The sequence below is a fragment of the Struthio camelus genome, chromosome 12, assembly GCF_040807025.1.
Source record: "Struthio camelus isolate bStrCam1 chromosome 12, bStrCam1.hap1, whole genome shotgun sequence".
Lineage (NCBI taxonomy): Eukaryota > Metazoa > Chordata > Aves > Struthioniformes > Struthionidae > Struthio > Struthio camelus.
This window is the reverse complement of record NC_090953.1, coordinates 21,479,070-22,632,502: the sequence shown is the minus strand read 5'-3', so window position 1 is coordinate 22,632,502 and position 1,153,433 is coordinate 21,479,070. Positions and strand designations below refer to the sequence as shown.

General features: G+C 40.9%; 24 protein-coding genes and 3 long non-coding RNA genes across 86 annotated transcripts; 11 read left to right on the top strand and 16 right to left on the bottom strand.

Annotated features, from left to right (window-relative positions):
- Positions 1-22,198: 22,198 nt before the first annotated feature.
- Positions 22,199-66,319, bottom strand: HMG20A (high mobility group 20A). 6 transcript variants are annotated; one of them, XM_068957885.1, is made up of 11 exons: positions 66,194-66,299; positions 44,621-44,727; positions 42,595-42,687; positions 40,329-40,476; positions 38,436-38,651; positions 35,147-35,279; positions 34,740-34,771; positions 29,393-29,468; positions 28,284-28,499; positions 27,443-27,586; positions 22,199-24,976 (listed from the first exon to the last, which is right to left on the bottom strand). In XM_068957885.1, the coding sequence occupies exons 2-10, from the start codon at positions 44,632-44,634 to the stop codon at positions 27,450-27,452; spliced, it is 1,065 nt and encodes a 354-aa protein (XP_068813986.1). In that variant the 5' UTR covers positions 44,635-44,727; positions 66,194-66,299; the 3' UTR covers positions 22,199-24,976; positions 27,443-27,449. The 6 variants fall into 6 exon arrangements, with proteins under 6 accessions (XP_068813986.1, XP_068813987.1, XP_068813985.1 ...); XM_068957886.1 differs by lacking the exon at positions 44,621-44,727 and having other exon boundaries at positions 66,194-66,307; XM_068957884.1 differs by lacking the exon at positions 27,443-27,586 and having other exon boundaries at positions 66,194-66,292.
- A 399-nt stretch (positions 66,320-66,718) lies between these two features.
- On the top strand, positions 66,719-197,738 carry PEAK1 (pseudopodium enriched atypical kinase 1). 6 transcript variants are annotated; one of them, XM_068958310.1, is made up of 7 exons: positions 66,739-66,906; positions 126,213-126,379; positions 155,846-159,109; positions 166,046-166,162; positions 168,101-168,297; positions 178,659-179,407; positions 190,260-197,738. In XM_068958310.1, exons 3-7 carry the CDS (start codon positions 155,958-155,960, stop codon positions 191,412-191,414), a joined length of 5,370 nt encoding a protein of 1,789 aa, XP_068814411.1. In that variant the 5' UTR covers positions 66,739-66,906; positions 126,213-126,379; positions 155,846-155,957; the 3' UTR covers positions 191,415-197,738. The 6 variants fall into 6 exon arrangements, with proteins under 6 accessions (XP_068814415.1, XP_068814411.1, XP_068814413.1 ...); XM_068958312.1 differs by lacking the exon at positions 66,739-66,906 and adding an exon at positions 67,252-67,433; XM_068958311.1 differs by lacking the exon at positions 66,739-66,906 and adding an exon at positions 67,674-67,690.
- Positions 197,739-218,045: 20,307 nt separating this feature from the next.
- TSPAN3 (tetraspanin 3) lies at positions 218,046-243,495 on the top strand. Its single transcript, XM_068958316.1, has 7 exons — positions 218,046-218,259; positions 230,484-230,675; positions 231,753-231,827; positions 235,241-235,342; positions 236,481-236,633; positions 236,942-237,025; positions 242,323-243,495. Exons 1-7 carry the CDS (start codon positions 218,197-218,199, stop codon positions 242,413-242,415), a joined length of 762 nt encoding a protein of 253 aa, XP_068814417.1. The 5' UTR covers positions 218,046-218,196; the 3' UTR covers positions 242,416-243,495.
- Positions 243,496-255,886: 12,391 nt separating this feature from the next.
- Positions 255,887-316,817, bottom strand: PSTPIP1 (proline-serine-threonine phosphatase interacting protein 1). Of its 4 annotated transcripts, none has more exons than XM_009681554.2 (15): positions 316,479-316,817; positions 295,892-295,992; positions 291,700-291,774; positions 281,036-281,070; positions 279,144-279,250; positions 277,130-277,192; positions 275,042-275,140; positions 273,176-273,221; positions 272,214-272,293; positions 269,349-269,447; positions 268,494-268,590; positions 265,197-265,281; positions 263,626-263,696; positions 260,771-260,871; positions 255,887-258,170 (listed from the first exon to the last, which is right to left on the bottom strand). In XM_009681554.2, exons 1-15 carry the CDS (start codon positions 316,509-316,511, stop codon positions 258,039-258,041), a joined length of 1,224 nt encoding a protein of 407 aa, XP_009679849.2. In that variant the 5' UTR covers positions 316,512-316,817; the 3' UTR covers positions 255,887-258,038. The 4 variants fall into 4 exon arrangements, with proteins under 4 accessions (XP_009679849.2, XP_068814409.1, XP_068814410.1 ...); XM_009681553.2 differs by having other exon boundaries at positions 257,856-258,170; positions 260,771-260,868; positions 316,479-316,799; XM_068958308.1 differs by lacking the exon at positions 291,700-291,774 and having other exon boundaries at positions 316,479-316,647.
- Positions 302,421-534,873, top strand: SCAPER (S-phase cyclin A associated protein in the ER). Of its 8 annotated transcripts, none has more exons than XM_068958301.1 (32): positions 302,421-302,502; positions 347,408-347,483; positions 352,390-352,507; positions 359,985-360,055; positions 365,973-366,170; positions 377,585-377,685; positions 378,907-379,023; positions 382,735-382,895; positions 389,893-390,155; positions 390,608-390,829; positions 392,479-392,649; positions 393,357-393,432; positions 393,875-393,992; positions 394,316-394,427; positions 396,150-396,290; positions 399,598-399,753; positions 402,818-402,960; positions 408,363-408,444; positions 409,785-409,937; positions 412,202-412,309; positions 431,536-431,672; positions 436,024-436,089; positions 449,506-449,632; positions 473,441-473,556; positions 483,005-483,128; positions 490,539-490,768; positions 497,470-497,625; positions 508,405-508,642; positions 511,758-511,907; positions 529,984-530,175; positions 532,907-532,958; positions 534,436-534,873. In XM_068958301.1, the coding sequence occupies exons 1-32, from the start codon at positions 302,423-302,425 to the stop codon at positions 534,528-534,530; spliced, it is 4,350 nt and encodes a 1,449-aa protein (XP_068814402.1). In that variant the 5' UTR covers positions 302,421-302,422; the 3' UTR covers positions 534,531-534,873. The 8 variants fall into 8 exon arrangements, with proteins under 8 accessions (XP_068814402.1, XP_009679850.2, XP_068814408.1 ...); XM_009681555.2 differs by having other exon boundaries at positions 378,907-379,038; XM_068958303.1 differs by lacking the exon at positions 302,421-302,502 and adding an exon at positions 345,413-345,530.
- RCN2 (reticulocalbin 2) lies at positions 328,827-342,056 on the bottom strand. Of its 2 annotated transcripts, none has more exons than XM_068958043.1 (7): positions 341,876-342,056; positions 341,691-341,796; positions 338,543-338,739; positions 335,913-336,014; positions 334,589-334,685; positions 332,279-332,421; positions 328,827-329,610 (listed from the first exon to the last, which is right to left on the bottom strand). In XM_068958043.1, exons 1-7 carry the CDS (start codon positions 341,987-341,989, stop codon positions 329,458-329,460), a joined length of 912 nt encoding a protein of 303 aa, XP_068814144.1. In that variant the 5' UTR covers positions 341,990-342,056; the 3' UTR covers positions 328,827-329,457. The 2 variants fall into 2 exon arrangements, with proteins under 2 accessions (XP_068814144.1, XP_068814143.1); XM_068958042.1 differs by having other exon boundaries at positions 335,913-336,026; positions 341,876-342,040.
- Positions 534,874-536,568: 1,695 nt separating the features above from the next.
- ISL2 (ISL LIM homeobox 2) lies at positions 536,569-539,476 on the bottom strand. Its single transcript, XM_068958299.1, has 6 exons — positions 539,409-539,476; positions 538,248-538,437; positions 537,769-538,028; positions 537,382-537,665; positions 537,128-537,295; positions 536,569-537,001 (listed from the first exon to the last, which is right to left on the bottom strand). The coding sequence occupies exons 1-6, from the start codon at positions 539,464-539,466 to the stop codon at positions 536,885-536,887; spliced, it is 1,077 nt and encodes a 358-aa protein (XP_068814400.1). The 5' UTR covers positions 539,467-539,476; the 3' UTR covers positions 536,569-536,884.
- Positions 539,477-544,126: 4,650 nt separating this feature from the next.
- Positions 544,127-578,530, top strand: ETFA (electron transfer flavoprotein subunit alpha). 2 transcript variants are annotated; one of them, XM_068958294.1, is made up of 12 exons: positions 544,127-544,278; positions 551,738-551,887; positions 553,778-553,859; positions 553,970-554,052; positions 555,708-555,807; positions 557,049-557,159; positions 558,270-558,374; positions 559,148-559,216; positions 560,252-560,334; positions 573,921-573,986; positions 577,546-577,626; positions 578,388-578,502. In XM_068958294.1, the coding sequence occupies exons 1-12, from the start codon at positions 544,240-544,242 to the stop codon at positions 578,424-578,426; spliced, it is 1,008 nt and encodes a 335-aa protein (XP_068814395.1). In that variant the 5' UTR covers positions 544,127-544,239; the 3' UTR covers positions 578,427-578,502. The 2 variants fall into 2 exon arrangements, with proteins under 2 accessions (XP_068814395.1, XP_068814396.1); XM_068958295.1 differs by having other exon boundaries at positions 544,129-544,278; positions 558,273-558,374; positions 578,388-578,530.
- Positions 578,531-579,807: 1,277 nt separating this feature from the next.
- Positions 579,808-667,357, bottom strand: TMEM266 (transmembrane protein 266). Of its 2 annotated transcripts, XM_068958291.1 has the most exons (15): positions 667,287-667,357; positions 656,220-656,419; positions 652,498-652,624; positions 642,488-642,694; positions 641,219-641,319; positions 640,027-640,132; positions 637,584-637,772; positions 625,162-625,316; positions 619,609-619,682; positions 609,923-609,979; positions 607,918-608,056; positions 606,167-606,282; positions 594,899-595,085; positions 581,698-581,748; positions 579,808-580,810 (listed from the first exon to the last, which is right to left on the bottom strand). In XM_068958291.1, the coding sequence occupies exons 6-15, from the start codon at positions 640,038-640,040 to the stop codon at positions 580,218-580,220; spliced, it is 1,575 nt and encodes a 524-aa protein (XP_068814392.1). In that variant the 5' UTR covers positions 640,041-640,132; positions 641,219-641,319; positions 642,488-642,694; positions 652,498-652,624; positions 656,220-656,419; positions 667,287-667,357; the 3' UTR covers positions 579,808-580,217. The 2 variants fall into 2 exon arrangements, with proteins under 2 accessions (XP_068814392.1, XP_068814393.1); XM_068958292.1 differs by lacking the exon at positions 656,220-656,419 and having other exon boundaries at positions 667,287-667,353.
- A 279-nt stretch (positions 667,358-667,636) lies between these two features.
- On the top strand, positions 667,637-705,865 carry NRG4 (neuregulin 4). Of its 5 annotated transcripts, XR_011143712.1 has the most exons (7): positions 677,499-677,617; positions 678,785-678,852; positions 683,000-683,093; positions 695,003-695,152; positions 701,178-701,257; positions 701,368-701,462; positions 702,584-702,725. XR_011143712.1 is itself a non-coding variant. In XM_068958297.1 (6 exons), the coding sequence occupies exons 2-6, from the start codon at positions 678,843-678,845 to the stop codon at positions 701,382-701,384; spliced, it is 351 nt and encodes a 116-aa protein (XP_068814398.1). In that variant the 5' UTR covers positions 667,637-667,945; positions 678,785-678,842; the 3' UTR covers positions 701,385-705,865. The 5 variants fall into 5 exon arrangements, 4 of the variants coding, with proteins under 4 accessions (XP_068814398.1, XP_068814399.1, XP_009679847.1 ...); XM_068958297.1 differs by lacking the exon at positions 677,499-677,617 and adding an exon at positions 667,637-667,945 and having other exon boundaries at positions 701,368-705,865; XM_068958298.1 differs by lacking the exon at positions 677,499-677,617 and adding an exon at positions 668,450-668,537 and having other exon boundaries at positions 701,368-705,865.
- A 2,750-nt stretch (positions 705,866-708,615) lies between these two features.
- FBXO22 (F-box protein 22) lies at positions 708,616-717,792 on the bottom strand. Its single transcript, XM_068958293.1, has 7 exons — positions 717,635-717,792; positions 717,334-717,466; positions 716,664-716,751; positions 716,115-716,210; positions 713,841-714,005; positions 712,665-712,830; positions 708,616-711,332 (listed from the first exon to the last, which is right to left on the bottom strand). Exons 1-7 carry the CDS (start codon positions 717,736-717,738, stop codon positions 710,903-710,905), a joined length of 1,182 nt encoding a protein of 393 aa, XP_068814394.1. The 5' UTR covers positions 717,739-717,792; the 3' UTR covers positions 708,616-710,902.
- Positions 717,793-718,025: 233 nt separating this feature from the next.
- On the bottom strand, positions 718,026-768,764 carry UBE2Q2 (ubiquitin conjugating enzyme E2 Q2). 2 transcript variants are annotated; one of them, XM_009681548.2, is made up of 14 exons: positions 765,502-765,763; positions 764,430-764,677; positions 752,102-752,206; positions 744,950-745,054; positions 743,206-743,262; positions 741,006-741,146; positions 733,322-733,406; positions 728,025-728,085; positions 725,842-725,932; positions 725,479-725,537; positions 723,891-723,939; positions 722,886-722,981; positions 721,620-721,686; positions 718,026-719,779 (listed from the first exon to the last, which is right to left on the bottom strand). In XM_009681548.2, exons 2-14 carry the CDS (start codon positions 764,439-764,441, stop codon positions 719,748-719,750), a joined length of 960 nt encoding a protein of 319 aa, XP_009679843.1. In that variant the 5' UTR covers positions 764,442-764,677; positions 765,502-765,763; the 3' UTR covers positions 718,026-719,747. The 2 variants fall into 2 exon arrangements, with proteins under 2 accessions (XP_009679843.1, XP_068814145.1); XM_068958044.1 differs by lacking the exons at positions 764,430-764,677; positions 765,502-765,763 and adding an exon at positions 768,334-768,764.
- A 175-nt stretch (positions 768,765-768,939) lies between these two features.
- LOC138068851 (uncharacterized) lies at positions 768,940-823,923 on the bottom strand. Its single transcript, XR_011143662.1, has 5 exons — positions 823,852-823,923; positions 823,375-823,450; positions 777,148-777,336; positions 771,202-771,386; positions 768,940-770,761 (listed from the first exon to the last, which is right to left on the bottom strand). It is a non-coding gene; the product is annotated as an uncharacterized lncRNA (long non-coding RNA).
- A 31,238-nt stretch (positions 823,924-855,161) lies between these two features.
- On the top strand, positions 855,162-869,423 carry CHRNB4 (cholinergic receptor nicotinic beta 4 subunit). Its single transcript, XM_009681545.2, has 6 exons — positions 855,162-855,506; positions 860,023-860,168; positions 861,801-861,845; positions 861,969-862,078; positions 865,485-866,457; positions 868,598-869,423. The coding sequence occupies exons 1-6, from the start codon at positions 855,452-855,454 to the stop codon at positions 868,736-868,738; spliced, it is 1,470 nt and encodes a 489-aa protein (XP_009679840.1). The 5' UTR covers positions 855,162-855,451; the 3' UTR covers positions 868,739-869,423.
- A 5,191-nt stretch (positions 869,424-874,614) lies between these two features.
- Positions 874,615-882,869, top strand: CHRNA3 (cholinergic receptor nicotinic alpha 3 subunit). Its single transcript, XM_068958153.1, has 6 exons — positions 874,615-874,850; positions 876,833-876,972; positions 877,052-877,096; positions 877,636-877,745; positions 878,796-879,807; positions 881,333-882,869. The coding sequence occupies exons 1-6, from the start codon at positions 874,796-874,798 to the stop codon at positions 881,459-881,461; spliced, it is 1,491 nt and encodes a 496-aa protein (XP_068814254.1). The 5' UTR covers positions 874,615-874,795; the 3' UTR covers positions 881,462-882,869.
- Positions 882,870-882,877: 8 nt separating this feature from the next.
- On the bottom strand, positions 882,878-903,353 carry CHRNA5 (cholinergic receptor nicotinic alpha 5 subunit). Of its 7 annotated transcripts, none has more exons than XM_068958150.1 (7): positions 903,125-903,245; positions 892,879-892,969; positions 892,009-892,160; positions 891,083-891,127; positions 889,567-889,676; positions 887,713-888,544; positions 882,878-885,441 (listed from the first exon to the last, which is right to left on the bottom strand). In XM_068958150.1, the coding sequence occupies exons 4-7, from the start codon at positions 891,107-891,109 to the stop codon at positions 885,280-885,282; spliced, it is 1,131 nt and encodes a 376-aa protein (XP_068814251.1). In that variant the 5' UTR covers positions 891,110-891,127; positions 892,009-892,160; positions 892,879-892,969; positions 903,125-903,245; the 3' UTR covers positions 882,878-885,279. The 7 variants fall into 7 exon arrangements, with proteins under 7 accessions (XP_068814251.1, XP_068814253.1, XP_009679838.2 ...); XM_068958152.1 differs by lacking the exon at positions 892,879-892,969 and adding an exon at positions 892,330-892,374 and having other exon boundaries at positions 903,125-903,243; XM_009681543.2 differs by lacking the exon at positions 903,125-903,245 and adding an exon at positions 892,330-892,374 and having other exon boundaries at positions 892,879-901,896.
- LOC138068855 (uncharacterized) lies at positions 903,021-910,488 on the top strand. 2 transcript variants are annotated; one of them, XR_011143675.1, is made up of 3 exons: positions 903,021-903,186; positions 905,519-905,575; positions 909,987-910,488. It is a non-coding gene; the product is annotated as an uncharacterized lncRNA (long non-coding RNA). The 2 variants fall into 2 exon arrangements; XR_011143674.1 differs by lacking the exon at positions 909,987-910,488 and having other exon boundaries at positions 905,519-908,516.
- Positions 909,532-917,081, bottom strand: PSMA4 (proteasome 20S subunit alpha 4). The gene is made up of 9 exons (XM_068958155.1): positions 916,968-917,081; positions 916,692-916,733; positions 916,336-916,378; positions 915,004-915,166; positions 913,559-913,636; positions 911,936-912,024; positions 910,823-910,953; positions 910,497-910,620; positions 909,532-909,936 (listed from the first exon to the last, which is right to left on the bottom strand). Exons 2-9 carry the CDS (start codon positions 916,692-916,694, stop codon positions 909,782-909,784), a joined length of 786 nt encoding a protein of 261 aa, XP_068814256.1. The 5' UTR covers positions 916,695-916,733; positions 916,968-917,081; the 3' UTR covers positions 909,532-909,781.
- A 292-nt stretch (positions 917,082-917,373) lies between these two features.
- HYKK (hydroxylysine kinase) lies at positions 917,374-924,201 on the bottom strand. Of its 6 annotated transcripts, none has more exons than XM_068958144.1 (6): positions 923,808-924,159; positions 923,673-923,705; positions 923,047-923,393; positions 921,409-921,551; positions 918,693-918,876; positions 917,374-917,973 (listed from the first exon to the last, which is right to left on the bottom strand). In XM_068958144.1, exons 3-6 carry the CDS (start codon positions 923,384-923,386, stop codon positions 917,510-917,512), a joined length of 1,131 nt encoding a protein of 376 aa, XP_068814245.1. In that variant the 5' UTR covers positions 923,387-923,393; positions 923,673-923,705; positions 923,808-924,159; the 3' UTR covers positions 917,374-917,509. The 6 variants fall into 6 exon arrangements, with proteins under 6 accessions (XP_068814245.1, XP_068814247.1, XP_009679834.2 ...); XM_068958146.1 differs by having other exon boundaries at positions 923,627-923,705; positions 923,808-924,142; XM_009681536.2 differs by having other exon boundaries at positions 917,380-917,997; positions 923,627-923,705; positions 923,808-923,948.
- A 1,793-nt stretch (positions 924,202-925,994) lies between these two features.
- Positions 925,995-952,393, bottom strand: IREB2 (iron responsive element binding protein 2). 2 transcript variants are annotated; one of them, XM_068958142.1, is made up of 22 exons: positions 952,280-952,393; positions 951,333-951,422; positions 947,778-947,943; positions 946,435-946,572; positions 944,138-944,359; positions 942,395-942,464; positions 941,022-941,205; positions 940,371-940,510; positions 939,422-939,593; positions 937,902-938,002; positions 937,332-937,448; positions 936,024-936,183; positions 935,026-935,161; positions 934,241-934,325; positions 933,508-933,664; positions 933,077-933,201; positions 932,687-932,791; positions 932,310-932,452; positions 930,990-931,137; positions 930,779-930,901; positions 929,924-930,109; positions 925,995-929,311 (listed from the first exon to the last, which is right to left on the bottom strand). In XM_068958142.1, exons 1-22 carry the CDS (start codon positions 952,296-952,298, stop codon positions 929,201-929,203), a joined length of 2,898 nt encoding a protein of 965 aa, XP_068814243.1. In that variant the 5' UTR covers positions 952,299-952,393; the 3' UTR covers positions 925,995-929,200. The 2 variants fall into 2 exon arrangements, with proteins under 2 accessions (XP_068814243.1, XP_068814244.1); XM_068958143.1 differs by lacking the exon at positions 952,280-952,393 and adding an exon at positions 951,734-951,894.
- An 11,209-nt stretch (positions 952,394-963,602) lies between these two features.
- Positions 963,603-1,013,671, bottom strand: LOC138068900 (uncharacterized). The gene is made up of 3 exons (XR_011143754.1): positions 1,013,178-1,013,671; positions 967,237-968,615; positions 963,603-963,783 (listed from the first exon to the last, which is right to left on the bottom strand). It is a non-coding gene; the product is annotated as an uncharacterized lncRNA (long non-coding RNA).
- Positions 972,923-989,078, bottom strand: CRABP1 (cellular retinoic acid binding protein 1). Its single transcript, XM_068958627.1, has 4 exons — positions 988,834-989,078; positions 988,329-988,507; positions 985,405-985,518; positions 972,923-973,265 (listed from the first exon to the last, which is right to left on the bottom strand). The coding sequence occupies exons 1-4, from the start codon at positions 988,901-988,903 to the stop codon at positions 973,215-973,217; spliced, it is 414 nt and encodes a 137-aa protein (XP_068814728.1). The 5' UTR covers positions 988,904-989,078; the 3' UTR covers positions 972,923-973,214.
- A 290-nt stretch (positions 1,013,672-1,013,961) lies between the features above and the next one.
- SKIC8 (SKI8 subunit of superkiller complex) lies at positions 1,013,962-1,022,816 on the top strand. The gene is made up of 11 exons (XM_068958098.1): positions 1,013,962-1,014,214; positions 1,014,354-1,014,397; positions 1,014,489-1,014,516; positions 1,015,948-1,016,053; positions 1,016,955-1,017,127; positions 1,017,988-1,018,136; positions 1,018,497-1,018,590; positions 1,019,455-1,019,548; positions 1,020,262-1,020,354; positions 1,020,990-1,021,068; positions 1,022,516-1,022,816. Exons 2-11 carry the CDS (start codon positions 1,014,386-1,014,388, stop codon positions 1,022,603-1,022,605), a joined length of 918 nt encoding a protein of 305 aa, XP_068814199.1. The 5' UTR covers positions 1,013,962-1,014,214; positions 1,014,354-1,014,385; the 3' UTR covers positions 1,022,606-1,022,816.
- An 865-nt stretch (positions 1,022,817-1,023,681) lies between these two features.
- Positions 1,023,682-1,029,703, bottom strand: DNAJA4 (DnaJ heat shock protein family (Hsp40) member A4). Its single transcript, XM_068958095.1, has 8 exons — positions 1,029,549-1,029,703; positions 1,029,260-1,029,396; positions 1,027,437-1,027,617; positions 1,026,392-1,026,496; positions 1,025,355-1,025,582; positions 1,025,044-1,025,274; positions 1,024,370-1,024,470; positions 1,023,682-1,024,288 (listed from the first exon to the last, which is right to left on the bottom strand). Exons 2-8 carry the CDS (start codon positions 1,029,389-1,029,391, stop codon positions 1,024,070-1,024,072), a joined length of 1,197 nt encoding a protein of 398 aa, XP_068814196.1. The 5' UTR covers positions 1,029,392-1,029,396; positions 1,029,549-1,029,703; the 3' UTR covers positions 1,023,682-1,024,069.
- ACSBG1 (acyl-CoA synthetase bubblegum family member 1) lies at positions 1,029,621-1,074,889 on the top strand. 4 transcript variants are annotated; one of them, XM_068958093.1, is made up of 15 exons: positions 1,029,900-1,029,968; positions 1,030,234-1,030,376; positions 1,045,547-1,045,629; positions 1,054,789-1,055,006; positions 1,056,393-1,056,481; positions 1,057,229-1,057,349; positions 1,059,272-1,059,352; positions 1,062,242-1,062,391; positions 1,064,763-1,064,939; positions 1,065,683-1,065,864; positions 1,067,068-1,067,301; positions 1,067,872-1,068,089; positions 1,071,681-1,071,820; positions 1,072,870-1,073,116; positions 1,073,763-1,074,604. In XM_068958093.1, exons 2-15 carry the CDS (start codon positions 1,030,327-1,030,329, stop codon positions 1,073,837-1,073,839), a joined length of 2,067 nt encoding a protein of 688 aa, XP_068814194.1. In that variant the 5' UTR covers positions 1,029,900-1,029,968; positions 1,030,234-1,030,326; the 3' UTR covers positions 1,073,840-1,074,604. The 4 variants fall into 4 exon arrangements, with proteins under 4 accessions (XP_068814195.1, XP_009679826.1, XP_068814194.1 ...); XM_068958094.1 differs by lacking the exons at positions 1,029,900-1,029,968; positions 1,030,234-1,030,376 and adding an exon at positions 1,029,621-1,029,711 and having other exon boundaries at positions 1,073,763-1,073,974; XM_009681531.2 differs by having other exon boundaries at positions 1,029,891-1,030,376; positions 1,073,763-1,074,889.
- A 140-nt stretch (positions 1,074,890-1,075,029) lies between these two features.
- Positions 1,075,030-1,088,988, bottom strand: IDH3A (isocitrate dehydrogenase (NAD(+)) 3 catalytic subunit alpha). 2 transcript variants are annotated; one of them, XM_068958096.1, is made up of 11 exons: positions 1,088,848-1,088,988; positions 1,086,828-1,086,890; positions 1,084,960-1,085,043; positions 1,083,484-1,083,598; positions 1,082,688-1,082,875; positions 1,082,297-1,082,430; positions 1,081,305-1,081,407; positions 1,081,163-1,081,227; positions 1,079,428-1,079,512; positions 1,078,752-1,078,904; positions 1,075,030-1,076,760 (listed from the first exon to the last, which is right to left on the bottom strand). In XM_068958096.1, exons 1-11 carry the CDS (start codon positions 1,088,872-1,088,874, stop codon positions 1,076,677-1,076,679), a joined length of 1,101 nt encoding a protein of 366 aa, XP_068814197.1. In that variant the 5' UTR covers positions 1,088,875-1,088,988; the 3' UTR covers positions 1,075,030-1,076,676. The 2 variants fall into 2 exon arrangements, with proteins under 2 accessions (XP_068814197.1, XP_068814198.1); XM_068958097.1 differs by lacking the exon at positions 1,088,848-1,088,988 and adding an exon at positions 1,088,340-1,088,679.
- A 10-nt stretch (positions 1,088,989-1,088,998) lies between these two features.
- Positions 1,088,999-1,153,219, top strand: CIB2 (calcium and integrin binding family member 2). Of its 15 annotated transcripts, none has more exons than XM_068958083.1 (7): positions 1,089,020-1,089,418; positions 1,090,803-1,090,889; positions 1,109,243-1,109,277; positions 1,130,339-1,130,450; positions 1,142,993-1,143,140; positions 1,144,070-1,144,265; positions 1,152,111-1,153,219. In XM_068958083.1, the coding sequence occupies exons 2-7, from the start codon at positions 1,090,848-1,090,850 to the stop codon at positions 1,152,130-1,152,132; spliced, it is 555 nt and encodes a 184-aa protein (XP_068814184.1). In that variant the 5' UTR covers positions 1,089,020-1,089,418; positions 1,090,803-1,090,847; the 3' UTR covers positions 1,152,133-1,153,219. The 15 variants fall into 15 exon arrangements, with proteins under 15 accessions (XP_068814189.1, XP_068814184.1, XP_068814192.1 ...); XM_068958085.1 differs by lacking the exon at positions 1,090,803-1,090,889 and adding an exon at positions 1,121,862-1,122,044 and having other exon boundaries at positions 1,089,133-1,089,267; XM_068958087.1 differs by lacking the exons at positions 1,090,803-1,090,889; positions 1,152,111-1,153,219 and adding exons at positions 1,121,862-1,122,033; positions 1,149,765-1,152,101 and having other exon boundaries at positions 1,089,165-1,089,267.
- Positions 1,153,220-1,153,433: the final 214 nt, after the last annotated feature.

The following is a 1,153,433-nucleotide window of genomic DNA, read 5'->3' as shown; positions in this document are numbered from 1 at the left end:
CTGTTCCTTCTCGCACTCCCCACGTCCTGGCTGATAACTGTAGAATGTGCGCACCAAGGAGGAGGAAAGGAAAAAGGGCAATCCTTGTTAGATTGCTATTTTTTTTATTTTTCTTTCCTCTTCTTCTAGATTCAAAGGAGCAAAGCTAGCATATGCCAAAAAAAAAAAAAAAAGCCAAATAACTGTTCAGCCCTGAGCTCTTTCGCCCACAGACCCAGCTTGCTGACATGGGGATGCGCTAATGAATCCTGCAGAGTGGCTCACAGACTCTGCTGCAAGACTGCCATGTGTGCTGCGTGCAGAAGGCCAACCCCTGCTCTTACAGAATTTCTCCTTGTATTACAAAGGTCACAGTGGTAAGCAGAGAGGCTTTTTAAAATGCTGCACACTGTTTGAGGGATCTGTCTGGTTCACAGGGACACTGAGAGGCAGCAATTGCCAAGGCAAGAGAACAGACCCGGAGGAACGCTGCGAACATCCGTTGCAGGAGGCGTGCCCCTGTTCTTTCCCAGGCAGCTCAGTGAGAGGTGCTTATTTTTACAAAGCAGGCTCTGAGATCTTAAAGAACCGATGCTGTCGTGGTGCCCTAAACCAATGAGTATGTGACCTACTCGTTCCCACTCTGTCCCTTGACCTTTTCCCATAGCATTCTCCAAAAGCATCACATGAAAAATAGCCCTTCTCAGCTCTCCAGAGGCTCTGGAGACAGCATCAAAGCTCTGCTTATAAACAATTCCAGCTAGGCCAAAATGCCATTCCAGCATCAGGGGTCCCAGGATCTGTAAGCCTGTCACAAGGAATCGGAGGGAGAGGGGGCAGGGAAGAGGCAGCGCATGTTGCTAAGGGAAGCAGGAAACGAAGGCCAAGCAGCTGGGGTGCTAATGTGTCAAGCTCCAGGAAAACCCAGAAGGCTGAGATAGGGTTTATCCACAGACCTCAAAGGCTACACAGGGCCTCTTTTTGCCTCCTTCCTTATCACAGAAGAGCTTTCTGAGCACCAAAGTCATTTCTGAATTGATCCTTCAGGCTAATCCTCCTATCTCTCCTTCCTCTCACCCTGTACATCCATGGACTAACCCTCCAGCATCTCTCTGAGCTCATTTTGCAGTCCAGGTGGAGACAGAGCAGCCTCTCAGCAGGCTGTAGAGGGACAGGACTCAAGCACCACAGTTGCTAATTGTTGACTCTTCAGGACTGGAAATCAACGTAGCAGCTGGGCAACAAATGTCTACACAAACCCCTGTCAGCTCTCTCTGGTGTCTCACAGTCCCTGGTACACTCTTAACTTTTACAGAAAGGCTGAGCAAGCTCAATTCTTCCCTGCTTTTCTGTTTCCTCACCTCTCCAGACCTAGTTTCTCTTGGCGATGACTGCAGACACTCCTTGAACACCTTCTGAGGAGCAAATGCTGCTGAAGACACTCCATAATAGATTACAGCTTTTCCTCAACCATCATTTTATTCCTGTGACTTCAACTCATTCGTCATTCTTCTCATGTCTGCCCCTTCGGCCTCCTGCCTCTGCATTTTCCTACTCCTACCCCAGGCTACAGGGAAGGCCTTCAGTTTGGGCAGCCCCTAGCAGACTGAGGACTAATTACAGGAACCGTTTTTCCTCGGTCCAGTATACTACTGCTAGAGTGCTCTTCCCTACAGTCTACAGGGATTTCAGGACACAAATCATCTTCACAGGGGATACAGCCAATCAAAAGAGCACAAGTCCCCCCTTCATACACCCTCTTCCACCTTCTGTCCAGGGAGAAGTACCTACAGTGCAGGAAAGCACATAGCAAGGAGAGCCAGGAGGGAACACAGAGGGATAAGATCTGCCCAGTTTTCTGCACAGAAAACAGTATGCAGATCAGCATTTGGGTGAGGAGCAGGAAGGGACCTCTTGTTTGAGGGGAAGGGGAGGTTAAAAAAGAGCGAAAGAAAAGGAGGTAAGCTACTCATATGTATCTCCTAAGCAAACTACTGGCACACCAGCACCCGCCCTGACTCTGCATGGAGCTTCACTACCGCTCAAATCACAGCACTGACCCTGCAGATTTGAGACCTCCCCAAGTCTGACCTAATAACCTAACACACACTGCTCTGGCCATCCCATCAGAGCTCTGAAGCGCATCAGCCTTCCCAAGCCCTTCATACCTCCCTCTCTTCCAAAAAGGGCCACATCTCTCCTATCCTTGTCTTCACAGCCTTGCCCCATCCTTTGGCATTGCTTGACCCCCCTCCCATTCCCACTCATTGCCTGTCCCCTTTCACTGTGCTCCCGATCACCTCGGAGTGTGCTGCTGCTCCAGCCATGCGCTGCCTTTCCTCCACTTCCACCACTCTGGTCTGTGCTCAGTTACTCCATGGTCCAGCCCAATAGCAGAGGGAAATCATTTTTATTATTGAATATCTGGAATTATATTAGTCCTAGCCAGGCAGGTTAGTGTTTGACTAGCTCTCACTCAAGCAGCAATAGGTAAGCTGCTCTCCTGCATGACAATAATCTGGGTCCCAACAAAGGAATTGAATAATTACAGAGAAAAGCAGCAGATACTTCAACCAGTCCTACTCAGTGTCAGGTCCTTTAAAATGTTATTGAAAAGAAATGGTGGCTTAATGAAGACAGCCCAGGAGACAGGACAGACAGAGGAAGCGACAAGGTTGGAAGGGCTACATCATCATTCCTCATTCCTGGGGCTGATCCTAGAGGACGTGAGACTTGGGACAGGATGGCATGATCCTAGGATGGTATAAAAGAGAAATACAGCCAAAGGAATTCTTTTGCTGCAGGTGATTCCCAATTTAAGAACAAACCTCTCAACTTTACCTTGGTTGATCTTGCTCATTTTGTATTTTATTCGTGCCCCTTCTTCACTGTTTTCCCTTTTATATAGCATCAGAAAAACATTAACTCATGACTCTGTTCCATTCCACTGACATAATTGCTTAAATAGCCTTCCTGATGCTTTGACATATATCACTTGGAAGGACATTTAGAAATTTGAACCACGAAAGCTGCAAGATGTTTTAAAAAAAAAAAAAAAATCAGAAGATATGTGGACAACTATTCTGCTATTTTAACAATATAAAGATTCAACACTTCTGTATCTCTGCCAGCAAACACTGGAAAATATGTGCTTATACTGCACAAATGTAAAACTGAGCACACAGATTTTGAGAGGTAAAACATGTTTTTACCACACCCTGAGCATGCATGCTGTAACCCCTCTTGCACAAACACACATTTACAACACACAAGGAAGGCAAACAGGTATTTTCAGTGCAAAGCCCCCTTTGGTTTCTACAGAAAACAAAAGTACTATTGGGGTATACATTTACTGAGCATGCAAACAAAATATTTACTCATTCTGTACGCTAAAGATTTAGGTCTACACAATCAAAAATTGCACCAGCATATCCATTTCGAATAAACTTGACATTAGCATATGGACAATTGCTGTGAAAGGAAATAACACATCTGATGCACTCAAAAAAACATGCTTAATTGTCCAGTCCAGAAAACAGGGAAATAGATCAAATGAAGTGACCCACGTGTACACTGTATGTGTACAAAATATATGCTGGTGAAAGCACAACACCATAAACAAACACACAGCAATGCCAAAAAACTTGTCCATACACTAACGTCATGCTCAAATACACACAAGCAGATCTTTAACCATGTGTTCAAATGCACAAATATACATCAGAAGGACAAAAGCCCCATATACATAACGAATCAGGAGCCCAAACTACATACTTCAGAAAAGACGAAAAGCACATTATACAAGTCCCCAGATACACAAGTTGTGCACAACTTGTGTATGTACACTCCCTAGGAAATACTTCCTGTGTGTCTTAAATGAAAAAGGCATTTAATAAACCTAAAGCAGTGGGTTACATTTTCACTGTAGTTCAGACCGCACCACAGTACACAAGACAGTGGGTTTGAGCTTCCCGCTGGCCCCACATAGGTTCAATACTTATGGTTCATTAACCACGTGCAGGATTTAATCCTTTCCCAGAGCGAGCACCTGCATTCCTGGATTCAATTCCCCAGAGGTAGCCTATAACTATATAAGCTACTCTGAGCCAGGGCTGCCAGGCTGCTGCATCAGCCAAGTGACTATTCTGAGGTTTGGGGTAAGTTACTGTAGCCTTCACACAGGTGTCTTATCACCACTGACCTCCCTCCCACCTTACCACCTACAGCGCAGTGCATCAAATGCATAAGTCCCACTATAGCTAGAGTCACAATCTGAACAATGAAGCAATTGCAGGGGTAGAAGATAAAGGCATTTTACTCCACTGCCCAAATAAGATAGCCGATAATTTTACACTCAGACGATTCAGCACCTGAACAGAAACAAATTCACCTACACAAATACCCTGGAGAGTAATGCTAGACCAGTCAGGTAGGTATGACTTCAGTACTAGCCTGAAGGGTGAGCTAGAATACATCGCATTCTCAGACCCCATAAAGCCCATAGAGCCTTTCACTTCAGAAAAGCTTGCATACCATTTTGCCAGGAATCAGCGCAGACACCTGATTTGCATGTCACCCTTATTCCACAGTGTCTGTCCAATACAGGTCAAATATAAAATCCCAGATCAGTCTCTTCAAGACAGGCTCTTTAAGCTATACAAAATGCTACAAACTTGCACCGTGCACTGATCTGGAGAAGGATCTCTTCCTGCTATCCCAGGCCTGCCTAAGAGTTCGATGAAAGGAAAGCCTGCACTCAGGTTTTGTCTCATCCCCTTCCAAGTGTCTCTGACCAAGCAAAGGTCGGGGAAATACAGAAAAACAGGGAGAATCTTCTTTTCCCAGGTGCTCTGAGTAGCAAGCAGAGCTTAACAAAACAAAAACAAAACAAATCAGGAGAGACTAATGAATAAAAACAACAGAAACACACTCTGTTTTTCTCTTTGTAATTTCCCCACCCCAGACAGCTGTAATGTGGAAAGTATTGAAATTTAAATCACACCTCGGTCTAACCTCAGCTGACAGGCTGTCGATGCAATAATCTCAGCCCAGCTATCTTCTCTCAGGGAGAACGACAAACCAACTAAAGGAAAGTGATAAATTTTCAATTTTATTTTAAAATATACCAGATGGGAGATTTTATTGGAGTCATAAATATGTCAAAAGCAATGTTGGTGTATGACTGGAGATTGCCCCCACCAAAGGAGCAGCTCTCCCTATTTAGAAATGCCATCAGATTCTTAATAAGAGACTCCAGTTAGACTGCAGTAAAATAGTCTGTGTATTAAACCAACTGAATTCCTATTTGCCAGACATCTTTTTCTCTCCTCTGTCCCTCAGGTTCCAAAACGCAGGAGAAATGAGAGTGTTGAGGCCAGACCTAAATATCATCAGTTTCGGTTCTCTTTTTCTTGCTGGAACATGGCTCAAATAAATCTTGCTTTCCAACCAGTATTTGGGAACTGAAGTTCACCTCAGTCAACAAAGCTTCAAAGAGCTTACTAGGGTTTGCTTTCCTAGAATCCCAACCAGTGGATGTCAACCAAAGTTCAGCTTCAGATTTAAAATGCATTGAATTCAAGCCCTTAATCCAAGCCAGGGGTCAACCTCAGATTCTGGAAATAGCACTTGGCCTCAGTCCCAAAGTTTCATCCCAGCCAAAACCAGATCTAAATCCCACCAGCCGTTTCCAGAAATATTAGTTCCTTTTTGCAGCCTCTGTACCTCTTCTTTTTCTACCACTGATGCTATCACAGATCATAGTCATCTGATAGGAAGACGCCTGAGATTTATGCCTTCTTACCATTTCAAAGGTTTTACAGACTGGCTCTACCAAATATGTCTTTGAGCATGTTTCTAGCCTCCCAGCTTTCTCAGGAAATCCTCGTATTCTCAAACCATGAAACTCAAATCAATCAACTCCACCACCACTGATTCCCATCAGCACACAACCTGTCTCACTGAACCACTGACACCAAAAACTAAATGCAAGACAAGTGAAAAATAACAATACTATTTTTATATTTTGAGGGATAAATACTTTGCAGATTTAATCGTACAGCTATAAAACTAAGCTGCCCAGCTTATAAGAGAGTTGCATAATTAGTAAGAGATCTAATATATAACATATTACAGAATATTCTGCAATTATAGCCAATCAAACACAGTACCTGCACAGCAGAAGGGAAGGCAAGCAAGAGGCATAAGCAAAAAGTAACTTTGCATATGCTAGAGGTCTGTGGTCTTTATAGACAATACTCATCCCTCGTGAAATCAGAAGAGTACTAAGTGCTTTTTTAGCAGTCTCTCTAACAGATTGATCATTTGCTGTAGCAGCTTTTTAAAAAAAACTTTCCAAACACAAAATACCAGAAACATTTATCACAAAATATCATCCTCCTACCCACAGCCTCCAGTCCTGGACATGCCATTCACTGGTCATGAAGCAGCAGATGCATCAAGAAAAGCTGAAGCTTTTAACAGCTTTTTGATCTGAAGGAGCAGCTTGAAATAGAAGAATTATACCCACCAGTCGTAAGCTTAAAATATTCTGAGTTAAATGTACTACACAGTAAAGCTGGCGTTCCTCTGGCTTCTGCACTGTTTTCAGTGGGGACTTGTACAATTTGTCAATGATTGGCGCAGGGTCAAGGGAATCTGCAGAAGTACAAAAAGCTGGGAAAGAATTCAGCTTGCAATAAAATTCATTTGATAAAACATAAGCCCATGCTGAGGATATGAAAGAGGATGGCCTGGCTCTAATCTCCCACTCTCAGGAGGACTCACCGAGAAAGCAGAAGAGGCCAGTTTCAAGTATACTTGAAATTTTACCATTTCCTACATGCTAACAGGCTTCAGCATTGATAATGCTGGAAGAATATGGACAAAGGTGGATTGTCTTCATGGATTAAAGGTTCTACTAGGTGATTTCTGCTTTGGAACCCATGCAACTGGAGATCTGACAGATAAGTTAGAATTGCCCTCTGACCGAGTTTCTAAGAGCTAAGAGAGACCCCAGTGAGACGGAACTACTCTAGCATTAGATTGAGAAGAGAATAACATCCCTATCCTGGGATTAACAGATGCATTAAAGACTAGAGGAGGGAAAGAGACCTGAAGTTCCCCTGGCAATAGGGGAACTGCTCCCACTTTCTTGTGCTAAGGGCCCTGCTCCCATCCTACAGGAAGAAGGGAGCTTATTGATCACTACAGGTTCTCAGAGGAAGGCAGCAGAGCCCTGTGATGAGGAAGAGTGGTGGCCAGGTGTTGTATTCTGGTAACCAACACTACGGCTTCACTTTTAGGCACAGGGGGTCAGTTACTCCCTTGTCATTACAGTTTTCAGCCTCATGGTGAGGCAATGAAATAAGTCACTAATGTCTGTAAGGTGCTATAATGGGCTGTTGTACACCAGTACAGTAAACCATAAGCTTGTCAGGACAGAGACTGCAGCTAGCTAAATGTACAACAGCTAGCACAACGGAGCTCCAACTCTAATAGCAGCCTCTAAGTGTTACTGCACAACAGCAGTAACAATGGGTGGCGATAACTTAGATAATGAAAATAACGTAGGCATCACGAATGTTTATCGCATAAATTACACAGTTTATTCCAAGCACCTAATCAAACTGTTCAGCAACTTAACATAAACATGGAGAGATCAAGACAGATACTCCTAGACTAAGGAACTAATTACAGTTAGTCCAGGTATAATTGCCTTGGAAACTCTCCACGTTTTTAGTTGGGCCCAAGACTGGCTAGTAACATGTTCAAGCATGCACATATTTCTCCCTATGAAAGATAAGTCAAAGCACTTGATTAAAAACAGTCTGAAAACATAGGGATCGCTGAACACTGCATCCTTTGATCCTAGGAGAAACTGACCTCAGGCAGCTTGGTAAGACTCAGACTTATGCTAAGATGCCTTTAGGGCCTTTTCCAGTTACTATGCCACGCTAATAAAGTCAATTTAATTATTTGTTTAGTGATCTATTAAATACTAAGGTTCATTCAAAGGAGTGAACTCATTTAGGTATTGACTAGTTGAACCACCTGGCAAACAAGCAATATCCAAGTGAGTTTCAGTGTTATCATTTCTCCAGGTTCCTTGGTATCTCTTACTCTCAAGCCCTCCAGCCCTAGCTAAGCCTGCTGTCTCACTGGAAGGCTGTCCCCTTATACCATCACTGCACTCCCTAGCCACAAAGGTCTCAGAAGGCTACACTCTGCTCATATTTGGTAGCCATCTGGCATCAGTCCGTAGAGAAGACTCTGCTACAATCTTAGGAGCATACAATGTTGCCTTTCACATTACAGCAGCAGCCCATTCAGCGCAGGATGACCTCCTTTGCAGCACATCGCTGAGCATCCCTCCAGTGCTGTCAGATGTCATGCAAATTCACTTGTGCTCTTGCTCTGTCTGTCTGTCTCTGGGAAAATCCAAGCATCAGTTGAGATGCAGAACCAGAGGCCTGACTCACGCACGTCCACCCTTTCCTGCATTAGCAACACCAGCAACAGCCTGCGGGGATGGAGAAACAGCAGAGAACAGTCTGCCACCAGCCCAGCTCCTGCAGTCCCGTCCAGGATCTCTCCTTTTATTTCCCTGATCCTCTCTTCCCTTCCTCACACCAAGCCAGACCCAGACACATGAGCAGACACAGGGTTTCCTTTGAGGCAGCAGCTACCTTATAAATTATACAGCTAATTAAAATAATTTTATCACAGTGATAACACCATCATCTGCAGTGTTTATGGGTTAATAAATTGGGTCCATGAATGAATATGTGCTGACTCATTAACTCAGCCATAAGTGTGAGCAGTTCATCTCTCCTGCAATGCCTTGAAAACCAGTGTCCCTCCTCTGCCAGGGAATTCATTTTCATTTCCCTGCTTCTGAGAGGGGAGTGGGAGGGGGAAGGAAGAGGGAATTATTTCCTCTTGCTTGCTCCGCGCATTAGTGAAGCCCTGGAGGTTATTTAAATGGCAACTTCAAAGGAGTTCTATGATCGCTCTGTTTACTGCTGTAGGAGTCTCATTTTACACTCCAATTTAAAAGCCTCTCTGACTCAGAGGCAAACATCATCACTTACAGGTTTAGGAGCTTCACAGATGCAGCCCAGCTCAGGCACAAGGAACAGGGGCAGAGAAAGAAACAGGGGAAAGATGTGGGAAAGGAAGGATTTTCAGGGATATAATTTCTCATGCTCTACAGGGCATTTTGGGAGCAGGTCCTCATGCACAGAGAGTCCAAAAGCTCCAAGTGGGGAGTAATAGGCTGTTTACTATTTAGGAAGTACAGGAAAGAAATTAAGGATGGCTGTTCAGAACAACAGGGACAGTTATACAGAGAAGACAGTCAGAGGTTCTGTGCTACTGAGCCTCCTGTACACTTATCTACCATGTCTTTCCAACAAGTCTTGCAGCTGGCTGGTATCAGGCACAATTCATTCATCCCATCTCCCCCTCCTCCTGGGGCTGGCTGTGGGTGCAGACAATGAGTTAGCTTGGTAAGGCTTGTTAGACAGACTGAAAATAGAAGGCAGTTAAAAACGCTCCTGCCACTTGGGATGGAAGGTGCATTTGCAGTGGCTCTGTTCTCATAGAGCTGATTTCTCACTCTGAGACCAAGAGGCAGATTTGGAAGGGAGATGAGGTTTAGCGACGAGATAATTCCCCTTCCCTCCGGATTAGACCCACTCAGTACAATGAGCACTGTGTCATACAATGGCAGTACAAGCTCCCACACTACTGCCTAGCCCCCTTCCTTTTGCGTCTTCATGGCTGCACCCAGCTTTAGTCATTGAGAACCTTTCACATACGTGAAATTTAAGTGGTTATTTTTAAGAAGATTTATAGGGTTTTTTTTTTTTTCCAGAAACAGAATCGTACTAACAAAATCTCCTCTCTTCCATCTCTGCTTAAGCAACTGAGCACATGGAAGAAGCAGGCAAGATCAAATATATCTTCCTCCCTAGAGAACCTGAGGGATGGATTTGCAAATGCAGTGCTTCTGCAATTGGGCATATGGACTTGCCTCTAAATCTCAAGCTGGTCAAAACTCAGAACTGTGAATTTTCAACGAAATCTATGCATTTTTTCCCCACGGGCATAACTATAATGAAATCTTCTGACAGAAAATCATTTTGACAAATTTTCTGACACATTCTCCCTAATACTGCCTTCGGCAGGAAGCAGCAAGATTACATGGTAGAAATATCACCTTGTGGGAGAAATAGGCTCCAGGTAGTGCCAGCACTTACATACGGTTGAATACAACTGCTCCAAGCATATTTCAACTTGTCTCCAACAGGATGGCAAATTATTGCGTATATATTCATCTGATACAAAGAAAGCGTGCTCTTTGAAAAAGGATTTTTTTTCTTCTCTGGGAAAAAAAGGGTTGCTTTAATTAGAATCCAGTGACTAAATGCCTTTTTTTTTTTTTTTTTTTTTTTTTTTAAGAGCAATTGCATCAATTCCATTCCATTAGCCACCATGAGAAGCCAGATTAGGAAATAACTCTATACATAATGTGAATTAGAATAGAGTAACAAAATCCTCTGCACAGAAGCAAGCATCTAAGAGGGTTTTTGTTTTGGTGAAGAATGCATATCCTTATTTAAGGGTTTCGTTCTTCCGCTAATGATTTTAGTGTATATGAAAGCACAGGATTGACAGCAACAGCTAACACTCTTGGAAGAGATCACATATCAAGGTGAAAAGCATGGCTGAAATGTCTAGATAGAGAAAGCAGATACCTCTGTGAGCTCTAGTGATAACTGTCCATCCTAATAGACAGTTCTCCCTGCAGTTCCAGACTGCTCACTGCAGAGGCCTGACAGGCATTCGTCAGAAGTGTTTGCTCTCCCCCAAGTTCATCAAGAACTTCCTGTACGGATAACAGCTAACCAAATAACCTCAGGCTCTCAGGGTGAAATTCTACCACCAGTTCCACCTGCACTTCCACTGCAGTTACCATTTTCAGATGTGCCTGATGGAAATTTTGCTCAAGTCCTAGATTACTATAGCTGGCACATGATACAATGGCTAGGTCTTCAAAGTCTTCTGAAAGAAACCAACTAAAGGGAAGGGACATATAAACAACAAGGTACTGCTTTTGAGAAATCTTTCCATCAGAGAGTTTAATCAGACAGATGGGAGGGCTGTCTTCTGTGTAAGGCTCTGTTCTGGAAGCTCAGAGATGAAAAACAAAATGTAAATTCAACAAGTGAATATTCATAAGATGAAAACTTCAGAAGACTATTTTATATTTAGAAGCCTTTGCTTGAGAACTTACCTCCCAAAACTAGACATTTAAACTAATGAACCATCCAGACTGACACTAGCTCTGAACCTTCTCATCACAGAAGCTGAACAAACAGAGTCTCTCGGGAGATCTATAGCTGATGAGAATCCTTCCCTCGTGGGCAACAACAGAGCCTGTTCTAGGTCTACCAGTAGTCTAATCTGATCTGTGTTTTATTCCATCCTTTCTTCTCTTTCCAACTTCATACCAAGATAATAAAATGAGGTTTCTCATCTGTGATTCCCCTCTTGTGCACAAGGGAAAAGGTCATTTTCACTAAGTTTCTTCTGTGCACAGCTCCAATCTCCCAGGATGATGACCAACTTTCAATTGCAATGTAAGTTTTTTTGGCAGTGCCGCTCCTTCCTCAGCTGAAACACAGCACTCAGTAACCATGTCTTCTTCAGTAAAGTCTCTGTAATGGCATATCATTTGTTCTAAATCTCCAGAAAAGCAGTCATCTTCCAGCCTAGTGAAAGTGTACTTCACACTGACCTGAGTGAGGAGCAGCAAGCCCGAAACTGAAGAGAGACTAAGAAGTCCAGTGAAAAGATACAGATTTTTAGAAAGCAGTGAATTTAGTAAGTATTCAAGGTCCTGCTAAACAACATATTTTGTGCAATGGTATCATTTATTATTCAGTCTCTGCAGACAGCGTAGCCAGATAGGGTTCATTATCAGCTTAAAAATTGGTTTTTCTTATATTATAGTTAAACTACGTAAAAGATAGTGTGGCCATTGACTTGAATATCAGTCATTTCATTTTAATCATGCATCCACACCAAAATATTTTTGAGATGAAAACATCTAGGCAGCCTACCTACGGGCCTTGCATTATATAGGTTAAAACTCAACACTTGCATTATATTCCTAATTTCTAGCTAGGGGAACCAGCCCAGTCAAAAGGTTCTCTCTGGCTCCTACATCACGCGATTTATTTTCTTCCTCTCTGCACTATACCTTCCTGTCACATTTCTGACTGCCGTGCCACGCAAACAAAAAAAGACCATTTTCAGAGGACTACACCAGACCTTTGCCATCTACTTGCATGGATGTCATTTCTGCTTGCGTTCCTAAAGGCCACAGTTTAAGAAATGATAACAAAAACAAGATTTGACTGCAATATTTGAGCAATTTTAGGCATCACATCTGAAATAGGAAAAAAAGGTATCACAAGCCTGTCATATAATAATAAAAAAAAGAAGCCAACAAGAAACTACTCTCTCATCCCTCTTCATTTTATACCTGCAAAGCTGTCACTGAAGGTAAATGATTCGTTGTTATTAACTAAATAATGCCTATAGATTCCAATTCAGATCAGTGATATTTTCCTAGACGCTCTTGGTACATAAGCTCAGGTGTAGTTCCTTTCTCAGGCAGCTCTCGCTCTAAATTGATGATGCTTACTATTTTCATTTGCACAACAAAGAGCTCAAGCAGAGAAAAGCAAGTGAACTGCCCAAGCAAAGACTCTGCCTGTTCGGCATCAGTTCCTGTATTACCCCCATTACTGAAGTATCTGAGTACCTTTTGCTAGTATGTTGATCAGACCACATGACAGAAATAGTGTCTATCACATACAGAAAGTCTACAGCAGACCTTGGAAACTAACCCAAGATTATCTGGATCCAGGCTCAGTCCTCCCACCCCATCCTAAGGATAAGCTTCCTTCTAACAAATCTCCTGTAGTGTGAGCAAGCTTTGGCCTTGGATAGTGAAACACCGAGTTCAGGGAATTTGCTACTAGTGAACTTCAGAAAACTTGCTATCATTAAAAAAAAAAAAAAAGTAGCAGCAGTAAAAGGAAAACAACAAAAATATTCCTTTAAACAACAGACTTTCTTCGTCATTTGAAATTCTTATTGCCAGAATTTTAAGACGACAATGCTGATATTTTATCATCAAATTGGAACACAGCTGGTAAGTATCAATGATATGACATAGACACACAAGAGAAACAGTGACCTCATTAAATGTGAAAGAGCACTGCTATTTGAGCTGAGGAAACGTATGCCTTTTCAGCATCGTATTGCATTGTGGGAGCTCCTCTGATTTTTCGTAGGAGAGGCTGCATGCAGATTTCTGAAGCTGCACTGCAGAACTGGAGATACTGGATGAATCTAGGAAGAGCTGCAGAGCCAGTTTCAACTTCCCTAAAAATTGACAACCCATAACCACATACAACTGTTGAAGACTGCAGATGAAGTCCTGGCTGCAGCAAATTCAGTGACTAAACTTTCATCAATTTCAACGGAGCCAAAACTTTCCCCTGAAGTTTTGGTTCCACAAGACAGCAAGTCAGCAAGTCTAATTTTAAAGTATCTATTTAGATATATAAAGATCTATTTAGATTAAAGAATGCCAAAAAACACAACAACATACTGAACTAGAACAAATTCACTCTGACACTTCATACCGGTTCAGGACATAAGCGTGTCCCAAAAAACTTTCTGATGAAGTTAGTGCCATCTGTCCTCCATAACCAGCATAAACACCATATCATGCATTCAGGCTACTTCAACAGAAATGATACTGTGTCTAATTCACAAATACATATTGCCTAGTAATTTAGCAACACTTCAACGGTTCTTAATGTTCATGAAACTGTCATCTGGGTTCCTAGCGCCAGGAGGTTGTAAGATGACCTATGCAAGACCACCGAGTGATTCAGCTTTGTGTTCTAGGGCAGGGATCCTGATCTATACCATTGTCTCTCATGAAATAGCTGCATCTAAGAAAAGTTTTTATTACAGTCAATCTGTCACACTGCACAGGTAGGAAACTTCTGTTTAGTTTTTGTTCTTTGTCTCCTGATTGCCCTCCTCGTCTTTGCTCCTGCTATCACTTCAGCATTACAGGAACTCATTTCTTTCACGCTATCATTGTCTTGGGCTGTAATTCACTTTCATGCTTTCATAATATTATTCAAGTTGGGTTCTGCTACAATATCAACTACCAAAGAGCCCTACTAGTGAAACTGACTTCAGGATCCATCCTTCTCCATCTTATGCTCTTCTGCACTGCCAAGACTATTTAGCACACCTTTTTTTGTTAGGATTGCTGGGATTGATTCCTTCCACACAAAGGATTTCACAGAAACATCTTGACCTTAACTTGGTCAAGAACTGAGCAACTGGATATAATGAGCTGTGGCCAACAGGACAAAGCAAATAAGAACCGAGGGCGATGAGCCTTGACAGACTGTACTCTACAGCATAGTTTAATTAAAAATTGAATGGACAAACAGCAATTATCTATGAAATATTCTGTGATACTTTCAGTTAGTATTGTTCATTGGAACCAAAGTAAAGTTGCATTTGTATGTAAGTCACTTCCTAGGGAGACTCTTGGAATTTCTGCTGCAATCATTTACATACTAGATGAGAAAAGGAAGTTTATATAATGACAGAGTGATTTAGAGAGATTAGAGAAAGCACCAAACAGATAACTCCATGCAAGGGAAAGACCAAACCCCAGCAGTGAAGAACCATGGGGAGAGGCCAGGACTGAAGGTGAGAAGGGACAAAGATTAAGTCAGAGCTGGAACATATCGAGGCCATAGCAGAGAGAGACCAAATCCTGCCTGTGCTAGGCCTATGCAAACCTGCAGAAATCAAAGGGTTCTATAAGTCCAAGATGGGATACTAGATTTCAAAATAGACCAAATGATGCTGCTTGTAAATGCTGGAGTACATACAGTCTTGTTTCCTGGAAGAGAGATAACCCTCAAACTCACAAAACGAGACTACCACAAAAGGAGATTGAAGAGTTGTGATGAAAAAAATATAAACATCAGAATGAGACAAGCATATCCAGACATTCACTGCAAAGCTCAACAGGTATGTTACAGTGTATACTTACACTTCATCCTGCTTCAAATCACTCCTTTTGTGGACAATAAAATTACTGCACAAATCCCAGAGAATAAACTGAGTTAACACCCCATTAAATATAGCAGACTTTCAATTCCAGGTAGGGACGTGCCTAGATTAAGCTACCCCTGCACAAGTAGACCCATGGGTAAAACACTTCAGTTCTGCTGACTTATAGCCTTTAAAAAAAAAAAAAAAAAAGACAGCGGGGGGCAGGGGGAGAGAAAGAAAAAAACTACACACTGAGACGCCTGGGTGTGAATTTAATTAGGAGGAATCTCTACAAGGTAAAAAAGGATATGTTCTTTGAAGCATGCTTAAACAGCACAAGAGATTCTGCCATAGACATTCTTTCTACAGTTGAACAAGAATCCCAAGGCAGTAAGGCAGGAATTTATTTACTTTTTTTAAAAAAAAGTATTTATTTTTTTATTAGATCAGTAACATTATCTTCCTTTCCCCCGCCACAGATCAGGATGTTGGTTTTATACCTTCAGTTCACTGACCTTGTTAATACCTTACCCTCGCTTGGAAATTGACACAGCAACAAGGCCATTTTTTTCTGGTACCAGTTTGTTTCCCCCATTTCACGTAAGACAAGATAGTTTAAAACACTTATTTCTATAGTTTTGCCTTTCCTAAATACTTCTTGGACTGCAGTAATTCTGAGGCCCTTCCAAATTCACTGCTCTCACAGCAATATTTGTTGTGAAACATCGATTAGTTAGATTGATTTAGACTGCTATGTATTTATTAACAACCTTAGATGCTGAAAGGTAGGAGGTTCTCTACCGTTAGCGCTCCCACATTATTGCAGTGTGTGGTTTCATGAGATGCAGTGAGCCATAATGAAAGGAAGATACGTCTAAAAAGGATTTCTCACTTCCCCCATCTACCTCTCCTCTCTGATCTCTTGCTTGCTTTGCACAAACTCTATTTCTTATCAGAACCTCTACATGAGCTCATCCAATTCACAAAAACAGCTGAAAATATTCAGCAAAAAAAGCTGGGTAGTTTACTACTGTTTTCATAAGTTAAGGCAGCTCACAAGTGGCTGCCTTACAAGTGGCATAGATATTCTTGGCTGGAATAAGATCATAGTGGAGCAGCAACTATTATCATAGCATATATGCTCTAGCTCCGGCGAGCTGGCAGTAAATTTGTGTAAATGTCAAGCGGTAGCAGGCTACCGCCATGAAAACCAGCTCTGCAAAGACACAAAGCTACGTAAATATCAACAGTTGCTAAGCTTTCATTACATGAATTTGTGTATTCACAGCTCCAGCTAGTAAGGAGGCTAGAGGAAACAAAAAAAAAAAAAAAAAAAAATCAGCTGTGCTGATTTTAACATACCAGCCAACAGACAGCATCAGCTTTAGCCAGCTGGAAACCTTTATCACAGCCATTCCTTGCCAGCAGAATGCCAACTTCAAAGACATGTAGACTGAGCTCATGTTTTATTTGCTATGCCAGAATTTCCTTGCAACACAGGAATGCTTGCTGCACATCTTCCATCCTGACCAGCCCTTAAAGCACGGTAACAAAAGGACAACGTATCGGCATGTAAAAAAACCAACAATAAAAATAACAACCTAAGAAACTACCATCTGTCTAGAACAAAGTCAGACATAGAGAAGCTACGCATATAGAACTTCTGCACAGAGAAGCTCTCTAGCTCTGGCTTCCACTAACAGGCCTTTTCATTCTCATTTTGAGATATCAAGAATTATCATTAGAGGGCACTGCTTCCCCCAGCAGAAAATGGATTCCTTATGAGGACAGATATTTCAGACATCTGGAAACGCACATTTACCACATCACTGCGAAATCCTGAAACGAGGGTTCAACTAGAATTCCATTTTCACATTTGCTAGTTTTTCTGATCAAAAGTGTTTCAAGAACATATGCAATTTGCAGGTCTGAGTCCAGACATACTCAGGCTAAAAACTCAACTATTTCTACACTGGCAATAGGTGAACACTAACTTCAAAAGCAACTGCAAATTCTATTCCTTTAACCTCTTATTCCTGTTATCTCTACAAAGTCCCCTCTTACATTAATAGAGTTTATGTGGGTGAAGATAGGCAAAATCTTACCCATGTCGCTAGAAGAAATTTTGGGGCGTAAGGAGAACTTGACTCTGCATTTACACATACCAGGAACACTCACTAATGCTAGCATGCATAAGAAAAAAAATACATCGCTCCCTTCTACCTGTCTAGTTCATAGTATGTGTTTGCAAGCCACATGCTTGTATACAGCCATATTTCTTCTATAGGAACAGATGTTCCACTTCTGTACACTCACAGTAATGAAGTAATTCAGAACTAAAGTCTGTTGATGACAATGTCAACACCTTCCAGAATCAATACTCGTACAGAAGGAAAACAGCATGTATACTGTGGACAGCCACAGTCCTTTCCAGGCAAGGTTTGGGGTAAGTTTCCAGAGCTTTTCACTCTCCTGGGCTCAGCCATCCTGCTAGCTTGCACTTTTGATACACTTCCTGCATCTCTTCCTCCAGTCAGAACAGCTTCCCTCTCTTCCTCCAATATTAAAAGAAACAAAAACAACTTAGGCAGGAATTAGGAGTGCTGTACAGGAAAAAAGAAGCTTCCTCTGAGAGGAATTACAATACCAACACAGTTGTTAACATTCATTCGGAAAGGTAAGGGGAAGAAAAAGTATGTTAACAGACAGGCCTAAAACTTCAGCTTGGGATTTCTTTGCAAGTGTCCTGGGCTTGAGCAATATTATTTCAAATAAATTAGATGAGGGAGTTCTCTCTTAACTAACACTAGAACAGATTTAATAAAACTCATACTGCCCGCAGGAGACAGACGCAGAGAAATCCCACGATATTACTACTCCAGCCCGAAATCAACTAAACCCCTTTCTGATTCCCAGGCAGCCAGATGTTCCATGGGTGTCAGTGCCATTCTCTGCTGAGTTCAACAAAGCCAGACTCATACGTACCAGCCAAGGTTTCAGCCCAAGGATTTGGATAGGCAGAAGGTTCTTATATAAAATGTTTAAAATCAGCATTTATTAACTGAAAGTTTAGATGGACTTGAATGTACCAACATACCCTTAGGGAAAAGGGATAGTGCCTTTTACCTGCCAGAGCATAACTTCACAAAGCTACCAGAATTTGAACAGTAGTATTTTTAACAACTTCAAGAGATAAACGTTTCATCAACAGAAGAGAAAGCACAGGGGATCGATTTCACCCTCTCTTATACCTCAGAATAACTTGCATCAATTCAAAAATGTATACACCATTACCATTTAATATCACTGAGATGGATTTTTTCACCCACACTGTACTGATTTAAGTCCCAAGTTATTCTGTGAACTGCCAAGCACAGGGCTAAGGAGAGGCAGCACCAGAATCCTGAAGCCAAGATTCCTGAGCAGATACATAGGCAGGGAACGAATTCTAACAAATTGCAAAAAGATCTGTACTTATGATATTTAGATTAAAAATATGCATGTTAGTAAGCTTGGAAGAGTATTTTCATATATTCTTCAAGATTTACTTTATTTACAACTTACATTTTGTAGAAGGTAGCGCTTGTGACTAACTGGTGTCTTTTCCAGGTAATAGCAGAAGAATAAAGGTTTCCTGTTCGTTATAACCAGAGATTCAGTTCCTTAATCCAAACTTTCCTTTTCACATGGGTTAAAAAAAAAAAAAGAAATCCAGTGGCAGTTTCATTTGTTGGGCTGGAGCCTCATTTGGTGAAATGCATAGATATCCAAACTTTCTCAGCAGGCTTTGTATTTCCATGACGTCTCCTAACGTGAAACAACTTGTTTTGTTCCAGTATTGCAAAAATAACCTGTCCGATGTTATTAGGTGAACTGCTGTAGCCCCCAACAGGCCCATTCAGAATCCTACTGGCTATTTATAATACAAATAGAGAAGATATGGTTTCTTCCCCAAAAGCAACAAACTAGGGCAGAAGTTTTGCTACATAAGAACTTTTCTGACATCAGCAGAACCGTTTACAAATATTTACAGAAGAGGATGAGGGCTTAATTTCTGATGAGATATAGATCTGCACATAAAGGGGCAGCATGAAGGAGAGGAAGGAAAAAGGAGCATTCTAATAAAGTAACATATCCAGCTAACAACATGCAATGGCTTCAAATTCCATTAATGTAACTTAACTGGATACACTTATTAAGTATTTGATTTTTTTTTAAAAGAATCTTTTAAAAAATGCACTTTGACATTTTTCTTTTTAATTCTAGTCTAGTGACAAGTATTTGGGGAGGTCTAGTCAACTCAGTGGAACTATTCGCATGTGCAAAGTTGACCTCCTGCCTAAATTTTTCAGGATCAAGACCTTAATCTCTAGTTAAACTAACCATTTTCCCATGACCCAATTCTCCACTCAACTGAAGAGTTCCTCCTCCTACATTGTTTCTCTACTTCTCCATCTCCACACAGATCACTTCAGATATTACTTCAGCACCTCACTAAGTAATTAACAGAACCGATGGCATTTCAGTGCTAAGTTCTACTTATTGGGATATATATGCAAATAAAATCTGGAGAGTCTAAAGTAAACACTCTCAAAGCTACAGAGCTGACTGAACATTGCCTTATGGCTACAAATAGACTCAAACATGAAAACCTATGCTGCATTTGTCCTTACACTGGACTGCACCCCAAGTCAGAGATGGAAGGTAAAAGCTATTATATAATTCAACCCATCTCCCTCCCAACAACTTTGAAATGGAGTCTACCACACACTAGCCAAAATTTAGAGATATCTGCCATCAATAACGTGCCTCTTTTCACTAAAGTGTAGCTCAGAAACCTTTAGAGTAGAAAGCCACATGTTTTTCCTAAATGCCCCAGTCTGATTTGTACAGTGACTGCTTCCTCTTGCTTCCCTCTAAAATTATGCTTAAAAAAACCCAACTGTAGTTGCTTGTCATTATTTTCAGAAAAATGTTCAAAAATTGGTAAAAAATAAAAAAAAAAGTCCAAGACTGGTAAAATATTCAACACCCTCGCTGCACAGGTCTGCATGCCACGTTACAGCAATAAGACAGACCAATTACTCAACTAAACTTAAACTTCAAATCTTCTTTTGTCTATAGCTTCCAGGCTCCAATTTTCACATCTTCAGATACACAAACCCTCAGTGTCTACACACTAAAAATAAAAAAAACCCCTACAACTCACAGCATCAGAATTACAGGTTTATTAATACAGCCTGTAAGTCATAGTTTTGACAGCTATGTTAGTTTTTGTGTTACATAATGGATGTGGACACCTTAGCACTTACCAAGACAGTACAACAGATGCAGCAAAAAGTGCAGATTTTGCAATTAAGATAAATCTTGAATATGACCAAGATATTCTAAAAGATAAAAAGAAAATCTCAATACTACAAGCAATGCGAAGGAAGATGCAGCAAAACTATTCAGTGTTCATGAGCAGAAAAATTCTATGGGACAAGTGAAGGATAAACGTTTAACTCCTGCAGGCCTGAGGGCATTTCTGACTCCAAAGGATACAACTGAACTGAAGCAAAAGGTTAAAACAACAGACAAACAAGCAACACGCCACAGACCTCACTTAAGACTCAAATACATTAAACGTGAATCTGCCTAAGGAACAGGAAGGAAATGATCTTTTCCTCTTAAAGGAATGCCAAAACTCAAATCCCCCTCACCTCCCTTAAGTGATTATTAGTCACTGATCCCATCCAGCAGCAGTAAACAGAGTTTAAGAAACAGAAGAAAACCAGTAGAAATATTACAACACACTACTTCAAATTCAGTATGATTGGCCGTCATCTGCTCCCGATGTCACATACAGTGCTGCAAGGTGGAAAGAAACTGGACCTTTCTCTCATTACGAACATATTGCTGCTTTGCTACTTTTTGCAGGTGTACACCGGTTCTCATATTACCATCCCCAATTCTTAACTAGCCAATGTCACATAGTGGCTATTACTCATATAGGAGACCTCTCTCTATTTCTCCTGTTTTTGAAATCTTTAGCATCTCATAGTTGATGTTTTGCAAAATATCCAAAGCACGGTAAACCTAAAGGAGCAGTCTGTCCCAGACAGTAGAAGGTGTTGTATTTGAACCAAGCATGTTGCTACACAAGAAGACCAGGCATTAATTTGACAATCAAAATAATGAAGTGCAGCTACAGAAATAACCTAAATAAATGGTTGCTTACAGCACTGTGACCTCAGAAGGAGCAATAGTGCAGGAGGAAATCATCCAGAGTCCTCCCCAAAAAATCTATAACCAAAGTACAATTTTCACAAGGCTACAGGTTGGCTCCACACTCAGCAAGAGGAAGGGAAGATGTATGAGAAAATCTAGTAGGGGAAAAGAAAGTGAGTTGGGAGGGGGAACAGCATGACATAGAAGGTTCTTACAGGTAGAGAAAACAAATATGCTAGTGGGAAGTTAAGGAAGGTAGAGGAGAATAGGGATGTTAAAAAAGGGCAAGAAGAAAAAGACTCAAGGCCTTCTTAAGGTGACTCAAGTTGGGGAACAAGGACATGACAGGAAGGGTCTCGATAATAATTCTTTATAAAAGTCTCTGAAGTTTTCATTACTTCAAATAGCAGCTACTTCCTTTAGCTGTTTCAGAAGGAGATATACTTGAGATGCGGAGGGGGAAGGGGCAGCTCTTCTAACATTATTTCCTTTCAAAGATCATCTTTATCAAGAGCTAATACCCTAAAGTGCCGCAAGATGGGGAAGCCATTAGTTCTCCGATCATCTGACAGACGAGATAGAGTGAGCACTCACCCTTCTTCATACAAAAGAAAATTACAGCCTATCATGTCATTCCAAGATATACTAAAATAAACAAAGTCCTCAAAAACAGGTACACAGTCATCTGAATGAGCAGTTACAGAAAGTATGCGTTACCAGTCTGGATTGCTGGAGAACACTAGTGATTAATGTGAAGTTGACAAAGTCTCTCAGACAACAAAGCAATGCTAGGAATGGTTCTTTCATTAAAATGTAGTTAAAATTGAATCAGAATGGATTCAATGTTGAACAATTTTAATGAAGCAAGTGTTAAACAAGCACATCAACTTCTCAAAAACAAAGGAACTCCAAAAGTTTAATTACAAAAACATCGTACAGAAAACTTGGCATCTCAGTAATTCCAAACACATCGATCCAACAAATGGACTCCATTTTCATAGTTTTCTTAACATATCTCTAAGTGAAAAGAAAGCATTTTATCCTGCTCCTCTCATCAACCCCCCCCCTTTATATTTTTGTCAGCCAACACTGGAAAAATGTAAACGGAGGTGACACTCAGAAAAATACTGGAAAGGCAAAATCCATTTTACATGGTCAATCAGTATAGATAGGAAGCTTCCCAATAAGACAAAAAACATCATCTGTTATATCGTTGATGAGCAAGAACTTAATCCTTCCCCAGGTGCTTTAAGATGGGTATACCATCTCCCTCCCTTCCTCATGGGAAAAGGAGAGTTGTCAATCAGTCTCCTGCTAATATCACCTTAGGTTCCTCATTCGAGAACACTTACATGCTATCCAATAGAATGATGTATTAGCAGAATGCTGGAGCCGATACTTGCACTGAATTTACGTAAGCATGGGCAGCCTGCAGCCACATGCACCCTTTTTATAGGGCGTGTATTGCACAGCCTAGAATTGCATCCCATTATATCACATATCAATTTCTGGAGTCTTCATGGGTTATAAGATACCACAGATTGAATTTTAAGATTTTGCAAATCAACTTTTGGCTGGCAGTGCATTTTGGCCACTTCAATGAAAGTCAGATATCACTAATCCTAAAAAAGGAGGGAGATATGCACAGAACATGAAGGTATGGGTGCTTTTTTCTGGAGACATCATTAACCTGTAGAATTTTTCCCACACAGTGTTCGTTACAGAATCCACTAAAAAGTCCACGACAACATCAGTTGGTCTTGTCCACACTATGGATAGTGGAGGTCAACACAGCAAATTGAGGTTCTTTTTGGTAAAATCTTGCAAATGAGACCAAAGACAAGAGAAGAGTTTCCTCCTTGAAGGAAGACTTGAATTTACATGGAAATCCATGCTGCTTGGCTACAACAATAAGCCCATGAGCAAACAAAGACCTGACATGCAAAGCGTTGACCTGGAGGTGGCTTCAGGCAAGCATGAAGTCCATGTGTATAGCATGGGAAAGAAGAAACTATTTTTTAAACCTTCAAACACTTGCATTACAGATACCTGAAAGTGATCTGGGTCGCAATACACTCAAGTAATGAAAGCAGTCTCCAATTCATAACAGGGAAACCCTTAAAGATTTCTGAAGGAGAAGCAAGCAGACTGTCATGTGGAAGCGAGTGCGTTCCAATCATTACTATAAAGCCCAGAGGTGTCCAATAAGTGCTCAAAGTCTGAATTAACAATTTGACAGGAACCCAAGGGCAACGATTTGCATAAGTTGGCACTGACAGTAGGTGCCTTCATCTTTGACAGGAGGTGCAGCACAGCTTAGCAAGATTACAGACTGTAGCATGCAAAGTTCTACTTGATGCAAGTGAAAGGCCATTTAGGTCATCCTGGAAAATAATATGCTGAATGCTATAGGCTCCATAGGCTATACTTTAACAGTAAGAAGGTGAAAGCACTTAGGGGCTGCAGTGTAGGATTCTGTGAGCTGCTATGTGGACCGAGCTGCTAATAACCTCCTCCGCTATAATAATTCATGCAAAAATACATGTGCTGCTTCTAGGCATATTTGTTTCTCAGCAATACAGTTTCAGACAGGCAGAAAATACAATTCCCCTGCCCATTTCTCTTTGTATACAGTTCTCACCATGAGATCAATCTCTCAAAAAGTAAGCAGTAACATTAAATTAGACTGAAAAAAGTATCAGCAGAGATGAGCTTTGTGTTTTGTTTTATTCTAAAACGGAGATTTCTGTTTTCCATGCCAACTGAGATAAGCTAACCTTGCATTTTCTATCTTGATTACCACTGACCTTTGCAGTAGTAAAATGCGCCAAACATTTTCAAGAGCTAACCGCAGACCTTCACAGAAGAGCAGGATGCCTTGTGCAAGAAGGGTGCTTGAAGAGAGAACGTAGTAGGAGAGTCTTTCTTGTACTGGAATCAAGTCACAAAGCACCAATCACAGCCAGTCTCAGGCAGGGAGCAAACTCACATTGCAGAAGTTGCAGGCTAACACAAAAACACAGTTCTGCTGAAAAGCTTATATAAACAAGCAGGCAGGGTAGGACAAGACAGCGCACCAAGCAAGACTGCCTATCATGGCAGAGAACACAGGTGCTGCTATCTAGTACTGCAAGTATCAGATAACAAGAGCAAAAGAAGAAAACTGAAGTGGAGGAACGTAATCTCACGAGATAAAATGTGAAAACAAAATAAAGGACACCAGAAGACATGAAGCAATATAACAAGTCAAAGTTATTACCACGACAAGTAGGCCGACTTAATTTCATAAACAGAGATTTCACCTCCACAGTCAGCCAGGTCACAGAATGTACGCATCCTCATACCCAGAAAAATTAATAAAAAACTGAAGATTGCACGAAAGTCACATGCTTTTAAAAGGTTTACACAGAGGACAGTTCAAAAATGTTTAGTGGGTGGTGTCCGTGGCTTCTTAAGACCTTTTAATGCATTGATCTGTTTGCCCCACTGACAAACTGCAAAGGCAGGGAGCAGGGCAAACCTGCAAACTCTGCCTCCCACCCCCAGTCTTTCCCCCATGGCTTCTTATTCCACACTGGCCGAAAAACTTTTGTAAAGCATCCCTGGGCCATGAGACCTGCAGATGAAACAGAAAGAAGTGTTAGAAGACTATAATCTGACAGGATGAAACAGGACACCGTGACGTTATTTTTGAAGGGTTTATTTGAAAACACAGCATTAAAAAGTACAAAGAAGCTTACAGAGACAGAACTATGTCAGGATAGCCACTAATTTTATACTCGTGAATTCCTGCTTCCATCCAAAGAACAGATTGCTAAATAAGAAACAACTTCTTCTTCCCGTCATATACTGTGTGTTTCCACAAAGAAGTTCTCTTTACCGTGCAGTACAGAAGAACAGAAACATTCACTACTACAGTCAAACAGCCATTAAATAAAAGGTACTTGAGTCACCAGAAAACAAACCCAACTAAGTTCTGTAAGTACAGTGGTTTTTGAAGAGTATCATAATGAACAGATTTTCTATGAACTCTGATTTTGTAATGTGTCTCAACTGCAAACACACCATTTGGTCAAGAGAGATCACGTTTTGGAGAATTAGTATATGATTGTTTAACATACATGTAAAATATAAGGGACAACAGTGATGACAGTCTGACGACAGGGTTTTTCAGATGACAGCTGAAATTCTCTGTCCTAAGCTTCCCTCTCTTTTATGGGAGTCCTATTTTTTTTTTTTCCCCTAGATTTGCAACCATAAAGCCCTCTTCCCATTTAAGACTGTGTCACAAAATACAGCTAACCTGACGTTCACTTAGCAATGAATAGCCCTATGAATTACTGGAACATCAGATCCAGCTTCATGTACCTATTTATGGAATGAATCCAGGTGATTATTAATCACATCTTTAATTGCCTCATGCTGTTTTGCTGCTGAAAGCAGGAGAGATATTGGAGTGGTTTGGGTAAGGGGGAAAAAATGGAGTTGTACTTTTTAAACTATAAACCAGGAGGAAGAATTCTAGAGGAAGAATTAGCTTTTCCAAGCCACTTACACCTGAATTCAGTTTTTCCTAAAAGATAGATATGTGCATTTTAGGAATACAAAAAAACCCCAATGGTTTAGGAAATAAGAATCCTCATGACATGAGAATCAAAGTCTAGATTTTAGTAGCCTCGAGACGTGATTTTTCTGGCAAGGTGTTTAAAGGGCAAGTATCTGTCTCAGGACCTGCCATGCCCTTCTAATACCTGATTGACGAGAAACTGCTTTGCCTGTTATTACGTTCTGTCAAACCTCCACATCCCCCAATCCTCTCTTTCTGAGCTTATAAGAGTGCTAATTGAAAACAGCATACAAAAACGAGGAGGCTGAGGAGCTACTGAAAAATCCCAGACTTGGATCGACAAGCTGTTCCCCTTCACAAATAGCAGCAGTAAAGCCACTTCTTTATTCTGCTGGGAGCTCAGTCGTCTCTCAGAACTATAGTCCGTTCCATCCGGCTACCCTCTGGAAGGACAATGATCTTTTAGCTTAAGGCATGCTATAATGGGAGAAGCGTAATTAACTGTTCTACACAATATCACAAAAGGTCAGAATCAGAAAGGATGAAAAGCCCTGTTATCATATTTGCAGATGACACAACTCAGATTTTTATTCGCATTTCTAAACACCAACACTAAGACATACGCACTGTAGCTCTCTCCATAATATATACCTAAACAATCGAGGTATGTGCATAGTTACAACAGAAAAAAAGGCAAGCTCCTAATGCCTGTACAGTGTTTGGGGGGCAGGGAGGAGACAGGCTGGCAAACGCAGAGAAGCACAGTAATGCACAAAGACTGATTTTTCTTTATTTGTTTTTCCATTCGGTCCCTTATTAGGGCTTTCTGAACTGCTGAACAGAAACAAACGTGCAGAATCATGAGCTCTGCAATACTGTTTGTGTAAACCTATGATCATTACAGTCTCAGCGAATGCTACATCTAGCCTGAATCACACATCAGTGCTTCACTCGCACATAAGCCTTCATATCCAGAAGAACTTGACTACAGGTGCTACGGACTTGGTAGTTTTAAGGTATTTTCAGTTTATAACGGAAGTGAGCTCACCTGTAACCTAAGGCAAATGAGATTTCTCCATGTCCAGAACCGACATTTGTGCAGAAATTTTCAAATTTACTTCACTTGAGACAGGAATCATCTTCTAAATTAGTCATCCTACCATTCAAATGTAAATAACTGCTCTTCCTTTTATAAATTGTCTGTCAGTGTTGTTATTATTCACCTCACACATCAAATACAATGAATAACAGGGCAAACAGCTATGTTACGCCTTTGTATATATAAGTATCTTGGAGTTAGGGAGGAGAATTTCAGAACCTTTAAGTGCAGTCACATTTTTTTTCAACCACATTTGACTTTCAGTAAGTCGACCTGCTCTTGTGGCTTTGAGAAAAAAAGTACTCTTTTTTTGGCCATACGATATAGTGATCTGCACAAAAGTCAGTGTCAGAACAAGTACCAGAGGTACAGAGTAGCTGCCAAGCAAAAACAGCCTAAAGAACAAGAGCACTTACCCAACCACTAGCGTTCAAGCCGGTTTACCACCTCTCGGACTGTGGCTATGAGGTTCTCATTCTCCTGCGGGTTAGCCATAACAATACTGTGCAGCCTATTCATGTAGGAATCAATAGTTTCCATTGTGGGTGTTTCCCCGCTACCTATAGTTAATATAGTAAAACGAGCCATGGAATATTTAGACGACTGCAGCAATTCCAAAAAGTTAAGACTCTGCTTAGGACAGCTTGTGCCAACATGCAAACTGCTATAGAAGTGCTCTTGCCACGCACCATCTCTTCTGTTAGATTCTGTAAAAGGACGTTTCCACCTACCTCCACAAAATAAGTAGTTCCAAGGACACCAGGACGAACAAAACCTGGTTTTCTTTGATTTGAACCTCTTGGCTGATTATAATCGAAACTATTTTTTTAGCTGGGCATTCATAGTATCTAAGTGGATTCTCTGGCATCTAACAATGTAGATGCTGACATTGAAGCCTTTCCATTAATCAAGGACCTTATAGTATAGGTCCTGTCTTTTCTATTTAGTAACACATTTTCACAAAACAAGCGAAGGGGAACAAAGACTGAATGAGTACTTTCTCAGCAATAAAACAAAAAGCAAGTGTATTAAAAAAAAAAAAGAAAAAAGAAGTAATGCTGAAATAAAGCTCTGTTGATGCTAAACCTTCCCCTGGATGCATTCTAAGATGTCAGTATCTGATACAACAAAGGCTCAGAAACAGCCCTATACCACAAAATTACAAGGAGAGTCATGCAAATTCACTGCAACATATACACATTAAAAGCTGAAATTTAAAGTTGGACAGAGTCCTAAGGAAAAAAAGCAAAGGCTTACCTGGTAGCGGGACTCCAGCAAAGCTGGTTGTGAGCGCCTGGCGTAAGGTCTCTAGATGCTGTTGCAGCACTGTGTTGCGGCTACGCTCTTGTATCACGTCCACCTCCAACTTCTCCACTGCCGTACGCATACTCTCAACATGTTTCTGCAGAGCAGCATTCCTCTCCTCAAATTCCATGTTGGATTTACGCAGCTGTCGTAGCTCAGCTTCACGTGCTGTGAATGTCATCCCATTCCCAGTCAAAGAGTCATGAAAACTCAAAACAACGACAAAAATAAAAAAGATCCCTATGACTGGTACTTAACAAAGCAAAACGTTCTAGAGTGTCTGCTCAACTGATCATTGAAAACAGTGCAGTTTTGGACTATGCATAAAAAAGCATCACATCATGGAGCACTGGTACTGCCCAGAGTAGTACTTAAAAAGCACTTAATTTCAAGAGAGCTAGACAAATTAGAAGACATTCAAAGCATGGGAGCAGAAGTGAACAGAGGAATTGATTAGGAAGGAAGACTGAAAGAATGATTTCAAATGCTTTCAGTATGATAGAGCTTAGCATTAGGGATAAGAGGCCTAGGGACAAGATATTAGGTACAAAAATACATTTCTACTGATCACCAGAGGCGTCTGAATTTGAAGTCTATTTGGTTGAGAAACAGTCTTCAGGAAACAGCAAAAAAACCTCAACTTTTGGGACATGCAACTATCAAAACCAGATTAGTAACAGAAAATGTCAGGGGAATCTTCCACATCTCTAGCGCTGCAGATTAAAATATGGCTACCTATCCTGAACCATTGTCTTGCTGTGTCATAAATGTTTCTTAATCCTATACAACAGCAATTCCAGCTTGGAACGGCTGGTAAAACAATTCGCGGAGCTTAAACGCTAGCATGACTCTCTACAAAGAATAGTTTTGGAAGACAATAAGCCAGGAATAACTGCTGTCACAGCCACTGTGTACATACAGAGGTAAAGTAATATCACAAGCACGTTGACCCAAGTCATTACTTGAAGAGTCCTCACACTCCCTCACCTAAGTTCAACTGACAGCACTGTGGCAAAATCTAGGAAAAGTAAGGAGGGGGTCCCTGCAAGAGTTTAATTTACCTTTACTATGATTCAGGAACTCTTCTGTAAAGATCGGGATATCAAAAACAGATCTCTCCTTTGTGTCTGCTTCCTTCTACAAAGGAAAAAGTAATATATAGGTAAATACCGTTAGCTTTCAGGAAATAATGAAACTGAATAAGCTTGATCAAGAAAACAGAGAAGGGAGACCTAAAACTGAGGCAGATAAACCAAAAACTGGATGGATGGAAGATGGTTCCAACTCTTATTGATGATTTTAATAGAATCTGAACGCTATGATCAGGAAACATCACATAGACTACTGAAACAGTTTTTGCCTTGAAGACATTACACATTAGAAAAACACTCAGTAGTTTTAAAACTACTTGAATTCATCCGTTTTCTATATCTTAATGGAAATCATTCTTCAATCAACCAAAGGACATAGTCTAAAATTGTCCATAGAGAACGTCAACAAACAGGAAATAAGATAAGCCACATCTATGGTAAGCATCAAGGGTTCTTTGTCTTTCACTACCAAAGCTAAAGAGAGTACAGCCAGGAAAAAGAACCGCTAAGAGAAAAATGTACAACTGCTCCACAGCGTGCCAATTCCACTTTTCTGTCTGTTCCAAATGGTGAAATATGCATTTTGTGTCTCAGAAAGAGATGGGATGCTTCAAGTGAGCCATATCTTCTTGCAAACATTAAGAAGGATGCTGCCTCCAATGAAAAAATTATATGAACATGGCACATCGTATGGGGGAAACTTGCTTAGAGAACATATGCCATATTTTGACAGGATAAAGGGAAAAAATTAGGTATAGGTGTTTGCTGCTTTTAGAAAGCAGCCATTCATCCTCATCATAGCAGGTGTATCAATGTGAGGATTATTTAAGGAACTGGACTGTCATCTCCTGCATACTGCAAAACCAAACACTGCAAAATTTGTGCTCTTTAAGACACAAAGGAAGCTTGTTATCTTAAGGTGGAATCCACAGTCAATGGTTTTCTGGCAACTTTTAAACCTGTTCACCTAATTTCAGATAAAGCTGGTGAGTTCAGCCACATGAACTTGAGACTTACAATCCAAAAGGTAGCTGGCATTACATATCTAGAGTATATGATACCAATTTACAGTTTGTGACTATAATAGGCATTTCTTTTTTAATCTTTTGAAGCAGGTGGACTCAAAGAAAAAAGATACACCACGGCAACTGTTTTCTTTCGGGATTTTTGAGATTAAATTCTCATTTAATATTATTAGTGATACTTCAATCACCATTTCTGCAAGTTAAAATTAACGGGAATTAATACTTAAAGCCTGCATTGTTATTGACAAAGCCCATTCAAGCTTTTTTTTGTTTGATGAACTGCAGCAATTACAATCAAACTGTAACTTAATATAGGAACAAAAGCTAAGCACCACAGAATCTCTATGAATAGCAAAAAGTTTTCAAACCTCCCAAACATGTCAGTTGGCAAAGTGCACTACAGAACTCATTCCTCCAAAATTACGTTCAAAGTTAAAGAGAAAACACTGCTCTTGCTAGAAAACACTGCTCTTGCTTCTGCCGCTACTATAGAGGTCTTTCCATTTGAACACCTTGGACTTTAAACGAAGTGTCAAATATGATTTGGTGCCCCGAAAAAAATCTGGGTGTTTAACAGTCGGTAAGGGAATTCTGCAACTAAGCTTAAGAGTTTCATATTGGTGCCTGTCTCAAAGAGGCTGGACTGGGGTCAACCAAATGCTGTCAACCAAGAGACAAGGGCAGAGGGAACTTCAGATGCTCTTCAAGTCCTTACCTGAGTAAACTGTCAGTTTAGTTTATTTTTTAAAGTAAAAGATAAGCTGAGTTTTAAAGCCTGGTAGAAATACAGCTGGGAAGCTCCAGATTTAATTTGGGAACTCAGAGCTCACTTGGCATGAACCAATTGAATGTGCACTAGGAACAGGCAGGGGCTGGGGGCATGGAAATAAGCTTTCACAAGTTCCATGAGAAGCAGTGGGATGATTAGCATCTCTATGGGCTATTTCATCACACAAGCTTTTTGCATGAGTGTTGATACTTGTTACTATAGGAAGAGTCTCCTGGTTATGTATTTAGAAATGAGAAGCCGTGTATAGCAGCGTGCAAAATAACGCATTCATTTTGTCCTAACACCCTGAGACAGCCAGAAATTAATTCCACCCTAAAATCTAGGACCTTAGCATTAACGTACATTAAGAAAATGCTGGCAGTTATGAAGCTTGGTTAAAAAAAAACACACTTAGAGGACAACTAGCCTGGAGAATTCATGCTTACTATTGCTCTCTGTCTGCCAGCAGGCACTGGCTTGGCCCAGCAGTGGTTCCTAGAGACTAAGTGGTGGAGAAGGCACTGCTGATATTCTATTTGCAGCCCCAGGGTACAGGTCCTTTGGGTACAAAATAAAGAACATTAAAACAATCAGATGAAACCATTCAGTTTCTGAAAGGCAACCAAGAAATTCTACTTAATAGAAGAATGATAATGAAAGCCATCAGCACTCTTCCATTACAGAACACACTACCCAACCTATAAAAAAAAATCCTCTTGAGGGCTCTGAAATACTTGAGCCACTCTGAGGTTCACTTGGGATTAAAGTTGTTACGGATCTGATTATCTTCTCATTGAGAAGGCCCAGTCTGTTCATGCTGTACATCATATTGTCATTCCTCAAATTAAAAGAGAGCCAAAATTATTATTTCTATCTTCTGCCTTAAACAAGATTGATAGTCTGGGAAATATCTCTACCAATAATAGCCTTCTCATTGGGTTATTAGACTAAGGTTGATTTTTGCAGGTTCCAGAACAAAACTAGACTTGAAGTTCTCAGGTACATGTCTTCTTGCTGCACGCTCATACTACAGCAGCCATTTGCCTATCTTCAAAGGTTGTAGATGACCAAGCGTATAATACCTACTCTCCCTGAAGCGTTCATATACATCTTTGAAAGAAGCAATAGCAGAACAATGAAAACAAGCAGAGCACAACCTATAAACCCAGAAAAGAAACGGTCATGCAGACACACACAGAACGTCACGTAATATAGGAGGACAAGAGTATGAGGGGAAGTCTAAGCATTGCAGACATCCTTGTTATATTTGAGGTTTATAAGGTCCCTTCCAATTAGTCTGAAGCATTGAATATAGGCACAATTTCTGTTATTTTAAAGCAAGAATGACGTTCCGTCACAGCTGATCATAATTAACAGCTCCAATATATATTTTAATATATCATATTTATAATCTAGGATTTGAAGGAAGATAAATCTTCTACTTCATGCCCACAAATGAACTCACGTAGACTGTGTTCTCATGTTTTCACAGCTATATGGGATATGAAAACTTTACTCTCACCTTCCCAAACCTCATCTTTTTCATATTTTTATTTTAATTAATATTACTTACTTGAATTGTTCACTGCAATGCTTTTTGGAAGTCGCTTCTCTATACAATATTTAATATGAGTTCAACGCTGATTCTTCATAGAAACTAAATCATGAACACCTGGCAAGACTGAGGGGGGGGGAAAAAAAAAAGACTTCCTCGGCCTTATTGACAACTTCTCTTACTCACTCAAGAAATAATTTAATCAGATCATAACTATTAATCACAAACACAATGATAATAGTCAATATGGGTAAGAAAAAAGGAAGTCAGACAGCAGCTTTAGCCTTGCTTTGCATGATTGAGTCTATATTTCCAAAAACAATCTAAGCCTACTCTGCTTGTTCCTTGCCTGTGGAGGACCGTAATACTTAATTACCTTGCAGAAAAGATGTGAAAGCATATTAGGTGACAAGCATAGGGAATTTCATAATATAAACATGAAAAACGCTAAGTGAACAAAGTAGGCTTTCAGAAGTGGATGCCTGCCTTTTGAGTTCTGCATAATACTTATCTCATGAAGCTTAGAAACCCCTACAGAATATGGAGGGCTCCTCTGTAAGTGGATTTATGAAGTGTGAGATTTCAGCAGTGATAGTTTGTGTTCAGAAGGATGAGAGTCATGACTCTGAATTCGTCATTTGTGACCTGTACAATTTAAAGGATACGTAAATGTCATAGTCAATGACCTAATACTTGAAACCTTTCATAAAAATCTGGTTTTGTACAACTCAAGGTGAACTTAGATTCAGAGACTGCAGAATCAGAAATCTTGAGGACCATGTACCTCTGAAGATTAATCATACTGGGAGTACTGCCTTTAAGAGTAAATTAAAACATCAAAAGCATGCTACTAAAGCATTTTCTTGGAAGCAAAACCTATTCGCCTTAAAGTGGACAAGACCAATGACTGCCTCTCAGCTGCGCACATCCTTGTCACTGTTGCAATGAACCCATTAGCAAGCAACTTGATTGCTTTCCCAAGGGCAAAAAAATCCTCAAAGAAAAGGAAAAGATCTTTCCGAAAGGCCTAGGACTTGCCTAGCAAAGAGGCTACGTATAAACAGGATTTTTCTTTTTTTTTTTGTTTGCAATTTATTGGTAACCACACAAGTAGTTCTACGGCCCCAAGTAAGACAACTAGAAACGAACAGGTCCAGTGCCTCAGGAAGGGAGTTGGCATGGTCAGCCAGGACCCACAAGGTTTACGATAGGTCTCATATCAACTGAAACATAAGCGTGATGCCTCCAGATATTACTCTTTTCTAAAATTTACACATGCAAGAGGGGATGGGAGGAGGTGGGAGGTTAAACCAAAGATCTTGCAATAATTTAGTAACTTTCCATGTTTTCTTCTCAAAAAACCCACAGCGTTTACTCTGCTGCAAAATACAAGTACCTCAAAACCACAGTCCGAAGCTGTTAACTACCCTTGAAAGGTTTATCTAGGTCTCAAACTATTTATCAGTTCTACCTAGATATCTACTTACCCAATAATTTTTGAAAAATAGGGGGGGAATTCAGGCTTCTCTGCTTTAAAAAACTACAAAGCACAATTTTGCAAGTTGAACCTGTAACCCCCAGATTCTTAAAGGTCTAATTATACTGACTTACACCCACTGATTTTTTTAAAAATATTTCAAATCAGATATTTATGCTTTGAAATGCAAACCACACACAAAATAAGATAAGCCCTTCAGTCTCTGCTTCAGTATAGCCTAAACTTCCACTTCATCTCAGATCATTTGTATTCACCCAGACTTACTTTGTTTAATTTTCAGCATACTAATGTGAGCATAAGAGTACTCCGTTGCTTCTAATTTTTGAAGAAAAAACTTCATACAAAGAGGAAGAATGCACAGCAATCTAAACCTCTGATTATATCACCAACTGGCATAAACTTTTTATTGACTTCAGTAGGACCTTTCCTCTGAAGATCTACACACTGATGTGCAAAATGAAGAGGTTTACCTCATGATCATGGGCTGGCTGTCTTGCTCCATCTGGAAAAGAAAAAATAAACAAGAAATCCCCTAAAATAAACAAGACTCAAGAAAATAAGAAACAAAGAATTAAAGTAGCTACACAACCATAGTTATACAACCGACAGTTACAGAGAGGAAACCTGTGTAGCTTTCCTAAGAAGTCACGTGAAAGTAGCATCCAGCTTGGATGCTTTTAATGAACCTGCTCTAATACAACATAGATACAGATTCAGCCACATAAACACAGTCACTTTACATTAACAGATGCAAATGCAGAAGAAAACACATTCACTTTGTAACAATCCAAGGCTTTTAATGAGTGTCTGGCTAAATGGCTAGCTGGGGATCTTCTGTTATTCTAGCTAGGCACAAATTTTTTGTTCTGTTCAATACCTTGTCTGTGTGATTTCCCTTTTTGTCTGTCCTGCGCTTTCCTGCTAAAGACTTTGTAGGCTTCAGTCTTCTGATACTGCTCCAGCTCCCGCATGTAACGCTCCTTATCTCTATCTGCTTCATCAAGGTATCGCTGAAACAAAAAAGTCCAAGAGTTTCAGGGAGTTTCCTCCCCTTCATGAAGAAGGGGAGAAAAACATCTTGTCAGATGAATTGCTGATCCATCTCACCTATGCCAGCAGGAAAATAGTGGAGAAAATGAGAATGTATGTGAGATGCAGAGAACTAAGACTTCCAGATAAAACATTACTGCTTTGGTGTCCTTTTGTTTCTGTTTTATCCAAATCACCACCCTGTTAACTTTTTTTCGTTTGTTAGACCCAGAAGTAACCAACTGCTAGGCTACTCAACTCAACAGAATACTATCTACATACTATAGACCAAATATTTAAGAATTGCCTTTCTGTGGCTGGGATTAAATGCTGCCCTACAAAAATTCTTTATTAATAGGTTATCATTTAACGCTCAGATCTGTAGCAGTGGGATTCCAGTATGCACTCATTTTCAAACTCCACAGACCAAAAGTACTATCATACCTCACACTTTCGGAGGGGTAAGGAAAACGTGGCTTCTCTAAAAGAAAAGCTTAAAGAGAACACAGCCTAGAAGGTTCTGTCAATTTAAGCTTTAATGATATCTACATTTAGGTTAAAAGAAATCATTATCTTTAGACTGAAGGAACTTCAGGCATAATATAACAAGCTTAACCGGAGAATTCTTTAAGGATACAGATGAACTGAAAACCACTCAAGTGGTCACAACTCTGAGACTAATGGGTTTCTTCCAAGAAAAAGCTGCCTTCCCCACCACCAAGACTCCCTCCTCCCCATTCAAGTTGAAAACACAAAGGAAACATTAAACCAGAGCAAATCTTAGTGACCTGGTATGCTTTTTATCTTCATGAAATCACTGCAACAAGACACTTCAGTTATATATTCAATGCATTTGGGACATTGTCCTGACCCTGCTGAGGTCACTGTTTCTATTCTGGATTGGAGGGCAAATTTAATGATGTTGGGTTTGCACTGCTTTTGGGCATTGCTGGGGATGGCAGAGAGGAATTCATGCATTATGGAAGAATAAAACGTGCTGCTGAAAGAGTGCAGGCAATGAGAGAAGAAACACACAAGTTTTTCCTCTTCAACTTGTGTTTTGAATGGATTATTCTGCATCAATAAAAATGAATTTTGTTGTACTACCTGTAACTAAATGCCCTAGGCTTTCTAACACAGATCCACACACCCCATTACATATTTCCCCATACAGTAGAATAAAAAGAATCATTATTAGCGTGTGGTTAGCTGTATGACTACATCAAGGTAATGGCTAGATACAAAGTCAGGCTTTGGTTTGTGTTTTTGGCAGAGGCAATATTTGGCTAGCTCATTCAGCTAAATCAATTCATCCTTATGCTGGACAAATACAAAGGGAAGTGGCAAGACTAGTGGGCTGGAATAGAGGAAATGAGGGACTGTTTCTTTTCAGCTGTCACATCAGACAGCTAGTTCGCTAATTGCTGGAGATCAGCCAGGAGAGAACTTCACACATGCTCATCTCATGTATCATACAACATTAACCCACGCTGTGGTAGAGTATTGCCTTTAGCCCAACTGCTTGCTTTATGAAAATAATGACTTTATAGCGGTTAGGCAACTAAAACCAAGCTTACTCAACTTTAACAATAGTTTGGGGTTTGTCACGTTAGAAACACGGGTTCTGAGCGAACAATGGCCGTCACAGCCTTATTAAAGATAGGCAGGAATGAAACAAAGTATTCAGCAGCCCTTCCCCAACGCTGTATCGGTTAGATTTCCATGGCCTTATTTAAAAAAAAAGGATAGACTCCCTGGGGATTTAAAAGGCAGCACATAGGAAAAAGGAGATGGAGTTTAAAACTCTAGGTTACACTGCCTCAGAGGCTGTAAGAATATCCTGGGGGGGGGGGGGGGTCTCTTATTCTCTTACTTCCCCCTTCTCCCAGCAGTCAGTGACAGCATTCCCACTGCAGTAAATCTGTTATCAAATCAGCTGGTTCAGCTGACATTTTCCATTATGGATAAAACACTATTTGCCCATATGCCATTTTATAATACCTCTGTATAACTGGTATTCTATGAACTAGCTCACAAACAGCAACATGCTAGCGAAGGGCAAGTCAGCGCATTTTAAATTTCTAATAAAGGCTACAAAGTCAGACAATCCAACTTAAAAAGTGACAAAGGAACTCTTGTTTTTTTGCATCATTCCATCTTTCGTCTAGCCATCACACAAGCTTTGAGCATTATTTTGCCATTATTGTATTTTTACAGGCTTAAACGTCCTGGTAAAATCATATTAGAGCATCAAGTTTTACTGTAATTCAACTACTGCTTTGTTCTAATCGCCAGCTGAAAATCAGGTGTGGATCAGAAAACACTTGTAAGCGGTAACAAGGTCTGCACCAGAAGAGGTTAAAGAACCAGAACCAACACAGACTTTATTTTCATTCTCATATCAGACAATGCAGAGGGCTGCAGTAGCTCCAATGAAAAGATACCACATTCTGACTGAATGGAAAAAAGCTTTTTCCTGAGCCATATCGTGCAGAAACTAGTACAGGCAAACTCATCAACCCCTCATACAGATCTCAACTTTCCTGATGGAGCTAGCAACCCTTTAAGATATTGTTTAAAAAATTTACTTTAACTATTTCCTTCAGTAACCTGTCCTTTCAGGTCTTACTCTAATTCATAAGTTTGTAAAACTTATGAATTCATAAGTTATATTCATTCATAAGTTTGTAAAATAGAGTTACAAAATCCTTCCAGCAGCTCTGAAACCCTGTTGAACTCTCTTTAGTCGTAGTGAATGAACGCCTGCCCCACCTTTCTGATGGCTCTAGCCTCGGAAACTGGAAAGTCTCGGCTGTATCTGGGTTAGGTAGAGAACAGAGTTTCAACCCCATAAATCACATAAGCCATGGGATATCTCATTACAGCCTTCCCCAAAATTCCCCGGTATATCCTTGCACTGTTTAGAAGATGCAGTTCTCCCCAAGTGACACCTGGATGAGATGCTATGGCCCTGCCAGGGTTCATTATTTGAACTCTGGACGGCTGTGCACCATATTTTCAAACATATTCCTAAACACAACTTCAATTAAAAGTCTACGTTAACTTCCTCACTAAACAACAGTATTCCCGTTTAACAATAATGATATTCCAACAAGGAAAAGGGAGTTTAATGGTACCCGTTTCTCCTCGGGAGGCAGTTTACTCCATTCATTGCCCAGCATCCTGGTGATCTCTGGGAAAGGGACTTCAGGCCTCTTCGCTCGAAGCTGCTCCCTACGCTCATTCATGAATCGCACATACCCTGTGAGGGGGGATTTGGGGGCATTGCTGTCCCTAAGGGGTTTCTTCCTCTTTCTCCCTTTGGCCCAGCCTCCTCGTTTAGTTCTTTGCTGCTGCAAAATGAAAATGGAAGAAAATTCAGATTGAAAGAAAAAAATTACCACCCCTGGAAGGAACAAATATTCATGTCTCAAACATTTTCATCAGGAGTATGTTGCTGCAATACATCCTGTCCATCCACAGATGTTCCTCAGTAAACTTCAAACCTCACCTCAGAGCAACCCTGACTGTTCTCTAAGCAAAGCCAGACAAATAAGTTTCCTTGTGAAAAGTTTTTGTAGTATGACTCCTGGTCCACTGGGAGAATAAAACTATGTTTGTAGCAACTTCTAACTGTAAAACCATGAGATTAAGAAATAGTCTAAATATACTGAGAACATACAACTGAGGCAGCCATCCTCATTTTTGGTACAAATAATAACAGAACTTATCAGTTGACTCTTTGGTTTCCCATCTTATTCCAGTAGTGGTTCAGACCCAAATAGCTCAGGAAGGGAAGCCAAATCAAACTTCCAAGTTTGTATTGGACAACTGAATGTCACAGATTAAGTCTGACCAAAGTCTAATATCAGTTTATGCTATGAACCATGAGCAGTGATAGTTCATGAAATTACCATCCTTACTAATACAACTGCAAGTATTATTTTTATTCTAATCTCCATTTCCTTCTGAGTCATTTGCCTCAACATCATGTTTTGAGAAACCCTATATATTAGCTAACAGTTGTTACTAACTAGTTTACTTTTCCTTCCAAATCTTTTGCCTTTGAACATTATGTGCCCAAAACGCGTGTAGACAGTCATTCTACACACTTTCTTTCCTCCACATACTCTTGTTACTTCTGCCACCAATTATACTGGAATTTCAAAACAAACTTCAAACAAAAATTCAAAGAACTTTAAAGAAGTTGAACATCACCTCCAATGAAGAGGTGAAGAAACTCCTAAAGAGGGAACATTACAAGATTTGCCTGTGGCACATAGCAAGCTCAGGGGAGCAACACAACTCTCACTCATCCTCCTGGCTTCATAATACCACTATATTAATCTCTGGACAACAGTATTTTCCTTTATTATATACATACAACTACTTCAGTACTTCTAACCTCTCGCATAATCAACATGCTCCCTCTATCATGTTATTTTTGGTTGCCTTTCTGGAATTTTACTACAAAAAAGAAAAAAAAAGATATCAACACTGAAGACAAATAGCAAGAGGGGAATATCAAATGCATCTGTCAAAGAATCCAAACCACCTTCAGGTCAAACTTCAGTTCCTTCATGATTTAGTCACCAAATATCAGTGTGCAACAGTATACAGGTGAGTCTAGAGCAGCAAGCATAATGCTTCCAAAGACATCAGTAACTCCCCAAAAGTGTAATGGTCTCACTTTCCAGCCTCACAAGACGTGAAATAAATTGTGGCAATGGAACATTCAGTCTTCAGAAAAACCAGAGGCAGTACAAGTCTAGGGACTCTGCCGGCTAAGCTGGGGAGATGCACGTTGTTCTCTGCACAGTCTGACTGCTAGCTTTCCGTGGCTATCTGTATACTGTTGTGCAACACAGAAAAAGTAACTAGAGAGAAACAAAAGATGAAAATGGCAAATGGATGAAAATTTGTGATCCTATCAAAAAAAAATCTGAGTAAAATGAATTATAACCACAAAATTCTTCAAGCTTTCGCTCCATTGAGAAGTCACTGTTTTAACGATATTATTTCACCCTCACCTCCTCCTCAGGCTTCTGCTCTGCGTTTTCAGCAGTATTAGAGGACTCATTTTGCAGCTGCTGAGCTTGTGATAAATCCTCCACCAAATCTGGGTTATTCACAGACTGTGAAGTTCCACCACTGAATGAACTCTCCGAATGAGCTAATCTGAAAAAAAGCACATAATGGTGAGAAAAAGTTAATCATCATATTGCTAAATCACTTCCTCTAGTCTTCTAAAAGATGCAAAAATATTGCAAATATATTCAGTTCTGACACTAACAAGAAAAAAGCATTTCAAAAAAGTCATCTCTGAAGAACTGATTGTTCCATCCAAGCAACTGCTGTAAGTGCTTACTATAGTTGCCAGGGACTTCCAAACACCATTTGAGTTTTAAAGTGATACCTTGTCTATTTTTTAGTGAAGCCTTTGACTACACAAACAACTGTCAAGCAAATAAACAACTGATTCAGAAATCAAAAGTTTGAATCTACGCTTCAAAAATACCAGAAAAAATTTTAAGTGAAAGGTCTCACCTTCAACCAATATATACCTTTTTGAAAGCATTTAATATATTTCTCCATAAATACTTTTGAAGGAATGTGGTTGTGTATGATTTTGAATGGAACTTCATTCAGTATGAACTCCTGTCAATACACGCAAGTATTTAAAGCACAAACACAACTAGGTCCCTGCAGGCTCCTGAACAGCCACTATCTAATTTTGCTGCAAGAGCTGCATCAATCCACCATACTCCATGAAAGGGCCCAGTTGCCTCGAAGCAGAAAGCCAAATGTGCAGATATATACAGGCATATATCTGGAGGCACGCATAGATGAGCGCATATTTTGGGACAACGATCTCCTACTCGTTCTAACCACTGTGCTCCGTGGGCAAATTCCTAACAGAGTTTGGAACTCTCATCACAGATTCTAATCCCTTCTTGAGTCAGGCTGAAGGTTGCCTGGCCTTGGGCAGTTACATTCATGAAAATTACTATAAGAACAGCATATGCTTCAAATTTACTTTGTCTGTTTATTCAGACATAGAGCTGCTTACATACAAGATAAACATCTTAAATATTCAAAATAACTCTTCTTGTTAACAATGTGTAATATAGCTATGGAAAAGTGAGATATAGTCACAGAATTGTTAGCTGAAGAACTACAGAAAAATTTGTCTTTAAATAGGGAAAACAGTATCTTTATCACTCACTACAATCACCAGTTGGGGTATAATTACTGGTAAAGATATAAAGGCTGGAGAGTTCCATGCCCGACTTTCAGATATCAGATAGAGCTCACACTTCCAACAATTAGAGAGGGAGGAAGGGAATACAACAGATATACCACTATTAAAAACTAATTAAATTTGATGTGTCAAAAAGAATATGCAACAATGCAGTTAGATTTCCTCAGAAGCATCATTAAGATCTGAAGAGTGTTTCAGCTTTCCATCTGCTGGATAATACAGTTACCCTTCAGCAGGGAAGCATTCTGAACCATACATATAGGGAAAAACTTCCATGTGATGTAGCCATTTGCAGTGAAAATGGATGAAAGCTCATTCAACACATTAATCCCTCTTAAACATAACCCAGATTTGACCATCTACCTCATTTGGCACTAGCAAGCCTGAAGTCCCAGATAAGCAAAGCCAAATTTAGACCCGTTTGAAGTGAGTGTCTCCACATTTATTTCCTCAGGACTTTATCTGTCTAAAAAGTTTGAATTTTATAGCCTGGAGGTATATGAAAGAGAAAAATTCCAAGTACCAACACACAGCAAGAAGCCCACATACTCCTAAAAGACCAGGTTCTTTAGCCATTGTGACTTTAAGAGGCCACTGTTTTACAGTCTGTAAAGAGTCAACCTGAAAAATGAAAAGCATTAGTTTCTCAGTGATTTTTGGAGATCATTGATGAACAGAATATCATTAACAGAAATTATCTATTCAGCAGGGACCACTATAGCAGAGTGATATATCCTCCTTTTCTGTCCACATTACACTGCCTAAATCTCTCTAAAAGACTAAACTCCTATAGAAACAAACTTAAAAGATAAAAGTTTGATAGCTTTTAATCAGTTCAGAAGAGGCCATGCTGTTCTGTCAAGGCTCTGGGAGTGTTGTGTAGGGGTGGGGGGTGGGGGTGTGTGCGTGTGTGTGTTTTAATTAAGAGTTTACTTAGTATACCTTTCTTCCCACTAAAATAGTTTCTCTGGTAAATCTAGATGTTGTCTATCAGCCAAAGCTTTAAAAAAAAAAAAAAAGCAGCATTTGCTTACCCAGTTACAGTAATTTCACTACCTTCCTTAGATCCATCTTCATCTGCAAAAAGTGGAGGAAGAGTGGAGCCAGCCACCAAGTTCTCCATACCTCTAGTAAAAAAGGAGAAAAAGGTAAATTATTTCATCATTTCCCATAAGCAGCGCTTCTTTTTAAACATTATGTAAGTCTCATTTACCATTAGCACATAGAGATATCACAACTCATTAGCCCCTATTTAACCCAGCAGCCAAGTTAAATAATTTTTCAGCTTTTCAACTTCAAGGCTTTTTGCAATTCGGATCCACAAACCCACATTCATTTGCACATAATGCGTGTGACACAGAATTCGTTTCCCTTGCTCTCCTTACTCTTCTGCCACTGCACTGATACCTCAGTACATCTGCAGTGACAGCACAGAACAAGTTTCTTTTTTTACCCCATAAACCAACGTGCCAGTCATAGCTGGTCGGCCTCAGGACAGATTCTATAAGCAGTTGTGCTTAAAGTCAGAGAAGAAAGAGGTCATAAATAATGCTTCAACCAGAGTTTACCTCTAATTAAGCTCATGGCCAATAACACGCTATAGCTGGAAATCACACTGTAGCATCCTAGTCTCTCCCTGTAGAAAAGCTTACATTCATCATATAACCAGCACATCGCTGCACAGATCCCACTCTTCCAACCCACCCTGCTGTCCAGCCTAGAAACATTCATCTTCACACATCAGTTCCTGCATTGGCCCAAAAGAAATCTGCAACTCTAAGTCTCCCCTGAAACTTCATTTCAAAATTGCATTTGCTAATTCCTTGTCCATATTTTCACAATATGGATATAAATGCAGTTGTATGCTCTTCCTAGATAAGACTACACAGCAATAGTAGTTCGATTATTTTCAATTTATAGACCTCCATAAAAAAAACAGAAGAGAATAGTCAATTATTTGAGGCACAATGTAACTTCTCATTCAAAACAAATTGCTCCCAAGTTATAATTCATTTATTTTGTATCTTTGTAGCCTGCCATGGAAGTTTGATGCATGAGATAAGAAAATCCAGAATAATGAAATTAATTCATCCTCTTTCTTACTAAAATATATCATCCTTGTATGGCAGACAAAACAAACCCCAAAACAAAAAAAAATCTAAACACAACAACTCACAATCGCTGCTTGCAGTTTCAGCATGTTTGACAGGGAAGTACCAGTTAACTTTCTCTTCCTTCAGTTTAGAAGTTACCTTTGAAGAGCTATGAGATATTCAACTTGAGTACTGCTATGAGACTTTCAGCTAGTATGGTTGGGCTTTAAACGTAGAGAGGCTGACATAAGTTATAATCTTGTGCTGTTTTCTCCTGCTTTCTCCTGCTGTTTTCTCCTGCTTTCCATTCAGCATCAAGATCAAACTAAGGTGATCAGAGTCTCAAAATCCTCCACCACGTTTCTCAAATTACAGGGGGTTTTTCTCTCCTCAATTTCATAGAGAATTTTTTTCTATGAGCAAAATTAACGACACTTTCTTATGTCTTTTCTCTCGCAGAGCCCTATCACAACAAATACTCATCCCCTTTTTTTAAATACACAGAACACACCAGAAGAGCAGAATGTAGTGGCTTGAGTACCAAAGTGGCCAGGCTCAAGGAAAATCAGAGCACTTTTAACCGCTGCGAAGACTACTTCCTTCAACTTTACCAAATCTGACATCCTGGTCTGAGACTGTGATCTCTGCTCTACTCATTTCATGACTCACTTTGAAAACACAGGAATATTTACTCCCTTTAGCAACACATCATCTCTACACCTTCACAAGCTATTATAGATGTTAGAGGCCTCACTAGATGATAAATGAACCTCCCTGGTAAGTCTCCGGTTTGTTCAGCTAAGCAAACGTTCAGTTAACGCTCATACCAGCACATCAATTGGAAGTCCAGGTGAAACAGGCATTGTGTCAATCTGACTTCCACCAGAGACAGAGTAAATGTAAGTTTCCCAACAAGATATCCTTCTCATTCATGAGGAAGGAAAATGTAAGAAAGGAGAGTAGTTACCTTCTCTCTTTCATTTTTCAGAGGACATCCACCCTTCTCTCTTCTGCTTTTCCAACTGTTCAGATCTTTAGATAGTCCTTAAGAATCCCATCATTCCGATCCCTTATCTAGAAAATAATTAAAACTAAGCAGACTGTTTCTAGGTGGCACAAACTTTGACCTCTAGCAGAGAAATATCCTTTATTCATGTAAAAGACTCAACCAGAAAGGAAAGAAACTGAATTCCTGCTTTAATACTCTAAACCATGAACTGAATCTAGTTTTGGGACCCCAGCTCAAGAAAGATGGGGCAAAAACTGGAGAGTGTTCAGCAAAGGGCTGCCACAATGGCCAGAGGCCTAGAGCGCATGACCTGACAGGAGATGCTGAGGAAACTGGACACACGTAGTCTGGCACAGAAGGCTATGGGTCAATCTAACAGGTGCCTACAGCTACCTGAAGGGAAGTAACAGAGATGACAGAACCAAATTCTCAGTAGTGGCAACGGTCACAGTTGTGGCTTTGGAGGTTCAAATTGGACATTAGGAAAATAAGTGTCACTCGTAGAGTAGTGCAGCACTTGAATAGTTACCAGAGGTGGTGGAGTCTTCATCCTTGGAGATTTTAAATACTCAGAAAAAGCTGTAGCTGACAGACTAGGGTTGGCAATAGCCCTTCTCTGAATGGAAGGCTGCACTCAGATGACCTCCACATGTCCCTTCCAAGCAACATCTACAGATCTATAAACTGCAACCCTACATCATACTTCTTCCAAGTGCTAGCATTTCCTACAAAGAAAGAGTGGAAGTTGACTGAAAGCTCCCAAACAGCGCAACGCTTTCAGGGGAAGGTGCTGAGATCCACTTGTGGAATAATTAGGATTTTAATTATTAACAAAGGGAGAACAAACTGAGTACTTTTTCACACGTAGAAAATCTAGCTAAATCAAGGTTGTGACTTTAAGTACAAGGAAAATCTGAAAATTCAATTGACTGGAAAAACAAGCCCTTTTCTAATGCCCAGAAAGACGTTTAAGCACAACTACTAAACATGCAGCATACTTAAATTGTTTCGTACAACGATCAAGAGTAATGAATTTGCTTTGTTACACCACCTCTCTTTTAATGTTGTCAGTCATGAGAAAAGCCCTGAATCAATTTCTTCAAAAAAAAAAAAAAAAAGTCTAGGCAATTAGACCAAAACCTTTCATATATATTTAAGCGTATTTGCAAAGCTTTGTGCACATCTCTGAAAAATAAAAAAAAGCTTTCTTTGATACCCAGGCTTCTCTAGCAGCCTTCTCAGGGGTCAAGGGCCCCTTCATAACCTCACTACGTCAATCTGGTGGCACTCAGCACTCCCACACATGCCCTCTGTATCTAAACACACCCTTACGAAGTCTTTCTGTCCCTCGTGCCCACTGTGACCTTCTCACCAGGTCCCCCATATATCTGTTCCCATCTGGACCTAGTCAGCTGCAGCAGAGTCTAAGCTTACTTTCAAACTTTGGGGAGGCAGCCGGACATCAACCTTAACAACATATAAACAAAGTACAAACACAGGAAGCTGGGAGAACACACACTTTATTCTTCTTCAATGCTTGTTTTAGTATCTAAAGCATATGGGCTAACTAACTCTTTCAACTGATACTGAGCCAGGGCCTGAAAGAAGTTTAACATCAGTAATTTTACAATGGCTTCTAATCGATCCCAGCAAGCAAGAAAACAAGGCAGTTACCAAAAAGCTGACTGAGAACTGATGGGAACCCACACAAGTCTTTCAGCTGCACTTCTTGTGCGTAACAACATCCCATTCCTTTGCTCCAAAGCCACTGTCACCTAGTTTCAATCCCACTGCAGAGTTGCATGTTCATTTCAGAAATTGAAGCAAACCCAAAAACCTAAAGAAAAGAGTGGTAGTGGGGAAGAAGGGAATTACTGCTTCTCACACTTCAGCCCCAGCAGAATTCGCAGGCCTTGAAAAAGGCAGCTGGCAAGCCCTAACTAAATCTGTTCTGAAACTAATATTTGCATAGCTTTGTCAATGTGAAAGCTGGCTAAAGAGATCAAAATGAGACACATTTGACTACTTTTTTAATGGCTTACAAGTATAGTTGAAAAAGTGAAAATAGGATACACCCACCCAAGTGCAGAAATAAACTACAAAGGTTTGGAAATCAACATCAATTTCACAAGCACTGCAACGCAATGTAAATAGGCCGTATCTCCAAAAGAAATGAATTCAAACTAGAGCAGCTCTGAGTTCACTGCGCTGCCATACTACTGGTTGCGCTGGCTCAAGGAAAAAGCCAGTTAAGTGGGAACACAGAAAGACTGATTTTGATTACATCGTTAGTTAAAGCATTTGCAGAACCATGACGTATTTTGGGATATGTCAGTTCTGGAAGATTCAGCATGAACCCAGTTATATTTCTCTAGACCTTACATAAGGCAGAACAAAGAGCACAGCTGAACCAAAACTGCAGTGCTCAATCTTACCACTGCTCTTGAACTGCCAACAGCAGACGTACCCCGCTCGCTCTACTATGAATGAGCCGATATCACCAGGGATACATTTTTCTGACTTCACCTTAGTTCCAAGCACCCCAGGCTCTTCCTGGCACTGATTTTCCTCCAGGTGTAAACTCCAAATGAACTTGAGGTTTGGGGTTTTTTCTTGTATTTCCTATATCCAGCATCATAGTGGCCTGCTGTGGAACAGCAGTGACAACCTGATCTACAGAAGCTAGAAAAACTTCTCAAATATCTGGCTTGATGCGCACTACCAAGCCAGATGTAAGGAGGGGAAAAAGAACAAGACAAATAAAGAAAACCAAAGAAAATGAAGAAAGGGATCAAGAAGGAAGATCACAAGTTTAAGCTCCAGAGAACAGGGCAGCATTATATGTGACTAGAGGTAGGCAAAAATCCAAGATGGGATCGACAAAAGTCTCAGTAACGAGTCTCCTACCATTCCATGTTCTCAATGTTGAAACATTAATAAGATTTCCAAAGATCCATTAGACAGTTATACCAACATTAGTTAAACCTCTTTATGAGCCAAGGGAAGGTTCCATGTTATCCTAAGCCCTCAAAGACCTAGCTTAATTTTTCTTCTCTTTTTGTCCCTTTCTTCCCTCATCTCTCGGAGGAAATAAAGACTTCATGGCCTAAAAACTCTACGACAGTCTTCTGTAGCTTTCATTTACGTTTTCTAGCCAGACAATTCACTTACGAGTACTCACTACTACAGAGCTGTACAAACAGTTTGACTGTGCTAACGAGGAAAAGAGAAAAGAACTAAAAATCTCACAAAAATCGGAGTTTACTACATACATCAATAGGCAGAAGATTCAAACAGTATGGAACCAAATACCTTCAAAAAACAGAAGTACAGTTTAGATAATATGAAAAGAAATTAAGAAAGGAAGTTTAACAGCTGTAGTCCATGACACGTAATTGCACTGAACGTTACTCTAGTAAGAAAAGATCATATTCATTTTACCCCCCCCAAAAATGAAGAAATAGCTGGCTGAATCATATTTTAGGTAGCCTGAGAACTACCATATAATCTAACTTCTAATCACACATATACAGTAGAAAGAAAAAGTTAAAGAAGGCAGCTGTTACAGCACAGGTGAGAACAAATCATGACAGGAGCTAGACAGAACGACTAACTTTTCCTTAATACCGTTACTGTGGCTGCGTTGTTATAACACCATTGGGACCCACACCTAAACACGTGGCTGATACCGAGCGTAAATCCTAAGAGTAACTTAAAAAGCCTTCTATGCATGCGTAAGCGATGGGTAAAATTTCTAACAATCAACTTCTCCTTCAAGGGATCAAGTCATCGATCAAATGGCATCATACAGCAAAGATGCCATTTAAAATATGCCTGAGTGCAATCAAACATGATTTCATTCATCAGATCATCTGAATACAGCACACTTTCATCTTTATTTTTCAGAGAATGAGACTAGATTCAGAGTGAAGCATGTTCACGGTCAGTACTCATACAATAGTGCCAGCTACAAGCAGTCACTCTTCTCTAATACTACGCAGTGCTATCTCATGGCACAGCCCAAATCATGAAAGAGTCTGTACCAGACCCAAACCAAAGCAATTACTGGACATATGCTGAAGTACATTCATCACTTCGGAAAAGCGTAACTTGCTTTGCTTGTGCAAAGTGACTTCATAGCATACGTGAAGTAAAACTGGACTCTACAGTGCCGCACATGTCTGGTCTTGCTGAACATGCAATAAGCCACTGTCAAATGCGGACCGACTTCCTACTCATTCCAAGGCCAGAGTCTTAAGATGGCCCTAAACACTGGAAAGGAATGGTGAAAATAGTCCTCAGTAAAGTTATTTTTTTCAATGAATTAAAATCACATCAGATCCTAAGCAAAAATTAGAATTTAGTCATCTAATTAAAAGACAAAGCTATAAATATATATTTATATATAAAATATTATAAGTTAAGTATATTTAAATATGAAGTCAACATCTGAAGCACAGCCTGTAAATAAAACACTGCATGAGTTCCAATTATCTCATTGTGAATGCTAGTTTTAGAAACATTACTGCAGAGTGGAAGATTTTCCTCCCATACTTCCTGGTCCTGATGCCTCTCATCCTTGTTTGCCAGAACTAATAGCTCCAAATTTACTATTTAGAGGACAGCAGATAAAGATCTGCTGTGTCACAGAACCACCACAGTACTCCTTGCCTAAGCATCAGAATTGAAACGCTTCATGCTTTACATAACAAACTCAGAAGATTTATTGAGAGAAAAACAATAGGAACATCACTTCCTCTGTCTGTCCACATTAAGTCTAGTCTGAATAACAAAGAAAACTGAAGTACATTCCAAATTAACACCATAACGTTTTTAGATTTGTCAGAGGAAGTTCAGATTCTCTTGACAGCAGTATTGTCTTCCATCAAACTGGAGCAGAAGCATGTTATCAAACATCCTTGACTACAAAATCAGATTTGATTCTTTTTCCTACAGATAACTCATTAGACAAAAGTCTATCTCTTCAGGAAAACTGCAAGCTAAACCTAACGAGATGAAGGTTTTTCTGTCAGATCAACAACTATATGTAAGAGAACAGCTAACCACTTTTTTTTTTTTTTTTTACTTCTTGCCAGCAAAAACACAAAAACAAAACACTAGAAACCAAAATAAAGATTTTCAGAAAAAAATTCAAGTTACATTTCCAAGCAACTTAAGACATAAAGCTTAGTTTTATGTTTAGTTTATTTGGATCTTTGTGGTAAACACTGACAAAGCTATTAATACTCACACTTCAGTAATAGCTGCCAAACATCTGCAGAAATGTATTTTTTTAAAAAAAATATATCCTTAAGTGTTCAGCTCTATACTCAACCTCTATTTTTAAGAATACATTATGCTGGGTCATATATGAGAACTCACATGCACAAAATCCTGTTTTCTAGAGTTTATGCCCTTGTTCAGAGAGGGAAAGGTGTATACTCAGCTCTTCGAAGGTAAGAGCAAAACCAGCAGCTCCTCATTGAGCTCTTCCCTTCAAACACATGAAATAAATTTTGCACCAAACTCAAGCTTTTTCAGATTACTTGAGAGAAAATAAAACTCCAAATTGAGATGACCATATAATTAGTCCTGCTATTCATCTCTAGATAGCTAAATCATTAACAGCTATGCAGGTACCAAGAGGGAAGGCTATGTCATCCAGTCCTTGATAGCAGGCATGAACTGTCTGAAGACTGGGATAGCTCGTATTTTTCTGAATTAAACTTCTTAGTTAGCATCAGCTGCTGTTTAAGGTAACACTATGACGCGTTCATCTCTGCAAAATTAATTTCATCATCATGTTGTAGATCAAGAACATCTAAACCATTCAGATCACCAAAAATTAAGTTTTGGAATAGATCTTGAGAATTCTTTTAATTCATGACTCTACTTAAGGGAAGTTCAACATCTCTCTCCCAAGAACGACACAGGTTTGTGTAGTCCGTCCTTAAAAAGCCTCTTTGAGTATCCATAGTTACTGTAAGCAATCCAGTCTACCACTTCATTTGCTTTATCATTTGAAAGTTTCTCTAACAGAATCTGAGAACCTCATGTTTCACAGCACATCCACGTTTTCCAATAGCTGCTTTTATGTTAAGCAGGCAAAAGTGCTACCCCCATAAAAAGCCCAAAACAACTAACAGCTATGTAACAGACACAACAACTATGAGCACAGACATTTCTCTGAAACCACAGTGATTATAAATGATCAAAGAAGTTGCCAGGTACTGTTAACATGCCCATTCAGTGAATAAATGCTTACTTTTATTCAAAATTAAAGTTCAGTTCCTCTGAACATTTGTATCAGACTCGATCATTTTTGTGTTTGTATAATGCAAACATAAGAGTGTCATGAACTAAGCTGTTTATTAAAAACGTAAATGAACAGAATCTGAAGTTTTTCATGGCATTTGCCCAGCTCTAACATTTACCAGCATCACATAAGCAAAGCAAAAAACAGTATTAGTTAATGCTTGCAAACTGCTGTGAAGATTTAAAATACCATACGTTTACTAGGAACTAGAAAGAATAACTCTGAATGTCAGGGAATTCAGATTCTGACTAATAAGTGAAGTGGAAAGTTACGTATTTGGAAATGAAGTAATTTAACAGTGAGTACAACGGCTGACACTGGTAAGTTGTTTTAAAACTAACTTCACCACTTTTGCTACCTCAAGGCCCCGCTCATCAAAAAAGTTGTCAGGAAAGCGAGCATATCCTCCTAGCTCACTTAAATTCTTTGACTGGAAACTGTAGCTACCGCCACAGCGGAAGACAGATTGGAATTTCTCATGCGCATACCCACCAAAACAAGACACTACTGATCATTTTACAGAATAGGGGGTTGAATACTTTGGATGTGAGAATATACTGAAGAGATTGAATATATACTTAAAAAGAATGACTCACCCACAGGCTTCATGACCCAATGTAAAAGCATCTACTCTGACCTCAAGAGCAACAAAGACAGCATGGAACTGGGTGTTTTAATGCACTGATATGGGTATAGGGGCAAAGGTTAGAGGAAATGAAGTGTGGGAAGAGTAAATGACTCTTACACAAAACATGCAACTTATTCTGCCTGTTTTTAGAAACTACTCATCTTTAGAAAAATATGACATACCAGTTTCCATAGGCTTTTGCTCTAATTTTTCTCATGCTTGCTGCTGCCTTGCTCTGTTCCAACACAGAAAGAATTTGAGCAGACAAGAACCTGCAATATCTTTGCAAACTAAATATTTCTTTAGAACTTATACATCTTAAAAGAATGTACATATTTTACAAAATAGCTTAGATATTTTAGAAGAAATCAGAGTTTTAGATAGCGTTAACTGTGCAAAATAAGAGTTATATAAATGCTCACAAGCTGGTCTGCTATTTCTTTCCCTTTAAAGGATTAACAGAACTAATTCTAGCAAAATCTTTCTAATAACAAAAGTAGTGAAGAACTGGAAAAGGCAGTTGGGGAGCTTAGTTTCTAATTGATTCCTAGTGATGGACAAACACTGATCAGGGAATGACGACAGTATAGATGAATATTGCATTAAGTGCATCAAAATCCTTTCTCAGTCAAGGCTCTTCTGAAACACTGTCTTTGGGATGGTTTTGCACACGTATCATTTGCATCATAGGACACACTGTATAGACATCAGAGACTATGAAGGAAAAAATAATAAAGAAAAGGAATGAGAACAAGCATGGAAGAACAGGCATGAAGCTCAAGCAAAGATCAAGAAATCAGTAGGCACCACGTGATAGACCCTCACCTAGATTCATGAAAAGAAAAGGAACAAAAACAGATGATAGTCACAGAGCACCATCCTGCCAAAGCACTCCCTTCTGGAAGAGCAGGCAGCTGTTTTGACCAGTGCTAACAAGATTTCAAAGTTTTCTTAGCCCACTGCTAAAGTGTGTAAAGATAAAGTAATATAGGAAAGATTACCGTCAAAACTTCAGTAAAACTTTGGTTCTTAAATGTGTTTGTAAATGGGCATATTCCAGGATTCCTCTTTCATCACAAAAGGGGGAAGGCATACAGAAGTTATAAAATTATACAAGAACCCACAAACTTCCATAAAGGTATGAGCTTACATCCACCATGGGATGTGGACATGACAGAATAAAGCTTTACCTGTCTTCATCCTCAGGAATGTCATAGCTTCATGAATAGAAAACAGAAAAATCCAAGAACGGTACAGACAGTTGGAACAAGCTGACTGCTCTCCAGTTGTAAGCAGTACATCACAGGCATCCAGAGGTACTTGTGAGGTACAGGAAGAGGCAAGCAGAGAACACATTTCTGGAACATCTCTGGCATACAAAACTAAAATCTCCAATTTTTGCTGCTGAAAAAGCATAGAAAATAAAGAAGCCATGCCAACAGCACACCTAAATATTCTAGGCCAAGAGTGCTCAAGATAGCTTGCAAACATCTACAGTGTTTCATCTGATCCCCAAACCATTTCCAGCAGCCTAGACAAATTGCTCTGAGGATAGTTGCTAACTTCTTCCACCCAGCTATCTTTCTTACTGACGCTGCCACCTCTTCTTTGTGTGTATCCCATCATATCATGGGCAAGAAGCCAGAGAACCCAGGGGAAAACAGTAACTAAGAGCAGAGCATCACTGCCTAGAGCTTGAAGCCAAAGAGCAAACAAGGAGAACCTGAGAGAAAGGTGGCCGAGACCCAGATCTGCTCTTACGACAGCATCCCCATCCAGCTTCCCTTTTTCCCAGCTGCTCATCTGACATAGGAAAGGAGGGGCTGCAAACAGGAAACAGGTATGAGCTCTGCAAAGAGGACTTGATCTATGTACACAGTAAATTTAGTCCTAACAGAGGATATAAGCTTCTTCAAGTAGGCTGAAGACTGGACGGACAGGAGGAGGAGGGAGTTCTCACATGGAACACAGCCAACATTTCAAGCACTCATGTTTGAAAACATTGCTAATTCATGTTCAGTTTTAAGTGTTCTGAAAGATATTTGGCATTCAGGTTTGAGTATTTACCATATTTAGCAAACTGTAAAGATTTACACTGTTTTTACATTTCCTTTTGATGATTTCATTTCTATATATATATATTTGTTAAGTAAATATGGTTCCTCTGGGCTGAAGCATAAATAGTGTCCCAGCATCCCTATATATGGACAGAGGGGCATGGATGGATTAAAGGACATAATATAGGAAATCTATAAGAGAGCTAAGAACACAACCAAACTTCAGAAACAGTCTGATGCTTTGAAGTGCTATGAATCTTAACCCCTTTATTGAGAGCATCTCAAAAACTGGTTCGTATACCACTTCACCTTGTGTATACCATCAGACTATTCATGATTACTCAGTTTCAGACATCTAGAAGTAGTTGCGACAATCTGATTAGAATATGTGTTATATAATTCTTACTGCAAAGTTAAATGAGAGCTAAAGTCTGCAAGATCCTCGACAAAAGGTCAGGAACGCTCTGGTTTATGCAAACCAAAGAGCGGAAACATGGAAAGATTTGTATTTTCAGAAGGACTACAATATACATTTCACCTCAATATAACGTAATAATCAGAAGTTCACTGCCTTAATCACAAAAAGACTAGGCAAACTAGCAGAACATAGCAAGCTTTGTTAATATTCTGTCTTCTCAGATTTGCGGACCCCAAACATTTCCCAACAGAAGTGCAGGTACAGTACTGCAAATTTAGGAAACTTATTTTCCTTGGTTACCTTTTACAGCCTGTTAGAAACAAGTACATGGATTACCTGAGGATCAATAATGACATTTAATCTAACACTTTAGGCCAGAGATTTTTTGGTTACACAACTGTCTGTTCCACCCATTGGCACTCTCTTCTCTTTTAAAGAGCTACGCTCAAAAAGAATTTGCAGCTGTATTTTGCTCCTCCCCAACATCTCCCAGAACAAAGACTATGACATTACATTTTAAATACTGTATTTTAAAAGTAGAAAGCATTCAGTCTTTATGAAAACTTTAACAATTATATTTGAGCTTACCGACTTCCTGAGATACAACATTATGTCACAGTGATGGAAGCCTGGCTTTCCTGGTTTTTAGCAACCCCCCCAAAACAGCTAATTCCCACCCTGGAACTGTTTCCTGACCTCTAAAAAGGGTCATCTATGTATAACTGTGGACAAAACGTGCCCACACCATTCCAGTGCTCCAGGGTAAGGTCTCTAAAAAGGATCCTGCAGGTTCAGTCCACACCTAAACTGAACTTGGTTTTTTTCATGATAAAACACCTCTCCAAAAAACATCTCTTAAGGAACCTTTACCTTTAGCCACTGCTAAGTGGTACACATAGGATGATTCTCCAGCAATGAATAAGGTAATAGCTTTCAGAATAAGAAAGTCCAGATAAAGTCTAAAAATTCCAGATAAATGCAGCAATGAGTAAACCTTCAAGAGCATGTTGCAGTGTGTGGATAAGGAGTCCTGAGAGACCAGAGGAACACTGCACCAGACACTACTTAATATCTCCCGTTCACAGCATAACACGTCTAGGACTTGGAGTTCAGAACGTAAAAGAAACAGGAGAGGAAGCCTGTTATTTGAAAATATACTGAGCAATCAAGCTAATTAGAAGAAAGGGACTTTTCAAAATTTCAGTTCATAAAAATCATACTTTTTTGACACTAGAAGTATGTTTCATTTTCAGCTAACAGTTAACAAGGAGCATTCATCCATTTCACAGTGGAATTTCCCCATACACAAGTATTCATCTCTCAGTCACCATCATCTTGTATCTATTCCCATTTAAATTACCTTTCTCAGTTACAGGTTTCCTAAAGTCACCTAATAGTCATACCATTGATTTTATAAATAAATACCTCCTAACCACTAAAAAAAGATCTGCAGATTCCAACTAGTTTTGCTGACTAAACTCGACCTAAAAAAGCATTAATGAGCAAGGCAAGACTGTCTAATCACTGCATTCCTTTTGTTGGCTGTCCCTACCCAGTTTGAGGACGTGGGAGGTGAGAAGGAACAAAGAAAGAAGTTCAAATTTAGCCAGACTTTCTACTATACTGAATTAATCCCATTTCCATAAATTAAACCATCATTTATCATTGTATCATTGTATCATCATTGCATCATTATTCACATTGAGTCATAGACAAGTTTAGACTGGAAGGGACCTCTAGAGGTCATCTGGTCCAAATACTCACTGAAAGAAGGCCCTGCTTTGAAGTTGCATCATGTTGCCCATGGCCTCATCCAGTTAAGTTTTTAACATCTCCATGAAGAGGGGCTCGACTACTTATTAGGGCCCCTGTTCCATCCTCATGGTGAAAAAAACATTCCCCTTGTATCCAATACAAATTTCTCCCTTGCTGCAACTTGCATTAATTGCTTTTTGTCCTCTCCCTGTGCATCTCTGAGAAGGATCTGGCTTTGTCATCTCTCTAACCTCCCATGAGGAGCCTGAAGACAGCAATAGGAAACCCCCTTTGTCTTTTCTCCAGGCTCAATATTCCAGCTCCCTTCAGCTTCCCCACATACACTGTATGCACTAGCCCCTAGGCACCATGGTGGCCTGTGCAGGGCTCGCTAGAATCTGTCTGCTTCCCTCCTGCACTGCAGAGCACTGCCAGATACCTCTGTCTGTATAAAAGAAAAGTCAAAAAAAATGAGAAGCAGAGACCCGTGAAAACGTTGCCAAAGATCTCACTGGAAGAGCAAACCTAGGGAAAACTCAGTTCTCTCTATTCCTAGTTCACACCAGCTGCTTGACCATACCGTATCCTCAAAGAGGTCATCTAATTCTAAAACGCAGGATGCAGATGCATTAGTCATAGTTAGTGGTTGTAGAGACAATGAGAAAGACAGAAGTTCATTTTTACAATGAGAAATGGTACCTGATGCCATAATGTCTCACAGCAGCTTTAAAAATTAGATCTCATCAGCCTCTGCCTCCTCTCTGCCATACAACCTTTTACCTCCATCATCTTCCTCCTTCTGCCATACAACCTTTTACCTCCATCATCTTCCTCCTATACACTACCATCTCCTTATATGCTTCAATAAGCCTCCCACACACACTTTGAATTTCTCATCAAAACCACTTTCACAAATCATGGTTTGTCACTCTCTGCAGTATTTAACACAATACACTTGCTACTTCTCCTATGCATTCAGCATTCAAAAAGAAACCATGTTATCTCACTGATGCGTCATTCCTTCCCTTTTCCTTCTAATATCAATTGCCACTGCAATTGCTTGTCAATTTTTGCTGATGTACTGTCTAGCTTCTTCGGGGTGACTGCTTTGTTCCATTTATCCTTTAAGCACCAACTTATTTAGCAAAAGAAATGCACAACAAATCATATCTGCTGAAGGATGCCAGGTAACTTGTCTGTCTGATCTGGAAAAACTTTCAATTGCCTTTTTTTTTTTTTTTTTAATTACAATATGTTACACAAAGTTGTTTGAAGGAGTAAGATGCTAATGAGCAAGTTCAAAACCTCTACTAACAACTTCATACCTCTATTTTGAGATTTGTAATGCAAGTATGATGCACACATTTCCTATAGCAAACTGACAAATCACTTGAGTGAAATATATTCGCGTATGATAGACTAGAGTACCCTTTTTCATGATAACCATAGCTTAACATATTACTGCAAGGCTGCATTATCACAATCCTTTCTCATCATCACCCACAGCCTCCTGCTGGCCAGTCACTGATCCACATTCACACAAGTTGTGGGGGAGACATACAATGTACCTATAGACCAGTAAGTTCTTACATTTTCAATAGCATTATTTAAGTGTCTCCACAAAAAGCCAATTATAGACACTTCTGACAAATGTTACTGACCTCACGCTTGGGAATAAATAGTTCTGCATAAACAGAGAGAATTGGGTTTTGCATATTTAATTCCCAAAAGTCTGTAAGACACCTAAGCTAAAGGCTGATGTTATATTTTGTTGAAAGTTTCTGGCATTTCCTAGGCATTTGTGATGTCGTCTGTCTTCATACTCTTTCCTCGTTATAAAATGTTAAATCCTTTGTGTGTGCTTATTTGCATATCAATATTTAACAATATTCTCCCAAATAACAGCAATGCACAAATCTAAACTTTGGGAACATACCAGAAAGTTTCTTGTAATCTGTTATTCTCTGCATGCTTTGCAAACCCTTCTGATAAGCACCTTTTCCGTAATTCTCTTGGGAAACCACTTTGTTGAAACGGCATTGGGACGGAATGTAAGTCCTTTTACAATTAGCAATAAGAAATTAAGTTATTCTTTCACCAAAAAAAATTTAAAGAATTTTTTTTACAGACAAAATGCAAGTAAAACATCTATAATTGAGTTCAGATTTCTTCATACTTGCAAAGTATTTTACGTTCCTGTAAGGTTAAGAAAACAGTAACAGAAGAGGTTCCTCAAATAAACAACAGTAAGTACCTTCCCTATTAGCATGATCTTCGTATCACCGCTCATTCAAAACAATCCACGTAAAGTCTCATAGATTATATTAAACATGCAGTTATTAATTCTGTAGTTCCTATATTCAAACTGATTAACAATCACATCTTAGGTTAAGACAAAGACCTCTTTGGTTAGACTATTACACATACTTGCAGGATTTTTAATACCTTCAAAAAGTTTCCTGGGCTAGAATTAAAAAAATACACATTTTTGTTTAGTTCCACTCTGGTAAAACACAGGCCATAAGGGATCGTTGCAATCACCTAGACTGACCCAATGGACATATCTTCCCAAGCCCATATATCTTCCCTGAAAGAAAAAACAGAACACAAACAGGAATTCAAATATACATAATAGTTACCCAGCCTTGTTTTAAAGACCTCCAGTAATCACTGCAGCCAGCTGTCCCACAGGGTAGTTATGTACACTGCTAAGATTTACACATTACAATTGATCTCAATTTGTATAACTTTGCCTGGTAGCAGTCAGATTTTTGTCATGCTTTGGTAAGCTAGATACCCAAGAACCTTTATCAATAAGTTCCAATTAAGGCATGATTTGATCAACTTATCCTTTTGAAAAGTTAAACCGAGGCAGCTCCTGGAATTGTTTTAGGACTGAAAACATGCCTTTCAGTGATTTAGTGATTCTTCTTTGACCTTTTTCCAATGTGCCAACAACCCTTTCTGAATTCCAAAAATAGCTGTAGCAGTGCCAGCTGCAGAAGAGAAGATTTATTACTACTTGCCTGCTAGATCCATCTGTTTTAACACTTAAGGCTCTTACCTACCAGAAAATTTGCTCAGAGCTGCACTAAATCCTTACATTGAACTGGATTACCCACTATCATCTCCAAAACCTCTTCAGGTCACCGCTTCCAAGGCGGACTTCCCCAACCTATAAGCATAAGCTCTCCTGTTCTGAGACATACTACTTCACACGTGGCCATGTATAAACTCCGTACTGCTTGCTTAAGTGCAGTTCTTAAAGCAAATAGCTAAACCAGTCGAGTAGCCTACAACTACTGAAAAAAGGGGTGGTCTCATTATCTCTCCCCCAAGCCTCTACTTCCACTTTGTTTCACATCCTCAGGAGATCTCTGTCCTCTCTTACATCAGCACTGGCATTTTTGGATCCTTTCCATAACCCAGTTCTAACCACTGACACTTCTGTTGAACAATAGCCATTTTTGTTCTTCTGACAGTCAGGAAATGCATCAGCTCATGGAAGGAGGCCACCGAGCACCTTGGTGCAAGGCAGCAGGCAGATGAACAGAGAGGAAGTAAAGCCCCCACTGCTGCAGTATCTGCAAATAGGGATCAGTTCACCTCACAGCACCCCTGTTCACACAGGAGCGACCCCTGCTGCCATCCCATTCCAAGTAACCCAGCAAGTTTCAAATCGATGCCATTTTGTTCTAAGACACCAAATTTCAGAAGGCAGCATGAACCTCCATTTGTGACTTCAAGTTAATATTTAAAAAGCCATGGATTACAAACTAGTATCAATCAGAAGCTTTTTTCCCGCCTTCCTTCTTCCTATGCTCAGAGCATGAAAAAGATAATTCTTTCATGTTTTGATAATAAAGATTTTATAGCATTAGTGAACAGTTTACAGAATCCTAATAACATCACACAACAATCTACACATCACTTTCAACTGGTGAAGTAGAACGTGAAGCAGAACATGAAGGTGGCAAAACGCTAGTGGCATAAATTGAACATCAGAGGGACACAGAATTTTCAGGCCTCTTTCTCAGGCTTTACGTATTCTGATACGACTTAGATTGAAGGATGAGTTATGAAACTACTCAGCCAGAGTAGCAGCTTGCTACCACAAGGCAGGGAAGGTCTTACTCCTTTCTCCTCTCGCACCTGGTTATGCCCCTTCCAGAGCTTACTGGATTTTTTTTTTTTTTTTTTTTTTTTTTTTTTAAGAGAGCTGCTCTAACCTCTTACCCTTTCCCTTCGGGAGAGGCAGGGAAGAGGGTAAGCCGGCTGTCTTCTGCCAGCTCAGATACATAGTTGCAGGGATTTGGGGAGGGGGTCAAAAACACTAAAGCTTGCAAAAAATGAAAGAACGCGTATGGACCCTTCCACTTCCAGCAATGGTAAACTGTCATATTCATTACAAGAGCCACCCTCAGTCACCAAAGATAGTTTGTTGGATTCTTTCTGCTACTAGCCAGGTGTAGAGAGTTTTCAGATCACTTCCAAGAAAAGCATTCAGAAAGGGCACGCATGAAGATAAAGCCAAGTTCTAGAAGGTACAGACAATAGTTTTCCACTGTCTAAGGCTACAGTTCAATGGCAGTCTGAGCCTATTGAACTAACTACTCCAATCACATCCTTTTCAGTCCAGCACCCCTGTTCACTGGACAACAATTTGTGCGTTTCAGCATGCTAAAGAAACTGAATAGCATTCAGCTGAATTTCCAAGTTCGTTTATGCCAAACTAGAGGCTGAAATGGCTCAGTAAAGGGTCCAACAAGCATTGCAGCTGGCACAAGAAGAAGGGATACAAGTGGCATAGCCAACAGTTAGTGACTTAGATTTCCATAAAATTGCAGCATAAGATTCAGCTCTTCTCTCTCACTAAAGTTCTACTGGTGTCAGAAATGATGAATAGTTGAAATAATTCCTATAACTGAGGGCCCAAAAATTGTCATGAGTGGGAGGAAATATGATTACCAAAAAAATTTCGGGATTATCTCATAAGCTGACTTGACATTTTCTTTTTATTTTTTTCTTTCCAATCTAAAGCTAAACATTTCTACTCCTAACGAAAGCTGAGATTCTTTCCCATGACTCTGGGAGCAGAGTACTTGAATTCCACAAATTCCAATTAATTGGTTCTAATACAGGACAGTTATTACATTGGCTCTTTTATTAGAAAAATTGCAGCAAATAAGCTTTCTTATCTTAAATGGAGCAGAAGAGTATCTGAAGTCTATTTTGTCACCCTTCCCACATGTTGAAATGATGAGGTTTTAGTCAATTATTAGTCAAATACCTTAATTTCATTTCATCCCTAGCCTCAGTCATGTGCAGCACCAACTAAAGCATACTGCAGAAAACGCCTCCTAAGCCACAAATATACTCCAAAATAAGACTTTAGTTGCCTATGATAACAGGATAGATGTCAGGCCTGGAAGGATCCTATGTCATGTTTCTAGACAACTACATTGCTAGCCAGGCACACATGAAGAACATCTTTTTTGTCTGTAGCTATTATTTGATTTTGCAGTGGCAAAGTTGAAACTCTGGTGGAAACAATGAGCACGTTATGTCATCTAAAGCTACACAGCCTTGATTAAGTTTTTCAGATTCCTCCCAATTTATCACTACTCCGGCAACTCTGTTTTGAATCCCAGACCTCCAAGTCTTGTTTTATAGTCTTCCTTTATTGAAACAATTTACGAAAAACATTCAGATCCAAGAATGCAGAACTCGCACCAAAATAAAAAACCCACACACCACCCTGCAGGAGAAATAAGAGCATCCTAAAATGCTGATACAGTCCTGGACTACTGGAGAACCTGAAAATCCGCTCAGTTGACCCAATAATCATACAAAATTTCATGTAAACTACCACTGCTTCAAGTAGCATGCTAACTGCTAGTGTCAGAGGGCAACAGCAGCTGAAATTCATTAGTCGCTCTGGAATTACACCCTCAAGCAGGAAGCACGCATTCAGATATACTGCCACTTAAGGTCCAAACCATTTCTAGAGGTGACAAATATTTTGAAGTGGCAATTAAAGAAAACTTCATTGAGAATTTCTGCACAAACAATCCCTCAGATATCACAGTATAATTAAAGACATGGAGTTATCTTTTCATATTTGAATACACCAACAGAATAAAAGCAGACTTTGTCCAGCAATGCAGTAAATTGACAAGAAATCCTCTGTGTTCTGCACTAGAGGAAGAAAAAAGTATGGAAAAAGTACTCAGAAATTGAAGTCCATCAGTCTTAAGTCTCCTAAATTCAATTAATAACTGACACTTTCACCATACTCATTCTCTTGACTATATACTTCACATGTATTGCTGTCATCAGTAACAACTAAGTCACTCAGACTTTCAGCTAGGGCAATTCTTCTCATTTTCATACCATAACAACTCTGAGCTATAAGCGAAGGCTGTCAGCTATCCCTCTTATTCTCCCAACCACAATGCCCAAAAGGCATATTCCAAGGTCTTACATTGTTCTTACTGTTTCTTCAGGTAAAGAGGAATCTGAGTCACAAGAATTCCAGAAATAGTGAAGTAAGTATAAGGATTTGCTTTGCTGTTCATCGTATGCCACATAAGATGTACAGCCCAAAAAAACGAAATCAGTTAGCCAAAGTCAGCTAATGCCCTAGTCTCCTGGGAAGGAAAGCAGAATCGTTTGTTTCTAGGGTCAACATCTTTAACAAGTCACTTTGAAGACAACCTAGTAAAGCTCCCATTTAATATTTTCACTATTAATAAAGATCTGCGTCTGCCTTTTGAGAGAACGTCAAGGAACAAGGAAGATTTCCTAATACACTTAGAAACACTCAGTCATTCCACAGTAATTGGTTTTGTTCCCTTCTATCACAGCATGAAAATTCCTCCCAGCTAAAAAACAGTTATTCAAATCTGGCTCTACCAGCAATTCACCAAAAGCTGCAGTTACCAAATTGTTCTTTAGTAGCCTTTCAGAAACAGAATGGCAGTTCCAGGTTTGTCCCTAAGAGACAGGTATTAATACCACAACTACAGAAAAGAGTATTACAAGATCAGTCCATTTAACATATCTCGCTGAAGGTGCATATAAAAACTCAGCTCCAGTTGTTTTGCACCCATAATTCTATATAGGAACAGTATCAGACAACACACAGTAAAAAGTAATAGCTGCCGCGTGACCCATAGCTGCACTACTGACCTCACTGGAGCAACCACACCATTGTTCATGGCACAAGCCAGTTCTGTAGACAGATAACGATACAAGGCCAACATTGCAGATCTTCCCAATGAAGGCTAACCTACACTGCTAATAAAAAACTTTAGTTACTGCTTACACTGGATATAGTGGATACCAACTAGACTTGGCAGCTTTCAAGAAACAAGTCCGCTGGATTAAAAAAAATAATGTCCTGAAAACAATCTGCTCTTAAATTCATACTCAGTGAACACTTAGCAGCAAATTATTGTTAACTACCACCCTTCATCTCTCAAAAAGAATTGAACTTTTAACAGTTTCCAGGAACACAAGAAATTCCCTCTCTCTTTCTAGCAAAAGTTATGAAAGTAAAATAAGGAAGCTTAAAGGAACGTTGAAAGCAACTAGTTTTGGGCAAGCCCTAATGCCAACCAAATTACAGCCAAGAAGCAGGAAGAACATTGCACTAGGGTACATGAACAACTGGCAAAGAAAAAACCCACAAGACACCCTTTCCTCATTCACCTACACTCCACAGAAAAGGACATATAGGTTCCCTTGAGTTATCCCTCTCTCACGCAGATCATCAGAAGAGTAACTATGTTATTCCCATTACTGTAAGTCCAGATTCTTCACCTGCACTGTAGTATCTTGTGCAGTACCAGAGTTTCTCATGGCATATCCCACACCATGCGGTTCTCCAACAAACAGCTCTGTGACCTTTTCTGTAACGTAAGTGGGAGTGCTTCACCTTTTCAGTCGTAGTCCTGAGGGACCGGGGCAGGGGAGAGAAGTGCACCAGGAATTCAGAAACCTAAGTAAGTTTTAGTTAAGCATGCTCCAGACTCGTCTGCAGCCTTTGGTCCAGTCAGCAGCAAACCTGAGAAAGTCTCAAACACATACTGTGGAAAGCTTGAGTTTGCTTTCCTAGGCGTGAAGGTGTATCTTGCTTATCAGGCTAGCTTTGATACTACAGTGACCCTTTATTTCAAGGCATTTCTTTACACAAGCACTTAAAAGAAAGTATCCAAAGTTAAGCTGAACATATTAGTATGCAATTGTCTTAACTCCTATCCTCTCATACCAGGAATAACTTCATGGTGTCGGTACAGAGAAAACTACAGCTCACAGTCACTGCTTTCACTCAGAAGTCTAGGAGCACCAAGGAAATCAGTAAGTCTTGTCTGATGGCTGCTTAGAGAACTGACATAGAAAGCCTGGGCTTACCATGGGACAATGCCCTGCAAGAACAGAAGATGGAAGAAAATAAGACTCTGTCCCTTCTCATTTGCTTTCCTGCAAAGTACTAGAATTTGTGATAAAATAGAGTCACCACCTAACAGTCAAATACATACAGAAGAATTGAACTCTGTTCTTAGGTCCTAAAGAAACATCCCTGCAGAAATAATCATTCTCCTCTCCCTTTTCTCAGCTATTAGGAAGAGGGGCGCTTGTCAAGCTACTACCTAGGGGCCCCCATTATGAGCAACAAAAGGAAACTAAATATTTAACTTACAACCAGGACAGTGGGGTTAGATCACTTACTCTTCAGTTTTTCTATTTTGAGAACTGTTTGTATTTTTACAAAACCTAACTTAAGAAATTTAGGACTAATCTGAATGTTCCACCTTAGTCACAGTTTGTAAGCCTAGATCTACTTAGGAATAGGAATTTCAAGTTCTGTTTCCAGATCTGACAGACCATCTGTGGACAAAAAAAAAAAAAAAAAAAAAACAATTACCTTCCCTCAGTTCCTTGAGGAAAAAAAAAAAAGTAGTATTTGCCAGCATCTAAGCCACTGCTGTCATTCTAGAAATGCAAAGAACCCAGGCCCTTCTAAGAAATGCATAATGTAGATGTATTAGAAAAAGGTAAAACGGCATTTCGCTACTATCTTTAAATAGGTAATTTGTATGGCACTATGCGCATGGCCTAGATTTTAAAAAATCATGAAAATAAAGTATTTGTTTTCAACAGCTGGTCAGGTTTCTACTTTTATGAAATTAAGAAAGAACATTTCAAAATAACATAGGTAAACTTGCTAGTGCACAGTTCCTTCCAAATCCTTATGCCCAGTTCTGCCATTGACTTCTCATATAGCTTTAGCCAAGCTTAGTACACCTACACAAGTCACTTCCCACAGAAAAGAAAGGGATTTTCAAAGATCTACCATGAGTTCACCTGCTAAAAGAGGTATTAACTGTAAACCAACGAAAAAGTTTCCTCTCCAGCAGCACTGTCACTAATATGATACCTGCCTACTATTTGGTTAGACGGGAATAGTCTTAACAAGTTTTGAAACTTAAGTGCTTTAGAAAGCAAAAGCTCCCTTTCTCTGCCAACAGGATTTTTTTTCCTACAGAGGAAATAAGAGAATCTTTTTGTCCTTTCTTCCCTCTTTTTCCTGGATGCCATTAAGTAACACGAAAGCACACTAATCTTTCTCATTCACAAGCTGATTCTGAGGGTCTTTCCTTTGACTATCTCCAATAACTAGCTCTGCATCCACTCCTAGCTCTCTCCTAAGGCACACCACCACAGTACTGTGAAACCTCCCACCATTCACCCTGCTCCAGGGAGCGGGACCAGGCCAGGTTCACTCTCTGCTGGCCTTTCAGAGGATTTGAATGAATGGTGCATCGCAAGACACTCCAGTACATTCAGATTCCGGGGTCAGGTGGTTTTTTTTCTTTTTTTATTTTTTTTTTTTGCAACCTCGGTAAGATATTTAGGCTCTTCAGAAACAGGCTGAAAATCTAGCAAAGAAGGGTCAGAAAACCATACTATAATAAACCACCTGCCTGAGAGGGAACGTTACTCGGATATGGCAAAATAATAAATACATAAAACATAAGGGGTCACCAAATACCATCCTTGCCTCTCGTCGCTCCGGGGGAAACAGGGAGGAGGGCTATCAGGGAGAAGGGGGAGGCCCAGGGCCCAGAGCCCCTCGCAGCTCTTCCCCTCACCCAGCGCGACCTCCGGCGGGTCCCTCACAGCCCCCTCGCCGCGGGGCTGGGGGGGGGGAGGGGGGCGGTAGCGAAGCGGGCCAGGCCCGGCTGCCGGGGTACACCGGCCCCGGAGCCGCCCGCAGCCCGAGCCACCCCGCGGGGCCCTTCCCCGCCCGGGGAGAGGAAAAGGGCCTGGGGCCGCGGCCCTCCCTACTGACCTGCCGCAGGGCCGAGGGGTCCCGGCGCCGCGCGCTGCCCCCAGCCCGCGCAGCCGCCGCACGCCTCCCTCACACACGCTCGGCCGCCGCACCGCTCCCCGACCCCGCGCGGATCTCTCCGCCCACGCCGCCCGCCCCCGCCCGGCGAAGCCTCGCAGGGGACGCTACGGCGGCGCCGCCGCCGGCAGCCGCGGCCTCCTGCTCGCGGGCCGAACCGGTGCCGCAGGCTGGTGGGGGGAAGGGGAGGGAAGCGGCCGCAACCCGCGCCGGGACTATTTTCTCCCCGCAGGCGGAAGCGCACTATTGCTGTGCGCTTTTTAAAAGGCCCGGCGGTGGGGCCGTGGGCGCGGGGCCTGCTGGGAGCTGTAGTCTTTCTTTCCCGCCGCCGGCCTCCGCGGCTTCCCCCGGGGCGCATCTGGCAGGCGGCGGGCTCGGCGTGCCACGCCCCCTCGCCGCCCTCCCAGCCAATCGCCGCACGGCGGGTTCTGGTGAGCGCGTGGAGGGGAGGGGAGGGGGGGGTTAGGCGCGCGCGGGGGGCGGTGCTCGGAGTCGGTGGTTGCGCGCGGGCGAGGCAGGCGCAGCCCCGTCCCGCCGGTCGGTTCCTCCGGCGGCCGCGGGAGCCGGCACTGACGGAGCCTCCTCGGCGCCGCCGCCTCCCTCCCCGCCGCAGCCCGGCCGCGGGAGGCGCCGTGGGGCCGGGGAGCCCCAGCCAGGTACGGGGTGGGCGCGGCCCTGGCCCTGGGGTGGGGGGCGGCGGCCCCGCTCCCGCGCGTCCCTGAGGAGAGGGGGGAGGGGCGGCGGCGGCTCGGGTTCCCTCAGCGCGGCGGCGGCCCGGTCCGGCCCGGGTCGGCTCGGCTCCGCGGAGCGGGACCGGACCGGACGGGACGGGACGGGACGGGGAGAGGCGCCGCCGAGGGGCCGCGCGGCCCGACACTCTCCCCAGGCGGCGCCGTGAGCCCGGGCCGGGCCGCTTGTTGCTGCGGCGGAGGGTCCGGCCGGCGCCGACGGCCGCGCCGCCCCCGCGGGGCCCGAGCGCCGCCCTCGCCCCGCCGCGGCTCGGGCTGGCGGCTGGCAGCGGCCTCGGCGCGGCTCAAGTTTTGCGGCCGGGTCCTGCGGCGGGGCGCGGGCCCGTGCGCCGCTTCGGCCGGCGCGTCTGGCGGGGCCGGTAGGTGCGGGCGTAGCCGCGGTCCCGGCTCCTGTCGGCTTTGCGGTGCCGCCTCTCCTGTTGCGGGACTTGCAGGTTGGTCAGTCCGGTTGTCTGGTTTTATCGCTGGTGCGGGTGGGACGAGGCAGGAAGGGTCGGGGTCTGCCTCGCGACCGTGAGTGAGAAGAAGGGAATACAGGGCACTGATTAGTTATTTGCCCAGCAGCTGATACCAGGCACGGCATGGCCAGGCTGCTCTTAGATGCGGGTGAGGGAGAGCGTTGCCTGGAGGGTCTCTGAAGGCGAATTTAACGGGGTCTCTCCCCAGAAAAAACTGTTTCTATCTACTTCAGGTTTGTGCCATTTCGTTTTCTAGAGCTCGGCTTTCATTCTTCTTTTTTTCACTTCATAAAGGGCTCTGAAGTTTCTCCACTTACTCTTGGCGGTTTAAACCCTGTCTGATGTCTGCTAAAGCACTTTATTCTTGTATACGCAGGGAAAAAAATATTACACAAGATATATGGACAGGAAGGAAAGGACTTGCAGCTGTTCTAAGAGCCAAGACTTGATGGAATTCCAGTAATTAAGTTCTATAGTTACAAACTTGTATAAAATTACCAGCTCAACAGCCACCTTTGTTACAAATCAGATGCATTTAGTTCTGTGTGACTCTTGGGTGACTTACAACCTCCCCTAGACAGTTTGATTCCACTAGTATCACAGAGCAGGAAATATTTGCGGATGTTTTATTTGCTCAGTTTGACTAGTTAGAGCTCTTAATCTAATTTCATACTGACTTAAAAAGTCTTGTCTGTAAAGTAGCTATGACTTATCCAGATGAAGCATCTTCCTGGCAAAACTACTGCTCTGGTGTGTTTTCAGGAAAACCTCATTTTGTCCTCTAAAATGCAGAAGTATGCAAGAAGTGAATTACCCGTTTTCCATGAGTAACTTTCCATGATTAAACTTATGTATTCACTTCATGATAGATTTACCTTATTGTTAAAATATCTCATGTAGGTAACGCTATTCACTGACTTCTGAAATGACTTACTTGCCTCGTTCTGGGTGACTTTAATGCCTCCTCCGTGTGTGGATGGCACAGTGGCAGCCCGGGTGTCATTTGTGAGGTTGAACAGGAGGCACCAGCTGCAAAGGAGCGGGGAGCCAGCAAGCTTTGCTGCCTGGCTTGGCTGGTGCTGGGCACATTCGCCCAGCTGCACCCCCTTGGAAACAAGCAATTGATATGAGAGCGAGCTTCATTCATGGACGCAGGGCTTGGATTGCCTTGTGTTTTAGAACATACATAGATATAAGCAAGTAAACAGATATGCAGTTATTTTGAAAAATGGACGTTTCCCCTTTTTAGCTAAGTCTTGTGGTTACTTAAGTAAAATGGAGAGTGCAAAATACCATTCCAATGTCTTAGGTAACTTATGTTTCTGACTTTCCAGCTCTTTTTAAAAAGTCTATTTACAAACATATATTTACCAAAATGCATATTATTTTGTATGCACTTACCAAATAAATGAATTGGCTGGAATTGATCATTTAAAGATAAATAAGGGGGGATGCTGTTTGGACAAATGGCTTCAGCGGGAGTGGGTTCTTGCCTAGTCAGGGTAGTCAAATCTTTGAGAAATCTATTGTAACTTATTGTTTAGGGTCACAGATGTTAGTAATTGCTGTTAAGGTTCTCTATTGTGCTAGGAAAAAGCTTACTATCAAAATAGCAAGCTGTGACATGTTTTCCTCTTCTCCACCTTGTTTCCTGAATTTAAGCTCCTACGTCTCTACTGTCCTTTTCCTTTTTCCTGTGTAGTTTTTGCTGTTAGGCTTTCCTCCTTCCTTCCTCCTTGGGATGAGTTGCTCCTCTCATCCCAATCTGGAATTAAACCCTTCCACTCCTCCTGGTTGCCCTTTTTTCTTTTTTCCTTTCTCTAAAGGGATCCTTTCTGGTCATTGCTTTGTTCATTCTAATTGCTTTCTGAGAGATTGACTTTCAAATGTTGTTAACTTGATAGTCCTGTCTCTTTTTTGAATGAATAGCTGTGGATCTTTTTCTCCCCAGCTCTTGAAAAGGGAGCTCAAACAATGTAAAGAGAATTCTCCGTATGGATCTGAGATGAGGCCTGTGTCCTGCCGGCTTCCACATAGTTCCCACTTCCCGTGTGGCGGCAGCTCCTGCTGGAATCCGGCCGAGCTGCTCCCTCCCCTGTAGTCAGTGTATCATAGCCCATATTCGGGTAAGGGCAGACCATCAAAATGCAAATGACCTGGGCATAATAACGAGATAGTGTTTCACTTGTGAAAAGCATTGATAACGTGAACATTATGAGACTACCTGATGTGAGAAGAGAGAGTGAAGAAAACACCTGGCATGGGAAACTGAAAATGAAGCTTTCTCGTCTTTCTGATACTAATGTGTAGTAGCTCCAGATGTTTTTACTTACCTATGATACAAAACACAGTAATCTGTAAACCGTATTTTCGTTTATTAGTTCAAGCAAAGTTCAAAGACATAATACCATGTTATTGGCAAACCAGATATAGTGTTTATTGGCTGTGAGGGAGCCAAAACTCACCGGTGGGGCAAAATCTACTCTGTATACATACAAAGTAACGTGAATTGGGGGGGAGGAGAATTGCGACCCCAGTCCACAGCCAAGGGAAAGTAAGGGCTCTAGAGTCTGTACGCCACCATGAGAAAATGCTGACAAAGCATGATCCCGCTTTCTGTGATAGTGAAAGGAAGACTGATACAGAGACCTTGTGTGCAGAGTTTTTATTAGTATTACCAGTTCTCCCACTGTTTTGTGCTCCCGCACATGGCCACTGTTTAAGCACTGGGATTTACATGGGCCTAAAGCCGAAATACTTTCGTTGTTTCAAATGTATCAGCACAATAATGTAGAATTTCCATTACCATACAGATTTGAATTTAGAGTGGAAAAATACAGACCGTAAACTGGAATATGACTTGCTAGCTGGGTTTCAGTATTTTAAAGCAGAGCAAAGTAGAACAAGTGAAACAGGATACCCTGAGGAGAATATGTAAGCATTAGTATTTCTGAAGTGCTGGTAACAAGAATAAATAACTTATTTTTACTTGGTAGCAATTCTGATTATTTGTCCAATATTTTAGTTACAGTTTTAATAAATTGTGGCTTGGTGTTGTAGGTTGTGTTTCCTCTTTGTTTTTGCAAAATTGTGGGCAGAAATTACCAACCATGTGAGGAAATTTTCATTATTCATTTTTCCCAAGATAGATGGTTCTTAGTCACTAAAGCAATTTCTTTCTCAATATTTCTTTAAGTGGACTGAGTTGGTTTGCTCTAGGCTTAGATTGCCTGCTTGTTGAAAATGTGGACAGAGGCAAACTGGGCAATGGGTGTAGCTCTGAGGTCACTTTCTTTAACTTGATTTTCTTATGAGACTGCATCTACTATTACAAAAGTTACCACGTTAACTCGCTGAGTTACAAAACAGCTTTACCACAAATGTTTTTGGTTTTGTCTGTTTAGATAACACCAACAACAAAACTTTAGAACCTCTCTAGAGGTTCACAGTTTCTCTCTTCCCTGTGATCATGAATGCAAAGTAAATTTAAAACTGGGCCATTTTAACGGATAGTATTTTGTAGTCAATCTGTAAGTGATTTAAAAAAAAAAAAAGAAAGAAAAAAAAAAAAGAAAGAAAAAGCCTTCTCATTATGTTGGGTCTTTGATTTTGGGAAAAACTGTCATCCTGACTAATTTCCCTTTGTGTAAGTACTTGTAAGGCAGATTGAATCTATTCACACAGGGATACTGGTATAGAGATGTAGAAGTTTTTGTGGCTGACCCCAGGTATTAGATCCCTTAGCAGGCTCACTGCTATACCTGTCGTAAGCCTGGCCTTAGCTGAGATACTTTTACGTGTAATAGTAGCAGTAACGAGGATTATAATGATGTTTATTGGACATCTGCACATTGATCACCAAATACTTATACATCTTTTAAACTCAAATATAAATATATAGTGCTAAAAGTATTTAACAGTACTAATTTGGTATCTGTACCTCAGAATGCCTTCAGAATTCTTGGTTCTCCCTGCTTAGGTTTATTTCTCTTAGTTGCAGCTTTTAGAGTAGGAGATGTTTAATTTCCATCCCAAAGTGCTCAACATAAACAAAAAAATCATTTTTAACCTTTTGAGAGCAGAAAGTTATAAATATTATATGGGAAGGACTTTTTTTCAGTCTCTCCATTTAGAGGATTTGTCCTGCGTTTTAATTAAGAATAATATTTTAATTAAAAAACATTGCATGCAGTCAAATACTGAAAAATAGCTTAAATGTCTTGATGCTGTACTGTTGATTTCGGAAGACGTTCTCAACGAAGTTTTTGAAATTACAGTAAACAAATGGATACGTTCATGCCAGGCTAAACATCGTAGGCTTCTAGTAATACTTGTTTTAATAACATCTTGCCTGAGAGACCAGTTCAATGTGGTTCTAAGGAGTAAGAGCCTTACTTCATGAAGCCTGTTCTCTTTTGGAAAATATTGCGACTAGCGTGAAATTGACTAAATAAATGCAACCTTGTAGGTGTTGAAAACAGATTTGAATTATTGTATCATTTGATGGAGGTTCTGTAGAAGAGTATTTAGTGACGCACTCAGTATTAGACCTTAAATGTTTTTGCAAATCCATTCAATAAACGTGTACCTTAGGTCTTAAAGTGTTCTTTCTTGGATGGATGCCTGTATTTATACAGGCCTCTGAAGCTCATCATAGGAGGAAGATGGTATGTAATGCAAAAGATGTTAGAGTTGTTCTGACAGTAAGAGTCTCAGAAGTAGAAAAACCTTCATATAGGTTTTAAAATCATTTAAACGTGCACTATAAACATGAACAAATAGAGACCTGCTTCTATGCTGACTTCATGTAAATTCCTTCTTAATCTCCGGCACCTATACCTTGACAGATTCTGTTGCTCTTGTCCCCGCTGCCAAGCAGGGTGTCAGTATCGCTGTTTTCCTTCTAATCCTGTTGGTTTCCTTTATGTGGGCTTTTTTAATACAGTAAGAGGAAGGAAGAACGGTTTAAAAAAGAGAAAATATTACATCACCCCTTCCAAAATTGGCAGGTAAATTCAGAAACACACATAGGTAATGCCTGCACTTTAAAGTCATATAGCTCTTGAGTTGCAAATATCCTTGTAAACTATTAGCACATAGCCTTTTTTTTTTCCTGAAGCAAATTTTGCCATTCTCTCCACCTTGTCTTTGCCTCTAATCACGCTCTGCAGGGTAATTTCTGAGCCTGTTTGGAACACCATTAAAATCACCGGTTTTCTGTGCAAAGGCTCAGGATTACATCAGTATTGCTTTCATAAACTTTGAAGTTAAATGCAAATATATACAAGCTCTGAGAGCATAAGTATTAGTATAGGAGTTTTCCATGGAGTCATGTTGTTAATTGGCTTTCCATTTGTTTTAAACCTTGCTAATTATCTTCCTCTGCCTCTCTCTTCTAGATTGGGTAGTTTTGCTTAAAAACGGGTTGCACAATATTCTCCAGTCTCAGACTTTGTCTGTAACGATATGGTTAAAGAGTGTGACTCCTACTGTTTGGAATGATCCTTGGAGAAGATAGTTTATTTAATGACTTTTGTACTATAAACTGTAGATGCTCTTAGTTTTTAGAGGCAGGGAGATAGTAAAAATGTAGAGAATCTGAGGGAAACGAAGATTCTCAATATGATCAGTTAGATGAGATTTGATCATGCAGAAATTTGCAGTCTACAGTAGTCAATTGAACCACTCACTGAGCTTGGTATTGAATGCACATCTAAGGCTTAAATGTTGACTGAGAGCTTCATATCCGTACAGTTTACGTTTTCAGATAAGGCTGATATTTTTTCAAAATTTGTTTGGCTAACGGGATGCAACAGCAGTTAGACTATTTGCAAGAGAAGTCTCAAACCTGCTCTGACTCGAATGAAGCTGTCAGTTATGTGTCTTTTGATTGTAACAACAAAATACCAAAAATACTATGTCAGGCCTTCTTAAGTGAAGGCAGGCTCATATTTATAGGTAGGTCACTCTCTCTGGCTTGAAAAGATTGCTTAGGAAATGCAGAAAAAGAAGGCATGTTAGGGCAAGCTTTAAGTGCTCCAGTGCCTATGAATTCTGCCTAGTAAGAATTCCTTGTGAAAGGAAGGCACTGTCCTTGTAGAGAAACCGTCAGGACAAGCAGAGCTTAAAGTATATTTCATTTACCCTGTAATCTATATTGGTTCTGGCCACTGTATCATAATTGTCATCTTGCTCTGTGAACCTGTTGGCATGTACGGTTCCTGGTTCCTTACGAGTTAACCCATTTATCTTAGAGGGGGAGAGAATCTCTTGCCGAGGTGGTTCTTTTTTGTGAGTTGTTCAGAAACTGCTTTATCAGAAGGAGTGTTGCATGCTAGTATAAGAAGTCCCTGTTTTTAGCAGTAGATAGAGATACTGTTAGTAACAGTTGCCATGAAAAACCTCTTGCGACAGCTCTGCAGATTTAAGGTGAAATTGCAAAGCGGTTAGACAGAGATTCCTCAGCTGCACTGGAGCTTTAGTCATGGTGAGTTCTGCTTGCGTTCTGTATAATTATCTCTTGTTTTTCTGCTTGTTGGAATGTGAGAAGTATTTGATTGTTTTGTTTGTGCAGTCGCTTTCAATGAGAACAGCTGAATCAGTTCCCTTTCTCATTGGTATTAGTACTCAGGATCACTATGGTATTGAATAAATACATTCTTTAAATACAATATTGCAAGCCACAGTAGACTGCATACTAATGTTAATAGCAAGAAGTGGTGCATTTAAAAAAAAAAAAAAACCTGTTTCTCACCCTATTTTGTTTTATAAGCCTGTATTTTTTCTCTGTAGTGTGTAATGCCTGACAACATTGCAGGCTTTTTCCCTACTCTGTCCTTTGCAGATTGAGTTCATTGCTTATGTTGTATGTTATCTTTGTTTATCAATGTAAATTAACAAACCTATTCCTGAACAACGAAGATAGCACCTGACAGAGCTTTTGAAGCCAAATTTGCAAATTGAGGAACAGCTTTGTATAGGAACTTGTTGAAAAAGATAACCAGTATGGGTTGTCAGAGGGTCCTGCTCAGCCCCACACAGATGAGATTATGGAAAAGGCTGTGTAATTATATTTTATACAACACTCCAGCTGCCAGGGCGCTTGATGGAAGGTATACCCCTACACTAATAACTCATATGTAAAATCACAGTAAACAGGTGAAATACCAAAGCAGCAGCACTTAAATATAAGTGGGAATTATATTTCTTAAGTTTTCAAATGTTATGTGATTGTTTCCTCTAGAGAGGAGTGCTTGCAGTTTTCTGCCTTTTAAGTCGCAGTCTATCTACATAGGAAGTTGACTTCTGAACACCTTCATGTGAAAGGTGCAAACATCTGAGGAAAGTGAAATCTGTAGAGTACAGACAGAAGTACGTACAGACAGAATCAATATAATGAATAGTGTTGTCATCAGTGGCGGGCACCACTTGCTGAGAGGGGGCTATGTTTTCAGTCACCAGTCTCTAACATTTCATGAATAACACGGACATTTTTTTTAGACTCTACTGGCTAGCAGAGTTGTTTACTTTTCCCATCTAATTACAAATGCAGAAAGAAAGGTGGGAAAATATCTTCAAAGATAAGCAGCCAGCATAAATGCATAGTTGCTGTGTTTGTGCAGGATGTAAATAGCTGAGTCACAGATGAAGGAATTACTGAACAAGTGAAATAATTAAAAGTAAGTGTCAGTGGATAAGCAAATGTATGCTATGCTTTTTCTAAAATCATGATAGTGATATATTTTTAGTGTATGCATTGTAGTGTTCACTAATGCAGTCTCATATCAAAGTCAATCTCTCTAGAGCAAAATAATACAGCCTCTCACATTTGTCTCTGTTGCTTATAAGGAATGAGATGTTTATCCATTCAAACTTACATTTGAAGTGACATAGGAACAGTTTTGATTATCATCTGAAATCTTAATTTCTTTCCTTTTTGTGAACATGAGGCAATAGCAGATTTCTTGTAATTTCTATTTGGCTTTCTCCCATCCCCTTAAAAATGTCTGTATTCTAGGTATTTTAAGTCAGTAAATCTCAGCTAGTTTTAACAACTTTGATTTTGCTCCATGATTCAAGGTCCCGGTTTTCCCATCAGCTCTCATAGCGGTTTCAGAGGTAATGGTTCTGCAGGGAAGATCAAATGTATATTAGCTATTTGCATATCCATTGGGAGATGGGCAGTAAGATATTGCAGAGATATTGTCCTGCCTACACAGTCAGCATAAGAGTGCCAAAAATTATTTCCAGCAGACAGTTAAAAGTCCGAGCAGCTCCTGTGTTCTTCTAATCAGTATGGGAGTAGTTTCAGGAATGCATTTGCACTCATCATCAGGCTGTACCTCTAACAGTTCTCTCTGAACTTGTTCTTTTCTTGGCGGTGGTTTTATGATTTAGTTTAGAAGAGAAAGTTGTCAAATCACAAAAATGAAACTATGTTCATTAGTTTGAGAGATTAACTAAACCTTGAATTATGTTCTCAGATCTTAGAAAAAGAAAAGAAAAAAAAGAAAAAAATGCAAGGAGAGTGGACAACCATATCTGCACACAGTGCCTTTCTCGGGCTGACAAATAGCACATTTTGTACATCACGTTAACACATCGCTTTAATATCCTTGGGTGTACATGAGTGTCATTCCAGAACACAGAAATATTCAGAGAGGAAAAGGGTCATGTTTTCTGAAATTAGTCAAGAGTGGTACTTGAAATACCAGAAATCTAGTCTTTAATATAAAGAAAAAAATATTGCAATAAATTCCCCCCCCCCTTTTTTTTCCAAATGTGAAGACTTCTCATAATAAAGATAATTCTCTTTTTAAATGCTGCTTGGCTACTTGGTGCAACCCTACAGGGTCTGCACTGTTTTACAGTGTACACTCTAGGACCTGTGAGAAGTACTTCTTTTCAGATAAGCTGCACACAATGTGAAAATAAAGTGGTAGAAGAGATCGCGTTCCCTCTAAGACATGTTAGAATAAACGTGTCTTTTTGAAAGGCTTCTTTACATATTTTTCAGATGAGCATTTCTCTTGAGTTTTGTGCTCTCTCTTACATAAACTTTATGCTTTTAGTTCTTAGCATAACCTCTGTCTGTTTTTATTTTGGTTTTAGTAGAGGATTTGTTGCTTGTAGCCCTAAAAAACTTGAGATATTTTTCCTGCCTTCTAGCTTTGAGAGACCCACAGTCCCCCACATTTCACATGTGAGACTTGAAAGTGCAATCTTCTGAGTAGGAAATATTTTCTCTAATACTTTCATATTTCAAAATCATTGGAATGTGCTGTTTAAAATTATAACTGTGGAAAAAAATACTGGCACAAATTGCAGAAGTTTTTTTTTTTTGGAACTTTTGTTCAGATTACTCATTTTTCTCTGGAATATTTCTTTCTTGGCTTCATAGGTAGAGGCTAGTGGACAAAGCAAAATTTGGTCTGAAGGGCCTACTTTGGAATCTGGTAGGGAGAAGGAACAAAAAAAAAAGGACTTGGAAAACAGAATGTACCTTTTCGAGAGGAAAAATGGCATTGAACTGAAGAAATAATTTTAGGAGTTGTAGCTGACTCTTTTTTTTTAAAGACTAGGACTCTACAGACTTGTTGGTTCTAGTACTTGATGCTCCAACTTCTGCTATTTCATGTTGTGTATGTACTTGTATGTTTATATTTTTATAAAAAAACAGTTCTTAACAGATCCATTTAAGGATATAGACTCTCTGTCAGTAGTTGAAGAGAACTCTGGTTGTAAATATTTTAATAGACCATAAAGTAGGAAGATTTTGGACAGACATGGTCGTTCTACATTACATTGCTCTGAAACCCAGAGGTTGAGAAAGGGTTTGTTTCTCAAAATCAACTTTTTAGTGTTACTGGGAAGAAAATAGTCTTTTGCAAGCTTTGATTCGAAAAGGAGACGTGCTCTTTTCTACTGACAAAATAAGAGAAGAATCGTGTCTTGAGCTCAGATTTCTCTACACGTGTGTGTATATACCTTACCGAGATATTTTTGTTGAAGTGGCTGTTAATACAGTTTTAGAGAGTAGTGTTAAATCTCCAGTCATACTAGTATTACAGGATAGGTCCATTTCTACCTGCAGAATAGTACAGTAGAAGGTAACAGTGATTTAAAAATTGCTCATAACAGCATGTCAGCCTAGCAGTTCAGTGTCTAGGGAGTGTGAATAGCGTTCCCATATCTCTGTCCAAAAATTTGGTCTGACTTTGGTTTACCTTTAAAAAAAAAAAAAAAAAAAAAGTTCGCCTGCACAATAGTGGTTGAGGAAACATTTTGTGAGCATCTCAATTGTCCATGCAAACAGGAAGCAGATAGATGATTGGGGGAAATGGCTTTTTCAGTCATCCCCAGAGAAGTCGTCTCTAGTCATAAAGCAGAACTCCATTGTTCACTGATACAACAAATCAGAGATCTAAAAGATTGCCCAAAGTCGATTCTTCCAGAGCTGAAAAGAGGACCCAAGACACACTCACAATCTTAGCTGCTTTGCTACACAGCCTTTTGAAGACAGCGAGTTACACTGAATATTTGTTTAGTTGCCATAATACAGTATGGGTATTGACCCCAGCTGCTAGGCTGCTACTGCTTCTCTTGTAAGAGGTTTAAATCTTTAGTTTATATGCTAAAGATTTATGCTTTTATATCAAAAAGTATTTCTAGAGGTGTATCCTGGCATTGTTATGTTTTGCTGTTTGCAACTCTGTTGTATTGTTATTCTTCTTGTGTAGCTTGCTGTCAAAACGGCTTGGCTCATGTGATGTGGTCTGTTCAGAATAACAGTAAGTTTTGCTAGTTGAATATTTCTGTGTGTGAGTTGAAAGAGCTACACTGCGTATCTGAAGTCTGCAGTTAAATCTGCTGATTAGTACATATTTTGTTGATGTCTGAATGTTTAACGTTAGCATGTGATTTGAGGGTAATCTTCGGAGTTAATTTCTGTGCTGTTCAGTGACAGGAATAACTTAGCATTTGGGCTGATGTTTAGTGTGTTGCTTAATTTTTCATGTCAGAACTGTCCACTTTAAGATGAAGAGAAGCACCCAGAGTGATGGAGATTCGTTCAGAGTATGGAAGATACTGCCTTTAAACTCCAAGTTGAAGATTGAGGAATATTTTTTCTTATAAGGAAGCCTTCTTTTCAGAAGTTTCATTTTTGACCCCAAAATCACTTTTTCATTATTTGTAATGGGGAATCTCCGACAGGCTGACTGCAAAACTGTAAAATGCTATTAATTCTTCTGGTATTGTCAGATCATAACTAAAGCTTTATAAGAAGAAGAGACTGACAGAATGGCATGCACCTATGTTTTCGGTATTCATCTGTAAAATATACTGAAAATATAAAATGGGGTGTAGTGTGTTTTCTTATTCTAAACAGAATGCTAACTGTGATAAAACTGGGTCAATCCAAACTCGCACAGCTGAACCAGTTGAAAATAACAGTGGAAACAGCAAAGTGGAAATACTGCTAAGGTGCCTGAAACATTTAGTAGCAATGATCTGCACTAAAATGATAACTTTGTGAAATTAATTGATGTTTTGTGTAACTTCATTTGCTTTGCAGTTTTCCTATGCACGCCACAAATTATCAGTCTTGCAGCAAAAATTGAGGTTTTTTCTACATGGAGGTCTGAAAGAGTTTACTGCAGAGATTACTTTCTTAATCTGCATTGAAGATTTTGGAGTAATGGCTGGATTTTTAACAGGCTAATACAACTTTTGATTTAAAAATATACAGAGTAATAGTGCTGTAATTAGGGCTTTGTGGTAGCTTTTGGCAAGTCTTAAGTTATTTGTACAGTAGTTATGTACTGCAAGAACACAGTGCTTTTTGAGGGGGGGAATCAGAACAATGCTAATTAGTGTGTGTAGGCTAATATGATTCACTTAGAATGAACTGTAGAAGTCTTTTCTGAAAGATTGGTTGGGACCCTTGGCTCTCTGGTCAATTTCCATTGTATGGCAGGCTCTAAGTCACGCCCCGGTTGACAAGGCCCTCGTGATTCTTCATGTTTTGGGGTCAGCGGTTTACAAACACTGCCTGAACCAGTGATCTGTGAAATCTGTCGTTAAATCTTCCTGCGGCTGTCTTTGAACAGTTTCATTGTTGACGAAGTAGAAATGACTGGCAGACCTTGTCAGACTAGATGATAAAAATTCCCAAACTGAAAACATACAGAAGAGAAAATGTTGGTTAAAATGGTATTGAAGTAGTTCTGTCCTTGGAAGGAAGAATATATTTTGTTAACTTTTAACTTTTTTGTTAGTGCTGAGATTTGCTGAGGGTAAATTGTGAGATCCTGAACAAGGGTGGTTTGATATCTTTGCCTGTCTTAGAAATGGAAGCTACTATATGAAGTAGTCTGTTGGCTGGCTAGTTGCCATGTTAGAACTTATCTTTTATTGATTCAGCAATATTTACTGCCTTTATTCTGTGAATCTTTGAGACAGATTAAATATGGTAGCTCTTTCTAGTGAGAAATCAGTAATTTTAAAGATATATGTCCAGTGAAAGAGTGGTTATCCCTGTCATGTGACTTGTCGCTAGCCCCTCTTGTCTGATGTGAAAACGTATATCAAAAAGTATACTGGAGTATACTCCAGTATATCCACACCTGTAGTTTTTTACCTACATCAGTTAAATGTATTTTCGGTTGTTGCTTCAAACATCTGTGACAACCGGCTTATTGTTCCCACACTGGGCCAAGTTTTGTTCCATACTATTTTTTTTAATAATTGTTTTTGGAGGAATTTCTTGTATAGTGGCTCCAGCTAGTGTCTTCAGTCCGGCAATGTGTTAGGATATCCCTGTGATGGGTTCCTATCTCTGATCCATCTACTAGCTCTTGTCCTTATATTCCTCTTTCAAAAGAGCATTGCGTGTTCTCTGCAAAATACCTAGTAAAGATTCACGTTGTCTTAAAAATAGGAAAAAGGGGGGGGGGGGGGGAAACAAAAAACAAACAAACTCAAGAAACAAAAAAGGCTTCCTTATGTCAAATGCAATCCTTGTCCTTGGCAGGAGTCTCTCATTTTCTGCTTTTATGGTGTATTCTGGATTTCTGTGATGTAGGTGATAATTTATTGTGTTGTGGAAATCTCAATCCTGCCTTTGCGTGCTCAAAAATTGATGGAGCCACTTTTACATCTGTGATAGTGTTGGCTTCTCCCTAACAACAAATCAACTGGGAGAGCTTGTCCAGTGCTTTCAGCCTAGGAAGGCACGTAGGCAGCCTCCTCAGAAACCAAACCGTACATAAGAGCAAGAGCAGCTGCTAGAAATGTCACACCAGTCTGGGAACTGGTCATACGAGGAGCACCAGCCTTACAAAGACAGGTCTGTCTGATTGCGACACTGCACCTGTGTTCAAGTTCATGGGGCTCGGGGGTGCCTTCTGTAGTTGTTAGCGGTGTGTGAGTTTAATCTTTGAGGTGTTTAAAAGCTTTTTCTAGATAATATTAGAATGGCAGAAGGAGATAGAAAAGATGCAAAACAGACTTACTGAATATTTTAGCAGCTGTTTGCCAAATCACATTTTGGGATTCATTTTTATTTCAAATACTACAGCGGCTGCTGAAGTTGGCAAACTGTGATCCCATTTGGAAGGAGGAAATTTCATTACGTCCTCGCAGAGGAGGAGCATCACTTTATTCTCCTGTTGCCCCATGCTTCTTTTTGTAGTGAACAACAATTCTGGAAAAAAATTGTGTAGATAAAGCCATTTTTCAAAGATTTCAACGGTCTTACAGAAGAATGGGTTTAATTTAAAATGGGGCTTAAAATGTGATTTCCTGTCTTCACTCTCAACATCTGCATACCTTTAAAAATAGTGTGGTTTAACTCTCTTCTACAGGAATGTGTCCTTCCTTAGCTAGAACTGGTTGGGTTATTCTTTCCTTGATTATTTGCAAGTAGGTTTAGGCAAGGAGTGATCAAACTCAGTCACCGAATAATTGGTCAGATTTGCAAAAAGGAGAGCTGATTAGAATCATCAGAAAAACAGGCTGCTCATGAAATCATACATATGCTAAAATAATTAAGACTAAAGCTTACAGTTTAGGAAGATAATATGGCCAAACAGTAAAAAACCTGGGAGCCAAGAAATATCTGGGTATTCTTCCTGCCTTTGTCGTGCCTCTTGTAGCCTTGGAAACAGAGACAAAGAGCTTAAGGAATTTTCTCGTTCATAAAGTGAAGATAAGATACAATATACAGCTTATTTCAGAGTTTCATTTATTGCTCCGCAGAGTGCTCAAAAGTGAAGGATTTTTATTATTATTGTGATATAGACTGTATGATGTAACTTGTTTATTTAGGACTTGAAAATGAAGCCTATGTTTAGTCATGTTACTGTGCCTAGTTAGTAGGCTGATGCTTTGTTTTAATCTGTCAGACTTTTCAGGCTACTATTCTGTCACCTCTGCTGTCAGGGGGCTGGTGGGTATTTTAATCAAACTAGACAGGTCTTGAACCTCAAGCAAAATGCTAAATATTTACAGTACAAAAGTATACTGAGGAGTGAAAGAGTACATAGGAGATGATTTGGCTGTGTGCTTTCAAAGCAAACTTCTGTTTTTCTCAAGGCATAGAAACCAAGAATTCAGGATTGTGGGATCAAAACATTACAGTTTGTTCTTGGCAAATTGATCAACTGTGGAATAGTTACAAGCAATTTTTTTTTCATCTGGAGATGACGCTTAGGATTAGTAAAAATTTGCACTTACGGCTTTTGTTTTATGTACTGTCTGCATGTTATTGTACTGTGTATATTAATGCAGCATATTTGTAAACAATGCAGACACTTTTAGAAATTGTAAGATTGTGGAAACATTTAATGGCCAATGGCTGCGGACGCTGTGTGTGTGTGTATATATGTATGCATATAGAAAGGAATCTGCTTCATGAAATAGATGCAGCTCAATAAATGTTGTGAGTTATATTTTTCACTTTTTTTTTTTTAATCTTGGTGAGTGCTTAACAGCTTTTAGTTTATCTGGTTAAAAAGCGTTAGCATGTCCATATTCTAAGAAGGGAAGCAAATAAGAGAGTATTGTATGTTTAAGAAAGGAGGTAGATGAAGTGAAGTGCAAGTCTTAGTAAGGAATTTTAGAAACCCTGGGTAAGGTTTTTAGGCTGAGAGGAATAGTTCCTAAATATGCTAAGGGAATTAGGAAGAATTTAAATATGGCTAAAGATAGTCAGGACTTGATAGAAGACGAAGTGACTAGTAAGTCATACAACAAGATGCATCGGGTTAGCGCACAGACTATGAATCTGAAGCCTCCACAAAATATATATCCCTTGCGGAACAGAGAAGTGTCCAAGGCTTGGACACACGTCTGGCGTGCAAGAGCCATTTACAGCAATTTCCAACTATCCAAAACATGACAGAAAAATAATTAGCAGTATATTTCAACCAAAGGAGCTAGAAAAAGGAGTCAGTTGCTTGCTCTTTGTGGATGTGTTAATGATGAGAATCATTTTAGAAGTCAACTTTCAAGGACAAAGGGACGAGCGCAATTACAAGATGTGTGAAATGGAAATTAGACACTTGGACAGGGACTCAATTGTCTCAAAGATGAGAGGCTAGGATAAATTGAGCAGTATCAGATACCATCTTAGAAGTGCTGGAAACTATTATCTTTGACAATTACTTTGAAAAAGAAGTTCACTTGCAGAAACCATAAGCAATTGCAGATACTTTATAGGTCTGTGCTCCAGATTTGTGCCTTGCACAGAAATCTTAGATAATCTCATGTTGACCTCCTATTTTATATCTTAAAAATTCCATAAAATTAGCTATTTAATGTCTCTGAATGCTTCTACATCTTCTGAGATTTAGTTGCAACACTGTAGTTTGTTCCCTTTTTTCCTTTCCACAAGCTTATTCTGTCTCAGATTGCCATCTCTTATGGGAACAAGGGGATAGGTTTAGTGGCTGAATTGCAAAGTAATTTGATCAAGAGCTCAGAAGATATGATCATTCCTCTTTTCTTCTCTTGTAATGTCAACACTGTGGTTTTTAAAAAATAATTTGCACGTACGCTCTGAAGTTCCAACTTTGCCTTTGACTTGTCCTAAGCTGTTACCACTTTGTTGGGGTTGATCTGATACCAGTTACTATCTGGCAACTCTTGTTCCTCTAAGAAACTAATTTCCAAATTACATATTACAACAGTTTGATCAAAAGCTGTAGCTTGAGCCAATTAGATGAATAACTTACTGAGATCAAAGAAAAAAATGGGATGGGGCGAAGCTGAGAGCCTGAAGCGTTCGCGCGTTCCCAAAATCTTCTTGTGAGCAATTTGCTACTGCTGACCATCATGTCTGTTTCTCTCTCTCATTGCTATTTCTAAAAATGAGGCTGTTTACCATCTAAAAATGAAATTTGGTCAACAATGGCTTTCCTTTGCAGAATACATAGTATGTTTAGATTTTATTTTTGATTCAGATATTTATGAAGGAAGTTGTTATACCTGCCAGCCACCTTCTCTCAACTCAGCTCTGCTTTCTATGGTTGTAGCCTGACACGTTCTTTTTAGGTTAGGTTGGAGGGCATAAAGGAAATATTGTCCCTTACCTGTTGGTTACCATCTCTCAACTGGAGATTCCTGCCCCTGCAGCTGAGCTACAATATCTCCTAATTGACTTTGGAATGGAGTAAAACCGTTTAGTTTATGTTACGTTCCTACTAGGGATCTGAACATCTTAAACTATGTAAGCTAACTTGGTTTACTTCGCACTGAAGTGAACTTGCATAGCCAGTCACCATGTTCTCACTGAGGAACAGTAGCTTTATAAATCACTCCATTTAACTGGCAAGACAAGTTTTTACTTCTTGACTGATACCTTCAGCCCACTCTTGATAGATGTGTTTTTCCATTCTTCCAGATGACTGGTAGTGTGAGAATACGATATGTGGATGCAGTAGGAGAATCTGTCAGCCTGCTCCCTTGTTTAAAGCAAAAGGTGTTGGACTGAGTGAAGAGCTGTTGAGCTTGAAGAGTTGGACTGAGTGAAGTGAGGCTGTGCCTTCTGTGTTTGACACTGCCTGTACTGCATAAACCAACTGAGTTACCAGGTGTTACTACCTCTTATATTAAGGTGTCCCATAGGATATCTTCTCTGTTCTGCACTGTAAGCATTGACAGCAGTGTATGTGGAATTCTTGCACATTCCCACAGCAGGACTAGGCTGTCATGCATTTCTGTCTGCCCAGGCAATTTAATAGCACTTTAATAGGGTACGATGTGTCTTAAATTCACCTCTGATTGCGTCAGAGAGGACTGTAGCATCCTTGTATCTTTGCTGAATGCTGATGACAGCAGTGTCACGCAAATGGCTGCAAGACTGTGAGTGTATAAAATGCAGCACAACCTACCAAATGCCACGTTCGATCATTGTCTAGATTTGTTTACAAGGAAACTGCAATAGATGCATGTTTGGGCTGTACTAGATGGTGTAGAACAGGCCCTGGTTTGGTATCTATAACACACTCAATGGCTTTTGTGAGCTTCAGGGAGCTTTATAGAGAAGGTGAACTCAGGCTCTTCCCAGAGGTGCATGGTGGGAGGATGAGAAGTAATGAACACAGGTTGCAAGCAAGGGAGAAATTTATATTACATATAATGGGAAACTACTTCGCCATGAGTTTGGTCAGATGTTGGAATGGGGACCCTGGTGGATAGTGGAGCCTCAGGCCTTGGAGATGTTCAAAACTTGACTGGATGAGGCCCCAAGTAACCTGCTTTATGGGTGGGTGTTTGGACCAGATGACCTCAACAGGTCCTTTCCAGTCTAAAGAACCCTTGAAAAGGACTGATAAACGTCAAAACCTGTTTTTCATGCATCTTGGTTGGACTAAAAATACTACCTATCTATAAACCTTGCTGTTATCTTAAATATATGTAGAAACCCATAGTTAAAATACTATTGGTGGCAAAGTCAAGTAGGTAAATGCAAAATCAATTTCAAATTTGTTACTTATCCCTTTTACTTAAATGGAATGCTTGTACGTATATTGAGAGTTGGTAGACAAGTTCTTGCTCTCCTTTTTGTTCATTGTTTTATATGTTTTAATTCCATCTTGTTGTTCAGCTTTTTCTGTAGAAGATCTTTTTCTGTTTCTTTAAGGTTTATGTTTACAACTGAATACTGTTTTGGACAGTTTGTTAACTGAGTTTCAAATACTTGAATTTTAGTAATTTCTTCGTAATAGAACTGATTGGATTAATGAGTGCATGCATACAGCACAAATGTGAGTGTGGTGTTCAGTTCTGAAGTGATCTTAAAATCTGAAAAAGAGGAGAGTATTTGGAAGTGTGAAGGTCTGACTGGTAGGGGCAATTATCCCCGTCACATGGTTCTAGCTACTCTCAAGTCTTCAGCTGAATAATTTCCTAATAAAATTAGGGTTCTTAATGTGATATTAATCATAACTAAGAATAAATTTGGAAAATGAAACTTACTGGGCAGTAGTTTGCTGTAAATACCTTCAGTTGCTAGTATGGTTGCCGCAAAAGCGCTTTCGAAGTTGAATTGATGTGGTTTATGATGGAAAGCCAGGTAAGATTTACTGATTCCCCCCACTGATTAATGGGGATGTACCCTTTAAGAGAACACTAATCATTCTCTCTTAAAGCAAAAATCACAAATTCTGCATGGGGGGAAATGTGGAACTGACGGTCTCCCTGGGTAACTCTCTAGGGTTGGTTTACATCCAGTTGACGTTTTCTAGTCTCTCAGAGCAAGTGGTCTTGTCATGGGCAACTCCTTTATGTATAGAGAAGTGGTTCTTGCTCTTTCTGTGAATTGAGGAGAATCTTGTAGGAAAAAAACAGTCATTAAGTGTCGCCTTTGAAAGGGTAGACAAAGCTGTTCTGTTAGTGCTTCAAGCAGTTTCTGGCTTGGGTGGCTGGTGGAATAAACAAGGCCATTTCTTAATCAGGAGAAAATACTAAGCTAAGTCTTAATAAAATCCTAGTGAAAACAGGGGAATTTGTAGCATTCACTGAAGTTAGCAGGCCACTTTAATTAGATATGTTTCTATTTCATGCTTGTTAGATTGTAAATGGATTTTCCTGTATGTGTGAAAGTTGGTAGAAGATGATAAATTTAGCCTCATGGAAGGGAGGACGCGTGAGACTCCTGATCTGAGGAGGAGGGGGGGGGGGGGGAGAAAAAAAAAAAAAAGCATTTCCATGGTAGATTTCTAACGTTGTTAGTTTTAACAAGAATTACTTTAATACATTGATCTCATTTGAAACTTCTTAAGAGATATTAATCATTTAAGTGAGTTTATATCTCTATGCCTGTTTCATTGCATATTTTATTTTTCTGGTTTGTGCCTTTTTTAGTCCAAGCATGTGCATTCAAGGAGAGCATAGAAGATTGTTAGCTGACTCAGCAGCCTGCCAGGGGGCCCTGCTGTGGAAAACCTGCTGCTTCTAGAGTCTTTTTAAAAGGCATATGGCTTAGGTGATTTGTGATTCCAGTGTGAAAGCACTACTATTTCCTTAGCCATCTTCAGAGTGGGACAAGCTAGTTTATTCTTACTGCTTGCATGTTAGAGAACCACTGTATGACACGTGCTGCAAATTTAGCTTGTGACTTCATCAGCAGCTCTTTGAGCCATACTGTCCTTCAGCCACTTTCACAAAGGCTCTCAGCCCAGTCAGTAGCAGTTGGCTTCTGCTTCATGGGATGGTAGGAGAGAGAAGATTCGTAAGTGGCACAGTGCAAGCTCATTACGTGTTCTTTAAATGTCTTCAAAATTATTAGCATTATTCCAGTGACTGTGTATAAATGTATCAATGGGATAATCCAGCTGTAGTTGCAAGCTTCCCCGTGTTCTCACGTTGCATCCTGGGCAGCTCAGGCTCGCAGAAACGTTCACTGATAAGAACTCTGCAGCGTTTCCTGATTTATTTGCTCTGCAGCAATAAGCTTGAAAATTTATGTTTCAATCATCTGGGCTTTTAAAACAGCCTTATTTTTGTGGAGAAAATGTGGAGAAAGTGGCTCACTTTCTGAAAAGACTGTAATGTGAATTGTGAAACTGCTAAAAGCCTTCAGTGAGTAACAGAATTGAATATAACTTGCAACTTGTTAGCAAAGAGATATCACCTTATATTCTAATGGTTTCCCAACAGTAGTGAAGTTGTGTGTTTTGTAGCCCTAGTTAAGTGCAGACTATAACGGTTCGAATGCAGTGATATTGTGGACAGCTAGGCTTTCACCTTCCAAAAACTCTTAAAGGAACAGGAGGTTCTAAGGATCAGGTAGCTTATAATGATACCTGATCACTCTGTGAAGACAAAATAACTGGTTAGCTGTAGAGGGGAAAAATTAAGTTAAAAGTATCCCGGACAAGTCCATTTATTAAATCAAGGAAAAGAGATATATAGTTCTGATGAGTTTTTTTTTCTTAGCGAGGAAATTTTGAAGGGGTTTGAATTCATGAAGGATGTCACTTAATGATATAAAAGTGTAATTAAGTATTTATGATATTGTAGAATCACACTTTCAGTGTGCCTGTACAAGGGCCTAGTATAGGTTTTCTGTCTTCCTTTTGCATATTCCCATTCTGAGAGTAGGGAACGGGGTAAATGAATGAGTCTTGTGTGTGTCCAAGCTCCAAAGCCTCCCCCCCCCCCCCCCCATGTGCAATCATTTTTCCCTGGAGAGTCTTGAGAGTCACTTGTGAGGATAATGCCCATTTACTCTCTGAACCTGTGCTAACCAAAACTCTCACCACCTGGTATATTTTATATATTCTTGTGTGGAAGGTGCCTGTAACATGATCATTTATAGTCCATCAGGATTCTTTGGAATGCCTTTTATCCATGGGAGAAGACAATGCAGCAATCATGTTGAAAAGCACAGAATGTGAAGAAAACACACTTTTCCCTAGAGAGATTGTGTAGGAGTTTAAAACCTTCTCTATTTGGTGACTTTCATAGGGAAAAATCTAAAAGCTGCATATTCAAGGGAACAGGAGCTGTACTTTGATTCATAATGTGTTGCTTTAAGCCACCTGAATAGCTACATTGAGATTTGGAACAGTGCCCTTCACTGGTTCTTGACAGCCCTGATCCACTAATGTTCTGTGATACTGCAGTGGTTTTCATCCCAGAATGAAAACTCCCTCTGTTGAGGTCAATAAGACCAGAGTTTCACCCTGTGTTTGAAGGGATAAGTTATATTAGGAATTATAAACAGATTAAGAAGAGCTTGAGCATACTATATCTGAAGAATCGTACAGTTGTAGTAAAACTGGATGTTGTGAGATTGCAGTAAAACTTTTTTACTTCCTCAGTGCTGAGATCCTACCAGTGGATATGAAACAAGGAGGAGGAGAATTGTTTTTATGACACAGAACTGTTGCCCGTGAGATTCTTGGTTGCCATCAAAAAACTAATTTCACTTGATGACTATGATAAGTTACGAGTTCAGACATACAAAAATCTTGCGTTAAATTAGTATGCTGTCAAGTCCTGTGCACCTCTCATCTTTTATCCCGAATAACTGTTTTACTATCCAAAGTATCCGAAGCAGGAAGATGGGTCCTTTCAAGGTTATAGCTCTTCATGCTTGGATAATGTAATTCAGAAGAGCCTAAACAGAACAAATCAAAGTATGTGAAATGATGCATGGCTTCATGCTTCTGTAATTTTGCAAAAGCATATATAGATTTCCATTCTTCCATTTCAAAGAGCCCCTGAGGTATGTCAGGTATTTATAGTTATTGGACATCTCACTTGTAACATGCCAGAGCTAATGACTCACACCTTCTCCAAACAATTGAAGTGTTTCCTGAATGGCAGAGAAAACATTCCTTCCTCTGCTCAAGTACTGATTCATGTTCTGATTCACATTTGTTTGTTGTCATGTGGCAAGCACCATTTGGCATGTTTACTCCTAGGTCTTAATTACCCTGCAGCAATACTTTTCTCTTTATAGACCTTATTTCCTTTCCTCTCAGCTGTTGCATGAAAAAGCACCTAAATTAATCCAAAAATGATAGCCTAGTTCTTCCTTCCATCTTCCCTCCTCGCCCCAGCTGTGTGCTTCCGCTGCTTCCCTTCTGCCAGCACCTGTGGGCCCTCCACTGAACTTACTCAACTTGATAAAGCAGCAGAAAATTAATCCGGGGGGGTTGGAAAAAAAATTGAAGGTTTCAGCAATAGGTTTGCAATTGGAATTGGCCCTGTGAGGAGGCTAATGAGCATCACAGCAAGCGCAGAGGAGGGAGTCGGACTTTAGGACCAGGAACGTGGCAGGGGAGAATATCCCTGTCAGGATAACAGGTAAGCTGTTAACTCTGCCCACCTGTAAATTTTTACTTATCAAAGCTTTTATGCTGGTTGTGGTCCCTGAATCAGCTTATCCTCCTCAGATGAACAGTAGGACTGGAGCATGTGAGGAGGTAGAGGATCACGCTCCAGAGCCAGAAGAGGAGGAAATGGCGCTATCTGTTCTGGCTGTACCTAGCCATGTAATCCTATAATTGTAACCTGAATCCACACCCTCAGTCTCTGGTTAATCTTTTGGCAGCAGTGTTGCACAAGCCATTTTAAATAATTGCCCTTCTCCTCCTGCCCCTGTCTCTTGTTTTTGTGCTGTGCTAGCACAAGGGCTGCTATGGCCATATCCAGAAAAGGATCTGAGAAAAAACAGGAAGGAGTTGAATGATGATTACACAGCTGAATAATGCTTCAGCCAGATCAGTTCAAGGAGCAACCATGCAGAAGGTTGTCAGCATCGTAGAGGAGATGGTGACGAGGAGAATGAGTTACCTGTGCATTTTCTTTGTCACCTTAGTCATCCTGATGTTTCCATTTGCATGTCACAATTTGTTGCCCCCTCATTTATGCCGAAACAGATTTGTAGGGAAAGCAGGTCACTGAAATGTTGTGGGCTTATACCTGGGCGGTGGGCGGAGGGATAGGATTAGTTATGATGGGGTAAATGGCCCATTTTATGACTTGGCCCCGCAACAGCTTGCCTCAGAGGATCTGAGGGAATAGCAAAGCTGCAGAACAGCAGCAGGAGGATTTGGGAGATGGGTGGGGAGGAGATGACATCCTAAACTGAGTTTATGCACCAGTAATCTTAGACCATGTGTATAAACTTCGGCTGCTTTTATTCTGTTTAAATGAGAAAGTTGGAGATATCAAGTCAATAATTTGTTGTTCAAAATACAGTGAAGCATTCATAGCCCAAAGTAGCATATGTGATGAAATCTAGGATGTGGTTAAAACAAAGCTATTTTCAGGACTTAGGCTCAGTGAAGCAACATGCTTTGACTTTTAAGTTCTCTGTAAATGTTATCTGTCCTGTGCTGAAGAATTTGCAGTATGCTAGATCAGGTCTCCAAGATGGCCCGTTCTGCGCCAGTTTTGTTACCCAATCAGTCTTCATTCCATTCATTCCTCTGCCCTTTATTTACTCTTCTTCCAATTTTCCCTTCTTCTTCCATATGTATTTGAATGCAGTCCATTTCCCTAAATGTAGCTCTTTTATTCAAGTATACCAACAGTATTTATTTATCGTTTCCCCCACTCCCAAACAACACAGATGTTTTTCCCCTTCTGGTAATTTCTACTGTTGACCATTTACATTGGTATCTTATTTCTGCTTCATGAATTCCACAAGTTTAATATTTTAGATTTTAACGGGCAAACAATCCTATCGGCATTTTTGAAAAATAATCTAGCAAAAACACTGGTAGGAAACTAGCAATCTTCCTCTGCCCAGAATAAACTAATATACAAAACCAAAATTTCCCCACCACATCCCACTCGAATGCCTATCTTCACACACAAATAAAAATATTTGAAATATTACAAGATTCCTGTGGGTTCTTTAAATGAAATGACCTTCTTTTGCTATCCCAGGTTTTAAAAAATAGTAATTCAAAACCCAAAATGCTTTCCCTGAACTAGTCTAACTAGACCACACAGCTTGCAATATGCATATTAGGAGGACAGTGAAGGGCTGTGCTGTAACAAAGTTTATTGGAGAAACCTGGAGTCAGGCCATCTATAGGCTAGACAGATAAGGAGCATGACAGCTAGAAGCTGTTTCTTTCTGTCACCCTTCTGTACGCTATTTGAAAAAGAAATTGAACTAACACCCTTCATATTCCTCAAAGTTGTTCCTTTAGGGACCCATTATGTTCAGTCTTTGCTTGGAGGCTGAATGTATTAATTTTATAGTCAAGTGCTGCTAAACAATACAAGAAAAAGTGTGAGTTTTTTAATGCTGAAGAAACATAAGCAGAATTTGTGTTCTGAGAATATTGCAATCAGTGTTCCAGTTCTGGAAAGCTCATTTCTTTTGCTTTTGTGTTTAGAATAGTGCTTCCTATTCAAAATGGTAGGACTTCTATCTTCGTGGAACAGGAATATAACAGAAAAGATTGTTTTCTTTTTATAAACTAAGAAAACAGGTTTTAGGGCTACGCTTGGGCTTGTACCAATGTTTTGCGCTTTATTTGTAACAGCCAAAAGCAAAGCTTATTGAGTAAACTGGTTGTAGATTCTGTCTTTTTATGAACTTTCTTCCTCCCGGTGCATGGTCCTTCTGATAATTTTGATCATCTTTTATAGGGTTTGGAACAGTTGATTTTTCACAGGCGAAGTTGTAACTTGTTAGTTGGTCTTGCTGTTTTTACATTATTAATGAAAATCAGAATAAACTCCTGTCTGCTTACCATCAGTTTCTCATTGAGGGAATTTTGCCTGAAAACATTTTAGCAGCATTCATTAGCAATTTCATTCTGATATGCCAAATATCTTCACCACATATTAACAAAATAAATGAGGATATGATGATAAGTATCTGTTGACATAATGTATTGCAGTAGTTGTATTTGGATAACTTTCCATTTTTCTTGTTTCCTTCCTGGATTGCTACAGATGCATAAAATAAAAAGGGGTGGCACCATACCAATATGCTGATAGCCTTCCAAATGCTAAATTAAGAGTTATTTTCCATTTGCCTGCAAGTTCAGTATAACTGATGTTGGAGAAGGTCTTAGTGAACATGGTAGCCTCTTAACTCCTTCCAAACTTGCAACCACTAGTAATTCTAGTGAAACGGATTAGGAGTACTGGCAGATATAAAAAAAAAAAAAAAAAGACCAGCCTGAAATTCTCTCTCTCAAAATTACTAGGTCTTTCACCTTTTGTGACAGTCTAAGAATAAAAGTATAAAATTTTTCCCCAAAAGAAAACAGTTTCTTTAGGTATTAACTGCTGATTTTTGGATTTTCTTCAGAGAACTACTCAAGTCTGATCTTCAGATTTGAAAGCCAACTTTTTAATGTGTATTCAGGAGATAAGCTGTCGCCAAGGTAGGAAAGTGTCTTTCATTTCTCTATTCCAGATGAAGTGACACAAGACAAAAATGAAGTGACTGATTTAAAACAATATGAGCATTCTCTTCTGACTTTTACTGAGAGAAAAATGACAAAATTAGTAAATGAGGTGATTCTGTGAAGATTTATTGGGAATGCAATCTGTAAATTAAACAATTGTTTTTCTACTGGGTTGAGTATGTGTTAAACTGGGATGATTTGAAACTTACCCCAACTTCTTGCAAAAGCTTAGAATAATTCTTGCAGTAAATGTTTGCTTGGATTGAACTACCTAATAAACTTGGTTGTATTTGATATCCACATTCCAAAAGTAAATAAATCTCATATAATAGTAGATAATTCAATAAAATGTAATCTGTTCAGCTGGAACTTTTATGATGTTGATTATTCTGTTGGGATTTCTAAGGAAATGGAAGTACTTGAGGTCACTGGAAAACATTGGGTGGAAAGTGTTAGTGCGGAAAGATAAGACTGGGGTGGAAATGCAAGTCCATTTGTTCACATTTGGAAAAGGTGGACAAACACTTTTGCAATGGAAAATGTTGGGTTTATGACCAAAATAATTCACAGAAATACATTACTTTTCCTGAGCTACTTTGCATATTTTTTCCAATAGAGTGGAAATATATTGTATCAAACATTTCCCTTTAATAGAGATTAAATGTTTAGCGTGGTGCTATTGCTTGGCAGAAGCACAGAACTGAAAAATGCTATTGAGCATTAACGTTCATTTTAACGTTCAGTTTGAAGCAAACAACAAGATCTTTGAAAACTAGGATGTTGTTTTAACCATCTCTGTGAGCAGAGGACAAAGCTAAATGTCCTGTAGATGTGTCCTTTTGTTCCCCTGAGTCCTGATTCTGGTCTGTGCCCACCACCACCTTCCCTTTTTGCTAGCACCAGTCCAAAGCTGCCACCTCCTTCCTGCAATGCCAGCATGTCTGTTTTGACATCTCTACCAGGTAGCAGGGCTATGCCTTGACTGGAGCTGTGCCCAAAAGGAGTGTTTTGAGTGGCCAGTTGAGTGCTGCACTCTACCAGATGTTCCTCCTAGCTTGGGTCTTTCTGCCTTACTAGCTAACGCTTTTTGCAAGAGTTGCAGTTTCAAAGATACACTTAGGATTCTAATCCTCCTTTAAAGCCAGCTGACAGTAGCCAAAATGGTTCAGGGAGGACGCACAGCAGCTAGTGTCACTTTCCTAGCATACCAGTATGACCACATGATTAATAGGAAAATGCTTCAGGCAGAGTTAATCTTTGAATTTGTTGAAGATATGGTGTTTCATCATGCTCAATTCATGTTTTTACCCAAGAATTATCTTAATATTTGGAAGCATTTTTTTCTCTAAATATGTTTTTTATAGTCAGAAATAAACTGCAGAAAAAAATCAAATTATATGCTAGAGGAGAGCTGGAATTGCCTCTAAATATAAACTTGAAGTGGAATAATGCTAAAAGCATGGAGCTGTTTACAAGTGAACACCCCAGAGGTACTTAACTGAGGTTTTCCAGATGCAGTTTCTTGATTGTTTTAAGCTGATTTTAGGTGATACTGCCAAAGAAAGGGGGCTCTCAGCAGTATTAGCACTTGTGCAGATGTGACCAGCTGAATCGGGTTCCTAATCTGGTTGGAAATTTTCTTGTGTAGGGAATTAGTTTCCAGCCAGATTAGGAAGCACATCTAGCCGATTGCGCAACCACATGACCACTTTCATCAGCTACTGCTGGGAGCACACTGCCAAAGCACAGGCATGGTTCCTCCAACCAACAGGGCAGATTTCAGTCATACGCAGGTTGTAAATCTGCACCTTAAGAAATGTTTTGTTAGCATGCTGATGGTCTCAAAGGCGCAGCTGCTCCTATATTGTTTAAAGAGAAAAGCAAAGATCCAAAAGCTTATTGCTTTAAACATATTTGAGTATATTGTAATAGATCATTTTGAAAGTAAACTTCTTTCTGAAATAGTTTGTATGTTTTAGAGCAGAAAGCGCTAAAGAGATATTTTGTATCTTTGCAAACTAAAGAAGGCTCTGTAGTTCATGATGTTTTGTACACTGCTGTATTCATACTATATATATTTCACCCAATTTTTAGCTTCAGGTTCAAAGTTTGAGACAGATGTCAAAACTGCTGAGATATTAGGAATTAAAGAGAGGTCAGTAACACGTAAGCTGAAATATGGTGCATCTGTTGTTAAAATGTAATTTTGTCCTCAGGCTTTTTTTTTTCCCCTCTCTTTTTTTTTCCATTATATAGTTGTACCTTAAGATCTGACTGATCGTTCTAGATTTTTCACTTCATTTCAGTTGACTTTTGAGTTCAGCTCAGAGGATGGGACCCGTGCTACATGCAGAGATTTAGTGAGGGGAAGGAGATTGAAAATGAGAGCTAAAGATGCAACTGCTACTTCTCTTCTTTCTTTTTTTTATCCTTACCCAAGCAGCAGGCATATGTCCCAGTTCTGAAGCATCCATGTGCTGCAATATATTATAGGGGATGTGGGGAAGGAGACAATGAGATCCTGATCACTGTAGCACCATTCGAAGAGCTTTGAGATTGTTTCTTGGTTTGTATATTTTAATGACAGATTAAAAAAAAATCACATTGGGTTCTGTCCTTCATTCTTTATGAAAGTGCTGCTGGAGTGGCACATTATGTTTTTGGCTCTGCTCTTTTTGTTACTTGGCATTTTATCTTGCCATGGGATACCAGGTCTTAGCATTCTGTTGCTGTGATAAATAATTGAGCTCTAAGTGTACTTGGAGTGCTTGTTCCATCAGCTAAGTAATGTGATTTTGGGCAGATGAATATGCATGTTGCTGCGTGGCAGATTAAAAAGTGACCATTAAGTTGTTACCAAGGCAGACTAGAGACATTAAAAGATGGTGTCCTTTTGCTTCTTGTTCAAGTCCTTAGTTTTGGTTCCTTGTGCAATGAACTCTACGCTTCAGTGTGCAAAATGCTATCTTGTCTCGTTAGATATCTTCCTGTGTTCGAGGTTTTTCACTGGGGCTTACTATGAAGAAATTCTAAAAATATTACACGGACAACCAATAGTTCATCTTTTCTTATTAATGCTGCTTTTATTCTCAAAGACCTTTGGGAAAAGATACCTTTTATGTCTTGAGCGGATGATACAACAGGGGTAGTGAGTAGTTTTCTTTAATGAACCAGTAGCATCTAATCGTGAAACAAAATTTACCCTTTGAAGTCCAATTCATTTTTTCCTTCTTTTGTTTTCATGTCAGTCTTCATAGAGCTGAAATGCAGGTTATTGTCTCCCTAACTCTTGCCTGTACAGGATACTCATAAACCCAGAAAGGAAGTAATGTGATTTTACTAATAAAGTGATATAAAATGTGATTTCATGTACCAATTAAATAAGTTAGATTTCCTTTTTATAGCTGTTTTCTTTGTAAGATAATTGCTTTATTTACAAATGCTCTGAAGGTAATACTTTCAATAAAATAAAATATCCAATAAAATATCAAATATATATTAAATTTATATATAATTTTTTAAAAATTTATATATAAATTTTATATATAAATTTATATATACATTTATAAATATAAATTAAATTTATATATAATAAAATGTCCAATAAAATATTGTAGTACACTCAAATACTGTAATAGACATAAGGACATGGAAATGATCATGTTAAATATCGAAGACAAGATGCCTGCATATTTTGAAAAGCATAATAGAGCAGTACATTCACGTTAATTGTCTATTTTATGCATGACAAGGAATTCTTTGTATTTCAGATATTCCAAAATATAATTTAAAGCACATATACAACCCTAAATTGGGATTTCTAGGAACTCTGTTTAAAATGCCATCTCTTCTTTTGATACAATCAGTGCAATAGTTCCTATTCCATCTTGTTTTTTTTAACATCTGAGTCTCTGTTGATACAGATACTATATGCTGGACATAATAAAACCAAAACATTTTCTGACCTTGCTTATGGAGAATAAATGCTTTTTTCTTTAGAATAATTCAAACTGTTTTTGTTTAGCAGAGAGCTTAGTATGTAGCCCAAGTTTTTAAAAAAAAAAAAAAAAAGTCTTCATATTTTTGTTGCCTCTGTTACAAGGAAGAGTTGCATCCCTATGATATTCTTATTATTTGGCTTCAGAGCTTCCAAAGTGAAGACAAACTGGCTTAAAAAGTCTATGAGGAGATCATGGTGTAGCAGTTGCCCTTGAACGAAGGCTCCCCCTTGCTTCTGATATTTTTTTTAGTCAAGAGTTCTGCTCTGGCCCTTGTTTGTCTATGGTCTTCGTTGTCATCGACTGCTGTCCTTTCCATCTTGCAATTCACACAAGTTTCACAGCTTAGGTAATATCTAACACATAGAAACTCAAAATCGTGACTTAGCAAAGACATAGGTAAAAGTAGGAGCTTGAACATAGTAATTACATACTTATTTTTAGCTTGAAGCGTGCATTTTGCCTAGGAATACTAGTAGTGAAAGTAACTATCTAGCATGCAAATCGAATCTTAATATCTTTCATAGGTCAAATACCAATTTTATTGTTGTATTTGACTTAAATAATCACTTATGTTAGGGTTTAAGAATTCATGTTTTGAACACTCAAGAAAACTATGCCTTTTTGTACTGTATAGAAAGACAGAGGACACTAACAGCTTGTTTTCATTCCTTTAGAGTACTTGTACAGGTTTTCCTTATGACCCTGCCCAAATACACATCCACAGAGAAATAAAATGCCTACTGTATGTAGGGATGAGATTTTAAAAAAAAAAAATTGGTAGTTTCTTTAAAAATCTGCTCTGGAGGTAGTAGTAGTTTCAGTGAGACCATTAGGGTGCTGATTGCCTCCCTGCTTCTGATTCTTATGCTGAAAGTGCTAAGAAAGTGATGCTGAATTGCAATAGTGTATCCTTTTAAAAGGATACTCTGCACAAGTGACTTAAATGAGGGAGTATTCATAGACCTTAATATAGTTATTATTCGGCCTTAAGGTTTGATTGTAGAGATTTGAATTCAGGAAATGACATTGTTATGCAAGAAGTGAAGCAGCTGAAAGGAAAAGAGATTAATATACTAAGGCTTAGAAGGGGAAGCTGGGGTTGGGGGATTCGTTAGCTCAGACACTGATTTTCATATTCTGTTAAGCAACTTTCTGTACAACTTAACTTTTTTTTTAATAAATGGAAGATGTTCCTAATCTTAATGCAGAAATGTTCTTGCTTATTCAGAAGACCTGGGTACCTTTGGTTCCTCGTATTTCTTTCTAGGGACTCATTAAAATGAATACTCAAATAGTATCAGATCGTTTTTATAGCATCACTCAGCTACATTATTAGCAAAGTTTGACTGATTAAGCGATGTAACTGTAACCGTTCCTCATGAACATCTGCACTATTGTGCCTTGGAGCCTTTCCTATTTCACTTCACTGCTTTCTTCAAGAGAGAAAGAGCTAAAGCTGTAAAGGTGAGCCTCTGTGCATCTATGGGGGAGGGGGGAGGCAAGACTGGCATTTGCAGGCCTGTATACATTACTAGTTATGTTTAAAATGGAGAACTTAAAATTGAATTTTTTCAAAAAGAAAGTATATGTCTAATGACTTTTATTACTATACACAGTAACTGAACATCAGAAAAACTAGAAAAATTCAAGTTTTTGTAAGATTTTTGTGCCATATATTATATCTGAAAATTCTGTACATAATTCCAGTAGAAAAGATGTTTTAGCTCAAGGATCATTTTCTCTTACTACTGGGAGAAGTATGGAGTTAGAACTTTAATGCTATGTTTGTTTTTCCTCATGTGAGGAAATTCTTTTCAAATAGAGGAATGAGTTATAAAGAGGTTAAAGTAGAGAAAACTAACCTATAGCAGTGGAAGTAACTTAAGTTCTACAGGGAGTACTTACCTTTCCCCATTTAAAAACAAGCAAAGCAAAAAACCTCCACAGTTTTGGAAATGAAAATAAAGATTGGTGTCAGTAACTTAATGAAGGAAACATCTAGTGAAATGTTAGTATTTAAAAAGATAGCCTGAAAGCCGGTCAAAAAAGTAATTTGTGCACATAATCTTTTTTTCTCACCTATTTACAAGGAAGGATGGAACCCTTCAATTAAGAATGTCTTACTTTCTACATTCCACATAGGTGCTGTAAGCTAATTTCTCTGGTATAACTTGCAAGGACAATAAATGCATATATTGTGCTATTTTCCACTGCAGTTCAGCTGGAAGAGCAACCTTCTGGCAGTTCTTAATGTGGCAGTTTCTAGAGGACAGCTGAAACACTGACGTTTAGCTTACGCAGCAGCTTGTTAGTAGCCTTTGAAATACTTTACCTGTAAAATTGGGCATTTTGTGAGTGGTCTGTAGCTAAAATGTTCTGACTCGGTATGAATAGGAAAGCTGTCCTAAAACTTTTAGCCTCTGAGATGAGGAGAGTACTATATGGGGAAAATACAGTTAGTAACTAGATAAATCACTTTTGAGCAAAACATGAGCCAGGAAGGTGAACTGGGCACTGAATTTAATACAAGTATATATGGTGTATATATACTTGCGTTAATATATATATTGCATTTATACATATATATATATATGCAATATATATTTGTTGATCACGTAGCACAGAATAGTTGGCATATATGACCGTTACTGTGCTTGACTAAGGAGTAGCTCTAAGTACTTGACAGGACCACGTTGTCTTTAGGATTTTAAATCAAAAGTTTTATAATGGAATGTGGAAAAACAAATTGCTGAGGACTGGTGCTTTTTTGTTTGTTTGTTTTTTTGTTAAAAAATGTTTGGAAATATTGGTCTAGAAAATTAAGGATAGCCTGCATATGATCTAATTTTTACATGTTCAAATGGGAATCTTGGAAGTGTTAACATATATCAGCCCTAAGTTGCTAAGACGTAGGTAGGAGACCTTTAAAGATACCAATCTGTGGAAAAACTGAATGAGTAAAGGCAGCTTGTCTTACTAGCCTAATTAAAAAAGAGCATTTCTCAGCTAAGCCTTTGAGAAATGACATTCCAAGAAAAGCAAGAATATATTTCACTCATTCAAACTTCAGTGCCATTGTATACTACGTCTCATTTTTCCCCTGTTCCTCCTGTAGAAGCGTGCATGTTTCTTCTGGCAGATAAGTACACTAGAAAGCTCTGATGGTTTGGTTATTTTGGAGAAGCTGGAGCTGTTAAAGAAGATAGGAATTTTTGTTTAGAATGGAAAGCGAATCATAATAGAACCGTTCTCTTTGGAGACAGAATGGCCTCTCAAAAATTCTATTAAATCCGGATACTAGAAAAGCACTTTTCTGTGGGAAAAAAAGGTTCATATGTTGAAACTGAAGCGTGGTGTGAGTTGAATACTTATCCAGATACATTCCATTAGTTACTATTTTCAGTGTACTCCTTTTAATTAAAAGGAACCTTAAAGATTACCTAGTGTTCACAAAACTAAGGTTTGTTAGTCTGTCAATACTTACTTTTCCTGAAGTAGACACTTCATCCACTCTAAACCCTAATTTTACATGTTTGTCCGTCAACGTGGAGGGTAACAGGCTGAACATCTCAGCTGAGCTACGGAGAGCTACAAGAGCCTGGCCTCCAGTTCCCGTGAGAAAATCAACCTGCAGCCTCTGGCTAACTCCAAATCATTAGAAGTTATATGGGGGACGGGAGCGTTTAGGAAGTGATACTTTAGGTGAAAAAATTTAAATATAAACTAGTAGTTTAAAGATAACAAGGGATGGAGGTTAGTAACCAGGATTTTTTGTTTGGTTGGTTGTTTTTTTTTAAGATGGGGGTAATGTTTAATGAGCCAGAATTGTCTAGGTCAGAGTGTGACACTAACCGGCTGAGGCATTCAGTGCATCTTTGGATTTATTTGGCATTCAGTTGTATTGAACTGACAAAAATTATATACCCAATATTTCATTTTGTAGCAGTTAAGTTTTTATACATAATGATTTTAATGCAACCTCATAAAAGCCAGAAAGAAAAACTGTGTTCTTCAATAGGACAGATTTTTTTTTTCTTTCCATAGCCATATGTTGCTAATATTTAATCTTCAGTGAGTCCTAGATCATGTGCAGAAATATTAATTATCCCTATCAGATCACCTTTTCTCTAAAGCTGCTTTTCTTAACTCTTCTCATCCACACATTAATTATAGAGGCATACCTAGTCATTAAAAGATTGGTTAGAGACTAGTATCCCCTGCCTCTAGGCTCAAGTTTATACATGCTAAAACTTTGTTTCATACCATCCTATTTATACATATAAATGTTCTTATTTTATATATGTAGTTTTGTGGAAGTGGTGCTTTATAAAGGTTATATCTAAGTGCAGTTGCTGAGAGTTACTATGCCCCAAATTCAGCCCTATGTGAACGTTTCTGCCAGGATTTGCATGTGAGAAAAATCTTCTTCCTTGAAGCTATTTGCATGCAAATCTTTATCCAGCAGCAGCAATTTCCAATAAAGCTTCTCTAATAGCAATCAGTGGTACCTTAATTTTTTGCTTATGATAATTAATGGCCAGAAGAAATAGGCTGCTAATTTGGAAAGAATCTGAATGAACAAAATCCCATATTGAACTGGTCTCCTACTCTTCCCTCCCGAATTCAGTGCAAATATCTGGTATTCTTAATGAAATATCTGTTGACTGTCCAAAATCTAAACTATTGCCAGCTGGGCTATATTTCTATCAAAATAAATTACAAGCAATCCTAATCAAAACTGCATTGAGAATTGGGCATAAATTGAAACACAGCAAATTTCTTCTGAACATAAAAAAACTTTTTTTTTTTACTGTGAGGGTGGTTGAACACTGGAACAGGTTGTCCGAGAGGCTGTGGCATCTCCATCCTTGGAGCTACTCAAACCCTGACCGGACACGGTGCTCGGCAACCTGCTTTAGCTGACCCTGCTTAAGCAGGGGGTTGGACCAGATGATCTCCCGAGGTGCCTTCCAACCTCAACTGTTCCGTAATTCTGCAATTCAGAAGATCTAGGAACTAGGTCTATTTGCCTTTCAAGGAAAAATAAGTATTTATCCTTCATTTTTGACTCCATTATAGATAATATCCTAGAAATCGCTTAATGTTTCTATCTTGGGGAAATTTTGCTTCCTTGTAAGAGAGCTAAGTTACTGTTGCTCAGTGCTTGGTATCCAAATATTTCATTCAGTATGGTCAGGTGTTCAAGCCATGCAAAAGGAAAATGTATCAGGAGACCCAAGCTACCTTTTAAGGAGCTTGTTCCGTTGTCAGGCATTGGAGACTCCCTGGGCAACCGCGCTCTGGTAGCCTGGGTCAGGTCCTCGGTCCCTTTCACTGGCCTGATGCTCGTGCTGGGAACGAGAGGGCACAGGGAGAAGCTGGGTACAGGCACTGAAGGGAAAATGCTGCTTTTGTTGTTTACAGAGTTCTGCGAAGTTACAGCTCAAAACAGCTACGAACTAGCTTTGCAAGTGTTTTTCATATAGCGGGTCATTTGATGTCATCTTTGGAAAAAAACATGCAATGCAGTAACATCGCTTTAATAGTTTGCAGAAGCAACTGACATGAGAACATTCAATGATCGCTTGGGAAAGATAACTGCTAGCATCCCTTAAAACTAGTTTAAGAAATTCCAAGTTTTCTTGCAAATGCACTGAAGTGCTGTAACAACATTCTTTAAAAATCTGAGGGAGTATCAGTATTTGATTGCATAAGATTGCATAGACCCAGCAAATGAGGCTAGCAAAATCCTTGACCTTTTACTTCAGTTGCCTGGATTTAGTTGGCCTAAGTTTAATTAGGTTTAACTAGATATACTCTAGTTGCAAAATAAGATTTGTAAAATACTATCTATTCATTAGTTCTAATGTCCCATTTTAAAACAATATACAGTGCAAAGCCTCAGCAAAAACTGGTAGAGATTAGATAATGAAAACTGCGTGGTTGCAGGAAGCTACTCTATACTATTAGTATAATATAAAGATGATCCCATTGTATTTTCAATTTCCTGAGATAATTCTATTGCATATTTGATGCACTCTATGTATGGATTAAGTTATGCATGCATATATATACACACACACACATATATACACGTGTATATATATGTGTGTGTATGTATACATTATATATATATGCCACAATATATTTCAGCCCTAATGCATTTGATTTTCTGCTACATTAACAGGGAGTAGCAATATGTATTATGGAACTGCTATTTCTTGATTGTACTACTTTTCATAGATGTTAAAGTATTAAAGTAGGTGCTTTATACAGCTAAGTAGCAATTCCAGATGGTATCTTTTTCTTCTGGGATTTTGAAAACTTGGCAGGAGTAGAGGTAAAGAAGGCACAGATCAGTAGTTTGTATATATAATCAGATTACCCTGCTTTAGCTCCATACTTTTCTAGAAAACTGCTTCCTGCTAAGACTGTGCAAGTTCCTCTTCCTTACTCCTATTAGTGTGCTTTTTCATAAAAGAAAAAAAGTTGACTGTGTCCCCAGGGTCTAATCCTACCACTGAGCTGAAAAAAATTTTGATTGGAAGTTTTGAAAAGTTGGTTTAGAAATTGAATAATGACTTTGGAAACTTTTTTTTTTTAACACGCACTATTCTTTTGATGATCTGCTACAGGAGTAGAAAGTACTGAGTGTTTTAAAAGATTCACAGTGATCCTTCCTGGTTTTAAGTATATTTCATGTTTCTATTTCATAATTTTTAAATGACCACATTGTTCCCCCTTGTAGCCCTGAAGTGTTATCAAAGAGCCTGATCAGTTAAATACTCATTGTGTTATGACATGCTGTTAATAAGCGTTATGTTGGAAGTAAACATTAGTGTGGCAATATAGAACTTTAAGACAGAATAAGAGTCATATACATTTATCTTTGAAATATCATTAATTGTATAGGCTGCATAGTTCGAGGGTATACCGCTTACAATGTAAACTGATTCATCTGAAGGGGTATTTCACAGAAAAGAAATTGGAATTAAGGAAATTGCACGTTCCTTAGTTATTGCTATTCCAGAATGATCTGCAGGAAAATGGTGTTGTATCATCTCCTCTTTGTAGGAATGTAGCAGGCAAGAGTTATAAAACGCGTGGGGTTTTTTTAAGCATTCTTATCCTACATCATAGAGTAGTTCTGCCCATTGATTTGGCATATGAAAGGACTTTGCCAGTTTTGTAGATAAGGAAGGGAAGGTACAATAGTTCATATATACAAGGCCTGGAAAAAAATCATTGCCCAAGACCCATGGGAATTTGGAGCAGATGATTAATCTAAATGAAACAAGAAATGAGGTGGAGCAGCTCAAGCTCCCTCGCCCCTGTTCCTGCCTAAGGAAGCCCGGGGAAGAATACCAGCCTTCTCACAGGTGTTCCAGCCAGCTCTTTTGCGTTTAGATTATCTCATATGAGAAGACTTCAAAACAAAGAAAGAATATCATTGTTCTACAAACAAGTATGGGATCAGATATGAGTAAAGAGATCTAACTGGATAACTTTTCTCTGTAGTTAAGCCCTCGTTACTGGTGGGTTTTTGCCCAGAGCAAGAAGCAGTTCTAGAGTAGTAAAGTGTGTATTTCATAGCAGGCGATGCCAAGAAAACTGTAAGAAATTGCATTTGGATTGCTTCTGTTGATTTTTTTAGATAAGCACCAGAATTCTAGCCACAATCTTTGTGAAAATAATGTAACAATTATATCTAGCCATTGTATAGTAATTTTCATCTTCTGAATACGCTCATCAAACGCTGCATTGCCCTTTAAATTAATTCCTAGTGAAAATAGGCATCGTTCTTCTGGCCAAGTACAGAACTTGAAGCAACCTGTTTTTCAGTTGTGTACTTAGCGTACAGAATCATATTGGGACTATCTTTTTCTCACTCCTGGTTCTCTATATTCTACTGTCAAAGTGAGTATTTGATGTTGAATGTGAATTCCATCTCTGGGTGTGTACTTCAGTGTTTAGACTACTTATATATTCTGGTATGCAAACCCAGAATAGACCTGCGCATATTGTAAAGAGCTTTAGCATCAGCCATATCAAATGATTGCCAAACCTTTATTTTTAACTGTCAACAGTGGTAGTTTCTTAAGATTCCTGATGTTTTGTCTCTAATTATAAGGGGCTTTTTAAGATAGATAACCCTTCTGCTGATATACTATTCCACAGAAGAGCATTTTGACAATGTGTATTGGCTGACAAATCCTAATGATTTCTGAAATGCTGTGACTGATTTTCTTTTGGAAATCCCAGTAAATATCAAATTTTGTTTGCTTATCTTTTGGGATAAGATTAATGAGTCTTGTAAATTATTAAAGACTATACTCTCATCTTCCAGACCCGACTTTCTCTGAATAGGCATTGGACACTGAAAGCTACTCATTAACCTGATAGCTGAAAGTGTTGTTATTGATGACCCAGTGGGAATTCCCCTTCTGAAAAAGGAGGATAGGCTGATAGAAATGCTTTATGTGGAAAGATGATGTTTAAGGATTTGCCATTTTGTGCATTAATATCTGAAGATAGATTGTTTAATGGACTCTTGTAAGCCCTGGGGTACATGGCATGAAAGATAATCAGTGCAAGTAGGTTGAGCCTTTTCTTGGTCCCCTCAGACCATTCTTACAGATCCAAAAGATTTTTTTATAACTCTGTTATAATCCAAAGTGTACTCCCATAAAAGCAGTACAATCTAATTTAGTGTATGTTCTTCGTTATATCCTAATTTCTGTCACTCTTTTACCATACAAAAACAGGCTGTTACGCAAAGCTAAAGCTAAGAAGCAGAAGAGAGTCCTAGACTTCAGTATGGCTCATGTAGCACGTCAGATATTACCAACCAGATCCCAGCTGCAAAAGCTTTATTGCCAGCAGAGCCGTAAGGTGGAGAAAGTAGACATTATTTTGACTGAACTCATAATCCTGGAAGTTTGAATTGGCTCTTCAGACCTGTTGATACAAAGTTACGTTATTATGAATCCCCTTAAGGGAATATATCGCAAATACATGTAGGATAACTTCTTTGTTTAAATACAGATTTAAAATATATTTCAAGAAAATAAGTCAATACCTTACAAATAAAACCCAAACCTCAGGATAGCCAGTTTCCAAGGGCAACATGGCTCATGCAGGTTGACTAATGACTTCTGAAGGTATCTCTCAATTTAAGCCTATGTAAATCGGACCTGCCACAGTCTTGTTGTGTTATGTATCCCTTCCCCATACACCCACTCGCTCTGGCTCCCTGCTGTGGCACTTGCGTGGTTTTCGGCTCAGACCATGGGATCATGTGAGCGTCCGTGTCCGTACACGGGAAGGGGCAGAAGCTCGGAAGCAGGGAGACGGGTAGGGCTGTGGGAGCCCACGTTTAGATTAATTTAAGATGTTGTGGAGACACACCCTTAAAACATCACTCATTTGGAATATATTATCTTCAAGTTTCCACTGGGACTGGAAGTTTCTAGTTGAAATGGATTTTAGATTATAAGCAGAGAATTTGCAAAACAATAGGAGAGAAAAAATTGTGGCATGAGTCATAAGCACGAGACCTGCCACGGTATGCTTGTAACTGCTGCTTCAGTCTGATTATTTGCTGAAATTCTGTGGATTAGTTGAAAGAATGAATGTCGTTTCCACCAGATAATCAGCTACTGTGTCCATTGTAGTTTCAGTTCTGTTGGAATAAAAGAACGAGTTTAATCATCAAAACCTGTGTTAGTATAAGACTGTAGTTTCTAACCACTTTTTCTAACAACAAAGCTTAGAGTTGTGCTAAATTAAATGTTGATATTTATATTAAATGTTTATTTGTTGTTATTCATGTCTCATAACATCTAGGCTAGGCCATGCCTAGCACTAGCTAGGCACTTCACAAAAAAAAAATCACAGATGAGTTTGGAAAGTCACAGTGTAAGGACAGGTAAAGGAAAGGCAGAAGGATACAACATATAAAGGCATTTGCATTAAATGCCATATGAAAAAGTGGAATAGTCTTGATAGCTCCAGCGTTGGCTGGATCTGAGGCGAAGGACTCGGAGCAGTCCATCCGCAACGGCTGGGAGCCTAGCACCTTCCAGGAGCAAGGTGTTAAATGCTCTGTTCGGGGGCCCCTGACCTTACAGAAAGTTTAACTGAGTTGAGTAATCAAAGAAAACAGTGGTAAATGGAATCAGTCATAACTCTGACAGGGCTGCAACTACAATAAAATCAGGATCTAGAAAAACAAGCTGCCTGTGGGCTAAGTATAGATGTGTTTCCCATCCTGTTTGTTCCAGTCTGAAACAGGAGCTTTCTCGGGTACCGCTGCACAATACTTACCGCAGAATGGAGATAAATCTTTGGGGAGGGGTAGTATTCCATGTCTTGACAGCCTATACACTTAATGACAGAATTGTAGTAAAATGTATACTGCTTGGAGAGTGCCACGTGGGAGCACATATCTAATAGATGTCTAATAGTTTGGTATCCTTTTCTCGGGTTTTCCTTGTCAGCTATATTTATCACCCAGCAGTTCAGAAGTCTGGATTTTTCTGTTAAGCTTATATAAGATTTTGATGATGTCAAAATGTCTCAGGAGAGTGATTTTAATTTTGATGGCGTTCAGATGAAGCTATAAAGGAAGCCTGCCTAGGTTCCTTGCTGGATTCTTACCGAAGCCTCCAAGAACTCGTATTTGTTATCCATCAGTGTGGAAAGCTCCCTGGCAGTTAGCCCTGTGGATTTGCTCAGAAGCAGGGATCCCTGGAAATTTTAGCCTTCCAAGCCAGCTTGAACTTCTGAGCTGGCTTTCGAGGATTGGGCAGGGCTTTCTTCCAGCTTGGCTTCCCCGCACCTCGTTATGCCCATCACCCTGCCTGGTGGACTGCAGCGGGCATTCGAAGCTTGGGAAAACCTTTCATTCAGGGAACTCGACACCCACTGGTGTGTAACAGGGTCAGTTGACAAGTTCGTTACTTGTTTTAACAACTGCCAGCACATTGCTTAGGTCTGTTGTAACTCCTCAAAGCAGGCAGCTTGGCATCCTCAAGAAACACCACGGCATATCACCTTCAGAGATGAGCTAGTGAGTTCCATGTCCACCCTCCCTCCCAAAAAAAACCCCACTTAATTCTAAATTAAGACATTGTCTTAAACTATTTTATTTAACTAAAGTGATACTTCTTTAGAGGTTCAGCAACAATATTTTTCACAGAAGAGGTTTTCTCTGTGTCTATTTGAGCAGTATAATGTAACAGAACTCTCCCTTAGAATTTAAAAAAAAAAAAAAATCTACAAATGCCTCTCCGAATTGCAAGTATTAAATCATTAGTTTTGGGCAACTTAACATGGCACCCTTCTGGAGATTTTGGTATCAAATAATATTGACAAAGTAATATTTGTGTTTAATTAGATGTTTCATAATCTAGAGTTGTTGCAACTTGAGTTGAGGGGGCACTTAAAAGCAATCATCTCCATATTTGGTCAGTTAAACACTTTCATTCCATTTCTGAGTCTTACTTGCTCCCTCTTTATTTTTTAGTTTTACATCAGTCTTCTCCATCTCTTAATGTTTCTTTAGCTTCTCTGGTGTGGAAAATAAAGCCAACTAAAGCTGTGATTACATGTGTGGTGGCACAGCAGCTCAGTAAGTCCCTGCTCCCTTGCTTTTCCCAGTCCCTTGTTGCCACCCCGTGCTGTGCCAGCACATGTGCTTGTGCAGCCATGTGGCAAGCCGAACTGGGGAAGTGGTTCAACTGGAGAAGGAAAACTGCCAAAAATCTCCAACTGGCAGCATAAAGCAAAGGTTGTCTCGGGTGGTTAGGCTGGCATAGGAGCAAACAGCTGGGGGAGAAAAGGTGCAAGCTGCTTAAGTTTGTACTTCGGCTGAAAAAATAATAGGGGAACCACAGCCTAAAAGGTTTTGCCTGAAAATAAGAGTTAAGAAATTTTTTAAAAAAAGTAGTACGTGAATGACTTTAATTAAAAATGATCACTACTTATTAGTGCATATGCCTGTGTGTATTTGAAATCCTTGAGCCTCGATCAGTTCTTTACTAAGTTAAATTAAATCAGTGAAATATCCTTGAGTAAATAAGCATACCCATAGCGGGGATGCTGATGAAGCTTAGCCCAGCTACTTGATCGCTGAAGTTTACTTCATGGAAACAAAATTTCCCGAAGCACTTCCTCCAAGCCAGTAGATTTGTAGGTTGCATCTCCTTTGAGGAACACTGTACAACTTGATACCTGAAATACAAGTGTGTCCGTCACTGGCTGAACTTTGCACAGCCTACATATAGTGTGGTTGGCAATCTAAACCATGCTAACAGGTTTTCAGTGTTAATATTTGTGAGCTTTCTAGCACATTGATCCATTGACTCAGCCGTTTGTCCAAAGTAAACGGAGGATTCCTTACCGTTCAAGCATTCATTATCAGGGTTTTTTCAGTTATGTTTATTTTTCTCTATAATGCTAGAGACAACCTAGCAACTATACAGTTCTTTGTGTGCTCTTAATAGTTATATGACTGGCAGATAATCGTGGTGGGCAATGCAAAAAGTATTCTCAAAGTGAAGGTACATGCAAAGGCTTAATCCGATGTAGTGGTTTGCTGCTGCTGCTGCCAAGGAAGTTCCTGAGCACTCTGCCATCCCCTCCTGCCCACCTGCGTGGGTGCTAGCACCTCAGACCTTGGTTGGCTGACTGAACTTGCAAACCTGGCAGAAAACGAGCCTAGCAAAGGTAGAGAGGTTTCTGCTGTGTCAGTGAGTTGATGAGCGCAGAAGGGGAAGTAAAACCACATGGCTGGCAACAAGGGCGGGGAAAGCAGTGAATCCTTAGTCTTTTACCTGTAACAGTCTTGTGCAACTTCTCTATTAATAGCACAGGTAAGGAGTCCTGCTTGTGCCATTAATACTTGCTGTGTGTTTGGAAGGTATCTAACTACATGCTTTTTGTTGCAAAGGCTGTCCTCTGCGTTATGTCACCTGAAGCAAAGCTAAGTCTCTGCTGAGAGTCATAAAGTTATTGGAATTATTTAGTAAGTTTTTTATATATATAATAAGTAACAATACAAAATTAGAAAATGGTTATTAGAGAGTATGTTATGCTAAGGAGAGATCGAGTTAAGGTTGCAATCAACTTCTCAAGCCAGAAGGCAGGCTGAAGTGCGTACTATTGTCGGAGAACTCTTTGAAATCCAGATAGCCCATGAAACCAAAAATGGTGCTCAATTTGAATTTTTGTTGAATAAAAGATATAGAAGATGCCCAGTGAGGAGTTATCACAACGCGTTTCTTCGGCCTTCAGTCCATGTGTTGGGCAGTTCAAGCCACCATGCAGTAAGCTTCCTTGGAGTGAAGAGTGAGGCAGAAGAAGGGTGTCCTCGCAGCAGGCAGCTGCTGCTGTTCGACACACGCTTCCTTCAGGGCACTGTTGGCCTAAGTGGCCAGGGCCCAAACTGCTGGACAACAGCTGCTGGTCAGGCCATGGGGTACGCCAGATCAAGAAACTGTTCAGGTTTAAAATCTCCATTTAAAAAAAAAAAAAAAAACCTTACTTCATTGTTTTTGCATCTTTCACTGTTGCCTGACTACAGGAGCGGTCTCCGTGCATCTGCCTTTCTTTGCTTACAGCCAGGTTATTAGTGGTCGGATCTTTGCCTAAAAGCTTGTGCTTCAATTTCAAACTGTCAGAACATCATATCCTATTTATGTCTTTTTCCTTCCCCCTGCTTTGTTATCCACCATCAGTGTTTACTTAAGAAGCAGATCACGCATAGCAAAGCTGAAACATATCTGTAAGCTGGTGCATCATTCATAATAGGAAGAGAGCAAATACTTTCTGTCTTGTTTACAAGGGAATAGCTTAAGGACTTCCTGCTTAAAGAGGGAAAAACCCTAATGCCTGTTCCTGATCCTTTTTGCAATTGATTTTTACTGAAAGCATGAAACAGATTAATTGAAGCTCAGCTCATGAAACTCCTAAATAAGTACTTGTGAAAGGCAATAAAGACAAATACAGACCCCTGACGCTTTGGGTTAGGTAGCTTTGTCACTGGGGTCCAAAGGAGGTGGTTTTGTTGTGACAGCAGTAGCTGTCAGGACTTCTATCTTCTGCCTTTCTTCTACAATGCGTACATCCAAGCCGCGTTAAACTTGATTACCTGCAAGGCCAGTTGGAACCAGCAAATCTTCTGTTGCTTTTTATTCTGTCGGTTTCCTGCAACAGAGGTTCTCAAACTGTAGTCAGCAAAAAATATTAAACAGCTTTTTAAAATGCAGAGTCTGAGTATATGCAGCAGACAGCATGAAACTAAGCAGCCTGTTAGATCAAAAAGAAAAAAAAATTTAGGAAGCAGTCCTATCCAGGTCAGGTTATCTGTTAGCCCTCTGGCTTGAAGAAAGACGCTGATAAGTGTGATGTTTTTATTTAGAGTGAAATCTTGTTGATCTCAAAGACAGAAGAATAATCAGTTTGCATCTCTTGCATAAGGAAAATATTTGTTAGAGGGAAACAGGGTTTATGTCTACCATCAATAAACAGTAAAAATATTTAGAAATAATTCTAATGTGGTTATTTTCATAATGGTATGCACTTTCCTGCCTATATAAATTGCTGTATAACGCTCAAAATTCTAGGTGGAAACAAGTTTGAGCTTAGAAGGAAATGAGGATGGAAATTATTCTTTAAGCCAAACTTCTCAGCACTCAGCAAACTAATGTATATATCTGAGAAAGGAAAGGGAGTCTGCGTGAAACCAATAGAGCTGTTAAGCTGCGGCAATACAAAAGTGTTGGTGTTTTAAAGAAATGGTATAAATTCCTGTCAGTTAGTGCTGGGTTATTTGAAATCCCCCTAGGTCTGAAAGAGAAAAAGGGGAAAGAATTTTAACCAGCTCATTTAATAGAAAAATGATCTGCCGATGGGCTGTGAGAGAATAATACAAAGCAGATTACAATAGGAAAACCGTGGCAGAGCAGCAGCTCCGACTTTGATACATTTATGCAGAGTGGGCAGCAGAGAGATGTGAAGAACTCCCCACTGCAAACTGCAGAGCACCAGCATAGTACGCTCAGTTTATTTCCACCGACTTCTAATGTACTGTAGCTGTTCATAACAGTATCACATGTATGAAGTCATACATTTGAAAGGCTTAAAAATAACAGAAGTTTTAAAATTGTTGCATTTTGACCCATTTATATGTATATTTTCAAGTACAGTAATATATGCAAAAAGCTAGTATTTTCTCCAGTCTTTCCATGCTTTCTTACAGGACAAATACCCCTCATCTAGCTCCAAGAGACCTAAGAGAGGCTTAGTAGATTTTGGATTTTGTCAACATTTCTTATATGCTACTGAAATGCAAAAATGGAGATTTTCAAACCCTCATAGCTCTGCCAAATTGCAGGGGTTTTATCTAAACAGTAACATTTCCATAGCCACCAAAATTCAATTATGTATTGAATTTCTAAGCAGGAAAGCAGGAAAACTCAGTTGTGATTTTGTAGTACTGGAAAATAAATTTGTTTCTGTCTTACTCTTGGGAAAATCTGAGATATATTTGCTGCAGCTTAACAAAAGAATAGAATTGGGATTGCTTGGAGAGCTTTAGGTTGAATAACTGAAGATTGGCAACAGTGCAAGTAAATGAATGCAGGGAGCTCATGAGGTAGCTGCTGGGCAAGCTACTGAAATCATAATATTCTAATAAATTATACCTCTAGGTCATTATTATTAAATAATACAAACCAATATTTTTCATGTAACGTATGGCATTTATGATCATCTTTTTGATCTGAAGAAATACACCCTGTCCAAGATCTGTGTTGGCGTCTACAGCGCAGGGGTGCCGTAACAGGGAATATATTTTGTGTTTGTCTTTCTCTCTGAAGACACCACATTTTTTTAGAAGCAAATGAGGAACAGCAGTCTCTAGAAATCCCAAACCTCTTACATTCACACTCGATTTCTTATAGAAGCTTCCCCAAAAGAGGGCAGTTCTGAGTGCATGCATGCAGAACCTGGGATAGGTGTCTTTTCAAGCATTTTCTTAATACAAGATGTTTAGCCCAAAGGGGAATGTACGTGCAGTGAACTCACCTGACCTCAGCTGGTATTCATTAAATCCTCCTTTAGAGCAGTTGCAACAGGCTGTTTCCTACCCTGCCACTAGTGTGCAATCAGGTAGCAGTCAGCTGAGAAAAGCAACTTTGCAGGCAGTAGTCAGCTCTGCAGTATTTCAGTGCGGGTGGTAGGGACCTGAGGGCCTCCCAGGTCTGAGGGGTACTTTTTTCTGAGACTGACTGCTGTATCAGATCACAGTGCATTCTCAAATGTCTTGCAAATAGTTCATACTTGTTAGAATAATAAAGAGCCTGGTTGGGTTTCAATACTGAGAGGAAAAAGAAAAGAAAAAAAAAAACCACACACACATGCACGCACACACACACACGCAAAGTATTTTACTTACAGGTTTAAAAGTATAAGATCAATAATAATCATTCTTCATCCTTCTTTACCACTACCCACTGCCCATTTATCTGCAATTTGTTTTATTATCAGTATCTCTTTCCTTTCCTGGCTGAATATAAATACAGGTTTAATACAAGGTATCTCATTAGTGTACTGCCTCTAGCGTGGTTGTCTCTCTATAGATGGGGTAGAGGATTATAAATTGCAGTTAAGCGTTTGAGGGGGAAACAGAGTAGGCACACAATGATTTGGACTCTGTAAAGCAATATGAAGGCACAGAAAAATCCTTTAATTTCTACTACAAATCTCAAAAATGTGTCTTTCCTATTATGAAACTTTTTTTTAAGAATACTTGCTTAAACAGTTCTATTGCTTCCAAAGAATGTATTGGTATCACAGAGAACCTTGGTCTGTTTTCTATGTGTATTTCCCTTAAATTTTTTCTCCACCTTTAAACGTGTCTTTCTGTTCTCCTTCGCTCTAAAATTCATTTATGCTCTTCTCCAAAACATCTGAATGTCATATGCAGTCTAACTTGAAAAGACCGCAGAAGAGAAATGCGGTGTGGATAGCTGAAGGTATGGCACGGCATCCACTCAGAGAATATTATGTGTATCGGGACACTTCAGCCTGGAAAAGAGGTTGAGGGAGGGATGAAACAGAAATTGAAAATCATAATGCATAGGAAAAAGTAAATAGAGGTGACGCGAAGGAACAAGTTTCCTATCTGCCTTTTCCTCTGTGGCAAGAACCTGGCAGCTAGCACAAGAAAGCGCTTCAGACCGTGCAGAGCTACTTGGTGCAATGCCCTTCCATGGGACTTTATGGGAGCTGAATTTCCAGTGGGCTCTGAAGATAATTGGACAAATCTATGGAGGAAAAATCCATCCAGGACTAGCAGATGCAAAGGCACCATATCTGATTCTGGAAGTCTCTAAGTTGCAAATTGCTGGAGACTGGGAAAAGGTTTGGAGAAAGCGGTGCTGTGTGTTACATGCCTTTATGCCCCAGGCCACAGCCACCAGCAGACTGCTGCGTTAGCTGGACCTTTGGTCCGACCTACTAGATTGCTATCGTGATTTTAGCCATGGTTTTTTCCCCTCTGGGCTTTTTCTTGTGGTATTTCTGATCCTTTGATCTTCTTTTCAACATTTGTGATTATTTGGGAACTTTGCTTAATCTGCAGTTGGTACCTGTGTTATTTCCAGTCTCATCAGCTGAATCACATCATTCCTTCTCATATTAAGTCTATTACAGTCAATTAATACTTACAGGATAATAATAATTTACCCTGCTTAGAGGGATCACTATTACTTTTTCAGGATAATCTCCTCCTCTGTCCCTAAATTTGCATTTAGGAGTAAAAGGTTTGAGAAAGTAGCTTGTTACTTCTGCATTTTTAATTTGGTAGTTTATTCTATACTAATGTATAATAAAATCATTTTCTAAAACATCAATTAAGTATTTTCTCTGTGTTTTCGCTGTTGCATTGATGCATAACATTCACTGTGGTCATTTCATCCGAGACAGTTTCTTTAGCTAATTAGGCCTTCCCTGTTCGACTTTGTGGTCTGCACCAGCCTGTCCAGTTGCTCCTGTCCAGCAGCAGTTTTTGGTTTGGATCCAGGATTCCTCCCTTGCTGCTTTCATCTATTTCCTTTTCTCTGTATTCCCAAATGAACCGTTTCTCAGGCGTGGTTTTTCAACTACGCATGTTACTTAGTGGCTCCTGTCTCACTACTATTTTGATTATATTTTATTACTCTGTTTTAACTTCATTTCATTTTTCTTTAGCTTAAGGTTTCAAATAAGCATTTTTCTCTGGCAAGAGACTTTAGATCTGTAGGTGCTCTGGTTCTTCCCTTTCGTATGAGTTACTATATCAACACAAGTGCGTAATAACTCTAAGTTTTATTCTAAGCTTCAGGGTGATCCCTGCTTCTGCATGTGAAATTATCAGCCTCCTTTGCTGGCACTATGCAATTTCAAAAAGCACCTCAGAAATGGATCTCCCACCCTTCCGCCATCCTTCATGGGATAGCTGAAGTTTTACTGTGTCTTGTATCAGTACCGTCACCATCTTTAACTGACCTAAAAACTATTTTGCAAAAAGAGGGTCTGCTTATACTTCATCCCTTACCCCATCCCCATTTTTAATTTTCACCGATGAAGATACTTGTGGATACGTTGCCATGTTAAAGGTAGGTGTCATTTTCAAGGACTTCCTTTGTTTATAAAATAGTCTTAAATAAAATCCTTGATATATATATCTCTCTCTATATATATATAAAAAATTTTTTTTTCAGAAACTGCTCTGTGCTATTTAGGAGCATGAAGTGATGCTGCAGCTGACCTGTATTGTTAGTGTAATGACAAGTTAGGAGTGGAGTGACACTCCCAGTGCCCTGTCTGCTGTCCTTGCCTGCTTCCTTACTGCACAGCACAAATTGTTTCCAGCTTGCAGCTGCTTCATACAGCTCTGTCTATGTAGCTGCCAAAAGCACTTAGTGCCCCACCTGTCTGCAGTTAAAGAGAGAGTTTTAAGAAATTATTTTCTTTTTCTTCATCAGTGTTTTGAAAGATGAGATGCTCCAGATTACAATCCAAGATTTCCCTTTGTGCAAAACTCTCATGCTGTGATGAATTTGTCTGTTGCAAGAAATGACTGGTTTTAAACAATGAAATACTGCGTTGCCCAAGTTGGAGAAATGGGAAGATAGGATAGTGTGGGTCATAGGGAGGAGCGTTTCAGGTGACCTTGGAAAAACTCTTGAGCCATTCAACATGTCCTGAATTTCTTGTCATCTACACGTCTAGTACAGAAATGTTGGCAAGTAGTACTGATTCCTTTTAGTAAGGACTTCATTCTTTTTTAATATAGTATTTCAGCAATGCTAAGTGCTTCTTGCAGTTCCTCACTACAGCTGCAGTTTTTTTCCATCAATATTCTTAAATTGCAGTCAGAATCAGAAAAAGGACCTAAAGAAAATACCCAAGGAGAGAGAAGTAAATACAGTGAGAAATAGTAGGACCCCTTTCCAGTACCCTCGATCCTTGCTGCAGGGCATTACTCTCATTCTGTGCCGTTTTTTGTCTTAGGGCAAATACTACTTGTTTTGTCCATTTTTTTTTCACTTTGATTTTATAATCAAAGAGCACTGCAAATTCTGATCCAACTTCGAGTTCTGATTGTGCTGTTATGGCTCAGGTTACTCAGTTGTGATCATTTTTAACTGAACTAATGTTAGACCTTAGACTAATTCAGAGCTAGGAGTATCTGTTGCATATCTTTGCGTTTGTTCTGCCCAATTCAGCTCGCTTTCTGTTGTAGTTTCTTGCTTCAGATTTTTTATATTGTTATTGCCTGTCTCATTGCGAGGTCAAATGGTACTTCACCAACAAGTCAAACCAAGTGGAATGGCTGTGGTCACAAACTTGTAGAGTTTAAGTGCCATTTATTTCTTGGAAGTACCCCTTCATTTGAGCCGTCTCATTTATCTTAATACCAAAACCAATTTTTGATGTCCTGCTTTTAAGTAAAACTTTGACAAATGACAACAATACATGCCAGATACTTTAGCATGCTCTTTCGAAAATGATTCTCTAAAGATCAGTGTGAATTCCTGTGCTGACCAGACCTCCAGCAGCAGCAGTGCGAAGTGTCATAGCTGATGGAACTATGAAAAGGCGAAGGAAGCCTGACTAATGGTCCGTGTAGGTGGCTTAACATTTAAGTAAAGATTGCAAGCTTGAGCAGAGTGATTAGAAATTTCAGCTAGAGCATTTTCCTCTTGAAATAAGTTTTGTCCTCCGGACACAGTTTTGGTACGAGCTCGGTGCTCTGCATGGCTGGAGTTTTCCAGCTTGGACTGCGATGCCGGTGCTGCTTGGCAGGCAGCCCCTGCGTCTCTTGCCCTGCCGGAGCGGCGTTTTGTGTTGAAGCTGAGTCAGGTTTCTGGACTAAATAGTGCTGTGGCTACCCACACTGAGAGGTGCAGTTTCAGTGTAAGTGAATCGGGAAACTGTGTGTTTGGCAAGCCAGGGAAAAGGCAGCATGTCGAATTTGTGCAGTGGGGAGAGCCGCAGCTCACTTGTACCAGGAGAATCCCAGTAATCTGCCTGATTTCTCTTGAAAGTATTTTATGCTGTTTCCTACTTCAAGCAAAGGGAAGGCGAGATATGGGAGGGTCCTTTGTGATGATCCGCAGGGACTTCAGTGTACCAATTCTGCAGATTTCCATTTGCTTCTGTCGGGGGGGTCATTCCTTCAGAACGAAGATAGTGGCTGTTCGCTCCAGGTAGGTTATTCTGCACTTGCTGTGATAACAATTACTAAACTGACATTTATTTAGTAAAAGCAAATGAACGCCATTAAGAATTTTTCCTTCATATAGTCACCCTTAAGTATCTCTCAGGTTTCTGCTAATGAGATGGTGAGACATAAACTTGAAATTCGAGATTCCCTTCTGGCAGAGCCATTGAGGTCGTTCCTGGACGTACGCAACTCACAATTGCTCCTAGTTTTCTTGCTGTCAGATTTTTGCAACAAATCATGTACTATTTGCAATCCAATACCAGTCTGACATCATCTTTCTCTTTGTTACTTTTTGGATTTTTCCCACCATATGGATTATTGTATTTTGGATTGGTATCCACCAGAATTTTTGCAATTAACTAGTCAACTCACTGATCACTTCCGTGTTAAGGGTCAGCCAAAGTGTATACCAGGCTTTCCGTCACATCATTACTTCATGTCCTAAACACTGGTGAACTATTTACTTGTCCGTGATTTGGTTCAGCAGACAAACAGGATCAGTGGAGATAGATTCCATATCTTAGCAAAAGCAAAAAACAAACTGTGTAACAAAAGAGCAGTGAGGATGTGCCCAGCGCCACTGAAGGTCGTTCCCCACAAGTGAAATGGCCTGCAGAGCCTTGCGGTACCGTGCTGGCCTCGGGGAAGTAATATGCAAAAGCAGGAGGTGATGTGCTTCATATCCTGCTTATTTTGCTACTCAGATAGCGCTCTACCAGCAATGATACCAAAGTCCTTTCAGGTCAACTGATAGTGGGGGCTGTCCATTTATTTTTATACATTGTGTTGACCTATTTTGCAAACTTAAAACAGTAGCTCTTCCTTTTCTCTCAAGAAATTCATCCCTTACGGTTATGTGTGAGTGGATTTTGCAAGGAGCGTGCCATGCATGCCATGCACGCAGGGCGGCCAGTTTCTCTCGCTACAGCGATTGGGTGAGATTTTGTGATAACCTTTGTCAAACATTCGGGAGCGTGCGTTCATGTCGGGAGGGGTATTTAAGGCTGACAGCCGCGCTGTGAGTGTGCGTGTCGATGGCCGAGGCTTGTTTGAGATGCAGCCCTGGAGTTATATCGGGAAATACAGGGCTATTTCACATCTTTCTTTGTTGCATTGAGACCAAGGAATCGGTATTGTGTATTCAAGGGCAAGAAACTTGTATTTGCAACATTGTATAGTGGTATACTTACAATACCAAACCTCCTTTTGCTTGCGCTTTTGACTAAAGGTGTTCATGATTTTTTGTTCCTTATGTGCTTGTTCTGATAAAAATAGGTTTCACTAAAACTTAATTCACCAGAAATGAATCAAAACTATCTGATAGTTTGTTTTCTCAAAGCATGGTTATGTTTTCAGGTTTTACTTCCACAGAAGATCTTACTTTACCAAAATGGTCAATAAGTCAGTGAAATGAAATAGATGCTAACAAAAGTACTGTTAAGTATTTTAATAAAAATCTTTCTCCTCTTAATTGGTTGTGCATACACATACCTATGACTATTGTTTCATTAATTCTCCTGAGACTATCCAGGAGCAGATCTGATTTTATTTTTATACAAAAATGTATATGGATTTTCTTTTAATGTAAACCTTTTCAGGTCTACTTTATAAATTTTATATGCAGATCCAAGCTTATAAATAAATTTGCAGACTATGACTATGCTGTTTTTAATGCTTCTGAAAGCACCTTTAAAGTCTGTCTTGCATGCTCTATTAACTCTGAATTCATTAGGCTCGTTCACATCTTTTTTGCTGAGCCTCTACAAGTAAAATATCTTTAGTTGGTCTACTATTTTATGGTAAAGTTCAGGACAGAAGATGCATTTGTAATTGTTCATGACAATTTTGAAAGGCTGCTTAAATTTATTAAAAGCAATTTATTAAAGAATTATTTAAAGAAAAAAGTCCAATTATAATTGAAAGGCAAGAGGAGAAAAGAGCAAATCCTAGTAGTAAATGGAAGTGAGGAAGTATTGTCAAAATCCGAGTGCCTCAGAAACTTTTAATGGCCTCCTTTATTTAAACGAGGAATTAAGAATTTGGTCTGACGAAACAGGCTTTAAGTTATATAAAACAGAATCAGAAAGGTCAGGAGACATGACTACAAGGCACACGTCCCAAATACGTTTTACAGCGTTAAATGCATTTCAGTTTTGTGTACATGGAGAAACTTATTTCCAGTATTAATGTAACTGAGGGAATTAAAAAATGCAGGGAAGACGAAAACATTTATCTGGGATTCTTCGAATTTGTGCACACACACACGCACACACACACACACACATATTAAACTGCAATCAAATAATACTTATACTATCTGTATTTGTTCCCTCTTAAGTAGCAACCACATAGGGAGAGCGCTTATTTGCAGGAGGGAAAGGAAGGAAATGATTGTAACATTATAAATCAAAAAGTAAAAGGTAGTGTCCCACAGATAAGTAAAATTCATGGGTTTTGTGTTCATTTTTAAATGCATTTTCTTCATTAAAAAAAGTTTTGAGAGATGCACTTGGAAAAACCTGGAAGCAAATTCTTTTTTGTGTTAATTCCCCAAAAAGTAAGGTTGTTCCATTCTTCTGTAAGTCAACAGTTGCTTCTTCAGAAACAGATTGGAGGAGAACAGTCTCAGAACAAATTAAAACCACAAGGGTTTTTACCATTTTTCCTCAGTGATGATGTACCCTGCCATATGCTAACGGCAGAAGTTATCCCTTCATGGTAACATGCATGGTGGCAATACATATGTACGTATAAACAAACACATATGGTTTATGAAGGTTATGTAGAATTAAGCTTGGGAAGTGAAAAAGTAAGGAGAGGCCTGCAAGGTAAGTTGTACAGTTTTTCTTAGTGATGAATGGATCTTGCCTGGCATGGGTGATGTGTGTACAAATGATACTTCTATACTAGCAGACTTTTAAAAGGTCTAGAGAGGCACAGTTTCATGTATATATATGTATGTATACACACATAGACGCGTGTGTGTTTATATATACATACATATTGTTAAGGATTTATGGCTAGATTAGTGGAGGATATTGCAGTGATAATTAGGTCTGAGGTACTTTTAATAAAAGACAAAGTCTAAATTCCACTACTTTTATGTTCAAAACTTGTAATAATTGTATCTTGTATAAGAACACCACTGAAACTCTGCCGCTAGACTTAAGCGCATGAATAGCTCCTGCTCTTGCTATTGCCCTTGCTTATCTTTTGCCCACAGAAAGGGCGAAAGGAGCTAGTGCTGTGCGTTGCTTTTGCTCCTGTCAAGCTATGCCAGTGATGCTCTTCAAACTATTGTGCAGTGACAACTGGCAATACTTCAGTAAACTATTTTTTATGTCAGAAAAATTGTATTGGTAAAAACTTTCTTGATTTCTAAAACCTTCACTTATCTTTCCATTAAAAATAAATATTCTCTGACTTGCATTCATCCCATTTAATCTACAAAATATAGCATATGATGTGGTTTCTTTGTTGATTCTAGAGATAATTTTTAGCCTGTAAAAGACCTTCTGTCTCAACAACTTTGAAACAAAGATTTTTAAATAGATGATAAAGTGCAGCTGCCAGATTAGCAGACATAGAAACCCAAAAGGGAGGATCGCGCAGATGGTTCTAATAAAACCAGGCAAAGAGCACGAGAGTGGGGCAGTGGGTGGGGGGAGTGACTTGAAATTCAACCCCTAATCCCAGGGCACGTTTTGCATTTAGTTTGTGAAAGAAGGAAGTTGCGTAAAAAGCCATTGGAGGGTTTGGGGTTGGTGGTTTGTTTGTTTTTGTTTTTCACCTTGTTGCTTTCCATTTTCCCTGTTGCTATAGCACTACTGGCTTTTTTCTTTCTGCCTTCCTCTACCCCTGTGTCCATATTTGCTACCTGAGGGATACGCTGCTTTGCCAGGGGTCCTCTGCAAGGCCATGTTCAGCTACGCTGAAGACTTTTGTAAATATGAAATACCACTTAAAGTGCAGATTTGCAAAAGATGTGTGCGTAGGAAGTTTTGCTGTTGCAGCAAAGAACAATAAAAAGATATAGGAGACTTGTATTATTTTATTGTCACGTGCTGCTCCTGTTCCTGGCTTTTACCCTATAACCTCCCTCACAGGGCTGTTCGGCTGCTTACTAGTTTGGTAAGATCCTTTTGGCTAAGTTTGAAACTAACTTCCAAGCTTTAACAAAACGTGTTTCTTTGAGCTGTAAGAAGAGTTTGTACTGGACGATTCCTTAATAAGGATGGATGCGAAGAAGTGTGTTGTGTCTGCTTTCTGCTAACTTTCTCTCCTTATAATAATAGGTCCGTAACATGAGATGAAAAAATAATGAATATAAATTGCAGTAAGAATGATGCAGCTTAGGCAGTGGGAGGTGAGGGCTGCATAATCCCTTGTGTCTCTTCTAACGCTATTTTTTTCATGACATGAAGCATTTGGGGTTTTTTGGTGGGCAGGAGTGGTTTGGGGCTGGTGGGGGGTGGATTTTGTGTGTGTTAAGTGTATCAGTTCAGACAGTGAGATATGCCCTGTTTAATAGCCTGATCTCAGTCTTTCGATTTGTTTGGTAAAGTAAAACGTGTTCCAGATGAGCATAACTGAGTTTGTGTCGCTTCCACGTGCAATCAGGTTTTGTGTTTTAGAAAGTCCATTTGATTACACAGAACTGTTTCCAGCTTTTTGGACTGGCTACTACAGCTTTAGGATGTCGTATTTTCTGTTTCGCTGTGAAGGTCAGCTGGACGCGGTCACAAGACGGTAGTTAGATGCATACTTAGAGTTTGTGTGTTTTTGAACCTGCGCCAGGATGAACAGACTGCAAGAAAGATAGCTGCTTCTTTTTGTGCGTAGAAAACCTTTCCTACCCCCACCTCTTTTCCAAAACCAAAATTTTTTTCCAGATTTTTTTTCCTCCCCTCCCCTTGTTAATCTTTCCTTCCGTCCATGAAAGGACTAGAGCGTTCAGAGAGTGCGCAGACTTTCAACTTAAAGCCCTTTGGGATGTTTCTTCATGTCGTAGTGTCCAAAGCATTTTCAAATTGGTAGCTCCGAAGTCGATGCAAATCCTTCAGATGCATGAGTAACAGATACTTGTTGTAAGAGTCCTTAAGCATGAACAAGCCGTTAAGTATTTCCTTTCTCTCCATGAATCAGTTCTATTTTAAACAGTTTAGTCATTCTATATTTCATATTTAAAAAGTAAAAAAAAAAAAAAATTAGACTTTTAAACTCCCTTTTTCTGAGTTTCTTCTCCTGTACATCTATGAATTTATATTAAAAACATAAATATACCCAGAAAAGAAGATACATTCCATGTACTGAGTTAGACCTCTTCATCCCCTTCTTCTGCCTCTGTTAAGACTGGAGCTACTCAGTCAGTCTGCAGCATTTCTTTACCCCGGGAGAGAATTTAGAAGTGAAAGATTATTACTGTCTGAAAGTGGACTGCATCACTTCCACTTATTACCTGAGCGATAGTTTGGTAATGCCACTTAAAAATGCCATCATTTTTGAGCGTAAGAAGCCAGTTCTTTTCAGCTGTTTATTATGTGCACTATGAATAATAAGTGTTTGTGATACTTTTGCAATTCTTCTCTTCACATTGGTCCCCTCAGTTTATTATTTTTAATACTTTTGCTATGTTTTGTCACCTTTATAGGTCACACTACCTCTTGCAGGGGCAGGGAGAAAACCTTTAGGGGGATTTTTGAGTGTTACAGCTGTCTGAGCTCAGCTGACACCTGAGCTACCTATATGCAAACATAGGCAGCTGTAGAGATCCTTGTCTTCAGCTTAGTATTATCTACCCCTGTGATTTGATCCGCCTCTTTGGCAAAGCTGTCACCCATCTATCGTTTGCAGGAGGCCTGTGAAATTTGTGTGATGGAAATCCTGTGCTTTAATGAAAGGCTGCGGTGGTTGTTATTGACCCTGTGACACTGTGCTGTGCTTTGCTGGTGCAGCCAATTTGAAAATACTGGTTTCCCTTTTTACAGTATCATGCAGAAATGATAGCCTAACGCATATCTTCTAATAGCAAAACCCGGCTGGGGTGGCAGCTGCATCTGTTCTCCTGCCTCGAGCTAGTGGAGTCGCCAGGGTACATTTGCAATTTGTATCAAGCTGTAAATAGAGTTCCTAGACAGGCTTTCAGAGCTTCCCTTATATTCAGGCACTGTAATAAGTCTATTATTATTATTGAAATGGTTAGAGGATGCCATTCTTCACAGGACTTTCTGGTTCACTTACTTCACAGAGGGAAGACCTGATTGCCTGCATAACTATTATTCTGGTTTTGCTGGACCTTGTGATTATGTATTTCTGAAAGGTTTTGTATCCAAGAGACCAACGCACTGATGTATAAATAGTGCGAACGGTGCCAAAATCCTATTAGTTTGGCAAACCTGGTAGCCCTCTGAAAGCGAAGAGTAGTTCTTAGGATAAAAATAGGACAGTGTACACAGAGCGAGGATTTCTGCAGTCATTCACAGCTCATTAAGAGTCCCGCTGTAGTCAACATTAAGCAGGAAAAATATTTCCCAAATTGTGGCTTTGCTTCCTTGTGGATTGCTTCAGTTTCGCCTCCTGCCGCAGTCAGCAGTCATAACTTGTATGGTGGTTTCCAAAATGCAGGATGCCTGGTCCTGATGCTGTACTGCGGTGCCCTTTCCTCGCTCGGGCGCCACGCGAGGCTGGCGGCCCGGCGCAGCTCGCCGCGGAGGGTGTGCAGAAGCGGCTCGTGAGTCATTTGTTTAGCATTCCTCGCTCGTTGTTTGGCGAGGACAGTTTGTGTGCGACTGAGTCGCACGGCAGCGCTTTTCATACCATGCTTCTGCTGCCTCCGGGGAAGGCCACGGAAAAACTGAAGAAAGGGGTTTGTCTTCGTTTACTCCACCCATGTTAGCTGTCCGCTGCATATGGAGCAGCAGCTAAAAGGAAGGATTGCATGTTATTTTTATCATTTATCTTCAGATGTTGTAAATTAATGCTATAGTATTGATCACTGAAAAATAAAAAAATATAGAGTATATAATAAATATATTTTTCCCCCCTTCAGTGGGACATTGTTTTTGTCGAGTCAGTGTGCCGATAGTGACACTCTGTTCCGTTTTACCTGCAACTTTCATAATAAAAAATGTCTTCAGGCATTTCTGTTTACTTTCCTCCTATTTTGTCATCCACAAATGTTTTCATACTCAAAGTTGCAGTAGCAGAATGCCAAACAAAAGGAGGAAAAACAAAACACAAACACTAGACAGTACAGTTTCATGAAGTAACTGGTTAAAAGACCTACAGGAATTTCAGGAGCCTGGTCTGGACACTGTCTGAAAAGTGACAAATGCTTCTTTATTAGGAGATGAGCAAGTCTATGAATGTCTTTGACAGTTCAGTTATCCTGGATTAAGGTAAAGGTTATTTATTTGAGTAGCCTTTATTGTAAAGAGGTCTAACCACCATAAAGTCCTTATATGCCAACATAGTTAATGTAAAAAAATGTCTCTTTAAAACACGTAATATATCTAGTTAGTTTTCTTCATTTTTTTTTCTCTTTTGTTTAGGATGTTGTAATTAGAATTAAGAAAAGCTTTAAGGTCACCTATTCCTTTTATTAGGCAAAGACCTCAATTACACCAGCTGGTTTTTGCAGTCCTTTCTTCAGTGTGTGCGCTTTAAGCCGTGCTTTTGTCACAAAGCAAAGACTTCTGGAGTCCTGGGTTACGCTGTGGCTATATAGCAGGTAAAATTAAGCATACTGCTGCAGTCTCCTTCTCTGGAGTTCAGAAAAGAAAACTGATTGCTAAAGTGGAGAAGAGAGTCTAATATGCCAGCTGTGCAGTCTGAATCCTTCTGCACGGTCTGAATCCCAGAATTCAGATGTGGATATTCCAAATTTAAAAGTACTATCAACTGTTAGAAAAATTGAGAAAGGCTTGAAAACAGCGATGGGTGAAGATAGTGTCGTTTTATCTCCTTCTCAGGTAACCACTGTATGGAGCAGTTGTCATCTTAGTAACACTCATGGATTGTGGCATGGTACTTCTTAACTAAAAGTGTTTCCCTTCCTTCCTCCCTGGCACATTTTTTCCTTTTTTTTTTTGTCTTTGAGAGGATGGCCTTTGGGCATCATGTTTGACAGCTTTAAAGCTAGTCACAGAACAGAAGACTAATTTTAGTAAATAGATACATTTCAAGATCAAGTGTTCCAGCTATGTTCATGTATGGAGTTCTTTAGGATGGAAATGTTAAATAGAAAAACGAAATGGAAAAAGAGAAATGCTTGCACGCGTTTAAAGAGATGGTGGAGGGGCATGCTGAGGGCTTGTGGAAACCTGTGAGGCAGTAATTGTGCCAAAGCGTTATTCTTGCTCTTGATCGTTTGGTAAATCTCTGAGTTGTGCTTGTATAAATCTGTCTAAAATCTACTCAGATTTTCTGCCTCACGAAGGGTAGTAGATTCCAAATAGGATTCAGCAGAGGTCCCTGCGTGGCTCTTGCAGCGTTTAAGAGATCCAGAGGGCACTACAGAAGGAAAATTAACAATAAATCATACTTGAAATTTGTTTGAAATAGCATCGTCATCTTTCTTTCACAGAAAATGTTGCTGTCCTGATCTGTAGCCATGAAGAGAAGGGGGTGAAACAAGTCTGTCTGGAGAAATCGGAAGTTCTTGGAAGTTTCAAAGGGGCTTAGTGCCAGCTGCTGCCGAAGGTTTTGCAAAGCCAACCCCGATGAATAGATGAAATACCTCGAACTTAAGTGGTAACTAATTTTTCTGACATCTTTTTATTTCGCTAGTACAGCTTCCTAAGATAACTTGTATGGATTATAGAGGATTTTGTTCTTTTACTACCAGAATTTAAATAGAGGAATTTTACAACGGCTAAACCTTGGATGAATGTGAAATTCTATGTTTTTCATTTATTAGCGAGCAGTTGGAATTTTAGACTTTTAGTATCTGATGGTTTATGTTGTAGCTTAGAGAAATTTCTTCCTGAGCGTTCTTCCTATCTCTTTGTGGTTTAAAAATGAAATTAGATTTTGTTATTGCTGTGTTAGTGACTGTCTTTCTACCAAATGCTTAGCAAAACTACAATTCAGAATAAGCTGTAGAAGCATCGCTATACCTATTTTTAGTTACATGGCAAATAACTTGTGCAACTTCTGAAACATAACAAATGCATGGTTTTCTAGTGCTCTAGGAAGGCTGCTCATTTGTGCTAAATATTTCCAAACCATTTCTTCTGAAAATCTCTTCCCTTTCTCCATTTTTTTTTCTTTTCTTCTTTGCTGCTCTCACTTGCTTATCTTGTTCTCTTTCTCACTGATTTATAATTGGGTAGGAAACATCTAAAATACACTTAAGTTATATTGGAGACCTACTCAGAAATACAAAAACGTGATAGTTTAAAAAAAAAAAGTTGGAGTAGAAAGACCCTATCTTCTCTATGTTTTTTGTTATAATGAAATAATTTTAGACATTTCAATAAGCAAAAAATACTTTCACTGTTCTTAAAAGCTTGCGATAGGACTTTTCTATTGCTGAGTGTGCGTTAACTTTCTATGAATATATTAGCTATTTAGTTATGATAATATAAAATGTAAATACATGACTGAAGTAAGAATCCACAGCGAACTGAATGCCGCAGTGTGGTGACAAAATCTCACAAGGACGTGAGCACAGTATGAGAACACTAACTTTCCACAACTCTGGTGTCTTACATTGAACTACCTTGTTCGTGTATTTTTTACTGATGGACATCAAGCTGCTATCAAATTGTAGTCGCTGTGCTTTTGTAAAAAGGAGTGAAGTTTAACTAATGACTAAAAAGAAAAGGCTTTAAAAAAAAAAGGCAAAAATTACCTCAACTTTAGTACTTCAAAAAAATGTTTTGCTATCTTGGACAGAAGAGAGTAAAGGAGTTAAATATATATGCAATTCTCAAAGCCACATTGAATCTTGTGTACAATGGAATTTCCATTAGTTTGGTTATGCTAATGGAAACCAATAATACAGCTGAATATATCAAAAATTACATATTTTCGTGTGGCTTTCATTTGGCATGAATCAAAGAAAAAAGGAGCCTGTATATATGTGGGGATGTATATATGAATATATATCTATACATATATGTTGCTAGAATTGCAAAAACTTTAAGAATTCAGACTTTCAAGAATTTGTGAAGGTTCCTTCTTACACTCCTCTCCTTTGTTTTGAGAGAGAGCGGGAGAAGGAGGATGGGAAGAAGAGAGGGAGGGAAAGAGGGTAGATCTGTCAGTATTCTTGCTGTGGTTTTGGTAGACAAACGCGTATAGCATTTCTGACCCTTACAAATATTTGGACTGGGTAAGGGAAAAAGCTATAAGGTATTTAACCCTTATTATAGACTGCATTAACACTTTGCGGGGATAACTGTTAGTGTTGTTCAAGGATAGTTCTTTCATGGTTTCTATGAGGGTTAAAGGTAAGATTTTAGAAAGCGTTAGCATAACAGTTCCTATTTGAAATCCACATTAAGGTTCCTTCTGTCTGTTGTGAGAGCGCAGTTAAGCCAGCACTTTGGGACATCCCAACCCAAAACTTAAGGCTTTGGCCCATGCCTCATTTGGTCAGTAGTTTTCCACCTTTAAAAGTTTTTTGGCTTAGAGCTGGTCACATTTTTTATTTATTTCTCTTTGTGCTGGGGGAGAAGGGAGGGTTTGCCGATTCCATTCATCTGCAGCAGTGACAAATGAAGCTCAGAAAGGAATTAAAAGCAAAATGTTTTTCTTTCAAGTTTGTTTCCTGTGCTGCTCTTACTGTTCTTTCTCTGTTCCCCTCCTTACTTCTGCGGTCCCTTCTCTTTGAATGTCTTTGCATGTATTTCCAGACATCTGATTTATTGACATGTCTAGCAAGAACGAGAGGAAGTTTCAATTTTTGTGCCTTTATTTTGCCATAGCTGTGAAACTGGGGCATTTCAGTGTGCTTTCAGACTTCTAGAAGATACTTAAAAGCCCACAAGTATGGGCAGGACAAGTTAAAAAGCAAAACTAAGCATAAGCTCTCACTAAGGGAAATGTTCCATCTTGGCATGTCTTATTCAGCAAGTTAGGTGAAGATATAAATAGTTTACAACTGCCATCTTTTCAGAGTAAAAATTCTTAACAAATTGAAAGGGCATCCGTCACCTTGTGCAATGCTGCCTGGCAGAAAAGCCACCTTTTCTTTATGCATCCAGCTCTTGTCAAAGTAGCACTAACCTAAATTGCATTAGGGCTAAAGGTTTCAGCTGAGGAAATGGTTTCTCATAATTGTTTCTGTGTTCAAATTATCATTATTTAGCCGATGAAAGCAAGTATTGGTGGTGCTGGAGCAGGAATAACAGTGCCGTGTGTTTCTCTGGCACAGGGAGATCCAAATCGGCTGAACATCAAGAGGTTCGTTCAGTTTGAGGAAGTGCTGGATGAGCCTGGTGGGAGGAGGCCTGGGAAGAGGCAGGGGTTGCCTTTGGGGCAGATCTCCTTGCCAGTGGAGACGCTGGCCAAGGTGGAAGCAATCGAGGCTGCCACGTGGAGCGATCCTTTCTCTGGCTGAGAACAGCTGGAGGATGTTGCATGGGAGGGTGCTCTTGGCTCGGGGACGTCGACTGGGAGGGATCTTTCTCAGCCTGAGAACACATTTTTTCCACTTGACTCACTGAGTGAAATCTAAATGAGCGATAAATTTCTAAAATTAATGTTGAATTGGTTAGAATAATAAAAAGTGGATTTATCATCAGGAAGGAAGAGCAGAATAAGGGGAAAGAATCTATGAAGAGGAAATCGCCACCTTTGTAATAACAAAGGAGGGTTGTGAGCAGCCCAGCACCCCTCTGTTCAACAGGCGATTATTTCTCCAGCCACGCAGTTATTTTCCATGGGAGAGAAATTTTCTGAAAGTGTTAGCAACCTCCTTTCCCACATGCAGTACACGCACACGTTTTTGTCTGGCAATGCCTTCCATTGAGAAGATAATATACTGGGTGCATGTTTGCATGGGTTAAGTCTTCATATAGGATGCTGCCTTATGTATATGTGAAAGGAAACAGCCCGCTGATTGCTACAGAACTCATTTTTCTCCAGGAACAACCCCAGCCTTTGTTTCCTCTCTTTGACTTGGCACATAGAGCAAGGAAGGAACATAAAATACTGGCGCTGAAGCAGAGTCTGATATGATTGATTTATGCTCTAGATATAGTTAAGTACCTGTGTAAGAGGAGGAGGAGGAGCTACTGGCTTTAAATGTATCTTGAAGATAATAATCATAAAAATATTCCTTTAATGATTTAACATGTATATACTGTATTTCCTTCATGCATTCCTGAAGAACTTACTAAGCCTCAACTGTAAGTTTAATTATTTTGTACTATTGTTTGAAAAAGTGTTCACTGCACAGACATTCATAATAATATTGAGTATCCCCTGGTGTAATTCAGAAAAATAATTTTCTAATGCAAGAAAATACATTTTGGACTGCGTGGAAGACGAGCTGTAGTCTGTGTGCTTCTTGCCCAGAAGAGGTGAGCTGCGTTCATTCTTCATGTGTTAAGAATCAGAGAATTACATACTGCTATAGCAAGAAAAGACAGGTTAACATTTTAACATCGATTACATATAAACAAAACAAAGATTTTTAGCTCGATCTTGGAAGTAGATGTTAAATTCAGGATGGGTTTGGGTTGGAAGAGGGATATTTTTTACAAAAAGACTGTTCTTTCCCTGAGACCTAGCTTGCTAAGTCTTTCAGGTCCAACTAGGCTTTTTCAGTTGAAGCTTAAATGACTGAAGCTGATGATTCAAAATGGAAACGTTGACAGATTAAGCTACAATAAAATAGAAATATTTATTAAAAGTCCCTAAAAGCAATTTCTTTCCAGCAAGCAATATTAATTTTTCACTAACTTGCTTTACAGTCTCCATTTTCCTTTATGTTTATTTATGAAATCTGTCCCATCGCAGGTATGTTATAAAGACTGTCCTTGTCAGTTCATGTGATAAAAGGCTAATGAGGCTTGTGTGCTTGTTAAATTCATGGTGATGTGATGACTATCCCTGGAAACTTCAAATAAGCAGGATAGGCAAAATGGAAAAATCATCTCATAAACTCTGTAAAGTTCCAAATGAGGACTGCTCTTCGTTTTGAACAGGCTCCTGTATTTTACATCACAACTACTGGACTGCTGAATATCAGATCTTTTGGCTTTTTTTGTGATGGGACAGTAGATTGCCTGTTCTGGGGGCAGTGAATTTTCAGTGACTGGGAGATAAAAAGAAGTCTTGCTTAAAGTGAAATCTTCAAATTTCATTTGCTCCGTATGCTTAACAAATTCCCCCCCCCCCTTGATTTCCATCATATGAAACTAGTATATTTTATTTTGTCGTTTCATTCATTAACTGTTTGGTGACTATTAGATTGTATTTTTCATGCTAAGTCCTTCCACTCTTCTCGAACCTCCTATGATATGATGTGGAATTGGCAAGAAATGCTTTCCCAGTCGAAGGAGTAAATTCAGCAAATATTTCGGATTCTGCTAATTAAGCGAATGACTGACTTCTAGGGTTGAAAAAGGTACGCTTCACCTTTGACTCTACTGCCAGCATGTAGATTCATTTTGTGTAAATAGTAATATTCTTATTAGGTTGGAGAAAGATTGTATATGTAGTTGCCATAATTTTTTTAAAGTGCTGTCCAAGTACGCGGAGTTAAAGCCTATAGTATTGGTGCTGTTTTTTGACACACTCTGTAAATCAGAGAAGATCTATTAACTCTGCATTTTCCCAAATGTGAAATGGCAGTTATGTAAATATACTTCTGGCGGTACTTGTTTGCTAATATTAGGAGCAGAATGGAGGGAATGAGCAAACAGAAAGCAACCATGTCTAAAAATATATCCGAAAAACACAAATGAGATAGAGATGCTGCATGGCTGTGTGAAGACAGGATGTCTTCACTTTTTACAGTGCAGCCATTTCCTTAATAAAGTTACCCAGGTATGTATTTGAAACTCTGGAAGCGCTTAGTGTTTTGTCAAGTGCAGGTAGTCGAGCTGGAGTAAGACTCAGCTTTTGTTGGAGCGCGCTCCACCCTCTCCACCCCTGACGGGGGGGGGGGGGGGGCGTTGCTTCAGCCCTGCATCGGACTGTGCACCCGCCGCGCTCGTCTGCTCTGCTCCCCTGGCGCAGCGGTGTACAGTGAGCTGTGCCTGTCTAGAAAATTACTGCAGTTTGTGAAGGTAGAATCAGCTTCTGTTCTCTTGCCTTTTAAGACAAAATAATAGAAATACTGGAGGCTTCTCAGACTTGAAGGGTTTCTTAGTGATTTATCCACAATGCAGCTCTTCCTTTTGAACATGAATTTCTTTAACTCTTTCTGTATAGCTCTCTGAAAATGCTTTCAGAAACAATTACAGCCAGTGATACGTAGTGTTCCTTCCTTTTTCAGTCTAATCATCGCTCTCTTAACTATGAACATTTGCACATGTATAGTTTAAGCAGGAGTGCTTCTTAGATGAATAGGTAGGGGTTTTAATCTAGTTGAAAGTCATTGCAGAAATACCTAGCTTGCTTTCTCTTTCAGCAGTGCTGTATATCATTTCTGATATGAGAGTTAACCTATGTTCTGTAAAGCTTTCATTTTTAATCAATTGCTTTCCATTTCTGGTAATAAAAATTCTATATACTCTTCAGAGAGAAACTGTGGTTTATAATTTAACTTAAACTGCTGTTGTGGTTGATGCTTTGTGGTATGAGTTATCACAGCATTCAGAAAATATTTAACAAAATTCATACTTTTCCTACTGAAGGACTATGTTAGGCTGGGTGTGAGCATAATTGGAATTGTTTGTTTTTCAATACTAGATAAGGTGTGAGGATAAATAAATTACAAAATAAGAATGCCCGTTCTAAGTTCTTCAGATTCTTACCGCCCCACCCAGATTTTTTTTAAAATATGACAAGTATGCTGCTGAGATGCATGATGATTTTCTTCTTTATAGTCCTACCCAAGATCGAGTGATTATTGATTAGCTCTATGCTTCCCGTTGCACTGTTGTTTTACCAGCTGCTTCTACTGCAGTACTGCTGTCTCAGATTTTCAACATCACTTTTACCAGGTTAAATACTTCTGTTTTTCACAACAGATTTCTTGAATTCGAGATTAGAATAAAAGTTTCAGGAGCTATCACTCAGAAAAAGCACTGACAGAAGGTTTTTTCCTGATCAGCACAGCACTAATTTGCTATGCAAGGAGAAACAGAAGTCGGGGGAATGAATCTTTCTAAAAATTCACGTTTCCAGAGAAAGGACCGCTGAAAATAGAATTGGGGAAGGCCGCTCTGTCTTGTCAGTGCCGTCTTCCTCTTTCAGTTTTCTGTCTGTGTTTTGCTGCGAGCACCATCCCAATCCCTAAGTTTACGAAGGTATTTAGAAGGGCTGTGCTACCACTTTTTGCCTTCCAAGCATTTCAGATTTCTTGAGCACTGTTTCTGCTTTCTTATTTTTATACTAGTTTTAGTATCTGTATTGACAATCAAATCAATGTTTTTGATTTTTGGCATAGTACTGTTTGGTTTCAACGTGCACATAAAGCTTCCTTAGGAAGAAACACAAAAGCATTAATTTAAAGATGACATACTGTGAGGAATAAGCATGTATTGCTACAACAATACCTCTTTGAATATTTTGGTTTGTATTCTATTAAATCAGTGGCTTCAGCGCATATAAACTCGGGGGGGTTAAACTGGATGAATTCACGGGTATTAAAGGGACATGAAATTAATCACAAATTTATTAGTTTAGCCTTATTAATGCAGAAGTTTTTTTTTTCTCCAGCTAAAGAAAGTAGCACCAAACCCATAGAATAAGAAGTAATCCTTGCCTTATCATATGTCTGTGTGTCACTGATTCATTTTCAAGACTTTAACTGATAATACCCATTAGGCTTGATTTTAGTGACGGATACAAAAATTAAGCTTGAATATCTGAATGGTAGTGACATACTTGGGGCTTGAGTCAGTCAGTATTTGGTTAATTATCAAAGTATCACTGCAAGGAGAGCAGACTCCAGCTGGCTGTAATTAGGGCTGGATTGTTCCCTGCCTTCAAGACAATTTTTATATTCATGGGATCCACGGCTTTCTCTTGTCCTCATTTCCTCTAACGGAAAAGTACTCATATCGCAAAGAATTAAAGGGGGAGCAAATGATGAAAGAGAAGCTCCATGGGTAACTTATTAACATCCTTAGAGCTCTGGCTGGGAAATACGCATTGTAAGTCTCACAAGCAGGAGTCATAGCCAAAAAATGTTATTTCAATTCATGAAAAGAAACAGTGGATCTTTAGAAAGCACAGTAGGTTCTATAAAATCTGAAATCTGTGCTCTGTAAATCTTGGTCTTAATGAGAGACCACCAGCCTGTGTGGGAAGATGGATGGCAAATCCAGAGTACACGTGACATAAAACAGTCAGTGAAGATTCAGTAATTCAGTAGCCATGGGATACAACACTAGAAGTGCAATATATCATATCCAATTTATTGAAGTAACTCTGCCTTTTTTGTCTCCTTGCTGCTGAATTGCTAGCACTGCAGCGCTGGCATTTGCTTTTATAGATGCCCTCGCTTGAGCAGCACAGCTCAGCTTGCAGTCCGGTATTCAGGACTCAGGTCACCCCGACCTGGGCTCTGCGCAGCCTCTGCTGTTAACAATCTTTATTTCCGCTCACAGTAAAGACTAGCAAGTCAATCAAATCTTTTGATCTCTGGGGAGCAAAGAGCCTTTTGCTTAATTTGTGTGTTAACTTATGCATTGGTATTTCTGTGGTATCCAATGTGGGAGATACATGCTGCAAACTATGTAAAGCAAAGAAAGCAAGTAATAGGACTATTTTAAGAGTGTCTGTAAATAGGTAATACCAGTCCTTAGCCCCAGGTGGAGTGCACCAGTCTGTATGTTTAAAACAGAGTACAATATGATGTCTTCTGTGATTTACCCAAGCTACTCACAGTTCTCAAGGAAAACCTTTGGCGCTGGGGAATCTGTTGGATACAAGAACAGTGCTGATGTGGCCTTGCAGCAGAGGTGGTGGCAGACTGCTCTGGCAGTTCTAAATCACTGAAGTATTGATTTTGAAGAGATACTTAAGCAGAATTGAAGATTTTTGTGCAACTAGAGTAGGTCGATTTGACCCCAAGAGCTTCAGAACAGTATTATTCTTACCATGATGCCTACATGAAACTTGCCGTTGTTCATCTGCTGAGATCACTGCTGACCGCTGTTTCTTGGGGTGTAGAGGGCAGTATTGCTACAACATCACCTCACTGCCGCTCCGAGCCATGCAGTGTTGTCCCGTCTAGTGTTGAAGATTTGGTGCCTATAGCTCCTCTTTGTAAGTCTATTCAATTTGGTAACCCAGCAGAAAACTGCTCGTCCTCCCGCATCCACAGGTTAATTTGCTGTCAGTTTAGGAAGTTGTGTTGACTGTGAGCTGTTCTGTAGCTGCTAGAAGAGAAGTGGTGGCAGTATATGAAGTGATCTTCATATCTTCAACTTAGTATACAAATGTCTTATAAGTAAAAGGGCCTAAAGGACGTTAATTTATCACTGCTGAACAAAAGTAATAACTGATAGAGGAAGACGTGCAAGTTAAATTCCTCCTTCTTTGCTTATTAAAAGCAAATTAAATATTTTCACAGGTGGTAATAGTCACACCTTCCTTTTACTGATTACCTTCTTGTCTGTTTGTGTTCCCCTCTCAGGTTCAGATCTGTTCAGGCACACGTCTCCGGCAGTGGCTGTGCAGATGTGAGCTGCATTTAGAAAATGTTTTTGCGGTACAGTCACATAACTGTTATTACTTGTTCAACTTTCTGCCTGTGAACAATCATTCTTCAGTGCCATAGCACTGTTCACTAGGCAAACATAGTAATTTGTGCGTAAGTGCACTTTTAGAGTTGCAAGTCTGAAGTGTAGAATATAAACACAAGAAGATAAAATTTATTTTGTGTACTGAAATTAACTTTTTCAATTTTCTTCTGCGTACTTAATTACATTCTTAATAGAGCATTAATATAAGTTTTGTATTTAGACAAGAATGTCTTGTTTACTGAACTGCTGCTATGAAAGTTTATATTCTCTAAGCATAGAATTTATAATCACACATTCTGTTTATTGACTGAAAATAAGTCTCTTAATCCTCAGAGTATTTAGATAATTTCTTTGAAACTTTACTATGATGACTTTGGAAAAGCAGCTGAACAGATAAGTAACCGATATCCAAATCTGTATGTGCATCTTATGTATACATAACTGATTCAGCTCTAGCCATACAGCTTTGCATAGTTTTCACTAGTAAATCTCACTGTAGAATCAAGTATACATGGTTTGATGTTGCAACTAAGTCAGCCTAGGAACCAGCTGTGATAAAAGGGGGGGGGGGCTGATTAAGTGTCCTCTTCCCCCCCTATTCCCAAAGGCAGACACTTCTTCCCTTTGGCTTACTCTAGCACTTGACCAAAGGAGGTGGTAAGCTCCTTTGGGGCTTGGAGAGGAGAGAAAATGTAATTGAATTCCTTCCCTCCCCCTGTAAATCCCATTTTTTCCATTTTAGTTCCCTGTAGGGGAGCTTGCTGCAGGGTCTCATAATCACCAATATTGGATGCACAGCCAAGTGGTGGTTTATAACATCAAACACAGAAACTATGGGACCACGACAGGTTTTATGAAGTTTGTAGACCATATATCTGCAGTCTTCATTTAGTATGTTTCAATTTCTTTGTTTTTTCAGCAATCTAAAGAGGATATGTTTTCTAAACACAGTAAAAGAGAACTCATTTATCATGACAAGATATTACAGGTACAGCTTGCAACAAAACCCAGAAGTTCTTTAAAACTTCACCTCAACTTTGTGTTGCAGTGCAGGAGGAAACCTGCAAGACGGATCCTGCAAGAGCCTTGCTTTTCCAACCGCCTCACTGCGTTCAGACATTAAAGCACGCAACTTGCAGTTTGTGTTACAAAGGTATAAGTCACTTTTAGCATGAGGGATAGCCTTTTATAGTTGTTCAGAGTTGAAAGTCGACTTGCAATAACTGCTAAACCTCTTTCTGCAGTGGCAGACGACAGCAGAAATGGCTTTCGTGTCGAAACCTGATTGGAGCCTTCTGTAACATTTAATGTTTCATTTTAACAGTAACCTCAAAAAGCCTGATATGTTGTTATCTGAGATTTTATTGCAGTTGTTGTTTCTTATTTAAATGTCCTATCTCACTTGAGATTTAATGTAATTAGAACCAACCCGTGGAAAAATGTTTTTCTATTATGTGCTAGCTATTGTTGTTCCAGTCAAAATGGTAAAGCAAATCAAACAGGATATAATGAAAGTGATAAAAACCATTTGCAAAACGCAGTTTTCCTGAGGGAAGTAAAAGGCATCAGTGTGCTTCTGGTTTTGCTTTGCATTTCTAAACTGGTGTAGGTCTGGAATAACTCTGCTGAGGTTTGTCTCTGCACCTGAGAACAGAATCAGGTATGTCTGAGAGCAATCTAACTTGGCAGTTATCAAAGGGAACTAGAAGTACCACAGCAATAAGCCTTTTTTTCCTATTACAGTAGTGTTGCTCTGCCATCTTATTCAGCCAGCATTAGGTCTACCTGTCAACTGAGGTGGGTGTGTAAAGCAGTAGATCTAAATTAAGCATCCTTAAAGACTTTCCTGTAGCATCTCGTACAGTCCATACCCAAAGCTATAGTGTAGCAATATGCACTTCTGGTACAAAAAGCGAGGTCTGTGATTTTCCAAACTGAATGTCAAAGGGGAAGAGTCAGTTTTTTTGGTCTGGCGTAGAGGCCAGGAACCCAGCCGGAGGGGGAGGCTAAGCTGTTCCCTCCTTGCTGTCTCTCTGTTCCTTCCTGAACTGAGGAGTTCAGATGTTATTGCTCTGTATCTTTTAGCTTTTGTATCAGGTTTATAATGTTATTTAAAGCTATCTTGCAATATTTTTTCTCTTTTGTGAACAATACTTGTGACTAGGCTTTCATATCATTAGCATGTATTACAGTAATCTGTATTAATTCACAGTGGTACTGATAGACTTTAAGTTACAGAGGCTTAATCAAAAGCAATCAAGAGACTGCATGCCCTAGGATACGGCTAGAAATGTAATGCTTCCAAGGGGTGATGGTAGGATTTAAAGCCTTGCTATTTTAGCTCACAGCAGCTGCGCGTTGTTGGGTTGAGTTTCGGCATTGCACAATGCCTTACCGGTGTCAGAGCAGGCGAGTTTATTTCTGTTATTGTGACGTTCGTCTCATTTTTGACAAGGGGGGTTGGGAGATGCAGAGAAGTACAAACAACTAAGTCTATCTTCATACAAATGTTCTCCGAAGCAACCGATTGATCTCTTGGGTTTTTTATTTTTTAAAAATTGATGGCCTAGAAATTCAAATTTAAAAATCATTAGTTTAGTACTTTAAAACTATATTAAACTTCAGATGTAATTTAGAAAAAAAAAAAAGGCCACCTGAAAAATGTTCTCCTGTTCATAAGTTTCTGTTCTTGGTGCTACTGAATTTGCAGAACGCTCGTGCTCAAATTCGTCTCTGCGGTTGCCTTCAACTCTGTGGAATTATGGAAATAGTAATTTCTTCCTCTCTCCTCCCCCCATCCCTTTTTCGTAAAGAATTGATCAAATGCTTAGAGTACACATGCTGCGTATGAATATTTATAAAAACTTTTATGACATTTAACAAGGCAGTGCTTCATGGCTGTCTCTTAGTGAATGCACGTTATAAAGTACCTGTAATTTCTTTGCAGTCGCACTTGCTCTGTATTAGTTTGATTGCAGATTGATGGGAGCTGTAGGCTCCTCGAGGCGGTTGGGCTGCAGTTGTTGGAGATGAAGAAGTACAGCAATCAGTGCTGTGTTCCCTACTTTTCTGTTACAACACTTGTGTTTAACACTTAATAAGAATACATTTTTCATGCAACATTTACATTTAAGTCATAGAAAATTATTAGATGGAAATCTTCTAGCTGTATTGCATAAATACCTGAAACCCTGCGTTTATACTTTGACCCTGTAAGAAACCGTTAAATGCCTTCTGCTTGAAATGCTAACACTGTGTTGAGCAATTGAATGGCCCTAGAGCGCGCTCTACAAACTGCTTGGACTCTCTTATTAATGCAAAATTATGTTTTAGTCTCCACTTTGTGCATTATCGCTCAGGAATACTGCATCCTGTGAATGCCTAATTGTGTATAAAAAGCTTCAGAAAGTGTAATGCACCCATTTCTAAAAAGCAAATGGAAGCTAGCATCTGTTAATAGCAGTGTTTATTCCCTTCTATTTCTATAAAGAATTTGGATCAGATTTAGCATTTGAGCAGTGAAGGTGGATGAGAAAGAAGAAATATTGTAGAAGTAGGTTAATAGAGGGGGCAGAAGAGAATACAGTTTACCCGTTAGCAAATCTGAAGAGAGTTTTAGAACTGTGTTTGGAAGTTCGCTGTTCACAATATTATGACCTTCCTCTCCTCCACTTAAAATAATAAAAATAAACTTATATAGGGCATGGGCTCTACCATCTACATTACTGTATTTATTGAAGATATACAGTGTTTGAGCTGAATTTAATTTTCTGTGTTGGAAATTATTTAATGGCACTTTGTAAATGATACATAGGTCTACATGAATGCATGTCTTTTGGTAAATACTCTATAAAGAAGAACAACTTCAGTCACCCTTACCACCAAGATTGCTACAGCAAACAGCTATGGCTGCGTACGCTCGCCATGGGCCACCCTTCTGCTTGCAACAGGTCAGACAGCACCATGGTAAAATAGCGCAGGAGCTGAGAGCCGATCCAGTTTTAACATCCGTACGGCAGACCCACTGCTCCAGCAGCAGCGAGAACCATCCCTAAAATGCCGTAGACAAAGCCATCTAATCTCATGGTGAGGCAACTACAATAGGTATCCAGATGTGTGCAGCTGGATTTGAGTGTATTGTTGCTAGCTGTATTCTAATAGACTGTTTCTATAACGACATGTTTCAAGCAGTCAGTGGTTTTAAATCTTTCGCTGGAATAAGCTGGTTGTCTAAAATAATTTTCCACGGATTCATTGCTAGCATAAATTTTTAGTATATCATGTCTTCTCAGTCTTGAATCCTCTTTTATCCAGTCACGCTCATTTTAGCTTTCTGCCTGTGCTGTGTATATTTTGTGTATTAATTTCAGGATCTCCGAAATATACCAAAGTGTTTCATAATTCTAATTTCTTCCATTTTATATGTGTGTGTGTATATGTAAATATAAAAACAGTACATACAATGGATCCCTCTCAACTACTGCAGTATACAAACCATATGCCTAATACCTGTGAATTTTTAAAGAAGGCACTAGTTAAGTGACTTTCAGTTCCTAAACTACTGTTGTTCTTAATTATTCTTTATTTGAAGGTAGTGCTTTTAATCTCTTTCCCAAACTTTTTTTCCCCAAACTTTTTAATCTCTTTCCCAAACAGTAATTTTAGAATCACTTTCATGATTTGAGAAGGTGAACTGAAAGAGACAAAACCAGTAAGCAGTTTACCTTTCAATTAAACTTCTATACTTGCTGTATTACAGCTATCCTGTAATTCTACAATAGTATTAAATGAAAATAATCATTTTCAGTTGTGCTGTAGCTCAGTTTGCCTGGCTGTTAAGCCTCTGATATTTGGGCCATCTGATGCACGGCCTTTGAAAAGATACAGTTCACAACTTAGTTGCCACTTTAAGAAAAGTACGCACGCACCTAGGTTTTGTTATGAGTGTGTTTAATAGTAGTAGTAATGCTGAAATTTGGTATAATGATCCAGTGCATGCAAGAAAACAAAGAACGTGTGTCCAGATTCCTGTGGGATAACTTATCAGATCCATCCAAGCAGCCTAAAAAATGACAATCTGTAGTCGCAGTAATCTCAAGGGTTTTTGAAACACTTTCTTCAAAGGGTACTGTCTTGGAAAATTGACCTTTAAAAAAAGTCAGATGAGTGTATAAGTCAGTTTGACAATTCCTCCTAACTTCTCTTTAAGCATTATTTTTAGACTGTAAAAATAAAGCGTGTGCCAGGAAATCAAGCAGTGAGATTCCGGGAACCTTTTGAGTTTTTCACTTGTCAATTGATCATGACGTATTAAGGGTTCACAGAGACTTGAGGCAGCATTTATTTAATTATTTTTACATAGCCTCAAACTAGTTCTTTCATCATACCCTGGAAGTAAACCCTCGTTCAATGAGTTAACTTGCTAGAACTTATGTCTTGCCTACAACTAGTTACTACAAACCTGTCCGCTTCAAAAATGGATTGCGTTGGGCAATACGGGGAATCTCTCCTTTCCTCCTCTCTTTTTTCATTCTTTAACACAACACTGCAGACATTAATGATGATGTTACCTAATTTCAGCAAGCAGCCATCTCATTATCTCTGTGAAGTCTCTCTTCTGCTATTTTCCTTTCCAGTTCTTTGTTCTTCGAGTTTTAGTGTGTAGTCAAAAGAGTGCCTTGGCTGAAGAGTGAAAACTGGATTTCAGACTGCTGTTACTTGTGAAATGTAGTACATCGCCCACACATCCCAAGGCAGTGATTGAAGATCCTTTCTAATTTGTCTTACTTGAGAAATAGAATAGAAATCATCTGCTCAGTGTTTCAGACTACCTCTGTGCATAACCATTCATCTGGGCTGCTCTGAAAAGAAGAATGTGAAAATAAGACATGGTTAATGTACCAGTCTTTTCTGCCTGGAGAACAAATTTAACATAAGAACTTTAGAGATATAGGTCCACAGTCTTATCTTCTGACTATGCAACGCTCATTAGCATTTGTGAAACCATGCTTTTGTTAATCATGTTGAATTATATGAGACATGCAAGAATTGGCTGCTGGGACAGAAGTATGGTATGTTGGTACTGAATTGCATTTGCCAAAATGCAGCAGAAAAGCAGCCGGCTAGCGCAGATCAGGAGCATTACTGCAGTGGCGTGAGTGCAATTGCCTGTGCACCTGCGTCCTGCAACCAGGAGAGCAACTCGTAGCTGGAGTTAAAACAGAGTCAAATAGGTCCATTACAGCGGTGTCTACTGAGCGCTTTGATATTTTTTAAGGTGATATCTTGCTTTGGCAGAAGCCAAAGTGAACATAAATGAAAATTGTATATGAAGCTGTTCTTTCCAACATGTGTATTCTAAGAAATGCTGTTACCTTTTTTGTTTCCTTCCATCTTTCTCTTTACTGTTCTTGTCCCTTCAATGCCATATGAAAGTAAGGATTTAAAAAAAATTTTTTTTTTTTGTAGGAAAAGTTTTTGTTCTAATAGGTATTGAGAGAGACCTATAGAGTGCAGAGCAAATCTACGTCACTGGGAATTTCAGTTATTCAGCATACCTGTCTCAAGCAATGCAGGGGCCAAATCCTACAACTGCATTTAAACCGGTGAAAAGCAGCTGATGAATATTCCATTTTTGCAGTTCGGCAGTTAGGAGTTTTTTGCGTGTTGCATTCTTGCATCGACGCACAGTTTTGTGCCTTCTTAGCACTTAGGTTATTGCAATTTCTACCACAATTAAGTCTTTGGGAGCACTATTAACACACTCAATTTCAAGAAAAGACTTGTTAAAACAGATTACTTAAAGAAATAAACACTTTCCTGAGTGTGACCTGTGAAAAATGATTTGAGTAAGGGGCATTTAAAACAGCAGAATCAAGCAGAAGGTGAAGTTAGGAGTCCTAAATTGTCCAGTTAAGCCAGAAAATGTCTGTAAATTTCTGTGAAAGCCTGAAAAGTTAGCCTTGAATTTTTATGCAAATTAATCAAACTGATATTTCTGTCGAATAACAGACATGCCTGGTACTATTGCAAAAATTACAAACTTGTGAACAAAAAGTTTTGTTTTTAAAATGACTTTAAAAATGGCTTTTTAAAAATTCATTGTTTTTGCAAAACCTAGTATCTTCTCTTCCTCATAGCACTTCAATACTGAAATTATCTCCAAAATCTTAGTCCAAAGTGATGGATTATACAAATCATCTCAAGTGTCAGATAATCTTTATAAATAACCGTATGGGATATAAATGTTCCCATTTTCCAGTTAAGAAATACCATTATTGACTAATTTGCTTAGTGTAAGTAAGCACTGGCAAGTCCTAAGCAGTTTTTCCATAACCGTATTGTTTCACGCTGTCTATCCTGCAGTTTTAGGAGGGCCCTGTGGCCTCTGGCCACCCGAGAAGCTTCCTGAAGTTAAAGTTGGCTGCGCGTGCCAAAGCAGGCGCTGCGGTACCTCCTTTCTGCTCCAATGTCTCTTCTGTCCACAACTGCTTTTCCCCAGCCCACGAACATATGGGAAAAGGGCTTCTGCAGGTCTCAGGTGGTCTTGCAACTTCTGGCACTTCTTTTGTATCTACCCATGAACTTGGAGTTCCAGGTATGCCACGTTGTCTGTTGGAGAGCAACAGTTTGAAGGTGCTAATAACAATTCACAGAAGTCACTACTGATTAAAGGTTTGAGCTCAGTTTTCTCTTTCTAATTAAAAAAACAATTTTTTAATTAATTCCTCACTGCCACCATGCATTATTAAGCCACATTGGAGCCCACAACCTTTAAATCTGCAGTGCAGATTTTTCCATATAAACTGTAGGATTAAGTACTACAGAGAGCATGTAGTCTCTTCCCTGGGCTGTGCTATCGAGACATGGCATGCATGTCACCTCTTGTGCACCATATTTTTGAAACAGTGTTTGGAAAGTGCGATGTTGATTCCTGAGCTATTTTCCTGATTGGAAGGAGTATTAATACCACTTCCAGACCTACCTGTAGGGGCTGAGACCATGACCTCCGTATCTCAGGCTACACCCAAGGGCCAAGTCTGTAAGTGTGAATTCAGTCCTAGATTCAAACTTCCTGTATATTTTTCTAGTCTGCTAGAAAGGTACAAAAGACTGTTCTGTATTGCTACTTGATATATTCCATTTGAAGGGAACTGTAATACAATAAAGGCTTAGTCTGTCAAATTAGATACCTGGATTCTTCTCCCAAGTATATTTAACAGTTGCAAATTCTGTGAAATAAGGGGAGTGTTAGCTGCTATTTTACAGTGGCAGCAATGGGGTTGCAGTGCAGAAAAATGATAGGAAGATGTGGAAAAAGTATTGTTAACTGTCTTGTAGCCTCATGCCTGTTCCTGAGAAGATGGAGTAGGACTTGGTCTCTCAGTTTTCTTAGTCCTCATTAGACTACTTCTTCGTATCCTTACAGCTCGGTTCAAAATGGCATAGTATTGCATATGCCAGGAATAAAACAGGGCCCTCCAAGAGAGGGCTGATAATAGCAGCCTTTCATATTTTACTCAAGTTGATGGTGACAGACTGTAATTGCCTTGGGCTTAGGTGGTTTGTGTGAAATCATTCCTCTATAATGGTGGGCTCATAAATGTCTTGCATGTTAATGAAGTGCAAAGTCATGAACCCTTGCCCAAAAAGGGAAAGAATTCAGATGAGCGTGATTTTGCTTTTACCTTGTGAACCCTGTCGATCATGACTGAGTCATGTTGGCAGAACAAGATGGGAAACTCATGTTATGTTTCTTCTGGATAGAAAAAGCTCTGAATCTTCAGGATTCTGTCAAGCGCAAGCAGCAAATTTATGATTGGCATTCAGCTCCTTTAGGAAAACATCTGCATCTTTAAAAAAGAGCTAAAGGAAGAAGTTGAGTACCGTTTCTGAAAACAAAAATTCTCGCCGATTCCCTTTCTCTTTGCTGCCTTTGATAAAGCTTGTTTACAGTGCTTCAATTTTGTTGTTTCACACTGTGTCCTGACCCAGTGAATAAGTACTGGCTAGGTTTCAAGCTTGCGATTCTCAAGCATGATCAGCAGCCTCTTAATTAATATCTGAGAACTCTGGCAGCATCGCTGCTCGTAGGCGGAAGGAGCAGCCAGGTGGGAAGCCCGGGCTGCCAGGCCTGCCTGGAGCAGGAAGGGGCTGTGGGACATGGAGGGATGCTCTGGCACCCTTGTACCCTGCACAGGCTCTTTGGGGTAACTTCCTCAGGTCTGCAAGCAGCTGAATTCAACTGGATATTCCTGCTGCCTACAAAGCAGATTGATCCTTATGGTATGTTTTGGCTGCATGTAGTTGGCCATTTTCAGAATACACTCTAGGTAATTCCCTCTCTCCTCTCTTTCATCTTATGATGCTGGAGTAGAGCTCATAGTGGTTCACATGGGTTTGCATGTATATCTTAGAAAATAAACAGAGGCCATTTCTCCTCTCACGAAGACAATTAAGCAAATTCTCTAGCTCCAAAAACACTCTGAATGTAAAGATAAAAGGCAATACAGAGTTTCTGTTAAATTTCCTTTCTGATTTTGTTCCTGACTATATTTAATGATGCCTTTACTGCAAACATCCTCTATGCATGGATTATTTTTAAGTATGGAATCAGATTTGCTGGACCAAAATAAGTTAGTGATTTATTCCTGCCCTATATCATGTCTTTTTTTGGTGACTTGAAAAGGTGGTAACTGACTGTTAGATGCTCTGTGTCGTGCTGTTAGTCCTTTTCTGTAATCGTGGAGGGATGCAGTCACATTGGAGTCGCTCCCAAGGTCTCTGGATCGCTGCTGTCTTGTGGACGGGAAAATTTTTCAGGAGCTGGTGATACTGCTAACTCAAGTTTTCTAGCTAAGGAGCATGAAAAGCACTGTGTTCTTCACAGCAGTCCACAAAATGATGTTTTTAAATAGGTAAGGTATTACCTTTCTTGGCTTTTGGTCTGTATTACATGCTGCAGTTAAAAGCATACTAGAATTTTGTACTTGATGGATTATTTACAGTGTGTATTTAGTACCGTTATGGTAAATCCGTGTTGGTACCATCTGGTGAAAACAAGCAGAAGGCTCTACGTTAGCAGAAGTGCAGTTCTGTCAGTAGAACCGAGTCCTCTACGAGGAGCTGCGTGAACACTGTTATGTCACTCTGGCATCACACCTTCTCCTGCCTCTGCCTAACGTTGCTTTGCAATTTGCAGAATTGTATAGTGTACATTTGGGCATGGGAACACACAAAGAGTCCATGGCAAATCAAATCCTGCTGTTTGGGAGTCTGTTAACCAGGAACGCAAGGAAGGATGAGAAGTCCTAAAGTAAAAGATAAGCAGTCAGAAACAACACTTACTCAGCAGACTAAGTAAAAAAATCTATTTTTATTTAGTATGAATGCGCTAAAAAGCACACAACTGCATTATCTACTAATTCCTTTCCTAAGCAAAATTTCAAATATGACAGTGCTTTTGTCCCTGTAGGGTTCTCATCAGCAGTGGCTTCCCATTTATGGGGTGGATTATAGACAAAGAGGTACCTAAGAATATCTGTTGTAAGGCATAGGGTTGGGAGTTTTTTCTAACGTCAACATTAGTAAACAATAATGTTTAACCTGCTGCCTTATAGCTGATCACTCATTTCATCCCGATAGTTTATGAGTGCAGATTAAAATGTATTGCATTCATCAAATCTGGTAAAATAGTTTATTCAGATGAATAAGTGGCATACTAATTAGGAGAGTAGTCTGAGTGAGAATAAGCTGCTTGAACTTACTTTGATGGCCAGAAAATTAGCTGTAGCGTTTCTCAAGGTTATCAGCAACACTCAAATTGGAATGTCTTTGATCATAAATGCGAGGAAGAAGTGTGAGTAGGTGGTTTCTCTGTAATGGGAACGGGAATGAGTTTTTATGAAGATTCTAGTCCTCCTTTCCAACCACTTGCTGCACCATGTAGCAAATGAGGTATATTAATGTGTCTTATTTTTATTTATATTTTCCATAAGTAACAATGGTTCTTCAGAAGTTAAATTGTTTGCATTAATTTTAGAGAAAAATCCCTTTCATATCCGTCCTCTGCCATCTTATTCTAATTTTTCTATCCTGTAGTATGACGTTTAAACTACTCTTTTATAGCCCTTTCGTATAACTTCCTTACCTTTGTCATTATCCCCTTCTTATATATCCGTTACTATTGATTTGTGTGAATCATAAGAGGAGATACGCTAGTGTAACACACAGTCACTGGCCCCAAGTAGTTTACAGCCTGAGGTCCCAGTTGACAGATATCATACGCGAGCATGTACTCATTAAAAATTGAAATGAATACAGAAACCTTCCCAGGGCTGAGATTTAAGCCTGACATAACAAAGAGTGACAAAACAAGGTGGTAGGAGAAAAAAAGAGAAAGGCCAAGCCACTGAGAGACAATGGGGGTTAATATTCCTTAAGCATTTAGTTAGTTTCAGTACTTTTTGTTTAGTGTAGCAACAGAAAGAGTAGGTTCTGATAAAATAGAGAAAACAGAATCATGTTATAAAAAGATTCATTTTGAGAAGGGTCTTGCCTGAGGAAGATTTATCCAGGTGAAACTGTGAACAAAAGGGAGCTGCCACGCAGAGGCATTGGGGATAGGTAATGTTGATTGGATTGGAAGGGCACAGATGCGGGCGGGAGCAAATTTTCTGCTCAACTCAAACAGCAAATGCTTGGTTTAAGCATGGAAATTGGAAGGCTTAAATTTATCCCACCTAATGCAATGGGCTAGATGATCTCCAGATCTTCCAACCTGAACCATTCTGTGATTCTGTGAACTCTTGATGTCTCATCATCTGTATAAATGTCTAATCGTTTTCTGAGTCCAGCTGACCTCTTGGTCTCTTGTGCCAGGAAGCTCTTTTGTATGAAATAATTTTCTTTTTACAGATTTAAACAAGCTGTCTCTCAGGTCTGTTGTTCTTGTTTCATGGGAGACTAAACAGGAACACTCAGTGTATCTCCTTTATGTTATCAATCATTTAATATGTTGCAAACATGTTATTTTGTTGTGTTTCTGAACTAAACTATCCTAATCTTTTTAGTTTCAATTAATATGGAAAGCTTTTCATCCCTTAAAATGTTTCTCTGTCCTTTTTTATACTGTATTTCTTCCTGAGATGTCGTAAGTAGAACTGAACACAATATTCAGTAAGTCGCATCACTGTTTTCCTGTGAAAACTTTTTCCTGTTTCCTATATGAAAGCATATAATTTTCTGGCTCTCTTGCATATTTTGTTGCACCACTTGCATGTTCTGCTGTTGCGCATTTGTGAGACCTTTAAAAAAAAAGTTAAAGAAAATTGTATTTTGCCCACTATTTCATTATCTGTTAGGAAAAAGAATTGCAAGTTTCCCTTACAGATGTCATAATGAAACACATGACTCTTTCATACTATACTTACCTAGCTGCTAAACTTACGCTTGATTTTGATAAGACACCACATATTTTTGACTGGCTCAGCCACTTAGTTCTCAAGTTTCTCCACAGTTCGTGGCTTTACATAATCCAGTCCCGCTCAGCTGTTGCTCTTAATTTATAAGTTATTTTTAATACCTCATTTTTATATGGTGGCTGAGAGTATTTTTACACTTAATTCTCTCAAGTCTTTATTTAGCATCTCGCAGGGATCTTGGGGAGGTGGTTGAGAATGATGCAGAGTAATCGTTTGGCTTCTCTGCAGTGTCTTTATCTTCTGTATTGCAACCAACCTCTTATACAAAGGCTGCAATCTAATGAGTATCAGATATTAGCAGATAATAAATTATCTGCTTTTGATACTACTGTGTTTTATTTTGTTTGTCTTCAGCTTTTTTTTAATCAGATCGTTCATATCCTTTCTAATATTATTTTGTATTTTACAAGCCACAAGTTACTTTGCAAAAACCAAAGATGATGGATATATTTTTTTGTAATAGTTTATTTGGCTCTATCAAGGGTTAAGTGTAAAGATTTTTGGAACCCGAGGTCGCAGCAGCCCAAAAAGAGAATTTGAAGTAAATTGCAGTTGCAGAACTGATGGATTCACTGTTGCAGTAATAATATTCACTCTTTTCATTTTCAAACTGTGCTCAGCAGAAGGATAATCACAAATGTTTACCAGGTTTTATAACTGCAGAAATAGTATCACTGTTTTTCAGGTGTTTCATTGTTGTTGGTTGTAAACACTTACATTCTGTGGAGATTTAACAGTCTTGTAAAGTTTGTTCTTCTAGGTGTTTTCATGTGCTTAAACAACTGGCAAAAGACAGCAAAGGGCAAGATTTCAAGGGTACTGAAACACTGAGTCTAGGAAAGATAAATCAAAGATAATCAGATTGGTCAAGGTATAGTCATATTGATGCATTCTCCAGATTCTGTGAAGGGCTTAATTCACATAATTTTGCTTAAGTGTAAACAGAGTTGAGACAAACTCAAGTGCACTGACCCTGAGGATGAATTTTTATTATTATTCTGGTTGCCTTCAGTTAATGAGCTTGCCCTTAATTTGCTGCTGGATCTTGGAACGTTGTATGTAATCCTTTTTAGGAAGCAAGGTAAACAAACTGTTTATAAGTCTGACTTATCTTACTGGGTCTTTTCTTAAAAAAAAAAAAAAAAAAAAAAAAAAAAGGACAAAAACTTGTTTTTGTGTAAGTGAAAAGAAATAATATTCCTAAAGAACATACTCTACAGTGTTGTCTGAGTGATTACGAGTCAGTATATGTTTAAGGTATATTAAAGCTATATGATGATTTTTCCAAAAGGAAAAATATATTTTTATGGTTTTCTCTGGTTAAAGAATTTTCTCATCTTACTGGAACTCAGAAGAAGTTCATATTCAAATTAATTATTTGGCTGGTCTGTTGGCCTCCAAACCAATTGTGAGAGCTTGTCCTTATTACTGGTCTGCTAAATGTGATAATGCAGGATCTAATGGGATTACCTGTGCAGATCCTGAAGATATTTCTTGCCTCTATGCTGCTACATGGAAGTACCTGTTTGGATTAGGTAAATTTTAAAGAAATGCCCATTTTCTTCTGAGGCATTAGAGATTGTCTAGCCATAGGCAGATTTCTGCTCCATTTTGTTTCTTATTTGTATAGTATTTTTCCTTATGGGTTTTAGATGGCAAAAACCTATTTGAGGGTTTCCTTCACTTACTTTTTTTTATAAAAATATTTATAAAATATATATATTTATAAAATATTTATAAAATATATATATAAATATAAATTTATAAATATAAAATATTTATAAAATATATATAAATATAAATTTATATATATATATAAATATAAAAATATTTATTAAAAGTTTTATAAAATATTAATATAACTTAAATTCTTTTTAACTGAGAGATAATGGTAAGACAGCGGAGGAGGTTAAAACCAGAAATAGTGGGAGGCTCTATTCCTGACTTTTTTTCATAGTCTTGCAGCAACTTTGCAACTGTTTTTTAGCAGTAGTTTGGTAGTGATTCTGCTGTCCTTTCCAACCATCACAGCCCTCATGTTTCAGCAGCAGAGTACACTGATGTCCAAAGAGCGATTCTAAAGGTGGCCACTTCTTAGTTTGTCGTTGAGACAATCTGCTTAAGGTTCATTCCGTTTTCTGCAGAATTTTTATTTTATTGCCTCAGACGGTTAGCAGGGCACTCAGTTCTACCTAGAATTAAAAATAAAAACTATCTGAAAGGAGATAGAACTTTTATTTTCTAACAAAAATGATAAAACTCAGTACTTACGGAAAATCTCCATCAGTGCTGTCTGCCATAGTCACAGTTCTAGCCTTGTTACAGTGATCAGATATTTGATGAATAATAGTTTCACATTCTTTCCTGGCATGCCTCTTGCAAAGTAAGTGCTGTGATCCGCTGAATATGGCATCACATTGTAAATAAGGAAATTTGGTTTCTATTTCTTATCTTCCACCACCTGGATTTATGGCTTTGAGGAAGATCTTGAGTGGCTGTTCCTCTGTCTACAAAATCTGAATTAGTAAATTCTTATTTTCCTTTGCAAAGTGTTGTGAGATCTGTGAGTGCAATTCTCACATTTTTAAATACTGATATTTTAGTTTTTATTTCCAACTTCTGCTGCAGTCCTGTATGGCATCTTATACCTTTTTTACTTGATTTACATTCCATTAATAAATGTTGCAAGATTAGCCAGAGCACAGTGCTTCTGGGTTCTGTATGGAAACACGCGTGGGTATCTCAGCATGCCTTAAAATTGGGACCATGTTTTCTCTGACTGTAAAGCTCTTCTATCCGTGTTGTATTTCATGCATGTAACAGCTGTTGCAGTTAGTTTCACTAGGGCTTTGTTTTTCTTTGAAGTTCTACAAAGGACCTAAACTTTGAGAAGAATTAGATTTTTTTTCAAGGCTTGAAGGACGAGGTAACCTAAATGGCACATGCATCGTCTGTTTGTAGTCCCAGTTATCTGTGCTGGATGTATTCACGTTTCAGTGGCCCTGGGTCAGTAAGCTGTCACACTGGCTGGGATGCAGAGCCTGTTGCCACCCAAGTAGGACAGTATGTAGGAGTTGGAGCCTTTTGGTTTTCCAAAGAATCTCTTAACATGTTTACAATTATAATAAAAGAAAAGAAAGAGAAATCAGATATTGAGAAGATTGACCATGATTTGGTTCTTGCTATGTTACGCTTCTTTTGTTCTTGTTCTGTTACACTTCTGCTGTTGTTTATGATGATCAGTGACTGTCCACATCACTAGAAGTAGTTCAGACAAAACCACAAAGCCATAGTGGTTTTGTGGTGTCCAGGCACTCCCATATAGGAAACCTAGGTTGCATTCCCACTGTTGATTTTTCAGTCTGTGGACGTGCTTGTTAATGGTGAGAGGTTGGTGGGTTGTTCACTAGTGATTTAATGGACCGTAGTCTCATAAGAAGGTTGATCAATGAAATTTACTCTGCACTATAAAAATTGTGGGCCCATTTTCATGGCTTTTCCCTGAAGCGGAGCAAACAAGAGGAAAACTGTTGGAAGTATGTAGTGATCTAAGAGGAGACAAAAGAGTGATAGCGTTACAATTGCAAATGATGAAATGCACACTTGTGCATAGTGCTCAGTAACATAACAGGCATTCATTTAAGGGGAGTTTTTTTGCAGCGTACAGCATTGAAAGCACATGTCTAATAGGTGCATTCATTTTAATATGCTCGTTCATTGAGCAGGCCTGATTAATTAGTGCGTGTCACCATCTGGTACTTACTGAGACTATTCATTTTTAAAATGTTGAAATTGTAGGGAATGTTGCACACCAATTAAGTTCCTTTTAATTGGATTATGTTAGTATAAAGTATTATTGGAGAAAGCCTTCTTTGCGATTCAGCCAGCATGCATCTAAGGGGAGACCTGCCAGCCTGAAATTGCTTAGAACAAAGGGAAATGCCTGAAATGCATGTTTATTACGATCTTTGTGCACTCAACAAAAAAGATGTCAATAAATAAAAGCTACAAAAATACTTCTGCATCGCTGTGCAAGGCTCAGTTTTCCTGACATGAGCATGAGACAGCTGCTCGCCGCTTCATCTCTGCGCTGCAATGCTGAATCTGTGGTGGTCTTGCACTGCCCTAGAAAGTGAAGTAAGTTTTTGCATTTCTGTTTGACCTCAACTTAACAGGCCAGGCCGAGCCTTCCTATGCGTGGTCGTGTACCTGCTGGAGTGCGTCGCATTATTCCTGTTTGCACAAGGAGTGATCTGGCCTTTAAAGCTGATAAACTCTCTGCACCGACTCAACCGTTTAGTGACTGAAGTATCACGATCTGCGGCTGCAGCATCCTGTTAGGGGTAGAGCTTCTCTGTCTGTACTCGTTCCTGTCCTTGACTCACATGGTGAATTTTAGTTACTTCATGTCATTGCACCGCAGTGTTTCCACGTATAAATGGCGAAAAATAATAATGTTTTTCAACTTACATAAAAGGCTTTCAGGTCGAAGGATGAAATGCATACCATACCATTGACATTATGTATTTACTGTTAACACTTTCTTTAGAAGCCTAGTGCTAGTCTGTATTTAGCATCTCAGGTTATTATTGCCTGGATTTTGCTGAAATTTTCTGTCTTCCAGTAAGTCTTCCCAGCTACTCATTGCAAAGGAAGCAGGACCAGCAGCATGTGCAGTCCTGCTCCTTCGCAGTTAAGTGGGTTATAATTGCAAGAAAGAAAACTATGGAAGAAGAGGTACCTGGAGCACCATAGCAGCAGAGAACAGATGTGGGCCTGTCTGGATCCCTTCATGACCTTTTTTCTTTTGAAGAGTAGGATAAAATTGTAGAAATGAACAATGTCAGGATGTCTGAGCCAAAAGAAATGTGTTATTTGTGTGCATTTTCGTTGCCTTCAGTGGACTCTGCTGCCCCCTACCAAGTTGTAGCTGTTAACTGCAATTGAAGCAATATCCTGAATACATGAAGAATATGGATTTAGATTGTTGTTATATTGAAAGAAGCCTTCAATTCTACTCTATTTTTGGGGTCATAATAGTGATCCTGTAGTTGAAACAATAAATGTAATTTTTTAAGGGAGAGGAAGATATCAGAAAAATCACTTTTAATTATACAGCAATGAAGAAATGCAAAAAATGGACAGACTTCTTTTTTAGAGCACGAATACTTGTTTGCAAACATAAAGGTCACTGTAAATCTAGTTTTTAATAGCATCCACATACTTCTGATTTCAAAGTATGAAAGTAGCACCATGTTAGAGTTCTTTTACTTCTATGTTAAGAAAAATGCAGATTTCCTCTTGTCTGAAGGTGCATATTTCCTCTTTTAGAGCTGCAGACAGTGTCAAAGCATGTTACAAGAACTGCTCCTCCTGCGACTGCCTGAGCCAGCTGAAACCCATCTGTGGTTTATCAAACTGTTAAATCAGTGGCTCTTCTCTGTTTCACAGATTGTGTCAAAAATCGTGTCAGAGCATGTGGTCATGTTTAAACCATTTGCATTAAGTGCTGAAGTGCACACAATTTAAAATATGGATATAAGTCTTATGTATTTTCTGTCTGTGTATGACTGTACATGTCTGCATCTATATACACATGTCTGCATACGTTTTATTTTTAAGCTAGATTGCTATAGTGGTACTTCTGGGACGTGGAATATATGTTCACACGGGGCTATGACTATGCCTGATTTTTGTGCTCCGATTGGAGTGTTGCTTTAGTGTTATGTTAAGCTGCCCATAGCTGGCATTCAGACATTAAGCACAGCACTGATTTGGGCCAGAGGAAAACAGATCAGTAGCAGTATCTCTGAGCAAATGGGAGTAAATACAGCCAGCAATAGACCATAAAAATCTTGTCACGTGGAAGATGTGAAATAGACTACTTTCTCATCATTTTACCCCAACCTTACTAGCAGAAAATGTTTAGCCTAAAAGGCCATAAACCAGTCTGTCTGTGATGGGATTCCAGAGCACGAGTATTTTGTGCATTTTCTGGGAAACAATACCATCCAGTTAAATCTTAGAAACCGCACACACGTGCACTAACCCTTTTGTTGAAATTGTTTGCTCAGAGATTTTAGGTAATGCAGAAATATATTTTCCAAGAATTGAATTTCAGTTGGTGTAGCTTTTCTTCTTTTATTTGGGAAGTGCTTGAAAGGAAGTTGCTAACCGGGGTGCAAAATTCTGGTCTGCTCACTCTTGCTCTTAATGATGTCAGGAGCATTATTTCTTAATGTGATTTTTCTAGTTTACAGTATGTGGACTTGTAAAGTGTTGAACCAACAAATCCTGGCAGAGTTCAGAAAACCGAAACGATGTTCAACTCGGTGTGTGTGCATGTGTTTTATAACAAAGGCTGAAAGTTTGGGTAGATCTCCATCTGGCAGAGTTTATATCTGTTAGGTCATACAGAGAAGGCTTTTGGCACTGACTTTTTGGCAGAAAGCTTTGTCTGGAAACGTATTTAGTCAGCGTATGAAATCTGATAGCTCTGGTACCACCAATGTATCTGAAGATACTCTAATAGAGTTAGACTCCAGCCCCATCTGGTGTCAGAACAGGGTTGCTGTTTTGGAGAGCTCTCCAACGCAGGGCAGTACTTTGCCAGTGCACAGTACGGTGCGTGAGGAGATTGGCAAATTTATACTGGTGTCAGATTTTCCGAATGGTTTATACCATGATGAAAAGCCGTTGTGCCCTAGGTGCGTTCAGCAAAGCAGTCTGACGGATGAGTTGCCATCCACGAACCCTCTTTGAGAGCTACATCTTTAACTGAACAGGTTCATTAGGATACTTCAAATGTATCTATGCGATCAGCAAGTGTATTTTCACACAAAGCCTCGAAGAATATCAAAGTATCAATTGTCAATGCCTGTGTTTGCAGATGCAGTGCTGAACACAGGGAGATTCTTTCATGCGGTAGAAATCTGTCAGATAATTTTTGAGTTACACAACGACAAAGAGACCAGACCTGTGGATTTGGCTGAGAAGGCTTAAAATCTTCAGGCATTAATTTAGGAAACTCTCAAATCCTGGCTATTCCAAGCACTATAAAATACAGCAGAGCCATGTTTGGTTTTTACTTGAGGCTGATCATTTCAGGAAATCGTAAGACTTACTTGGAAGTAGATTTTCGGTTATCTGAGGCTAACACTTTTCTTGGGGTTTAGTTTAGGTGGAATAGCTACACGTGAAACAAATCAATGACTAAAAATCTATAGCTCTGTTTTATTGATGTAAACTAGGTTTATTTGCCGCTACAATAAGCTAAAGAGAAGGAAAAGTAACTTTCTGGAAAGGTTATCCCAGCATTTTTATCTAACTTTTCCAGAATACAGTCCAGCCTGCCTGTTCAACCAAAGCATCTGTCCAGTAATCATTTAACTTGAAGAAAAAGGTGCTAAAATGGCAGAAGAGTTTGGAATTGCTTGAACGTATTTTCCCACTTAAGCTGAGCTCGTTCACGTTTGAAGCTAAAACAAATGATCTATGTTGTATTTGCGAGACTAAAACATACTCTTACTTTCCTGTCTCATATTTAAATGGTTATGTCTGTGGCAATATGCACTAATCTTTGGCTTTAAATCCTCTCCCTAGCATTTGATTTATTGGGCAAAATTGCAGTCAATGGTCCTGAACTAGTCGGGGAATTATTCTCAATTCTCAGTCATTGCCATTTCTCTCTCTCTCTCGTTTTCAATTTCAGTAAAAAGAGCTAAGACATCAACGAGGCTACTTGGTTATTCTGAGTCATTGTTAAGAGTGTAGTAAAAGTAGGAACAGTCAGAATATAAGCAAGTGTAATGGTTAACTTTGTTTTCCCCATTCTTAGCCTCGTTCTCTCTCTTGTGTTTCAGAATGATCGCTGCTTGAACCAGGAGCCCTACTAAGTGAACAGAGTGGAAACATATGGATGAAGTTCTTACCATGCACTGAACAGCACAGCATCAAGCGCAAAGCTCTGGGAAAATGTCTGCTTGCAACACTTTCACTGAGCACGTCTGGAAACCTGGTGAATGTAAGAACTGCTTCAAGCCTAAAAGCTTACATCAGTTACCCCCAGTCTCTGAAAAAAAAACCCTCTCACATGGAAATCTAAAAACCAATGCAAACCAAAGTAACAGCCATCGTGGTAGAAATACAGGAAATTTCCGTCCACCTGTGGCAAAGAAACCCACTATAGCTGTAAAACCCACCATGATGGTAGTAGATGGGCAGGGTGTATGCAGTGAAATCAGTGCACCGGATCATTGTGAGAATAAATCAGTGCCCGTAGGGTGGAACCGAAACAAAGCTGTCTTGAACAAAAAACCACTGAACAATAATAATGAAGATGAAATTGAAGGTTATAGCCATGTTCATAGGCCTTATGGCAACAATGATGGCGTAGGTAAGATACCAAATAACAATAATGGACTGACAGAAGTGTTGAAGGAGATTGCAGGTTTGGATACGACACCTCAGCTAACTGGAAATGAAATGAACTCAAGAGAAACTTTCTTGGGAAGAATAAATAATTGCTATAAAAGATCACTGGAAAGAAAGATCCCTCCAAGCTGCATGATGGGTGGAATGAAGGATTCACACAGTAAGCACGTTATTCTGAGTGGAAGCACTGAAGTAATAAGTAATGAAGGTGGACGTTTCTGTTATCCAGAATTCTCTAGTGGAGATGAGAGTGAGGATGATGCATTTTTTGGCAGCATGCAAGAAGAGCATGAGAGCTGGGATGAAAGCGATGAAGAGTTGCTAGCAATGGAAATTCGTATGAGGGGCCAACCTCGCTTTGCTAATTTTAGAGCTAACACCCTGTCTCCTGTTCAGTTCTGCGTTGACAAAAAATGGAATACTGTGCCCCTTAGAAACAAGTCTCTTCAGCGGATCTGTGCAGTAGATTACGATGATAGTTACGATGAAATTTTAAATGGCTATGGGGAAGAGACTGTGATTCTTTATGGGCAGGAGAGCATGCAGAGCATGGTATCTTCTGATTCTACATCTCCCGATTCTTCTTTGACTGAAGAGTCTCGTTCTGGAACAACCAGCAGTTCATCACAGAAGCTCTGTAATGGGGGATTATCTCCTAGTACCCCTCATGATGTCAAACTCATTGAACCAGAATATGACAGTCTTTGTGATAATCAGCAGGTGAAGGATGTGTCAAAAGTTTCTAGAAATGTCCCAAAAAGTCTAGAAACCCACAAGGCAGTACTTGCTCTTCGACTGGAAGAGAAAGATGGCAAAATTGCTGTGCAGACTGATAAGCAAGAGAATAAAAGTTCTTCAGATGTTGCTGGTCAAGCTGTAACTATAAATCTGGTGCCTGTGGAAGAGCAAGCCAAACCTTATAGGGTAGTGAATATGGAACAACCAGTTTGCAAGCCATATACCATAGTAGATGTATCAGCTGCCATGACCAATGAATGTAAGGAGAATCAGACCGAAACCTCAGAAACGAAAACCACATCATCTAACCCAAATTCACCAGGAACTCCAGGCACACCTATTACATCCTCTGCAGCATCACCTGGACAAGTAAATGCTAATCTGAAAAAATCGAGTGCAATCAGATATCAAGAAGTGTGGACCTCTAGTACTAGTCCACGACAGAAGATACCTAAGGTGGAGTTAATTGCTAATAGCACAGGACCTTCTGTTCCTCCTAGAAAGACAAGCCACAAGTCAGCTCCTACTTCACCTACAGCTACCAACATTTCTTCAAAAACTATCCCAGTTAAGTCTCCCAATTTATCTGAGATTAAGTTCAACAGCTACAATAATGCTGGCATGCCACCTTTTCCTATTATAATTCATGATGAGCCCACTTATGCTAAGAGTTCCAAAAATGCTATTAAAGTTCCCATTGTAATTAATCCAAATGCGTATGATAATCTGGCTATCTATAAAAGTTTTCTAGGGACCAGCGGAGAGCTATCCATCAAAGATAAAACTACTAGTGTAATAAGCCACACCTACGAAGAAATAGAAAGCAAAATGACTGAAACTGCAGGAAACAAACACACCGAGTTTTCTCAAGCAAAGGGAGTGACTAATAGCACAGAGTGTAGGCTGGGTTCTGTGGCTCAGAAGGTCCAAGAGTTTAACAGCTGTCTCAGTAAAGGTCAGATATCACCACAAAGAAGTCATAGTTCTGACCACAGCTCCCCACCAAGAATTCAAAAGGCAACCCAAGAGCCTGCAGCAAAAATAGAAGTAACACCAGAGGCTTCTGCTGGCAGTGGCAGCAGAGAGAATGCAAGCACGGTGCTTTCCCAGATTGTGGCTTCCATCCAGCCTCCACATACTCCTCCAGAAACACCTCAGTCTGGACCCAAATCTTGTAGCATCGAAGAACTGTATTCCTTACCCCCTGATGCAGATGCTACTAAGAACACCCTGGTACGACCCAAATCTCTGTTTACATCACAGTCTGAGGTAGAGTCACCCAAAACCATGGAAAACGCTACCACTAAGATGCAGAAAGATACAGTGTCACAGCCAGTTGCCACCCATTCTCCAAAGCCAGTGAGAGGCATGCAAAATACCACAAGTCCCAAAACGGAGCAAGCACCACCATTTCCTCCTCCACGATCCACATCTTCACCCTATCATGCAAGTAACTTGTTGCAAAGACATTTCAGCAATTGGACCAAACCAAATAGTCCCACTAGGTCAACAGAGGCCGAGTCAATCCTTCATTCAGAAGGTAGGCGAGCTGCTGATGCAAAGCCCAAACGCTGGATATCTTTTAAGAGCTTCTTCCGCCGCAGAAAAACTGATGATGAGGAAGACAAAGAGAAAGAAAGAGAGAAAGGAAAGCTGGTGGGTCTTGATGGAACTGTTATACATATGCTCCCCCCTCCTCCAGTTCAACGTCATCATTGGTTCAGTGAGTCAAAATCAGACTCCAGTGAGAAGCCATCTATTGTTTTCATGTATAGATGTGAACCAGCACCAACTGAACCAAAGGCTGACCGTCAAAACATAACTGGAGCGGAGTCTTCGGTTGCAGATGCACAAGCAAAAGACAAAGGAGAAACACAAGAAAACTCTCTGGAGAGCTCTGAACAGAAAATAAAGAGCCATTCTTCACCATCTCAGATTCCCAAGAAAATCCCCAGGTAATCTGCTCATCTTTTTCATTCCTATCATCTTTTTCATTCTCACTCAGTTGTGAAATGCTCTATATATACTGCAGAAAAGGGAAGAAATTAAGGAGTATTATTACATTAAGTGTAAGATTTTCAAAATATATTTATTTTAGGTATTTTAAAGCATATGTTAAAAATCTTTGCATTATGTTGGATATCAGCAAAGATCCCCCTCCCCCCCCCAAAAAAAAAAGTTAACTTGGAACAATACTCAATGTTTGTAGTTTGTGATGCAGGTTCATTCATATGTTGTGATAGCTAGGTTACATTGAATCAGATACTTTTTCCTAGATTTGTAGCTTAAGAAAGTGTTCTTATGTTATAGCAATACTAAAGAATTCCTCTGCAAAAATCGAAAGATGCTATTTAATAGAAAAACGGAAATTGCAAACACAGTGACTCATAGAATGTGATGTGTTAACTTTATCTCCCGTGAATACAAGGTATGCTAATTAAACTTCATGTTACAATGCAGCGTCACTACAGCGCTCCTAAAATAAACTATGTAAAAACATAATAATAGAATTACAATATTTATAAAATAATTTCCATTTTACAAAGCCTTTACAGCGATGAATATTTTGTCCCATAACAGTATTGGATTCAGTGGAGATGATTGCCGTTTCTGCCTGACAATTAGTTCACTAATTTCATTTTTTAAACCATAATGTGCTGAAATCACTTTTGATTTTTCTAAAATTATTTGGTCAATATATGTTTATTTTACTTCTTTAAATCAGTGGTAGTTTGGTAGGTCTTGGTTTAAAGGTCTGTTTGTTCCTTATCAATGGTACACATGCTTGGTTGTCTCTGAACGCTAAGAACCATGTTTATTTTCAACATGCCATTTTTTTAAGGTACCGTCCAGTTTATATGGCTGTCATGACAGTGCATAACCTAAGCGAGTTGGAGATATTTGTTGCACTCGGTCATGTGGGCACAGTATGTATTTCACTGAGTACTGACTACAGCTGTAGATGTATTAGAATATATCTTCTGAGGATACTATAAGAATAACTCTCCCAAATACAAGAAGATAAGGGCAGTCTCTGAAAACTTAGCATAGCATCTGTTTCTGCAATCTAAGATTCAAGACTTTTATTTAAAAAATATTAATAATAAAATTCACATGCAAATGAATAGGGCAAAAAAGTCCCACTGCAAATTGCTGGTGTGAATTTCAGCAACACAAAGCACTTTCACAAGCCGTTGAAGTTGGTACAACCTGTCAGCATCCAGCATCTCTGCAAGCTGTGTACCACCGCAATAGTGGAGAGGCACGTGTGATGACGGGAGGCAGTCAGGGCATATTACAGTTTGAGGCTGCAGACAGTGGGGAGCATTCCCAGGGATGGGCTAGCTCTTGAGAAGAGCCTAGACTCTCCCTGTAGGACAAGGAGAGAAGTAAGCAGCTTTGGAGAGCAAGTTAAAGAATCGGAGAAGTTTGTTCCCTCAGTAGTCCCTTTAGAGGAACCCCTTTTTTCCTGTTAACTCTAGGAGAACCTGGAGAAACTGAGGCTGCGCGAGCAGTTTTCCAGCAGCAGCAGCACCGCGCACACAGCCATCGGGACAGTCTCCTGTGTCTCGTCTCGCAGCCTCTCGTTCCACCTCCTTAGTGTCCCCACTTGTGCTGGCAAGACCATTTCTGTGGTCACCCGTGGGGAACCAACCTGGGGAAGTGACGCGGGTGAAGAATAACCATCACGTTGTTATTCAGCCAGATCAGCTCTCTGATCTGGCAGAGAAGCAGTCAGGAAGGAATAAGAGCTTATCTCAGTGGTGAAGGGCAATAACAGGCTAATGGCCATGCTGATAGTTAGCGTTTGTTCTTAAGATTACCCTAGAGACGGTGCTGCTATCCTGCTTTATAGTTTTGTGGTATCACTGGAATATCTTTTACCCTTACTATTGAAAGGAATCATTATTCTCTCCTAGCTTATTCCCTTACTCTGAGAAGCATTTTTACTTTTCATTTTTCTGCAAGTTGTGATAATATTGGCTGAAACCGTATCTCACAATTTTTGCTGGTGAAAGTTGTATTTGGAATCTTCCAACTGTTACAGCTGGAATTTCTTCTTTCTAACAATACCATTCTATCCTTTCTACAAATTTTTAAGAAAATTCACTGAGTTATTGAGAAATATGTAGTCAGAACACTGGACAGTCAATATTTTTATCTTTCAGTTATTCTTTTTGATACCCTGATGCAATTCGATGCCTTTAGGGTTTGGGTTTTTTTGTTTTTGTGGGTTTTCTTTAACTTAGTTTTGAATACTGTTAGGGAGATTGAAAGAAACTTTGCAATGCCAAAAATAAGGCTAATTTTGTTTAGGATTCTGAATTTATTTTTTAGTATTCCAGTAGGTGAGAATCAAGCTTGTCAGCTTCCATTTTTGCACAAGGAGGAGACATAACAGATGATGCTAGACTGCTATTAGGTATTATTCATCAGGTATTATTAAAAGATTAATGTTAATTCAGATCAAAATATGCACATGGAAAAGATGTTTAAAATTTTCAGTTAAGCTTGCAGAAGCCTTTGAGGAAAACTTAAGACATGAAGATAGCAATCAGTAAACATGACACTTTTGTAATGGAGAACACCAACAACTGCAAGCTCACTGAGAAACCAAACTGATGACCTAGCAAATAAAATAAGCTTAAGAAATGTCAGATTACTGGGAGTCTTGAAAGTATATTAAATGAAGATACACTAGTCCCTTACTTTGCAGTGGATTACAAAGCTGGTAGAGATTGATAACTTTAAATACCCTCAACCCTGATTTGTGGTTATGTTATCCCTAGAAAGGTCAGTTCATCATTTATAAAAGCACTTGCAAAATATGCAATTCTTTGGGAAGCTGTAAGTATCTGTGTCTATTACAGCGAAGAATCTAATGTTGTTTTATCCATGTGATAGTCTCTTGGTTTGGTGTCAGAATGCATATATGGTGGTTCAAAAGGAGCTAGCAAATACTAAGGTAGGATCTGACTTTATCTCTGAAAACCAACATTAAATTGATTACAGCTAAAGATTCCACATTTTTGTAATCCTTTTTCAAAGGAGCTTGATTTGTTTTTCTTTAGAAAGAAAATGACAGACCAGAATTGATAATAACCAGGTTTTTACCAAGACTTTGTAAATGGAATAGTTTCTTTTTCTAAAAATCAGCAATCACATCAGTCCTATCAGTAATGGGAATGAAAATCTGTTTCCCAGGACACCTGTAGTTCATTTTTTCATGATGCACAAGTTGTTCTCAGGCCAAAGCCAAAATAGACCTCTAAAGAGAAAGGATGACAGTATTTCTGGCCAAAGCCAGTGTAATTGCTGAAGGTGGTATGGCACACTTCAGAAGCCACACAAAAGTGGGGGGGAAAAAAGTCTTTATATTCTTCAAAGGCTTTATTATCTAGTGGATCAAGCTGCATCTATTGGAGCTTCATAAAATAAGGGCTTCTCCTTCCCTGAGCGATCGTTGCTTAAGCCCTGTAGCAGCGTTTTTAGATTGAAACATGATCCCTAAAAGAAATTTTTGGGGCAGCCTTCTGAGTCTTCCTTTCGTACCTTCATAAACTACCTCAGAGTTGAATTAAAAATCTCCAGTGTTCTTTTTAGACAGTAGTGCCTGTGTAAATCAAGGTACAACTGATTTGTGCAGTCATTTCAATTTCAGTTACATTTTAAACTAAATTGTTCCCTTTCATAGCTATAAATCACTCATACATTTCCATCATAGGATCTTTGGGGCAGACTTGGATGAACAAAAGATAAAACTCTATCTGTTTACTGAAATAACTTCCTTCAAGTAGTGAGGTCTGTATATTCATTCTGTTCTGGTTTAGATAAGAAACCATTTCTTCATAGCTAAAGTTGGGATTTTCTTTTAGAAAACTGGCCGAAGACTTGCACTACCTGCCATGGAGGGATTCCAGTGGTGTCAGTGCTCCTCAAATGTTTTTTGTGGTTCTGATTGCCTTGAGGTCACTCAAGACTGTTCACCCTGTTTGCTTTAAATTACACTAAGCCAAATGTGATTTTAAGAATCAGAGTTAGGAGTTTAATTTCCGTATATAGCCAATGGAGAAAACAACTCCAGTAAGGTGATTTAGAGCACCAGAACTTAAAAGGATCATATCCAGAGACACACAGGAAGAACCAGCGCTATCATTTTTTTTCATTATCATTGACTCAGATCCTGCAGATCCCATAGCCATTTCAGAAATCACTCAAGAAGAGAACAAAACATTTTAAATCACAGTAGGCCTATATTTAAAACAAAGTCCTTCTTTCCAGTTTAAAGGCTCTCTTGTCTTGGTCATAAGCACATTAGCCGTCTATCTTACCATTTCATCTATGAAAAACTTCTGTGAGATTTCTCTCAAGAACATCTATGTACTAACAGAAAACAGAAATTACGCATGTTCAGTATGCAAAACTAGGTAAACTTTCATGCGAAGAGGATTTGTAGACTCTGAGAAATGTTAAAAAGCAAATTAGAAGGGATTTTATCATTCATTATTTTATAAATATAGGTAAGAAAATAGTAAACCTAGTCCTGTTGTTCTTATGTCCTCAGCCACAGTCTGTAAAATGGAAAGAGTGAAAATTTAAAATGGATAAAGAAAACTTTCTTATGTAATGTGCAGTTCATCTGCGGAGCTCACTGCCACTAAGTATCACTGGTGCTAAAGAGCTTAGTAGGTTGTCTTTACTGGATTATCCAATGGATTCCCTTTATCCACACAAACATCGCATTAGACAAGATTTAAAAAAAAAAAGGAGGAGGGATATAAATTCTTTTGCTTCAGGAATACGCCAACTTCTAAGTAAGAAGAATTAGAAATAAACTTTCCATATGGCTTAGTTATTTCAGTCTGTCAATTGGCAGTGAATTGAAAGTGAAAGTTTCTCTCACTTTCCTCTTAAGTGACTATTTCTGGCTAATGACAGTGATGGGCAACTGAAGTGCCTGAGCCACTAGACTGGATGTCTACTGTATGTCCTAGAATGTCCTTTACCCGTAACGTACTTGGAATTAAATCTGAGCCCTGATCTTCTCTGCTCAGTGCTTTACAGAAATAAAGTCATCCTGTGTTCTGAGTAGAAGTTCCTGTATAAGGTGGCCTTTGACCACCCTCAAGCCATTAGCCTCTCTGCATTTTTCCTCAAGTACTATTCAATGAAATTAGACTTTATATTAGCTTAAAACTGTAGGCCCCTAGGGGGTCTCAAAAGGATCTCTTTGAAACTCAATATATCTGAAAGCCCCACAGACTCTTTGTGCAACAAAAGTCTTTGTGCTTGTCAGGCTCTCTCATCTCAAACCACATGTAAAAGCGTGTGTCCACTCAGAGGGGATATCAGAGTCTCAGCTAGGTCTAAGGCCACGTCAATTTTTTTCCCATTTCTGCCGCTTGGAGTTTTGTCTGCTGCCTCGCACTGACCTGTGCTCCCTCAGCTGCACCTCGAGATCTGACCCTAGTTCAGGATGCACTCTCAAAATCACTTTGTACAAGTATTCCCTATTCTTCTCTCCTTCATACTCATTTCTCTTTCTTAATCACTCTAATTGGGAAGGCATGTTCTCAGAGGGGGAAATACAGGTCACACCACAACTGTGATCCCATTGTCCTTATGAAAATCAGCCTGCTACATGATCTGCTGTCTGGATTCTCATGTTAAACTATTCCCAAAAGAATTTTGAGGCAAAGAGTTTTGAGGCCCCATCATCCATATCCCTCCTACAAATATTGTGAAGGAGGATAGGCTGAGGGTAGGCACAGGGACATTATTTCTCCCAGCAGAAGACTGTTTTTAAACAATTCTGTGCTTGGGCGCGGGTGAATCACAAGTTTATGAATTCAGAGAGATGTTATCTGAAAGCCAGTTATTTTTATGGCAAGTATTTTTGCTTTGCATAATCTCAGCTTCTTAGGACAACAAACGTGGTCTCTGTGTGTGTCCAGCTGCTCCCTCCGTTAACTGAATAGTTGTTTAGAGGAGCAGAGCTCTCTAAGGTAATGCATTTCCTATGAAGTTTGTAGAAATAGGCTTAGGCAGAGGAGCCTGCCCCCACTGAGGGAAGGGCTAAAAATGTGCTCCCATGCTAGGCATCAAAGAATCCACCCTGGCAAAATATCTGTAAATATCCCAAAAAAGGGCATAGCTCTAAGTGGCACTTGCAGTCAACAAGAAGACAAATTTATGCAAAACCAGGCTTTAGTAGTTCTAATCTCAAAGAACTGCTTCTTTATCAGCAGCTCTACTTTTCCAGAAAACTGATAGATCTTTAACTGTTTAGACTATCACAGGAAGCAAAAGCAATTGTGAACTGGATTCTTGAAGGTTAATGAGTGACAAAGACGTTTTCCCCCTGCGTTGTCGGTGACGATTATGGGCTGCCCTGTTGCTTATGGAGTTGGTGCCTTGCATTAAGTGTGCTTCAGCTCTCAAAATCTCCCCTCCTCTTTACTATTAAGTTACAGGGAAGCGTTTCCTCACATGACCTGACATCTCATTGCTGCACTTTCAAACGTATTAGTTTCAGATACTAAAAGCGCTTGGAATACACGTTCAAGATGTTCAGTTGCTTTTAACGTTATGTCCAGGTTCTTTAAACTACCTTTGAAATTTGAACCTGCTCTTCTGTAACTAATTAACGTGACTGGGACCGTAGCTGTCATACAGAAGTAGTGATGCAGCAGAAAGTGAGCTCTTTTTCACCCACCGAGGCAGTGGAAGAGTTAAGCAGGCAGGGCTAGCGCTGGCTTCCCGGGGCGCGCGTTGGCAAGGCCCTGGGACCAACCCGCTAAGGTAAACACGAAGGTGCAGGAGGCATAGCAGGAGGGGTAGCGCTGCGTGCAGAGTCCGGCCGTGTCGCTCACAGCTTGCACAACTTGTAGCGCCTCCGAACACGGCGGAATCAATGGCTCGCCTGAGTTTCAAGACATGATTAAAAGACTCAAGAAGGCCCTGAAAGAATTTCCTTTAATGGGGAATTGTGTGAGCGAGTACAGTGGGTGAGTTGGTTTTTTTTTTTCCCCCTCTTTCTTCCCTTCTAGCTGCTGGTTTACTTTGTTTGGCAAAATGCTTCTGAGCTTAGGTTTAGTGAATGTGCTTGCATGCGTCTGGTATGGAGAATGAGTCTGTTCTGTGCTTCCCCAAGCAATACTAAAAATTACTTGGAGATGTGAGAATTCCCGGTATGTGGCAATGTCAGAACTGTAAAGCTTTTAGAAACTATTTCTTTTGAAAAGAAAACGTTCTTGCTGAGGAATGCAGGTATGTATATGATTTACAGAAACTGCAAGTCTTTTATTATAATCTCTTATTGGCGTAAGAGCCTTTTTCACTGCTTTAGTTTTAGTGTACGCTTTACTCTGAAATTATCTTAGGTTAACTCTTTAATGTGGGTCTATTTATGGCACACAGAACGCTCTTCACAACGTTAGTCTGCATGGAACTAAAAACGAGGAAATGTTTTTATGCTGATTGAAGATTACAGCATTGTGAACTTTGCCATTTTGTCTCTCACTAACAAGTCCTCATGGGTTTTGTTTGTACCAGCCTGCAGTTAAAATCCATGAGCCTGACAGTGGAAGCAGCATGTGCACACTGTACATGGGGGCCTGTGTTATGCAAAGTGGTGGCATGTTTTAAGCGGAGTTTGGCATTGCTAGAAGATTGCGTATCATACTTTTCAGTAACTTGGTTTTGGGTTAGTGCAGAAAGACATATACCTATAATTTATGATAAGTCTCTGAGGATATAATCTCTCTTTCCACTACGAAGATTTGTATCATGGAAACTCGGCTGCTCTGCCTATTTAAAAATGCATCATTATTATGTTTTTATCACAAGTTAAATTTTAAATTTTAACCGTAAAAATTAAACACCTGCAGAGAAAAATGATGTGATCATCTATTGAAGGAAGTGCCTTCCCCCTATCCTTTATGGAAGAGTGTGTATATTTAAAATTCTTCCTATCTACTGGATCAGGCTGAAATATTGAGAGCTAGTGATTAAGATACATGCTCTTGAGGTTTGGCCTATACTGAACTTTTGTTTTTGTGAGTGAGAGAGCATAAAGGCACAGAAATATTTTTGGTCCATTTTTAACATGTTGTGTGTGGCATGATTATTGATAATTGCGGCTGTGTTTTCAGTAGGACAGGGTTTTTTTGAATAAATCTGGGCATATTGCTCATTTTTATTTGATATATTATGCATAATTTTTAAATCATACTACAGTAAATACATCCACGGAAAGTGAGATGATTTTCACAGCTTTGTGCTATTAATCATCACTGTATGATTAAATCTTCATAGTTAAGAGCAAGCACAGAGGAATGTGTTCATGGCCTCGTGTAAATGGCCTAATGCATTAGCAGTTGGATTTTAATCCTGGAATATTTTATATGGGAAATAGGATTTTGGTCTGTCTCCCAAAGTGACCATTCCCATCATCCTTCTAGAATATGAAAATTTATCAATAAAGCTTTATGCATTTACTAAGGTGTACAGTCCCTTCACTATACTCAGGTACCTTTGATTGAAACAAACACGTTCTAGTTGGCAAAAACGCGTTCTAGTTAACGTCTTAACCTCTGCTGCCCTCCTGCGAGTCCTGCACACATCATTACACAGAATCAGGCCTGCATCCAGAAGTGTACACATGCTGGTTGTAGCCAACCATGAAACATTTTATTATTACCCCTTTTGAATGAAAGGTGTGAACTGTTGTTACTCTTTCAGTCAAAAGCTATTTCATCTTACTAAGTAAAATAAATATTTTAGAAAGCTATTTTAAAAAAAAAGGGGGGGGGAGGTGAAAAGAGCTTAGTCCTTTACTAGTCCATTCCCTTTACTGAAGATATGTTATTGCTAATCTGATATTTTGCCAGTAAGCTCGAGTACCCTGCCATGGTCTCCAGACAATCTCATTTTGTGTGTTTCAGTCAAGTGCCCGATGAGACGACAGTGGAGGATTTGTCCCCTCGCGTCCCCAGAGCTGTGTTCGTGAAGCAGGACAATGGCGGCAGTGCCTCCATCATACCAGTGTCGTCTGTCCGTGCCCCACACGGGGAGGAAGACAAGGAAGAAGCGTCAAGTTCTCCTGACTTAAATCCTTGCAGTGCTACATACAGCAATTTAGGTAAGCCTATCCTCGTGGAGGAAAACTGAAATGAGAGCATACTTTGGATACCTTTCTCAGGCTGTGAAGGACCTCGTCCTTTGGACAGCTCACCATGCTTTCATAAGGTTTGTTCCTAAAGACAAACTTTTTAAATATCCCTTTACAGAAAGGAAAATTCTATTGTCTTAGTCTCAAGGCATGTTGTTTTTATAGCTTAAAGGAATTTTTATCAGAGATTTTAAAATACAGAGTAAATTATCTCATGTATTTAGAAGCAATAATTAGATTCCAGTATTTTTCTGAAATCCAGCAAGAAATCGTGCTTATTATGTAATACCAATAATAATTTCTAAAATATTTGTAGTCATATTTTGTTGACTATAACCCTTTTTTTTTTAATACTAATTTGAGAGTTTACTTTTGCTCCTTCAGACAAGTTTAAAATATGAATGTTCTAAAGTCTGTTCAACTATCCTGTCTCACATTAGACAGAGCTGTATGTGGGGTTTCTCTGGAAGACAAGCGAGCAAGACAAATAAGTAGTATCAATACTATCAGTGTAGTTTTCTAACACGTTTTGATTTGAGGTACTGGGATTTTAGGAATACTTACATCCAGGTTTTCTAGAAGAACAAAAAATATGTTTCACTTATTTAATTTCAAGAATATGTTAATAGTTTTTCAGTAAGCTCTAATCCTGTAAGCACACCAACATGTTTAGCATTTGGACAAGAATAAAATGACTGCATTGGGATGGGTCCCACGTATAAAAGTTAGGCATGTCCATACATGTTCAAGGGATCAAGGACAAAATTTTTAAACCCTGTGGTGCATATATTCCATAGACATTTAGTGATATTGTTGCATATTTTGGCTTTAATGTAAATCAGTGGCTGACTCATTAGTGTGTTCTGCTAATGAAACATTAATGAGATATTGTTTATAAAGCATAAAGAGGAAAGCATCTTACCTAAGAGTGATGTTAACATCTAACAAGACTTTCCAACAGCAAGGAGGAAAGCTAACGTTCCAGGCAGTAGATCTTGCTCCATTAAAACTCTTTATAGCATGGTTAGCCCATGCTTTACCCATGTCCTCTAACTAGAATGACATATAGAAAGATAAAGCTAAGGTATCATTTAACATAGGAAATACCACTTATTTGTCATGGTCACAAAATCACAGAATGGCTGAGTTTGGAAGGGACCTTTAGAGAACATCTAGTCCAACCCCCCTGCTCAAGCAGGATCACCTAGAGAGGTTGCCCAGCACCCTGTCCACACGGCTTTTGAATATCTCCAAGAATGGAGAGTCCACCACTTCTCTGGGCAACCTGTTCCAGTGCTCTGTCACCCTCACAGTAAAGGAGCTTTTCCTCCTGTGTTTCAGTTTGTGCCCGCTGCCTCTTGTCCTATCACTAGGCACCACTGAGGAGAATCTGGCCCCATCCTCTTTACACCCTCCCTTCAAATGTTTATATGCACTGGTAAGATCCCCCCTCAATCTTCTCTTCGCCAGGCTGAAGAGTCCCAGCTCTCTCAGCCTTTCCTCATTTGACAAATGCTCCAGTCCCTTAATCATCACAGTAGCCCTTCGCTGGACTTGCTCCAGTGGCTCCGTGTCTGTCTTATACTGGGGAGCCCAGCACTGGGACACAGTACCCCAGCTATGGCCTCTGAGCAGATGGAAAGGATCACCTCCCTCGACCTGCTGGCCTTACTCTTCCTAATGCAACCCAGGATACCATTGGCCTTCTTGACCACAAGGGCATGTTGCTGGCTCATGCTCAACTTGTCGTCCACAGGATTCCCAGGTCCTTCTCCGCAGAGCTGCTCTCTAGCAGGTCAGCCCCCAGCCTGTACTGGGGCATGGTGTTATTCCTCCATAGGTGCCCTCTGCACTTCCATCTATTGAACTTCATCAATTCACTCGACAGATTGCTGTTTTGTAGCCATCGTGCTCATACGGCCAACGCATTACTTGTATTTCATGTTCTAAGAAATGATATGGTGAATCTGCTGTTTAAATCTTTACACATTATAGCTCAGGTTTCTTATGCAAGATACTACATCTGATGGCAGCTGCTTCAGTGTATAGAGTTAGACGTAGTTCTGGTTGTAGGATGCTTTAGCATTTTGTAACATGCTTTAGCATGTCACAGTATGGGAGTAGTAAACTCATGGGAAATGTAGTAATAAAGTATCATGCCCATCAATCATTACTTTTGTCAATATTCTTCCTGTGTGTGAATACTCCTCTGTAAAACCATAGAAAATGGAACCCCTTAGCACTTTATTCAGAATCTTTTCCTCATCCTTGGGTTCCTTTCAGATTTGCTGTCACCAGAGTAGATTTCAGCTATGAAAGAGTTAAATTAACTTTTAGGCTTGACTTTAATCTGGCTTGGCAAGCTTGCTGCTTGTTGTTAAAAGCAATGCTACCCTAAATGGTGCTGAGTTCTCTGGCTGCCGTTCAAACTTTTGGTTGGTTTATTCAAGCAGCCTCGCTTTCTCATTCAGATAGCTGTCAAGGGATGACTAGGTAGGGACATAGAATAACTTCTCTTCCGTTTTAGATCTTACGTCAGATGAGCAGCAAAATCACATATTTTGTAGAGTTAATAAATATTGATGTGTGCAGTTGAAACAAAAGGCAGTAAGAGAAAATATAATATAATTAGATTACATTTGACTCTTGCTTTGTCAACTGGAATTGTATCTACAGTTACCTTTCTTTACCTAGCTTCTGATTTACAGGGGAACATTTCTAGTAGTAAACTGTAATAAATAATATATATTACTAGACTTGTGCAGCTATGATAGAAATGTTTCAACTCTTCCATTGAAGAATCCATCTATCTCCTGAGACTTGTAGCTCTGTATTGAAACTTTCCTCGTTTAACCCCGAAATCAATATTATATCACTGAAAAGGAGAAGTTCTTACTGTTTGAGTAATCCTAGTGTTAAAAAAAATCAAATATATTAAAGAAACTATATGTTATTTCACAGTTACAATGACATAAATAAATATACTAGTATCATTTACGTTTTGATGTATGGTTATGGTTCTTGTAAGAGCTCTATAGATCCAGCCAAGCTGGCTCTATAAAGTAAGAAAGCTCTGCATATAGTTTACAACAAAAATAATAATTTAACTCTAGCAAATTTATTGGAATGTGATTATCGTCTCTGGTAAATGCACAGCAAACTTATTCGCAAATTTGTACAAGTTTTTTAAAATGTATAAAAATGCTTAAACTATTCAAGGATATTTTTATGGAGACATACTACAGTTTGTATAGTAGTTTGGGAAATGTATTGTATCATGTTAACATACCAATTTGTGGCATAATGCACAAGATCAATTAGAAGACGCTATTCTAAGACATATTTTATCTTTTCAATGCAAAGCAGGCAATATTATATCCTTACATTGATAAACGTCTCATCTTCAGTTGTGACCTTTTACTCAAAATTACATGACTAGAAATAACGACAAGCTTGGTAAATTTTCGCCTGCAGTCAGGTAGTAGTTTAGCTCAGGTACTGCTCTCAAATATGTTTGGTTTTGGCCTCCCCTTGCTCCAACAGGAGCTGTCCCAGCATCAGTTCGCAGTGCCACCCACCAGCACTGCAAGAGGTGCCTACAGTCATTTGTTAGGTACAAACTGCAGATGCAAAACTTCAGAATAACTCATTTATAAAATATGGGCTGTATCTCTTACTTTTTCTAAAATGTAAAATCATACACCTAGGAATAAAAAAGTGTAGACAAGCCTTACAAGAACAGGGGATTCTCCTCTGGGAATCAGATACAATATAAAAGACTTGGGAGTTGTAGGAAAAGTGAGCTCCCACCACAATGATAGAACAGAAGAACCCAGTATGTTCCTGAGTGTATAAACAGAAGAAAACTTCAGTAGGAGGTAGAGAGGTTAGCATCTATCTCATTTTCACCCTGCAGCTGCCATGACCGTAGTGTCCACAGTTTAAGAAGAACATTAAATTATAGTGTCTCCAAAGGAAAGGTCTTGAAATGCCTAATGTTGAGATAGGCACAGTATAGTGAGAGGCTCCAGAAGCTGAATCTGTTTAGCTTATCAAAGAAACAGCCCCTGGTTGTGGGTACGAATATGGGGAGCAGAGCTGTGACAAGGGATGCCTTTGGTGTCAAAAGACAAAGCTGCAACGAAAAGCAGTGGCTGCCAGTTGAATCTAGACATAGAAACACAAAAGTTCACGTGTAAGGTGGCGACAGGATATATTTTCTTTAAGGTGTGTCCTTATTCTAATAGAAGTTAATTCGGGTAAACCTTGTGGCTCATGATAAGCAAGACAACGGACTAGGTTATTAAAACCCTTTCCTTTACCTATCTGTAAATTGTCCTTTGTCTGAATTTGCCCAGGGAAATGGACTTGATTTAGTTTGCGTTACTGTAAATAAATTAAGATATTCTGAACATACTCCAGGTAGTATTTCTATACTTTAAAAAAGATTTAAGAAAGAAAAGCTGGTTTTGTTATCAACTGTTTTCTCCTCACACCTAACTGAAAGGGGAAAAAGAAGGCAAAGTTTGTATTTTTTATGATTATTGAGTCTGGAAAAAATTGTGAATCACAGCATCTGCCATGGAGTACTGTCTCAGTCAGTAAACCAGAGCAGGGCAGCATGCTTCCGCCAGGCTTGTAAACAAGGTAACAAAAGCATTGTCGACTAAAACTGACAGTTCAGTGACACGCAGCGATTATCATATCCATCTGATGCATTTTGTATAATTTATATTAGCATGGGTAACATCTTTAACATGGCACAATGGAGGGCCGTAGCAAGAGCTGACAGACCACCAAGGCAGACAGGCTGTTGCATCTGAAGTTGTTAATTATTTAGTATACCTGCAGCCCATATTAATATAGTTCTATGGTATTCTGTACAATCTCAAACTATTGGTGAGAATATTAGTTAATAAATGTTAAGTTTCCTTTCTTTTATATAGGACACGTTTATTATCCTGCTAGTAACAGATTTTTTTCTTACTCATTAAATTAGCAATAAACATATAAACAACTAATACAAGAACAGGTAACTACCATGTTCCTTTAAATCTGTGTGCTGAATAATTTTGGTAAAAAAAAAAAAAATTGGAGTACATGTATTGCATTTATTGGAATTGTGGCTGTGAAGTATGCTGGACGCTTTTGTAGCGGTTCGAATATATTTTATGCATCTATTTTTTCATGGTTGGTTAGTGATTTTTATCAGTCAGGGTGAGAGTTTATTAGCGAGTGATATATTTTGTACTGGTACTAACGGCCAGTATAATTGATCTGCTGCTTATACGGAGAATCTTTTTCCAGAATCTAATCTGTAACAAAAATGCAGAATGAAAATGATGATCAATATCCAAATTCAAGGGAAAAAATACTAGAACAAGGGCAGAGAGGGATATTTGTACAGCAGGGGTGGCCAACCGATGCCTCTCGAGGATTTTATTTTGTGAATACTTTAAGTGGTTTTTATGACTGGGCTTTGTAACATGAAATAGGGCTGTACTGACATGGGAATTACTGGGATATCTGACTCCATTCCTGGCTGTGGGGTGAAACCGGTCAGCAGAAGCTGCCACCGCCTGCAACCAGCCCAGCCCTGTCCTGCAGCGGGTTTCCTGTGGACACCTATGAGCCACTCAAATTCCTCTTCGCGCTGGTCTCCAGAGTAGAGTCCACAGTTTTGACTTTAGTTCTGTTGAGATTGTAATAGACATGGTCTTGCCAGGCTGGTTACCTGTGTTGTACAGGGATGATTGTGAATTTTTGCTTTTCTTGGTGATTCAAAATATGGAACTTTTGTCAAAGTGGTATGACAGCTGGAGAATAGCAGAGGTGTCAGTCGTTTTAGCCTCATGGATCCTGTTCATTCACCTAAATTCCTGCTCTAGGGGATTAGGGATGCTGCAGCGGTCACTGAAACTGAGAACAGTGTTAATCATAATAATAGCCTAGTCAATACCGTGAATGCTAGAGTATTGGTTTTGGCTCATTTTTCTAATTCACATCTTCCCACAAGGCACTTTTTCCTCGGATCAGAGATGGTAAGAGGATATGTAATTAGAAAAAAGTTTTCTAAGAATAAAAAGGAATGTGGCATAGATTGCCATGCTAAGAGCAAAATGAGATGGGAGAAAGTACTTTAAAAAGCCTGTTGGCGTTGATGCATTGAACTAACATGTGTTATGTATTGTAGACTAATAGATGTCTCTGTTCAATACTCAACTCAGAGATACTCAATAGAGTATCTCTGTTCAAGGAAGGGTGGAAGCAGGCAGCATGTCATCCAGTTGGCTTGTGTAATTCACCAAGAGGGTTAAATACGCATTTTTCTTCACGGTTCTGAAAGTTTTTCACAATGCATGCTGCTGATCTGATCTGAGCAAAAAAGAAAGATGCACAATGGCATTTTGTAAACAAAAATTATTGGTGTCCTTACTCTAAGAAAAGCATAGGCTTATGGAATGTAAAACTGAATTAAACTGTGGCTCAAGGTGTCCAATTTGATAGTTTCATCAGCTAATATAAACAGGTTGCAATGCAATGTCCAAAGATAAATCATTTACCTAGAGAAATAAAAGGCTTTTTTTAGGGCCGATTTAGAGTTCTGTACCTCTGCAAGGCAGAGGCTTAAAGCATTAATGTTGAAAGAGTGTAGTGAAGTTCTACAATGGACGATGTTATTGTGCTGTAGAGCTACTTAAAGCTCTCTATGAAGCTGCTGTCAGTGTACTATTTAAAAAAAATTGTAAAGAGTTAACCTCCTTCTGTCCTTGAACGGTTTGGAAGCCACTCCAAAAAACCTTGTAAGTGGGAGCCTAATGTTGTGCCTGATTTTCCTTTTCATTTGCCTCCAAGAGTGTAGCTTTGGCTGAATCCTGTACTATTAGCGAATCAGTGTTAAGGAGGTAAGGAAATTAAGAGTGTTAAGTAAATGGGAGGAGAAGTGATAGGCAAGAAAAAGAAGCAAAGGCTCCGCCGCTGCTTGTGCATAAAAGAACATTCTTCTCCCTTTGATGGGGGAAAAAATTTGAAAGACAAACGTTTTCATGATAGACAATGACTTTAAAAATGAGGGGCATGCAATATCCCATGATGCTTTTGGAAAGCCGAGCTGGAAGGACTGGCCCTGTGAGCATGAAAGAAACGTATAGGGTTAAGAACTCAGCATAAAAAGAGTCCAGACATGAAGCCTTTCAGAGACATAATCCAGATGGATGGATTTCACTATGGAAAATTTGTTCTTGTGGGGAGAAATTATGTGGTAACATGACACATTTTACAAACTCATTTTCCTGAGTTAATGCTATTTAAAAAGTAACTACATAATGACTTCTACATGAAATTCGCTGGGTGCTGTCACCCCCACCAGACATCTGCAAGGACCATTTCTGGTTATGAACAACTTCTCTAAGTATGTTCTGATGTGATGGTTCCAAAAGCTACAGCTAGCAACAGTCATGGGCTGCAGTGGCAACCCTCTTTTCTCTTTTGGTCTGTGGAGGACAGGGGTGTGTTGAAGCAGATGCAAAACTGAGAATCAGCAAGAAAAGCAGTTATGAATCTTACCTTTCTTGGAGAAGGTTTCTGCTGCTGCTGTTTGAGATGCGGATCTTGTTCTGATTTGTTTTCGTGCTGTTTCCTTCTAGTACCTTTACAGCACTGGGATTAGCCAGGCACAAAAGCAGCACGTATTAGGAGACAGCCTCCTGCAATAGTAGTCTTTCTCCAAACCCCAGTAGTTTCTCAGCATAGCGGGGAAGAGGGCAAAAATGATAAAATAGACAGTGATCTTTAACACCGAATGGTGCCAGAGGGGAGAAGCACATGGGTCACGGCTTGTGCAAGGGAAAGAGTAAAGAGTTGTTGTGGAAGAAAGCAAATGTTTGGATGGGTAAGAAAATGGATAGGAAGTAGATTTTGTTCAAGACTGGTATTTGAATGTGTGTTTCTGACATGGAGATATCAATTCTGCTTTTGACTAAGATACTGCCACTCTTGGTCTCTGCCAGAGATAGCTTTCTAATACAGTTCCTGTCCTGCTCAGCTAACACCAGTGTTATCTGCTGCAGGGATTCCAACTGGCGAGAGGAAGAGCCGCTACTGTGGAGGGCGCTCATTGCAACAGAAAGATCAGAAAGGAGCAGTAGAGGGTCGCAGGTGTTATATTTTTGAAGTAACCTTGACAATGACATGAGAGACGCACAGGGATTCTCTGCCCTTTCTAGCCTTTGAACATTTTTATGGTTGCCACAAAGTGATGACCCAGGGGAGCAGTCCTATGCAGCTTTTGCTCAGGATCAGGGCGAAGAGGACCGCTGTCAATGCACATACCAAAGTTAATAGAATTTCCCACTCAAAATTCAATTTTTAAGCATTGGACTCTCCAGGCTTCTCTCAAAATCTACAAGGCTTTTCCAATGGTTTCTTGAGCTTAAACAAAAGATAGAAACATAACTTACATTTGCAAGGTTGTCTCTAGGGAATGGTTGTTAGGAATTCAAGATTCAAAGCTTTTCTGTTTGTGGATAGAGAAAGAAATACCATCCTCCTTGATCTCCTCACATTGAGATGTCTTTCCAGCAGTCTAACCCAATGTTCCAGGGTTTTGTGCATCCTGACCAACAGGATCTTGGATTCTGTATTATTCATACAAACTGAAATAGCATATTTTAAAGTATACAGCAAGCAATCTTTTTTCCTGTCGGAGAGTGCCTAGTCATTTGTTATTAGTTATGGACCAAAGTAATGAAATTCAGATTTGAATCTGAGGTTCCCCACAGTTTGGTTGCATCTTCCAATTCAGTCCTCTCTTTACAGAGGTTCAGCAAAGCACATATTTTTTTAGCAGCAGTCAAATAGTCAGAGTGTCTTTTTGTTTGCTGTTCCCCTCTAAGTAAAGGCGCTCAGCTGCAATTATGCAGTGTTCATTTCATGCTTGCTGTGTTGCAATTATAAAAATTGGCTTCCTGCTTTAACATGATAGTCAATGATCCTCACAGGAGTAGTAGAAAATTTATAAAATGATTTCTCTGAAAATAGCAGTCGATGATTGAGTGGAAAAATATCCCATTTTTAAAATGGGTTGCCTCTCAATTTAAGAGAGTGGAAGAATATCTCATTGTCATGAGTAACAACTGTTTAATTGTCCCGAAGAGCAGTTAGTTGGTCATTTGTATAGTCTGGTTTTTGTTTGTTACTCTCTTTATTATTGTGTATTTATTGTTTATTTCCAAGGACTCAGGCAGTTACAAAATATAATTGTCCTCTCTAAAATCCATCTAAAACCTGACAGGACGTTTTTATCTTCCCTAGCAGCACAAAAATGTTTGCAAGCAATGAGCGTCCCAGCAGAAATCCCACGCTTTTGTGTCTCAGATCTGCTGTTAGAAATCTCTTGACTGACTCTAGATCAGTTTATCTGTGAACATAATTTTCCCAACGAAGGTGCCCCTGGCAAGTGAGTAAGGGAAATTGTTCCTGGAGAAAGTTATGACTGGGGGATGAAGGCTGTTTTGAATTGTAGGGTAAAAGATAATATTTATATTTGGTAATCTCGAAACATGATCCTACTCTCATTGAAACCAGTGGCAATGTTCTTGTCAGCTTTAATGAACGTGGATGTAAATTCCTTATTTTCAACTAATAAATTCACTAGTACCGTTTTGACTTTTTCAGATGTGACTGCTGAAGTATCTGAACTACGTTATTTGTGTCTCAAGTTTTCTGATTTACATTCTGAAATAATACTTGCGGTCTCTTCAGCACATTTCAAATCAAAGTGATCCCCAGTGCTTTACAGAATAGTATGAGGATATATAAAAAAAAGATCACTCCACCTGCTGGAGAAATGCCCCTCTCAGGGATGGGATAGAAAGCTGCTTAACAGCAGCCACCCACAGTTTTAGCACCTTTGAACAGGAAGTAAGGGAAGGACATTCAGTCAATTGATTCAGAAGGAATTAAGGGAAGGGGAGTGTAACTACTCTTGCGGGAATTCAGCCATAGCGTCAAGATTGACTTTTGGTTTCTGCTTGCACTCCTTGTCATTAATCCGACGTGATGTAAAAAACATCAGCATGACTGGAACTGGTTTTAATGTAAATGCCCGGGTGTTACCCCAAATCAAATAAAGACTTGCTCTATGTGACAATATATACATGATGCTGATTTGATCATTTTGGTTTCTGATTAGATATTCTTTTAGGTTTTCTTCAAATGGGGGGAGGCCCTAGTCAGCTTTTTCCTTTCATTGTCGTCTTTGCATCTACTGCTCCCGTCTGCACTCTAAAAACTGCTCTAATGTTTTGAAATATTACTTTCTTATTACACAGGCCAGTCCAGAGCAGCCATGATACCTCCAAAACAGCCAAGGCAACCAAAGGGAGCTTTGGATGATGCCATTGCCTTTGGAGGACTAGTAGACCAGGAGACGATGAACAACTTACAGCCAACACCACCTCCACTGCCAAAGAAAACCATTTTGAGAGCTAACACAGAGCCAACTCCCAGAGACCTCCAGAAGCAGGCTCTGGAGAACAGTCTGTGCATCGTGGCCAATCCCACCTATGACATTGACACCAACTGGGAAGCGAGCAGTGCTTGCTCATCGGTCAGCTTGGAGCTCAAGGTCCTGGACAACGAGTCAGGAGACTCCTTGGACAGGCCTACAGACAAATTAAGAGCAACCACCTCAGCAACTAACAGTGTTTCCAGCCTAACCACTATCAGTATTAAGGACAGGTGTTCCAACAGCATGGAGTCTCTAACAGGGAGACACCTCTCTCAGACTAAGCAGGGCAAGGGCGTCCAGAAGCCACAAAGGCAAGCACTTTATCGAGGAATTGAAAACCGAGAAGAGGTGGTAGGTAAAATCCGAAGTCTTCACACTGACTCACTGAAGAAGCTGGCACTGAAATGTGAAGACTTGTTCATGGCTGGACAAAAAGACCAGTTGCGATTCGGGGTGGACAGCTGGTCGGATTTCAGGCTAACCAGTGACAAGCCATGCTGTGAGGCAGGTGATGCTGTTTACTACACAGCTTCTTATGCAAAAGATCCTCTCAACAATTACGCAGTCAAGGTAAGATGGGTTTCAAAAACGTAACCTTAGACATCAGTAACAAAACCTAACAACAATAACCGTAATTTGCAACAAACCCAACTGGGATAGGTCCTACAAATACAAATAAGTGCTGCTTGCAATGCTATGTGAAAAGTAAAAATTCCAAAATACAGGCTCCTCTTCCTTTCATGAACCATGTATAGCATTAGTATCTGATCTTTAAATTTCATCCTTTTTTTTTTTTTTTGGGCAACTATAAAATGATTACAACAATCAGCCAAACTCAGTTACTCTACCATTGTCTTTTTCTAATGAAATAGTGAAAAAGCAACTGTACTTTTAACATTAAGTCTGTCGGCAGTTTTTTGGAATCTTGCAATAGGAAAATCTTTACATTCATCTGTATATGGATTATACTAAAACATTGCTCTTAATTAAGAAAGATTTCACAGTTTTCCACATTTATGGATTTTAAATGCAAATTCTAGACTACTGTATCTTCATACGAAGTCTTAAATTTTCACCAGCATTCATTACCAGCTTTTCAAAAGCTCTGTCTAGCCATCAGCATTGCTTTGTGTGCTATAGAGTGGAGCTTGTCAACATTGGTTGGTTTTGTTGCTCTTTACAAAAAGAACATTTTTTTTGTCTAATTTATTCTTCAGCAAAGCTAATAAAAGAAATAAGATATATGAAATTTACTGTTAATATATTAATGAGAAGTTGACAGCTATCTCACAAGATGGTGTTATTTGAGGTTTATAGAGGTAAGCTCTTGTTTTTCCTGAGTGCTGTATCTCTAGGGTTCTCAGTGCTTATCTAGTAGGATGATAGTGAGAAGAGTCACAGTGGACCAAGAGTCATAATTTGTCAGCCCTCCGGTGTGACTGTAAGCAAATCATTGCACTTCTGACCCTCCTAGTTTAACACACGGCAAACATTGATTACCCAACACAGGTGTGTGAGCCCCACTTCATCATTCCTTGTAGAGCACGTTGAAATTCTCTGAGGGTGGTGCTATGAAAGAGCAAAATGCTGTTGCCTCTCCCACATGACTGTTTAAGAAAAAGAAATAAAATCCTAAAAGGTAAGATTGTTGCAGCTGATATGATACAAAAGTTCTCCTGAAATTGAAGAGAGATCTTTTTAAGCAGATCTGTGAACATAGCTATATTCTTTGGCATTTATCTTTATTTATTAGCCATCCAGGATCTCTTTTTGAAAAGATTTGAAATGTAATGTAGATACCATGTCCATTGGTACGAAAAGCTGAGAACCAGGTCATGAATAAGATCATGAATACTCTATATCTGTCAGTCTGGTCTGGTTGCAGAATCAGTAGTCTGACATTCTTCAGTCCTCCTTTTTATATAAGAACGAAAAAATAGTCTGTCAGACAGACTGTTTGTTATTTTATGCGTTGCAACTGCTTAGCAGCTCTGCAGAAGGAAGAGTTACATTAAATATTGAGTAAAATGCCTCCGTTGATGAAATGCGCTTTACTGTGCAGTTTACGCTGCACAGGGAGCCACAGTACAGGGATAGCTGAGCTGGCTACAGATGAGCTATAGTTCAGAAATTGAAAGAATATGGTGACAGCCGTGAGACCTCAGGCTAAAGTGACTGCCACTTTTGGGACCCAAAGTGGTACTTTTCTATGCATGCAGGTTTGGGTTATCTCTAATCTGGTTTCTCTTTGTGCAGTGTGGGATGTGCCTTTAAAGTATTTCCTGACAGGCAGGAGCTATGCTGTTATTTTCTTAGGAGCATTTAAAAGGATAGCAGGGATCTCTTGTACAAAGCCAGCATAAAGAAAGGACAGCTACCTAGCGCGGTCAAATATATGCTATTTTTTTTTCTCTTGTACTTACAGATGTTATCTTGGAAATCAGTTCACAGACTAACAGAATTTGCTGCAGTGTAATAGGGGTGATGGTTTCTAGAGTGAATGAAGAATCCATAAACTATCATTGAGCTGGAGGTCACAGTGGACTGTTGCGCTGTCATGATGAGAGGAAAAGCTATTCTTGAAAATAACCTCCCTAGCAGTTAATGTGATATAGGAACATACTCTCAATACAAATGTTCTCTGATTTCTTTATAAATCAAGCAGGACCGGCTTAATGGATTACTGTTGTCTTTTCATTTTCTCTCTTTCACTTACCTTACATGTTATGCTTTCAGCTAAGCTGGGTTCTCTTTAGCTGCGTATTTCTTTGGTGCATGTTTTTGTTACTGCATTCTCTGTGCTAATGTATTGATTTATATAACATTTTCTAAACTGTTAGGATTTGTCCATTTGTTTGTTTCCCCTTAAATTCAATTTTAGTGAATTTCAGCTTTGTCTTAGCATTTGCCCCTAAGTTGGGCTTTGAGTTACAAGACCTCAGTCCAGGATCAGATTTTTACAAACTCCTATAATTGCATAATTCAACAGAAACGTGTTGAGATGCTGTAAATTGAGATTTAACAAATACACCAGGCTTACTCGTATGGTTCTCTTACGTGTGAGCCAAATTACATATTCATCCATCTCCAACAACTGTCATTTAAAACCCCTTGCCCCCAAAACAGAATGTCAAAAAATGGTGAGATTAAAATTACTGGTGTCTCTAACGAATCCAAAATACGGTATTTCTATTACTATTAAACAAGTGAAAGTAGCAGAAGGAGCCTTAAAAATACACTTTCAAAGTGTACATGGAACCACATCTGACAGTGTCAGTTTGTACAGCTCTTTTGAGTTTAGTAAAAATACCCAAGCAACACCGGCTAACAATTAAAACTCTTTCTAAATTTGGTGATTTTAATATTTGATTTGAGAGAATGTGATAATAGGAAAAATGTTTTTTTCATTACATCTTTGTAGACAACAAATGAGATTGACCCCCCCAAAGATGTTAAAGGTCTTAAGTCACTAGTCAAAAAGTGCATGTTAATGCCAGATCTCCAAAAGGAAAAATACAAAAGCAATGCTAAATTAAGCAACTGTTTGACTACTACTGAAATGATTCTAGAAGAATGAACATTTGTGTAGATGGTATCACCAGAAGAAGGTGATCTGATAAATCTGGAGGAGAATGAGGTAGAGCACAACTTGTTCTGTTTGACTTGGATATTAGAGGGAAGAGCATTGCTTATAGAGCTGTGCAGTTCCCGTCATAACATTATATTATGTGTCTTGCTTTATTCTCACCTAATCTACTAATAAATGTCTTTGCACAAAAGTTGCAGGAGGCCATGTGGAAATTACCTTGACTCAAACATTAGAAACAAAAACATTAAACCCAGTCAAGGTTATTGAAATTGCTTTTCCAACATGCAAAAATAGAAGTATTCTTACAAGAAAGGTTTTCCTGAAATTCCAGCCCCTGAGGTATTTTTCCTTCACTAACAAGTGCAGTACCATCTTCTAAATAATTGGTAGATCTGAGACGTCAAGGATGTACACTCCCTTGAAACTACAGTCTTATCAGTAATTCCAAATATGTAGTGAAAAGGTTACGCTAAAATAAAAGCGGTAGTGAGAACCAGCGTAAAGTGGATTGGACAAGTGCAATTCCGAGTATCCCTACACATACTGAATAAGGCAGCAATTCAACAGGAATCTAAGTAAAAAAAAAAAAAAAAAAAAAAAAAAGTCAGGAATAGACATGATTACTCAGAATGAATAATGGTTACAGAAGATTAATTACTGTGTCAGTGACGTGGAGGAAACTACTTCCACTTTCTGCAACAAACTCCCTCAAGGCTGAGACAGCACAGACAGTTCCTGTACAATACTGTACACACGTAGAAATCATAATTCAGAAGCCACATGGAACAATACAAATGTAGAAAAGAAAAGAGGTGAGACTGGCCTAGAGCCTGTGTATCCTGGCCCCAGGCATGTGCTGCAATGCAGTTCAAGTGGGATATGCAGGAATTGCAAAGGTGCCAGCAGGAGCTCAAAAGGAGCAGCTGGAAATTTCAATCCCCTTTGATTTCATCAGGGCAGCAGAAGTTCTTCTTGCAGTAAAACATTAGGATTTCTGCTAAGGTTCATGTCCCAAGAATAAAATACAGCAAATTAGATGTAAATAACACTTGGCTGAATTTTGCTAACAGTTTCCTACTTGCAGCTCACAATTATTTTCTAGTTAGGATTAGTTTGTCAGGGCATGCAAAGTTTACTTTTTTGGTAGTTCAGTTTGTCAGGGCATGCAAAGTTTACTTTTTTGGTAGTTCAGTTTCTTAGCTGAGGTCCCTGGCCGAAGTGTTATCAAAGATCATCCCAGAACTTCATGCCTCAGATCAAAATGAAGTTATATACATTAAACCTTTAACCCATTCCGAGTTCAGTCACAGCAGCGCAGATTTCTGTATTTTGGCACAGTGGTAAAAAGACAAAGCTGTACTCCAAGGCCAGATCAAGAAAATAAGGTCAATCAGAGATCAACTGGACTCCTTAGAAAGGAAAGTAGTGCCAAGAACAAGCTATCAATTTGGGATTAGCAAGCTTTCAATTTGACACATTTTCTTTTGCAGTTGGGCCTTTGTGTAATACAGCAAAGTAGCACAGATGGTGCAGTGTTTGTGATGTTCAGTGTTTCTCATTTTCATCGCTTTACAATTCATTTCCCACAATATTCATCTTGCTTTAAGTTCATTGACACCCTGTGAAATGCATAGGACAGAGTGGAAATGCGATTCCCTGCTGGTAAAGTGGAAGTCCGCTGATGTGGGCTGACTGGACCCATAATGGAAGAATAAAAGCTACTGGCGAGCAGTTTTCAGGAGCTCTGCAATGTTAAAATCTTGCTTCTTTGTGAGATGGGGGGGAAAAAAAGAAAATTAAAATGGCAAGAGATAGAGAAACTTGGCCTGTCCTGATAAATGCAAGCATAGTTTGGTTCCTGCAGTTTCACTGCTGAAGATACAAGGTAATATACCCTAGAGATGGAAACTTTCAGTTCCTTCATATTCATCTCTCTCTCCTTTTATCTCATTGTTTTCTTGCATCATATGGAAGGGAAGGGCTTTCAACCAACATTACCTCATGCTTTTATCAGCCCTTTATCAGCATTGGAAATAAGGCTTGCCAAGCCCAGATCAAGCCCTTTCCTTCAGGTGTTATCACCCATTACATCTTCATAGCTCAGCTGCCTAAAGGAAATGCTAAATGACTTATCCTAGTTTCTGCTGGTATTTTGGTCAGAGTAGTTTCATCTTTTTCTTTTCCTGGTCTCAACAATAGGAATTCAGCATGCTATCTGTGTAAAAGGCAACAGGATTTCCCTATTTTATAGCGTAGCTCAATGGAACAGAAAAAAGTTTTAAAATCCTGCCAAGAAAACTGGACTCTCTGTTTACTCACTTTTGGCATAGCGTTGCCTGTCACAAATTGGGGAAGAATCCACACCTTCATCCACACCTTCAGCAGTTCATCACAGGAGGTGCAAAACACCCGCTACACAGACCATCGGGTTTCACACAGGGACACCGTCTGTTCTCTGAATCATTTCAAAAGGTCTGTGTAGGCTTTGGTTGCATGACTTAACCCCAACTGTTCTGAAAATTTTAAATCCATGGTCATTCAGATGATATTTTGGAGGTATTATTAATGCTAATATGAGCGTTAATGTAAACAGATTAATTTAATGGTAGTCTTTAATGGTATTAAAGACTATTGCAAAACGGCAATATAAAATAAGAGTGCTGAGTAGAAAATGCAACATTGAGAATGATAAAATAGCACAAGAGGTTTGTTCTTAGCCATTATTTTTTCTGATTCTGGATAATACAGTGAAAGTAGATAAACAAAATTTACATTCTATAAACTGACTTTGAAAAGATCAATAAGGAAACTTAGTTTGTCTCCACTACTTTCAGTACATTTTCCACATTCTAGTAAAATACCAGTGCAACGGGAATCCAGGCTCTGCAAGCTAAAACACGGGCATTTATCTGGACTCCTGCAGCTCTATTTCAGAGCAGAAGTTTGAAGAGTGATCAGACACTTACACGGACACAAGATTATTGCGGGTTTCTCCTCTTTTAGGAGCTGTTTTATGAATTCAGTCAGGTGTGCAATTTGTCTTTACGCTCCCATTTTCGGGTGCTGCTTCCCTTCCCCCTGGTGAGCTGCAGAGGATGTGGTGTGCCGGTGTGAGAGTTTGTATAGGCAGCCTCAAACAACCCAGCGGCCTTTTTCACTTCTCCCATTATGTTGTTTGTAAATAAAACACAAGCAGAGGAGAATGCACCTCGAGTCAGAGGTGCTCCCCGGTTGTCTTTGTAGATGTTAGGTGCGTGCTCACCTACCCACATGCTTTTCTGTCTGGAACATGGAAAAGTAAGACGTGTCCAAAAGCCATCACTGTTGTGCATTTATGGGATTAGAGAATTGTTTTCTTTATTAGTTACCTTCTCTCACAACAAAATAAGGAGCGGAAAGCTGTTTTTATTAATGCAGTCACTTTAGTATTGATTTTAACTATAATACCACTTTAGTCTTCAGTCTCTGTTTTGTCGTTATAACGATAATATCTAATGTCACTGTAGCAGGGATGAAATTAGTATCTCCATTTCATCATCTCATTTCTCATCTCGTTAGAGATGAGTCTGAAATAAAATCTCATTTAAGAACTCTTGGTATTGGGGGAAGTATGTCTCTGCTGTGGATTCAGACACTGATCCACAATCATAATGGAGTCAGTTGTTAACACTGGGAAGTGTTAAAGTGATCACTATATATAGGATGCTGTACTGCTTGATGCTGGAGAGGTCTTAACCTAAATACTGTATTCGTTATGGGGCATCACTCTTTAGAAAGATGTAATAAATGAGACAATCTAAAAATGAGCAGCAAGAAGCAGAAGGTTAGGAATAAAGATGAAAGAAAGAAGAAAGCAATTTTGGGAAGAAAACAATGAAGAGGTGAACAAAGTTACATTTTCTCCAGACTGTAGAAGTATATTTAAAAGAATGGGAATCAATATTTTTTAATATCAGTTAGGAGAAGGGCAATCAATTTAATTTGTAGTGGGAAGAGACTTGAAGAGGATTGAATAGTAGGAAAAAAGAGAAAGGACAAGATACAGAAGGACAATTGTAGGATTGGACATCCAGAGAGGCCTATGAAATTGTAGTTTTGTAATATTATAATTATAGGATTGGGGATATTTTCTAGAAAGAGCGAACCAAGCCTGATTTTGAGAGGTAGAAAGCACTAGTATCGCTCTCTCTTTTTTTTTTTAACTGATATTTCAGTAATAAATATGAGAGCCCGTTTTTAAAGTATAAGGGGAAAAAGGGGCTGCCTGGAACCGTAATTAGAAACTAGGAGCAAGTCTTGATCCTTTGCTTTCGGGTTTTTGTAGGTAAGGAAAAATCCTTTTCTTGCACTTTAAAAGGCCTTCTCTTCACCAAATTGAGTCGTATTAATTGGTTTGACAGCAAATACTCTGCAGGTTATATATTCCTGATAGGATATCATTTTTAGCTGGCAGGTTGCTTTAGGAATCCTCTGTGTGCGGTAGCTAAGTGCAAGTGCTTTTTTGCACTTTTCTCATCAGCAAGTAAACTTGACTTTTAAAATCTTTTAGAATGAGTTTATATTTTCGGTTAGGCCATTTAAGTATTTTAAAAAATAAAAGTAGGATAATTAATATTTGACGAATGATCATGAGCGCAGGATGTTATTTCCTGTAGTGTAATACTCCTATGTAAATTAACATCATAAGAGGCTCAGCAAACAAGAATTATGTGCTACCTATCAAACAAGAAATCACATTTTGAAGTTGTGCAGAGATCTGTGTGTAACTTCTTGGTTGGGAGAAATGACTACGAATTCTCCGTTCTCCAGCTCATTCTGTGTGCACGCGCGCATGTGCATACGCTGGCACGCTCTGCCTGAACTGAACTGGGTTTGGCTCTCCTCATCTTCTGCACGTTCCACATACAATGGTTAGGGGGAGAAATAAAGTACAAGTTGGATTAAATACATAAATACACTTTCATTACGAAACAGCCCAGATTACTTGGAATGATATACAATTTTGGTTTGTGTAGATCATTGTAAACTGTAATTTATACATACTTTAGTAATGGCAGAGTGTAAATTCAAGGGAGTCCCTTTCCTTAACTTAGTCTTATTCATCATAAATCTTTTCCTGTCACTGAATGTTTTTATTGCTGAAGAGGAACTGTACCTACATGAGACCTGACTGATAACACTAAAGCTGTTACACAGCATTTTGTTAGAGAAGTGATGATATTTGCCCTTGACTGCCTGGAAAGGAAGGCACCATCTTACTGCACCTCCATAAAAGAAGGACGCTGAATCAGGTTTCTTTTTTAATGCATGTAACGCATTTGTTCAGCTCTCATTATAAAAGAGAAGCACAGACCACATTAAAAGTCCTTAATCATGCAACAGTAGTACAAAATTGAAGTGGAGGTTTTTTCCCTTGATCTCGGTAAAGCTATTTAGGAGTTCTTTTGAATAAGAAAGAGACATGTCACTTAAGTATTTTGTCTTTCCAATTTTTCTATTAAGTGATGGTGACTGGCTGCCCTGGCATAATGGGAATCTTACATGCAGTCTTTTGTCTCTAGGTTGCCATTTCAAATTTGGCTGAGATCAGTGACAACCGAAAGTTACAATCATAACAGTTTTTTTGATGGCCTACATAAAAGAGTTTAGTAGTCTTGCTAGGCTCATGCATGTGGCATACTGAACCTTTTCTGTAGCTGGAATTAATTGTGCCCATTGCTGGCTGTCCAAGAAAAATGCTGTAGACTTGAAGGACACAGAAGACAAACCTATTCTCATAGTCCTTATATATACAGTGGTTTTCCCAGTCAGATTTGATGCATATTAGCAGGGTAGTCTATACAACACCCTTCTACTCCTGTCTTCTGTGCAGTATTAAGTATTTAATAAATCTTAAGTATTTATTAAATCTAGGGACTTCCATCTCCAAGACAGTCAGTTGACATTTTCATTTCATGTATAATAATTGTATTTTTACTGTATCTGTTTACATTTATAAGTCTTGAGAGCATTGCTTTCCATTGCTAACTCACTTCACCTCTAACAGTGTAAAATACATTTGTAAATGTAAACTGGCCATGGCCACTGCACAAAGGTGGTACTATCAGCATTTCCTGAAAAAGTGATGACTTTCCTCTTTTAAGTAAAATTGATTAGAAAATGCATTTTTCAAGTTTGTTTTGTTTGTGCATGGCAGTGATAAACAGGCAACTTAAACTATAGTGTATATCATATTTAGAGAGGCTTAAATGCTTGTGGAGTATGGAAGCATGCTCGACATCAAAGAGAGGACCACAACCAAAACGCAGTCACTTAGTGTGTGTCTAATTGCATACGATTATCTGACAATGCACTTTTCTGAACAGCAAGCATTAAAGACAATCTCCCATTAAACTATATAGTTCTTAACTGTGTAAGCATATACACGATAAAAAGCATCTTTCTCCCCCCCCCCCCCTTTTTTTTTCAAGTGAAAGGCCAGTTTATAATCAGCCCTACGTGGGTTCCTGAGGAGAAGGAGAAAAGGGAGAAATGGGCAGAGAAGCCACCTTACATTTATATTTAGGGCTAGTCCACGACCTGGGCTCCTTGACTGTATAGAACTAGTGCTGACTTTTACTTACCTCCTCTGCCTTATTAATCTGACCTTCCTTTTCTTTGAGATGAGCTAAGAAAAGCTGTAACTTCATCTGAAAAGAAGCGTCTTCCTATCTTCGCTTCCTCTGAGCTTTGCAGTTAAAACCTCTTGGTGCACTATACCAAGTGATTACTTAGGCTGTAACCCTGTGAAGATTAAAGCATGCGCTTAACCTTACACTCGCTGAACAATCTTGTCCAATTCAGTAGAACTAAGGTTAGCATGCAATGGTTAACATGGCCTTAGTCTTTGCAGGGCCATCATTTTAATCAGTAAACACCTTAGAACAGCAACTGTAATAGAGATTGCCCCATGCCTATCGGGACAAGGTTGCAGCTGCCAGTTGTTTTGGCAGTGCAAATAATTAATAAGGACAATAATTATGGTGCTAATTTAGCTATCAACAAGATATTTCTGGACAGAAATGAGCTACAGCTATATAGGGCAAAATACAAGCATATACTCAGGCTCTTGACAGATGATTGAAGGCAATTAAGGTACCGTGCTGTAATGAGTTTCCATTTGTCACTGAGTCACAGTGAGTTTGCTTGCCCTCCCTCTCACCTCGCTGCAGATGTGAAGTGTGTTCGCTTCATGTAGCTTCAGCAAATAGATTTCAGTTTCCAGGTAGAGTGGACCAGAAGCACACAGCCCTTTACTTAACTCAGCAGCCAGGTGGCTTGAGTTGTTAAGCCATGCTAACTCCATTATGGGGAATCATCGATCATATCCTCAAATATTCTACACTGATTTCTTCACATCTCATATAGCTATCAATTATTTTTATCTTGTTGATGCTTCACACAAACCTGAGAGAAGAATAAGAAATAAAAGGCGATGGTTAAACAAGTTACTGTAAAGTAAGCTTCACTCTGAATTTACCATGCATCGGCTGCTGTTCTGACGGAAAGTGCAACCTGCCTGAATTAAGTTGTATTTTCCATTGTGTAATATGCGCGCAGGGAACACAACTTTGCGCTTATTGACATGCAGTTGCTCCTATCCAACAGTAATTGTTCATGTGCCTTAAGATGGTCTTCCGAGGTCCATTCAGTAACACTTTTGTCAGTATTTGTGTTTAGTGCTAGAATGAGGATGCCCATCAAGAAAGTGCAAATTAAAAAAAAAAAGGATATAGCATTTACAAATGAAGGGTTTTTATGTTATGTCTGTTCTGTTTATTTGCTTCCCCCCAGATCTGTAAGAGCAAAGCTAAAGAATCCCAGCAGTATTATCACAGCTTATCCATCCGGCAGAGTCTGGCTATCAACTTTAACATCCAACAGGACTGTGGCCATTTCCTTGCTGACGTGCCAGTTCGCCTCCTTCCGTGGGAGGATACCGATGCATCAGAGGTGGAAGAAGAGCAGGAAGAAGAGGAGGAAGAACCTGAGCAAAAGAACAGAGAGACTCCTTCCAGTATAGATGCTTCACAGAAAGACAGCTCAAGCAACCAGGGGACCATCAGCAAGCAGCGCAGCCGTGTCGTGGTCATCACACGGGAGGTCCCATACTTAACAGTGGCTGACTTTGTGCGGGAATCTGCACCCCGCCATGCAAAAAGCCCAGATTTATATGAGAGGCAGGTCTGTCTACTCCTTTTACAGCTGTGTTTGGGTCTGGAGCACCTGAAACCCTACCATATCACACACTGTGATCTGCGGTTGGAGAACCTGCTGCTGGTTCATTCCAGACCAGGCGGTAACCCTCTGAACTCTGAGTCCGTGGAGCCCGGTCCCAACACTGCTTGCCCGGCCAGGTTAATAGTGAGCAATTTCTCCCAGGCCAAGCAGAAGAGTCATATGGTGGATCCTGAGGTCCTACGGGATCAGTCCCGCCTGGCTCCAGAAATCATCACTGCAACACAGTACAAAAAGTGTGATGAGTTCCAGACTGGCATCCTCATCTATGAAATGCTGCACTTACCCAATCCCTTTGATGAGAATCCAGAGCTGAAGGAGAAGGAGTATACCCGTGCTGATCTTCCCAAGATCCCTTGCCGTTCCCTCTACTCTCAAGGTCTTCAACAACTTGCCAGCTGCCTGCTGAATCCCAACCCTTCAGAGAGAATCCTGATATCAGAAGCCAAGGGAATCCTTCAGTGTTTGCTGTGGGGTCCACGTGAGGACTTGTTTCATGCTCTCAGCACATCTTCCAACCCAGCCCGGAGGGATGCCGTACTTCAGAACTGGCTGGACATCAAACGGACACTGCTGATGATCAAGTTTGCAGAGAAGTCCTTGGACAGCGACTGTGGAGTTATTCTCGAAGACTGGCTTTGTTGTCAATACCTGGCATTTGCCACTATAGACTCACTTCATCGCATTGTGAGAATCATGCAGCAGCACTAGTTTGCAGAACCTGTTGCTTTTCATGAAGCCTCCTCCTGCCCCAGTCCTCACTCCAGCCTGCCCTAGGGCTCACACTTTCTACAAGTGTTTTAAAAAAAAAAAAAAAAAAAAAAGCCGCCTAGATTTCAAAGCCAGCAACTCTGAGCAAATAAGTTCTAATTGGAAACATTGTATCCCATACCTGATACAACCAAACTTCACTTTCTTGCCAGGCTTAGTTATACATATATCTCACTGCATTTGGATCAGATATTTTTTAACTCAATTAATATCTGGTTGATAAGGAGAGCAAACCTTAACAGATACCACTATTTCAATCATTGCAGTGAACAGACTCCTCTCCTCTTCTGGATGGTTTCTGTCATTTCTATATGTAGCATTGGTAGTGAATAGCAGTGACCATCAGCAGAGATGGATTAATTATTAAATGGGAAATGAATGATCCACCATGCCCCTTGCCACAAAACCCTCTATTGTTTTCATTCCACATCCCATGTGAATCTTTTTCTCAGCTTAGTCAGTGTCCCCTAACGGGGCTGGACTCCTCTTCCTCTTGGCCTCATCCAGAAGGATTTGGATCTTTCTCTAACCCTTTATGCCTTCTGTTTTCCTCCCAAACATGGTTATCCTGCTGACTGCAGCCAGTGTCAATGGGCAGTAAGCATCTCCATTCTGTCCTCTTCCCGCTTTCTCTGCCTCTGACTCACTGCCTCTCCATATCCTTTCTAGCTGTGGATCCTTGATTTCAATGATCCTGCCTTAATCACACCATTATCCTTAGCTTAAGATCTCTGCATTAAAAAACACAGTATGTACACTTTGTCTTTCCCGTTTCCTAAATGACATTCACCAGGCTGGATAGCTGATGTATTGTAGATAAAACTGTGTTTATACAAGAACAATACAACAGGTGGTGGACAATTGAAATTCCCCTTCCGTTGCAAAAGGCACTAAAGCCTCACTTGAAATGGATAGAAGTACATAACCTTCTCTGACAATCACTGTTATGAATTGGGAATGAAAATAACAGCCACCTTTTCTGTTTTATTTTCGTTTGCTCTTGTCACTTGTGCCATATTGCAAAGTGGGACTAAAATTGGCACTGCTGGATGTTGGCAGGAGGTAGAATTGTTCAGAGCTCGTCTGTGTGTAGCTAACAGGCCACATGGAGACACTCTTACTCCAGACAGTTCTCTGAAGGGTAAAAACAAGGGGGCAAGAACACTGTTTTTTAATTACTGAGGGAGCTGTTAAGTTTGGCAGCCACAACTAACAATATCGTGATCCATTCTTCCCGTAGCGGTGTTTGGCTGCGTATCTCCTATGCGTAACCGGTGTTTTCTGATGTCTAATAGACAACAACCTAAAAATAGCACGTTGTCAAGATAGCTCAAGGAGCATCGCAGACAGGGTTTTGGACTAGAAAAGGAGTCATTGAGTATTAAAGAGACAGAATTTTTAAAAATTCAACCTGAAGGAGCTTTTCACTTCTAAAGGCAGCTGCTGACTTACTTGCCTGACGTAACGGCTCTTTCCTATGGAACCTCTGCAAGTGCACACACAGTGTCTTTGCTCAGTACTGCTAGGCTCTGAATTGTTTCCTAAATCGCTCTGAAGAATACATTTGGATGCAGGGGAAAAAGTGACACCGAATATTCTGACCTGGGTGATGGACAGCAGACAGCCCTAGTTATGAGCCTGTGCTTCTCTCCTATGGATCTATGTGCAATTCTTGTATGTATTTTTTAAAGCTGTACATTACAGTGTTCACTTTACACACCAGCCTTTACCTGATGCTAGATCTGCAGCCCTTTCCTTTATTTTCCTGGCACATAAATGCGCAGATATCCATGTGTTCTTTTTATGGAATGATGCTTCATTTTAACTGTTAAAACTGTGAGGAATCAATTCACTTCAGCCTTGAAACAAATAGCCACTTTATACAGCGTATGCATGCTTGGACCAGATGCGTGGAAACTGAACAAACAGTCCTGCAGGCTTAAGGTCAGCAAAACTGGCTCTGGATCCACACCATACATTCGGAGGGGTTGAAATGCCTGTGTTAGTCTTCTCTGGCAGTCTAAGCTGAATAGGGTGTGGAAGCCTACATCGATTGTGCAGTAGTATGTAGACTGTTTTTGTGACCTTTCTAGAGATTTTTGAAACTTCTGATTGTTATTCTGTTGTTTGATTCACCTGTATCAGTGAAGGATCAGGCAAGGGTAAGAATAATATATTTTAATGTGATATGTATTTTTTTTTCTTTCTCTTTTTGGCAAAAAGGTTAGGATGTCGGCATTGATAAAATAAAAAAAAAAAGAGGTCAGTGCATTGAAAGTCCAAGTGCAATGTGTGTAGTTGAGGTACTTCCACTACATCAGGAAAGAAAGTTTCTACACTAACGCTGAGCAGCTTGTAAAAGAACCCTTTACAAAGAATCACACATGCAATGCAGTCCCGCTTCATCGGGACACAGGCCGGCAACGCTCGACTAGCATAAATACGCTGAGCATAACAGGTCACGCAAATACTCTCTGCTGCCTACTAGTCACTACGTGTTGAGCTGGGAGTAGGGCACTGCTTCTTGTTCTCTGTGGTCTGGTTCTGTGTTTGTTTTGTAGTGCCTGTGCACATAACTTCTCACGTAAGTAGTATAGGCTGTGTGAGCAGCTCTTGGACCACTCGCCACTGCAACGGGCTCATTCCTTTCAGCCGGTAGGTTTTTGTGTATACGGACACACGTTCTCAGTGTTGCTTTCATGTCAACGCGCACATGCAAAGTTGAATTTTGAATGTTTTACAACCCTTCATATTTAATGCAGCTGGTCCAAAGCCTTTGTAACTCTAGCTATCTAATTTCAATTTGTAGTTCTTGTGATGAACCAATACTCATTTTAGCTCTGCAGTATAATCAAGCATGGATAGATGTTCACTACCAATCTCTCTCTTGTGCAGCACTGGGTAAACTTTAGCAATTTGTAGTGTTGTGTGTTTTTTTTCTTTAAAAAAGAAAGAATGGTCAGTTGAATGGAAGTTGAACACGATTTGGCCTGAGCTATCCCTTGGGGAGCTTCAGGCTGACTTTGCAGGTATGCCCATAGCCAGTGATTGTAACTATGTTTGTGGTGGTCCTCCATCCTGGCAACAGATTATGCCACCATAAATATCTGAGAATGTATGCATTACACTGATTGTAAACAAATCCTAAGAATGCTACAGCATAATTGCTAAGCAAAAGGAAAAAAACCCACTCAGTTTGTAATTGGGATCCTGTGTATAACAGGAACAGAACGCCTAACTGTGCATGGATAACTTAAATGGATATGTGCACAGATTTCGCATTTTTTAGTAGTGTAGCACTTTCAGCTGAGCTCAAGAAATAGGAAGAGCTGCAAATCTAAGATAACAGTATTGAGTGTAAATATATATTTTTCTATTAATAAAAGCTGCCATTCAAATATTTTTAACATGAACTCTACAGATTTTTCCAGTGCAAAGTAATTTCTGGAAAATCAAATGCTTGTTTGAAGAAGAATTGTAATGAGTGGTTTCCGATCCTTTTAGAGCCATTAAAAATCTCTCTAATGTTACAGAGAGAGCACAGTGATTGGATTCACAATGTTTAGTGCCTTGTCAAAAAACTAAAATAAAGTTGGTCAGTTGGTGGGAATCTTATTCTTCTGGTGATAGACCTACAAATAATACTGCCCACACTGAGATGCGAAAGACTATTAAAAAAAATGAAATGGTGAACTTCATGTGAGGATGAGGGGATCTATTCAATGAGAAGATTTGTTTCTGGAGATTCAGTTATGTGAACAAGTTCCTTTAAGTTGCTTGTAGTAGAGCTTAACTTCAAGTAACAACCAAAAAATTGTAGGGCTTTCAAATTTGGATCTGAATCTGCACAAGGAAAGTAATAGTAAGAAAGAAGTCGATTGGTCTAATCTGACCACAACATCCAAGAAGCCTATTGCTTTGACAATCTACTGCAGACACTCAGCGTCTAGGTGAGGAATCGGACTGGTGTGGGAAGAGGTGGGGTAGGTGAGATGCGCTGCGACTGCTGGAGGTGGTGGACTCTGCGGCGTGAAATGCAAACCTCTGGTAACGCAGGAGTTCTGGAAAACTTTCTGAGATGTTATGGAAGATGTCTTTGCTTTTTATTTCTTAAATTGGAATTGCTTATTCACTGATTATCTTTCAAGCCTCAGACTTGATCCAGTCTATGCATAATCCAGGTGAATATAGAGAATCTACTAGTAAAAACTTGCCCAGAAATCAGGAATAAGGAGATCCAGAATTTTACTCTGGAACCTCTGGAATGTCCAAATATAGAGGCCTAGCCTCTTTTTAAAATTCAGATATGGTGAAATCTGTAACTCAAGCTAGAATATTTTGTTGCTGGCCTGCAGACAAGAATGCAGAGAGCGTTTACAAAAATGTTCCACCTTACGTCTTTTAAGCTCCACATGTGCCCAGAAGCACCCACGAGATATGAACGGATCATCTTGACATTGTAGCACAGGAATTCCAACGTATTAGAGAGAAGAATATGCTGTTTAAATAAATCAGGAATGTATGTTAGCAATCCGTTACCGCAAGAGTTTATTCCGCAGCTTCATACTACTGGTTCCATACTTTAGCATGTAAAAATAGTATTTGTTGCTGAATTAGCAATGTCTCTGTTTCTCAGTTTTTGTGCTGAGAAGCCCTGCCTGAATTAATATAATTTTTTTTAATAACAGTTTAATAAACAGTTAAACAGTTAAATTCATATGTAAATATAAATTAAATAGTCCTGTTTTTATTTAATCCAATTGTAACTTTTATGAGGGAACATTTATCAGTGGGAACTGAATCAGACCTTTTAATGCACTTTCCTTTCCCCCTTTCCCCAAATAAGAATTTAGCAGTCTGTTTCTCTGTAGAAACAGTGTAAGACCATTATTTGCTACATGACTGGGCCACCAAATTTACTCTGATTTAGTGGAGGTAGTGTTGCTTCTGCTAAATTCCTGAAAGCCTAGATAGAGCACAATCAGAGCCCTTCAGTCGAGATGTGATGATGATGTAGTTACGCAGTAAGATAACATGAAAGAAGTGCAGTATAGAACTTTAAATACCTCTATAATAATACTGCTCCCAAAAATACACCTGTGGAGATATTCTTTAAACTATCATCGGGATTCCAAACACTTCAAGGGAGGAAACGGCAAAAAATACTTTTCAAAAGACATACTAGGGAGAAGTTTCTTTAAGTTATCCTCAACTCCAAAAGGCAGAGGAACCGAGGTTCCTTTCCATTGCTGTGTTTCAAAGAATTTCTAGTAGACAATCTGTATGGATTTTATTATTCACCTGGATGCAGTGTTAGAAGGATGATGGTTTTGAATAGACGTAGAACGTAATTTAAATAATTTCCTGTAAGCCTCCTTGCATTGGTGCTCCACTCAGCATTTAGTTGGAAACCACAGAATGCTTTCAGATCCAGCAGAGTTGCCGGTGAGGCTGAACTACTCAGCTTACCTGTACATAAGCATTTTACCACTCTACAGAATTTGAGAATTTGGTTTGTACTTCAGGCTATGAAGATTTTTTTTTTTCCTTAAATCCAAGGGGAAGATTTCAGGGATTTAGAAGAGGTTGGAATTTTTTTATATGGAAGAAATATATGTTCATATATATGCATATATGTGTATGTATATGAAGTTTTGTAACCCAAAAGTATTCTTTGCCCCTTTTTGTTTGAAAATATATATATTATATATTGTGTATATAATATATATTCAAGGTTGTGTAAATTTGAACATAGTTTCATAAAACAAATAACACCTCTTCAAAAATGACTTGAAACCTCTGTTTCTTTATCCTTTGGCTTGTTGGTATTAGAAGGTTTTGCAGTTGAACTCCTTGGGTTTTTTTCTTTTAAATCTTAATTATGCTGAGCATTTAAGAATATGTTCTTGTTTTTAACAAAAGGGGAAAATTATTTTTAAATTAGGGATTCCAAAATTGATGGTCTTTTATAAATGGGATTTCTTTCAAATCCCTTGGAAAAGGGATTTCTTTTCTTTTCTTTTTTTTCTTTTTTTTATTTCAACGCCATTTCTTGTGGGTAATTTGTATTTGGAATTCCTGGTTGCGTTGCTTTATCTGGTGCTTCATATTGATATTTACACATTTTTATATGAATAAGTATATAAACTTCAAGCCTTCCTTTGTGATCAGGGGCAGTTACACTCTGGTTTGCTGTGGTACTTTGCTGTGTACTCTGTGGCATTCATGTTACTGTGTAAATAAACTAGTTTTATTACACTGAAAGTCAAATTTGCAGTTGTGTTATTTTTCTCTCTTGCTAGGCAACTAGCCCAAAATGCACCTTTCTGAGGAAGGTGCGTCACCTCGGCATATTTGTCAAAAGGTGGTAAGTCTAGGAGAAGCTTAGGCTGGAAGAGCTGGCTGCTTTGCAGCGGCAGCTAGCGTGCGGTGCAGCTGATGCAAGCTAGAGCTGCTGGGGCTGATGCCCGGTGCCCTGGCCACCCCGTGGCCGTGCTTCCCCACTCCGTGGCACCTGCTACCGCCTCTGACTGTTTTCCCCAAAAGTCTCACCATGGCTGGCACTATTTCAGCTCCATCCAGACAAGCCACAGCAGCATCCCAAGCATAAACCAGCTGCTGGCAGCTGTACTGTTTTAACCACTGTCTTGTTAAGGCCTCGGCAGAGAGAAACGACTTGACACGTTGATGAAAATGGAGACGGCTGCGTGTCCACACCAGGGCGCCTGCTGTCACTAAAGGAGCTGAGCCAAAGTTAGCGATTTCCCTCGTGTGGACAGGGCTTAAATGACCTGCTGTGAAGGAATAAATGGCTTTAAGTGATTTTTTTTAATATGCTGTGACAAAGCAGGATGTCTCCAAGGCACTCATCTGCAGCAGAGTTCGCTTTGTGTCTGATCCGTTACCTTGAAGCACGCAGCCTGATGGAGAGTCTGCTGAAAAACAGATGGGATAATATGCCTCTTCCATGATGACGCAGACACGCTCCTGTGAGAGTGAGATCGAACAGCTCAATTTTGTACACAGATTTGATAGGCAGCAATAGTAGCTGCACATGCTAATTTATTAGCGTAGACCAGATGACACTGCATACATCAGAGCAATGCTGCGGTTCTGCCTGAGAACAGCACTATTCATAAATACTCTGAAAAAAAAACCAACATATGCCCTGAGGGCTCAGTTCTTCCCATAGTTACACTGGCTTTGCACAGGTGTGTCACCGGCTTCAGGAAGGCTACACGCAATCAGAATTTGGCTGGAGTGTAACTACTACGGGCCGTTCCCATCTATTGCTTAGCAGCAGTTTCAAAGCCTTTCAAAAGCAGTTTAAGCTATTGTCCTCAACCTTTTTAAAAATCCAAAGCTGACTGACTCCAGAGATGTCAGTAAACATGCAACACCTTTGACAGCCTGACACAGATATTTTGGCTGTACCAAAGTAATCCCTGTTGGCTTTCATGAAGCACCATGGACTCACCTACAGGAGGTAGATCATGCCATTTGTCAGCAGCAATCACCAAACATCGCTGTGGAAAGAAGAGACATCCAAAAACAGTCTGAAACCTTTCAAGACACAATAATGGTACTAGCTTAACTAAAGTCTGTTTGAAACTACTTGAGTTATGTCAGTGCAAACTCTTGGTGGGTGTCCTTATGGGGTCACTGTCTGGCGTTCTCATTTTAACTTGTGCCAAACATGAATGCAAGCAAAGCCAAAGGATGCCTAGTTTAAGCTCATACAAAAATGTCTGTATCAGGGTTTTCACCAGCTCAGAAATCCACTTTTCAGTAGACGGTGTTTGTCAAGGAAAGCGCTAAGGAGCTAAGTTCCTACACCTGACAAACTCTTACAATTCTAGAAAATCTTCATGCACCATGTAAGTCCTGCTGGCTGCCCCTTTTGTCCATGCTGATGAGCTTCTGTGCTGCCGTTTATGTATCACGCCATCCTCCTCCTTCAGCCACAGTAACCAGAACCAGAGAGGAGCAGCTAGCTCACAAGGCAAACTGTTCAAGTTAAAACGTTTGAATGGAAATAATGGCTGCACTGGAAAATAGTTGATCGTTCAAGGGATCTTCAGAAAATGAGAAAGAATCCACGACCCGCATTCCCCTGAAAATGGCACTCTCCTTTCCTAAACAAAGCTGTTTACTTCTGTAAAATATGCACAGGTGCTCAAATACTGCAGTGTTGATATTGGAAACTGCACAAGGAGATTGGCCCATAAAACCAATAATGGCTCTAACTTATTCATAGAACAAGCCAAAAAGGACCATAACATTATTTGTCAGATCTAGGCCTCCCTTTTCACCTAGCTACTACTGAATCGATATATCCTGGACTGACACAAATCTCCTGAGACCAGTAATTTAAGTCTAAGTATATCTTTCAGAAAAGTACCTAGTCTTTATCCAAGAATATTAGCGGCTGGAGGAGTCATGGCTCTGTGAGGAAAGAAAGGTGTTCAAACGCCATGTTAGGCCTTCAAATCTACTGCAGTTCACCTGGTACTACTGCCATCCCAGCAGGCAGCTGTAAATCGTGGTGCTTAGTCCATCCACTCGGAAGATCGAGGCAGGTTCCTTGCTATCAGTCCATCTTTCAAAAGGGAACAGAAGCCAAGTGAGTAGCGGTATTGTCTGGAAAACAGATCCTGGTGGGCAAAGCAGGCTAGGGAGCGCAGCTTAGGGACTCCGAAGCAGATTTGTGTATACTACACTAGAGAAATGAACATTATGGCTGTTGAAAATTTTCTATCAGCTTCTCCTGCTCTTACCTACAGACGCTAATGATACCTGCTTGTTTTGCTGTTCTTAAGCTTTCTTTTGTTACATTGCAGCTGGCAGAGTCAGGACGTTTGCAAGAAGTGGACACTGGAAGTAACTGACAGTCATGTCAGGTAAAGTCACAAAAGTCTCTACTACATCTTATACTACACGAGGGGGAGGAATGGGAATGCAGAAGCTTGTTGCAAAGGTATTTTCACTGTCTGTTCTTGGTGGTACTGACCAGTGTTACTTATAGCCCCTCTGTTCAGCAAACAAACGGGAAGCTGCTGTCTCACCCAGTTCTGCCCGATGTATATGCCATGCACGTACTTGCACGGTGTCTTATAGGGGCCAGGAAGTGCCATGCCACTGGTGTCACCCGAGGCACTTGTCTTGGTGCCCTGGGGTGAGGGAGAGACAGTGATCTGGCAGAGGGGCACAGAGCCCACACTCCCCCGTGCGGCACCACGCTGCTCTTCAGGGGCAGAGGGGCCCAAGGGACGGCACCTATGCGCAGTGGGACGGGGCAGGGGACAGTTACAGGTCTTACGTCAAATCTCAGCTTTTGCCTCTCCATTGAAGCCTTACTGGCCTAGATTAACAGCAGTGAACAGTATAAGATTAACCTTAAAAAGCAAATATTTGCCATTTAACTGTTAGAACTGAGCTGTTGGCTTCGCACCTCTCCAAAGTGCAAAAGGCTGTAAATGCTCTTCTAAAGAAAATAACAAATTAAATCAAGACAACAAATTACCCTGATTCCTACAGGGGCACTATATTTAAATCAAGTTACTGCTGGAGACAGGCCACTATCCTGCCCCATGCACAGCCAACACCGCAACGATCAAAAAGAAAAGGAACCCCCCCCATAACCTGTGAAGCCAGTCATGCAAGGGGAGCAAGTCTCCTCACAAACTTTCTCCATTTTATTCCTGAAAATAACATTTATGCTCTCCTACCTTAAATGCTCCAGCTTATCTATCAATATCTGTATGGGAGTTATTCCTAAAGCAGTCACCGCAAGACCACTGGCTTAAAACAAGAAGCAGCAATGGGATATCAGATGATGCTGTGGGATACCACATGACAAATTTTTTTATGGCTCCAGTTATAAATGCTGTAAAACCATCCACTGCTTCATAAAACCCAGGCCCAGAGCTTGACCAGCACTGACCTTTTTGCAGCCGTGAACCACACAAACCGTTTCTCTGTGGCATGCAGCATTTTCCTCTGCGTGTATCACTTTCGGCATCTTGTTCCATGGAAAGCTCAGCACGCAGTCCCGCTCTCTTCGCTGCCTGCAGCGAGACCTGCCTGGTCCGTGTTTTCTCAGGTGATGTGGCCCACACTGCGAGATTAGGAGGAACGATACTGGCATGCTTTAGAAATGGCAGAACGTATTTCACCTCTTGCACATCTACACCCTATTTGCTTTTGCTGGGCAGACATCTCCAGGCATGGATGTTCAGATTAGGCTGTTTAATTTATTTTTTAGTCATGGAAACTAGTCTGAGTTTATCCAACATTAAATTTCCTTTGCTATTTTTGTCTGCTCTTTCAGAAAGTTCAAATGCACCGAGACTCTTTTACAACCTTCTGCAATTTATGCTAGCCATGAATCAATTTCACTGGGTGATCAATCATTTCTTTCTGCAAATCAGCAGTCAGAAATGTTGAACAACTTTTCTCCCAAGACTGGTCCTGGGACACAATAGTCGGTCTTCCCTAAAGAATTTGCATTTGTTACAGAAATCTTGTTTCTAGGATCAAAAGCCTGTATTTCTCACTCACCAAATGGAAAATAAAAATACAATGTGAGATGTGTGGCAATCCCGAAGTACTTTATAAGGAGGGCATGATTCCTATGTCACAGATTCAGGAACGGATGCACAGCAAGGCGAAGGGATGTGTTCAAGGACACAGCAAGCCCACGGAAGAGGAACAGGATGCAAGAACCCTGAAGCTGAGTCCCTGAAACTAAACCAGGTCCTACAATATTTCTACTCACGTGCTATTCACCACCGAATCATGATTGTCCGCTGCTATGTGGGAACCTCCATCAATTGATTCTATCACAAAATTATTATTACTGAATTATAATTATTTTGTTGTTAATTTTAATATTAGCTGCTCAAGCAAGAAAACAGCAACATTATGCAGTTTCTAAAAAGAAAGGAAACCAGAGATGTACCGCTGGCATAGTGGATCAAGCTGCTCCAACATTTATTTCAGCCTGCACAGACTTTCAGATTGAGACTAAAACTTTTTGTGTCCTCTGCCGCTTTGCCATCCTCTTCTGTGTCACAGCGTGATGTCAATGCCTCTGTTTTGAGGGAGGCAACACTGCCTCGGAGGACCCCTCTCGCCAGGAACGGTCTCGTTCCTGGGCATTACTGAGCAGCCTCTCTTACGAGGAGGCCCTAGGAAATGGCCTTCATTGCCACGAATAGGAGTCCAGCGGTCAGCTGCCTTAGCCCACCATCAGAAACGAGTGCCTCAGTCTGTGGGTTCCTTCAGTCCCAAATCTATCTGCTGTATTATCATGCTGATGATTTTAAGCAGTCTCTACTGCAAGCTTCAAAGGCTTATGTGACAAGCATGTATGGTTCATATTACTCCCCAGTCAGAGGTCCGCAGTCCTCTCTGAGATGGTGTACGATACCTTTCAGCCCCACATCAGTGTGAAATACACTGAACAGATACTCCGTGGGAGCTCTGGGAACTTAGGTGGAGAGTAACAGCACACGGGAACACAAGTGTAAATCTCCTCCTCCTCTCTGCTACCGCGTAACCTGCAAAATAGCAAACCGTGAAGGCTTCTTTCCTATGCTTTGGGAACAGGCAGACTCTTTAGGAGCTTGGGATCTCTCATACTCTGCTGGGTATTGTTGCAATATTGATGCACTGGAAAAGTGCCATCTGCTGAGCTGCAGACCATTCAGCCTGATCACTCAAGCAGCAGAAGCAGTCACAGGGGAGGCGGGTGGAAAATAACCAGTTCAAATCTTTTCTGGAGTAACTGGCTGGCCAGAAGGCCTGTCATTACAACAGCTTTGCAAATTTGCGTGAAAAGACAGTGGACAATAAATCACCCGCTTCTGACACATTCCCAGGAGCTGGCAGCTGTCAGTCTCCACAGAACTAGGGGCTTCCTAAGTTAACTCAGCCAGGGAAGATCAAAGAACCGGCCAGCGAGCCTGACTGGTTGGTGACTTCCCCCATGAGCTGGGAGGAAGCGATCACAGAGCTGCTGCCCACTGCTCAGGGCATGACTTGGATTTAGCTGTACACCAGGATATTTCTTGCCAGCTCTGATTCCTGCCCTGCTCCAGCACTCTGCCAGGTAGTACATTCTTGAGATTTCTTCACTTTTGGCCCAGCTTCTGCCTAGGCTCCTAGACTGGTGAAACCCTGGCTTTTCCTAGCTTCCTGACATCAGCTCACCCTTGATTACAGAACCGGCTTCCAGCCCCAAGGCAGCCTGCCCCACACAGGACTTTCCCCAGGCCCAGAGAACTTTACAAACCTGAATCACACACGTGGCAGAAGAGTCTGGGAACTATGGCAAGCGCTTTGGAGGTCCTACCAGCTGAACGAAGAAGCGCCTTCACACACACAGGCACAAATCTGGAGGCACGCAAGTCCCATACAAGCCACTGCACAACAAGGAGTGGTTTCCCCATAAAAAGGCCCCTGAGTAGGCAAATGGTGTCCACCCACATTCACAGAAAGAGAGGGCTGGAAATGACGCAGCCAGACTTCAGTGGAGGAATGCCAGTTTATACCACTAAGCATCTAACATATAAAGCCCATTAGTAAGTGTAAATAAGTCTAAGAGGAAACGATGTGTGATTTAGCATACACCTCCTTCTTCCTGGAAGCCTGTTGATACTCTCCTTCCCTTTACAACCAAAACGCACGGCTAAGCCTGTCACCCATGGCAGAGACCACAGGCTGTACATCTTAGAGATTGTGTCAGTAACAATCCCTGGCCAAAATAACTTTTCCTTCAAATTTTACTTAATGTTGTGTGTCTTTTTAAGGGTTAGTTTCTTTTCTCTTTTGATTATTTTCTGAATTTTCAAATTCTTCCTCTTAGTTATTAATTAAATGTCAACTCACTGTGTAGCCAGTAATCAGATTATCCATTAATACCTGCCTAAAGCAGTCAACATTGATTAAAAGAAAGGGTGGACATTGTGCTATTTTTAATACAACTGATTTAGTTCCTGAGGCTAAGATTGAATTACAGGGGAGATCAGCTTAACAAGGGATTGAATGAAGTTGGAAACATCTGATTGCAATATTTCTTACATCTCCAAATTGCCAAAATAAGCCAGTGGCATGGCTCTGAATTTATGTTATCCTCTGAAAAGGTAGGAAGAGCAGTTTGTTTTAACCATGTACAGAAAGCGTGCCTTATCCTGGATATAGTTAGATAAGCACTCAAAATCCTTGGCAAATTTCCGAGTGGATATAATGTAATAGCAAGAGATTCTATCTGGATAATAGCCACATGTTCATATTATAAGGTCACTTCTAAATTCTTAATTCACACAATGTAGGCTAGATTTCCAAAAGTGCTATCTGTTCACCCACGCCCTCCCACATACACATGTGCACATGATTGCTACAAAAGAGAATAGAAGACGTGGGTGCTCACCACCTCCAAAAGCAAAGCCATATACCATGTTGTAGATATCAGGCAAACTTAATAGGATCATACATTTATTAACATTGTTTTAAAATAATTTTATTTTTCACACTGCCCCATAGTGTCTTCATGATGGATGTGATTACATATTAGTTTCTAATTTGGAGGTACTTAACGATTTCTGAATAGCCCAGGGAGTTAAGATTTCAAGCTTCTCTACAGTAAGTGATCAGTGAGCTCAGGATATTGTCTGGACTGTACTAAGCTGGGCTTTGCTCCTCACTTGGAAAAATGGCCTTTCTTACTCATTGTCAAGGATCCCATCGCTGTTCCCACCCCAAATCTGACTTCATCACCAAAGTGCTGGTGTGCTGCACTGCATTTTAGTCACTTTGCTGAGATTCCAAACGGCTTTTGAGAAACACTTGAACTGACTTTGATTGACTGTTTATTCTCTCCTGGTGGTAAATGCTAATTACTTAGCTGAGAAGACTGATTTGTCCTTATACTTTCCCCTAGAAATGTAGAAAATCAGTTTTTTCACGATGTCAATGAATTCCTTTGTACTTTGATCCAGTGAGTGCAGACAAAAGATTATTCTTTCCAATATGGTTAAATGTGAGCGCCTGCCTTACAAAAGCAGTAAACAAAAGCAAGAGGAAAATCTTGGCATCCTGAAGTTATGACCTAATTCTATCCTTCACTGCACTTCTTCCTCTCTCCAAAAAATTCTAAGTTCAAAATAGCTGCCCTTATACAGAACAGTTCTTACTCTCTGCTCAATTAGGTCACTTCAAGAGTAAAGGCAATAACTGCACACAACCCCCTGAAACACAAACCAGCCACAGTGCTTACCGAGCAGCGCATGGCTGGGCTCTGGAATGCTTTACATCTCTGGAGAAGGCCTTCCTTGTGCTACGTGCAGCTGTGTTTTACATCAGAGACAGAACAACTTTTCCAGGCTGATTTGAAAAACCAACTGCAATTATGGTCAGGAAAAATGCTCAAGTTAAATGTGAAGCAGAGCGGACCCCAGACCAACAGAACCCCTCTGCTCAGACATACGGCAGATCTCTGGCTTGGCAGGAGTTTACATGTGGAAAGGAGGCCGTATTTTGGATGGAGACCCGTGCATTTTACAAAGCTGCATCTTTTGTTTGTACAGGTCTGGATGTAAAATAAGACAGCTTCACTGAAGGCCATCGAGCTACACTGATTCAAAATGTGTGAGAGCCCAGTTTATGGAATGCAGACACAAGGATATGAAAGGAGCAGCCATAATATATTCGTATGTACATGCTGAATGTGTCAGATGATAAAACAGCATAGCCATGAACACGGGAACCCCTAGATAATTAAAACACTTAACTATAAAACCCCAGAAGCTAGAAGCTCATAATAAAAGGCTGCAGATCCCTGGCAAAGTTGTCCTATGGTGGGAGCCACAGCTGGAGGTACCAAGGTTCAGTGGCTGACCACCACGCCATGGTTTTCTCAAACTATACCACGTGAACTGAAGTGAGCGAAGGGGTCCCTCCCACCAAAGGATTTGCAGTGAGCAAGATGCTTGCGGCAAATGAAAGGCTTCATGTGCCCTGCATCAATATGGCTTTGGCCCAATGTTCTGGTTATTCAGAATTGAAACACAACCTGACCAGGCTGGCACTGCTTTCAGCTTACAGCATCAGTAAACTGGATCTGTCCTCGCAGTGACCTGCCACTATCCATGGGCATGGGTGAAAGGAGAAGCTTATTCCTCCAAGAAAAGAGCAACAAGCTTCCCATCATCCCTCTGTACACTCTGTTTTTTTTCTCAGGTTACTTGGAGCATTAGTACGCCAATTGCCAAGAAGAGAAAAGAGCACAAAGGTTTATTGGACATATCCATCACGGTCAGGACTTTCCTTGTAAGCAGTCCTATTCCAACTCAGGATACATGATGTCTTTTCTCAAATGCAAGGGGCAGATGTTTTAGGGTTCTTTTATTTTTGGTCTGTCCAAAGTCCTGATCAGGAATGGGAAGCCTGAATCTAAATCCCACTGAACACAACTGGAAGTTGCTAAAGGAAGCTGATTCAAGCAGTCCATTTTAGGACACTGCATTCTTCCCTTCCCTTATCCCTGCAACAATTTCTGATCCTTTGTGGCTCTTCCTCTTTCCCTTGACACAGTTCACCGTTCGGTGAAGATGTGCCAAGGAGAGAGGAGCTGAATGCCATATGTATGCTGTTGTGCAAACTGGAAAGACAGGAAGGGAGTCTCCAAGCAGTACCAGACAGTCTGACCCCACTGGCTCAAACCCACCGCGAAAGTCCTCTCTCTGTCTGCTCCCTGCGGAGCTGTTCAGTGTGTGGCAGGACTGGGTGATCTCTGCTTGGCAGTGACAGCAAACGTAAGAATGAAACGCAGCTGCTTTTACAGCAAACATGTCATCCCTGGGTGAGGAGGAAGGAACAGTAAGAGCAGAAAAATCAGTGGAAGCCAGCGTGCGCGTCTGTGTTTAACAGCAGCCCAGCACTATATTTCAGAAGGACTGTGCTACAGTTTGAAATTTCTGAATTTGATCTTTTGCCTCTGTTTTCACTGGATTTTATTGTTGTTTTTCTAAACCAAAAATCAATCAATAATAATAGTATAACATGTGCTCTCTCTATTGCTTATATATATGTTGAAAGCCTATAATATGTGCCATGTCTTTCACTACGGAGAAGTTCCCAAACAGGTTAAACCAACAAAAAACACAGATGAAAATATGAACTTTCAAATGGTGAAATAAAGCCTTTCACATTGGCTTACGGAGCTACAGACTTCTGTATTTACAACAGAGCTCATCCCCTATCCAATCTAATCTCAGTATAAAGCTATATTTTAACATTCAGTAAATCTCCTCATCTTCCAAACTATCCTCACAGCCTCCTTGCAGGCATCACAGCCAGACTCACTGACAAACATGCCATGCCAGGTTATTTTGTCAGAAGACAAAAGGCTTCAGGCACTGTGGGAGGGAGATTTTATACAATGCAGTATTATTTGCTGATCTCCAGTCCTTATCCTGTGTGCTCTCTGACCACAGGTGCAATCTTTGAATCAGGTGTGATCTCTGATTCTCCATCCTTCCCCTGTTCCTAAAATATATACACCTGTCTGCTTCAGGAGACAGGTCATCAGATGAAATATAAGCTGCTAGCAGGCCACTGCTGCTCCCTTGCTATACTGACTGATTTTTTTTGTCAGCTTAGTTCACTGTTCTGAATGGTAAGAAACTGCTAACAAAGTAAGAAAGCTGCTGTGTGGGGAAAAAAAATGAAAGAATAGCCTGAGTAACAGCATTTCATTCCTGCAGCATTTGTGTGATTGCTGTTGGAGGCAAGACCTTATCTGCCATATCTAGGCATAGATACATGATGTTTTTGTTAAGTTCACAGGCTTCCTGGCTAAAGCAAAGGAGATCTGTTTTGTTCTGTGGCACGGCAACTCATGTAGGTGAATAAGAAATCTATAACTGATGAGGTGATTGCCTCATTTGTGTGCAGTCTAGAGGATTTCTGGGTTAAAAGCATAATATGCCAGTCAATTACACTGGGTTTAAGAGGAGATAGAACTGTACTGAATTTCAGTCAAGGGTACTATGGTGTAACACACTGCAGAATTAAGCTCCATATCTTTTTACCTGCTCTTTGCTTACAGGAAACCTGGAATCTCTTGGAGGCTGATTGTATCTGTGACCAGACTGCTCAACGCCATGTATCCACAAATAGTTATGGTGCATCATCCAGTTCCTTGGTTTTGTGGAAGAATAGCATTTATTGAAGAGGACAACTAGCTTCCTTTGAGGGGTTCTTACTTTACTGTTAGCAGTGTCTGCTGGCAAAATAGTACTGTGGACTGTCCTTTGGGGGGGGGGAAAAAAACACTTCAAATGTGCCTGCGAGTGACATGAGCACTCAAAGGCACAGAGGTCAGACAGTGCAGCCTACTCTGGCAGGGCACCACCAACACCTGCAGAGAAGTGGGTGGCCCTACGGATAACCAGACAGGTTTTCCCACCCCTGTTCTGTAGTGAAGCGACTGTGGCATTACACGGGACAGCTGCAAAATAAAGTGAAGGACAAACTGGAATGGAAGTGGGCAGCAAAACTGAAAGCCATAGACCGCACTGCTGCCTCAGCCAAGCAGGAGGAAGGACAAGGGCAGCCAAGAGAGGCTCCGCGCCAGACACTGACCTATGTGTGTGTTGACTACTACTGAGGCCGGGACCGTAAACAGGGAGATTTGCCTGTGGAGCCCTCCCTACCAAGAAGAGGAAAGCGTGCCTGTGTACCAGGAAGCGAGGAGAAGGCCACAAGCAAACCCTCCTGTTTATCTGCACAAATAATGATGACAATGGCCAAAGCCCAGAAACAGGAGTAAAAGTGTATTTCTGCGTTTGTGAGGAAGCTGCATCTGGCAACAAGAACATCAGGAGCGGGTCCGCTCGGGGATGCTGACTGCTTGAGATTTGGCAATGTACGTAGAGTCCCTGCTTTGGTATCCTGCTATGGCAGAAGTCACCAGACAGTTGCGGTTGCATACACACTGGAAAGTTCATTATCTTAAAATGGGAACCTGTACGGTCTTGGAGGAAATACAATGTTCTTGTTGTTTTTGCGAAGCCTTCCTTTTAAATTTAACCTCCATCTTACTCTCAAATCACTTTCTTGAGTCAAGGTCTTCACTCGAACAGTCTTGGTGCTGGGATTTTGGAAGAGGAGTTTACTAAGGTGGTATTTCTAGTCTGATCTGTAGAAAGTCTGGAAATAATAGGATAAATGCATAAGCTGCGCTAAGAAAATATGCAGTCATATCACTTTCATACCATTTGTTTTTCCTATAATTGGAAACTTGCATGCAAACCTAAAAATCTGCTACCGCACAGTGGATACATGATATCAGTCCATAAAATTGGTACCATGCAATAAGGGATATCTCTCAAGGATGTGGTAAGGATTAAATAATGCTGGTAAGGTACTTGGGCTTTTCAAATTAAAATAGCTACAGAATAGCATAGCATTCCTATCTATTATTAATATGACACCAACTGTGCCCATCTTCTAAGCATCTTCCCTCTGAAATGCTTTAAACAGTCCTGCTTCAACTCATCTATAAGTTCAAGACAATCGGCACAAATACTCAGAACATGGATTTCTATTTTTCTCCTTCATTATCTTTTTAAAAACAGAATTCATCTCATTAAAAACAGATATTAGAAGTCACATGCACAACAGCTGTTAATATCAGGAGCAGAAGGAAACTAAATCAGAGCACGGGTCTGACCTACTCCTTGAAATTTGGCGAGATGTCCGGTAGATGGCAGCGAAGAGCACTCGAGGGAGCGAGGTCGCCCTGCAGGCAGCCGGGCGCTCGCCCCTTGGCGTCGCCTGCCTGCCAGCAGCTGACCTCATTGACGCTGCTCTTCGCCGAGAGGCACAGAAGATAGTCTTTCCTAATGTTGGACTCGACCTGTGTGTAAGAGTAAAAATAGAGCGGCACTTGGAAGTGACTTGTCAGTTTGATAAAAATTTATAATCCTTTGATTCATTTATTCCCCAAGCAGAAGGCTATCGCTATAGGTCCCTTTGCATAAATCAAGAAGGCCATTAAAAATAGTTTCAGGAGGAGAGCAATTTGTTATGAAATGAAGGTCAATCTCATTAGATCACTGTAGCAGGTATCCTAATAACGTCCTGGCAGAAACGAGGTATCTCATTACTGAAGTTGTATTTTGTTTGAAATATTAGGCTGTCATTAAGTGAGCACTAAAATACACATAATATTGGAGAACATAAATTATTCTCCTGAAAAATTGGCCTACAGTATTACAGAGGTACTAAAACGTTGATGTGGGCTCTACATAAAACTTGACATTTTATGCTTTTTCTAGCTGAATTCACCTACTTGATAGGAGTTTTTGTTGCTCCTTCTGGATATCGAGCCACGATCGACTTGCTTTTACAAGAACTGGAGTGCTGTTTTCAGAGCCAAACACAGCAAACTACAACGGGTAAGATGTTTAATTTTCTGTGTAGTAGTTCAGGATTAATTATCTGTCAGCTGGGAAAAGGTAAAATTTAGAAGGGGACAGAGACATTTAGAGCATACTGAAAGAAACGCTGGTTTTGTCAATAAAAGACAAGTAGTTAAGCTCCCCTTAGTCATTCTTGCCCCTTTGGAAAGTAGAAACTGTTTTTTTCCAGGTCTGTCACTTTACTAGCACTGCTAGGTGTGTGTTCAAACACCTTTCTAGAGCCATGTCACAGTGCTTAGCACCTGGCAGGATTATGCTGAGCATCTGCTCTGGGCCCATTGATAGCACCCATAAAGATGGCACCCTGGCCTTTCCCAACAGGGCAGGCGAAACCTTCATGGAAGGGAGCACAGAGTAACAGCCGCAGTAGGAGCCCCGACTTCCAGAAGCTCCAGGCTTCCTCCATATCAACTTAAGATTCATAATACACTTGTGAGGTGGAGAAACGACATGAGGAAATCTGTGTATCCTCTGTCTTTGATTCCTTGCACCACAGGATAAATCCAGGCAAGGTTCTCAGTCAATGCACTTTGTGCTTTAATTGCAAAACCCTCCTTGCTCTCAGTACAATAGGCTTAAACCACTGGTAAACTGCAAACAACTCTGCTAAAAGGCCTCTGTCCAAACACAGATGCCAAATCTTGGAGCAGCTCACAGCAGCTACAGATGGCACCAAGAGAACAGTTCAGTAGAGCTGGGTTTCAGAAGCGAAGACGGCCCAGCTGGTTTGTGACTATGGTTTGTTTTTAGGGAGTTTTGTGGGTTTTTAAGATAAATTATTTTTCCAAGCAAGTACTGAGCTAGAGCGATGCCAATTACAAGGATGAAAGTTAATATTAGGATTTTTTCCTTCAAATGTACTTCTGCTGCAGATACCTATATAATAGAATCTGACAATGGCACTTAGCCACGACGTAACCAAAATGAAGGTATCCCCATCACGTAATGGGGACAGGAGGACACACATGTTGGGTGATGTGCCCAGAGAATGCTTATACAGGACAAAAAGTAAGGAAGCCAATTTATTTGATTTTCTTCTGCCTGTCACTGAGTTATTGTCTTATCTTTACATCAACTCTAAAATATCCTAATTTCTTTGGGATAGTCTATTTTACCCATTTTCTGAATGGGTAAAACACTTAAGTAGCTAGGGGGAGAGAACTGCGAAGTGCCTTGAACTGGATGCTGCAAAAGGGAAAAGACAACACGGACACAAAGTACGAGCAAGCAAGAGGAGCACGGTACAAAGAGCAGAAGAGCTTATAGAAGGTGACCTTAACAGCTGCATTTTGAACAAAATATAAACAGCAACTGATGACGGTTCATATTGTATCTGTTTACAGCATGTGAAGTTCAAATTAAAGTGAACTGGATGTAAAAGAGCATAGGTCCTTAAGTGCTGCTCTTTACATCATTCTTGGGCTACGCATGGCTTTAGTTAACAGCAGTAAGTGCGTGCACTGGAACTCTAAGAAATTATGCACACCCCTGGCTGAGAGCTGCAGGGCAATAACAGTTTAAAGATTCAAGAGAGCTCATCTGACCAAGCACCTGAGTCGCTCATTTAGGCTCCCTCTATATTTAATGGATTGAGTGGTCTCTCCAGGGCATGGGCTATTTCATTACACCTCCTTGGACGCCTCCTTTAGGACAGGATGCACAACCCTTTCACTTTCCATTGGCTGCCCAAGTAACTGAGGGAGCCGGCTTACAGTGCCTAGACTAAACTAGACAATGGCTGTAGGATATTGGGGAAGGTGAAACGCTTTCCAGGAGTCTCAGTTTTTTGGAGGATGTAGTTGGAGCTTTGATTTCAGCAGCAACACCAACTAAGCAACCCAAGTGCCCACTATTCATTTCCACCTTTGCACAGCCCCAACAGGTGGGATGGTGCACGTTGTCTTGGGGACCATCCGATGAACAGACTGGGGAACAATCCAAGTTAAAAATACAATTTTTTTTTTCCCCCGAGTTATTTTTTACCATAATCTGCTCCTTGCTCTTCATCTCCATGGTTACACAAATACCTATACTGGCACTGTTGCTGCCCCCCTAGGAAGAAGGGTTAAGGAGAAGGGAAAAGGTAGTGGAGGGCTGCTTAAGCTGGCACTGCTGCAGAAAGGTAAAACTCACCAAAGCATGGTTTGGGGTTTCACAAGCCTTTCTTTGACAGCAGCGCTGGTTTAAGAAGTTCCCATCCCCCCAGCCACTTCAGCAGTGCAGAGCCATTTGTGGATAAAATAAAGCATCACTCCTTCTTCAAATAGTTGCATTGGCTCAGCTGCAAAGGGGGGGAGGTGGCACAGGGACAGGAGCGTGTGCCTGCAGGTGCCGACATCGGAGAGTTGTGCTAGGCTCTGCTGCCAAAGGAAAGGTAACGTGAGAGTGAAGCCATTTTCCAGGATGTCGCTCCCGAAAGATGAGCTGATAGGAGTTGGCAGAGAGCTGTAGCAGAAGATAGGATGATGGGGGGAGTCAGAAGGGAGAAGGTGCCACTTGTTTGGTGTAGCTGGTCCATCTAAAACCCACGACGGACAGTGCTGTGATTCCTCCCTCTGTTTTTCTTACAGCATGAAATGGATGAACTACATGGGTCCAGCCGCTCTCCAGCATCACAGTGGACTTCAGGCCCAAGCTACACCTACTTCTTATTAAACACAATGTTAATGTACTTCTGGGTAAGCTGCCAATAGCAGTGATGTGTTTCTAAGTGGAATCTTTTCATATTTTGTTTTTGAACTATTGTATTGGTTCTTTGGGTTTATAAGCGGAATTGTTTCAGATTATGCCTAACATTACACTTTTATCTTGAAACTCTGATTTCTGGGGTACTTCTCAAATCTGAAAGAACTCTCTCCAACAAGCCAACCTTTACCATGATACCACAATGGCCGGTATCAAAAATGTGTGTTGGAATAAACCGTATTAGAGCATGCAGATATCCTTTATGACATGCAGTGTATTTGAATAAGGGTATATTATTTTATTACATAGATACTTTATGTAAATTTTATTTAAATGCACTGTGTATGTGTGTATATATGTCTGTTTTCATTATTGAAAACCGCATTTGATACAGGTTAATTCAGATGATAGAGGACATATAAGGAAAGACAATAAACTAATCTCAACCTTTTTGCTACCCTTTAGTCATGAAGGGCATTCCCAGTTCCCTCTACATCACTTCTGTGGCAATAAATTGACCTTGCTTCCAACATTTGATCGTTACATGAAGGCCCACGATGTGCAAGTCCATCAAAAAGTAAAGAAATGCAAGAAGCGACTCCTTATGAGATCATTTGCTGCCAGGGAAGGGCAATCAACATATTGCAAGTCTTGACTGGTACTCCTGGAACCTACTAAATCAGGTAGGTGGGGACTTAGAGGTAAGAGGTTTCTTCTGCTCCAGAAAACAAAAGATCAAATGCACTGCTGCCTTCCCCACAGTCCCTGTCCCCCTCTCTATTCACCAGTTTGCAACACACTGACAGATGGATGCTATCTTCTGCTAACTGTAATTTCATACAGTGATTTAAAAGGTTGATTAGGAAAATGTCAGGCAGTTGGACATTTTTACTATGCATCCTTCAACTTTCATGGACGTTTCCAGGTTCTTGTATATTTTGAAGTATCAAAGAAGATTCTGATTACCTCCTCAGAAGCTGATGAAAAACAGGAGAATCTCCTGTAACACCTAATTCTTTCAAATGGAGTTAGCTCATTTTTATTACACTTCCTAAATTGTTTGTCCCAAAAACAAGAAAAGAATTTTACATTTCTGATGTATGCCTGCAAATCATCACTGCTGTGGAATTGTCCACAGACTTGTGCAGATCAAAGATTTTTAACAGTGTAGACTCAATTGTATCAATGTAAAGTGCACTATATCCACAGAATTTAACTCCTACTGCTTATATAAAAAAAAATGGAGAGTTACTGGGCATAATCACACTCAAGGGCAAACTACATCACAATGGTATCTGCTTGCACGCTTGTCTCTGCACTTCCAAGTCTACTGATGGTCTGCCAAGCAGTTTCCCTTGCCACTTACCTTAACCAGCCCCTCACCTAACCTGTGTGGCCTTTGCTGCACTAGCACCTTGGTGACTATATGTCACCTCCCAGATTAAATGCTAGAGTGCCGCCAGATTGTACCTCTGAGTTCACAAGTTGCATAGCGAACACCTTGCTAGCACACTTGCATTCTTCACATGAGAACTTTGGGCCGCCCTTGCCCTGCACACAGGGTCTGATTATCTCACTCTCTCAAAAGAAGTAGCAGTGAAGGATATCCTTATACCCAAGCACACGTTTCTGAAAATATTGCCACCATGACAGTCGCAAGCTGGATGTTGTGAAACACTTGAAGCCTCCTTGAAATTCTTCATGCTCATTAACTGGACTAAAGACAAAAATACATCCTAGCTACCTGTCCCCATCAAGAGGGGTGGAGAAGATCTAAGAAAGCAAGGCTGTGCTGGAAACAGCTCAGTCCAATTAAGCGAAGCCAGCTATTGAAACTGCAACTACTTCTCAAAATGCGTGTTACAACCTGTCTCCAGCATGCCCTGCTCCTGGGAACTGCGTTGCCTATGCTTAGTTCAGCAAGCTGTCCCTCTTCTTCCTCTACCCGTGCAGGTGCTGAGCTACAATTCCCTGCCAACCATTCCCACGTAGGCAGAAGGGGCAATTTTTGATGGCATCCTGCTACTGATTCCATCTCCCACCCGAAGGACACTGATGGGCATGCCCTGCTTGGTGTGAGATGCCAGCACCGACCCGCGCTTCACACAAGCCAGTCTGTGGATTGGAAGTTATGGAGATGGCGGTGCCCAAAAGCTTTGCGTGGTACACTTGGTATTTGCCTTCTTCCTGCTGTTTCATTTTGCCATCTCAGGTAAAGCAAGTGCAGCTCACACTTGACTTACACTCTCTTTCAGCCCATTCAAAAGATTGACTAAAGTCTGTAATTCCTCCTTTCTTACAGTGCTCTCCTCCATCCTCCCGATGAATCTAACCCCTTTCATTCCCCTGCATGTGTAAAAGTGCAACCCTATCGCAGGCTGTCACATAGCAGCACTTTTCTCCTGTCCAGGCATGAAATCCTCCTCCTTTCTCGCATCCTATCACATACTCAGTTCTCAAACAAGGCCAGATGCAGGAAAAAGAGATGTTTATTGTACATGAAGTCCTACATATGCATTGCAGAATCTGTACTGTGAAAATACAGAAACATAGAAAATCAGTGCAGACTTATATTTGTAATCTCAAGTTAAAACTGAATAGCGGCATTGTACTAAAATCTGTGAAAGGATTTTTAAATGTCATCATTAATCCTCTAAAGCTTTTTCCTTTCAAACTAGTCTTAGGCTTTTCTTCTATCAACTCTTATCATTTTTTTTAAAGGTATAGGAAATGTGTTTTTGAAAGTATTATACGTCACAAAATTATAACATATAAAACACAAGCTGACTACACATTAAAAAACAAAGTACAAGACGCTGTCACACCCTAAATGTCAGAAATTCACTGCAAAACCATTTAACAGTGCAACAAACTTTCAGCATGTCTGGTGGGTATATAAACTAATTGCTAGAGACAGGAAATGCTGTGTTAAGGCTTGTAAGATTGGGAAGTTTCATCTATCAGCATATAAGGGCTTGAAAAGAAAGCTGAAAAAAGACTTAATATCTCCATAGTATCTAGGAACTGGTTCTGCATCTAACTTCCCCAAAGTTGTGGGAGGAAAAAACTAACTTTGCTACCATGGGAACAGAGCAGTGAAACATAACTGATTATTACCTTCCTCCCTTCACAAGATCGATCCCCAAAACGTTCAGGCCCTCAATGCGTGGAAGTTTCTTTTCCACCTGAGCAGTAAATCTGCGACAAAAGGAGCAGGGGGAAGCTGTTGAGCGCCCCACCGAGCACGGGGGGACAGCTCGGGAACGGCAACAGTTCAGCAGAGCAAAAGAGGAGCGCGGAGAAGAGAAAGAAAAACAAGAGCAAGATCCTGCCGGAAGACAGCGTGATGCCAGAAAAGATGGGAGAGAAGGGGGCTGGTGTGACAGGGGAGACGGCAAACAAGGCCCTCGCGATTTGCAGATGGCTCCTGGCTGTGCCGAAGAGAAACCCTATAAATAAACAGAGCAGGAAGTCTTGGGAGGTTGTTACCTCGCCCTGGCTCCTGCCCAGCCTGCAGAAACCTTGCACCTCTCCTTATTGCTTCTTAGGTTTCATGTCCTTTGCTCTTCCCCGGGCAATCCACCCTCCTTCAGGTGAGTCCAAACTGTCCCCACCGCCTGCCCCGTCCTCGCTGTTCGGCCGGTTGCTCCGGGGGAAGCGTTGCCTCTTCCCGCGAGACCGGCGCCGCCTGCACGACGCGCGGCGGGCGCTCTCCGGGCCGCGCGCCCCAGCCCCTCGAGGCTGCCCGGCCGGCGCGAGAGCCGGCAGCGTGGGGACGCCAAGCCCGTGTATCGTACGGGGGAGGCCCGTCGGGGCGTCACGCCCAACCTCCCCTGACCATCCTTCCTGGCTAAAATCCGGCAGTGCGCACGCAGGCCTCGCCGTAGGCAAAGCTGTGAGGCTTTGGGCGGTGAACCTTGGTGTCGTTCGCGGCGGGCAGGGAGGGCAGCGCCGCCGGCCCCTCCTCACGGAGGATGTTTAGGACGACGCGTCTGGCGGGTGGCTGGCACCTTCGTGCGCGCCACCGCTCTCACTTATGTGGTTTTAATTCCCGGCACGTTTGGCTCAACGGCCTAGGATTTCCGGGTAGGCCCTGGCAGCTGCCCTTCGGCCTCCCGGAGGCAGAGTCCTGTCACCGTGCCGCTGCTTAGGCCGAGGTTAGACCTGGTTCCCTCCTTCATGACTGGAAGGTCTACTCAAAGGCGCCGTTGGCTATGGCAGCGGGGGGTGGCCCAGGCCTCCCTAAGCTGACGAACGGCGTCCTTCCCGCGAGGAGAGGGAAGGAGAGAATTCTTCCAAGTTCCCGCGTGCGGAACTGGCCCGCCGCAGCCCGCCTCTGCGGACGGCCGCGGCGGCCCCTTTAAGGAGGAGCCGTGCTCCATCTTAGGTGCCGCCTCCTCCTCCCGCCACGTGACGCGGGCGGCCGCCATCTTAGGCTCCCCGCGCCGCTGCCGGGGCTCGGCTGGGTCACGTGAGGCGGGGCCGGCTGGCGGAGCGGAGCCGAGCGGAGGCGCACGGCCGGAGGCTGAGGCGCGGCGGCGGCAGCAGCGATGGGGCAGTGCGGCATCACCTCCTCCAAAACCGTCCTGGTCTTCCTCAACCTCATCTTCTGGGTGAGCCGGGGCCGGCGGGTGTCCTCCCCTCCCCTCCGCCGCGCCGTTGCCGGCAGGGCCGGGCCCTGAGGGGCTGCAGCAGGCGCCGCGCGGCCCCTTCTCTGCCCCCCCACCCCCCCGACTTCAGAGGTGGCGGGCGCTGTGGACGTGCCGCCTCAGGAGCCTGTCAGCAACGGTGTTGCGAGCTGAGGTGGAGACGCTTCCACAGCTGAAGGCAGCTTGCGCTGGGCTGCGGGGGTTCGCAGGTCTTCGCCGGTTTAATTCTCGTAAAACCGCGTTAGCCGTCCGCCTTTTGGCCTTCTGCCTAAGGCGCCTGTCTCAGGTACGCAGCGATACGTGCGGAGCGCTGCTTGCTTTCACCTATTCTTAGTATAAAATTGTGATGTGTCCAGCTCATAATCTAAAAGCTACCCTTGCGTTTCATTTCTTCCAGTAAGCACGACTGCACTTATGTATTTCTTAAACCTGCCACAACCGAAGCTGTGCTGGCGGTGAGACAAAAGCTTACCTGGTTTGTTGGAACAGTGGGTTCCTGTAAGCTGCTCTTTCAGAGTGGGCACGCAGGCTGCATTTTGATATAACGTTCACTGGCATAATTGCCTTGTGAGAACAATATAACTGTGGTTTAATTTACTTAAGCGTTAAGAGCGTTGTGTATATTCTAAGGTTGCTTTTTCTGGATCGAGCCAAAGTCTTTCTCATCATCTAATCCCAGCTCCAGGAACAGACCTGTTGTCCCAGCTGTTCAAAAATTTCAGCTTTGAAATGGAGTAGTGGGTAATAGGCTACTAGAATGATAAATATAGCTATATACAGCTATGGTTTTTTTCAGTTGATATAGAAAGCCTTATGAAATCTAACAAGTGTTACATGGTACGTGCTCTTGTCTTTAATTTTGTAAAAAAAAATATACCTTTCTCAGATGCTTAAAAACGAATCACTGTCTGTCTAGGTGCGCATCCGTGCTCTTTCACTGGCTTTTGTGTCCCAAGCTCAGAGTTCAGAGAGAGATGAGCAGCGAATACAAGGCACACTGGACTTGAAGTGGTGCCTATTAGGGCTCGATAATTTTGACTGAGGTATCTAGGCTTGATCGCTTGTCTTTGAAGCATTATTTAGTTACATCGACCTTTTGGTATAGGCACCCCCTGTGTTGGGTGTGGCTTTTTATGTCAGAAAAATAGTTGCAAATGGCATTTAAACAGCAATTTGATAGCTGCCATGTGGTACTTCTAGTTTATGACTAGATACGTAGCTGTCGTGAGTTGTATTTTTGGTGGTGTCTTAAAATAGATATCCCCCTTTAGTTGCTGATATAAATTAGATTCTGTTTTGTGTAAATGAACGCATATTCTTTATGCAGTATCACCCCACCCTAAGCCCCAGTGTTTAGTCTTCATTTTATGTATCTGATGGGGATTGTTTGGTGTCTGCTCTGTTTAGTAATTAAACTACCTGGTCAAAGTTTGTGCAATTATTCGGCTTAAATAGAGGCAAGGGCGGAAATCTTGTGTAGTATTGAATGTAGTGCTTTTGATTTTTAGTGACTAGTTTGGCTTGAGACAAACTTGACTCCATTTTAAAATGGACTGGTTGTGGTCAGAGAGGAAATACTTTATGTCAAATTAAAACATCCCTGTTCTTGTATTCTGCAACTTGTCTCCAGTCTGAGAAGTCATCAACTTCTCTTGATAGTTTTTTGGTAGGGAGGCAGCTGGGTTGCTTAGGCTGAAACAACCATACTGCTGGTCAGCTGCATGTAGAATAAGGCAGGTTTTCAAAGAAAGTGAAAATTATAAAATATTTTTCTCTTTAACAAGCTGTTGCATAGAAATAGGAAAGAATGGATGTGTCCTCTTTTGTTACAGATTTTTGCCAAAAGTAGTATGCTTATTTTAAATGGCAGAAGTGAAGGAAGAATGAAATTCTGAATCTAGCGTATTTCACTTGTTGACAGATCTGAACTTGTATGTTAGTATTGTAGTACCAGTCTAGTTGACTATATAACTGCTTTCATGCCATTGCAGAGATCTTTTGATCACCATCCTTTTGTAGGTCTAGTTTTGATGTTTAGATCATCCAGATTTCCACTGAGACTTTTAACAGTAGACAACCACCTGTAATTGCTCAAGTAACTCTGAAAGGTCCTTTAATTGCTTTTTTAAATTTAGTTTGTTTCTGCAGAATATCATGTTTAAATCCTATATGTTATGGTCACAGCCTTCTTCATGGTCTACAGTAACAGCAAATTGCTTCCACCTTTAAGCCCAAGAAGAGTTAGCTAGAGTCATGGAAAACCCTGTTGGAGTAGCTGATAAAAGTGAATTGTAACCCTCCCACCCCCAAGCATTTGCCTGATGCTTGTGGGATGATGTGACTGTTCAGAGTGCTTTGCTAGTTCAGAGCTTTACGTATGTGAGACGTTTGGAAAATTTTATCACTTTTGTTGCCTGAAGAAAAAGCAAAGATGGAGTATCAGGTTTTTCAGTTACATTTGCTACTGATGAGTTTAACAAAAACCAACTTTTCAACTGCTAAGCATGTTGATCCTTAATTTTTCCTTTGGTACTATTTTCTCTGTAGTGCTTTACCCCGAATTCCCCAGTGGGATGTTAATCTAGAGTAGAGTTCAGGGAGGAGTATTTAATATCTATCAGCTGTTCTTTTGATAGGCTGAACCTAATGCTGTGTTGATAAGAAAGCTGGAACTTTCTTATCTAGTATGACTTTCAGCTTTTGTGATGCTATCACCAGCTGATCCCTGCCATTCTCAGGGTAATTTGAAGCTTCACAGCCAAGCAAATCTAATTTTGAGTTGTTACTGAAGGGGGCTGTGCTGTTTTTGCTGGTCACCTTGGGCAGGCATTGGTGTTCTTTAGACCTTGCAGTTAACTAGTTTAAGTCCCTGTCTGGGAGAAAACTAACCCTAAAACAAAGGTGAAAACTTATGCTTGTTTAGCTTCCTGACCCTGGTGTAACGAGTATCAGGTGGACGCAAGTACTGGTACAAGGAAAGGGTCAGAAACAAGAGAAAGCTGGGCTCAGCGTTGCGGGCCTGTGCTTTAAGCAGCAGCAGCTAGATCTCTTAGATCAGCCTTATAGTAGTATCAAAATGCACCCTGATTTTGAAGTGCTTAAGAACAGAAAGAGCAGCTTAAGCTGTCGTATTTCCTTATAGATAAAGAGCGTAGTCTTCTCCCCCCCCCCGACTAAAGTGCATAGTTTCATTGATAGCATCTTCACTCTTACATTAAGCCACAATACTGCTACTGTTCAGTATGAGTTCACTATACTATATTCTGAGATGTTTACTCCAGGCTTATGTATATATTGCATTCATACATAGTCTATTTCCTGCCATTTCTTTTAATTCAGAGATGGTGAGATACTAGTGTTTGATAATGATTAAGCTTTAGAAAAGACCAGCAGCAAGAAAGTTGCTTCTGTGTGGAAGCTTTGTTAGTGTAGGTGTGGCTCATGTTGTTAACAAATCCTACAGCTGACATGGCTGTACAAGAAAAACTAATACAGAGTGAGCGAGCTAGCAGTGGCAAGTTTTTTCCTGCTCCAAATTGTTGCACAGAGAAGAAAGCTAGCTAGTTAAAACAATGGCAATAAAGACTCCTAATGCAAACTGTCACCGTTTGTGGTAGAAGACCTCAAGAGGAGTGTCCTTAGTTGTTTACCCAAGCCCTCTTAAGAGAACGTTATTTCTCATGATTTATGTTTCAATATTGGACTTTGATGGGTTGTAGTCACTTTAGGTACCAGCTCTATGTAACCAATTGCAATGTTTGTCTTTCAGATCTTCTGAATTGAGCAGATGAGGCTTGCTAGCAGTTCATAGCCTTGCTCACTTTCATCTGTGACTGTTGATGGTAATAAACCAAATTCCACTCAATTTGCAAGTGATTATACAAATTCGTCTTCTTTGGAAAAGTCTTGCGCTAGGTCGAGATTTATGCACCTCTCCAAATTTCTCGTGTGATACTTTCACAGTTTACCAGAGTTTTATTTGCCAGGGAAACAAGTGTTAAGTCTGCGGTGGACTCGTGGGTTACTTTCAAATCAAGATATTGGAGAAAAACAGCATTGAAACTGGTAGTTGCATGGAGTAATATGATGTAGATCCCTTTTATATAAGAATACTTGAATTTTAAATAATTTAGCAAAGTGTGCTTAAGCTCAAAGGTACTTCACAGAGACATATATATATATATTTTTTTTGTTCTGTGGATTTTTTTCCCCCTTCACATGTATGACCTGCTTCTTGAAGTGCCCCTAGAAATGGAAGAGCTTTGTTTCTGCTTCTATGGTGCTTTCTACTCAGTAGTTGCGAACTATCTTTTTCAACTGCTTTTGCAACTATTTAACTGTTTTGAAATCACTAATCTTAGTTTAGCTGACTAAGGTACTATAAAGCATTCTTTGGTAAGGTTTGATTGTTCAGAGAAAGCTCAAGACTTCAGTTCTGTACAACGTGAAAACTTCACTCGATTCTGTACTCACTTTACAACTTAGGCATAACTGTTACAGTACAGTAACCGTAGCGTTAGAAATTAGGTAGTATTAAATCATAGGAAATAGCGCCCTTATCCATGAAAGGGGCTGTAGCTATCACTGTGTGATGCATTGTGGATTTCTAGTAGAGAACAAGAAAGAAAACACCCCAGAATTGAAGGAAATTTAGTGGTAGAAAGATCGCCTAAAAAATTAGAGCTCGCTTGCTTTTACGTTTAGGAATCGGGCAAGCAATTTTTTCTTTTTTGTTGTGAGCTTGAGAGTTGTTTCTGATCTGAACTTTCAAGGAATGGGAAGTACTAAAGAAAATTCTCAGGTTTTCGGTGCTCATAGATTAAAATTGACATATAAGCTAATAGACTACCCATTAGGGATTACTTGATTGAAGCCTCTTCCTTGAAGGACTCTTGTTTCTGGATGTGGAAGTTATATAGTTTGTGCTTCTGGTGCTCCGGCAGTGAAGTGAGGAATTTATTTTCAGGAAAGCACAACATCCAGGAAAGCTTGGAATCCAGTGCATTAAAGAAATTTATTTATATGTTTTTACCAGAAACTAGGATTTTTCAACCCCTGAAATTGTCAAGACATCGCTAAACAATTTTCTTACTGTATTCAAAGACAAATTCTGAGGTAGCAAGCATGGGCTGGGCCCTGGTTTTTTTGTAAAGGCTTTGACTTCCTTTTAAGTAACACAGTAGTACCATTATAAGTCTGTACAAGATGAGTTATGAGTTTTAAACCTTCGATTCCCAAGAACCTTTGGGATTGTTTACGTCAGGTCTTCTACTTAAAGATGCACCTTTTTTTTAACAGCAGCAAGAACAACTTGCAAAGCTAAACAGGACATCATTGAATAGTAAGTGCAGTTTAAAGTACTGCTTTAGCTGGCAAGACAACTTTGGAATGGAATAATCATTGTTCTTGTGCAGGGCAAGGAATCTGGAAATAGCGGAGCATCAGGCCAAGTTGCAACCCTGATAACCATTCTTTTATATGAATTTGGTCATGTTGTTAAGATCTCTCCTCTTAAAAAATAAATCTTCAATCTACTTGTGCACTGCCTGTTGCGATTAGTGACACTTACATGTAACGCCAAACATAAAAGAAGCTTAGCTCAGCCTTTTGATTCAGTTGCAAGAGCGTTTGAATTAGAGTTCTTTAAAGTGTACTGGTACAGAACTGAACTCAGCTAGTATAGATAAAAATATGGCTTATAATTGGATTTCCATTGCTTTGTGTTGTAAGCCTTTACAATATTTTTAACCATGTTAATAAAACTGAATAGAATTGTTAGTCTTCCTCTCACAAATGGTTTGCGAGACAGTCACAGCTCGGTGTTCCAGGCAGTGGCCGCTGAGAATGACATAAGGAGTGTCAGGAAGCCATTGGATTCTGAGGTGGATGGGCACCTGCTCAAGCAAGTACAGAAAGTAATGTCAAGTATCAGTGTATATTTGTTTCGGGGAGGGGGAATGTGACGGGGGAGTAGCAAAGTACTCCTGAAAAGAGTGTAAGGAGGCATAAACAGCAGAGAGCTCCTATAGGACTTTTGATGTTAAAAGTGAGAAACTAGTTTTTGAAGGACAAAGCTAGAAGAAAAGCTGCAGAACAGGAGTACCGTTTTTATATTTGACAGTGATCAGACTGTGAGTACCCTAATGATGGGGAGAACTGAGAATATCAGAAAAGTGAAGTAGTAGAAGTCAAATAAGGAAAAAGTATTGTGCAAAACTGCTGCTGAAGATAGCAGGAAAAAAGTTGGGATGGAAAATTGCATGGTACCAAGGTTCCTACTTTACTTTTTCTTACAGGTAGATGATTTTGAACTGGTTTGCATGAGAGAAAAGTCATTCTTATGAAGAAAGAAACTGATAAAACTATACACCCTCAGAAATGTCATGTGGAACGTATGGCCTTTTAAAAAACGTGTTCCCACATAGAAAGGCTATGGAAACTTGGGTTCATTTAAGGTTAACCTAAGGAGAGCCATATACAGGTTGGGAAGGTGGTCCTTGGACAGAATCCAGGCAGAAAAAGTGAGGGACTGTTGGTGTGGAAGGCAAGAAAAAGAAAATCAATTTTATTTGCCCCTCTCAATCAAAGATGGCACAGATGGTATATCTGAGTGTACCATAGTGCATTTTACTAAAATATCAGTTTCAAGACAGGGATTGTCATGGGATGACAAATGCTCATGCTTAGGGTGGTATCTGTATTACTACTGAAGTTTTCCAATCAAAGATAGTACAGTTGGCACTAATGGGAAATTATTTCCTCCAGCGTTCAGTGTCCTCGCCAAAAAGGTGAAATACTTTTTCTTATCTACTGGGACAGAAGTTGTAAATGTTTTCTCTTCACATGCAGTATTTTGCTGCTACTTTCACTCATTTATTCACTTAAATGAGTGAATGAAAGGCAGATTCCAAGGGATCGAATATTCTTTGTTGGCTCAGTTAATTAACAGGGTACCAAAAAAAACCTTTGAAATTTTTTTGTGGGTTCTATTTTGGCCCTAAAGTAGAGAAAATCCACTAGACAGGCAAACGGGTCAAATAATGTGACTGACTACTTTGTACTTCCAAAAATTCCTTGTATGAGTCTTCAGATCTGTTTTGGGTGAAAATTGGTAGGGTAGCATAAAAAAGCATTAGCTTATAAATTAAGGTGATCAAGAGAACAAGGAGTTTCAAGCTCTGTTTTCCATTCATCTTTCTAGCCAGCAAAAGTTTTAGCTTTCAAAACAGTACTGCGTGTGAGAAACATGTACTGAAAATAAAACATGAAAGAACTGTTTTTGTATCTGCAGACTGCTAACTGTTTCAGGGTAAGCCTGGAAAACCTGAAGCCCTGTATACCTCAGTGCATGTCAAAGGTGAAAGCTCTTAGTTGACTTCTGTGAAGTAGGTGTGTGCTTAGGAGGCTGTATGAGACCAGCCTGAAGGCATGGGGAAGTCTGCTCGCTTACTCTAAGAACTAAATTTTAAATATGCTTTCTTAGGATATTTTGAGAGGTGCTTGTTTGTCATCATGTGCATCATGAATTAGATCTTCAATATTCCCCTCTTCAGTTACTTGCACACTTGTTCTACTTTTAATAATTACTCAGATGCCCATGCCAAAGCAATACTATCGAGATTTTCTCTAAGAGGTCTGTGCATACTTGCACTTTCCCTCTGGTGAAAGGGAGGGCTAAGTGCTTAAGCCTTTTGCAAGAAGCTATGTTGATTGTACTCATGTTTTAGGATGCAATAACCTTTAAAAAGAGACTGCCAAAACAAGTATGTCACTTAAGGCTAGGCACTACAAGAGAGATGCAAGCAACTGTAAAGGGATGTGTGAATGCTGAGTAACCAGTCCTTTCCCTGGAGGATGCATGTGACCTGGCACAGATTCAGGAGCTGCTGTCATCTGTATTCAGAGCCTTGAGCAGATGAAGTTTGAGAATTCCTCTTTCAAGTCCTGTTTATCAAAGGCTTATTTGAACTGTGTGCAGTTCATATGTTTGACTTCCATTTAATGATAGGAAAATTTCTGGTAGTAAATATGATGGTTTTTTGTTCAAATGTCTTTGTGTTTGACTTCAGCAAATCCAGACTTCTGTAGATTTACTGTTACTCTGCGATCATAAGCACAGAGACATGAATTACTTTGCCTTTTTTAATGATCCTTGGGTCTTTATTTGTGGTACAGATTTCAGTTTCTTTTGGATTGTTCTGTTTTTGAGAAGCAAATGATGGAAGGTCATGATACTGCTATGTATTTTTAGAAAGGCACATGTTAAACTTTATGCTTGGACTGCCACAGATCATACCTGGAGTAAGTCCATGTTATATTAAAACTTCACAAATGCATGCTTAACTGATGCAGCACTGTGCAATGTAGGAAGCTTGCTTAATATAGGTAAAACTGCCTCTTTGCCTTTTTCTGTTGTAATGGTACTTGAGCTTTATTTGCATGAGCATATTCATGGGGCAACAGATGTGGAGCAAGGTGGTTTGTGCTGAGGACCAGGTGTTGATGCTACTGCACTGGGGGTAGTGAGGAAGGACCTCAGGCTAGTCTGGTCCCATGGACTGAACACCTGTTAGCAGTTAGTATGCTTAAATGGCATTCATCTTCTGGTTTAGTTTCATCCAAAAGGAGTCCAGTTAGTCCCTCTAAGACCACTCAGTGATTCAACCCAAAATGTAGTCGGGGAGAAGAATCGGGAGATGAGCAAAAAGGATTGCTTTAAAAGCTTTCTCCTAATCTCAACTAAGATGCTGATGTAGATGCCCCATTACTGGTTTAGAGCAGGTTGGAGAATGGCTGTGATGTGGAAGGAAAAGTGAAGGCATTTGAAACGGTTTTCCTGTAAACTAACTGGATAATGTGGCCATTTTTACAGTTTTTCTACAGACTAGGTAATTGTAACTATTCAAAAATAGCTTTAACCTGTAATACTCAAGGGAAAGGGGTTTTAGTCTTTATAGTTTTTAAAACAGATAAATGTGAAAGATCTAGCAGGCACCTTTAGTTTCAGAGTTGTGTTTTTTTTTTTTTTTTTAGAAGATTAATTATTCAAGTGATTTTGAGGAGAAGGTAGCCTTAATTGGTAAGGGTGTGTCCACCTCATCAAATAGACGCAGTGTTTTTCAACTTTCTTATTTCTGTTGCAAATTTTCTTTTCTATTTTATAGAAAGACTAATACATACAGCTATTGCCAAAATGCTCAAGCTTCTACTCCTGAAGAAGTAAACCTAAGGACAAATGCTGTCATGGCTGATTAGTCATTATTGTACCATGCATGGAAAGGATTTAGTTAGACTTCAGACTGTTGCTTTAATCTGAGAAATCTGAAGGAAAATCTGACTTTGTTAGTCATTACAAAATATTAATTTCTTTAGCACAGTGTGTTTTTTTTTTTTAAGCTTGAGACAATATCTTGCTTATGCTTGTTAGACTTATCTTCTCTGCTGTAATACTGGCAGAGCAAAGTGTTTCTCTTTTTTAGAGAGCATATGCTTCTCAAAATAAGGAAGGAAAATTGACATCTGCAGACAGTTTAAGCTTTTTTTAACAGTTAAAACCAATTTTCTTCTTCCAAGCGTTTCCTTAAATGTATGTGCTCATGCAATTAACTGTCTCAGGTCTGCTTGTATGAACCAGATTTTCCTTGGAAAAGAAGGAAGCCATTTAAAAATTTCAATTAAAACACAGCAGAGGAGGACTAATGGGTTCACAAATGGTTCTGATTTCAGGTCTGTTATATACTTTGACAACTGCAGCTGTTTTTCCCCTGCTGTCTTGCAAAATGCCATATTTCTGACAAGCGTTTTAGTTTTTGGAGTGGAGGAATTACATCACTGGCCTATCATTCACGTGCTTCATTGCTAGGCAACAGTTAATATAATTCTATTGTTCGGTGCCTCTCCTTCGGATCTTTGCATTGTATACAGAAACTGTGTGTCTGCATTTTGCCATTTTATACCTAACATGGTTAGGCATGAGTTCTAGAATTGGATTAGCATTTCCACGTCTCTTGTGCAAAATGGCTGCATATTTTTTTAAATATTTTTTAATAGCTTATTCACTTCAGAATTTGTTGTCTGGTGAAGGTATCTTGCTTTTGGTCTTTGACCATTAAATTATTTTGTTGCTGTTGTTTCACTAACGTTGTGTCTACATACCACCTTTTATTGGATGCACGTGAGCCTTCTGGATGCTCTAACGTTCCTGTGGAGTAGTCACTTATTTTCAGAGGGGGAAAATATATTGCTCAAATCTGCCTAGAACTGATAATGTTTTTGAGTTGGCTCTTAATGCCTTATTCTCGCAGCCATTATGCAGTGTTGCTCTATAGAAAAGAGTTGCAGTAACGTTGCAGTACTAAATTACATAGTAGCAAGCGATGCTGAAATACTAGGTGTCAGTATTCTTTTGGCTTGTTTTGTTCTGTGTCACCCTGAACAGGTTGCCTGGAGGGCTGTGAAATCTCTATTCTTGAAGACTTCAATGACCTGACTTGACAAAGCCTTGAACAACCTGGTCTAAAGTCAGTGTTGACCCTGCTTTGAACAGAAAATTGGACTAAATGATCTGCCGAGGTCCCTTTCAGCCTGAATTATTCATTGATTCTTTCATTCTGTGGCGGTGTGTCCCAGCCTCTAGCTGCCTGAGCTAACCCTATGCATCTGTCTGTGTTCCCCTTCCCAGTCCAGGGACAGGGGCAGTTGCAAGGCCTCTGAGTAGGAAAGAAGGGCTGGAGGCAGCCTGCAGCGTTCTTCTCCAGGTTTGAAGCTAAAGCGTGCAGTATTTCAATTGCGAACTTTTGCATCTGGAATATAGACTGCATTGTAACAGGGGCACTGCACCCTTCACGGCGAGGCGAAATTCCATAGATCATGGCTTAGTCTTTGCGTCTACTGAATGGAGTATTTTAGCTTAGCCTAGGAAAGCAATGTGACTATGTGTTGAGATACGAGAAAAATGTCTATATTGTGAAAGATTCAAATGATACTGTCTGTCATTGCAAATCAATTATTAAATGCCCCATTTAATGAGGAAATCAAACATTTAATGTGTAATAGGACTGTTTCATTCTGCAGTAAGTGTGCCAAAGATGGTTATAAAAGGTTTTTGTAAAGCAAGTGTTGCTGAGGGAAGGGCGGTTATTTCCAAATAAATGTGTTAGCTGGCTTGTCAAGCATTGACTGTCTGTCCTTTGCTAGTTCTGTGCAGCTTTAAGTTAATGAAGATGTTGATATGTAGGGAGCCCTGTAAATTTTTAGGGAGGTAAGTGCACCTCAGAATGATACGTGTGCTCTGTTCTAGGGTTTTAAATTTGTGCAGTGTTGTTCATCTAACAGATTTATCCTACCGGCCTGAACTTGCTGTTAAATAGTACTATCTTACAAAGTGATTTTTTTCCTCCTTTAAAAAAGATTGTTTTGTGCAATGACCCTTTTGAGCACGTCTTTTAAAAGCTGAAAAGGTTTGTAGGATGTGTCTTAAGTATTTAGTTCAGTCTTTTAATAACTGGATTTTTATACTTGTTCTTACCTAATTTGACTAGGGTCAAGTTTTCCAATGCTGTGAACACTTCAAAAAGGCCGTCTTAAGCACTTCTTGCCTCTCTAGCTGAGGTTAAAGCTTGGTATGCGTATATAAATGCTGTTCTAACATTAGATCACATATAGTAGTCAGACAGCAAAATGGAAGAATTGGTAGGTAAATAATACCAGACAAAGGAACTACATATATGTTATGAAAAGTTCTTCAGCTGTGAGTAGCTTGCTCTTTGGATGGGTTGGAATCCTGTTCTCATGTGCCGCCTCATACTTTGAGTGTTAGACTATGTGAAGGGTTTAGTTCATGGGGCAGGAGAGACATTTTTGGGAAGAACAGGCAGCAAGATTTTGGTGTTCATAGCACGGTTGCCCTCGTTCCTTAACAACGTGCTTCAGGGAAAACTGCCATATTGTAGTCAAAAACTAAATCTGCCTAGATTAAATGTAGTTTGAAAGTTGGAATTAGTATCTTCCATTTGAGATGCCTAACAGATACACCCTATAACCTAGCAAAGAAGTCAATATCCAAATACCTAATTTCTGAGGAAAATTATTTTTATGGAGCTTGGTAAAAATAATTGTTGCAAAATAGCCTTACAGAAAGGAGGGTTTGGCGTTCAAAGAAGCTTACTGAGTTATTGTGTTTATTGTAGGCAGCAGCAGGCATATTGTGCTACGTGGGAGCCTATGTGTTCATCACATATGACGACTATGATCACTTCTTTGAAGATGTCTACACGCTCATTCCAGCAGTTGTTATCATAGCTGTGGGGACGCTTCTCTTTATTATTGGACTAATTGGGTGCTGTGCCACGATTCGAGAAAGTCGCTGTGGACTCGCTACTGTAAGTTGCAGAGTTCATCATGATGGTGATTGCCTGTTATGAATATTTTACCTTTTTCCCTTTTAATAGACTTCTAAAATGTATGTTTGTTCAACAGTTTATTTTGATCTTGTTTTAAAACACTTTATTTTTCTCCTGGTATTGTGTTCTGTCTATATTTTGTTATTTCAGTTTTCTCTTCTGAAAAATGGCGTTAAATTAACTGGTTCTGCCAGTGGGAGACTTCTCAGTTTTATTCCTTTATAACAGGGGTCATCTCCTTGAATGTAACACTTTAAAACTGTGTCATGATTTATTGATACTATTTTAAATTTTCTTATCTGATCTAGATGAAAAGCTGAAATTGGAGGGGGAGAAGGGTGGGCCAGGAGCCATCTTGCTTTGTGCCTTGCGTGAAGGTGAAGGTGGTTATGATGCCCAAACTTTATTGATGTGGCTTAATTTGGACATTTTGTTTACAGTATGTTATGCTATCTGTTTCAAACCATTTTAACTGTAACCTCAATTGAGAATTGGGTTACAAGAAGAAAAGAGGAGAGAGGCCAGTATTTAACCCTTCCCTGTGTTTCTTTTGTATTTTATCTGATGTTTTGTAGCCTTGTTTAACAATTTGAGTGCTCTTAAATATACCAAGGCAGGTGCATAGCTTGCTGTCTCTGTCAGTTATTTCAGGGCTTGATCTAACAAAACATTCCCTTGCTCTACCTACTGCTCTGAAGTAGCAACCCAGGTAGCCTCTTTGATGTAATGCTGAGGTTTAACTAGTAGGAAGAAGAATGAAAGAAGCACTTATTAAACCAGTCCATTTTGGTATTTCATTCCTAACGGTCAGCGCTTGTCTATCTGGGCAGCTCTAACTCTCTTTATTACTTGGTGAAGCTATGAACTCTTAATTTCTCGAATGAAATTAACTCTGGACTCATTTGGTCAGTTTAATTGCCTACTTTAAGTTATTTGCTAAATTAAAACTTTACCTGAGCAGTTGGTTTAGTACAAGCCCCAGAGGCTCAATTTGAGACTTTTAGAAAGTAGATAGGTGAAACTATTTGCACAAATACTCTGGATTGTGTTTTGCAGTTCGTGATCATTCTGCTCTTGGTTTTTATCACTGAAGTGGTGGTGGTTGTTCTTGGATACATCTACAGAGCAAAGGTAATAATCCCTCAATTTCGATAAATGTTTTGTTGCGAACTATGACCAAAATACAAAAATAGTATAGTCTGTCTTGTATTTGATTCTATAGAATTGCCAGTGGCTGTTTGCTCAAGAAAAAAAACCCGGGTTAAGTGAGTTAATTTGAGAAACCAATATCTGAAAACTGATACTGTGTAATAAATCAAGTCAAATAGATTGAATTATATGATAATATTTACAGTTTAGCTTTACCGGTGGTCAACAAGGTTATGGTTGAAGAAGTTGTCTTGTCTTAGGAACAACTTTCATTAATTAAATATTTGTTGTTGGTCCTGTTTCGTTAGTTACACGTCTACCAGTAAAATGCATGTTGGAAATGTAGCACATAACATTAGGTATCTGTTGCAGTGTAGCTTGAAGAAAATTCAAACTTGCACCGTTCTGCTGGCTTTTGTTATAGCTGCATTCTTAGCTGTGCCAAGTAGCATGACAGCATCATAGGACGCTTCGATGATGGCCTAATAGCAAGCTGAATTAAAGCAGCATTTGCCTTTCTCTGACTTTCTGTGGTTATATGAGCAAAGAACCCAAGTCTTGCTAGTTTGGCCTTCTCCTGCTAGCTTGATTTTCCTGGAAGAGGTGATAAGACAACCATTAAGTAAAAATCCAGGGAGTGAGTTTCTTTTACAGAAAGAAAACTGCCTCAAGCAGCTGAGAAGAGGACTTTGAACTATGTACTATAAATCAAACTTAGCAACAATTGTAATAGATTGCTTCCCTAGAAATTCCTTATCAGAGATATTTAAACTCGGGATATATTTTCTCATGGTCTGCATCTGATTTCTGGATCTTGGCAGTGCTTTGGAAAGATGGGTGGTTGTTCAGCTAGGACTCTACCTTGTAGCAGAAGTAGTCCTTAGAAGCAATTAAGGAAAGTGGTGTGCTTCCTAGAGAATGTGAATCTTTCTGAATTGTTACGTAACTTGAATGGCTGCCTTCTGCTGCAGTACTTGCAGAGGCATAGTGTATTACCGTCTACTAATTCAGGCATCACCGTGGATCTGATCTGGACAGAGTGGTGGTCATCTCATTTTCTTCTAGGTTCCAGTCTCAGTGGTTTGCTTTTTTCCAGTTAATAGCATTCAGAGCAGATAGGAAAGACGCATGTATCTTATTTTATCTAGCCTATCTGTGAAATTACACGCTTGAACCAATCCAAAATCGGGTTGGTCCCGGCTGCGCATTCCTGTCATCTCTCCTTTTTGCCTTGCTACCTGCCATACAGGTTCACAAACACGAAGGCAGGGTCAGAGCTTGAGAGAAGAGGGAAGGCAGTATCTTTTTAGTGGCAGCATGTTCTTATGCTGGCATGAGGCATTTGTGAAAGCTTATATTTGAAAATTAAATCTTACATCTTTCAGAAAGAGAGATGGGTTGTTTTTTAGTAAAAATGCATTTTTCTACTACATTTCATTATTTAGTGTCTTAGATTCTTGTTTTGTAGTACAACATGAGTGTAAAAGAAAACAAATGTTAACAGTAGTGAATTGGGAGGTTAACTCAGCCTAGATTTCTGATTATTGTGGCCAGGACAAAAAAGGAAGCTCTGTGCTTTGCTTACTTAGTTCAATTTCAGACATGGCCTATATAGGGTTTGTGGGTGTGTTTTGGGGAAGGGTTTAGATTTTAAGGAAAAGCAAGGCACCCGAGTCATGTTAGAATTACTTCAGTGTAAACTTTACAAACTTGCACAAAAAGATGAATTGAAGTCATGGCAGTAATGGTCAAAACTGTTGGTACTAAATGCAAATGAGTCAAATGCTGTGTTGCCTCAATGAGGTGACATTGTACCTTCTCGAATGAAGGTATAGCAACTGACCTTTAAATCACTTGCTTTCCCAACATGCATCTGTAAACCCATGTGCATGGATCCAGCTTACAGACTCATTCAGAACAATGTGAAGCTTGCCTAGGCCATATCATGATAGACTGACGTGTTGCAAAATCTGCTAGCATTGATCTTTAACAGTAAAGGTAGGGTTTCCTGTAAAATGGCAGCAGGGATTAAAAACAGACTGTCAGTTGGTTGTGGAGTTGTAGGCTTTACTGCATAGTGATTCACCTCTCTCTCCACTCCCGCTTTTTTTCACAAAACCTGCCAGTTAGTTTGAGGTCAAGATTTTTTCCTGTTTGTGTTGTATGTCATTTGCATAGCTTTCGGGCATAATACTGTCCTAGTTTAACTGTAAGCCAAATGGTATACAGGTGTGGATTGAAATGATTTAAAAACCTATGTAGCAAACTAGTCTGTTTTCTTATGTGTGACAAACAGAATCAGAGTTGTAAATCGGATTAGTTAGATCGTTAAACAGCTGATTTAAGCTAGGCTGAAACAAGTGCCTGTGCAGGCTAAATTGGCTTTAATTTGTATCTGTCTTCATGCAGATCTATTTGTAAGGATAACAGCGTTCCTAGTGTAACGTGCAAGTCTAATAAAGAATATGCATGCTTAGTTAATACTCAGTCCTCAGATTACACTCCTTGCAAGCAATTCCTGCTGCATGTGCTAAATTAGCTCTGAATTGTCTTCCCCCTCCCCCCTTACTCTGGTACTGATATTTAGCTACACCAAACTTGTAAAAACTTTCTGTGCATCTAATTAACAGTTAGTGAAGCATCTTTCTTTTAAAAGGTTCTAGAAAGACTTCCTCCAGAAGTGGGCATTATCAGTCATCTTGGGGGAGAAGTGATGATTCTTGGGTGGCATCCATTTCTAACACATGTACTTGGCAGCGTCTTTAGCAGCTTGACTCATCTGCAGTAGCTTTGGAAGCTATTCCAGTAGCTGTTGCTATGTGCAATGTATTGCTCTCGCCATTTCTCAGGAAGTAGTGGGGAGAAAAACTGAACAGAGAGCTTGGTCACTATTGGATAGAAGAGTCAGCAAAAAGGCCTAGTCTTTGAGAATTTGCCTGTGTTTCAGGCAGAATAGGAAAAGCAGGTGTCCCAGACCTAATCAATTAGCCCGGATGGTTATGCTTTGGGGGGGGGAGGGTTGTTTTTGTTTGAAACTTTGAAGGAGTAGGAGGGTGCATATTCTTGCATGGAGCTCAACTTCATGGTGTACCTGCCATAGCATCATGATAAAAGCAGCTTCTTTTCTGAGACTTCTTTCAAAGCTGCTTTGTCTAAAATCTTATGTAAGGTAACTGGTGGTGGCGTTTTTTCTTTACCATTAGCTGTAGACTAGTAATATCTCTTGCAAAAATTGATTTACAACTTTTAAGAAGCTGTACCTACAAAATATACTAATTTCAGATGATGGGGGTTATCTCTGCTTACTGAATTATTATAGTCAGAAGTGAAACTCTTGTATCTAGACCTCTATACTGTCTTTGTGCTAATGTGGATGCTTTGCTAATACTTCACAGGTGGAAGATGAAGTTGATCACAGCATTCAGAAAGTATACAATGGATATAATGGGACAAATCCTGATGCAGCCAGTCGTGCTATTGACTATGTACAGAGGCAGGTGAGACAGCCAGGCGCGGGAGATGTTTTGTAGAAGCTTTTCGGTCCTTTCTGTCTCTGAAATGTAGATGCTGTGTTATTCTGCTCTTTGTGTAAGATCTCTTCCCCTGTTTTGACAGATCTAGTAAGCAGCTAATTGGTCAATAAATAGTGTGAATTGTTACAGCTAGTGGAATTATGAAATCTTTGGGGAGATGTACTTTACTCCATAATAGGCTATCTATAATCAGTGTTAGGATCCAAGCATTTAGTACTTCTCTACTTCTTATTTTTCTGCAATGGGGCATTGCAGAATGCTCTCATGTCTACAGAGGTTTGTCTAGAACATGCCAAAAAAAGCATTCTTGATTCTAGCTGAATTTCAGTGTTGCAGGCTTCTGGATTTGCTGTTTTGGGGCAAAATAACCATCAAAGTGAAGTGACATTGAGGAGCTTTCAACATTCTTACAATTGCATAAATAAAGACTGGTACTTCTATATGTAAGTGTCTGACATGTTTAAATCAATGGTACTATTAATTAGTACCTTGCAAATATTCCTTGCTGAAAGGGAAAGTGAAGGACAACAAACTGGTAATTCAACACTTAGGCTGGAACCTGTACTGTTCACAGGAAGACTCCAAGGCCCACAGAAGTCTGCAAGCATTCTGAAGGCTTTCTACATAGCCACATGTGACTGTATAAAATTAACTTAAATTCTGGAACGCTGTTTTGTGAGAAGAATGGACTGTGGTTTATCCCAAACTATGCCCAGAAAACATAGGGTTTCTCAAGCCACTGCAGAAAGCTGTAATGACGGAGCTATTTTGAGCCTAAAATAAGCTTTTTGTCTTGGGGGGGGGGGGGGGGGGGGGGAGGGGGGGGGAATGAAATAGGCTGTTAAATGTTCATCAAGAACTGGAATTTCAAGCCAGTGCATTGTAAGGAATATATCTTAAATGATTTAAAGCTACTGGTAATTTTACAAACCATTCAGTCTGTAATTTGATTAATTAACTTTATTGTCAGATAATTTGTCTTATCAAGTAATAGAGGCAGCCTAATCTTAATATATGTGTGTGCTTGGTGTTGCAATTGGAATTGTACTCTCGTTCCACTTTACTGGTAAACCCGGTGGCTCTTTACCTGTATCTTTTTCAGCTGCGCTGTTGTGGGATCCATAACTATTCAGACTGGGAGAATACTGTCTGGTTCAAGCAAACTAAAAATAACAGTGTGCCGCTTAGCTGTTGCAAAGCAGCTCTCAGCAATTGTACTGGCAGTTTGACCCGCCCAATGGACCTTTATTCTGAGGTAAGATAGCCAACAAAATATGAACTTATGTAGCTATGTGGACCTGCTGACAGCAATTGAATTTCTTTTTAGCGGGAGTATGGAATATTGGGTATACTTAGTTTATCAGGAAATAAACATGGTTTCAAAAAAAAAAAATCTCCCTTTTTCCATTATATTCCGTATTATATTGTCAGTACTGACTTTTAAGTTGGTCTTATCTTGTGTTTGGATTATCTTTCTGTACTGTTTTGGGGTGGGGGGAGGGGTCCTCCCTGCCTGTGTCCTATGGCTGCCAGATGGATATATAATGAGTTTACTTGTTCCAGGGTTGTGAGGCTCTGGTTGTAAAGAAGCTACAAGAGATAATGATGTATGTTATCTGGGCAGCACTAGCATTTGCTGCTATTCAGGTAAGAGACTTTTTTTTTTTTTTCTTTAAGCTGCAAACTTTTTCTCAAATGAAATTCTAATCTGCTTTCCAGGTTATCACAGGTATGTGCAGGTTGTTAACAACTCTAGTCTATCCCCTACTTGATCTGGGGATAAATGAACTGCAATCAAAAGAATCTAAGTACTTCTAATACAGAACTTATCGTGTGATGTAAAAACTACTGTTACATGGATGTATGTTCTGTTAGAATTGAAGAAGGCTGAGCAGTCCAAACATTATATGCAGTAATCTACTAGAATGTCAATGCTAAATTATGTTGAAAACTAAACACCTAAGCATCAGGTGTCTATAGCTCATGAGTGTGCTCTGATGGCATTTAGCACTTGAATTCACATAAGGTGTTTGTTTTACCACTTTAAAACAGATAGCGCATACCTCATGCCATTTTAGAGGTACCTCAACTTAAGAATGTTTCATGGCGTATGAGTAATGTCTAAACCACCCAGAAGATATATCAGCATCTTTGACAAGCATGCTCTGCCCTTGTTAAATTGAGCATTGTGGCTTGGAGATGTCTTGATTGCTAGACTTGCAGAAAAGCTCTAAACTGAGGACCCTGCCTCCTTAAAATTGAGTGCAGGCTGTCTCTCGCATATATCTTAACTTTTATAGTTCTTAGTTTTCTGGGTTATAAAAAGTAATGGAAAAAATAAAGGCTAATGTGTGTCTCAGTGTTTACTTTTCTTTTTTTAAAAAGAGTAGAGGTGTCTTCTAGAGATGTCTGTACGACTGGAATTTTGAGTGCTCATCAGTTCTGGAGGCTTAGTACACAAAATGTTTTTGGACCATGGCAGTATTTCTATCTCTGAGAAATGTACTACACATACTGAAACCTGAGACCTGAAAACTAATGTCAAAGTTAGTTTTGTGCCCTTAATAGCATTTGAAATCAGAAAACATTGTACCGGTTGAGTCAAACAATTTAGGCATTTTTGTTTTCAAAATGAGAATTTGAGCTGGATTGTATATTTGAGGTTAAATCATCTTTTGTAAACAAACTTATGAAAATATGAATTTTTGTTTCAGTGCTGCAAGGCTATTCTCATAAATATATGTAACACTGTACACTAATATTGTTGAAGTGTCCAGAACTGGGTTACTTTAGATATGAAACTTTAATTTTGTCGAGATCTGTGCTCAGTCTTCTGAAGGAAGACACTTTTTCAAAATTGCTATTTTTATGACTTCAGGTGTTAAAGCTATATTTCAGTGTTCAGGCGGACTAAATATTTTGTTGCAATTAAAATGAAGGTTATTCACTGTAACCATGGTCTCTTCTTTACCTGTTTCTGTTGCAAATTTTTTATGTAGGGAAAATGTTATGAGGCAGGGTGAGCCAGAACCCTACCAGAAGGAGGTATGACTCCTAATTTTGGAATTTAGAGATTGACTAATGGTATCCCCAAAAATGCAGCTTTTTTTTTTTTAAACTCTTTATTGGGATTGAGCCAGAACTTCTGGCACATACTTGCAAGGGAAACATGTCTACTGGCCTCCTTCTGTTCTTCCTGGCTCATCAATTCTAGGCAAATATGTTGGTTGTATCCTTTCTTTAGTGGGTGCTTCTTGATTTGTCTCCATGTGTCAGTAATCAAGCTATCAGCTGAAAGTCCATATTGTATTAACAGTCTGTCAAGAAAACAAGAACATGAGAAGCTTTTCCGCTAGTGAGGCGATATGGCAGTTTGAACTTGTTTCAACTTTAAGCAGAGAGATTTATGTGACACCCATTTGGAAAATTAATGGAATAAAGATGATTATAGAATAAAGGGTGTTTGGAATACCTTTGAGATTTCTCTTAGGTAATATTCACTGAGTAATAATTGCACTAAAGTCCGTCAGAGGTCACACTATAGTATCTCTTTGTTATGTAGTTCAAATGATTCCAGCTGTAAATTTGCATGTTCTTTTTTAAAAAAAAAAAAACAAAACTTTTTGGTTTCAGCTGAGTTCATATTAAGCCATGTTCTGACTGATATGTCTTAGCTTTCAGCAGACAAATAATACATGGTAATGCTTTAGTCTTCAATGTGGTTGTGACCTACTCTTATCTGCAATAGAGGATTTAAGTATGTACTTAACCTGTTTCTCAGCAAAATAGTGTAAAGGCTAATTGAAACGTAAACAAGAACGTAATCTTCAGAAAATGGCATATAACCCAGGTCACATCCTGAAAATTTAGTGGATTGAAAATCTGGCAAATAACTGGTGAATCATTTGTATTTTATTACCACTCCTGTAAGCATCATATAGAGTCTGCTCTGACCTGATTTTTGCTTAATATATTATACAGTAAGGCGCTCCAAAAGCTCATTATCTCTGATAACTTACATTCAGCAAATTTAGCCATGAATACTTTCTTTAAAAGATTGAGAAGAGCAAGGCAGAACTTGTGCACATCTTGGGATTTGTGGAAAACTTCTCTACATAAAAGTCACTTTTGGTGACTTTGGTTTCATATTTTAGTTACCAAAGGGCTCTTGGCATGCAACAATTCCCTGGTCTCACCATGCTGACAGCATAAAACTATTAATAAATCGGAGGCAAACTGAAGGGAATGAGAAGTAGTAAGAGTGCTGCTTGATTAGGTGAAGAGAGATCATTCTTAAAGGTAGCTTTTGTAGTTAAATAGTATAGTGATCACTAACATTATACCGAACTTGGAGTATATATCAGTTTCCTGACATGGGCTTCCATTTAGTTTTCTTACAGTCCAGTAAAGCCACCGAGCTTTTTTGTACACCCCTTTCTACTCCCCAACCCCCTATAAAAAAGGCAATTTGGTTGATGCGAAAGCAGGTTTGATATATTACTGTTTGCAGGCAACTCTCCCCCTTGTGATTGTGGGAGATGCTACTACTAACTTTTCTCTGAATGCTTTTCAAATTTTAGAAAGGAATGTGAATATGTCTTAATACAGACATCTGAAGGATTTTTGTTCACCATATTAAGTAGATGCTGAGGAGAAACAGAATCAACTGCTTTAGAGAGGGTTTATTAGAGGTGCTAGCAGATTTTCCAAATTGTCATGCTAAATTATTTCTATAGAGAAAGATGATATATGGGAATCACTTCTGTGTTTACAGTGAATTCCAGGAATATGCTCACTAACCTCCTAAAATATGTAAATAGTTTTAAGAAGTGATTCAGTAGTTGATTTCATGAGTTTGTACTATTATACCGATACTGTTTGAGATTTTACATAACTCTCTACACATAAATTGAATGTCTTCGATGAGTCATTGACTAGGATTATCTCTGAATAACTGTAGGTGTCATGAGATTCCCTGTATTTGGAATTTGAAATACATAGCTAGAATGATGCATAGCAATGATTTGATTTCCATGACGTATCAGGTAAAAATACTTACGATTCCCTTTTTAGTGACTACACAATTGAATTGGGCTTAATCCTTCTGAGGTCCTTCTGGTGATGGTTCTTATCTGGCTTGCTTTGCCTGGATGAGTTAATATTAGACCAGAGGGGAAACTTGAACTGAGATTATGATTCTGATAGTATACCTTCACGTAAACAGTCTGCAAAGACTAAAGGAGGTGTGTTTCCGCACAATGTGCGCTTTGTTACTATGAACAGGGGGAAAAGATGAAATCCTTATACTTGCAGACAGCAAGCCGTCTTCATAGAGTTCTGTAGCTGCTGGCAGCTATGACAAACTCTCTATCTCACAGGTCTTACTTAATTAAAATTGTTTTTTAAACTGTGGATACCACCTTCTTCCCTAGAAGGGAAGGTACTGGCCACGAAGAGGCATGCTCTCAAGTAACTCAATTTTTCTTATGGGCAGCTTTAAAGATTGGAACTCTGAACCTGACATGAATATAATGCTTATTTGGGAGTTAGTCTGTGAGCTGAAACACCAAATGTTGATGAAAAGCAGTGGAAGGTGCTGATTTTACCAACAAGCTGAAGTGCAATACTCTAGGTTATCCTGCAGATGCTTTTTTTTTTTTTTTTTTTTGGACCTGAATTGAATTAACCTTTAGGTCCAAAGTTGAGAACGCACTTCAGACAGAATATTTTTAACCTTACAGCTCAATCCTTTCCAGGAAATTAAAAGCTCTTAGAAGAGTTTCATCATACCTGTCTTTAATCACTGCTTGTTTAGGCTTATTTAGGATTTGAAAATGTTATCGTTTCAGCAAACCTAACTGCCTGTACATGCAACCTAGTACTTAAGCTTTCGTTTTAAAATCAACAAGTGTTATGCCTGTGGCTTTTGCATCAAACTTCTAATAAAGTGAGTAGTTCTCCATCCAATTTAGTGATATGGTTTCACTGGATTTTTGCTGTTTCAAATGAAGAAACTTTACATTTGATTGTCTGGCCACCCATTTCATTGTTCTGTTCACTTTTTGTTCAAGCCTTTCTAAAGGGACTTACCTACTTGCTAGATGTTGCCTTATAATTCCTAGCTGTGACAGAGCCTCTTGAAATATTTGCATCTGTGAACAGACTTCTTCCAGTATGCACATGAGCAAATCAAGATAATGTCTTATTTTACCAGATGCTATTGCTAGTTACTGTAGACCATAAACCTTTTTTCTAAACTTTTTATAAACCTTTTCTTGGAGTAGGTGCAATCTTATTCTGCCTTCTGAAAGCATGCAACGTTTTTACAATATCATATGTTCCGAGTCCCTGATGATGTTCATCTAACTTCAGTCTTGCAAATGTGAATAAATTTGCCTAAATTTCTGGCAAACTTGCCAGCGTAGTTACAGTCCTGCGGAGTTTAATGGCAGGAGAATTTCTAAGAGTGAATAATTCACAATGGACTTAAACTTTCTAGTATGGCATGCTAATGGAGATTCAGCATTTGAAATCTGCTTCAGGAGAGAAAGCAGGTTCATAAAACTCACTTTTTGCCCTTTTTCATCATAGCAATTAAGAGCTAGCACAGTTGAGTCTGACGTCATCTCTTATACCACATACAGTATCTAAAGCTTTACCTCTTAAAATTAGTTATTTCATCCTTTTGAATAGTTGAATACAAGTAGCTAACCCAAAAAGCTCTTGTTAAAGATATCTAAGAAATTTTGCAAGAAAATAGGGCTGGAATTTGTGGCCCACGCTTCTTGCAGCAGAAAGTGGAGCTTTTCCAAAAACAATACGTTTGTTACCTTTTACCTACTGGACAGTTACAGTATTATGAAACACGCTGGCAACTTCTGTGCAGAAATTGAATCTCTTGAAATGTCTTTGTACTCAGTTTGTTCTCTTTTTTTCCTCCATAGCTTCTGGGCATGTTGTGTGCCTGTATAGTACTATGTAGGAGGAGTCGGGATCCTGCTTATGAACTTCTCATCACTGGTGGAACCTATGCCTAGAAGAGAATGCGAACATGAGGTTCAATCTTATCTCATTCATGTGGAAGGTGAATGGGCCAGGTCTACTGTGATAGCTTTCAAGCCCTAAAATTAGTCAAAGCACACCTTTCACAGATGAGGACAGCTGTAATGTACACTGGTGATGGGCAAAGCAACTCAGCTTTCCACACACCCCTATAATTACCTGTGACTTTCACTGTTTTAGCCAGCTATTCATGTATCTAAATGTTTTAGTATACTAGTAAACTTTCTAATTTCAGAACCATTTGCAAGTTGAGTGTAACTTGGTTGATGTGAAAGTCAAGGGATGTGTGCCTACTTTGGTAGATTACCTCTAAGCATTAACTGACTGATTCTTGCATATATAGAGAGAATTTGTTAGCCTTCACTACAAGGAACTTTTTTGGCCAAAGTTGTACCAAGGAAGCCAGCTGTGTTAATTTGACAAATAATGTTTTAATCTTGCCCCTCACCAGTGTCACTTTTTAAAACGCCTAAGTGAAGTCCAGTACACTTTATATATAAAATTGTACAAAATGACTACTAACCAAAATTTTAGAATCATGTGACTGCAGTTTTGATCTTCAGAGATCAAATCTTCCAAGCGTTAGTGTTTTAAAATACGAGCTGGCTTTTCAGGAGTATAATGTATGCACTACTGTTCTATAATGAAATATTTCATTTTTCTATGAAGAGCGGTTTTATGTGTTGAGTGAACTGTTAGACTGTAGATCTTCAATTGGTTTGGAAATAATGTAGCCATGTAGAGTAGCAAAGTAGTATGTGAAAGTGATCTCAACTGTAAATAGTAAACCTGATTAAATAAAATCTCTGTATATCCTCCCTATAAACATGTCTTGTTTTCCATTTGAACAGATACACTGGAATCTTAAACAGAGTCCTGGCATGCTAGAAGTGTAAGCTTTAATGTGAAAGCACCAGTTTTAAATACGGATGTATTTAAGTGAAGGCAGTTAAGGTTTGGTGGACGCTTGTTTGTATTAGTTTTGTTCTTTGTATTTGAAATAATACTAGAGAAACTTGCAACAGAACAATAAACTAAACTTGGTGGAATATCAACACCTCCTGAATACAACTAGATAAGTTTTTCACTTCTCAAAAGTGGGTAAAGAATGTATAGCCATACTATAACTGCCATATGTCAATTATGTGTTAATGTATAGGATGTTATTCAGATGTTATCACTGCTCTGCTTTTCTTGGCTTGAGCTGCCTGGTTATTTGAAGAAGTCAAGAGCGTTTAGAATTTGTCACGGTTGCCTTTGTGCCTTATCACGCAAAGTAGACGTGTTCAGCCAAGTTGACAGCTACATAATATTCTCAAATATCCAAAGAAACCTCGCTTGGGAAAATACAATTCTTCACGTGTACAATCTGCTGTTAAGACTAATACATCTTTTGAGGAATTTATTTGCAGAGGTACAGTGATGTAAAAGTACACTTTGGGAATTCTGTTAATTTATAAAGATGTTTCAGATGATCTGCCCCTGGGGTTTAGATTTTCATTCTTAATATTGCAAGTGACTCATGAGACTCTGTGGCATTAAACTTCATCAATATGGTAGCAAGCCTGCTAACAGAATCTGCGAAGAGCAGATAAATTTAAGATCTGCACCACGTTGTATTGCATATTGTAGACATGCTTAGTAAGATCCCATCCTAAACAGAAAGAGAGGACCCTAGCATCTAAGAATCAGAACAGAGGCAGATTTAAAACAGATGCCTGTATCCCACAAAATAAAGATAAGGCTGCTTAGGAAAAATAGTCAGCTCTCATTAGCTACAAGGCAGGAACATACCTTTTTTGAAATTATGAAAAACTTTCTGTTACAGTACCCACACTTCTAACTCTTGCTGGAGTAGATGTAACTGGCAGTGTATAGCACCAAATAATTGCTGGTGGGTCAGAGAAGCTGCTGCTTAATTTATCTAGAAAATGCAGAAAATTAATGTCAGAACATGGAAATCTTTTAAACCTAATCAATAGACAGTACGGCTTTGTTTGCATAAAACACCATCTAAACAAAACCCAGCTTCCAACTGTTGTACTAAAGTTGAAGTCTGTCATGCCTGTCATGTAGTAGCATCTTTGGTACATGTTGAAGCTGCTGAGGTAAGGGTATGAAAAAGGCATAAATCTGTCTTTGAGTTTGGTGCTAAATGGTTAAGGATGGACTCTTACCTAGATATGGTATTTCTATGTTTAATACACTAGGAACCAGAGACCTTCTTGCATGATTCCTTGGATGTATGGATAGACATTTAAAAAAAAAAAACACTTGCAAGAATCTAATCCATTGCATTTTGTGTAACTGATTCAAGCCATGATCAAGTGGTTTCTCCTTAGTAGTTAGATATGAATACTACTGTAGTATGAGCCAACTGGTTTTACTGTATACAGTCTCTGGTACTGCGTCACAAAGGTGCTGGGGTTGCTGTGTGCTAACTAGTACAAACTGCAGGACTCATCCTCAAATAAGGAGGCATACCCAAATTCCCGTATAGGGATCTCAGTGCTATTAATTTGTACCACTACTACCTTCAGCTGTCAGTTGGTCAGCACCAGCTATGCAGACTTCCTGAATGCTGAAGACCAGTATAAGACAGAGAGCTTAATTATTTGCGACTAATTCAGTATAGTTTAGCTCAGTTAATATCAAATATTACTGTAGTATTGAAAGTCTGGACTGGGTATGAATCTGTCTTCCTTAGTACTTTAGCAATACAGTCTCATTTGGCAGGCTTCTGAAATTCAGAACCTCTGACCTGCAGCATAGCACTGGAGAACTTAATTTTCAGTCCTGTAGAAATGATATCAAAGGGAGAGGGCAGAGGGCTTATCTAGCTGTAGTTTGTATTTTTATGTCCTGTTAAATTTTAAACAATGAAGGCAAAACAGCTTGTCCTGCTTGTCAAGGGGAGTGCTGTTACTGTGTATGGTAGCCTCATAAAACCCATCTGAGGTGTAGTTTGTTGCATGCATTTATGGAAGTGGTGTTCTCTCTGCCTTTTTTCAATAAAAATCATAGTATATTTAGCATTTAACTCTACCTGTAGTAAATAGCACTATAGTTGTGTTTCTGTTTAAAAAGCTAACTTATTATGTTGTGAATATATTAAAGCAATAGTATTAATGTATTGTGCTATTCCAAGTTTCTTGTTGCCAATGTGAGGGAATATTTCTTGCTTTTACCTAAAGACCTTTGATTTCCCCTTGATCTAAACTGTATGCTTTTCTAACAGCCTGCTCTTCATCAAAGAGGAGCTTCTTGATTTACCAGTCTTCTGGCTGAATTCCCATGCTTGTTGGATCTAGGCTGTCTGCTATTCTTAATAAAATTCTGCTCTTAACAAATTATCCATGTGCTAAGAAAAATGACAGCAGAGAACCAGACTTCTGTCCTGTGGGTGAAAAAAGATGGTGCTGTTGCAAGCTTTCTCTTTTAGCAGGCTGGTGAAACTGTATGCCTTCTTGCTTCACTCATTGCTGAACTGTCTAATCAAAGTTTGCATCCGGGTTTCTTCACCTGCGTCAGTCGGTTCTCATCGTGGTGTGTGTTTGGGGGAGGGAGGCTTAGGGCAGGTTTACAGCCTATATTTGCAGTTGAGCAAGTAATTGTATTAGTATTGGATAGAGCAGTGGAAACATCTGAATAGCATAGGCCTGCCTGTCAAGTAATAATCTAATGATAAGCAAGTTTTCTCTGTGTGTGTTTGTGGTTTGGTGGGTTTTTTTTTTTTTTTGGTTCCTTCCTCTGAGAGGAGGGTATTATAATGAAATGTCAGGCTCCTGTAAACATTCAAGGCAATAATTCATTGTCACCACAAACAAAGGGGGGAAAAAATCTTCGCACATGCAAAAAAACTTAAATGTCAACAAGGTGGGAGAGTTCTCCGTTCCTTTACCTTTTCATCCCCTAGCTGCTTTTCTAGCTGCTGCTGATGTTAGTGTAGGACTGTAATCTGTGGTGTAATGCTAGTGGGGGAAACTTTGCTAGTTTAAGATAAACTCGAGTATTGGAGGCAATTGAGCCACAGGAACACAAAGTTTAGTGTGGACTACTTAATACTATTGAGCCAAGTTCCATAAAGTAGCCTGTGCTTAACACTAGTGGTACACAGGTCCACTGCTTCCAGTAACAGCTAGTTTGACTTGTCCATTATTTCTGTGCTGTGGTCTACAGTGTAGACTTACCCTGAGCCACATCTTAATTTGAATTGCCCAGCACCTCTGCTCTGTGCTATGATCACTTATCTTCACCACTCACTCACTCACCCTTTTCCCACGTTTCCTAGTTAGTTTACGCTCTCAAAGTTGAGCTTTGAGCATGTTCTCATTAACATTTAAAACCAGATTTTCTTTCTTGATTTCTCTATCAATTTAGGCATCACCGATGAATCTTTTGTTTTCTTCTGGGCACAGCAGCCACGTCTCAAGTGTTCTTAAGATTTAGTGCTCTAGCAAAGGAAATGCTAAGGAGAGATCATAGTTTCTTACCTTCCTCTTGTTCATGCATTTGAAGCATATCTTCCTCTCCATGTTGAAAGGACAAGAAATCATGAGGTTAAACTACAGCAAGAAATATCAGGATGGCACATCAGGAAAGATTTATTTTCTCTCTCTTTATGGAAAGAGTAATTAAGCACTGGATTGCATTATACAGGACTACCAGAGTCTCCATAATCTGGCTTTTCTAATGGACTAGTATTTGCCAAGATGATTGAGGGGAAAGCCAAGTGCCCTTTAGGAAAAAGGGAATGACTTAAGTTAATTCAGCTTTTTTCTTTGACTGCTTTATTTGAGATTTTCACTACTTTTTTGAATTTCCTTTCTATCTTGTAGTTAGGAACAAGGGAGTCCTGCTACTTTTTGACATGTAAAATGTTTAAATTCTAAGTTTTTAGATATAATTATGTTGACTGCCCTCTCCATATGTTTCTTCTGTGCACTTAACTGTTCTAAATACACAATGTGTAGGATGCTCCTGTCTGCTTCCTTTATCTGATATGACTCTTCTTCTGTAGTGCAGTCTACCAAAATTCAGCACTCTTACAGTAAGGTATTGCATCAAAGGAAATAGCTGATAAATGACTTCTGGTACTGCTCTCCTCTACTGACAGGCTTCACAGACGCTCTGTTGGACTAATTGCACTGTAGTTCATTGATAACGCTTTCATGTTCTACTACACTTTCACGTTCTGATAATGCTCTCTATGAAATCTAGCCACTCCTTTTCAGCAGCTACTACTTCAGCAGCTACAGTCAGCAAAGTTGTTAATACCAGCAACTCTGGGGGATTTGGGGAGTGAGAAAGGTTTGTGTTTTTTGTTTAAGGGGGTAAGGTGGATTTCTTATGCCTGTTGTTTGACAGGACTTCAAATTCCAGGTTCAACAGCTAGCAGTATGTTTATTTCACTCTACCTCCACAGCTGAAATGACTGCTTATCCAAACCACCTGTCTCTTGTGCCTTTTGCTGAAGAAGCAACTAGGTCCCAGTGCAGACTGCACAAGAAATAATTCAGAGTGAATAAACATGTGTATGCTGCTTGGACTGCACCAGCATGTAGCTTTCCTGCAGCAGTGAGCCAGACCTGACCTAAAGCTTTTAAATACCTGTGGGATTAAAGTTGTTTTAAGAGGGAAATGCAATAGAAGTCTCTAACTTAAGTAGATTTATGGATCTTGTGCACTATAATCTGTACTATATGTGCTTGCTTGGATGAATGCAGTGCTTAGGCTGCCACCTGGGCCTTTAAACTTTTTTCTCCTAATCTCTTAGGTGTCCTGTGTCTGTCCCCCCCCCCCCCCCCCCCCAGAACATTTTTCCTTCTATGTAAAAATAAACCCACATACAATAAGCCCCTTCTTTCTTCCAACTCTCTTTTTAAAACCCATCTTACTGATCTTCTCTGTGCTAATCTCTCCACCTTCTCATAGCTGATTTCCCTCCTGTGAAACTGCATTGAGTAGGTGGAAAGATCTTTTGGGGGCAGCATCTTTTAAAATTTGATGTATGCCTAGGATGTGGCTAAGAAGTAGGAGTGTGAACTGGCATCTACGCTACATCTAAATGGCAATAGTACAAAGCAAAACTTGCCCTGTCTGAGAAACTGCCTGAACTTGGTGCAGTGACCTATAAAGTGGAAACAGTATTTGCTGGTTGCTAAGGGCAGTGCACAGCTGCTGGGTGATAAGATGTTGGCAGTCTTATCCTGTTTCCTACTGTCTTATATATCGTTACTTATGTTACTAGGCTACTTTAGCACTGAGCTTTCCTTTCCATGGTAGGGATGTCTTTAATGGGTTGGCTGTTTGTCCAGCTCAGTTTAATGCTGCTCATTAGTGGGACTGTTGAGGAGAGCAAAATCACAATCACAGATAATAGAGCTATGTAGCTGGATTTCTAGTAAATGTTGGTTTTGATGGGATAGTGCCAAAATTTGCTTATGTAGGCATAGCCCTGGAAAGACCTGTACCCTACATGGCTGTAGGTGTAAATTTTGCCCTTCTTTCCTACTTCTCAGTGAAAGGAATATCTGCAAAAATACTGAGGTAGTCCTGAGACCAGTCATGTTTCCTTGTGTGCAGCCTACCACTGGGATTACTGCTTAAAAATAAGGCTAAATCCTGGGTTGCTTATGACTGCAAGGAAGAGAAAGTGCTGGAGGAGCACAGCTGTGCAGCTTCTTCTCGGCTGTGTGTGTTACACTCCAGTCAGATTTTACAGCGCCCTGACAGCAGGGTGGGTCATAGAGGTAAACATGAGATGTGGAGTTTGCCTCCCCATTCCTTTACTTCTGCTCTACTGCTGTTTCCTTCACAATACAGGTTTTTCACAGAATCACAGAATGGTTGAGGTTGGAAGAGACCTCTAGGCCAACTCCCCTGCTCAAGCAGTGTCACCTAGAGCGCGTTGCCCAGGAAGCCATTTTTTCCCTCATGCTACACGCTTAGTCCAAACATATACCCTTGACTCATCTCCTGCTGTGGTCAGCCTCTGCTGGATCTGTGCCTGACAGCAGTCTGTTGTTTCCTCCATGCCTGGGCTCCAGAATAGCAGTTCAGCTCTATTTAGGTGTATTTACATAGCAGATAGACATCAAGTTGGACTTGCCCACCACCTGAAAGTGGACAGGTCTTTGAGACCAGACCTGGACATTAACTTTTAACCATGTGAATGAAAGATTATCAGAGCTCAAGCCTGGCAATCTAACTGGGATTCACTTAGCACTCTAGCTGGTCCTGCTAGAGCAAGCCAAGAAGCACTTCTGCAAAGCTCTTAATAGTCCATTGTAAAGCACTAAAAACTACACTTTTACTTTTTGCTGTCAGCTGTTCATACCGGTTCATACTAGCTCATCCTGAATGAAGTGCTTCACCTCAAAGCTTTGAGTTGAGAACTCTTTCCTCTCTGTTAGAGGGAAGCCTGCAAAAATGGGTTATTGCTGGTAACTAAGCCACAACAGTGTGGGGCCACAGAGCTGGTGCTGTTGAGGTTGTTCCAGAGGCTGGAGAGCTTTACTTTCGTCTTGGATGCATGGTGCTTCAAAGGGCAGCAGCTGCTTTCACCGAGTGGGCTCATGGCCCATTTAAGGCAGTAATGAGCTTTTTCCAAGATAACTGTAGTGTCTGACCTTTGCTGGTATCAGGCTGTGAATGAAGAACTGGGACTCCTTTTCTCCATGTGCATCAAGTGCTTAGGCAAACTTGCTTTAAGTTTGAGGTGTTTGGGAGCATCTAGGATGGGCTTTGCATGTAAAAAGTCTGTTTTTCAGAGCAGCATAGGAAAGGAGCCAGTCTAGAAACTGCTTTTAAACACAGTTCTGAAATTTTTCTCCCATCTGGACTAAGGAAGTAAAAAGGTATGAAATTAAATCATACTTGCCATTGAACAAGGTTGCCAGCAAATCAATTGAACAGGGATAGTGTTCATATGCTCTCAGTAAGTGCAACATACTCCTTTATGTAGTTTTGTGCCAGGCCATTACTAAATACCACACAGGCAATAGGCTAGATCTTATGTCCCAGTACATCCTGTAGAAGAATTAGGCAGTGCTGTTTCCAGAAGGTACTTTCAGGATGTCGGTAATGCCCCATCCTTGCAAAGAATACTTGTTGCTAATAACGTAGTAGTCTAATGTGCTCTTGCACTTTGGATACAATGTCCATTCTAAAAGCATGAAAACCATTTTAACCTGGCAGCGTCTGTATACCTGGGGCCTGGGTGGGAAACAAAGGTGTCAGCATTAAGGAACTGTGTTGGACAGAGACTGAGCAAATGCAAGTTAAATTTAGGGCCTATGCTGATATGTGCTCTGGTTAAAAAAGCTAGCGCATGGCCCAACAGAGCAGGGAGGATGCATTTCTCAAGATCCCTTCTACCCCTAGAATAAGGGCTTCTCTTTGATTTTGAATCCCCCCATGTCTGCTGAATTGAGCAGTGACCATAGTAAAACCTTTAGCTGCCACTTAGCAGAACAAAGTCACTGTCGCTCATGTCTCCCTTCCTCATGACGGGTTCAGACACAAGAAGGGCTCTGCAGCCCTTCTCTAAAGACAAAGCATTTCTCATGTCTGTCAGTGCATTGAAAGCTTTTCCATTCACGTTTATGTTAACGTTCTTATCCTGGGAAGGTTAAAGTTCACCACTTTCCCAAGAAGTTCCTACACGGACTGTTTTCAGCTTAAAATTTCAGAACAATTCTTTCTTAGATGCAGCTGTTGAGCATTTGTGCCCTTGCAAAGCGGAAGGGAATGTACAAGACTCCCCCACGCGCTCCCTACATCAAGTGTGAATATTATCTATGTCTGCACCCCCCCCTCTTCCCAAGAGCCATCCAGTCCTACTGCAAAACAAGCAAGGGCACTGTGTACACAACATAATTTGTCCTTTTGTGTAAGATTTTCCATTGCAAATATTGATCTGACCATCACCTAATGCTAGCTTGTTTAGACTGAGTCTGGGATTGAATGGTCACAAAAATGCTTAGCATGCCAGAAGGATTTTTAGCAGGTGATGTCAAAGTGCTTTACAAATGCCTCATGACAGATGGCGAAACTGAGATACGATGACTTCTCCAAAATCATAGAGCAAGTCACTTTTTAATAAATGGTTTAGCCTAGAGTCTTAAAACAATCCAAGTCTAATCCCACACTCAGGAAATTTCATTCAGGTTTAGCCTAGAATTTCTTTAACTGTACCGTTTGCCCGTATCCCCTGGGGTAAGGGCTGTAGTAAATGCCAAAATGTGTCTGCTGCTGCTAAATCAAAGGAAGTTTGATTAAGCTAAAACGCTACTGGTGCAGTTACAATTCATTCAGTATTGCACAGATTAACGTGATGGTTGCTTCTCCATGTGTCTGCCTTTGGTTTGGTGGTTTAGTTGAATTATTGTGTGGGCAGCGAAGCTGGAATTGTGTGCTGTGGTATGTTTTCAAATCTGTACAGCACTGCCTTTTTCTGATCCGATAAGTAAAATTCTTTTTTATTTCAAAGAACCTCTTAGAATATCTGCTGCTTCCTTCCTCCCTGCCCCCCAAATTTCTTTGCACTCTCTTTAGCTTCAAGAGGATATGTGGAAACCCCTGGCTATAAACTGATAGTTACTTTCTAAGCCCAGTTCTATTTGCTCAAGGTTTTGGGTTTTGTTTTTTTTCCTTTCCTCTTAGAAATTTCAAACATGTTAAGGGTAGCTGGGAAGGTCTCAGCTATTGGAGTTTTATATCTGGAAGCAAGATTTAGTCTATGGTTTAGGTCAGAGTACAGTGACACAGTAAATCTGGCTTTAGGGCCCTTGTGCCAGACAGAAATGCTGCAGCCGTATGACACACAGCGGTGATAGGCTGCAAATTTGCTCTCAACTTTGCACCGAGAGGCTTTGTGCCAGATCAGGTATCATCTGCCCTTCAACAGCTGGTAGAAAGCTGGGATATGCACTGTACTGTGTGCATTAGCTAATTTGATAGAAATATGGTCATCTAGCCATTCCAGAAACAGATCAAATTTGCACTGTGCATGATCCAAGAGTGCACAAATCTGGAGCTAACTGTGGCCCTGAACTTCTTGCATCTAAGATATGAGCTAGCCACTGGAATTAGATAATTGTAAACAAATAGCTATAAACATGGACTAAAAGCTCTTTTCCCTCTCCGTTATTCAGCTTTTTCTCAGCGGTTGGGGCATTGGCATTTTATTAATAACCCAATCATAGACAAGACACTAATTCCTATTCCTCTGTCAATATCTAGCTACCCCACACAAGTATCCTTTCCCCTACAAAAACCAACCCATCAGCTCCCGTAGACCCCCTAGCAAGCATTTACTTTCCAGAAGCTCAGTGTAGCCTAGTATCTCTCTATTTCCTTCCTCAGAAAACACTTCCAAGTACTGTTCTGCAGGATCCTTCCTGATAGCTGAAGGGGATGGGAAGCAATATCACAGCAATTCTCTCTCTTTTAGCCTCAGCTACACTGGGCTTGGGCCATCCCACCACAGCTGCAATATAAAAACACCTATGGTGTGTAGGTGACAGCATCTGTCAGTACTGATACTAATTTAGGAGAATGGTGAATGTTGCTAATGGATGGTAGTAACTGATCCTGATGCTGTGTCTGGTTTTCTTTTGTAACAGCCAACTCTGCTTTACCTCCAAAAGGATTTGGCCGCTCAGTCCGTTAACTCCATGGTTGCAAGCAGGCATGAATCTAAGGGGCGAAGGCAAAGCTAAGGGTGCTTTCCCGTTCTCTTCGCTCGTTAGCTAGGAACATAGTTTGTGTGTCTGAGGACAGGTGAAGTGCTAGTAGCTGTGTGGCCCCTAATTGCCCTTGCTTTGATTGCCCCAGCTGTGCAAGCTGGAGAACAACAAAACTAAGGGGGAAGAAGATGGTATGGAGCTGCAGAGGCTGATTTTCAAGCCAGTCCTGACTGAAGGTTAACAGTGATCTTTCAGAGCAGCAGACTGCATTTAAATACTATTGATGAAGAGTACCCTGGGTTCTCTAAGCCTGCATAGTTAAGCCAGTCAGCACTGATGGCTAGGGCAGCACTGTTTGCACCAGTGGACAAACCATCTCTCCTGCATGGGAGGCAAAACTAATACGGTCAAGAGGTTACGTAGTACCAGAGAAACAACTGTATTGGTTACCTACCTATGCTTAGGTTGGATGTTTCTCAACCCCTACTCAAACAAGCTGCTATTAGGTGGTACCTGATGCCTGGTTTGTAATGAATCTCCCCTTGGACTCCATGTGCTTCCACTTAAACCACATTCAGTAATCAGTGAGGACTCAGCTGTGATTGGGAGTCTTCACCTGGAAAATTACCTTTGGAAAGGGAGCTCAGAGCTGGAATGCCTCTCTTGGAGAGGTACAGAAATGTAATTGTCCATCAAGACAAGCAGCAATTTAAGGTAAGTTGCTACTGTTTGTGTGTCATGTATCTCTTCTGTTAATATGGTGACTGAAGTATGCCAAGTTTGTTCCTAACACAGAGTACATGGAGTGCAGCCACCTCAAAGAGGTGATGAGCACTCCTCAACCTCAAGCAACCACTGTACTCCTGCTGTTGCTGACTGCTCAGCTGATCTACTGTAGAATGGGTTGATTTGTTCCTTTTTTAAGTGACTTGTAAAAAATGCTAGAAGTTATCTCTCTGTAACGAGGGATCCGTGAGCTTGTTTGGAGGTCCTTTCTGTGTGGTTAAGAACCGACTGCGTTGGCTGCTCTAGAGCTGTGTCTGCAGGATTCTTAGCTTTCTAGTCCAATGCTGCTTTGACCAAGTTTTATGTCTGGCTTGTGGGGTCTTAATGCTATCCACAGCAGCTGAAGTCTGTTCTGTGCAGAGATGGGCCTCACGCTGCCCTTGTAGATATTTCCTGTCTAATTACGTACCCTTGCTGTTGGTTAAATGTTATTTTTAAACAGACTTTCCTGTTTTTATTCCTAATAACATGGTAAAGGAGAACAGCGTGCGTATTTGAGTCTTGTGTAAGGGCACTACTGGGCTGGATTGCCTACTTCCAACTTCTGAATTCCTGCTCCAGTTAAAGGAATAATCAAGCAGACTACCGCTATGCTTTTTCATAGCGGTCTTGTGACAACGTTTTTCAAATCCCGAATCCCTCTAGAAGAGCAGCAGGTATGAACCTTGGTCATGAACCTTTCTATTCTGTTGGGGTCGGTGAAGGAAGTACCTCCAGTCTTTCTTGCCCATGTTTTTTAATGGATAGAAGGTTCCTGTAGTTTCTTATGGCTTTGTCAAGGTTTCTAGAATTAACAGTTACAAATCTGAAAACCTTCAGCATGAAATACTAACTGTCTGTTGTGCAAACTAAAGTCTACCCTGCAGTGCTGAGTTAAAAACAGCCCAGTAACTTTGCTGAAACTTTTCTTTAATTAATTTTTGTGTATATACATATTAGCCAAAGGCTATAAATGCGTAGTTAGGTTCCCCTCTTACAGAGCAACTGGCAAAAGCATGTTCCTCATGCTCTGGGAACAGCTTCATGTGTGTGAACCCATTCAGAGCGCTGGCAGTGTAAGTAAAGAGGTATTGTGTTTATTGCTATGTATGCTATGAACTAAGAAAATTGACAAACACACAGCTTTGTCTGCAGCTGTTGTTTTGGCCCTACGTGTTGCTTGGTACCTCCTTGCCAAAAGAATTGGGGTCAAAATGAAAATAGAGGTTTTATCAGAAGTATTTGTCAAAAAATTTCAACCAAAAATGTTGGAGTCTGGTTTAAGAATAACTTCCACTGGAAAAGGTCTGTTTCAGTTTTCCACGTTACCTGAAAATTAAATGATTTCTTGAATGCGTCAATCTTGTTGTCTGAGGTTCTCTCCAGCTGGGTAACATTTTGGTAATGATTGACATTTGACCTTCCTGCTTTTCCTACTGCCTGAGTGGATGACACCTAAAGTGTGGGTGCACTCAGAGAGTGTGGGTATCTCTTGATATCTCTGTTCTTGCCACGCTGATAGGGCAAACTGCATAGATACGGTTTGGTAACTACCTATCAGCCAAACTCTTCAATGTAAAGCAGGGGAATTTAATCATGAGAAAACACTGCTGCTGCTTTTTCATTTCCTGAGCATGTTAGCATGTGGGACTCAATTGCTATTAACAGTGTATCTATAGTCTCTTCCGGTTAAAACAGTATGTACTTGACAGAAGAAAAGATATGTAGGAAAGAAAGCAGTTTCCTGAGTTTTAACAACAAAAATATGAAATGCTTTGATGGGGTAGAAACAGCAGTTACCATTCCAGTTGTTGTCTGTCAACTAATACAGACCTTATGGTACGTGTAGGCAAAGACAGTTTGTTAACCGGGTCGCAGGGTAACCAGGACCAGGTCCTGCAGTGGCTGGTGTGAGGCTTCATGGCCCTCGGAGAAGTGAGAGTCTTAGCAGAATCCCTGTGTCATAGTTAAAGGAGATGCGTCTCAGGAGTATATTATGTTCCCTTTAATCAAAATTGTCTGCAAAATATTTACCTCTACACATGTATTTGTTGGTTTATTACAATTCTGTTTGTGAAAGGCTTGCTATTAAAGAAGCAAATATATTAAATCTCTCATACTTTAGGTTTTCTCTCATGCTGTACATGATGAGCTAGCCATGTTGCAGTGTCTCTGACAACGGCCATTTACAGTGCAGCGGCCTAACTGAAGGCTGTTGTGGACCATGTTTCTGTCACTGTGAAATTTAGACCTGGCCACAGAAACCTGTCATTGGCATCCTCAACCTGCATGAACACTACTGTTAATGTAACATAGTGCCTTAAATGCCATTCAGGTTTCTGCAGGTCCTCAGACCCTTTACTAATGGGAGGTACAAAGAGTGCTTTGGCACTGCCGCAGATGTGCTGTGTAGTAGCATGGGGAAGTGTGGGAAGAGCGAGTGTGCCTGTGCAAAGGACTGCAGGAAAATCAAGGGAAAGGACCTACAGCAACTTTTATTCCGCTCTTGAAGCAGGGAGTTAGAATAAGATACTGCAAGCATCTCTGACCCTCGCTCTAGCTCATTTAAGGAACAGTCCCATTGACCACTATGGCTTTGACCTCTCTCTAGATTTCTCTTTGGCTTTCTCACTGTGACTGACCTAACAGTTCCTCTATGTCTGGGCCTTTGGGGTAACAATTTTCACTCATTTTCTTTGACTTCATTCAGTTTTAAAATCCAAAACTTTGGCAAACAAGGTCATTCTGTCCCCAGAAATAGATCTCTTCACCTCACTGATTTTTTTAACCACCTCTAAATACTGAAAGCAGAGGAGTGGCTGAAAGCGTCTAACGGTCCATTGGTAAGTACAGTGGCAGTTGGAAACATTCCTAAATACTAAACTAGAAAAACTAATAGAGCTGAAAGGCTGTGAAGTGCAGAGAAGCTGCCCTGTGCAGGTTCGCTGAAGAGTTTGTTGAAGAGCAAGCACAGGACGAGTAACTGGAAAGAAGCGAGGACAATCCTACGCCAGCAGTCTCAAAGATGCAGAGGCAGTAGATAGCATTTAAAGAGCCAGGAAAGCCTGTGGGAAGAAGAGGAAAAGGAAATGATCAGTCAGGTGGACAAGTGAGTTGGAAGAAGATTGAACTGATGACATTTGTATGCGAATTGCCTGAGAAGGTAATTGGCAGTCCTCTCGTGCTCAGAGGAGAGTGATGAGGGCAGCGCAACGCTGCTAGAAGGCTTTGCTTAGCTCCTTTTGTTTAAATATGAAAAATGCCAGTGAGGTGTCTGGCAAGCCATCCAGCTAGCAAAAGCCAGCCTTGGGCTCATCATCTGTCCTTATTTTCCTGCCCTAGAACCCAGTGCAAAGCAGAGCCATAGAAGACATGGGTTTCATTGTACTAGCAGATTGCTGTGGTGGGCATGGCTGTAGGTTTTCTTCCTGCCAGTGTGTGCCTCTGATCTGCAGGTGCTTCCATCTAGCTGCATTCATTGTTTTTCATATTACATCACTGACTGATTAAAGAAGAGTGGAGGATTCCCCACCTTTCTCCCTGGATACCCATGTGTTGTAGAGGGGAAATTAAAAGAGCTTCTGCCTTGCTTTGTACAGCTAAGACCCTCAACCATCAAAGGTATCTGCCTATGGAGTATGTGTGCCCTCTGCATTCCACCCCCTGTCAGAGATACTTGCATGGCCTATGCAGTTAGAGGAGGGGATCCGTAACAGAGAACGTGGCTGCTGGGACCATGAGTGGGTCGCAGGCTGGCTGGAGCTGGTCCCCCATTCTGGAGAAACATCTAGCTCTTTGTTTCGTTCAGTGCAGTAAAGTTCTGGACAGGATTGTTCTCCTGGATTTGTCAAGCTTTGAGACATTGTTGGCCCTGCAGTGTGCTGAGAGTGGGGAGGAACTTGATAAGAAACACAAGTTCTAGCCTCTTTGAGGTGAAGCAAGTTTTCTCAGGCAATGTAGGCCAAAAGGTGGGGGTGGGGAGAGGAGGAAAGAGGAAAAGCATGGTCAGTTGGTTGTTTCCTGACTAATAATTGTAGAGGACAATATTATGGATTGCCCTTGGTCAACTGCAGCAGACCTTGTGTGCTCTTTTTTTCGGTAGTAGAACATTTTTAAAGTTTGAGAACTGCAACTACTTGTCATCAGAGCTTTTTAAGATAGGACCCTGGCACGTAGCCTCGCTGCCCATTCCTTTCTGCTGTCCACCAGCCATCCTCTCTTTCTTCAATGACAACTACAATGTCTCCTTCACTGATGTCCAGTTCATCCATGTTCTGAAAGGAGAGAAGGAACAGAAATCTGGTTAGCTTGAGAGCACAGGAGGGCCTGAGCACGTATCGGGTGTTTTACCCTGCTTTTCATCGGCAGTCTCCCAATGTTCTTCTGGTTGACAATGAAGCTCATTGTAACATCAGGCAGTCAGGGATTATGCACGTATTCAGCTGGCTGTTTCCTTAAAACATTCAGAAATTTCCCCTGCCTCCATGTGCCCTAGACTTGACTTATGTATTATAAGGGATGGCCAGAAAGGGTTAAATATGACTTTCTTAAACCAGCCAACCATGACCTTTCCTTAGCCTGCGGGTGTTGCTAACTAAAATAGTACAAGGCTTAATTCCCACGGGAGATAAAAAACAGTGCTTCCGCTAATCCAGGCCTTAAATAGATCTCTCGGGTCTCTTAATACAGAACAGCGGTGACCCATGGAGATACAGCAACTACTCCTGAAATGGTTAACTTTTATCCCTAAACCAAAAGGAGTAGTTGCAAGCAGTTCTGGCTATCTGTCCATTCAGTGGGGCTTTCCTATTTTTCATTAGGAAACCATTTTGCTACCCACGTTGTAATAAAATAGAAAACAGGATAACATAGGCTTCCAAAAACAGGCTTGATGTATTAAATTTAGATTTAGCTGATGTAGCTGAGTGGGTAAGAATGGACTCAAAAAGAGAGAAGCCTCAATATATTTAGGGACTAAAAGTAGTAACAGGCTTCTTTCTCAGCAGGGAAAAGTCTTAAGCGTGTCATATTTGAAAGTCATCTCCTGAACTAGGGATCTGCTTCCTTGACAAAGGGATCCAGCGTTCCCCTTAAGAAAACGACCACAAACACTGAGGTACCTTCAGCTGTGCTTGAATGGACTTTCAAGCAAATAATTATTAAAGAGGGTTTAAAACAAAGCAAAAGAAAGTACACTTAAGTTCAGCAGTGCTCTGACACCTTTTAAGAGAATGTTCTCCTTTCAGCACGCATTCTGCGTTCATAATTTATCTGGCTACCTGATTTTGTCACGCACCAGCATTTTATCAGTATTGACCGTTTATGGCTAGTCCATGGAGGAAGTCAAATTCGTCATGGCCTAGTCAGTGAGCCTTTTCCCAGGACTGGCCCTCACAGGGAGCAATTGGCAGGGCACTGGGTATTTCCATGTGGAGAATGCAATTTGTACAGTTTGACTACCCTTTTGACTATCTGAAATAACTGAAGATCTAGACCTGGTACTCTGAAAGCCTGTGAATTTCTCTCTCTCTCTCTCATTATTTCCTCCCCCCTTACATATCTGTTAAACAGAGGTAAAAGTAATATGAGCTCAAGGTGTATCCATCACACAGGAGCTGGAGTAGCATCAGAATGCCAGACTTCATGTTGTTTCAGGCTCATTTAAAAAAAAAAAAAAAGTTAAGGTTTCAGGAGGTCGTTTAGGTGAAAAATATTTATGCTACCAGTGCTAGGACATGCACAAACTGTGACTCAGCTGAGGCTAAGGCTGTGATTCTGCAACTTGCAACAGCCAAGTGCAGGGAAACATAATGATTTATGTAGAGAGTCATCTATGGGGATTCAGTCCACTCCAGCCTGGAGGAGACCTCAGTTAAAGCCAGGGTGTTAATCTGGGAGAGGATATTCCCACATGATAAGTGAGATCAAATGGAGAAGTGTTCTTAGATAGGCATCTGTCGCATGTTCTTACTTCTGCTCTAAAGCTGCAGCAGATCTTATATGAAGGATCTGTAGCCGCTTTCCCTATGAGAACATTTCACAAAAAATATAAGGTCAGAATATGCTTAGAGGGAAAGCTGGAAGGCACAGGAATAGATGCTGCCATGCTCTTCATGCTGCTGTTTAGTTCTTCCATGACAGCGTCTGAAAGTGCTGTCCTTCAGAGGAGTGGTGAGACCAGATCTTGACCGCTCTATTAGCAAAGATCTTGTGCTTGTTTTTAGCACAACTAGTCTCACTGTCTCATTGAGTTTCCAGCAAACTCCTACGATTTCACCTGACTGCGGTGCTCTTCGTTGCTTGTTCTCTTAAAGTACTAGTGAAACATTTTCACCCTAATCCTACATCCATTATATTCTGTGTGGATATGTTGTCACTGGTATGTCTCTTCAGGGTATGGGGCTTGCATAAGCATATACTAGCACAGGAGCAGGATCTTAAGTAACTTACGTAATAGTTTCAGTGGGACATTCCATACACTTGTGCCTGTAAAACTGCATAGTTAGCTATCCTCACCTAATAAATAAAGTTTTCCATGTGTTTGAGAAACGTCCCCACCATGTCTCTAGAAGGAGCTTGCAACAGCCCATCACTGATTTAGGCAAGGGTGTATGATGCTAATGTGTAATTGCTTGCAAAAAATGTTATTGTTTCATCCTGAGGCAGCATGGTCTAGTGATTTGTGCCAAGAACTTACAGTTGGGATTCCTGGCTTCCGCATATGACCTTGGCCAATAATTCTCTAAGTATCCCTGTCTGTAAAGTAAGGATAACACCTCCTTCGCAGAATTACCACTTTTAAGATGTTTAAATTGACATAATCTATTTTAAACTTGGCACTGTATGAAATATTCATTTTTAAGCCTTTGGTTACCTGGGCTGTGTAGTCATAAAGTACTCTGTAGTCCTGTGATGATGTGATTCCTGCTTGTTCATTTACAAAAATGGATGCATAGACCCCATCTGTTTTATCTGCTGAGAGGGGGGAAAAAAAGGAGAAACGAAGAGTTCACTTGCTTATCAATGCATGGAATCGTATGCAAGAGTTCACAAACACAAGGGTCTCTGTGTGCAGAGATGAACATGTCTAGAAAAGCTGCTGTGAACCGTAGGTAAAGTTTTTGCACAAAAACTGTGTCCTGTTGATTAGATGGTAATACTCCCATTGAACTTTGTGGGAGGCCAGAAACTAGTCTTATCCAGGTTGGGGAAAACATCTACCCAGATAAAACACAATCCCAATGGACTGAAAAAGGAAATACAATGATTAAACTAGTTTAAAATGTTTGCTACTGCAGATGCAAAGTTCTAGTAGTACATTGACTCACACGGGCCTCTCTTTTTCCCTTGAGAATGATAGAAAACATGGTGTTCAATGGGTCATCAGACTTTTTTCACTAGCTTATATGGTTCCTGGATAGCCATTTGTCACTACCATGACCTTTTTGGAATATGTTGATTCAATCCGCCTTGTCATAATTAGGGAAACTTTCTCTTGATGTTATTCAAGAAAAGATAGAGCTGGCCCTATTGAAAACCAGCACTTGGGTCTCTTCTGTTATTTGAGCGCTTGTAACGTAACCATAGCAGTAAAACGAGCAAGCAAAACCTTGCTAGTGTGGATGCTGTTATGTTGACACAACAGTCCACACAGGGCTGCTCTGGTATACTCTATATTCTGTTGGCATCAGAGTGCAGCTCTAAGTGTAGTTCTGGCTGAAGGATTATTCTGAAAATGGCTTTGGGAGTGCAGGACCAAGCCCATGAGAGTTGTGTCAACAGGTGAAAAGCCCTGGTCAAAGCACTGTGCACAGTATGGAGCAGGAGGGAGAGCAGGAGGACTTTCAGAGGGACTTACTGTTTGCTTAACTTCTTAAAGAGTCCTTGAAGCTATGGCTCTGATTAAAAGCAACATCCCAATAAATATAGTCAAAACAGAGTGTTTTTACCCGAGGTAAATATCATGATGCTTCTGCATGCTATAGCCTTACAGTTTGCGTGTAGTCAGAATCAAAGAATGCTGACTTGGGCCTGGGAAGCAGAAAGAACCATTTCCTTTCCATCCCTCTGCCTGGGAGCTTTCTCCTGTCATTGAGGCATGCAGGCGTTTCCCCTGTGTATGACGACTCTGTGTCAGTGAGATGGTAGCGCTCTGACAGAGCATGGAGTGGCTGGGATCCCTGAAAACTTTGCCGCAGTAAATCCTTGGTTTAGTTATCCTGCTCTAAAGAACACTGCCAGTTCTTTGACTTTTGAGACGCTGAAAGATCAGCATGGCAGGAGGCGAAAAAGCTGAACAAAAATGGTATTTGCCGTTCCTGAGGGCCTTGTCCAAGGAACGCTTTGCCCTCCTGTCCCCAGCCTAAGGAAGTTCAGATAGTCTTCGAGTAGTTACTCCATGTTACCTCTGCCTTCTTCGCTTCTGCACCGCTCTAAATGCGTCTGGGACCCTGTTTCTCCATGCTGGGATTCTTTCTCCATCAGTTGTGTAAAAACATGCCTCTGCTTTGGGAAAGGTTATGGGAAGGCAGAGGAGGACAGTTAGGGACTGAGCAACTTTAACCAGCATGGCTCAGCTAAAGATGAAGGGGAAGGTGGCCTCTAATTACATACTGATAACCTGGTAGATCAGCCCAGGTTAAAAATGCTGTTTGATCGAAGTCAAGGATTTTCCGGAATGTAAAGACAAGGGTGTGTTAACTGCGCAATGAGGTATACCCAGGCTCCAGGTAATGTCCTAAGGAGAGGAGAGGCAGCCTGTAGGGCTTTTTTGCAGTTACAGGGAGATTATACCAGGCCTCAACATAAGGGGCCACCACGGATGTTGCCTGGTTACTTGGATAAGGACTAGAGCTACTGTTAAATCCAAATTCAACGTGGCAATGCTGGCTGTTTCTTAATATGCTATTACAGAGGCAGTTGTGATACAACTCTGTGAGGGACCGAATGCCTTCAGGTTGTATTTGCATGGACACTACTGACTACCCTGGAAGTGGAAGGTGGCTGGTGGCTGGCAGGTCCAGCTGGTGTTTGATAGCTTTGGAGAGTCCCCCCTGGCTGGGCGCCGAATGTAACAAATAAGATAGCCTGTGCTTCATTTCTGGATGTCCAAGCAGACAGGCAGGCCTGACAGAGGAAATTGATTTGGGTATGTTTTAAGCTGTATTAAACAGCTTTTTTTTTTTTTCCAGCAGAAATCAGTTAAAATTTCTTTGTTTCAAATCAGGCCAATAAAAATGTCATAAGCTGTTAATTTTCTGTATAGTCAGAACACTACTTTTTAACTGTCCTCTGATAAATGCCGGGCTGCAAGGGTTGTGATAAGACAGTGTAACTGTGAAACAGCATGGATATTTGCATTCACAGGACAGGAAGCTGATCTGTTTAAAAACTTAAGGGATTCCCTTGTGCTTTTTAGAGGTAGCATATCCTACTTTAGAAGAAAACTATTATCTAAGCCAGGCAGTGTCAGTCAGAATTTACAGTTCTCCTTTGCCCAGGGAGAGTTTTGAAAAATTATATGACCCAAAGATTATACGGCTTATTTGGCGCTTTAAACTGGGGAAGTTGCTTAATACACATCTGAGCTAAATTAGTTTACAGGTTGCTCTTCTTGACTGCCAATATGTGAATGCCCGCTGCACCATTTCTGCTCCACGTCAAAGCTTCGTTTAGCAATGTGATCTTAAACAAACACATTGGGTAATTTTACTTCCTGGAGAGGCATACCAAGAGGAGGGGCAGAAGGAATGACGCTTTCACCATTGTTTTTGCTGTTTCCGTGTAGTAGTCCAGAGAACCTGCAGAACCAAGAAAAGCCAATGACAAAATGAGTGAACAGGATTGGGTATGTGCGTTCTTTAATCTCTGCAAGTCTCGGCTGTCTGACTCAGCTTTCCCTCCATCTGCTGCAGCACTGGGTAGATGTCGCCTCTTCCTGTGGCCATGTATTGTCATTTATGCTGTAGATATATTTTTAATCTGAAGATAAATATACTTAAAGGAAACACAGCAAAATACTGAACCGGTTGAACTTTCACCCATCGTTAGACTACGCACAAAATATATCACGTAATATGTTTTTGTTGATCTAAAGGCTTATGATGCACAACTTGATTATGTCATTATTCAATTTATATATCAATTATTAAATTTATTATCAGTTGATTATCAACTATTTGTATGATTCCCATCCCTTTGTCTTTAAGAAAAACTGCTACAATTTAAAACACAAAAGGTATAACACACCTTTCTAAAAATTGTTAGTCTTAAGTGGTTTTAAATCTGTCCCTGGATGTTTTCCACATCACAGCTTGATACTGGAGACCAAGCAGAGAGAGAATTTGGGTCAGGATTCTCAAGCACAGGTAGCAATAGCATTGCCTGCTTAAGACATTTTTAAAGGGTTGGATTTTTCAGTTAGTGAAGGCTCAGCGTTTCTACAAACTGGATATCCAAGCTCAGCAGTTTCTGAAAACTCAGAATGAGTCTCTCTAGGCTGTTTGCCCTTGCAGAGCATGGTTGTATTCTGAATTGCAGTGCAGTTTTCTTCTGCAATTGTACAGCATGCAGCAGAGGAACTCGTTATTACAGAAAATCTAGTTTCTGAATGAAAAACAAAATATTATATATAAAACTTATCAGCTCACTAACAAGCCTGGACCGCATATGTTTTAAATGGGAGACCACAACCCTTCTTGTCTTTGCCATCTAATGAGGCTTGTCAAAACATAAAGATCTTCTGCTTTAAAAAGCCATTGTAAATTAGCCATTTTAATATAAAATATCTAAACCATGCGACCATGCTCTTCTGCTGATAAAACTATATCCATGTTACAAAGCCTAAACAGATTAGAAAAATTGGCTCCTTAATCATCACAGCTATTCCACTAAGTTCCCCCCCCCCCCCCCCCCCCGCCTTTGGTCTAGATACAGAGAGCAGCTCTTTGTTCTGCTCAGCTGGGTGGTGCAGTGTAGTCAGCCAGGACATATTACTGAAAAAGACAGCTATCTCCAGCCTTCACTCCCAGCAAGAATCACCTTTGGCCTCTTTTGCACAAAGCGTTTTTGTTGCAATGTGCCATGACTCACTGGAAAAAGAGGAAATAAGTGAATGCTCTCTGTTGTTGGCCACTTAATTGTTTTCTGAACTTGTTCCCTGCCTCTCTTCCCACTAGGCCATGGCAAAATTACTCTGACTGCAGTTTTAATAGGTTTTGCTACAATAAGGAAGCAGATCCTGTTTCCTGTTGTCACACATGGAGAAAAATCTGTTCTGGGAGCCAAGGTTTGCCACTCACCTTTTCATCATCCCACAAGACTGGGTCGGGCTACGGTGAGTTCTGTTTGGTTCTCTGTCGTAGTAGTTCTCATATCCTATTGCACCTGCAATAGGGCAATAAAAATGAGAGGTTTTGCCTGTCTGAACATATCTCTCTCGACCAGTATGCAGCTGATAGCGTGGCCGTTCAGGGGCTGGTGAAGCAAACTGCAATGCAGCACCCATCTGCACTCGCTTTTAACGTACTGGAGCAGCCCAGGGGACCTTGGGGACTTGACAAAAGCCATTCAAGTGATTGCATGCAGATGTGTGCTTGGTGGAAAGGTATCCTTGAGCTGACACAAGCAGAGTCAAGGTCCAGGAAAACTATTCCAATTGCCTTCTGGATTAGGGTTTAGCCACAGCTGTCTTCCCCATGACTCATTTCTCTGTTGCCTTTTCTATCCCCTTCAGCTTTAAGGAGCAGAGCATGGTCACTGTGAGCATGGGACAACGTCCTTAACTCAATTGGCTGCAGTGGTTTGGGAGTGTTTTGTGTTTTGTTTTAGTGGGATTTTTTGGTTTGTGGGTTTTTTTATTTTTTGATTTATTGAATCAGGAATTTTTGTCAGAGCTAGGGAAACTTCTGAGCTTGCTGCCTGCAGGAATAATGAGCAATTTCCTGGTCTGTGCTTGTGCATTAAGTGTCTTCCTACCTTTCTTACCTTTCCCCCTCCATCCCTTGAGAGCTGACTTGCTGTTTACCCACAGATATTTGGATTTTGTTTTCTCAAACACAGTTATGTTACAGCACCTTCCCTCTCCCCTATGGTGGTGTTAAGGGCAAAATTGAGACCATTTCAAAGTCAAGCTTTACAGAAGAAACAGTTTCAGGTGGATTTATTTATTTTTCTGCTCACAGCTCCCAGTGAAGTTGCTTAGAGCAGGTGGCCACACATCCTTTCTGCCTTCTCTGTGTTAAAGCAAAGCAAAGGCAAGCAAAGTCTGATTCAGGAGCCGTGAGACCATATTAGCTCAGTTCTGATACATTCTCACCGAGAAATGGGAACCTGGGTTAAGGGTGGTGCTAGCATTCTCACATTGGGCCAGCCAACTTCATAAGCAGAGCATGCCTGTACAACTGTGTGTGTGGAGGAGTATGGAGTGATCACTACAAATAACTCACAGTGATTAGAGAGTTTTCTGACCAATTCAAGGGTGTCCTTTTATTATCCTTCTAGACTGTCATGTGGTAGGATTTCTAGTCTGTAATTCATGTTAAGATTAGGTAGAAGAGAAGAGAGAGCCAACAGCTCTACTTGAAACCAAAAGCTTTTGTCGATACGAGGGTTCCTGTTACACAATGCAAAACCATATACGGGTTTTCCTCTGCATTTTGCAAATAATAAAATGGACAGACAACCCCTTATTGTATGCTGTTCTGCAAAATCATTAGCCAGAGCTGTGGAGATACTATGATGTTACTTCTAAAACATGTCACCTTCTAGTAGGTGGCAAAAAGAAAAAAGCAAGAGTCAGGTATTCCTTCACTTTTTACAAAGCTCTCGAGGGTTTTTTCCCCCGCTATTTTTTTATTAGAAAGGAGTCTTGACATAGCCAAGAACTGTTCACAGAAAATTGCCTAGGCAACTGGAGAATGAGGAATCTCACACAGAAAAACCTAGCTGAGAATCGGAGCTTTCTTGTATACAGAAGTTGTTTCACACTGTTGCAAGGTACAGTTCTCCCTTCTGCCAGTGAAAATGTAGTTCTACCTCATTAATGCTGCTATACCAGTCAAGCTTAAATGCCCTATTGGAAGAAGAATAAATTATTATCAGCAAAATGGCATCCAATGTACCAGTATCAATGTATTAGTGGTTTTCTTCTTTTTTTCTTTTCTTCTTTTTATTTTAAATCCAGAAAACCCTATTCTTAATTGTCATAGTTGTAATAGTGGAAAGCCTGAGTGAAGACCAGGCGTTAGGTAGCTCTCAGTGCTGGGGCTACTGACAGCGTTCAGCTCTGCTGAAGGAGGGAGTTCCTACAGTGCAATTGCTGCCAGCTCTGAGCGCTGCAATGAAAGCAAAGGGCTGCAAGCTGCTCTTGTACCAGTATAACTATCCCTTGGAGGAGTGGGGGGTGTTTGTACTGTTGATGGTGGTATCAATGCAACTCCCAGTATGGAAGGCTGTATGAGTATCGAATGTCCTTATCCCAGTGTAGTCCATTGCCCATTCTGAATGGAAGTAAGCTCCACTGATACTAGTGAGCCCACGCTAAGGGGATTTTCTCTCTCTAACCTACCAATATGGTGCTACAGCAAATAGCAGAAGTGAAACAGTATCTGTGCGCAGATAAATGGAGGAGGAGGAGATCTGTTCAGAACAGGTACATACATACGTTCTCAGCTAATGAAAAGATGAAATAGGGGGTTTCTCTCCTTTTGCAGAAGCTCTAAATTTTTCCGCTTACTGCAGCAGCTGCGGGGAAGTGTGGTTAATACTCTGTAAATAGTTTATACTGCTCGTTGAAGTAAGAGGGTGAGGTTTCTATTTGGGGTGTGCAAAACATTAGGTGGCTTCATTTCTATGACATGTTCAGAAAACTCCCACCCCAGAGCAGCATGTTTTCATTTTATGACTGCTGTTAGCTCTTGCTGTCCCAGTCTCCGTTTTGACACAGAGGTTTGGTCACTGAAGTCAGTGAAAAGGCTCCATTGGTTTGAATGGGTGGAGATCTCTGAACCTTACATCACTTCTGCATTCTCTAGCAAAGCTAATTTCATTCAAAATTTCCCCTAACCGGAGACTTGCCCTTAATGCAAACAACTTTCTGAGAGGTCAAAAGGTGTTATTCCCCATTGGATAGGTGGAACAGAACAGAATACAAAGTCTCGTCTTCTCTGCGCTACAAGGAGGCAGCATCTCTGTCAAGGGGACACCAGGGGGCAGTTACATGATAAGTTGGCTCTGACTTGGTCACCACTGTGGGAAATTGAGGATGCAGTCTCTGCAAGGCAGTTTGCCACTTCCTTAGCTGTGCCAGATCAGCTGTACTGTGGAATGAACCTGATTTAAAAACCAAAATAAATCCTCCTTTTTTGGAGAGTTATTTTTAACTCGGATCATTCAGCAATCCCACTTACCATGCTGCACGATGCGTGATGGCAGCTCAGCGAGGAGGAAGTGAACCGTGGTGGGTGGAAATGAATAGCCAGAGCAGAGAGAAAGCAAGAACTCCTCCAGTGGGCTTCATTCCCAAAGGAAGGGTACTGCACAACTGCAGCCCAAACTTAACAGGTGACTCATCTGACAAGACCCACAGGAATAATTACCTGGAGGTTGTGTTCCTGTCATTTTGGTCTTGATGAAGTAATCTATGTCTGACTCTACAACGCACTTCTCCAAGCTTACCCGAACCTCTTCATACAGCTACAAAACAGAGACCAAGAATTTAAATTGTTCACTTTTTTTTTTTTTTTTGCATTGAATTAACAGCTAATTCTCTTCTAATATTTTTCCCCTTAAAAGACATTTTCTACTTGGCACGTGTCTGGTCTGGCTGGATCTTTAGCCTATCCCTGATACAAGCATTCTTCTTTACATGAAACACAATTGTTTACTTGTGCTCTGAACATACTTTTATGAGATGAGGAAGAAGGCAGTCCAGAGCTCTTCAGAGCAGTAAAAACATTAATAGTATGAGCCAACCACTGAAAGTTAATACTCAGACATACTCTCATTAGGAATAAGACCCACTCTCCAATGAGATTCAAAGTTTGAAACAAAAAGCAAAACACCAACATGGATTGTATTCTCTATGTCCTTATGTCCTCACATTTTGAGACCATGACTAGATGCCTTTCTGAAAGTTGAGTTTGAGCCCAAATATACTTGACTGAGTACTTATCCGCTTGGTAGATGGAGGCATTTCCTCCAAACTGAGGAGAGGAGGCATAGTAAGTGCCACCAAATGCAACACAGACTGTCTAAATCCAGGCATATAGCTGTTTTACGTCTAGGGGAGAGGGAACAAGCTTGATTCACCAGGCTCTCCCCTCACTGAACATGCCAGAACAGTACAGAAGCTGGTTTGCTGGAGACAATCAGTACATGCAAGGAGGGACAGGCTAGTACTGTGGTGTTAAAGGACTCCTCCGCACACAAAGTCCTTAGTGGGTACCCTTTACCTCATCGTCTTTCACGCACTGCGTGGAGAGCTGGTTACAGTGAACCCACAGTGAGTTTCGGAGGATGGTGATGCGGTCGCACTCCTGGAGCTGGAAAACCTAAAGGAAGAAAAGAGATGTGAGGGGGCATCAGGGTGGTTAGTTATTTGTACTACAGGCAGCGATGGGGCTGGGACTCCTCTGTGCCAAGTTCTTCTGCAAACTGTTGTGAAGGATGCTTCATAGAGGGCATCTTTTCAGCTCCTGGGGAAACTCACTCATGCTCAGGGATGTCTTTTTAGGTCATTGTACCAAATTAAAGTTATGTTATACAGACAAAAGTAAAGCAGGGGAACATAATCAGTATCTGGCTGTGAATGCTACCTACAGCCAATGATTTCTGAGCCAGGGTCCTGTTTATCCATTGTATGGAAATCTTGATGTTGAAGAAGTCAGAAGAGTGCTGTGATGAGAGGGTTGTATTTACATTAGTGTATTTACAATTAGTAGAGTCAAAAAGGTCCATCTCTGCCTTCTGAAATATCTTTCCAAACCTTTCTATATTGAAGCTATTTGGGGTTCTCTGGGGTTGCCTTTGTTCATTTCTGAGGTTATTTTAATGGTAAAGAAAAGGCATTTTTCTTTCTTCAGAATTCATTCTCCTCCCTCACCTACCTGAATTTATCATGTTATTATAAAGCTGACTAGGTTTGGGGGGATGAAGGGGAAAAAATATAGGAGGATTGTGAACTGAGATGGAAGAAGAGGCAGATAAACTCTTTCTTTAAAAACTTAAAAGGGGTAAAAAAACAAAAAAAAAAACAAAAAAAACCAACCCTGATCTCCAAGTTGTACTGTTACAAGTAGAACATCAATTTGTGGTTTTATATAAGGTGTGAAAAGCTCAGATGCTTCCAGCCATCTGTTTCCATCTCCATTTGCTAGTAATTATGTCCAAAATACCACAAAAGTATACACTATTCAACAAAACATTCAGTTGGGTGCACTGCATGCCATCTAACGTCTTACAGTCTTTTAAGAGAGAGAGAAAGAGAGTCAAGAGAGAGTCAGCTGGTGTCAGGACCAGTTTCTGAGAGAAAGAGCTTTTAAAGAGAACCTGAAGGGAATAGAAAGAGGATTTCAACATCCATTCCAGGAAAAAGTTTATCTAAAGCTAAGCCTTCAGTGGCTGCTGAATTAGAGCTAGAACTGGCTGGGAATTTTCCAGATAAATAGCATGCTATTGGGAAATGCAGTTCATCAAGGAGGGAAGCAAAGTGACTTAGGGCTTGTCAAACCCTTTGCAAATTAGAGGTGGGCATTGTGTTAGACACGTCCCTCCTGTCCTGGCAGCTTCGCGAACTGACTGCTTGTGAACCTAGGCTTCTAGTGCCAAGGAATACAGCACCGCCTCCATGACGAAGGTTGTCCCAGTGCTTGCACTCGCAATCCAGGATTTTCAGGCTGTGGATGTCCGGCGCTTTGCTGTGGGCCTGAGACCTTCCTCAGACACAGAGATTCTCTGCTGTGCAACCAGGAGTTTGGGGGCTTAAGTTTTTCTACTAGTTACTAGTTTAAAATGTCTCAATAAATCTACCAGTTCTTCTACGTCCAAGTACTTTTAAAAGGGGGAGTTAAAAATGCCACTCTGTTACGAATGGTTGTTTGAATTAAGCAGTGGGCAGGCCACAAGGTCTGTATGGTATTTGAAGTTTAGCCATGTGGGAGAAACAGCGTTCTAGCATATGGGATATTTTACTTGTTTGTTGGCTTCTTAAGAAGGGGAAAACACGCATCTTTGTGAGAAATTCAGGCTTGGCACAATTTCCACGGAATGTTTGTGCCAGCCATGGGACTTTCCAGTGCTCCCAGGTAGGGAAGATCTAAAAGACAGTGGAGAACTGGAAAACTATGCTCCTGGCATTTCATTTTATGTGGAAATAAAACCTGAAACAAGTAAACATAGCAAAATCAGACTTTAGCAGATGCACAAATATATTAGAAGGACGAATATGACCAAATGTATGGTTGATTTGGATGTCAACCAGCTCCTGCAAATTGTTGTGCAAAATGTACTAGCCAAGTGCAAATCTCCCTGTCCATACTTACTCCATGGCAGAAGGCAAATATAAAATACTCTGCAAAATAAAGCTGTAGACCACAGAAAGCTTCTGTGTAGCTTAGATATCTTTGCTCTCAGAAAGCTGCAATACATACTTTTACAATGAATAGCTTAGCAAGAAAAAATCTATTTTTAATCTCCATTGAACTTGAGATTTAGAAAAATGAAACAAACACAAAAAATTGTCCTGCATTAGAATGAGAAGCTGCCCTGAGAAACTTTCATAAGAGGTACTCTAAAGGGGATTTTTTTTCCTTCATTTAATCAAATTCTTGTTTCAGTTTTTAAATTTATTTTTTAAACTAAAAAATGAATTTTCATTCATTTCATTCAAAAGAATATTTCTGTTCTTTTTCTGCTCAAATGACATTTTGTCACAAAGCAGTTAACTTTAGAAAAAAGCTTATCTTGGCTCTTATGGAAGACTTGCTCTAAAGCTAGCATGTTCAGTTATGTTGTGGGTGAAAACTGGCAACGAATGCTTGCAACTAGATTGTACCAGTTCATATATTGCTCCACTTCTCACACCTCGCGCTTAACTCCCCTCCTTTATATGTGCATACATATGCTGAACAAGCCGGGAGATTGTAAGTAAGTGAGATCTACTCTAGTTTTTGCAGTATTTGTGCAAAACACATCTACCGAGACTCCCTATAAAGCAAACAGCAGAACCCTTAGGACAATCTCAGGTCTTAGACTGGTTATATAAAAGTAGGGTGAGATAAAGAGCGCACAAATGCATTGCAGCAAAAGTAAATGTTTACCTCACAAGTTTTGATGTGTTCCTGTTCCCAGCCTGTCCTGACCTTATCCAGCTGCTCTATGTTCTGTTTGTACACCTTCTCTGTAAACACAGACACACATAATAGACACCCAGCAGTTAGGCAAAAAATGCCGCAGTCTTTCTCCTTTTCCTCCTATTAGGCATTTGTCATGGCTTTTACTCTAGCAAACCACAGACTTAAAGCATATCACAAGAATAAATGAGCTTGAAACTAGTGGACAGCAAGGTTTTTGGGGCTGGTTGGTTTGTTTGTCTGTTTGTTTGGGTTTTTTTCCTCTTTGCAGCTTTGTTAGAGTGAGGAATCTCGCTACATGGTTTGCAGATCATCTGTAAACTTTACAGTGGGGATGATGCAAGTCAGAGAGCAAGGGCCTGGGCCATGCTAAGGCACAAAACATCCTTAATGCTTTCCCTGCTGGACCAGTCCAGCAAAGCATGTGATTTAGTGTAAACTTGTCCGTGAGCTGTGAGAAACAAATCTAAGCTCATGAACAGGTTCAGGTGTTTGCTGGCTTGACTTTTTGGACGTATACTGGGTTTCTGGCTGGAGAACGTAGCTATGCTACCATGCTCTTGTGCAATGAAACTACGGACTTTGTATCTGGTTTGAGTTGACTCGGGGCAATTTGAATGTCGTTCTTTGTGCTTTCAGACTTGCTTTAAGAAGAGCTTTTCTTTCCTGAGTAAAGTCCATAACGGAAGTCTTCTATTAATTCTCTAATGAGAGCATATGACATGCCTCAAGGGAAAGTAAAGGTGGGTTACTAACAGGCTGGCCGTGTTCTTTAGAAGCTCCTTCATTAATCTTTGAACAGGTGACTTCAGGAAACCTGACCTCAAACAGGGCCAGCCTGGATGTTTTGGGTGATGCTCTATCAAAATCAATGTACTTGCAGATCTTTGTCAAGAAAAATCTTAGTTCAATTGGACATAGAGCGTCACCTGCTTCATTTGCTGCGTCTCTGCATTGCTTGGCTTTGTTCTGACTCTGAAACAAGAAAAGAGAGAAACAACCCAAATTAATTTCTGACCGTTTTTTGCCTCTGCCCCAGTCAACGACTTCTAGAGAGAAGGCTCAAGCTTGCAAGCGCTTCTTGGCTGTCTCACCTCCATGCTCTGTTCTAGCAAACATGGGTTATTGAGAAAGAGGGACCAGAATTTCACAGATGCAGCTATAGGTCCACTGACCTCAAAGGAAATCTGGCAGTTGACATCATTTTGCTGTTCTTTCTGTGTGTGCTCCTGCCATGCTGGTATCCCTCCCAGAGGAGCTCTTTCTGTTAAGTGCTACTGTGATCCAGCCTAAAGCTTGTGTCTTCTGGCTGAGTTGTTTTTTTCCTAGAGCCTTCAATGTGTATTTCTAATAGATGTTTATAAGCAGAAATAAATAGCAGTTAAAATTGTTCATCTTCTGAGCTCCTCATGTAAAACACACAGTGAGCCTTTAAAATATTTTGCAAATGCTAGAGTATTTCCCATAGCAACTCAGAAGCCTAAAAGCAAAATTCACTCTACGTAGAACACTTTTTAAAAATCTGCAGCTTTTAGCAAATGAAAAGATAGACGTTATTGACAGCTCTGGACTCCTAGGTCTTTCTGCACAGATGGTGATGACAGTACATTAGTGCACAGCTCTAGACATCAGTATAACACGTTCTTCTACTCTGCCCTTCAAGACCGTGCTCATGTAGGGGTTCTTATGACCACATTCCTCATCACAGCTGGCTGGAAAATGTGTAGTAAGTTGGGAACATAAGCTTCATTCTTATTCGCATCCTTGCCCGAACTGTTTACGAGTGCTGTGCAGAATTAAATAGCTGACATGTTTCTTGTGAGATGCCTCCGCGCGTTTCAAATGTGTTGGCATGTGTGTAAAAATAATGGCAATGAAGCACCCTGGGATCCTTCTGCATGAAAGGAGCTGGGTCAGATTTTGATGCCATTCAAGTTGTTAAGAGTCCTGGTGTAATTTCAGTGGGGTCAGAATTTCATCCCCCTCTTTGTAACTAAGGTGGGGGGTTTTGTTCATCAAGGATTTGGGGATGCTAGATATGAAGTATAAACTTCTGATGCTGTTTTTAGAGTCTCCATCCCCCCCACTCCTTGAGATGATTTTTTTGATCCTTTCTGCTTACACTGCACTGATTTTATCGAGCCAAAGGGAGTTCATTTATTTTGTTTTCTCCATCTGTTCCGCTATAAAATGTTCCCATTAAAAGTTAGTGAATTGTCAGCTACAAGTATCAGACGATGCAATGAAGGACTGTAGTGCCTTAACTTCCAATGACTTATTTTTGAGTTTATAAATTTTGTTGAAATTAAACTAACCATAAGGAGAAAAATGTTGAGAAAATTTTGCTTTTTAATGTAAGATACTATGCCTACTTAATGTAAGGAACCAATGGCAAAACTAACTGAATGACATACTTCTGACTTATTTCTTTTTTATGAATAATTTTAGAGAAAAATCTCATTCAGTTTCCCTTCAGGATTCATAGAGCAATCAGATCATAGCCTTGGAAAAATTAAGTAGATAACTCAGTCCCTCCTCTGCCTTTTTAAAAAACTGTGGCCTACCACAGAACAAGATGATGATTGCCAAGACTTGTAGAGAAATATGTGAAGGAAGACCTCCTTGTGGAGGTGCTTCTTTTTAATTTGGGGTTTAAGGGGCTAATTAGAAGAGAAAGCAGCAGCCCCTGGCATACTCGAGACTGGGTTGTCCAACTGTGTTCAGTTGTACCTTGAAAAGGAAAACGGCTTTCTCCCTTTGAAGTATCACCCAAATAGCATTGTCCTCCAAGGTACCTTTTCTGTTTGCTTTTGGTTGCCAGAAGCGCTTGTCCGCTCAAAGAACTGCTCAGCCTCATCCGCCTCCTTGCACTTCTGCTCGTAGGTCTTCTTTGACTGTGGTGGAATGAAATCAAATGAGCAGGCTGGTGTCAAGGAACCAAGCTGATGTCCTAAGTGTTTTCTCTTTTACAGTTGGGGGAGCATATCAGCGCTCGAGTTTGGGGATGGTAAAGGAGACAATTTCAAATGACACCACAAGGAGAGACTTCTTAAAAATAGAACTGAAAAGCTGAGGGAGGCTGACAGCGAAAATGGTAGCTTGTCTGGGACCCCGTTTCAGCTCCTCTTCTTGCAGCCCTGCAATTGCACCTCTCAGCAGAGATTGCCACCTGCCCGGGGTGCTCTCTGCAGATACCTAGGGAGCATTAGCACCATCGATACTTGAGGCATTTACCCAAGATACCGTACGGAGAGACAAAGTTAGGAGCCTACATTGCTCGAGGTGCCAGTGGATACTGTCATTTCCCTAGCGTGACTTGGAGCATCAGGTAGCTGAAGTCAGTGTGTTGACTTGCTTACCCCTGCAAGCCGTGAGACACACCCAGCCCCACATAGGTAGCAGTCTCAGTGTTTGAGCTGGTCTGGAACTGAATTTTCAATTTCACAGCTTAAAAAATAAATGAAATGTCACCCATTCCCCTTCACTTTGAACCATCCCATCACCATTTCCTGTCAATTTGATTCTCCTTCACCTGCCCCTCTCCTCTCAATTTAGAAGTGTACCAAACTCTTTTATTTCACTAGAAATGAAATGTTTCATTCTAATTTTGAAGTTTAACTAAAATATTCAAGATGTTCCATTCTGACAGTATGGAAATGGAGTTATCTGTTCTTCCTTAAAGTTTCTGTTGTGCTTTAGCTTGGGGGTTTGTTTAGGTTTTCATCTCAGAAGTCCCTAGGATGAATAAAAAGTGGGAAGTCCCATAATGTCACCTCGTTGTCAGTTTTTAAAGCAAGCTCATACTTTAAATAAAATTGAAGTTTATTTACCTTTGTCCTGCAACTGTCTTTCATAACCGTCGTCTCCTCCTAGACCGGTTGAAGCCATGCTGACCAACACCAGATTTTTTTCTAATCTGGCCCAATTCTCATGTCCCTTTTAGCTCCCTTAACTCCCTGCGAAACCTTGCTCTGCATCTGTGCTGCTCCTGTTCCAAACTAAGCTGTGGCTTTGTTCATGCAAACCTTGAGCTTATGCTGCATCGCTTTGCTTTGGTTTGCCCCCCCCATTATGGCCGTAGTTACAATGAAGCCCCACATAAAGAATGATGTTCCAGCTCTGATGGCTATTGGAGGTAGGATGCGATTGCTCTGGCATGTGGTTAGACACAGTTTTAGTCTTGTTTATGTAGACAGGATTAATACTATGTAACATTGAAGCTGTAACTGTGTTCAAGGGATGGACTCAAACCCAGGGTGGGAAGTCTTGTTTCAGTCAAATGGTTCTCAGAAGCATAGGAAATCCTTATCTACGCCAAAAGAACTGCCTGTCTTAGAAGCTCTGTAAGCAACAACCATATTTAAATAAAAATTGTTAGTACAGTTCCAGCTGAAGCACTGACAGATCTGCAACTACTTCTCTTTAGAGGCAACCGCTGGCTGGAAACCAACACCAGCTGCCTGCAGTTCCCGTACCTGTAAGTTCCCCAGTCGGAGAGGGCTCCCTCTGTTTACCAGATTCCCTCACTGCTTTTGAAACCCTGTTTACACAAGCTGAAAAATTAAATTTGCTCCTTTAAGTATCCTTGCTTAGAAAGAATCAAATCCTATTTGAACAGGTGCCTTTTTCACTCCATGTAAACCTTGTGGGTATTTGTTTCCAGAGACTGCTCAGTGGTGTGGCAGGGCAAATGAGCTCCCTCCTCATAGCAGGAACCGCATCATCTCTTTTTCTCTCTGTCACACATTCGCTTTCTTACACGGTCACACGTACCCGTTCTTGATCTTTCTTTAAATATAGCTATATGGTGATGCAGATTTCATCCTGTCTCAAACTGGAACCAGTTTACATCTGAGAAACCTACACTAACCCTCTTTGCTTACCTCCATTGTTTTCTTATAATGCAACAACTTGGTCTTTTGCATGCGCTCCATTGCAGACTCATACTGTAAGAAATGTAGAAGTAAGCATTTCTGGCTTTGGATAGATATATATTTTTTTTCTCCTCCCCCCCCCTCAACCTTCCCCCTTCTCCTTAGTGGCAGGCTTGGGAAAGCTGTTGTCAGAGCCTTTCTAAGAACCACATGCCTGTGGGGTACTCTGCTTTTATAACTGGAAGGCTTCTAAGTGGCACAGAGAGCATTAATGTGCCAGGTAGAAATAATCCCAGGTAATTCCGCTTCAGTGGTTTCCATTAATAGCAGAGAGGATGTTGATCTTCATTATCTTCCTCCTTTTTTTTTTTCCCTCTCTCTCTCTCTCTCTTAAGGAGGCTAAATAGCATGACACCCAGTCACACTGCACATCAGCTCTGCTAGCAGAGTTCCTCTGCTGGTTCAAGAGCTTGATCTCACATCTTTGCGGAGCAAACCAATGCATCACCATGTGAATTTGTCCATTCTGAATACAAGCAATTCCTGCATAATTAATTTTCCATTGCTTTACTTCTGGCAAATTTATGTTCTATGTGATTTAATTTCCACAGTGTCATCTGGTCAGCACTGGAAGGACAGTGTTGAATTCTCTTTTACAGCTTTAGTTGTGATATGCCCAGCCTTATGTGACATTGAGATCCATTGACATTTGGTAGGTTCTTCAGTGCAACTTTTGGTCCTTTAATCTTTATATTCTGCTCAAGCAAAACCCTCTCTGGGGCTACCTGGAGGATTGCTTGGCGTAAGGCTAAGTAGCGCAATCTTGAGAGCTACGGCAGAGCCAGCACAAACACATATTGCAGTGTTTTGGAAGGTCCCCAAAAATGCTGACACCTTCTAGCATTTCTCAGACGCCCTCACAGCCACATTTATGACAGAGAGAAAAGCTTGCAATGTGTCCTGTGACTCAGTGGAGTTTTTACCTTTCTTCCAGACCCCACTAACTGCTTCTATTTGAGTTACAGGCTTACTGTTTTCAGCAGCAGAGAGATCTCCTCTCTCTCTTAGCAGATTTCTTAGTGACAAGTTGGGGTGGGAGAGATAAATGCTGATGAGTAGCATTTCTGGTGCCGATGTATAACTATCCTCATATGCCTTATTGCTTCATGGGACAGCTGTGGACCTCAGATCTCAGCAGCTGCCTTGTCAGAATCAGAACTGTTTTTACCCACTCTCATTTTCAGCGTTGTCTGCTGTTCCAAGTTCCTGCATGTCAGGGCTGTAGACATGAGATGTTTGCTGCATTGGACACTGCTCATATGTTTTCTCATTTCTTTGAAGTTAGCTGAAAATTTGATTTAACTGCCCATCAGTCATTCCTTTTAATGTTAAGTGGCTGTCCTGTCTTTGCTTCACCCCCATGGAACCAGAGAAGGTGTAAAAGGTAACCGTTGTTGTCTCTGTTAAGAGCTAGTTTTTCAAAGGACTTAGAGCTCAGTAGGATCAAAGGGGATGAAGCAGCCCAGTCCTAAATATACTAAAATCTTTATTATGCAACACTAACTAGACGCATGCTACTCATTCCAAGTATTTTTAAGGTGTTGAGCATATACAGGTGCTGCATTCAGCATAATGTTCGTTGTACGTTTTCAAATGTTTGTGTTATCACATTCTTTTAGTGCATGCTAGAGATCAGGATCTTACTAAAGCAACCCAATTAGCAAGGGTATAAAAAAGAGAAAAGGAAGGATTAAGTTCTTATAGGAATAAGAATAGTGCCTGCAGTTACACCAGAGAGAGTAAAAGTGACTAAAGACTCTGTCTCCTGATTTCAGAGCCTTATGTTATTTCCAGCTGCGATCAGAAAGAGATTTTCTTCCACAGTCTAGTGTGTGGAGTGAACAGGGCACACTGGGCATGTTTTATCATCTTTTGCAGCGTTTGCAGCCTGTGGCTGGAGATGGGACATTAGAATGGACTGTCCGTTGATCCAACCTGTTTCAACGTTTCTATAGTTGCTCACCTTTTTTCTTTGCTCCTTCTGTCTTTCTCGGAACTCCTCTATTCCTTTCAGTTCATCCTTCAGCATTACTGCCAGCTGGATGTGAGAGTTTCCAACATTTTCAATTTCTAAAGCAGATCAGAATTTGTATGCAGTGAGTGGAAAGGTCTCTGTGTATAAAGTTACTTTTTCTAGCAGGTATTTCTAGGACGTGGCAGACTTGAACAAGGCCATGAACAAGGCAATCTTTTTAAAAAAAAAAAAAAAAAGCCTCCCTGTGTTTCCGCACACATTGACAATGCTGAGAGGTCACGTAACCTGAATAGGGCTTATTGCAGGTCCTTTCAGTGCCTGGAAACTACATGGGGAGACCCCCTGCTGCAGAAATGGAGCACACATTCAGAGTAGCTTTGGCAAGTGCAGAGCCCAGCTGCGTTTCTCCCCAGTCTCACTCACCCCTGGCACACCCCCCTTCTTCTCTGGAGCTGGAGATCAGATGTGTTGCAGGAGAGGAAGGAGCAAGGAGCCTTAATGTTCATCATCACCCCATGTGCCTGCTCTCCCTCCTGCTACGCTGCTGCATAATCATTGCTCTTGGGAGCTGCCTGCCTGTTGCCTCCAGCCTGGGCCAAATGCTACTAGAGGAGAGCGCAAGCTGAGAACTGCAAGGGTTGGCAAAGATGGATTGAATTGCAGACCATCTGGCTGAGACTGTCTGAAGGGCCTGGTAACTTCTCTGCGTTTTCTGCTTTGATGCCTCTGAAATTGAACCCTTCATTTTCCAGAAATGTTGAGCTCCCCCTACCCATGCTCTAAAAGTGTCTTAATTTACTAGCTACTTTTCAAAAGGATGTTTTTACTATCTAAACAACAGGTGCTAATACCCAGGTACACTGTCCTGTTGGATATGATGGTGCTGTATTTTCTGGCTTTGACGGGTTTTATTTAAGCCTTGAGAACGTTTAGAAAGCATACTGCTTTGGTGACAGTGTTTTGTAGCAGAGAGAGCAGAACCAATCTTTTGTGACTCGATCCGGATAAAACCTAACTTGAGAAACCAGCCCAAAAATTGCCAAAGACCCATCAGGAAATGCTGAAGATGAGAGAGCAAATCTTGTGGGGACACAGTCAAAGTGTAATTAGATTTCTGGGATGTTTACAGATACCCACTGATATCCATAATCAAGAGCATTAGGAGACATTTATGTCTCCATTTAACACCATCCTGTGGGGAACCCAGAAGTGACAAGGTTACTGATGGGTGAACAGTGGCACAGAAAGGAAGCAGCCTCATCCCAGGGACACTGCCCTGGGGAATTTGGCCATGGTCATCCAGCAAACTAGAGACACTGGCTGATGCTGCAAATACATTCTAATCAGTCAGTTATGCTTTTTTAAATTTTTTCATTAGTTTTCAGTCATGCTCAACCAATTGGCACCTGCTTTCTGGTCCTAGCACCAAAAAAGGGAACTAATTCTTCACTCAGAAGTGAGGAGAGTGTGGAGTCAGGACTCTCAGCGCAAAGATTTCTGGGACCTCAATAGGGAACTGATTTAAAGTGCTCTATTTCTTCCCTTAAGAGAAGAAGGGAGGTGGTGAGTGAGAGCAAGAGCCTGGAGGGCTCAGTTTTGGGGGAAGAGAATAGAGCAAGCACTGCTCCAGCTGAAGGGTTTCCAGGAGTGGTTTTCTTTGCCACCAGAGACCGGATTCAACGCCCAGCCTTGGAGGGGGACTCCCCAGAGAGTGTCCTTTCACTCTGTTCTCTGCAATACAGACTGGAATAGAAAAGTTGTAAATAAAGGGGGAAGAGGATGAAAACTCTCAAGGGGGACGGACATATAGTGTTTTGTTGTTGTTGTTTGTTTCGGTTTGGTTTTTTACCCAGGTTAGAAAGGAAGATATAAATACTTACGTTGCTTAAGGCTCTCAAATGCTGCCTTCAGGGTGCTGTGGGGTAAAAACCAAATGCAACTTTATTAGTATAGGCTTCTCAGAATGGGTTTTGAATCCAGAGGGAAAGCGTTCCCTCAGAACCTCAAACATCCACATAGAAATAAAATTCTTATTAGTCCTGTCATAAAAATCGACCGTGCTAACAGGCACGATAGCATCAATCTGTTAGTATTAGGAAATGCAATAAAACGCTCCGTGAAGCAAGGAATTACGCTGCTCTTTATGTGGACCTTCTTTTTTGATCCCACAGTATCTGGAGTTGTGAATGTTAACAGACATTTCTCTGTTCCTGCGCCTTGCCAATAGATACAAGTCAACTGAGTGAAGTAAAGATGATTAATGGAATTGGATTTTGGAGCACTAGTCTGAAGGGTAGAGAGGAACCAACTCCACCCTCTGTGTTGAGCGGGGCACGAGCAAATTCTTCCTCCTCAGTCACCCGTGAAGCTGCAGCAGCTGTGCTACGTAGCATCCTCTGTACAATGCTTTCATAGCACCACCATGTGGTACAGATCACTGTCCTTTGAAACACGCACAAATGGTTCAGAGAGCCTGCCTAGGTTTTGAAACCCTGATGCTCCCAGGGACTTTCAACCTTTGAGAAGCACAGCTTGCATAAACTGTGCTGCACAATTGGGCTTCAATGCTAGGCTATGAAATACAGCACGGAGATTAGCAAAAAGAGATATGCTGCTCGGTCCAGTGGACCTATGCCACTAAGAGAGAGGTCCTACCGTGGAGCATTGCAGGAGGTGATGAAAGGGTAATGATAGACCTGGTGTCTTGATTTTGTGCAAGCCTCTGTCTTTTTTAGGAATCCAGCAGAAAGATCAGCATAGAGGTGGTGAGAGAGGAAAGAGCACAGTCTGCATGAGGCATTTTCAACTTAACCTGCTCTAGCTCCCAGTGTGCAGGCTGGAAGGGCGCTTGTAGACATGCAAGCCAGGATTATGCTGTGATTTGGAGATGCTTCAGATTTAGAAGTCATCTCTTCAGGACCCAGACTGTGTTGTGCCCTGAAGAAAAACCATCTGGGGTCTCCAGAAGCCCCTACCTGGCCCTTGGCGGAGCCCAGGAGAAAAGCCTGTTAATGAAGACTCCAAATCCCCCTTGCGGAAGCTTGGCTACTAGGAGAGCCCAGAAGAGGATGCATATCACTTCCCAGCCATGTGTGACTACAGATGGGTAGGGAAATCCTGTATCTCTTGGGTCATTCTAGGGGGCTTAAGAGATACGTGAAGGACTCTAATTGCCCTGTGCTATTTTAGACTGGACATCTGTTTCCTTATCAAAGCTTGCTCTCGCAGAAGCAAGACTGCCTTACCAAGCATAGGAGAAATGCACAAGAGTTGGGAAAGACTGAGTGTGCCTTCAGTGATAACTGCCTTGCAATCCACTTCCAAATCTAACTTTGTAGCTATGTGTGCAAATACAAGGAAAAGACTTTCAGCCAGAAATGACAGGTATTGATCTTACTGTTTGACTCTTTCGGCTTCTTCTGAAGGAGATAACTATAGTAAACTAAACTTGTGCTGACTCTCCTGAGAGGAGTTAGAGAAAACATGCTAGATTGAATATTTTTCAGGTTATAGTCCTAATAATCCTTTAACATCCTGAAGGTTCATTCTGAAAGGAGGTGGGGAATGTGCTAGCAACTTCACCTCAGAAATATGTAAATACTGAAATTTAAAAGGCAGAACTCTAACACAAAAATACAGGACACTGCAAACTGCACATTGTGTTGATCTATTATTCCCAGAGATTTTTTTTTCCTTGATGCTGGTGATTCAGTTTATGCCAAGACTGGCAAAATTGCTGTATGGACACTGAAGAGTAATGCGTTCTCAGTACACGTCAAGGACAAAAGCAGCTTGCTGCTTTTTTGGTTTCCAGGCATCTGAGTTACCGGGGTATTTCATGATCAGAAGCCATACAAGAAGCTTTTTTCCTTTTTACTGGCTCTCTCTAAGGATTGGTCTGTCTTCTGGTATGTGTATCTGGCTATGAACAACTGAGAGACCCATTTGCCTCCTGCATGGTCTCTAATTGCCACTTCAGAAAGCTCTGGCCTTTCACTCTTTGTATGAAAGATTTGTCCAGTCAGTTCCCTAGCTGCTGATTAGGGCAAGGCCACAGTCCATAAGTAGATTGAAATAGACTTAAGCCATTTCCTTCCTTATTTTTATAATACTTTCCTGAAATCAGTGAATCAGATCCCTCATCCTTATGGGGCTTGAGGGAGTAGCAACTATGTCATTGTGCCAAGTTATGTGAGGGAGAGAATGAATGAATCAAATCTCGACCCACGGGTCCATCAGGTATTCCTTTATGACTTCTGGGCTGCAGGGATGTGCTGCTGCAGCAGCAGTCCTACAGATGAGCTCTTCATTGCTGCTGGATGCTCTGATCAGATCAGCGAAATACAGCATTTCAGTGCACTAGATGTAGCACTGGAGGGTTTGATGGAAGCAGCCCATGTAGCAAAGATGTACATGTGAATTTTAATTCTGTCAGTGCTCTTTGGAATATGCTCGACCTATTAAAACCTCTCGTTTTAGAGTTCATCTGGGTGCATGTGACTTTCTAGTAAGGTTTGTAAGTTCTCTGTTCTGAAGCATCCAAAGTGAGGGTGGCTCGCTCTTTTGGTCACTGTAACAGAGCGCACCGTCGTCTCAGTAAGTCATACTGCTTAGCGCTGTGCTAATAATGGATTTTTTTTGTTTGTTGTGGCCAAACCAGAAAAACTGAGATTGAAAATAATTCAAGCAAAACTACATATTTGCACTTTTTTTTTTTTTTTTTTTTGCTCAGTTCTAGTGTTTCCATGTCAAATCTGGAAGACTGTTAAATCACTCGAGCTAAAGACAGAGCATCAGCCTTCCCTCTGGAAAGGAAATGCAGCCACCTGCAGATGTCTTGTTGAAATAGTGTTGGACAGAAATTTACTGTGCATGTTTGTTAAAGACTCCCCCTTGGACATTTAAAGACTGGATTTGTCAAAATGCATTTCTGACAGAGAAAGGCTTGATTCTTAATCTGGAGTAATGGGGAACAGACAGAGCCTATGCAACAGCCATTCTGCAGCAACTTTTGGTGATTTTTGCCATCTAGTGGCTAAAATATCCTTACTGTTCAATGGACACTTACTGTTGCATTTCAAACTGAACTTGTCCTACCTGCTCTCTTTGTTTGCCCTCTCTCCCTTCATCTTTTGGACCTTCTTTTTTTGTGAAAGAACTGTGCTGTCACTGGAGAGCAGGATCTGCTGGGCAACCCTGTTGGACACCGGGACCTAGGAAATAGGCTGCAGATGGGGCTCTGGTACCTCTTGCTTCCCTGTCATCACAGCCTGAATTTTGTTGCATCAGAGATGTAATTAGAGCCCTGTCTGCGCCAGTGCTTACACCGCTGCTATACCCACGGTGTACACTGTTGTATCACTCCTTTTTGTAACTTTAGGCTTGATGGTTTGGGAATTTTTGTTCAGTTCTTTGACTGTTCGCTCAACTAGAGACTGATGTGACTGAGTGATTCATAGAATCCCTTTAAAACTTGTATGCAAAAAGCTAAAACATAGGCTTTTCTGATGGGACAGTACAAAACGCCCCACTGTGGAAAACCACAGCTTTTTTTTTTTTTTTCTTTTGGCCTGTGCTTGGTGAATAGGCCAACTTTCTTCTTCTCCTCTGTTGGTTTTTGTTTGAATATTATCAACATGATTTACTATGTTCTGTTCTTATTGTAATTTTTTTAAAGCATTCTTTCTGAAACTGGGAGAAGTCTCTGCCAGATGAAGTCTGCCGAACACTTTCCAGCAGTCATGTCACTCTCTGCCTCAGATAATTTAAATCCTGATAACATGGTTATGAAACCATTTTAATGGCAGTCCCCTTTAAAGCCATGGTTAATATCTTTCTTTCCTCCTGTGGTGTAGGATAGATCCAATGAAGTTTTACCAGCACGCACTTTCTGTGCAGCCCAGTGGTGGTGGCAAAGTGTGGGAAACAGGTTCAGAGCCATCTGGTCTCAATTTGCGCCTGGGACTGTGTCTACATTGCAAAAAGCAGTGGTGAGGAGGGAGGTTTAACAGGGAGGTAGCTAACTCCATACCACGTCCTAGGCCAGGCATATAGCAGAATATTTCGCGCTAGAATCGTGTCTGACGTTCCTACTGGAGATATGGTGAAAACACCAAAGAATTCATTTTGCCAGGAAGTTTTCTTGTTCTGAGAGGAGGTATAAACAGAAAGACGAAAGCATTTTGTATAACTAGAAATACGGGTGTCAGCTGTACTATAGTGTCTGAGGCACCTGGAGTGGAAAAAAGGTATGGGCAGACCCTTTCTTTGACTACTGGAGCCCAGATTTCCACCTGTCTGTAAGTTATAGCAAGGCACTAGCTAGCATGAGTAGCTGTATTGTCATTAGGGGAGTCTGTACTTTGGGATGAAAGGAGCTGGAGCTGGAGGCTGGAGCCCCTCTTTCATGAATGTAGCAAGTATAGAGGGTTCCTCTAACGCTGTGGTGTGTCTGTGTACAAGTTTTGCGTATGGTGCTTGGATTTTTTCAGATATATGTCAGAAGTGGCAGCAGCCAAGGCACACACAGATCACCCCGGACTCTGCTGGGGCAGGGGAAGGAAATAGGATGAGACATCCACATTCCCTCTCCCCCATGTAAATCTATGCCTGTAGACTATGTTTAGATGCTCTGTGACTCCAGAATCACTTACCCCATTCAAATCAAAGAATAAAACAGTCAAAACAACTTGTATACCTTTAAACATAAAACTAAATTTCCTCACTCCTCCTGGAAAGAGACAAGCACAGTACAAAAAATGCCTATCCTCATCACCTGAGAGTGTATCTAGATTGGATTTAACATGGACTGAGCAGAGGCTTAGATCTTTCAGAGTACATGTTTGGAACCATTTTCACAGGGTCCTGCAAGTTCAAAATAAAAATACGTAAACTCATTGCAGGTTCAGAACATTTGAGTGGAGAATAACTAACTGTGGAAGAACGTGACCTTCCAAAATGATTTCTAGCTGCAGTTCAAAAATGCTTGCTTTGTCTGAATAATACAGAAGATTCTGTATATTATGTGACAGATGAGCTATATTTGTATACAGGAAGCAGCAATTTGGTGTTTCGTTACAGATGCTCTCACCTTATGCTCATTGAAAGATGCTATTTCAGGCCATGCAGAGAAGGGCAGAGCAGACATAAGCTCGAAGGAACTGCCCTCTCCTGAGACCTGAAGGAGATGATAGTGGAAAAGAGGGAAGGAAAAAGAGTAGGAAATCATATACATGAGAAGAGACAAGAAGGGCAAATGACAAAAATAGTTCTTGTCAAACTAGGCAGGCTTTAACCAGCTACTGCATGTTTACATGAGTTATCTTACAGAAGAGCTGAGCTCGTGGGGCTCTGTTTCAGCTGAAGCTGAGGATGCATCTGAAAATTGGGCTCTGTGATATATTCCGTTCTCATACTGTTCTGCTGCAGAGTTGCCCAAAGCTACTGCATAGAAATTCCCGGTCACCTTGCAGTCTGAAAGGGTATTTCCTCTCAAAGGCATGAGCTCTGCTGTAAATCATCTCTGATGTGTCAAGACATCATTCCTGTGAGAGCTACCAGCAAACATGTGCAAACTTGATCTTGTTACTCGGCTGAAAAATCGCCGCTTTCTGGGGCATCCTTTCCTGTGTGTGCAACACGAAAGGATATTGGGGTTTCTTTCTTAACCACTTTTGCCAGAATATAGGGAGTGCAAGACTATACAGAAGGTTAAACTTCATAACATATAGTTCTGTTTTCCCTGTTGGATGTTGGTGTAACCTGGCCTTTGCCCAGAATACTTGGCTGCAGCTTTGTGACTATCTTTCTCATAATTTGCGTTATAACTGGACTCTCTGAAATCATGATTCAGATGTAAGCCTGTTGTAATTAAAATAGTGGTGCAACAGAGCTTTAAAGTTAGTATGGATAGCATTCCTAACTTCTGATAGGTGAGCTCCAGAGATCCATTTCTGTGCAGCATGCAAAAGTCAGGAACTCTGGCTGAGCCCTCGAACACGTGCGCCGTCCTTTCATCCCAACGGCTGCAGTTCTCGCTTATATCCCTCAAGGACTGATCGCCTGGGACAGGCAGCTGATTACTTTGAAAGAAGTAGTCTGACAGTGTTTTCCATACTTGTGCTGTCAGCATGGAGCTCGATATGTTTGTAAGAAGCAGAATAGGGCGGGGGGACCGCAGGTCACCAGTGCAGACATGCTGCGAGAAACCCCACTCTAAGGAAGCTAATCCACCTCTGTCATGTACGTCTGATCTAATACTGCAAGCAACCAGAAGGCCTGAATTTGTTTGAATCTGACTGTACTATTGAATGCTTCCATGCTTTGTGTTTTAGACAGCAATTTCAGAGTACTTTTATTTCTTGAGATGGAAGCTGGAGTATTTGGTTTGCTGTGCCCATTGTAGCCAGCACCAACTTCTTTTACCAGTCCTGCATTTGCTTTAAAAAAAAAAAAAAGAAGAAAAATTTTGAGCAGGTCCCCCTGCCCCTGTGATTTTTAGTGCTGTTAGAGACTTTTCTGTAGGAGTAGGCCAGGCATGGCCACGTTCAATACCGGTTTGAAAAGAATGATTAGGGCCTAATTGAAGCTTGCTGCACTGTCTTGCACTTTCTGCGGCAGTGCTGAAAGCTTGTCCCTTACTAGCAGTCAAGTCAAAGTCGTTTCCCACATTTCCAGTGCTAAAGAGTCTGCAAGTGGAGGCACAACGCTGTCCTCTTTTCCCAGGTTACTATGTTATATTACCACTGTTATTCAGTAGTGAAGTGTCCTAGTACAGCCTTGCCTTGTAATCCTATCTGGCTCTGGGAAGCACTAGCAGCTGTCGGGACTGGTGGGTCCGTCCCCCATCAGAGGAGTGCGCTGATGAGACCCTGGGGTGTCTACTCTGACGACAGCTCGTACTAGGGAGACAAATGCAGTCTGGTCACAAACAGCATGCAGGACAATCCTTTCTTCCGAGAACCTTGGCCAAAACCAGCGCCTAAAGAAGAAAATCTGCCCTCAATAATTTATTCTAATCAGAGTGTAAGCATGAAGGCAGACCTCCCGTGCTCTGCACAGCGCTCTCAGCGCAGAGCTTCTCGCAATCCAGATGAGCAGTTATATATGTGCTGATGGAAACCTGATGACTGTTGTCATATATATTTTTCTCGAAATAACAGAGGCTAGTCCCAGAGTTCCTGTTGCCTTTCAGCCAGCCATCCCTACTATCTCTTTTTTTGAGTCAGCAGTGCATTCCTTGATCTGTATCTTTCAGGAAACAACAAGGGGCAGTTGAAACAGTTTATACGCTCGGGTGAGTTCAGCAGTTTGCTCCAGCTAAAGCAGAAGTTCAGGGGGAGAAGGGAAGAGCCTGAAAAATGTTCAGCTTGTTCTTTTATCTGATTCAAAATGGAAAGCTTTTAAATTTGGGGAGGCTTTGGGGTGAACTATTCTGCACACAGGGAATGAGGACATGGTAACGGCAATTACCTGGTGCAGCATGCCGTGCTAGTTAGGGCACCCACCTGGACGTGGAAGACTCTGATTCTTATTCCTCCTCTGCCTGAATTGGAGCAGGCACCAGAAACGTTTGACTTTGACATTTAGCATATACTAGTACTGAGAGGACATAAGCAAGCAAGGCCCTGCTGGCCCCCTTATCGCAGGAGGCGGTTGTGCCTGCCGTCTCCGTTGCGGCAGATGCAGCCTGGCCTGCGCGGCAGGTTCCCTCGGCTGCCGTGCCGCTGTGGCGTCACTTTGCCGCTGGTGCTTCGCAAAGAGGCCAGCTACGCGGGGACTGCGGCTCGCTCTGGGTTTTTGCTGCTGTAAGTGCTGCTGCTTTCCTGCTCTACTTTCCGTAACTGCTACGGAGCATCACCTTGACCTGGTGGAGCGATGGGGGAGGTTGCAGCCAATTCCTTTGTTTCAGAATTTGTTTATAATATGCTAAACAGAACTAATTGCCTTGCATGTCTTTCTCTTAGGATCTTCTGGGTATTTTCTGACACTGGAAGTTTATGGGTGGTTATTGCTTATGGAAATTTTTTTTTTAATCAACTTTTTAAAGGCATATCAGGTATCTTGCTGATATTGAGAACTATTGGGTTGTGAAATAATTTCCCAGAGGTAACAGAAAGCCCTCATACCCAAGATATTAAAAAGGTGACTGAATTTAAGACTAGGGGATAATTTTGCATTAGCAAGAAAGTGACTGAGTGATTTGAAATTAATAATTCCCTCTGCAATCTATAACATGGCACAAGAAGTTCTGGAAAATGTTCTGGGAAAAAAAAAGTGGAAGCTACTTTTTCTCCTGGTGATTGTCCAACGCAAGTGTCAGATACAAATACTTGCATGACTCCTTAATTACACTTTGTTTCATAAATACTGCTACCCAAAGGCGCATTCAAAGATGCAACCATCCTTGTTCAGCCTATCAAGCGTTTGCAATGCAGTGCGCTATCTAACAATGAGGAGTCTTATAATGAGGAAAGATTTGGAATAATGCATGCGATTCGTTGCAGCATCATTCTTCTAGAAGCATTTCTGACTCAGTGGCGTGTCGGCTCCCTACCTCTGCTCTCTCTGTGAGCCTGATCCTGGGAGCAGAACTGCTGTCATCAGTGTAGTCCTATAAACAAGCAAACTTCACACCATGTCAAAACATTTAAGGCATTAAAACTAAATATTTCATTTTCATGAGCTGTTCCAGCCCTGAAGAGAGACCAGTTTTCTCTGATTTAAAGCTATGTGCTCTGGACAAATGTCCTCCACTGTCCATCTGTGTAACTCCTTAAACAATCAAAGACATGCTGAATGACAGAAAGTAAAGTGTGTTCTCTCTGTCTCTGCTCCAGAATAGACAGAGATATTTACTCTGATAAAAATATCAGTGTGAATCTGGTCACTACCCAGACCAGGTGTGGGTTTATGGAAACACGGTAAATCAGCTCTGCAGTTTGCTGCATTGGTATATTCAATGTGTTCTCACCATGCCAAACTATGTAATTGCTGGATCAAGGCAGAGCTGGGCCTGGTTCCAAACTTCCCCCAACTTCAGAGGAACTTGGATCCATATCACAACTCTGGGACTTGGCTCTGCCTCTAAATCAGACTATTATAATCCCTTAGGAAAACTCAGACCCATGAATTATCCACTAAGTCACAGAGGAGCAGCCAAAGTTGTCCGTTTCTGAATACGTCTGCCTGGCCTGCTCCGCACTGACAGTAAAGAAATTTAGACTGAGCCTTTTGTTAATCTTGAAATGCTAATCTGACATTTGGCTTGAGAAGAAGCCATCCATCCTTAATCTGCTATTTTAATTTTGAAATCATTTTTCTTCTCCTTCCTTTTCTCTGGGAGGTACAAGGCATCTTCAGCAGCCTTTGCTAGTAATGGCAAGTCCTTGTTACACTTTATAACAAAGTCCTTGTTATACTTTACTGCCCTGTTCAAGGGTAAGGCACAGATGGAGCAGCTAGGGAGGAAGAAAGGTTTGCATGTGCTCCGGAGTGAGCCTCAGCGCTGCATAGCACTGCCTGCTTAGCACTCGAATTAATGCAACAGTTTCCTTCTCGGTCCGGATGTGCCACAGAAACAATAGCCCACGCTACAGATGATTGACTGGAACTTGCAGGTCTTGATGATGCAAGGGTTTGAGGTCAAGTTTTCCAATAAAATATGAACAGGAAACCATGCTCATGCTGAGAAAGAGTGATAAATTGGCCTAAAAAGGAGACTGTAATTAAGAAATGAGGTATGGGATGGATGGGAGTAGTGGGCCCTGGGGATTGATAGAGATGTTTTGTTTAGATTGAGGTCTCTTTCAGACCTATCTTCTGTGACCCCAAATCTTCATCCTCTTCCACCTTATTATGCTGTTATTACTTGTTACAGCAATGACAAAATGTCTCATTATTGCTACTAAGATCAATAATAGCAGCAGTTTATCAGCAGTGTTTATTAAGTTAAATTCCATGCCAACATATATCTTCCCCTTCCAACGCAATTTATATATGACCTAAGATAATAGTATAGTAGGCAGAGAAAAATAGGTGTCATTTTAGTGCATTTCAGTAGTTTCATTGATTTGTCTTGAGTAAAGTCTCCTCAAAGGGCGTTGAAGTTTGTGTTTCTAAGCTAAGCCTTTCTCCTACTGCAGAGCTAATATTGGGCGTCTTTACACGTCGAGTTTGCCCTGTCACAACCTCTTAGTGTTTACCAAGAATTGCCAAGCCACTAACCCAAACATTTCCCACCCTCTTCCTTTTCCTTCTTTCCTATCACTCAGTTTGCTTTTGGAAGCAAATACTAAATATTGTTAGTAATCCTGAAATTAAAAATTTGGTCAGTAAAGACCTAGCGGCAATTCCCAAACAGAGATTTCACAAGTCCTGTTTTGATGGAACATGGTGTTTCCCCGCTTTCCCTGAATATTAAGAAATGTTGTGTAACTCACTGTGAATTGAGCAGCTTAAGACCTCATTCCTTAGGAAACCCAGGAGTTTGATATTGCTTCCAAAACGCTTTCATTTGCACTAATAATTAAAAAAAAGCCCTTACTTGATTTCTGTTTGTCCTCCTGCTTTTCGAGCAATCTGAACCAGCTCTTTCCCATATCTCTCTTCTGCCTGTGCTCTGTTAAAAGAAAAAGTTACTCAGTTTCTCCTAGTGGTACTAGAATCATGTTTACAAAAATCTTACTGCAATTGTTTCTGAGTTATAAAACATAAGAAATAGAAATTCTTTAATTTCTCTGTCTCCCTGATTCAAGTGCTATTAGGACCTCTAAAATGTTTTGGGTGAGATATTTCCAGAAGAGTTGAGGGAAAAAGAATGCCCATCTCCATGACCTTGATGAAACTGTGGAATGCCATGTAAAATTCTGTCCCCAAAAAGCTGAATTCAACCAGAAGAGGTGTTAGAGAACCGTTATGCAGATGCTCAGGAAAATGGAGCGTCTGTTCTGCCTAAGGAACCTAAAAGAACATGGCTGACTTCACTCCCCTCCCAGCCTTCATTTTGGTAGGTCAACAGCAGGATCCAAAGGATCCCTTTGGGAGGAGGTTATGAATAAATGGAAGCTGGAAATAAGAAGAAAATTTTTAACCGTTAGAGACACAAGGTATTTCCTGAGCAGCTGCAGCAGAAGCAGAGCGGGAAGTACTGTGCTAGTTATAAGGTGAAGCTGTGACAATTTTATGGAGGGGACAATAGGATGTGATGCCTCACCTAATGGGGAACTGGAACTAGGGACCTGGGAGACTAGTTCTGTTTCCAGGGTTAATAAAGAAATACAGTGATTTCTTCTTTCATTGTCTTCCCCTCTCTGAGCTCTGGAAGAAGAGCTTAGAAAAATATATTTGTACTGAATATGTTATTTCCTTTTTCCTGAGTGCAAGGCCAGAGGCAGAACAGAGTTTTCTGCCTTTGTGTGGCTGTTAAAAGCTATTGAATGGCCAATAATAAATAATCAACAGACACCTTTGTGTTAGGAATTGGGAGGGGGTTAGGGTAAGTCTAGGTTTCAAAAGTGATTTCAAAGCATTTGAAAGGCTCTTGAGGCTGACACTTGGCACCTTGGAGAAACATATTCTTTCTTCAAAAAAGAAATTTCAGTGCAGATACAAGGCCAAACTTGTTGATTTATCCATACTTCTGTCTTCCCACTTGCCACACTGTGCCTTATAAATGCAATTTATTGAGGTCAAGGGCTTTATTCAGGGCTAGACTTTTAGGGTCTGCCACACTGCAGCTGTTTGGGTTGGCTGGCTGCTAAAGCATATCTGCCTGCTTGTTGGCTATTCCTCTGCGTACAAGATCTGCGAGCACCTTGCTCGGTAGCCAGCTGTGCCAGTGGTCCTGAGGAAATTTCACATATTTGTAACTGTTTTCTGGGGTCTGATATCTGAGGCAGACTCAACCTGGGGACTTCTGCTCCATCCAAGGAAACTAGACAGGTTGGGGTGAACAGCACTGCCAGTTGTGCAATATTCACGTGCCAGGAGTGGAGGCTGCTCTTGGCCTCTGCCCGTGTCTCCCGTGGGTCTAACATTGCATGTGCAGCTAGTTAATTGCTGTCATCCTGCACTAGAAAGAGCTGCATTTTATTGGGGCCATGTACATATGGCAGTTGTTCATATGTTACTGATTTGGGATCCTTCTAGAAGGAGGGGATTTGGTGCAAAATATGGCGGTGGGACCACACAGAGATACCATTTCATTTCCACGTTAGACGAATGAAGGTTTATCAAAGTGGAAATATACTCAAGAGGCGCACAAAGCTGCAGAAGTAAATTAGATTTGTTTTCTTCCGACTTTAGTAACTTCTGCAATGAGACTTCGGCACTGGTGGATATGCAGCCATAAGAATAACCCCAGCGCCACAGTCCTGTTTTGTCTGCTTTGTACACGGTACATCAAGGGAAAAGGGCATAGCCAGCTCTTGAGCAAATCCCAGCTTCTGCAAGCCCTTGGGTCAAATCTTCCTGGAACTGGACTGGCTCAGGGTCTGAGGTGTGTGGCAGGGGGCTGACACCATCTTTTCAGACCTTGCTGCTGCCTTTCTCACTCTCAGATACTCTTGCGCACAGCTTCCAGGTTTCCCTGCAGCAGTTCGGAACTGGAAAATATTTCAGGTTTTGAATATGGGGCCTTGCCTTTTGTTCTGGAAGATGACCTCTTTCTCAGTCCCCGAGCTCTTAAGCCCTCCTCTGTACCCGACTGGGGTATTTGTGGGCAAAAGTAATTGACCTGAGTGGAAACCTCATTAAGTGTTAGTGCACCCAGGGCAGCTGGTTTCCAAACTCAGGACAGCTGCTACAGGAGCCTTTGCTACAGGAGCCTTTGCTGAAATTCTGGCATCAAACCAATGACACAGGCAGCCTCTAAGAACAGCTATTCATCCTATGCTTTTATCTCCTTCTAGATCATTCCCATGAATGATACAAGGACAAGATGAAAAAAGCCACTTCCAGAAATAAACTGGAAATGACACCTTCTCTCTGCAACTCTGTGGCTGCAGGAGATCTTTTCTCCTCTTCCTCCTCCCCAAGATGCATGCGTGCACACACACACACACACACATGTGCACACTCACTGGAATGTTTTTGGGGTATGCAAAAGTTCATGGAAAAATTTGTTCTTTCAGCCTTCTGATCTGCAAAATGTCTATAAGTGTATTTTTTTGTCTTTGTGGAAAGTTCTTTCTGCTTCTACCACAAAGCAGGAAGAACCTTATCCTGCACCTTGTAGAAACCCCTCTAATACGTTCTGAAAAAAAAAATAGACCTATATAGCATCAGATGCAAGCTGTAGCGCACAGCCTGTCTGAAACCTGCAATTTAACTGTGATCTCTGTAAGTTATGAGTCACAAAGGAGCTATTTTAAACAGAAGAGGCTAAGATACCATCAGACTGACGTGACTTCAGGACTATGTGACATGTGGCAATAAAATATGCTCCCAATGGTGGTCAAGAAAAGCAATTCAAGGAGCTACATATTTTGATGGGAGACTTTATAGTTGTGTAACTTAAGGAATTTTTAGTTTGATAGCTCACACCCCTGTGAAAGTCCCAGCGCTTGAAAGCAAGCCTTCAGAAAACCAGCATAAAACCAGAAAACCAGATGGGGCCTGCGTGGGATGAAAGGGCAGGCTGTGATCAAGGAAGGCAGAACAATAGGCGTAGAGACAATTGTGAGATTAACCACTCCAGGAGTACCTGCTGTATAAATATGGTCTGAACTATAGGTCATACATGAGCACGTCCCTCATGCTACATGCTGAAGCTGTGAACCCAGCCACTTAAAATCAGAACTACATTTCAGATATTGTTTTCTGAGTCTGAAGTACAAAAAAGAGTGACAAAGAAGTCAGGGCAGTTGTCTAATATGTATTTTCTCACCCAGGAGAACGTTCGCTGTCCCTAGATGTTGCTGAGAGGACACAAAGAAACATGTAAGGGAGGGAGATAAAGTACAAAATTATTATCCAGAGATGATATGAAAACAGAACCTGCTAAGGTGGACAAATGACGTGGACTATCTTGGATGTCTGGGAAAGGCTTTTGATAGCATTTTACATAGATTTGTATTTGAAAAATAATGTGTTTTCAGTAGTTGCAGGAAACTGAAACACTGCCTGTGGCGACAGCATGTGAAAAGAAACAACGTGCAAATCATTTGTTTTCTTAACAGCAGAAACTCAGTAATGTTTCTTGTTGTGGATGTACGTGGTACCATGTAATTATGACTGATAACTGCCTTAATGGAGCTCTGCATGTCTGATTGTTTCACCACTTTCCCTAAGTCTTTGAAGTTTCTACCTTCACAAATCACGTCAAAAGGCTAGGAGTTATCCTGTGGGAGAAAAGCTGCATTTATATTCCAAGAGAAATAATATTCCAATAATATTGATAATCCCTCTCATTGCTCACTTCCATCATGTACCATCTTCCTTCTCCTTCATAAAATGTAATTAGCATGAAGTTCTTATTTATTTTGCTTCATTTTCAGAAATTACTTTATATTTGGATTTGTCTAAATAGCCCTGAGTACAGGGGCAGAGAATGAATCTCACAGTTAAATGAATCAGTGAGATGCCTGTGCAGCTGCGACCAGTTAGGACTCAAATTACTTTTCTGAGTAAACAAGTATCACTACCAAATTCAGAAGCAGCCTACTACTCCTTTCCAGGTGCAAAGCAGAGGATAAAAAGGGAGGCTTTTCATATTTTTTTCACTCTTGTTTTCTTACCTCTGCTTGAGCAAATCCTCCACATCTTTGCACATCTTCCTGCCGTCCAACAGTCGTTGTACAAGCACCTCATAGCCAGTGTGGAAAGTGAACTCCTTGCACTGAAAATGGAAAGATAAACAGCTGAGCTGATTTGTGAACATAGTTTGCAGGTTTTCCAGACACCTACTGTCAGTCATACGGAGCAATGTAGCTTTCTGAAAAATCTGAATGGACCTTTATATTTGCCCAGGGCAATGACAGTTGGGGTAGAGCCAAGGGAGCAGGAGATAAGGGTGGGGTTTCTCCAGAGTCAAGATCTGGCTAATGTTTGTTTAAATAAGATTGCTTTTTTAATAATGAAAAGGTGAAATGGGCCTCAAGTTTTGCTGTGGGAAGAGCAGCATGAGCGACCTTTACTGGGGACTCACGCACAGCAGAGAGGTGTAGAGCAGCTGTTATGGGCAACAGTTCCTCTTCCCGTTTGTGTTGTAGAAAGAACGGTCAGAGGCCATTCACTGCCGCAGGATCCTGGTAAGGCAGTAACCCGCTCTCTAGGTGTGAGTGGAAAAGGGTAGAGAATTTGTGCTCATATCAATGTCAATACAAGGGGGGGTGTTCGGGCCATCCTGTCGGCGGTGGGATGTTTTAATGGAAGGGTTCATAGCGCAGGGATGGCATTGCCATCAGACAGAGCTGAGTTCTGACATGCTGTTATGTCTTGCTTTGGGACTGCTGTACTTGTAAAGACTCTTTTCACTGTCTGAATCGGTCTGTCTCTGGTGTAAATTCAACATGACAAGATTAAAAAAGGTGGGACATAAGCAAGTAGAGAGCTGAATAATGTGAACATTAGGTCCATAGGGAATTGGAAGACTCTCTTTCCAAGAATACTTGCCAATGATTGTTGCTTCCCTTGCTTTTACATTCAGTAATCAGAGCTACCCATGCTTTGGGTCTTTTTCCAGTGCAGCACTGCAGCCTGTCCTGCTCCATGACCCCACATGACAGATGGAGCCAGCCAGGGTGATCTTTGATTTCCAGATAGCCCCATCTGACAGGGCAGGTCCTGGAGCTGGATGGCCTTTACTGCCCTGAAGCCAGGGTTTATCCCCTACCAGGGCTCTGTGCTCTTTGCTGCTCAAGCACACGTTCCTCTGCTGTGGTCTAAGACTGCAGTTTCCTCCCCATCAGGCAAGATCCTGCACCAGGCTTAACCCTTCCCCCATGATCCAACAGAGCATCCTCATGCATCTCAGACCAAAATATATGAGTAATCTGCGTAATGGAAAGAAAAATAATTAATTGGTCCCTAGACTATCAGCCCTGCGCTTCTTTCATCCTTTTACCAACTTCTGGATTTGCACTGCGGCAATGGTAAATTCGAGTCACAAAGAATTCAGTGCTGCTGAAATGAGGAAATGTTAGGGGCTCAGAAAGGGAGAGGAGCAAAGTTGTGATATGCTCTGAGTGGGGCACTGAGAGAGGATTTCTGTGTTCCACTACCAGTCCTTCCACTAACTTCCAGTGGGGTCCAAACAAGCCAATTTTACTTTGAGAACCTCAGGTTGCCAGTACATAGTAATAATGTTTTTGAAAACGTAGTGCTAAATGTTATCTGAGCATTATGCTATAGCATTGTGGTTACATGGTCCTTGATTTTACCATAGAGAGAATGAATCTGTTCCTTCCCCTAAAAAGTTTTTGTATAACACAAGTGCTTGTATACAAACTGAATACAGTATATGCAATCTACCTACTGTCCCCAAAGCAGTTATCATCTAATAAATGCATTAGTCTGTTGCTTTCCACCACGGCTGTGGAGAAGAGAGTCTCTTTGTTAAGGCTGGGGCCTCGGGAAGGATCCTCTGGCAAGCAACTTTTGGATGCTTTTCAGCTTGCTTCCCTATTGCTCCTGAGGGGAGAGGAACAGAGGCGAGCGCTAGGAATGAACGGCTGTGGCGGGTGGCAGGGTGCAGTCGCTGCTGTGCTGCTTGTTCAGGAGCCAGTGCTCCTGTGCAATACAGCTTTGCACACCTGAGAGCCTCTTTTTTGCTTCCTCAAGTGCTAAGATAAATTTCTGCAGTCCATCCTTGTAAACCTGTAGGTTATAGTAAAGTTTCCAGTACTATACTTTCTTGATGGCGCTGATTCCTTCTTCCCTAATGGACACTCTTATCAAAAGCAGTGGGGTGAAAGGAAAAACAGTAGGATAATGGTTAGCATGAGACATAGACAAATGCCTCTGCCAGCAAAGCGTCTGTACTGTAGAGGGAGGAAAAACAACAGTGCAGATAAAAGATGATGTAGCGAGAGCACAATGGATCCCGTGTTACCACTGTCACAGCCACAGGAAACTGATAGGATTACATATGCTCATCTGATACGTATAATCACCCCTGAAGAAGCAGGGTCTTAAAAAACAATGAATTTTCCTAATGTTTCTGAGGGCAAGTTACACGCACAGATCCCAAGGAGGAGTGAAATAAAGGAGAAGCAGCAAGTCTTTGGCACTCATGGAGGAAAGTAGGAAAGGTTTTTGATAATACTCTGGCAATAGATTGTCACTTCCCCCACTTCCTTTTTTTTTTTTCTTTCTTCCTCCTTTGAGACCATCCCGATAGCAGCGGCACTGTTGCTGTAAAAGCCTCTCATTAATCCTTCCCTTTGCCTGGCAGAAACCAGTCTGGTCAGATGCTCGACAACCAGCTCACAGCCCAAAAATGTTGACTGTATTTTTCCAGACGCAGTTAGCTACATCCCATAGCTGTGCACACAGCTTCCTTGTTGCAGAAATGCTGCCCAAAGGAAAGCAAAAAAATCATATGGGCTTGTATCACCCCAGCAGCCAGGCATACTGCCGCGAGTAACTAGCAGAGAGTGATAGCCAGACTGTTGAGTTTCTCTGCTATTTCTGGTCAACATATCTCTTTCTGTAGTAAGTGCTAAAATTCACTCAGTATCTTCCCCCTCACCCCTTTAAACTGGAGCACTTGCTGTAATGAAATGATGGCCAGTTCCTTGTATCTAGGATCCACTTACTAAATTCCCTAAACAGAGACTATAACACCTACTCGTTACCACCAACCAAAAACCCATGCGCAGACACACAGCAGTACCCCAGTGGGTCAGCCCGCCCTTCTGGGACCTGATAAAACCACCTAACAAACTTGATTCAGCCATCTGGGCACCTTGTTACCTTGTTCTAACTCAGTAAAGTGGAAGGGGAAGAAGTGAGGCCATTTTAAAAACCATGTCACTGTTCCCTCTGCCTTGGTGACCCGGAAGAGAATGATTTTTTGCAGCACGTCTAACCAGATTAGTGTCACAGTCTGAATCAAAGGCTCCTTTCAAAGCTACGCTGACATGGGTAGGCAGAGTTGCACGTTGTGGCCTAGCGTTCTTGTTGGAGTTTTGCAAACCCTTTAATGCAAATAGGAAGATATCTGTATACATGCAAAATCCATAATAGCATTTGCATATTCCTAGATCGCAGGCTTTCTACCAGGCAAGATGTGGAAGCAGTGTTTTCATCATTCATTCTGTGTGCTTGTGTGTGCACATGTATGCAAAAAACAAAGAAGCCAGTGCCTTACTCGACAGATCTGCTTCCTGTTTGTTGCCTGCTAACAAAAATATGATTTGAACACGTTAAAAAAGGAGCCAGTGCAGCCACAGATGAATGAGCTCCAGTCTGCTCTGATAGAGGCATCAGTTCTTGCCTGCTGGAGCCACTTGATTTCTTTCCTAGTGGCTGGCCCTCGCAGAGGGGTTTGGCCCCAGCAAAATGCAGGTCTCTGCTAAATGAAGGACCTCTGGCGTCAAATCAATTCTCTTGCCACTACAAGCATCTGTTTAATCCCTTTCTTCATTTTTTAGGGCTCCATCTCAAAACTTGCTTTACTGTCTTCGCTACATGTTCCTGAAGAAGCCACAGCAGCCAAAATCACTCTAAATCAGGGCTGCCTCAGCCCTCAGGAAACTGGTCTGGCCAAAAGCTAAATAGCGTGTGCCACTAGCATGTTGCACACTAGAGCAAGGAGGGAGAGGAAACAGCCAGGTGGCAACTTGGGTTTAGAAACAAAAGTTTAAGCTGCTGTGGTCTCACACCCTGAAGTGTTTCTTCTTAATTTCCAGCCACAGTATAGACATAATTCGTTTAGGTTTCCCTTTTCTCACATGGCCATTTCCCTGTGATTTCAAAATCTCCTTTTCTTCTGTAGTGTGTTGTATAAATGTACCCTCTCTCAACCAATTGTTGAACCTCAATAGAGAAATCTCTTTTATCCTTTCCTATGATACTGTCTTTTCGTTCCTTTGATTCTTGTATGTTCCTGTATTACCTGTTCGAGACTGAAATAGTCTCTCTTGAACATGGGTGATACACTACTCCTGGTAAAGTCTAACTGATGCTTTGTTCCGTGGCATTAATGTCTTGTTCTTGAGGAAATACTGTTTTGATAGATCAGAGGATCATATATGATTTTTTCCATGCTCAAATCATACCAGTGACACCTAATTGTTCCATGATTTATCGACATACCTGGATTTTTCTCCTCTCCTGCCATTTTAACCTAACGAGGTCCCAGAGTTTATCAGGCCTTTTTGCTACTAGCCCATTACCCTGATTTTGCACTTTGAAATTCTGATTTTATTTGTTTTTTCTTACCTCAGGCTTTAAGGTTATCCGATACCTTCTGTGCAATATTTCATTCTGTATGTTTGTCTCAACAACAAATATGGTCAGCACGTCATCAACATCTTGTGTTAGTAGCTCCAGTGGATATACTGGACAAAATCAACCCTGAGATCAACTGTCGAGGACCTTTCCCCCAGTTCAGGGATTTCCATTTCAGCACAAGCCATCAGCATCTCCCTCAGAACAAGTTCCTTACCTACGTTACCATTCTTGTTCTCCTGCTTTGTCTATTCAGAGTCCTGTTTTGTGATTGTTATCTAATTTCTTAAGGATTTCTGATATAGCAGCCCAACAGATTTTACGTTTCCTTTGTCAGTACTCTCAAGGCAGCAAGATGGTTTTGGGTTAACCAACTACCTAGCCTTAATAAGCTCTCTTGCTTTTATTCTATTTTTCCATTTTCTTTTAAAATTAGCATTTGCTGCAAATGTTTTTGTAAAGCTTGCTAAAGTTGCGCTGCTTAGCTAGTGCTTGGGCACCTCTCAGCTGGGACTGGGACAAGAACCAGTAAAGAGTCGAAGAGGAGCGGACCATGGGCAACAGGCTTCTCCGTGGCTCCTCAGCCTGTGTCAAAGTGACCAGACAAGCAGAAGCAGGACGAGGGGACTTTGTACTCTGCAGCCTTCTTTGCTTGAAATGCATTGATTGTGAAGTTACTTTCGAAAGCTTATGTGTACGGAATACACATAAACCAAAGAAGGTCTCGCCTGATTTTCACAGGGTTCCCAAGCTTTTTGGCAGGGGGGTTAGGAGAGTTTATAGTTCCTATCCTCTGACTGAAGTTCCTGAGCTGGAAATGAAGAGCAGAGCCTGTAAATAGTCAACCTGATGCTGAAGATAAACAATTAATTAGGATGGCAGAATACTGATGTCAGAAAATCATTCATTCATAAAACCCCTATAAATTGTCCAGGTGGCTCAGTATTAACTAATCTTTTAATATGCAGTACAAAAGTAAATTGATCAGCTTTCTTGTCAATGAGGTATCTAGGAGATGCACTTACGTCACTACATTAGACTTCCTACTTCTAATTACTAGTTTCATAATGGCATGAGCAATGGAACACATACGCTCGAATGACAGTTTTGTTTCTTAATTGAAAATTATAGAGATCATTGCTTCTGTGGGCTGGTTATGTATTTCCCTATGTTAAAATGTTGAACAAATTCAATTACTTAATTTTTTAAAAGAAAATAGAAAAAATGCTTTAATTAGATAATAAATAAATTAATTAAATGTGTAAAATGTTATTTGTAACAAAATCTTAATAGTAGCCTGGAAGAGGGTGATTTGAATCACCATCAGTAATTTGTTTCATTGCCAAGAAAGTGATTGCACTTAGTCAAAACATGCATGAATATCAAAGAGGACTTACTCATTGTCATTTTAATAAAAAGGATTAGTTAAACTGTGTATTGTCCAACAGACCTGTAATCACTAATAACAAAAGTGCATGACAAAAGGATTTCAGTGTTACAGGCAGATTTGTGCTGTTCTGTTTTTTTCCATGAATACTTTGTATGCACTTTGGTCTCTGCACTGGAGCCCAGGGTTTTTCTCCTCATAGGGGGAGAATCACGTCTAATGGAGAGGCAGCAGTTATTTCCTCTCCTGTCTGTGTTTGCAAAAGTTGCTTCCTTCCAATGCAATGAGCAGCCCTGTTGCCTCCGGAGATGAGAGGAATGTAAAAGGCAGCATGAGACTGAAAACCACAAGTTTTATACTCTGGTTTAACCAGAATAGCTGTCCCTCAGGATGTCAAAAGAGGCGTGGAAGACTGCAAGCAGAGGTGTTGATAGCACACTGGGATACACTTTCTTCTTTCCATTTCTTTTTTCCCTGCAGCTTGAAGATGCTGCTCCTGCACATTAGTACCAAAGGAGAAAGGTGCCTTGCGATTGTGGTTTTCCATCTGCATAGGCAATCACACAGGTAAACCTCAGGAGTTAATTGTGGGAGAGATTATTCATGAGTGGCTCTGCGGTACGCAATGATATATGGACTCGTCTCGGAGGATTTTGATTATGTGAAGAAGGCTGCAAGCGGGAAGCTTGATTTTGTCAGTTCCCTGCCTGGAGGTTAGGAAGTTCAGTGTGAAGACAGCGGAGAGGTGACATGTTTTCTTACATCCTGGTGGCATAAAGCTGAGGAAACTTGCGCTAATGCTTGTGTTTTTAACTAACTGAGAATTAGTCGTACAGTGCATCTACTCTATGCCTTGTGCTGCTGGGCGCATAGAAGGTGACTGCGTCATGATTTTTTGGAGAGCAAGTGTCCATGTTTTGAAATCACAGGGGTATTATTGCAATAATATGGAGTAGGAAAGACTGAAATACTCGTAATTAAAACATGGTTTTGGTAAATGGCTGTTAGAATAGGCTGAATTGAAGCAAAAATATCCAGGCTCATGTGCAAAGCACTAGCTAAATTGGAAGACTTGCTCATCTGACTATTAATATTCAGAAAGTGACCTGAATCGACCGAGGCTTTCTGGTTGTGTTGTAAGGATTGTGGGCTGCTCTGGTTTTGTTGGGGCATTTTGAATGCTGTCCCAATGACCTGGCATGCCAACTCAGCTTTTTTCTAGAGAGAGCTTACATACCACAATTCACACCTCTGTTGGCTGCCACAAGATAAGCTGGCTTACCAGCACCTTAACGTCTGCCCCAGGGAAGTGCCTTCCAGCTGAAGATGTGTCCCGTTTGGTGAGTGACCCTCTACTTTCAGCCCAGTTTGCTGCCGAGCTCAGTGGAGCTGCAGCTCCGGCTGTCAGCAGGAGCGGCCTCTTCGCCTCCTCCAGCCACACTTCTCTGCTCGCTTGCTTGCAAGGAGCTACATCCTAGGTGGCATGCAGGGAGAGTAACCCCCACGATGCAACAGGGCAACAGCGCTACCCTTACTAGAAAGTAACTGGAAAGAAGGGCTGGGAAATAAGGAACTATATAGCAGAACACCTATTGCAGTGCTTGAGGCATGGCAGGATGGTGCTGAGCTACTGTGGCGATAAAGAGGATACCAAAATCTGCATGGAGCTGGTTTGCAATTCTAGGGGAGGGTCTGACTGCTGCCAGTAGCAGCACTGATGTTGACAATTACAGCATAGACCTCAGATTTTCTTTTAGCCTGATTGTCCTTCACTTAGGAAGTACTTGGAATTTATTATCTGCAAATGAAAACAACAAAAAAAAAGTTTGTCTAAGGTTGAAAATAGTTACCTCTGCAAGGGTATAGCTACTCTTTGTTTTTACTGGCATTTTCCTAATGCTTTTATCAGAAGTATTACCAAGATGGCTTTTGGACTGAAAATGAAAAATGTTGCTAAATCATCTAAATACAATGTTCATACAGATTTAAAAAAAAAAAAGAAAAAAAAAGGAAAAGAAAGAAAGAAAGAAAAATTCTGAAGCTGAATCTATTTTGAATACCTAGGAATTTTTAACTCCATCTCTTGTTTGCATCGTAGCTTATCTGGTTTAGTTGACGATTCAAATCTTGACCATTTTAGTACAGCAAAACCTCAAGATTCATTTTTACAAGTTTATAAATGAAATAATTATTGGCTGTGAGGAAGAAGTTTGGAGAGAATTGGTGATAGTGAGTTTAGAACAAGCATCGTTCTGCCAACATCTTTTTCTTTTGTCAGAGGGAAATCCATGCTGTACACCGTTGTACCATACATCGTATCTCAGCGACAGATCGAACAGATTGAAATAAAGTTACTCTCACTGAGTTATATCAGTGAAATATATCACTATTTTATACTGCTGTGTAATGGCACTGCTTAAAAAGAGTGTTTCTAGACTTGGTCTCTTTTTCTGCTTCTCTTTTCTTCAAGCACTCTGTCAAGGGCTGAGTGTATAGGGTAGGTGAGCAGCAAACAGGTTTAGTAGCCAACAGTCAAACAAGCTTTGTGATCTCAAAGTATCTTTGGGTGGGCTGGATATTTCCTATCACGTCATAGTCTTTCACTGTAAGTGAATCACTTCTTTTGTATGGTTTTGTGGGATACTTTAAAATTTCCTGGCATTTCTAGGGATTTTTTCATATGATAACATGTCACGTGTCAGTGGTTTAAGGAACGAATGTACTGCTCCTTTTCTGAGCCAGTCTAAGACTACCCTACCTGTGATATAAAATGGGATAGGATGAAGCACACTTGAGCTGTGTATCTGATGGATAAAGCAAGTTAATTAAGAAACGATGAAGTCTAAGTCACTGTTCAAATCCCGGCTCTAGCCCAGCCTTGTGAAGTGATGTTGAGGAAGGACGTCTAGGCTTCAGCTTGCCCCGGCGCAGCAAGAAGCTGCTGTTGGACGTTGCCTCCATTTACATGAGATGCAGCCCTAGTTCTGCCCCACGCCAGCCTCGGGCGAGACAGCAAAGAGCCTCTTTGTGAAGCGGAAACCCAGGTCCTCCTGGAAAGGGTTGGCAGCTGAAAACCGAGCTGTGCAATCTAATCTAAGAGATGAGGACACGTAAATGGGGGAAGTTAGTCAGCGTCCAGAGCAGAGCAGCGTTGCCACAGGAGCCTGCAACCGAAGCCGTCTCCTCTGAGCCACGCTTGGTGTGCTGCAAGCCCTTTTGCGTTAAATTTTCATACGGTGACAAACCAGTTAGGGAGTTTAAAAACGTATGTTGATGCTGCATGCTGCTTTACAATATGAGAGCTCCTTTGTCCTACTGGCTGGAACTAGCTGGAACTGAGTGAAATGAGGTGGCTGTTCATGCGTTCCAAGGCTGAAGTCACTGCAGCTTTTATATGCATTTAAAAACAGTGTTTTTTTAAAAAAGTAAATATTTTTTTTTCCACATAACCAGAAAAGAGCAAGGAGCAGTAGGTGGGCTGGAGCTGGGTATACTAACCTTGCAAATTCTTTCGTTTCTTGGAAATTCAGTCTTTGCACCTCAGAATCATAGGTGTTTGCTAAGGAGGTAGGTGACTATCTTGAGACTTGTTAATGATAATTTCAGAAGTTGACTAGGGTATTTTTAACATGAGGCTTAAGTTGCAATCACACTACTAACTAGTCTTTGTTACCTAAATCTGTGATGCAGTGCTCTTCATGGGGAGCAAACAACGTTGCCAGACATATTATAGATGCAAATCTTGAATGAGGCCTTCAAAAATTAGATGGAAAAAGCATTGAATTTGTAGCGTTCCAGTTGCTGAGTTGCTAGATTAGTCTTGCACTTCTCTATATAACAAGCTAGGCTACAGAACTTAAAATGAAAGCAGAGGTTCTCGTCAAACTCTAATTCTGCAGGAGCTAAGAAATCCAGAAATGAATTTAAACTGAATTTCATAAACTTCATGGCAGCATTGCAAAATTGGCAGCATTGAGCAAACTACTAGTTTCCTAGTGGTGTTTCACTCTCTGTGACATTGTAGGTTTGCTCAGAGAAGGAAATGGTTGTTTTAGACTTCTGCCAACAAGAGGAATTCACTCCTCAGCTTCCTTAGTCTCCCCCTCCTCACTGGCATCCTGGGCTGCTAATGTGTTATGTATTAGGCATTCTTATGGTCATGGTATGTAGTCTGGCTTTTTCCAATTTTAATCACCCCGTTATTTGCATACCTACAAAGGGACAGTTGCACAAAAGCCTCCTCGACTTTTGCAGGTTGTTGGCTGGGAAACTGATGGCAAACTTGGGAAGTCTCGATTCCTTTGCGTACTAAGGGCTCTGCTCGAGCTCGTTACCTTCCTTTTAGCCTTCTCTCTTAATACTTTGAAAAATAGTCTGAGAATGCACAAAGTTTCCTAGAGAGGAAAAAGCGTAGATTAATTTTTGTTCTTTTTGTAAAGATTGCAAGCTTCTTAACGTTTTCTTTCTGTTTGGATGGGAGTGTTTTTACATCTCATAACGTCATTAATCATGAAATCAGACCTCCCAGTTTTTACTGGGGGAGCGGAGAACATGACAGAGCGATCTTTGAAGTTTCAACTTCTTCCAAATGTTACATGGAAGGAGCTTTTAGAAGGCAGAAGCAGAGCCTCTGAGACACGCCATAATATCACTTCCTTTCAGTTGCCCACCTGCCCATCTCTTGCCTAAATTCGTGAATCATCCAGCAAAGTCAGGAACCGGAAACTTGGCACTGTCCTTTCTTACAAGAACATCTGCTTTATACTGCGTAGGAGAAAGAGTGAAAAAGCACAAAGAAGTGCATCGTTTTTTATTTTGTGATACTGTCATGTATTGTTTCATTCCAAATGTGTTGTATTGCAAAGCAGCCAGGGAAAACGTAACGCACCCTCTCTGGAGCTGCATGTATTCTAGTAGGTTCGAATTAACCTTTTACTTTGTCCATTTCCACTTCCACTGATTCTAGCCTTGACCGGAAGCTCCTGCAGATCTCAGGGGGTCTCAGGATGTTCCCTACCACCTTCAGGGCACAATATGCTCCTATTACCCAGTAGTCCGGACCCCGGACATTTTTCCTGTGCTAGCAACAGGACAAAGGGGCCAGCAGCCAAATGTGCATCACAAAAAAGTGGGACAAAAATGTTATGAATCCATTCAGGAAATTCTGGTATAAAAGACTTCTGGAACAGCTTTATGATGGGGACAATGAGAAAGGGAACAGGAGGAAACAAAATCCCTCACTAGTTTTAAATCAGAGCTTGAAGAGATGAGACTATAGCGCACAGGTCTGAGGTGGTGGCATCCCTTTAACTTTTTGTGTGTGGTGACTTTAGGCATCAGCTTAATCTGTACAGTAAGACCCGCTGAGAGCATTTGCACCTTTCTTTCACAGTTAGAGGCTGAAGCACCGTGCTGTTTTGCCATATTGCCTTCCCGAGTCAGATAGGTAAATGTGTCAATGGTGAGATCAGATGCTTCTCAAATCTCTTACTGAATAGTATTAGCTACGTGAGAGAAACTGAAAGCAAAATAAAGAGAAACAGAATTTTAAAAGTAGAGGATACTATGGTTTTATACAAAATAATGGCAGAGTTTATAAGACTTTTAAAATCATTTTTACTTTTTTGTTTCTATTCCTCTTTAGTTTATCTGCTTGCAGGTCTCTTCTGCTTTATGAGAGAGTTTCTTTCTTCCTGCAAACGCTGTAGGCTCAGGCCCAAATCACCGCGAGGGCGGGAAGGAGAGGGCAAGGCGAAACAATCCTGATGGGTGCAGGTTCAAAGACAACAGTTTAAAGGCCATATAGAACTACCGGAACAAGACCTGCTTAGTTGGTCTTTAATTCAGCACCAAACCTATCTGCCTTTCTCCTCCCTGTCTTAGAAAACTTTTCTAAGTTTTTTGTCAGTCCTGAAAAAGCCACGAAATACAACATGCTGCGTCACCTATTTTAAGTGGTTCCCTCACAAGAGGAGCCAGCCGTTCTGCTGGTGGCCTTCCCTGGCACAGGGGAAGGATAAAGCATCAGGACATCTTTCCGGAGTCTTGCTGTGTTAGGGGAATAAATTAAAGATTTTATTCCTTTCTTAGGGAGGATTATTCAGATAGGCAGATACCACCATTTCCATTTTGCAGGAGATCTTTACCACCTAAACAATCATTTTCAACACATCCTGTTACTCAATACGATGCAACATATTCTGTGTTAGGATGGTGCATCACAAACTCGGGGTGGGGGGTTGTGCAATCTGACAGAAGAAAATCAGCTTTAGACTTTCAGAAGTTCCCAAAGGGAGGGTCATTTAAATATATTCTGGCAGTTTGTCCGGGTGGGACGGCTGTATCGATGTTACATTTGCTTCTGCAGAATATTTCTCTGTGATTGCAAACATACTGTCTGCATAACGTTATCTCCTACCTTATACAGAAATAATATGAAATTAATTAATTCTGCCTTGATAGGAATTTCTCAATCAGTGAGATATTTAGCTGGATGTACCCCCACTCTGCTGCGAGCTCCTACGATATAGAATATGGGCCTGATTTATGTAAGCTGATGCACACTAAGAGATTGCACCAACATAACCACATCTACTTTCATACCGTTTAAGCTCTTAAAATTGTTGCCTCCGTCCTATGGTCAGGCCCAGGGTGGCTGTTCACTCACAATTGCCTGGAGCAAGAAGGAAATTCTTGCTCCACTCACCGAAAAGCCTCAGCGCTGTCTGCCTTAGATGTGTTTTGTTTCCTTGTCAGCTTCTCTCACCTGAAGTGAACCGCTATCACTCCTAGAGCAGGATGAGAAATAGATTTCATGTCCTGCAACTTGTTTTTAACGTCTAAGATGTCCACACTTCACCTCTTGACCAAAAAAAAAAAAAAAAAAAAAAAGCAGGGGGGCAGAACAAGACATTCACACTGCTATAAAGATAAAACTTGCTGTGGATCAGGCAGGACATCCCACTGCCCAAGCTGGCGCCCTGACCACCATCTGCTGTCTATATAGTGATGAATTTTATTTTAATCCCTCTGTTCTCTAGCTGTTTGACTTGTGTACAAGTAAATAACTTCTGCAAGGTTTTGTCAGAAACACAAATCCTAGCCGGCTGTGCCCACAGCAGCCCGGTCACGTCAGCCCTTCCCTTCCCACGTGCCCCAGGCTGAAGAGGGCCTGGGGCTGCCCGTCCCCCGGCTGGAGCCTCCCTTCTTCCCAACGCTCCTGGGCTCTCCTTCCCATGAGCAGCAGCCACAAGGGCTCTTCCTCCTGCCCTGCGCCCTTGACAACGTTTCCAGGTGATCATGTTTCCCCAGTAACTATAGCAGCTCTTGCAAACAGGGGGAAACCACACCAGTCAGTGTTGCTGCCACTGTAACTGATGACACTTTGAATAACCTTGGTTAAGGCTGGTGGGAGAGCAGGGCCTTGGCTTTTTTGTCCCATTTTCTTAAACTGAGCATGATAGAGCACTTGGCCCACTGCCTGATTTGCAAGAACCTCCTAACATGCTCAGTAATGTGAAAAAACACTCTAGAGAACAAAAATACACACAAACTGCTTTGGTGGCTTCCGTCAGTGATGAAGGAGTGGGGAGCGAGGTGGGGCCACATGACTTCAGGACACTATGCTTCTCGTTCTGCCTCTTCCTCCATCAGCTTTCATCTACTCGTTCTTTCTTGCCTTTGCCTCCACCCTTTGTTTTTAATTTTTCTTCCTTTTTAGAAATTAACTAGGCTTGGACAGCATCTTACTTTGCAAAGCTGTTATTTAAGAGGAAAAAAGTTTGTTTGTTGGTTTTAATTTGTCCTTGTCTTTAAATGGAAAAAATGGGAGCTGGCGTCTCTAAACCAGCCTGAACTCTTTGCTGCTCAATTTTTATTTAGTTCTCAAGGCTTACAGCTTATCAATAATCATTAATCTGCATTTCAAGGAAAAACAAAGTCTCACCAAGAGCGCTTTACCGACAGCTATGGAACTTTTCAATTCCTCAGTCTTGTTCAGTGACTTTTTTCACTATATTGAAGAAGTGCTGAATTCCTTTTTTAGTAAAGGAGAAATTCTTTGGGGAACTGAAAAGATGTTGGGATCTGGAGGCACATTTTCAACTTTTTTTTTTCCTTGACATGCCCTAAGCTACACTGATTCCAGTGCAGGGTGTTGCACTCTGGCCCTCACCTCATCCCAGACCCCAGTCCTGAAATTCTGTCTATATGACACTGTGAACTTTATATGTTACTGAACTGCAGCTGCTGAGAATTTATTACAAAAATCAGATAAAACAGGGGATGAAACAAGTGTTTTATGTGCCATCTGCCAGCCAGAAACTTCCTTGCTGCACTGTGGCATGAAAGCAAAATCAGAACAAAGTGTTTTTGAGCTCAAAGGAGCTGAAGAACAACAAAAAAGTCTGTTTACAAAGCAGCCTAATTTGCCTTCCATACAAATATGCAGTAAATTTAGCTGGATTGGAATTCAGAGCGTTCCACTGTGCCTTCAAAGCAACAAAAGGTTCATGCCCCTGGTTAGCGACTGCAAACTTTGACGGAAGAGGGCTGGTGCTGTTCTGCTCTGCCCTGTTGAGCAAGGCTCGAGGGAGGAAAGGGAAGGCCAGTGAATCACCCAATCCTGGGTGAAAAAATATGTCAAAATGAGATTCACCCTGGAGAATCTGTCCTATGAGGAGAGGCTGAGAGAGCCGGGATTGTTTAGCCTCAAGAAGGAAAAGCTCAAGGGGATTTTATTAACGTGTATAAATATCTGCTGGGAGAGAGTAAAGGAGATGGAGTCGAACTCTTCTCAGTGGTATCCAGTGGCAGGACAAGAGGTGATGGGCACAGATTGAAATCCAAGAAGTTCCATTTAGACATAAGAAAAAAACTTCTTTACTGAAAGGATGGTCAAACATTGAAGCAGGTTTCTCAGAGAGGAGGTGGAGTCTCCATCCTTGGAGATATTCAAAACTCAACTGAACGTGGTCCTGGGCAACCTGCTTTAGCTGACCCAGCTTGAGTAGAGGGGTTGGACTAGACGATCTCCCAAGGTGCCTTCCAGCCTCAGGTATGCTGTGATTCTGTGACAGGGGAATACATCTTAACATGCTACTTTAGCAAGCTGTAGGACACTCACTCCGATCTTTGCATGAAGTGCTGCTACAGATCCGCAGGATCTGTTTCAAGCCATGTGCAGCAAATACTCCTTTAACTGTAGGTGGTGTTCAGTACAGGTGTCTGTGTATGTGCAGGTGAAGAGAGCAGTTTATGACTCACCTATTCTATGTTTAAAATACATATCAATGGCACAATTAAAGTTGGCATGAATAAGACTCCTCCATTTCTCTGGGCCCGAGCAAAATCAAACAACTTTTGTAGAGCAGGAAGGATCAAAACAAACCAGACAGAATTATGTAAAAATACGAACAAAGTTGTCACTTTGACTTTATCCATGAACAATTATAAGCACTCAAATCCCCTTGGTAAGGCATTCAGTTGCATCATGGTCATCAGAAAATGTTAATAAAATGTAATGACTTAATGGTTTAATTGACCTGAAATGAGCTTTCTCTAAACCCATTAATCTACCTGGTCTGTGAAGTCTTCCAGGCCTTGGGAGCGGGTCACTGTGTTTAAACCTCCTCTCAGAAACTCTTTCCCTGTGTAGGAAAGATGTACCACACGCCTGGTGTACCACATGCAAGTTGTAACTGACTGAGGATATAAGCAAAAGTGCAAACAGAAAAACTCTAGTCTTTCCATTTCAGCTCATCACCAAGGAAATGATCCTGGGCCACCTGCTCTAGCTGACCCTGCTTGAACAGGGTTGGGCCAGGCAATCCCAGAGGTGCCTTCCAACCTTGGCTGCTCTGTGATTCTGCGAACTGCCCCAAATGTGCTGCACTTCAGTCCCTTACACACCCTCCTAGGTGGTGTTTTAGGAATATGGAAGGTTGATATAGCCGTTGATGTGTTTGTCTCACTATTAATATCTCTTCTGGGAGTGCTAGTTCACTTGAGTTTCATTTTAACTGCTCTGTTGTGTTCTGCTCAGAAGTGATTTCTGAAAACATCAGTATTTCCATAGCCACAACAACTAATCAAGTTTCCTTCTTGTGATTTCTCATGGTTTCAGTGACTGTTCTGAAATTTGAAACCCCTTTACAGGGTGCTTCTCACTGTCCCAGGGAGCAAAGCTTCCGTCCTAGATCAGATATTTCCTATTACAGGGGAACGTAGCAAGAAATTCCATGTAAAAGATGAACAGAGTAGTATATTCCATGGGGATGAAGTTGACCTCACAACAAACAGGCTTCAGCTGGACAGTCAGCTCTGCTTCTCAGAGTCAGGTCCTGCTTTCTTCTCCGTTTCCATGCACATCTACCAGTAATGGCATCCTCTGGATGTCAGCAGGGCTGTTGTCTACGCAGCCATAGATTGGCCCCTAGTTGCACTTTCTCCAGTCCAGAGACTGGACTACATATTGAGTATGGAGTACATGTACGCAGTACATATTGACCACAGCGTCTGGCCTGCCTGTACGCCAGTGTGCATTAAGATTATTTATTTTAATTTGCCACACCTCAGTAAATACGGTTACGACTGGTAGAATCCAATACAAACATAAGTTAATGGCAATCCTCTTGCAAAGCTTAAATGCCAGCACAAAAATGTTCAGGAACTATGTCCTTCCCTCACAGAGCTCAGCCCTACCTCCGAAACGGAGGCTGGGAAGGAGCCCTAACCGAGCACCTGGTCCCTCCCTGCCGACAGACCTGCCAGGCCCACTTCCTCCTGACAGACCTGGTTCAAAACAACAGCCCGTGCAAAACTGCATACACGGTTCTTAACTTAGCACAGCCTCTACGTGAAAGCAGGGTGGCTCCCAGTACAAAGATAAAAGGAAGTATCCTTTTTTAAGTAAAACATTCGTATTATTGTATTTCTTTGGTATATTGCATAGTAAGTCATAAGAATAGTTTTACTGTAACCTATAATTGATCTTTTATGATCATTTCTGTGCTTTTGTATCACAGGTTACCGTCTTACTAGAAGTGAAATTTTCATGACACTAATTACATCTTTTGGGCCATGTATAACATACCATTGAGTTGAAAGATTTACCTGTGAAATAGGTTTTGTGTTGAACCTGTCATAGAATATATTCTAAAGTCAAAATAAGAGAGATTAAGAAAACATCTTTGTTTATAACAGGCTGTTTATCTTTGGAGCTTATGCAGCTCCCACTACTGTAGTATCTGCTGATAATCTTCGGTATAGTTTTTCTTAGAGTGCTCGAGGAGATAAGATCCTGCTGTTTTAGAGGTAAGGAATGCAGCTTGACCAAAGTCAGAAGAAAAGTCCACAGTAGGACAAGGACCTAAATCTTTCTATCTCAGGTTCAAGGCCTGTGTCCTATTTGCTGGCCAATATCTCCAGCTCACTAGTGCTTTTAAATCTGCGCTCTCAAAATCCACAAGTCCTGTGCTCATTCCACAGCTGAGGAAGAAAAAGCACTTCACACTGTGCAGCTTTTTTTTTTTTAATCATAAGCGCATTAGGAGCCCATAACACGGTTTCAGAATTGACTTGGCCACTCAAGTTTCATTGAAAGCTGCCAAAGGGAACAGATTTGCTCCCACTGAACTCAGAGCACTTTGGATCCTGCCCAAAAACCAAATGCCTCCTCTGAAAGCCTTCCTCATTCCTTCTTCCCCGGTGGCTAAGACAAAGCACTGAAGGATGCCAGTAAAGGCCCCATCTAACCCTTGGCCAGAGAGAGTTATGTGTGTCTGGTACCAGAGTGTGGAACGAGGGCAGGAAGGACATCCTCAGTATTTATGGCAGAAGGGGAAAAAATATCTTGGTTACTGTTTTTTGTAACAGTAAATTGAACGTTACTCAGATCTCTGTCTAGTAACATAACTCTGTTAACGTGAAACTCAGCTGGTATCGCAGACGTGCTCCTCATTAATACGGAAATTTACCTAGCTGTCTAATACGATGTTAGAGAAGACAGGTAACATCTGTTACATTTTTACAGCAGCACAGCAGAATATTAATCCATTAGTAATTGCTCTGCACTGGCTATCAAAACTGATTCCTATTTTAATCTCCCTAAAATTTTCAAAAGAAATATTGTCAGAGGACAGGAAACTTCTGCTGAAGAAACACATTTTACTGGAGGCTTTGAGCAACCTTCCCTTAAACCATTACTTGAGTGTGTGGAGGATGTAAAAGCTAAGAAAACGGCATTAAAAAATATAGTAGTTTTAGCCCAGGACTTGATAAAGTAAAACAAAAAATAGCACAAGCGTGACACCACTAGCACAATCCTATCATTGCTACATTTAGTAGGGGGGAAGAGAAATTAAAAATTATACCAGTTACAAGCAACGGCTTACATTCTCCTGAGAGATAGCCCACCCTATCCTCAAAAAAGTTTGAGAGACTTTGGGGAAGAATTAATGATGCAATTTCTCTGCTAGCCAGGGAAGATCTGCTGCTTTTAGTGTTTGTGTTCACCGCAAAAACGTACATATCTTACATTGTGTCGGGTACCCGAGCTACTTCTGCCTATCCAAAAGCCTACTGAAATAAAAGCAGGGGGTTGTTGCCTAGGAATACCTAGTCAGGGTGAGTCCCCGGCAGGGGTGCAGCGTTGTCCTCAGGCAGGTCTCGGAGCTCAGGCATCTGTTTTGAGTGATCTACTATGATGCAAATGTACTTTTTGTTTTTTAATCATGAAGACGGTCTCCATTCATGATACAAATTGAATAAAGGAAACAATTGCCCACCAAAGCAAACTGAGCAAATATGTTTCCGTCTTGCTAATGGGTACAACAGAATCTTGTGAATGCAAAAATAATTGCTGAGCTTGCGATTTGGGGGGGAAAGCTGTACTCTTTTGCTTCATTGTGCAATATCCTGCAAGTTTTCATTTTAAAATGCTTTTTATTGCATAGCTAAGACTATCATAGCACACAGGATACATCATGCCCTCTTAATCAAGCCTGGCAATAGAATGTTTTCAGCCAAACAATATTAGAAAAAAAGATCCTTTCCTTTAAAGAAAATATGCACTTCAAAGCCAAGAAGGGATTATACTCTTGCTAACATGACTAAACACAGTAAATATACAAAATGTATCAGTTCTAAAGTAAGATTGCACAATTCGGAAGGAAGTTCAGAAATGCAAAAGCTGAAGTTTCTGTAGTAGAACGGGGTTATGTTTTATGCCCTGCGCTGTGCTTTTCACTATGTGGTTGGTAACCTTGCAGAAGAACAGGTGGGGAGAATCTCCCGTAGGTGTGGTGAAAATGAAAATCAATGAACCCATTAATTTTTTTTTTTTAAATGAAAACTAATTTTGGTATTTCCTCATTACATTACTTTTAGCTGTTCAAACCTAGTACTATAGTGGGGGCAGGGAGGATTCCTGGAAGCGTCTGAGGGAAGGTGGTTTACCAAAATGTGTTCTTGGGTCTGCCCATCTGTTTTACTAAGAGAGAGTTTATCCTGGAGGGAGGGTGGGCTGAAAGAACAGCACAAAAAGCACAGGCACCGTGGAGGGTCCATTTGACCTAGCTTGATGGGCAAATGGCAGGAAGAATTCACCTGCCTTTGTCTCTTTATATATATGCCAATCCCTGATGTTGGAAAAGTGATTGTTGAGACAGGAGGCAACCAAGGGACATCCTGTATTTCCAAACTTGCTACATGTGGGGGGTTTGTTTGTTTGTTTTTTGTTTTGTTTTTTCCCTTGAAACCTCAGCCCCAGAAGCAACTACAAGAGAATCTCAGATTATACTTGCCAGATAAATGACTAGAGCTTTTCCCCCCTTGTAACCGCAGAGAAAGAGCACGAAAACAGGACACCCAGAGATGCTTCGACTGAAAGTCAAATAAGAACCGAGCATATCTGCATGCTTTAGTGTCCACCGTTTTTAAGCCAGTTCTGAGAGTTCTGGCTTCATTCTCAACCTCACGGCTAGTTTTTTCCACCTATGGTGCCCTAGGACTCCTGCACACCCTAAATGCCTCATGCACACGCTTTTGCATGTAAGAGCAGGCACGGGTGAGCAGTAACGTTTTGCATATCGCTGGTTGCCTTTGCAGGTGCTGCTCAACTCTACATGCAAACGCTAGAGAATTTATATAGTAACGGGTAGCAGTTCACCTGCTCGGAGGAGCCGCTCCTAAAAACTGAGGGTACTCGCTGCAAGCAAGCGCTCTTAGGACAATGAGACAGACAAATCCATGTCCTTTCCAAAAACAATGTTTGGACATAGCTTAGAAATTAGGAATGTCAGTTGTTCGTGTGAATTAGACATAATCCTTTACAAAGCTTCCTTCTGTTTAAGACCGAATGCTTAAACTACCCAGACAGTATGTTTTTGCATGGAGGCAAATTTGTTTTTTTTACTCAACTAAATTTAAAATATAGAAAAGTATTAAATTAGATTTAAACTCTATTTAAAAGTAAGCTGTGTTTTAAATTATTTTTAAGTATAGATACATTTAACACAGGAAATACTGAGGAGATGCTCACTTACCCAAAACGCATCTTTAAACTGCAGCTGTGTCATTATTATCGATTTGCAGAGCGGAAGGAATCTGTCAGCAAGAAGTTTGTTCTCAGAAGAGAGCAGCAGCAGCGGCGGCACTCAGCTTCAGAGCTGTCGCTGTAGCCCGGCCCAAGCAGAAAGTGAAACACATCCACGCTCCTGGCTCTCTACAGTCAAACTGGTGAAAACCAGCATTGGGCAATTTCAGGCAGCTCAGTATAATGACCTGGAGAGGGGAAGGGGCAGAGGGGAAGAAAGGCTCTTGCTCACACAGGGAGACGTGCACACGCTCAGCCCCTAGCCTCAGACCCGTTTCTCTTCTGGTGAGCAGTTAATATTGAAATGAGGAAGCAAGGAGATGTCAAGTGATGTCAGTTTGTTCCTTGCCATGTGTGTGCATGCGAGCTGCTTGCAGGAAAAAAAAAAAAAAAGAAAAAAAAGAAAAGAAAAGAAGAAAATTCAGTGATATGACTTGAGCAGCTACTGCAGAAGGGGGAGCAATTAAAACACAAATGAAACCAGCACAATACAAACAGATAAACGGGGGAGGAAATTAAACTGCGATATAACTCTGCGGTGTTACAAAGATTAAAAAGAAAAGGATGTGCCACATTTCTCCAGTACCTTCTGAGGTTGGTAGAGGCACATGTATATGTGTATATATATACGTATATATGTATACACACACACTCACAGGAGTGTGTGTGTACACTCACAGAGCTGCAAAGCTGCATTTTGCAACTGAAAATGCTTTTCAAGACTCCAGCTAAGCTACGGCCATTGCAAAGTGTACAGGTGTGTGCACGTGTGCGTAGAGATCCTCTAGGTGTATCTGGAAATGCTCTGATTTGCATCTCCTCATGTAAATAACTGTATGAATAAAGAGGGTATGTGAAACTGAAAAGTAAAACCCAAACTCGGGAAGGACATTGGGATAAGAGTTAGCGCGAGGCCCCGGGTGAAGGGCTCTCTGGCCTGGCCGTGCCCCATCAGCACACCCACTGCAGCGCCACAATGAAGTATTTCAAACAGCTAGCTAAATAGGCTAACAGATTCATTACAGTATGTCCACAAATAATTGATAATAGTGTAATACGTCTAACGCATCCATAAAACCCTCCTCCGAACGCCTGCTCTACAGGAGAAGTTGTCTGCTCACCCCCTCAGAAGTTTTTAAGGAATCTGTATTTTAACATGAATTTTGATAGGGCAGGAAAACTGAAAGGGAAAAAAAGGAAGGAAAAACCTCCCCCCTTAGCTGACTATGAAGAAGTGCATCTTCATAGTATTTTATTCACTTCCACGCCAACAACACATCGGGATGCCCGTGTCTCGCTTCCTTCTTACTGCAGCGCCGGGCGCGTGGGCGGGCGTCTTTAGGGCGAGGATGTCTCTTACCTTCGCTGAGCTCCAGCTGGGCACAAAGATCTGTTCAGAGAGGTCTCTCAGCAGTCGGCGGCTGGAGTTACGCGTAGTCACTTAACTAGCAATTTACTGGAACCGATCTCCTAGGAAGCGGAGAATACGGCCGTGTTCCCTTCCTGGCGGTCTGGAGAGGAGCAGCGGCGCAGGGCGCAGGGGACGGGCAGCGGTTCTGCGGGGGGAAAGCAAGCGAAAACAGAGGAGGGCAAAAGAAAGCAAGCGTTTGCTGGGCCAGAGGTGTGAAACTGCTTTGATTGCCGTGAGAGGCAAGAGAAAAGCACCATCACGTGAGGGAGGGAGAAGGAGAAAAGTGAGGATTCACTTGCAAAGGGTGTTGAGGAGAAGGAAGTGAAGCTGTCTTCCAAGGGTAAAAATTCCCTGCGAAAATGCATTTTGAGGTCAGGTCGTAATAGTTGATCTGTTTTAAAAAAAGAAGTCTTTTTAAGAATGTTTTATCTATGTCTTTCTAAACCTAAGCATTTCATCATTTTATTTGCAACTTACAGCTTTGTTTTGAAACTGATAGTTTTGCTGCTGCTGGAGTTTATAAAAAAAATGCATATAGTGAATGCAAAAATGTGTTTAGATCAATGCAAAATGATTTGTTATTTTTGCATTATTTTCAGTTTGAGCCCAAACCAAAGAGCCAGTTGTTGGATTCAGGCTAGTGCTGAGCTCCGTGCTGGGTCTGTCCCACCCAGCGAAGCCTGCGTAACCCCGTAACCTCCGCTAGGAGCGTGGCAGGCAGAGTTTCCTTTCTAGTCAGAGCAGAAAAACAGGCAGGTAGGTTTGCTCTGTGAGTGCGTGTGTGTCTCTTTCCGTTGGCTGCAGAAGAGTCGAGAGCGTCTGCGTTCCTAGCTCAAGTATTTCGGTGGCTTGGCTGCAGTTAGGTGGCGGGAGGCCCGGCCTCTAGCTCCGATGAAGCAGAGCTCTTGGGCGCTTGCTTCATCTGACGCTGTCCCTGGGGGCAGCTCACATGTTACCGTGTGCCTGGCTTATGGTCAAAGGCTCCTGCCGCTCGCACGGGTTGCCAAGCTTTGCAGTGCTCTTAAAGGAGGGGGAGAATTATGTTAATTTTACAGCTGAAGAAAGTGAAACCTACAGTGACCAAATGGTCACGGCCTTAGACGTCAGTGCTAGAGCTGCAGGCCTGGGGCAGGGTTGCTGAGAACCTTCTCCCGGTTGTTCTGCTTCGCAGCTGCCACGGTATGAGTAATAATAACACGTGGTCAACCAGCCAGAGAGGCACAAGCCCAACGCAGCTCTCCTCCTCTGTGCTCAGCATCACCATCTCGGCTTGGCCAGCGTGTAAAAACCTTTCACTGCAGCTGGCGACGGATGGCACTGGTACGCAGAGGAGGCTGCGTAGTCCTGGGGGTATCCCCTCCCTGCGTTAGCAATGCCTGGGCTCAGGAAAGCTGGAATAGAAAAATTTTCCTTTTCTTCCTTAAGCCAAAGCACCAAAGACTATCAAAAAGTCTTACAGTGGATAGCTAATAAACTTAAATCTGAACTGGACTGCTGTAAATACAGGTTTGTAGGAGCAGGTTTCTAGTTGCAGAAGTAAAAATGTCATCAGTCAGGTCAAGAGCGATGCTAGCGAGTGGCTGGGTAGCAAGCTTTTCAGGTGCTTTGAGCACACTATCCTATGGGTCTGGCCCTCCAGAAGTCTCGGTTTAATGTTCTGGAAGTGGCCAAAGGGACAGCAGGGCCTGCATTCACGGGGGTGTTTGGGAACCCAAGTCCTTCTTGAGCCTTTCTGTGCCATTGTGAATCGAGGTCTCACTCTTTCTTATTCAGCTTTTTCTCTAAAGAGGGATGGGAAGTCATAATGGAGAAACAAAAAGCTTCAGAGAACAAAAATTCTCTTAAAAAAAGAAAATGAAAGAGAAAGAATAAGGCCATTAGAATGGATGCTTCACTAGAACAATTATACATCCGCAGTAAGACAAATAATACCCTGTCTTGCTGAAAACCCTTTTATCACACACAATCTAATCACAGCATACATTTTAGTACAATGTGGGTATACGTGCCTTGCTGGCCGGGATTTACAGTAAATCTGTTTCTGAAAAGCACTTTAATTCCCTGTGCTTTGTTTCGTTTCATCAGCACCGTTCTGCTTTACTGCTCCTACTCTTGTTTTTACGATAAAGGTGTGCAGAGGAGAGAAAAGGAGACCTGTCATGTCTATTTGACACACCCTTTAACTGGCAACACAGAGCTGGGCTGAGCGGTGGGTTTTCATGGGGGGCTTCCTAACATAGCAGAGCGGAGTGATTTGAGTAGTTTCTTTAGGGACAAGTTGTTTAAAGGGGCATCACGCACTGGCAGAAGACAGACACCGATACACTCACAGTTTGAAATTTCACTAATGATGGTTACACTGAGCGCGTAATTTTGCATGGAGTTGAATGTCTTTTTGAGTAGCACATAGCAAGTATAGCAAGCCTCACTCGTTAGGCGTCACAGCCAGGCTGTTTGGGGCCACAGATACACGGCAACCAGGATGAAAGTAAAAAAGCAGTACTTGCAGCCTTCTGTACCCCCGGCATCTGCTGAAGATGCTTGAGGGTTAAGTGCTCTGCTTTGATACTCTTGAGCGTGGAAATTATCTGTATCAAATGAAGGTTAATGGTCAGATAAATTGTTCAGAGTGCATGGCCTGGCTGGAAGATGGGGGACTTCTGGCTGGGGCTTTCCAGGTCAAAAAATAACGAGATATGTGAGACCTGAGAAGAAAGCCAGCTGCCTCTGGGCACAGAGCTGTTGTGTCTTGCCCCGTTCTCCTGCCACAAGCCAGGATGATGCTGAGTTGCAGGCAGGTGGGTTCCCCGGCCGGGTCCCCTCCTGCGGGAGCATGGTGCTGCTCTGTCCTTTGCCCCCATTTGGTCTCCTTCCGCAGAAAGCACAGGATGCCACTCCTCAGGCTGACTGACGAGGAGCTGGGCCGTGGCCCCAGCGTGCCCCAGCCCTGGCGCCCGAAGGCGCCCTGGCCCTGCAGTGCAGCAAAGCCCGGGAGAGCACCCAAAGTGCGATGACATGCTCCGCTTTCTCCACTGGGTTATTTGCCCGCATCCACCTTTTTCTGAGGACAAATGGATCTTGCAGGGCTTTTGGCTTGATGCATCCTCAAGCATCCCTCATTTTCATCCTATAACTTCGTTTCTACAGGGTTTTGATTTTTGGTTGTTTTTTTTTTTCCTATTTTGGTGTGTATTTTAACCAGTGAGGACTTTGACTTCTCCCCAGCTGTGACTTTCCTTGACCTGGATCCCCCCAGGTTCTCCCAAAATATCTGCAGAGTTTCTGGAGGAGAATATTGTCTTTGAGCTGTTTCTTACTATCTCTCAAGGAAATAGGACTTCCGTCTGTTTCATGAATAAAAAAAAAACTATACCAAGAAAATTCTGGTTTTGTCTCAGCAATTCTTGCTCAGTTTCTGTAAGACTAATCGTTCAGTGGTACGTTTCTAATGGAAACGTGTTAACCTGAGGACGGTCAAATCCAGAAGTCCTTCAAATGAATTGCCAATTAGAAGGAATTTATGTATTGTATTCTTTGGATTTATTCATCCGGTTTTTCTCTTCTTTCACCTTTTTCTGTCTTCATTCACCTTGTCTGATAAATTTTCTTTAAGTTCACATTACGTTATGATAAGAAAGTGAGCAGAAAAAACTCCAAGGGTGAAAAGTTGTTTTATGTTTTTTAAGATTACACTTAAAGCTCAGCAAAAATATGCTCCACATAATCTAGTGAATCCCTAATACAAGATGGAAGTCTCAAACTGTTCGTGTGTGTGCAGTGTGAAAGTAGCAGTTTTAAATAGATGAGATTGTTTGAGGGTTTAAACTTCATCTTAAAAGTCGACTGTTTAATAGGTGAACCTGCTTTAAGCTAAACTCAGTGAGTGAGAAAAGATGATAAAGTTCCTGAAGACTGCTTTTAATTGCATAACCATTCCTTGGTTATTCATGCATTTTATTTCATGCAGACTTTCCTGTTCTTTTTTATTAGTCTTTTTAAAAAATTTTATGTCTGTGCTTCAGTTTAAAATACGTGGAAATGGCTATTCTCTAGCTCTGCTGCGTAGCCTTCCTGCTCTCTCTGGAAGTATGACCGGGGAGTACTGTTTTTGCCCTGCTGCCACCACTTTTCCATTATTTTCTCTGTGCTTTGCATTTCTCTGTTTGTCTCCCATGACATGGCAAGAATTTAGGTCTTTGACACTCTTCCAAAGTATCATTTTAAAAGACTAGAATTAAATTTATGGTGAGATGTTAAGTGGTTAATCACTTGTTGTGGGAGCTTGCATCATTTAGCAGAGCTTGAAAGAGCATTCAGAAGTAGCAGTCCCCAATAAGCTGTGGTACCTCTAAGACACACCAGCCTCCTAACAGCTCTGAAAGCTCGTTTGTGTCTCCTTCGCAGGCAAACGTGTGGGAATAGTTTTGCGGTTCTTTTGTACAACTCTCATGATGAACGCTGCCCTTGGAGAAAAGCTCTTCCTAAAAATATCCTCTAGATTAAATAGGAACGCGACAGCGCAGGGTCCAGTTCTTAACAGATACTGAAGCTCACCACTGCGTTAATAGTTTGAAGTGACTGGCCTGAATTGTAAGAGGACTGGAAAGGCTGAGCTCAGAGGTGGAGCTCTGCGGGGCTGAAGGGTGGGGAGTGAAGTCCCTGAGCCTTTCTAAGCCACCAACTACTATAAAGCCATCTACTGAAATCACCTGGAACTCAGTGCAATTGTCCCCTGAGGAACAGTCATATAGACACGCTTGTGCCAAACGGAAGCACTGTTAGTGGACAGGAGCTTTAGACTTTTGCCATGGTATTAGGACTAGGACAGGGAACGACAAGTGATCAGACAGCAGGTCATTTATTCGCTTATTGGTAAGCTGGAGCCTTTAGAAACCGACAGGGCCTTTTGCCTCCCTTTCCTCACCACTTTCACACGGCCTTTAACGTACCCTTTGCGTGCAGGTCTTCCAGGAACCCAGAAGTGCCAGGGCCGTGCACTGAGCAGGACGCTCGGTAAATCACTACTGCCACCTCCGTTCCCAGCACGGTTAGGAAAAGCTAAAAATCAGGTCTTTTGGAAATAAGTATAACCTGTTTGTGGAGGAGAAAATGAAAAGATTTCGGTTTCTATCCCCCCTTTTTTGTCAAAACTTCAGGTACCTGCAGCAAGATAGTTTTTATCTCCATGGTGTATTTTGGATATTTTACCAACAGTCTTTCAAGGTAACTGTTGGTTTGCTAGCCAAGGAGGCCGGCTGACGTTTCTCAGAAAGGACGCCCTGAACGCTGCCGTTCTGCAGAGAAAGCAAGGTATGTGTTTTACACGCTCAGGCTTACACACATACTCTTCCTTTCTTCTCCCCCGAGGAGATGCAATTTCTTAAAGCAAATTCTGGCCATGGCTCAAGTTCACAGAAACATTAGACAGAGGTTTAGGATAGTGAAAAATCCTACCTGACTGAGACTGCAGGAGGAACGCAGGTAGGCAACAACCATTCAGCCTGGCATTTAATAGATGCGTCTATGTTCTCTGAAAAATCATGGTCTTCTCAGTCAACCTCAAATCATCAGGGTTTTTGCCAAAAATATACCATCTCTAGCAGCTTAATCTCTGCACAGAATATCTCTTCTTTCATAATATATTAAATGGTTTAGCATCATGGGAGGCAACAGTCTAGATTTCTCTGGCATGTTTTAGCAAATGTTCTGGCCTATCTACTCATTTAGAAACAATCACTACTTTTTTTAAGATAAAATTTTTTTGCTGAGTAGAAATGCAAAACTGAAGCAAGTTAGCCATGAACATCTGAAATAACATTTCAATTGAAAAACTCAAAAAGCAAAACCTTTCTAGATAAATTATTTGCATGTTTATTACCGGTAAACTTTCTGTCTGAAAGATTAAAGTGCAGGTCTTTTAATTTCCAAAGAAAACATAATGTAAATGCAGAACACTGCAGACAAAGTAGTTTGTTTAGTCTCAGGTAGGACTGTAATTTTCCACCTGTGTGAGAACACACACACGCAGATATTTTGTCGCATACTCCTACCTTCATAAACACGTAGAGCCACACAGAAAGAGGACGAGGGGGCTGCTAAAAGCCTTCGTAACGCTTGAGCACGAGCTCTTGTCCTTTTTGCAAACCAGAAATGCCAGAAATGTCGATCAGCTGAACCACATTTCAGCTGTCTAAGTGTTTATATCTGGCATTTACATTAATATTGCTCATTTTTGTTTTTCCGCTCGTGTTACTATTGAAAGGATTATTACTGGCTTTCTCAAAACAAAACAATTATACTTTTTCATTATTTTTAGTGATTCTCCTGTGCGTTTTTTTTTTTTTTTCCAGCATCTTCATTTTTCCTTTGCTAGATCATTGGGGATGGTAAAATAACATCTTTCATGAACAAATATTTCCTCAGCCCCCACATTAGGGGCATTCGGAGACACTGCAGTGCACATCTACGCAAGCAGCATTTATGAGCAGTAAAGGATTCTCCATTAAGGACTGAATCCTCGCGGGGTTTGTGTTGGGGTTACCACTTAGGCTGACTTTTATTCTTGAGAGGATACAGAGCACTTTATATGGGGCACTATCGTCTGTAGAGAGAAGTAATATTTACTTGTTAGAACAAAAATAACTTCTAACTTAATACCAACACGGACGAATACCAGTTTGTCAGTGTTCGATCACTGAGAGAGTTTTCTTGTTACTTCTGGCAGCTCTGGTTTATGCAGGCAGAGAAGGAAAGGATCGCTTGAAGTTGGAAATGCTACATATACAAAATAAAATATATATTAAAATATATAGGAAAAATAAAGACAGCCTGCCTAAGGGTTTAGACGGGGTCACTTTCTACCGGGTTATTTGTGCCTCCTATGTTATTCAATACAAGTAGCATGAGCTGTATGCTGGGATGGCCCTTAGACCATCTAAATCTGTTTAGTACATGAACACTCCCAGAAGGCAGCTAGAAACATAGACTGTCGGAGGTTGGACAGGCCCTCTGGAGGTCTCCAGCTCACCCCCTGCTCAAAGCACGGCTAACGTCAGGGCTAAAGCACGTGGCCCAGGGCCGCCTTGCGTTCTGAGCGTCTCCAGGGTGGAAATACCTCCCCAGCCTCTCTGGGCCCTCGTTCACTGCTTAACCACCGTTATTCTGATTTTTTTTTTTTTCTCTTTATCTAGTCAGATTTTCCCTTGCTGGAACTTGTAACTGTTGCCTTTTGTCATTTCACTGTGCACCTCCAAGGGGTCTGGCTTATTTACACTAGCAATGTAATTGCTTGTTCTGTCACCCATCCCTTTCCCTGGTAATGAATTGTATGTTTGGCAGGATGTCTTTTTCTAGATTTAAAAGGTACAAGCTGCTTTATGCGCTGGAAAATTTTCAAGTCTAAGCTCTGTATAATTGATACTTCATCTACTTGCTGTCGTATTAATCTCCCTTTGCGCTGTTCACCTGATGTTTTACATGCGTTGTTTGTTTAGAAATCCAATTTTGCTGGATCCTTGATTTTATGAATGGTAAGATTTTGGAACAAGCAGAGTTTTCTTCTCTTCATTGAGTTTAGCTGGTATTTTGTTCCTCTGAAGGTGTCTCTCTTACTTAGATACTGTTCACCAGAAACTGTCCTAATGCGTATTCCCACAAAGCTGGAGTCTGCCTCTGAATCAGGGTTAACTGATTTTGAGGATGTCAGTGATCTGTCTCTGGAGAATAAGGTTATCTTGCCAGCAAGAATGGTCAGCCTGTATCCAAGAAATCTGAGTGGTTATTACATGGAGACCAAGTGCCTTTTTCTGCTTTAATATTTGAACTGAGGATATTCTGCATGTGCTGCTTACAGAGTGAGATGAGGTGTAGCAGGCCAGAGACCTTCAGGCCAACTTGTTTTAGTAGGATGCCAGTTTACCTCAAACTGCAATGCTTTGACAAAGGAAAAGTGACATTTAACGTTCACTGCCTGTTCTTGGGTTCTTTCTGCAAGTCAAAGCTAGGGTTTCAATTCTGAGTTTGAATTTTGTTCGGTCTGTTTTGAGCTGTTTCACCTAACCACCGTTTTATGAACAGTGTTCATAAAACTTCTGCATGTAGTTGTGCAGTTGCATGGAAAAAAGTCTAATCCTTCCAAAGAAAATACTGGAATGAAATGTAGAATCTAAACCATCCTGCCATCTAAAATACCTGTAGAACATGTTTTTGTTTGTTTGGTAAAGTTTGTGACTGGAGAAAAGAATCACAGTTATAATTAGGTTGGGATAGAGAGGAGAGATGGCAAAAGTCTTATTTCCCTAAGAAAGTGGGTTCAAACAATTCCTTATTTTTTCTAAATCTATATTCTTGACTACCACAGTAGTCTCTGCCGTTTGTGGCTGGAGGATGCCTAGAGATGTTTAAGGAAGGGCAGGATGCTCTAGTGTACCTTCTCGAGGTCTATAGGTTCTGTAGGATACCATGCTAGGAGGCTTTTTCAGAACAAAGCCTTAGTTTTACTTGACAGAGCAATAGCACTTGTAATACAGGTGAGAGACAGCCCTTTGCTCCATGTTTGAGCATACGTGGTTATAGCTAAAGTTCGGATGTTTGTTATAGCTAAAGTTTGTACTGGAGTTTTACCTCCAGTAAAATCGGGGCAGAGGGGAAGGGGGTACCAGGTACTGCTCGCAGCCTTCACCAAAGAAACTCTGATTTTTCTATAAAGAATAGGGCCAGCTGGAAACATAAAGACCGAGCTAACCTAAGTTACTTCGTGTAAGACTTCAATGGCCTCTGGTAATCGGAGATTCCGTAGTTCTTTCTACCTTTATGGATAAATTATGCCACACTGCAATGCTGAAAAAGAGTATTTGCTCTGACTCATTAAAACAACAGTTTCTATTTAATTTCTATCCACAGTAAAATAGCTGTAAGATCTGACATATAATTTTACTTCATCGTGTTTTTTTCTCAGAACAGGTCAAAAATGCTGGGTAAAGTGGAGTCACTCTCTCAGTGCAGGCTTTTCAGGTTTTCAGACGTTGAATGTTCTCATGCAGCTTCTAGACTATTTGGATAGACACGGCTGAATAGAAGTGGCAGATTGCCAATTTGGGCAACCTCAACACTAGATTCAACTATCAAAAGCCACGCATATTTAAAAGAAAGAGTGTGATTTATGAAAGAAAGCACTATTAGGCTTTTAAGCCTAAAGTAAAAGAAGCCTAATTTTAAAAACATTTTCAGAAGTCAAAAGACGTCTCCAATGAATTCACTCTAGGAAATACAGAAACCTTGAACAGGAAACGCCCTTATTAAAAGATTGAGTTGAGCACTTCCCAAATCCACATTTCAGCTACATTAACAAGTATTATATTGTTTCCCTTTGAAGCACTACGGTTTTCTACTCCAGTAAAATTACATTAAGAGCCGCAAAGTGATGACAGTTGTAGTTCTATATCTATCTTACAGCAGGCTAAAATGTAAGTAATACCTAACATGATTTGTTTAAAAGGAGAAAACATTTGATCTTTGAGGGACTCTGACATGTGAATTGTGTTAAGTTCCATGTTGTTTGGTAGCCTCCTGGTCTTGCCATAACCTCTCCTCATTTTTGGTTTATGCAAATTATTGCAAGCCAGCAAACTACTCAGAGCTGAGCCAAAGAGCAAAAAATCATCTTGCTAAAGGCATCCTTCCCCCTCTTTTCTCCTTGTTTTGGTAGTCGATTTTTGAAGTTGATGATGAAAGTTTTAACAATGAACAATGCATTTAAAATTGTCCTTAAGACTTCTTTCAAAATATCATAAAGAATAATAGGAAATGGGCAACCTGGGGTATATGTCAAAGCAACAAAGATGATGAGAACTGTTTTAAAATTCCTGGACATACTGGATTTAATTATGCTGCAGTTGATCTCAGTAACCACGTGGTAATAGTTATACTCACATTTCCAAGATTTAAATAAATAAGTATGTATAGGAATAAAAAAAACCTCTAAAATTGAGAAAGCATTTTGATTTTCTAAAACGATAATAAGAATACCTAGGAAGTACAGTAAAATTAGATGTAGTCTCGTTCCAAGTCAAAAATCAGGAGCCTTCTGATGGTGACACTTTGACACTCATGTTGAAAGGAAATTTACTATTTGTTCTGAGAATAATTAAGACGGGGTATTAAAAAAAAAAAGCAGAACTAGTTGCTTTTAGTCAATCAAGAGAGTTAAGAGGAAGGAAAACATTAGGTAAGAAGAACACTGCAAAACTATGAGTTTTTATGTTGTGCCTAGATAACTTTAACTCCTCTAACACCTTCTAGATGCTCTGTCCTGTGAGGCTCTGCATTTGTTTGGAATATTCAGCTCATTACAGTGACTTTCTACCAGATAAAAAGTGAAAATATGTACTTTGCAAAGTCAAATCTGTCTCACCATCAACCTTTCAAATTATTTCAAATAATCACATAGTTGGAAAGCGCTCACTTTTATGAAAGACAATTGTGAAGCTTTCAACTGAAGTTAACTTTTAGAGGTTATTACTACAAATGTTGTGTAATGTCTTGATGCTTTAGAGTTCCACTCATCCCAAATTAAAAAAAAAAAAAAAACCACACACACATTCCACTTTAAAAACTGTGGTTCAGAAAAGCTAAATGCAATCTCACCTTTTTTGAATCTCCTTTCGCACCTAGATCAGACGATATGCGTTCAGTCTACAAAAGCTAAGAACGTTGCCAAAGGATACACATTATTCCATTCTTGTGGCATACCTGAGATGCCATTAAGTACTCCAATCATCATTTAGAAGTGATTCCCAAGTAAATATGCTACTGTACACTGCTCACATTTCGATGTATTGCTAAGGATGACCCACAATAAGGAATAAGTGTAGAAAATACAAAAAGACAGACTATTTAACTGTTTTAATCCAACAAATGAAGAGGGCTTTGACACTGTATTGCTAATGCTCAGAATTGTACATTAAAAAAATTATTGCCTGTAGATGTAAAAATAGCATGTTTTTTATAATACAATAAAACTCATTGTAGAAACCGTTTAAAATTAAGTAGAAACCTCTTAAACATTTGAGGCATTCATCTAGGTGTTTCTCCAAATGCATTAAATAAAATACAGCTAATACTGACTCTAAACATTCCTCCCAACCCTCCTCCCCAGTTAAACAGATTTAAAAAAAAGAGTCTCTCAGTTACTAAGTATGTTTTGCATTCTTTCAGAATCACGTGGACTCCCCATTTTTTCAAGTACAGTAGCATAACTCTTCACAATACAGTACTACACTTTAAGTAATTTCTTTCCCAAAACTATATAATTTTGGTAGTAAATATTTCAGATTAATTTTGAAGAAGCCCAGGGAAGTCTGCAGGAGGGCAATTACATTTTGAATGCAAAATATTTACACAAACGTTAGTCTATTATAATTACAGCATAAAACTTGCAACATAGCTGAAAAGTGGGTGCTTGTTAACAAAAGCTCCAAATGAAAGAAAGGGAAGAAATATAGATTATAAAATAAATAATCTAAAGTTCTTCATGGTAGAAACGTTCATCATGAAGCTGCCTGCCATAATCTGTTGCCTCACTGTTAAGAAACAAATCCTGGTTCTTCAGAATTTCTGCTTCAGAAAGCTTTTTATCATCATTCAAATCCATTTCTTCAATAAGGTGAGCAGCCTTTAAAATAAACAGACATCATGTTGCACAGTTAATAGATACTAGTGTTTATACATAAGCTTTTGGATTGGCTTTGTCAGAGTCCTGCCACCACACCACAATTTTTAACAAGCTAGGCAAGATTTTATATTCAGAACAGAGTCTTTTTTTTCCTTAGTTTGTTTCCCTGCCCTTTTTTCATTTGGTGGCAAAGTCATAAAATCAAATCTCTACCCTCGCAATCAATTAAAAAGCAACAAATCAATGTCAAACCCTTTAGCTTTATTTTGAGGGCAGAAGACAGTATTAAAACAAATCTCTGTGTAGTGAAGATTCATCATCTTTCTGGAAGTACCAGTTGTCCTTGTAATCCCCCGGTCAGTGCAGTACTCCTCTTTAGTGTCTGATCTGGGGGAAAAGCAAGCTTAGCCTGCCAGCTACAGCGCCTGTGTTCGCAGAGGGCTGCTCTGAACACTCAGCCCCGAACGTCCGCTGCAATCGCAACTCCTTAACGCGTGGGACCTCAGCGAGGATCGGAGCCTACGCAGCCTCCACGCTGAACACCCTCCTTCCCAAGAGCCCACCCGTTCGCTCTCAGTCACGTATTTACCCTACGCTTGTCAGGAGAGGCAGAGCAGTTCAAGTTTCCCCTCATTTCTAAAAGCAAAAGCTTATTTTTCTCAATTCTTTAAAAATGCCTAAACATGACAGTGTCAAATGAAACTGCAAGTTTAAAAATTCTCAATTTTTTTCTTATTTATTTGTTAATTATAAAAGGACAAAGTTCAGCAATTACAAAAAAACAATTAGAGAAAATTTCCTTAGGTGGCTTATTTAAAACTTGTATTATGTGGCTCAAAGCTAACAAGCTAGTACAGCAGCATTATCGTACTCATTACTTCGGAGAAGTTCATAGTATTACATGGCTTTCATTTTTATTTGCTAAGTATCTACAAATACAATGATTTAGAGACTCCTCCTGTCCCTACTTTTACTGACTGCTTTGTCTCAATGTGACTGCCTAGTGACTATTTTTTTTAGTTAAATATTATTTATATTTGAGCTGACTATATCACCAAAGAAGGCTAAACAAAATAGTAGTGAGGTCAGACAACTAAATTTTAAAAACACTTTGCAGGGCAAAAGCTTATACAATATTAAAATAAACAGCTTGGTAAATACATATCAGTTCCTGGAAAATTAATGTAAAGTATTTTTTCTGTTGTTTTATGTTATTTAGCCACCAGATTTCTCAAGTCTTTTTTGACTGCCAGATGAAACTGCAATATCTGGCTTTCAAACAGCAACTTACAACTCAATCAATGCCACCTCCTCTTTAGGATAGGTGACTTTGCTAGGCTCTTTCATTAATAGATGAAAAATAGCACATTAGAGAAATAAAAACAAAATTATTTCTTGCAGAACAGAACTATTACAGTACCGTGGCCTTGTCGTAAGCCATAAACTGAATAAATAGCAAAGAATTGCTAAAAAACCCAACCAAACAAAATAACACACATGAATTCTCTGCGGTGTTGAGTTGCTATACAACAGTACTGCTTCTAGGAAATAAGAATCAACCACCTTCAAGAGTCCAATATGTTCAAAAAGAATAAAATAAAATGTGCAAAGACTTAAAGATCCACATTTGCAAAAATACTACCAGAGCAATTTTGCAGCTTAGCTCTCTGTGAGGTTAGATATGCGAACACCGAAGGCTGGGTCCCAGCCAAGTTGCTTTTTCTGTAATCAACAAAGCTGAAATAGTAATAGGTGGGACTTCGGTAATGAGACGTTCCCAGCACAGAAGACGGGCCGTGCTGCTTAACCCAAACTGTCCCCTGACTGTCAAGAGTAATTACGGAGGTGCAGGAAGACATATTGTTCCTGCCCTTCTGAGCACTGAAATCCTTCAGTGCAGTCAAAGGAAACAGATTTGCACTAATTAAGACAAAAAGTTATTAGCAGAAAGGCAGAAATCCTCTCTACAGCAGTCAGCTACCATAAAGTCTGATTACTCAAATAGGTTGCTCTGAAACACTAAGTGCTTCCAATGCCTGGGGGGGGGGGGGGGGGGAACGACAGCTAAAATGAGAATCCACTTAAACCCATTACCGCATTCTGTCCCTGATTAAACCATTTTAATTATTATCATCGTTTTAAAGTTTGCATTACTGCATCGTGAATTGTGGAATACTTTAATTTTCTTGTATTTATGCAAATACAAGTTTTATATCTACAGATTATAGCAATTTATCGAGTTAGAAGTAGCATGATCGATTTTTTTGTTTTCAAAATTGTGCTGTTAGTATGTAAACAGCCTCCTTACTAGTATACTTCATTAGATTTACCTATGGTAACTTTAAAATAACTGTTTAAAATATTGTACTTTTAAGTCAAACCAGATAAACTGTTCAAACAAGTAGAATAGTACTGCGTTAATTTATATTTTTACAAACATTCATACAATTAATAGGAATTTTAAATTTGCTTTATGCAGTTTAAGGACCTGCACTCTTTGTCAAACTGAAAAAAAGTTTAAAATACATGCTAAGAGCTACGCACTTTTTCCACTACTAAGATGTGAGAAATTAGAATGTATTTATCACTATATGTCGTGATAACTTCAGAATTCTACTGAATTAATTTAAATCTAAACAGTAATTATTAAACTAGTCAGAACACGTACCTCCTCCTGTGCAATACCCTGATTATTCGGTACTATCCAAGACAAAAGCTCTTGAGGGTTGAGTCTTCCATCGTTATCTTTGTCATAGTCATTCACGAATCGATCCTTCTCAACAAGTATCCATTCTGGATCTTCCCTTGCAGCTAACAAGAAACATTTGTCAAGCTTAAAGCTATTCTTTACCTTAAAAAGAAAACCCACTGTTTTCACATTTCCTCCTAAGCAAATTTACTTGATTTAATTTGAGAGAACATAAAAGTGATTTCACTAAAAATGACGAGGCTTGCAGACCAGTCTCAATATATTAAATAAAAACATCTGTCTACATATGAAGAAAAAGATAACTGTATAGATTAAACTAGAATGTAAAGCTAACATAATATTAAGATTGTAAATTTGCAGTTGAACTAAGGGAACATTAAAGCCAAGGGTTACCATCACCTGAGCTGTTAACACCTCCAAATTAGCCAGCTTGATAGTGGAGAAAGCATACAGAACACTCTGCCAAATGGATAGTTTCCCACTTGTTGGGAAAGCTGACATATGAGTAGGAAAATGTGGAGTGTATGATAAGGATATTTTATATTTGCCATTTGTGACAGTTAACAGAGAGGGCAAATCTCGCAATTAGCATAGGCTCAAAAGATTCAGGCCAATATCGCAGGCTTTCATGTTACCGTCAAATTTTGTTCCTTTTCTGAAATACCTGGGATATAGCTATTCTCAAAGCAGTTTCATTTACAACTTTTTTTTTTAATTTGTATTCCTGCTTTATACTTACCCTCTATACTGGTATCATATCCTGCAACCTAGCCAGCAAGACAGCAACTCTCTTAAACTTGTCTAACTCTTCAAGAGCTTTACAAGCCATTCATCAAACTGACTTCTCACCACTGATAAACAAGCAATAACGGAGATTAAGACTTCCTAAACTTCATGAAAGGCTAAAGTAGTTGACATCACAGGCAGACAAATATCAGTTTAAAAATAATTAGGTTTCTATTATAAAGGAAGAGAAAGAATGAAGTCTCTCTCCTTTAACATCCAGTTTATCCTTATTATCCTTAATGTCACAACTCACCATACGCTGCTGCTCAAAAACTCAAGAACACTTACAAAACCAGACCCACTATGCAGTTTATATCAGTCATTTTAGTACATTCTACAGGAACATGACTGCATAAGATAGGGCCATCTAGAAAAAGTTAAAAGTGGCTTATAGAATTACAGGCAATTCTGAGTCCTTTCTAAAATGTTTTAATGACAACATTATCTCCTCTATTGCTGCAAGAAGCCTAGGAATTATTTCCCTCTTTTCTAACAACTTCAGATAGCCTGGGCTGGAAAACCTTTTTCCAAGACAGTGCAGGAAAAAAGTTAAACAATCCTGCAGCTCTGTCTAAAGAACTATTGCTTTTTCTGGCTTTGGCTAAGGAACATGGCAGTAAAAGGTGGGATTTTAAGTGGTTGATTGGAGTGAAAGAAAAACTGCCTAGTTCCTCATTTCTCCATACCTTCATGTGGCTTAAACCCCAGCCAGGATGCTGGTCCACATGTAAGAAGTAGCACTCCTTCTACCCAGGCAGACTTTCCACATGCATCAAGCTACTGGTCTTTTTGGAACTAAAGGAGTTATTTGCCTTATTCTGTAGCAAATCATATAGTGTGGCTAAAGTATTTATGTATTAATAACATAGCTAGTGAAAAGTACTGATAAAACCAGGACACTTGTCCTTTTTCCTATTAAAGCAGGAATAGAGCAAGTTTAAGGAAGTGCATAAATGAAAAAAAAACACACAAAAAGTGAAAGGAAATGAACTTTTGCTATCTGGTACAGTGAGGGACTCCTTACGTTTCTCCTCCACCTTTCTCAAAACACACACAGCATTAATCCTTCTAAAGCAAGGCTGACAGCAGCCTTCTTCAGCTGATAAAGATCGTGAAAGGTTAACCTTCCTTTCACGCTGGCTAGTTTCCCAGATGTGTTCAGTTAATAAAACTGCAGCTTATTTCAGCCAGATACCTAGTGACGAGGCGTATACTCCAGTCTTTGAGAAAGCAATCAAGAAAAGTAACTCACAAAGAAACAGTGAAATGGGCTATACAAAAACTGTTGTCAAATATATACAGAGCAGACTGAAGAAATGACCTGCTATGCACAGTAACAGCAAACTGAGTTATTTTAAAACATAGGATGTTACTCAGAACCTGCAGGTGGAGATGTTAAAAGTTGAAAACAAATGTGCATACAATTCATCCCATTCTAAAAGCTTTTGTTCAGTTCCTTCTTCTCCTCTCCTTTTTTCTTACTTGGGTCTCTTCTGTAATCACCAAGGAATTCTTCCAGGCTAACAAATCCATCACCATCTTTATCATGTTCTTCTAAAGCCTCCTGAATGACAAAATCCTTTTGCGTACATACATAAAGAAAGCAAAATAGCAATTTGTGAAAACTTATCAGTATCATAATTAAAAGAAAGAGCAATAAAGCATTTTAGAGCGATAATACATTCCTTAAACCAAGGATTTAGACATTTCAAATCTGCTTTTCTGTTTTATACAAACTAGTGCAATAATTGCTTCCTGTGCAACACAACACATTTGTTCTTAAGAGTTTAGGAGGTCAGGTTTTACTAAAACAAATCTGAAGGGTGTATATAGAGTTGGAAGCCTTCAATATACTTCAAAACTATACAAGTAACTGAGAAACATGAAGTTGTGCAAAGCTATATTATTTCGCTTTTCTTGTTTCATTCAATGTCTTCGCTTTTGCTTTGCATTTTTTAACTTTATAAAACCTTTAGGAAAAACGCTGGATACTGTTTTCCAGTGAAGCCCATGTGTCTGTTTTTCTGGTTTTATCTTTTCTTGTTTGTCCATAATCAACAGTTATGTCAATACAAACAGAGGCTGTGTTTGCATGGGGCACCTCCTGGCAGTTGGCTCCACAGCATCAGATAGCCAAACCTGAAGGCTCTGGTGCAGAAAAGCTGCAGCGTACTATTAACTGGGGGTCGACCGTCAGTACTGAGCAAGCACTCAGCTGGAACGACAGCAACAGTCACAGCAGTGATGAAACGTATGACCAATGACAAAGTGCTCCTGGCTAAAATACCAATCCCGAAAACACAGTCAAAACCATAGCACAGTCAAAATTCCAAGCTTTAGATGAGTTTGAATGCTTTTTTTGGTCAGAAAAGTGACTACTGTTTCTCTTTAAGAAAGGTGAGAATAACTGGTGCTTAACCTTTTCCTGCATCCAGAAATCTTCCTTATAAGTCCCCCTAACTAGAATTGCACTCTAAACTTGACATGAAACTTCCTCAAACTGAAATCTTACTGCTGTACTTTTAACGTAACCGAGTTTAGAGACAGCTACGCAGTCCAATCCCAAAAGCTTAAGATAGTTGTGCAAACCCAGTTCTTGAAATACAATTGAAAGAAAAGCACTAAACTACTGCTCCAGCTCCTGAACTTCAGTACTGAATCCACAATGTAGTATGTGAATTTTAATTTGTTCTGCAAGAGCAAAATATACATAGCTGCTCAAAAGCACACTTCCTGCGGTAGACATGCATTAAAAAGGTGTTGCCTCTGTATACATGGGCTGATAAAAATATCCTCCAGATCTTACCGTCATGTACTCAGCTTCTTCAGGATGTTCAAAAGCAACAAATTCATCCACATTTAGATCAGGAACATCATCTCTGTTAGCTTTTTCAAAACGCTTTTTCTCCTTTAAATGAAGCTTATAAAATAGATTTAGTTAGAGAACTTAATGAAAAGGAAAAAAAAAAACATAACAATAACTGGCATACAGCTAGGAAACTCATTAGAGTACTACATTGTTTCACATTGCCTGCTCATATTATACTGATGTTATATTTTCAGTAAAAAGCTCATTCAGAGCAAAGAGTGCAGCACTTTTAATTGAGGTAATTTTATCCTAAGACTCACATTAAAACTTCCTTCTTTTCAATGTAAGGAGACATTTAAAACACTCTTAGCCAAGGCTTCAAAAAAAAAAAAAAAACAAAACGGAGAGAAAGCAAAGACCAAGAAGTCTTGTCTTTATACGTGCTTCCTTATCTCAAAGTCACCAATCCAAATTCAAATACAAATTTGAGTACATGACTAACGATGTAAAATTAATCCCAAATTACCTAGTACAGTACAGTACAGTAATTATTATGGTAGCAATCACAAATTCCAAAATTTACATTTTAAGGACATTTAACCTTCTGGATCTATATTCCCTAGTACTAAAGGATTACACAGATTCTTTTAATACAAGGCTCGCATCTATTACATCTGAACATACTTCAAAGAAAAGTCACTTCTCTAGCCTGTCAAAGGTATAAATATTTGCATGTCCTTTTAAAAGAAATAATACCACCATAAACAGGCAAGTTCTTATTTGTGAATTTCTTGCCCTCCCTGTTTTTTGTATTCTAAATGTGCAAAAAATTTTTACTTTTTTCCCTGGTTCCTTCTGTTCAGTTTCGTAAGGAAAAATAAAGACTCAGAGCACTGATAACGAATCTCCACTCCAAGTGCAGGTGACGTGAGCTATAACCGTTTTGGGATGATTAAGTGTGCTGTGCTATCAGTGCAATTTGGACCTGGATAAGGAAGTGGAAACCATTAGAAATAACAAATACTTTAAATATGACCATTCCGAATTGTAGTTCTTGGTTTATATCCAATTTCTTGACACTTCTCTCAAAGCAAGGCTAATCTAATCCATATAACAAGTACAATTATAAGGTCTCAACTATTCTCTACCATAATTAAATGTACTTTTTAAGAAAAGTTGACCTTAGCTAAGAGTTACACAGGAAGGCAATTCAGAAGGATGGACTGCAGAGAATATTAGACTGCAAAATAAACCATAACTAGCGAAGAAGAAAGTCTGCCTCCCAGTGTTTTTCTGAGAAGTGGTGAACAAGACTGCCACCTTCCGGTAAATTCATACTTTTACTGGATATCAATTCTAAATCAATACCATAGTCGAACTTTTCAATTTTAACTAGAGCAGGATCACTGCTTTCCAAAATTAAGGAAAATGCTGAAGATGGCTGACACATGATGTTTGTCCAATTTTACTAATTTTGCTCTTTCCAACATATGTTGAAGAAATCAGCAAGCAGGACAACCTAGCAAGCAATCTGCACAAAGCATAGCATAAATCAAATGTACCAAAAAAGTAAATAATAGAGTTCTATCTCAACATATACATGCTGGTATCATTTGAAACATGGGATCAGTATTTTGACTGGTAGTTCCATTTCAAGTTGTTTTGTTTAAAATCTATGTGATTATGCAGCTAAGTGACCTCTAAAGCTTTAGAGTTTGTTTGTTCAGCACGTAAGACTCACCGACTATTGCCTATTCCAGCTTCACTTTTGGCAAAACCTTGCATTTAAGACTACTACTACTAATTAAAAGCAGAAGCCAAAGCAACCCTTCCCAGAGGAGTCTAAGAATTCACTATTTTGGGGGTAATTTTTTTGCACGTACTTATAAATGCATAATTTCAAAGGAAACAAGTCTCGCTGCAGGAGATTCTTGGTATATCTTCCCTCCCTGATTCTCCTGCCTCTTTCCTTTCTACTCTTCAGCATTTACTTTCATATATGAGATTAATCCATAACTTCCTATTGTTTGTACGTCCAGTTTCATCTAGCATTTAAGTTGCATGTTGATAGCAAAAAATGTTTAAAAAATGCTATTTCTTCCTATTAAAAGGTTTTACGGTATCTGTGGTCAGAAAAATTTAAAAGCAGACAATACTGACGCCACACATTGGGTACTTGAGAAATTACTGACAAAGTGGATAGAAAAGGGCAAGAAAGGGGCTAAACATTACACAGGTTTCCTCCGTCTTCAAAGCCAGCGGTACTGGTCCTTACCACAGGCAGCACGCTGGCAGGTTAGGCCACGGGCCTAATCTAGTACATGTCCAACTTGTGTTACAATGATTGCTAGAGACTGCGTTCTGTGATAACACTGCCAATATACTTTTATTCTACTCAGCTAGCAAAATACACTCAGGAGGTATAATTTTGTTCTGTCTTTGTTGTGTTGGCAGCAGCTTTAATACTCTGTGACTTTCGTCTGCTTTCTCCCGTATCTCAGACAGGAGAAAGTGTTAAAATATGTGCCAGCTGCTATGGCTTCTCTACCCATCTTGTTCCACCAGGATAAGCAAACACTGTTACCTTTTGGCAACAGCTTACAGAAACTGATGCTGAAACATTTTACCTGTCGAAAAGATTCTTCTTCTTGATCCTCCAGGACAGTGTTCTCATCAAAATCAATTACACGATCATACATTTGCATATTATACTCCTTCCAAGACACTAATCCATCACCATCTTTGTCATAGTCACTAAAGTGTTGCTTAGCTTCTTGCGTAACATAATGCTTAAAAGACTGCTGGATCCAGGAACTCAGCTCATCTGTGAAAATGCCATTAAAAAATAGTGTTATCTACACTATAAAAACTGTAAAGATACCACAGGTCTATTCAGGTTGGAATATATTTTGCAATTCAGATGCAAGCCTATAGGCAAGAGGTTAGTTAAAGCAAAACAATCTGTTTCTTCCATGTTAATGGCCTTTTTCAAGTTAACTGAATGAGAGAGCAGATCAGAGCTAAAGTCTTCGTTTTCTCTTTTGTAGTTCCCTTTCCCCGTTGATACCCTTAGGCTAGAGTTACGTGGCTACTTTCATCTGGCGTTTGCTAGCGCTTCCAGCACAAAGCGTCCTGCTCTACGCACAAGGGAAGGGGCAGGAAGAAGCGGGTACAGGTAGTGCCCATGCAGCTGCACAGTGAACTGGATCACTAAAAACTCATCTCAGGAGAAGGAAGACCGGTTAGTTTTCAGCTGAAAAGGACCCTAATCGAGCTCGCTGGGACCAGAACGAGGGGAGCCGCAGGCCTGCCCCTCTTGGTGGCTGTTGGCACTTATGGTAGCTCACAATGACTACGTGGCCACGGCTTCTCCAATCTGAGGCCAACATTGTGGCATCCTCTCACCTTTTTTTCAGAGCTATAGGAAAATGAAGACGAGTGTGCTTTAGACAGAAAACTCTAAACATAACTATGTGCCAAACAAACATTGTTCCCATCAATTTTTTTTTTGAAAAACTAAAACTGAAACTAAATTCACTGCTATTATTTTAATTACCCCAAATAAAATATCAGAAGTTTTCTGTTTACTAAGAGCTGAGATCAAGCCTTACATCTTTTGGAACTGCTTTTAAGCTACTTGTTTTCATAGAAACATGGCTATAACAAACAGAACTTAATATACAGATGAATTCCCACAAATACATTAAAATTACTTGATTTAAAGAAGACTGGGAACAGATACTCTCCCAGTATCATCCAGTTATTTTCAGATGCCCTGAAGGGGAAGACCACTTCCTCTGTGTTGCAGCATTACACAGCTCAATTAACTCAACTGAAGTCCTGCTCTAAAGAGATGACTCATAAAAAAAATCTACAGAAAGTAAAATTACTATCTTGGCACATAAAAATCTTATTGCTTTTTAAAAAATGCTAAAATATCTTATTTTATCCTTCTTGGAAGAAGGATCAATGCAGCTTTACAAGATATATTTGATATCTTTGCACAGCACCAAGAGATTTTTTTAAAGTATATTCTGGACCCTGAATTTGTATTCCCGAAGGAACTAACTCTCCAAAACGTCCTCTGAATTGATTAAACACGAGGAGGCAGGCGTGCCAAGGTTTGTAACCAGCAAGGCTTGGGCAAAAAAAAAAAAAAAAAAACCCAGCGTTGCCCGTAACAGTGAGGAACTGTTTGCAATATAACTCCTTAAAGACGAAGCACGCGTACAGTATCTGGCGTAGTTTGGTTTCTGGCGCTCGAGGCACGAGAGCGCAGGCAGCCGGGCACGCGACGGCCGCCGCCGCTGACTGTCCGCTTCGCGCTGCCGTGTCGTGTCGTGTCTCACCTCTACTCAGTCAGACACAGGGGTCGAGTCGTGTCGTGTCGTGTCAGTCAGACACCGGGGTCGTGTCGTGTCGTGTCGTGTCTCAGTTCTACTCAGTCAGACAGAGGGTTCGTGTCATGTCGTGTCGCGTCATGTCGTGTCATGTCAGTCAGGCACAGGGGTCGTGTCATGTCGTGTCGTGTCTCACCTCTACTCAGTCAGACAGAAGGGTCGTGTCATGTCGTGTCGCGTCATGTCGTGACATGTCAGTCAGACAGAAGGGTCGTGTCGTGTCGTGTCGTGTCTCAGTTCTACTCAGTCAGACAGAGGGGTCGTGTCATGTCGTGTCGCGTCATGTCGTGTCATGTCAGTCAGGCACAGGGGTCGTGTCATGTCGTGTCGTGTCTCACCTCTACTCAGTCAGACAGAAGGGTCGTGTCATGTCGTGTCGCGTCATGTCGTGACATGTCAGTCAGACAGAAGGGTCGTGTCGTGTCGTGTCGTGTCTCAGTTCTACTCAGTCAGACAGAGGGGTCGTGTCATGTCGTGTCGTGTCAGTCAGACACAGGGGTCGTGTCATGTCATGTCGCGTCGTGTCAGTCAGACAGAAGGGTCGTGTCATGTCGTGTCGTGTCGTGTCGTGTCGTGTCCCACCTCTACTCAGTCAGACAGAGGGGTCGCGTCATGTCGTGTCGTGTCAGTCAGACACAGGGGTCGTGTCATGTCGTGTCGCGTCGTGTCCGTCAGACAGAAGGGTCGTGTCATGTCGTGTCGTGTCGTGTCGTGTCCCACCTCTACTCAGTCAGACAGAGGGGTCGCGTCATGTTGTGTCGTGTCAGTCAGACACAGGGGTCGTGTCATGTCGTGTCGTGTCAGTCAGACAGAAGGGTCGTGTCATGTCGTGTCGTGTCGTGTCGTGTCTCAGTTGTACTCAGTCAGACAGAGAGGTCGCGTCGTGTCTCACCTCTGCTCGGTCAGACACAGAGGCCCGGGGAGGGGCGCAGAGCGCCTCAGCGTCAGCCCAGAGCCGCGGGCGCTCAAGAGCGGACAGGCGAAGGAGGCGGCGGCACCAAGAGGAGGCACGAAAAGGCCTGAAGCGCCCGCGGGGTCCGCAGCCCGGTCCGGCAGGCGGGAACCGCGGCGGCGGCGGCAGGGCCACCCGGCCCCGCGCCGCCCCTGCAGCGCGAACCGGAGGGGCGGCGCGGCGGCGTTCTCGCCTCTCTCTCACCAACAGGGCTGGAAAGCCAAAAACAACCGCTCGGGGGCTCCCGAGGGGCTCCCGCCCCGCCGCGGGCAGCCCTCCCGCCGCCGCGCCTGTGGCGGGCAGCCGCCATGGCACGACATGCCGCCGCCGCGGGCCGCCTGCGGCGACAGGGCTGAGGGAGGGAGGGGGAGGGCGAGGCACGGCCGAGCCGCCGGCCGCCGTTAGGGTTCCGGTTCCGGTTACCGTTGGTCAGGAGGCCGTCCGAGTCCGCGTCGATCTTCTTCACGATGGCGCTCAGCCTGCGCTGCTGCTCCTCCGGGCTCAGCCGCGCGTACTCCTCGGCCTCCTCCTGCGGGACGGCACCGGCATCGGCACCGGCACCGGCACCGGCCGTACCCGCCCGCTCCGCGCCCCCGCTCCCCGCTCACCTGGCCGCCGAGCAGCGCCTCCCGGTCGTAGTCGGCGCGGTGCTGGCCGCTCGCCGCGCCCAGGGCCAGGGCCAGGGCCAGGGCCAGGGCCAGGGCCAGGCCCAGCGGCGGCATGGCGCCCGCCGAGGAGGGCAGCGGCGGCGAGGGGCGGGGACGGGGACGGGGACGGGCCGCGCTGCCGCCCCCCGCCCGCTGCCCTGCCGGCGGCGGCGGACGTCGCCCTTCGGCTGGGCGAGCGGGCAGAGAAGTAACGTTACTTCTGCGGCTCCTACTGCTGCGGTCAGAAGTACGATTAAGAGACCCCGGAATTCCAGAAACATGATTGTGGCTGCGCTTGAGCAGAGCCCGGAATTCAGAGGGACTTGCCTGCTCTACTGTCCTTTTTCTTTCCTGGCGGTAGTCTAATTAATCTTTTATTGGTTTACATGTCAAATTTCCCATCGATATTTATATGAATCACGTATACAAAATGTGAGTGAAGTCTATACCCGCTTTGTGGTATTTGTAGACAAAGCAAATGCCACAAGCAATCAAAATAACATTTGTTTGGTTTCTGAAATAGTGCTGAAGGTGCTTTGCCGCCTTTGTCCAATTCATACCTAGCACCCCAAAAAAGCCAATCCTCTGCTGCAGTGTATCAAATTATACATTTCAGTGCCTAAACAACTGTAATAGCCTCTAAATAGCAAATTCAATGTAGATGAGTGAAGAGCCAGCTTATTAACAATACATTCATGCACCGAGATGACTGAAGATAAGAGATGAAGGAAAAAAATCTAAAGCTCAGCAGTAATGCATTCCTGGAGGGAAAACATAGGAAATCATATTCTCCTCTTGATAGTTTCCTGTGTCAAAATACAATCCAGGCACTTCCTAGCACTCAGTTAATCAGTGAAATAGTAAAATTCGAGATCGCTCTGGTATGCATGTAGGAAGAAAAAAGAGAATCCTATGTTCCCTAGACGTTTTTGAACCAAGGGCATAGCAAATGCATCACTATTGTAAATAAAGAGAGGCTATCAGCTAGGCTACTTTAAAAACAGAATACAAGTCATGCCATATAAGAAGCTTTTTATGTCCTGTACTTTTTGACTTCTCTGGAAAAAACACCCCCTCCCTCAAGCCAAATTGCATGCCGCCTTTCAAAAATCTGTTTGGAGCTGTTCATTCAGTCATAAAGGAATTAATGTTGGAAGGTCATGTTCAGCACGGATTTCCACTGTATTGCATCCTTCTTGCCTTTTTTTCTAACGACTTGGCTAAAGCCATGATATCATTTCCTCTCTAAGAGATCTGCAAATGGAAATCTGTTCCTGTTAAACTGTCAGCAGAACAGCAGTTGTCCAGCAACAGGAACAGCAGTTTCTTAATAGTTATTCCTAGCAGGTGAAATTATCTGTCTGGAGTTGACTCACATTTTTTCACTTTTCTACATTTTAATTTTATAAATCCCTACCCAACTTGAATGAGCCTTAATTTTCTTTCATCTAATGCATGCCATTTATTCTCTTTCAAAATAAATGGATTTACAGTAGTTTTATTTATTTTCCATTTTGACATATTGTTCTAACTCTGCTTCATCATATGTAAACTTCCTAAGCTGCATGCAGAACGGTTAAGTGTATCTTAAGATCTATGTAGAAAGATTACCCTTCCTTCTTCCCTTATAAAAATTGCCGAGTTTTGTCAGACAGATTTAAAATAAGGGAAAAAGCTGAGCAACCATTTACCTACGAAGAAAGTCACATTTAAATGGTATGTGCTCAGATTTCAAAACAGTCCTTTGCTTTAGTGGTACCCAAATACAACTTTCTGAATGTTCTAATTAGTAATTGTTTTACAACACCTTGCACAAGGCATCCTCAAGTATTTTAGACTCTGCAGACATTATAGGCCAGTTTTACTACTTCTCTGCACTTAGTGCAGTTACTAATATCTTAGGAGATAGACTATAAAATGACATTCTTGTGACGTGGTATCTGATTCGGTATCAAATGAGAATACCAGTATTTGATGCAAGATGCTGAGGCCCAGTGCCGTGTCACGGAGCGTAGCTACACAAGACCAAAGAGGCAGTCGTGGAAGCAGTCGCACTAACGTGTGGCAAAGGAATACGACTGTGTCCGTAGTTATGGCAGCGGGGGCACTGCACAGGCAAGTCCGGGTGCGGGCGGACACACATGCCTGTTTTGGCTGAGACGTACCAGGGATGAGCGCCCAAACGCGGTGGTTGGCAAACCTGACGGTAGGGGATTGTAGAGGCACAGTTGTGCTCAGGTGCAGCAACGAGGAGAAGGAGGCAGGCACAAACGGAGATGCGGAAATGGTGTTATCAGGAAACCCAGAGAGGGTTGCACTAAGAGTGTCAGAAGGGGGATACAGCTGCAGTTCAGTTGCACGGAGGAAGGCCAAAGGCAGGGGAGCGCACAAGGTGTGTGAGACAGCTGTGGTCAGACTTTGCCTAGGAATCAGCGAGTCACAGCTTTGGGTTATGATGGCAGAGTATGGGCAGCGCTACGAACTACAGCCAGGTGAAGGAGGGGGCGCAGAGCTCGCTGCGAGGGGAAATTCATGCAGACAGGCTCTGACTCTCATGGGAGCACACAAATAGATCTGCCCTGCAGCACATCAACGGATAGGATACAAAGGCATCGACAAGGGTGCAGAAAACAATGCACGTTCAGTACACGAGTGTATTGACATGGCACTGTATGGCACTTCACATACGTAAGGTCACCCCTGCAATCCTGGTGATATGACTTAGGCAACTGTCCGATGATAATAACTGAGCTCGTTACTGAAGGTCGCCAGTGTAACGGCTTTGGACGGGACCCGCAGAGGCTGTCCGGCCCAGCTCTGCTCCAAAACGTCGTTTCTGGGAGATGTCTGTGCTCCTGTTCTTAGAGACATCAGCTGAAGCACGTATAATCCCCTAAGCAATCCATCCCAATACCTGTATTGTCATTTTACTATTAGAGATGTCAGCCTAAACTGTCCTGGTTGCAATTTCAGCCTCTTCTTCAGCCTCTTCTATCCCAGTGTGGGAACAGATTATTCTCCTTCTCTTCACAACCATGTTTTTACGTTCATGCACAGTTCTGCCACGTCCCCTTTTGTCTTCTCTTCGCGAAGACACTCAGCGCGTCCAACTTCTCCTCACCAGTCACGTTTTCCAGCCCTCAGGTCGCTCCCCGCGCCCGCCCCGTCTCTCCGGAGGAGCCGAGCCCGAGCTGGACGCTGCTGAACCCCCGGCCTCGCCCGCCTCGCTTCCCGCCTTCCCGCTCCCCCGCGGCGGGAAGGCGCTGAGGCGGCGGCCGCCTCCCCTCAGCCCGCGGGAGGCCGCCGGGCAGGCCAGCTCCCGGCGACGCACGGCCCGGCACACGCCGCGCAGCCCCGAGCCCCTCGGGAGCCTCCTCGACGCCCGTTTCACGGGCGGAGGCGCCGCCTCCGCGCTCTCCTCACACGAGAGGAGGCCGAGGCCGGGCAAGGTGCGGGCAAAGTCTTCACCGGCGCGGACGGCGCATGCGCGGCGGGGCGCCGCCGGGGGAGGGGGGGGCAGGAGCAGCGAGCGGCGGCGGGCGTGCCGGCGGCGGGGTGCGATGACATCACCGCGGCGGGACGCGCGCGGGCGGGACGGCGCAGCGCGGCGGAGAGTGTGAGTGTTGCCGCCGCCGCCGCCGCTCCGCGCGCCCGGCGCGGGGGGAGGGGCGCGGCGGCGGCGGCGCGGCGGGGCCCGGCGGCGGGGCAAGATGGCGGCGGGCCAGCCCTGCCCCCTCCCCTGCGCGCTGAGCCGCTTGGCCTTCTTGAGGCTGCGGCGGTGGCGGCGTTTCGTCGCCGGCGGGTTGCGGCGCTGCCGTTGCCCTTTCCCCTGAGGGGAGGCCCCGCGGCGGGGCGGGGCGGGGCGGGGTGGCGGCGAGGGGCCGGTTGTCACAGGCAACGAACGGGAAGCCCTCGCTGCCGGGCCGGGCCGGGCCGGCTGCCGGCCGGCGCTTGGGGGGCTGGCGGCGCCGCTGGGCGCCTCCGCCGCGGTGCGGGGGGAAGCTCGGCTGCAGGCTGGACGCTGCCGCTCGCGGGGCCGGCAGATGTGCGTTCAGAGGCGGTCGCGGCGTCCGCGCTGTGGGCGGAGGGCCCGGCCCCGCGGCCGCAGGGTCGTGGCTCTGCAGCGGGCCCGGCGCTAGGGTTTGCCTTCTCGGCAGGCTTTACTCAATCACAGATTCTTGCTCCTGAACGTTTTCCGAGTACCTTGCAGTACTGTGAAACTCTTTAGGCCCCTTTTATTTTTTCCTCGTTTTGATGGGCTTTTGTTGTACTGTGATTATAACCAAGTTAAAGTTTTGTGGGCAAAAGCACAGGTTTCCGAGTTACCTCAGTGTCGGGAGGCTCCTCCTTGCGCTGGGCCTATCCTGATGTCTTAAGTAATGCTGAAGTACAATTAGACTTTGTTTTAAAAAGTTCAGCTTCCTTCAGGCAACTGCAAAGTGTTTCAGTGTTTTCATAAGCTCGGTAGGTTGTCGTAAAGAATACAAGCAAATAGGAGACAAATCTAACGACTGGCTGATTGATTACCTAGGTTCTGAGCAATTTACTGGTAGAAAAATAGGCAGTTTACAGGAGTGGAAGATGTAATCTGAGAGTGAGGGAACAGCAGTATCATTAATGATTAAAAACTAGCATAATCCCTCTGCAGATGAGACACAAATCTAATCTTGTTCTGCTGTGTAATTTCTGAGAGTTTAGAAGTGTCCCTAACTTCTGTTTCGCAGCTGATCCTTCAGAAGAAGACGTAAGAACTGTTGCAGGAGTGTTTTGCGCTCTAATCGATAGCCACTAGGAACTTATTTCAGCCATGAAGCCAGGGGTTTAATTTTATTTTAGAACTGTTGTAACAGTTCTGGAAATTCTTAATAAACCTATAAACGTTCATCCCCGTGTTGTACTTCTGTATTTGTGGCAATGGTTCTGTAGTTCAGTACTGCATGCAAATATTTACTTTTCCAGAGTTGACTTGTACAACGAGTGTCACTTTTTTTGTACAAGGAGTGTCACTTTTTTTTTTTTTTTAAAGATAACAGAAGTTTTCCATCTTTTTTTTTTTTTTTTGGTTTACCACTAGTTATCTGATACAGATTTTCAATATGTCCCTGATTCATTTTTTTTTTCTGTATTAATGACCAACTTGCCCAATCTTCTATCACAGGAAAGATTTTCCATGCGTTCAATTATTCTTGTTGCCTTTCCCAATTCTAGAGCAGTCCATAAAGTTCACTTCTATTAGGTCTTCACAGTGTTCTTTGTACTGTTTGCTGTCTTATTACATCGACATTTAAACTGTTTTGTGGGGTTGTTCTATGTTTTTTTTTATTGGGCCTTTGGCTACTTTTAATAAGGAGCAATGCAAATACTTGATAAGGTTTTCAGAGGGTAGTTTTATTGTGTTCCTCGGGTGTACGAGATGTAAAAGCTGCTTAGAATTAAGATAAATTTTAGAAATGGTTTAAGTAAAATTGACTAGTTGCATTTATTTTGACACAGGTATGAGAACTCAATGGGGTCAGCCAAAAATGTACTAAGTGAGCCTGTTGATGTGGAGGAAGGCTATAACATGATGGTAAGTCATTCGACTATTGTTTGTAGGATTTTTCCTACTGCAAGAAAACCTACAGTATTGCAATTTATTGTAAAATGCGTAGTGCTTGGTTAGGTGAGGTTCAACTTCTGAAGTACTTTCAGGTGATTTTGTATTTTCTCTGATGATAAAGAACTGTTAAAGGTGATTCAAATACTTAAATATTTTAGTATTTGCACTGTTGTAAAAATGTCTTTTCATGAAGCATGTATACTTTTTCTTACAGGAACTAGTTATGCCTTTTATGTACATAGTCTACAGTGTGTAGTCTTGAAGCAGCTGGTATTCTGTGAAATTTTAGTTTTCAGATGTTTAGAGAGATTAAAAAGTGATGTTGAATTCCTTCATTGTTAGAATTTTTTGTGTTCAGGTTATTGGTTGTACAAACTGTAGAGGAGTATGATACAATGTGCCTAATTCCTGAAGAGGCTGAAGTTGATTCACACCGCTCCAGTGCTTTCCTAGGCCTCCTCTTGAGAACAGAATCAATAAAGCTTTGATACACTTACTGCCTTTCTTGTTGGAGAGAGTCACTTCGCAAGGGGGCTTTTGAAGGGAATTAGTGAAAAATAAGGAATCGATGTTTGAATTTGTGGATAGGAAATTTGTTGGTTAGAGTTCGGAGAGACTTTTAGGGTCGCCTCCTCTGATGGAAGCTCACTGGGCTCTTGGAAGTCTCTCCCAGCACTTCATCCGTTGTATTGCCAGAAACTACTGACATCCATACGTAAAACTAAGGAACACTGACCCTTTTCTCTCTGCATGGCTGAAGAGGAAAAGCCGTGAAAATGACGCCTTCAGGCACTGGGAAGGATGGTGAGCAACCCAGTACGGGGAATGGCGGAGGGGAAAGCACAGTATGGCATGGTGGTACAGCACAAAGCTGAGCTAGGGCCCAGGGTGCTGCAGTAGAATTGGTGCACGTAACTGACATATTACTTGGAATCACATACGTTTGGAATTGAAGAGCTTCTGTGATGGTAACATATTTCCTATCGCTATCCTGTAAGCTTCCAATAAGTTGAAAAGTTTGACATTTTTGGTCTTTCTGTAAAGTGTGGGAGCAAAACTAATCGCCTTGTAGAGTGAAGATCTTATTAATATCAAACGGTATTGCATTGAGAACCTCATTTAAAAGTCTTTCCAGAGGATAAAAAGAAAAATTAAACAACTGCCTAGCAAAGAACATTGTTAGTACCATGTGCTGAATGAAGAAGACATCGTCTCAAAAATAGTTTGTGTTATGCTTAACAGGTCATAGAAGCAAAAGACCAGATCACAGTTGCACGGAAGATACTACATTTGGAATGGCCTGATATTCCACTACTCTCATTTTTTTAATAAAATATTTGATGGGTTTTTAAAAACGTAATTGTATATATCAGGAAAAAATTTTGAAGAGTCTCAAAACATAACAATATATATATGAATAGTATTTTATTTGCCGTGTGATTTGCCAGGCAAGTATAAATAAGAACATTGCTGTTTATAGTTCTACATTATTTTGTTATACTTAAAACTCTTAAGAAAATAAATGCTTTTGGTGGGTTTTTTTTTTTCAGTTGCACAGAAAATTTCTACATTTCTGTTATCAGTGGTCGGGAGGAAGAAATACTCCAGAGCAGTAGCCTCAAGTGAGGGTTGTTTGTAGTTAATGCGGTGGGAATTGGCAATGCAAATGCTATGAAATTTGCGAGTTTGGTAGGATGAAAATAGTAATGAGGTCAGAATATGGGTTAGGAATAGAGGTATGCTTTTTTTTACATGAGACTTGCTGTTCATAATGTTAATAATATGGAATTTGTCCCTGTGGATTCTGTGTGTTTTAATTTTGGTTGATGTTGGGGATACTTAGATACGCAGCAGTTCATTGAAGATGTCACGTTCCTGGTAATAGAGAACATGGAAATTGCATCCTGAATTTGCAGGTTGCGATTTGTTGGTAAAGCAGTTCACTTATTCCCTGTCCGAAAGTATCGATTCTAGAAACATAGTCAATTAAATTTATCACTATCATGAGAAACCTTCAAAGATGAAATTTGCTTTAGAAGAAATCTCAGTATTCCTCCTGTTTTTGCATCACCTCTAGTCATGCCAGTATCTCATTCTTACAGTCTTTAAGACATTTACTTTTATGCAGAATCCAACCTGTGCTCTTGTGTAAGACTTAGCTTAAACCACATGGGTTTTTTTATTGAGAATGCAATGGATGAAACGGATGATTTTGATTACAGAAGTATTTGTGTACATCTATTTTTTGAATATCATTAAAATGAGAATCATAACAAAAGGCCTTTTAGTATTCACAGCCATGGCTTAGCGTATGCTCCCCATTTACAAAGCACAGGGGAGCGGTTGCAGAGAAGTAGCAGAGACCATATAACAACAATCTGTGATTGGAGGCTAAACAACTTTGCAGGAGCTCCTTTTGCTTAACAGCTGATTGTATCTCCAGCAGTTTGAAGAGGGTATCTACTTTGGACTAGAAGACCTCCAGAGGTCCCTTCCAATATTTGTTATCCTGTAATTGTATAAGTCATGCTAATTTATATCATGACACATAATATAATCACTTACACCGTATAAGTCATGACAAAACAGTATGATATGGCAAAAAGCACATCTGTCCTTTTGGGATGTTTATATAGGAGCATCGTGTGTAAGATGTGAATGATCCATCCACGGCATCTAGTGTCGAGAAAGCCTTCATCGAGGTGTAGTATTTGATTTTGGACGTTGTATTTCAAGAGGGATATGAATCAGCTGGAGAAAATCTAGAAGAGAAAACCCTAAGTGCTCCAAGAAAACTTGAAATCTCAGGTCTGGAAAATAGGAGATTAAAGGTTAGAGGAATAGGGAGGGTAAGCCTGGAAGATGGGAAGACTGATGGAGGATGGAACAGAACATAACAGCATAAACGACAGGGGAAAATAAAGTTCAAATGATCTCCAAGTCTACTGTGTATGGCAAGAGTGAGTGGGCTTATGTTGCAGGAAGGGCGTAGTTAAGCATTGCAAAGACTGCGCAGGTTGAGCGCAGTCTGCTATTGGAGGTTTTAAAAGATGCGGTAAATGTTTGTCAGGAAAGATTTTTATTTATTTATCCCATTTTTGACAGCGGGATGCAGTAGAAGAGTCTTATTTCCAGCTAAGATGAGTCTTTGGGTGGTTGTGGCGTTTTTTGTTTGTTTTTAAGATTTTAGGATAAATTAGTGCAAAATGCAGTCTGAATAGTCTTATTTTGGTTTAAGCCACGCACGTTTCAGAGGCAATTAAGTTAAATGAAATTTGACTCAATTCTGAAGTAAGCCACCATAAGAATTTACATGGGAGTTTATACAGTAGTTTAAACTGATTTAAAATCGGATATGTGACGTTCATGAATGTTTATTAACTCTTAGACTGATGATGAAAGGTGTGTTGTTAAGCAAAGAAGCAATAAAAAACAAAATAAAGTTGCTTCAACAGAATAGGCAGTTAGTTATGTAGAATAAGGATAGACAAGAACCACTTTAGACTAGATCATGTTGTTTAGCGTACTTTAGTTGGGTTTCTTTGGAACACTTTATATAGTTTGCTTCATTTGTTTATTAAGTTTTCAAAAATTTGCCTATATAGCTGTGCTATTTTTGCTTTTTTTAAACTATTGCATGATAATATGTCTAGGTAGTTCTCTCTGGAGCACTAGATGGCATACTGTGGCTTTGAAACAAGCAACTGAGGACATCTGGGTGAGAGAAATTTAGGTTAAATATTATTACATAAACATTCAGATAAAAGCAGTTTCTCATTTTTATTGCATTTCCTATTGCTCTGATAAATTATAGTCACTCATCTGCTCTATTCATTGTTTAATGTATTTACTTTGTGTTAGAGTACTAGCGTATCTTTAAAAAGTGGTTACAAGTTCAATACAATGACAAGAACAAAAGGAGGGAAAATGCATTTTCTGATTATTTTAAGCATTAACAGACTGATTTTCTGTAGAACGAGCGTTTAGATTCATGTAACTTCTTTGTGGTTAAGTTTCTCAGTGTCCAAAGATACCTTGGTCAGCAGTTTGGCACCATCACGGTACATAGCCTTAGCATTACAGTATAGAGCTTGACTTTGTTTCAGATTATTTTCTGGGGAATGACTTGATACAATGAAGACACAAGATTTTATCTAGTTGACATCTGTCAGCTGGTACGATTATATCTTAATATGTATGCTTTCAAAGCTATTGTAATGGTATATTTTGCACATGCAAAGAAATATGTTTGTTGGGTAAACAAAGTTCATTCTTAGCACCCCTTATTCTGTCTTTAACACCTGCAGCTTTCTAGTAATAATAGCTAACTTTGGGTGCCAGGCATTTCTACGTTCTCAGGGAAAAAGAGGCGATCTTTTTCTGTATGTTTTGGATGGCTCTGATAACCCTGTGCCTTTTTCTAGGCTTTCTTCAGTCAGCTAACGCATATATTTTGGTGTCATGCAGCTTTTATCTTGCATAATTGATTTTAATTCACTGAAGGTGACTGAAACATTTGTAAAGTCTACTATGATGCAGCACTGACAGTCAGTTAAATTGAGGTAAAAAATGTCTGATGCAGACATACCCATACGGAGGGCTGGGTAGTAACTCGGATCTTTTGGTGAATTGGTCTGCTAATCACACAGAAAAACAATTGATTGTGAAGATGAATATGTATACCTGTTTCTGCTGGATGGTAAAAGCACATTAAGGAGGCCCCCCTGCTTTGGATGGTTTAGCCATGTATTGGATGGAATTAATATATTGAAACCTTTTTTAAAATATGTGTTTATGTATGTATACCTATGAATAAATATAGACAAAAATATAAATAAAGTATGTATATATTCACCCCCGTATTTCTTGTTTTTAGGCTTCTTTCCAGCGCTCTAATAGTCATGACAAAGTGAGGAAAATAGTTGCAGAAGAGGGACGTACGGCAAGGAACCTAATTGCGTGGAGTGTCCCGCTAGAAAACAAAGAAGATGATGGTAGGTGTTCAGCTGTCTTCCCCCAACTTTTTTCCCCTCTCATGTCTTTGTCCACTGGAATTGCTAGCAGAGAAGCTTGTTTCTGATATATGAATTCTGCATTAAAAAAAATTAAATGGTTATACTTGGTATACGTAGTATTATTTTTCAACCTTCTCTTCAAAATGCATGCAATGTCATTGAAAGGTAACTTTGTAAAACTTGTACAGTGACGGATTAGAAATTGTTTTTATTTTTTCTGTAAGGAACATCTAAGACTGTCCTCTTTTGCTGATATTATCAAGATAATCTAATCTAATTTAATGTTGATATAATAATGTTATCTTAAAATACTGGACTTGGGAAAGGTTGTTGACAAGCAGCCTCTTGTAAGTTGGGATTTCAGATTTTTAGGAATGGTTTACAGCAGTCCAACAAATTGTTCTCTGTGCTGTAAGCCAAAGAAATGTGGAAATTTATTTTAGTATCACTTCAGTCTGTGGTAGACAGCTGTGAAAAATTTTTTAAAGAAGGGGATATGTGGGGACAAAATGCAAGTGAATCTTCAGAACAGTCTTGTGACTGTTGTAATATTCTTCTTGTTGTAATATTCTCCTGTGGCCTGATGGTTTACGCAGCCAGGAGTTAGACTTTCAGTTTTTATACTTCTTAAGCTGTTCCCGACATCAGTGCTGTTCCTGAGGACCCCACCTTAAGTATTTCCGTAGCTTACGTGTCCCTGTGGAGGTGCTGCTGCTTTTGAGACTTAGGCAGAAGTGTCTAAAAGTAAAACTTTTTTTACTGGGGCAGGTTGTCCGGAGAAGTTTTGGAGTCTCCATCCTTGGAGATACTCAAAACCTGACTGAACACAATCCTAAGCAACCTGTTGTAATTGCCCCTTCTTTGAGCAGGGGAGTTGGACAGGATCTCCAGGAGTGCCTTCCGACATCAGCTGTTCTATGATTCTGTCTGTAGAGGAGATATTTCTGTGTACAGTTAGGACTACATTACAAGATAATTAACCCTCTGTCAGTTCAAGCTTTGCTTTAGTAATCTCTGGCATGCTTAATGTGCGAAGGTGTATTTGCAGTTTTTCTTTCTTTCTAATTTTAGTCCTGTGAACATGAAAGAATCTTCATAGAAGAGTTCCTGAAAAAATGACATCAAGAAGAATCAGGATGAATCTAGTTAACCCACTAGCATTTGATTTTTGCTCTGAAGGACTAGCACACATACAAACTTGGAGTTTTTTGATACAGTTTTGTCTGAAACAGACTGAAGAAAGTTGTGGAAATGAGAGAAATAAATAAAAAAAGGATTGGCCAAGATTTCCCCCCCCCCCCCCTTTTTTTTTTTTTTTTAAGTTGAAGAGTCTAAAGACACAGAATATAACAAGGTGGATAAAAATCTATTTAGATATTTGTGCACGGACATTTGTAAAGGCTTTGTCAAGGAAATTGCATTCACTTCAGAATGCTTAGCTGCACCTCTGTTGAGTACAGACAAGCAGGATGATAGGTATCTTTTGTTTATCAAATAAAAGACCTAAACCTCGTTACAAGTGTCCAAATTTTCAAGCTTTGGTTACTGGTTATGACTCTTACTTCAGCATCCTTCCAGCTGTCTTAGCGCTTTCAACTTCCTTTCTAAAGCATGTAACCACAGGGCTTTTGTGTAGTGGAATTTGTAGTAAGCTCTAAACAGCCAGCAGACTAAGAGGCACTAGTCTGTAAGTCTTTGTTAGCTACATATAGTAAGACTACTGCAGTTTCCTTTTAGGCAAATAGATTTCATAAGAGACGAGAAGAGAAACAGATTAAGACTTAAGCTTAGCCTGTCATGGTAAAACGCATACTTCCCAGCTCTGCATCACGTGCGGTTTCTCTGTTTGTTGTCATGAGTATGTGGATTTTGAAGTGGGCCAGTTTTCTGTTGTTACAGCAGCTTCATTTACCTCTGTCCCCAGAAGATGCGTTTATCTACTTGCTGGTCTCGTAATCTCCTGTATGTTCTTGACTTTGTTAGTAGATCCATTGATACTAATGGAGCAGTCATACATGTCATTTAAGCAGAGTAGAACTGGGGCCTGAAGTATTTATGGATTCTGAATTACGTCTTTGGGGAGGGAAACTTTTATTCTTCTGGAAACTTTCAAGTAAGATTTTCCCTTAAAAATGAGTGGACTATTGTAGATCTATGGTTGTAGATGAATGTTTGATCTAAGCGTAACATTTTCTTGCTCCGTATGAAGAATGAATGTGAATGTGAATTTTTAGCCTCTGTTAAATAGTGGCACTTGAATAGTTGTTACATATAATTTATAGTTAAAACCCAAGTAGCTGTATTCATTTCCTTCTTTTGGTACTGTTAGTGCCATTGCAATATTTGAAGTTTTTGTCGCTTTTTTTCCCCCCAAAATTTCCTCATTAAATCACAGGCTGACCTTCTTGCACAGTACGAAGAATCTGATGATAATTGTGTGGTGCAAATTTTCCCTTTGGAAAAGAACTTGTGGCTAATGAGAGTCTGACAGAGCCAGATCCTTTATCTCTTGACCCTCCTCTTGCTGTAGAGGGTATATATGTTGGTGTCAGTGAGCTCTGATTCATTTTATGCTGATCTTTCAAAATATATTTTGTCCCTGAGGAATGATAAAGCAATATTATAAATTAGGACAGTTCTAACTCGTTCAGGGGCCTGTGTAAATCAGGCCAGAAGTTCAGGTTGCGTGAGCCCATCCAGCAACTCTTCCGTACAAAGCGGAATTTTGTCCTTCTGCTGTTTCTTCTGCTTGTAACATTTATTCGGAGGTATTGCATTGGCATTGACAGTAGGTGATTTAATGCTTTGTATTATGCGCTATTATTCATTCTGAGAGTTTGTTTCTGGAGAAACAGTGAGGGTATGGTCATTTGCTGTTGCTAGTGGTAGTGTTACGGAGAGCTGATAAATTAAAATGCTGGATTTGTTTCTTCAGTGGATGGATTCTTGCTTTTTCTGTTTCCTTTAAAAATCATATGCTTATGTTCTTCTTACCATTTAACTTTCTCTCTGAGAGACTTGTGCATGTTATGTAGAGAACCTGAATAAAAGAGCAATAATGAAAAGAACTGCAACCAAAATTTTGTAATTCCTTGAGGGAGATATATAACTTCTGTCAATAACAAAGTATTTCCTTAAAAAGCAGAGAGATTTCTGGAACAGCAGGTAGCTCCTCTGTTATGTATTTTGGAACCGCATCCACTCTTAATATCTCGGACCTGAAATTCTGGTTATGAATGCAGATCAATGACATGAAAAGTCCATCTCAAACAAAACATGGTGGTGATGATTTAGAAGAGGTACTGACTAATTTAAAAAAAAAAAAAAACCTGTTACAGTGAAGGTATTCCTTCACAGGATTCATTAATATGCAGCAGATTCTGTACTATTGGATAGAGTAATTAAGAATAATTAACAATATGGTTAACTTTGTGTCCCAGGAAGAGGGTCATATGATTGTGAAAAATTCAGTAGTCTGATATTCTGTATCCAGAATTAAATCAGTATTCCAAACCTATTGCCACAAATTGCTTATTGTGATCTCTTAGGTCTTGCCCACTTTAGAAAGCTGTGGTGATTCTAACAGAGAACTTAAGAAATTTTACTTTTTTATTTACTTAATACACCTAGCTTGAAATTTGAGGTACTGTACATAAATATGCCCTACACACAAATGTTATTACAAAATCTAAGCTACAGTATCAGTAAGAGTTAAAATATCCCAGCAGCTTACCTTTTCCCATTTAAGGGCTAATAAAAGATAAGGTTGCATTTAAGGGATATGTCAGAAAATTGGAAAAATCTTGTACTCATAACTGTTCTCTTCTTATTTCCTATTTGTTTGAAATCATTTGGCCTCTTGCCATAAAGAATTAATTTGCAGATTAAGCATTTCAGGGTAAGGAAGCATATTTTATTGGTTGAAAGGTACCTGGCATGCTCTGGAGAGCCTGCAGACTTAATCCACTCCTTCAGCAAGAGCCTGATGGAGTAAAAAGGCTTTGCAGTATATGATGAAAACCATGACCAAGACCACTGTCGTTGACCAGGTAAAGAAGTTGAGGGGTCTGAACTGGAAACATCTTATGCAAGTCCTGGTAACATTGGAGCTAATTTTAACTGGCAGAATATAGCATGTAGGGAAGGGTATTTTTCAAGGCTTGTAAGTTTCAAACCTTGAATTTCACCCAAATGAATGGGAATCCAGTGTAGTGCTGTTAGTGGAATACAGGGCCATTATATTCTGGATGAGACAGAGACAGTGATTTGTAGAAGTAATTCCAGGTTGAATTACAGCAGTATGTTTTACATGGAGATGGAAAAATGTGAAGAGTTACAGTTATATCTGTGCTTGAAAGCAGTCGTTTCTCTAGTTCTTTAGCATTGTACAATTAGAAAAAAATCATATCTACTACATCTATATAAGCTTTTAAAAGCAGCTGGCTTACAGTAAGATTAGGCATTATGCTTTCTCAGTTAGGGCTTCAGAAATAATCACAGTCTCAGCTTGTTACTTCCTTCAGGCAAACCCCTGTCTTACCTGAAATGAGCTTCAAGCAGCCAGGTTTATCCGAGCCTTATTTTTGCTAAGATGTTTCTTAGGACAGACAGCTGCACCACCTAGGGCTAGTAAGATAGATTTCGGAGAACAGACTGGTTATACATAGCAATGGCACTATAACGTAGACTTTCTTCCTTAGAGATGTTATACATATATGGAAGAAAAGAGGTGACATAGCAGATCTTTCAGGCTCTGTATAAGAACTGGAGGGAAAAAATGCTTACCTGGTTGTATGTTCAAATTCATTCAAAGAGCTAAAAAGGAATATATTTAAACTGTTCCCACTTTTGCTAAACATCTGATGATGTAACAAACCTATGCAGCTGAGCCATAGTGAGAATAGAGATGAATGCTGCTATTAAGTACTAAATTGAAAGGTGATTCCCACTATTGCCAGTTATAGTCCCGCATCAGTAAAATTATCTTGAAAAAGTGACGTGCAAGAGACAATGGCTGATAGTTCTTGAGATTGTTAGTATAAAAGATTGCTTTTGAAAATAACTTATCAATGTTCTGGGGGGGAGATATTAGCACTTTACCTTTTTATGAAAAGAAGCCTTCACAACTCATAAACCCTGTATTTCCATCACCAGAGAGAGAAAACGGACTTAAGAGCATGAAATACGTCTGTAGCTCCCTGAATGTTTTAGAACTTTGCTACTTTATATATTTCACATTGTCAGCTTAATAGCTCATGAGGTTATCATCTTTGGTCACTATTGCTCTTTCCTTAAAATTTAGGAGATGCCTAGTAGGTTACGCCCTTCATATGTCATTAAGTTCATATTCATCTCAACCGTGCTAGTATTGCATAGTTACATACCGGTAGTCACTGAACATACACATAACCGTTAAGCAGGGCTCTTGTGTTGTCACTACTTGCGAATATAAAAAGACAAAAGCAGAAAGGAAGGCATCCTCTAATAACCGGAGGCATTTATTGGAAGAAAAAGAATGATAAATTTATTGGAAGAAAAAGAATGATAAAGCTACAAAATAGGGCTTCTGATGAAAGAAATCTTTTTGGCCCGTACACTGAAGTTGTTGTTTAGGAAAAATTAATCCTTGCCACAAGTTATTTGCTTTTAAGTTTGCAAAACCCAGTGTTTACATAAGTTTCGTGCTCTCTAAATATCTGCCTTATGTAACAGGTGGCTGAAAACTTTTATCTTTACAGGTGACTTGTTCAGACATTTCCCAGTTCTTAGATGATGGATTGTCTTTTTGTTTCTTGTAGAATTTAAAGAGACTGCAATTTTATTTTTTCATCCTTCTGCCATTTTTTAGTTCTGACATATACCCATGTTAATTTGTAAGCCTTTTCACTGTGCAAGTTCTGTATGCCATTGTACTCAACGTCTTGTCTTCTCGGACGGCAAATTGTGTCAGAAGACAGACTTTGGTGACTGAAATATTTCAGTAATCGTAATTCTGGCATGCGACTGATGCACTGTTTAAGCTTTTTAGTGAGTAGGAAGTTTAATACATGCAGTAGCCAAATCTAATTTTTTCTGAATGCTGCTAAATTGAGTTCAATATATTAATTTGTACCTGTTGTTTGGGCTAATAGAGCACTTAAAAAATGAATTATCAAGCAAATAATTTTTAATTTGCCTTAAAATTAAAGGCCTTGTTCCCTGGAATAGTCAGTGATGCAAACCAGCTGTAAAATTATTTGATTAAGACAGATTTACAGCTGCTTTACATAACCAGAGCAATGTAAAACAGCTGGACTATGTTAGGAAGTTTGGCCTAAGAACTGGACAATTCTGAAATTCAAGAGTGATTTCCATGGTCTGGGAAGGAACTGCATTCAATTAATGCATTTATTTGCCTGGCTTCATTCAGCTAAATAATCTTGCAACTTCTACTTAGATGTAGATGGGTGCTAGAGAGTACTCTTGCCATAGTTAGTAAGTTAGTATTTGTCTTTCTTGCTTACGATTTTGGAAATTGGATCCTGTGATTCCTATGTTGAGCAAGTTAAATACTAAGTTGGAAGAATAAATATTATTTAAAGCAACAACAAAAAAAACTTTCAAATCACCCCTGGGAAAATCCCAAGGATTAAATGCAAATGTGTCAGATATATTTAGGTTAACATAAAATTAGAGCCTTATGAAGGTAACTCTTAATCAGGTAAGAAATTGTCAGTCTCAACGCTGAGACCTGAAATCATCCTATCTGACTGTGAGCATTTAAACTGATCTTGGGTAGTTATTTCATATAACCAATGGAGAGAGACAAGTACTTTGAGAGGGCTTTTCAGATCTTAAGTGAACTGACTTGCGCTCTGGAAACATTTTTCTCTTCCTTTCAGTACCTAAAATTAAGGAAATTTAATCCAACCTTAAGTTCTCCTCCTCTCTTCCCCCCCCCCCCCAAGTCTTTCTTGGCAGAAAATATGTAAATCTAGTGTTTAGATTGTTTGAACAATTCAAGAAAACTTAAAACTACATGATTCCCCTTGTTTTTTCTAAGAAAGATATATGTTGTTTTAATTCTGTAATGCTATCTGATTAAAATGATGTCTGCTCTTAAATGAATGTTGATATAGAAAACTGGTATCATGTTTGACATCTAGGTGGTAATGATGTGGCTTTCAGAGTCACAGAGCACTTAAAGGGCAGATTATCTGTGTTGGAAAAAAAGGTCAGTTGTTTATGCCTTAGTTTGTACTTTCTCTTATGTGTCTTCTGGCATCATCTTCATTCTGAACTAATGAATATATATTTGGAGTATACAGCTTTAGGAACCTCTTAATTCATTAATTCAGCCCATTGTCTCATCTGCTGCCGTCTTACCAGTACATTGCAAGATGGGACATGTGCATTTCAGAATGCTGTATCCAATCAAAATTGTTATTGTTGACTAAAACAGTTGCTTCTCCCTTAGGAAAATCAAAATGGCAAGCTGGTGGAAAAACAAAGAGGGTGACTCAAGGAGCACACAAGACTGCGAAACAGGTAGCTCTGCTTATTTTTTATTTTGGTTACGACATAAAATTTACAACATGAAAATGTTTTGCATTAATACACTGTTGACTGAATGATGTCTGTATTGAAGTGTGCATACATCATATTTTTAAAGAACAGAAATTTCAAAGTCAGGTACTCAGAAGTTTAACAATGCCAAATCTAGGTTGTCTGTGTTAACTTCAACTCTTTATGCATTCCTTTTGATAGTTTTTTAGTGTTTCCCAGCCTTTATTTTTGGCATTTCCTAGCCTCTGGATGCTTGACTTTTTGACATTGAAGTTATTTTAAGGCAGGTGCTGTTCAACAGTAAAGAGAGATGGGATGTTCTTCAGAGATTTTTTTGTTGTTACTGACACCAGGGAAATGGCAGACTTCTGAGTCCCACCCCAGACTACGTAAGGTAGTACTCCTTGATGAGCAGAAGCAGCCAGTTTCAAGTGAATCCTTCAGCTCTCGTATCTTTTCTTTCTTCTACCTAGTCAATGCTAACCTCAAGTCATTGCAGTTTCTTTGCCCAGCTTCTCCCTCCCCACTCTTTGCTTCTTTACCCAGTATTTATGTACTTCATCCTAGCCTTGTTTTTTTCCTCTCTTGTACATATCTTACTCCTCTTCCCTTGTTACCAGATCCAGGCCTCCCACGCATCTTCTCCATAGTCTTCTCCTAGCCTGTACCCATGCGCGCTGCATCTCCTTTTTCAGTCACCTTATCTTACCTTTTGTTCTCCCCAACTCAATCTTTGTCTTAGTTCCCTTCTAAGACTTACTTGTCTTAGAGCTCCTTTTTATTTTCCACATGCTTTCCAGTTCTAACTTGTAGTTCTGTCTCTATTCTTGCTCTTATCCTCTGTGCATATGAAGCAGGAAGTTTCTGTCTTCACACTCCTTTAGCTTAGCATAAGGATGTTTGAAAGCAGAGAGCGTAGCTTGTTGAAGAAGCTCAGAACTGCAAACGCGGAGGAAGTCAAGTTCAGTTCTGGCCTATGGCCTTTCTAATGAGGATGGAATCAGGAGGAGGTCTAAATGTCTGCTGGAGTTAATCTGAAGTGTTTTTAACTTTTTTTATTTTTATTTTATTTTTCAAGGCTCTGAATCTTTAAGCCAGGTAAGGTAAAAGGCACACTGCTTATATAAAGGCTACTTATCTTTCAAATTTCTAACTTAAGGGAGTGCTTTTATTTTCTGACTTCATGTGTTAATGGCTGAAGAATTTTAGTTTAAAATTGCAATTCATCTAGTTTTGGGAAAAAATCAATCCGAATGAGTAAAATTTCAGAAAGTTATGACTGGAAACCAAGTTTCAAAATGAAAAAATGAATAAAAACTGGCAGCTTTTTTTTTTCTATATGCATGGTAGAGTTGTAGTATTACCTTTATGAAGTAATACCTCATTCTTTACTGCTGTTTAATTTTTTTAACTGTTACTTTTCTTTGATTAATAGCTTTTAGTTTAGTATTTTAAGGCAAAGCCTATCAGATTTTGACAATATGGCACATGGAAGATGATGATGTTTGAAAAAAGAAAAAAATGTTTTACTTTCACAGAGATCTATTTGCATCTAAAAAAACAAAAGACGCAGTGTTTTTCCCGACTCAATTTAGCAACTGTTATCCTTGCGCTCTCTCCTCACGTACTGGTCTGTTAGGAGTGCTGTGTGTCCCAGTCGTGCTTCGTATTCTGTGAAGGTGGCATTTTATTGAAGCAGTTGGGGCTCCCTCTAAGTTGGTTTGCCCTTGCAGAACCTTTTGGCCAGGAGTAATGTGCTACATCTTTTGGGTTCAATTTATTTTAGTCGCTTGTGTTGATATAAATACTGAGTTTTCAGAAGTACGTTTTATTGTTATGCAGTGGCTCTGTACGGGACTGTTGTGCTAAAACTTTATTGCAGAAGCATAGTGCATTCTTAATGGTACAGTCAAGGTTTGAAAGGGACTGCTGAGTGCCTGTGCATCTTAGTACTTCCAGTTTGGCATCCAGAACTCTTCTCTTCTTTCTACTGCATTTCAGTCACAGGATACCACTTTAAAATGATGGGTTTTTTGTTAATTTGTGGAGCATTCAGATTTAATTTTTCATTATGTATATATGGGCCATTAAGTTCAAGGAAATAAACTTACAGGAACTCTCTCCTATGATCTTACCTACCTCATCTTCTCAGTAGGGTGCTGGTGAATCTTCGTTCAATAAATTTTGGCATCGAAAGAATAAATATACACTTCATGCTTTCCAGAACTCCAAGGCAAGATACTGAAACTCTTGTCAGAAAGAAGGAGATTCAGTTTTAAAATCACTTTCATCATCCACACTGAATTACTTGTGATGCAAGAGTCTTCCTCTGTTTCTTAACTTAAAAGGCACGTAAGCTGTGCCTTTTCTGCGGTTGAAGGTTTGAACTATCAATGCAAGTGAGGTAATACAAAGTAGTGCACCTGAACCTTTACCTTTCTTGGATGAGTCCTGCTGAGGACTAACCTCAGTCAGTACTTCAGAGTAAGCCTGTGGGTTCATGTCTTTGTAAGCCGTCATCACACTTTAGGTAAACATGCATTTTATCTGAGAGCGGGGGAGGCCAAGGCAAGCTATTTATTGGTATGTTTGAAATCACTGTAACTGGCTTTGTAATCTGTGATGGTCTACAAAGTAGTTGAAAATAGATTAAACTTTGGATAAACGTACTGGCAAAGGCTAAGGGATCTGATGACATCACTTAGAAGATTCAGAAGTAAGTGCTTGCTTATGTCCAGTTAAGAACGATGTGTAAATGTTTGCAGGGTTGGAGCTTCAGGGCTGTGCTCAGAGGAACTTAATTCTGTTTATGTCCTTGTGACTCATGAGTAGTTGAGGCACAGACTTCTTTCCACTGATCAAAGTGAAAAATTCTCCTAAAAGTTAGTCGGAAACACTAGGCACAAGGACGTAGTGAAGTTTTGTGTGGCTTGGATAGAGCTCCTCCTTGGAGAAGAGAGGGGATCATTGTCAAATCTTTCTTCAGACTACAGTTTTAGAGAGGAATACAATGTCCTGTGCTGGCATGTTCCTTCTAAATACCAGAGAGCTCGAGAGACGATCATCTCTGGAAATTCAGTTTCACTCTTGCATCACTATCGACCTGAGCATGACGCTGAAAAGTATGATCTGGTCAAAAGTAGATGCTTTTTATAACTACTTTTTATTTAAAGCTTAATTCCAGGAAGTATTAATAATGAATCTATAGCTGTGCGTCGCCATAGAAGCTAAAGTCTTGAAGTCTATACCTAATCCAGCATTTCTTGTTTTTCACTGTAAAAAGTTAGTGTGGTTCATTTGGAAAATTAACTTAAGATGCTTAGAGGTAAGTTTCTCCGGAACAATTTACAGATTAATTCAGAAATCTTGGTAATTTTGGGGGGGTTGCATTAAACATTTGAACAGAATATGGTAGTCTATAAAACATTAGTAGTATCTTTATATTAAAAATAGTCTTTGCCATCATCAGCTGCAGTTCTTAAATTTAAGTGAATACTGCCTTTCAGTTCAGTAAAGTCGGTGCCAGTCATGCTTGATTAAATTTGAAAATAACTTGCTGAGTTTGATCTTTTCCAGGTAATTACTGGAGACTGAAAGGCCAAGCATCTGAGTCAATTGGCTTCTTCCCTGAAAGTTGACTTCTCTTTCCTGGAGTGGCAGATAGGAGGCTGTGACAAATTCAGATGTACAGTGTTAGAACTGACTTATATCAGGAACTTAAAATATTCTGTCTATTAACTGATGACCATCTCATCTGCTTACCTGCTTATGTGATTGCATTCCCAAGACACTTGTTGCTTTAGGGGCTTGCATCCTTTCAAAGGGGTTCTACTGGAATATACTCTGCTATTCCAAAGTAGGGAAGAAATATTCTGGCAGGAGCTTCTCAAAAAGCCAAAAAGTCAGTAGTTTGTGGGTGTGTGCCTCTGAATTCCTGTCTGAGAGCTGACTCTCTCAGATACCTCATTGAACTTGGAGTTACCTAGATATTTGATAGTAAGAGCAGCTGAATCGCAGAATGTTCTGTTCTCATTGTCCTTCAACATTTTATCGTTTGAATAGGAACACAGCTGAGTGTCAGTTCTTGCAAAATGATTATATTGGTCCTGTGACAGGACCTCAGGTCAGCTGTAGCCTTAAACCAGAGCTGCGTCGGATTTTCATTGGAGCAAGTGTTCCAAAGTGTTTTCAATCTTGAAAACTAGACGAGAACAAGAACATCTTTTTGATAGAAAACTTAGATAAATAACTAAATGGTTTGTAAATATGTTCTCCCTGCCTACTTTGTTGAGGATGGAGGAGGAGGGAGGAATCTTTCCTCCTTTCTCCCTTTGTAGTTAATTAGCTTTCAGTGACTACCTTGACAACCTTCACATTGTCAGTACCTGTGAAAGTCTTTTTTTTTTTTTTTTTTTTTTTTTTTTTAAATCTCGTAGACTTGTCTGAAGCTGTTCCCTGCTGCATGCCAGTTCTCTGTTCCTTTAGAGTTTCCAGTCTATGCTTGTCATTCAGGTTCCTTGCTTGCTCTGTTTTCCTCTCTGGTCTGTCCTTCGTTCAGAAGTTTCTCCTTGCTGAACCTTGTCAGATGCTGTGTTGAGGTGGCCCTTCCTCATCCAGGGTGCTGCTGTTAGGCTAAGGCAAATTGTCAGCATTCTTTTCTCCTGCCTAACCGCTGCCTTTTCACCAGGACAAATTGTACCCGTACAATAAACCATGGCAAACATCTGAGTTGCACGTGATTATCTAATTCTGAAAGAAAGCAAATCCATTGAATTATAATAGCAGCTTTCTTATAATAGCATTTCTGAATTATAATAGCAGCAAATTCTTATTTGGCGTTTTCAGCCAAATAAGCTTTTCAGCCTTTGGAATATTCTGTGTAGATAACTGACCGTATGTATCTGTCAAGGAAGAAGGAGGTCCCCGTTTGACTGACTAAGCTGGACACACAGGGTCAACAGATACATAATGTAACACTGAAATGGCAGGAGCAGTACTTCCATGCAGGTGTGTAACGATCCTTCTCTAAAGCCAGCAGCATTCAAGAAGATAGTTGGATGTTCTTCTGCTCCCATCACATTTAGCATATTGGTGGTCCTGTGCTTCTGTGTAGAAAAGAAGTACTAAATCAATTAGTCTGTATATCAACATTGACAATGAAACACCAGCTTTGTTGCAGTTAAGGCTGTTAAATTGCAAGTTAGTCAAAACAGCACAAGGACAATTTCAGACTTGGCGTAAGTAGGAGAAACTTGATTCAGTGGCGTAGCGCTTGCGATGTTAACAGTGTGGATGGAAATCTGTAGTACAAGTAGTCTTTCGAAGTATGAGAGCTTCCTTTTGTCACTAATTTAGCGCTTGCTGGCATCTTCTGTACAGTGGAGCAATAAAACACCGATCAAAGGGCTAGCCACATCAGCGCTGCACTGACATTAATGCTCATATATTAGAATAAGAGTTTAAAAATGACAAAGTTGTGTGTAATGTCCTGGTAATAGCATTTAACTATGATGGAGTATTGCTGGTGTGATTATTAGTAAAACATTGTTTTCATCTCTGGATGTACATACTTGTCAGAATAAGTAATGTGGAATATGTAATTGGAAAATGTAACTTTCCAGTGTGCTTAAAAGGCAGAATATCTTACGCTGGTGTGCAATGTAAATGCTGGGTTATAAATGTCCCAGAAACGAACTGCTACAAATCTGCCCCATTCGTTTCAGCTGAGAAAGTGTGTTTGGAAAAACTCAAGTCAATTGGATGATGTAGTCTTCAGTGGAAAAATATTTTGTTTAAAAATGTTTAAATGCATTGAAAAAATGTCTGTTGCACAGAAGCCCAACCCCTTACCGCCCTTCTGTTTGCTGTTTTCATTTTCCCTTGTATCTTGTTTCCTCAGAGCGCTACCATCGACTGTAAATTAACATCAGCAGCAGCTGGAGATAAAAACTTTGACAAAAGCCCAACAAAAACAAGGCAGCCTCGAAAAGTTGATCTGCGAGCTCGATACTGGGCATTTCTTTTTGACAATCTGAGAAGGGCAGTTGATGAAATCTATGTTACATGTGAATCGGATCAGAGTGTAGTAGAATGCAAGGTAAGACCTCAGCTGTTCTCCTCCTCTTGTCATATGACTCTTATTGTTGTTTTTCCCCTGTTTTTCAAAAAAAAAAAAAAAAAGCCAAATGAGCAATTGGAACCTCAGAAATTTGTTACTTTGGTTTGTATTTAGTGGAGGCTTGTAAGTAGGAAAACAGATGGCATGTTTATTCAGATGTAAGATGCTTTCATCTTAGGCATTGATGAATTTTGAAGGATATAAAGCTCACAGTAATATATAAAAATGTTATTAATCTCTGTTACTTGAAATTAATTTTTGTTTTTCAAGTTACGATTTTATTAATTTTGTAACCAAGCATTGGGGAGTTTTTTGTTTAATAATTTTTTTTCAGATAATATTCCTTACTGTAGGTGGCACTGTTGAGATTCAGCCTTCTGCACATTCTTTAGCTTCCTGTTAAATGTCTTAATTATACATTGGTCCCTTTTTCCAGTAATAGTTATCACTCTTCTAATTTACTCTGTGGTGGTAAGAAAGTGATTGACGGTCAAGCATAAACAATGTCTGGCTCGGATGCCGCTGTAAGGTGTTTTTCCTAACTTTTAGGTAACCTGTGTTTTAATAAGATATAAAACAGACACGTAAACCGTGGTGATTTTCTAGTGGATCCATAGGAAGACCATTGTTGTTTAATAAAAATCACTTAATTTTTAGAAATGGAATTTATTCAAGCATTGAAAGACGCCAGGATGGTACGTTTTTAAAGAAATGTTAAAGCTACGACCTCTATTTTCATAGTAAATATGGCTGAAAGCTCAACACATTCTGGAAATGATTATCTAATCACTGTAAAAAATTATGTATATCAATTTAAGTAAACTTTTTTCTTATCACGTTTATCTCGTTTTCTGCTGTAATCAGACACAGCCAAATTGACTTTGAGATTAGCGTGCAAATACATTTCATTGAAAGCAGATTTGAAAACTGAACAGTAGCTAGAGGCCTCCAAATCATTGGTTGGCCTAACACAATGTAACATTTTGTTACTGAACTGTCTTCCTGCTCAGGAAACTTCTATGAAGAATTTTTTGTTTTAAGAAAATCAGTCTGCCTTGCATTGTAATTAGATTACCATTTTTAAACTTTTGTGACTGAAAGAACAGAAGCGTATTTGTATCATTATCATATATTTTTAGAGCTTAGATATCATTCAGCATTTTAATCATGCTACTTGATCTGAGCGCAGATGGAGATACTGCATAGCCCAAGTGAAAAATCTTCATTTCAGTAGACTGACAATGATGTCCTTGTGTATCAGATTACTTATTTGTAAAACATGAGTGGGAAAAAACCAAAAATGGGTAAACAAGGGAGTCCCGTATCGTGTGCTGTACAACTTAAATATTCATATTGCTTTCTTTTAAAAGATATTTTTCTGAAAAAGTGCCTTACTTGGGTAGTCCAGTATGTAGTTGTGCCGAGGTGTCTTGTTTGTGAGATTTACTTTTAAAGGATACCATTAAACGGTGATTGATAACTCTCTTCTTCAGTTACTCACATTTCTGTAAGCTAGCTCTGAAGTCTAGACTATCCGAGTCTTGCAAATTATTTTTAATTATTAATATTTTACCTTTATCAATCCTGCTTATTAGCATTTTTTATTTATTTTGGGATGTTTATTATCATAGTAGTTACTTTTTTTTGCCTTTTTTTTTTTGTTGACAAATACTGTCCAGTTTCTACCGAAGTGAAGTTATGAATGTATTTCAGCTAATCAGAACAGAATATTTTAACTTTTGTCTCTTGAAGTTAATGTTTTACCTAACGTTTGGGTGTACAACATTTGGTAATGCACACATAGGCTTGATTTACAGGGTGATCAAACCTGTCATTAGCATGTAGGCATATTTTAATTTTTGATTGATTCTTGGTGGTAAAACATGAGCAACCGATCTTCATGGAAACTGTGGGTCTTCCTCACCACTGTTCCTACCCGTTCTCTGAAAGGCCAGCGTTTGCTCTCCTCCATAAATTGAAATATCTTGTGTGAGTGCAGCTTTCATATTGTATTAGATATAGATAAGTGTTCACTCTAGTACCTCAACCTTTTAGGACTTCATAAATGAAAGTCTTGATCTAGTCTCAGAATTCAGTTGGCAAATGATATTTTGTAAGAAGCACTTGTGTGACATTGTTTCAAGAATTCACCTAGCTTAGTGGAAGGCCTGCTTTCTCTACCTTAAGAATAGCCTAAGTCAGGTAAATAATCATCCTTGGCTTATCTAAAACAAGATTGTTTTATTGCTTTGGCTTTGGTTGTCCTGTTGCTGTCACGCTTCACCCAAGCACCAAGTTTCATAATTTCTGTTGACTTTTTCCGAGGTCCCTGTTTCTGGTCCTGCCCTTCCTTGCTTTTTTAAAAGAATGCAAAGAATCTAGAATCCCTGCTTTGTGCCAGGTTAGGTTTCCACCGCTGCAGGGAAGGACTGCTGTAACAGAGGGGTCTGCATGTTACTCCAGGGACTACTCAAGCCCCTTGAATGCTTTGGGACTGGGAGGACACAAAGGTGTTTGTGTGTGTTTGTTTCCCCTCTGGTTGTGAATTCTGTGCAGTCTAGGCATCTCCTAGCTTTACTATTGTGGGCAATACATTAGTAACGTAGATGTGTTTTGTGGGTTTTTTTTTTTTTGATTTTGTTTCTTTGTGTATGTGTGTTTTGTTTTTAAGAGCTTAATGTCTTTACTGGTTTCTAAGGTTCCAAAAAAGAGATCAGTGGGAAACCAGGCTGCACTAAATCCACATTTTGCAGAACCAGTTGGGGTTCTTTTACTTGGTGGTATTTTTTATTCCTCTGTGGGCAGGAAGAGTTCAGTTCATTCTGTATACTTTTTTCCATTTTTATGTACTACGATACTGGTCTTCTCAGTATTTTAATTTTCAGATGAAAATTCCATTTGTAATAAACTTTTATTAAAACTCATGCTAAAAATTAGAATGGATTAGCTTCAATTTTGAGGTCTTTTTGAGAACTTTTTGTGGCATATAGAAAAGTATTTATTGGTTGTACGTTTTGTAATGTTATAAATAGGCAAATCAGATTTGAAAATGGATTATTATATTTCTGCCATACCTAAAGAACTAAAAAGATGTTGCGAAATGAGAAGACTCCCATATTGCTATCTTTTTCTGTTTATTTTTCAAATTGAATTGATAGAGGATATCTTGTTAGCTCTTTGCATGAAGTATCATTATATTTTTGGTACTGGATATATGTGTAAAACAATATTAAATAAGGACACAAAATGGTTAAAGTGTTAATCTTTTTCTTCCTTGTTTTTTTAAGTAGAACTCTGGAAAATTCTCCTTGTTAAGACTAGTTTGTTATTAAAACATTGATTTTAATTTATCTGTTTAAATTATGTCTCTTCAAACATATGGATATGTGATGATGTATTTAAAACATTTTAGTTGTAGAGCAATCATGTTCAGAGAAGACTTCTGAAAAAACGAAACATGACTTCTGACATATAAGACCTTCAGATTAACCCAGTATAAAAATGTTTATTTTTGATTTTGCACCTTTTGCTCTCAAGCAGTCTTACAAGCTGATATAGTCTTATTGATTACATTGTCACTGAAGATAATGTTTTATGCTCCCAAATCCGATGGGGCTCTAGTGGCTGGTTGTGGTTGAAACTGCAGACGAAAGGGCTGTGGTAAGGATACAAAAAGTGGAAATGTATGTAAGAAGATCAGTGGTTGTGTATATTTTCTCTCAGCTTTGGGCACTGCTGAAGGTGTCATTTTGCTATTGATTTGGAATTGAGAACTCTCAACCTATAAATAGTGATAAGGCTTTGATGCCTCATATAGAAAGATAAAGTGAAAATAGTTGAATTATTTCTAAAAGAAAGGGGAGGATGAGTTTAAACATCATCCTACTATACATAAATCAATCTGTCCTACGGCAATAGACAGATTAGATTTATTCTAATAGATTAAACTATAACCTGAACATGTCAAAATGCGAGTTGTAGGGATGTTTTGTGCATTAGCCAAGTTTCCAAGTGTCTAATATTTAGATGAACGTTTTATCACCTAGTATTTTCTAGTTTTGGGTGGCAAGCTTAGGCAGAAAAGAATTAGTAGTGCTAAGGATCCTTTACCTCTCTTAAATAAGGTCAAAATTATTTGGGGATGGAGGACGTTAGATTCTATATCAAATTTTGGCCAATGGAATTTTGGTTAATGCAACAGAGAGATGGGTCTTCTGCTGTTACTGCTTTATGGTCTTCAGGTGTCTCAGCAACTGGCTTAGGAGTGAAAAGGTTACCAAAAAACCCACCTAAATGTGTCTGTTTACATACACACACACACACACTTGTTTTCTTATTAATAAGAGGTTCAGAAACTGGATCCAACATCATGTCGAGAAGAATCTCAAACTACTCAAAATTTACTGGATTGGAGTTTTTTTTCTTCCTAAAGTTAATTATTGACTTCAGCTGTTTTTCGTTCCCAAAAATGCTGAATTCTATAACATGGAAAATTCAGTTATATATTCCTTTTAGATTTCTATTTGGCATTACTAGGTACTTGTACAAGCTTTTATCTTTCCACCTAGTATTACTTACCGGTATTTTTCTACAGGATTTTGGCAAGGGTAGTTTCTTCTCTTGATTATTGTGCTTACATTCTTGAATCGGTCTACTTGAGTATGGTTCAGTGAAAACAATTTGATTTGGTTTGAGATTCTTATTCCCTCTTACAAAAATGGGAAAATCAGTAATGAAGTTCTATTGTTCTCATTCTCATAGACAGCATAAGACACCCGAAGGAGATGGGTAAGGCCTTTCCCGTGCAAGACTTGATGTGCTGTGTGCTGGTGTCATGTGAAGAAAGGAGCTGAAACGATTTTAGTTTTCTTGAGGCCTTCCAGTTAGGATGATATCTGTGAATGATTTACCATAATTTTAGTTGATTGAAGGCCTCCGTGAAGGAGAGAGGAACTTACTTCATTAGGGTCCCTTGCTGAGCTCCTATGAGGGCTGCTTTTGGTTCAGGATATGCTAATTCTAATGATTTCAATCTATGCGTGGAGACTGAGGTCCGTGGCCATCCAGGCTGATTACTGTTCTTTAAGACAGCCAAGAAAATGAAATTGTTACTAAATGTGTTGGAGCTGAAGGCAGGAAAGCCAAGCTTTTTCTAACCTCGATGAAGAGGTAATTTATGGTGATTCAGTATAGTAGTCAAGTTTATCCAAACAGGATTTTGACCCCATTTTCACTGTTAATAGCCAGTTCAGCTCTGTCCATTTTGCTTTTTGGAAGATAAGCTTTGATTCTCCCCTCCCTCTAACAGCCCCACACTGTTGAGTTTCACAAGTGCATAAAGTGCCATGTTCCAGGGAGGAAAAAAGATACAGAACCAGGGTTATACACTTTTGTTGGGGGAAATAATCTGCTATATGTGAATTTTGGTTCTTTTCAAGTAGTGATACACATCCCAAGAAGAGTATCCCAAGAAGAGTATCCCAAGAAGAGTATCCCAAGAAGAGTATCCCAAGAAGAGTATCCCAAGAAGAGTATCCCAAGAAGAGTATCCCAAGAAGAGTATCCCAAGAAGAGTATCCCAAGAAGAGTATCCCAAGAAGAGTATCCCAAGAAGAGTATCCCAAGAAGAGTATCCCAAGAAGAGTATCCCAAGAAGAGTATCCCAAGAAGAGTATCCCAAGAAGAGTATCCCAATGCTTCAACATAGGCCTCTATTCAGATGTCTTTGGTCTCTGAACCCCTAGAAGAAAGTTTCCTTCCTGTTAGAAGGAGATTTTCAGCAGCAGGAAGGTGAATTGTATCCTGTATGGTTGAATCTCTTTTCATTTTATTCAGTAGAAACAAAGTAATTTTGAAATTACCCAGAAAGCCTAAGACAACGATAGGTTTATGGCAAAAGAATTTTAAACAAGATCTAATGTGTATTTTTCCACAAGGCTCAGTCCTCCAGCTCAGTGTAGTTTTATGGAGCATATATTCTCAAACATTTTCAGATTGTTTGAAAAACTCTAACTCTGCCCTTGGAATATGTCAGAAGTGTAAGTCAGGCTGCCGCTTAGCCCTCACTTGTGAAAGGTACCTCTTTCTGAACGTGCAGTGATTCAGGGGGATACGCGTCTCTTCCTGCGTACATACCTTGTGCCTGTACTCTGGCACTGGATGTCCAACATCAGTCTGTTTTTGTGAGCGTTCTTCCTGCCTCTCTTCAGACGTTTACATTGTCATTGTCATCTTCTGCAGATGAATCAAAATCCATGGAGTTAAGAGTGAAGGACAGAAAAATGGGGTAACGATTGGCTGTTCAGTCTCGCAGGTGGAGGTGGCTGAGATGTGTCAGAATGGTGATCTGTTCTAAAAAGGCAGCATCTCTTCCGGCTGGCAATCTGGATGCTCCTGTGCCTGCCGCTCCCTCCTTCGCATCGGGCGTACTGTTTCTGTGTAATTAAATTGTATGATTTTGTAGGTCCCTGCATGTTTCCCCTAGTTATTACATTAATTCTTACGAAGAAAATTTGCTTTGCTAACTGTGTCACTTCTCATGAGCACATCCTTGGCAGGTAGCAGGTTATGGTGGGCATGTTATAAGTGAATTAATGAGGAATAAACTGAGACCATATATGATACATTTGGATCTAAGTGTCCGTGTGTCTCTGCAACTTTACTACCAAGTTTGCTGCTTAGTGACTTCTGCAAGGTTACTGTAAGAGGATTTATAGAGACATACCAATTAAGAGAGCTTTAGTTACTGGATTTATTTTTTTTAACCTCTCTGCAGTCCTGATCTGAACCTATTTTAGAGTATGTCATAGTTATACCAACTTCAGTACGTGGCAGATAATATAGTCCTTTGGCTAGACAAACTGCTTCTTTACATCCTCTCCCAAAGCTGTAAGAACTGCTTTTGTAGTCTGTGTTTAACAAGCAAGGTTCCTAACACCAGAATTGGTTTTAAGCATTTGTAAATCAGCTGTACAAAAAAAAAAAAATCTACAAGGAAATTTTGTGGGCAATTTTTATATTAAATGACTAAAACAAACCCCTGATTATCTTTAACAGTATAAACTGAAAGAAGTACTAAGATTGCCCCCCCCTTTTTTTTTTTACTGGAGTACAAAAAAAAGGTATTGCAGTACATTAAAATTGAGATTATTCTGATAAATATATAATGCAAAATATTCATTATAGATCATTTAGAAAATAAAAACTATGCATAGTTTGTAAAAGAAAACATACATTTTTAGTCTTGAGAATAAGCTAAAGTGCAGATGTGGTGACTGAGGTCATTTCTCTGACACGTTCAACTACTTTGAATTGTAGTAACCTTAACATCCTCCATTTTTCCATGCTTCTCTCTTTTCTCCCTCCCTCCCTTCTCCCTCCTTATTTGAGAATGGGAGAATAAATGGAGAAGAAGACTTTTCAAAGCTGTTACGTGATCTCCAGACAAAGTGAACTTCTCTTTCTTTGAACTATTGTAACAGACGTGCCTCGGACCCAAGTCCAAGACCGTTCTGACTCTGGGCTGTGGGATTATTCTGATGCAGGGAGTGATTCTACTCTGAGATCCTTGTTGATTGGAAAGATATTAATGTGATCACCCAAATGAAGAGGCAAGAAGTACAACTTTAAGATAAATACATACTTAGAAATCAAAGTAGTAATTCAGACCTGGGGAAAAGAAAAAGCACGAGAGCTTTTTAAAGTGCGGGAGGATTATCGATCCAAATGCTGGAGGGGGGAAAGAAACAGGAGCTGCGTTGTGAGTGTTTCTAGTTTTGTGTCACTGATTTTCCTTTAAGCGTTGTTTTCTCACAGTATGGCTTTCTTTTTCAGTTTGAACTGGCTCTTTGAAAATTGTATGGGATAGATATGACCTTGAAAAATAATGGGATTTAAAATTGTTTTGACTCCAGTGCAGCAGTAGCCTCCCCCATAAAGGTTCTTTTTTGTCAGCACCTTCTCAAGTGGTACAAGTTTCCCCTGCTTCAGCACCGCAGGGTATATCTGCTCCCCGCCGCACCGTAGGTGAGCTAGCGAGCTGTATCGACGGCCAGGACCCTAGAGCCCTGCGCACCGGGATTGTGTGTCAGCGGCACAAAGGGATGGCGCCAACCGGCCTGCTCTCTGCGCCAGTAACTAGAATTAATTACAAACCAATCGAATCCGTTGCAGCCAATTGGTAAACTAATTGGTAATTTTAGCTGTACATCTATATGTAGTTATCTGGATGGCTGTAACGGCGCTTTCAGAGCCACTTTTGTTCTGCTTCATCCTGCTTGACAAAATGGCCCTCATAGCTTTAAGGAGAAAGATGTGCATCAGTGAATACGGGGCCGCTCCAGCTGCTTGTCTTGTTTGTATTCCCTTGTCCGTAAAACATGACTCCGATTACAGCTGCATGGGTCTGCTCTGATCATTTCTGATAATGTGTAGCTAAACATTCCTTAAAATAGGTTAAGCCATTTACTGTATTTTTTTCCCCTGTGCCAGCTAGCTTCAGCTATTATAGCTCACATTCAGATTGATTCTTGTTTGGGGGTGGAGGGGATATCTCAGTGGCAGACTTGAAAAATAAATGATTCAGAATTAAATTTTGCTTTCTATGCCCTTATTGTTAATAACAGTCAGCCCAACTTAGTATGGGCTAACTTAAATGGATGTGAATTGAATTAGAAAGCTGAAATTTTATTAGGGAAATTGAAGGAAAAAAAAAAGAGAGAATTGGCTAAAATACTTGTCTTGTTCGTTTCTTGTAGCAGACTTTACTTACCAATTATTTTGGCACTGTAAACCAACTGCCTTGTAAGAAAGACTTTTGTTTGCTTTTTGTGGAGTGTTTAAAAACAAAAAAGTAACTTTTGCATCAGCAGCAGTATTCTGTTTGACTTACCCTGTGTTTGACTTTCTTGTGACTTCTCCTGTATAACAGACAACACATGCTGTAGTTCTGGCACAAAAACTAGCTGAAAGGTTACTTGTGTCAAAACTGAGTTTTATACCTGACTGCGTTACACAAAAGGAATACTCAGTCTTAGAACTACGTATCACGAAGCGCTGTGCATCCAGGAGAAGTTCTTCTTCTGTTAAAACTATAGGTGAATGGGAAATGATGCTATAAAAATAGGCACTGTACTGTAACAGAGTATCTTCACTATTTTCAAAGCATTTTTAAATTTTTAGCTGTACACTTAGGAGCCAATACATTTTCATTTGCAATTGTTCCCAAAATATTTCTGTATGTTAATTGCTTGCTTTGAACAGAAAAAAATGCCGTAATATCAGCAGGAACAACTTTGGCATAGTAAAGAATTTGCAGAACAGCAACACTTAGTCTGTGGTGGTTTTCCTGATACCGTAAAAGTATATCTAAATTTTAAACTCTGCAGTTGAAGCTGATACAAGTCTTCATAGAATTCTGAATTCATTTGTGGATTTTTATTATCTTCAGCATGTTGTCCTCATAGAATACCGTCCTAAGTACAGTTTCTCTGATCTTTGGAGGAGCCAGTTTTGGGTGCTTGTGTTTCCGGTTGACATGATCTAGAACCAATTCCTTTCGAACTGCACTGATTTGCTGTCTGGGTGATAGTCAGCTCTGCTGAGAAGGTGCCTCATCCCTGTTGGCTGTGGTGTTCTGTGCGCTTTTTGTCACATTCAGTAAATGTTTTTTTTGAGTACTGATGTGGAATATCAGCGTCCTGCAGGGTAAGGAATTAACACCTTTCTTCACCAATGAGCTTAGAGAGCTATAGTTTTCTCGGGGAGCAAAGCTAAGAGTTTAGTCATACTGTCTTTTGCTCTGCTTTATTGTGAAATGAATGGGAGTAAAATCAGAATAAAGACTACAGGATCTAAATTTATCTTTTAGTTTTTATTTGTTTCTGTATGTAATCTGGCCTTACTATGGTTAACACACTTAGCTATCTGACCAAACTGGAAATGGATACATGTAGTGACTAATTCTGAAAATTAAATTTAAGAATATTTTTATTGGAAACAAGTCCTTTAGTTCTCTACTGTTCAGCCATTTTCATTCCACCCATGGCTTGCTTTCTTGATACAGTGTGAAGTCAAGCTGATTGTATATTGTCTGTTTGTAACAGTTAATTTTATTTATTAGAGACCCACACATGATTTCTAAGCCTCTAAGTTCCGAACTGTCTGCAAGACAGTTAGTATTGGGCATACCTACATCGTTTCGGACGACGTATATTTAATCCAACCCAGAAGTTACAGGATGGACTATATTCCTCTTAAGGTCCCTTGCAGTTCTGTTATTCTGTTATAATGTGTCAATCTAACTTCCAGGCCATAGAAAGTCTTCACAAATGCGGCTTGCAATGATTGTTGAACATAAACATGTGTAAATTTTTAAGCAATTCCATTTTATTCCAAAGTAACTTTTAAAATGGTAGAAGATTCACTAGTTTGTAGTGATCAGAAGTGTAATCTGGGTTTTAGAGTTTTAAGGGCTGGGTGTATGACATTCCATAGTCAAGAACGTACACTTAATGGCTTGTTTTACTTGTTAAAATGTACTAATTAGAGAAGTGAATGTAAACTTTGCATCTCACGGGTCGGTTTGTTTATTTCTCAGTAAGTTCATGTTAAGTGTGATCATTTCATAAACAAAGTCAGATGTTGTCATCTTTCTCCTCTTTGCCTCTCAAAACAGCACCGTAAGATTCTTTGTAATTACAAACTGCCTTATTAATATGGTAGTGCTGGTAACCTCATGTGGCAACGGCATGTGTCTGTCATTAGTCTAGAGCAGCACGGCCATATGTCCTTTGAAAATTCTGCCCGCTTGCAAGACTGTGGGAAAGGGATGTGGTTTGAACTTCTGAGGCTTAAGAACTAGTTCTGAGATTTTTCCTAAAGCAAGGATGCCAAGATTATCCAGCAGGAACTCTGTCTGTCTGATGCAATAGCCTGTGTGTTGTGTTGTGTATTCTTTACTCCATAGATTAATTATAAGCAATACGTTTTTAGTCTCCTGCATGGGCAGCAAGTTTGGCAGAGGTTTTTCCTTATTTGATGAAATATGTCCTACATATTTTAAAGGATAACAGCTGTGTCAGAAAAAAATGCTGAATGATACCTATGTACTTCAGGATTTTTTTTTTTTTGCTAAATTTTGCTATTCTATCCTTAGACATTGATGCTCACAGACCATTTGGAAAACACACCTTTTTTGATAGGATAAATGTTTTGATGTTTGTTTGGGCTTTTTTTGGTTTTGGGGGCTTTTCTTATTTTTAATTTTCATAAGTTCTATTTCATAAGAGAGATGCGGACTAGTAAATTGCTTGCTTTCTTTTCCATTCACTTTTTATGGTGGGGGATGAGGAGGGTCTTTAAATACAAAGGTTGATATAATGGTTGCTTTTCAGGAAGTCCTGATGATGCTAGATAACTACGTAAGAGACTTCAAAGCATTGATTGACTGGATACAGCTGCAGGAGAAGCTAGAAAAGGCTGATGCTCAGAGCAGGTAATTAGACTTTTTTTTCTTTACCTTTTATCTCTATCCAAATGTTGTTTCATGCTGAACTTCATTTTGTAGCAGAGATTCAGCAAGAAACTTAAGAACCAATTTTAATAGCTGCTATGGGGCACCAGGAAGGAAGTTTTTGTTTTGGACAGAATTGGTGTGAGGACCTGGTGGGTATTTTTTTCTTCCTGATAGTGTTATCAGGGAGCAGTTGTGTTGGAAATTAAAAAGAATTTGAAAGAAGATGATAGCATCAGAAAGGTAAAACTGGTTACATCATTCCAATTTCTGCCTAGTTTTGAATATCACTAAGTTTTAACTTTGAAGGCTAAATGAGAAATAAGGTTTTGCTGGTGTATCTTGTGCCTGTAGAGCTAGTTTGATTATAGGTTGCCAGTCCTTTCAGTAGTACTGGAAACAGTTAAAAAGTCATTTACGTAACAATATTTTTCCTAAATCTTTCTTCACCACCAACGGGTTTTACAGATTTGATTTTATTTTTAATTGACAGCTGTAATTTTCATGTAAGCAGATAACTGCAGGAGCAGGAGTTTAAAAAAAAAAAAAAAATCCACTTTAATGACATCTATAATGAAACTGCCGGACTGGTTTCCACCTCACACCGTGTCTGGTTGGATGAGAACATGTTAATGTTAGTAGTAGTTAACTTAATTCAACCTGTTCAATTATCTTTGCAACTACGTACATTTATTAATAAACGTTATTGCTGACAGAGTTTAGTGTAACAGACTGATTGGATGGTGATATATTTGGTTAGTTCTAAGGTTTTTTATGTACTGGAGATATGTGATAGCTAGATTAGTCAGAGCAGCATTTAACCTGTATTGAGTACTCCACTATGCGGGGCAGGACTAAGGTGCCTTGAGTTGGTGTGGCCTTTTATGTGCAGTGTTCTCCTCACTAGAACTAGAGCATATTTCCAGTCCTACCCCTAATGCTTTCCCTTGTGTTGGCTGGTGTGATGTTTGGTCCCGCGCTGACGTTTAAAGTAAGCATTGTCCTCTTGAGTGTATGACAGGTTTTGATAACCATCTGGCTAATATGGTTTGGATTTGGTGTGGAAACAGCTGTGAAGATATCTGATGAAATTCAACAGTATTTGTTAATACTTTGTATCGTTTATTGGTGCTGCTTTTTCTTTAATAGTTATTGAGTTGTTTTTGTTTTTTAAAAAAAAAAAATTCTTCCCTGTATTTGCAGACCTACTTCACTAGCCTGGGAAGTAAAGAAAATGTCTCCAGGACGCCACGTGATCCCAAGTCCGTCAACAGATAGAATTAGTGTGACATCAAACGCTCGAAGAAGTTTAAATTTTGGGTATGAAAACAGATCGTAAGTTTATTAAACCAAAATAATGGATTAATTTGAAACAATTATTGAATATACTATTTTTCTATAGTAATTAATGTAGTTAAAATAAAAGCATGCTCTGAAAAAGAAAATGCTATCAAGGACTTAATTTTTTTACTTACTTCCTTATATGTTTAATGAGTGGTCATTCCAAAGACCTGATGATAAAATACAGTGAGTATATTTCATTTTACCTGTTTAATAGTATTTTCCCTTGATTAAAAAAAAAGGTCAAAATGTCCATAATTGACATTTTAAAATTGCCTGTGTTTGCAGTGTGAATGGCCAGCTGCATATGCAGGAAGTGTAAATATTGATCAATAAGAATGAATGTAAAGTGAAATTATTATGATTTTGATGAATAGCAATTTGATATTAATTTAAATGCAAAGCATATTAAATATTACAATAATGCATCTTTTACTTAGATAAAATGAAAATGACTATATGAAAGGAGTTGCACAAAAATTTGCATACGCACCATTTTGTAGCAGCACTGTCTCTACAAAAGCACTGAAGTGTCTGGTTTAAATCCTTTCCAGGGTGTATTTTTAGTTCAATCTGGTCTGTTGGGATCTTGGGTACATACCATAGCTCTTTCCTAAGTAATGATGATGTCCTCAGCAGAGATCTAGTATTAGAGTATTTGGTCAGTGCCTCTGAGTATACAACGCTATTAAATTTTGGATATCAAATACTTCTACAAAAGTATTACAAACTGTGTTTGGTGGAGAACTTGCTCCAACAGTGCTAGTCTCTCTGCAGCTGTTGATACAGACAGTGTTGGAGAGGTTGACTGCTTGAATACAGGATAAAGGGAAGGAAGTATTCACAGGCAATCAGAGCAAAAAATTGAGTATGGGGAAAATAGAAAGAAAGCGCTCTCACTTTTATTAAAAAATAACAGCCAACGTAATTCAATCTTTCAGCTAAGCCCTTTTTTGTAGCTAAGTCTGTGTTGTTATTGTTGCGTGGGTTGTTTTATTTGCAAATAATTGTTCTATTTTTGAATTTAAGGGTTACACTTTTTCACCATCACAGAGAAATAGTTAGCAGCTCTGCATGTTAAAGCAGCTAATAGCAAAATAAGTTTTCTGTCCTTTAGACTTGCAGGCTTCTCTCTTATTCAGTCTGCTTGTGACTCAAAGCAAGGCAACGCTAGGCGCTCACAGTATTTTGAAAATGTTTTTCCTTAGTCTTGTTAAGATTTTCCATGTTTACATACCATTCTTTTCTTCCCTGCTTGTTATTCTAGAATGCTTTCAGTACTGCAGAGCATCAGATATAGACAGAAAAGCACAGTTTCTGTGTGTGTTTGAGAAAATAAGATGGAAATGGAAGGTTTAGGCTTGCTTAGTATTCGGGAAATTTTTGGCAGTTTGAATGTTAGGAATCGTTTGGAGAGGAATAGACAACAGAAGCAAGAGTGGTGTTACACCCTGTGAAAACTCAAGAGCGTATGGCTTGTACCGTTGGTCACCTTCACCTCTTCCCAAAAAGGGTGTAGAAGAATCAGGAAAAGTACAGGGACTGCAGATGCAAAAGTACAGGGACTGTTGTTTTAAAAAAAAAAAAAGAAAAAAGAAAAAAGAAAATAATTTGGAGAAGAGATAATGATGGCGGTGTGATAAATAAAATCACATATGGAGAAGGTGAATAGGAAGCTTTTGTTCTATATTTCTCATGATGAAAGAATCAGGAGTACCAACTGAAATGATCGTGCACCATGCTTGAACGATAGTGTTTATCAAGACTTAATTTGTAGAATTTGTTAATTTGTGATGCTTTGGATGCCAAAACTGTAAATGACTTCAGAAATTAATTAGACCAAGACTGAAGTCCATGTTTGGTTATTAAACGCAATGATGTGTTTAATAAATTATGGAAACCTGTAAGTATAAATTGCTCGAACATGGGCGAGCGTGCCAGAGGAAGTGTCGTTCTGTCCTGGCACAGCTCTGATGCTCTTTGCTCAGCTTTATGGAACCAGCAGAGACGGAGACTGGGCTAAATGGGCTTTTGTTCTTCTCTAGCCTAGCTTACCTGCAAAGAAATCATGGGGAACGGATAGTAATTAGTCTGGTCGCTGAGAGTTTTACTATTCATTTATATACAGCTTTCTTTGTAAATATTTACTATGCTTTGTAGCTATTTACATACCCTAAAGCAGGCAGAGTGTTTTACTTGGCCTCCTTTTATAGCTCCCTGTAATGAGGATTATAAAAATCATCCAGGTTTTTATAATTAGTGGAATTACTCCTGGTAGCTTTTTCTGATGACTGACTTGTTTTAAAAAAGGGAAATCTGACTATTTGACATCTCACTGGGCTTAAAATAAGCCAGCAGTCTAGTTAATACGCTTTTGTTGGTAACTTACACATTTGTTTGAAACTGGTAAGATCTCCATTTCTTTATCCTCACTTTCCTTTAGCTAAGGAATCAGCAGGATTTGTTGAATTGTTTTACTCAGTGCTGTAATGGTTGGAAGAGGAATCAGTTGAGTAGTTGTAGATAAAATGATCATTAGAGAAAAGGATTGGACACTGTGAACATGTGCTTCTTGAACGGCTGTTATCATTTTCTGCTTGAAAAAATTTTGTTTGTGTTCACTTAAATAAGGCTATATAGGTTTTTGCTCAAGTCAAATGCAGAAAATGGCAGCTTTTTACAAAGCACACAACAAAAAAACTGAAAAATCCCTACGTTTCTATCCAGCCAGAAACGCAAAATTTAGGCGGTTAAAGTCATTTGGATCTTTCTGAAAGTTAAGGATAGCCTTCCAGATTTACAATTTACTTCTGATAAAGAGGTAGCAGAAACTACAAAGTAGCACAGATCTGTTACTTAGCTGTATAGCGAAACCTTAGAATGGAAAACATTGGGGATTTATGTGATCTACATTTACAGCAAAACCTGCTCTTTATTAGGCTTCCTGCATGTATACTTTATTAGCATTAGTATGTTTGCGGCCCATTCTGTAAAGTTCATTGATGCCATAAATTCCTGAGCAGGACCCAGGAAGATGCAGTAGAAGAGCTGTTACATTTAGCTGTAAACACTCACCGTATGTTTATTTTAATGGTTTTACAAACTTGGTATTGGAGAATGTTTTATATGGGAGCTGTTTGTCCATCACTAGTGTTGCATGTTTTTTTTAGCCACTAAGCATTTTTAAATGTTAATCTGAGACTTCAGCTTCTTATTAATTTCATTTCATTGGCTTTTAAATATAAGGAATCTCACTAGGAGATATATTTCAAGCTATAACACTGCTTTCCCTTTCTGAATTTTGTATGACTGGAAAAGTTAAATAAGTTACCAAGGTAGTACCTAACTGAAACAAAGAAAAACCTACCTCCGGATTTGTTGCTGTATCCTTGTTTCCATGGTGGTTTTATAGGGATTCTTCTGATCCTAAGTCTACTGATGCTTTAATATTCAAGAATTACAGTTTTCAACTTTGGAAACTGTGGAAAGAGAAATGAAAACAAGGAGGCTGTGTGAAGAATACTGGAATAAGCTCCTTCTATTGGTTGCTAGCAGGTTCTAGTTTTTGGAGCTAGCTCTCAATCTGAGTCAGGGAAAGTCGAGATTAAGGAAAGAGCGTGCTGATAAGTCTTCTAATGAACCATTCTGTTGTTTGATTAGAAACTAATAAGAGCTATGACTTTCATTTAGGAACCCTTCAGTGACAATTGCTGCAACTCGCCTGGCTCCTGCTGGTGTAAGTTGGGCTGATAAGGTAAAAGCCAACCATGGAGCTAAAGCTGCCAATCCTGAGCTAGCAACGGCACAAACCTGTCTGCCGACTTCAACACAGAAGTCCTCACGGAAAAACGGCAAGTCTCTTTTAAGTGACTTAAATTATTTTCCACTGACTGTATGGTGTAAAGTTAGTTCAGAATGAGATGACCTATTTTCAAAGCACAATTAAGTCTAGTTCTACAAAAATACAACCTTAAGATTTAAATCAGGTATCAAGGAACAAAATTTTTGCAGCCTTATCTTTTTTTGTGATAGTTAAGTTTGAGACAAAATCTGCGCTTCATAGTTGATGTCAGGATCACAGCTGAAAACAAAGTGCTGTGACTTTCAGGCTTTAAAAAATAAAAAAATCGTTCAAATGACCTGGGAAGGATGATGCATGTTGAGGGCTCTCCAGAAGAGCTCAAGTTAGTTTTATGTGGCCATGGAGACCAGACCATTAGAACTGTGCTGAGGTGCTAATGGATGTGTTTTCCTTCTTTGAGTACAAGAATTACTACATTCAGCTATGGGTTCTTTCCCTTTCTCCAAAGACTCTTCTCAGAGAACACTTAAAGTTGCAGTGTTTTGTTCTAGAATAGGTTTGTTTTGTTGCAGATATAAAAACCTTTATGATTTGATTTGTAAACTTACTTTGTTTCTTTGCACACACTGGAACCATGAGATTTTCTTCAAAGATGCATTTTTCCCATTTACTTTTTTCATGTGGCCCGAGATAATTTTCTGCAAAAACAACAGGCAGCTTGTATAAATGGATATTTTCCTAAAGTTAAAAAGATGTGTTGGTAAGGAAAAAAAAAAAAAAACTAGAAGAAAATCTATTAATTTAACATAGTTATACATTCAATGTAGTGGTAGTAAAAATGATGCACAGTGGTTTGGAAACATGCAGTGATGTTTTATGGAACTAAAATATCTTCTTTAAATGTATTGCAATTTAATTTAACTGAATTTAGTAGTATGTGAACTTTTATGCTTAGAGAACAACAACCAAAAGCACACTCTGAAAATGATTGTTGCATGGGTCTGATTCATGCTGTTGGCACAAGTGACCATCTTGCACTATTTAGTTGCAATGAGCTGGTCTGAGTACAGTAGCAGTTTGCCTGAACTAAACGTATAATTGGCTAACTAAAAGTGTGATTCTATGTTTAATTTTTGTCAGCCTTTAACGCTTTCTACAAGAAAGACCTGTTTCTGTTGATTACCCCTCATATTAGAGAGCGATGGATTCCAGGATGTTGCTGAAATATCTTTTTTTGGGATTCTCTTGGGTGTAGAGAAATCCATGAGCTACACAGGGGGGAAAAAAAACTGGCATGCGCTTTCATGTGGATAAGGTCTCTTTAAGAGCCTAAAAGGAAAACAACCTTACCCTTATGTTAATTTTAAAACTTCAAAGGGCTTAAGAGTCAGTGCTCTGCTGTGCTTTAGAGGCCGTTACCTACAGCTGATGAGCTCCAAAAAGAGCGAAACCACTTGGTTCTGTAGTACGGGGCCTGTATGCTTTCAGTAATTCTTTAAATCAAATGCACTGTAAGATTCGGACTTGAAACATTTCAGTTTTAGAAATAACAATCATTTCTTCTAGAGGCTTTACTTAAGAATCTCTTCTCTCTGACATTTGGCACCGGAGAACTTAATGATTTTCTGATGGGTGAATTGTAATATTGTTGATAAAACAAATCAGATGCTCTTTACATACATGTTATCCTTCATAAGGAGGGTACTAGACAGCGTAGAATCGCACTGATCTCACCGAGTGGAGCACGAGAGGGTTTGTGAAGTTTGCACAGAGGGAGTTACGAAGGCTCTTTGCATGCCTTTGTAAAATATTCGTGCAATATTGATGCAGGTGAGAGGCTCGTGTATTGGTTGCTCTGCCCATCCGGCCGCACTCGCAGCTGGGAGCTACGCTCGGGTCTTGTGGGAGGATTCCTCCTGCCATCCTGTAATGCTCTGCTGCCCGCTCTAAAGCCCAGCTGGGGCGTATGGAGACGCGAGTTCCCTAAAACACTCTTTCTCTGGTGATTTCAAACAGCATTAAGCACTGGAGCATTAAACTCCAGTGTTTTTGTGGAGTGGACAAGTGATATTATACTGTATCTGTTTTATGGTTGAGGGAATTTCCAAATTAAGTAAGTCCTTAGGGAGAGAGAAAATGCTTTATTTTTCCAGATGTTTCTTTAAATGAGTGCACGATTAAGATGAGGTTATATCATCTGATCTCGTTTTCCTCATTAAACCCACTGCTACCCTCAACATTTTCATGTATTTAAAAAAGATCATTCTTTCTTTCACTCTTCTATGTATTGAGAACAAATTGCAGGAATGTCACCATGGGGTAGTTTATTCCTGACTGGGTCGTCAAATTCCCAGACACAATTTCTTTTGAAAATTTTACATTCGTTCTCTTTTTTCATTCTCTTTTGTATTTTAAAGTGATCATTAAGGTAGTCTGACAATCTACGTCTTTTAAAAAAAATTTACGCCATTTCTTGTTATGACTTACAAATTTACTGCTTCTTGCCTTACTACGTTGTCTCTGTTTTTTCTTTATTATTCTAATTTTCATGTCTTCTCCCCTGTACCCGTGTTTCTTCTGAGTTTATGTTTCTAGATTTCCTTTCGGATTCTTAACTTATCCAGAGTTTTCTAATACTGCCTCTCAAACACAATAATATTACTTTAGATTAAAAAATGGAGGGGGTGAAGATTGGTAATGAATGGGGGAGGTCAAGTAGGCTCTGGCAGTATATTACTTGCAAGTAGATTTTTAAGAGGAGGCACAAATCTCAGTAGAGCTCCCAAGAGACTGCACATACTTGGATAGATTTATTTTATTGATGTTACCAGTAAGGCTGCTTGGGCACTTCTTCCAGATGGAGTAACTTTGAAAGAATAAGGCCCTGGTGGCTATAAGGGCCTCAAGATAACAGATGGCTTGTCACTTCCATGTAATACAAGAGCAAGCAGGGACAGGAAAGTTCACATGAAACTAGAGAATGATCAAGGTAGTCAAATGAATTATTCATTAACAAAACTGGGCAAGTAATCAAACCCAGCATGTGATACTTAGCATGTGGAGATGGCTACTGGGCTATGTGAAAAGAGCTCTAGACTTATAGGGAAAAAAAAAGTGAAGGAAGGGTGATGCCCTAGTGAGTATTACTTTTACTGCAGATCAGTAGCCGAAGTGATGCCCTAGTGAGTATTAATTTTATTTTGGATTAGGAGTCGTGTGATCTGATGTCAATAAACGTATTAGCTTTGCAATTTTTTTTTTTAAAAACAGAATGCCTGAAGATGACTAAATACAAAACCGATGAATGAATTAAAATTAAAAAGTAGCTTCTTCTGCACAGGTAGTTGTCAGATGACTTAAAACAATCAAACTGATAGCGAATGTTTGAATGCTCTGAATGCATGTTTTGTGTTTTGAATTTGAAGAATTCACCAAACAATATTCTGTCAAACACAAAAGATGCATTTCTGTGCTGGTAAGATAGTTGGATTAAAGTCTCAAGTAAAATTTATGAATTTGACAGTAAACAAATATGATTTTATAACTGACTATGTGTAGCTTTTACTGAAAGATTCCTCCTTGTTGTAATGAGTGTGATTATGGCATTGTCACTCTCTAAATACTTTTTATTCTTTTAACTTTATCACTTTAGAGTAAATAGAGATTTGTTTTGCATCTCCGGACATCCTAGAAACAAGGCATCAGTTAGGCAAGGCAAGTAAGGATTTTTTTTAAGGGGTATCTCCTGGTCTTACTTTTTAATTTAGAGACGATGCCTTGTGTAAGCTGCCTTCAGTTTTGTGAACAAGTAGAAGGGAAATCTTGCACCAATCTTAGTATGGGACTAACAGAAGGAATCCCAATCCAAAAATCTGCTGCAGTAAAACAGTGGGGTTTCTTGGTTGATTTTAGTGGTCTTTTGCACGGTCTCTCCATTGTTCGTATCGCATTTGCTCAGCAGTGAAATACGGACAATACAGAAATACTGTGACTGGTGCCAGATTTTAGCGCGAGCTATATACGGGGAAGTCTTCTGGTCCTACCAGCTTCAGACGTCACTGCAGTAGGTAGAGCTGTCATCTGCGAGGGCCCGAAGGAGTCCGAATCGCCCCACCGAGCGCAGGGCCGTGCTCTACGCAGCCTGCATGCTTAGGGTTTTCTCCAGTAAATCTGTGTGTGATTCTTGCAGGAGTAAGGCCCTGTTCCCTACTTCTGGGGTGTTAATGCAGAAAGGATTGTCCCGGAAAGGGTAATAACAGGTTTAGGTTGCTTGGTTCTGTAGGTAAGCAGTATTTTTTCTGTATAAAGATGGAGAAATGTAAGTTAAGCAAATAAAAGTCACTCACAGGGGTCAAATAGAAGGCTGTGGTAAAGCAAGAAAGAGAATCCATATCTTCTTGACTGCCGTTCCCCTGTCTAATCAGTGGTGCGTGCTGCAGCGTGTTCAAGCGCACATAGCGGGAAGGAACAGAAAGGCCTTTTGTAGAGGTATGCTATCGGTGCTTGCCATCAGTAATCTGAAGAGATTAGCTACAGTCATTCGCACAAGGTTTTGGAATTTTACTTACTTTAGAAAATTAGCTGTATATTTTAAAGTAAAATAGTTTCAACAGTAAATATCAAATGGAAGTATCTCTTTGCATCTGTCATCAGTATTGTAAAATTTGTGGACAATCATATAGTTCTTATTTTACTGCTAGTCATAAACATAAAGCAGCAGTTTCTGAGCTGTACAAAAACAGCTATTGCATGAGCTGCACAGCCAAGATATATTTCATTATAGTTCGGTTGACTTTACTGGTGGTTTCCAATTTACACCAGCTGTTGCTCTAGTCTGTTGTGTTTTCTTCTGAGAGGTTAAAAGAAACATGTAATTAAATGTGCACTTAATGTTGGTACCAGCATTTTTGTACATGTTCTAGATTTGCCGCAGAAACATGTCCTGGAGGGAAATTTAAAAAAAAAATAAGGCTCAAGTATTTTTCATTTTGAAAGTGGATATTAAGACAAATCACTTATGTACTGTAAATTAATTCAAAATAAGCACACGTGTTTTAAAAGGAGGAAAATGTATTTTATTCTCTCATCTCCCTATGTGTTTTAATCTCTGTATGTGTATGTTATTGGCAGTCCATAAAGATGGTTCACATCTTCTTGTAACCCACCCATAATACGTGTATTGATACTGGAAGCAGGCAGTATTTTTACCAAGCATGACGTTTGTATGTTGTTTATTTTTAAACCATTTTACCTACTGCTTTTAAAAATCAGATCTCTGGAAAAACAAATTTTAAGCCAATCTTTGAGTTGGTAATGTGCAACTCATTAAAATATGCCAATCATTCAGTTTTTCAACCACCTTCAAGTGCTTCAAATTATTTTTTTGGCAACTGGGTGGACTCATCATATTTATGTTAAATTTTAATATTTTAGTTCCGATCTTTGTGCCTGAGCTACCAGACCATCTCGGTTAGTTAAAGCTTTAGAAATACCCAGACAATATGTTTTGTTAAATCAGTTCTATACTATTCTAGATTTTTTCCCTCAATTAACTGAGGATTTGGTTTAATTTTTATTAATTTTTGCCTGGAGGAAAAAGAAATCTCTCCTACACCCTTCTCCTCCTTTTATACCAATGATCCTAAAAATAGTGATCCTAAACAGCATGCTGAGATGCTTTTTAAATTATTTTTTTCCATAATTTCAGCATTTTATTAAATGATGGTGTTTTTATTGACTGCTCCCTTTATTAATGGATTAGTTCCAAACTCTAGCTCATATTTTGTTTTACACATTATTTTTGGTAGTGTTTTTCTTAGCTGTTTTAAAATAAAATGATTGATTATAATGTTTATAAAAGATAGAGCTGTGTGTTTTGAAAATTACGGTTCTTCGCAGAATGCTTGTCTTTGTGATTTATTTTGCCATGCTGTTTTTTCAAGTGCTAAATTTGAAGATGCTTTGTTAATTTGTTCCCTTATAAAAGGGAATATTCTGAAAGCATTGTAATTATTGACATGAAAACTGAAATTAAAGCAGTTAAATTTAGGCTTCTTTTTGTGGTGTCACCCATCTGAATCTTTGTTCCGCAAATAAAGACATGTGAGTTTCCCTCTCACACCTCTGAGATGTACCATCTGGTCTTGAAAGAATCACTTACAGTCATTTCAAGATGTATTGGAACGTACGTGCTGATAGTAATAGGAGCCAACAGAAGCATTATAGCAGGAGAGGAGATTCTCCTTGATATGCTGGAAACCTGAACACACCTTAGACTTGATACTTCAGGCGGACAAGTATAACTTTTAAGGCTTGTTAGGTATGCACTGAGATTGGACATCAGAAATGTTGATCAGCAAGTCATACTTAACAGCTCTCCAGTCATTAAAGTAAATTGGAAAAAACTGACTCTTCTGATTTCTCCTTCAGTTTGCCATCCCACTGTAGCAACATTTGGCTATTTCCTGGAATCCAGCCAAAGAAATTTTCTGAAAGCTGAGGCAGATCAGTGTGTTTTTATTATTTGGATGAAACAAATGGAATAAATAAGCATGTATATTTTGGTAGAGTAGTAAACCACATTTTGGATAATCCTTTCCGGCACTGAGACATGCAATTACATCTGTGCTTGCAGAGGTTTGCGCGTTCAGAAACGGCCTCTGATGTGACTTGCTACATTTAAGAACAAGAGCCTGCTTGCTTTGTTGTACTTTACCATCTCTTTTAACAGCAGCCTAGGCATGAAAAGCTCAAGTGTGTTGCATGATTTTTGATGTGGCTATCTATACGAATAGCTTTGCTTTTTGAAGTAGCAGTAGTGGTTCGATGAGTGGAGTTACTCAGTGCTTTTAAAACTGACAGCGCTCCTTGAAGGCAAAAGCTTTGCTGAAGAGTATTTCACTCATTTTTGGTATAATTTTAAAGAGAATATTTCTGTCATAAGCTTGTGTAATGCAGTAATCATATAGTTGTTTATAATGCCTTTGGAAAACTGTATTTATGAGTGTCTCTTCTTTGGAATGGGTTTTTTTTTTTTTTTAATGTAGATCGGAAGGATGCAGAGGGTTGGGAAACAGTTCAGCGTGGAAGGCCTGTTCGATCTCGGGCCACAGCTTTGGCAGCAAAAACGCCTGTAATTGCAGAATCGCTGAAGTCTAAAGGTGACAGTGACAAAGAAAATGCAATTTTCCCACCATCAGAGAATAAGATTAGTAGTTCGTTCAATGGCAGTGATGCATCCAAAAGCGTGGAGCTTCTCCAGGAAGATCCTTTACATCAGTCTGAACGTCCCCTTACTGAGAGGACTCAGGTTAGTATAATTTTGAATCATTTTTTAACGTTAAAAAATCTTACAACCTTTTCTTTAGAAAATTTTATAATGGCAGTATTCTCAAGAACTTTTATTCACTAGCAAGATTGAACAAGAGTTCAAAAATGGCTATTTTAATTCCATTTGTGGGAATGTATTAAGACCTTGGCACCAATAGGCAATGGTAAAAATCATAAGATGAGTCGTGTATTTTACAATGCTTTGGACAGGTTTCTCGTGTTTATGACAAAGTGAGCATTAGGGACACCTCATGCATAGAAAATGTCAAGTGGAAAAATCCAACTTTTGCAAAGTTATGAGCAACTGAAAATAGTTATATGTAGAGTTATTTGTACCACTCACGGTAAGGCTGCTGTGTTTTCTGTTTTGCTCTGGTGACTTCAAAAATCAGCATGTTGCATTTGGTTAATTTTGCAGATGTCTCTTATTAGTTCACAGCACACACATCAGAAGACAACAGGAGCAGTGGCACACCGTTGCAAGAAGATTCCTTACAAACGCTTTCTGAGATGCCTCCGGTTCTCACAAGTATCGACTGTACTTCAAGAAGTCTACAGATTGAAGCCTCTTCCCTGATCACTGATAGTATAGACCAGCATCAAACAGAAGAAGCTAAAACTGAAAGTGAAATGGATCCCTCAGATATTTCAAATGTGAGTGCTGCCAGATTGGTAAGAAATCTTGCAGGATACCTGAGTAAACAATAACTATAAGCCATAGTTTTATCCTTCTGTATTGCACAGTGTTTCTCATTAGCCTGTAACAGAAATTGTGGAAAAGTCTATAGAGAACTTACTATAGAAAAAAAATTTATTGCATTTTTCAGATACTTTTTACTGCAGAATTTAATTTCAGTAAAGTTTCTGAATTGGACTGGAAATATGTCAATGCATTTGCAATAGAAAGATCTGTGCTTTGGTTACTTTTTTACGTACCTGATGGCCATAGTTTTTCATTTCCTTTCACTAAATCATTTCAGTTAGGCTCAAATTAAATTCTTTCTCCAGTTTTACTAATTATTCAAAGTGGAAACACATGGGATATCAAAATTCTCCTGGAAGCAAGTGCAGGAGAGCTCCTTGCTTTTTAAGACTAAGTGAACTACTCTCTTAAGTCTTCCTATACAACCAGCAGTTATGAAGACTGCCATTCTGAACCAACAAATGTCAGGTCAGTACTCTTTTTAATGCAGCTTCCTATAAAGAATGTCCTTGTTCTGTAGAAGTCTACAGATTTCAAGGTGCTTGCTTTACTAGCATTCTTGTGAGTGGAGAATTGCAGTAAGGCCATGTAAAATCCAGGCTGTTTTCAATGTTATTTTTCAGAAACATTAGATTTAGAAACATAGATTAGTTATAGAAACATAGATTAAAATTCTGTTTTGTAGAAGTTTTCCTGTAAATCACTTTCCCTTTTACATCTTTTATGAAGTGGTCTACTGCTAGGTGATTTACAAGTCAAGTATCTGCTTCTCTTTAGAAAGAGTTAATTTTTAACATCTCATCACCTAACATTATTTCAGATTCTCAATTGACAGCAATTCAGGAGGCTCACAGTTTGGTGGGACCTGTGTCTCTTGAAAGCATTTTGCTACTCCTGGTTAGATTGCTTTGAACACTAATTTTTGTATCTTAGCACATTCAGTTTTGTAGCCGGAGTGGAAAAGAACCAGGTAATACTGGACACTTGAATAGGGGAAGGTTTGTAAACAAGGAGGGATAAGTCTGTACTTCAGTTGGTAAGCGCAGTCAGGCTGATGTTCTTACTCCTTTATCTTGTCATCCATGTTGAAAGACAAGCGTAGCCTGAGGTTCAGTAGTATTACAGTAAAATTTTCCAGATATGGTTCTCTTGCAGATCCATTTTCATTTTCTAGATAATACTTCAGAGCATGATTTCTTTTCTGGAGATGCAACAGGGCTTCCAATTAACGTTTCAGAGTATGCTTTGCTTAGTCCACAGATCTAGCAAAGTATTTGAAAGGTACTAACTAGAGAAGAAATGCCTTTGTTGCTTTTAATGATAATATGCATGTAATGTAAGGTTACAGTAAATTTTGGTGTAATGTAAAGAATAATTAGTTTGTTAGGCATTTCATTTAGCCATTAAATTAGTTAATAATTGCTAACGTTTTTTGTGGTGTTTGTGTTTTGGTAACACGGCGCAAGGAAATGTAAGCGATTAGAAGTTGACCATAGTGTAATAAAATTCCTATTAACTACATGGAAGCTACTTTTGTGTCGAGTTCTGATTTTTTTGGTGGGGTGTGTGTGTGTGTGTTTGTTTCTTGTATTCTTCTCAGTCCATGGCAGAAGTCCTTGCTAAGAAAGAAGAGTTAGCAGATCGCCTGGAAAAGGCAAATGAAGAAGCCATTGCTAGTGCTATTGCCGAAGAAGAGCAGTTAACTAGAGAGATAGAGGCAGAGGAAAACAATGACATTAATATTGAGACTGACAACGATAGCGACTTCTCTGTGAGTGTTGGATTTCTTTTAAAGTACCCATCTCTAAGCTGTCGTGGATGTCAACAGAATCTTAACACAGACTGTGTTCCTGTTTGTTCTTTTTGGCATTAATGCAACCTGTTGTACATGCAAATACAGTAAATACTATCATATAATACTTGCAACATACTTTCTAAGGTATATTTAATCATACTAAACTTCCTATATTCTTTCATTACTGTAGTACTAATTAATTATCTAGACTAACTGGCAAGAGATATATAGACTCTTTCCAAATAAAATGCTTCTAACTTAAAGCAATGATAGTAATTGTGGGAGGAAATTTATTATGAATCAGCAATGTATTTTATTAGCTCTCTGAAGAGCAAATTGGGCTCCCTTGAATGGTTCTGTTCTGAACTTCAGGGCTGACTTTGAAGAAAGCGTGCAGCTGCCCACAGTACCGCTGAGCAATACAAAGTCCTTGCTGCCTAGTCCTGTGTCAGAGACCAGGAGAGCTGGCACTTGTTGTCCTCGCTGCTCCCTCGGAGGAGCCACGCTCAGTGAAGCCGTAGTCTCCGTTCCTGTCAGAAACAGCAGGAGCAGCATGTGTGTCTTTGAGTGGCTAATTCAATTTGGAAACACTGCTGAACATGACTGAATTGGCACTTTAATACGTGTGTCTGCTTGCACATCAAGGTTTATGTTCTTACTATCTGGATTATATTCAATTTCAGGCTAGTATGGGCAATGGAAGCATATCTTTTTGTGGTATATCTATGGACTGGAATGATGTCCTGGCAGATTATGAAGGTAAACTTTCATGTATTAATGTACTTAAAACATCAGTGAAATAAAGAAAAAATGCCATTTTTTCTCATGCCTACTTTTGAATTTGGAAGTCCTAGCATCTAGATATCGTTCCAAGTGATGTTACTTTAGATATTATTTCCTAAGGAAAGAAGGACTTGTGTGTTCACTCTGTCTGTGTGTGTCGTTGTTCTTCATCAGCCGTCTTCTCCCTCAGAATTCTAAAATTTGTTATCCAGTTTTATCTTAATGTTTGGATAAAAGCCTAATAAAATCATTAAGCATTGAAAACGCGCAGGGATTGGAGATGCTGCAATCTGAATTTGCACCTTACGTAGACTCCAGAGAATCCAACTGAGAGAGAACTTCAAAAGGAAGTAGGCCTTATTAGCTGCGTTTCTCCCAGTGTTTTTAAATGATCAGAGTCCGTTTTCTTTCTGTACAGCCCGTGAGTCATGGCGCCAGAATAATTCTTGGGGAGACAGAGTGGAAGAAGAGCCTGCACGCCCACCTGGCCACGGAATACACATGCATGAGAAACTCTCGTCACCATCACGCAAAAGGTCTGAAAGTTGTTACCTGTCTTGATTAGCCAGTGAAAACCAACCAACCAAACTCATAGTTGCATGAAACTGCTCCTAAATCTTTCTTTAAGTCTGTAGGTGGATATGTTACAGCGATCAGTATATTGTTTTCATAATGTGCTAGGTTCATGCTACGTTGTTCGGTGAATTAAGGTTTTAAGACTAAAATAATATTTACATTTGGGGGAAACAGTTGCAGTCCAGCAGCCTATTTGTTTTCCCTTACTGAAATGACATAGAAGTGTTTGCAACATTGTCAGTTAATGTCTCACCAGCTTGTTCTACTCTGTTTGTATTAAAAGAACAATAGCAGAATCTAAAAAGAAACATGAAGAGAAACAAATGAAAGCACAGCAGCTGAGAGAAAAGTTACGGGAAGAAAAAACACTGAAGCTTCAAAAATTAATGGAGAGGGTAAGCGTTTTGTAATAAGAAGTATCCAGACTGCCGCTTTTCAGAAAAGTGCCCCTCCCCCCCCCCCAACCAAATGGTCTAGCAGTGTTAGGAGTTAAAACTAGCAGTGAAATGAAACTTGCCTCTGGATCTGTGTTCACAGTTTTCACAGCTGACTCATGCATCAGAGAAACGATTTGAATTTGTAGGAATCTAGGATGACGGTGATGTTAGGAGCAAAATAGAAAGACCTCATTCTAGGTTAGTTCCCCTATTGTGATGTGGGACTATATAGACATTTCAGACAATGTCTATAAACTTTGGCTGCTCTGCCAAAGTTTACACTCTAATGGGAAAAAGTGTACAAAGTAATCGGCTTAATGAAAGGCACATACATTATTCTTCCTTTTTTCAATTTATTTTTATTGATTAATGGATTGGGGAACTTCTAGTAACAGCAAGGTGGTTATCAAGAAAACAGAGCTAGGCTCTTCACGATGGCGTACAGCAGTAGGATGAGAGTCAACAGGCATAAATTGAAACGAGAGGTTCAAGTCGGGTATATGAAGAAACTTTGTCATGATGAGGACAGTCAAACATTGGAACAGGTTGCCCAGAGAGCTTCTATGATCTTCGTGTTTGGAGGTTTTCAAGACCCAGCTGGATAAAGCACTGAGCAACCAGGTTTGATCTCATAGCTGTACCTGATTTGAGCAGGAGGTTGGGTTAGGATCCTGAGGTCCTTTACAACCTCAGTTATCCTATGATCTTACCCTCTGATTATTTACCTATTTTACTTTTGGAGGATCAGAATGCATTGAAGGCAGTATTGTAGAGGATATGTAAGAGGGAAAGGGGAGTTACTGAGGTGGCTGGAGACAGAAAGGGCAAGGGGGGAAAAAAAGCAAAGGAATCCAGGAAAGGTAGTGAAAGGTTTTAAAACTGGCAGTGGAGGAATAGTGATGGGAAGAAATTACTTTGCAGCAAGCAGCTAGTGATGAAAAGAAAATGTCTGTAGTCTGAAATGTAAAAAGACTTTCAGTATTCCTATAAGGCAAGACTAATGGTGTCTCCTTATCAGCTATGAAGGGTGTTAAGCTCTTACCCCGAAAAGTTCTGATGTGTTTACCCATAATCCATGTGTTGCAGAAGATGAGGAAAAATCCAGTCAGACGGATCTGAATCCGGTTTCATGGGCGGTTTGCAGCTTTTTTTAGTCTTGAGCAACATTCTACATAAAACAGTACTTTTTTTTTTTTTTTTTAACAAATCCTATTGCAGATATGTTTTCTGTGCGAATATTGGTTGACTTTTGAGAATAGCATCAGTGAATATTCTCTAAAGTTTGTTTTGTCTTTGTATTAAAGCAGAAAGCTTTTATCATTAGGTATAGTCTTACTTTAGATGCATTAAAATACTCTTGATACCATTTTAAAAAAGCATTATTTTGAATCATGAACTTCTGTGAGATTAATGATGAAATACTGTACTGTCTTGGATTCGGGGAAAGTGCTGTAAAAGCAGAAACGTATTGCACTTATCCAACATAAATGCTGAAACTCGCCAAATTGAAGCAGTTAACAAATCAATGTACTTTGGGTCAAACTTATCTCAGTGCAGAATTTTTGTAGGGTATTATAATGTTTTATTACTGTAAACCTTAAAAAATTAGAAAATTCTGGGGAAAAATCAGGCCTTAACTTCAGTAACTATATCACTAATGTATTCACTAATTATACATAGGAGAAAGATGTACGGAAATGGAAAGAAGAATTATTAGATCAAAGACGCAGGATGATGGAGGAAAAACTACTCCATGCAGAATTTAAACGTGAAGTTCAGCTACAAGCAATTGTGAAAAAAGCACAAGAGGAAGAAGCTAAGGTAAGTTATTTTCTTTTAAAGGAAAATTATTTAGTAATCATGTTTGTGTATGTTCTGTACCTCAAGCATGTTCATGAGCAGGTTGAGAAGCGTGATGCAAGTTGGGTATAGACACGATGTCGAATGTGCAGCAGATAAACTCCAGCCTCTGAAAGGGAGAATTTTTCCTCTGAAATGAATTTAAAATTAATGAGCTGTTTATTAGACAGCATGGTACACTGGACTGGAAGAAAAGATGGGTTGGAATAAAGAACTGATAGTGTTGCTGCTGCTTCTGTTCCACCCAGAGTTTGTGACAGCATCTTCCGTGGTAACTAGCGCTCCTGGAAGGGGCAGCAGATCTGGTTATAAATTCTCTGTGTTCCAGCACGTGGAATGCAAAGTGCGGGGAGCTCATTGCACTTCTCCCTGTGTTAAATGCCCGTTCTGGATCCAGTATTCTGCGTCCTTCAACAGAGGTTCTCTTTGTGTTGTTCTGATGCTGTCGTTTGTACCACTAATACTGCTGAAGAGTTAGAAATAAATATAGACCTACAATTAGCACACAACAATTAGTATTAGAAGTGTTTTATTAGTGCTTTTCTGACTTTACTAGATGGGCATTTATGTGAATGCTTTTGGCTTCCTTTATTTGTATTCTTTTGATAAACATCAATGAAATATTTTAAAGAATTATTTTACCCATGTAAAGATACATACATATTCTTAAAAGCTAAAGTGTTGCATTATATAATGGCCACGTATCCCAGCTGTGATTGCATCTGTTCATCCTGATTATTTAACATAAGCACAACAAAATTGGCCTGGCGTTTTTACTTAGTCACTGTTTCTGTTTCTTAGGTTAAAATGGTTTCTAGATTACCAATTCAGTCTAACATGCCTACCTTCATTATTATTTCATTACACCGGTGTGACTTCTGTTGTCATATTAACTAATCACACTTACCGTAATTCCCAGCTAAGCAGATGTTCGAAGTATTGCGTATGTTTAAATGTGTAAGACCTGCTGCCTCTTGAGGTTCTTCTGTTCTGGAAGTAAAGGCTTAATTGGGTGAGAAGGCTTTACAGAAGTACAAGCCCATGAGTACTGAGGCTGAGAGACCAGGATGACTGCTGCCCAATTGGTTTTCTGAATCCCCACTGCTTACCTGTGTACTGAACTGTGAAATCCATCCTGTGAATGCATTCCAGTCAGTAAACAAAGCAACAGAAGTACCCTGCCACCGTTTCTGTCATCAGCTGCTGTTTGTCCGTTGATCCTCTGCCTACACGTAAATAGAGCGTGCTCTTTAGGTGCAACAAAGGAATTTCTATTTCTGTCATTGGTTTTTGACATGGTTTATAGCTAGTATATTTTTTTGATTTTTCCTCAATAACTTTTGTTCTAAAGTCACCCTGAGGTTAAGTAAGAGTTTACTTTTTCAGCCAAATATAAATTTCTGAAGCATTTGCATTTTGAAGCCTAAGGTGGGCGAGAATTCTGTTCAGCATTCTTGCTGAGAGGACAAAATATTTATTACTTTAATGAATCTGAGTAGTAGAAAAGAATTTTTTTTTTCATATTTTTAATATACAAATTAAAGTGCTTTTAGCCTTTTCATATATATATATATATATTTAATTCCTGCATATTGTACTATCCTTCTGTGGGCGAATAAAATTCGGTATGTTTGTGAAATAGTCTATACCAACATGAAGTATTAGGACAATTGAGCTTATTAGTTTTTCCTTAGTCACAGTATGCATACTCTCATTTTTTTATTCAATGGATGCTCCTAATTTTCAAAGTTAGATAGAAGGACCTGTTGGATCCCATGACCACTTATGCCTTTTTCTGGTAAGGGTTTTATCCAGTCAGGTCTTATTTCCTGAATTTCCTGAGTTGGAGAGAGACTGATAAAGTCTTGTTGCTGAGAAGATTAGGAAGATTTTCCTGTTATTTACCAAAGGTTCTTCTTCAGTATCATCCAATTTCTTTTTTATATTTCATAGGCTCTCTTGTTTAAAACAAAAAAAAGAGGCATTCCACTGGAATTTTAAAAACAGATTAATTATCAAATATCAGGGAATATTATAGTTATCAATGATAAAACTTCCTTACTGTTTGGTGGAAATTGGAAATGGAAATTTGATTTTCTTTTTTTTTTTTTTCCCCTTGGTGAAAGTAAAATAAAACTTAGGCCTTACGCAGTACAAAGTAATTTCTGCAGTGAGCTGTGCTGCTGCGTGTGCAGAGCAGAGCACAGGCGGCCGTTCGGTATGCTGTATCTTCCCACGGAAGGACAGCCGATGTAAACAGGGAAACGTTTCATCCTTTATTAGTGGAAATATGCCACTATCAGCTGTACTTGCTAGTTTTGGGGGAGGGGACAGAATTTGAGCACCATCAGGCTTTAGGACAAAAGACAACATAAATGACAAAATATGTCATCCTATTTCATTCAAATATTTCACTCATGCAGTGTTTTACTAGTCTTAATGTATTCAACTTCGTAGTAGTCCTGGGGTAGACTCAGGTCATGGTTGCACAGATTAAAGAACTTGCCTAAGGCCATCAAACAAGTATGTTGCCGAGAAAGAGAGAGAGCCGGCATCTTTTGCAGCGTAGTGCTCAGAGGAAACCCCTGAGGACCTTAGCTACAGCTGATAGCGTCATTGCTTTCTGCAAGGTTCTCATATGTAAAGATGCAGGATTTTGAACATCTGTATATCTGAAAAATGCTTTTAACTGACATGCTTTTTACAGGTTTATTGTTCTCTGCAAGTGAGAAGGGTGACATGAATGATGAAGGGTGACGGAGTATAAAATGTTTACACGAGTTCAGTTCACACATACAAGTACTCCCTTGAATCCAGCTCATATGCTTAAAGATGGGTGTCCGTATTATAAACACATTGGAATAGTTGTAACCTAGTCTAAGTGAAGTTATATTTTATTTTTAATTGACTAAAACTAGGAACAGTAACTTAAGTATTTAACTGTAAGTATTTATATTCAGTGAGATTAATCATATGACTACCATTCCTAATCATTTTATATTTACAATTTTTTTTAGTATATTGGAAAGCATAAAGTAAATGTATATAAAATAAGTCTTATTCTCTCCTGTAAATACTTGTCTGGAATAATAGATACTACTGTATGGAGATTAAAAGAAATTTAAAGACATAGTGACATGTAAAAGGGAATAATATATTGTCTGCCTCTCCCTGCCCATGACAGTTTCAGAAGTGCTTGGAATGGAGTGCGTTAAGAATGCAATTTATTTTAACTCCTCAGATTTTTACACTTTCTGATTAATTGCAGGTAAATGAAATTGCCTTTATAAACACCTTAGAAGCTCAAAACAAACGTCATGATGTGTTGAATAAACTAAAAGAATACGAACAGCGCTTAAATGAATTACAAGAAGAGCGTCAACGAAGACAAGAGGAAAAGCAAGCACGTGATGAAGCTGTACAGGTATAATTTGTCTCTAGTTGCAGGGGGACAATGAAATATGTATTTTAATTATATTTAATATATATTTTAATTTTGGCTCTGCAGTCTTTGTTAGTTTTTTTTTCTTTCCTCCTTTATGCAACTTCACAAGAAATTACTCTCTTATATGCCTCATTTATAATGTTTCAGCAACCAGAGGGAGAAAGGTAAGTCTTAAAGTCTAGATAGCTCAAGTTGTACACATACTGGATAGATGATTCATGCGTGTCTTAAGCTTTTAAAAAATAGTATTTGTTATTCCATTATAAGAAAATCATTATGTTTTAGTAACGCTTAAAACTTTGGGAAGAAACAGAAAAACTATGCTTTGTCATGCGCCTACTATCGTAATTATCACACTTTTTACAGGGTCATTGAAAACCACAAAACAAAAGTTTTTGTATTCCTGAAATCCTGTATTTTTCTGAACTATACCTTCCAATACTGTGTTTCCCCAGACCTCTCACTTGCACTTTTTGGTGCTATTCTGTGTGTTAGAATCTAAAGCATAATTTTTTTTGTAACGTGAACTCCTCTCTATATATACGTGCCTCAGATCACCATAACTATTGTTCACCTATAAAAATCTAATCCAGCTTCCTTCAGAGCTTAGTACTAAATGCTAGTAGCTGATTCTGCCTCCCTGTTGAAAAGCACAGCACTTTACTGGCTGCAGCTGCTCAGAAGCCATTATTGCGACATAATGTAGATATAATACTTTTTTGGAGAGAATCTATCCTTAAAAGTTTCTGGATTTCTAAAGATTGATATATATGTCAATATTTTTTTTTTTTTTTGGTGGCATGTTGTCAGTGAAATGTACCCTTCCATGTTGCTTATGAAAAGAACTGACCTCAGTGATCCTGGTTATCCATTGTAATTACCTATCCTCCCTTATTCCAGAACGCAGCTTTCCTGGAATCCCCTTCTGGGATTTTGGGTGTTTTTAATTCTTTCTTATCTCTGCCACTTTTTGAGTCCTTTCCCAGGTTACCTAGGCACTGGGATCTTCTGCACTAACCCTGCGTGCAAACTCTCAGGCCTAAATCCCGTTTACCACAACACATTTCTGTCCATATTCTTTCTGCCAGGCTGAGGATCGAGTTGATGGCTTCCTGCTATGCGTTTTTTATGCACAGTAGCTACTCCTGTTGTCCTTCTCTATAAAACAATGCATATTCCTCTCGGAGAGGTCTTGTGCTACACTGTGGTGGGGCTGGACCAGCTCCCACTGTAACAGCTTTTTAGCAGTTAGTACAAATATGAACAAACCCTTCATTCTACTTCAGTGAATTGAGGTGAATCGCAACAGGGTTCTCTTGCTTCTAAGTTTATACAGGATTTAACTTTATGCAAAAAACCCCTCAAACACTGGAAAAAACACAACACTTCTAAACATAACTAGGCTTGACTAGGTTTACTCTTGTGGTGCTGGACTTCACTATGTCTGGAACTGTGTCTTTTAGAATCGCAAGGATTTAAAAAAAATGTTACATCATTTCAGTATCTCTGAAAATTGGCATGCTTCTGTTTATGTACCTGGACAATGTCTTTGTAAACTTCTAGTGTATCTCAGACCCATCCAGTAAAATCTGCTTGCTTCTTCCTGCTGCCAGATTCCGCCGGTTCACCTTTATACCTTTCCTTCCATCAGGCTTATTTTAACTTTTAATTATGGGATCACAGGTTTTTTCAGATTTTACATGCTTTGCCGTTTAGTAGCATTGATACCTAATTCAAAATGTGCAAGCCACGCTACCCTAAAGGTCTTTGCAAGGGTTGTCCAGTACAACCACTGTTCATTTTTACAATGCACTGGGTGTTTTTCATAGAGCTGTTCGCATTCTTGTCTGTTTAATTGTACAATTGTAATAAAGCATGCTGTATCCTTTTTATTGTATTAAGAAGGAAATTAATGTATTTATGTAATCCTCTTATTGAAACTTTATGCAAGAAAGAATACAGTTACTGTGAAATCTGCAGTTCTGATTACCCACAGTCGAGCCATATTGCATGAGGCATTGAAGAAAGTGTTTAACATCATATTCACTAAATAAAATGTGAAGTTTTTTAAAGCCAGTATTTAAAAATACAGTGCACTCATCTAACCATTTAAAAATGTTCATCATTCCAACAAGTTTTGGTTTGTGCTAGTGAAATCTTGCACTGCCTTCTGAAAGGAAAATAATTTGCTAGTTTAGTGATGTGTGCTTACAGATCTGGAGGTTGTGGCAAGGAATATATTTTTTAACAGATAATTATTTAATCTATTATACAAAACAGACTAGTTTTTCAGTAAGATAAGGATTTCAAGAACACATTAGAAATCCAGTGCTCCCCAGGCTGCTCAACTAGACTAAATAATCACATTTTCATATAGTAAAACTCACAGACTTAGGATATCTAGTCATGAATGTCTTGTCTAAGTATAAAGTTTCAAACATGGTTTACTTTTACATTTTACGTTGCTGATATGGTTATAGCTAATCTATTAGAGAGGTTTACAATGTAATTTCTAGTTCCTTAATTACAGTCAGAATCAAGTGAAAATTGAGTAGTAAGAAAGAAATGATTCAGTGATATTCAGTGATAGCACAAAAATGTACAGTCAAAACTCATTCTGTTTTTCAAGACTGACATTCGGACAGTTTTAGAATCATAATTAAAATATTAATATTCCATGGGAGCATATTTTGCTTCTACCTCATCTTTATCCTTTAGGATACTTAAAATATTTTCAAATATCTTAATTGATAAGTTTAATACAGGTTTTAGTGGATAGACTTTTTCAGGGTGAGCAAAATGTGTGCCCAATTAATGTGTAACTCATTTCATGCAACTGTACTTTTAATACGTGTTTAGACTTGTGAATATACTCTTATTTGTTTATTTATTTTATTTTATTTTTTATCTAATAGAAGTGAAGTTTTTAACTGCATCATGAAAATGAGATAAAATTCTGTAAGGAGATGTTAGAATACAGCTTCCACTTTTTTAATTCTTTTCTTTTCAAAGGAAAAGTTAGAAGTTATTTTTCTTTGACTAGGAGCGTAAGAGAGCCCTGGAAGCAGAACGGCAAGCCCGAGTTGAGGAGCTGCTGATGAAGAGAAAAGAACAAGAAGCACGGATTGAGCAGCAGAGGCAAGAGAAAGAGAAGGCACGGGAAGATGCAGCACGGGAAAGGGCCAGGTAAAGTTTGGTTTGGTTGGTTCCCTCTCATGTGCTGTTAACCTTTCAGGCAGACTACCACTTCTCTACAAAATATAAAGACAGCGGTGCCTTCTTAGGACTTCAGGCTTACTATCTTAAAGAGTAATATTAATAAATATTCTTGATGAATAGTTTGAAAAAGAAATCAGAATTCTGTAATACATTTTTGTATTCCTTAGATTGCACGCACAGTATAACATGCGAGGCTATATTTTATTATATGTTGTTAACATTACTTCATCTTAGTTTTATAGCTCACAAGACCTTTTAATAATTTACCTTTTTCGTATTTTCGCTTAGTTTTCAAAGGAAGCAAGATTAATGTTCCTGTGTTCCCTGTTTCCTCCACTCCCCAGTAACTTTTGGACTCATTGACATCAATTTAAGTTCACCTCTTGGTAGACACCAGAGGCTACATCTGTAAGGCACAAAGCCGGGAAATGAGGCTTCATTAATTCTGCTGCCTATGAACTACTTGTTTTATGTTTTCACCCATAATCGAAAGTCCGTAAGGGGGTTTTCATGTGGGCTCTTCTTTCTCTTTCTGTTGAGCTAAACATGAGGTGCAGAGAGGATGAATTATGATCTGGGTTTAGGGAATGGCATTATGCTATATGAGAAAGGTTTAGTGACTCAGGAAAACCGCTTTCTATTTACTGTTTAATTTGCCAAATTCTATTCCTATTCACCTCTCGCTACGCCCTCTTTCCCTGAAGTTCCACTGCCACAAGTGTTCCAATAAAACCTAAATGCAATTTACGTTTTTCCTATGACAAGAAGTATTCTGGATAAAATCACTAGTGGTTCTTCAAACATTTTGATTGTCACAGCTTATTTTCTTCAAAGTCATTGTGAAAAGTGTGAGGTTTTTTTTTTTTTTTCCTCTTCCATTTAAAGTATTCTGAAATGTATTGATCACCTTCTTTGATCTTCCAAAAATATGAGTAATTCTAGCTTGGTATATTAAAGAGATTTGACTTTCAATTAAATAAGTTCAGAATAGGATCTGTGGCCTTTCTTAGGACTTCTTAGACGTTACCTGAATTATTTTGAGTCACAGTTGTAATGAAACAAAATACACTGGAGAGGCTCCTTCAGCATCATCTTCTCATTCTTAGACACTTGAGGCAGATTAGAGCTAACATGGAGAAGAATTTTGATTATGCTATTTTAGGAAGATAAACACTGCATGTATAAGGCTTCTGCATCTGTCTGAAATTATTTACCCATTCCCTTTCTCTGTCAGTTGTCTGCAGTGTAGCTCTTTAGGGACTGGAATATCTGTGTGTATCTGGGGAAATCAAGGCAGTTTTCTAGAAAGCTGGGGAATTGCCTAACAACACTGATTTAAAATTTTGCTGAGACTAAAAGCTTTGATATAGGTTTAGTTACTTTAACACCAGAAACAGGAGAATACTGATTAAGATTATTCCTGGCAAACCGGATGACTCACTAAGGTACCGCATTCTGTGCGTTGTATTTCTCTCTCCTGGGCAGTGGTGTTTTATCATCAACACATCAAACAATTCATCTGAGGTCTAATAAAATTTAAGTTCCTTTCCAGAAGATTAATTATTCCTAGGATTTGAAATATGTGTTAGCAGTCCTGGGCAAAAGAACATTTAAAATTTGGGGGTTTGCATGACCTAACACTGAAGACTTTGTTTCTAGTGATAACTTTTTATCAGTGGGTATTCTGATATTATAAAATCTGATGATTATATAGTTTCTTATTTTATTGCAAAAAAGTAGTACTCTATTTCTTTCAAGTCAAATGAGGTTTTTATATCATTGCTTTTTCTTTACGGAAAACATGCAAGTATCTTTGCTTTTAGAAACAGCAAAAAATCTTGGAGGGTGATGTTAGTGGCAGTTCATACCATGGAGCTACGGCAAGTTGACTTTGAGTACACTGTTCTTGCTCCCTAATGGTGGTTGGCGCTCAGAAATAGTTGTACCTCCTTGCTGATAACCAGAACTCCTGCAGTGGGCTGGAAGTGGGGCAGGCTTGGGTGAGAAGCAAAGACACAAAAACTAGTTACTACTGGTAAATAATGACCTTTTACTGAATCTAAAAAAGTTGTTTCTGACTTCTTGAGTCTGCTTTCTCAAAGGCTTCGTGAAATTAAAATAGAAATTTTATTTAGTCAGATAAGATATGATTGTTGTCCCCTTGACTTCTTCCCCTAAAGGTCTTCTGCGACTAGAACTTCTTTTAAGATTCAAGACACATAATTCTGTGTTTGACCAGTTTTGAATCTGCTGCTTTTCTTACATTATGGTGTGTGAAGAACAGGTGACTTCGTTTGCCGTCTGTTAGTATTTTTTTCACCAAGTTTCCTCTATGTTTGCCATTATAGCACCCAGTTGCTTTGTATTTGATATTGCAGTACCCTGCTTGCAATTTTTCTTTTTTTTTTTAATCCTGGCAAAGAGTAGGAGGGGATGTGCGTATGCTGCCTTGCAATCAGGGGCTTCTGTTGTGTTCGAATGGCCTTCAAGAGTCGTTGCAGGTCATGAGTAGCAGCTCTGAGCTCTCTTTAACACGGCGCGGTTAAGGCAGGACTCAGTGTCCTGGTTCGGACCGGGGGGATAAGCTTGGCAGGACATTATTCTGTCTCTTCCATCTTGGATTCTGGCATATGGTGGTGAAACCTCAGGGGAGTCATTTGGATTTTTTTTTTTTTTCTCCTGCTGCTAAGACTTGACTCTTATCCTGAAGATTTAATACTTGTTGGAATGAGTCATTTTTGGAATATCTGCTTAAAGTTGCTTCAGTATATGCTTTACCGTGTGCATCTGGTGATGATTAAAGCCTCTGTATGAAAGGAATAGTGTATTTAAAACTGACTTTGAGACCCTCTGCCCTTACGGTACATTAACTTGATTCCAGTAAGGTTTTACATGCAATTGCTGGGTATTTTATATTCCGAAGAGTTGAAATCCATAATATGGAAAATCTTATTCTTGTCAATAGGAATCGTAAAACTGTGTAACGTAACCTATTCATATAAAAGGCTTGCTTTTCAGAAGGGCCTGTATGGGAGTAATGTTGATGCTTTACATTTAAGATCATTGAAACTTCAGAATGTTCTTTCCAATTGAAAAGACTATGACAAATTAATATCATGGCATATTTTGCTATGATATTAGTATTTAATTTGTGGGATTAAACAAATATTCAAATATGTATGTAAAATAAGCTTTGGTTTTGGTTCATGTGTTTGTTAGTTGTGTTCTGTTTCGGTTCGTGGTGTGAGTCAGGAGCTCTTTAAAACAAAACTTTTAGAGAAGACTGAGGTTCAGGCTTTCTTTATATACCTCCGGGGAGATGGCACATAAAGTACATAATGCTTCTCATCCATCATCTCCCCTACCCCCTACGCCCTGCCGGTGGTTGGAAGACTTCACGTACGTTTTCTGAAAGAACAATTGTGCTCAGTGTTCGCTCTTAGACTTGTTTCCTCCCCGCTCTGCTTTCCTCTGTGTTTTTATATTTTCTGTGGCTTTTTGTTTTGAAATGTTACTTTTGTTGAGCCTTCTACTTTCATTGAAACGACTTTGTTTTTTATAAGGGCTTTCTGCTAAAAACAAAACCAAACGTGCGCACCAAACAAGAACCCCTGCAGCTCAGAAGCAGCGTAAGGGCTATGTATATATGTGTACGTACGCACACGATCTGCCTTGGGGATCTCTCTCCTTGGCAGCTCTCCTCTCTTTTAGATTTCTAATGGCCTTTCTACTTCTGCCTGTTATTTTGGATTAGATATTCCAAAAAAAAAAAAAAAAAACCCTTCCTTCCTAGGACGGTTTTTCCCGCTTGGATTTTAGAGCGCCCTTTAGAAAGGTGGCTAGTAGCTTCGCAGGCCGCCTTCGTTGCTCAGCCGACCCAAAGCTTTCGTGACCTCTTCTGGCCCCTGTCAGAGCTGCCAGGCTTCTGGAAGCGTTTCTCTCCCATCCCAATTCTTTTTGTGTGCAAACACCAGGCCTAGCTCACCTGTTTTGTGTTTAGGGTTTAAGAAGTGCCTTGGCTTACTGATGTTCTTGGTGAAACTGTTACTAGCTGGTTATTTTTCTACTTGATGGCATTTTTTTCCTAGAAAAAAACATTCTTGTAGCTATTGTAACAGCTGAAGTTATATCTTTTTTTGCTCTTTTCTCGGGCAGGAAAATAAATTTTGATCTCTTCAACAGGGCGATGTCAGGGGATTCACTTTGGTCTTTCGTTTATCTTGTGTGTTGGCTTTTATTTACTTGCTTATCTTGTACCTCATTCTCCTGCACATATATAGCATTTCCTTTAGAGATAGGTGTGATATGGTTTTAATCTCTTTATAATATGTTCCCGAAGAAAAGTATGATCAATATCTCAATGGTATTTGCCCTCTTTTGTGCAAAGGTTCGGGTGGATTTTGAGAAGTTGTGGGTAAGGGTCAGTCTATGTCCTTCCCTTCCCCATTCCTGCTTATTAATCCTCTGTGGAGGGCCTGCTGCCCGTTTTGGAGGCTGCAGCGCAAAGTAACGCTGGTTCTCTCTTCTCTCTCTTCATGTCCTTGCGTACAGGAGCCCCTTCCTAGGCACAGCCCCCTCTCTCTGTCCCCTGCGAGGACCCACTGTCTCTCGCTGACCTCCACACGGATGCCAGCGGAGCTCCGCTGCTTTGCTGGGGAGGGGAAGGAGGGCTGCCGAAGTGAAGAGGACAAGTGAGGGGTGAGGCATGTTTTAGTTTCGAGCGAGGGATGTAGGGCATGCTGACAGAGTGAGCAAAACAGGTCCTGGCTCTGCAATTTTGTACTGAAAGTACAGCAGTGATAGTAATAGAGATGCCCAGTCTTTTTGCTATCTTTTCATATCTTGAATGTGTAGAATTGCAATACCTCTAGAGCATCAGTTTAGCACTCATGACTGATACCTACAGTATCATTTCATGTTGGTCAAAGTTTAATAAGTTTCTATATTCAAACTTTTAGTGATCATCAGATTTATAAACTGCACAGTCCTAGCTGCTGTATGGTTTTTCTTTGATTTGCCATTGTTGCCTCACTGGCAACGGCCGCTGGCTGGAGAACGCTAATGGTGGCGGGGCATCACAGTCATCCTTATTTTGCAGCATCATATTAACTGTCATTGCGCTCGGTTGGACTGAAGTGTGATCCAGGATCTGGTACAAAGGTTCAATTTCTGCTTTTATTAAATCATTGAAATTACAGCATCTGTATTGTCTGTTAACGAAGCTGGTTTTTGTTGTTTTTCTTTTCTACCAAGTCTCCTTCATCTTTGTTTTTTGGGGTACCTATTCTTCTTTTCAAACGTAAATTAGTCGATATAGCGAATACTTTACATTATTACAAATTTCCCCTGTATTTATTATCTTTGATTAGAGATCGAGAAGAGAGGTTGGCAGCTCTTACAGCAGCTCAACAGGAAGCCATGGAAGAACTACAGAAGAAGATACAGCTGAAGGTATACAAGGATACTTTAGATGAAAAATATATTAATAACAGAATTTCTGCAAAATTATTTTCTGTATGTATGTTTTATTTAGCAAAGATGTTACAATACACTAAAGTACGTCCTGAATTTTGTAACTTCACGTGAGGTTTTTATTTAGACTTCTACATTAAGACGACGACTTTGCCGTGTAACATGCACTGTTTATTTTGGCAATAACAGGACTGAGTCCTATAGAATTGCATTACTTTCAAAGCTTGGAACGCGAGAACAAATTAATTTCTATTAATGAAATGACGAAGTAATTTGGAATTAAGTCATGAGGAATATCAATATGTAAGAACTCTCATATAGTTTGGTGAAAACAATTCACAAAACAATCACAAAAGCTGCTATCTAATAACAGTGCTGACATTGATGCTGTTAACAGTGTGACATGCTACTTCCTTTTATACCGTGGAGGGCTCTAGTGTTTTCAGTAGATGGACATAAGGATTGAGCCACTTGCAGTTCAGCAGCTGAATTGACTCTTCAGTAGAGACCCAAAGACCAAAGTATCAGAAGTTTTGAAGAGATATCCAGTGTGTAAAGACGGCTAAGATGCTAAGTTTTATTTTCAAGGTTTTGAGATGGAACTGCATAGTAAAGTTTCAGTTATTAATAAATTATGTTTTTTAAATTCTGTTATAGTCTGTGTATTTGCATAAATAATCTTTCATTTCAGTTTAATTGTTTGCTCTTGATTCCATTCTGAAGAACCACAGCTACATTTCCTTATAGTATAAAATGCAATTTTATCATTAAATAAAGATGTATACACCAGACTGATTTTAAATAATAGTTAGTTTATCCGATTCTCATGAGGATTAGGTATGAAAACCTTTTGAAAGAATCTTGTGAACTGTGATAGCTACTGCAGATAAATAGCAAGTAATTTATTTCATTTTAATTGTCCTTTATCATCGCATATCTCTCAGTGAAAACAGCACTATATACATTACATACTTGTAGAACTGAAAGTTGGACTTGTATTCTCTACTAGAGTGTTTCACTAAGAACAAAAACAGAAGAACTGAGATGTTACATCTAGCACAAAGATCTATAGAAGGATTTACAAATCCCATCTTTGAAAATAAAAATAGTGCTGATCGATTTTAAATCATAGCGTAATGTTAGAACATACACAGGTATGGTGACTCTTAATGCCTTCTAGAATTAAAAAATAATTTCAATTTAGCATATATTCATGCAGAACTGTTCAATATTTGGTAATTCTCCATATTTCTTTGCACAATTTGTTTACTGTAATTTAATGTTTATTTTCTTTGTCGCATTTGTTGTTTTGCATTCAGCATGATGAAAGTATTCGGAGGCACATGGAACAAATTGAACAAAGAAAAGAGAAAGCAGCTGAATTAAGTAGTGGAAGACATGCTAATACTGATTATGCACCAAAACTTACACCGTATGAACGAAAAAAACAGTGCTCATTATGCAGTGTCATGGTAAGTTGGAGAGAGGGAATGCAATCAAAACTGCAAGGCCAGCCTAAGCCTTGGAGCTACAACTTGCTACAAATTGTACAAATGTTCCTTTCAGTTGCTCCACTAGACTGCCAGATTAATTCATAGCTTCAGTTATAGTCAGAGGGTCGGCTGGAGTCGAAAGGGAATTAAAACATCAGGAAGTAAAGGATGTTCCTTTGTAAAGGGACAAAGATCAAAAACAGGGAATGCAATTTTCTTGCTCTATGAATTCCTTATTGCCCAAATTTTGAATGCTTTGTGCAGGTTAGCTCTTTACCCATCTGAGAAAGCAAGTAGTAGAGCTGAGGAAGGTTCAGAGAAGGGCATCAGAGATGATGAAGGGTATGGAATGGCTTCTGTATGAGGAACGTCTTTAATGTGGATTCTTCTGTCTATAAATTAGATAATTCAGAGAAGATATGAAAGAGAACTGCAGAATAATAGGTACGATGGAGCGTGCGGACAGTAGTCAGTTGTTAGCTCTGTCTTCTAAAATAAGAATTGAGGCACATCAAATGAAGCTAGTTAAAAAGCTAAGTTTAAAGCAAAAGAAGGAGTTTCTTTACATAGCGGATGGCTGAGCTATGGAACACCTTGTCGTAAGATGTTGTGGATACTGGAACTTAATGCGGCTTCAGGGGAGATTGGACAAGTTTCATTGCATTGGAATTCATTGAAGGCTACTAAATATAGAGCAACCACATAAAACTCAGAAAGTTTTTGAACTGGGTTTGGTTGGAGGCTTAGAAGCGTTGAAGGGGAGAATGACTATTTTCTTCCTCTGTTCTTTTACTTTTCCTGAGGTATCGACTTTTTGGACGCTGTTGGGAAAGCAAGTGCTTTGCTAGGCAGACCTTTGATCTGAACAGGATTATTTTCCTGTGTCCACTGTTCCTATGTCCCAGGAATGGTGAAGAAAGAGGGAGCTGTACAGTTACTGAGTAGGAAGCAAGGAAGCAACTATGTTCTTGTTCATAATTGTTTTTATTGACGTGCGAAGACTATGCATTATTGAACAATGCCTTATCTCCTCCTTAGGAAGTTATATAAGCGTTATTTCTCTTTAATAGCTGAATTAAGCAAGTTTGCTCAGGATCACTTCAGGCAGCGCTTCAGGAATAGAAACTTGGGTTCTACTGCAAATCAGATGAGTCTTGCGTATTTATCTATCGTGCCTTTCAGAACGAAAGTTAGAGAGAAGTCAAAATGAGATGAGAAGCCAAAACTTCTATTTTGATCTCTGTTAATATACTACTGTCTAGCAAATCATTGTATGATTTACACTCGGGTCCTGCATAGAAGATGTATATGTAAATTAGGTTGAGGGATAAAGTTCTGTGCTTGAGCTCTGAAAGTCTAAAGGTCCATTCCACTGGCAATCCATCTGGAATTCCTCATGGTTGCGTGAAATGACGTCCGTTTCTTCAGGGGGGTTGTTTCTTTCTTAAGCAGAGTTATTTGATTTACTCATGTAATTCTCCTAAAACAGATTGTATAGTTAAAACTGTTGCAATTTGTCAGTTAGGACATGAATGAAATAAAACACAGTAGTTCCATGGTCTAGTCATCAGAGATTGCAGAGCCTAAGACATGTTTTTAAATATACACATGCAATACTCTCATCTCGCAGAATAAAAAACTCCATAATGAAGAACTTTATATGTATATTTTTACCAGAAAAACTTGCATAATTTCTGTGGAGTAGAGACATGGAGCCATCTCAGGACTAGGTTTGACAGAGATCCATCCTTGAATCTCATTGCTAATCTTTGGAGTTTATTTTTGATTCATCCGTTGGCTAAACAAAATCATTTCATTTGGTTTTTGTTAGGTCTGGTCTGTATGCTGCGTCATGGCAATTTTGTTTTGGGCAGATATCAGGCTTTTAAGCTACAACGTTTATATCACATCTTATGTCAAAACAAAAACTGTGGGTTAATACATGGGCACCTATGCCAGGCTTTGAATAAGAATTAATTGCATTGAGGAAGACTAGACGGTTTTGATTCTTAATCAGTAAAATGGGTGTGAGAATAGTGTGCTGAAATTAAAAAAAAAAAAATTTGTTTTAAGGTGTTAACTATGATGCTGAAACAGTTAATATTATAAGATGTTGCTTTCTTTACTTACCAGATTCTGAACATACTCCTAATAAATAGCATGTATTATAAATTAAAATACTATTGTTTATAGATTCTAGTATTATTGAGCAAAAAATTACTCATAATTCATTGTCGTTACAGATTTCCTCGGAAGTATACCTTTTTAGTCACATTAAGGGGAAAAAACACCAACAAGCTGTGAGAGAGAACAGCAGTATCCAAGGACGAGAACTTTCAGATGAAGAAGTGGTATGTTTCCTAATAATTCTTACTGTAATACTTGCCTTTAGTTTTAAATGCCTTCCAGCCGAGAATGCTGAGAAAGTCTTGAAAGTTCTCATAAAGCAATTAAACGAGAATATTTTTGTTGGCGTGAAAAATAATGCCTTAGACTACCAATGAAAATGAGTGAAAGAAACAGTGAATTCAAATACTTTGTGTGATTGCCATTTCAAATATATTGTCTGTAGAAATGTGACTAATTGTTTTGCAATAAATTAAAGGTGTTTTTTCATCTCACTGTATTTACTTGATCATCGTAAAAATCTGATGTGTTGAAGAGGTTTGCGTTTTGCTTGACTTCTCTTGCTCCTTTCATATACTGCTCCAAATGTTGAGTCAGATGAGACTGGCAATTATTAATTCTGAAGGATCTATCTGTGCTTTGTGATTTTTTGTGTTGTGTTCCATGAGTGGTCTTTTTATTTTCTTTCACTTTGTAACATTCCAAGTAGTTAATATCTTTCATTGCTTTAAATAAAACCCGTTTCAGTATAGCTACAAAACAGCTTACCTAGAAGAGCTATCCTTCTCGATATTAAAATATTCAAATGAAAGCCCCCAGCTGCTCTTCCAAACTCAAATGCTACTTTTTCTTATCTCACCTTGGCCACATCTAGCTTTTTAACGTATTTGGCAATCGGTTAGTCATTCCTTTGCCTGTATCTTGCTTCTTCCAAGTAGCTTATGAGGAGAAAAATAAAGAAAATTGCAGAATATCCATCAGCCTGTTAGATTTAAGTCATCTGAAGTCATTGTCACAGAATGTCTTGTTCTCCCCCTCCTCATAGGGGAGCTGTCAACTGGAGTATGTCATACTGATGGACAGGGAGGAACATGGTCTGCAACCTAAGAAAGCTTTAGCAATGAAAAATGAGTTCCCTGAAAAACAGTCAGTAATCAATTATAAATCAAAGTGCAACAGAATGTAATGTTTTTTTGAGGCCACACTGAATGCATAGTTTTTCATTTTTATAGTAAATGCAACCTCTAGCTGTTAAAAGGACAGTCAAAATTCAGTGTAGTAATTAAAGATGTCAGACATCTGCATCCACGTGAAAGCCTTTAGCGCTCTCACAAATATATGTGAAAAGGATGCTTGACAAGTGTTTGTATACATAAATTTGACAGCCGTGTTCCCAATGAAAATGAATAGCAAGCCATTAAAAATGATGTAGCAGTTAGAGCCGATACAATTTCCCAAATTCCTCTGCTTTTTTTTTTTTAAATGTTTCTGTAAGATTAATCTCAGCCTTATCTAGAGAACATCTTAGCAAATAACGAACAGGAAAAAAGAACAATGCTGCTTACTATATCTTAATCCTTACTTAGGTTAGAAGATGTGCAACCCTATGCATCACGGTTAATAACGCTGAAAGTTGTAGTGCTAAATTACTTTAAAATATAATCATGGAGATCTTTTGCAAGTATTAGCGTGGCAGGAAAGAACAATAGTTAGTTTTATCAGTTTCTTCTTTAGAAGAATTAGCACTTGGAGTGGTCCTTAGGAGGCACTGAGAACAGTTTGTGCTAAATCAAGAAACCATGCTGCTCCAAGAACAGAATTCTGAATGGACGTTTGACTGAATTTCTTATTGCTGCTGCTTGAACTGAACCACAGGATTAAGGCAAAGCCATTTCTATGAGACAGAAATTATAGCAGGCTTTGAGTGCTGTCTTTCCCCCAAAATTTGGGAATCAGCAGGTATGTACCTGCCAGACGTTTACAAAGAAACACTGCACAAGCTAATTCTTCAGAGCTGATTCAGATTTAACTGCCTTGTGTTAAGAAATCTCTTTCCAGCCAGAGTAATTCACATGTTACTGCTCAGTACTTCTAATTTTGGGGTATCTCCTTTTTTCCTTCACAGTTCTTGATACCGTTTTTATTAGTTGAGGCAGTTTCTTTGTTTGCGGCTACTCACAGCTAGTAGTGGGGTGTTTCCTTTCTCTTTTTTAAAAAAGCTTTGGAGAGGAAAGTCTCCGAGGTACTGACATCCACAGAGATGAGTTTTTCCTGGAAAAGTGGAATATTAAAATTGGAGAGAGTTGTCTGGACAAATGAATTTTTGCTGACTTGCAGCTTGCCTACACCTTCCTAACTGTAATGAAAGGGTTTAAACTTTCTTTATGCTTTCTGGTTACTGGGACTCGGGCTGTTTTGAGTTTGGTTTTGGATGCCAAGTCTACGTGCATACTGCATCCAGTTTCCCAGAAGTACAAGCCAGGAGAGTTACCAGAACTCATTCATGTCAGTCAACACACCCAAGAGTGCCTAATTTGTAACCGTGGTATTTTCTGGTATGTCATTAGCCTGTGCTTTTGTCAGTGCTGCCTGAGCCATGGTTTTTGCTTGGCCGCTACCGCAGAGGACTATGGAGGGAAGAAGCAGGTGGTGGTGGTGGTTGTTACGGGTGGTCTGATGTTATGCGCTGTTCACAGCGTTTGATGTAATAGCTTAAGGCTTCCACCTTCCAGAAACAGGCTGACGTTGTAGCTGCTGCGCTGGTGCCCCGGCTGGCGGCACAGAAACGCCGCTAGAGGGCACAGAGATCTTAACTTTGTGATGTCCAGCAGCGTGTGCTTGAATTCGCTGTGTTTCGGTAAACCAGTTCACGAACTTAATATCAAGGTTAAGGTTAAGTTTGTGGGATGTCTTGAATGAGTACTCGGTGTAGGAAGAAAAGGGAAGAGCGGATCTGTCTGAACGAAGGGCTTGACAATTGCAAGAGCAGATTAAGGTATCCGTAAGGAGTCGGTGCATAGGGTTCAGCATCCTGGCAGTGTACAGACACTGCCGTTGTTACCATATTTTCTAGATTATTTATATCTATATTTTAATTAGCCTGAGTATACAATACTGAATTATACCGTTGTAATCTGAAATCTCCTTGGCCTGAGGCCCTCTTCACAGTTTTCTTTTGGCCAAGAGCAGTAATAAGATCTGCATCCCAGAGATATGGTCACTGTAAAGTAGAAAAGCATTTATCAGAAAAATCTGCCTTGTGTACCTTTTTATTCAGCATGTACAGTTAATGCCAAACTTTGCCCCCCCCCGCTAAGGCATTCAGTAACTTTAGATGAATTTTCACATACATGAAAACAAGCTTCTGAAGTGCCATATAGAAATAAAAATGGATCCTAGTGAAGCACTGCAATGCTCGTAGTTACTTATTCATCAGTGCTTTTCATTTTTTTAATTAGTAAAGGTATCTGTAGTGAGAACACACTTGTACTACTTAAAGTTATTACTTGTCATCTGTGATGTCTTTATATTGTATACATCTTGTCTGTGACCCTTCTTCTTTGACATAAAAGATTTTATTTATATCACCTTTGACCTAATAAAATTTCACCTTTAACCTTATGCACTTGACACCTCAGATAACTTACTCTTGATCTTTGACTCATTTTGTTTTAAGCCTATTAAGCATAATAGGTAGCTGCCTAGAAAGAAAGCTTTGTTGTTTGGGGGGTTTCTTTTTACTGTAGTCTGACCAGAGAATTTTTTTATTATTACTCGAAACCACACAAGGCATTGGAGTATATTTATTTTGTCCATATTAGTATCACAAAAGGTAGGGCTTAAATATCTCCTTAAAACCTTGGAAATTGCTTTAAGTAACGCTTGCATATTCTGTTTTCATGCGGTAAGGATTTTTGGGTGATCTGACTATATGTTAAAAGCTCAGGAGTTCTTAAAAAGCGGTTCTGTACCACATGATCACCGACACTGATTTCTCTGGGCCGCGTGGACCCCAGTCACTGATCTTGCCAGATATAAAAAGGAACAACTATATTCTAGATTTTTCCCTTTGCTGTAGCATCTATAGGTCTTCTGTAATTTTGTAAGCATGTTTTGAGAGATAAAAGTAGACTCCATGTTTTAGTTTTCCATTGTTCTTGCATTATTCATATGTTGTGCAAGAGCTGACAGGTAATATTAGACACGCTTAATTTTAATTAATAAGGTGAAGTCACTTGTGAATGGAGTATATTTGGTGAAACCCATGAAGAAAATAGTTCTGTTATGAATAAAGATGTCAAAAATGAAGAAATATGAAATTATTTAAAAGTCTGTACAACAGCTTAATTTCTTCTCAGCTTTTTGGTTTTCTCCCTTTTGGGATTTATCAGTCTCTGGTTAAAAATACTGTGCACCTCTCTTAGAGCAAATATCTATTGATTTTGGACCGGTGATTATCTCATGAAAGCAAATAAAGTTCTAATCATGTTTTTTATTCCCTTCTTAACTTTTCATATGTCCAGTCTCTTACAAATAGTTTCATTAAAGTGTCTTTCATTAAAGTAATTGGTAAGACTCTTCTTTCCTTCATCATTACCATTTCTAAAATTTGCCATGTTATCGCTGTCTCGCATCCTGATGTTTTCGCCGTTCTCCTCATTGTAGCAACCCTGTTCTGTGGTCTTCCTCTCTCCCTCTCTCGCGCCTGCTGAAATACATCTCTTCACCAATCAAACTTATGGCTTCACCTTCTCTTTAAGTTATTGCTTTCTATGCCCTTGGTTTCCTGTCCCCAGCTTTAATATTCGTACTGGTTTCAGTTCAGCACGAGATGTAAACAACGTACGCGTTTTGGTTTCATTGACTTGGCTGGCATCGGTGAGCGTGCTGGGAGTTAGGGCTGTTTTGCCGAACCAGGCCCATGGGGCACAGAGGGCTTTTGACACCCAAGCCGCTGACACCACCGAGAAGGTGCCTGCCAAAAGCCCTGGGAGGACATGCCTTGATTTCATTAGGCTGAGGATTAGGTCCCTACAAGGACCTTGTATACTGCGGCTCCCACCTGTAGCTCCTAGATAATTCCTTTTTATGCCCCTCTACTTTCCCTGTTTTTCCTTTGCCTTTCTCATCTGTGCTAGTGTGTTCTGAAAAATATTCATTACATTAGTGACCTTAAAGCTTCCTCCTCTGAACTATTGTCCTGTCTGTATCTCCTGTCATTTAAATAGCGTGGTTTCAAGGCAGCTTTAGAGTGTAAACCATATAACTCTGAGCGCTCTACAAATGTTTCTAATAAGTGAAGTGTACCTCTAGTAAACATGTAAGAGAGCTGGCAGGGGTTTGCTTAATGTATCTGAGGTGTGGGCTAGAATTTCATGTCTTGCAAAGAGGAGCAGATGGAGAAATATTAATGAAGCTTTGTTTGCATACGTGAAAAATGTGCTTTTTTTCTGTCGGGGAAAGAAAACTGACTGTATTCTATCAGGGCATTAATGAGATAAAGAGGTGTATTTAAATCCAATGAAAACATAATCCCGTGATGGAGAGAAGGGACTGTTGTTCCCTGATGACTGACAGCTTTAGAACGTGAGGCTTTGCAGAAGGAGACGGTCGGCTGGGGCCACCCACGTTCCTTTCAAGAAAAGCCGGGCTGGCAGTGATGGACGCAAGCTCAGCCTGTCGCGGGGCTTGTCAAGCCGGCTGGGGTTGCAGCGCAAACCTTTTCTGGCACGGCTCTGTCTGGATTGCAGCGGGGTCCGATTTAGTCCGCCTTGCAAGGAGCATCGCGGGGCTGGCGGCTTGGCCGGCGCAGGCGCTCCTGCGCTGGCGGGATCGCTTTTTCGCCGGGCTGCGGTGAAAGGCCGCCCGCAAAAGCGTTGCAGCCCTGGTGGAAGCTCTCTTCCAGCCTTAGGAGGTGTTTAGCTAGTACAGCGATACAAGCAAAGCTGATGTTCATCTGAGCTGTAATTCCTAAACGCTTTTTAGGGATGAGGGGTTGGGTTTTTTTTTTAAAGAAGTCAAGCTCTTACGGAGGAAATTACTGAGGAAAAGAGATGTGGGAATGTTTTCATGTCTGACCTTTGCTCTTTGCCTTCTGCGTTTACAAGGAGCTTTCTTGCGTAGAGACTTGGTGACACCTGGACTTTGTTAAATTTTTTAGACTGACAATGGTTTTGTGAAAAATTAAATGAGATATCGTTATTGTTTTATTGCCTCAGCCTAAGCAGTACTGGGGAAAATGCTTTTTGTTTCCCTTTCTCATTCAGAGTGTTTTAAGTTCTCTTATTTAAATGAACAGCACTATGCTATGAACTCTTTCTGTAACCTTTCTAAGAGATATGATTAAGCAAAACGGAAAATGACATAATGATAGTAAAGACGAGCGTTTTTTTTTTCATTCCGTCTGCCAGAGGAGTTTGAGGTGTTCGTACCTGTGGGGGTATGCTCTCTTAAAGCTGTACCGGGGTAGCACTTCTCTTTTTTCTTCCCGAGCGTTGCTGCGTGTGCATGTTGCGTGCCTGCTTGAGCTACGTTGCTAAGCATGTTTTTAACCATCTTTGTTCTTACTTTCATTTAAAGTATTGCAAGCTCTTTAGCATTCAGTTTGAAGTCCTTCCGTCGTGTTTGATTACTTAGTGCTTTAGATTAAGGCTTTCATGTGGGTCTGATTTGTTTGTAACTATGAACTCAGTGTGCCTAAGATCTGCAGCCATGGTCTCGTTCTGGTGTGTACTTGCACTCCAGTCTCAACTGATTTATTTTATTTTTTTCCCTCTTTCAAGCATCTTTTACAGTTTGGATCATCAGTTATGTCCATTAAAATAAGAGATCATCTTAACTTAGCTATGGTGGTACGTAATATGTAAATCATTTCTAAGTAATATGGTGGTACATATACTTTGATCAGATATTGAACAGTATTCCTGTTTCTTTTCTCCATAGAATTACAGAATATACATTCCATTATAATTTCATTCTTTCCTAGTGTCTGATTATAGTTTTCCAAAGGCAATTTACTTCTATTTCAGTTTTTTTTTTCTAATTGAGGGGAAACGTACAGCTCGGGACCAAGTCATAGAGCTGTGTATTCCTTCTAGTGTAAATGCTGTAATAGGAGCCTTAGGGAGAAGTCCTCTTGCTGGTGCATTTGTAGTCACGTGTACTGGAGAAAAGCATATCAGTTGCAAGCTTTGAAAACCTGGAATACGCAGGGAGCTATTAGAGTTGAGCTAAGGAAGCAGTTTCCAAAACTCTCTTTACAGTACCCCACAACCCCAAGGAAAAGAAACCAAGAAGAGTTTAGACAAAGCATGATTCATTATACATTAAAAAGCAATAGTCTGCAAAACAGCCAAAGGTGCTCTCAGATTGTTAAATAAACGCATTTTGAAATAAAATCTTTAATCAGAAATAGCGTTTTCCGGTATATAATAGCAGTACAGTCAAATGGAAACATTACTTACTCGTACTCAAGAGAACAAGTTTAAAAAAACAAACAAACAAAACCACCATGGCCCTATAAACTCATCTGCTTGATTAATCTCCTTTTATCTTGTTTGTCCCCAGCAATAAAAGGTGATTGACAAACTGGATAGTGATTTCATTTTTTCTGTGGACTTTCATCTGTTACTGCAATGTAATAATGTAGTTGTGTCTTGCTGTGAGAGGACCCTATTTTTCCTCTCCTTTCCCTTCTCAGTGCTCAGTGGAAGCAACCTGTACCTCACCTATGAACAAAAACTGCCCAGACCAGTTACGCTTCAAGTCAGGGTTGAGTTTGCTTTACTTGATTATTTTTTTTCTCTTTTTTCCCTCCTGAGAAACAAAGGGGTTGTTTTAGAGCAGTTAAGCATTGCTAGAGGAATGGAGTTAGGGCAAGCATCTGTGGTCCCACATCATTTACAGATATTTCATATTTACTGGACAGCTCTAGTCCTTTCGGCACGGACACTCGTTGGCCTTGTCATTTTACTGTGACTGCACTGGTCCTGGAAGGAGCTGCCGTGCGCTGTCCTGTCATTCCAGAGCTGAGTCCGTGATGCGGCTTGCAGAGCATCTCTCTGCGCTTTGCACATCAATTTGAGTTTTTTGTACTTTGAGCAGCAATAGCTTTTTATATTTAATATATTATAAAGTGTTGTTCATTTTGGCAAAAATGCACATGATTAATTGTTTATTGGCTGTGTCTTTAATTGTACTAGATCATTGCCAGCAGCTGCACCTTTCCTCCATGTGGCTTGGATGCCTTGAACGTTCGCAGACAGTGTAAGAAAAACTCATGTTGGCAGGACCAACTGCGCTTTCATTTCCCCTGTGCTCTTGCTGCCCTTGCAGGCAGCTGTAGTGCCGGGGCCGGCCAGCCTTGCTCGCCGGCACTGAGGAACGGTGCGTCCCGGGTTGCCCGCTCGGGCGCTCGTGTGAGCATTCGCGCCCGGGCTGAGGTGAGGGGCGTGCGTCCCGGGTTGCCCGTTCGGGGGCTCGCGTGAGGAACGCCGGCGTTCGTGCCCGGGCTGAGGTGAGGGGCGTGCGTCTCGGGTTGCCCGTTTGGGTGCTCGCGTGAGGAACGCCGGCGTTCGCGCCCGGGCTGAGCTGAGGAACGGTGCGTCCCGGGTTGCCCGTTCGGGTGCTCGCGTGAGGAACGCCGGCGTTCGCGCCCGGGCTGAGCTGAGGGGCGTGCGTCTCGGGTTGCCCGTTTGGGTGCTCGCGTGAGGAACGCCGGCGTTCGCGCCCGGGCTGAGCTGAGGAACGGTGCGTCCCGGGTTGCCCGTTCGGGTGCTCGCGTGAGGAACGCCGGCGTTCGCGCCCGGGCTGAGGTGAGGAACGGTGCGTCCCGGGTTGCCCGCTCGGGGGCTCGCGTGAGGAACGCCGGCGTTCGCGCCCGGGCTGAGGTGAGGAACGGTGCGTCCCGGGTTGCCCGCTCGGGTGCTCGCGTGAGGAACGCCGGCGTTCGCGCCCGGGCTGAGGTGAGGAACGGTGCGTCCCGGGTTGCCCGTTCGGGTGCTCGCGTGAGGAACGCCGGCGTTCGCGCCCGGGCTGAGGTGAGGAACGGTGCGTCCCGGGTTGCCCGTTCGGGTGCTCGCGTGAGGAACGCCGGCGTTCGTGCCCGGGCTGAGGTGAGGAACGGTGCGTCCCGGGTTGCCCGTTCGGGTGCTCGTGTGAGGAACGCCGGCGTTCGTGCCCGGGCTGAGGTGAGGAACGGTGCGTCCCGGGTTGCCCGCTCGGGGGCTCGCGTGAGGAACGCCGGCGTTCGCGCCCGGGCTGAGCTGAGGAACGGTGCGTCCCGGGTTGCCCGTTTGGGTGCTCGCGTGAGGAACGCCGGCGTTCGCGCCCGGGCTGAGGTGAGGAACGGTGCGTCCCGGGTTGCCCGCTCGGGGGCTCGCGTGAGGAACGCCGGCGTTCGCGCCCGGGCTGAGGTGAGGGGCAAGCAAGGTGACTAGAAGTGCTGTCTCTGCTAGCAGGAAGGATAGTATTTAGTATAAACGTGTTAAGAAACATTTTTAGTCCCTCATTTAAAAAAATAATAATTTTAGTTAAGTTTAGGAAGCAAATGGAGAAGTTTACTTTTACAATGGAAGTTTAATCTTCAGTTTCAAATGCTTAGTAATTTTTTCTGCTCTGTCTTCATCCTCATTCAAAACTTGAGCACGTTCTAACATAGGATTGTGGTAAATAATTAAAATCTTGATTTTGAGAGGGAAAAATATTTAAATACTCATTCCTTTTTTTTAAAACCCACTTCTTCACAAATAAAACTTTTGTCATAATTCTTATTAGTGGTAACGTTTACATACCTCTCTTGTTTTGAATCCTGCCCGTATTTTCGGGTATATTATCACTTGTGGTATTGTAATAGTATTTGATCACAGGTCTTGCTATGAATCAGCTTTAATGACCGTTTGTGTTTCAAGCTGTCATTGGTCATAAAGATGAATATTGAATTTTGCGTTTGATATAACTCAAGTCTGTTGCAGCATGTGGTTTTCATATTAAATATTGTCCTAGCTTATGAGGAAAAAATAAAATACTGAGGAGTTTTGTTTAAGTACATCATAAAATCAAGAAGAAATATTCGTGTGGTGACGTGATTTAAAATTGTACTGTAAAAACCTCTTGAAAATTTGGCAAATATGTGCTTTAAGTGATTATATACACGTAAGAAAATGTTATTGCTGACACTGGTAATAAATACTGAAACCCTTCTTTAAATTATTTTCTGCAATTACAGAATACTGTTTATTTTGAAACAGGTAAAGATGCTTATTAATCCAAAGGATGTCTGTGGGTTTTGGAATAGCTACCTATTGATTTGCTAGACTAGATTAGCCTTATGTGCCTTATATTTGTACAAAAATGCACAGTTTTATATTGATTTTTTTCATTAAAATGATAAATGACTCGTAGCAATTATAATGTGGTCTAAGCTAATACAAGTATTTCTTTATAATCTTCCTCATTTGGGTTATTTTAATATTGATACCAGAGGGAATGTAAAAACGAGTATTTGGAAGTTCTGAAGACTGATTTTAGATAAACAGCTGAAGTCAGATATTTTTCAATTTTGCCTTGGTCTGCAGAATTGGGTTAGAGAACTTATAAGAATGCCTTTTCTTTCCAAACTTGGAGATTCAAGGTTGGAAATAATACAAAAATAATAAGAACAACTAGTCTTGCAGTCTTCTGGCATTTCTGCTTCAATCCTGGCCAGAATCCAAAATTATAGACGGGAATGAAAATGAAAAATAATAGGAGAGAAAAAAATAAAACTTTTCAAATTCCAAGGTCATTTTGGCTCACTTTTTTGGGTGAATGTCAATAGCCGGAAGAGATTTCCATTTATATGAATTAGTTAGTTTACACATAATGGAAACATAGCTAATGAAGCACTATATCACGTTCTGTGTAAAATGGACTATATGTTGGAAAGGTCAGGCTTTTACATGCACGTTGCTGGGCGGTAGGGTTTAACTCCAGTGCCGCTTCTGGTAGCGTGGGACTCTACAGAGCTTGTAGAAAACAGCACAAAACACTTGATATGCTAAGTCACTCCTGTCCGCGACTGACTAGCTTCAGAGTGGATGATGTCCCCAGTCTCCTTTCGCTGTCTGTTACTGCTGCATGGTCGGAGGTACAGTGTGCTTCCTGAGTGCTGACGTGGAGCAGTGGGCGCTCGTGAGAGCGCAGGACGCTTCCGCTCTGGCTGCCCTGCAGCAACAAATGCCGGGCTCGGATTTTCTTATCTTGTCCTGAGCAAATTCAGATGCTTTAGTACAATATGACCTTACCTGTGCCATCTTGCCCCAGGCAGAATTCGTGAAAAGACATGCTAGGAAGTGAAGGACTTCAGTTTTAGTCATATTAAAGGAGATCAACCCGGGATTAGCAGAATGAAGGAACTCGGCAAGAGAAAGAATGACGTGGTAGAGATGAGCGTTCAGGCTTTTTTTGGTGAGCCGTGAAGAGAAGCAGCACTGATGCATCAGCTTTCATCAAAGAGTAAGACTTACCAATAGTGGGTCAAGTGAGTAGACGATAGGAACATAGATAATGGGAGGAAAGATGCTAGACTATGGTGGTGGTAAGAGAAACTGGAAAAGGAAGGGAGAGTAGCCTGAAAGCAACAGGAAAGAAATTCAGGAGAGTAACCCCAAGTCAGCTTGATCTGGTGCAGAGGGAGATGAGGGGTTGCATGCAAGAAGGGGAGTGATCATTCTAAGAAAAGAGGGAAGGAGGTAGGGTGGGAAGTGGCATAAGTAAGGCACGTGCTTTTAAGGTATTGCTTTAAGTATTAACAGTGCTAAACAACGTTAATAAATTGCATTTCTTGAAACAGAGACTGTTTGTGTAACTGGACTTCCGCTTCAGCTGACTCAGGCAACGCTTGAAGCTGCAGTGTGTTCACTTAATTCTCATTCATTCTGGTAGGAAGCATTAGTGGATCATCTCAGAGATGAACTTAAGTTATATTCGTTATGGAAAATCTTTGCTGTGTTAAGGCTGATGGAGAGTGTTTGTATTGTTTGCTGTACCAAGTAATCCTGTAGACTTAATCAAATGTCACATCAGTCTACCGCAGGTTGATTCTTGGTATCATTCAGCAGTTTTTCTAGGGGCTGAGCATTGTTAGTTTTTGTATATATCCGTGTTTTGTTGTCATGTATTGTATGGAGAGGGTGTCAACTGGGAATTTTATTCTCCAGCTGTTGTACTTCACTCAGATGACCAAGGGTCAGAATCCAGGTTATGATGTGACTTAACCTCTCCACACTGAACTGCACAACCATACACAACCATATAATGTCTCAGCATTTTGTAGTATTTGCGAAGACTTTCATGGCAAATTTTTGCAATTCTGTTTGTTCTGTAGTCTGAAAAAAATTACTCTATTTCAGAGAATATTGATAGTAATGCTGTAGTCCTTGTAACATAAACATGTCATATAAGAAAAAGGTCATTTAATGTGTAGAGAAAAACTTATTTGTAAAAGGTGCTTGGTCAACTGAAATTATTAAGTTCAAGTTATGAAATGAACTGGGTACTTTTTCTGTTTCAGACAGTAGAATTGGAGTAGGCGATATCCAGCAGGAATGTGACTTCATGGGTGACCTTATTAGTTTTAGCTGTAATAGCTTTGGCAACTCGTTTTCTCATGCAGTTTGTAGATGAGGCCCATCTGTTGTATTTGGAAAGTTTCAGGACTGTCAGTGACTGAAAGTCAAAACAGTTGGGAATGGAGGAAGACGAGAGGAAGAGCAAAGACTTTTTTTTGTAATTAGTCTAATTTCTATCTTGTCTGCTTTGTTGTGCCTGCAGTTTTACATGTGTATTTAATGTCAGCTCATATCAGCTTGCAGAGTATTCAAACTTGTACAGGGAATATATTTCAGTTGATTTAAAACAGTGTAATCAGTGTTATCAGTGTAATATAAAAATTATTGGAGGTCTGTGTGGCTTGATTTATAAAGACCTCAGATTTCAACATGTGTCTATAGAATGCCATTAAATATCAAATTGTATATTTACAAGGCTACTTTTACGTTTCATGAGCTTTCTCAACTATAGACAGTTTCCCTCTGAGAAAGAGGTAAACTTGTAATTTTTAAAAATAACATATTCTTTAATTTTGGTGAATATATGTAAATATCTCTGGAGAGATATAAGAGAAGGTATTTCTATTGTACTGCGTTACTGAGCAGTCACCACACAAGAATATATAGTGGAAAGTACAGTGGTGATGATGAATAAAACATTCAACTCTTACTTCCATATTTTGTGGCTGTATATCATAGTGTGTTACAGAACAACTGCCCTTTGTGGGACACATCCTGCCATCGTCATGAAGGTGGAGTAATATCTTATTTACAATGTGATTGATCTCAGTTGGGCGGCTTAGAGGATGTGTTACTAAGTGTGAAAAACGATGGCAGAAATCTGATGCACAGTGACCGTCACAGCTAGTTCTGCTTTAATCTTGCAATAGAAAGCATCGACTTAACAGTTTTGCTGTTTCGTAGTCCTATATTCTACATAATGCTTTGAATTTATAACTGCCTGAAGTCTCCAAAGAGCTAATAGTTTAATATGAGAGTTTGGGGAGATCATCTGTCACGATGTGCTCAGCATGGCACAGAATCAGGCCAGTAATACTTTACCCCTTCACATTGCCATAAACACGGCCCCCCCAATGCCGCTGTGGAGAGGATAGATTAGTCTTAATATTTCTTCCTGCATTTAGCATTTACTTAAAAAAAAAAATAAAATTAAATTAAAGGGTTTTAGGAAGAAGTGAATAGAATTTTTGCTTAAATAAAAGCATTCATAGTAAGAAGCAAGTTCACTTTCTAAATGCTGTACTGGCTTGACACACTGTTTCATACACTTACAGCAGTTACTTTTTTGGTATGTTAACCTGTCCAAGCAATGGTTGTGCAAGTAAAATTACTTTTCAAATTAATTATTTGAAGGATTGGAGGTACCATACTTGTGTGTGGCTAAATGGATTTTAAAATCTTTGTTTTTGTTGATGATGATGATGTTATTTTTCCAAATAACTAGCAGTAGCTTAATAAAACGTTGGAGTAAATATTTTTCCACTGCTCTTAAGCACGATATAGCAGCAGCTAGCTTCCCAGGCTTAGACTGTCATTCAGTACTAAACTATCAGTTATACTTGTTTCACCCCTGAATGGTGGTGGGTCTGCCTAATGTGATAATCCTACACTTTGATCTGTACCTTCAGAAAGTGACCGTTTTTTTGTGACACAAGGTGTCATTACTCTAGTCTTATTTTAATGAGTGTTAGGTATGAAGTTGTATGTTAATCCAGACTGCCACACTCGAAAGCTGAGAACTCTGAGAACTGTCCTTTGCGTAGGTGCTTGAGTTCATGTGAACAAAATGTTTTGTAACCACCTTGTGTGCTAGTGACAGCAAGACCTCTCCTGGCCTTCCCAGGCATCGATAAATGATTCTGCTTGTTGAACTCCGTAGTTCTCTTCGAGTCGTCTGCTAAACCACAGATTAGATTAGGAAAGAGACTTTATAGTCTGCTCAGGGGATGCAGGGCTTTGCTCATTCATCCCTGCCTAGCAAAGGCTGGTGGTGTTTGCAGTTGCCATCGTGTAGCGTGAGGACAGCAGGTTCGCTGCACCTCAGTGAAGATGTTCTGCCCCGTTTTTTAATATGGTATCCATTTGAAAGCAGAGGATTAACTTCATTTCATTCTTACTGTCATTTGAAGGGTATAGTAAAGAGTTTGAAGGACTGATGAACCAAAAAATCAGTTTCGTGTCAAGCAAAGGTTTAGCATAGTTTTTTCTAATAATAGTCTCTAATTTTGTATAGCTATAATTGCTTCCTATTGATATGGCTCGTAGGACATGATGTAAACTAATGGGAATTTACAGTGCTAAAACATATTCAGTCAGTTTGGAAAGCAGCGGGTTACCTGTTGAATCCTATTGACATAATTGTCATACCTTTTTTTAATAACTGAGCATCCACAACGTGTCAGCAGTTAGGTATCTTTAAGCTTAGTGTAACAAAACAGTAATAAAATCTCAGTAGGTTCTGAGCAAGTACTTTGTTTTCTTAACAATGAAAAACTTGAAACCATCAATTTCCTATGAAGTTTGAGCCTTATGACCAGGTGCAAAAAAAAAGGAGCAGGGGGAAGCCAGTGAATGCTATTTTTTGAGCAGGAATCGATGTCAAGGGATGCCCATCTCCAAGCAGACAAAAATGAACTGCAGTTAGTTCCGTCACCAGCGCTGGCATGGTTCGTGTCCTGTGCCACTGTCAACTAGTGAAAACCAACTTGGCGAGAATTGGGGTACTTTGCTAGTCTTACACAGTCATGCTGCAAGGGGCCTTTTGAGCTACCTTTAGAAAGTTTTCCTTTAAGAGCTTACTACTAAAATTAAATGGATGAGATTTAATGGGAGGAAAACTGTTTGATCTGAGTATCAGGAAAAATTGCTTATAAAAGCTCTTGGTGGTGTTACTGCCACATATGGAAGTGATGGAATTCCTATTGTTTGAACAGCAAACACTGAAAAACATAGAACATTGAAAAAAAATATTTCAGAGGTACTGGGAGTTATTGAGGATAGGCAATGTACCCAACTTAATGTTACATTTATTTTTAGAATTTGCTTAGATTTGTATGCTTGATTTCCTGTGTCTAATATTATGCATGCAAAATGAATGCTGAATTATGATTTGAGATAGAAATTTCAAATGTGATTTTGATCAAATATATATCACTAGGCTAGATCATGCTATAATGCTTTACAAAAATGAAATAATCTTTTTCCAGGAAATTTCAGAGATGTATTTTGTTTTAAACAGGCATAATGAGTTTTCTCGAACCAGGGAAAGAAAACACGGTTGTCTTCTGGAAAATGTTGTTTATAAATTTTTTTAACACTTCACCTTTTACTTCAAACTTCAAGGATACTTACAAAACGGGAAGAAATAACTTTTGATTGTGACACTAATCATTTTCAAAAATAAATTATACCGTTAAGCAATGGCACACTTATTTTCTGCTTCATAATGTGCTCAGTATTCTGTAAGAGACCAAACAGAAGAGTTGCTGTATTAAAAATGTAGTAAATATATTCTAATAACTGTTTTTAAAGTAGTTTTTTCTTGTAATTTGTAATAAGAACATGATACACTTGGCTTTAAGCAGTCCAAGAAGCTAAAATGCAGTATGGATGTATGGTGTCCGCTTGTTGTACTTAAGAGGGCATTCCAACAGTGTAAATGTATCTGTTAAAATCTTTTATTATCAAAGAGGGACTTACAGTACCATGCAGAACATCAGGTTGCGCATGCCAGGGGCTGCCTTCGGTGCTGCCCATGGCCAACCATGACCATAGCTAAGTAACAGGTTGCCTCAGACAGCATTGCTTCCCGCCTTTGCAAATTGGTGATGCTTTGCCATCTGTCAGCCCCCAGGCAATGCTGAAGCTCTCTCTTCTTTCTGCTTCACCAGTATCTCATCTCTCAGGCTCTGAAAGTGTTACCGGAGGTTGAGAAGGGCATCCGGACCCCAGAGCAGTAGCAGCTCTTCCCCAACAGCTTCGCTCATAGCTGAAGTTGTTGTAAAAGAATTTTCTCCCTTCAGCAACAAAAATGCATAAAATTTCTTTGACTAAAAGTAAAACAAAAAATATATAATACATTTTTCAACCAAAGCAGAGTGATTAATTGTGGGCATTGTAATGTTTTAAATAGATCACTTTTTAAATTGATTTGATTAGAGACAAGTTTTTTTGTACTGACAAGATCTGAAATACATCGATAGTTCAGAAGAGGTTAAATTCAGTATGCCAATTTAAATTAAGAAGCATGCTTAGAAGGGGCACTCAAGAGCAAAAATCCTTCTTAGTCTTTGAAATCTAACTTGGTGGCTAGCGTACTTTGAGTAAACTTCAGACTTGAGAGGAGTCGTAAAAATAAGAGACTCAGCAGTTCAGCAACTGTTTTGGTGTTTTCCCATTGTCTGTATGAGTAGTTACTGAATTTATTAGAGTTGTTACAGATGTCCGCACCGCCGTTTATGGGGATAGCATATTGTATGCGCTCACTTCACGTCCTTTTGGTTTTTTTGTGAGCAGGTCTATCAAAATTAAGAACAGCTTCTTTAGGGGAATAGCTTTGTTGGTTATTTATTTATAAGTTACAAATAGTCATTTTAAATGTAGGCCTTGAACTGCATTGGGGTAATCTACACGTTTATTGAAAGCACCTCTGAGGAGAAAGGAGTTTTTTTGATAACACTTTGAAAAAATCTTGAGGCAAATCATTTATTGAAAATCACAAGATATAATGCCATTCACTTTTCTTGTATCCCATTATGCAAAAAAATGGATTATTTTATGATTAAAGCTTTTCCTCTGTGGGGAGCTAAGATTTTAGCCAGGTCTTTCTTACATGCTTATTTGTTAAGTGAGAGGAAAAGGAACGCTCCCATCAATAAACCGTAACGTTGTAAGTGGTGAATGCTTTTGGTGTATTCAGACAAATAGGGAAGTTTAGTTTTTGATGAAGAGTTAAATTCATAGAACTTGATAGATTATTTCCTTTAATGTAAAAAATTATGTTGATAAAGCTGGACGTTGGTCTCACATAGCTGAAAAAGGCAACTTGGAGAAGGAAGAAGGTGTCAGCTACCCGTTAGACAACAGTTTCTGTAGAATGAGGGACAGGTGACTAGTTTCCCTTTTCTCGGGGATACCCAGAGCATGTTCTCTCCGGTATGGAATAATCTCTTTCCAGTGACTGAGCCCATCATGTTTTCTGGACTCCCTGCTATTGGCAAAGAACAAAAGAATTGGAATACGGCAAAGAGCGAGTCCCAGGACTGAGGCACACGAGGCCTCCAAAAATAAAAATCTTCACATCCGAGTTGAGAGTTTGGGGAAAAGTGAAAAAGTCTTTGCTGTTAGCCATTGTCATGTAGAACCGAAAGTCAGTTATTCGTTAACTTTATCATTATAATGTAAAGGTCGGCTTTCCTGGAGATACTGTAGAAATTGATCTCCTCTACTTCCTTAACATTACCAAAGAAAACTTAAGAAAAATAAGCAGCATTATGTTTGCTACAAAAAAAGTAAGTTGCAGATTATATTAGCTCCAAATCAAATTTTGAAATACATGTAAGGATGGACAGTAGAGCTATTACATTACGTCAAATCACTCATCTGTATAAATAACCCTGTTTCCAATATTGGTTATTGCGATTTTGGAGTAAAAGCAGGAAGTTGTTGACCAGAGTACAGTGTATATTGAGGAAGGGACATGGAAATATTCAGATGTTGGCTAAGGGAGAATAGCCTGAGAAGAGGACAGGAGGCCAGATGCCTGTCTCCTCAAAACTAGGAGCATCTTGCCTGTGGAGGAGAGCAAGCAGCGTTGGCACTGTTGACGCATGTGGGGAAGACAGCTTTCATTCTCATTTGGGACAGGTTAAGGCATTCACTACATCCATTGGTTGGTCTGGGTATATCCCTCCGTGGTCAGCGCTGTGCGGTTCAGGTATGGGCTGGCCACATCCCTAGTCAGAGCAGGAGTCACAGCCTCCCACTCGAGCTCAGATTATTCCTAAGTAGTCTTGGAAACCTTGTAGAATATCCAGCAGCTGAATCTGGTTCTGAACCTTCTGGTTTTGTATCAAAATGCACAATAATTATGTTTAAGCCCTAGTGTCTTGTCTCTTACTGTTTACAGGATAAATTGGTGTTTTAGTTGTATAAAGGCAATCTGTGCCTGCTAATTATATGGGAATTTCCTTAGCAGCAGAGCTTTTGCTTTTAATTTTACTTCGTCGAAGATGCTTTTCGTTTTTCAGAAAGTACACTTGCACTTAACTGATAATGTCACAACTAGTCTTTAATCGTTGCTGTAAAACAGTTGTAACAAAATTATCTTGAAACGGTTAGAAACATCTAGATGTTAAATGTGACATTACTGCAATAGTTGCATAGGAATAAATGAAGAAAAGTAATTTATTGTTTTTAGAAATATATGTCATCATTCTGACTTCATCTTACCTTAGGACAGGTTTTCTCTATCCTATTTTTCAGCAATTTAGGAGTTTAGTCTTAAAGAAGGCATAACGTGTTGTATTAAAATAATGAGATATTACATGTTTTCAGGTTATCATATTGTGCTCTCCTGCCTCCACCCTCCCCAGGTTTTGGAGGGTGTTTCACGCCCAGGTTTCTGCCATTATCTAGTAGTTCTCTCAGATATATTTACTTGTATTATCTGTCCAGAATATAAACAGAGTGTTGCTAATATTTGAACTGAAGTTTATATAAATTTTTTTTCTTCATTTTCTCAACCTTTTGTTAAATATTTACTGCTGTTGCTTCCTGGGAAGATTATCTGTAATCTCTGACGCATACTGTAAGATTAAATATTAGTTCAATATTTTCTGCAGGAGCACCTGTCACTAAAAAAGTACATTGTGGATATTGTGGTCGAGAGCTCTGTTCCTGTGGAACCATCAAAAGATGGAGAGGAGAAGCAAAAAACTAAAAAGAAAGCCAAAAAGCTAAAAGCACGGATGAACTCCAGGTAGTACAAACTTTTTTTTTTTTTTTTTTTTTTTTACTTTTTATCTAAACTTTACCTTTTGTCCTTTAGCATGAGTGCAATGGAAGGCAGAAAAAAATTTAACGTTATTTGCTTTGGGAATGTCTTGAAAATAACACTGATGAGCCTAATTTATGGCCACTTTCTCTGATTGAGAAAGAAAACTGAGTATCGATCTGGAGCCCTTGGTTTCACCTGTTAAGAGCTTTTCTCATAATTGGATGCCAGTGCCCTGCCAAAACTGTAGCCTCTTCTAGCATACAATAGCATGTTTAAATTTGTGTAAACCATGCCTATTTTTCTTTCTAGCTATTGATTTTTAAATGAAGTATCAAAGAAAATCAATAGTAATCAACAAATAGAAGTCAGCCTGCTATAGTGTCAAATCCCATGGCTAGATTTAATCATTTTTTGTTGCCTGTCACAACAAAAAGAAAGTTAAAAATATCTTAAAATGGAAAGTGAGTTGTCAGACCTGCAGTATGTCATTTCCCTAAAAAGTGACATCTGCAAATCAGTATGATATGAAGGCATCATTATATCATGAACTGCAGTGTCAGTCTTTATAGCTGAAGAGTCGCCAGCTGAGGTTAACACTTGAAGTGAGTATTATAACATGCGTTTGCATTTATCTCTAAAAATACTTTTCAGAAGGTAAAGTTCATTGTTACGTGTTTTTCTCTTTCTTATTTTTTAACCAAGGAGGGTTAAAGATAAGAGAAAGATATCTGTGTTTTCAGAGCCACCATAGAAGTGAGATAGTGTATTAACTCCTAATGATGATGTTAATGGCAAGCTAAACCTTCAAAAATACAATATTTTTACTATTAATTATTATTTAAAATTGTTTTTCCTCTTTGGATGAGCAAATCCACTGCCTGAATGTCAAATTAGAAACCACTGTTGTAATGGGTAGTATTTTCTTCCAGGTTTCTGATTGCTCGAGATGGAGGGTTATTCATATTGCCTGTTGATTTACTGCAGTTACTGAGTCCAATTTTACATTCTTACTCAAGAAGTGCTTCTGTTGAATTTAGTCAGAGGTTTGTCAGACGTAGGAATACAAGCTCAAGCAACAATTTATTACTGGCACTCATAGTTGAAAAACTTTTTCAGTATATTTTGAATTTTGATATGCTGACTCACCTGGGACTTTTGAAGAATACAGTGAAAGCTCTGATATCTAGCCAGAGTAAATTAGGGAGACATGAGATGCAAATTCATTCATGGCTTGTGTTTAGTTTTTTAAAGAGTGACTAAACTCTTTTTATGAGTTTGCTGTCCTTGAAGAAAACTATGAGTTAACTGGAAGATTTCACTATGAATTTTCAAATGTTAATACGAAAGACTTGCTAATAAAGATGTGATTTAGTCCAGTACCAGTAGGAAACAAAGGTTGTTCCATGGAATTTCAACCAAAAAAATCAATGAGACAAAGAATGCCATTTGGGAAACTTTAATTTTAGCTGTGCAAGTCTTGCTTTACTTCTAGATTGGTGTAATTGGCACTTACGAGTAAGTCATCACAGGAATGATGATGACTGCCTGGGTGGTTCCTGTATGTAAGCTCATTACTGGTAGTGTGGGTAGGTTTTCCATATTCTGAAAATGGAAGAGGATTATCTTAAGCTAAGTGGTTAGAGCAAATAAAGCAATAAGCTCGGAAACTCAATATGAAATGCTAAATTAAATAGTATAGTTAATGTCTCCTATGTTTTTGTCCAGCAACCCAGTAATGCCACCAGATGGCCGGGAGTTATTGCTCAAAATTAACTCACAACTTAGATGGGACATACAGTTAAATCCCTAATAATTTATTGAGGGTGGTTTGAAGGTGAAGAGCATTTGATGTCCGTATTTGACCTAGTTTCACAAGTGTTAACAGCAGGTTATCTATAAACCACTATTTCGAGCATATTTGCAACTCTTACCTTCTTTAGAAAAAGAAATAGTTGTAACAAAGCTTCCTATACCTGAAGACTTGAAATTATGCATTCACTTTAGTTCCTAGGAAGCTATTGCATTTTAAGCTTGAAAGAAATAAGTAACTGCGTTAGGATAGGTTCCTGTTGCTCTCCTGAGTTTCTGTATCTTAAATCACAATCACAATATGAAAGCAATGAAGGGCAAAGGTGGATGAGGGGACAAATTGTGATCGATGGGTTATTAGATATGTTCAGAATTTTTGTTAGTCTTATTAACAATATTTATAACCCTAAGCCATTAAACTGATGCTGAGTAGCAACTGATATATGGCTAGGTAAATTATCTCAGGTTAACATGTATGTGCTGCTATCAGAACACTTCAGTGCCTGCGTGGCAGACCAAGGACTGATGCTGCTGACCTCAAGCAGTAGAGGTGTAGTCACCAACTAGAAAGTATATACAGTTGAAATACACTTTGCATTGTATTTAAAGCACTGCAGTCATATGCGTTTAGTAATAAATATTTTAGGTGATTATTCATGTTTGACTTTTCTGTGCAAAACTCAAAGCTAAAATGTGTTGCTTTGGCTAAGAGACAGGAAGGAAGGCAAAAGGTTAATAAAGGAATCTCACCTTCATGTTTTATACTAAATTCAGTTGTGATTAATAGCTTTATTAATGATCCGCAAATCAGAGCTAGTAGTAATGTAACAATATTTGTGTATGGCACGAGTTGTTTGGATTAAGCAAGCTGAGGGAAAATTTGAGTAAATTTGGAAGATTTGATCCACTTAGGTTAACAGAAAAATACAAAGAAATGTGCAATGTCTGTATCTATGAGAAAATAATGAACTATTTGTGAAACTTGTTTCATCCAGCTCAAAGAACCTGGTTGAAGTAGAAAATTCTCTCATGAAGAGAAATGGAAAAGATTGGTTTAAACTAGTTTAGAAAGAAGACGAGAAGAAACCTGTTACAACAGAAAATGAAATCAAGGCGCAAGAATTAAATTTTTACTGAGTTGTTTTGTTGCAGTGCAGCAGTGGAACGCGTTGCCCACTGGAAGCTGTCATCAGAATCTTAGAAGGATTTGAGAAAACAGTTGGACCTTTGTAAAGTTGGCAAGATTGTCAACTGACAGCAGTTAATGTTCAGAATAGCGTGGAAGTTAATGTGAAACTGTATTTTTATGGGTGAAAGTTATTTTGGGGCAGACTTTTTTCTACTTTTGTCTTGAGGGGCTTTTGACACCTTCCTTTGGAGCTTGTGATGGAGCCTATGGCTAGGGACAGATCACCTATCTAATCACAGATTTAGTCCAGTATGCCAAATGAGTTTCCTTCAGACCGCGTACCGAAGTTTTCAAAAGCCCTTCCTTTTGAACATTGGAAAGAAATTTCCCTGTCAGGAGTGATGATGCTGCTTGTTCCCCTGGGAACAGAGCTTCAGACAACCAGAACAGCAGATTGCCCTTAAGTCTCTAAAGATCCATGTTGCATCTGTGCAGTCTTCGTTTCAGAATAAAAATTGAATGTAAGGGCATGTTAATGGATAAAAGCTGAATGTTTTTACTGTCTTCTGAATGATTCTTCATCACAGGGCTGTCTCTGCGAGTATAATTTTTCTGTATCAGTGTAGTATCTGTATTTGTGCTAGTATGTGCATGCGTGTGTGTTGTTATAACAAGTTAAGGGTTTACCGCTATGAGTCCTGCTTTTGTTGATGGACTGGTAGTAGTTTTCACCTGATGCCTCAGGTCAGCTAGTGTGAAAGAACTAGCGGAGTAAGAAGTCTTGTTTCATCTTCCCACTCTGGCATACAGCCAGCGCGAATAAGACTTTTAAGGGTCTAAACGGGTTTGTGTTTCCAAGTCCTCCTTCCGTTTCCCACAGTAAAACAGCCATTTGTGGAGATATTTACTTCTGCATTGCACACCTATCGAGGTTCATAATGTTACAGTACAGTCATTAGTTTCATTTAAAAAAAATACTACTCTACCTGTAGATACAACAAATTATTTATGTTAATTATAATCTCTGTAATGCATTTATCTTTTTATCTGTTCCACATATCTAAATTACTGGTATTTTAATCAGATGAGATAATTATAATAATAAGAGATTAGTTACTGCAGTTCTTTCCCTGTTATATATGCAACTTGTAACATTTGTTAGCATTTTGAAAGTCAACTTAAATCTACCATTTGTGTACTGATGTTATTCTAAAGTAGTAATATTAATCATGAGTAGTTACTGGCCAACAGTTAAGCATCAGTTATGGATTATGACAAGGCAGAAATGTGCATTGCTATGAAATAGAAAAAATCAATGGCTAGAATTATCTTGCTGGTATTGCATACTGTACACTTTGGACAATAGTCAATAATGATGCATATTTTCTCCTCCAGGGCAAAGGAATATGAAAGTTTGATGGAAGCAAAAAATGCCCTCCCTGATTCTCCATACAAAGCAAAGTAAGCATTTTACTTTATATATTTTAGGTATCCACCTGTTTTTTTTCCTCCCTCCCCTGTCTATACTAGAAGTGCTTCTGAAATCCGGAGGAACAGGTATGATAAACTTCCCACTCAGTATGGGCATACTGTCACCTTGGATTACAGATCATTCCTAATACAAAAGGTCAGACCTTATAAATGAAATTAATTCTGAAGCCACTGTATATCTTAATCCATATGAGATGCAGTAGTAAAGATAACATGCTCATCTCTTTCTTACTTTGAAGGAAAAAGGTTCCAGCTTTGTCCGTCCAAATTGATGGCAAAAACTCAGCACAGGAATTCTGAGGCTGAAAATTTCATGTTTAGCTCAGAAGCAAAGGTTTATATGGCTAAAGCCGAAATTTTTTCTGTCTTAGTCTGGCATTGTGTTATTTAAAGAATAGACCTTTTTATTGCTTAGGATAAGGTTCAGTTGAAAACAGCGGTGGTTAAGATTAAAACAAGTTGCACTGACAGATTCCTTCTTCTTAGTTTGAAACTGGAAATTACTCCGCTTATTCTTTCCTTTATTCCATTGAAACTGGATGGAGAAAGATAGTTTTTCAGATACAGAATATTTGGATTTCCAAAAAGCTTTTGATACTCCCCGATTACTCCCTCACCAAAGGTTTTAAAGGAAACCATGTAGCCATGTCGTAGCTGGGAATCAGTTGAAAAACAGAAAACAGCAGGAGCACGTGGTAAGTCTTTGCAGCGTAGGGAGGTTACTAGTGGAGTTCTGCAGACCTGTTCTTTTCAACGTGTTCACAGGTGACTTGGAAAAGAGGGCAAACAGTGCAGTGCCACAGTTTGATGATGCTAAGATATTCAGGGCAGTAGGGCAAGAGTTGATATTGGAAGATATTATAGACAGTGACTAACCAGTAAAAAGGCAGATGAAATTCAGTGCAGATAAATGTTAAGTGGTTGCACACAGGGCAGGGGGAAAAAACCCTATCATAACTTCACATACAAACTGATGGGCTCTGAACTTGTGTTGGATAATTCCAAGAAAACGTCAGTTCGATGCTCTTAGCAGTTAAGAAGGCAAATCTTGTGTTAAAGTTCATTGGAAAGAAGCAGAAACAGAACCAAGAATGTCATTATGTGTAAATGCCTGGGTGATCTACATCTTGAATATTGTGTGCCGTTCTGGTCCTTCATCTCAGAAAGGATATACTTCAAGAGTAAAAGGATCAGTGAGGGCAACAAAGTAATAACTTCTGTATGAACGACTAAGTAGACTAGGTAGTCTTATTCTAGCAAAAAAGGTGACAATGAGAGGATGTGAAAGAAGTCTAGAAGGTTATAAGTGGCATGAATAAGGTGAATGGGCAGAAACTGAACCACAGGAAGTTCCATCTGAACCTGAGAAAAAACTTCTTCACTGTGAGGGTGACAGAGCATTGGAACAGGTTGCCCAGAGAGGTAGTGGAGTCTCCTTCGCTGGAGATATTCAAAACCTGTCTGGATGTGATCCTGGGCAATCTGCTCTAGGTGACCCTGCTTGAGCAGGGAGGTTGGACTAGATGATCTCCAGAGGTCCCTTCCAACCTAAATGATTCTGTGATTCTGTGAATGCTGTTTGACTGCTGTCCTTCTCAGTACCAGAATGAAGGGTCAGGGAATGAAGATGGAGCCAGGTTCAAAAGAAACCAGAGAAGGTGTTTTTTCACACAGTGTGTAGTTAGGTTTGTAGAACTCATTGCCAAAAGTCACACAGATGCTGAAAATTTACTTGGATTCACTGACGTTTACTAAGTTCTAGGTAACTACATTCAGCTCAAGATATTCATAAGCTGAAGAAAGATATTAGTGAAGAGGATCATGTAGGTTTGTGCTGTTCTTAATTTTCCTGAGACTTCCATTTGCAGTTCATGGTTAGACTAGGTTGCTGGGCAGTTAGTATGTCATTCTTACAGCTGCACTCAAGAAATCTGTTGCAGCTCAGCCAAAGCACAGTTGTATCTCAACAGTTTGATTCAAACACCTTCCTCCTGAAATTACAATAACTTTCTGGGTTGGGGATGTTTGTCTTCTGATTGAGGCAGTAACCTGATACTGTGTGTTTGGTTACTTCCATCGCTTATAAGTTGCTGATGTACTTGAAGGTAGCATTTTTTTTTCTTTTTTTAGAAGTTAATATTGTTTCCGAGTTTCAGAACGTTATTAGGCTTTTGAGGTTGTGTATGTAGCCTGCCTTTAAGCAGTAGCTTCCAGCAGTGTCTTCAGGCCTTTCAATAGAATTTGAAAGCCTGCTGTGGCATTTCAGTATATATTTTAAAATAATACAAGTCCACCACTAAGGTTTGACATAGGAAAATGAAACATCTCCACCAGATGGCATACCTACATAAACACATTGAGGAAGACGGTTTTGTTAGCTTCGTTTTTTAAAAATCAGCACTTCAATTTTAAAGATTGATTTTATGGCGGATTAAGACTTTTAGATTTGTAGTTTCTGTGTTTTGCTTTTCTTTCCTACCAGAAAAATAAAGATAGAGTCTAATTGTCAGCAAGTAGAAACGTGGGATCTTTGACTGACTCTGAAGCATTTGTAAGCTGTAATGCTTCCCTTTTAGTTTCTTTCTGACTTCAGATTATGAAGGATCTGCTTTACTTTGGTCAGCTCTGTCTCAATTGCAATGCAATAGAAACTCAAACAGATTTTAAAAAAATATTTTTGTGATCTTGTTACTGGTACTGATTTTAAAATTTTAATTTCTCTTTAGGTAATGAAATGATAGTATGCTTTCAGTCAGAATTTTGTTTCATCTGCTTTCTTATTTCTCTCCGTTAGTGGCTCTGTTCCTGGAGGCTAGTTCAGCTCTGTCCTCTGCTTTCCTGCACTTTCTCAGTGCCTGAATGGAGTAGGTAGTATAACATGGGGAGTTTTTGAATAAATTTAGGGATCCTTTATGCTGCTTGATTTTGCTATCTTTTAACTTTTTCTTATATCAGTGAGCAGATTAATTTTGCTATTTTGAAACCGATGACACAATTATTCTAATATAACCTAAAATAAGGACTGTGGAAATTGAAGTTTTATTGCAAGGAAGGACTTAAACTGCATATTGCGCTCAGCACTGACGTATGCGTGCATACAGTAATCTGTTGCAGTATTCTGCAACTTCAGTATATGGTCTGATCATTTTTGTTGGTTTCAATTTCTTTCTAAACAGAAGTTTGAAAGTTAGAGCTTAGCTATATCCTGCCTTTGAATGAATCACAAAGGTAAGAGGCACTATCTCTCAGATTGAGTGGGTTCGTGGTTCTGCTCCTCCGCTGAGCGTACGGATCATCTGAGGCTGGAGTTACCAGGCATTGCGAGGTGGTGATCACGTGGAAGGTGCAAGGATGCTCGGCAGCACAGCCAGCTGGTCAAAGGCTTAACTGCTTGTAGGTCTGCACCAATGTCTAATAGGGCTGCACTGTTAGGTGTGAATTAGCCTGATGGACGCTGTCTTAGCCCATTTTCTTGACAGATCTGGGAGATTTCTTTTGCAGTCTTCCTGTACAGATCTAGTGATCTAGCAGATACTTGCATCTAATTTTTTTTTAAATATTACTTTTTAACATAATTATCTGAAAGCCATTGTTACTCCAAAATGATGCAACTGTTTACATATCGTTAGGACTTGAGTGTTTGCAAGCATCTCTGAAGTCAAGGCAGTAGCAATGGGAGCTTCAGTCTGAACCGTCTTTGAAAGGAGAAATAGAGAACTGCCTATGAGACAACTAGAAGCTCAGTTTATTTCTATTCAAATTTGTTTACTTTACACAATGCATGATGTAAAATATAAGAAAGATAGGGAAATGTAGTTTTATCTCTCTCTGTAAAGGATAGGATGAGAGGACAAGAAATTCCATGAGGCAAGAATTTTAGCCCAGACCATACCTGCATATGCTGAGAAGCATATTCTTACTATAGGGTAAAATTAATAGGGAAACACTTTTTAAACTAAGTACAGGATCCTGCTTTACCAAGAACAGTAGCAAGAAGAAAAAGCTGAAAGAAAAAAACAGTAGTAGATCTCTACTGAAATATTAGGGTATTAATGGGAAGCTACGAAAACAGACTGTTGCCCTTTTAGCTGGAACACGGTGTACTGCACTGTGAGCTGCTGCGAACTGCTGCTGCACCTGGCTGAGAGCGCGCAATTCCTTGCCAGTACTAGGAGCCGAGCGGCTGTCCAACGCACGCTCTCAGTAGATCTGCAAAGTTATTGAGAAAAGTATGTCACCGAATGGAGGGGGCAAAAACCGAGGATGCCAAATACTATAGAGAAATATGCGACGGACTTTTATCTGCCTTTTAATTTGCTTTGGGGGGAGAGGCGGAAAGCGTTCTTTGTGTCAAAACAAATACCAGTGCTTTGTTTATTCCAAAGGAAGGTTTGAGGTATTCAAATTTAGATGGACGTATACTTGCGAACAGAGAAAAACTTCTTTAGTAGGTGGTAGAACTTAAAAATGAAAAAAGAAAGCTTTTAAAAATACCATTTCAAATATGACGCAACTGACTTATTTAATGGATGCAAATATATTTTAGAATGAAATCATTAAATATAATTGTTAGGAGTTCTTGCTTATGTCTCATTTCTCGCCTCTACCTCCCAATCAATTGTTTGTGTCTTCACAAACCGGTAGAACTATTTATGGAATGCAATCTCTTATCTGATGTTAGTTTAGTCATGTTGTCAGTTGTTACAGAAGAAAGACAGAACCCAGAATTAGGCTTTGGCAGGTAAAAAGCTTTTTTAGATCACCTTTAAGATTAAGGCACTTTAATATTAGGAGACCACTGATTTTCTATTGCAGCTCATAGATTGTTTGCAGTAGTTCTTGCTAGTATGTGGTTTACAAGTTTATAAAGCTTTTTGCATCGAGGAAGCATTGGTTCCCGTGCTTTCGAAACGTTGTGTTGGATGGCATTAATATCACTGAGCAGACAGGCTTCGTCGTGCTTTGTTGGGCACGGCGTGCGTGCAACTTCTTCGGTTCTGGAGCACCGAATCTAAGTGATTCCTGAGTGGGATTGTAAAAGGTTCAAAGCAGTTCTTTGCTAGAAACAGAAAACTAGAAGAGGATTGGAACAGGGTGGGTTTTTTGTTTTTGTTTTTGTTTTTTTTGGGGGGGGGGGGAAGGAGGGATTTTAGCATCTATCAAAAAAATTGTCTCCTAATGTGAGGAGCAATAGTTCCAAATACTGCTTTCTTCGTTAGGTGTTTTCCCTCGGAACTATTTCCTGCAGCCGGAGGGACTTTCAAGGAACATGCCTCCAGTGTCACTGTCAGTCGGGACTAGCCCGTGTGTTGCTCCCTGGCTTCTCTCAACTTTCCATTAACTGATTGGTCGCAGGGAGCACTTGCGTCATTTTATAAAAGCCAGCAGATTCCTAATGCATTTGTAGTATTAATTCATATTCTCAGGGGACTGAGCTGAATATAATTATTTAGTATGCAGTGTATTAAATTGGCCTATCAAAATGTGCGTAGGTGATGTCTCGGTCTGCCTGCAGCGGTTGCTGGTATCCCAGCAGAGCAGATGTTAAAAAGGGTGGAAACAACTTTTCACAAAGCAAGTGTGGTGTTGGCACTTAATTGTGATCTGTTAATCCAAAGGCTCTATATGTCAGCATTAAAGCGATCTACAGGAATAAAATGTAATTATCATCCTTGAATGTAAGTAGGGAAAGTAAAGGAAAATTGTCATATGCGTAAAGGGAGTTAGCAAGATTGCGGGGGGAGGAAGCAACTCCCTGGTCTAATATCTGAGCCCCTAATTAACACACTCTCCTCATGCAAGGAGGAGTATTTTTTTTACTTATTTTTCGCTTCCTCCTTTTTTATACTACATAAAAGAATACTTCAAATAGTATGAAAATGGGAACTACTGTTATCCTGAAAAGGGAATGCAATAAAAAGAGGAGAACTAGGAAATTATTTTTAATTTCCTGGAAGAGTCTCCTGGAATGTAGTGTGAAGCTTGTTCTTGCAGAGGTCCAAAGTTAAATGCCTTTATTAATGCAGTTCGTTCTTATTTTTCTTGTGGTGTATCAGTGCATTCACAAGACAAATGTACCTTGTAGATTTTCTTGGTATGATAGGCTAGGTTCTGGTTAGGTCAATTATAAGATATTATACCAAAATAGTGGTTACTGAGAAGAATCAGATGATCTATGAGGCTGGAAATATTTGTGCAGAATTTATTTTTTCAAATAGCTATGTAAAATGTAAAAGAGCCAAAATTTTTTTTTAAGTAAATAAGTCTCTGCTTTATAAGAGGTCATCGTTATTTGATTGTAGGTTTCATTTTCAGTGATTCACTGGCACGTTCTTACAGCAATTCAAACCTATTCAGAAAATAGTCTTGAAGAAATTTTTCGTGAGTTTTCAGAGAGCTTCCGTTTTCAAGACTGAAGGCTCTAGGTAAAATAGCATTTTTCATTTCACTCCTAAAGCTACCAGAGTCAGCAGAGCGTATGGAAAATACTGTGGCGGGGGCAAACCTCAGGCAGTCCGGGCTAGTACAGAAGCTATATGTTGCTTTACGAGGGAGGATCCAGCATAACCCCGCGTTTTGGGCCGGGCAGGGACCGCCACAGATGGTCTCGGTTCTGGGCAGGCGCAGGCGGCGGGGGAAGAACTGGGGCTGCGTGCCCCGCCAGCCTGCCGGCTGCATGGACACCATCCTGCACGGTGAGGACCGAGCCGCTCTGCTGTGCGGGGGCTGCGCGCAGCCTAGTTCTCTGCCCGGGCCTGTTTATCCTTCATTGCAGACATTCAGCGTACAGCCAAGAAACTGTGGATTTAAATGTGGAAGAGCTGAAACTATACTGATGGTGCTATTTTAAGGCTTTTTTCTAGAGATGAAATGTGGCCTATGAGTATTGGTGGAGACTTTTTTCCTTGAGTCTGTAAAATATATTAAAACGACTGAAGATATTTAGCTTATGCTAAAAAGAAACCCTTAATTTATTCAAGAGTTTGATTTAATTTTGTTCATTTATTTATTTGCTGTATAAACCTTTAATATGAGTCTCCCTCATTTGTCAATTTGCACTGCAGAAATATCAGAGAATATATTTTTTTATTTGCTGAACTTACTGTTTATTAAATGTTACATTATGCTAGCACCTCAAGGCCAGTGAGCCTCTTGTGTGTTTTATGGTATTTCTGCTACATTCTGAATTATCTGTTTGTGGGCAATACTAAAATTTTAATTAGTGAGATGTAAATAACTAGATTAAAAAGGCATAAACTAACTTTCTCATTTATTTAGCCCAGTAAATTTTTTGGTTATTTGTAGTTCCTTGTCTGGCATAGCAAGAACTGGAGGAATGCAAAGCTTAGGGCAGAAAGAAGATTAAATAATTGTTTTGAAATGGTTGGATTTGGACTCAACGTTATTTCCGCATAATCATTGGAGCAAGCCTTGATAGTGTGCTGCATTAATCTACTACATGTGCAGAGTGTGTGATATGCCATCTTTCCAGGTCTCTTCGTAGCAGCGATAAATTCTACATCCGAGCACAAGTCATCTCGCATAGATTTCTAGTCCTCTGAAACAGTCATAAAGAGGATGATTCTTCTCCCTCCGTGACGCTGCCAAGAAGTCAGTTTAAAGAGTATTAAATTAAAATAATTTCTTCAAGATTCAGGCAGTGGGTGGGAGGGAGGGAGTTTTTATTTCCCTTCTTTTCCCAATGTGAGCATGCAGCATACTATACTTTTTTGGCAGAAGACCAACACACACAGTAGGATATGAGGAAGTTAGAAGTAATTCTTTCATATGGCAGAACTGAAAATTTTATTCCTCATGTTTCTTATGGCACAATGCTGAAAATACACTTGTGTGAAGTGTGTCTTTTGGTAAAAGAGTCTAGAAATATTTATAAAAGAAATGGAAAGTGGGAAGTTTCTCCTGGAGGGTTAATACATTGTTAAGGTGTTTCTTCCACTGAGGATGGAAGCTGAACACAGCGTTTATCTGCTGTTACTGCCACGTTGCCCTGATTGTGGCACTCTCGCTTTAAGCTTGTGTTGAGGGGAATCACAGTTTTGGTTTACCTTCCGGTTGTTAACAGACTTGTTATTTTCAGTGAGTAAAATGTATCATATCTTTTTAAGTTCTATTGGCATTAGGCTGACTATATCCAGAAAGCCTAAATCCACAAAGCCAATGATATGCAAACATTAAAAAATTATATAATTTACAGATTTATCATTTAGCATCTCTAGGTACTTTTCAGTCCATCCAGGCAATCACAGGCCTGTAAGTCTGATCTTAGTAGAAGGTATTAGAAGAGCTTTTGGAATAAGGTATATTTAAAGATATGGGTGTAAAAATAAAATGATATATAGTTCAGCTTGTTTATCAAAGGTAGATTGTGCCGATCCAATGTAATAGATGTCTTGGGTATGGCAATGGTTTTATAGGCAAAAGTAATGTAGTAGAATTTGTTTATGTGGAGTTCAGTAAAGTATCTGAGATTGTGCTGCTTGGGGAAGTTGATAGTGAAGCTGGAGAAGGTGAGGATGAATCGCAGAGGTGGTGAAGAATTCGTTCTGTCCTGCAAGCAGAAAAAGGAAGCTTTAGGCTGAAGGGAGGTTACTAACAGAGTTATCCAAGGATAAGTATTGGGCTAGACTTGTTAAATGTTTTCATGATGGCAGTAGTACAAAAAGTAGGAGTCAAAACTTGCTTGTGAGCTCAAAATGGAGGAGGAAGAACCACCTCCGTGTTGGTTGCCTGTAGATTTTATGAGAGCAGCTGAAGCCTCTGGTGTCTGCGATAGCAAGGAGCCAGGCGTGATGCACTCTCCTCCCAGTCCTGTTTTCAACTGTTAGAAATACTGTGTAGCTCTGGCAAAACAGACCTGTAACCAGAAAAGAAATCACTTGCCTGACGTATTTCAGCATTTTGCCTGCAGTTTTTGCGCATAGTTATTTGCTGTTTTAATTAAATGAGAAGCTAGCTTGAACTCAGACACTAGAAGAGGAAATAAATTTAATATCCTTTTTAAGTAGTGTGTGTGTGTATAGATAGAGAAGGAGAGTTCACATGGAAAAAACTGTATTTTGTTTGCCACTAATACAGTCGTCTTAGTCATAGTGAAACATTTATAATTAAAGCTAGTCAATAAAAATACTATTTCTGTGTGGATGAACCAGGTTCTAAATCTCGTTTCTATTCAGTTTTTGCATTAGCTAAATACATTTCAGCTGAACCTTCGAACAGACCGTGCCGCCTCCAGCGCGAATCTACGCAGTCGTGTAATGTGAAGGGATTGGTGCAGTGGTGCTGTGATGTAGCAGGCCATCCTTTGTCTTCCCAAAGTACCTGACCGGTGCCTTGTGTAGCTCGAGATGCCCAAGTTACATCCTTTGCAGGATTAGGATAGATGTTAGCTTGTGGCTTGTACTCTGCCGCGTGCCAGGTCTTTCCCTTAGAAAACTTAGTATGGTGGTAAAAGTAGGAAGCAACTCTCCATTTCGGAGATACAGGTCGCAACTTTGCTCCGTTATACTTGGGATGTATGTGTTTTGCAGTGTGCCGTTGTCACGAGGTCTGGTCCCACAGACGTCCTCATACATCTAATCCCAGAAGGAGCCTCGATATCTTTCCCCTGCGGTTTTTGGTCCCAGCTCTCTTGACCAGCTTCAGCACAAGCCTTTCTGCCCATCAGTAGTCCAAGCTCTCCCGTTTCCTCTGCTCTCTGTCCCAGTGTATTTTCAGGAAAGAAAAGAGAAGTAACAGGCTAAACTTTCAAATACTGATATTTTCCTTAGAGTAGAAGAGTCTGTCTTTTTCCCTTGTAATCATTATAATAGATATTAAAATTTAAGCATAACTAGGTATGTTTGATGTGTCCACTTTGAAATACGTCTCTGCTGAGGTAGGAAAAAAAGTCAAGGAATACATACCTTTATCTGACAGTTAATAAATGCACCCTGTGTTATGATCATCTATGGAATGAAGAAAAATGCTTCAAAACTGATTATTTTTGTGAAACCTGGATTTGTTATCCCTGGCAGAGACGGTAGAAGAATATCTGAGGGGCTTCTCCGTCACATGTATGAATTCATTTGTCCTGTCCCATATTCCCTGTGGCAGTAAATACTAAAGGTTCCCTTAAACCCTTGAAAATCCCAGTGAATACATAACAGGGTTTTTCCTATCTCTTCCTTATTGGTGTAAATGCGGTGGTGAAGACTTTGAGCAAGAGTCCTTTCCTACTCTATTTGCACACACAACATTGTGCCTTTTATGTGGAGAGGTTCTGTGGTCATGCCAAGGGAAGGGAAGCAACGTCCCTATGGTTTGCGTCAGAGCACAGGTGGGCAATGCAAGAGAGCTGTTTCTCCTCTGAGAGCTCATCTATTGTTGTCGTTAAGAGTTTTAACATTGTTTTGGTCCTAATTTCTTTTAATATTTAAATTTTCGGATGAGATTTTTTCCTATGCGTAGATAGGAGATGAGTTGCAAACTCATTCTATTTAATAATATTAAGAAAAAAAGATAATTTTGTTTTCATTGCTCTCACAGTTCATACGGTCTTGAGAGCATGCATGTATGTAAAATATTATTGTTGCATTTTCCAATGTCCTTATTGAGCTTTTAGAATTCTGTCTCAGAAGAACAAATGTTACATAATATGTAGCAGATTTTAAAGTTTTCAATAAAAAAGGTTTTTGCTCAGCAAAGAAATGAAGAACCTGTTCAGTTGCTGTTCATCAGTTAGGCATTCAAAAGTGTTCATATTATAAAATCATATAGGAAATCTATAGACGTTTTATCTTATATAAATCATGAAGTGAGTGTAAGAGGTCAAACAAATTCAGCATAGCCTAAGGAAAGAAGGGATGTTCCAGTCGTTATGTCATTTTTTTATTACTGCTAAAGAGTAACGCTTCTGTAAATGAACATCATTCCAGAGGAAGAAACTGATTTAAATTAGTGTCTTAAATTTGGGGAAAAGACGAATACTTGCAAAATTAACAAAGTCTACTTCTGTAAAAGAGGATGTAATATGTTTTCACTTACTTTCACTTACTGTACTTGCACTTACTATATGTTACAACTTACTAACTTTGATGCGATATGACATGAAGTGTTTGTCAAGACTCACAGTGGTGTATGACCAGCTATACTGCGTGGAAACGATTAAAATTTCCCTAGGTATACAAAGGTCTTTCCAGACTGGAAGGGACAAAAGGAAACTTGTCAACAAAAGCGGCAGTTTAATTTAATGATTTTCTATTTGAGTTCATGTTCTTGCTGTGGGCAGTGCCTTGATTAACATTACACATTTTGTATTCTGATCCCTGATACAGATGAAGTATCTTTTCTTTCTCGTCGAAAGAGGTTTCAAATTTGTCATGTAGGAGAGGATTTTATCTTTTTTCTACGATACTAGGATTAGGAAACTTACGTTATAAACCTAGGTGATTAACCCTGGTTGAATCCCATTCCTCTGATGTTAAATGAAGCAAAAAAAAAAATTACTGTCTTCCAAAAGAGAGTCTCTACTTTTGTTTAGTGCGCTAGGATATGGACCAGAAAATAGTTATTCTGAATCATATTCTGTAGGAAAGCCTGAAATATTGTACTTCTAGATCATACTTCTGGACTGCAGCGATTCTGGTTTTCGTTGGTGCCCCGTATGCTCAGCAGAGTCAGCGGTCATTTGGTTTGCTGTCCAAGTCCTGCAGTTATTTGTGTTGCAGCTTTTAATCTTCTGTCCCATCTTTGTACCTGGTTGACAGAGTTAGACAGAGGTTTCCTCCAACTTCATTTTCCACAGAGGTGGAAAATTTCAGCAGTGCAGAAAATCTCATCAGAACTTAATCCACCCTTATTTTTCCTGTCATAGAAAAATTCATTGGCTGAATATCAGTGGATTCAGCTGACCAGATGGTAAGAAGTCCAAGGCACAAAATCCTGACAGTCATTTTTATTTGTACTTTCATTATGCATATATGTATTTTCAGAGTCTTTTGACGGCTTTTTACAAATCTGCTTATTTCTGGAAAGAAAAAATACACAATACCTCACTGATGCAGCAGAACTCAAGTCTTGCCCCAAATTAATATTCTGCATGACTGTTATGGTACATTCCACGGACATGCTGTCTCCTTTCTTACCTCTCAGAGACAAGTTAAGGTAATCTTCTCTTTCCTGTTAGCCTGTGAGTGCTTTCTCACTGGCCCTTTCACGCCAGTGATCCACCCTCTTGCAATAAGCATTGAGATCCTTCCTTTTTTCCTTCCTATAGAGCAATGTTTGCTGCTAATCACACCAGTATTTCTCCCACTTTTTCTGCTGTTACCAGCTTTCTCCCACTTTAAGTACAAATTGCCATACTAGATCAAACCAAAAGCCCACCAGACCCTGAACATGTCATTAAGAGTGGTGTGTATTGAGGCAACGATTGAGAAACGGAGGGTAAATACTGACTGATGCTTCCTCAGTACTGACTTCTCAAGGTGTCTGGTTAGGCGACCCTGTCTGGCATTTGTCTCACCTACCTTAGTGCATCTACAGCTGTGAAGTCCACCTCTGAGCTAGTCATGGGCTTCATGGTCAAGGCAAAGAGAGATACACTATGAGTGTGCTTCATCTGATTTTTTCTAGAGTTGAGGATGAGATGAACGGTGCCCTGGAACTGCCTGTTTCTCCTCCCTGCCAAGCAAGGGAGCAGAGGTGATTAGCCCGTATGTAGATATGTAAAATGGAAAGGAGTTCCAACCCACGTGTGTCCACATCTCTTCCGCCTCTGCATTTTGGCTTTATTACTGACCCTTATTAATAAAATGCCCTTTCTGAGGTCGTCTGCAAAGTCACTACTTTTCACTTACTCAAAATAACCCTAAAGAGCCATTTCTTTTATGATGCCTATAAGAAATTAGCCAAGTAGTATGCAGTTCTATTTCCCTTACTCATCTCAAGAGTGAACTGCCCAGCTAAGTGGAAGGGAAAGATGGAATGATGGAAGAAAAGGACGAAAGCATACTGAAAAGGAAGCTGACAAAGACTAGCAGGATAAAGTGTGCAAGCAGAGTAGGGAAATTAATTCTATTGAGCAGTAACAAACAAAGCAGTGCCTTTATTGCTATACTGTTTATACTATTTCTGTGCAGTTTCTCTTAGAAAAAAAAAAAGAGTGAAAGATCATAGACACTATAAGCTGAATTACCTCCTTACCTTGTTGCACGTTTTAGATGCTTCTGCAGTATAGATGATAATACTTTCACACAGATTCTTCGTGATTGTTTTACTCAAATTCAGATTAACAGAGTTTCAGATTCATTGCAAAGATGACATTTTACATGAATAGAAGTGTTTTCTGATGTAACTGTGGTTTGTTTTTTTTGTTTAATGTTGAAGGTTACAGCGATTAGTCAAAGATCTTCAAAAGCACCTCCAAATGCAGGATAGCTGCTCCTTGGTGAACAACAAGGTTTCTGCTCTGGACAGGACTTTAGGAGAAATCTCTCGTATTCTGGAAAAAGAGGTATTGTGACTGTTAATATGTAATTTATGATTAACCTGTAAACTGTCTTGCCTTGTCTTGTCTGTAAATTGCCTTCAAATGTCATTGGTATGAATTTGAAAATGTTTTAAGCATGTATATAGGTGAATACAATAGCAGAGGCTTTCCGGTTTCAGAGCATATCTGAAAGGCGTTCTCCTCTTGAAGAAAGTTCAACTTTCCAAATGGGTAGGCCGTTATGTAAGAGAGAAGTCTTTATATTTCAGCACTGTAAGTTAACACATCTGGTGTTGATTCCTAGAGACAGGCCATCTAATAAAATACGACATCTGTTAATATGCGTGATAGTTCCTATTTTCACAGATATTCATGCTTCAGGATTGACTTTTTTGGGGGTTAAATATATAAACAATTATTTTTGATATAAACATATTATGTGTAATGGTAGGGAGGACTTGGAGGACAGAAATAGTGTTTTTACCACTGTTTTTCCAGTAAAGCTTGAAATTCGCAGAGAATATCCCCTGTCCCCCATCCAAATCTGCACCTTTCTTCAGCCGATGCATTCAGGTCTCCTGTCATGAGCTTGATGCCTATGCAGAATGATGTGCTTTAATCACTAGTGAAAGATGAATATTCTTTTTTTTACTTTGAGGAGCCACAGGGTTGCATAAGATTTTTGTTGTCTATTAGTTACTTTAGACATGTGTATGCTTCTACCACAAGTAAACAAAGTTTAAACAAAGATTAGACATGGATTAGTTTCCAGTTGTGTTTTCTAGCATTTTAGAAGACTGCCAGATTTCAGTAGATTTTCAACTGCAAATTTTATGAGTCTGAGTAAGTGATTTTGTATATGAGAAGGTTTAAAAGTTGATGCAAGCTTGGAAGTTTCAGTGATGTGTGCCATGAAGCATAGCTTTATTATAATAAACTGTGATAAATACTCCTTTATTTCAGGCTCACTGAAATTTAAGTACCAAAAAGGCCGTAATAAAAATATGTATATGTTGTAAAAGTCAAATCTCTTCAGAACGAGGAGTACATTGTTTGTTTTCCAGTTTGTGCTAACACATATCAGCTATGTTAATAAGTGGAGTTGGACTCAAGTACTGAGGAAGGCTAATGCATCTGTTTATCCTGTGCCCTTTATCCTCTTGGTATAACCAAAGGAGACTGCAAAAGACCTCCAGCCAGGTCTGTTCTGCCAGGAGCCCTAGTATTGATTAGAACATACGGTATTTCTAAGGTATTTGAGTCTTGCTGCTGCCCAGAATGGCTAGCCTTTTTTCTGTTCTCACCTCACTTGCTACAGCTACCATGGCTTGTGCCCCATCCATGGGAAGGAAATGGCCGGTTAGGAAGACCCAGAAGATCTCTTTGCTTATTTGCAGTGCAAGGGACATAGAAGTTTTCACAAGTTGGCAGATTATGATTTAATTGAAAGAATAGATCTGACTTAACACCATTTTTCAGTGTTAAGTTAAAGTATTTTAGTGTTTTCATGTATGTGCTAATAGGGATGAATAATTTGACTGGACAGTCATCATTAATAATGGTTAATAATCTTACATTGCACCTGCTTTGGGGAAGTGCTAAAAATCCCTAATGGCGTCAGTTCCACATACAAACTATAACAGCAATTTCATTGCAGTCGGAAATTGAGTGATATGCAGAGAGAGATCCCATGAAGCATAGCTACTGAGGCACCCATGTATATTCATTGCATATTAAAAAAACATATACTCCTAGCCTTAACAATTCCAGGAGGTAGGAAGAAAGGTAAAAGAGGTGAGTGGAAGAGAACAGATTACAGATGCTTCTTTTGAAAGGGACACACTCTGGTAAATGAAATAAATTTTTATCTAAGTGTTTAGTGAGCTGGAAAACCCTGTATCTGGCACTTTCAGACCACCTACTTGCAAATTTTAATTTTTTACTTTGTGACTCTCAGTATCTAATTTGGCTTTTGGTTACTCTGAAAATTTCAGCCTGTCATAGTTTGTTTTTATTATATTTAATTGAAAACCTCCAATTAAAGAAGCCTTTATTGAGCTGGCTAAATATTTTACAAATGGTATGTCTTATCTACCTTACTTCAGTTTGTCTTTCTGCACATTGTCTTCAGGTTACGTTTGCCATGCTGCTTGTGAGGGACTACTAAGTAGTCATCTTAATGCTAAGACCTAATAATTCACTGGATGTTGCTTATGGTCTGATCAATGCAATTAAACTTTAAACAGTTATGGACAGTCTTTTTAACTCTGCAGGCCAAACACTAAGTCCCCAGAGGACTGAGTTGCAAGGCTTATTCCATATACCTGGGTGTGAAGGACTAGAAGAGTTCTGGGAGTGCTTCAAAGTCAGCAGATGACAGTGGTTCACAAAGCTCTATCACTCTTCTCCAGATATATCTGGTTTGAGGATGCAGCTACTAGCTCCCTCAGCAGTGTGGCAGTTCCAGCCTCAGCAGTTCCTGGTGGTCGTCTTTCCCATCAGCTAGAAATTTGGCAGAGCCCCACGGCCTGTCAAAACATACAGCTCCGTTGGGTGGGACCCAGTGACAAACTGTCTGAGAGCTGCATGTGGCTTCAGTGCGACAGGTTGGCCACCCCAGCCTCTGGCATCTTAGTAGAAATTTAAAAGAATGTGGGGCATAGCAGGACATTAAATTCATGTATTTTTCTAGCTTAATAGAGAGATGGGGAGACACAACATGGAAGGAAATCTAAATCTGTCAGCTATGTCCAGATACACTGGAAAAATGGCCTCTTTCTAGAGAGATGGCCTCTGCAAAATGGTGTTGGTATCTGACTTTCCCCTCACCTCTGCGTCAGTGGCTAGTACTTCACTTTCTTTGTGGGCGTGGGCGCACATAAAATGTGTGGTATGCGTGTTTGTAGTAGGTAAGAATAGCTAGAAAATTACATTTGTACAAACTGGGAGAAAGATGTGGTGTTTGAAGCTGGAGTCTTTGGTAGATAGATGTTTTCAGGTTTTGGGGTCGGTGTAGCTTGTGAAGAAGTAAATTCTGAAGGTCAGCTAACAATTCACTTACTGTAAGTGCCTGCTGTTTTTGTTTGCTGAGTTTGTTGTTCTCTGCCAGTGCTTCCTTTCTTTTGTTACTAAAATTGGAGAATGTGCTCCTACGAGCCTTCTCTGTCATAAGCAATTTTTCCTGAATGGAGAACCAGCTATCAGCAGTGTGATCCAGCAAAACTGAATGGCAAAATGCCACCTCCTATGGATCTTGGCATTAAAGCAATCCTTCCAGCTTACATGGCATAGCAGATTGGGAGGGACTGACCGCCCCAGTGGATTGGTAATAAAGCAGAGAACCCTTGTTCAGTGGAAGCTGTATGTGAAATTGGGCTGCCTATCAGTACTAATTATCAAAATGGTGGTCAGCAGTCTCCAAGAAAAACTTGTTGTTTCCAATCCAGTTTTATCCACATCAGCTCACAGACCTCAGAAACCTTCGTTGGCTCAAAGTGATTCCATATACATAGCTGCAGCAAAAGAGCTGATTTGGCTTCATCTATCCAAGTTAGACTTTATGATGTTGGTTGGAAGAGTTCAGGAGACCACGGACTGCTGCCTCTGATGCCGTCCTTGTTCTCTAAAAATGGTATATTATATCAGTATTAAGTTCATATTTTTATAGTATATTTCTCCTCCATCACCTGCTGTATGTTACAGTACTTTCAAATATCTTTGAAATTCAGAAGTTAATAGGCATTTTTAAGTGCATATATAATATTAGCATTAATTCATGGATCTACATACTATCAATCTTTATTAAATCATTCACAAAAATAATTGAAATTTAAAAGGGAATATTCTAACTAGTTTCACAGTGGATGAGAAGATAGATTTGTTTGAATCATTTTTCAGTGGCTTTGAAATACTCTACAGTCGACCTCTGTGTAACAAGCAGTGCCTGCTATTACACTTTTGTGTGGTTTTGCAACAGTGGATGCTTTCGTTTAGACATGAAATTTTGTATAGGCAGTTTTGCAGAATATGGGAAGTGAAAACGTGCTTGATGGATGCTAGAGCATCTGGATAATAGCAAGCTGTACTTCCACTGTATTTTCATGAGGACTGTTTTTAACCTGGGCCATTTCAGTGATCTAGCTTATACTACATATCCACAAAACAGCTTTTACAGTAAGGGGCAAACATGATTAGCAGAGACTGGGGGGAAAAAAATTGAGCCAACTTTGCTGTCACAGCCAGCCTTTTGTGGTGTTACGGCTGTTTTGAAGCAGCACAGATCTGTTGAGTTTTCCTGGAACACTACAAAGCCCTTATTTTTTGGATAGGTCTTTCATGGATGGTGAATATATTATATCCAGATATGAATGTTGGGAGGATATTGTTATGTTCTAAATTTTTTTCTGATTAAATTTGTAGAGCTGCTTTGTTTTATGGTAAAATGTTGGGATTTTTTGAATTGACAGTGTAGCACTTGCATCTTTTTTTATTATTTTGACGTGTTCCATCTGCTGCAACAGCATCTTATGTCTTATAATGCAATTTCTTGCTGCATTAGGACCAAAATATTTGAGTTTTCCAACAGAAGATGATATTCTGTATACTCTTTTGCCAGCAGTTAGAAAATGCCTGTTTCACATCTATAATCATGAAAATTAGTTCTGAGAGAAACCAAACTAATGAAATCTGAGGAAGGTGTTGCATTACTGTGGTTCGCATTTGGTATCTATATGAATGAGAGCTCTGCTTGAAGTTTTTCACAGCTTACTCAATGTGGAACAGTTTCTAATCTCATGTTAAGATCTTAAGTAGTGATCACTGGCTAGGATACATAGTGTACTCTGCTATTAGTTCTTTAGACTGTTGATTAATTTTAATAGTGCTTTTGAAAGAGTTGTGACATTTTCGAATTCTGCAGTGATTCTCTTAATTGTCGAAAAATTCATTTACTGTTTATTTCAAAGTATAGAAATCACGTGGTTGTCTGAAGGCTATGAAAAGATTTGTCTGTTTTGAAAATTACCTAAATATCTTTGGAAACTGTTATTGAAAAGTGCTGTATCCAGCCTCTTATCAGCAGGTATTTCCTGGGATATTTTTAAATGAGATATGAATTACAACTAAATGGTAACTGTGAATTCTTTGTAATATTTTCCTGCTTATTGGATCTACAGTGGGGAAAGAAGAGGTAAATTTGGCAGCATAAACAGGCATGCTTCTTCATTTTGCTGTTGATTTTGGTTTTTACCCCCAAAAGTATTGCTCTGCCCCTAGAGAAGGCTTATTATTTGTGAGGGTCCTAATCAATAAGGTCAAGAAAGATTGATTTCAATAGCCGTCACTGTGTTTACGGCACAGATCATACGTAGTCATTTATAGAAGTGGATAGTAATTCTCTTGTTAACTTGTGAGTCAAGAAATCAGCAGGCACATCTTACATGCCACTGGGCAGTGAAAAGAGTCTTGATGGTGTCAGTCATTGACAGAGAGGAGGAGACTGACACTGTTAATTGAATTTCCCTGGAGAGCATAAAAATATACCATAATGTAGGGAGAAGAATGAGGGAGTGGGAACCAGGCAAGCTGTCAGGGTGTGTGAGCTGATAACATTGATTTACCCTTGCTAATGGCCTGGGTTGAATAGAGAATTGCCCTAAGGGAGGACAGAGTTCACTACAGTAGCTCCTTGCTGCTTACTAAAAATTCTTCAGACTTGTAAGTGGTAACAGAGAAGTATTGCAAAATAAAATTGATCAAAAAACCCGCTTTTTCAGTCATACTGTGGAAAACTGGATTTTCTTTCTGTTAATAGTTCAAACTGACTGAAAAAATGTATTTATTTCCATAAGGTAATCAATGCAGTGTCTCACCATTAGAACTCAGAGTTTTAACATGTTTTATCTTGACTTGTGAAGTTCATAAAAAGAGGCACCTTTCAAATAGAGTCTCACCAGGGAAATGAAGATTTTACAAAGAATGAAGTAAAATATTGAACTATTATCAGTAGCAGTAAACAAGAAAAATTAATACTGTGAAATTTCTCAACAGAAAGAAAGGTTACTCAGTTCATTAGAAATTTCATATCCTTTATGCAAACTTGAATCACAAAAATAGCCACATACGCAAGATTGGCAGCCCTATCTCATTGGCTTTTGCCTTCAGGTGCAATTGAATCTGACTTCAAATTCCCTTTTCAACTTACTCTTTGTCTGTCCTATTTCATAGTAATGAATAAGAAGTTTTCTCGTTTCTGAACTTCTTTTATAACTTGAGAATATTCTAGGATGTAGCATGACTATTGTGGTCAAACTTGCTTTTGTCCTGCATGCCTCCCAGGCCTGCTGCACACACGCAGGTTCTGCACGTGGGGCCGAGTGATCGCAGCGATATAGCAAGAAGAGTTTGTTTAGTGTAAACTAAAAGGTTTTTACATCAGCATATTTTGTGGAAATTTCAAATTTGGGAAACCAGCATCTCTGAGGCAAAAATATATGTTCAGCACTGTATTTTTTTTGAAGTCCTATCTGGGCTTGTTCTAGCACCTTGCATGCTTCTGAACGCAGAATTCGTAGCCTGCTACCGGTACCCTGTGCAGCAAAGCGACCTCTACAGCTTTCACTTTGAATCCCAGACATGGTTTCAGCGCTGCTAAATGAAGGAGGAGCGACTTTGCTTTGCTGCACGTGGTTGTTGGATCTCCAGAGGCTACTTGGTAGGTCTACGTTAGGTCTACGTGGTCTTACTTGGATGAAGGTCTACAATTGCTGAAATACTGCCCCCTATGTCAGAAAAGTATTTGCAAGCAAGCAAGTTGAAGTGCAAGTTTTGAGGATATGACTAGGAGTATGGCCATTTGATGCGCATGGCCTTTGTTCATACATGTATTTTAATTAAATAAACAAAAGATATTGAAAGTCATGAACCACAGTGCTGTACTAGTTTTAACTAGTTAATCTTAAGGGATATTTGTACCCATTAGGGTCATTTGTCCTCGTTTCCTTTAGTAAAATCAAGCAGGAGACATAAATCCAGATGCTGCTCTATGTGCCTAGTATTTCATGCCAAGATGATTCTACTACATATATTGTTAGGGTTCTGCTTTGTTTGTGTGTGCTCTGTATTCTTGCAAGGCAGTCCTTGGTTTTTATGCATTTTCTCACATCCTTTCTGGCAGAAATTCTGAAAATAAGTTATATTCATTTTTACCTCTATTCTGTTTAAATGCATATTAAAAAAAAAAACAAAAAAACCCCACCAGAACACATGCAAATGTTACCAAAAAGCCTTGGCCTGATTTTGGGAAATTGTCATATAGGACTCTTCATGCTCTCAATCAGGTACACTCAGTGTAAGATCTCCTGTCAATGGGCCGTTGGTGCTAAAAGAAAAACTCATGTACCCTGTTCAAGAAGGCACAGCTGAAGTTTGAAACTGCAAGACTGAAATAGTTTCTTGGCCAGAGTGCTTTTGATTTTATACATGTTCATTCTTTGAAACTAATTTTACATATTCATTAGCAAGGGCAGCAATGTATTTCAGATGTACAAGGAGTCCAGGATCAGCTGTTCATGTCTGACTTGTGCACTCATACAGAAATATCCTATAATAGGGAGCACTTTCAGAATTCATTCCTATATACTTTAAAGAAGAGTGCATGTATCTTTCTATTGCTTGCAGAAAATTAAGTCAGCAACTAAAATGCTATTCATAATCTTTTAATAGCCACTTTGCCCATACTGGCTAGTGCTGGCTTTCTTGTGGCAGTATTTGTAAAGGAGTTTGCAGTACATCTTGTGACTCAAGGCTTGGGTCATTACCACACTTCTACCTCCCTGCAAATCAGAAGCTAATTTTTCCCGTCCAACTACCCAGCCAGAGGCACTCGTAAATTTAATTGGCCAGAGCCCTTGCTTTGATTTATGCTTGCCTGGCGGGGGGGAGAGAGCAAGAGAGAAAAAATGCCAAAATAGATGCAGATAACTCCAAGTAGAGGCAACAGCCAGAATGCCACTTCTCGGATATGAAAATTGTTTCACGTAGCGCCACAGGCAGGTTTTAACCCTGAAGGTAGCGAGGGCTCCGTTAGCCGTGCCTGCCTAGCCTCCCTGAAGGTATGGAGGACAGGTCGGTAAGCTTTCCGCTTCCTCCTTTCTTCCTGTGGGATCGTCTGGGCATTGTTTAGGTACCAATTTATCATCTAGATTCTTTTAGAAAACACTAAATTTAAATCTGTATATCCAATTGATCTGACCACAGATATATATTATTAGGTCACTTCTGCTTTTAGCATTTATTTCCTTAAGTGTATAGATGTAACCTTTACTGATCAAAAACATTTTCTCTTACATACGCGTTAGGTGTTCCACTGACTGAAGTAGATATGTTTCTGTGGCTGTGAACGTGGCCTGGTCAAGAGGTTACCGCCTCTCAAACGGTCACTGTTTCTCAGACTTGCTGACACACCAGCACTTGTAATTTCTCTGTAAGATTTGTTTAACTTAATCCAATTTTTAAAAGTCCTACTTTTAAATATTTAAGGTATTCCAGATGTCTTTGACAGGCTTGGGCTAGGCAGAGACTCCACGCACTGTTACTCTGAGAGATGTGGCAGGAGGTGACCTTCAGTAAGAGGAGGGCAGTGACAAGCGGTGGAGGGCAGTAGCCTTTTCCCCTGGCTCAGCTGCTGCTAAAACACTGTAGTTAAATCATCATAGTTAAATTTGTGCAGTAGTACATGTTCCGTTTGCACAAGCTCTTAATGTATCTCACCCTCTGATTGAGAGTCTGACAGGTGCCGTGTCAGTGTGATCTTTGGAGGGCAACCTTGTGACTTGAGGAATCCAAGTGCAACAGTTCATCTGCATAACCAATTATTTTTACACAATATATTTCTTATATAGGTTAGATGAATGTTTATTATGCTGGCGATCCTGTTGTAACGTTTGTAAGAGAGTGGATTTGTATTGCCCTTAGTTTTATTAGAGACATTTCATCCATGGAGGGGACCAACCCTGATCTCCCCTGAACCATCATTTCTAGGGATGGCAAGCAGTCAGTAGCGTAGCTAAAGCTGTGGAAAGCATATCTGCAAATGAGACCACAGTTTTGAAAATGATATTCATCACAGCACAAGTTACAAGTTTCCTTTAAAGGAGTGATTTGATAGAGAAGATCTTACAGATGGGTGCTAAGGAGAAGGCTGCAGCCTGAGCTCGCATGGTGGAAGGGCAGAGGCTTGAGGTGCTCCAGCCTTATCAAACAGTACAGCTGAAGCTCACTCTCTTCATACAAATAACAACTAAAAGTACCTGCTTTGCAGTAGGCTAAGTTGCAAGGGAATTATTTTTATTACTAATCAGAAATAGTATTCTCACTGGAAGCAGGTTTCAGGGGAAAAGGAAAGGTGTAATTTTGTAACTGAAAATACTCTTAATTGACTACAGTGTTTTAATACTTTAATAATGGGTTCTCAACACCTACAGCCTCTAAAAAGTGCACTCTCACTGACCATTAAGGGTTTATTTAGTGTCAGGAACATTTTTGTTTTCACAATTTTGAGATAGATTTTCAGCCTCCTGCTTCAGCAGACATGATGTCAGTTATTTACATTTCAGAAAAGTGTTTGTTGTAGCTTTCAAATACAAGGGGGCGGCAGGCAGGCAGTGTTTATCCCCTTGGAAAGGCTGTCGGAAATGACTGGCTTTCACAGCCCAGAGACAGGCCCCGTATTTATGTTTTATTCTCTAAACCGCCAGAGCCGATGGGTACGGTGACCATAGCCAGTGTGACGATTAGTAGGTCAGTTTGGGGAAGGTACACTGACTTCAGCCTCTCCAGCTATTTATGAAAATTGGTTTTCTAATAATACAAACTCTGAATCATCAGAAACTGAAACAATAAAATTAGAAAGTGCTGAAGAACTGAGATTCAGAACAAAACCAGTGGTAAATGGCACACGTTTAAGCTTTTGTACCATTCCTAATAAATTTCTTCAGAAGTCTTTAAAGAGATTTAAAATCATGTACATATAGGTATGCACACACCAAAAGAGATTTTGGAAGGCAAATACTGCATCATATAAATACGCAATATTGTTTTTTACTTAAAGTAATACATGAGAATACAATAGGAGTTATAATTCTTAGCCTCTGACATATTTGATTTTGGTGAAGCTGGATCAAGCTGTGTAGGTAGCTGCAAGTTTCTAGCGTAGCATAGTAACGTAACCATCAAAGAAAGGACTGAAAGACCTCTGAAAGTAGTGGCTAACTATTCTTTATAGAAATACAGAAAGCTTTAGTAAAAAAAAAAAAAAAAAAAGGAAATGATAGATCTTTAAGCTTTTCTTAACTTGCTATTGATTATATTTGAGTTGAATGTGATACTACTTTTCCACGTAATCATCGTTGCTTTGAATAAATAGTAGATAAGATACTGTAATTTCATATCAAACTCTTGAAGTAAATTTGAATTCATAAACTAAGCAAGAGTAACATAAAGAGGTAATATGTCTTATACTAGATGATGTGATTGAAAAAAATCAAATTGCCTTTAAAGCACATAAGCCATAGCTTGACATTTGCTGCTTCTGTTTCGTAATTGAAGAAAATGTCCAGATATAATTAGAAGCAGCAAATTTTAAAACTAAACTTTGAGAACAACTGATCAGGGTATAACTTAGTTCGGTTAATCAGGTAGACTGCTTGGAAGAAAGGATGATTAGTATGTCCGAATATATATTTTATTTATACACGCACACGTGCACACACACACTAATATGTATTAGTATATCTGAAGAAAGGAGGAATGTTAGCAGGAGGAGCAGTGATTTTTTTTTAAATTTGTGATTCCTGCCCTGGAACATTGAAGGGTTGACTGGGAATAAGGCAGTGGCAAAAATCTGTGGTCCTGAATGAAATTATGGGTTTTTTTTCCATGCCAAACTATTTTTCTTGGCTTTTATGCAGGAAAAGGAATGGGTGGAGAGGGGAAGCGGGTAATAGATGAGTTTGGGAGTTGTGAATAGAATAGTTTCCCCATTTCAGTAGCAGAACATTTGTGTAGCCAAGCTACAGTCGCTAATCAGCAAGGATAAGAGTATCTATGCCTGTAGAGGAAACCCAGCATAAAGTCTGTCTAATCCATGGATTCATCAAAGGAGACGTCAGCTGATCGATCACCCTCTCACTGCATCAGAAGCAGCATCACACGTTTTTATATGTTTTAAAAAGCTGTTTTAGTGGATTTATCTGAGTCGGGGACTAGTGGCTTTACCCAAATCATAGCCGGACTGTCCATAGTTTCTAATCTTACATATATGCATATGCACACACAGACACGTTATAGGTGTGTGTGCACACACGCACACAAAATGCTTATTCAACCAATTATGGTATGTAGCTTTTCAAAACTGATTAATTTCTCAGTCTGATTGAAACTTGTAAAAGCTACTTAAACGTTCATTTAAACATTATTTTAGTAATGAAAAGTTTAGTCAAGATGCCAAACTTATATGGATGTATTTGTGATTGAGAGTTATTTATAGTTTTCTTGAAAATGTGGGTTGCTTCGCAGAAATCATCATTGTTTTGTTGTTTACTTAATATCTCCCATTCCTCCACTAGAGGACACTACTGGCAGAAGCAACGGCCTGTCCTTTTAATCCTTAGAAGCAGTAAAACTACTCAGAAGTCAAATCTTCTTTCTGAAAGAAAAACGCTTACATAACAATTTTTATTTGCTGAACACTAATGTAACTTCTAAGGCCAAAGGTATTACCCATGAAATTAGTTTGCATTTTAATTTTCAAAGTGCTGTGTGTTTAATTATGGCTATCTTCTAAATACAAATGAAAATGTTGGCGAAACAGGCCCCAGTTCTGTTCAGCTGTGTGCCACTTAGGGTGCATATGTGCTTAGAAATCGCACAGATTTTTTTCCTACAAAACTGGGCAGGCTGCACCACGCGACCAACGGCGAGACTGACCCCTGGCATCAGCCAGCAAGGCAAATTCAGGACAAAAGCAGCAAAAACCAAGGCAGCAAAGGCTCCCCTGCCTGCCACCCTCGGCTCTGCATCCTTTCCACCTCTGCCCTCACAGTCATGCAGGGGAACCCTATGGAGTCCATATGGCTCTTAGCCATATGAAGATATTTGATGCATATAGCTCATTGGTTTACATGCAGAAACCTCCTTTTGTGTTCAGCAGTTAGCATTTGGTGGCCAAAAAGTTTTTAAAGAAGAAGCACTATTTTAACTTTTTCTTTGCTTACTTCAAGGTTTTTGGGTGCTGCTATTCTCATTTATTTTAGATAATCAGAATGTATTAGCTTGACCTTCTTATTAGCTAAATGTGCTATATGCTCCATATGGAGATCGAATGAAATTTTTTTCTTAGTTGTAGTAGAAACCAGCAACGCATGCCAAATATATATAATGGCTTTTTGGTTTTGTGCAATGCAAAATTGTACTATACAAATATTTTCTTTAGATTATATTTTCAGAAGCTTACAGTATAAAAGTCATGAGTTCTGACTGAAATCTAAGTGCCTAAAACTGTGCTACTTATCAGGAACAGAAGGGAGTATCATGTTGTCTTAAGATCACAGATCCAATCTAATTTGTAATGGCACAGTTTATCATACAACTAACAAAATTTATTGATTAGTGAGACTAATAAATGCATTCTAAAAGCTCATGTTCCCATGTAAACAGAGTTAATCTGTATGTGTGGCCTGATGAAGTAAAATGCCTGTACAGCATGGGGGAAATGAGTTAGCAGCACATGCTCAGGTTCTTTGACCTACTGTCAACAAAGGCATTGCTTTCTGATGTATTTTATACTGCAGTATGAGGAAGTTCTGCTGCCAAATTTAAAAACTGCTTCAGTTTTTTTATTTATTTGGATTTTTTTTCCAAAATTCTCACTGTCTGCCAAGCAATGCTACATTCCAGCTTTCACAGATGTGAAAGCAGGATCATGTTCATCAGAAGGAAGTAGATGGAAGAAAGCATTTTACTGTACCTGCGGAGTAGAGAATACAGAGGAACAGGTCTTTCCTCCCTGGGCCAGTGAGGGGGTGGTATTTTTCTGATTGAAAAGATACTATGATTATAAGCAGTAGAAAACAACAGTAGCTGTAATTAGGATAAGTTTAGATACCTTTTCAGATAACTGTATGATGCCGCAGGATTGAAAAGTCCCTATCTTTTCTCTCTCTTCCTACCTTGATAAGATGAACACCAAATTAAGGCAGAAGTTCTTGTTGTTCTGATGCGGGAGATCACACTAAATTTATTGAGACCGTGACTGACATCGCTCTGCAAGAGACAGTTTTTGTATTCTTATTTATCTGAGATTTAACAAGCGTTTTTCCTCATATTGCACTGTGAAAGTAGAGTTCTCCTTTCTGTCCCAAAGGTATTTACCATAATCACAGTGGTAGTGATAGTAATTGCCATCCTTTTTGAGCAAGTTCTTCAGTTTTTTGGGTTGATACCAGCAAGCAGGAAGAAAGCACGTTACATCTGAATTGCTGTCTTAGACCTTACTTTTACTGTTAGAGAATCATCAAGACGTTTCTATCAACAAACGTGCCTAGCTTTTTTCCTTGGGCCCAGGATACCCTTCATTGCACAAGTGTCTGGCTGCAGATGCGTAATGCTGAGGACAATTACCTTTATATTTGTTTCTTTTTTTAAGAGACAAAACACCAAACTTAGATCGGCCAGTGGTGGGGGTGGTTAAGGAGAGAAAACACTGCAGCTGATGAGCTTCCTCTTATGCCCCATTTTGCAGGATATGTGTGTCTGCGACCTATGCTTCAGAGCATGGAAACGTATTATAAAAATCTTTGTATGCAGCTTTGGAAGCTATGGCAGTAGTCAGTTCCAGTGTTGCAGTGATGACACGGGAAGGGAAGTTTTCAATCAAATTTAAAGCTGAATTAGAACAATTTTTAACAAGATTTAAAGTCAAAGCCCGAAGTTTATTAAACATACAGAGTTGCAGAACTTAAAAATAAGAGTTTTACCAGCCAAAACTAGAACGCAGGCCCTTAGATTTGTATACTTTACCACCAAAAATGTAATGATTTTGCTAAGACAGAACACGACACGGAGGATTCTGTGCGGGTACTTCCTTTGTCATCGCAAGGGTCGCTCCAGCCTTTAACTCTCCTTAGGAGAACACAGAACCCGAGGACAGCACGTGAACTTGGGAACTGAGCAAGCAGAGAAAATTGCTGGCAAATCTGAGATGTTAATAACACTACCAAGAATTAATTTGATTCTTTAGACCACTGAGCTGGGAGACGGCACTCCGTGTCTACTTCCAGCACTGAGTGTCCATGGTGCACACTGCCAGGGAAACGTGGTTTGGAGAAGGTTCAGCAGTGTTCAAAGACTTGCATCCAGCAGACTGTGCTGTACCTACTGTCTTAGCTGCGTATGGTCCAGACTGCTAGTAGTAGGGAAACAGCACGTGATGTGATCACCTGTGGCAGCCGCTGTGGTGCTAAAACCCCAGGGGCTGTCAGTTCAGAGCGCAGGCTGCGTGCGGACGCAGGAGGAGCTCTTGGGGCAGTGTTTTCAGCCCAAACAGCCATTCCCTGTCATGCCGGGAAAAGTCAATAGGTCGGGTCTGTGTTGTGAGCTGCAAGTTGAAACAGGCAGCTTTATATCATCAATAATTCGTTTGCCCAGAGGTTCTGTAATCTCTGGATTAACCTTTTTCTCGAGATGAACATATAAATAGGAACTTGTTACTAGAGGTCAGCCCCAGACTATTTTTTAACTTGTTTGCTGGAAATAGTATTAAAAGGCAAGTTCAGTTCACAGATAAGCTCTGCAGCGTTCTTATTCCAAGATTATTGAGAAGTTAATTTGCTGTGCACGGCGCCCGCGGTTGAAAACTGCTGTGTTGATTTCTGATTCTGTGGGATGCATTTGAGCGTCGTTGGCTGCCAAGGCACTTCTGCTTTACTCCTTGTGACCTTTCCCTGTCAGGTCTGGCATTTTTTCTTCAGCGTCAGTTTACAACTGATGGTCCAAGGTATACAAATTTGTCTCTTCATTAAACTTTACAGGACAAGAGATATGTTTTAATATAGTTAAATCGGAGTAAATAACCACTGTTAATGATTTCCTGCATGTTTTGTTTTCCTGCATGTGGGACCTGCCTACCTGTGCTAGGTGCTTCCAGCTGACTGCCCCAGCACGCGTGTAGATAGAGTTCAGGTACTGCAGTGAGGTTACGGGATTAGAAAATGCCCTATGCAGGTGTGTTGTCTGTTAATGAGCAGGTGTCAATTTAGAGATCATGAAAAAGGAACAATTTTTTTTATAGTGTTTAAAGAACTGAAGGTTTTATTTCATTTAGTCTCATGGTACATGTTGATGCACACATATTTTCTTGAAAATATTTTTTTTCCAATTACACTTCTGACTTGAGATACCTAGAGATGCCCTTTGGTGCCTGTTCTCACGTGCAGAATACTTCCCAAACTCGGCACGTTAATCTACACAGCAGTCCTTTATTTCTGCCTTGTGGATGAGGTAACAGGCAAACAGTCCGGGAGGTTACAAGAGAGTGAGTACCCAAGGCAACCGGCGTGAAAGCTGTGTTTCGAGTTCAGGTGTTCTCGACTGCCCCACAGGGCTTCAGGCAAGCAACCATATCTCTCTCTCTGTATCTTCTCCCCAGTATTTTTAGTGTCTTTCGTTTTGTTCGATTGCACTGGTTTTCATAGTTTAAGACCAGGTGAAAGCGATGCTGCTCTCTAATGGCTGAAAGCTTTCCGGTAGCGCAGTGTCAGCCATAGGGACCTCAGCATCAGCGTTACAGGAGGTCTGTGGCTTTTCTGCTCACTAGACTGTTTCTTGTCCAAAAAGTTGCTGAGAGAGAACAGGGCAAGGTCACGTAGTGGTACTTTTAACATATTTGGGTACTTTTACTTGGGAGATTGTGTGATCCAAACGGCCTAGATGCTAGAGGCTGAGCCGCGCAGGTGAGCATGCAAGCACTGAACGTCATGCCGGGAGTGAAACCCCTTCTGCAAGGTAATGCACCTCTGCCTACGTACCGTGCTCCGCAGCTGGCGAGGTGCTCGGTAAGCGTCCTCTGCTGCGCGAGGCCACTGAAGTTTGTCTGGAGTGTAAACACAGAAACCAGAGGCGCTAGCTTATCTAAGGCTTCGGAAGCAGCTAATTTTGCATTTTGCTTCGAGGGACGAGGTGTGAAGGAGTGGCTCTCGAGTCCGCCTTTCCCTGGTCTTACATAGATCTGCTGCAGGACCTTGGGTCCCTTAACGCTTAAACAATGCACGAGGAAGTAATTTGCACAGCTTGTATATATTTGTAATAACTATGTCTTTAATGTGAATAAATACTTCCCCCGATGGTAAGCAAATGTTACTAAGTCAGTTTTGGCTTACTTTTAAATCTTAAACATGGGTTCAGTTTTGCAACGTTTTTACCTCTTGCCAGTTGATGTGTGATGCTCGAAATTCTGTCATGGGACAAGTCACTCAAATTTGAAAAGCTTTCTGAGATGTTCGGATGGAATAATGCATTACTGTAATACTCATGTCACCAAAGAGAAGTATTACAGGGAAAAAAATTGACTATTTAGTAGAAAACATTATTTTGGTATACTCTCTCTCCAAGGATTCTTGCTAGAAGACTAATCAGAGTGGAGATTTCATACACATACTAACATATCTTTGGATTTGTATATGTATATTTATGTATTTATTTAAAGCGGGAGCGGGGAGAGGGAGCTAGCCCAAGATTCAGTTGTCTGATTTATTTTTCTAGGGTGGCTTTGAACACCATTTCTTAGCCCCTGACATTTTAGATAGACTTTTCAAATACTGGATAAAAGGAAAAAAGAAAATTCTTAAAATAGATGTCAACTATATTTTACTAATTATTATTTCTTCATTCAGTGGGAAGTTTAACAAGTACAGAATAGAGTTGAACAAGTTCAGTATGTTCAAATAGAAGTCAGTATGTATCAAAATATTTGGGTTTGATTCAGGATTTTTTTATATAAATAAAGTGTGTGTGTGTGTGTGTGTGTGTACACACACACATATAGACATACACATTCTACCTAACAGTTTTGGCTGCTGAGGTCTATTCAAACAGACTTTCCAGATCAGCTTTTTCTTCAGACATAGCAGACAACGTTAACAGAAAGAACTCCTTTGACAGATCAAGAAAAATATATTTTTTAATCCACATCAAATTACTGGTTGTGGAGGTTTGTCTCACTGGAAGGGTGTACATAGCAGTATTCTTTAAGTTAGTTCAAAAAGATTTCAAATGCTGATGTTCATACTCAAACTGGGAAGTCCCAAAGTTGCATAGAACAGAGGTGGTACAGCTGTCATTAAATCATTTCAGAAGTCAAAAGCTGATCCTGCTCTACTTATTAAATAATAATAATACTTTAAGAGAAGAAATGTATAGAAGTGAGTACTTTGGTAGAGGACATTGGATTTCACCCAATAATTCTTGCCCCAAATTAATAAATTGTGATTTAACTACGATCATATTTTTCTGGGAGATGCTCAGTTTTGATTTAAAAACTTAGGATATAGTTGATTCTCAATCATTTTAAGAATATTATGCTAGTCATTAATTACTCTTGGCATTAAAAAGTTATTTTATTCTTACCTGAATTCATCCAGTTTCAGCTTCCAAATAATAGCTGTTACTTTGCATGGTCAGAAGTCTTTCCATTCAGGTACTTCCGCGCTATGATCCAGTCTTATTTTTACTTTCCCTAGCAAAAACTAAGCGGTTCTACCGTAGTGTCTCATGATGAGGTAGGTTTTTCTGGCCTTGAATCTTCTGTTTTGCAAATCTTCCAGTCTGTCACATGTCTTGTATGAAGTAGGAGCAGCAGAGCTGGATAGGAGTTTTGGCCTTGTTACTGTTCTGTACGCAGAAATCAAGAACTATCATTACTTGATGGTCACTTTAATTCACTGTATGTTGCTCTGTATTAGCCACTGACTCCTATAAATGACTTATTTCCCTATGAATTATTTGATTTGATTTCAGAAGAATACAGTCGTTTATATTATTTGAGTGCTTTAGTGAGTTAAACCCAGAAAAGCCACAGCACAGGTCTATTGCCCTTTTCACATATTTCACATATGTTGACATGTGTATCTGGACAGATTGCTTAGGTGGGACAAAAGAACGTGTTCCTTTTCTAGTAAGGGTTTTTTAGCGGTATTTATTTTTCTGAACCAAATGCCAGATGAGGTGATCAAAACACTATTTTAAACTTTGAAAATTAGCAGGCTAAATGCGAATTTGCCAGACATACTTGTATCATTGTGTAAGTGGTGCTCCTGAAGGTGTCACAGATGCCAAACCCTGATAAAATCCACCCTATCTTGTTAATGAACACGCAAACAGTTGTTGCCCATCTGCTGCCTCTGTCGCAAAGGTTAGGCAGCCCTTCCTGCCTGATCACAGAGGACGTAATTATTGTCTGTAGAAGAGTCAAGTACAAAGACGGTTCATCCCGTCTGACCGCTGCTGCACTGCAGGCCACCAAAGATTAACAGCTGCTTCTCCTTTGATTAGGTTAGGTAATAACAGTTACTTTAGTTAATAATTGGATGGATTCCCAGGCCATGTAATTCAGGTTTAGGCTGTCATTTTTTGCTGGCATGTAGCTGAGCTGTATTCCTGGAATGGAGCCTGTAATCCTATTAGTCACTTGTCACTCAAGCCAGAGGAGAGAGAGGAGAGACGGGGAATTCAAACCTGTGAAGGTGTTGTAACAGGTAGGTAGGGAAGGCAGGCACCCCTGCCCAGTCTGCAGGGAGCCTGCTTGATTGTTTGCCATGATAAAAAAAGAAGAATGTCCGAACTTTAAAAGTTTATTAAAATGTTTAGTTCATAATTAATCCGTAAAAGTGTTACACGATTCATTTAATCTATTACTGTTTGTTTGCTTTGCGACGCATGCATGAGCATGTACACACGCACGCTCCTGTTGGTGATTCATACACTGCTGCACTGAAGCTGGTTTCTCTGTGTTGTCAATGACAAGTTTATAATGGTCCAAAGATTAGGGATACAGATTTAATATCACCTTAGCTGTGTTGGCTTTCCTCCTGTACAAACATGACCGCTGTATTTCACGATGACACGGACTTGTGAACGGGCAAAGAAAACAAGTCACTTTTTTTTCCCTTGTATTGGCTTCTGGTGCTACATCTGCATTGTCAAAATTACATCTCTGCTCATTACTGCTATTAGAAAGGTTCAGTCAATTTTGGTGGCATCCTCAAGGCTTTTGTACCTCCACCTCACCTCTTAAGAAGTGCGTAGAAGACAGTAGTAGTCATTTTTGCCAGCATGTTCATTTGTCGCTGTGTCCTGCTTCACCAGGTAACTGCAAAACTGAAATCGTTATATACTTAGAAATTAAATTGTTTTAAAATGTTATTTGAAATAGTTGTTTATTTCTGCAAATATATACGAGCAAAGCCAAACAGCTTCACATACTGTTCCAAACCCAGATGCATATAGTTTTTTTCTTCTGATCCACAAACACGAATACCGTTCTGGGGCTGCCTTTGCTGAATAACCTTCCCAAAATAAATATGCAGCCAATTCTCAAAGAACAGCTTCTATGGTGAAATTGTGAAATGGGCCTCAGATAAACATCTAGCTAAGTAATTCGGGAGGCTAATTTAGGAGTCTGGAGGATTCTTTCACACTGCAAAGAACAGGCCATTCTGGTCGGTGCTCTTTCCGAACAGGGTTTTAGTGTTTACTCCCAACAGGATCTGTCATTTTTCATGCTCCTGTTGTGCCTGTCACCTTGATCTGCTCGGTGCCTTGGGTACTGCCCGAGTAAACGTGATAATTACCTGAATGGTCTTTCATTCTGACACAGAGTCAAAGGGCAGCCAGTTTACATAAGAATATTATTTGATCAAGTGGTTTTGAATAACTTATATACCTCGGTCTACTGCTTTGAATTTCTGAAATGTTTTAGTACGTATCAGCTAATATAGGCTTTAGGCGCTACAGAATATTAAGTGAGTTTAGATCATGTTGTGAAGGATATAGGTTAGTTTTAGGGGAAAAAGGAAAATTGGATGAGATATTCTGCTCCCATATGTTTATGGTTTAAGAAAGCCTTCTTCAGATAAACATACAAATATTTCAAAATTTGAAAATCACTTCAAGTACAAGTTATTTTAGACATATATTTAAAAACAATTTGGTATTATTTGACTGCTATACTTCAGAGATAGAACAACAATTTTTTTTTTAACACTGGGGAGGTTCATCCTTTGTACTCATCTTCCTACCTGAGGACACAGTACACTGTGCATAGCTGAGAGCTTTGTCTCTACGCAGCTGCTTTTTTCACTGCTTCCTCAGGCACCGCAGTCATACAATATTCACTCTGAAAAAGGCAGTAATGCAATATGCAGGTGACACTGTGCTTCTCTGGGGCTAGGGCACGTTTTCCCTTCAGTTCCCACGACCTCTCCTGACCCAAGGCCAAGTTTGGGAGCTGCCCCTGAACCTGGCATCCCAGCAGAGCAGCACAGTTGTATGGTGATTCAGCTCGCTCTGCACTAGCAGTTACCTTTGTAACCACCACTGTGCTTCAATAAAGAGGTATAGGGCTCTTGGATTGCTGTGACCTCCCTCCCTCTAAAAAGAAGCCTTGGAGGTAAGTACTTTAAAGAGGAGGCCAAGAGGCAGTGGTGTCAGCAGTGCTCCTCATCACTGGGTGCCAGTTTTGTAGACCTTCATAAGCACGGCAAACAAATTGCTCTTGCATCTTTCCAGGCTTTGGAGCTGTTTTGTTTCTTCCTTTTAAGTTTTTTTTTCCTCTCTCTCTCTTTCATAGACATACTTACTGATTTTTCTCTCCTCCTTCCCTCCCCCCCCAGTAGCTAACCATCAAAATGTGAAATTATTTTTTGTGAGCAATCTTGAGAGCAGAATAATAGGACTTAAAACTAAATGATACTAAATTGGTTGAAATTAAAAATTCACTTCTGTTTGATAGAAAACTGCAGTAGTAAAGAAAATCTTTTAAAATGTAAGCTTGAATTTTAGGTAAGTATTAGACAAAACTGAAAAAAATCTGTCTTTCCAGAAGCGACGGTGAAAAGGCTTCAGTCTGGAGGGGAAGGAGAGCACATACTAAGTTAGACATGTTTGCAATGTGATGCAGAGCTTTGAAAGATTAATATTCTTTTTGAATATGTTTGTGAAGATACCCTATCAGAATAGAAGGATGTTGTAGCTTTTTTTGAGTGTGGTTCTGGTGACGGATTTGGAAGAAAATGTTCTTTTCTGGACACTTTGTTATTGGGTGCCTATAGAGAAAAGAGGAGTTAGGGGAAAAAATGCAGATAATTGATATTAAAATATTGCATGAAGTATAAAGGAAGAAAGGGATGAGTTTTGTATTAATGAATACATAGTAGTTAAGAAACAGGCCAAGTGGGAAAATGTAGCAGTGTACAATTTCAAAAATGGAGTAATTACTAAGGAAAGAACAAAACGAGTGTAATAAAATGAGATATAACTCAGAGTAATGGGGTGAAATAGAGAAAGGGCGTATTTGGTCTAAATGACAGGAAGGACTTCTTCACCACAAGATCTAATAGGTTGTGGCATAATCTCCTATGAGAAATAGGGAAAGTGCGAAGTGCTTGGAACGCTTAAAACTAGAGCGGACGTAGCACTAAGAAATACATGGCAGCAAATAAGTCGTCATGTCACATGAATGATCTTTTTTCATTTTTGTGTCATGATGCAAGCGTGATGATCATGTAAGAAGTTCTTGTGTGCATTTTTCTACACTGAGCATGCGTGTGTGTTGATTATCAAGAAAAGCTCGCACTTGCAGTAGCAAAATATATTACTACATTTGTGACAACTTAAGCTGAAGTGGAAACTGGTACCTTTGAAAGGACAGAAGCTTTGTCTGAGGGTTGCTGAACCCTGCAAAATTTTTGGAGTAGAGGGAGAAGAAGAAAAAGTTTGAGAACCACTCCAGTAAGCCCGGGTGCTCAAATAATACTATCCAGTTCGTGGTGGGAATATTTCTTTGCTCTTTCATTGTCTTTTCCTTCCAAATACATCAGGAAGTTGATGGGAAAGAGTCACAGGGAAGGCAGTAGTTACTGTAGCTTTCCTGCAGTCATCCTTCAGGTTGGTCGCGCTGGCAGTTGCCACACCGTGTTGTGTCAAAGGTTGCCAATTCAGGGTTGCTTCAGGAGGCCTTTGTTTGTTTGGAATGTTTTTGAATTGGAAGAGAGGAAGAGGAAGTAGAGAAGGAATATGTGAGTAAAACTCAAATTTTAAATCTTAGTCAGGGCACACTTAATAGGCTACGTGCACTAAAATTGACTGTTAGAAGTTGTATTTAGCAATTAGCCTATGGGGAATCACTGGTTGATTATCTTAACTGCTTGATAAGTTGGCACACAGACCTCCATTCATTTGATGCTAGTTATTGCTTTGCAGGTAAGCCTTTTGGCTATCTGAAAATTTACAGGCTGTTCATATGAATTGTACAAAATTATTTCTTTTTGAATATCTGACTTCCCTGTTCTGTATTTGCTCCAGCAAAAGCTCAGTCATCTGCAAACTTAAGGAATAACAGTAGAAAAGTATTTGAGTGCAAAATCCTGTTAAGTGGAAGTTCAAAGGGGAGGCCTAGAATAAGAAAAGGCTAATCTAGAAGCTTTGAACACATACAAAACTAGTTTAAATTGAGTCTTTCCGTTTATAGGCAACAACATAGTATAAAGAATGCAAAACAAGCTAAATATGACTGTGATAGTCCAAATCTGAGAACAGTTGTTCTGCTGCGTTTTGAATAAGCTGCAAGCAATGGATTACACAAAAGACCTGGAAGTCCTAAGTTTGAGTTGCCATCACTTGATCAATGCCTGATTAGAAAAGGAATAGCCTACACACATCATCTAAGTGACCTTTTCAAACTTTACCTCTGTAGGCTTCCGTTCCCATAACTGAAGCATCATCAAAAATCGCATCTAGTTTTTTAACCTGATGGTCAAACTCCAAACAATTAATTCAGGATGACAGAAAAGGATCACTGTTAGGATATCAACTGGTGTCCTAACAACAGTGTCTTTCAAACGGCGTTTGTCTTCCCAAGATTAAGGATAAAATACCTCTAACACATCCGATTAGTGATGCTATTGGGCTTCCTTCCAGAGCAGAGACTGGACTTGTGGGGTCCACATGCTGTGAAGTATGTAACCAGCTGTCATCAGCGTATGATGGTACTCACATTTTAAAGTGATCTGCCTAAGCTGTTTTATGCACACATTGAACAAATGAGGGAACAACCCTGGACGTTGTCTCATTTTGGGGAAGTCTATAAGAAAGAGGAAGTACCCACACAGGTGGTCTACGTTCTTTAAATCATATAAAAAGCATTAAAGTACAGCTACAAAGGTAACAGCAACAGATAATGATTAACTCTGTTAAAATCCCTAGAACAATGTAATTTGAAAATGTCATGTATTACCTTTTTATAGGATAAGATGATACTTTAGTGTATGTATTATCTTCAAAAAAATAACACAAGAGCTTCAACTTCTGCCTTTCCTAAAGAATACGCTTCCCTGTGCATTGGCAGCGAAATGCTCTAATCAGAAATGTTCAACATGATAAGTGTATGTATTAAGGATTTCCTACAATGGCATGAAAGCTCAGGACATTGTCTTCTAGGCATATCTTTTATCTAGGAATTTCTTGAATTTCTCTTGGTTCTCCTCTGTGTTTGTGTTTCTCTAGAGCACAGCAGATCAAGTAGCGTTTCGGGCTGCAGGAGGACTGACGGCCCTTGAGCATATTCTTCAAACAGTGACTTCTTCCACCAATCTGAATGCAGTTTCACGGATTACTCTTAAGTAAGTATGATCAGTCCTTCTTTTCCCGCTTGGAACTTTTAGATTATTTGTTTCATGTCATTGATGGAACTGCCGCCTCTTCTTATAGTCCAGTGCTGAAGTTAGAAGGAAAAAAAATCTAGTGCTGTCTTCTGCACTGTCATAGAAGGCGAAAGACATTTTCCATTCAACCTCTAGTTTTTAAACTTCATGATTTTATTTCTAGCTATGATGTGTTTGATGTATTTGACATCAGGAAGATGTCACCTCTCAAAAAGGTGCCACTTCTCAAGAGAGAAAGTATGTATCTTTTGAACTTAAACTGTAAAGATCTCCTGCAGGAAGTGAGAGCGTTTTCTTAAAGGGTTGTCATTCATTGTAGTCTGATTGCTGTTAAAATAAAACAGTTGTTGTGGGATACTGCTAGCTGAAAGGGCTTCTACAAACAGGTAAATCAAAATTCCCTTGGATTAGAGGAGTGCATAATTACAGCACATAAGAATAGAAGGGTTGAAATGTCTAACCCCTGAAAAGGAGGTGGTGACTAGACAGAATTTCTGGAAAAACTGATAACTCAAAAGTATGTATTTTTTTTTCCCCCCTAATCTCCAACTGTAATTTTCATTGAAAGGCCCATTCGTGTTTTCCGGACAGATTTAAGGACATTTTTAGTACAAAAATAACCAACCCCAAGGTACCACTGTTGTGTACCATTGTCATCATTTGTTTGTAGACATATTTTAATACTGTAATAATTGGAATTTGACCACTACATTGTGTGGTTTTGGTTCAAAACTATCGGTTAATATGTTATGAGACAAGCGTGAAGTGCTAGGAAAGAACACCAAGAAATGAAATGTGCTTTCAGTTTCCTATCTTGCTCTTTGAAGAGAATGAAATTGCTCCATTCCTGTAAGTCATGCAGAATGCTCTTCTGCAAGTCCAGCCAGTTCGGCGGATGAGCATCTCCTGTAGCGGTCCTAGGGGGAGCAGCTCAGCAGTAGCCTTTGCACTTTTTAATTTGCAGAGGCTGTAATTTTAATTGATCCTCATCCACAGAGGATAAGTTTTGCAAAGGAAAGAGCTGCACTGTGTGTTTAAGCAAAGCCGCATAAGGCTTTGCTTAAATTTAGCTTTACATTTTTAGAATATGCATCTTTTCCTTTTTTCTTCTTTCGTTTTAGGAACAATCTTACTTTGGCAACCTTTGTTGAGAAAGATTGAGAATACAGTGTTTACATTACTGTAAAAAATTTGTTTAAAGTTTGTTAGACAGTATGAGAATGTATTAGTTCTGAAAGGAACTTGTGTGCCAATAAATAAAGCCCCATGTCAGCTACATTTGTATAACAGCAAAAACATCCAAGGAGATTTATCAGAGGTTTTCCCCTGTCTTATGATGCAGTAACCGTCTATCTCATATTTATTTCAAATTAGTGTAAGTGATTTCTCACTTTCCTAAGCATATTCATGAGTGCATTATGAAAAGAATTAAAAATCGTTTGAAGATTTTTTTTAAACGTCTATTAACACAAGTTCTCAACTGTCTGTATTTACAAAATGAGTATTAAGGAAGAAGAGAGATTATTATTAACAATTCTGATAGCTTTATGTGTTTAAAAGATCCACGGAAAGACAATCCTAACAAGGACTTAGCTCTACTACTGAAATATAGTGTTTCCTTCAACTTCAACACTGCAGTCTGCAGTTAGTATAACTAGAAGAACGGTTCTTTTTTAACCTAAGGAAAACAAATTGCAGTACCAGAAGAGGTGAATTTAAATGCATTTTGTCAAAATGAATAACTGAGTGTGTCATCACTTAATTTTTATAATAGAGTAATTAATCAACATTTCCTGCATGTAGAGAAGGTGGTAGTTGGTGGACCAGGCTTACAAGTATGTTGAAAATAAGAATAATGTTGAGGAAATTTCCTTTCTTGTAAGGACCTCCCCACTGAATGGAATCCCTAGGTCTCTACTGCTAGTCCCTGGAGTACAAATAGTTTTCTGTAAGCTGTTGAAAATCTTGAAAGCTGGGTGCCACAGTGGTACCTGGAGAGAGGCAAAAACACTACTCAGTCTTTCTAGTGACGCATTTAAACACCAGTATGGTTACGCTGCCATCTCGACCAATGTGCTTGTGATTTGGAGGAGTACCAACTTATCTCCTACTGCCAGAGCTCAGACCTTTCTTGCATTGAGATGGATTGCAAGTAGAGGGACATGATCTGTTTGCAATTAGAGGGACATACTCTAAGCACTGTGTGAAATTTATCTGTATTTGTTTATATTTATTTTAAGTAGATAGACTTACATTTTGGGAATTCAGTTGATAACTTTCATTCTTTACTACTCAGAGATCGTCTCTGGAAATCTAGCTATGAATTACTTAACTGATGTCATTTAAAAATAAAAGTAGGACATGTGAGGAAAACCTACTATGATAGTTTATTGCTTTTTTACTCCTGAAGAAACAAAACGGTAAAACTAATACGATTTTGCTGTTGCTCTGGAGACTGTGAAGCACCTTTGGTTTATTCCATTCATGAATCAGGTACAAAGCCTGACTTTTTCAGTCACTGCTGAGCATAACCTAAGTTGTCAGACAATGTCCTTCCTGAGGATTATTCATGCCTTCACTTGTGTGCGTGAATCACTAAAATACTTTTAAAACTTAACAGAGAAATTTTACAATTGTCTGAAACACAAAAATGTCTGTTGGTTTTCAAGTTTAAACGTTAATGTTCTGAAATTATGAAGAGCATTCTTCAAAAATTATAGCATTATATTTGGTAAATCGGCGCAAATGCCTAAAATAACACAGCCGCTCGTTCAGAAGTGAGCAGCAGCTTCTTCAGAGTGCCGGGAGTGCTCTTTTCATAGGCGATGCACGGAGCGCACACCAGACCTGGCTGATGGTCTGTAGCAAGGAGCCAGACCCCACTTTTAGGTGACCTGTTGCATTGATGCTCGGAGAGAGCATCCGGCTCTCAGCGCTAGATCTACCACACCTGCTTTCGGCCTCGTTCCCTTCTCTCTCTGTACATGAAGCAGTTGGCAATTCGCTATTAGGACAGCCTCGTGCCCGCTAAAGTAAAGGTAGCTGGCCAGAGGCAAGTAGCCTAAAGGCCACCAGTTGGGTCATCCTGCCCATATCGATGAATATTGGTTGGGATGAGTATTACTGAGAACTTTCCAGTTCTTTATAGTCAGACAGTTTGGAGATTTTCAGTTTATTGACTGAAGTGTCTATTAGCCTGGGATCATTGGCAGCACTTAAGACAAATTCTTAAAAAGTGTTTCTTTAAATACAGAATGCTTGAGAGAGTTTTAAAAACAAAAAACAGTCACAGAATGTATTTAGGTCTTTAAGTGGAGAAGAAAATTTATATCAAATTTCTCCTTTAATTTTTAGAATTCCTTTGAAATTCTTTTTCTTTGTCTGGTGCTATGATATACCTTAGATTACTGACTCCTTAAACTTTGAATCTAACGAAGCAGCGTTCTCTGTGCTTAAAGGCAAAATAAAGCCCTCCTGTGGAAATAAGTTGAATCAAGACCATTTATTAATTGCCTTCCAGTCTTCCCTAGCCAAACATGCTTTGCTAAAGGAATCTCCTGTACTTAGCTGAGATTGTTTGCGCGCTGTTGCAGTATTTTACCGTTTGCGCTCATCTTAAATTGGGAATTTGTCTGTTGTTTTGTGATGAGGGTAAGCTATTTACAAGGAGGTGAGGAGATTATGTGGGCTATTATCTACATCTCTCTTTCTCCAAAATCCTGGCAGCATGGTGCAGCTCAGAACTTTAATCCCATGTCTACAAGATAAAGCTTTATTAACAAAAGATTTGACAATATGCCTGTTGTTTTGTACCGTCCAGATTGGTAGTCAGACCAGCAGGACAGCAAGCGCTGTGAGAAAGATGTGGCATTTATGAGACGGATGGTGTATTTGGTGTTGGCACAATTTTTCTCCTCTTCAAATAAAGCACTGAAAAGGAGAAGAGAAAGCGTTGGATTATAGTAGGTTTATTATTGATGTTAATGTACAAATTAGCGTCCGGCTGCATTATTTCTTAAAGTAGCGTGTTGTAATTTTCCTGATGTTTGTTCAGTTCTCTAGAGAATAAGACACGTTCCGTAGAATTTCAAGGGGTTTCAGAGTTTTATGATACTGTTTCATATGCTTCTGCTGAGAACCAAATGGGAACTGCACAGCAAAGCAATTTCATGACTAAAGATCAAGAGCTGAACACGATTCCTGTCTTCTGTGTGCCTTGCGTAAGGGCAATTCATTTAGCCCCTTTGTGCCCTGACATGTTACTGGCCTTGAAATTGTAACAAATCTGCTAACAGAGGAGTTGAGGTTTAACTACTTAATGTTTGTAAAATACTTTGAGTTCCTTGGGTAACTAGCACTTTTAAATACAAATTAGCAGTAGTTGTAATGAACAAAGGAGGACTCTTGTTACAAGTTTAGGCATGATGGAAATTAAAGATATTTTTATTATCATGAATCTTCTTTATTCATAGCACTTCTTGCATCATTCATTTAAAGCAAATATTGTTATGATAAAGTAGCTTGGACCGGAACTATATATGTAATAAGTAGAAAATAGTGCCTGCATAATATTATGGATGGGATTGACACAAATTGGTGGTATTTTCAGTAAAAATTACAGATTATGAGGTGAGAACCGTTTTCATGGGTCGTTCTTTGTCATTTTTCCTTGCTTTATGACCCATACCTTTCTTAACCTGCGCTGTCACTGTTCATACAGTTCTGTAGGAGTGCTCCCAAATTTTGTTACCTGAAGCGCAAAACAAGCTTTCTTAGCTCCTTGCTAGGTTATTCCCTTTAGAGAAACATTCATTGAAAACTAGCAGTTGGTACAAGGACATGAAGATGGTCTAAGGTGAATGACCTCTTTGCAAGTTCAACATCCGAAACCTGTAGCATCTGTTTCTCTTTATGGAGTGCTCTTGCTGTTTGTCTCAGAGCTGGATTGCAGGCTGACAGAGCTGAAGAACAAAGCAATGTTGCCTTACCATGCGATATATGAACACGTTTTATTAATGAAAGGAGCTCTTGAACTGTGGTGAAACTTCTTGATCGAGAGCCAGATCTTGCAGTGAAATAACTGGTAAGCCAGAGGCTAGAGAAGTCTGTCGGATCCTATCACACCTGTAAACATCAAGGGTAAATTAATGGTTTGATTGTCACTTGTCATGTAATAGTTTATTCAGCGTATTCAGAGAGCAGGATTCAGAATGAGGCTCTGTTCTGGTTTTGGAAATGTCTTAAAGGAGAGCTTGTGATGGATTTTATTTTCTCTTTATTAATTGTGATTGCACTTTGCCATCAGATCCCATTTTTTAAACAACCTTAAATAGTGTGAAATGCAGACTAAATATTCATTTTGATTCTTTAATTTCTTCGAGGGGTCCTGATGGAGTCATAGGCCGCATGAGTGAAGTACGAGGACTTGTGCGGTCTTCAAGACTTAAAATTGGAATTTTTACCTTAAAATCAATTTTTGTTTCAACCTGCATTCATAAATTGATTCTTTAATCATTCCGCTATATGGCCATTCTGTCCAATTTTTTTGGTAAAAGCTGACCTCCCATTTCCTCTCAGCTCAGTTTTTCAAATAGCAGTATTGATTGCTTTCTTTCCCCGTCAGGGTGCTGCAAAACATTCAAGCTCGGTAAAAAATGGCGGCTCACAACCAAGTAACCTGTCCTAAATTTGATAATATTTAGTTGTATATTATTTCACAGCAATATTGAGAGTTTTTGGTGGATTTCTTCATCAGTAATTGAAGTGTTTTCATTTACCATCTCCTGAAGTTGAAATTAATGTGAAAAAGCTTTATACTTGAAACAGGTAAATATTGTATGTTGACGATGCCTTGATTTTTGTAGAGCAGAAGTTGTGACTTCTCACCTGGCGCACTACCATGGATTAGTTGTATGTGCCAGGACGCTATTGCTGTCTCAGGATTTTGAATAAAGGTTACGGTTTATCAGCTTGTTGATACCAGACAAATTGGGAAAGTGCATAAGTAGTAGCATAAAAGAAAATCACGTACAAATGGCTGGGACCTAGCTTGAAGATGCTAATTGAAATGAATCCTCTTCCTATTTTTTTGTATTCATGCAAAATAAATATAACGTACAGATGCATATTTTTGTCTAGCTTCAAGACAGGTTTCTTTTTTGGATCAAAGTTTGTGTATCATAATGCCTGTTTTTATAATTGGATTTACTCTGGAGGAAAGCCTTACATCACAGGGTAGACTTATTATGTGGTTTGAGTATACATGCTGTCTAACAGCTTTAAAGCTGATTTGCGGGTGTGATACAAAGTTTAGAGCAACATCAGTAATCGATAAACAGCTGCTTTACGCGTGAGGCTCAGACTTCATTGTTTCAACATAGTTTTCGTATCGCTTGAGATACCAGTTTTGTAGTTTTGAGCAATTAGAGCTTTGAGCAGGCAAAAAAGACAAAGTATTCGGTGTTTCAGCCTACTGACTTTAACTGGTAGTTAAATAAAGTTCTTGCTTGACATTCGCCGCGTTGTGCGCTTGTCTGGGAGGCCTTGCGCAGAAATGGTGACAGTTGACAGCTGTTGTTCCCTTAATAAGATTAAAGTAAAGAAATTAGTTGTGCTGTGTTTAATCTGCCATTTAACACCGCGAACCACCTGGGGACTGCTTCTGTGCTGACACTTCCCATTTGGAGTTTTAAAAAACGGTAGGGCTGAATCTTAGTTCAGAACATGTCTAAATACATTCGAATCATCACAAAGCATAGTTAGCAGGCTTATGATATCAATTAAAAGTACCCTTCTTCTTCTTGTGAAAAATTAATTTGACATCCATTTGCTTATGCCTCCTTTTCCAATGCATTATTTGAATCTCTGAAAATTCGGATAGTTTTTCTGACAAAAGGTTCATTTGGGAAATAAAAAAAGCAGGATGCATTATTGAATTTGTTTTACATGCAAGTAGGAAGTTTCTTTGTTTTCAAATGTACAATAAATGTTTCTCTTTAAAATTTTGAAATACCATTTACCAAGAACTGTATTGTTGTGAATTAAATCACTTTACAAAATCTTGAAATGTTGTCAAAATCAGTTAACCTACCAACCTCATATTTGACACTTTGGAAAAATACGTTTTTTATATTTAAATATAATTTAGAGTAGCTGATAAAATGAAAGGTGGTGATCTAAACCATTTTCTTTTCAACTGAAAATAGAAATTGCCAAAATAGTTTCATCTCTCTTTCCACATAAACACACACGCTCACACAGGGGGATAATCTGCCGTAAGAAGTAAAAGTAGGTGCCTAATGAACATATTTTCAGTATTACCAAGGAAAGTGAAATAAATATCTTTATACAGTCAGGATAGGAAAGAGAACCTTGTTGCAAAAAAGGTTTATAACATAAAACAGTATGCATATGCAGCGTGCTAATTGAATTTTGCATAGGTAGTTGTTATTGTAGGGTGAAAGTTAGGTGAAATAGGTGAAAATTAAGCTGCCGTTGCTCAATAAATAATGATTTAATATTGTGTTCTGGTCATGTGAACTGCAGAATGAGAATGATTTAATTAGTACAATAAAGTTAATTAGCAATACAGTAACATTAATATAAATAGTAATGTGTTGATGCTCAGAATATAACATATGAATGCTATTTATGTCCTTTAAAGATTTAAAGATAAAGCCAAACAAAGGTAGTGCTCCTTTCTAAATTAGGAATTATTTTTCAAGCTGAAGAAGGGACAATTCAGAAACACAAAAGAAAAGCTTTTACCCTAAATTTTCTGGCTTCTGCACATTTCCGGCCTCTCCTGGCTTGAGAAGTACAATGTATGTGCATCAAATGCTTCCATCTGCCGCTCTGGGAACGCATTATGTCATCAGCTGTCGTAGCACTCAACACAATAATCATTAAAGCAGCCTTCCTTTCTTATATAAATAATTTTGTTTAAAAAAAAAAAAGTTTAGAAAAAAGAGCATCAAACCTAATTGTATCTTTAGAAATGTTTTCTATTAGTCTGCAGTTTGTAATGTTCGATACCAACTTGGATTCTTTCTCTGCAGTAACTTGTTGGTTGTTGCTGCCAGTCCCACTTTCATATGACCTTTTGACAGTGCTAACAATTTATCTTTTTTTTCTTCTGTTGCGCCTATTTGAACTTAGTCACGTTTTTTATGCTTAAAAAAATCAAAGTTTTTTCCCTTCAGTTTACTTTAGAGAAATAACTTGAATTGCTCACCATCTTTATTTATTGTTGTGTATATTTATGATGTATTTGCGTTGTGTGTCTGTGTGCATACTTGTATAATAACTGATAGTTTTTGGGGTAAGCAAAGTCCAAGAAATGAATTTTATGTTTATTCAGAAGTAGTATTATCCCTGGTCACATTTATCTTTTCTGGGAGTAAATTCCACAGGATGGGTCCCAGCTTCTCTGGAAATCATGTCTTGAGAAAAGCACTTAGTTTGAGCGGATGCAAGTTACTGCACGTGGTGCCCAGACCACTTGGACGTGTTGGGCGTAGCTGGAAATTTCTGTGGCCCGTTTATGACTTTCTTTCTGCTCTTAATACTGCAAACCTGGAATCTCTTCCTGCCCGACATGGGTGTAGGTAGCTTAGTTAGTAGTGGTACACTGCCGTTTAAAGTCTGTACTTTGTATCTCAGTGGTTCGCCATGTGTCAGTAGGAATTTCTCGAAAGGAGTTTAACCTGCTCAGTTTTGTTTCCTCAGTACAAATTACTCGACTCTCTCCGTTCTCTGCTGCAGAATCGCTTCTCTGGTCCCAGCGTAATGTGAATTATTTCATGCAGGTCTTTTTTTTCTTTTCTTTTCTTTTCTTTTTCTTTTCTTTTCTCCTGAATGTTGTGCTAGCAAAGATTTGTTATACCCACGTTATTTGTGATCCAGCCATAAACCACAAGAAGAGACCATTACATGTCCAAATTGTCAAGTTATCTGATGTTCTGTATAAGTTTGGTCATGTACTGCCTCTCTAATATGCCCATACATTTATATTCGGTTTTTAACTGAGAAAATGCTGAGAATGCATGCATGTACATGCTTATCCTTATGAAAATGCATTCAGTGCCTCATGTCACATAGTTCAGGCTTCTAAAAATTGCATATTCCAAGGCACGGCATTTAGTTTTAAACCAAGTTCTGAGTATAGAGGAATCCAGGAGCCACACAGTGCATGACTTCTGATAAGTACAACCTCAGTGTATTCAAGTCAGTATTTAATGTATTTCGTGTTAATTTCTAGTTTTATTTGGAATCCAAGTTTAAGAAAATAAGTTACTGAAAGGTGGTTATTTCATGTTCTTCCCACCAATATATTTGCTTTCAATTTACTGAAGGAAAAAAGTAACATTGTTTTTTTTCTTTTCTTTCTTGTCTTCTGATCTTTTAGGTCACTCTGCAATGCAGTAAATGCTTACAGCCTGACTTGCAGTAACTGCACAGAAAACTGCACATATATTCTTTTTAGTAACAAGATCACTTTTCTAATGGACCTGTTGATGCACCAGTTTATGGTATGTAAAATGTGTATCTTAATTTAGCAATTGTTTGCGCAGTTCACAAAGATAATTAGAGTGTTTGGGGGAAAAGGAGAAAGTCGAGGCTGAAAATAATAGAGACTTTTTTTTGTTATGTCCATTTGGGAACTGTGCATCTACCATACATCAATACAAACTGATATTCTCCTGCTAATAAGTTCTGCAAAAGCGTACATACTAGGAACTCCAGTGAGGGGACAGTGTTCTGTCTTTAACCATTTCTGTGGTTTTCTTCTTTAATTTACCCTGCAGTAATATGTAAAAAATATAGACTGTTCTGAGTTCTCTGTGTGTTCGATTCTGATGTGTTTCCATATTTGGAATATAAGTGTTGCTGTAGTTTGATTTGCTAAAGTGGTTCAACAGCAGACCTCTTTAACTGTGAAAGTTTTAATTTTCCAATGTTTCATTTAATTTAAAATGTCATTAAATATTTTATTTTTAACTCATTTTTAATTCATAGTGACCTGCTCATCATGAGATATTTAGTCTTGCTTTTCTAGTTATAAATTGTGTGGATGTATTTCCATGAGCCAAGCAGTTTGTTAATTGAAAAGTTATGTACATACGTTAAATAATTTACATGGCTCTCTCCGAATCAACAAGCCAGAGGACTGTTGACGAACACTTTAGAAAAGATGCTGCAAAGGGCCTCCACGCCAACAAAGCGAACCCGAGTGCCACCGGGGCAGTCCCCGCTGCGGAGCTGCCAGCTCAGCGCTGTTCCCCAAACCTTTCCGAGAGGATTGCAGGTATTGGGTTGCGCATAGCCACCGCGAGCCGTGCACTTATTGTGCTGGGCCAGGCACAACGCCGCTCGCTCTCTGCAGAGCGAGCCAGAGCACAGGCTCCACGGTTAATTACTCAAGAGACAAAATCCATCAGCACTTTACAAGTGACGAGATTCATTTGGATGCCAACACTTTCCCTTTTCTCAGTGTAGCACTGTGCAAGGCCCCACCTGAGCTTTTCCTGAAGAAACACCGAGTGTATTTCTCAGCGAATGTCGGCCACCTGGAGATCAGAGATGCTGCATAAGAAAACTTTACTACGCTCAGAGCTGCTCTCAGTCTGTTGCCAAATACTACCCTTGAGCTGCGGCAAACTGTAATTAAAGCTTAATGTTGCCCTTGATCCACAGTGGGCTTTTATTTCCTTTGCATAAAGTCTCTTATAGTCTCTTCAGGCAAAATTGGCCCTTAAACTAGGATATCTTCATAATTCCATGAAATGCATAGTCAAGTAATTCATTAAAAAAACATGTAGTACTGCTTTTCTAACCCTAGCCTGTCCTTTTGTTCCTTTCTTGAAAAGATAATAAATCGGATTGAGTTTGAGTTTTCCTTTCTTAAGGAAAAAAAAAAGACACATGGCAAACACCTTTTTTTTGTTTTTTAATTTGATCACCAGAATATTAACATTAAGCATTCTAACAGACCCACCTAAAGAGTTTAACTGGCTGCAGTATTCCTAGCTTGGTGAGCTGTATGGTGCTGCCTTTGCTTGTGTCATGTGTATTGCCCACTTACTGTTGGAAAATAGACCCAAATAATATCAGGAGAAATGAATGAGAACATATATTTGCAGGACTTTAAAAGATTACTAAACAAGTAGAAGTATGCTCGTATTTGCTGAATTCAAAAATGGAAAGAATTGAGTTTGAGGAAACCTTTATATACATTCTTAAATGCAAAAAATTTCAACTTTGCATCCAAACAACTTCATGTGGGTTTAGTTTTGCTCTCATTCATCAAATCTAATCTAATATTTTTCTCCTTACAGAAAGTATTACTTCAGGAATTGTATAAAAACAGAAGATGTTTGTGAAATAATGAAAACTTCTATAATTGTGTGTTTTGGAAGGTTTTACACTGAGAGAAATGAATAATTACATGGGACTGTAGTAAGCATGTAAGGATAGATTTTTAGTTTGGTTGGATTTTTTTCTAGTCAAGTGACAGCTGTCAAATAATTTTCCATGAAGATATCTGAAAAAAGCCATTTGTGTAAACCATACATTTCTGGACATAAATTTGTAAATCATTTTTATCTACCTTGTAAATGATTTTTCTTATCTATTACAGATATCTGTCCTTTTATGATTTCATGATAATCCATGAAAGGCATGACAGTTTGTTTTCTAACTATATGTTCTCAGATAGATCAAAGGGAAACTTCCCAAAGCTTTTGAGAATAACGAGCTGGGCAAGACCATCTCATCCAGTAAAATGTCTTAGCAGGCTTTGTTCATGCATTCAGGTCCTTCCCTTCATAGCACACCTGCTGTTACCAGTTGAAGTGTAATACAAGCCTATGCTCATTAAGAATTACGAATTGAGACATTTTTATTGTTACATTTTTTCATTCACATACATACGCAAAATTACATGGATTCTTTTTTGCTTTATTTTCAAATTGCAGACTACATAGGATTAAAAACCACTGTCTTGAGTTAGAATTGCTGCTAGATGCTTCATTTATTCACATGCATTGTTAATTTTCTGCACATAAATTCTTTTTTAAATTGTTTTTCTTTCTGCTTAAGATTAGTTGCTAAAGGCCAGAATCAGATTTTATTTATCAGTTTTTATTCCAGTACATACATAACTTCATATAAACATGTTTGTTACCTGTAGGCCTGATCTCAGAATTAAAAAGCGGTCAGGGTGGTGTAAAAAGTCATACCAGTCTTTTCCCAGCAGTCTGACTTTCCAGAGTTGATTGCCATTTATATCCCTGGGGGAGCTTTTGAAAATTTCAGATTAGAGTACTGTATGAGTTGTTTTTTAAGGCCATCTTTAAGTGCATAATATCTGAAAATTCTAAATAAAACATCATTAGCGACCATAAAAATTTGTGAAATGAACATTGCAGCATAAGTAGAGATCAAACATCTGAAAACGAGTTGCTCATTACGTTTTTCTTCTCCAAAATCCACTGCTTAAACGTGGGGTTTGTATTATTGACAAATGGCCTGTGAAATATTTCTCATGAGGTACAGTCGATTTGATTGGGGTTAAGCTATTCTGGATATCAAGTGATCTGGATATCTTCCTTTGAAGTAGTTCTTCTCCCCCATTTTTTCACTGGAGTGTGCTACCATCTAATTTGGATGCAGTACTGCTTAAAAGGGACAGTCTATATCCTATCCCATTTGCTGGTTGCTTAACCATCTGTGGTCACTTTTTTGAATCTCCTATACTGCAATGGCAAAGGCGGCTGCATATTTGTTTGCGCTGCTCATGATGAATTGTAAACGCATAGGCGCTTTACTGCTTATCAGCTGGTTTGGTCCATTTTGAAATGACACTCCCTTTAATTTTCAGTGTCCGTAGTGTTCAGCCCTTGTCGCAGTGTTATGGGAGATGCCCAGCTAGAAGATTTTACAAGATGCAGATAAGGGGAAACAGTATGGACATTTGCAGGAGGTGTCCACATGAAAATATGAGAGTCATCTGCAGGGTGTTGACAGTACTCCTAGTCCATAATAATTCAACTGTGTGAAGAGGGTCTACCCTCCTGGTCACTCTGCCAATCTCAGAGATGCTAAAAAGAACCTTGCCCTCTCTCTGGTTTCCGCTCTGGTTGGAAACCTGAAGACCAGAACCTAAAAGTATCAAAGTTGGTGGAAAAGTACTTCAGGTGGCTGTCAGCTCTTTGAATCAGGCCATGTCCAGTGGCATCCGAAGGCGTCATTCAATGGTGGCAATGTAAAAAAACACGCACACAAAAAAGTCCTTTTCTTTCTTTTTAGTATGGTAACTTTAAAAAGGCCAAAAACTTGTTTTTTGTAGCTTTGCTCTCCAGTAGGAAGCCAGTATGTTAATCCTGTAGTAAGTGTTGAAGTAGGGCTAGGGCAGAAGAAATAATGATGTACTTTACAGACTTTGAAGTAGGGAGTTAAAAAATTAGAAGCTTTAAGTGCACTGTCTTAAGTTCCTAGACTATGCAGGCAGCTTCCATTTCTTTAGCTCGTTAGTTATTATGTAGGAAGTCAGACATCTGATAGACACTGTTTAAAAAAATACATTTTTCAGAATGTTTTTGAGGCAAGCCCAGTGACTTAGCATGCAGAAAGCACAAAAATGCCACTGTCTGTGGATGAAGAATACAGTGTAATTGGCCCAATGAACAGAAGAGGGAATGCTGTAGAAAGCTTTGAAGAACTTTCCATTTAAGTTTAACGACTCAATATTTAAAGTGGTTCATGGCTGGGAAGGATTCTCTCTTTGTGAGGAAACTAAAAACATAGATGAGTTTTCAGTTAGAGCTTCACTTGTTAACTGGAATTTTTTTTTTTTTTTGTTAACACACACAAAAGAAGTTAAAATGTGCATTGATGTACAGCTGTAGTTCTGGTGACACAAGTCAGTAGGAGTTGCATTTTCAACTGTATTAAATGTGTGCCTAAGTGCTTTACTGGACTGGGGCCATATATTTCAGCATCTTGTAGGATTAAGTCCTAGATGCTGGGCACAGCTGAAGAGCTTAAGGTAGCTCTGCCCAAGCAAGGGATTCCCTGCATAAGGGGAATTCTCTGCTGAATGGTTCATGAAGGCGGTATCGGAGCTGCGAATCTGGTCATCAGAGCCTTTTTGTTCAAGAACTGATTTAAAGAAAGCAGGAGTTGTGATTTGGCCCAGCATAGGCAGTCATTGTAAACTTTAAATAGTATTGAGGTGTTGGATGAGTCAAATAGTGGAACACTGGTTATATTTTTTCCTGTTTTTCTTTGTGTTTTAGAAACACTTCATACCAATTATTTGACAAATCAATTTAAGTATGTAATTGTGCCTATCTATTTGTCAGTTAAACTATTAAACCTGTATTTAGAAATAAAAATGTGAAATGTTTTAACATTATTCATTCATAGCCTATATTAAACAAACAGCAATTTTTCTTCATATAATTAACACAGAATCAACCCAAAAATCGGAACCTGAAAGCTTTCATAATTATACTATTAAACCTTTAGATTTCTTACCCCCTTGGTATAATCATCAACAAAAGAAGTAATCCATCAGTTTGCAAGCATTCCAATTAATTTTGAACATAAATCTTAACACATTTTCACACTCTCCAACTAATTATTTCTTCCATAGAAGAGCTGATCTTTCATGACTCATTGAATTCACATAAACGGAAGATATTCAGCATAGCAATGAGTTCAAATTTACCCATTTTATGTAAAAAGGTATTTGCTTCTATGTCCTCTTTGACATACGCAGTGTAAAAAAAAAATTTACTCTCACTTTATTTTAATATACCCTTCCCCAATAATCGAATCTGAAAAATCAGTTTTGCAATAAATTTTTAATTGTGTGTGTTAAGAACACCAGATCTGTTTATGTTAGAAAGTAGGAAGACAGCTTTATATTAAAGCATGAACTTGCGTGTCTAAGGGCTCTATGCTTAGAAAGCATAGCTCTGAAATATATGTTCAACGAGAAAAAAAAATACACATCGTCTGATTATAATAGCAAAAGGAATGATAGAATGCAAAATATTGCTAAATCTTTTAAGAAATAGGTTATATATCTTTTAGTTACCTCAAGTGAAAAAGAAATGAGTAGTATTTGTTAGTAAATTTTAAAACTTGGTGTTCCTAACACCAAGTTGCCACATTAAATTGATTTGTATGTTATAAAGCGCAATCCATCTGTTTCACTAGGCAATTAGAACCATTAAGTGTGAATTATTTTAGTCAACATAAGTTACTAGAGCAACATAATATTATTTTTCCTATTGAACCTGAGTAAGCAGCTAAAGACTTCTCACTTGCTCACTTGGCTCACCACCAGAAACAGGCTATTACAATGAGTTTTAAGTACCGACAGAAGGCTCAGAGCTAATGAATAATAAAGAAATGTGCATGTTGTTCTTTGTCACTAAGTGTTACCAATTCCCTCCTGATACCTATACAGGGAGGAACAATATTCTGTGACCTCACTTGCATTTACCAAGTGTGAATGATTTTAACTTGGAATGAAAATAACATTTCAGCCAATATTGGTCACTAGTAGCAGCGCTGAAAGTTTCAAGCTGTCCTATAAAGTTGCCTCCACAGAAGACTGTTAGTATGTAGAGCCCAGCACTGTTAAGCGTAGTGAATTTAGCTAGCAGCTACATATCTTGGTTGATCCGTCTACGCTGACAATATTCTGTTTGTAAAACTGGCTGTCTTCCATACACACACTTCACTTACTCTTTTGGAAATTTCTCCCTGATCGGTATAGGAACTTCACCTGGTCATCCTCCTTCACTGGCTGAAAACAGCCGGTGAACAGCCATCTATCTACCCTTGTTGTGTACCTCAACAGTTAATACGATTTGTTTTGATTTAAGTTATGCAGAAGCTAAGGAGCACAACTGGAATCCTCCTGGTAGACTGGAAAAATGTTGCGTTCCCCACCACACTTTGTTCCTGTTACCAGATGAAGCCTCCTATGGCCTTGCCATGGGTTATCTCTGTCTACTGTTCAGATATTTCAGTATACTGTTTCCGAAGGGCAAAGTAGTACTGTATCTTTTTTTTCTTCTTGCTTTAGTTTCTGTAATTCTTCTAACATTAAAATTCCAAACAAAATACTTTGAAAGGATCCGTAGATTCTTTCTTTGGGATATTTCTGTAATTGCTTATGTCCCTTTTTTTGCTATTAAGGAGAAAGTCCATAGGGGGTTAGATCTGACTGCAGAGATCATTCTTATGGCCTGCAAAGTATATTGCCTTTATCTGTGAAGAGCCACAGTTGTACCTGCTGCATCACAAACGCTTAAGCCTTTCAAAATAGTCGTTTTTGCAGTGTTTGGCATCTTGAACGCAACTGCTGAGTAGCCTTCTCACGCTATATCATGTTTTTCCCGAGTCAAGCAGGGGATTATCCCACAGCAGTAAACACTGTCCTTTCCGTGGAGAATAGCTGTCTTTCCTCTGTATTACTCAAGACCCTGGGTGTCTGAGAGGTTTAATTTATCTTTGCGATAACACAGTGTAGTAATCAAAATGAACCATCTTATTAGTTTGTTTATTCCCAGTCAAGTTTTAAAAAGTACTTTTTGCTAGTGACTTATCAAATATCCTGCACGTACATAAGAACCGCACAATCATAATAATGAAATACTTTGCTACTGTAAGGTTTCCTTCAGTTCTCGTGCAGTAAATTCCATTTTGACTTGTTTAATTTATTTTAAATTATATCATCTGCATAGGGGAATATAAACGCTTTTTTGTGCCAAAAATATTTTAATGCTCATGAGCACTGCTAGAATATGTTAATTCATTATTATTTTTTGGTTTACTCATATGCAGCTTTCTAAGTGTTTTTTTGCAAATGTTGATTGTTTTTACTGAATTACAGTTCGTTTCTTCCTTTTTGCTTTACTTAGGTTAATGTCCCAGATGACCATAATGCCCCTTCAGGCAGAAGTGCAAATAAGCAGGTGTTTGAAGGTCTAACAACAGGACTTCTCAGGATAACTGCTGTGATTTTTGGATGTCTCATCTCCAGCTTCCCAGATAGACACAACCACAACAATACACTGAAGATAATACAGGAAGTGAAAAGCAAATCCTCACAAGTTGAAGCCTTCAACAGCAGAGTCCAAGACCTGATCAGGTTAAAAAAAAACTCATTAAACATATCTAAACTTTTCTTTTTCACAGGGGAAGAAAATTACAATGACCTAAGAAAGGAACAAACTGCTTTAACTTAGTAAGAGTAGTGTATGTGTATAATCAGAAGGCAACGGGAATGCTATCTTCTCAGAGAAAATTGGTCTTAAAAAAAACTACGGACACAAAGACAGGGAACTGAGAGAATGGGTTAATTTTGGACTTGATTTTTTCAGTATTTGCTTTATAAAATGAATTACGTTTCTATATTTGTCTGTCTCTAGATTACTGAGTGTCTGCAGAAGGTAAAATGCTTTGTTTTTATGTGACCTTCTGTAGATTCGTGTTTATTTATATTAGCTTTCAGAAGCTGTTTATGCATCCAAGTGTATGGCCTGGCCAAGTCATTCGGAACTGTACTGCTGTTCTCTTTGCTGTTGACTTGCACATTTTTACTGAGTCCTAGTAGCAAATATCACTTTAATAATACGCTTTTATCTAAATCATTAGATAAATATAGGCAAACCCAATATTAAACTCTTCTATATGCAGAAAGTCATGGGTCTCCATCTCTAGTTATTATCATGTATTCATAATTACTCACCTTGCTGATGCCAAGTCTTACCAGTAAAGACCGAGGCGAAGAAGTCATTGAGTACTTCTGCCTTTTCCATGTCCTTTGTCATCAGGGCACCTACCCCATTTAGCTCACATTTTTCCTAGCCTTCCTTTTGCTGCGTGTATAACTGTATAAGCCTTTCTTGTTGCCCTTCATGTCTCTCACCAGATTCAAGTTCAGATGGACTCTGGCTTTCCTGCCACCATCCCTCCGTGCTCAGACAGTCTTGCTATATTCCTCCTGGGTCACCTGCCCCTGCTTCCACCATTCGTACGCTTGCTTTCTACATTTGAGTTTTTGCAGGAACATTTATTTCATTGTATGTAGTTCATGGTTTGGTTTTGATTTTCCTCCCACCCCTTCCTACGATTGTTTTTGTAGTTTTTTCCTCAAATTTTAAGAGCCCAACGCTGCTTATGTTTTCACAGAAGTTCACAGAATCCAGTCTTATCTTTTTGTCTTTTGGGACAGATGTTTTATGGTGTTAGATTATTGTCATCTAGAGATATTCTCTTTTTGTTTTTGAATTCTTCTGATGAAACTCTAGTTTCTTCTCATATCATTTCCAGCCTTGGGGAATTAGTGTCTTAGCATCTGTCCGTTTTGGAAACACTGGGGCAAATATTATGTTTAGTTTTTCAGGAAGGTCTTCCTCTTTCATTATTAAATCACCTTTTTCATGTCTTAGAGTCTGCCTGATTCTCTCCTTGACCAATTTTCTGCACTGACCTCTTGTTCTTTATCTTTGATTTATTTTAATCTGTTATTATATCACTTTTATTTTCAGTTTATTGTTTTTAAAATCTTGTGCTGTTTTAGTATGCTAATGTTTGTTCTTTTCAGATTTCTGTCTAGATGATATGTTATGCAGTACTTCTTAGTATAATCTTTCTTACAATTAATTTCTCTTTGCACTTCTTTTATTGGTTCAAGTAGACCTTTTTTAATCCTTGCATTGGTATTGCTGGATGGCATATATAGCACCCTAATAATTTGTTTCTGCACCTTTTTTCTTTCACGTCCTTTCCTTCAGTTGTTTCCCCTAATTACCTTAGAGTTGGTTTCCATAATTTCCACATTCTCTCTAGTTCTCTGTGCCAACTGGGCATGCATGTTGCTTGTATGATCCTGCATATCATACGTGCATTCACATAAGCCAGTTATACAATATATAATGTTATAAAGATTATGCAGTACGTGTATTAATCTGATTTCAATTTTTATAATGTAGTTATTTTTAATTGTAATTTTCCTTCCTAAGTATTTTTCCTGAGCAAAATTTGAATCAAAATAACTCAGTGAGTTCTAACAGAGTAAAAGAAAATACATTGGTTTGCTCATCTACTACTTAGGATATTCTAGTCCTGTGGTTAAAAAGACTTGAAACTGGACAAGGAAACAGTTTTTCTGACTTTTTGCTCCCTCCATGAATATGAGTATTTATAAATTACTGAAAAATTAGCTTGGAAGTGCTAAGTAGAGCCTTGATAAAGCATGGCAACTTTATTTCTGGAGGATTCTGTCCACGCTGGATATATTCCAGCTGTGGACTGCCTGATTTGGAAAGGAATTTCCCCTAGTTAAGCCTGGCAGAGTTTGTAGGTAGAGGAAAATATCTTTTATTAGATCAACAGTACAGCTGGGACAAGACTTTGGATGCTACTTTCCAGGTACTCCTCAGATCACAGCTTTTCCTGCAGTTTTCGTTTTGAGGAAGAGAGAGAGCTCGTACGTAATTGAGGAGACAGTGATTTTTAAACCACTACATCTTTTATTGGCCAAAGTGGGAAGGTAGGTAGTGGGATGAGGCAGGGACAGCAAAAGGGAAAAGCGTAGTCTCTTATTTGACGGCCGAATGCTGAGCTGGAGAATGAGATTCTTACCCTTCCTGTGAGATAGCGTTCCTTTGCAATGCTACACAAAATCACTTAAACGTTTTATGCATGCTCATTAATTTATGAGTCCGGACTTGAGAGTTGGATTTGATTTTCAGCAGTGCTGAGCACATTCAACACCAAAGCAGTGGGAGCTGTACTTTCCAACAGATGATGTACTAGGTAATGCCAAACACTGCTAAAAACAAGATTGTAGGCCTCTCAAATTGAACACGCAGAATTAATGCATGCATGGATTTAGTGTGTTTGTGCTTCTGTTTCTTACATGGAAACTTTGGGTAATACCAACTCCTCAGTTTGCGGGAATGTTATGAACATGAAATATTTCATGATTGTGAAAGCTTGCAGGTACACTAGTCATTAAATACTTTAGAATAAAGTGAGTGAGAAAATTACTTTCTCTTGAAATCTCCTTTTTCTACAGTATGCAGTAAATGTGACAAGAAGAAAATTTAACTGTGCACTGTGTGAGCGCTTCCCTACCTAGCCATGAGACAGGAGTCCTGTGGAACAGAGAGTATATGATCATGTAATTCATCATAATACCACAGTGTTTACAAGAAAGAAGTAAAATGTCTGAATGTCTGAGTAGCTGATGTGTAAAAACTAACAATAGTCCTTTCATACAGGTTATGTGTGAGATTTTGCACGTCTGTGAATATTTATTCTCTTTAGATCAGTCCATTTCCCATTACTAAAGCATAAGGTATTTTCTTTTTTGCAGCTTTTGTGTTATGCAGGAAAGTGCATAATTTTTATTTCCTCCTTCCTTTTATATTTCAGAAACATTCTCTCTTACACGTAATGTAAGGCTATTCTGTTTAATGAGAAATCTCCTCTTCTGTCATAAACATTTACATAGATAATATGTTTAGAGGAAAACATAAAAATCTGTAACACAGCTGACCGTTTCCACAAGACTGAACACCAGGTTTCCTTTCTGATACTTAGAGCTGATGATCCTACCCCAAAGAATTAGGTTTCTTTTTCCTGTCCTTAATATATTGGGCAGCATGTATGCAGCTAATTGTATAGTTTAACTAATAAATGGTGTAAGTAGGCAGCAAAACATCTTCAGCCCCTGAAGAAATGGAATGCTGATGATCTGCGACTGAAAATGTGGCACAGAGAACATCAGTCACCAAACTGGACTGTTTGTTGTAGTACTTTTTTGTCTTAACTTGTGCTGAAACTTGCACACTAGTCATCTTCAGACTTTTTGAAGTCGGGTATGAGGTTGTTGCATACGAAAAAGACAGCTGGGTGAGGAAAGCAAAACAAATAGTTGTCATAGATACCAGTGACCTCTAAAACTTTATTGTTCTCAGGTAACCCACCTCCTCCCCAAACTGGTTTTGAAAGAGTGTGAAATTTCAGGACGCTGTGTTCTCCCCATTTATGAATGGGAGGGTGGGAGGTCTGCTTATTGATATTTGTGCGGAACGGACATCTGACACTGACTGCGCCAAGCACAGGCATACCCTTAAGCTAAGAAGATACATGAGAATCCACCTAGGTCTTTCACCTCGGGCACTTGAAGGGATCTGGTTATAAATGGAGAATGAAAGGCACGATGACAAGGTAATAGTGCAATTAGGAAAAAAGAGAGAGGGCATTTTAAACTAGTCAAAAACTGACAAATTATATTATTAATGAGAATCTTTCACCTCCAAGTCATTGTATCATGTGTCCTTGCAGAGCTGATTAAATAAGAGTTCTAGGAAGACTGGGGAAGAAAGTGGAAAGTTGAAATAAAAATGTATTTTTTTCTATTTGGGAAAATTAGACCTAATACATAAACAACAACTGCCTAGTCATTGTCTGGGTAGCAAAGGGTAGCCAGATTACTGTGATTATGCTACTGCTGTTAAAATATCTAAGAGATGAAGGGAATAGATTACAGAGCTTTGACATTCCCCTCATCTGTATGCTCGGCTCTGTAGGGAAGTGAGCGCTTCCTGTTTCTGCTCATTGCAGCTCCTGGGAATAGTCCCAATAGACTCAAAATTCTCATGCATTTCTTCTTTGCCAAAAGACCAGCAACTTCTACCACTTTGTATCCAAGCGTGGATGTAAAGGGAGGTGGGCAATGAGCACGTTTTGTGGATGCCAGTCATTTAGTAGAGATGCTCCTCATCTCTCATTTTACTTGCTCTCTGTTCCTCCTTTCCTCTCCTATTCCACAGAGATTTCTAACGCTCAGCACTCCTCTGTGACTGTGATATATCTAACTCGGTTCCTGGAATTATCTGCCAGTACTGGCAAGCTTGTTTATCTCCTGTATGATTAGGTGGATTTCTTAGATCAAAATCTGCAAGAAACCTAACGCTGGTAGCCTTTCGTGTTACTAAATAGAAAAGCCAGACAAACCAAACTTACCTGAGCAGTCAATGTGTAACTAATAATCTTTATGCGTCTTTAAGTGTTTTTAACTGCTAGACTTCATCAGTTTTAAAAAGCCTTTCACAGTTCAGTCAGATTTCTTGCTTTGTACTCCATGTATTTTTATTCTTAATTACTTTCATTGCTCCCGATAGCTTTGTGTCAGAAAGGCAGACTTTGGCAGAAATTCTGGCTTCTAGCCCTGAGGAGATATTAATCTCTGAGCAGCAACACTGTGAAAAATTACCAAGTCTTAGGAATCTCTGATTTTCCAAAATCAAACAGTAAGATTCAAGGGAATATTCATTTTTCATAGTCGTACAGCTCCTAGGGAGAAGCATTATCTAATCAGTATTATTTATTTACAATAAATGTTATTATTTACTATATTTATTGTTCCATACCTCAGTCAAATCAGGGTGGACGTGACGTTATGGAAACGTGTAGCCAGTGATGTCCCCATCTCAAGGAGCTTACACCCTAACAGACAATCTCTAGTGGATGGATTCGACTAACAAGTAGGCAGAACAGCTGGGAGGATGGGGTAATAATAATCTAGTGTTTTCTATAGATTATCAGTGTAAAAACAGTGAATCAGTTGATGGTGTCTGGAAGGAATCTTAGTTGCCCGTGTCTGTTAAGTCAAGTGGCAAAGAATATAATGGCAGTTTTTCTGATTTTGACAAGACATTTTTCCCATTTGATAAAGGTGGAGTGGAAGAAAGAGCAAAGAAACTTAGAAGGGAAAGAGAAGGAGGTGACTGAAGCTGGAATATTTGTCTCCCCAGAGAAAGCTGATCTCATATAAGTCAGCAGAATGAACAGCCGAGGAGGAGTGAAGTCTGAGAAGTTGAATGTTTGTGGTAGGGAAGGGAAAGTGTATGAACTTAGGTGACGTGGAAGAAAAACGATCTGCGTGCCTAGCACTAAATGGATTTGAGAGAAGTTAAGGATTAGTACAATCAGAAAGAACAAGATAATAATGATCAAAGTGTGAAAGAACCTGGTGTGGACGGACAGATCTCGGTGTTCATGTACAGGAACAAACTGCAAAATCTTTGACCTAGCTTTCCAAGGTGTTAGAAATTTGAAGTGGAAGCTTCAGCCATAGGGAAAATGGTGGTCTGATCTCTGATAATAAAAAGAAAGAGGAGGCTTTCTGATCTAAAAAAGAAGAAGAAGAAGAAGAATAAAGTCACTGTCGTAGTTTTCTCTACCCTGAGTTTTGGGCGAGCCCCTGAGGAGGCTTTCTGATCCTTCCTGATAGTTGAAGGTTGTTACCTGCATGTTCTGTTAGTCTCTTAGCTGTTGCCGATGTTTTAAAAAGAAAAGAAAAAAAGATGGGCAGTGGTTATTATGATATACTTATTGCAGTAAAACGTTATCTGGGTAACATCATTGTCTTCGTGAATTGGTGTGTTCTAGGAAGTTTGTCTCTTCAAGCTAAAAAAGTCATGCTGTTGCGGAACTATCAAGATTGTTATAAATCATTTAACTATGGCAAAATTCCATTGTCCTTCTAGGAGTATGGTAAAATAAACATTTACATTCATCTTTCTTGAATGATATAATACAAATTATCCTACAACAGGCAGATCTCTTAACAAAAACTACTAATAGTTATGGAGAGCCAGATCTGAAGTTACTGTGGTTTGAACTGTTTTATTGAACCCTTTAAGAAAGAGCGTTTAAATAATCACAACCTGCATTTTGTATAGTTTGATAGTAGTGAAGCAGACGTTACTTTGTGAAGTTATCAAAACTGGAATGGCACTATTTTTAATTCAATTTTTTTTTGTCCATTTCTAGCTATGTGGTGAACATAGGATTGATAGACAAGTTGTGTTGCTGTTTCCTCTCCGTTCAAGGCCCTGTTGATGAGAATCCCAAAATAGCCACGTTTCTGCAAAATGCCACAGCGGTGTTGCACGGAATATGTCAACTCTGTTTTGCTGTCAATGGAAGGTAGGTGCACTTGATCCGTCATCTCCTGTATGTTCAGCAGGTAGCAAACTTTGTAGCTACCTGCAGACACTGCATTCATGGAAGTGAACTTTCTGAATAGGTGAGAAACCAGAACCGTTCTTAGTCACACAATAAGAACTGATAAAGAGCTGGTGCAGGAAATTTGCTCTGCTCACCCCTTCACTATTGAACTGTAATTAGTTACCTGCACTGAGTCTTGATTCTTGTAAGTCATTTATCAGAACTGCAAACTTTCTCTCTCTTACTCATCATTATAGAGAGGGTTTTATCACTAGTAATTTTAAGTGTCCAGTCCTAAGGATTTCAGGAGGTATTTTATTATCAACTAAAATCAACTCTTAATTGATTTGTCTCTTGAGTAGCCTAATTCAGCTTTTGTTCTTTAAAATACCGCTGTCAGTAAGGGAATTAGATTTTTTGTAAAGAAAAGTATTATTAGATTTGCCAGGGAATGTTCTAATACAAACGGTTCATTCGTCTTAGCCTAACCTCTATTTTGGGGGTGGGGAGGATGAGCATGAGGTATGTTTCTGCCTGAGTTTCTTCTAGCAAATCTGGACTTCCCTAATCTACAGCTCTAGGACAGCCTGACCAGAAGGAATGTGTTTTTTAAAGTCAAAAGATTTCAAAGCTTCAGGGTCAACACACTAGAACCACCGCCATCAGACTGTCCTACAGTCAGGAGAAGACAACACTGACAGAACTTTAAAATGAATTTCTGAAAGGGAAAAATGATGTTAGTGATGAGGAACAAGAGTTAATAGAATATAAAATAAGAAACAAGGCTGCAGGTAAGAGCTGTTGCTGGTAACTCGGGGCCACAGGCATATGGAAAAAGAACTACTAGAAATATGAGCCTAGAGAGACTACCCAAACTTACTGAAATTTCCCTTTCCGAAAGCTGCCAACTTGGCATTTTACGTTCCAGGGCAACGCTGCCAAAAGTCAAATGCATACTAAAAGAATCACCCTTCTCTTAGTGGAGTAATAGTTATGGCCACACCAGTGAATAATATAACATTTGGAATTTCTGAAGCTCGCATATGCTTCCCAAAATATTAGAGATCTTTGTGCCTCAAAATAATACAGCACTGTGTAGGTACTTCTTTCAGGAAAATCTGTGCTTTTTAGCAGAATAAGAATTTTGGAGGGTTGAGCATTTTTCTTCACAGTTGTGCAAAACAGTGTCTGATCTTAGTACTTGCATATAACAGCAATGCTTTTGATTTTAACCCAAGGTGCTGATTGTTCACGATTGACTGTGGTTCACTTGAGCATGAAAAGAAACCAGAGGAATGCACTTGCAGATTTCAAAACTGATGGCTTTCACCTTTAGATCAAAAGCTCCGGTGCAGCTGAGTAAAAAGGCAGTTTAAATTAAATGTCTTTCATCACCTAAGCCCGCTCTCATTTGAGAAGTGAATGCAGAGCGTACTTCTGCCATGTTGCATGACTCCTTACTATTTGAGGTGATTTAAATCGAAAAAGGTGTTGCTGAACATAGATTAAGGTGGCCGAAATAGAGCACAAATTTGCTGAATTCTTAAATATGTCACATTACAGTAATACATGTTGTATGATACGTGATCTACAGCACAAAAGGCAGCCTTTGTTTGTGAGAAGTACAGCTGCCTCTTGTATTCATGGTGAATTGTAGGACAGCAATGCAACCTATTCAGAATCTGGTATTTCTGATTCCTCAACTCAATTTATACGTGCATGAGCACCAAGCAAACATGCCATGTTGGACACCTCTGTACATCAGAGTAACTATCTGATCACTCTGATCTTATTTCATTTGAAGATGTTGCTGAGGGAGCAAAAAAAAACTAGTAAGTACCACCAGTTCTCTGACTCTGTAGCATCAAAGGAAGTTTTGCCAAAAAAGATATTAGTGTATTAGGCTCTCACCGTTATTACAAGAGCAACATTATTATAAGGAAAATGACAGAATTTCCTATAAAGATCACAATAATTATTTTCCCTAGTGCATGTAGCTAACTTTCAGTACTAATAATGAAAAGAAATATTCTTTTGCGTTAAACAAAGCGTGGCTCAGAAGACAAAGCCTGAATGGACTGTACAGTTGAATAAATAATATATGCCTATATTGGAGAAAAAGAGCAGTGAGTCTGTGAAAATAGACATTAAATGCTGCCAAAGCTAAGGAAAACTGTTATAATTTGCTGGGAATGTTCCAGGTCACAAGTTTAATTTCCTCTAAAGTGGCCAATAGTGGATCCCTAAAAAGTATGAAGAAAAGCCTAAGCTGTACCTCCCCCCAGTATTTTCCCCACCTCCAAGGGTTTTTTTGGAGCTAAAAATTCTCACATGCAAAGAAGGTGTGCTTGTATCCTGTAGTTCTGGTGAGTCTTTCTTGCAGGAACTTCTCTAATTACTTTTTGAATGCATGTAAACTTGCGTGTGCAAAATATAAACCAAGCTCTAAACTGAGACCCCGTGTTTATTTGGACAGTTATTTTGTGGCAAACTTTCCTTTATACGCTAGGCAGGGAAGAGATCTCAGTCACGTGTTTGGGCTCCAGGTCTACATCAAGAATTTCATTGCAGACTAACAGTCCTCCTCTTTCTTTTAAGAGTATTGTCCTTTGCTATTCTTATTCTGTTTTCGTTAAGATTCCCAGGTTGGATCAGTTGTAGGCAAGATGTCACATCGATATTGTTTAGTAGAGAATAGTGTCAAATGGTATCATATATGTATCTCAGCATGAAATGTTAAATGAGGTGTATGAGTGATCTACCATAGAAGATAAAAATTAGAGATATTAAACTAAGATACATTTTTATTCCCATGGTAGACTTTTTTAAAAAAAGTTCAAAATCACACAGCTAGATACAATAAAGAAAAATTCTGCTAACGTGGTAACATAAATTGAAGAATTCTCAATTTTAACATCATAAAAAGTTATTGAAATGAGGGAGTCCATTCTGAACATACTTTATAAACATACGTTATTATAAGAGAGGGATTTTTCTTTATTATTATTTATTGTCAAAGTCTTTAAAAAGATTTAACTTTAATATTGATCTTACCTTTCAAATGTTCATTTTTGGTACTGGTTAATAAATGCTTGATGGATTATTTTAATTTAAGGTTTGCTGTGGATGTGATACCACATTTTCCAAACACTCTGTAATAGGTATAAAAGATTTTTTTGTTGAAAACATTAATAATACACAACTCCATGTCGACCTTATTTTGATGATTTTTATATCTTTTTCTGTTAGTGAGAATCGGTGGGGGTGACCTGGGACCTGCTGTTCAAAGTCCCATCTTTCTTATGCTGTATTGCATCCGTTGCTAGCAAGGGAGGTGAGCGCTTGTTTCTCACTGAGAGTTTAAAATATATATGTATATGAGAGCTGAAAATAGAGCATTATCTTTTATTATGCGGTATGCGGTATGCGGTAAGAAACCGTAAAATGCACATCAGTGCTTGAATACCAAGCTATCTCTATTTGCTGAGCAAAAGATGACACCTGACATACCTGACATTTGATGCTAAGATTTGAAAATTGTAAACTCAATAACGCTTAGCTTTTTTGCTCACTATTGAGGGTAACAGTAGGTGGAATTATTAACCTAGAATAAAGCAAATTATTAAATAGACTTTTTACAGAATAACGATGGGTTATATATCCATACAAACCTGTCTTGCAACTTGTGCCCACATCCAGGTGCATAACAGCGTTCAGGATGATAGCTTTGTTTTCCAAAGGAGTGTTTTACTGTAACTGGGGGAGATATAAGGCATATTTGGGGGCCTTGAATCCTGGTCGTGCATGTGGAGCGTCCTTGGCTTGTGAACACAAGGCAGAATAGAGTGAGCAGGCAGGGAGCGCGTGGAGCTGGTTCTGCCTTAACAAAGACGTTCCCGTGCGGCCCCAGCTTACCCTTCCCTGCTCCTAAGTAGGAGTAAGACACTAAGACAGTAAATGAGAATACATGGCGAGTCCTTCATCAGTGCAGCGAGTAGCTTGCTTACGTGCATGTCTGTTCCTGTACAGCCTAGTGTTCATCAACTCTCTATCCTTTTTTCCCCTATAAGTGCCTGGAAGCAAAATTTCTGTCCAAGAGGTTAGTTATTACCCTGCAGAGGGCTACAGCTAACGTCTCGTTTCACCCGTGACTGTTAGCGTATGCTGACGCTTCCGCCAAAGCGTAGCGCTACGCCAGTAAGCGCGAGATCAAAACGGAAGCTACGAATTAACGGGTCTCGCAGGGGCGGACCTGGCGTCGTGCGGGAGCTCTGGATGCTGACGTGCCAGCAGCTGGCGGCAGCGGGCTTCCCGGCCGCCCTGCAGCCTAAGGGTTGAGCGCCAAGCGAGAGCGCTCTTCGCCTCGAGAGCAGTAGGGCAGGCTAACGGCAAGGCAGGCACACAGAGGAGAGCACGTTGTTCGTAAGCATAACATTGCAAATAATCGTCCCTCGAATCACGGCACTCCTTGGGACGCCAGCTTTTAGAAAACTCTTGCCACGTTCTTTATGTAAGGAACGTCTACAAGCAAGTATTAGCGTACTAGGAAGGCAGAAAGTCCTAGCAGTAGGGCCGCTAAGTTGTTACTGCTACGTGTTATCTCAAAAGAGCGCTGGAACGCGTATAAATCTTTGTCAGCGGCTAAAGAAGCTGTGGATTACAAGCCGCTGGGGCAGAATGCTGCAGATATGTAGGGTTTGGTCCAGAAAAATCGTGAATGTCATGTCACAGATATGCGAGGAAGTGGGCTGGTCTGGTTGCAGTTTTATTACCGTAATTAAGATAATGCCTGTTTTGGCTGCTGGGTGGCGAATCGGGTGCAAGTAGTCAGCTTGAATGCTGGTTGTGCTTCTCATCGCTTCCAACAGAGAGCAGATCCAGCAAGTACTGTGAACTAGTGAAAATTTACTCTTGAAATCACTGAAATGTTTCAAGTCACCCACTCTACGCAGCGCTGTAGTTCCCAGCTTAATAATGTGAATTGGAACAAGGTCTGACAGGTGCTAAATACTTACTTATACTTCTTTAATTATTATTTTCCCTCTTTATTTTGACATCTTTTTCTAAATGAAATAATTTAGAAGCAAAAACACAGATGGTAGTTTTTAAATCCTAATATAAAAAAAAAACAGATTATATTCTAAGCCTTTTGAAAACTTATGTTTCCATTTGGCTTCGTGTTTTTAATCTAGAGAATATATTTCAAATATACAAACATTATAATGTATACCCTTAAAGAGGCTTGTCTGCTTGTTAGCTCAGTTTTTAAAACAATATGTTTTCAAATATAAATAGTTTGCTCGTATTGACGCTTGCTGAAATTGTAGTTCTATACTTGTTCTGCAGAGTATGCTGTTTCTCATCAAGCTGTAATAGAATTCCTGTTTATAATAAGTAGTGGTGTATTTTAAGCAGTGAAGTATCACTGGTTAATATCTTTCTATCCTGGGATTGATATATCCACATTTTAATATTTTTTTAACCTTTTTTTGTAAGTCATCCAAACCCTGTACCAGTTCCTGACGCTCCTTTTTGGCAGCGTCTGATTGTCCGGGTGGCAGCCCCTGGTGCAGGTCCCCTGCCTTTCAGTGAGCTTCTTAAAGACTCTGCGACTTCTTTGCTTATCATGTAAATATTCACCTGTTTTTCTGTGCTCATTGCAGAGACTTGGTAAAGTTTGAAAGGCCATCCGTTTTCCCAGCTATATAAGCCAATATAAGAAATTTGGTAAATTTTGCTTCCCTTCAGCATGGCTTCTGATTTGGTCGTCAGCACCCGCCGGCTTGCCGCGAGCTGAGCTGGAAAGGTGCGTTGGAGAGCGCAGCGGTCGGAGGGTGCAAACCGTGCGGTCATCTTCAGAGGCTGCGCGCCGATAGCTGATAACAATGAAGGTGCAATGTAGATACTGCAATGGGAAAAGATGCACGTGATGGTATTTCTTGCCTTGTCCTCAAATTTGTCCTTATTTGCAGAATTCTTATCTTCTAGTAATTTTTTTTGCTCTCTTGGCTGACTTCAGAAATAAGGCACATTTGTATTTTTTACCTGCTCACTTCGGTTTTTGGTTTGTTTGTTTTCACTTCGGTCTGTGTCCTGACAGTTATCACTGAATTTTCACTGGGCCTACATTCGACTAAAAAGGTTTTTGAAATCTGCTAAATGTATGAAATTCACTGTTTTACAAACTTGATCGAAATCACTCAGAGCAGCAGACATGAAAGGTCATGCTTTATTTTCCCACATCTCAGGTAGATTTTTTTTCTTCTTCTTTAAAGCCCACAAGCAGTATGAATAACGTCTTTTACCTTTTTATTGTAAATATTTAGGCTTAAAGTGGTTATAACTGACAGTTAAAAGCAACAGGAGCCAGTGGCCTGTTCATGTACAAATTAACTGTAATACAGGCAAAATCAAAAATAAACATTTCTAACGGTTCCTTCAATTCCACAGTAGTTTTTTTTTTTTACAAGCCAAACCTAGCAGACAGAATGCCTTTTTAAAAAAAAAAAAAAAAAAAACAGCTTTGTTCTGGGGTTTAACTTTAAAATTCCTAGTCTTTTCTGTGAAAAAAAATAATGCTTGCCTTTTAAGTCAGTTTTGCAATTGACTTTTTTATGTATATTTTGATTCATTCGCTGCTCCAGAGCAGCACAAAACAGTAAAAGAATTTCATCCAGCTATATAAGCTTTTTCATATGGGACTGTTTAAAAGCAATGATGGAGTGAGAGCTGAAAGTAAGCTAACTTTAACCTGTGGTAAAATTGGTCAATCTTCTCACTGCATTTAGTCACAACAAATTGCTGTGAGAGATCATATACAGTAATTAATTTGGGGTTATCGTTTGTTCATGCATATTTATTCTTCAACTGATAGTTTTTCTGTTGTATACTTTTGGAAAAACTAAGATAGAATTGAAATAAAGAGATACTGGTTGGCAAAATGCGCTGTGCTATCGCATAAGACTGGAAATAAATATTCCCGTTACTTGAGTGTCGTTAAGTGATAGTTAGCACATTTTGGCTACTGCATATTGCAGAATACAGAAGTGGACCTCAAAAAACTTTTAAGTACTAAGGAGCCCACAGACACATGCAACAAAGTTGTCGAAGCGCCCAGAGGCGGTCCGAGAGCTGCTAGCTCGCCCTCCTTTCGTAGCCCTCCGCGCTAGGGCCTTGCTTGCAGCCGGGTGAGCGCTCCAGCGGGAATTGAAACTATGCGCCAGGAATCTGCGCTGCACAAAGCTGGCAAGGCTGGGTGATGTCTCAGGAAGTGTCTCTCTGCTGACTCCGTTTAAACACACTCACTTAAAGACCGCAGAGCTTCAAAATGAAGATTTTGTGCACGGAGTCCAGACATAGGAAAAGGAAAGTAAGTCATAAATTGTTGTGCAGCATAGCCCCGTTCCCAACAGGCTTAGAGCTCTTGTGTTTTTTCCTCCTCCTTTTATTCTTTACGGCGTAGATGTGAGGATTGTTGTGAGTGTTGCAAACCACAGGCTGAATGTTTGTGGTTCTCTTTTTGCAGTAGGTAAATGGCATCAAATCATAATTGTAATTATTGTTTTTTTTTTTCCCCTTCGACTTGTTTTTCAAATATCATTATATATATTTTGAAAGAACTCCACCCCAGCAGCCTTGTGAAGCTGTCACAGTCAGGCTTGTGGCAGAGTTTCTTTAAAAGAGACTTGGGAGTCCCAGCTGGTCCTTGAAGGCAGTCTGTATTAAACAAACCCCCCCGTGCTGGAACCTGAGCAATAAACGCAGACACATTAGCCTCGAGCTGCGGGCTGACCTCTAACTTGCCGAGCTGGAATGGAAGTAATCCGGTGGTGAGTGACAGGAGCGGAGGCATCGCTGACGCAACAGGGGTGGTGGAAAATGGACACCCTGACCTTGTTTTTGTTCGTCCTGTATCTGAAAATGTGATTTCGGCTCTCAAGGATTTATGAGGCAATTACGCAGTCCTGCGGTTATTTTGCATAACATAGGTATCCCTGAAATAGGACTGGACATTAAATAATTGTTGGGGTAGTAGCAGAAGATGCTGTACTTAAAGCTTTGTTTCAGTCACAACGGCTATTCACAGGCTGTAAATAGGAAGTGCTTTAAAAGAAATGGTACCCATGAAACACTAATTTCAGAAAAAAATCATTCCTTACGTATTTGATCTAACTGATAAGCAAAAATGATTAAGTGACTGCTCTCTAAATGTAAAGATGTGAAAGAGGAGTGGTAAAAGCAGATGACATGCTCATACTGTAAATTGTGTGCAGCCCGAACACTATTGTATTGCTCTTTGCCTGCACTCAAGGCAGATAGAGCGGAGAGAAGAGCCCTCGCAGGCTCTCAAGCAGGTGCAGAGATACTTAAAGAGCCTGAGCGCTAAAATAACCTCCCTAAGCCTCCTGCATCTCACCTCCTTTCCCTGCAAGGGATCAGCCTCCGCTTAGGAGATGTGGAAACTCAGTCCCTGGCCACCTGCCGCGCGATCGTGCTCAGGGGCACAGCAGGGAGCTTGGGGCTATCACAGCCTTCGGCTCTAAAGCCACCAGGTATCACCAGTGTATTTAGTGCCTGCTCATACTGCCTTATGGAAGAATTGTATTCACGAGAAACTGCCTAAGGGTACTAGCTCTGAAGTTTGCTGTTATAACTGTTAAGATGCTATTGCATGTAACTGTTGTTTTTCATTCTCTTTAAATATTTAAACTGTGTTTGAAATTGTTACCAGGGTATTCTTTGGGATGTGGAAGATGCAGGTTTGTTGTTCCACTCTGCCTTTTTCTCTCTTTTTCTCTTTCGTCCAAGGAAGAAAGTTTTTCTATTACAAGTAAAAGTTCTCATTGATAGATGCTGTTGTTGTTGGGTAAGAGATGCTGTTGTTGTTGGGTAAGATGGTGCTTTCTTATTTCTTTCTTTTTTTTTTTTTTTTTGCTTTACTAGAAAATGAGTCAATGACAGACCCAGATGATGTTAACCAAGGGCTGGTAGTGGCTCGGTTCCTGGTTTCAGTTTGCACCACTGAAGACAAGCGTCTCTATCACAAAAAACAGTGTTAGTCATCCTAGCTAGGATTTGTGTTGGAAACTTTAGTGAATGAGAACAGCGATGTGAGGAGAGCAGTGCCATGTCCATAGTATTGGCTGCCTCTGACCTCGATACTGAAATTCTCCAGTTGAGCAGTTCTGGTCAAGGAAAAGCTGCTTATGGATTCTGGTCAACAGAAACGTTCAGTCCTCTAAATGTCCAGTATTTTCTTTTTTAAACTGAGGTCCTCAAAGGTATAGACTGTTTTAAAATGCAGTTCCCCTTTCCAGTTCTGTTTATACGTACTTTTTCCCCATTTCCTTTATTTTTGCTTCTTATGAGAAAGGGAAAGGATGTCCTCATCTAATTTGTCCTTCTATAACACCTTCTATAACATTTGCTCTTTCTTCTATCACCTATTGTAGTTTCCCTTGATTATTAAAAAAAAAAAAACAAAACAATCTCTGTAGTCTCTTTTAATTCAGTAGTATTGATGCTTCTTTCTTTCTGGATCTCATCTCTTTTTTTTCATTCTTTTTCTTTCTTTCTTTTTTCTAAGAAGGAAACATAGTAGCCAGACTTTGAACAGGTACCATATTTTCAGTGTTACTGCTGATTGTATCTTAATGTTTTATTGTTTCCTTTGATTGCCACTATAGACTAAATGATGTATTTCGTCAAGCTTCCCTAATGAGGTTCAAGTGCTTTGCAGGATGGGTTAGGATTAGAACACACAGTACGTAAAATTTGTGTACTTTATTTTGTATTTGCCAGCCTACTACACGTTCATCCAGCTTTCCTAGTTTACCTGCAGAGTAGTCACGGTCTTACATTTTCTCTAGTAGTGACTGGCCTGTGTCGTTTTCTAGATTATCAATAACGTGAAAAAACAGGAACTGTGCAAATCATTGAGGGATTATGTTAAATGCTTTTGAAAGTTTAAATGTGGGAATAGAAGGAACATGCTGAGTCATTTGTCTGTTCTCCTGAATATCCCAGGCGACCAAAGACTTTCCTATGCCTACCCTAAAGATCCCCAAGAAGCCTGGTTTCCATTTGCGCAAGCTGTACTCATTTGCCTTGGCCATTTCATACTTATTTATGCTTTGCTACCGTACAGTTTTCCGTAAAAGCACCTAACCGAAATCAGAAATAGCATGTTTTTATTAACTGCTCAACCCCTTCATCTTAAATTCCTGCAGAACTATTTGATTAAGATCATCTGGTCCTAGTAACCTCTTTTGCTACTTAGGCACTGCAACAAACTGACTACCTGCGGCCTGGCACAGAGGGCAGGAAGGGTCTCCCAGGCCTTCTCCCACCTCTGCTAGCTACTGCTTAAGGAGAGAAAGGTGGGTGGAGGCTGCGGACCTGCAGGAGAGGCTTGAACGGAGCCCCTAAAACTGCCCCCAGGCCTCAGACCTTAAAGCTGCTGAACTTCCAGTATCGTGAACCCATTTGGGAATCAAAGACACCAGTGTGTGGGGAGAGAGGTATTTGAAATACTGCTATACTGCAATTAAAAAGAGTACGAGATGATGCTCAGATTAGGGAAAGTACTTTGTGGAAACGTTGTGGTTTGATGACGCATTGGACGTCAACTTTTTCCTTTTTAACTTTCCTTTTACTTGGTTTCCTCCATTTGACGGATCAGAAGTCCTACCTCCCTGTGCAACGCGTTCTCCCTGGATGCTCGTATCCTCTTTAGACGGTTTAATGTTTCTTTGACAGATCTTGGAACATATTTGACAATACGCGCCAGGATCCCACAGGACTAACGGCCGTTCTTCAGTCTACAGATCTAGTGGGAGTCTTGCACATGCTGTACTGCGTCCTCTTCCACGGGACCATTTCCGATCCAAACACGGCGAGTCCCAAGGACAGCTACGCCGAGAGCACCATCCAGGTCGCCATTCAGAGTTTGCGGTTCTTCAACAGTTTTGCTGTTCTCGATCTGCCTGCTTTTCAGGTAACTGCTCTTTGAAAACTCGTATTCAGAGGGAAAATCTTAATCATTGCTTGTATTTTCTTGGACGAAGTTCATCTTTTTAAGGTCTTTAGCAAGCTCATCGATTAAATGTTTATTAGTTTTTCATGCATAAAATTGCAAATTATTGTTGTTTCTGCTGTGTAACTATGGCTAATGAAAGGGGGGGGGTTTAATCAAAAAGTGAAAATTCAGAATATATGAAATGCTTAATATGCTCTTTTACTTTTTCTGTTGAAAAACACTCATTTTCAGCCTAGTAATTTTTATATTTAGTAAGTCCCAAAAATGTAAAAAAAAACTTCTTCGTGAAAATCAAAAAGCAGTTTTTTCTCCTGTAAAAGGACTTATATTACAACCATGATTTACATTCTTTGGTGCTTTCAGTGGCTGCTTGCACTTAAGATTACACAACTGAAACCGAAAATCACTTGCTATCAACATTTTTCATTCAAGTACAGTTTTGTTGACAAAATCTCTTCATATTTTTATTCACATAAATTTCAAAAAGATTTTATAATAGAAAAGTCTTATTTGTTCTTACATATTTCTATGGAAAGAGATTCTTAGTGTAAGTGAATCATTTTGCCCTACTAAGAAAATATAAATACTCATACATTTTTCAGATGAATTGGCAAAGCTATTGTTTTGGTCATATAAAACACCTGTCAAAAAAGCATTACTTTGCAAAACATTATTTAGCAACATCACTCTCATATAATCCGTCAAAAGAGGTTTCTGTTTCATGTGTAATTTGTATACAAGTTGTACCACAGACGCCATCAGACAGGCATTAAAGCCAGCATGAGCTTTGCACGAGTAAAGAATTTAGTATATCTCCTTCAATTGCTATTTCTTGCAATTGAAGAATTGCAAGAAATTGCAAGTTTTTAGTGTGTTTAGTATCTCTGAAACGGCAACGAGCAATTTGCATGTGGCAACGTTCATCTGTGTAGATTCAGGTACAGGATCGAGGCCCGTCAGCTTTCATGGGGCACAGAAACAACGTATTTGTCAGAGTTGTGGGTGAAATATTTCTTTCATGCCCAATTAACTGACATTTCTTTCTGTAAGTCAAAATATTTCATAGTAGTGCTTTTCTATAGCATGTTCGGTAGCCCTTGCTTTTGGAGCTAGGTGTTTGTTTATAGATGTAGATGTTACAGATGTACACCTAGGAGTAAGACGTGAATTGGAAGAGCTGCAGTCCGTGAGGCTATCGAAAACGGCCCCAGCTGAAGGGCCGTCTCACAATATCTCAAGAAACGACTGTTAATTTTTAAAACATGTCAGCTTCCTTTTATGCTTTCTATAATCCCTTCTACCAGTTGCTGTCATGTCTGAGCATTTACAACCAACAGTCAGCATTAAATCCCCAATCCTCTGGTCTCTGTACGTTGGTTCTACGTAAAATTGTGTAAGATAGTAATTATTGCCTAAAGTGTAGTAGGCAACTAGCCAGCGTGAATTATTCAGTTCAGTGGTACAGGTGTCCGTTCAGTGAGGCATCTGTTTAACCATCTTACTGAACTGCAGACATCGTATTGTTTTTGATGGACAGGCACGCTTGTGTAGTCCCAGCAGCTACCTGTTTCATTATATTAATATCATTTATTTCGGTAGTGTTAAAAAATCGAAGTACACCTGAGACAGATGACTGTCCGTCCTAACCTTGTGGACTATAGCAGGCTACCAGGTAAAGGAGGGAAAAGATGTAGTTTATGTGCTGCCTGATTATTATCTCTAAGGAACAGTTTCATCGTGTAATAGTAAGACTGTAGAATAGAGTTTCGCTGATTAACAGAAGAAGTCTGGTATTCTAGAGTTTGCATTAGCCCAGATGGCTCGTGGGTATATATTTCATTTAATTTGACAGTCTAAACAATTGAAAGATGGTAGTGAGAAACAACACAGGAGCCTGAACTGATATTAATTCTGGCTAAAAAGGGAGCATAGTTTCCTTGAAAAATTAGTTTAACTTTTATACACAAACTCAGGTGCCCTTTGACCTGTTGTTATCAGGGAAGGTTAAACAGAGAGCGCTGGGTCGCAGCGTGCGTGGACAGCCCTAATTAAATAGGGCCGGACCTCAGGACGTGGCGTTCACATGAGCGAAAGCAGTAAATGGTCACTGTGTTGTGTGTTAAATTTTGAAAGTATTCTAACTTGCCAGAATTCTCGAAATTCAACATGAAAAGCGTCCGGAGCAGAATCTGTTTTAATTGCCGAGGAGTCTACTTTTCCTGCCTAGATTTTGAGTATGCTAAAGCTAAACTGTACTGGAGTTTGGGATGTACGTATATGTGCTTAATGCAGACTGCAAGGTATAAAATCAAGAAAACTATGAAATGAGAGAGATTTTCTCGGAGGCCTGCGCTGCTGTTTCATTAGAGCTAGTAGACTGTCATGCTCCTTCCTTATGCTTCGGTTTTCCCCTTTGACCTTGTGTCGTTCTGTCTGTTTGACATGTTTATTAAATAGAGGCTGTGGGCTGCACAGATAAAATCTAATTCTGAATCTCCGCGTTACAGCAATTTGCCTACTTTTTAAAAATATCCCCAAAAGCCTTGCAGCTGAGTGTTCTCTTGTTTTGGATGTTTCTAACTTTTTTCAATGTTTAAAAAGTTATTACTGGTTATTAATCTTCTACATTCAGAACATACAGGGTATTAATGAGAAATGTATTTTGCTGTTTTGCAAAGAATGATTTGTTTTCTTTTGCTTATTACTGAGAAATATTATTAGCATTAAGTTTTCCCAGAACGTTATGCACGTCAAAAGAGATAGTCAACCTAATGCTACAATGAATGTCATCTAAGCACAGTCCGTTTTTTTCCTGTGTTCTTCTAAAACTTGAACTTCTTTTCATTTCTGTGACTTTTAATATTATAATCCAGCTTGCGCTAATAAATTACTGAATGAAATAAGAGCTGATTCTGACTTCCTCCAAAAAAAGTCATTGTCACAACAAACATAACACTTGCAACAAAAAAAAAAGCGTATGTATGAGCATATGTATGATTGATGTACGTGTGATTCATGTAATTCCTATAATGTACTGCTAGAGTATAATTTCTGGTTTTGGGTTTTTTTTCAGTCTATTGTGGGTGCTGAAGGACTGTCCCTTGCGTTCCGTCACATCGTCAGCTCGCTGCTATGGTACTGCTCCCAGCATACCTGTGAAGGACTGCTACATGAAGTCATTATTTGTGTGGGCTATTTTACTGTAAACAACACAGATAATCAGGTAAGGCAAACAGAAAATGGGATCAGAAGTTACCGTGCACATATTTAGTCATGGTTCCTACAAAAAATGTAGTCCACTCAACATTGTTTTTGAAGCCCTTGGGGTTCCTTAGGACCACAAATAGCATGCATTTGTGAAATGCAAGCTGAAGTTGCATCTTAACACAAAAACATGCATTTTACGTGGCTGTAAGCAAACTCTGTATTCGTATGCAGACAGTGGTGCTGACGTTGCATTGATCATAATTAGCCTTACTGACTGCCAAGATAGACTTAGCAGCTGCTATTTTTAATTCCAGGTGAACTCCAATACAACTTGATTAGATGGCTGTGGTACCCAAGCGAACCCTTTTAAAGCCGGCTCAGGTAGCTTTTTAAACCGTGTTGCAGCCTTCAGTGAAGGCATATCCTCAGATGCCAGTGTCGCCAACTCCCTGGGTACCCAGAGAGCTCATTTAAGTTTAAGCCATCCTTTTACTTGCATCTTTGGTAGCAAAACACATATTCTCTCAAACAAACAGCGGAAATCCCCCTCTAGCTTTCTTGACTGTTGTCCACTTTTGTTAATGGACTCAATGACCTCTCATAATGGAAAGAATAGCTTATAAAATTATCCGGACGCAAAACTTCAAAAACTCTTTCAAATCCTGCAGTCTTAAAACTCCCAGTTTCCTTGACTGACTGACAGCCTCTCAGGGGGTAGGTCAAGGTAGAAGTTGGCACTTGGTCTTTATTTTTGAGTACGTAGACTTGACTCTGGATGTGTGAAAATTGCATTATGCTGCCTTAATCTTTGGTATGATTCAACAAACTTGCATTTTGTGAAGTTACTTGTCTTGTTATCTTTCCATATTTGTAACAGCCAATGCGCTTTTTGTTAAATTTGGGGGGGGGAGGGGGCACGAGGGGGGTGTTCAGGATAAGAAGCATAGTCCTTTCAGTTAAGCTGAAGAGAGAAGAAAGAAGTGTTTCCACTTGTCAGCAAAGATTTAAACAAAAGCTGCCTGACCGTGATCCTACAGTTGTTGACTATAGTTGGAACATTATAATATCTTAAGGCTGACAATGCTGTCAGCCTATATATTATATAATTATATAATAAAATTGTATATAGTAATGTTTCTGTGGTTTTGACCACAGCCTCAGGGAGGATCCTGCAGCCTTGCTGCCCCATGCAGCCAAATGCCGGTCAGGATCTCGAGGCTGACTGGCTCTGGGGACAGGCCACTGGAGGCCTTGGGCCCCTGAAGAATAAACTGTGGTCTGGAGCGTCTCAGGAACAGGGACGGCCTGTGGGCAATATTTTTTAAGATGTTCATTTTGCAGATCCATGCAATATTGCTGCGATTTCCTGATCCCCGCTGCTCCACGCTGCTCTCGCTGGCATCCAGAAGTGCCAGCAAACAATGTTGTCTTTTCTCTGCAGTTTAAAAAATGCCTTTTCTGGCACACAAGTATAAACAGATGTGATTCATTGCAACGAGTACACGCAACTCTAAAAGTGCCAGGAATAGCAGAGGAGAGGGATTTCCTACCAGAGATGTCAGCTCCAGCAGTCTGTAGCGCCTGTCGCTGTTTAGTGCTCGTGCCCGGGGCCAGGATCCGACCCTCGCGAGCAGGCGCAGTGCCAGGGAAGCAGATGGCGATGGTGAGTGCAGGCAGGCAAGGGACTAAGCGTGTGCCTCATGCGTCTGTCTGCGGGCACGCTGCCCGGCTGCAAATTCGGCGTGGCTTGGAGCCTTCAGCGTGAGCCCTTGTGTTTGAGGTCCTGTGCCATCACTAATCTACCCCTGAATTGAGTTAATTTTCAAGATTAAAAAATAGCTTCCACTGCTCTGTAAGACAAGTTTAGGTCTTTGTTAAAACAAGCACAGCACGTCAGTGCTTTTTAGATAGCAAAAGCAGTCTTTTATGATGGCTTGCTTTGGTGGCACCATCTCAAGAGATGTCGTGGCATACTTAACTTTTTATTTAATTTCTCACGTTCCTGTTGTATAAACTTTTAACTGAGAAGATGGTGTTTCTGTTTAGGTTTTTGTTTAAAAAAAACCAAACAGTTCTCTATTTCAATACTTGCTGAGAACTAACAAGCGAAAGGTGATGGAGAGGTCCGATCACCATAGAGGCTTGTACCTCCACCTGAGTATCTTCAGCTCCACAGTTGTACTCCTAGTGGAGTGGTGATTGTGCTATTTCTAATAGCATCGCTAAAGTTTTGCAAAACTTCAGTGTTGCACACTCAAGTACTTGCAAAATGTTGGGAGGATTATAAACGCAGTATTTTTTCTTTTACCACAGGGCAGGCCATGAGACTTGCTTACGGTCATTGTTTTCAGGTGTTTTTCTCAGGTTTAGAGAAGTTTTTTTTCTCAGGTTTTCTTCAGGTGTTGTTAGTGTTGTGACTGCCAATATTGACGTGGTGCCTTTCTGGGAAAAGGAAGTGCTTTCTATTCACTCACTTAAGGTTTAGGTTTTTTTATTACTTGTTGAGAGCTTCCAAATTTTTTTCTTTTGTTATTGATCATCTGCAGAGTCCTACTAAAAATAAAAAATTGATCTCGCAGCGAAAGCTTTCAAATAGTAGACCTGAACTCCTGGAAAGAGCTGCAAAATAAAAATAGATACACCAGATTACCTATGAAAGCAAATATTTCATAGAATATGGTAGCAACTTTTTTCCTCTATAAATTTATATTCCTTGTTATTAATTTTAAGTTTGCATTCCTGTCTGCTCTCAAAAAAAGAACAATTAGTAGTGTAGAGTTTTCAGTGTGCCTTTTGTGATTCCTTTGTCTGCCCATGTGGACAGATAAAATGTCCAAAATGAAATATTGGGGTAAAGGATTAATTATTCAAAATTTTGCAGTTCTCAGTTTGGAGAATAGATAGATTTCTGAAAAGGAAATTTTACAGTCTGTCAACCTCAACATTGACCTTTTGAAGTAGTACTGTGATTTAAGAGAATTATTACCACTCTGCAGTCAAAATAATAAAAGGGCAATTTCCTAAATATTTTACATTCATAGAAGAAAATCTTCCAGGAGCATCACAGGCTGATCATTTAATATGATACAGGTTTGTCTGGTTTTATTACGCTATCTATAAAAGTCTTTACACTTACTGGAGTGGCAAATTAAAAGGGAAAGGTCTTTCCTCTCTCATGGCTTCGAGATTCATATTTCAGTACAGCTGCAGGAGCTGCGGGTCGGAGCAGGGCCGCGCGGGGGGTCCCCGCACGCGCGCAGAGACGGAGGCCGGGCTCCCGGTCGGTGCCTCCCTGCCCGCCGCCGCTTTTGGTCCCGGCCCAGCCGATTCTGCGGAGGAGCGAGGAGGACAGTGGATCCCCAAGGAATACATTCCTCCCTGTTGTGGTAGTGCTTGCTCTGTTTATTTTAAAAAGGCTGTGATTTTGCTGACTCTGCCCACATACAATATATTAGTAATATTCCTTTCCTTTTTTTCATGTTTTGTTTTAGCGCTCACAGGGCTTTTTTTAGGGCAGCTGCTGTCGCTGAAGGAAAAAAAATCACTTATGAACCTACAAATTTCAGCAAGCAAGGAGTGTTTCTTTTAATATTTTAAATGCTTTAACACCATTAGTCGAGACTAAAGGACACTGTCTGTTTTGTATCGGCACGTGAACTTTTGTTTACTATAGAGTTAGACAGCTTGCATTTTACAAGACAGGGAGTTCTGTCATCGTGCTGCAGCGCAACTCGGCTTTATTAGGCATCTGCTTTGCATGAAGTTCGATCAAGGAAACTGATGCTTTTTTTTTTTTTTTTTTTTTTTTTACACCACCATTTAATCTATTAGCATAAGAAAATAGGTCCCATGATAGTAAGGATGGACATGTAAAACAAAACGATAATAAAAATAATGTCCTATCTTTGAATAAGCCAATCATACTTTATCAACCTATAGGATTACAGTTTCTAATTAAAATGTGGTTGTTAATTAAAAATATTCTTCTATTTCATTACATTTTTATTCCCTTTCTGCTTTGGTTTAATTATTATAATGAATATAATTAGCATGTGCTGTCAACTATCACTTCATTTGCATATTATATTGGATAATTGAATGTGGTCTCATAATTAAATTAACATGAATGACAGATGATTTGGCTTCTTTAGCATTGCTGTATTGGGAATAAAAATCTTTCCATATTCACTGTAGTCAGAGAGTATGTTTCATGTGAAAAGTCTTCACTGTTCAGATCCTCGGACTCAGGATCGTGCGTGACAGGCCCCAAAAGAAGTTGCGTAGTACATATGTCTTGTTAGGCAAGGATTTAAAAAAAAAATCTGCTTTTGTTCTTTAAGTCTTCGACACTCATTGGAGTGCTCTATATGAATCTGTTGTCATACTGGAAAACGTTGTTACTAGATTGCAGAACATAAAGTCTCTGTGAAAGAGCTAGGGGAAAAGGGAGTTCACGTTTTTAAATTTCCATTACCAAATTAATGTTTGTAGATAGAAGTAAGAACTTTTATTAGAGTAACCGATATAATCGAAAAAAATTGGATACACGAGCCATATGTCCTTGAAGAAGAGGTTTTCATCCACAGAAGTTTGTCTGCCAGTTACATCAGCTGAATGAATAGACGGTTATTTATCTGTCCCTCCAAACCTATCCCTAGACAGTCCTGCCAACAAGAGCAGTACTTTATTGTCAGCTCATTAAAAATTCAAAGGTTAATATCTAATAATCCATAAGTTGAAAGTAGAAGCACATAGAGTTAAGTTTAATGGTATCATTCACTTACTAGAAATATATCCATACTATCTAGTTGTGGCAAATGTGTCATAAAACCTGTTTCAGGCATGCCATCTTGCTCCAGTTAAAGGAATAAGGAACAATAAGATTACAGGATATTTTGGGAGAGGAATTTCTCCTGACTTAAAACTATCAAACGACACACAGCAGAATCAAGGTATAATAAATATAATGTTTAAAAAAATTGAAGGGTAGTATGGAAGCCACAGTTCTGAAAGGTTCACAAAATGTATTACTCGTTTCCAACACAAAGAAAACACAGTAGATGGGTCCACAAGGAAGGTTTCATAATCTGAGGTTTTTTTTCCTCTTCTTTGCTTTAAATGACTGACTTATACTTTCATTTCCTTATTTTTTTTTTTACTTTTTTTTAACATGGCGGACAGTATTTCTATCATAAAATAACAATACACGTTATTCCACGTGGAGCAGAATAACTTTGTTAACTTAAAGTTCATGCATATATGTGACATATGCATATATACGTATATGACAATTATCCTAAATATGGTTACAAGTGCCCTTAGGTTATAAGGGCACTTAAAAAGAGACTTTAGATTAAAAGTTGCCTCGTATAGAGAAATTTTCTGTGCTGTGCTTGTACTGAGTTTGAATGTGTAGCCAGTTTCCTCTAGCATGTAGCAAGAAAAAGAAAAATGTTTTTAAAATGGGATAATATGATTGTGAAAATCAGAAATAGACAGGAAGGCTTGAAAGAACAGTTATTTAGAGGTTTTTAGTGGAGGCTCTCATCAAAATTTCATTATTTATGTTGCTTTTGGGGAATGTGCTATGACTGGATCTGGTTGGTGGAATTTTAAAAAGCCACAACATAAGTGTAAATATTCAAGAATTCATAATTTTGGCAGACGTCATGCCCATATTTGTAAGTAAGTAGTATCTGAAATGCGTTTGTTCTGGTTTGGGTAGTTTCTTTTCAGAGGAGGTGTCCTTGGGAGTGCGGATTTCACGCTGAAGTTGTCCGGTTAGTCCTGTGAGCCTTTCAGAAAGAACCTGTGAAAACGCCGCACGGAGCCAAAAGGCGCCTGGTAGATTTTACAGAATAGCTGATTTCAGCAGGTGATTGATGGCGCGGTCCTGACTACCATTTAGGAGCACTTCGACTTGGGAACAAAAAATCCACCAAGCTGCAACTCAGCAGCTTAAAATGGAGTAAATTAAGACGCAGCTTTCATGTAGGCTTTATCAGTCGTAGTCTAGTTCAGCCGACGTAAATTCACTTCAGTGAACCGAGGCCTTCCAGAAAGATGGCATTCCCAGCTGGACAGCGAAGAGTGTGACTACCTCGTCGGTAATTTGTCAGACACCTCGGTTAGCGTGCAGGCTGATTGATGAGCCTTTTTCTCTTCTTTTTCAAGAATGATCTTTGACAAAGCGAAGGAAAAAAAATAGGGCAGCCGCAGGTGGGGCTGCGTACTTGGTGCTTTGCGTTTTGATTGCGTTTCTGCTCTTGCAGACTGGATCTCGCTTTTTTGTTCTTGTTTAGGGGGAGGAATTAATACGAGGGAAGATTTAAATAAAGTCAGCTGTCTGTAGTTCCAGTTTAGGACGGCTGCAGGTTTCCCTTCGGCTGTCTGATTACTGTGGCGAGAAGGCGTGTAGGGGTTAATTCGAGAGATTAGCGCACTTAGATGTACATTATTGTCCTGTTGTGCTTAGACTGTAAGCATAAGAGAGTGAACTTAGCTCCAGTGTGGTCAAAAGCAGTACTTTCAGCAACTTGAAAACACAGCCGGTAGCTAAAGCTGGGAGCCGACGCGAGGCCGGCGGGCGCAGTGAGCTGGTGCCCTCGCCGCTGCAGACCCAGGTCCTAATCTCAGGTCAGGACGAAAGACAGTCTGGGGGTCTCCACCTCATCCCCGGCGGACCTTCGTCCGGGTGGAAAACACGCCGCAGGTTTGGCGCGACTCTGCCGCGAAGGCCGAGGCCTGCGGCGTCGGGCTGGCCGGGCCGGCCGGAGCGGCGGCGCTGGCGGGGCCGCAGGCGGGGGCTCGGCCGCTCCTTTGCCTGAGAACGGGGTTTCGCGCGAGCGTTAGCAACGAAGCCCGCAGGTCTCGACTCCGGCGAGCTGCAGTCTCTCTCGGCCGCCGTGCGAGGGACCTGCCTGCGCGGCTCCCGCCCGCGCCGAGCGGGCCGAGGCTCTGCAGAGCGCCTTAAATCTTGGGAAGCGAGTACTGTGGAAAAACCCGCTCGTCCTGCGCTGCGTTTAGTTACGGGTAAACGGTAGCATGTTTTTCATGGCGGAAAAGTACATTTTCGTGCTTTCTGTTGTAAGCTTTTTCTCAGCCAGCTCGGTAACGTATCTGATGGCTCGATGTTTTGCAGTCTGTTCAGCTGATGGTTGGATACTTTCACAAACCCATTGCATTTACTGTGGAAGCCAGAAAACAAAATGTAATAAAACTGTCCAGTCTGCGTAAGGCAGTTGCAGGTATGTTTTAAGAGGAGGGCAGAAAACGCTTGCTTTTGAAGAGGGAGAACGCCCAGAGAGACACAAAGATTTTCTGTATTTTAGGCTGTGGCATTTTTGTTATACAATTTTTAGATTATGCATATGTTTCGTTTCCCCTACCCTCTGGGCATTTTAACCCATTGCTTGAGGGAAAAACTAGGTATGTTTTCAGCGACGAGGGCAGAAACCTCCTCCGGCAGTCTGCTTGCGCTTCTGATGGCTGAGGTCCCGTTTCCTCCCTTCATTCAAATCAATTAAGTTGAGTAGAGAATTGAGCCCAAAATGGCAGCTTAAAGGTACAAGTGGTACATTAAAATTGATTGCCTTGAGACCTAGAGAATTACGTGTCTTAAGCATTCGTTAGATGCCTGTAAGAATTTATTTCCGAATAATCACTTAGTGTACAAATTTATCGTTACATTCAAGTCACGTTTATGGTCGTGCCGGTGATACGGCCTAAGTTGCCGTTTCGTCTGAGCGTGCGGCCGCTGCCGTGACGCGAGGCTGTGCGCTAAGATCCATTGCAACACCAGGCGTTAACGATCGCAACGTTTTGGAAACTTCCTGATCATCTTGTTTGTCCTGTCATTTCCAGGGGCAGCGGAGAACATAGGCCTACTGAATAGAAATCAAAGATGAGGTCTTAGCCTCAGAGGGCTTCAATTTGCACGTAGGAGGAGAAGCAAATCATGAATTTTGACATGGCTAGCTAGAAATCCATATGCAGGTTAAGTTTTAGGAAGCGGCATGTTTCCTGGGTCACACTCTGTCCACCAAGTGAGGGTGCGCTTTTCCAGAAGGCGAGAGAAAGGTAACGTGAGTAGCCAGCTACTGAAATGTTACGTCAGCGTCCCTTTAGCGTGGTTTTCCTCCGCGTGCAAGCGCCAGCCGGTGCACCTCCTGCTGCTCCGGTTCAGCTCCCTGCCCTGCAGCATGCTCCCTCCACACAGATCCGAGCGACTGCTCCTATAGGTTTCCATGTCCAGGTGAACAGGTAACGCTTTAGTACTTTCTTGAAAGAAAGAATCACAGGTTACGTCTTGCATTTGAGTCAGATGTAGGGTTCTAGTTTTTGGCCCAACAGTGAACTGCAATGATCGCATATCATAGTCTTCCTATTAAGCAAGTAACGGTGAAGGAATCCCAGTTCAAAGATGCGTGAGCATCTCTTGCGTTCGTGCAAGAGCAAAACATGCAGCAAGTTGATAACCTTAGGAAGTAATGCCATTACCAGCGTTCAGAAAACTGAACGTTTAAGTCCTAACTTGAGACTTCTGAAGTACAAAATCTGATCAGATACCCTTTGCACCAAACGTTCTAGTAACCTCGGACAGAACGGGAGTCCTCTGGCAATACAAAGGTAGATGTATAGATACAGGTAAAAGATACAATCTTGAGGAAATAGGAACTATCAAAGTTGGAGATCTTGCCTGAGTGTGAAATGAATTTTTCTTCAAAAATAACACAGGACTGAACAGGCCATTCCTGACCATTTCAAAGTTTGGAATAATACCTAGGGACCCGAGACATGCATGCTCATTTTTATTTGAATATGCAGAATATGTGTATTTCTCAATACATGTATTTGATGTCTAACAATAGTCTCCTCTGATTAAAAATGATTTGTCTAACACATAAACACATAAATCTACTGTTACGTTAGTTTGGAAACTGTGCAAAGCTTACTTTTTTCTAAAAGTAACAATATACATCGGTTTCACAAGTACTTATGCGCTTAATATTAAGCGCGAGAGCAACTTCAGATATTCACATATTTAATGTTAAGCTTTTACTAAATAGTTTTACTGGTTCAGGGATTAGGTTACTGGTTTATCCTGTAGGCTAGGCATATGTTAAATTCACAAACAGTCTCACTGCATCGGACAGTTGTTCCCGTTCTTCTGCCCTGTCGTGTTGTAAAGGAGCTCATCCTTTATAATATCTGTTTAACATCATTTACTTATAGCTCCATTTAATTTCTATATACTCTGTTTGTTATCTTCTAAATAAGGTGACTTGCCAGTTGTCTTTTTGGGTGCCGTTTTTCCAGAATTTTATGCAAAGAACTGTTTAAGCGAGATTTCCTGGAGGCATCACCCTTGGTAGACTTTTTTTTACATTTTTAAATGCATCACTGTGTGTGTATTTATCACAAGATAAAAGATAGAATAGCTTGGGATGATTATACAGAAAGTGCTCAGATAATTTTTTCTTTGAATTATACATGCTGCATGCATCAAATCTGTGTCCTTAAGCCATAAAGTTAACTCTAAAAGATAATGCGCATTATGTGGTTTATAAGAAGAGTAATGTTATTTTTGAACTCCGTTATCTATCTAACTATTTTCTGAAAGCTTGTGTCGTTTTAAGAAAATAAATATTGGACTTTTTCAAATAGACGCAATTATTGGTTTTAAATGTGAATGTGCCATTCTGGAAGATTGTTTCTGCGTGGAACGAACTGGTGTTCTGATTCCTGGTAAATGTTGGGAAGAATTTAGAACATTCTTTGCTCAGAGCCTTGCCAGCAGTGGAGTTTGCAAAATGGAAAGAAAAGAGCTTGACCTTAAAACAGAAGAAGAGCCTAAGTGGTGACATATTCTGCTGATTAAATGCTAGCCGTATGGGTTTTGTTTATATAGAAGCAAAGAAATAATGCAGATCTAACTTTGAAGAGAAACTGTGGACTACTAATATAAAGAGTTATTTCTTTTACAAAGTTATAAATAACCTGACATCAAACAAAAGCATTTAACTGTTTGATGGAAGGCTCTGTAGTTGCAGAGAATAGCTGCGTGGCATTTCAGTTCCTGTTCAGTCGAGTTATTAGCTGTTTGTACAAATCAGAATTGACATTTATATAAATGATAAATAAATAGAAAAGGAGCATTAATAGTTCCCATACCAAGAGTACGATTTTAAAGATCCAAATGTTTACAGTGGACATGCTCACGCTTGGAACAAGAGGCATGCAAGATTGTGCCGGGGGAGCCCTTTGAGACCCGTTAGCTTTTTAGGGTGAGTTTTCGAAGCAAGTTGCATCTGAACCTGAAAGAAGTTACGGTAGAAGAACACAGTCAAGTAGAAGAGAGAGTTTTAATGATTCACTTTGTAAGAAATTTAAATTTTGTTGAGAAGGATGTGTTTCTAGAAAGTTAATTCATCTCACAGTGATAATCACTGTATTTGTTACAAAGTGGCTGTGGAATATCTCATTTCATTAGCGCTTTTTTCTCTCCGAGAACTGAGGAAGATTTAGCCTCAGGAAGTTTAAAACTTTCCAAGTTTATGATGCAACTGCTGAATTAGACCATTTTCCTGTGTTTCCACTTCACATGTTAAAATAATTTTGTCTTTTCATTTGATGAGAGAGCTACAACGTCTTAACGCTCGGTCAAATTACTGAACCCTGCCAGCCTGATTCGAGAACGCGCCAGTGTCCTACAAAGAGTCGCGCAAGAGCAGCGCAGTTACATGTGCAGTAAAGTTTTGTTCAAAACTTGGCATTTGGGTTTTTTTGTAGCTACAGATTTCGGTTCTGTCCTTGGCACTCCTTCTCCTTCCTCTGCTGCCTTAAAGCAGCAAGAACCAATTTTTCCCTTTTTTGTGGATGGAAGAAACCGATAGTCCACAGAAAGCGCCAGAAAGTCGCATTAGATTGGTGCAGCTGCGCTGCCAAGCCGGCATCCGGCGGCTGCTGGGAGACCTGGCAGCACCCGCTCGCTTCCAGATGCTCGGCTGGCGACGGAGAGGGGTTGGCCATCGTCTCTGTGTCGGTAGTCGGACTTGGGCTAGCGTCTGTCGGCTGTGCTGTAGCACTGCCGCTAATGCCAGCAACGTGTTGCCTCCCAAAATCTGTGCGTTTGTACGAAGCATGTTTTAACAGCGTAAACCGTGATATAATGTTAGAACGTAATTTAGCAAGAGGAATAGACATAATAAGTAAGTAGCATGGTCAAGATAACACCTAACAACCCTTGTTTTAAAATGTTTCTGATGTTTTTGTGCAGTTGATTTTTGGGAGGCAATATGAGCTGGCAGGCGGAGCACTCAAGCGGATACTAGGAGAGATGTGGGGCAAAATCCAGACTTTAGTGAGCACTGGTGTTATTGGCCGTGTGGCAAGCCTACCTGGTTTCCTTTGGGTACAAAAGTGTTGCTGGTGACTCCAGTGAGGTGTCCGCTTAGCTACAGATAAGCCTTTGCCTAAACACAACAGCCTCAGTAACGAGTATAAAATAAGAAGTGAAGTTTAGAATCACCGTTTTTTGTTATCCCAGACAGAGATTGCAGTTTGAATATGCTGGAGAGAAAAAAAAAGAGAATACTTTTATTTTGAGACAAGCTCTTCTAAAAGGACTACCTTCGGTTTAACATTTCAGCTGTTTTAAGTATCTGATCCGTGTGCTGAGGTGAGCAAAGATTTCAATCTAAAACGAATTTTCTTGGGAAATTTCTGCTAAAGGACACGCACCCCAGAATGAAAGCTGAAACTCAGGCCGAGTTACAGGGCTTACAGCCGCTGTCCTTGGACGCTTTTGGTAGCGTTTGGCAACGCTTAAATCATGTCCTCCCATTATGTTTGTGAAAAGTCTTCAGCAAGTCTCCCAAAAGTGAAACAAAATTGGTAATGATAAAGTACACGTCCCCGTTTTGGAGCGGTCCATCGCCAAGGGCTCCCTGCGTAGCCGGTCGTGTCTCCAGGGGCTGGCACGGGCAGTGTCCCCCAGCCCTGGGCTTAGAGGACCCTGGAAAATTGGATTATCGTTGGCAACGTCGCTTGCCACACGGAAATGGATGTGGTGAATGTGTCATAGGAGATGGTCCGTCTTGTTTAGCGACTCTCGCCGATGCGTTGGGAAGCTGCTTGGACTAACTAAAAACATGTGCTGTTGTGGGCTTGTACTCGGGACTTGATAACCCAGTCCCTTTCTAAGTCTCTGAAGGAGAACAGCTTCTTGTTCGGGTTTAAACCAGTTCGTTTTTAACCTGTAACCCTGTGACCAGGTTATTTTATTATTATTTTGCAAGGGGGGGAAGGGGAGGAACCTTAGAGGAAAGAATTAAATAGAACTGCAAATATAATTAGCAGACGAGCTTCCCTGTGCAGCTGGTGATGTGCGTCTTGTGGCTTTCCAGGTGTATAGGCAGTCCTCAGTAAATCATCATCATAACAGTTGATCCGTAATATTATGATTCTCCCGTCTAACCCAGTTCAGTTGGTTGACAACTGGCTTTTTGAGTCAACTGAGTAACTCGCTTCTTAGTTCTTTGTTTTGCCTTTGGATAGACAAAAAGCTTTCTGCTGACTTTCTGTTCCTCCTGACCAGAAAATTAATTAGCCTCTTTGAAAGATAATTCCAGTGTTTTTATGTTGTGTATGGGCAGAAATAACTGACATGAATGATGCCTTTCCAGAGCTGCAAATGTCCAAGTGAAACACGAAAACCTAAATCCATCAGTAGAACTAAACTAAATATTACTTTAAAAATCAGCACTTCCACTCTCCAGTAATCCTGGACTAACCTTCTGTAGTACACAAGGAGCAAAAAAGATCATAATCTAAGACGGAACCACTTTTTTTATTACTTGTAATAAAATATCTGGCAATATTTAATGTGTGTGCTTAGAACCATTAAAAACCAATCTGTGATCTTAATCTTCTTTAAATCTCTGGAAAGTTGCTGGCAAAATTTTAAATTCATTTAGTTTATCTTTTTTTTTAACTCTTGACATATGTAAAATGTATGCAGTTACAACTTGGAAACAGAAATTTGGATGGTCACCAAAATACTAGTACTTAGGTTAAAAAATGTGAATTTTCACAGGGCAATTTGATTGAGGTACTAGTCCTTGAAAACTTAGCAGGATGCATCTCCGCTTACGTGTCTAATTGGGACATGATAGGTCTTAAATAATATAGGAATCACAAATGCAACCTGGATTTGACTGATATTTGTTCAATATTTAAAATTTCAGAGAGAAATCTGAAGGATGCATGTAAGTTTTCTTGGTGAAAATTGCGTTTATCAGCTGCAAGATGTTTATAAACTCTGTTACCAGATTACAAAGATCTGGTTGCAGACTAGTGGATTCTTATTGTAGTTTTTCTGGTAAAATTAAGCATGGACTTGGTCCGATTTGACTTCTGATTTCACGGGTAATCGCTGATCCGGATCACTCAAGGAGCCGAAGGCTGTTAGTTACCAAGAGTTTATGCTGTTGTTTTGACCCAAGTTCATACTATGCGTTTACAAGTAACTGTAGTTTTCATTCATGCCAAAGGAGTATAGAGGCAGGTTAAATCAGACAGATATGTTGTATGATTCATAGAGAGTATTTAGATAAGGTGCCGGGGGGTTCACCAAAGCGAAGCGTCTTTCTCTGCGTAGCTGGCGCGCGAAGGTCCCCGTGCGGGGGCCCGACCGTACCTCCCTGCCCGCCAGGCCCGGGAGCAGTCTCTCTCATCCCTGCCGGATCCTCGGAAAGCTCTTTTGGCCCCCTGCATCTTCACAGAAAAAGTTCAAGGGCTCTGAAGTCCCTTCGCTACCCCGAGGAAAAACCTCGTTAAGCTGTTTATTCGTTAAGTGGTTATTCGTTGCCCAGCAAAGGCCGTCAGTTGTCTGGAGGGGTCGTGTGCGCGGAGGCAGGCGGCACCGGGGGGGCAAGGGGGTGCAGCGCGCTCTGGTAGGGGACGCACTGCGGGTACTCCGGGCTGGAGTATCCTCCCCGCGGTCACCCCAAAACTGTAGCCAGAAACCCTCCTTGCGCGACAGGGGAAGCCTTATCTCCCAGCCAAGCGATGAGTTCCCCTCGCAACTTTATTACTCTTCCATACCACAAGGAGCTTTTAATTTTTTTGATTGATTGTCTTTTTTTATTGCTCGAGTGCTGGGTGGCATATTGCTGGCTTTTGTCATTGTAGCCTGTTTTGAAAGACTGACTTTTATACTGCTTCTGCCTTTCGTAGCTAGAAATATTGCAGCAAACCAGTAAGCAGTATCTTATGTAGTGAATATTGGCCCAAATAAATTTGCGAAGGAGTAAAGGGATTCCATCTAGAGACTTTAGAAATCGGGAATCAAGCTTGTTCAGCTTCAGAAATATCACTGCAGAGGGAGGATGGGGTGGTTCTTGTGCTCTCGCGCGCGTGAGCGCACTTCCCAACGTGCTCGACGGGAGCAAGGCCTGCCTGGCGGGGCAGGAAGGAGAGCCTCACCCCGCCGCCTTTTGGAGCTGAAACAAGTTAGTGGGACCTGCAGAAGGCTATAAACTGGTGGGAGTGACACAAGATCACCAGTAGGCAACCTTGGAAGGTGTTGCTCGGTAAAGAGCTCCCACAGGTCATCACATCAGTCATGGTGTCGGACCACCAGCTGGCGCTCGTTCAATAGACTTAGCATCCATAACACAGGGAAGCTTCAAATTTGGGCAGAAACCAAGCGTGGAAAGCAGTGTTCCTAAAGGTGACTTCTACCGAAGGCTGGAATGGAGTGGAAAAGGATATGGCAAATGTTGTGCAGCCTTACCTACATATCCGTTTCAGCAGACGTGGATTTCTGTCACCTTTGTGAAATATAGTGTAACAGCCACTATATTATGTTCCTCAGGAAATACTCTGTATTACCATTCTAACTTGTACCGTTTTACCCTACTCAAGTGCTAACCTCCTGCTTATATGGCAAGGAGTCGCTGCGCTTCAGTGCAGTAGAGGATTTAAGATCGCCGTAGTTTCTCATTTGTAGCACGCTTTCACCTGAGAGCAGGCTGTGCTGTTGGCCGGCGCTTTCTCCCGCGCTTACCTTCACCACGTCGCCAGGTTGCTAGCAGGGTCTCCGCCTTGGAAATGTATCTGGGACCACAGTCGTGAGGTTTTTACCTTGGCAGATAGCGGTAAGAAGCAAGCACTTAATCATGAAATAACGTTTCAGAAATGTATTTGTCGTCTTTGTCATTCGTGCGTACTGTAGTCATGGCAGAGCCAGTCTTTGAGAGGATGTGTAGGTTGTGTAGGTTGTGGTAGTTATTCTGTGTAAGAATAACTTACACAGAGTTATTCTCCTAACCTCTGTTGTGTTGGGCTTACCTGTACGCCGGTGAGTGGGTGCCTCTTCTGTGGGATTCACCCCAGCGAAGCGCAGCTATCGAGGCAAAAACAGTAAAGCTGTATGAACGTCTTAATTTTCGACGAACGAGCAAAAATTTTTTGATAATACATAGAAAACAATAGTACGAGTTGCCTGCTCCATATAAAAGAAATGAAACTTTTACTACTTTGATAGAAAGGTCTCAATTCAGAAAAACAAATAAGCGCAAATGGACATCAATGGGACCTAGGCACATATCTAAAGTTGAGCAGGTGCTTAAGTGCTTGGCTGTACAGAAATGCAGTGATTTAATTAGGATCTCGTTACGTTTGACACGCATTATCTGAGGCTGGAGAGAGAGCAACAAGAACAGTTGATTCTAGATGGATGTGTCTGGGCTCCAGTACGTGGCAGGAGGAGAAGCAGCCTTTCCTCACTGCATTTCAGGAAGTTTTGAGCTTGAAGTAGAGCTTTTTATAAGATGAGTACTCTAGGTATGCAAAATGCACCAGGATCATTCAGAAAAGAGAGGGAAGCGTCTGTTATTTAAAAATAAATAAATAAATAAAGTCAAGAAAAGTCCTTTTCCATCGTAAAGGCGAAAGTCATAGACAAGGTTTTTGTTTTCTTTATTGCTCACCTGCTAAGTCCAGCGCTGGACTTCATTTTCTCCCCCAGTTGACAGTGAAGATGAACTCTGCTAGAGGTTTGTCTGTTTGGGTTTTTTTCCAGTGAGAGGAGAATTAGTTCATGATTTTTTCAAAGTACCTAATGTGGTGTATCAGGTTTAGTAGCCATATTGGTACAATGAGCTGAAATCATTAAAATTGATTCCACATGTGACAAATACCAGACTTAAAACAATCAGCAGCTCTCGTACATAAGTTTCCTATCCTTAATGTTGACGCTATAGTGGTCACTCAGCCCTGAAGTTGAAAAGGAAAATAAAATGAAATAGTAAATCCATGACTGCTGTCTGGCTATCTGCAGCGTTAGCGTGAGAAGAGTTCCCTAATTACCCATGGCCTTGCTCAAACAGGTAGAGGAAGTTATTTTCAGTGAAGGAAACATGAAATATCCTAAAAAATGCTTTTCATGTGTCTGTTCATCAAGTACAGTAGCTATTAAAAAGAAACCACGAGTTCTGTTGTCCTCACCTGAATCAGAAGTATCGATTGCAGTTATTTTAGGACAGTGGCGATTGATATCAGATGCTTTTCTGATTATCGAATTTATCAGAAAGAAAAAATCTAGAATTGTATAATAACTACTCTGTTCATGATTATTCTCTGAATTTTAAGTCGAGCCCAAAAGGCAACTATTTCCTTACAGAATTGTAGCTGCTAATTAAGTTTCGAACCATCCAAGCGCTTGATTGAAGTAGATATTTTTCTCAAAAGAACAATGTCTGAACATATGCGTAACTGTCACATTTTTGGCTGTCTTTTAAAAATTCCTCCTGGCTTTAAGGGCATTAAGGCATTTCTGCTTGTATTCTGAGAGGTTTTCAATGTCTTTTTGGCTAGTGAACTGAAAAATGCAAACTATTACTTTGTTGATCTTGTTTTTAAACTGCACTGCATTATCAACCGAGAGTGTGTTCTTAACGTATTGTTAAAAGTGCTTTGAAAACTTGTAAATCCCTGTAATTTATGTTCCTGTGGTCTCGACTGCTTCTTTCTGTCCTTCTGGTTTTAATTTGAATGCAGGCTTGTCTGGGTGTGTACCTGTAAAATTGTGTTTTTCCAAGTACAATTTACAGTCATGACCTTAAGTTTTACAGTGTTCCTAACCTTATAGGAGCTTCCTCCTATACTGAAAAGCCAACTTTGGGTCAAACAGCTCTTTCATATTATAATTGTCTAATCGAGGTTACTTGGAGCAGATTTGATTTGGGCATTTTTTAGTTTATCGCAAAGACTTTGTAAGAATATCAAGTAAATCAGAAAAGTGCCTTTGCAAGGAGACCAATAACAGCATTGCCTTATTTCTTCAGACGTCCCCAGTTGTAAACTTAGCCTGCTTCATGACAACAGTCCCATTTATCTAAACAATTCTCCTTTTAGAGTCAATGGCACTGATAGAAACTGCGATAAGAAATGCAGATGGGAGGATCTTTCGGAGTCTCCGCTTACTGCAGCTCCTTGCTGGGCGCCGTACAATCACCTTTTCTTCTCGGTGCCCGAGAGCGCGTAGCAGACAGCCGCCGTGAAACGCAGGCTCCTCTAATGGCTAGAGAGCTGCCTAGTAAAGGATGATCGAGCGTCGTAAGGGTTTTTACTGTCCGGGTCATCTCTTTCTTAATTTTTTTATGACATGCGTGTTAGGTTTACATGGCATGGGGTGGGGGCTTTTTTAGCTTTGTATCTGTAAATTAGCGTAGTCCCTTTTTCTGTAATGCTCTGTCTTTTAAATGGAGGGAATAAATGATGTCTTTTATTGCAGCCTTCAGATTAATCCACTTCTCATTCGTTTATTGTATTTTGTGACGGGGGGGAAAGAAGTTTCGCAGCCTTATAGTCGTCGTGTTCCTCTGCAGTAAAAATAATACTTGCACACGAAAACAGAAATGATTTGGACTGAATGTTCTAGGCTTTATTTTTAGTATTTATGAAATGTTTTATTCTCAGCCAGGCTCATTTTTTCAGCGTGACTTCAGCGCTCTCGGTAGTTAACAGGAAGAGAAGAACAGATAGATTGATCACGTGCTTTAATTGTGTTGCGTTTGCATTTTCAGATAATTGTGCAGTCGGGCCGTCACCCCACAGTGCTGCAGAAACTGTGCCAGTTGCCTTTCCAGTATTTCAGCGATCCTCGTTTAATCAAAGTGCTCTTCCCTTCGCTCATAGCTGCTTGTTACAATAACCCTCAGAACAAGCTCATCCTGGAGCAGGAGATGAGCTGTGTTTTGCTCGCCACCTTCATTCAGGTAGCTATTCCCACACTGCCACCGCTTCCTCTCGCCTTCTCCCTGCGTTTGGAAATAATTTGCCTTAAGTAAAACAAGTAAACACCACTGAAGTGCTTTAAGATACGATGCTGTTCTTTTCCAACCACAGATTATAACTGTACTTGAAACATCTTGTAACGCTGGAAGGTTACTGAGTAGTTCAGGTTCTCGCTGTCACGCGCAGAATCCTCTTTTCATTAGAGTTACTGGACGTGCTGGTAAGGTTTGATGTAGATCCTGCTGGTACAGGACGATTCTTAAAATACTTATTTTTTTAAAAACTACTTTCACATACAGCGTATCTGAAATTTGTGTATTAATCTGTTTACGTATAAATGTACAGTTGTATACTGTGTACAACAGATTTACAGAGAGAACTGAACAGAAGTGTATATATTTTATGCAGAAAATACACAGAACATATGTTACGGCTCTAATCTTGCAATCTCTGGTTTTGACAGTAAGCCACTGAGGTCATTAAGAATACTGTTCTGAATAAGGATTTAAAGCATTTTTGTTCCCTTTGTGTAAATGTATATTCTGTGCTTTATTTATCAGATTTTTGTGCATGCCTTATTTTTTCCATACGTTTTATTGACTATCTTCAGATGAATAAATGCAGTTTTCATAAATAGTCCACTATTAAAAAAAAAAAAAAGACGACGTTTGAGGGATTGTAGCACTGCTAGAACCCCAAATCAGCCACCTGAACGTGAATCTTGTTGAGACAGCACTCTTTGTCAGACTTCTTTTCCTCGTGCTTCACAGCCTGTCCAAGGGTGGGCTGCACGGGTTTGGGAGAGAGGGCACAAGAAATCAATATTTACTAAAATTCTTAGCGTAACATCAGGCTGCTGAGTGCTACTACTATTTATCCTTTTAGTACTAAAATAACTGCGTTAACAGTTTTAAAAAATTGAAATTTAGTGTTAAAAACGTGCCATCTTGTAATGAACTGCTGTTTTAATACAAAGTTACAATTCATGTTTTACTTTGTTTTATATTGAAACATTTGAATACAAAACCTACAGTTTGCAGTTTAGCAACAGAAGTGGCAAGAAATATGTTAAGCATTAAAGATATACGCATACGGGTCGATCCCCCCCCCTCCACCCCCAGCAAAAAGCAGGAGTGTAGGGGGAGTATCCCATCTCTGGATAAAGCTATTTATCTTGCTTTCTTTACTATAAGAGAGAGACTGGCGTTTAAGTCCCTGGTAGCTATAGTAAAGCATAAGTGTATTTACAAGGAGCAACATTATTAATTTGTTTTCCAGTGAGGAGTTTATTTGTACCTCAGATGCCAACGCCTCACAGTGTTCTTTCAGGCCTCTAAAAAAGGCATTTTATTAAAATATGGAAGATCCTCGTGTGCTATAAATTGCCGTTTCTTTGCTGGCTTCAGTGCTATTTTAACATTTTGCCCATGTTAAAAACTAGTCCCTAATATTGAGCGCCCACAGAAAATAATTCTGGAAGGAACCGAAGAATGTGTAAATACGCTTGGAAATGTATTGAACGTACGCGGGTGTTGTGCACAGCCCGCACAAAGCGACCGGCCCCTGCTTCCGCTGCAACTCCCGGCTGCGTGTCAAGCAAACCCCTCATTTGCTTCAGTGGCAGTTTTGGTGAAGACTGTAAAATGTTTGCTCACGACTAGAAAATGAGATTCTTCCTGTGCCAGGGAACGCAAAAAGAAGCCCTGTTTACGTACATTTTTGGTGGCGTGTAAGAAGATGCCAGTTAAATACAGTACATTAAAGAAATGTGTGCAGTATAAATCAAAGGAAAATGATAGCTCGCTTTTACAGCTGTTCATGTTATACCTCCCTATCAACAGATTTACTCCCATCATCTGAAGTTTGCATCATCCTCTTGACTGTTGTTGCTTCTATTTCTAGACGGGTCGAAAAAACTAAAAAGTATTTATGCGCATATATGATTTGCTAAATTGTACCTCTTATGTCAAATAAAAATCCGTCTCTGCTCAGTGAAAACTGGAACAAAAGATAACGGTCCGAAAGCCCTTTCTCCTGTAAGTATTGGGGCGTGCTGGCCAGCGTACCGCTGCGTTGCTCGTACCCGAGCCGGCGGCCCTGCCGCCCCCGGGGCGGCCGTCGCCCCCCCGCAGGAGCAGCGACCGCGCAGCATCGCGTCGGGCGCCCAGAGTAGCTGTCACCTACGCCGGCCCTGCGGTTCGCTGCCGTAGCGTCTAGAGCAAATCCATCTGCCGAAGGACTGCGCTTACTTTCAGGAGCTCAGGACCTCGGGCTGCTAAGTCACCGGGAAGCAAAGCCCGCGAAACCGCGAGGGATAATTCGCAAATTCTGCAAGAGCGTGTCGGGAGTCGGGAGTGCACGTCTGAAACGCTGTTTGTTTTACAGAAACCTAGTTAGAGCGAATAGTCCCTTAAGTTAAAAACAAGGATAAATAATTATTTCCTAAAAAGACGTTAAAGCACTGCTTTTTCTGTACTGTGTATTAAAAAGCATAATTTTTCACACACAAAAAAAAAACACTAGAAAACCCTCTCTGTGTTACAGAACGTAAATGCTAGCCGTAGTCTGTTACGAGACACAGCAAACAAGGCAGAGTTTAATTTACAGATTTCATAAAGTATTAGTAATTTCGGGTGACCACAGAGCCTTAAAAATGTTTTAATTCCTCTGATGCGAGATCTGAAAACCTGATGCCCTTTTTTTTTTCCGTAGGATTTTGCACAGAGTTCAGGCCAAACGGATAATCAGTCATCGCAACAGAGGGGTAGGTCTCCAACGAAATGTGTATGAAGTAGCATTTAGGTAACAAAGTAGGTAGATACTACATTTTACTTTGATTCAGATTTTTGAATATGTATCACCATGAAAAGAGTGTGGGAAATTGCAAAACCGTTTTGCAGTTTTGGGAGAAGGTCTCTAGCTTAACTTCTTTGTAGATGGCTGCCAGTAGCAGGAGAAATTCAGAATATTTATTAAATGCAATGTGATATTATGTCTTAAAATGTGATACTGTACGTGCACATATTTAATTAGCTATCACAAAGGAGCTTCTCGAAAGGTTTAGGTTACTGAAGCCCCACAGACATACCGATATACCTGAGGAGCCAGAAATTAGTAAAATACTGCTGTGCAATTACCCTGTCGGGTTTGTCAGTTTGCGGAAGAGTTGTAGGTTTTTTTCCTCAGTTGCTGCAAAAATTCTGATGAATGCAGTTAGCCGCCTGAGGCTGAACGTTTGAAAGACACTCAGCTAAGACAGCTATTTCTTGTTAAACAAGCACGAAATTGGAGCGTGTTGATGGGAACGTGGTCGCGAGCGGTCCGTATCTCGTCTGAAGTACACGGTCTGGTCTCTCGGAGAGTCGTTTGCTCCCTCCTAGCAAGCACAAACGCACCCTGATGCCCAGTTTGCATTTCGCTGTACTTTATTGGCAGAAGATGAACAGTTCTGGGTATAAAACATAAGCCTGGTGTTTAAGGATGAATTATCAAATGCAAAATTAATGTAAATCTGTGGTGATTTCTATATCAACATTACAGCTTTTAGTTTGCAACGGTCTCGTGCAGTGTTTACTAACTACTCCAGCCTTCCAGGCGTGTGTGTGCATGAGAATCTGCTCGAGAAACATTAAAATCCCAGTGGAAACTACTTTTTATTTCCATTATTCAGACCGAATGAACTTTTAAACAAAGATGACTGTGTGGTAACACGTGAATGTGATTTCTGAACACGCCCTGGTTGCAAAAAGCTGAGTTAATAACGGCAGGAGAATGGGGATTATTTTTTTTATCAATTACGCAGGCTGCCGTGCTGGGCGCTGCCTTGTCACCCGCGTGGCGCGGGGCGCCGAGCCCGCAGCCCCCGGCCCGCCTGCGTCGTGCCCGACCGTCCGTCCCCTCGAGAGCTTTCGGGGCGTCAGGCCCGGAAAAGCTGCGCGGCAGAGCGCGCCGCGCCGCGAGCCTGCCCGGGCGTCCGCGCGGCTGCCTCGGCCCCCGGGGAGCCCCCCCGCCTGGGCAAAGGTGCCTGCGCCGATAACTTAAAATCTGATGAGGCCTTGGCTGCTGGGAGCCCCCGCTGGCTGGCGCCCCCCAAGCCTCGTGCCGGGGTCCGAGAACTTTTTGCTGGGGGAGGAGAGTAAATCGGGCTTGAATTGGCTGCGTGTTCGTTGTTCTTATTTTATTGCCATCTTATCTTAGGAGGGAATAACGTGGTAATTTTATGTTCTCTCTCTCTCCAACAGAAAAATTTTTCAGTTCTCAAGATTACCTTGAGCTGTCCAACAGATTCCCTCGCCAGGCCTGGGAGGAAGCTCGCCAGTTCTTCTTGAAAAAATGAGCGTGTTGATTTTTAGGAAGCTAGCATTTTAACGCTGAGCGGTTTAAGCTGACTACCTTCTGGAAAAAGCTATTCTGAAAATGTTTTGATACTCAAAATACTTATGCTGTAGATAAATATAATTTGCACTATTTATATCCTAAGTACTGTAGATACTTTTAAGTTCTGTTTTGTAATTTTGATAATTTGAGTTTATTTCATTCACGTATCCTAGGGCAAGGTCTGGGTATTTTCTGCCCTGCGATGTGGTGGCACTTGCACTGCAAAACTGCTGAAATAAGGTTGCAAAGAGAGAGAAAAATGTTCTATATATCTTGTAATAAAATAACTTATTCTGTCTGCAGTGTGACCTCTGTGTTACAAATGTTGGCACGTCCGAATTGCCGTAAGCGACGCAAGACGCGGAGAGAGAAAAACAAGACTTGCGCGACGTCGTTTGGGTTAATCGAAAGTGTAGAGAATTTGTCAGAATTGGTTCCGATGACAGTTCCTTGCTCCTTTTTTTGGCAATTTAGTATAAGTAATTTTTAATCAACTCGCGTTTTTTAACGTTTCAATCAGACTTTAATAACGCTTGTTCAGACCTTGTGGTGTCCGGCTAACGGTGCGTTTCCACGACGAAGCACTATTAAAACGTGAAACGGCCGCGTGTGTCAGCACGGTTTCTGTCCTGCGCCTTTCGCCGAGCTCCCTTCGGCGCGGCCGGCGGCCCCCAGCCGGGCCGGGCCCCTCGGCGGCCCCCAGCCGGGCCGGGCCGGGCTCCGCCGCGGCGGGCGGGCGGGCGGGCGGGGGAGGCGGCGCTGGTGGCCGCCGCGGTGCGGCGCGGCGCGGGGGAGCGGGGCGCGGCGGAGGCGCTCGTCGGCCGGCGGCGGCGGCCCCGCTCCGCTCGGCGAGCAGCAGCCTGGGCCGCGGAGGGCGCCGAAAGCCGAGCGCGGCCGGCGGCGGGACGCGGGTGAGTCCGCGGCGGGGAGCGGGGAGCCCCGGCCGGGAGGGAGGGCCGCCGGCCCGCACACGGGCCCCTCGCTGGGGCTGAGCCCCCCGGCCCTGCCCGGCGCCCCGGGCTCCTCCAGGGCCCGGCCGCCGCCCTGGGGCTGCGCAGCAGCAGCAGCAGCAGCAGCAGCAGCAGCAGCAGCAGCAGCAGCAGCAGCAGCAGCAGCAGCAGCAGCAGCAGCAGGGAGCCCGGGCGCCCCGACGGGAACCGGCCAGGCCGCCGCCCCGCGCGGCTGTGCGCGGGCCGCGACCCGCCGCGGCCTCGGTCCCCCCGGCCCCAGCCCCGGCCCCGGGCCGCTGGGCGAGCCCGCCGCCAGCCCGCCCGGCCCGAGGGAGCTCTCCCGCTACCGCGGAGGGGGCGGCCCCGCCGCGCCGCGCCCGCTCCCCGCCCGCCGGGGCGGCCCGCGCCGCGCTCCCGCCGATGCCAAACGCGGATAAGGAGCCGCCGCCTCCGCCTAGACGGGGCAGTAACGCGGGTCGCGGGGCCCCCGGCCGCCCCCGGCCCCGGCCGCGGCAGGTGCGGGCACGGCCCGACGGCCCGCGGGGGCCCCGCAGGGGAACCGCCGCCCCGCCTGGAGACCCGCGGCCCGCGGGGGCTGCGCGGGGGCTGCGCGGGGGCCCGGCGCCCCCCCCCCCCCCCCGCGCCTTTTCGTTTCAATCGTTGTCTTTTTTTCTTTCCTTTTTTTATTAAGTCCAAAATATTTAATCCCGCTATTCAACCGCTGCTCCGACAATAAATAACAATAACTTACTTTTGTTCGTTAAAGGCTCAAACAATCCGTCCTCCGTCCATCGATAACTTAACATTAGTATTACGGCTCTCCCCCATAAAAAGTCTCGTTGCCGTGCCCCGTTTCTCCAGCGACGGCGCGGGGCCGGGCGCCGCGGCCCGGGCGAGGCACCGGCGTGCGACGAGGGGCGGCGGCGCGCTGCGCGGCCGCGGGCAGGCGCGCACGCCGGCGGAGTCGCTCTCCGCCCGTTTTTCCCTTCCCAGCAGGGAAGAAAGCTGTCGCCGGCGGCGGCGGCGGCGAGGCGGCCCGGCCGCGCCGCCCTCCCGCCGGGAAATCCGCGTTTCTTGCGGGAAAAGAGACATCGAAATCCGCCGGGAAAAAACCCAGAGCAACGAAAAACCCCGCGCGGGGGGCTCTCCGCGCGGGCTGGCGAAGGCAGCTGGAGTCCCGGTGCTTTTTTGGCCGTCAGTAACACATTTTTTGTTTGTTTTTAAATAAGAATAATTAAAAAAAACACAAAACCAAAAAAAGGCGATTTGTCCGGCGCTCTGGGAGCGGCCCGAGGCTGGGTGTCTCATGCAGGGAGCGCAGGCATGCGGAAGTCCCGCGGCGGCGGCGGGCGGCCGGGCCGCCTCACGTCTCGGCCGGGCTGGGCACCATGCTGTTGGGGGTGTCGGGGAGCTGGGAGGACAGCGAGGTCACGTCGCTGCCCGACGAGGTGCCCAAGGAGCCGGACTCGGAGAAGGAGACCTGCGGGAGCGGCGGCGGTGAGCCCCGCGGGCGGCCCCGCGGCCCCGCGCGCAGCCCCCCCCCGGCCCCGGCGCCCGCTCCTCCGCCCCTCGCCGTGCCGCCGGCCCCGACGGGGCGGGCGCTCACCAGCTGCTGGAAGGCGGGTTGCTCCAGGTCGCTCTGCAGGGCGAAGTCGCTGAGCGCCTTCCAGGGCGGCTGGTAGGTCTGCACCTCGACGGCGCTGCCCTGCACGGCGCTCTCGTGGCGCACGGGGCTGCCGGCCACCAGCGGCGTCCCGGTGAGGCCCTGCAGGCTCTGCGGGGACAGGGCGCCGGCCGTCAGCGCCGCCGCCGCCGCCTGCCCGCGGCGCCGCGGCCCGCCGTGCCCGTCGGGGCGCTCACCGTCTTGTCGCTGTGCTGCTGCTGCTGGAGCTGCTTCATGAGCAGGGACTTCTTCTTGTCCTTGCAGCGCTTGTTCTGGAACCAGACGCGGATCACGCGGGGGCTCAGCCCCGTCATCTCCACCAGCTGCTCCTTCATGAGGGCGTCGGGGCGCGGGTTGGCGGCGTAGCAGGTCCGCAGCGTGTGCAGCTGCTTCTCGTTGAGCACCGTCCGCACGCGGGTCGTCTTCTCCGCCGCCTTGTGCGCCGGCGGCCGCGGGGCGGGCGGCCGCCCGGGCACCGGCTCTGCGGCGGGCAGGGCGCGCACCGTCAGCGCCGCCGCCCCCCGCGCCCCGCCGCCCCCCGCCGCCCCCCGCCCGCCCCGCGCCGCTCCGCGGGCAGCCGGTACCTGGCAGGTGCGGGGCGGCGGGCGGCGGCAGCGCGGGGCTGCGCGGCCCGCGGGCGGCGGCGCCGTCGGGGGGCGGCGGGTGGTCGGCGCGGCAGAGCAGGTCGCGCTCCCGCAGGCAGAACTGGTCGCCGGGCAGGAGCTGGCGGCCGCAGGCGGCGCAGCGGAAGCACTCGAGGTGGTAGACGTGGTCGCGGGCGCGCATCACCAGGTCGCTGCTGCTCACCCCCGCCCGGCACCGGGCGCACTTGATGCCGAAGAGCCTGCGGGGAACGGGGCGCCGTGAGCCCGCCCGGCCCCGCTGCTCGGCGGCCGCGCCGTCGGGGCCGCCGGGAGGCGCTGCCGCCGGCCGCGGCCCGCGCTTCCTTTGGGGGAATTTAGTGCTTTTTTTTTTTTTTTTGGTCTTTGCGCTTTTTTATTATTATTATTATTATTATATATTTTTTTTTTCCTGAGCCCGCGTGCCGGCTGTCGCGGGTCACCTGCTGTAGTCGCGCTTGCAGTAGGCCTTGCCGTCGCGGAGGAAGCACGTGCAGGTCTCGTCGAGGGGCTGGCCGCACTCGGCGCACTTGAGGCAGGCGGCGTGCCACTCCAGGTCGGGCGAGACGCGCAGCAGGAAGCGGTCCTGGATGCGGCCCCCGCAGCCCGCGCAGCGCGCCCGCCCCGGCCGCCCTGCGGGAGAGCGGCCGTCGGTGCGCGCCCGCGGCAGCCCGCGCCCCGGGCTGGGGGCCGGCCGGGGGCCGGGGGCCGGGGGCCGGGGCTGGTTTTTCTTTTTTTTTTTTTTTTCCAAGGGAAAGAGAAAGGCAGCAGGAAAAAAGGGCAGGAAAGAGGCGAAATAAAAAGCAGAGAGAAAGAAGGAGCGGAGGAGAAGGGAAAAAGAGCGACAAATGCAGATAAATAACAACGGAAACAGAGAAAGAAATAAACAGAGAAACGCAGAGAAATGAAAACAAAACAGAAAGAAAGAAATAAAAAACGCACATAGAAAAGGAGAAACCAAAACCAGAAGCATAGAAAGAAACGAAAACAGGGGAAAAACAGAAAGAAGAAGAGAGAGAAAAGAACAGAAAGAAAGAGAAACAAAAACAGAAGGGGAAAAAACGGAAAGAGAGAGGTAAAAGCTGGAACCCAGGCAAATCACAACGGAAAGAAAGAGAGAAGTGAAATGAGAGAGACAGAGCGACGGAGAAACAATCAAACAGAAAAGCAGAAAGAGAAATAAAACGGAAAGAGCGAAATAAAGGGAGAGAGAAAGGGAGAAACAGGGGAAGAGAGAATGAAGTCCAACCAGAAAAACGGAGCGACAGAGAGAAATAAGAACAAACCCGAAAGGAGAGAAGGAGAGAAGGAAAGAAATGAAAGAGGAGAGAAAAGAAAGGTGAAGGAGGAGAGGCGAGGAGGAAAGAGACAAGAAACGGACACGGAGAAAGACGCGGGCGCGGAGCGGGCAGATCGGCGCGGCAGCCGCGGGGCGGCGAGGACAGCGCGGCCGGGCGCGCAGGGAGGCGAGGGGGGCCGCGGGGCGCGGGGCGGCCGCGCTGCCGCAGCGCGCCCGGCGCTGTCAGCGCGGCGGCGGGGCCGGGCCCGCGCCCGCCCGACGGCAGCGGCTCCGCGCGGCGCCCCGCGGCCCGGCGCGCACTTACTCTTGGCGGGCTCGCCCATGGCGCCCGGGCGCGGCGGCGGCAGCAGCACGTCCACCATGCGGGCGGCGGGCGGCGGCGGCGGCGGCGATGCGGGACGCGGCGCCGCCGCTCCAGCACTACCCGCGCCGCCGGGCGGGGGCCGCGCCCGCCCCCCCGGGCCCGCCCCGCCGGGCCGCGCCGTGATGTCAGCGCGCACCGGCCGCGGGGGGCGGGGGCCGCGGGGGGCGGGGGCGGGGGGGGCCGCGCTGACCTCACCGCCCGGCCGCGCGGCCCCCGCAGGCGATTGGCGGCCGCGGCGCGGGCGCCAGCGGATTGGCCGCGGCGAACAATGGGCGCGCGGCGGCGCGCGGAGCCGGGCGCGGGGCGCGGAGCCGGGCGCGGGGCGCGGAGCCGGGCGCGGGGCGCGGAGGGGCGGCGGCGTCGCTGCCCGGTGCGCTGCGCGCGTTACCGCCTCTGCCCTTGGCTGCGCGTGTTTCGTTCAGCCGCTCCTGTTGGCTGGTTGTTTCCCTGGGCTGCGGCTGTCCGGGCAGCTCTGCCTTCCGTCGGCTTTTCCTCTCGTTCCCACCCGCATTTTGGCGCTCGCTTTGCTGTTCCTGTGCCCCGGCTTTCTGTTCATTTTGTGTTTTATTTTATTTCTTTCTTCTTCTCTTCTCTTCTCTTCTCTTCTCTTCTCTTCTCTTCTCTTCTCTTCTCTTCTCTTTTCTTTTCTTCTTTCTTTTCTTTTCTTTTCTTTTCTTTTCTTTTCTTTTCTTTTCTTTTCTTTTCTTTTCTTTTCTTTTTTCTTCTTTTCTTTTTTCTTCTTTTCTTTTTTCTCTCCTCTCCTCTCCTCCCCCATGTTTCCCTCCCCGTGCCCCGCCGCTCTGCCTTGTCCCCGCCGCGGCCGCGGGCAGGTGCCCGGCGGCAGGACGTGCGCGCCCGCGCGGTCCCCGCCGCGGGAAGGGAAGCGGCGGCGCCGCTCCCGGCCCGCCCCTCTGCGCGCCCGCGGCCGCCGGCCCCGCGCCGCCGGTGCGCACCGCTCCGCGCGGGCCGCGGCCGTCGGGGCGCCGCTGCCGCGTCGAGGAGCGCGGGCGGAGGCGGGAGAGGGGCCGGCGGCCGCCGGGGGCGGTCGGCTCCCGGCAGAAGCGCGATTTAGGCTTAGAGCCGCCTGTGCGCTGAAAGAGGCTGGAAAGGGATTGTGACCGGGGGGGGGAGCAGGAGCGGCAGCAGCGGCAGCAGCAGCAGCAGCAGCAGCAGCAGCAGCAGCAGCAGGGTGCGTTGGCATGAAAAAGCCCAGTTTTGGCGAGGCCGGACGGGGAGGGCCCGGCCTGGGTGGCCCCGCAGGCGCGGGACGGGGCCGAGGGCCGCGGGGGCCTGCAGAGCCGGGCTCGCTCGGCCCCCGCCCCAGCCCGGAGCGGCCCCCGCGTTGACCGCGCCGGCGGCGGCCCGTGCGCCCGTGGGAAAGCGGCGGGCGCCTGGGCGCCTCGACTCGGCGCCGGCCTGGCCAAGGCCCCCGCGGCCGCCGCCGCAGCGTCACCTGGGGCAGGCCGCCAGGAGGGGCTCCCTGAAGCCGGCGTCCCGCCGGGTGGTGGAAAATGCCAGAAGGCCGGGGGGCGGGCGAGGATTCGGGCGGCGGGCTCGGCCTGCTCGGCCGGCGGCCCCGACGCCGCTGGGGACGAGGACGGCGAGGAGGAGGAGGAGGGCGCCGGCGGCCGAGCGGCCCGTGAAGTCCTGGGACGGCTCAGGTCGAGGGGGACGTCTGCGACACCACGTCCCGGGACGCCCGACGGCGCTGTCTGCGCGGCCGGCGGGGTCTGGCGCGGGCGCCAGGCGGTGGGGACGCGCGGCCCCCGGCGCCGCCGCGGCCCCCCGGCGGGAAGAGGAGCGCGCTTGGCCCGCAGGAAGCGGCAACGGCGTTTCTGCTTGCAGCAGGTCGCCGCGCCGCCCGCGCCGGAGCCGGCCGTGGATTAAGCCCGTTGTAAAATTGAAACAGATGGGACGCAACTTCGCCGCCCGTGCAAGAAAAGGACGGGAACCAGCTGCAGGCAGACTTAGCGCGGCGAAGCTATTGTTACCGCCGCAACCTTTGAGGAAGGGCTGTCTTCTCTTTCACAAACTTGTTCGCATGCAACAAATGTTTTATTTATCCCTCCGCCTAAGATAGTCATGTTTTATTTACAGGGACGACATCGCTCAAAGATGCCTCTCTTGCTTCCAGCGGAAGACGGGCCGAGAGGAGCGGGGGGCGCCGCGGCCGGAGAGCTCCCCGTCGCCCTCGCCGGGGGAGCGGCCCCTTTCTGCGTCTTGGGGGACAATGCCTCCTACTGAAAATAGATAATTAATGGGATAATGGGATACTGCATGTCACCTCCTGTCCGATGGGATTATCTGATGGCTAATTATGGACAGATTGTGATTAATGTGATTATGGATTGGATATTAATCTGATTCTGGATTGATCTAGTTATGTTTCAGTCTGCTCCAAAGGGCTAATTGGATCTGAGATAGCAGAAACGCAGCTTGCACCAGATTTTGCCACATCAGTGGAGGAAGCAGCTTTTGATCCGGGTGGGTTGCGAGCAATAAATTATTTACAGCTGCTGCGAAAACGACTCTTCCTTAGGCCGCGGCCGTTCGTTGCACGTCGGCGAGCCTTTGCAAACAAAACCGATAGCCTTTCTTACAAGGAGACGGTGGCGAGGGAGAGGCGCGTCGGTCCGCCGGCGGGCGGGCGCGACGCAGCGAGGCGCCCGGCAGAGCGTGCCCGCTCCTCGCCCGAGGCGCCCGGCGAGCAGCGGCGTCGCCGGCCGCCTGCCGCGCCGCCCGGGCCGAGCTGGCTTCCCCGGCGCGCTCCCGACGCCGCGGCGGTGGCCCTGGTTTCGTCTTCCGCTGTGGCTCCCGCAGAGATACCCGCGTGGCCACCTGCTCTCGTTAGCAGCGGCAATTTTAAAAGTTTGAGTAATCTGTGTTATTGATTTCCTCCTTCCCCCCCACCCCCGCCATAGTGTGAAAAAATGTAATTCCCTTTCCGATGCAGAAACTGGGTCAGCAGATCCTAATGAAATAATCCTGGATAACAATGCACTGTACAAAGATCTGCTTCCACTAATTAACGACTAATTTTTCCTTCCAAAAAAGAAAGAAGAGGAGCGATATCCCCCCGCGGGCAGCGGGCGGCGAGCCCACCTTCAGCGGCACCTGCGCCTTCTGGGTTTTGCTGCTCTCGCTAGCGCCGTGCCGCGAGGGGGACGCTCACACGGCGAAAAGCTTTTTGTCACGGTTCAGCTAACATGGATCGTGCTGATATAATCCCCCCCTGATTACAGTTACAAGCGCCTAAAGCACAAGCCATAAGTGATAAAGACTTCCTTGGGCTTCAGCCTGTAAGCCGCATCAAGCCAGTCTCAATAAAGATTACGTGCATCTGAAGCGCTACTGAGGTTTTCAACCAAAAGCATAAACAGAGAATATGATAAAAAAGCCCGCCGCTTTCTGCGTGGGTGACACCCCACCCTGAAACCTGGCCTGAAGGGTGCCGACGTCGCTTTCTTCATCAAAATACGCCGCCCGCTATCGCACCAGGTACGTAGCGAAGGGACCGACAGTCTGGGCTGTGATGCGGCTAGGTCCGTTTGGACAGGGTGGCTATTTCTTCTTCTGGTCTGAGGTATTAAAAAAAAAAACAAGAGGAATTTGTCTATTTTTGTTTGTGCTTTTATTTTGTTAGGGGCGCACGGATTGTTTCTTTTCGTTACGGATTTGATTCCCATGAGATATGCCTTCTACTTCCGCGTGCTGGAAGCTCGTTTTTGGAGCTTACGCTAGGATTACGAAATTGCGTGCCACGCTTTTAACGAGTAAGACACATTAATTAGGAAGGAAGAATATTGGCCCAACGAAGGACGCTCAGGGCGTCCTTACTTTGCAGCCGCCTTTTGCTTTTGGGTGCTGTTTCCTCCTCGTGGATTGCTCGGGGTGCAGCTAGAGAGGGATCCGCGCAGCGAAGGCGCTTTCGCGTCGCTGGAGGGAGGAAGCTGCTCCCAAGCGGGCGGAAGAGAGCCGGGTCAGCTCTTCACCCCTGCCTCCGCCCCGTCTCAGGGCCTGTCCCTCCCGGAGGAAAACCGCGCGCTGGGCTGGCGGCGTTGGCCGGGCCTGGCTACGCCTCACCGCGCAACGGTAGTTGCCTCGCGGTGCCTGAGGCGGGCATCAGGCGGCAGGACGAATCTTCGAGGTGAGCCTGCGCCAAGAGCGCCGGGATCGCGTTGCCACCTAGCAGAAAGGAGGGGGAAAAAACCCAAAACAACGAGGTGCGGCACTAACGGAGATCCCCACCAGAAGCGGCGTGCCTGCTGCGAAGCGCGCTCGGCCCGCGCGGCTTTCAGCCAGGCCCGCGCTGCGAAAGGGACCGCGATCCAGGCTCGCCCCTGCCAAAGTACGTTTCTATCTTTATTTTTATTTTTTAAGCTGTAAAAGCCGTCCTCCGCCGCCCTTCGAAGAGGCCGAACCGGGGGGGCGACTGGCGGCTCCCGGAGCCTCGACGCCCGGCACCCCGGGACAGCCTGGGCCCAAGGCGACCCGGCCAGGCAGGGCCCGTCCCGCCCTGTCCCCCCTTGTCCCCCCTTGTCCCCCCCTCAGCCCCGGCCGCCGCCGCCAGGCCGCAGCCGGCCGGTGCTCGGCGCTGCGCACCCCGCCTCAAGCCCCGCCCCCCCGCCGCCGGCGGCGCTCCCCATTGGCCGGCCGCTCCGGCCAATGAGGCGGCGGGGGGTGGTGGCGGTGGCGGTGGCGCGGCTCTCGCGAGAGCGGCGCGGGGCGGAGCGTGAGGCGGTGGCGGCGGCGGGCGGCGGCGAGCGGCACCATGTTCCGGGCGGTTGGGGCGCAGCGCGTGAGGCGGGCGGTGAGTGCGGGGCGGGGGAGGGAGGGGGGACCCTCCGCCGCCGTCGTCGTCGTCTCTGCCCGGCGGTGTCTCGGCGAGGGCGGAGGGGCCGCGGCCCGGGGCGCCCAGGCGGCGGTTGGGCTGTGCCGCGCGCGCGCCCCGCCCCCCGCTGAGGAGGGCTCGTTCCGAGTAGGGCAAAGGTGGCGGGGAGGGCGGGGCCGGGCTCGGAGTGGGCGGGGCCAAGGGCTGGCCCCGCCCCCCTCCCGGGGAGGGGCCGCGGCGCTTGCTCTTGCCCCGGCGCGGCTGCGGCCGGCTGCCCGCCGCGTCTTGGGAGCCGCTGCTTTGCTCGTGGCTTATTGCAGGGCCGCTGTGAAGAGCGAAGGCCCCTGTAGCAGGCGGGGAGGTCTTCGTCTGAGTGCCGCCGAGGAGCGGCAGTGCTGCGGCAGGGCCGAAAAAGCGCCCCTGCCGCTGATACCTGGCTGCGAGAGCGTGTGAAAGGTGTGTGTGTGGCTGCGCCTCTGCTCGCGGAGAAGCCGCCTGGGGTGCTGAGAGGTTAAGGCAGCGCTGCTCTGTCACGCGCGCTCCGCTGTGCAGAAATACGAGTGTGTTAACCCCGGTGATCTCTGGACTCAGGCACGAGTTACGCACGTGTAGCTTTACAGGCCTGACCTTCGCACTGCTCAGCTGGGGCGGCGCTGGGCCTTCCGAGGGGGCGTTTGCTGCTCAGTGTGCCATGGTGTGTATGTTACCAAATTTAACAACGAGGTGAGCTCAAGGTTACGTGATGTGGAGGATTCCTGAAGTCTGCCTGACCTGGGCACCTGTTGAATCTCAGCACGTGCACTAGGAACACCCCCCCACCCAGCCCCCCCGCCAAATCGACAAATAAATTCTGGGCCAATCACTGAAACTCTGGGTAAATAGCCATTCTGAAATGGTTTTATATCTCGCACTTTTTTTTTTTTTGAGATCTCAAAGACTTTTACAGGTACATATTCTGTAGAGCTGTAAAATAGTAATTATGGATACATTAATCAATTTCAGGTACCAAGAATGGTTTAAAAGAAGAGCAAAGGTAGACCAGGACATACTGATCTAATTAATCTGAAAGTTAAAACTATTGTAGTTATGGACATCATATTAGTTATTGCTGGACTATAGATTTTCCAGTCTCCCTCTAGCATGGCAGTCTTTATGATCGTCAGAGCTCCTGGCACTCATATTATCTTGCTGCTGTTTAAACAATAACTTGCTCTCATGATCACTTCACAGTTCAGTTTTACACACTGGAATCATGAGGCCAACTCTGGTTTTCAGCCATATGCATCTAAATTTGTAAAATAAAACTAAACAAATGTTGTGTGCATTTTCAGTGTAAGGATAACAGTGTAGTCTGTGAGAGAAGTGAAGCAGTTTTCTGTTCGGCACTGGTAAAGCTTCTCTTGCAGTACCGCATCAAGTTTGAGGTCGTGCAGTTGAAGAGCAAATAGAGTCTAGAGAAAAACAACAGGACATGTGAGATCTGTAAAGTAAGAGCAACAGGGAAAGGTTGGGGTTGCATAACTTAAGACTGAGGAGAGATATCAGTCTGCATATACACACAAAAAATGGTGCAGAGCTGGCAATAGGCTGCTTCTTCACCGCATGGGCAATTAAATAACAGGAGCGTTAAATTGTAAGAAAGCACTTTATGATAGCTAGGAAGACTAGAGAGACCTTAAGAAACCCTTTCTATTAGAAAGGTTAGTAAATGTTTGGAATAGGTTGCCTAAGAGTCCTCATCGTTGGAAGCCTCTAGCAACAAACTAGACAGACGTGTTGGAAATAACATAGATATGATTGCTTATCTCCTGATGGAGGATAAGTTTGTGAAGACTCTTGAGGTCCCTTCCAAACTTACAATGGTATGAAAGCTGTGAATATCGGGATTGTCTGGCAGACTTGTAGTGACGGGGCATTTTCAGGTCACCAGTTCCTCCTGCTATGAAACAACAAGCAGATAAAGAATAGAGAATTTTAAGCGAATATGTTACATTTTCAGTCACATATGTAAATCTGTCTTTTTGCCTCTTCACAAGTTTTTGGTTTTGTTTTTTCTCTCATATTACATTACACAGCAGTTTTAAGCCAAGTCAGTTGTCCTTGTAGGTGGATGTAATACCGTTGCCTTTAAATTTGTACCCAGCTATCATTCCTGTGTTGAAATTAGACTTTGTCCTGAGGGCATTCGTGAAGAGCACGTAGTGTTGGTCTTGGCCGTAGCAAGACATAAGCGAATCTCTTTGTCTCCCTGTCTTCTACCCCCACACTCCCTCAAAAAAAAGAAAACAAGAGCGTGAGATTGAGGGACATTGTGGCTCTCTGTTTCTTAGGAAAACTGTTTTGCTTTGCATAATATTTCAGGGTTCTGTTTTTGCTTTAAAGGTCCAGATGGAATAAGAGTTGCTTTTGTTTCTGCAATATGTTTTTTATTGTGCAAGAAGTGCTTTAGGGTTGGCTTTCCATTAGATGAAATAATTAGGCATCTTCGTATGGAGCTAGTTGAGATCTTCAGGTGAAAGGGGGCGAAGCAATAAGTTTTTCTTTTTTCACTTTGTGGTGTCATATTTTAGTTTTCTTATTGTACAGCAGCTTTTGAATAAGCATAAATGTTGCTAATTTAATTTCCAGTGACATTGAGCAGATACACTCATTTGGTCTTCAGAACTTTTGGGGGAGGACCCAGTTTTCACAGCTGTTGAGTCTTTCCTTTCCTGTTCAGAGCTCTCCGTTTCTTGCTATGTCTGAAAACAGTGAATTTTATTTCAGTCTTTCTTGTATGTGTGATGCATGTATGCTTTTTTCTTTTTTTTAGCTTGAGATAATTCAGATAAATAGGTTTGATAGTCTGAAACACACCAACAAACTGTGACCTTACCCAGAAACTATTGGGCTATATCAGTAGTTCATTGTCATTGATACGCTCAGACTATCAACTTTTTTGTTTAATATATTCACTTATCTTGAGTTCACTTTCAGTAGTGTTATCTGTATTTAAAAGCATCTTTGTTGTGATTTTTTTAACAGTTTGCTTGGGACATGTCTGGAAAAGTTTCTTCTGGAAAACATCTTTCTTTTGCTGCTTCTCTAATTCCTTTGTAATTACAAGTCTTTATTATGCTTTTTTAATAAATCTTTTTTGTAAGTATCTTCTTAATTTCTTTTACTTTTCTTTGTCGTGGTTACAGCTACATCTTTTCTGTTCAGATGTCTGTAGTGTTGTTTTTCTAGTTACTGACTCCTGAAGTTAAATAGCTGTCTCTTAGACATCTTTTGCAGCCAGATCTTTACAGAGAGTCTAGGATAAATGTAAACTTTCTTGCCAGAGCTCCCTCCTCTCCTTTGTCTTCCCAAATATATATTTTTTAATTTTAAACGTCACAGCTATGAGACTATCATTATTAGAATTAGGCATTATTTTGTTGTATAGGAATATCGTCATTATCTTTAATAATACCCAAATCCAAGTCCCAGGAGTCAGTTCTTGGGATGTTTGCCCCGTGATAACAGGTCTTTATGAGATACAGAATTCCTATTAAGCAGTTCTAAAATTTTAATTGATGGCCAGTTTGCTTTTACAGCTGAGAAAATCAACTGTTAGAGCTTCCTTTGTGGATGTAGTTGTAAGGTGCTTTTGCCCTGTATATTTCTACTTTGTTTTACTTCCTGAAACTTCTTGTGGTTCCTCTGATGAGGTTGGAAGGCAAACTCCAGTTTCCTGGGTGCGGTTTCTAAACAGCTTATTTTATTTTCATGCATATTTGGAGTTAGGGGGACATGCAGAATGCACCTGCTGGAGCTGTTGCGTTTCCTTAGAAGACTTCTCGGTCCATCACATCTTCTGTTGCAGCGTCTGCCACATATATTACTTATGGAGCCAGTCTCGTAATTCCTGCACCGCAAAGAGCGTCCTTCAACAGGACATAGGCTGCCGTGCTACAGAGACAGTTGATACCTGTCTGCTCACTGGCCTTAGCAAACAGCCATGAAAGATTTACGATACTTTGTCTGGGATTTTCTAGCTGTGAATTCACGTGTTTTGTAGCACATAAGGAGCTATGGGGTCCGCCTGGAAGCAGTGCTGGACCTTCTGCGGGTGCGCTGTACAGGTGATCTGTCCACGTGCTGGAAGACCAACAGGCGTTCTGTTTGCGCTGGAGGTGCCGTGGGGAGCAGATACCTGTGCAAACTGAATGAGGGCTTGGGTGTGGGTCGTGCTGGCCTTGTTAGGAGTGGGTTCGTCTGCGCGTGTGGACTGGGCACGTCCAGATTTCTAACCTTTGGTCAGGACAATAGCAGTGAAGAGCCTCCGTTATTTTATCGGAGGTTTAGAAATCCTGGGCATATGCTTGAGGTTTTCACATTCTGCTTGGAAAGCCTTCCTGGATTTCTTAGGGGGGGGGGGGGGGGACAAAAAGATGCTTTGGGGAAACCTGAGAAGATAGATTCAGCAAATCCTTTGGTACTTCCTGAGTGGCTTAATTGATGTATGCTGCATATCTAGGAAAGGTTAATCACACCAACTTTTAGTCATCTGGCAGTCAGAGGCCCGGTTCGCTCTACAGTAAACGGAGGAAAATTGAAAATTCCAGATGATTTTCCTTTCTAGGTGTTTATTTTAGTATAGACTGAATCACCACCTGGAGTTTCCTCCCGAGAGGAAACGTAGATGTTTCTGTTGTAGAGAGAACATAGATGCCTGGCATAGATTTATATCTAAAGTTAGGTGAAATAAATTCCAGTTTTACTGGTTGTTGTCACATGCGTTCAGCACTTATGAGAAGGCACTTACTTGGGCTAGTTTGCGGGATGTGTAACTGTGACGGATTTCTTTGGCTAGCTTGATTTTCCTAGAGCCTCATTTTTTTCAGGCGCTTTCTACAGCGCAAGGGCCAAGTGCTGTTGCCTCTCCAGCATTGTTTTTAGTAGCTTCGTTGTTCTGCTTGTGTTATTTCTTGTGCCTTTTATCCTTGAGGCTGGGTGGTTAGGTTTGCGCTCAACCTCCCTGTTTTATCTAGGACTGCAACTAGCCATCCTGCCTGAGTACAGGCAGAGAAATTACGTCAGCGAAAGAATTGCCTACGCTCGCTTGCCTGCAGCTGGAGAAGTTGCTTCACTGAAATAACTGCCTGTCCTGTTCAGTGACCACCTCGCTGCAGATCCTCAGTTTTCAGGATCACTGGCTAAATTGGCCTCTGGTTGTACTGCAGAATCATTATTGTCACAAACTAAACTTTCAGTTTGATCTTATTTTGGTTTTGTTTATTTTTAAAAGTGATTTTGCATATATAAGTATATTAAAATTCAGAGTCACCTTGGAATGTTGTTTGATCTTCCAGGATTTTTACCCAAGACCTGGAATGAGAATTCGGTTTATTTTTAAATCTGTTCTTAACTTTGTGTTCAGAGGCATCACGTGTGTAGGCATAAAGTGACCTTCCGGTGTGCAGTTCCCACAAAGTTAGAATGTGGGATTATCAGTTTAGAAATAAAGGCTAGTCTATGTTGTAATAACCAGTGTGCTCAAGAAACATCCATTACTCTTACTCTTTCTAGCTAAAAAATAAATTATTTCTGAGTTTTTTCTAGAACCGCTTGACAGAATGATGTAGAGCTCTCCTGGTGGTGCAGTACTTATTTAGGGAAGAGATCATAATATAGTCAGAATTAAGTGTGTGTTTAAAATGCATGCTTCTTAGAGCCAAGCCAGGCTCTTATTAAAGAAGTCTTTAGCGAGTCTGCGAGTCTTTAGCGAGCCCTTTGGAAATCTGAAAACTTCAGAATCTTCCAGGAGCGTGGCCCCCTTTGCCCTGTGGCAGGACTATAAATCATTGAAAAGTGGGCTTTTTGCCACAAAAGCATGGATTTATTCTTCAAACGGTGCCTAAAATCTCATAACTCTTATGGCAAATGATGTATGAAACATAATCAAAAATATGGTGTCTGATCTATATTGGCAATAAATAGTTTGTTACTGGCAATTGGCTTCAAACGATCTCAGAATCTTTAATCATAACAAGTGGCCTTACGCATATAAGATGCAATACAAAGTACGTTTGCAGGAACCTTACAGTTTTAAGGAAGATGACAAATCATGATCGGGACTCTGCGAAGACTTATCTGTGTATTTGTATTTTTACACTGTGATTAGTTTCGCAGAAGTCCTTGCGTTTGCTTTCTCTGTGTGAGGTTTAGCATGTTGGTAGGCTTTGCATGGGCAAAGCCTCTGTCCAAATTTTAGCTTCTTAGATTTTCTGAAGTTATTTTTTTGTAGTTTAAGTGGTGACTAAGTGTGTGTTTGGGGTGAGAGGGGAGATCGAGTCAGAATATGTGTTTGAAAAAGTAATATTTAGCTGCACAGTCTTTAGTGTTGCGTTAGTATTAGTGGCTTGGTCGCGTTCATGAATATATTTTGTTTTCCAGGTTAAAACTCTTGTTACGTTGATAGTAACTCAATTTTTGATCTAGGCTTTGTGTAGGATAAACAAAGACTGGAAGAGTAATGTTCCCTGCCTTACCGTTTCCCCATCCTGGTGTTAGTCTTGGAGAAATAACACTTTTCCCACATTCACCTGAGATTTGGAGAAGAAAGTGTTAGAGCGCAGAATACTGTGGTTCTGTTTCATTGTAATTCTTCACTTTTTTATTTTTCCTTTTTTGCTTTAGGAGTTAAAGTTTGTGTGTGGACGGTGAATTGGTCAAAATGATTATTTAAGCAGCTGTATTAAATTGTGGTGCTATACTAGGGGATGAAAAGGGTTTAATGTTTTAGAGGAAAACGGAATATCCTAAAATTAGACCTGATGCTGTTCAGCAGGTTCTATTACTGTGTTTTTTAGACTGTGAGCCTTTGCTACTTAATTATCTTCCTGCCACTGCATGCAACTTTGCCTTTATAAATAACTACTTTAAAAAGTGAGTTCTGTAGCTAGAGTTGGACTAAAGCCTATAACCCCCCCCCCCAAAAAAAAAAAAAGCGAGAAGTAAATACTTATTTCCTAGCCTTGATTTCCTTGTGCCTTAGACTTGCTTTTTTCCTCTTGTGGATTTCACTCCATAACCATCTAAAATCTTATAATTATATTCATAGTCAATTATGCCCACTCTTTAAGATATTTAGTTAAGCTGACCAACTGAGCTTGAATATGATCTGTTTGGCTGTTTTTGTTAATACTGTTCAGTAGCTTCCTATGAAGGTTATAGTTTAACAACAATATGTTAGAGAGATGCTTCAATCAAGCAGGTTTATACTTTTGTTAACACCTCGTGTATTCTAGCTGCTTAATAAAACACCTAAGTTTACTCAGTTTTGTTTGACAGCACTGGTTGACAATTTTGTGTATAGATAACTTTCTGTAAAGTATTGGATGCTTTTAGGAACAATTTTTTATCAAAATGCTAAAAATCAAACTCTGCTTTCTCTCTCTGTCTTTCTTTAAAGGCATCGCTGCTTCGGCGGTTTCAGAGTACGTTAGTCATAGCAGAACACAACAATGAGTCTCTTACGCCCGTTACACTAAACGTTATCACTGCGGCAAAACGTCTCGGAGGGGAAGTTTCTTGTTTAGTAGCTGGTACCAGCTGTGACAAGGTAGGAAATCCTATTTTCATGTGAATGAAATAATGAATGCAGTCAAATGATATGCGATAGCATCTTGGTCAGCCTGGAAAATAATCTCTAGTGAAGAGGAACTGTGCCAGGAGTTGCTAATCCACAGGAAATGTCCTGCACTCCAACTGTTTCTTTTCTGAACTGAAAGTATGGGTATAGATTTCATTTAATAAGTGAGAATATCGATTTAAGTTGTTAAAAGCTTAAACAAGCAAACATGCTTTTATAAGACTAAAGGACAATTAACTTTTACAACAAGTATTTTCCTGTAACGTTTGAAAGAGAAATATTGCAGTGCTAAGAACATGGGAGGAAAGTTTCCTTGTTGCAATGGAAACGAGCAGAAATGGCACGGCGCAGGGACAAACAGAAGTTCGGAGCATCTCGCTTTTACTTATCAGCTGCTAGCAGCCCAGTGAGAATATGTTTGCAACCTAAAAATCTGAAATTAGTGTTTCTTGACTTTGTCATCATATAGCTTATGTCTGAAATAGGAGTTGCTTGTACCGTAAGTGTTGGCTTTGCTTCAGTCTAATGTTTGTTACCTTCAAAATCTAGAGGCTGCGTGTCCTTTAGTACATTAGTGTCACTCCTATGCCGGGATGATGTAGGCTCATGTGAACAGTAAAAGTAATGAAATTAAGCCTAATATTAATCTTTATTATTATTTATAGGATTTATAAATTATTGTTCTGAAAGTGATATGTAGCGTCTCACGTGGAAGGCATGCTCATGGCAGCTAATTTATCTGTAGCTGTAGAAACCTCACTGGCTATTGAAGAATGGTTCTAAACTGAGACATAGGTGTTCAAGGTTGAAACCAGAAGCGGATGTTTATCTAGTTCCAGATGGTAATAAACTTTTGAATTTTGCCTGAAACGTCTGTCTTTGGGTTGCCTTATTCTTTTGCACTTGCACAATAGAAAAGCCATTGCAAATTTTTTGTTCGTTTGTTTTTTAATAGTAAGTACATTGTGTCTATTGGGCGGCACAGAAAGCGAAGGACTTTTTTGTTTTAAGCTGCTTTGTAAGAATCTCTATGGGCAGAACTAAGCAGCCAGTTGCTCAAACAGCTATTTTGTAGCAGCTGTTCTGGAACGTTTGTTTGTTTCCTCTTGCTAATTTCTGAGCGTAGAACTAATAGTCAGCAAACTCCCTAAAGCTACGCTAGGTCTGGGACCATGCATGTGGTCTCCAGACACTGCTGTCAGTCCTCTTCTCTCTGATCTGCAACAATCCTTTTATCATTTAAACTCCACTTCTTCAAATTTAAAGGAAAAAAAATGGCATAAATACAGATTTGAAAATATGCATCGCATTAGCAGGCAAAGAGTTGGTTGCAAACAAAGGATTTCTGCTAAAACTTGCACAAAGATCATAACACCACTGTACGTTTTTATTTGCATTGTATGTTCATATGGTAGATAGTTATTGATTTTTAAAGAAATAGGGTTTAATTTCTTGATGGTTGTATCAGTACACTAAGCAATAATCCTCAAGTGTGGTTGTTACTGGCTACTGTAATACATCGTAGGATTATTGTGAATTCCTGTGTAGAGGAGGCAAACTTTCTTATGTTTGATTTGCTTTGTAATTTTCTTATTCACAAAATTTGTTTGTATTACGCTGTAAAGAGCTACGCTGGGAGTCAGAAGGTGCCCATTTTGTTCTGTCAGATTTGTTCTGCTTTTGAAAAATATCTACTTTTGTGTTCCAATTTTACATAATCTGTAGGCAGTGAGCTCTTTGTAGCAGGGACTATCTCTTGTTATTTGTTTAAGGTGCTTGCCACCACAGAGCTCTAAGTTTAGCTGGAGCCTCTAGCTGCTACTATAATATAAACTAATAATAATACATTTGTAATCATAGGTAGCACAAGAAGTCAGCAAAGTGCAGGGCGTTGCAAAAGTTCTAGTGGCTCAGCACGATGCGTACAAAGGATTTCTACCAGGTGAGAGTTGTTCTTACCGATCTATTGACAAAATAAGTGGTGTTTATTTTTGTGATCGAAAATACAAATAAGATAGTTGTAAATCGTGAGCAATATATTTTTATCCTCAGAGGAGCTGACTCCCTTGATTTTGGCAACTCAAAACCAATTTAATTACACGCATATTTGCGCTGGAGCATCTGCCTTTGGGAAGGTAAGCAGTTGGAAAGTACATCAAAAATTTCTTGTGGAAAAGACAGTGGAACTGTTGCATAGCGTGAGTGTGAATCAAATGCCTGAGGGAAGGTCTTCAGATAAGCCATAGACAATGTTTTCAAAAAAATGCTCACTTAAGTGTTGTCATTAGTTAGAAACCCCGATTCACTTTTGAATTTTATTGTGGACTGATTTGGACAAGTCAGAATTTAAGAAAGGAGCAGTTCAGAAAAAGTATTTATTTATAACCAGCTAGTCCTATGTACACAAGACAAAATATATAAAATACTAACACAGAATTGATTGACAGATCTGAAAGCATTATGAAAATTGTAAGGAAAAATACAGTAAATGACGATGAAAACCTATGAAGCAAGCTCATTGTGGCTCTCGTTCCACTGTATCTGCTTTCTAGCTTGTTGTATGGTTTGCATGTTGAAATGAAAGTGCACAGATCTGTTGAGGGAAGCTTTTTGGAGGGCATGGCGGATTGTCTCTATCGTATAGGTAGTGTAGATTGAAATAGCTTTAAAAATGTAAATATAACATCGATCCAACTTCTAGCCAAGATGCTTTTTAATGAAAATATAATTTTTCAAAACTTGGTTTTAAGGTGCGTGTTTTTAAGCATGCGGAGTTCCTCGATACTAAAAACAATGTCATGGTGCAGCAATAAATTAGCCAAAAAAAACGTACTTTAGAAATCTGCCAGTGTGGGGTGAATAATCACATCAGCCTTCCATCCTACTACTTTCGCTGTCCATCAGTATCAATCTTTATCCTTTTGTAATTTTGTTAAGAGAAGTCTTTACATGCTTTAAGTCTTATCCAGATTTTTTTTGTTGTTGTTCCACAGTGGCTTAGTAAAGATTACTAGCTTTTACTTGAAAGCTTACGCTCCCAGAGTTGAGCGGTGCTTTTCTAGAGGAATGAATCGGTGACGATTTTCGTAGTTGGGGGCTGTTTAACATGAGTAAAAGTTCCAGAACTGGGCCTTTTGCGTTCTACTAGATGAGAAGAGGGAGAAAAGGCAAAAAGGGAAAAAGAAAAGGGAAAAAAGAAAATCTTTTGCTGTCCTTAATTTCTTAATGCTTTATGTTGTTCCTTTTACCCTCCCCTATTCCCAAAGGTGCTAAGTAGTTTTCTAGAGTCAATTTCAGAATAGGAGAACCTATATTTTAATCATAATTTTAAAATGCGTTTTGTCTTTTCTTTGGGAGGGTACAGGGTTTTTTCTCCTGGTAACCTGGCTTCCAAAAATACTACTTTTCTTGAAGTGCAGCTGTAAGAACTCGGCAATCCGTAATTGTCAATTTCTGAGTAAATAGTGTCTATATTCAGTTTTAAACTATTGAAGCAAGTAAGCCTTCTAATTTTAAGATATTGAATTAAGGGTTTACTTACTGTAAGTCTCATAAAATTTCTAATGTTATTACAGTAATGGGTTTTTATTTGGCTGCGAAAACTCCATGAGTAGCCCTGCTCTCGCGGTTGTATGTGCCTTTTGACTCACAGACAGCTTGGTATGAAGTGCAAATCAGGGCAGCAAACGTTTCTTTGCTTAACATGTAAATTTTAACTCATTTCCATTGCATTTCCTGATGTTTAGAGTATCAGCCTTTACTTTTCTAACTCTTCATCTTTAACTTTTAGAATCTTATTCCCCGAGTGGCGGCTAAACTTAATGTTGCCCCTGTTTCTGACATTATCGAAATTAAGTCACCAGACACTTTTGTGAGAACTATCTATGCAGGTGAGTAACGAGAAGAAGTATGTGGTATTTGCGCGGTAGAGGAGCCAGTGCTGATAACTGTTCTGCAGAATTCTCTTGTTATTAGAACCTTGGCATATGTTGGGAATTTTCAGCTTATGGTCGAAATTGCGGTTCATAAATATGCAGCACCAGGGTGGACATGATGTTCCATGTGTGAGAACACAAGCAATACCAACAACTTTGGTACTGTAGGTTTTCAGTTAAAAACTAGATCAATCGTTCTAATTAATAGAATTTGGCAACATCCTTTATACATATTGCATTTCTTTGTTAATGCACTTCTGATCAGATTTTGTAAAACGTAAGGCATTAAGTTAATTGTCTGACTTTATTTAATATGGCAAGCATTAGTTCTGATTTAAGATACCACAGGGTTATTTTTCCTAATTATGAAGACACTGAACTGATTATTTGTAATTTTTAATTGACTTAATTTGTAATTCTTTCTTCAGTCAGTATCTCTAATGCTTCCCTGACCCAGTGTTCTAGTTTAGATATGAGCTCATTAGCTTGTGTTTCTTAATTTTGTTGTACAAGATTTTTCTTCCACCAACATGCTATTATATTTTGAGTTGCATTACCAGAATGTGGTTGACTTGTGTTGCATTTTTAAGTTGCTTCCCCATAATTCACAAATTTCAGGATGACTTTGTTTAGGAATAGCTAGTGTTTTCGGTATTTTTTTCCCTTTACCGTTCCCTGCAGCTTCAACTGTGAAATGGCTACCTTTTATAGTTCAGGTTATTGGGAAAAAAAAAACAAGCCCACAGACGTTTGGAGTAGGCTTCATTGTCTTCTGCCCTGCTGAAGTCTTGTGACAGGATAAAAGATCTACTTTGAGTTGTAGACCCTTTTTATATTTAAGAGGATACTTTCAGAGGGTTTTTTTCTCTCTGAAATTTAAAAGTTCATTAATGAGGGATGATTTGAATGCAACTCTATCCCTTAAAAAAGAGGGAACTATTAACATACCTCAGAAACATTGAGATAAAAAGTAAATAAAAATATTTGTAATCTGCGTTGTTTAAGTGCCAAAGTTTCCAGTTCTGGGCATCTAAAATTGCAATTTTGGGAAGTAACTTTCTGAATGTTCTCTCTTCTAGCAGAAGTGCTAATATATTTCTAATACTAATTTTTCCTCATGGAAAAAAGTATATCTAGTATTAGCTTTATCTTTTATAAAAACATAATGTGTGTTTTTGTTGTTTTATTTTTTTAAGGAAATATTGTCTGCACTGTGAAATGTGAGGAAAACGTTAAAGTATTTTCTGTACGAGGAACTTCTTTTGAGGCTGCACCAGTAAGTGGTGGTAGTGCCAGTTTAGAAAAGGGTGAGCATTTGTTTTAGTACTCTGCCATTTTGTGTAATAGAGTTGCTTTTGCTCAATGCATACCGATGTTTTGCGTAAGTCTTTGTCAAAGCAAACCAATTGTCATAACCGCTGCTTTATGCTTTTAATACATAGGTTTGCAGTTTTCAGTGATGCCCGGTAAGGGAAGATACCTTCTTTTCTACCTTCTCTGTGACTAGAAATGGAGGTTATCTGTGCTGAAACCTGTGCCCATTTCAGTTGCTGCTTAAACATCTGCTACAGCAATCCTGAAACTTTTTCATCTTTAAAGTTATGGCTGTTTAAATAGCCAAATTGGTTTTCATAGCAAAACTGGGCACAAATAGCGGTGGTTGGCTGTCCATGCTTTTGGTTTTATCAGTCATATTTCAATTGAGATAGGTCGTTACAGCGTCGAGCTAAATTAGTAGCATTTTAAATTGGACTGAGAACACCCGGTCGTTGTTTTCTATCAGTTTTAACTGAATCCCTTTAAATTATTATTTTAATGAAGCCACTACAGCTTTGATTATAGAGAAATCCGCAGTCACCTCTGCTGTTTCTCTGCATGGGTTTATTTATGACTGCGCTGTAAATCCAGCAACGGGAATCATTAGCATCAGGCTGTGTGTCACCCTCCTATTCCTCATATTTTTCTGGGAAGCTTAGTAACTGCCCCTGAGCCGTTCTGTACTGTGAAAAGTAGGAAACAAACACATATCGATACTTAGAGTTAGCGTGTCGCACTGTCATTACGCTACATAGCTGACTGGATTGCCTCTCTTAGTAAGAACCACGGTTACACTGCGTTGATAGCAATGTATTACTTATACCTCTGACTTTCATTTTAGTGCAGTCTGATGTGCAAAACTGAAATTGATCATAAAACTTTTTTTTCTTGTACTGCAGAGTAAATAATTGCAACTAATGAGAGAGGCTTGTAACTCTGAGCCATAGAGCGATTATTGATAGTAGTTAAAAGCTTGTGGTAGAATTGGTTCTAGAATGAACTTTTGTATTAAGTTGAAACTGAAATTTGAAAGGCTGAAAATACATGCTTTACCTTTTTTTTTCTTTCTTTCTTTTTTTTTTTTTTAAATCTGATGAAAGCAGTAACGCCTCCACCACCTGTTGGTCTTTCTGAATGGATTGAGCAGAAGTTGACACAAAGCGATCGACCAGAGCTCACTAGTGCAAAAGTGGTTGTATCGGGTGGTGAGTAGATCGTATTAAAACTACATTACATTGCATTTAACTAACCGTATGCATCTTGATTAAATAATGACTGTAGCAAAACATTATGATATGATACATTTTTAGACTACAGATATTGTGATTTAATTCTGAAATATGGCATATGTGGACAGTGGGAAGGCAGCCAATATGTTTATATCATGAACAGCCAAGGCATGGAAGTTTTAACATATGCTAACAAGCATTTTGAGAGCCTCGTCATACCTAGTGGGTCCCTTCAAAACGATAGAAATGTCAAGTATTTTTAGATCAGAATATGTTATGCTGAAATTTATTAGTAATTGTTACAGTAGTCCTGTCATGGTTGTCTAATGATTTTAAAAATCACTATGTTTGTATTGTTTTCTTCATATATGAAGTGATGGACCATGATGTACACAGCATGCCTATAACTAAGTATTTCTTAGTTATCCCACTACAGAGTTTTGTACCTAAAGCCAGCAGAGGGAGCACACATTAGTAACAAATCCTGTTTCCCTGATTTCAGAGAGTGAGGTTGGTGATGCTGTAGGCAGGAAGTAGACTAGACAGAGTGGTGCTGGTTTATACGTATGAAATAATAATGTTAATCACAAAGACAAAAGGAGCGTCTCTTAAGTGTTAAATATTATTTAGTGAGTGTCCAAAAAAACCCATATTTGTGCCTTTGCAAATACAAGCACTAATACAGAAATTTTATGTATACAATAAAAACTATAAAGCATATTGTGTTCTTTCTTTTCTTGACTTTTAAGGGCGAGGTTTGAAGAGCGGTGAAAATTTTAAGTTGTTATATGATCTTGCGGATCAATTGCATGCTGCAGGTAAATTTGTTTCCCTTCTTTTATTAACCCTGATTATTTTAAAAAGGTCACATTAAAAACAATATTCATCATGTGTCTTTTACTTTCATGTCCTAGCAAAGAAATTCTTAAAATCCTGTTAACTTAGTCCTGGATAAAATTTTGGTCTGTCCCGGTGGTCGGCTATATGCTTAAATGCCCATGTATGAAGCAAAATACTCGACTGTAATATTCTCTGCCCTTCTCAAATCTCCCAACACACATGCTCACCAAACAACTGTGCAAGCTAAAAAATGTTATTAGCTCATTTTGAAGAGCTGATCTTTTCTTCGTATGTCCTTAAATACCACTCCTATACAGAGTCCCTCTGACATTTCTTGTAGTCCGAGTATTTCTATCTTTGTGCTATGCTTTTATATTAACAGGAGAAAACTGGCTATGTAGTGCTCCAGCAAAACAGTCTAAGTAAACAGGCTGGGGGAGGAGGAGGAGCTGTTTGCACTACCATTTTAACTGTATGAGCTTTAGATTTTACATTTAATAATAAGCAGATATTTTTACGTGGATGTATTTGTTTTTACATTGGAGGCTTCACTAAGTAAATGTCCATGTGGTGTTTTCAAGTTTAGTTTGACGTTTTCTTTATGGTGCCTGACTTCCAAGCTCCACAGCAATGTAAGATGGCATATGTGTTCTATTCAGACTTGTTGGAACATTATGGGAAGGCATTTATGGGAAAATCCTCTTTTGACAAAGCAACAAGAGAAAATAATGGAAATATGCCAGATTGAAATCCTCAGTTTTAAATATATGGCCCTTTGGTGCTGGGAGTAAGGATTTCCTGTTGCTTATGAAGTGCATTAGCACTTAGTATTTGGAAATTTCAGCCGGTGGTACAGAGAGGGATTACTATAAGAGCTCTTAAGAGGGAAGTTTCTAAATACTTGCTATTACAGTGTGGGAATCTTCAGTAAAATACATGTGCTTTTATGGTGATATAAATTTGGCTCGCTAGTATTTTAAAAGAAAACAGTGGAAATATTTTCTTTCAACTAGTTGGAGCTTCCCGTGCAGCTGTCGATGCTGGCTTTGTTCCTAATGACTTGCAAGTTGGACAGACGGGCAAAATAGTAGCACCAGTAAGTATGGAAACATCTTTCATAAAAGAGCTATGATGTTTTCCGGTATACTCTTTCCTTCAAAGCGAATGCTTAGAAATGAGCTAAGTTTTAATACTGAGCCAGACAGGAAAATCTTAGTGTGCCCAGGGTGATATTGTCACCTGAATATGCATTTGCAGTACTACAACAAAGTGTGATATAAATCTCTACTTTAGGTGAACTTGAAGTCTTCTACAGACAGTTTTGTCAAAGCATTTGCATGGTGGATTTTTTATAGTTGCCTATGCTGAACGTTTTTTGATTTTCTGACAACTGTCGTTGGCATGCCAAAAGGTGTTATTGCTAACATAAACTTGAAATTATACTGGTATGTGGCTTGCGCTCTAGGAATTTTTTTTTGTTTTTTACAGGCAGACTAGATGATGCTCTTTTAAGTTTTAATAAGGGATGAAAGGGATCCCTTTTAGTAAGGGATGAAAGTGCAAGAAAATTGAGAGAGAAGTAGTCTACAGTTTGGCTGCTGTATAGTGGAATACTAAGAGGGGCACACTCTAGTGGGTGGCTTAATGTTGGGGAAAAGAACCTGCTGCACATCTTCTCTGCCATGCATCCTGAGCTCACAGGGGCCTGATTTCTATCCGCCTGTGTATTTTTGGATCTAGGCCTTTCTCTCCTGTGGAAGTCTGAGACTATTTTCATTGTTCCTTATGGGGAAAAGCAGGGAAAGTGGTGGACAGATAATGCAGGCTTGAGCATTTGAAAACAAAGAGGTACAAATTCAGCTCATCTCTGTGTCGGGTAGAATGTGGGCTAATGTGTATTGAGGACACTGCTAGGGAATTGTGACTAAAAGCCTGGGCAGGCATGGAAATCTACTAGATACAGACTTTGAGCTACATAACCAGGTAAAAATATGCAGCTCTTCAGTAAGCAGTTACCTCTGATCTGTGTATATGGCAGCAGAAGGCACCAAAGAGCAACTTTGGACGTGGTAATGGTTTAATGAGAACAGAAGAGGAGGGTCAGCTGCAAGTCTTAGCAGAGAGTAGCTTGATGTATTTCAACTATTTAACTAGTGCATTTACCAAGTAGCAGTAATTTTAATAATACTAAAAAGCTGTACGTGTCCAAAGTCTTCATAGTATCTGAGACATTTTACCTTGGCAACATCAGCAACTGCAAATTTGAGAGCTTTGAACAGTGACCATTATTCTTCCAGTAATACACGCAGCAGAACAGAGAGTACTTGGAGATCCCAGAGACAGAAATTTGGGGGTCTTGGAGTCTATGGTTAGTTTTTCCTGCTGGGTTTTCTTGAATAAGATACTTTGTGTCTCTGAGCTCTTCTGTCCTGAAATGTGGGGAGGAATGCTTGCTGCTTTTTTAAGTGCTCGGGGATCTTCTGATGCTGGCCCTGTAGAAGGGCTGAGTGATGGCTTTCCTAGGCACAGTAGTGTTTAAGCCGTAAATCTGTGTGTTAATCAACTGCTACAAACAAACGGTCTCCAAGAAGCAGACATAAAACCTGTTCATGAGAGTTCAGGTCTATCTCGTTGTATATTGTGCCCCTCCAAAATCTTGATAGTAGTGATATTAATCTCTACCATGCAAGGAAATTGCGAGGCTCTACAGATCGTAAATGCAACCCTAACTGTGCTTCCTTGTGATGCTTTCATTTTATGCATAATACATAAATGTTTGTTATCTTTTTGGAAAGAGCACGCATGACAGCTATAGTCCGCGGTCTAATACTTTCTTTTTGCTAAGGGAACATTTGTATTTAAATATAATGCACTTTTGATCACACAGTAGGCATAAGGTCACTCCTGTTGCAGCTATAGGTCTCATCGAACTGCTCCAATTAACCACATTCAGTGCTGACTCGGTACACGCAGCTGCAAGGTATATGGGAGCTGCGGTACCAAGAAGGCAGAGTTGGTTGTCATAAGGAGGCAATCTTAGCTGGTTGTCATTGTACCCAAATCTTTGAAAACCAGGGAGTGAGCTGAGTGTCGTTCAGCTGTGCGTTGTAAAAGGGCATGAGATGAGGCTGACCAGCCTTAGATCTTCACTACCCAAATTTTTTTTAATAAAGTGGAAAATGCTATTTTGAGGACAGCTCAGCTCGGGTTTGTCTGTCTCAAGGCTCAAAGATGAACATTTCTTCCCAGAGACCAGGACACGTAAACAGTTATGTTGCAATAAAAAAGGCTAGTTTTTGATGGAGGAATAGCGCTAAAGCTTACCACAGATGGCTCATAGCACCATGTGAAAGTCATAAGAGTATACAACCACATCATAGGACCACATAAATGTAATCAGAAACCTCTCTAATTGACTAACGGATATTTAACTATTGCCTCAATAAATGGTCCTAGCTGGCACAGCTGTATGGTACTTCATCTTTTTATCAGCGTTTTAGTGCATTTCTCTCTCGTCTCCCCTCATCCTTCTTAATGAGTACTTATCAAATAAGGAGTTATACAGAGTATTGGAAATTACACACCTCTTATTTCAAAGTGTTTGAATGTTTCTACTGGATCTGAAAATACAAACAAGGACAAAGATAGCATACGGTGGTTTAGAAGTGTGATAGAAAATATTTTATGTTAATTGGAATGAAAGTACAAATTGAATTTGTTTTAAAAAAAAAAAAAAAAAGAAAGAAAGAAAAAATCCCAGAGTTGCCAGCTAGAAGAATTAATTTTTCAGTGTGTTGTCTAGGTATTGTAAATGGGAGAAGGTTCAAAGGTGTACATTCTTGGCTTCACATTCCTGATTTTACTTCACAGTCATTTTGGTTCTCTAGCTAGAAAATATTTCTGTGTCGTTGAAGAGATGGTTCATTTAAAGGAGCAATAGAACTGAACCCCCTTGATCAGCCGTTTTAACTATCCTCTAGAAGATGACTGCTTCCTTTTCCTACAAGGATTTCTTGATATCAGTAGTTCAGGGAGAGATCGTGGCCTAATAATTTTGAAAATTGCAAAGCAACTCTGTACGTTGATCAGTTGTGTTAGCTGAGTCCCAAGTTTTGCATTTAGTTTTGAACTCTGATGTACATGGTGCGTGTTCTTCTGGGCGTGGGGCTTTTAAGCAGGGGAGTCTTGGATACAAGAAACGGTTGGAGTTTGAGACACGCTTGCTCTCCTGTGCAGCTGTTAGTTTCTGGTGGGAAAGTGTCTTAGTATATGCTCTTACTCTTCTATTAATAGTCTCTCGCCCAGTCTCAGTGGAGGATTGGAATGCATTGTTTTTAAAGAAGATTCTGAAATTGGGTCATTTTTGAGACTGGGGGAGAAGAGTTACGTAGGCGCTCAGGAGGACGGGAGGTGCTTCTCCGGCTGATTTTTGCCTACGAATGCCCGGGGAGTGTTTCTGTCCCGATCTTTGGGTAAGAAGGTAATGATCTAAAGATTCACTTTTTTCTTCCCTTGCGTCTTTGATTGTGGATTTGGTGAAGGAAGAAAGATTTTGGTCAGTAATTTCCTGACCGACTTCAGTTTTTAAGAGTATAGCCCAGATAGTGCATGACAAGACCTGAAAACCTTCGCAGCCGCAGAAGCTTTCCTAAAGTACTGATTTATTAATACATGAACAAACTGCCTGGCGAGAAACATTTCTAGGCTTTTTCACCTCACTAACAGAAGAATGCAGTTAAATAAGAAGTACAAATTTACCTTCTTTCTGTTTGAGAATTAGTTCTATGCAGTACATTCACACTTCCAAAATAACCGTGGATCTCTGAACAATGCGCTCCCGTTCAAGTCGGGATTCATGCATTTTGTTGTTTTTCGACTGCATCTTTGGTAATTTTTCTTTTGTATAATTTTATTCCAGTTCTTAAAATGCGAGTGTGTTACTGTTGTTTCTGATTGTAGCTTTTTTTACCCACTGATTTTTGATGACTACAAGTCTCCACTTGAGGATTCTGTATTATGTAAGAGAAGGCTGATGTGTATTATCTGAGGAGGTGGAAGAAAATTTTTAGGCATCAGTAAGTTGATACGTTAAATAAATGTGAGCAAAACCATTACCTTCCTAATTAAAAAAAGGAATCTAAAATATATAATGTCTTTAATCATTGACAAGCATTTGTATTTTAAGAACCATTTTAGGAGTATATATTTTTTAATTGGAAGCCAGTTGTTTTCCCCTATGTCTTTTATGCAGGTGTTCTGCAAAAACTAAACTTTGGTCCTCAAATTGACCACTGTCTGCTGTTTCTGTTTAAGAGAAATAACTAGTAAGCCCTTGAGGATGTTCAAATTAGTAGATTTTGGATAAAAATATCTTTTCCGTTAGTGCCTTGGTATTAAGTGTTAGTTAAGCATATGCAGTTAGAAAATTACTAAATTCCCCGCACAGCTCAAGCTTCCCTCGCACCCCGGAGTAGGTGCTTTTAGGTAAGAAATTTCAAAGAGTCAACGGCTTCAGTTTGCATAGTTAAAATGTTCCCAGTTTTCTCTGTCTGTCTCACTTAGTTGTTCACAAAAAATAAAGAAACAAAAACAAAAGGCGGAAAAAGGTAAATAATGTTGTCAGTTATTTAAAACTTTCATAAATGGGACATGAGTATTTCTTTTATTAGTTCAGTATTAGGTTTCCTTATCCAAGTTATAATTAGCAACTTTTCTAACTTAAGATAAATAGTGTGCAATCTTTCTCATGAACTTGCCTAATTTCAGCCTAATATTTAAATGAAAATACTTCTGACTCTTGTATTTCAGTGTTGTGAGTCTTTACACAGAGTGGGAAAGGCAAGAAATTGTTGTAAGCCTTCAGTAGCTTCTACTTGTCTTTGAACTGCGACTGCGACCTCCCTGGGACCGATCTGCGAGGAAGGGGCATGCAGGGGATGGTTGACTACCTACACATGGGTGCCTAGTGCCATTTTAGCCAGTTGGGTATAAAGGATGTAATCACAGGGCCGGCAGATAGGGTATGGCGCCTGGGAGACCTCCGTCCTTCCGGAGCAGCCTCTGGCGTTCCGGTGGGAAACCCTCCAGGAGCTACAGTGGCACTAGGCGCCTCTGTGCAGGCACCTGAGTCGTTCCCCGTTTCTCCCAGGGTTTCCCGTGTGCCCTGTTCTTGTGATGTTCTTTGCTCTGGCTACAGTCTTAAGACTTTTTCTGCCACTGGTGAAACTTTGCCTTTGTTTAGGGAAACCTCTGGGAGGGGAAAGGGGAAAAGCGAAACTTGATTTAATTCTTCTCTAAGAATTCGAGGAGATGCAGAACCCGCAGCTGTCCTGTTCGCGTGTATTTGGCTTTGCTCACAGGGACACTTGGGGCTTCCTTCCCCGTAGGCTCTCTGCATTGCTGAGGAGATCACTTTAAGGGTAGCATCTGATGTCCTCTGCTTGTTGAGTAGCTGCAATTAGAAATGTCAGCTAGAACTGTGTTTTGGTAAAACAGTGCAAAATAAATGTGGTTTGTTTCAAGAGGAAGCAAATTTTGATTTATTTCTGTGCCGTGTCGGACCCTACCTTAGTACTGTTTTTCTGGCACTGCATCCTTCATATATTTGTGTATGTAGTATACCTATTAGCCATCATTTCCTAAATTTCTTAATTAACTTAGTATTTGTCTGTTTTTCCTCCAAATTAATTAATCTGTAATGTTTTCAATTTCAGCTCCCACTGTATTTGTTTCTGAGTTGTCTAAGCTTGGTTGTGTGCCCTAAGTGCGCTCTCTCCGGCTTTGGAGAACTTTTTCCTCCTCCCTGGCAGGTGCGGACAGCCTCTCTCTCGCAGCTTCCTCCGGCCAGAAAACAGGCAGGAAGCCTCCGTAGCGCTCGGCGTTGGCTGCCTCAGACGCTGCAGGTCATTTCAGGCTGTCTGTTTGTTTTGTTACCCTCTGACCCAGTGAAGGGTTTTCAGATTCCTGAAAGGTATCCTTCCAGTAGAACCTGTTCAGAGCTTAACTGTTCACATGATACGTTTTATTACTTTTATCCTTTGAAGTCCATGTGCTTTCAGGGTCCTGTTCTCTAACTGCTTTAGCTTTCTTCACGTGATTTTTCTAGCAGGCGACAGGGAAGAAGTGGCCGGACCAGTATTCACAACTGTAAGACTGAAGGGGTCCGTCTAGGCTTAATCATCAGTGTGCCACGACTAGACAGCGTCACTGTCACCATCTCAGTTTTTATTGCGGGGTTCCCCCGCTGAGGAGGGTGCATCCGGCAGGGAAAGCGCAACCGGGCAGAACGCCCTCTTTGCAGGCGTGCTGTGATCTTGTTGCTTTCAACGTGGGGTGCAAAATACTGTTCCCAGCAGAAAGGTGACAAAGAGACCGAGAGGGAGAACCCAGGAAAGCAGGAGTTAGGAAATATATGATGCAGTAATAATTGACACTGGATTAGATGATTGGGCTAGAAATGTGATATGACTACACAGAAAGTGGATGCATTTGGATATTGCATGTGCTGAGAAATCTCAGGTGGGGAAGGCAGATGGGAATTCAATGTAGTTCCGATAAGACCTCCAGGAGTAAGCTTGCCGACCTGCTTAGCTTCAGTGCCTAAGCTTCTCCTTCATACCAGAAGGTCTCCCTGGATCTAACAAATTGCAGGAATTTTAAAGGGAGGCAGATTTACAGCTGACGTGAATTGACTTAATGGGTAAAAATGAGGCAAGTTAAAGAGGTGCAGCTTGTGCAGAAGAGTGAGATGTTTGGTTCAAATAGTTGAAAGGCACAAATGCTGTGGGAGAACAGGAACAGCTTAGTGTGTTGTATTAGGTAGAGAATGCAGGAGTGGGATGAAATTGCAAGAGGGAAAAAGAAAACTGCATAGCAAGGAAGCATTTGCTGGCAGTGAGATATATTGAAGGCCTGGAATAGTCTTGCAGAGCAAGACTGCAAGTCTTGCAGTCTTCCTGTTGCTCCACGTGTTTTACAGGGTGGTGGGACGCATTCGGAGCTTGTGGGCGGCCCAAGGTTTTACTAGGTAGTTCCTTTCATTGCAGTGTGCATTGCTTTTTAGCATTTAGTAGTCATCGTCTTGGTTCGGGACTGGCAGGAAGGGGGAAAGGCAATGCCACATCATTTACGTTATTCCTGTATTTCTTATTTCTCTGTATTGGGTGGCAAAGCAGTCATCTACTTTGCCTAGTCTGGTTTTGTTCTCTTCCAAATGCATGAGTGACTCATGGTTTTATTACTCGATAAGTGGAGACAAACTCTTGTTCTAGTATTTCTTCCCATTGCTTTCTTAGGGATCGTTTGCCTGCCCAAGTTAGCATACCTGTTAAGTTTCATTTCCCTTCACTCTTCTGTGCGAAAGTGTGGGGAGACTGAAACAAGGTATACTTAATTCCAGTATTTATGTTCCTTTTTGGTCTCTGATTCTTATATAGAGATACTAGTAACAGAGTGGACTAATTAATTCCCTTAGGTTCCCAAGAAGTGTCATCTGTGCCATCTTATGTGTGTGTACGCGCTCTAAAAACGTTCTTCTCCTTGCTTATCAATGGCAAGAGCTTCGTTATTTCCTAGCTGGTTATGCATACAAGAGAATATTGAGATGCTAAAGTTTCTGTAATCAAATACATGGTACACTACTTGATTTTTCACACCTCCAGCTCGTTCCTTTGTTGGAATGTGTTATTTGTGCGTTACGTTTGGGTTTTTTATTAACAGACGGGCAGGTACACTTGTTATTGTATGAATGGTTGAGTTGAGGCTGTTAGGGCAGATGGGAATAGCATTGGGAAAACTGACCGTGCTTGGGGAATTTTTTTTGGAATATCTCCTCTGATAATTCACTGCTTTTGAAAAGGAGCTCTGTGGTGGCAAACTTCAGAGAGCTGTTTGTGTGCAGCTGGGACTGAATTTACAGACTACCTTTCTCTGACTTGCTAAAAAGCTAAGGATTGACAACCCCTTTCATCCTGCATTATCCAGTGTAGCTTTTAACTCCAAGAAAACTATGTTCACAAATTGATGCTCTGCTCCTCTGGGGTTGGTGCAGAAACATTAAATTGTACTAAAATATTCATATGTGAGTGCATTTAGCTGAAAGCAATTGATGTGCTTTTCCCCAGAGAGCAAAAAAAATTGCTGTATGGCCCTGCGCTCCAGCAGACACCCTAACCACGCTTCTTAAGAGTGATTACATGGCTTGGCTGATCAAAGGTTCTTAAAGTGAAAAAGAAAATGTACTTGGGATACTGTTTAGTAATGTGTACTTCTTGAGTGGAAAATATTCGACAGCATCACTGAGCAGTACGTACTGGGTAATTGTTTGATATACAGTGTAATATATATGAACTAATGTCAAGCCAGAAAATATTTTATTGGGTTAATAGCTTGTAATTGGGAGGAATCTGTTGTATGAAGTAATTTTCATTACAAAGATTTCTTTGTAATTCCATTGTCTTTTCACTCTTGCAAAGAAAATAAAATATCTGAGCTGCCTTTGGAAGAGTATACGTGCCAAAGGGGTTCATTAAACTAGCTGTTTAAAAGCATGCCACTGGTATGACGATGAATTGATGTACACTGAAGGGTTTTGGTGTAATTCAAAAGTTGGCAGAAAAATCAATAGTAGCTGACAGCACACTTGCAAAGTAAATACCTCCTCTTGCTTTGCACCTGTGAAAGATGCACAGCGGTACATCGTAGCAGGCAAAGTCACCCCAAGTTGCGTCTAAAAATTGTTCTTGTGGTTCTCTTAAGCAAACATAGCTTTTAACTGCTCCAAGGCAGCCTAAGGCATTTTTAAATATTTTCACAAGTGAAAATGAAGTAATATAACGTGTCACAAATTATTCTATAGAAAGTTGGAAGAAGCAGTATGCACAGGAAAATAACTGCATTGCGATGATGGTGCTTGTAATAAGCCACATAGAGCACTCTGACGTTTATCCTTAACTGTGTGTAACTGGCTGCGTGAACTCTGGAGGCAGCTGTGCGGACTCGGGCACGTGAAGTCTCACGGACTTCCTGTAGGTGCTAATATGTAAGTTGGATACATTTAACCCAGAATTAGGAATGTCGAGGATGGGCAAGGGGAACTGTTCTTCTGAATGATCGGTGAATAATGACTTGCCTTGGGAGATATACCAGGTCTGTATTCTTGAAAGTTTGTGGAGAAAACGGTGCAACGCTAGATCCGTGCCTTATATAGCAAATGGGAAGTCAGATTCTTGATTTGGAATCTTGTTTGTACGTAGGATAAACTTGGGACTTTGAGTTTTGTTTCTTTTTAGGGTTTTTCTGATGCAAACCTGCGCCTACAGACTCCGGGGTCTCTGGCAGGCTCCTGGCTCCCACGGGCCTCCTGTGGGATATTGTGTGGCAGGACAAATTAAAACGCTGTTGCTGTCTTCGGGTTGACTGGCAGAATCCACTTCGGCTGTTGCTATAGTCCTTGTGAGAAGTCTAACGGGTATGTTACATGCTGATGCCCTCACTTTCCTATGTTTCCATGGCACATCTTTAATTTTAAACATTTTCTGATTGTTTGTCTTGCTTGCGCCTGCCCGACCTCTGCTTTCTACGCTCTTAGGCTGCTCAGGAAGTTCAGGTTTCTGGGCTGCTCGTTTCCTCCACTGTGCAATTTCTTACCATTAGTTCTGTGGTGTCCCATCCCGTACACTGATGTCTGCTCTCGATACAAAGCAGGGTTTGCGGCCTGGCTGCGACATACGTACAGCGATTATTTCCTGTGTGAAATTAAGGTACTGTGAAGCAAGACAGTTGTCTGGTCTGATGCTATGCCCTTATACCACCAAAACTTTCATTTTGCCTTTACTTCCCTTACTTTGCTTTTGGGGCTGCATCTGGTCTCAGACGGGACAGTGAGCCCTCTGGGCCGGAGCCTGTGCTGTTTTGTTGTGCGGCGCTTGTGTGGCACAGAGCTGGCAGCAGCCCTTTGGTGCAATTCTGCCTGTACGTGGGCACCAGGGAGCTGATAAATGCCACCCCATGTCCTGGACTGCAGCAGCAGGCACCTGTAATCGTAGGCTGCGGATCGCCCGCCTGACAGCAGTAAGGAGAGCAGCTTCCAAGGATCCAGAAAGCAGGAGCTCGGAGGTGGTGGTGTAAAGCTTTCTTGGCACCTGAGGCAAGCGATGCAGAGTGTGATTCATGTCGTTTTGTGCCTGGGCATGGGTTTCCTGCGTAGGTGATCTCTGAAGAACAGTGTTTCTCCTCCCAGACCTTACAGTGCTTTCGGTGGTGGCAAGCATGTCGCATAACGCAACTGGAAGCCCCGCTGCTACGTGGCTGCTGTGTCGTACTGCTCTCTTCCCTTCTTCCACACTGTCCTCATAGCGCTCGGGGCTACGGTCCGGACTGGGGGCTTTGAAGGCTAACACAGTGGAAATGATAGGACTCGACTAAAGCCATGACAGAAGTTAATGATCTCAGTGAAAATAAAATTTTCAGATTTCCAACACAAGGGGATTACCTTGGAAAGAATTTAAAACTTCTCAGTCTTTCCTGGCTTCTCGGGAGAAAAGTTGAATCCTCGCCTTGGAGGTGGTGTCTCAGCACCGAGCGGACCAGAACCTTTAGCATTCAGATCTTATGGATCCTTTGTTTCCCTCCTAGTAAAATGCAGAGTAGATTTAAACTAAGATTTAAGCAACCACATCTATTTTGCAGGAGAGTGCTATTAATAAGAAACATACTGTCATGTGTGTCCTTTGCATGAAAACATTACTTACTGAGGTGATCTACTGTAAGGGTTAAAACCTATTGAATAGATCAGTTGTCTTAACCAGAGAGCCAAAAGCAAATAACTAAGAGGCTGTAGACCTTAAATGCATAGTAAAGGCTTTTTAGACAAGCCTGGTAATTTATGAATGTCCTTTTAATGAAGCATCTTTGTCTTTCCTAGATATTTTAATAGAATACGTACATAGGCATCTGGCTCTTGGTAAACTGGATTCTTTCCAAAGACTGAATTTCAAAATGTTAAACAGAGTGATAAGGGTATCTGGTAGTCTAGATGACTGGCACTTAATGAATTGCTCCAAAAATCAAATTACAGTAATGTATTTTTAAAAAGAGCTCATGTTAAAGACTATGTGATGTTAGAATAATTTCTCCTGTAACATCTGTTCTATTATTTGGTATAATTAAAATATTGCATTCTTACCATGCGTTCTCATATGTACATATTCTATTACATTGCAGCTGTGGTTAAAATGGATTGACCTCCAATAGTAATCTGTTCAGCAAAAAAAAAAAAAAAAAAAGAGAGACTAAGAAATGGTTGAGTCTCTTCAGCAGCTGTGTGTTTTTGTGCAAGTACATGGACTAGATTCTGTGTATCAGTTTCAAAGCCTTTTTCTAATAGGAAGTGCTCCGTTCCTGCTCCCTTTCCCTCCCCTTCAGTTGTCACAGGAGATAGCTTGTGTAGAAAAGTGTAGAAAAGCTTCATAAATTTTATTTATCTCTAGCTATTTAAAAATCAATGTAATAGGTAAAATCTGTAGTTGTAGAAACATCAGAGAGTAATTTTTTTTTTGTTTAATTGCTATAATGACTGTCAGGCCTGTATGGAAAAAGCAGTGTTGTCTGTATTTGAACACCTTCTTTTGCCGGCCGCTTCAGCAGGTTCGTGCCTGTTCTGCAGCTGTGCTTTGTTCTGCCATGTTAAAAGCCACTTAACTGTAATGCACATCTCCAGTTGCATGCGGCTGGGATCTTTTTGTCCTTCTTACCCTCCCTGACCCCAAAAATCATTTCTTAAATTAGATGTGTCCATTTGTAGATGTAGACTAGCCCTGGCATTTTTAAAGAAATTCTGTCAATATTTGAGGTCACGTCTTTTCTGAGTATGTGTGAGTGTCACCGTTTTGCTTTGACCGGCGATCCCCTTTTGTGTGTACCACTTTCTCAGTTGCTTGTCAATCGAGTAGTCTCTTGTTCAGCTCTCCCGCGCAGCCCTCCGAAGTTTCCCTGCAAAATAAGATGCAGAGTTCCAAACGGATGCCACACGCCAGCGTTGCGCAGACTTTCAGCTGTATAAAATCATCCCTAAGCAAAGACCAAGTCTCAGTGTAATGCTGTTGCTGAGAAACCAGTCTTAAAGCTTGCGAAATCACCCGAGAGGAGCGTAGCAGTGCTTTGTTGAAAACACAGCGCTTGCATTGCGAGACTTGAAACCCAAGCTGCCAAACGCCAAGGTTGTGCTCCTAACCAAATTTTGAAGCTTTTCCTGCCTCTTAATAAGCTAAGATTTTGAACTTCTGTTTTGGAGTGGAAAACAGACATTGACCAAAGCGCCTCCTTGAGAGGTTCTGCTAATTTCACGGCTCCAGAAGTTCAGGAATCACGGCAGCATGTAGCAGTTTAAAGGGAGAGAAGGGTTGGGAATGAGCACCCCATCCGGTAACTAATAACGTAGACCGTCCCCAGACCATGTATGTGTTGCTTAAAGGCAGATTCTGCGTTAATGCACGTTTTAAACGTGCTTACTGCAAACAGGCCGCTGAAGAGAAGCACTTGAGCAAGGTGTTTGAAGCACTTGAGAAGTGGTAGTGGCAGCTACCACATCTACCTTTTGCCAGTGCCGCCTCTTTTATGAATAAGTTGGTGAGAAGTACTCCTTTGGTTTTCTTCTGTAAAGCTAGGGAGCTAAACAACTCAGGTTTAACAGCTGCTTGGACTTCTGGTGGTGGGAAAATGGTCACTGTGAGTTGCAAATGTGCTTGGGTTTGGACAGATTATAGTCCGGATGACTTTCAGCCAAGGGAAGCCACTTTTTCTGCTGTGAATTGAAACTGTCGATATAGATTTATTTGCTTAATTTTTAAAGTTGAATTAAAATTTAATTTGTTTAATTTAATTTTATTTTTTTATTTGCTAAATTTTCACCTGTCTTGAACGTAAGTCTCTTCAGGGATGCCAGACTGATAGCCCCCGAGCATAAAGTGCAGCTGTGCGAGGCAGCACTTAGGTGCGTGCGTCCGTGGGAAGCGCTCCTGTGCGGATGCTGGCTGCTGCGCGGACGTTGGTCGTTACTGGGGGAAGAGAAGCTTTAGGGCTTGCGAACGCTGACAGTTGGCTGAGTAGTAGAGAGCATCACTGCAAGTGTGAATTGCACTAGCCCACTTCAGCACCTGAAATGTTGTAGTCCACTCTATAGGAAACTTTTTAAAGGCATAAACACCTGAATCTAAGCTTTTCGCATCCTGCCACATGTAAAGGATCCTAGAGCCCTCAAGCAAAAAAAGGTCAAGTTTTCTGTCGAGCGAGCCTGTATTTAGGCAACTGCATTATCCATTGTAATGATCTTCCCTTTGCAGATTGTCTTGCTTAATATTTGCTTTGGGAATCTCTAGGCTCATGGGTAGCTCTGATGGCCCTATCCTGTAGTCGGGAAGCGGCATGTGTTACAGCGCTGCCTCGACTGTCGCATGTTTGATGCAGATGTCTTTTGGTTTTTTTTCTCCCTCATCTGTCTTTGCCAGATGCTTCTTTGGGATTTTCCTTTTACAATTGCATTGTTCATCAACGTATTGTGCTGCCTTTAATATTGAAAACTAATGTTAAAAAACCACTGTACGATACTGATTTTGAGTAAGGTTTGCGGTACTTACTGAAACTATATCATGGTACCAAAAATGTCTTATTTTTGTTTTCTTCCAGGAACTTTATATTGCTGTGGGAATATCTGGAGCAATCCAACACTTGGCTGGGATGAAAGACAGCAAGGTATGAAGTTGGATGTGCTAGAAAAGAGTTTGAGTAAGGAAAGGAGTTTCTTTCTTTGTTTTTACATCAATATTTGAACCAATTTTCTAGTTTTGTTAATGTTGGGATTGCCAGCTTGTTTGATGTTTTAAAACATGTTAGCCCTCTAAGCCTTGCCGAATAAAGTGTTGCGGAAAAACATCTAACACACTAGAAGAACTATTGCACTAAAACCCAAAGTGTGAAGTAGAAGAAACTAATTGACTTTGTTTATTTAAAAAGAAAAGTGTGTATGCCTGAACTCTATACAATGGTTCCATTTGCATTTATTTCAGAATATGACATATTAATTCATGCATAACAATGTGCAATTTGAATTATGAACTTACTATTCCATAAAGTAAAAGATGTCTCTGACATTCCTGCATTTAGCCATTCAAACGGAAACCTATTATAAAATGGCAGTAAAACTTTAAAAGGTTTAACTCATTAGTTGCCAAAACAATCTGAAATTGGAATTACCAGAGTTTGGTCCACAAAGCAGTGTTTGGAAAGAGGAGCGGAATTACCTGCTGGATCATGTTATCAAATGCCAGACATTTAAAAAAAAAAAAAAAAAAAAAAGTGGGTTGTCCTGATGACCCCCAACTAATTTTAGAACAAGATTAATTTTTTTCTCTTTTCAGGGAATTCTTCACGAGTTTTAATGGGTTTGTTTCTGCTTTCTGGCACCTAGTTAAAACCTACCAGAAGATTTGCAAAACTTTACAGGCAGATCCTTAATTTGTCTCGTGTTTGACCACTGACACACCGTAGTGCATTTATGTGACTGGTAATTCTTGTCACGAGCCAGCCTGTGGATGATCTGCGTTTTCTTAGGATTTAGTTCCTTTTGGATATAGTATTTAAATCATTTAATGTAGTAGTAATTTAATCATTTAAATCATTCATTTTGGAGAAATCACAAAAACGGGATTTGGGATAGAGCCAAAAGTTTTGGGCCTCAGTTTTCTAAAATCAGTGTCCCAAGCTGTGTCAGCGTCAGTGGGTGCATTGGAGAAAAATCAGAATTGGAAATGAAAGATGATGCAAGGATGAAGGTCGCTATTGAGAGGTGAGACAGAAAGGTGCAAATACTAGACCTGTGGCAGGGTATTCTCGCTGCTATTAGTGGAATGGGGCAGTTTCAGTCACTTCTGCTCCCAGTGAGGGGACAAGAAGGAGAGCCAGAGAGAGCGGCGCAGTGCAGTACGAGCCACGGTCGTCCTGGCTCTCCTCGGGTCCCGTGAGACCCTCTGCTGTGGCTGATGGGCGGCAGTATTAAGGATGCCGTGGTAGGTGTTTAGTCTCCGGCTGGGCTTTTGAGGTCGGGGGGAGATGAGGGCCGAGGGGATTAGTATCAGGCGTTGGGTGATAACTGTTTATTCAAAGCTGCTCAAGACTTGATCTGACCTGGTTTGTGCGCATCACCTGCGTGATCTTGATAAGACTACCAGCAACACCGAGAACTTCACTTTACTTTTTAGTGTCAAGATTTCCTTTGCTATAAAAGTATTGTGCAGCAATATTGTGCGGTAACCGCACAGTCTCTGCTTCTGTGACTTCTCAGTGCCATGTTTGGTATTTTGAAAAGGTCTTTTATATGAAATAAGGACAGATGAAATCTGTTGATAGGAGATGCATGCTTTACAGTTTAATTTCTCCCATATGTCACAGGTTTTTTTTCTAGTTTAAACAAGAGTGTGTATCATAAAATTCAGTTTTACTTGTATTTGAAATATGCTCTGCTTTCCTTTTAGCCAAAGCATACAGGTGTTGTAGTTACTGAAAGATCCAGTTTATATAAACATAAAAGAATTATGCAGCCATGGGAACTGTCTCGGGAGCGTCCCCCCGCTGCCCTCGGCGCAGTGAATTAGCTGGCTGTGTGAACCTGTACACTTCACGATACGTTTTCCAAAGTAGTCAGATGCTTTCTACCAAGTGGAATGTATAATTCATTTGTCCTTTTACAGCAAGGTAAAAATTGCAGCTTTTGAGGAGACCTGGAAAATCATTGTTGCTTTCTTTCCTTATTTTTTCCTCCCTCGTGAGGTTTTTGCAACGTCTCCTCTTTCTAGGAGCTTTAACTTGTGAAAGTTCTGCTTGCAGCCAACGTTACGCTTCTGTTTCTCGCCATCAGAAGTCTGGTTAAATGACGAGGTGCAGAACCACGGCTTATTAAAAAGTTACTTCAGTTAATGGAGACGGTTAGAGGAGGCATTAGGCTGCCGAAGTCAAGCTTAAGATAGGTGTTTTTCAAGCAGCTGGTGCTACTTATTTTGGTGAACGTGGCCCATGGTGTTTCTCAGGGCGCCCCGCAGAGCCTGGCGGGGCGAAGAGGGGAGCGCAGAGGCGGCACGTCTGCTGCCTGAAGGGGCCCTTCCTGCTGCGGGCTGCCTCGTGGGAGTTAGAGGGCCTGCGCTCTCCTGCGCTGCGCCAGCCTGGAGCGGACCGGCAGCCCTGCTCACGGCGTCAGCCTCCTGCCTGGCCTGCCCGCCGTGCGAGCAGCAGGGCGTTTCGCTGTCTGTGCCCGGCGGCTCTGCCTCCCTCGGGAGCGTTCCCGTAGCCCACAGAGCTACGGGGCAGCCAGCAGCTGCCGGCCTCGCCGGGCCCGGACCTGCACCCCTGCGCCTTCGCCCCCGCTCCCCGCTCCAAGCGGGGCTGTAGGGCCCGAGCAGAGCCTGTTCTTATCGCGGGAACAGCTTCGGGCATCACAGCCTGGGTTTTGTCTCCTGCACCGTAGCGCTGGCAGTAGGCGGCTCCTGCATTTGCAAATGGGGCACCTGAAATGAAACCGAACAGGGCTCTGGGGAGACTACTTGAGCGAGGCCTTGCTGGCCGCCTGGGCGCTCTTGGCTCGAGGCAGCGGAGGGGCAGCAGCAGGGCTCTGCGGCAGGTACGGCTGCCTCCTGTAAGCACTGCGCTCTTTACAGGGAGTCACAGGATACAAATGACCTGTGAAGAAAAAGAAAACAAACAAAAAACCCCCACGTTTCTGTGGGCTTGAAAACACAGGATTTGCTCGTTTAGTTCTTTTGAGTTCTTGCCACTAGACATAGGCTACCGAGACATTAATGTTGTTGGACAAGGGTGTTTAGGGGAGGGACTGAAAGAGAGAGCGTGAGAGAGAGAGAGACCCATGAACTGCGGCTTCTTGGGACCGGCGGTGCCGTGAAGGAAGGCGGCGTGGGGTTCGGGCTGGCCCCAGCACGCGCAGGGCCGTGCGTCGGTGCAGGCGTCGCTCGTGAGCTGTCGCTTTAGGGTGTGGGTGTTTTTTTTTTTTTTTATGTTTTCATTATTGTTATGCACACTGGGCTTAGTTTTGGCTATGTCCTTGATGGGGGGTGGTGGTGTTTTGGTCTATTTATTTATTTAGCTGGAAAGGAAAAGCGCTTGGTAAATGGGCCAGTGCATGGTGTCTGCATCTCGTGGCTAGGTGGGCCATTGGCACGTGTTTCCTAGCGGCGGTCGGGTGCTGTACTCTGCCCCCGCACGTTACACGGCCCGTGGTCACACGCGGCTCTGCTGTTCCTTGCAGACCATAGTTGCTATTAACAAGGACCCAGAAGCTCCCATTTTCCAAGTGGCGGACTACGGGCTGGTGGCAGACTTGTTTAAGGTGAGCCGAAACTTGGAGCCGTGCGTGCTGCGAGCGCAAGCAGCAGTGCCAGATACTACTGCATAATAACTGTTAAAAAGACATCTGCCTGTGTAAGGATATTTGACTTACTTTTATTTATGTATTTAAAGGCTTTTGAGTCGTGATGATTTTTAGCATCAGTCTCAAAATTCAGTCCGGGGGGTGGGGCGCGCGCTGTGTGAGATAATCATTGTGCATTTATTTTAGTGTCCTGAATTTGAACCATTTTTGAGAACCCAAACAAACAACTGCATATAGGTGCCAACATGTATTTTGACATGTCATACAAGTATGACAGTAGAGCGGTGCCACTGGCTGCTGCCTGCACCCGCTGGTGGGCTCGGTGCTGCCTGACTGCTGCCCTGGGCCTCGCTGGTGCCCAGCACCTGCAGGGCGCGCCTGCAAACGGGCTGGAGCCTGTGTGCACACGCGCGCACACACACGCGCGCGCGCGTGTACACAGACACCCCCCCCCCACCCCCCCCCACCCACCCAGCCAGGACTGAGCGAAGGGCCCCAGCCAGCGCAGACGGGGTCCTGACTAAATGGTGCACGGCGGCATTAGTTCCACCTAATGGCACTGCAGCACTCTTAAATAATTAAGCGGCTGTAGGAGCAGGCGGGCAGTGGGGCCGAGCGCTGTGAGCTGGGCGACCTGCAGCCCCGGAGCAGGGTGCTGGGGCCGGGGGGGGGGGGGGGGGGCAGGAGCAGGCGCTGACCCCGTGCTCGTGTGCTTGCAGGTGGTGCCCGAGCTGACGGAGCTGCTGAAGAAGAAGTGAGCGCAGGCCGGACCCTGTATGGCCGGGGGGGGGGGGGGGGGGGTACTGGGCAATAAAGACTTGTACTGGAGCACTGCTGCACGTGGGGCTTTTTGGTGTGGGGGCCAGAGCTCGAGGACGTGGGTGGCCATGGCCTGTAATGTCCCCCACACCATCGGTGTCCCCCTCCCGCGCCAGTGAGCAACTCCAGGCACAGCCTGGCTTGGGGGAGACCCCCCCCCCCGAACACGTGAGTAGAAAGGCAGAAGAAAGGAGGGGAGGAACAGAGGAAGGGTGGAAGAAAGGACCGAGGAAGAAGAAGGAAGGAAGGGAAGAAGGAAGGAAGGCAGAAGGAAGGGAGAAGAGTGAAAGGGAAGAGTGAGGGAGGCAGGGAGGCAAGAAAAGGGCGTAAGAGGAGGGATGAAGGGAGAGAGGAATTGAGGGAAGGAGAGGGAGGAGGAAGGAAACAGAGGCAGGGAGGAGGGGAGGGAAGATGAAGGGAAGAAGGAGAAGAGGAAGGGAAGACCAGAAGGAAGAAGGGAGAAAGGTGAGGGCAGAAAGAAGGGAATGAAAGGAAGGAGGGAGAAAAGGGAAGGAGGAACATAGCAAGGAAGGAACAGGAGGAGGAAGGCAGGAGAAAGGAGGGAGGAAAGGAGGAAGGGAGAAGGAAAAAAGGAACCAGGAGGAAGGAAAGGAAAGAGAGGAAGGAGGTAAGAGGAAAGAAAAAAGGGAGGAGGATTGGGAAGGAAAAGGGAGAACAGGAAGAGGGGGAGGAGAGAAGAAGGGAAGAAAGGGCAAAGGAGGATAAATGGAAGGCATGAAGGGAAGAGAGGGAGGGAGGGAAGGAGGAAGAAAGGAAGGCTGGAAGGAGGGAGGGAGGGAGGAATGGTGAAGGAAGAGAGGAAGAGGGAAGGGAGAGAGCAGGGAAAGAAGGGAGGGAGGGAAGGACAAAGCCAGGGAGAAAAAGAGAAGAAAGCAGCTTGGGAAGAAGGAAAGGGGAGAAAGGATGGAATGAAGGAAGGCTGAGCAGAAGGGAAGACGACAGCAAGGAAGGGATGGTGGAAGGATAAATGGAAGGCATGAAGGAGGAAAGAGGAAGAGGCAGCATGGGAGGAAGGAAGAAGAATGTGGGAAGAGAGGAACAGGAAAAGAAGGCAGGAATGGTGAAAGGAAAGGGGAAGAGGGAAAGAAGAGACGGAGAGACGAAGAGAGGAAAGGGGAAGAAGGAAAGGGAAAAGGAGGAGGGAATAGTGGAAGAAATGGAAGACACTAAGAGGAAAGGATAACAAGGAAGTAGGGGGTAGAGGAAGGGAGGAATAGAGGGAAGAAGGCAAAGGAAGAAAGGAAAGTGAAGAAGGGACGGAGGAGGAAGAAGGGAGGGAGGAAGGAAAGAGAGCACACTGACATCTCTGCCATTCTTTATTCCCCAGCACCATGCCCCAAGCCCACTCACCCCGCCCCCACGGGGCCCCCCTTGCTCTGCCCAGGGGGTGGCCAGGCCCTGGGTCCGGTCTGGCCCTGGGCTGCTGGCGGGTCCGTAGTGCCCCTGGGTGCCGTGGGGCTGCTGGTGGGTCCACAGTGTCCCCAGCTGCCGTGGGTCCGGCCTGGGGCTGCTGCAGGGTCTGCTGTGTCCCCAGCTGCCGTGGGTCCGGCCTGGTCCTGGGGCTGCTGCTGGGTCCGTAGTGTCTCTGGGTGCCACGGGTCCAGCCTGGCCCTGAGCTGGTGGCAGCAGCAGGGTCGAGCGCACCCCCCCACCCCACCCCGGCGTCCATCCCCATCCCTGGCGGGCCCTGGCTGGAGGAGCCCAGCAGCCTACGCCTCGGGCACCCTGCCCAGCTGCAGCTCTGGGGGCCCCAGTGCCCCGAACTTCTCATCGATGACCGGGGCGCCCTGTGGGCACTCGATGAGCGGCTTGAGCTGGAAGACGTCAAGGCTCTCCTGGTTCCTCCGGTTGAGCACGCTGAGCCGGTGGCCCAGGTCGGGGCTGGCCCTGGCTGAGCCTGCTGGGCTGGGCAGCTTCAGGTTGACGGGATCCAGCCCCTTCTGCGCCAAGCACGCCTCCTCCGACAGGGACGACAGCAGCTCCTGCACCACCGCCCGGGCCACCCGCTGCCGGGCGGGCGCGAGGTCGCCCTGTGGGCCGGGGCCGGCCTCCGGGGCCTCCTCGCAGGCCGTGCTGCAGTCCGGGGAGGAGCCCAGCGTCTGGCTGCTCTCGCTGTGGGCCCGGGTGCCCGAGCTGGCCGTCGACCTGGAGGCGCTGCCCGACGTGATGCTGGTGGACGTCCCAGTGCTGCCCAGCCTCATTGGCACCTCCACTGTGAACAGGTCAGAGGAGATGTTGGGGCGGTGGACGTCGATCGCGGCTGTGGTGACCACGCAGATGGCTGCTTCGGGAACGCCACTGTCTGCAGGGACCATACAGCGGAGAGGCATGTTAAAAAGGAGCCAGAGCCAACCCAGCGATCACTGAGTGGGTCACTTGTCACAGCTGCTTTCCCTAGTGAAATATTCTTTCATTGCTTTTCGCTCTCTTTCTCACGTTCATGTGCAGCTATATCTCTAGCTGTATCTCCATTTACACACACACACACACACACCCACACACACCCACACATGTGCACACTACTTAAAAGGTACAACGATCTTCCAAACTGTGACTATACAACTTGCACGCAGAAAAGGCAGGCTGAGGCGGCAGGCTCTGGGGCGAGCCCCCAGCAAGCTGCCCCCGTGCTTTCAGCCACGTGCACCACCCCTCACGGAGGACACGGGACCGGCGGCAGCCCCTTTCGGGTCGCCTGCCGCGACCCCTGGGGCCGCCGGGACGCCCGCCGGGACGCCTGCCAGGAGACACTGTTCGGGGCTGCCCTCAGGTCTGCCTGCCACTGAGGTTTCATCACTCAGTTTAACCTTTCTGAAAGGTTCCCAGCCCGGTGCTGCACTTACTTTCCACTCATTTCTTTTGTGCATACTTTCCCTTCCCAGGTCCGTTTGCACACTCTGTGGCCTGGACAGCCTAGTAAGGGGGGGATTAACCTTGCCTGGCTCTTCAGACCATTATGAGTGACTCCAGTGGGAGCAATCTTGGGGCGCTGTAATCTCTGGACAATTTTTGTCTTGCTACAAACGTCCGTGGAGAACACCAAGCTGCCACGGAGGCCTCCTGCTCCAGGGACAGAGCTAGCGCACTGTTCAGGCTCGCTTGGTTTACAGCGAGCATTGCAACACAGACCTTGTAGAACACCTGCTAGGCCAAAATTCAGTTTATCCTTACATTTTAGGGGACACTTACCACTGCTGGGCTCGTTGTAGTATCGACTGATGTAATTATTCATGTCATCCTCTGAAAGAATAAGCAGGCAGTCATTAGAAGACCATTTCTTTGACTAAATGGTTGAAGGCCCACCCTGTGAAATGCTCTCCTGTGTCCTGTATGCCCAGAAAGACGCTTGAGCCTTTTTTATAACGTGTCCTGGGAGGCCGGGAGCCCTGGCGTGATTCGGAGACGTGCCCCATCCGCCCCTGCGGCTGCAGCATACACAGGCAAGGTTGATAGGAATTGGCCAAAACGGGGCGCCTCATTCGTTGCATCATTCGTTACATCTCTTTACGAGCCCGCACGGGGAACGGGGCCTGCACCGAAGGTGTCCTGCATGGACACGACACAGCCCTTGCGCTCTAAATTCCTGGATTTCTCTTTGCAGAGAGAGCATGGAATAATTTAAATGACATGAGCTGTTTGGGCATTTGGTAATTTCTGTCAATACACGATGCTGCTCTTTGTGAACAGCAGCCACCAACTTAAAATGACCCAAAGGGTTTGGCTGGAGGAATGGGAACCCAAGGGACAGGGGTGCTCGCGCCGGCAGCCTGCAGAGCCCCTGATATTCGGGTGGCCGTGAGCACAGCTGTCCTGTAAACCTTACAAAAGTTCCCTGCAAGTACGGTGTGGCTGTGACATAATTTGCTTGAAGACATACATTTGAAAATCATTCTTTGCATGCACCAGCTGCTGGGGCACGCTGTGGGACGTGGCCCGCGGCGGGCTATCTCGCCAGCGATCGCTACCCTTCGAGGCCGCCGACAGCCCAGCCGATTTCCCAGCAACCTAGCAGTCCATTCGTCGCCTGGACCTGCTCAGCCCCCAAACAACCATGGGAGACAGTGTCTAAAATCTTCCCAAAAATCACAGTAGGTTACTCCACTCCTCCCCATAATCAGTCAATTTGTCACAGAGGCGATCAGCACTGGTCAGGCAGAACTCGTCCTCGGTAAAACTGACTATTCCCCATCACCCTCCTGTCCGCCACGCGCTTCAAAAGGGCTCCTGCGAAAGCACGTTCACTGTCTTTCCAGAGACTGGCGCGGGGCTGATCAGGTCCTTCTCCTCAGCACACGCGCAGCGGGGAGCCCGGCGGGGGCCTTCTGCTCACCAGCAGGGCCCTCCCGTCCGGCAGCAGGGCCACGGAAGCTCGGGCCCGAGGACGGAGCGGGCAGCTGGAGCCGAGGGTACCCGAAGAGACAGCCCTCTTCCTGACGGTGCAATTCCACCACCGCCTCGCGTTACCGCCTCGCGCGCCGTTGCGCGCCGCGAGGGGAAAGGCTCCACCGAGCTGCTGACCGCGCCGCGCTCCCCCCTCGCGTAAGGTTAGGCGCTGCCGGCCACGGCCGAGCGAGACCCCGCCAGGCTGCAGCAAGCCCTTCCTCCCGGGAGGGGGGCTGGCAGGGCGGCGCTTCGCTCTCCTTGAGGGGCACCTGCCTTCTCTTCCAGTACTTCACGCAAGGGGCTCTGCCCCGTGCCTCGAATTCGCTTGCAGGCCCTCCTGCAAACCCGTGCTGTCGGCACGCGGCGCGGCAGCGACTTAACCCTCGCCGATGCGTCTGGACTCCTCCTTTCCTTTTGGTGTTTCTAACTCGCTACCGCGAAACACAGGGAACTCAGAGAAGTGGGACAAAAGGACCAGCGTGCTTCCAGAAGAGCAGCTCAGACGGGGCTTGCTCTGTCCTGGACGGCAGCATCCACAAAAGCCACCCGAACCGTTTACAAGACCGAGGGGAACGGCACTCAAGCTCCGCACAACTTCCGCTGCGGGAACAGCGCCGGACAAGCCAGCTCCCCACCTGCTGTAACTCGCGTAGCTGTAACGCGCGCGTCCCCGTTCCTAAAGCAACGTTTCGCTTTTCCTTCAGAAGGAACAGAGACAGTTATTTTGTTGCTGTAATATAGGTAATATGCGGGGTCCTATTACTTAATATTACACTACCTGCTAGCTTCCAATAGGCTACAAGGAATTTGAGAAGTTGGGGCCGCAGCCCGACGCCTGCAAGGCGCGTGGGCGCTGCAGCCCGCCTTCGACAACGCCAAGCTACAAACGAAGGGAAAGCAGCAGCTACGCTGCGTATGGGAGGGCTGCTGAAGACGACACGTTTTCGATGCAGGAGATGACAGAGGGCTTTCCCGTTACCTTACAGAAAGAGAGGCCATTTTACAGTCACTGAGAAAGGAAAATAACAAACTCGTGTTGTCCCCCTTCTGAGCAGCAGCAGGCCAGGAAGCGCCGCGAGCCTGCAGGCAGCCTGACCTGCCCGGTCTGTGGTGTATCGTGTGCTCTAAAAGCATCCTCTCCTTTAAGTGCTCTCTCCGATACCGTGTTTCAGCAAACCATGCTCATCCCTTTGGGCCAGATTTCCTTCCTCCCCCCGGGCCCCTGTGGCTGCGGTGCTGCCTGTTCACAGCACACTGCGGTTTGCAGGTGAAAGGAACAGATGTTTTCCGGGGAACACTCCCCGCACACAACAAGGCCCAAACCACCAAGCACTCTGTACCTGAAATAGCTGCACTCGCAAGAAGGCAATCTAACCTGACACTGAAAGGGAACAGGGTTGTTTGCCTGGTTTCACTGGATTTTAAAAGCTTTTTTGGCCCTTGTTGATCTTTAAATGCCTGCAGTCAGAGGTGTGCTTTGTGCTAATGCCCGAGTTTAAAAAGGAGGCCTCAGAGTAGCTCGAGGCAACGCCGCTGGATTAGGGGTACATTGCAAGGCGTTCCAGCTATCTGCTACTAAAATACACTTCATTGCAATCATACACAATTTATACTCTAAATGCCACCAAACCTACCCGCACAGACACAGCTTCTTGCTCTGGGAGGGAACCTTTAGCTATATGCAGAACATACCCGCCTATATACCTACCTATATATATTTGGTGATGTGCTTTCATCACGTTTAACTCGGAGCCTATTTCTAAGTAGAGAAAAGAGGAAAACGGCCACAGGTGAGGCCTGGGCGAAGGCAGGCTGCGCGCGCGCGGCGGCCCCTCGTCATCGGCCGGCGAAGCACGAGGCCGCGCTCGCGGCAGTAACGGCAGCCTGGGAGACTCTCATCTCCTTGGGCTCTCGTTACCACCTGCCCCAGACGCCAGGATCCTTTGCACTGGGGGAAAAAAAAGCAACCTGGGAAAGTTATTTGCCTGTTTTCCGCACCTTAAAGTAAGGCTCAAATCAAACCTTCTCCAGGACTGCACACCTTTCCTGTCCTGGCCAGCTGGGTATCAGCCAACGGAGCGGACTAGCGACCTCTTTTCAAACCAGTAAGTTGTTTTCAAACCAAGTATTCAAGAGATATCAGCTAGTCATTGTATCGGCAGAGGCCAATGCCAAACACCTGAAAGGGGAGTCCCAAAATGCTCACGCTCGGACACCTGCAAGGAAACTCCCGACCGCCCTGGCCGTGGGTGACCGCTCGCTCGCACCCAAGGCTCAGAGCCGGCTGCTTTCGTCTCGTTACGTGACAGCCTTCCTAACGTCACTGTTTTGCCTTGCTCAGATTTTGACACACGCACGCATATACACACACACACACCCCTCTGTGTGTGCGCGTGTGTGTATCTATAAAATATAAAAAAAAAAATCTCTATTTTTGCCCTGAGTAGTTTCTTATGAATAGAAAGCAATGAAGAGTAAAGGAAAAACCGCAGCAGGATAAATATTTCAACTACAGATTCAGTGTCTCAATGATTACATTGAAACAAACTGACAATTAACAAACTCATCTTTGTCATATGGGAGTCTCAGCTGCTTTGGACATAAAAGGCTATAAACAATTCCAGATATCTCTGATTATATTCTTAACACCTGAAAGCAAGGAGGATAAAGAAAATGCCACAAATACACAACGGAAAGCAACTATTTCTGCATATAAAACGTATACACGAATGCAAAGCGCAGCACTGCACATCACAGCGGAGCTCTGCTTTGCAGCTGGCGGTGATTTGCCGCGAGATGAAGTCCCCGCTGCTCAGGACGCGCAGCCAACTGGGACCAAGACTACACATCCATTTGTGGCTGATGGCGTGGAGGACGCTGATAGGAGCAAGCAGGGGAGACCAGCTTTTGCAAGAGGGGCAGACTGCTTATATTATTTAACTTGTACATAGTGTTTTCTGCCTTCAGTGTGTTTTAGCTTCAGCTAGGGAAAGGCAATTGTCTTAAGGAATACTTCATCCTTCATATTTTCCCTGTGGGTTTTTTTTAAACAGATTTTTTTCATACTTCCGACAAGTTGGACTTTCTGGGATTCAGAAGACTTTTTTTCCCCCTTCTTTCCTTTAAATTCATCCAGCTCCTCAAATACACAGCAATGTTACCCGTACTTCCTTTTCCACAAAGAGGAACTTTTCTTTTAAAAGTCCTTAGCCATACAGGGGCACAAATAATATTTACAGTAAAACAAGCTACTGGCAGTAAGCAGAAAGAACAATCCTTTCCCTTTCATCTCCCCTGGGAACAACCACCTTAGGAAAACGTCTATGGAGGAGGAGCTCTAGCAGGTCAGGGCCAGGACAGCAGACCAACTCCGACAGGATCAGGGCTCTTCATGGCCAGAGGGGATGTCGGGCTGGGGAGTTTGGTCAGAGGCCTAGCTGGCTCGCCTGAAAAACAGCCGGCCTTCCCCGACGCTGCAGCCCACCCCTCCTGCCAGGCCACGAACGCAATAAACTCACATTCAAGATGGGGAGATAAGGCCGCCGCTTAGCCCACTATCCAAATCACGGTTATTGAAACAATGTGGGGCTCTTGGTCAGGATCTGTCTGACAGCTACTATATTCTGTTTGATAAAGGTTTTTAAATTACCTGCCTGTTCTTTTCCTGCAAGATTCAGAATATAAGCTAAAACAGTTCAGGGAATAATAAACTATTTGGAGTATGATCCCATACAATCTCATCTGACCCAAGAGACAACACTATAATCTCTCTCTCCTGGCCCTATAAAAACAGAATAAATGAGGTGAAACACATGAATGATATTCCCCCCAAGGCAGACCTCTCTCTCCGTCCATAACCCCTCAACGGTGACCTTTAATTGTTTCACCAAAGACTTCAGTGAACGAGTCTGCAAAACCTCTCCGTACAATAAATACCATTCGCACATCTTCATGATTAAAGGCCTTAAAAAAGTCTTTTCTTTCGAAATAGCTCACTATGGAAGCCTTTTACTCTGTGCTTTTATTGCCATTGATTGTACTGCCTTCTGCCTCTCAAAGCTGAATCTCCTGAACGGGAGGGTTACTCTTTCTGCCGTGCAGTCTCCCAGTGAGGACGGGGGCCCTGCGAGTAGAGTAATGTTGTCTTACCACATCGCTCCTCCGGAAAGCGATCTTTACTAGAAGGCTTCTAACGAAGCAGATCCTCTATCCCCATCACTGCTGTCTGACACCAGAGGCTCTTCCTTAAAGCACCACCACCATTTAGAAGCCTTCGGGGAAAAAAGTAGGACAAAATACACTCCGCAATGAAAGCCACTGAGACACACTCTGAGCAGAAAGGTTGTTCAAGGCACAAGCTGTAAGATCAAGCTATTGCCCCCTAAACACTTCTAAAAATAAGAGCAACGATGGGAGCTACGCTGCTCTGACAGCAGCCAATGACACTGCCGCAACGCAAGTTTGCCCAAAAAGAGCATAGCCCTAGTCTCGTGCTGTAGAGCACTACGGAAGGAAGCTGGAGCGCGTACAGGAAAGGCCATACCTTACGTCACGGGTTTCTGAAAGCAGAGTGGCAATCCGCAGGGGGGAAAACTCTCCCATGAAGCAGTAACCTTCCCAGGGAGATCTCCACCATGAATTGCCATGCAAGTGCTGGCATTTCAGATCTCTCTGGCCTTGACCAGGTGAACTTCACCATCCCCGAATTCTCAGCCAGATCTGACCTCTTCTCCCCCTCAGCAGTCTGTGCAGGAGTTGTATATTCATTTATTAAGGCACACGTGTGATCTCTCGGTTGTGCTAAACTGCTTCCTGGGCTCGTGCAAGACAACCCAAGCAGGATTTCGCTGCCTCTGCCTTGCTGGCACAGGAAGATCTCTCTCCCTTTCCCTCTAGCAACATGGAAAGTCCATGCCAACACAAAATCCAAGCAGTCAGCTGGCACTTTCCAGGAGACTTCTCCCCACTTTTCAGATGAAGGCAGATTGCCACATTAGTGCAAGCTGCAGTGCGCCTCTTCCATTGACGCAGATCCCTGGTCCCTGCAGAGGCCAGAGGGCTGCGAGAGCACGTGAGATGCCACCAGGGCACCCACCTCACAGGGAACGGTCCAAGTTAGCTTGCAGAGAAAGCACAGAGCAACAGATCCGGCCTGGCTCTACAAAAAAAATCTGCCTGAGATGGGGGTCGCCGCATCGAAGGAAATCCTGGGACACAGAACAGCCTCCGATATCGGCAGATGCTGCGAGGATAGAAAACCTAAATCCTTAAACACATTGGACAACATTGGACACAATTGGACGGGTCTGGCTCTCACTCCAGTGGATCATTCTGCAAGAGCACTGTGCACTGCCTCGAGCAAGGCTGAGATGCAAGGTGTCTGCGTGAGCACAGCTGATGGTTTTGGGTACAGGATGGCCTGGGCAACCTCTGAATGCTCTTTCCAACCTTGTCCTCTGTGGACGTGGAACTGCAAACCCACATCTGACCTAATGTGTGACCACTTAAAGCAAACAGAGAGGAACTTGGGTCTGTCTCTATAAAAAAAAAAGGGCCTGTTTGTTGAGTCTAGAAAAATGAAGACTGAGGCTACCATCAAAGCAATAAATCTCAGGGTAAACAGCAGCGGGAGAGAGGAACAATTTCAGCTAAAGGATTCAAGAAGAAATTGTTATAAAATGGCAATGACTAATTACAGACTAGGAATTAGGAAAAGGTTTCTAATAACCTTAGGAAAGTGAGATGTTGGAGCAGTGCTCTGACGGCAGCAGAGGCCAGTGTACCTCACGGCTTTCACATGGAGCATCATCAGTTTATGCAAGGGGTTATGATGAAAGGGATTGCATGCTCAGACAGTGAAAACTGTGCCAGTTCTGGGTTCCTCTTCCTGTCAGCGGGGTCTTTACACCTCTGTGCATTAATGACGAGAGAGGACTAGAACCTCACACACGTGACTATGCATTTGCCACTTCTGGGAGTGAGAAGAGTTTCTACCCCTCCCATTCAGTGAATATGAAATTCAAGAGCCTAATTACACCCACTTCTATGTAAGTGTTGCTTAAGGATTAAACGCTATGATTCCTGCCTGGATGACCACCATGAAGCCTGGGCCAGGCACCTACAGAGAAGCCAAATCCTTGCCTCTCCAAGGGTTCATGGAGTTTAACTAGGAAGCGGAGCGCACTTGAAATATAACCATTTCCAAGAGTAGGCTTAAAAGCAGATACTTTTCAACATTTGAAAATAACTATAAACTACTTTTTATCTGTTGCTCTGCAGTAACTCACCTCTCTTCAGAGCACTAACAGATGATCACCAAAGGAACTGGCTTAGAGTAGAAAAAACAAAAGCCTTCAACCAGCTCAGACAGCCTTGCAAGCATCAACTGACAAAATCCACGCCAGCGCCCCTCTCTGCCTTCTCAGGCAGCTTATGAATAATCTTAATGGAAGCCTTCTGAAGCTCCAGAATTTTTCATATTCCCTTCCTAATATCCCATTTTCTTCACTTACAAAACGGTGGGTACCTGTGGGCAAAGCAAACTTTACTTTTCTCCAAGCACGATCATAAATTGTAGCAGTCCCCCAAAGCAAACCACTTGCTGCCAACCCCATAAAAACGGAAATTTGACTCAGAATAGTTAATATAACTTTTCTGTGATGGAAAATAACAGAGCTGGGACCTGGTCCTTGCTCAAATGAATATAAGGGTGGCATATTAATATCAAACTACGGTAGTATTGTAGATTTTCAAAAATTGAAACGATATACACAGGAAAATGTAGAATTTCCACTAGGGACTGTAATTCATATATTATGGGAGAGATTAACAAATAATAAATTTTCAAAGGAAGTATTAATGGCTTCGTGGGGCACTGTGAACCTGGCATTCCCCAAAGCCTGGAACTTTGCATCCTAAACCCTAAAAATGATTTGTGCAGAAGCAGAAAACAGTAGATGTTATTCTGACCATGACAGTTACATAGGCAAGTATTCGGCAAGAGAAAAAAACTTCCGTTATAATTTAGAGATGAGCAGAGAGGATAATTTTTGCCATTATGTCATCAAACCGTCTCTGGGCAGAAGAAAGGAGCCGGCAGCACTTAGTACCCTTGCTCTTAGTGAAAGGCTGACCACAACAGTCCTGAAAATCATTAGCAATGCGGTGTTCGCAGGCAGTAGCTTTCAGCCGCAGCTCTTTACAAACCAGCTGAGCCTCACAGTGCTGCTTTAAAGCCTGTGCGCAGCAGCATCATTCATGCTGCGCTGGAGAAACTGAGGCAGGGAAGTAAAGCCAAGGCCTCACAGTGCAGCCAATGCTGCAGCTCTGCCCTGGGTTCCCAGCTCCCGGTCTCCTGCCCTTCTCCTGAGGCCAACATCTCTCCTGGTGTCAACAAGGGAAGGCAACCCCCGGCTTGCGTGCTGACACTTGTGTTTTAGGCCTCCACGTTTGTCTGCTCTGGAGATCAATTTATTGGCAAGACAAATAAAAGCTTCATTCAAAGAAAGTTAAAGGGGAATTTTTTCCTGCATTGCTTTGCCAAATCAACCTAGAAACTACCTATACGTTTTCCACCAACTTATTGCTACTGTGCTAGGACCCCCTTGGTAAGCTACTTCTGGGGAGACCGGCTCCTTATTCTGAAAGTTAGCACAGGATGGACCAGGCCTCGGACAGCTTTCAGCCCCACAAAATGTCCTTCAACAACATGCCTGAAGTGTTAGCTGGGGAGCTGTGGGACGCGGTTAGAGCCGCTGACAGTCTGACTACAGCTCTTCCCTCTCCCAGTCCTGCACCAGCAATTAAGGCAGTTCAGACGCAGAAGGAGGTCAGAGAGAGATCTGCAGGAAGAAAAGCTGGGTGAAAATATGTCTTGAAAGCTACTGAACCTGTCAGACTCCCCAAGATGCTGCATGTACCACGTGATGCTGGCATTACCTGACTTATTTTATTGAACACAGTAGTAAATGGTTGCACAAAATCCAGTGTAAACAGCAGAGTGCAAGCTAGAGCTGCCCCTGAGGAGCTTTAACTTATGCACTATCCCATAAAACTCCTAGGTAGGGAAATGAGTAAAAAGTCTGAATGCTTTTTTTATTCCCTAACCCCCTCATGGTGAAGTATTCTGTACTGAATGTTTCCATTGTCCAATATAGACAGGGGAAATAAGATTAGCTTGGGATGGAATATCTCATTTTCTCCTGCATCATGTTCTCCAGCCAACTCAAGCTTGCTGGTTTGGCAGCATTCAGGGCTCTCCAAAGACAGGGCGTTTTTGAAGGTTGACAATTCAAGTTTGGCACAAACACACACCGGTCCATGCCATACCCAATCTCCAGGTGTGGTAGGTAGGACTAATATTCTGCCAGAGCACAAGAGCGCAGCCCACCAGCGCCTGTTTTGCCTAACAGCTGAACTGTAGCTTTTCTTCTAACACTATTAGCAATCCGGTCCCTCTCTTCTCCTCAAAATAGCCTTCGTAATAGGCAACCTCAGACATTTTTCAAAGCTCTTGAAAGCCATATGACACACAGTGATTAACTGCAATCTTCACTCTGGGGTCTTTAACACGGAAAAACACAGCTAAGAGAAAGTGGATGCAAAGCAACTCCTAATGTGGTCTGACCCAGAGGGTAATTTGCAATACATAACCCTTGGCCCCAAAAGTCAGGGGATAAAACACTGGAGGCTTATATTTGCAGGCAAAGCAAGGGCTGTGCAAAATCCTGAAGAAATCACAGCACGTGAGATGGGGGAGGACACAAAAACAACCTGCAGGAACGTCTCGAGCGTCCTGCTCTGCAGAGCCAGGTCCATGAGCATTTTGCCTGCGCGAGCAGGTGGGGAGCTGTAACGCTGGCAGACCCGACACCACCAGATCGACCCAGCCAGGCTGGCAGAACGGACGGCACCTCGAAGATGAAGACATGCTCTTCTCCTGCCCCACAGACCACATCCAGCTTTTGCTGAGATACGTATCAGTGAGAATGGCCACAGTGCAGATGAGGAAACGCTGGCAGCATGCCAAAGCGACATCAGATAAAGCTGCTGCCGCAACGGCAAATGTATTACCGCGAGCACAAGGCCGTGCTGGGAGAGCTGGAGAATAAAGCCCTAGATGAGGTGGGGAGGGAGAAGCAGCAGGCAAGGCTGGCCCATGCTCTTTCCACCCCTTCTCAAGCTCTCAGTTAAGGTTTTGATGTCCCAGAGCTTACACAGAAGCAACCTGCCAGCCAGCATCGCTGGTGCAGGATTCAAAGCCTGGTGATGATGGGTGGGGTGGTTTATTACTTCTTTCCTCTGTAAAATAATCCAGGAAATCAGATGCAAACTCCTCTGCCTCAATAGACTGTTATCTGGATCGTAAACCAAAGCACTGAATATAAAGGCTGGGCTCATGTTTTTCATATGATCTTAACTCGGTGCCCTTGTTAGTAGTCCACTACGACGGCAGGCTACCGCGACAGCAGTTCCTGCTATGAGACCGCAGGATATTCTTTCTGTCTGACTCCTGCTTCATTCAGGAACACACAGGGCCATAATGAAAATGGAGTTGTCTAAATTTGGCTTATAAAGATAGGCACTCAAAAACTCGCACCTACAAACAGTTTTTATGTAATATGTGATACAATTTAGAAAAAAATATTTCCCCTTGTATTTTCAGTTCATTTCTGGGAATCAGTAATTAATTCTAGATTCTCAGTATGACTGTTGAAGTATAACATAACTGCATGTTATCTGGTTTGTAAAGTACCGCATTTTTTTTTGCTATTTGCTGGATGTGTTTTTTCAGTGACAAGCATGAATCTCTTTAACTAATCATGTAACTGAAGTGAACGTGGAAATCAATCCTGAAGACTGTGCGTCCACGCTGTTGGCCACCTGGCCAGCATTTTACACGGAGAAATGAATAATGAGTACTTGTGTTAACCAGGAAGTCGGACTGACTACCTTGGACAGAAGAACGTTTAGATGAATCTCCACAGCACTATAATTTCAGCAGCCTTCCTTACAATGTGCACAACAGTCTCCAGTTCCACATGTAACCCTCAAGGAACACATGCATAAATTATAATGCATCCACTGGGGAAGCCTCTGAAATCCTACAAAAAGGTGGAAATGCATTTTAGGGGGCAGCCTGTTTCACTGTCTGTTTTTAAATAGAATTTCAAACCAGGAATAACTAATGGCTAAGCTGTGATCAGTGCTTAGTCGTTATTATAACGAAAAAACTAAAAGAATTTCCACATGATTTCATTACAGTGTACAGTATGGAGAGGATAATCATTTGAAAAAACACGGACACCTTTTTTCTTAACTCTTTTGATTAAATCCTTCAGTGCCTTTAATTCGATGGAGTTTGGCCAAAAGAAAGATGCCGTGTGAACCGCTAATTCAAATATATTCACATATTGTTCATCTACTAAAATAATCCAGCAAAGATATCCGAGAAAGACTAACAGGTCACTATGGAGGAAAACGAGTGAGAGGAAGTGACCCAGGCTGTTCGCTTCTCCAGAGTGTTACGTTCCCTGTGAGGGAGATCAGGACCCATCCTGCCCTCCCACGAGAGGGATCGGGGAGAAAGAGCAATGCCCTTTACAATAGTCCTTTTGGTCTAGCACTTAGGTGATAAAAAGGGATCCAGGTAAATACAGTCTGTTAGCACTTTCCTGAGGCACACATGCCTGCCCAACAGTACCCACCCGCAGGTCTGCTCCTCACCTCCAGCATGTGACCTCAGCATCCAGAGCGGGAGCTGCCCACACGTGCAGCGCCCCTTTGCTGGCACTGGAGCTACTCACACCCTGCATCGCCCCTTTGCCGGCACCGGAGCTGCCCGTGCCCGATCACTGCTGGGCTGCCTGCCATCGGCACCTTTCAGGCTGCAACCCAGCAAGAGCACAACCACCAGGTGAGGCTCATAGCAGATGCATGGGCAACCACATGAACCTGGTGGGCCAGCTAAGGTGCAGGGTAGTGAGCGGGATGGCTGGGACTGGTCCAAACAGAGAAAGTCCTGTACTCCTCAAACCTTTTTCCAGAGGCAGCCACAAAGTGACTCTCTGCTGTATAAAAGCATGGAGATGACCAGCCCAGATACAGTTCTAGGTACGTAGCTTTCCACCTCTTTCCTGATCGCATATCTTGTTTTTTCTTCTGCTAACCCAGGACTAACATTCACAAAATATCACATAGCTCACAGAATAGAACAGGAGATGCAGGTCTCTATGGATTCGTATGTCCATTAGGTATCCATGCTCATATTCCTATTACATACACAGCAACCACATGATTGAGCTGGGACATGAGTCCAAGCTGCCGATGCTCTCCCAGAGCTCATTTGTAGTTGAGTACCCCCCAGCACGCAACAGGCTCTTCACCTGGCCAAAAACTAGCCACATTAATTCCTGAGGTAACCTTGCTGATACAAGATTTACAGAAGAGACTAATCTGGCCTAATACATTTAACTGGATACTATTAAAGCCAGTATGAAAACAATGCAATACTATAAATATCACTAGCTGAGTTACGAACCTGGGCTCCTGCACAGACACAGCAGCAGCTCTGAGCCATGACATCAATTTCATAACTGCCCTGGGTTCTCTCTACGTCACAGAAATGCAAGTGGACAAAGTCCAAAACCGGTTTTCAATGTTCTCAAATTTCCTGCTTTTACCTCTGAGTGGTTATTTTTTTGCCAATTCTGACTTGGCTGCTGCTTCTTCAGGGTTTGATGGATACAATCGTGAGGACACAGGGGAGGTACAGCACAGTCATTTTCTGCCAGAGTCATTTTATTGGCTCTAGTCAGGATCTGTTCACAAATATGACAACAGCTCCTGCCACTTTGAAGGAGACATAACTTCCTTGCAAAAATGGGGAAATGCAGTCTCCAGGGAAAGTAATCAATTCACTGATGGAGTAAAAGTATTTAGCGGATTCATTAACTTCGTCTAAGGGAGCTACTGTGCCAGCAGGTAGTGGCACACAGGCAGCACTCACCTCGTGGTGGTCGTAACTCAGTGATGTTCTCGGTGGCTTCATCATCTGAATCTTCAGTCGCCACTACCTTGTACCTGTTGCTGCTCTGCTTGTTAAGGAGATGGGGGACTTGCAGCGCAGCCTCTCTCTCTGCAGCCAGGTCCAAGTCTTGCTGGGCAAGGTGGGCCCTCAGCTGCCTGATTTCAAACTAGAGGGAAAAACAACAACACATACTGATGTGATATGAACGTGGCTGGAAGTCTGTATTCTAGAGCTGGGGGCCTATTACCCAGTTTAATGTTAAACTACTAAAGGCCTGAGTGAGGATCTGCAACAGCAAGCATGTGGTTGAGCTGGGACATGAGTCCAAGCTGCTGATGCTCTCCCAGAGCTCATAATAGCTGGCCTATTCTTTATATCCTCTAAAAATAGCAACTACCTCATGCTGGTCAGCTGTTTTGCACATTTCTGCATCTTGCAGATACGCTTTCGAACAATTTCTGACAAGTAACTGCTCAATTATGTGAAAACTTTCTAGAAGATCACCCTTAACAGGCATATAGGTTCTTGAGGCACATCTCTAATCGGCCAGACTTTGTACAGAGGATTTCCGTGGAGGCAGGATCTTGGAGCAATGCCCAAGATTGCTTCCCCACTGCCTAGGGCAGGACGAGGGATGCTGCAGTGCCCTTCCACCCCCAAATCCTCTGTGCTCAGTGGCGTGCAGGAAACCCTGGGGCAGGGTGCCATTCTTCTGGCACAAACACATGAGGCAGGACAATTAATGCCCTGGTGCAGCGGGGGGACTGGCCTTGTGACTGCTGTTATAAAACAGACTCTGAAAAAAAAGGTAGAAGGGTACCAGCAATAACCTAACTGATGGATACAGCGTATTTCTCCCATGTTTGGGAGCCACAGCTCTTCCAAAACGCAAGGAGGAAAATCCTCTCCCAGAGAGGCCAGAGGGACCCTCTAAATTCTTCTGTCACCACTATGAAATCCCAGCTCTGGAGCTAAGCAGCAGAGGGTTTCTCCTTTTCAAACTCTTTTTAAGCTCTGTAGTAGTACAGCAGTGACCAAGTTGTGTCTAATTATGGAGCCTGAAAAGGAAAAGCAAATGAGGCAAGTAATAGGCTACGGCATTTAAAATTTAGCATTGCTGGGCCTCCCAGAGTTGCAAGCTGGCGAAGCCGTCGGTGAGCATGACGCCCCAGCACACTGCAGCGCGCCTGTCACTCCACATTTACAGTGGAGCTGGAATTGGCACTGCGGCGCTTAAAAACCGGTGCGTAACAGCATGTAGGCTAAATGACTCTGCTTCTGGCCTTTGCCGCTCGGATGCTGACTCAAATCTATCTTGCTGTCAGATCTGGAAAGCCGCCTGTGGACCCCGCTCGCTCCGCTGCGGCCTGCGTGTGACCCAGCACGCCAGGCGCCCTGCAGAGCACCAGTGGTGCCTCCGAGCCGCACGAGCGACAGCAGGAGAAGCGAGTCACAGCTCCCGGAGGTCTTAGAAAGAAAAAAAGGGAAAAGGAAAAACAGAGATTCCAGTTTGCTGTATCTGGAGATACATCTGCTTTCCAGGGCATAAGGCAAGGAGCTTACAGGAACTGGAAAGCTCACTGCAAGACTCAAATCTAGAGAGCAAAGGGCAGTTTAAGCTCTCTGGGTGACTTTCAAACCACCTACTAAATAGGGATGTAATACAACACACAGCTTGTTCTCTGGAAATCAGTGGGTGTGCCTGGCTGCATGAAACACCCACTGCTCTTAAGCAAAGGTACCAGCCAGGGGCAGCCAGAGGAGTCAAGTACCATCAGCAAACGTATACAATACAAATACAGCCCTGCTCCTTGATCTCTTCACTGAAAACTCCACGGCAGGTCCCCGCTGGGGCTTTTTGTGTTTACTGGTTAGCTCGGAAGGGGTAGCAAAACAGTGAGTACTAACTCCTCTCCCTGCTGCCCTGGGCGTGCTGAGCCACCAGGTGCTTGTGCCATTGCCGAGGTGACAGTATGAACGTGCCATTCAGCGGTGAAAGGGCTGTCCAGAGATCGGTTTTACAACCTAGAGCATTTCAGTGCTTAACTTTGACTCTGAAAAGAGCCCTCCCCAAATATCACACATTTTGTCTTAAAAAGGAGAAAGATTCCCTTTCAGAAACCCCCTTGGTTTGAAGGGGGAAATACACTTTAAAACAATAGACAAATTTGGAGATTTTTCAAAAGTTATTGCTTAATCACATATACTTGCCCAGCTCAGATCAAAAGCAATAGGAAATTGGCATTCTTACTGTCCTTGTACATCTCACATTTCACCCTTCAACAACATTCCCAAAATTATTGCCACTAACATGCTTAATTCTAGCCTCAAGGCAGGATATGATTTCTTTTTTCTTGGAAGATAAAAAAAAAAAGAAAAAAAAGAAAAAAAGGCAGGTAGAAAGCAAATAGATGAAACTATTCAAAAGTGAGCTCAACAAAACAGTATCATCACGTTGTACTTCTGCATCACACCTAATTTAAGCAGCTTAAGCATTTACAAAGATTTGCTGAACCTTGCAATGACCGAAGGCTTGAAGAGGATTGCTGCATTTTATAGATGTGAAGAAAGAAGGACATAAGCAAAAACCTTCCTGCCACAGGGAACCTACGGCAAAAATGAGAGGAGAAAGGAGACTTCTTTATGCGGACTTGTGTGCTCCAATCAATAAAGGAGAGGTTTCCAAACGCTTTGAATCCACAGATATTGTCAACACTTAACATTTCCATGCACAGTCACCATCCAACTTTTAACAGATGAGTTCATAAATTTTATTGTCTAATAAGGCTCTGCCAACAAGCTATGAGCTACTCAGCCTGGCTCGCTGGACCCAGCAGCAGTCTGTGGACCATTGTCTGGTGTCACTGCACTGCATTTAGTCCAAACAAATCTTTATAAAATAAATTAGGACAAAATTATTACCTTGGTTGATTCACAACCACATAGACCACAGGCAAAACTGGAATCACGCAGAAAGTGAAAAGCACAGTGAGCCAGGTGACCAGCTACTACTGCCGATACCATCGACAACAGAAGAGGCTTTGCTGCCATCTCATGTTTGAAGGGCAGAAATGCATGCCTGGACCACAGCACCAGAGGAAGCACCTGCTTCTGAAGATCTCACAAACATCACATCCTAGAAGAAACTGAAACCTAGACCTGATGTCTTGGCTCAAGCAACGCTTCCCTCATCCACTGCCTGAGAATGAAAGGCACATGCAGGGCTTGTAACACTTAAGCGACATGCAAACCCACTTTCATTGCTTGCTGCAAATACAATCCACATATCTGTCCTATTGTCAGCTCTCACCCTTGAGCTCGTTCAGCTGGTCTAAAAACCAGAACTGCAGATGAGGCTGTCAAGAGCAGATACACGGACTGAATCCCTAGGCAGAGCGGAGCGCCCCGCACGTCGGCATCATGCACAAGGTGAACAACAGCGCGCAGAGATGGGCTGGAAGATCGCAGCAGAAACACCGCTGTCGCCTACGGCCCCCCCGGTTGCAGCTGGTTAACGTGGGCTCTCCCTTCCACCTTTCCATCATCTTGAACGGTCCCACCATTCCCTTCCAGGCCCCACCATGTTTCCCCTGAAGTCTCTGTAGTCATTAAAATGGTTGGAAAGACAGAAGTAAACACTGTCATGTGTGTAACTGCCACTTTTTCACGGACAGAGTGAGTTCACTGTAGTAATGGCATTTGTGGCAGTCCCGTATTGACTGTTACTGATGCAAAGCAACCTGTCCATAGAGATGCAGAAATATAACACCATTACAGATGCAGAACATAAGGCAGAGCCAAAACTCAACTCAATATACAGCTTAAAAATGCAAATCAAACTCTCTTAACCTAAGTTAGCATGTGCGGAAAGGGCTGGAGGGTTTATCATAAGCACCGATTTAAAAACAATGAAAGGACATTCATTAAAATTTCCAGAAAAATGTAAACAGGAAACACAGATTCTCCTAAGCTTTTTAGCTCACAAAAGCCATGCACCTACTCAGGAGATTGGTTCAATATCCATTGTTTGCAATTAAACAATTAAAAATTAGACCAAGATATTTTAGAAGCTGGAAATACAGTTTTGGCTACTAAAAGCAACCCACTAACAACAAAGGTTAGATTTAACAGAAGTGGGTGTTCCTTATGGGTATAATTCAATGAGAGACTGCACGAGCAAATTATGTTGTAGGCGCTTATATCTCCTGAACATTATATTGAACACTGACCTCGGGCAGTTCTAATGTGTAAAAGAGCTAATGAGATTGCTCTGACTGCATGTCACATACTCCAGGGCATGTTAAATAAATCAGTAAAAGGTGTAAAATATAACGTTCTTTTTAAGTAAAAATTCTGGGCCAAGTTAAACACATGAAATTTCTATTTGCAGCAGGAGCTGATGCAGCTTTCTGAATGCAGACCTGGGCCTCCTGAATACGCGAGTACTGCCATAGACCTCTACCGAGAAAATCATGCTTCATATTTTCAGGTAAATCATCCTTCCTTCACCCGACAAGGGCTTGTTTGTTTAATAAATGCACACATCATGGGGAAAAATAAAACACAAAAACTCATATGCACGCTTTGATTTGTTTTAAAAGGAGACTTATTCATAGGTATCAGCTCTGCGCCAGGAACGGTGTAAACCTCGCAGAGAGCCAGCAGGGAAGTAAGAGGGCACACTGCTGTGTGGAAGATAACTTGCTTAGAGCAAGAGACTGACATAAACTAACTGTTGACTTACGGCAATTACAAACTGAGTCCCGGTCCCTTCGAGACTGCTACTGAAGTTGTTATTTACCAGGATACCTATGATAGTCCTTATTCTTAGTTACGTATACTCTGGTAGCTTCTGGTGGGTTCCTGTATCAATAGGCCCCTAACGTTCTTTGCAATGGAAAAATACATTTGAAAACATCACAGATGTCACAAAATAATTTAGGTAGGACCTCTGAGGGTCACCTCAACGCCCTGTTCAAAGCAAGCCCACTTAGCTCAGATTGCTCAGGGCCTGTCGAGTTTTGAGTATCTCCAAGAATGGAGATACGACGTCGTCTCTGGCAACCTGTTCCAGTGGCTGACCATTCTAAAGTTGAAAAAGTTTTTTCTTATCCTTAATAGGAATTTTGCAAGTTCCAACTTGTGTCCACTGCTTCTTTTTCTGTCACCGTTCACCTCTGAGAAGAGCCTGGCTCCAGCTCCTCTACAACCTCCCCTCCCATGACAGGGCTGAACTTGGCAATAAGATCTTCCCCTTTACTTTCTCTACTCAAGGCTGAGCAAGCCCAGCTTCCTCAGCTTCTGCTGTGCCGTGTGCTCCAGCCTCAACCATCTCAGCGGCTTTTGCTGCACTTGCTCTAGTACGTCCAAGTCTCTCTTATACTGGAGAGCCTGGATGGGTGACAGCACTCCATATGTGGCCTCACAAGTGCTAGGCTACGTTTTTTAAAACATAATTTTGGAGTGTGCACAGGATTAAGTCATACATGATCTTTTCAAAACTGGCAAAAGAAAACCACGCTAAAATTAGAATACGTTTTGCATGCTAATAATACCCTTACACATGTACTGCTGGAGGAGTGAGATTTTATATTTACATGGGGTGAGGTATGCGAAGTAAAGGTGCAATACATGTGGCTAATGTTAAAACACCTTTACTGCCAACAAAAAGGGACTTACACACTGTCTCGCGCAAGAAGGGGTTGCCAGGCACAGAGAGAAAGCTCACTGCTGGGAGATTTAAGCTCACTTAGCATTTTCAAAATTACTTGCATGTCCTCTTATAACACACACTTGGCAATGTTTTGGCAGGAAACAAAACAGAGAGTACTAAAGGGCACTCTCATGCACTTCCTCACTTAAAGAATGCCTTAGGTAATTATTTATAAGCAGGTAAAATGACAGAGACCTACACAGAGCTCTAGAGAACATCTGACTTCATACGCCTGAACTTATAAAAAGCACCACCCATCCTAGCTGATGTTTCACAATGTGCATATAAGACTCAAAAAGGGACAGACTTAGCAGTGAATCATATAGTACTTGTCTTCAACAGTCTAGCAACAGAGTACGATTGACAGTTTCGGAGAGATCAATGAACATTTTAGCCAGAAGCTTACTTGCATCTAATGCAATAGGAGCAATAAGTTTGCTCAATTCTATTAGGGCTGTCTGCAACAGCATGCCCTGCCCTAAAACTCATCTGCCACTGGGATACAATCCAGTGTTTATTTCCATTAGTTTAGCCATTGTTGGTAACAATAAAAATCAGGAGACAGTTGCAAACTAATGATTTATAGGCAGAATGAAACACAGGATGACCTTGGCTGCCTTCCAGTCACTAACAAAATGACTGGTAGTTAGAAATAAATTAAAATTATTGCAAAAGGATAACATAAGTTATTTCTCCGATAGGTAATTTTACCAGCTAAATAGCCCTGTCATTAAACTAGCAGCTGTTGTACAAATTATATCCCAAGATAAAAAAGAAATTACAGCTTCCACAGTTGTTACAGTTTTGAGAATGATGAAAAACCTAATTCAGCAGGAGCTGACAGAAAAGGAGCTCTTGTGATAAGGCTGAACACACAGTCTTGGCTGGATTGCTGTCAGCTGAAGGACTCTTATGAAAGTTACACCGAAAAGATTGTATGCTGATCTATTATTAGAAATGGAAATTCCTTTACAGCTGATTCCAGAGAAAAAATCCAATCTTCTCTGATTGGAACTTGCATTGATAATGAAACTTTGGAATTTTCCAAAGTGGTGGTCCATGCAACTGTAATTCATAAAATATATTCTGGTTTTCAGAGGTATGGCTGGCCAAAAATCAACATCTGGAAAGAGTTTTCATGTTTGCAAGAGTACATCTTCAATGTCGTTCAGAAATGGAAACATACTTTACAGTTGTGATACCCTATCACTGGCCAAAAAACCTCACAACTGACAAACAAAACATTAATTTAAAAAGCAAGACATAGGGAGGTTGCATTTTTCTTCCTTTTAATTTTTTTTAGGGGTTGCACTCCACTTTTCCCACTTCTGTGTGCTGCACTGCTTGCTGCTACACAGGCCAAGATGCACATGCAGACTTCTGCTTGGGACGATATGAACAGCTCACATTCTCATTAAATTGGGCTGTATAATATACATTCAATCATCACAGAATAAAACTAAGGTGAGGGGACATGTGTGAAGGACGGGGTAACGGGGCTACTCAGAGTACTCACGTGAGTGGGAAGACTGGCATGAAGAGAGCTTCTTTCAGGGTTGGGTAGCACAGACACAGAGGTGAAGACACCACGGGCGGCACACATAGCCACCAGCCTGGTCAAAGGCACCAGCGTGCAGCCACTTTGTGTAGGAGAAATGGAGAGAGGCATCTGAAGGCAAACCAGGTTGAGGGCCCTGGGGAAGGCACAAGAAGATCCTGGCTGCTCCTGGCTCATCCCAGGGATGAGGGCTAGTTCCCAAAATAGAGAGGGATGGGGCAGCAGAGATGCAGGTGGGTGATCACAGACCTCTTGGGCTGTGCAGCTATCTTGGCCTCACACCTACGCGTGCAACTGGGACCTGAGCGAAAATATGGCAGAAGCCCCAGCTGGGTGATTTCTGCTGCAAAAGTGAGAATGTGCTTGCTGGTACAGTGTAGTCAGATATTAGTCTTTGACTACTTCTCCTATTCCTCTTCTTTGCTACCCTTCCTTTTCAGTGGGTTTCCTTTCTCCCTGGAAGGAAGAGCTCTCGCTCTGAAAAATAGCTTGGGCCAAATTTTCCCACTTATGATGAAAACATCAGAATGATTTGTAAAACTTGTGCATGTGGTTTTGTATTACTGTTTCCAAACAACTGCTCAGAGCACCTCAGTGCTGAAAAATATGGCTCTCCAGAAATCTACACTTTAAGAGAAAAGGCTAAATTGTTCACATGTACAATTAAACTGATTTAAAAAGAAAACCCTTAAACTCGTACAACTTGGCAAACAGGTGGCATTGCTTTCCTTTTAGTCCTACACACTCATCATTCATTCCTGCTTTCGCACATCTTACCTTTGGCCAACGGAAGTGTTTCTGCAACTCGGGAGTGAACCAGGTTCCAGAAACAATCGCTGTAAAATCTGATCATTTGTTTTTGTTAGGTTCATCTTAAACCCATTAGTTTCCAGATCGCTTTCATCACAGGAATTTGTGTAAACAAACAGGAGAAGGCAGCTGGGCCGAAGAGGGAAGAGAAAAATGCCTCCCTCAATGAGGATGCTAAATTAGGCCCACTTAAATTGACCATACACTTACATACATTTGACTGTGTCTAAATCAATTATGAACAAGATACAAGTCTGCTCAACAAACCTACATGGAAAGAAACGCCAGAAAGAGGCTGCGTTTACAACTTCAGTTCTTCCCCGTTGTGCATACGCACAACTGTGTGACTCAAATCACACAGTTTAATATAGGGAATCTGTTGCTGCTCACACTCAACTCAAGTGACAACTGTGACAAGAAGGCTATTTGCCTGTACAGGGTTAGGTACCACTTACAAAACAGGAGGGCGTAGGGCATCTCTGAGAACTGGCCACCAATTTTTCTTCTTTTTTAAACTGTAAAAAACAGGATAGTTTTCCCCAACTCCTCTTCAGAAATCACAAACAATTTGTTTGAAACTTTTAAAATAATTTAAGCTGGGGAAGATGCCAGGCTTTGAGAATTTCAATCCTGATTGGTTGACATGTGGCAAAGCAGGAAGAAATGGACATAGGGTCTTAGAAAAGGAAGTGCTGGGCAACCTTTTTAACAGGAACCTGTTTTCAGCCTTGTCTATAATTAATAAATTAACACAAATCATGAGTAGCATGAGCCTAAGTAGCAGCCTTGGGATGAGTCAGTAGCTACAGCCACACTGCTGGGATGCAAGAAGCCATGGTGGGCAGCCCAGTCCTCTTACTTTGGTAGGGAGTACCGGGCTGCCCCAGCCGTACGCCTAGAGGAGAAATACTCTGCAGGCATCTAGGGCATCAGAGCAAGCCCTACGGGCAGATGTGCCTGTAGGTGGCTCCCAGCTATTCCATCCGCCCATGCTAGAGATGACACTGCACAGACACGGCGACCTGGACTCCCTCCCTGCAGGGGCTCCTAAGTCAAGAGCAGCCAGACGGCTGTAGGCAACCCTTCACTCAAAAACACAGGCATTCATGCTCAAACTCCACGAATGAGCAATCCTTTAAAAAGGTCAGGAGAGATGATCAAATGCAAAAGCAAAAACCTGGCAGAATTTTAGATGCTAAACGCCTTTAGGATATATTTTTCCCACCAGATACTGTACACAATGTTAATGTGAATATTATAATCCTGACAACTCGTTCTTGACTGAATTATGAAGCTCTTAATTTACAAAGGAAGGATGCAGTACTTGTGTCAATGTCTTATGTTGCTAACTGCATCAAATTAGTACATTTACCTCATATTATACAGCTGAGACATTTGTTTGGCAGGAACTCAGGACAGTAAAATGAGAGAGATTAGCATGCTGTCATTTTTCTATAGTCCATATTTTTCCATAGCTGATGACACTTGAAAGCTAGGAGGGAACCTGCTCTGTTTCCACACATTTACTCATCTACCAATGCAGTATTTTTCTGTGCTTGATATACAGCTGTGCTAACCATCAGAGTTCAGATTAGGGCTAGTATGCTTCAACATTTTGTAAGCCAGGCATGCAGAGAAGGAGGCACATGGATCGGGACGGAAGGTGGCAAAACCTGCTCCCGAACCCCAGTTGGGATAAAGAGCCCACCCTCGCTCAAGACTGAGAAATAACAACATCAAAAACTGTTTAGGGATTGAAAGAGTTACCTGGATGCATAATCCATTTCCTAAGAATGGATGTTTCAGAATTTCCGATTGTCTCATTAGGGCAAGAACTTTAGCTGATAGACAAAGTACTGCAGTGGCACTCAAGAAATCTCACCCAGTTTGCCTCGCAGGTTTGGTCAAAGGATAAACCACCTTCTGTAAAATGGGGTATATACTATTTCCTAACCATGGCAGAAGCATGAATCAATTAATATCATTGAACAAAGTTATATGAAGAGGACTGCACTTTTGCCACTGAAGATACATACATGTTTGGATGTAACTAATTTTCTGCAGCAGTCTAAAATGGCATGCATGGCCAATGGATCTTCTAAACTTATAACACAGACAAGGTACCTTACTGCCATCAGGAGTCCATCTGCTGAATCTTAGGTTGAGAACCAAGAGGCTTGGGGCCCAAATCCAAAAGCCATTTAGGGACCTAAGTCGTGACGGCTTAACAAATATTATAGGTTCCTAGTTTAGAGATGGGCACCTAAATCCCTCCTTCAGTTTAAGCACGTGCTGAGCAGTCAGTCTGTTCTAGGATAAGTCAGCTCCCCTCCCGTCTGCTCAGGCCCTTCAACTTTTTGTCTGATCAAGTCACTCAGACTTAGAGCTCTCCTCATTCTGTATTTGAAAAGCACCTACCACAAGTGTGGGGTGCTGATGCTAGAAAGGAACTCCAAGCTTTACTCAGGCATCTCACAGTTACCCTTACAGTTGAAGCGACAGAAATAAGTTATGTGGGGTATCATTCTGTTGCTGTTAATATTTGTCTGAACTATTTTAAGCTTCACTTTCCCTTATTTCAAGACTGAGTCACTGAACATTTGGGGGCCTGGGAAGAATTTAAAATCTTGACTTGCTTCCAGCAACTAGAAGCTTCTGTTGCAGCATTTTGAGTCTGCCAAAAGAGTCTCTGACTGACCTACAGGGAAGCTGCCTGCTGCATTTAAAGCAGGGGAACTTCACAGCAAACAGGAGTTTAGGCAACTCATTAGCTTTCAACTGCATATACTTTTCCTGGGAACATTACCTTAATACAGCTGCAGTCTCCAGCAACGGCAATGATTTTTGCATGTTCTGAATAGCATGTCAAACTGTCTGTACTTACTCAATAAATTAAGTTCTGGAAACATTCCTTTTCTATTCCTCGCATTTGTTTTCCTCACCTTAAAAACACATGCACAGCAGCAGAGGGGGACGACTGCTGTCTGACAAGGACCCAGCTGACAGTTTCCCGACCGCAGCTAGATACTTCCCTAACACTGAAACCTGTCACCCTGCAACAGAACTCCTAGTGATATTCCTCAAGCCTTAGCTTGTGGCAAAGTACATAAACCATTTCATTTGCCAGGACAAGCTACGTGTAAAGAAAGAGATAACTGAACTTTACCCCTTGTTCTTGGCAGATCTGGGTTAGTCTTTCCAGCTGCTCATCTTGAATAGCCTTTGCCTTCTCATACTGCTGAATCATCATCTCCATCTCCACTTTCACTGGAAGGACATAAGCTGGAAAACACAAATAAGCACTTAAAGCAACCCGGCTGTGATTTGTTTTTGTCAGAGGGAATACCTTTACAGACCTTTGAGCCACAAGGGACCTTTGTAACAATCCAATCCTGTATTGCACAGGCCACAGAATTTCACCCCTTTCACTGACAGATAGAGAACTGGAGTATTTCTCCTCGAAAGAGAATGAGAGTATTCCTCCTGGGAAAGGGATTCTAACATGTACAATGCAGGTCATCAGCAGGGTCTGGACCTTGTTTGGTCATATATCCATTTGCCTGGCTGAGCTGAAATGCATCCTGCATGCTCTTCCTAGCTTCTGCACTAATACAGATGTTTTCTCAGTGTTTACCACAGATTTCCTGAATTGTTGGGTAGGAGGATTTTCTGCTTGGAGTTGTGCCCATCCCCTCGAAACTTCAACAGTATGGCTCTCTTGGGAGAGGAATTATTCCAGAGCCCTAAGCATTTAATTCCTAGGCATGGTTGCAGAAAAATATGTCCTTGATAGAAATAGCAGACTAAGAAGGAGATTTTAAAATACAAAGACATTTCACTTCTATCGCTTTCCAGGAGAAGGTGGTTGCTATGGCCCAGTTCTCAACAGGTCTTCTGAATGCCTCTAGAAATTTTGCTCCAGTCATAATTAAGGTGAACTCAGATTATTAGCAAAGTTTTTCTATGGCCACTGCAATTCTTGATGCTTTGTGAAGCTACACAAGATCCTAACTTTGCTTGGACACCTCACGCAGAGGGCTCGACTCTGAATGCTTGAGTGTCCTGGACATCTACCCCAGAAATTACACCCCGACCCTGATCCTGACACAGGAGCAAAGTGACCCTTCATTTATTCCTTTTCCACCTCTTATACTTGTAATCCAAAATGCCTCAAACCATTTACCACAAAGTAGCCTACACCTGTAGAGCTGTCCTTCACCATCTCTAAGTTTTGTTTGCCTTAAGTCCTTGCTTGCAGGCACAGTTATTGGCTCTGTTTTCTGAAACCCTGACTTGCTGGGGTGTTTTAACCTCCCCTGGTGCCTCCCCACAGAGGCCTGTGCAAAACAGTACTGGTGTACTGTGCAAAACAATACTTCCTTGTTATGCTGTACAGCATGCCAGGTTCACAGAGAGCACCTTCAGCAGAAAACCCCCACCGCCAGAAAAACTCAGGAATCTGACATAAAAATTATATTACCAGCAAAAACCTGGAAAAGCAAGCACAAAGACAGAGCTACCTAGGAGGATATGGGGAGAGCACAGCAGATATCAGAAAAGCAGATCAGAAGCGATTATTTTGCAAAATCAGGAATGATGTCTGGTGGCAGGAGACAGGAAAAGGGGCATGTCAGATGCATTTGTTTGACAGGATGGGGGATGTGAAGGTGCCTCACAAAAAAACAAACCAATCAATTATAAAGATTCACAGGGGAACAACAGATACAACCATGAACTCAAGACCTAGTCTCCTCCATGGGAGTCATAACTCTCTTCCATTCAGAGCTTTAAAATGTAAGAGGAAGGAGAACAATAAAAACAGTGATGACAAGCAATCTGTCTTTCCATATTTTTAAACCTTTTCTTTCCCCAACCTGCCAGGTAATTCTAGCAGCCCCAGTGTGAATCACCACTCACCATCAATGATCCTCTTCACTCTCCATATTCGCAGTGTGATAATAAGGCTGATAGCATCCCATGGGCTGCTGGGGCCATTAGCCACTGTTGAAGCCACCATTGGTGCCAAGGACAAGATTATGACAGCACCATCAAACACCTAGGGAGAAATCAGCTTTTTCAAACCCTTCCTCACAAGCCCTGACCACAAGCACTGCAATTCCTGCTTGCGGTCTTGAAGGGCTCCCACTGCTTCGAAAAGAAATGCAATTATAATATACATGTGTGTGTGTGTGTGTGTGTGTGTGTGTGTGTGTGTGTATGTACGTATGTATATAATTGAAAGGGGTAGGAGAGTAGCCAAGCCCCAGAAAGGCTGCATCCTCTTCAGGCAGCACAACAGAATTCCTTAGTGCTTCACCCACATTTTATGAGGTGAGAGAGAGAAAGTGCGGTGGGAGGGCAGGGAGAGAGAAAGGCATTTGGATCTACTGGCCAAAATCTCCAAGTAGAGGTGATAGCCTAAATGATATTACAACCAAAGAGTTTTATTATCATTGCTATTTATTACCCGTTAATTGGCATAATGCCGTCCCAAAAGAGGATACAGTCCCTGCCCATAGATCTTACTGTCTAAACGAAGAGATCAAGAAGATAAGTAGAAAGAGATGGAGGAAAGAGACTTGATGGCTCTCGGCCATATCCTGACTATGCAAAGTGCGTGCGAACTGCTGTGCGTCAAGAAAGACTCTCCGCTCTCACTCTCAGCGGGCAGCTAAATTTCCAAGGATTCTGACACAGGAGGATTCAGAAGGATTTGTATGACGTTAGTTGCATTGCGGACCGGGTCAGGAAAGGCAACTGTGCAAGGTAAGGGGTAGAAACGTGTGAATAAGCACCTTTCACAGCAAACCTGCAATAGTGTTGTAGCTGTCCTACGCTTGCCCAGCAGGGTAGAGCACAGTCTCACGTCCTCATTCCCCCAGAGACCCTTCCCACATGCCAAAGACCGCTGACTAATGGTTTGCACAGGGAGGCAGCACACAGGTTTTGTAAGCACCAGACATTCAGAATTTTGTGTAAAAACTCAGTGTATTGAAAAGAAACACTTTTAACTGCCACCATTTGATGGACAGTGAACAAAATCACTCCATTCCACGTTATCAAACTAAATCCTCTGAAACTGCTGCATTTTGCTCGATAATACAGAATGTCTCTATTAATAATGTGAGTTTCACTTCAAATTTTAGCAAAGCAAGTCAAAAGTCATATTACAAAAATGTGCAACTATCTGAATTCACTTAAGATCAATGAAAAAACAAATTTTGTCCTGCTGCATCTTGTGCAGCATTAGCTTTTCAGACAATTTCAAAAATGAGCCTTTAATTTCCTTGACCTCCAGATTTCTGCTTGGATTGGGATTACTTTTAATACGTGCATTTCCTTGTCTCTGGAACAGTATGCACATTTTACCTCATTTTTAATTTGAGGTAAAAATTAAAAATTTTTTTAAAGGTCAAATTTAATTAAAAAAAAAATGCCACAAGAAATTTGGGGGGGGGTGGGGGGTTGCCAAACCACTGTTTTCTATCAGAAAACTGCACAACATTTTGCAGTCAGTTCTAATTTCAACTTGATTATGGGAATGTGGTTACACAAGCTGCATGACAATTTGTGCTCCTATAGCTTATTCTCTCAGGACAGCACTATCAACAGTTTGGCTAGCATAAGTCTAACAATAAAATTCATACCCACATGGAGCAAAACTCCACAATTTTCTCCCCTAGAAATAAAATATTTCTAAATATGGCTGAAACTTGCACTCTTCTGAAAGTCTGATAGGAAAAGGGACTACCTCACACAGCTATGTATACATGCATATGCCAAGAGGAATGTGCTTTCATTTCTGAGTATCAGTTAAAAGACACCTGTATTGCATCAGTTCTTTAACAAAGCCACCCAAAGTAGTACTTAATATTCCTACTGTGCCTGCCTGCAAAGCAATACAAAGAGCAGAAGTGCTTACCTCTATTTTGTTTTCAATATAATCCCATATGCCAAGGACCACAATCCTCAAAATAGTCTAGTAAAACAGATTAGAGAAAAAAAGAAAACAAATGTTACTGTAATCTAACATAAACATTTAGTCCTTATTCTATTTTAGTGATACTAGGAGATTTTTTTTGTCCTACTTAAGCATTAAGCTTTTCTTCTAAATAATACAGAGGATCAAGAAATAGCTACGTTTCTCTACTACAAAAAGAGGTACCGCTTTCCAACTACCACATTGACTCAGCAAAACTTCCCTAAATGAATTCCAAGTTCCCATGTTCATCAGTCTTTCCATCCTTCTACAGCTTCTCTTTTAGATTTGAGAAATTCAGATTACCTAAAAAAAACCCAGCCCCAAGTCTATATAATATTTGCTCTCAGGCCCTCTCAGAGGTGCTTGAATGGGGAGGGATTCTCTTTTCTTGCCATCTTCGATATGCCAATACCTCTTGTTTTCCAAGGAAAGAGGCACTGCCCCCCACATAATGTATGAAGCTACTGCTATTTCACCAAACTGAAGAGAGCAGAGGCTATTGTTTTCCCTCTCCAGAATACAGGGCCATTGCCTTATTATAAAATCCCAGAAAGTCATAGGGGGAAGGAGAAAATATCTCCATGATCCTGCTCTATTAAGCAAAACAGCTATGAGTAGCATCAATAACTAGGAAAGAGGAATAAAGAATGAACACAGAATGAACCAATGGTGAATTCCCATTAAAAAATCCAATGGCATCTTCCCCATTTTTTTTAACCTGGCTTTGATACTTTCAGAAGATGCAATAAAAAAATCAATCAGCAGATTAATGGTTGAAATTGAATTCACATAAAAGCATAATCAGTAAGGATATTTTCTTCCCACAGCAACATCAAACTTGGATTTCGACACACGTTACATGCATGAAGATCCTAACTGTGCAGCTGTGTGCCTTGTAAAGAAGATCAAAATGCTACTTTCTCCGTTAGAGGACAGAAGCGACAGAGAGCTCGGCAGACCTATGCGTGAGGGGTGACCATGCCACAAACTGTGCAGAAAAAGGTATAAAGTGACTGTGATGAATATACGCATCTCCTCTTCATTACAAATACAAATATATTAAATCCCAATCAACATCGAATTAATGCCAAACATACCAACGCTAAGTGCAGAACGACACTGGATTTTTCCGAACGGTATTGCTCATATGAATGGCTTTGAACCTCACGAGCCCAGGTGCCTCGCTTGGCCTGGGATGGCTGTGCTGAGCTCTGTCTTGGCACTCCAAACCTGGATAGCAGCCCTTAATCCTGTTTTGCAGAGGGAGACGTTGCTGCAGGAGATACGGGGTTCAGAGCCCAGCATCATACCATCAGCGTGCAGGGAAGTGAATCAGCCAATGCTCATGCAAAAAAGGCATACGTGAAGCATCAGCTAAGTCTGGCTGAGAAAGGGAGTTGCTAGCCAGACGAGCAAACGCTCTTCTGTTTCCTCTGCAAAGAATGATATGAGACTCTAAGTAAATACCAGGAACTGCTAAGGCTGCTGGTCTTTGTATTCCTCTGTAACGAACATTTTCCTTCCAAAGCATTTTACAAATGCAGCCTAGGAATAAGAGTATTCGCAGGGATTTCCTTTTTAACGTGTATGCAGGGGGGTCTGGATGGGGAGGAAGAGCTGCACAACAGCAGCTTCTCTATGATCCCATAGTCACCAGCGTAATGGGATGCGAGTGCATGGTGCAAGTGCACACGCTGCTGTAAAACCCAGGTACTCCTACTGTTGCACAGAAGTACCTTAGCTCCTCTGCGAGCACCTCTCATGCTCCCCATTGAGAATATGCACAAAACTCTTCAGCACAAGTTACTCAGGAGCACACAAATTTAATTATGTAAGTCAGCCTGGGGTCCACCACAGCAAGCTCACAGGCAGTCACTGGGACATGCAGGAGGAAATGCAATGCCTTCTTTAACACCTGGGATGCTAACTTTCCTACAGCAACCTTGCTGACTGCAGAGGGAAGTCTGGCTCATTTTCTTCTATGCGTAGACTGCATTTGTGCAATGCTAAGCCAATGAGCAACTAACGGAGGGCTGAATACTTTACACATTTACAGAAACTGATGGTGGAAAACCTCCTCGCTTGGGGAAGGTGTGCACAGATTTTGTCTTTGAAATAAGGCGTATCTGCACAGAGAAAATGGAAACACTGGCTCACAATCCTAACGCAGAGCTGTTAAGGGTGCAAAAAAAAAAAAAATAGGATCTTCCTTTCCATCTTTTTAATTCCTCACTGCGGTGTTTAAATCAGACTGTACTACTGTCTTATTAATGCATCTGAACAGATCCAAGGGTTGGAGGCTAGCGCAAATGTTTTCATTTTTAGTCTGCTGATGTGAATCAGCACAAGTCAGCAATGACTGGAAGTCTCTATTTGGCAGACATTTAATGCAGTAACGGTTCTCAGCACTAGCTCTAGAAGACAGGTTTCCACGTCACAAAGAAATAATCAGCATCTTTGCTCACAGCTGGAGCAAACGGACTACAGGAACATGGAGCACGAGGACTGAATGATCCCAGCAACTCCGCTAAGAGATGCAATCTTCCAAACAAACTCTGGCCACCGCTGAGAGTTAAACTTAAAAACCATCTGTTCTCTAGGGGACATCTTAAGGCTACGCACTGCTGTTATCCACCAGCTTGTCACTCTGAGCAAAGCAAAGCACATCTACCGCTGAAGTTACAAAAGCTGTGTCAGGAAGCTTCGCCTTGGTGCCCAGCAAAAGCAGCATGGCGAGCGAGTCCACACTGCATGGATCCAGAGATATCCTTGCCCAGGAGACATCCAGGTACTCGCTGGCCAGCCTGCACTGGTAGCAACACCAAACTAGCTTTAGCTTCCTCTACTCTCCCTCAGTTTGCGGAGAGAGCACGTGATCGCAACGCACTCCCATCGCTACAGCTCTTGCCCAGAGGAGTCTGAACTTCACAGATTTGGACTTCGCGGGGCAAATTTCCCGGCGGTTTTTGATCCTAAACAGTCAACACGGTAAATACTTGGACTGAAATGAAAGCATTGGTGTAACTTACAAATAACATTTTAAATATTTTTCCTAAACAATCAAAAATATATTTCAAACAAATACATATTGCATTTGGTCATGTACTTTCTTTGTACAGCACATTAAAAATAAGAATCTGGAGCAGAATCTGGAAAAAACAGAGACAGAAATTAATAATCCAGGAAGCTTCCTAGGCACTGTACATGGACCAAACTTAAACAAATAAATGAATTAAGAAAATTACAACTGTAACATTCATCACAGTCCAAACATAAATGTTAGTCATGACTCAGTACCATTTGTTGTACTGACACTAGTTTCTACAACAAATAGGGAAAAGGGGGGGAAAAAAAAAAAAGGAAGAAGCACTGCTGTTTTCTTACTGATGTGCAGGCATTTTTCAGCACTGTAGCAAACGCACACACAAAGTTTTGCATTACACTGCAGGCATTCTGCATTTTTGGACACACAGGCTGGAATGCAAACATTAAGTACAAATATGAGTACTTTTCTGTTAAAGGCCACTGCCAACTTGTTTTTTTCTAATGGGGAAAGAATGATTTAACATGTCTTGACTGGAAATCTTTTAATTAGAAAGTCCTGAACATATACAATTTTTTAATTATATCAGAAATACATTTTTTGTTTTCTCACCCTGAGAAAAGCTAAATAATTACATAAAAGCCTGCCAGTGCCCTAAGAAAAGCTAAAGGACTGAATGCTTCTGATAACTTAATAATATCAGATATAAAGAAACTTTCAAACCATTTTCAGGCAGAAATGTAATTTTGAAGTTGACAGCGTGCCTTGGTGATACATAGTTGTTTGCACAGTGTCAGCTCTCTGCCATGAGGTTTGTGAAGAACTGTGTGATGCTGCAGGTTTTCTCCCTAATTTTGCAGGGAAGCCCGGCCAAGTCCTCTGCTGAGCCAGCTGTGTGAATTCCCACAATCTGCGTGAGTTAGCCACGTTTCTCAGCTGACTGCACTGTACATTCGGTAATTTTAAATACTTTACTGCTTGCACAGTTAATATATAATTTACTACTCCGTGACTCACTGTGCCAGATTCATCCTTAGTGTAAAGAAATCCAAAGGAGGCAGCACGGGGAGGGGGGAAGCTGGCCCAGCAGGTTTAGCTAACAGCAAAGGAGGGCAACGCTGCATTTCGAGATGGGGTAGCAGTTGTACAAGAGAGAGACAGTGGATGGCGCAGGGAGGAAAGGGGTCTTTGGCAGAGTGCTTCCCTCTTTCAGCCAAAAAACTAATCTGTTACAGAGGGCATTTACCTCTGGCTTGTACCAAAACTCTGAAGATTAAGCTTCTGCCTTAGGGATATATCTCATAAGACCAAATATTAATCAAAATCTTTCCCAGAAAAAATACCTTGTACCCAGTCTGTGATATATAACCCCTCTGCTTTGGGTCACTCCGCAGAGGCCTTAGCTCATTCACTACTTAAAAGAATCTTCTTTTGCCTTCTTGTAGGGTGCCTGCCCTGAGACACTGCTGCGTTAGCTGCTCGAGGGCACGCTACCCCCCTGCCGCCAGGGCACGGAGCAACGGGTCAGCATCTTTAAAATGAGCCATCCTTCCGCGTCCAGTGCACGGGCATCCTCCTCACATGGGTTCACTTCAAGCCAGGCTCTGGAAGGAAAAGGATAACTGCTGACCTCCCCTCACAAGGCTGCCCACCTCCTGAGCCCTGTAACTGCTGCAGCTCTAGTACCGCATGTGGGCACACAGAAATAATTAACTGCAAAAGCTTGGTGACACTAATAGACATAACGCAGTACCTTCTTTTACACTGACTACCACTAATACTCTATTATGATATCGCAGAGTATCTAATTGCACGTTTGCACAAACAGTGCCGTTTATATATAGTCCCATAATATTTGTTCTTAGAATATAGCGAACAATAGCAAATTTTCAACTGAGAACTCTGCATTGATTTGAAAGGATTTGGGGGGGATAGGAATGGTTTACTGGAGACATAGCACACTACCATGAGGTAAATGCAGACTGAATAGAAAACCGGGCTTGAGCACCTCTGCATCAGAAGTTCCCTCCGGGCATGATCACGCTAGCACTAATTCTTATCCTTCTAGCGCACTAGGTAGAGGTGCTGGATGTCATTGCAAGTAGCAAGGACAGCTGCTAAGACACCCAATGAAACAAAGAAGGAAATTAAATTTCATTTTCTAATATATTAGCTTATAAAATCCACATCTTTGTTCCTAGATCCCCTCTCTTCAACCGCTTCAAAAATCGAAACATGGCCAGCAAAGCAGCGCAGTTATGCTCTGTGAGAACAGTAGTGTGCACCTGGAAGGAAAGCAAACATCCACAAAAGAAACTTCAGCTTATGGAAGAACTATAGCATTAGCAGAAGATGATTATCTTTCTGCTTAGCTGTTCAAGGCATCACTAAAAACCTAACAAAGGTCAAAGAGCTGGTTTCCTTAATATAAAATTCTTCAGGAGCTGTTATGAAAAATCTGTATGGGAAGGACATTATTTTCTTTTAGTTCTGTTGTTTGGGATGTTTTTCTTTTTTAAATTTTTGTAGAACCCTAGTGGTAGAGTCTTAGGAGGCTTTATTCCTTCCAAGGGCTCGCTACTAACAGGAAGTAGTGTCAGAGCTTACTGCGGACACTTTCTTTTCATATATAGGGTGAATAAAGTCTTGGCATTTTGTTTCCTCCTTAAAGTGAAAATCTAATATGAACTTTTGAGACATACTTAATGAAAGAAATCCTTCATCAGTTAGGACCCCAGACTCACTGAACTCGATATTCAATGCGAGAACCTGTTTCTTGGACGCAGCTACAGGAGAAAGGTCGCAATTCAGCGAGTACCTAACCTGAAGCACACCAGCAGTCTCGCTTACTTGCAGGGAAATACTCACGTGCTGAAAGTTAGCAGAATGCCTGAGTGCTTGGCTGAGTGAAGCGCACACAGAGCAACGCAAACAGCTAATATTAACGAATCCACTTCTTGCACACAAACGCTCTCATCCATCTCAGTGGAACAGAACAGCAGCTACAGAATCAGGTTTTTGTGGCAAAGTGATAAGGCTATTAACATACAAGCAGACTCCAATCCACTTACCAAAACACTGTGACATTCCCCATCGTCCTTTTCTCAGCCAACTATTACCAAGGCTGAATTTGCCCTCTTGATAGGGTGTAACCCCGGCCTTGCCTTGCTGTTGGTACTGGGGTTTTCCCCCCCAAGTGTCTTTCTCTTCTCTTCTGTCTTAACATCTGGGTAACATTTGGTGCACAGACAAATCATAGTGATGTATGTAAACAGAGACAAACATACACAATCATCACCACTAGCAAATCCTGTTCAAATATTTGGAAAAAAGCAAAAAGAGTTGATATGCGCTTCACCTGAATAGGGTATTTTAATGTCGGAGAGTCACAGACAGTGACAGAAGGAGAATATAAAATTAACAGAGCGCAATAGCTTCCTTTAAGGCTTGCGGCTCTAACATAAATGTAGAGAGGGCGGGAAAACGCTGTGAGAGTAGCTACTTAATTTTGCTGGCAGCCGTTCTGCTGGCAGTTGGCTAGTTGCTGGCGTGTTTGTCCCCTTCACTTCAACCAAGCAGAAAGCCAGGGCCTCTGTAACTCTAACGGGATAGGACTGTCAGTACTTGCAAGGACTTTACAGCATCAGCTTTTAACCAGCCGTATTTTTCCAGAACATTCAGATTTTATTCTGAAAGTTTTCTGTTTTTTAAAAGAGTCTGTTACACCTTTGGTACTATTTGTCCTCTGAGTTGAGACCTTTCTGAAGAATCATGTGTCCACATTTGTAATTAATGGAAACCAAACTAGAGAGAAAACAATAAACATCCCACCTTGGGATATGGTATTTGCTATGGAAACTGCTCTTTCTGAACACCAGAAACCCCGAATTCCTGCTTTGGGGGAAATATCCAAGCGAACTAATTAAACCTGCTCATCTCTGGAAAGTCATCCTGGCATGAACAGTCACGGACTGCAAAGCCTCCCTGTAGCACACTGTCTTCCCAACACATAAATCCAAAGACAGCTGACTCATGGTATTGGGAGTCAGACTGCAAAAATCCTCCAAAGGCACCAAAAGAGTAAATAAAATGAAGACAGGAGAAAAAATCCTGATTTCTGTGATCTGCAATTTTTGCAATATTTCATAATCTCTTGGAAAGTCAAAGCTTCCCATTTGGACGGGAAAAAATTAACCTCTCTGTTTTTCTTTTGATGAGATGCATTTCAACACAATCAGACGTGCTGTTGCCCCTTTAGCCAACCTGGCACAAGGCCATACCCAGCAAACCCCTAACAGTGGCAAAGGTACACCTGCATTTTATTCCAGATGTGTGGTCTTTGAAGCACATCCAGATGCGCTGTGGAGCCACCTCTGTTGCTTTAACTCAGTCAAGGACTCTGGGCTGCCAAAAATTCACTTGATGAACCAATATCCAAAAATACACTCTCCTTTATGCGCCTTACATGGCTGCCTCGCCGCCCCATTTTTCTTCAGCATAAATTCAAACCATAATCAAACAGGTGAAAGAAGATATTTTGAAAGACAGAAATAAATAAAGTGGGTGGTAAGAGGCTTATAAAAAGGAGGACAACAAGCAGACAGAGAAAAATAATTCCAAATACCTAATGCAGAGAGAAGGAGAAAACGTAACACACACAAAATGAGGGTGGTGAGTAGGCAATCAGGTTTGGCTATGTGAAGTATTTCTGTTACTGCTTTCCTGCAAAGTATTTCTGGGCCAGTTCCTCTCCTCATGCAGGTACCTGTCTCAGCAGAACTGAAACAATTTCTCCCTTGAGACAGGTGAGGACGATATCCATGCTGGCCCTGAGGACGTGTCTGCGCTGCCACACAGAATCTACCAAAACCTGTCAGCATATGAGCTGGATTATGGAAGGGATACAGGAGCAAGACGTTGCATCAGGCTTTGGGGAGAGTGGCCGGGGGTACAAGGGAATGAACGGGACTGAGACTACACCCAGTAGAAGGAAACTGAGGACCACAACGGCACTTGCTGTGAGACAAGCTCCAGCCAGCAAGAAGACCAGGTTAAGCGTACATGTGCTGCCATCAGCAAAGTTTCAGGCAGTTTCAAGCTGATCCTGCTGAGAAGCTTGGGGGCTCCAGGGCGCTGATCTTCACTGGAGATACGAAAGAACTGGGGGGCGAGGCTGACTGCCTATTTCTTTATAGGCAATCAGCTCCATCTAGCAAACATCAACCTTCAAGAATCATGATGTGCAACGCGCAAAGCAAAGATGCTGCAAAACTTCTAACTTGTTTAAAGATTTTTGCTCCAGCAGTTTACATGTGCCCACAACCCATGTTCCCTGTCAAAGGAGGGGAAAAGTAAGAGTGAATCATATCTATACGTATAACTGCAACACCCAGAAGGCTAGGATGCAAAGCACTTGCAAGACCCCTGCCTGATTTTGAGGAATCCTTTCAGAACGTGCCCACTGGCAGTCAGGCAACACTAGCTAGAATAACCCTGTCTCAAGTAGAAACATAAAGTGACATAATATAGGTAATGGAATATAGGTTTGTTAATAGAACCATGGAAATAAACAATGGTATAATATGGTGAGTATGAATTCAACACAAGTAACTTATTCAGTCATTTGCAGATATCACAGCTCCCAGTTTTTAAGTGAAGGTAAAAAAAAAAAAAAAAAAAATCAAATTTACCAAAATGAAGACTAACTTTTTTTTGGATGATAATATTTTCTCCTATGGAACTAGAAAATGTTTTTTTTAAATATGTAATTCCAAGATGTCTTCCAACATACAAGATGGTATAATTTAAAAAACACAAATATGTAGCAATTTTTTTGTAACGACTAATAAATTACGACCTGGAAAAATAACGTAAATAGATATTTTGGGACATTTCAGATGTAGTGTAAATGTCTCAATAGAGATGACTTCTTTCTGGAATGAAGTTGAAAACTAAAACAAATTATCTGAATTTGGTCATTTGGTATATCAAGACTACAGCCTTTCCCAATGCATACAATAATACAAGTATTTGCAAAGAAATTCACCATTTGTTTCATTCTCTTAATCTTTCTATACACTAATAACACAGGTGAGATGCAACAGTCTAGAATACATGAACTGCCTAGGTAAATTGTAAGATGAGATCATTCCATTCTTAAAACATCTTTCTGTAAAATAAATCTAAGGATCTTTATTGCTGAACAGATTTCTTATATCCAGTGATAGTAACAAGATTTTTGTGAGAACAAGGGGATGAAACTAGCCCTAGGGGATGTCCTAGTCTGTGGTGACTCAGAGACAAGTCTCTTTTTTGCAGCATTGTCATTATGATTTGTAAGACAGTATCTTCCACATTTCCATGCCAGTTCTAGGCAGCTGACAAAGAGCACTAACATAAACAGGATCTTTGACTTTGCTGATTAAAGAGTGGCAACTGTTCATTTTTTTTTCTTTTAAAATACAGTGTGCACTGTGCTGCATTTATTCACAATCAAAGCAATGTTAAGTTCCCACTCATTTTAGTGAGAGCATAAAAAATACGTTGCATTTCTGTGTGTGGTGAGATCTTTGATTATACATACCTCTGAAAAGAAAACAGACAGGATGACTAGGCTGATCCAGTGAATTATTCCTGCAAACTGTGAAGCACTTGAAACTGCAATTAACACAATACAATGAAGCATCATTATAGTAGTTGAAAGCAACTTATGTTTAATATTCTTTGTACTGCTACAACTTACATGTGGAGGAAGCTTTCTTTCTGAAATTTTACGATGGAAGTACCAAAAAGGGGATGAGATGTAATGGGACATGGAGCTCCAGCCCTGTCAGCTGCTTGTGCTAGCGCAGGCCAGCATGTTCACAGCCACAGCAGCAGTTCAGGGGAGCTTTTACAGAAGGGACTGCTGGTGAGCAACGACACACACGTTTCAGGTCTTTGATGCTCTGTCACTGCTCCACGCTCTCACTGCACGCACTACTTCAGTGCAGGATGTGCTACTGACTCCGTCATACCTAAAAACTCAGAGTTTGAGTTCTATAAGCAAACAGAAAGCTCCATTATTCCTGCAGATATTCTATTTAGTCTTTGACAATTCAACTTAGAGAAGATCAGTAATTGGCTGGAGTAGGTGTTTAAAAATCGGTGCTCAAACTGGGCTTTAAAATCAACTGCTAGGCATCTAAACGACCTGGGCAGACTTTTGTACAGCTGTCCAGATGTGGCATGAACTGCCATGACTGGCTCAAGATCCCATTTCTCTCAGAGTCAAGTTTGACTCTAGGAAAACCAGAGGGAGATCAGCAACAGAAAGAACCAATATCATGATTAATAAGATCAAATCTCAAAACATGAATCTGATGGAGACTGTCAGATATCATCTGAATTTCTAATTTGTGGGAGAAACATATTTACAAAAATGTGCCTGTTTTGTACTGTGCATTTCAGGAAACATGGCTGTCAAATGGACAGCTTTGTCTTTAAGCAGGTTCCTATAAGAACACTCAGGAAAGTTACAACAAATAAAATGAAAGTGCCAGTTTAAAGCAGTTGGTGAAACCACATAAATGCTTTTACAGACTCTGTTTTTCAGAAGGACAGTGACCATTAAAATTACTTAAGTCACTTCATTTCAAACTCCTCTATGAAAAGAAGTCTGTACAAAGTAAACGAAGAAGTTCATTTATAATCTTCTGGCTATTACACACGAACTTCCTGCATGGGTACCCTTCGTGCCTACTAACTAAGAGGTAGTTATTCCCCTTTCAGAGTGGAATAAGGGACCTTGAACAAAGGTCCTCTTAGAAACTGACTTGCAGGAACAATCAGGAAAATTAATCTGAATTCATTAAAAGTATGATTTTAGACTGCACTAAAGCCTTGCATGGACACTCCCTGGTACTAAACTAGACTTTCATTTGATTCAACTGATTTTGCGTATAAGTAAAATGAACTAAACTGGACCGAATGAGTTTGTTGCAAGACTACATGAGAAGCTCTATGATCTGGATTGTCTTTCAGGGCTGAAAATGAACGTCTGGCAATTTGCAGGATTCCCTAAGCGAGTTCAAATGAACTTCGGCAATCAGCGTTCCCTGCACTGCTGACAAAACGAAGCAGAAAACTGAAAGGCTTTGCAGTACCTGAACTACTGGCAACTCTTACTCAGAAAGTCACATGCTCTCAAGTTCAGAATATGGAAATGAAGAGAAAAAATTCTCTCTTTATTTCAGGGGATTTGTGAGCCTACCGTCCCTACAGCAGACGGACTAAAATAGCCTGTGCAGTCCTGCTGTTTCAAACTATTACTGCATAACCGCAAAGTTGAAGGCAATCACTGCCTCTGTGTGCCTCAAGACTGGCAGAATTAACTTTAAGCCCCCAGAACAAACATGGCACACACTAAAGGAAGCATCCTGTTTTAAAATTAAAACGGACTAAAACGGAAAGGGGAGGGAAGGAACGGGGAAAGAAATCAGGATGCAACAAAAACCATCAGTAAGGGTTGCTGCTAGAACTGTTGGCAACCGGGGCTCAGCTAGGACTTGACGTGAAGGGATTTGCTGTGGGGCAGCAGAGAAATTAATTACAGGTGAAATGGCAGGCACAATACAACATATTTAACTTTCACAATACACTACCCTAATAGAGTGGCAGAAAGAAGAAGAAATAGAAGCCATTTGCAAGTTATCTTTCAAAGGGCTGTTGACTGACATTCAAGACTCCTGCTGCCCCTTAGTGGATGAGAAAGATATAGCAATCATGAATTTGGGAAGAAAATTAATTTCTGATGCTGCACTAACTGTAACAAAGACTGCTGGCTGCACTGCTCGATAGTGTGCCATTAAATTGCTGGTAAAAATTTGAAGTAGTCTTCCAAGCAAGAAGCTTTTGAACAAAAGCTTATTCACTAGCCTGTGTACTGGTGCTGGACATTTGTTTCTTCCAAAAGACTTCTCTTCCAAATTGCAGTGAAAGGCTAGAGAAAGAGAAGGCTCCTCTTCTCCAGGAGGTGCTCAGCCCTGCTCTGTGGTGTCTGGGATACATCACTGGGATTCCGGTGGAGGCAAAGCACCTAGGAGAGTTACGCGGGTGCCACTTTTAGCCAGAACAGCATTCTGTACTTGTTTTAACTTTTTTTCTCCAAAAATTGTAGCTAAAAGCCTAAAAGTTTTGCTTTATTTTACCTTTTGCTTGCCTGGTGCTATGGGAACAAAGGGGACGCAAGTGATGGAGGTGCATGACGTCGATTTGCTGGCAGATACAAACTCTGCTGCCTCTGCAAGGAGCCAGCAGCAGATATGCACTGCATGGTTTGGGCAAGCCCTGAACCCATCCTCCTTTGAGGCATCATATATACATTCACCTCCATATGCATTTTCTTTGCACAACTATGCACGTGCTCACATAGGGCTCCAATCCAGCAACCAGGTGCTCAGGGGTAGGCTGTTTAGGTCCACTGTTTTTAGGAAGATCTGGTGTGCCTTTTACACATACCCCTGCTTGTAGCCAGTTGCAGAGGGAGGACTATACTAAGATGACTTCCTGACTCACTCGCTCCCACAATCATTGAAGACAGAGAAAGGAAAGCATGGGCTACACTTCTGAGTACAGAAACCTGCCAGCTTCTAATCCAGGCTACAGCCATGACCCCTTTTTGAAATGAGATGTAAGTGATTTAATATACATCTATTTCTCCATTTCCAAAACACGGATAATACTTGTATCACTGGGTAATGAGTGATTATTTGGCTAATGAATGGGAAGAGCTTTGAAGGTAGGACTAAAAACGCTCTGAATAAGTACTACTATCATTAGTGTTCCCATTATAGGTCTTCTGCTTTCTGGAGTTTTGAATTCCAGTATGATTTGGGCTAAAATATCTCAAAAGGTCTCTGTCTGTCTTATCTGTACAACCTACACATTTGCAAATGTGGTTTCCATTACCAACACTGACAGTTTTGAACATGGGAGAAGCGTACAGTGCAACCAAGGACTTCACTCAAAGTATGAGGGGAAAATGATGCTCTCAAAACGTCACAGCCATAGAAGCCTGGCTTTTCATGAAACAGTTTTGCACACAGAACGCAAAACCCATTAAAAACTCTAATTTAAAAAAAAAAAAAGGAGACTTCCTAAGTAATTACAGCCCATAATGCGGATTAGCAGTTGTTATTATGAACAAAATTGGCAGTGATGTGCCGTAACATATCCTAATGCAGTGCTTGATTTCATACGAATAAAGAATCGTTATAAACTATAATTACATTTTTGAAAACCATAATTACACCCTAATGGCTTTTTAAAAGCTTAAGGTAACTGATGTACATTCCTCATATGACACAACTGCACTACTTATGCCAGCTCCACCAAGATAGCCTATATCTAATTTAAAACAAAATGCAGGGAATTTAACCATAGGGCACAAGAAGTAATGAGAAGTGTGGAGCATTGCTGCATTAGTTACAATGCAAAGTAGCAACACAGAACTGAATGGGTCCTTCCCTGTCAGGCACTGACAAAACGCATACAGGGCTGGGGCAGCCTCTGAACAGTGAAATCTCCTGGCCTGACCACATGCCTCTAGCTCATGCACCCGGTGGAAGGTGGGAAGCTTTTAAGAATATCATATGCACCAGATGCACAGACGAGGAAAGGTCCCTAACATATAGGCTTCCTCAGAAGACTCTTTGGAAAATAAATGGCAAGCAGACACATGACTCCAGAGGAACGTCTCCAAAACTGTGCTAAAAGTCTAAGAAGTAGCCTGTAATTTCTTTGGCTCTACAAGAATGACAACTTTATGCATAAAAAGAAAGATGTAGCTCCTCAGTAAATAGACTTGAAAGATTATTCTTCATCCAGTTTTTAAGGACTTAAACCCGTAACTAGCATTCCTGACTTCTGAAAGCTGCATTTTTGTCCAAATTCCGAGTTTCCTAGTCCAAAACGGTAAATTACCAGAGACTGTAGAAAATAAGTAAAAGAGTACAAGATTTCAAGAGTAATGGAGTAGCCATGCTCAGAGCAGTGCGTCAGACAAAAGCGTCAGAGGACTGGGGCAAGCATCAGTAATGGGGTAGGGAAGGCAGCTTAATCAGTGATTTGTCTTATGGGGTTCATAAAACAGTTGTAATTACCAATATCCTACCTTTAAAGTAATCTTATTACATTGTAATACTTAAATCTTTACAGCGAAATCTAACTCCACTAATATCAGTAGCTAAATCAAGAGAACAAAAGTACTTGAACAGAACAGAGATTGACTTGCTCAGTTTGAAAGTTGCCATAGGAGACAGCAGGCCGCGACTCATTCAGGCTACATATTCTTGCATTTATGGGATTGTCTGAACACCATTATTGCCCTTTCAAAATATTTGAGACTGTAGGGAGCTGCTAAACATTGCTCTTCAACATTTGTCAGAGGAAAAAATATAGTTAGTACTTGTGTTCATGTAAGATTTGCATCATAAAGCAAAAAAGGGAATGGAGGAAAAGAACAGTGGGAAAAAAAAGGATGTATTAGGAAGCAAAACAGCAGCATTCAAAATTCCATTGTGGAACCTGTGTAGAGTGAATTCAGATAGAGCAAAACTCTATTTAAGCCGTTATTTGACTCACAGTATATTAGCAAAGCAGAATGAAAATCTGTGTCGTTTCAGTGCGTTACAAGACAGAAAAACATAATTTCATTTCCTACCAATCTCAGTAGAAGTTAACAATAGAAATAGCACCAAGTGCACTAGCAAGTTCTTCACTCGCATCTATCCACATGCATGTGATAAGTGTCTGGGAAACTAACCATGCACAAAGGATCTTTTTTTCTGTGTATACAGCAAGTGGCTGTCCTAAAGGATAGACTTTTTCAGGTACTAATGACATATGTGCAGATACCTACATGTACACTCTGCTTACAACCTCTGAAAATGTGTCCTATACTGAATTTGGCCAGCAAAAAATGGGCAGAGACTGACTTCACTATACCAGGGTTCCACAAAAACACAGTTCTTTCCTAGCCTAGTAAATATTTAAATGATAGGAAAAAAATCCCCAACAACCTCCCCTCTTCAAAAACCTCCCAGCAACTTAAAACCTATATTTCATCAAAATAAGAAAAAAAAATCCTCCTACTCACACTGGAGAAGCTTTATATCTATTAGGAGTTCCAGAGTCAGAAGAATCACCACCAATACTACACAGGCTACCAGGAAACTGTTGAGACTTGCACTGAGCAAAAATACCTGCCACACAGCTGCTCGTCTCCCACAGCACGGTTTTAGCCAGTTAGATCTAAGGAAATAAAATTAAGAGGGAAAAAAAGAAGAAGAAGAAGAAGAAGTGAAAAAGGAAGAGTGCTAAAGAGCAGTGGACTCCAAATGACAAGCTCTGCTGTTATGGATATAATCATCAACAATGCACAAAGACTGCAAAACCCACTTTTCTTGGTTTCTTTACTAACGTTGGACACTTCTCCAAATCAGTTTAGCGTTAAATCCTAGTTACATCTGTCAGCTGTGCTGACTGATTTAATAAGCATGCTTAATTGCTACTGTAACAGGGGCAAAATTCTACCCTGGGGATCTCGTGCAAGTCTCTCTCCTCTAATGAGGTTCTCAAACCTTCCGGAGGTTACCAGTGCCCGAGCGTCCTCCAAAGCACTGAGTAATGCAGCCCTAATCTCTCATGCATACTTCCTTTCCTACTTTCTTCCTGCCTCATAACCTTTCGCATTTATTTATTCTGACATATATGCTGCAACCATTTATCTGTGGACACCAAGGCATAGAGGGACTCTGCTATTAGGTTAGAACATAATGATGATTTTGATGGGTTCTTCTGGTACTTATGGGATGGTTCTTAAAGTTTTATGGTCTTCCACCTTCATCCCTGTTCCAGTATGAGACAGATTGGACAAGACCTACCAAATTCTATCCGCAGCTTTTAATCCCTGGCATCATGGAAAAGACCCATAGGAGTCTGGAAGACACTGAGGAGCAAGCTCAGTGGCTTCACAGCTACACCTATACTAGTGAACACCCATGGCCTGGCAAAGTCTAACTCCCATCAGTCTGGCTTTGACCCAGACCAGGTACTTTCCCAGGGTTGGGGGTAGCACGGTTTGTGGGACAACGCATTCCAGGGACTGCTCCCAACAATTTGGATGGGGTCACTGTGCTTTGGAGGAAAAGGAAGGTGAAGTAAGCTGTGCCATACGGAGCCCTTGGCTACTTTAGTAGTATATATAAAGTCTGTGAGTTCAAAGATTCAAAAGAACTGTGAGAAGAATTAAAAAAGCACATAGCTATTACTTCAGCAACATGTGATAACAGCTGCTGAAATTCTGGTCCACAGCAACTTCATATTTTCCAGTGGGTGGTCTCAAGAGCGATGAAATTCCAGAAACAGCTCGGCTCTGTAGCAAAAATTGCTATAATCAGTTTTAGTATCAGCTAACAATCGTTCTCCAATTAACAGTGCAGCTCATTCACTGCAACTCCCAACTTCCTATCAATAGCTTCGAACTTCTGCAAACATTTCTGTCTCACCCTTGGTTCATGCTCCCCTCGGTAGCTGACAGTATACCACCATGCAGCCTGTCAGAGTTCAGTAATTAGCAACTTCATGCGAAACCTAAACTTGGGTTTCCAAAGAAAATTTGCCTGTTCCAAGGACAGAAGCTACAACTCCTGCTGAGTACAGCTACCAGGACCAGAAGGCAGCTGGTGAATGGGGAAATGCTGTGCTACTGCAGATACAGGTTTTCAAATGGGTTTTCCAAAATTTCAGATTTGTCTTTTGAAAATATTTGTAATAGCAGTAATAGCAGCATGGAGCTCAGAAGCATAAAGCCCATCCTGCTCCTTACTCTATATTTTGTTAGATAAAAACAAAATCTAGTTTCACTTTATGATACAGTATTTACTGTACCATTTCCCATCATGTTTTGTAACGTTCCTATACTGGCCCATCTCTGAAAACGTTGATGCTTACCTGACACTTTGCATTCTCAAAGCACTGTAAAGAGTTGACACGATCTATTAACTCAGGTTTACGAAGTTGCGCTACCCCTCTGCATGCTGCTGTAACCACGCTGTCTGAACTAAAACGACAGTGCACAGAAGTCGATGGCATACCAGAAGATGAGACGATACTGATCAGTTCCGGATCAACAGCTCTAAACTCAGCTCATGTTATAATCAAACACGCGGAAAATCATCACAAAACATTCCCTGAAACACCCACACGCAAAAATGAGGGGGAAAGTGATGCTAAGCGGTGCTCAGAGACTTGGTACAGCCAAGCGGCTTCTCAGAATTGAGAGCATCTGTTAAACACTTGTACTCAGAGCTGCCTGATTACCTGACCCTGAAAGACCTTCTCTGTTGACACCTTAAACTTCAAAGATTTGGCAATTGCTACCATCTAGAATGATCCTTAGCTCAAACTCTATTAAGGTTTTAGCCTGAAACGCAAAAGCACTCAGGGCTGTTTTTTCCTCAAATACTGCCTGAAAAATTTACAAGACAAAACAGCTCTAGTGAACTAAAAAATACAGGATTTACTGGATTTTAAATAGCTATTATAGCTTTCAAAACACAAGCCAAAAAGGCTTTGGGATAGGCCTTTTTGCAAGCTTTATCTTTTAGTGGATTTTATTTTACTCTGTCACTCTTCACTGCAGCTGTTATTTCGGTTTTCATGGCTTTTTTGGAGATTTTTATAAAAATAACACCAAGGAACGGCTCTGTTTAATTAGAAAAGTTTTTGGTTTTACTCTCTCCTTACATGTATCTCCCCTTTCCCAAAAGGCCTGTTTTGCCAGCATTTTAAGTATTGCAGGGCAGTTCTTCCTCCGTCCTGTTCTCAGGATGATCAGCAGAGGGCCTACGTACATTCCTTTAAAAGCTCTATCTAGTCGAGATTTTAAAATATACCAAACATATACCAGTAGGAATAAATCAGCCGTGATACTCAGCAGACATTACATACAGCCAGGAAAATCTTCATTCAGTCTAATCACTACTTCTAGAACTGCTAGGGAATGCGGAGTTTATGCTTCTGTCTTTGCAGTGGCAATATTTCACTGATACCAAAAAGTTTCTGAATTCAAGTATCAGCTTATAACTAGAAAAGCAATGTTCTTAAGAGGTGAACTGCAGAACATCTACCTGCTTACATTTCTATATCACTAATAAAATATATAAATTAATTTCCAAACTGCAAAAGTGTTTAAAAACCAAGAACCAGAAAACCACCTCTTTTTTGTGTCTTAATTTAGTACACCAAGGTGCTCTTGTTTAACACTTGTCCTGTGAGGGGGCAGTAATTAGCGTCTTCACATCGCTACCAGGCAGACCTCTTTGCAGACAATCATCCAAGACCTCTTCCAAGTCTCCAGAATCCACGGTCACTAAGGATCAGCACATTGTGCCCTAAAAATGGGGCACTGGATGGTTGCTTTCCTGGGCACTGTCCAGCTGGTTCATTCCCTATTACTTCTACAGCATCAGGAGTAGTACATATATAGTAGAGTCCTGTTCTTGCCTTGCTTTTTTTTGGCTTCTTACCTCTAGTGACGGGGGGAACATAAATAACAAAAGGAATTGTAATTTAACTAGAAATACATTTTAGTTAAAATTCACATACCACTGACATGCTAACCACACTGGCTCCTAATATATGAATCTCCTCATCTCCTTTAAGCCTGTTATCTGCCTTAGTAGAGTATCTCCTTTTCCTGATGTATGAGGGCTCCTCCATTTAAAAGGTGAGGAATCTAGTATTTGAGAAAGAACAAATCCCTACCAGAATTAGCCTAAGTTTAAATTTACTTTTCCAAATCCTAGCCTTCCTCTGCAAGACTGCAAAGCTACATGAAGTTTAAAGCTCAGACTAGGAACTCAGCCATATGAATATTTCAAAAAAAAGAAAAGTTAACTTTCACAGCTCATAAATTTATCCGAAGATGACATACTAACCACATACAAGTAAAACACACCTTTTTCCCTACACCAAAACAAAAAAGTGTTCCCTTTTATTCAGAGAACAAATAAAGCTTCTCTGGGTGTTCTGACTACATGTTGCCTGTGGATGCCATCCATTATACAGGATACAAATAAAATACAACTCGGGACAACTTTCCTGTATGACTTGGGACAGGTTCTTTAGAAACCTCAGTTACTCCACCTATACCACAGGAATATTATTTACCTTCCTTACAACGCCTGAGGTGAGGTAAATGCACTGGAATTGGGATTTTTTGCTTGATGATGACATAGGACTGCAAAGTTTTATTATGACATACTAAAATATATTCAGTGGAATTTTACCAGGAATAATTATTTTTAAAGATGCTTTCACACATGGCTTTGCGGAAAGCCAATCTGTCATCATCGCTGCTAGTTTTATTATAAAACAGCTTGGAAAAGGACATAAGGCAAAACTAGGAAAGCTTTAACATATTTCTTTGGTAAGGAACCACTACAAACAATTTGTTCAAGCTGTTAACAGCTGTCACTATTTCTATTTTCTGGTCTTGCAAACAAATATCCCAAAACCTGCATCATACCTTACCCTGCCTTTTTTTGGCTAAGCAGCAAATGTTTGCATCTCACAAGATGACTACAATTAGAAAACAGAAGGATGGATGAGACCCAAATCACTATCTGAAGGAGTAGAAAGGCCACGGCCAGGAAGTGACTGAAATATAGAAAGGCTAAATAAAATATCAAGTCTGGTTGCAGCAAAACAGCCAGGAGAGCCTCACAGGAGGCTACAAGTAGCAGCTGGAGGCCTGCAGGAACTCAGAGGAGGAAGTACAGCCTTGCAGCCCTTTCCTGGACTTCTCCTAGAGGCTTAGTTACAGTGATGCTAACGACCGAAGTTTAACTATTGATGGCCCCCTTACTCTTTTTCCCCTACAAGCTTTACAATTTCTAACCCCATTACTTTTCTTGGAGGGCTGCTGCGCAACTCTGTTGCTCTAATGGCAGGAAAGATTCTTCCAGTTTTCAGCCTAAACTTACACACGGCCAGTTCACACCTCTCTGTCCATGTGCCAGCACTGATGTTTAGCTTGATTAGCTCTTCTCCCTTGCTGGTGTTCATGTCCCTGATGCATTTATACAGAACAATGATATCCTCTCATTTACTTTGTTTAAGAAACCCAGTCTTTTTGTTAAACAGACACTCAGTTTCTCTAATTGTGCTGGTAGTCCCTTCTGCATGTGAATACGGGCAATCAGAGCGGTACATAATATTTTGGAATACGTTTAATTACATGAACACTTCTCTATCTCTATCTGAAGTACTTCACTTGATGCATTTGGGGACGTGCCTTCTTCATAGGTGCATATCTCACTGTTCACAGACATCCTGTGATTAGCTTTACTCTTGTCGTTAGTAAATTTTCTTACCATGCTTTCACTTTTCAGGCTAAGGTCTTTACTGACATACTAGCATCATCCTCAAAACTACCCTTTAAGAAACATAAAAATAGCCATACTAGGTCAGAACAAAGGCTCGCTATCCTGTCTCCCAATAGTGGCTGTGAGCAGATGTCTAAAGATGAACAAGAACAAGGCAAACAAATATATTACTTCCCCCTAAATCTCTCCCAGCATCCCATTGTTTTCAGCTCAGGGACTTCTGGAGCCAGATGGGGTTTCTAGGATTCTCTTTAGCAACCTTCAGTGAACTCCTCTTCCACAAACTTGTCCAGTCTCCCCCTAAGGTGAGATAAGCTACTAGCAGCTACATATCCTCTAGCAAGTAGTTTCATGGATCTACTACCAACTCTGTGAAGAACCACCTCTTTTCGTTTGTTTTGAACCTGGCTCTAATCTTTTAATGTCCCCTGTACTTCTACTGGGAGAGGGAGGAAACTGGACCTTACTTTAACCTCTCTCTGTCACAGATTTTGTAATCTTAATCACATCCCCCATGAGCTATCTTTTTTCCAGACTGAAGAGTCCTACCTTACCTGATCATTTCTCAAATTGAAGTTGCACCACACTTTCGATCATTGTTTTCTTTTGAGTCTTCTACAGTTCTTTTGTATCTACCGTATCTTTTTTGTTAGGGACCAGAACTACACTTGCGTTCAAGATGTGGGCAAAGTTTGCCTTTAGAGAGAGGCACAATGATGGCATCTGTTTTATTCTCTATTTCTTTCCTAATGAATCCTAATGTTTGCTTTGCTTTAAGACTGCTACTCAGCATTTAGCTGACCTTTTCATGGCCTCTCCTTCCAGCCTAACACTCTTCTTTTCCACATTTCCCCTTTATCTGTCTTTCAGTTTTTGCATGAAGCCACATCTTTTCCAACTTAAACAATTATTTCCGATGTTGAGCCAAATAAATCAGGCCCACATCATTTCCATTCTCCAGAAAAGTAGTTTGTGAACAGTAGTCTGTGGGCTACCTCTATCACACCTCTATCCACAAAAAGTAGCTGGGAAAACCGAGTTTTGTTGGGGGCGGGGGAAGAGAAGGATCAACAAATCAAAAAAGTTAGAAAAACACTGATCTAGAAAAACAATTCCTTTTTCACTTGTAGTAGCACTCCCTCCATCAATTGGTGCTACCGATAAAACACATTAGATGGACATGACGAGGTAGAGGTAGATAAGACTCAAAGGATTTAAATACTAAGATACAGAAAGTAATGAGCAATCCTGGAGAACAGCATTTTACAAGGATAAATGTTTAAAAAGAGCTGTACTAGAAAGAAAAGTTTCTAAATCATGAAACACCCTTGCAACATAGCCCAGTGTTTCTTGTGTTCTCTAGTTAAGAGCTGGTCACCTCCCAGATTCGGTAGTGCTGAATGCTCATTTTCTGCTGCAGTGCAGGTCTTAGTTTTGGACCAGAGCACAGAGAGGAGCAGTGATATAGTACTACACAAAGAACAAATCAGCATTACAGCCTCATTCACTGTGTTTTGCTGTTAAGATTTTGCATTATCTTTCTGGATTCACACTGTGGCTGGCAGCTAAAAATAAGTTTAAAGTCACCTGTGTAAATAAACGGAACTTGCTTGTTATAGAAAACAGTTCTGCCATCCATCCAAAACCTTTGCACCGTATCTGTAGTTTTGGATTTGATTATTTGCCATGTATCAGCCTGATATGTTCAAGGATCTGCATGAGGTACACCGCACTCTTCTGAAAAGGGACTGTATTTTAAATATCCTGCCAGATAAAGATGAAAAAAAGCAAAAGAGAGAAGCAGACACTTAGTCTGTTCTAGTTCGCTTACTTAAAGCACCTTTAAGTCTTGCAGATAATACAAGCAAAATACCTCAGAGAGATCAAAATAAAAACTGAAAGATGAATATGAAAATCAGAAATACGGCATCTATCTGACACAATTACAGAAGACAGATGGAAGGAACAGACATCCTTTTCTCCCAGGATGGAGGAATACTTTCATCAGTGAAGGCCCGCAACCAATTTGAAATGAAAAGCTCTAAGGATTCTTTTGTGTGTTAACTTCTGAATCTCCACACGTCTCGTCTCTCTCTGTTCAGTTTTGTTTTTCCTTCTTTATCTCTCTCTATATCCTTTCCCGCAGCTTTCTTTTTTCAGGTATTCCTACAGTTTAATTCACTTTCTAGCTGGCCTGCAACCAAGCAAATCTACGGCTACAAACAGATGATTTTAAATGATTAAATTACAACGGCGTGACTATTTACAGCTAATGTCACCTGAGTCACGTTAACTGTGTCAAACTCACAACCTTTACAGCTGTTGATGTAAAACAGGGTAGTTTAAAGCACCTTCCAGTTTCAAATTCATGTTTAACAGAGGAAAATTCAAGAGCACACACATAAAACAAATACGACAAATAATTAAAAGCTACTGTATCTCTCTGTCCTTGCTTGCCACCCCTCTGAAACACAGATCTTTATTAACATAGGAGCTTGCTGTCCACTAACTGCGGACCAAAAATACCCTGTCTATCACGCATATCTTTGATTTATTATGAGTTATACCTCTGAACTGTAATCTAAAGAAAATATGGGAAGAAGACCTTTTCCCTCTCCCCTCTGCTTTGTAGCACACACTTACAACCTTCTGCATGAGGCCAATTTCCCAGCAATTTCCAATCATTTGTATTGGTCATTGATGGCAGACAGAAAGTATTTTTTGTAAAACAGAAAACTTGACTGGAAAAGAGAAATTAAGAGTTGCACTTGAAGCTAATGTTAAAATTTAAAAAGCTCCTTAGCTTTCCGAGGGATTCGTCTCCTTAAAGAAATGTTTACATATTCTTCTCATGCAGACTGAGTTCAGTGCAAACATAGACTCCCCAATAGATTCACAGATGCAAAGAAATTCATCTGCTTTGCTGCTACTTTACGTACAAGAGTACCACCTAACTTGGTGCAGATATGTTAGAAATGTGCATCACATGTTCTCCTAAGCACTCAGGCACGTTTTTTGAATGAGCTTATTTTTCATCCACATATCTCTGGCATATGCCTTGATCACTTCTGCAATGTCTAAGCACGGAGCACAGCACCATGTAGTGATATTCTATGGGGACTTCGAATAAGTTAACTGCAGGGCAGATCAGCAGGACTAATTAAGTAATTAGCATCACACTCGCACTGGTTCTGAGAACCATGCTACTACAGCCTCACAGTGCTCCTCTGGACGGAAGAGACATACCTTTACAAATATAGATTGCTATAAACACATAAAACTCGAAAGACTGTAATTATATATTGTTTGCTTTAACAGAAAATTTCCTTTTTCTGAAGAGTAAGATCCACAGCTCCACTACAACGAGGCATATCAGCCTGACTGCTTCTAGAGAGCAAGCCAGATGCAGCAACCCCTCATATCACACACTGTGATATGCAGAGACCACAGGCACTTTACCCCTTTCCAGTGCAAAGAAGGTAATGTCAGCCCACCTACATGATTTACAATGAATGAGAACATTTCTCAGTGCAGATTCCATCCAAATTAACCAATTTCCATCATGCAAATCTTGCTACTTTCCCTGAGAAGTATATATAGAGAAGAGAATTTTTACTCAATCCACACTAGGAGAAGCCAGGGTTTGTGGTTTATATGAGGACTTCCGGGACAACAGAGGAAAGGTTTTTTTGCCTCCTTACTCTTTCACTGCTGCCAAACTTGCAGGTGTACTTCAGAGACTGGCTTTATGTGCCATCTAATCTGTAGTCCTCTCTTTGTTGCTTAGCGCAGGGATCAGCATTGTAAACTGAATTTCTGACAAAAATAGCTCAGGCTTACCACAAAATTCCTTTAATAACATCAAGAAAGAGCTGGGAACTGACTGCTCTGAGCATTTGATAAGATGGAGCAAAGCCCTATCAAACTGCACAAAATAAGATTTTTGTTCCAGTATCTTTAAAGCCACAGGAATGTCTGTTTAACAAATGACAGACCAATTTCCTTTTCTTTTTTCTTTTCTGGTGAGATGGGTACCTAGTGCAACTTTTCAGGCACACAAAAGGGCTGAGCTACCACCCACCTGTGCCTGGCTGCCTATTAACAGCTTGTTTCCTGATAGAAATACTTTCTCCGATTAGACAAAAAACTCCCTTTGTTAGCAACAGTGTCCTTCACCAGCAAGGTGAAATCTGCACTTGGGTTTGGACCAGTATACACTGGAACACCTTCTGGCCTTAGCAGATGAAAACTAAAGAGGAAAGCACTGGGGAACACATAATCAACATTAAATCAGAGGCTCCTTTGCCGTCCCTTGCTTCAGTCCCCCTTGTCTGATGTCCCTCTTGTTGCTATATGGATTGATGCACGGAGATGGAGACTTCCTAGTGACCAAGCATGGCAACCCACATCAAGAACTGGGAACAGTGTCCTGGACACTAGGGTACTGAAAATCACAGTAGTCTAATGGAGCAGGGTCATGGACAGCTTGTGACGACAACTCAGTATTTTCCAAGACCCTACTGTTCTTCTATTACTTCTTCCCAGGGAGCAGGGATGTCCCAGACCTTCTGGCTGTACAGCTCTACAAGTATAAAAACTACAGCTTGTCTAGATCAGCTACAGATCTAGACCAACACAGCTGTATCCACTATACACAGTTCACACAGGCTGGCACCTTCCCTGAAATTCTCAGACAAAAGCACACAGTACTAGTACAGAGTATACACACAACCCCTGAAGGTCTGCGACAAAGGCAGACTGACAAGGAGAGGAAGATGAGCATTATGTCACCTTTCAGCACTCACTAGCATTAGTACTATCTTCTGGTATCTCCATCTGCAACCTGAAGGGAGGCATCGGGGTGACACAGTTTCACAGTTAGGAACACAGATGCTACCAGAAGCTATGGGGGCTTAGACACTTTCTGCCATCTCTGACACTGCCTTTCCCACATCATTCTCTCCACACACAGGAGGGAGATGATGTACCTGGCTGTTCCCAAACCAAACTGAGCCCAGCCACCCTATCTCCTTCTTACTCAGGTGGAAGAGAGCTGAGCCAGTCACATCTGAACAAGGGCCTGAGAAAGAAATCACACCACTCTCATAAAACCAGCTACACTCCCAAACAAACCACAAGGTGCTATGGGGGCAGAATCTTACTTTGACTGCTGGGTTTCTTGAGGTCAGCTCTGCTCCTGAATTTCCTAAGACATCAGTTACTACCAGAAAGGAAGAAAGGAGCCCTTCCCACAAAGCAGCTGCAGCCCTAGGACTCAGCTGAACATACTCAGCCAAAACGCATTGAGACAAGTAAACTCAAGCTCTGAATTTTCTTCAGAGAATCAATCCCCTCTGCAGCTAGGAGATCTGGATGGTATCTGTTTATTTCCATTCAGACAGATAAAGACAGAAGAGAAGTCTGGGTGAAGGAAGAGATCTCTGCTGAGGAAAAGAATGACAACTCTGCTTCCATGCTTAGACTGCAAAGCTGCTCAAACGGTCACAGTGAGAGATCTGTGGACCTAGGTGCTGTGAAGAATGGAATTTCAGATCATAAAATCTGTAAAAATGCGCATTTGAACTAAACTGGTATTTACTCAGCACCAAAATAGCCTGAGGGTTACACCTGCATACTCAAATTAATTCTGAAGTGCCTCTTTTGCTATGCAGGGTATTTTATGTTACAGTCGTACCATACTTATATAACCTAATTGAAATGTATTTCCTTCCCCTTGTTTGGAGTAACAGCTTTCTGGAGATGCCTCACAAAGTCCAATTTGGAAAGAAATTAAAGGAGGCAAGAGCCTTCCCCGCACAGTGCTTCCTGACTACCATACAGAATACCTGCTGAGCAGAGATCAAGTAGGTCTCCTTGCTGATTTCTGAGCACAGGTTAAAACATATTCAGCTGCTAATAATTGGAGGCTTATATAAAGCCTTTTAATGTCTTCATCATGAGAGCACTATATGATTTACTGTGAAGTGCTTTTAGATGAATCTTACTGGAAGTGGAATATATATAAACTCAGTGCAACACACAGTGGAACGAGAATCAAAGGGGTTAAGCACAAGCAGTCACTTAATCCCTGTCCCAAGGGATGTTAAACTATTCTTTTATTTTTCCTGGCAAATGGGTCTTCTGAAAGACATCTAGTGATTGTGATCCCGATCTGCCCCCATACACACAAGCAGTCTATCCCAGCACTTTGCTACCCTGATTATTCTCTTCTGTGCTGCAATTCAAGCTCTTTACTTCTTGTCCTAAACACCATGGAGATAGAGAACAGACTATTCTCTTCCTCACTGAGAAGTCCCTTATGATAAGTTCCTTTCAAAGTACTCTTCTTTATGTGAAACACACACAGTTATTTCAATCACTCCTCCATGGCAGGTTTTCTGAGCCTCTAATCATTCTCATTCCTCTGCAGTCTCACCAGCTGACCCAAATTGTTCATGAAAAACTGGGCACAGGAGTCAACCTATGGCCACATCAAGACTGAACAGGGCAGAAGGGTGACTTCTTATGTCCTACAGAACAACAATGCTACGTAATCTGACCCTGAGCTATGTTTGAGCAGATATTCTGAATCTGATTAGTACCTTTTATTCCAACACACCTGGAACAGATGTTCCATGAAAACAGGAGTAATGTGCATATATATTCTCAAAGACAATAGTCTCATGTAAGCAAATTGTGCAGCACAAATTATTCTGTGAAAACCACATACTCTGTCCAGGAAGCAGGAGTACTGAGTCATCATCTCTTGGTCAGGAGATGCACACACACATGTAAAAAGAATCACAGTAACTAACCACCTGTTATCCTGAAACCCTCCTGAAACACCTTTTACATAGAGCCTTCATCAGGCCGTTCTGCTTGTCTCACAGGCTAGAGTCTCAGTTTAGTTTTCCTTGTCTGACAGCCAGAAATTACTTAATTACAAAGAGCCCAATACCAGCTTGGAATAGTTATACTAGAAAAATCCATTTCCATCCTGTGACAATGATTTTTAAATGAGTTTGAGGACAAGTGGCTGCACTTCTCCATCTCAAGGTTTTCCTTTTTACAGGGTAAGAAATTTCTTCAAGATAAATCCATAAAATAAAATTCTGTCCTTCATACTTACCCTTCTCTTTGATACTCCTCATCCAGATTTGACAAAAGCTGTGACCCAGCCACAGACAGATCAAGTGCAGCTAAGGGTAGATCTCGATAAGCAAAATTAACAAGCTGCACAGGAGCAATGCTTTTGGTCTCTTCTTCCACTTGTTGTGAAATTATCTCAACTTCTGAAACACCACCTTCTATTGTAGGCCTGAAAATAAAATAAGCAAATAAAAAAAAAACTTAATCTCTCCACACACACACACACACACACACATATGTATATAAACTATATAAACAAATAAAAAAAACCAAACAAGTAAAAGTAAGGGAGAGAAAAGAACTTCAAAGAATTCTAAAAAGAAGACTTAAAAGGCTGTTGCAAAGTCACTGAGGGAGGCGATGTCCAGTCCAAATCCGTCCAAACTTGTCTTTAGTAGATTCCACTGAAGTCAACAGAAACCTCACAGACAAAGGAAAATAGCATTTGACTCTGTGGAAGCTACTTCAAAAGCACTAAATATAAATGGCTGTATTATAAACAAACAAATGTGGAAACAAACTATGAACCCAGCAGCAAAATATTTGTGCAAAACAGACAAGAACATCGACAGAAAAAAGGCATGTAACTGCCAACTAAAATCTCACTGCTTTGTAGCTTAGATCAGTGAGCAATGAACAGCTAAGCTTCTTATTCATCATATACAAATCAACTCTTAATTAATGGATAGAGTTTGACCCCTCTTCCACTGTGGGTCAATATTCAAACAGTTTTGATGGATGCTGACTTGGTTTCGTTCAACCAGAAAGGATCATTCTGTTCCCAGTTATTTCAAAGTAATTCCAAAAGAAGAACAAGGGTTCAGAAGAACTACGAACTTGTTGGGAAAGATTATCTTAACTACATGTATGTTTGTACAGCTTACTTCTAAATCTGGACAGGTCCGCTAATGTTTAATAAGAATCCACGCACGTAAAAATAGAGCCTGACTATGCACGTGTCCCCCTCATTTATAACAAGATCCCAGTTACCTAGGAACTCAAAGTACGGTCAGCTAGCGTATGATCTAGTGTATACCGAAGATAACTTCATTAACAGGAGAGAGCTGGCACGTCAGGTCCCAGCAGGGATTGATCCTTCACAGTCCCCAGTGAACACCGCTTGCTCCATTTGATTCAGAACACGGTGCAAGAACAAACCTCTCCAGCTTTCATCCAGGGGCGCTTGTTAACTTCTGAAGAAATCCCAGGCTACTTTTCAGAGGTTTTCCACAGCAGGTGTGAAGATATTCTTTCTCCTTAGGGATATAGTTAAAAAGTGCTTAGCACCCATCTTCCCTGTCTTATTTGACTGCAAAAATTGCATTGGTGATTTTGTTTTAAAGCAGCTTATTAAAATCTTCCGGCTATTCAAGCAACTTGAATAACTTCATTTTTTTCCAGAAAAAAGTGAATAATTTAGAAGAGTTCTTGACTAACTCATCTATCTTGTAAGTCTAAGGATTTGGGTGAAGGAGGTAAAATTCTACCTGTGAAAGAGGCAGAGAAAGACTCTATTTCTCAGAGCCTAACCATTAGACTAACCCTTTTGGACAGAAAACATTATTCTTAAATTAAAAAGAACTAACCGCTGCCAGGATCACACAAGAGAGTCACTTTAAAAATCTGAAAATGCTGTTATAACTCAAGTATCTGGTAGTGAAAGACTGCGACTGTATCACACAATGGCAGAAAGTAGAGGAAAAGCACTACTATTTGGATGACCTAAAGCCCTGTTTTATTCTTTGTTTCATTAGTAATGGACAAGTATTGAGATTCTTGTCATTTCCAACAGAAAACGTATTCGTCTACAAATGATCTGAAATCAGAAGGCCATAGGGAGGAACTAATTTTAGCCAGATTTTTCCTTCTTTGGTTTTCACCTTTAGTGCAGCAGTATTTGCCACCCTTTGGAACTTTTCCTTTTCAAGTCCAAGCCAAGCTGGTTCACTCCTGCACGGAAGCGTGTACAATGACACAATTTCCAGTGTTACAGAGGAAACAGGAAAACGGGTTAGTGCAGCGTTCCCCCCTCCCAACAGTACTTATCGTCTGTATTCTTAGACTAAGTAACAAACAGACTGACGTGACTGAAAAGAAAAACAAACAGAATAGTGTTGGCACAGTAGCTTTGAGACAGGCTTGGGGACAGGAAAGAAAAAACACAAACAGGTCTGAAAATACTCAGTTATTAGTTCTCAGCCACTAGCTATTTAGTAGCACATCAGCAATGTTCGCTGTATTCACTTTTCTGAGCTAATTCAGTCTTTAGACAACTTACCAAATCCTGCCGTTCCCACTCAAAATACCAAGTTTTCCTTCCAGTAATGATGGAACCTCTTGGTGTCATAACAACATTCTCCTACAAGTAGGAATTGTTCCCTTGTATTTAAAGTAAGTTATAACTTTCCTCATACAGTACTTACTGAGGATTGGTCATGTTGGAGGATGCAACCAAATCAGCAGTGGTTCCAGTATTTTACTAACTCCAGCTGCTCTGCACAGAACTTTTAGCCTTCTAAGCTGAGGTTTCTGTAAGAGGCAAAACAAAGTTATCTAAAATTCAGTTGCAAGTATTCCAGAAAATTGCACTGACATTCCTTGTCATTTTATAAAATTTGTGTAATAATTTTATTTCCCTGTGATTCCTTGTCAAGGTGTTTTTATTCCAGGTTAATTCTTCTATATCATGGAAAGTATAAAGTTACAGTGTATTTATTTACACACATGGACACCTGCTTGCATATATACTTCCAAAACAACATAGGCTACAAGATTATTTAGAAACTACAAGATTATTTAGAAAGATAACCAAGATCAGAAGGGGAGATTTTCAAAGAAAGCTAAAGTCTTCAAGAGCACAGATTCTATTGCAAGCCAATTGATTTTTTCTATACAGTTTAAGATGCTGAGGAGATAAGAATTTTAGCTTTAAGATTTCTTTTTAAGCTAAAATGCAAATATTTTCCACTTGAAAATGTGTTCCTGAATCCCTCTGCTACTTTGGAAAGTCTCTTCTAAAAGAGTTAGCTCATGTTGACATACTTTGTAGACAGGACTTTGTCAAGATGATATTTTCACCTACAAAACTCACTAACATATCTGGAAAAGGCACTTGTGGCAAAAAGTCTGTTTGTGTTGTACCCTGGCCCAGTACACAGCAACCAGAACGGAAGAGAACAAGCTTGTAAGGATGAAACATACTGATAGGAAGGTTTTAGTAGATGAAAAAATGTTGCATGGAGAACAACAGATAAGGAATACAAATTTTTAGAAAATGATATCATGAGAGACTTTGTAAAGCTACTGTCAGGATTATATGCTAAATACAATTAAAAACAGCGACCAAAATGCAGAAGCACGTTCTCATTTTGTTTAAACAGAAATAGTAATTGGTAAATTAAATACAATACAAATGTATGAGGTTAAAATATTACCAACAACGACACTGAAAAATTTTCATGATGATAAAAAACACCGCTTATACTAAACTTTACTGCAGTCATTTATGAGCTGAATTGTTAAAATCAGCAATGTATTTACAATAGAAACATCTAAATATAACAGCAGTATGACGTTTAGCAATCACTTGATACCAAATAATGAAACTGAACTTACATAATTTGTAGAGTCATTTCCAAAGCTTTATTTCACGTCCTGTGAACTTTTAATAATGTAAAATGCAGTCAATCCATTCTCAGATTTTCTAGGTAACGTGCCTAGGTATGTAAAAGGAAAGGGTCTACACTGTGATTACCCTCCTCAGGCGGGTAAGCAAACCAAAAGCAATTGAATTATTCTTACAAAGAAAAGAAACATGACTGACTTTAAAGCAGTAAATATATATATTTTAGAAAAACACACACCCTCCTTTTATTTATAAGCATACAGTACTTCTAAAGTCAGAGTAACAACCCAATTCAACCCAATTTTCTTCAGGAAAATCTTCTCTGATACAGCAGAGACTTGTTTCAACATCCATTTTATAGTCCTTGAGTTATTTTATTTATCCCTGAGGCAGCAAAATACTTAAACATTTACTTAAAATTAAGCATGTGTATAAGTCACACACTAAAGGGATTTGGTGAATTTGTGCCTACGGCGGTTTTATGATAGCAATTATTATACCTACCAACACAACAACAACAACAACAAATTGTCACTATGAGTCTTGTTTTGTGATGTTAGCTTTCTAACGCTTCCTTTTGGGTTGAAAGTTTGCAACACTTTTCAAAATAAATTTTAAATGAAAGTTTCACCAAAAAAATTTTTTCTAAGCACTCAGTCTGAGCAAATAGTAAAGGCATGAGGCACCCTGCACCTCCCTCGCAAGACTGAAGGGGACATTGAGAATATGCACATGCGGGCCTGGGGAAGCAAAGGTAAATGGGGATACAGCTGATTTCAGAAACAGGAATAAAACTGATGGAAACTGACCTCAGAGAACAAGCAGACAGATGTGGAGACGGGAATTTCTTAACCTAGGTAAAACTCACCATTTATTTAGGAGAGAGCACAGCGCTAATATTCGTGACCTCTCTCGCAAAGGGGGTTTAACAAACAAAAAATGGACCAAAAATGCACGGCTAGATACTTTAAAATTTTCATTTTCACATTAATCTCAAGAATTTTAGGGAATTCAAATCATAACACTAGGGCCAGCAGCACTGCAATTCCTTGACATAAGACAAACTCTTGAAACGTTTCCCTCTCCAAAATAGAGACTCAGTCTTCTCTCTCTCTCTTTTTTTTTTTTTTTTAAACTAGAAATGTGCTCATATTCATAGAGTTTTGCTGCACAACTCAGCCAGGTCTGACCATCGCCAACCAGCCAGACCTGCTCCCTCTCCCTGGAGCTGGCAGCTCTACAGGGAAGCGTTTGCTCACCTCGAGGGCTGAAGGAGCGACTCGCAGCTGGCAGCAAGCTTTTCCAATAGCTCCGGTGGCCCCAGAGGGAGCAGAGTCCAACTCGCCTTCCCCGCAGGGATCGTTACCATGACATAAGGTGCTCATGAAGGTGAGACGAGTAAGGTGGAGAGAAACGGGAAAGGAGATAGAGGGAGTCAAGTCTCCAAAGGACTCAGCGGAACTTTCCTAGGAGGAGAAAGTGGCAAAAAGTGAGTAATTTTTCGTGCAGATAACTAACATATTAGCTCAATTAATGGATTAAAATACAAGTGATTAACATGTACAATAAGAGGGCAGCACAACTGAAACCTTCAAAGTGGATGTCATAGGTTGTATATATATCCTAAACAGATTACAATAATTCATGCTTCTTTCTAGGCTTTATACAAGCGACAGAAATGTCTCGATATATACTGAAATTTGCAGAAATTTATTCTTTCCGTGAACTCCTCTCCATCTATATGTTATGTATACAACTTCCTAAAAAAAAAAAAACCCTTTCATAGCAGCATAAACCACTTTGAAGTTCCACAGGAAATTTCCGTGCGACTGCGTCACCGTGTGACTGCCTGTTTAAAGGCAACAAGAAGCAGCAGGCAGATTGTGTTTTCCAGCACTCCTAGAGGCTATAGCATAAGCGAAGAGCAACGATGCAGCTCAGAGGGGCAGGGGACGAAGGGCAACCCTTGGGTATTCCAACACCACCCAAGAGCAGAAACTTTCCCGTGGTGCCCCTTCCACACTGAGACCAGGCAGTGCTCTGTAGATACAAATGCCTTAGTCTCATCTGAAGATATTACGTAACAGTTCCAGGTGTTTTTCCTCTCTTGGAACCGAGACCAGAGTGCCCATGGTACATGCCGCGTTACCCTGCAAGTAGGAGCAACGTCCGTTTTGAGAGTTCAGCAATTCTGTTTGTTCTGTGGTATCAGTGTTTTCAAGCTGGGATGCCTATAGAAGGAACATAGCTTCCCAAGTTAATCAGGAATAGTTTTAAAAGGAGATATCACCAAAAAAAGGAAAGAATTGACCCCAAAAGGTTTCTTGTGCAAGGTTTGGAGTGTTGCAAAAAAACCAGAAACATTCACAAGACTAAAAGACTAAGATACTGTCTTGTATGTACTGAAAGGCCAGTGCAATCTGATGGGAGGCATAGCTCTGCATCCAGGTTTCTGTATAAAGTCAGGTTTGTAAACTAACAGTCCAGCTTGAAACGTCTGGGATCACAGTTCAGATCCCAACAGAGCTGACTCAGCTCTTCACCTTTCTGCGGCAGGTGAAGAGCTGCACCCAGTTCAACTGAGGTCCTTCCGAGCAAGACCTTAAAATTGCTCAAAACTGCTGTACTTGCCTTTCCCAGCCCTTCTGGGTTCCTGCGCTCTTTGCACAGGTAGCGTATACAAGGCCAGTGCTCCTCAACCTTTTTTTTAAGGGTGCCCTTAATTATGATTTATTTTGCTCCCTCTCAGCGGGGGCCCTGGCGGGCGGCTGCTTCACACTTCGCTGGTTATGCTCAGAATCGCGCAGCTGGGAAGTGGTGTCATGCGCTGCAGCGCTTGAGCAAAGGTTCATGCTGCTGCCCTTACCCAGCACACCTCCTGCCCGAGTTAATTTGTTAATGTTTATATCAACCTTTTGATGTTAGTAGCCATACCTCAGCAGTTGCTTGCTAAAAGGAGAAAGAGTCCAGCTGAAATAAAGCAATGCATAGACCACAGTTTGGAAAGCATGCATAAAAGCGTAGGATGTGTGAGATAGTATATGCGGTGGGCATATATATATATGCACACACATACACTGTAAACAAAAAAAAAACAAGAGCAACCTTAAAAATAAAAAAAACTAGACCCCACTTCTGTATTAAAATCATGACCATTGGTTTAAGCAGGCCACATTGCAAAACGCACGCCACAACGTGGTGTGCCTGAAAAAAACTGAGGAGGGAGTAGGAAGATAGTTCAATTCAAACTTTCTCTGCCAAAGTCCCTGCTAACTTGTACCCTGTTCAATTGAGTTGAAATCATGTTATATCAAGACTACATGGCTGGAAGTTGTTTATTTGTTGTGTTTGCTCACAGTCCGAGAGGAATCTGCCATGAAGCTGTAAGCTATTGTACAGAACAGAACCAGCTGAGTTTCTGCACTGACAAGTAGTTACAAAACCAAATTTTGATACCTTCCTTGTAACTAAAGATTTTTCCGCACAACCTCTCAGCAGAAGCTTAGAGAAACAAACAGGCCTCACACTTGCAGAAAGCCCAGCAGGAGATGCTTTGAGGAAATACCACCTCCAGCTACAGTTAAAGTTTTAGGTATTCCTGCCCCGCTTCTGGTCACCCCTCTGCCCATGCCATGGCATCCAACAGCCCTGCCACCGCCAGGAACATGCACACAGACCCTTACTGGGAACCGAATCAGGGAACTGACTTGGCATTTCACACACACAACTTCATTTTTATTTATTTATTTTTAAGAGTAGAATTGCTTCCTTGATACAGGCCACAGTATAGCTCCAAAAACAGTTGTGTCAGCAAAGTGAAGGCTGGGGGAAGATGGGGCAGGACACTGTAGGTACAGGCATAAGAATGAACAGCATGGTGGAGATGTACTTAAATCTGCACTGTTCCCTAAGACGCTGTGTCCAACCCTAGCCATTGGCAGTACTGAACTGGAAGAAGCACCCAACATAAAAATGTTTAGCAGGTTGGGGAAGGGGAAAGAAAATTTCGTCTGTGTTTATTTTTGGGGGGGCAGAGGGGTGAAGGGGAGAGGAGGTGGTTGTTTTGTTTTCTGTATCACTTAAACTTTTTATTCTACATCTAATAGACCCTGGGAAACAGTTGTTTCATTTTTACAAGAAGTTATGTTGTCACTTCTGTGTCTATAAATTAAAACTCTTACACAGTCTAAAGCTCAAATGGAAATGATGGCTACTAAGGTTCCTACTAGGCAATCTTAAGGAAGTGATGGAGCTATCCAGGAAGCAAGATTACCCCAGGAGTTTTCAAAGAGAAAAGGGCAGTGCGATTCAGGGGTAGCTACACTGAACTCTTAGGTAAATCGCAGCTTGGCTGAAAACGCTAGTGATTAACACCATTGCTGGCACTTTGGAGGTCAGCATGATCATGACGCCATCCCTCATCTCTACCAGTGCAAGTTACGTTCCTTACAGAACTGAAGCAAGGCTCTCTGAGATCAAACCCAACAATTCTGACAACTGGTTGATTTTACTTATCTCGTTTCAGCCTCTCAGTTTTAACCAGATCCATACATATCCATATTTAGAAAGGTTTTTTTGGTCATATGTAAAAAGTGCAGTCTTCAGAAATCCAGGAACCCGCACGTCTGAAGTGAAGCCCTGAAAAGCTCCAGCAGCAGAGGTCCCAACACCTCCTTGCGTGGTGTTACCAGACAATAACAACACAGGGCCATTTACAAATTCAAGTGAGAAGGCCCTCCTCTAGTACTTCAGTGAGCAGAGAAGACTCAGTTTTTCTACTCATAACATCATATTGCCACATCACAGGCCAGTAGCTCACTACAGGTCTGACTTCTTGTTCTCTTTGTAAAAAGAGAAATCCTCAGAGTTAAAGAGTCAGTCCTACAACAGGGTTTAAGCTGGCTGCTCACTGACTGCCATAGATTAACACTTCACTAATGCAAGGATGGCAAAGGAACATACTCTATGATCTATTGCATTTGGGATGTAAAATTGAAAACAGTTTTTCCATTGCAACTCGCACAGGCAGGGCACAAGTAAATGCATCCTAAGCTGATATACTTACAAATTTGAGTAAATTAGTTTTGATTATATAACAGTATTTTTGGTGCCTCCTAAAGTGTTCTACCTGGGTTACATTGCAACCACCAGGGGCAACAAGCAAGTAAAATCTGCAAGGAAATAGAAGTTTTTTAGTGAGCTAGTCTATATGGACTGAAATCTGCAAATAATTCTGCCAGAAGGGAGAAAAGGATCCTCCAAAGCCTTGAAATTATGCCTTCTGATTTTAATATTTCACTTCATGCTGAACAAAACATTTAGCTCAATTTGAACTTTTTAATGGGGGAGTTCATTGTGATAAAAAATTAAGATCTTTTGATTAAACTGACCCTCCTCAACCCCACCGTTAGTTAGGCCAGCCACTTAAGGATGTATTTGTTTATACAGCTCTGCATAGATAGATAAGAAATACTTCCTTTATTAGGTTTTGAAAATCGTAACAGAATTTGATTTGACAGAAGATTACGAACACTGAGATGCCACATAGTAAACATAAGCAATAAATTAACTTCCTTGTCAAATCGAGTACATTCGATAAACATTATTATGTTTCCACTGCAGACTCCCAATTCCATTCATAGAGCTATAATAAGGCATTCCTACAGAGTTTCCCAAAGAGGAGAGAGGTACAAGATATCAGAGCTTTTTTATTTCAAGGAAGAGGAAAGGGACATTGAATTTTGCATCTGTTTATGAAGTGATCTACAGCAAAGTTTTCAAATACATCACAAAGAAAGGGGAAAGAGCCACAAAGCCCTCCATCACAGTAAAGGTATTTAGATTGGAAAAAAGTAGGCATTTAGAAATTAGGAAATGCCAGATTTGAACTTGCTCATGCAGCCATAATTCTACCTCCTTGTGGGATCATCCTGTATGCTGAAATTAAGCAGAAAGCTGTGGAAGAAAGAGCAATATGTAATTGCATAACTAAAGACTGCCTCCTAATTCATAAGTCTAGTTCATATTTCCTGGAGAGAAGTTTAGATGGGCAGAAAAAAAAAAAGAAAAATAATCTTACCCACAATTATAATAATCTCTCCACAATGCCTCATGTTCCCTATTTGAATCTTGAACTTTCAGCACTGCAAATCTGGACTATAGGACAAACAATACTAGCTGGAAGCAGAAGAGCCTTCTTCTAGAGAGGAGGACTAGACCAATACAAACTCCCAAGAGAACGTAGTCCAGCCCTCCCTCTTCCAGGGGAGCTTGCAGACGTGCAGCCCATGGTGCTCCTAGGCAGAAAGAAACTAGAGGAGCTGCTGTTTGGGATATTATGGAGAAACTCCACTCAGGCTGCTTCCCCTCTGCCCTCTCCTCACCCACGAGCTCAGGAAACACAAGCATCCTTGGGAGGACAGGGCCTCTGGCCGGTCTATGGACAGGCTTCTGCCACACACACCTGTTCCAGCAGAAGATGCTTTCAACATATGCCAATGCTGTCCTGCTCTGTGCCCAGAAGTGTAATTTATTTAGCTGTAATAAACTGGTGGAACCTCCCCCCCAACAGTTCTTCTCCATAGCTTCCCCATGTGGTTACAGTGGAAGAAAAAACATATTCTGTAGGGCTCTCCTGGTCCACAGGACAAAGGAAACTTAACCACCACATATTTAAAAAGTCAGTTTACTGATCTGTCTAATCTTCAAAGGTTCAGGCCTCTTAAAAGGAAACGAAACCACAAAACAATGCTTGGTGTTCCAGATAGGAGCATTAGGCACAGGGCTGCCAGCTCATGCTATTTTATTACGCATCTCAACATCTCCTGCTCTGCTCAAGTCCCCAACTGCTGGAGATAGTGCTTTCATTTGAGAAAAAGTATATTTTCAGGTACAAAGCAGCACCAATTAAAAGTACCAGAGGTGGTTTTAAGTGAGATGTCTCCACAGCCCAGCAGAAAGATGCCAACACAGGCTGTGGAACTGGATGAATAGCTCAGGCAGGACACTGCGCTGGCACTGCCTCTGGGCTCACAGCTGGAAAGCTCAGCATTAGCTTTTCATCATGTGCCACTGCACATGCTGGTGGGAATGAGCCTGGCATTGAGAGCTCCACTGGATTGAAAACATCTGGTCTTTTTCAGTCTGGGAAGCTAAATGGCTCAGGCTCAGCCAGGACACGGGCAGGAGATCATTGGGACATCCTTCATACTGCAGGCATGCCCCCCAACTAAAATGTTGTGTTCCATAAATCCTGGCTCTCAAAAGAAAACACATAAAACCTCTGTTATTGAAAAAAAAAAAAAATACTACAGGTTTGAAACCCAGCAAAGAAAGTTTGGTTCCTGCTTGTTCAGCTAAAAACAATTGCTGAATTCAAATGCTTTGGAATAACACTAACGTAGCTGAGTCACATGAAGCCAAATGCATTACTATTGAAAGCAAATTGAGCACCAGTTCACTTTCAAAGAAGTCTGATTTGCTTGGGTCAGTCAGAAATCAGCTCTTGGGTTTTGCTTTTAGTCCCTTTTCTTACTTCTGGAAACTGCAGTAAGAAGCCACCAACCACAAACTTGCAGCCATGCCTTTTGGTTTTCCAGCTGAGCAGGACAGGTCCAGTCAATATTTAGAAGAACAGTAAAGAAAAAAAATAAACATTTCTCAACACGCTAGAGTGAATGTTTTTAGTACTATACACAGTTCTGGCAGCTCTTGTCTGATTAGCTTTGAGCTAATTACACATGCACTAACCTGCTAATAAATACAAGCTTGAGTATCTGCCCATACTCACAGGAATGCACTCTTACATACCCTTACAGGCTGGCCCGTTTCAGCCTTTAGGCTTCAGCCTTTATACTCTTCCCCAAGTTACAAACCCTTATATTTTTAGAACACTAGACCTAAAAGGTTCTGGATTGAAACTTTTTTTTAGGCACTCTTAATGCTATTCTCTAATTTTCCAGAGGAATTAGTGTCAGCCAAAATACAAGAGATTCAGTGCACTACAACTAGAACAAGAGAAGGAGAGACAGGAGAAAACATTTTGAAAGTCTTTAAGTACCTATTTATTTCCTTGGAGCTGAGGATCTGAATACATCTTGCCAATTATGGCTCTGTGAGGCCTTCCTATTTTAGATGGAAGGCTAAGATGAAAGTTATTTAGACCAATTCAGTGTCTCTCACTGAATCAGGAATGCAGAAGCAAATAGAACTCAAGCAGACTAGCACTGAATCCATTCAAGCCATCAGACAAGTCAAATTCAGTATCTGAAATTAAGATTTCACTGTAAGAATCCACTATACTACAAACATATTTTTGAGAAATATCCAGGTTCTGTCATTCTTCATAAGTACCGTGGGCAACCTTCCAGATAAAAGGCATTTAATTCATACGATTTTATGGTTTTATTGTGTATCTTCAAGGCAGGCGTATAACAATCAGCCTATTAGAGTGAAATACATTGCTCTCCCAAACTCAAAGCTACTCCTTGTAGATTAGCTTCTGGCAACAAATAGCCCAGCTGTTTAGATTGCAAATTTACAGATAGCTGCAATATTTCAACCTGGTGATGCATATAGGATAAACTTTGCTCTGCTAGATCAGATAGTTAATCAAAATCTTGAATTCACCTCCTGTCTGGTACTTCAGAAAAATGTGAAATTATTTCACACAGTGCATGTGGACCCAACAGTTACACTGTTCATGGCTGGAAAACTGTTTCCTGACCACCTGGAGCCTAAAATACAAGATTTGATTGCCTTATAATAGTATGCAATATACTGACAGGTATTAATTGTTTTAATATGTGGTTAGTGCTTTTAAATGTATAAACCTGGCTCCCTCAGCAAGTTAGTGAAGTGCACACTCACTCACATGCTATAGGCCAGATTCCTGCCCCAAAATACTGATGGTGAGGGACTCAGTTCAAGCTGCAAGGGAGCAGACCCAGCCCTGACAGTCCTACATACGCTCTGGAGGAAGAAGTACTGCCAGGGCAGCTGTATAAATTGGTCAGTAATTTCAGTAACTTCCAGATTTAGAAGTCAAACCTGCACAATCCCCTTCACGCTCCTAATCGAACTGTGGAAGATAGCATCACAGAGGAGACATGTGGCTAGCACACATCTGGAGCCCACCTAGACTGTCTGTGGGAAGTGCATTCGGAAGGGAACAATTCTTCCCATGGAAGCTGGAAACAGGACAGAAGGTGCTTGCTCTTTGCTCTGCAGCAAAAAGTCGCCACAGTGCAAGAGCAAGCGTAAATTTCCCCAATTCTACCATATAAAAAGGGGAAAGGAAAAACAATAGAAACTTGGACAGGTTCTGCAAAAGCAGCACAGCAACAACACACATGGACAGGGAAGGGACACCTACTGCAGCCAAATCCCAGGAACTGGCCTGGCAAAGAGCTCTTATAGCCAGAAGCTAACACCTCCAAGGTCTGGCTCAATATATGCCTACAGCTGATCTACCTTATGAATTATTAAGAGCCTTTACCTCTACCTTGCATTATGCATTTAAATTAGATCTTTTGCAACTTAAAAAATAGTAAGTTCATTTTTAAATAATGATTTCAGTCACTACCTGTACCTAACCATCTGTTTTTCTAGGTAGGAAAAACAATGAAAATCATTTTATTGATTTTCTGCAGAACTTTATGTAAGCATTAGGTTTCATTAACTGAGATGTAATCAGGTTTTTACAACTTTTTTCACTGGAGTTTACAGATTCATTAGTTATTTTGTATGGAATACAGAAAGGATCACTGAGGTGCGTAACAGGAATAATTTCTGAAAACGTGGAAAGGTATTTTTCCGGGCAGACATGCAGACTTTTGCTGCAGGGTGAAGCGATCCGATTATTCATATAAATATATATATTAAAATACTTCCTGCAGCTGCTCATGTAGTACACAGCTTCCAAAGAGTAAACATGCTTTATTGATTCCCCTCCTCCAAATGTATAAAACTTAACATCACCACCCCTGCCAACCCTCACATCCTTTAAGCCCCGCAAGGACAGACAGGGTCAGCACCCTCTTGACAGATCAGCAAACAGAAGGTACCACAGACTACTGAATAAATTCCAGAGAAGAGTGCAGGAACACCCACTACGAATTACCTCCCCTTCTTTTTTTTTTAAGTAGATGACTTGTCAGCTCTTGCTCTTCCATTGATAGTGTCAATATCACAGAAAAACTTGTGATTAAAATCTAAGCGGGTAAGGGCTCATGAAGTCTATTCCTCACTAAGGAATTAACCTCACCATGATTTAACACTGTGAGCACTGAAACTGCATTCAGAGTGCCCACAAGTGTGGTGCTACTGCTAACATATCAAGAAATCCATCTTTTAAAGCCATGAGGATGGTACTCCAGGATACAGGAGACTTGAATTCACTTCTGTACTTCCCTAATGCACTTGGGATCAGGGATTTGAAGACACACAGTAAAACTGAGCACCATCACTCCTAACTTCTACATGACCAGGATAATCAACTAAGATCTCAGCAGGGCATATGGGGAGTGAAAAGCACTGAGCAAGAAATTAGAACAATACTTAAATACATTACAAGCAAATAAAATTCATGCTATGATCCCTACAGGAATCTTTATTACGTGATGCTGCTTCAGCTGTGCGGACTTCAGTGCCTGCACACTGCTACAGGTGCCAGAGCACTTTTGTAAATCTAGACCTCTATTTCCTGGCCCACAGCACTCCCTCTGTTAAAGGGAAAAAACAGTACTTAACAGTGCTTCCTCGCCTTAGAGACGTTTTGAACATAAACTTAAAGCTAGTGTAGATAGCATGATAAGGGAGAGCGGCTGATATATCTAATGAAAACCCAGAAAATCCTAACCTCAGAGCGGGTCTTGAAGTGGCACTGAGAGCACCAGAAACACTGCACAGACAAAGACCTGGTTTCAACAACTTTGGCATTTCCAAAAGTAAACTTCTGAGCAATTGTACTACCCAAATATTTAACAAAAGTACAACAGAAATGGAAAGAAATAAATAGGATATAAAAATCCCACATACATGTTCAGCTAAAAGTCACATATGTTAATTTCTAGGCCACTCTTTAAATACGGGACCACAACCGTTTTTCTACAGATAAAGAACTGGGGAGATATGCTGGTTGAGAAGAAAAGTTATTCTCACTTAAAAAAAAACCCAGCACTATCTCTGAATTGGACTGGTTTTGCCTGTGTGTTAAACAGTTATAATTCATTCATTAAAGAAGAGAGAAAATTACTCTATGAACACTTACCTCATACATTACAGTCTCTGCTGGGGGAACGTAATACAACAGACCAGTTCATGCGACAGACTGCTACCCTGGAGCTCAGTCCGGGAAATATGTAAGCAGCTGTATTTAAGAAGGCTTCGTCTGCTCACTGTTTTCATTAAAACAAAACAACAACAACAAAGTCAGAAAGAGATCAGAAAGACCCAACCACACTGGTCCACTAGACAGTCGTCTTTATCCTTCAAAGCACTGGGCTGCTGTTCCCAACCGTCCCTGTAGAGCAAAGCAGGGGCATTCTGCCTCCGTCAGCACTGTGACGACAGGAGCACAGGAGCGCTTTGGCTGCTATTGTGTGACCCAGCAGAGCAGTTGTCCTGTCACCCTCTGCAGCTCCATTTTAGCAGTACCTTATTTAGTGTCTCAAGTCCCATGACCCATATCCAATAAGGAGGTTTTAATACACTGATCAGAGAAAAGGATGTTTTCAAGCAATGGGCTATGCAAGGGATCCATACTGCAGTGCAAGCCCTAAAATGTTAAACAAATACTAGGCTAAAAATAAAACACACCGTTGCTCTTAAATCTTAAGACTAAGGCACTTACTGGTCTCTTGTTCAAAACTGAACCGTGTCCGTTACAGAGGCAAATCCAGACTTTTGCTGAGACTTTCTACTTCAACTTTGTTAGAACAACTTCACCAGAATGCTGAAGCATTAACATTAAGTGAGATAAGAAACTCAGAAAAAAAAGCATCCAAAGACAGGCAGATGAGAGCAAGAAACTTAGATCTAGATAAAAAACGTGAAGTGTTAGTCAAACTGTTGGAAATTCTTCAGAAAGATGTTAACGTTAACAATGGATTAACCCCTCCAAACCAATCATCATCTACTAAATTAGCTGTCAACTGCAAGCCAAAGACCCATTAGCACTCCCAATGAAACTGAAGTAAACTATAATGAGTATGAAGTCCCCGAGTAAACCCAAAGCTGAAGACCACACAGCAAATCAGCGCCAGAGTCCAGACTGGAACTCATGTTTTTGACTTTTGGTCTGGCATTCAATCAGTGAAAAATATCATTCCCCAATAGAAAGCAAAGTCCTCAGTATTGCAAGTGTAGTTTTTTGGTTTTTGTTTTTTTCAAAGATAATTTTTGGAAGATTTTTATATGTAACTTTGTTTTAAAGTCTTGTTTGAATTAGAAATATAAGAGACTGCAAAAATCAAGACAACTTTTCCCACAGAACAAGAATATCGGCACGGAAATAAGATTACACTGGCCTCAGGTCTGAGGCTTGCTGCACCTGACCCTGAAGTAAAACAAACCAGACAAACCACTTGCCGAGAAGACCAAGAAGGGTTTTAAGGTGCTATATCTTGCGATCATTATTTCTACTCTGCATAGCTCTAAAACATTGGTTCCTTAAAACTATGTTATTCCCTTGTGTTACTCCTTCCACTCTCAATATACTGATTTCAAACATGTGACAATTCACAGCTCATGAGCTGTTGCGAGTTTACAACATTTGAAAACACACGGGATAGAAAGCTTTCAGATGGTATCAAGCATCTGTTCTCAGAGAGAATTGTCAAAAGTATCCACTGCAAACTTCACATAAGATTAAGACAAAAAAAAAAAATCAAGATGGTAATCAGAACTGTATGCTCCTTAAGGTCCTAGGAGTGAATATGCTATCAGTGCAAGAAACACTAGCCCATGCTTTTATTTATTTATTTTTAATATACTACTCAGACACGTTAGGTGCTTATAAGGTATTTTTTAAAGTGACATAAGACCTGCTCCAAGTACTTAATCTAATTTGAGACAATGTTTGCAATAATAAGATCACACAGTTTTTAACCAATGTATGCTAAATACCTCATAAACATAGGTGGGTTTAAGAGAACAACTATACTTCTGTGATACTGAAAATGGGAGTTTAGGGGAAAAAAGTGAAGGACTGGTAGCATGAGAAAGAGAATGCTCCAGGACAAGAAAACTTTTGTGCTGAATCAAAGATAAGTTTTTGCACAAACAATTCTGCTAACAAATGATTTTTTTTTTTTAAAAGTACATTACCATTCCTTAATAACTGGTAACACAGAAACATCCTTCCCCTACTAAATACAAACAGATAGGTGCCAAAACCAAATATAATGAGCTTCAGAGAACACGGAACGAGACGTGCCTGGCAGCATCCAATAGGCTAGAGAAAAAAAACAACTCGTCAAGGACAAGGAGGCCAAAAGGCAGAGCACGCTCGTCCAAGAGCAGAACGCTTCCCGCTCCGATGGGACTAACACAATTGGAGTTTAGATCAGTTCAGACAGCTGTACACTTTAAGCATTTACTACTAACTCATGCTGCTGCAGACGACAGACAAAGCACACATGCATAGGGCAGAACTACTTCCTCCTGCTTCCAGCCACAGCATGCCCCATTTCAAAAGTCCCAAGGAATACCTGTGTTATACATAATTGTAGCATGCAAACTTTCACCCATGTAAGGGGTCAACCTATTCCTTTTATACTAAAATACTATGCCTCCCTTTGCTCTTGTAAGCATGAGTTAAAAAATAAATCAAGCAACCAACTCACATACAAGAAAACACACACACCCCCCACCTTATTTTTTTCCCCCCTCCGTTTTTAGAGGGGACACCTTTATTGAAAAAAAGATTGCTTTACTGTGTCCAGGCCAATAACTGTTCCTCTTAAGATTAGAGAGAAGGATTACAGCAGCTCGCAGTGAACAAGCACTGCTACTGCTGGACTTTGATACTAATTGCCAAGCTGGCTAGTTTGAAGCTCACTCAGGTATAACCACACAAACTGCAATCTGCAATTCCCACTTACTAAAAAAATAGTAGCTGCCTAAAATTATGGATTTGGCTTTCCTCAGAAAGCAGTAAGATTTGCTACAAGTATCCAAAAATATACTTTACGGCTGACAGCTCAAGTAACCGATCAATGAAAGTTCAAGAGGTGCATTTTACAATCCAGATGTTCCCAAACTGTGCTCCATTACAGCTAACAAAAATGACTAGTCACAATACGCTGGCTTTTCTCCCCCTGCTCTGTCAGTTTGTGGCCAACTGACAAAAAGTACATCTTAAGAGTATTTCTCCTTATAGCCACGTGCTATGGTTAGCGTAAAAGCATCACAGTAAATCAATGGGACGAGAAGTTGTATGAGAGACAATTAGGTTTAAAGTTTGAGTCAAACTTGTGTCCCTGCAGCAGGATGAATTTAATGAGAGCTCTAAAAGCATGCAAATCGCAGGATACCCATGTACACATGCATATACGATAGATACAATAATGAAAAAATTCCGCACAGCTAACATGCTTTTTCTAACCTGACCTGTGCATTTTTTTCAGTGAATGTAGTGTGGAAATTTGCATAAAACCAGAACAAGAGCAGGTCTTGCTTGTTTATTTAAGGAAAACTTGCAGTAGCATTTTCTAGACAAATGGACTGCAAGGTGTAACACTGGTAACAGATCTTAATTTATTAAATATTCACGCATCAAAGGTTTCCTCCAATACTCCAGTTACAATTAAAAAATTAAAAACTATAGCCTGGGGAAAAGACCCGAGAACTAGTTTAAAAATGCATTTATCCACGCACCGAAATCGACAAGAAACACTAACAAACCGACAAAAATCTAAGCTTGGATAAAACGCTGTCATTCCCCTGTCATGGTATGGGCCATACACAAACTAGTTATGAACATATCCATACCTTCATCTCTCCTTTCACTTGGATGTGAATTCAACAGTTGGCAGCTTGAATCCCATTGACACCCAATGACATGACAGGTGAGCAGGCGAGCAGCTGGGCCCACAGTGGATACTCAGTAGTTGTTGCTACATACATTCCTCCTCATTCAAATCACAAGAGTCCTTGCAGATAGGTCCTTCAGCGGTGAACGGGAGAAAACCCTTAGCCAGATATGAGGAAAGTCATTAGAAATTAAGCACCATGTAACTCCATTACCCATAGCAGAGAAGTGAAAAAAAGAGGTCATGCTCTGCACCTTGATATATCTCTTTGCTTTCTGATTCTTGGCTATCGAGTCCTTTCTTTCCCTTCCTTGGCAAAGGGGCACAGTTATCATAGGAACGCAAATCTGTAAGCATTCCCAGAGCAGCCTCGGAGGCTGTTTTGCTGCATTTCCCAGAAAGCAGTCCTAATTTTGCCAAGTCAGAAGCACCAATCTGTCATCTTTACTACATGTTTTAAAGCACAGAAGACTCGAGCCAAGTCCAAATTTTCAAAGTTTTCCCTTGGAAAACTGCTCTGCCACTTCAGTCTGCTCCAGTTTTCCCTCGCTGTGGGAGAGCTTTTGTCCTTGGTCCCACGTCTCTACTCCAGTCACAGAGTTGCTTGACAGTAGCAGGACCTGCATTACATTCTGAGCTTTTTTCAACCCTATATAATCCAGACAAGCTCCCTGCTCTTAAAAGAAAAATCAGCATGCATTTGGATTCTTCCCTGAACCCCAACAGTTCAGACTTGTGCCCATCATTTCTGTTCTATTTCCAAGTAATCATTCTTAATGTTGGCCACAGAATTTTATCTGTGACCAAGAATTGGTTTTGGCCTAGAAGACAGCTATTCCGCAGCATGGGTCAATAGTTTCACGCACAGACCACCAGACCAGCATTTCAGACAACTCTCCTAGCGGATTCCTTTGCAGGCATGCTACCAAATGTACCCAGCTCACAGCTACTGCTGTTACTAAATGTAGGGTTCGGGTAAGCCCTAAGGGAGTGATTTCCTTAATTCACTATTAGCTCTGTTGGCTGAAGGGTTTCCGAGATCCTGGACGCTGCTCTTTTTGTCCCCATTTTTCAGATGTCTTTTGGCAGCTACGTACAGGAGGACAGATTCCTTTATGTATGATAAATGCTGCAATCACTGCCATCTCCTTAGGGAAGGCAAGGAGTGCTGATCCCAGCTCAAACGGGTATATAGCTCATACTGAACATGTAACTCCTCCACTCCTCCACTGCAGGCTTAATCTTCTGCAGACAGAGTAGTCACAGATACAGAAGAGCACGTGCCTGTAACTGAATCGGCTCGACTCAATGTTGTAGAACCACTATTTTGGGGACGGTTTCATCATTTTTGCTGTCCTTTACGGCAATCAATTTATTGCCTTTTTGCTTTTCCCTTGAACTCCAGCTTGGGAAAAAGAAAATCAGATGCTTGACTTTTAAGCAAATGAAGTCCAGAGAAAAGCGTCTGTCCATCATCACCTGTCCCCCAGCCCTGCTAAAACAGAAGAAGCAACTGGGGATTCTGCCAAACGGACAGATTTCTCCAAGCAGGAACTCACATGCCCAGAGGAACTTGCAAACTCTCCTCAGAACAATCATACTCTGATATACTTGCAAAAATCATTAGCCATTGACACTGCAGTCAATTATTACCTATTTTTTCACCTTAGGATCTTGACGCACTTTTTAAAAGATACCAGGCAATTACTTCTAAGGTAGAAACACTTTCTCTTCTACAGATAAGGAAAATAAGCTACAGTGTATGACAAAGAATGACATACTATTTCTCTTGTAACCTTCATGCCTTAACGATTAACCTGTTCTCCCTCACCAGCTGTTTTCCTCCCTTTTTGCCCTCTAGCAGTTTGGGAAGTTTCTAAACATTGCTGTTTTATACCTCAGGGTCGTTGGGGTTCCCCCCCCCCCACACACCCCCAGCCTGTGCTTAAACAGTCTGTGTGGTCCTAAGTGTTGCTGCAGGCAAACACACATACAAAGTGAAATACAATAAAGCAATAAACTCTTAGACATATCCAGAGCATACAGAAAGTGGAAGTGTGACACACCTGGCAGAAAAGGCAATCTTTGCTGCTGTAAAAATTTTACCAAAATCTGCTCTATTTAGTTCTTACATCAACTGGATAACGGATTATTTAAAATCTGAATTTTCCAAATCATACATTTCAAACCTTGGCTCTACAGGCAAACATTGCCATTATCTGCTTAACAAAGACCAATTATTCAATGCATGATCACTTGCACTGTGCAAGTTCTGAATGCCTACAATATGTTATTTGGTAATATGGTGTCTTCTGACCTAGACAGCGCTGCCTGCCTACAGCGTATAATTAAAGGTTTCAGACACACTATGCTCTTCTCCTGCCAAATGCTGTTCATGCAGTATGCTTTACATATACGGTCAAACTAGTAGCAAAACAGTCCAGTGTAGTCTGTGAAATGCTTTCATAAACGGTATAAGCAAAACCAGGGTATGCCCCAAGATCAAATGTCCTTACAGGGGAGCAAAATATCACCCCCTGTTCTTTGATACCAAACTGACCCTTTTACAATTCAGTATTTTGAACACTGGCCTTCTGTTTTTCTGTCTTCATTCCTATGATAAAACATTCTCTACTGCTTCATGAAAGGATCATAATCAGGATAAGGATTTCATTATGCTGGACATCTGGAGAGATATCTCCTGTCCCACACAGCTAACAATGTAAAGAGTGAATACATTTTAAAGTGATTTTATCTGTGCAAAAATTTTATCTGTGAACTCAGTTTTCTGAGTGAACAAGAATTTGTTTTGGACTAGAGGTCAGCTAAAAGTAAATTCTGAAGCCTGCAAAATATACAGGCACTACGAGTATGGTGCCCTCCCTCTCCTCGCAAAACATGCTGTGCAAGCCCATACTTCCTAGCCAATTTGCCTCACATGCCTTAACCCGTATTTGAAGGCGTGAAGCAGAAGAAAGCTCACTTCACACGTTCACTCAATCTACAAAATCTCTCTGCTGTGGCTGTCTGTGAAAGTGCTAGTTAACAGCGGTTTTTAGGTGAGGATGTGTATCATTTCTCACTAGATGAGCAGATACACTTATTTCATTTAACCTAGCAAATAATCAGACACTAGCAGATTCCAGCTAGTCACTCTGAGAACTGGCCTTACCTCCAAATGTGTCAGACATGAATAATCATGTATTCTCTGTTTGCTAGTTCACTGCATATGAAGCTAAGGCTTTCATATGCAAGCCTTAGAAGGCTACCTGCTAATTTGACTCCAATTCTTTCCCTTTTCCCCCCCAGAAAAAAAAAAACACACACACACACACACACCATCTTAGACTCAAAGTTGTTCTTCAAAAGCAAAAATCTTATCTAAACTTCAGAAAAAAAGACGAAACAGTGCAATCAGTTTGGGTGCAACACTGAGCCACTAAAGGAAAAAGCATCAAGTTTCTTCCCATAGCTCCTAAACTTCAGAAGAGTGCAAGGGAGTTGCCAAAGAGCACTTTTCATCGAGAGCGCGAGTACGGTGGTGGAGGTTTTTTTGTTTTGTTTTTTAAAAACTACATCTTGGCAGTATATAGCTCAATATTCAAGGGGTTGCAAGAGTTCCTGGAACAGAATTCTTCAACATTCATCATAACAATTAGCTTCATCCAAAATACTACAAGATCCAGCTCAGCAAGATTTTAACAGACCCCACTGTTCAGTTTCAGGTAGCAGAGCAGGTGTTGCCCGACATTACTACTACAGATATCCAGCTACAGATCACCAACAGATAGCGCAAAGCTGCCATCAAACTGTAATAAAAGCCATAAATAGTTTCTTCTCCCAAACACTAATCAGTACTTCCACCAGGCAATCTAGTTTCACAGCTGTATACTGAGTGCTAGGCTTCCTTTTTAAAAACACATAGAAGATACGCTAATACAGAAAACATCTGCTCAAAAACAGGGTAGAGCAGGTCTCTAATTCAGGGTTCTCATTCTAGTTCTTAGAAACTTCTTTTCAATCACCTGTTTTAAGTATAGAAGTTCTTTAGAAAGTAATCTACAGCCTTTAAAATTCACCTTGACTGGAAAAAAAAAGCAAAAATTCCCAATATTATGCTAAGAATTTGACTGTGTTTCTGTTCAAAACAACACAAGAATATTAAAGAAAACAGTGACATTAAACTCTAGCCAGTCTCCTTCCCAAAGCCAAAACCATTCTTACACTAGTAAGAACACAAGCACTTTTATATCACAGTGAGGGGTCAGTGCATCACTGTCCTACATAATAAATATGCATGGAACAGTATCAAAAATGAAGGTCCTCGATCCAAACAGCAAGGTTGTTCCAGGTAAATTACTTGCTTCTGACTCTCCCACTTACTTCCTGGTTTTATAACCGTATCTCCAGTTTAGAAAACTGCTACGTTTTCCACATGGCTACATTTCAAAAAAAAAAAAAAAAAAAAAAAAAAACCCACTGAGGACTGAAGAAGCAGACAATGCACAAAGATTAGCTGCCAGATGTATAAAATAAATTGTATTTTAAAAAATTACTTCTCGATTTAGTCTTATCTTCAGGTAAGATCTATGACTATTATAGTACAAATATATCCTAGTTATTTATCCAATGGTATTCCTTTAGAGAACTAGAAGAAAGTTAGGTTATGATTTCAGTGGTAGTAATCTGAAGCCAGAAGACAAAACAAATGTACACAGGCTTATGTTGTAACTAAAGTCGATCAGACTTCTCTTTTATAGGGCTGATCCTTAACATATAGATTATGAACAGGAGTATCTGAAAATACCCAAAGTGCACAAGACCCCAAATTAACAAAGATTCTCACAAGTCTTGCACTTAACCACTTAAGGGGAAACAAGTACTGAAGAATTATTTAGTATCTCTACCTTATGCGTTTATAAAAGACTGTTATGGGCTTGTGCTGGGAAGCAGAAACATCAGCAGAATTTCTAATGATATATATACAGCATTAACTATATAACTAAGGTTTTTGCAAGCACCTATCACCATTCCCAATGTTCTAATTAAAGCTAATTTAGACTGTAAATCCTCTGGGACAGAACTTGTGTTTTATCCACATCTGAACAGCCCACAGCACAACGGGGGTCCTCTTTTTTTTTTTTTTTTTTTTTTTTTTGCTTTGAATACTAGGATAGTGCATTCGTTAATGCAGAAGACTGGGAACGTACAGAGTATTCACTTTCTGTGCTACTGTGCTGTATGCACTTTCAGTGCTTCACTCCCATTTACAGTACAGAACAAACACTTAAGCTGTCATTCTATTAACAGTTTTACCTACATAAGAAACACAAGATGGGGGCCAAATTTGCCTGCATAATGATTTCACAGCAAGTGGCAACCAGATGGACAGCACACTGCCATATGCTCCCCTTTGCTGAAAGGTGGAGAAGTGAGCAAACGCTAATCAGAGAAAGGAAAAAAAGGGGAGGGGGGGGAGAAGGAGAGTGAGGAGACAAATGTCTCTGCAGCATGCCTATAACTTGTGCATGCACCTTTTCTTCCCAGAAGCATACATACACACACTTCTCTGCTCCTCATACCTTGGAATCTGAATCGCAGGGAGGCCAGAGCAATGACTGGGGGCACATAGGGAACAGCCGTCCTCTTCAACATAACCCTTGCGAGGCAGTTCTGCATCCGTGCTACATCCAACAGCAACGCATCCCTAAGAAAATCCACTGTACAAGCAAGGGGAAGAGAGCTAGCATCCCCATGGCTCCGAGGGAAGGGAACTGAGGAAGACACCACCGCACAGAGACAGCCCCCCAGGAAGCTGAGGCTTTTTCCAAGGCAGCGCCAAGAGCTGAGAGGCTCAGAAGCTGCACTCACTCAGCAGCCCCCTCCGAAATTCTTCTTTTTGCCTGGAGATAATGTGTCAAAAACTTTTAAGTAAACCTTGACACCTCCTATGTCTCGCACTGCTCCTCCAGTTGAAGGAGACAATCCGGCCACATATTATAACATCTCCAAGGAGTACCTGCCCTTTTGAGCTAGTCCTAAAAATAATACCTTTCACAGTTAAACATTTCTATTTAATTACTTTTCTGCTCAGAAAGCCCTTTTTAAAACCAAATAGGGGTAAAAATGGAGGAAAAAAAAAAGAGCATTCAGATTGCTGGAGGTGGCAGCTGGTGATGGATGAAGAAAAACATCCATCAGCAAGAAAAAAAAAGTAAAACTTTGAGGGTTTTTTTTTGGTGACATTTGTGCAAGTTAACACATGACCCTTGACCCATATCTCACTCTCCTATTTAAAAAGTTGTTTACAAAGTAGTTTAATTTTATCATTCCAGATAAGAACGTGATAATTTATTAGATGCGGGTTGTAAAATCCACGTGGCCATTGCATGCTGAGAAAAATTATGGACTGTTTGCTAGCTGCGGAACATCACATGCCTCATGTTTATATCTTGGGTGTGTGTTAACCTTAATTATTACAGACAGGAACTCCTCAGTTCACTTTAAAAAGAAGTCTTTAGGATCTCATACCTTTGGCTAAATTAACTGGTAGTCCAAACGGTGCATTTTTCCATAAGAAATTTGACTGATTTGAACAAAAGTATTTCTTGAAAAATACTAAAAATAGTAATAGTCAATATTAAAAGTCTCACCAACTTCACATAAATTTGTATTTTTCATATAATTTTCATTTTCTATCAGTGGAAAAAGTTGGTAGGAACACTTAAAATATTAACATATAACACTTCCCACTACAAAGACTTTTGCACGTTTTTTTGAAGGGCTCTGACACTTGCCTTGTTTGCAGGCAGTCTTTGAAGTCCCCCGAAACGGCATAAATACTCTTTCTTTGTCTCACGGCACTCCACTCAAGTTAAACTGAATTTTTTTCCTAAACCTGGTTATTTCGTTAATTAGACATTTGGTGGCCTGTCAAAAATATATTTTTGGTGGCCTGTAAAAATACCAGTTAAACATGAACCCCACATACACAGTGGCTGAGCTTGCCCCCGTGACAGAACAGGGGCAGACAACATCCTAAGGAGCACTTACGGGCTGCTGAAGCAAAAAAAGGAGAGTGGCAGAGCACGGACCAGAAAGGAAGATGAAAGAGATGAGACTTTACCCATCACTTTCCTGGACAGAGCACAGACTACTAAGGTCCTTCCTCATTCACAAGATAACAGCCTTACTGAGTAAGGCAATTACCTGAAATAGAAATTGCCACTAAGGTTTCAAACCCCCCACTTATGGGCTTGCTATAAGGTGAACAAGGGAAGTTTGTTAGACCTGTATATAATATTGTTTTACTAAAAAGAAAAAATAAATAAACAAAATAGACCCCCCCCACACACACACTAAGAGGTTCCATGCTAAAAACTAATCTGTAAGAAGGTTATCAGGGTTGGAAGTCAAGATCTTTAAGACTAGGGAATAGCGTATTTAAAACAGCATATTACTTAAGCTCTCTATGCTTGCATTTATTAAGCTCACATACTCTTACAATTGAAATGCATCAAAGCAATACAGAATCCTAGAGGAGAAAACAGGAAGGGAGGCAGAGAGGAACTCTTATGGTGAAAATATTATGGTTTTGAACAAAGTAATAAGCAGGTTTTTTAATTTTATATTGTTTAGTGACAAAAGTATTAAAGTAAAACACTTCATCTGCTACTCAAGTTTAACAAGAGGGTCTGCCTTTTGTTACGCTCATGCAAAACCAACAATTTTGATCGAATTACATGGCTGTAACTGAGAGCTCATTGTGACCCTATAACTAAATTAAGGATTAAACCCTAATACATCACTCATGTCAAGCCATATCCTAAGCCCAGCAAATAGGTAGACTGAAATACAAGAGATTGAAGTAACCCTCCCATCATCTTTCACTCAGCCTCAGGCCCCACCACACCATCTAATACTGGTGAATAAGCTTTTGATCCACGTTGGGCAGGGGCCTCTACAGCCAGAGCATGGGCACTAAGCAAGTTCTACCCCACAGCGCTAACAAACTGAGGTTTATTCATTTTCACTTGAAGTTGAAATTTCACTGAGTGAGCTGATATGAATAGTCTCACTCTCAGAACGCATGTTTCTCTGCATAAGGAAAACACGTACTGCTTCAAACATGTTATGTTTCCTTAACACCGTTAAGAAACGGCTTCAATTGTGTATGCTTACAATCATACTAGCAAGAGGTAATTCTAAAAGTACTGACAGATTTTTCTCCAAGGAGGGGGGGGGGAGGCGAACATACCCCCCACACCCCGCTCCCTCTTTGCCAGTACTGCAGACTCCAGACCCGCTCCTCATAATGGTCTTCCTCTCATGTATGCACTAGCAATAAAGATTCTGCAAATAGCACTTCGTTGACACTTTTGATAACACATGAGCCAGAAAAGACTCCAGCTCACTCTCCTATGTCAATATTGGTTTTGCAGTGCTCATAAGGATAAAGTCTTTTGTCCGTGAAGTAACCCAGTCACTCAGGAAGCAGATAAGTTGAACACCATACTGATGCAAGACCCCAGTCGTTGCTCTTACTGAGCATGTAGGCTGTTTTACACCACATAACACAATTCAGTTACCTCTTGTTCGACTTCCAGGTAAGGCCAGTAACTTAAATGAATACAGATGACAGAACACACACAAACTTTAGCCATATCAGATTCCTGTGGGGCAACGCAATTTGTCCTGTATCTAGTTTAGATGTAATCACATGTGATTACACCAAAACCGTGCTTTCGATCATGCTTGAAATTTTGCTAGTTCTGTCCCTCTGTGCTAGAAGTAACCCGTGGTGCAATATTCCTGCAGAGTCAGAAACTGCAGTGTATAGACTATCAGAGATGAAACGGGCGGCAAGCTGATAGCCAGGAGGTTTCAGTGTTTCACCACTGAACACAAGTTGAAGAAACAGCACAAAAGCAGCTAGTGTGTGCGCGCGTCGGGGGAGAAAGTGTAACGGGCTGCACGTATCTTTTACAGGGCACCTTCAGAATTGTAAGCAGGCATATACCTAACCTTTGGGAACAGACACAGCGATAGGGAAAACAGCTGCACTATGCATCGTGTTCTGCATTTACACTGTCAGTCACAATCCGAAAATACTTCAGCTGAGTAGCAGGTTTCCACTAGTACTTGTACTGCAAGGACTCACGTCTTAATTTTCTGACTGACCTTTTCATAAATTGCTTGGAGTTAAGACCTTCATCTCACCTGCTGTTCCAGCTCTGAAGCTGGAATAACCGATGCTCGCTCTTGCTACATATTCGCTTTGCCAACTATTGAGTTTGCCATAGTTACAACACCCCTACCACATCTAAGTTTCCATATAACCTACACCTCTTTTCAACCTGTGCGCAAAAAAAACCACACCTGAACACCAAGGAAGGAAAGCCAATTTTGCGATACATTGCATAGCATCAGGAGTTGCAACAACCCCACTTTGTCCAGAAATACACAGGAATGAGTATGCCTCAGGAATTGCCTCAGGAATACGGGCTCTTTACTTGCAGAGAACTGAGTCACTTCACTGACTGTAAGCATACTCTAACAGTGTTTAGGAAATATAATACACTTGAAGTGGTACACATTTGTGTCTTATTCAGCATCCTTTGTACGCAAGAGAAGCGGTCTGTTCTTCATCTGCACTGCCTCCTAATACAGATCTCGTTCACAAGATCAGGTAACATTCTTCCCATACTAGAGGATTTCTGCGTTATATTAATTACATACAGTACTTTTGTGTCACTATGGTATAGTCTAATTCATACAGAACTTCCCTAACACGATTATATTGTTAATAAGCCTTTTAAAACTGTCCTGCAGGAACTTGGATTATCTTCCCAGCAGCTACCAGAGAACTACTGAGTATCAATATAATCTCACTTGAGCCCTGTTCAAGTATCACACATTAAAAATACACAGATTGTTTACCTTCCTTGGTTTGTGCGAGACTTGGTAATAAGTCTTGCAAAAACCCATGAATCCTGATAGTCACACCACAAAACAGTAATTTCTGACTCGGTGTGCCTATGACATGACAGGTGCCCTGCATTCAGACAAACGAGACTTCTCTGCTAACGTTTGTATGTAGACAGCTGTAAATGTTCTACGCAGGTACTTGCTTTACTTCTTTACAGACGCAACCTCTTGCGCACATTACAAACACGTTCGGCGCGTGCTCTATTTAGGGTAGAGCTTGTAGGTTGGTCTGCTCTCTAGTAGACGTGTAAGAATCCAGAAAGCCTACCGGAGATGCATTTAACAGATCTTTTTTCTAAGTGCAATGGACAAACAAACGGACTAACAAGTTTAGGGACCATGCATGTTCACTTATACTCTTCTCATGAAGGGAAGTTAGCGTGACATGCTCCCTTGTTATAGCCCATGAATCCTGACAGTTTACAAATGTCACCTCCATAAATATACCCCCCAAAAAGGCCTGTTAAGTTTATTCAGTATTGTGGATGGCAAAGAGGGAAAAACTCCGGGTTAAGAACGACCCAAATCGATCCGGACTTCAGAAGAAAAACAAAAAAAAAACAAAAAAAGCGCTACCGTGGCTTGTCTTGCTGGGGCAGGCAGCGGTGCTACTACTACAGGTCAGGAGACGTCCGGGGAAAGGGCTGCAGCGTTTTACGGATTTACAGCACGCTGAAGGAAGAAACCGCCTGAGGGGCTGCACCGCGGGGGCAGGGCGGTTCCTAGGCAGAGAGAGAACAGACGCGACTCCCACGCGAGGCCGGTACCGGGCTCCCCGCTGCTCGCCAACACCCCACGAGAAGTTGGGCCGCCGGCGGGGGCTGCCGGCCAGCAGGCGCGGGCCCCGCGGCCCGGAGACCCCGGCTGGCGCCGCTCCGCCCGGAGCCCTCCGGCCCCAGGCGGGCCCGGGACCCCTCCGCCCCCCCCCCCACAACAACAACCACCCCCGGCAACTTGGCGGGAGGCGGCGCCCGCCGCCAAACTTTCCCGGCCGCGGCCGCGCCGCGGGGGCCCCAGCCCGCCGTACGGAGGCACCTACCTGCTGCCCGCGGCGGCGGCGGCACCGGCGCAGCCCCGCTCCGGCGGCGGCGGGCGCGCGCGCCCTCGCGCGGAACCGGCGGGGCGCGGGGCCGGAGGGGGGGGGGGGGGGGGGGGAAGCCGGCGCGCGTGCCCGCGCGCGCCCTCCCTTCCTCCCGGGTCGCCTAGGAAACAACGGGCCGTCGCTGGGTTCCGTTAGCGGAGGGGGTGGGGGGGGGGAAAGGGAGGGAGGCAGTTTGAAGGGGGCGCGCGCGCGCGTGTGCTCGCCCCGCGTCACGTGAGCCGCGCCGAGCCAATGGCGGCGGCGGACGGCGGGCGCCGTAGTACTACGGGCTGGGGAAGGTGAGGTGGGGGGAGGGGCGGGGCGGCTCCCCCTGAGGCGAGGCTGCCGCCGCCGCCCCCCTCCTCCTGAGGCGAGGCGAGGCGAAGCGAGGCGAGGCCGCGCCGCCCCTCCCTCCCTGGGGTCTCCAAATTGCGCCTTTTTTTTCTTTTTCTTTTTTTTTTTTTTAAATAGCCCCTCAGGATTACGTAACCGCGCGGCAGGAGAGCAGCTGTCGGATTACACGGTGCGGATTAGAGATTGCGTTGATTCAGCAGACTGTCCCGGGCATGTCCGACAGAGATTACACCAGCAGAGTTAAGAATACCCGCTTGCTGGGGGTAAGCTGCGGTCTGAGCAGAACAAATTAACCCGACACAAAATTAAACGCAAAAAAAAAAAAAAGTCAAAAGCATAAGGTGGAGAACACGTATGAAATGGGCAAAAAAAAAAAAAAAGATTTAGACTAAAATTCAGGTTTTTAACATTTCTCTGTGCCAGATGCCAGGCATTTAAGTGATACTGATTTTCTCAAATGTCCACGTGCTAGACTGGCTCCTTGTATACCACTTTGTAACATGGATATTTTTGACTTTTTGACTTAAACTAATCGTACAGTGAGAAACTTGAAATTGTATTACATTTCAAGTGATTTCTTAAAATAAGAGAGTTTAAGGATGTCGCTTAGGGAGGAAAAGTGTCGTAAAGAAATCAATGAGCGTGCAGCGTGAAAGAACAAGGTTTCTATTCAAGTTTTACAATGATTTTTAATGCAACTTTCTTCTAAAAGTTAGTGATTTCCCTCACATGAGTTCAAGATGGGATCTTAGTCTCGAAATTACAAATACGTAGCATGTCTGCAAGTAGAGACATTTGACAGACTTGCTGAAGCCTCGACTGAAATGTCGTTTTGCCAGCTTCTAGGATTCCAAGGTAAGCATGTTGGTGAAGGGATTAATACCTTTTTAAGGAGAACAAATGTTCCTTTAACTTCCTGATTTAGCAGCTGCTTATGCAGCACCAGATGTGAAACAGACTCTTTGGAACAAACGTACTTGGAAGAGTAAACAATATATTTACATGAACCTCAAACAGTACAGTAAATTGAGCCTTGTATACCTAATCTCTATTAACCAAAATAAAATCAAATATTTCTAAGGTGCAAAAACTATCCACTCAAGTAGTGGCCAACTTTTGCTTTTATTTATGGCCATGCAACTTCTCCAAGCTCCTTAAGAGTTGCAGACTTCAATTGAATGTTTGTTAGGTGTGCTTTTGATACTCTAGAGGATCACAAGTTTTTAACACTTGTATTGCTGCAGCTCTTCACTTGTGACAGATACTATGAATATGGTTTTTGGACACTCATTTTGTGTCTTCAATTTGCAGTATAGAACTGCAAAGGCCAGGGCTTGTTACTATAGTGATTTTTAGAAATTTGGATAAGTGTTAAGATCAAATGCATCTTAATTTGATACAAAGTAACATGTTAGATGTTAAACAGTTACACAAAAGAAAGATACCATCTGTGGAAAAACACCACTGGAAATCATTAATGAAATGATATGAGTGAAGGTTTTAGTAGTTCAGTTATGTAGAAAATACGGTAAACATTTTTTTCAGAAGTCTACAATGCTGTAGCATACAGGAACGATTTCATTATATGCTCTTTCCCATACTGGATGGATAAAAAAAAAATCATCGTGAGGTGTGAAAATTCTGCAGATATGTATTAGTCAAGTATTTAGATGTATTTAGATGTTCAATTTAATTTGAGTTTGGATTTATTCTTTATGTTATTTCAAGGACACCCAAAACATTGAAATAAGACAGTTTTCAAATTTATGAAGAGTATCTTGTTATTTTAGGGGATATAACATCTTGCTCTTTGGCTAGCTATGGTATAGCTAGACAAGGCTGAACATGTTAGTATGTAAATAGCAATTACATAGAACTAAGGAATATGAAAAAGGTAAGACTATCTCATACGATAAAACTAGGGATTCAGATCTGAATTTGTAATTGGATGCACACTACTTGTGAAATTTTAGGAATGGAAAGCTTTCTTTTAAATTGTGATTTAGTATCATGATAATCTTTGTATGCCTAATATAGCCTTTATATGACTGGTGATCTTGATGATGATGATGATAATAATACCTAATACTTTTGCAGAGCTTACAGAGTTCACAGAGTTTAAGTACAACCTATGAATGTGTCTAAGTAGGTATATATACACACACATGTAGTTCCCTTTTAACAAGTCTTCAAGATTTTCCTGGCTCTTGGTGACAATAAAAGCCAGTATAGTTCAGCCAAGGGAAACTATACATTATTCAAAGTACAGTGTTCAAATACATTTAGTCCTTCTGGAAGTTACTTACAAAAATAATGTAGTTGTTCCTGCGGCAGCTTCTGCAGCAAATATTCATCATATGCCCATGTTGGATCAGCAAAAGTTGTATTTGGAGTAGAATTCCTTTATAAAGCATTATTTTTAATGATAACAAGCCCAGATCAAATTGAAAGTTCCTTGAGGAAGAACAAAATTTGTCACTGTTCAGTTATGATACTCCTCTGATTACTAGTGAATACTTCACAGGTGATGAGACTTTAAATAATAATTTAGAAAAAAATCCCTTAAATGAGAGATCTATATTGCTCCTGTTTTATCTCTCTCCTTCAGAAATTCAGAGAGTCTGCTTTGAGCTAGAAGAACTGAGGAAACAAGTAGGATCAAGGATCTTGGTTCTGCAGTGCTGGACTCTCTTAGCCTGGGAGGGCAAACGAGTATACAGTGCAGTTCTATGGGACAAAACTTTTGAGCACAAAAGCAAAGTTGGAAGTTGTCCTTTTCCCCTATCTTAAGAAAGCTGAGACTTTTGACATAACTTAAGTGAACTCAGACTTGCCAGTGAAATTTAGAACTCCATGGCAATACTCTGTGGAGAAATAAGGCAGCAGTTGTAGGCATATTTAAAAGCACAGTCAATTGTTGTATAAATAATGCATGTCCTGTCAATCAAACCCACCTATTTTCCCTCCTTACAAAAATAGGTTGCAACAGATTCAACCCACTGATCACTTATTAATTCAGATAAGATTAAAAGCAGAATAAATATGAAACTGAAATTCTGTATATAATGACTGACATTTAAAAAAAAATAGAAAAGAAATACTTGAAATGGCTATCACATTCTCTGTGGCCATTCAGTGAAACACTTACACGTGTTTAAATTTATGCTTAGGTAAAACCCTCAGATGTGTTTGGGATGTTTGCCTATCTTTACTAGATTTTAAGCCTTTCCTCCTTTCACTATATGCTATGTAGAGTTACAAGTAGACCAGAGGATGCATTGAGACAGCTCTGTAGACCATCTTTGATTTTTTTTTTTAATATAAACTGAAGTCTTCTTCCATGTTAATTTTTACAAAGATGATGATAAACTCCAAAGACCAGAATTACCTCTTTGTTCCTTAAAGAAGGCAACTTAAAGAAGGGAACTGTGGGTGTATGATCAACAGAACATAGCCCTACAGTATTGTAAAGATACATTATTGAAACAATTTTTTAGAAACATTCCATCTTTCCAACACAGTGCACTTAAGAACTTCATGCTAAACCAGATGGAAATGCAATACACCCTTATGTGCATGAAAATCTGTGAAATGTTAGCTAGTGTATCCATTAGAAGTTTGATATTCTGTAGCTTACATCATGACCAAAACACATTTGTACTCACATGAATTGCCATCAAAGCTTTCCTGTTCACCTTTAACTTCATGATTCGTTGCTGTTGCTCTTGCTGAAATGCCAGACTTAACCCTGACCAGACTTTTGCTCTGCCAGAAACAATAGCAGGTATTGTGTTAAGTTGATCTACCCCATCAGTTTCCTCTGTAGCTGCCTTCAAGGCTCAGTGCAGGATGTTTTTATTCAGGTCAGTTCACCTTTGACCATTATATCTGTTTTCTTCATTAGCTCTTCATTTTTAGATTATATTTTCCTTTGTTGTTCTTTTTGACAGTGATTATTTCTTTGTGGGCCAGTGGACCAGAAACAGTCTCTGGCAATATGATGACAGGTGCTATTTAATTTAAATATTACTTTCATCGTGTAGTATACCGATAGTTTTATCGTTTGCTCCACAGCAGCAGCTGAGAGTTGCTGGAGAACAAAAAAAAAAATTAAAAATCTAAAAATGAACATACAGAGATGTTGCTTCATTTTGCATTTAATGGTCCAATAAATTGTTGCAGTACATATCATTCAGATACATAAACAACAAATTAAATTATTTCAGGGCATCTAGCTTGTGTGTGTCACTTTCCACATTTGTTCCATCTGTTCATGTGTCAGTAACAGTCCTGACATATGTTAACTTTTTTTTTAAAAAATGCCAAATGACTGGTGCTGGATCCAGAACACCTGTATATTTATATCTCTTCCTCTTGTCTCCTCCTCTTTCCGTTCTCTAACATTCCACAAATGTGAAGTATCAAAAGAGAAGAGGTTTGAAGGCTGTCGTCCATCTTTTTACTATAAAGATTCCTTTTGCTAGTAACAACCGAGAGTGAGATTGTCACTTTAAAACAGTCTCATGACAAACAGTTATCAGTGGTATCTGTATGTATGCTAAGCATATTAGTGCAAGAAAGCAAAGTCAGTCCGTTACTACTTCTTAGTACAGACACCAGCGAGTTTCCTTATTAGAAGTGTGAAATAATTCAGGTTGGAAAGGAGGTGTCTAGTCCAGCCTCCTGCTCAAAGCAAGCTCAGCTGCGAGATCAGACCAGGTTGTTCAGGGCTTTCTCCAGGCTGATCTCAAAAACCCCCAGCGGTGGAGGCCGCACAGCCTCCCTAGGCAAGCTGTTCCAGGGCTTGATTGCCCTAAGGAACAGGTTTTTCCTTACATCCTTTTGTTTCAATTTGTGTTTGTCGTCTCTTCTCCTCCTGCCATGCACCACTGTAAAGAGCCTGCCTCTGCCCTGATGCCCACCTCGTAGGTAGTGGTAGGCCACAGTGCCATTTCCTCCCTAGCCATCTCTCCACTGGGCTGAAGAAGTCCAGTTCTCTCGGCTTCCCCTCACAGGGCAAGCGCTCTAGCCCCCGACTGTCTTGTGGTGGCCCTTTGCTGAACTTGCTCCAGTTTATCCATGTCTTTCTTGTACTGGGAGGCCTAAAACTGGACACAGTGTTCCATATAGTTACTTCCCTTGCTCCATGACTGCGCTCCTGTTCATGCAGCTCAGCATGCTCTTGGCTGCCTTTGCTGCCAGGGTGCCTAGCTGGCTTGTGCAGCTTGCTGTCTGCCAAGACCCCCAGGGTCTTTTCAGCACAGCTGCGCTCCAGCTGCTCAGTCCTCAGTCTGTAGTGTTGTAAGCGGTTATTCCTTCCCAGGTGCAGGGCTCCACATTTGCACCCAGTTAATATCATAAGGCTCCTGATGGCCCATCCTCCAGCCTATCTAGGTTTTCCTGAAAGGCAGCTTTGCCCTCAAGCATGTTGGCTTTTCCCTCCAGTTAGGTGTCATCTGCAAACTAGATAAGAGTGCTTATTCCAGCTTTTCTCCACCAGCCAGCATTTGAGAATAAAGACAAGCTACACCCTGAGAGCAAAATATTTCCTTTTAACAGTCTAAGACTGGGCATAGTATCCTGGAATAATTCACAATTCAGTGTGAAGAAGCACTACAGTGAGAAACAGACAAATGTTTTTCTCTCTTAAATCATGATTTCTTTTAATGTAGATTATTATTTGAAAGATTAAGCTAAATGAAGTCTGCAGTACCTGATATCACAGTCCCACTTGTGCTGAAAAACAGCCACTGAAGTTACTGGAAATGAGGAGGACTGTTGATTTAACAATAGAGCTTATTGGAAGTTTTGTCTCAACAAAGATTGCCATTTCTCACAGAAAAATCTGGTACTGTAAGATTTTCATAGTTGTCACTTGTTCTTTCTGAATACTGGTCTTCAGAAGTGCCAATGATCTTCTAAGGAGAAGTGCCTTACGTGCTTTAGGGGGTTATCTACAGAAAACAAATCTATTATTTATAATATCAGCATTATATTATATATACTTATAGATTATATAGTTATATCATGCTGTTATACATACAAGTGTATTGTTACATATATTATATATCTTTTTAATAAAACAGTTATCACTGATGTGTTCTGCATGTGTATAATAGGAAATTAACAATATTAGAAAAAAATTCTAGTACATACAACTTGTTTAAATTTGTATTAAAATATATACATCACTTCACTGTTTTCCCACTTAAAAGATTTGTGGAGAGCTAATGTAAACTTAAAAGCAGCTAGTAGCTGGACTCAACTCCTATAGTACTCCCATATTAAGACTACAGCTGATATAGATCAGAGTAATTTAAGCATTATTACCATGCAGCTTCTGATGGGATTTTATTGGCCAAAAAAGGGGAGGAAAACTAATGTTCTTTTACAGGCGCAAGCAGCTCACCCCCTTTTGATCTACTTGCGCTCAGATCACAAACCTCACAGTAAGGATTCTATATTGAAAGAAAAACAGTATTGTTCTTGAAACACTTCGCTGTTTTGCAGCTCACGAGACCATGAGTTGGTGAACTTTTGAGCTTTCTGATGATGGCAGTAGTGGGATACAGCTCATTAACTGGGCAAGCTACTACGAATGCTTTCACAGCTATGCTCTGGCCAGTAAGAAAAAAAAGAACTACTCAAATACACTGTAAACTTTGTAGAACACTTACATGAATCCAATGTCTGGCTGGGTTATTACTTAATTATTGTTGGGTCCTACCTTCAAAGCCTTTGACAATTTGGCTTTTTCATGGGAGTATGTTAAAGAAGTAGAAAGACAAGGGCAGTGTCAATCACTCTTTCCACTGGAGACTCCCTTCTTCCTTCTATGCTCTTCCTTATAAAGCACAGAATGAGCTACCTAGTTGGGACACTTTCCCCTCTTTCAGGCAGTTTGAGGTGCGTTTTACTCTAACGCTGATGGAAGACTACTGTCTGCTTGATAGATAGCAGAGACATATCTCAAAAATGAAATTTCAATTTAATTAGACTACTAGCAGATAATCCCATTCCTGAAAATACTATCCTCTGCTTTTTCAGTACACAAATATTTGAGTTCTGTCTGGGGTCAGAATGAGATGTTACCTCTTTTGGTGTTAAAAAAAAGTTTAGGAATTCATAGCGCAGTAAAAGCCCGTTTTTGAACAAAGCTGCTAGGTACAGCCTAATCTAAATGAGCCACACAGTGTATTTTTGAAATAATCATGTCACTGAAGGGATCTTATTTGGGGGAGGGGGGGTGGAGAGCTTATATAGACATTAATTAAGACTGTTCAGATAGCAAAGAACCACAAAACAAAAACAAATCTTTGTTCAGTGCATTCTTTTTGTCTGCCTGTGCTTATTAAGACTTCAAATTATCTTTTGGAGATGCTGCATCTCATGGATGCTTGGAATAGCTGGCTGTTAGAAGTATGCAAGAAATAAGTGACAGAAAGAATTCACTGTTGAAGGTACACGTGCGTTACTCCCCATGGGTTCTTTTAAAGATAAATCTAATAAGTCTTTTATTCAGAAAACTTTTCCCAGCCTCCAATACAGCCACATAGTTAGCACATGGTATTTTTGCTAAAGAACTGAACTCATCAGCTATCTTTAATGCAGTTTTGTGTCTCAAGGAGTCCCTGATCTGCCCAGAAATCCACTAACAGTTCCAGCAATAGAAAAAAATACATTATTTCCCCTAACGTTGAAGGGCTCAGGAAGCACTAAAGGCTGAATTTTCCTGTGTGGCTCACTTTAACCTAGGGTTTCTCCCCCACAGAGCAGTAACCCGTTACGTCCCTCATACTTGCGGCATTCAGCAGAACACACACATACACATAGAGTTCATGCTTGATAGGCCCAGTTCAGCAAAGTACTTGAACACACTGTCAACTTAGTGATTTCCATGGGACTAGAATATGGCTAATTCTAAACATGTGATTTAAATCCTTTCCTGAACTGAGGCCCTTGTTAACAGAATCAGAATATGAAGATAAAGATGCACAGAACTTTCAAGTAATTGAAGAGGCTGCAGTGTACGTGGGTGACAATTTTAATGTACATACTGTAATCTTTCAAGCAATATATTTTTATTAATTTCAGTTCAGATAACAACCATTTAGGAAAAAGGGTAAACAATGGAGGATCTTAACAGAGACATCTGAAATTCTTTCAAAGAACTGACAGAGCAAAACAGTTACATTTTCAATTTCAGATTAAAGTCTTCTCAAACTTGATGCAAGAAGTAATCTTTCAAACAGCTTCCAAGATAATGCAACAAACATTTGAGCATGCATAGAATTGCATTCCTAAATTCTATGGGCATATGTTACAACCTTATCTTAAAATAAGACATTGGCACTGGAAAATGTTGGGTAGCTGCACAAATGATCCCTTGTATTGCAAGTACCAGTTCAGTGTTCAGATAGAAACAAATTAGTATAAGGTTTAGCAAGAATTAATACTATAGATTTTCTTTTTCCTTCCAATGTATCAGCATATTTTTCCAATGAGGTAGAGTCCAGTTTATTCTTTTTAGGACTTTGATTTGTTATACATATTTAAACTTCCGATAAGAGTGAAACGCTCCAGAGAAAAACATTTACATATAAATATATGACGGCCTCACGATTTACTTACCAGTCTTTTAAAACGATTTTGAATGTTGTCAGGAACATTCTAAACATTATCTTTAACCCCAAATCGCAATGCTTATCAGAACTTAAATACAGAATAGAATTATACATACACGCACGCATCCTCTTGGATTGTTTTTAGGAAGTGTGTGCCCTTCTCTGTTGGAACACACACCTCCAGCTTCACTCTCCTCCCCACTTCTTTGAGTATGTGGGCAACTTAACGTTTGGGGGGAAAAAAACAAAACTAACCACACAGTAGTCCCATAGCCGTCCCCTAATCCTCTTATTCTCTGCAGTCAGTTTATAATTTATATAGTTTGCCAGATTCCCCCAAGGAGTTTTCTGCTGGATCAATGGTTTAATAATCTCATTAAAAGGTTCAACATTTCAATATAGACCAGTAGCAGCACCAGAGAGATGGAGGGATACGTACCTGGCAATGGAAAGAAGGAAAGGAGATACGAAATCTCCTTTTGGCAGCAGCAAAATCCAGTTATTTTGGCAGTTCAAGGGACCACAACCTAATTAAATCTGGTAAAGTCTGAAGGTCAGGTTATATATCCTATTTATACACTACTGTATGTATCTCCTATTCTCTGTTTTAAGAGCTATTAGATATTATGTAGTTTTGTGGCACGTTCTGAAAAAAGAGAAAGTAAATTTAAAAGGACTGCTTGCTCTAATAAAATAGATCTTTTAATCAGTTTCTTGGCTGCAGCCTATTATTTTTATGATGCAATTTATATAAATTGCATTATGTGAATGTTTTGCATTCAACTATAAATTGCAGTACTGGCAATTCTAGAAAAATATGCACATGATTCTGTGAGCGTAATGGGGTGTTACCCTAGTCCATACTTGGCCTCTGTGTGTGTTTGTCTTTTTTGCAACCTCACCCACATTGCACTGTATGATCCTGCAAATTTGAAGCTTTAGCAGTACATTAGAATCCAGATCTTGGCTGCTGAAAATATGCCTCTGCAGGATGATTTGTCTGTTGCGGAGAAAACAAACAAAAACTCCTGGATTTTAATTCTGAATTGAATCATGCTGGTTTGTGTCTTGGTGCCACATGCTATCTTAATTGTGCTTGGCTGTGTACACAAAGCAAGCAAAGTTGCATATCTGTGAGACAGCCCAAGAGCAGAACAGCCTTTGGGTGGGGACCTTGCTGTTACAGCCTCGCAGGGAGGCAAACAAACATCGCAGGGAACTGCCATTTCAGATTTTCTTGTATGGACAGGACACAAAGAACTAGAGAAGCCATTTAAGGCTCCATGAAAAACAGAACGGTCTGCTTATACAGTAAGTACAAGTGTTTTAACTTTTGAAATGGACATCTATAGAAAGTTTCTTTTGTACTATTAAAGACTGAAGTGTAGGCAATTATTTCTAGTAAAGTCGATTGATTTTATTTGATCATTTAATAGTTAAAAGTCATTTAATTGAGGAAGAACTTTCAGATAGGTGGTACAGGGAGAATAAACACTCCAACTCTTTTTAAAGGTTGAAAGAAATAAGGTTTCTTTTACTGCTCTGCATTTCTCCATTTCTTCCAATATAGGAGAGTTTGCCTAAATTTTTAAGTTTATTTTTGAGTTCCAAAAATAGCATTATATTTCTAAATATAATTAAGAAATAAAAAAGCAAACATTGAAGGTAAGAACTTCCATAGTAGACCTGCTGAGTGACCTATTTCCTCTAATAAACGTTGACTACACAACTGAATGCCATACCAGGTACACAAAAATATAGTGATGGTGGATGGTTATAGAGTTGGCATGTCCATAGGATAAGTTTTTTAATCTCTGTCAAGTGAAGATTGATTTCTGTCCAGAGTTCCTATTCTGTATTTTTTAAATAATTGTCCAAGTCTAGACCTTGCTAAGTTCTGTTAAGTTCTTTGTTAAATCTAGATTACTAATTTCACGTGACATCCAGACACGAGAAACACTCAAGTGAAACACACACGCTCTCTTCATGAAATTATAAATGAGGAAGTTCTCGTCTGTGAAATGCAAAAATTCTACCATCAAGATCTTACCTGAGTGTATAATTATGTCAGTCTGAGGATTGGCTGTCTATATGCACTGATTTTAAAGGCACAAATGACAATCTAATTAGCTAGCCAGAAATATAATGTAGATTTCCTAAAGCATGCGGTATTACAATTTGGAATTACCATGGCACAGTTTTTCCAAGTTTCTCATCTTTTAAACATGTATTAGTGCAAATTTGTTTTTAATCTGTAGCAGTGCTCTTAGGTTCACCGAACTTGACAGTACACTTGAATGTTTGCCATTAGCTGTGAATTAATGAAACTTTCATGAAATATAACAGTATACTGCTGTAAAAGTGCCTTAACAGCAACACTGGAAGAGGCATTCAAATACGTATTGAGTCAGAACGGAGGCGGGCAAGGAAATCAATAGGATTAATAACGACATGCTAAATTTAAATGTTTGTCTTCAGGTGCTGTTTTAGAAGAATAGCCTCTGACACCAAGAATAAAAGTTGTTGTCAGAATAATATGCGAACAGGTAATTTCTTTCAAGTGTTTTTGCTCAGGGGGGTGTGTGTGTGAAATTCATTGAAAGTGCATTGGTTTCAACAGCTGTCATTGGGGACATCACAACTACTCCACAGAGCCGTCTTCACTTACTAGTCAACACCAGTCAGTGCTACAAGTTCTCTAAAGAGAGTTTGCTTTGGTCAGTCCTAATATCTCTCAGCTTTTGGGATTGATTAGCATTCAGTCCAAAGTTGCTTGTAAGTCAGGAAGCATGAAGCAGTCCCTTTATCTTCTGTCAACATTCCCCCCTTCCTTTTTTCGTTTTAGCAGACTTCAAGCTTAGGCAGTCTATAGTAGTTTAAGCCTCTGGACAAGGCTAGACAGCTGAGTCAACATATGGAGTATCAGGGCCAGTTTGGCTCTTTGAGGGTTGAGGTGGTGTTGAAGTTTTGTTTGTTTGTTTGCTTTTTAAAGAAAGGATACTCAGGTTACAAAAGTTTAACTGAGAACAGACAAAATAGTGCAAGGGCAGGGTTTTGTGCATGTTCTCAAAAAGAATACCTGGAAAAAAATCAGGGTATTTAGAGGCTGCTATTACCTCTGCCAATTTTAACTATTCATAGTCTAATGTTATCAGAAACAATCTTGTTTCATTCCCCAGGTTCTCTCCACCCCCAGCAAAAGCTGACCATTTTTTAAAAATAACATTTAATCTCTCAAATAGAAGGATATATCAAAATATATACATGACGTGAAGCAGCATTTCTACAGTGATATTAATTGAATCTTTCTTGTTTTTAAATTACCCATTGTCACTTGACTAGGTAAACTTTTCTATCTATCTTGATTATACTAGTCAATGTAGTATACATTTGACTTTCTAATCTAAAAATGCAGTTGTATGCTTAAAGTGATATATTAATTTAACTCATGAAAAAAATCATAACACATTATCTCTAAAACAAATACAGATTTCCCTATCAAACAGGCCTAATAGAATCAAAATAAAAACAGAGAGCAATTCTGGTTACGTCAGCTTATCTTGGCAGCAGATTAGAGCATCTACAACATAAGCTTTACTCTGAAGAGTCAGGCTTCCCTGATGCTAATGCAATTGAGTTTTTCCTTGTATTGAACCCCTTCTGATACTGCATTATATTCTTCAGTATCATTGACTGTACATTTAAAGGGATAAGCTGTTGCTTTCATACACTCCTGCCTATAGACCTATAGGTTTCAAATTTGCTCCAAGCTACTGCATTTAAGTAAAGTAGCTTTGGATTACAGTAATAGTGTTGAATAATTCCAAAACCCACTACTAACTAGTAGTTAATAAATTGTTTTTAGTGTTACAGCATCCTGAATCTTCATTTTTTCTCTATTTCATAAGAATGTTGTCTACTCTATATTCTAATGCTCTGGTACTTTTAATAAGTAGTAGCAAATGACTAATGCTCAGAATAGAATTACTGAAAAACACAACTGGATAGGTGATGGGGCACCTGACCGGCATTAACATTCAGAGGTTCCTTCAAATATCCCGTTATTGGTGAAATTAAGGTTATCATTTTTCCTTTAGCATTCTAAGGAAAGATGTCTAGCTCTAGAAAGAAATAACATACAGCACAGAGAAATTTCCTGTAATTACAGTCTAAAGGGCTTTGAAGGCTTCCTAGGCGCTTTTTGTTCTCTTTCTCACCTTTCCCTAATAGGCTAAGCCAGAGTGCCTGAGGCATTTTGCAAAATAGAGAAATAGGTGGACTGCAGAGCTAGTCCTTAATATGCAAATTGCACCATAATTGAGATAATCTTGCAGATCTCAGAACATTTGTGAGGATAACTGGGGCATCTAGTTTTCTTTGATGCTATACTGCTATTCCAGTATGAGACAGGGAGCCAGCTACTTCTGCATAAATATGAAAAGGTGTCAACGGTACAGCAGGAGTTCAGGAGAGTTAAGAAGTTCATGTTAATTCTCATGAAAATTTCTCTGAAGCCTTTCCATGACCTGCCTAAAGGCATTTTTCTGTGGAGCCTACCTTCTATCAGCTGACCCTTCTATCTGGTATGACTTCAGCAATACTTAGCTCCCTCAGATGTTTAAGGGAGTTTGAGAGCAGGTCATTGTTGATAGATTCGCCATGTTTACCTTTTCTCTTGCTTCTTATAATTGGATCGAAATCCTGATACACTGTGTGTGCATTCCATATCCTCTCTTTTCATTTAATGAAGGACATGGCCTTCAATCTAATTACACTGTTACAGAAGTTTCATTGTATTTGAATAGACTAAAATTAAGTAATTTATAGTCCATGTATTAAAAGCCTACTTGTTTTTTCTATTGCTATTGTATTCCTATTGAAAATATAGTTACCCATGCAAAATAATTTTTAAAGACTTTTAATAGTGAACTTGCAGTATTGATTTACCAGTAGGCAAGCACATAAAGCTTCAGAGTTAAAATAAATTCCTGTTTAACTTTTAACAAGGTAGGGCTGAACATTTTTCTGTTGTTCCACATCCTGTGCCAATGCACCAAGGTCAAATGTGAATAGTCTTTCCAGGCTTACTTCTTCCCTCTAGCTCCCTTATTTATCTGCACAGGTGCAAAGAGGTCCAACTATCTTGTGAATCCCAGCCCTTTCATAACATGAACATAAAACTGAATTCCTATTGAACTCTGGTATAGCTGCCTTCATCTTAAAGTGATAGAACCGACACTCCTATGTTGATGTCATGTCGATATGCCATCATGGAAATGCAAGAATGTATGAAAAAAACTGTGAGAGTGAAATGACTAGCCCAGTCATTTCACAAATGAGATAGCCCAGTGGATAGCAGGATGCACAATGCTTCTGTTGCACAGGGTTAAGAGTAGCTAAGCTTTCCTAGTACTCTTAGGAGTGTCATGCCTACTTTTTACCCAGAGCCTATAGAAGCTCCCTCTGCTATAGGATGTCCTACAGCCACACTTCCTCACATTATCTGTAGGAATAAAGGGAAACACCAACTTTTTTTCCTGAAGAACAAATAACAGTGAATTTCTTAATTTTTTAAACATTATTTTGTACAGAGCATATCTTCTATACATAAGTAGTGAGACAGCTGAATTCTTATTTTCAGAACTTCAAGAAGAAATAACAGTTGAAAACTACACCTAAGGTGTGAGGTAACACAATTTACAGGCTTGTGATGTCAGAAGACTGTTCTATTTTTCTTTTGACTGAGATAGTGGTTTAATAAGATTGAAGATATATATAAATACAAAAGAATCAGTTACTGACATATTAAACATACCCTAAATATATGCAATCCAACTTTCAAAATTAGACTTCTTTCTAAAATGGTGAAATTTTGCATTTAGCTATTCTATTCAAGCATAAAAATGGACAAATGCTTTATGAATGCCAGCATCAGTATCCTGGACTAGATGTTTTATTAGAATGCCTTATTGGTTTAACATTAACAATTCATAGAAGCCTATTGCAAAAAAACAAAAACAAAAAAACCTGTTGGAAATTACATTGTAATAGACAGTTTTCTGCATCAGTGATATTTAACAGGTTAGTTTCTCAGTTGATTGGGACAGAACTGGTGGTGTCTAGTTGGGCAATTATCCAGTTCTTGTTATATCCCGGTACACACTCAGAATACTCCGGTCCACAGCTGGGAATATTGTGGGGTTATCTAAACTGACTCCGATTCTCTCACAGAAGCTAGCTAAGCTAAAGACAGCTTATGCCACAGGAACAGTACAAACCAGACTTCATATAGGTAAGCCTGTGAATCACTGTATTCAGTATGATCTGTGGTCACGGAAGAAATAATGCAATGGAGAATTCAAAAGTTCCTCTAACTGAGAAATAAATTGTTTGCATTTGTTCATATAATTTCAGTTCTTGATATCTGGTATGGTGATACATTTTTTTTCCCCTCCCCTCTCTCTCTTTTTTTTTTTTTTCCTCTTTTTTAAATACAGGCACATAAAACAATTACATAAGATAGAGAGTGCTATATACTGCTGGCCTGGAAAGCAAGACCAATTGCTTATTTGTTCATATATTTTTTAGAAAGCACTACTTCCTCTCCCTCCAGTGTAATTTAAGATTTCCTTTTACTGATGAAAGTATGCAAGTGTCTGTTTTCCTCTGTGTTTGTTTCGGCTTTATTTTTAGATCATGAAGAACTCTGTGGCACCAGTTATGGATCTTTTTGTCTAAATGGAGGGATTTGTTATATGATTCCTACTGTATCCAGTCCATTCTGCAGGTCAGCAAAACTAGAATTTGTGTTTATTGGACAGAGGCTGTTCAAAGACTATTTCTCCATGTTGCTTAAGAAATTACTGTTAAAATATTGTGTGAAGAAATGCATATTACCTAAGGCTGTCCCAAATTCAGTAATTCATGCTAAGATTATTAATCTAGCTCACAGAGAGAAGGCAATATTAGAAAAAATAAACATGTATACTTGAGCAAAAGTGTCTATTTGACAGATGTAACTGTACTCAGTGATGTATGCATTCAGCATGATATCTATATTTAGAGCCATATTTCCTCCCTTCATTACACTACAGAAAGGAACAAAATACCCTTTGCCTCATGGAGAACAGACAATAGCAAAGGCATTCAGGAAGGCAAAGTACATTCCCTGTTTTTCTTCTGGATGAGTTATATTGCAAAAATTTTTTATAACATAGAAATGGCGTGACCTGAACAAAATGAGAAGGCACTAAAAGGAATATAATCTTTTCTTGGTGGGAGGGGGAGACAACACACACTATTCAAGACTTATTTTGTTCTCTGGATCTCACCAAAACACTCAGAGGGCAGCTTTAAAATGGCAGCCAAAGTCTACTTGCTAAAGAAATATGAAGGCAGCCTATGCAGACACTTCTTACACCATTAGTTTATGGGAACATTTTCCCTTTTGGAGCCCATGGAACAGACTATAGATAAAGAAACAGTTCCTATTTTTCGCATGTGGATCCCTTTCATGAATAGATATAACCCTAACCTTTTATTCTATTACTTACAAAGACATAAGAAGATATCTGATTAAATTCTCATTTTTCTTGATTTTGCATTTACTAATTTGGAATGATTGTTCATCAAGATAAGTTACGGTTAATGTAATGGATTTACTTAATACACAAAAAGGCATTCAGAAATGTATTACATACATTTAAGGGTACCAGCTTTCTACTCCCATGGCAACTGCTGTTCCCCCCCCCCCTTTTTTTTTTGTAATATCTTTCAACCTTGATCTATAACCAATGGTAATAGGATGAAACAGTTGAAGAGGGAAACAAAATCTTTTAAGAAACTCCTAATTCAAGTAGATCTTTCTTTTATTTGGGACATCTCAATCTAAACAAGTGAACTCAAGCATGTAAACTCATACAGCTGATGAGGGGAGGAAAAAAAACAATTTTGTGGTAAGTGCTCGTTTAAAGATATACACAGCACATCACTGTCATGAAGTGTGTTGTCTGATGTCATACAAGGAATTGGATGCAGAGGAGAGGACAAAACTCAGGAGTGCTTGATTATAATGTTTTGTTCTAACTACTAGACCTCAAACTTGTACCCCGAGTACAAACTTTTACCTGTACAGGACCTCAAACACTTTACATGATGTAAAGACTGCACATATGCAGAGTAAAACATGTTGAAAAATGCAGGGTTTTTCAAGCAGGACTTCCTTGTTGTTGAAGTGTTTGCAAGACAATAGAACGTTTAGACTGAGTAGCTTCAGTTACACAGTTTCAAAGTACCCTTTCTCAGTAAGTACTAGAATGTGTAATGAGGAAGGTATGCTTGATGCTATAGCTGTAAACATAAAGTAACAAATATTGAAAACAATTCATTCTTTAGCAACACAAGCTAGTAAGCATAGACTATTGCCACTTTGAAAGGCCTCTAAATGAAGTTATTTAGAATTCAGGTGCTAGAGGATCTTATAATCTGCTGAAGCAGAAAAGTAACATCTTAAGATCATCTCTGTTATACTCAGGCAATCTTATTGCATTTAAATTATCAAGTATTTTTCTTGTGTATCTAATGTTTGATTATGAAGTTATATGGATTTAAATAGAAGCATTCTATTTAAGAATGTCCTCATTCTAAGCATGTCCCTTAATCAGTCAGAGAAGAACGCTAATTATAGATGAGAAAGGTTGTGTTTACCCACAGATATCTTTGTAATCAGCAGTGATGTGAATAGAAACAACAGAAAAAAATGCATCATTATTCAGCAGAATTAAGAAAGATATTTGGTGCTTTAGAATTTCCTTAAGACTGGCATCATCACACACCTACCTAAATCTTTTTTTTTTTTAAAATACAGGTTACTGCTGGATCCCACCTAAAGCCTCCAGGTGTTGCTCTAATGATCACCTCTAGCCAACAGAAAAATTGGGTCAGAGTTTTAGAATCAAAGGCTGAATCATTGGGATTACAGCATTGACTAGAAGGGCAAATGGGACAAGAATGGACTAGTAGAACTGCGAAAAAAACCCAAACCCTTAAACACATGTTTAAAGGTGTTGTGCTGGATATAGTCAGTACAGAGTAGCTAATGCAACATCATCAGAAGTAATTTAAGAAATAGGGAAATTGCATCATTCTTTGGAAATATATTTTTTGTAGCATGCTACCGTATCAAGAGTCACTGTGTTTACTTTTGGACATTTCACAGTTGTTTTTACCCTTCAGAACTGGATGTATGTATACCGTAGAGATTTAATAGAAACAGAACATTTGATGACCTTTTCTGCAGATGACCTTTTTAGCGGATTTTAAATACAGCTGAGGTATGTTAAAGCATGAAGCTGCTCAGCTGCCATCTTCCCTTGTTCCTTTTCTAATACTGAGTTAATGTCCTCAGCAGCGAAAGGTGCACCTGTCACCATATCCAAGGTGAGCTTCAAACATGGGAATGTTTAAATGTACTAGATAAACAAACATGCAGCAAAACAGAGAAGGACACAAAATCAGCTGCCTCAGGTGTATCATGAAGCATGAGGCTGAAAGATGTTTGCCTCAGCATCTGATGTACAGCTGTCTCATAATCATTAATTACTGGAGTGCAGAATTAAGTTAAGATTTTATTGTCTGAGGAGAAGTTCCGATATTTCTATTTTTGTCTTACACAAGATAGATTTGAGAGAGCCTTCTTTTTGTATTTCAGAGAAGATAGGGGTGGCTTTTTTTTTTTTCTTTTTTTTTTGCACTCAACATTTTCAAAGCTGAACACAGATAAGGCTTACTCTAAGATGTATTGTCAGCACTGATTTTACAAGCTATGAGAATATTTTAAGGTTGCCTATTATGCAAACTGACATAAAGCTTGGGAAATAGATGTTGGGGATAAAGCTAGATGATTTCTTCAATTTGATACCAGTAATAAAGTTCAAAATTTGAATAAAGAAACAGCAGCAGTAGAATAAGAAGCCAATAAGTGGTAGTTTCTCAACATACAGTCAACATTTAAGATCCTGGAGCACAAGTATGTTATGATCATTATGTGTCCCAGGATTGGTTTTTAAGCTGATATGTGGTTGTTCCCAAATTGCCTAAGTATGCAGTGCTTTGTAGGTTTTTCCAGAAATGCTCATACAGATATCTTTGCAATTTAAGACTGAGCTGAAACATTTCTAACATGCACAATAAAGTAGTAACTAGCATACCTACGTGCAGATGAAGCCCAAGCACATAATAGCTAAAGAAAGTCAGAAGGGCATTTTCAGTCAGTGGCTCTTTCCATTAGAAAGTATCTTAAACTGTTATCTGAGGGTGCCGAAGTAAGGGGTCTTAGGTGGGTGAAAATAAGAGAGACTGAGGATGAAGGGATAAGAGGGGCCAACCAGCTGAACATGCTAACCTGGTATCTTGGAAAAACCAGGATACCAGCTCCCTGTAAGGCTCTATCTAAAGCGGCAATAGTGGCAGGTAGTTCTCATCTGTATTTCTTTCCCCACACCAGTATTGATAGCCTTTCCCTGTAATAAGGGGCATGCATCTCAAGAGGGATGGAAACACAGGCTGCAGCTCACATTCTAGAACTGGAAACACTTGTACTGGGTAGTCTAAATGTTAGAAATTACTACCTCAGCCCCAACTAGTTCTTTTTTGCAAGCCCCAAGACTAGATGCACCCAAACATAATACACTATACCATGTTCACTCTTGGAGTTGTGGAAGTCTGGTGGCTATAGATAGCTTTCTTAAGGTATTTATTCACAAGTTTTTCCTGATAAATCCATCTTCATGTATAAGTATGGTGTATTTTTCAGGACCAGCAAGTTTCTAGAAAAGCTTCATCAGTTAGAAAAGTAGGCTTTGATATTCTGGTCAAAGGCTACATGAAAGGGGAACCAAAAGCATGAGACATTGTGCAGAAAAACAAGCCAGGGGCATGAGGACAAAAAGCTATACCAGAGCTTAATATGAGACTCTGCCTACTTCAGACCAGAAATTTAGATGTTGTCTTTAGCAGTAACATTCACTGCTGAACCAAGCAAGTAGCTGCTTTTGGATTGCAGATAAGATGAAGAATACAGGATAATACCTGCTGATCCTGCTTTGAGCAGGATTTGGTGAATGGGTATTCTGGTACAACCAGTAGAGCCAGAATAGCTTAAGTCTCTTTGGTGAGGGGAAAAAGTTAAACAGTCTACCTCTTTGTTGTAGAGCTTCTGAAGTATTTCATTCTTATTAGCTTATACAGTCATCTTCGCTTTCTGAAGAGGACTTTTCAGCTTGTAGACACTGGAGCTTGGCGTGATTGTTAGTTCAGGTATAGAACCACACAAACACAGCTCCTCTTCTGAGGCCAGTAGACACAGAAGTTAATAGTGAATGCTCTTCCTTTTGAGGCAGAGATTATATTTTGCGAAGAGCAGTGGGTTCAAGTTAAATTCTGGTCAAGTACTGCAAGGAAAAAGGCAGGACTCAGAAACCTCCTCCATGAAATTCCTATGTACAATTAAAGGGTATTTCTACTTCCCTCTCACTTTGTTCCTACCATAATTCAAGTCTTTCCTCCACCTTTCTTATACTAATTCTACAAATCCTTTGTAAATCCCTTCTCTCTCTCCCCAGTCTTTGTCTGGCTGTTTCTCCAAGATGGGTCTTTCATTCTGTTTTTCAAATGGCTTTTTCGAAGAGGGATATACTCTGTGCTGTAAGCCTTCTGAAAGCACACAATGCAAGCAGCCAGTGGAGGCCTTAGCGTTCATCTGGGCTATTCCTTTCTCCACCTCAGAAACTCTGCTTGTTGAGTGCCCCAGGCTCTTGGAAAACACAGAGTATCCAGTTAGCATTTTTCAGTTTTACCCTTAGCTTGAAAGGTACAAGCAGGAGTTAGAATATAAAGGTCAATATTAAGATTTATTTTTTAATGAGGCATAAAGATGAAAAATACAATGTTATCTATTTATGTGTTTGAAAATTATTTAATGAGCCTTACAAGGACAGAAAGGCTTGAATAGCATTACCAGATATTATATTAAGTCATGCCATATAAATACTTAGCTAAGAGAGTTCTAGGGTGAAAATAACCCATTCCTTCAGCTTCACTCCAGTAGTAGCATGAGTAAAAGTTTTATTTTGCTCACTATGAATATGAATGCAGATTCAAAGTAGTAGTTTTAAAAAATCTTCTGGACACAAAACTTTTAACAACTACTTAAGGCTTCCAATCAGAACTGTCATTGCTTTTAAAAAATATATATAAAAAAAAAATTTAAGAAGTGACTGGATTAGGTCAACTTTTAAGAGCCTGCTACAGACTGAAGATTATGGCAATTTTTAAGCTATCAGACATGTGATCTGAATTGAATTGACAATCAGATAACTTTTTTCTTCCCTGACTAAAGCTTTTTATTTACATGCCATCTTTTTCCACCAAGAAGCATCTAGGCTTTTCCTGACTCAAGAAAAACTAAAATCAAGAGTCTTATTATACAACACTAAGGAATAGGATTCCGTGCACATATTTAAAATCAAATCTCGTTCCAATTTTAAAGTCTATCAGATGGTATTTGCTTGTAACACCCACCTCAGAGTCAGGGAGAAAATGAAATCTCTTCTTACCTAAATCAGGTAAGCAGTAGATCATTTGCACTGTCTCAAACTGTGGCTGCATACAGACTGCAGTAATGCCTTGTTTTATTGGCAGGCTAATATGCTTATGTTTTAGTTACTGATCAGATCATAGAGAATCAAAATAATTTCAGGCCCACTGCTCATAAATGGCATCTTATCAGATGCCAGGATATTTCCTTCCACCTTGTATTGATGTTGACATAGAGAGTTTTGTATTGATCAGTGTTCCGTGTCGAAAGATTCTGTGCGTTTCTTTACATATATTCATTATATCTGTGTTTCTTCTACAGCATAGCTCCTCTCCTGAGTTTGTGTATGACCTTATGTCATATGAGATGACCTAGCCCTAAAAACATGTGCATGTGTGTATTTATACACACAATTCCTGTACATGCACATACATATGTATGTGCCTGCCATGTGTGTAGAAAAGCAAAAGTCTGGATGCCATTCAAAATGGGGCGTTTCCTGCCTCACAGCTTTACTCAAACATTTGAAACCTATTGTCTTCCAACTCCGATGGAACTGGAAATTCTAACTTTTCAGAAGAGGAAAGAACTTTTTTCTTCTCCCTTTTAAAATCAACTTTGGAACGCTACATGGTAGAATTATTTAAAGCCAGCAGACAGCATGTGCTGAAACAGCATGTGCAACAGCAACACCTGGCCTAGTGACCACAAGACTTGATTAGCGTAATTCCCTCTTAATATAGCTTAGAAACAAGCTTCTCTGCCTTTTGCAGACGTTCATTTAAAGTGCAGAGGCACGTTTGCCTGCCATATTGAACAACTGTGAGCATGTCGTGCTTAAGCTGTGCTCTACTTTTAGGCATTGTTACAAATACGATATGTTACAAATATGAGTTCCTATCAACTTTTACAGCCTTTAATAGCAAGCCTGACTAACTCCAGGAGACTTTGGATAAACGCTCAGTCTGGATTATGTTCATAGCCCACATGCTTGTAGGAGCCTAGTTTTCTGTCATGCCTGCAGTTACTGTGTATGTGACTCCACTGAAATTACTAGAGCTCTGCTGATGCAGTGGGACAAGCAGATCTTTTGGTTGAGTGCTCCTGCTTATTCTTGAAGTCTGCTTAGTTTCTTTCCTAACAGATTCAGTAAAGCATTTCAGTAGAAACCTTTCCCTCTCTTGACTGTCTGAAGCATTTGTTGCTTTTATATTTAGTATAGCCCTTCACCTCTTTCGTACATCTGCACTGATGACTTCATAAAATCTTGTGCAAACTAGTATTTGAACAAGTTCATTTTTAGAATTGCCCTGACTGTACAATAGAAGACCCTATTGGTAGAGTCACAATAGTCATAATGAGTGAGTGTGTCATTAGTTCATCCTAGAGACATTATAGACCAGTAGCTGTGTAATCCCTAATCAATTCCATAGCACACTGCTAACCAGTTACTGTAAAGTGGCAAGTCAAGAAAGATATTTTTAAAATTTGGTTAGGCTGCATCCAGGAAAAATTAACAGATTCGTATTAGAACCACTGTCAGCATCCACGATCTTGGAGCTGTCTGCATTTTTAGCAGAGGCCTTTTTTTCTTCTGCTATAGCTTTGTATTCGTATTGGCTATAGCTTTCCCCTCAAATCCCAGACTTTCTGGTTCCTTTGCCTTTTGAAGGCTCATGACTGACCCTTAGGTTCTGGTTCTGTTTTCCATTTATTAGAAAGTGGCTACACTCTTAGTGAGCTTTTTACTTTACCGTTCATCACATTCTCAATTTTTTCCATGGTCTGTAACAGAACAAGATTATTGCTTCCATGGACTGTGATACTGTAGGCTGAGCTGTCATGGATAGTAGTTCTACAACCCTAATATTTTAACCCTAATCCTGGCCATGCAACTCTTCTGCTTAGGAAGGTTGTCTCTTCTTCCTCCTGCTTCATTTGTCCTTTAGCCCACTGACTTCCTTCTCTTTATGCTCATTCTCTAGAACTTTTCCATATGCTTTAGTCTGATGCCAAAACCTATTTATTTCTTCCTCTCCTACCATTTTAGCCTCTCATTCCCCAGTTTTCATTGGTATTCAAGAATACTTGTATGAATTTTATATTCCATTTTCTATTCCTGTTTTTCTATTCAGCTCTGTAAAGCATTTCTCTCTCACTTGCTAGAGAACAATGCACCACTCAAACTACATTTCTATTCTTAAAATAGTCTACAGGTATTTCAGACATAGGCCACTGAAATGCCACTATACTTACAGTTAATATCTGAAACATTATCTCAGGCAATCAGAGCACAGCCTGCCTACCCTTCCTTCTCCCAGCAGTCAGATGTAGTAACTCTGAGAAGTCTCATGTTGTCCTTAAGAAGTGGGTGTTTGATCAGTAACATAGCTTTAATGTGGTGATAATTATATCCAGGTTTTCCAACAAATTGTCCAAATCCTCCATCTTATTTTCAAAGGCAAGGTATTAAGAGAAATGGTAGTAATTCTCTGTGCAATAGTTTAGACCCGTAATACTGAAACAATAGTCCATAAGCTACAGAAGGTCGTTTGGGAGCTGTATCAACCATGTGTGGTAGTATGCTCACAGTGATCCATTGGTCTGGTTTAGCTATGCTAGAGATCTTGCCTTTTTGACAGTTTCTCCCCACGTGCTTATTGTCCCTCATCTGAAACTGTACCGGACAGCTGCCAATAGCAATTGAGAACTTTGTAACAGAGTTTAGCCCATTTCCCTCAGCTGGAGCCTGAAATTGCTTATGTTAGATTGTCATGACTTTAGTGCCAAACATAGTAAAGATCTTGCTCCTTCTTGCTAATACAAATAGATGGAAACAAACATTTACATACATAAAGATACATGGGGAATGCAGCGGTTGGATGAAATGCTTTCCATTTTCTATGGTGCAGTGAATTCCTTAAGAAAACTTATCAGAACAAGTGAGAAGTGTAAAACAAGTGAAGATTAGTTTAGCTTCTACCTACATATTTTTGATTCACTATGAATTACTGAGTAAGCCATTCATTTATTTTTATAGTAAAGGACTATATTTATTGTGATGAATTCAGGTCTAGGTCCGCTGATTACGGTGTAGGATACGAGTCTTTTCATAGTAAGGTAAGCCTAAGACTAGTGTCCAGTAGGCACCCTACCTGACTAGAAGAAATGCTGCGCTGCAACTTTCTAAGGGAGCTACATGCTCTTTAACCCCTCCACTTTACAAGTCAATCCAATCCTGAATGGAAACTGACTCTACATTAAGCTATAACATGTGAAGAACAAATGAAGTCTCCAGTTTCACTGACATGATATCAATATACATTCTGCAAACATTTGAATTACTGGTCTCATTAAAAGCAGAATTTGGGCTTTTTCTTCCCTCATATAACCTGTCATAATTGAGATTTTACGCTATTCCTTATGACTTGCCCATTAAAATGGGTCATAATTCAAATGAGAGAACAAGAACATGCAGGAGACAATCAGCAAGTCCAAGATGAATTTTAAGTCTTTTTTTTAAAGACTTTTACTAGTCAAGTGTTTTGTAAATGCATTACTGAGGAATTACTTGTATAATTCCAGAAATCAGTTCTCCTTTCACAAGTCTACACTCAGGTGAAAGCAAAAGTGATCAAATGCAAACACATTGCCTGGACAGTATAATTTAGCCATACAGAAATAAAAGCATCATCACTTGATATCTGTGCTTAAGAATCCAAGTTCTATTTCTTTCATGAACGTGCTTCAATTGAATATATGCAATGAAAATAAAACATGGAGTATTTATGCAATAGTACAATAATTAACAGAGAAAGAGACAGATCTTTCTATACCTTTTCACTTCTTATACTCCAATAGCTCAGCATTCTTTATCTGTCTAAGACACTAGTTCCAATGAGAATATTTTGATACTTTGATTCATATCTAGATGGTTTGTTCCTTGACAGGACAATCCAGATAGTAGATTTTTAACCTGGAACTTTCTGACCTTTAAGTGAATACTTGTATTAAATGGTATTATTGCCTACCATGCTAGAATAAGTTACAAATGCTTGTGTTCATAGGAAAGAAAAGTCTATGATTATCCCTATCCCCAGACAGCCAGGTCCAAGACCAGACTGCTGGTTTAAATCTTCTTAGGTCTGTGAACACAGAACTTGGAACAGAGCAAGTGTTTGTAAGTTTGGTGCAGAGAAATGAGATCTCATATTAAAAATGATTATTTTTTCTGTTTATCCTCAATATTGACATTCCTCACTAATCAAATCTATAAAATTGTGCTTTTGTTGTTCAGTAGTCATTCTCAACCTAAGATATAAAGCAACTTTCTCCATTCAGTTTGAATTCTAATTAATAGCTATTCGTTTAATCAGGACTTCTACACAGCATGCAGTTTTAGGCCCTATTCTTTCACATGCCGCAAGGTTTGCCCTTGAACTGTTGGGGCCATCACTGCAGGCAACAGAACCAATGGATTTACTATATAACCTGGCATTGTCAGAGGGCTCAATCATCATCCAGCTCTGGGTAACCGAGTAGCTGAAACTGAGCTCCGAGGCAAATCAGAATCTTCTGCAGGGGAAAAGGTAGTTCATTCTCTGAAAATTATGTCCAAGTTGAAAGCTTCGTAAAACAATAATCCACATCTTACGACACCATTGATATGTGCATCCAGTGTTTCCACTGTAGATGTGCTTAACTTTATGCATGACAAACCCTTTTGCTTGGCACAAGCTACACATTCACCATGCAAGACCTTCTTGGTGTGAAGATTTTTCTTCTTTCTCCCCTAATGACAAGCAGTAAAGCATCTTCCTTGTCTCTGCCTTTCAACTCCTGAGCTAAGTTTAGGCATCGTTATCTGAATGTCTAAGCAGGATGCCATCTTGTCCCGAGGGCTCTTTCAACCTGCAAACATACTTTTCACAGCACCCTAATTGCTTTAGGTAGGGTATTTACAGTCTCATCTCCAAAAGTAGCTCTGGCAATGGCTAGTCCAGATCATACAAACAAAACATACACCATCAACCTTTTTCTCTAGACCGTAGTCTCATTTCGCTTTGTGCCGCTGGTTTACTTCTGTTGGAATTCAGTTATAGACATCACGCTACAGTCACAGATTGCTTCAGTCTGGACTGGATGAATCCCACCAACACTTAGTTTGCTGATTCAGTTGCTTTGCCAGTAGGTTGTTCTGTTCTCTAGGAGTCTTGCTAGCCTCTGTCCCTCAGTCAAATCTTCCTGTTGTTGCTTCTTGCAGACTTAGCTGCTTTATGTCTGTATGCACGAGTCTATGCAAACACCTCAATAGGTACAGGTGTCCAAGACACTTCCTCCCCCTGCCCCCCACTGCCTTCAATACTTAACGCAGTGGGAATTTTTGCTTCCTCTGCATCTTCTGATATAGAGTGAATCCTTCCTTTAGGAGAGGCTTTCAGAAGCTTGATACCCAAGACAGGCATTGTAGGGAAACCTTTTAGCTAGGTCTGTCTAGACAGGGCCTTTCATCAGCACGTGATATGCTTTGGAATGAGTTATTTCACCACATAAACCACCAGCATAACTGCCTTTGCAATTTGTTAAAGTGTTTTATGTGCACCTTGTGTCCATGAATTCCCATTTCCTCAATCTATTATAACTGACAGTATTAGCTCTTTATGAGGAAATGTAAAAAAATACAGGAAAGGAGGAAAAGAAAGCATGACTCCTGTATCTGACACGAGAGCCAGTGAGATGAGGCAGCTAACACCAAAAAGGTGGATTTAATCAAAAATCCTGTGGAGGAGATGGATTTAATTGTGAAGTTCATCATGTACATTACTAATATAGACACTGGATTAGCAAGAGAGATAGTTTAACATACAAAAGCAGCATGGAACAGAATATGAAATTAAATAGTAACAGGTCCAATGCCCTTTGCTCTGGAAATATGATGCAAATGGAAATTCCATAAGGAAACTTGTTGTGAAGCAAATACAAATTTGAATTATGCCATCACAGGAGGTTCTCTTCTTCCCACTTACAACCAGAAGAAGCCTTATGCTTTTCATATTAGATGACAAGGTACATGCTAATCCATATAAACCTTGGTTTCCCAGGTGTGTTGAGAATTACACAGGAGCCCGTTGTGAAGAAGTTCTGCTACCCAGCATTAAATCCCAAACAAAAGGTGACCTGTTTGCAGTTTTCTTGGCTTCCATTGTTCTTCTAGGCGTTCTTGCAGTTGGAGCATTCTACTTCCTTTGCAGGTAAAAGTGCTTCAGAGTGCTGAAGCTATTCAATCAAGTAGAAATTTCTTCTGGTAATCACGTACTAATTATTTGAATGTAAAACTATGCAATGAATTATCCATAAGGTTTGTGTAGTTATTCAGCATAATTAATGTGGATTTCTCAACTTGTTGCCTGTAATGCTTTACTTGCTGCCTTGTAGTTTTCCAAATACCTTTTCTAAGCTACTACGTAGAGTTGCTTTTTAAAAAAAAAAAAAAAAAAATTTGTAATGCACCCTTTTCTGAGTTTTTTTTTTTTTTTTATAGTATACCTGGCTTTAGGGTTAACATTTTAAAGCATTAGTCTGAAGATGGAAAAGTAGAAGCAAATTGCTGGAGTGATTAGAAATGAGAAACGGTTCTACTAAATTGTACTGGCAGCCAAACCATGCGGGTGTCATTAGCTCCCAATTCCTTTACAGCTCCTAGTTTGAAAAGGAAAACTTTAAAGAGAATCAAATTCAATAAACATAATTCCCACATAAGTAACTAACAATTATAAGAAATCCAAAGGCTGATTCACGTATCCAGGATGATCTAGGCTACTGTTTTCAGGTGCATGAGAATATCAGTGCTAGTGCCATAGTTCATTTGTGGTAGAGTTTTAGGGCTTCAAATGAAAATATATAAGCAGCTATTGGGATCAAGACAACCAGCTAATCTATTTGTTGCTGTAGCTTTTTTAAAGCAGGGAATTAGTACGCTTACACCATCCAGCATCTCCATCAAGATAATTTGCTTGCATAGCTATACCATTGAAATAGTGCAAGTTAGAGAACTGCAACAGGCTGTTAGTACAGTGTTATAAAATAATATTGTTTGCACTCAAACATTCACTTATTTACAGAAGGTTATTGGTAGACTCTTAGATACCCAGCTCAAACCTTGCCAGGTCCTAAGGAGGACAAGCAAAACTCATTAGGACCTCATTAATATTACTGTTTTGACTTACTGTCTGCATTTGTGTAGAGAAGTCAACCTCCTATGTCCTGCCTTATTTTTGGATTACAGTACTTTTTGCAAGAGTTTATATCCTCATAGTATTGTTAACATGTTACAAGACAGCTTAGTAGCCCCTCTAATTATTAACCATCACAGATTTACAGCCTCTTCCTGTTACATATGACAGCTCCTAGGCTCTCAAAGTACTCCCTCACTACATGTCTTCTTGGTTATGATAACCTGTACTTCTTGCAATTCCCTATTCTTCACTCTCCCATAACCACATTGCCAACTCAACCTCTCCTGATCAGTGCCTTTCAACAAGTGACCTTTGAAATAGCCAGTCTGGTTTTACTTCAGCTGCTGTCATGGAAACCAACTGAAAGCCAGTTTTTCCCCATAACTGAATACAATTAGAAGAGAGCAAGAATATCTGATAAAAGAGATTTTTGTATCAAAAAAGTTGTTGTAGAGGATACCCCAACCTTTGTAGAGTTTTTTTTTTTTTTTAAATAAGTTAATCCAGTTTTATCAGCAATGCAGAGCAGTTATTAACAAGAGAACATTTATAGATCACTATAAAGTTACTGGAATATAATATAATTTTAACCAACTTAGAATACTTCATATAAAGATCTTATAACTGTTTGTATTTCTTTAGAGGTAAAGCTTGTCTCTGAGAAGAGAAGAAAAAATTTTGAAGAGCAGAGAACACAAAGAGACTAATCTATTACAAGACTCCTTTCCTCTTGTATACAGTAAGATTAGGGGAAGGCTAGAGACATGCTCTCCAGAGTTTTATGGTGAGAGCCTTGCACAGCAAAGTACAGAAGCTTAGAATAACAGCAATTACAGGCCTGTGCAAGTCTTCTACTGCACAGTTGGAAGGTGAACCTCAAACTATTTCCTTATAGGAGGTCTGTTTACTCAGGCTTTATATAACTGGCAGAACAAGTAGTGAACCTTTTTACTAACCTTTCTACTAGAAAAATAAAAAAGGGCAGCAACTCAATCTTAACATAGCCCCCTTGAATCTAGCTTACATACCACACTAGCTTGGGAAATCTCACAATGCTATGATTAATTTGTCTACTCATAAAGAAAAAGAACATAACTGTCTAAAAACTATCTTGTCTTACCTTTTAAGCTTCAGAAGTCTAATATAGCATCATATAGCTCATCTTCTGCTTGGGAGTCTGTAGAAGAAACTCTTTCCATTGAAAAACCCTTATCTCTTGACTGAGGTGACCAGTATATCAGAGTATTTGCAAAGTGGATTATTAAATCTACTTCCATCTCTTGAGCTGTATAAGCAAGGGTTATTGTTAACAGCTGTGATTAATAACATTCTCTTCAGGTTTCCCCAAATCTGGCCTACCACCTGTATCATATAATTCTGGAAGGATGTGGAACTGGGGCTTGTAAGGGTTAGCTGAGAGTTTGTGTCATCCTTGACTTGTCCTCTTGACAGGCTATATTAAACTATAAGTATTAGAGAAATATTGTGCTATCAGATTTCCACTATTACACTTTATTAACAAATATTACGTTTGATCCAGAATCAGAAAGTGTAGGGTTTTTTTACCATATTGTAAGCATTTCTGTGCCTCTTTCAGCAGAGGATTAGAGAGTGTTTTAGTATAAACAGTAATAAGAGTGTTTTTAGTATAAATAGTAAAAAAAATCTGGAAGGTTGCAAAGGAAGAAGAAATATTAGTTGCAACTTAGTATCGAGAAATTGAATCCTTAAATTAATACATCAAATCTGTGTTATAATTTAGGAAATTGATGCTCTAATTTCTTGTCCTTGCCACCACTTGTATCCCCCTCAGGGGACAGAGACACCGTTTGTTTTCTCCCTCTCAGGCTGCGTGCTTCTGTGGCAGATTTCAGGACCAGGCATGCGTGGGTGCAGTAGATCTGTGAGAGACTTTTGTGCTCCCTACAAACACACCCATGCAGCAGACCAGGATGGGGTGAAAGGCTTTCATTATTGTTCTATTTCTAAAGCTCTATCACAAGTAGTGGTGAAAGTAGCTTATAAAAGAGAAGGGCTGCATAGGAAGAGATCTGGGCAAACAGTTGGAAACAGTTCTCATATTTAGCTGAGTCATCACATTTTTATCAGCCACATCTGGAAATATTTTCTATAAAAATAAACAAGAATGTATTTTTCTAGGCTGCCAGCAATCTCCTGTTAAGCTGGATTCATTTTGTATTTGATTATGTACTAGGATTCATCAGGAGGGCGTGGTTTGGGAAGGGGAACCTACCAGGAGAAGGATGAAGGATAGTAAGACAGAATCAAAGATGATGAAGAAACAGGCAGTATTTGACATGGCTAGAGGCAGAGAATGGTGGAATGTAGAGAGAAATATAGAGGGAAGCAACAGAAGATCTGAGTGAAAGGAACAGCAGTGAACGGGAGGGGAAAGAAAGAGTAAATTTAGAAGTAGTCAAAGACCACCATGTTGAAAAAAGGCAGCTCAGAACTGGGAAAAATAGAGCCGTTGTATAGAGTACAACATGAGAGCAGCCTTTACACTGCCCCTAAGTTTTAGGTATCGGCTTGGTCACCTTTCCAGGAGAGAGGGAAGTGGGGTCCTTTCTCCCCATCTGCTTATACTAACATGAACTGTGAAATGCTGTGGACTTTTCATTGGCTATGAACCATTATGGAGCTCTACTTTTATACTATTATACTCTCTCCTTCTGAAGGCCTTAGAAATTTTGCTCTTTGCTTTAGCAGGTTAGCATAGAAGCTGATGAAGTTCAGGTAATTCTATTTCAGCCAGTCATGTCCATTAAAGATAGCTTGGCTGTTTTGGGTGAAGAGCCTTCTGAATTCTGCCTTTTGGCATTTTAGACATCCAAACTGGTTTTTGAAACAGTGAACTGAATCTGACTTTCCTTTCTTCCACACAATGAAGACACTGCACACTTAAATTCTGCAAGTCAAGCTAGCACTAAGAAAAAGGCTGCAGCTGTTTACCTGTGCATAATACACAGGTCAAATATTTAGGATGGAAAGTCATAACACAGTCCACTGGCACTGTGTAGAAAGGAAAGATGCTACGGAACTGAAATTCTGAGGCTGTTGCACTGCTTTTCTCCAGTGCTTTTCCTACTGTAGCTGCTCTTGCCTTAACCTATGACACGGGCAGCAACAGCAGTAGTGGAGAGCTACAGTGCTAGCACCTACATGTGTCCTGGCAAAGACCTTGTTCTTCTGGGCGATGCTAGGCAGCAGGGTAATCAGAGAGGCTAATAGCATGGTGGTAAAAATGCTGACAGGTCCCAGAACTGTCTGAGTGAGTCTCAGGAAGCCCGAATATAACTACTTAGGTTGTAGTGAGTAGTTTTAATTTACTTACTCAAGGAAAAAACAGCGAGGAATCTTTAATATTCACAAAGAAACACTATATTTTTATGTCTCACCAGAAAGATGAATCTTGTAAAATGATTTTATATCTTCATAAGAAGTCTCCTCTCTGCACCCAAAAATAATGTAAAAGCCAGTTTAGTACTTTGGCTGCCTATGTTACTTTATCAAGCTCTCTCCAGGAAGGTACTGTTTCATAGGCAATAAAAGTCTCGTCTTTGTCAAAGAAGGATTCCTAACCTTTGAAGAGCATGCTCAAGTCTGTTTGCTACATTCATCTAAAAGCTGAGCACATTAAACTATTCCTAACTACAGCGATTCACAAGAAGATATGGCATCCTGCCAACAATGGTATTTTAGAGAAGATAGTCAAATATTTACAGTATGAAAGCATACCCTTAGAGCTTTTTAAATCAGAGAATTGGTTTCATGAGAGTGATTTTATACTTAACAATGAAAAAAAATGTCTTGGATTGGAGGATGGTGCACTGCATCTTTAGGCCCAGAAGCTTCTTAGCACATTAGCAGAGCAGAGTGTATGGAGGCAGAGAAGAGTCCTTGTACTCTCGTCTCCCGATTTCATCCACAAATCCAGATCTAGCTGCTCTCTATACTGGAACATACCCAAACAAAACACACCTTCCCCTCCTACCCCCGAACAGACGGCACTAATAAAGCTTACTGTTGCGTCCTGGGGAAAATAGGAAAGTTTTCAAAATCCCTGCTATTACATTGTTACTGAGCTAACAAATGGCAGATTTTGCTATGAGCAATTCACATGTCAGTACAGGTCCATCTGGCCTTCTTTCTCCAGAAGATTGTACAAGGGTTACTGGAAAAAGCATAAGAAGGCAGCTGATTAATCTAGTATAGATTCCACGCGAAATAGCTTTTATTAAAAAAAATAGAGAGAGAGGCTTGAATGTGAAGCGCACAGCTTAGAGGGGTGGAGAAAACCCTAGGGAAAACTACAATACATCTGTAATTCATTTATGTAATTTATTATAAGTCCATGTTGAAAGGGCAAATTACTTGCGAGATAAGTGTATATTCAACGAACAGGAACTCAGCCAGCGAAAACAACGGGGTCTAGGAATAAAGCTATTTGAGCTATCCAAGACAACAGACTTTGTGGAGGAGTTTATACCACCACAGGACACAAACTGGACAGAAAGGAGACTAGCTCATGGCTCTTCTCAAGCCAGCAGATGTCTAATTGCTTTTAAAAGAAAGAGAGAAAGAGAAAGGGAGAGATCAGCTCTATTTAAAAGAGCTGTTTCTCCTGGAGAAAGTGTGGAAAACATCACATTATTCACATTTCCTTTCCAAATATAAGAGAGTTAATGATAAATTAAAGAATTTTGTGCTATCTACTAATTAAATAATAAAGACCTGAGAAATCAGACTAGAACAGGAACATATTAACTCCAAGAGGGAAGCTGTGTAGTTCTGAGTCCTGTTCCTGCCTCTGATCCCTGTTGTTCTTCCTCAGCTACCCACTTCTCAGAAATTAGGAGTATTAATTCAAATGTAACTGCAGAAGATCTGTGTTGCTTTTTTTTTTGGTGGAAGCATCATTCAGCTAATGTGTATCTTCTTTGATACACTCTCTGAAAACTTTTTTCACTCTGTGTTTTTTTTTTTCCTATTGTCTCTCTTTTTTGTTTCTTATGGTCAGGAAAGCTTCCGTTCCACGGAGGAGTTCGTCAGAGTGCAGTGCCAACCTCGTTGAGACTACAAGCAGCAATGGCTGCAACAGTGAGTACATTTAAAATTAAATGACTGGACTCTGCAAAGAAGGCAGGAGAGGAAGTGGTAAATCCTCTTTTTTTTCCTAATTAAAAGCATATGTTTTATTTATTTTTCAGAGATAATAATAGAGTAAAGCAATAAAGCAGAGGAACGATGGGAGAACAACATGCAGAGCAACCATAATTATATAACTGGTGTAGAGGAGGGTATGGTAAGCATGATGAGAGAAGAAAGTAGACTAAAATAGATGGCTTACTGATGTGCTGGAGAAGGAAGACTGCAACTAAAACATAAAGAAAAACGGTTGCATTTATGAGAGTTTTTTTGAATTTTTAAACATATGTTTGAATTTTGTGAGATTTTTCCTTGACAAGTGTATTTTTTTTGATTCTGTTTTTTTGATTCCTTTTTCAACAATGCACAGGTAGAAATGTGAGATAATTTTGGTTTTTTACTGCATGGGAAATATGAAATAATCATTTTTTTCACTGTGTAGGGAATATGAGATAATCATAGGGGTTTTTCACAATGTAAGTAGCATGAGCTAATGATAAGAATTTCTAATAGGATTGCCCTTTTTCACAGAATCATCCCAGAAGAGCTGTGACTGTCTTGATCCAGTAGTTTCAAAATTTGTCCTTGGTATAAATGCCCAGGATTTGGATTGTTTCAGATACACTTAACAGATATAGAGAAAAAAAAAGTACCTATCTCCAGCTAATACTGCTTTTTTTTTAATAGCAAGGCAGCATGAGGATAAGGTACCACTATTAGTGTATTGGCCAGCTTCCTGGCACAAGATTTTAATTCAAATTGAAAGAAAATGCTAAGCTGAGAGGCTCATAATGGTTAAAAGAGATTTACTGGGCAGAGTATTTACTCTTTGTTCGGTACATGTCCCTAATATTAAGCAAGGCACCTTCCTTGATGGTTTTATTTTTGCCTTGCCAATATCTTCTGAAAATCTCAGTACTCAGAGAGCTTTTAACTTTGCCTTAAACTTTACAGTGCATAGTTCATGTCATGGAAGTAAGGAAACTTATTCACAAGGTCCATTCCTGAAACAAAATACTATCCAGACAGATGTCTTGGCTGGACAAGTGATGCCCTCTTTGAAGATTCATTTGTTTTATTCACATAACCATTTGCTGATCACACGACTATATTATATATTACTGTCTGCATCCTTACAGGATTCTCTTACTCAGGCAAAGAGAGGTGAAATGACATGGTCTGTCTCTCTTTCTGTCTTGATGACACAAAGAAACTGGTGGGGTAGTCAGAGGCATAGAAAATATCAACTGAACCTTTTTCTTTTCAATTCATTTCTAGTGCTGGAGGTTGAAACTAACAAAAAACAAGTCTGTTTCCATAACGGCATATTACTTGCCAGCTCACTGTATGGGATTTATAATATTGTATTGAAGAAAAAGTTAATTGAGAAAACTTCAGGAATTAAAAGGAGGAAAAATGCAGCATGCAGATTTCTTATCTCTGAAAGAAAAAAAATGGAGTTATATACAAATACAAGTGCAAAGACAAATTTGAATAAGCTTGTGCTTTTAGGGTGCCTACTACATGCTCTTGTGCTAGGAAAAATAGTGAGTATTTTAAATCAGGGTGGACAAAAGCACAGTAAGACAGAGAAGAAAGGATATACTGTTACAGCATATAAGCTAAGAAGTGAAAACCATACAGTAATACATACTAGAAAACAAAACAGAGAAATTCGTTACCTTCTGAGGACTCATGCTGGAGAAGCTGGGGTCCAAGTTAAAGCTGAACATTTGCAGAGAGACTCGGAGGACATCCAATCAGTCACACTTGCAGGGGGAGGACCTGGTCCAAAGAAGTTCTTGATTAAGTTCTGCAAAACTTTGACAGACCACTTTCGCCCCAAATTAACTGATCTTATATGTTATTTTCTAAACTTCAGACCTTTAACAGATACTCTGAAGGAAGCTGATAACGTTGTTTTAAAGGCTAGGAAATATAAAAGTGATTTTTTCATCACATAGGGACATGCCACTGTTAAATGTAGAGCTTAGGAGATGTGCAGTGGTATTGACAGCTACATTAGACTCAGCGTTACCTAAAATACTGTGCATAGCCTCAGTGGCAATTAGTCAGGGAAGATCGCTGTTAGATAACTTCCATATGCTATTGAGTGTGAGCCATTCAGGCTTAATAACAGTAAAGTTCAGAACATTACTTTCACTGAAGAGAGAAAAGGCTTGTGGTCATCTTCAATGGAAATTTAGGAAGGAAATCTTAATAGAATATGCAAGAAATAACTGAAGTTGTACTCCATAACTCTTAGAACCCTCTCAGCTTTCCAGACAGATGTGGAGTAGTTATACACTGCTACCAATCTTGTTTGCATTATCCAGGAAAGAATTCGTACGAAAAATCAGACTGATTAAACCAAAACACAGTTTAAATGCAAACAAGTCAATTTATGAAACAAACTTATCTTTGAATGAAATCCTATTAATGATTCCAGTTCCTTCGAATCCATTGCATTTGCAAACATTTCAGCTTCTAAAATTAAATATTCCAGTTCATAAACCTTGTGAATTTGTCTTTCAGGTCAAAATGAGATTAAGCTACAAATTTGTTTTAAGTTGGCCAAATGCCACAGAAAGCACAGAGTAGCCAGCATTAAAGCTAATGCAATAAAATTGCACAAAGCCACCTAGCAATGCTTGCTTACAAAATTAAGCAAGAAGTTCTGTGAGCAGTACAGCTAAGGAAACATAGTTTCCCCATGGATCAGATCTTGTGGTTGGAGTCTGAAAATGTGTTATGCATCTATGCAGCGAGCACTAATAAAGACTCTTTTTTACTTGACTCCTGTTTTCATGAAACATATTAGATCTTAGCATCTTTGAAACTATCCTTCCACCAGTTGAAAAGATGGGAGGAAGTGAATGGTCAAATGGACATATACCATGGGACTATATACACCTAATTTTTAGCGACCTCCGTTAATATGATTAAACAACAATTTATTACAATATTATGGCAAAAAATATTTTATACCTGAGGGTCATGTTTTCCTTCCAGAATCTCACAGCAAACATCTCTTCTTCATGTGTTAGAGAAACTTTTAGGGTGGTCACAAAACAAAATGCCACTAACGGGAAAACTCTTTGTAGACCTAAATCAGAGGTTGGTTGCTTATATATTGTCAGTATATAATTCTTTCTTTAGTGGCCAAAGTGAACACTAAGGGCAAAGTACAATGGAAGGAGAAAGAGCTCTTGAAAGAAAACAAGAGGATATTTCTGTGCTGCATATTCTTTTGATTTATGCCATTACATGTTGAGGAGGAAGACCAAAGGGAAGTCTGCTTGGTAGCGCTTCCCATTCTAAAGGTGCCTTCAGTGTTGCGCTGCCCCTTCAGTGCAGTACAGTTTGCTGCACTGAAATACATTTTTTTTCTTCTTCTGGCCCTTCATTTTTAAGGAGCTGCAGAGGGGCTTTAATAGCATGATTCATTTATTTACAAATGGAAAGCAGAGATGACATGGAGGAGAGAAATGTGATCCCCACAGAAATTATGTCTGAGTCATTACTTTCTGCTATAAAGGTATTCTTACTGTATGTGCTACCAGAACTGATCAGAATCCAGGCAGAAAAGGGAAAGCAGTGAGCGTGCCTTAAAAGCATAAAAATTCCTGTCCTGAGCTCAGCAAATTCTGTACCAGGAGGTATGTACCCAGGAGAAGCAGCTGCACAGGGAGCGCATCTGGGGTGCTTGCAGATGTTACATGGGCCACCCAACTCTTCTGCATTAAAACCAGCCCCAAAACAAAATCATATTCCAGTGGTATTTGGCATCCTTCAGATTTAAATGACATGAGGCTATTTCAGATACAAACTGAAGACTGTGGATTAATTTGGGTGAGAGTTTTTGCTTGGGACCATGTTCAAATCCAGGAATATTAGTAAAAACATATCTGTGGCACTTTGGAGGGAAAAAACAAACAAACAAACAAAATGGTGTTGTGATTCTCTAGCCGTGTTATTTAGATGACCAAGATGCCTGTTCAGCATATTCCTCTCAGCTCTAATACCTTTTATTGATACCTATATGTAGCGCTAGAACATTCCTCTATCTCAGATAATACTGAATAATCAAAAGAATCTAGACAAATTATGTGGGTTTTTTTGGTTAAGATGAGTGTAAAAGGTGCTTTTTTCAAGCAAGTTCTGCTATATTTCCCACATTTTGAAAAAAAGATGGTGAAAAAAACTGTTCTTCATTATTGTATGTAACATTACCTGCTTGTATTTATCCAAAGGATGTCTGTTCTTGCTTTTCTTGTGATTGTAAGCTGTTCAACACGGTCTATAGTTAATGTAAGAAAGCAATTTCTCAATAGCAAAGTACCAAATACAAATTTTGGGAAATACTTCATATAGGCAGGTTGCATCTCTATTCTGTGTTTGGGACTGATACTCCAAAAAGCCTTTCAGCAAGCAAATTATTTCTATAGCTATCTAAGGTGTATAAATAGAACTTGCAAATGTGAAACCTGAAATAGCATCAAGATATTGCTGGTTTCATCCCCAAAATTAAAATAAAAAATGATTTCTAACACTTTTAAATGCACTTCTGTGTCGGTTTGTGTAGCATTTGAACTCCCTTTGTCAGTGAACCTAAAAACAGACTGTTCTCAAGTTATCCCCTCAATAGAAGTATTGGTATTTTGACCACAAGTTTTGTACATGTGAATGATGTGATTTAAAAATGTAGCTGAGCATCCCATGCTGGAATTTTTGACAGGGCTCAGTTATGCGAACCTATGTTGTACTCACTATTCTCTTCTTTCTCCATCACAGCATTCACTGCTCTAACTGCTTTAAACTATTTTCACCAGTTTTGGAGATTTTAGCAGGGCTCCTGATTTTTGGGGGGGAAAAGGGGGGCAATTACTGTTGTCTCTCACTGTTACAGTATGGACAGCTAAGCTAAGACAAGTTTAATTTTAAAAAGCTGTTTCTAACTCTTATAGTTGTGAAAAATTATCTTGAGAAGGTGACATGAGTGCCACCGATTCAGTGATGTGACTCACTGTTAAACATTTATTTTGAGAAGTTTGTGCTACCTGCTAATTTCAGCGAGGCTCTAGCTGTGAAATGTGATGATAGCAGCATATAAATTTTTTTTTTTTTTAAAGTGTTCGAATGATTTAGGAGCACAAATCCTGTTGATTTGAGAATGAAATTTCTGCTCCTGTTATCAAATTCCTTCTAAAATTATTTTTTGATCAGCTGTTTCTCTACTAATAATTCTTACAGGAGTAGCCAAATAATATCATTTCCAAATAATCCAAACCTCCCTTAGGCCTTTCTTTTGAAAACCAAAGTTTCCAGTTTTTCACTGTAGTTATGTGTGAGTTTGGAAAGTACCCTACATTGTTATGAAATGCCAATAAACCAATATAAATCAGTACAGTGCGTCCTGCAATGTTTGAACGCCAAAACCTGTGATTGCGGTAGAGCAGCGAGGCGCGCGCCCCGCTGAAACAAGCCCCGTTACCTCGCTGCACGCGAGGAGCCGGTACCTCGGGCGTCGCGCTCCAGCCCCGGCGCTCCCAAGGCTGGTCTGGCGCCAGCGCCCAAACAGCAGAGCTCTGCCGGAGCCTGGCTCTGGCACAGACACCGGCTCACAAACAGTCTGATTTGAGAGTCAGTCTAATGTTTATCTGCCCTGCTTTCATGTGCAAAAATTCTACATTAAGAGGGATGTATTTTAGGGATCTACCACAAGCTCATACAGTAAAATAAACAACCAAACCGAAGCCCCCAAACCGTTGTTTTCTAGCAGCAGGACCAGTAAAAGCAAATCTTCCCTACATGTAACCATGAAAAATAATCATATGCCAGGGGGAAATAATTGTTTTCTTAATGTTTGCAGAGTGCTCTGAGATTAGAATATAAAAGACCCTATCAAAGAACATTTACATTTACTATCCTAGTAACTTCTCAAAATAAACCATGCAAATTTCCAGACTCAAACCTTAAGTTTCCTATATCATTCCATGGATTCAAATAGAAGTAGGCATATGAATGGCAAATATTTTTGAACTTGTTCTCTGATTTCTGTTCTCTGTTCAAAAAATTTAGGTAGCTGCCAAACTTACTGTCTTATACAAAGACTAATGAACACTGTAACAGATTTACTTCTCCTGGAAAGAAGTTAAGTTTTCCATTTTCAAAACGATCAGAATAAACTAAGAAGGAATAATGATACTGAGTGATTCCTGAGCTAGACTTTTAACTAAAAATTAATTAAGAAATATATTTAAACATTTGTTTTTCCCCAAAGATCTCAATTTGAGGTTTTCATTCTTACCAGCCATCTCTTCTGCATGCTGAAAGTTGGAGTTTGGCTGCATCATTTACACAGCTTGGTTTGCTGTTGCCTGCCAAAAGGGCATGATTCCGTATGACTCATTCATCTGTTAAAATAAGGCTTGTTCCAATATTGACTTGAGCCACAACAAATCTTCAGGTACAGAACGTGACAAAAACCATGTTCTTTATCTTTGCAGTTTTATGCAGGTTTTAACCAAAATTGCTTTCTGACAGTACAGTTGTTTAAATTTAGCATAATTCGGCTCCTCTTCATCAGATTATTCTTGCTTTCTTACAAATGCACGTTGTAGAAACATTTTATACAGAAAGGATTTCTGGATTAGTAACTTTAAAATAAAAATTTTAGTAATAGCTTTATGTTTGCTTGGTAAATGCTGTTTTGGTTGTGCAAGTAAGAGGTTATATATCTCATCATTTTGCCTATTTTTATACTTTTGAAATTTACAGTTCACTTAATCAAAAGATGCATTAACAGAATAAGTGTTCCACAAAACATTATTCATATTCAACTCATGAGAAAAAAAGATTTTTTTTTCCTTTTATCAGTAACCCCCTCCCCCCACCCCCCAAACACACACTTTTTCCTGCAGGTCTTGTGCCTTTGAAGGGTTTGTTTTCTTTTTCACCAAAACAATATCCAGTTGTGCTCACTTAGGTATTATATATGCTTGCAAGGAACATATTACCATCAGCCCTCTTAACTGTGCAGATAATTATTTTCAGGGATGTCTTTGAATGTTGTATAAGGAGCGCTGCTATTCACATTTTCCTCGGTTGCTGAGTATTCATTTAACTTTTTGGCATCTTAAAAACTTATGATTAATTTTTTGAGTGGCAGAGGTATAAATTACTGTACTGCAAAACTTCAAAATCTATTAAGAACAAGCATTGGCTCATGCTGCCTTTTAAGCAGATATATTTTAGTTTCACTCTGGAGTTGTTGCAGTTTAAGACCATGTGACAGCATGGAGGCTAAATTAATTGGGATACCAAAACATTTTAATCACAAATATATGCAATTTTATGAATTACACGACTTCTCTGTCACATGAAAGGGTCCAGGAGAGACGTTGGGGTTAAGCGTAGCACTTCCTGCAGTGCAGTGCTTGGTTGTGGGGCGGAGGTTGGAGACATCATCCCGGGCCCCGGTGCAAGCTCGTGGGGTTCCCCGCCGGTCTCCTTCTCACTGCGGTCACCACGACATTAAGTGTCCTGAGCTAGAGGACTGGGTAGAGAATACCTCGCTGGCGAGTCGTCTGTTCAAACTGCGCTGTCGTGTTCTGAGTTGCTGTCGCTATTGTTGGTGCTCACAATCTGCTTGGTGCAGGTGCTTCTGGACATGTTTGCGCTTCTTGATGATCAACGAGTCATTTGCACGGTTTGGCTATTTTCTGGTGCACCCTAGAGCTTTTCTGTTGTTTGGGACACATGGCTGATCACTCTTGATCTACTTCTACTGCAGCAAAACGTCCGTTAAGGTTTGCAGGCTTAGGGTACCAGCTGTGCTAACTTAACTCATACTACAGTAGTCCTAACTGCATTACACAAAGGAAACATTTTCTTTGCCTACCCTTAGAAGCATAAGGCTCTGCAGTGAGATAGGGCCAAACCTGACATTAGGGTTATGCCAAAAAGAGCAAACGTACTCACCTCCTACAGAGAAGCTTCTTTCAAAATTCAGACATACTCAATTCCTAAATACCTTTTCTTCCAAATGCAATAACCACAGATTTTCCAAATCAGACCCAGACTCACTAATCTCCTATTCATAGGAGGCCACTGGCAGTTCACAGCCCATCACCAACAAAGCCATAGCAACGTGCTGTGCTCAGCACCCGCTCAGCTCCCACTGAAACTAATAGATCTAGCAGGACAGATAAAGCTGCCTCTACCCTAGCTACTTAGGTCAATTCCCATGAAAAGTCCTAACTCCACATTGGTACAAAAGTTACAAACTGTAGTCTTGGTTGTTACATTTAAAATTGTAACATAAAAGTTATTTTGCTGTACAACATACTGCCAAGCATTCTTTCTGTTAAACTGAAAGCAGGGCAGCTGCCTGATTTGGCATTTAGAGGTGTGGTGAAATAGGACAAAATGAATCTTATTTTCTTGTCACTCTACAAAGTGAAAGGAAAAGGGAGGAATTATACTACAGGTATGCTGAGACTATGCTGAATTTACTCATTTGAGCTCTGTAATACTAGATTCCAGCTGCAGCAATCAAAGCAGGTGACTGGTGTAAAAAGCTTGAGCTCATAGAAGCCTGCAAAAAACTTTGTCCTTAGGCTGAGATAAATAAAACACAGAAAAGCACAACTTTGCTAAAGAGCTGGCATATAAATGGAACAAGGCCAGATCCTGCATGACCCATAATTTCAAATTAAAAAGCAAAATGCTTCTTAAAGGAAGTTAAAGACACCAAGTACAGTCTTAATTTTTAGCATTCTGGATTTAAAAATGAATAGAGAGCACGACATTGCAAGAGAATTGAAAAGAAAAGGTGAACAGTCCATTTTCATTGCATAAGCTGAATATTCCAAGACCAAGACCGGAATTGCTACTACGTAAACATTATCAGATAACTTTTCTACATCAGATATTTAAGACAATTAAAAAGCAATTTGAGATGATGAGACAGTGAGTTTATAACTAGATAACATCTCTTTACATCAGAGCTTTTTCTTCTCTAAAAACAGAAGCCAAGGTACTTTTATGTATTTTAATTTTGTATTTAGTGAGCACTTTGTGATTGTTATCTAAAGATTTTCATTCATTTAATCTAGTCAAACAGTTGAGTTTTGTAAATAGGACTCAAGTCTGGGCAAGTTGCACATCTCTTGAAATAAGATCCAGGAAATGGTAGATTTCATGCATCCGTATTTCAGTGTGCATCAGTAGTTTTTCTAGACTGCTTTATATAGATAAATAGAGAACATCAAAATACTGTTTATTTCTACGTGTTGATATTTGGATTCCAACTGCCATTTGTGCAAGCCTTTCTCATCTTAGAAGAAAACAGCTTTCTTCAGCTGCAAAATTCCATCCGATATAATTTACCTGCAATTCTGGTGTGCATACAGGATTACGCAAAATGCAAAGCTTTCTCACAGCTATTATATTAAACTCTATTCTGACTACAAGATTTGATAATGTTACGAAAAAGATGTTTTGGAAGGTGCTTTCATTGCAAGATGTCCACTCGTCCAGACTTCTCAGTTTTCTGGAATGAAAACAAACAGCTCACTGATGCATTAAAAATATTTACACTTGGTTTGCTTTAGTTGAACCAAGATGAATAAGAGTCATAACTGTAGTATAACCATGAAGCAGGTCCTCCTTTATGTCATTACATTCTCTCAGTACGAAATTCCCAGTAACTATTCGATCACACCCTATTTCCCCATGTCCAAAAAAGCCAAAGAGTGGAACATTTGGAAAAAACTTCCTAAATGCATCTGCTTCCATATTCCTTTTGGTTTTATAATGCCGATATCCTCTACCAACACATGCAAACATGAAGCCAATGGTGTTGCGCTCAGGGATGTTTGCTGCTTTGAGACGCTGCATGGCGGCTTCTGCTGTCCTCTCATCAGCTACATCCTGGTCTAACAAAACTGTCGCACTCTGGATCTGGGGACCGCTGAAAGCCAGTCCGACCACACCGCAGGCATCGCCGGGCTGGGCGTTATTACTGAAAGGCAACACACACCGCATTACAAAACCTTCCAGGGACGCCACGTCAGGCTTGACTAACTTCTGCTGTAGCAGACGCAGGGGTCCATACAGACAACCTCCTGAAGTGATTTTGAAAGCCTCTCACAGTTCAAAACGAAAGAGAACTCCTCCAAATCTTTTTTAAATAAACAGCAAACAGTGGTAAAACTTTCCTATCCATTAGTTACTTCCCAGTTCAGTGGTTCATGTAAGTCACAGCTCTGTAAATCCAGCTGAACTACAGACAAGCAAAGATGCTCAGCATTTAAACATCAAACCAGAGCAACAATGAGTAATGGCTTCAGATCCATGTTGCTTCAGTTCCCTCAGTTAACCAGGACGCACTGGTTTTGGTAGTTACCTATTTACGCTTTATTAGCCTTAATTTAATATATGGTCAGTTCTCTGCTCTGGAGATGATCTGCTCTGGAAATGGCACAGCTGGTATACTCCAGATGCATGAAAGATGATGGTATTCCTGTGGAGTCCTGACCTAAGCTGGCACGAGCTGGCCCGCGTGAATATCTTTACACTGTGCTCCCAGCACAGGACACCCCAGGTGGCTCTGGCTGGCAACAGCACGTCAGATGGCACAAGGGGCTCCACCCGCACAGAAAAGCAGTGGTGCCTGGAGCCCGCATCGGCCTGCAGGGATCCTGGCAGGAGCGAGGGGTTTAACCTGGACTTTGGCTAGTCTGCTCCCCTGCACTGAGCGCCTTGCAGCAGGCTGGAGCACACTAGGGTGCTCCTGGGGCATCTCCCTGTTCAGTTTTGTCCAGGAGGAATCCTGTTTGCGTGTTCAGCTGCTGCTCTGCAATGTGAACTAAAATGAGGCAAATGTGGAACCAAAAGGTTCACATAAACGGTCTCCATCTAAACGAGTGTTAATTTATTTGCAAGCCAGAGAGCAACCATGAACGGCAATAAACACACGTGGCAGTATTTACAGCTGGAGATCTCCTCCACAGTCCTCCTAGCTGAGTTTCCAGAATCCAGTTTGTAACACAGTCATACAAAGCTTCCAGCTTCTCTTGCTAAGATCACAGTGTAACAGCTGCACTTTATTCTCTTTAAAAAGTACCATTTTATGCCTGTTAATAGGCATTTCCAAAATGAAATAACTAAAAGGCTATTGCGGCTACAGTGTTTTTGTGCCCTTCCTTTTTTTTAAGTAATAAGCTCAGTAACAGCACTCTGACTTTCAGGGATGTTTGACTCCTCACTAGTCAGAGTGGTTTTGTGCCTAATACTATACCTGTTTTTCCTGTTTTAAATCTCCTTCACAATTTAGCTTGAAAAGGATACCTACTTCTCAGAGGTCAGTGATGTAAAGCTCTCCACTTGTCCCCCAGCCAGGATGATACTTTTTTCATTCAAAGGATTGACTATTTGATGAAGAAATCGAGTAGCTCCAGACTTCCAGGAATTATAGCCAAATAGAAGAACCACACGGAGATCTGGATTATTTTTCAGACCTAGTAATAAAAACAAAAACATCAATCCTTTTATTTTCAGATTTTGACCTCTAAAGTCCAAGCATCCTGTTTACACCCTTCCACTCCCTCCTTAAGTAATACATCATGCCTTTAGTAATGGCTTTCCATTGCCGTGATAGTTGGCCAGGCATCCAGGAGCTGGGCCCAGTTCTCCACATACAGGAGAACTGCTGCAAAGAATCTAGTGAGGAGAAAAAGATTACATTAGCTTCCTCCAGCTTTCAACTTCTGTAGCAGAGCATTTGAGTTTTAGCAAGGTCTCTAAAAGCACGGCTTTTTGGTTGTTACTTGGCAGCCTTAATTGACCTTTTTACATACAAAAACAAAGCACGTGTCATTCAACAAGAAATATAATGCAGTAAATAGTTTTACTCAACAACTAAAAAAATTGTATGCATCAGCTAGCTGTTTATTCCAAGGTAGAAACTCTCAGGTTCCTAGAAGAAAAAGGTTCAAAAAAATCTCATCAAATTACTCTTCACAAACGAGCTATCCTACTAAGTACACAATGTGAGCAGAGTCTCCCCCTCTACCTTTCCTTGCCACAACACATAACGTAGGATCTAAATGCAAAATTGTTTTAAACAACAAAACAAGCAGCTCTTCTCCACTCCAGTTTTTAACCTGCCTTGATGGGAACCATTCACAATGGCATAAGAATTATTTATGATTATTTTTAACAAAGTAGGGAGATGCTCAAAATGCCACATGGCATAGCCACAAGCGCAACAGCTTCCTCTGAGCAGGATTGCTTGGAACCTAGCTGAGGAAATCTGAGATCAATATTCAGGATAACTTAACCTTAATACTGCAGAGTAAGGGCAGAACAGAGGTGCATAATTATCAACAGCAGCCCTATGGAGCCACCAAGCGCTCTATGCATGGGGATAGCACACAAGCTGGTAATGCCACAGAGTTCCACAGTGGAGCCTGAAAAAGCTGTGTGACAGTTCACAAAACCCCAGGTGAAAGGGAGAACAAGGACACACCTGCTTCAGCAAATTTGCTTTCATCGAAGACCCTGTTCTTCAAGTCTTTAAAAAAATGGAAGGTATGGATTTTCACCCCATCAATTTTGGGAAACAAGAGAGCAAAGCCAGCTTCACCTTCTTCAATTTCTTGAGGTTGATTGCTGCTTGAACCCATAGGGGTAACTACAAAGATACAAAAAAAGACATCTTTAAACAAAAGCAGAACAGCATAGATGATGTAAAACAGGACAGTTCACTTCCATAACAACATATCCAATTGACAGTCAGTGGGAATTTTTTGTTGCTGCTTTGGAAAGATAAAAACACGTAAGAGTTCCCCTGGCTACAGACTACACTGAAGTCCTTTTGGACAATGAGAAACAGACACATATGGAAAATTTCCCCATAGTCATACCACACACAAATCGGTTGGAAAACAAGCACTGTGCAACACAGCTGCTTCAAGCCTTCCTGCCAACTTCCGTGAATATACAAATGCACTAATATTTTTAAGTACTGCAAGTGAAACCGGGCAAGGTGTTACACAAGGGTGTGATTACAGTAGAAAGCAAGCTGACAAAAATATTGGCAGTGTATTATTGAATTATACCAGTAACAATCAAACACCACCACCAAGACAAAGAAGTATTAGGACACTGCGTGGGCAACCCTGGGGACTGGAGGAGCATAAATGTGACAGAGCACACTGCTTCAAAGCACCGGTTCAAGTGACTGGGGACTTAGATTTGAGCTATATGATGGGTGCCCTCCCTTGTAAACACTGAAGAGCCTTCCAATGCCATTTCATCTTAGGAGAACTGAGCCACCAACGTGAGGAAAAAAAGTGCATCGGAGAAGTAATGCCAGAGACAAGGAAGAGCTGATGCAGCTCGACAAAACACTGGCGAGTCTTAATGCAAACTACAGCAGGTACCAGGTATATTCTCTGCACCCACGGTCCAGAGACAAGCCGCCAGGACTAAAAGAACGTAAAACCTTTCTTTTGAAGAAACTAGAAGCAGGTGGTTTGTCTGAGCAGACTAGAGGCTGTGATGGTTACACTTTGTAAGTACATCAGAAGGAAAAACAAGGAAGAAAAGAACTAAGAAAGCTAAAGGATAGTGTTGATAGAAGAACACAGAGATAATCTACTTGCAAATAAGCTAACCCTAAAAAAATCAGAAATCGTCAACCATTTGGATATAGAAGTACACGAACAGCCTCTAGTGGGAGTAGAATCAGCTGGAACAGCAGCTACAGCTGGAAGTGGCCTCAAGAAATTGTCTACACCCCCACGCGCCTTCACATCAGAGGCCCAAGTTACTCGTGTTTCATCCTGATACAAGTATGTCAAGACTCTTAAAGACTCCAGTCATAGAGACAGATAGCCTAAAAGCAAATATACTAAGCAGAAAACTACAACAAGTTTTGATACATAACAAGTTGGTGCCCAGATGCAGGGTGTAAACTGTCTTCCATGCTCACAGTGAACAGGAAAATTTCTTACACTGTAGGAAGAGAAATTAAGGTAAGAAATTAGGAAAAAAGTTTCTAGTGATACACAAACGAAGTACTGGAAAAACACCTCCAAGGGAAGCTGTGAATTTTCCATAGTCACTATTTATGCTTCTTGCTATTCCAAACTAAGTGGATACACACTGAGAACGTCACCTTCTGTGACCTTCTTGTACGACTCTTCACATTGTAACTTTAAAAAATATATACACATCCAAGAAATATAATGTAATTACCTTAAGGTACCAACTAATAAAAATTTAGAAGCAGGCATAGTAACTGTGTCTCTGGCCAGCACAATCACAATGCAAACAGAAATGCCATCATTTTGTTTGCCTGGGAATGATGAAGTTGCATTTGACTTTGGCAAAGTCTGCTATAACTGTCAGGCTCACCAAGCGTCTTCTGAATAAACCCGTTCATTGGCTTTCACATTCAATTCCCAATGGCTTTACAGTATCTCTGAAATCCCTGCTATATCTACCCCCTCCCCGCAAATTAAATCGACCTTTTCAATGACAACTGTACCACATGAAGTAAAAATTTAAGGCATACGCATGCTTTAGCAGCAACAGTGTGAGCTCCTTAAAATTGAAGCTAGGACTGAACAAGGTGAGAGCAGTACATGGCAATAATCTGTGAGAATACTCTATTCAGTCTGCAGGACTATGCTTTCAAAAACACATGGAGTTGTGATAAAGAAGAGTCTGAAAAGACCTGTGATATACTAAACACCTTTAGGCTGATCTCTCATCACATCACACATTTTCGTCCTACCTACAATCCCTGGGGTGACCAGTCCAAGAACTTGGCATCGCTTTGGCAACAATTTTTCTAGCTCAATTGCGGTTTCTTTACTGTTTCTTTTTCTTGCTGTTAAAAAAGAAGAAAAAAAGAAGGCACAGAGAAGTAAAGGTGAGTTTTTCTGAGCACTAATGGACAAGCCTTGCAGTTAATTGCATCCTATTTAAACAATGCTGCCAATCAACAGCTGCCCAGTTAACATGGCAAACCTGTACTATCTGTAGGAATGCACCGCTATGGGTATACAGAGCAAAATCAACATCCTGAACAGGATGAGAAAGTAAATCACTGTACCTTCCTCTGTGTAATGCAAATCTATGTAAAACAGTGCACATTTGTGTGGCCTGTGCTTCATAACAGAAATGCTGATCTATGGGATTGCATTTATTTTTTTTTGCAAAAGACTTACTTTCCTTTGCAATTTAAACACAGAGAATTCAATTTAAGCTGACTTTCCCTTCACATATTGTACTTCTATTACAAGTACTTCTTGAAGCAGGAATAAGTCAGTTTAACAGTTACCTTTCTTTTGTTCGTGACACTCCTCATGTCCGCTGAATGTTTCCGCATCTGCTATATAGAGCACAGTTTGTGGCAGCACATGCACTTTCTGTAAAAAGATGCAAGGGGCAAAATTATGCTATTTAGCTGCTTCTCACAACATTCCCTTGTGCAAAGACATAAGCTAAGTTGAAAAAAACAGGAAAAGGAGATTTCGAAAAAGACAGGAGAGAAAAGACAGGAGAGAAAAAACTGACTAAATTCATTTTGGCTATTTCTCCATTTTTGTTTAGGTAACCCCTCTACGCAATTGCTAGATATTAAGCCTCTGAGAATCCCTTGCCAAACAAGCTGTCAGCTGATGACACCTCTGTCAGCAGTGAACTAGCAGGAGAAAGGGGTCAATACCCCAATTATAGACACCAAGTGAAGGCATCAGGAACGACAAAGGTGCTGATATGCACCCAGCTGCTTTCGTAGCGAGTGCTTTCAGCACGCCCGCTGCTCCTCGTTTCTGAATGACAGCAAAACGGCAAGTCAGACTCCCAAGTAGGACGCTTAAAGCGAGGCAGCTTTTTGCGTGACGCACAACCAACCCGCCGCACTCCCCGCTACGGGGCAGTTCCCACCGCGGCAAAATCCGGCCGCCCAGGGGCGGGGGGAAGGGGGGGATCCGCCGCCGCGCACCCACCTCCAGCTCGCGGGCCAGGGCGCGCACCAGCGCGTGGCTCTCGGCGGGGCCCGGCTCCAGCGCCGACACCCAGGCGACGCGCTGCCGCGCCCGCAGCGTCCGCCGGGCGCACTCCCTCCACAGCCGGCACACGCTGCAAACACGGCCCGCACCGTCAGCGCCGCGCCGCGCCGCACCCCCCACCCCCCGCCAACGGCCGCCCCAACCGCCGCCAACGGCCGCCGCGCGCCGCCTCAGCCGCCAACGGCCGCCGCGCGCCGCCCGCCCGCCCCAGCCTCGTCCCCGTCCCCGGCGCCCCTACCAGGCGGCGCGCAGCAGCGCCTTGGTGGGCAGGAAGCCGAGGACGCGCTCCACCACCTCGGCCAGGCCGCCCAGCACCGCCGCGCCCCGCGCGTCCGTCTCCATGGCCGCGGCCGGCGGCGACACGGCAGCGGCCTCCGCCCCCCCTTCCTCCCTCCCCCCCCCGCCAGGGGCCGCGTCACGCGCGCGGCGACAGCGGCTCCCGGCGGGCGCGCGCCACCTGACGCAGCTTCCCCTTCCGGCGGGGGGGGGGGGGCAGGCGCGTGCGAGGGTGACGTCAGCGGGGACGGGGCGGGGCCTGGAGCGCCCCGAGGCGCGGTGAGGGGCGCGCTGGTTTCCCTCCATTTCCACCCCCCTCCCCCCCCCCGACAATAACCACAGAAGCGACGCCATTCTTAAAACGGTTTTTATTCATAAACTTGATGCAAGTTTACAAATTACTGTACATTGCCAAGTAATTCTGCAATGGGGGGGGGGAGAAGAAAGAAAAAAAGGGAGGGGAAAAGACCCCCCCAACGAGGAGGGGAGCATGGCGAGCGCAGCTGCCGGCCCGCGCCCCCGGGGCCCGCGGACGCGTTCAGAGGGCTGCCCAGCCCCAGGCTCCGAGGGACTGCACCGCTCACCGAGTCGGCCGCTATCTCGGCGCCTGGCTACCGGGATTTCATACAAATATAATATGTACAACCAAGTAAGCAGAAAGGCCGGGAAGTCATCCACCCTCCTTCCGAGAGCGATATCTCAAACAACAGGTAGCAGAAGCAGTGCCAAATCTCTCAGATTTTCCTTTCAAGCTAAAAACTGGTTCTAGAAGCAAATGAGCAAGGACCCGTGGGTGCCTGATAAATGAGCACAAATTTGATAGTCAACTAAAAAAAAAAACCAAATACATAACAAAAACATGCTTCTGGACTTCCAAAAAGTGCTTAATCCATGGTACGCACCCTTAATTCATCCCCGGAGGGGTGCGAGGCCTAATAACTAGTACTACAACCAAAACAGAATTGATTTAGGTAAGGCAATGAAATAGTGTAATTACACAGACCCAGATTCATCTCCTAATAAAGAATGAACAGATCCCATTAGTCTCTCAATAACAAAACCACTCTCACAACTATGGCAACGTTTCTTAAATCTCTGAATCAGATGAGGCATTTTTGTACTTTAGTGTAGCTTTTATATAAAACTTTTCATTCAAGGACTTTCGTCTCGATTTGTGCCAATCACTTTATAGGTTCATTAGTTTACAAATGATTGCAACAACCCGTTAATAAAATGGAACGCCTAAAAAGGCTTTTAGTATTTTAAGTAACTTCAAGCTTCATACTGCGGCTCTCGTTAAGTAGGTCGAGCCACCAAGTAGCAGGAACAGCCCAGCAAGTTCTGACGCCCCAGTGGAAGTGACTAGTTACAAGGTTTTATTGGCACAGCCTTGCTCTGCTTAAAACACAAAATGGAACAAAACCCAAAAACAACATAATCTAAACAAGGAGCATCTTTTCCAAGAAACAGTTCATATTCTCATACAGCCATGAAAAATGTTTAATGACTTAACATACATGTGTTTTTCCTATATCATTAATTTGGAAATACTACAAATGCTGTCATTTGAGACCAGAAAAACTACCGTGATTTGCAAGACCTGACATTTCCTAAAACAGTATTAAACAATGTATTAAACTTCTTGGCTTTAAATGAAACAATATAATGCAAGTCTCTGCGGTCTGCATCCTGCAAAAGGTAAGAAATACACAAAAGTGTGTGAACAACTCCTATTTAATGACCTTTAGTAACTTGATAGCCTGCTTCAGGGAGTTTACGCCTTTAAATAAAAAAGAGGGAAGAGAAGGGTTGGCCCAAATATGCTTAATCCATAAGAACAAATACAGTAAAGGCCAAAACTGCTCAGTCCAAGATATCTAAGAAGAGCGGAATGGTAAGGCTGTAACTTATACTTTAAGTGTCAGTTGACAGATTATCCACTAACTTATCTAATAGCTAAAGTCTTCAGTACGGCTGTTATAGGGGCACTCATAGCTTGAGTCTGTGTGTGTTGGAAAACATAAAAAAGAGCTCGTTTTGTTGATGTTGGTCCAGGTATGCAACAGTCCTCAGTATTAACCATCTTCCTTCGGAGGAGTGTACCAGCCTATGGAGAAGAGAGAAACGCGTTAGGCACTGACATTGCTACGTTAAGATGATCTTTTGTTGAATTTGTGGGAAACGGAGACCTAAATTGGCTCCTTCCCTCTTACAAGTAAACCACTTCAGTGGGAATCAATGCCCTAAATGCTAGTGGTCTCCAGTGGGAGGGAGATAAAGCACTTGGCATATGCCAGGCTCAGACCCAGTATCTGTGTATGGAAATAAACTACTCAGGTGGTTTTTTGTTTTACATGGCAGCAGCTACCTTGCTGAGCTGGACAAGAGGGACACCAACAGAGGAAGCTGTTAAAGGAGGAAGACTGCCATAATAAAAACAAGTGGGATACAGGTAAAAACCCCAGGTTATTCCAGTCACTTAATGCATACAGACGTACAAACATGACTGCACTGGGATAAGTATAGATAAATCCTGTCTTCACCGTTGAAGAGCTGGGCACACGCAAGCATTTGAAAGGTTTACCCTACTTTTGCAAATCTTGGTGTAGGAATGGGCTCGCAAGCGTCACCGGAATAGCTTGCCTCCAGATACGATTCAACCGCTAACCGTGCCAAACCCTATCTGAGCAAGTACACGCAGCTTTATCTAGCCAACTCCAGATCCCCAGTCTTAGGTCTCCCAGTCCTCTCAATTCCTCTCAATTTTGTACAGGACCTATTTATGTTATCCCAAAGAATAAGCAGCAGCTGTAAGTTGACAAAGACACCTTTCGCAGCAGCAATAAATGCTGTGAATGCTTTGTGTAGCGCTTCTGATGCGGCAGTAATCACTGTAGTCAAGGCTAGCATATAGCTAGAGGTAAACAGAGAGCCATGCTGGCTTTGGTAGCAAACTAAAAAGGCAAAAGACTCAGTTAATGGCAAGATCAATGTATCATAAAATTGGAAAACATCTTCAAGTCATTATCTTTGCTCTTCTTCCCAATATTGCACTCATTTCCCAGTAGTATATTCACAGCAAATAGTATAGTCGCTATGCTCATTTTAGAAGTGGGGAAACTGAGGCATTCACTACGGTCACACTGAAATAAGCTCGTTCACAACCACCTGAGTTCCCAGAGGATGCTGCGTCCAACCTGGATCAAAGAGCATCACTGAAGCAGGAACTGGGACTAATTCCCTGCTCATAAGACCAGGACACCAGCTCCGCTGACCACTTTTATCTGACAATACTAAGCCACTTAAACTTTCCAGAGCCTCAGATCATCTGTTGCCTTCCCATCCTGCCATAAAAGGCAATTATACCCGAAGCACTTTAAGAAATACTTGTCTTATGCCAGTTGAGAGACCATTAACTGGCTTTATATAGGAGGGAAAAACACCCCATATGGCTCCCATTTCCATTGCAGTTTTCCAGATAGCGTACTTCACTTGGACTTTTCATATTTTTTAGTCTCTGGCCTTTCTTTACGCTTTAACTCTTCCTGGATTACTGCTACTGTGGTCTTGCATTATTCGGATAACACCTTTCAAGGAAAGGGGCAGACAAGCTTCCAGTAGGTACTTCACTAGCAAATAAGACACTTTGAGACACAGTAAAGTTACTAGAACAATTGGGCAAAAATGAAATTAAGCTACCTTTCAAAAGATAGTAGGAAGACAGGGAACATTGACTAACAACACGCCTGCAACTTTTCCAACTTGGAAGAATGTAACAAGTTACTTTAAGCAATTTTGTCTTCCTAGTATGACATGAAAAGAAACACTATTTGTGGTTCTCCAAGCCAACATAAGACACTCCAGCACTTTTAAGTTTTACTGCTGTCAAACACCAAATCCCAGGCTGCTGTACTGACCAAGAACAAAAGTTGCAAGAACGTACATACCATTTTTCTCGTGTATTTGTACTAGTGACTTATAGGACTGCTGTGCTCTTGCTAGATTATATTGATTCTGAAAGGGGGGAAAAAAAAACACACACCAACATAAAGGAGCAGCATCAAAACGTGTGAAACTTAAAACAGTGTTAAGATGAAACTCTACAGTGGGCTTCATAAAAAACATGCACTGTATTACAACATGCCTGGCTTTCAAGTACAAGGCAAATAGCTTTATCTTCTCATCTCTCCTCCTTCATAATGCTAATAAGTTACACACCCCCTGCTGTCAGAAAGGCCCTTATTTCAAAGGGTTTACAACCTGAGATAGGTCAGAAGTGTGTGCTATCAGCTGAAATCGGGGCTTCAGGCATCTCTGACCATAGATCTGCCTTGGTCAGCCGACCAGCTACCAGGCTAGATGGAATCGTGATAAAAGCCCTTTAAATCTAATACACAGCGATAACTTCAATAATAGAGTCAGAATCACACTTCACAGGACACTCATCTACCACCTTCCCCATCCTTGAATCACTACCTAAAAAGTGGCATCTGAGGCACGATTTCTTTTGTCTTAAAGAAATGTTTAAGCCTCTTCTGAAAATAGCATCTAATACTCCAATATGACTTGTCCTTTAAAGTACATTACCAGCACGCACATTTGGAAATCAATGACGTTTTAGACTAATGCTGAATGGCTGGCTCAGAAGTATTTGCATGGTGTTATATTTCACCCTTTCATAACACTTTGCAGGTGTTTAGTCCAGCAAAAGGAGAACTTCTTAATATTAGTGTATGCAATCACAGCAGCGAGGCTGTTATCTGCAGCCCTGCTCAGACCCAGAAATCCCAAATCCTCCTGAAAAAAAACCCACAACATGATTTGGAGTTGTGTCACTTCAGACTAAAGAATTTTAATCCCTTAAGAAAGGGAATCAGAAATAAAGAGATCTGGAAGGGAAAGCTCTACACAGAAAATGGGCTTACAGGGAGAAAGCAACATGACGAACAGATTCTGCTCGTATGGGGAGAGTACAGATCTACCTACTCACAAGACCTTGCCCATCCCAAGCATTTCTCTTCCTCACACATTCATCATTCTTTAGCAAACTCATAATTGCTAATAAACTACCCAAATGCATCAGAAGTTGAAGCAAATCAAAATTCAAGTATATTTGCATTGACACCTCTGTCATTAAATATATTCCATGCAAGTCAGTAAAGAAATGGAAGCAAAACAGTAACTTGTGCAAGTGTTCTACGCCGTGTATTTACCTTATTGGCTCCAAACTGTACTCTGGCTTTTCCTTTGACTAAAGTGGCATTGATCTGCATGATGACTGACTCTATTGAATAGGCACTGCTCCAGCCCTGGAGGAAGAAGGAAATACTTCTGTATAATATGTATTTGCTTCTTGTGCTCAGCTGGCAAGTCTGTTTCGGAATGTGTTTTCTGGGGAATTTTTGCCACCAGAGAAAACATGTTTTACAGTTTTAACTACTTGTTTTCAGTTACTAACTTTTATTTCTAAGAGAAAACCAGAAATAGATAGAGTGTTAGCACTAAGAACTTGTAGGAAAAATGAAAAGGCTGAATTGTACTCCTATCCAGAATACAGCAAGATAGAAACAAGAACAGCTACATCATAGTATCTACATATTTTCAGTAACTTCGCAATGGAAATTATAGCTTTAGAAGCCTGCTTTCTAATGAAGCAAGTGAGCGAGCTGAGATGATTATGCTTTAAATTACTGCTTCTCTCTGGCACTGTTTCACCTTCCAGGGTTCATAGAAGTTCGACAAGCTTACAACCAGTTTCATCATTTATTTAAAGATAAAACTGATCACCAGTGTGCAGTAGCAGCAGCCTCTGGAAAAGAGAACAATGTCTTGCTCCTCAAAACTCCAAGTCTCTTCTACACTGGCTTCCTTTCAGGAATTCCAAAAAGGAAAGTTGATGTGCTCTTACTTCTTGCTTCTTCCTCAAACCTCTTGTAACTCTTTCAAGGCAGAAGAGATGAACATCTTGTACAAATTCAGCAAGGCAAATTTTGTGGGACTAAGGTTTTATCATACTATGCTTCCTTTGGAGTATGTGATTTAATCCATACAGGGATTCTTAAACTCAGGGGGAAATACCTATTTTCATTATTTTAGAGCATGCTTTATTATTATTTGCATAACAGCTACAACTATCAAGTGTCTTTTTACTAAAACAGTGCACCTTTCATGATCACTCTTGGCACTCCAGTAAGAAGAGGAAGAGAGTCTGCATTCACCTGTTTAGTAAGAAGTTCCATGCATAAAGCACCTCCACCTAGAACATACCTAGAAACAAATGCGGAAAGTCAATTACGTTTGTTCGACATCATCAGTTAGTAAAAAGACGAGATTGTTCATAGCACTTCAGGCTCTCAGTTCAGTTTCTTAAATTTTTTTGCTCACAAAGCTGAAACGCTCTTTAAAGAGTAATATATTGTAAGTTGTTAGCCACATGTATTTCTGCAGAGCAGATTAGCATTGTGAGACAAGAGAAACTAATTTGCTTTGCTAACTACAAGAAAGGCTTACTGGAAAAAAAAGTCAGTGACTTAGCTAGTCTGCACAATTGTTTACACAACCGTACACAGACTGTGGGGAAGGAACACTGCCTTTCATGGCTTCATTATGGACGTGGTACTGGTGTGTAGTTGTAAAATAACCACTTCTGGAAAAGAATTTGACACAATTCCAACCAACTTAGATGTTTATATATCAAAGATACGGACAAATGAGATAAAGCAGATTGTAAAACATTTTCTAATGTCAGCCTCACTGTGTATTGTGCTTTCTAAGGACTTAGTCAGCACACCTAGGTATCACAAGACCTGAACCGAGGGCAGAAAGTTTACCTCTCCAAAAGCATAGTCTGCTACAGACAAGGATATAAGTACACACCATTCACAGGGGAACTATCACTAACGTCCAAGCCTTCTACACCATTCTTTCTTTTCCAACAGGACTGCACGAAACAGTCCAAGTATAACAAAACCAGAATCCGAAATATGGTCTTTCCAGTGTCTGGCACTGCTTGTTTACTTTTTTGGTAGCAGCAACTATCATTAATATCATTTAATTGCACTAACTTTCTTGAATGAAAAGAATGAACAGCAGTTAAAACTAAATTAGAGTCAGCACCAGCTATCACAGGCTGCATTTTCAAACGTGCAAGGATGAGAATTTCTCGTCAGGAGGAGATGCATGAAAGCTGTGGAAGGGGAATTTAATCTCCTCTCCATAGATATATACAAGGTTCCCTATCAGGGACCGCTCTTCAACCATGTTGTTTATAACAGTTTTGGAGCATGGCATCTTAAATTTAGTACTTTTGGATTAGCACTTGAGGAGTTTTAGACAAAAGCTTTATTGCAGGGTTACCAGCAAAAGTTAAGACCATTCAGCAAGTTTAAGGCAATGCAGGATCAGCGCTCCTTCAAAGCTCCAATTCAAAACAAAAACCCCACTACCCTGAACAACAGGGGAAGTAAGGCCGATGTTAACCATCCAGAGAGGCCGGTTCTTAAACTCTGAAGTAGTCACAGAATCTTTCACAGATAGACAGTTCACTGAGGAACGGCGTCCAGCTGGAACATGCATTCAGACATCCGCCTACTAGGAGCGCATAATGCTTGAGAAGCAAGTCTCCATATCACGCTTTGAGCCTGTTACCGAACTCAAGCTCTACAGCAGCTCATGACTACGTATTTAGGGGAAATTTCTGAAAGACTACTAGTAGTCACTAACTGTCCCCTGCAAACCCAGTGAACCACTCACCGTTGTGGCATTTTCTCCACAAAGCAAAATTTCTGTAAAACAACTTAGACTTACCCTCCTGTGAGCACAGGAGACACCACTCGCACAAAGGGAGGATCAAAAGGGAAGTTATCCTGGAACAGATAACAAACAGGTTAAGAACTGTACTGTAACACTGCTTTCCTATCCAGGAGATATTTCAAAAGCTTTATTTGGCAGGTAAGACTTTATCAGTTCTATAGAAATCTGTGTTCCACAGTACTAGCTCAAAAGCCATCTTTGGAAAGCCTTAACATCACATCGAAAGCTGCATTTTTATTTTAATTTTTAAAGTTCCACCTTTGTCTTTCCCAAATAAGAGCTGAGGGCCACTGCAGTCATTTTCTACAGTGAGCTAGGATTTTTTTTATCCCTGCATTTCTTCCAATAGCCACATACCTTAAAAGAGAAGTTGAGTAAGATGTATTCTACACCTTCTTTTTCTTTCAAGACCTGAAGATCACTATGCAATGGGCTGTCAGGATCAACCCTACAAAAGAAGCAGGGAAAGTTCCTGGATGAAGTTAATTTCAGTTTTTGTAAAATAGTAATTACTCTTAAAGAACTCCTTTATGTATTTGTAGTTTCAGTGAATTGCAGAAAATTAATGCTCACGTTACAAGGTAAACGCTCTGCTGTGAAATCAGCATGGAAGTTTGCTGCACAACACTGCATTCTCACCACTATCAAATGGCTTTTGAACATGGTTAGGAAAAAAAGTAACCACGCTTATTTGAAAAAAGTAATTTTATTCTCTTCAGTTCACGGGAAGTGCATCCCAAGAAGGGAGGAAAAGAAATTTTTTTTAACAGGAAGACTGAAGTGGTCTAATTTTCAGCATACCGATAGTAAATCCTTTATAGGGTATGCGATCACAGTTCTGTATTAGCTGTTAAAAATAATCTGCATCTGCACAAGTACTAAAGCCACAGCTTTTGCTCTCAGCAGAATTTCAGCAGTTGATTGTTATAAAACGTTGATGGCAAGCAGTCTGGACATTAATTCAGACACTACTGGGTTGACCCCATCCAGGCACTGATACTGCAGTAGCTTTTGAAAAAGTGACTAGTCAAACAATGACTGCAGCAAGCTCCAAGCAGCTCTTAAAGGGACTGGGGGCTATTAAATCCAATCTTCTACTAGAGGCAGAGCCACAAACTTACTAGATCCCATTTCAGAACTACTCGGGCAATTTGTCCCCGTCCTGCAAATGGGAAGCTATTCCAGAAAAATATTTCCTGATGCTTACAAACCTATTTCCAGCCAAAGCCTCTACCGGGCTAATTCAGAGTTACTTCTTCTGGTAACAGTGCTATCTATCCCTTAGGTGGAAGGGCTCTTTTCTTCTTGACATTTACCCTCTTGTCTGCACACAGTCCATTCTCTTTCAGACACTTTTTGCTGCGATAATAAAAATCTTTTCCTCTCTAGGTCATTTGGGAAGCCCCTTGCTACATGTACTTTGTTTTCGCTTTCTTGAGGGAAGATGATCAGAACTGTTCACAGTACTTAAGCAAGGCTTCAAAGCCCTGCACACCAGTTTGAACAGTTACGTAAGTGCTGGATGGACAAGGCCTCCTCTGATATGGCAGAGATTTGTCTTTTCCGGACATTGCATCATTCCTGTCCGTTTCAGCCTCCAAGTGTTCATACGCCCTAAGAAAGAAGTGTTTCTAAGAAAGAAATAAAACTGCATGACTATGCCACCAATTGCTGGAATACAGCTCTTGCTGCTAGGATAAGGCAACAGTTCCTACAGACAGGTCAACTACTGGGCAGAAACAGCTTCTGTCCTTATGCGTATGCACCATGACGTATCTGAACTGATACTGTTCTTTTTAAAAAGATGGAGAGAGATGGGAGAAGATGCAACCAGCCAGCCCAGTTGGGTAGGTCTTTTTTCCCCCCCTGCAGGTTACGTTGTTTGACGATGCCAGATTATCCCGTTAGCAGGAATAATTTCAATAGAATAACTCTAGAAATAAAGCAAAAAAAGTGCATACTACTGACAAAAGTTAAGAAATTTTTTCCTACTTGGTACACACAGTTAGAAGCAGAAACAGAAAGTGAACAAGTTCAGGACCTTGTGACATCTAAAACAAGAAAAGTTTCAATCCTGCATGCCCACTGAACTGCAGAAGTGAAGAAATAGGGCCACTAGGACAGGTTGTTTCCCCCCCCCCCCTTCTTGTACCTTGAAGGTTTGCTTTTTAATTTCAAGAAAATACAAACAAAAAATCCCAAACCCACACAAACCAAAAAAATTAAAGCCACCCAGACAAAAGTCCTAGACAGGAAATTTCGTCATTAGAGGTCTTGCATTTTGAAGCAGTTTTGGAAGCAAGATTTTTACATTGATAAGAGTTCCAATGATACACACTGACTTGCCTGTGCAAAGAGGTTTTTTTTTAAATCATCTCTATTACTAGAACTCAAACCTTGTATGCATTTGATATGAGAATTGTAGCTACACACTGCATTTTACATGCTCTGGCTAGACAGTTTCACTTATCAGCAATGGAATCTCCACAGCAATATTAAAATAGATTCTTCAGGACATCAAAACAGCTTAAAAAACTTACTTTAAAAGCTTAACGTGCCATTCATACAAGCTGTCATTTACCAGTTCCACTGAATAAATCCCTGTGGAAAATATCAGGCAGAATTAGTTACACACTAAATTAAAAAAAAAAAAAAGCAGAATTTAGCACAAGCTTATTCTTTCCTTTTAAACACAAACACTGTCAGTGGACATAAGCAATACATAAGATACTGATATTGAGGATGCATCCTTCTTCCAATAGCAGAAGTGCTTCTGAGCAACTGCAGGGAAGAATCCCCAGTAACAAAAACCATACATACTTTTACTTCTGTTAAAAAAAAATCCACATGAATTAATTTTTGTCTGGTTCCTAACTTTCCACTTTATAGCACTTTCCATGGCTATAACTCCAACTTGCTTAGTACTCTGTATATCTGATAACCAGTGCATGGCCCACACACTTAAAAAAAATACACTTAACATAGTCCAAGTATGCAGCATTATATTTCACAGGTTATGTTCAGTGTTTGCAGACCCAGACAGGACAACTGGACAGGGTAAGGAATGGTAACCCGAAAAAGAAGAAGATATTGCAGCGGATGAAGAACATTCCCAACAACAGACAAAAGAAGCCAGAGAACATTACAGATACAACCCAAAGACAGCTCTCTGGAAGCCAGTCAGCGGTGTTCAGTGACCCATTTGCTTTGAAGCTGTTAAACACTATGCATTGCACTCAAAGGGAAGGATGAATGGTTCCTCTGCCATTTTTCTTGGACACTGAAGCTTGCTTGCTCTCTGCAGAGGTTCACAAAGCAGCCCAGGGAAAAGCATATCTTTAACCATAAGGCAAGATTTAGAGAGCTGCATCAGCGATGGGCAGAAATCTAACCTCTCCCTCACACACTATGCATGCACATACACTAAACAGCTGTGATTACACTTGTTACCTGGGCTAGTATTTAACAGCCTATTTGTTGCAGAAGTGCTTATTATAAGCAAGTTGGAAAAGACTAGGGTTTCTGATGGCTACAAACCAACAGATTGCATAAGCACCAAAATCGCTAAGGAATTGCAGCATTTTCGAGTTTTATTATTCTAGATTACCTTATCTTGCAGTTTCAACTTTTAAGTATAGGTACTTATAGTACAGATGACATTTCAAGCTGTCCAGACGTCTTTATTTCTAAAACAGTACAAAACTCAGTAACCGAGGTAAAGAAAACATGCTTGTGTCTCTTTACCAGAGTGCTACAAACAAGTGGGTACTGCAGCCAAGATCCCGATTTCAAATGTTTCCCTCCATCCCTAGGACAATCAAGGAGGCTGGAAGACCTACTCACTGTGCTCTCGACGTCCCATTTTAATCAGCAGCTAGTTCAGAGACACCACACATTTGTTTGAGAATAAACAGAAGGAGCTATTGAGGCCTTTCTTCAGTTCCCCAGATGCAAGGACACTATTTCCTGAATTGCCCGTAGTGTAAGTGGAAATCAAGTATAAAATTTCAATTTGCGCTGCTCTGATGTAACAAAAGAGCTGGCACTCAGAACTCTGCTCATTGTCAACTCAAATTAATGAGGAGTCTATTGCCCTATTGTATTTAGAAAATTTTCTTCCACCTACATCCAAAAGAATGGAAGACCAGAAGAAGCAGCCTATTAGTATTATGGCTTTGGCACCTATTACAAGTATAAAATATAGGTTACCAATTACAAAACACATTTCAGTAAGGAATCTGACAATATCCCAAATATCATGAGATCCAGAGAGATCTTCAGAGAGACATACACAGTTCAGGACTGGCTAGAATGAAAGCTTAACAGCACAGCAAGTTATCTAATCAATATTCCAACCACCCTGGTTTTGAGTGAGATGGCATTTAATATTCTCATCAACAGCAGCAGCAGCAGGGTTTTGCCACTGCTTTGATATGGAGGCTTTTTAACAGCACTAAAGGTTTTGATTCTTCTTTCTTTTAGCCAAGAGGTGTTTTCTGACACCAGCTCAGATGCTTTTTCCTTGATTTATGCAATAAGGGAAGAGTTACTGTCATGAAGAATTTATCTGATTAATGTTTATATACCAGTTTCTCATAACCCCTTAAAGGGGGGAAAGAAATCAAGGTAGCTTCCCTCGTACACTTAAAAAATAGGTTCCCTTCCACCTCGAGAGAGGCAATCCACAGAGGGGAAGTGGAAGCAAGCACACAGAACCATGATGCAAGGGAAAAAAAAAAAAGCTCTCCCAAAACAGAAGTGATTTCTCATTTATAGCAACTTTATTACAACTAGAAATAAATCTTACATAGTTTTTGAAAGAAAGTAATGAGCTGACATACCCTACTCATTATTAATCACATCTATCTGTCAATGTTGGTGTCCATATACACGAACTGCAGAGCTACTAAAGATATAAACAGAAATATATTTAAATATCTCCAAATTATTTTCTCCCCTACTCCCTGCCTCTCCTCTATCCCTAAAAGGTATGTTAAGGTCTTTAAATTGTTCCATATAAACTAACCAAACCTCCAACCTCATTTTTGGAAACAAGATACCTCTTCAGTTTGGACAACCTGAGATTCCCATTATCAAAATAAACTAACAAAATTCTATCTAATGTAATGTAGAGGATTTTCCTAATTTGCTGCAACATTTTCCATTTATGTTAGCTCAGGAAAGAAGGGTTTTCTGCTTAATGGTAGTTTTTCACCTAGATTTTCCAGGTAAATAAGCAAGCTTCCTGTTGACAGAAAGTGTGCAGTCTTCTTTTGCTTTTGATTAAATTCCAAAAGTACTATTCCAACCATTGAAGGAACTGCAGCTTTAAAAAACAGATACTATCTCGAATATACATTGAGTTGGAGTTCTGATGGTGTGTTACAAGCTACTTTTTAAAAAAGAGTTGTATAGAAAAGAATTGTTTTTAAATGGAGTATTACTACAAGGATCATTTATTTCAGAAATCACAGGCCCAGTATTGTGCTGCTGTCACTAAATAAAGTGATCTTTACGCAACCAAAAGGCGGCATTAAATTTGCTGGTTTACAGTGTTAGATTACCTTCCACCAGTTACCAGAACCTCTCAGTTTTACAATGATTCCTTAGCATGTTAACAGTAAGAAATTAAATTATTAGAAAACTGGACTACGGATAAAGACTGCTACGACTCTAGGTAGGTTTTGTAAACAGCATTGTCACTTACAAAATTTGATAAATGGATCAAGTAGGATGGTGATCTGGCTTTGAAACATCTGTTTTATACTGTCAGCTTCCAGTTTAGTTAGATATCTCCAGTTTATCCAGGGAAGCAAATACTCTTATTGGGCATTCATTTATAACTTGAGATTTGCAGCACAAGAGTTGCACAGCTCCAGGTAAACAAGACAGTTCCTTGTTTAGGACAAACTGAGGTAACAAGATGTTTTTACTTTTTCTGCTCCATAGGACTGCTAGGAAAAGGACACGGGATTGTACTGTGTGTTAGAATAAAGACTGTAGCTATAGAAGTTAAAGGATTCAAAACATCATACAAGTTGTTTGAAGGACCCATCGCTCTGCTATTCTGTCACTCTAGAAAGCTTTAGCAGTTTCTTAGAGTACAGAACTCTTTACTGGTGACTGCATCGACACTTTTTAGTTGTAGTCTTTTTAGATATTCCTGATACACAAAGTAATATGTTACTACATTTCCTCTTTAATATCTCAACTTTCTTTACAGTTTAACAAGATTTACCTTTCTTCGTCATTTAGACAGTGATCTTTCCTACCTTGAGGGTTTAGTCTTTTGCAAGTATGAGCGAGCTTATGCATTTATCTAAAGTTACTTATCTAAAGCCAAGAGATGGAATTACTGAGCAACCCAAATCCTCACCTAAAACTATCCATATCACAGGCGCTCCGCTCCTGGTTGCACCTCCACAGCAGTATTACTAAGTGAATAAACATCACTCAGCTTTTCACAGTCAAATAAAATTGATTCTTTGGTCTAACCAAGGAAAGTGAACCCTAAAGATCATATGCAGGTAGTAAAGCATCCTTCATGATTTGATGCAGATCCATTTCTAGGCTCTTCCCAGCTCCACTAATCCATTCTTTACCAGCTAGAAGGCAGATTAGGGCATACTAGCAAGCACTCAGTTGTGATAAAATCCAGATGTAGGCTACACTAGATCAACACTAGCTTACATAATCAAGTTTACATTGCAGACATTTTACCAGTATCCACAGTGCTTCAGCACATACAGCTATTTACCTCAGAGGTAAACATGACAAATCACAGCAGGAGCTTGTTGTCTCTTCAACTCTATCCTCTTTCGCACAAATGAAAACGCCATAGGCCCCAAACAAGATTTTAGTCCACTAGAAACAAACCAGGAGTAGTTCAGAAAAGCACAAGCAAGATACCGAATTAAAGTTTAGACTGATTTTCTAACTAGTCTACCTCTTCCCATCCTAACCTGCATCAGGAAGTTCTCATCCCTGGCTGCAGTAATGGAGTAGGCAATTGGGCTGGCCTACAGGAACATGGCTTGCATGAAATCTATCCAAGTTTCTATCTGTTATACAGTAATACCCACACAAATCAATGGGCCAATTCCTTTGTTAAGCTACTTTAGATAGAGCTGTTGTATGGAGCAAATAAGACTGCCAACCAGCTAATCAAGACAACCACATTAAGCTAATCAATAAAAGGCAATAAGTGCTTGCTGTTCAAACAAACAAACAAAAAAAATCAGTTTAACAGACAAGCTTATTGTCTTGCCACTGCTCATTCTCTCTTGCTGTTTGTATCCTCACACCAAGGAATATAGGGAGCCCAGGATCAGACTAGCACTATCACAAAAGAATAAAGTGACAGCAGTATACTTAAGGTTAAGTCTTGCTTAATGATAAACAAACCTTCTCCTGCTGAACACCAATCCCTCTGCAGCAAACATGTTCTTTGCAAACAGTACTACCCATCGGGACAGCCTCAAAGATCTTGCCCTATACACCTGGAGAAGTGAATTCAAGTAGTTTGGAAAACTCAACAACTCCCATAGGAGTCATCTAAGGCTACTGGTAGTCATCTACTCCAACAGCGTTCTTATATCAATCCTGTTAATTTTGGCATGAGGCTTCACATGAGAGGAACAACACTTTAGAGGAAATGTATTCTGGCTTGCTTTTCTCCACAAACACACTATTTCTTTTAGTGACACGTATATATGCACGTACACTTAAGCTACATTATGCACACACACAACTACAGGACACAGAAGGATTAGCACAAAATATTTACCAAGAGAATTCTTTTAAACTATATTAAGGAGGAATACTTGAAGCACTTTACCTGTTTTATAACTCTGTGATCTATATATATCCCTGAGTTCTTTCATAAGTCGATCTGAAGCCTGAACTGACCCAGAGACTGCACCCTGAAACAAACAAACAAGACTCCAAATAAATGAGAATATTTACATCACGTAGCTTTATTTGCATTGCAAGGTTACAGTACCTTGAAGGTATTAATACATTAATTTTTATTTTCAGAAATCATACGTCCTAGTGAGTGAAGAATACTTAAAAGAATCAAGACACCTTCAATAGCAGCATATTAGCATATACTACAATATGGTATAGGTGATTTAAACTTTTAATAAGATACAATGAAAGTATTTTTCTGTAAATGAGTTCACAATCTCTTTGGCTCCCTGACTGGAAGTTGGATCCACAATGTATTTCTAATAGTGAAATATTTCCTTCCACAGCTTCTGCTTTTATGCCCTGGAAGAAAGACTAACAGTAATCCTAAGAATAAGCTTTGGTGCATAAGATTATACTGTTTTCTTGCAAGTGTACTCTCAGTTGGTTATGAAACAAGGTTTAAGCGCTGGTCAAGTACCTGCTATGGAATACCAGCTTCGGGTGAAGTAAAGACTAACCAAGAATTTTTAGAAAACTGAACAAGTAGTACTTGGTTATCTATTCTTTGCAATAAAGAAAAGCAAACACCACCCACACAGAGGAGGACTAAGGTAAGTAAACCTTTAAATACCAAACTATTCTGTCATTATTTGTCATAGTTCTTGTGGCTGATACAACCAGAGAAGTATCATTTTCCATTTAGAGCTCAGTTCTGTATTTCTTAACGTCTCTGACTGACTGAGAAATCTGAGCACGCAATTTCTGACCCTAGTATTTCAGTCTGAGGAAGTAACAGCGCTAAAGAAAAAAAAAAAAAAAACACGAACAAGACCACCTTTAAGTCACATGCATTTAAACTAAGACCGGCACTATAACATACCAGTTACTGACCAACTAACACACGCAGCAGTTATCAAGTAACTGATGTGTACTCACATCTGCAACTGCTGGACTGTATTCTACACACCTCCCCAGTGACAATTCTGTGACCTTGGCATTAACTATTTTGCCTTAGTTTTCTGAGTTTTGAGGTGAGCCCTGTAGTTCTGTCTCTTACTAGACTAAATTATTCATTCAGAATAACATGATGACTGTAAGTACCTACTTAACTATCTCTAAATCAATAGAAAAGCTAGCAGGAAAGGTCATAACACTAAACCTCAGATTTTACACAATTACCCTGCTTACATTTTACATCTGAAATACCACATTACCTCCAAGATTTTTGGAAGAGGCCGAGTCAAAAGTTAACTTCACCAGATTTTTATATATATATATATAAATCTATATATGTATTAAAAAAGACTCCAAATAAAGAAAGCAAGCTCTTACCCTCAGCTCCAACCCTGGGCAACATTAACATTCATTTTTTCTTGGCTTTCACTGGCAGTCAGTCTCCCAGAGGAGGATTACTCCATCAGACCCATGCAGTTCTCTGCTGTTGCCTGGACTTCAGTCATTCCCACCAGAATATACGCTAATGCGCCTGGCTCATAAGTGTGGTTTCATTTAAAAATGGAAGACTAGAATAAAGCTATGCTCAATCTCTCTATATAAAATCTGAAATGATTAGTTTATAAGTCTGTTTTTCTACTCTATCTAAAACTTGAACGAATTTGTTTAGTTTCCTTTTAGATGAACTACTAATATCCATAAACAACTCCTTTTTGGACAAGTTTGCGAGAGACTGGTATGTCAGCCCTGTATGCCTGAGGTCAGCAATGCTAGTACATATTCTACAAGGTCTTAATTTTAGGATCAAGTTGTTTATTAACAAAGATTAAGTATCAACAATAGTTACTTGATGCAAAAGCCTCCACATATGCCTTGGTCTTCTATGTTAAGGATTATTATATTATACTACTGAACTTCACAGTATAATCTGTAGGCTATTGTTTTTGGCTATTCATTTCCATAATCCACTGGATTCAATTATGCAGATTTCTGAAATTCCACTAGGTTTTCTCATCAGATATGTAGAGAAAATGAACTCTGTAATTAAGCATGCAGATAAGTGGCAGCTCCTTTCGTGAGATATACGAAAACTAAAGGCAGGGCTCCAGAGAAATCATTTCTCAGTTTACTGAAGCACCTTTCTAGACAGCAGAAACAGGCAAAAAAGGATCTCTTAACAGTAAGTGAATAAACTGTCAGGAAAAAAAAAGACACCAAACCAGTGGTTTGTACACGTTATTTACAGATCAGCACCATTTATACACACTAACTGAACATCAGCTGAAAAAAAGAAGCATTAGAGTTAACACAGTGCAGTAGTTACTGGCCACCGTTCTCTGGAAAACGGCTGTACTCTTTCAGGCCCGTGCTGTGAGGGTTAAGGTTATGAGATCATTGCCAACGTATTGAGTCCAGAGGAGTATAGCTTCATATAGAGCTGTGAAGATTTTGGCTTTGTTCTGTACAGAGCTGTGCCATATCCTTGCCTTATCTACTGCAATGCTTACTGAAAGAAGCGGTTTCCTTTTATTTTTCCACTGAGTATCAACTTTTAAATGTAGGCAATTTATAAAATAACTTAGATTCTCAAAGTCAGCCACAGAGATCTAGTTTCCTTACGCCACCTTTATTTCAATCATATTACTGCATTTCTGTATTTAATGTTGCAAGAGCACATAGGTATATAAAAATTTTAATCTTCTGTGCCGCAGTAATCGGGGGGGAGGAGGGAACCCCACACACTACACCCACACACTCCTGAGTGCCATTATAACTTCTGATAAAGTGGTGTTTTAAAAAATAAGGTTAGTTTAAGCATGTCTAGACTAGCCTCAGTAGACTTCGTCTTAACAGTGCTTTTGCCCTTTTTTCAATCTACTGGCTTCCTAGGAGTTTGTAATTGGGGTGTCCACCCCTACACTATTAAAGGAGCGAGTCTAACTTTGTTTAAAGAAGCCACAGCCCATAGACTACAAACCATTAATCTCTGATCAAGACAGAGGATAGCTACTCCACTAAAAAGCTTAACCTAAGAAATTAAGCACAGGAGCTAAATTTACATGCTCTTAACTCCCCTTGGAGGAAGTTAAAGGGGGAGCATAGTGAGATTAACCATCGTACCAGTTAGCATTAACGCTAAACCCCAAACCTTTGAAACAGTCTCCGTTATGGCATGACTTCTGTATTTTATGGCTAAAGCGCTGTTTAGAAGAGAGTACTATTTGGATCATAACACAGCATGATACAGTAGGGCAGGGAGTTCAGTTTTATCTGTACTGGTACCAAAATTAAAAACATTAACTTTCAAGAACCCTCTAGACGCAAGTTATAATCTCAAAGACTGAATTCAGATACAAGTAACAGAGCATTTTTCTGGAAGAGTGGGACTTTCCCCTCCAGGAAAGATAAAGCTCCCATTTCTCTAGTTATGGGATTAAGATTTATAACCAGAGTTGGCTTAGAAACAAAACCAGTCAATCATGGGACATGAGAGGTATCTGTCATGTGAGGTTGATGCCAAGAGGCAAGTACAGAACAGTATGGTCACTTGATCTGTAAGCTGAAGTGCTGCCACCCAAAGAGCTGCCACCCAAGCTCCAAGACATTTTTCTATGAGGTAATCAAGCGGGCACAAAGAGCCACACAAAGAGTCTCACACAAAGTATGTTTGCACATACTGCGAAAGCGGTGGCTCCTCAGAACAATGCACTAGTCAGCTGGGGAAGTCCTTGCTACAGGAGGTAAACGTTCCTATGGACAACACTCCACTTGTGAGCGCTGCAAATAAACAACATTTGGCTCAGGAAGTCCCAGAGCCACACTTCGCTGGACTGTAAAAACACTTATGAGATACCTCACTACAGGGTTGTCCTGTTCCCAAATCTTCCCCTCTAGGATCTGCTTTTGCCACTGTCAGAAACAGAAAACTTTTGATCCGAGTTAGTATAGGCATTATACTCTTCAGAAGTGTTTATCCTTAGATTTGTATCTTAGTGTAAACACTAAAATTTACATGAGTAAAATACTTTATAGCACAATTAAGGCTTAGTTGTCTTAGAAGTTGTTTAAGAGTTGAGCTTCTGCATTCACAAGTCAGTAAGGCATACCTAAACATGCAGAAATCACCACAGCAGGTGCCGCTGCTTAAGTTATCTGCTACACTAAGTCTCCAGAGATCTGGAAATAGCTTGACACTTTCCAGCCTCAGGTTTTTACACTTCCAGCTTTCTCCTTTTGGAGATTCTTTTTTACTCCTTTCACCACCCACACCACAACCACGGTCTGCTCCTTAAATAGGCTATCTTGAGGTAGGAAGTGCAGCTCAGAGAAGACTGAAATGGTTTTAAATCCATATACTGGATACTGTCTGCTATCTATCAGATCAGAAAAATACTTCACATCTCAAAACACTGCAGTAAATCACCTCACTCAAATGTTTGGATATGCAGCTGAACTATTGAAAAGTTATCTGCCAAAACAAAAATAAAGAATCCCAAGCAAAAAATCTGAAGTGATCCAAAGAGAGCTATAAGGAAGACAAGCTACCTCTATGGTCATTTAACATTTTCAGTATTTGTGCAGAAGGGCATTCATTCCTGGAAGTTAAAGTAGAATCATACTTACTGCAAGGATGAGACAGAAAAGTGCAAGTGACACCTTAAACGTCATAAAAATCTAAAGATGAAAGCAGAGACATTTGGGAGTCCTGAAGGAAAGTGCATAAACTCCTCAGAAGGAAATGGAAAAGCTAATAGCATTATCTAAATAAGAAAGCCATTAATCTCTAAAATGAATAAATGGGGAGAGATCTCTGAAAAGCAAGCAGCACTAAGTTGGTAAATATTTGGAGTTATTGATTCAAGTTCAAATACCTTTAGTCCCAGTAAGCAAGTGGTTCTATAAAGTTATCACAACGTCAAGAGGAGGATTAATTCTTCCTCCAAGTTGTATGTTGTACTGGAAGCCAAATTTAAGGTTATTTCCTGATGCTACTAAGGAGAAAAGGATTAGGGATACTGCCAAGGAAGAAAACTCGTTCATGAGGTTACTAAATGCTTTTTTGTTCTTGTAAGAAAAAAGAAATATGTAAAAACTCCTATGAGTAAGAACTTGAGCAGCAGAAAAATGTCCTCAGCCTGCTAGTGTATGCAAAAAGGGGACTGCATGCACTCTTTTCTTGTGTTAGATCTTTAACATGGTCAGCCTCTTCAAGCCACATTTCCACCGAGGAGAGAAAGGATGACCCACAGACTAGGGCCAAAGAATACAGAGAAATTGAAGTCTGGTTGCATTTAGCATTAGTTGAAGCCCTGCACTAGACTTCCCTCTTTCAACAGCAAGCATGCAAGTGATATGTCTTTGTTTTACTTCCCTCTGCTGAGGAAACAAAAGCATACCAAAGAGCTGTGATGTGTGTGAAAACCTGAGGATGTTTATATATTGCACTTCAGTTTGTCACACCGATGTGATCCTTTCAGGAAACCCAGAGTCAAGGAACAGACTTAAACTTTGCTTTATCTTCGGATACTGAGCAGCCTACTGCTGTAACAGAGACGGTTTTCTGTTGAGAGTCACATGTTTTGGCAGCATAAGGGTACATTTAAGTGTTACTAGGTTCATTCTTTACTGGGTCAGTAGCGCAGCTATAGCTTTCAACACTCAAGTACTAAAGACTAAATCCTCACAAGTCCTTTGAGAAATTATTTAACCAGAGCAGCTATTTCTGGTGACCCACAAAAATACCACGGTTCCTCAGCAGCAGTTGAATACCCTGTTCCCTGTACTCAGCTGACCTTGTTTATGCTCCAGCATCAACGAGAGTGTCTTGGCATGAGAAACAGCTATTATGTAAGTTGAATCTGCTGTTGTCAAACAAAAACCAGCAGTGTTCATTTCAGCTCTGCTAGACGCAGAGGGGAAAAAGCAAAAGAAAAGCCAATGTTTACCAAGTAGGAAAGAACAGAGAGGGAGAGAAAATGTGCAGTTTTAAGAGGCTTTCAATACCAAAGAACGATGCTGACATTACAAAAAGCTTTTTCAGTTCTACTGAATTTTTAGATGGCAGTAAGCAGACCATGGCTTTCAAGCTGCAAGAGATTTTATTTTGTTTCATGATTAAGAAGTCTTAGCCATTAGGTCTGGGTTATAAACACAGAAAAATATACAATCTCAATAGGCATCTCTTCTCAAACTCTGAGCAAACACTTAAGTTAAAAAAGTAACCTCTGTGTATGGTCAATCACGCCTTAAAACAACTCTATATCACAAAAGCAATTTGCTTATGCTTATCTGCTTTTCAATACTGAATTGCTGATGAGCTATAGCTTTTTTTGAAGGGGTGACCATTACTGTACACTTTTTTCAAACAACCTAAAAGGCAAATATGGAAATCAGAGTAATCTCCTGTAGCCACCTATCTCATTCAGCCTATTTCAGCAAAACATAGGTTTCTTGCAAAGTTTGCACTCAAGTTATATTAGACTAGCACTGGGGCAGGAGGAGGAGACTTGTAGTTGAAAGACTCCGACAGATTTGTTTATTTCCTTTTCAAAGCAGATGGCTACAAACGGAATTTCTTCTCCATCTTAAAGAAAAAAATTTCTAAACTAGATCAAGTTACCTAGGGCCAGGAATCACGACAAGAAATAGTTAAGATGGTGCTAGATTAAGGAAATTAGTTATGATAAAAATTTAGAGAAAAGGCTACCAGGAGCGCCTCCACTGTTAAAAGCAGAATAACTTGGTTGCCACTAAACACAGAGGTTTACAACAGCAATTCTCTTGAACCTGAAATAATCTTTCAAATAGAGTTTAGCTAAAAGGATTTACTGGAAAAATCATAAAGTGTAAGAAGGGAAACTAACAAAGCTGGAGAACAGAAGCCATGGACTCACTGTTTACAGTTGTATTTTAATACAGGAAATGAAAACAGATGTCCCCAGGACACCGCCATACAGAAATTTCTTGTTTCTGCAACTGCCTGCCGACAGGAATACTCTGAAAACTGTGATAGCAAAGCTGCAGAGGGATGAAAGCCCCTTGCTTTACGTTTGGCAAAAAAAAACTTCAGTAATTTCAGAGGGGCCTAGAAATTACTGGAATAAAACTCATGTATAGAAACAGTTTTAAAGCACAAATTCCTGGATTTACAAAACATGTAAAGTCACCTACCACTTCTAATACTCCAGTCCATGTATATGCAGCTATTTACTATTTTAGCAAAAGTGAGCAAGATAAAACAAGAACAGACATACTTACAACCTAGATGCTTTCTGTCAGTTTTGCGGGGAGGACTATTGTCTGTAACACAGGTATTAGGCAAGAGAAGACAAGCTAGCATTCTCCCAGGTTAGAAGAAAGAGTGCTTAGTTACTATACCTCTGTGGGATGTGACCTGGCAACTAGCATCCTTTGCCAAAGATTTTGCACAATTAGTCTGGTTACTGATGAATCTTGGGAGTTTTAGCTGGCCTAGTGAAATTTCTCCAGAAAGAGCTATTTGTCCCATAGCTTGACACTTTCGTCCTATATAATGCTGGATGACAGGTATAGGTTGACTTGTGTTTGTATGTATAGCAGTAGGCTTTATTTGCTGCAAGTCATTCCTATCTTAAGGCCAAAAGTACCGCAAAGAAAAAATGTTAACATTAACTCACATTTAAGTGATCTTGCCTTTGATTTTTTCTGATTTTCTCTAAGATTGCAAGGTTCTCTTTTTCAATGCCTTCATCCTCAGACTTCTTCCCATCAACTGGTTCCTCCTCCTTCATATCATAGTGATCCAGATCTTCAATGTCCTACAGGACAGACCAAAATTCACTGTAAACAATTCAACTACGTTCTTTGCTTAGAAAGCTCTCTTCTAAGGGCATTTAGGGACACAGTCACCATACCACCAAAGCATTAGGTATTAGCGATTGTTGGAGGCCATTTCTATTTTGTTCTGCTTTCACCCTCTCAGTCAGAGGTATTCAGTGCAAATGTAAGGAGCCTTTACAATACAGATGAGACCCAGATTCATGATACTTGTGGTCAGAAACAAGAAGAATAAAACCTCTGTGAGAAGGGAAGATTGTAGTGAATTAGCCCATTGAAGTAGGTAATAAACAGGAAGTTAAGGCATTTTGAACAGGGCTTGAGAAGCCTGAAATACAAGGGATGCCCTGAGTTTGTGTAAAAGCAGACTTTCTGTTCCTATTAGAATCCTAGCTATAATTCTGACAAATACATTTATTAACATACCCGGCAGGGCTACAGCAACCTTCCAAGATAGTTTAATAGTAGGAAGTGCCACACATTTCATTCAAGGTTAACATTTCAGCTGAAGATTATGTGCAACAGGATTGAAATTAAGATAAGAGACAAAATTATTTGGCCGAGTATCTGGAGCACATCATGAAGCCAGATTTCAATTCTGAGGTCTAGGCTAAGACACCGGAAAGTCTTCTGTCCTTTGTGTATTCTGAGACAGGGGTGATCCTATTGCAGGGGAGCACTGTGAAGTTACGACAACTACCTGCATTTAAGGTGATACAAGTGCTACTTACGGAGGGGAGGGAAAGATGCAAAACGAGGCACTACAACAGCCACACCAGCAGACCACAGGTACACAACCATCAGATACACTCCAGTGTGCAGAGTGTTCCACCACACCTGAGGCTACTCTACTCCCATCTGTTTGCATGGCAGGAAAATTTGGCCATAAATGCAAATTCAAGGATGTCTTGCACGGTATAAAACATCTATTTGGTGCATTTGACAGCCTCCTTTCCCCCAACTGTAAGAGGTTTTAGACAGTATTTTAACATACCTGTTTCTCAAAGCAGTGACACAGCCCTAGGAACCCTAAACTACTTTTTTATTTAGAAATTGGACTAGATCAAAAATTGGACTAGAGTGCCAAAGAGCTGCTTGACTGGTTATAAGCAACTTCAGAAGAAAAATTGTCTGTTGTTATCTGAACAGAGTGTAAAAGGACACTTAAAAGTCAGCAAGCAAAAAAAAGTCTCGTGGCAGCAGGGTGGGGAAGTGCTCACGCCACCTTTATAGAAACATTGCCTCTAATAAACGTGGTCTGGGCTAAATATAGTCTAAGGGAAGCTGCTTTAGACTCATTCCACTGCATCTGAAGGAAGGCCTATACTCCTCCTGTTCCGAAAAGGAGGAGTTCTTCATTCTTTCTACATACTTTTTATTTACTAAAAACGTTAACTTGCACTAGTGAGAACAATTCTTATATACTAAAGCTATTTATATAAAAAGCAAGCATTTCTGGTACCTATTCTAGTAGGTTGTAGAAGTAATTAAAGGGGGTAGCTCTCATACAGCCAAGAGCTCGTTAAAAGGAGTACCATGTTGCCAGACACTGACATAAGCCCTATAGTTTAGCCTGTCAGCTGCAGATACCCTCTTATTTCCTTCAACATATTATAGATAAAGTTCAGCTGTTTAATAAATCAAACTAATTTATTCTCAACCAGTCTGTCTCAGTCCGGGAGGCACTTTCAACTGCAAAGTCAGGTCGTATGCTGCTTGAAATAGGAGTTTACAATGCAAGCCTACTGATTCAGCACACAACGTTACACATTGTTCAACTTAAACCACAAACAGATGTCCAAGGCTCTATATTCAAGTAGCCTGCATACTGACACCTAGGTTTAAGAAAAATATTTCACAAGTTTTGGTGGCTGAAAAGAAAGGTGACATTAAGGTAGAAATCCAAGTTTTCCCACTTCTTCTGTTGCTGTTTGGGGTAATTGCATTTTACACTTTGGCTTAATAATCAGTCAGCAACCACAGAGCAAAAGGCTAGCATTCTGCTGCATTAGAATAATAAATTCTCATATATACACATACTTCACCCATATCTTCTTCTTCTTCCTCCTCTGATGTAACTTCTTCTGTTGTTCCATTCTGCAATACAACAATTGAGGTTTCTGCATGAATTGTCTCTGCACTCCTTTCCTTCAAAAGGAGGAAGTCTACTATCAAAGAGTAAGCAGTACATATGAAAAGTTACATTTCTCAAAGTCTGCAAAGGACTGAAGTTTAACATGAAGGACCATACACAAAGATGTTTTCCTGGAGTGAGAGCGCGAAGAGATTTTAGCACGAAGCTAAGGTAAACAGAACGCCACGATTAATTTCATATTAAGATCTAAGCAGAAACTTAAAGAATCAGCTAACGATATCCTCTTTTGAGTCACAGTGACAAATGCAATGAACAAGTTAAGCGGGTTGTAACTCATGATTCATGAAACCAGATCATAGCTCCGAATAGAATCCCTATTCATATTTGGATCTCTGAAAATTAATGGATCTTTGGCTCAACTACCTAGAACTATTATGCAACTACTAACTTTCATAACCATACTTATTACATTATTTGATGAAATATCAGAATACATTGAGCCCATTTTCCCTAACTTTCCATTTCAGAATACAACTTCAAGTTCAGGAAGTCTGAGCTGCAGAAGTACTCAGAAGCATTACGATATGCTTGTCCTCTGCTACTATGCCTCCTGTGGCAGGTAAGGGATGCCATTGCTGTGGACAAGGCAGGGAATTAGACTGCCCTTAAGTCAGACCAAAGATCCCTCTAACTTGCAAGTTATCTGAGGCTTCTGGCTAAGATACCCTTCCTTGAGTTTGCTTTTGATTTCAGAGCATAAGTAAGACTCTTCAGCAAAGCTACTTCCTAATGCTACAGGCCTATTGCCTTACAGTTGCACTGCTACATGGGGGGGGGGGGGGAGTGGCTGAGGCAGAAAAGCTATAGGATTAGTTTGGCACATGACCAAAATTAAGTTATTTGTCATTACTGTATTACTGTCACCACAGGAAAACCATCTGCTACACTAGAGTTTAGAAATCATGTCATCTTAACATGTGCAAGTAAAAGTAAGTACCATAATCCTATTACAAATAAAAACATGCTGACTGTCAGCTACCAGTTTGGCTTTCAACACAACACAAAACACTTCAGTTAACCAGAACATTTAACAGCCCTTCACAGCTTTTAATTTAACAAGTGTACGAAGAGCATATAAGGCACCTCAAACAGATATCCCCTACCCAAAGAAGCATATGGTCTTGCTATTCCATGTCTTTACAAGGGAGTGAAAAAGAGGAAAACACTGATAATAGGTTCATCCAAGTGCACCCTGTAAAATGCATACTCTTCTAGAAGAAACATGGAATATTTAACCACAAATGCATTTGGGGAATTTGGGAAGCACCAAGAATGCACAGCAGTCAACCTGAGCAGAGTTTAGGTGAGAATTAAAGTGACAGCATTGATTATTTATTTATATATATATATATGCACGCACACATATACACATATATATGTGTATACACACATACATATACACACACAAACACCCCTTTCAATGAAAAAAACAAACTTTAAAGGAAATCATGCAATATCCTATCATTATTAAATGGATTCTGCAACAGATCAAGGACCTATTACAGAACAACAGCACTTCATATCTCAGTACTGGCTTACACAAATTTTAATCTTTATCACCATCTAATTTGTTAAGACTTGAATAGGACTTTATTTCCATAAGCAGGTATCCACAGCTTTTTAATTTACCTGTCCAGCTGGCAATGGCTGATCTAACATTTCAACATCCGGATGCTGAGGAAGGTTATATAATCTGCAGAGGTCACATATTAATCGCTTCAGCTGCTGAAGAAGCTATTAAAAGAAAAAAGCTTATTTAAATCAAAGCAGAGTCGGCAATATATTTTAAAGTTTCTTCACACGTTGATACTGAACTTTCAGCTAGTCTACAGCATTTAAATCTACAGGTACCAGAATTAAGTTTCAAGACACCCCTTGTTCCTGCACAGTTATCATACTAAAACCCCCATGTTGGGAAACCCAGAAGGTGAAGAGTCATGAAGATGGCTCCCGTTCACTTCCCCATATCAAGTGGGGAAAGTCATGAGCAAAAAAATAATTTATTCTGGCTGCATCATCCACTCCAGTCAGAGCCCCAGATCATTAAAGAATAATCAAATGGTGGCGTCTCCGGGCACAAGTCTGTCCATTCCAGCTTCCTTTCTCAAAGGAGCACATCTTCAAAAAAACTGGGAGGAACTCTGATTTTCCACATCCTGCATCCCTTCCTAGGGCACACCAGTGAGGCACTAGAAGCAGCACAGATACTGCACAAGACACAAAACCAGCCTAGCTCTGAGCTAGAGCCCAAGTAGTCTCCTTGTGCTGTCTTGGGTCCGATTTAGGCAAAGTTACTACCACTGATTTCTGTTTCTAACTTTCATTCCGTTATTGACCGAGTCCTATTAACTGCAAGATACAGAACAGCTTTCACTCACTGCAATGCTGTCCGGAAAATAAGTTTAGTTCTGCAGAAACAGAGAAACATTAAACTGGCTTCTTGACCCCATGCTCTGTGGATTTCCACAGCTGCTGACATTCCACAACCCTAGACAGCCTTCAAGTTCCTGGTTAAAGCCAAGGCCACGAAAAGACCATACCCGTGTTCAACTTTTCAAGGTCTTCACATCATCATGTCAGAAAAGTATAGAAAGTCTACAGAGTACATTTGCAAAAATGGTCAACATCAACTATTGTGCAAGAGTACCCCAGAGAAAGCTTGCAAAAGACGACGCTCACATCCAGCTATGGACTTTCCTTCCAGACATGAGACGGGGTTTGCCTTGCCACTTTTCAAAGGCAGTAGCCAAAACAGCTGTTGTACACAGATCTCAGCAGCACTTGCAGCTATTCTTAGGGTAGCAAGTCCCAATTCCCATTAAGTATCTCTCCATGAAGGAGAGATACTCAGGCTATGTGGACTCATCCAGAGTACAGCATAAACTGTATTATCCTGAAAGAACAGTGCCTCTGCAGTACTATTTGAAGTTTACCAGCTAAACTGTACAATGAGTAAAGTGTTTAAGAAAAATCAAGTCACTCCAAGATGTTCTACCTGTCTAAAGCCTTGCTATTGGCCAGGTTAAGCACTGTTATCCTGTGCTACTGCAGCTGAAAATCCAGGCTCTCCAACAGTAAAAAGAACTCATTCCCAAGCCCAAAGCACTAGCAGAGAAGAATACATTTTACCCTTATACTTTTTGAAAGCTTTTGTGCTTTTCCCTTCTCCAACAGGATTCAACGTTCCTGTTTAACAGGAACGTCACTTATGCATCAGATACCGTGAACTGACATGCCAGCCTGCATTAAAAAAAAGTTCTTCTGTATCATACCACATCTTCTGTTTTTGCATCAGTCATGAAAATCATCCTTAACTCACAAATAGAGCAGATGACACCAGAAGAACTGATGCATCAGTAACACAGTTCTTTTGAGTATGTACATGGGATGCGATAGCCTCTGGCTCCATAAGCTTTCTGTAACAGTCACATACCCCTCAGTGTTAGGGCTCTAAAGCTGTTTGAATCTTCTTGGGTGTCTGAAACGTCAAAAAAAATTTTTAGCAGGTAGAAAGCAGGTAAAACTATCTAAAAAAAAAAAAATAGCTTGCAGTTAGGTCCACAGGTTTTAGTGCTATTATTCTCAGTATGTTCGAGATACCAGAGGTTAATACTACTACAGATTTTGTTGAGAGACTTGTTCTCTGTGTAGATAGCACTTCCTCATGGAAAGCTTGAGAACAAAAGCTCTGAAGTTTCAGGAATTGTCATTTATTTTCCACATAGCTGTGTAAAGCTAGAGAAGCCATGAATTTGTTTATGTCTGTTGTGAAGTATGTGGGAGGACAGAGCGAGGTAGGAAGGATACTACCACTAGCATTTGGCTGGTCCAAAGCTTGGGAAAGCAGGTGGCCACAATATTAGACCTCTCTAAGGAAAGAGTAAGGGCTAGGAAGGGAATTAAGAACTGCTTTCTATCCTGCTTCCTCTTCTCCCAACCCTCAAGGAAAGTCCTCTCACCTGACTCCAAATTCAGAGGAACCTTTGCAGCCAGGAGCTAGGACATAGCAAGCTTCTCTCGCTTCCCTCTGACCCGCAGCACCACTGTGAGGGACACAAGCACTCAAAGCAACAAACTGCAGGCACAACCAGAACCAAATCACATACAGGCTGTTGCCTAAAGAGGTTTCTCCCTGCCCCCAGTAGCACCATTTCATTTGTGCTGGTATCACTGAACACACAGCCCCATGGCAAGCCACGTCGTACAGATAACCTGGCTGAGAACCAATGCAGCAACGTGCGAGTTTCTGCACAGGTCGTTCCCTGATGTGGTTCACCACCTAAGCACCGATTCCACCAAAAAGGAGAAGGCAGGAACGTGCAGCTGAGAGCAGGGATCCCTTTCTTGGCAGCAGCCTACACTTTATGTTACCTTAATGCAACTCTCAAACCGCAGTTTCATTTTTATAAGCTAAGTAGTTTCACTTTAATGTCATCTTCCACAGCACGCAAAGGCGGTGACAGAGCTAGAAGCTGATCCCTCTCTACATCCCTTCTCCCTGCTGCTAGATTTTTTCCTCCGCAGGGATTCATCTCATGCTCTTGCTGCTTCTGCCATGGATCACCATCACCACTGTCCTTTATGCTCTGCTCATATGTATGAGGAATCACAGAATGACTTAGGCTGGAAGGGACCTCTGGAACTCACCTCATCCAGCCCCCTGCTCTAAGCAGGGCCCAGCATGATTTCAAAGACATTAGTGGGACATAAGCATGCTATATCAAAAGGGATGGCAGATTTCTGTCATGTATTAGTAAGTTAAATACACCTCCTGGGTAACTTTGCATGTGTACCTGATATAAAATTAACGCTTAACATATAAGCTTTGCTGATACTGAAGAAAAGTGGCCTACCAATATACAAACAGGTTCTCTGGAATACAAACTGCCTAAAGCAGAAGCTAAACAGAAAATACAATGTGTAATCCACAGGGTATTACAGGAACACTGCAAATCATCTGTGCGATTAATAAAATAGTGTTCGAGTGACCAAATACAGTTAAAAAATAATATTGGTAATTGCAATGTTGCACTGTAATTTTCAATAATAATCATTAACACTCTTCAGCTACTCTGAGAAGTTGGTTGTTATGATGGATATCATAATGCTGTTTCAGAACATAAGAGTATCTTTTGGAATTTTTTTGTTTCCTATATTAATGCCTTACAAATCAGCAAACAGTTTAAGACAATTGTTCTGAAGTCTATCCCACGTTAGGGGGTCTTTTTATACGTTGAGATCTTTCTAAAGTATGAAAGCATTAGTAATTTTAGAATATCCTTAATACTATTCATATACTTGCTGGGTTCATTAAGAAGCACGTTGTGTTCAGATTACTAAGAAACATGGACTTATACTATAATGTAATTAAATATGCATTTTTGTGTGTACCAACATAGATGGATATATGAATCAGTAAATCTTAGCCTATCACCGAAGCAAACCACTGAAGAAGGGTATAAGAGGAAACAGAGGGAAGAAATAAGTGTTATTTGCAGTGGGGCCATCTAGTTATCAGTTATTCTATGACAGTAATTGGTCCCCAGCACATTCAGCAGCCCTGCGCAGTTTCAGAAAGTAAAGCAAAGCTTCTTTCTGCCTTTTGTCTCCAGGGTCTCTGGTACATAAGTAGTTGCTGCTGTTTTGGTAGTTTGTAACATTCTTTCCTGAACTGCCACTATGCGGGACTAAAGCTACATTCTTAAGACAGAAGTAGCATGCTTAGTGACAGCAGCTTATCCAAGCTGTAGACATAGCTGCACCAAGAATCCTATACTTTTGAAGTCTGCGATGAAAATTTAAGCCCTCCAGGTTTTGGGAGTGTGAGAATTAAAGTTTCCCACACAATTTTAGGTGCACTTCACTGCTGTCTTTAATTACATAATCACAAACTATTTTGAATTTAAAAAGTAAAACCCTAAATCCCATATAATCACACTAAATAACAAATTGGGGGTCATGATGTAAGGTTTGAGACTTTAGACTGGCAACTACAGCTTCTATTATATTAAACAGAGCGACATAAAGCAGGAGTAGGATGCATCTCGTACATGGCACAACCACTAGAAGGCAGGTGTCAGTATTAACTATCTACTAAGACTAAAGCGGTGCTAATTTTCAGGCTGCGTAAATGAATTTAGCAGACACCAGGGATCAGAGAGTCTCCCTTGCTCCTGCATCTACTGATTGGGTCTTGCTCAATATGAACAGTCAGTTAAACTACTAAAGCTTCCAGAAACCAATGCTATCTATATGGATCGTTTCCTAACACCTTTTCAACATTTTCACTGTTTCGGGAGTTTTTACAGTAGAAAGCACCCTGCTGATGCCAAGGCAAATACCACAGAATGTCAGATCAACAGAAGGTTTTCCGGAAGCGTGTAGGATTTTAACACAAGTACAACAATTCTCCTTTAACCTTGTTAAGTGATAAAGCTTCCTTAAACTCTTATGCCTCAGGAGCATGCTTTTTGGCTTCCCAAAAGCTGATACCTGTCAGAAGTTGCAAAACAAGCAAAGAGGACAGAAATACCAAAGAACTTTAACTCAGGCCACATAAGGTAGCAATGCCTTTAGCTGAATGCAAGTTCCCAGTTACAATTTTACTGTTCCAATAGTAACTTTATAACATAACTTCAGAGCAGCATGGTAAGTGACCCTTCGATGCAATAAATTAAATGAAAAATCTGTCTGAAACCTAAAAATCTAAGCTGATAGGTAGGCGATAGTGATATATCAGGAACTGCTGCAAATCATTTCTGCATCTCACCTGCTTATTCCTTCTGCCCCACTATAAGTCAGTGAGCTGCTCTAACTCCCTTCATTTTTTTTAAGGGCAGGGTATGGGGAGAAAGGTGTAAGGAGGTGGAGAGGGGAAAAAAAAGAAAAAAAGAAAAGAGAGAGACAGACCCCAAACACACAAATCTAAGCCTTTTGAGCAAAAACAAGTCAGTTTTCATAGTGCAAATATCTGTCTCTTCAACCACTCCCATCTGTCTTCATCTTGGCCTAACATGCTGTGGGGTGGTTTCCCAAGAAACCAATGGGCCATCCTCAGGTGTCTATTACATCAACTCATCAGCTTTTACATGGGCAAGTACTATCTTGATAGCAGAAGCTATTTTCTTACAGTGTACATAAGCACTCCATGCAAATATGCAATTCAGCATAGCAAGTCCTATGCATGTTTGCAATAAAGCTTTCTATCTTAACTCAAGCAAACTTGCAGGTAGTTAAACACAGGTGAAAGACCTTGTTTCACAAAACCTGTTAACCCCACACAGCAAATGAGTTCATCTAAAGCGATACATGGGGACAGAGGCTACTAGCCACACCAGGCTTATGCTGAAGAACTTTCTGAAAAATGGTTTTTTGGAAGAAAGTTTAGTTGGCCACATGCTCTGCCACTGTACTGTCCTATGTCTTTTTAGGCAGAGCTCACAAAAGATTAAGAGATGTATACTTCAGACTAAAATACACTAAGAAGAATCTTACGTTCAGGCTGCAAGAAGAAAATATACAACTGAAGCGCATGTCTCCTGTAATCATATCCAACAGAAAACATTAAATCTTTAATGTCCCTTTGCAAAGCTCATTTGTGTTTAGTTATGGCAAGGCACATGAAAATTTCCCATTTGCTTGTTAGTTTTCTAATTATTTCTGCTAGAAGTCAAATGTCTCCTAAATATTGTTCACAGGATTAATTTTATGCATGCTTAATCAAGCATAGTGGGCCTTAAATAACATCTTTCTACTAAACATTACAGGTAAGTGATATCATCAGAAAGAACATTCCCAATTTTCCTAAAGCCAGGCAAATACGAAGGCCAGCATGTAACCCATGCTAGAAGCAGCATCCTCCAGAGTGATGATTGTTTCATAGATCTCATACATGCACATTCTTGTACCCTTAAAAGCTATTTAATACCCGTAAAGCTGAATTCAGAGGGAAAAAGAAAAACACTTTTTATCATCACTGAATTTGTCAGTAGACTGTAATACTGTTCTTTCTAGAAAGGACATTAAGTATATTTGTACTGAAATCTTCCTCCAAGCAATGTTCAAGGACACTCTTACCTTCCTGCATAGAATGGAAAGTCAAAACATTTTTATACAACTCCTATCATTACATTAAAAGGGCTCTCAAGTCAGAAATAATGCCTGACACTTTTCTGGAATACTAAACTACTATTAGAACTTGTGCAAAGATTTTCTCCAAAGAATAATCCTCCAGAGTCATAACAACGCTCAAACGTATGACTATTTCAGGAATATCCAGATGAACCAGATGCTATCAAGTCAAGTCATTTCCTGAAACCATGAATTCTTGCTTTGGATTAGCTACCATTATAGCCAGGTTTTGAAGAACATACATTCTCAAAAAACACTGAGCTCTTACCTCAGTAGTTAATCTCTGTGCCAAGAAAACACTGAATATTTAGCTGCATTCCAGAAGAGCAGCTATTTTATTTAGTTTTACATTCTCATGCATATCACCGTTCAACTGCTTTAAAAAAAAAAAAAAAACACAACCAAAAAGCATTAAACAATTGTTTTCTTGGGGCTGAAACTTAACTTGTGTTAGAGAACAAGCATTTAGGTCATATTCTCCTCCTTGCTCCAAATCACTTGGATTACTTTTGATCCGTATGATTTTAGAAGAGAAACTTATGTTCACAAAACCCCAGAAATAATCCCAGATCTGAACTCATTTAATTGCTTGTCAATCTGACAAAGCTAAACCAAAACCCACTCAAAACGACAACAAAAAAAATTTCTCACCAGAGTATTGCTCTTCTTAATATCTTCTAAACGCTCCAAGACTGAAGTCAGGTTTGGGTCATCTGATTCTACAAACCATATTGGTGATGAAGAGGGGTAGGATTCCTGTTAAAACAAACAAACAAAAAAATCACCAAATAAACAGAAAATCCACAAAGCTTTTAAGGTTCATTCACATTACAATTTCTTGCACAATACTAACATTACCTTTTATCTTCCTCTAAAGTCAGGTAACAGGAAAGCTTTTAACAAAGTATTTTTAGGCAACTAATTCAAGAGAGGTCAAAAGAAATCCAGCCAGCTGGCTCCTCTAGTTTACATGCCATTTTCATCTTGATCAGCCAACAAACATACATAAGAAATGATGCTGAAAAGTTTTAAAGAACTGAGGGAGGGAGCAGAAGAGGAAACGTAGAAATGTAACACGGATAGTTACTATCAAAATGGAATCAGAAGTAGCATATGCCAGAGTAAAACCATATCCATGCTGTTCTGTGATTATTCCAAACAATAAAATCCGGTATCTTCAGATCTCCTCTTCAGATAAGGTTCTTCAAACTGTTCTACACTGACCTCCAAACTTAAACAGCATAGGTCAAGCCTGGTCTGCTTGGAGCAGAAGTTATTGGGCAGATCATAAAGCCAGAACACTGCAGTTTTATCTTTACCATCCCAAGGCTCATAGACGGTCTTCCATTGTTGAAAGATTTCTCAAACAATATGCCTCATGCAACCTTATAAAGAAAGCTTCCAGACTATGACTTTCTTCCATCAGTAGATTTCTACAGTTAGGTAGATGCCAAAACACACTCTAGTAACAGTGAGATTAAGTGGGTTTACAGGATTAGAAGTGTATTTGACTTTTCAGAACAAACTACAGTTAAGGCACAGAGCATACGGAACATGTGCGTCCAACAACCACTCATACGAGCCACAATATGCGATGTTTCAGTCACTAGACTGCCGCAAAAGACAGCCCTCCATAAGGTGTTAGATAGGGCCTCGTGTTGACAGATGGATGAACAGAAATTCTTTGCTTCTTGTTTAGAGATCACAAAAAGCAACTTTCTTCTCTTTTTCTAACCTGTGTTAAAAAGAAATGTTGTGAGGACGGAGGAAAAGCACGTAGCTTCCACCTCAACAGTAAGTGTCCCTTCGTATCCTTGGCATATTTGGGGATTTGGGTTTTTAAGGCTTCCTCTTCTCATCCATTCAGTGAAATTCTAATAACTGAGGACAAATTGCTGAACTTCGGTTTTACCACTCAGATATTATCTTCCTGTCTCACAAAACACTATCAGGGAGTTTTTAATCATCTCATTCACTGCAGTTTAATAAGAAAATCCCAAAGCCTTTTCTCATTCAAGAGAGAACAACAAGTAACGCTTCATTCTTCAAAGCCTAAACTGAATCAAGGTTCCTATTGCTATTCTAACAGGGGGCTCCAAAATGTGTACTGTGCTTACACATTCCTACTATTTCTTAACTGCAGCATTTTTTTTTTTTGTTTTAAAGCTCCAGAATAGCAGAAAGCAGACGTGATACCTGTTTATCAGTGTCACTACCCAGTCTCTAGCGATTTCCAAGCAAACACACTTAGAGCAAGCTTTGGAAGTACAAGTCTTAAATCAACAGAAAAGAAAAACCCCAATCTTCCTCACTTAAACTAGCTTCAATCACTTCCAAGATACTGTGTTTAACAGAATGCAGAACAGTCAACTAATCTGAACACTGGAGAGAAATACAGGTGTGTTAGAATTCACTTTTCACAGTATGAAGCTTACTTCCTACCTGACCTTTCAGCTGAAGTGCTGACCCTCCTAAGAGGGACAGCGTGACCAGATAAAGGGCATCAGCTTTGACAGCACAGACTAACACAGCCCAGCTCCGATCTGGCACCATACCACAAAAACTCTAGCCCCAAAAGTTTAGATTTTCACCCTTAAACTGAAGCCTATATGTACACCTATTTTTAAACAAGCTCAAAAACAAACAAAAACGACAACCCACCATCACATAGCTTAGAAACATCCCAGAAAACTACGTGGTATTCCTAGGATCTTTACAAAAAGACAAACTGATTAAGTTTTCCAGTATCATTTTGAAGCACACCATACACAAAGCCAAGACCTTTGAGTACCCATTCTTGATTCACTAACACCTAATATCTCAAATACTTGTCAAAAAAGTCCACGTTGATCCCACAAAGCTTTTAAGGTTAAGAAAAACACACACATGCGTAAATAGGTCTGGTTTAATTACTTTTTTCCTTTACTAATTATAGGATCCTGGAAAAGCGTACTTTCTCCTCAGCTTGACTTCAGATACTGTTGAAAGACTAACCAGTTAGCACCACTGCAGAAACAAGGTTGCCTTCCCAGCTGCCAGTTTCCCAAATTCTTATTATTCCTTGGAGGTGCTATACTCATTAAAGGTATTTGTCGTTTTGTACTGATAACATCTCACTGATTTTTAAATAACATGCAACCTACTTGTCAAGTCTTCTGCAACAGTGTAATACTCTCACCCCAAGATTTTCATACTGCACACCGGATCAGTGGGGGCACATGAAAAGAGAGATCAGCTAATCATGACCCTACTGCCTCAAGACTTGTTTGAACTAGCTGTTGCTGAAGCCTCTACTCCTCCAGCTAGCTCATCAAATCAGGAGAAAGGGAAAGGGAACAGGTAGGTCTAAAGCAATGGCAATAGTGCCTTCCACCAGCACTCTCACCAAAAACAATATAAAGAACAAGCAAAACTCAAAGATGTGTTGAACTATATGCTTCTTAAAATCCTCAGTCTCATCAGATAAAAGAAAATACTCTTCAGAAATATTCAACATTTGGACTGTGCATGCACATTCTCACAGCAGGTTTTTGGCTTCTACAGAAATTGAGCATTTGTTAGTTAGACTAGATCTAAGAAAGTCTACTAATTGCAATGATTTATAGAAGATAAACGTCTGTCACTCTTCTGAACTGTATCAGGAATCTATGAAGACTGCTTACAAATGAAGCTCCACTCTTTATTATTTATATTCTTTTCTGAAAATGCGGTTTCTTTTCTCGTTTCTCCACCAAAAGGAGACCACGAACATACCTAGTATAGGACATCTGGGATTTGTCATCAGTACCTAGCCCAGCCTGGAGGACAATTACAACACCCTCCCCCAAACACTGACAGCAAATCTTTTGTCACACAGGGGCATGACTGGTAGCGCAGGTTTGATGATCGAGCAATCTCACTGTGTTTAAACACATTACAGCAGCTACTTGAATGTGCTGATGCCTTCTGCATTGAATGACAGTCCTTTCCTCATTCTCTGCTCTCATTCCGACTCGCTCAGTTTTCTGCGACGAAAGCAAGCCCTGCCATGTTGTGAGAAAGCCTATGAGGATGTGATACCGCTTGCCTCATTTGGCACATGTATGCCTATGAAAACCGTACCCTAAAAACTAAAATAAAAAGATGTCATTTTAACTTGCTTGTTAGCTTTTGAAATATGAATGGGAACCACGCATTTATCGGGAAGGCTTTTCTTAAATACTGTGCGTGTTGAATTCATCTACATCAGAAAAATATTTTAGCTTGTAGACTGAGGAAATAGGAGTATTTAATTGCATATTTGACTTTTTGAGGCAACAGATGCTTAGTATTAATAACATGCAAAATAGTCTTACCTCAAATTTGTTGCAGTGCTTTTTAGTACTTGAACAGACTTACCAGTGACGATGCTTGTTTTATCTTAAAAGGTAGGTAGCACTTGAAGTTTCCCTTGATTAGTAAGTAATCCATATTTTTGTAACAGCCGAGTTTCAGCCAGATACAAGTCACTATTTAGAAGCACAGAATTCACAAGAGAACCTCAAACATTTTAAACCTGAGATAAAAAAGCTCATGAGATTGCAGCACCATTGTGTACAATGAAAAACTAAGCTTATGGTTTGAGAGGTCAAACAACTAAACTTACAAAACCTGCCTCTTGTGAGAGAATTATGCCAACCTTTTCTTTCATATCTACATGCTGTAGGTGCAGTTGAGGGACTGAGTTGTTGCATCGCGTAAGGAACGCGAGCTCCTCAAACATGAGGAGACATTTGGCGAGAGGAACCCTACAACAGCAATTCTCTTGCTATACTAGATTAGTGCCGCTAGAAATAATAACTAGTGTTATTTCTCAGTAGCCTAAACACATTTTGGGCCTTTCATTCCTTAGCTGACCTGGAAGGATGCTGTATATGTGGCTTAGCCGCCCAGGTCTCATTCATATTAAATGGCTGATCCCTTTTATGTAACTGCTATAATGACATTTTCCTGCTCTCTACAAGGAAAAGCAGAAACTCCTCCCAAGAGGCAAAGCCTACATGCTTACATTTGGGCAGCTTTCCCAAGCTCATGTGTGCTCCAGCCTGCAGAGATAACGCAATTGCTCAGTCAGACGTGGCACCAAGATGACATCACACCTAGCACGCACCCGCCGAGGACAAAGGCTGAATGTTTGCAGCCAACCCGGGCACAATTACAATGCATGGGCACAATTCATCACGTTCCTGAGAGCCTGCCTCTGTATCAGCACTAGCACAGAGCGGCAGCGTGGTCAACACAAACGCCTCTCTAGCTTCTATGTCACAGAACAGAGCAAAAGAGTTTAGCCTACTAGTAAACACGTGGGGTTTCTTCTCTCCATATTTTACATTTCTGCCTTTGGAACAATTTCAAAGCCTATCAAGTCACCTAGGAGAAACGTAGCCTATTAAAAGAACACACAGTCTCGCTATTCAGACATTGGGACGCAGCCTCTGCAAGACAGTCTGCTTACAGTTTGCCAGCATTCTTGCTTTAAAAAAGTGACAGAAGCAGCCAGGGATGTACAGGTTTAAAAAAGCTTTTTCTGGGTAGAGAACAGTCATCTGTCTAAGTATATCCTATCTAACCTTCCCCATCCTTACCAAGAAGGTTGTTTCACTTGCAACATTACATAATCTTTACCCTGTTTTATAAGTTTACAGCCATGCAACTCTGATAGAAAAATACTTTAAAAAGCTATTTCTAAATTATTACAATATTGTGTATAGTCGCTAAATTAAAAAGTCATTATGCTCTCACTTCTAGGAGTAAAACAAACTGTGTAATGTTTGGCATGAGGTAATAGAGTAACCAAGTGCACTTAAATACACGTTTTCAGTGTTACGATTTAAAGTTGCAGTTACACACTGCCAGTTCTTTTCAATTTTCAGATAATTTTAGATTGAGAAAGTGATTTTTTTTTTTCCTTTCAGTCTCATTAGTTTACTACTCAAACAGAATTCAGCCAACTGGATTTCTTCCGTTTCCAAGTTTCTGCAAGATCTCCAGCAGGGATGGAAACTAGTTCTGGTTTTCCACATCAGCTAGGCAGCCACAACTGACTAGAGCTGGTTTTCAGAGCAGCACTTCCGACCGCCTTCGGTCCCAAGACTGCGCGCTCTCCCCGCTGCTTCCAAACAACAGAACGTCAAACCCCCAAACCCTTTAAACAGGGCAATTGCTTCTAGAAAGCTAGCAAGAGACCACTCCAGCTCACACAAGGTTTGGTAAGAAAGTAAGCAATCCTTAACGTAACAAGACATTTCAGACAGATAATACAATCTGTCAAGACACATCAAGTAATTAATCTCAAATCATAGATGGCTACCCTTCAGCAGACACCTTGAGGTTACCAAAATAAAAAAAAAAAATTCTAGCTTGTTCATTGGAATTAAGCAGAAGATTTAGGGGTTTTTTTGGAAAAAAAAAAAAAAAAGAACCCAAGTCCCACTGGTTGGAGATCACATACGCATTCTCCGCTAATAACCACAAAGTATTAAAGAGTAACTACACAATTAGTTAAAGTGTAGCACATATTATTTGAAGTTGTTAATTGTTCACTATTAATATAGCTTTCACCTATCTCAATCTGCCTTTGGGGGGTGGGGGGGCAAAACTGAAACTAACACTAAATAAAAATCAGGATTTTAAGAGTTTCTTAAAGCTAAAAGTTAAGCTTGATGACCATAAAACATGACTAGTGCTTACAGCTTCTTGAAGGAGCATTAGCTGTGATTAATACACCTGATAGACTGTTTCCCATTAGTAGGGGCCAAATTTTGGAAAGGCAGCTTAAGATGCACACAAGCATTTTTTACCACTGGGTATTTGTATACGCAAGAAACAGCCTCAGATCCTTTAAAAGTCAGATTATCTGTCTCCCCCTCCCCCCCCATTTAAAATTAAAGAAGTATAAAGATTCATTTTCAACTCACATTCCTTTTTCCCCCTCCAAACTTCATTTGAAGTAATCCAAAAACTAAAAGGATTTTAGTGGCTAGCTATCCAGACACTTATATCAAATTAATTAAAAAAAGTATACTTCTACAGAAATAAAATTTGAAAAATTTACATTTTCAAAAATGCAGACACTATTTCCTCTATTGCATAGACTAAAACATATTAAACATATTACAGCATTCTGACATTTAATTTCCAAGGTCAAGTCAAAACTTGCAATATGAAAGAATTGTCACTTCATTAGGAATGAAACAGTCCCTGGACGCAGAGTTCTAGAGGATAACAACAAGTTAGGATCAACACAGGTGATTGTGGCCAGTATAAGCAATGGTAAAACAAGTGTGACGGGAGGAAGGCAGCAAAGTGAATTTTACCCAAATCCCCTGAACAAGGCCAAGAGTTCCACCTGCTTTTCCCTCTGGATTTAAAGCTTGCATACAATATAACACTATTTGCTCAATGCATAAACAGCTAGACATCTTTTATTCAGAGATCTCTAAGCAGACATCCTTTACTGCTATTCTACTATAGGAAGCAAGCCTGCATTACCTTTAACTTTCTTACACTTTGCTGGAAATCAAAGCCTGACACACTCAGTGCAGTGAAGCTGGATGTTTCTGTGGGTCCCCTGGAGACAGCAAGAGCTTACTCACCTTGGAAGGCTACAGGAAGTAGTTTAAAAAGAGAGCCCCATAATCTGATTCCACCCAGGTTCTTCCAATACGCTCACCACTGCGGTAGCGAAAGCCTCCAGGAGCGCATTAGAACACCACAACTAACACGGTCACGGTTCTCCTCTCCCAGGAAGGATCCAAGGGCAACAACAGTGCCTTGTTTCAGGGTTGTTTGTTGTTAAGGACAGCCATGCTAGAGAAGGCAGGGTCAAAAGCACGTGCCTCACCTAACAGAAAGGCCTCAGCACAACACATCTCTACGGGTTCCTGTAAAACTCACTCTACAAATCAAATTGTCCCAAATGAAAACAAATAGCAGGTCTTGTACAAACAAGTTCTGCTCATTGTAGAAGGTTAGCACGCAAGTAACCTTAAGGGGACGTTTCTGCTAAGAGCATACACAACAGTTGTGGGCATTACTTTTGCCTTCACAAATAGACATCCTCTTGGGCAGAGCACAGCAATGCCCCTCACTCCCGTCTCATCACTTCAGGCTTTTACAGACTGATGCGCAATGGTCAGCCACTTTGCACCTTATACAGCTGCTTTCTGGGCAAGCGTATGTGGACTACAATATGCTTTTAAATGAACTGAAAGACTAGATTATGGAACACGTTCTGCAACATATGGATGCAGTAGCAACTGCCTGTGCCAATATTTATACGGCAGAGACCACAATATAGCAAAGTAAGTATGAACAGGGCCAATACTTGCATGGCAATCTCCTTGTGCAAGAGTTATTCCAAAACCAAGGAGCTTGTAATGGCCAAATTCACCTGCGCAAATTTGTTCGTTCAACTCAGCCCTACAAAGTTCTTGTGAAATTATTACAGAACCCCTAACTTTGCAAATTTGGATGCAACCAAGGCAGAATATAATATTTTGTGAAAAAAGATTCCCGGAAAAGACTTGACTAAACGTTACCTTCACTTAGGCACATGCTAGAGGCCGATAATTTAAAAGTTCATAAAACACACAAGTAGCCTGGATTATTTCCATTCAGGTGCGCACGTTTCACTCTCCCACAGCATTATTACCTTACAAGAAACCAGAACACACACGACTGAAGTAGCAAAGGCACAAAACCTCACTTTAAGTTGTCCCATACATGAATACAGGCACAGCACCACAGTTCTCAGGCTTTTCTAGGAGGTCAAGTCTCCACAGCCAGCTCAAGAGTCATTCTTCAAGCTATTTAGTCTACACAAAACAGGATTCTGTTACGTGAAACTGCACATTACCTTTGCAAAAATAGGTCTAATTAAGACTGCTTTATTAGTTGCCATAGTTGCCTCTGCCACCCTCCTTCCCAAATAAAGATAGCAAGCTTCATGTTGTCCAGTGTGCCATAACCATTCAGAATTAAAACAGGAATTTTAAGTATAAAAACAGAAAATGTCACTTTTCCTGATAAAAATTCAGTTATACATCTTCACTGTGAAGCAACACTACATTCTCCAGGACATCATCATAATGCAACATGTCATCTATCAGTCCACTCAAATTCACAGATGAGATAAATACTCTTAACGCTTTCGTAGGGAACTAAACCCCCACACCAGGTGTTAATATAGTGATGCTCAAGACCAACTCTTAAGCAAGTGACAGCTGTTCAAGAACAGTGTATATTCTGTAAATTTAAACTGTTGCTGAAGGTCAGTCCAGTTAAGTGAGCTAAAGGAACATTCTTTTAGCAATACCATTAAACAGCAACAAGTAAGAGTTACAAATCATCCACACTGACTCTGAAGCAAAGAAAGCTTCAGAGCTTTCTAAAGATTAGGTGAACTGCTCATCAGGAAGATATCAGAGCTGGGACTAGACTCCAGATTTTGAGTGCAACACATTACAGTAGTCAGAGCACCTTATCTTGTTCCTCTCACACAAAAAAAAACCCCACTATGTGCCTGTAATTCTCATCTTGACAGTTGTCACAGGATTGTTGTTTTAGAGCCCTCTGTCACCCAGGGTTCTCTTCTTTAAGGCATGCAATACACATGCACTTGGATCGGCACTGTGTTACTTAATAAGCAGATAGAGACATGCACTAAAGAGAAAGGTACCGTGGAAATCAGATTCTGCAATGCTATTGCTGTACCAGCAGGAACAGCTTGCCTCGTTTTTTCCTCTCCCCTTATAAGCTTTTCAGTACTCCGGACTGATCTCCACATATGAGGATTCCCACTCTTGCCACTGCTAACAGGTCCCGCTGCTCTGCTGCACCTGAGCGGCAGTCCAGGCACTGCTTGCCAGGTTCCCGGCTCTCCCCTTGGAGCCGCACTACACAGCTGCAGTGACAACTGCTTAGTCGCTGGCCTTCAGATTACAGTCCTTCAAAGGGGACTTTGTCCTCCACATGTGAATTTTCAGTACCACTGAGTTCAATCAGTGTTTACCATTAAGTTAAATACCACACTCTTACCACAGTTATTTCCTACCTTGAAATTCAAAAAAACCCCTGTGATCGCTTGAACACTACTGCACAGGAATGCTCGGCAATTCTTTTTTCCCCTAATGCCACTATGCAAGTTCTGACAGGGCTTAGGTTTCTGTCTCTCTGAATGCACACTGAAGAAGCTATTGGATGATCTGCTACCTTATTGCACTCTTTCTTCAAGGGGTGAAAAAGTTAGACATCTGGAAGAAAGGAGAACATAGTCCAAACCAAGTCTCTACGAATCATGCACTAACTACTCTACAATACTTAGAATGCCAAGATGACTCGCGCACAGCAGACAATAAATATATACAGAAATAATAGATAATAAAAACAGATAATAAAAACCAAGTAAGATTATGACTCTAATACTACGCTTAAGGATTTCAGCTGGAAACAAGAAATAGTAAGACAAACTGGTGTATTTGTTTCTAACAAAGATCAATTAAGAAATATTAAATTTGTATCAGCTTGAAATGTAGTGAATACAGGCAGGCTGACGCAACACTAAACATTATATAGTATCTCTTTACTATCTTTCATTTAATTTTCCAGGTGGCTTAAACTAATTGGTCACGGCTCATTTTCACTTCTCCTACAGAGCTTGCAACTGAAGAAATACAGTGGAATGCTTATTAAATTGTGAACTGTCATGTCTCTAAAACGGAATAGTAACATTTGTATTCTTTAAAACTAACAAAATCCAACTTCAGTTAAGAATTCAGGGTGTCATAACCTTTAAGTATTATATGAAAGCTAGTAACTGGACAGTATTGAACATGGCCCAAGTTGAAGCTAACCAAAAGAGTAGTTATTTCTGTTGATCAGCTTCTGTACCCCTTTGTTGCTACCCAGAAGTACCCTTCATAAATTCAAGCACTATCTAGAGAACCATCTCCGTCTTTGTATCTTCTTATTCTAAAATCAAATTCCTTTCAAGAGGTTAACTTTTACTTCAGTTTGACTGGAGCAGTTCTCTGCTATTCAGTGGTCAGCGTAAGAGAGACTGGGCGCCGGTGGGGGCCCACTGGACTGATGCTGGCTCAGGTATCCCACGCAGGGGCAACCCACGTACCACCAAGGCCGGGGTCAGGGCTTGGCAAACAGCTCTCCATCAGCAACGCTGGCTTCAGCGGCCGTCCCCGAACTCATTCATTCCTATGCCCTCTGTGCTGCCGGTAACAGCTGCTTGTGCAGCCACGCAGCGGACCAGGCTGGGAAGTGATCCAGATAAACAATAACCCAGTAAAGAATTTTTATAGGCTGGCCAGGTCCTTAATCCAGTAGGCTCAGTGTTGGCCACCTAACAAGGTGCACAGCCTTTGCTTGTCTGTGAACAGTACTAAGGAGCACATAGGAAGAACAAAGTGACTGTGTCCTATCAACTGTAATTTTTAAACCCTTTTGAGGATACCAACATGTCATCTGTACTCAGTATCGCCAGGTATAACACAGACCAGACACTTGCAGATTCACTCTAGTCTGAATAAGTCTGAAGACGGCCCTTTTTTGTGAGCACACTTGATCAATCCCACTGAGCACTTGTGATTTTGCAGCACTCCTCGATGGCAAGCAATCTGCCTGCATTGAATTTGAAAGTCTCACATTATTTTCCAGAAGAGAATGCACTTCCGTCCCTGCTTTTCTCAATGCATTGATAAAATGCTTGGACAGATGATCCAGAATCGTATCTTAAAAACACACCCTTCAAGAGTAACAATAAGCACTCTTGCTTCTTATAGCATAAGAAAGGTTTCTGGTAATGCCAGTTACTAGTACTCCAGGTTTATCACAGCAAATATTTTTGGAAGCACCAGTCAAGGGCAGTCATCACACATCTGCAAATGCTCGCTATGAATGAAGTAGCCCTACGCTAAGCTTCAGTTTCTTCAAAAGTAGCGAATATTAAGAAGCATACAAGAATTATCAGATATCTTTCAGTCTTTTACCAATACCTCCTCAACAGCTAAAATAAGGAAGTATGCCGAGTAAAAAGTATGTACTAATTGAATGAACTTTTAATTACAAAAAAAAGCATGGAGAGCTCTTTTGAGGACCACAGCAGTTCCACTTCTGAAACTATTACCTATTTCCAACTCACATGAGTAAGCCACTTGCATAGTGCAATTTCCTGTCCGCTCACGTGCTGGCTTATGCTGAAGTTTGAAGCCCACCACTGTGGCCTTGCATGATATTTTACGAGCACTTTATACATTACAGAGGGGAGGGAGCAGCTGACCTGCAGAGTCCATAAGCACTGGCTACAGCTTTTTACACTTGCAGCACAACTCACCTGTCATGTCAGAAGATAAGATCCTACATCTTCCAGGAATGAAAGAGTCTCCCCCAATCTTTCTGCAAAATTCCTTTCACAATTATAGTCTTAGCACAGAAAACTAAGTTAAAATCCTCAGGACTCTGCATTTTGTTATTTGCTTAGTTTTGTTTTGCTAAATAAAACAAGACCGAACTTATCAGGTTTCCATTGTGTAAGTGATATTATGGTTGATAATAGTTATTTGAGTGTTTTTTACTTGAGGGTGGTTTTTTTTTTTTTTAAATAACTTGAACAAAGTACATCTAATTCTAGTTAGGAAAGTAGGCATTATCAAGATAAAAGCTGCATATGCTTTTTGGTTTAATACTTGCATCCATACAATACCTAGTAATGTTACAAACAAAAAAACTCCCCAAAAAAAACCACACACTGTCGTTTGAACTGGAAGCCTCATTCATTATGTGGTTAGTTGTGTGTACAAATAACCTTTTTAAAAGGTTATCAGCTGTCTAGGCACTAGCTAAGAGTGTATTTAATATTGAAATCATATGCCTCTGAAGAACCATCATATGTTCTAATATACTCATTTTCTGTATATATCCAGCTTCTCAAAAGCTTCTCAGATAATACCTTTTCATCCATTCTTGTTTAGAAGGGAAAAATAAGGTCTTCTCCCATCAACTGAAGCTATGTTTAGACAGCAACCTTTAAGCCCTCCATGGTAGCTTCCAACTCCACTTTAGCAGCAGGCACTTTTTCAGGGAAAGCATAAGATACTTCTTCCCAGCAGAGAAGCAAGAGCATCCTGGAGTCAGCCACATCACATGAATTGACTTGTTAATATGTGAAGGGTATCACTGCGCATCAACGTCCAGTATCTGTTCGGGACAAAAAAAATCAGCTCCCACACAGAGTACTGGCACAAACCCTGTGCTGCCTGCAAGCGCTACTTAAGGACACAGAACTTCTACTGAAGCTGTGTGTGAGTGGAGAGATATTGGTATCCAGCTTCTCTCTGTAAAAGTTATATAAAAGCAAGCCACGTGCTTTACAGGGGAGAAAAATGTACTCCTACCTAGCTTTTCAGCAGTCCAGATCAGTCCTTTTTCTTGCAGTAAAAAGGAAGGACTGAACAATTGTAACACCAATTTTGCAATACTGTCACACGAGTCTTATAAAGGTACCAAACCAAAACTACAGATTTCACTGAAAGATACTTACAGTTATGATCAGCAACATACTACTCTAAATAAACCCGCTGCTTTAATTTTTTTTTCAAAAAAACCCAAAAAACAAAAAAAAAACCACACACAGGCAAAATAGGCCCAGGATAAATACATATGCTTTGTAATGGACACTGGTTTATTCAAGTTGATTAACTTGAATATAGCTGTTAACTAGAAAAAGGAACCTGAGAAAAGTGGAAATAAAACTCCAGAATGAAGACATTGCTGTTGGCATAACAAAATGGGAATGTGAAGGTACACAGCCTGAACAAGTTCAATAATTAGACAGTTCTCAGGAATAAGAAGCAATGTTTCTGACAGGGACGACTCCACCCTACAGCGCTTTTAAAATAATCAGATTAACCATTTAACTTCCAATATGGATCACTCTCAGCAAGATTAAAGGACAGACCTGGACAATATTTGTCTGTCACTTCATGAAATAGGAATCAGCTGCAGAGTAAAACATATCTTACTTTAACACCAAGCATCTGTAAGCATCACAGGTAGACTGTTCCTAGTTGCTGCAGCAAACACCCAGCTTCGATACTTCTACAAACTTATATTGCAGGCAATCGAAATATCGTCGTCTTAGCGAGAAATTCCAGGGCACGCTTCTAATCGAACCTTGGAATTTGGTCTAAATGACTTGTGGAAATCCATGCAGTTCCTAAGCAGACATTCTCCCTCACCTCTCCAGGAGAATGTTTCCTCTCTCCTCTGCCTTCTCTCTCTAGGCTGGAGAAAAGAAAGAGATCCATTGTGAAGATCAGAGCAACGTAGTCATCAGCTCTCTTTTCAGACTTACAGCAGAAGCTACTGAAAGCTTTCTTCCTACCAAGTTCCTCTCCATCTAAAAACATCAACATCTGTACAGACTGCTAAACAGCTTTCACTTTAGGTTAGCTAAAGTATCAAAGTACCCAAATAAGACCAAAAAGAGAAAAGTGATCATTCGGCATTGTGCTTACTCTCTTCTTAACAGGATTCTTGGGTGTCCAGAACCACAGTCTAATGTAAGGTTCTGTTGAGTAAGAGAAATATTCTCGCAAGCTTTATCCAGACCGTAGGAGTTAAATTGGTTAGAAGAAGCAAATAGCTAGTTACGTATCTGCAGTGCAAATCCAGAACACTAAGAGAGCAGCTTCTTATGTAGGGGGTGAGTTTCTCCAGAGAAAACATTTACCAACAACTTTACAACCTTATCAGCTTTTGCACGCTAGTACCAACACCTGAAGTTCTAGTTCCCACAGAACCTTGATTCAGCTCTCCAGAAGTTCCACAGATCCATTTCAGCACAGTAAACAAGACTTATGCCTTTCTAGTTTACAGTACCTACAGAAAAAAAACTGCAGGCAATTAGGAGTCAGAGCCAAGAGACTCAGTCCAGTGCAAAAAAAAGTTAGAGCTTGAGGTGACAAAAAGTAACACTTGTGTCAAAAGCCTAGGACAGCACTCCAGAGGCCAGCTTTCTCTTTTGGGCTCCATCATCAGCTTCCCACCTGTTTCCAAGAAAGTCATCCACTGTATCTCAAGCTGCCCTCTCAAATTTATTTTTAACAGATAAGGAAAATAGCCACCTGCCTCAGAGAGCCAAAAACTAATCAATATTGGAAAGCATCAAGCTGCTCGCAGACCAGACAACTGCGAAACAGAAGTTCCAAGAAGCCTGACTGAGACTCGAAACGGCTTTTTTCCAAGGTCTTTTTGCAACAGTATGCCACAGTTCTAACGGCACACAAAGGACCTCTTGGCCTTTAGGGTAAGCAACCGTAATAGCAGACTGCAGCCAGTTTCCTCAGTAATACATAAATGCAAAGAGTGACCTAAGCTTCTCTCCCTTGCTTGCTCAGACACATCTCTACTAAAGGCCTACAAAAAGCAGATGTATTTCAGTACAAGTTAAGAAAGAATTACTATCAAAAACAGTTATGACAAAAGCAACTTGAGAAGTAAATCTATGGCACCAATCTATGGCACCAAAAACCTTCAGGCCTTCCTACTGGCAGCTCTGTTTGTCATTTGACAAAGAAATAACCCATCAAATTCAACTGGCAACTGAGGGTGCAAAAACATCAGGCCTTTTATTTTCTTTTGAGAGATTTATGAAAGAGACCGTGTTGTGAGGAAAGTAACAGCCAGCCTTCTCAGTAACAAAACGCTAACCTTGCGCTGAAATACAAATATTTAAAGGAAGTCGCACAATCCATCATCTGACAGGACACGTCTAAAGACGAGAACACCAAAGCATCTTGCTCATTTTATGATGAAAACCACCTTACAAGTACATACAAGTGTCAGGGAATACAAAAACCTGCCCTGTGATGGCAAAACTGACTTCTCGTAGCAGTTAACTGTGAAGCCTCCAAGACCCTCTTAACATGTCTCCTTCTGTAATCTAATCAAGCCACTTTAAGGCAAGGAAGGCTCCTATCAAGAGTTAGCTCTGCCTGGTGTGCAAGTGTATTTTCCTTTTTCAGTACTCAAGTATTTCCACTTGCACGTTTTCCCTCTCCACACTATTGGAAACTTTCATCCTTTTTTGGGGCAAAGGAAAAAAACCAAACAAACAAAAAGAAAACCCCACGCCTCTACAGCAAACCCTCGTCATAAGCCCAAACACGCTAGCCCCAATTCCACCCGTCAAAACTTTCCAGTCGTCTGCTCCCCCCTTGCCCCTCCGCCAGGCAGGGGAGCGGAGCGCGGCCCGGCAGGCCCCAGCCCCTCCGCAAGCTCGGCAGCTGCCGCGGGCGGGCGGGCGGGCGGCCCTGCCCCGCGCCCCAAACCAAACACCCCGCAGCAACCGATCGTTTCGGAACCCGGGGGGAAGAAAGCCCCGAACAAGCCCCCCAGGGCTGCTGACCCGCCCCCCCCCCGGCAGCTTTCCTTACACGGAGGGCCGCGACCGAGCGGAGGCGCCGCTCCGCTCCCCCCCCCCCCTCCCGGCCCCCGGGCAGCGGCGGGGCCCCGCGGGCAGGTGCCCCGGCCCGGCTGCGCGGCGCGTCCTCGCGCGGCTCAGGGCAGCCGCCGCTCCAGGCCGCGGCCGTGTGGCGCACTCGCTAATGCGCCCGGCCGCCGCCTCGGCGACACCGCCGGCCGGGCCGGGCCGGGCCGCGCCTCGCCCCCGCGACCCCCGGCGCTGCCCCGGGCCCCGCCGCCCTTTGTCCCGGCGCCCGGGGGCTGCCGGGCCCGGCCGCGGCGCTCCCCAACTCGGGCTCCGCCGGGCGCTGAGTCACCGGGCGGCGGGGCCGCGCCCCCCGCCCGCGCCCCGCGGACAATGGCGGCGGCCGGCCCCCCCGGCCCCGCACCGTGATGTTGCAGTGGATGGTGAGCGGCGGCGGCGGCTGCGGGCCGGCGCCCGGCGGCGGCGGCAGCAGCACGAACTGGCAGTGGAGCTCGTCCAGCTTCCAGGAGACGATGCGGAAGCGCTCGTGGTCCTTGTCGAAGATGGACTCGAGGAACTTCAGCTCGGCCTTGAGCCCTGACACCGACATCCTGGCCTCATCTCCGGGCCTGGGCCCGGGCCTGCGCCGCCTCGCCTCGCCTCGCCGCGGCCGCCCGGCCGGGCCCCGGCCCCGGCCGCGCCTCAGGGGCGGAAGATGGCGGGGAGGCAGGGCGGGAGGGAGGGCGAGCGGGGCAGCGCAGGCGGCGAGCGCGGCGGCGGCGCCTTTGTACCAGCCTCCGGCGCCCACTCGCTGCTTAAAAGGGCAACAGCGGCGCCCGCGCCCGCCTCGCCTCGGCCGCGCCGCGGGCTGGGCCGGGCCCCGCCGCCCCGGGACCGCCCCGCCGCCCCGCCCCCCCCCCCCCCGCGGGCCCCGCCGCGCGTGGCCCCGGCCCCGGCGAGGGCAGGGTGGGCGGGCGGACGGGCCTCGCCGTCCGGCCGCTCTCCGGCAGCACCGCGGGGCTCCCGGCCCCGCGACGGAGGCCAGCGCAGATTCTGTCAGCCGGCAGCCTCTTGCCGCACCCCACAGAGAAGCGTGGCAAAGCAGCGAGGCACGCTAACGTGGATGCTCGCTACCTCAGGAGACGCTGCGCTTTGTGACACCAGGCGCATCGTCTCCGCGCCTTCGTGTCCCGCTTTCCAGCTTGGTTCTGCTGTCGGGGGGCAAGGATCATCTCTCACGTGGCACAGAGGGGGATCATTGCTGCCGTACAAGCGATATTGTTGCAGTGTCCGTCTTGTTTCCTGAGCAGCCTTTAATTAATGCAGCACACGCGTGCACGCACACCCGAAACTGGAACAGGGAATTGCCCTTTTTTTGCGTTGATATTTTATATAATATATACATCTTTAATTCCAGAAAAACTGGCAGCACTTCAGAAACCACAAGCTGAATCTTGTCAAGTGGTGAGAACTCTAATCGTGATCCAGAAAAGCAGTTATACACATGCACAGCAACCAAGCATATGGAAGCCTTATTGACTTGTGGACTTGAAATCGCCTACCCTTCCAGCAAAGAGCGCTGCAAACAACATGCTGTGCTACAAAAGAGGCCAGCAAGGGTTGACGCTGGTTGAAAGACTCTTAATGAAAGCCACCAGAAAGTCCACAGAGAGCAGAAAGACCTGTTCTCTTCAGGTATCATGTGAAAGACTCCTGTTGTGAAGCGCATGCGACTCGGTTTTCCTCGAAGGGCTGAACTGCCTGTTGGCACAGATCGTACAGCCTGCCCAGCGAAGATGGAGCGGACGTGACCGCTGTCTGCCCGTGCAGCATCGGGCAGCATGCAGACCTTAGTGAGACAAGAGAAGATTTAAGCACAAGGCCCATTAGCTATAAACAAATAGCAGAACATTAGAAGGAGTCTGCCTATCGAAAAGGGAGGGCCTGGAACAGCCCTATGGGAATTCCCTATGGGAATACTGGAGACGAAAACCCAACAAACCAGACTTGGTAAGGCATTACACGATGTGGTGCATGAAACGGCAGAGGAATGAATTTCGTGACTCAGTCCTGTTCCCCTCATATAACAGGATTTGGGCCTGGAATGCCTCACTGCAGCAGATAACGTGCGTAGGCTCTGAACACCAACGTAGCAGCTCAAACCGCACCTTTCATCATGCCCTTACCACAGTCGTCTCTGCCCCTACATCCGCTCTTCTCATTCTCCTTGTCCTCCTCCGGTGTTCTCATCTGTCGTCTCTTTGTTGACTGCGACACCCGTTTTTGGCCACCAGGTAGCTGAGCGGTGGGTACGTGCCGGCGGGCTGGGTGCGGGCCGTGCACGCGCTAGCCCGCCAGCTGGCTGCATGGCAGGAGAATCTCTTCCAGCCACCCAGTGATCCAAACATCAGAGTGTCTTCTGCCCATCTGGCAGGCCAAACACATTGCTTAATTGGCCAAGTGCGTCCTGCAAGCCGTATGTTGTTTAAGTCTGGTCTAGAACCTTCCCCGGCTCCTTCAATCTGCCTTTCTGTTGCAGGCTTCAAGAAGAGACATGCAGCTGCACAGACACCACTCCCCTAATTCTGTTGCACTTCTCTAAATTTAGGACGCGTTGTGCAAGCTGCAACGTAACATCTCTGCCTGGGAATTCATTTCTGTGATAAGGAGCATCAGCACACATCAGGGATCCCGCGCTCTCTCGGATACAGCAGATTGCTTCAGAGGTGTAAAGAGCTGTTCATCGTGTCTGACTCATCCCTGTTTTTTCCTTCAGGGACTTGCCCAGGGGCTTTGACATGAGTCTCACATTGGTCACAAGATGATTCAGGAAATCCTGAGTTTCCCAAAGACTGAAATGAAAGCACATGGGGGAAGACCCGATTATCGCTGGGTAATATGGCAAACTAATCCTGGCACAGACCCTCAAGAGCAGTCAGATTCTAGTAATTACACGTGCTCTTAAACTTCCCTTGATGTATATTGCTTCTAAGCACTCTTTTTTCTATCTTCGCCTTTCCCTGTGTGCCACCCCATCGTGGAAATGAGAATCAACCTAAAGTCCTCAGGACTAGCACCGATTCCTGCAGATTTCCTCAGCAGCTTGTGCACATCCATCTTCGGAGCTTCCAATTTGGGCATCCGGAGTCTGCAGGGTCCCCTGGGGGACACCTGATAGAAGAAATAAACTGGCTTGTGTTTTGCAAGAGGTCTAAATGCAAGTGTTCATTACCTAGTGGAAGAAAACATAGAAAGGCAAGTAAAATAATAAATACTTGCGTACATTCCGTACCTCAGATGCTTCATCACTCCTGTGCCATCTTTTCACTTGTACTAGCGTTTTCCAGGCATTTCAGAATCCGCCCTTCACCTTCCTCTTCCTGAATGCGGATCTTCCACAGCATGGGAGCCTCTCTCTGTTTACCATGCAGCTAGATTTGTTTCTCTTCCAGGGCTCTGCACTTTGGCCAAGCCTCTCTGTTATGAAGATAACATACCTTCAAAATCCCCCTTGTTTCTTTTCCCTCCCCTTCCTTTAAATATAACCAAGTTTTCTAAGACTCCTCAAGCAAAACTCTCAGAACAACCAGCTGATTACTCACTGCTTTCTCAGGTAGAGCTGGCAAGAAAGCAGGAGGCAAACAATTCAAACCAAAATTTTCTTTCCCGTTAGCATTTACTGCTTGCCTTGTCTCCAACGTATCAGCTAGGCATGTCCTAGTGAGAGGCCAAGGGCAAGGGGAGAAGAGAGTGGAGGGAAAGATGAGTTCTGGACAAGCCATTAAAAGAGAAATGAACAATGATGTAGGATGACTGGACTTTGAAAACATCAAGAGTTGTTTGGGACTTAAAAATTAAGGATGTACCAGAGCAGGGATGAATTTTAGTGCATGTTAGTCCTTCTCGTCCTGCAAATGCCTTTACCAGGTCTGCTGTATTTCCAGCTTTTCCCCCTAAACCGAAGCTCCTGTAGATTCATTTGAGGGTTTATGTCTAACAGAAGACTGATTTCTTTCTCCAAGGATAGTTTATGGTTTTGCTTTTCAATCTCACTTCTTTCATTTACAGCCTAGCCCTTAGAAAGGGTCTTTCTGTTTAACTCTGATGTCACCTTCCTGAGAGGGTTGAAATAGCAGGCACCGAAGAAGGAAGTGCCATTTTAGAAACAAGACTCAGCTCTTTTGTCCCCCTGAACCTCAGAAGAAGGAGAAAGAAAAGAAAGGGATAAAGTGAATGAGATGGGAGAAAGTATAAACTGGTTTTAGGTGATCCTGGGGTTGAAAAGACTCTTCAGTTTTTTTCCCAGGTAGCAGCAGAACTTGAGACGAGAAGACAAGCAATAGCGGATACCTGGACAGAAAAGGGCAAGGTGGGAACCCTTCCTGACACCTGGGGCACAGGCAGGTTACGGCCACGGCAGAAAGACCGTAGCTCAAGTACAAGATCAAGAGCATCCTGCTTTTCAAAGATACAGGCTAAGCTTTCTTGGTCACCAAAGCCAGGTCTTTGTGTCCACTTCTGAGCTGTGAGCATCACAGCCATTGCTTCAGTAATTAAATCATTTTCAAAGCATTTTAGAAACCAGTATATCAATACATAAAAGCTGATGAAACTGCTGGACATCACAGTTTCAAGAAACTCCGCATGCGGTGGACATGGGATTGCTTAGTCCATCAAATACCTACATTAGTTTTAAAGGCTGTAACTGCTAAGGAATGACATTTCAAAGCCTATTTACATCCTGCAGAAGTTTTGCACAGATAGCGCTGCTGTTGCCCAGACATGCAAGGGAGAGGGGTCAGAGAGGTGCCCACAGGGACTCAAATACTATGACAATGAGCTTAGGTTTAAACAAAATGTAGCAAGGCTCTATACGGGATGGTCAGAGACTGCTGAAGTAATTTCAGTTGCAATTTCTGTGAATCCCTCCCCTGTGGTTGCCAGCAACTGAGTCAAGTAGGTCCTTCCTTAGAGTGATTTTGCTCAGCTGCTGAACAGCATTTGTAATCCTAAATAGGAAACATCTATAATTTTTTGTTAAGACTTCATTAATGTTTGTAGATCTACAGTTCTGACCACATTTATATATATTACTGAACAGTGCATATTTCAGAAAAGTCAAATGCTGAACAGTGTCTGCAAGGCAGGGGTAATGATACGTTTCTGCTCCATATGAAGGTTGTGGGAATTGATTCATTAGCAGAAAGGTGCCACAGGAAAGCAAAGCCATGTTAATCACAGTTTTGCAGCGCTGCAGACGGGGATTAGAATCCACTGTACAAACACGTCAAAAACCAAACTCCTCGCGTGCGAGCACTTCACAACATACAGCAAGGAAATATGCCTAGCGTTCCTCTTCAAGGCTTCACGTAGCTTCTTAACAACAGAAGAAAAACATGCCTATGAAAGCAAGAAAATTCTGCAGCTGTACCTGAGGCTTGCCATATCATAACCTGACAGGACAGGTTGTGAAAAAAGGAAAACGTGGGATCATTTTTCCAAACCCTCCACCGGTGAGGGGGGACGCAGCTGCCCGGAGCACAGTTCACAGAGATTTGATAACACATGTTCTCTGCCTCCCTGGGACTCGCTGCCCGTCCTTGGGATCCATATGGAGTCATGAGCCTTGTAGGGCTCAGCCAGCTTATCTCCCCTTGCCACTGCAGAAGCTTAGCAAGGGATAGGCAGGGAGCAGAGGTCAGATGTGAGGCTCAGTTCTGCTAAATACCTCTTCAGCTGGAGGGGGGAGCAAGGGAAAACGAGCAGATCCCTAGATCAAGTACTCACAGTGCTGCGATGCACTCTTAATCACAGCTGAACCTGCGGCTCTTTCATCCCCTTTCTTTTGTTATTTTGACAGGCAGTGAAATAGTTAACTCTGTCACTATTTAAAGCAGCAACGCTGGTCATCTGAACTGGCATGCACCGAGATGAACTGGGCAGGTCAGAGTTATTGTTTCAGATTCTGCAAACACAGCCAGACATCAGCACATCAGTTAGCCTGGAAAACACTAATCAGATGTATCTCAGCAACCACAGCATCCAGGGCTTCTCATTTATTGCGATTATTTTTTGTAGCAAGTTTAGCTTTTGGGGAACAAAGCGGTGCCAGCGCCAGGACTGTCTCTGCTCATACCCTCAGTAGAAAGTGCAAAGTGTTAGGCACAGGATGCATCTTCGTTTTATAGATGGGGGAAGTCAGAAACCTTTTGGGAAATACTGTCACTGCCGAACTCGATGCACAGACATTTTCAGGACCTGACCATGCTCCACCACTGCAGTAACTCAGCTAACTTAATTTCTGAGGCAGCCTAGGAAGAGACTTTCTCAAAGGTACACAGTGAGCTGGTGCCAGTGCTGAGATTTGTCCTGCTGGGATTTTTCCACGCTGGGATTTGTCCTGCTGATGCCCAGGTTATCAGCTGAGCCCAGCTTCTCTCTGAGAAGAGCTAAGGCACGCCGAGCCTGGGGCCCGTTGTGGAGCAGGCCTGCGCCCAGCCTCGTCGCAGGCTGAACCAGGCACTACTCTGCTCTCTTGGCCGTGCCCTGTCCTACCCCAATGCTCTCCCTGCCCAAGGGGAGCAGGGAAAGCGCTGCAAGGACTGCCAGAGCCCCACTGCTGTGGTGTCTGTTCCTCTGTGCTGGCAGCGCTCCAGGGGACGTGGAGCAGGTGGGGTGGAAGGGGGCTTGGGTCTGAGCCTTTGGGAAGCGGTGAGAGGTGTCGCACCCGTTTCAGTGGAGGATGATGGTCTTATGGAACAGGTTTGGTGTCAGTCAAGTTGCTCCTTAATGTACCTAACGTACCATAAGCACTTCGCTCCTACTGTCACCACAAAAGGACCGGCAATGCTTTGCCAAGGCCATGAAAAATCCATGACAGTTAAGATACTGGCAAGCCAGATGAGTGATTTTCAACTTTTCTCTGATTTGCAGGCCACAGGGGTCCATCAACTACAAGTCAAGAGCTATCAAGCTCTGGTATGGCTTTTTTACATACTCTACTTCTAATGATCTTTAAATGCCAAACACTGAAAATCAAAGTTGGTAGATCTAGATCCAGCACTGAAAAAAGTGGTTAAGTACTTTGGAAAGTTTACCCTTATATCTGTATGGATGAAAGAAGAACAGAAAAGATAAGACAATTTTCTCCATATACAGACATTATAAAGATGACCTAAGGATGAAAAGTTACTTTATTACTGAGAGAAAGTCACAAAAAACAGCAGTCTCAGAGATTTAAATGCAATGCCACACTTAAGAAAAGAAGAATGATTCTAGCAATTACCACGTTATAAATCTGATTCTTTTCCCAGTAGGAACAAATTCTGAGCACAAAAAGCCACTAAAGCAGCTAAAGGATAACAGGCTCACAAGCAGTTCTGTTTGCTCTGGAGTTTATAAAGAAGGGAACCTCCTATAGCTTTACAACATCAGTGAACGAAAGGGAAGCAGCAGAACCGACGTATTTGGCTTTAAAAAAATGTTGAAAGACTGAATCACAAGCATTTGAATATAACATTTTTCACATCTCTTTTGACATAACAGCACCCACATAGCTTGAGAACTGGCTTAAGAAACTGTGAAGAGCGAACAAAAGTAGCAAATTACTGAGCAGAGAAAAGGTATTTCATGTGTTTAAAACTGATTATGGTAGCGCTGTGTCAGAGCTGATCTCAAAAATTTCATAGTGATCTAGAAGAGACGATGACTGATGAAATTATCAGACGATACAAAGTGAAAGGCATTTTGAATAATAATGAGGACAAAGAAATAATTCCAAGAGGTGCAGAAAAATCAGAAATGGTAAAAGACCAAACAGACCCCTGATCTGTAAGCCACAAGCCTAGTGAATCCTGATTTCCTATAGATTTTTATATCACCATCACATTGCATCCCATTTGGTCTCATGCTATAAGTCTCCCCACCCTTCCCCAATCCCCCTCCCCGTACCTCCACACTTACCCTTTCAAAAGGATTCTCTAAATCTCCTCCCATATCTGCCACCTGTGTTGGCTAAGGAAGGGGCAGCAGATGCTGTGGCTGGTTTCAGAGTATATTTTGCCTGGCCAGTAAGTATGTGCAGGTGAGCTCTGGTTTGTAGACAGGATAAGACCTCGGTTCTAGCAGTATTTCCCAGAGGGGGAACACTTTCACTCCTCTAGTTAGTTACTCATTTTTACAAAATTTGTGGAATGTAATATTTTAAGACCTCTAGGTTTCTATGGAATTTAGGTTAAACTGGCCAACAGGTTCAGGAGTTATTCGGGAGTAGAACAACAGGACAGACAGATGGTCAAACAAGTCTTATGCAAGTCTAACTCAGCTTTGAAAACCAGTGCAAATTATAATATACATGATGTGTGCGTGCAGAATCCTAACAGAGGTAGAAACCTGGAAAACAGCAAGGTCTGGCTGGAGCTGAGATGACAGAGAACCACAAAGTTGACATGAATTTACTCCTTCATATGGCAGTAAGAACAAGGTCAGGGTACCATTAGGTGCTGTATGCCAGTATCGCTGCACAAAGGAAGGAAAGCTCCTTTATAAACACCAGAGGCAAAACCATACCTGGAGCACTGCACTGTGATCTCACAGAAAATTATCAAAAATTAGAGCACAGTGCTGGACTTGGAGGACAGATTTCTGAAGAGAGATTTAAAAGGGCTAAACACTAGAGCTAGCTCCTCAGATGCAGTCAGACCTCGCTAGGATCCTCCTTTACATACTCCTGAGCCTCAGTCTTGTAAGCACTTGCTTTAGCTCCAGGTACAACACAGAGCAACCTCCGAATAACATAGCATCTGTGTGACAACTACAGGAACGCAGAGTGTGGCAATATACTCACCATGACTATTTTTTCCTTAGACAAGAGTCTAACATGTCCCTTATCTGGCTAAGGAAGATGTAACCATCTTGAAGAACCAGCCTCATATGAACACCTTAACTAAAGAGTGGTTAAATAGGGACAACCCACTAGCTTCCACGGGCACAGGAGGAGAAGAATAGGGCTGGAGGGAAGGAGTTAAAGGGTCTTTATCATCCCCACATTAGCACATGGCCAGATCACATAACCGAGAGCACATGTGGTTTGCAGGGCCCTGCATGTGTGTTCTGGCTTGCAGTATCTGCAGGCTGCAAGCACTAAGCAAAGAGAGGGATTATTTAGTATTGATATATGCAGGAAGCTGAGGATTTAAGCATGAAAAATGAAATTAAACTGCAAAAAGGAAAACGTGACCTGAATGTCGTCCCAACGCTTCCTGCCACAGTGATGTGAGGGGCAGTGGAAATCTCCCCGGGAACGCCATGTGCCGAAGAGCCTCCTGAGAACGGTCCAGCAAGGACAGGACTGGTCCGAGGCAGGCAGGTAGGAAAGGCAGGATAAAGCTGTGATTTCATGGAGACACAGAGAGCTGGACAAGGTGAGCTGTAGCAAAGAAACGTTGATTAGAGAATGCTTAGAAATCTCCCCAAGGAGCAAACGTGTCTCACCACGTTGACAACCCAGTTTTAATTTTTGGTATGTTCCTGACAGCACTAATACCCCTGAGGAGGCTCAGGGAGGATTTCTCACAGATCCCACCAGCAATGCTGGCATTTTTCGGTGAGCACACACTACCATCTAGTGCTGAGCAATTTTGCTGCAGGGAGAGGATCAAAAACAAGTCTTCCCCAAAGGGACTTTGCTCTCACAGCTGCCTCCAGCCCAGGGCTCCTGTGGCACAGGGTGCAGGTCCAGGCTGCTGTGTGCCACCCGCTGACCTCAGGTGGGTGCCTGCAGAGCACTCAGGCCTGGGTCGGGAGGTGGGTGCAGGCCCACCAGGTCTGGAGGGGTTAATTCTTTCTGTGCTTGGGAGAGAAAAATAACGGTAATGCTGGCAAGCCTGAAGCTAAAGAAGAGATACCGACAAAAGAGAGCAGGCACCCATTTCTGCGCTCTCAAATTGTTTCCTTGCATTCAGGACGGTCAATCACATTTTATCTATCACCCAAAAGGGAAGAAGGCAGGGAATGTGCCGAAACAGGCTGACTTCTGAGCTGCAGAGCTTTTGCCAAAACCCAAGCCATCTCTCGACAAGCCCTGTAAGACAGACAGACAAAAGTGCTTTACTGTTCCCCTTGCCTGTCTCTTCCTCAGCTTCCTGGGCTTAAGTTAAAGAAATTTATACAGTACTATTAATCCAAATATCTAATCTGGGGAACTATCCCGCTGTGGCTGTTGGCCTTGTGAGTGAGTATGGCCGACTAGAACTCATTCATTCTTTACATCAATCTGGCTATTTAATACAATGATTTTATAGGTAAGATCCTGTCTTTTTGTCCAGGTACTGCAGAATCAGTAAAATCAACAGAATATTCCCTGATTTATCTTTGCAGGTATACAAAGGCTCATAGCTTCCTCTCCAGGCAAGGAGATTAGCCAATAGCATTTTCAGGCTCTTTTTCATTCACCAAATTTTAGCTTTTTACAAGAAGAGCTTCAGAAATGCACAGTGATTTACCAGCTGGTGGAGCTCAGTAAATAGCAGAAAGATTTGTCCACAAACATTGAATTGGAACTGAATCGCGACTCAGCCACGTCTATTAGTCTGCTTTCAGTTTCTCGGAGGCTTATGCCTTTGGGATCTTCTTGTTTTCCCACCGACAGGAAACGTCACAAATACACCGAACCCATGGTGAAGTCGTGAACGCCGTCCCCTGCGGCAGATCTGCCAAACAGGCCTCCTTGGCACAAACACAGGCCAAACGTGAATGTCTCACCTGCTCGGGTGGCTGTAATGGCTGTGGCTACGTCCAGTCATCAACCACTGAAATTAGCCAAAGCACTGACTTTTAACGGATTCTTGATCCGGTGCTGATTAATTCAGGCTTCTCACTGCTTTGTTACCCGAATCAGCCAGCCAGAGGACTAAAAATAACTCCATGCGACTCCCAGGACCAAAGGACATGAATTATAAGCTAGGAACGTACAGAATATATTCTAACATATGGAATAAACCACTTGCTTAATTCTCATAAGTAGCCTAGCGGGCTCCAGCGGAGGCCTGCCCGTCGCCTTCAGTGAGCTCCGCATGAGTTCCCATCTCAAGGACGACACGTACTCGCTGAAGAAGTGCCTGAGTGTTTTGTCAGTGATATGATTTGAGGAACAAAATACTGAAGTTAATGTAAATGAGTAAAATGTTACGTGTTATTTTTCAAATGTATTTGCAATAGGGATTGAAAAGAATATTTAATATTGGCTCCTGTCGAAAGACACGTGAGTCATGGTCCCCAATTAAAAGATGTTTTAAAAATCTCATATCTTCAAACTAAAATACAGGTAGGGTTCTCTACTCGTCTCCAGGTTTTGTTTTGTTTCACTGGAGATATAAGGATCATATTTTCATGCTTTCCTCGGCCACTTTGAGTCCTTAATAAAGCAAACCGCAATTCTTAAATACCCAATTCAGAAACTTAGTCTTTGAAGAAAAACACAAAATATCCTGTGAGTGGCAATATCAAAACAGTTATTTGATGTGGAAGTACGATTGCGTATGTTAAGCTGAAACTATGATCAAAGTTCTACGTTTTCTAGAATCGTTTAAAAAATGTTATTCTCTTAATACAATCAATTGAATTAAAAGACGGCCAGTGTTTGTGTTGGAAATAATTATGAAAATAGACCAGGTTATACTAATGTTTCTTAAGGCTGCAGAAGCAGAGGCAGGGATGTGATCTAATCTAGCATTCAGTCTCCAATATAGTCTCCTAAAAGCCTTGTATTTATGATGTCTTTAAGCCAGTCCTGTATTTGTAATTTTGCTGACTGACACCTGCATGTTGTTTTGGCTTAATTAAAACAACCAGAGGGTTTTAGTCAGCCGCATCGCTGTCATCCAGTGAAAAACCGAAGTGCAGGCTTTGCTCTAGGCACACAAGCAGCGCCACAGGAATAACTGGGATTTAAGCGCATACTTTATATTAAAAGCAAATGCTCAACTGTTTGGCTGGATCGGAGCTGTAAATCTTGGTGATGCCATGGTTTCTATGACAACTAAGTGTGATATTACATGAAAGATTATGATTTAAAGGAACGCTATTACATTTAGCCTTTTTAGCTGACACAGTCCCAGCTCATCCTGCGAATCCCTTGCTTGTGTATCTACTTGTCCACAGCCTGGCAGCTTGCCAGCAGCTGAGGGACACCGCGGCTGCAAGGCAGGAGGCCCCGAACCAGGTTCAGAGCAGCAGCGTGGGGCTGTGAGCCCCGTCCCCCGTCCAGGGAGCCCTCATGGCTCATTTCCTCCGTCATGGGGCTGGACCATATCCTGCTGAAAACACATTTTGCCCTGAGACCACGCTCAAGGCCTTGAGGTCCTGTCAACAGGACAACGAGTTTGCCAACAAAACTCCAAGAGAAGCAAGTCTCAACTCCCCAGGCTCCTTCCTCCCATGCCAGCAGTGATCACTAGGGGTTCACCAGCAGTGATCACTAGGGGTTCACTGGTCCTCCCAGAAACACCACTTCACCTCTGCTTCACGATTAACTCGTACTCTGTTTGGCCTAGCTGCCAGCTGTCTCATCTCTCAGAGATGTCCTCCAGCTCACCTCATGCTTCTCAGCCGTCTGCACAAATGTAACCAGAAGGGTATTTTCATCCCTATGGGTGGTCATGGGGGCAGGTGCCAAAAACAAATATATACCTATGGAAGACCAAAGCTAACTCCAGACTAGCTAGTCTGGAGCTGGACAGGAGACAGCTGGGAAGAAGCAGACTCTCTTACCACCCTTCTCTTAGTAATAAGACCAGCCCACTTGCGCGCTGAGGATGGCCACCACCACTCGCAGGGCTCCAGCAGCCAGGGGTCGCGGTGCCTTCTCCACAGCTCACGTGCCAGCCCAGGCACTTCGGTTAGGAATGTGGTCTCCTCTGTGTCACTGCATCCCACCGGCTCATTTCCAGAGAGCAGTCGGTTCTCAGCCGCTATGCGTTCAGGACGTAGTGATTCACCTGTTGCTTTTCCAAGCCAGTGAGAGCCAGTGGTGCAAATCTGTTCAATGGCCCTGTTAAGTAAGGGGTGCCCGTTGCAGCAAACAGCTCCCTTTAGACGAGGGTAAAACGCTTTACCAGGGAGATTAGTGCCACTGCACTTGTGAAGTCATGATATTCCTTACAAATAAAATCACTGACTATAAATAACCAGCACATTTTCCAACCTATGAGATTATGAGTCTCCTCCTTGCAAAACAGATGAGCTCACTGCAAGATAATTTTGTGATGGCCAGAGAGCTTCAACATCAGATTGAGCCCATCATCATTAGTTCAATTAAAGCTTGTTTTTATCCCAGGAAAATAACTGACGCACTGATCAACTGCCTCCGTTCATTGTTACTGCAACGTCTGCAGCTGCTGCGAACACATCCGTGTAATCAATATGGCTCGCTAAAAGGTTTCTAAATGAGTTAACTCTTCCAGGAACAGGCCAGATTTCCAAGGGACTATTTGCTTACAAAATCTTATGCTTTTTGTTCTATGCCTCTTTTACTTACAGGGGCATTAAGTCCAGCCAGGAGCTGATCGCACGCACTTCAGCAGTGCATAACACGAATGTTGCAGGCTATTACTGTAATTCAGGTTCAGAGAGAGAACCTGGCCTCCAGGCTACTTATCCCCTATAAAAAAGACTGAACGTAAGCTGCCTCCTGCTGACACAAGTGGGTTAGGGAGCGACTGTCCGCACGGCTGTGGTGGCAGAGCACAAATCGCCACGAGGGCCGGGAGACGAGGAGCCCGAGAGCAACCTTTTGCCCCAGCTCAGCAGCAGCTACGGCAGCACCTCCACAAATAGCCCCAGTAATACGAGCAAACGGGCCTATTTTGCTGTCACACGGGGCTGCAGGCCATCGTTTGTCACAAACTGGGTCCCACAGCCTCTGCCCAGCTTGGGTGGCTTTGCCTGCTCACCGTCGCAGGTGCAAACGCCAGGGCAGCAGGGAACCATGCTCTTGCTGAAAGCGTGTGGCCACAGCCACGGTCCTCACGGCCCCCCGAGCTCTCCTTTCTGGGGTAGATTAGAAACGCTTTCAGGAGCCATGCAAAGTCTCTGGATGCCTGACTTCACTGCACATGCAAGAGAAACACAGCTCGCAGGTCAGCCTCTGCCTGCCCTGCTTCAGAAGAAGGACTGCGTGGCAGACAAGCCTGCACACATTTCTCAGGAGCCTGGAGCTTTTGGTGTTTGCTCCAAGCAAGAAAAAGTGAAACTGCAAAGCTTTTTAAAAGCTTTGCTAACCTCCTATGAGGCAAAATGACTGAACTTCAAACTTACTCATCCACAAATCTCCTGTTTGAATCCAACGCTTTGATTTCATATGATTGCTGCATTGCAGAGATATAGGTTTTTTAGCAGCTGCAAATACCTCTATGAAAACAACCGCTCCTACTTGATGGCTGCAGCCTCACGTGAGACCTTCACAGCCTGAGACGTGCCTGCTGAGTCTCCTCTGGAAGCTAACTCTAGACAGTCACACACCAAGCAACAACGCTGGGGGCTGCATATGCAGAAAAGGAGCTACAGAGCTATGTTTTGGTACCTGAAAGTAGATATCACGAGCTTAGGGCCTATCGCAAGGGCTAGGCAGTGAATACCTCCTGACCCAAACAGAGCTTTTCATGTGTTTGTTGCTCTATACCGCTGCTGTTGTCACTAGAAATGCAAAAAGGCAACTCCAGGCCCCCCACGATGAAACGCAGAACCTCTAACGAGTTCAGTTTGAATTGAACCTCAAAGACCAGACAGAGATGGCAGAAAAATGCACGACACTAAATAACTTGTCAAAATCCTTTGGGGAGATAAAATATTGTACGTTCTTTGAGGGGCTTCCATCTGCCTGAATTTCTCATTTGCTTTTTGTGACTAAGAGCTCAGATGGGATTTGAGCTGAGAATACATACCCTGAAGGAGGGTTTCCAAACTTTTTTCATACTAGGATACCAGGCCGATATTTGTGTGACACCACCCATAAGCTGCAGGTCAGGCCTAATGTCCTGAGGAGGCTCGCCCAGCCACACAGCACCACACCAGGGCCCTCCCGGACGGGCCCCGCGGCACCGGAGGGGACGAGCCGGGGACCGCTGCTGCCAGGGGCGCAGCACCCAGCTGGTCAGGCTGCCTCGGGCTGGTCGGCGGCTCTGCCCACCTCAGCACTGGTGACAGAGGCCTTGGGGACTACGAGCTCAAAAGAGAGGTGTCCCCATAGGCCAGGAATTCTCCACGACGCCAGCGGCAGAGCTCTGCCTTACTGGCACCATCCAGGGAAGCGAGCAAAGATAGTGAAACCTTCCAAAATAAAGTCTTTGTGGAAGCTGCTCCTCTTTCCAGCATTTGAAATTTCCAGAGGACCACGCTGGTCACAGAGCAGCAACAAGCAGATTTTAAACTCAGCCTTTCAAGAAGGAGAACCTCCACTGTAAAGGGGACACTGTCCCCTGGTCTCAAAAATCACACATCCGTCAGCATCCTCTTGGCTCCTATTACAAAAAATGTAATTGTCTAAAAATAATTCGTTTCCAGTTGTTAACATTAGTTTGCTCTGTGTGCCTGGCAGCCTTTTACAGGATTTCAGTGCTTCCCCAAGACTGTCAATCATTTTCCCCTGTTGTTTGTGTGGGTTTTTCACACACCAGCACAGAGGAGAACAACATTAAAAAAAAAGAAAAAGAAAAGAAAAATGCGATTATAATCCACTCAAAGCAGCTGGTGGAGAATGTGTAGTATCAAGAACTCCTTTAACTTTTTTAAAAAGTGATTGCATTTCAAATTGCCTGTCCCTCTTTAGGTGTAGAAGGCAGAGCCTCCTTCTGTAACACAAGGTAAGAGCACAAGTTCCCAGACAACCACAGTCTGTGGCAATTTCAAAGTCAGTTAAGGAAACATAACGTCATCTCCACAGGTTAAACGATGGTTGGAGCATAAAAATTCAGCGAGCAACATAATTTCTATTTAGTACTTGCTTACGTTCTTTTAAAACCACCAAGCTGGGTAACAGCGTATGCAGCAACCTATGGCTCCTCTTTTTATAATGGAAAAAATGCACACGGACTGATTACTCCGCAGTCCCCAAAGGCAAGATCTGAACGCCCCCAAGAAGGCACCTGCTCTCGACTCCTCTGTCCGGCCAGCTCGAGACACTGTAGATGGAGGAAGCTACAAGGAACTCCAGTGTGAGAAATTATGGAGCTATAACTTCATTAAACTCCTTGGTGCTAATTTTTGCCACCCTTTATAAAAAAGCCTGCCTCAAGAGACCATCCCATACACGTAGAGCTTCTAAGTCTGTCTGGACAGGGACAGGGCTCATGGCATTTTCTGAGAGTTGTGTAGCCGTGAGCAGTCTTGCTGCTTAGTATTATCAACTTTATTCCACATATTTATTCATAAGCAAGTGCCATCTGCATCACTTATTTGCTGTTCATCAAAAGTCAGGGGAAAGCAAAAGAAACAAGAAGGAAAGAGCGCAGTAATACTTCCACAAAACTAGGACATCTTTTCATCTTGATTCACCTCCAGTGGGCAGCAGAGCAGGGAAAGGTTAAAAGGAGATCTCTCAGACCCAGATACGGTTAATCCCAAACAGCTGACCAGGAGATGGCGTGAGAGGAACAGCTTTCAAAGAAGATCACCAGCTGTGGCCTGCTGATTGCACTGCGGGAGCCCAGCTCTCAGCCGTGTGATAGGACTCCCCAGAGGACTGGAGTTGGGCTTGAAGGCAGCCAATCTGATGGGAGACATGGGCAGACAGTATATTTACATGTTCGATAAAATGGGTATTTTTGCTTCACAATTTCCATTTCCTCTGGAAATCTGTCACATTCTGAAAATCTGTAAAGCATTAGCATAAAAAGGAAATATTTGTGTCTGAAAATTTGGGGGGGGGCAAGAAAGAACATAATTCTTAATATTCTTAAGATATTTGGGTTAGTTTTCAGAAGGTCATGCAAGCACTACACTCTTTGGCAGGTATCTCAGCACAAGAAGTCAGTGACAATGAGGTAGACCTGGAGCGTTTTGGTTAAGTCACTGCAGTTGCTATGGGTCTGTGTTCATCCAGAGGATGCCAAAAACTGGACCTTCAAAGACGATTCCTTATGAGTTGCCATGGAAGGGCTCTGCTCTTCTCCTGGAAGCTGATGTGCGTAGTTCAGGTAATAGATCTTGAATTCAAGTGAACTATAAAGTTCAAGCAAAGAGTACTCTTTCTAGATGACTGCTTCTGTTAGTTTAAATCACTTTGATTTTCTTGTTCAATACCTTAGAAAAAAATCTGTGGTATTTCTAGTACAGAATTAAAGGTCCCTTATCATTTCACTCTACTTTAAAACACAGTCTTATACATTTTGGAAAAGTGTCTAGAAATCTTTTCCCAAACGTTCACATAGCCTTCATCTGTTTGCCAGTATTTGTAGTATTTGCTTTGGCTCAGCCTTGGGTGGGCCAGCTATCATACATCATTTTGTATGATAGCTACAGGGAGTTGTGGTGAAGGGTCTCATCATCTGAGTGCAGCGCAGACAGTTTGACGTACAGCCTCCAGTGACGATCCATTGGCGATGGTTACAATTTAATGTTTTAAGAGGAAAATATGTTCTTGTTGACATTCCAAAGCTAATCTGTTCCATTTGATTAAACTGCACGTTTGGCACAGAGAAACAATGCAGAGTTTGGAGAAGTAGAGACAGTCATTAATTCTCCATGACTACTTCTTCCTTTTAATATTCTGTTTATTTCACTTTTTCCCCAACTTGTCTTCAACTAGGAATGCTGGGAACGTTCAAATGGGTCTTAATCAACCTCATGTTCCTATCTAACAGGCACAGAACAGCCGGTGTTGTAAGGCACCTCTCGGGATCATCTGGTCCAACGCCCCTGCTCAAGCTGGGTCATCTAGAGCAGGTTGCCCACATATGCTAATACATCAAATGTCCAAATGGAAAGGGCTTATTTGAATGCTCCACATTATCTATTAAACAAAGTTGCCCACTTAAGTTAGTTACTCAACCTCTAGTGACGTTTCTACTCCTTCCAGGCCTTTTATCCAGCCATAGGGATCCAAATGGCCTCTGTGTTAGCCAGAACCTGGACCCTCGTACTCGCTATAGCTTAGTTGTGTACAAGACCCTGGGAGGCCACACAGGTGAGAGTGTGCCCAGCGTCATGGAGGAAGAAGTCCAATAGTCGCTGGAAGCTCCTTCCTTCATGCTGGCTGCATTGGATCATTCTCAACCTGTCTGACCCTTTGGGATGATGCTTCATGGTGGCTGTAGAGCTATTACACACCACATGTCCTGGAAAGTCCTGCTCTCTCCCGGCAACTGTCTGCGTGGTAGCTTTGAGTCTCTCGGAAGCTGGGCAGAGCCACTTATTTTCAGAAGAAGACTGTAGGATGAGCACAGGCAGCCTTACAGACTATGTTTTCCTGCATAGGTATGTCGAGTGTTGGCGTCGGTACCTGGGATCTGTATATCGCAGTCACAATCAAGCCAACTGCCTGGCAGACTTGGCTACAATGCTCTTAAAAGGCTGATATCAAAGAAATGTGTTATGTTACTGCTTTAGCTGTCTGCTGACTACTGCATATTTCTTTCTGCTTCTTTCACAGAATGTGGTAAGAAATGTTTGGAAAATACTCTGCCAGTGATCTGTGTATCATCTCAAACATTTTTAGCATTAGTACCTAACATAAACAGTCTGCAAATAACCCTGTCTCCCTCAGCAAGGAATTGTTACTGATACGTATTTGTAGCATGGAGGCCCCTAAAACAGCAGAGATGAGATGTGGCTTTTCAGTCACACATGAGCAAAGAGATGAAAAAGAACCACTCTGAACAGACAAGGCAGGTAATCAGGGAGAGAAAAAGCACAGGATCTGCTGTGAGCTATGGAGGAGGAACAAAGACCAAAAGGAAGGTTTAAAAAGAGTCCCTGGGCATTGACTGGTTCTCTGAGGAGGTTCAAAACTCCACCGTATCAGCAGGCACCTAAACACCTTTAAAACACTTGCCCAGAGTCTCCCAGCAGCTCACCACAAGCAGCCCGTGGTTCTTCTTGGCGAGTTCTTGAGTTCCTTTTCCCCTAGCTCTGATTTTGCTGCTCAGGGGTCAGTGACGATACTTCACAGTTACATTGGCCACTGGCCGCTTCCCCTGTCAACCTCTCCTGGCACCCTCGCTCACAAACACTGGCAGTATCGCAAGGCAGGGGCAGGAGACAATCATGTACAGCCTCCACTGTGGGGTTTTTCTATCCTCTGCAGACAAAAGGCAGCAGGGACAGAGTCTCATGGTTTGCAAGCTCACTAAAGCATGCAGCGTGCCTCGAGGAGACAGCTGGCTATGTCTGCACTGACTTCTGCCCTTTGACAGCTCCCCCGCTGCAAGCCACAGAGATAAATAGCTGTTTGGCAGGCAGCTGTGAGCATCTGACAAGGCGGACCAAGCACCAATGCAGGCTGAACAGCCTCTGCCCCTATGAAGTTCAGAAAAACAAAGTACAAATGCAATCTCCAGCAGAGCAAAGCAAAGCTCCAGCGACCTTCTGGTAGCTAATGCAATATCTTCAGGCAGTGAATCTCCTCCAGATTCACATTCTACGGATTCATCTCTTTTGCTTATTTGAGTGATAACGTTCAATTTTCTAACACAAAGACGGTGATTTCAACTCCACCTCTTCCCTGTATAGCACCTCTTAGCCACAAGAGTGCATCCTTGCAGTTTGCACTAAGTTTACACAGCCCCTCCTGCTATACCATGAAGATAATAACACTTTAAATGCAATGCAAAACGTGATCTTGTACTAACTGCCTTCCTTTCCGCTTCCATCACAGCCTTTGGTAAGCGCTTGCTTGTGAGGGCTTAGCTTGATGTTAGACCTGGTTTACAGCAAATCAATGAGATGGTAGCAAAATGCCTTTCATCCAGGTTTAAAATAGGTATTGTGCTTTTAATGCGCAAAGCTACCTCGCTGACTGATATCTAGAAAACCTGTCTCCAAAGCAATATCGCAGTTCTTTCCGGTCACCTTTTTTTGGCTTCTTTACCATTATACCTTTTCCCCAGTCATGCTCTCAGCAGAGGAGAAGCCAGCTTTAACTCAGAAATCCTTGCTGGGTGCTGGCCATGTCGTGGTCAATATTGTGAAAACTTTATTTTGTAAATGAACCTTGTCAGCAGATGATCTCAAAGCAAGCCTGTAAGAGTAGGAAACCGAAGTTTATATAAATTTATTTGAAATCAAGTATAAAGTCAAGACTTTAAGCTTTGTATGTACAATGGGCAAAAGGAAACATGATGGAAAGAAATAAGTCATCGGGTTCACCTTTCTAGAAAAGGCTTTTCCATTCTCTTGTAGATTTTGCCTTTCCCAGCTGTGCTCATTCCCTTCTGCTCTTTTCCTGCAGAGCTGGGCACAGGGGCAGGATTTTAAGGATGAGGATGATCTGAGCATTTCTGACTTTGTTGAGACTTCTTGCTGAGACCCTGTCAGCTAGCAGAAGCAGCGCAGCTGCCCCCCGACAGGCTATTGCACTGCCACCAGTGCCTTTCTGGACCATGAATGCTGCCTTCCCAGCAGCTGCTCCCTCGAGGGATGTTCTTATAACTTTACAGAAGTAGACGCGTCACTGCTAGTATCTCCACAATTTCTTAATCACTGTTTCCCTGGAAAGAAGCCTGCATAAATCACTAATAAATCCATTTAAGACACGGAAACTAAGGTAGCCCTCCAGATTATACACTTATTCTTGATAATTCTTCATAGGATGACCGAGATCTGCACCGTTTTGACTCACAGCCACACTGCACTGTTAGATGAGTTGCAAGGTTCAGCTAGCTGATGCTTTGGGAGACTGTTTAGGAGCCGAGCCGAACCTCCTGGGACCGTCTTCCCAGCTCTGTCACAGGCTCTGTGTGCGGGACAAGGCCCCTCCTGGTGGTAAATGCATCCAAGATCACAGTGTGGCTTCTAGACACAACTGTGGTACAACGGAAAACATGAAAGCAGAGCTCAGCTATTCTGTAATGCTGTCCACAGCATTAGGCTGGTGAGCCAAAAAAGCACCGTCAGAAGGACATGTCAAGGGCAGAATTCATGAAGAGTAAGATGGCTTATCTGGATGTCTAAAAGCAAATCACAAAGCACATTACAGTCATGAAATTCACTTGAGAAGAGACAGACAACTAACATATGGCAAACGTTCTAGAGTGGATAAAAGACAGACAATGCAGGCCCTGAAAAGGTCCAAGTAATAAATATTGGAAGCAGATTTAGGGAACCATCCAGTTTCCCAATGACCTCAAAAGATTTTTATTTTCAACTTCTTAAAAAGGAAGGAAGGAAGGTTTCTTGCAGAAGAAAGGAGGATTAACCAGGGAGATAGCTCATAAATTTGGTAGAGTGGATACGGGTCAGAAAAATATTTATAGCTCTGAAGGGTGGTTATAAATATGGAACAGACTAGGACGTCAAAATAGAGGCAGGATGCTGGTACAAAGCATTGGTATTCCTGCTAGCAAGCAGACAATCAATAGCTTCTGGATAAAAAAGGAAAATAGGGCAACAGAGAATAGAGCTTTATTAACAGCCCTTAAAAGAAAAAAAAAAAAACTTTCATAGGCTGTAGGGGTCAAGACTAGGAAATCTGAACAGAATCTGATCCCAAAACAGGAAGAGATAAATATGCCCCAAATCTCACACAGGTAGTTGATCTGTAGCAGCCCTGGACAAGCATGGAAAAGTCACCAGGACAGAAAGGTAGGCTTGACTATAAGCCTGGCACTGTGAGGAGAAGACAGGGGGCCAGCAGGCCTTGGACAGGCCAGGAAAAGTCCAGATGCACCCGGCTTGAGAACATCTCACTTCAAAAAGTGACTCCCACTCATTAGCTGCCAGCTTCCCCACCCAAAGCCAGGCGTCACAGCCCCCGGGGGGTACAAGGGGCTGCCGTTCAGAGCACTCCGATTCTCAACAGGAGGACTGAGCAGTGGTTCAGACACAGCTGCTCCCGCTGTAGCTGCCAGTCACAGGGCCTGGATTTCTAGGCAGTTTCTTCCATTTTGAAAAATTTCTGTACTAAAAATGAACACGCACACCGGACCTCAGAGACCCCTACAAGTACAGGCTCATTAAGCGCAGCCTGAGGAGGGGTTCAAGCAGGGGGTCATCCTGCCCCCAGGCAGCCGGCCACTCGCAGGAGCGAAGAGCCACGGCACAAGGACCGGGGCTGCCAGCAGAGGGGTCTGCTCTGCTACAGCTGTGACCCTGCTTTTCTTTGTGGTGGGAGAGCGCGTAGAAGAGCATCAACTGAAGTAGATTTGTGTTTAAAGCAGTGACTTTATGAAGCAAACAGCCTCCAGAGCGTCCCCCTGGCAGGTTTTCACAGCCAGTTATAACATGCTCAGGGAATAGGCAGAGACTAGGGCAGAACGGAATAGAAGACAAACAGAAAAACATGGAGCAGCAAATGAATAGCAGATGCCTGACTATTCCCAGTTCAGTGGCTTTTTCCTGAATAGTTTCTCACTTGGGTTTATTCAGTCCCTGTACCTCTTTCTCCTCTATTTCTGTGGTCTTTTTTCTCCTGTCTTGTCCTACCTTTCCTTTTCTACAGCCTTAGCTATGGTATTCAGTGCAAAAAGGTAATGTGTATCATGTGAACATTAATCAATGTACGTCAATGACTCAGAAGTCGTTAATGGAACTAAGCCCACCCTCATTTCCCACTCCGTTGTACGCTGCCTACTGAACAGCCGCATTACCCTAAATACTCCTTTCATATTACACAGTAAAAGAACAGTCCCTCTCTTGAATTTGGTGCTCTTTGCAGTTTCACTATTTATTGCTGACGCTCTGGGAGTTCCTCATTTACACAGTGACTTCAATGAGCTAGAAAAATGCCGTGGCACCTGCAGAGCAAACACAGCCACGCAGTTCCCGGGCTTCTCTTCGACTGTTCTCAGTCTGGTGTCTCAGTGCTATGGCTTTACAAATATCAGACTAACCTCTTATTCTTTACTTTTATCTCACGCCACCAAGAAACCTCCTATATCAGAGGTGAAAGCTAACCCGGAACAGGATTTCTGGCTGTATATCTGGAAAGGCCCTCTCAAAATGGAAAGTTTGCAGCGATACTGAAGTGGATCCCTTTGTTTGAAAGAAAACTTCCCTACTACAAGAAAATGTAAAGAGGAAGCACAGTTATGTTTTCCCAGCACATTACTAGGCATTTTCCAGAACCACTTCTCAAGAATTTCAGGCAATGGGTCAAATTCTGCTTTCAGGCATATGTGAACAGCTGTAGGTCAAATTTATCAGGGTGAAAACACAGTTATGACAATCAGGGCAGAGAGTCAGGTGCTTGAATCTGTATTTATAAGCCCAAAGGTTGGCAAAAGTGCTTGCATATTATTGCCTTAGCTTTCTTTCAAGAAGCTGAAGTATAGTACACTAGAAGCTGAAGTATAGTACACTAAGCTATTTTCCACAACTTCTGGCTGAATCACGTGTAAAGTAAGGATATATTGCCCAGACTACAGTGCTCTCCCTTGGATTGACACGTTTGAGCCTCCTCCCTCTCCTCTGCTCAAGACAGACCTGGGCAGAGGTTGACCAGCTCCACTTGTCCTCCACAACGTCACTCTACAATTTGATGGTCAATACTTGCAGCAAAACCTCATTCAAACCTCCTGCAAAGGTACTCAGGCCCTGCTCATTTGGGAGCAAAGAGAGACACCCAGACACAGGCAAGCAAAGAACCGACACTGGGGCACAAGAAAGGATGCTGCAACCTGCTCCTTGGTCTTGGTATCCTGGGACACCACTGTGCTGCTGCCACCAAATTTGGTTTTTCACACACTGCAAAGAAGCTTTGCTGCTGGTTTTCCAAAGGTTAATGCTGTTGAGGAAGGAAATGGATAATGGGTCCCACCAGGTAAAAGAGGACTTCACTTTTGACTATCTTGGGCCTGGTCCAATGGACAGAATTGGGGGATGAAGCACCAGGTTTTCGCCAGTGGCGCCACCAATCCACACATGCAGCCAGGTGTTGGATCTGTGACACGAGGGGCTGCCTTTGCCAAGGGGCTCCACTGAGATCTCCCTGAGGCCTTCGTGCACGGGGCTGCCCTTGCTGCATGCCGGCAGCGCTTGGTGAGGCAGGTCTGCAGAGCTGCATGCCAGCTCTCCCACTCTGGCTTCTCTAGTCCCTAGAGCAGCCAAGGAAGATGAGCAACTTGTGGGTCCAGGCCCTCTGCTCCCGAACAGCACAGAAGGTCCCTGCCCAGGCTACCTCTGCCAGCAATTGCTACTGGTACCTCTTATATCCAGGTGGCTAAGGAATGACCAGGCTGCAGGAAACCCGGCTGCCTTTTCTTGCAATGCAGGTTTAGGAGCCTGCCATTACTAGCAGAAGAATTGTATTCATTATTTACCAGTCTCCAGGGCCTCAGCGCTGCTTGGAGACAGCCTGCATCTCCTATCAATCATTTACCATGTTCCAGTTCAGTGCAGTTACATGTGGCTCAGGGCAGGGATCTCGTCCAGAAGTCTCACTTAGTGCTCTTTTTGTGTAGCCTCCTCCCAAGGCTCATGTACCTCTCCCAGCCTCCTAATTTCTTGGCGATGGTTCAGCTCTTTTTCACTTTAAAAATTCATCCGGTGTTCACAAAAGGTGCCAGACTGTCAGCACTGGAAACTGCAGCCTGCTGTTTGGCCACCGAGCAGGTTACCGCCCGAGCAACAGGAGGTTACGTGGTGTGACACCGACCCGACGATGTCTGAGCCTCTTTTACGAGGGGCAGCCTTTGCAGACCGCGTAGTTCCTTTTACAGACTAATTCATTTCTCACCTTCGGGCTGAGACAATGCTGGGTCCAGCCATACAGGATTGGACTAAGCATCCACCTAGCCTATCACCCTGCCTCTCGAAGCAGCCAAGACAGGCGCGTGAGGAAGAGGAAGCGTACTTGCCCCAGACAACCTCCCACACGTTACAACGTACAGACTTCCTGCTTTGTAGGTATTTAATGGTATCGAGATGAATTTGTTCATGGAAATCTTTGGCATCTGCAATCCTACGATCAGTAATTCCACAGCTTAATGATATGTTGCAAAAAAATCCACATCCTTTTTCCTGTTTTGAACCTCCCACATGCTGCTAGACCAAAGAAGATACTGATTCTTGTTCCCTCATCTGTCATTGACCTTCCACAAGATAGAAGGCAAAACGCAGCATCTCTGGTATAGAAGAGGAGTAAAAATAAGGGGCTTTTGAGAGAGATGTCTGGACATCTCTGGATGAAAAGCTCTGCAGTATCTATTGTTATTACAAGAGGGATGATGGTTATACCATAGCAGATAGGCAACCACATGGTCATTAAAGGTTAACTTTTTGTGTCACTGCTAATGCAGAACACATATGAAGCACAGCCTCAGAATTAGGCCCCAAGCTCTTTTTTGATCCTCTGTAATAACAACAGCGCTAACCAACAGTGCTCCTGCACCATGGGAAAAACAGCTCAAACCCTCTAGCGTCCCTCTGCAGCGCTTCCGGAGGGAAAGCGCAGACAGAACGTTTGCAGCGACATTTTAGCAAGCGGTGCAAGGTGGGAAGGATCTAGAAATATTCAAAGTTAAAGATAGCTGGAGAAAAACTTCCATTAAGTGTCTACCAAACACAAGCAAGGCTTCCTGTGAAACATTTTGAGTTTCCATTGCAAAACAGTTGCTTACACAAAAATTATAAACATGTGGGATTTCTGAATGTTTCCCCTCTCCATTTTTGGCAGAAATATAACTGTATTAATGGAAAGCATTCTTAGGCAAAACCTATCTTTGCTAAAACACTTCTACCAACCTTTCTTAAGACCCTTAACAAATGGAAACACCAACTGGTGACAGGACAGAGAGACAAACAAAAAAAGAAACTTTCAGCAGTAAGGTGAAGACCTGGTGGGCTAGAAGAAGATAGAAAAACAAATTATGGCTGAGAGAGAGAAATAGAAATAATTTTTAAAGACTCCTACAGGAGAAGCAGCGTGTCTGGCACCAGGTTTAAAAGGGACAGTTTTGTGACCAAGCGCCTTGGCATTGATTTATGTGCACAAGATAAGCAATTTGGAATTGTATCAGGTGAGAGAACAACAGCTGCTTAAGTTCATTGAAAAGATTGTTGGGTGGCTGTGACGTAGCCAGAGCAGAGGAAGCTGACAGCAGGAATACATATGCGTCAGTGCTTCAGACAAAGCCAAAGCCCTTTGGTCAGTATGAGAAGTAGAGAATGTATAGTTGGAAGATGATGACTTCTGAAGAGCTGTCTCAGAAGAGCCAAACCCGGAACGCTCCCAAACACATCGGCCTTGCTGTGGTCATGAAATACTGGACAGCTATTTTGCTAATTGATTTTTATAACAAAACACAAGACATCAGGCGATGCCACGTACTGGCCTAAACTAACCCTATTAACCTAGGTTCAAGCATTAGCCAGTGTTACTGCATGCGCCAGTTTTGTAAATGGGTATTTTAAAGAATTCTCAGGATTCTGTTCTGCATCTTTCGGAACATATTATGAAAAAATAATATTGTTCTGATGGCTCTGGCCTTTTCCCCCCCTACCAACCATGGCAGGAAGTTTCAGCTGTCTCCCTGACTTTTTCACAACTTGTTCATGCACAGCTATTCTTAGGTCAATGTATTCCTCAGGATTACACAGTAGACAGACTGGCAAATATACTATATGAAGTAACCAGTTACAATAACTGTGCTCTTAATGTAACATGACAGCCCTGCACTCAGTGACTTCGCAATAGAAGCCCTGGTATTTAAACTGTTACTTTTATTTTGAGCTTACACTGTAAAAGATGAAAACTGATTTGTCTAAAGCAAAATGAACATAAAGTCTGTGCAATTGTAGCATATGAAACTCTGGGTGGCTCTGCTTTCCTCTGGGCAAACTGGGGGTGACACCCACCTGCGCAATGGAGTCCAGCTTGTGTATGTCCCTCCAGCTAGCAAAGGGCAAGATTAAGACTCTCATCACTTTACCCAACTTTAAGTTACAAATATATAGACTACTCAGATGACACCTTTGAACACAGCATGCATAAGATACTAGTCAAGGAATGTAAAATAGACTAGACTCATATTTAAGTCAGCTGTGAAATGTGTTTGCTTGAGATGACAATGACTAATGAGAAATACCTCTCACATACAGGTACTTTCTAGGAGCTCCTAAATGGCATGTTTCAGCTGTAAAGGAGAGGAGGGACTTCACACCTCAAAGCCCCATGTTTAGGTGACACGTTCCTCTGGTGCATCAGCCCATCCTGGTCTTGATTCTGACCTTTCAGGCAGAAGGAGGCAATAAAAATCTCACTTCTGCTCCCCTTCCCTTCCCCCAGTACACTACCTCTCTCTAGCAATGAGTCAACACCACATATTGGCTGATGCCGTTAACTGGGTTCATTATTGATATGCACTAACTGTTTGTGAATATGCAAGCACGAAGCCAACGTAGGAATACAATTTCTTTCAGGAAGCCTGTGGAAACTTCCAGTTTAGACTGAGTCACCTCTGTCTAAACCTGAACCCGCAGACTGAAGTTTTATATACAGGCCAGAGGCGAAGGAGTTAGTGTCAAACTCATTCTAGAGAAGCAGAACTGAGGTAGAAAAACTAACAGACTTCCCATGGTGACACACAGTGACAGTGGCCAAGTCCGGGACTGACTCTAGTGCCCTGGTTCTCAATCCACTAACTTAAGGATGACAGTCTTTTTTTTTAAACCATGGATGCTGAAAGCTTTACTCCAAAAATACACATCACCTTGCTCCATATGAAAAAGTATCAGCTATGACCTGTGATCTTCTGTTGTGTAGAAAACTCTTTTGTACAAGAGCCGAGTTTGATAAAATCTGCCTAGTGGCATTTTGTCATTCTGTCTAGCCTCGTCCTACTGGGAAACAAGCTTCTGCGTTTCCCTCAGCTAGATTTTTCTATCCCTCCAATGGGATTTGGGTATCTCTCCAATAGCAGCCTGAGCCTGAACCTAAATAGCATCATTCTCCAATGCAGAGCAATAATCTGCTGGAACTAACTACGGGTGCTCTTCTGCTATAGTAGAGGGTATATGGGGTGACTCCTAGAAAGGGGAACAGGTGGGTTTACGTCAATGCCTGTGAAGATGTGCCCCTGATTTTTCAAGTGGGCTGTCCGCTCTTTCCTGCCCTTGCTCACAGTTGGCTCCTGAATGCACGCCTCTTCCCTTTGTCCAGTTCTCTGCCCACCATTAAAAGCTCTCAGCTAAGTATATGAAAGAAGCCTGAAACCAGACACAATCAATACTTACAGATTAGACAGAAAATTGGACCAAGATGTTAAGCCTTGAATAAAAGTATCACAAATTATAATGATATATCTGCTTTTAATTAGATGTCTAGAAGCTCAGAGCAACTTAAAAGTCTTCTTCCCAAGCTCTGACAGCTAAACCTTGTGTCCCAGTCAGATGCATTTTCTAGATGTCACCTACTACAGAGAAGAGAAGAGGACCAATGATTTCTGATCCTCCTGACTCCACTCCCAGGAACTGGCATACCATGAGGAAAAAAAAGGAGACATTTGCACAGAGCACAAGAAAAGGCAGTAAGCAACACAAAGAAACTAGCCACTATTTTTTTGTTCACTTAGCAAAAAGGAAGGTAGGGGCAGCAGGCACATGGATTTCAGAGAAAACAGAAAAGAAGCAAAGAGCAGCGAACGCCCTCCTGAAAACTGAGGTTCCTTCCTGAATAATTACTAGTCTTGTTAGGTAGACTTCATTCTTTGAAGTTGGCATTGCCAACTAGTACACTTCACTCCTCCCATATCTACCTTTCCTCTTCTGGTTGTCACTGAGAACTAGTTAAGTCTCCAAGAAGTATTCTTGGAAGGCATTTCCAAAGGGCTCTAAAGGCAGTTAGATGACCCACTTCCGCTGATTTTTGAAACTAAATTTGATGACCCATACCTTTGTGTTCCTGTGAAAAAAAGAGGGCATTATCATGACTGAGCGAGCTCTCAGAATCGCCTAAGTGATTTTGGAGCACTGCAGTCTTTGCTCCTGCACAGCATTGGCACTTTCCGTAATTCCCATCCTTCTCCTCCTCCTCTTTGTTGTCATGATCCTACCAACTTTAAATTGGATTTCTGAGCTCACGGTTTTCTTTTCAAGAGGAAATCAGACAAAAAAGTAAAAGAAATCAGAGGGGAAAAGACTAAACAGAATTAATAAAAGCAAAATATTAAAGTAAGTGAGAAAGAAAACTGAATTTCACTGCACTGAATACCTGTGACAAACACAAGACTTGAAGCAGAGGAAAATACCCTGCCACATAAGGCCCAAACTGAGCTGTTTCTGCAGGCAGTGAATGAGCTCTGTGTTACCTCCCAGAAAATTCACACTGCACTTCAATTCCACATCACTTCTGCAGGGCAAGAGCAGGCTGACCATACCCATTAGCATCATTATGCTTATTCACATCTCTTTATGTGAATCTGCCAGCTCTCACAGGGCTGCCCTGAATCAGCACACACTTCATTTTCACAGATAAGGAAATATAGAGAAGTTTCTGAACTGGGGATGGCCACCCCTTCGCTGCCGGCTTGGCGGTGGTTTCACGAGGCACGTTCATCCTGCCGACCATGGTGCCGCACCGTGTTTTCACAGCTGGCTTCATGTGAGCTCCTTGTGACGTTCCCTTCTCTTTCCCTGCCTTGCTCAGTAATCTCTGCACAGCACTGCAGACCCATACAGTCGGGCATAACATAGTGCAGGGTGGAGTGTGGACATATCCACACTCTAAGTGATCTAATTCACTGGTATGTTCACCCAGCTTCTCTAGCACTGTGCAAGAAGGGGACTCTAGACTTTTCTCACTTACTTTTTAATACTGTATTCTGCATGTTCTGGTATCTTATACGAGTTTATCATTGAACATCCAAAATGAGACTATTTGCTTGACTTACAGCTGAACAGAAATTCATGCATCTCCATTTTTTAGGATGCAGGAACATCAAGAAAAACACAAATACTAATACATCATGCATACTCAGAATTTGGACCAACCCACTTTTATGACTCATCTCTGACACTATTTAAGCCTCCTAAAGAGTGGAAAATAGTATTTCATTAAACAATGCACAGATGGCACACTTCACATAGGAAAGAAGTATTTTGTACATCTTCATGACAGTAGTTTGAAATTCAGTGAAGCATTTCAATAGATAAGCTAGAACTGCTGATATTTGCAAACAGTTAAATGGTTCAGTACCCAGCACCGCAGACAAACTCAGGCTGGCAAAACAATTTTTCTCTGGTTTCTTAGGATGTTAGGGCTGGGTGGAAGGCGATGAATGTTTTCAGGTTCAGCCCTTTACTGAAAAGTCACAGCCAAAAGCACAAATATCCTGTAGATCCCACGCACCGCCAGCGTCACTGCAACTTGGCAGCAAAGGTAATCGCAACACTTGTGACCTCTGCCTCCTCTTAGAAAGGGGGAGGAGAGTGCAAGTCTCTCAACTTTGCTGAACAGGCTGGTTTTGTTCCTGCATAAGCCAGTCGGAAAACAAGAACAGACTGCAGACAGGGAAGCAGCCCATGGTGCACTGATGGCTGTTTTGGCATTTGTTTTGTTTTTCAACAAGAAGGACCTCAGAAATACTCTCTGCAAATATTACACCAGCTTTTCCCCATCTAAAGTAGCAAGGAGAGGATTTCTTCATGGTACTTGGAAGTGGCACTTCCACTATGCTATGAGAACACATAAATATTAGTTTTTGCTCTTTCCCAAAGAGAAGGAAAACCGCCTTGTTACAATCACTCAGGCACATATGTTTTCCTAATTCTCCCTTTTTTTTTTTTTTTTAAACCCGTCACTGTGAAATTCAAATAACATGCATTCATTTTAATAAATGTTATATATATTGCACAGGTAATCAACACCATATGCAGACAAAGACACTTTCCCAGTGGATGCTACTGATCCTTGCCTGCAGCAGAAGAAAGGTGAGACCTGAGATGCTCAGACGCTGCTCCATGTCCTGGAGGGAAGCCCATACGGCTGGTGACAGACTTTTCTGCTTCTCTTGCCATCCAGTCGATTCCTGCTGCTCTGGCCTGTCTTGCCTGCATTTGCATTAATCCTATATTTCCCAACTCTTCATCCTGATTCTCTCCAGCTCTTCATCGTAAGCACAATTCCCTCCTAGTCTCCGGCCTCAGCCATAGCCCCCCTCCTTACCACCACAGCGAATCAGCCCAATCTTCCTCCTCAGCTTCCTCACCTTCGTTTCTCTGGCCAGGCATTTCAAACCTACCCTTCTTCCTCCCCCAGCCCAGAGGGCAGGATTGGATCCAACACTGCAAAAAGGTAATACTAACCCTAAATTCTTCCCTCTCCCACAGACTCCTCCTGCTTCATCCTTTTTGGCTTTTGTGCCCTCCGCATTTGGGCTCGGCAGTTGCTTTTGCTGGGAGAACTCTTCTATCTAAACTGTACTTTTTGAGAAGTCATCACTTGGTAGAAAAGGGGTAGCTTCTGAAAGAAAAGGATCTTTGATGCCTTCTTGCTTCCTTACCAAATTTTCTAGTCTCCTCCTGAGGACAGACGCTTTAGCAGGCCTCAGAAAAAAGGGTGTGATTTTATAACAGAACAACGCAGTGTCCTTAACACTACTGTCAAAAGTGGGTGACAGGATTTTTCTGGCGCATTTTAAAAAGGATAAAACTAAAAACCTCACATGGCTTGGAGGCGGACACCCTGCATGAAAATATGCGCCTGAATAGTGATACAGGCAGATTTATAGGCAAGGAAAACAAGCCGTTACAAAGAGAACGCGTTAGAAAGCCCAGACCATTGACGTTGCTACTAGTTGAACTAGAAGTAAATGCTCATTTAAGTATATAGAATTTTATCCACCACCAGGTTTTATCTGTCTTTTACTGAAAGATGAGATAAATCAGACCAAGATGGTCTGACCAGGTTTTTCAATTAAAAAAATCATTTTAGCATTTTATAAGCCTAATTAACATGCAATACAGCATTTCTCCTCTTTTTGCCATAAAGAGCCATTATGAGCATCAACACAAGTGAATTTGATCTGTTGTATCAGATCTCTGGGCCAGAGGAGATTTGCTTCTGAGCCCTTTGAGCGGGATGGATTCTGCAGTGGTCTCCAGCGTGCTCCCATCACAACTCTCCCCGCTGGTCAGCTCAGAAACGCACAGCTGGGTTTTTGGCCGCACCACCGAAACAGTCAGACAGTCAGGTCATCTGAGCACTACATTCATTCAGAACTTTGTTTACATTTCAAACGTAGTTACTTAACTGCGGGCGAGTCAACAACGCTGGAACTAGAGAAAAGACGAGCACTTTTCCACCTAAGCAGCCTCCCAATGACTGGAGAACACTGGCAGTTGCTTTTCTCAGCCACCAGGAGCCAAAGCTATACAGGCATGAGTGGGAGAGAGAAAAAGTTAAATCTTTGCAGAAGCAAGCACTGGACTTCCAAGAAAAATGCATGTGCAGCTTTCACCCAGAAATGGTTATCGGGAATTTCTGTTTAAGCTTTAAGTAAAGAATCACTTCATGGTTGTGAGAATCACAGAGAAAGTATAAACTAGATTAGAAACTTCATCTACCTCAGCATATATAGGAGCAGCTTAGCCCTACACATGCCAGAGAAACACCTTATTTAGCTGCATTTACAATATGTATAACTGACACTGGATTTTAAAAACTGTATGCTCCCATACTTGCTCTTGTCACTCCTAGTGGTCACTGGTCATTGCTGTTTTTCTAACATAGTTCTGTCTATACTTACCTTTAACCCAGCACCCTTTTATTTGCCCTAAAAAAAACCCAGCTAGTGTCAATTCTGGATAATTGATCAGTATCAGATCACCTTCCCTGTGGAAATTTTTTTTTCCAACGAATTTTAATGCTTCCTTGCAATCCTGTAGCCTCATCCACAAAGTCCAGGAGATAAAATTAAACTCCATGATCATTACACAGACAACCTTGAAAGTTCATGAGCACCATAATTCCACTTGGATTTCCACTGAGGATCAGACGACTGTTCCACAAATTACAGCACCTATTAAACACGCTCTTTTTAATAGCACTAAATCTAGTTTCCTAGTACTATCCTAGTGATCTCATGAAGTAAATGTGAGCATAGAGAGATGACATTATCAGAGCAAAACAACTGGAAAGGAACTCTTAGAAACCCTCTTGATGATTCCATTACACTGCTCCTTCGAAGAAAACTTATAATGTTAAAAAATAGTCAATTTGCATCCTGGATGTCTATTAGAAAAGTCATTAGGAGCCCATTATTATATAAGATTACAACAGGAAAACAATTCTAGTGCAATGCAGCTGAGACTCCCCTGATGATAATTCAGTATGAAATTATAACCAGAGTACATGTGGCAGCTTCCTCTGGAGATGAAGTCACAAGGAAAATAGGACAAAATAACAGAAGGAATTAAAGAATGTAATTCATACTAACACTATATTATGGGTGAGGTAGCCTGCAAACAAAGAGCTGCATTTGAGAGGAGTACATGGCCAAGTACTTTTGCAGCTCCTAACTTTCAGCCTGTACAAGTGTTATTATTTACATATTTATTATTATGTAGTAGATTACAACACTTGAACAAAGCAGATCTCATTTGTCCAGGGTGACCATGTGGCTGAGCATGAGCTACCTGTGTCATGAACTCCAGCCCAGAGGGTCAGGAGCACATCACGACACACGGAGGAGCTCGGCAGAAAGGCTGCCGAGCACTAACAGCAAAGCCTTCAGAAGCTGTAGTGGGCAATGCAAAGCCCCTGTACGACAGGACACGCTGGTGCCCACAGACTGGAGACGGCTGGTGCCACAGACTCCCTCCTGCTGCCGGGAGGAGGGAAAGAGCAGCGTGTGGGGAATAGCACAGAAAAACAGCAAGAAAACAACTTTGGCTAAGAACTGCCCGTTGGGCAAGCCTGAACGTAAAAGGCAAACAAGCCTGCAATGCAGACATTCACAATTCCCCATGGGTCACCTAAAAACGTAGACCCCGATTCAACACACCTTGTAAACAAATGTTTTATTCTGAGCATGTATCCAAACTTCAGTACTCTCCAAAAGTGGGTGGACACCTGCACCAAGACCTAACGCAGGTGGGACAAATGCTATCTTACCTCCAGCACACACCTCTCTTCCTTTGCTGGGTGTAGCTAGTCTACAGCAGTTTGAGCCTTCATGTACTCCAGCCTAGGATTAAGGTAAATCCTCAAAACACTACGCAGCTTCTTCTTCCAGGTGCTGGGGAACTATGCAGTTTATAGAAGAGAGGCAGGATGATCGAGGCGAGGAGAGCAGAGGCCAAGTGCGATGCCCTCCACTCCAGCCAGCCAGGTACCGCAGAGGCAGGCAGGAGTTTAGTTTTGCTCGAGCAAGGCCACTGCTGTCTTGCTGATGGGCCGGTCCCCTGCTCCATGTGTGCGCGTGAATCTCCACTCTCCCCCAGCGGGGATTCGGCTCACCAGCCCTCCGAGGCCACCAGCGCGTGAGCAGGACCACATGTGTGCCTGAACACAGGCCCAGGGGCACAGCACCTCTCTCTACTACAACTAATTGCTAGCACACAAGCATCTACAGATTTACAGTTTTATGTCAACCGTTCCTCAAGAACAAGTAAGATTTCTTTAACATTCATACTGTGTGCGCAAAGCTGTTTTTGAAAGTATTATTCAGTCCAGCTCAGGCAAGCAGAATATTATCAGCACTCATTGTTTGAATTGCTGTTCATTTATCTGATGTGCTTTTCATTTCTCCCATCTTCAGCAAAACTAGATGTCATAGCAAAGGAGCTCTGCTAGAGTTCATAATCCAGGTAAGAAATATCTGCAGTTTAACTACACTGAGTTAATATTCTCACTGCGGTTTGACTGCGACTTCTGTTACTCTGCTGAGGAAAATGTCTATACACTGATCAGATCTGTCTGCACACAAATGATGGTGAAACTCGTGCATTTAATCAAATGTTTGTGATGGGTTAACTTAACCGCCTAGTTGTTGGGTAATTACTTATTACAGTGGCAATGTTACAACACTTCCACAGCCCTCGCAGTACAAGTGTTGAATTAGAAAAATGTTTAATAGAAAGTAAGTATTTTTATAAAGCTGCAGCAACTACATTCATTTTAGAGTAATTGGTAGCTAACCTGGCAAGTACAGTGGACAATGTTCCAGAGTGATGTTGCAGGTGACTGAGTTAACGTGGGAGCTTAGTGACACAACACAGTTTGGAGATGCATCTGGACTGCCTGCAATTTAATAATGTTGCCATAACGTGAGCTCAGTTCTGCACCCACTGAAATGAGGGACAACGCTCCTGTGAAGGATGCGGCCCCTGGCTGACAGAAGTGCTTCGTGAAAAATCATAGTCTTTCTGGGCATCGCGACTAACCAATAGCACAGACACGGAGTGACGCACACCCCATTGCAATGCAGAGGACAAATGTCCCGGTGTGTACGCACACCTCAGGCACTTGTTCCTCACACCAGCCTGAAGGTACATCCCGGTCTTGCAGCAGAACTTGGTCCTGTTATAGCCACATGTCTGTTTTCTTGCTATTCTGCCACTCCTTTTCTGGTCTTTTGAAAAAGGGCTTCCTTACTGCTCAGCTGACCCTCTGCTTGAGTTATCCTACTGCAATGGGGACGCTATCTTTTTTTCCCCCACGCTTTGAGTACCTTATTCAAAGAAGTGACATGAGGGCTCCTGCCTTTGCAGTCCTCTGCCATGCTATAGTTTGATGTGATATTAGCAGACTGGCCAAAAACACTATGAGGCCAGATGACACTAGCAGTGCACTAACAAACAGTCGTGGTCTACAGGATGCTCCTACCAAATCAGTTTTACTTTCTCTTATGTGCTAATTCCCTAATTATTCTCCTATGCATCCCTAACATCTCCCAGTGACGTAAGTGAAAGATCTCTGTGAGGGGGAGGGTCAACCTCTCAGGTGCCTAACAAAATCATGAGATAAAATCCCATTAGTCTGTGAAGGCAAGTAACATTTGGGTGATTTAACTATGGAAAAATTGTTCCTGATGAGATATTTTTCTTACCCCTTTTGATGTAACCCAATGAATAGTGCTTCCATTTCCTCTCTGGACTAGAACAGCAACATTTTTTCTCTGATGTTCGTTCTAGTTTTCCTTTTGCTCAATCTTCATCCTTTGTCTAATCCTTGAACTAATCAACTTTCTTCTTCAGTGCTACTATCCTTCAAAACGATTATAAGACAAAGTGCATGCTGCATCTGCTGTATTTCTATTGTGGATTGCATCTTTCCTAAAATCTAAACCCATGCTACCTAAAGCCCTGATACTGCAGTTGCTGACGGCAGGATTAGTTGCACAGAGCTCAAAGCAAGCCTAATTCTTACTCTGCTTTTTGGTTTCAATCCAGCTCCCAGATAAACGCAGTAAGAGCTGCCCCTTGGCCTCAAATGGAGCTGAATCAGGCCTGTTGTTATCTGAAATGCTGCAGACAGGCAGAGGTACTGAACACAGAACTGCTTCTGCAAAGCAGCGACTATAAAACTACATTCACTCCACTGATTACAGCGAGAGGAGAGTTATTCAGAATGACAAATGCTCAGATAACAGTCTTTCATCCATCCATAAAAAATAATTTATACTCAGATGTAACACCATCAGTGAAAGTGAAGATAAAGAACATCAGTAAGGATCTGAAAGGGCAGCAGCATAAATGTGGCTAAGGAAGTCTTTTGTGCAGTTCAGATAAAACATCTGCAGCAAGTATATAAATAGAAAGCACAAAAGAGCCTTGGATGATGACTCCAAAACTATGAATTGTTCTTCTGAACTATTTCTGGGCTGCCATGAAAGTAACTTGCTTTTGGAAGCTTCCCCGGATGCCTTTGCCCATTTGTCTCGTCTCTGTCTATCGTACTAGACAGCGTGTCGTGGTACCCAAACTGCTCCTCGCACATCTGCGATCCCAAGGACATCTTCATTGCCACACGTTCAGTTCTCAAGCTGATCTTTCCTCCTGCCCCTGCTCTCTGTCTAAATATCACCTCACCTCTCCTTTCGTCTTGGTTCTTCTTCCCTTCTCCCTTCCAAGAATCCCTCTACCTTCTCCCTCCTTCCCCCACATCTGATGCCAACATTTCTCATATTCCTTCCTTTAATATTATTGCATGGAGAGTTCATCCTGTCCCTTAGTAAATACACTCTCTGCCTCCCTAATTACTCTTCTCCTTAACCAGTCATGCTCTTTCCAGTCTTTCATCTCATACTACAAACATGTTTTAGTTCCCTGCAGCTTAAATCCCAATAGTTTTTTTCCTCCCCTCTTTTCCATCCTCCTTCCCCCCTTTCTTTTCCAAGTCCCTTGAGCTCGCCTGGAACTGTGCCCCCTTCCACCGCGGGGCCTCGGGCTCCTGTCCGTCGCATGCCACTGAACGGCCCTGGCCCCCAAGGGACGTCTTCCCAGCCTCAAGCAGAACCAAATGTTCCTCCAAAGCATCCCTTCCGCAAACCTCCACAGGTCTTGTGCTCGATTCCCTTTTTATTCTCTGTACCATAGTTGACCTTATGCACAAACAGAAGTTCATCGGGCCTTCCCACCACACTGCTCCAGACTTTTTTTTCCCCTGCCAAATTAAAATTTCAGCCTGCCTCCTCTTTTTCCTTCCTTAAAGGAACCTGTGAGACTCCTGGGGAACTGGAAGGATGCCCTTCAGCCTCATCTCTTCCCTCTTCCCAAAAACAAAGAATAGGTTAGGACTGGCAGGCTCTCCAGAGTCAAGAAATCAAATCTCCTGTAACCACAGGGATACACACAATAGACGTTTACTCAGAAGAATCCATAGAAGATCTAATCCTGTGGCCTCTGATCATTGCTCAACATCCATTTCACATCTGCTGATATATTTTAACTCTGAACTTTCTCAGCAGGGTACCCTAGCAAAGCACTAACGAGATCTTACTGCAAGTTGGAGCACTGCTGCACCACATCCACACTCCAGCTATGGACAACTTCTGACATGTAAGAGCACAGTGAAGCTACAACCCACCCCACAGAAACCAAATGCATTAAGGGACAAAATGATTCTTGCATAGTTTTTGTTGGTCACTAGCAAAAGCCCTGAAGCCTAGTATCAATGTAAAATAAACGAACTGGAGGCCAGCATGATCAGCAAACACAAACCAGGTTTCCTTTAACAATTTGAGGATATTAAGAAATGAGCAGTTTGGTATCCATTACGAAAAATTTCAATTTTAACTCCAGCATCACATCAAATCTGTTATGCAATCCTTTCATCAAGCTTTCAAAGCTCCATCTTAAGCAATTTAGATTACTTGCATTGCCCATGACCTTGTTTCATTGTCATTCTACATTTTCTGCCTCCATCTACTTGATTCTTTTCTTAAATTTAGACCACAAACGATCTGGGGTCAGAATTGTTTTGTTGCCTCATGCCTGAGATAGCCTGGTGTGGGCTGGTCTTGTCCTGGACACAGGCCGAGATAGAAGGGCTAGCAGGGAGGGAACAGGGTGTTAAACAAATCCTTGCTGGATGCCTTGGAAAAATCTGGCAAGCAATACCGTCTGTGGCCAAAAACTGCCTCTCTCAAACACCTTTAGCCTTACTGTGAATTGAATATGGTGAACTGAACACTGAAGTACTATGGCAGAGGGCTTTCAGTCACAATCCAAGGAAAATCACCAGAAAGAAACCAAAAACGAGCATGAATCAGAGTTACACAGTCCTTTTTAAAAACTCCACAAGCCAAAGATCTACACCCACTTATCTCCTTTGACCTTACCATACAGGCTCCATTTCTTAAGCGAGAGAATTAGCGTCTAGTGCCACTAGAAGAGGGACGCTGCTGTGTGGATAAGATATAGATCCTTAAGACCTAATTCAATATGGTAGGCAAGGGTGAATTCAGCTTCATATGAGTGGGTCCAGACAGGTGCTTCAAACAGCTCACAGGCTTAATTTACTTACTGCACTGGTGCTTGTCAACAAATCCCTTACAATGATTTGGAAGGAAAACAGGTATTTACATAAGAAGGGCAGTGTACTACCATTGAGGGGGCTATAGCAGGAAATCAAATCACTGTGAGATCAGGATCTGACCTGTAGGCATCCATAAAGAGAACTTCTTTCTGTACCAAACAAAGCAAAGTGCCGCTGTGCACAGCATCTTCAGCATGAAACCCTGGAGTGGAGTCCTCCCAGCCATCACGCAGGCCAGAGGTGCACTTTGAGCCTTAAGGACCTCCCTTCCAAAGCCCAACATGTCCCAAGGTCTGTGCACAGGTGTCTGTACAGTCCATGTGGACTGCTAAACCATGCGCTCCCTGGCTGTCAAGGTCATTCGAGTGGTATCCTTCTCATGAATCCAGCAAGTCTTCACACACAGAGCTATCTTCTAGACGGCCCAGAGAGCTTCAGACGCTATTCTGAGCTGCCTGAACCATTACCCATTCATTGCAACTAACTAAAAAAAATTCTAATGAAAATGGAAAGGTTAAAATTGCAAGTCACGTCACAGGTAAGCATTGTGCTGAGAGAGTCAGCTGAAGCACTCAAATACGATCCCAAACCACCGCCTACATCTCCCCAGTGCAAAACTCTCAGATGTCCCCCATGCAGCTGCCAGCATTTCCAGCTGGCACTGCGTATCTCAAGCACAATACATACAAAAAGCTGTGGCTTGCTAAGTGCTGACAGGGCAGGGCAGGCAAAATAACATCTATCAGTACCACAAATCTAGTGATTTACAGAGCAAACAGTGTTTCTTTTGCAATCCGCATACTCTATATCAGATGCTGATTATTAGAAAGTAGACCAGAAGGGGGTTAGGAAAATGTCCTTCAATAGAGAAATGCCTTCTAACAATAGGGAGCACTACAAGATTTTACACTTTTCCACAAAGCACCCTGCACTAACTACTCAAGAACACTGCTCAAGATAGACCACTGTGCTATGGCTGCTTTCTTCTTGTGCTCTGCTCAGGCTGAAGGCCCTAGTCCTGCATGATTTACTCCCATGCTATCCTCTCCTCTGGAAAAGCCCAGGCACGTTCAGTAGACCTGTCTGCACGTGAACCCCAGCACGCGTATGAACGTCTGCAGGACTGAGGGGTAGAAGGTATATTCTATGTCACATCCCTGAAATAAGTCCTGTTATTGGTAAACCATATTTTTTTAAAGTGATTCTGGCCCAAAGCTACAGAAAAACAGAACAGGTTTGAATAATATTTTCAGTGTCACACATTGTCACTTCTCAGTGCATAGCAAACAGCCTTGCTGGGAACCCATGGAGATTAGACACATATGGCTTGGCAGCCCTGCTGTAAGTTCCCATTACCACATTAAACTAATCGGCTTTGAAGAAGGAAAATAATTAAGAGAAAAAAGAATTCACATGATAGGAAAACATAGAGCATTAATGAGCATTGCTATATATTGCTCATACTCCTGCCTGTCTATTTTTGATTTACAAATGTTCTATTGTAGATTAGCTGGAGCTGCTAAATGAAAGGCAAGAAAGAAAAACGCTTTCCTTTAACTTCTGTCAGACTCTTTAGAAGAGAAGTAGGGAAGATGACAGCAACATGAATCAGGAAAGAATAGGAAACAGCAGGATATAGGAGAAAGAAAAATAGGGACAAGGTCATTTATCTAGACAGTTAAGGAGACCCAGCTTACAGCAGCTTCCTCTGGGAAAAAGGCTACATGGTGGAGGGAAGCTAGAAGCTTTCCTCTCTCTCAGCTGAGACCGTGCATGCGGCAGCATCATTTGGTGTTGGAGGGATCGTAGGGGTGCTGGTGGTGATGTCGCAACCCTGACAGAGGTTTTGGTTCTGAATTTCTCAGTCCAACTCCTGTGGCTTTTGATTTCAGGTGAAAAACTCAAAAATTAGATTATCTTAAAAATACAGAGCGAGAAATGGTAGAACAGAGCTGAAACTGAGCCAGATTCACCCACGATAGTTTAACTGTTTCCATACAGGAGTATTTCAGAGAGATGAAGACCTACTGAGAGCTGAGCGTGCAGGCTGGAAGGAGCATGAAGACGCTCTGCCTGCTGCTGCCACAGCTGCAGCAGGCAGCAGGCAGCAGTGAGCGCCATCTCGTCAGCAAGGAGCCTTGCTCATAGCACTCTGTCCGCATCCGAATTGTGCGGCAAGTTTTTTGTCCGTGTTGCAGTATCGTTGGTGCCACTGAGCCATTGCCATCAGAAGGATGACAGTCAGGAACAACTTCAGTGAAGCCAATGGAAATGCTAGGGGGTATAGAAAAGGGGTGAATTCTGAGCAGACCAACTGTGCATTCAAGGGTGGAAACTTAGGAGGAAAGTATCATAGGAGACAACAGCAGGGTCCAAATCAAGGAGAAGCTGAATCCTTCATGCAGGAGCCACGTGGCACCCAGCTCCTCTGAGGACACATGTGCCGGCAGCCACATGTGGCATGCCACGTGTTTGGAGACAAGCTGCCCGCACGTGGGTGTGTTGGGTGGCTCATACGAACTGGCCTTTGGCAACAGACACAGCAGGACTGTAACAGTGGTGAGACATGTTATGAGGTGGGCATTGGTGCTTGAGCACTTTTGCTCTTTTGTTTGAGCATTTGCGCTCCTACACTTATCAGAGTTTGGGAGTATCAGGAAAAAAAAAAAGAAAAAGAAAGCATTCACAGTCATCATCCAGTTAAAATTTGGGCTGCACTGAAGATGAAGAGCTGAAAGTAATTCCAGTACAAACGCTATATATGCATATCCTTTTGCTATTAATAAACTTTGCTCTGCATGTGTTCCTCTAGACATGGCCTACACACAGGAAAATGAGTCCTGCCCTATTCACCAGCAAACGAACAATAATCTCTCTTGTAACTTGTCGGTAGAGCCCTGACCCAGGGCTGCTGCTCTCACATGCGAAACCCAATAGCTAACAGCACTGAACTTCCTTCACTCCACGTGGTACAGCCCAGGTAGCTCTATAAATGCTGCTGACTGAATACGTTAAAGGTCTCCTAGAACATTCCCACCTCCCATACAGGTCTCATTGCTCTTGGACTAATGGGTCTTAAAAAAGCCTGACCTATTTCTCAATGCACAGGAGATATGTTGTAAGTGCTTTAAAGCTTCCCGTTTTGCAGCAAGAAAGGGAGGGAAAGAGGGACAAGGAGGAAGCAATTGCAGCCACCAAGCAAAGCCTCCGAGGCCATGGAGATGCATATAAGGACACGTCCACCCACATGGCCACAGATTACCAATACAGAAATACTGTTAGTGCTATTCTGCCCGATGGTTATGGCCAAAGGGAGATTTTGATACAATGCAACAAGAGTGACCATAAGAAATTGTAGGAGAGAGAGATATATTATTAATTATTCATACTCTGCACTCACAATGAGGCCAACAGCAGTATTTTTTGTTGACTTTGGTAAAGGTGAGATCATCAGTAGTATTGGGATTCAGGTAAAAGAAAGCGGGGGAAGAAAAGGGGGAGAGAGAGTACACGCATAAGCATGAGAAAAAGTCTGCTGAAGTGCAAGGCTGGACTGAGCACCTCCTGCCCCTTTTTCTACCCAGTATAGAGCTTATGGAGCAAGATACAAAAGAGTACATTAAATGTAATTGAACTATGGTAATAAAATATGTAATAATTGCTAGAATTAATGTGGGCACTTTATCTGCTTCCCCAGCAGTGTAGATAAAGTTTCTAAAACCTGAATTTGGGGTTTTATTCCATGTATGACTAAATACAATTTTTAAAGTAAATTAATGTCTTACTCCAGATATGCACAAACCATAATCTCCTGCTTATACAGTTTTCAGTGAAAATAGTAAAACAAAAAATGCAATAAAAATATCTTATCTGAAAAGAAGGCACTACTAAATTGAGCTGCTGCGGGGAGAGGAGGCTGTTGTTGCTTTATCATTTAGAAGTACAGGACATGAAAACAATGACGTGATTAAAGGAATGAACTCAAAGAAACAGCAGACAGTTCCCCCTTTGCTGACACAAAGGCAGCAGAAGCTGTATTTATTTCCCAGGAGACAGGCATCCAGCTGCTCTCTGTTCCAAAGTGCTTAAAAAGCCCGTGGTCTCCTTTAACAATTTTACCGCTGAGGGGTTAAAACCACTCTGCTGCTCTTGCTCCTCTTCCATTAGCAGTTAACTGCTGGTAGCTGCTATCCAGGGCTGGCTGAACAAAAAGAGGCTACGGGCAGTCTCCTCCTCTCACTCATGCGCAGAGGAACGCAGCGCCGTTCCCCTGAATTAACAACCAGGATCTGCACAGTGTGAACAGAGATGAGAAACGTAATCCAGGAAAGTGTTGTTGAAGCAGAAACACCCAGAAGGGCCATAACGAGAACAAGAGCTGCCGCTGCAAACCTGCCAGCTGGGGGGAAAACACACAAACAGGACCACAGTCTGCAGGCAATTACTATGTCATGGGCTTTAACGATGCCAGCAGAGAGTTGCTGCAGGGCAAATGCACGAGGCCACACTGCCATCTCACCTGTTCTCTTTGCATCTCAGTGAAGTTGCTATGGCTTTCCGCTAGCGGAAGGGAGAGCACAATCTGCTGGAGAACAACTATTTCCATTAGACAAGCCAGCAGGAATCGGTCCAGGCACTCCTGGCCTAGCTGCTTTTGGTCTCCCTAAGTTTCTTTTCCACATGCGCTAGGAAAGCCTCCTTGGCTCCGTCAGCTACAAAGCTAAACTCCCCCAGCGTTCGTTCCTTCAGGCTCAGTTAAGCCGGGTACAGAACGGGACACAGGTTTTAGACTGCTGCATTTGCGCTCCAGACCTGAGTACTGCTCTGCCCAGTGGATGGTTTGATAACACGGCTCAGGAGCTTATGAGAAAGCGCTCAAAATCATGTTAACAAGTTATTAGCATGTGTGACAACTGGAAACCTCCTTTTACTGTGCCTTTCTTTTACTCTCTCCGAGATTCTTCACTACTGCTGTACTTTTGAGAGAGCAGTTTTGGACTCATCTTGGAAAATTCCAATATTTGACAGAGGAAATAGATTTGTCCAGAATTTTTTTCCCCCCAAAAGAAGTAAAACATACAAATTGACTTTCCAGTATTGTGCTCCTGCATTTCAGAGAAGCTCCAAGCCTCCCATAGAAAAAAAAAAAAGGCACAGGCATGCAGCCAAAGAGTAACATAAAAGTACAATCCACCACCATAAATCAGACACTAAGAAATCACTCTGACAGCTCTGAAAGCAATTAAACTTTATCTTCGTAGAGGCTACCTCCATTTGAAAGTCAAACTATTTTCCTACCAGTCCCTGGAGATATTTTATAAGCCATATATAAAGACCCTTTTAAAAATCTCCTTATACTGTTAACATACAGTTTATAAGGCCAGCAAGACAAAAATAAAATCGTAAAATGCCATTGGATTAGTGTATTACCAGAAGCTCTGCAGATAGCAAATTTGCAGGCCTTGCATATCCAGACGTAATGCAATCAGCTCTGCAAAACTCAGCATACAGTCAGGCTACTGTCTCCAGATTTCTAGTTGCTCTGCACTTCATACAGAGGGGAAGGCAAACAAAGGACTACCACTTCCTTTTTTTCCATTTATTGAAAAAAGTATAATGTTTCTGGATTATGAGAGTCCAAACACACAAAATTCCAAGACATCAAATAAAAACCTTCTGGGCACAGAAATGGCTCAGAAACTAAAACTTGACCCCTTTCAAGACTGGTGCAGTGGTTAGATGCACTGGTTAAATACATGCCTTTCTTTAGCTATGTTTTCTTAATATGCCTTTGTTTCTGGCTGCTCTGAAAGAGGGCTCTCCAGAGAGTCTGTATGGGTAATTAAATTAGTCCTTAAAGAGAGTATAAGTTTATTATTAAATTAAATGTAGATCATTGGAAAAAAAATACTGTTTAAATGACAATCCGGTTTGCAGTGTGGAAGTTGTAGCTACTGATTCAGAGTGTCTACACAGCAGTTGACCCTGCTTGCAGCTGAGCGCAGCTGCGTTGGAGCTGCTGTGCCACGGTGCTGGCGCTACCAGCGCTGCTCATCTGCAAGCCGATGTGACATCTCTCTGCTGTAGCACGGTCACAGCCGCTGACTGCGGGAGAGACGCACGCTGCACTACATTGTATTCAGACTCCCATTTAGGTCTCTACATTTGGCCCGCAGTCTAGCTGCGAATTCTAAACTGCAGTGCTTAAACTAGCTCTGCATCTCACATGTAGCTTCCCACATATGTGGACTGCTACCTATTGTCTTGAGTACCTAATTTAAGTAAGCTTGGAAAGGTTGCTCAATTTTTTCCTTCCAAAGTTAGTTTTGCCCACGTGAATTCTCCTCTCCCTCAAACACAGTTGTGAAAGTCAGCGTGTAAAGGGAATGCATTACCCCAAAATAGCCCTTTTTCTTTCACTAGCAGCTTTAAAACCTGTTCAGCTCAATGCCAATATCTGCAGACAGCAAATGCACACTACCTGCCTTCCTTGAGATTTGGCTTTTCTTTCATCTTTCTTGTTCTTTTTGTGAGACTAGAGGCTTACTCTTTTTTCCTGTATAAAAGGAATTCATATAAATCTAGTTTTGCCCTGAAACTACATTACCTTTTGCACGCAGCCTCCTTTCCCTAATAAAAATATTAATGAAGTTCAGTTTCAGCATCTGTGTTTGACACTCTCACTTTGCCATGAGTGACACCTTTTTTCTAAATCCATCCTTTTCCGGCTATTCATAAAAGCAAAGAAGAGGGATCCTGTGAGAGCTGTGCATTGTAAAAGTTGACAGGTTTCTGGCTTGCTAGCATTCCCGCAGATGGGGTATTTTTCACTTCAGTGCCTTTAACTTACAAACCTGAGAGAAAAAGAGATGAAGGGGAAATCCAGAACAACCTGATTAGCTACAGAGCTGGTACAGAGAGAAGAGGAACCCCTTCAAAATCCAGCCCTGACCTCATTCATGGATAGAGGTCGTGCAACTTTAGCCATGCTAGCACTGTTAAGAGACAGACAACTGTCCTCAAGTCTGGGTGTGTATATTTATGATTAAATTAGAAATGCTTATTTGCATACATGAGGCTATTTGATAACAGGCAACCTGATTCTATTATAACCAGATTAATCGTGAGTTGCATGACTATCACTTCATCAGATTGCAATACAGTTGTCAAAAATATAAAATAGCAGCTTATTTTCCTTCCAGTTCCACATACACTGTTCTCCTGGTACAAAACCCAATGCGCCCACAGAGGTCCCCGCCATAGCAGCTGTGCTGTGGGTGAGAGGTGGGATTTTTTCTTCAGTTTCCATATCATCCCCTTTCCACTATCAGTCTTGGAAGTTGCACATATCCATATTTTAAAATGGCACTAGTCATCCTTGTGAACACTTTCGTTATTGTATGAGAGGATATGCAATTTCCGAAGCTTATGCTCACTCGGGGTGAGCGTCATACAAATGTGGTGTTACACAAATAGACCGACCTGGAGATAGTCGTGTTCACGTAGCCATGGTAAATCTCACCAAGTACTCCTGTCTTTGGAGTTATAGCAGAGGGATTGCACACAATTGTTTCCACATAATCAGAAGAGGGAAAGAATTAGAGCAACCTGATGATATAAAAGTTGATTGTGACATGCCCTCAAAGTACAAAAAGCAGAAGGAAAGCGATGCTAACCTGAGAGAACGTTTTGTTCGTCTCTAAGTGCTGAGAAAGAATCGCAATCTTTTCTCCCCTCCTTTAAAAGGAGGAAAAATAAACAGAAAAGAATGAAGATTTTCCAACTTGCTGAGTGTTTTCATGAAGAAAACTGCAGAGGTGCAAGCTGCAGTGGAAACGCTTCCTCTGTTTCTTCCCAGCGCAACAGGAAGGGGCTGCCCTTGCCCAAAGGGTGCGCTCAGACAGCCCTATTAGGTGTGAGCAGTCCCGTCTTTGCGCGTAGACTTTGGCCTTAATGTTGATGTTACCAAAAATGCACAATTATCCCTCTTTGCCACAGAGAAGTACTCGTTGCTGTCCATGTACCCACACCCAATTTTCTTTCAGGCAATACTGAGCCCTTGATCACTTCATTAAACAAGATTAGACCGGAGTGAAGAAAAACAAACTCGTACCAACTGAGCAGTTGAAAAGATTCTCAAGAGATTCTTGCCTTGATGAAGAACTAGAGTGCACAAAATTAGAAAAAGAAAGCAGAAACGTTAGGCTGTTTTGATTACCTGAAACATTAGGGATAAACTTGTGGAAGTCAAACCTAGTAGTAGGCAGAGCAGACTAAACACCCAGTGCTCAGAGCACCAGGTACGGCGCACGTGTCCTGCTCACCACTGCAGGCAGGCACACGTCTTAGCCCATGGTGCCTCTCAGCATGGCCTCCAGCTGGTGTCAGACACACGCAAGGGCAGAGGTTTGCGCCTGGGGAGTAGAGGTTTGTGCCTGGGAGAGGCTGGCAGGGCTGGACTTGAGCATGGCCCTGGGCCCAGATCGGCTATGCCATCTGGACGTACCTGATGGCAGTCCTGAGCAACCAGTGTCGTTGCTCCTTCAGTTAATTTAGACCACCTTTATTATACTTTGGTGCAGGATTGTCAATCAAAATGACAGTTGGTCCGTTAAGACTGCCATCAGTCAAATGCAATTTTAGATAACTCTGAGGAGGTGAACTCACTCACTGTGTGAATCCTGACAAATTGGCTATCACCTCCTTTTTCCCTTTTTTTTTCTCCCCTAAGTCACCATCATGTAAGTAGTTCTCTGCATTTTTGCTAATCCTATTAACTTACAGAGTGATGCAGCATGGGAGTCCAGTCAATCAGCCTGTCAGTGAGAATTAATAGCCAGTGGAAAGGTTGCCTGTGATAGATTGAGCCTTCATGTAAAGAAAATTGGAAATGCAAGTGAAAGAGTCAACGGAGTGAGCCCAGGTAGCCTGAGGCCCTGCCAACAATCAAGTGAAAAATATCTGCAAAACACACTACACATCTCTCTGCAGTCAACCTGACCCTCAGAGCACGTGCCAGGAGGATTGCTCAGCCCACCAAAAAGTGGGGTCCGATCTCAGTGTGTTTTCTGCCACCAACCTCAGATGGTAAGTTGTTAGGGGAACAGAGCAAAGGGGAGAAGAGGAAGAGGCATGGTGTTTTGGAGAAATCCAAACAACCTTCAAGACTTATATATGGGCGTGTGAGGCTGGTGGGAGGCCATGGAGCAGAGTCCTTCACCATGACTCATTCTGTGCCTGCTCACCTCTCACATCAGCTAATAGGAGCTGCTTTCTTAGCAGAGCACACTGGAGATAAATGCACGTTGCCTCCCTGCTGCTGGCAGGAAATCAGCGTTCCATCATTCAAGAGGACTTAAGATGGGGCTTCAAGGCCTCTGTCAAACTGATGGCCTCAAGATGCTTGATTACAACTCCCTGGTCCTCTGCAGCACATGCGGGAAGTAAGTCTCCCAGCTTTGGCTGCATAGTACATTCTGCTTCTATAAAAGCTTTCCAGTAGAAAAGCAGAAGTCTTGAAATCTGTCTAGCGGTTCTGAAAGATATTCCTTCTTCTAGTAGGAGGAATAGCAGCAAATCTGAGCAGTGCAGAGGCATAACCCATACAGAAATACGAGAGCCATGATTTGGTTGTCTGCAACAACAAAGGATAAGATCTATCCACTTGCTAGGGTGGTATGTAGACAGACCACAGTCCTCTAAAAGCTTTTAATAATATGCAAAATAAGCAGTAATGTAACCAGCCTCATTCTAATTCCCTAACACCTTTTCAGACCTCCTATGATACCCTCTGTGTATTAAAAGTGCTTGTAGTACCAAGGGGCATAGGGAAACGCTCACTTTATTATAAAAAGAATGTTCTTGGTCATACAACTAACTGAAACAGAGGAAGATGGGGTTTGATGCTCTGAATTCTTCTACACATTTTTACCACCTGCATTATCCAACACGTTACACCCAAACTGCTCACTTATATAAGAAAGTAGCTAAGAAAAATTTTTCATAGTCACAGTCCGAGATGCCTAGATTCTGTAAAGCAAATGTACGGGGGTGTCTTCTCGCTTGATTACTCCTGAAGAGAAGCGTGCCTATACCAAAGGAAGAGTTTTCACCCAAGAACCAGCCTGCCAAAAATAAACTTGCTCCTTCCTCTATGGTTTGAGTTGTTTCAAATATGAAATGTATATATCCCACTTCAGGAGTCTAATTTCTGCAGAACTGAATTGAATTACCTTTTGGGAGAAGTGACTTCTGGCTAGCACTCTATTTAATTCGTTCTGTCAGTGCATGCTTTAGTGCTCTGTGTGGGAGACCGATATAATCCAAGATTGATGTTCTCTACTCTATAAATTGAATCCACTGATGCTTAATTGAACCCTTGACGATATCAAGTATTTGCTTCACCAGGCCCTCCTCTTGTTTACATTTTTTCTGGATTAGAAGGGGAATGAAAAATTGAGGGGCCTGAACCAAAGTGCTGAGCACCCCTGGAGCCCTGCAGTAGTGGATAATGTTTGGTGAATGTCAAAAGTAAGGCCTTTGATTTCAACCATTTTGCTACTTGTTTCTTCCACTCTCTATAAGATGTTTTTAAATATGTTTTGTTGGAAGCGAAAGCCAGTTAGTGTTTGTATTGCAACACTAATTGCTCCTGGTTTTGGAAAGACCAAAACCAGACTCACCTCAGCCCATCCTATAAACCTATGGATGTTGGTAGAGTTCCAAACCTGCCTTGGAAGCAACCTCAGCAGGGTCTGGAGCTTTTTGTCAGAATCCACTCAAGTTCTTTTGTCCCCTGATCATGCACACACCGTGTCACAAACTAGAGATCCTTAATCCACAAAAACTGATACATTTATTCATCAGTTAGAAATAGGGTATCAAAGGGTGGCTGATTTCCTTTTTCTTCTCTCAGTGCTGACAAGATACCAAGATTGTTTTTTAATCACTAAAAGAGAAATGGGGAGTACCAAACTTCTAGGCTTTGCTCCAAAGCTGTTTGGGAGATACAGGGAAGCAGCTGGCTGCAGCCAAGGGGCTTGTGCAACAGAGAGTCTGACAACCACACCAGCCTACACCAGGTAAGCAGAGCCCTGCACCATGTAGTGTGCTACGTGCCTCCCACACTGTCACAGGAATTTCTGCAGACCCACCCTGTAGTCCTTTTCATTGTACTCCAGGAGGCCAGCGTAGCTGAATTGTGAGAAAAACCTGCCCATATTCCCAAGCACGGTGAAATGTGGAAAAGCATCAAAGCGTTATTAACATCATGCAAAAGGGATGAGTTAACAAGACAGGAGAAAGCAGAAAACAGGTTTTAGTCAATACACCTAGCTGGATAAACATATTTGGGGATCAAGCATCACCAGATCTATTGTGAGAGGGGTTTGCGCATGGACTAAAACAAGAATAGGTGAAGTGGTGGTGTAGGGAAGTCACACCATATGTGCAGCGGTTACTTAGAACATTCCTTAAACAGCATTTGCTACAAGCAGGGACCATATTAGTGACCGCATCAGCCTAGAACGGAGGAGCTCATTTCACCAGTGCACACTGTCACGCCTTGGCTCGCAGGCGCTGGAAAGCCTGCTAAAACTTTTGAAGACCTTTCCAAGTGTTCACTGCCTCCAATCCCCCAGCATTACAAGCTTGTTGGAAATTTGGATCTGATGTTGGTGAAAAAGGATAACGCTGCGGTGAGGACAGCAGTTCACCAGCTCTGGATACACAGCTGCATTTGCCCCAGACTTCCTGTGTTATCTGGACAAGTTGCTCCCTGCTGACTTTGTAGGCAGAACTGCACCGAAAGTTCCTTCCTCCACCATTCATGGCCACCCGTGCAGGACAATAAGAGCAGACACTCTTTGCAACATGGATTGTGTTGTAGTATGCGCAGCAATGCTCAGGATAACAGGGCTCCGATTTTAATTCATTCCTGAAACTGTGCCATAGTACACATAACAGCCACTAAAATGGTCACCCATGGACACTGTACCACATTGAATTAGTTTTCTACTTGACGAATCTCTGTCAGCATCAACACTGATGCATGCCAGAAGCCATGGTCTAGAACCTTCGCACAGCAAATGAAAGAAACCGTAAAAGAGAAAACTCAATAATAAGCAGAAGTAATTTCAAGCAAAACAGCCCATACCTAAAATTCTGGAAGCCTGTCATCATTGAAAGCTTTCAGTTTTCTTCTTTCAGGTTTTACCAAGATTGAATAATCTTATATTTTTTAACTCTGATGTCAGTAGCACATGTAAATTATCACGATTTTCATTCAGTAACAGAACAGGGACAGATTGTTACAAATTTAACCTTATTTGAACCCCTTGGGTCTTTCTACACTAGTTAGATTGCTTTTGACATGTGGGTTGCCTCTGCAGATGACAGTCATGGACCAGTGAAGAGGTTAAAAGCAGCCTCTCTTATCCCTCCAGCTGTAGAGGTCACTGCACAACAAGGATTATACTCAACACTGGATCCAGAGCTTCTGGCTTAGTTGCCACTATTATATTGTAGTGCAAGGCCCCATCTTTAAGTTCTCCCCAAAAGCTTAATTAATATCATTTACTACACTTTGTATTTATCTTGCAATAACTAACTTGTTTATAGCATCCTTCCTTTGAATTCCATTCCAACATGACTTACCTGATGAATAATATAAAACAAAGTTCTAATTTTTTTGCTTTTTTTTTTTTTTTTTGCTTTTTTGGGGAGAGCATTTAAAATTTAATCATATATTAAGGTCTCATAGTACTACACCTTCCTTACAAGGTTTTGAGCTAAATGTCAAATACATGTGTAAGCAGTGTATGTTTACTGCAAGAGTTTAAGATATTCAGGCCATTATAATGAGGAAAGCTGCTGACTGAATACATGATTTCAGACACTTAGTACAGGTACATCTGCATAACTGCAGGATATTCTTCTTATTCTCATTTTATTTTGTAATTCATTAAAAGTTGAAAAAATTAAGAAGGAATTGAGAAGCCTGGAAAGTTTATTTTCCTCTCCTAATCTGGGGCTAAAATGCAGGTACAGGAGGATAAAGTCTTCTAGTTCTAAAATTTCTAAAGGACCCTACAGTTGAGCAACAAGATCAATTCACTAGAACAGTACAGATATTTACTACAGAAATCATTTGGTCTTAAATGATAAACATGTATTAGAAAAAAGTTCATTTAAAACATTCTGGACTTAATAGTTATCAGCTCCTCCCATCAAAATGAAATTATGTTTTTCTGTATCTTTGAAATGTAATTGTATTTGCAGCATGCAAATACACCAGCCTGAAAAAGTACCAGCTGCACCTGGGATACTCCCTAGAAGCAACTTCTACACAGATCAGTTTCTCCAGTTATTTTATACATACATATATGTATATACGTGCACAAAAATGTATATGCATTTTTTTATTAATTTTCCTTTTCTCATAGTACCAGTATAAAGCTTCTCCTTAATCAATTCTCAGTTACAGATGAGAAACCCTCTGGGAAGATAAACAGATTAATGTCATTAATAATGCTGATATATTACATTAATGTATAAATTGGAAGTTCAAATTAAGGAAGTGCATCATGTTATAGAACATTTGCAAGGGACCCAGAATCCTAATATGAGGAGATAGAGCTTCACATTCAAAAAGTTAAACAGCTTGCAGTAAACAGGAAAGGAAAAGAGGTATGGACCAGTATTTTAGATAAGCTTAGACCAGATAAACTGTTCTCCCCAAAAATCACTGGTGATCCATGCAGTTTCTGTATGTACTGGAGCAGGACCTGTGATGTGATTTCCAAGTAGAGGAAATGCAAAGGGGCTAAGTTCTCTGCTAACATAATTATGTAAACTTCAGTCGATTTGCACTGGAGAAAAACCTCTCCCCAAGTACTGAGAAAGCCCATGAGAAAATCCTTACAGGCCTGTGATCAAGCCCACTCTTTGCTTATTCCATTTCCACCTTGCAGAACCACACAAACCAGAGTTCGGGTACCCAACAGAATCGGATTGGGATCAGTCCTAAGAAAAATGAAACATAAGCAACCTCATTCCTCTTACTCAAAAGAGGAGCAGTGAATGAGTACACACGCATAGAAAAATAAATATCCACGCGTGATGTCAGAAGGATTTAAGAAGATCCAGACAGAGAAGAAAATGCAGCTTTACAGAGTTTCCTCAAATGTCTTTCCACTGTATCTGCTCCGATGGAGATGGACAGCTCGGATACATTATTCACAGCACTGCTGGGAATGCCCTTGAGCCAAATGGAGGGATACGGTCCACACAGCCTAATGCACGAGAACCGCTACGGCAGAGCCCGTCTTTCAGGAACGCAGTCAGGAGCCAAACTGGGGGACTGGCCATGGGGTCCCGACGGCACTCTGCAGCAAGCACAAACTAAGGGCACAAACAGGGTTTTCAGGGTGTAGCAGCACCGAAAGGAACCAGACACTCATGAAGATCCTTCCCCCCCCCCCCCCCAAAGGCAGCAAGAAGCCTATATGCTCAGCTGTCTCCATTAACAACTGGAGCTTTCTATATTCTGCTTTATTTCCTGATCCTGCCCGTAAGTCATATTCGTTATTACAGCTCCCTCTGGCCTGCGAGAGGGCCTCCTCCCTGCGCGTGCCCTGTCCTTCCCAAGTCCTTCTCTTTCAGTTACTTCCACACTCCACGCACCATGTCTCAGCCGTCTTGTTTCTTAAATCCAGTATCACATGACAAATACACCCTAACATTATCAGATCTGCCCAGAATTAAAACAAGAGTTAATATCATGCCCATAAATTAACTTTTCCTCAGAGTCTTCCAATGCACTAACAGGATCAGACTCTTATGTTTGCAGCAAGTATGACTTCAGAACAACTGAAAGCATGAGCTGAGCAGCGAAAGGCTTACAGCTCCTGTAGAGGTGGCATTTCGATTTTAACTCAAGAGGAAGGAAGCGTCCTCTTCTCTGGCATGGCATCACGAACTCTGCCGGCACTTGACAAATCAAATGCGATAACTAATAACAGCAGCTTCATCAACAGGGACCTGCCTACGCTTTTGCACTTCTCCCTTCACTGTGCAAGGGCTGTGCACGGCGACAGCATCACAAGCCAAACCTTTAAGCGCCAAACCCTGCTGGTTGCAGGGTCAAAGCCGTAGGGCCCTGCTCTTGGCTGGGCACCTAAGCGCTGCTGCAATGCTAAGTAGTGTGGTGAGGATTATTCCTTCACAGGCGCTCATATTTTCAGTCTTGGGCTATCAAAAGGAGACTCCTTTCTGCTTCTGCCTTCTTCTATCTAATGAATTACTCACCATTTTCCAGCAGCCATTTTAAGACATCATGCTTTTGCAACATTAGTAATCTATTTAGTGTTATATGACACTGCAAGGAATGAATGAGGAAGCAATAATTCATGGCTAGTGCTTTCAGCGTTTACTGCTCAACCCTCACCCCAGCAGCAAAGTTAACAGGAATCATGACACTAACTCACACTGTCAAACTTACTGCATGACTTACTGAATGACTATACATTGAAAGAGATTGTTAACCGCGGGCAAATTTTATTAGTGTTAGTAACCAATCTAGATATATTTACTACTCAATTAGTCTTTTGAGTGCAGGTCTACGAGAAGCTGATGTAGACCTGAGGTCTGTTTTGGAACTAAAAGCTTTAGTAAGCCTATATATTTGGTTTCTGAAAAAGTATTTTACCAAAATGGAGGTTCTTTTAATTAGTATTTTGATATTAATGACATATGTGAATTTGCAAGTGTGAATGTGTTTTTTAAAAGGGATCCTCTCTTCAATAAATGAAGAAATGTGATCAAAAAGGCCAGGAGCTGAGATGCAAAGGCTCCTGGGGCTTAATCTATGCTTCATTTTTGCTATTAACTTAAAAAAAAGCAGCTAATTATCATGATCTGCCTCATCAAGTGGATTCACAGCTCACTGAAAGCATGTCTGCAAAGTGTTCCAAAATCCTGTGAGGAAAGACTGAAAACACAGGCTTTTTTTTTTTTTTTTTTTTTTTAACTAGTGTATCACTGTGTTTATAAGTGTCCTGGAAGACAAAGAGGACCATTTTTCCTAAATCTTCTCAGAGCACCACAGCCACAGGTCCTTGCTGGGAGCCTCCCGGGGCAGGACTAACAGGCTGCAGCATCTCAGGAGACATCTGACCCGCCGCATGATGCCTCCTGCGGCCCCCCCTTCTGCTCACCTCCACGCTCGGGCCAGAACACCACTGCCTCCCCAGCACCTCTGGTGGCCGTGGCAGGAACCAGGAGCAGAGAAGTTAAATCCAGTTTAGTGCAAACAACTAAAGAGAAGCAACGCCCACTCCTTACCATGACAGCGCAGGCACAAATTCAGAGTTACGCTCGCACCAGATTCACATGCTCATCACGGGAATCTTATCTGGGTCTGTGTTGCAAACAAGCAGAAGAGAAGGAAAAGGGTTATCAGGTGCAGGGGCAGAAGAGTACGCTCACTCTGGTATGAAGATCCTACAAAAGGAACGTCTGTATTCATTATGAGAAGAATACACAAACAAGAGAACACACCACGATGTTGCATAATAGACAGGGCAGAGCCAAGACTGACAGTAAATTAATTCCCAGCGCATTGATCTGCTTGGTAAGCACAATGGCTTTAAATAACCATTTTGTCTAAATAAGCAGAGAGAGGAAGGTATTTCATTATGCATCCCAGGGCAGCACACCGCCCTTGGCAGGCTGCAGGGAACCAGATCATGCAGAAGGCAGATGCCCCGCACCCCCCTCTTCCACGCCACGCTCCCACCACCTTGCCCAGCACTAGCTTACTTGTTAAAGCTCTACCAGCAAGGCTAATCTTCACATTGAAGGAGACAGAGTAATTAAATGCCTTCACAGATGCACATTCTACTTTTAAATGTGCAATTAAAAATGAATAGAAAACTGAAGAGGGCAACCAGCAAGTTCCTATATATCAATCTGCTATCACTTTAAGACAAAACTGGCCCAGAGCATTTGAACTGATAAAAATGGAAACTTTTCCCCCACAGCTCTTTTTAATCAGATAATTTTAAAATGCAGGAGAAGCACTAGCGCCTCAAAGCACTTGCATGTAGTACAGTCTGCCCCATTTTATACTTGGCAAACTTAGAGAGGCTACAGATTTGCTGAAAGCAAACCCATCCTAAAAACAGACCAGCTTAGGAATATCCTGGTGGGGAAGATCCTAATTCTAGTCATGGCTGCAATGTTCACAGTCAGTAAGGCACAAATTGAGACCCGTGCAGACAGTGGCAGTTTTGCAAGCGGAGATTTCTCTGCTTAAAGAAACACACACATGGGGAGAGAAATATTAAATACTAGCTCTGTTCCTGGTGGCTCAAAAGCGCAAGGATCCCAGCCTTACTGACATTTTACTCCCCAGGATCACTCCAAGGTTCACTCTTGAGGAGCCTACATTGACAAAACCAGTGTGGGACAGAAAGTCTGCATCTTAGGAGCAGGTGCAGCTTCAGATCTAAAGGGTTCACGTCAAAGCTAAACGGGCATTTGAAATCCTGCAGCTTCAGTGAGATGAAGCTTTAATGCTGCAGTTTGCTCTGAGTTATTCTGGTGAAGTTTGCTGGAGCTATTTAAACATTAGAGCATTTCTGCATGTTGATTAGCCGCCAAGGGCACAAGCATGAAGACGCCATTAGAAACTCGTAGCATAATTTACACATGCTCATTGCAGAGCCTAATCAGGATTGCAGTGCTTGAGACAGTAAGCTGGAAAGCAAGTGATAAACTTGCCAAAAGAGCTGACATTCAGCATTTTGCATAGGCGCTGGGCACGCATTAGCGCTAGGACAAGCAAACGGTCCAATCTGCACCCTCCCATCCACAGAACCAGCACAAGCCCAGTTACACTCAGAGAAGTATTGCATGCTGCAATTTATCCATTACTGGGACACAGGAAAATGCTGCCTAATGAGGGCTGACCTAGTTTTAAGCAGGGAGAGCGCACCACTCAGTGTTCATTAGAAAGTCCTCTTCCCCTTTGACAGCCCAGACCCAAACCCCGCACAGCAACGTTCCTCTTCCTGCCACGGCTGATCACGTTATCCTTTTCACTACTCCTTTAGGATTTGCTTGGGTAATAGTAACGAAAATCCTCAGAAAAACGCCATGCAGCTACAGCCTGTCTCAGAGTCAGCGTGGGGGAACCGAGCACTTCATAGGCTCAGCCTGGCAGCTGCTGCAAAGCACAGGGGCTATTCGATGCAGATATCCTCGTGCTGGAGGCTCAGGGAAGGTCCAGGGCTCCTGCCCGAGGTACTCGTTGCGTATCAATTACTCCAGCAACGTTGATGTGCCACAAGGAGGAGACAGCAGTGTAAAGCAAATTAAAGTATTTCTCTGATTACATTGAAAAATCAGCTCCAAATAAGAAAATCATTGACAGTTTGGGGGGAGGGGGCCCTCTGCTTATCTTAAACAGCTCCTAAATGAGGAGGAGGATCAGAGAGGCCCCTCACCCGGGCAGATTTAATGAAAGATTATTTCAGTAGCAGAGATCATGACTGCATTGCACAAGCACTTCATCGAAGAGAATCTGTCCTACGAGGCACTCGCGTCCCAAACAGACGAGCCCACCCAAGGCGAGAGGGGAAACAAAGGCCGACGGGGTCGGGGCAGCATGCCCAGGATCACCCAGCAGGCCAGGGTCTGCCTACAACGGGCGCCCGACTCCCCGCCTGAGGCCTCATTCAAGCAGTCCCCGAAGGGTATTCCTCACCACACGATTTTCCTCATGCTAGTCAGTGTTTAGTTTAATCCATAAATATAAGAGCATTCTAAGTTACAGGGAGGGAGACATTAAGAGCAGTCTTTCCTCACAAAGACAGCTTTGTATTTAACTCTTTACTAAAAGTTACCGCTGTTTGTATCTTACGCATCACTCTGTCCCGAGTCGGTTTTGGTTTTCTCATTGCCATTTGTTTTCTCTTCTATTTATACGACTCCTTCACATAGATGGGGCATAAAGAAAGAAAATACTAAGAGCTAAAATTTGTGAAAAGAAAAAGTTATCAGGATTAGGGAACAGCTCAGTTTCCTGAAATTGTTTCATGTTCAGTCCTACAGGTTTGCAGTGTTTCTATAAAGTATACACAAGGGAACTGCAATCAAATCATAGACTAATATACAGCCAGTTGCATGAAAAGCTACTAGGCAAGTGACCAATACTCTGACCAATAATGCAGAAAGCAACATTACTCCATTTCTCACCACTTCTTATCACATATGTAAAAAATGAGGGGGGTCTGCTATTTTCTGGCATGATGATTTTCTGTTTTCATATATTAGAAAATGGAAAAATTAAGAGTCACTGTACTACAAATAAAATAAATAAAACAGCTCTTCGATATTTATGGGCAAAGTTAGTGTCATTGAACAGCAACACTGCTTTAACCCCGTGTGGAACCGCTCTATAAAGCGGAGTTCCCAATACCAGGCTGAGTGCTCATGTAACAATTTTACAGTAAGTTATGTGAACTACATATGCTTGGCTACAGCTAGCCAAAAACCCTCAACTCTTCTGTAGGAGAGGAGAAGAACGGGTTTTCATTCTCAGTTAGGAACAGCAGTGGAAGTCTTTATAAGAAATATTTTCCCTCCTGACGCTCCCCGGCTGCGCTCTGACTTGCCGCTGGCAGAAGACTGAGCTGCAGCTCCCGATGCAGCTCGTGGCCCCGCTGCTGCTCAGCCCCTGCCACTGGGGACGGCGGCCCGCTCCTGAACCACTGCTTCCCTCAGCCTGGCCTGTTACAGTAAACCACATCCGATTTCAGCTCACTCCCATACTCGCAGCTGAGGATGAGAGCCCTGCCACTGCTGATGTGGGGCCCTGCCATCAGGGGGAACAGGGCAGAGGCTCACCACCATTTTATCCCTTGCAGCTTAATTCACTGCCAAGCACGTGGCAGCCCCGAGGTGAGCTGATATAAGATGACTGTGACTTAGCCATGACAATAAACTGCAGCCAGTGTCACATCAGAGCAATAATTTAACCCTGTCCTTATTTACGCCGACTACTACATCTTGGCTTTCTTCATCCCAGCAAGCTTCACTGCTTGCCATCACGTACAAGGGGGAACAGTGTACAGTTCGGGTGAGGTCCACATGCACAAACTTTAATGAGGTCTTTCTGGGTCACCGCCATCCTACCCTCACAGCTAAAAGCACCAGCTGTGAAGCAGCCTCAGAAAAACATGCCTGTTTTGAGTGGATCAAGCAGTCACTGGATGGGCAATGACTTTGGTTTGCACCAGAGCTGGGAGGCAAAAAAATCAAGTTCCACTTCATAAAGCAAAGCATTTAAAAGGGGGGGGGGGGAATGAAAATGAGCTAGTTAGCATCTTCTCTGTTACTTTTAAGTGCTTTTGTACAGGCAGAACAGGAAGCACAGCAGGTCAGCTTTATCAAGCTGAGAATTAAGTCATTCTGCATTAGTTCTGTGTATGATGTTGAAATCCACAAATATAATTGGTAGCTAATGGTGAATTAGTGCTGTCAACTTTGCATCCCCAGGGAAAACAATTTGAGGGATATAGAGGGAAGAAATGAAAAGGAGATATTGAGAACTCCTATTAAATAGCCACCGAGTTTCAAAAGAAGTAATCAAAAAGGACAGAGCAGAGCCAATGCATTAGTGCACTAACTTCATAGCCTAGGAATCGGATCTGTCCCCACATCAAGTGAATAAGAACTTGGTCTCCAGCAATGCCTCCTGTTCTTGCTAAGGTCACAACATCACAACGTTTCCCACTCAAAGCTGCTCAGTGCTGGGGCAGGTGGATTTGTGTCAGGAAACTCCCACAGAGAAGCTGCACACACCCATCAGTATTAATCAGCTATTTCTCTGCATCCTCATGTAGAAGGAGGAGAGGATGTGGGACAGGAAATGAGTTTATCAAAAGAGGGCATCAGCTTCACTAAGTCTGTTTCTGAGAACTTGCTAAATAATCTAAAAGAGTTGGGAAGTTTGCTCAGGAAAGCTGTGCTTGTGATATTAGTTATCTATGCAAGAGAGTAAACTCCCAGGTAAGGAAACATATACTTGCAGTTCATTAAACACACCTACCTCTCACAATGCAACAGGAAACCCCAGAGCCATCGCATGCAAACTTGCATACTGGCACAAACTAATCTAATGCCCTGCCTTGAACAGCTCAGTGACTGGCAGCCCCGCAGAAAGCGGGCACCCCTCAAGCAGATAGATGCCTCTGGGGAAGAGCAAAGTAGGATTTTGTTAAATTGGTTTGTTAGATGCTAGATAGATACCGCTCACAGCGGGGGCACTGACATGCTCCGTATCAAACGGGAACTCTGGAGCATTTGGGGCAGAAGGACAGCTGCAGTCGAGGACCGTTTCACCCGAGGAAACGGGCTTGGGGGCTGGTCTCTGCCTGGAGAGGTGGCTGGAGCAGCCAGAGCCCCTGCAGTTGGCTGCAGATCCAGAGGGGCACCTTACCGTTCCCTCTTCTTGCTTTGAGATCTGTGACTTTCTCCTGTGAAAACACCTAGCTCCCTTTAAAGAAATTCATTCTCCAAAGACTTTTGCCTTTTTCATCCAACTCCTGTACCTATTGAAACCATTTATAGCTGACAGTCCATCAGCAAGTTAATATTAGTGCTTTATTACTGTATTTTATTGCATCATTAGGAAAAGGAGACTTTGCTTGCTTTATGATTTAATCAAGCCTTTTCTGTTCTCTTAAATTCATACGGGATTAAGAACTACTTCAGATACTGAGCTCACCCTAAGAGATTCATTTGTGGTTGCTCTCCCAGCACTGCTTTTTTGGATGAATTTTACCAGGGGAAATAATTATAGAGCAGCTATTACTGCTTCCCTACTTGCTGCTACAATCAGACACAATATTCAGATTACTTCAGCATATTAAACTATAGCCCTATATATCTAAAATCTGGATGCAAAAAGCAAGATCATATTTTAATTTATGGCCTTAAATATCTAAAATAAATGTGCTTTCAGTTTTTTTCCCTAGTCCCTCCCCCAGAAAAATAAGCATTCTTCTCCAAATGCAAGAGCTGCATTAACAAACAAGAAGCAAAATGGGGACTGCTAGTAGATCAAGTTATCCCCGTGCCCACATGTGAAATCTGACAGCAAACATAGGAGGTTATCCTACTCACTATCCATATGTGGAATCATTTTTCTGAAAGTCCTGGACCTTAGTCTTGGTCATTTCATTTAGATACTTAAATCTGGATGGAAGGAGGGGGAGCAAACAAAACAAAAACCCTCAGTAAAGCCATACCATCATAAGATCAGCATGAAAGTCTGTAATTTATGTTCAAAAGGTACAGGCAATCTGAGTGTCTCTGAGAAAGACTGCCTTGCAGTCACACGACTGAGTGATTTGAGTACAAAACTTGCTTGATTGATTTGGTAAAGGTACAAAATTATTTTGGATAATCAAATCTATATCTGACAGCAAAGAGCTTCAGAAAGATCTTGCAGCACTGAATGACTGGGCATTCAAATCCAATTTTTTAAAGACAGAGTAACACACAAGGGTAAAACACTGCTAACTATGTATGTATGTAGCATAGACGACATTAGCTACTATCCCTCAGGAAAGTAATATGGGAGTCATCATGAATGGGTGTATGAAAGTGTTAGCTTGATACTGAGAGGTAGTTAAAAGGCAGCTAGAATGAATGGAATTACTACAAAGAGAATGAAGCAAACAAGACGCAAGTTCGTCCCTGCAGAAATCTCTGACATACCAACATTTTGAGTACTGCTCTGTGTCTTATATTCTTCCCTAGAAATCTGATGTACTAGAAGCTGCCAGAGATCAGACATTTGACTCAAAAGACCTTTGGTTGCTCCAGCACGGTTACTCTTACCCTGTGCATTAGCTACTAATCACCTTTTCCTGCCTATAAGGTCAAGGGTGGGGGGGGAAGGAAGAGGGGGAGAGGAAGGGTATGATTAATGAATATGAGACTGAATATGGAATCCATCATTTTTTGTCTCTGCATCCAGCTGAGCTCTCAAAGCAGCAGCTACTGAGCAGCAGCTGTTTGCACTGCTTCTCCCAGGAAGGAGAGGAGACAGTGCTGCCCAGGGGCTGGGCTGTCACAGGGGATCTGCGCCTGGCTCTGCCCAAAGGCCCCGTGGTGCCGCTGACCCCTCTCCGCCCCACCAACTGCTCTCTGCCACCACGCACCCAGAGCGGTGTTGCTTGCTCCATTTGCTGACTGTGTCTGGAGGACGAAGGTGCACTGAAGCAGGACTAATGCCAGGTCAGAGAGCACCTCCAAGACTGTCAGAACAGAAAGAGTTATAAAATGAACTAATAAATAAGGAAACCCAAGCTTACTTGGCAATATCTAGGACTTCCACATTTTCAACTTTGAGTTGCCAGGAATCACAAGAGACCTGTTGATTCAGGGAGAATAACCAATTGCTGCATAAAGAACAATAAACTCAGCTCAGAATGAAGCAAACTGTGGTTTCTGTGCAGGTACAGCAGCACAGGCAGCACTCGCTGCACTCCTTCCCAGCTGCTGCATCCGTGCAATGCAATCACAGCACGACTAAGTCTATGTAGCAGGACTGAACCAGGGTGAGGCAGCAGCAAGTCAATTGCATGATTCCCCCTCCCCCTGAAAATTTGTATTTGGACAAGGAGATCAAGTCTCTGTCCCCTGCTCCCACTGCCCAGCACCTGGAGGAAGCACAGGCTGCAGAAAAAGTATTTCAGAGGTACAAGAGGCCAACACAGGCACCCAGGTCCCACTGCAAGTGACCAGGAGTGCAGCATCTGTCTTCTCCTGGTGCTATCAGGAATCACTCCCCTGCAGAGCAAGTAAAGTTTTTGTAGCAAAACCTCTGTGGTCTTTAGATTGGGTTTTAAGTAAATTGCCTTTCCCGGCTGCTCCTGGGGGCACTGCAGCTGTTGCCAGCTTCCACATACACCACCTCCACAGCAGGCTCTCCGGAGGGGCTCGCCTCCTGCTTCCACTGCACTTACCCTGCTCTGCCATGCGAGCTGAGAGAGAAACTCTTCCAGTTCCTTATCCACCTCTCTGCACTTTCCTCTCGTGCCACACACAACTACAGTACTTACTCCAAAGGCCCAGTCAGGAGTCCTTCATTTGGGAACCAGCTACAGCAGTATGCATGTTTCAGGGAGAGTTTAGGACAAGTTTCCTCATCAGTCTCTATTTATCAAGCAAGGGCAATAAGATCTGTGCTACTGGGAGAGTAGTCTCTATTACGGTAGAGTACCTGTTGAACATCACTGTAAACAAAAAGCACTTGTCATCCGTGAGCGGACTATTTAGTAACTGCTTTATATAGATGGGTATATGTGGCCCACGCTGTTTTACCTACAGCCTGGTGCACATACCAGTGCAGGGACCAGGCACCTTCCATGCTGTGCATTTAATCCTAAAAAGCTGGGCAGCATCCCACTAGCTAAATGTATTTGCAGAGTGAGTGAGTTTCACCATCACCATTACTCAGGGACTTATCTAGCATCCTGGAAATTCCAACTGTCCTGAAAGCCAAAACTGACCACTTGAAAAATGCTATTAGAGCAAGTCAGGAGCCCAAAACCACAAGAATACGTCTTCAAAATCCCTTTGCTTTGATTCTGCATTTGCTACACAGAAAAGCATTCTAGTCTAGAGAGCAAGGAGCTCTGGCAAACAGGTGAAAAGCCTAGAGACACCATTCTCCAATTGCTACTATTTCCTTGGTGGGAGTTTTTGCATCTCAGAGTTTTTACAAGGACAGTCTGACAGTCATACCAGCCATGCTTGTGCAGGAAGGTATAAAAGAAATTGAATTTAAACAAAGGTCAAAATAACACTCAGTGCATCCATCTTAAAGGCCTCCGGGATAGCAGTATCTATAATAGCATGCCTTTCAAGAGAAGTGGAACAGAAAAGGCATATATATTTAAATATTAATCATATTTTACTGCTCCAAAGCATTAAAACAGCTCTACTCACTGCACACTAGAGAACTGACCCTAGCACCAAAGGCACAGCCCACCATTATCTTCCTAACATCAGCAACATATTGATTTTTTTTCCTTTTATTTCTGCACCAAGATTCCCAGTCTGTGTGCACACATGCAAGTGTATGTGAGTGCAAGATAAAAACTAGAGATGTGCGATGTTCTCTGGGGATTTTTGGTCCATGCCTTTATAAAAAGCAGCTTTTCCTACCCTATCATGCCTCTCTGCCCCTTCACATAGAGGCTGCTGTTTCTATGCTCACCCTGCAGCTGTGAAATGAAGCAGACTCGCAATCTGCCAACATGGTGCCTCAGCTGAGAGCAAGCAGTGAAGCATGATACTGACCGGACCTTCCAAGCTTCTTGGAGGGCAAATGCGTTGCTTTGGCAATGCTTTCAGCCTCAGCTGGGCTGAGAGGACAACCCAGCCTGACCCTGCAGCTTGCGCAGGGGGACATACAGCATGCTCATCCCAACTCAGCCGAAGTTTCTGCTGATGCATCCAACCATGCCAGAGCTTGCTGTGAAGGTAGGAGAAATGGAGAGGAGAGCTGAACATATTAGCAAAGTAAACTGAGAAGCCTGAATCACGACTCACTAATAATTTTTCCCTGTTAAAACCAAAACGCTGGTGTAGCAATAACTGATTCTCCTGCTATTTTACTGATGTGTTAGAAAGTTAACAGGAGAGACTGTTCCATTATATTCTCCCTCCTGTCCTATAAAGTGTTAGGACCAGACATTTTACAGTAAAATCCTTTCCACAAAGGTGTGTTTTGGCACTCCAGGCCACTCGTATTTGGACCTTTGGTTTTGCCCCATCTCTTTTTGAGGAGGACCAGGAACTTTCCAAAAGGGAAAGGCAGCATCTTGGTTTCAGTCAGTCTAGCAAATATGTTGCCAGCCAGCTTAGGCACTCATGCCAAGAGCTTGCTCATTGCAAATTGAAGGCAGAAGAAAGGAAGGAAAAAAGAAGAAATGTGGGGACTAAAATTGCTCCAGAGCACTTCTGAAAGCGTGCTGCCTGTTCTGAAAAACCACAGAGAACACATTAGTCAAGCACCGTGCTTACTAGGATCAAATGCCATTTCCTCTGAACGAGTAGTCTATATGCAAAACTGCGCTCCCTCCCTCTTAGAGTCCCTAAGGCCTTGTCCCTGCTCCATTCACAACACCCTCTTCAAAGCGTTACAGGAAGTTTTGCCTCCAAAGCCCCATCTCTCAGCCCCACAGTCTCATGTTTCAGTCTGCTGAGCCCATCTCCTCTCTCATTCATCCCCAGACAGTCTGGTGACTCTTGAGGCTAGAGTAAAGTCTACTGCTACACCTTCAGCTTCTAGTCACATCTCCAGGATAATCCCACTCTGCACAACTATGACTGTTTTCAGTAATTTTATCCCCAAAGCTTTCATGCCACATGTGCTTTTAGAGGTTCTTCCCCTCACTTGAGCTCAGCTCCATCTCCCTCTATCCTCAGGCCTGCCTATCTTCCCATATGCCATTTCCCTGGCTTCCTCTTTCTCTTCCCACAGTCTGTAATCTGTTCTCTGATTCCCACACTCATGGTGCTTTCTTTTCACAGATATCTACTTCACAGCAGAGTTTCTGCACACCCTTCCAGGCAGATTTCTAATTTCTGCCTCCTCCAGCTTCACAGCTCTCGTTGTGCATCTGTTTGCCTCATCTGTTCCCTAATTCAAGACAGCTCCTTCCCCAAAAAAGGCTTTGCTAAGGGCAGCACACACCCTCCACACCCTGTCACTGCACTGACAGCTGCAATTGCTCAGGTCTAAAGTTAAGGATTTCAGCAGTCCTTATCTTTCACCTGAGCCCTTGGACAAGGGGTGCATCTAAGTTAGCGGGACTAAGTCTGAAGGGCTTAGTCCGAAGCTAGTTTAGCAGATGATAACCAGGGCTCTGTTTGTCACTAGGTTTGCCACTCTTCATTGGACTGGGCACGTCTGCGTTCTCACTGACGGGTAAGCAAACTTGCCGTTTCACACAGCAAAGTTGCGTGCTCTCATGCATGTTTTCTTCGCAGCAGGTCATAAAGATTCAACTCTTGCTCAAAGATCTGAGCATTGAAACTGAGAAATGCAGTCATTAATGCCCAAAGACAGTTTGATTTTATTATGAATCATTTTCCTGTGATTGATATATTAATAGTTGTATTGCATTGTGCAGTTTATACTACAACTGGAATATTCCAGTTGTATCAGCGTGGTCTCAGATTACTAGTTGCACACAGCTAGCAGGTTACTATTGGGGAAGAGACAGACAAAGAGGGGAATTACTCAGCATTGCCAATACTGTACTTAGAGATAACCCTTTGTCAACCTCCAGGTCTGACTACCTTCAAACCGGATAGGCCAAATAGAATCAAAGCCTCTACCTAGCTGTGAACATCATGCTTGGCCCATGTGTTAGCCTGCTCTTCAGCCTGTACATTTTCAAAGACTTCGGAGTACTTGAAATAGCAGGTCTGAAGGGAAGCGCCTCATGAATTTTCCAGGCCTCAGTCCCTCACTCCATGCTTACAGCAGCATAGGTATAACCTGTTTGACTTCTGTGACTATTCTCAGACTAGTGTAAGATTCAAATATACTCAAACTCACACAGAACGGCTGAAGTTGGAAGGGACCTCTGGAGATCATCTAGTCCAACCCCCTCACTCAAGCAGGGTCCTCTAGAGCATATTGCCCAGGATCACATCCAGGTGGGTTTTGAATATCTCCAGGGAAGGAGACTCCACTACCTCTCTGGGCAACCTGTTCCAATGCTCTGTCACCCTCACAGTGAAGACGTTTTTTCTCAGGTGCAGATGGAACTTCCTGTGGTTCAGTTTCTGCCCGTTGCCTCTTGTCCTGTTGCTGGGCACCACAGAGAAGAGTCTGACCCCATCCTCTCAGCACCTTCCCTTCAGATACTTGTACACATTGATGAGATCAGCCTGGAGGAGAGAAGACTGAGAGGCGAACAGGCCCAGCTCTCTCAGCCTTTCTTCACAGGAGAGATGCTCCAGTCCCCTCATCATCTTTGTAGCCCTCCGCTGGACTCTCTCCAGTAGTGCCATGTCTCTCTTGGACTGGGGAGCCCAGAACTGGACCCAGCACTCCAGGTGAGGCCTCCCCAGGGCTGAGGAGAGGGGCAGGATCACCTCCCTCGACCTGCAGGCAACGCTCTGCCTAATGCACCCCAGGATCCCATTGGCCTTCTTGGCCACAAGGGCACATTGCTGGCTCATGCTTAATCAGGACTCCCACGTCCTTCTCTGCAGAGCTGCTTTCCAGCAGGTCAACCCCCAGCCTGTACTGGGGCAGGGAGTTATTCCTCCCCAGGTGCAGGACCTTGCACTTGCCTTTGTCGAACTTCATGAGGTTCCTCTCCGCCCAGCTCTCCAGCCTGTCCAGGTCCCTCTGCATGGCAGCACAGCCTTCTGGTGTGTCAGCCACTCCCCCCAGTTTCGTATCATCAGCAAACTTGCTGAGGGTGCACTCTGTCCCTTCCTCCCGGTCATTGATGACTACATTGAACAAGACTGGACAGTCCCTGGGGGACACTGCTAGCTACAGGCCTCCAACTAGACTCTGCATCACTGACCACAACCCTCTGAGCTCTGCCATCCAGCTAGTTCTCAATCCACCAAGCCATCCTGCATAAGACAATGTAACAAAGTATTTTGATCACAAAAAATATTTAGACCACGATTAGCGCAAAGGAGTAGGGCATCACTGTTTCAGATGCCTGGTTTTAGGAGTGCCCGAGACCTAGGTGAAAGACACTGTTGCTATTAAAGACGACAGAGGAGCAGGATCCTCTGCCGTAGCCAGGATAGTTATTATAGGTCATAAATGACCAAAAGCATCTCTAAACCACGCTGCAATTACTCCTCCCGCTGCAGCCCTGCTTCAAGTCAAACATACCATCACAAGCAGCTACCACACTTGCCAGCAACCGCTGGGGCACGAAGCAGTCTAAGCACACACTGCCTGCCCCTCACCTGTCCCAGCACAGCCTTTTCCCAGGCAGCACCTTTCAGGCCACAGGAATAGTTCTGTTCCTTCCTGCACAGCTGGAAAGAAGCTTGAGGACCCAGCAATTGCTCCCTGAACCTATCACACTGGAAAACATTGCTGCAGAAAAAGCATATACACCATTAAAACCTAAGCACCCCTCCCTCGCTCCACAGCTGCATTCCTGCTCATGCAGGCAGGGAACAGGGGGGTGAGACTAGAGTTATTTTAGTCCCCCCCACCAGAATACCTGAACCCTCCTGAGTTTCAAATAGTCCTTAAGGAGCCAGCCTTTAAGAACTGTAGAGCTGTCTTTACCTCTACAGTGCAGACATACCCTTAGGCTTCCCTGTTTTTGTCCCATTGGAACACGGGAAGCACAGAAATCAATCCAGCCAGGTTTTTAGGGAAGGAATGATTTTTGCCTTGTCTTTACCTACAATTCACATTTACCCAGCCCTAATGAAAAGGCAGCCTAGGAACAACCAGAAGGACATCCCCAGCTGCATCGCCTTCCTATATACACACACACACACACGACACTACCGTGCACTTTTCTGTGCTGCTCAAGAATGACCTCATTGGCTTTCAAACATGCTAAAAATATTTTTATTATAGATGTCTATCAGACTCCAAAGAAAAGACAGCATGAGACAAATCCATCATTTATGGTTATCTAGATAAACCAAGTGACAGCCTTGACCAGATTTCTTACACTGGTCTACATCCAAAGGAGACAGTCTGGGATTTAAGACATTAAATGCTGCAGCAGCTGCTGCCTGGCAAGGAGAAGACAGCAGTTCTCTATTCACTGGTGAGTCCTATTACACAGGAAAATCATCTTTTCCTGATGCTAGGACAAAATTCACAGATGTAGCAGAAATGGTGATAAGAACTGTCTCACCTCCTGGCTGTACCATTTCTTCTGCTATTTGAATTACTGTTATTAATTAAATCAATCATCAGCAACAAACAACTGGCAGGAAATCATCTTTTCTAGTGATAGACACAAGTTAATTGCTGCAAAACATAAGACATCTTCAAATGAAAGCACAAAATTATGAGGTCAACAGTAGCAGCACATGACATGACTTCCCCAGAAGCATATACCACAAGGAATTAGTTACAACACAAGCATCAGAAACCAGTTTAGTGCTGTGTCCCCTGCAAGCTGTACTGTGATAGCAATCTTTCTAGCAGAATATATAGCTGGCCCTGAAGCCGCATCTCAGGAGCTGAGCTATTCATCTTTTGCCTTACAGAAGTAATCAACTTTTGCTATGCTGCATTCATCAGAAAGACTCCCCTTCAGCAGCCAGATGATGGACCCAAATTGTTTGCTAAATGGTGATTAACAAAAGTCAGTTTTGTTTTGTTTTTTTTAAATTTAAATCAGCAATGCCTGCAATAAATAGAGAGCCACTAACCAGAAATCCTAATATCTTATTACCAGGCTCATAACACACATTTTTCACCCCACCTGATTAAGGTGAGTTAGACACAAGAAGATGGACCTCAGGTCCAAACTCAAGTTTGCGAGGCATCATGCTGAAGTGACCACCCCCAGGTATTGTTGCACAGCGCAATAAAGATCACACAGGTGACAAGCCCCCCACATTCCCTGTGGGGGGATCTTCAGCTAGCAGTTCCTTAGCTATGGGCTACAGCAGATGTCCTCTTCCAGTCTACTCCTACACTCATGTTCTGGAGTCTTGCTATATTTGAGAGCCCAAAGCCTGCCCAGGTTCAGCCATCAGCATCAACCCTGGCTGGGTCTCTTGGCAAGCTAGTAACACACAAAACCAACACTAATGCTACTCCCAGATAAACAAACAGAAAGAGATTGGCTGACACAGGGGCAAGGGAAAGGGGAGGATGGTTCAGACTCTCACTTTAACACAGACTTCCGTGAAATAAGACTATCTGGTTTACCAGCACACAGCCCTCCAGGCAGCTAGCACCACACACAGCAACAGTCAACAGTGAAGTAGCTTCATGCTTTTCCAACTTGGTGTGCACCCACCAGGATGATAAAATTGGAAGCTGAAACAGCTGGAGTATGAAGCAAAATAAGAGGAGGTTGGTAAAAGCAGGGGAGTAAGAAAGTGCAAGGAGTGAAGACAGAAGAGGAGAGAGAAGGAAAGGAACTTGTCTGTGAACTAAACTGTGAAAGGGATCCTGTGGAAAGTTAGTTCGCAAAGACAAGAGACTAAGCCAATGCTGACAGAGTTGGGAGAGGAGGGATGAGAAAACAATATTCAATACAAGAACATTTCTGACATTAAAAAACAAAATCACATATACTATGGATGCACAAAAGCAAAAAGCAGAGTCACAGCAGAGAGCAGTTCCTTACTCAAATGGCAGTGACTTTACTGTTTAATATTGCCTTATTTCCTGGGGAAGCATGGCTTCTCATATGTATGTCACGCTTCTGTCTATTTGACCCCCAGTAACATTTTAACTTCCCAACGCATTCCAGCACACCTACCAAAAGGGCTGGGCTCCAAACATCCCAGCACCTTCGCAGACAGGCAACCAGCCGAGGAGAGAACTCCCAGTACGCTCACCTTGTATTAAGCTTTGGGGATTCTCTACTGAAAACAGCCTTGCACACCAGGTTCCAGTAGTCCTGATGCTCCTGGCTCTGATCTAGTCAGGACTGCAAGCAATCCTCCTTGCATGTCTCAAGCTGCTAAAGATGACGCAACTCTACATACATGAGCTTTTGGGTTTTGTTAGTGATGGGTTTTTGCGCAGTAGCACAAAGAGTAACAGCACAACTTAACATCATATGTAGTTGGCATTAACTCCAAACACAGCCTGACTTACATCTATATAAACAAACCATGTACTTCAGGGAATACAAGCCTGGCCTTGGATTCAGTAATGGGTCTTCCTGACTCTTTGCTTGACCTCAAGGAAATCAGTTGAAACAGCTCCATAGGAGTATTGTGCCAATTTTCAGGTGCTTCAAAGTGTTGCCAAGCAAACTGCAAAGGATTCTCCCACTCTCCTCCCCTGCATGCACACAGGAACACCTGCAGGCATTCTGGTATTCAGTTGTCTCAACAGCTCTTACCTGTAAAAGCATCTTTTATGCCTGCACAAGCTTGTTGCCTAGAGCTTTATGGAACCTGCCTCCTTTGGCACCTGCCCGACTAGGAAATGTTGCAGCACTGAGCTGCACAACCTCCAAACCCTCCCTGGGTCTCATTCAGACCCCAGTCTTGCAAACTGATCTTGGCATGCAAGTAGCTCTGGGCAGGCGGCTGGAGCAGCTGCCTGGACAGAGCAGGCTGTTAGGGTGCCACCTAAGCCTCTTTGCACCTTGGTTTCCTCATACAATTGAGACCCCAGGACAACGTTTCCTTTATCAAATAACAGCCTCCTAGGGAAATAACACTGCAGAAACATTGACTGCACTCACAGGCAGCCTTTCAAATGTACTTCAAAACACAGCATCATTTCCAGCACTTTCCATTCATCTAGTCCAGAAACACCAGAGTATTTGTTTTGCACTGCACTAGTTAGTTCAAAACTATCTTTTGTGATAACTAATCTAGAAGGAGGTTTCAGGCATAACCTTTCGAACTGAGAGTTTTTTAATCCTCTGTTCCATTTGCTTTGGGATTCCATCTCTTTATTGCAGCTGTCTGAAAATAGTCTAGATATGTATCATATTAATAAAATGCTAATCTACCTTAATTGAAATATTTTTCAAGTGCATATAATGAGGTAATAAGGAACATCCTCAAGATGACATACAAGAGATCACTGAAGCCAACAAAAGTCTCAACCTGGAGATCATAATTGCTTGGCAAAGCCTGAGGGCAGGGGGGAAGAGGGGAAGCACACCACAAATAAACAAACACACACACCACATACTTTTTAGGATCCACAGTTCCCTATAGGCTCACAGCCTGGCTACCCCAGGCTCATGCAATGAGCACAAAAACAAACAAGCTAGACTGAAACTTCAGTCCAGCTGTGCTCTGGAGACTATAACCTGTAGCAGTCATCAAGACTGCTTTTGGTTTAAGCAAGAAGCAGCATTTCATACTGTCTGTGTGTGTGCACATGCTTAGATCAACTCTGCCTCTGCAGCTCTTGAGCATCACTGGCAAAGGAACCCATGCATACACGGCAGAGGTAGCGCCAAGCAGGGGATCAGGCAAGAGAGTCCTCCAAGCACATGAGCTGGCAGAGGCAGGACTTGGGGAGGCTGCAGAACACAATATTCCTCCCTACCCACCACAGGGTGACGATTTTCAGTCAATCAGCCAGAGAGGAACGAAAGCAGAAACCCAAAGTTAGCTACTTCATCACATGCTAAGGCTCTGGACTCGCTTGTGGATACCCTTCTCTAAAATCATCCATTTTACCAGGAGACCCACCTAGTCACAGAAAGGCAGAAGTACTTTCTCAGGTTGTAGAGAGCTTTTTTTGTTTCCTCCTCTCCCCCAAGAATGCAAGTTTCCAAGAAGCTCCTTTTTAAAGCCTCTGTATATTAACAAACAGCATTGCGCTCTCTCTCCTTCACAGCCCCAGCTGACAAAGACCAACAACTACATTCTGAGAGCAGAAGAGAAACTGTTGGCTTGAAAAATCCAGCTTCATTCCCAACACAGGTATCTGTATCTTTTTAATCCATACATTCTGCTTTTCGGTGCCAGCCACTCACTTCCAACAGCCTCTCTGTTCCTAACGTTGGCAGCCCAAAGCCAAAAAGAACCACTCAGTCAGACATACACAAGCCAACTTGATTACAGATTAATTACAAGCTTTGCATATCAGAGAACTAAGCTTTTCTGCTTTTTTTGTGAGAATTGAAGAAACCTCAACAGATTTATAAAAGGAAAGGTTTTTTCAATCTTGGAAGGATACACCTTCTCAAGGCCAGCTTCCATTAGCTTTGTTAGAGGTGCTTTGGAAGGCCTTTTGCATCTTTATTTTTAATTATTATACCTTAACTCAAAGGATGAGAGCTCTTTACAAAGAATAGATTTCTCCTTCCCTTCTCTAACATGCAAGCTATTCAATTAAAGTAGAAAAATAAGAAGTGTAAGAAATCCAAACAAATTTTAATTACCCAGAATGAAAATCCCACCCTGATTCTCTGTAGCAGCCACTTCACTCTGCTCCTTAGACTTCGAGGGTACAAAAGATCTGAATTTAATACAGAAGGGAGGGAAAGTTTCCTCTTATTTCATAACCCTAGGTTTTTTTTTTTCCCCCCTTTACACTTTTCACCCACTTTTTTTTAAGGTAGAAGCAAATCCAGGTCAGGACATCCCTGGGACAGCAATATATACAGAAAGTATTGACCACTCACATGCACGCTGTTGTTGACACCACTTTGAACAGGGTGACCGCTTTCCTGATGGAGCATAACCTCTTCAACAAAGCAGAAAGTTTTGCAAAACATAATCTGGCTCAGTCATAAAATCTGTTTGCTTTTTAACTGGAAAAAGAAAAAAAAAAAGAAGACAAGTTTTTCCTCCACTTTCTGCAAAATTCAAAAGCTAGTTTCAATAGAAAAAAAAATGCATTAATGACCAAAAAAAAATTTCCTACCCTATCATCACACTCTTTCCTCTGCTCTACACCCCCTAACACTAACCTACCAAGCACAGCTTCCTAGTGCTGGCTCTGGGAGCTTTATCCCTCTGCTGCCACAGGCCTGTGGAATGAGCACTTACCATTATGGGATGCAGCTGGGCCAAGCACTCTCTCCCCATGCCCCCATGTGCACGGGAGCTACAGAAGCCACGGCCAGCACAACACATCTCTCAGTAAACGCTCTGAAATTCAGTGCCCAGTGTTAGTGCAGAACCTGATCACTAACTATGGAAGATTTATTTTCTCTCCTCTCCAAATCTACAAAAAGAAGAAGAAAAAAGTTAGTATTAAATTAACCAACAGTACAGCACTATCATTTTCTATGGCACGTATGTCTTTGCTGATATAAAAGTATTCTTTAGGGAATGCTTACAATTCTTGTACGTAAAATGGTTGAGAACATTCAGATTGAGCTGTCTGTTGCTTCATTTTCTTTTTAAAACATTTATGTTGAAGCCATTTGACATTCCTCATCCTGGCAGATCTATCCTTTTTAAAGAAATCAAGCATTATAAGCTCTCTGGGAAACTCTCCCCCTTCCTCAGCCAGTATAAGTGATCCCTGGAGAAATCTAACTCAGGACTGTTCCCAAACACCTTGATTTGCAAACCTTTTCCTCCTCCCTCTAAGGCTGGTTTAGCTTTGTGCTTCAGAGATGGCCGCCCAGACACAGCATCCTCTTGAAGCACAAGCACTGATGGGGTTTGGGGCTCCGGAAGAGCCTGGAAGATGCGTGTGGTCACTGGGCCAAACTACGTAGCGCTAATGGCAAAGGAGTCACCTCTCTCTCAGATGCTCACGTTCATCCGCTGTCTTCAGGTGAAAGATAACCTCTCACTAACAGCTGCTAACTCTTGCAGCTCTAACTTGATAAAAACTAATTGCAATTAGAAATAACTGAAACCTTATAAAACGGTATTTAGACAGAAAAATTGCTCACGTAAAACATAACAATTCAGGGCATTTCTGTATGACACCAGCTAGGGGCAGACACAAGTCCCCAAGCTAGGTCTGAATTTCAAATGACTGCACGTGCTTCCAGTCAGGCAGGTCTCTAGCTTCTTCTACTGGAAAGTGGTCATTTAAAGCACAGGAATTAAAAAGAAAGGGATACAAATATTTTAAAAGCTCTGGGAAACCAAAGCAGTGGAGACTGGAAGCATTCCACCCCAGAATGTCTCCAGTGCAGTCACCATGATGTTTACATGCTACTCAAAATCAAAACATTTTGCTTGGAATGATGACAAAACAAAATCTTTTTTAAAATTTTCAGCAAGAAAATTCCTCAAGAAATTTGTTCAGTATTGATCTGGCCTAATTTTCTTGTTTTTATGCCAGTTTCCCTAAATCAATTACTGCTACAGCCTCAAATGGGACTGTACCGAGGAAATCACAGACACAGTCCTAGCCAAAATGGGACTGAATTTGTTCTCCTGCATGCTGGCATTGGCACACTGCAGGCTGTCACAAATAAGGAGCAGATGGAAGTGTAGATTGCACTGAGCAGAACTCAAAATAGATTTTTAGCTAGCCAAGACACTATAGTCGCTGGAGACTCTCAATCACATATAAGAAACTGTAATGTTCCAGCTGAATTCTATAAATATACCATCTTTACTGACAAGCAAATGTATTATATGTTTATATTTAGCTCATATTCACATTCAGGGTGACTGCTCTGCTGTATTTTATGTGACAACAGGGAAACTATTGTGTTTGACCATGCACTGGGTTAGACATGTCACAGAACAAATCTAATAGAGATTATATGGACATGTAAAGATTAATCTCACACACAAACACAAGTTAATTATTCAGGAGAAAAAAACAGATCCTCTACTAATGCTTTGTTAATAACATTACATGAACCACTTGCCAAGCAAATAAATGACCCAGTAAATCAGATCTATTACTTGCTGAATCAGATCTATTACCTACTGAATCAGATACATCATCTCTTCAAATAGAAACATAATTTCTTAAACCAGAAGCAATATATTGCCTTATATGTCATATAATCTGATGAGCTATACTAGATCTATGCTAGCTGAAGAGAACATCCCTGGAGTCAAAAGCTGTCAGCCAATAACTAAAAGAGCAAAGATGCTCCTCTATAAGCAAGGAAAGATCAAAAAGAATTTGGAAGGAACTAATGCATTTAGCTCACCATCCCAACACTGTAGACACAAGAACTATGAGAACCTTGACAAATTACAAAAGGAGCTCCAAGAATGATTTATGGTCTGGAAAGAAAAACCTGCTTTATTAATGAGATACCAAGAAGGCCAATCTATTTTGTCGATCCAAAAGACAGCTAAGACTCTAAAACATATTGAATAGGGGAGATTTCTGAGTATAGATGGATCTCCGACAAGGACTTAATGATATCCAGGGGCTGAAACCTAGAAATAATGCACAAACTTTTAGTAATTAAATTAACTACTCAGTGGAACCGTGCTCTTTAAAGATATGGTTATTCTCCATCATTTGATGTGGAAGTTTAAAAGTTACTTTCCGGATTAACCCAAAGTTATATGCTAGAGGTAAGACTCCCCTGGTCTACAACAGGAAGGACACCCAGATGATGTGTTCTGATTTTAGAGTCTACACGTCCACAAATGTCACACAAACACATAATGGTTTCATTCTCATGAAGAGAATCTTCCCGTGCCTACGTTAACACATACATGAACTAAGAACACAAATCATTGCATGTGCTGTGTATTAACATACTGAACATTACAGCAAACAGCATGCCGTGGGTAGCAAACTTGTCCTCAATTTATTGGAAGACTCTTCTGCAGTTAGACATAGCCCCCTGCTAGGACTGAGGAACAAGTCAAAGAAGCACATTTCAAATACTGCAAAGGTTTGGATTTGATACAAATCCGTCCCATTCCCTTGGGAAGCAGCACAGATATGTGACTGTGACTTCTGAGAACTGAAAGGGAAATTCTAATCCTGATCTTCTCATTGATCTCCTGCAAGACTGACTTAAATTGCATGCTCTCATTTTACCTTGCTTCCCCATCTATAAAATGTGACTAGTGGTACTTCAGCTGCCTAGCAAAATACATTGGTAGCTGTGACCCAAACGTGCTGTTAGTATTAAACACAGAATCATCATAATCTCTGGTCAGAAGTAGAGTCTTAGAGTGAAAGTCTTAGGGTGAAAATTCAGCTCCAGAGCTGGGTAGCTTTTGGAGGACAGAAAGTTTTACACTTGCAAAGTCCTGGAAATTTTGAAAAGACAAGTAAACACACAAAAGAAAGCCACTGTATCTCCAGGGGGGGATGCATACGGCTGTTGTGTGATCCAGCCTAGGCACAACATCGTCATTCTGCAGCACTTTTAAAAGCTGGTAGCGTTTTTATTTTATACCACGCAGTGAAGCTATTAATCATACAAGCCTGTGAAATGCTCTTACGCACAAGAAGCAGATTTACAATATAAAAAAGCTTGTTCTGCTCCAAGTCCCATAATCAAGGATCATAAAGAAGACGACCGTCCTTACCAGAGACATAACATTCAGAAAAACATTTTGGATAAAAAACATAAAAAGTTTTTCCTCACAGCTGAAATGAAAAGAACATGAAAGAAACGCTACAGCCATACACCTTTAGGACAGGATGTGGGAAATGCCATATATATTTAAAATGACTGGAGTGACATAAATTGTGCTAGGAGGCAGCTCTTAGCGTGCACAGCACCGTGTCAGATATGCGATACGGTGCACAGGGCTGTTCAGTGTCGCAGATGCTGTTGGATAGAGATCCCCGTGGAGCTGCGTGCAGCTCGGGGACACCATATACGCCTGAAAACAGAGAGCAAGTGGGAGTCCCAAGTCCCTCGCAGCATCAGCACAGGCCTAGCCAGCTAATGAACTCCACATAAGCACCCAGGGGACCTCGGGTCAGTGGGGGCTGTTAGGCTACGTTGCAGCCAGTATGGGAGGAAAGCCTTGCTGTCATTCATCATCAACACACTCCCAACGCACACAGAAATGTCAATATTTATGCGCTCTTTTTCGCTTGGAGAAACAAACCTCTCCTGAGATCTCATAAGCGCAACTGCCACGAAGGATAATAAACGCCAGAAGTGGTTACAAAACTGAGGTCCTCCTAATGATTTCCTTTGAGTCATAACGTATTATACCCGCACGACAGAACGCAGAGGCATTGCTAATGACGGCAGAATCTGTCAGCAGGCAAGATGCTGTGACACTTTGTGAATTAAACCTCATTATTGTCCTAAATTATAGATAAATTTTTCCCTTTACTTGGTGATACACAACATATTTTTTCTTCAGGGGAGTTAGATAATGTCAGCACAAATTACTGCTTTCCACACAGTGCAGCTGATAGGACCAGAGGCATTAAAGGAGCTTATGAAAACCAAATCTCAATAGACAGAAGGAACTGCTTCCCTTGACTCGGAAATAACAAATTTTGCAGTCACGTACTGGGTAAGGCAAAGGAAAGGATCACAATTTGGGACACTGAAGCAGATTTAAGAGATTCACATAATTGAAAATCAAAATTCAAGTTCCGACTCTTGCTCTAGATTATAAAAAAGCAATAGAAGTGTCTGTCTTTACCCTGCTTTTGAACATATACTGAAGTGCAACACTGAGAGAATAGGTTACTGTCTGATAAACTAGGGAGCTTTATTTTTGGCTTGGAAAACAAGTGAAAATAGTGTTATCCAGAGTGGTTTTATAGATGATTTCCTATTCTTTTAGTTTTTCCTGATGGACCAAAGTTCAAGAAAGTATAGAGGAAAGGCTAGAGGTTACACATCTGGGAAAGGTTCACAAGTGCCATACAAGGCAAGGTCCGCAGGATGCAGTCGTATCTTTTACTAGATCAAGTGATATAATCAGAAAAAAAAAAAAGACAAACTTTCAGGCATATGGCTTTACAAAATTCTTTGTTACTTGATATACAGATAATTAATTTGCAAAGCCAAGAACAGGGAATTACTTTATAATCCTGCATAATTTTCCTTTATTACCATATTATTGCCCCGTGTGCCCTAGCAGCCAAGCTCCAGGTTGCCATCTGCTGGCTCTTTGTTTACATTTCAGTATTTTTGTTAGCGAGGCTGGCTCACGACAAGGCATCCTAAAGGCTTGTTACGAGCAGGCACAAGTGCTGCTTTCACAGAAAAGCCACCAGACCGGCAACTGGAGGCTCTCGGTGAAATGCTGCGCAGCTACCCACACGGAGGGTGTACGGTGCCCTCTCTATCCCAAATGTAGATATACTGGGAAGTCCACATGCCCTGTGCATCTATCCTGGCCACACTTCTTCACATTTAACATGTTTAATTTTTAAAGAGTTAGGAGAGATCAAATACATGTTACGTGTTAAACACTTTCCAAGCAACAGGGAGCTTTGTCGGTGCCTCTGAGGAAGCCCAACATTAAAAGCACATTAGACGTTCAGCTCTGTCCCACCAAAAAGAAGACCAAAGAACCTCTACTATGAATTTCTGTGCTTCTGCAGACAACTGTTGTCTGGTCGCCCGTTTCGCTCTTCTCAGCCCCATCCCGCTGTCTGCACCTTCACAGTTGCAGCAGCCGCCTGGAGGCAGAAGCAGCAGCATTTGTGCTCTCTGACACAGGCTTTGGACTTACTCTTGCTGCCCAGTGTAACCCTCAGGGCGTTACAGAGGAGCCGTTCTGCTGGGCTAATGCTGGCTCCACGGAGGGATCCAACTCTTGCCGACAGCATGGATAACAAAGGCCAGCTCCAGCAAAACTTTCTGTTAAACTGCTAAGCCTGAATGAGAAGCTGCTTTTTATTTTCAGATATGTCCCTCCAAAGGAATTAAAAGGAAAAGGAATCTCACGGATAACCTCCTGTGCTGCGCTGAGAGTCTGGATGCTTTAAAACTGTAGAAGCCTGAAAACTAGAAGTGGGAAGTTCAGCCAGTCCCCAACTCCCTAATTGGCTTGTGCCAACTCTTAATGTGATTTTAATGATCCTCACTTTGAGGTAGTGAGGATGCAGGCTATTGCTCAAGATATATTTAGCACTCTAGCTGCAGCTGGTTTTTTTTTTTTTCCCAAGGGGAAAAAAGTACTAAAAAGTTAAAACATAAATAGTTGGATGACTATTAGTCCTTATGAAGGACCATTGACAGGCCCTCTTCAAGACAGACAATCCTGCTGTCCCTTTTAGAGCTTCAATCCTTTCAAAGATCTGCAAACCAGTCTGGAAACCAAGCCAGAAAGATGGAGCTATTTGGAAGGACTTCTTACTGCTGCCTATTACACACACTTCTGTAAGGGACAGGTAGCATCTCGCTTGCTGCCGCTCCCGAACAGCCAACAGTGATTTCCCAGAGCCATGTGAGCAGCTGGGAGAGCACTTGGGATGGCTCTTAGGATAGGTATGTTTTATGTCGCAGGAATGTTATGTGCTTTAATTCATAATTTATGGTATTTATGGTGCTCATAGTAAACAGTTGTTTGCTGCAGGATTTCACTATACCATGTTCCAGATGTTTCAGTGAAAAGGTATAAATACTGAAAAAGCTGGAAATAAAGCCTTATTACCTGTCCCTTGGTTTGAGTCTGATAAAGCAGAGTAAAATAATTAGGATGGAAAGGGGCAATTCTTGCTGAATCTAGAATATATGTTTTAAATAATAAAAATTTATCATTGAAAGTTCTATCAAGGGATGTGACACTGTCAGTTGTTACACCAAAACTGGGAACTGGGCAACCAGTGCAGTGATTCAGCAGGCAAGGAAGCAGAGCTCCATAGTCAGATAATGAGGCAAGCCTTGAAACAGAGACTGGCTGCAGGCAGGATAATGATTGAGGTCACGAGTCTTAGAGATGAGGGGCAGTTAACTCTTCCAAGGCAAGTGCAGCTGTTGGGTGATGATACAGTGTTCTCACTGGTCTGAGAGCAATCTGACCAAATTCACCATGAATCTTAAAGAATGAGATAAGCACCACGATCACGGATCAAGAACTGGACAGGGAATCAGCGCAAAACATAGCATCTCACTGCAGTCAGCACTCCTGGGATTATCTTGCTTAGAGTGTTCTCCCGTACTACGTTTTCCACTGAAAGAAACTTAGTCTATTGAAGCTTTAAAAGCAATTTCCCTAAGCTGGAATTTTTGTCCATCTCCCTTTTTTGTGTATCTCAGCTGTACGTTTGCAAAGAAATCAATAGGATCTCCTTGTGAGGCCTCCTTTGCCTTACATGAACTAGCCTGTGTATCACCTCGCTTTGTTTTATTTTATTTTATTATGCCATATTGTTCTGGAGTGGCAATTTCATAGGTCGCTTCCCCTTCTCCTCCTCCTGATGTTATACAAACACGCTCGCTTTAGAACAAGAGGAAGTTTATTTTCATTACAGCAATAACAACACATTTTACAATGCTCTGAAAGATTTTTGTACTTTTTCTTCAGATCCCTGAGAGAATTTCCCTCAGTAAACTTACAGCAAAATTCAGTCTAGATTCTGGGAACATCTTTTTCTGCCAGTGACATGAGCATGGCATGCACACTAAAGAAAATGACCTCTTTTATTCAGGATCATTATTTTCTGAAATCCAGAAGAGAATTTAAAGCCAAACTCCAAATTCATCGCCTTTTTTTTTTTCAATTTTCTTATCAGTTGAGATTTTGCATAAATACAACTGAGCAACAATTCAGTAATACTGTTGGAGTTGTTTAGATTCTATTTTGCGATTTTGCACAACGAAAAGCCTCTCATTAGTGTTAGGATTTACCTCCACTTGTTTTTTTAGCTTCTATTAAATTTTCAGTTTGATGACTGGGAAACAGACGATTAGGCTAAAATCCACATAAACTGCCTGTTAGATTAGACTCAGAACCATCAAAACCTACACAGTGAATAGCTCCTCTAGATGCTTTTATCTTTAAACACATCTCTTGTTGTTAAACACAACTCTTGAATCATCACAGGATCATATAAAGAGAAGTTCTGCCTACTCTATGTATGAGAAATTGGCTTTTTTAAACTTCAGCATGTGATCTCTTTACTTAAGAGTAAAAATTACTCCAAACAACGTCTTGGCATCAACACAGTAATATCCTTTAGGGGTTTGGTATAGAGCGTTTCAATGAGGTTACCCTTTAAAGCTGTAATTCACCAGCTGGGCTTAATACTGCCACAGTATAGTTTAAATGAGGAGTGATTTAATGGAGCGGAGCAGTTCCAGAATCATAAATTTGAGATTAAAAAATTCAAAGACTCAAGCTGATATACCCAGCAGCAGACTGCTCCTTTTAAAGCAAGCACTAGCAGAATATCTGTTCACTTGATTACTTGCCATTTCAGGGCATATGTTAAAGACAGCATGAAACAGGCTTATAACAATATTGTTGCTGTTCAGAAAAAGACTGAAACGTTTTGCTGTATCCAAGTGCAACAGGTTACCCTATAAAACATATAAAAGGAAGCCAAAAAGACTGAGCAAAATAAAAGCAGCAGCTCCAAAACAGCATACCGCATCCTCAGATGCTGCTTCTGCACTGTTTCAGAGAGCTCTCTGGGCCTGTTACGCTTGTGCAACATGGAGATTAAAGATGGTGATGCAAACAATCAGTGAGTGTCAGAGGCTTTACTATTACTGCCCCAAATACTCCAGAAACATAACCAACATGTTGGCTTACAAGGCATATGTTCATGACTTTCAAAATTGACCCAAAAAAAAGAAAGCATTGGTTTTCCAGGAATGACTTGGTCTACCCCCAGACATTTTTGAGATCCATATTCATTCGTATTTGACAATGACAGCCGGAATCATATCCATTGCCCCTGAGTCATTTGTAGGCATCATTTGCATTATCACCATTGCTATATTGCTATTAGTGGCAACACTTTGGAACATTTTGTGGGTTTGGAGCAGATTCCAAGATGGTGGCATATCAGGCACCAACACATACTATGATCATTGTTTAAAATCTTAAAGGACTGTTATTTATCTGAAAATTCAGTAGCATCCACAGAAGTATGATGGTATTAAACCTTGCCTGAAGACAGCTTTTTACAAATGCCTGTAAACATCAGTCAGATCCCATTTGCCAAAGCAAATACAGTTACAGAGGTGCAGTAGGAGGTGGACTTCACGACATCTCATATGTCATGGGTAAGCCTCTTGATGAAAACTAGTTTGTCAGTAGAAGCAGCAACTATTAATCCAAAAAAGCTTACTACATTCTAAAGTTTTAGATTACCACGTACTGAATACTCCATACATCCATGCCCTTCCCACTGCTTCTTACCAATAGCTGTTTAGAGTGAGGACCTGGCTAGGCTCATACAACTGCCACAGTTTTGTTTTGCCCTGCAGACTCTAAATGAGGACACACTGCAGCACTGTTAAATGAGGCTGCACCAGTAAAAATTACCCCAGTAACATCTGCACCAGAATGGCTCAGATACCAGTCTGGTCTGATTTTGGTGTCACACATATCTGATGGGATATGTGCAGTTACAGTTTGCAAGACTGTAACTGCATTTGTGTGTGGGGGGGGGGGGGGGGGAATCCCAGAAATGCGGAAAGTCAGGCCCAACACTGCTGTTCTAATGAGTTTGTTTAGAGAGCGGTAACTGCGAAAAACTACGATTTTACCTGCAGGAGGCCAGGTTGGGTATTCACAGAAGAGGAGTTACTTGCAAGAAGTTCCATATTTCAGCTGAACAGAGAGCACAGGAAAGTATTCCTTGACATTTATGAGGTGAGCCAGGATCTTGACGGATATCATTAAAGTTGACTCAGTGGAAGGTGCTAGGAAAACACAAAGTTTGCCATTAAGTGACATTTTTCTGTTGCAGTTTTCAACCAGAAAGTGACAGCTGTTCTGCTAGCACAGCAATAAGCCAACCCTATGCATTCTACAAGGCCAGGATTTAACAAGCTTATCTGAAGTTCATTTTCAATTCAGTTTAGCCATAAGCTCAGCCCTGAACTTCATCTCAGTGTCACAACTACTAGAAACTAATTGTGGCTTTCCCTCAGAACCATTTATTTTTGCAGCCATTTCCCTATACCTGCATCTGTCTCATTAGGGAGATCAGCTGTGCCCCAGGCTGCTTCTGCTTTGGAAGCTCCAGCATCTCTGACAGGTTCTTCCCTGATGCAAGTGGCAGCTTGAAATCACCACCACAAACCCACAAAAAGTACCCAACAATCGTCTTGGACATTCGGACATCTTGCATTCCTCATGCGCCTAAGAGCTCTGACTAAGACTCTAAGGCAGGCAAAACGTTACAGGACCAGGAGCAATTCACCAGCCAATTCAGTGGACCGCTTTCTGCCCCGCTATTCCCATGCCTGCACAGTACACTAACATGTAAATCTAGAAAAGACCTTTCATTTCAGGATCACAGATCACAGCTTTATGACCAAAGAGAGTCCTACAATGTCACTGTGGGAAAAATGACACACTGCCAGAGAGAAGATAAACAGCTGTGGTCATCAGGCATCCATTCTCCTTGTCCGTCCTCACTTCATCAGCAAAAATAGTGCAATTGTTGAGCGATCAAAGAGCTTATGGGTCAGGATTAAGGGACAGACCAATATGGGTGGCATCGTAGTGGCTATCTGCTATAGACCACATGATCAGGATGAAGAAATAGATGAGGCCTTCTTCAGACAATTGGAAGAAGCCTCACATTCACAGGCCCCGGTCCTCATGGGGGACTTTACTCACCCTGATGTCTGCTGGAGGGACAACACAGCAGGGCACAAACAATCCACAAGGTTTCTGGAGTGGACAACTTACTAACGTAGGTGATCGAGGAGCTGACGAGGAGAGGCACTCTGCTGGACCTCATACTTACAAAAAAGGAAGCGCTGGTCAGAGATGTTAAAGTCGGGAGCTGCCCTGGCTGCAGTGACCACGCGATGGTGGAGTTCAGGATCTTGTGAGGAAGGAGCGGAACAAAAAGCAGGATCATAACCCTGGCCTTCAGAAGAGCAGACTTTAGCCTGTTCAGGGACCTGCTTGGAAGAATCCTGTGGGATATAGCCCTAGAAGGAAGAGGAGTCCAGGAGAACTGGTTGATATTCAAGGATCACCTCAGGCACCGGTACAGGCTGGGGGCCAACCAGCTGGAGATCCAACTTTGCAGAGAAGGACCTGGGGGTCCTGGTGGACAATAACCTGAACATGAGCCAGCAGTCTGCCCTCATGGCCAAGAAGGCCGATGGTATCTTGGTCTGCATTACACAGACTGTTGCCAGCAGGCTGAGGGAGGTGACCCTTCCCCTCTACTCAGCCCTGGTGAGGCCACATCTGGTGCTGTGTCCAGTGCTGGGCTCCCCAGTACAAGAGAGACATGGACCTACTGAGGTGAGTCCAGCAAAAGGCCATGAAGATGATTAAGGGAATGGAGCATCTCTTATACGAAGAAAGGCTGAGAGAGCTGTGACTGTTTAACCCAGAGAGGAGAAGGCTCTTTCAGGGAAATCTCCCCGTTCTGTTTCTACATGGTGTTAATTAAAAGCCAGGGAAAAAGCAGGGAAATACAGTGTCATAGTTTCATTGCAGTTAGTCCATTCACATTCACTAGGATTCTACTAGCTCTTTTTTCATCAGAGTAGTTGTCCACACAGTGACTGTTCTTCCGTTTGTCTCGCTGAAATCATTCTCCTTTCCTGTACACGCTGCTTTGACGTAAGAATTCGAACTTCTATGAAAATCACTTAGAGCTAATGGATAGTGAATAAGAGGGAAAAAGAAAGGGATGAAAGCACAAACAAGATTTAAAATAATGTGCAAGGCCTAGCACAGGAGATCTCTGTTATGAGCTGGATCAGTCATTAAGATAAGCAACAACAACAGCACATTTGTGTTGGACAGTTAAAGATCAAGGCAATAGGATTCGTGTGCTGCGGAAATTTTCTGAGTATACAGATACCATCAAACACCAATTCTTACATAGTCCACCAAACTTTTTATCATCAGAGATGTTTACATAACACTTAAGATGTGATAAAAAGGAATTAGAAACCCATCTACAAACAAAGTATATGAAAGTTCAGTAGTTAGAAGAGATCAAAAGACCTACGCTTTTGAAAGTAATAGTTAAAAAATGCTATAAAACCTGAGAGAGTATAACTGAGAGTGTTAGATTAACAGAGATTGCTTGAGATTGCAGGCAGGTAGCAGAAAGGTGAGAATGTACAAGAAATGCTTCTCATGATAGATATATGTGAGCTTTTTAAAGTACCAACTGAGAAGCCTCAGTGAAGGCTTATATGGTATAATTGACACATCTTAAGTTTTCAGAATAAGGGAAAGCAACAGCACAAGCCACTTCTTCAAAGCTGACTCGTAGCAGCTTGTTCTATCCATGCAGTCAGTGCTCTTCCATTTATCTCACTGAATCCATTCTCCTCCCCTACACAGATGAGCCAAAAACACTCAACAGACTGTTTAGAGGAGTAAAGGAAGATTATATCTAGAACTGGAGTAGAGTTTCTTTTCTTGTTGGGCTGTCTCTAATGGCAGCTCCTTTAAAGCCAGCAAAGCTACAACAAACAGGGCTACTTAGTGGAAAAAGACAGTTGCTAAAATGTTTAGGCAGAAGGTAACGAATTGCTCCACATTACACTGACAGCTTGCCTAAAAACAGCCGTAAATTAACTTCTCCAAATAATCCAAGTCAGAAAGTAACTGTGCGAGATGCAGAAGTAAAGATTAACAGTCTGGCAGACACATAAAGTACTCTGGTGTACATCGGGAATATCTCCATCCCAGCCAGTGGAGTTGGACTGCTGGGAGATGGGATGAGGGCAGAACTGCATCCTGCAGCCAACTAAAGCAGAGAGCAATCTCAGCATGGAGACAGAACAATATTTACAAGATCAGCATCTGTTTTCTACCTAGGAATTTCAGTCTGTCTTACAGTGCTTGCACAGGGCACGTAAGCTCTTCTCCCTTCCTTCTACGCTTATCTACCCACAGCATGTCCCAAACGCAGGATACGCTATATCCTGATGAACCCTTCAGCTGTGAATGACGACTTCCATGGACTTCTCTAATGCTCCTCTGGAGCGTCTTTATGACTATTGCTGCTATTTTTCACTAGGCTGCTTTAGCTTTCTTTCAAAATCCCGGTCAAATGCTAATGAGAACAAATTCCCCATTTTTCTCCTCCTGTTCCCAAAAGGCTTTTGGAGTTCTAGTTTTAACAGATCACACGGAGTGTGGGACTGGGAGTGGAAAACGGTTGGAAGTAGGGAATCAACCTTTTCTCTTGACATAGAAAATGAGCCCCTGCTAGGGCTATAATTTGTTGATATGACTTTCATAACAGAGCTTATGGCACAAACTTATCTCCAGCTCTTCCCACACAGCTATCCCCACCCACTGCACTTACTAACCAGAAAGCCTTCTAGATGTTATCTAGTAGCAGGAATTAAGCAGTTGTGTTTTGCAGATCACGTTTCTTAGCTTGCTCCTTCATTTCCTCTTATTCAACATTATCACATTATGCTCCTTCTTCTTATGTGCTTTTCCTCTCCACAAAGCTCTTTAAACAGCTGCAAAGGGGGAGGGACCACTATGCTCATGAAAACTCCACTTTGCAGAATGCCTCTGCCAGCTCCTACTGTCTGTCTCTTTCCAGGGATTCAATACCTCCAAGGTTCAGGTTTGCTTTTACATCTCCTCCTTGTGCAACCCTGACAGCAGAGCCTATCGCCAGCTGTCTTTACTGAAGAACAGTAATCCACTTCTTGTTACTGCCATGAGGAATACGTACACCCTCTTTCTCTTTGTAGTGGTCTCCTTTTATTTTAACGGTAAGTGATCTTTTCTTTCAGATACAGTTTGCAGAATAATGATAGCTTTTGGGGCTAGGAGGTGGGAGTGTGAATATAAGCTCTCAGACCATTTGTAACTGTCATCACAGTAGGTTGCAGGCTTTAAGACGCATGAAATTAATTTAGTGTCGTTTCTGGCTTGTTTGTTATCAGTAAATCCACTACGACGGATAGGGACAGACAGCAAATTGGACATAAAATGACAGAACAGGAGGAGAGGACAGTGACAATCACTAAAGAATGCTCCTTTAGATGCTCCCAGGTTCATCTGTGATGGGAAAAGCAGGGATTGTGTTAAGAGTGAAAAAAATTAAAGTGCGTGGCATGAACCATAAATGAGATGGCTCTCAGCCCTCTACAATTATTGACTCCAGTTTTAGGAATCATATATTTTGCAAAGTTCATACCTCCTAATTGTCTAATTAGTAGTATGTAAATAGTGTGTAAATTAAGTTGAAATATGCAAATATATTCTTTAAAAAATCAAACATACATTCTGAACATTTTCTTTAGCTCACCAGGATTTCTTACAGACATTTTAGCCAACATGACAGCAGCATTAAATAGTGCATTTCCCAGGGAAAGACTCCACTGAAGTATACAGACTGAAATTGGCGGAAAGTGAACTGATGCAGAATCACATCTTTCCCATATTTATTTATTCATCCCTCAGCTGTTTTGCTTCTTCAATTACCGAAAACCAACTTCAGAAAACATCTGCTTTATAACAGCTGAAGAGTGAGGGCCTACTTTAGATTTTTAGATTACACATTTTTAAACTCCTTGGTATTTCCTTTTTATTTGCACCAATTGTAGTGTGGAAATTAAAATAATCTTTAAAATATAGTAAATTCATTACCACCTCCATTAGAACAATAAGCATTCCACATCAGCATGCATTGTTCTAAGAGGTTATGTAAATCATTTTACTCAATGCTCAGTAGGAAAACGGGAGAAATAGGCCTTGCATTAAGTTTTACAATTTAGATAGTGCACTTGCCTGTATTTGTCAATATTCCTCTTTATTGTGTTCTGTGGAAATCACTCCAACATATTTGTCATCACACACTGAAAATAACCAACATAACACAGAGTGAGTAGTTATTTCAATTTATATATTTAAATTATATCATGTAAAAGGGAAACTTTGCACAGGTGACAATCAAGTCTGTGTTTTTGCTTCCTGTATCATGAAACAGGATGAATCCTGAAGCTTTTTTTTTTTTTTTTGATGGTTATACCCCAGCAGAGAAAACAAACTTACTGCAGAAACATGTAGTGCAAGTTATGCGGCAATTTGCTCTCCTTGTCAGGGGGCAGACGTGTAGTGTGTTCAGCAAAGCTAAGACAATTTACCTAGTTCAGGATCCACCCCAACATGTTTTTCCTATTACCGTTTGCAGTATACAAAAATACTGCACCCCCAGTTTAGAACTGCTTCATCATCCTTGTTAAAATTATTTGTCTAAAAGCATTCGTCTACCCTCTGGAACATTTCTAGTGATTACTACTATTTGGAAAAAAACAGTTTTGCCAGAGAAAGAAGTGTGTTTCTATTTCTTCCAACTCCCAGGGGAAAAAAGAGTTTTCAAACACACGGACACTAACATTATGAAATGCATATAAAGATGAACTTGAATGCGTAGTAATTCTGTTTTCATTAGGTACCATCTGGTTAATAGGTAGACTGGTAATGGAAAGTAGATTATAAAAATGATTCAAGCACTCATTTTTACATGTTGGTTATGGATGGCTTGGACCTAGCAGCCTTTGAGGTAGCGTACTGCTGACATCTACTGGCGTTGGAAACAGGCATCTGAGGGAGATGAGAGAGGAGCCCTTAAATTGTGATTTCAGATGATTAAAAGTTATTCAAAGTTTGGGCTAGGATAGCAATCTTACAAAGAATAATTCATTCCAGGAACCCTTTCCTCATAACAGCAAAACATTTCTTAAAGGGGTTCATTATCTGACAAATCATTTTATAATTTAGTCTTGGGTGGTCACTCATCTGCATAAAGTTTATCGAAAGAGGTCAGTGCTCTGAAATCTGAGCTGTTCTCGTCAGACACACAAACCCCACAGTCTGTTCTGATTGACAGACCAGATGACCATGACCATTAAATTCAGGCTTCAGAGAATGAATGACGACTATTACAAATTCAGAATTGGCTTTCTGCAGTTTATATTCTGCAGTTTTTCACTCCATGTTGGCTGCTTGGGCAAATGCTGCATATACTAGAATATTTACAGAAAGAGATGGGAACACAGTGAAAGCATATTTATTTAACAATTCAAACAAGAATTCACTCTGTTAGCAGCAAACACCACTGTGTGAAACAAGCCAAATGACAATTTATTTATATTTGGCTCTGAATTACAGTAGTCTACTTCTGTCACTTACATATGCCACAGAGGGAACGTTTGTTCAAAAGAAATCAATAAAATGCCTTTAACCAAGATTCTGTCCTGAGCAACCACAAGGCTTTTCACCCACCCTTATAAACACAGAACAACTGATTCCTAGTGTACAGCCCTATTTTCTTCATAGCATCAAATTTAACTCTATCTTCATTGCAATACCCAAGAACAAACAAAGTCTGCAGCTTAGCAAGGATCAGCATCAGCATAGCTCTAGCTTGATAAGCCTTTGATTGGGCAGGCTTAGGTTGAGAATGAATGAGTATTAAAATATCACATGATACTAAGGCTTTTACAATGACTTGCAGGGAGGTACAAGGCAAGTGTGAATCAAATCCAACCCAGCCCAGCAAATACAGATGTATTCATCCGAATTTGTTTTTCCAAATGGCTTAGGATGTACTTGAGAAGTCAGTTCTGAAGTTCAATGTTACAGTTAGGTGTGGCCAAACTCGGGCTACCCATGCCATACTACACACTGGTCTTAAAAGAATTAAAGCAAATCTGGTGCTTATCTCAACCTTTCCCCAGAGCTTGAGCAAAACCTTTTCTTAGAGATGAACATTTCTTAGATCTGTTTTCTTTCATGCCTCTCCTGAGAAACAAGAAGTTCTTATAATATTTTTTTAATATGAATGGCATTCAGAAGTGCCAAATCTCAAGAGAGATTTGTTCCCCCTAGCAGCTTACTGCCCAGTTCACACGGAAACTAGACACCTTCCAGAAACGCGCACAAATTTTGGCTGCCTACATGATCCTGGCCTGTTGATAGCTGTCTTTCTCCGTATCTCATGCAGCAACATAAGAAACACTCCAAATTCATGCATCACGAATTTAAAATACTTGTAGGGCCAGTGGTTTTTATTGTGTGGAACTGCTTTGGGGAGTAAAGAAGCAAGTATGCTGTATGGACCCTCTCCTCTTTTCTGCAATATTTAGGGTGGAGTTGGGTGCCCTTTTATATGGGATGGACATACGTGAAGAATGCTTTTTCTAACAACTGGACTAGAATCTGTTGTCATTGACACCTGTGTCCATCACTGTCAGCTGCATCACACAACACAGAATTGCTCCACATGCAGCAGAATCTGTCTCCTGCAAAGGGTCAATACCATTGGCAGGATGTTACCAGGAGTTTAGCTATCAGTGGTACTGAGCATTGGTAGATAGATTCTGTTTCTACCACTGAAATTATTAAGATAGTCAACAGAGAAGAATTTACCCTTTTATATTCTGTAACATGGCCAATACTAGTATGAAAAGTCCAGTAGAATGGCTTTAAAAAGCACAAACAAGAGCATGGGGACAGAAGCGGTTACCTCTGGAGTTGTGCCACAAGCTATTCTGCTCCATGGAGAACGCTCAGGGTTGTTTGACGATCTGAAACCCTGCAGATGCTATATTCTGCAGTCACTGAAATCCAGCTTTGGCCATCTAAGATTCATAATATTTGTCCTAGTCCTTAAATCAGGTTTTGCTTCCACATACCAGAAGGCTGCCTTTTACATTAGTGCCTCAGGTTTTTAAATAACATGATTCTGAAACAGAAATATCACTGGCTACCAAAGAGCTTCCAATCATTATAAAATCCTGCCGCTCATACCTTGACTTTTCCCTACACAGATCAGAGTCTTCCAGTTTTGTACATGTGCCTGCAACTCCTCCTTTGTCTCCTGTGACAGTAAAGAGGGAAGTTGCAGTCAGACTCCCTGTCTTTGGATCTTTGACATTTTCTCCTTCTGTTATTAAGAGGGTGCTTTGCTTCCAGTTTCTGTTTCTGCACATACTGCCAAAAATATCTACCAACTTGAGTTTCACATTTTATCGTGGAAAAAAAAAGGCGGGGGGGGGCCTCTGATTAATCTGCCTTGATTTATGCTCTGTGAAAGACAGTCAAGATCAGTAGAACTGATATTGGTGCAAGAGACTTACCTTTCTGTTCACATAAACTTACAGTCTTTAGAAAATCAAAAGTCCTAGATCATGAAGATGATCCAATATACAGGAATCCTGTGCTCCCTACATCATGTCACTTCATCTCCCTTCTGAAGTCCTGTTATGTGATGTTTTACAGGAAGCACCGCAGCAGATGCTGAAGAAAAGCTAATGAACCACCTACTGAGTCCTGACAGGTACAATAAGTTAATTCGTCCAGCTGTCAACTCATCCCAGTTGGTATCTATAGAACTGCACGTTTCACTGGCACAGCTCATCAGTGTGGTAAGCTCAAATTAGGCTGTTCCTTTTAATCCATTACTATCTGTACAGAAGTCTAACTGAAAGACACACTGGTATTACTATGTCCCTATTATTTTCTAGCTTACATAACAGCATTCAGTAGGGAGGGCCCATACATGTGATTTTTTGGTTTTACTTTAAATCAGATGCAGCTACAACAGGGAGATGTATTTAAGCCTAAGCAATAAAGGATAGCAGCAGATCTCCATCCAATAAAATTCCATTGATCAAACACCAAATTCATTCTACAGATTCCTGTATAGCTACAGTAAGTTACACCCGATCAGGATGTATCCTGGACTGTGTATGTGATGCTAAACTATCTTCTGCTGTTTGCATTGAGGAAATGTGGTTGAGTGGTCTGAAAACAAGCCAGGAGGTCCTGCTCAGATTCTGCAGGCTTGTCAACAAAGCACCGTGAAATGTTGTAAAGGGAAAGAAAAGCTAGTTGTGGAATAGCTCAACATGGTTAAATCAATCCCCATGTAAGCAGCTCCTCATACTCAATGACATTGACTTCACTAGGTCAGAAAGACATTTTCACTCACAAAGGGAACATAGGTTAAACAGTTCTTCCAAGGCAAAAATACTCACCTTGATGCCAAGAGAGATTTTAGCACTAACTGCAGTGGGAACAAGATCCAGGACATAAGCAGGAATAACTTCCTGAATCTAGGCTTTTAACTCTGATGCTTTCTCGCTGGATGAAAAAGGGGATACGGAGGGCTGCCTCCCTGCCAGCATTTTTCTATGGGCCAGTGACTAAAGTGCTGCAAAGTTTAAGAGCGCTATGTAATTTTTATTCTGAAACTCAGGAGGAAAAGTGAAAGACACTATTGGAAGCTAAGGGAAGCTGTACAAACAGATGCACTTTCGTACACAAGCACAGGCTGAGGTAGACAGTAGGTACTGTCCCGTACACCGGACGACTCCAGGACAAGTGCTCCCTCTCTCCTGGAGAAGTGAACCTGACACCTCCTCACCCCATGCACTGCACGCACTGACATGTGTCCTCCTAGACTGCCAATTCTGGGCAGAAAAAATGGGGTGTCTTGTTCCTGCAGGCCCAAAAGATCAATAGCCTCATCAGAGTAGCCACTTCGGCAAGGATCAAGAACGGCACTGCTCAGTCCTATCCCACTGTATCCCCACTCTTCAGGAAAAAGCAACATATAGACATCTTATAAACTGCAAGACTATCAAGTATCTTCAGCATCAGAGAATTAACTTGCTTTCCTGCAGAAATCCTCCTGACTCTTTGACCTCCTCTCTCAGCCCTTCACTTGAGCCCCAGCCATACAAAGCCAAATCACAAAAAAAATCAACCCAGGGTGGGAAAACTAGTTCCCAAGTAGCCACAGTCACTCCAGTCATGGCTGTCCCTGTTAATGGCCACTTGGAACTATGCACTTGTAGGGTTACTTTTTACTGTCAGCAGTCACACAAAACTGGGTATCTTACCAGCAAACAGAGAAATGTCTGCCTTGAAATACACTAAACAAAATCACTTTGTGCCACTGGAAATATCCTTGAAAGCCAACTGAATAAATCTTATTATTGCAATAAAGGGAAACATTTTAGAGGACAACTTTTCTCTTTCTTTTTCTCCTGCAGAATGAACGGGAGCAGATCATGACTACAAATGTCTGGGTGAATCAGGTAACCAAGCCCACAAAGGCATGCGCTTGCAAATCGCAAACATCACTGCTTTCACTCTGTCACAGTGTTTTTTTTTGTGCTGGTCAGAATATTCCCATCACTACTGTACAATTTTTCTCTCAGGAGTGGATTGATTATCGTTTGGCTTGGAAGCCCTCTGACTATGATGGGGTAAATAAGCTGAGAATACCTGCAAAACACATCTGGCTGCCAGACATTGTACTTTACAATAAGTAAGTAAAACTTCTGCAGTTCATACAGATAGTGAACAAAAACTGTAACCATCTAACAAGAAACAGGTAGTCCCAAGCGTCAGAACCAATCAAGTAGGTCTGATAAACTTCTGAAACTGAATTTTGAAACTTTTTGCCACCATCAGATTTATCCGACGGAGAGGTATTGGCCACAAAGATAACTTCACTAAAATCAGGGCTCTAGTTAGAGCCTGGCAGAGTTGGAGTGTGTCTGCAGTGAGCTATTAGACACCAGAGGATCTGCGTGAAGGCTCACTGCTGAGTCACAAGTCTGCATCAAACTAGGCTATACACAGAGCCTGAGCTGTAAGTACAAGCACAGCCACACACTCGTCATGTGTGCAAGAAGAGAAGACATCTAGAATCCAAATGGAAATTTAGTCTAGAGCAATAGGAATATACTTGAATTCTTGTAACAGCAGAAAATACCGTATTCTTGTTATCTGTCCCATGCTTTCAAAAATCTGGGGTGATTCTCAAGTATTAGTATGAGTTGAAATATGAAATTCAGTTTGGGGAAGGAAAGAAAAAGGCTGTTAAGTCTACCAGAAAATCTTCCCCAGAGATCACTGGGTAGCTCTGTAAAATACACTGAGGTACTAAACAATTAGCCTCAGGTTGCAGGTTCCAACAATCGGGACCAAAACTGGAGGCGGTAATAATGGATAAGACCACACCACAGCGCTCGGTCAGTCTAGGGCACTGGAAGCCCAAAACGCACAACCAAAACAAGCAGCATTTATTGGCTTCCCTGATGAGCCATGCTAAGGACCAGATGGATGTGTGATCAACCCCCCCCACCAGTGGCTCCTCTGGGCTTGCTGCTCCCGGACAGCAAGGCGTGCTACGGAGCTAGACTGCACTAGTGCCCAGAGGCCACATCACAAGCTATGGCAGGATCCACAGTGTTATAAGTGCAAAAGACAGGGAAACCCAGGTAGTTCTGCACAGTCAGCCAGCGCATATGCTTAGTCTCTGCCCCAGCAGTGCCAGTGTAAAAAGGACGTAAACCAGGCAGGGAGGCAATAGCAGCCAGTGTCAAAGCTCAGGCGAGTACGGAGGAGTTGGTGGGGGTTAAAGGGCAAAAACCTGCAAATCAGCCCTGCAAGGCATAGGACTGTGCCAGCTTTCTTGCCTACAGAGGCCTGGGAAGCATCATTGTAGGTGAATAATAAGCACGTTGGTAGAGAAGCACTGAGGCATCCGTACAGCCCCTACCTTTGTTGAAAAAACAGACTTTAAATAGCCCTAAAGACCAAATAATATCTTCGTGTTTAGGTTTACTTTCTTGTCAGGCACAACCAGACCCTTTGTGAGAGTATGCAAGAATATTCAACTACAGCAAATGAGCTGTGTTAGATTGATCCCATCCTTTCTGAGCTACACTTTTGTCTCTTATTCCTTGTTCTCCCCTTCCACCGCAGGCTCCAAAGCATCAACCTGTTACAAAGTTCACAGGCACCAGAACTCCATGAGTTAATATTAATTTTCAAAAACATATTACATTATATTTTCATAAAGCATTCAGAAATCAATTATAAGAATGCATAACAAATCTGCCAACATTTTACCTTGGTGCTTTAAAGTACAGAGAGAAAGAAAGGCTTGGAGCTAGACCATAGCTCAGTACCTCTTTCAAACAAACAGCTAGGTGCCAATATTTTTTAGCTTGTAGCCAAGTCTTAAAGTAGATGACACCAATTCTTTGGGGAAAAAAACAATAACCAAAGCTTAAAATATACTCCTTTCAAGATATTTTAAAAACCAATGAATTCTTGAAGACATGATGGTTTATGAACACGTACAGATGGGAAACCTGGAAAGTTTATATATAACTGAGTTAAGTCCCTGGAATCCTCCTGCTGGAAATCAGATTTAAGAAATACTTAAATACTAACAACTATTGTATTAGTCACAAAACAATTCAGCCAGTGGATTAGGATGTACTCTGCCTTGTCAAATCTTGTTCTGCTAAATTGTGCCCCTCCCTGGCTTCTTCCTTGCTTAATGTCCAAATGGTACCATTTAATGGATTACAAGAAGGGGAAGGAACGATTTTAAAAGGCTTCTTGAAAGAAGATTTTAGCCTCGCTATACTGGCTTTTTACATTAGTACAAAGCTGCAAGTTAAAATTTTAGCTGAAAGGTATCACACGATAACGCCCACCCTGTGACTTTCTCCCGCTGAAGCGCTGTTTCCCGGGCAGAGTTCAAGGCCACGCTAAGGAGAACACGAGGAACGCTCCCACGCACAACTGCAGACAGCATTCGCGGCCAAGGAGTGCACCAAGATAGCCAAGGAGCCCGGCTCTGCAGCACATCCTGCTTCGAAAAATCAGCCTTAGCACTGAAAAAGCTCTATTTTTCAAGGTGCCTTATTAACAAATAAGTGATTCATTAGACTCATTATTAACTGTTAAGGCACAAATTTTCCGCTGGAGTAAAGGGTTGCTACTTAACCAGAGTCAGATGAACTTTATTTGTTTACACTTGTGGTGAGTTTGGTCTGGTATTTCTGCAAATAATGTACTGTCTTTAGTTAATGTACATTTCTTTACAGAAGTATCTATTCATCAAAAAGAAAGCACATGGGATACAACTGCTCGAAACTCACTTTTGCAGTCTAACAAAGTGGCTAAGTGACTAACTATTAAAATATTGTTTGTCCAAAAACGCTGGACAGGTAATGACTACAGATCAATAACAATCTCCCTGAATTAAATGACCCACCATAGCATAGGAGACTCTCCTAGCGGAAGTTCAGCATTCGGAGGAGATACAAAGCCAAGACTGTTTGTGGGCTAAGAACCCTGTGGCTTGTCTGTTCTGGTTTTGTAATAAGCAAACGTTAACTGGAGTGATGCCATAAATTATAATTCATATAATTACATTTCCTCTGCCTACATTCTCTCTGCATTTCTAACTAACACTGCTCATCTTTCTTTCCTCCTGCAAGTCATTTAGCACTGTTGCTGTGTGCAGTTAGCAGTGGCTGTGTTGCAGACCAAAGGTACCTGCATCTCAATGCTGGATGATCTCATTTATACTTAGCCTCCAGAGGTGTTACTTACTTTAAGAAATATTTATAAAATACTTTGGGTTCTTTGGATCAAACCAACATGCATGCTTATTGTTTTATAATCTACTTATATAATGGTTTTATGAAAGCATCGGACAAAATGTTAATTCTCTGACTTGGGGAAATGCATACACCATTCTTCCTATCATGTTATAGATTTCAAAACTGAAATCTTGCTAAGGTTTAATCCTAGCAACAACTCAGGCCCAGAGGACCAAGAATACCAGAGCTTTTCTGTTCAAATCATGCTTTGCTCCTTTATGTTTGCTGGTCTTTTCTCCTTTTTCTTTTCTCTCGTTTCACTAGTGCGGATGGTACATATGAAGTTTCCCTGTACACAAATGCGATTGTACAGCATAATGGGAGCATTCGCTGGTTGCCTCCAGCCATTTGCAAGAGTGCCTGCAAGATTGAGGTTAAGCATTTTCCATTTGATCAGCAAAACTGCACGCTAAAGTTCCGGTCTTGGACATATGATCATACAGAAATTGATATGGTACTTAGAACTTCCATGGCAAGCATGGACGACTTTACACCGAGTGGAGAATGGGATATTGTAGCACTCCCAGGAAGGAGGACTGTAAACCCTTTGGACCCCAATTATGTCGATGTGACCTATGACTTCATTATTAAAAGGAAACCTCTTTTTTATACCATCAATCTTATCATTCCCTGTGTGCTAATTACATCCTTAGCCATCCTGGTGTTCTACTTGCCTTCAGACTGTGGTGAAAAGATGACCTTATGCATATCTGTGTTGCTTGCCTTGACAGTGTTCTTGCTGCTGATCTCCAAAATTGTCCCTCCAACATCTCTAGATGTTCCACTGATTGGGAAGTATCTCATGTTTACAATGGTACTAGTGACATTCTCAATAGTTACCAGTGTCTGTGTACTCAATGTCCACCACAGATCCCCAAGTACTCACACTATGCCCCCTTGGGTAAAGCTGGTTTTCCTTGAGAGACTCCCAGCCTATCTGTTCATGAAGCGCCCAGAAAATAGTTCTCCACGGCAAAGGCTGTGCAGCCACAAAAAGACAAGATCGGAGAATCTTTGTATGGACCCCGCTGAACTGCACAAGAACTCCACCTATTTTATGAATACAGCCTCCGCCAAAAAATACAATATGAAAATCACAGAGACTCTTGACAATGTCAGTAGCCATCAAGATTTTAGGTTAAGATCAACCATGAAATTTTCTCCTGAAGTCCAAGAAGCAATTGATGGAGTCAGTTTTATAGCAGAGCACATGAAAAGAGATGACAATGACCAGAGTGTAAGTAAAAAGGAGAAATCATCCCCATCTTCCTAAACTTCATCCCTTGTCTTTCCCTGTAGCAGTGCTCTTCTTTAGAAAGGAGAATTGAACTCCCTAGCCATCTTAAAGTTTTTAGGGAGATTCTAGATATAATTTGTAAGATAATACAATTTTTTGTCATTAAAAGAACTTAAGGAAAAACAGTTTGGTAAAGCCAATGCTGTCCTGAAAGGTAATGGCTGTTTCTACAAAGAGAGATTGTTGATTGCCCAGGAAGTGGTGAAATAACCTTGAAAAAGCCATGCTGCAGGTAGTGTTTGGCAGGGAAAGAAATTAATATTCAGTTCCAGTTCAGTTCAGAAAATGTTATTAATAATATTTTTCCCCATTGTCTTCAACGAGACTGTGACACAACCCATAGCCAGGCCATGTTACCAAGAAATGATCGACATGCAGCTCAAGCATTCATTTACCTAATTAGGCATAGAAGGAAGATTTAGTGAAATAGGTAAGAAGTCCTCTGCAAACACTCTTTCTGGGCTAAGATCCCTGTCTGTAATTGAGAAACAGGTGCTGCTTATCATAATCTACCATGGCAAACAACGGGTAGGATCAAATTCCTAATGCCAGTAGAGCTGAGACACTTCTTCCATTTGAGCCAAATCAGACTCTCTATTGGACATGAAAAGTCCTGGATCCAGGACACATTTAAGCAGTCCTGCTGCTATTCTGTTTACATGCCCTACTCATGGGCTACTAGCTAACACACTAAAGATGATATAAGCACCCACTGAACAATGCTTGGAAAAAGACAGTTCAGAGTTTTGCTTAGACAAGCATCCGCGGTTACGAAAAATCATCCTTACATCTTCATATGTCCTCTCTGTGACCCTGCTCAGTCCCAGATCCCAGTCAGACTTCAGGGTCTCTATTCCTGCTGTGTTCTCCCTCCTTCAGCCAAGCAGACTGAGTAACTCTGAATGTCTGGTTTCAGATCTGGCAGGAGTCCCCTGAGGAGCACGCTGCTGAGACATTCATGTTTTCTATTAACTGAAATTACTGTCAATATAAATAAAGAAGATCAGCTATTAACATTAGACATGAGCTTGCATACTGAAACTGACTGAACAGAAGCAGATTCATAGCGCAGACAAAAGTTTTCCAACAGCATAGAAACTCTTGCAAGAATGTGTTGCATATTAAAGAATCCACGCAGCATCCATTTGAGAATAAGAGCAATTTTCAATGGAATTTTATACCTTAAACATGAATTGAATGCTTTTTACACAGGGCCCTCTGATATTACATATTACTGTTTTCTGGATTCATAATTTTCAGCTCTGCTTTTCCTTCATTATCATGGTCTCCTAACAACTGCTCCTGTACATCTCCTATAGTTTCATCTCAGAAGGGCAGAATTCCCATTAGCAGCAGTGGGAATTACAACTGTGCAGTGAAAAAAAAATATACAATGGTCTGATATGAGACATGAGATAAATGAGAAGCACTGTAAAGTTATTCAGGTGAATATGTCCCATGTGTAACTAGAATCAGTGAGAGATGAAAAAATAACCATTCCTGAGATGCAAATGAATAGATTAAAATATTCCCCCCTTATAGTAACAGGCTTATAGTCACTTCAGTTTGAGAATGAAATCTAAGGCTGGCCCCTACGACTTTCACAGACAGCATATGCAAGGAAAAAAAAAAGGGATTTTAATAAAAGTAGGAGTATTAATAATATGCATTAAAACTCTTGATTAAGAAGACTGCTGATCAGAAAAGAACTCTGAAGCTAACCTTGTTTAACAGCACTAAATATTGTCCCTCTTTGTCCACTGAAGCTAATAGCATCTGCAAGCTAAAATTCAGGTAAGCATTTGCTTAACTGTATTATACTCTGAGTTCTTCTGGACCAGCACAAGGCACTCAACCACACTCAGTACCTGATGTATCCAAGAAATGTTTACGTCATTTTTCTCCACTGCCCAAAACGGTCGTAGGAGAAAAATTCCTCCCTGAACTCTGAAGTCCATTTGTTCCCTTACCCTTGAGATTTGTTTCCTTTTATTTTCGCATACAAAGACGCGGTGTCAGCAAAAACAAGGGGGATGAATATGACAAACTGCTAATATCTTTAATTGGCTTTCTCTTCCAGGTCATTGAAGATTGGAAGTATGTTGCCATGGTAGTGGACAGGCTGTTTCTCTGGATATTCGTCTTTGTTTGTGTCCTGGGCACTGTTGGATTATTTCTGCAGCCACTTTTTCAAAACCATACTGCCACCATGAACCCTTAGTTGTCATTTAAAATTGGCAATGCTTAAGTAGATGTTGGGCCTCATTCTGCTCTCAGTTCCCCTCTGATAAATCCAGAGAGAAGTCAATGGAGTTGCTCTTGCATCAGATTAACAGTAGGGAAGTGGAAAGTAGAATTTGACCTCCTAGATTATTGTGATAGGAAAAATCCAGAAAACAACTATTTTTTCCAATGACTTCATTACTTCTGGTGATATGTTGGCCCTTTTTCAATCATCTGAAGCCCAAATATTACAGAGAAAGGCATTTACTGTACAATATGCCATCCTAGCTCAGATTATTATTAAAATGGTATTTTATATACATTGCCTCAGGAAGGACATTTTCTTTCCTCAGAATGCTGCAGTTTCCACACTGCAGTTTCCATATTACAAAGAAGCTATTGCTATGACATCTGTTTCCTTCAAATGCCTCAAACCTACTTGTGTCCGGTTTTTAAAGAGTGTTACAGGTGGAATCATTACTGTTTAGCTGCTTTGAATGTGATGTTTAAGATTGAACTGAAAAACAGAGCCACTTTTGAGATGCCACTATCAAGTTTCTCATCTTGCCATCTCTGCTAGCAGATCAATGAATGGAGGCCAAATTAATATGTGATAAACAAACATTTATATACTTTGTTCAGTCATGAAATATAAATAAAATGTGAAAATTCTCCTATATATAGATTTAGTCCTGAAATGTTCCTGCAACTTTCACAGCTCATGTAAGTGGGGGTCATATATGCTTTCACGAATCTAAGACTAACAGTATAGGAAAGCATCTAGCAGAGAAGACTACTACAAAAGACAGACCTTCACGTTTTGTTGGGGAGATTTTATTGCGATTTAAAGTATAACCCTCAGCAAATTAGCTATGCAAGTGCAGAGTACTTGTACAGTCTTTGGCAGAAGTCAGTTCAGAGCCCAAGACTCTGGCTACAGAACAATGCTACCAGCCTTGTTCCAGGTAGCTTTCCACTTGCAAAAACAGAACCGGGCTTCTGATATTTTTCAGGCTAAAACAACTTTAGCTCTTTGTTGGGGTATTGTCAGGACACAGCAATTCTACCACCATTAAGAGGCACAATTAATGACTACTGAAGAAATTGTTAAGATCCACCACTGCCTAGAAGGGGGTAACGTCAGGTCACCCGTCCCATGGGAGGATTAGCACATCCAAACCCACGTTCTCTGACAAGCCACAGCTGAGGGCATCACTGGCTTTACTTGCCCACGTCAGAACTGAGCTGTGGCCCTACCTGGATCACCGTCCTCAGGCATCTGCAGATACCACATAGATTTAGACATGCCAAACCAGCTACACTGAAACCTTTTCAGCTGCTCAGGGCACCTCCAGAACCTTTTTTCCCTGGGGGTTCGCCCCTGCTCACACGCTGAATTCCCCAGCACTGCTGGCCACCCCTGCTCCCTGCTCTCAGTGCCTGGCCCACCTCTCCCAGTGCCTCCACCTGGAGATGGAGACCAGCGCCAGTGCTGAACGGGATCTCCCAGAGGCCTGAGCGCTGCATCATGGCCTGGTGCACTGCAGCCTAGGAAAGATATAAGGAAAAAAGCAACAGAAGTTGGCGGTGGGGGAGGCTCTTTAAGCAGCAGCAGCAGCTCCCCTTAGCCATATGCTGGGAGAAGGAAAGGTTGTAATACCGTCATCCTCCCTTCCAGTCCCCTTCCTCTATACAGGACAGGGCAGAAGGGTGAAAGAGGCCTCTGCGACAGCTGTATCAATGCAGCCATGCCAGTGCATTCTTCTCTGTAGAAGCTGCCATATCCTCCTTTCCCAGAGGGTGGCAATGCTCTGGTCCTCCCCCCAGCATCAACTGCTCTTGACATCTGCCATGGTGACGGGTGGCAGTGCGACTGTTTAAAGTAGTCAGACCTCGCTTCCCCTGCCTCAAATGTGTTCTTCTACCTCTTAAGCCTAAATAGCAGAGCTGTGGTTGCTTTTACCTGCAGGCAATTGAAACAACAGCGGCAAGATGAGCAGGGGCACACACAGCCCCAAGGGAACAGAGAGATTCCTCCGCCCATGCAAGGAGATGCTCCTCCACATTAGGTTATACGCCAGGAGCTGCTGTGCCTTAGACCATCACAAGCTCATGTGTACACCCTGCCCCAGTTGCTATGTAGCTTTTTTTGCTCACAAAGAAGCCAGAGGGAAGCCAGAGCAGCTGCCAGTGCTGCGCTGACAGTGTGAAAGCAAAGCTGCTTTAAATCCCACAGTAACCCTGAACATGAATCTGAGAGAAGGCAGCGCAAGCATGATTGTTGCTGTGAACCACCGCACACTCTGGAGGGAAAAGGGAGAGCGGACAAGCAGTCGAGGACACAGCAAGTCGGCCTCGGACCCTTCAGTCCACCCCGACAGACACTGGACCTAGGAGCCTGTGCAGAGCAAAGGCCCCTCTCTGCGCTCTTCTCCCCCAGCACCAACAACATGTTTGGCTCTGTCCCGCTCTGATACCCTAGGCCAGTCTCCTGCTGACCATTACCCCCTTCCCCTCTCCCACTTTCTCCCTATTCCTCCACACTGCCTGAAAGCAACTAGATCAAGATTTCCTGCGCTCCCATCTCATGGTCGGTCTTATCTTTATGAGCAGCAGTGACTGATAACGCTCGGCTCCATCCCTGCAGCCTTCAGCTGAATTACCTTCAGCGTGGTAAGAGTTTCAGATAGGCTTTGGCAGCTCAGCCAGCCATAGAGCACAGGCAAACAGAGGCCTCAAATTACACCAGCCCAGACAGGGTTTTTAAAAGGCACTTCCCTGGCCCCAGGGAGATCCCTGCTGAACTGGAGTTGCTCATCCAGGATATGGTGGCTCTAGTGCTTCCCATATATTGTGGCCATCTTATTCGTTTTTTAATCATGAGTGAAGCAATATACTTTTCCCTAGTCACCTTTTCCGAAATCACCACTGTATTTTTGTAAAGCTTTCAGAAATAATTCAATCCATGGAGACTTCAGCATGGAAAACTTCACCCAAATTGTTAAGGTTTGGCAAATTTGTGGCCTATTAAAAACTGGTTTCAAAATGGGAAATGCTATTTTTGCCTAACTCTCAGCAGCTCCATCAGCTCTACCTACATAAAACTGTTTCCAGTTTAGCTTCTCAAAGGATAGTAGGGTTTTGCTTTGATTTTTTGGCAAAATTTCAAAGATAGAAGTGTTCTGGAGAAGCGGAACCAGCTTAAAATGCCATCTCGCATGGTGACTGATGCGAATTTTGGAGAGTCCCAGTTTATCAAACAAAATAATCTTCAACACTTCTAGTTTTCACAGTTTTTACAGCAATGCTCTTCAGTTTAAAAGAAAAAAAAAAGGTGGTCATTCAAAGCTTATTTTCTAACAAATCTGTTTCACCGGAAGCGCGCGGCCAGCCAACGCTTCTCTCCTAGTGGGGGAAGTCTCTGATGGCTCCATACCCACTCCACACCTTTTCAAAACTCCTTCAGCCTAGACCAATCCTGTCTTCACTCAAACACAAAGCACAGCCGATATCATCACATACACACGCCACCTGCCTCCTGGTGAGTTTGTTTGGGACTCGTTTGCACCCCTGCAGCCAAACCAACCCAGAAAGGGAGCATAAATACTCCAAAGTTAGGTGGGAAAATATTCCCTTCCTCATGACCTGAGCTGGTTCCAAGATTTGATCTGGAGAAACAGCGTCAGAAGTGGCACGGTTATTAAAAGGAAAGGCTACGCAGTTTGTTACTGCAGACATTCATGGGTGGATGAGCTTCCCCCTACCCGTACAAATTCTTCTCCTACGTAGTTCTGCAATGCAGTCATGGTGACGTGTTCTTATCGTATCACCCTCCCTAGCCACAAAAATAAGCCTACCACAAACCTGTCTGATTTCACCAGGAGCTCCAGTGAATGACATCAGAGGGAAAATATCATCTGTGCATACAAACACTGATGAAAATTTCAGCAACTAAGCAAATTAAGCTAAAATACCTGAACGATACAATGGTTCTTCACTGCCTCTGCAGATCAGCCATTTCCAAACTCTTCAGGTTTGAACACTGAATTTTGGGGAACCTGGTTCTGATCTGATCTTTGAAGCTGTAGCTCATGTCTGCCTGGGATTAAAAACAAACATCCTAGTGATAATGCTGCTCATTCAGGGAAATCTAGAAGGCAGAAAGGGAAAAAAAAAACTAGTCTGCATGCCCTAGAAAAGCAAGAACACATGCCCACAAAAGGGTTAAGCTACAAGACCAAACGGCAGAGTCCTCTGGAAAAAATAAATAAAATCAAATGGACAGTAAAACCTATTTCCTCCCAGCTAATACCATTACAGAAATTATCCAAAGAGCATGTGTCTGGGGATGGACTGAATGATGCTCTGAGAGACGGAGTAAATAGGATAAACAAGCTCTGTGCCAAGAGCAGCTGAACCCCGTCTGGTGCTCCTTCTCCCACTGCTACCACTTAACATCATGCTAAGTGGGGTTGTCATTCACCCTTCCCTACCAGCGCTCCTGTTCCACGGGGCTTCCCTCTCACCATTACCCAAAACAAGGATGGAATCCCAAATTCTTCCCTCCCCCCCGTCCAAGACAGACTGCCCAGACACACGCAACCACCACAGCTCCCATGTTCCCCGCATCACCTTGCTTTTCAAGAGGGAGGCAAAAAGCGACATACAATTTGATAAGGAAGCTAACAGTCACCTATGAACGAGCCACTTTGCAAACCATGAGTTTATGACTACAGAGGAAACATATCCAACATTTGTGGCTCTGAAAGGCAGATATGGGATGATCCCAGGCAGTAAGTCCTTCATAGGCAAGAGAGAAAGGCAACCCCTTACCGTCCAACTTCAGCTATATGTTTGTACTGAAGGGTCCAATTCCAGAAAAACATGAGAAGAAAATGTCCCATTTTCCCAATTCCTTGACTTGTGTTACACCCTCTCCCCAGAAGATTTTTTATTATAGAAATTCTTTGCTGAAAACAATCCCAAGCCTTTTGTTTGTTTGTTTTTTGTAACTTCAGAAAGAAAATCAATGACAGTAGAAAGATTAAATCTGTTCAATTTGCAATGAGAATTTACAGGTCTACAGGAGCTCTTCCAGCCAAGATTACTGCTTGAGAATAATCTTGGCCAGAACTTCAAACACAACACCCCCATTTTCCTCCATCTCCTTTCCCCTGAACAACAGGACTACGTGGGACCAGGCTGGCATCCGGCACTCTTACTCCCCTTCCCAAAGTTGACCTTTCCAGCCCATGAAAACAGGAGGTCCAAAAACACTTATTCTCAAGAGCTTTGGTCTAGTTTGGCCTCCAACCCAAACTCCTGGCTCTTGCTGGATCCTGCCTGCTGCATATACATCTCCAGGCTCAGATCCTGGCAATATTTGTGAGGGTGCTTAATGTTACTCCACGGAACAATGACATCCTTTTCATATAGTAAAGAATCAGGCTAGAGACAAGCACCTCACACATGCTTGTAAGGATAAGACACTGCCAGGAAAAAAAAAAAAAAACCTCAAACATTAACTGTGCACAATTGGAAATTCAGGTCTTATGATCTCAGTTCACTGCTACATTAGGTGTCCCTAATGTCAATATCCATTTCAGCACAATTCAATTATAAGATTTTCATTAACTAAACCTGTCCTAATAGCTTGGCATAAACTTCTTATGAAGAAGGATCCTGTACAGCAGCTGACTGGAAAAATCTTGAGCACTGTCACATTATTGGGTTCATTTATGCACCAGTTTATGGTGCCCCCTGTCCTTGTCAGATGACTGCTCCTTGCCTACATTAATAGCATCTATTTTGCCTACAATTTATTTCCTGTTTCCAACACTGTTTATGACAGTCTGGGCAGCTGGAAAGGGGGCAGCACAGCAAACCTAATGGGAGCTCACTGCGCAGAGCTGTGTTCAGGGTTCTGCTGTCTGCTGCTTGCAAGCATTTCATACACCGGAGGAGCGGAGCTCTCACTGCTTCCTGCGCTCCTACAATCCTGCCAGCTGAGCTTGCCTTCAGCAGCTGCTGTCGACAAGCAGCAATTCGTAACACCATGGAGAGCACGCTCACTCTCCTTCTAACTGCTGCTGTTTGCTTTTTCCTTAAAGGTGAGTGATCCTTAATTTGCTTATTCTTTGTTGGTGAAGGGGGAAACTAAAGAGGTGAACAGGAGATTGTTTTGTGCAATTTATTTTTAGGAAGAGTTGAAGCTTACTCCAGACTAATGAATGAAATATAAATGAAATGTACAGATTCCTAGGACAGCTTTTCCTGTTAGGCTTTTTTTTTTTTTTTATTTCTCCTTGTGAAGTAGTAACAAGTTAAGTAGTCCTGACCTGAGAAGCCAAACAGAATCACAAAGCCATTTTAACATTAAGAAGAGAAAGCTCCCTACATATAAAGGTTTAGTCTTACATACTGTAGAGTATGGAAGGACTAGAAGAAAGAGACAATATTAAATAGCTTTAAATGTGTGCTGTGAACAGTGCACCTCATCTCTGCAGATATAGAGAGCACTGAAGGATTTAAATAAAAATCCATTAACACACTTATTGTCTAGATACAGTAGATGCTAGATTTAATTACAGCGCCGTGGACATGTAAAAAGGCTGACAATTTGGGAGGGACTATAATAAAGAGTAAAGATCTAGCTTAAAACTATTTACCTAAAAGATTATGGGGCATTTATTCCAGAAATCTTGATCTGAGAGATACACCTCATAAATATGAGATATCAATAAACAATTATAAGGGCAAGGCTAGCTGTTAGAAAGCCATTTCTCCAGAAGCATGAAAGAGTGTTCATTTTTAAATTAGCAAGTTCGCCTGAGTGACTTTGCTAACCTGAAGATAAAATTAGCATGCAAGTGTTTTTAGCAAAATACAGTTCGACATGGGAGGACCCTCTTGCCTTAGCCAGAGTGGATCTCTTGTAAAGATCAGAAAGTAACATCTGCTTTGTGAAACAGTGCAGATCAGTCACACACAGACACTTTGCTTCCCTTCCCTTTGTCTACTGAAAAACAGCAAAATCCAGGAAAAAAAATAAATGTATGTCTCCTTGCAAATCTCTGTAGTGTTATATTTGTGTTTCAAAGGAATCATCAATGGTTTGTTCAACAGACTTCAGCTGCGTGCGTTTGCCAAATTCATGTATTAACAGGTATTTTTTCCAGTAAAATGCTGGAGGATATTTTGTCCAGGAGAGATTTCAAGAGAAAGTGCCCTAGAAAGAAAAGACCATTGGCTTCTGGATGCTGTCCAGCTCTCAGGATGCTTATTGCTTGGCTCTAGGAGTAAAAAGATAATTTGAAATGCAGACTCTCAAAACTCACCCCAAAACAGTTGGAACAGCTTATGCTTTAAAACAATTTCAATTTGCAGCTTCTTCATCAACCACAAGGCGCCACGCGCAGCAGTACCAGCAGCAAAATGGACAGTAGGAACATACTGTGAATAGAAATTGTTTAGAACAATAAATGGGCTATTAGCAGGCATTCTCTTTGGATGTATCTTTGAATGTAACGGTTAAACAATTTTAATCGTTGTTTTCATATTTTAACAAACGGGTGTTATCACCACTATAATCATGTAACCATGACTCAAGCTAGAAAGCAGTCATCATTTTCCTGAGAATCCTCATATTAAAAAACGCTCCAACAGCTTCCAAGCGCCCCAGTCTGCCCAGTTGCGTCTTTCCCTTCCTCCGCTCCCTGGGAGCTCCGACTGATCCGGGGGGCCAGGCGTGTGAGGGGAAAGTGCTTGCACACCTCCGGTTTCACTAATACCACCAAACTATTTTTGAAATTACCTGCAGAGAAGCATGTGGAAGGAAAAAAAAAAAAAAGTATTGTTGCGCCTTATCGCTCTTCTTCTCCCGGCCTTCAGCAAATGTCGAGAACGAGACAGCAGCGCCCATCCACGCAAGGCCTTGCCTCGCCCGACTGCTGGCGACTTGTCACCCACCGAGGGGGCCACTGGGGCCCTGGGGGAGGCCGCTCCAGCGAGGCCCGGCCCGGCGAGGCCCGGAGGGGAGGCCGCTCCGGCGAGGCCCGGGCCGCTCCTGACGCCCGTCTCCTCTCGCCGGCAGGCTGCGGGGGCTCCGAGGCGGAGCACCGGCTCTACAACGCCCTGTTCGAGAACTACAACCAGTTCGTGAGGCCGGTGAGGAACGCCTCGGACCCGGTCATCATCCATTTCGAGGTGTCCATGTCCCAGCTGGTGAAGGTGGTGAGTAGCGGGCCGCGCCGAGGGCCGGCGGGCGGCCGAGGCCCCCCGCTGCCCTTCCCGACGCCTCCCTCTCTTCCAGGATGAGGTGAACCAGATCATGGAAACCAACTTGTGGCTGAAGCACGTAAGTAGCGCGGCTGGCGCCGGCTCACCGCTCCTGGCAGCACCGGCCCCCCCCCCCCCCCCCCCGCCGGGGCACGGAGCGACGGCAGGGCGCGGCCGCTAACGGCCCCTAACGGCCGCCTCAGCCCTGAGGCGCCTTCCCGCCCTTCCCCTCCCCCCGCGCGCCCTGAGGCACCTTCCCGCCGCCGGCTGAGGCGGGCGGCGCGCGCGGCCCTGCCCCTTGCGGGCGGCCGGGGGCTTTCACCAGCGCGGACCAGCGAGCCCACCCGCCCGCCCCCTTCTCTGGCTCCCGCCGCCGCCCTGAGCCGAGCTCCCGCGTCGCCCACGCACATCTAGCCCAGCCGCATCCAGGCCCGCGGGCGCTCAACCTCCACCCGACCGAACACCGTACCTACACGTGTGTTAAAGACACGCCTAGTCCTTACAGCATCCCGAATAAAACAACCCTGAAGGTGACAGGAGAGCGCTTGGTTTGAGCCTAGTCCACATAATTTCGGTTTCTCCCCAAACCTAACGCGGCCTGCCCTCCGGCACGATTAGATCTGGAACGATTACAAGCTCCAGTGGAATCCAGTGGACTACGGAGGTGCTGAATTCATCCGGGTGCCGTCCGGCCAGATCTGGAAGCCAGATATTGTTTTATATAACAAGTAAGACTCTAGCATATTATATCTTACTAGTTCAGGAAGGGGGGAGGCGATGTTACTAGTTTAAAAAAAAAAAAAAACCATCGTGTTCAGTGTACTCAGGGAAGAAGCCTGCTTTTCCCCGCACCTGTGTCCCCCTTCGCCAGCGTCGCTGGCCACGAGCCAGCCCCGGCCCTCTGCCAGCTCCCACTTTTACTGCTGTTTTTATCACTGCCTACGTGGGAGTTGGCAAGAAGTTCCCTTGCGCTGGGAATTCTTGTCTGGCGTTCAGACCTTTAACCAAAAGCAACTGCTAATTCTAGCTTTTTTAGCAGTTAAACTCACAGTTTGACACCTATACACCACCACCACTGGTGTACAAAAGCCTCAGCTATGATGTGCTTTGGAAATTTGTTTCCGAGACCGTGAAGAGCCAAACCATTACTAAATGGATCCCTCTGCTATGTAAGGAAGCCGCTCTCGGTGAAACGGGCTTAAGCTACGCGAATCCAAAACTGAGGCCTATGGACCAAGAGCTCATGAGAGTCCTTTTCTACCCGTGGTCAGCTAATCCTAAGAACTTAAATCACCTCTAGTTTTACTTTTTCATAGGAACAAGTGAAATTGTCACATGGCTCTTTCATGACAGCGATCAGGATAGCAATGTGGGACACAAAAACCTTCACCAAACACATCCCTTAGGCAAAGATACATCCCAACCCTAATCCATCTCCCCATAATTGCTACCTCCCCTGCCCACAAAAGGAGCAGAAACACCAGTATTGCAGGTATCCTCTTGTCAGTCATCAGGCTCTGAAGCACTTGGGCTCACGTTTGCTCAGAAATATTTACCTTCACATCATCCATGGTAAATGTATACCACTGTTCATTTAAGCTTATCTATGGAAACTTATGGCAGCCACTAACTCAATCCTGCATCTGCAATTAAGCTCCGTGTTAAGATTTAATTGCCTACTTTCAAAAACAGATTAAAGATTTTATAAATATGATCTCATATGAAACTAAAAGGAACAGCTGCACTGCATTTGTTTGTTTGTTTGCTTTGCTTTACAGTGCAGTTGGAGATTTCCAGGTTGATGACAAGACAAAGGCCCTACTGAAATACACAGGTGATGTGACCTGGATACCTCCGGCTATATTTAAAAGCTCATGTAAAATAGACGTAACCTACTTCCCCTTTGACTATCAGAACTGCACCATGAAGTTTGGTTCCTGGTCTTATGATAAAGCCAAAATTGACTTGGTTTTAATTGGCTCTACAATGAACCTGAAAGATTACTGGGAAAGCGGAGAATGGGCTATTATTAAAGCTCTTGGGTATAAACATGACATCAAATACAACTGTTGTGAAGAGATATATACAGACATCACCTACTCTCTTTACATTAGGCGTTTACCTTTATTTTACACTATCAACATGATTATTCCATGTCTGCTGATTTCTTTTCTGACTGTCTTGGTTTTCTATTTGCCTTCAGATTGTGGTGAGAAGGTGACACTCTGCATATCGGTCCTTTTATCTTTAACAGTGTTCCTTCTTGTTATCACAGAAACCATACCTTCTACTTCGTTGGTAATTCCACTTATCGGAGAATACCTCCTTTTCACCATGATATTTGTAACTCTATCTATTGTCATTACGGTATTTGTACTTAACGTGCACTACAGAACACCCAAGACGCACACAATGCCTGTGTGGGTGAGAACCATCTTCTTGAACTTACTTCCCAGGATCATGTTTATGACAAGGCCTGCCAGTGATGAAGAGAACAATCAGAAGCCAAAACCATTCTACACTGCTGAGTTTCCAAACTTAAACTGCTTCAACAGTTCTGAAACCAAATGCTGCAAAGACGGCTTTGTATGTCAAGATACAGCATGCAGCTGCTGTCAGTATCAACGAACGAAGTTCTCAGATTTCAGTGGCAATCTCACAAGAAGTTCAAGCTCTGAATCTGTAGATCCTCTGCTTTCATTTTCAGTTCTGTCACCAGAAATGAGAGCTGCTATTGAAAGTGTTAAATACATTGCAGAAAATATGAAAATGCAGAATGAAGCAAAAGAGGTAAGAATATATTTTACCATTACTCAAACTGCAGACACCATTTACCATTTCAAGTGGTAGAACTGTGTGTTTTGTAAGAGAAGACTCCCTTAAAAAAACATGGACAACACAGACCATTGTTTTATAGAAGTAAATCACATAAACTGCATCACAAATATTTGCATTACAAATTAACTGAACACAGTTAATTTGGGGGAGCAGCTCTGTTGTACTACCTTATCCTTATTGCCAATGCATACACAGAGCGAAACACAGCACAGTAACCATCGCTAGGGAAGCATAGCTGAGTAGCTTCCTACAAGATTTGTAGTTCGGATTTCCAAATTACAGTCTTAGTAGTGGAATCTGCCAACTCTGGCCTTTAGAAAGTTGCATCCTCCCTCCCACACTTCCCCATCAATAAAGAGGCTAAGAATTTGTGTCTTTCACAGAGCTGATGTTATCTATCCAAGATGTAATCTACTATAACGCTGCATCTTGATGCAATAAAAAAAAGGTTTCTTTTGTTATCACTGCTCCTCAAACATTCTAAGAACAGCAGCCACATGCCGCAATCTTTATTGAATTTAAATCCTATACAGCATGACACTTCAGGTTAGAATGAAGTTATTCAGTTTATGCTGAAGTCAGAACTAGTTAGTATAGAAAATAGGGTGGATTTTTTAGTCTGCCTTAACTCAAAAAACAAGTTCTAAACTAAATGTTCAAAACTTCAAAACCAAAAAAATGCATTATTCATTTCATATTAGCCTTCCAGGGAAAAATGAAGTCAAAATTGAAATGGTAATCACAGAGTAACTGAAATTGTCACCTACTGTTGTTACTAACATGCAACATATAACAAGAGTGACACTGAAGTAGAATATCAGGCCTCCCTCCCCCCCCCCCCCAAATACAACAAACACAAACATGTTTTTGGAAACTTGGTTCATTTCCACATGGAAGGTAAGGAGATGAATTTTATATCATGCATGAGAATGTCATTAAATTCCAGTACCACTTAAGAAATTAAAACATCAACATACCAAATTATCATATGCCAGTTAACTTGTGTCTTCTCATATACTGCTTAAGGACCAGTAGGAGCAGTCTGTTTGAATTTCAATAGAATTTACATTCTCAGGTAGTCAGCTTTGTCCAGAATATCTTTTCACTTCCAGGACTGGCATACAGAAGAGAGATTGTATCTCATGAGGTCCAGTGTCTTGGTGAACAACTTAATTGTATTTGAAGAGGTACTTTTGGCTTTACAAATAGCATATTCAAATAAAGCTGCTTCAAGGTGAATTCATTTGCCTACAAAAACACTGGTGTTTTTGTCATGCATATGTGAAGTTTTATTAGTCATGCATATGTGAAAGGCAAGCTAGTCATGCATATGTGTTTATAAGTCATGCATATGTGAAAGGCAAGCTGTATACAGGGGGAAAAAAAAAAATCTACATTCACTACATGAAATGGTCTGAATGCAAGTTATTGATCTAATAAACATGCCTACTTTCTATTTGATCTGTTTATTTTTCAGATTCAGGATGACTGGAAATACGTTGCCATGGTAATTGATCGCATTTTTCTATGGGTTTTCATCCTGGTATGTATTCTAGGAACAGCAGGATTGTTTTTGCAGCCTTTGATGGCTGGAGATGAAATGTAAAAATTCAAACGGTATGTTAAAAAACCAAACCAAACTTTTGCCAACCAAACCTTTTTTTTCCCCTGCATCTGATGTCTCTTGTATGTGTTTCACTAGTAGAATAAGGATCTCTCTTAGCCTCAACTTTGCTTGACCAAGGTGGCTTTATTAAAAATGCGAAAAAGTCTGTTTTTAACTGTTATGACAGCTGATCTCAAGGCAACATGCTTGAGGCTTGCTAGTTACTTTTTGTAGTAACTGGAAAAGATGTAGGTAGTACATTAAAATTTATAGGAATACTTTACAAAGGGTTTGGTAAAGAAACTGATAATTATATAGATAGTCTGAAGGTTGAGACAAGTTCAATACTTGGGCTACCAGATTTATTTTGAGGAGTCTGGTGCTAAGTCTTTTCACAGCACAAGAAGTTCTTCTGGCAATAAGTTCATAATTAGTTCAATGAATGTCCCTACAATGATGAAGCAATTTAGAAAGCTTATCCATTGAATCGTAAGAATGCAGAACATTGCCACCTGGTGTATAAACAATAACTCCAATTGTGAGAGGAAAGGACCATGGGCAGGATTATTTACAGAAGGAAAACGAGTATGTGATTAATAGATGATAATAAAACAGCCAGAATACAAACTCTGTGCTTCCCCTATTTTCACTATATAAAAAGACTGTCAGAAAAACATCAAGCTGTTCAGACCTAATAACGTTTTAAACTGTATAAAGCACACAATAAGATGCAGTCATTGGACTTTCCTCCCTTCCCATGGCCAGCCTTTCCTCCTGGCTCATGGCCTGTCTCCTAATAGAGTCTTGAGGTACAGCTGAAGCCAGCTGAAGCCAGCTGCAAGCTGTGCCTAGAATGGCACTTTGGGAGGTTTAACCCTTTTCTGCCAAATATTTTTCAATTATTATTTTAACTACAGAGGAAGGGGTAGAAAGGAAACGGAGAATACAGCTATATGTGTGTGTATGTATGTATGTATGTGTGTGTGTGTGTGTGTGTGTGTGTGTGTGTATATATGTATGTATGTATGTATATGTATATATTCCCTTGAAAGAGGGAAGGACTTTTAGTACCCTTGGCCCTTGATTTCCCATCAAGGGAAAAGATCAAAATACCATAGGATAGTTTGGATATGGAAGCAGCCTGCTACAGCAAAGTGCTTTACTATGTGGGAAGGCAGGCAAATACAAAGTATTCCTGTAAAGTATGCTAAAAATTACTTCTTAGGCATACTTAAAAAAAGTCTGTAACTACAGATAATTTGAGTGCATGAATAAACAGTGCAATAAAATATTGTAATGAGTAAACATTTTGTAAAGTTATCAACTGTTCTCTCTATGCCAAACTGGAAACTTTTTGGAAATACAGTGGTATCAAATGATGCGACATTTATGAAAATAAAGAGAATCAAGCTGATGAAAGTTGTGATTTTTTTCATTTATTTTGACCGAGTGACAAAAGCTATATAAAGGAGCACTAGCAACAGTTCCGCACATTCAGGTACCAGTTACGTAAGTCCACACTTCTGAGTCTGTTAAAGATTATTTTGGTTCAGACACACCCGAGGATGAGCTGAAGACCCTAAAGATTCTACCGTAAGCTTTTATCCATATATTCCATGATCAGTTTCTAGAAATGACAGAAAAAATTTCATACATTTGCAAAAAATTGTTAATTACTAGTATAAAGATTGAAATTCCATTGGCTAATATGCTGCCAAACAAAATTACGATATAATTTGGCAGTCTACAGTCATCATTTAGCAACGGGAAAACAGATGCGGGGGGGAAGGGGTTAGAAATACATCACTAATCTAAACCTTTCTTATCTGTTTGGGTAATAGTAAACTTTCATAAGTAATTCAAACCCAGTGAAAACTAGAAAAGAAACTTTGCATTTGAAGAGGAAATAATAGATCTGAAGTATTTTTTGCAGTTTCCACACACAGGAAGTGACTGATGCACTGGTGTATCTTAACAATACTGAGAAAGGTAAAAGTTACGATATTAATGGATTAAAAGTCAGACTCACTCTCACTGCAAATTCACTTTTAAGATGAATTATGAGGAGGAAACACTGATCTCTTATGCCAGATGCAACTATACAATCAAAGAAGAGTAACTCACTTTTCAGTCGAAAGTATTTGTAAATTGAACAAAAATATGTCAGTCTGCATCATTTCCCTGCCTGTAAGCCTTAAAAAGCTACATAAAACCAAAATCATCTTACAGGTGAAACAATCTGAAATAAATATTCAATTATATGTAAGTTATGACATAAGCAAACAGCATTATAGTCACTACAATGCCAAACAACTCTTATTCTAAAGAAGATACAACGAGGAAAATACAGAGAAAAATATGATCCTGCTTTTCCAAGTCCATAACCACTTACCGTTACCAAAGATTTACATTACATTTTTACATAAACATGAATGTTGTTATTAATAGAGTTATTCAAACAAACAAAAACTTCCCAAGATTTGTTCTTGTTTGCCTTACTATATTAGCCCTCAGGGATACAACTATGTTATGAAATACATTGTCAGAAACTTAAATATACAGAAAACTCCATTTATTTTAGAGTTTGTTCCGGAAATGTAACTTTTCTTTAAGAAAGGTGGCATTGAAATGAATTTATATTCTTTAAAAACTGAATTTAAATTCTTTATTTTCATGACATGATTAAAAAGTTGTAATACATAAATATACATCTTTGTCAACACCCTCAGAAAAGAAAAAGTAGAGAAAGACTCATCTATAAGTCCTTGCTATTCCAAGTTACATATGATCCAATAAGCGAGAGGACCTATAAGGATAGTATCATAAACTCATTTTAAACAAATATTATTGATAAATTTTCACACATTTGTTTACACAGTCTAAGAATTTTCAAATGATTTTCTTCAGAAAGGCATTCCCCCAATTCCTGCTAACTGGGCTTACGAACTTCATTTTGAGAAATAAAGGTAGGGAAGGAATATGTTTGCAACTAAAATATTGCATCAAGTTATTTATCAAGAATAAAGAAAACTGAACATTCTGGTCTATTACTTGTGCAACTTGGGCAAGTCATTTAATTGTCTTTGCCTCCCTTGCCACAACTGATATGGAGGCATCAATATGCACATATCCTCTAAGCATTTTAAGGCTTACTATATTAGGTGTTCACATTAGTATTATAGAATTAACAAGGTTTTAAGTTTTGCAGAAATTTTTGCAGAAAATTTCACTGAAAATTTATGAAGGCAAAATGCAGCCATATCACTATTTTTATTTATATACTGAATATATGGTAAAGTTCAACGGATGTTTACATTATTGTTTCCAACTTTCCCTGTAGAAACCTTACACTTTACAACACATTCAAGAGGACTTATGCCAATAAAACCCTCCTTTGCATGCTCTAATAACTGAAAGAAGCAACTCGATTGCATAAGTATCTGCAAATATTTAATACTCAGTATAATACTTTACATAATATTTTAATAACTGGACTACAGTGATCCTCCTCTTTAAAAATTTTTAAATTCTTGTACTTCTCAGTAGGTGTCAGTGTATACTTTTTTGACATATTGTACATGCAAGTGTTTGAGAAGGTCTTCTTGATTCTGACCAGATTTAGAAGCGAATTAGTAGACTAGCACTAAGCAAATTGACTTCCTTGTGTCCTAGGATGCCATGCTTTAACATAAGCATCATTTTCTGTTCTTGGATTTTTTTATTCTATCAGAAACATACCTGCGAAGAGCAGGGATGGAAACAGAGCTACTATGGACCTTTATAGAGCCATGTTAGCTGCAGACTGATCCAAAAATATCTTATGTATGTGCACTTCCTATATGCATAGGTACTATTATATTTGCCCATTTATGAATAACAGGAATAAATAACACAAGTGATCCAATTACTGAAACCAGAAGAAAAGTCCATAAGAACATTCGATCAAGCACCTGAGCAATAAATTTCCAGTCTTCAACAACCTAAAACACAAAGAACATGAGTTGTTCAGTGTCTGTGAGAACACAGCATCAAACTCCTGCATTTCTTATTCAGATCCCTTACAGTAGACATTCTTCAACCTGGTCAATTTAACAACCCCTTCTTATAAATCTTCTGTAATTACCCTATGAGCTAGTGCAGGAATGCACTTTCCTTTGTGAGGACTGGTTAACTACAGCCCAAATACTACACTTCAATGTAGTAACTGACCCTGAAGAGTACTGAACATCCTCAGCTGCACAGAGAAGAAATCAGTATGCATTTTACGACATATTGGATGCTTTAGGATTCAGGCCATAACCTCACGATAAAGTAAAAATCCCAGACAGGAGCTAGATGCAAAAGTTGTAAAAAACAACAACAACAACAACACCACAAAAAAAAACCCCAAAAAACCCACATGCAAGAGTAGACAATAGCTGTTGTGTCATAACTCTAGCAGCTGTGAAGCTACTGCTGCATGGAATTAGACACTACGGAGAACACTCACACTACTTTCAAGATTATTTTCCTTTTTGATAGAGTTATTCATATCTATACAGTTTCTCATGGACAGCCAATGTAATTGTGCATGAAAACACTGTTAAGCTATTGTCTTTAGTTTGAACTGGAACAATCCATATCTCAAGCCTACTTCTTCCTAAGAGGCAAAGTTAGATTAATACTAGCTGTGCAGTTTTTATTTGCAACAGTTACGGTTAACAACTTTATTCTTTCTGCAGTTAAAGCTTGCATTTTTAAGGCCAAATAGTATGAGACAAATGATTCCCCAGTCAGCTCTGCATTCAGCTCTGAGATTACAGTCTTCTGATATAATTATTTAGAAGTTCAGCAAAATAATTCATAATGTTGTCCTTCTCTATGTTCTTCTGCCAGAAACACTATCTTAACATAATGTGCATCAGATAGTTACCTATGGCATTTTACTAAAGAATATAAAGAACAAAATTTATCAATAATTTAGTAGTGTGCTGTGGTGAAAAGAAAGCAACCACGACAGATGTAGCACGTATTCAAGCGCAAAGCTGAGTGTGCCATTGCTAGATGCAAATTCAAATACTCTTGTAAATTTTTTTTTTTTTTAAAAGAAAAGGCAAACAACCCTCCCAAACAAAAACCTGTTAATTCAACACAAGAGAACCCTGTCTACCAAGAGCCCTACATCACAGCACCATTACACATGGGGGGAAAAAAAAAAACCCACAAAATACAGATCACTTCTCTTGTCACTCACAGTCAAATAGAACAAGTCCATTAAGAGAAAGAAAAACAATCTTGTAGTTTACAGGAAAATATAAATTTAATAGGACACTATTCTATACCTGCTTTATAGAAAATGCAATGCAGGTGTATAAGATGCTGTTTTAACAGTGCATCAGATACAGTTATTTAAAGTGTCAGTTGGATCCCTTGTGATACTTAGCCGCAGAGTAGAGGCCTGCAAAGCTGCATTAGGGGAGCTAGCTTACTCCTTGGCTAGCACGGGAGAACAGGCTCTCAGCAACCAGAAACTTTTGCAAATGGCCATTTCTGCATAGAGATAAATTAAAAGAATCTGAGGCCTTGCCATCAGAAACAAACGATAGCATCATGAGATCAGACAACAAACTTCTACATTTCCAAGCTGGCCTGAAAACAGCAGTTGGTCTATGAGGCTCTAATAGTGTTTGTTAGCTTAAAAAGCAAGGAAAATAATACATTCAGAATGCCCTTACCTGAATGGTTAAGGTAAGGATAGCTCAACATACTCTGATATGATTTAAAGGCATAATAATAGGGATAGAAGAGGTCACTCAAGAGGTCATCTAGCCCATGTTTGATCTCAGCACAAAGTGAATAATCTACAGCTACGGCCTGTATTTAAACTAATATGATTTATGGTATTTAAAACTGTTTTCATGTGGAATGGAAAGCTATGAAGTAAGGCTTAGCAGTATTTATTTTGTAGAAATAAGGCAACAAAAAAGTAAAATTAACAACATGAACTTACCTCTAGAAGAGGGTTTAAAGAAGCCAAGGACAGTATAGATATCAGGCTGATAAAATAAAATGTCTCAATATTGCACCATCCTTGCACTTATTTCCAGTGGAAATAAGTGCTTAATAATAATAATATGGCTTACAGTGAAGTACAAGAACTGGAAATCCTAGCACATATTAAATATGAGACTGCATACAGACAATCTAAACCGTTATTTGTTTCTCCAATGGCTGGTTTCAGAAAACAAGTGTAATATGATTAATACACCCACCTCACGAACTTCATTCTCCTTCATGACATGCCTTGTAATGTATCGGATAGAATCTAGAGCTGCTTGCAAGGTGTTCCTAGATGATTCTGAGCCACTGATATTGACCGTTTCCTCCTTCTGAGCACAGTATCTATCTACATGACTTCTCATGCAAAGCAGCTTAGGAAGCCTGTGAAGAAATATCTTGCGGACCCAAGGCGCCATAGCATTGTGCGTAGATGAAGACCGGTGATGAATATTGATAGCAAAGACTGTTATCACAATGGACAATGTCACAAATATCATAGTAAACACCAAGTACTCTCCTATAAGTGGAATAACTTTAGAAGATGATGGAATAATCTCTTCAATGACAAGAAGAAAAACAGTCAAAGAAACCAATACTGAAGTGCAAAGGGAAATTTTTTCACCTTCATTTGAAGGAAGATAGAAGACGAGGACAGTTAAAAATGAGAGTCCTATACAGGGAATAATGAGAAACAATGTGTAAAAAAGTGGCAAACGCCTAATTATAAATGAATATGTAATAAATGGATACCAGCAGCATCCATCAGTTCTATTTCCTTTACTCCCTGTTGCAGTCACTATTTCCCATTCTCCGTTATCAAAGAAATCTCTTTTGTCAACATCATAATCTTCTAGAATTATATCAACCTGTGAGCCATCATAAGTCCAGGAACCAAATTTCATAGAGCAGTTTTGAAGGTCAAAGGGGAAGAAGGTTACGTCAATAGTACAGGAACTTTTGTAGTTTGCCGGTGGAGTCCAAGCAACGGTGCCATCATATTTTACCACAGTTTTTGTAGATGTTCCCTCAAAACGCCCATCTGCACTGAAAGAAGAGATACATGCATGCAATTACAATGTGTTGTTTATTTTTATAAACATATATGAATATAAACATATATATTCAAAGGAAAATAAGTTTTATTTAAGGCTTCATCAAGTATTTTTATTACTGTCATTTCAGCTGCTTATCCTTTCTACCCCTTCACAGCCAAAATTTTTTTATTTGCGTTCGTATTCCACTTTTTTTAAATCTGAATCTCACACAGATAAACAGCTTTGGAAGAGCAAAGAGCATTTTCAAGTCATGAAAAAGTCTGCAAGCTTCTGTGGTCTTAATAATTTAAGTAAAAGATTGGGGAAAAAAACCCCAGCAACAACAATAAAACCAAAACCCCCTGACCTTTGACAGCACAATCAGACTCTGATGTTTCTATCGGTAATACACCACCTGTACTCTTCAGTTTGGGAAAATTACACTAACTAAAGAAAAATTCACCAGAGAAAATAATCCCTGTGTACCACCTCCAAACTTACATTCATAATCACTGTAGCAGACTACTTTTTCCACTCAGCAAGTGTGCTACAATCACTGTACACGCATCTGAGTTGAACAAAAAGGTTCACTCAGAATGTATTTCTTCCGAGATCTGTTACTTTCCCACAAAACGTAAAGCCAAGTGTACTTAATTTTAAATTCATGATGAATGTAACTTAAAATAGTAGGGATGAGTTGCTCCCCTCCCATCACTCCACATTATTAGCTTGGACCCAACATCGGGCAAGATACCGTCTTCCTACTGAGAAAGAGTTTACATGAAGATGTGACAGTAAACTTTTCAAAGACTAGAAATTCCATACAGAAGCAAAGCAAAAAATTTAAGCATTTAAACAAAGCAACAAGAAAATAAATCTGCATTTGGAGGCAAATTGTAAAGCCTTCCCACATATTCTTAGCTCTGCTTAATGCATACACATAATCCATTCAATGAGTCTCTTCTATAAGCAGGCTGGATAGTGAAGTTAGAAAGAGTAAATGTATTTTACATGAAAGGATTAAAATCTTACTTGTCATACAAAACAATATCTGGAATCCAAACAGAATCTGATGGGACACGAATAGATGTTATGCCAGCATAGTCCTCAGGATTCCACCTTAATTTTACATCTATCCATTCCTACAAACAAATGGAGATGTAAAAATAACAACTGTGAAATTGACTCAAGCAGGTCAAGACTGGACGAAAATACATATAAAGGCAATGGAAAAAAAGATTAAATTGGCTTCTAAAATGTGAGTACAACAGTGCATTTGCTGAATAGATGTCTACTTACCTCCTTAAGTGTTTGCTTTTTGTTGTAAGAGCCATTTGGCAATATTTCTATGTAAAACTTAAAATATTAAAATCCTTTTTCAGATTATGTTTACAAAAGTAAAAGCTATTACAAGTAGAAACAACCAAATTTAAAAAAATGTATTCTGAATGAACACGAAGGAGTTTGGAAGCTTATCAGAAGCAATCTAAACTTTCTGGTCAAAACTAACAAACAAAAAAACATGTTGCAACTCTCATGACATATTCCTTCCTATTTTCAGCAGCAGCACTAAAAATAACACCACTAAAAGCATGTTAATGTTTTGATAGTTTTATATTTGAATAAAAAGCTCAAGAGGAAAAAATGCAAGTTTTAAGAGTTTAAACACATATTCAGGTTTAAGTTTAAATATGTATTCAGGTCAGCTCTTATCCACAAGTTCTGCAAAAACAGCTGCTAAAGGGGCAAAGTGTTATCATCTACATTATCATCTACATATTCCAATTTTATATTTTCTGGGTAGTCTACAAATTTCTTCTGAAAAGAAACGCCTGAACTTATGTGACAGCGATAGGGGAAGAAGGGAATCAGGAGCAACAGGACAAAGGAAGTAGCCCAAGTACAAATAACACAGTAAGTATAATTAGGGGCCACAAACATTCCCCAGAGTTAAATTAAGAATGATTTGTGAGATGTATGTCCCAAGCTAACAGCGGTCACCAAGTTTAGCATTGGATTCTAATTTTATAAAGCTTGAGTCTTTTTCCTGCTCATAAAGAAATATTCTTAAGAGGAAAAAGTAGCTCTTTATGTCAAGCCTACCCAACTTTGAAAGTAAAATTCTTCAGCAATGTTTATCTGATAGTCTAAAATATAACGCAAGAGACTGACTTTAAAACAATTACACACATGATTACAGAAACCTATCATGTTTTTCTTACCATAGCTTTTTGAAGAAAAGTTCTGTAATAAGACAGTAACTTTCAAGGTTGGCTATACGTATCTTTGTTTACTAAATATCAATGCAATGCTTTATCAGATTTTTTTAATCAGGTAAAGAACTCTTATTTACTTTTTTAAACTAAGTTTTATAACAATTTCATAACAATTAAATCTTGTAAAGACATTTTGTAAAGATCCCATGTAAACTAAGGATTAATGCAACTAAAGTGATGTTCTGAATACACAAATAATTAGAAATCTGGCTTCCAACTTCTGGCTTCCAGTTACAATGCTTCAGAATTTTCTATTGATACTTTGCACCTACCTGTTTCAACCAAACATTTGTCGTCATTAATTGATTTTTCTCATCCTATAAAAACAAAGTATATTTTATGAAAAAACGAAATAGTATAGCACATTCATCGTAACTAACTGCTTTAGTTCAAATAGGTCTGCATTTTAAAATACAAAAAGCAGTTCTAAAAGCATTCCAATCCCTGATAAATATATTTATATGAAATAACTAAGATCAAGAAGTGTTAACTGTTAAAAAAAACTGGGTTTTTTTTCCCCTTCTACATCTCTTTCCTCCCTTCCCTTTCTCAATTTGACTGCCTTGTACACAGTCCTACTGTTTTTTCTGTGGAAACATAAAGCTGTGGAAAGCAATAAACCTGTGGGGGAAAAAAATCCTCTTACAGCTATAAACAGTGAATTCAACTTGAAAATAATATTTTAAAGCAAGTGAGTTTTAGAAAAAACATCAGGTTGATCTCTTTAACACTACAGGTTATGCCAAAAGATAATCTTCATTTCTATGGAAGTGAAACATTTAAAAGCTTTTAGGTTTTTTGTTGCTTATAGGGGAAAAAGGGTAGTATTTGCAAGTGTTCCTGAATTTTACAGAAATGAGACTAACAAGGTTTAAAAATATACATTTTTTGCATTGAATACATAAAATGAACTTCAATTCCCTAGGCTTATTATGAATTTCACTCACTTTTTCTTTTGCAGTAAACTTTACTAAATCTAAGAGTTGCTTGTTACCTCAGCCTCTTTTTCTTCACTTCTTTGACCTCTTATTTGTGCCCCCATCTAAAATGCATTTTCATTATGCTGATAATCATTTTAAAGGTTTAACTACTGTGCTTAAACAAAGAGATGAACAATTATTTCATACAATATTATGTTGCTCTTTACTATTCCAGAATTTTAAGAATTAGAGGAAAAAAAAGTATATACGATACATACCACATCTACTAGTTGAGAGATTGCAAGACCAAACTTTATTTTTATTGTATCATTCAACCGTTCCACTGGACGAACCCATCTTTGATAGTCTTGAAATAAATGTCTAAACAAACGATCTTCACTTTTAGCAATAAAAGAAGGTTCAGATATGCCTATAGAAGAAAGGTATATTGTTAATATTGATTGATATTAATAGAGTATATCTGTGTTCCTATGTCCAAACAGCTACCGCTATGCTTATGCGGAATTAATTTTCTCATCTTATCCCCTTTTCTCTAGAAGCATGGTCAAGGTCTTGGAAGGAGCACTTTATAAAATTACCTGTTTTTCCTTAGTATCTCCATACGTCTATCACACCGCTGAAATCTAAGGCCCAAGAACATCAAAATAATTTTAGTAATAAAAAAGGCAAAATGCTCTTATATCACGTACCTGGTGCCACGTAATTATGGAAATCTAAAGCTAAAAGCTCGCCAAGATGAGGGAGTGAGGTTGTGTCACTCTAAACCAAGGTAGCACTTAATAACAGCACCTGCATCCCAGTTATACACGTCTTCAGCATATTGTAACTGACGAGGCCTTGCATAACTGGTGCTGTTTAAAACATCGTTATCTTCATGTTTTATAGGTTATTTCTTCTAATGTTTATGTGCTCATATCTGGGATGCATCAGCTTTGCAGTACTTCTACAAATGAACGTGGAAAAATCCTGTACTTTAACCACGTGCTAAACTATCTGTGTAACCTCTACCTATTCCAGTGTTACATTGACTAGAAAACATCTTTCTAGTCAAATAATAATATGCAGTCAGTTATTTCGTTTTCAGTTGCACGTCCCTTGAATCAGTAGAGATAACATTTTATTCTTACCTTTTTTGCCATAATCCCATTGCACATTCAATTGCAGCCATTCTGCGTCTGAAGATCACTTCCTCCTCAAGGAGGCATCAAAACAAGGTAGCTGCTAAACAAATGCTGTCATAAAATACAAATATTGACCTAACTTCATCTCAGATAGCGCCAATGCCTGTGAAACAGCTGAAGACTCCGGACCACCAGAAGATAAGCATCCAAGCAAGTTCTTTTACATAAGATAAAACTCCACTGAAACTGCCTCGACTATTCAGCAACCCATCTTCAGTATTAGCGAGCTTTCTTGGCTTGAAAGCTCTCCACACTTTCATGGCCAGCCTTGAACGAAGCAGGCCTATCACTTCTGCCTTTGTCCCAGCTTATTAACATTATATGCTACGATAAGCATCTGGCATTTTTATTCTTAGAGATTGAATCCACTGTGAGGCAGATGCGAACTAAAAGATTGCTGATGTTTACCTCCCATTTTATGTTTGCAGTAGACAGGAACAATTCCAAACTCAGTGAGAATACAAAACCAGGCTTTACAACCACCAGTCACGTACCCTCAAGTTTCTGTTCCCAAACCACCAGTCATGTACCCTCAAGTTTCTGTTCCCACCTTTCTCAGTGAGCCCTTCCCAAGAATCTTTATGCTGAAATTCTGAGTCTGCGACTTAAAGAAAATCTTAGCAAAAAATACGCTTGACAGCATTGTTTCCTATTGTTCTGTTACAAAATCCACGATACATTTTGATCAAGCAAAAAGTTATTTATTCATTACAAGGTGGCAAAGCGTACCTTGTTTAAATAGTGGAAATGTTGGCAATTTTCCTCTCAGTACAAAAGTATACTGCAGCAATGAGCACTACACATTGAAAACTATGTGGTCTGCACCAAAATGCAACAAAGGACCAAAAACAGGCCAAATGATCACCGAAAAGCTGCAACTATTTCTGTAAAATCTGAGCATAGCCACAAGGTTACGTAGTGAAAAATTTAGACACAGGACTTCAAAAGGGAATCTAGCATTAGAAGATACAGCTACCTTCTTTTCCGATCCAGAAATGGTAGTTACACCCTTTAGGTAACAAAAAGCATTAAAAAGCTAAAAAAGTCATTTCAATGCTTGGAGACTGATTGACAACCCGGAACAGCCAAAATTTTTGTGTTGCTTACCAAGAACTAGAAACTCCAAGTACTTATTTCATCTCCTGAGAGAAAGGAATACATGGCAGAGCTTTGAGAAAAAGCACTGTAGATGGAGAAACAGCAGGTAAAGAGCAGCCTGGACTAGAAAATAGATATGTAAATTGCCTCCGTCAAGCAACTGCTGTCTTTTACCTTAAAGAATTCAGTAAAACTGAATTTTACCAAGACATTCTCACACACATCAGCAGAAAAACTGCTACCCACATGCAAAGCTTAAGGTTTCTCCATTGTGAGAACTCATGCAAAACATAATATAACCTGAGTAACAGAGAAGGACAAACCTGGAGAAGGTATCAGGAGAGGACAAAAAGAGAAATCAGTTGCTAAGTAAACCAAGTGAAAGCAACTTTCAGTAGAGGCAGTGTGTAGGAGCCGAGTGAGGCTGCTACCTCCAGAAGGAGCACAAGCTGCACACATCCCCTGGAAGGGAACGGCTTCAAAAGGGTCTCCAACTCCCAGACAGGAGCCAGAGCAACCATCAGAAGATATGAATATATGCTCTAGACAAAGGTTTCTGCTACTCCCTGATGAGATTTAAACAGGCTGAAACCAGGGGTGAAAAAGACCTAACAATTATTCTAGTCAGTTTAAGGGATAGAGAAAACCAAACTAGAAAGATGTTAATCATCATCTCTTTTCTTAATGTAGATTTAAAATAGCATACCTTTATATCAATACATGGCATGACCTATCTAGAAATTATGTGCTCACTAAGCGTATCCACCTAAAAAAAGATATAGCAGAAATAGAAAAGCACCAGAGAAGGGCATAAAGAGATTAAAACCAGAGAGAGTCATCTGTATGAGGAGAGATTTAGAAGCCTAAAGATTATTTTGTTTGCAGAGGAGGTGAATTTAGTGAACATAACAGAAGTAGATAAAGTAGCGAAAGGTACATGCGGAAAGTCACTCATGCTGTTTAATCTTTCTCATAAGAGGGTAAAGTAAACAAAAGTAATAATTAAAAGCAGTATAAACAATTACTGTATGAAGTTTTTACCATAAATATTCAGTGAATCAGAGATTATTAGAAATTTAAGAGGACTAAAATTTTATAATCGTTTAGGATTACTAAATTGTCACTTATGTCAGGTAGCATTGTATTTGCATAGGATATCAGTTCGCATCATTTCAACACAATCTGCAAAATCCATCTCAGAATTTTATCAACAGCTTAATGGTTTCCGCTTGTTGCGGTTACTTGGCTAACACCATTTATGCCATTCATTTAAATGAACCTGAGCTAGACCTACATGGCGCAACCACCGCAGCGCAGACAACTAAGACGGACACAGAAGTTTTAGTCTCCTCCGTTCGTTGAGGCGCTCCTGCGACAGCAGTGGCCATTCTGCTGTGCAGAAGTGAGAGGCTGCATGTACGGATCCCGCGGGGGGAACGAACACCAGCTGCACTGTACAGCCCAACCGCATGAGAATCCCCTGCCTTCTTACGCACTGCAGATTCAGAGCAGGCCAGCACAACTACTATTATGGATCTTAACTGACTTTTCCATGAAATTTTACAGTAGGAGCAAAAGGAGAACGTAGCTTAAAGAACAGGATGAGCAGAAGAGGAGCAGCAAGATTCCTTTCCCCTCCAAATCCTGGCATACACTAACACACTGCTGAACTGTTCCTGTTGCATGCCAAATCAGGGCTTGGGTTTTTAAGACCACTGACCCTTCTGTTTCAGACTACAACTCTGTTTACACTATATTTCATTCACAAACACCTAGCAACCTATTGTTCTCGGAGATGCATTATCTGTGCATGTTCGACAGTGCAGCTTTTTTCTGTTCCAAGATTGTTGACACCTGAATTCTGTAACAGCAAAGAACTGATGAGCAACTTCTAGCTGATATACAAAAACGCTTAGGATGTAAGAATTGCTCCCGAAGACTATTCAAATCCAAGCTCGTAGGACATATATGCAGGAACAGAATGTTACACACAGTCACACACAGAAGTTATCTTCACAGCTACTGAGTTAAAGTATATTTATTTTTAATGAAGTCTTAGGTTCAACAAACCTGCATTAGACAGGCAATGTTTCCTGTAACTACAGAGCAAGCGTGTAGATTTGCCAAGTCCTGCTTTTCACAGATACTTAAATGAACGCTTCCTGAAGACACGACTTAATTTCTCTATTTCTGTATCCCTATTTCCTGAGTTATGAAGAGTTTTGTGTATATTTCAGCCTAATGTTTCACAGATACTTGGTTTATTTTATTAGCATGAATGACATTTCTCTTTTATAGTTACGACTCCACTTTTTTGGGGGCAGCGGGGAGGGGGGTACAATTTGAGAGTGGCTATGCAGCTGGGTATTCTTTCTCCGTTAATTAAACTAGAAGCAATGCAGAGGCAGAGTCGCACTTTCAGTTCCTGCGCTCCCACAAGATGACCTCTTGAACAGAAACACAGCATTTTCGGGGTACATCCTGTTTCCTCACGAAGCTTCTCTTCAGCACAGTATTTTTTTGTGTATGCTAAATGGGGATCATTCCCTTACTGCTTTTTCATACTTCCAAATATTTTTCAAACATTTTACACTGACCTACTGTATGTCTACGGATTTAATGAGTATATTGCTAAAAATATAGTTCCATCACATTTTGCTAACTTTTTTTGATATCTACACCTTTTCAAATTTCTGTTTATTCTGTTTATTAATAAACTAGGAAAAACTGGTACCTCACGGCCAATAATGAACAGCATATACCCAGGAGAACTTGTCACGAGGAGGCTGGAGATGGTAATAACATGGCTAAGAGTTGGCAAAAATACAATAGATCACCTCTATCTTTCCTTATTTAATAGGACCACACAGCTCACTCCTTATACAGACTGCATGTGTTTAATTATCTTTTTTATGTGCCTGTATGCTTTTAGGATTATAATAAAGCATGTACATGTTAAATTTACTTACTGGTGCTAGCAACAGCCTCCCCCCCCCAAAAAAAAAAAAAAAAAACAGAGAAAAACTGGTGGTCAGCAGAAAAAAGGTACAGAAGAAAGCTAGAGAGGAAAAAATACAGTTAATGCCTTAAGAGAGCAAAGTGGCTGGAGCGATTAGAGAAGAGCAGCGAGGGGTTAAAACCCATGACTAGCATGATTAGCAAACAAACATTCCAGAGTTCCAGTCTCACCCTAAATCCGATGAGGAAACATAATGGAAGCTCTCATCCCTGCGACTAGCTGACTGTACTACAATATTGAGGATCTGTAGCCTTTGACTGGCAACTCTAAGCAGGCCCATTCTTACATGGTTTTATTTTGCTTGGCATCAGGTAACTCCTGCAGCCTTAAGCACAGGTAGGTCTTCACTGATAAATCCCAGTAACAATTTTTACTTTATAATTTACACATGAAATTTTCCTCTGCTCACTCACTCTCAGTTTGATTCCATGTTCAGGAAAAAAACAATCCATCTAAATCACACGAGAAAACACTAACTGGCCAAAATCTGAAATCTGCAAAGTAGAGACAAATGTTTATGCACAAAAGACAGTAATAATTCTTTTTTTTTTTTTTTAAACTTCAAAGTAGTCAGAGCACACTTTTGCCAAAACAGTATGTGGAAAATGTTAATCACTTGACCCTAAACATTATTTCATTTAACATTTCAATCCCATCATTTTCCCCTAAACGTTAATAAGCTTTAATAAAAGCACTTTGGAAGAGCTATTAAAAAAAAAAAAAAAAAAAAAAGGAAGAGCAAGCATTACATTGGCCTCAAATACAGGAAGAGCATTAAAAATGTGTAAATGTATATTCATTCAGTTAACATCCTCAAGTCTAACCTCCACTACTGCTGCTAAGGGCAGGTCTTTTTAAAGGCTTCAGATAAACTGCAAAAAAGCTGTTCTTTCACAAAAGCTGCTTTTTACATTGATTCGTACTGCACCATTATGGAACAAAATTTCTCAGCACCTTAATATTATTTAGCAGCAAGTGTAAATTTAACATTCTGTGCTGCCAGCTTCTCAAGACACCGTAAGAAATTGCCCCCAAGCTATTTTTATAAAAGTTTTGTCAATAGTTCTCTCTGGAAGATAAGAGATGGTACCTAGTTAAAGGAAATATGAACATCGTCAAACCAAGTAAGTGATTTAAAAACAAGCTCTCCATATAAGAGCTATCAGCGAAATATATAGTGAGTGTTATAGCTAGGACGCTGTTCACCTCCATATTTAAGTAAACCGTTGTTTGCTTTTTTAAACAGGAGAGCATCATACTCCTTTCTCCAAAGGATAAACTCGACTTGAACTACATGTTCCCCTGCACTTTCTTAGATAGTGTTTAAGAATCACTTTCAGATTCCAGGTATAAGGCTGGCCCTTAAACTTTCAATGATGAAGTTCAAAGCATTTTCTAATTGGTATAATCAAGTGTTAATAATTTCAGGTTTTCCTTCAATCACTGCTTGGTGCATTTTGAGGTCCATGGGAGCAGGAGAGGGTCTCTTTTAGAAGCCTAATATTAAAATGTAGATTCAGAAGAAACATTATATTCCTAGAGAAGATGCTTAGAAAAATCAGATGATATCACTATAATGCAGCAGAACAATATTAAGGACTATAAACACAGCCAAATATCAGCACTTTACTGCTAACACCAGACTCTTTAATGGTGCATTATGGTAATATATAGACTGCTATTCAGTACACCTGCTTTCAGTATACTAGTATTTTTCTTGATACCATCCTGTAACTTTTAAAATGATACATTTTTACCTAACAAAAGAAGCACTTTGAAGACCAGAAGTGCAGTGGTAACAGGTAAATGTTACTCTAAGAGTTATCCAATGGCCGTTTTGAGAGAAAATACTTAACAGAAAGAAGTTTCTTTTCCATCTTTTGTACAAATTCTATCTTACTCTGCACTGAGCATCAGTGCTATTCCTCCTTTAAGTTTCTACTTTTTTTTTCCACAAACATATATCTAGTCACATCACAATATTTTGGTAGCTGGTGACGATTCTTTCTGCAAGTCCTATTTGTATTGCAGTAGACAGGAAAAAGTATTTATAATGAGATGATGTCAGTTTTAACTACAGAGCTCTCTCTAAGCTTCCCTTCGTATTATAAGGACTCTCCTCCCATTACTTAATTAAGCAGACGAGATATGTAATATATTAAATGACGTATAAAATAGAAGTTTTATTTCTGTACTGCCCCCACCTTAAAAGGATCAGGAGTCATACTTTCTGTACGATCTTAAGTTTTTCCTCCTACTTTTCCTTCTGTGTTTTAGCAGATGCCAAGAATCTAAACACTAACAGTTAAGAAAGAAGAAAACCACCCTTATCAGAAGAAATGCCCATAAGCTAAAACAGCATTACTAAAGCTGTCTGGTTTACTGGAAAAAGAAAATCAGAAAAGCCAGCTATAGCATTCTGTATTTCCTACAGTTCTCCCTCCCTCGTCCACAATTAAAAAAAAATTAAGCCAAACTCCACCCCTACAGCTACAAGCATGGAAAAGAAGGATCCTCCTGCCCGTTATTTATGGGTGGGTTTTTCTGCAAGGTTGTTTTGCCTTCTTTTGTTCAGAGGGTGTCTGGGGATTTCAAAGGTTGAGAGTAGGAAAATAACAGTTTTTATTTTCTATCACTGTGTACAAATACAGGCCTGGCAGCTGCTAGCTGCTGCAGGAACTTTGAGCGGTGTTGTCGTCGTCATTTTCAACTTCAGGGCTTTCAAGATATTGTGAGGATTCTTACCTTCTCTCTTACCTAGTGCATTAATCTCCTGCCAACCAACAGCAAAATGAAATGACATATTGCAGGTGTGGAACTGTCAAGGAGTTTGAACTGCAATACTGCTTAGAAGTTACAGATGCGAACAGAGGTACACAAGCTGCATGTAGTAAGGAAGATGCTTCTTAGATTCAACTCAAATTCAAAAGATTAACGTTTCCAGCTTGATAATTTTAAAGTATAATTAAACTAAAGCTTAGCATCAAGGGATAGTTATTCATCAAATCAACTGCCACGGAGGTTGCAACTAAGTTAATTCGTAGATATGAACAACTACAGATGGACATTTCCCTAGTCAGCCTTTAGACGAAGAGCTAGTCAGAGCAGCAGCCGTTCCTTCCTGACCACCCATACTACGCATTTCATTGTAAATGCAAATGGTACACCAAGCAGTATCCTTAACCTACAGCTTCATACATTTTACAGTGATGCTGTGGTCAGCAAGACTCTCCTGATTAACATCCACCTATAGCACTGCTGTGCCTTGCTGCAGATCTATAGCAATATTTCCTTAAGAGTTCATTCACACTAACATTTTCCACTCAGTTTTCAGTGGACACACTGATCCTTTTCCCTGCCCGACAGCTAGTGCAAGTGAAAAAACTGCCTCATGTCAGGCTGTCTGGAAGTGCGGACAGAGCCTCCATGTAAAAGCTGCAGTCACTCTGAAGTCGGTGGGACTTTTCCTGTTGCCTTCAACACAGCCAGGATTTTGTCATCTCTCTTCAGAGCACTTTTATACAGCATAGGACTCGCATAATTCTCACTGTCTGTGAACCTGCCAGTAAGCACAGGAGACGGACCACAAAGAGCACCGAGGAACGCCGAACGCAAGCAGCAAAAGCGGTGCGTATAGAAAGCGTGGATAGCGCAAGGAGGAGAAGGCAGCGCAAGCATGTAGAATCTTAGAAGAAGCAGCATTTATTCAGACGGATTTAACTTAGAGGGTATGCATCACAGAAGGAAACACAGATCGACAATTTACGTAAACACTTACGCAAATAAGACGCAGGCCTCGGGCTTTTGACAAGTTGCCAGCGCAGCCCTGGATGCTGCAGAAGTTGCGCCCCGGCGTTACCTTCTGCCCGCAGCAGCGTTCGGCTCATGCAGCTAGGCTCCAGCCTCAGCTGCACAAGGGCATGCGGGCCTCTGCCTCATCGAAATCAAACGCAGTGCAAGCAGAGCAGAAGTTGTTATGTTTTGGAACATAACAACATCTTGCTATCATAACAAAATCAGGTGTGATCATTCTGGAAAGTGTCAAATTGTGGAAGTCCTTTCTTCCTCAATTTCTCTATAAACCAACACAGACATTTCTCTACAAATCAACACTATTTTTTTCCCCTAAGAGTCTCCAAAGAAAGCTCAAAATATTTTAGGAGAAAAATCACAACAAACCCATCCTCCCTATTTACGTAGGAAGGTCTGAATAATTCTAATACATGAATTTCTCTTGATTCAATTCATATATTTCAATCTCACCTCTTGGTTTGAGACACACAGTACAGAATGACACCTAAATGCCCTCTTAAAATACAATCATATCGTACTTTGTCTTGTAAAATCAGAATTATCCAGAATAAATGGTTAGTTCACCTCCAGACTACTAACGGAAAGGGCAAATTCATTTTCAAGCACTTTCATGCAATCGTGAAAACAAAGTCACACATCCACACATTCACTTCTACTTCATTAAAAAGATTGTTGTGTCACATGCAAAACAACACCCCTAACAAAACTGTAGTCGTAAGAGACACTGATTCGGGATACTATTCCAGCTCACTCTACACTTCACAAATAGATAGCTATATATTTTTATGCTTTCTAAAAGTAAGTTTCGTTTTATTTTAGAACAAATAAATTGGGAAAGTTTTTGGAAAAGTTTTATCCATATATATATATATATATACACATATATATGAACAATTCTCACTGAGGGTAGAACCATTGGCTTGTGTCAAAAGACAAAATTTGGCTCACTTTGTGAATAACTCCATACACTGCCATATATACTATATAATATAGTATATATTATATACTAATATATATACACTAATATATATAACATATATTATGCTATATAATATAGCGTAATATTTTCACACGGTATATTCTTCTACCATGATGAAAAACACTACTTTTCCAAACACTGAGGCCATGGGCAATCTTGTAAATGATATCTAGCAATAACAGAGAAGTTTTTACAGACTGAATTAATAATAGAGTGTCAATACAATTTATGTTTCTTATAGGATATTTATGCTCATTTTTTGTAAATTTTGAGATAAGATTCCAAAAAAGCCAATTTCATTTTGAATTAATTCCCTTTGCATAAATATGGCACTGTTATATACTTAAAATGTTTTGCAAAACTCTTGGGAACACAGCCTTAAATTATGTAAAAGCAATGCTCTGAAAGAATTATTCATAAGTAAATCTTTGAAGGATCATTGATTTTGCTCCTTTAATCTTTGCGTAATTTTATAAACATTTTAGCTCCACATACTATTTTAGATCCCTCAACTCTAAAAGTTACATCCCGATTGAATTACGAGACCGGGTCTTCTGAGGCTAAAGAAATAAAGCATGACTAAACTAAAAAGCATGCTGCTATAAACTCACCAGAGCAGCATTTTCATGCTCAGCAAGATTCATAACACGGCACAGCAATTATTAAAATATGTTCTGTAGCCTTATCTCCAAACCGGCTGCAAACACAAAGCGCGCGCACCACACAGGTACCGTTGTATGTAGCTCGAGTACGGGAACGGAGCAAGAACTCAGACCTACGGTAGCGTGAAGTCTCAGGAGCGTTAGTTATTCATTTGAAAAGCGTAACGACTGCGCACGGGGATGCGCGGCAGCCAAGGCTGAGGAGCACCTGCGAAGCCCTAGTTCAAAAAAGGCATTTGTTTTTCCCTCTTCTGTGAAAGGGGTGAGCGTGTTTACCCACAGGCTCTGCAGGCGATGCCCCTGAAGAAAACAAAAAAGGGACAGAAATCCTCCCGTCTCTCCCCCACCGCTCGGCAAGGGCCAGAACCAGGTCTAACCTGCAAGTCGGACTTAGAAATTTCCGCCCGCTGTTGACAAAGTTGGTGGCACGCAAAGCCGGTGCCCTGTGTGGCGCAGCACCTAAACCGCGGGGGGGGGGGGGGGGGGGGGGAGAGGGGAGGGAGGGGATTTCCCCCGCAGGCAGCAGCTCGGGCTCCACAAACCGTTGCTGCAGGTGAGACGTACTTCGCTTCCCCCCGCGCCGCGGCCCGGCCCGAAGCCGCCGCGAGGCGCTTTACTCACCCGCGTGAGGGGCACGGCCGGCGGCGCGACCGGGCTCGCCGAGGAAGGGCGCGAAGAGGCAGGTGAGGAGGAGCAGGGGGCGGCCGCAGCGCAGCCCGGCCATGGCTGGGGCCGGGGCTGGGTCCCGGCTGCCTCGGCTCGGCTCGGCTCGGCTCGGCGCGGCGGAGGACGGGGCGGCGGCGGCGGCGGCGGCGGCGGGCGCCGCTCACTAACGGGAGGCGCCGGCCACGCCCCGCCGTGAGGGGGGCGGGTGGGGGCGAGAGGCGGGAAGGGCGCGCGCGGCGGGAGCCGTTGGAGCCGTTGGCGCGGGGAAGCGCGGTGGTCGCTGAGGCGGCTGGGCGCGGGCAGCGGCGGCGGCCGCTCCTCCCGGCCCCGCTCGGCGCTGCGTGGCGGGGGCAGGGGGTGCCGCGCCTCGGGCAGCCCTGTTAGCTGCCCTGTTACCCCCCCCCGCGCTGCCGGCAGGGCAAGGTGCGGCGGAGCGCGGCCCCGCTCCCACCGCCCTTCCCTCCCTCCCAGGTGCTGGGCTGGCGGCCGAGCCGCTGCCGCCACCACCTCCAGGCGGGTTTTCCGTCAGTCCCTGCGGCCACCGGGCAGACGTTGAGCAACGGCCGTCAGCCGGCCTGGGCCAAGGTTTGCTCGTGCCGGAGAAAGCCCGCCTCGGTCACCTTTCTTCTGAGCCGCGTGGCTGGGAGGGCGCCCGCCTCACCGGCTCTGAAGCGAACGAGAAGTTTCCTCAACTAATTTCTAACTTGCGCCCCGTTATTCCATTCTCCCGTTTCTGAATCTGAAGGGGAACTTTTCACTGAAATTAAATAAACTAAATGCAAGCTAAAAAGAGCTAGGATATTTCCACCTGTTATGTACATTTTATATATTATGTGTGCGTGTGTATATATATATAATATATATAAAAAATGAATGCTCAGTACAAAAAAGACTTTTTTCCCCCCCTGTATCAGGTAAGTAAAAAGCTGTTAGGAAAGAAAACCTGAAGTACACCAACTGCGAAATATAATAAGTGATTTTTCCTAAACCATCCTAATGTAAATGTACGTGCTCTTACAGAAAAGAGCAGCAACTGCCATTAAGCAATACCTTTTTTACATTTAAGTTACAGGTTGATAACATTTTTACATTTGCAGAGAGAAAAGAGTGGAAAGATGGGTTAAATGGCTTTATAGAAGGTTCATCAGCTGCCACATAAGAAGTGCTAGATACCAGATTCCCTGGAAAAAATGAACCTTATTCAACTCAGATCATTTTTAAAAAACTTTGTACCTTCCTAAAATTAGCTTTATGCAAAGTAGTAATTTCATTAAGCATATTGTCAATTATCGAAACTATTGATATCAAAGCATAGAATAAAAAAGCGCATCTGTGTACATCATGAAACCTTAAGACTCACAAGAGTACTCAAGCTTTTCAATCCCTCTTTACATTTTTAATGTTTTTCTTTATTGTCTTATCTTCTTGTAGCCATATTTAGATTGTGCATGTCTTTGCAAGACAATGCAGGCAGCACGCGCCAACTAAAAAAGGCTGCTTACACAGTAGTTTCTTCCAGCACACTTCTATTGTCACGTTATATTGATTAGAAGGCTCTGCAGTGAATGGGGTCATATTATATACTGAGAACCCATTTGTATACTGCATGCCCTCCACAATCAAAATGTGCAGTAAAGGATGCAGTGTTTGACTCCCATTTTGAAATCCTCAGCGCAGAGGCAGTGGTCAAACCAAGATTCCAGAGTAAATGAAAATATACCTTAGCCCTAAGCATGGCACCAAAAATTATATATATTTATTTTCCTTTGTGATACACTGGAGGTTTGGTATTTTCTGAGCGCTCCAAAAATTACTGGGCAACATTTGTACTGACATTCCAAATCTGTAGTTTTTGCAACTGGTCTACCACTGCACTGCACCTGGTATTCCTAACTTAAGGCTGCCATGTAAAAATCCGTATTTCCATTAACAGCCTACTACGTACATTACAGTAAATGCGTTTTAGAGCCATAATGCCTTGTTAACAGCTTTAAACATAGTTGCCACTCAAATGAGCAAGACAGCGAACTGGTTTTATTACATAACCATGAATTTGTTTGCAGATGGGTTTTAGCTGGGCAAAACAGACGCCGCAAGATATAAGAGCATTAAACTGTCTAGGTTACATGCCCAACATTTTGATAAATATTTTATGTAGTGTCATCTGGCACACATTGTGTTGTATTATAATCATTATAGAAAACAGCAGTTATAACTGAGAAACTATTTTTTCCTGCTGCTTTGAACTTGGAGCAGAAAGTTAACACTAACAGCAGCATGCTGAGTTTAATACTTATCATTCAGTGAAATCCTAAACAGTTACAAGTAATTTCTGGTATCTCTCATTAGGCCCTTCTCAGAAGTTGACATCAGAAGGCCTCACTGAAGTATCGTCGTGAATCTCTGGTAAATTGGCTGATGGCAGCTTTTACTGTGAAGAGTACTTTAACTTGAAAGCCAACTGCCAAATTAATCACAGATAAAAACAGCAAACTGCTCGGTTCTATTTGTAATGCTTTGAACATTTTCTGTGAAACTGAGTTTTCTCCAGATTAAAGCCAAGAGCTATATAACTAGTAAATGGCACTCTCAGTTCTTTCAGAAAAGTTATTTTAGCATCTTTCATGTTGTAATAGGAATAACTGCAATTAAAACTTGAAATGGAGGACATCTTTTACTACAAAAAAATATAATGGAGACTATTAATATTTTTAGAAATTGTCTTGCATATGCTTTAAAATCACATCAAGGAGAGTCTATTCTGAAGCTACAGCATTTTCTCTTGTATGAATTATGAGTGCATTAACTCCTTGGACTTAGATGTCTGGCTATACACTTAGCTGCATATCATCTGCGTATCATGTGTACTTTTGTGGTCTCTAAAACCATTGCATTTGATCACTTTGTCATCATTACTTTATTTATTCTCACAGCACAGTGAAAGAGGACTATTGTCCCTATTTCAGGATTGTTAACAGAAAGAATGAATAATTACATTGGGAATCCAGAACAAAACAGAAGTCTGAAATTGAACATATACAACTCCTTGGTTTATCATCTTAATTTGCACATGCTTTTACAACTTCATGCCAAGTAAAACTATTTGGGTGAACCAAGAAGTGCATCTAAAGTAATCTTTTGTCTTTCAGTGCACAGTACAGTAAGTCATATATGAAGTAGCCTTAGAAGTTAATTTGACTTTATTTGAACAGAGTATAATCATCTAGAGAACAAGCTGACTTTTTTCCTTTAACAATGACAGATGCAAGAGACAACACAGGTATTACTGGAGAAGCATTAGTTTCATTATATCTCTTAAACTACTTAGCATAACAAAATACATTACAGTTTATTAGGACAATTTATTTGTGACTACTTGTCCTAACAAGTTCTATCATGCACTCAAATGATATAAACTATCTAGACTTTAAATTTACTAACAACTTATTATGCAAGCAATTTCAAGTAAATAGTTATCTAATTTGAAAAATCTGTCACCTTCCACAGCACCACATGAAGTTCTGGTGTTAAAATAACATATAATCCACAGCAACAGCTAAATAGTTGAAATACTTATGTAACATATTATAAACTCTTCCCACTACATACACCAAAAATAAACATACAAAGAATAGGAAGATCATTTTGATTAGCAAAGACAACTCAAACATATCGCCAAAATCATTTTTCTGTTCTTACGACTTATCCCCAAGTTACTCCCAGAAAAGGCACAGGCAGTATGGTGTTTTTTTTTTTTGTTTCTTTTCTTTTGTTTTTTTTTTTTACACAAAGCTAGAAACTACACAATAGGCCTACGCAGTCAAACACTGCTCTATTCCTAGGAAAAACAGGTAAGAAACTTGAATTAGTGTAAGGATATCCCCATAAGAGTCTAGTCAATAAAAGATCTCCAGCATCTGTTTACTGTCCTAGGTTCAAATACAGCCAAGAATCAGAAAGTAAATCTAGTTTAGAACATTACTGTACATCTTAGATCTGAGTGCCAACTACTGTACAGCATATTGGAAGTGTTACAGTTACTTGTCTATTCCAAGGCAGTAGTGAGACTCTTCTCACAATAAACTAGTAATGGCACTCAGTGGAGTCAGCACTTTCTGAATTAAACTGGTAATTATTGTTCAGAGATTATACTCTTAAAATATTTCACAATATTCTTATTTTTTGTAAATAAAACCTTTACATAAAAATGTTTTGAAATGTAGCGTAATGACACAGCTTTTCACTATGTTTCCATACATAACGGAGTACAGATTAGAAAGATATTTAAACCATACCCGGGTTAGATTATTACAGTATCTGAAAGGCTCTCCTTTACCAGCAAATAATGCAGTGTTTGGCAAAGAAATACTATTGGTAATTCTTTAAACAAAACTCCAAACGTAATTGTTTTCCCCTCTTTAATTGTTAGAAACAGAATCATTTAAGAAAAAAATTTAGTAAATACATATCCTAAACTATCTAATAATACTTCTACCAGTACACTAAGCAGATTGCCTTGCATGATTTATATACATTGATGAACCCACACTTAACTGCTCTAATGGATTGCCAGAAGACAAGTATACAAAGCATTGCTGGAGTTTACCACATTTTCTTTCAAGTGATCTCTGACAAAGTTAAAAAAAAAAAAAAAAAGTCTGTTTTGGCACTGCTGATTTTAGGACATATTCCAAGCGCTTTACATAACAACCATCATCAATGATCTAGAAATCGGCAATAGGTGCTGATATATTGCATTCATAGTATAAAAAAAACAAAAGGAGATTGAGCACTTCTTAAATACATATAAAAACAGAGCTTGAGGTATTTAACGACCCTTTATAATGGAAATTAAAACTTGTTCATTGCATGTTGACTGCAACTACTCAGGCGCAAATAAAACTCACTGTAACTTGTATAACTATAAAATTTGACTACAGTCTAAGTACAGTACAAAGACTAAAGCAATTATTCTGCACCAAGACTTATAAAATTAACAAGCAGGGGCTGCAGCCTGCACAGAACCCGTGTCAGCTCACGCCACTGTCCACACAGAGATTACCAGTGAGCATGCTATGTCTATGCAAGCTGCAGCACAGACACCTCAAGTCAGATTCTTCTTCTCAACAGTGACTCTTACAGCAATGAGATCAAAAACGGGTTTTGTTGAGACTAAGGATAATTCCTGGCCATTTCGGCAAAGGACATTTTATCAGACAAAAGTGTCTGGGATAGATTATAATAAAATACAGTAGGCATTTACTCAGTTTCTTTAAGCGGTCATATTAAATCCTGTAAACATCAGATTTCTTCTGGGGTTAAAACAAAACAAAAAAAAAAACCAAAAACAACCAAAAAAACCCACTCTACAGTATAGACATTATCCAGGCTCAGTCACAAAGAGTGTGTCACAATCACCATTACCAGAATTTTAAAGTTCAACAGATAAAGCCTCTCAAATAAGAACCTGTCACTCAGGTGAGATTTGAGTTACCAAAAGCAGGTTGAAAAAGGGAGCAAGATAAATTTCAGTAACTTGCGTACATTACCGTTACTAATTCTAGATTCATTTTCCTCAGAACTAGAAGTTCATCTCAAAATCATAGCATGAATTATTTTGCATTCAGCAGAGGAACAGGGACAAACTGAACAAAAAATATTCAAATTTCTAGCTTATGTACAAATACTTTGATTTCCCAAGTCGTTAACTGGTTGGTTAGTTCTGACAGACAACAGTTTAGAAAAGGGAATTAAATTCCTTAGGGAAATATCAGCAACATTAAACTAAAGAATATAAAACACTCCTTTTTCCTTTCAGGATAAAATGCAAAATAGGCAACATGGCCTAAAAACATGCCAAAACATTTAACTTTTTGTATGACGACAAGAGTACTATACAGATAGCTTAACATTTTCATGTGGCCTTTGTAAAATGTCTTTCTAACTTGTGTGAATATAGCTAGTGTGATATGGCTAATTTCTTAGAAAACACATACACTCGTGAAAGGCTATGAAGAACTGAACATGTTTGCTACAGGACATGTTCAAAACACTACTGCTTTTAAGAATATCAGCTTGACATAGCCTGTTAAGAGAATGAAATCAGCCAAAATTAAAACTAGGCATGCCAGCACACTTTAATTCTGCATCTGTGAAAACATCTCACAAAGGATTTTCAGAACTTAGGAGCCCTTTTCACTACTTTAAAAGAAAAACCCACACATACACGTAAAATTCTAACAATTATAACGTCGTACTTCTTTACCAACTAGAGTATACCTTGTTTTAATACTTGAAAGCAATCAATTGCTTCAAGGTTGTACATATCCAGGTATTACTCAGGAAATAAAGACACCCATCGCTCTTCTTCTTAATTTTATTCCATAATAAAAAATAGAGACAAAAGAAATAGCGTGTTCAAGAATTAAAGCAATTATTGTTCAGTGTAAGGAGTGGTAAACTAATTATCTGAATGATGATTAAGGACCTGGCTCATCAAGAGTACTTCTTGGTCCTCCATGGCATATTTGTAGGCTTCTACGAAACAGAAATCCGGATTATCTTTTACTGAAGCAGGTCCTATACTATCTACAGAACTCTTGATTTCATATGCTATTTATCCTTTTCTTTTTGTTCTTTTTCCTTCTTTTCACGTTCAGCTTTTGCTTCTTCCTCCTCATGTTGTTTTATCAACTGTTCCACCTCCTTTTGCTTCAAAACCCTTATTACCGTCTTTCCGTTCTCTCTTGTCAATGTTGCAATTTCAACTGAAATATATGGAACACACAGCAGCATTATGTTTTTTTCCTTTTGACAGAATGATCATCAGAAGGGTAAGATTTGTTGTTAAAACTGACAACGAAGCAGAAGGTTCTTGTCCTGACTCCGCTTAAATAAAAAAGCTTGACTGGCGAGCCAGATGGCAGCAGTTCTCTTCTGCAGCAGCATGCACAACAGGCACGTTAATACCTCTCCAGCGATTCTTTTACCAGAGACTTAGCCAGTTCTGCTACCACACCAACGTAGCCTAACTGTGAACCCTAAGCTGTGGTCTAGCTTCTGCAGCAGACCAAGGCAGATCATCCTCAACTAAGTCATCTGTATAGCTGTTTGCAAGGTTAAAGCTAAGAGCTGGCATCTTCAAAAGCCACTCAAGTAGCTGATTTTTACATATTATTCTAGGGACGTGCCAACACTATGTCACTTGCAGGGGAAGAGCGGGGGGAACCATACAAAATCCAGTAAGCCACATGCAGTATATAGTTATTCAGTGCATCTTTTTTTAAGCAAAGGATGTTACCTCCTCTCATACTAAAGAAATGCTTACCTTTCTCTGCAGAGAGTTTGCTGACATCCATGGTTTTGTTTAGAACCTTAATGGCTAATGCAAGTGCAGTCTTTAAGGTCATTTCTCCTTCTTTGTAGTCTTGTTTTAGCATTGACACAGCTGCCTGTAAATGTCACAGAAAATTAAAACAATTTATTTGGGAAACCAACAAGTTGCTTTTCTGTCAGATAATATCAAAGCCATTGAGATGAGTAATACCAGTGTTGCTAGTTATCTATAAATCAACAATTGAGCTCGGTTAGTACAGTGCAATTTACATATTTCTGTTTTGCTTTACTTTTGAGAGGAAAAAAAACAGAACTTACAGCACTATTATTCCCAATGCATGTAGCTTTCCACCCTCCGTAATTTCCACTAGGATCACTTTGATAGAGCTGAAATCCATAATGCTTATCCCAGCCAATGTACAGCAATGAAACACCAAAAGGACGTTTTCCTGTTGAAAAGAATACTATTAGCGGTCTAAATTTAGTAACAAGATTGGTCATGAGTGACAGTTATTCTTTGATTTCCTTTTTCAAATCCATTCTTGTGAACTAGGATTTAACACTGTTCTGCACTTCTGTTACTTGAGATAAGCACTACTGTAAGTAGTTCTAGTGTTTTTTTTCCAAAGTCACGAGGAAAAAAAATCTGGCAGAGGTTTATTTCATTTAACCCTAATAACAGCTCATTTCTATCTCTACAAATGGAATTTATCATCTCAGGATTTTTATTCAAAATTTAGTTTTTAAAGTATGTAACTTAGCTTTTAAAGTATATAACTTGACAGCTTCCAAAGCAAGGTGCATTAAAAGGTCGTTCTTTCACACTACAGGTATATAAAATACCAGAAAGACCCTTTCATTAGAAATTTTTGTTGTAACACTTTTGCTATTATCAGAAAAAACATACAGTTAAGGAAGACTACTTATCATTTCTTAACATGCTGCTAGATCCACAGAAGCGTGTGTTTTTGTGTGTGCACGCCTTTTTTTTTTTTTTTTTTTTTTAAAGTATTACAATATTGACACACCCACACCTATAGCAGGAAGCTTTACTTTGTGATTTTGCTATTAAGATAGATGGGCCCAAAATTTTAAAGTGTTACATATCAAACTATTTTTGGCCAGTTTTTTTGAAGGCATTCACTAAATCCAAGACCATCCAAAGCAGTCTGTGCAACTGGCCTGAATCTCAGCCATCAACATCTCAGTGACTGAAAACCACCATCTTCACTAGCAAAACAGAAATTTATAACTAACCATCACTGTGTCCTCATCACTTAAATTTTCCTATTGTTTTTCTAGGTATAACATGTTACCAAAGAATTTTGCAGAACTGTGCAGAGGCTCAAATATTTCAAGTTATGTAACAGAATAATTCTTTAGAAATTCTTTAGACATTTAAAAGCGCAGTGTTTCACTGCACTTCATTACCTCCAAACTGTGTATAAGCCTGCTTGATGTCACATAGTGCTGTTACCAGTTGTTCACAAGGAATAGGCTCTTGGTATTGTAACAGATACCTAGTACGGAAAAGAAACCAATTTCCATAACTTCTTTCATTGAATTCATAATTCCAGTAAAGAACAGAAATACTACTAATAACAGCTCCATTCGATTTTTTTTAAGAATTAAAATGTAAATTCCAGAATGCCAAGCTGGTGCACACTTAAGTTGCCAGTATACTGTGATTCTAGTAAGCGGTTTGTATCTTCAGAAGAAGCTGTACTTTTACTCCAAGAAAGTGAGGGATCTAACATTCATTGTCTTCATGACAAGAGAAACAACTATGAGCTGGGTGGGAAAGAACAAGTCCCTAGCCACTGTTGCAAGACAATTCAATTACAAAACACACACCAATGTTATTTTGAAAGTCTCGATGACAAGCAGTCTTCATTTAATCATTTCACTTATCAATTTAAGAGACCAGGCTCAAATTCTTACTTTAGTATGACTAGCAAAGAGAAAAGAGATCTGTAACAACAGCTATAAAGCATAATAACCAAATTAAGATACAAAACTATAGGAAGAGACCCTTCCGCTTAAAAGCGAGACATTTTGCTGAAAAAATAAGAGCATTTAGTACCTTAGTATTATAACAGGGAGACAGACAGCAGTCAGCTCGGAGAAACAGACAGAGGTACTATGAACATCAAGAAATAGTTAAGAGCAGCTGCTTATAACTTAAACTCATGGAGTGACAAGACAGCTGTAAGTTTGTAAGAGTAACGAACCATCTTTTACACAGTCAAGCGTATACTCAACAAGAGGGAAACAAAAAAGTGGACTCTGCAGCCTTATATTCCACAAGGCTGATTACTCCTTATGGAATATAACGGTTCTACAAAAAACATTTCCACAATGGAAACCTGCTTATTTTAGAACCAGTCTTTGGCAATCCTATTTCATCCCAATGCAGGTGTTAAAGGGGTTCCTATGAAGGGGCACATTTCTAAATCAAAGCATCTCATCTCAGTTTTAACGTATTAACAATAACTATATTGAAATTTCAGCAGCGTAAAGCTTGTATGTAAGGCTTTAGTTGATGTAAAACAGATTACACTGCTTACTGTATCTGATAAATACACAGAGGAAAATAATACTGTCTACTGGATGAATGAAAACACATGGAAACTCAGAAATAAACTGTAGCCATCTAAATTGAGATTTAGCAGTGTAAAACACAGATTAACCATTCTTTCCTGCTTTCCATTTTCTTCAAAAACTCTCTAAATATATTTGCGTGTTTATTAAAATTGTTCTAATATTTCATAACATCTTCCCTGTAAGACTAGTATATAAAGCCTTATTCTATTCTCAGTATGCACAGTGTTATAATAATTATAAAATAGTAAGATTCTGCAGTTCGTCAACGAGTGTCTTGATACTTCCATTTAGCAAAAATACAAGTCCCTAAGTTTAAACCTCTTCAATCTAGCTGTTTTATTTCAAATAGCCTAACTCTACTAAGCGCATACTCATTTTAATTTAATACACAGAGCGAACTAAATGTGACCTCCCAGTCAAGTAAAACAACATGATTATCAGCAAACCTACCTCTGTGCAATCAGTCTCAGTTCATTTGTTAGAACATTGGCATCTGAAGTTATCCCGGCAACACTGCAAGCCATATCCCTGCAGTATAAGCATATAAGTTAACTGGATTGCTATCGATCTCCAAGAAATAGTCATGTCTTCATGCATTGTTTTAAGTAGAATAATTACTGTTAGGCTTTTCCGATCAAAACTAGACAGCTGCGATATAAAACAGGTTCATAAGCTCCTACCTGTAGGTTACACCACAAACATGTAACCATTTCGTAAGAGCAGACAGCAAAAGCAAGCGGGTCAGTATTTTAGTTATATGCGTGGTTCTGAGAAAAGGATTATGCCAGAGGCAAGCGAGTTCTAAATACTGACCAGATCCTGAGTATCTTCACAGAAGCCATTAGCTACACACAGAACCTAACTGGAGGCCACCCAACACAGCACATCAGATTATCAAAGAAGGCATACACTGCGTGATGGGCCTTCAGTGGAAGTTGCTGATTGACACACCACGTTCTTGTAACTAACTAATCTTGTAACTTAGTGACCTTGATTTGATTGTAAGAAAAGTAAGTGCTTTAGCTGAAAACAAGTCAAATACCTGGCTCTTAGTTTTCAGCAGAATATCCTTCCTTGTTTCATTAGCTTTTAATTTAACATCTCTTTTGCTGAATCTGAAGTTACCATAAAATATTCACTGTTCAGAAAAGATTCAAGAAAAATAACGCAGGTAATGGGCTAAAGTTCTAGGAGAGGGAACAGCTGGCCTAGGCAACCATTCCAGTGTATTGTTATTCAACCCCCTTGAAAATCAGTGCTTCCTACAGTTCTAGTTGCTTTCAAGACCAACGCAGAAGGGGAACGCTGACAGGATGAAAAGCTATTTATGTTCCACGTATATCTTACAGAAGGGCTGAAGCTCTCCTATGTGCAAGAGGACATAATCTGCAACACTGTTTGCTCTGATATCACAAATTTAACTTCTTTGAAAGGGTTAAAAACAGGGAGATGCAGCACCTCTGCCACAGTTGTGGCAAAGGAAGCAAAGGTGTGCTTCACCTCATCTATCTTACCTTCTGGCGGGGCGGGGCGGGGGCAATTAGAAAGGGATGCTTAGTCAATACAGCATGGGATTTTTTGTGTATCTTTCAGCTCCCCTCCCACAATATTTTGTAAAACTGGGAAGTTCCAATTTAATAGTGATGCAATTACACAGCCTAGATTATTCCACCTGGAAATTTCTCTTTAAAGGATGAAAAAAAAAAAAAAAAGTAATGCTTCCATTTTAGGAGAATTATTAAAATGAATAATGACAAATAATCACGCTTGTCAAAAACACAGAACAAAAGGAATACTAAACACTTAAAACCTGGTTCAATGATAAAAACGTGGGAACAACAACAGTATTTTATTACCAGCAACATCAGCGGACCCTGATTATCATTTCAACTTACTCATTAAGTTTGTATATTTTCTCTGAGAAAAAGACTTCATCAAGAAGCTTGTGAATGTTGCGTCTCTCTGCTGCTAGCAAAACACCATCATTTGCCAGAATTCCCAAGCAAGTACCTGCATGTCCAATTGCTTCCATGGCATATTCAACCTGATACAAGCGACCTAGGAGAGAATTTCAATTAGTAACATCAACAAAGTAACACTGAACAGGCCCAAACATACAAAGCAACTTAAACTAGTAAGAGTTTGACAGATGCTCACTGTGCAACCCAGGATTAGTTCTTCAGTCTGTTCCTAGCTGCTAGTCAGTTTACTTGTTGAAAAGGAAAAAGGAATCAGGGAAGAAAATCCACAAATTTGATGAAGTAGTACAGGGCACAGACAGTGTGGAAAAATGCATTCCTTCTACAGAAAATAATATTTAATCTAATAATAATCTGCAAAACTCTGCTGCAGTAGAATAAGATCGGTTTTCAATCATCAAAGACAGTATTTTGTGTGTGCTCAACCCTTACCAAGAGGTAATGCAAATAACTAGTAATCATCTCAATCATCGTTCCTATTCTGCTCCAAGAGCACCATTATGCTGAGTCCCCAATAACAACCGAATTAATATCCTTGCTCACTTTAGCTCCATATAAACAAATCCATGGAGCACCACTGTTTCTTATACTACATAAACGCTACTAACAGAATATAAATTCCATATCAATTAAGGGCCTAGTCAGTATTTAAGAGAACAAGTTGTCACTTCTCCCACCTTCTAAAAAGTACTGAACGAGCGCATGCCCTACTTAAGTTTTATGCTATTCTCCAGTTTGTTGACACTTTTGACCACTACTGACAAAAGAGGAAACACATACTGGACTTGTTGAGTCCACCTCATCCACGAAACAGGAAAGAATGGCTCGGAAGCACTCATTTCAGCATACGTGTATGCACAACAAGAATAAGTGTGATTGTACCAGCAGGATACTATAAATTTTCTAGGGGGAGCACAAAAAGCAGTAACATCCCTCCACTCAGAAGATGCATGCGAAAGATTTACTTAAGTTATTTCAAAAAGGGGTGAGATGGGATCTAGGTATAACTGTATACTCACTACTGGGGCACGTTCTCATTGTTTGAATTAGTACAAACACGTTCCAAAGTCTCCACTTTGGCTCTTGGCTCCCATACAAAACACGGTGCTACTCATAGCAGGTAAGCGTGATTTATGTAACTCACATAGGGAGTGAAACAACCAACCTTCAAACAAACGGCTTGTTATTTATTTTGGGGAGTAGGCTGGAACATTTAGAGTATTTAAACGGCAGGGTTTAAAAAAATACCTTCTGGAGAAAATATAGTAGTTCTGGAGTCATATCTTCGAGACTGTAAAAAGCAACAAGCCATTAGTTATCGCCGTTCTCCGGTCAGAGGATAACGTTTTGACCCACATCACATGACAACAATCACTCAGTGACTTCAGTTTGGGGCCTACGCGGTAAGAAGGCAACGCTGTTGCCACTACGCACCTGGATTCGGCCTCAGAACAGACCTACGGCTCGCAGCGCCACCCTTCCTCCGCCCCGCACCGGCCCGCCAGGGCCCACCCGAAACGGCCGCCTTAACGCACAGCGCCGCCGCCGCCACCCGCCCGCGGCCGTTAACGCGAAGCGCTCCCGCCGCCGGCGCGGCCACTCACCATGGTGCCCGAGGGGCGCGGCGAGGCCGCAGGGCAGCGGGCCTGCAAGACACGACAGCGCACGTTACCCCCTGCCGAGGGCCCCGGAGAGCCCGGCAGCGCCACCCGCCCCGCCCCGCCCCGCCCGGCCCGGCCCTCCCCGCCCGCCGCCGCAGTGCAGAGTCATCCCCGACCCGACCCGCCCCGGCCCGGCCCGGCGGGAGGCGAGGGCCTCGCCGCCCCCGCGGCACCAAGGGCCGCTCCCCCGAGCCCCCCCCCCCGCCCGCCCGCACTCACGGCGGGCCGGGCCGGGCCGGACCGGCGAGGGCAGGCGAGGCCCGTGCGGCGGGGAAGAGCCGGGCGCCGCGGCCGCTCCCACACCCTCGCCACCGATCCGGAAATGGCCGCCGCGCCTGCGCAGTGCCGCCGCGCCGGCCAGGGCGGGGCCGCTTCGCCGTGCGCCGAAGAGGAGGGAGGAGTGGGGTGGGGAGGGGACCCGCGCTCCCGCCCCTGCCGCTGCGGCAACGGCTGCCCGCGCGGCGAAGGGGCGGCGCCGCCGCAACGGCCGCGCGCGTGAGGGCAGAGTGGGGCGGCGCCGCCCAACGGCCGCGCGCGTGAGGGCGGAGCGGGAGCGCGGCAACGGCCGGTCACCCGGCCCCCCCCACCCCCTGAGCGAGCCGAGAGGAAAGACACAACGACGCTTGGAGCTCGGACGCGCTGCGAGGGCATCGCCGTCTTGCAATTACGTATTGAAACACGGCGGTGGATACAAGGCCGCGTAGAGGCAGCGCGGTGGTGACTACGTCGGCACGGTCAGGAGTTACCGCGCCGCTGTTGCTCTACTCCGCAGGCCCACGGTGCACGTACGCTTTTGCAGTCTCGAACCACGTCTTCTCCACGGCTTCCTGGCCCACCTCGCACATTTCCATCAAGTGTTTCCATCCGGTTTTCGCCGTGATCATGAGGTATTCCTTATTCTCTGGGTACTGGAGAGCCGTGTGGGCTGCGATGACAAGCGACTGCGAAAACCTCCCGCTCACCAAGAGAAAGAGAGCAGCTCTCTCCTCCTCTGTCAGTGGCAGGACACTTTCAAACCCTGCCAGAACGTGCCCTCCAACACTCAGAGGATCCGGGCTCTCAATCATCATGTACATGATAGTTATTGCGACTTCAAATACATAATACCCATAACTCATATCACTAAAATCCAGAATGCCGGACACTCTGTACTGAGGAGTCTCAAGGGAAGCAGAGCTGGAGTCTACTAAAATATTGTGGTCATTAAGATCTCCATGATTGATACCTAAACACAGAAGAAACCGAAATGCTACTGAACAATAATGAAACAGCAGAATCTAACTTTTTTCCACTTCTCAGTCAAATAGCACTGAAAATATGCCTAGAGGCTCCGATTAATACTGACTACAAAACCAAACTAGTCTCCCGCAACATCGAGCATGGCAATGTTGCTGTAACTACTCATGTCTTTCACAGTCTTATTCCTTCCTAGGAACCTCAATTCCATTAACGCTAACAGGTGACCAGATAGCAATTGATAAAAGGAACGTTAATAGATCTTACTTTGTTCTGGTGGAACCTACCATATGCTACGTGTTTTCCAAACATAGAGCATCAGAGCTTTCCACTGTCAAACCACTGTCAACATGGTTTGACAGTGGAAAGTTCCATATTCAAAAAATTTATGATTTAATAGTTAGTTGGGCCTTTATGAAAAAAAGGAGTGTGCTCTATATATTTTTATTAAGCTGATAAAACAGCAGGAAAATTATCAACTTAACTGTAAGCAATCGCAGTAGAAAGATCAAGAACTGAACATGGCTCTACCAGTACTGGACAGTGCATTCTTCCTAGCATGTTCTGCACTGTGTTCATTCACCACCACATGTGCTATGGATTAAAAACAATTTTTTGCCTATGGTGCCTCTTCCATGGAAACAAATTCCTGTAAAAAAGTTGCACTGTCTCAGCTCAATGTAATTTTAGTAAGAATAAAATACTCACAGGCTCGAAAACTGCTTAGCTTCGGTATTACTTTCTTTTTAAATTGCTGAATAACTTGCTCCACAACTTTGCGATGTTTGTTCTGGCCCAAGGCATAAATATACTGGTCCAGAAGAGGGACGTTTGCCAGGTTCCAAATGAATTGCCCTCGATGCAGACTTTTTACTGATGGATGATGGAATTTCTTCCGAAAGAAACACAAGGGAAAATAGGCCATAAATAAAAACCCTGCTGCTGTAATTAAAGGGCTTGATTCAAAGCCGTCATTAACTGTAACAGGTTCCAGATGAAAAGCTGCGTGACTTTGACATATTTTCTATCAACATGTAAAAGAATAATCTGAAAGCTGATTAAGGTGAGTACCTTAATATCTACATTCAAACGGTTTTTTTTCCCCTCATTTTTCAGTTACAAAGATTATCTTTAGTCGCTCATCACTTAAACCTTTTCAAATCAGTATTAGCTGACAACATTTCTCCCATGAACATGTATGTACTGACTTTGAGGCTTCCCCAATGCCAGAGTCACACCCTTGGCAGTGCCAGGATTGCGCAGCTGGCACTACCGAAAGCTGCCAAAGCAGCAGAGACCCAGAACCTGCCAGCGTGCCCAACACAGACACGCTCTGGGCATTTAAAAGTGGCAGCTTCTGAGGCTGAGCCTTAGGATCGATCAGCTGGTGCATCACAAGTGCTGAGGACAGAAGTACTTTATAGACATACAGGACAGAGTTTTATTACGAAAAGTTACTACTTTTCTCAAATGTCCATGCAGTACACACAGGCCCCAGCCAAAAGATCTACAGGCAGTAAGCTACATGCATCTCATTTTACTTCTCTGGAAAGGAAGTTCAGCCAAATCAGCTCTATTTGCTTTGCCTTTGTACATCCAGATAGCCTAAAATTTTTAGACGAACAAGGTCCTACACCTCTCTTTCCTACACCTCTCTTTGGAAAGTTACATCCCGGGAAGAAAAGCATCTCTCTCGCTGCATACCACTCTTATCCTGAAACCCTCTAACGCTCATTAAGGCAGCTTTCAGGCCGGATTCTACCAGGGTGTAGGGCAAATGCAAACATTTCCCACTGGAGAAGCTGGTTTCCTCCTAAAAGGAAACTCATGCTTAAAATTAAGCGTTTTTCTTAAAGACAGCTTAAAGATGGTCAAAACTAGAACTGTATATGAAAAAGTAAAGAACAGAATCAAGCCTAAAACAAAAACCATATTACAGGATCTCAGATGCTACAAAAAGCGCCACATTGTTAGGAAGAATGCCATCTGGTTAGCAACCACTGCAGTTTTCCCTGCCAACCCCTGGCAAAATCAGATATTCCAGCAAGATATTAATGGGATACCAGATGGGTGAAAGGTAATAAAGAGTCAGATCTCAACATTCTCACAAGCCCTTGTCACCATAAAGCCATAAATATTAACTCATTTCCATTTACAAGATAAGACATGTCAAGCAAAAGGAGAAACCAGCAGGTAAAAGTGGTGACAATGACGGTTTTGTGCACAACAAGCATGGCTTTGCTATCAAGTGGACAAAACTAACTGGAGGAAAAAAAGACATGCTGTATTTTCTGATCAATCATTTGTAGCTCCCTGAGGTATTACTTTTGGTGTCAATAATACTTTAAAATTTTAACAGTAACAACAGTATTTTTATTTATGTAAAATGAGAAACCTTGGTTGTTGAGGTTTCGTATGTTAAGGGCTTTTTCAGTGGCTTTTTCATAAAAATTTGCTCTTTCAATTAATACTTCCTCCTTGACAAGTCACAGGCATACTTTGAGACTAGCTGGTCTATATAAATTGTTTCAATCACATTATAAGAGCATGACCACAGTGGTTAAAAAGCAACAGTAAATTATCTTTCCCAATTGAAAAATGCCCTTATAACTTAAGAATGTGGTTAGTAAAGCTGGCAATTCACATTTCATAATTGTCTGAAGCTGGTAGCCAGAACATGAGAAGGAAAGGTTAATGAAAGGCAATAAATAATGCAAGAGTTCTTTTATGCATCCAACTTAATTACTGGCTGATTTATCAGCTTTATTACCCTGTATAATTACAGAGTAAAGGAAGAAGTTACTTTGCATTAATATTACTTGACTGGAAACAGTGTAACTGAGAGAAGTGTCACAAGTCTCTGTTCATCAGTACAGCTGGTATTATAGAAAGGGAATCAAGTGCTACTGCTGTTAAATGGTGACAATTCTGATGAGCAGGAGAAAGAGTAAGTTAAAATGAATTCAAAATAATACATCAGCCAGTTGTACCTGTTTGACATATACAACAATGCTTCACTTATTTCTGCGTAAAGAAGCTTTACATACTTCTGATTTGGGCAGCCCAGAGTTTACTCTCCTTATTTGCCAGGCTTGAAACACCAAACAGATGAGTTTTGCTTGCTTAAAAAAAAAAGAAATGCTTCTCTCCCTCTTCTTGGTACAACAGCACATTGCAGAAAGATCACAAAGACCACGTTAAAAGCACCAATTGGTCATGTTACTCGAGGAAGTGCTTTAATAACAACAAGCTTTCACAGTTACAGCATGGAGCTTGTCACCTGAAAAATGACTTGAACTCTGACATCCAGATTCACCAACTTGAATTTTGCAGATCAGGAAAGCAGACAGCAAGCACAGGAAGAAACGTACATGGGAAGTTAATTGAGAATGGACTTTGTGAGGCCAGAGCAACAGAAACTCACCTCTGAGAGAGCTTTATCCAAACTGGCAGCTAGCTTTCCAATCTCATACAAAATCTGCGTATTTGTAGCAATTTTTGCTACAGGTATTCCTTGCAGGTAAGTCAGCAGTCTGACTATGTACTTTTTGTTCCCAGATCCAGTACCTAAGAAGCAAAGAGAGAGGCAGCCAGCCACTTCAGTATATGTTACTGAGCATTCATCAATGCAAGAGGCAAAAAAGGTTTCTCCCAGTGCAGAAGAAAGAAATCACACATAGCTGACAAAACGCATTTCATGCAAAGATTTGATTTACTAGCGTTGTACAAGGATATGCAAATCTTAACACTCGTGTAATCTCTGGCAGATGCTCTGGCTCTTATGCTTGAGGTGAACTTTGCATACAAAAGGTATCATCCAGTGCCCACAGACCTCCACTTACGCGGTTTTGTAGCAGAGCGGGAGGCCTCAGGGATCCCAACGTTTGTACAGAAGTTACAGTGAAAATGAAAGCAAAACGTCAACCCAGTTTTTCTTTCAGGCACTATTAAAGCAACTTATTCTGGCATCATAGATAGGCTGGAACTGTATGTTACACCATTCCATGGTCAAATAATTTGTAGCATGGTTTCATCAGTGAACTTTTTTCCTTGTGTGCAGCCAAGTCCAGTTGAATCATTGTTTTCTCAGATTCATTATACTGAAATTATTTTTCTAAGTATTGTCATAATTAATCCTTGCTCTTTTGAACTTGCTTGGCTTCTAGTATTTTAAGTTTGGACTACTATGGCTAGACATATAGGTCGTATACTATACATCCCTTAATGGATAAAAATAAACACAGAGTTCCCACTTTAGATAATCACATTTTCAATCCAATTTTGGAAATTCTTTCTAGGCAATTTTGTTACAACTAAAACTAGTTCAGCCAATAAATTCCCAAGCCAAAATAGCTGGCAATAAATAAACCAAGAAAACCAGTCAACACTAATTAACTGGAAAAACAGCCGAGCTATACTTTGACCATTTTGCAATTTCTACCTTCCCTATCAACTGCAGCCCAGTCTCTGCTAGAAACTGCTAAGAAGAATATGAGCAGTCTTGTACCATACTTCAAGCCTAGAGATACTTCATACCTAGAGACGCTTACAGCAGTGCTCAAATCTCACTAGCACTGGTGCTCCTGCACTGATCAAGGCTCCCCAGTGTCTCTTGGGGTTTTCTTATATGCCTTATATTTTTTCCTCAGAGAGGAAGCACAACTCTGGTGTTCTCAGCATGGTACCTCTGCACTCCAAAGTGGCTAGTTCATCAGGGAAGCTCGATTTTAAAAGCTGAAAGCGACGTGGGATGTGGGTCAGGACTTAGACTTGAGTAAGTGCCATACTGCTACTGCCGGGAAGAGGGAACGTTGCGTGAGGAAGCCGAGCACCCGAGTGGCTGTTAAGAACCTCCTGCTCTGTTGCAACTTGGTCTTGCTCACTCAGATATTCCAGGTTTCCACAGAGTTAATCTACATTTACATCAGTGCCACACAGCAGAATACAGCTGTTTGCTATAACTGATTCAAACACCTTGTTGTACCGTAACAAACATGTCACGTAGCAAGCTACTGCCAAGCTAGAGGAGATAACAGGGTAGAAAAATTCTTGTAATGCTCACCTCCTGACACCAGACACATAATGTTACCGTCTTTTGTAAGGTAAGGCGTAGCTGAAGGAAAGCCTTCAGTGCTGAGAAACATCATGGCCTGGGTCTGCGTTTCGATGAGGTCAGGCTCCTGGCTGTCTTCCGAATTGGTGATTTTGAGGACATACTCATCAGCGCCTTCAGGCGCACCTTTGTTCCCCGAGATACGCACATGGAAATTCTGATCGTCGTAGCTAGGGAGAGGCCTGATCCAAGACACCTTTAATCCAAATACTCTGTCAACCAACTCAGTCGCTTCCTTTTCACCAAACGCTGGTTTGGTGAATTTCTGGCAGTCGTTTCCAGATGACATTGTGTCTCTAGGAGAAAAAAAGAGGCTGGAAGATCTCATCTGTATTCTGACACCAGATGCACAAATTACTGCAACAAAATGCATTCTGATACAGGAGAAAAGTTTGCTATGTTTGATAAATGGGGGAAAACCAATTAAGCCAATCCCTGATTTCAGTCGTCTAGAGAGATGCACTCAATCCTTCGTGAACAAGAAGCGAACAGCTTGTTAACTAACGTTATTTTATTAGTTAATACTAACCTGACACGTTAGCGACGAGGAATGATTTCCTAAGAAACAGACTTACCAAATTCCTGTCAAAAAAATTCCAGACTGATATCTGCAAAAAATATTTCAGTGGATACTTAAGGTTAGAACAGGCATCATCTTTCTGCCAGGTCACGACCTTCATAATTCCTGTATTAAGAAATGCTTGACAAACCTAATAACCGCGTCCCAGTGCCACGTCTCCCACCAGCTCCAGGTTTCCAGGCCTGCCTGCCGTCGGCAGCACACAGCCCAGCCGGCCGTTGCACACGCAGGCAAACCTTGGACCTCAGCTGGCAGCGCCGACCTTTGTCCTGCCCCGGGGGATCCACCGAGCCGCCGCCTGCCCAAGGCCCCCTGTCTTATCCACTCTTTGAGAAGGGCTTTACTCCCCTCCCAGACAGGCACCACTATGTTATTTTAACAGGAGCACAGCCTTGCGCGGCAGCTCCGGCCTAGCCAGGACAGCGCCGGGCTGCAGGCAGGCCTTCCTGCTGCCGCTCGCGCTCCGGCCCGCAGCACGCCCCTGTGCCGCTCCCCAGCCCCCCGGCAGCGCCCCCGCCGCGGCCGGAGCCCCAGCCCGCCCCCGCCGGCAGCTGAGCGGCGACGGCGCCCACCCGCGGCACGCTCACCGGACACGGAAGGGAAAGGGATTTGATTTTAGAGCTAGTTTCTGATGTCGTCTTATAGTCTACTTCCACTTAGTTTATCCAAATTTGAGCTGAATATATTCAAAGACTCATTAAAACATTTGCTATAAGTAACGGGTTAAAACACTAACGAATGCACCATCTTATTCTTTGTTTTCAGACAGTATTATAGGCAAGGAAACATCTCCCCAGTAAGAAAGGGAAAACACATTTTCAAAAAAGTGCTCCCACGATGTCTGTAGAAAGAGAGATAAAACAGCTGGTGATTTTTTAAAATCCTTCTATCAGTATGCAAGATGAAAAACTCTAGAGATTTGTTTTGATCAAAAATCAGTTACCTACAATAAACCTGAGGCACCTTCTCAGGATGCCTTTTGGAGTATACCAGAGCATCCAGAACACTTGCCTCATCCATGAGAATTTTCGACTTCATTATAAACATTGCTGCAATCCTCCCTCTTCCAAGCCCCGTACTCTTCCAGATCAATATGAATTCTCCTTTTTGAATTCCTAAGGGAAAAAAGGAGTAGAATGCCAAAATAAGGAAGTAGAAAAGGCTTAAAGTCAAACTAAGATTTATTTTTTAAGCTAGACTAGCTATTAAGAAACCTCAGTCAGTCCCACTATGTCAGTGTTAATTGCATTGTTAAAGACATTCATTTGAAGATATTTTAACCCTATAGGGAAGTAGTTTCTCTAAGAAACAAAACAAGTTCCCTGGATTTTGGAGGGTTTTTTCCCTCCTAATTTCAGAGCAGAAATTGTTACACAATAATTCACCATTATGAAATATTTATCTACTTGCCTCCCCCCCCCGCCAATAAATCTCACAGACAAGTTTTTCCAAGTATAAGAAAAAATGTAGGGTCTCCTCTCCCAGTCTTTGAGGCTGGCCCAAGATTTAGGTCACTGGATCAAAAATGATACAGTAGGAAAGCATTTCTTGCTATGCTCATGCCTAAGCTCCATATCAGGACACAGAAAAAACAGAGTGCATGAATTCCCTATAGTTGGGCAAAATTATGATGCATTTTGCAGATCTGTAATTTGTCTAGACAAGTCTTACATTTAGTTTCTGAGCAGTAGCACCAGCATTTAAGGTCTTTAGACGCCTACGTTTCACCACCCTGCACGCGTCTGTGAGGACTAACGTTGTACTTTGGCAAAAGGAAAGGGAAAACTTAAATAATTAAGCGTCTCGGGGTTGGATGCCAGTCTAACACATCTTATGAAAGTGAGTCTCCAAAATGGGTCAGATACAAATATCACAGATTTTCAAAAGTGACTTGGGTGTAAGCTCTACGTGCCATAAACATAACTTTGGTTAACAGCTTGCTTTAGTATATGATTTGATCTAGATCATAAATGAAAGTAATTTTTTTTTTCCTTCAGGAAAACATCTAAGTTGTTCAGAAGTCATTTGATGTAATTAGTTACATTAAAACTGGTTTGATATCCAGACTAAGATCTGAAAGGCACAATCCATTTTTGCACAGATAGAGCCAAACTAGTCCAGCTAGCACAGAAAACCTTCTGAACCGATTAAAACATGCTTTGAAACCTGAATGTGAGACACTGCTAAGGGGAAAACCAAACTACTGCCTGATTATATCCTTTCCTTATTTACCCTGCCCTTTTTATACATAGTTATGGTGCCATTTTAAGTTTATTCCATATGATCTGTTCAAAATAGATGGTAGCATACCAAGAACTGTGATACAATTTTCTTTATTAAAAATAATTTACAACATCAGTAACATTTTATGCACAATTGTCAGCAATTGAACTCTTAAGATATATCTATACAATACTTATTGAACTTAAAACTTACACTGTTTTGTTGGCTTTAACAGCAGACATTGATTTGCAGTTTCTTAAATATGATTAATATACATTGTTTCATGTCCTTATACTTAGGTGTAAAATCTATAAACAGCAACACTACCCCAAAGCTTTGTAGCTTGCGGGGAAGGCAGGGTAGGGAGAAGGAGGGGTAAAAGGAGAGAAAACATTTAGAAAAATCGGAATAGATTCTTCCCCAAATCAAACTGGAGAGAGAATACTAGGTTATATACGTCTAACACACTGAGTCACTTATTCAAAAAGGAGCATTTCCTCCTATGCTTTAAGATACTAGAAAGAGGTCTAATTGCACAATGGGTTTTTGTGTGATCACAGCAATCAAACTGTTTCGTATCCTGCCACTGCTGGAAAGCAGACTTCAGTCTTTTTGATCTTAAGCTAGTGGGATCCTAGCAGTGTGTTCAAAGTTAAGACATCTCTCCGCCACCACCGGGGTTACTGAACTGGACTTTACAGCGCTCACTGCTGCACGAGGGGAGAGGGGCAGGCGCATCACCCACGGAGAATCAAGCATTATCTTCGTTGGCAGTTCACTGCCACGTGAAAAGCAAGAGATGGGTACGGTAGCAGCGCTGCTTCTCTCAGCATCCGCTACCCTTCACGCTTACAGCTCCGATGGGTATGAGCCAGTCTGCGCAAGGCAAAGTTCCAAATCACTCCAGCAGGTTTAGGGGTGGACCCACTGCAGCACAATAGGAAGAGTCAAACGTTAACAGCAGCTGCACTTTGAGCTGTCTTTCATGGATTTTAAGGCATAGGAGTGCAGCAGAAAGTCACTATGGTAATGAAACTGTCACGCCTCTTAACACAGCTGACTGGCTTTATTATTGACAATAAGTTGTGGATAAGTCATATCCCTTTAAATTGCACTTAATTTCACAACACTGGTTTACCTTAACGTGGCTTAGATCACTACCTCCTTCTGAAGCAACAAATGTGTTATTGCACGAGAGAGGGTGGGAGGCCGTGTTCCACTCAAGCATTAGGAGTCACACACAAGTTTTAAATAGCCATGTAGCAGTATTTTATCATCCGTATGAAGCATCATTGTGTCAGCACTAAGAAATCCTATTTGCTCCCCAATAATGAACATGCATTTTATTGAACTATGTCAAGAATAGACTTTTGAGCTGGAAAAAAAAATAGTATTAGACACTGTTATACTAGAAAAACACTGCTCATCAATAACTCTTGAAAAAATTAGCAAAAGTGTACCACAGAACAGAAACTCAGTTGAATATAGTATTCAAAAATGCATTAATTTATTACCCATATCAGTGGTATGAGTCACTGGAATGGTTTGTATCTTGACTAAAAGAAAAGCACAGCAGAACTAGTGAAATATAGGAACAGATTATACAGAATTTCAAACTGTAAGGAGTTTCCCCCCCACAATAAAGATGATAAACTACAAAGTTATGCCAATGAAATCAAATCTGTATGACATTTGAACTATCTCCAAAAATTAATCTATTGTAATAATGTCAGTTTTTAGGAACATCAGAAACCTACTACTTAAAGATTTGAATGGTAGTCCTCTATGTTATTTTGCAAGTCAAATGCTTAGTGTCTGGTTATAAATTTAAAGCATACATAGCAAAGAATACAGTCCCCTTGCAAGCTTTGATATTTAAGATATAATGCTTATCAAGAGCAAAAGTCTTAAGCAAAATCTTGACAATTTATAGGTGTTATTGCAGTTTTCTCCTCCAAAAGGAATTAGTCTATGCAACCGCAAGCCATATTTTAAAATGAAGCTGGTCAAGTTACAGCAGCACAGAAAGAGTGATCTGAAGCTATCAGCAAAGTCACTTGCACAGATTAAAAGCTATGTTTAGTTAAGTTGTGAAACAACAACTTTTTTGCAGAAGTTGCATCTCCCATTAACATTAGTAGGAAATAGTGTTTTTTCTTGTAAATGTGCTGACAATTGAATTTATAGCAATTGCAATGGCATAAGAATGCGATTTGTTCAGAATTCTGGGAACTCGGCAGGGGAATCTGTCACTTGTTTAGAAGAGTTGTAAATAACAGCTTATTGTAAAGTATTAAAAGGCCATATGGCTACCTCCGCTATTTAACATCTTACAAGTAAGTAAAGTAAATATAACTTAGTAGATGTAGGCCATATTTAAAGCAGAAGAATTAAAACAGTTCTAATATGCATTTTTAAAGATTTTAAAAGGTTAAAATACTAAGGGAAAGTACTTTGGGCTAACCATACTACAGACAGTACAGCAAAAGCTGATGTCATGAAAAGGACAAACCGCACCCCTTAAAGTACATACAGGCTTTTCAATCGAAGCACACTAGCTTGCCAAAAAGCTGGGGAGCCACAGTTAATCTGCATGAAAAAAATTTATTGCAGGCTTTTTTAAGATTCAGAGATGTTGCCCATGAAACCTTCATACTTCTAGCACGCTATTTCATAAAGTGAGCAATGTTAAATCTGCATCCAGATGGAACATATAAACCCATAATAAAGCTAAGAAAGTCACGGTCTACAATGCAGGACACCACGGGCCTCTCATGGATCCCTTTTTGTTCAGTCCGCAATTTAAAGAACAGTAAATTCAAAAGTGAGATCTCTTAAGCTCTGAATGCCAAAAAAAATCTGTTAGTTTGGCCTTTAACATTCCATACCATCTGCTACCCTCAAACCAACAAACAGCAGTACACAGATTTACAGGTGCAAAAACTAAGTGGAAACAACTGCAGAAAATCTTCTTACATAATAATCTTCAGCACAATCAGTTTCAGATTTCGCATCGTTTATTTACAAAATGGTCTGATAAAACATCCCCTCCATACTTACAGCTCTCTGCCACAACACACATGTTGATTTTAGCAATGTTTAATAGCACCATTAGAACATTATTTAAAATCAGGAAGGATCTTGTTGCAGTTACAATGATTCACAATCTTTTACATCCATGGACGAAGTAACTTTGAGCACACTAGGACTGTTTGCAGTTCCACAGTACAGATTCCTGGGTTCACACAAGGCATTTTCAGAATTACCAGTTATGCAAGGTACCCATATGGTCAGCAGCTACTATAAGAATCTTCGCGCCACAAAGTTTAGACTTCCACCATATTTGTATAAAGTTATCTCCATATCATTTTCAAACAAGGCAATCACGCTGAACGCTTTTCCAGTGCTTGTCTTCAAAAGAAAAGAGAGAGACCTGTTAAGAGTTTTACTTTCACTTTCCCTTGCTTATGGTCACCTAACACTATAACCACAAACTGCATCTAAGGCAAGCAAATTCAATCTGCTTATCTGCCAGTGCAGAACAAAGACACTGCTGGGGACAGAACGAAGGCTTATTTTGCCACACAATTTGGGTCCAGCTAGGAAAATGCCATGCACCTACTGGTAGTTGAAAGGAAGAATTATTTCCCTAAGAGAAGTACTAAGTATGTACAAAGCATACTACAGCCATACAGCTCCTTCAAGAAGGATGGAAAGTTGGAGCCTCTCAGAACTATTGCACTGAATGAGCCGAGATTCAATTCCACCCTACTACAGTGAGGGGGGGCAGGAGGGGGCGCACGCAGAAAACAGTCAGGAACTTCAGGTTGCATAGAAGGTCGCGTAGCGAGAAGGCACATAGCTAAGATGTTTATATATTCTCTGGGAAGCTTCAACACCCATGACAAGCTTTAAGACAAGACTGAGCTTCCTTTCAAAGACGATTAACGTTTTTCTGCTTTCAACTGTCAGCATATTCAATAGAGAAGTTCAAAAAAAAAAAAAAAAACATTGCAAAGATACCTTAATATCCAAAGTCATTCCTGGGGACAGCTCTTGAGGGAACAGTATAGAAAACTGCTCTCTGCCACTCAGGCCTAAAGTATTTGGATTTTCCCCAGGAAGAAACTGAAGTGGAGCTATGCCAATTCCAATCAATTGACTTTTATGAACCTTCTCATAGCTTTCAGCTAGAACAGCTTTAACACCCTGCAGAAACAAGCAATTTTCATCTTTTAGTACAGTAAGTTAAAAAAAGTGAAATGCAAAAGCTTTAAATACTATGTTTTATGCCCAAACTCCTCCAATTCAAGCTGAAGAACAAAACAGGTACTTTGTGAGCCCTGTAAGCAAGCAGGTAACATCTTTTAGCTTTACATAAAGTAGATGAAAGCAGGTAAGCCAAAGTAGGGCCATACATTATGAAATGAAAGTTTAGAAGGTAGAGACACAAGGCTGTAATTAGCAGGCAGAAAATTCCAGATGGAATCTAGTTGCTTTTATTACTCCCAAACTGTACAATTGGCTGACTCAATATATTTTCAACAGTAGTGGAATCTGGACATATAGTCTCCAATAGCTAGATGCTCAACACCCTACAGGGACTAAACGGAAGCCAGCACTAGATAAATATCCAATTTGTCTCAGTCTGGAATTCCTGTTTGAGAGTCAAAGTTAAATTACACATTCCTGAAATTCAGGTTTATCCTTCTGACCTTTCATTCTCCTCTATGAGGATTCTAGCAAAGAAACTACAGATAAATATTTTAAATGTAGTATTCTGTTCAAAATTGAGACAGTTTCTAAACAGAGTTATGCTCAAAACTAAACATATTTTCAAGTATTTCCAGAAAAAACAAACAAAACAACTAGCAGTACCAGTAAAAAAGGCCCTTTTGCAGCCCAGTCTCTCGAGCTACCGAGTCCGTACTTCTTTCCTGCTAAAATAATTACAGGGATGCCTTCTTTCTGGTACAACTCCGCTGCTTCAAACACATCTAGCTGTGGAATAACAAAGCAAAATAGTCTGAGTGAGTTCTAAATCCATATCACAATTTTGGAGCAGCCACGCAAACAAATATATTTTTACCGTTTGTCCTGTTGGAAAGTGAATTGTTTTAGGAGCTGGTTTTCCTATGAATTTATTCAGAAGCTTGATATTTGCAAAGGTACCTCTTGTCATCACAGCATCATTACCTCTTCGAGCTCCATAAGAGTTGAATTCACGAGGTGTGAGTCTACAATACAAATTTAAAGGGAAGCAGCAGTTTTAAAGGTTGTTTTAAAAACAACATTTTGATTATTAGACAATTATTGTAGCATCTCTCAGAACTACTGAATTTTCAGTGCCAGATGTAAAGAGCGATTAATCTTCCAACAAATTTAATTATGTTAAATCGTGAACAGAACTCGTAAATCATTGCTAGATCATTCACCAGTAAAACTGCAATCTCGCATTCACTTTCTGTGACTTCTCTATAAAGTATTATCATTGAAACAGTATGGCACTTACAGGAGAATTACAGGGCGACTGTTCTAGGTCAAAGAGCTGTCTTACAGGAAGAGAAGCATGCTGAGTGATGCTCTCACCTCTACTTGGATATTTATTAATAAACATTACACTAAGGCGATAGCTTTACTTATACATCAAACATCTATCTTGGGAGTAGAGGCCCACTAATCCTTGCTTTCCCATAACACCACTCATTCAGACTGAAGGCAATCCTTACAAGCAGAGTCTACACCAGAGGCTATTATTCTGTCACGCTCCACTGATATTGTAATAATACACACACCTTTACAGTATAACACAACAATGTGATTTCTAAATGCTCAGACATGACACTGAGGAACTCGGCATCTTGTCATGTTGCGCGTCCTCAGAATTTCAGCAGCAGTAAAAGGCACCCATTACTACTAGGGGAGGCTGACTGATACAGAGAGATGAGTCGGAGCACCAAAGTCTTATTTGTAAAAGAGAGCTTTATTTCTCAAGTGAGAGAATTTCCTGTTTCTGGAACTTCTAATCTGTTCTGTGCATCTGATTGTTCCTGAGGCCAGTAACAGCGACTAACTTCACATTAACAGAAAATCACTCATCTGCTTTGTAAATTACTAAGTTATTTTTGCTTTGGCATATATTTAGCAGCAGCATTACTGTAACAGAGCACTCATCAGAATGAGCTCTTTAAAAGGTCTCAGTTGTTTGTTGTAACGTTAGACAAAGACTGCAAGATATATTACTACTTATATATCCCAGTAACAGTTACTATTCTGTTTTAACCATGTATCACCACCCTGTGATGCAGACAGGCATTTATAACAGCGACGATCAGTTGTTTGACATGTCAAAGTCTTCCGATATAATTAGAAGGGTTTAACGTGAGCGTTAAATACTAAAAGTCCTTACCCTTTGTTGGTCAGATACTTAGCAGCAGCACTGCTCCTTGCAATGCTTCCAGCAGGGGATATGTGATCTGTAGTTATCGAATCTCCCAAATAGAGCAAGACATGGGCATTCTCAATTGGTTGTGGGGAAACTGGTTCTTTGGCCTAGAAGGAAGGGAAAGAAAGAAAACCCACATTTTTCCTCCAGGATTCTTAAGAGACATATAACGTATCTGCAATATATTAAGGCATATTGTGGTACGGGCTCCACTTATTTCAGTGACATAAACAGTATTTAAAAGACAGATGTTAATGCTTAGCAAATTTATTGAACAGAATAGCTTTTCCTTTGCTTAGACATAGTGCTTCTAATGTGGTAGGTAGATCCAAAGTACTTACAAGTTTATCAAAAAAGGAAGGACATCTGATGTAAGTAGATTTTAAATCCCAGGGGAATAGAGTCGACTCAGGCGCTTCCAGTAAGTTCCATCGTTTGTTTCCTTTCTACAAAGAGAAAAGCCCCATGGAACAGAGAAACTGGTTTATGACCTTTTTACATTCTGAAAGCAGACTTACTGGTGATTTTTTTTTTCTGGATTTCTATTATATGCTGTAAGATACCTTAACTGGGTTTAGGAGTCCCTGTTTAATACAAGCGTCCATCTCTGTTAAATCCTCCTTCACAGGACTGGAAATAAATGACTATCCAGTCATACTCAACTAGAAAATACTATAAAACTACAATGAAACTCAATCTTTAGATTATTTAAAACAAAAGACCTCTTTTACCTCCATTTTTTCTTTCAATTCTCTAAACATGGATGATATTACACACTCTTCCTCAACTGTATGAAGTTCTTTTCGGGTGGGCCAAATATCTCGTAGGTAGATACTTTTGCCATTAATGCCAAGGCCTAAAAAAATGTAAACATAATGGTAATTTTGAAGAAATATTAGTATTAGACTTTATATATTCAAGCTCTTCACAGATGGTACCAAATATGCCAAGCACTTCATTAGTTAAGTGGATGTTTTGTTTCATCTGCTAGAAATGCTAAATATGACTAGACCTTCTCTTCAAATATACTGTTCTTTTATGCTCAAGTGCACATACAGAAGCCTGTTCTAGACGCAGAACTTAGACGCAGAAGGCAGTAGATAGTGCAGTGCAAGCCAAAGAACCTCATCCCACTTCTGAAGTGTGAGACAGAAATAATTACCCAAAGGCTCAGTCTCGAAGTCTATTCTAACGGTGCCTGCTATAGCATACGCAACCACTAATGGTGGAGAGGCAAGGTAGTTGGCACGGACACAGTCACAGAGACGCCCTTCAAAGTTCTTGGTTCCAGACAGTACTCCACAGGCAACGATATCACCCTGAAAGGCAGAACCATATGTATTTGGGACTAGTATTTGTTGGTACCTCAACAGGTATTTACTCCCTTCAATTCAAAGGCACTCTCCTCTCTCCCACTACCCTTCTTCCTCCTCCCACTATCTCTTCTTCTCTTGAACCTCTGATGTGTTGACCTCCAGTTACTTCAGTGAACTCCCCTCCTGCCATTTATTTCTTACATTTTGCTTCTACCTCACAGTACAAAGTGCTGTAGCTGTTTATATACTGCTGTTTATAGAAGCGGTCAAGCACATAGCTCTTTAAAACCTGTTCCTCATTTATGACAATATACATGTTTCTTCCTTCATATGTTTAGTCTTACATGTTTATCTTACAATTAATACTTGCTACAAAGACTATCTTGTACGTATCAGATGTAATTCATTGTTACGTAGAAGAAATATCTGATATGCAGCAGATGTGTAAAAACATCACGCAAAGTCCAAACCAAGAATAAAGCATCTTCTGCACAGATTACTGTATCTATTGATCACGTAACTGGGCAAGAACCTGCTTCAATATTATGCCTACTTATTCACCAAGCCTTAGAGCTGTACCTGTTTTATTGCATTCCTGATGGCTTCTGGCAAGGGAGCAGTGTTTCCAACACAGGTTGAACATCCATAACCAACAACCTCAAACCTACATTGAAAAATTAAGTAGCAGCACATTCAATGCTAACAAGTTGTTCTTAATCATAATGCTTCAAAGTCCCCCCCCCCCCCGTTAGTAATCACTAAGAAGAATTTCCTTCTGTTAATTAGGCATTTTAGGAAGTTAATGACAGTGCATTTCACTGATGCAAGCAGGAAGTTACAAGATAACTTTTTGAAATTAATCAAGTCAAATAAGATATCTCAATATATTACAGTTTAAGTAAGGCAAAGCAAAGGGAGTAAGACTCAGAGCACAGCTGGGCACTGTTGCAGAATTTATGAACATAATCTAACTATGGTTACTGAGAATCAAAAAAAAGCTAGATACCCATGAGGGCAGTAATGGCAAGAGACTGATACAGACTGTCCTGAAGAATTTATATTCCACTTCCACTTTGAAATATATAGACATGGGCATCCTGTGGAAGACTTGCACATGAACAAATCACTACTGAAAATCAGAGCTCAAAGGCAGTGATGTACACAATGTAAGTTGTAAGCTGGAAACAAACACCTCAGGTAAAGAAAAATTAAGTTAGCAAGCAGTCAAAATTACAAACCAGTAAGTTTAAGAAACAGACAACCCGTCATCAACAGCAACTGTATTTATCAGCCTGTATAAAACCCACATGCACCATTTTTTCCTTAAACTACTAAAAACAAACGAAGGAGGAGTCAAAACTTACCCAAGTTTACTGAGGTATGGCAATACTCCACTTGAACTGAGGTAATGTGTAACCATTCCACTACCTGGTGATAAACTTGTTCTTATGTAGGGCTTAACCACTAGGCCAGCTTCAACAGCTTTTTTGGCCAGAAGTCCTACAAAAAAAAAAAAAAAAGACAGGTCATGTTTTGGATCTCCCTTAGAAGAATATCTGTATGATGCCACCTTAGTAAATTTAAGCATAAAGAAATAGAGAAGTAACTTAATTTTATTAATTATGAAAGTAACTACTTGTCTGAATAAAGTTACCTAACTCATAACAATACGAGTTATGTCTATGTTCCCATTCTTATCACGTAGATGCCCGTTTTCTTTCCATAAGAAAAGTTTCTTTTCCACTTTCTAACCGACAAGTCAGCGCAGCGCCATTTATTCTCATCTGACACAGACCTTAGCCTTAGAGGGAAGCTAGTCTGGGCCACAGGGGACCTCAAAAGAAGAGAGCAAGGTCTGAGAGAGGATTAACTGTTCTGAGAAAATTGTTTGCAGCCTGTGAAGGGTACATAAAACTAGCAGTTAAAGCTGAGAGCAGTTATTCGCAATCTAGGCTTGATTTCCAAATCCTGCTGCTGCCTGTTCAGTTCAGGCTGCCATCCAGAGGTCATTTAGGACTGAGTCAAAGCTAAAGTCCACCTTCTGCAACAATTGTGTCAATATGTGCATTCATCTGAAAGAAGGCCCAAACAAGTTACCTTCTCAAATACCACCAAATATAAATATTTTGGCACTACTGCCATTATTCTGCCTTATGACACAAGCTCTGAGATTGTATTATGCCAAAGTACCTTGCTAACATAGCCTCCAGAACACGTAACAAAATTAGGCTTAAAAGTACATTCACAGTTAACTTTCAGGTTAAGTCAATACAGAGAACCTACAAGAGCGAAGGTAAAGCCTGCCTGTGTAAACATGGGGATAATATTATGACCCAGTCAACTCTCACCAGCTACAACATACCTGCAGCAAGCATGACAGATGGATTACAATTATTTGTACAGCTGATTACTGCAGCAATGACAATACAGCCATGAGAGAGCTTGTATTCATTTCCTTCATACTGAACAGGCACAACGTCATTCTGTTTCTCAGCCGCAATCTGAAACCCTTTAACACCAGACTAGATGATAAAAATACATGTTAGTAGTTATTATACTATACAGAGTATGACATCACAACAAGACCAAGTGAGCCCTTATTTTAGAATAATACAATCAGCTGTCCCATCATCAAACCATAAACAGATTTTTAAAAAGCCTCCACTTCAGGCCTCGCTCCCCACAGATGAAATGATCTCATCCTTTCTCCTTCACAACTGTATCAACTCTGCAACAATTGTGAACAAATGCCAGTCAGAGCAGGATCAGTCCCCACTCTCGTTTCCTGCTATACATAAAATAATAATTCCTTATGAGCACATATCTAATTTTATATAATACTTGTGTCTGAATTAGAAGCATACCCAAGATTTTAATTGGAAAAGGATTATAACTAAATGCAGACCAGGTCCATTAAGATTCCACATCCTCCAGCTCTTCAGCCCTCAATCAACCATGATCAATTACGGTTTCCCGCTCCTCCACAACTGATCATTCAGTATTATATACCTTGTTACAAGCCAGAAGTGCTACATCCAATAGACAGTTTCAGCATAGACACTATTGTGTATAAGGTTGTTTCTGCTAATACTGTTGCCAGTCCCCAACCTTAAGAGATGAAGATGCATTCCTATACTGCAAACAATAGAAACGCGGGCTTCTGAGTGAAAGCATTTTTTCTGTGAAGTCAAGCTGCAAGCAAATAACTTGCTAAGACTGATGAAAAAGGAGTGAAGAAGCCAGAACACTGATCAGTTTCAAATCTCAAGTCTTTCCATATCTCCTTTAACATAACACAAGGGGTTTTTGTTTTGTTTTTAATCTAATTCTGTTCGGGAAATTAAGCACAATCCAGCAGGTTTAAAAGTTCTGAATATGACAAACCTTTTCCCCAGCTTACACTATTTCTCAAATTTAAGTTTTTCCTCCCAAGAATATTTTTGATTTAAGCTATGGAATTCCAAATTTTTGAAGTTCCTGACAAACATATCTACAACTTACCAGCTACTATTCTAGGGACACTCGTCAAACAAGACAAGAATACCTTTAGATTATTTGTTCATAAAATAATAAATGAGGGCTCAGCAGGTATGCAAAGAATAAGTAACAGTACATTTATTCATGAAAATTACAGGAAGTACCTTTTAAAGAATACATTAGTTGTACAAACCTTTTCATTCAAGCAGGCTTGAAAATCACTTTTCATGTTATGAACAGCCACTCTGTCTTGGGACCTCTTGGGGCCACTGACATATGGAACTATAGAACTTAGACTAACTTGTACTATCTACAAAAAAAGAGAGAGATATACTATTAGGCTGTGATTCATAATGTATTTCATATGCTCTTTTGAGACATCTAGGTCCTATTTTGTTTAAAAATTGAATGTTCTGAGACATTAAAACTCAGGGCTTCCATTTTTAAGACTGCTCATTATAGAAGGCTATTGATCTTACTCAAGTGCTTTAACATTATCTCCAAATTTTCTACCATCCATATATGAGACTTACCTGGTCACCTGCAAGGACTAGGAATTCAGTATTTGTTAACTGATATGCACATTTCCTTCTACCTCCACACTATGTTTTGCAGACATACTCTGCTTCTCAAAACCGTGAGTTAATAAAAGCAACATTATTAAAGCAGCAAAAAGGTACAGTGGGATACCAAATTGTTAATTGACAGCAGTTATTTGTTACAAGAATCAAATACATGCAAAAATAAGCTATTCCAAACATACCTGGGAATACTCAGGTTCTCCAGAAGAACTTTCATCATTTCTAAATAACTTCACAGCTTTAAGATATGCTTCCATGACCTCAAGCTTGGCCTTGTCAAAACCTAAAGATAGCATTTTCAAGCATGAGAATAACCATGCTAAAAAGACAGAAACAAGCCTCTCCCCCTAAAAAACTCGGAAGTTAGGACCGCTTCAAGCATATAAAACTATTCTTGAATAATAGTCCTTGTTTTCCAAGGCAAACCACTTCCATACTCCGTGCTCCACAAGCTATTCCAGAAGGATACATGAATTACAATAGGTGTGTGACTCATGTTTTTGTTTGTTTGTTTAAAAAAAAAAAATCAACTTAAGTTTCCTTCTGATATTAAGGAACAAAATAAGCTGCTTCAACTCTAGAATAATTTAACTAACAGATCTGTCCTTCAAGTTCACTAAGCCGTTCCTCTGTTAAGATTTGCTCGGTTAATACTATGTGTTCAGTTGACAATAGTCAATACTACTGGCTAGCGTTAGAAAAATTGGTTTTGCTTGCTCTGCACTGACCAGACAAAACATGCTGGTATCAAAAGTGTTCAACTCACATTTAAAATGACAGACCTTAGTTCCAGACAGGCTTGCTAATACGCATGGAGCTTGGGGGGGGGGGGGGGGGGGGCTTTGTCTGTTACCTTGTTGCTTTCTCTATTTGTTCTAGCTTGACAAGAAGGGACATCTTTCTACCCTAGCTTAACACGTCAGTGAAATAACCCTCTTTCAAGGAAAAAGAATCATTTGGGGGGGGGGGGGGGGAATCAGAAACATGTTGTAATTTATTTTGCAGCCACTTATTGCTCAGATATTCTAGGAGATTCATTTTTGTTTTTGTAGGGAGTTTACAGGTGGCTAAGACAACAAAAGCAGGGGTTCATTTTGTATCCTGGAGACTGCTATTCCATATACTTCTCAAAAGGTAAGTGAGAGTTTTCTTGCATTTCTCTTTTAGAGGTTCACGTATTTTTCAACATCCAGAGTCCTTGTTTTTGAAAGCATAAATTGGGCAACAATAATATGTTAATACATCAGGAATCAAGCAAATGAGCAAGACTGGATGCAAACTTAAGGGCAACTCATCTATTCACATGCCAGCATCCATATATAAAAATCATGGCCTAGGTTAAACACATGGAAACAAAACAGGCCGCAAGGAAATATCCATTCTAATAAATCGGGTAAAAACACTCGGACCCAAATGCCACATATTAAGTTTCTCACAACATTACCCAACAGTAAATAGGTATTGTACAATTCCTGTGGTGGGTATTACTCAGGTGCATGACATTCTACAGGGTAAAAACTGTAACAAAGTAGATCCCAATATATAGCTTGTTATTGTAACAGTGGATTTTATACATTAGTCCCAAGTCAGCATCCTGCAGAAAAAATAATCACCATTTAAGATGCATGATAGAGTTTTAAGCCAAAAATTATTACACCTAAACCACCAATACAATGAAACATTGCTTTAATTCCACCCTTACCTGTATGCTTTAAGTGCTTCAGTGTCACATTATCAACAGGGAAAAAGCTCAGAATAGCACCATATTCAGGACACATATTTGCTATTGTGGTTCGATCTGCTACAGACAGCTGGGAAACTCCACTCCCAAAAAACTCAACAAATTTTCCAGCAACATCAGCTTGCCTAAGTTGCTGTTTAAAAGAACACATGACAGTAACATCAGGAATGCAAAGAGGTACAGCGCAAGCAGCGTCTGCTGCAACTTTAAGTAATGAATGTTTAAAGTAAAAAGCTGAAGCCTTAAGGCACATGTGCACAAAAAACCCCAAACCCCATAGATTCCGGGTTCTAAAACCTAGACTGGAAGTTGACATAGACACTGCCGTCTGCAGCTTAGTTCTTCAGTTTTCCTAGTCAAAAACAAATAGACACTACTTAAAACACAATGCCAGAAAGAACTAGGAGAATGTGTTTTCAAAATAATCAGACCTCTTAAATGCTTTGACACTAGCTCTTCACCTACTACAATAGAGACAGTTTGTGCAGCTCTGTGGCAAAACGCTAGCTTCCGAAAAGATAGGCTAGAATTAGGCTAGTGCATGACCACAGGCAAGCCCAGAGTCTTACAGAAATATTTTAGAACCAAAAAGTATCCAGAAGTTCTGGAGCTAAAGGAAAAGCCTACATGCTATCAGTAAGGAGGGGAAGGGGAAAACACAGGACAGGAAAAGAATGTTTTTTTTTTTTTTTTTAAAATAAGGGAAAGGACTATAAGTATACCATTATAGAGGTAAAAACCTTTAGAGAACTTTCATTTAAAAAAGAGTTTAGAGATTATTAATATCTTTCTGTATAACCACAATGAAAGGTATATCAGAGAGACTCTCAGCGTTCAGTTCAGCTCTCAGACATCCCTGGTAGAACTTGTACCAACATTGGCTCTGTCTGGAAAGGCACCGAGCTCTTACCTTGGTAATGCTTAGAACAATGTCTATGGATGTAGCAAGTGGGCTGGCTGTGCCTGTCAGTTCACACCCAACGACCTCGGGCAAAGTGAGAGTAACTGGCATCCCCAGCATCACTGCTTCTGTTTCAATCCCTCCAACACCTGGAGGGAGAATATTCCGTTATTTGTCATCAGCTTAAGTATCTGACACTAAATATTTTGAAGTCCCCGTTAAAACCTAACAAAATCCTTCCCATTAAGCTTAGAGGCGACAGCAAGAAACATAGATGTTTTCTATTAAACGTATGTATCTGGAAAGTAAAATCAAGCAAGTCTGCCCCTGAAGTAGTTACACTTCAAACAATACTAGATATAAAGTATTTTCAGGTTGACTTCACATGAAAAAAAGAAACATTAATGCGAATTTTACACAACATGTACAAACAGTTTAAATATGAATTGCTTTTTGGCTGTTTTCTCTTTAAATTATAAAAAGCAGTTTCTTGATGGTCAGAAGTGTTAGTTGAGATTACATTTAGAGGAAAAACATTCTGAAGAGTAATTTAAGACAGTTTATGCCTGAGATAGAAATATCCAGGCGGAAGAAAGCATTTCTCAATAACACTTTAATATGCCTTTCAAAGCGTTATCAAGTTACCCTTGGTATACTTACCCCAGCCCAAGATACCCAAGCCATTTACCATGGTTGTATGAGAATCTGTGCCAACCACACTATCTGGATATAGGAAATCTTTAACTTCAAAAACAACTCTTGACAAATATTCCAAGTTAACTTGGTGTGCCATTCCAGTTTCAGGTGGAATTATAGAAATGTTCTTGAAAACCTTTGAACTCCACTGTAATTTTTCCAAAACAAGAAAAAATAATTATAGGTTGAATTTTTTCAGACTTATTTCTTTTTAGAACATAACTAAAATGACAGAATCAACATGCAATACAACAGTACTTGTAATTTAAGTGGCTTTTGCTCATTTGTGAAACAGACAGAGCTACATGATACACCTGGATTCTATACATTTTTGATCAACAACAAAACCATTTATTCCATTCCTGTTGAAGGCTGAACCAATAATTCATAGCTACCTTTCAAAAGCAGGTCTGCACAAATGTGTTATCTTCCATTTCAAACAGCTTCTATTCCAGCACAACTAAGACCAGTATTCAGACAACAGAAACTGAGCGTTTACAGCAAAATTCACTACACATTCTACATCTCTGGATAAGGCTGAAGATGCAGTTTAGAGAAGCATCTTGCCTAATGCAAACTGAAATGTTAGATCTGAGAAAAGCTGACATTGAAAATTGCTAAGCGAATTTTTAGTTTAGCAGTTTCCCTCTTGAAAAATGTAAAAGCCAATTCACAACTTATAAAAAGATCTAGTCTACCTGTATACAGGTATTTGATTCATTGCACCGGATTCCTAAACTGTGCTACATCTGTGGGTCAGGATCAAACACCAGCGTTGCAAGTCCCTGGCTAGCAACAAAGAAACTGACATTCACCACACCAGACTCGCATTAAAAACAACTCTAACAGCCCTGTTGCCTAGTTTGAGAGCAGCAAAGTCTTAACACCAGCCTCTGTTCAACACTAACTTCAGTAAGATCTGTAACAAGAGTATGGATAAACAGACCTTTTATCCAGAAGCTTACTGAAAAGATCTATAAGTACTAATGCTACTTAAGTACTCATCTACTTTGTCCACTGGTCTTTGCGCTGACCAGAACTGAATCAAGCAGTATACATTTTTTAAAATTAGAGTTAAAAAAAGATGGTCTCTCCCTCTTAAGCAACACCTAGGTTAAGGCCCTCTGCTGCATAACAATGTAATAGTTATCCTTCAATTTAAAGCCAAAGCCCATGTTATTAGCCAATTTTCTCCTCATCCAGGAAATTCAGATTTGAAAGCCTGACATTTCCAAAATGATCACATTTAAACACATGAGCACTGGTAGACTGGCAAACAGAACATAGTATTAAACAACCAAAAACACAATACAAAGTCCAGAGGTACACAGACATACCTTAAAAAACTGAAGTCTCTCTCTATTCCTGCCAAATTCCATCTCTTGATTTTTCAATACCGTCTCAGGCCTAGGAAGATACCAGCTTTATAAACACTGCCACAATTTGTTTCAAATTAAAGAACAAGTTATTGTTGGTTGTCTGATGAAAGACTCATTTAAGCCTGCCATTTGCATCAAAGTTTGTTCTAACAACAACTAACTTCAAAGATAATTCTTCCCTTGCAGGAAGCTTTCTCTGAACAGTGGAAAAATAGCAGATTTCATCTGTGCTGTGCTTGATGAACAGGTTTATTGTAGGTACAGTTTACCTAGTGCAAATCATCTCAAATATACCCGCTACAAAAGAACTATTCCCAGCACATACTACAATATAGGGAAGCTATTTTTTCAATCAGTATGCTTACAGGTTGCACACCTCAAAATTCATTTGCTGGAAAGAACCAAGGTGTCCACTATTTCATATACTACCCCCCCCACCCCGGGTTCAATTTTAGTTCTTTAGTAACTGAGCAGAACATTAAGACAACTGTAACTATCCTCCACTTCTGTGTTTTTTCTGCCAAGCTCTATTTTTTATTCACAAGTGCTCATCAGTAGTCTCTTAAAACAAATCTTTTATAAGCATTATTTATCGAGATACTGATATTCATTAGGAAGGAGGAATCCCCTGATAATTTAAAATGAATAATCTCTGCTTTGAGAGGGTGGACAAGGAAGGGAACACACTTGCTTTATAACAGGAAGGAAGAAGGTCCTTCCCAGTGTTCTAGAGGTGTTTTTATATCACGACCCTTCCTCCTCTCTTCTTTGCAGCGTCAGGAGGTCACCGGGTATGCTGCTTTGCAAAGCCCTGTGGGATAGCTATCATTCACACTGCAGCTTAATGAATACCACTGTCATTCTGCTGCCAGCAACACTGGTATTGCTGAAAACACCATTAATTGTGTTACTGCACCTGCATCGAGGAGGAACATTTGTCTATCTACAAAGTTACCAAGACAGTTAGTAGCATACTACTGCAGGAAATGGATTTGATCAGCCTTTAAATTCTACATCTCAGGAACAGTAAGACAGGAATCTAGACAGCCTGTCAGAAAAAAAAAAAAAGGCGGCAGCTGAAAGAGAAGGATGATTCCATGGAATTGTCATAGGTAGAGTAGTACAAAATGATCCACTGATATTATTGAAAATCTGGAAAAGGCAAACAGATGAGGTCCCTCTGTGCCATTACATACACAGCCAGGACGTACGTTGAATTTCAACTCAAGGACAGAAGGATCGGGACGTTACTTAGAACCCGGGGGACTAGGTATAGACTATTTCCTAGTTCATCTGGAAAAGCTGGAAACTCATGCAAAGCTCCGACATGAAGACTTTTAGCTATAAACCAATGCTTTCCTGGGGTTTACGTTGTAATTCCCAGAGGATTGCTCCCATGCTTTGTTGTCCTTGTAAGGAAGCGAGGGAAGTCTCCAAATTCAATGAAAAATGACAGCCATGAGTCAGACAAGTGACCATCTGCACTGTGTTTACTAGAGTCCTTCTTTTCAAAAAATATTTAGTGTAGTCTAATTCAAACCTACTGCATCAAGCATCCTTCTAGATGCTAAAACCTGTCTCGGGCATATGTGAAGAAAAGTACAGCGGGATGTTTAGAAGAGTCACATCTCTAAATTGTCACAGGCAGTGCTTAACACCAGAAAAGGGAGCAAATAATTAATAAAAATGAAGCTTTCATACTCAGGCACTGGCTGAAGATGAAAAGGACACAGGATAGGTGTGTTCTCAATCTGTGCAGAAAATTGTCCCGAGTTGCGACTCGAATCTCCAGCACTACATGGCCCCTTGCAACCTGTTTGACCTCTGCAAGGTAATTTCCGAGGCTGTACTTTAAGCGGAGAAAGCTTTGCCGTTGACTTCTGTGAATCACCACCTCCAGGATTCGGAGCATTCTGTATTGCACTGTAACATTGAATAGAAGAATAATTTAGACACTAGCTTTATTTTTGCAGTCCCTTTAATGGACTGTTAAATATTACCTAAACAAATAAGCCATTTTATTACAACCCTGACGCAAAGCAAACTATCACTGGATATGCTTAATTAACTAATGTGTTATGGAAATAAATCTAGAATATTTAAATGAACTGCACTGAATTGTCTAAAAGATTAACATGACAAATAATTCCTTCAATTTGTTCACAACAGACCAGAGATCTTTATAAGCAATATTGCTAGGGCTGAACTCAGGGTTTTAAGTTTGAAGGTGTAGGAAGAGCCTCATCCAAGTGATGGACTGGCCAAACATGTTTCTTCTTATTCTCTAAGGCAGTACGGTGTATGTTTTGTTCAATTCATGGAGGAACGACTACAGATGAAACTTGTCGAGGAAAGAAGCAAAACTTTGATATTTAAGTAAGCTTTTGATAAAATTCTTAAAGGCTCAGATAAATTTTATATGCTATTCAAACCACACAAATATGACAGGGGGAAAAAAGCCTTTTTTTCCCTTCTGTATAACATTCTACCCTCTCTACGTGCTATATTTGGTCTTCCCATGAGAAAAAAAAAAGCTTGTGAAAAACAAGCAACTTCTAAAATATTTACTAAAGCACTGATTTGTCATTAAAGGCACTGCTTTTTACTTCTTACTGAAGAGAGTTGCGTGATTGCAGGATACTGCACGGCTCCCGAGGATACCTTGTCTAAACCCAAATTCAGCCCATGAGCCTCTGATCGGCAGGAGATGGAAGCTATAGAAAAGCAGCACAAACCATCCTGTAGCGAGGGGGGTTCTTATCATATGCCAGCAGCTGCTGAGCTGCTGCAAGCTTTCCAAATGCAAAACTACAGAAACTGGATTTATCATTTAAAAGCAGCATGTTGAGACCTCTTGCCAGCAGTTGGTCTTTCTGATAATGTCAGGCTAGCCTAATTGCAATTGAATCAGCTGGCCCTCCAAACACAAGAAAGGACAGTTCACAGAACTGAAATACCACAGATCAACCCAACAAATTTATACCTTCTTGCTTTTCATTCTCCTAAGCTACTAACAAAACTGAAATAATGTACGTATTTGGAAGGTCTACAGAAATACAGTTCATGCCGATACCTGTTTTACCACAAGCCTTTTCTCTGAACTTTTAAAGTTCCTAGGGAATTCAAGCAATTTACACAACTCTGCACCATTTTGGAAGGCTCCATGGTGTGAAGCAGGGGGAAGAAGCTGTATTATTTACTTGGAGAAGTTAGGCAAACACTGAATAAAATGCAAGTTTTTCCCTCTTCTGCAGGGTGTTACGTGTTTCTAGCACAAGGCAACCCCAGGCTGGTTTCATCACATCACTGCCTATCAGAAAAGGAGAATTAGGCTGCCAGTTTTCCAACCTGACGCTTCCAGACACCTACAAGTACACCTCCCTCTCCACATAGCTACAGTCTTTTTTCATGTATAGCAAAATCCAGGCCTACACCAAATCACAGCCAAAACCTATAGGCTGAAATTACAATCTTTCCGCAGGTCCAACAGGATTGCAAGCCACTTCTCCAGAGCTCTGACAAGGCAGTTATATCTACAATAAAAAAATGTTTAACATTTAACAGTAAAAACAGGGCAAGGCAAAGTTAAATACCAACTACCTCTGCCTCATTCTTCTCTCAAGCTATACTATTTTCTGGAAACTGTGCCAGATCCAGTTATTTCTGTAGCCTTTACCCAGAACCTGTGTTGTCAGTCAGCTTGATCCACCGCCCCTGACAAGCATTCTTCCTCTCCTTCAAGAGGGGCTTTCTTATCCTGAAGACCTCTTTCAGGCACACGTTCATTTACAGCGTGCATCTCCCTTTAACAGATTGGTATACTGAATGCACAAAGAGATTAAGAGGAGTCTTAGACCGTCAGGTCTAGTTTCAGGTATCTACACATGACAAGGGATTTACTGAGCATGGGTAGTACTACGACTGGACTGAATTCATATTTCAGAATCAAACCCCTTGTGTCAGACAAGAATGTACAACTCAGAAATAATGTACATCACCATTTGCTGAAATCAATCTGCAGAGAATGGTCAACAGTGAGATCAGTTGGGCAGGCAGGATTGACTTTCACAGGATCTCCTCCAGCATTTCTCACTGCTTCCCTCATGGCAGCAAAATCCACCATTGCAGGAATTCCACTAGCGGGGGGAAGAGGGGACACAAATAGTACAGTACCGTAAGACATTAACTCTCTAAAATAAAGCTAAATATGCAAGTTTATTTTTAAATCTAAGCCTAGATCTACCTGAGCTCTATTTCAGATAAAAAAACCCTACTGTCTATAAATTTTAAAGAGCTTGAAATACATTTTTTAAAAGTTAATGGAGTAGGTATTCGTTCATAACGGGCAACAGCCTGCTTTAAGGTAACGTACCAAACAAAATACAGGAACACCTCAAGAACAGAGTTACATTTGCTCTTTCGTCTTGCTGTGCTTTTAAAGTGTGACAATTCTGTATTATAACATTCATTTCTGTGTACTTATTACCTTTATAACACAAACTTGCTATGTGAACAAATGCTCATGCTATACACTTTCATACCTTACAATATATTATGACTCTTCTTACAGAGCCAGTCATTTGTCTGAAGCACAAAGCATTTTATAGAAGTAAATACTCTTAGTTATAAGTGTACCTAAAGTAAGAAACTGAGGTGAGAATAACACTCACAAAACTCATACTACATAAAATTTTCCTGATTTTGCTTGCAGAGCACAAGTTACTTATTATTGCTATCCTAATTCATTTTTTTCCAGCTTCTTGATAAATATATGGTTAATGAGCCAGCAAAACATCTTAAATTTAAGTCTGCAAGTTGCTGAAGGTTTACCCATTTAGCTCTGCCATATTCAAATCACACACACAAAAAAAATCTTAAAAGCCTTTTTTAAATAAATGGTTAAATTCACAGTTTCAATAGCATTGCGTATTCTCGTGGAGCAAGCAACATTTAATCTTCAGTTTTCTCAAGTAAGAACTCCATATATTTCAATGGACTACCAGCCATCTGGCTACAGTCAAAATGTCACCACTTCCATTTGTGTTTTGGCTCTTCTCCTGTAAAACATTCCTTGTAGGTTGACACCTTCACCCTCACCAACCTGCACTAAAACCAGGGTAACTCCATGGAACAACTCCTATTCTTGCATCACATGCAAGTATCACGATACACTTACTGGATAGCAGAAGCAGTGCAGAAGTTTCTATTAAGAAAAAGAGATACTTCGGTATCAAAAGGCTAGGTTCCGATTATTCTCAGGCCAAAGTATCATTCACATTGCTCAGTGAGTTTACACAGATGATTTCAGAAGTTTTGGCAGACACACGCACGCCCCACTTACGTAAAATCTTGAAGAACAACTCTGGCAGGACAGAAGGGCACTTCAACATTATTCTGTTTTGCTTTCCAGTCTAAAATGTTCATAGCATCTGTTTCTTTCACTAAGAAGCCATCACAGTTACGGACGCTGGATTCAAACAACACTCGTATGGAATAAGGCAGAGTATCTAGGGCAAGGCAAAGTAACTGACTTAATTAGTGCAACACCTTCAGCTTATGTACTTAAACATTTTTTTACGGTCTTACATTTCTAAAGAGTTCTACTCCAATAATTTTCAAAGCTCTCAGCAAACCCAAAACGGGAGGTATCTATTTGTACGGGTACAATTTAGCCATAAATAGCACAAAGGAAGTGAAGGGGCAAACAGTAAACAAACAAAAACTGGGGATGGGAAGAATCAGAGCCACAGGAGCCTGCTTGTCCAGTTGCTTCTGGTTTTGATCTTCATTATACAACACGGAAGAGCAAGCTGCATAACGTACACATTGCAGAAGATGAGTTTTCATATGGGGTTTGAATGGAAGAAGCCAATGGCTTGGCTGTGTTCTCTCAAGACAGTGACATTAAGAAGGTTTGCTATGCTGGCAGCACAGGGATGCAAGGAATCCAGAGCTGGGATTACTGGCCAAACAGAATAGGTGAAAGGCAATAACAATTAGTATATTCCAAAAGTTTTCTTTGCATTGCAAATTTTACCATGCAATACTTGAGACATTAAGCCAAAAGCAATCAATACCAGAGTATCATCTTCTACTTGCATATGAAGAGTGATATGAAGACCAGGAACTACTGCGCTCTAAACTTAAAATATATTTCATAAAACAGGAAGAACATTTCATTAAAGGCAACTTTAGCTACTCTGTTACTGATCTGGGTTAAGGTACAGACTAGAAACAGCTTTCAGGGATGGGAAAATTTAGGGAACTAGAAACAGTGAAAAAAGGGGGAAGAGAAAGAGACCCACAAGTCATTATTGACTGAAAATAAAATAAAATAAAATCAGTCTGAATTCACATTCTCCCCAAATATCATTCTCTTTCGCATAATTCAAGGAGGCAAATGACATTACAATAACAATGAGAAACGTTAGCTGGATGAAGAGGTTTAAGCAATTAAACAACTTCGCTTTGGGGAGGGGAAAGTAAAGAAGGAAAAAAAAAGACTTGCTGGTCCTAACCTAGCCTGTAAATTTGTCTACAAACTATTAACATAGAATTTTCTGACTCTGTTCTCATTAGGCATTTTTGTTAGATATTATCTACTATTGTCTAGTTAGACAACTCACTCAACATGTAAAAGTGTCATTAAAAACACATCCAAAACGGCTGTAAAGCCACGGCTCACTATTTAATATCTAAAGTACCAGAACAAAATTGTTTTGCTTTTTCTTGGATGAGCAATACCATGACAGTGCACCCTTGCAGGGCTGCTTAGTGGCCATCAGGTATGGGGAAGGGATTATCCCCTCTGCTAGGCACTCACAAGGTTGCCTCTGCAATCCCATGCATGCAGTTTTGTCTCCCGAGGATATGGAGGAACAAGAGATAGGGAGCCCTTCAGTGGACGCTCTCCAGAGATGGTTTGGGGGCTGCAGCACCTGACATACAGGTACGGTTGAGGGAACTGGGTGTGCTGATCCAAAGCTGAGTGGGGGGATGAACTCTAGCCTTCCTCAGGCTAACAAATCTGCAGAGAAGGTGGAGCCAGACTGTTTTCAGAAGTGCACAGAGAAAGGACAGAAAAGAGCTGCCAGTTGCAAGGGACATCGCAGTAGGCACAAGAAAGACTGCTCACCACGCAGATGCTTACGCACTGCAGCAGGGGCCAGAGGCCCTGTGGAATCTCCCTCCTTGGAGCTTTGCAGAGCTCGAAGGGGAAAGGCCTCACTAGCCTTGAGGGCAGCCTGGACCGGACCTCTGGATGTCCCTTCCACCACCCTAAATCACCCTGAGGTTCTGAGGTCCTTCTAGCTACCATTTTCCTCATCACTGAAAATGACTGTAAACACTAGAAAAACCAGACTCGCCCTAGCAAATTGGTAAATAAGTCAATTGACATTTATATTAGAAATCTGACTATCTTAAACAGGCACTTATTGTCAGAGTACAGTCAGAAGCCCCAAGACAGCAGGCAAACAGGCAAGACCTCAAGTTAATGCTCTAGCAACACATGCTCTGAGCAATTCCAGATGCTGGATTTCTTACCAACGTTATCCAATACTATGCTCCAATTTTATTTCATACTAGTATCTTGCTACTATGTGAACAATGAGGCTACCAACTTCTGTACAGAAGTTCCTGTCGGAAGAGACACCTAGTCTATTCTATTTTCATATTCCTGCTTTGAAGATCTTTAACAATTGCTGCTGCTGCCCGAAGCTTTACAGCACATCTAGACAGAAAACAACGTATTCTGTTTCAACTTCTACTACCATTCACAAGATCTCCAAAAGCCGCAGCAGAACTGACTGGTTTTGTTACTGCCACTCTGCTGCTTCTTCCTGTACAAAGCCACAAACAGAAGAGTTTTACCTCCAGCTTATGTTCTCATTCAAGTTATTAACAAGAAGCAGAAATCTGCAAGAACGCACAGCTGTTGCACAAAATCTGCAGCAGCCATTGCTCCACTAGAAAGGGCTCCCCTCTCTCTTCCCTTCAACAGGGAAGTAACTACTGCTGTCGAATACTGGTTTACAGCAAACACCCATCAGTAACTTTTTTGGTTAATAAATGCATCATGAACCTGTGAACACAGGAGAGTAATACAGACCTGACAAAACAGGATAACTGAAAAAAATTCCCAAATACCTTTAATATGCACCTTAGGGAGGTATTTTAGGAGTTTAATATGAAAACAAAGGGAGAGAATAACAAAAGTATGCTTTAGTTATCTACAAGAGGAAAGCATATTCTAAGTGACACTGATCTATAGCTATTCTCCATCCACATGCCTTCCCCTGCCTCAGTACATATTTACATTCATTTTTTAAAAGGCATCCAGACACAGAGGCCCAATCAGAATCTTTTTGGCACATATCACTTAGTGGCATATTAATGCTACACTGAGATTAAGCACTCTTCTGTGCAACACAAAAGCTCATCCTTCTGCAACAGCTGCAATAGAAGCTATGCTCCAGCACACAGTTATCTGCTATCTGAAGTTACTAAGAAGGTAAAACTTGGATACAAAGAAGTAGCATAAAGCTATATTAAAAACTATATTTATATTTAAAGTACCATTCAGCAGTTTTCTGTCAGTTCATTGTTTCCAAAAGAGATTACTCTGATTTGAAGCACTGCCTAAGACTCCAGTAACACCTGTCAATCTCCCCCTAACTGAAAAAAGTTACAAGCAATATTCTTTTCCTCCTCCACCCCCCAAACTGAAGTTGATATTATTCAACTTCATACAGCAATAACAGATGGAAAGTTATATACTTTCAGATACACCTATTAAAAATCCAGGTACTCATGTGCCCCCTAATATTGTACAGTAAGTAGCATACGTTTGCTAACGGTACTATGCTGATTACCAACTGTTAAGAACTTTTGTTACCATATTTGGTGCCTCCAAGCTTTGAGACATTGTAGAACTTCTTCTGTGGATAGTTTTCTAATGCTTCAATTATGGGCTGGTAAGGGATTCCTAGGGGAAAAAAAATAAATAAGTTATTGATACAACAGAACAGAAGGTTCAAGCACCGATAAGGGACTCATAAGACCAGATTTTAATTTCTGATTTTACCAAAAATAGTTTTCTCCTAGGACTACAAGTAAATCAAATATAGAAAGGCTTCTAAATGGATTAAGGCACCTGACCATACAGCTGTGCAACTCCAGTGAACTCCAAGAGCACAGCAGTAGACACACCTACTTGCACATTTAGAAGCCTAAATACAAATGTGACCTTTACTGTCTCACTGCGACACCTACGAAAGAGGATAAACGGTACCTTACCGGCTCAGATGAGGAACACAGGCCATAAGACAGTACAAAAATGAAGCATTAAGGGCCGGGGCAGCGACAGGCAAGCAAGAAACAAGAACAAGCCTCGCAAGAGGAGGCCAGGGTGACGACTGTCTCCAGCAGCCGAAGGCGCTTACAGGAAGGCCGCTGTCACCTCAGTACAGGCGCACGAGGCGGCCGCCGCCGGTCGCCGCCGCCGCCGGGCCCGCGCCGCCCCTTTGTCCGCCGCGGCGAGGGCCGCCGGCCATAACGGGCGGCCCCGGCGCGGCGGAACGAAGCGGGGCCGGCGGGGGCGGTAACGGGCCGGGGCCGAGGCCGAGGTCGCCCCGCTCCGCCCTCCCCCCCGCCGCGGGCGGCCCGGGGTGGTTGGGGGGGGGGGGGAGTCGCCGCCGCCGCCGCGCTCGGGCCGAGCCCGCTGCCCGCCGCCGGCCCCGCCGAGGGGCGGAGGCCAGGCCGAACGCCGCCGGGCCCCGCTAGGCCGGGCGGCGGCCCCGGAGCGCGAGCGCCGCGGCGGGAGGCGGCGGCGCCGCCACTGACCTGGCCTGGCAGGGTCCATCGCCGGCAACCATATTAGCTCCGCTGGGCAGGGGAGCGGGGGGCGCGGGCGGGGCCGCCGCCAGCTCTCGCGAGACCCGCGCCCTGCCCCTCCCCGCCCCGCCCCGCCAGGCGCCGCAGCTCGCGCGAGACGCAGATGGGAAGGCGCGTGCGCTCTCGCGAGACCCGGCGCGGGGAGGAGCGCGGGAGCAGGTGGGCGGAGCCGCGCTCTCGCGAGACCCGGGGGCTCGAGCCCTTGGGCCTCAGCGCGATCGGCGCCGCCTATTGGCCGGGGCCGCGGGGGGGGGGGGGGTGCGTGCGCCCCACGTGATGGGGAGGGGCGGGGCGAGGGGTGGTGCTAGGACCGTGGGGCCGGACTGGGGGCGGGGCAGGGCGGGGGGGCGGCCGTTAGCGGCGTTGCGGCGCGCGGGGCGGCCGTTACCGTCGTTACCGCGCGCGCTGTCGCCTCAGGCCCCCCCGCCGCCGCTGATCTGATGTTGGATTTGCTTCGGGAGGTTTCTCTTTCCTTTTCACGTTTTATTCTCTTTTCTTCCTTTCAAACTGTGGTTTCTTTTCCCAGCTAGAAGCTGGAAAAAGGTGGAAAAGGGAAAGGCTGGAAAAGGAAAAAGCCACCGAAAAGGTGGCCGTGACCCGCTGGCCCCTGGCTGCCCCCACTTCCCCTTGGACCTGCGCTGGCCCTCGCTTCCCTGAGCTGTGGCTCAATGACACGCTGATTGCAGAAGTTTTATTCAAAACTGCTGAGCACCCAGAATTGCAGCATCCTCTCGCCCTTTGGCTGCTCAGCGTCCAGGCGGCAACGCTGCCGGGCGCACCTCTGAGGGAGCGCAGGGGCGCGCGGCCAGCGGTGGGCAACCCGCCCGCGGCCTGCCCCCGACCCCTGTCCCTCGAGCAGGTCGGGGGCATAAAGCACGCTCAGGATGCCAAACGCTGTCCGCTCCCTTGAACGGTGTCGTTTATGGCTTCTGCCCTCGCTGGATGGCTGCTCACCACAATGCTCTAAGCAGCAGCGAGGGCCGGGGCCGAGCGCAGAGGGCGGCTCGCTGCGTGCTGCTCCGGCGGCCGTGGGGACATGCGCTGGCCCCCAGGGGCTTCCTGCAGCAGCTTCTGCTGTCCGGGCCTGGAGGTGCAGCCGTGAGTAGATGAAGGGCTGGCAGACAAGCGATGGCAGCATTGTCCCTCCACAAAATCAGATAAGGTGCATCTCCAGGGACGTCTGCACCGCCACTGACCCACTTGTTTTCTTTTTTGAAAGAAACCTCGAGTCTTGCAGGGCTGAACCTACAGGATACCGGTGGCAAAATGACTTCTGGTTATCTTCCGCTGTTGGCCGAAGGCTAACTTTGGTGGATCAGGTACACCCAAGGAAAGGGATTTTAGGGAGTATGGAATGTTTCTTGTACACATGCTAAATCCTTTATCGCCAAATGTTCATTTTTTCTGTGCCCTTCCTACATATAAGACAATTTTTGTAAAGCAAATCCGATATATATCTTTGTTTTTAATAGAATGTTTGGCCACTTAGCGTTTGGCTTTTTGAAACTGATTTATATTGGAAATTTTGTTTTGATTTGCTTAGTAGCAGCTGGTTATCCCACTGTTCTGCTTACTATTTGTTTTGCGATTCTTTTTGAATCTGAAAGGAACGTTAAAATCACAGACTCCTTTAAGGTGTTGTGTCACCATCTAAGAAACATGTTTTTGCTGTTTGCTGAATGCCTTCTCGGTTTCCCAGCTGGGGTCCAATGTCCTGAAAGAAGTCAAATTGAAGCAGTGGGCTTACCCAGAGGAAAAACAGGGATAGATATGGCTGCTTTGTAATTGGAGCTGACAGAAGCAGGCTAAACGCGAATGTCTTAGCGAGGAAGAGAATGCCAACAGAGGGAAGTAATTTGCACTCGCTCTGTAAAAGGCAGTCGCTACGCAGAGAGAATTTCTGTATTGTTCACCATGCTTCAGCCTTCAAACACAGAAAGCCGTCTTGTTATGGGAAAAGACGGGACTAAAGAATGCCCTCAGCTCTGTCTTCCAGAACAGTACGATCTAAAAGAGAGTACCCAATCTAATGCAAGACTGCTTTTCTAGTTGTCCCTTTCTTTTGTCTTCCCCTCTTTTCTATAAGGCTAGATGAAAGACAACAGCGGGAGCACATGGGGAGCCCCCACACCATTTCCATACATTCCTCTACAGGAGAAGCAGGTTGGCATAACAGTTTGAAGTAAAATGTCTCTTAATCTTGGCTACCCACAGACTTCTGTGTGACTGGTGTGTGTAGGGCTCCAATCCAGCAAATTCGACACAGTTCTCCTGTCTAGGGCAGTGAGAGATCATTCAAGGAGGAGAGTAAAGCTTAATTTTTGTACTTAGCTGTAGTAGATTTAAAAAATAACAAAGCAACTGAAGTTTTTGTCCACATGAGTGAATTTCGGAGATTAAGAACAAAGACTTGGGAAATGGCTGTAGAATATTTAAGAAATTAAGGTCAGTCCAATATAGCAATAGTCTAAGAGGCACAAGTGAATCTACAGAGATGGGTAGGATAAGTAATACCTGTTCACGGACTATGTCAATGGCGTAGCTTGAGGCAGCCGATTAAAAAGAACACAAAGCAGATTTGACATCGGCGTATTCTCAGCAACAAAATGAAAAAAAGAGTTTGTAAAATTTATGTTGGACAATCTGTAAGAAAAAAAAACAAGCAGTCACATTTCTCCATTCCTTGTGCCACTGCAGAAAAGCCACTGGTATTAGGTGCGCTGTAAATTAATTAAGAACATAAGTTCCTGATACATAGGCAGGTTGGGTATTTCAGTAAGAATATGACTGAATATTTTGTTTTGATCCTGCATGGTTTGAGACACAGTGCAAGCTTAGCTTGTACACATCTAATTCATGTGATTTCTTGTTGATTTTTGTAAAATAGCCTCAGTGCACCATGTAGTCTTTAAGCCTCACTTTTGACTGCATATTGTTTGTAATCACTGCACAAAATACCTAGTATCAAGATAAGTAGATTAATAAATGCCAGAGGGAAAAAACCGGGGAAGGAAGCGCATCTGGCTCTCTCGGGCTGCTAACACGAACTGTATGGCAGCTAGTCCGTGCTGCGTGAGCCAGCGCCACAAAAGATACTGAAAGGCAGTTCCTCACCCATGCTAAGGCTTCACTGAGAAATAACATTCCTTACATTTCTCATCCTCTCAGACTGATGTTTGAGTTGCTATCAGTGAATCGAGTAATAAATTGCCTTGATAATTTTTCCCTCAGGAAATCAAAACTTTTGTTTTAATCTCTTCCAAGAGCTGCCATTTACACAGACGTACACGGCCTGAAACCCCTCTAGAAGTCCTTCCCAAGCACTCAGCAGACTCTCAGTAAATCAGATAATGCTGTCTTATAAATATCTGGAGATAGCACTTGAACTGTTCTAAAGTTCAGACTGGGTACATGGGGAGGTTCAAGTATCGCAGAAACTACTTTTCAAACCTTCATTCTGGGCTCAGTGCATTTTAGTTTTCCTTCAGACAAAGGAAAGAGGCTCTGAGGTGTTTTAAGATGATTTTTAATTGTGAGGGAAGTGCCGGCATATGGAATCCTGCCCAAACTGCGCGTGGGAGAACAGTCTTGCTGGGAAGAGCTTATTAGTACCAGAGGAAGGCAAAATTCAGTACAGTAAACATGCTTACTTCCAAATACATTGTATAAAAAAAAAATAGATGGTGAACTTTTAATATTCTGAAAACAGGCATCTATTTTCAGGTTACAGGACTGTTGGTACTGCTCTGTTGTTAAGGAGTCTGAAAATTGCCTTTCCTAGTTAGCAGAGTCTAAGCGCATGCAGAGTTTTTCCCCAGAGATGTCAGGAGAAAGAAGGACCATTTTGTGCTGCTGGCAGAGTAATTGGAGTCTGACTTGCGAGCACGAGGTCTTCGCTTCAGGAAGTACAACGAGCAACTGGGGAACCTCAAGCTACACTCTGCAGCGCTCATGGCAGCCTGTGAAATATCAGCCTTAACAGCCATGGCAGTGACATCTGTTTTGGTTCAGGCTGTGGTTGTTACTGACATGCTTGTTTTAAATGGATGGCATCTGTTGCCTTCTTTCCTATGCACTGCTGAAAACTGCAGAGGGAGGCACAGTTCAGCTTTCTTACGTCGGGGGTTTTACAAGCCCAGACATTGTTGGCTGAACTGCCAGCCCTAAACCTCTGGGAACAAGCGTTTTCCCTCTCAGGAAGGTAGAGCTTACCTGCCCTCTGCTCACACGGGTCCTGGAAAGCCAGATCACTTCCTCTCCTCATTCACTGCAGGAGAACGTGCCATTTGGCCAGTACCACTACGTGCATTTCTCACACGCAGAGGGAAAAAAGCCGTGAGGGCTGAGTGCTGGACACTGCTTTTGGGCATGTCCCAGCCCCAGAGAGCTCCACGCTGGCAGAGAGAAGTGGCAGCAGGGAACACATTCCACACACCCACAACAAAGAAATTTGGGCTATTTAGTGAAACGGCAAGAATGACTGTAGTTAAACTCTTCAGCACCAGGCACTGCAATTCCCTGGTGCGCAAGGGGAGTATGGACGGTATTAAAGGTCTTTTTAACTGCTGATTGCTATTAAATGCTTCTAAAATGAAGACAGGTCAGGCCCACCTGTCAGTCTTCAGTCACGCATGGAAACCTCCCTCCACAACAGGACAAGCCACTCTCCAGGTTTCATTTTCTGGCAAGCTGGGACCTGGCTCACAGCAAGTTGTGTTTTTAGCTCAGTCTTAATACTTCATTATCTGCACTGTGATCCAAAGGACAGAGAATGATTTTAAGGGTGTGCTCTGGATCTCATTAAAGTATTGCACTGAATAAGGCTTTCAGCAAAATAAAACCTAACTCTTGAAGCTCATGACCATTCAAAACTGTATCCATCCTCCTTAGAGACCAGTAACTGTCTGAGACATGACCACCGCAACTTCTATCTTAGACAAAGGTCTTTGGGTCAGGAGCAGTAAGAATCCCCCAGAGCTGTGTGTTCAGGAGGACCTAAGTGGCATAACACAGGAGGGTGTCAGCGGGGGGGAGCAGAAGACTCCAGCCTTCCTGTCTAAATACTGTCAGAGACCCATTTGCTGGAGGAGGGAAGCCACCAACCCTACAGGGAGAGACCCTCCCTCTACAACCTGAAACAGAGGGGGTGCCTGAGCCAGCCCTTCACCCCCACGGACCGTGGCTGAGGGAGGCAGTTTTGCTGCCACTCACCGGCAGCCCGTCCTGCAAGCATGAGTTGTGCTTCCCTCGCGGGAGGTAGGCAGGGATGAAAGCAGAGAGTCTCTTCTCTGAGACTTCAGCTGCTGGAACGAGGTCCTCCCTTCACAGCTCTCATAGCCTCCAGGAGGCTGGAGCAAGCAGCTTCTGTAGGTGGCAGCTGCATCCTAAGGACGGCATAAAACCCAGGCTAGAGCACAGCAAGAGACTCAGTCCATGCAGTGGTCAGAGAGCGACCAAAGGAGCTGAGGCAGGCTCTGAACTCCATTTCTGTGACTGCTGTTTCGCTTCCCACTCAGACGGATCACCTGCCTGAAGCTCTGCAGCAGAAGAGCAGCTACTCCAGCCCTGCTGCCCTGGCTTCTTCAGCACAAGGAACCTCATATCTTTCTTTTTAAACGTGCACCCTCTATTGGCCACCACCAGGTGCAATTAGAGACCCGAGTCCTCAGCCCCTCCTAACCCCTCTGCTGCTACTGAAGGTTTCTGTACCCCATCAGCCACAGCAGAGGCAGAAACAAGTAACTGCCCATTGCTGGTGGTATAGTCCTCACTGCCTGAAAGGAATGATTCCCACCCATACAGAGGCCCCTGTGAGGAAGGACTTGTCCTGCCCCCCTGCTGAGCAGCCCCGAGGAGGCAGAGGAGGGGTCAGCTGGCTACAGCAGTCATCGCTGGACGTCCACACAGGAAGAACCTGCCAGAGCTGCGCTCTCCTGTGTGCCCAAGCCCACGTCAAGGGGACAGCAGAGCAAAAGGAACTTGACATCTCCCACACTCACAACATCCTTTCTTCTGCACAATTTCATTTCTTTTACTAGTAACCTCCCCACCCTGCTCCCCCCAGCTCTTTTGTGTCAAAGGTTGTTGCTGGAAAGTGCAGGGAGGATGCAGGGATGGGAACTGCTAGGTCTGAACCCAAACACACAGCAGGGGAAAGAGGAGGAGGAAGAGCAAGTGTGTGAGCTGAGCAGAGCAGGATGGCGGGGCGTCCAGAAGACAGACAGTGACTGCAGGAAGTGGTGCTTGCTGGAAGCACTCTTAAAACCAGTTGGGGAACAGCTGTGCTGATTTTAATCAGGCTGGACTGAAGGGCCTCCAGAAGAGCCATAAGGCCCTTTGATACCTACCGCCCAAGCAATAAAACGTTAATCTCAATTGAAAGTCTTTGTTCCCTTAGCAGTGGTATTTTTCTATTTAGAGGTAATACATTGCTGCCTCCAATCAGAGGCCCCGCTGTAATATGGGCCACGCGTGTGTAACAGAGACGGTTCCTGCAGCAATAGGGCTAGCATCTGGGAGACAGCAGAGAGCTGGAGAGCACAGAGAACCAGTGGCCACAGGAGTAGCAGTCGCAGCCCTTCTGCTGCCTGACCAGCACCCTGTGGGTCAGAGGCTCCCTGGCACAGGCTTTCTTCTTTTTTTTTTTTTTTGGAGGAAGGATAATATTGTGACTCTGGGATTTTACAAATGGGTAGTAGAAAGTCTAAGAGAGGCTGAACTGTCAAGGGCAAATTGAGGTGAGATACCTCAATAGAATATGAGATGATAAATCAGTAGAGGAGAGGCTGTGAAGTGCCCAAAAAACTTTTTGGAGCATCCTAGTCAAATTAGCAGTCAGCTTCCCTCTGGGAGGTCACGGATTCTTCCATGATGTATGCGTCGTCTCTTTGGATAACAGATTAACCCTACTAATACAAGCTGCCAGCTGTGTTTTTAGCACCAATCTCTTAAGTACAATTGTTCTAATGGCACACACGTGCCTTACACTTGCAGCCTTGTTCTCAACAGACCTTAGTGACAACTTTGTATTTTGTGGCACATGAAACAGGCTAGCCCTGAAGGCTCTTGGGCACCAGCATAAGCATAAGCCGAGGTGCTCAGGGCCCAGGAGGGCCCATATGGTGCCTGCATTAGCTTCCAGGAACCCTTTCCTCAGTTTTACAGAGACAAAGCAAGCTTTCTGCTTTCCATCTGCTTTGTCCTATCCGTGAATCTTCTCAGTCCCCTCTCTAGAGCTTCCAGTTCAAAATACATTCTTTCTACCCCTTTCTGTTAAATTTATGTCCCAAGGTTTCTTCAAAAGTGAAGGAAGTGACACAGAAGGACACTCTCCTACCTCGCTGCACCGTCAGGTGGCGTAGGTGTGGACTGATAGGGTAACCAGTGTTCCATTTTAGAAACTTCGATTGTTTAGACCTCTTTCTCTTAGATCTTTTCTTCATTTCCAGGGATTAGGAGAATCTCCAGGCTGCCAAAGAGCTCTTAGTATAAGCAGACATCTTCCATATGATCACACTAAACTAGCTCATGGCATCATCTAATATAGGAAGAGCGACTGAAAGCTTCCCCCCCTCCCCCCATGTCCCTTGTAACACTGTTGAGTGCCAAAATTACTGGGAAGTTTTCTATAACTAGCTTTTTCTTTCAGTAGAAATCCAACTGTAAACCTACAGAATTTTCCTACTAACGTTCCCTCTCTCCGACAGGAGAGGTTTGGAGCTGGATGATTTGATGCTCCTTGACAAAAAGGACTGTATTTCTGAAAACATTCTGGCCAACTATTTTTCACCTAATGCTGTTTGCCGAGATCTCTCATTTTGGAGAGGGCACTAGAGGTGCTGCTCAAACTATCTGCACATGAAGGAAGTGAGGCCGTAATGTGCTTCTGTTATGCAGCATGTACTATTCATGTTTTCATTCTCAGCAATGATTTGCTGCCTCACTCTTTTACGCTGCACTTCGTGATTTTAAATAACTCTTTATCCTTCTAGCTGTTGTGCATCTCTGCCTCCTACTGCAATAATAGGCTCCATTATACTATTGCCTTTGTTGCCATCAGTACATGAAGCTGAGGTGAACTCTAGGCATAGCTTATTTCCACTATTATTTTTATTGGCATTTTCAGGGAACCATTTGTCTTCATTATCTGCAGCTGCATCCTGAAGGATTTTGAAAAGGTACATGCAGTATTTCCCTCTCCAAGGGCTTGGTTTTTGTGCAGGGCTTTCCACCCTCCTTCCACCTATTAAGAAAAAAAGTTTCCACTCCACTGCTGGCTTGGCAGTATAAGAAGCATCTTGCAGATGGACTGACTCTCAAACAGACAAGAATCTTAAAATCCAGCAGATCCTAGTCTAAACCCCGCTTTTTCCCTGCTGCAGTATAAATTGGCATCTCCTGATGTAGTTTCTTTCCCACTGCAGTTTGCAGCATACTCCATTCATTTCCTCTGCAGCTCTGTCTACAGCTGGCAAACTAATCACTGCCTGAATAATGCACCTCAACATATTTGTCTATGCTGAATGATTCTATGTGGATATCGTTTGCCATTATCTGCTGGTCATGTGAATCTGTATCAAGTTTGGTTAACAGTACTGAGCTCAGAGAACAATTATTTTGTTCAAGGGAAGGAAGTGAAATAGAAAAAACAAAATGAGCTATCTGAAAATGAATGCTTAGCATACCTTTAACATGAACAGAAGCAGAGATCTTTTGCAGTAGCACAGGTAAGCGAGATGCAAGGTCAATGCATGGACTTATATACATGTATAATTCAGTTTCTCCCCACTACATGGGGACTGAAGGGCTGAACTGGCTCTACATGGGTAGAGACCTCTGTTACCACAGAGTATTCAACTTTGCAAACATCTGGCCAACTTAGAAAGCTGCTGAGCATGAGTAATTTCAGCTTCACTCCTTTTGCCTCAGTCACTCCCTCCAACAGCCTTCCTTGCTGTGACCTAGATTGTGTTCCCATATTATCATGGGCAAATGCCTTCTGATGGCATTTCAGAGGAAACTAATCTTGAACCTATACTGAGTCATAACTAAATTCATCATCTCTCATTACTTTGTGCATGAGTAAGTTAATTTCTGCCTGCATCCTTGAGCAGCAAATCCTTAATGACCTGTCCTTACACAGACTCACCTGCAAAAGCAGAAACTACGGGGAGAAGCCTTACAGGGCTTTTCTTTCTTCAAAAAACACAGCTGCTATGGGCTGCAGGGACCAGAGATTTATAAATACTGTTCAAAGGTTTTCAGATTTTTAACATGCAAAATGAGCACAGGAAAATAAAAGCCTCAACTAACAAATGCAAAAACATGCTGGAAGATTGATAATGACACCCCAGCAATTACCCCATACCCCAGTTTTACTGGGCTGACCAAATTCCCCGTCCAATTGGGCTGCCTGTGTGGAGTGGCATACAGTCAATAACTGCACCATGTGGACAGCAAAATACTAGTATTGGTGTTTTCCTTTCCTGCGCCCTGAGCTCAGAGATCGATAATGACATGGGACAAAATACAAATGCCCGTAGGAAGGCCAGCTGCTCATAGAGCCCTTTTAAGTTAATGTATGTACTATTGGATTTCTGCATGAAAGCAACAACATTGAAACAGCCCTTAGAGAATGATGTATCAACGTTAGCACTGCTAAATGTTCAGCTAACCTACATCTTGCATGTTCAGCAACTTTTGCTTTGTTCAGTAATTTCTCCAAACTATACCGCTCATTCCCTTTCTGTTAAAGGTCCTGATTCATCCACCATTGCAAACCACAAACCTGTCCTTAATTTTTTTCCCCACAGTCATTACAGTTGTCCTATTCACAGGTTATAAAAATCCTTGCTTTCAGGAGAGGACAGTCATGATTCAAGCCATGCTGGTACTGCCACATTTATGCAGTCACTTGTTGCACAAGGACTGCTCCAGGAAAAAGTCCCAGATATAGGTATGTGCTCTTCTACTGCTGGGTATGGAAGGGTTTGAGTTGCAACCCTCTCATGCTCCCACCTCATTGCTTCAGAGCACCTTCCACACAACAGTAACGAAAAACACAGCGTTCTTTCCAGGCCCCTCCCAGGAGATCATTGGGATTACTCCTGCACACGTACTCATTTGCTCAAGTGGAGTGCTCCATGCTGCCACTGAAGCTAAGGCAGGGATGCAAAGGGGAAAGAAATCAGCTGCAGTAATTCCCGGCTCCAGGGCTAGAGCTGATGGGCTTCCTTCCAGGGACATCTGGTCATTAACCCTCAAAGAATACAGGCTTTTAGGTCCTTTTATTCAGGACAATGGGCTGTGTGTTAGGAAACACTAACTTCATGCAGCAGGGGCTTAATCGCACCTTTTGGGACTTTAAAACCTGGTAGCTATTGATTGAGGCAAGGGTGGTGAAGTAAGGTCACAGCTGCCTTCATCTTTCATATAGGGGTCCATGGAGACCACACATAGGAGCATGCTGAGATCCCTATTGATTCGGGTGGTGTGGCAATTAAAAAGCCCTGTTTTCATCCTTTCAGCCATTTACTGGTCACCAGATGAAGCTGAGTGGGCTCAGCCAGCTACCATGGCTTTACAAACCAAGCCGGATGCACTCAGTCCTAACTCCAGATTAAAGCTGAGCACAGCTTCATTTCATGCACATGAGGGTTGTCCTCAGACCCCCCCCCCCAACTACACAGGTGGGCAGCATTTCCCTGCCACCTCCTCCAGGCGCAGACGGAGCTGAGAACCCAGTGAAGTGAAAATGGTGTGGCTCAGGGAAGGCCTTGCTGTGGAGAGGGGAAGCACTGAAACAAGGCTGTGCAAATGATTTCTTTTCCATGCTGCTCTTATCCTCCTCATATCCCTCCAGCTCACCACTAAAATACAGGAGATGAAAACCTGCACACTGCCAGGCTGGCTCTGATCATTAGCCAGGAGGATAATACTGATCATCTGAACCCTGTGGGGAGCAGAGCTTGCTCCTATTCCTAGGACTATTGCCCTGGGGCATTTACAGAGACTGGCGCTTGAGAGCTCCTCCAGCAGCCTCGTACAGCACCTAGCACAGGGGAGGCTAGGGCAACAGAGGGGCTTAGTCCTCCTCTATGCTCTCATAATATAAATTATGAGTAACAATGACAAAGGCACACTCTTAGCCCATAGTCAGTTCTGGGGCTTAAAGCACACATGAACTTCCCAGCAGGGAAATGGATGCGTCTTTTCATAAATCACTCTGTTGCCCCCAAAAAATAAAAGGCCATTTAATTTCCATAGCCACAGTTTTATAAAACAAGTTAGAAGTGCACAGGTTATCATGCACACAAATGATCAGACAGCTGAATGATGCATTTAAGCAACAAAGATTTCCAGAAACAATAGTGGACTTTACCACGTGCTATGGAGAACATGTCTCTGATGCAGGTTTCATGCAGACCGACTGTCTTCTGGCTGTTCTTGCAACACTAAGAGTGAGAAGACAGTAGTTAGTATATTAATATAAGACAAACGCTGCCCATAAAGTCACATACACAAAGGGCACTATTGCTATTTTTATAGTCTGAAATACAGTTGGCACTTTACAAATGAACCTTAAAGAAAACCCTTAGGTCCATTCCAGTAGTTTGCCCTCAACAGTCTTGTACCAAGATCTCCCAGTGCAGAAGCATGGGCACGCAGCTGACACATGCTAAGCAGCCTTTGAGCAAGTCACCACATAGCTTCCAAGCAAGTAGTAGTCAATATACTGATTGCTGAACCAAGGCCTTAACTAGGTGGAGTGAAAGGACTGTATAAGACATCCTTTAATATAAAGAGATTCCTGCATCTGTTTTCAGAGGATAAACACGTGCCCCACACAAACATCTTCCAGTTCAGCAAATCATGGTTGCAATCCCAGACCACTAAACTTTCTACCATTTCCCCATATTCCTTTGCTTATTCCTAGACTCACCTAGAAGTGCATAACCCACCTCAGGCCCAGCAGAGGCAAAGCAGGAGCCCAAGGGCAAGTTATTTTGGTCTGCTGATTGGAATTGGCTGCATGTGTAGAATTCCCTGCCCTGTTGTTCTGTGATGTCTCACATGTGTGTAAGGTCTAAGTCTTCCCACGTTTTATTTGCATGGATAACCTTCTAAAGCCAGCTAGCTCCTTCCATCTTCTGGGCAAGCAATGCTAAACTCCAGACAGCAGAGACTCAATGGACATGTCCACTGGGAGCATAGGACACAACTACAGAGTGAGGACGTTTCCAGGAAGACTTTATTTTAAAAAGCATCTTTACATTTTTGTGGATAACTACAGTAATGAAATCCTTGCAGAGCAGTAATACAATTTAGTACGAATCAGCTAAAAATTGCTGCCCAGCTCTCAGCATCTCAGGATGACTATAAACCTCCCAGAGCTGGGCAAATGAGAGGGATTTGTGCCATTCCCAGCCAGTGAATGCCAGGAAGTTTGTAGGTTCTCATTTCCTTGAGACTGTTCTCATCTGTTTACAACCAGCTCACGTGAACCGTTGCTGTCTTTACCAGATGCATGTTAGGGGCTGCCGTCGGCTTCTTATGCTCCGCTTGGCCATCACCCGCCTGTGACGACTGCTAGCTGCCAGGGGAGCTCTTTAACTATGTCACTATTGAATCAGCTCCAAAAGTTTATTTAATTCCTGTTATCCTTATTGAGACAGGTCTTTCAAATTCTTATCCCAGCATCTTCTTCATCTCCAAGATATAAGCGTACCCTCCCCACCTCGCAATTTCCTTCTCTGTTTGCTTTGCGTTATGAGATGATAAAATCTGGCTAACGGGCACCCTAATTATTGCAGCATCTGAACGACAGGCTTCAGACAAAATTATCATAATTACTTATTCAAAAATATTCATAAAATTAACATATCCTGAATGAATTCAAGCTTAATTTAACAGGCCGCTGCACTTACTACAAGCATTTAACACATGCAATTGTTTAAACTTAGTAGAGAGCAACTTGATTTTTCGTAAGATATCAGGGTCAAAAGTAGATGAAGCTGCAATTTGCCCTAACAAGAGGAAATGTCAAGCCGTTTAGGGAGCTACCCAGTAATTTGTTCAAATGCATGCACTTCAAAGGGCATACAGAGAAGCTCTTCTCAGGCTTTTAATTATGACAGGGATTTCAACTGTTCCTGAAATTCTGTTTCTCAGCCAAAAATTTATCAACAAGAAAAAAATTGAAGGAAAAAGTCATAAATTCCTTCTCTTTTCCTCCTCCTTCCCTTGGAACAGATTCAGGGCTTTATTCGGAGACCCTTCTCTGGTTCCATGCAGTATTCTGTAGATTTTTTTTTCATTTTTATCTACAATACATAATACAGAGTGTTCCCCGCTGACATTCTGGTAACATAGAGAAAACTATCTGTGGTGAGAGGGGAAAGAGCTGTTTTGAGTTTTCTGCAGAAAATCTTGTGTGCTACAGCATCAATCCCCACAGTAAAATCAAAAAGTTTTGAGAAAGTAATGAAATTATCCATCTCAGTAGCACTCTGTCCCTATGCGCAGGAGTGTACAGTATTCCCTTCTGTCACTCAAACTGTGTCAGCTGCACATCTCGCATTGTACTTAAGCCAGTTTTCCCATGGTTGGAGTGAGGTCTATGCAGTCCTACCATCTGTCTGTCTTTCAGTCACATAGCAATAAATAACTTTTGAACAAATTTGGTCACTTTCTAATGCACTGAGAGAAAGTCCTGCGTTCATCTCTGGCTATGACCACTACAGCTACATGAAAACTAGGTATTCTGGCACAATGGCTATTTTGCAGACACACGAACATGCACTAAGCCTCCCTTGCCTCCTTTTTCCCTCTCCTGAAAAGCATGATTTTGCGTCCCTCCTGCTTGGGACCCTGGCTCTGGGGTGAGCAGGAAAGTTGCAACATGTCCGCCACCGCAAATGCCGGAGTATAAAGAGGTTCTTGGATACTTTTCCAGCAGGATGAAATGCCAGGGATAAATTACTGCATTAATTCATCCTGCTGTTATTTAAACAATAGCAAGAAAGCAAACTGTGTTCCTGGAAATGGTCCTTTTACAGTATTTTGACCATTCCCATAGCTGTCTTTTGGTTTCATGACCTGTTTTAAAGATTCTGTCTGCTGCGGCACAAAGCCAATAACTGTAACATTTCTGTATAACCTGTGTGAATGGAGCCCATTACAAATTCTTACTGTTCTTCATGTTCTCCACAAAGTGTTGATATCAAATTCGTTACAAGAATCAGGAAACAAATCTCATTTGAGAGAACATGATGCCAGGCAGGTCCAGATGATTCCAATTTACTTCACTAAAACACTTTTGATTAAAACACATTGCTGGTGACGTGTCTAAAAAGGAACTTGGACTTCAGGCTCTGTAATAACTGCAGTCTCTAGCCTTGCCACAGACTGCATAAGCTCAGTGTTAAAAACTCCCGCAAAAGAGTTATTAGGTGCTTGTTTTAGACACAGACTTCACACCGTAGTCATTGCTGATGTCCTGGCACATCCTATGGAGGATCATATGCAAATTAATTTAGATGTTTCAGACTCACTATGCATCATTATGGCACGCAGTCTATTTTACGTCAATTTCCACATGTGGAACATTTTAAAACTCTCCCAACTGCAGGAAGAGAAATGGAAAGAAATGGCTTCAGCAATCAGTAACCTCGTAATAACATGAGAATCTCAGCATTGAATTATTAGGACAATAAATTAGTGCTCAGAAGGTCTCTCTGAGTAACAATCATAAAACTGGTTTCCATGAAGTTCACTTTAAATCACTGACCTTTCTCCAGAGATGCTATGCCAAACTCTCACGCTGTAAGTATATGTTCTGGCTCTTCATCATAGGGCAGAATAGAAGCTAAACACACACAAAAAATCAAACCTTTTATTTTACTCACAGTAGGTAGAATCCATAAGTCCTCGGTCGTCAAAACTCCTGCAGATTTCAGCGATGCTGTCTGCCTCAGCACAGCCTGGGAAAAGTGCCGCTAGCAGCTCCGGGAGCGCAATACACACCTGCTCTTCTGCAGCTGCGAGGGTCGCCTGGATTGTCAGCCCTGTAAAGGCCGGGGGAATCTGAGAGCGGCCTAGGAAGGAAAGGCAACTGCTGGCGAGCAAAGTGTTCATGGTCAGCTGTGGTATTAGGCATATTCCACGCAGAGGGCCCCAAATAAAATACGGGCTTTAATTTCCTATTTAAGACACATTCGCACGAGATACTGCAGGTATCAAGATTCTTGGTGCATTCAAGAAGGTTTTTTCAAGGGCAGGTCCTTTGGTCTTTTTGATGGGAGTAGAAAGATCCTGCTGTTTTACGTGTGGCTGGGACGCAGAGGGGAGGCAATGGAGTGAACGGGACAAGCACGCAGCGGTATTTCCACGGCACGGTTTGGAGGCAGGCTGGCTGTATGCCGTTCTGCCTGCTGAAGTGATACACAGGCTGGCAAGAGTCTCAGAGAAGGGTCTTAGACACTCGATATAGAGGGAGAGAGGATCTTTGCTCTGACCCACTATAGCTATTCCTATACACAGTTTCCATAAGATCACTTGATTTCTAATTGCACCTTTATCTCCTCCCAGCAGTGGCAGCTACTTAGGCACAAAGGCTTCAGCCCTGTGAAAATTTGGTGTGACCTCATCAGACCTGTCATGAAATCAGTCTGCCAGCTCCACATGAACATCTTGTCAAGATTAACACTGAGATAGAAATCCACAAGGCTTTCCAGACATTTGGAGTCCAATCAGTCGCCTAGGCTGTCACCTCTTCTGCGCTCAAGCAACAGAACGGCCTCTCCTAGTGAGCAGCTGGTCTGCGCAGAAGACAGCAACTTCCAGTACCAGACTGTGGCACTGCCAGCTTCAGAAACCATTTCAAACCTCGCGACCTTCCTCTCCAGTTGCAAGGTGTGACCGTACAGCAAATTCAACGGCAAATTGCACTTAACCTTGTACGCTGAAGTGGCTGCAGATTCCTCTTGGTCCATGTTGGCAGAGCTTCACTAGGAGGCCCTGAGATGGAAATGGCATGAGAGATACAGGACCAAATTCCCAGTTTCACAGCTTCCCTCTGATTTAGCAGAGTGTGGCAAGAGTCAAGTAAGAGTGAACTAAAATTTCAAGAATCTTGTCACTTTTTTCTATTTCTAATCTAAACTAGCCTCATGGTCTGGGAGGCAACGTGGGGAATGTTCAAAATGAACGGACTAGCAGAAAGGACTATTCCTCCACTATTAATAACAGCCTTCTTTTCACAGTTCTCAGCCAGCCAGCCAGCCATCTGTAACAGCAAAGAGAAAACTAGGTTGTTCCACTTCTGACATGGCAGTATTCAGACAGCACATATTCTAACACGATTTGAAGACTCTCTGGATTTGGCAGCCCTGTGGCATTTGAGGCAACCTTTCAACAGAAACAGATCTCTCCGCACCAAGAGCGCAAACACTGATCCCTTGAGCCAAAGCAGCACTCGCCCTCCAGGACACGTTGCATGCAGCGGCACAGATCTGTTCCCATACAATAGTAGCTGGTGGTATGCTGACATGAATGCTGAACAACTCAGTGCAGCATCACATTTGTGGCTGAGCTTTTTTTCCTAATTTGGGTTTCTCACAGTGGATTATTTTGAATACAGCTTCACTGCCTGATCTGTTTACTTGTTAGGATTTTTTTTTCCCGGAGAAAAGAAAAACAACACATGTTTTATGAGAGCAGTATAAGAACAAAGTATGGGAAATCAAAGGAAAATCCTAAAATGAACTCTTCTTGCCCTAGGACAGAGAACAGGGCTGTAGCATCCTAGTGTTCCACTCATGTAGGGAAGTTTTGTTGTGTTTTTGTGAAATGTTACACAAGATCCAAACCGCTGCAGATACCCCCTGCATAACTCCTCCCTTGTCCTGCTGTAGCAGGTAGTTATCATTAGCCATGCGTGCAGTGCACAGCATTGTCCCAAGCCTGCAGACACAAAGGGTGGGATTCAGCCGCCTAATCAAAGGCGTCAGTGTTGTGATGCCCTCAGGTTTTGTGCCTGGTCTGCAGCCACCTCTCCAAAAGGACAGAGGGCTTATGTAGAACCTGCGTTATACATTAGCCTTGTGCAGATGTCTTCAATACAGTAGGACATCTGAAATAGCTCTAGACACCTATATTTAGGCAACTGCATATTTTACTCGCTTGTGCTGTATCGATGAAATCAGCAGGACTGCTCAAGCAACTGCAGGGCAAGGCCTTTAGATTTCCAAGTCTTTCAGGGAGGAAGATGTCTCACCTTCTTAGACGTTTGTACTCTGCTGTCCTTGTGTGGACAAATATTCTTAAATATGTTTAATCACATGTGAGAGTATGCAATAAACTCACAGGGAAGTGTTCCCTAATGCACTCGCTTGTACGGTCAGAAAGTGCTCAGCGACACAGCCAGGTCATTCGACCATCACCACTGGCTACCAGCAGGTCCCAGAAGTCTAGTTGCCTTGGGCAGAGAGACTCACAAGACAGCAGACATGCAGCCACCCACCGGGCAGCGGTGAGCTGTATTTGTCACCTCACTATGTCACTACTGAGTGCTCCCAGGTCAAGTGACCAGGTACTATCTAGACCGTTGCACCAGGAGGGGAAAGAAGTGTCTCTGTGCCTGGAGGAGCATCAGCCAGTCCTGCTAGCTGATGCACAGAGCTGCAAGCCAGGCTCTGTCCCTGGCTCTGCTGCCTGCTCCATCACGGACCTGACCCAAAGCTCCAGGGATACAGAGAGAGTCTCCTTCGTTTGGATCTGGAATGCAATATCCATAAAAGTACTAGGGCCTTCTTCAGGTGCCCAGATGCTATCAAGTAATTAACAAGCCATCTATGTAATCCTTAAGTGTGCGGCTGTCCTGGCACTTTTGCCTATAAAAGTCCCTCCCTCCTCCATGCACAGAATGGCTGCCCGACGCTTTGAGGAACCTACTCTGCTAGCAGCTGCTTAACACTCAGACATTGCGACACTAAGCTTTTGTAGGTGCCAGCTGCAGTAACTCTACTCTGCTTCCATCACCTCATGGATGTTTACACAAAAAGCGGGCAAAATTGTCTCTGTCAGCCACCCTGGAATTACTCAACTTCCACGTTCCCAAAGGGACCTAATTTCGGCAAAGAAAAGAAAGGCCAGGAGACGACTGCAAGGCTTCCGGCCAGTATATTCATTCCACATCCTTGTGAGCCTGGATTTGAAGAGGTTTCAAATCCAGGAGGACTCATAAAATGCAATTTGGCCTTTGCAGTGCTTCAAAAATGAGTCATAAAACTAACACTCTGGACCAATTCTGGTCTCTTTTCATATGAGTTTATCCACGCACCAGTAACTAGTGTAACTCCATGAAAGTCAATCAAGTGGCAAAGCTTCCACACTGAAATTACTAAGAGAAGAACTTCTGTCGTGCCAGACTGCACACAAAGCTTGGGGGAGCAGTTACAAACCTGCAAGCAGAAAGTTCCCAGTTATGCAGAGCAACTCATATCTCAAGAGCCTGTTTTCAATCATAACCTCTACAACCCAGTTTCACAGCTCATGCTTTACCACTTGGACAGCAGTTGCCAGCTGGACGGAAACCTAACTTGGTATTTTCCAGTTGATGGGAAAGCTTTCCACAGGATATTTGCTGGAGCAGCACAACAGCTTAGCATGAACCTTCCTAGAAATGAAACATGCAGATCACTGGTTCCATGCACTCACTTGCTCTAGACAATGTGAGATTTCTAGCAGTGCCTTGCTGAATCCTCATAGACCGTACACCAGGGCTGCTGTACACATAGGCAGAACAGGTAGTTGCCAAGAGCAGCAGTTTCCTACAGTGGCAACACAGCACTGCTAGCTACCAGCCGTGGCTCTGCTACCTGCCCCCTCGTCCTGTGCCAGCCCCTGCATCCACCACCCCCTTTGTCCCCACCCCAGAGCCAGGAGGTGGGTAAAGCACAACCACAGTGGGGCAGAGCAGCACTCTACAGTCTTGGCGGGCTCCAGCTGCTGTAGGGATATGGCAGGTGCCAGCTGATGTCCTACGACATAGAGCTATTTTCTTCTCAACCTTCATGTGGTAGTACGCAGTTTTATATGCACTGCTGAGAAGACTTGAGCCAGCTCTGCCTGGCACTTTTACAGAGCCCTTTTGCCACAGCTGATTGCAGAAGCAAGTCCAGATACTCCCAAAATGGAATTTGCTTGGCAAAAACTATTTTGATTTGAATCCTGAAAGAAGACAGAAAATAAAGACAGAGCACTGTCATTCCCCTTCATGGTTTCATTCTTGCCAGGGGCTGGTGGTGAAGCTTCAGCTGCATCCAAAAGCGAGTGAACCCTTTACTTCAGTGCAAGCTGACCTGCAGTGTATTTTATTGGCACCAACTGACCCAAGACCTTGGAAACAAGGTAAGCTGGCTTAAGTTAGTGTGAGGAAGGAAAAGATTTTTGTTTCAACTGTAACATTGTATCTTGAGCGCTGACCACAGAGAAAGAAGGTGTGACCCGTCAGAGAGCTGAGGAGCCAGAAAACACCCTATATTTCTCTTCTGTTGTGATGCTGTAACTCACATTGTGATACGTAGAACTGGTTGCTGATTTCTCCACAGCAGTTTGAGAATCCTACAATGAGCATTCCTCTGCATAGCTACGTGAGTGATGAAGAGGGAAAGTTACTCATGGACATACCAAGTCCATCCAGATTTGGACCTACTTTGCTATTAGGAATATTGAGAACAGTCCAGTGAATACTTCTGCTCACTCTGAACATCTTCAAAATCTGCTGTGACGGGTGGCATGAAGCAGACATATGGTTTTTGCAACCATATGGGCAGGCATATGGGTCTGCAGACATATGGTTTGTGAATTTACTTAGTTGTTCAAAGAATGAAATATCAAGTCACCAAAAGTGACAGCTGTAACACTGAGAAGGGGAGTGAAGCCACCAGAGGTTCCCTGTGTTGCAGATGAGAAGACAGAAGAAAAGCAGCTTCTTTCCTCAGCTTTATCTTTTTATAGCCAGAGCAAGTAAAGTCTGTTAGATTATGCTGGCCTCTGGTCAGGTCTGAGATGCTTGGGTGTGATGACAATAAGGATTAATCATGATCACAGCGTTGTTTGTCCTGTAGATACAGCTGGGTTTTGTACTCGGATAATGAGTGTCTCTAAAGGGAAAGTGAATCTATGCCAGTTCAAAAGAGAAACGCTTGCTCTGTTTGGCCATTCTTCAGAGACGCAGCAGGAAAGAGGGTAAAGAGCTTTCCTTGTCTTGTCTGGCTCTGCTGAATCACAGCCCCAGCACTCACAGGACACGGGAATTGTTCCCCAATGATTACCCCAAGAGACAGGTCAAAAAGGAGGAGGGAGGCTGAGCTCTGGTTTTGAGGGAGCAGCCTGCAGCTCTGAGAAAGGCTATGCAATTTGCTTGCTCTCCTGCACTTTATGGTCCTCTGGGAGGTGTTCACTGACACCTTACTGCTAGCCAACAGCAGTGAAACTCCACACTGACTTCCAAAGAAGATGAAAGTAGTTCAATCCTAACCAAATCATTGCTGGGTTTTCTGTTAAAAACACCCCCAAAACAGCTGTGAGTTATGCCCAATAAATTTAATAATTGATGAAACCATACCAAATGACAACTACAAAATACAAAGCAGACATGAAAAACGATGGCATAAAAGTGAGAAGGAACAGTGTCTGTGATGAAAAAAAAAAAAAAGCAAAATACATTTAACAGAGGATATGGATTCAGATATAGCACGCACGGTCACATACAACACCGCGTTAGTAACAGTACACACAGATACTCATTATACTGGGGCTTTTCACAATGGCTGCCTCTTAATTCTCCACTTCATCGCAGATGACAAGTAAATTGATGTTTTTACTCTCTTACATAAATTCTTGTGCACACAACATCATCAGCACCAAAAGTCTGGAAAAGAAATAGAAATCAATCAGAAGAAATGAAAACAGCAACACTGAATACAATTTTTTTTTGTTATTTTTACTATAGTAGCTAGTTCCACAGCAGAAATACAATTTCCTACACCCTGTGATAGATGAGAGTAAACAAATCAGTCATTTTGGAAGAGGAATGCATTATTAGGTGACCTACTCTCCCAAGCACGATGAATTTTGTCAGAATGATAAATGGCCCAGAAATTCCTTTTTTTCTATAGTTTCTTGGCATGCATTTATAAACAAACATGAGAAAAGAATGAGAATTTGGAATGCACTGTTTTTATATTTAGAAACAGTTGTAGCACTTTGAACTGGAAATGCTGAGAATGGAATTCAGAGTAGATACCATTCTCAAAAGGTATTCTTTGATATTTGCAGGTGTAAATCAGGGTAGTTCAAATGAAGTCAGTGGAGCAATGCTGAAGATCTGGTGATTGTATACACTGTGAACGTAATGCTGCTGTAGATGTTGACCAGCATACTAGCAGACTCGGATCTATTCTTCCAGAGCTGCGATGCGGGCAGTGTCAATCACAGCCTTCTTTCAGGATACATTGACCTTAACCAGTGAATTTGTTAGCTATGACATGGTTCCGAAATGAGGGCACATAATGAACACATAATCTAGTGGAGACCAAACTCATTTCACACAACTAAAAACAACGAGATCTCACAAGTGTTTGGTCACTACGCATCTGAGAGTCACTGACTTACTGGAGGCTATTTCCCATTATTATCCTATTTCTCTTACCAAATTCAGTACCTCAGAGTACATTGACTGTCCCTAGACAGTCCTAGAGCTGTTTTTATATGATATGATACCACTGACTAAAAGAGAGTTTCAGATATGCATTTGGAAGCCTGCTATTTTTTTCTAAATCACCCTGTAGTACCGCACTTCACTTAAAAGGCAATTCAACCATGGCAATATTGCAGTATTGATTACCAGGACATTTAGGCAGGAGTGTGATTGTGGGAGCTGTCTGAGAAGGCCACCTAAGCTCCAGAGTGTTTTATGTAATTTCAGGCCAGGAAGGCTAAAATCTAAGCAAGCTCTTAAACATAAAGGAAATAACTGTGCAAAAGTGAGGAAACACTGACTGCAACCAATTTCATGCGCCATAGCTGTTTGGCTATACCGACAGAGTTTCAAGCTCACTGCTAATAAGTTGTGAGGTGGGATGCTTGGCTGTAAGAACTGCCAAGGTCTCACTGAAAAAAATAATTAAGACCTACCCTAGTGTGCTATGAAAATTCAGCTGGACTTTATTTGTTTTAATGCTTCCTACATTTGCTTTGGCCAACACTTCTTCAAAAAGACTTGGCTTTAAAACTGCCCGTAGCTTACATTTTGTTGACTTTGCTGAGGAGAAGAGCCTATTAGTATTTTGGCTGGTGAGAAATGAAAAAGATAAAGGCTTTGTTTTCATGCCTGTGAAGAGCTTATCTTATCAATCTTTATATATGCTTTTAAATTACACATGAAAATGTCTGAAAATGAACATTAAAGGATGCAGCTAGTTCCCTGTGGCCCACAGCACCAGCTGCAAACACCCTTACTATGGCTCTCTTTAACATTTCCAAAATTATGCACAAAGGCAAAATGACTTTGGCAGGAGCTTTGCCTGAGAAAGGAAGTCAGAACCAAGACCATTCAGGGCTTGAGGTTGTCTGCGTAGACTGGAAGGTCGCTGTGACAGTGTTTGTCTTTCTATGGTATATTCAGGCACTGCTAAGCACAGCGAGGTTTGGGTCCCCCCACCGCTCTTTCAACGCAAATAACAGTAAAGCAGACTTTGGGCAGCGTTCTCCAAGAGCTGGCACAAACCCAGTCTGACGGCTGGAGCTGCACAACTATGCAGCCATGTCTTATGACGTGAGTCTGTGCCGCATCAGCCAGTTCTGAGCAGAAAGGCAGTGGCAGCAGGTTGCTAATAGTCTTTTAACATTCCTAGTAAATCTTTATCTCTTCTTTCAGAGAAAGTAGGAGACAAGCTCCTTCCTCTGAACCTGTTCAACAACAGTTATTCTCACAAGAAGACAGCAGTTGTATTGAGAGGGAAGACTGCAGGAAGAGCAGATTGAAACAGATGTGACTCGTGTGCAGGTTTGTCCTAGGGTGTCACTGTGGTTCTGAGATTCTGAAATCCTCCTCAGCAGTTACAGAATCGTCACAGAATCGTTTAGGTTGGAAGGGACCTCTGGAGATCATCTCGTCCAACCTCCCTGCTCAAGCAGGGTCACCTAGAGCATATTGCCCAGGATCACATCCAGACGGGTTTTGAATATCTCCAGCGAAGGAGACTCCACCACCCCTCTGGGCAACCTGTTCCAATGCTCTGTCACCCTCACAGTGAAGAAGTTTTTTCTCAGGTTCAGATGGAACTTCCTGTGGTTCAGTTTCTGCCCATTGCCTCTTGTCCTGTTGCTGGGCACCACGGAGAAGAGGCTGGCCTCATCCTCTTGACACTCCCCCTTCAGATACTTGTACACGTTGATGAGATCCCCTCTCAATCTTCTCTTCTCCAGGCTGAACAGGCCCAGCTCTTGCAGTCTTTCTTCATAGGAGAGATGCTCCAGCCCTCTAATCATCTTGGTAGCCCTCCGCTGGACTCTCTCCAGGAGTGCCATGTCTCTCTTGTACTGGGGAGCCCAGAACTGGACACAGTACTCCAGGTGAGGCCTCACCAGGGCTGAATAGAGGGGCAGGATCACCTCCCTCGACCTGCTGGCAACACTCTGCCTAATGCACCCTAGGATCCCATTGGCCTTCTTGGCCACAAGGGCACACTGCTGGCTCATGTTTAACTTGTTGTCCACCAGCACTCCCAGGTCCTTCTCGGCAGAGCTACTTTCCAACAGGTCAGTCCCCAGCCTGTACTGGTGCATGGGATTATTCCTGCCTAGGTGCAGGACCTTGCACTTGCCTTTGTTGAACTTCATGAGGTTCCTCTCCGCCCACCTCTCCAGCCTGTCCAGGTCCCTCTGAATGGCAGCACAGTCTTCTGGTGTGTCAGCCACTCCCCCCAGTTTAGTATCATCAGCAAACTTGCTGAGTTCTGGGACTGCACTCCTGGGCAGAGCCTGCTCTCGAGACATCAATTCCACGGCAAAGTAGTCTGATTGGCAGCTTCTTTGCAAGAACCACGGGAGGGAGTGTGAAAGTAAAGATTAAAAATTGTGGAGAAAGAAAAAATAAATAGTAATTCTCTGGGAAAATTCAGAAGGGTGGGTGCACCCAGTAGGCTTTGCAGAGGCAGTAAGTCCATTGGCTCTGACAAGCATTGCACTTAACCACATCATGGGCTGATGTGTTTTGTGTTTCATCTGCCTGTACACGCAGACTGACTGTTGCGCACACATGGCAGAGTCTGGCACAAGTGTGATGGCTATTTGTTTGGTACTTTCAGCATCTAGCTCCAGCTGGTCTTCTGGACACCTGGAAATCCCAGGTGAAGGACTGCATTCTAATTGTTCTGTCAGGATAAAATTTAAGTGCATAAAAATGGGCATACCTGGTCAGCCAAAATATATGCTAGCCCTAATCTGTTGCAACACACCAGTCTCACAGTCTGGAAAAACACTGAGTAATTTAACACAATCATCTCCTTAAATCCAGACTGTGAAGAAATCAAGTCCATGCAAAGCCCCATTACTAATAATCAGCTCCTGAGTACCATATAGTCACTTGGCTCTTTTCAAACAGCCAGGCATCCTTTCCTTGAAGACCCAGCTTAAGTTTATGTGGCCTCTGACCTGTTACAGGAATGAGCTGCATTTTTTAGCGCTTAGATTTTATATCTTATAGGCATTCGGTTGGTTAGCCACCTAATTCCTGATTTAAGCGCACAAAGAAATGGCTGTAATTGTTATTATATACATGGTTTAAATGTGAACCTACAAAGTAAGGTGTGTTCCTATCTTACTGTAACTTACTAGCATTGTTGATAAAACTCCATTACATGTTGCTAAAAAAAAGCAGAGGAACATGTTCAAACTTGCTGCATTCCTTTTCTTTATGAATATACATGGGAACTTGCTTTACAGGCACCTATGAACTCATTTGTGCAACCCATATTTTGAAAGGGAGAGGCCCTATTGAAACTGAGGAAACTAACTGCAAACCAAGTGTTGCCCAGCCTCAGAGCTGTTTAATCAAACTTCATAATGAACCTAACACTTTGCTCTGCTAACACAGGGCAGAGCCTGGAGCCCTTCTGCAGCTGTAAACCTAAATCTGGCCAGGCGGGAAGAGTGGGCCCACGCAGGGCCAACAAACATGGCCTGAGACTAGGATAAGTTTACAGTGTCTTGTAGTGGAGTAAAGATCAAGATCTGCAGCATCTTCTGGAGTAGGTGCTTGGTGGGAATTTTGGCTATGTAGAGAAGACAAGAACAGATTTAGGCTCCAGCATATTATCTGATTCGAGAACTAAATGATGAATCCAGGTATGGACCAGAACAAACACGATAACATATGAAATCAACTAAATACATTAGAGCAAACTGGTATTTCCCTTGGCAGCTGGCAGCACCCCTGGGAGTCTGTGTCACTGTCTCACACTTTCAGGCTGAAATGATGTCAGTCAGTTCTTGGAGATCTGGGTCACTTTGCTCAATGGTTGCAAATCCTCGCAACATCAAGGCTTTCAAGCTCTCAGTACTTCTGAACAACAGCCACTGACTGTAAACTCATGGAATGTCATTCTCCAGTACCAGACGTATATAAATAATGACATATGAAAAAGTATGACTCCACAAAGTTGCTTGGAACAGTCTTTATCAAATACAGCTGTGCAGTGAAAAAATAAAAGGAAATAAACCCTCTTAAACACAGCAAATTCCTTCATATTTGAACTGAAACATCTAATGTAGGGCTGGGCCCAGGCTCAGGGGAAGATCCAAATGAAAAGGTTGTTACTCCTCTATCCTTCACACTCAAATCATTGTATTCAGGGGTAGGAGGGAGCAGCTTAATATCTATGGTTCTAATTCTAGATTGGAAAGAAGTGATGGTTCCTGTCAGAACAAGCAGACTTTAAAGTTTTCTATGACTCAAAGAAGTAGAACTTTCTAAGAAAGAGAGCAAGATCCCGGCTATAAACCTCGCCAGAGCAGCTCAAAAAGAGTGCAGCACTACCAAACCTCAGTTGAAATCTAACGAGAAGATGCAGGGTTTTCAAACACCACTTTCCCATCAGCTTGTAAAGCACCCACTCATCTCACAAAATGCTACAAGGCAAGGCTTCTATCTAAATCTAAAATAGGATTTTAAGTGAACAATCACTGCAAATTACCGATCGGTTTTCTTTACTTAGCTTGTCACAATCTGTAGGTAAAAAGAGTCCAAAACCAACTGCCAACAAAGCTTTGCAAGGGGATAATCCAGCAAGTTGATCCCTCTCACTTCACTCAAGATCTGAGGACCGCTGACATCAGTAGAAATTAAAGAAGAACTACAGGGGAGTAATATATTATTGTATGGGTAAATCAGCTTTTTGAAGGCCTTCTTTATAAGCATTTTCTGAGACGCCTTTGTGACAGGTGGAAAACACAGTATAATTAGGAAAACTGTAATTGAAACAATCATCTGGAAAAGATCACTTCTGCCAGTGTACACAAAAATGCCCTGTTATCTGATCATGACTGACCAGCCTACAGAGCCAGCTTGCAAAAAGAAGAGAGTGTACATAAGCAAACAAATGGAGAAGGGAAGCTATTACTTAGATGAACAGCACTTTCCATTCTCAGGAAAGGTTTTGCATGGATCCACATGCAACGGCCTCCATATGTGCACATGCATCTGTAAAACAGAGGCAATACTCCCTCCAACAGGATAAAATCAAGTATCTCTTTAAATCTCTACACTGATGACACTTAATCCACGATGATTAATTAATCTTGTCCAGATACAGTTTTTCACAATAAAGATATGCTGTATATTCCCTTTCTCTCAGTAACTCTCAGAATGGAGGTTGAACATTATGGGGACACAGGCACAAAAGGTACAGCCCCCACTTTCAAACTTGGATATTAATAGCAAGTCGCCCAATATATGACCTTACTTTCTGTGGGACAAGACTGCACAAAATCAGGTCATTTATCAAAGCATCTAAATGTTGGATATTTGCGTTTGAGAACTGCGTTATTATGCAGTTTCCTCAGAGTCCGGCAGCAAACAAATGGCAGAAGTAAGACAACCAGCCGGTAGTACCTCTCATTAATAACACTGAAATCCTGTGCCCAGCAGCCATCTAAGCTACAACTGATACTATAACAGGCTGTACACAGGATCAGATTTATCCAGGATACAAAAGCTTTGGCTTCTTTCTTTGTTTATGTCTTTAGGAATGTGCCTCAGACCAAGCACTACGACTGAGCAGGGGCTGCAGATCTAAGGCTCCTAGTAAATCTGCTCGTGATAAATATTAAATTAAAGCTTCAGGATCATGCAATACATATGTATGCATGATTATCGGCTTCTGGACTTTTATCAGGGCTGCTTTTATTAAGGTCAGCAGCAAAACCTCCACTGACCTCAGTAAAAGTGGACCCTCCTTTTGATAGCTGATTTCATTTAAGATCACACTTCCAAAACTATAGAAAAGTTAAACCCTCAAGTAGTTTGATGTTGTTCAATACAAGGCTGAGGCACATCACACAACTCAACATTCAGCTGCAAAATATCTTTCCAAATCTGCACTGACCCTTCTCACCTGCTTTGTTTAATTTCAGAAGACAGCAATATCATTTAAAAAATGTTCACCCACTCCTCTAGGTTCCACAGCTCACCAGTTTTAATCTACTATGACATGATTTTTCTGAGGAGAGAAAGGAGGATGGAAACCATGCTTGAAACCCCACAATGTCCTGATCTTTGACCCTTGCTATAATTGATTCAGAGAAACCCTGTGTGATATGTGAACTGTGTAAAATGTGGTTTGAGGCTGTTTTGAAAGCCCCTCTTCAGTAATCATCCACTTTAAAGTGTTTGTGTTATAGATTAAACTAAAATCTATAGAGGCACGAGCAACTATGAAAGTTAGCAGCACCTTTTTTTTAGAAATTAGGGCTTGATCCTGCCGCCCTGATTCAGGTGAACGGAAACCATTTTAGTGCAGAGAAAGACAGAACATAAATGTTTCTCATTTGAATAGCTAACATTCGGAAGTGGCATCCTTTAACTTTGTAAGAGCAGACCTTTTGTTCTTCTGACTTACATGAGTGACTGATAGCTCATTAATGTCCCTGACAAAACACAGAGCAACAGCAAAAACATTATAGACGATTATAAAAGAAAACTTAAGGAAGGAAAAAGCATTACAATCACCTGAATCCCAGATCTTAATTTTCAGACAGGTAAATGAAATATATATTTTTGGGTTAGATTTTGATCTTGATTGCACAAGTGCTAATCCAGAGCACCTCCTGAGTGTGGTGTTGTAAATAAGGATACTCTGACTCTGTCTTTACAGTCGTAAAGTACAATACAGCATAGTCTAAAGATACAGTCAAGACAAAAAAATGTGAACTCTGATGAGGATCTGTCCTTTTTGCCCCCTTCGCTTGCCTATTTCATGTAATTTTTGTATCTAGATTATTCAGTACTTCTGAAAAGGCAGCACTGAAATCCCAGCAAGGGCATCAAATGAGAGTAGAACAAACAGCACTGATTAAAGGAGTTGCAATGTTCCAGCATGTTAGCAGCACCTTTTTTAGAAATTAGGGCTTGATCCTGCCGCCCTGATTCAGGTGAACGGAAACCATTTTAGTGCTAGAATTTATGATAGTGTAACAAGTGGCCTGTAACTCTTTCTAACAGCACTGCAGACCTACATCTGCCGTAGTATGAGCCAAATAGTATTCACACTACTGATAAGAGTGATCTCATTCACCATGCCGCAAGGACCTAAGGAGAACTAAGAGACAGACTAACTGGTACCTGATGATAAATAAAACTTTTCTAACTGAATAATTTGTTCTCAGCATCTGTGTACCAGAGGACATGATGTGACATGAAAGACCATCTTATTGCTCCAAGGGAATATCTTTGAAGAACATAAGGAACAACTTCTGCCAGGATGTAAAAAAATTGATAATTATACAGTAATATGGTTTCTATTTTAGCTCAGTGGTAGCCATGACAATTCAACACTGATTTTTTTTGCAATGTGTGATAATAAATGCATTTTACATGCTGTGTTAGAGAGAAAAATATATCATTCCACTGGGAAATATCATAATCTAATGGACCCCCTAAGCAATGCGGCACATTAGATCAAAATTACATGGCAAAGCTCCAGGATTTATGTAGCCAGTATTAGCAGAGCAAAACTCATTCCTCACCCCCTGTCCATTTCCCCTAACCTATTTTCCATTCATGCCTCTGTTTAGGACCATTTAGATACCTTCTTGCAACTTTTTCCACATGGTATATGAGTTTTCTTGATTTGTTCTGCAAATGCATGGTAATAGCTAGGAAGGAGACTCAGGATGTCTTGAAAGAGCTCTTGGATCGTGAAGTAGGAGCAGAGAGTGTGAGAAGAAACATCAGCCTTACAGAGTCAATAAACTGCTGCATCACAGGCTCTATCCCATGAAAGACATTTTCCCAGCTACAGAGATCCAAAAGTTCACAGGAATGTAGTTTTCTCCTGCTTATTTAAGGAGTTCTGCCAGAAAGGAAATAGAGCAAGCTCACTAAAGAACCTCTGGAAGGGTGTGAGAAGAGAAAGTATTCTGAAGTAGGGAGGTTTGAGAAGTTGGAAGTTTGAGAAGATGGGAATTCTTAAATGTTTAAACTGATATGGAGATCAAAAATGCATGAGAGTGAATTTCAGCTCATAAAGAGCCCTAACCAAGCTGGGAGGATCAAAGCAGAAAGGGGAGAAGACAAAGAAAGATCCCTTCTTCTCACTATGATCTTAGTCTTGCAGAAGAAAGATACAAATGGGGTTTTGTAGACTCAAGTCCAAGGACGATTTCCAAGCATAAGAAAAAATAATCTAAGTAGGATCTTTCTTCACTGGAGTGATTAAAAAACCTCAAAACACCAGAGATGTAAGAGATCAAAAGAGATTCCAAAGTCTTCCCACTCATTGCTCCAATTCCTACCCTTGCTCCATGTCATATTTGAGGGGCACACCCCAGCCAACCCCTTTGGGGTAGTTCAGCTTTTAAAGCCTGAATAAGGGCCTGGAGGGAATATCCTGAGGTTCTAAAATTATGGGCTAGACACAAGAAAATTAGTTTCCCTTACCGTCTTCTGTCTTCCTCCAAACGGTAGGACCCTTCCCTGCCTTCCAGAAGAGTTAATTTTGGCCATCTCAACTTGTCCAAAGGAACCAGAGACATCACACTCACCATCATTACCCCTAGAAAGGTCTCCTCATTAACTAAGCTTCAGGATTTCAGAAGGTTTTAAACATGTTGACCTAAGTGTTTAAAAGAGTTGGATGTTCAGTCCCATCAAATGTCAAGAGGATCTTGAAACTTTCTGTCTGGAGGGCAAAGAAATGTCCTAATATTTAATAAAGCAAAAGAGGCCATTATGTTTCAGAAAAAGGATAAAAAGATAGAACTGAGTATCATATTAAATAGTGAAATACAGAGAGAGCAGTTAATATCAGAATAGTTAATATATCAGTATATTCAGGTTTTTATATATATATATATATATACACACACACACACACACACACACAGTTGTATATATCAGTTAATATATAGAATGATCTGGATCACTTGGAAGCAAAGACTACATTCTGATAATGGTCATGGCAAAAGTCATATATTACAAAGAATGAACATAGTCCCAACTTGCAGGAGAGGGGAAGGGGATCTGGAATCAGAAACCAGGAAAATTACTTGTGATCATAGCCAGCTGAATATGAGGTCCCAGAGCAAGGACCGATTCAGTCATTGTGAATAAAACAGAAACAAATCAGAGAAGAGTAGGGAGATCAAGTCACCACTGCATCAGGTGCTACTGTGGTTGCTAGTGAAACAGCATGTGCAGTTCTGGGGTCCAGAGTTTAAAAAGGAAATTGATAAATTGGAGAGGGTTCATAGAAGCACTGGAAGAATGACTCAAGCAAACCTTGCTTTATATTGAAGGACTCAAGGTCTTCCAATAGTTTAGCTTAATAAATAGAAGGTTCTTCTAAGAGGTGGCTTGAGCAGTGATGTTAAGAGAAGTATTTGCAATAGCGAACGTTAGCCATTACTTATTTAGGTCCTCATACACACTATATGCAATGGCTGAAAGTTGAATCTAGACTGATACAGATGAGAAGTAAGGTTTTGCCGTTTTAATGGCAAGGGACACCACAAACCAGTAAAACAACTTATCAAAAGTTATGATCAAGTTTCTATGACTGGAAATATTTTAATCAGAGGGAGGTTTTTCTAATTTATGTCCTAATTTGGAAAGAATGAATTCAGAAAAGCCCAATAGATTGCATTATAAACAAAAACCCAGAGACTGTTTTATAAAAAAACATCAGACTAGATGGCTTTACAATCTTTGAATCTCTCTAGTTTCTTAACCAATCTCACTCTTCTTTCCTAGCTGGGTAAGTTCACGTTGTTGACTGCAGGAGGCAACTGCATTATGACTGGCTCTCCTGCTTTGCCCGGAAGAGTTTGCTTTGTTCAGCAGCTACCTCACTAGTTTTTTGCTTAAATAATAAACTGCAAAAATATATGCTTAGAGAGCTGGAAAAATGATACTGGAGAATGAATTGTGTTCACTCCATTATATATAAAGATATGAAGCAGAGATCAAAGTTCTTTGCCTCCTAAACTATGTGGATAATATAAAGAATTTCAGTGATTGAGCCAAAAGAAATTATCAAAAATCTGAATATTCATCCTATAGAAACCAGTGTGATTTCAATAACATCTTCCACCTCCTCATAAGAGATGGCTGAACTGTTCCAAGATGTCTGGAACAGCATCAACACTTTAAAAGCTTTTTGTTTATACTTGGTTAGGTTAGGTTTGAGTCTTTTTTCTTTCAGATGTGATCTTAAAAACAGAGCTCCAACTGCTTTAGAGAAACATTGGAGAGGCTGTTTGTTTTTTAAAGTGCAAGGGTTCAGTTAGTCTGATAGTTTGACATAAAAACTCCCTGCTTTGGTATTTTCTTACCCCTCGCTCCAGCAGCACATCTTCTAAGCTCAAACCGATGATGCATAACAGTCCAGTCAACTGAATTATCCAGAATTCACCAGAATGAGCACGTGCAATGCAGTGATTCTGGACTCAAGCTGAACTGTTGCTTGTTACCCAGACAAACTGTGCCTACACCCAGTTCTGCATATTGTTTCATTAATGTAAATGAGCTACTGAGGAAAGACCGAGTGAAGAGAACTCAACTCTAGGAGAAATAAGTAAACTACAAAATAAATAAACTGCATGCGATTTATGGCATAAATGGAGAGGCAGTTGCAGTGGTGTGGTACAAAATGGCTGAAGCAACCCTGCCACTGCGTGGCGGGGCACACAGGAATAGGGGGATGTTGGCCAACAGCAAACGTGCAAATCAGTGGATTTCTCACAAACTCATGAGGGCAGTTCTGAACTGGGTTCAGAGATAATCAGGAACTTGGGGAAGGTGGCAGAGGTGGGGGAGAAATCTGTGTTCTTCATGATCAGAATAAGACTAGAGCATGCTAACAACGTGCCATATTCCTCCTGCCATATACCATGTGATTGTGTATAAGAAGCAACACAAAGAAGATTCTCCAGAAATGAGGTCAAATGCTTTGATCTCACTTTCACCAGAGAAAATCTGCAATAAAGTAAGTAAATTCTTTGGTATTACTGTGGATTTACCGAGTAGAAGTGGCCCACTTGTGATTATTCTACCAACAAAAGTACAGAGAAAGCTATAACAATGAAATGCAAGTAAGAATCTGCAAATATCTTCATTCACTCTTTAAAAACAACATTTAAAAAAAGAAAAAATGTGATGTGTGAATTGTACTGTAAGGGATTATGAAAATGGTGGTTTTACAGATGGATTTAAGTAAAAATAGTAATAATCATATTACATAGCAACAAAAAACTAAAAAATATGTTGTTTTTGTTAGATTCAAGGTTCTTACCAAAATCAGCTCATCATTAGCTAGTTCTCGAGTCCAGTATGTTTTAGGGCCATCCCCCTCAAGGAGAGTTTGTTTGCAGTAGATCTTATTTTCATTCTCCCAAGTGGCCAAACTCTGCAGGCAAGAAAACCATTAGGAATAACATTAATTACATTCCCTGGCAGCATAAGGCAGAGTGACAACAATGAGCAATAGTGAGAATAATTGCCGCAGTAAAGGAGCAACACATAGATAGGTAAAAGCAAAAGGAAAAAGACATCAATGGAAAGTGGTGAAACCAAAATTAAGGTGTCAGTGGGTGTTTTGGAGATATGCATATATTAATGAAGTAATCGTAAATATGTCTTTTCAATTTAAATCTACATTTCTTTCCAAATTAAAAAGCCAGTCAGTTTTCATAAAATGCTTAATGCTGAAAAGTATCACTTAAACATGTAATATGGTAGCGTCTACATTCCCAGGCATCTGTGTATAAATGTGATTTGATCTGACATGTTATTTATGACTGCAGATTCTCCTCAGTGTAAAAGCATCAAGAATCGTATATCTCATTTTGTGATCATAAATAATACAGTATTTGCCACTTATAACCTTTCATTCTACATGGCACTGTGACAAGTTAATTGTATGTTAAACACATGTTGTCCTAACAAACCATAACAAATCAAAACTAAATTAAAGAAACTTTGTTAGAATTCTAATGTTTGTGATATTCCTTTTTTAAGGGTGTGGGTCTGGAGACTGAAATACCCGAGGGCATTTTTCAAAGTATTTGAATAATGACTATAAAAACCACTGAAAAATGAAAAAACATAGGATTGTGTTCAGTTTTCACAAGTAGGCAAGCCCTGGCTTTCTGTTGCTTTTCATTCTAGCATTGAACTATTGTTCTACAACGCAATAGAACAGCTGTGCAGAAGGACCCTCTGTAATGAATGTGGAAGTAATCGCTTTACAACTAGCACATGGGGACATTCATTAGTCTGTCATTATATATATATGTGTGTGTGCATGTGTGTGTGTGTTTGCACAAATTCAAGTTAACACTTCCCAGACTTTCTAGAGGAAAAAAAAAAAACACTTTTCTTTGGTTTAAAATTAGCTGTTCCTTTTAGAAATGATTTAAAAAAAAAAATAGTTTTTTAAAGCCAACAAGCCATCTCAAATGGCAGTAATAGAAGCTATGTCTTTCCCTGCAACCACACGGAACCTCTCTTTGTCTGTATGAACAATAGATCAAGTTAGTTGGCAGAACAAAACCCTCCACCTCATAAAGTGTATGAAAATCTATCATCAGTCAGCTATTTTGCTAGGTATTGCAAATTACAATCTGAGGTATTATTTTATTATCTGTCAGTTTCTGCTCTGTAGCCACATCTCTATTTTATATACACAGCAGTACAACTCCTTCCTTAGACAGGACTATAAATAATTTCACAGCACATGGAAAAAATTTACTACTTCACAAAACACATTTTGTTCAGATTTTTCCAACTTTAAAAGCTGACAGCCATAATTACTTTTTTTTCCATCCGCAGCAATAAACCCTTTCCTAGAAAAAAGGATCACATTTATTGTATATGCATTATACAAGAAGACATTAAAATATTGCTTTTGCTGAGCAAGATAATTAACAAAGCCAGAAACATTTCCTGAACAAACTGTTAAATGTATGGTAGATCGAGTGAATGTTCTGAATGTTCACTCTTTCCCAGAATCTCTCCCCCTTTTTCATCAATTTAAATTCAGAGCAATTGCACTGAAGATAGTGAGTTCACCCTGAATTTTTAGTGGTGCAAATGGTCTCAGGAACAGGCTCAAGACTTAGCAGAGATTATATTCTAGAAAGTACGTTATTTCACCATCACAGGATCCTTTTAAAACTGTATTCTTTATTTGGGACTAGAATCTGACACTTTTTACTCATACTTCTTTTTCACATCATCTTATAAACGTCAGTGAGAGTGCTCTTCAAGTAAAGCTTGAGCAAAGGATATTAAATCTAGGCCTTTGTTAAGTTTTTTCATAATATCGCGACGGCAGGAGCCCAGGTCTTCATTACCCTGGATCACATGTATCCACACCGGCGAGAAGTTGGTGTGAGATGCTGCTAACTTAGAGCAGTAATATATCCCCACTGCTGCCATCTACAATTCCTGGCTGTGCATGCATGTGCATGTATGTGCGTGCGCATGTGTGTGTAGAGGAGCAGCAGCTTCTCACACAGAATCAAACCCCAAACGCTCCAGTGAACGACCCCCTAATGCACTTCTGCACAAGGAGCTGGTGCAAGAACGGCTGGAAGGGCCACTAGCTGAAAGTCCATCTTACACTGTTACAGACGTACCTGATCAGCAAAGATGCACCTTTGAAAGGGAGTGAAGATTTCAGCCTAAAACTACTAACAGCCTGCGATCCTGCTTGTGAACTCGACTGATACATGTTATGACAAAAGTTACGTCAATTTGTGCTCTAAATCCTGACTCTTGAGGTCTCTCTCACTCCACCATTCCCCACATTGCCATCAGGCGCAGAGGTTGGGGAGAGTTTTCCCTGCGACTGAGGTCTCACGAGGGAGAGGGAGGCAAAGAGAGCAGGACACAACCCTGCCTGCCAAGGAGAGGGCAAGCAGAAACGCGAGCTTTGCCTTCAAACCTGCCGTGCTCTGTTGCCTTCAGATTTCAGTTCTACCCTGTCCTGAAAGAGGGAGAACGGCAGACAAGGGATAAGGTGAGCTGCAACCACCTAGAGCCCCCAAGGAGTGTTTCTGGGAAGAAGTGGGTGGAGGGTGGCGATGGGAAAACAGCAGCACAAGTGTGTGCCCATCTAAAAAGCGCCCAGGAAGGCGGACAGACGGACATGATGGCTCTGAGTGAGCGTGCGCACACACATAGACACGCACAAACACACGGCTCTCCTCCTACCCTGCACTTTCGCCCATCCACCGTCTCCTCCTCGAAGCTCTCCCCGATTTTGAAGTTGATCTCGGTGGTGCGGACAGTGGTGGAAGTTTTGATGTAGAACTGGTCGCCGTCCTGGCGGATCTCCACGTGGGGCTTGGAGGCGGCAGCCACCGCCACCTTTCTGAGCATGGCATTGACACCTGCGTGAAGTGGGCAGGAGGCAGAGCGTGAACTCGGCAGCCGTGCTGGGGCTCCGCGCAGCCCACCGCGGCAGGGTTGTGCGGGGTCTCGCGGGGACCCCCGGAGCAGACCTAGGCAGGGCCGCCCCGCCAGCGGGCTGCGCAGACCCCCGGGGCGGGTGAGGCTCGGCCCATGCCGTGCCCGCAGCTCGCAGCCGCCCCGCTCGGCGGCCGGCCGGCCGGCGGCGCACGGAGCTCCGCCGGGTGCCCCGGGCCGGCGGCTGCAGCTGCCCGGCCGCCGAGCTCCGCGCACGCCGGCTGCCCGGCCGGGCTCCCCCGCGCCTTACCCAGCGCCTTGAGGAGCTCGTCGAAATTCTCGCTGCTCCTCATCTTCCAAGTGCCGGCGAAGTTGGGCATGGCGGGACGGGACGGGACGGGGCGGGACGCGGCGCTGCTGCTCTCTCTCCGGCTCAGACACCTTGTGAGCGGGGCGGACCGCGGCGGCGGCGGCGAGAGCGGTCACACCCCCGGCGCCCAGCCCTTCCCCCGGGACCCGGCCCACGCCGCCAGGCAGCCGTGCCCCCTCCCCTCCCCTCCCCTCCCGCCCACCAGCCGCCCCCCGAGTGGCACCGGGGGGCGGGGGCGAGCCTGCCCCGGCTGGGCTCCAGCACCCCACGGGCCAGAGCGCTGCCGGGGACGGCGGCTCCGCCAGGGCAGCAGCCCTCGCCGCCCCCGCGCCTAGTCCGCCCCTTTGAGGGGGAGGACGGACAAAGCCCCGGGCAATTCCCCCAGCCGTTGCCGCGCTCTGCCTCGTCGCTCCGCGGCGCTTTTGCCAGTCAGAGGACGGGGCCGAGCAACTGCAAGGTGTTCCCGCTGCACCGCAAGCAGCAGCGCCCACTGCGCTCGCCAGCTTGCACGGAGGAGCACATCAAGCCATTTCCCGCGTATTTAAAGGGACACCAGCGCGCCAGAGATTTGAGCGCCTATCTGTGCCTCTCAGAGTTTTCATGACCATTTCCATTGTCTCTCCTTTGACTCTCTCAGTTTCAGGTCAAAGATGCTTCAGGTTAAAGCTGATTTATCCTCCTGAGTAAGTGAAACAGGATTTGACTGGTTAAGGCATATGGAGTTTTTCTGCTGCTGTTGTGCATGAGGAAATACTCAAAACATACAGAGGTCTGTAATTTCCCACTCAGAACAGAGCCAGATGTATTTTAATTATAGGAAAACCTTTGCTGAGCCAGCTTCATGGTACATTCACAGCCATTCTTCACTTGTTAGACTCACTCTGTAAAACGAACAAGTTGGTTACTTGATGCATAAAATGTGTTCACTCCTGGAAAAAAGAATAGATCTGGGAGTTATTTCAGGCATATGTTAGGCAGGATCCTCCAGTTCCTCTTTGGTGAAATTTGCTGTCATTTCTCACCCCAGGAAGAGTTTTACCCAATTCAGAACTGGAGGGCAAGTATTTGTCTCCTGATTGTCACTCTTTTTTTTTTTTTTTTTGCTTTTGCTTTCTGTTCAGAAGGACATCCTGGAGACCTGCTATAGTTCTTTGTCTGAAATATTTTGATGGAAAATGTGTTTTTTTCCAGGAAATGAAACTTTCAGTGGGGAATATCTGTTTTCAATAATACAGTTTCTCTAGAAAAAAAAACGGAGCATGAAACATTTTTCAGTTTTTAGTAAATGACAAAAAATTAATTCCAATCTAAAATATGTTGTTAATATGTTGTTTAAAGACCTCCAATCACCTCAGAAAAAACTGGGATGACCCAACCCTCCTCCCAACCCCAAGGCACACAGATCATTTCCCTATTGCAGGCGGGTTCAGATCCTACGAACAAAAGGCTGCAGGCCCCACAAACCTGTACCAAGTCAGCGTACCGCGGTGAAACAGTGAAGAAAAACCCCGTTCAGTCCCTCAATTTCAGCTCCCCAATTGGACCACTGAAAACATACTGTTATGATCCAGGCTTGCTTCCAGAATCCCACAGAATAGATATACGTGGACCCCAGTGGAAGAGATAGGGACTACCCTTTGCAGGACAAAGGCTACCGGAGATACTAAGTATGTGCAGCATAAAACAGATAAGAGCCACCTATCTCCACCTGAATAAATAAATTGGCCCAGGAGATTTTAAGAGGGGGGGCTTCACAGGACCATTTCAATTCCACAACTATTCTTTCATTTGCTGCTCTACTGATACGAACCAGAAGTATCCCAATAGATGTTAGCTGTGAGAGTGTTCCTAAGACGTAGGATTTGTTTCCTAGGTGTAGTACTGGTGCCACTGACCTATTTCACGAAGACCTGGAAACAGCCTTCATAATGCCCTTCACATAGAACGTGCAGCAAGCTAGAAGGAATAAATGTCTTGGAGGGATAAGACTCTCTTCTGCGATGGCAGTACATTGAGCTATTCATCCTATACGCATCCTGCATATATATCAAATTACTTTTTTATTTAGATGATAATCTTGCCCAAAGGCTGTAAGGTATCTATCCACTTACACAGAACAGTTCATAAAACAAAAAGTCAGATACGCTCTTTGGTGTCTAATTGGCTTTGCCTGGCAATGTGTACATATTCACACCTTATTTTACATAGAGGCAGTTTCCTTCAAGCATTGCATATTGTGGGCTCACTGGCCCTTCAGAATTAGACCTCAAAGTTCAACCACACAAGGAATTGTCCAGCTCTGAGACTGAGGAGGCACTGCTCATAGCCCAGGGCTGGAGACACGCACATGTGTTTCTAGAGAAAATGTCACTCTTCTTACTGAAAGTTCTTCATATATACATTCTACTTGAATTGAATGCCATCAGCGATTTCCCCTTCCTACACTCTCTTTTTTATCCTCTGTATATGCTCCTTCTGTTTCCTTTTAAATCATTTATGTTTTCCCTTTCTATCTCAAACAATATACCCTCATGTTCCTCTGGCTTTACCAATTCATTTAAAAGTCAGCATGAGTTTAACTCCAATCTCATAAGAAACATACGTTCACTTCAACAAAAGTTTAAAAGGAAGGGACTCTTACATTCCAAAGCCCTTAAGACAGTTAAAGATCAGTGAGGAAAATGGTCTTTTTGCTTTTCCGTTTCCTGTCTTAAGAAAATATTGTGGATTGTAATCCCACTGCAATGTGAAATATAAGTCCCTACTTAGACTGATAAGGCAATGGAGTGAGATACAACTTAAATTGCAATAAATGTCACGTGGCTTATATACTAGCTACACCAATTAATTATGCATAGAATAACAAGAGTTATTCTGTAAAAGTCTATGAGAACTGAGTTGATATTTCACAAGCCCCGATCACATCAGTTAGCATCTATGCTGCTAGATTAACTTGTACACTGAGCTTTTCAGAGAAAAGGGAAGAAAATATGGAAAGAAGTTTAAAGAAAGGAAAGGGCAAGAAAAAGAAGACAGAGGTGGGATAGAAAAGCCACAAAAATATAGCACCGCTATAACAAAAAACATTAAAAGGGGACAGAATGTGAATCAGGATCCGTTTACTTCATGTCTTGAATCACTCAAATGATGGACAGAATAATATCACTGTGACAGATACGGCTTAAATCTCTACTGTTATTAAGTGAGGTTAGCTCCGCTGAGATCAGAAAGCTATACTGATTTATACTAGCTGAGAATATTGCCCATGGACTTTAACCCTCTGCATAGATCCTTATCCTAGCACGGCAGCCATAGGGGATGTTTATCAGGTCATACTGAAATCACCCAGACTAAAAGGCAGTTTTACTTTCCCTTCAGTCTCCTTCTGTATATAATTTCCCCATTAATGTTATGGAAAACAGTTTGATTTCCAAAACATCCCCTTCATCAGTTTTTTCCCCTTGGCATTTATTTTATTTACCTGAATCCCCTAAGGCTGATCTTTCCCTGCAGATGGACCTAATTAATCTTTCCAACAGTGCCCTTAAGACAAAAGAAAGTAATATATGTACAGATGGGACCAAGGTACTCCATCATCCATCCAAGCAAGTGACCAGTAACGTGACCAAAACTATCCCCTCGAGGTTGCTGACTGACCACTGTGAAGTCACACAAGGCTCAGAATAAACAATAAATTTTATTTACTAAGGTGGTACCCGCCCCCCCCCCAAAAGATTGGTTTAAGGGAGAACATAATAAATTATTTCTGACATGAATAAATTATACATCTGGAAGGCAAATTGCCATCGTAAATTTATCTGCCAAATTAACTTACAATGGGCCTCCAACACGACAATAGGTGAAATGTAATATGAATGTATGCAGAATAAGAAGCATTTCTGCAGTGTTGCCTTGTATCTTCTACCGCATTCTCATTAAAATGTCACCGCCTCATTAGTTTTGTGTTTAGCTCCAGCTGAAAGGAATACCCGCTAATCCCAAACTAGAATGCTGGAGTGATTTCCAGTCCCAGGTTATCCTTTTCGTTTTTGAGAACTCACTCATATGAAAGTAAATGAATCCTTGCATTGTTAGAGGTGGATGCTAAAGTGTCTGCCAATTTTACGTACTTTAAGAAATTGTACTTAGAAAGGAAAAACAAATATTATCATCTTAATTCCTTCCCTCTAATATTCCCTTTCAAAGGGAATTAATTGATCTATGTTATCTCCCAAAGTCAGGCTTTAAGCTTGCCACCTGCTCTTTCCATCTTCTTCTCTGAACTGTTATAGGAATAAAATAAAATAAAATAATGTTTTCTTAACTAAAGTATAATTTGCTGCCCTTACTGTGAAAACAAAGGGAGTTTGACTCTCTTTTCACTTGGGCATTAATTCTGCAGACTGCTGAGCAATTTGATCCTGATCCCTCAATGCGCAGTAGCAATGCTAGCAATGTAATAACTATCAACTGCATTTTCAAGGTGCTCATGGGTGTGTTTTCCTGGGTCAGTACCAGAATAAACCCACAAATATCACTAGAGAGGAAAATCGAGATCACTCAGTCTCAGACTAATGTTCTGTAGGAGCCTGTCTGTAATATAAATTAGTTGAGATCACTGCTTTGGAAAACCACTTACAAATCGTCAAATTCCTGTGGAGAAGGGTCATACTGAAAGACCAACATCCAATATAAATTTTTAGTAGCTGGGCCTTTTCACCTACATACACAGAAAACTACTGGTATCTCAGAATCTGAGCACTGTCTGAGAGTGCAGGAACATAAGTGATGCTATCTTCCGTCCACACTGCCTAGCTATCACCAGCTGACTTGAACAGAAGACCTCAGTTCCTGCCTCCGAAAAGTTGGATTCTGGATATGACTTGGCAGCTACAAAGGAGCTATCATTTCCCAAGCCCCTTTGGTTCAGATAAAGTAACATGGCAGAAAGTAATAGTTTTGAAGGAACATTAAAAATCTGCTGAATTTAAATCCAGTCTTGATTAAACAGAACTTTTATGTTGTGCTGGGTAAAATAATGTGCTTCAGAAAGAAAAAAAGGCATTTATTGAACCCATTTGGAAAGTAGCTCTGCCGAGAAGGACCTGGGAGTCCTCGTGGACAACAAGTTAAGCATGAGCCAGCAATGTGCTCTTGTGGCCAAGAAGGCCAATGGTCTCCTGCAGTACCAGGCAGAGCATTGCCCGCAGGTCGAGGGAGGTGATCCTGCCCCTCTCCTCAGCCCTGGGGAGGCCTCACCTGGAGTGCTGTGTCCAGTTCTGGGCTCCCCAGTCCAAGAGAAACATGGCACTCCTGGAGAGAGTCCAGCGGAGGGCTACAAAGATGATGAGGGGACTGGAGCATCTCTCCTCTGAAGAAAGGCTGAGAGAGCTGGGCCTGCTCAGCCTGGAGAAGAGAAGACTGAGAGGCGATCTCATCAACGTGTACAAGTATCTGAAGGGGGGGTGTCAAGAGGATGAGGCCAGTCTCTTCTCCGTGGTGCCCAGCGACAGGACAAGAGGCAACGGGCAGAAACTGAACCACAGGAAGTTCCATCTGCACCTGAGAAAAAACTTCTTCACTGTGAGGGTGACAGAGCATTGGAACAGGTTGCCCAGAGAGGTGGTGGAGTCTCCTTCCCTGGAGATATTCAAAACCCGCCTGGATGTGATCCTGGGCAATATGCTCTAGAGGACCCTGCTTGAGCAGGGAGGTTGGACTAGATGATCTCCAGAGGTCCCTTCCAACCCAAACCATTCTGTGATTCTGTGATTTCAGAATCCATGACAGTTTAGGACTGATAACACCGGCTACAACCAGATATAGGTGTTGTGCAAGCTATCTCAGCTAGCTCTCTGCATCTGAAAGCTATTGCTGAGAAATTTTGTTCCCTTGAAGAGCTGATGCAGCATTTGTTTTGTGACCATCATCCAAAACAGATTTTGAATAGACTTTCTTTTTTACACAGGTGTGCACCACTGAGACCTCTCTTATTTGAGAATGGCCTGGGAATGAAAGTCACCCTCTGTGAACAGTTCTGCTTGCTGAGGCCAACATACAGGAGTGTTCCAAAGCCTGGCTCTGCCTCCTGGGCTCCCAAGGTTGGCTCACAGTGGTCTACATAAATCTCTAGAAAATAAAATCAAGCCCTCTCCAAGCTAAATAAGCTTTCGCAGGTATGCCCAACAGGCAGGCACCAAGCTACTGTAACCTTATCAAAAGCTCTTAAATAAATAGCTAAAACAGTGTTTTAAATAGAAGCCTTTGAATGTGCACTTGAGTCAGGCAAGGGCTAGAGATGTTGATGAAATAGCTCATAAAACTCAACCTTTCCTTTGAGCTATGTCTGGTAATGTGCTATGTGGGCACAATGAATAACTGAACAATGCTAGAGAAGTGAGAGCGGTGCTCTGTGGATTACACGGCCTTGATTTGGCGACATTGCCAAAGTTTGTTGTTAAATTGAGAACACTCCCCAGAATCACTAATGCAGAAAAGTTATTTCTTTTTCATGAAGAGGTTATCAATACATTAGAGATCAGTGATTTTCACAAAGGCTTTCAGGAACGCTGCACTGCTCATTTGCTTGAACAAAAGGCATTAATAAAGCTGTAGCTGTCAATAAAAAAGTAATCAACCTGTGTCAGCTCCTCTCTGAAGATGATGACCCACATCTATTAAGATTGACTTACGCAGGCAGATGGACGAAGCTGATGCATGGATTATCTTAGTTACTGGAGATTCTTAAAGGATCTTGGTCTCCAGGGACAGAGGACCACGTTATTTTTTGCAAATGTCCAGAAGAAGAATGAGTGAATTCAAAGGAACATATTCTCATTTAGGTCTGGACCGAACTCCCAACAGAGCCATGTCCTGAAGCTACAGAGGTCACACCATGTGCACAATCCTAGACTTTACTCTGGTGCCCTGACCTTTGTGTAAATACCAAATTCAAAAGCTTTCCACTACATCTGGCAGACACGGAGAAGATGGAAGAAAATTCATTTTCTCTTTCCTAAAAAAACAGAGTGTTTAGCATTCCATGTAAATTAGAACCAGGAAATAGGAATCCCATCTGTTAATTCAATTTGGAATTCTAAATGCTTTTTGAGAGGTTTTTCACAGGCCTGTTTCAAAGCAGTAATAAGACTAAGGGTTTGGATAGTCCTTACCAGTATAAATTACTGTAACACTACCAGTTCCACTGAAGATACACCGATTTGCACCGTCAGAGGATCAGGTCCAGATACATGTAAGTTGTAGGTATTCTGACTCCTATCCATCATTCTCCTATGTCAGTTTTGTCCTGCTAAATTTTGCTCAGAAAATGACCTTGCGAACAACTGCTCCTTCCATTGTTAACCCTCTGACCTTCTAAACTAACATCCTTTGCTCTTTCTCATTCTGAAGGTTTCTGGGTCTTATTAACTAAACAGGCCAAGTGACCGTTCCCAACTGAAACCAGAGTCTCCGACAAGGAGGTCATTGTTTTTCAGGCTTCCTCCCTAGTACTAGATCTGCAGATTTCAGACTGAAAAGGAATAACGCAGACATTCTTTGTCTAAACATTATCTGGAAAGCATCAAGATAACTTGAGGCACTTCCTCATCATTTAAGATTTGAGGGGTCATCTCTAGGGATCTAAGGGTTATATTCACAATTTCCAAACTGGGATGTTGAAAACTGTAGCAAACCGTAAGATGAAGTTCCTAAATAAAAGAACCTCAGTCTTCAGAATTAATTATCATCTAAGCTTCCACTGATGTTAATGGAAAGAGAAGGTGCCCAGCACCTCTACAAACATGCCTTGCTCTGTGCTTAGATGACTGGCTGAAAGCAATGAAATGTGAACAGTCTGAGCAAAAATTTGAAAAGGAATTTAGCCTTCTAAATTTATAGCTTAGAATCTGCATGATTTTCAAAAGTGCTTATGGGCAGCTGTAAGTACCTATTTTTGAAAATTCTTTCCTTTATCTTTAGGCAAGACGTAACAAGCCTGATGCTCTGAATGGTTGTACAGGATGAGGGATCTTTGTATAATACGCCATGGAAGAGCAGAAATTCTGGCCAAAAATGGGGGCTACTAGGGGCTTCAGTCCCTTAGGAAAAGCACACACATTTTGACATTCATGCCACCCTTTAGTACAAAGGAGGCGCTTTCCACAGATTTAGTCTCATTTTTCTTAAGTGTCTCCTCCTCAAGAGAGCCTATTCAAAATCTAAGAAACCTGCACTCTGTTTGTCTCAAAATTTCTTTGCACTCCTCTTATTTTAAGCATAATGGGAGTAAATTCACTATGGTACAAAGGAGGTTGTAGTCTCTCCCATCAGCACCACCTAGTGAAGAGCATGTTCCACATCACTGCACCCACATGCAGCTCTTCCATCTGTGTCATAGAGGTATTCAGTCTTGGGCAGTCCCCTATGTGCATCTTACATCAGTAAAGTTAAGAGGGGAAATACGAGGGAAAGGGAAGATGTTATGTCAAGGGGAGTAACTTCAAGACACCATCCCTTAAAGTAGGGGTTGCTGAGATACTGCAACCGAATTTCAGGAGGGTATTTTTGTAAGAGGTGACACACAAAGATTACCATATTGCCACAGGGGAATTTGTAAACTTTAACTTTGATTGTGGTGATAAGATCTCTCTAATTTGCAGAACAGAGAGGACAGAAAAGGGGACCACAGTGAAGTTGCATAGATGCAAATCCATGAACAGAGTCCAGAGCAAAACTTCTGATTAAAATGTTCAAAATACCCTGAATCACCCATAAATCATTTAGATTGCTAGGTTATTTAGGCTCCTTAGTAACTTAGATTCTTTTGAACATTTCACTTTTTATTTTAATGTACCACTGATTTATTTTGCAAAAAGCTGCTGCATCTTTCCATTTCAGAAATCTAAACAGCAATCCTAAACAGCAGATTTCAAAGCAATAAGCTAAGCTCTTCCTTTTTACCACTAATTGCTGTACACTCTCCTCATCTGAACTCAATTTCTGCTGCCAGAGTGTCAGATGGCTATAGCTTTCCAGGCCACACAAGAGATTCTCCTCTTATAATAGAAATAAATTTTTGAATGTCATTGTCTGTTTGATCATTTAGAGCTAAAGTTTAAAAAAGGAGAACTGGTATTATATGAACATCTTAAAAGCAATCCTAAGTCTACACTTAGAAAAATAATTCAATAGTTCCATGTAAATAGCCAACCTATGTCATAAAAGGGCCTGTGAACATAGACAACACTAGTCTTTTTAACTGTGCACTGTTTTTTAATATTTGCATTTAAAAGACCTCCCAAGATTAGGTCCCCATTATGCCATCTGCTCTACAAAGATGCAATTCTGTTTACTTTCTTCCATTCACAAGTAAATGTGAATGATATTTTCGTGGCATAAACAAATCAATGTATATATCTTGGACCCAGAATGTTGAACCTCTGCTAAAAAGAAGGCTACAAGCCTAAGCAGAATTTATGGAACAAAACGGAGCTCCTACGTCAGAGACATAACCCAAATGATCACAGCTGCAAATGAGGACATTGTAGTAGATTGATTCTGATTCTGATTTCGCCTAAGGAGTTATGACAGAAAGCCATTAGACCGAATGTATCTTCCTTTCTGGAACAAGAGAGGTTCTGCCTATACTGCCACTGACTTTGAATGGACTCTACCGCTTTTTTTTTGTTTCTGAAGTCCCATGGTCTGAATTTATTGCTGCTAGGGCAGCAGTAATGAAAAGAAAAAAACTTAGCTTGACCAACTGAGAGAGGTTATTAATGGATGCTGCTTTCCTGAACAAAGACATGTTTCACCATTAGAAGCAAGATGATGAGGAAGGCTTTCTAAGAATTAGAGGGAAAGGTTAGTAAATAACGAGGCAACCTGACCATATTCAGGAGTTTATTGTGCTCCAGCAATCAGAACTCACTGCCTTGTAAGAATAAAGCAATTGTGGTTGAGAAATTCCTTTTCAAATACTCTATGGCCAGTTTACTGCAACAGTGCTGCAGAAGGTCTAACTGCAATCAATGATCTCCCAGGAGAAAAGGTTCTGGAACAAATATATCTGAGGGCCTGATATACTAAGGACTTGAGAAGACTGTGGCTTAGGTGTCAGTGTCTAGCTATTAGACTAGGGGATGGCAGATACCACTACTTCCAGGTGCCAGAAACAGCAGCTGCACCTGTAAGTGCGAAACTGAAAGGTAGGAACATTGCCCAACAGAGGGACCCAAGAACTGCATGGGATTCAGCACTTTGGTTCAGTCAGCAGGGACTGGTGCTCTCACAGCAAGGGGCACAAGGCCAGATAGTGACACCACCTACAATTATTTTTGTCCACTGTTATTCATGTGAGAGCTTTGCTGGTGCAAAAGAACACCTCACTGGTTATGGTTTTAAGGTATTACAGTTCCGGAAACAATATTTGCCTTTGGGAAATGGACTAAGCATCATAGCGTAAAAATGAAACGTTTACTTTAACTCATTACAACAATTACAAATACTAAAAATATGAGATCCATCTATCTCTTCTAGGGAGCATAAAAGCTCCCCCTGACTTGCTGCTGCTAACTCAGACCTGCATTCTACTGATTTATTTCTTGCTTCAGAAAGATACTGCCTGCAGCTGTGATTAGACAGAATATACTTTCACAATAATCCCTAATGCACTTTCCATGTTTTTACTCTAATGACTGTGACAGCCTGGTTTGCTGCTGGCTAAAAGTTTTGAATTCTGTTTTATCTGACAGTTCTAAAGGGCCTGGTTTACTGCATTCACATGCACTAAGTAGCATGACATACACTATATATAGTGTAATACAGAGCAAAATGTTAGTCACTTTTGCAACTAGTTGGGAGAAACCTCAGAAATATATGGCCCGTATAACTAGCTTCAGCCATTATCTCACACATCTGAAACAACTCCCATAGCCAATTCAGCTGGCGTGCATTTCAGATGGAGTTCCCAACCTTGCAAAAGGCTGGGACAGGGCAAAAAAGATAGTGAAGGATCTGAGCAGTCACACTGTACATCCCAGCTGAGGGAACCAGTCTGTATAGCCAGCTCTCAAATGCTGTTCCTTCCTGTGGACACTACGACATTAGCCGCACCCAGCAAGAAGAGTTGGGGGGCTACCACGTTAAATATAGAACGGATTCACAATGATGAGAAAAAGGGAGACAAGAGCGGAAAGGTTAAATGACACTCAGAAGACAAATAAGACAGCTGACTGCCTATGTGAGGCTAATACTGGATCAGTATGAGGGAAATGCTTCCTGAAGGCCGTGGCAGTGCTTAGCAAGAATCAGAAGTCCTCAGTACCCTGCAGGATTTGTAACTTGATTTCTGGCTCAGATGTTGGCTTTTAGTAAGCTGGAAATAAAGATCTGCACCATGGCCTCACAATTCTGAACGTGTACCCAAGTGGAACGTAAGTAGCATGTAAGGCCAGCTGGAGCTCACATAGCCCTAAGTGTATGACAGCCCTGACTATTGTATCTAGAAAACTGCTTACTGCTGCTTGTCGCAGCCCAGCAGCAGCACATCAACACGCTGGTTTCAGAATAGATTAAAACCTTTCATTTCCTGGCCTTGGGCACTGACAGCAATAGAAAGGAGGAGGTCATTTATTCATACCACTGCCGGCTTTGGAGTTACTCCGCTCGATTGACTCTTTGTAGTCTCTAGACACCATGTGGTGTTGCAGCAGATGAGAATATTAGGATAACCACTGTGTGCATGTGTAAAAAGATGATGGGAGTACTGGAAACATTTATTTAAAAAAAAACATCAGGCATACAAGTCAATACATTGGAACAGTTTTTAAATTCTTGGCGTTTCCCCCCCTCTGATTGCTTCACTCTTGGGAAAGAAAGAAATAATCAATATTTGGAATTTTATCAGAAGAAGATAAAGAAAAAATCACTCCTCCCAGCCTACAACATGAAGAGAGTGGTACTACAGGAGTCTACCATTTTAATGCCACTCTATTTATGTTACAGGCGTGGAGAAGTGATTTTTCTCTATATTCTTCTGATAAAATGCCACTTTTCCTTTTATACCTCTACCAAAGCTACCAGACAGGGAAAAAATTCTAAAAAAAAAAAAAAAGTTTGCAAAGCCACAGACCTGCAGGAGGACTCAGGGATAGGTGCAGCACCTACCTCTGTTTTAAACTAATTGCTTTAAATTAATTTGGTTTTCTACCAGCTGTATCTTGCCAGTGTGCATATTTATAGTGATAGCATTTGTTAAAGAAAGAGAAGTCACACTTTTAAATGAGGTGCCAGACTTGAAACTTAATAAAGAATAGGAATTTGGAAATCAAGTCTACAAAATACTTGTGATAGCCCTGTCCTCACAGGAAGCACACTGACAGACTGAGCCTGCATGTCAGGCAAGAAGAGAAAATAAAAAAGAGACTACTGCACTTTCACGCTTGCAGAGGAACCCCAGCAGCACTGAGCACTGCGGGGGCAATGGGGCAGAAACAAAGATTTCCACTGCAGATGCTAATGTGTTCTGCTGCTCCAGGAAATTGTTATTTCTTTGTCACTTGGAACAGTTCTGTGACGATTAGCTCCTATCAGAACAGATATGCTGCTGTACTGATATCTAATAACTTTGCCTGTCAAAAACCACAAAGGAATGCTTCTTTCATATACATATATATGCTTTTATATACAGCACTTCCTCACTGTTTTGCCCTAATACACAGAACTGTGCAGTCCTATAGCTGGAGTAATAATACTTTATCTACGAGACTGTGATTTCAATGCTAAGTAAGCTTTCATAAAAACCAGTGTTTTATCTGGAACATTATGAAAATTGAGCAATTTGACATCATTTTCATTATATGAATATTTTTCCACCAGCACAGAAAGGTACCCTTTAGTGACTGAGCTCTTAATGCAATTGAAAATGGGGGAATATACTCAAAGATAAATAACAAAAGCAAGGAGCTAATTAGTTATTTGTACCCCTTTCTGAGTTTAAGAAGTCTTTTTGCATCACGGATTCTACAAACACCATTTTTTTCACCTTATCTCTTCTTCAAAACTGCCTTTAATTATTTCCAAGTTTCGAATTACTTCCTACTCTAGTGCTAATTTTCTAATTCAGCATAGTACAGACAGAAACAAAACTTTATTCACTGTACAAATAACCATACAAAGGAGCACCACTCTTCCTCATGCATGGTCTCATGACAATGAATTTCAACCTCTCTCCTAGGAGCCTAAATCCTGGTCTCAAAAGGAGTAGGTTTGTTCAGTGAAACTGTTAACTTCAATCACCTCTCAATGATTGTGTGATTCTCTGTGGCCACAAGAGCTACTTCTAATTTATTTGATGACATTTAATTAAACGCTCATTAATGCTCATTCTTACAGAGTTTTATCATTACCAAGAATGACTACTATAAGCTAGCAAGAGGGTAGCCCTGGGCACAGGGAGATCAAAGATTAATAAATCAGCTTATTGGTCCAGCAATACCATTTATAGTTCTACTGATATCTGTCTCTGAAAGCTTTCTAAAAAGCTAATGGTGCAAAACTGTAGTTCTCAATATATCTGAGCTTAATTAACTATGCTACTTAGCCATAATTTTCTTTCTCCAGTTATTATAAAACAGGAGCTGATGGATGTTACAGCAGTCAGGGCTTTTATTCAGTGGCATCTATTTACTTCGTTTGTAATGCATGTTGACATGTGGATACATCTGTTCTTGTTACTTTACTATTTCAGAGGATTCTGATTTTGAATGAAATCATCTGGAGATTATTTTTGGTATCATAATAACTCAGAACAGATTTTCCTGCCCTTACTCAGAAGGGTTGTCTGCAATCTCTCAAGTAGGCCTACTGAAACCAAATAGGCTACTCCAAGAATAATATACTACTGCATGTGAAAAAGAGGAGCAAACTGCAGCCCACAATTGTTATCATTACTACTGCAGAACCTATTACACTGAGTGACAGACGATAAGAGGGCCAGAGCTCTTGGCTATGAATGGTCTTGAGAGTGAAGACAAGTAGCTTACGTTTAACGTGATAAAGAAAGGAGAACAAGTGAGACCGTGCAGCTGAATCAGGAGAACGGTTACAGTAACAGCCTTCTGGATGGAGCAATCTGAGCCATCAAGGCAGAGCATTGTAAGAATATCATAACAGCAGAGACTCAGGACCCAGGAGGAAATTTTTAGTCCTGTGGCTCTCATACCTTAGAGATGTTATGGAGAAAGAACCTACAATCTCTAGAGACAGGTGTTGCGCAATAATATAGAAAAGGGGCAAGTCAAAAGCAGAGCCCAGGTCTGAGAAACAGATCTGAGTAACACACTGAACAATAGTGTTTTCCTCAGCGACTGGGAAAGAATACCAGAAAATATACATATGGCAGACAGAAGGGGGCCAGTGTATAGGGAAGATGATAAGCTCTTTTTAGCTAGGTTGAACTTCAGCGGACTGTGAGGCCTTCATGAAGAAAGGTAGATCTAGGAGATATTGGCATAGTGAGTCCACATGAAATTGCAAGAAGAAATGATGTTACTCGGGAAGAATGTAAGATGAGTGAGAATGAGAGGAGAATGATTTTCTACAATAAGTATACTTATAAACTGTTACTCTTTTTACAAGGTCAGTTCTACCTACAAGTACAACCGACCAACTACATCTATATGCAGAATGTATTATCTTCGAAACAACGGGGAGTCAGAAATACCAAAGTGACATTTGCTTGTACCACATACAAAGAGATGGAGATCTGGTTCTCAGCAGAGAAATATGCAGCTGTCTGCTAGGACGGGATCCTTGGGTTAGTGCTGAATCCTCAAGTTTGTTCCTTCTTCTGTAGCTCAGCTATTTATTTAGAACCTGATTTTTCTGCAATGCTTATTCTTGTGGCATAGATCTTTTTATACTCCACATGACTTAGTTATCACACATAAAGCAATAGGAACCTCTTACAGCATGCAACTGGATGCAAATTCTGCATTTCTGGGCTTCTCATATTTGTGTTTTTAATTATAACAATTTTGCAAGGAAAGATGCACCTAAACCCATCAGTATTACGCCTACAGCATTAAATTATCAGGGCTTATACGTTTGTATTTGAATGTGCTGCAATGATATTAACATTCTAAATACCTTAACTGTGAGATAAACATATTTCTGATCAGAAGTCATTATACATATGTGCCAGAATATGGAACATAGATTTTGTTTTCATCAGAGGTGGGGACTATATCAACTCCAAAAAGAAAGGTTATAACTGTTCTCGCAAGGATTTGGGCACCATGTCAAAAAGATTCGTTGTCTTGACTAGACTGCCTTAAAGCAGACCATCTAGCAAACCCTAGGTTTTCTCACCTTGTTTTTAGGCAATTACCTAAAAGGGTGCTGGTGGGCACTCTAGAAAGAGGGGTGATCAGGATCCCCAGCCGCAGTGTATGGAGCGGCATCAATTCATGAAAAGCAAGCTGCAGCAACGTAGTGGGTAATAGAGAGCGCACACTCTGTCTTTCCCCTCTGTCCCTCCTCTCCCGCTGAACATGCTGAAGTTCTGGCTCCCTGGGGCCCCATGTCTGCCCATACTGCTCAGCCCGTCTCCTCTGGCCTCAGCAAAGGGATCTGTGTGAACTGCACCAGCTATACCTCACCGCAGGTAAAATAAAAGCGCAGTAGCCTGGGGCTGTCATACCTTCTTCTTGCACAGTGTGGCAGTTTGAGAAAGTTTAGATCAGCCTGCAAGGAAGGAAGCTTCCACGCTAACTCAGTGTGTACCTCAGATTTCCCTGCCCATCTTTCCCTATGCCTGTGGACTGCCTCTCAGATCTGCTTTACCAAACAAAACATAGCCCAATTAGGTTTTCAGCAGTTTGCTGAAAAGTCGGTCACTGAATCACTTGGAAGGATTTGAGACTGTGTTTCCAAGAGATTTCACTCCTTCAAGGGCAGAGCCTCTCTTTGCTGCTTTGCACCTCCCTCCTGGAAACAGCAAACACTTGGGGAACTGTCACATTTGATTTTGTTACTGTGCCCTAATGCAGCACAACTTGAAAGTGACCCAATTCATACTGAAAAAAACCAGCAACAACAAAAACAGTTGCGGCAGACGCCAATGCAAAGATGGCAACGAAAAGGAGATTTCCTTTACTCAACAAGATGAGATTTTCTTTAAGCAGCTAAGCACTATATCAAACTCAATATACTGCCCACTGGAGACAATCCAAAACCCTTCTGCTTTTAATCATTCTCAGGCAAAACTGTCCACTGGCACCCATGACTTAGAATCTGCATCATTTTAAATTAGCACCTTATCATCGGTTCCTATAACATATTTCTATTAACAATGTAACGCATCCAGAAACTCCACATCTCTCTTGCTTTTATCAGGGGCAATTCAGAGAAACCTTCTGTGATTTACACAGGAGTCTTTTGCAGAACTGCAGCACAGGAGGAGAGGTGGGTACACATGCAACATGCACTGCCCTGAGAAAAAACAGCCAGTCAGGTTCACCACTCTTCCACTTATGGGATCGCGGGGGAAGACGACTAGGTTCTAGCTATCCAGGACTGAAAGCTCCAAAGTCTGTCAGGTTGCAGCCCACATCGCTAAGCCCCTTTTAGCTTTTGCGCATTACTCTCTCAGCAAACGCTTTCGCTTGGGCGTTATTCAGTTCCTCAGAAGCTGACACCTGGCACAGGAAGCAGTGTACGGAAACAAGAGATGACTGGTCCTTGGTTCTTACACTGGAAATCTGTCGTTTGTTTTTCTTCACATTGTAATTTATTCCAATTCTAAACACGTGTTGGAAAAGCTGCTTTTCAAAAGCTAAAGATACTGCAGAGGATCATTCAGACCACCCGGCTATGAACCCGAATTTCCCACTCTCTCTTCTGATGCCTGAGAGAGCACCTTTTATACTGAAAAGTGACACCTGTCACAGTGGGCCCCACTGCCAAAATGCACGTAGACTCCACTTGGAGCATCCTCAATTCAGGAACTGAAACATCTGGCCCAGCTAAAACATCAGAATTTGAAGCAATCTCCTTAAAACTGACTCTTCAGGATTTGGACAATCACTTTCACTAAGGAGATGGGACATGGCTTTTATTACCTTCAACTCTTGCTATTAAGACTCAGAGTGAGCAAAATACTTAGACATCATGCTTCCAAATGCTTTCACCTCAGTGCTTACATACTCAGTGCATGCCTAAACTCTCTGCTGGATCAGGACCTGAGCACCCTTGTATGTACTTGCTCCAGTTGTGCAAAAAAGTAAAATAAAACCCTCTACTTTTTAAGCATTCTCATAAAATCCCTATTTATAATGGCAACCCAAACAGTACCACTTCTGCCTCCTCTCTTATTCAATACTGAGCTACTGAGTTAAAACTGTAGTTCTCTGCTTCTAAGACTGTGTTCATGTGGGCAAGAACTGGACCTGTATTTGTCCGTTTGTGCTAGACTGGTGAATGTTGTGCTGGCCAGCACTCAAACATTTTTATTACCACCCTACTTGGTGGTAAAATTTCTACAATACAGCTTTTACTGTAAAACTACCAGTCACGGAGTTGTACCACTCCCACACTCTATCGCTTCATATTCCCCAGTTACAGCCAGGGATGTCACTCAAATCTGAAACATCCCTGTCATTTGTACGGTGATTGTAGCACTTCAAACACTAAGCTGCTAAATCACTGCCGGAAACCAACATACGAATTAAGACCAGCAAATGAGATCTACTGACTTACCACACACCTCTAAATTTGATGGTGTACTGCAAGGGCCTCAAAGCTCACTCTTCATTCCTGACCTCAGAAGTTTCCAGGTCAGTGGGTAATGGTTTTCATGCAGGATCAGCTATGGCCTGATGGTTCTGATGACTTGCTCTTTGGTCTCACCAGGTGTCGTCACAGAAACGGCGTGCATGATTTCCCTCCATTAGGAAGCATCGAGAGCTATAGCTAACTGGGTCACAAATGCAAATACAGCTCAGTACAGCTGCATAAACTAGTCATTCTCTCTTCCAGATAAATGCAGAAGGCACAGACTCCTGAGCAGTGCACAAGCCACTTCACTCACCCTTGTCAAACATCACGTGATGCGCACATTTAGAGGTTCCTCATCGTCAGTCACACCTCTAAGTCTACTCTTCAAACAGCAGATGCCACAGGGGAAATTGCACAGTTAGTATCATTTTCAACCCATCCACTTCCGCAAGAAAGCCTTTCCTTGGGAGTTTTTCATTAGAGTTTTGGTAACTTCTGAGTCCCATTCGGGAGGAACACTAACATTTTAGAGGGCATTTCCATGCTACCAAACTCCAGGAATCTCTTATCCAAAGTTCAGGGTTCCTCGTGTCATCTCACAAATTAATCAAATGTTACAATTCCTAAAGGATAGGTTTTCCCACCAGGGAAAACTCAGAAAACTGAAGCCTGCCTTGAGATCAGAGTGTCCAATTTCAGTGCAGTGCTTTGTGCCGTTGGCAACAATCCTCCAGTCACAGAGGTCAATCTGAAGTTCACTGAAATCAGGAGAGTTTTCCCTCTGCTTTTTTTGGTTCTATATCTCACCTAGAAAGCTTGGGACCTAGATGATGATCACCTCATGTACAACATCCATGGCTTCCTCACAGCATGCTTCTGCTTATCTCGCCAACACATCACTAACCACAGGTGGTCCAAAACAGGCAAACAATCACCTCGTTAGAAGTCAGGAATTCTTTTCATTATATGAAACACACATCACCGACGCAATGTCAAACGTGAGTGAAACGGTCATGATGGGAACTCACAGTAGCAGAGGAAAGTGTACAGCATGTAATACGAAGTATTTGTGGAACTGATCCAGTAGAGCACTTGAATGCATGCATGCTTAGGACCTAGTAAAATCAATGAGATGTGAGCATACGCTTTTGCTGTGCAGGAATAGTATGTTGAATCACCACTGTAAAATAGGCTTCCACAGCCAGCAAATGACACAAGATTTAACAAACTTATCATATGGTTTGATTCAAGCATCTCATATAGAGGTAGCTGAACGTAATATTTGATGATGTGCCATGCTTAGTCCTCCTCACTCTGACTTCCATGGGAGCCAGAGCATGCAGAGCACTGTCATTTATCCTCCAGCATAGCTCCCCTGTGTAAGATTAATACCGTCGATTTGATTCACAAGGATTTGTGAGCCAGACAACGAAGCTGAAGAAGAATAAGCCCCTCTCACAAGGAGACAAGGACACGAAAGAGGTTGCCCAGCAAAGTCATCAAGCAAATAGCATGAATGAGACAGTGTTGATGGAGACAGAAGTGGCATTGAAGGCTGCGATAACAAAGCAGGGCAGTGACATGAAGATAAGTGGCAAAGTAATTGGCTGGTTGACCCAAATGCGCGTCCATAGAGTTGGCCTGCTAGCAACCCATGCAAATGGATGCTAGGCATTGAAGCATTCAAGTGTCTATTTATGTAAATATATTCTAGATGGTGATACAAAAATACATAGGCACAAACACTTACAAAATACAACTAGAGGCTTCTGACAGTGTCCGAGCTGCTTATTACAAACTTTCTTTGCACCTACTGCCAATGAATGAAAGGTACTAATTGAGTTTCCTCACTATTTATTCTCAAAAGCTAGATCCTGTAAAAGTTATATCAAAAAGCTCCTTAAAGTTACAAAGATGCCACACCATCGAGTCAGTTTCCGGTCACCTAATCTAGCAAAAGGTAGGGTAACAGCCGATTTAAGCACCTAACTGGTTTGTCACTTTTTAAAGAGAATCCCTAAGTAGCATAGAACTAGAAACACACTTACACTGGTGCAAATAACACATGCAGAAGCTGGAACCATTTTGCCTTCGTTCCACCATTAGTGAATTGTGAGCAGCTTGGTCAGGCAGAGTGTCCCACAGCAGCTGGAGGAAACTCTTTCCCTCCTCCCTGTCTCCCAAGCCAGTGTCCTGTTCAAACATTCGTCTGCAGAGATCAGAAAAAAAGATGTTTTTTCTTGTCTTCCTTGCCACTATGCATCATAACTTCACAGGACTCAGATGCAAGCATAAGAATGCAAGCGTTCTGGGCAAAAAAAAGGCATAAAATCCCTGATGCCTTTGTACTCTACCATTGTGAGAACGGCATCTTACTCTATACAGGTGTTGACTGCAGACGCTTGTGAATTAACTAGCTACTTGGGCGATGTTTGGCATAGAAAAGCCTACCAATATGCACATGTTAGAGCATGGACACATGAAAATCTGCAGAATCAGATATGGATACCAAACTAAAAAGGCCACAATCAGGCCTAAAATAGTTGCTTAGAATATGTGATCATTATTTGGCTGCTCATAACTAAACAGTTTTTTACTAACCAACTGCCAAAGGTGTTTTCCTAGAACTCAAATATTACAGGACTTCAGTTTTGGTGCGTCAGGTCATAAACAAGGTCCTTGCCGATTGTCCTATACATCTGAAACCACAACAGCAAGGGACATATGTAAATCCTGTTAAAACATGTGAGAGTGATCATGCTGGAGAGAAAAGTTTTACTATTCGTTTTGATGGATGAGTTGAAACTTTGTGCCTTCTAAAAGCAAGTCCCAACCACATGTGTGACATTTTAAAGTGCCTTATTCCAATCCTAGCAAATGAGCTCCAGATGTTTTTTTATTGCACTTGCATTTTATATAGTCATTCAACATTCTAGGCTCATAAGGTCTAAGAAACTCTCTCTGACCTACCTCTCCCCACATAAGAAGAGAAGCTGCAAGACAGAACAAAATCAACAACAAAAAATAATTCTGATTAAATGAAACAAGAAATTGAGGGAAGAGAAGAACTGAAATCTTTCTGCAAGGAGAAAGAGAAGACAGGGTGAGAACAATGCCTAGGTTCAGTTATCACCAAGCGCAGACCAACTGTTGGAAAGTCTCTCACAAAGAACAACAACGTTCTTTGCTTTGTTTTGATGCCTTCCAAAGCAATGGAAAGGTTCTGAAAGGTTTCCCTTGGTCTATAAATGCCATAAACAGAAGGCTACAAGGCCTGTAACTATGTCTGACCATTTTGGCTTCTCTGCAGTCTATGGTGGGGACAAGGTTGCTTCCACGGACGAAGAAGTCTAGTTTTCAGGATTTATTTGTTTAAGTGTTTTATTTTCTTCTTCTCTTCAGAGAAGAAGCTGTTCGTTCACTCTGATCTCGCTGCCCACTTCATCCACTCTGACGGAAAGGGCTCTCCAGGCCAAGCTTTCCTCTGACCAGTACCCCACAAAGACACCTTGCAGTAGACCTGCAGAGTGCCAGAGAAAACTTTGTTCCTGCAAGTGCTAAGTATTATTTTCGTTCCTCTTAGGCTCAGTTGCTGGCATTTTTGATTTTCTTTTCCATTTTTGTCTGTCCCAATAATTTTTCACTGCTTGTTAACTGAATACGTAAAAGGGCTTGCTTCCTGTCTAGAGAAACAATATAATAGTTAAGTGTAAGCTTAAAGAAATGCCAGTGCTTAAGTACCCCACTGAATTAGAGCATAGCCCAAGAAGATGAGAAATAGGTTCCGTTCCTTGATCTGCCACTGCCTAAATTGGTCACCTTGCCTCCTTAAGCTTCAGATTTTACCCCTCTGTGAAACGGGATGAGGATCCTTCCTTAACTCACAGGGCAAGTACCTGTCATTAATATTCAGACTTGGTTTCAGATTCTTGAAGAAGAGCTTTTCTATTATATCATTTTCCTGTTTTGGACAGCACTTGGACTAAAGATGTGAGAGCAGTTTGAACTCTATATGCTATAAAGTCTGTGACGGCTGGGTGTGGTGCCATCACCTGGAATATACAGTGCTTTTAGCCTTTATAGTAGAGGTGAAAAATAGTACAAGAGGTTGGTTCAAAGTAAAATCCTTGGTTTGAACCTCTGAGAACTTCAGGACAGTTTATACTTGACTCAACCTCCAAATTTAGCTGCTCGGGAGCATCAAAGACAAACCTTTCAGTGTAAGAGCCTATAAAATTGAATGGAAAAGGAAGAAAGGGGAAGACTACAAATGAAAAAGATATAACAAAGAAATAGCGAGCAGAGAAAAACAAATAGGAACAAGGAGAAGTAGAAAGCTGATCAGATCTGCATGTGAGCAACCGGACTCATTTCAGGAGTGGAACCCTGGGCTGTATTAGGCTCTTGCTTTTGTCTCTGTTTACAAATATGATACAAGTATGTTACAGTGCTGATGGGGTGCATTATACATGCCTAAACACTTTCAAGGAAAACACGTATGTTCTCTGTACAACAGCTCTCTTCCAGGAATTTGATGAAAGGGACAGATACTCCTGAAATGAATGAGAAAACAGCACAAATGTCATTCCAATTCATCCCCAGGATTACAGTCCCTTAACAGTTTCCTAGGGGCACTAGGAACTGCATCAGGCAGTTGCATCAGGCAACTTCAGCAGAGGATCTGTCCTGCCACAATTGTTCAGAGACTCTGAACAGAGAAGGACTCACAATGATTAAGGTTTCGCTGTGAAGGCTGAGCCTTTGCTACCAGAGAGAGGGGGAAATTATCTTGATGCTGCTGCCCCACAACGGCAGATGGTATAAATCCACATGCCGACACCAAGCTCTGTGTTCAGTAACCCTTTGTTATTGCAGCATCTGCACGTGCTAGTTTCTGAGACTGATCCTACACAGACCCTGCAGAGGAAAAATCAAACCTGAAACTGATAGACCAGCTGTGGAAGAACCCTGTCACTGAATCCAGCTGAGTTACAGTCTCTGCAGTTACAGTCACGTCATAGGCCCTCTCCTTAACTGACCATGTTGCTCCGTCTTGATGACCGCAGGATCACATGCACATGTCTTCTCTGTACACATACCCACTTCTACACACACCACACACAATTTCAAATTACACTGTCATTTTCCTCAAACCCAGCTAGTAGATTATTATTTAGTATGGAGGAGGGAAAGGAGTTGACATGTCTGACAACATTTGAATGCTGTCCTGTTCACTCATCTGCCGAGCTGAAGCTCCTAATTATCTAGACTTACTGTTTTATGGAGGTCTCAGGTGTCTTCAAGACCTTAATAAATCAAGGCTCACTTTGCATTTGCTTCGGAGACAGGCTGAGCAGGTGTTGAATTGTGAATGCTATTATTTTGTTCTTGGCTCTCTATTTGCCCTCTGCAACCAAGCTCTTGGCCAGGGATTGCCTTTTGTGATGTTCATACGGCACAGTAAAGAAAAGTCTTGACCTAGATCATCTCTGTATGCTACCACAATATCAGTGTGACTGCAGTACTTTTAAATAGATCAGGTTTTTCCCTTGTAACATCTTTTAAAAACTGATGTTAAACACATGTGCATTCATAAAGTATTCTGATTAGAGTTGGAATACCCATATAGATACAAAGAATGTGGAGCTCCAGAACACAGACAGACACACAGAAACATGCTCTAAATAACCATTCCAAGGAGACAGTTTCTCTACTAATCAAACAGATGGCATGCTTTGCTCCAGATTATCCTACAAAAGATGTAGGAAATAACCCACAATCTCATCCTGCATGTACAGGAGAACAATAACAATCATTTTCCATGAAGAGCTAAGGTGTCCTGTGTGCAAAGTAAATACCAGTGCATGGGAGAACTCTGCATGGGTGTGAAAACTCTGGAAGGATTAGAAGCACTTGTGACTCTCAAAGATTGCATTACAATTCTGTACACACAATTGCAAAACCCAAATCTGGTGATTTGAACAAAAGGTGAAAGTAGTATATTTCAAACAGAGATTTAAGTAGAAGTATTTGTAGGAGAATCCAGGCTAGAAATACAAACACTTCTCTTTCATAATAACACTTACCCATCATCACGGAGCAGGAAATGAGCATTTTTGAAATTCAATCCATTAAAGCACTATGCCTTAAAAGCCTCTCAAAGCTCAATCTAAATAATCAGAGAACTAAGGATTCTGTAATTACATGTAAGAGTTTTACCCAGATTTACATTCTTTACTGCAGCACTGTGTTAAGACACATTCAGAATTCCTGGGTTTTTGTTACTTTGCTTACTCAGACAAACTCTATTGATTTCAATGAGTTTTGGGCACACATAAATACCGATTTAAAAGCCGTGAAAGGCCCCTGATCTTTAATTTAAATTAATTTAGCAAATCTGATTTGTTTTCCTGTGCTTCAGTTCTGAAAAATTTTCCAGTTCTAGCTCAAGCAGAGGTAGTAAACGCACCTTGGAAAAACTAAGCTTCCTAGAAAAAAAGTCATACCTTTTTCTCTAAAACAGATGATTAGTCAGGAACCTTCCTTTGACTCCAGTGAAGGTAAAGAAGCCCTCAGTACTCTGGCTAGAGAAACGGGCAGTAACTCTCAGCTTCCACTGCAACTCCAGGGTCCTTGGGAGTCAGCTGTTCAGAGAAAGGGACCCAACAGCCCAGGGTGAGAAGCTCAGCCTTCCCTGCCTGGTCACTTAGACAAGAGGCAGCCAGTTGCCGTTTTCAGTCAACTCCCCACAGTGCTGCGATGGCAGACTGGGACGCGTTCCCGAGTCCTTCCGGTTGTCTGCAGCTTAAGTTATTTCTGCCATCATGACATCAAAGGGTATCATCACTACTCGATAACCAAAGGATGCTAGCTGCTTTTGGACGAGCGCAACTACAGTGACTAGTCCTTCGCCCCAAGGAAGCCGCTCTCTCAGATGAAGGTCTGGGAGCGGATACAACCGAAAAGCAGCAGCTGAACATGGCGTCGGCAGGCACTAGCACCCCGGCCCTCGCTCAGACGCCCTGAAGAAGGCAGCGGGGCCCCGGCCGTGAGCGCTGGGCCCTCGGGCGGCCGGGCTGCGGCAGCGGCGGTGCCTCAGGCAGCCCGCGGCCTGCGGGCCTGCCGCCGCCGCAGGGGCCTGCGCGGGCGCCTGGGAGCCGGCCCGGGCCGCTAGCCCGGCGCCTGAGGCGAGGGAGGCAGGCGGCTGCCGCTGCCCGCCGCGCCGCGCCGCTCCGGCCGCGCCGCCAGGCGGCGGCAGCGAGGGGCGGCGCACGGAGGGAGGGAGGGAGGGAGGGAAGGAGGTGGGCACACGCTGCCGCTGCCGCGGCCGTTAGGGCCGTTAGGGCCGTTAGGGCCGTTAGGGCCGAGGAAGCCTCCTTCGCCGCGCGGTGGCGGTAGGGAGAGCTGCGCCGGCGACTGACTCTCTATGGTCGTGGCGGAGAGACGGGCTTGTCTGCGAGGCGCTCTTTGCCGTGCTCTCGGTGGTAGAAGCCGTCATCACAGCGCGACGGCGACGGCGGCGGGGAGGAAGGTGCCGCGGCCGGTACGGGCGGGGCGGGCGGCCGCGGGGAGGGCGAGGGGCGCCGGGGCCTTGCGGGCAGCTCTCGCGGTGCGAGCGGGGGGTGGGGGTTTTCTTTCCCTTCAGGCCTTCTCTCTGAGCCCGCTGGGTTTTCTCCTTGCAGGGCGTTCCTGTTAAGGCGGCTCCCCTAGAGATATGACCACGCAGGTACGTGGAAACGTGGTGTCGAGCAAGCCAAACACCACTTCGACGAGTTTTAGGCCACTCATACGTAATACTAATTATTTTCTCTTTCCAGTACGGTATTCTCTTCAAGCAAGAGCAAGGTGAGAAGACATATGTATTAAATAATCCCGGCTTCCTTGGATGATGTAAAATTGATAGTGACGGATATATTTATGATGCCTCCTGGGTTATGTTTCTATTAAGTATCAATCTGAATAACTTCAGAATACCTATGCTGTTTTTCAGTAATAACCTTAGTGAAGAGGCTCGGGCTTCACGTGTTTTGAAACAATGAAATAGGTGACAGGGCTCCCAGAGCGTGGATAGGCCCGAGGAGCAAGAGGGTCTATTGCCAACATTGCAATTTGTAATTTTGCTGTTACCAGAACCTGTGTGACCTTTTTTGGCGATTACATTCTCACGTATACCTAAATTATCCTTTCCTGGACAGGTTCAGTTTCCTGTTTCATTGTGCTAGGTACTGTGAGTAGGGTGACGTATTTTTGCTGTTGCATATGCTATGGACTTAAGCACAAAAGCTGCATGTTTTTCGGACTGGTAAGTCCAACTACAGCTGCTCTAAAGCTGCCTTATAAGTGTATAACTATAGTTACAGTGCAGATGTTTGTACTAGCAATTTTAAGATGGTAAAATAATACAAATGATTAGCTACCTAGTAGTATTTGAATTTTGTGCTCTTCGTCTTCTCTTTTTCTGGGGAAAGGGGTGTATTTTTATTTTTTAATGAAGTTCATCTTGATATAGCTTCCTGTTGGTATTAAATGCCATAAAAACCTAAGCTCTAAAAGTATTTCAAGTCTGTTGTGCAGGATGATTCCTGTGTCCTCGTCAGCTACTTCATTATATTTACAGACTTATCACTGAGTCTTAGCCCTTTTAGTCAGCCTAAGGGCCACAAAACTTACAGCTACTTAACAAGACAACATATAAAACAGTAGTATAGAACAGCTGTAACAGAGAGAATAAGGTGATAACATGGGTAGGAGATTAATCAATATGAGTAATAGCTGCGGGTTAGCCTATGTTTAAGTTGGCTTTATTTAGGACATGAGAAAATAAAGTGATCAGAAAACGCTTACGATTACAAGACAGAAATGAGCTGGGACCTGCCATAAGGCAAAGTTCAGAAAGCCATCTTAGCTGTAAACTAGATAGTGGAGATGCATTACAATTGTTTACTACTTAAAAAATATAGATACCTGTATAAGACTGATAATAAAAAAAGGTTTCCTCATTGGAATGGTGTTTCTATGGCATTTCTATGTTCATTTGGAGGTTTCCATTTACGGAATATTGCTACTGTATGTGCGTAGCAGTTCTAGTCACAGCCCATATATGTCTTTGCTTTAGGCCTATAGCTCTGTCATGTCACGATATCATTGTTCTGTCTGCTCTGAATATTACAGAGGTCTCCTACCTATAGCAGGATGTAAAAACTGGTAGTTGTCTTCCATTAAAAAAAAAAAAAAAACTACATAAGTTTTAACTTCAATGCTTACGCTCTCTTTTAGCTCATGATGATGCCATCTGGTCAGTTGCCTGGGGAAAAAATAAAAAAGATGGTTCCGAAACGGTGATCTCTGGTTCTTTGGACGATCTAGTGAAGGTCTGGAAGTGGTAAGTGCGATGTTCAGTATTGAACAGATCAACCAGTTTTAACCTTTGGAAATAGTCGGTTTTGGAGATATGGCAGTGCTGAATTTCCATAGTCCGCAAGGGCATTAGTAGTTATGTATTGGGAGAGGGGTAGTGTGGCGCACACAACTGTTCTCTTGAGCAAGCTTGTTTTTGCTGGTGCGTGCTCTCTGTTGGAGTGGCAGCATTCTGATGTGCTTTCATTTTCAAGGAACTCAAACCCTTTTAAAAATACATAGTAAGACTTAAATGTCTTTTGCCAGAGAATGGTACAACTTGATGTGTTTCTAAGTCAAAGAATTAGAAATGCAACTTCTTATGAGACTCTTAATGCATTGAGGCCATGTGCACTGTAAAAGGAATAGTGAGAATAGTGTAAAACAGGAAATATGACTTTTTTTTTTGTTTTTGCTAAAGATCCTCATACGAGTAACACTGATATGTGCTGTTGCAAATAAATTGTTCTCTCTTTTTATGGAAGCAATATTAAGCATGTAGTTCACTTTAAGCACATGAGTAGCTCTGCTGTGATATTATAAAAATGTTAGTCATTGTATTTTGTGTTGTGCTGGCAAGTTAAGTCTGTTAGGTAAGTAACTACTACTGCTGTGTAATGAAGATTTTCAGTGGGACTATTCACAAACTTAAAATGAAGCACATGATTTGTGGAAATATGGTAAACAATTGATGTGTTGTTTCCTTTCCTTAAGTACTCAGAGCAATTTGTGTATAGTTACCTTCAGTTTTCATGAGTAGTTGGATTCCCCTCTTGCTGAGCAAAATGGAGAATTGCAAGTTATCTTGTTTGTTTTGTCTGAGTTTGGAGGTAGGTTAAGTACCCCCAGCTATTCCTAACTAGGCTTTTATTTCCCTTCATCAAAAGGAATGATGAAAAACTGGATCTGCAGTGGACTTTAGAGGGTCACCAGCTGGGTGTGGTATCTGTGGATATCAGCCATACAGGTTCCATTGCAGCGTCCAGCTCCCTAGATGCCCATATTCGCCTTTGGGATTTAGAAACTGGCAAACAGATCAAGTCCATAGATGCTGGTCCTGGTAAGATACGAGTGTTAAGCTGTCTCTGTGTAACAAGTATACCCCAGTTATATACTGTACTGTATTTACTATTGAGGGTAAGTGTATGAGATGACGAGGACTTTTTTTAAGTGTTGTAATCTTTTTCCTGAGCTGCAGTTTTAATGTTGGTGATTTTTATCCACTCAAGATAAAGTAGTATCAGCCATTTTTACATCTATTTGTTTGCACTGTTTGCACATTCTTAGATACAGTTACATTTACATTTTCCTAGATACGTAAAGCAGAACTGAAACCAGCTTGCTATTACAGATATTGCTATACAGATATTTTTAAAAATGACTCAAACACATACTTGGATTGATTTGCAAAGAAAGTCTGAGCTCGCTAATTCTTTCTAGCTGTATCTGCACTGAATTGGAGCCGTGCCTGCAATGCTCATTTATGCAGTACATCCAGGCATGAGGGAGCAAGTCAAAATAAAGCAAAGCTGAAATCTAGATCAACATTGCATCCTCCAAGCTGGCATTCAGGGCCTAAAATCTTACTGAAAATACTTCACTGGTCCACTGACAATCCCCAATTTTGACAACAATTTTGCAGTCTTCTAGATTATTAATACTAAGCATATAGAAAAATCTGTAAATTACGTAGTGCTAGATAAATCCATTACACTGCTCTAAAATTTTTTTTCTGTAATTAAATTGCAAGGAATTTTGATCCATGTTGCATCCCTATATCTGCATGTTCCCCCTGCATCTGTTGTGCTTTGCTAACTGTTAGTGTTGCCTTAATGTATAAACAGATGCATGCAGAACTGCTGTTATTGGTTGAGAATTAGAAAAAATATTCAACTAACTGAGTTTTTCTTTTTAATATAGTTGATGCTTGGTCTCTGGCTTTTTCACCTGATTCCCAGTACCTTGCAACAGGAAGTCATGTGGGAAAAGTAAATATTTTTGGCGTTGAAACAGGAAAAAAAGAATATTCTCTGGACACCAGAGGAAAGTTCATCCTTAGCATTGCATATGTAAGAAGCACAACGGGTCGGATCTCTTATATGGAATTGTTATTGTCATAAAATGTTGTAAATCTTTATTTGTATTTTTTATTTTTTCTCCATCCATCGGTTTGTCTCTACATGCTTTGGCAGTTGCAAATTCAAACTGCATGACGTTCCCCAATGAATATATGGAAAATATTCTTTGATCTCGCTTATTCACGTATTGCGAACAAGCAAGCTTAAGTCTGCAGGGTTTTTGGAGCCCGAGTATCATACACTGATCGTATTTGTGACAAATTGCCAAGGAAGTGTGCATCTGTGTGTGGGGTGGTACCTAGCATAAATTCAAACAGTTGCTAAATGTGTGTTTTGTCTGTTTTAATACAGAGTCCAGATGGAAAATATTTAGCCAGTGGAGCAATAGATGGCATTATCAATATTTTTGATATCGCAACTGGAAAACTTCTGCATACGCTAGAAGGTAATGGTTTGCTTCTTTGCAATGCTCAAGTTCTGACTTCGTTCCTAAGCACAATTAAAATGTGTAACATAAGTCAGAATAAGTTAAAACAGCCATGGCATAAATGAGTTGATGTTTCTGTCTTTTAAACAATATTCAGTTATTTACCTAGCACGCTCTAATACTAAAAATATTAGAGGCAAACTGTAAACTCAGGCTTGTATCACGAATGCCTACCTGAAAAGATATAGCCAATAATGCTGAACTAAATTTTTAAATTGCAGTTCCCTCTTGTATTGCAGTGCAGTACAAGTGAATGAAGATAAGCTGAATTTGTGCTGCCACATCTTTTTTTTTTTTTTTTTTTTTCTCTTCACTGTGGTATCAGATTTATAGGAACTTATTCCTGTTACTAGAAAGGAACTGAACATCTTACATTGTAAAAGACTTGCATTTTTCTAACAGATAAACAGGCTTTTAATGTTTGTGCAGTTTCTCTCCAGTCCTGTAATGTAATTACAAGACCCCTGCAACTTAAAATGTTATAAAATCATACTAGAAAATATGATATTGATCATATTAGAAAGCACTATGATGTCAGAAAACTGTCATATATTTCCCTACTTGAGTTCTAATTAGGACACCCAGCTGAAAAAATAGGATATTCTTGTGTTGCACTCAACATGCCTTAACATCAGAAGTTCGAGGTTACTCTAAATTTCCATTGTATGTTGTGTGAAGAAGCCTGTAGAGGCACAGAGAGAAAGACTCTTTAGCTAAAGGTTCCTTTCTTTCAACAGGGAATGCAGTTCTGATGTAACTCTTTCTTACTGTCATTAGTAAGAAACGGCTGTGTTCTAAGCCATATATAATTTTAATTTTTAGGTCATGCGATGCCTATTCGTTCACTGACATTTTCTCCAGATTCTCAGTTACTTGTAACTGCTTCAGATGACGGCTATATCAAAATCTATGATGTGTAAGTTGTCATTTTCTAAGACATGCTGACAGGAAAACTCACTATTCAGAGAGGCTGTTATTTTAACAGCATCTCAAAACTGCTCTCTGTAATTCCCTTCAGCTTTTGTAGTTCTATCTAATAAATCATCTTAGGATTTCATGCTTTCGCATTTAAACTATAGATTTTCCTTTTTAAAGTGCATATGTGCCTCGCTTAACAGCCTGAACTTGAAAACTGATGACAGTCCTCATAATTGGCTCTGTAGGCAACAGGCTAATTATTTTTTGCACCTGCCCTGAGCGTTTGTGTTTACCTATCTTAAAAATCTGTTCTGCACCCAAGGAATGTTTTTGTTCACAATCTGTTTCTCTTGCACTGTTCCGAAACTCGGAGGACCAAGGAGGGAAAAGCGCTGCTTCAGTGATCTTCACTCCCTTAAATCTGCATTACTGTCCCTTCTTCATGGAAAGTATTCAGGTCAAACTGCTTTGTGCATCTATGAATCTCTTTAGTCACCTCTTTTTATGTTAACTATTTGAAGTGGAAAGATAGAATCTACTGCAAAAGCACCAGTCAGTTTGGATGAACAAATGTCCAGAAGTCACCTTCTGTGACCTTCCAACCATTTTCGACTGCACTAACTAGTTTATTTCTGTTACTTCTTCCCTCGGATTCACAAACCCAACGTTAATGTTAGAACTCTGTGTTTTCTAAACTTGTGTTTTCCACAGACAACATGCAAACTTGGCTGGCACATTAAGTGGTCATGGATCCTGGGTATTAAATGTAGCATTTTGTCCTGATGATACCCATTTTGTTTCCAGGTACTGAGGATTTTAACTTCTTTGTTTATACATGCTGAAAAAAGAAATTTAATTTCCTATTTATAAGGGGAGATAGATGGATAAATAAATGCATACAAATTGTGATGGAATCTGTAACGGAATAGCAAACGTTACAGGCTGGCTTTTGTCTTTCAGTGTAGCGTAATGTGATACTATAACATGCTATTCGCTACAAATTGTGTAAGTCATCCCTTTGCAGCGTAGTTCCTAACCTAAGAGAAGGGTAATCTTGATTCTGAGTGTCTGAAAAAGTGCCGTTAATTTAACAAATAATACAACCTAATGTACTAGTACGTGTGACTCTAGGAAAACTTTACTGTTGCTAACTCTTAAAATATCACAGGCAGTTGGGGGACCTACTAAATGTAACAGGAGAACTCACTTCAGAGAATTTTCTGGCTAAAACTGGAGTCCTCATTTATTTTCATGTTGCTGATACTGAAACAGTAAATGTATTTTAAGTGTAACTGGAACCTAGTTAAAGATGCACTCCTTTGCTGCTTTATCCCTGTATTTGATGGGTGAGAGGGTCTCCTGTGTACTGCATGAGATCTTTAACCTCTGCACTAAACAGTAGTTATCTATTAATTTAGATATTGGGGGTTTTTTTTCAGTTCATCTGATAAAAGTGTAAAAGTTTGGGATGCTGGAACAAGAACCTGTGTTCACACTTTCTTTGACCACCAAGATCAGGTATAGCACCAACTTAAAATTGTCATGTCTGCTGTTGCATTACCTGTATCGCTATTAGCATGAAAAGTTGTTCAATTGCGCTCATTTGTGCTTAAAATTTGTGCTGTAGCTTTGGAGTTGGACTTTAGCTTGCTTCAATAACGTCTTAAAAGTTGTTAGTAATTATTAGGCACTTTCCAAGAGTGCCTGTTGATCTCTTCCCCGTTTCTACAGGCCCAAACAAGGGTGATCCTGAGTGGCCAAAGGGATTCATTCTTACCAGCCTGTATTCCTAAGTTTTGTCTATGGCCTTGTTTACTCTTGTCACATGCAGAGTGTGTGCATGTGTAAGGGGGGGAAATACTTTTGTAAAAGGACTGAGCTATTTAAAAAGATGCTTGAAAGCCTCCTTGAAACTTGGGGACATTTTATTCCTTAAATGTCTGTCCTACCCTATTTTATTTTTGCTGAATGGTAGCGATCTTTGAGGAAAGAGGAAGTTGGTCATCTACCATGTTAATTGCTTTCCAAATGTTAGGTGTTAAAATAGTCTTGTTCAATTTTTTTTGACTGGATTGGAGGGAAAGACTTAACACAGCAAATTCTTTCAGATTTTATTCAGGCTCTTTCTTCCCTGGTTCTTGTGTGCTGGTGACCTTCTTTTCAGTTATCTACCGCTTTGGGGGTTTTGATAATGAAGTATAAAGCAGAATTGGATTTCCGGCGTTGCTTTAGGAGTTGTCTGTATTCTCATGAATCTGTGGGAGGCAGAGATGTGTCACCTTTTGGAAGGCTGGTCTTTAGGAGTACTAATGAAAAACAGTGCGTGAGTTCCCCCAAACATGCTATTATGAATATAGCTGTTCTGCAATCTCATATTAATACAGCCTTTATTCCTCTTGATGTTGCTCTGGTGATGAGGGTCACTTAACATATGATAGTTACATAAACTCTGAAAGTCACAGGACTGACCAAATTTCTTTATCAGAGCCATCTACATATCAGTGCAAAACCTAATTAACCCAAGGATAAGTGTAGTCACCCTTCAGCAGTCTGTCACGATATACCTCTTCAGTCAGCATGGAAATTATTTCCTCTTTACACTATTTTCAGCAATGAAGACAGGGTGGGTAAGAGTGAAAATGGCTGATACATGCAATTCTGGGCAAGTATGTTTCAGATGATACCATCTAAGGATACTTGGAACAGTGCTATTGTCCACAGAAGTGGAACGCACAAATTTGTTGGGCAACTAGATGGCAGTGTCTTACTGTGGTTCATCAACCCCATTTGCTGTTGAAGCGGGAAGCTTTTACTCTCGAACCAACTGTTGTAGGGTAACTTTTAAATCCTCCTCCCTCTTCTGCTTGTTGCTGTTGTTTAGTATGACTTATTTGCTACAAAGGCAAAAACAGTTTTTTGTTTCCAGTATCTCCTCTCCCTAACCTTTTTTCTGTCTTATTTGCAGGTGTGGGGAGTGAAATACAATGGAAGTGGTTCCAAAATTGTATCTGTTGGAGATGACCAAGAAATCCATATTTATGACTGTCCCGTTTAAATGACCTCAGACCTTTTGGTTAAACTGGCTGCTCTTAAGAATATTGCAGTCCTTGTATGTTGTTGTTTATAAATAGTTATTTTTTAAATACAAAGCATTTTAGTAATGCTGATCTGAATTCTGAGCTGAAAAAGTCTGATGTTTATATGTAATCTTGGTTTGTTTAGCATGAGAGAAAGCTTTTTCTAAATAAAAGTAATTATGGATGCAAGTAACTTGTATATTAGTGGAATATGTACTCATGGGTGAAGTAACAGCTCAGTTAAGTCTACCACTGGCATTTCTCTCCTGACTTGTATAAATAGACTGGAGTTGGAAATTGTTGAGCAAGTTTAACAGAAGCTTAGTTTAGGAAAAAGTGAGTGGGGCCATCTGTATGCACTGGAAGTGATAGCCCTCCCTCAGCCTGAGGATAGGGATGGGGTCATTCAAGTTGAACACCTGTTCAGCAATTGTATGGTGACATGGCTCATTAATCATAGTTTAAATTTTGATGCCGGTTAGCTGCTTTCCCTTGGGGGCAGGGGAAAGCAAGTTTGCAACTGACTTAACACAAACCTAGTATTTTAGGAGCCATAAGAGAAAGAAACTTTAGTATAAATGTTCTACTACAGCATAGTGTAATATAGCAGGGAACATACTGCATGCAGTTTTGTGTTGTGTTATCACCATTAAGGCTTAAATCAAAGCCCTAGGAGGGGCAGAAGAACACCCTCTAGGAAAAGGACATGGAGTTTGAGTTTCTGAAATGTTAAGATTTTACTCACAGTATTACTATGTATGTACAATTAAGAGTAATGAAGTAATATATTATAACTGAGAAGTTAGACACTATCCTTCTACTCTATAAGTAGAGATACCCTACCCTATTCAGGTCCTAATGAAGGAATGAATGTTCCTTTAGTGCAATGAAAGAGGAGATCAGGAAGAATAGTTAAGCAAATACTGGAGCATCACAAAATCCTTTCTTTGAAAGGCAAGACAGAAGACAGGCTTAAAATTGAATGTGGAAGACAATGGCGAAATCTAGGCTTAGCTAAACGCAGGCTCTAGAGTAGAGAAGAAAGAGCATGATAAAACGTGAAGAATGCAGTTTATTAGAAGTCACTTCTGCTATCTTTTATTCTATGAAATTAATTTTCCAGTATGAAAATATTTACATAAGACACTCCACTTAGCCTTTATGAATATTGCAAGTCTTATATAAATAGCATAGGTGAAATAAATTGAGAACCTTTACAGCAAAGATGTATACCAACTCAGTTGGTTCTCAGCTGTGTAACATTTGTTTCATATATAAAGACTACAAGAACACAATATAAATTAGTTACAAAAAAAGAAAAGGATACTGACAGCGCAGCAACTCAATTTGCTGAACACAAAACCCACAAGCAGTGGCTATTACAGCCATGCAGTTTTCATTGTGAAAATGTAAATTTTCGATGACATACATTCCACCTTGCTTTAAGATGTCTGACATTGTACTCCTGTTCTTGGACCCTCTTCATCTTCTTCATATGCTTCCCCCCCACTGTTACGGTAGGTTTGCTCACTTGGATCAAAATCTTCCAGGTCTACCTGGTCCATCTCATCTGTAATCATTACATCTTCTCGCGGAGGAAGCAGAGTCTCCAACAAACACAGTTTCTCCCTTGGAAGCCAGTAATGCTCTGGGAACTGGACCTACAATGATTTTTTTTAAAATGAACAGGTACTCCTCCTAACAGATTCCTCCTGCTACAGAGGAGGGGATAGTCAACTTACCAAAAATTGTATAATTAGACTGCCTTTGTCCATTGGAGATTTGTAGATAGGCATCCCTTCATTGTGGATGCACTTCAAGTCACCATGTTTTATCACTTCACCTACACATAGACAAGAACTGTAAGTGATCTTAAGTGACAGATGTTTCATAACCATAGAAAGATTTTCAAAAGCAGTGTTCCTACAGCATGTAAGGGATACTCCTAAGCAAACCAAGAGAAACCATCAGATGGGGGAAAAAAACCCTAGAAGCATGCCATAAAGAATTAACGCTATACAAAATCAACCCATTAAGGATTTAAGTTAAAGTTTCCTCTCCTATAAAAGAACTAGTTTCTCTTAGCACAGCCTACAGGCTGAACTAATGATCTAGTACAGGTTAGGTTTCTGGCCCCTTGAGTTTTTCCCCCTGTCCTTCCACCACCTGAGGTAGGTTTATCAAGACCTATCTAGAGCTTTATGCATGTAAAGCTTGCATTCAGCTAAAGCTTGCAAATTAAGCTATAATTCTGCATGCAAAATGGTTCAGAAGGAATGAAAAGAACGATTAAGAGTCAAATGAATTAATTGACTTTAAATACAGCTTGCATTTGTTGTGGTAACTGGTTTAAAAAGTGTCCAGGCACAATGAAACAACAGGTAGTCTGTATAGCATCAGAACTCATAAGACCTACCTGGTCTAGATGTTACTACAAGGACTCTGTTATCAAGCGTTTCAATGGTCTTCCTGAAGCCACATAAAGCCTCCGAGAGTTGAATTCTCATTTTTGTAATTAAGTCATGCCCTCGCCTCTGGAAGACACTGTGATCCTTCTGATCAAGCACAATTATAACATCTCCAGGCTCCAGATCAGGCTCCTGATCACCTTCTCCATGAAATACTATCTTCTGACCATCTTTCATACCTGGGAAGAACAACAAGTCTTATTTTCTACAGAACTATTAGAGTATAGCTACGGACACGTAGTAAGCATACAGTTCTTACCTTTATCAACATGAACTTCTATAATCTTTTTCTCTCTTACAACCTTACAGCCGTTGCAGTTGTCACACCTGTCCTTCGGATTTATTCTTTCACCTTGGCCTTTGCATTCTGGACACACAGTTTGTATTTGTTGTACCATACCAGGTCCAATCTGCTGAACTATAATTTGCATTCCTCTTCCTTTACACACAGGGCACTTTTCTACAGCCCCTCTCTTTCCACCATAACCTTCGACAGAAAAGAGTTAAATCTTATCTCAGTCTCAGGGGGAAAAGCAAAACAACAAAAGCATTCATTCAATAATCATCAGGCTAGAATTCATTGGGAGCCACAGCTCTTAGCGTCAAGAGAACCTTTGACATGGCTTCTGCCGAAATCACTGTACATTTCCAGTTGCACTGGAAATGTAGTTTCCACCACAAAACATGCCCCACAATTTAGAGAGTCTCAACAAGCAAAATAAGTCTAATTTTTATTTTATGCACTGTATTTCATTTGCTTCCCCCACCCTCATCCAGGGCATCTTGGCTTCAAGGAACTATCAGCATACTGACTTTACTTCTTCAAAGCCAGATATTCCATTAACATTTTGGAAAGAATGCGCTCACTAAAAATCTAATACAGTACTAAGATACAAGACCTCATTAAGATTTACCTCAGTGAAGACTAGTCATTGTAGATACTCAATAGTTGTAAAGTAAGTTACAGAGCATAAGCAAAACTTCTACCTACAGCAATTCAAAAAGAAGGCTTTATCAAAACAGCTGCTATTAAACCTACAAATTAAGATGCTCTTAATTATCTTTCCCAGGGAGGTCAAATCTGCCATTAGAATAGCTTTGCACTAGGATGTTAAGAAATAGCCTTGTTCTTGGATAAGTACTGGCAAAAAGCAGCCCAAAGGATACCTAGATTCCTCCACAACCACTCAGAAAGCCACACTTTGTATCCTCCTTCCACTGCATGCATACATATATAGGTATATAATATATATAAAGGGGGTAAAGAGTGTTTGAGAGCACTACTTGTTATTTTACCTTCGCATTTGGAACAAATTACATTCTTTTGCAGTGCCAGCTTCCTTGTGATACCATTATATAAGTCTTCAAGAGATACACCTAACTGGTGCACAACATTCTTGCCTTAAAAGAAAAAAATAAATTAATTCCGGTTCAGCTATTATGAGGACCAATGCTTATTTTAAAGTTTCTATGCTTGCTCATACATGCAGTCTCACTGAAGAAATGTAAAGTTCATTCCAAACTTTGAGCAGAGCTCAGCCCCTTAAAAACATGGGCAGTTCCATCAGCTTCCACAGAGCTGCACCCACTTACATCAGAACATAAAATTTAGCTATAATTAAGCAAAGCATCGGTAAAGCCACCTGAGCCCTCCTTTTGGTCTAAGTTTATAAGCTTAACTGAAACAGCAAGATATAAGGACACTACCAGCTTCAGTTCTAGTCAATTTAGAAGTTGCTACAAAGTGGCACGGAAATATATAGGTAGGCATAACAGCATGACTTTAAAAGATTTTACAGCAATTTACCACTTGCTCTTTTAGCAAAGATGGAAGATGGAAAAATAAATCATACTGTGCTTTTGGCAGCACTCTGTACTTATTTTCACATTTTTACATGTGAATTTCCCCCAAATGCTTTCATGAGGTATAACATTACTTAAGTTTAAGTTGATGGTGTCCTTTGAAGCGAGCTGCCCACAGCATACGAGCAAGTGAGGTAGATATGGAAAGAAGGTAACTTAAAACGTCTAGTTCAACTGCTCCAGCCATCTCTTGAACAATAGCCTTCCCCCTCCCCTCCAGATTACCCATAACCATTTTAACAAAAAAAACAAGAAAAGAAAAGAGCGGATCAGAAAGATTGCTATGGCTGTATCATGTTATCATCTATTTCATTAGAATCTTATTACTATAGCAACTAAAATAACAGCTTACTTGATCTATTGTTGCAACTAATAATATCCATACTATGTGCACTTAGCAGAACAGCAGTACCATAGCACATGTGTTCACGTTCAAGTGCATGGTTAGAGTTTCTAGAACTTGTTTAGAACTGTGTACCTCTTCTCTCTCTATTCATTCGGCCTCCACCACCAAAGAACATGTCAAAGATGTCCATGGGTGAAGAGAAGCTGCCGCCACTCAGGCCTCCTTCTTTAATAGCCTGCTCCCCACCCTGGTCATAGAGGTCCCTTTTCTTTGGGTCCGACAGAACTTCATATGCCTGGGATATGAGTTTAAACTAAAAAGAAAAAAGAAGCTCTGAACAACTATGACCAAGAGGAAAAATAACCCTCTTATATGCAACTGAATCTTCAGGTTGAGCTGCTACAATATTTTCTTGTAGCATTTGTCCTTTTCTTTTTCCAAGAAGCTCCCTAAACAAATATGTAACAGACTAATAGTATACTTTTGTCCAGGAGGACCACCCCTTCTCTCCCCCCCCCCACCCACCCACACATAAGTGAAATGAATTCAGAGTCTTGTCCAACTTACAAGCATATGCAAACTATAGCTCTAATCATTTTGCTAGTTGCAGCCATTACGCAGCTCGAGTAAGTCCCTTTAGGAAGGGATACAGTACTACCCCTGCAGTCTTGGGGGGGGGGGAGGGGTCCCCAGATGCTCACTGGCCACAGCAGTACAGTACTACTCATTCTAGGGCTACACAGGATCCTTTATGGCAGCTCAGCTGCTATATCCAGCTAGCACTAGAAGATTTGACCTTAAGTGACCAGATACTAGTGTTGACTACTCATTGCACATAGAAGGAAGCGATATAAATTAAAATATCAGCTTCATCCAAAACTTCACAGGCATTTCTTGTAACAGCTATCAAGGTTTTCCTCCTACTACTAAAGTAACTAATTCTATTCTGAACATGATGTGCTTATGACTGGGAAAAGTGGCAAATAAGCCTAAACTGAAAGCTGCAAAGGTTACTTTACATGATGTTACTATTTAACTAGCTTGAATCTTGTAAATTAGTGTACCAGATACACAAGTGCTGAGTTTCTGCTCCTACATTAAAGTATTTTCACAGAAGTTACAAGTAACTATGTAAGCCCATCATTCAAGTGTGATTCTCTAGTTCTCCAATTACGGTGTTCCTTTATCCTCTTGGGCAACACGTGGAGGCAAGCGGCTCTTCTGATCAAGTCGGGTTTTTTTTGGGGGGGAGGGGCTGCAAACAGTTCAGCGACATACTGCCCAGTGGTTTCCTCTGAACTGTTACCTTGTATACCTGCATTAGCAATTTCCCTGAAAAGTTTCATCCTCCTCAGGAGCACAGCTCTACCCAGCGCAACCCCAGCACGCACAGCGGCCCAGGCAGCTGGCTCCAGCACTGACCTTCACAGCATCTGATACGGCATACGGGCCATCAGGACACTGGTAATCGTCTCATCTTTGCCTGCTTTAACAGGCATCGCTACTATGAATGAACCCCCTTTAGCGGCTATAAGCTAGGAAAAGGCCAGTAAAAGCTGTATTTAAAAAAAAAAAGGAACTAACGCTTCCACTTTTCCACTTCTCCTTCAGGCCACCATGCCCTCCTGCCGCAGCTGGGCCACCAGGCCTACTGCCAAGCTCCGGTGTTTATTACAGCCTTTGGAGAGCCGGAATCTTCACTTAATTACACCATGCTGCAATAAGAGCGTCCCATCCACCCTTCAGGTGTAAGGCAAGAGTTTAAACAAAACCGTCGGGGAGCAGAGGGCAGGTGCGTGCAGGACCCGCGGGCCCCCTGCAGGCACCGCGGCGTGAGCTCCCGCCTGCTCCGCCAGCAGTCGCCCATCTTGAGGCCGGCGGCCGGCTCGGCGCCGCCAGGTGGTGCCGCTGCGGCCGCGGCCGGGCCCGCTCGCCCGCCCCGGCCCGCCGCCTACCCGCTCGCCCTCGCTGGGGTTCTTGTCGGGGTGATACTTCAGCGCCAGTTTGCGGTAGGCGCGCTTGATCTCCTCCGAGGAGGCGCTGGGCTTCACCTGCAGGATGTCGTAGTACTCCGTCTCCTTCACCATGGTGCCTGCGGCAGGGCGCCGACGCGTTAGAACCGCCGCCGCGGGCGGGCGCGCAACCCCCGGCCGCCCCCCAACGGCCAGGCGCGGCGCGCGGCCCGCTCCCCTCCCCTCCCCTCGTCCGCCGCCCAGGCGCGGCCCCGGCCCGCGGCCCCCTTACCGCCGCCGTCCCGCACCCCCAGCGCAGCTCACTCGGAAATCGGCCTCGCCCCGCCTCTTCCCCGGCTTTTATACCGGCTCCGGCCGAATCTTCTGGAATGACGCCGCCCTACGTCACCGCTCTGGAACGGTCTAGAATTTCCCCCGCGTGACGTCACCGCCCGGTAAGCGGAGGGAAGGGGCGGGGTTTCGCGGCGCGGCGGTGCTGACGTCGGAGGCGTCGCGCTGCTCTGCTGCCGGCTGTAGTTCCCTCCTCCAACCCCCCCCCGCCCCCAGTGCTGGCTCGCGGCGGCCCCAGAGCCCGCGCTGGGGCGCCCCCGCCGCCCCTCCCCCCTCGCCCTCCCTCAGCGGCGGCGCGGCGCGGCGGGAGCCGCCTCCTGCCGGCCGAGGCGCCGCCGCCGGCTCTGCCTTTCCCCGTCAGGTATCGCGGTTTCCAGCCGCTCGGCTCTTAAAAGTTTTCCTCGCTTCGGGCGCGGATCCCGCCCTCGTCGCCTGTACAAACCCCTCGGGCGGCTCGCGGCTGTGAGCGAGGCCGCCGACCCGCCGCACCCCCCGCCGCCGCCGTTCCCTCAGGGCGGTGGGCGTCGCGGGTGAGGGAAGCCGGCGGAGCGCGGACCGCCGCTTTGGGTGCGGCCCCTACCGCTACGGTCGTGTAGAAACCTGGGTTAGTTTTCGTCTTTCTCCAGGCAACCGGAGCCCCACGTTAATTATTTACAACGCCAGCGAAGCGAGGAACTGGGAAAAGGTTCATTCTAGTGGAAAAAAGGTTGAAAGAAGCGATGCGGGATATCACAGCTGAAAAAAACACAGTGTACCGAAGATGCGTGAAGTAAGGGCAGGTTTTGTTCGGGCTTAAGATGAATGGAAATGTTTGCAAGCTTTCTTATTTCAGCAGAAAAACACCCCCCGTGCTTTTTGCAACCCAGAGGTTGTTTGCTCTGTCAAAACAGAGCTGAAAAGTTAAAATGACCGTGAAGAAAATTAACCTTTTCTATTGTCCAACGGTGTTGGGTTTTTATTTTTTTTTTTTTTTCATTTCCAATGTGGACTATGAATGCAAAATTCTTACGGTTTAAAGATCTCGAGACGTAGTAATGTAACTTTTTACTGCATTTCAAATAAATATCGGAAGCCCCAATTCATGCAATCTGCTCTTTATGTACTCCTGCTGTCCTTTATGTACTCCTGCTTATATTAAGAGAGTAGACTTATTAAAGACAGGGGAGCAAATCCACAAAAATATCAAAATGTTAATGAAGGGAACAGTTCAAACCACGTGAAAAAAGACAGTGTTGGTAATTACAATTTTTTGCAAGTGTAACTATTAGCAGCAAAGCATGTAAATCTGTGGTTCACAATTATGAAATTATATTGACAAGTAAATGTAGAAATTGTTTTGTAAAATAATTCCAGAATGTAACTTGATAATTTGTAGGTTGAAAAGCATATACTTTTTTGAGGGGAAAAACCAGTTTATTCTAGTGAAGGCCTTCACCTTAAAAATAAATAAGCCATAATGCTGCAGTCCTGGAGATAATATTTGTTTTTAAGAAGAGATGATAAGTCTGTTAATAGCTTTACAGCAGCTGAATGTTTCAGCAGGTAAGAGAGCTTGTAAGCACAACAGAATTCACTGAGAGCTGAATTTCAAAGGTCAGTTTAAAATAATTGTAAAGAGACAATGTATCTCTTCTGTGGCTAGAAACCCTCCTGTAAGTGTATATACACATTGGTAAATATAAACTTAGAGTTGTGGGTAGTTTCTTACTAGCAGCAGCTGTCTGCAAGTGCTCTGCCAAAAAAATTCACTGGGATGTATCTTTGCTGGAGAGGATTGGGCCTCTTGCTTTGTTTACTTTCCTTTCATTTTATCAGAGTGAGCTATCAGGTTGTATTTACCTACAACTTTGTCTTCAGTATCAGGTATTTATTTTCTCAGGCTTCCGTTCCAGTTGGGACACCCAATGCCTTGTTTGTTTAAAGAATTAGTGGGAAAAGTGGTAAGGTAGTAGTGTTTTGGATTAGAGTTAATACTGGAGTTATTAGTCCATCAGTCTCCTTTTCATCATCCTCTGCATCTCCTGCATCCCTCTAGTCTGAGAACTACGGCCATGCTGATACCTGAGGGGAATAGGATGCTTCTCTAGCTCTCCAAAGCAAAATACATGCAACACGTACAACTTCTCGCGATTAGCGATAAATGTAACACTTTCCTTAAACATGCAGATGTACTATTCAGCAATTACAGCAGTGGTTGCTTTGTGTGCTTGGCTAACTCAATGATAGATAGGGTGTGCACGTGTCCAATTTCTGTTTCTTTTGCTCCACACCTTGCCTCCTAAGGGCTGTGGTTGTTCCTAATCAGCAGTTGCTTACCTCTTTCTCAGGTGACCAGCTGATCTCTTCTTTCCCTCCTGCTGCCTGTAATATTCTGAATCATCTCATCACTTCTTACTCTCCAAGTACCCAATTTGCATGTAGGTGTAAACAGAAGAACAAGCAGAGAAGTCCCATTCTTTGCAAGTAGGCAGGACTGGGCTGGGAGCGGGGAATGCTTAGCTCCTACAGCCTGTTTCATTTAACCGCCAGAGGACTCTGTGTTCGGCTCTAAAACGGGTATTCTCACTGTTAGCACAAAACAGACACTGCCTCTCACCTGGCCTGTGGAAAATGCAGCATCTTTATGTGCTGCAGCCAGTATGCGTTTGTCTTTTAATCTCTGCTCTATGAAATGCTCTTAAATAAATCTCCTTGTTTGGATTTCCTTCTTTTGTCTGACCATCTCTCAAAAATCATGGCTTCTAAAGTGTAAGGCTGTTACTGCAAGCAGCATCTCAGAGACGAGGCGGTAAGTGTGCAATCTGCTGAATTGCTGCTACGGTTTCTTGCAGCACCCCTGAGGTTTTTTCGGAAAGACGTTCAACATCTAGGATGCTGTTGTTGTTGGCACTCAGACCCAAGGAGCTTTGTGCAAATTTTTCTGTTTTTTTTTTTCTGATTTGATTGATTAGAATCGATCTTTTTTTCTATATATTGTTGTGAAACAATTCCCTAGAAAGCAGATTTCACTGTTCTTAAAAGCAAAATGAAATTCCTATTGCTACGGCATGACCAATGAGAGAAAACATTTTTAAAGAGAGTTCACTACTGAAAGTTTACTTGAAATATTAATACCTGCAGCTGGCTATGCTTGTGGATAGGAAAGTGAGTTTTGTGGCACAGACTGTGTTCCTCCTGACAAATGCACGAGAGGTAGTCTTTCTGTTTTAGCCTAGATATGTTGATTGAGTAAGGATAGAGTTTCTCTTTGATTTTGTAAGTACAAGGTGACTGACGCGGCTGCGGTAAAAGTTACCCTTTTTTGTCTGGGTTCCTTCATAAAGAGTATGTGTATGAGTTTAAATAAGCACAGCGTGGCTGAGGCTTTTTCTTCTGGAATCTGCTCTCATCAATCTGCTGCTTGGCCCAAGTTAGCACAAATTTGTTGATCTTTCTTAAGATAGTCTTTGAGACTCCTTTGTTTAGTAAGACTTAACGGAGGCACAGCCAAAATGATCTTTGAAGAAAATATTTGGGTTTATCATTAGCTGATTTTGTTGTTTAGAATTTTGCTTGAACCCTGAAACCTAGTGTAGTTCAAGAGTAAGTGCTGAGTAGGTTATATTTTTGTTTTAGTTTAAATATTTTAGAGACCAAAATTTAGTATGCAATTTTATAAGAAAGTGGAAAAAAAGTAAGCTATGTAAAAGTTATATATAATCACAGTGAATGCAATTAATTGCCATTCAGGAACTCAGCAGATACAGAGCTAATATTAGTAGCAAGCTGAAAAACTGCCAGCCTCTAAGAGGACTGAATTGAAATACCTAAAAAAGATGAAAAGTGGTACCATCTTTTTAAGAAGAGTCACAAAGTCTTTGAAGTAGAAACCATAAAGGTACTAGACGTTTTGCTTGGTTCTTTTAGGCTGGCTGCTGGAAGTCCAGAACAGCAGTAGGACTGACCGTTTAACGTCACACCTATAACAGAAAATGCTGTTGTACACTATGTTTGTTACCGATTAAAGGATTTAAAAATATGGGTCAGCAACTGACTTGCTGGATGCAGTTTGGTTTTGTGACGTGAATCAACAGCCTGCTTGAACTAAACGGGATGGACAGCTAGGAATACCCAGAATCGGCATACTTCGCCATCCGTTTCAAAGACATGCAGGTTTCATGGCAAAGCATAAACGCTCTTGCTTACAAGTGAAGAAATGAGGGAGCGCATAGCTTTATGTAGTTTCATGTTGCCATAGCAGCAATGTGATTTAAACCCGAGGTGTCCAGGCCTGAACATGAAGGGGTGCCATACTCTCCGCCCACGCTGAGGCTGATCTCTGCATTGCAGTTCAGTTGGTTACTGACCATAGTAACAACATAGCTTTGTTTTGGCGTCTGTAATATTTCTGTTTGGGATCTTGTGACAGTGCAAGTTTGCAGTGACAGTATCTTTAACACAAAGCGTCAGTCACTAATTTCTCAAAGGTACCGATCATAATTGTGCGGCAAAGGACATAAACAGTACATGAGCTTTATTCGTCTCTTAAAATTACCCTCATAGTTTTGTGAGCTTATCATAGCCCAGAAATCTTCACCTATAACTGGAAAGAGCAGCCTGTCCCACTGCAAAAATTCAGTCTGAGTCTAATGCAGTCCCGTGCAAGTTGCATGGGGCTAGATGCGGGCGTGAAAGAAAGTGACCGTGCTAATAGCATCATGTAAACTGGGACTTGTAAAATCTGAAGGTGCAGTTTCTTCCTTACTGAACACTGTGTAAGGTAGCCTGTCTTGCTAGGATTTATTATTTAAGACTCTAAAAGAGTACCTAGAAGTGTTGTACCAGAGCTGCACAGACAAATTCAATGCGGAACTTTTTTATTTATTTCAGTACCACCTTCATAATTCTATAGTTAAAATGTCAGGACTGTTTTCTTCTTTCTCTTCCATTTCAAATTGTATTACATAGAATCAAGCAATTGCATACGGTGTAATATCTCTGGAATAAATTACAAAATCTTTACAGAAAGTTAGACTAAGCTGACGTTTACTAATCTTACATTTATCTATTCGCTATGACTGTGTTTATACCACTAAGTAAAACAGTCTAGAGCATGTTCCCTGGTCCTGAGGGCAAGTGGCATGGCACAGCTTGTATCCCTCTCTTCCTCCTTCAAACAGAGTAGTTAGATTAAACTTAGTCTCCCAAGAGCAGCCCCTGGCCTGGGTTATCCCCTGTATCCCCAGGCATCGTGCAGGAAAAAGGCAGTTGGCACAGACAAAAACTGTCCCAGGGAAAGCGCTCGCAGTGGGTGGCTTGAGCCATTCCCTGGATCTTTTTTCATTTACTAGTATAGAAGCAGCCTAAGTGGCCAAACTAGGCTTTCTTACATCCTGGGAAGTAGTTTGTTTAGTCATCTGTAGAAACGTCAATATATGATAGGCCAGGTTTGGTGAGTAGAAGTCAATGAAGTGCTGGTAGTTGGGACACTAGCAGACTGAGCGCTCTGCCGTTACAGTGCTGGGTTGCATAGGTATCACTGACTTGAAGGCATTTCCTAATGTAATTAATCTGCATTTTCCTTAAGAAAATAAGGTCGCTTAATGCTCTCTTTTGAAACTAGAGTTAAGAAAAACAGAATAGCTTCAACTTCTGTGAACTAATTCACTAGAAATCTTGGCAAAAGGGAAGATTTGCATCTTAAAGCGTTGTAGGCTCATTAAAATTCTTCTCATGGGCAATTAAAGAAAGCTGAATTAAAAGGAAAGTTTACCAGTAAGCAGCTCACGGGCACTGCAGCATTTCAAGCATGTTAAAATCGGAGAGAAATAGCCTTTGTAGCAGTAGTCTCCTCCTCTTGTATTACGTCTTTTTTTTTTTGAACAAATAACCAGTTATTGTTGGTTTCTTCAGTTGCCTAAGTCGCTTATTTATGCCTGACCCGCACAGTTCTTCAGCATATTTGTGACCAGCTTTAGGAGGTTTGTCAGCATGCCTAACAGTGGAGAGATCCTTACAAAAAAATTACGAGATGAAAATGCAATGAATGTTACAGAAAGCTATGCAACCAGGTAAAGTAGCTTCAGTATTTATGTTAGCAAACTAATTTACCAACTTTTCACAACTTAAGTTCTTCTACCACTCAGTTCCACAAAAACCTTCTCTCTTTAATGCTGGCTTTACTAATACAGAATAAGAAGTGCCCTTCATTGAGGCTAGAATGAAAGAAAATTATAACAAAGAGCCTAAATTGATTCATTCTATTCTAACTTCTAATATAGCTGTACTCCTAATAGCATTGTTCCTATGTTGTTTGCATCCTACTTATGTGTATCTAATTGCATGGTGCTCATTTTATAGCACGGAGGTTCGTAGTCCCAGAAATGGGCTCTGCAGAAGTTTGTACAGCAGTTTTGGTAACAGGTGTGCTTAGCTCCGGTGGTTCAGCTGCTTACAGCTTAGCAAATACGTGGAATTCTAGCTGAAAATCCCTAGCTGAAAGCACTGGTAAGCGACTAGACCCTTAAACTTCAGTAAATTAAATGATTAAAGGCTTTTCAGCCAGGCCGTGAGATTGCATGCACTCTCAAATGTCTGAAAATAGCAAAGTTCAGGTAGTCCAGAAAAAGACAGTCACGCTTCTGTACCATCCATTCATGTGTCTCTGTTGGTAAGAGCGACCCTCAGGACTCTAAGGTTCAGTGTCAGTTGCTCTGCACATATTACTACTCATATAATCCACTTTGAACATGGACTTTCCAAATTATCCTCGCTGCAGCTATGGAATTGGATCCCTCTTCCCTGGTGAATTTTAAGGATAAGCCTTAATTGATGATTTGCACTTCCCTTAGTCAAGCAGTTGAGCATCTTCTTCCCATCAAAGGTACCAGAATTTAAACAAGCACCTGACCCATCTTTTACAGCAGAGGGTGGGGAGGAAAGGTAACTGCCTTCCTCAGACTTTTAACTCGGGTGTATTTATTTTAGATCACAAGTCTCTTTTCTAGAATAATTTCGGGGGGAAAAAAAACCCTTAGTTTTAGAAGAGTTTATCTTAGAGGAGTTTGTTACCTTTCCAAATGTAAGATAAACCCTACTGGCTGCTCTCTCTGTCTTAGGCAGCGCAGAAGGCAAAAAAAAAAAAAAAAAACCCTTCCTTTCTCCTGTTATTCCATCACTGGGATGGTTTCTTCTGTAACAGACAGCACTCCTCTCTTTCTAGAGTCTTTGGAAAGATGTGTTTTAAGAATAGATGAGCAAATCCTGCAGGAAACACTTCTAATAATTATAAGTTAAAACTTCTAATAATTATAAGTTTGTCAGTATTGTTGAGTACTAATTATCCATCCCCACAGATTGAATTACCATAGCGGGTAGATACTTACTTTTCTGTTAAGTTAAATCTAACCTGATATTTGTTTAGGTAACAACTTGCATATTGTGTCACTTGGAAGTTTTACTTGACCCTCTTAGGTAAATGATTGGTTGGATCCATTTTCATTGTTATGGTTTCTTCTACTCTGGACTTTGTTATCCTTGATAAGCCTACGCTGTCCTTAGGAGCAAACTATAGACTAACATTTTACAGAAAAGAAAACAAGTTTTAAAAATATTTAAAAGTTTTTGGTTGGATTTTTTGCTTCTGGAGCCTTAAAGCAGCTAAAACTAGAATTGTCATTTTTGTTTAATTTGCCCCAAGGTAATAAACCGTGGTTTATAACTTTGATCAGTATAGACATACTCTACATATTGGCTCATGAAAGTTATGATTTTGGTAAATTAGTGATCACACCTTTATTTTAGTCAATGCATTGTTCTACTTAAGGTGTACTTAAGCAGAAAAAGGTTTCCATGTTTTCATTATTAAAAACAGTTACTGAAAGAGAATTTAAAAAGATAGTCGTTTGCAACAACCTTAAGATACTGCTGTAGTTTAAGCTTCCTGTATTTTGTTTTAAAAAGGTGTTTAGCATATGCTTTGTTTCTGGTTTCCTATTGAAAGGATATGACAGAGACTAGAACTTCAGATACTGTGGATGCATTCAAAGCCTTTGGAATAAATATTTCTTTGTTATTATTTTTGAAAGAGTCAATGCGTATTTGTTGTCCTGTCAAATAGTGTGGTCCACCTGGAGCGGTTTGAGGTTAGGTAGCAAGTTTTATATACTTACTTTGTATGCTGGAAGTGGGGTTTCAGGTGGAAATGACAAACAAAATAAGATTCTAGCAAAATGAACAAAGGAAAAAAGATGCTTTATAAGGTTGAAATTGAATCGGTGTGACCTCAGAAATGAGGAAAAGAGGAAATAATGAGTTCTGTATGAACTAACCTTATTGCATTCCCTGCAAATAGGCATACAGAGGCAGTTACTAGAATATTTCAGCTTCAGGGCTGGATTTTTGCAGGTTAGGTTAGAACGGAGCAAGAAAATCTGCACCGAGGTCAGTGAAGGGTTGCAGTACACTCCAACTGCTGAACAGTTGCCCTTTTTGCCTAAAAACATGGATACATTGTTCATTTTTTCTCATTCACCCACATAGTTCTCAGCTGTCTGTAAAGCTTGTTTGCTCACCAAGCGAAGTGGCCTAATTCTTGCAGATATTTAATCATAACAAAAGGAAAAAACCAGATTGGGGTTTTACTGTTTGCAAATAAAGACAGGCTTTACTAGAAGTTGTTTGTCAACAGTAGCATATGCTGAAATAGGTCTCAGCTGTTAACTTTAGTACTTTGTTCTTCATTAAGCTTTTGTGTTACTTTTAAATATATACTTGCATGGGGAAAAGTTACATTAGTAATTTGAGAAACTGGTTTAGTGTACGCCCCGAAAGCGAGTTGTTTGTCAGATCAGCTGACCCTTTTTGCAAGAGTAGGCACATATCTCGGCTGATGTGTAGCCCCCTTTTTAAATCTCATAAGGACATGAAAACTAATTAAAGACTGAATCTAACCTGTTCTTTGAGGACAAAGAACAGGAAAATTTTAAATAGAACCAATAAGGAATATGTTGTAATATTGCCCTAATTTAAAAAGGGGAGTAATTAGTAAATAAGGAAACCGGTTAGAGTAGACAGGCCCTTGTAAAGAACTGTGAAGTACTGAGAGGTGAGGACCTTCTGGGACTCTCGCCAGCAGGAGGTAAGAAGAAGAAGGTAGGAAGGCAGGAGGAATTCTGCATGTAATAAAGTTAGGATTTTAATGTTGTGTCTCGTTACCTTCTTTTTTTTTTTTTCCTTATATAGTGGAAAAGGAGAAAGCATCTTTAAAATTTTTTTTTTGTAACAATTCCCAGCTTCTCACAGTCTGGAGATGTCGTGTTTGCTACCTATCTGTTTAGTGAGTGAGTGTTGATCACAGGTTTCTATTTAGCTGATGAGCTATCGAAGTTCTGGTACTATGTTCTTATGCTGATTTAAGTCAGAGTGACTTTGCTGTCTAGAATTCTAGGACAGATTTGTAATTCTAAATTTATTCTGTTGCCTTCCCTCTGCATCCTCTCCCCAGACTTCTCTTTTAAAATATTGGATTCAGCACTCGCAAGGCGCATGGGGAATTGAGAAAGAAGAATTACTCATGAATGGGATCCAGATGATGATGTTTAGTTTCCAAAGTTTCTGGGCAGAGTGTCAAGATCATTAAAGTTTTCAGAGGTCCCCATAGGTAACTTAACCCCTTGCTTTTTGCTGCCAAAAGAATTGTCAAAAGATTACTTAAGGATTCCATCTTGTTTTAAAATGCCACAGTGAGCCATTGAAAATGCTTACCACCCAATGAAAAGTACTTTGGAATGTGCAGATGCAGACCCAAATCATACTACCAAAAGCAACTCTAAGGTGGATTAACGTTAGTGGAATGTATATCGCTAAGGTGTCCTGGAGAATAATGTAACAAAAACTTAGGAAAAAAAAATTGCCATCATTAGAAAGCAGAAATAAATCTTTATGACACTGGTCACAAAGAATGAGGAAGCCAAAGATACACATTGATTGGAAGACGGATTTTTGTCACCTGCTTTATTGTTGAGTACTTAAATAAGCAAACAAGGAAGCCTCACGAGTTAAGAGATAAAATTCATCAAGTTGTCTTCAGAAGAAGCAAGCAATGAAAAGCAAAACAAAATTAAGAGGTTCTGCTTTGACAAAAAACTACATGTTTTCCAGTTTAGCCTCATTTTTGTGAATTAAATAAGACTCATAGTTAATCATTGGGAAAGCCTGAGGCAACAGAAATACTTATTTGACAAAGTACTTGTACACATAAGGATTTGCACAAGTTGCTCCCTAAGATTAAACATCTGCATATTGCAAAATATTTCTTTGGGCAAGGCAACCAGAGAGAGGAGTTTAATTATAAGGTGGAGACTCTGTTATAAGAGGTATGTAGTAACACGCTTACTGCCACTTGAAAGCCTGGTGGGTGAGTTTGTAAACCAGATGTAGAGAAACAATTGAGTAGATTGAGGAGTTACACTGCTTTGGATCACAGCGTGGGCAAAATACAAGTGAGCCTTCCTAAGAGCCCCAGAGTCTGAAGCAGTGCTACGAGAGCATTCCCAGGAGGAGCTGAATGGATCACTTTTGGAAAAAGCATGTAAGTGACAGAGGAATTGTATGCATGCAGAAGACGCCATAACTGAGAGATCCCTCATTATTGGCTTATGTTCTATGTCTTAGCCAATCTGCAGAATAATTTAGTCTGAGGGGAAAAAAGGGGAGAACAAAAATCCTGCACTCCCTTCTAATAAAGCTTCAGAAGTTAAGCAGGCAGGAACTGCAATGTTATGGTTGACCATCTAGCCTCAGCTCTGCACCCTAAACATATTCTTGGTTCTTTCAAAATTAAGCATTGCATTAATCTCAGTTTCTTTGATAACATACGAATGCAGTGTCTTTGACAGAGAACGTTTCCCGTAAGCTAAAAAAGAAGAAAATTAATTTCCGTGCACAGAGCCCATATAGTGCAACATTATCCAGGAATAAGGTAAGAGTCAAGAAAGTGTGCAGTGGGAACAGATGCTATGTTAGCAATACCAGGAAGGGGAGGAGGAGATGGCGTAGGCTCACCTTGAATCCAAAGAGGGTGGGTCTGGAAGCTATAGTAGTGGACAAAGGATGAATGCATAGTCTGAATTCCTGACAGTTTAGCTGCAGGAAACTGTTTATTCAAAACTTTTTTTTTGTGAGCAGTTGTGAATGTGATTTTCAGATGCTGGTACTTTGACTTGGTGTATGTATTCAATGGGTTGTGACTAAACGCCCTGAAATTGTAGTGAATAACATACTAACAATTTTTGCAAGTTTATAGAAAACTGTTTAATTTTTTTTACTTCTAATGCTCACTGTAGAGGGCCTACTGGTAGAACTTAAATGTTTACAAAACTGCAGAGGTTGCAAGATAGTGACAGAGAACAGGAGAATGGGAAGCATAAGAGGTTTCTGTTCATTTGCCGCTGTACATGATCAATTTAACAATTTCCCCTTAAATCTCATGATAATATGACTGCTGCATAATAGTGTTCATATTCCCTTGGTGCAATTTTTAATCTTGTGAAGCACTCTGCAGAGTTAAGGCCAAATATATTGATCCCTACAACAGAAAGTGCATAGTCTTTAAGTCTGAGAGATAAGATTTTAACTTAATTATACTTGACAATCATCTATGTATCTTATGTATACTGTTCTATGTATTCTATTATCGAAGAGAGAATGTCTGCAAAATATTTTGGATCTCCATAGAAATAATCAGGTTATGAACTTATTAAATATTGACCCAGTAGATTCTTTTTGGTTTTATTCTTAGTATTTTCACAACATTTACTTAGAGGAGAGATGTTAGAAGACAAAAAAAAGATCTGATTATATCTGAACTGGGATATAAGATGTACTCAGAAATTTCATTACCAAAAAAGGACATCTAGAGCCTATGGAAGTGGAAGGCAATTTCCTGAGTCCCTTGAAGTTAAAAATTTCTGGAAATTACTATCACAGTAAGTAGTGCCATTAACTGGGCACTCGGTATCATTATGGTAACAGAAAAAAACCAAATTTTTTCTAACGTTTAAAATTCAGTAAATGAGCACTGCCATTTCATAATGGTAAAAGCGGAGAGATTTAGCTCTTACATAAAGTTTCTGTTGTTGCTGTAAGAAATAGTACTGTATTCCTTTGAGTTCATCAAATACATTCAGGTAAAAAACATTTTTTAAAAATGTGCCAGCAAACTCAAATCGGATGCTTTTCCTCTAGTGAATCATCACCAGCAATAAGGACTCCCAAGTAGTCTGTCAGTTACATCAGTCGTATTATTTTACCATTGTAACATCGGTTGCATGTGCGTTCCTTGCGCTGGGTCACAGAGATAAAGCTAGCTAGAGCTCTAACAGTCTTGGACGGTAGACAAAGAAGGAAGAGAAACTTGCCTTTTGTTAACCCACTACAGAGATTGTTCCGAGTTCTTGCTTTTTAGGCTAGCCTGATACGTGAGAACAGCTACAGTGTGAAATAGCATCTTGTTGGCACAGAGTAGTGGTAGTAGCTGCAAGTGAGTTGTGCTAGTTTAGGATTTACCCTAGACCTCCAGAGAAGCTGGTCAGCTTGAGTGGGGTCTCCCTCTGTCTTGGGTGAAGGGTATGCGTGTGGTATTCAGGCAGCAAATGAGTTCTGACTTGATAGAATGATGCCTTGAACTTAAATCCCAAATTGTGTTAGGAAATATTGTGCCATTCAAAAAACATTCCAGTTAAGGGAGTTTTACAGAAGTACATTTGGTTTAGTTCCAGATGGTCAGCACTGTGTAATTTGGTCCAATTGCCTTGGTAAAGAAAGTCCCACTTTCAAATCCTTTGTGTGTTCTTTGTAGAGTTTTCCTGTATTACCTTTGGAATATACATATATATATATATATATATTTTTTTTTTTTTTAAGCAAAAATCAGATGCAGAAAATCCACTTCTGAATTGGTGGTCGGATTTGGGAATGTGCTGTCCCTATACTAATAACAATGAATAAATTCTGCAGAACCTCAGCCTTAGTAATAACTTGGCCAGTCAAAGTCCAAATTTCAGTCAAAGTCCAAATTTCCAGAGCATTTTGGTTTTAATGGTGCATCTCACCATCAAACCGTATTTTTGCAGTGTGTCCTCTCCTTGGCGCAGTATGCTCAGTAAGCTCTCGAGTTGAGCAGTCCCACAGAACTCTGCTCCGTTTAGATTTACTTGAACAATTACAGGTAATATAATCTTCCATGGCTCTTTACCTAGTTTCCTAAAGGTATAACTCCTTACAAAAGCTAAAAGGAACAAACAGCATTAAAACTTACTATTTCACTCAGCAGTGATGGTTCTGAATACACACAAGAAATTGTTGAGGGATGGAGAATATTTCTTCATTGCACTTTCAGAGCAAAAAGCCTTTCAAATTGACTCCTTAGTCCCTAGAGGCAGGTAACAACTAGTTTGCATGTGGTGTTACTAACTTAAACACTCCTGAAGACCTTAGATGCATAGAGCTCCTCGTACAACATTTGCGTGTTGAAGCATTATCGGAGCGAGTCTACGAGTTTAAACTTGTTGCTTTTTTTCCTACTATATTGATGCGTTTAAGGGAACGTAATGTAAAGGCAAGCAGTATATTATACCAGACAGATCGGAATTAAGCAAACTAAAGACATTTTGATCTAGGAAAAATTGTTAATGATGATTATTACAAGTTTGGGGTTACCTTAAAGGAGGCTCTTCTGATATACTACTAAGCAGATTTGTGTTCTTCGGAAAGCTTTTTTGGTGTTTTCCACAAGAGTAACCTTCAGTTATCTTTTGAGTATGTCTTTGTTTTGTTTGTTCTACAAAATAATAAACATTTAAAAGCGGTAGTATTCAACAGATATTTAAAGGAAAAGGTTGCACTGAATGTTCATATTTCTAAACATCAAGTGTAATTTTTCTTTCAAATATGGACTATTTCAGGAACTGTTTGAACTATTAAGTGTTTTGAGATTACAGTCAAACACATATTTATTAATGTGTTTAATAATTTTGTTTTATTCCCAAATGTATCTCCCTGGTCTATCATTCTCACTGGGCAGTCCCACTTTGTAAAGTCCTATTTTCCCTTATATCAAACACAGATTTACCTTTCAAAATAGTTCTATAGTCTAATCCTCTTGTCCTTAAGTTACTCCGTTTCTCATCAGCATCTGCCTCCACCCTCCAGTGACTGTAATTTCAGAGCTTAACTCTTTGCTTATCAGACAAGCCCTTTCACGTTTTGTCCCATAATACCCTTATGGGACATACTGGCACGTGAGGAAAAAACCTCACAGCCCAGATGAATAACAAAGCCTTCTCACGTTCTTATTTTCCTTCTGTTGCGTTCACAACCTGTACCTCCGCTCTGAGACATTGAAGACCGCAGCATGGTGGTGGCAAGGGAGGAAATGAACTGGGATCGTCACTTCTGATGGGTGAAGAATTGCGGAAGTCTTTTTAGAGAGCTTAACATGTCCTTCACAGTTTTCCCCCATTGCTGCTTTCTTGTCCACAGTTTATGTCTCATCCTGCAGATTTAAAGTTCTTCAGGGCAGAGCTTGTCCTGTGCTAAATTCTTGTATAAGAGATCCAGCTTGGTTAAAGCTTTCTTAGAGAATGATTTCATTGTCAATGACAAATAATAGTTTCCAGGCGTGTCCCACATGTAGCTACTCAACAAAACGGTGTTGTAAGTACAAGATAAAAAACCTATGTCTGACATAGGTAGCAAACAATGGGACCAAATGCTGACTCTGGGCTGCATGAAAAATTGCTTTTGAAGTTGCTTATTATTTATATGGCAGCTGGGAGGGGCATTGCCTGGATATTTTTTTTCCTACATTTTGAGTTAATTTATCACACTGTAGAAGGGAAAGGCTTTTTCAGTATCCCTCAGGACTTTTCTGTCGTTCTTGTTCCGAGGGAATGAAGATGATCCAAACTTGTTCTTGACCTGTGAAGACTGATTCTTACCCCTTGATGTATTAAATGAAGTCAGCTAACTTTTAAAAAGCTGCATACTAAAGCCTATAATGGAAGGAAAAAGGTTTCTTTCCGTATATTCAGGCTACTGGTATTAACTGTGGCTCGATATAGGCGTTGAAAAAATTCATTATGCAGTTCACTATGTCATATGATTTTTTTAGTATGTAAGGATTTTCATAAATAGCATTATGTATTTTAGCAATCTGTAGTGATTGCTCTGAATGAACACAATCTGATTGCTTTATGCAGCCAGTTGTTTCCAAATGCTCAGGGGTCATTCTGATTTCTTGCTTGTATAATCCTTTGTAGTCTGTTACCTTGCAGACTTTCTGTTTTGAGTTTGTGCTATCTGTGCGTTAAACTTTGCCTAGTTAATTTCAGCCAAGAAGGGTTAATTTCATCCGTGTGATAATGAAAAGCTGTTATTTTTGCAAAGTTTTTGAGAAATATCGTCTCATTATTATTTGGAACTAAATCTCCTTCCTTTCCTGTCCTTAAAAAAGAACCACCCAACCTCAGACCTTCAACACGTATCAACTGCGCAAATTTGCAGGTGCCATGATATTAATACACTGACAGTGTAGTCAAGGTTAAGAGTGCTCATTCTTTCTTTTCACTTGTACAGTTCACTTGTTCAGTTTGAGGAGACGGCAAATTAGTGTCTCCATCTATTATACTCCATTATGCTGAATCCACAGTCCACTGAATAAAATAAGAATGTGATCCTTGCTAACTGAAGGCCTTTTGCTCTCTAACCTGGTTGTATCGGAGCTTGCAACTAAGAGGCAAAATGCTCTTTGTTTCTCTGAGCTATCTGTTTTTCTCCTTTTTATATTTCTTGCTACTTGCCAGCTATGTTCTCGTGTTCTTTTGGGTATCTTGTATGTTGATTGCAGTAGCTCCTGCTAGCACTGCTTGATAACTTTTTGATAAGCATATTTTCTTTTAGAACATTTACAGATGCACAGACTGTTTCCAAAGATTTGCTGGTTCATTTTGAGAAGACCCAAGATGAAGGCAAAGAGCCAACAGGTAAGCATATGAAAGATGATCTTTGAACATTCAAACTGTTTTTAGAATTTGTTAATGTAATCTTTGTGTATATTCTTGCAAATTCTGACTGACCGTTTTTAAGGACTGGGATAAGAAGGGGCAGCCAAAAATAAAATCTAATTGAAGTGAATCAGGGCAACTGAAAATTCTTCAGGAGCTTTTTGTAAACTTGCATGAATTCAGTCGTGTCTCCCAGCTTTTATCTGTATTTGAGAAGATTCCTAGATAAAAGTGAAAAATAGCCTGATTCCATAAAGATCTTACCAAGTCTGGTGTTGTCTTTGACATCACAGCCTGCTCATCAGCTGTCAGCTGTTGAGGATTCAGCGTACTGCCTAATAACTGGTGGCTGTAAAGGACTATCTACACTTTGGTCAGTTCTGTGTTACGTTGTAGTATGTGCATACAACTGTAATTTTAAGCCAGCAAGGGCAATGGTAAATTAACCTACCTGTGCTGCCATGCAACTTAAAGCAGGTTTACTGACAGAACGTTCACAGCTTGTGTGGAAGGTTTGCAGCCCTGAGGGAGCTCCCTGTTACCTTGGTGAGACTGCTACTGGTATCTGAATGTGTTTGTTTAAACAAGGTATATTTGTGCTATGAGGCAATTGGAACAGCGACTGCAAGCAGATCTTGTAAGCTGACGAAATGGCAGAGCTCTGTAGGAATCCCGTATGCAGACTTTATGCATAAACATGTGCATGCACGTGCACATGCACACGCACATGCAAAAGCAATTCTTTGATATACAATAGGTTTCTTACTTTCCAAGGAGTGAACTGCTGGCTGTTTGCTTTTTGTTTTTCAGGAAAGCAGGAGATTAATCTGAATGGCTGAAGGTGATAACTAACTCCTCTGTTTTCAAATTTTCAGGATATTGAGCTGTTTGAGACACACATTGCATATGTAGATTGTTACTGAGGCTATCATTCCTCAGAGTGCTTGCTTGTGCGCACGAGAGTGTGCCTAGGAAGGCTCTGACCTATTTTTCTAAGAGAATTTATCTGGGACACTAGTTACTGCCATCAGCTATCCAGCCTGCGTCTCTCCCAGAGGATGCTACTGGCTGCAGTTTAGAATAATATGCTGGGCTGTAAACCACAGTGCTCAGGAAGGAGTGCACATGCCATTCAGCCACTCCTGCAGTGGTGATCACAGCCTCTGGAAGAAAGGTGGAGCGGACAACTGAGGGTAGAAGCCGTTCCAGCAGTTCCCTCATAATTTTCCTGCAAACACAAGTCACACCTCATTCATTTTAATGAAGCAGTCCCTTTATTTGAGTCTAGATACGTTCCTAGGTCGATGAATCAGGATCTTACAATTTAAGTTAGCCTTGGTCTTTTATTTGACTCTTGGAATCTGTGGCACTGCTTGTTATCCATTTAAATGAGAACCAGTGCTTGACTTGGAAACATCACATAGCTATACAGATGCTGAGTGCAAAGTGAGAACTGAATGTCAAAGACTCTGAACATGTTTGTAGAAATGGCCTAGTGATTAGATACGAAGCCTTTTGAGGGAGGGGAGTTCACCGTCCAGTTGTCTGCTTTGTGTATCAAGAGAAAAGAAGAAGATTCTGATGTTTTCTAGTTGTGGAGAACTGTCTTTCTCATTTTGTAACTGCTATATTTTGCAGCCTCAGGAGTAAATTTGTCCAAAGAGAACTTCAAATTGTTTGGACTATTTTTCCCCATTATTTCCCACCAATTTACAGAATCCCATTCCTGTGGAACCAGGCCAGATTTTGGTTTTCCTAATGCATATATAAATCCAGGGTAACCTTATGTTGGCAGCAAGCATTATATTGGCTTAAAGCCAGCGTAAGTTAAATGAGAGCGTAGGCATGCTGGTTTTATACTAATGGGATCACAAAATAATACAGCTTGGAAAAGACCTCTGGAGGGCAGCTAGTCCAACTTCCTGCTTATAGCAGGACTGTCTTCAAAGTTAGATTAGGTTGCTCATGGCCTTGGTTAGCTGAATTTTGAAAACATCCAAGGATGGAAATTCGCCAGCTTCTCAGTCCCTGTGCTTAGCCACTCTCACTGTGGGTTTTTTTTTTCTGTCTAGTAGGCATTTTTTTTTTAACTGGAGCTTGTGTCTCTTGCCTCTTGTCTGTTCACTGTGTGCATCTGAGAAGAATCCAACTCTTGTCTTCTCTATAGCACCCCCTTCAGTGTGTGGCAGACTGTAGTTAGATTTCACCCTGCCGTTCCTCTTCACTTCTCCAGGCTGTACCAACCTGTCTCCTTCAGCTGCTCCTCATAACATAGTATGCTACAGTCCCCTGACCATCTGGATGTCCCTCCTCTGGGCTTGCTTCAGTTTTGTTAGGATCACTCTTGCACTAGGGCTTTGAAAACTGTACACTGCTCCAGGTGTGGCTGAGCATGAGTGCTGAGCAGGAGGAAATAATCACTTCCTTTGATCTGCTGGATACGATCTTGCAGCCCGGTATGTGGTTAGCCTTTGTATCCACAGGGACCTTCTGCTGTCTCACGTTCAACTTGTTCTCCACCAGGACCCCCAGGCCTTTTTCTGCTGAGCCAGCCAGTATCCATTGTGCACTGTTGCGTGGGGTAATCCTGCCCCAGGTGCAGAACTTACCATTCACCCTTGTTGTGCTTTGAGGTTTATGCCAGCCCATTCCTCCAGTTTGCTGAGGTCCGTCAGAATGGCAGCCCTGCCCTTCAGTGTGTTGACCAATTCCTCCAATTTGGTGTCATCTCTGAAGCTGGTGAGGGTGCATTCCATTGTTCAAGTAGTTAATGAAGTTGTTGAACAGTATTGTTCTCAGGACTGACCCCTGAAGAATGTCACTGTAACTAGCTGCTAGCTAGACTTAGAAATGTTGATCATTGTTCTTTGAAACTAATTATTCAGCCAGGTTTTCACCCACCTTGTAGTCCAACCATCTGGTCCTAATCTCCTTAGTTTGCCCTCAAATATGCTATGGGAGACCTTGTCAAAGGCTGCTGTCCCTTCTCCCACTGTTCTCATCGACAGAGCCAGTCATCTCCTCGTGGAAGGCAATCAAGTTGTTCGGACATGCTTTTCCCTTGGTAAATCCATGCTGGCTGGTGCTAGTCACCTTCTTGTAAGTAGAAATGGTTTCCAGGAGAATTTGTTTCATAACCTTCCCATGGATTGAGGTGTGTCTGATTGGCCTATAATTCCTGGATCCTCTTTCTTTCCCTTTTTGAAGATGACGGTGACATTTGCCTTTTTCCAGTCACTGGGGACCTGCCCAGGTTGCCATGCCTTTTCAGAAATGATGGAGAGCAGCCTTGCAATGACATTGGCCTGGTGTCTCAGTGTACTCTCAGATATATCCTATTAGGCCCATGGACTTGTTTGTCCTGTTTGCTGAAGTGATCTCTAATTTGGTCTTCCTCTTCTGTAGGTAGTACTTCTCTGCTGCCACTAGGCACAGAAATCCAGGAAGCCTGATAGCAGGTCTTGCCAGTAAATACCAAGGTAAAGAAGGCAGTGAGTCCTTTCCATGTCTTTTGACAGAAAGTTGCCCATGATATCTTTGGGCTTTTCATTTGTTGCCAGTGTACCTGGAGAAGCCCCTCCTGGGGCTCTTCACGTCCCTCAGCAGTTTCAGCCCCAGGTGAGTTTTGGCTTTCCTATTTGTACGCCTGCATGCCTGGGCAATGTTTCTGTAGCAGTGTTTTCCTCCTGAATAGCTTGTTCCTGATTACACCCTCCACACATTTCCATTTTTGTGCATCGTAATCAATTTTCGCAGTGTCACTATTGTTATGAAGCTTATTTTAAACTTAATTGTGTGTTCCGCTGCACCACTCCCTCTGTGTCAGTTTGCAGAAGCATTCTTTGGAGGATTTCTTGTTTCTCTAATCCACGTTAGTAGTAGTTCACTGCATCTGTGGAACAATGTATTTTATTGCCATTCGTATGTGTTCCTTTTTCTTCTGCTGGAAAAGATACAACAAGTTTCCATGAACTGAAATCTTTCTGTGGTTTTTGGCTAATTAAACAAAAATTCAGCTATTCATTAAGTCTTTTCTGTTTGGGAGTTTAAAAGCTACAGGGTTAGTGTAGAAAACTGATAGTAGACCAGAACCCTCCCCTCAGCTGAGGCAAGGGAAGCAATAAGGAAAGCTTTTTTGTTTGCTTTCAAGAATCACTGTGCATGTATTCTGGCTGATGTATTGAGGTTCACGTGAAACTCGGAAGCTTTATAATTCTTGGTTTAGTCTGTTGATCTGCACAAGGGGACATTTGACACCAATGTAAAGCTCTCAGACTCAAGCCTGTATGCGTTCAACCCCAGGTTTCAGTAATGAGTTGTTTAGCATTTAGTGCCAAAGATGTCTTGAAGAAAATAAAAAAAATAATGGGTCGGTGTAGGAGGAGGAATGATTATATTTGTATTGTCAGCAGAATGGGATGGCATCATAGCTGTGGAATCCGGGTTGACGACCGTCCATAAGAAACACCTCCAGCGAACAGCTGAATACCTTCTCCTGTCATTAGATCAAAGCAGCGTTTTGCTGGAACTGGTGTATAATCAAGATACTGTTTTGTGAGTTACAACTGAATCAGTTTCAGGCAGAAGTTCAATTACTGTTTTGGTTGCTGCTTCCCTGCTCTCACATCTGCAGAGCATCGCTTGGAGTTGCTCAGCTCACCCAGCAGGGCCGTTCCACACTCGGCATCTGCAGCCTGCCTGTTTGTTTACTCATCCGGAAGGTGACCTTGGTGCTTTTGCATTTTGTATGGCTCTCAGAGTTCTTCCTCCATAAACATCAGAATTCATTTCCATTCACAAATCCGTTCTGGCAGTCACCGGAACGCTTGCAAGGGAGGTAGTGAACAGAGAGGAGGTTTCATTCATGGATTAGCCTTAAGGACTATAGGATCTGTGTTTTAATTTTTGTTGTTTGTTTTTTAACCAGTGTACAGTCTCCCTCACACATCCCAAAGGTCCAGCAGTTTCAGCCAAAACTGATTATTCAAATGAAAAAATATGCAGACTTGCTGTTTGTTTATCTATTTAAAACAGCTTTTTAGAATCTAGGCTGGGAGAGAAAGCCTGTACGGTGTCACACCCGTTCAGTCACATGCTGTGGAAAGGAATAACAAACAATTGGCTTATAAAAATACAGAAAGTGCTGTGTGTTTACGTTGTGTATTATTTCCAATTTGGTAGAAAATAGTTGAATAACAAATGCACTTTTATAGATCAGTATTCAGTTGTGAATAGCGCACAAATTTAGAATTAAATTGTGAAAAGTGGGTTGCAAACATTCTTTCGAAGTATTTTTTTTTACATGGTAAACAAAGTCTTTATTTTTCCTCATGAAAAGTTCCTTGTTGAAAATTTGCACTTTGCTGGAAAAAAATGCCTGCCTGAAATCCAGAATATTTTGATCAGATGTGCTACAGCAGCTCCTTGTAGAAACTGCAGTACAGTCTTCCTCTTATGCACTGTACGTATGAGACTACTCTGGACTGCATTTTCCTTCAGCAGCAAAGGCAGTGAATCATGGAAGATTTAGTCCGATCATGGAATTTCTCCTTAGAGGAGAATGTCAGGGGAAAAAAAACACTTGAAGAGGCCCAGAGTCAAGGTCAAAGAGTACTTGTCTGAATAAAATCTCTGCTCTTTTTATTTTATCTGACAATATAGTTTTCTTTAGGAGTAAACGTTTTCTGACCAGCTCTGACATTCAGTGAATTCACATGAGACATGAGCCAAGGACACGTACTAGCGAATGAAAAAGCATTTTGGGTGCAAAGTGTAACGCAGGTAGTAGGAGTTGTTGGAGGCAAGAGGAGGGGGACAGATGCTCCTTTTTGATTACTTGCATTTAGGGAACTTTTCAGTTGGGTTCTGCTAAGTACTTTGAGCTGGAATGCTGGCTTATTTTTTTCTTATGCTCTCAGTAAACCTATGGGTGTATAAAGTATCAACATTCATAGTGTATTTAAAGGATCTTTATTTTGATTTCCCCTTGGGTTTCAAATGGTGCTGAGTTCATTTCCAACCTGGACATTGCAATTGAATATCCAGATACCAGCTAGACAGGGCAACTTTTTTGCTTTTCCCAAAATGTATAATCATTTCATTCAGTATTTAGGCATAATTTCCTTCCCAGGCTCTTTCTGCGTCACAAAGTCCCTCTGCTAATTGACAGCAGACAATGTTGTTTGTGTTCTGTTGTTTTTACAAATCCTCTGAGAGGGAACAGTTAGATCCTTTAGAATTTTTTGGCTTATTTTCTAGATTTTAGAACTATTTTCGATTTAATTTCTACATGCAAATTCATGCAAGCACAGACCCTGAACTGGTGTTCAAATTTGTATTCCTTTTCCATATATATGGTATAGTATTAAGGTAACTCCTTGAGTCTCTGAGAGACTGATTCTGTTCTTAGTCTTTCTGGTCTAAATCAAAGATGCATTTTTTTTTCCTGATTTCAGTAAAATATAAGTAAAAGCAACATGAGGCCAAGTTTTCAAGTACTTTTTTGGTATATGTGTATAGGTATCTTAAGGGTATGACATTTTAGCTCTTCTCTCTGGAGACGCTCTATTTTACTATCTATTGTATGTCTGCAGTGAAAAGAAAGATCATATTTATGCAACTTTTGCAAAGTGATTCTAGGGATGTTGCTAATATTTTCAGTTGCCTTGAAGACATACTTCTGCTATCTTTGGTCAAGAATTTTTTTTTAGTTCTACGTGATGTGATTTTGTTTTCAATAGCGCACTCACCGACCTGTGCCTACCCACACCTGCACTGCCTCCCGTCTTGTTCTTTTAGAAGCCAGAACATAATGTAGAGTTCTCCATGTGGGCTTTGGTATGTCCCTGCAGAAAATAAGCATTTGGATCATCGCTAGCTTTCATCTCTGGGGCATCTCTCTCATCTTTTTTACACAAGGCTTGGGGTTCAGTGCAGAAACACCTGCTTTGCCCTCCCTGCTTTTAAAAGGTTTATGGGGTGCCACTGCTTATTCTTTGATAAAATCCTGCTATCCATTGTCTAGAGTCCTCTGTAGCTACTTGTTTTCTGAGCTGGCTGAACTTATGATGCCATTCGTCCACCGACCTCAAAACATACAATAAAATTTGATAAAGTTCCATACCTTTGTTTTGAACATCATTATATGTAATTTACAAGTGAGAAAATGAAGGCACATGGAGATTAAGCAGCTTTGCTTTATTTACCGCTGTCGTCATTACTTTCTGTTGGTCAGGATGGTCAAGAGAAGAAATACAAGGCTGGGAGTCAGGAACGTGAATGGAACGTAATGTGAGTCAGGAGCAGTAATCCTGGGCTGTGCTATTGACACACGTTGCACCTGCGACAGCTCAGTTCACTTTCTGCACCAGTGTCTTTATCTCCTTACCTGCAAAGGGGTATCAGAAAGCTGAATCAGTTATTTTTTTAAAACGCTTTGCCAATGCTAGAGTTTAGCCTGCCAGTTTTCCAAAATATTCTTAGACGGGTCAGTGAAATCTTTAAAAATGGTCAGGTTCACAGAACATTTAGCAGCAAACCAGACTAGTTTTGGTATTTTTCTGTGTGACAGCTGTGCTTTGTCAGCAGATTAAGACTGAGCTTTTCTATGCAATTGAATAATGAAACTTCTTTTTCTTCCAAGAGGAAGTTTTCTATACACAATGTTGTGAGCTTACAGTAGCTTGCTGTGGCTCTGGTTACCTGTGCAGGTTGCAAGCCTGGCTTGAGGGAGGCTGCAAGGGTGTTCTCGAGAGCTCATGTGGATCCAGGTATGATTGATGTGTTCATATATTGCCAGAGGAAATACTCCCTCAGAGAGGTAGTTTCCAGGCCCTGCATGAAGCAACCGGAGGAATAGCAGCTGGGAGGGACGTGAAGCATGCTATACTTCCAAACACTCCAGAGTTGCTTTTTCCCGCTCCTGAGTTACAAGCAGCCAGTATAGACACTAGCTGAGTATTCTTTACAGTTCTTGCTTTCCAAAAGGTGAGTAAAAGACAATAATGGCACTTGTAAACGTGTATCAGAAATTTCAAAAAGCCACATTTTCCATTACTCTTAATTCTGTCAAACCTAAGTTGTTTGGTCTGAAATTTTCCACCAGCCCTGTGTAGAACGTACATACTTTTACAGTTATGGTTAAACGTATTTCTCAATTTATGAAAACAAATCTAAGGGAAAACATGTTATTAGAATGTTCCTGTACTATTTTGTTTGAAAGTCTAGGAAACAGCTGTTTTGCAGTGGAGTCTCATCAGTGGGTTTTTTGTCTTTCTTGTGAAAATTCACCTAGATTTTGCCAACTTACTAACCCCTAAATTCTCTGAAGGGCTTATTTATACGGAGTCTGCTGCTTACTGTGCTTGCAAGAGCCGAGCAGGATCTTTCAGACAGGCATTTGTTTTGAATGCCAGGACTGCTACAGTCCTTGGCACCAATGGTGAGAGCAAAGTGACATTAGCTGGTGCTTCCTGGTTTTGACCTGTCAAAGAGGAGGAGGAAACATATAAAAAAGCGGACGGTGGAAAGATAATTGGGGTGAGAAAGGCAGGAGCAGAAGGAGGCAAAAGATGACCTGGAAACAGGGCAAGGCAGGAGAGTAGGCAGAGTGGAGGAGAGTAGGCAGGAGGGCAGATGACCAAGGACAAGAAGTGTGGGAAGCAGGGGGGGACAGGGGCAAGAGCCAGCAGAATAGCTGTGGGGTTAGGAGGAGGTAGGGCTACAACAAGCAAAAGGAGCTTGAATGCTGAGCAGGGACAGAGGTTTCCGATCAGCACACAGTTTTCTGCTTCTCAGCTGTTCGTTAACACAAGGGACAGAGAATTGTGCTGGGCTGAGCATGGGCAAAGTGCGATTCTCCAGAAGCTGGTAGTGTGCCTGTAATACACAGAAGAGCAGCATAATTCTGTGCAATGACACTCCAATTCTTACATTTTGTGTTGTGTTTTTAATAGAAGATGTCTGTTTCTATATGGAATTTTTGATAAAGTTATAAAATTGGAAAGTGCTTCACTGAAAAGGTGGGAAGCACCAGAAGCACCCTTAGTTCTGCAGTCTTCATTCAACCCTCTCGGTGCGCAGTAACACAGTACTTTTTCACTGATTGATAGAAAACCTTGGTAATGCTTTGTTTTACAGAGTCTTTGTGGACTTCCTTTGCTGATGGCGGAGTCAGACTGAGAATAGATAACTCATGTCCACAGGCTCCAATAACAGTTCATCAGATGTTCAGAGAGAGCCTAGAAAAATATGGGTCTCTTAACGCTTTGGCCAGCAAAAAGAACGGAAAGTGGGAGAAGATCACTTTTTCAGAGTATTATTGCCTCTCCCGAAAAGCAGCCAAAAGCTTCTTAAAGGTAGGCACAGAAAACAGAATGAATTCCCTTTTCTGCCTTTCTACCTCCTCAAAAACCAAAGAATTTTTACTACTAACTGTTGATTTTTCACTTCTCACGATGAGCAGCAGTCACATCCTCCATCCTTGCTAGCAAGAACAGCAGTTCTGCAGTTCAGTATCTACAGTATCTAACACCTTTGACTGGGTTTTAGACCAAGATGTGGTACTGGAGTGTTTCCTCTGTAAGGAAGGTAGACTTAAGGTCTTTGACAATTCAGCCAGCCTTTGTACTCCTGAGTTACCTAGTGATTTTTTTTTTCTTTTTAATGCTTGATCATACCAATAAGAAGGAGCTTAGGTATTTTCACTTGTTAATATATTTCAGTAATACGTAGTTTATTAAGTGTATATTGTGTTTTTCAACAATCTAAGTAGCAAGTTCCCAAATAGCAGGTAGTGTCGATACCTCTGTTTAATAGAAAGTGTGGCAAAAGCAGTAGGTGATGGAAATGTTTGTATATGGAGAGTCTAGCGGTCACAGAGTTGCAGTGTTGTGAGTCCTTAAATTATTTTTCTTTTGGAGCGTGTGCCACAGGATGATTGCATGACCTCTACATTTTGCGCTTCTTAGGTGTGGTTCTAGAAATAATGGTCTAGAAAGTGTTTCTTAAGAAAGATTGTGTTCCTGTTCCTTGTGGACAAGATGGAGAGCACAAGAAAGTGTATCTCTTTTTGAAGACTAGTAAGGAAGGACAGGGCAGCGTCTTAGCACCTTAGACCTTTAGCTCTTTTACATGAGCAACCATGCATTTATTGCTTTTGAGGACAAAGATCATCTGGATGAGCTGAGGGAGCTCGTTAAAGGCCCTAGCTTCTTCTAATTTGCACTGGCCTAGAGAGTAAGCTGAGCGTTTTGGTCAAAGAGATAGTATTGCTCTCAGAGGAACTTCAGTGCAAGTACAGAGCTGCCATGTGACTCTCACTCAGGCCTAGGTACAAAGTTCAGCCTGTGGCCTTAGGATTATAAAAAGAAGAGTAAGTGAAAGACAGCAATCCCCTCATGAACTGGGCAAGATAAAGGCGATTTTGAAAGCATTCTAAACACAGGATAAGATTAATACTCATTATGTTCCTGTGCATATTGAAAAGTTCTGTTTTTTCAGACATTTTTGGGCAGCAAAGCTCAAGCAGACAGGAGGAAGTAGTGGAAAGTTTAGGTCATGTTAATTTCTGACAGAAATTCTGGTTTTATTGTGGATACATACATACAGTACAGCTGTGGGGAACATGTTTTGTCGATACCAAAAAAAAATAAATCAAAATTGTCTAGGATTTGTGTGTATGTTTTGTGCCACTTTCTCTCCAGCATGCCTTATTTTATAACCTTATGCTTATTATTTTTAAGCTTGGTCTTGAACGATTCCATAGCGTAGGAATCCTTGGCTTTAATTCTCCAGAATGGTTCATTTCAGCTGTTGGAACAATTTTTGCTGGGTAAGCTTTCTGATTTGCTTTTTTTTAAGTGGGGGTTTTGGGGTTTCTTCCTCTTTTGGTAAGTCTGACAGTGTAGCAAATTAGCATTTGGTGTTAACATCCTGGAAGTTGTGCCCCAGCTGATTAGCATGTTCAGTGACCTACTTGAGTCTCATAACTCTGAGTATATTCAAAATACTCTAGACGCTCACAAATTGAGCCTCTCTGCTACGGGCCTAATTGTTCCAGTCTCACAGAAGCTATTGTACAATATGTTATCACTGGAAGATGTGGGAAACAGACAAGAGCCTCCCAATTTTATGTCAGTGCTATTTGTCTACAGCAAGGTATGTTGAAGTGGATGAAGTGACAGATAAAGCACTAACTAGCCTGATTCTTTCTGTACGTGCTTGCACAATTTGGATTTCCCTTTTAGGTTGTTCCTGTGCCAGTGAAATTCAAACTGTTATTTCTGTACAGCTTCACCAACATCAGAAAGAGGACATAAGTGTTTTTTTTACCACTTGCTTAGCTAACCCGGCTGATGCTGCATCCTAACCTACAGCATCTTCTAGTGAATAAAATTCAGTGATTAATTTTTGTAGCGTGGGTGTATTAGACATTCAGATATATGAGAATACTTGGAACAAGCATGATAGCTATGCTGCTGTGTACTTCCATATCTTCATACTCTTTTAGCTTTCATCTCATCTTGAATTATTATCCTTTTTGAATATTAAGTGTAATAATAATAATTTTTTGATACAGAGGAATTGTCACAGGAATATATACAACCAACTCTCCAGAGGCCTGCCACTACATTGCTCATGACAGCAAAACCAATATCATGGTTGTGGAAAATCAGAAACAATTGGACAAGATAATGCAGGTAAAGGCATTATTTCCCCTTATCTCAATGCTGTGTTGGTCCCAAATATCTTATTTGTTACCTGGGTCATGTGACTCTTCATGGCGGTTTTCTTATGCAGAAGTCTGGCATCTAATGTTTGAGTTACCTGGTGACTTGCAGCTCTCTTCTCTGTAGTGCGTAAGGTTCATGGCTAAGCAGTTCAGAACCTCTCCAGCAGAGAGCTCACTAGCCGATTCTCTGCAAAGTTATCTCAAAAAAAACCAAACCAAAACAAAACCACAGTTTGATCCCATGCCTATAATGTCAACTCATAATTCTGTTTGGATAAGCATAGTCCACTTCAGTGGAAGTGATTAAGATGATGCAAATTTGTAAAGGGCTTCCATCTAAATATTAAGGATGTCGGTGTTCAGCGCTTAGAATCTCCTTTCTAAAAGGAGATGTATTTCCTGCTTACATTGTTAACCATTAAGGCTGGTGAGGTTGCTGCACTTGGGTAGTACGATGCTTGACATGAAATAGACTTTAGTGGGGAAGAAAGTGGCTCTTTAAGGGAATGATCACAGTTTTGACAAGACTGTTTGGCAGCCATAAGTGGGGCTTCTGCATAAGGAGCCAGATCCAAAGACCGGCTGGATGGAAGATTCCTGCTGCCTGGCTCGGGTGAGGGTGTCCTGCACTACCGTGACCAGGGCTGGGGAAAGAGTCTCTTTCAGTAAGATGTTGAGGGAGGCCCTTGGCTGGGGAAGAGTCATCAAACTCAGGGAACATGGTAGTCTTTGCTGAGGGGGGTTGTCCCTAATGGAGGTTTCTGCTGAAAACATGTTTCTACCAGAGAGGAAATACCTATGCATTTTGTCAGATGTATTTCATAAGAGTTGCACATTTTTTGCTTTAGGCTGAACCAGATTGCAATGAAGGCTGGATGTGTTTTGTAGTTTTATTTTACATGTGATTTGGAGGAAGGGAGATTTTTAAATATTCTGGAAACATTTTCAATCAGACAAGTCCGCTTGCACTAGCACTGACTAAATATCAAGCTGTCCTGGCATCAAAATAGATAGAATATGCATGCAAGAACTCAAGAGGTTTGGTTCATGTATATTTCTACCTCAAAAAAGAAAAGATAGCTCTGGCCAACACTACTTTATGGAGCTGAGGGTTGTTTTTAAATTTTTCCAGGAAGAAGCCTAGACTAAAAGAAAATCATAACATATTAGTTGTTATCCTTTTAATAATATATACATAATAGCTACCATCAAGCCACTGCTTTTATATTAGCACAGACTGATCAGTTCATAATATGATTAAATCAAAGGCATGAGGCACTGAATCCTCCAAGGCTCAGTGGCATGAATGCTCTCTGAAGGCCGGGCAGAGAAAGAGCTATTGCTGTCCGTCTGCCTGCGAGATGTCCATAAGCCTGCGACTGTATATTTTTATTTATCCTTAAAATGTGCAGACGGGCTCCTTTTCTTTAAGAAGGCAGAACATTTTCTAGCAGATTAACAGCAGTTTTTGCTGAGGCCTTATCGCTTCTGAGGCTTCCTCTATCTGTGTGTGGTAGCCACAGCAGCTATGGCCAACTTGCAGCCTGATCTGGACCATTCCTTGCTGTGCCCCTTGATGCCTTATGAGAAAGGAAGCTGGGGAGCCATTCTTGTGCAGAATGCATTTCCTACTCTTTTGTCTGAAAACAGACTTTCTAGAGCAGATCGTGTAGCATCTCCTTTTTTTTTTTGTCCTCTCAAATTTTTTTTCTGATTGAGCCAGTTGATTGTGAGTCTAGGGGAGAATATTTGAGGGTGGAGGGAAACAGGAGGTTTCTTGTGACTGTCAGCCCAGTTTTGACAGATTTTGATAGTCACGCATACTTTAATGGGGGAAAAAAAATCTGAGATGAATAATAAATTATAAATTTATTTAAAAAAATCCAACAGATCTGGAATCGTTTGCCACACTTGAAAGCTGTTGTGCTATATAAGGACTCCGTGCCAGAGAGACGTCCCAATTTGTATACGGTAGGTGAATGCTAGAACAGAGTTAGAATTCATAGAGTAGTATTTATTTGATGAGCTTCTACCTTTTTGTAATCTGTGGACTGTCTGCCATTCAGAATACATTGCTGCCTTCCAGCAAACACATTAAAAAATGTCATCATTGTTTTCCATTTCATTTACCTGTATTTAATGTTTGACACTTGAAATTTAAAACTAGAGCTACCTTGCTTAACTGGGCTTGGTCTCATGTCTTATTGCTTGGTCTCATGTCTTATTGCTTTGTCTCATGTCTTATTGTTTCTTTTACTTGACTGGATTAACATAACACTTATAGGCTTCAGGTGGGAATGTGTACTTTCAAACTATTTAAAATATCAGTTGTCCAGTGTCCAATATCAAGCATCTCTAGTGACAGGCAACAGGTAAAGAGAAATAACTACTGCTGCACAGAGAACAGCAGATTTTGTTAGCATATGCAGAATCTTGCATACCACGCAGTAATAACAAAGCAGAATATGGGACAAATCCAGGATCAGAAACTTCTGAGTAGTATTAAGTCCAGCCTTTAATTTAAAAATTAGGACTTTAGACAGAACAGATTTTTCAGAACAAATATTTTTCTGATCGTTTTAGAGTATAATTGAAGATAGTTAGGTAACATGAAAACCAAAACCACTGTTTTATTTTAAGTGGTGTACAGATTATCAGTGAGACTTCCAGGCTGAATAAACCTCAACTGAAGGGAGGAAAAAAAAAAAGTGTTAATGAAGAGTGAACAGTGTTGAAAACATTTTAAAATATTTCTGCTTTGATCATCTGATGTATTACCAGGTACACAAGTAAATAAAACTTCAGCATTTGTTTTAAGCATGTCTTTTCTTGGAATTGCATAAATAGTATATTGTTTATAGTAAACAGTTGCTGTTACCATACCTGTTGATGAATAGTATGCTTTACATCTCAGTACAGTAAAACAAAAATTTTAATAGCAAGAAGATCTTATGATATGTATTTTTTAGTAAAAGGTATAAGTGCTAGCAATTAACTCTAGATCAACATTCAGGCACTGAAACCTAAATGCCTGAGAACTTTGGAAGAGAGGAGTGATGCAAGGTATACATTTTAGTCTCTGTTATTGAAAAACACATTTGGAAACACTCTGTTTGAGAGACAGGTCAGACCTTTTTCTCAATGGGGAAGGGAAGTTGTGAGAACGTCTGATAGTTGCCATAGTTTATATTGTGTAAAGGAAAAATTGGATATCCGGTCACCGAAGGCAGTGATGATTGTTTATTAGCTTCAATGTAAAACAAACCACCCAAAAGACAGGGCATATGGTAAGAGTTTTGTGTTGCAAGTTGACAACTGAGATATAATTGACTGATAATCAGCAATTGCTGCAGTAGGGACAGAGCCCTAGTTCTCTGCCCGGTGCATGTTTCCAGCATGCAAATGCGAAATCTGTAATGTGTGTATGTGACAGTTTGTACCTTTCACACTCTGTGGAGTGGAAACATTATCTGTTCCAGGCACTGTTCAAGTAAACAAAGCCTAGGCAACAGATGCACAGTGATTAATGCATTCTGCTATGAGAAGAGAGTAGGGTTAGGAAGAACTGGTAAGTCATATAGAAACAATTACACCCTGTGCACCTCCAGACTTTCCAGCAGCCAGTGAAAGTGATACATCCGCATTCTGTGGAAAGGGGCAGGAGGTGACAAATCCCTTACTTGCTACGGGGATATGCTCCGTATGCCCCCTCTTACCAAAGACGTGGTATGGTAGAAAAAGTATAAACCTGACGATCAGTGATTAAAAGAATCCTAAGGAGAGCCTGGGCCTGAAAAAAGGACTCTGGGTGCCACAGAGGCTAAGCATACTGGCAATGACAAAAATAGGTCTCCCTGAATGAATTCCCCCTCAGCCACAGGCTCTCCTTTTACCTCTGCTGTCCTTTGCATCATGCCTCTTTACTACTCTGTGGTCTTAGATATACCTCCAAAAAATGGTAGAAAATGGTAATGCTGCCTCTTGTTACTGCTCTTAGATAGCACAGTTCCGTAGCACAGTGTGAATCATCTGATTTCAGTTGGGATACTGACTCTATGGCTATTGACTTTCTTTCATTAAAAAAAATTATACCCTACCTTCAATTAACAGTGAAATCAATGGGATTTAATGGCATATTTAGCACCACACCAGGTGCATGCAATAGATGTCTCTGAGAGTAACTAATAAAACATAGTGGATCGGACTCAGCATTCTTCTGGGACCAGATCGTGCTGCACAAAAGGCCGGCATCGTAAAAGGTTTAGCTCATTCCAGAGTGAGGCAAATTTGAATGGAAGTAGTGACCAGCATCATACATTCCGTTTGCTATTAAACAGCAGAGAATTTGGGCATGTCTAGATGATAATGCTTTTGCACAGAAGCTTTTATGCAAACCCTTTATATATATAGTGGACAAGAAATTTAATGTGAAGTGTCACAAGCATATTCTTTTTTTATTTAAAAAGTGTAGATCCATAGTCCTCTAAATAAGGATCAAAATCATCTTGACAATGTGAGATAGGAACAGAATTTTAGCTTGTGTAACTTGTCCATAGTATTCACCTTGGATAAGGAATAGTATTACCGTTTGCTTCATAGACACCAAAAAGACTCATAGCAGCATAATTTTACATATTCAATTTGCAGTTCATACAGAGTGACCTGCACATAAAATTCTACATTAGGCTTATCTTATTCCTTACACAGGCTGTTGACCTGCGTGGGCAACTTGTCTTGGAAATGTTTTCAGAGCAAGGCCCTACTTAGCTTTCCTACTATTTTCTAGACCAATAGGGTACTGTATCTTTCCCAGTTGTAAGGAGTCATCCGGTATCTTGTGTTTTCTGTTACATGTGACAGATGGAAGAATTTCTGGAGTTGGGAGATGACATAACTGATGCTACTTTGGATGACATTATTAACTCTCAAAAGCCAAATCAATGCTGTGTGCTAATATACACATCTGGAACAACTGGGAAGCCAAAAGGAGCCATGCTGAGTCATGACAACGTATGTACTTGACATTCTCCCTTTAGAATAAAAATAGTGAAGCATGAGGATATTTATTGCTCTGTTTTGAGATGACTGTTACATCCTAGAGCCTTGAAATACTTTGTGGTACGCTAGTCATATTGTAAAAACAAAAGAAATTTTCAAAATGCAGTGAACTATTTCTGATAACGTGAAGCTGCATTCCAAGTAGCACTTCACAAGGTTGAATATAATTTATGTTATGAATATGTTTTTTTGATTCACTGGCTTGCTTGTGAGAAGTAATACATAAAAATCTGTAAACTGCCATAGGTGGCTGCGTTAGGTAATCTTAAAAACGAGCAAACAAAAGATAAAATCATGTGCATCGGCCAGCTACAATCGAAACAGACTGATACTGACAGCTTTTGCGAATTCTACTAAAACTGACCATGTAACTTTAGTATTATTATATCCCCAGGCTTTGGTTTCTACCTGTGTCACCGAAGGATAATAAAACTTGCGTGCATCTCATAGTCCTAACACAATAGCCCAACCTGTATTGCTGTGAGCAGAAAACTTCCCATTGACAGAGAAAGGCAAAGACAGCTGGAAACTAGACTTCCCGTGGAGGTCTGCTAACAAAAGTAGTTGATTTTTTGAAGTGGCTGAGCAGGAGTGGGAAGTGATAGGGAGCCTTTCTGAACATTTGGAGAATCTGTGAAAGGGCTGGCCTTAGGTTTCGGCCTCTCTTAAAAGAATGCAGGAACTATTACTGACATGCACACTGTGATGAGCAATTTACCCAAATGTAGGGCTGAGCACAGTGGTATCTGGAAACAGGACATAGTGGACTTGATAGACAGAAAGGCTGATCTGACATTGCAAATCCTATGCTCTTCCATCTCAAAGGAGTCTGGTGTCATTTCCATGTTAGCTGCCAAACTATTCCTGGCTACTGATCACAAACAGGCTATTTTTATGTTGAGCAACAGTGGAAAACATGCCTTGCCTGTAACTGTGCTTCTGCCTTCTTTAGTCAAAAGATGTTTCCCTCTGTCCACGTACAAAACCAGTGCTGAGTCAGTCATAGATGCACCCACTCCGATCTGCTGTGAACCTGCCCGTGTGCTGCGAGGTTTTGGAGGCTAAGCAATCGATCCAGCCACGTTTCAGACATTCCCTTCTGCCTGCTGTGTTTCGCTCTCCCATAGGTGCTTCTCCCGTGCTGCCACCTAAACGTGGAGTGGCCTTTCCTGACAGCAGTCTGCTCCTTAAAATCCTCCTCGGAAAATCTGTGTTTCCTTAGGCTAAACATATTCTCCTATTAACCGTCTAAATGACTACAAAGAAAGGGAACTGGCAGAAAGCATAACATACTGTAACAGCAGGCATTACACACTGTTTGTATCCTCTCCCTGCATCTTGAATAATAAATAGCCTTTCTGTGTTCTGTCCTACTCAGTTTAGATCATAGACTGCTCCAGGAAAGACCCATGTTTCCTTTTTCTCTGTGCGCGTACATTTTTTTCTCATATGATCACATATCTACATGAGTCCTCCATATATTACATTCTGATAATGAAGATATGCGTATTTAGCGTCCTTCAACAGCATTTTCTGGGATAAACCAATAAATACGTAGTAGGAAAAGGGCATTACAGAATTAAACCTCGAAGGAGACATCATTCAATTCCGCTAGAGTCAAACAGCAAATGTTTTTTAGCATTATTCACGTGTGGAGTTCCTCTCATGGAGGGAGAGCTCCATTTGCTGCTCGTGAACCACCATCGTGAATCTCCCAGTGGTTTTCAGAAGAGCAGGATACAGCTGCTGATCTTCATCATTAGTGCTCAGTCATGTGATGGTCAGTACAAGAAAATGAGCTTGCTGCTGATACTAAACTCTCCTGTGAGCTCACTGATCGCAGAGGGGTTTTTTGTTTGCTTTTGGTTTCTTTAAGTAAACATAGTGCTGGTGAAAACTGTCAGCTTGATAGAAATCATGCACAGTAGGAGAGCTGCAAAAGAAGAGGCTGATCGATCTTTTCCTTGTCCGTCTAGCCCATGACTGCTCTGCTAGATTAAGTGTTGCCTTTGTCAGTGCCTTTGGCAGTTTTATGGGGCGCTAGGTAGTGCGGAGTTTGTAGTGTTCATAGGCCAGTCAGACAGAGGAAAGACTGCATTTCCTTATATTATCTGTAGATCTCTGTTGCTGTGAGATCAGTTCATCTCTTTTGAGTAAGTGGCACTAGAGGAATAGCAGCCTGGAGTGTTGTCAACACTTGTGATGTCTTCAGCAATGTCTGTGAGCACAGATCTTCATAATTACATTGCCATAGCAGGTCTGGATGCTTAGTTTGTGTTAAAAGGGAAAAACGTCTAACATATTTTATTCTTTATTTAAATAGATAACCTGGACGTCAGCACATTGCAGCAGAGCAGGAGATATGCAACCTGCAGAGGTCCAACAGGAGTCTATAGTCAGTTATCTCCCACTCAGCCACATAGCTGCACAGATATATGACCTGTGGACAGGAATCAAGTGGGGAGAGCAAGTTTACTTTGCCGAGCCAGATGCTTTGAAGGTATCTGTCACACACTGCACCTAATTAAGCTTGCACTTTTTTCCTCTTAGAAAATGTCCTAAGGATAGATTATAATCTTTAAAGAGGTGCGGAAGATGAAGGTTGAAATTCTATTATTGTAAGAATTATGGAAAAGTAAATCCCATTAGGTACATGCTCCACTTCTCTAGATTTCATTTGCTTCTGTTTTTGGAACTACGCTTAGAAAGCTGGTCCCTCTTCTACAGTCATAGTCTCTAAACTGCTATTAAAAGAGAGTGCCTGGAACCTGGTCTCTTACCTGCCTCCTCATAAAGCTGAAAAATGACTTTCACAACAGTGCCTGAGTGGATCTCAGTTCCATATTTTCCATAATTAAACCTCAGCATTTATATTCACAATATTCCGAATGTAGATGTGAAATATATAGTCCACATCCAGATCTACTTCTATTAAGGCAGAAAAGAATGCCTCTAATGCAACAGATGTATAAGCAGGTTTTGGAGACAGGGAGGCAGAAGGAACTAAACCACCCTGTGTTTTTTTTCTTTTCATATGCATACTCCTCTACTCCCCCGAGCTAGCACGTTAGTGCATCTATCTGACTGAAATAGGTATCTAGTTCAGCCGACCTTATTTATATCCCGCATGCTTATTGATGTTCTACATACAAGTACTGCAAGATGCAAGCTACATCGTCAAACCTCTAACACCAGCTTGGACCTTTTGCAATATTTTGATATGATTTGATATGATTTTAACAGGGCAGCTTGATCAACACACTAAAAGAAGTGCAACCAACGTCTCATATGGGAGTTCCACGAGTATGGGAGAAAATCATGGAGAAATTAAAGGATGCTTCTGCTCAGTCAGGATTTATGAAGAAGAAAATGCTTTCATGGGCTATGTCAGTTAGCTTAGAGAGAAACCTGAACTGCTCGAGCAGGTGTGTATTATAATGAACAAGATCTCCATCATGCTGAAAGTAGCTGTATACTTGTAATAAGCTCTCTAACCTCAGAGAAAGACTCTCTAATATAAATGGGTAAAATTTGGCCTGGCAACACAGCAAATACAATGGAAGAGGGAGTGTGTAGTTATCAAACACGTTAAGCTGATCTTAAACCTAGGTGACTATGAAAGATCCCTCTAAACCCTCCCTGAGAGAATCAATCCTTCTCTCTCTCTCTTCTCTCTCTCTCTCTCTCTCTCTCTCTCTCTCTCTCTCTCTCTCTCTCTCTCTCTCTCTCTCTCACACACACACACACACACACGCACGCACGCACGCACACACTCTGTCTTGTGTGAATTGAACTGTTCAGTTTTAGCGGGAGAGCTGCCCCATCCATCTTGCCTGTGGCCATGCAAGTGCAAGTTACTGATATGAGAACAGGACATAAATTTGGAGGAGATGTATGAGGGAGGGAAATTTTTCATTTTGGGGGGCAGCCCAGACATAGACTGGCTCACAGTAATTTGTAGTCTGCACCTAGGGAGAAAGAACATCTTGTCTTCGCACAGAAACCCATTGACCCACCCCTGAATTCTCTGCGCTCTAAATATGTTATCTCTATTTTGAATAACACAGGTGTTTTTCTCCATAAGGATGTCGAGATGTGGAAATTAAGATGACCTGAATATTGTGTAAATTCAAATACTAGCTTAATTCACAGTTTATTCCTGGTAAAGAGTTCTTAACATATGACACACTGAAGTGTGAAATTACTTAGTGAAAAAGGGATTTCAAAAGATATCATGCACTGGTATTGGTTTGCTTGTCTGACCTTTCAGCTTCTCAGATAGGTCTTGCAAATCTCAAGCTTTAGTGGTGTTTGTTCTCAAAGAGACACGTTTAACTGATAAAGAATCAGGAATACAAAAGCTGTGTCTTACACAATACATTTTTATAGATTTTTTTTCTGAATTTGCAACATTTGGATAACTCAAGTGTTTGGAGTTTGTTAGCCATCGTGGAAAGACATTGAATAAATGAACAGAAGAGAAATATATTACCTGTTCCTATTGATGTAACTTACGTCAACACCCAAAAACAACTGGCAAATATATCTCTAAAAGAAATTTGTATCTGATTTTATTTTGGAAATTTTGTATGTTACTCTGACTTATTCTCTCTTCCTTTTGTACTCAGCAATGATTTAAAGCTGTTTTGGACAAGGTTAGCAGACTACTTGGTGCTTGCAAAAATCCGCAATGCGCTGGGTTTTTCTTGCTGTCAGAAGCACTTTTGTGGTGCTGCTCCTCTCAATGCAGAAACACTGAATTTCTTCTTGGGTCTGAACATCACCTTGTATGAGGCCTATGGGATGAGTGAGACCACAGGCCCACACTGCTTATCTGGGCCATATGTTTACAGGCAGCACAGGTAATTTTACGTTTTTTTACACAGAATGTTTCATATCGATGGAGAAGAGCATTTATGGAGTTCAGTAAAGGTTTTGCTACTTGTGTTATTTTCTCTCAGTGCCTTGCTGTTCTGTTGTGACTTTGGGAAGCAAAATAACCTTCAGATCAGACACACACGTTGCCCCCATAGCATGCCAAGCCAAGTTAAGAGCGCTCAAACAGGTCTACAGTGCTATATGCAGAGCGCACTCACTAAATCTGTCATATATCCGAGCCCTGGCCCAGGGTAGGATGACTTTCGAATGCGAGACCTCAAACAAATACAAAAGTATTTTTATATCTCAGGATAAAGAGGAAGAACGAACCCAGGAAGCACAGAGCAAGAGAGACAGCCAAAAAGTGCCCAGAGAATCTTAACATATCTGCCCTTAGTAAAGTAATATTCCATAGCTTTGAAACAGTTACAGCAGGGTGTTATTTACAGTCACTTATATTTTGGTGGAATCAGAGATTGGTTATTTTAGACTTCCTATGAGTATTATGTTTGATCTTTCTGTGCTCTTTGTGTTTTTCCCCTGTTCCCTCATAGCTGTGGTAAACCAGTAGCTGGCTGCAAAGTAAAACTGGTGAATGAAGATACAGAAGGCAATGGAGAAATCTGTTTCTGGGGGAGGACTGTTTTCATGGGTTATTTAAATATGGAAGGCAAAACAAAAGAAGCTTTTGATGAAGATGGGTGGTTGCATTCTGGAGATTTAGGAAAACTAGACAAGGACGGCTTCCTCTATGTCACTGGAAGAATTAAAGGTATTAAGCAATCTTACTCTGTGTTTATGGTAACTGTTCAGTACTGCTTAGTTATTTGTCAGATATGGCCCATCTAATTAAGTGTCTTTCCTCTAATGCCAGCAGCATTTAACTAATAGGAAAGTAAAATAACTTTCCTATGAGGAAACTATGGCATGACCTGTTTTCAGGAAGGGTTTCCCTCTCGTCTCTAATAGGTAGAGTTGATTTAGTTCCTACAGTGAGGCTTTTCATCTCCCCTCCAGACTTTTATTCATTTTTAATAATAATTAGTAGTATAACATAATACAGGATTGATGTGCCTTCTGAAATTTCAATAATCCATAAAGCTGTCCAGTGTCCCTTTGAATCTTGCTAGGTTATCTTAATTACACGTTAGAATGTTTAGATATTAATGAGAGACAATCCTTCTGTTTTATAAAAGTTGTTCCTATAGGTCAGAGGTAGGTTCATTTGATGCCTTTAGGTGATGTGTTTGCAGAGACTAGTACTGAAATTTGAGAGCAGAAGGGAAAGTTAAAGCTAAAGCAATAGAGTTGGGTATTTTTACAGTATGTAACTCAAAAGTTTGGAGGCCTGTAGCTAGCAGTGTCCCCCAGGGGTCAGTGCTGAGAAGGCACCCTTCGCAAGTTTGATAATGATACAAAACTGGGAGGAGCAGCTGATACCCCAGAGGGCCGTTGCTGCCGTTCAGAGGGACCTCGACCACCTGGAGAGATGGGCAGAGGAGAACCTCATGAGGTTCACTAAAGGCAAGTGCAGGGTCCTGCACCTAGGGAGGAAGAACCTAGTGCCTCAGTACAGGCTGGGGGCTGACCTGCTGGAAAGCAGCTCTGTGGAGAAGAAACTGGGTGTCCTGGTGAACAACAAGTTGAGCATGAGCCAGCAACATGCCTTGTGGCCAAGAAGGCCAATGGTATCCTGGGGTGCATTCGGAAGCACGTTGCCAGCAGGTCAAGGGAGGTGATGATCCTCCCTCTCTAACTCAACTCTGATGACGCCTTACCTGGAGTACTGTGTCCCAGTGCTGGGCTCCCCAGTACAAGAGAGAAATGGAGGTACTGGAGAGAGTCCAGTGAAGGGCTACAAAGATGATTAAGGGACTGGAGCATCTCTCAAATGAGGAAAGGCTGAGAGAGCTGAGACTGCTCAGCCTGGAGAAGAGAAGACTGAGGGGGGGGGGGGATCTGATCAATGTGTATAACTACTTGAAGGGAGGGTGTCAAGAGGATGGGGCCAGAATCTTTCCGTGGTGCCCAGTGATAGGATGAGAGGCAACAGACACAAACGGAAACACAGGAAGTTCTGTCTGAACATAAGGGAAAACTTCTTAACTTTGAGGGTGACTGGGCACTGGAGCAGGTTGCCCAGAGACGTGGTGGACTTTCCATCCTTGGAGATATTCAAAACCTGTCTGGACACGATCCTGGGCAACGTGCTCTAGGTGACCCTGCTTGAGCAGGGAGGTTGGACTAGATGATCTCCAGAGGTGCCTTCCAACCTCAACCATTCTGTGATTCTGAAAGTTTCACCCAAAGAAGACTGGTCACTTGTTTACTTGGAAGCTCTTTTTCAAGATACGTATTCACAGAGTGAGATTCATTGCAGCTGAGATGTTACTCAAGAAGATTTAAAAACTGAGTAACTATCATCTTAGAATATGTGATGAATCACTAGAGAGAGAACACGGATGAGTGAATTTGTCATAGGATAGCGTAATGTTCTGTCAGGGATTAGGACTTCAGTAGATGCTATTAATAGCCTGCATCAGATACAGCTCTCTTGGTTTTAATTCGCTTTCTTGTCTGATTCATTTTTCTTTAGCGTGGTGGTTGGCAACTCCTAGCCTCATTGTGTCATAGCATTTGTGTTGTACTCACATCTTCACTGACTGCTGAACTAATAAGAATTACTCTAAATTACAGGATAGGTAAACCATCTAGGATAAAATAACAATCAGTCCAGTTTCATTCAAGTTTTAAATCCAAATACAAAATGTAATAGAAGATGGTAAAAAAAAAAAGCTCTTCTAGGGACTGAAACAGGACTTATTTCGTTGATTCTTTGAGTCTTATGAATTCTAGGACTCATTGTATTAAGCATGCAACAACAGAAGTTGCTCTTTGGTACCTGAGATTCAGAAAAGCTGCAAAGCACAAAGGTGTAGCTAGAGAAATCCCTGCAGGGAATATTTGTACAGGTATGGAAAAAGTTGTTACAGCAGTACACAGGTCTTGGTCAGCTGGGAAAAAGCTGACATTTCAGACAAAGAAAAACAAAGTGTGGTAGAGCTTGGTGAAAGACCTGGCTGGATTAAGACAAAAAGAGGGGAAACTAAAGGGAAAAACAGACCTCTTAAAAGTTTAGATACACACCTGACTTTGCTGTATATCTATGGTTTGACATAAGTCTCATTCTGGAAAAACAACCCATGCTTTCTCAGTGTGTGCAAGGTATTGACCAGGGAGACCATCTAGCTTATAGATGTGAGATCGATGCCTATTTCATACCAGAAGGTTGAGTATAGGTTGGTTGTTGTATCTCTTCATAGCTGCTATGGAGCAATAGAGACGGTAGGGCCCAAACATGAGTGCTGAAGAGGTGCTATATTGCCTTGATTGCCTCTTGATTTCTTTGAGTTCATCACTGAAAGGAGATCAGGTACCAACCTGATCCTTAGTGTATGAAATTGGCGCCATTATCACACAAAGATCTGGCATACCATTTGTCTACATTGTTTTTTGAAGCATGTTACTTATTGAAATGCTGCAAAGACCATTATTTGGGGACAGCGAGAAGTCGCTAATTTAGTGAAAGGAAACAGTTAAAATTTACTTAGAGGGCAATATTAAAATGTGCCATAATTTCAATGAATTTATGTATTCTACTTCACAAGGTATGCATTCAAATTAACTTGCACGTTCCTTTATTGATAGAATAAGGTATCACTACCCTTGTTTAAAAGCCTTGACAATATTAAGGATCTAGTTGGTCATTGTACTCTGCTCGTGTCAAAAATAGGGCAGGAGCCACTCCCCCTTGCTTCCAGACTTCCTCTCTTAAATGGTGATTTCTCCTTCCTCAAACTCCTCTGTCCCCTCTTTCCATGCTGCCTGTGTGAAGCCTTCCTGCAGTAGTGACTTGTGTCTGTCTGACCCCTCTTGGTGGCTTTAGGAATTAATCATGGTAACCATGAACTTGCTTTTGGGTGAGTTAGCAACACCAAAGTAGAGGGTGAATCTTAAGCTAATTTGGAAGAGGAGTACTCACAGGAAACATCCAGATTATATAACGGTGCCTTGAGACGTAACTACATTGCTACTGGACTATGTAAAAATTATCTGGAGCTTGTTATAATGGAATTTGCATTGTGTACACATGGGAGCAAATGTGTTACACATCGGGAGTGCACGTACTCAAGAAACGTTGTTTGTTATTTTTAAGATAATCTTTTTAATAACTGAATAGGCTTTGTTCCCTGTGAAAGCTACCAATTTCTGCATATCAGAATAAGGAAAGTGGATCCATCCAGGCATTAACTTGTTGTTCAGAATTTATTTGAATGAACTAATAGCCTTTTTTTATGCCTAGATTTGATTATTACAGCTGGAGGTGAAAATGTGCCTCCAATTCCAATTGAAGATGCTGTCAAAAAAGAGCTTCCAATTGTTAGTAATGCCATGGTGATTGGAGATAAAAAGAAGTTTTTGTCAATGTTGCTGACCCTAAAGGTACACCAGTTTTAATGTTGATTTCAACAGAATTATACACCTGCTTCTAGCAAAACCAGAAGGATTTTGAACTGTTAGTAAAAAGATTGAAAAGTGGATAGGAGGACATGAGTTAGAGAAAAAACCTGTATAGAAACTAAAACCCATGGTCGTCTAACCTTCACATGGTTAGAAGTGCTGCTAAACATCTAATCATTATTGCACTTTCTCCTATACATGTAACAAGACCTACTTTTTATTTAAATGTGAATTTTTATTAAGAATTTTGGAACAATGACAAGTCTCTATGACAGAGCATAACAGAAGCCGTGACCACTACAGACAGGAAGAGCCAATAAATGTTTCTACTGGAGTGAAAAAGAAAGATCATTTACACAGAACAGGCTATCCAACGGAAATGTTTTCCTACAATTTGTTCTTTCTGTGTAGCACTAGGAGGAGGGCCGTAGAACAAGATAATAGCTTTGCTGTGGTGTGCATTTCAATTGTGAAATCATTTTTTCTGAAACATTTGCACTTATAGCAGTGAAAAGAGCTGTGTGTACCTATACAGTGAAAAACCCTTCAGTTTTTCCCAAGTTAAAAGTTGTTTACCTCTATGACGAGTACCTCCCTTTCTACACGTGCAATAGAAATATTAATTTGACAAGTCTAACTTTAAAAATGCTTCTGTCTCAAGCTGTTTTCATTATACCATGGTAATCCAATTGAATATTGTGCTAAATATGCCCCTATAGCTAGGGAATAATTTGAGAATACAGTAGAAGTTCAAGGTCTATAAAAAGACTTTATAGCCTAATTCATTGACATGTTTTAAATGTGTTCGCATCAACTGCATATAAACCAAAATATTTACATTAGGTAGCCAGGTGGAAAGAAAACAGAGTGCTATCATGAGTAGCTGTTTCTGCTTTTCAAGGTTTACACTATATTTGGATGCTGATGCTGAGCCTTCTTGATTCTCACTAATCAGGGAAGACCTAATCAGGGAAACTTTTAATACTGTGCGAGACTGAGCATTTGATTATACGGTTCATTTCATATTTTAGTGTGTCCTGGATCCAGATACATCTGATCCTACTGACATCCTTACTGAGCAAGCTAGAGACTTCTGCCAGAAGACTGGCAGCAAAGCCACTACAGTATCCGAGATTGTAGCTACAAGAGACCGGGCTATCTACCAGGCCATTCAGGAGGGAATCAACAAAGTCAACCTGAGTGCTACTAATAAAGTTCATTGTATTCAAAAATGGATAGTCCTGCCCCGAGATTTTTCTATTTCTGGAGGAGAACTAGGTAAGATTTGCTAATTTATACTGAGGTATACACACACAGTGTTGATCTAAACAACACTGGGAGTACAGCCACCAGCGTGAAAGGAAAAAAGTTATGCAATATGTGTTACTGACTACAGAAACTGGAACTTTCTGTACGTGTATAGAAGTAAAATCTGTGCTCATCCACATGAGCACAAGCTATAGTTAAATTTCAGATTGCATTGAGCAATTAAATAATCAATTTGGTTAATTCTTTATGCATTACAGGATTGATAACTTTCAGCAATAATACTGAAAAATAATCATTAAAAGAAAGACAGTAGTGAAACAGAAGGCCAGGTAAAAGAGTCCCAAGCAAAAGCACATTATTTTATCAGGTCCTTTGAATAAACTGGAAATTGTTTATAATCTTTCAAAAAGTCATCCTTTTAATTGTTTTTCATGACAAAAGGCAAGGAGTTGTCAGTCACCATCCTGTTAGCTGCAGCTGCCTCTCAAGTGCTCGTGTTTATGTGGAGGCAACCTTGTCTCTCACACTTGCTTCTCACTTTTAGCAGATAGGCTTGCAGATCAGTGAAGAGCCTGTTGGATCATGAACCAAAGCAGGAAACGAGTAGGAATTTTTGTTCCGATTTCTGCTGTTGTGACTAACTTCCTCTTTTAAGGTCCAACAATGAAGTTAAAACGGCTCACCGTGCTTGAGAAATACAGAGATGAAGTAGACTCCTTCTATGGAGAGTAAGAAGCATTTCTTGCCAGCATTAAAGAAGATCTGTGAGCTAAAGAAACTATTTCCTAATCAATAGCATTAAGGAAGATTTGTGCTTCTGTTCTGGTTTTGCAGTCTCTTGAACTGATGCACTTGAAAACTGCTGTGTTGATTTAGGTGTTCCTCTGATACTCACCTGATTGATAGTTTATACTCTCTTCCAGAAGTATCTACTCAGTCTGCCCTTTTTCTAATACTAATTTTCCTTTAGGTTCTAAATAAGTAAGGTTGAAAACATCTTAATATGTTGTGTAAAGTGAATATAACTAATTCATTCATTCATCTAGACTGAAATAGAAGGAAAATTATTACACTGTGATTTTGTTGTTGTTGTTGTTTTGCAAAAGGCTGCCTGTAGCTTATGTAGTATTTTAGTAGATCAGTAGTTAACAGTACTGTTTAGTAAAAATGCTATTGCACGGTGATAAAGGTGATGATTATTAAAAGATCAGCAGGTCTGTTCCCCCCCCACACCCCCAGAACATCTCTTTTTGTTCTCTTAACACAAAATTTCGGAGCCTAAAAACATTCCTTTTTCTGCTTTTACAGTGGGTATACTTCAGACGCTTTGTGAAAGCGGCAGCTCATTTCTTAAATCAAGTTGAAAAAACATTACTATTTCCCCTAAAAACATATACATCAAGAAAGGTGGGGGGAATAGCTCCCTAAGATTAAAAGGTACAAAGTAGCAAATACAGGAGATCTTACATAAAGTGCTATTTAGAACAGAAACCTCTTTAAAAAATAAAAAGTGCTGTAAAGACAATTTTAATGATGTGCTTGAAAACATGCAAGTTAGCCACTGTGTCACAACTCCACTTGTTTCAATATTCACACTGTACTAAGTCTGACAAACGTGAGCTGTATTCCTCTTTATCAAAAATTCTAATTAATCACATGGTATTATGTGAAGGACATACTTGATAAAAAGCTATCTAAATAGTCTGCTCTTAGTAAGTGATCTTTGGCAGAGAGTTGTAACGGCTAACGCAAGCAGGCAGTCTACAACCACTATTCTTGACCAAAAAAAAAAAAAAAGCAGTACTTTTCATGAAAGATCCAACATGCAGCATTATACAACCTGTAAACTTAAAGCTTATTGCAATCAGCTCAAAGCATCAGACAAGACAGCAGCCTAGGATTACATAAACCAAAACAAGCAATAGGACTTTGAAAAGTCTTTATTTTTTTTCCATTTTGTGCGTAACGATAACTCAGAAGTTCTTTAACTAGAATAATCTAAAGGAAACAAGGAAGCAGCAGCAACAGTATATGCATTCAAATGAAGCTAAAATTCTGTTTGAGACCACTGTATCTTTTGTATCTCACAGAAGGAAATGTTACCCTATTAACCAAGCACAGAGCGTGCAAGGAAAAAAGCTCGTTTCCCTTCCTAAACACACGTTGTTAGACTGTTTACAAGGTTGGGATGCTTACGTTACAGAGTGGCACTAGACAAAATTAACTCAGAGGGATTTTACTTCTGCAACAACCAGCCTAAACAGTCTTAATAGAAAGTAACTAAGCGGTATAATACCTATTAACAGAATTAAGCTTTAAGAAGCCAGTTCTGGCAGTAGTGATAATCCTGTACTATAGCCATGAATTTTAAAATAGGCATTTTATTGTGGGATGTACTAATGGAAGCATATCTTAAAACGCCCAATAAGACTCGTTTGTATCACCCATACGCAATAAAGAAGGGAGGGAAAAAAGTTGCTTTTGTGCTCATTAAGCTTCAGTAGCAGAAGAAATTCTCAGATCTGCTTGAATAGCAGATGAAAAACGTTTCTGGAACCTGGGCACCAGAGCCAAACCTTTGATCTCTCTTAATCCCTTTAGGAGTAGTCCATTACATTCAGAGCTTCTAAACTAAATTTACTAGCCAATACAGTAAGACACATTGAACAGACTAGGCATTAAAGGAAAGCACACTACAAAAAGCATTTTAGCTGAAGTCTGGATGCTGAATGGAATATTTAGTATAAATTTGCAAAGTTCATACTTCCCCCTTCACAGTATATAGCAGAAATAAATGTGTATAATTTGCTCTTCCCGAGGAGACCGCGGTTGTAAATTAAAGTGTGTTTCAGTGAGGAAAACTGAAAAGAATTATTTGGATAGTTAGCTTTGAAAAATAATTTTACTTTAACATTATTTCTCATCTCTAGCTGGTTTATGTTTTTGTTTTTTTTTTTTAAACAAATAGATTAAGTCTCTAGAATTTTGCATTTCTTTATTCATGTCCTTGAAGGATGAAGTTGTATTTCATGGATCACCAGAGCACCTAAAAGTGTTTCCTCATTGCTTTTAACACAAAATTGTTATTTAAGTAAGTAAGTTATTTATACCCGTTTCTTTTTATAAAGATCATTTTGTGCTATTGTTAGGCTGAAAACCTATCTGAGACCAATAAAGTAGGTTTTAAGCATTAAGGTGCCTTTACAATTCACTAATTCTGTTATTGTTATATTTACACAAAGTTTCTTCCTGGAAAGTAAAAACCATTTAATTGAAATGGAAAATGGTAGACAGTTACAATGACAATAAAATAATTCACCTGGACGTAAAAAAGTTCACCAGATAGAAACAAATAAATAAGACAAAGCACTTTTGGAAAAGTCCACTGAAAGCAGGCACAAGCATCATTTGTAGCCTTTTGGGCCGTATTTATTAATGGAGAGGCCCTAACTAAAAAGTTTGCTCTCTGAAGAGACAGGCAAACTATATGCATATAGATATCAGGTTACATATAGTGTACTTTGTATGATGTGTCCTTTAGGAGTTAATACAAGCAGTACGAGCAAAGTTTAGTCTGTGTCCTGTACTCTGCGGCAGATCTCCTCTGTGAATTCTGAACACTTCGCGTTACCTCCCAAGTCTTTTGTCAAGACCTGAAGGAAGAAAGACCAACATTATTAAAGTGTTTAATGCGGCTATTCTTGCCTCTAAACATTTTATCTTTCATATGTAGTATATGGATACTAAATATGGATAAAAAGGAACATATTCAGGTTGAGATTCTCTACATCCCTTATAGCTTTCATCAGTAAGGACTATGAAAACTACAGTACGTAGAGAAAGCGACTATGAACATCAAGTGCTATGTTATCACAGTGTTAACATTTCAGCATCATTTTTTCTTAACTCCAAATAATGAAGGAAGTGAATTTGGCCAGAGCTTCTAAAGTCTCTTGGCCACAAAAGAAGTATACAAAATTGAAAGTAGTTACATTTTCATGAAAAGTTTGTCCTTTGGAGATGAAATTCATATATATATATATATATATGTATAGACTCAATGCAAAGGCAAATAACAGAAGAAGTGTCATTCCATGAAGTTTCTGTTGTTTGTTCTTAAAAGGAGAAAAAGCACACAGATAGGTCTTGAAATGCTCCATGTTAAGAGTGCTCTTAAGTTTGCTTAGTTTCATCAAGAGATGGAAAAACGCAGAGTTAAAGAAACTTGTTGATCAAGTACAATTCTGGTGCAATGAGGATAGTAAAATCAAAAAAAAATGTGGTAACAAGATTACTTGTCCAACCCTCCAAGATTAAAGCAGTCTAAGAGGTAAATTTAAATTATTAGTTTTCCCCTTATAAGACGCACACGCACAGTTCCTAAATGGCATGGGGGAGGAAGGAAGGGGGGAGAGAAATTGCAAGCACATGAGGCAATAAAGGTTACTATTTTAAGATACTGTCGTTTCAACTACGTTTTGCTTTTTTCCATTTAAAAATGTTCTCTTCTTTGTGAACATATAATAACATTTTAAGCAACTAGTAAACAAGTAGCCATGTCACAAAACTTGCATTACGTTATCTTCCATAGAATTACTGACCTGCAGATGGAGGATTTCATTTCCAGGGCAGTAAATGGGTGCTTTACAGGAGCACCTCTTTATTCACTTGTAAGCTTAGATTTTTTTTTAACTGGCTGCTATACACAGTATGATAGCTGCAAACAGACCACTTATGAAACAATGACGACTTTTCATTTAAGCATGTTTGTTACTTTTAATTATAAAGCAGCTTCTTACGCTCCTGCCCCAGATGATTGCACCAACATGGCTAACTGCTGATCCTCTTTAACCACCATCTTCAGGATCTTCCCAACTATGTTTTGATAAGGTGGAAGTCAAAGTGGATAAGTGAACCGACAACATTAAGAGTACAAATTCAAGTCAGGCTTCGGGGCGCAAGCCAAAAAAAAAAAACAACACCATTTATCCATTGGGGTTTCTAATCTGGAGACACTTACTGCCCAAGGGAGATCATATACAATCTTGAGCAGAAAATAAGTACTACATGTAGTTTTGCCCTTAGCTATTCCTTTGTAGTCCCCAAAGAAGCCAAAGCAGTTAGGAGGGAAAAAGAAAATAATTGACCTGAAGAACAGGAGCAGAAGTATTACATTCAAGACTGAGATGCTATAGAAGAGACGGGTGAGTAAGCCTGTAAAGGCAAGTGAGGATCCTTCACTTCAAGGTCCAGATTTACATTTATAAACTCTGTATGCGTTATAAACTTCACAAGTGAAATACTACTAGTTATCTAAACCTCTAATTCCCTTCCTGAATAACAGATATCCAGTTCTAGCTTTTAGATTAACAAAAGCTGGGGATATGTGAGACAAGGGTTGCTGAGAGATGAGGAATGCTACAACGTGTCCCTATTCCTGAGCTGGGCACATCTGGTACCACCGCAGGTAATATAATTGCTATTATCAGAGATAACAGAGACTCATTCCTCTGCTCCTGTGGCACGGCCCATGATTCAGGCCAGCACATCTGGGCATCTGCTGTTTTGATGTTCTAAGTGAATTTTTGCTGTGATGACAGAGTGATTCTAGTTCACTGCATGTATTTGTGCACCCTCGTATTACCTTTCCATCTTTAATTGTATCAAAGCAAGCTGTCTCAATTTTTGTGGCATGTTTGTGCAGTCCCATATGACGCAACATCATTACAGCACTCAGAAGAAGGGCAGTTGGATTTGCCAAGTCTTTTCCAGCAATGTCTGGAGCAGTTCCATGAACCTAGAAATAAAAGTGAACCTATCTATTATGAAGTCAATGTGTTGATTGAAATACCGTAAGCAATTCAATGCATTTAAGCCACTCCTCATGCACAAAGCATATTAAAATAGGATTTACATCACTGATACAGTTAATGGAAAGGAGACAGAAAAGAGCAAAACAATTCAATTCAAAGGTATGGGAAAGGGGCACTAGTTCAGCTTAACGTATCTCAGTAGAAATAGGAATCAGATACCTAATACCTCCCAATTGTGGTTCTCAAATTCTATTTCACAGAGGGTGTTTGTTTTATGAAAAAAAGGGGAAAAACAGAGTCAGTAAAAGCACATGGAAAAACCTACATATAATACATAATTTAACTACTCTCTATGGATAAAGTTTCAGCATCCTCACAGTAAAAAAAAAAAGGTTTTACAGAGAACTTAGTTAAATGACAGTCATGTTATGTATGGTGGACAAGTTTTAGGTTCTCAAGTTGAGACAAAATAGTCAATGCTATTTTACCTCACAAAAGAAGACTTACCGATTCAAAAATTGCAACTCCATTAGCACCAATGTTTCCACTTGGTGTTACTCCAAGACCCCCAATCAATCCAGCACATAAGTCACTGAGGGGAAAAAAAGAAATTCCACATGCAATTGCCTCTTAACAAGGTATTAAAATATTTGTGTGCATTTTATTGCAACAGTAAAGAGCTTATTTTATCTACCAACCTACCAGTCTGAGATCTTACCAGTCTAAGAATAATACTGGGAAAAGAACAGATACTGTAAGCCACTTGTACTCCACTGGAACATTTGAAAGTTGTTAGTAGAACTACCAGTAGAAAAGACAACTTAATAAAGAAAAATTAGAAGGAAATTCCAAATTCTAGAATAAAGCTGACCAAACCAAGACAGATAAGCACAACAAAAGGTACTCAAAGCATGGGATAGTTGTAGAAATCTCAAAAGCTAGGAAAAAAATCTGACATCTGACAGTTCCCTGTAACTATCCAAAAGCCTTACTTCCCGGAAGATGCAATAGAACTATTTTTCGTATGTAACGTCCTTCTATAAACGCGCCAGAATTTTGCTCAAGGAGGCAAATCACAAGTAGTTTTAAAATGTGTTATACGTAACTTAAGGAGTATGTGCCAAGTAATACCAGAACAGTTACCCCCTTCTCTGTACTGAGCAGTCAGTGAGGCACAAGTTCACAAGTCTGACATAAGTGGGGTTTCCTCCCAAATTAACAAGGGGAAGGATAAACCCACTATGCCTACAGTCATCATACAGTACTCTCAAAGATGAGCACGCTAATAAACAAGAATCTTAAAACGCGGATATTTTAGCATACCATTTTATTGCCTACCTGTTAGTTGATGTATGACGAATGAGCAGAAAAGTTTGGAACTATTTTAAATTTAAGCTAAAATAAACTTATTAGCTATATTCATGTAGAGTCTGGGAGAGATTTTATAAATCATCATTTGGCTTTTAATCTAATTTTGATTCAGTCTATTTTCTTAATCTCGCCTTGGTCATACAAAGAGAAGCAATGCTGTATTATACACAAGAGTTCAGTTTACGACACTTAGTTTTACTAAGCAGTATTTAACTGAATTTACACTTTACTGAAACATTTTACAGAATATAAGATAGCTACCAATGGATTTTGTCATCAAGACATCAAGTGCTGCTAGTATTAAAGAAGGAAGTATTAAAATATTAGTGTTAAAGAAAAAAAATATATAGAAAATAAGGCCTGGTAGGACATGAAGAGGCCATAGAGTTGATTTTTCAGTAACTATGCAGAATCATGTAACTGTATGGCTTGTTTGCTCAAAACATGATGGTCCTACAGTCATCTTACACAATCTGTTTTCATGCCTAAGATTAGAAAGTCTAATAATAATGTCTAACTAAGTGTTCTTTATTACAATTTAAGCCATAAACTTATTCATGCATTTGGAGACGTTTCCCTTCTGCCTCCCTCCAACCCCAAGACACGTGAATAACGTTCATAGTCTCCATCATCGGGAGCTTTCTTCTTTAATAAGAAGCACATTCTTATGATACAGCTCCCCTCAATAACACACTAATAACTGAAGTGTAATAATGACATCTTTTCTTCCCATTTAGATTCCAATTTAAAAAGATTTAAACTCTAGATGCAGAAAACAGTCACTCATCTGCCTAGCATATACCCTGAACAACAGTCTGGAAACTTGACAGTATTTCACATGCTGGGTTAGTTAAAATCGAACTCTCCATACCTGAGGATGTCACCATACAAATTTGGCATAACAAGCACATCAAATTGTGATGGATCCTGAACCATCTAGAAAGAGGACACTTTTATTAAGATTAAGAAATTAAGCTAAAAAATAACCGCAATTAAAACTGCTAAATACTCACATTCAGACACACAGTATCCAGATACATTTCATTAAATTTAATATCTTTACAGTTTTCTGCTGCCTCCCGGCATTTTCTCAAAAAAAGCCCATCAGACATTCTCCTGCAATTCAATAAGCAAAAGAATATTACAGTTTTTGAAAGTAAGCAATACTGAAGATAAAAACGACTGCATGCAACAGAGGATTAAATAAGAATACTAGAGTACAGAAACTTAATCAGCAACCTCTTAATTAGTAATGCCTTCTGTTAAATATAAATAATATTTTAAATATATTAAAGTCAGAAGTTATACCTTTTAAATTCCTTTAAATGCCTTTTAATTCCTTTAAATAATAGGATACTACTCATTGGGAGTATGATTATCTCAGAACTACTGTATATCAGCAGGACTGGAAATGCTTTCTGCATAGGCTCCACAGGCTAGTATTGAATAATACTCCCTTCTTTAACATACTTCCTAGAAGACCTGTGGCAGTTATGGCCTTGAAGGCCTATTTTAAGATTGCAGAAGACTACTTGACACACTACCCCCCCTTTTAAATTCCCACCTAAAATGTAAAACGAAAAACGTTTTTGGATCAATTGTTTTAACATAGGCATACAGTAACTCTCAAAATAACTTATATTCATTTACTAAAGGCTTACTGAGTTTGTAAAGGTGGTGTCATGTAATACCACAGGATGTGATTCTGTTCACTACAAAGTGCTTTGGAAGATACCAGCCAATTTCACGCTCACTTTTTAATTCATTTCCTAGTTTAAGATTATTTTTAAAATAAGGGCTTAGGGAGGAAGTCAGGGGAATACTAAAAACATTAGTATACAATTATTATAGGCCTATCGATACTGGGTCAGTATTCCCCACTTTACTTATAAGGTCTCCCACTAGCATGAACAGAAGTTATACATCTGAGGAAGATTAATGAAGTTATTTATCATTAAAAATATATTACTGTTCATTGTTTTCTCAAAAACAAGCGTCGACATACATAATATTTGCCTTGTGCACAGCAGTAACGTGACTTCTCTGATTATTTCTGGCGTACTCAAAAGCAAATTCTGCAATACGCTTGCTTGCTTCTTCTGTGATTAGCTTGATACTTTGCACAACACCATCAACAATCTGAAAGACAGTAGTTGCATTGCTAGTAAAAGTGCAAAGTTAATTTTAAAATCAATGGAATGAATGTTTGGGACAACAAAATATCAAGAATTCTGAGTTGGGTAGTCTCCACAAGGCATTTCACAAGAGAGCAACTTCTTTATTGCTAGAGAACTTAACCAAAAAACCTTCTTAGTACTAGGCAACTTAAATAGGCAAAGTTATCATTAATGGAACATAGAAACCCTGCCAGAAACACAACATTTCTAGTAACATACCACATGCTCAATTCCACTGTATTCGCCTTCTGTGTTCTCTCGAATTGTGACAATGTTTACATCTGTGTATGGGGTTTTGTATCCTTCAATTGAGACACAGGGGCGGACATTCGCATAAAGGTCAAAGGTTTTACGCAGAAGTAGATTCATTGATGGGTGCCCTGCAGCAATTGGGGTTTTTAAAGGCCCTAAAAGCAAAACAAAACCAACCAAACAACAAACAAAAAACAAGAATGAGTGAGAGATAAGCCCCTCTGTAAATTTAGAGTTCAAACCACAGATAAAATTCTGCGGTACTCTTGCAGAAGAACTCCAAATTCCTATTTAACTCTTAGGCCAAAATGCTGCAGGAATTCTTGGTGCCCTTAAGAGTACTACACACTAATATTAATCAGCTGTTTAAGGGCCAAACCATGATCCCTATTTCACATGGAACAGGAGCTTTTACAAAAGGTTTCACTGAAAACGACATAAAAGAGGTGAAGTAAGATACTACTCGTTGGGAATATAGTTATCACATAACTACTGTATATCAGCAGGACTGGAAATGCTTTCTGCATAGGCTCCACAGGCTAGTATTGAATAATACTCCCTTCTTTAACATACTTCCTAGAAGACCTGTGACAGTCATGGCCTTGAAATGAAGGCCTGTTTTAAGATTGCAGAAGGTTACTTGGCACACCGGCCCCTATGATTAGCCATTTTATTGTGCTGCAGATGAAGGACTTGGGCTTTTAAATCAGACCCACAATACCAACAACAGTATTTGCTATCTTTGTATTAACCCTGAAAATACCTTTCAGTCCCATTTTGTTTTTATCCATGGATTCTTTGGCATCTGGAGGTATCATCCACTTTCCTCCTGGTCCTTGGATAGCTGTAACGTTCCTCTCTTCCCACTGAATAGGTGCCTAAACGCATTGGTCACATGTTAACTTCAATACCATGACTTTTGCTTCCAGTTTTTCCTCCCCCTACACCAAAATGGTGCCTAAGGAATTTTACTTGAGCCTTCCTAAACAATTTTTCCTCTGGTGAGTAACACTAAGCATGAAATATTTGAACTTGAAAAGAAACAAAACTTTTAAAATGTTATTATATAATTGATAATGGAATAGTATGAACAATATCCCAGCATAAACTTGAATACCACAGGATGCCTCCCTAGGTATCCCATACACAGATATCATTAGAATTGCATATACACGGTACTTCCTTCAGCTTGCTACAGCTGTCTAGGACGTCGTATTTTCAAGAGACAAAAGACATCTGAAAACTGAATTATTTCAAAACTGATCATCCACACTACCTATAAGACAGTACATAACACAGATGCATGTTATCTAACCGAAAGTCTACAAGTGTCCCACAATGCTTCCAGAATTTACATTCACCACGAGAATCATCTATTTGGAGACAGGCTGCCCACCTGTTCATTTCATCAGGAAGGACCATAAAGGAAAAGACACAAGGGCTTTTATAAGCAAACAGAATCAGTCTAAGCATAACATACTAAATGTGCCCCCTTAAAATGAACAAACTGGACTAAGTTTTGCAAACGTGCGCTTACACACAAACTTACGTTTTACTCCTCCATGTCACTCACCTGCACAGCCAAACTATTATAGGGCTTTATGTATAATTAAAGAGAACTTCACCTTTTCCAAATCTAAGCTGGATAGTTGTAATAGAGGGAACATACTTTGGTACCATTAGTAATATGAAACAATTTAACAAGTTTCTTTCCTGAAAAGCTTTATTTTCTCCCCAGGAAACCTGACAAGTTCTGATGAAGTTCCTCATGTAGGTACCAAAACAGCCCTCGGATATACCCAGTTTGCCTATCTCAGAAGTGAACGTGTTTGACACTACAACAGACTAATTGCAGAAACGTTTCTAAGAATAAGCTAGTCCTTCCACACATGCTTTGATCTGCACTGAGAAATCAAAATGTCTAAAAGAACATCTATCAGTTGTTCAAGATTACTGCACCAACAAGATGATTTCACATGATATATTGAGTTCATATTTCCAAAAATTCAAAACAGCATTTGCTCTCAGCTCTCTACTCCTCAGCCAGCTAACAGTTCCGAGCCCTTTCTTCCATTTTTTGAAGCTTCTGACTCTTTCTGTTGCCAAGTAAAAGTCTTAATAGCTTAAACATGACTTGATATTTTGCAAGGTAAAGGAAAAACACTGTTAATGCACCTAGTTATGGCTTGGTGTTGTAACCAAACTTACAATATTCACACTAAGAAAAATAAGCACTTACTTTGGCGGCATCAAAGATCTTCATGACAGCAGCAGAAATCTCAGGTCCTATGCCATCTCCTGGGATTAAAGTTACTGTTTGCACCTACGTAACAAAAAAAAAAAAAATGAAAAGAAAAAATGCAGTAGTACAACTAATGAATGCTGTGTCGAATGCAGAAATCATTTTCATGTGCTGCAGGAACCAAGCAACTGCTGGAATAAAAAAGAAAGTTCCTGTTGCCAAAAATAACTGTACAGAATAGCAGTAATGGACAGAAGCAAGAATGACTAGCTTACTTTCAAAGGGAGGCTGCAGAGGCTTTAAGAGAATTGTTAAAAAACCTGCCTAGAAAGAACTCATATTCTCAAAAGACAAGTTTAACCTGAAAGGCAGGTTCCTGCACAGTACTCCATGAAATAACATGCTTACTTCTTGGAAATTGGAGAGGAGATAGTATTATCTCGCTATGGCTCTGTTACCCATATACCTCCAGTATTCTCAACAAACTCCAGTGATACTGATCCATGTTAGAGAAGTCATTCATCTTAAAGTCTCAGGTTTATCTAAACTTCTCATGTGAATTCCTAAAAATCTCAGATCAATTTTTAACAATGGCAATTTTTTCCCCCCCTAATGCCTACAGAATTTCCCAGTCTTTTATCATCCTCAGGCAGATGAAACAGACTGCACAGCTCAGGCTCAGGTTAACAGGGAAGAAAGTATTCCGGTTTGGTTTAAAAAAGCAGGATGATTACTATTTTAGTCCTTTGCACCCCTCTCTCTTTTTGTTTTGCTTAAAGATTTCCAGCATTTTGTAGAAGCTCTTTATTACCTACAAAAAAAACCGCTCAGATACAGCATTATTTGCAAAGCCCAATTACAATTAAACTCCAGGCAAAATATTCTGAATTTCAATGGATATTTTGTGACTGATTTTTTAACTAATTACAGCCAGAGAGTTTCACTGTGCAAAACAAAAGATGTGGAGCTTCAGATAAAAGACCTGAACTGAAAGCTCAGCAGCAATGTTAAGTACATAACTAACTGAATCCCTTTAAGATTGGTTTTGTGCTGTCTTATATTCCAGTTGCTTCGCAGTACAGCAGGACTACACGTGAGCCAGAGGAGACTACATCCTAAACATTAGTGTGGTATAGAGAGACTGTAAGGTGCCTCACCTTCTAAATCCTTCTGTACTATATCAGCCATGAGCTACAGTTCAGCGTCTCCTCTCCACTAACTGTTTTACCAGCTTCCAATTAAAAGCCACTGTTTGTCCTCAAACTTAAGTCTCGCATAAGGGAGCGTGCAGTGGTGGTGAGCCCTGCATCTGCCTGAGAAATTTTCAAGGCCATCTTCACTGAGAAGAAGTCTGTGAGCACTTTAAGCACACACATAAAGAAAGTAAAACATCTACAAAAAAATACACAGTCATCATCTAAAACACGTTAAAGAAGGCCTTGAAAAGGCAGACTTTTCTACGCATGGTATACTAAAAGCAGCAGTATTTAAAGTAAATCTATTGCTTACAGGAAAGTCTGCAAAATAAAAAGAAAATTAGAAGCTTCTCAACAATCCTTCTAATTTGCCCATTTCCAAATTAGTTTCAGAAGAACTGGCTTATATCCAGATTTTGTGAAAAGTTTTCATGCCACTTCTATCTTGTGCTAGAGCCTGTCTTAGCTTATCACTTTTCTGTAATATGCAATTCCCAAAGACAGCAATTAACCAACATGAATCCAGCATGGCATTAAGAGCATATATGCTCACTTACTTAGGCCTTGTTTTTTGAGAATGTAAAAATAATACAGTGATCTTGAAGTAAGTTTCTGAGGTCATTTCTTGAGAAACTTCTTAAAAGAAAAAAATTGTACTATTATACTCACAGCACTACCAAAACTTCTGGTCACCTGTTTTTGGTTTTTGAAAGCACCTAGCAACCGAGAAACCTGTAAGAACATAAAACAAAAAAGATACTATTTTACTACACAAATGGTTATTTTAAAAGATATCAATATTGCAGCAATTCTACATTTTAAAAATCACAGTTTCATTTTGATTTTCATACTTATTTGAGATGAAATTTCGAGTAGAGTAACTAATGCTTTGGGAAGTTGCTCAATAACATGCTGGACACTAATACCTCATGTGGGTATTAGCACAAGGTAAATCCAGCGCGGCCACAGTTTGAAGTGCACCATAATTTCTTATCTTGCCTGGGGATACGGGGAAATTGCTGCATAGTAATCCAAGTCCTTAGATACTACACATTTAAAATAAGCTTGCAATAACCCTAGGAAGATGGATAACGTGCTGAGACTTAAGATTCATAAGAAGCAAAGTGAGAAATCAAACATGAAAACTTCAGTAATAGCTGTGTGGATGACATATTTACACATTTGAGGTAATCTTTTCAAGACTTCTTTGCGTTAGCCTGACTTCTATTTCATTGAAATTGGTGAGAATTTTGTTCTCAGACCTTTTACATCTGTGTTGTGTGCTTTAACCTCCTGCATGCCTGACAATTTGTAAAGAGTGGTTGAAGTGCACATGAAAGACAAAAGAAAACTCACCTTGGCAATGAAAATCACCATCTACACAGTTCTAGTCAAAGAATTCCACTTTCTAACATCTGACTAGTCAGAATTGGCATAAAATTTCCAAATAGAGAAGGTACCTCAGCTGGAGTTCTTGCCTAACAGAGCACCAAAGACAAAATCCCCAACCGTATCACTATAGGTAACTGACTACAGAAAAATCACAGCCTCCCAATCTTATCCTTTTCTTCAGAATTTGTCATGCCTCTATGACTTAAGAGTCAGAGGATCTTCCAACTGTAATCAGACTCACGCTACTTCAGTTCTACCATCCTCAGCTGCATAGTCTGTTTGCAGCTATCCTGGCTGCGGGACAGCATTGGCAGTTTGTCTCCTGTCCAATTTGCACTTGTATCTTCATTGACACCTATGTTAAATATAGCTGGACAGCAAAACTATCTGGGCACTAGCAGAAACGATCAGAAGTAATATAATTCTCATGGATATCGTAATGAGTACTGTGGAAAAAACAAGCTGGAATTCGTTTCGGCCTGCGGCTCAACGTGACACGGACAAGGCCGTTACCGACAGGCGAGTACCGTTTCTCATAGCAAGCTGTATATTGGACTCGCAGGCAGCAGCTGGAGCAGCAAACGGACTGAGCTGCAGAAGCCGAAGTGCCCGCACAGTACGGTTCTCGCTTAGGGACCGGGATTCGTTTTCCAGGGCAGCCCTGGAAAGAGCGGGGACAGAAGGGACCGGGAGCGCTGCCTGCCAGGAACGGCGGCCCGAGCGGCCGCCACCCGCTCCCACCCGCCGTCAGCTCCCCGCGGGTCTTCCGCGCTCCCCGGCGTGGCCTACCTCGGGCTACTGGTATTAAAAGACGCAACAGCGATTCCGTCTGCTCCAGGCAAAAAGGCCTCTTGGAGGCACCCCCAGGGACAACCGCTGCTCTGCGCCGCGCTCCAGAGCCAGCAGAGCCCAGCGGGCGGGCACGGGGGGCAGAAACCAACCCGACGGTAACAGGCGTCTCTCCTCCCCCCCCCCCCGGAAGCCTCCGTGACAGCCGACACCCCACGCGCCCTTCCGCCGCGACCTTCCCGACCACCATTTTATCCCCGGGGCACCGCCGCGGGGCTCGGGAAGGGCGGCCCGACCTCCCCCGCGCCGCCGGGAGCGGCCGCCTCCGGCCGTTGGCGCTAACGGCCGCCGCCGCCGCGGGGGGGGCGCGGGGGCAGGGGGGGCGCGGCGGCGCCGTGACCTTGCGGCGGGGCAGGTCGGCTCCGCGGCGCCGCCGCCAAGGTCACGCGCGCGCCCAGGCCCCGAGGCGGCGGCGGGAGGGGGACGGGGACTGTCCCCGCTCGCTTACCGTAGGCATCCACGCGGCCGCAGCCATGATGCTCCCGGGCACCGCGACGCGCGGAGCGAAACCCGCCAGCGCCCGCGCCCGCCCGCCTCAGCCACCGGAACCGGCGTCCGCACGCCCCGCCCCCGCGACCCCTTAGGCCCCGCCCTCGGGCGAGCGGGGTCGCTGCGGCAGCGCGCGCGCCCCGTGTGGAGCTGGGGAGCCCGCGCGCCGCCCCCCGCCCCCCGCCGACCGTTAGCGGCGGCCGTTAGCGCTGGCCGCGCGCGCGCTCCGCCGCCTCAGGGAGAAGGCGGCGCGGGGGAGGCTCCTTCCCCCTGCCCGCTCCGGCCCCTCGGGCGGCCGCCGCCGGTGTGCCTGGGGTGCGGCCGGGGCCGCCGGCAGGACGGAGGACGGTCGGGAGCTCGGGAGGCGGTGTCCGAGGAGGTACTTGTCGTGACGGCCGAGTAACGGCAACCGCCAGCGGTTTTGCAGGCCCTCTGCAGTTCGCAGGCGTTTGGTTGTTTCCGTAAAACCTCAGCTTCTGGAATTGGCGCGTTTACACCAGAAGTCAAGTTTTCATGAAAAGCAGCGGCAGGTATTTGTTGCAGCAGAGAAAGAGGCGCACTTTAAACAGGCGAAGCCAAAGCTGCTGAAGTTGGGCCGTTTTCACGTTGGGGCGCGCTTCCAGGTCCGAGGGTTCTCCCCGGCTCGCTGTTTTCGGGAAGGCTGGCAGCAGCGTGCCTGCGGGCCGCTGGGCCGGGCCCGGCCCGCGGTGCGGAGCTGAGCGGAGCGGAGCGGGCCGAGGGAGGAGACAGCCTGCGGCCGCGAAGGCAGGCGCCGCTCTTGAAACCCCGGCTAAAGCACTTACAAAGTGCTTTTTCTTCCGTATGCTCTTGGGTGGGAGGATAGCGTGGGATGCTTGTGAGAGCGAAGCCCTGAGCTAGAACTAAGGCCGTTTGAGCTCAGACCTCTGGAAAGGACCTCTTCGTTTGACTTGCATGATCTTTTCTACCTGTGAAATGATGACAATACGCCTGTCTTCTGTGCGAGCTGTTTGGACAAACAGTGATGCACAGATTCTCTTTTATGATATGGTGAGCTCTGCCGTCCAGATAACTGTGTTGCCATTGCTTGCAATTTTTTCTCAATTTATGACAATTGCGTTGTTCTCAGAACAACTAATTGTAGGAATAAATGAGAATCTCAGCTTTGATTTAAAATGAAGGCCAAATTTCTAGACTCAGTGCTGGCAAAAAGTGGTATAAGGCGTGACTAATATATCCTGAAAGTTTAAAGCACAAAAGTTTAAAAAAAACCCCAACAAACTCTCCTTTTATTTATTACATTCTTCTAGTGTCATAAGTCTTGGGTTCTGGCTCAATACAGTTTTATGCCTGGACTTGGTGACAATGTTATCAGAATACTTAACAGCTTTTTCACTTGCCTTCCTCTGTCCTGTATGTGCTTGAAAACTTAGCAATAAGGTTCAGTCCTCGGTTTGCTCATGTCCTCAAAGGGTGAGTGAATAGAGGCTCTCAAAATTGGTTTCCTTCTTCAACAATATACAGCAGTAGTTTCTGCAGCCCTTGTTTTCTGGGGGTTACTTGCTCAGTTTTGTCCTGACAGGGCACCACAGGCTACTTGCAGATTTTGCTGGATGTGTGCTTATTATTTTATTTTTGATAATGCTTTGAACTGAGAGGCATTTCCTATCAACTCTTGTCTGTAACGGCAAGTGTGGAGAAGTTTATTGACGCTAATTCTCTTCTGGTAACAACTGCTGTGTTTTATTTTAGTCTGTAAAATCCAAATTGGTCCTGTAGAAATTTGTTCTAGCTATTTCTGTAAAATAATTTGCTTGGTTCGGCACTTGATCATACTTTGCATGTCTGTCTATTGGCTCTTTTGTTATGTCATCTTTACCTTCCACGTCTACTGTGACCTATAACCCGTTTTTCTCTCTGCTTTTGTGTTTTGAGGTCTGCTCCCATCTCAGATTGACCTATGATGCTTGCAGGGCATACATGAGGAATTTTCAATGTTTTTACTGTATTTTTTCCCGTGAGGTGTGTACATCTCTTTTATTTTTTCCTTAAATTCCTTGTTTCTTTTGCTATGATGCTTATCAAAGGACTCCATAAATGTTAAGCTCGTATGTGCTATGCTTTTCCTAATCATGGTGACTAGCATACTCACGTTATTTTTCTTGGGTTTTGTGACTTTATCTGGATGTAGTTTCCTGGCGTACGCTTCAAATGTAATTTGAAGGGAGAAATTGGGGGGGAAATTCTTTCTACATGTTTTTTCAGCAGCTATTACATCGGGTTTTTGATCTGTGTCATGTAGGGTGCTATGGTAATGATTTTACAGTAATATGCCATTAGCAGTGGGTGATCTCGTTATATTCAGAGAAGGGCTAAACAATGCAGTGTTAAAAAAAATAATAAAAAAAAAACTTAAGCAGTTATTTTGCCTAGAAAAAAGATGCCTATAGAGAGATAACAGTAGGTCCTTATGCCTAATGATCATTGTATCCAGAGTCATTACCAGGGAAGTCATGATATTAAATGTAGTCTGCTTAAGCAGCTATTAACTTTGTGTTTATTTTTTTGTCCCTGAGGCAAAACATTGTCTTGTGTAAGCATCTTTAAAAAATTAATGTCATTTCTCCTTGAAATATTATGGATAAATTGGGCTTAATGAAATGCGGTCAGAAACCTCCATCTCCCAAGACATGATGGCTTATTTTATTAAGCTAGATAGATAATAAAAATTATAAATTTGACACAAGGTTTTCCTTTCTATATGTTCTCTTTAGCATTAAAAAAACCCTCTACATAAAGTTCCAAGCTCATCATAACTAGTGCAATTTAATTAGATTGTCAGCATCTTTCATCTGTTTGAGAACTGAGAGGTCTGCATCTCCTTCAAGTTCTGTTTGTTTATTTGTAAGGCAGGGTTCAGTCCTGTGAAACATTCCTTTATAGGTTAGCGCTCCCAGACAAATTTACTGGGATCTAAGCAAGCATGCTATGGGTCATGTGACGGAGAAGCAACTTTTCTGTCTACACTGCAGCATCGTGCTGTCGTTTTTGTTGCTTATTTTAGGATTTCTGTTTTACAACTGAGTCTTTACAGCTCATTTTTGATTTATCATTTGCAGCAAAGTCTGTGACTCTGCTGAGCTATTAAAATAAGAGGCAAGCTGTAACTGTTTGTACAGGGTAGTAAATGATAGTGTTTTGCAGCTCTCTAGCTTCCTTTATTTAAGGAACTCCCAAGCGATTCGATTATTTTAACTGTACAGCATGAATTGTAGGTGAACGTTATTGTTCCTCGCTTACCTGTGAGCAAACAGAAGCATGAATACAGTTGAAGGAAAATAAACAAAACCCAGAGACTCAGGATGAATTTCTGTTGGGTCAGAAAGACAAGGGTAGAACTTTCCCTTGTAATGATTGCAAGTAGTAATCATTGATATCAATGGGTTATTACCTATGCTTGCAGTAGATGGGGGCCCTAATTGCCAGGCATTCTCCAAGCACTATATGCATGACTTGTTCCCAGCCCTATCCACTGGAGTATGCTTTGACTCAGAATTTTTCTAGGGTCCTCTGAAGTGAAGTACAGTTTAGTTCAAGTCCATCGCTACTAAACTAGGTTGACTGTAAATGTTTCCAGGTGCTCTATTAAATTGCCTTTGTTTGCAGCGCATCACTAGGGAGTCATTCCTAGAAGTGTAATTTTTCATGTTACCAGCCAAGATCATGTTTTTACCAGGGAATAGCAAGCCTGTCTTAAGTGTTTAACCTATAGAAAGTAGGAACAGAATAAATGTACAGGCAGCCCTTCTACATCAAACCTATTCTTTTTGTTAGACTGAAACTTTAGGAAGAGCTGATCTTCAAGGAGAACATCTGCATGTGAGAGAAATCATTGGAGCAGTTGGTGTTGTAGGCATGAAATCCTGTGGAATTTTTTTCCCCAGTTAAAAGCATAACTGGATTGTGCCTATATAGGAAAACTCAGAAAAGTTGTAGCAGGCCAACTTCATGAGTGAAGGCAATACAAACACAACTTGTTAAGACCCTGTCTAGATGCTCTCATCAGAGGTGAAGTGACCTCTGTTCACAGTCGCTTGTTCTTCCTTTGAAAAGAAATAAGAGCTTTCGTACTTAGGCCACGGCCAAACTCTCACTGCATAACTTACAGGGGCAATTTACGGTAGTGCTACCTGTCTGTTGGAGGTTATTAAACTTACATTTTTACTAATATATTACAGCAAAGTTACCAGGTTTAATTAGCAACCACTGCTAGCAACAATTTAAAGCGGGAGACTTTGCACTGAACGGAATCAGGAGTGCTAGCATTGTCTGTCCCACTGCCTGAGCTGTGGCTGTGGAAACAAGTCACTGCAGCTGGGGTCAGATTGCAGACTTAGAGGGGAAATTAAGCTATTGCACCTGACAGCCATCTTGCTATAAAATTTTAAATCTGGTGTGCATGGTTGATAGTATATTTTCTGTTCCATGAATGAAATGAAACTTTTAAAACAGGTGAACAGTGAGTGCTTAACTATGTAAGGATATATTGTATAACAGCCTGTAAATGGACAATTGTGTATATATACTGCCCTCCTTTGTAGACTTCACTTTATTTGCAGCTCTGATTGCAAGATATATGCTGTGTGTTGTTAAATAGCTTGAAATCAATCTGTTTGGCAAACAGTTTAGAGAAATTAACATGCAATGAAGTATGATGAAAGACTGATGTTGATAGCATTCAGGTGATAACCTTGCTGTGTACATAGAATGTATTGATTTTTTGCAGTAACTTTTGTTAGAGATAAATATTGCTTGACACGAAACTGGCAAATTAAACTAATCTTTGATATATGCAAACAGATAGAAGAAGTTTCTGCCTTATACCACTGTCTTTAAATTTTACCCAGTTAGTATAGCAAGATAATTATGTAATGAAATATAGGCACCACAAAGGCATACTTGAGAATAGCTAGCTATTGTAGTAGAACCTTCAGCAATCACTATCTGGATCTTCTTTAAAAAAAATGCATTTTTAATTTTATTTAATAATTGAAAATACTCTTCAGAGTATGAAAAGAAAAATTAAAGAAACAGTTTATTTTCTGTCCATACACTCACTGTGTCCCATTCCCTTGGGAGGCAAAGTCTTTCTTCTAAAGCAAGAATTTCAGTCCGCTCTTTTAGCCGTACCTGTTCTCCTACATAAGTTATTCTGCATTAGAATGAAAGCAAGGCATTTCTGATATGCAAGAAAAGTGGCGTAGCAGAGTGGAAAGCCAGGCACAAAGGGATGAACAGGAACTGACACCTTTGTGTCAATTGTACATAATGGTAACAAACAGGTATAACTAAGTGGCCAAAACGGAGAACAACAAACCCTTCCCTTCCGTGCACTGCGGCTGTATTATTTTTCCTGAACTTACTGGTGATTTAAAAGGATGTTAATAAAAATGGAGACTCAGACCTTGGTTCTCTCTGCGACTGATAGTAGGAGAATTGTTATTAATTTCCTTAGAGTAAGACAGTTAATATTTATTATATCAATGCGTGGCAAGTTTCAGTCTTAGGTAGTCTGTACAGCTGAATTGGGAATGGGGAGTTCAACAGAACATCGTATGACCATACCTAGTATTTCTTATTAATGATGAAGAGATTCCTATGTTAAGTGACAGAATCTAACTCCCTCTGAGGAAAGCCTGATCAGCCTTAGTTAATTTCAGGCAATATTAGTATACCTAGAACAGAAGACATGATCAACAAGACTTCCATAACCACCTCTGAAAGAATTTAGAAGTTTCCTTTTTCTTTGAGGCTTGATCTAAGACAGAGGGGAAAGCAGGCTATTATGTAAATATCCTATGTGACTTTGTGCAGACTCTTCTAATACATGGATTTTGTGCTCGAGTTCTTTATGTAGTCTGTCAGTCAGTGAATACTGTGCTTCCTGTGCTGGGGACAAATAACACCCTGAATGGTGGAGTTAGATATATGCTTTTGGATAACAGAGAAAAAAGTCTGAATTCAATACATTTCCCTTTGAAAGGATTTCAACGTTTTTGAGCTACTTTAGGTCCTCCTGGAGTTAAGGGCAAATATTCAAGAAAGACGGGGCCCTTTCTTTCTGTAAGTCCAAAACCAGGGAACGTGTCCCAATTTCTCTGCCTTGTCTCTCTGACTTCCTCAGAACATTTGTCTATGTTTTAGCGTTCTTCCTACAGAAGAGGGTTCAGAGCTATGAGCAGCCTTGATAGTTTCTCTTTTGGGGTTTTAACTATCTTCGCTGCAGTGGCTTGCTGTTCTAAGATCTTAAGTGTCAGCCAGGAATATAGAAGCAGGTAAGAAATGAAGAAATTAGATGTCACTTTTTCACTGCAATAATACTGTCAAGTCTACAGAACCACAAGATTAAAAGATATGGAGCCCAGTCCATCCCTGGTGTCAATTCACTTATGTATAATGGCATTAAAGATAATTTGGCCATTTATATTTAATCCAATTTGCATAGACAGGCAACTTGAATTAGGTGGCTGCGTGAGGAGTGCTATTTCATACAAATGATTTGACTATGGACTGGTCTGGTCTGACGGAAATCAGTTGCTAGCTTTGTATTTCAGAAGTACCAGATCATAGATAGGAAACATGCTTAATTTTAAGCATAACTGCTAAAGCCAGTGATGAAACTCATTCAGAGTTGAAGACGTGCAAGAACTTTCAGAACTGTGAGTGCTCTTAATCTTAAAAAGGCCATTATGGATTTTCTGACTCAAAACAAATGTTTGGCTTTCTAATTCAAAAAGTGCAGCAAACACCTCTAATTTGTAAGAATCCACTGAGATTTTGATTTGCACCATTTAAGTATTTTCAGAACTGTGTGATCTGCTTACAGATTTGTAAAAGAAAAAATTATGAACACAACTTATTCACCAAAACCCCTCAAGTCTATGGCTTAATTTTCTTAGTAAATAATCAGGCATCATTACAGATATGTTGTTGTTCTGTCGTTTGTGACAGCTTACACCGGTAGTAATCTTCTTTAATCCTTTTAATGATGTCCTTAAATAGTTAACATTATGCAAACTCAGGTTACTGTCTTGTTATCCCTTATATTCTAAAAAGGGTCAAATAATGTAATAGACAAAAGGTGGCCTGGTGAAGTTTTTCAAGAACAGTTCAGTGGGTGGCACTGTTTCTTAGTTCTAGAGTGTTTTGTTGCAATTAAAATGGATACTGTGAAAAAAATCGGAAAAGGAACATTTTTTTGTCTCTTGATTTAGGTATAAAAACGGAGTCTTAGCTATTAAGATTCTCATTGATCTTTTAGTAATTCTAAGATACTAGATGTTCTGTCCGTTTTATTTTGGTTGTGTTTCACCACTGCTCCTTTGGCTTTAACTAAACACTTTTTTTTTCTTTCTTTTTTTTTTTTTTTTTTAAAGCAGCTTCTTATGCATCAGTAATGCTGTTAGCAGTATAAAAGCTGTCAAAAAGGAATTCTTGATATAGCTTTATTTCTTTAGTGAAGACAGTAATCTGTATCTGTGCCAGTAAGTAACTATTCTTTTGTTTCATAGAGCACTATGAGGTTTGCAAAACGTTACTAAGATTGATAAGCAAATATGTCATAGTAAACAACAGAAAAGACAGTTACCTTAGCAAGTTTCTTTTCCCTAATTTTAATTCTTAGATCTCTTCCTATCAACTATTATAGGACTGTATTGGCTTAATTTAGTTTCTGTTTATTCTGAAAACACTATTTTTGGACAAAGCCAGTTTTATCAATTACACACCATTTTGTCCCCTTTAAAAGTGGATTATAGCCCTCTGAATGGGGCCAAGTGGTAAAGGTAACTTTCAGTCTCTGACAGGCATAATTTACTTATTAATGAATCTTCCTTAGTCCTCATTTTCTACTTTTAAATAACAGCCACTCCTTTGGCTAATTTTTCAGGCAATGTTTTTTAGGTTATGGGATCATAATGATGTTTAGTGCTTTCATCCATAGATCTCAAGGACCTCTAAAAATAGACATGTGTAGTATTTGTTTTTCAGGAGAAATATGAGAAACGGAGATTACAATTAAAAGGTCCAGATTTCCAAAAGAATCCACAAAGTGTAATGACTTAATTGTTGGATGCCTGTATTGAGACAACCAGGTAACTATGCCCTGGTTTTCAGTTTTGTCCACAGTCATGAAGTGCCTTAAGAATATACTGTATTTTTAGGGGTTTTTCTTCCTGTTTCGCATGTAGAGAATCTTTTGGAACGTAGAATCTAATGTCACTGTACCTTGAAAAAAATAAAAACCGCTAGTGGCTGGAAGAACAGCGGTCACTTTGGCCACCTAACAAACAGTGGATTCAACTATCTGGTATTTGAGTGGGTATTTGTTTCATTCTTGATCTGATGGTAGGTCATTCAGCGTTTATGCTATGCTTATTACTCTAGCTTCTTCCTTTGTATTTTGGAATAGCGTAATGGTATGTTCTATTAGTAGTACCTGTTCATTTCACTATTAAATTTCGGATGTTTGCTTATCACTAATAAGCCCTGTTGATTGCATTCTCATCGTAAACTATTTATTTTGTGAATGCAGTAGAACATTTTGTTTTCCCAGCCCAGGGCAGTGCTGATTTGCAGTTAATCTGATCTGTATTTCTAAATGTTACAATCTAAATAAAATGTATCTTAGGACATTGTATGGTTTAGCACTTCATAGTGTATTTTTACCACATATCCAGTACACAGACTTTCAGTGCTACTGTTAAATGTTTGTGCTTTGTTATGTGTCAATGCAAATTCAGCTCTTATTATTCAGTGCTATTACCAGGTCAGGATGATTACAAGCTGTAGGGGGAAGCAGAAGATAATTCTCTGCATGTTTTTTATTAAACATACTAACTTAATGAGGAAATAATGACCGCTGGCAGAGCTGCAGGTAAAGAAAGTAGAAATTTTATTAAATATTTATAAGCTCGCTCTCCTTCCTGTGTACATGCAAATGGAAAGTGAATAATCAGAAGAAACTTATTCGTAACGAGTCTTTCCTCCTTGTTCCCATCTTTACTCACCCAGCCTTCTTCCTGCTGTTGCTATAAGAGCTCTTCCTTCTGTAGATGTTGGATAATATGGTTTTGTGTCTGAGTTCATTTGTTCTGTCTATCTGCCTCCATCTCTTTCACGTTTTTTAAATTTTCCTGGAAATACAGAAATCGTGTGGTATTGTTTTAAAATACACTGTGAGCCCTCTAGTGGTACTTTCTGTACCTTTGCTTTAGGCTGTGGTAACACTTTTCTTTCCGGCTGTACTTATATGAGTTTAAATGCAAGATAATCTAACTGGTTTCTGCTACTTAATTTAATCTTCCTGTGTGTGGGGTGGTTTTTTTTTTTTTTTTGAATGAAATGTGAGAAGGAATACTCACATTTACTGGTAGATCTGAGAGTGCGATACTGATATCCATGATATCAGTGAACTGATAGCCTAGATAGCTGAGGCTGGAAGTAGCCACAGTGTAGATGTGAGCATTTACTGTGGAGCCCCTGCGGCACCACGTAATGTTGTGGGGATGATCTGGCCACTTTCAGCCTCCACCCAGCTGTATTTAATCTTGGCATGTGCTACAGGTCAGGTCCAAGGACTGGCTAGGATATACTTTTATCTGTGGGGAGACCGACTGCAGAAACATTAACTCTGCCAGCCTAGTCTTCTTATTCCCAGATTTGCATGTGCGTGTGTGTGTGCTGGAATACGACTGCGCTAGCGAGCGCCGTCTGGTGACGCAAAGCTTCTCTAAAATGTGAAGGTGCCCAGAGGGAGTGCCCTGAAGTTGCAGGGTGATCAAGCCAGTGAGAGATGAGGCAGCAGAGAGCTGGTTTCTTCTGGTACTGGCTACTCCTTTTATTGTTATAAAAGCTCTGTATGCCTCTTGGAGAAACAAAGGAAAGAGGGGGAGAGTGTCATCACTCTTTATGGGTGACACCTGCTTGTGATTTTTAACGCTTTCTTTCCTGGCACACTCAAGTCCAGCCTTTGCAAAGATTCCCCAATACTGCTTCCTTCCTCGTTGGGCAGGTGCAGTCAAAAGCAGTTCAATGCAGTCTTTGGGATTTTTTCAGCACGTTCACGGAGTATACATGCTCTAAATGCCTGCAGTACAGAGGAATCCAGCAATTTCCAATGGGATGCATTTGCATAGAGGAAGAATTCCTCATTTAAGATGGGAAATAAGCAGACGATATTTACTGATGAACAGCTAGATGCCTACCAGGTAAGATATCTTAGTTTCCATTATGGGAGGAAAGGAGCAATCTAAACATGTTGGTGTTTTTTTGTTTAGGTTTATTTTTTTCAAATATAAACAGAACCTTCCTTGGTAACTTCCCCGTATATATTCTACTCTAGCTTCCCAACAATTGTAATTGTATTATAAGACTGGATTGTTGAATATACTCAGTCTAATTCTCTTCTCTGCATACAAAGAATGGAGTAAAATCCCCAAAGTGTGGGCTAGGAAACAAGTTAATCTGTGACTAGCTTGACAAGTGCGTGCGTGTGTGTGTGTGTGTTGTGTGGTTTTTTTTTTTTTGTAAGATCTTTCTGCTGAACACTTTGTAAAGAGGAAAGTGTATTAATAACCTCATTTTTCTGTCCCTGATGCCTTTGCTATCGATAGGAAAAAAAAGGGCATGTCTAATTTCACAAGTCCTAAGGATGAATCAGAGGAACATTTCTTGTAACTCCAAAATAGGTACCTTCATGCTTACACACACTCTTGGGTGATAGTTTCTTTCTTACCTTGACGGAAGAAATACGCGTTTTAGGTGCAGGGCTAGCTTATTTGTACTTCTTTATTTCCTTCACATCACATCAATTGAATTTTCCATAACTCCCAGAATTAATATTTTCCAGTGTCGGTTAGTATTTCATCACACTGCATATCTTACTGAAATGGATTGCAGGGAGCTATCTGCACACTGAGCATCTTGAACAAGTTTCTGAAAATATGGTGAGAAGAAAGCTGAAGAAGGAGGAAGTTGAATACTTATTATGAGATGCAGATAGGGTTGGCTGCATTGCTCTGTTCTCTTACATAAAGTGATAAACATAGACTGAATTAACAGTACACGAAATCAACATTTAGTTTATCTCATGATAACCAAGGGACAGATCCAATGCACATGCAAGTAAATAACTTTTTAAATAACTTTTTTTTTTTTTTTTTTTTTTACCTTCATGAGCTTTGGGTCAAGCCCTTGAAGTAGAAACTATGATTTTTTAAGTACAAATTTTCCTTGGAGTTACTGCTAACATGTACTTTTCACAGGCGTAGGTACTTAGCTATATAGAGTCAGGCTAGGAATATGTGCTTAAAATGTTATCCCATGGTGAAAACAAGGCAGAAATTGTGTGTTCTTATTGAATTCCTACTTCTGTCAATATCAGGGATTTATGCATTCTTGTTCTTTCTGGTTATTATAGGAAATATGAAGATGGAGCTTCTTTAATTTTCACTTTGTCATTCATTTCACCCTAAGCAGTAGTCTGCCAATGTAATATATTTTGTAGTCTAAGTTTCAGAAAAGCTATATTTACATCCCTGCTGGATACGCAAATCAAAGATCTGTAAAACACCAAATGTCTATCTTCCTTCTACCAATGAAAGTGAACACAGAACAGAGACCCAACTGCAGTGAAACAAAACAAAATCCAAATGTAATTAATGTTATCTTCTTGACATAAACTGGCAAATGCAAGAGCTGAAATGTCATCCCTAATTCACTACTCTTCGTCTAGAAATTGCCTTCCTCTAATGGCTTTTGCAGCCCCTGCCTTTCATAATGCTGGGTAATTGATCTCAAAGCCTTGCAGTAGTTGGGCCTCATGGATTGAGTCAGGCCAGGGGATTTCTCTGTTACACTAGGACATGTTGTTCATTATTATAGCTGGACTTTTCAAATGCTAGATAATTTTTGACTAGCAGTAACATCTGTAATAGATAAGTACGATGAAATTACATGTTTCAGGACAATAACTAACCTCTAGAATTTGTCAGGAAGGAGCATTAGCATCATGCTGTAAACAACCAGATAAGGTCTTTGTTTTGATGATGATTTGTCCCTGATCCAATAGTTGATGCATACCTCTTGGATCTTTTAAGCATGGAAATGCTGGGATTACTGTTATAGCCAGCCATTGGCATCCACAGAGAGCTCCTGCCTCTCCACTGCCTTCTGGGGGGGGGAAGCGTCTCACCCTTCCCTCTTGTTGCAGTAAGACGCAGTGCTATGTGACTTTGAATCCAGTCTTATCTGCTATTTTCTCACATGTGGCATTCTTTCACAACAGAAAAGGAGAACATGGGATAATGGACCCATCATTTTTAAAATACAAGTTTCTTATTTCTTGAAAGAGTAGTTGGAACTTTCAGAGGTGCGTAGGAAAGCCAGGTTGCTGGGTTCTCTGAGCTCTGGACCTGTGAATCAAAGTAAAATGCAGTGTATGAGGGACCACTTTGTAACCATCTGTTCACACGTATGCAGCCAGGTTCATAAATGGTTTTCAATTGCTTCTAAAACGGGGCTTTGCTTAATTTTTACTTATTTTTTTATGCCAGATGAGAGCTAGGCAACTTTTTGTGAATCTGTATGTCTACAAGTTGGTACTGTACTCCTTACAATCATTTCCAGGGTTATTGTGTCTGTAGTATCAGTATGGCACAGGCAAAAAGGTCAGTGTAATCCTATTTATAAACTAGACTTTTTTTTTTGTTTCTCCACAGCTATTATTAGAAAGTTGTTCAAAAACTCACTCCCCTAATGGTTAGACTTCTTCTAATTTCTTTTTTTTTAAAGTATATTTATGACCAGTGTATACCTGCTTGTAATTTTTGCCATTGTTGTCTTTTAACACAAATTGCTCTGGCCTTGTAGCACCTGAATGCTACTTTAGCAGAGAAGTTTTTATTTTCTTTTTAAAGAAGATGTTTCAAGAGTGTGTTATGGGGGGACACTTGGGATAGGTAAACATAAGATGAAATCAAGTGAGAAGTTAATGTGCTTCAAATATGGTAAAACCCTGTTTTTAAGGGTAAAGAGCTCTGGTTTTTAAGAGTAAAGATTAAGCTGCAGAAAAATCATCTACATGAGGAGCTAGTATACATTCATCTCTGATCATTGATACAATATTAATGAGATAGAATACTCAATTTGTCTCAACTTTTCTGGAATATCTATGTATAAACTTTTTATATACACAACTGTCATACTGAAGAGTTGTTCTTGCTAAGCCTTTGTGTTTAAATGAAATAATTATAAATTTGGTCATGCACAGGATGACCTCAACATCCTTAAATATGAATGTTTTAAAGAGTCTTTCTTAGGAGTGGTGATAGGTAGCTGCTTGAAACTGTTTGTAAAAGAGGCACGTAATAAGACTGAAAGATATTAAACCTCTCATCGTTTTTTATTTGGATTAGTTAGAAGCAAACTAGCTAAAGAGAGACTATAAAGCTGCAAATCCCCTTACACCTTTTCTTATCATCTGAATCTGTTAAGGTAGTGTTATAGTTGTCAGTTCTTTAAGTTCTCATAAGTTTAGTGAAATGTTTTGGAAATTTAAAGGAGGTAAGCTTTTGCAAAAATTGATTTCCTCATTAATTTTCACCTAATTTAGAATTAATTTGCTTACAAGGCTAAGCTTTTATCGGGAATTTCTCTTTCCCATGTCCTTGGAGTACTTGACTGTTTTTTTTCGTTTTTGTTTTTTAAATATAAAATGCAAAATCTGTAAGGTCTGGCTAGGGAAATGGTAAATATTAATCTGCAAGAAAGATGTAGTTCACTACAATCAAGGAGTATTTTAAAAGCAAGCTTTTGAAGTTGTCTACAAGTTTTGGATGCCAAGTTCTGTAGTGAGAGAAGAAAATGAACCAGGAATTCTAGTTTGTTGAATAATGCTGTGTTGTGCTGCTTGGAGCAGTAAAGAGTGAGGACAATGCAGTAAAGCAATAGCAGGACCATATATTGGCCTCTGTGCAGTGAGAAACGTCATTATTTTGAGCAGGACATGCACAGAAGCCTTGCTTATGGTATGGGCAAACTACCTTACCATGGAAGCAGTCTCACTGCTTTCACGGGGATTACTTGGATAGGTGGTCTGAATTTGATTCTCATTTCATTCTGATTTTTTCCTTCATAGACATACAACTCAGAACTTGGGGCATAAATATTTTATATCAGATACTAGTGTTTTCATTGCAAGCCTATTCTTTCTGTAATTGTTTATTACTGGGGTTATTTACTGTAAATTTAGTACAGTCCTGAACAAAGTGGTGTTTACCCTGCCTGTCTTCTAGGCGATATTACAATAAATAACAATAGTAATATGAAATAATGACCGATTTGTCTATTATAGAACTAACTTTTTTCTTTTTACTAAAATCCTAGTCAAAGCGAAGTTAAAATATATTCCAGAAGAAACATGCAAAACCAGATGAAATAAGTTACAAATAAGTTACATTATGATCTGTCAAGAAATGCCATTTATAAAGTGAAACTAGGCCATTAAGCCATCTTTTGATTTAAAAAAAAAAAAAAAGTATTTAATCAGGATCTGTGGTGAAAGTAAATCCTTTGAGGACAAGAGTATAAAAAGTGTATTCATTGCAGGTCCTCCAGGATCTTTTTATAAGAAGTACTTTTTGGTTTGACAGAGTATTGCTGTGCAAACTTGAAGTAACATGATAATGGAACAAGGTTTTATGAGATTATCCTATAGTCTGATTTTTGGTTTCATGTTACCATTTGATGTATATATTGAGCAAAATTACATAGATCAGCAGTTTACTTCTTCCTCAGTCCTTGTTAAAGTCTTAGCTGTTTTCATTCCATATCCAAATATAAATGTATACTGTTTCTCATTCCTTCTGGGTTTATATACTGAAACTCGGTGGGGATTTTAGTGGTTCTGGTTATAGTTCTAAAATATGTATGCCTACAAATAAAGTCTGAATGTTAAAATTTCCATTGATATTCTTAGTGTCTGGTATAACCAGCATTTTTTAAGATAAAAGCACAACAGCTGTATACCAATCTTATTTGTATGGCAACTTCATACATTAGTACAACATCTGATGTTCACTTGAATCCAAGAAAAAAGTATTGCATTTGTAAAACATTACCAGGTGAAGATAAAACTAATAATAGATCTTACATGTTAAAACTTTTGCATCTCTGCAGCACCTTTTAACTTGGACAGACTTTGATTACTTCATGGGATGATATTTTTGATGTTTTGATTAAATATTTTTATACACATTGTATACCTTTTGGCACTGTACAAAAGATCATTTGTGACTTTACAAGTGAAACTTCAGAAATAATTTGTTACAATATTTTTATACACATTGTATACCTTTTGGCACTGTACAAAAGATCATTTGTGACTTTACAAGTGAAACTTCAGAAATAATTTGTTACAATATTTTTATACACATTGTATACCTTTTGGCACTGTACAAAAGATCATTTGTGACTTTACAAGTGAAACTTCAGAAATAATTTGTTACAATGTTAATGCTTAAAATGTTGCAGTATTCAGTACTTCTCTTTTTTTAGAAGTTGCTGAGTAACACGGCTGTAAGGATCTAGTCTATCTTATGCTGAAGGCAGTGTCAAAATTCCTGTTAGTTGTTGGTTTACTTTCTGTGGCTTGCTGTTTTTTGTTTGAGGCTGTTTCTCTAATTTGGAATGATTTCTTATTGCTCAGGCTCTTTTGCATTATTTTCTTATTTACAAAACTTTCTGATGAAGCTGTTGTAGGATCAGGACAAGCCTACCCTTATGAAACTATACCATTTAAAAAGCAGAATTTTACATACATTGCCTTAGAAGAGTAATATGTGTTTAATGGATGTAATAAATATTCTTTTGCAACGGCTTTGAGCACTTGATGCTGCAGTGTAATTACCACTTTCTCATTCTATTGATTGCAGTTTTTCTTCTCTTACTTTCTGTGTAAAAGTATTTTCTTTAACTACTTGAAACTAGTTTTGTTTGAAAACTGTGCTTTATGGTGACAATATTTGCCCCTGTCACAGTGTCACTGTAAGTGACAATAGTTCATTCAGTGGACTCTGCTGCCATTCATAAAGTGCATGCTGCACTCTAGTATTGGCAGTGGATTCCACAGAACAGATTACAATGTGATCTGAGTCCAGAATCATCCCTCATGTTACGCTATGTATGTACACTTAATATTTCTGTAAAATTAAGTATCAGCCTCCTCAGCATAGTTGAGGAAATGGAAATAAATAAGGAAATAAACATCAAAGAGAACCCATCCAGGAGCTTTCAACAAAGTCTTATGGACTAGTGGAAGAGACAGCAGACTGTGATGTTTCAGTCTGCTACTCTTTTGTCCTAAATTCACATTCACTTCACATAGCAGCTCACAGAACAAGGCTCTTACCATCTCTGGTTTTACAGAACACTTCTCACTGCCTGTACATTGTGCTGTTTTATAGAGCACATTTCAAGAGCAGAGACCGTTAACTCTACTTTAGAAGCAGTGTTGGGTGGCTTGCAGAAGGTTACACAGCCAGCCAAGAGCAAAACCTCACATAGAATTTAAGAGCACCAGTTGTCTAACTTTCTTCTCTTTACTACAGAATAGGTTCAAGAAGGAGAACCAGTTAAGCTCAGTAAATGCCAGATCTGAGAATCGAGCCCATTATACAAGCTCATGATGTCACCGAAATCAATGGGAAATTTATTTACTTTATTACATTCACTGATTTTGGTAGACATAAGGAAGATATTTGCAGCCTTGTTTAAGTGACGTCTTACCTCTAACAGACAGCAGTGATCCTTTTTACCAGAGCTCTAACTTGATTATTAAGGGAACAAGGACAGACTGAGTGGGACAGTTGATCTTAGAAAAGGAGCATGTATTTTCTCAGGGGCTGGAGTAAGCGACCTTTCAGGGCAAGGTCTTGATTCTAGATAGCCTAAAATCTGCAGGGGCATCTCCAGTTAGCATAGGTTTTTTTCAGGCCATTGTATGACATTAGAAATCCAAAGCCACAACTCTCAGGATAAATTTCTGCCAGAAATCTTGAGTTGGTACAAATTGTGAAAATTATGGCGACATACATTTGTTGAATATTTAGCCTTTGCTTTTCTGGCAGGATTCCCAGCAGCTTTGATAACCAAGCAGAATAGACAGGTTGCTTTTAAAGTTTGTAGTACACTTGTATATCTTCCTGTTAAATTTGAATTTCTGGCTTGAAAGAAGATCAATAGCACCATGTGCATAAACTACAGATGATTTTTCACGACCCATTTCACCTTTCCCAATGAAAGAGTTAAATTAACATGCTAGTTTACTATTTATTGTCCATCATTGTGCATTTTCTGTATGAATGAAGTTGCTAGAAGAAAATTGGATGATTCACCTCCATGTTTCTCTGGCCAAAAGTCTTTAATTAAATCGGAATTAAATTGCTAGAGTTCCAGCAACTACAAAATGTAATTATATTATTTAGACCCTTGTTCCATGACCTTAATCCAACTTATGCCTGTGCTTCCAACAAAAACAGCAATCTTACACTTCTTTCCTGTCATCAGCAGATACTTGTTCTAGCTTCCTCTCTTTTACCAGCACTAGCGTTACTGAGGCAATATACTAAGCCGCAGAAAGGAACTGGTCCAACCTGAAAATGAATCCTTTTCTGTTAGGTTAGTTTTCAGCCACATTAGTTCCTTTAGCCAGAGTTCTCAGGTGTAGTTATACTACTTGTCTGCATGAAGTCAGCATAAAGGAAGAGGCAGAAATAAGAAGCCAGGGCAAGAAAGAGATGGCTGGACTTCCCTTTCAGAGGTAGCGTGGAGTCATAACTTTTACGTTTGCTGTTCAAGATCTGATAGGCTTCTTAATGGCAAAGCATTTCTTAAAGGTATGTATGATCTTACTTTTCGTCAACAGGATAGACTATGTCACTCTTGCTTAATTTGTGGTGCTATGACCATGGATAGCTTTGAGATCTCTGCAAATGGTGTGTGAAACCACTGCCTTTTTTTTTTGTTTGTTTTTTTGGACATTTGGCAGGCATAATTGAAATACTGCAGTCAGTAAGAACGTTCAGACGTGTATGTAGGCAAATATAGGGTTACATTGATTTCTCTTTTGTTATAAGTGTTTTCAAATTCAGGGTTTTTTTAGATTACAGTAGTAAAAATTTTTTGTTTGAGTAAATGGTACAGGCTTGTTTACCAAAGTGCTAGATAGTTTGTTGTCAGACATCTATTGCCAAACAGTAGTGAAGTGATGCACAGATTTGAAGAAAAAAAAAAAAAAAAAGTGATGCAGATCTTCAGCAAAAAATTTTTATAAACATTTTTATAAACATTGAACTCAATGACCTCTTAATTGTGTCTTCCAGTGATATTTTTGCAAAATTTCTGGAAGGTAAAGGGTGACTTGTCTCTTTCATCTTTATGTACATCTGCGTATCAATTCCCTGTCAGCTTTCTAGTTAAGTAACAGTGTCTACTGTTTTCTCAAGCCTATATAATTACAGGATGATTGCTACTGAGAGCATTACAATTATTTGTGAGAGTGCACCTGCCTTTCATTAGTAAATGAAACATCCTTAAGTGACAGTTTTACTGTAAGTGTTGAACGTGCTGGAATTAATGGAGACTTAACTAGCTGGCTCCTATTTCACTTTGTGCAGTTCCAGACAATGTGACATCATTGTCAGCAGCTCACAAGGTGCCTTCCTATTGTGCCTTGTAACACTATTCTGCTACACAGTACACTAGGGGAAAAGCTGCTTCTCCTACCGCTTTATATGGAGGAGAGCAAGCAAACTCAATAATTGATACCATGCAGGTTTGCTAGCGTACCTCGATACCCGAGACAAGCAGCTTGACTGCTTCAGCCAGCTGTGATCATTTGCTTTCCCCTCCCTGGAAGAAGTAGGCATTTAACTAGAATGATTCTCAGCCTAGGAATGAAATGCTTTTTCACTGGTTGACTGAAGAGCAGGACTGGGGAGTCATACTAGCTTTACATGCTGTAAGCATCACTTAACAAGTCGGATGTAGTTATCGTGCCACTAGCTGATTCCAAAAATATGATACCTTTTAAATATACTTACATTAAAGGATAAAAACTACAGGCTGAATTCTTAGACCAATGCCTTACCCCATCATCTAGGCCTATGGGAGAAGTGGATAATCAGCATGAATTTTGTGTTTTAACCACAATGCCATCCTTCATACCCTATGTATAGCCTCATCAGCCACTAGCTGTATGACAAAAAGATGCTTATTCTCTGAATTTTTGTCCTAAACTCTGTTCTAAACTGATCACCCAATATTACATTACCAGCAGAGTTTTTTTAGTTCTGGACGCAGGGAAGAATTTGCCCTTAATATGTGCTAAATGAGATAGTGGTGATCAGAGGATGTTTCCATTAATGGGGTTTTACTACTTATGATTCCTCACAAACAGTACAGTTTCTTTTGTGAGTGAGGCAGAAAAATGTAAAGTGTTCCACTGCCCATATTATTTTTTTTGTGAAGTGACATTTTCCTAGCAAAGCCCAAATGATCAAAAAGTGAATTAAAACAGTGCAAATGCAGTCAAACCACAGAGCCATTCAGAATGCAAGTGAATGTTTGTAAGCTTTTCTTACATATTCATCCATCTTTACTTTGCATTCCAGTAAATTTTTTTTAAATTCTGTGATATGACAGCAAAAGTTGAATAATTCACATACTGTTTGAAGCAGGAGCTGTACTTTTATCCAGATTTGTTCAGGTCCTAATGCATGGGATTTTGCAGCCTAGACCAAAGTAGAGATAATGCGAAGCAGTTTTTAGTATAAAGAGTTAATGACTAAAAAGTAACTGCTTAGCAATTAATATTAAAACAGTTGTATCTGTTTATAAGGGGAATGTTTCAAGTTAGAAGATAGTTTTATACATCTATTCATTATTTATGGTTTTGTAGATCTATTTATTTAAAGTTTTGATGTATTACTTATTTCTGGTTTTAGTTTCTTTTCTGTTCTGGTCATCCCACAGTGGAGAAGTATTACAACAAACTGATTTTTTTTTTTCTCCCAAACTTTTAACTGACCAATTTTTTTTTCCTAATTGTCCTGTCCTTAGGAGACTTCATATTTCAATTATTTTTCTAGGATATGTTACGTTGAGCCAAAACTAGACAATACATAAATAGTATCTTTAAAGTTTTTCTGCCCGATCTGAATTTAGACTTATGTATCCTTCCAAAAGGTTAAAAAATAATTTCTTGTAGTTATTTTTAATATTTCTATAGTTTAGTAATATATTTTCTTTTTTAATAGGATTGCACATTCTTCACTCGGAAAGAAATCCTTCGGTAAGTAAATTACATTAATTTCTCCTTCATGATTTGCATGGAAGGGGCATGAATCCTATTTCTGACCCATGTGAGGAAACCAAACAAAGCCAGTTACGTTGCGTGAATGAACGGGTGTAGGACTGGACTTGAGATGCATGTAACTGTAAAGAGGTGTCAGTCTGTGTTCTGTACCCTCTAAAGAGTCACGCAGCTCAAATAAAAATGAATAGTCATTATATGTCCTGTCAGGGCTGCAAGACTGTTAGTTCTGTTTAAAATACTGACTTTGACAATAACAGACTTTGTCATCATGATTGGTTGAGGAAGACAAATGTGGGCCCAAAATAATGGGGAGTTTGTAGTGAAGGGTGTCAGAAGAGATTCAGTGTTATTTCTATATCTTTACTAGTCCCAACAGTTGGATGCTGGATAAAAGCTGTGAAAGTTCAGTAACATATCCACCAAATCTCAGTTATGCAAATAATATAGATAGAAAAAAATATTGTTACGATTTAGTCTAACTTCCAGTACAAAACAGGCCTTTGGCCTTTAAAGTCTTTTAAAAATCAGCAACTACTCTGCTTCCATTTCTGCACTACCTTGATACACAGCTTATGAAATAAACTGGTTGGAAATAGATAAACTGAAGAAACTGCTATATAAAACCCTTTAAACTCAAAAGTTGGGGGAAAAGATTATAAGCAGTGAATTACTTGTACTTGTACTGTGTTCCTATGAGGGAAGTAATTATGAATTAAGGATTTTATATTAGAAGTTTGGTTTGCTTTTGCTGCCCATGTGGAGAACTCTGCCTAACCCGGAATTTGGTTCCTTCCAGAGAAAGTGATTTGTCAAGTGTGATTCTGTATTGTCCTCCTCCTAGGAGGCAGTCATTTCCCTCTCATGAGGGGTAATCTCTAGGGAAATATCAGTAGCCTGAAAGAATCGTTGATTTCACTGCAAGGAGGAAAGTGATTAAATTCTGGTACTTGTACACCCAAAATACATTTACAGAAAAATTTGTAGACAAATGAGAAGTCCAGAAAATGTTACAGCATAGGCCCAATTTAAAGGTTATGATATAAAATAGTTCTGAGATGACTGATTTTTATGGCAAAATTGTAACGTTGGTGTGGGGGGGGAGGATGGACTCAGAACTGTAAAAGGCTGATAAAGAAAGGAAGTAAGGAATCAACTTTTCCTCAGAAATTGTAACTAGTAAACTGCCAAATCTAAATAAGCAGCCTTTTCTTATCAGGATAACACCATTTCAAAACCATCAGTTTGAACCATCATGTGCAACTGATAGAACCCACTAAGTGTTTTTTTGAAAAATTCACTGCAGCTTTCAAGAAAAGATGCTCTAAAGACTTGAAGTCAGCAAAGGTTATTGTATGTTAGGCAGACAGGAATTTACAGCACTACAAAAGCTGGCTATAAACTGAGGAGTAAACAGCTTCTGTTCTCTTCTGGGTCAGAGTGGATAAAAAATATTTGTAGAATGAGTTTCTAATGGGCAACTCTTGCAAGCAGCTAAAAACTGCTTGAAGTGAAGAGATACTGCTCTACAGAAATGTCATCAATCTTTTGTGTGCATCCTGGAAGATTCACAGAATGCTTAGTGCTGTTCATGATGCATCAAATTATTCTTCAGTTTTTCTTGATGCATGATACTGATTTAAAACTTATGTTGAAATTTGATATCAAGGCCTTGAGGATAATATTGATGTTTCAAAACATTCTAAAAAGCACAGGAAAAAATAATCTGGATTTGCAAATGTTTATCCACCACTTCTTAAGACTAATTAATCCATTTTGTGTTGCATATATCGATTTGGGTTTACGATGGGCTTCTTTCCTCCAAATTTTCTCCTTTTCTTTGTGAATGTTGTTCTGCCATTGTGCTTAGCACAGCTTAGAATGACTGAGAGCCGTTCAAATGGTGTAAATTAAACTTACCTATTCAATCATAGTTTATAAGATGCATAGTAAATGCATGGAATCAAACCCAACCTCTAAATCCAATACTCTTCCTTTTTATTTTTTCTTTTAAGAATGTTCATTTCCAAATCTGTATTTAAATGTTGTGTGTGAAACTCTCCCTTGTAATGCTATAGGAGAAAAGGATCACAATCGTTAAGTTCTTTTTAATGTGGCATCCAGTGTTCTATGTTTTACAAAATCTAATTTTACACATTAAAACAGAATGTACAAAACCGCAAGTTCAAATGTGGGATCTGCATGTATATCTTTGCAATCCTCTCTTTTGGGATATCTTGAGAGGTTCTCTGTATAATTTTGGGGAAAGCTAGAGATGCTGAGTATCGGTAGCGATCACCAGGACCTTCTGTTGTTTGGCATTTATAAAAATAATCCCACAGCTGTCACAAATTTGGCAGTTAAATGGTGGTGAACTGAATTTGGATATTGGATATTTGGATACCAGTTTTGAAAATTCGGGCTTTTACCCATTGGTAGGCTTGGCTTATAGGTCAAAGGATAATCTAATTGAATTATTTAAAACACTGTCTTTTCTGACTTTTTTTTCATGTTTATTTTGTCATTGCTCAATAATTTGTTTATGTTAATGGATTTTTATTAGCCTTTGATTTAAACTGAATAATAACCCTGTTACAGAGGATAAATATTTTGAAAAGAACAGTTCGTTCTATGTAAATTCTCCACAAATGTTTACGGAGGTGCTTAATTTTTGGGAAGATAGGTAGACCCTGCCATATGAGTAATGTTCATGTTTAACATTTCAACTGCAATTGCATACAACCATAAGGGTGCCTGTAAGTTAATGGGATACTGTAGAACCAGCCACTGATCTTAAAAGTAAGATAGTACTGTCAGAGCGCTTTCTTAAGTTTCAAAAATCTTCAAATCAGAGTTTGTATTGGTTACAATGGAAATAGGTGATTGTCTTTAAAATTATTTTATACTATAACACTGAGGGTAATATTTATGTGTTTGTTCCAATGGCATAAACGGCTTTGTTTAGTAAAATATTCAATCTACTTGAGACAGTGATGAGGTTAAAATTCAGTTCTATCAAGGATAATTAACTTGGCAGAAATCAGTGGTCTGTGTTACTTGTTTTTTTGCTACTAATTTGAAAAATTGCAATGAGGAAGAATTGCATTCAACTTCTTACACTGCCAAAAAAAAAAAAAAAAAAAAAAGGTGATCCAGTAAAGCATTAGTCGTGCATATACACAGACAATGGCTAAAGAGAAGCATCAGATGCTAACAAAAAGTTACAAGCAGCTGCTTACATAGCCGTATTCTCGAGCTGATTTTTTTTTTTTTTTGGTGTGTGCTATACCCCAAAACTGAGATTTTATTGAACATAGGACCTTTGGTAATGGTAGCAACAGGTAACAATTTATTTCAGCAAGAAAGAGCCTTGTTGAAATCCTTTGTCCTGTAAGGCTGTTGGCAGTACAGAGGAATTCCTGAGTAGGAATGGATTTCTTCTTCCTGTTTGATTTAGGCAGATCGCATAGTACTACAAGTTCTGCACGGCTGGACAGAACACTACGTGTGGCTTTTTAAAAACTGTGTAACTTGAAACTGCGTTTGCAGGCAGATGATTTGCAATCTTTTCCCCTACATGGCAAGTATGATACAGAGTAGAGGAGGTCATGGTGATTCATAGGGCTTGCTGATAAAGAAAACGTCATTGGATTGTGGAATATTCTTCTGCCACTCAAGAAAAGGATGTTTTTCTATCTAAGAAAGTTTGACATGGGGACTTGGGTGCAATGGTGGCTGCAAAATTGGAAGTTCTTGGTGTTCTTCTTTACACTGTCACTTGCCTATGTAAGCAACTGAGTTCCTTAGATGAATTACCACTGTAATTTCCTATCCTTAAAAGTGGAACTGTTGTATGCTTTAAATTCTGTAATTGAAACTTTGCATAGGTATCTGGTAGTACGCATTATTAAGGTATTTGTCACCTTCATACATTAGCCGTGCAACTTCTCAAGCTTCTGAACTGAAGTAGCCGTTCCAATTTCTAGGTCCCTGCTACAGGTGGCTGTAGGTACAAAAGACCTGCTTCAGATATGGATCATGGGATACGCTTCCTTTCTTTGCCAGAATCTCTGATGACCAAAAATCCATGTTACCACATGCATGTTATCCTATAAGGAGGATATTCTGAACCTCACTTTTCACTGTATGTGAACACTTTCAAATTCTGCAGAGTCTTTGCAGCTAGAATTATGGAGGGCAAGGGAGCTGATATGAAGCTTGTGTGTGTTAGCTTTCTCATTGCATTGTACACTTCCCTCTCCAGCCACACTATAGTTTCTGAAAAAAGGAGGGATAATCCGGTTCAAAAGAGTAGTGCTTAGTCCAGTGTAAGGCTCAGATTAGCTGCTTTTGTGTGCTGATGCACAGATGAGGAAGAAGAGTTGATTTGTTCAACTGTTCTTTCCTGTGCAGTTCCAGCATTACTTTCTTGGTCAGAGGACTGAACAGAATGTATAAACACCTTTTAATTTAAAAAAAAAAAAAAAAAACTTGTGGTAAAGCTGGCGGATGTTATTGCTAGGCCACTCTCCATCATCTTTGAAAGGTCCTGGAGATCAGGAAAGGTGCCTGAGGACTGGAAGAAAGCCAATGTCACCCCAGTCTTCCAAAAGGGCAAGAAGGAGGAGCCAGGAAACTCCAGGCCTGTCAGCCTCACCTCCATCCCTGGTAAGGTGATGGAGCAGCTCCTCCTGGAGGTCATCACTAAGCATGTGGAGGACAAGAAGGTGGTCCGGAGTAGTCAGCATGGATTCACCAAAGGGAAATCATGCTTGACCAATCTGATAGCTGTCTATGGTGGAAGGACTGGCTGGGTAGATGAGGGGAGAGCAGTGGATGTTGTCTCCCTGGACTTCAGCAAGGCTTTTGACACTGTCTCCCGTCACATCCTCCTAGGCAAGCTCAGGAAGTGTGGGCTAGATGAGTGGATGGTGAGGTGGATTGAGAACTGGCTGGATGGCCGAGCTCAGAGGGTTGTGGTCAGTGGTGCAGAGTCTAGTTGGAGGCCTGTAGCTAGTGGTGTCCCCCAGGGGTCAGTCCTGGGTCCAGTCTTGTTCAATGTATTCCTCAATGACCGGGAGGAAGGGACAGAGTGCACCCTCAGCAAGTTTGCTGATGATACGAAACTGGGGGGAGTGGCTGACACACCAGAAGGCTGTGCTGCCATTCAGAGGGACCTGGAGAGCTGGGCGGAGAGGAACCTCATGAAGTTCGACAAAGGCAAGTGCAAGGTCCTGCACCTGGGGAGGAATAACTCCCTGCCCCAGTACAGGCTGGGGGTTGACCTGCTGGAAAGTAGCTCTGCAGAGAAGGACCTGGGAGTGCTGGTGGACAACAAGTTAAGCATGAGCCAGCAATGTGCCCTTGTGGCCAAGAAAGCCAATGGTCTCCTGCAGTACCAGGCAGAGCATTGCCCGCAGGTCGAGGGAGGTGATCCTGCCCCTCTGCTCAGCCCTGGGGAGGCCTCACCTGGAGTGCTGTGTCCAGTTCTGGGCTCCCCAGTCCAAGAGAAACATGGCACTCCTGGAGAGAGTCCAGCGGAGGGCTACAAAGATGATGAGGGGACTGGAGCATCTCTCCTCTGAAGAAAGGCTGAGAGAGCTGGGCCTGCTCAGCCTGGAGAAGAGAAGACTGAGAGGCGATCTCATCAACGTGTACAAGTATCTGAAGGGGGGGTGTCAAGAGGATGAGGCCAGTCTCTTCTCCGTGGTGCCCAGCGACAGGACAAGAGGCAACGGGCAGAAACTGAATCACAGGAAGTTCCATCTGCACCTGAGAAAAAACGTCTTCACTGTGAGGGTGACAGAGCATTGGAACAGGTTGCCCAGAGAGGCGGTGGAGTCTCCTTCCCTGGAGACAGTCAAAACCCGCCTGGATGTGATCCTGGGCAATATGCTCTAGAGGACCCTGCTTGAGCAGGGAGGTTGGACTAGATGATCTCCAGAGGTCCCTTCCAACTTCAGCCATTCTGTGATTCTGTAAAGTGACTGTGCTTACCCTGAGACATGTGTTTAATTCTTCATTATGTCCTAGTCTGGTTGTGTTACCTTCACTTAATATTTCTGTGCCTTTAAGTATGAGGATGAAATTCTGTCCTATCTATGTAGATCTGCCTGGTAAGGATAATCTGAACTGTTTGTACATACAGAGAGCTAATAAACTGACCTTAGGTATAACATTTAGGTTCTACTGTAGTGAAAACACTATTCGGGATACTTTTGGGGGCTCGTAATGTCTGTGAGAGATATCATTGCTACTTGGTAGACCCGATCATTTAAGTAAATCAATTAAATAGCAGTGAGGTGTTAAGTGTGGCAAATGATAGTTAGGCTAAAGCAGATTTTAGTGAGTGCTATTTCTCTAATAAGTACAAAAATGTAAATAAAAAATTTCATCCTGGTTTACTTTTCTCTCTTCAGTAACATATAAAAAGCATGAGTGGTGGAAATGATGAAACCCCAAATAGTGATAATTTATTGTCAAATACAAGTGGAGCTTCTTCCCATAAGAAGTATTTAATGCACCTCAGCTTGAGTACTGTGGAAGCCTAATGAATCTTATGTGTCGTAACTGAAGTTGTAAGGAAACGATCTTTTTTCCTGAGAAGAAAACAAAGCATGCACTTAGAGCTAATTACATGCTTTATGTCAAGCTGGAAAAAGGCTTTTCTGCTTATGGCTTGTGTTTGGAAGATAAGAGAGTCCTTGCCTAATGACTTTGTGCACTAACTGTACCAAGAAGAGCGAAGAAAAACATCTATATGTGAGAAACAGTGCAATCTCAGAATATGACTTGTGAAAAACAGATATGCTTGAGGGAGGAGATGAGCTTAGTGGGTGGTAAAAAATGGATGCTCTGTTTGACAAGTACCCTATACAAAGCCAAATATTAATGTTAATGTGGAGTGCATAGAAGAAGAAAATCAAGGTGGTAGCTCTGTCAAGGCCTCAATCATGGGAGGAGGAATAGTCACGTGGAATTGTTGTATTTTCTTTTCTGTCTTGTCCTCAGAGTGATATTTCTGCTTTTTGAGACGCTCTATATATAATTGGTTTATGTTATAGCATATAGTAACACAGTAACATTTATGTGTTGTATATAGACTCTCTTTGAATATGGATTATTGCTTAAAGGATAGATTAGAATCAACTGGTATTTTTGCCTGCCTGAGGAGGAGTTTGATAGGTGGGAATAAAATGGGTTGTGACCCCCTTGTTAGCACTTGCTGATTTAGCATGCAGAGCAAAGACTGCACCAGTACCCTTGTGCAATACCTGTATCAAGGTTGTAGCTGAGCTCCTCCCTGTTAACGCTCTGTGACTCTGCCAACTCACTCTGTGTGCATGGACCTTAGTTTTGCCGTTTCTGAAACGGACATAGCATTTAACTGCTTCCTAGGAAGGCTGCGAGGCACACTTCATTCTGCATCGCAAAATGCTTTCAGATCTTTGGGTGTTGTTTGATGACAAATGCTTCATGTGATATTCAGAGGAGATGCAGGTTGCTTAGGCTGGTCTGAATTCCTTGTGCAGCTGTGTAGTTCAGTGAGGTGATCCAGCTAAGGAATAACCTTAACAAAAGAAAGTAATTAGTTTTTGGCTGCAGTCAGCCTCCCTGACTGGCTAACTGTTCATTTGCGTGAGTACTATTGCCACCATAAGGGAACAGGCACAGTTGGGTAGATGGAGATGAAGAAGGGAAAATGGCAGCCCCAATTTGGGTCAATTTAAACTGATATTAAACAACATGAGATTGCAACTGGGTGAAATGTGCTCAGAGATTTTTTTTCATCTGTCTCTACAGAAAAGTAGCCTGTCAAAAAGCTCAGACAGCAAAAAAAGTCTCTTCTGCTGATTTAATGAGCTGAATTAGCTCTTTGAAGGATTAGATGAATGTGAGAACTGGCACAAGAATAGGAGCAAGACAATGCAATTGTAAATGAGGGAAGGAGAGCAAAAACTTCCATTTCAGGACCACTGAGCTGTTACATTGGCTCAATCTAACTGCATGCAAGACTTTGGCTCCATAATCAACTCACGTCAATGTAAATACAGACCGCTATCAAAAGTGGACTCCATTTTCCTGACGGACGATCTGGGAGTGGAAGGCAGTATGTTTAGAAATTTGTAAATTTGTAAAAGCGAATTTCCTTCTTTGAGTGTCTGCTCTTGTGGATAAGGGAGAAGAAACAGATGTGACGTATCTTTATTTTTAGTAAAACTTTTTATATGTTTCCATATGTATTTTTTTTGTCCTTTCCTATCTCTGTTGTATGTCTAACTTCTTGGCTAAAGTACCAATGAATATTCTTATAAAATGTGTTAAGAACTGTAAGAAACATCAGGCTTAAGATTGCAGACACTTTGGAGATCAAGATAAGCTTTTAAAATAATGCTTGATATATTAGCAAAATGATTCAAAATCAGCAACAGGAAATTCATATGTTCAAATATTAAGAACAGTATGTAGAAAGGAAAAACACTTGTAAGAGCAGAATGCAAAGTAACTGGCAGCAATACCTAAACTGGGGGAGGGGTGAGTCGATCTAAGCAAACTGAATATAAGTAACAGATAAGATACTGTTGCAAAAAAGGGAAACTTAGTTGTAGGATGTGTTAACCTAACACTTGTCTATGAAATGGCAAAACTCCATTCTACTTAGCATTGTTGGGACTTCATCAGGAATAGACTGTCCAGTTTTGGGCATCACCATTCAGAAAAGATTCATCATACTGGAAGAGGTCCAACTGAGAGAAACAAGAGAAAATGGCTTAGAAAGCATGACCTATGAAGAAAGGTTGGAGAAACACTTTATTCATAGCAATGAATCTGTTTGCATAACATGCCTCTCCTGTGATTGCAGATGGGAACAAATGGTTAAGTTGTCCCCTATAAGGCAATATTTTTCTTACTCTGTTTTGTAAATCTGATTTTCCAGCAGACAAGCTTTTACTCCTGTAATAATACTTATCTGCTAGCCAGCTCATCTGTTTCTATTTCTCCCTCTAGACTAGTACAATTTGGCAAATACCCAAACATTCAAGCACAGGTGTTCTTGGATGTCTGTCCTAGCCAAAAAGCACAAAATCTGTGAATTGAAGTTGTATAGTTTGATACTGACTTCTCCTAGCTAGACAGCTATGAGAGGAACATGGCACTAAATACAGAGCTGGGACCATCTGGGCAGTGAGCAAACCTTTAAACCATCTTGTAGAAAGAAATTTGTAATTCTGCTGCATTTTCTCCTCTGCCTGTTCCTTGGCCTGTCTTTGAGGAGGTGAAGGGTGAGATGCAGAGGAGCAATTCTGGCCGAAACCTGTCTGGGATTTGAGTTTGGGAGATAAGCAGTAGCTTCCTCCAAGTGTCTGGAAATCCTTCCTTATAAGGGAGCAAATACAACCAGCTGCTTGAGATGTGGCAACTTGCTTTGGAGCAAGCTGCTATGCAGATGCAGGGAGAGGCATCCTGTCTTTCAGGCAGTTTGGCGGGGGGGGGGGGGGGGGGGGTCACATGCAGAAAGGGGAAATTGCCATATTGTCAGCTTTGGGGAAAAAAGTCTCTAACAAGAATAAAATTTGGTTGAACTCTGACTGCTTGGAATCTTCCTAATTTTGTGTAAGAACATACGTATAGGAAGAATGGATAACCTGAAGCTGCTGTTGATTTTTCTTGTTGTTAATGATGTTTCTGTTCTTGTTTTTGATGTTTTTTATATCCTCTATGAATGAAAAAAAGCCACTTCTAGACAATTTTTTATCTTCTGCATTTACTGAATGGTAAAGCTTTCCTTTGTAATATTTTAGTTAGGTTGCACCTGTTTTGCCAGGCTCAGGTGAGGACAAAATCTTTCTCTGCTGATCTGTGTGGAATCACCAGTAGATAACAGGTCTGTTAGCAGGTTTTTCAGTGGTGCTTAAAGGAAAAATTCTGTAGACTGTTTTTATCCATACTTACTATAGTTCATGTATATTGAAGGTAAAGCCTTCTCAACCACTATAACTTTTAGAGTAAATTTATTACTATAAATTACCCTCAGAAAAATGTTTCTCATGCAGGGTTTGTTTTTAATTATGCTGCAAGTGGTTTAGGAGATTATTTATTTAGTATTGGCTTGAGTTAGTTTATACGGCTTCATTTTGTACTGCAGAGATGAAATAATACTTGACATATCAAATGTTAGCAGAATGCTCATCTATCCATATTTTCTCTTCCTTGTGTGCTGCCTCTTTAAAAATGAGTTGTGCACAGTTTTTTGTATTTTGTTTAAACAGTGAAAACATTTTCAACTAGAAAACAAAGAAAGGAAAATGCAAACCAATAACAGAAATGTAATGCAATTCCTAAACTCTTGAAACAAGCTCAACGTGCGTTTCTCATTGTTCTTCCTTCTTTACCCTTTTGTTAGATAACAATTTAGTGAGTTTTAGTTGGAGTTACTTCCTGATATTCCTAGCTATTACCCTCAGATGTGGCCCTGTGTTTCCTGTCATTTTATTTCGGCTGCATATGGTAGATCTGTTTCTCTAACAAAGTGCTCTAAAATCTTGCAACCTTTGGAGGCAATAATTCACTGAGGAATTGCTGCAGCATAGAGATTATGCCTTAGCTATCACATGCAACACTTAACTGTCACTTCAAAAGCAGTTAGTGAATGTATGGCATAAATCTGAGACCCTAAAAGGAATCTTTCCTTTATCAGTTGCAAACAGCCTTGAAAAACCCTCCTTCCTCAGCTTCTCAGCCCCAGATCAAAGAACCTTATTCCCTTTGAGCTGTGGCAATTTCTTCTGTGTGACAGACTTATGGATATAAGTCTATTTGGACCTGTTCCCTAGCTCTCAGATCGCACATTTGTCCACCAGCAATGCTGCACTGTGGGACAAGAGAGTGTGTGCACTTCAGCAGTTCGCCTGGCAGGGGCTATGGTTGTAAATCATACAACCCCTTCTGTCTTTCCGTCAGCACTGTTCCCAGGGCTATGGACAGACTCCAGTGCAGGTCTCTGAAGTCTGGAATTCTCTGCGTATTACCACAAGTACTTCTCTGGCTGTTCTGTTTAACTCTTGCACACAGACAAAAACCTATAGCTTTGGTTGTAGTGAATAAGTGAAAATGTGAACAGCAACACAGTGCTTTTCTGGACCTGCTACTAGCATAATTTATTCCATTCTGTACAGTCAGTCTCTGGTCAGGTCATGCCATGACTCTTATGAACATCTTGTGGGCCTGTCCATCAGTGCTCACTGCCTTCCTTCGTTGTTCTAGCTAAGCCATTTTGCTATTTACTCTTTGTGAATGTGCAGAGCAATCTAGAATTTAGTTTTTGGGATGGTCTTGACTGTGATGTTAGTCAAATATATTTTGATTGCATTCCTTTTATTTAGGAATAAATTGGATATGTATTCCTGAATAAAAATATTTCCTCTTAACACCATAAGTCAATTGACCGGTACTGTGAAGGCAGGGCCAGAGTGAGTGAGATGTATAGTGTGTTGGGTTCTAAAGGACGCTTTAAAGCCTCTACTTACTTCTAATCAATGAGCCATTACCAGCTTTTATCTTTTGTTTTCAGCACTCCTTTAGTGCAGAGTTCTTATTACAAAGGCAGCCCAGCCAGCTGTGATGTTTTGTCACTGCATTTAATGGTGGTAATTTAGGTATATCAGGATTCTTGGTGTCTCAACACACCCACTGGTGACCTTGGGGAAAATCTGATCTTCTCAGAAAGCTCATTAGTAAATTTTAAAAATCACTGCATTGGTGTATACTTGGCAATCTTTTTTTTTTTTTTTTTAATCTTGTTAAGTCTTTTTAGACCTACACAGGTATAGCGGGAGGCTCTGAGTTTGGGGAGATTCCAGTCAAGCCATGTCCAGCAAATACCCTTGTAATTACAGGTTATTACATCCTTGAAAAGTGGGGACAGACTCTGACCCACCCACTTAGCCATTTTTTGAGTCTGTCTACTCACAAATGGTAAAATGAAGGTTAGTGTAAATCAAAAGTAGGCTGTGGAGGTAACACTTTTTTTCTGAACATAGCTTTTTGTTTTGTCGTTGGTACGTGGGCAACCGAGTTCATTTAGCAGCTTCTGCCACCTGAGAGGGTAAATCTTATTCTGCCCTTATTTAATTGTTTTACTCATTTGTCAATTGATTTAATTGATTTAATTCAGTAGAAAAAAATATACCCCTATTTCTTTGCACAAGCATTACTGCTGCTGCAATTACATGAATTAGCTCAAGGAGCTGACTGGGAAAACTTGTGTATTTTCAACCAAATCAATTCTCTGAACCTCACTGCACAGTTTCCTGAGTGTTAGTGCTCATTCAAGGGAGGTGGATGAGTTTGTAATTTCTGCAAGGGCAGAATTTCAGCAGTTTGAATTTAGATTGGATTAAACAGATATGGAATCACATCCTTAATCCTTGGATATAGTGCATTAAACTCAAACATTTACCAAAATCTATGGGGACAGAACATCATCAACAGATCTTGTCCTTCTTCTGTGGGATGGAAGACGCTAGTAAACACTGCAACTTTCCTCTCCTTCCTCCCCACAGAATAAACGTGACATCCAAGCAAGGAAGAGAACAAATCGGGAATGGGAAAATGTATTTGCATGCATTGAGAAGAATTTATTGATGAAGCAGATATCACCGCAGATATATAGACACTGCTGCAAAGACAGTGAGGCTCGCTGCAAGCCCTCAGATTGTAAACATTTATATAATGGTCTGTACATGGTAATGGCAACCTTTCCAAATCTGTATGCATTTAGACAGCACTGCAAAACCCCCCATTGCCCCCATGACAAGACATAAATGTTTCTGTGAGCAGGGCAGATAGCCGAAGGAGCTTTAAGTTATTTTCAGATACCCTTCCTGTTAAGGGGCATGTATCTTAAAGATACAAAGCCTTTCCTACCCAGGTCATAACTCCTGATGTGTTCAAGTCGTCATCTGAAGTGCTTTCTGTTCCTATACGAACAGAGGGAATTTGAGAGCCTTTGCTACTGAGGCTTGTTGATATATTCACAGTTAGTAATTAATATTTTTGAGAGATGTGTCAAAACAGTCAGTGACAGTCAGTGACAGTCAGTGCAGTGACAATCAGTGCAGCTTGGGGAGGATATTGCTGAGACTGGCTCACAGTGCTGGTCATAGCAGTTGTTCCAAGTATGACCAAGGTATGACAAATTGATGGAAAGAATATATTGCATAAAGGCAGAAGGATTATGTTTCCAGAATAAAGCAATCATCTTAGGAAATAAGCCTTATGTCTAGTGATCTTTACACTGTATTACAGAGTGATCGATCAGAAAGGAATCCAATTCCCTTGTCAGAAGTAAGTATTCACCCAGGGTAATGTAGTTTACTAAAGTAAACAGAAATTTTGTTAAAACTCATGCAAAAGTTGCATTTCGCCATGTAATAAGTGCCCTACCTGGAAACCTGAAAGAGGCTGAGGCAACTCTGTAATTTGGCCAGCTTTCCAAAAAGTCTGGTCATCCCAGAGACTGGCAATCCAATGCTTAGTTTATCATAAAATGGTGCACAGGTTCCCCAAAGAAGTTTACAGCTATACTCAGTGGAAAGATGTTTTACTAGTTTTTTGTTGTTCTTTGGTTTGGTTTTGGTTTTTCTTTGTTTATTTTACAAAAGGTGATGGCGCTCACACAGCACATTATATGTTGATTTTGGAACCTAAGGTAGGTAAATGCTGCGTTTATGGCCTTTTTCATCGTGATGTTACCTAATAGTGCCACCTAAGGCCATCACACTAACTGTAGTAAGATCCTGACATATTTAAGCATGTGAAAGACTATTTTATTGCTGCAATTTAGTTTGCAGGAGTTGGATCACAGCCACTTCCTACAGGCTCATTTGGATGCTTTAGTGTGAAATCCATTCAGGTGGAAAGCACTTGTACCCATAGATCTTGGAGTGGTTTGGTGAATTAGTAAACTTCTTCAACCTGTGTTTAATAAACAGAGATAATAGTGTCAAACGCCAGGACCACTGTTTGTTAGGGTTGTGTTGATGTAGGTTAAACATTAACCCCCCCCCCCCCAAAAAAAAAAAAAATCTCATTGATTCAGTGCATCAGATGTCTTTACTAACAGTGTATTAATACAGCTGAAAGGGGGACGCTGTTTGGAGTGAGGCAAGTGGCTGGAGATGAAAGGATGAGGAGGGTCTGTTGGCATTACTGCTGCCCCCCCCCCCTTTTTAAGAAGCTGTAGCTTGGGACGTTTGTGGACTGATATTCATAAAAACAGGTCAAAATTAAACCAGAGCTTGTTCCTTTTAGTGAATCATTGAAAATTACAGCTTTGTCTGTAACAATATGTCAAAAAGCAGAGTAGAGTGGGATGGACAATATCTTAAAGAACAAGGTAGAGGTCGTCTTCATAAGGCTGTGGACATTAGTGAATTTTTAAACTTAATGCTGGCAGGGGCTTAGTGAGGCTTTGGTTCTGCTCACGATGCAGATTCAACACTAATTGCTTGGTGTTAGAGTTGAGTAGACCTTATACAATCTTCTCTACACCACCCCAGTTGTTTGTATCTTGAGAAACTGAACCATGTATATCTCATTAAGACAGCATACTACACGAGTAAATGCACTTCCAGTACATAGAACATTATTTTTTCTAAACCGTGCTTGCTCAGGTGTGATTTAAAGCTCAGATTAAAATAGAAATAGATGAGGCTATTGTTTTAATTACTATTAAAAATCTTTCATTCATGCACTGTTCTGGTTGTAGTATTTATCAGGAAAAGCATTTATTTTGAACTTGACCTGTTAACAGAATTGGAGCAGGTGATTTGTTTATTTGGGTTCTACTCCACATAGTCATCAGTCAGTCCAAATATCTCTGACTTTGAAGAATAAGAAAGAGTTTGATTTTTTTTTCATCTATGTTTATCTACCTGTCTATAATATATAGGTATATAAAAAAGATGGAAATGTTACCACATATAAGAGGGCTGTGCTAGTGCCAGGATAAACTGTATAGAAAAACCATAAAAATGAATAAGTAAATACGTTTTAGTGAAGGCGTCCTGCTACAGAGATGAGAAGCCAGATGAGAACAGTTAGGGATGGAAGGGACATAACTCAAAACTCTGGATTTCCATTTTCATTTCTAAGTTTTGAAGCTCCCTAGCACTTTATACTGATCTCGGTCTAAAGTCCGAAGACACCTGCTCATCTTATGTAAACTCAGTGAAGGTAGGGCCATACTTTCTGAATCTCAGGCCCCTTCACTAGTAGTTGTATATCAGGGATAACTACATTGCTTTATTTGAATACTTTCTTCCACTTAATGCTTTCTATTTTTCCAATTCCTTGGTCTTTCCATTGAGTGAGTGGGAGCAGAACAAGATATGTGAGCAGTCCAATCAAATCTGCTGTTGTTTTCTTGCACATTTTTATGTCAAACAGCTGCATTCCGGATAATTCTGACAGCGGTCTGTTGAGCCTGGGGCAGTGTTTTAGAAGGCTAGCTGTAGTTATCGGTGTTTGTTGACTCCTTTCTGTTCCTCTTTAGAGATAAAAGAAAGACTTTAAGTGGACTGGCTGAGAACCATGTTAACAGCTTTCTGTGAAATGAATGTCTTGTTTATAGGTGTTTCCAAATAAAACACAGATGTACAAATTTACAGATATATTAACATGTACAGATAGGTACATATCTGTTGGTTATGGTAAGGAGGTACGTGGGGGTTGCTCTTCTGCTTCGGTTGTTCTTTTACCCCCTACAAGAGCATGCATTTCCTTTCTGACTCTAAATGAGTTTTGTCAGCAGATGTGTTGTTCAACTTTACGCTTCTGGCCATAACTTCTTGCAGAAAGGAAATAGAAATGAGTTTTGTTTATGAACTGTGGTAACAAAAAAGGAATGTCTGTTTTCTGTCTCCTCTGGCAGAATTTTGTAGCTAGAGCTTAATCATTTTAATAACCTGCTAAGGAACAGTTTGCATATTGTATTAGAGATGCCTTCTAAAATTCGTGTATTTACATTGTACGGAGGTGTAAATGTGCTAGGGCAGTATCATTTTTCTCCAAAGAATTGTGAAACCTTAATAGCTAAAGTAGTGAGAAAAGCACAATAAGGAAACGAAATACATCAGTCTTCGATAATTGTACGTCCCAAGGTGCCACCAGCTGCCTACAGTATATTCATTGCAGTTAATGTAGGTGCGTTGTCTACAGTAAAATAAGAGTGCTCTTGTTGGCCTTGCACTAAAAGACAAATTATTTCTGTGGGACAAGAAAGGCTATTCTAAGATCTAATACAAAACCTAACTGCTCTGCTAAATGGTCTGCAGTTGATGATACAGTCCCTTCCAATTGAAAATCAGATGCTACTTTGAGCTACAAGGGAATTTGGATTAATTTCAGTAGAACTAGGTTGTTTTGGCTATTTCTCTTTGTTCCTATTAACAGGCAATTATTTATTCTTATTGTTAAGAGACAGATCACGCTGTAATGAAAAATCTCGCATCACAATATTACGTGCAGTATTCTTTTGTAAGGTATAATGATTGTGCTTCAGTAACAAGTATCTTTCGTCAACGTTTTTAGACTTTTGTCGTATGTTTGTTTCCAGTAGAAACTGAGACCTAGCCTTCATCTCACTTTTTTTCCCCAAAACTAGCTTGCTCAATGATTTTTGTTGAAAATTAAGAGAAATTACATACTTTGCCCTTTACAGGCTAGATTAATATCGCATGCTAATAAACTGTGGAACACAGTTCATCTTGTTCTAAATCTTTCAATGAAATTCTTCAATTAGAGAGCTCCTCTAAGATGCGGAGCAGTCACATTGATGTCTGTATTCATAGTCCTGTCAGAGGAGACAGCGCAAAGACAGGTAAGAAAAGTTTAATACTAGAGAAAGTAAAGAGAGGAAAACCTTGGCAGCATACCTAATCAGACAGTGCCAACTAGTGTATTTTGAAATGTTGCCCACAGTGACCAAGGCATTCCAATGATGAATGCTTTGTTTTCGTGTAGACTAGAATACCATTTTGGTGTTCTAGCTTAAAAAAAAGAAAAGTTCCTCAGATGAATGTTTGATTTAGAGGGTTTAATTTCCTCTGAATGCTTTAAAGCTGTTTTTTTCCATTGTATTTAGCAGAATGCTTGCAATTATTGTTTAGCACAGATAAATGAGTTGCTGAAGTGGGAAATGGCTGTTACATCTTGAATTACACAGTATTTATGAAATGTCAGGGTGAGCTGTGGTCAGCCGCTGAAATATGCTTAGGTCAGTGGATATTTAATTTCCTGTAAGGCACAGTATTTTGCTGTGCAGTGTAAAGACATTATTTTCCTAAGATCCAGACAAAACATATTCTTTTATGTTCCATTATGTGTGTTCTTTGTGATGCATCATAGTCATAACCAAAGAGGAGCTAAGGAAGGAGATGCCTATGAAATATTTCCTCTTTGTTCTTGAAATTTCCTCACCCATGTTAATCTGAAATAGCTCCATTGCTTGTGGAGCAGACTGAGGGTTTACCGAAGCTAAAGTTGGCAAGATGAAGGGGTTGGAGAGGTATTTCTTCCTTAATTACTGGCTTGTTTACATTGTGCTGTTCAAAACATGTTAATGTCCTTATTTTTCATCGTTGGTATATGTTGTGATCAGACTGGGTTTGTTTTGTTCAAACAAAAATAGATCGCAAAATAAATAATATAACTTATTAGTATATAGTAACAGTACATGGGGCGCAATGACAGATCAGAAAACCCTTGTTAAATAGTGCATAAAACAAGACAAAATGACACTTTCTCTACCCTAAGCAGTTTATGGATTAGGTGCAAGGCAGCAGGTGGATACAGATGGTGATAGTTACATTTTGTAGTGCGTGCCATTTTCTAACTTCCCTATGAACAGCAACTAACTAATCTTTTCACGCACATGGTATTTCGTGGAGGAGTGGCAGGCTATACGTCTATACTCAATCTATTGAGCTGTTCAGTAAATCTTGGGGAACCTTCCTGCCTAAGGTTGTGTGTACCAAGGATTTGCAATGTTAGCAGTAACTTTTTAACTAATCATTGATCGTCACTAATGAAAGAAAGATTGTTCCTGGTTCTCACGGTATAAAACTAGCCTCTATTTTATTAAGCAAATTAAAGAAACAAGAGCTTAGTTAAAGCAGAAATAAATACTGGCAATGCATTCTTTTTGTAAGCATAAGTTATAACCATGGATTTACTGCTGGTCATCTTTTGTCTAAATTTTTATCTCCTGTGAGAAACATTAATCCTTTAATCTTTCATACTGGAGACCTTCACCTGGCCCTACTGGATGCAGTGGAATTTCTTTATTATAGCTAGGGTTTCATCTTGAGAGAGTGTTGTTTTTTTTTTTTCTTGGCCTACTGCCTGTATGATTCATAGAAACTAAATTGCAACTTCAAATAGTTAACTAAAGCCATATGGCACGGTACCTTGGATAAATCTTAAGGTGACTGACAACGCCATTACTAAGTGATATAAGAAGTATGCTGAAGACAGCTTCTGAGCAACGGTAAGGAAATCTTACCCTAATTGCTGGTATTCGTTAGCGTCAAGATCTTTGGTGACTTTGCTGATTTTTCGCATGTATTACTGAGCATGATGCACAAGATGGTAGCTTGTTGGTGTTCACTGTCTTTGGAGATTAATTGACTGCATCTCTAAAAATTCTTCTCGAATTTTGTTTAGAGTTATTTTTTGTAGTAGTTTTTTTCCAAATAGAATTACAAGAGGAGCCTTGGACACCAGTTGTAGGTGGAAGCCTCAAGTGTTTTGGTATGGATATTTGCATATGCAGATTTGTCATCACTTGAAAGCAAAATAGTATCCTAAAAATTCATTGGAAAAAACGTCTCAGGAAAGAACACAGTACACATTACATGCATCCTTTGGAATATTGCTTGGGTTGCAATGGGTGTAAGGAAGGGGGAGAGAAGAAATGTGGCATATGGAAGCAGAGGTAAAAATGGAGGGTTATGGGTACCTCATGCCTGCCAGAGTTGACTTTAGAAAGTTATTTAAAACTTCTTGTCTGGTATAATATGTTGGCACTTAGGAAAGGAGTAAAGCTGTTGTGCAGGAGCAGCACCCACCTTTCTAAGAATGTTTGAGCTGCCCTGTCAGAGCAATGCCCACTGTTGCATCTAGCTTTTTGTCAAGGATCTGAGTGAAGAGATGGTGTCCTTTTTGTTGGGAGGTTGGTGGCTATAAGAGAATTTATTAGACATTGTCTTTTAATACTTTGTTTCGAATATCTCTATGTTCCCTGGATAGTATGCTAGGTAAAAGTAGACACACTGACTAAATCTTTTTCTTTGCTGTTTCAAGGACATCATTGGGCAAGACTAGCATCAAGTAAACCTAACTTTTTCCACTATATATGTAAAAAATTACTAACGTATTTTTGTATCTGCCTGTTTAGAGGCTGTGTGATCTTTGGGATGGGTACTGAAGGTAATGTTTAGCGTACTAGGATTCTTGTTGCTAGTGAAATATTACTAACATTGGCATATAGCATTCCTCTGAAAACAAGATTCTCTCTGAATAACCTTTACTGAGTACTAGGATGCAAGTCTTCCTTCTCCAATCTTTTGGTGTGTTCTGTTGAGTGGCTCTTTGATACTAGGTGCTTGGCCACTGGAGAGGAAATATCAATAGAATCAGTAAAATCAGCAAATCAGTAAAATTAATCTCACTGTACAAATTGCATCTAGGCAGGTAATGCTTTACACCAGGCAATTTCTGTCTGCAGATTGCTTGAGAGCAGGCCACTTGGAGCGTGGCTGCTCAAAATTGAGGTTCGTTGGTGAATTTGACCTGGACACCCATTTCACTTGAAATGTCTCTGTTCCTAATTTGAATGAGCATCCTGGTGAGAATAAACGTGCTGAGATAGTTTTTGAATTTGCTTCCTACTTGTGTGTTGTTGTTGTTGTGTGTGGGTTTTTTTTTTTTTTTTTTAAGTATGCTTGTTTTTCTCTTGGCTTTTGGACTATGCTTTTGCCCAGACATAAATGAGAGTATTTGGAGGCAACAAATAAAGGGTAGGAAGGTTAATACTTGTTAATTCACTTAACAATTGGGAATAGCATAGCCCAGGTCATGCAGGAGACTGAGCCAGTTTTTATAATTTGCTAGTGTTCAGCTTCTAAACCTCTGTAAACGTGTGTATGTTTCATTGTCTCTGTCTCCTCCTTTCCCAGCTCCCCTATCCAAGCTATGATATAATATTGTTAGCATAATAAGCAGGATTTAGAGAGTGAAACCAAGTTTATGGATGTCTGATTTGCATCTCTATGGAAAAACATTTGTTTATTGCTTTTAAAACATACTGGCTTGAGGAGTAAGCTGAGTCAAGAATGAAGGGGGGGGGGAAAAGCTATATGAAATGGAACTGAAGTGGAAGTGGTCTGTGTGCTGGTGGCAGCTCGTGCTAGAATTGTTAGTCTAAATCTGCAAGGTTAGTGAGGCACAGATGGGAAAAAGGTTTGGTTGTTTTTTTTTGTTGTTTTTTTGTTTTTGTTCAGCACTGAGGTCTCCCAAGGATGCTTTGTCCTTAGTATCACAATTGCATATAGTTTGACTTTTAAATTCTTTATCCGTTCTTATCTTTGACCTGTTAAACAACTTCATTCTTGTGTGGTAAAGATCAATCAACAATTTGCATTGGGGTTTGATCCCTGGATTATATGCACAGTGTTAGCATATCATGCCGATCCTACCTCTTGCATACATGTACCCATATGATATTTAAATATTGTGTACAGCTACTTTGAACATATTCATGTAACATACTCATGTTGCACACCTGCAGTTATGCATGTTCGTAGCAGTTATGCTGGAAACTGCATCAAAGCCCTCTTTCCTCAAAAAGATGGGAATTTGCTGGGCTTCAACTTGTGCACTAAAAAAATGATTAGAGCTGCAAGATGAGTTTATGTCTGATTATTGTATGAATGACATTGATTATCTAAAGAGGCTGTTTTTCTCTGCTTGTTTACAGGTTGCATGGCAGATACCATGAAATGGCACCAAATGTTGTGCCCATGGACTATACAAAGGACCCAGATGTTAAACTACCTATGCAGCTTATAATAAACATGCCTGAGCTAAAGGTATCACTTCTGACTGCTTACGAACTATATCTTGCTAAGCTCTGTAGCTTGTCTCTCAAGGTTTTGTCAAAGTGAGTTTGGTACCACAAGGCAAAATGGCATGCTAAGGTTCTCCCCTTCCCCTTACTGTTCTAGGGCAAAACCAGCCACAGAAACGAGAAAATATTTAGGTAGATGTCTCTCTTGCAGAGATGGAATCAGAAGTTAAAGGAAATGTGCAGGAAATTAAATTGAGTTTAACGCACTTTCCACTCTGTATGTACAAATCCTTTTGAAGCCAGTAGGATGTGTGTGTGAATAGCTGGTTAGAAATTGTAAGTTCTTATCTCAGTATGTTGGTAAGGAATTTGCTGGTGGCATGCAGAACACTGCTGTCACAAATAAAGATTTTCACTGGCTTTTTGTCAGCTGCAAGAGCACTGAAATATTGATTTTTTTCCTGAATGATAGGGAGCTTTCATTTTTTATGGAGTCACTACGTGATTGGTAATGGTGACACAATCCATGAGGTTATGAAAGAGAGAAGCAGTTGGCATAGAACAATGAGAAAGAGCAAAAATTAACACAGTATTTCTGTTTTGTATTTTTATCAGATCAACAATTGAATATCATTTTAACAGGATAATATATATTTTTAGCATTTATTTTTGAAGCTTTTTATTGAATTGTGCTGTCTTTGGTCTCTTGTCTATTTTTTCATGTAAGCAAATATTGTCGAGATCTTTTAATTGCTATCATGCAGAAACAACTATTTGTTCACTGTGTTAGTTGTATGAAGTATTAATAAGCTGCTTTTTAAGACCAATGCCATAAAACCCCTGTAATTCATGGTCTTGCATTTCATTTTAGTGGTTTAGAAATTCTTCCTTGTTTTAGTAAGATATCTAGCATTTGGAAAAATACAAGCATAGACAGTACTTTAGAAATTCAGTCGTGGGTTTTTTTTTTGTTTTTTTTTTAAGTCAACGTAAAGTGAAGGACACTAGATTTCAAGTAAAAGTTCACAGAACTCCTTGTTCTTTTAGTACCGTATTTAGTACATGTTTGATTCTGGGGCAAAATTGTATATTGAACAAGAAGCACATTTCACTTTAAAGAATCTATTCCTTCAGACGTATTTGACTATTTTTCACAAATGGAAACATAAGAGGTTTTCATCCCATAAGGACTTAATTAAACAGAAGATCACTGGAAAAACTTTCAGCCTTCAGTCATGCCTGTGATTTACCAGATGCCTACAATACAGCTTAGAAATTTGGATTTCTGAAGAAAGTGATAAATTGATTTAGGGGTTCTTTGCACTAAGCATGAATTCTCTAGCAAAATCCTAATAAATATTTATACTTTCTTTCTAATGATGAGCTGGCCCTGTAATAGGTAGTAGATAAAAATGACGTAGCCAGCTTTCGGATTTAATTCCAAAAAAAAAAAATTTTTTTTAATTTTATAAATAAAATGCAAGGAAAACTTAAGACATCATTAATTCTATCATAAATGCCATTGCCATCAACACAGCACATCTATATTAAATTATTAAAGATTTTTAATAGCTGAATATTTTGGTAGGGCTGTTTTGCTAGTCACCTTCCTTAATAATATTACATAGTGTAAGAATATAGTTAGTGTATCCCTCAGTACTGTTTAAGTAGTTACAGAATTGAAACCTATGATATAAGTTGTTCCTAGAATTTACAAAACTGGTTCTTTCATCAGTTGAGAGCTATTCAGCCTCTTACCTCCCAGAGCCACATAACCCAGCCCTAACTAGAATCCAGCCCCAAGGTGTTTTCCTGTCAGGTATATGCATGTTCCAAGTCTGTGTCCTTGACTGCCAGGGGTATTCCTTTAATTCCTCTCCTCTACAGCTCACAAAGTTGACCTTCCTAGCTCACCTCTAATAATAAAATGAATGACATGTAATAAATCATATACATACCATAGTTCCAAAAAAAATTCATGTCTTATCCCATTATGTTACACAGTATGAAGTACGAGTAGAATATGAAAGACGTGTGATTCAAGGTTTATATACAGTTTTAATACTGGAAGCATTCCAGAAACCATTATTTTTCAGCAATATTATATGAAAAGCATTGAAATGTCTATGAAAGAACCTATATAAGTTACATATCTGTTTAATTGAGGGGAAAAAAAGTACGTCCAGAGGGATATTCATAGAGCTTTAAAATAGGCGGTATAAAGATTCCCCCTGAAATATTCTCTTCATTTCATTTTGATTTGCATGTAATATTGTATTATATGCTAAGCATTGAGCTTATAAATATTTCATAGAAATTTTACGTAACACAAATGTCTACATACATTTTTCTTATACAAATGAATAGATTAGGCAAGAAAAATTATTAATACTTTTCAAAAATGCCATCTATTTTAGCTACCTCAGATTGGGTCCAATTTAGATGTTGCAACCAAGATATTCAAACTTATGTCTTAATCTAATTTTAGATAACTACGTAGCATCTAAATCAGTAGCCTGAGAAAAGTTCCTAGCGTAAGCAAACCCAATAAATTCCCTAGGCTGTGTACTCAAGTATGATGCTAAATTACTCAATGGAGCTAAAAGTTGGGAATTGGAAAGCTTGCTGTAAGCCTTCTTTTTGCTACCTACCAGATCATGGGATAGGATGACTGATGCAAACAGATGAATAGAGAACAGCTATGCACTACTTCCCACAAGGGCAGGAGGTACTGAATGAAAGTATCCGACAGACAGGTGACATAACGCATAAATATATTGTGGAACTTACTGCCTCAAAATTTGCTGGAAGAGACAGCGTTAATGTCTTCAGAAATGGCTTAAGTACTTTTTTAGAGCAGAATTCCACACATCATTATTAAGGTGTATGACCTAGATGTAAGTTCTTACTCAGGCAGTCCATAAACTATCTGTAACACTAATCCTGGAGTATATACTAGGAGAAGGATCACTGTGATATCTCCTTCTCTCTCTCTCTCTCTTCCCCCTCCTACTGCTCTCTCTACCTGCCAGTGGTCCCGGGTAGAGTTAGGCTGGTGGGCTGGATGGGCAGATAGTTACGATAGTTCCCATATTCTGTATTTTTTTCTTAGAAGCGATCTCTAGACTGGTTGAATTTGTTATTAATACCCTAGTGAGATATTTCTGAGATGATTTAATTAAAAGACCTGCTCTTAGCAGTTACTGTGAATTAGTCATTTAATTCTTAGCCACTAGTACAGTACAAAGAAGTTTTATCTTGAAATAGGGATATTTGCCTGACTTCCTGAAGTGCTGTCATGTTAGATGAGCAACTGTATATACAAATCCCAAATAGTGTTGTGTGGGATACAGTAGAACAAAAATGACTGCTTGTCTTATCTATATGAATATAAAGTAAAATAAACTAATAAGTTCATTGAGCAGCTGAGAGGATAAAATAGAATGTACTTCACATTGAGTCTAAATATAATCTGGGTATATCTTAAAGTATCCTAATTTTGTTCAGTCATCTGCTATTTTAGCATATGCTAAGATACTGAATTTTAATCTTTGTGATAAAATGCATCATTGTTTCGGGTGTTTCAGTTACTCTTACCCGTCCGTTGCTGTAAGCAGTTTTATATCTCTTGGATGTGTTATGTCTGTACCTCATTCATTGCTATAGCATCTTAAGTGCTTGTACTGGAACTTTCGGTGTGGAGAATTAGTACACCTTAAGTTTTATGTTGTTATGAAACCAGAATCTCCAGGATATTGGTAATGACATATGAAACTGTGGTTTGATCATGGGCCTCTAAAGAGTTTAGCTGCCATGTGGCTGGCTGATGGTTGCTTGGGGGGAAATTAAGTCAGGCTGATTTCAGCCTTCATTCAGAAAAGAGAGAGAGAAATGATAATCACACATGTTCTTTTTGACCTCAGTGATGCAGGATCAGACGCTTAAGGAAGAGCTCATTCAATGAGAGCCTTAGAGACAGAGGACTACTATGGTTACAAGATAGCATGATACTTGTCATCTCTCAACTGAGGTGTAAACAAGTTTTATACTGAACCATGATTAGATTTTGAAATACAAGAGCATATCTCACTACCTTAGAAAACTTAGGTAGCAATGGTAATGGGCTTTTTAGAGTTGTGATTGTGTCTTTAAAGTGGATCAGAATCATTCTTCTTGTATCACAGTCTGTGAGGCTTTCTGGTCCTGCTTTTGAAGATGTCTTCAGGGAAATGGAACTTGACTTTATGAAAGTAGCATGACAAAATTCAGTGTCCAAATTTTGCAATAGTTTCCTCCCAAGTTTCGTGAGGTTGTGAAAGACCTTTTGCACTTCAGGAACTGAGGTTCTAACAGTTTGTAGAGAGAGAGAGCGCCTTCAGTAGCTACTGAGCTTGTTTCCAGTAAAATATTAGTTAAAGGAGGAGACTAAATTCTTCTCCCTCACTCCCCAAAGTCTTTTCAAAAAATTGACACCAAAAGATTTTAAAACGTTATCTAGGATCTTAGTCATAAACCTGAACCAATCTTGGCCATAGAGCATTTTGCTATTTCCTGCACAGATAGATAGAATAAAAACTTATTCCTTTCCCCAAGAGACTGTATTCTAAGAAATCATGGTTGTAACTTTAGCTAAGAAAAAAAGTCCTTAACCTTTGCAATTTGCCCAGACTCCACTGAATAAATCATTATTTTGTTTTGTTTCTTCAGTGAATTTTCATCAAGGTGAAGACAAAGCTAACATTTGAGTCTCAAAATAGAAACAAGCAAACTAAATGTCTATTGAGTTCTAACAAAATTAGTGATAATTTCAATGCACCTGGCTTTTTTCATATACACATTATGTTTCTAGTTACTGGCAATGTTGAGCTCAATGCCACTGCAAATTCTGACAAATGGATAGAATCAATAATGCACTTTTCTAAATTAGATTCTGCTACTATAAAGAAAGATCTTTACCCCACATTTTAATGCTTTGAGCCAGGATAAATTTAAATGTGATTTCTGTGTTTCAGAGAAAGTTTTCTGATGGCTGCCAATTCTAATTGACAGTGAATCATTCAGTAATTCATGATTCTTGAAAACTGAAAGTTGAGACCAGAAATAAAGAAGGGGCAGATACTTTAAGCGGAGTAAGTCCACTATTACACTGAAGTTAACAGAGCTAGTTTACCCTATCTGTTTCATTGCAATCTCTGCTCTCTGATTTTGGGAGTGTTGATTACCCAGGCAAAACTCTAGTATATCAGTGGGGGTGGGAGGGGGGGAGAGTTGTGGGGTTGTTTGTGTGTTGGGGGGGGGGGAGGGGAGAGGTTTTAAGAAAAGTGATTTCACTCGCATTATCACTCCCAACTCCACATAGCTAGCCTGAGCACAGTGATCATATATGATCTTTAAGAGTGGGTGGGTGGTCATCTTCTTCCTGATGCGTATATCCCTAATGGTCAGGCTCTTTAGGCTGGTGTATGGCCTGTCTCTGGTTACTGTAGTGTAGCAGTCTGTGTGTCAGGAGTAGGTCATAAAAGGACTTTTTAAAGGGGAAGCATTTTTGTTTCATTCACTTTACAGTCTGTTGCTTTCCTTTTTTGGCTCATGCAGTAACTTCATTGATCCTCACAGGCCTTGTCATTAGCTGCAGTGTGAAATAAGGTAGTTCATAAATCCACGCACTAGTGAAACAGAATGACCAGCAGGTGCAGGAATCCATCAGCAGATGGAAAGGACATGCAGGGAACAGTGAATTGATGACAAATTTTAGCATTAATGTTAGGACCCTACTTTTGGTGAATTTAAACATAAATACATATAAGTCAATTCAAAATAAAATAAAAACGCTTACTGCAATTTTATGTAGATGAAATTTTAGAAGTCATTTTTAATAATTTGGTGCACTGGTGCCAAATCATGATCTGTCTCCATCTGCAAAGCTTTCCATGTAATGGACCATGACAGCTGCGAGCAAGTTGAAGTTGATTATTTTCCCCCCAGCCTCAGCTAGTCTACTCCTGCAGCTCTTCCCAACTTCCTTGTCTCTAAATCCTTCTAGCAGTTCCTAGTTATGATGAGATGCTTGACCCCTTTCAGTCCACTCTTCTGACTTCCCTGAAACTCCTGTTTTAATTGATTCTCTTGATCAACCATATGCCCTTGAAGTGCAATAAGTGAGGGCTCAAAATCTGTGCCTGTGAATCCAAGTGAACTCCAAGTCTATACCTGCCTGATGGTCTTTACCAGCATTATCTGCACTTTCCCACTGCAGTTAGTGATTCAGTTTTTCTTAAAATGCCTTGTGTTCCCATGATATGGTATTGTGTTCTATATGTTTATCAATTTCATAGGCAACCAATGACCATCCACCTGCATGAAGCCTGGATCAACTGTATCTACAATAGTTACCAAAATTGAAATTCGGTGCTGTTACGTTTCTCATTAAAAATTTTAAGAGCTTTAATAAGCATACATAGGTAGACATGGTCATCTTTGAAGATACAAAAATATCAATATAGCTGTATCTTAGCCTCAGTTTGTGCAGAGCTTCCTTATTTAGCACCCCGTAGCCACTGCAGAGGAGTTTTGTTGAGATGACTAGAATCAACTAAATACCAATAAAATTTGTGTTACTGATAGAAATATTTTTGAAATATGCTTTTATCTACTCCACGGATAATGGAAGTCAGTTGCTGTTGCATTTCTTACACTTTCATTCCAAAGCACCAGCTGCTCCTATAGAGATCTGTATGGATGTCTGGTAATGAACATTTTAGTCATTTCTGTGTGAATCTTTGTCTAATACAGTTCCATTTCTATTTCTTAGAAACAGAAATTCCTTAACCTTCCTTAAATTTGAGGAAGGTTTGTTTCTGAGTAATTCTGACCAAGTCCTGATTAAAAAAAATCTAAAAGGATCCTTACTTCCAGTGGTCTTCAAAGCAGACTGCTTTGTGCATTTGAATAGCTCCACTAATGTCAGTGGGAGCTGACGTGCAAATACAAAAGAGGAAATGATCACCAAATTTCTGTGGATGTAAATCTGAATCATTTTTTGTAATGACTACTGGACCTCTCCAGCTGAATTATCTTGACCTAATGAGAATTCTTGTTACTGCTTTAAACGTAACCTTTCATTTCCAAAGTGCGATCAGCTCATAGTAATAGGATACAGCGCTCTAAATTAATTGATCAAGCTTCAAGATGACTACCAGATAGATACAGTAAAGGAGAAAACAGTGCTTTGCTAGAATCAGTGATGGAAATTAGAGAATGGGGGAAAGTATAACAAATGACATGACAAGATTTAACTGCGATGTCAGGAAAAGAGCCTGTATTTACATATTCTTAGTGACCTAATGGATGTGATTTATCGTAATGTGTCCTAGGTCTGCATGTCAGAATATATGCCATAACATCTTCAAAAATGTGTAAAATGTTATCTGAGAGGAGAAAGTGATGGTTAGAAAGATTCATGGCACATTTAGGAAGGACTGGTTATCTCAAGCCACTACAGCAGCAGCCTGCAAAACAGCAGAATTTTTGGCTGTAACAATTATTTATTATTTCTGTCTTTCCTCTCATTTTTATTGTGAGAGGACAGAAAAAGGCTTTTTACAAGACAAATGTAGGTGTCCAGTTTTAAAAGGATTTTTTTAAAAAATAATTAGTGCTTTAAAGGAAAACAGTCTAGGGGGGAACAGGATCATTTTCCCCTTTAATCCCTTTCCCCATGACTTTTTCTTTAAATATAATGGAACCCTAATCTGTGCTCTCTAGAGTAGAGGTAATGAAATTACAGAAAGGATGTGAAAAGTATCTGTGAAGGTAAGATAATACTTTCCATTGTAGAAGCCACAGATATACTGCCTGAAGACACATAATATGAGAAAGTTAAAGGGAAGAAATCAATATGAGGAAAGATTTTATTTTTCACTTAGGTTTTAGAGATCCATTTGGCAAAGAGTTGCTTAAGTAGTATGCTTAGGTCCATTTAATTTATTGTGGACTTATCTGTATTTTCAAGGTCTGTGGCATGTCAGATAGATGATTCATCTTATGCTAGAGCAATATGCTTATTCAGTCAGTGAGGTCATGACTTGCACTTGTAATGCCGAAAGTGCTTAGTTTGATATTCCCTACTGATATGGATATTTGCATCTGTGCAGTCTGTTTGTTACAGAGTACTACCTCTAACGTATCAGTTTACAACTGTTACCATAAGACTTAGTTCTGATGAAGTTTATTCAGAAGAAAGCAATTTAGCATTTTGGAAATCAGAAAGGAAAAGCATTTCTGATATGTTCTCTAGTCTGATATTTAGCATTCCCTAATAACCACGGTCAAACTTTGTTGTAAGTTTAACAGACGCACACATTCTTTATTGCGCCTTGAGGGGAAAAAAGTGGGCCTTTTTCATACGTTTCAGCCCAGCTAAATACTGCTTTGCCTTGGTGCTAAGCTGACAAATTGGAACAACAGAATCAGTTATTTTCCACTGAGCGAGTATGTGTATTCATTCCACAAGCATATGCCCAAGCACTCGAGTCAGATACTTCTAGCCTTAGCAGTACCCACAGAAGCATATTTGCTATACCTCCTCTACAAATCATGCACATGATGTGAGGGATCATTGCATATTCCTTCACAATGACTTTCAGTCATCTGGCTAATTCTAGAGTGTTATTTCTCATGCTGTGACTCTTGACTGCTGTGAGCCTGCTGCTTCTTTGAGGCCTGCCATCTTTTCATTTCAGGAGAGCCCTTTTTCTGTACTATATTTAATTTTGTTTTTCTTTGGCCTGTTTTTATCTCCATCTAAAGAGTGAGTCAAGCTCACGTATTAAGCTCAGAACAAAGTGAGGTCATTAATGGCCTCATACCTTTGAGGCCATTGATACCTTTAGGCACGCTCCCTACTGTGGAATTCAGTTACCAAATCCTACAGTGGAATTTGAATTTGGTATTGACTACCCTAATGGGTTATCATTTGAGCCTGTGATTCTGTGGTCTCTACTTCACCTGGTGATTCTGTGGTCTCTACTTCACCTGTCCATTAAAACAGCCTTAATGCTAGCCCATATCTCAGCCAGAAGAGTTGGAGAGATCTAGGCATTAAAGCAGACTTTCTTCTGGGACACGATTGTACTATAATCTCTGATTAAGGTTACTTTTTGATTCTTATATGTCTCAGGAAGTTATATTTCCAATATCTGTTTCTCAGATCTCACTAATCCTCAAAAGACTGACATGCACACTTACAGGGTTTGTCATTATCCAGGTATTTGTCTTTTGGCAGACTCCAACTAATTTCTACCATGGGAGTAGTCCTAGAGTGCAAACTGCAAGGCCCAAAGGCATCTCATTAGATAGTTGATGTATCCTGAGTCTATGATAGCGTTAAATAGAAACCTCCTTATAGAATCACGTATGCTCTTTGAGAATGTAAATGGCCTTTATAACTTCTGAGAAAAAGTGTCTCAAAGTTCCAACTTGCAAGGCTACGGAGGTCTGTTTTTATATTTGCCAAATGTACGTAGGTGTGGGATAGCCTTGATGATTCAGTCTTCCAGGCCTTATACCCAAGTGTCTAACCCCTGTAGTGTCTAACTACAGGGGTAGTAGGTAGGCACTGCATAGTAGTGTCTAACGCTGTAGTTGCATCCTGGAACTAGACACTTCAGGGAGTCATCTATAATGTGAATCTACATATGATCAGTCACTTAAAGCAGAAAGGAGATCCGCTTTCCAGCAACTGAATGTTCTCTGAAATTGGTGTCCACATGGACAATCACACTCCACATTCCTCTTAGAGCAATTGTGCTGTTGTATGTTATGCTTGTCTTTTAATAGGGGTCCTTAAAAATTAAAAGGAGCCGAAAATGGTGTGGTGTGCTGTGCTGTGCTCCTGTGTAGTGGATAACTGCCATGTACAGGAGGCGGTGTGGGGGGGGGCATACTTAGTGCACATTACTAAGGTTAAAAAACTCCTATCTGACCATTTATGCCATATGCTATGACCAATGGGCATATGTGCAACCTATCACAAAGACCATTGAATTACTAGGGAATTATTCTTTCTTTTTTGTTGGAATTTAGCTAAAATTCTTTAGAGTAACTTAGATCACAAAATTTGGATTTGTGTGGAATTTAAGTTCTGCCAGGCTGTATCCTCAAAAACAGTAAGTCAGTGGAGTTCTGCTGTTTAACATGAGCCAGAAAACTTAGGCACAGGATTTTTATTTAAAATAAATAAAAATAAAATGTCTCATCCAAGTTTGCTCATGTTCGTTTTCCATTTCCCTTGTAACTTTGAAGATTTTTTTGTAATTTAGAACTATTATTTGAGGTTATAACAAAAGGCATCTGAAGTGTTATTTCCATGTGGGTGACAAGTTCCATTATGCTTCCAAGTTCCCCCTATGATTTCAGGTGGACGTCTGTATCTTCAGCTCTTGTTGTAAGCTGCTGCACACCATTAAACGGTTGTTGAATTTCACTTCAAAGGCAGCTGCATATTAGTAGTAAGTGGCCTAACTCTTGTAAGGTACTTTATGTTCCTTTAAGATGAAGAATGCTATATAAATATAAAAAAACCTATCTATTCATGTTACTCTGCTTTGCACATGCTGCTTGTACTTGTTAGCCTCTAGGAGTATACAGAAAATACTGTGGTCTACAGATAAATATGTGTACTGTGTATCGATTATCAAGAAAATTCAAGTAAACTGAAAAATAACATTTTTGTGGCCATTTACCTCTCAAATACAGTTGTTTTAAGAAATCTCATTTTAAATTTTATTTAATACAATTGGGTGGTGTTACTTAGTGTGTTACTTAGTTTATTAAATTTCCAGACAGAGCTGAACTGAGATGGATATGTGATTAAAATGCAAATTTTCACAGCATTACTTTGTTTAAAGAGAAATGCATCGCTGTATGCATATTGAGAATAACCAGTATGATGTGCAGCTACCGAAACTGGTTGTAGTTACAGGAGTTCAACGTCTTAATCTGTGTTTGTGGCTTCAGATGAGATTTGTAGAATAGGTTTGGTGAGATACTGCTCACTGTCTGAATAATGCACGTATCTTTTATTCACACTCAACTGAATAGAGTTGATTTTGTTAGGTTGATAGATGCAGCTACAAATTCATCGTTATTGTATATAGCTATGGGAAAGAAATTGTTACTATAAAAATGTTTGTCTTGGACTCCAAAGCAGTAAAGCAGCTTTTCTCGTGCTTGTAAGTTGTGCGTTTATGGCTTTGGAATATTGTCTTATTCAGAGTGGCCTTGTCACCAAAGGTTTGTAGGGTGCTAGAATAGAATATCAGGATCGTCTCCTGTGGAGAAGAAATTTTGCTTAAAACTGTGGGATTTGTAGTCAATTGAACCAAAGGTTGGATGCTGAAGCATATCAGAGAGAAGATGAAAAAGCCTCTACAAGATTCTACTGGAATGTGATTCTGTGTCCTCCACGAATAGCCAAGGTTAAGTGTGCCTGCCTTATGTTCTTATGATCTTTCTTATGTTGTTTTTTATAACTGTCTACTTTCTTGGCATCATGTCTTTGTGTGGCAAGACAAACTCTTCCACTTCTACTAATATTCTAACAAGGAAGAGTAGAAAGAACTACAGCTGGAGTCGTAACAGATCAATCAATAGCAGGTGTGGGATCAAATCACCTTGTTCAGCCTCTCCTCATATCTTTAAAAACAGATGTAAGCATTATGTATAATAATTTTAGCTTAAGCTGGTGATTATGCCGTGATGAGTCAGCAAGTTAAGGCACTTTTGCCATAAGAGTGGAGTTTTCAATGTCTGCCATACAGTGAAAGCCAGAGGAGGAGGTCAGCATAGCAACCTTACTAATAATATGGATACCAATATTTAACTGTCATTTAATGAAATGACGTTTCTCTTGTTTACATGGGTCAAAACTATCTATTGGCAAACAGAGAACAGTATTTCACAAGTGACAAGAGAAGGAACTTCTGAAACTGGAGTCAATCTTACAGCCCTCCTTGTGGTAAGGAGATGCTACAAAATGGTATTATGGTTGATATCTTCAGAGAAATTATTTGGCACACAACAGTGGTGTGTGTGGGACGTGATGGACAGTGATATATTTCATAAGACCGTACAGAAGAACATCTCCTAATCCTCCTAACTGTGTCAGTCTGACAACCTATCAGGGACCAGTTATATGCAAATGATCTTCACGCTCATAGTAACTTTAACCTAACATTAATGGAGCACATGTTCCACACAGAGGAAACGAGGCCACCACCAGTTTATAGAGAAGAGTAACAACAGAGCTGAGAAAAACTGGGCTAGAAGTGGTACTGTACTGCAGCATGTGCTACTCACGCTTTGTGCCAGAGCATACGAATGTAACATTTTTGATGTATGGGTTGGGGGGGGGGGGAGGGAGGGAAGTTGCCTTCAAAAGGCTGTCTTCAAAGCGCCATCCAGGGAATTAAATGTTCTTAATTATGATGAGGGAGTCAGCCATTTTATTGATGTTCCAAATGCATAAAAAATCAAATTTTTTTCTTCTTAATCTGCTTTTCACAGGAGAATCCCTTCAAGGAAAGGATTGTTGAATCTTTCTCGGAAGATGGAGAAGGGAGCCTCAGCTTCAATGATTTTGTGGACATGTTCTCTGTGCTCAGTGAAATGGCTCCCAGAGAGCTTAAAGCAATCTATGCCTTCAAGATCTATGGTAGAGTACTGGGATGCAGAAGCTAAATGGCTCTATTAATTTATGTTAACTTTAGTATAAGAGGAAGCTTTGTTACATGGTCAGCTGCGTTTTTAAAGAAAATCAAAGAAGAGCCCTTCTTACTTTAAGAACTGAATTCTTCATTCTGGTCCAGCCCACAGGATACTGGTTTAATTTTAAGCTTACTTTGTACTGTGAAGAGTGTGATCAAAGTGCTATCATGTTAAACATAGTTTTTGAGGTTGCTTCTACAAATATAGGCAGAAGGACAAACTAAAAGATACATATTTGTAGTGAGTCCACAGTATAGCTAGAGAGGCAATTCACACTTTCTGAGTGGATATCCTGTTTTTTGTTTTTTTATTCCCCTTCCATCCCCTTTTGCAACCTAGCAAAAGTTCTAGCATCATGGGAAACAAAAGCTCAATCTGGCAAAGCACTAAATGCCTTCACTTTTTCTTGATTTCTTACTGCAAAGAAAGGAATTTGCTAATACTGATATCTAAGAAAGTATGTTGTCTTATGATTTGCACGTTTCCTAGGCTTTTTACTGAGCTGCCCTGTCTTGTGGGATCTAAGCAAATGTTATAATATTTGTCATCAATATTTTAATTTGCCAGAAAAATTCAATGCGAAGTGCTTCTAGAGAATGCAGATGTTGACCAAGCAATTTGAACTTCAGAGGAAATGCTCTATCTCTGGTTAAAATTAGAATTTCTCTGAAGTTAAATCCAAGCTTTGCTTGCATCCTGCTGTGGAAAAGCAAATGCTATAGAAAGGGTGAACAGTGTTACTATTGTTCCTAAGATTTCAGGGAATAAGGTCAAAAGTTAATGGGGCTTGTTAACTACTCTTTTGTGCACCATTTTGTTTGAAATAAACGCATCCGAGTTGTTGGTGATCTTTTCATTGGTTGTTTTACTGTTTAGATTTTAACACAGATAACTTCATTTGTAAATCAGACCTGGAAAAAACCCTCAATAAGCTGACCCGAGAAGAGCTAACAGCAGAAGAAATCACGCTAGTTTGTGAGAAAGTGATAGAAGAAGCTGATATGGATGGTGATGGGAAATTAGGATTTGCAGATTTTGAAAACATGATTTCCAAAGCACCGGACTTTCTCAGGTATAAGAATTTATCTTTAAAAGATTCTCTGTTTGCGTATTTTTCAGGTATTGTTTTAGGATATCCACTGTGTGTACTGTAATATAAGAAGCAGCTGACATAAGTACATAACCCAGAGAACTAGAGGATGATTTCTTACCCTGACTCAATTTACTTTTCTAGAGTGTGTTCCAGTTGTCTCCTAATTTGAAGATTAAGAGCTCAGTGACTTTTAATCATCTCCCCTACCTGTGTGATTTCTTTAGGAAATTTTTTCATCTACTAGAAGCTCAAAATTATATTATTCTGCAGCCTTTAGCAAGGATCTGTGCTATCTGACAAGGGACCTGTCCTATGCTTTGGGATTTTTTTTGCAAGATTTCAGATGTTCAGTGTCATGGCAGATTTAAGTTCCTTTTTTCTCCCCTTAATGGAAAATATCTAATATAGTGAATATAACTTTATTAGCAAAGGTTACATGGATTATTTGAATTTGCCTAAAATATTGCATAGATCTTACAAATACACATGGAAGTACATTGATCATTTGTCCTGAAAGGCGAAATTTAGAGGCCATTTCAGCAGTATGGTTCATGCCAGTAGCAGAATATCAATTAAAATAATTACTGCAATCTTTCTTGGATTGGCAGTTAATCTAGTTTGTTTTTTTTTCATTTTTAGTAAATGATTTCTTTTGATTTTTATTGCTGAGTTTCTTCCTAATCCTCTCAACACAAAACCCAGTTATCTTAAGGCAGAATTTTTCTTACGTGTTTCATATTTTAAAAGACCTTTTAAAACCGACACAGATTTTCATTTTTACACGTTAATAAAATATTCTACAAAAACTTATAGTTCAGACTGTGACTTATGTAATACAAGGATAGATCCTCTTTAAGAAATTACACTAAACCAGCCAACAAAGAAAGATAGTCCCAGACTGGGAGCTCACATTTGAATCCAGAATCCACTGGGAGAACAGGCTGAAACTAAAACCTGGATCTGACTTCTCCCCAGACTTGCTGAATTCTGTAGTCTGGGTCATGTATATCTAATAGTAAATGCCTTTTGCTAACTGTCCCTCCCCCCGCCCCCCCAAAATCTTTATTCATACACTTGGTTTTAAAGTTGGTAGTGTTGCAGTTTGTCTAGTGATAATTGATAATAACAGACAAGTTCTAACGTCTGGGAAGATGAATAATGCAAGAATTGTTGGGACTGCAAGCAGGTGTACAGTATGATAACAAGTTGTTTCAGGAGGCATGTTTGGAAATAGATTCTAGTTTCTGTAGATTTGTGTCTCTTGATTAGCTGGCTGAAACCTAAGAAGGAATTTTAATTCAAGTTTTGTTGCAGTTATAGCACTAGTCTTATCTTACCTGTGTAGGTTTTCTGGTGTCTGATGAGGTGTGGAAATACTTTGTAGCCTTTCTGTCAGATGGAATACTTAGACTCTCCTCTTTACACAGCTGCATGAAACATGTAGAAACTTAATTATCTTTCAGTCAAATGTTGTTGTACTCTTCCAAACGATTCAGAAGTTACTGGGAAAGAGGATTAAAAATTCAGAGTGATTGAATAAATTTTATTTCCATAGGAAATAAGGCTAAAATTAAGGTACAATTAAGATAGATCAAAATTTGTACTGCTAATCTTAATGCTAATGGTAATTTACAGCTTTTAAGGGTCCTGCAGAACACAGAGCAGTTTCATGTTATTTCTTCAATAAATGAAATCTCTGAGGAAAGTCATATTGTAACAGAATGATTCCACTAATAAAATGTGGGGATCTGCTTCCTGTGAACCCTGGGAAGCATCAGCTGAAGAGTCTTGTTGACTAAGAATCAACTCAAGAAGAGATGCTATAGAGTTAATATGAATGTTTTTTATATGTTAGAAGCATATCAGGCGTTTCTTGCCTTGTCGAGTGTATTAACTCTAGCCCATTTGGAACAAAGTGCGTATTGTCATTATGGAGAGGCTCGACTGAGTAGGTACTCTAATTTTTGATTTACATATATTTCTAGGTAGAAAAATATTTTCTTTATATCATTCTCCATATAGAAGCTGCTGCGGTCAGTAGAGTTTCCTTTAATCAAGGTGAAGGCTGCACTGTGCCTACAAATCTTGCAGAGAGCACAGATCAAGTGTGAAGAATCGAAGACAGCCCTGAAGACTCAGCATAAGCTGTAGTTTCAAAGGTTGCCGGTGCTATGACTGACTTTACTGCTGTGCTGCAGAGGCTCACAAACTGCTGACTGAGAACTCCAAGCTGAAGCTGCTATGTAATTCAATCATTTCCTGAGAAAGTAGCAGAGGGGAATATTCGCCACGGCAGCCACTGGAACAACTGCCGTAATTATTTTTCTTTTCTGAGCTTGTGCTGTTTTGGGAAGCTGAGGAACTAACAAGCGGAAAGACCTGAAGTGCTTGGTATGCAACAGGACAAGAAGATGAGTAGGTAGAGGGATGACATGAAAGGTAAACAGTTTGTTATAGATTAGGTAAAGAGAAAACAGGGAGGGATCACTGACAGTACTGATTCCTCAAAGAAATAGGCTACAAATATTAGAAGACTGATCGTCCAGTTACTTGGCTTAACCTGATATACTTTGATCCCTGCCTGTGGCATGGTAAACTTGTGTTATCGAGATATCCCCTTAATGTACAAGGGAATGATGTGTATATTTAAGGCAGACTCTTTCCATCTCTGACTTCAGGGCAAATGATGGCATCTCTCTCTTTTCTGGGTCTTGATTAGTTGGGCCACAGGCTTTGACTCTGAAGTCCTCAGGCTTAAGAGCTCCAGATGAGACATGATCTAAAGAAGGGTTTTCTTCCACCTTCTAGCTGAAACACTGGTTTAGAGCTTCTGACTGTTCAACCCAGCAACGTGTTTTTTAACCTTGAAAGCTATATTTTAAAATGAGGGTGTAAATGCCAAAAGTCTGAGAGCTGAGAAAAGAATGTGTGCTTTCTGCAACTTGTTTTTTCCTTCAACCAGAATTAACAGCTGCAGGAAAGGAACATGACAAGGTCATGAGACTACTTTTATCCAAACCAGCTTGTATGGAAGACTTGATGCATCTCCCCTATTGCTTTTTATTGTTCCTTTTCTCTGTAAAGGTATTTGTTAAGAGTATTCTTAATCATATTCTTGCTAAATGCTCTGCATCGTAGGGTGTCCTCTCATAGTCTGAGCCATTTATTCTCCTTTTTGAGATACCATGCAAATGCTGCATTTTAAAAGGAAATAATGATTTAACGTTTGGAATAGGATCTGTTGAATCTTAATGCCACAACAGGTACACCAAGGACGTACTGGGCACTGAACTAGATCAGTGCTCTCTGGTAGTTCTCTCAGAATCAAAGCTAATGCCTGCCAGTATGTGACAGTTTGGGACAAGTTTTTAGTTACTCTAGCTGATCTCTCACCATGTCGTTTTTGATCATTCACAAGTCAGCTGTGAGCAACATAGTGAGTGTCTTCTACAGAGGCTTTGCTGCTGTTCTTCCTCCTACAGAGTACACCTGGCTAGTTTGGAGGGTAAATGCAGCCAGTATTCAGCCCTTTAGCTTCTTTCCTAGTACATCTGAATTGCTGGTGGCTAGGGAACTTAGGACCCTGTCTTGTTTGTGGAGTGGGGCAGTTGTATACAGTCCTTTGCTCAAACTGAGTTCTAAAGTTATAATCAAATGCTAAAATCTTTTACAAGTTACCATTAGAAATCATTGTGTTAAAGTTGCATCTACAAATGCCAAGTGGCTCCTATATGTAATGCTGAAGTACAAGAGAGAGAGTAATTTCACTTAAGTATTGCCTTCATTTTCCTAACTTAAAATCCAGTTGCTTATTGATTGGTTTCAGGTATATCATAGCAGTCTTGGCCACATTAACTATTCATTTGATGAAGCAATGTTTCCTTTTATCTTGACTTTATCTCCAGCTCCATGTACAGCCATTGGTTCTCTTACTTCTATGTCTTCAGCTGTAATGGCCCTCTTAAGCCTTAACCATAGGCTGGATGCAACTGTATTCAAGCTAGGCTGTGCAGTTTTACCATGTACTATAATACAGAACATGCAAACCACAGGAAGTGAGTGTCCTAACAGTGGGTCAAGACCCCTATATGCCAGTGATAAACTGAAGTATCTTAATATGTAAAAAGATATGAAAGCATATTTTCATGTCAGTAAAATTGTCCTTTTTGGAATCTTGAGCAGATGCATGAAAGAAATACCTACCCCTCAATGTCCAGATACAGCCATAATTTCATTTAGTTTTGTATATCTCCACTTTTTGTAGCCGGCTAGATGCATTCCAAATTTTAATTTCAAGAATGCCTAAGTTTTCAGATGCTTGGCAGGTCTGAAAGTCAGACATCAAGGAACAATAGCAGTGGATACTTTTGAGAATGATTGCCAATGAGCAATCAAACATACTGGGCAGCTGTAGTTTTCAGAGACTTTGTCTTGAAGCTACGGGCAATCAACGTTTCTGAATATCTTATTCTAGAATACCACACTGGGACCTAGTATCTGATCCTTTTGAAATGTTGACTAGTTTACATACCTCAGCTGCCTTATTGGCCATAAAGGTTTTCTCATTGTGTTCTTTAGCCTTTCGCGCCACCAAAAGCCACTTCAAGTCGTAAGAGTAGGTAGGAAGCTTAGGATACAAGGCACTTCAGTTTTATCCCTGGCTCTGCCATTGCTTCAGCAGGTGATCTCTGATAAGCCATATAACATTTCTCCCTCCCTTTGCTCTGTAACGTGGGAATGGTGCTCCCCTGACTTCTGACAAACGCTTGAGAACTTTTATTGTAGGAACTGTACAGCTATAAAATCTCGTTATTGTTAAAATTACTAAGGAGGCATATTTACTTTACCTTTGAAGGACACAGTGCTATAACAATGTATATTCCTTTTTTGAAGCACTTGCTACATAAGCTCAATATGTGCTTTTATAAGCTGGCATGCTATTATGCATACTTAGTACATACAGCAGGCATTCATTTTGGCACGATGATCCAGGCTTTGACCTAGTATGAGCTGAAGTTCATCTACTGCACTTTGAGTGATTTTTTTCTTATCTCATCATTTGTTTCTCAAACCTTTATTTAATGATCCTGTGTAGGCTTAATCTTCTACAGACAGCCTTTGCAAGCTTTGTACTTCTGTCAAACAAATGAAGATGCAGTGAAGTCTGTTCCTCAATTTGCGCTGCTGCTGTTGAGGTTTTTTTTTGTTTTTTTTTTTTTTTTAAAAGACCAAAAGAAAATTCTGCTAATTGTTGATCAGGGCTGAAGATATACACATTGTTGACTGTTATCCCAGAAGTTTCAGTAAGCTGTAAACGAGAGTGACAGTTGCTAGTTCAGAAAATTTGATCACACGAGGCTTATTTCACTCAAAATTCTTATCGTTAAGAAGCTACTTGAAGTTTAATAGAAACATTAGCACTCTGAACTGGCACTAGCTAAGTGTTCTGTTCTACAAGACTGGTTATGTTTTCCACAGGAAATTGTTTTATAAATCATCCTGGAAGTGTAAGTTTATTTGAAGGCCTGAGGGTGAAGCATACTGTAACAACTTGAAGTGGAATTTGAGAAGAAAATGTCATTAGTAACACCTGGAAGCTGCCAAAACTAGATGGGGAAACAATTGATTAAACAAAAAGCTGTCATCACTGGGGGTGCACTGTTCCTGAAACCTTCATGGGCCTTCACCCACAGAACAGTTGACATCTGGATTGCAGTCCTACCTGAAGCTGAAGTAATAGAAGCTATGTCATGGGAAACATGCATCCTGTAAGACCTGTCCCAAAATGCAGATTATCTAGTTCCTAAGGACTAAAATTAAACCTAGTGAAAAATTAGCAAGATCTGCATTTGCTCTGCAGATGACTAGTAATCATAAATGCACTGTCCAACCATGGTTTTTAACTGTCTTTAAGGATGTGAGACCTGAGATCATTCAGAATTTTCAATGTCAGTGGTTTATCTATATTCTACCTGCTATGATACAAACTAAAAAAGGAGTCACTGTTCTTCTTGTTTATATTCTATTAAAGAAGGATTCAAGGCTCAGTATCCATTCCTGGTGTCTAGGTTTAGCTCAGTGTAAAGACTGAAGCCATTTACCAATTTGTGATCTGAATTCATCAAACCAGATCTTTGCTTGAGACCCTCTTTCCTCTGCTAAATTGCATTTTTACATATGCTGTTATCAATATCTCATTATCATGTTGTGGAATAAATTATTTTGTATGAAAGAAATATTATTGGTCTTAAAATGACTCTGAATTTGTGCACTTATACCGGTCTATAATGCAATCTTCCTTTTTGCAAGGAAGCATTCTGACTTAACCAGCCTTGCCACCCATGTATGTATATGGATATACATCTCAATGTGTAATCAAAATTGAAGTCCTTTTAATTATAATTTCTAATTCACAGTCCAGTAGTTTACACCTAGGGATTGTGCATTGCAGGAACACTAGGAACTCAATTTTGATAAAATATAAAGACACTCTGAAAAATGAAGTCCTAAATCACTACTTTTTTTGTGAAAGTGCAGATACGCTACTTTTGTGCTAAAAGACCAGAAAGTTACTTTAGTTGTATTTTTAAGTTGGTATCACCATCCTGTATCTGCTGATCATTCTAACAAAAGGTAAGGAAACCACAAGACTACTAGTAGATGCATCCTTTTCTTCTTGCAACACCAACGTCTTTGACTGAACAGTTACTGTAAGGTCTTCAATAAAAAATAAAAAGTCACACTTCCAGAATAGTGACTTGCAATAATATTCTGAAAGCCTTTTTTAAATCATAGCACACTTCTTTCAAAGTAGCTTCACTGTTTTTTCAGATATTGGCATTTGACGCATCGTTTAAGCAGGGGAATTAACCTGTGGAGGATTGAGAAAAACCTTACTGGATTATTCAATCACAATTAGTACAGTTGTTCTACATGAAGTCCAAGTTTAGGAGTACACTCGCTGGTTCTGTTCATGCTCTGCCTATGCCTGACCTGAGGAGCCTTACTGCTAGGAACCTGGACATATAGCTGGAGCAAGTGCTGGCCTTAATCACTTTTTTAGAGTTTTCTTGGTGTTATTATTAAGTAAATATCATATCGCCAGTGTTTAGAAGAAACACTGAGAGAATATCCCAGTCACAAACCAAGCAGAGATCCATCAAAACAGTAATAAGTTCCAAATGAAACTCTGCCATACAACTCTCCATGTTGGGTGCAGGCCTGAGGATTAACTGGCCTCCTTCTTGAGGGGACCTGCCTATCCCTTAACATTAGGAATCCTTGCATTTGGAGTAGTTCAGTCTTCTGAAAGTAACTTCATGTGAAGGTGTAACTTTATGTGAAGAATTGCCCTTCTGACACACTCTGAAACTAGAACAAGGAACTATCTACTGCAGGATTTTTGCGGGTGAAATGACATGACTGGATTTCAAAAGTAATGGAGTGGTTTTATTATCAATTTATCAATGTTTTTACCAAAAACCTAGTATGATTATAAGTTGAAAATATTTTTCTCTTCTGACAGATCAGAAGCTTTATAGTAAATCCACAATTTTAAGTATTAGGTTTGCTTCTTTGTTAAGTAAAAACTTTCAAAATGAGAAATATATTTTAAAAAGAGCCACTGTTCATCCCTACATCATTCTGATGAAAATATGCTTCAGGTTTTTTCACCTTTTTCTGAAACATTCTTACTGGGATAAAGGACAACATAGAACAGAAATTCTGGTTCATTACCCAGAACCTTTCTTTGTATGCTATAAGGAGAATATTGTGCATAATGATGAGTGTATTTTTATCTCTTAATCTTTTTTTCCTTTGCAGTACTTTCCACATAAGAATCTGAAGATGTTTCTGTGAGCCAGTGTTATCAGAAACGACTTGCCAGTCCAGCCTTTCTGAATCTCAGGCACTTTGGAGGCTCTTGTCCTCTATCATGGCTTCTTAGAACTCAGCAAAAAATACTGAAATAATTCTAGTCCGTCAAGAGTCAGAAACATCATTTGATCTGCGAGACATTTGGAACAGTGATGTTTTTAGCTCCACTGCTGCCCAAGCACTATGGCAAAGATGGTTGGTTCTTGGGTTGTGGGGTTATTTTTTCCACAGGCAGAACCAGAATATTATTAAAGGTATTTCCACATGGTTTTTACATTTATGAATACTTAATACTACTCTTAAAAGCAAAAAAAAAAAAAAAAAAAAAAAAAAGAATTGACAGAAAGTTTAGCTTTGGTGACTTTTTCCAACAGATTTCGAAAGAAAGCAAGGGCCTTAAATAATGAGATGCCTCTATCACTGTGTTATACAGCTGGGGATCTTGCATGGAAATAATCTTAGGTGAAAGAACTGCAGTCAAGATCAAGTTCCCAGTGTTGAAGACAACCACATCCCAGGTTTGCTTTTCAGTCAGTGAAATGGCAGTTGCTGGGTTTGGTGCTTACCTTCAACCAATACTTTATGGAGTGTCATGTCCTTATGAAACTTGAAGTAGTTGCCTTTTGTATATGATTCGCATACATGATTCATTCTTTCCTAAGAAACTTTAAACTGTGTCCCTACTTTCAAAGGAGGTCTTGCCTTTTTCTCATACTCTGGGCTGATAAAGTTGGATGGAAGAATATGATCATCTATAACCCATGAAGAAATTAAAGAAGCACAGCACTACTACTAAGGACATAAAAAGACCTTTCCTTTCTAAATCAGCTATGCAATCTTTCCCATAAAATGCATGAATGCAGCTCTGTATTTCTCTTCCCTCTCCAGCTGGAAAACAGCTGCATCTTTTTGTTTTTAATTCCAGTATTGATTAGGTACTGGGGCCTGAAGACAATCATATATGTATTACTGTTCTAACAGTCAATAGAAGGGCTCTGTCACTTACATGGCTTCTGTATCAAAGTCATCACAATTAAAACTTTTGATGGATTTTATCTTGCTCTGAGAATTTTTGTGCTGAGCTTGTGTTAATTTCCTTTCTGGTCATTATTCCAGTTACTATAATGTTAAATCTTTCAAAGGCTGAACAGTGTTACCCTTATTGAAATACTTGTTAAAGCAGAGAAATTAATCTTTTACCATTTCTGTAGGGATGATGATGTTTATCTACTCTGGAACCTCTAAAGTATGGTAAGCTTGCAGTGTAGC

Coding starts and splice junctions, on each gene's coding strand:
- HMG20A (XM_068957884.1), bottom strand. Junction 35,280..38,435: donor TGCCTCCCGAGGAGAAACGG/GTACCATTAAAC, acceptor TTTTTGTTTCAG/CGATACCTTGATGAAGCAGA. Junction 28,500..29,392: donor GTTCCTGAATCATAGTAAAG/GTAAATTAAACT, acceptor TGACATTCACAG/CACGTGAAGCTGAGCTACGA.
- PEAK1 (XM_068958310.1), top strand. CDS start 155,958: ATGTCTGCTTGCAACACTTTCACTGAGCACGTCTGGAAACCTGGTGAA. Junction 166,163..168,100: donor TGTGTGAGCGAGTACAGTGG/GTGAGTTGGTTT, acceptor TGTGTGTTTCAG/TCAAGTGCCCGATGAGACGA. Junction 168,298..178,658: donor TGCTACATACAGCAATTTAG/GTAAGCCTATCC, acceptor CTTATTACACAG/GCCAGTCCAGAGCAGCCATG.
- TSPAN3 (XM_068958316.1), top strand. CDS start 218,197: ATGGGGCAGTGCGGCATCACCTCCTCCAAAACCGTCCTGGTCTTCCTC. Junction 218,260..230,483: donor TCCTCAACCTCATCTTCTGG/GTGAGCCGGGGC, acceptor TGTTTATTGTAG/GCAGCAGCAGGCATATTGTG. Junction 235,343..236,480: donor TTGACTATGTACAGAGGCAG/GTGAGACAGCCA, acceptor TATCTTTTTCAG/CTGCGCTGTTGTGGGATCCA.
- SCAPER (XM_009681555.2), top strand. CDS start 302,423: ATGCTGCTCCTGCACATTAGTACCAAAGGAGAAAGGTGCCTTGCGATT. Junction 431,673..436,023: donor AAAGCACGGATGAACTCCAG/GTAGTACAAACT, acceptor TTTCTCCTCCAG/GGCAAAGGAATATGAAAGTT. Junction 511,908..529,983: donor TAAACAACACAGATAATCAG/GTAAGGCAAACA, acceptor TTGCATTTTCAG/ATAATTGTGCAGTCGGGCCG.
- PSTPIP1 (XM_009681554.2), bottom strand. CDS start 316,511: ATGACACAGCTGCAGTTTAAAGATGCGTTTTGG. Junction 281,071..291,699: donor GGAGGACAAACAGAAATCAA/GTAAGGGCTTTT, acceptor TTTACCCCACAG/CACCCTGAAGGCAGCATTTG. Junction 258,171..260,770: donor TTTATGACTACACAGCCCAG/GTAACCAAAGGC, acceptor CTCTCCTTTCAG/AACATGGATGAACTGGACAT.
- RCN2 (XM_068958042.1), bottom strand. CDS start 341,989: ATGCCGCCGCTGGGCCTGGCCCTGGCCCTGGCCCTGGCCCTGGCCCTG. Junction 336,027..338,542: donor AAGAAGAATCTTTTCGACAG/GTAAAATGTTTC, acceptor CTATTTTATAAG/CTTCATTTAAAGGAGAAAAA. Junction 329,611..332,278: donor AGGGTATTGCACAGGAGGAG/GTACGTGTTCTG, acceptor TTTATTTTAAAG/GCTGCTCACCTTATTGAAGA.
- ISL2 (XM_068958299.1), bottom strand. CDS start 539,466: ATGGTGGACGTGCTGCTGCCGCCGCCGCGCCCGGGCGCCATGGGCGAG. Junction 537,666..537,768: donor CGCCGCCCCGCACCTGCCAG/GTACCGGCTGCC, acceptor TGCCCGCCGCAG/AGCCGGTGCCCGGGCGGCCG. Junction 537,002..537,127: donor AACCCGCCTTCCAGCAGCTG/GTGAGCGCCCGC, acceptor CCGCTCCCGCAG/GTCTCCTTCTCCGAGTCCGG.
- ETFA (XM_068958294.1), top strand. CDS start 544,240: ATGTTCCGGGCGGTTGGGGCGCAGCGCGTGAGGCGGGCG. Junction 544,279..551,737: donor CGCAGCGCGTGAGGCGGGCG/GTGAGTGCGGGG, acceptor CTTTCTTTAAAG/GCATCGCTGCTTCGGCGGTT. Junction 554,053..555,707: donor GAGCATCTGCCTTTGGGAAG/GTAAGCAGTTGG, acceptor TTTAACTTTTAG/AATCTTATTCCCCGAGTGGC.
- TMEM266 (XM_068958291.1), bottom strand. Junction 609,980..619,608: donor TGTCTGTTTTCTTTTCAGAG/GTATGTATAATC, acceptor CTGTTTTACTAG/ACTATTTTGAGGATTGTGGT. Junction 595,086..606,166: donor AGATCTGCCAAGAACAAGGG/GTAAAGTTCAGT, acceptor TTTTCCCTCTAG/TTTGAAATCAGGCAGCTGAG.
- NRG4 (XM_068958296.1), top strand. CDS start 678,771: ATGTTTGTCTTCAGGTGCTGTTTTAGAAGAATAGCCTCTGACACCAAG. Junction 678,853..682,999: donor TCAGAATAATATGCGAACAG/GTAATTTCTTTC, acceptor CTTTATTTTTAG/ATCATGAAGAACTCTGTGGC. Junction 683,094..695,002: donor GTATCCAGTCCATTCTGCAG/GTCAGCAAAACT, acceptor TTGGTTTCCCAG/GTGTGTTGAGAATTACACAG.
- FBXO22 (XM_068958293.1), bottom strand. CDS start 717,738: ATGGAGACGGACGCGCGGGGCGCGGCGGTGCTGGGCGGCCTGGCCGAG. Junction 716,211..716,663: donor GTGTCACGAACAAAAGAAAG/GTAACTGTTAAA, acceptor CTTTTTTAACAG/CAAGAAAAAGAAACAGTAAA. Junction 711,333..712,664: donor ACATCACTGACCTCTGAGAA/GTAGGTATCCTT, acceptor GTTGCCTTTCAG/TAATAACGCCCAGCCCGGCG.
- UBE2Q2 (XM_068958044.1), bottom strand. CDS start 768,519: ATGTCGGTGTCAGGGCTCAAGGCCGAGCTGAAGTTCCTCGAGTCCATC. Junction 741,147..743,205: donor AAGAAGAAGATATGGGTGAA/GTATGTGTATAT, acceptor TCTGTCCTGTAG/GACATTGAAGATCTGGATCA. Junction 728,086..733,321: donor ATCACAGAGTTATAAAACAG/GTAAAGTGCTTC, acceptor TATTTTCCACAG/GGATTTATTCAGTGGAACTG.
- CHRNB4 (XM_009681545.2), top strand. CDS start 855,452: ATGAGGAATACGTACACCCTCTTTCTCTTTGTAGTGGTCTCCTTTTAT. Junction 855,507..860,022: donor GGTCTCCTTTTATTTTAACG/GTAAGTGATCTT, acceptor GATGTTTTACAG/GAAGCACCGCAGCAGATGCT. Junction 862,079..865,484: donor GACATTGTACTTTACAATAA/GTAAGTAAAACT, acceptor TCGTTTCACTAG/TGCGGATGGTACATATGAAG.
- CHRNA3 (XM_068958153.1), top strand. CDS start 874,796: ATGGAGAGCACGCTCACTCTCCTTCTAACTGCTGCTGTTTGCTTTTTC. Junction 877,746..878,795: donor GATATTGTTTTATATAACAA/GTAAGACTCTAG, acceptor TTTGCTTTACAG/TGCAGTTGGAGATTTCCAGG. Junction 879,808..881,332: donor TGCAGAATGAAGCAAAAGAG/GTAAGAATATAT, acceptor TTTATTTTTCAG/ATTCAGGATGACTGGAAATA.
- CHRNA5 (XM_068958147.1), bottom strand. CDS start 903,227: ATGGCCGGGCTGCGCTGCGGCCGCCCCCTGCTCCTCCTCACCTGCCTC. Junction 892,161..903,124: donor CGGCCGTGCCCCTCACGCGG/GTGAGTAAAGCG, acceptor TTTCTTCTATAG/GCATATCTGAACCTTCTTTT. Junction 891,128..892,008: donor TCTCTCAACTAGTAGATGTG/GTATGTATCGTA, acceptor TTGTTTTTATAG/GATGAGAAAAATCAATTAAT.
- PSMA4 (XM_068958155.1), bottom strand. Junction 912,025..913,558: donor CTGAGACTGATTGCACAGAG/GTAGGTTTGCTG, acceptor TTTCCGTACTAG/GTATCTGTTACAATACCAAG. Junction 910,621..910,822: donor GCATTGGGAATAATAGTGCT/GTAAGTTCTGTT, acceptor TGACATTTACAG/GCAGCTGTGTCAATGCTAAA.
- HYKK (XM_009681534.2), bottom strand. CDS start 923,386: ATGTCATCTGGAAACGACTGCCAGAAATTCACCAAACCAGCGTTTGGT. Junction 921,552..923,046: donor TATGTGTCTGGTGTCAGGAG/GTGAGCATTACA, acceptor TTTGCTTCTTAG/GTACTGGATCTGGGAACAAA. Junction 917,998..918,692: donor GCTAAGCAGTTTTCGAGCCT/GTGAGTATTTTA, acceptor ATTGTTCAGTAG/CATTTCGGTTTCTTCTGTGT.
- IREB2 (XM_068958142.1), bottom strand. Junction 938,003..939,421: donor GAAGCACTTAAAGCATACAG/GTAAGGGTGGAA, acceptor TGCTATCTTTAG/GTTTTGACAAGGCCAAGCTT. Junction 935,162..936,023: donor ATCTGTCATGCTTGCTGCAG/GTATGTTGTAGC, acceptor TTTTTTTTGTAG/GACTTCTGGCCAAAAAAGCT.
- CRABP1 (XM_068958627.1), bottom strand. CDS start 988,903: ATGCCCAACTTCGCCGGCACTTGGAAGATGAGGAGCAGCGAGAATTTC. Junction 988,508..988,833: donor CGAGCTCCTCAAGGCGCTGG/GTAAGGCGCGGG, acceptor CACTTCACGCAG/GTGTCAATGCCATGCTCAGA. Junction 985,519..988,328: donor TGGATGGGCGAAAGTGCAGG/GTAGGAGGAGAG, acceptor TCTTGCCTGCAG/AGTTTGGCCACTTGGGAGAA.
- SKIC8 (XM_068958098.1), top strand. Junction 1,014,517..1,015,947: donor TCTCTTCAAGCAAGAGCAAG/GTGAGAAGACAT, acceptor GCTCTCTTTTAG/CTCATGATGATGCCATCTGG. Junction 1,018,137..1,018,496: donor TCATCCTTAGCATTGCATAT/GTAAGAAGCACA, acceptor GTTTTAATACAG/AGTCCAGATGGAAAATATTT.
- DNAJA4 (XM_068958095.1), bottom strand. CDS start 1,029,391: ATGGTGAAGGAGACGGAGTACTACGACATCCTGCAGGTGAAGCCCAGC. Junction 1,027,618..1,029,259: donor ACCCCAGCGAGGGCGAGCGG/GTAGGCGGCGGG, acceptor TTTTCTTTTTAG/TTTAAACTCATATCCCAGGC. Junction 1,024,289..1,024,369: donor GTCTAATTATACAATTTTTG/GTAAGTTGACTA, acceptor AAATCATTGTAG/GTCCAGTTCCCAGAGCATTA.
- ACSBG1 (XM_009681530.2), top strand. CDS start 1,035,578: ATGCCTAACAGTGGAGAGATCCTTACAAAAAAATTACGAGATGAAAAT. Junction 1,056,482..1,057,228: donor GTTGGAACAATTTTTGCTGG/GTAAGCTTTCTG, acceptor TTTTTGATACAG/AGGAATTGTCACAGGAATAT. Junction 1,062,392..1,064,762: donor CCATGCTGAGTCATGACAAC/GTATGTACTTGA, acceptor TTATTTAAATAG/ATAACCTGGACGTCAGCACA.
- IDH3A (XM_068958096.1), bottom strand. CDS start 1,088,874: ATGGCTGCGGCCGCGTGGATGCCTACG. Junction 1,086,891..1,088,847: donor CGGCCGCGTGGATGCCTACG/GTAAGCGAGCGG, acceptor ATGTTCTTACAG/GTTTCTCGGTTGCTAGGTGC. Junction 1,083,599..1,084,959: donor AGATCTTTGATGCCGCCAAA/GTAAGTGCTTAT, acceptor CAATGCGTTTAG/GCACCTATTCAGTGGGAAGA.
- CIB2 (XM_068958076.1), top strand. CDS start 1,089,822: ATGATCTTTTCTACCTGTGAAATGATGACAATACGCCTGTCTTCTGTG. Junction 1,089,918..1,109,242: donor AGATTCTCTTTTATGATATG/GTGAGCTCTGCC, acceptor CTTTTTTAATAG/GATTGCACATTCTTCACTCG. Junction 1,130,451..1,142,992: donor TAAACATGCCTGAGCTAAAG/GTATCACTTCTG, acceptor TGCTTTTCACAG/GAGAATCCCTTCAAGGAAAG.